This window comes from Mustela putorius, unplaced genomic scaffold (assembly GCF_011764305.1).
Source record: "Mustela putorius furo isolate JIRA1106 unplaced genomic scaffold, ASM1176430v1.1 tig00000242_pilon_pilon_pilon, whole genome shotgun sequence".
In the NCBI taxonomy this organism is placed as follows: domain Eukaryota; kingdom Metazoa; phylum Chordata; class Mammalia; order Carnivora; family Mustelidae; genus Mustela; species Mustela putorius.
The window spans coordinates 2206822-3360254 of NW_025421325.1; the positions used below are offsets into that span (position 1 = coordinate 2206822).

Sequence of the window (1153433 nt, forward strand, 5' to 3'; positions counted from 1 at the left end):
AGCTATCATTTTTCTGTGCAATTTTTAACAGTACATACTTTGGAAAATGTTAAAAATACTAAATAATTTCATGTTGAGATATTTGCTAGTAAAGTCTATCTGTAGGATGTGTGTATAAGTGTGTGTTTGTATGTGTGTGTGTGTTTGTGTGATATAGCTACACCGATCCTTATTCCTATATCTGTATATCTATATCTATCTATCTATCTATCTTTCTTCTATTTATATATCTATCTACACATTTATCTATCTACATATCTTCCTTGACCTACAACAGGGTTACTTCTCAATAAACCTACTGTAACTTGAAAATACTATAAGTTGAAAAGTATCTAATACACATAACCTACTGAACATCATAGCTTTTAGCCAAGCCTGCCTTAAACATGCTCAGAACAGTTACAGTAGCCTACAATCAGGAAAAATCATTTAATACAAAGCTTATTTTATAATAAAATGTTAAATTTCTTAAGCAATTTATTGAATACTATATACTGAGTGTGAAAAACAGAAAGACTGTATGGGTACAGAATGGTTGTAAATGTGTCAGTTGTTCACCCTCAGGATCCCATGCCTGACTGGGAGCTGCAGCTCTCTGCCACAGCTCAGCATCATGAGGGAGAATTCTACTGTCCAGCACTAGCCCCAGAAAAGAACAAAAGTCAAAATTTGAAATATATTTTCTACTGAACCCATATCCCTTTAACACCATATAAATTTGAACAATTGTGATTCAAACCATTGTAAATTGGGGGCTATCTGTATGGATGTTGGTTGTTACATTACCAACAGAGAGATAACACTGTTTTTTTTTTTTTATTTTATTTATTTGACAGAGAGAAATCACAAGTAGGCAGAGAGGCAGGCAGAGAGAGAGAAAGGGGAGGAAGCAGGCTCCCTGTGGAGCAGAGAGCCCAACGTGGGGCTCAATCCCAGGACCCTGAGATCATGACCTGAGCTGAAGGCAGAGGCTTTAACCCACGGAGCCACCCAGGCGCCCCGAGAAATAACACTATTAAAGCCTGATTTGAAGATCAGCAGAAAATTAACCACTTATAGAACTAAGTAGCCACTTACAGAATTTTAGTTTTAATCAAGGAGAAAGAAAAGAAATAAAGCAAAGCACTAGAACAGGAACATTTCCTTTACTTCAGATTCTGAAACACTTCAGCTGAAATGAAAGCAACTTTCCTGCTGGTACTATTACTTATGATAGCAAATTCTTTTCTCCCCACAATGAGGGTTTAAGAAGGTCAATCTGTCTCACAGGTAGCAGAGGCAATAAAAAGTGGGAAGGTGAAGAATTTCAGCATAAGAACAAGAAAAACCATAGATGGACTAGACAATTACAGTCAACAAAAGGACTAAAGGAATGAAATTTGTTTGTTTTTGTTCCAATTTTGCCAATTCTTTCTCTAATTTCTTAGAGTTCCCATAGAGATGAGACATTCACATAAAATGATCTTCTTCTAAGCTACACAAAAATAAAACAGATATTTTAAAAAAGGAAAAAAGGAGAGACTCTAATTTATAGTTGTGATGATGTGAAACCAAAGAAAATTCCTTTTCTTTGGCTTGTATGATTACTTGGAATGGCAGTAATTTTGCTAAACATACTTCTCTTCTGATAGCTCTTAAGAAATGGCCTGGTACTTAATGTTCTATTCCAAGCTTTGGAATAATGAAATTTTGTAGAATTAAAAAAAAAAAAAAAAAAGAACAAAATACCTGGGGACAGCTATCTAAGTACTTTTTTACAGTCACACATTGAATTATTTTTTTCCTGAGTGGTATCTTTTTTAGTTATAAAAGTTATATAAGCAAAAAAAAATTTTATAACTTACTGCAAGGCACAAAGAAAATTTTTAACATTTCCCGTGATTCCACTATCCAGAAAAAAAGCCACTTTTATTATTTCTGATCACATTGTGTGTGTGTGTGTGTGTAGATATAGACATAGATACTGTTTTTCTATAATATTTGATACCAAATTCCTACTTATAGGCATTTATATTGCCATATTTAAAAAAATATTGTAAATTATTATGCAAGCATAACTTTAAATATAAATCTGAAATTATATGTTCATTTTCTTCTAAAAAATACCAATAATTGAAATTGTTTGACTGTATAGATATAAATAAGCTTATGACTTTGGAAGGGACAAAAAGTCTTTTATGGGGGCGACAAAAGTCAAAAGACTTTTGAAGGACACAATTTTCCAATTTATTTTACATTGTAGGAAAGGAAATAATAAGTGGGATTATGAAGCATAATAATGGTTATAGACATCTTGGATCTTGGATAATAGTCAAATAGTAAATCCTTTAATCTTTATATATAATTTTATTTATGAATTAAAATATTTTAAAATATGTGCTATAATTTGAGGTTCTAACATAATCTTTATGGATATTAAGAAAGAGAAACAAAGTAAATACTAACATATCCTTCTGTTTAGTTCACTTACCATAAAAGGAGGGAAAGCATGCATCCTCATAATACTTTAGACAGCTAAATTGAAGACCTTAACCTAAACTTCAAAATGGACTATGAATTACCTAGAATATTCATTAACATAATTGATCTCCTTCATCTTTTCCATGGAGAGCCATTGCTTTAAATACCTTCTTGTGGTTTCATAGGAATTCTAATTCTCAGAAGCTTTAAAAATCAACCTTTTGACCAGTCCTAATCGCTTTTCTAACTAAATCCTAAATTGGTACATGCATGAAGTTATCTGATTGCATATATCTACTTAGCAATACACACTAACACCAAGCATGCCCTTGAAAGGCCTAAATTCTGGAAACAATAGGTGCTTAATCACAGACAGAATGCATCCAAGCATGGAGACCCACAGAAGTATCCCTGTCACAAGTTTACTGTCATAGTTTACAAGCTGCAGTAGAAAATGCCCATCATCTTAAACAAGCATCGAACTCTTTATTTTGTAATCTTTAACCTATTAACTGTCACCAGTAAGTTCACATATAAAGAAAGGAAGATGATTTACTTCCTGTGTATATGACACACACTTCACATAGAAGTCATTCATTGAATAGTTTCCTCTGAATTCTTTTATGTATAAATTACTTTATTTGATTCTTTAAACAACCTTGTGGGATAGGTATGCCTACTCTTACTATAATTAAAATTGTATTGTATAGATGAGTAAATTGAGGCTCAGAAGTAAACTGACTTACCCAAGGAACCAAAGTATTGGACAGAAAGCCACCCTGGAAATTTAGCTATAAAATCTCAGGCTCTGTATGGTTTTTACCATAGCATACTATAGAAGATAACTTCAGGAAACATAATTAAATTTTGTATTTGTAATAAATAGATGACTATTACATCAAATTATTATTTTTAAAACATGCTGATAATGAAGTTTCCCCATGGTTAATCACAGATGCTATTCTGCCAGGCTGCAGGCTTGATGCATGGAGGGGTTCCTGGAACAGTGTTTCTTATAAAAACCATCTTGTGGAACCATTTTAGATTATTACATTTTTTCCGCTCCTGCTATCACATTTTCCAATTAATTTCAGTGGGTACGTACTCCTTTCCACTCTGGACAAATCTTTCTCCAGCCGTTGGGCCAGGAATAGATAGCACAAAAAGCTAATTTTATTTTAGCTATCAAATCCTTGTAAGTCCTTACTATCATTCAGTTTTGAGTTTGTGGGATTGGATAAATATAAGCCAAACAAATGTTCATGAATAATAATAAATGACTGTTGCATGTTACCAATGATAAATCTGATATTTTAAATGACCAGATGGTTAAAGAGAAACATGAGGTTAGCAAAGCAAGTTTAATTGGCACGAGATATTGATAATATGCTGAGTACAAGGCAAACAAGGTCACATTTTTAAAAGTCTGGTGCTTTTATTTTTTTAGCCATATTTAGAATAAGGTAAAAAGTTCACAGACATTTAGAATTAGGTGTAAAGACACTCATCTGAGAGATTGTCAAGTCAAGAGATGTCTGCTCAAAAGTAGGTGTTTACTAGAGCAGTGCCTGGATTTTCACTGGAAGTGAAAGTAGATCTTTTGAAAGTCAAATATTTTCAGAAGGCATTTTTCATTATTATTGCGGAGAAATTAACCTTGTGGAAAAACAGTACGTGTGGGTCAGAATTGTCTTCAGTTTTGTCCTTGACATGAGCTAGCTGCACAGACATCTCATCTAGAATTTCTGTTCCTTATTTTGTCATTTAAAAATAAAAACTATATAGGGGCACCTGGGTGGATCAGTGGATTAAGCCTCTGCCTTCGGCTCAGGTCATGATCTCAGGGTTGTGGAAACGAGCCCCGCATCAGCGGAGAGCCTGCTTCTCCTCCCCTACTCCCCGCCTACTTGTGATCTCTCTCTCTGTCGAATAAATAAAATCTTGAAAAAAATAAAAATCATATACACTCCCTCACATATAAATAATTATTTGTGAGCTTTGGACCCCACTGGTATGTATAAATTTGGACCCCACTAGTATGTATGTATGTATGTATGTATGTATGTATGTATAAATATGTTGATGTTAACATATTTTCACTCTAACCCCATAGTCTCACCATCCTATATAAACAATTGAATTCCAAAGCCCTCTCATACCCTGGAAACTATTTTGCTTCAGGTTCCCTATCTCTGTCTCATGCCAACCAAAGATGTGCTTACAATGTGTTCTTCTCTCAGCCTATGCCTACACCTATGCAATCAAATAAAATTGGAAAGAAGTATAGGAATATGCGATCTTACTTTAAATATAGGACCTCTAGCCTCGAATCAAACATTATCACTGTCCAGTAATTTATTGCATGCTTCTAGACCATGCACACACCACCCCTCTTTATGGATGGTGATTTCTCTCTTCTCAAACTTCTAGCTCCTCCAACACCATCCTCACCCTCAGGAACCTGGCATTTTATTCACTGGGAAAATACATATAATCAAAGAGATTCCCACAATCTTTTATCACCATATATACACAACCTACCAGCCTCTATGCCCCGACTGCCTTCTATTTCATGACTATCTATTAAAAGCTACATTCCTGTCCCTTTTCTCTCCCTTCCCTAAAAAGCTGTCATTTTTCACTGTCTTCAGTTATTTCCTTTCTTATTTACTCTTGAACCACTCCAGTCAGATCTTGCCATGGAAGTAACACTTGCAAAATCACCACTGAAAAATTAAATGACCCACCTTCAATTTACCTGAGTCTTCATTCACATTCATGTTTGATCTTTTCCTCCTTGAAATATTTTTCCATTTTGATTCCAGGAAATCTACTCTTCTAGAGTAGATTGTTCCTATTGTTCCTAGAGTAGGTTGTTCCTATTACAACATCCCCCCTTCTCTGTTTTTACTAGTTGTTCTTTCTTACTATCACCCTCCCCCCATCTGTTAAATACCAAAGTGTCCCAAATCTCAGTTCTTAGACTTCTATCCTTTTCTATTTGTTCTTCTAAAGATTTATTCATTTATTTGGGAGAGGTAGGGGGAAGGGGCAGAAGGAGAGAATCTTCAAACAGACTCCCCCTTGAGCGCAGCTCCTGAGGAGAGTTTGGATCTCACAATCCTGAGACCATGACCTGAGCCAACACTTAGAGTCCCACACTCAGCCAACTGAGCCGCCAGGCACTATTTGTTTTTCTGCAGTAAACTTATCCTACCCCAAAGCTTTGACTGCCATTTATATGCTAATGAATTGCCAAATTATATTTTCAACTTGATCATCTTGACAAAATTCCATGCAAGCATTTCTACTTTTTCTCGAAGTATCTGCTTATCTGTTTAATTGATATCTCAGCCTAAGACATTCAACAAATTTCTTATCTGCCTACCCAAAATCTGTACATCCTGCAGATTTCCTTTTTTCTGCTCTTGGCTAAACTTAATCTTCCAGTTGCTGTGGTCAAAGTTTGAGAATCATTCTTGGTTAATCTCTTTCACTCACACCCCTTCCAATCCAGCAGTCATTCATATTGGGTTTTCTTTAAAAAATATATATATCTCTACCTCCACTGATACCACTTGTGTCCAAGCCATTATCCTTTCTATCTTACATTATTACATAAACTTTTTTTATAAGATTTTATTTGTTTATTTGACAGAGATCATAAGTAGGTAGAGAGGGAGGCAGAGAGAGATGGGGAAGCCGGCTCCCCGCCAAACAGACAGCCTGATGTGGGGCTTGATCCCAGGACCCTGATATTATAGCCTGAGCCAAAGGCAGAGGGTTAACCCACTGAGCCACGCAGGCACCCCTATTACATAAACTTTTGACTCTATCTTCAGACTCACCTATAGTTTAAATCAGACCTCAACACTTAACTGCTCAAATTCTCCCCCAGCTTGCTATTCAGTCACAGAGCATGATACATTTTTTATAGTTGTCTACATTATTTGGCTCTGTTGAAGCCTTTACATAAACCTATAATTAAGGATCTATATGATTTCTTTCCAGTGGATCCAGGTTTCTGCCACCGCAGGTTATTTTAACTTGCTATTCCCACTGCCTGGAATGCAATTCAACCAGAATCTGATACTTCTCCTCCTTCAGTATCTTACTTATATATTGCAACCTCTTTGAGTCTTTACCTGATCACCATATTTACAATTACAACCATCCCTACACTCCTTATCTCCAACCCCTGCTTTATTTTTCTCTCCATTATACTTGTCAATATATGACATAAAATATATTTTTATACTGCTTCTCAGTTTCTTACCTCTTTAGAATGAAGCATATATCTCACAAGTGTAAATAAATTTTTCTGTTTGATTCATAAATAATTTTATCAGTGTCTGGAACAGGACCAGACACATAATAGTGTTCAAAATAATTACTAAAATAATGATAATACACATGAAAACACTTTGAAAATTAGAAAGTTATACAACTTTCAACTATACTGTCTACTTTCTACTATACTGTACTACTCTAACATCAGTTAGTTTAGTCAGACTTTCTTCCTTTTGAACCTGACATTGAAATCATAAATATCCATATTACCAGTAAATATACTTCCTATGTTTCAGGAAGTAAGCTAGAGATGACTTTATAACTCTAATGCAGGTAAAAGTGAAAATGGCTTAAATGGTCAAAACTATATGAAGAAATACAAAGTTTAGAGAAAGTTCAGAAAAGCATTTTCAAAATAAAAATGATGTACCTGTGGAAATTAAATAAATGCACTGATTTTAGCTAATGTGACTGTCATCTCCAATTTTAGTGGTTTTCTTTTAGAGAATATTTTAGTTTTTTTTTTTAAGATTTTATTTATTTACTTGACAGACAGAGATCACAAGTAGGCAGAGACGCAGGCAGAGAGAGAGGAAGGGAAGCAAGCTCCCCGCTGAGCCCCGATGTGGGGCTCGATCCCAGGACCCTGGGATCATGACCTGGGCCGAAGGCAGAGGCTTTAACCCACTGAGCCACACAGGTGCCCCATTTTAGTCTTTTGACTTAAAGTTTGCATACAGAGATTTTTTGTACTTACATATGGGAGCAGAGAACTTCCATTTATTTGGTCAATAGCACAATAAACAAAATTATTAATGGCCAATATTCCACCATCAGCCTTTAATTATAAAAAATACATGAGGAAGTGGTGATGCAACATGGGGGCTTAAGTGGGTAGGAGAAGAATAAATGAAACAAGATGGGATTGGGAGGGAGACAAACCATAAGTGACTCTTAATCTCACAAAACAAACTGAGGGTTGCTGGGGGGAGGGGGTTTGGGAGAAGGGGGTGGGATTATGGACATTGGGGAGGGTATGTGCTTTGGTGAGTGCTGTGAAGTGTGTAAACCTGGTGATTCACAGACCTGTACCCCTGGGGATAAAAATATATGTTTATAAAAAATAAAAAATTAATAAAAAATACATTTAATTATAAAAAATTATAACTTGAATTATAAGAAATTCTAATTACAGCCATATAATTTAATTTATAATATATTTTATATAACCAATTGACAATTTTTTCTGAATTTGTAGAGAACACTTAGTGAATTTATTTTGAGAATAAGCTAATCTAGAAATACCATGCATTTTGAATATAAAGGTAATAGCTCTAGAAATATTATGTGAGTTCAAAATCTAACAATTTAAGGTGCTACTTTATTTTTTCAGAGATTTATTTATTTATTTTATATATAGAGAGAGCAGGGGGATGTGGAAGGGGAGAGGGAGAAATAATCCTAAGCAGACTCCACAGTGAGGATGGAGCCTGCCATGGGCTCCAAGTAGGCTTGATCTCACAACCCCGAAATTATGACCTGAGCTGAAATCAAGAGTTGAACATTTAACTAACTGAGCCACCCAGGCACCCCAAATTAAGGTGCTACTTTAAAGTAATTCTTGTAATTTGGAAAAAATGTAAATTTTATATTTTATTTCAAATAAAGTGAGATAAAAGTACAATTCAACATTTAACAACTTTATTTTGATACAATTCATATAACTTAACATTTATCCATTTGAAGTGTACCATTCTAGAGTTTTTATTATATTCACAGAATCATGCATCCATTCTCACAAAGTATTTTAGAACATTTTCATCATCCTAAAAAGGAAATTCTGTATCCATTTGCCATCATCCTTGTTCTCTATCTTCCCTAGCCTCTGAAAACTACTAATTTACTTTCTTTCTTTGGAGACCTGCCTCTTCTGGACATTTCATATGAATGAAATCATACAATCTCTGGTCCTTTATGAATGGCTTGTTTTATTTTTTTCATAACCACTTCATTGAGGTATGAATGACTTCTAAAAAGATGTACATATTTAATGTATATAACACAGTGAGTTTGGAGAGAAGTATATATCCATGAATCCATCATTACTGGCAAAGCCTGAAACCATCATCAATATCAAGGCCATAAGCATATCCCTCATCTGACAAAGTTTCATTCCACTCCCTATATATAATATGATAATGATTATAATTATTATTTGGTGTAATAAGAACACACCATCTTATTAGCAAACTTTAAATATGTGATACACTATTGTTAAGTATAGGAACTATGAACTCCAGAACTTATTTTACTATCTGGAATAAATTAAATGTTGTACTCTTTGTCACCTTTCCATTTCTCCCTCCCCACAGCCTATGAGAATCATTCTACTCTTTGTTTCTAGCAGTTTGACTATTTTAAACTCCACATACGAGTGAGATCACAAAATCTTTCTGTGTCTGGCTTATTTCATTAGCATAACACTCTCCAGGTCTATCCATATTGTCACAAATGGCAGAATTTCCTTCTTTTCTTAGACTGAATAATATCCCATTGTGCATATATTTCTCTATCTATCAACTGTTGGTGGGCACTAGGTTGTTTTCATATCTTGGCTTGTGAGTGATGTTGCAAAGAACAAGGAAGCGCTGATATCCCTTCAATTACTTTAGATATATATCCAGAAGTGGAATTGATGGATCATATTATCATCCTATTTTTAAGTTTTTGTGGAATTTTCATACTGTTTTCCATAATAGCTGTGCCACTTGACATCCACACCAACAGTATACCAGGGTTCCCTTTCCCCCACACTTTCACCAACATCTGGTATCTTCCTTTTTCATTGTTTTTTTTTTTTTTTTTTTTAAGTAATAGTCCTCATAACAGAAGTGAGGTAATACATTATTGTGGTCTTATGCTGCATTTTATCTGATGATTAGTGATGGGGAATACCTTTTCATATACCTAATGACTACTTGTATGTTTCCTTTGAAGAAAAGTCTATTCAAGTCTATTGCACATTTTTTAATTGGGTTTTTTTTTGGGTTTTTGATATTGAGTTAAATTAGTTGCTTATGTATTTTAGATATTAACCACTTATCGGATACATTGTTTAAAAATATTTTCCCCAATTTCATAGATTTTCCATCTTGTTGTTTTCCTTGCCATGCAGAAATCTTCCACTTATTTATTTTTGCTTTTACTGCCTGTACTTGTGTCATATGCAGAAAATCAACACCAAGACCAATGTCAGAAGTTGTTTTTTTTTTTCATTTTATTCCTTCTATTCCTTTCTCTATTCTTTAAATGATATCCTTTCTGTAGAGCTTCACAAAAAAAAAAATAGTTACATTTTAAAATTCTAGACCAGAAAATTATAGTTACATTTTAAAAATTCTAGACCAGAAAGCAGACTTAGAGAATTTGAATTGAAACCTAGGTCTAGAGCCAAAATATCTCTATAACTGAAGATTTTCCTAGAGCCTCAGAGATACAGGCAAAAATTTGCCACATAATGTGCAATTCTCTTACTTACCCTGGCCTACAGTTCTTTACCAGTCTGTTCTATTTATTGTTTCTCCTTCATATGACAAACATTCTTAGAAGACAAATTTAAATGACATGTCCATATTAAATTTAAAAGTAATAGATTTGAGAGAGAATAATAAAAATAAAATAGACTACATAAGGTAATTTCAGAATTTTTTGAGTAGATTAAACAAAAATTCAAAGTTTTAACAAAAAAACTAAAAACTAGTCACTAAAACATTGAAACACTAAACATTTTGTTGGAGATTCTCTCTCTTCCTCTGTCCCTCCCTCAAGTGTGCTATCTTATGCGTGCTATCTTATGCTCTCTCTCTCAAATAAATAAATAAATCTCTAAAATAAACAAACTCTGCACACTGCATAAAAAGAGCAGTAAGATGAATTTATAGCAAGGGTTTTGACCTATAAAAGCGATGAGTTCTAAGTTGCTCATAGACAGAAGCATAAGGAGGTAAATTTTAAGTATTTTGACTTTTTCAGCTGATTGGTTGCCTAATGGTCATTTTTCTGATCTGGGTTAGAGTAGCTGAGTCAGGGCAACAAGGTGGTCCAGAAGTGATGTGAACGGACATAATGTTTAGGGATTGGCTGGCATTCTCTGCTGAATTCTGAGGAAATCTGAGAATTCCTGCACTTATTTTAGGTAAGGTTAAGTTTCATTTTCTTTAGTGTGCTTACTTTGGTCAACTCTGTTTGATCCCTAACATGGTGACTCCATTTTAATTTAAGTCTACACTATATACCTATATTATGCTAACTTGTTTAATTACCAAAAAATTAGCTATCATTCCAGAATCTTATGGTCAAAAGATGACAGATATAAGCGGATTGATTGAAATAGAAACAAAGGAGTTCAAATTATCAAAAAATTTTGGTACAAACATGAAGAGATTATCCACATACTAGGAGTGTTATCTCAGTAAATTAATACACATTTAATGAAACTATTTCTTACCCAGTAGCTAAAGTTTATCATCTTTAAATATAATGTTACTACATATAGTAAAATTTCATATTCTTAGCAGAAACTACTCAATATTGTTTTTACTAATTAACAGATTATTAATCATTGTTATTTTTACTTTCCATATTACTATATTCTGGTGCAATACTTTTTTTTCTCTAAATATTTTATTTCTTTATTCATGAGAGAGAGTGAGATAGAGAGAGAGGCAGAGCCAGAGGGAGAAGCAGACTCCCCATGGAGCAAGGAGCCTGATGCAGGACTAGGTCCCAGGACCCTGGGATCTTGACCTGAGCCAAAGGCAGATGCTTCACTGGCTGAGTCACCCAGGTGCCAACAATACTCTTAATAGAATAACTTTTTAACATCCATGAAGGGAAACAACATGATTATATATCTGTAATTAAAGAATTGTTCATAGTTAGAACAGAAATTTGGACATTTAAAAACCCAAATCTGACTTAATATTTTTGGTTTGGTGCCTTTTATAACAAACATATAAAGGGAAAATATCAGAGTTCACTCTAATAGTCTAGTCTCTACTGTAGAATCCGCTTTCTTACCAAAGGCTAAATGAACCGAACTATGACACTTTTTAAGGCATGCCAAATTGCCTGAAATAAAACACCAGTAACAGTTTTTATTTTAAAATAATTTACTTCTTTGAAATAATATAGAAACAAAGGAGCCTCAAACTCAACAGGTATCATTTAAAAATGAGCAAGTACCTGAACTACCTGATTTCTTTATGTCTTCTAAAATAAATCCTGTCAAAAAATTAGAATTCACAATAAGATACTAGAAGAACTATTTCCTTATACTGTAAATAGTATAGGTTTACTTTAGAAATATCATATAAGTATATAAAGATACTTTAGAAAATGCAAATTTTCATTGGAACCAAGAGTCTCCAACTAAAGTACATACAGAAGTTTTTCTTACCAATCAAAAACAAAATGAGTTGAAAATTTATGGAAATTTATAGATTACATATAGATATACAAAGGCTAGATGACCAAATTAAGAAACTTTGCCCAGAGAATAATTGAGTTTTAAGAACCAGGAGGATAAGATCTGGTAAAATCAGAATGGCCACTTTGTAGCATTAGATAAAACCTCAAACTGCCTCTTGCCAAAATTTGTGTACAAAACAATCTTCCTTTGGGAAAAATTAGTGTAGAGATCATCCCAATGGAGCAGAGCTTCAGGTAGTCATTATGGTCTATACACTTGGAGAGTGAGAGAAAACCTGAAGGAAGTATGCAGAGAAAGAGTAATACTTAATAGTAGCTGATAGTTTAGATGATTGTTCTGAGACCTTTAAAGGGTGAGATTTTAAAATTATTTGGAGCCTGGAGGTCTGGGAGAGAAGGCATCTGAATAAATCTATAGAATTGGGTACAAAGTGGAATGGTTTTTCATGAAAAGATATTTTATTCCCACCAGAGATTATTCATTCTAGAACACTAAACATCCATGTGGACAGGATGACTTAGTCAACAGATAGCAGCCAGTTTCTATCCTCCCCTCCACAGCATTTACGACGTAAGCTCATGAATGGAATAATCATGTGACAGAGATACTGTATATTCATGGGCCTGGCACCATGGATTTCTCTCATAAAATCTAATCTACTAGGGTGCCTGGGTGGCTCAGTGGGCTAAAGCTTCTGGCTTCAGCTCAGGTCATGATCCCAGGGTCCTGGGATCCAGCCCTGCATTGGGCTTTCTGCTCAGCGGGGAGCCTGCTTACCCCTCTCTCTCTGCCTACCTCTCTGCCTACTTGTGATCTCTGTCTGTCAAATAAATAAATAAAAATCTAAAAAAAAAATTAAAAACTAAACTAAAATAAAATCTAATCTATTCAGCACCCCTGCTGAATATTTATCTTATCATCATGAGACATTAAAGTGGAATCCCAGATACAGTTCTCTCAAAGAGAAATAGGTCCTTCTGATGGCAAGTTAATTACATGTAACCCTTCCCATTCAAGAAATATCAGTGATTCATCCCAATCAAGATTGGTATCTACTCTAGGGATGTATATGCATAGCTCACCGGGCGGTGCCTCTGCCAAAACTCCTTTCAAAGGCTTACCGAGTATCTTTACTACCAACACTGGAGCCCACATAGCATTATAACAGTGATGTGTGGTGGTGACAACAAAACTATGTGGTCCTATTATAAAATATACCACCAAGAAACAGCCTGGCTGGATTTGTAAAGTGGTGAACAGGATTGCTGACACAGCTGAATAACCAACTTGGAAATATTATCTTGGAGAACAGGATATCTTTCAGGATATGGAATATAAAGTAGGCCAATGACCATTGTATCATTCCAGTTTTCTTTCTTTTGTTTTTTTCTATGATCATATCATTATTTATTCCCTATTGGAAGAAGACATGACTCTGGCAACTGAGAGCTAGATGTAGAAGTGGCTCTAACTTCTCACACCTTGTGGAAATCTATACTTCTCATCCCACAAATTTAATTTAATGTATTGAAAGGGCCTGGTTTCCAGAGAAAGGGAAAATCCATCAAGGGATTTGGTAAGTTTCAATAATTTTAAATCAATAGCCAGTGATTAGGCAATTTAGACTCTTCATGTCAGTAGCCCAGAAAGCAAAAAAGGAGTTACAACACTTGCACGGTCAATGGAAACTGACTATTAAGAGGATGTAGGACTACTGGTGCTCCATAATGGGATCAGGAAGGAATGTTTGGCATTCATATGATCCACTGAGCATCTCTTAATACTCCTATAACCATTGTTAAATGTAAATTTGCAAATACAATGACCACAACCAGATAAAAGCAGAGAAATCAGGAGCTCAGACCTCTCTAGGATGTGGGTCTGGGTCAGACGACCAGGGAAGGCACATTGATGATAGAAGTGATAGCCAAGGGTGAGGGGAAGATCAAACGAGTAGTAGAGGAGGTGATAAATCTAAGCTACTAGTATTAAGACTAAATGTAGCATTTGTGCTATAGCTTATTCCACCAAGCCCAATATTCCCCCAAAGATATTTTGAACACTCAGAATCCTGCATAGATGGTGCCCAGATGTAGTGAATTTAACATGAATGCAAGAAGTGGAATTCCTGTAGATGCTGTTGTTGCTGTTTCCAGCTCCCATTTTCCAGTTGGTGCATCCATCCCTTAGTGACTGCCAATGCAATGGCTAATGGTTTCTATCTGTGACCTTAGAACAACTTGCCTTAGGCAAAGGGGATCAAACAGCACCAGAGATATCTGGGAGACTGTAACTTTCAACTACAGAGTAGTTCTTGGCTGACTGATAAAGGGATATAAACTCAAACTCCTTGACTAAATTTGGGACAAGTCTGTTGTAATTTGAGCTTTAGAAACCTATCCCTATTCTCAAGAGTTAGTCCAATGCTAGAATTGAGGCCACAATCTTATTTAGCTGGTTCCCTTTCCCTATCTTGCTTTGCTCACTCGCTTAACGGGTTTTTTTCTCTTCCTTCCTTCCTTTCTTTTTTTTCCCTGAAGAAATCATGAAAACTTAACCTCTACAATAAGTCATATGCTGTGCTTATAAAGCACCAATGATAATACAGTGACATTATGGATATAAATACTTATATATTACTTCTATCTCACTATGCTGCTGAGTCAAAAAAAAAAAAAAAAAGTGATATCAAAGGAACCTGACTTTGGCTGAATTAAATTACTTCATGACCAATGACTAATTCACAAGGATGATTAAAAACACTTTCGGTTCTGCCTACAGACAGAAAATGCTAGTCAATGATGATTAATGTTTAGAAGTCTAGTTTGTGTGATGCTGGTTTATAATATTGCTGAGAAAAACAGAATATTAAAACCAGAAAGCAATGAGGTCAAATGATTATGAGTTCTTGATAATTCTTAAAAACTAAAACTATGGGTTAGTATGTGTTTTTTTTCTAGTTTAGTAAAAATAAATGGCTGTCTCTCCTTTACCTATTATTTTTAAACTGTCTTGTAGCTGATCTTTTTGATCTTAAATAACACAAGACAGAAATCATTTATTGTTGGACCCTGTCTAAAGAATGAATTCACAAAATTAAACCTTGTTAGTATTGAGATTTTAATTATCACTTTTCCCCAAGTTCTTTCTCAGAAAAGATGATTTTAATATTTTTGTTAAAACCATTTAACAAAAGCAGCCTCAAGTTGACTCATGTGAAATTCCAACAGCTGGCCTCCATGGTAGGGATTTTAGTTAGATGTCTTGTCCTGCTGTTATTAGGGCTACTGGAGTAGCTCCAGTTGTGACTAATCTTGGCTCTCTGCTCCACATGTTAATTTCAAGATGTATTTGGTGTGTGTCCTAACCTACCTAAATTTGGAGCAAATCCATTTCTTCTCTACTTTAGGTATGAACTTCTCATTCTTTAAAGCATGTTTCCAATTATGTGACACTTTGGTGGTCATGGAAGTACTAGAATACTTTTCTTGAAAATTTTGAGAATAGCAGCAGCAAACAACTGGTGAAATAGTTTCAAATATTAATTCAGCACTATTTAGATATTAAGATTAAAGCCCAGTGCACTAACTCAAATTATTGTAGAAATAATTGCCCACCAAATAAAACTGCATACAGAAATTCAAACGTGTATTTTATATTGCAGGGCTTTAATCTAATTAAATGTTCTATTAATGGAGATAAAATATGGTAAATCCAATTAACCTACTTAAGCATATTTTGAAGTTAAGATTTAGTATAATATTTTTGCTTTATCCAGAACAGAACTCTTTGTTTAACTAAGCTTACCATTTTCTATGGTTATATTCATTCGTAGTACTGAGATATCCCTCTTTCTGTAGTGTATCACTCATTCATTCTATTACCCATTTGTAACTGAACCAAACTGAGTTCCCTCCTTGGTGAGTCAGAAACTGCACCTGGTGAGTTGTCTCACTCACAAAGAAACATTTATTTGTAGCAAATAAAGAGATTACCAGGAATGGCTTCCAAAGCTGGGACTCCCAAAAAGGGTGAATGGATTCCTTTTGTTTAGGGTTAGCATGAAAATTTAGATAGGGAAACCTTGTCAGGCTAGTTAGAAGCAGGCAGAAGGTCATGCATATGCTTAAAGGAAACATGCCTATACAAACAATGTATGTCATGTGAATGAGACTGAAGTTCTTCCTTGGGCAAAGATTTTAGTATTATAGTGGAGTAAAGGTAATGATAGGTCATTTCAGAAGTCACTCCAGAGTTCATCTGTACAGGTATGAGTCAGGCTTTTAGCTCAAAAGGTCTAGGGCAAATTGGAGGGGGAGATGAACCATGAGAGACTGTGGACTCCTAGAAACAAACTAAGGGTTTCAGAAGGGAGGGGCCTGGAAGGATGAGTGAGCCTCCAGTGGGTATTAAGGAGAGCACCTACAGCATGGAGCACTGGGTGTGGTGCATAAACAATGAATCTTGGAACACTGAAAAAATAAAATTCAGGAAAAAAACACAAACAAACAAACAAAATCTAGGGCATCTTGGCCAACAAGAGTTTCCCTCAGGATAGTCAACATCACCTGAGGTGTGGTTTCAGGTTTCATTTGCCTGAGTTAAGAATAAGCAGAAAATAGAGCTTAAGGAAAAATGTGAAACAGAGGTTAGTGAGTACAAGCAGGTGGGCAGTAAAGTTCTGTTCTTGGGGTCTACAGGGGGATGCATTCACTTAACCAGATAGTTCTTGAGTGTCATTAAATAATGCCAATAAATATGGTCAGGAACCGTTCTACAGTTTGCAAATACATCAAAAAATGACACAGAGAGAAATCTATCCTCATGGAGTTTATTATTTACCAAAGAGAAACAAAGAAGATTTATAATAAATATACTAATCTTGTTTAAGGGTTTGTGAGGGAAATACGGCATGAAAATCCATGGATGATGAAATGGAAAGGGGAGAGATGAAATTTTATACCATATGGCTGGAGAAATCCTCTCGTTGATTGACATTTGAGTAAAGTCATTAAATTAAAAAAAAAAAAAAAAGATAAGGACACTGACATTTGGAAGAAAGTATTCAAATGCAAAGGTCCTGAGGAAAAAGTTGCTTGATGGGTTCTAGGAAGTGCAAAGAGGTTAACAATACTGGAACAGAGTGAGTGAAGGGAATAGTATAAAATAAGGTCAGGGAGAAGATAAGGGTGTGTTGAGAACACAATCACATATTCTTTGTGGGCCATTTGAAGACTTGAACTTTTACTAATTTAAATAGACAGTTATTTGCATGACTAAGGAAGAACAACATTAATTTAGCTAAGATTAATCAAATCACTCTGGTGATTTATTGAAGATAGATGAAAAGGGACAATGACAGAAATAAGGAGGATAGATTGCTCCTGAAGCAATCTATGTGAGACAGAAGAAGAGATTAAACAAAAGCAGTGCAGTGGAAGTGGTGAAAAGTTGTTAGATTTTGGACAGATTTTGAAGGTAAAACCCATAGTATATGCTGAGAAAGAAAAGAGAGTAAAATACCGTAGCATGAGCTACTAGTTAAATATTGCCATTTATTGATTTTGGAAGACTGTAGCAGTAACAGGTTGGCAACCGACTATGAGAAGCTCACTTTAAAGTGTCTTAGATTTAGGTAATTCATGAGAAGATACCAAGTAGTTACTGAGGTACTGATCTGGGGTTCAGGGTTGAAAAGATGGCAAAAAGTATACATTGGGGAGTCTAGTCCATAGATAATATTTAATATTTTGAGTCTGGATGAAATCACCAAGGGGGAGGCTGTAGTTAAGAAAGAAATGAGGCCTAAGAATAGATCCTGGGGAATTCTAATATGTAGGGAATATAGTGAGAGATCTAACAAGTAAGACCGAGATAAAGCAGTTCTAGAAATAAAAATCAAACCAAACCAAACATCTAGGTAAGAGTGTTGTCCCAAACACAAAGTGAAGAAAGTATTTGGAGAGAAAAAAGATAGTCACTGTGTCTGTCATAAGCTGCTTCATTATAAATAGAAACAGATGTCCTCTGCCTAGCAAATTTTGATACAGAATTTTAATTACCTTTTTGTTATATGTATTACTGAATCTCATATTTTTCTTTGAATAATGAATTATTTAGAAAATGTTTGCAAGTCCCCAAAATACAAGTGTTTCTTTATTATTATTAATGTAATAACCTAATAGTCAAGGAACATGGCCTTATTAGGGTTGAAATTCAGTTTGTAGTAATGACAGCCTTCACGTATTTTTATTACCCAGGCATTCAATCTGAGTAGTCAAGGATCATTTTTTTTTTTTTTATTTTTAAGATTTTATTTATTTTTTTGACACAGAGAGAGAGAGAGAGCTAGAGAGTACCAGTTGGGGGAATCTCAGAGGGAAAGGGAGAAACAGACTCCCTGTTGAGCAGAGAACCTAATGTGGGGCTCTGTCCCAGCCAGGTCCCCTGAGATCATGACCTGAAGGCAGACGCTTAACCAATTGAGCCACCGAAGTGCCCCAAGGATCTTTTTAAATTGATCAGCCGAATGTTGTTAAATACGTTGAAAATCAACACTGTATGAAAACCGTTCCTTGAAATTTGTTGACATTTACTTAGTGATTCATAGTATTATTAACTTTTATAGATGTTCCAAATGTTCTTAAGAATATGAACTCTCTAATTATTTACATTAATACCTTATGAATGTTCATTAGATATAAGCTTGTGAGTTGTGTTTAAATCTTCTATAACTACTGATTGGTTTTGTCTCTTGACCTATCAATAATGAAAGGAGTTATAGTAAAGTAACCTACACAGAGGTACATTTAAAATTTATCTGTCTAGTTTAATCATTTTTATTCCGTATGCTATTAAGAATATACATGTTTTAAATTGCCAGATCTTCTGCTTCACTTGATGCTTCTAAAATTAGTTAGAAGGTATGTCTGTTAAGTGACTGCCCCTTGATTTCAGCTCAGGCCATGATCTCAGGGTCTTGGGATTGAGCCCTGGGTTGGGCTCCATGCTCAGCAAGGAGTCTACTTGAAGATTCTCTTTCTCTCCCTCTGCCCTTTCCCATGCTTGTGAGTGCACTATCTCTTTCTCTCTCTCTCTCTCACTCAAATAAATAAATAAATGTTTAAAAAATAAATAAAACAAAATTAGTAGAAATATTCTCTATCCCCAATAATGATTCATTTTTCTTATAGTCTAATGTTTGTCTTACATTTATATAATTATAGCAACTTTCTTTTTATATGTATATGTGTATGTATGTGTGTGTGCATGTATTTATTTGTATGAATGTGTAAATATATATACATATATATATATACTTTGCAGCTTTCCCTGTCATTAGTACTTTAGTGTATTACTTGCAAAAGGCATGCAATGATGTTTTTAAACAAATACTTGAATCCATTTGTTGCATGTAATCAATTAATTTCTGCTTAAATATATTTGGATTTGTTTCTATAATCTAATTTAATTATAACTCTCCCACATTTTCCTTATTTTCTTATTTAACTGATTTTTTTAATGTTAAGAGACCTTTACTTGTCCATGTTTTCCTTTTTTAAGATTTTATATGTGTATATATTTATTTATTTGAGAGAGTGAGAGAGAGAGAGAGGGCATAAGCCGGCAGAGACTCAGGCAGAAGGAGAGGGAGAAGCAGGCTCCTTGCTGAGCAGAAAGCCTGGTGTGGGGTTCCATCCTGAGTCCCTAGGATCATGGCCTGAGCTGAAGCCAACTTAGCCTCCCAGGTGCCCCAGTTTGTGTTTTTCTTATTCTGCCTTTTAATCTTACTCTTAAAATGCTTACTCCTGAAATTGCATATTTAAATAAAAACTTAAAGCCTGTCTTGATTTTTTTTCCTGAAAAGCAAAGGATTTTAAATATTTACCCCTAGTTTTCCAACTTCTAATTCTTATAATAATCCAGTAATTCAAAATGCTCATATCAAATTCAACAGTGATTCTCTGTTGCTAAATCTAATGGATACTTATCACCCTTTATCTCACTTGGTCTTTTAGCATATTCTAACTCCTACCCTTTGCAGGTATATCAGCCTTTTAGGCTTGACTTTTATAGTGCTCCATTAACTAGGAAATTAAACACAGTATTTTGGCCATTTTATTGCCTTTGTAAATCTGGCAGGACTGGTGAGAGGGAGGTAAATGAAATCCAGGGTCCTTTTTGGGCAGTAGTCCTGATATACCACTTATGCTTTGAATCATGCCCCTGAATAGTTGACTCACCAGGGCAAGTATGAAGCAGAAAGAAACAATCCTTTACATAATTGTATAGCAGGTTCATTTTATTTTCCTGTTGAAAATTAGATTGAGACAATACCTGATTGCTTGTGTCAGAATATATTTAATAGAAATCTTAGAATCATGTAAAAATCCTCTCAGGAAAAAGAAAGCATTTATCCTAACTCCCAAATTATTTGGGCAAATGTAATGTTAACTAGGGATAAGTGAAAATAGAGACAACATAAATAAGAACCATCAGAAAAATAAAGTCAGTTAAAATAGCCTAAGATGACTCTTGATATTAAAATTAGTAGACGTACTATAAAGTAACTATGTTCATGATATTCAGGGAAATAAGTTAAAACTGGACATTTTTGGTTAAAAACTATAAACTATTGAAAGTTAAATGACAGGTTTTTTTTTTGAAAGAACCAAATTGAAATTCTAGAATAAAAAAAATAAAAGTATCCAAAATTAGAAACTCAGTGGATGGGTGTTATGGGTTGAATTCTGTCCTCCAAAATAGATGTATTGAAGTCCAAATCTCTGTACTCAGTATGTGACTTGTTTGGGAAGAGATCTTTCCAGAGGAAACAGGTATATCTAATCAAGTTAAAATCTAGTCATTAAAGTGGTTCCTGATCCAATATGACTGGTGTTCTTAAAATGGGAAAATTCAGACACAGAGAGAAAAGTTGTATAGAATAAGAGATTTAGGGAAAAGAAAGTCATCTGTTTGCTAAGGAATGCCTCAGGTTATCAGATGCTAGAAGAAAAGCCTGGAACCCATCTCTTCCTAGCACCTTCAGAGGAAACATAACCCTGCCAGCATTTTGATTTTAAATTTTTGACATCCAGAACTGTGGCACAGTAAGTTTTTGCTTTCCCAAACCACGTAGTTGTGTTATGGCAGCTCTACAAAACTAATAAAATTGTTAAACTCTGAATTAGACAAAGCTAGGAGAAAACTAGTTTACGTGAAGGATAAAACATAGGAATTCAGGAGAGAGGTTCAGATGATTGAAAAATATAACTAAGCAAAGATAAAAGATATAGAAAGTAAAGTCAAAAATACTAAAAAAACTGTTAATTGTAGTCCCACTGGGATAAAATATAAAGAACAAGCAGAAGTAATATTTGAGGAAATAATGCCTGAGGTTTTAAAAAAAACGACGAGAGCCAATAATCCAAAGACTCAAGATGTTTAATGAAACTCATGCAACATGAACAAAAAGAAATTCATGCCTAAAAAATCATAGTAAAACAGAAAAAAAACCACAAACAAAAAACTTATCTGCCACAACAAAAGGATATGAGAAAAAAAATGTTAAATATTTATTCTCAGTATCTATAGTAAGAGACAAAAGAAAGGAGGATAAGAAAGATCTTCAATGTCCTGAATGTTTAGAAATCTACATTCCCCCCAAAAATGTTCCAAGAATTATAGTAAAGAAATATTATTTTTAGAAAAAAAAATAGAAAGGATATTCTAAAGATATCTCTAGGTAGAGGATGATGATCCTATGTCTAAAATTGGAGCTGCATAAAGGAATAAAACTGTTTAAAAATGGTGATAAAAATCAATACAGAAGTCTGTTGCATTTTTTATATCCTAAAAACAAAGTAGCAGAAAATGAAGTTAAGAAAACAATCTCATTTACGGTTGCACTAAAACCAAAAAATATCTAGAAATAAACTTAAGCAAGGAGATGAAAGACCTGTACCCTGAAAACTATAAAACATTGATGAAAGAAATTCATGATGTTGCCGAAAATGGAAAAACATTCCATGCTTATGGGTTAGAAGTACATATATTGTTAAAATATCTATACCACCCAAAGCAAGCTACAAATTTAATGCAATCCCTATCAAAATAGCCACAGTATTTTTTACAGAACTAGAACAAACAACCCTAAAATTTCTATGGAGCCATAAAAGACCTTGAAGAGACAAAGCCATTTTGAAAAAGAAAAGCAAGACTGGAAGTATCACAAACACAGACTTCAAGTTATATTACAAAGTGGTAGTAATTAAAACAGTATGGTACTGCCATAAAAATAAACATAGATCAATGGACAAGAATAGAAAGCCCAGAAATAAACCCATAATTATATGGTAAATTAATACTTGACAAAAGATGAATGAATATCTAATGGGAAAATAAAAGTGTCTTCAGCAAATGATGCTGGGAAAACTGGACAGCCCATGTAAAATAATGGCACTGAACCACTTCCTTTCACCATATGTAAAAATAAACTCAAAATGGATTAAAGACCAAAGTGTGAAATCTGAAACCATAAAAATCCTTAAACAAAGTACAGACAGTAATCTCTCTGACCATAGCAATTTTTTTTTCGATATGTCTCTTGATAAAACAAAAATAAACTATTAGAACAACATTTTAAAAAAAAGTTTCTGCACATCAGAGGAAACAATCAACAAAACTAAAAGATAGCTTACTGACTGGAAGAAGATATTTACAAATGATACATCCAAAAAAAAAAGGGTTAGCATCCAAAATATATAGAGAAATTATACAACTCAATACCTCAAAACCAAATAATCCAATTTAAAAATGGGCAGAAGACATGAACAGACATTTCTCCAAAGAAGACATCCAAATGGCCAACAGACACGTGAAAAGATGCTCAATATGGCTCATCATCTATAAATGCAAATCAGAATTACAATGAGATATCATCTCACATCTGTCAGAATGGCTAAAATAAAAAAGACAAGAAATAAATGTTGGCAAGGATGTGGAGAAAAAAGAGCTCTCTTGCACTGTTGGTGAAAATACAAACTGTTGCAGCCACTGTGGAAAACAGTGTAGAGTTTTCTCAAAAAGTTAAAAGTAGGACTAAACTGAAATCTAGTAATTGCACTACTGAGAATTATTACCAAAAAAACCCAAACCAAACAAAACAAAACAAAAAACCCAAAAACCAAAAAACAAAAAACAAAACCAAAACACTAATTTGAAGGCACGCATTTACCCTGATGTTTATTGCAACGTTATTTACAATAGCCACACTATGTAAGTAGCCCTGTGTCCATTGATAGATGAAAGGATGAAGAAGATATGGTACGTGTGTGTGTGTATGCAAAGGAATATATATAAATATTATATATATATATATATATATATATATGCAATGGAATTTTATTCAGCCATTAAAATAGTGAAATCTTAGACATTTGCAACAACCTGGATAGAGGTAGAACATATAATTTTAAGAGAAGTCAGTCAGTAAATGACAAATACCATATGATCTAACTCATATGTAAAAGTTAAGAAACAAATGAGTAAAGAAAAATCTCTCTCTCTCTCTGGCTCTCTCTGAATGGTTATTTTGGAGTCTTGAGTCACATGTTAGAATTATGTCTATCCAGAAGCTGCTTACATTAAGAAGCCACAAATAAATAAAGGGACTGGCTGAGAAGATTCTTTCTCTCTCTATGAGGCTTCCCACACATGCCAGACCGCTGTATGAGTTTTTAGATGGTTTAGTACTAGTCACAATCTGAAGTCACCATATAGGAGATGCTGAATGAGAAATGCTTGACTGAATCCAATCAACCCCCAGAATGATGAGATATAATAAAACAATAGTTACTGTTTTAAGTCATTGTGTTTTGAGGTAACTTGTTACATAGCAGTAAGTAATGATGATAGATTTTAGTTTGTTTAAAATACTTTATTGTTAAAAATAGTATGTGTATATTTGATGCTCTCTCTATTTCTTTAGGATAAATTCTTAGAAGTGAAATTTCTCTGATTAAAGTGTATACATATTTTAATATTTCTCAATTGTTCTCTGATAGTGTAATTGATTTATATTACCAATGCTTAAGAATGTCTATTTTCTACCATCATTGACAACTGTGAATTTTATGATTAATTTTGTCAATCTTACAGGTTAGTTTTTCAATGTTCTAATATGAATTTATTCACTTATCATTGAGACATAACTTTCCCCATGTTGTTATTGATACAGCGTAGACACTTTACATAACTGAAATAATTCACAAGAAATTTGATCAATAAATTATTTAAAATGGTAGTGATAACATATATTTCTTTTCCCCATTATCTTTATGGGAGGGAATATGAAAAATGAACAGTGGAAAATAGGAACTAATATAGGAGTAAAGACTGAGTTCTGATTAAGGCCAAATTGTTTTGAAATGTATTAACTACTAAGTTCTCAGTCTTACGTGATTTAAGCAAAGATTACATCTTTAAAATTGTCTATCTGAAATGCATTGGAACAGACTTCTCTTTCCCATCAGTATACGTTCTCTCTTAAAATGACAATTTTTACAAAAGCTTCTGTTTCTGCAAAGCAATCACCATTGCTTCCACACTTTTTCCCTATCAAAGGTTGATTGTTATTGCAGGAACATCCACTTCCATCCACAGTCATAATGGAAGTCTGAAAGGGAAAGTGCTATTCTGGTTTACTAGGAACTTAAAGAAAATCAGTTTCACTGTTATAGATTGTGAAAGAGACATGAATGGACTGCTAATACTTACACCCATCCTAGCCAGGAGGAGGAGGAGGACTTCATAAGCAAAACCAGAAACTCAGAAATTACAAAGAACAATAACAAAGAGCAGAGCAAACAGCATGAAAGTTCAACCTAAATCTCTAAAAATGGGACATAATATTTTCAAAATAAAAATGAAAAATTGAAGAAAATATTTACAACATGAAAAATTAACAAGTGTTAATATCTTTAATATACAAATGGCTCCTACACAATAATAAAAAAAGGATATATATCAATTATATAATTTTATATGTCAAGTGTTTATACCATGATAATATAAAAGCAAGAAAAAAAAGGATAAACAACACAATTAATAAATGCATATGAATATTATAAGATAACTTTCCTAGATTGGTCAAGGAAATGTAAAGTTTGAAATATCTTTGAATTAATCATTTTTTTCAGTACATTTTATGAGTCTAGAGAACAAAATATTTGGGGAGGGTATTTAGATTTAGGATATTGACCAAAAATATAGCTACTTACATACACCATCAGTGGTACATTAGGTGTTGCTACTTAAAGTCTACATAATATTTAACTTTGTGTAAAAAGTAAATATGCCTATCATATGATTTTCATTCCACTTACTATTTTTTTTATACCAAATTAAATACTCTGTATCTGTGACATCTATATTCAACATCTAGCATGGAGGTGATTTGAAATTTGGGCTTTCTTTTCTAAACTTTAAACTTTTCTTTTATAACTTTTCTTAACTTTACACAAAACTTAATCTACCTCATTTACAAAATATTTTCTTGTACAAGATTTGAATTCTCCAAAGACAGAAGAAAGTTGAGACATGTTGACATGAGCTTAGAAATCAGAGGATTACACACATTTTAGAGAAAAATAAATTGTAAAAGGTTTGGAATACAGATCCTAATGTAAAAACGTCAAGAACATCAAGTCTGATGCAAAGAAAAGAAAAGACAAATTTATATTTTAAATAAAATGATTTTATAAATGTACAAACAGGGGAGGAGTCAAGATGGCGGAGAAGTAGCAGGCTGAGACTACTTCAGCTAGCCGGAGATCAGCTAGATAGCTTATCTAAAGATTACAAACACCTGAAAATCCATTGGCAGATCGAAGAGAAGAAGAACAGCAATTCTGGAAACAGAAAAACAACCACTTTCTGAAAGGTAGGACTGGCGGAGAAGTGAATCCAAAGCGACGGGAAGATAGACCCCGGGGGGAGGGGCCGGCTCCCGGCAAGCAGCGGAGCAACCGCGCACAAAATCAGAACTTTTAAAAGTCTGTTCCGCTGAGGGACATAGCTCCAAGGCTACCCGGGGCAAAGCCCACACGGGGTCAGTGTGGCCTCAGGTCCCGCAGGGTCACAGAAGGATCGGGGGTGTCTGAGTGTTGCAGAGCTTGCGGGTATTGGAACGGGAAAGCTGGCTACAGAGACAGAGCCTACAGTAAGCTCGCAGCTCGGTGTTACCTTGAACAGGTCGCAGGCTCGGTGAGCTCGGAGTGCGGCCGGAGGTCAGGCAGACGGGAGTAACTGGGCGCTGTTCTCTGAGGGCCCACTGAGGAGTGGGGCCCTGGGCTCTCGGCTCCTCCAGGCCAGAGACAAGGAGGCCGCCATTTGTATTCCCTCCCTAAGGAACTCTACGGAAAGCGCTCAGGGAACAAAAGCTCCTGAAAGCAAACCCGAGCGGATTACTCACCCCGGCCCTGGGTAAGGGCGGTGTAATTCCACCTGGGGCAGACACTTGAGAATCACTACAACAGGCCCCTCCCCCAGAAGATCAACAAGAAATCCAGCCGAGACCAAGTTCACCTACCAAGGAGTGCGGTTTCAATACCAAGGAGAGCAGCAGAATTCCAGAGGAGGAGAAAGCCAAGCACGAAACTCATGGCTTTTTCCCTGTGATTTTTTTTAGTCTTGCAGTTAATTTAATTTTTTTATTTTTCATTTTTTGTTTTTTTTCTCACCTTCAGGTAAAATTTTTTTTTAACTGTTACCTTTTTCTTTTATAAGGATTTTTTACTAGTTTATCTAATATATATATTTTTTCTTTTTTATATTTTTCTTGGGTGTTTTCTTTTTTTTAAATTCTTTTCTTTTCTTTTTTCTTTCTTTTTTTTCTTTTTCTTTCTTTCTTCCTTTTTGAACCTCTTTTTATCCCCTTTCTCCCCCCTCACGATTTTGGATCTCTTCTAATTTGGTTAAAGCATATTTTCCTGGGGTTGTTGCCACCCTTTTAGTATTTTACTTGCCCCTTCATATACTCTTATCTGGACAAAATGACAAGACGGAAAAATTCAACACAAAAAAAAGAACAAGAGGCAGTACCGAAGGCTAGGGACCTAATCAATACAGACATTGGTAATATGTCAGATCTAGAGTTCAGAATGACAATTCTCAAGGTTCTAGCCGGGCTCGAAAAAGGCATGGAAGATATTAGAGAAACCCTCTTGAGAGATATAAATGCCCTTTCTGGAGAAATAAAAGAACTAATTTCTAACCAAGTTGAAATCAAAAAAGCTATTAATGAGGTGCAATCAAAAATGGAGGCTCTCACTGCTAGGATAAATGAGGCAGAAGAAAGAATTAGTGATATAGAAAACCGAATGACAGAGAATAAAGAAGTTGAGCAAAAGAGGGACAAAAAGCTACTGGACCACGAGGGGAGATTTCGAGAGATAAATGACACCATAAGACAAAACAACATTAGAATAATTGGGATTCCAGAAGAAGAAGAATGAGAGAGGGGAGCAGAAGGTATACTGGAGAGAATTATTGGGGAGAATTTCCCCAATATGGCAAAGGGAACGAGCATCAAAATTCAGGAGGTTCAGAGAATGCCCCTCAAAATCAATAAGAATGGGGCACACACCCCATCACCTAATAGTAAAATTTACAAGTCTCAGTGACAAAGAGAAAATCCTGAAAGCAGCCCGGGAAAAGAAGTCTGTAACATACAATGGTAAAAATATTAGATTGGCAGCTGACTTATCCACAGAGACCTGGCAGGCCAGAAAGAGCTGGCATGATATTTTCAGAGCACTAAACGAGAAAAACATGCAGCCAAGAATACTATATCCAGCTAGGCTATCATTGAAAATAGAAGGAGATATTAAAAGCTTCCAGGACAAACAACAACTGAAAGAATTTGCAAACACCAAACCAGCTCTACAGGAAATATTGAAAGGGGTCCTATAAGCAAAGAGAGAGCCTACAAGTGGTAGATCAGAAAGGAACAGAGACCATATACAGTAACAGTCACCTTACAGGCAATACAATGGCCCTAAATTCATATCTCGCAATAGTTACCATGAATGTTAATGGGCTAAATGCCCCTGTCAAAAGACACAGGGTATCAGAATGGATAAAAAAACAAAACCCATCTATATGTTGCCTCCAAGAAACTCATTTTAAGCCCGAAGACACCTCCAGATTTAAAGTGAGGGGGTGGAAAAGAATTTACCATGCTAATGGACATCAGAAGAAAGCAGGAGTGGCAATCCTTATATCAGATCAATTAGATTTTAAGCCAAAGACTATAATAAGAGATGAGGAAGGACACTATATCATACTCAAAGGGTCTGTCCAACAAGAAGATTTAACAATTTTAAATATCTATGCCCCCAACGTGGGAGCAGCCAACTATATAAACCAATTAATAACAAAATCAAAGAAACACATCAACAATAATACAATAATAGTAGGGGACTTTAACACTCCACTCACTGAAATGGACTGATCATCCAAGCAAAAGATCAGCAAGGAAATAAAGGCCTTAAAGGACACACTGGACCAGATGGACATCACAGATATATTCAGAACATTTCATCCCAAAGCAACAGAATACACATTCTTCTCTAGTGCACATGGAACATTCTCCAGAATAGATCACATCCTCGGTCCTAAATCAGGACTCAACCGGTATCAAAAGATTGGGATCATTCCCTGCATATTTTCAGACCACAATGCTTTAAAGCTAGAACTCAACCACAAAAGGAAGTTTGAAAAGAACCAAAATACATGGAGACTAAACAGTATCTTTCTAAAGAATGAATGGGTCAACCGGGAAATTAAAGAAGAATTGAAAAAAATCATGGAAACAAATGATAATGAAAATACAATGGTTCAAAATCTGTGGGACACAACAAATGCAGTCCTGAGAGGAAAATATATAGCGGTACAAGCCTTTCTCAAGAAACAAGAAAGGTCTCAGGTACACAACCTAACCCTACACCTAAAGGAGCTGGAGAAAGAACAAGAAAGAAACCCTAAGCCCAGCAGGAGAAGAGAAATCATAAAGATCAGAGCAGAAATCAATGAAATAGAAACCAAAAAAACAATAGAACAAATCAACGAAAGTAGGAGCTGGTTCTTTGAAAGAATTAATAAAATTGATAAACCCCTGGCCCGACTTATCAAAAAGAAAAGAGAAATGACCCAAATAAATAAAATCATGAATGAAAGAGGAGAGATCACAACTAACACCAAAGAAATACAAACTATTATAAGAACATACTATGAGCAACTCTACGCAATAAATTTGACAATCTGGAAGAAATGGATGCATTCCTAGAAACATATAAACTACCACAACTGAACCAGGAAGAAATAGAAAGCCTGAACAGACCCATAACCAGTAAGGAGATTGAAACAGTCATTAAAAATCTCCAAACAAACAAAAGCCCAGGGCCAGACGGCTTCCCGGGGGAATTCTACCAAACATTTAAAGAAGAACTAATTCTTATTCTCCTGAAACTGTTCCAAAAAATAGCAATTGAAGGAAAACTTCCAAACTCCTTGTATAAGGCCAGCATCACCTTGATCCCAAAACCAGACAAGGATCCCATCAAAAAAGAGAGCTATAGACCAATATCCTTGATGAACACAGATGCGAAAATACTCAACAAAATACTAGCCAATAGGTTTCAACAGTACATTAGAAAGATTATTCACCACGACCAAGTGGGATTTATTCCAGGGCTGCAAGGTTGGTTCAACATCCGCAAATCAGTCAATGTGATACAACACATCAATAAAAGAAAGAACAAGAACCTTATGATACTCTCAATAGATGCTGAAAAAGCATTTGACAAAGTACAACATCCCTTCCTGATCAAAACTCTTCAAAGTGTATTGATAGAGGGCACATACCTCAATATCCTCAAAGCCATCTATGAAAAAGCCACCGCAAATATCATTCTCAATGGAGAAAAACTGAAAGCTTTTCCGCTAAGGTCAGGAACACGGCAGGGATGTCCATTATCACCACTGCTATTCAACATAGTACTAGAGGTCCTAGCCTCAGCAATCAGACAACAAAAGGAAATTAAAGGCATCCAAATCGGCAAAGAAGAAGTCAAATTATCACTCTTCGCAGATGATATGATACTATATGTGGAAAACCCAAAAGACTCCACTCGAAAACTGCTAGAACTTATACAGGAATTCAGTAAAGTGTCAGGATATAAAATCAATGCACAGAAATCAGTTGCATTTCTCTACACCAACAGCAAGACAGAAGAAAGATTAATTAAGGAGTCAATCCCATTTACAATTGCAACCAAAACCATAAGATACCTAGGAATAAACCTAACCAAAGAGACACAGAATCTATACTCAGAAAACTATAAAGTACTCATGAAAGAAATTGAGGAAGACACAAAGAAATGGAAAAATGTTCCATGCTCCTGGATTGGAAGAATAAATATTGTGAAAATGTCTATGCTACCTAAAGCAATCTACACATTTAATGCAATTCCTATCAAAGTACCATCCATCTTTTTCAAAGAAATGGAACAAATAATTCTAAAATTTATATGGAACCAAAAAAGACCTCGAATAGCCAAAGGGATATTGAAAAAGAAAGCCAATGTTGGTGGCATCACAATTCCAGACTTCAAGCTCTATTACAAAGCCGTCATCATCAAGACAGCATGGTACTGGCACAAAAACAGACCCATAGATCAATGGAACAGAATAGAGAGCCCAGAAATAGACCCTTAACTCTATGGTCAACTAATTTTCGACAAAGCAGGAAAGAATGTCCAATGGAAAAAAGACAGCCTCTTCAATAAATGGTGCTGGGAAAATTGGACAGCCACTTGCAGAAAAATGAAATTGGACCATTTCCTTACACCACACACGAAAATAGACTCAAAATGGATCAAGGACCTCAATGTGCGAAAGGAATCCATCAAAATCCTTGAGGAGAACACAGGCAGCAACCTCTTCGACCTCAGCCGCAGCAACATCTTCCTAGGAACAACGCCAAAGGCAAGGGAAGCAAGGGCAAAAGTGAACTATTGGGATTTAATCAAGATCAAAAGCTTTTGCACAGCAAAGGAAACAGTTAACAAAATCAAAAGACAATTGACAGGATGGGAGAAGATATTTGCAAACGACATATCAGATAAAGGACTAGTGTCCAGAATCTATAAAGAACTTAGCAAACTCAACACCCAAAGAACAAATAATCCAATCAAGAAATGGGCAGAGGACATGAACAGACAGTTCTGCAAAGAAGACATCCAGATGGCCAACAGACACATGAAAAAGTGCTCCATATCACTCGGCATCAGGGAAATACAAATCAAAACCACAATGAGATATCACCTCACACCAGTCAGAATGGCTAAAATAAACAAGTCAGGAAATGACAGATGCTGGCGAGGATGCGGAGAAAGGGGAACCCTCCTACACTGTTGGTGGGAATGCAAGCTGGTGCAGCCACTCTGGAAAACAGCATGGAGGTTCCTCAAAATGTTGAAAATAGAACTGCCCTATGACCCAGCAATTGCACTATTGCACTTTACCCTAAAGATACAAACGTAGTGATCCAAAGGGGCACGTGCACCCGAATGTTTATAGCAGCAATGTCCACAATAGCCAAACTATGGAAAGAACCTAGATGTCCATCAACAGATCAATGGATCAAGAAGATGTGGTATATATACACAATGGAATACTATGCAGCCATCAAAAGAAATGAAATCTTGCCATTTGCGACAACATGGATGGAACTAGAGCGTATCATGCTTAGCGAAATAAGTCAAGCTGAGAACGACAACTATCATATGATCTCCCTGATATGAGGAAGTGGTGATGCAACATGGGGGCTTAAGTGGGTACGAGAAGAATAAATGAAACAAGATGGGATTGGGAGGGAGACAAACCATAAGTGACTCTTAATCTCACAAAACAAACTGAGGGTTGTTGGGGGGAGGGGGTTTGGGAGAAGGGGGTGGGATTATGGACATAGGGGAGGGTATGTGCTTTGGTGAGTGCTGTGAAGTGTGTAAACCTGGTGATTCACAGACCTGTACCCCTGGGGATAAAAATATATGTTTATAAAAAATAAAAAATTAAAAGTCAAAAAAATATATATAATAAATGTACAAACATCAGAAGAAAAAATGTGTGCTCTGAGATGGAAAAATAAGAATAGAATAACAAAGTATTTGTCTGAGATTGTTTAAATGTAGCCAGGACTATGCCAGTTGTCATAAAATCCTTACATGGGAAGGACACCAAGTTTATGGGTAGGAAACAAAGCTTATCAAACCTATTCTACCTACATTACAAATGAAAGTATCTTAAGCCAGATCAAATGACTTTTCATGATCATATGTTAAATTGTAGAACTAAAAGTAGAGTTTTGATTTCTTGGATTTTAGCTTGTCTTTTATTCATTATTCTATACTTTGTTTCTTCACATTTTTAATTGATAAATGCCATTTCCCTTAAAATTAATGAGAAAATACCTACACTCCATTCAGAGTTAATCCAGAAATAACCAAACAGAAAAATCAAGAGCTAAGGTTGTGAGTAAAGGTGCATAGTGATGTTATCAGGTTTTAACGGTATCCAGGATTTGGCATTAGGCTTTTAACAAGTTAAAAAATCTTTAGCTCTATCTTTGTGAAGAAAAAGAAAGATGAATTGAAAAAGTGTTCAGAAACAGATAATATGCCTCTCACATTATCTACAAAGCTATAAAAGATGAGTGACAAGATTTATTTTATTCTACTATAAAAATTGGCTGGCTTTGGCCAGGATAATAGACGATAAATGACACTCGTGTCTTAATGCTAAGTTGAAAGAACTTCCCTGTTATTTTAATTTTGTGATAATGAACTCTAAAGAATATTTTCTTCCTATATTATACAGATGGTAGATTGTATCTTTTTCAAAAGGTTTTTCTGTCTAAATATCCAAAATAAATACTAAATAATGTCATTATCGTTATGAAAAATCAGAGTGATACAAAAATTCTGGTACAGCAACCTAGTACCTTACATAAGCTTTTACTAAGCCAACTTTCATCCCTACAGCATGAAAACAAAATCAATTCTGCTTAAGATAACATAAGCAATGCTGTAATTGAGGCAATCTTTACACTATGGCTTGTGCAGTAACAGGAGGAACAGCAAACCATTTTTATTCTGTTAGAAAATGGCTCAAAGGCAAAGAGATTCTAGCCCTTGGATACATGCAGTAACCAATAACGAGGGCAACAGCCATCATTCAAGAAATATAACAGATGGCAGCATGGTTGCCTCACTCAGACACAGGTTACGAACAGATGACTAGAAGACTTTAGTATTTAGAATGTGTGGGGGAAGTGCTCTTAGACCAGGAGGTAAAACAATGAGTAATATGGCTGAGAAAATAACAGAATTACCAGAACTACTGGTAATATTTTCCTTGAATAAATTTTACTCTACCTGGGATTAAAGTTTATAGCAATATGGCTCAAAATCATCCCTAAAACTTAAAGTCTTTAGAGAAAGGAAATATATTTTGTTAATGCCATAAAAATGACAGCTATAAAATAAGTATTAAAAATATTTATCACTTGAATTGAATTAGAATGCATTAGAAAATATCAGCATAGATTAATCAATAGAAATCAATTTTCCATTATGTCAAACTGCAAATAAGCTTGAAGAGATTTCTATTTATAGCTCACCAAAATGTATAAAAATTGGATGAATCTTAAGAACAGCTTTTTGGTTACACTGTAGGGCAACTGAGGCAGCTAAGACCTGGCATGAATAGGGAAAAAGATTTAACAGATATTGTAAACTCATTTATATGAGATCCATTTTACTGCCACTTTTTCTTTCTCTCCAGTGCATTTGCCATTACTTGTTTAAGGCCCTAGATCCTTAACTGAAACTGACAATGAGTTTGTAGCAACTTTGCTAGGATGGAAGCAAAAATGGAAATTTAAAACAACCTAGAAGGCAGATTTTGGACACAACTGTAGACAAGACAGATCACTGGGAGAAGTGAACTGGATATTTTGATCAGATTTGTCCTTAAGGCATTTGGCAAATCTCAGATTGCTCTGGTCAAAAGAAACACAGTAGAAACAACCTGCTAAGAGATTAAACAAGATGTCTGAGTTTAAACCATCTCACAGACCCAAGAACATGCACAAGAAAATAGAGTTTAGGACATTTCAGAAGAGAAAGTATATTAGGCAATGTTCACCAAAGAACTGAGTTAATAGGAGTTCAAAGACAATGGAAGTCCAAAGATAATGGCATGACATCATTAAAGAGCTAGTGAATATAAAATTCTAAATTCAGCCAAACTAACCATCAGAAATGGAAATAAAATAATTTTTTTTCGGATGGTTTAAAAATTAACAAATTTTTGTGATGAGCAGATAGAGACTCATAATATACTATAAGGAGTTTCTTAGGCATGTTGAAAATGTTCCCAGGTGGAAGCATGTTATTATAAAATATGAAGAGTTTGGAAATTATAAATATGACAAAAAATCCAAAGTCACATTGGCTGCTTTTAAAGATAGGAAGAGTGTCTGTGGAGTCATACATATAAACAAGATAAAACAAGAAACATGACTCCAAGTTGTATAGGCATTTAAAATATAACAATAATGTATCATGAGTAATTTTATATTAGTAATTTTAATAAATATATGAAATGGTTACTTTTTTTTTTTTTTTTTTTTGCAAAATACTATTTGTCCAAATGGACTTAAGGAACTTCATAACTTTTGAAGTTTTGAAAGTTTTGAAGTTATGAACCAAGAAAACTCCATGCTCAGATGATTATATTTGCTGATTTATGTGAAACATTTACTTAAAAATAACATTGTTAAATGTTAACGTTAAATGTTAACTGTTAATGTTAAATAAAATAACATTAAAGGACACCGGAGTGGCTCAGTCAGTGAAGCATCTGCTTTTGGTTCAGGAAATAATTTCAGGGTCTTGGGATCAAACCCTACATCGGGCCCTTTCTCCCTCTTTCTCTGCCTGCTGCTCCCCCTGCTTGTACTCTTTCTCTCTCCGTCAAATAAATAAATCTTTAAAAAAAACATAGCATTAAATTTAAAGAATCTCTTAGGAAATGTTAAAATAGGTAACATTTTAAATTGTGATGTTACTGTTAGTTTTATATCAAAATCTCACAAGAACATTCTAAGGAAAGAAAAGTATGAGTTAAACTTACAAACTTAAACACAAAATTCTGCATGCAAATAATATTAAATCCAATAATATAAAAGAGTTAATATACAGAATAAAGTTGAGTTTTTTACAGAAAGATTTGGTCAGTTGAACATTTGGAAATCAATTAATATAACTCACATATTTAACATAATAAAGATATAGAACAAATGGCTAACACAATAGATGTAGAAAAAAACACTTGATATATAAAATAACACCTCTTAGGAAAACAGAAATTGATTGAAAATTTCTTAACCCAATATATAGTGTCCACAAAGATGCAGTTAACCTCATGATTAATAGTGAAGGTTTGAAAGTGGAATTTGGAAAGAAGCTAGGTTGTCTACTCTACTATTATTTTTGAACATTGTACTAGAGCATCTAACAAGGACATCAAAGTGTGTATGTGTGAACAATTTATGTTCGTGTGTGTGTCTATAAAAGGGCTACATAAAAATTACAGACAGCATCTTTGTTTATGCAGACTTTAAATATTTACAAATTAAGTGAATTTATCAAGACTACTAAATTCAATGTTAACATAAAAAATTAAGTGTGTAATAGTAACAAAAAGCTAGCCAATAAAATTTATAAACAGAATAATTACTCATGATTCAACTTAAGAAAGAGTTTAGTAAGAACTCTACTCAAAAATGCCAACATGGTAAAATCGAATAATTGGAAGACTAGTTTATTCATGATTGTTGGATTCAGTATTTTAAAAGTTCAATTGATCCCCAATTTCTATAGTTTCAATGAAATTTCAATAAAAACTGTGTGTGTCTTTGGTGGTTATTCACAAGTTTATCTTAAATTACATGGAAATGTTAAGGGCTCAGAAGAGCCAAGACAATCTTAAAGAAGTGGGACAACATGCAGGTCTCATGTTTCAGATATTATGGCTTACCATAAATCTATAGTATTGTAAATGGTATAATAATATTTCAAGGATAGACAGATAAATGAAAGATTCTTGAGAGTCTTAAACATATATTTTTATATTTTTTATCTGCTTTAGAACAACAGTACTGTAGCAACAGAGTTATGATGATATCGTATTATCAGCAAATGGTGTGCTGGATCAATTGATGTCCACATGCAAATGATAATCTTACTTTTAAATCTTATAGCATGCATAATGTCAATTTCAAATGGATTTGAAATCTAAATGTAAATGTTAAAGCAATAAAGTTTTGGGAATAATACATTGAAGACTACCTTCATGACATTGGTATTGGCCCTTATTTTCTAAATTAGATTTAAAGAGTACTAACCATAAAAGATTGATAAATTTTGCTTCATTAAAATTATGAGCTTCTCTTGATCAAAATAAACCACTAATAGAGTTAAGATAGAAAACAAAATGAAAGGAAAATTTCCAAAGCATTCAGTCAATAAAGAACTGTATTTATAATGTGAAAGAAACTATCAAATATCAACAAGAAAAAGAGAGAAAACTTAATAAATTAATGGGCTAACATCTTGAACAGTATCTCCACAAAGGAGATATATAATATTAATTGAATGAATAAAAATATAATAGAGACAATTAGACCAGAATATCCAAAACTATAAAAAGAAAACTGATAACATCAAATCCTGGCAAGTATATAGAGTGGGTTGAGTTTCACCAACTATTATTGGTTTTGTAGATTGATACAATTATTTTGAAAAATTAATACCTACTAAAACTGAGTAGAGCTTATTCTAAACCCCAATATTCTACTGCTAGTTGCATGCTTATTAAAATAATTTAAAAATGTACATTTTTGTACCAAAAGACATGATCCAGGGTGTATATAATACCATTATTTGTAATGGTCATAAATTGGACAAAAGAAAACCAAACAAAATAAATCTCTATCAATAGTAGAATAAAAATGGAACTATATTATGTCTACACAAAAGAATATTATAAAACAATGAAAAAATAAACTATTGCAATATGCATCATGTCTATGAATCTCAAAAGTGCAAAACTGAGAAAAATAAGATAAACAAAAACCATACTCAGTGTGTGCTTCTATTTATGCACACTTCAAATTGAACCAAACTATTCATAGGCAATCAAAACCAAAATAACAATTGCCAGTGCACTGTAATGACTAGAAGAAGGCCTGAGGAGGATTTCTAAAGAGCTGTAGGCCTATATCTGTATACTTTTTTATATACTACATTTCACTGTAAGTCTTCCTTTTAAAATAGGACTTAAAGCTGGGATGCTCTTATATTGCTGGTGTGATATAAAATGGCACAATCATTTTAGAAAGAGTTTGGCAGTTTCTTATAAAGTTAAACACATACTTCATATAGCATTCCCATTCCTAGAAATTTAACCCAATATTTCCACAAGAGTATTTATATATAAATATATTTCCACAAGCAGCTTTTTAACATAATAGGTAAAGAGTGGAAAAAACCTCAATGTCCTTTAACAAGATGGGGTACATAGTTATGTTGGAATACCACTCACCAAGAAAAAGAAATTTACTGACAATCAAGTGACAACATGGATGAAACTCAAAACTATTAAGATGAGAGACAGCTGCACCACACAGAGAATACATGTATTCCACATGAAACTATAGAAAAGATACAATAATCTTTAGTGAGAGAGGCCAGTAGTAGCTAGCTAGGTATGTGACTAGGAGACTAGGTGATTAGGAAGAGTCATGCAGGAAATTTGAGGGTAAGGCAAATATTCTGTGTATTGATTGCTCTTATGACTACACAGGTATACAGATTTTTCAAATCCCTTCAAATATACAATTAAGTGCGGCCCATTTTGTTAAATGTAAATTATACCTCAATAAAGGTGATTTTAAATGTGTATGAATACATGCATATGTAAATTATGCATATTGAGGCATACAAAAATTATACATGTGTATATATATGTGAATAAAGAAATGCCACAAATTAAAATAATTTAAAATATAAGGCTTATAGAGTAATAGGAAACAAAAAGCTTCAAATTCATCTTATTCAAAATCCTTCTGCATTGTTAGAAGGAGTGTCCTTACTACACTTAGTTTATATCTTTTAATCCCCAGTTGTTCTGCATGCAAAGAAAGGAGCAATGCTGAGATTTCTATCAGCTTAAGCCAATAATGGCAAAATATCAACTGACAGAAAGCATGTAGTTGTAATAAATATTACTACAGATAATAACCTGAAGGGAAGGAAAGATGTGTAGTTCAGATAGCAGCCATCTGGGTTGTATGTTTTTTGAGCCTTTTAACCACAAAGAAATATTCATCGCCCAAGGAGACCTACGAATCAAGATGGATTGACAGCTTTCTTTTTTAAAGTGGCAAATGTTCAAAGGTGCCCCCGTGAGAGCACAATAAACAAGCAACATATCAGACCACGATTCAATTCAACTTGGTCCTGCTGGGTAGAAGAAAGTGAGCAAAGCATACAAACTTCCCACTTGCTCACTAAAATCTCTTTTAATAGAATTCACCATCCTACTGAACAATTTGAAATCAACTTATCTAATATTATCTGCCTAATGTCAATTATCATAAGGACATTTAATAAAATATTTTCAAGAGCATCAAATATCAACTGCAAATAACACTTAATGCCAAACATTTTTTTTCTTTCAAATTTTTCATGTTAAACTAAACCCTTATCTCTACCTTCCAAAGAGAGACACAATCTTTCTGCAGCAAAGTCCACTTGATAAAGCAGATGGAAAATTCACGCAATATATAGTAATATGTCTCCTTGAATTTTATAGTGTGTGTATCCACTGGGTATAAAAATCTCAGAGGAAAGAAGAAAGAAGTTGAGGTCTGGAAAACAATGACGAGACAACTCCAACTATGTAAACCAGTGCATATAAGAAAGTTTTCTGCTCTGTACTACTTATTCCTTTACTTTTATTCTATTCAAATTCAAGTTATTTATGTCATTTCAAATATTGAAAAAAAGGAGAAATCTAAGTATATGACAACAAATAATTTTGATTGAAGCAGAAAAAAGAAGTGTATCTCAATCAGTTAGTAGATTTGGAAGGAAATATATCTCCTCTTATATTTTGAAAACATATCATTCCAGACCTTTCCTTATCAACCCAAAAGAATTTATTATTATTAGAGATATGGTAGAAGTAGAAATCTTATGCCTAAAAATGTAACAGTCCAACTTCTGGTGAGATGAAGGTCCAGAATATTATAACAATATGACATCACAGAGTAGGTCAGGTCAGTGTTCACAGTGAAAGGGAGCTGCTAGATCTTCACTGCAATTACTACAGAATCTGGTTCTAAGCTTGACAGCTGCATTGCATGGCATGCCTCTATTAGGAGTGGCCACACCCACCTTCATGGTTGGAAAAGGACAAAACCGTCCCCTAGCATGATCAGTGGGTAAATTCCACATCCTATGTTTGGCTATTATTGAATGCTTTAATCACTCCACCCCAGCTGGTTTATGGGAACATTTTAGGAAAAGAACTTCTTTTCTGGAAGACCGATCTTTAGGGGGTCAGTCTTGGACATGTTATGCCTTACCATTCAGTGTTACAGCTACTATGGCAATATCTCCTATTCTCTAAATACTTTAAATGGATTTTTAATGTCAAATCATATGTTAGTAACAGTACGATGCTAATTTTAAGCTATGTTTTGAACATATAATAAAAAATAAATATAAAATAAAGTTGAATTAACATCATATAATGAATCTAGTATTCATATATGATAGATATTAACTTTAACCCTGCAATCTCATTTACATAATACATTTAGCAGCAGTTTACATTTATTTTTTTCCCATTCAAGCAAGCAGAAAATTATTGGCAGTAGCAGTGGGAAGATGGTATTGCCCATGTCTGGATTTTCAGGATCTGATGCTGGGTGGGAGATCTCATATCTGAGTTCCAAAAAGGGAAGTTGAGAAAATTATAAGAAATCAGAAATTTAAGTTTATGGGTACATAGAAAGATTGAACCCTAAGTGAAGTTTTTGTAGCAGGCAACACCATAGGCCAAAAGATAAAAGGGAGTTGGTCAAATTAAGTCAGGAATGAATGCTAAAGGCTATATAATAAAAGGAATGCCAGTCTTGTATGAGATGTCTTTGGCAGAACCTAGAGACAGAGAAAGAATCATAAAGAACATTCATAGATATGGGCTGGGTCATCTAGAGCAGTGGGTTTAATATCTGACATTCACAAACTCTGTTCAATAATCCAAAGAAAACCATGGCCATCTCCCGCCACCCCCAACGCTCAACACTCAAGATGCACATGGAATTCTAACAGTATAAATTATTGCAAAATTGATTATTATCTTGTCTTTTTACTTCAGTTCATTATCAGAAAAGAAGTATGAATACTTTTTCTTTCAATTGAGAGGAATATTTTGGTTTTCTGAATTTGAGACTGCTAATAATTTCAGTCTTCAAAAGAAGATTAATTTAATTGTCTCAGAGTAGAAGGGAAAGAAGGGAGAGGAAGTGTTTATTTTTTAAAGATTTTATTTATTCATTTGATAGAGAGATCACAAGTAGGCAGAGAGGCAGGCAGAGACAGAGGGGAAGCAGGCTCCCTGTCGTGCCAAGAGACTGATGTGGGGCTTGATCCCAGGACCCTGAGATCATGACCTGGGCTGAAGGCAGAGGCTTAACTCACTGAGCTACCCAGGCACCCCAGAAGCTTTTATTTTTGTATCAAGAGTTGGATGAAAACACATGGAAAGAGGGTCACAGAACCTTGAAAGACAGTTGAGTAGTCCCTAAGTATTGGTGACCAAATGCTGGGATGACTGGTTTACTGATGAAGGCAATTGCACATGTACTTGGGACCTGAAAGTAAAGCCCACTGAAGTATGTGACTCTCTAAAACATGGCATAATGACACTGTCCATACAGACTTGGACATGAGTATTTCATCTGGGACTATACCAAACTGATCAGAGGGAGGTCTTTGACATTTTTTTTTAAAGATTTTATTTATTTATTTGACACAGAGAGAGAGAGCGAGAGCGCACAAGCAGGCAGAGAGGCAGGCAGAGAGAGGGGGGAAGCAGGCTCCCTGCGGAGCAGAGAGCCTGATGTGAGGCGCGATCCCAGGACCCCGAGATCATGACCTGAGTTGAAGGCAGAGGCTTAACCCATTGAGCCACCAGGCATTGAGCCACCCAGGCATAAATAAATAAAGATTTTATTTATTTATCAGAGAGAGGCGGGGGGGAGAGCGAGCACAGGCAGACAGAATGGCAGGCAGAGGCAGAGGGAGAAGCAGGCTCCCTGCTGAGCAAGGACCCTGACGTGGGACTCAATCCCAGGATGCTGGGATCATGACCTGAGCCAAAGGCAGCTGCTTAACCAACTGAGCCACTCAGGTGTCCCTCGACAATTGTTTTTATGATTGTCATCATCTGCAAGATTCTTGAACAGTAAGGAAGAGGAAGAAAATATGATGGATATGGTGGTTTGAAGTTCAGCATATATCCCTGTCTCCTCTGAGTGTACCTTCCTATATAGAATGCTGGGAATGCTAACAATTCCACTTGGAGTTCAGAATGAGGTTCCTATTCTTAGTCAATCAAATGTTGTCACATAAGATGTGGAGGTATAAACTGAGGCGGAAGCAGCGCTCCCAAGGCTTCTGCTACTCATCGCGCAAGCCCAACTCTATCTACAGGCATTATGGTTTTCCTATGTGGGGACCCCTCTTTTTTTTTTTTTTTTTTTTTTGGTGTGTAAGATAAGGGTTTTATAGCTGGAAACTGGCAGAAGCTTCCTGAATGTGGAGAATACCTGAGAGTCAGGAAGGTGTGGTTCTAAAACAAACAACTCGAGCGGCAGTTTCTCAGTTTGGAGCTAATAACTCTTGGTGGTCAACCCAGGGAGTCAAATTGAAATCCCATACCTGTTGCCCTCTCAAGCATTCTTTAAAATGTTGATATCCTGAAAGAAATCCCTTTCTTAGGATTGTTTCCTCTACAGTTTAATTTTTATATATGAAGAGAAACCACTAAATATATGAAACTAGGTGTTCAATCAGACAGTTAGAACCAAATTCATATTTAATTGGATTTAAAAAAATAGTTATGCCATTACTTGAAGCTAAGTGAACTAATTCATATCCATTATATAAACACCAAGTGAAATATTGTATATTATGTCAAGGAATTTATAGATCCCCTTCAAGTCTGTTTAGGGTAGGGTAAGAATTGCATGTTAAAAGAAGGAATTTGGTGTAACAAAGTACTAAGAAATCAAAATTTTAAAAAAATGCATACATAACCACATAATAAAGGGAACAAACCATGGAACCAAAGTGCCATTTACAACAACATGGATGAAGCTAGAGTGTATAACACTAAACAAAATAATTCAGAGAAAGATAGATCCATATGATTTCACTCATATATGGAATTGAAGAAATAAAACAAATGAACAAAGAAAAAAAGAGACAAATAAAAGAATCTTAATTCTAAAGAACAAACAAGTTACTGAGGGGTGGTTGGTAGGGGAATGGATGATATAGGTGATGGGATTAAGAGCACATTTATCTTGAGGAGCACTGAGTAATATATAGAATTGTTGAATCAGTATATTGTGTACCTGAAACTAATATAATGCTCCATATTAATTATACTGAAATTAAAATAAAAAGTAATTTTAAAAAGCCAACATAACCAAATTGAAAGCAAAACTTTTTTTTTTTTTTTTTTTTTGGTCTACAACTTCAGGACTAAAAAAGAAGAAAAAATAACCAAAACACATTAGGGTGGAGGCACCTGTGGGGTGCAGTCGATTAAATGTCCAGCTTTCAGTTTTCACCCAGGTGATCTCAAGGTGGTGAAATTAAGCCCCACAAGGAGCCCAACATGGGGCTCCATGCTCAGCTGGGAGTCTGCTTAAGTTCTTTCTCCCTCTCCCTCTGCCTCCCAAATAAGTAAATCAATCTTAAAAAAAAAAAAAAGAAAGAAAGAAAGAAAGAAACCTTATTAGAGTGAAGTGGAGTTATGTGTCTAGAAATTTGACCTAGAAAATTAAAAATAAATAAACCATTCCCATTGAACAGTTAAGTTTTCTGATTACATGGAAAAGAAGTTTGCCTTGCTCCAGTTTGCAGCTGGATATTGACATTTGAGAGCACCTTCACCTCTTCAAATTCAACAGTTGCAACCCAGCAAGATGCCCCAGTTATCACAAATCTTGGCTCAAAATATCTCTGAGATTGTACACAGATGTGGTGGGAGAAAGTAATGGAATAACACAAAATCATACTTCTCTGATTCTTCATGCCTGGAATATATAGTAGCTTGTAATTTCTCAGGTAATTCCTTAAATCTTAAAAAAAAAAAAAAAAAAGGAAGAAAATGAAGAGAAGAGAAAACCAGCAAAGGAAAAGTAGAGAATAGAAAAGAAAGAGGATATGGGCCACCTGGGTGGCTCAGTGGATTAAAGCCTCTGCGTTTGGCTCAAGTCATGATCCCAGGGTCCTGGGATCAAGCCCCACATCAGGCACTCTGCTCACCAGGGAGCCTGCTTCCTCCTCTCTCTCTCTCTCTCTGCCTGCCTCTCTGCCTACTTGTGATTTCTTCTGTCAAATAAATAAATAAAATCTTAAAAAAAAAAAAATGGAAGGGGGATAGAGAATAAACATGCAGTAGGATACTTTCTTCAATGCCAGGGACCTTAAACATTCATAGAATATGGTTAAAGATTTGCAGTTCTTACCCATTTTTGAATTGAAACAAAAGTATGTTCTTATCCACACTCTCATCCCTCCCCCCCAATACGGGAGTGGGGGTGGGGGGGGATGATTCCAAACTCCTTCACTTGTCTGAGGGCACTTCCCAGGAATCCCATTCACCCTCCCATCCCCTCTTACCTCCCTCCCAGTTACTTGTCCAATTGCAATACCACTTTCTCTGGGCTCAGCTGCAAAAGCAGATCTATAAAGATGACCTCAATCCGACCTCTGACTCTCTGGTCTTTGCAGACTTTTAAGTATTTCGACTATTTCAATGTGTGGTTGTTCTAGATTTATGCTGTCTGACTCATAAATGTTTTTTAGAATGATTCATAGACATAAAAATTTCCTTGTTTCTTCAGTTCCAGAGAACTTTACAAGTGTTAAACTAAATAGTTATGTCTTTTATGGACATAGTCTTCAAACCACTCAATGTATTTTTTATATGCTTCAAAGGCTTATTAGTTTGGAAAGTATGGGTCACTGTTGGGTTAGTATGCTTCTTCATTTTTTACAAAATACACTAGTGACTTTCAATGCCAATTTTCCTCATATCTCAGTGAATTCATGGCAAACTTGGCCATCTTTTTTGGTAGCAAGGGTTTAAGCACACAAACAAAATGGAAGGTCAATAACTAGCAAAGGACTTGGAAGAAAGATCACTCACATTGAATGCTTATAAAATAATGTCAATAAGAAATATAGCACCATTATTTTAAATTAAATTTGTAATATTCTTCAAAGTTATTGCCCTCAAGGCTATAGTCTTGTTTGCTTTTTATTACCCTAGACTGAATGATTACATTCTTGTACAAACAATAGAAATATGCTTTAAAATATTAAATGCACTCAACTGCTTTCACATTTATAAAAGAAACAAATATTTCAACATTTTAGTTCTGTTTAATAAAAAGAAGAAACTGTTAGAACTCTAAATTTAAGGACATCTTTTGTTCTTACCTCTCCTTGGGATTCTAGAAAAATATATTATTTTCCAAAATAAAAGTATACCCTTAATTTTTGCAAAGCAGATTAGTTATTATTTGCAAACCTAAAATATTCTTAAAAACATCTTAATCTTTACATTTCTCACTTGTATTCTGATTTTTTAGCAGAAACAAGCTATTTTTGTAATTGTATGAAATTCATTGTTTTATTAATGAAAAGCCATTTAAAAAAAGAGAGAGAGAGTTTTGTGGAACATAAGGAATAACACGGAGGGCTTTGGAAATTGGAGAGAAGTGAGTTGGGGGAAATCAGAGGAGGAGACAAACCATGAGAGACTGTGGACTCTTAGAAACAAGCTGAGGGTTTTGGAGGGGAGAGGGGTAGGAGGGTTGGGTAAGCCTGGCGGTGGGTATTATGGAGGGCAGCTATTGCATGGAGCACTGGGTGTGGTGCATAAACAATGAACTCTGGAACACTGAAAAGAAATAAAATTTTAAAAAATGGAAAAAGAGAGAGAGAGAGAAAATTCCTGGAATAACTGCTGACCCAAATAGCCTACAATAGCCTACACTTTTTCTCATGACAGTTTTATATTTTTTTTTCCTGAAGAACCTTGAAAAATATAGGCACACTGATTTTTTTTTCTTTTCTGTTCAGATTGATCTGAAATGAAATGTGTATTATTATCAACAAATAAGTTTTAGGATTTTGAGGTATCATTCCAAGATAATAAAATGTAGCTTGCCTCATTTCCTTAAAACTGGTAATATGATATACCATACATGTAATGGGTACAGAATCAGGCAGACAGGCAAATGTGGATTTAAATCCTACCTCAGTACTCATTCCATGGCCTAGAAAGATACTCTATGACCTTCAGCTTGCTCATAAATGTGTAAAATGTGGAATCAATCATAGGTTGTAGTAAAGTCAAGTAAGACAGCATATGTGGATGTAACCATTTTCACACATAGTAAAGGTACAATAATTGGTGATTTGTATTCTCTCTCCATTAGAGTTTCAGTGTGTTCATTTTTATTCTCTACTCATCGATGTTTACTCTCCTAATCTTTCTCTCTTTTCTCTGTCCTCACTCTTGAACTCACATATATGTATACACACACACACAAAGCACTTAAAAATAAATTTTAAAGACACAGAAGGCATGCACAGTGACTCTGTGAACTTAGTCCAATCTGCTTCTATTATTACTTAAGTACACAAATTATGTACATGTATAAATATACAGATAGCCAGAAAAATATAACTGATTATGGATACTGTATAAATAGAAAGAATTATAGGGGTGCCTGGGTGGCTCAGCGGATTAAGTCTCTGCCTTTGGCTCAGGTCATGGTTCAGGGTCCTGGGATCGAGCCCTGCATCAGGCTCTCTGCTCAGCAGGGAGCTTGCTTCCCCCCCTCTCTCTGTCTGCCTCTCTGCCTAGTTGTGATCTCTCTCTCTCCGTGTCAAATAAATCAATAAAAATCTTTTAAAAAAATAGAAAGAATTGGGCGCCTGGGTGGCTCAGTGGGTTAAGCCGCTGCCTTCGGCTCAGGTCATGATCTCAGGGTCCTGGGATCGAGTCCCGCATCAGGCTCTCTGCTCGGCAGGGAGCCTGCTTCCCTCTCTCTCTCTCTCTCTCTGCCTGCCTCTCCATCTACTTGTGATTTCTCTCTGTCAAATAAATAAATAAATAAATCTTAAAAAAAAAATAGAAAGAATTATAATTTAATGTAGTCATTGTTCTGTGTCTGGCCAAAATCACATTGAATATTTTCCCAAGGTAGTCAAATGCTTAAACCAGTCCTCATTTTGCCTGAAAAGATAACTGTGTTGTCCTATCAGATTACAGCCATAAAAAGCTATTATTTATTTAACCAAGGCTAATGAGAATGGAAATAAATTTTGTTAGACTATATATCAATTAATTTATAATCAAATATATATATATATATATATATATATATATATAAACTTAAAGTTTGAAAATAAATCTTAAGGTAAGATTAATCTTACCTTAAGGTAAGAAAATCTTACCTTAAGATTTATTTTCAAACTTTAAATAATCTACATTGTATCTCTTCAAGATAACCCAAACCAAAGCAGATCTCTCCAGCAATGAATGTCAAGTCATTCATTTGTCATTCACACTCCTCCCAGTCAGCCTTGATAAACAATATATGTAAATCTAAAGTTAACAAAAAATGAATCAAGTGGCTGGTAATAAAAATCTGCTACCAATTACATGCCTCATATATTCGAAGAAAGATGACATGTCTTATGTATAAACAGCAAATGCTTGGGAAAGCACATAGTTGATTCAGCAAGTGATAGTCCATTTTAATAAGAGTGTTCTCTTCCCTGGAGATTTTTGTAAGACTGAGAAGGTTGCAGCCATGGTGGACATGGCATAAGGGATGTGATATTGGGTAAATATTGGTAAATCATTGGTAAATGATACAGAAAGGGGCTTAAAAAAGAAAAAAATAATCCAAGTAGCCTCAGCCTTACGGTGAAAGCATCGATCCTATTTGTAACATAGTTATTTTGGTATCCTGTTAGTGGGGGAGCAGAGTAACGTGATGAGGAATAATTCGGGGGTATAAAACTCATGGGTATCTCTCCCTCTAAGCAGCTGTGCCACTTAGTAGCAAGCACACTCCTTGCTTACATCGTCATGGTTAAGTGCTAATGTACCTGTATGGAGTTCAAATTTTAGGTCAACTATATAAATCACTAAAAGGGCAGAATACTGTTAGGCAAAATAATTCCCTAGTTGAAGCACCAGGTGAAGATTGAAGGAGATCCCTGGGTAGAATTATTTGCAGTAGTAAGTAATGAAAGACACCCCCCCCTGTCGTTAACTAATTAACTGCTCTTTTGTTGTGTAAGAGTACCCCTCCTCCCCTTGCAATGAAAAGACCCTTCCCCCAGGGTTGAATTCAATGTAACTGCTCTTTTGCCTTTCTGTAACCGCTTGGCTTTTAGGGCATGACACTTGTCTCCTGTTTGAACAAGATACCTTCTCCTAATAGCCGAGGCAAGGTCACGCAGGCAAGAGGGCTGCATAGTCACGTAGACAGGATGTCTTTCTGCTGAGTAATAAGGTCAAACTTCCCCTCTTTGTTTCCCCTTCCCGCCTTTTTCTTCACACGCGGGGGTCTTCCAAAGCCAATCCACTAACACCAAGTATGCCTTTTTTCAAATGTTCAAATTGTCAGCCAATCGGCCCCGTCCCATCCGGGACTTGTTTGTACCTGTCTATAAAAATCCTGCACCACCCCAGCCTGGGGTGCTCAGCTAGCAGGAGCTGCTGACCACCCGCAGGCGCCTGCGCTACAATAAAGAACCTCTTGCTGTTTGCATCCTGTGGCAGTGTTGAATTCTTGGGTAAGGGGATCCCCGGGTCTTTCAGTGACAGCCACCTGGTCTGGCAAGGGACCAAGAGTACAGAAGTGGGAAAGGTACACCCACAGGACAATGTGAGTGTCAAGCATTGGGCTCCAACTTCAGAGGAGTTTCTGGTATCTTTCATATATTTTGGGTTGTCAAAACTTCTACGTCAGAAGTACAATCACTTACTTGGTTTAAAAAGTAATTTTAATGAAGCCCCATAGGTAAGTTTTGCCTCTGAATTCAAAAAGAATTGTACTTGCAGCATCCCCTGTTGTTGGGGCTGTTACTTTTTCTTTGTTAATCAATGACAGAAAGACGGAAGTACCAAACAATAGGTCTCACATTCTTCTTTCTTCTTTCTTTTTATTTCTCAATAATTTCTCAATATTTATTTCTCAATAATTTCTCTTATTTGTTAGATAAGGGGAAAAAGACCCCCAATTCTGCCTTTGTTCTAGGTCTTTCATGGTTACACTTGTGATAAACTTGTCTGGTGCATTAAAAAAATGAAAGGGAATTTTGGTTGCTGCACTTAAATTCTATGACTATGGCGTAATCTTGATACAAACATCTAATGCACTATTCTATGTAGTTTATTTTTCTCACTCTTAAATAAAAGCCTCCTATTTTAATAAAATTGTCTGTGGTCCATTCTGCATTGTTAAGATTAATGCAGAGGCTATCAATTCACAAATCAAATAAAGAGGCATAAACAGTCATTTATTTGCTTGACTTTCATCAAAGCCACATTACAGATGATACGTCAGAAAACACTCATATATATAAGCTTAAATAAGTATTTAAATACATCTTTATGATTATCTTTCTAGGTTGAATTTTTACTTGATTGTAGCAGACCAAAAACACATTTTTTATCAGGTAAAATAAAATACTTTTTTTTTTTTTAAATAGCAACCTTAAATATATTTTTGCTATCAATATTTGTCAACCTCTTCTCCACACATTTCCATTTTTTAAAAAAGATAATGGAATACTTTTCTTTTTTTCTTGTAATTTTAGGGATTCTAATGCTAAATCACCTAATATAATAATCTTGCCTTAACTTCTTCTATTAGATCTTTCTATAGCTTAGGGGAAAGATGCAATATTACTCTAAATAGATGATCACAACTTGATATCTTAGCTTCCATTTCCTATGCATATTTCTTATTGATTATATTTCTTAAATCCAATAGGTCAGTTTATTTCCACCTTCAAGATTTTATTTATTTTATTATTATCTATTTAACACAGATAGAGAGAGAGAGATCACAAATAGGCAGAGAGAGGGGGGAAGCAGGCTCCCTGCTGAGCAGAGAGCTGGACGTGGGGTTCTATCCCAGGACACTGAGATCAAGACTTGAGCTGAAGGCAGCGGCTTTAACCTGCTGAGCCACCCAGGCACCCCTTATTTCTATCTTTAACATTGCCATATAAATCCAAGCTGCGGTCATTTCTCCTGTAAGTGGTTACCAATAATTCCTTTTTGGTTTCTACACATGCACAATCTATCTCCAAACCACAGTGAGTGTGGTCTTTTTAAAAATGTAAATGTTTTCGGGGCACCTGGGTGGTTCAGTCAGTTAAGCAGCTGCCTTCGGCTCACATCATGATCCCCGGGTCCTGGGATTGAGCCCCACATTGGGCTCCCTGCTCAGTGGAGAGATTGCTTCTCCCTCTCCCTCTGCCTGCCACTCTGCCTACTTGTGGTCTCTCTATCTCTCTGTCTAATATGTAAATAAAATGTTAAAAAAAATAAGTAAATACTTTTTTGTAAAAATATTTTTTTGGAAAAATCTTAAATCTTTAATAACTTCCCATGTAATAAATAAAATATGCATATCTTCAATGTAGTCTGCAATTTTATATACACACATATGTAATATATATACATATTTACACATATATACAAATATATACATTATAAATATAGATTTACATATATATAAATATTATATAAAGTCACATACATATCTTACACAGTATATCAGAAATTAGAGAGTGAGTTAAGCCTTAACTTATACTGATGTGTCCTTCATTCTCTAAGCCAGTCTCAACTAAACTTTTCTCATGTCCTTGAACACATTATACTTTCTTGTACTTCATAATCTGCACATGCTGGGGATTTACCAAGAAGTTTTCTTTCCCAGGTTTTTTATTTAATTAGGTCTGACTTATCTTTTTAGTCTCAGATCAAATGATTGTGAGGGAAGACATTTTCTAGAATCTCTAGAGTGGAATAGTTTTCTGAGAGTTACATGATCAGTTTTTATAATATCTGTATCTCTCTTTTGTAATACCTATCTCAGTAACTGCCCCCCCATCCACAGAGATACATCCCAAGACCCCCAAAGGATGCCTAAAACTATAGATAATTTCAAACCCTATATAAACTGTTTTTCCTATGAATACATATGTATAATGCTCAATTTATAAAGTAGGCACAGTCCAAGATGAACAATAACTAGTTATAAGACATAACAATTAAAATAATATGCTATACTAATCATGTGTATGTGGTCCCCCTCTTTCTCTCAAAATATTTTATCATGTCATACTTGTTCTTTTTATGACGATGATGTTAGATGATAAAATGCCTGTGTGATGAGATTAGGTGAAGTGGATGTCATAGGCAATGCAACATACTGTTAAGCTACTACTGACCAGATGATAAATAGAAGGAGGATCATCTATTTCCAACAGCAACTGATTGACCGTGGGTAACTGACATCATGGAATGTGAAACTGTGGATAAGGAGGAAATACTATATGATTTATTTGAGGGATAATCTGCTTAATATCCATTTGAATCACAAGAGTCTAAGCTCTGTGATAGGAGGAATAAAACTGATTTGGATAACCTTTATGTTCTCATTACATAGTGAAAGACTTGGTCTTAATAGGTACTAAATAAATATTTTTAAAGGAAAAGCAAGGGGGCGCCTAGGTGCCTCAGTGGGTTAAGCCTCTGAGTCTAAGCCTCAGGACCCTGGGATGGAGCCCCACATTGGGCTCTCTGCTCCTCAGGGGACCTGCTTCTCTCTGCCTGCTTGTGATCTCTGTCTGTCAAATAAATAAATAAAATCTTTAAAAATAAATAAAGAAAAGGCAAGAAAACGTGAAGATAGGAAGAAGGAAGCACATTTGAAGACATTGAAATAAACACATGGGGAAGTGGATGTGGACAGAGAGCACTGATACTGAAGCCCAGGTCCTGTGGTTTGATGACAATGTATACGTGAACATCAGTCAGCTGTGCATAATCCCTGTACCTCTGTCAGAACACTTCATTTCAAAGTGCATCCTATATTTGGAAATCAGTGTGGACCTTGCAGTTTGCAGACAAATAGACAAGCTGTGGTGAATCTTTAATTAAAATTTGGGCCTCTTGATTCTTATCCCAATACTATATGTAATGTCCTATTCTAGACAACCTTTTTCCTCTTCTATCCTACATAAGCGTGAGTGTGTGCGCATGTGTACACACAAACACACACCCTTCCCCAAAGGCAAGTTTCTCAGAGCAAGTAAAGTCTGTTGCTTGTGGGCATACAGTCCTCCTTTCCTTATCTGTGTCATTTGGGAATTCTCTTCTACATTAGGGTAACACAAAGAAATTAAGTTGCCTACTGTATAGAGTGCTCAGTAGAAACATCTCATAAGAGAACCTTCATCAATTTGTCACTTCTCACAGCAAAGCAGATGAAAAGCCCTAGACATCAGCAGGATCTTTGTCTACAAGCTCTCACATAATTAAGAAATGACTTATCTTATGGGTGGAATAAATATTCATATATCCAATGAAATAGGATAATAAAATTTTAAAATACACCCATATGGAGTGGTAGAGCTGATCTCTCAAAAAACTAAAACTCTCCTCACTGAGACAAGTCTATATTAAGCCTGAAGGAAATATGCCTCTAATGGACAGACTCTGATTATTTTATACAATTAATTCTGAAATGACTAATCTTTAATGTTAATGATTGTACTATTGATTGAATTTTTATACCATTGCCAGAAAAATAAAATACACCAATATTGTAACTGACTGTATGTTTTTAGTTCTCATATGATGGTATTTAGAGTTATATTCTCCTTAAAAGGGAAAAGATCAGTCTTAAACTGTGTACCAAATTGCCAGCTGATGAGCTGAATATGTCACTTACGGCATTTTATCATTTATATGGATGAAAACTGGCTAAAAGAATTGCACTAAGATTACCTCCAGCAAAATCTGGAGAATGGAGGCAGTCATTATAATTTACACAGAGCCTGAAGATAATATGAAGAAGGGCTTGTTTTAAAAAACCATCCAAATCCAGAGATTTACTAGGTAGCTTACTACTCCAACAAACATTTATTAGTGCTCAGCTTGTGCCAGTCAGTCTACTGTTCCATGGGAATATGAAATTGGAAATGACATATTTTGGTTGTCTGGGTTTATACTGTCCTGTGGGGAAGGTATAAAAATAAACATCCTTGTTCTCTTTCATAGGATAAACATCCAATAAATGCCACAGTAGAGGTAAACTTGGGGTGCTATGGAAGCCAAGAGTGTTTTCAATTCAATCTGGATTCTTGAGCTGAATCAGGAAGCATGAAGATCTAGGAATTAACTAGAAATCAGGAGGGAGGAGTAACATTTCAGCTGGGGGAGTGAGCCTCAGCATAAGGATATGGAATAGATTTGCAGAGAATGTCCTAGTGCTCTGTCAATAGAGAATGCTATTTGTATCTGAGTAGCTCTTAAAAGATACATGAAGATTCTTTCAGTCCTTTAATTTCCATGGAGCACTGTAAAGAATAAAGAGACTAGTAGTGAGCCGTTCATTAGTCTTCTGGCTTGGCGCATGTTATTCTTCAAGTACTAAAGCCCTCTGAGCCTGTTTAATTTTCAAGATGAGAATTTATAGTCATTCTTAGAGTAGTACTCCAAAAGAGTTGGTACCTTCATTGGGCAGTGCTGATAAGTAATTTACAATAAACTGTCAGTGAAAAAAAAGAAAAAGATGATTTGTGGCTTCTGCCATTAATATGGCATGAATACTTCAATTATGACCAATTTCAAGTTTCCAACATGATATCACTAAATTTGGTGTGGGAGGAGATTTGAAGAATACATTAAAAAATGAATTTCCAGGGGCGCCTGGGTGGCTCGGTGGGTTAAAGCCTCTGCCTTCAGCTCAGGTCATGATCCCAGGGTCCTGGGATCAAGCCCCACATGGGGCTCTCCACTCGGCAGGGAGCCTGCTTCCTCCTCTCTCTCTCTCTGCCTCTCTGCCTACTTGTGATCTCTGTCTGTCAGATAAATAAATTAAAAAATTTTAAAAAAATGAATTTCCAAATACTTTTGAATTAATGAATGAACCCATAGGCTCACCAGGGGAAAAATGTAAAAAAAAAATAAAAATAAAAATAATTAATTCGATCTTTCTTTTGCTGAAATTCCAGTTTCTACATTAATGAAAGTATTAGAAGGCAAGTTATCATTTTGAAATAGTAAACATGAATCTTAGCAGACAAGCATAATTTGATGTTCTATGATGCAGGTATGGTTATCAATATGTTACTTAATTTCCTCCTGATGGCTTTATCAATACAACGTGTCAATTACTTTTTTTTTAAAGATTTTATTTCTTTGACAGAGAGAGAGATCACAAGTAGGCAGAGAGAGAGGGAAAAGCAGGCTCTTGGCTGAGCAGAGAGCCTAATACAGGGATTGATCCCAGGACCCTGAGATCATGACCTGAGCCAAAGGCAGAGGCTTCACCCACTGAGCCACCCAGGCACCCCCAACAGCTTTGATTTTTCAAATAAAATAAGTACATTTTTTAAGGAAACTTCATATTGTTTTCCACAGTGGCTGAACCAATTTATATTCCCACCAACAGTACACAGGGCTTACTATTTCTTTATATCCTCACTAACATTTGTTATTTCTTGTCTTTTTTTATTTTAGCCATTCTGAGAGGTGTAAGGGGATCTCTCATTCTTAAATTTTGATTTGCAATTCCCTGATGATGTGTGATGTTGAACATCTTCTCATGTGTCTGCTGGCCATTTTATGTCTTCTTTGGAAAAATATCTATTCTAGTCCTCTGCCCGTTTTTTCATCAGATTATTTTTTGGTGTCGACTTGTATATATTCTTTATGTATTTGGGATATTAACCCTTCAATAGGTATGTCATTTGCAAATATCTTCTGCCATTCAGTAAGTTGCCTTTTCTTTTGTTGATGGTTTCTATCACTATACAAAAGCTTTATATTTTGTTGTGCTCCTGGTAGCTTATTTTTGCTTTTGTTTCCCTTGCCTTAGAAGACATACCCACTACAGCCAATGTCAGAGAAATTATTGTTTTGTTAAAATTAATTTTAGACTAGTCTTGTTAATAGTTTTTTGAGTGTTGAGAGAAACATCCTTGTCAAATCCATTTTCCATTTGCTGAAAATATCTCAATATTGTCCCTTTTGTCTGTTTTAACATATTTGTTTTATACAACACCAGCTTTTCTATTCTTTTCTGCTATATTTGGATTATAATTGTCTTTAATCATGAAACATACAAAGCATATTCTCTCTGTTTCTCCTTCTCTGATAACAGTGCTAGTTTCTGTATCTCTACCTGATTTGTGAATTAGGATTATTTCTTTGTTTAAAATTTATATGTCTTCCTACACTTAATCATGCAAGCCAGAAATGATATATATGACCCGAATATGTACTACAATGCAACATACCTTGTTCAATGCACATTTAAGTGATATGTACTCTGTGAAAACATTAAAGTTGTGTTTAGCAGGAAAATGTTTCACACTGCTTTAGTATTAAAATTTAAAGTAATCAAAATTTAAAAATTCAGTTGTTCCTTGGGTGCACTAACCTTGGAAGCACTAACTGCTTCTCCCTTTCCCTCCACTAACCTCTTTTCAAGTTCTCACTAGCCACACTTGCTAGTGATGAATCTTGCCATTCACAACAACATAGATGGAGCTAGACAGTATGATGCTAAGTGAAATAAGTCAGTCAGAGAGACAAATACCATACAATTTCACTCATCTGCAGAATTTAAGAAACAAAACAAACAAGCAAAGGTGCGAGTGAAGAGAGAGGCAAACCAAGAAACAGACTCTTAGCTCTAGAGAACAAGCTAATGCTTACCATGTGGAGGGTGATGGGGATTGAGAAGTGCACTTGTGATGAGTAGTACCTGGTGATGTATGGAAGTTCTGAATCACTAAATTGTACACCTGTTAGTATGTTAACTAACTAGAACAAAGATAAAACCTTAAAAAAATGGACAATATAGATTCTAGAATAAACCACCATATTGTACAGCACAGATTCTAAATAAACAGACTTGGCATTCTAATTTTAAGGAAAGTTTGGATAATTCCTCTTCCTGGTTATTTGAACGCTATCCCACTGAAGGCAGAGAAAAACAACAGAGCTTGCAGTATCTGTATCAAAGCTTGAGAGAGAGAGATTATACCATCTCCATGAATGTATAGAGAATGCTTACAATCCTTATTCCCATTATAACTTTTGGTAATACACAGAGTGAAAGGTAGAGTGCATCCCCAAACTTGTAGAGAAAGTTAAAATTAACAGACAGTTAAGTGATTAAAAAGTAGATAGACATATCAGAAAAGACTGATGGGCTCCCAGCAAGATCAGCAAGATTTATTTGCAAACATATTAAAAGAATTGTTACTCTGTAGAGTTATTTCAATAAGATAAAGTCCATCAAATGAAATATTAGCAGTGTTCATTAAAGATATTCTTTAGGGGATGCCTAGGTTGACTCAATCAGTTGTCCATCTGACTCTTGATTTTGGCTCAGGTCATGATCTTCCAGTTGTGGAATTGAGCCCTGCCTGGATCTACCCCCAGGTCAGCTACCAGCTCAGCGGCAATCTACATGAGATTCTCTTCCTCTGCCCCTTCCCCCATTCATGTGTCTGCTCTTGTGTGCTCAAGCACGCGCACGCTCTCTCTCTCTCAAACTAACAAATCTTTTTTAAAAATACTCTTTAGGACAGTCTAACTGGTTCCACAAATATTACCAATTTGCTACTGGAATTTTATTATTGTTTGCATCAAGTTATAATGAAATGATCCATTAAAATAAATAAATTAATACAAATTAAAATATCCTATTTTTCATTTTTATGATTACCTAATATATATTAGATAATATGTTAATTAATATATGATCACATATTACTATAGAATATATTAATACACATATAATATGCAATGCAATATATTAATATATGTTATATATAATATGATATATTGTAATAATATAATATATTAATTACACATTGTATAAATTAGTATATGTAATATATTTTATATCTAAGTTCTCTTAAGAACATGTGAATAATCAATATTTGCTATACAGTTTCAATGTTTATATATATATTTTTAAAGATTTTATTTATTTATTTGTCAGAGAGAGCGAGCACAGGCAGACAGAGTGGCAGGCAGAGGCAGAGGGAGAAACAGGCTCCCTGCTGAGCAAGGAGCCCGATGTGGGACTCAATCCTAGGAGGCTGGGATCATGACCCGAGTTGAAGGCAGCCGCTTAATGACTGAGCCTCCAGGTGTCCCAATGTTTATATTTATATATGTGTTTAGAATTGTGCTGTTTGGATGTGTGCTTAGAAATGTGTGGCAAGGGACTCCTGAGTGGTTCAGTCAGTTAAAGTGTCTGCCTTTGGCTCAGGTCATGGTCCCAGGGTCCTGGGATCAAGCCCTGAGGTAGTCTCCCAGCTCAGCAAAGAGCCAGCTTCTCCCTCCCCATCCACAGCTCATGCTCTCTTTTTATCTTGTTCACTTGCTCTCTGTCAAATAAATAAATGAAATCTTTAAAAAAAAATACGTGACAAGTGACTCTTTGAAATAATAGGCAGTCACTTGAAATTTACTATCTTATAATCTAGGTCTGGCACATCCTGTCAAATATACTTGAAGAGATGGTAACCTCTTATTTCAGAGCTTTGCGTAGTTATTATAATACCCTTCCACTTAACTCTAAGCAATATTTCCATTTGTTTCAGTCATAACCACAGGAATTTCTGAAATATGAAAACAGGGCTATAGTTTTATTTAAAAAAAGAGAGAGAAATTAAAGATTAATGGTGAGATTCCTGTAGCCAAATGTGTGATGTTCTGATTTCTATTCTAGTGCTTAACCTTTGGACTACATTGTCCTTTGCGAGTAACAACCACTGTGACTGCCCAAAGACTGACCTAGATCATGAAGCTTTGCAGAAAAGATTTCCTCCTTTTATCCTTCATGCCTTCATCAGATCCTTCATCCCATGTTATCATAGTAAGTAATATATTATATATAATATATAATTTATAAATATATAATATATATTGTAAAATATTATATTATATTTATATAATATCATATACATATATTTCTAATGTACCACTGACTTGCAAGTACACTTCCCAGGTGACCTGAGCCTGCTCTGCTGCTATAGCTCACTGTGCCATGAATTGGATCATCACAATTTTACTGACATCAGATCCCAGTGGGAACAAAAACTGCAAGAAGATTGTCAAATATTTCAATTTGTCATCTGTCACCCAAGATCCCTTTTCCCCCAGGTGCAAAATAACTGTGTGCAATGGGATCTCAAATAAGATAAAATTTTGAACAGGAATCTTGATACACATCAAAACACTTTGCAACATGTAACAAAATGTTACTGCCCTGAAGCAGGTGAACTCATTAAAAGAGAAATATATAATACCAAGGAGTGAAAAATAGCCTTTTATATTAAAATAACATCTTTCATCTGAAAATATCCCAAGGTGCTCTTTACAAGCTGTGTAATTTGAGTTACTCCTCTATACAGAAATACAGGGACATATTGATTAATTTCCCAATCGCTGAAGTATATATTTGTTTCAGAACCTGTAACTTAAAAAAAAAAAAAATTGCCTGCTCCTTTAGATCATTTCACTGTCCCTGGTAAGATTTATACCCAAAGGCCATACCTTCTCCTGTAGGATTGCTTATATGAAGTTCATGTGAGCTATTATTGATAACATAAGGCTATCAATCTATTGCCTATTAAGATCTATTTATAAAGAGCAGAAACTCTCAAACACTCCAAAATGGATGAATAACTTTATGGGGAGCAATATAGAAGATGGACATGTTGCTTGAAGCCAAAAGAAAACCTACAGTAGAGGCAGAGCTCATGGGAGCCGAAGCTGGAGCTGAGGCAGATTTAGACACCTAAGCACCGAGTTTGCATATTTCCCTTCTAATGGTCCATGATTGACATGAATCAGTCATTGTCAGTTTCTCCCTACTCCAGCAGATATATATTTGTCTCTAATCATCAGTGAGACTGTCTGCTCATGAGTTTGGTAGCCATCACCACCTTTCATCACCAACTTGCACAGCAGTTGATAAATTCTTTTAATTTCCCAAATTCATTAGGAAGAAAACACACTTGCCTCAGCTCATCTTTTTTACACAAGGTGACCAGGTGACCAACCATTTAAAAATCTTTTGCCATGGGGCGCCTGGGTGGCTCAGTGGGTTAAGCCTCTGCCTTTGACTCAGATCATCATCTCAGGGTCCTGGGATTGAGCCCCGCATCGGGCTCTCTGCTCAGCAGGGAGCCTGCTTCCCCTCTTTCTCTGCCTGCCTCTCTGCCTACTTGTGATCTCTGTCTGTCAAATAAGTAAATAAAATATTTGAAAAAAGAAATTTTTGGCCATGTTTTTAGTTTTACCATCCTTGCCACCATGATGTATTCTCCACAAGCTTGGAGACTGCAACTTCTATATCATAAATTTGCCCTGGTCATTTCTTTAATAAAAATTTTTCAATGCATACCTGGAGGTTTTGTGATAAAGTTAAACTGGCTAATGTAGCATGTCAGTGCGTCATGACCTAGCCTTACTATTCCTCTAGTCCTGTTCTCATCACACATTGCCTGACATTCTATTCATTGACTATAATGTTCTCCATTCTCCATGTTTTCTCTTGATTCTAGATTCTACATTTATGCTGCTTCCTTCCTCTACCAAAAATGCCTGCACTGCTCTTTGTACCTAATTAAATCTTAGCTATTTTTTTAAAGGTTTTATTTATTTATTTGACAGAGAGAGATCACAAGTAGGCAGAGGCAGACAGAAAGAGGAGGAAGCAGGCTCCTCGCCAAATAGAGAGCTCGCTGTGGGACTCGATCCCAGAACCCTGAGATCATGACCTGAGCAGAAGACAGAGGCTTAACTCACTGAGCCACCCAGGCACCCAAATCTTAGCTATTTTTGAGTGCTTTGTTTATACATTGCAATATCTCATGTTTCTGTAGAATCCTCCACTGCTTGCCAGCAGGACTGTTTCACAGTACTGACATGCTTAGCATGTACCAAACACGTGTTAGGCATACAATAGGTCATTGTTGAAGAAATGGAAACAAACGTATGTGCTTATGTCTGTCTATGTCTACATAGATTCTGTCCAATCTAAATAAATTAGTTGCTGAGGATCAAAATGTTGATATATTGTCTGTGCTTTTATCTGCATCCTAGAGATAGTATGGGATAGTTGATTTATATTTTTACAACAAATCTTCATTCTCATTTCTTTTATCAACAGGCAATTATCTCCTTCATTTTATGTACAATGCATTTTATTATTTGTTAAGGGGAAAAAAAAGTTGAAAATTGCAGTGCCTTTCTTGTAAGACTTCAAAGGATAGTGAGAGAAACATAATAAAAAACAATAATAAGGCTAGCAATTACAATGTAGAAATAGATAATACATCAGTCATGAAGGTTAGTTTATGCTATGATAACAAAGGGCTATAAAATCTTAGGAACTTCAGCACTACCTGTTTAGCACAGGACAGTTGTAGGTCAGTTGTGTTCTGCATCGTCTTCATTCAGATATACAAGCTGACAGGCAGGCTTTATCTGCATTATTCTTGGTTTCATGGCATAGGAAAAGGAAAATGAAGTACACATGTTGACCATATGCTTCATGCCATTTCTGCATATATCCCAGTAGGCAAAGCAAGTCACCAAGTTTCATCTGAGTTAAGCAGGGTGGACATGCATAATCCTCCCATGGGAAAAGGCTATTCAAGAATGGACACTATCCTCGTGGACAGAATTCAACCCTGACTTGTATAGAGACTAAAAGGATGAGTTAGAATTATACAGTGGGGAGGGAAGAAGACTATTTCAGGTATTATGCAAAAGCACAGAGGCAAATAAAGTCATAGTAATTTATTCTGGCTAAACTGGAACATGGAGTCTCAGGACAGACATATGGCTGGGTTGATGGCTGGGTAGAGTGGAGGAACCATCCCCAGGGATTTGGAAGTGATTGGAAATCATTAAATGATTCCAAACTCAGAGGCCAAAGGTTGCCAAAAAATCTTAATTTTCCTTCCTTTGGATCTTGGATAGTAAGATTAGGGAAGTGTCATCACCATCATAGGTTTAAGAGTATTTTGATGTTGTTGTTGTTTTCAAAATAAGAGTTGTGACCCCAGGAAATTATTTGTAAATTAAAAAAAAAAAAGAGGCTGCATATTCTAAGTCTTCTTCCAGTTTTCTAAATCTCATACCTTCAGCACGTCTGGGTGCTTTGATTTTTCAAAGGAAATTAAAAAAATGAGAATTGCCATCAATGTCATCCACCGTTTGGAAATAAGGCAGCTTTAAACTCACAAATAGCTCCTCTAATTGTTACATTTTAATCCAGACATTGTGGAAAACTGTAATGTGGCCCTTGTATTAGAAATCTTTGTAAATTTTTGGTAAGGTAGGTAGTAAATATTCAATAATGTTCTCTTCTTTCCAATCTGATACACTACAAAATATTTGTGTATAATCTATTTTAAGAGCTTATTTGCATTCTCATATGTATCAATGTGCTCTATAAAATCTATATAAATAAAAATGCTAAAATTAGCATCAGAGACCACAGTTACAAAATAAACTGTATCAGAAGTCATAGAAATCATCTATTCAACGACATATACTATTTTAACCAATTTAAAGATTTTTTGATAAATACTTTTATAGCATAACTGAATCAACTGAATGAAAATAGGAATTAAAATATTTTTATTATTTTTGTTAGTTATTAAAGAGAGAGTTTAAAACATATTTTCAATATTTTAAGTGGTCTGGTTAGTCTGTCCGTGGCAAAACGTAGAGCTTTTCATCAAGATGGAAAAAGAGAGAATGGTAGAAAAGGAATAAGTGAAACTGAAAAGCAAAGGAAGCAGAAAACTATATCATATGTCAGCGTGGTCTAAAATGTCAAAATAGTCAAAATGGTAGTCTGAGGTATGGGACCAGAACCATATACATCAGCATGTTGAGAATTTAAGAGTCTGGGGGGCACAGGTATGAGGAATTACAAAGGAAAAGTTATTTTCCATATGACCTGCTGCCTTTCATGTGAGTGAACTGGTACATTAAAATGTTCAAAAGAGACTATGGTTAAAAACAAACAGAATGGTTATCTGCTGTTCTTCAGCAGACACACTCCACTTATAAAACAACTACAGAAAGAAACAACCAACTTCACTAAAGCAACAAATCTATAGCTCTGCATATGCAGTCTTTTACCCAATCTGAAATTAGAAAACAATATTTTCAGTAAAGTTAGAAATTAATAATAGAAATTAAGAAGACATTAACTAGTACAGAATAGTGCAAAAGGGAAAAGAGAAATAATTTAAAATTTCACCACTATACGTACACATGTAATTATTCTATATAGTAAGTCAAATTAAATAGTACTGCCTATAGATAGCTCTACAACATACAAATATATATGTATCTATGTGCATGTGTTTGTATATTGTATGTATAGAGAATACTATTTTTCATGATGTACACTCAGACATATATTTGTATACATATACTTGTATATGTGTACATATTCATGTATTATAATCTTATAAACATATGTGTATATATGTATTTGTTTATATATGGAATAATTTTTTATATGCTCTACATAGTGAAAAGTTAAATACTTTATATATAGATAGAAAAATATGTATTTGTTCTATATATACATAAAATATTTTATATATTATATAGAAAAAGAGTACTCTGTATCTATATATGTATATATATGTATTTAAACATAATATAAATACATATATATGTATTTATTTCACTTTTTTCTATGATGAACAATTATACATGTCATCAGGTATTTTTCTGAAGCCCCCTTTTATAATGGTTGTATATTTGTTTTTTGTCTGTTCCTACAGGACAGAACTGATTTAATGCTTTCTCTTTATTAGGACATTGAAATTGTTTTTTATTATCTGCATTATAAATTGCACCATGTTGATTATATTATAGATAATTTCTTCAGAAACATTTAAATAATTTTCATGATACATATTGGGTAGGTGAAAGTTGCCAAATTGTCCTTAATTATTTTTTATCCTATCTTTGTACTGGAGGATCATCACTTTACTGGAATCTTGTTGCTATTATAGGGGTGTGTGTTTGTGTGTGTGTGTGTATGTGTGTTTTGTTTTAAAAATAGAATCATTGAAAGGTGTCTATAATTTACATAATCAAATAATGTTTATTTAGTTAAGGTATTAGCCCTCTGTCCATTTTTTACAGCAAATATTTGTTAAAATTCGTTTGAGTTCAGTTTTAAAATTTTTTTAAAAGATTTTATTTATTTATTTAGGAGAGAGAGATGGAGGGAAGATGAGTGGTGGGGAGGTGCAGAGAGAGTGGGAGAATCAGACTTCTTGCTGAGCAGAGAACCCAATGTGGGACTCAATCCCAGGATCCTGAGATCATGACCAGAGCCAAAGGCAGACACTTAACCAACTGAGCCACCCAGGTGCCCCGTTGTTTGAGTTTAAAATAAGTTAACCATATTATATTTCATATGTTATATGTTCTTATATTTCATAACAGTAATGTATTTAATACAGTTATTATATTTTAATATAATGATATCTATCAATCTTTTCTTTAGGGTTTCTGATTTTGAAACATCAGAAAATATCAAGACCTTGGATGGTCTTCTGTGCAATGATCATATAAATATAGATTCTTCTTCTAGTACTTTTATGATTTCACTTTTTAAATGTTTTACATTTATTAACTTACCTAGCTATATGTCTGAGTTAAGGTATGGATCCTACATTTCCTCCCAGAAGGCTTACTAATTATTTGATTTATGGATTCTTGCCCTAATAATTTTATATGTCTTTTTAACATATTTAATTGTTCTATATTTTGGATCTGTTTATTTTTTCTAACCAATTTTCCTTCTCCTTGCAAAGATCATAGTATTTTCCTAAGAGTAGTTTCATGAGAACATTTAACATATGATAGAACATGTCCAGTTACTTCCAAGCAACAGAGACACATCTCTCACTAGCTTATGTTAAAGCAAAGAGATGTCTTTGTGTCATGGGTTGTATTGTGTCTTCCCCTCAAGACACCATTAACAAGACGTATTGTTGTTTTAACAGACAGTACTTCAGAATGTGAACTTACTGGAAATTGGATTGTTACAACTGGTTAGTTAAGATGCAGTCAACCTAAAGTAGGGTAGGGCCATAAGCCAGTAAAATTGATATTCTTATTTAAAAAAGGACATTTTTGGATGCTTGGGTGGCTCAGTCAGTTAAGCATCTATCTTTGGCTCAGGTTGTGATTCCAGGGGCCTGGGATCAAATCCAGCATCAGGCTCCCTGATCAGTGGAGAGCCTGCTTCTCCCTCTGCCTGCCACTCCCCCTGCTTGTGCTTTCTCTCTCTCTCTCATAAATAAATAAATAAATAAAATCTTTAAAAAAGGCAAGGGAGCATTTGAACACAGAAATGAATATGAGGATAATACTACATGAAGACTGGAGTTATGTTGTCACAAAAGAAGTACCAGAAGCTGGGAGACAGGCCAGGAAAAGACCTTTCTCTAACAGCCCTTAGAAGTAACAAATGCTACAGATAACCTTGATTGCTAACTTCTAGTGTCCAGAATTGTGGCAATTAACTTCAGAGTTTAAACCATTTGGTTGGTGATAATTAATTCTGGTTACCAGAGAAAACTAACACATTTTGTTATCTGGGTTGCTGAAGAAAGTCTGTGGCTCCAAGAGACTACGGTCAATTCTGAAATGTTCAGATCAGCTCTTACCTCTGAGTCTGTAGATTTTTTTTTTTTACTCTCTTTAAATTTTTATTTTGAAATGATTTTAAACTTATAGGAAAGTTACAGAAAAGTGAAGTGAGCTCCCTTATTGCCCTTCCTTCAACTTCTCAGTTTACTTAATCATAGTAAAAGGATCTAAACCAGGAAATGAACATCAATGTAATATTATTAACTAATCTATAATTATTCAAATTTTGCAATTTTTCCTACTAATAAACTTTCTCTGGTCCAGAATATAATTCACATCTCTTATTGGATTTAGTTGTTATGTTTTATTAGCTTCCTTCAAGCTCTTACAGTTTCACATCTTTCTTTGTCTTCTGTCTCCTTAAGGATCTTGACGCGTCCAGGCCGTTATTTTATGGAATACCCCTCATTCAAATTGTTTGATATTTCCTTGTGATTAAATTGTCATTATAAATTTTTGCAAAAAGATCACAGAAGTAATATGGTATCCTTCTCCATGGGGGGAGATCAGGAGATTTATAATATCCTATTTATAATATCCTATATTACAATATCAACTATGTCTTCATAGCTAAAATGGTGTCTGCCATATTTATCCTCTATAAAGTTATACCTTTTACCCTGTTTAATTAAAATAAGTACCTGTGTGAGATACTGAGCCCATAAATATTCTTTCTTTTTTTCCATTTAAAAACATATCCTGGAAATCACTGCACATAACTTCAAAGATATCTTCTTCATTCATTTTTTAAACCTGAAAAGTACTCCACTGTGTGTGTGTGTGTGTGTGTGTGTGTGTGTATACCATAGTTTATTTACCCATTCTTCCATGTATGAGCATTTAGATTGTTTCCAGCCCTCAGAAGTAACGAATGCTACAGATAACCTGGATTGCTAACTTCTAGTGTCCAGAATTGTGACAATTAATTTCAGTGTTTAAACCACTTGGTTGGTGATAATTAATTCTGGTTCAATGTTTGGCAATTATAAAGACTCTGGTATATATGTACTTTTGGATTTTTGGAAGTTGTCTTCAGGGTAGATTCTTAGAAGTAGAATTGCCGGTTAGATAGTAGGTGGATATGTATTTCATTAGGTATTGCAAAATTCCCACCAGAAAAGTTTTACCACTTTGTATTCCTACTAGTGACATGTCCAAGTGCCTATTTCCTACAGGCTCATGAGGAGAATATGTTGCATGTTATAGAATTTTACATTATGATAGGCAACTTGTCATAATGTTGATGATCCATAATGGCAAGAGTTGAGCAGAGGATTCGAGTCTAGGGCGCAGGAATGTGCTGCTACATGCAAAGGTTACAAATAGACAAGAAGAGAAAGCTGATAGGAATTGGCTATAATAATGTCTTATACATTTCCTTTGTACTCTAAAGTTTCATGGAAAGAGACAACTCAAAATTCTCTTTCTGTATCTTATTTCTTTTTTTTAGTATCTGTAATCTCCCCATTCCCCAGGCAAGCAAAACTTTATTATATCTTTTTTTGGAGAGTCTATTACTTTAGCCCATGTACACGGCCTAATCACACTCTGTGGTGCCACAGCTGAGCACATAATTGAGGCAGAATCAAAGAGAAAGCCACATTGCCCAGGTCTAAGTGATGGTTTCAAAAATCACATAACACACAAACGAGGCCAATCTGGGTTAATTCTTGTGTGTGTGTGTGTGTGTGTGTGTGTGTGTGCACGCGCGCGCGCACCTGTGTATTTGTTTGTTTAGAACCTTACTGGGGAAAAGCTTCTCTTACTGCTTGGTTATTAAACCAACCATTAACCGTTAGCTAGAACTGTTAATATTTGCAACAACCCAAGGCAAACTTACTTTATCACCGAGTAAATATAAAGGAAAGAGGAGTAAGTGAAGGAGGGAGAAACAGTACCCTAATAAATGATCCTAAATATGTAGATTAAGCTGTGCCTGTAGGCTGTCACACCATGGATCTCTCATAAGAGGATGCAATAATTGCCCATTTTGTTCTAGTACTTTGAGTTTGGTTGCTTTCACTTTCAATCTTAATAATCAAATTAACAGAATATTCTTTCAGAATTTATCTTACCTTAGGACTCTTTACTCATGAGAAAATAGTATAGGCAAAACTATAATATTTCCTTGAGAGAAATGGTTTGTTCTAGTTTAATTCCTGTTCATTAGGTTTCAGAGAACAAAGGAATAGTCCTGAAGCCAATGATCAGATTTTTATCCTTGAGTCCTATAATGAATAAGAAGTGTCATAGCTGTCATCAGGTGCAGAAGCATCCATGTGAAACTGACACTTGATTTTTCCAGTGAATTAGCATTAAGACATATTTGAGTTTATCAAAATATTTTGGAATAGACATTTTTAGGGTTTAGTGTGTTCTATGAAGAATATACTTAAAATCATATTTGCCAAAACTCTATAGAATGGCAATTAACACTCCTTATTTTACAAAGCACACTTACATTTTTAACAAATTCTGTTTCTCTTTAAAATTTTTCTAACTCCCAAAACTTGGACCATCTTTACAACAGCTCTCTGCAAAAGTACTTCCAAAGCCCAGCAATGATCAGACTTGCCTTTCTATAATTGATTCAATTGCCAGCCTCCTCCACCCATCCCACGCTCTAACTCAATCCCACCGTATCCTCTCTTCTGTTACCCTTTCTGTGGTTTGAGCTGTTTGCTTTCTGCCTAACGTTCTCACTCCCTCCTTAACAAGTTTTAAGCATCAACTATAGTTGTGTTTATTGCTGGCATCTAAAAAAGAGCAACCCACTATCATGTCTTAGCGGGCTTGAGAGATCGATGTGCCAATAATAGTTACATTCCAATATAGTAAGTTCTGTGAGAGAGATGTTATAAATCGCTATGGAAAAACAGATAGGGAACAGATTAACTCAGTCTGAAAGAGGTGGTAAATCTTGGGATAGACTTCATAGCTAAGGTGAGACTTCAGTTAATTTATTTTCTTTGCTTGAAAACTTTCTCTTTTGGGGAGACCTCGGTGGCTCAGTCAGTTAAGCACTTGCCTTCAGCTCAGGTCACGATCTCAAGGTCCTGGGATTGAGTCCTGCACTGGGGTCCCTGCTTTGCAGGGAGCCTGCTTCTCTCTCTGCCTGCCACTCTCTCTTCTTGTGATCTCTGTCTCTCTCTTTCTATCAAAGAACTAAATTAAATCTTAAAAAAAATAAAGAGAAAAAAAGAGAAATTCTCTTTTCCTGCCAAAATGGGGCTCTACCTTCCCTTAAAAAATGATAAAATATTATTATCCATACATTTGTCAAATATTCTTCTCCAAGATAGTAAACTTCAAGTTCACTATTACTTTAGGGTAAGTACACTAAGAGTTTCAGCTAAACATTTGTCCTTATAAAGTGAGTTATTTTGGAGTCAGACAATTCACATTATTATCACAGAATGTTACCTAGGCGCAGGTAACACTAATTTACCAATAGTTTACTTTACCTAGGCTTAGGTAACATTAATTTACCAATACTTTTACTTCATAGGCATTTATGTAGGAATATAAAATAATCATTCAGTACTTTACTTTAATACCCAATCACTTACCTACTCATTAATTTTATAAAGGAGTTAACTTAGAACTCAATTACATCATATCATATGCTTTTATGATTAAGCAGGTGGTAATGCTTGCACTGCAAGTTCCGCTCTGTCAAAAAAGAAGCTTCCTCCTACATCAGAAATTAATGTGCTTGTAAGGCAGCAGCAATTTTTTATGGTATGTTCATGCAAGGAAGACATCATTAAAGGCTCCATCAATACCAATACAATTTTGATAGAACCTATAGGATAATTAGTTTTTAACATGTTAAAATAGATAAACATCTTTCCAAGTCTAATTATATTCCTATATGTTGCTTATTATGCATACTGTGAAAAGAGAAATGAGAATGCAAAAATGTTTCAAAATAAGTTCCTGATTAAAAAAATAAATGTGGGGGAGCGTCTGGGTGGTTCAGTCAGTTAAGTGTCAGACTCTTAATTTCAACTCAGATCATGATCTCAGAGCCCTGAGATCAAGCCCTCATGGGGGCTAGAGCTCAGTTCAGTGCAGAGTCTACTTTGAAATTCTCTCCCTGTCCCTTGACCCCTCACCCTACTCACTTGTGCTCTCTCTCTCTCTCTAGTAAAATAAAATCTTTAAAAAAAAAGAAAGTGTATGAGTATTTTCTTTCTCTTTAGTGTATGTGAATGTGAGAAAAATTTTGTGTGTTTGTGTGTATAGGCACATGTATGCATGTGTATGCATATGTGTATGCACACACTTTGGAAATTGACACATGGGGGTACCTGGGTGACTCAGTGGGTTAAAGCCCCTGCCTTCGGCTCAGGTCATGATCCCAGATCCTGGGATGGAGCCCCACATCGGGCTCTCTGCTCAGCCAGGAGCCTTTCTCTGCCTGCCTCTCTGCTTACTTGTATTCTGTGTCTGTCAAATAAATAAATAAAATAAAAATTAAAAAAAAAAAAGAAATTGACACATGTTTTTTAATGCTTTGCCAAGAAAGAGGAGTAGAAAAGAGAGATAATAAAGGTAAATGAGAGGGAAGTATGTCAACCTTCAGCCATTTCTGAAGCACTGGAACTGGAGGGAAAGAACAAATCAGCATGGCTCACGATGTATGAGAGAGGATGAGGCAGAACAATCAATCATCTTACGGCCAGCTGCAAATATCCATATGGAAGGCTTCCCCATGTATACATACTACCATGAAACAAAATAATCGCAAGCCATTTTGCCTCTCTGCTGATGAAAAGAAAGGCTAAGGGATTGTTATTGCTGCTGAAGCTTCCAAAATTAAGGTTTCAGTCAGTCAGCTTGCCTGCACCAGCTGCCATGCCACTATGTGGTAATGGCAAGAAATGAGTGGGGAACGATTATTTTTTTAAAGATTTCCTTTAAGGAATTATTTGTTTTAAAGATTCTCTTTATTTATTTATTTATTTATTTATTTAAAGATTTTAAAGATTTATCTTACAGATTTTATTTTATTTTTAAAGATTTTAAAGATTAAAGATTTTATTTATTTATTTGTCATAGAGAGAGAACACAGGCAGGAGGAGCAGCAGGTAGAGGAGGAAGCATCTCCCCTTGAGCAGAGAACCCAATGTGGAGCTTGATCCCAGGACCCCGGGATCATGATCTGAACTGAAGGCAGATGCTCAACTGACAGCCACCCTGGCATCCCAGGGTGTTGATCAATTAAAAAACAAATTTTCATAATTTTATACCTCGAATTGTGTCTAGTATCACAGAATAGCCACCTGGCTAGAGATGTATGACAGACACAAAACGTGCTGTCAAAAAGTGAGTGTTTTGATGGCTAGGGCAATATTTTGGCTGAAGTTGAAAAAGAGAGTGGAAGGCTCCCTAACATGTTATATTAATCACATGACTTTGATTTTATTTATTTTAATAACAGTTGAGAACTTCCCTTTGTTGATCTTGTCTGGTCCCCAGGGACTCAGCTACTTTCTCTTTCTCTTAAAGGCATGTCCATATTCACCAAATCCCTCTCCAAGAAGACATGCTCTTTAAGGGCATGTATTCTGAACTTAGAGTTCCATTTATAGTGGCCATTCATTTGAAGATATATGCTATTGGGGCACAGATATTATAGTAAGCATGACAACCCAATAAAATTGTTCCAGATTTATTTTATCTATTAATATTAACCTTTTCCTGCCTGGGCACCAACCAATGTAAACTGGACTGGCTTGTGTTTATCTTTTTTAATGTATCATTTTCATTCCCAGAAGTGAGAAAGAGGAGTCAAAGAAATGAGAAATATGAAAGATTCACATTATAAATCTGGAAGTAGCCACATCAGTAATTATACAAGCATAAATAATGTTTTAGAAATGTCTTTTGAAAGTGATCAGTAGAGATACTATATTTTTAACTGGGTATTACTGTGATATAATACAACAGCTTAAACATTTAATTTTCACTTTGGACTTCATTTATTGTCTATTTTTTTCCCTTCAGCATGAGAATTAAAATAGAGACTGATATTTTTAAACATTGAGAGCTTTCCCTTACAGTATATCGTAGACCATGTTTTAAACAAACAGCTCTTTGAGTAGAGCCCCATCAAAGTCTAGACCTAAAAATAGCCTGCCTGAGACACTACATGGGCAGAGTAAGGTTGTTTTTGCTGATAAGACATGACAGTGTCTTTCCTGGCATTAAAGAGGCTCAGGTTCCAGCCACCTGGGGAAGAATACAACCGAGCTGCTTTATCAATTGTGTTTTTCTTTTGCAATATTCTAGATTAGATTCTGGCACAACTGCTCCATAATCAAACTAGAAAATAAGTTATTATCCAGCTAACATCAGTAGTGAATTCACTTCTTATTAGGGATAGTTATAAACACAGCTAGCAACCATTGGCAGGTGGTTGGTACCCACTCAACATTCTTTAGGGATATTTGCCAAAGTTCCCTTGACATACTACAGTTTTAATTTCTTTTGTTCGTAAAGTGGGATTAAAACATAAGCGAGAATTCCTCAAAATAGAAGAGATAGCTCTTGTGCAACTATTTTGAAATTGGATGGTGAGTGAGTGCGAGGCTTTGTTACTAGTCAAGAACTATGTATTCTCACCTGCTTAGTGGCATGAGGGATTCAAATTAAAAATGCCTGCATGTGGAATACTTTAAATGCTGAATGCTAAATCCATAAATTCCAATGGTATATAGTAATTAATGTAGGAAATGCTTAATCTTATTAATTCTCTTCTGTTCCTCCTCAATTTAAGTTTTCAGGACACAGTTTTATTTTATATAGTGGTCCTTCCAGGAAGACTCAGTCAAAATAAATAAATAAGACCGGATACACACATACACTGACATGAAAATATACATTTATTCAAATGATCACAAATTTTAGAAACTACCTGATTGATGTAGATACTCATTACTCCTGTAATTATGAGGCTGATACAAATATACAATTTAATTAATAAATCAGTATTTTTGATAGTTCACAATTCACATGACTGACTGGACCAACCCTGAAATAAAAATATGTGTTATTTTGGCAAGATATATGTACAACTTATTTTGCTGTCATTTTATTTCATAAGAAGAATGTGAGGTCCAGATTAGAATCTTCTGGGTTTTTGATGTCCTCACAAATATATCTTCTACTGAGGGGCATTCTCCCCCACCCCCATTTCTTATCTTTATTTTTTTCCAGTGGTCAAATTAGTTCAGAAAAAGTATCTGTTGTTTGCAGTGAAATGATGAGCATCTCAAACACATTATCCTAAAAGAGAAAAATGTTTAACTTTTATATGTTAAAATGTTAGATAGGAAAAACTATCTGGTTAAATTAAATTAAGAAATAGTTGACCAGTAATGTCTATATGCAGGGGAAAATGAGAACTTTCAAATTTGGGCCAAATATAAAATGATTCATGTCACAGATTCATACTCTTTTTGAAGCTATGTTAAATTGCCATATTCATACCTTCATTTTTCTATCTCTACTTTTTATTCCTCAAATGCTAGATTGTTTTTAAAGTATAAGTAATGCTGTTCACAAGTTTTGGTTTTTTAGTCTAATAAATTCAAAATCGCACATTGCTACAACCATTGCTAAGCCCTAAAACAGATGTATAGTATCTAATTGTTGCTTCTCTTTCAACTCTGAAACTTTTTTCTTTTTTTTTTTTTAAGATTTTCTTTATTTATTTGACAGACAGAGATCACTCGTAGGTAGAGAGAGAAGAGGGAGCAGGCTCCCTGCTGAGCAGAGAGCCTGATGCAGGGCTCCATCCCAGGACCCTGAGATCATGACCTGAGCTAAAGGCAGAGGCTGTAACCCACTGAGCCACCCAGGCGCTCCATCAACTCTGAAACTTCTAAATCTTACTCCAAAGGGACTAAAAGAAATAGTGAAATTTGGTTATATTCTTAGTTTCTCAACCAAATCTCAATTAAATAGACATATTTAGAGTGAAAGGTAAACTTATATTGAAAAATTTCTATAAATAACCACTCTGGGCTAGAACATCTTAAACTCTGCATAATGAATGTTTCAGAAAGATTCATCTTTAAATAGACTGTACATTTTAAGAAAGAGCATGGTGAAATAACAAAAGCAAGTTAATATTGGAATGCACTGAGGTAATGGTACCCAAATTTGTGATTTAGTTTCCATACTGATGTTCTTGGTCCTTTTCAGAGATCACCTAATTTTTCTGGACCAGAGGCTCCCAGAAGAGAAAACAAGAATAATAATCTCTGTATTCCCATCTTAAAACAAAATCTGATGGATCTAAAAACAGCAGCTAAGGTGATGGGTATTAAGGGGGATGGCACAGAGTGCACGGAGCACTGGATGTTATATGCAAACAATGAATCATGGAATACTACAGCAGAAACTAATGGTGTATTGTATGGTGACTAACATAACATAATTAAATAAATAAATAAATAAATAAAGCAGCTAATATGTTGATTTTGCTTTTCTTCTTTCTCCTCTTCTTAGTGGTGACCACTATTTAGTCCTTACTAAGTACCAAACACTGTTCTAAATGCTTCTAAAAGTGTTACATCAAGTAACCCTCCCACAAAACACTTTGAGGTGAGAATTAGTATCATAGCTATTTCACTGATGAGAAAACTGACCCACAGATGTCACATAACTTATCGAAGATCATCCAGCCAGTGAACAGTGGAACAGCAATCAAGACCTGGCAGTTAGGCTATGGTATCCATGCTTCTTACCATTCTACATACTCTTTTTTTTTTTTTTTTTTTTTTATGTAGCTAACTTTTTTGAGCTAGGTGTTTTATTAGGATTCTCACTGAAGCTCCATCAGAGTTTTATCAAGTAAATTCCAACAGTATTATTTTATAGATGAAGAAAGTGATGCAACAAAGTTAATAGCTTTTCCAGTGTCACAAAGCAACACCAGAATGAACTCAGGAATTCTGACTCTAGAAGCTGCATTTCTTATGGCGCTATATGCCATACAAATACATGTCGTTAATAAACTGCATTAATTTACCAATGTTCTGCTTTAGTTTAGAGGGATTTGAGATGTTTAAAAATATGTTATATGTTGCATAAGAATAATGCATTAATTTGTATAATTATTACAGATTGAAATGTGGAAAGTAGCATGACATGGAAAAACGACCAGTGAAAATGGGAAACATGGGCTGAAGTTAGAGCTCCATCACTGTGTAATCTCCACTGCCTGTAAAGTAGAGAACACCTGTCCTGTTAAGCACCACGCGTGACTGCAGCTCACTGACTATTGGCCAGAACTGGTCACCTGGCTCCAACTTGACTGTGAATGTACATTGGAAGAAGAGGAGAATTGCGTACAATGAGTACTAGTGATTTCTATAATACTTCACTTCTAATATAAATCTATAATACCCTTCTCCTAGCTTATTGCATGGATTTAATGTATTTAGCATTTAATGTATGGTACATGCAGTAAATGTACACAGATACTAATCAATATTACTTTTGTGGAAAATGGAAAAGTACTTAGGAAAACCAACCAGCTAAGATATTTGGGCTTGAGATTTATTTAAAAAAAAAAAAAAAAGGATGTTGTTATCCCATGAGCCTATAACAATGGCAATAATTGCATTTATTTGGTATTTACTGTGTTCCAGATACTAGGTGGTAATTGATTTTAATGTTCACAATTACCTTATAATGTAAGAACTATTTATTATCCCTATTTAGTTTATGGAGGTATTGTAAACTGAATTATTTACTTAAATGGATGTGGAAAAAGCTTTAAAAAGAGAAACTAATTTTGTCAGTATATTTTAAAAACTTCAGCACATCTATTGTTATCCAATTTTAAAGACTTAAAGAAAAAATAATATTTAATGGACAGCTACTATATGACAAACATGATGCTCCCGCTTTAAATGTGTTATTCATGTCATATTCATACCAATTTTCTTGGATTAACTATCATTAAGCCACATTTGACCTATAAGGAATGTGAGACAGATTTCAAACCCTAGTATGTGTGCGTGTGTGTGTGTGTGTGTGTGTGTGTGTGTGTGTTTATGTGCTTAAAGATTGAGAGGGTAATTCATCTTTTAAAAATATATAAAAATAAATTTCCCAAGGATATCTTTGAAAGAATTGAATATAGGTATGATGGGATATACAGGTTGATGAAAGGTTTTATTTTTTCTCACCTACAATTTTTCACTTTGTCATTTTAATTCATGTTTCATGATGTACTGATTTGTATTCATTATTCATTAAACTTTTATTGAGGCATACAGCAAATAAGGTAAAACAGGCATTAGGTAGTACAAACATGGCAAAAATTCAAATACAATTGAGGAGAGAAACTAGAGATTACTAAAAAAGACTATTCCAAATTGCTTTGCTCTAGAAGGGATGAGGTGTGTACTGTTTACAGCTAACACCCTGATGTTCTCTTTAAAGTGTTCATTGACTCAGTCATTAATAAAGGTTTCATGAAGTCAAGTTATAATTTTTGAAATATTTTTAAAACATAGAAGTTAAAAGCTGATATTATTCATATCAAAATGTGTACCAGTATGGAGAGCCTGGGTGGCTCAGTGGGTTAAGCCTCTGCCTTTGGCTCAGGTCATGATCCCAGGGTCCTAGGATCAAACCTTGCATCAGGCTTTCTGCTCAGCAGGGAGCCTGATTCCCTTCCTCTCTCTCTCTCTGCCTTCCTCTCTGTCTACTTGTGATCTCTGTCTGTCAAATAAATAAATAAAATCTTAAAAAAAAAATGTGTACCAGTATAAATGAAAATGCTTTTTCATTATATTAACCTATTAACCTCAATATGAGTTATGATGTTTTTTAAAAATACCAGTTATAATGTTAAAAAATAAACTACAGGTTGATATATAAATCATTTATTTATATATTTGTACAACTGTAGTTATTGTAGATTTTAGCATTTTCTTGTTTCATCTGAGAAATCTGGTATGATCTAATATATTTCATTCATCATGAACAAGCAAGAAAAGAAATGAATGTGAATTCATCTAGCCATTCTTTTTTAAATGAAAGAGAAAAATTTTATTGTGTGTGTGTATATCAGTGTATGCAAGTACCTTTATGTATCAGACAAAACAAGCACATTACTGAAGACAATTTGGTTTGGTTTGGTTTTCTTTCTCCATTTCTTCTTCAGTTTTTAGAGGTCTCACTAGTTGACTAAGCATAGAGCCATGAATGACCCATTACATAATAGCCACAACATCATTGTATACAAAATATATCATCAAAATATGTATTTCATCTCTTTGGTTAGGCTTATCCTAAGATATCTTAGGATGGTTTCTGGTGATATTATAAATGAAACTGATTTCCTAATTTCTCTTCCTACAGTTAAATTGTTAAGGATATATACTCCAGAAACTACAGAACACTTATGAAAGAAATTGAAGAAGACACAAAAAGATGGAAAAATATTCCATGCTCTTAGATCAGAAGAATAAATATTGTTAAAATGACTAGGCTGCCCATAGCAATTTATACTTTCAGTGCTATCCTGACCAAAATATCAAAGGCATTTTTCAAAGTGCTGGAACAAACAATCCTAAAATTCGTATGGGACTAGAAAGGACCCTGAATCACCAAGGAAGTGTTGAAAAAGCAAAGCAGAGCTGGGGACATCATGTTGCCTGATTTCAAGCTGTATTACAAAGCTGTGATCACCAAGACAGCATGGTATTGGCGCGTAAACAGACACATAGATCAATGGAACAGAATAGAGAGCCCAGATTTGGATCTTTAACTCTACGGTCAACTGAAATTTGACAAAGGAGGAAAAAATATTCAATGGGGGGGAAACAAACAAACAAACAACAACAACAACAACAACAACAAAAAATGGTCTCTTCAAAAATGGTGCTGGGAAAATTGGACAACTATATACAGAAGAATGAAACTCAACCATTCTCTTACAACATGCATAAGGATAACTCTAAGTGGATGAAAGACCTCAATGTGTGGCAGGAATTCATCAAAGTCCTAGAGGAGAACATATGCAGTAACTTCTTCAACATCAGCCACTGCAACTTCTTTTAAGACATGTCTCCAAATGCAAGGGAAACAAAAGTAGAAATGAACTTTTGGGATTTCATCAAAATAAAAAGCAAGGTGGGGGGTGAGGGGGAGAGGGAGAAGCAGGCTTCCCTCCAAGCTGGGAGCCCAATGTGGGGCTATGTTCCAGGATGATGGGATCATGACCTGAGCTAAAGGCAGATGCTTAACTGACTGAGCCACCCAGGATGCCCCACTGTTCTTGTCATTTTTAAACTGGATGTGTGCTGTCTCTAATACACAAAAGCACAAAATGTTAAGGTAATTTGATTATTTTTAGCCAAAAATCCTTCTTTAGACTTTTGATTTTATCAAAGATTTATCCTTTATCAAAGGATTTATCCTTTATCAAGGATTCTTTTGAAGATTTCAAAATATATTGTTTTTTGAACAATAGCCATAGGAAATAGCTTGTTTGATTTTTTCCAGGGCTGAATGAAATTATATTATGTTATAGGCTAGGGTTAAATGAATCACCTAACTTCCACATTAGAATATTAACTTCATAATGATTTTGTTCACCAATGAATATACAATGCATAGAATAGTGCCTAGGTTAAAGTCAGTGCTCAATATTGATATTTTTGGAATAAATAAATAATATAGTTGTATTGAATTAAAATATACAAAATGAATTAAGTGATGATCATGAGACCAATATACAACACAAATAGAATTTTATACACATATATACAAATATATATTGTACACAAACATGTACTTTATAAAAAAGTTTAATATGGTAAATATTTTCAATTTTATATTTATTGTTGAATTGGTTGCTTCTCTGGGGGCCTGAAAGATAATGTTGCTTTAAAAAATAGTTTAATTAAAAAAAAGTAAAAAGCTTAATTTTGAGGCCACTATGTTTGTTTCTTTAAATCCATTTACTAAACTTTTATTTAGAATTTGTAAGTTTTTTTTGTCCTCTTCCAACCATCCACAAGTTTCATTGTATAATTCTTATACATTTGTTAAGTACATATGGTTATTCTATCCCTCTTCAAAAATGCTGCTACTATAGAAGTCTAGCTCAATATTTTAAATATGATATCATAAAAACAGGCTTAAAAATAATAACCTCAACAACAAAAAATTATCTACTTTGCAATTCTATGACAAATGAAAAAATTAAATGAACATACAAAAATTATTTTTAACATATACAGAAAAACAATATCCAAGATGCCAAGAACTCTGATTTTGAAATTCAAAAATTCAAAAAATTTTCCTAGCTAGTTTTTGATGTATTCATTTAAAAAAATCAAAGAAAATATTAAAAACTCTTCATGTTTCTATCTATAGCCCAGAAAATCATTAAGAAACAGTTTAATTTGGTTACAAGATTCTTTATTTTGTAAACTATACATAAACGGTAAAAAAGAAAATGCATTGTACTTTAAATATTACATAAAGTCAACATTAAAATTTATTTTTTAGTGTGTATAAATCAAATGGAAATAATTCACCAATTTTACCTTCAATGGATTGTATATTGGGAGAAAAGTTGACCCACTGTTTAAATTATGATACCAATGTGTAACATTCAATAGGGTTTTCCATTTGTATTATGGGCACAAAACCATAGGTCTGATATACTTAAAAGTGATGGTTTGTCAAAATGTCTACACAATTAATTAACATGCTAACTTAAATACAGCAATTAACGTAATTTTTGTTACAGTTAAATCTTAATGCTACTCTACACAATAATCATAAACAAGTCCACATGGCAATTATGTAACAATAGAAAAAAAGAAAGAAACATATTCCATTTTCTTCATTCCAGCAGCAGTACCTTTACTGGTATTAATTTGTTAATTAGGTGTGCTTATATATTGCCTAATATCCTATATTGGTATGCATGCTAAAACCTTTCTATTTCTATTTTGCAAAGCACCATACAATACGGTCTCTAAGTTGCGACACTAGTAATAAAAATGGCATAATTCTAAGATTAAATGCAAATTTTTATCTAAAATAAGAAATAAAATAAGAATTGAGATTTTAAAATTTGACACTGAGGCAAATGACAAAACTTTTGTGAAAATGTGATTCAAATGAATCTTTCCTTTTGTCTTCCTCCTTTAAATTCTGCACCCTAAATTGCTGGTCAGAAAGATAAAGAAATCTAGAAAGGTAAAGAAACTATGCTGTTTAAGAGTATAAAAAAATCTACATGAGAATGCTATCCAAATTAAAATAAAAATTAGAAAGGATAACTAAGGTTTCAACTTTCAGAATCCATGGTTTTCTGTACTTGCCATTTTGTAAAATATCCTAGTATTTCCAGAATAATGTCATAATTGAAAGCATCACTATTAATGTAAACACGATGGAGGACTCTACACTTCTCACTGTTTTTCTTACCCTGTGGTATCCCCTCATTCACTGTAGATTTGGGAAGATGCTACTTTGGAATAGCAATTAGGGTCATGCTTATTTTTATAAAATCCTTGGGGCCTAGGCCACAAATAAGTTCCTGTAAATTCAACTTAGACTCTCAGAAAAATAATGTATACAACCTTGAGCACTGGTTGTTTTTTTATTTGTGGGAGATGTATATAGATTGTTTTTATGAAAACTTCTTGTTTTTATCAGTAGATCTTCCTCACTTTCTTTTGCCTGGCTAGACTTGATATATGTTTTCTTTTTCTCTAAGGCATATAAAAACTCAAAGTAAATGATTTTTATTTAAACATAAAGTTCTATGACATTAGCTCTAATATTTGAAATAATTATACAAAATATATGTGAGTTTTAGAATCATTTTATTTTGGGGCAAGAAGGTCATTCTCAATAGGTTATCACTTTGTAAATAATAGAAATGTAGATTTTATTGATCTCAGCTCTCATCAATCAGATGTATCCATCATGATCATCACCATCATCATCATCATCATCCCCTTCATCCTCATCATCATCTTCAATTTCATCTTCATCATTCATAATATCGTCTTCGTCATCTTCATCATCAGTCCATTCATGGAAATCTCCACTTGCAAAATCTCCAGAGATCTGAAAATCAATAGCTTTGGGGAAAAAGTAAGCATTATTATTATTATTGTTATTTGAGTAGTGGGATAATTTGTGGGGGATATGAAATTGTGATGAAAATTAAGCAAATTAGGGATGCCTGGGTGGCTGAGTCTGTTAAGCATCTTTCTTTGGCTCAGGTCATGATCCCAGAATTCTGGGATCATGTCCTGCATTGGGGGTCCTTGCTCAGTGGAGAGTCTACTTTTCCTTCTGCTTTTCCTTCTGCTTACCACTCCCCCTGCTTATGCTTGCCCTCTTTCTCCTTCTCTCTCTGACAAATACATAAAATCTTTAAAAAAAGGAAAATTAAGCAAATTAATAAAATTTTACTTTGCTTTTTAGCTTATTTAGCAAAGATAAGGAAAAATCCATTCTCTAGGGGTGCCTGGGTGGCTCAGTGGGTTAAAGCCTCTGCCTTCAGCTCAGGTCATGGTCCCAGGGTCCTGGGATCAAGCCCCACATTGGGTTCTCTGCCTGCAGGGAGCTTGCTTCCCTTCCTCTCTCTCTGCCTGCTTCTCTGCCTACCTGTGATCTCTGTCTATTAAATAAATAAATAAAATATTTTTAAAAAATCAACTCTCTATCATTTGTTGAAATTTGTGTGCTAAAAAGCAGAATAATGGTATCTGATGTGAAACATCTTCAGTTCAGTAATATTGATCTCAACTCAGTTTTTCTAGAGGTCCATGTGTAACACTGAAATTTATAAAAATAAATAAATAAATTTCTTCCACTAGTGTAGTAAGCAAAATAATTGTTCCCTAAAGATCATCATTTCCTAATTGCTGAAACTGTGAGTATAAACTTAAATGGTGTAAAGGGCTTTGTAGATGTGATTAAATTAAGGACCTTGAGATGAGGAGATTATTCTGGGTTATTCAGTGGGCTCAGGTGATCAAGTGCATCCTTAAAACCAAAGAACCTTTCCCAGATAGAGTCAGAGAGATGCAACGTTGCTAGTTTTGAAGTTGGAGGAAAGGGTCCAATGAGCCAAATGTGAACTGCCTATAGAAGGTGGAAAAGGCAAGGAAACAGATTCTCCTCTAGAGCCTCTAGAAAGTATGGAGATGATGTTTAGTTCAAGAAGACCCATGTTGGCCTTCTGACATATAAAACTGTACGGTAATACATCTGTGTGTTTTAAGTCAATAAATGTATGGAAATTTATTACAATAGCATTAGAAAACTAACATAGCTAATTCAGTACTTTAAAAAATATTTAGAACAAATCCTATTAATGTAATCCAGTGTTTATAAATTGATATCACAATATGACACTTTAAAATCCATATCTTATGTGAGGACAATGTTATTCTTATTCTTCTTCCTCATGCTTCTTCTTAATAATTTCAACATGCTAAGAAAACTCAGAAGTTATGTTCTCAAAACAGTTTCTCTGCTCACCCATTGAATTCATCTCCAATATAACTTATTACATCATAAAAACCTTTTTATGGGCATCAGTGATATTTGTTGTAATTAATAATGTGACCATCTTAAACTACATGTTATGAAGATACTTAAAAATTGCATAAAATATGGGCACCTGGGTGGCTCAGTCAGTTAAGTGTCTGCCTCTGGCTTAGTTCGCGATCCCAGGGTCCTTGGATCAAACCTGGCCTTGGGCTCTTTGCTCAGCAGGGAGTCTGCCTCTCCCTCTCCCTCTACTCTTCCACACCCTCCTTCTACTCTCTCTCTCATAAATAAAATATTTATTTTTTAATTGCATAAAGGAGACAACTAAACATTATCTAAAATACAAGACTAACCAAGTACTTTATTTTCATTTTTGGTTATGTATATTAATTAAGACACAACCCATTAATTCCTAGTACATACTTGTGTGCACGAGCATGTGAGTGTGCATGTTGTGTTTTTGTGTATGTACAACTAAATGACCTTTTAATGAAAACTACCATTGTACAAACAAAAATACTCATATGGAATTTGCATTTTGAAAAAAATATTTTGTGAAGCAAAAAAGATACTGCATTTAAGACTCTAAAATACATGTATGGGATGATCAATTTAACTCATATTATTTTTAGGTCTATATATAATATCATGTTCATAAAAAGAATTAGAATATTAATTATAATTTACCCTTCAAACATTTAAACTATATTTTTTCCATCCAAATATAAAGAAATATGCTCAGATAGCTTCAACTGATGGTCTTTTACTCTTAAAATGTTAGCTTTTCTTTTGCAAGTTTGCCTGCATACTCTCTAAGTCAATTTCTTCAGAGGTACACAGACAGAAGGGTGTCATAGGGGGACAAGGCACACACTAGGGTTAGCTGACCTGGAATAGAGTGGGACAAGAGTCCTCCTTACTTGAGAAGAAAACAGAAGGTATTTAATATCCTTTCTGTGTTTGAAGTAGTGAAAAGAAGCTTAAAATATCTGAGTTGTGCTATTCCATTTATTATTTATGCAAGTTTTTCCTATGCTAGAAGTGACTCTTTCTGTCATGCCTCCCCCCATATATTTGCTATTCTTTGCATAGCGTATGTCCTCATTAAGTGCTTGAACAAATGAACAAGAGTCTTAAGAACTTATCCAGTGCTTGAGAAATTACTAAATAACCCTTCTTCTTACCACAATCTGCAACACCATTTGTTCTGGATCCCATTACTTCATTTCCATATCTGTCAACACACCAGCACTGTCCGACACTGCCATGGCATTGTGTTGGCTTGTAGTAACCATCTTCATCACATAGGGGGATGTACTGTCCTGTGAAGCACACACACACACACATACACACACACACACAGAAATTATAAATAAATTGTGTTCCTTTTTTGATGGTCACCAATTATGCATTAATTCACTCAAGACATACACACACATGGAGTTTCCACTCCAGGTTATGAACTAATGATTCATGTTGAACAAAATAGGTAAGGTCACTGCTATCATGGAGCAGGCCATTGTTTCTTTTGTTAAGCACATTTACTATTCCTCTATCTCATTCTGCAAAGAATATTGTTCTCAGAGGCATAATACAGAATTAGAACCTAGTTAACACCATGTGTATTACATCATCCAGTCCACTCAGCATGGCATATCAAACGCTTTACCATCATCGCTGCTAAGATTTTACTTTCATTTTCCCAAATTTTCATTCATATATTCCAAGCTCTTTCCATCCACATCAGGCTGTTTTCCCCAAATTCAATACTGCTTGATCTTTGCATTTATCTTTTTCTCATCTGGAATCCATCCACCCTCCCTCCCCCTTACATTTTAAGATTTGACTTAAATATGACCAGTTATATGAAGCCTTCTTTTAAGCTAGAGGATTTCTGATATACTTCAACTGTGTGTGCATGTCTGTGTGTGTAGTTTATTATTGCTTGCTCCCACTGCTATACTGTGATATCCTCTATATTGGGAATTTTAGATTCTCTTGGTTTTGATTGTTGTATTAACAACTCTTAAAGTCAATCTAGTGGGAAAAACAGACATTTATTTTCACATCTATAATACTTAACATAGTATCTGGCACATTGCTAATGATAAACATTTAACTGATAATTTAGAAGTGAATTCACTTTCTTCAATGTTTACATCAATACAACAATGTAAGATTTAGGAGAGTAGAAAATTTTCTTGTCTTTCTTGACTTTTTTTTTTTCCTCAGTGACCAGACACACTAAAGTTATCTAGTGAAAGAAAAAAAAAAAAAAAAGGGCAGAATAAGTTGATAAAACATGAAATTCTTTCAATTCATTTAGTCTCATAAGCACATGGGATCATAATTTTTTTTTAAATTTTTTATTTTTTATAAACATATATTTTTATCCCCAGGGGTACAGGATGGGATCATAATTTTATCTCTTTAAAAAATGCCAAAATTCTGATATATAAGTAATTTAATTTTAAAATTGTAAATCTTTTGAAAGATTTGGTTTTTCAATGAAGTAGACATTAATGAGCACTAAATATGTTTTTATTTGTTAACTTCAAATAATTAAATCCTGAATTTTAATCCTTGATCAAATCTAAAATATTTTTCAACTGAATTTCAATGTCTTTTCCTATTGTACATGGATAAACTTTGCTTTGTGGAAACAAAGAAAGCTATGCATGAATGTATTATTTCACTTTTGAACTGTGGTATGATATGAATTTTGTAACATAGCTAAAAGAAACATGACACATTGTGATTTTATCACTGGTATTCCTCACATCTAAAAATGCTTTATAACAAAAAGAATTAGCCTTTTCATTTTGAACTATGGATTTTCAAGTAATATAAAAAAACTCATCTAAACACACAATATTGTAATTACAAAGATAGCATGTCATAATAATCAGACTCAAAAACATTATAAAATTATGTGCCATTAAATACTCAAGGGCATTAACATATATGGGGAAAAAAACAAAAACAAAAACATCGCATACGTGGCATTCTGCATTGGATCCTAAAATAGAAAAAGGACTTCAGTGGGAAGACTGGTGAAATACAAATAAAGTGTAAGTCTTAATAAATAGAATTATAACAATGTTTATTTCTTAGACTTAACAAATAGACAATGGCTGTTTGATATAGTAAGATGGTAACTTTGGGAGAGGCTGAATAAAGGATGTATGCAAACTATGCAGGCAAGCTAACTTTGTAAAATTTATTTAAAATTGCCTGAAAAAAGAGTTTATTTAAAAATTGTATGTCTAAAAGAATAAACAAAATAATCATAAATAATCACTTAATAATCTTGACTGTTCTAACATTTTAAGGCTCTGAGTGAAATTTGTTATCAACTATCTAGTACATATATATTTATTTGCTAAAAGTAAGTTAGTAAAAAGTCCTGAGGAAAAACAGAAAGTCTTTTGAATTTCCCTGCGGTACTCAGGGGATACTTTTATCCATCTTTCACCCATTTCTCTCTCTCTCTCTGTCTCTGTCTGTCTGTCTGTCTCTCTCTCTATATATATATATGCATGCCATTGTTCTTGAATTGTTAACAATAGAATTAGGATTAAAGTTTCTGCTGATGCTTTAACTTTAGCATTGTTTAAATCTCTTTTTCACTTAATAACTTTCAAAATGAACATTATATTAGGGTAATAAAACAGACATAATATCTTTCAATAGGTAAGATAATAAAAGTAAGTTTAATGGCTTTCAAAAACTTCATAAATTTTGTTACTGAAATTTAGTGTCGTCTATCTTTGTTGGATTAATATTGATTTTATGTTGCTGTTTCCCTGGGGTTATTTATGTAAGCAATAAAGGCTTCAGAAGAATGATCTATTACTCACCTAGGAGCTTCTTTACCCCTTGCCGCTTCTGAATATTGCTGAGCTCCGTCTGGCAAGGTGGGTCTGCAGTGACATTAAAAATGTTACTTCAAGGATTATAGCTAAACAAAGAAGTATAATTTCTATGTTATCAGACTTATGTTGGTCTTTACATGGCTTAAGAAGAAACATATTATATATCCATTTCTTTTATAGATTACATACATATAGATCGCAGATCGCAGATCTGTATCTATCTGTATACACTGAGAAAGAAAGTCAGAGACAGAGGGACAGAGGAGAGAGAGAGAGAGAGAATGGCTTTCCTAATTTCTGATACTAGAATACCTTGATTTCCTGTAGAGAGACCAAATTGGATGGAAAAAAAATGATATAAAATACTCATATGATGGACAATGGTTCTTATCATTTACTTTTAAAGGGTCAATCTACCCAGCAATGTAACTCCAACTGATGGACTAATGACCAAACAATTAACTGATTATGTTTCTCCCTCATTTAAAACAGTCTCTATGATACAGAGAAGTAGATTTACATTTAAAAAAGTAATCTAAAAAAAGTCAATACTCTTTCTAGTTATATCAGACATACTATTACAAATTTTGATCCTGAATAATGCTGACAGGCTTTAGTCTTTTTAGTTTCATCTAGATGCTTCAAGTATGCATGTAATGTGGAAATAAAACATAACATACCATAATTTCTGATATGCCATCTTTTAAAAAAACTTAAATTTAAAATTAAGCATGACTCTTTTTTCAAACTCAACCACTTAAAGGAGAATATTTTCAGAGAAATACAAAATTCTAAATAGAAAAAATGTAGCCTGGTATAAATATATAAATATAAATATATATATAATTATATATATTCTTATATAATAAATATATTTTCTAATTTATAATATTCAAGCAAGTCAATGTATTTTAGGTCATTTTCTAAAACTTGTTGTATGACAATGCATCATAAATTATTAAAAAAGCAAGCCAATAAACTAGTTCCTATTTTTCTATACTACAACTTTTTAGGGAAAAGTTAATGTATAGATAACTGAAATAATTTAAAAAGCATTACACTAATTTTATAATATCCAGTTATTAAATTTGCATGTAAGAGTGTAATGAGGAAATGAGACAAAGTGCTTAATATATATTTTATAATTAAAATTTATAAGACCAACAAGTTTTTTCCTTGGGAAATCTAAAATGTGAAGAAAAAGTAATTTTTTTGAGAGAGAGAGACAAAATAAGAAACAGATTTTAACTACAGAGAACAAACTGAGCATTACCAAAGGGAAGGTGGTTGGAAGGATGGGGAAGATAGGGGGTGGGGATTAAAAAGTGCACTTATAATGATGAGCCCTGAGTAATGTATAGATTTGATGACTCAGCATATTGTACACCTAAAACGAATATAATACTGTATGTTAACTATACTGGAATTAAAGTAGAAAAACTTAATTTAAAAAATGGGGACGCCTGGGTGGCTCAGTTCGTTAAGCAGCTGCATTCGGGTCAGGTCACCATCCAAGCATCCTGGGATGGAGTCCCACATTGGTCTCCTTGCTCGGCAGGGAGCCTGCTTCTCCCTCTGCCTCTGCTTGCCACTCTGTCTGCCACTCTGTCTGCCTGTGCTCCTCTCTCTGTCTCTGACAAATAAATTTAAAAAAAATTTTTTTAAGATTTTATTTATTTATTTGACAGACGGAGATCACAAGTAGATAGAGACAGGCAGAGAAAGAGGAGGAGGAGGAAGCAGGCTCCCTGTTGAGCAGAGAGCCCCATGTGGGGCTCCATACCAGGATTCTGAGATCATGACCGGAGCTGAAGGCAGAGGCTTTAACCCACTGAGCCACCCAGGTGCCCCAATAAATAAAATCTTTAAAAAAAATGTAGTGATATTTAGGAAGAGAAAAACAAGGTGCAAAATGGTACAAACAGTATGACACTATATGCATATTATATAATAAACACAATAGTGTGACTTCTTCATCAAAACATATGTGTTCATGTAAATGTACAAATAGTGGATTGGAAACTAGATTCAATTGTCTACCAGAGTGGAGTGAGAGGAGACTGGCTTGGGATGGAATGCAAAAGAGATCTCAACTTTATAATGCTTTTAAAATTTAATTTAAAAAAATCTTGATGTTAATATGATAAAATACTGACAATTCTTATTTTTGGGTGATGGGTACATGGATATTTGTTAAATTGTTCTTGTAGTATTTTGGGTTTTCTTAATTTCTAGAAATTAAAAAGAATCTAATCTTTCAAAAGAAAGAAAAATTATTTTTGAAAAATCTAAATAATTAGTTTATTGTTCTACTTTATTTTGAAATTGATCTAATCTCTTTGTTTTTCCTAATAATAACATGGGTCTCTTATACTAAATATTAAAATAATAGGAATCAAGTTACATAGTATGAGCTTCTAGACTAGACATTTAAAAATTTACGGCCCTCTAAATATACTATTTAGAACCCAGAGGAAAAATTTGAGCTCAAGTTTCAATATTATGTTGAAAGCATTTATTTCTAATTGCTATGGGTTAATTATTACAAAGTAAAATATTATTTCTATATATTTTCTATGATATTGCCTGAATTCTCTCCCTCCCCCTCAGTCTGTCCCTTCTTCTGCCAATCACCCTGCTCATGCTTTTTCTCTTTCAAAAAAAAAATAAAAAGATTTCAAGAAAAATCACGACAGATTCAGCTGTTCATCTACACATAGTATTTAATTTTAAAGTATTTCTCTTATTATTTATAAGACAGTTCTGTCTGGCCTTTAACTTAGGTATACTTGGAATGCTTAATTAAGATTTCAACTATCATTTAAAATAAGTTGCAAAGATATCTGTGTATATATTAACTATTACTTATATATTATATGTTTATATATCATATATATTACTCTAACATATAGTCAAATATTCTATATATCTCTCCAATTACAGCAAAGGAATTTGTTTTATTGAATAAATAATGAGGAAAAACACTCTCTAAGGTGAAACATTTGAAAAAATGTTTTTAAGTAAATTGTTATTATTTTTCATGAAATTAATTAATGAGCTAAATTGTTATTATTTTTCATGAAATTAATTAATGAGCTAACTCTTACTGTTATTCTTATTGACAGAGCTTTTGTAACATTTTCTAGCATATTAAAGTAGTAAGCATAATTAGCCAAATTCTCCAAACTTTGGGGAAGATGTATACATCCTTTCACTTGCTCAGATACATTTTTAAAATTATTTCTGCCATGTATTAAATGATTTCAGAGAAGATTTTCATGTGACTATAAAGATTTTAGCCCTTTGGGTGAATAAATGTAAAGTATATAAAGCAAAATTTTTCTTTGGGTACCTTTAATCAGTTCTACAAATACAGCTGCAAAATGCAGAAATGTTTCAAAATGAAAGTATTCATTTCTGTAGAAGAAACTTCCAGAATTTTTCATAATATTTTTAAAAGTTAATGAATAAACACTAAACATGGCCATCATAATACTAAAAAAATTGACTGAAATAACATCATGAAAAGACCACATATCTTTTATAGTATTTTACCAGTATTTGCTTTTCTATTCTTTAGATGATTTAAATGCACACTGCTCGTTAAAACTATCATGTAGGTTTTTTGAAGTGGCAATTGCCTAGTAAGCAAATATGCAATAATAAAATCAACAGTGTTTGTGTGTGTGTGTGATTTAAAGTATTTTAATAAAGAAAATCTAGTTTTAAACCTTATTTAAAATTATTTATAAGTAGTTAAACTACTCTACAGATACTGCTATTGATTCACTGCTAATCAATTTATGGATAATCCTTTCATCTCTAGTTACTAAACTATTACTAATATGTGGAGAGGTAATTAAGATAGTAAAAGTCCCTACATAAGGTGTTAGCTTTTCATATGAAAAGCTGAGAATAACTAAAACAGTTTTAAGTAACTTGTACATTCTTTTAGCCATCAAGAATTTTAAAAATGAGGTGACAATAATAGGTGTATCACGTTAGACTAATTCCCAGTTTGTTTTTTTTAAGTTAGCATCAAAATTACACGTACTATTTTTCCATAGTTTCTGTAAATTTTATCATAATGTGAGGGTTTTTTTGGTTCTTCTTCTCTTAGCTTAATTCTAATCACACTTAGATTGATTGTGTAAGCATGGTTTCAATGTTACATTGCATTTCCCTGTAAAGAAGGATGCCTAAAGAACTAGCATCACCCCAACTCCTTCAGTTACCTTGCCTCTTCCAGAGAATCAAGGTACTTTCCTTGCTAGTGAATTTTTACAAAGCTAAGTTATTTTTAAAAGTTTGAAGGCCAAGTCATTTTAAAATCAAATGAGTAAAAATAACTTTATGGTGAATGCAGTGGTTCATTCAGCTCATTTAATAAGATCACAAAATAGAACATTAAAACTCCACAGTATAGTGATAAAAAAACCATTTATTTTACACCATGGGGAAAGCAGATAGCAAATTAATTTTAATGATTACTTTTAATATCTATGTTCTCCTATCTCTATGTGCTTCTTGGTGGTTCATAATGGAAACTGTAATGAAGTGCATTAATATGAAATATTAATTACTATTTTTCATCTTGTTTAGCATGTTTTGTATCCCTAGCAGAGTTATTTTGTTTAATATGCTGCTTATTTGCTCCTTTATTAAACACTCTAATGAGAAAAATATCTACTAAAATGAATGGGGTAAAATGTACTTTTTTTTTTTTTAAATCATGAAGAAATAGATAAAATGTGACATGCAGGTCAACTATCTGTATCAGTAGGTGTCTCATCTTTTACCTTGCTGTCTCTGGAAGCAGTAGCACCATTCATTGTTAGATATCAAACTGTCCTTGTATGTGTCACAAGAGTTGAAGAATGCCTTGGTACACTGTTCATTCTTATCAAGGTAAATGCTTCCGAGCTCTGACTGGTCCAGTAGAAGGTCATAGTTTGTATCAAGTCTATTAAACATCCAGCCAAGTGAATCCTTGCAAATTGGCAAAATACTGGTATCAAATCCTAAAGGCAAAGATAGAAAATAATTAGCTAAATCCAGAAGTCACAATCAGCAGCAAGTAATATAAGGGAATGTAATAGTTAGTTTCTGTCAGAGCACCTACTTAACAGTCAGAAATAAGGCTTTAAACTCATCTTGGGTAATTCATTTCCAAGTAAAGTGGAGATGGTAATACCTACCTTTCAGGATAGTTATGAGGATTAATTAACCAGAATATAAAGTAGCTAGTAGTAATTAGTCATTCACTCAATGGCACTTATTCCTGTAATTTTATTAGATATATTTCCATTCTTTTGAGGGTTCAAACTTTTTCTTAATAAATAGGTTGTCATGATGAATGCCTTTTTAGATGTATATAGGTATTACTGAATAATAATGTCCTATTAATAAAGAAATATAATTCATCTTCATCCCAAGGAATTCTATGAAAAGTAAAATTTTAAGGAAAGTAAGGTGAATACATAATAAATAATAGCATCAAATGCTCTATATCTTTGTGGAACCATGGTGATTATGGTATTTCACAAATATAACATATCCTGACAAAAAATAACCATCATGTAATTTACACAGGTACTCACTCTGTCTTCTGTTTCACTCAAGGCAATTTTTACAATTACAAATATGCTACAATGGGAGACAGTAGAGAGCACTGGATAAGCACAGATACAGAGGGATGTCAGACTGGGTTGGCACCCAAGGTGCAAACTGCTGAAGTGTGGGTTTCTCTGGATAAGCCACAGGCCCCACCCAGTAAAGCTCCATGTCCTAAATAGCATTACAAGCAATGTCAATGTTTCAAAGCATAATTTAAAAATTTACTTTCAACTAGTCTTTGTCAGGTTTAAATCAGCTTTAACAGGTATTTTGGTAGACCACTTGCTGTTTTATTTGCTACTTTCCCTTCATTACAAGTGAAAGTTAAATAATAACCCTAACTGGTGTGAAAAAGAGAATGTGCTTGGAATTATGGAGACTTTTTGAAAACTGAATATTCAAAGAATTTAATCTTCAATAGCAGGGGTTGAAGAGTAGTTTAACCGTTTATGAATGAAGTTCTCACATGCAGTTAATTTTATATTCTAGTATATAACCTATTTTGATAAATACTTTTTATATTCCAAGGTGTATAAATAATTGAAACATACACATATGTTTAATAAATTTTAAACACAATAGAACTACGAGTTTACCTTTCAAAAAGAAATTAAATTCTTGCAGAGAGCATGTCTGGTGAATGATAAATTTGTTGAAGTGTAATAATGTTTTAGATCCAGAATATCAAGGTATCTGATTTACATTCAGGTCACTGGCCCAGGTCCTGGCACTACCTTGCATGGTTAAGTTATTATATCTAGATTTTAATGTTCATATCTAGATAATGTGAAGATTTTTCAAACATGATCTCTATGTTACCTTGAAGATCAAGAATACAGTGAGTTTATGCTATTTGAATAATATGTTTAGACACAAAACTGTGTTACAAGAGTCATCAGAATCATAAGTAACAAAAGGAATAGACATAAAATTATTTTAATATTTTAAATTATATACTTTCAATATGATCTAATCTAGTTGATTCTACAAGTATAAAATGAAATTAATTTGGAAAAGTTGTTTCCTGTCTTGAACTTTTAGAGCAGTACATACTAATTGATAAGTTTGAGAATTCTTGGATAACACTATCATAGTCTCTTTCTCTCTCTGTATACACACACACACACACACACACACACACACACATAGTCACTATATATATAACAAATATAATGCATGTATGCATGATTATTTATTGTATTTATTATATATATATAATTCTTGAATTTTCTGAAAGATCAATGTAAAATTAAAAAAAAAATTCTAGATCTAGGTAGAAGGCTCACTTCTGTCATCACAATAAAAACTTAGAGCTTTCACCCAATTTCTGAAGCCTATTTTGTCTTACATAAATACAGTTATTCTAACTTCTTTATAACTAGAATTCCTATTATTATACTTTCAAATAATTTTTTTATACTGAGAGTTTCTTTTTATAAATATTTATTTATTTATTTTAGAGAAAGAGAAAGCACGAGTGGGGAAGGCAAAGGGAGAAGAAGAGAGAATCTCAAGCAGACTCCATGCTTACATTAGAGCTCCACAGAATGCTCAATCTCAGGACCCTGAGATTAGGACCTGAGGTGAAACTAGTAGTCTGACACTCAACTGTCTTGTACCACCCAGGAAACCCTATATCAAGAGTTTATTACAAAGAGTACAGCATTGAGTACTGCATTTTTTTCCAAGTCTGAAAATCTCTGCCTTTTGATTAAAGTGTTTAGACTATAGGCATTAATATTATATCAATATGATTGTGTTTAAAACTTGATGCTGGTATTGAGGGGACTGGATGGCTTGCTCCATTAAGCAACCCACTCTTGGTTTCAGCTCTTATCTCAGGGTCTTGTGATTGAGCTCTGAATCAGGCTCTGCACTCATCAGGGAGTCTGTTTGTGGAGTCTCTCTCTGCCCCCTCCCCAACTTGTGCATGCTCTCTCTCTTTCTCTCTCTACAATGAATAAGTTAATAATTTTTTTTTTAGATTTTTAAAAATATTTTATTTATTTGAGAGAGAGAGTGAGTAAGAGAGAGCATGAGAGGGTAGAAGGTCAGAGGGAGAAGCAAACTCCCTGCAGAGCTGGGAGCCTGATGTGGGACTTGATCCCAGGAGTCCGGTATCATGACTTGAGCTGAAGGCAGTCGTTTAACCAACTGAGTCACCCAGTGCCCTAAATAAATAAACCTTAAGCAAAACAAAACAAAACAAAAAAACCCTTCATATTGATTTTATTTTATTTGTCCTCTTTTATTTGTCCTCTTATTATTTGTTGTTATTATTTCTCCTTTCCTGTTCTGTTTTGGATTAAATGTGTTGCTTTTCTATTTTTATTGTTCCCACTTAATTTCCACTATTAGTTTATGTGGTAGGCAAAATAATAGCCCCTCAAAGATGTCCACATTCTAATCCCTGGATCTTTGTGGTATTACATCACTAAAGGGACTTAAATTTGCAGATGGAATTAAGTGTATTAATCAGCTGATTTGGGAGATTATTGTGGATTATTTGGATAAACCCAATTTAATTAAATAAAACCTTAAGGATGAAAAAGTTCTCCCAGCTAATAGGCAGAAATGAGACAAAGAGAAAATTCTCCCAGATAATAGAAAGAAATGAGACAGAAAAAAAAAAAAAAAAAAGAAAGAAAAGAAAAAAAAAAAAGAAACAAAACAAAACAAAACACATGGCTTTGAAGCAGTCCCAGCTGCTTATAGAACTGATCCTCTTGGGGCACCTGGGTGGCTCAGTTGGTTAAGACTCTGCCTTCACTCAGAGTGGTCATGATGCCAGGGTCCTGGGATTGAGTTCCACATCAGGCTCCTTGCTCAGTAGAGTCTGTTTTCCCCTATATTTTTCCCCCTGTTCATGCAATCTCTCTGTCTCTCTCTCCCTCTCTGTCTCTCAAAAATAAATAAAATCTTAAAAAAAAAAAAGAAATAAAAAAAAGGATTCTCTCCTAGAGCTTCCAGCAAGGTATGTAGCCCCTCAAAAACTTTGATTTTAGTGTGGGGAGACCGTGTTGGACTTCTGACCTACAGAACTATGAAATAAAAATTTGTGTTGCCTAAGCTACTGAATTTTGTGCTAATCTGTTACATTCATAAGAGAAAACTCATGTAGTTTATGAACTATATTTTGTTTTTTGCTGGTTGCCCATGGATTATAGCATACATCATTAATTTACCACAATCTACCTTTAAATAATATTGTACCACTTCATTTATGTGATAAGAAATTTGTCAGAGTACACTGAACTTCTTTACCTTTTCACATCCTCAATGTGAAAACCACATCCAAGTGGGCATTTCCTACTAACCCAGTGTACCAACCTTCCTCCCATGTTCTCAATGATAAAGATCCATGAGAACTGCAATCAAGAATCAATCCAATAAATCCCAAGATTTTGTAGAAAATCATGCAACATTAGTATATTTATGAATTATTATAAATGATCCCATTTTATTTATACTCACATAAAACATATAGGTGAATATTTACAGCAATTTTACTTATAATTGCAAAACTGGTGACAACCCAAATGTCTTTCAGTTGGTGAATGGATAAACAAAGGATTGTATATCTATGTAGAGAATAGTATAAACATAGGTATTGAGGCTAAATTAATTCCAGAATAAACGTCTGTTCTGCACTTGCCGTACAAAGCTTAAAAGCTATTCTTAAAAGACTCAAGTTGATGCCAAGTTATTTAATTTCATGCCAGAACAAAACAGAACACTGTAGAGAAATATCACAAAATCCAGCAACCAATAATTTAAAATTCACAATGTTCGGATCCAATTAAAATTGACCAAGCATGCCAAGAAGTATAAAAATATGACCCATAATTTGGAGAAATCATAATCTTGAAAATATACTCAGAAATTGCAATGATGATGAGATTAGTATACATGGATTGTAAAAATAACTATATTTTTTTCTTCACTATTCTGAATGCGTTTATATTGTTGTGTCTGAAGTATAATGTGACCCCCTAAGTATGGCAAATAGGCCTCTGTGGGTGTGTATGAGTGTGTGTGTGTGTGTGTGTGTGTGTAGAGGATCTATATATGGAATGCTTTCTGATAGTCATCACATATGATCAAATCTGCTAGTTTTTCTATACAAGATGAGAGAGAAAAAAATAACTAAGGCACAATCTAAACTTATGAATTGAAATAAGATATTAGGAATTTGATACAACAGAATACTCAAAAACAACCTTGAGAGTCTGAATATTGCTTAAAATTACTTTATTACAAATTTGGAGATAATACACAGTTGTGTAAAAATTAAGAGTAGATGTCGTTTGTTGGTTATGATTCTACATGTGTTGAACTTAAGGACTTTGACATTCCTTGACTTTATTAAAGTTTCTTCTTAGATCATTGTTTTTAAAAAGTTCTCCTCTCTCGAATATTACTGTTTTCACAAAATGTTGTGATAGTTTTCTAAGTAGAGGTAACCCAGAGTTCAATCTGTAATTAATGTAATTTTTGGGATATACATATGTTCAGTGATGTTAAAAATAATAAATATGTGGGGCACCTGGGTGGCTTAATCCCAGGACCCCGAGCCAAAGGCAGAGGCTTAATCCACTGAGCCACCCAGGTACCTCACCTCACACATACATTGTATTTTAACTAAATATTTTAGTATTTTAACTAAAACATTGATTGAAGAATGCACCAGTTAGTTGGACAAGTTAGTGCTTAGAGGATATGATCTGAATCCACTTTTGTTTTGTTTCATTTTCTCCATGATGTATATTTGCTCATTGGTAGGTTTTGTCTGAAGAACTCCTCTGGAAAACATTTTTTCACCTCAGCTTCAGTTAACAAAAAAATGCATTCTCCCTTTAAGGTTACTATTTAATAACTACTATACTATTAACAGACTGCAACAAATATTGGTTAATTGGCATTTCAAAATTTCAAGATGTCTAATTTCATGTAATGGTCAGAACTCCAAAATGATTCTTCCTAGCTGGGGATTTTTTTTTAATATTTTATTTATTTATTTGACATAGAGAGAGATCACAAGTAGGCAGAGGCAGGCAGAGAGAGAGGGGGAAGCAGGCTCCCTGCTGAGCAGAGAACCTGATGTGGGGCTCGATCCCTGGCCCCTGAGATCATGACCTGAGCTGAAGGCAGAGGCTTACTTAACCCACTGAGCCACCCAGGTGCCTCCCCTATTGTTTTTCATTCATATGACTCAACTATTGTCCACAATAAATATCTTTGCACTTCCTGTCCAGAAATATTATTCCAAAACAACAGCAACTTTCCTTTGCTTTGACATCAAAAAAGTAACAGTTCATGGCTATCTGACTTGTAGGCTTTCCTGCTAAAATTCAAGCCATTACCCACTTGTCTGGAAGCACATATAGAATAGTAGCTCTGTTAAAATCTGTCTCTCATTTTGAAATAAAGGGAAGCACTCTCATCTTCTTAGAGAAGCAGTGAAATCATAGTATGGCTCTTTCCAATAAAACACTTTCATAAATGCTATTGCCACCTTTTTTAGTTATTCTTTTAGATCCTCATTTGGATCCATATTTTAGGGGCAACTGGCTTACATCTGCACAATGTAGATTAGTGTTTGTTTGAATAATAGGGAGGTGGATCTTAAAAGTGTTATCTTCAGAATTCTTCCTAGCACACTGCCTTTAAAAGCAGAATATTTTAACAGCAATATCAAGAAGTGTAGATATGAGTAATCTGGGATGTGGGGGTGAAAGACGTTCTAGGTAGAAAAAATAGCAAGCAAAACGGATCTAAGATCAGGCCATGCTTGATGCCACTGTACAAGAGAAAGAAGCAATGTGACTGGAATTGAATGAATGAGGAAAAAGTTGTAAGAAATGAGGTTAGAGAATTAATGGTCTACTCACTCACACAGGTCACAATAAAGATGTTGGCTTTTACTGGGAGGTTTTCCCATATGTCTCCATTTTTTTTTTTTTCCCCAAGGATGGCTCTCAGGTGACTTGGGCTACTGAAATAATGAACTTAACATTTACTGATTTGAGGAAGACACAAAAACAGATTTATATAGGGGAACATCTAAATTGGACTTTGGCCAGGTTAAGTGATGGCTTGTTAAAATTTCAGAGAAGATTTTAATGGGAAGTTTGAATATAGGATTCTCAATATCAGGGCTAGAAATATAATTTGGGTATCATCTGTGTGTATCTTATTTTTAAATAGGTTACTGAACAAAATCATAAAATTAATTATCACATTTAGAAGAAAAATATTGTCTTAGGAACTACTAATATTATTTATCAAATAGATGATAAATGATGAGAAAAGGAGATTCAGGAGTGGTTCATGAAGTAAGTGGGAACTTTTAATTCACTGATATATCCTAAATGCCTGAGACAATTTTTGGCAAAAGGTATGCATTCAAAAGTATTTCATAAATGCCAATTAAATGAATTAAGTAGTAAGTACATATCAGATAGTATAAAGGTGGGATGCACATATATATAAAGAAGAGGAGATATGGAACATACAAATATACACTCAAAAAATGATATAAAATATATAGAGCAGAGTTCTAGAGTAGGTATTATATATGAGCAGAGAAAATATGAGAGGTGTCAGCAAGGTAAAGTAGAAGGAGGTAACACCAGACGTGAGATTTGAAAATGAAAACAAACAAAACAATAACAATACTTTGTTTTGGAGAGATATTAGATGTAGGTGAAAAATGAAGGGTAAGGTAGATGAGGAAATTTCTGCTGGTTTCTTGATAAAACTTCAAGTGTTTGAATGACCCAGCAATTGCACTACTGAGCATTCATTCCAAAGATACAGATGTAGTAAAAAGAAGAGCCATATATACCCTAATGTTCATAGCAACAATGTCCACAATAGCCAAACTGTGGAAAGAGCTGAGATGTTCTTCAACAGACAAATGGATAAAGAGGATATGGTCCATATATACAATGGAATACCACTCATCCATCAGAAAGGATGAATACCCACCATTTGCATTGACATGAATGGAACTGGAAGGGATTATGCTAAGTGAAATAAGTCAAGCAGAGAAAGACAATTATCATATAGTTTCGCTTATATGTACCACATAAGGAATAGCATGGAGGACATTAGAAGAAGGAAGGAAAAAAAATGAAGGGGGCAATCAGAAAGGAAGATGAACCATGAGAGACCATGGACTCTGGGAAACAAACTGAGGGTTTCAGAAGGGAAGGGGGTACGGGGATGGGTTTGCCCAGTGATGGGTTAGGGTATTACATGGAGCACTGGGTGTTATATGCAAACAATGAATCATGGAACAATACATTAAAAATTAATGATATACTGTATGATAACTAACATAATAAAATTCAAAAATTAAATTAAATTAACAAAAACTTTGGACAAGAAAAAGTTAAGTTTGTTTCAAGGTGGTAAATGAATTTAGGAAAAGGTAACCCAAAACAATACAATGGTTCATTAGCTCAAGAAAGGGTCTAGGAAGGGAAACACTGAGACAACATTCACTCAAGAACTCACTCGAGTAAAAAGACCAATATCCCATGCATAATCATGAACAGAGCTAGAAAGACAATAGATTATCCCTCACTTGGGAAAATAAAAAAAAGTCACTATGTAGCACCACCTGAATTTTTCAACCACTTATATATCCCATAACTTATTGACTATTTAGCATAATGAAATCTTCAGTTAAAGAAATAGACAATATCATGGAAATAAATGGTTTATTTATGAAAAGCATCTACTCAAAATATCTTTATAGGAATATATCTTATTATGAAAAATGAGGGGCACTAAAATAAATATTTTTTAATTATGGAAAGTATAGATATTATAATATGGTTTTAAAAAATAAAATCTCAAGTTACTAAAACCTGGGTAAATTTTTGAAATTTTCAACATTTGGCACTAAGACTAATAAATATAAATACTTTGACATAGAAGGAATTCAATAAGCAAAAATCTTTCTCTGGAGAGTTGGTATAGTTTATCAATATAACTTAATTCAAGAAAGCCTTAAAAACATGTATTAATCCCACTCTATATGTTATTTATGTTTACAAGAAGGGAAACAAAAAATCATTTAAAATTATTATTATAAAGGCCCAAAACAGTAATTTTTCAAAACATTTCTAAAATCTTTATCCAAAATTAAATAGGAAAATATACTTTATTTTTTAAGATTTTATTTATTTATTTGACAGAGATCGCAAGTAGGCAGAGAGGCAGGCAGAGAGAGAGGGGGGAAGCAGGCTCCCCGCTAAGCAGAGAGCCTGATGCGGGGCTTGATCCCAGGATCCTGAGATCATGACCTGAGCCGAAGGCAGAGGCTTAAACCACTGAGCCACCTAGGTGCCCCGGAAAATATACTTTTTGTGCAAATGTGTTTGTGTGTACAGTGTATTGGAAGCAATTATCACAATCCAAATGTATTATATACTTGAACCGATTTAATATAACTTGAATTCTGAGAGATTCCTTTGAAAGATTATATGATGAGTCAAAGAACATAAGTTTATAAGTTCAGAGTCCATAAAATCTATATTCAAATCCCTTTATCACTTTAATTATGTGACTTTAGGTTTTATCTCTTATCCTTCTTCAGCTGTAGTGAGGGACAAAAAAATCCACTTTGCAAGGTAGTTGAAGGGACTATATAAAACAATATAAATGATTGCTTTTTATGATTTAGTCCCATGGGACTGAAATTAAATTACAATGGCCTATGTGCAAACCACCACATTGTACTCACTAATGGGTAGAACCTATTTGCTCATTCTACCCCTTTTTCCTCCCATACTCACCAATTCCTATTATCCTTTGGATAATAGAACACCATAATCCCCATGAAACATCTAAAATCATTTAAGAAATATCTAGTGATCTCTGTTCTCTTCAAAGATATGGCACAAATTTGTAAAAGGCAAAATCTATCAGACATAATCTTTATAACTGAAAAATATCTCTCAATATTCCTTGAATGTTTATGCCACTGTAGAAAATGAAGTTATCCACATCTAGAATGCAAGCACATAGGAGTTCACTTCCTAATCTTGTGAAATAACAAGGCTATATTAATAACTGCATTTGCTTAAATATATTAGCCTAATTGCAATTAACATGAAAACAATGTAAAATCATTCAAATGAAAGAAAAACTCAGGAACTGTAGATTTCAAAACACTCAAAATGACGAAAGGACTGTGCTCACTCATGAAGGTTTACAATGTCAAAAAGTACTATAACACCCAAAATAAATAAATTTAAAGACTGCTAGTTTTGGGAAAAGAGTGGGGGTACACATGAGTAAGTAATTAGAAGTAAAATAGCATTTTAGCACACACTGGATTCAATACATGCTAGGTCTTCTAGATTCAAAGAGAGATAAGGCAAAAATCTTCTGCCCAACTTGTCATTTAAAAAGTTATTTTAGGGGCGCCTGGGTGGCTCAGTGGTTTGGGCTGCTGCCTTCGGCTCGGGTCATGATCTCAGGGTCCTGGGATCGAGCCCCGCATCGGGCTCTCTGCTCCGTGGGAAGCCTGCTTCCCTCTTTCTCTCTCTCTCTCTCTGCCTGCCTCTCTGCCTACTTGTGATCTCTGTCTGTCAAATAAATAAATAAAATCTTTAAAAAAAAAAAAAGTTATTTTAGATTCTGTTCCCAGTAATGACTGAGTAACACTTTCTGGACTGATGCCCATACTCCTAAATAATTAAACTCTGCACATAATTAAAAAAAAAAAATAAGAAGGGACTGAAGAATGATTAAGAAACTGACAGATACTGGTGAAAAGGCCACATTTTGAAAGGGAGGTTATATGGAGTGAATTCTCAATTTTTGTGTTTGTTAGCCTGGGAACAAAGTGTTGATATGGGAGAAGGCAGGAGGGAGGTACACTTGTGTGGCTCAGTCAGTTAAGCATCTGCCTTCTGCTCAGGTCATGATCCTAGAACCTTGGGATCAAGCCCCATGTGGGGTTCCCTGCTCCATGGGGAGTCTGCTTCTCTCTCTCTCTCTCTCTCTCTCTCTCTCAGCCTATTGCTCCCCCTGCTTGTGAGCTCTCTGTCTCCCTCTCACTCCCTGTCAAACAAAAAAATTAAATTAAATTAAATTAAAAAAAAAAAGGCAGGAGGATCACTGGTAGAAAAATGATTCAGACATTCTAGCCTGAAAAATCAGAAAATTTGTGTACAACCATTGAAAATCAAGAGAGAAATCCAGGCAGGAAAAGAGCCAGAGAGCTAGGTACTTTTTGCCTTAGCTTATGATGACCCAGCAATCACACATGCACAGTGTGGACTCCAATCATCTACAGTAGAGACTACACATCTGAATTGAGAGTAGAGCTAGAACCCAAGAAATAGGACTTTTCATTTTGAGTCCAACAAAATTAATCATGTGCTAAAATAAAATATGCCCATTGGACTAAAGTAACATAATAAAGCATTCCACATTTGGTATCCATAACATCTGGAACACTATCCATAATTATGAGACATGCGAAGCACCAAGGAAAATGAACATGTTTTTAAAAGAAAAGACAATCAATTAAGAGAGCATCTGAAATGAGATTTAGTTGTCGGAATTAGCAGACGAGATTCCAAAGAAACTAAAATAACTATCTTCAAAGAAGAGAAGAAAATATGCTGGTAATAATTGAAATGATAGGAACTACTAGTAGAGGAATAGAAGTTTAAGAAAGAACTAAATGGAAATTCAAGAACAACATAACAAAGCAACCTACAAAACATAAAAAAATCACTAGATGGATTCAACAGCAGAAATGCGTTCACGGAAAAAAAAAAAAAAAACAACTTAACTTGAATATGGACCAATTGCAATGATATAATGTGAGGAAAAGTCAGGAAAGAAATGAAGAGTGTCTAAGGAAATGGCTGGATAGTACATGGACTAAAGCACATGTAACTGAAGCCCCAGAAAAGAAAAGAATGATAATGGTGCAAATAACAATAATAATAATTTTTATTATTATAATTATTATTATTTGAGGAAATAATGGTAGAAATTTTGTTTAAATATTTAAATTTACAGGTTAAATATTACAATAATTCTCAAGCAAAATAAACACAATAAAGGCATTTCTAACAAATTTTTAAAAGACCTAAACATAAACCCCCAACTTGAAATCAGCAAGAAGAAAATGACATATCATAATTAAACAGTGATTCGATTAAAGCTTGGCATCTCATCAGGCTTTAATTGTGAAGTCCAAGTGTTGAATAATAACTTTAAATGAGTAAAGAAAAAAAAATTAAGTACACTTTGAAAAATCTCCATCCAGTGAAAATAATCTGGAATGAAGGCTGAAACTCCCTGTTTTCACCTGGGGGAAGTTGAGAACAGTATTACTCTCACCCTAACAATAAGAGAAATATGAATAATCTACAAAACCATAATTATTTGGAACCCATTAGGGACTCTGTCTCTGGGCAATGCAATAACTCAGAATCTAAAACTAAGTATCTCTGTCCAAGAGATGTGGTATGAACAGCTCACCTGAGATAGCCATAAGCCAACAAGGAGAATTCAGCTAAAATATTCAATAAATTGCTAAAGCCTGAGTAGAAGTTAGCATGACACTAAACAACTCCTAGAAGCCACAAAAGGCAGAGGAATCCATAACCATTGACATATTTTATTCCAAAAACCTCAGCAAGTACTTGCTTTGGCAGCACATATACCAAAAACCTCAGCAAATGCTTTCAAGGAAGATTTAGGGTAGGTTTAAGAGAGCTAATAAAGCCACCTAAGAAACAGAAACTGCTATGAACAAAGTATGAGTGCTCAGCCATATCCTTTTTCCCTGTATCCCTTATAACAAAGCTTTAATTTACTAGGAAAAATAAGATTGATTACTCTATCACCCTGTGGATGTCAGTGAGGATACATTGTACCCAGAATACTAGAAAAGACAAACAAACAGCTGTCTCTGAATAAGAGGCAGGACAATGTCCTGAGTATAGATCATTATAGATCATCAGGGAATGGATGGGTCTGGGATGATATAGATCATCAGGGAATACCTGAACTGATGATGGGATAGCATCTATGGGAAATTCTACCTCTGAGACCCAGGTACACATCACCTACCTAAAGTTATCTCTTACCAAGAATACAAAGGAATGCTCCTATTATCTGGGTGCCAGGTGTTGAAAAACAAGTACCAAAAGTCTACCAATAGTGGAGGGGGAAGATTGTGGTGAAGGACCCTCTTTAAGACTTAGTTGCAAAGAAAAAATATGAAGAAGCAAGTGGAGAAAGAGTACAGCAACTCAGCCTCACCATATGCGCAAGGCAACACAAAGGCATTTGAAGCCTTTAGATGCACTGAGGGTAACAATAATAAACCAAAACCAAAACCTAGTTCTATATATGACTAGATTGACTTAATCATCACAATAAAGGCCAAGTTAAAAACACAAAAGAAAGACCTTTATTATTAGACATAAATACTACTTTTATCAGTCCTACTGTCATATAATATGTCCAATTTTATGCAAAAAATAGACACACAAATGAAAAAGGAAAAAGATTTCTAAAAAGTTCCAAGAGACAAAGCACTTAATAGAATCAAACTCAGATATGGCAGATGTAGTAACTATCTAAGAAATAACTCGAAATTAACATGTATAAAGGCAAAATTTGCATTAGAAATATAGATGGAAACAATAAGAAACAAACAGACATGCCAGGAGAAGGGGAAAGAGGAGGGTAAGAAGAAAGAGAAAACAAAGGAAGAGGAAGGGGAGGAGAAAAAGAGGACAAAAACAGAACATACAAGAGCCTCAGATCATTATTAAACAGTCTAACAGAAAAGTAACTGAAACTGTAGAAGAAGAGAGAGAAAATAGTGTAGAAGAAATATTTCAAGACTTAATGGAGAATTTTCCAAAATTATTTAAATACATTAAATCACAGAGATAAGAATCTTAACTCCAAACAAGGTAAGTACCAACCAAGCAAACAAAGGAAGGAACAAAACCTAAACACATCAGAGTCAAACAACTCAAGACCAATTAATAAGGAGTGAAATCCTTAAAGCAGCTAGAGGCAAATGGATTTGCCTATAGAGAAATGAAGAAAAGAGATTGATGGCAGACTACTAAACTGAAATCTTACAAGCCAGAATATGATGGAAAGACATCTGTAATGTGCTGAAAGAAAGAAACAGAGCTCTAGACCAAAATTTCTTTACCCAGAGAAAATATCTTTGAGAAAGGAAGGAGAAATACCTTTAAGCAAAAAAAAATGGGAGAAAATTTATTTAAAGCTCATGTGTGCTATAAGAAATGTTAAGAAATTCTGTAGGCAGAATACATTTGGTACTAGGCAGAAATTTGGATTGTTAGAAACAAACAAACCAAAAAACCCTGAAGAATTCTGGAAGTATTATAGATGAAGATGCATATGAAATTTGCAATTTTTAATTCAAAAGTTTTAAAAGATAATTAAATGTTTATGTTTACTTGTTTTGTTTTTTAGATTCCACATCTAAGTAAAATCATATGGTATTTGTCTTTCTCTGTCTGACTTGTATCACTTAGCATAATACCCTCTAGACCCATCCATGTTGTCACAAATGACAAGATCTCATTTCTTTTAAAATTTGAGTAATATTCTATCATATATATATACATATGTGTATATATATATATTATATATTATATATATTATATATATATAATCTCTTATATATATATATAATCTCTTATGTCTTCTTTATGCATTCATCTATCAGTGGACACTGGATTGTTTGCAGTTCTTAGCTGATGTAAATAATGCTGCAATAAACATATGGAATATGCATAGGGAATGCATATATCTTTTCAAATTAGTGTTTTCATTTTCTATATGTAAATAGCCAGCAGTGGAATTACTAGATCATATGGTGTTTCTGTTTTTAATTCTTCAAGGAATCTCCATAGATTTGTTTGTTGTGAAACAAACAAATTAAAAAAAAAATACAGACTCTTAAATTGCCGGAGGAGGTGCATAGGCAGATGGGTGAAATAGATAGAGGGGATTGAGAAATACAAATTCCACTTATAAAATAAATAAGTCACAGAAATGGAAAGTACAGCAGAGGGACTATAGTAAATAATATTGTAATGTTGTGTGTTGACAGATGGTGATGGCCCTTATCATGGTGAGAACTAAATAATGTATAGAATTGTTGAATCAATATGGTCTATGCTTGAAACTAATATAGCATGATACATTAATTATACTTCAATAAAAATAAATATGGAATGTCTAAAGTTATTAATGTTATATGTTTGTAGCATATATCAAAGCAAAACATATGTCAAAATAGCACAAAGATGGGATAAATTCAGAATTGTATATTTACAATTCTAATACATATATAAAATGGGAAAATATTATTTGAAGGTAGACTGTGATAAATTAAATTTGTAACTTGTAAATCCTAGCGTAGCCATTAAAAAACTTTCGTGAGGAGGTAAAAATAATAAACCAAGAGTTGAAATAAATTGAAACCAAAAAAATACTTACTTGGTCCAAAATAAAGCATCATAAGAAAAAAATGGGCAAAGAAGAGATGGAAAAGAGAAAACACATAGCAAGAAAATACATTACAATGAAACCATAGCATTAATTATGTTAAATGTTAGTAAGCATATCAACAAAAATATAAAAAATTTATCAAAATACAAAAATATCCTAGATTCTAACTATATATTGTTCTCAAGCAAGGCATTTTAAGTAAAATGGCATAGTAGGTTGAAATTAAGAGGCTGGAAAAATAAACCAGGAAAACATTAATAGAAAAAAAGCAAGACCGACAATATTAATATTATATTTGATTTAAGAATAAGAAATGCTACCAGAATAGAAAGAGACATTATATAATGATAAATATTTCAATAAGAAGACATAACAACCCTGAATTTACCTGTATCTAAAATGAAGTTTTAAGTTCATGAGAAAAAAAACTAACAACTGACTGGAAGAATAGACAAATTCCCAATTTTATCTGGAGACATCAACACTACTCTATAAATAATTAATAGAACAGGTAGATAGAAGAACAGTAAGGGTATTAGAAAGTCTGAGCAATGTTATCAACAAACTTGAAATAATTTATATTGATAAAACACACTAACAAATAACGTAGAACACTAGTTCCTTAATTCTCCATTAAGTCTTGAAACATGTTATGAAACATAAAACAGATCATAAAAAAATTGAAAGAACTGAAGTTATAAAAATTATATCAGAACATAACAAAATCATAACAGAAATAACTAACAAAAAATACACAGGGAACTTAAATAGAAAATAAATATGTAAGCATGGATTAAATAATTGCAAAGATATTATTTTAATTCAGTAAGGAAACATGATCTATTACCAGTATCTTGTCTCACATGACAGAATTGTGGATAGCTTTCAATAAATAGATTTAAATGCAAAAATATATATATTAGAAGATATCCAGGACAATTTTTTTTTTTTTATGAGAGCACTTTCTTAAGGAACACAAACTAAGAACTCTGAAATCAAAATAGAGAAGATGTAATGAGAAAATACTTGCAATACAATAAAGGATTAAAAAGTTAATAGTGGGTGCATAGTAATAAAATCATGTTGTTGTGTACTATATATTATATGATCTCATTTGTATCAAAAATTTACGATCTCATTTAGATAAAAAATATGTGAATATATGTTGTATGAGAATAAAGTAGGATTTAAAAAACAAATATATCAAGCTCTAACAATTTTTTACCTTGTAATGAGAGGAATGGATTGGGTTGACAAAAGGATATTAACTTTCTCAAACATACCTTCACAAATCATTTAAAAAATCATAATGTATTGTAAGTATAATTAAAATGTATAATATATAACAGGGAAAGAAATAGAAAACAACAACGTTGTATATACATTTCCTTCATATCTGTGATATGTTAAAATAATTTAACACTCAATGTCTCAAAGGAATCATCATAAAATTATTATTATTTTTATTGGCTAGCATATGGTCCAAGGACTGCTGTGGTGTATAGAACCATTTATTTCCACATTAAATAATCCCAGAGAGCTATGCTTTTGAACAATTTCATTTCCTTTTTATTTATACTTTCCCCCCCTTTTTTTTAGCTATCACATCCTGATGCTTCTAAGACACCTGTTATGCACACATTCCAGGTATTTGGGTGTTTCTCAACTGGCAGTGGAGTAAAATTCAGTAGAAGTAATGCTTATATTATAAAAAACTGAATGTATATGAACTATTTGTATTTATATTGAGTTCAATTTTTCTGTAAAGATTTTTTTTTTTTTTAGATCTCTTCGTTGTAGTCTTTTTGGGAAGAAGGTGTTTCATTTTTTACTTGGTTCTAATAGTTCAAATTACTTGTTAAATATGCTCTGAAATCCGACATAATTATATTCTGAAATGAAAGTATTCATTTTGTTGAAACGAAATGTAATACACTTGACAACATTTCACTTACCCTGTATGAAGCAACTGCCTGTTAATAATTCCAAAATTTCCAATGCTAATTGTAATGCCTTTGGGTACATAGTTTCTAAAGACTAGAGGCTCACTAAAAGTTTTGTGCTTAACAAATCCAACTGGAACATTTCCCAGGACACAATTGTAACAAAATGATTTCATTATAATATTCATTCACTCGGCATCTTTATTTTATAGTTATAGTTTTAATTTATATAGAATTACATTGATTTGGCTATATAGGAAATAAATTTCTATAAAATTATAATATCTAAATATTGAAATAATACCACAGTAATACCAAAGTATAAAATCAAATTCTATGTATTATTTCTAACAAATTAAAGAGCAAAATACCAGATGTCTCAATAATTAGAAAAAAAAAATAAGCCATGATCTGGATCTTTCATTATTACTTGAAATAGAAGAAAATTTCTCTACTAACTTTACAAATCTTTGTTTTCAAAAGATAAAGTTCCAGGCTATACCTAAAAATCTCCTAATTGCATTAATGTGTGCATTGTTTTTAAGTCATCTGATTTCAAATTCAATCTTACTCTCAATGTGAAGACAGCATGACACAAAGTGAGCAATGTCTCAGTAAGAAATTAAGATGTATTCATTGACTCTGGGGGTTTAAGTAATTTTGTCATTTTCTCTGACTGAGGAGAGCATTTGGTACCTAGGAAAGAAAAAAAAAAAGAGAGAGAGAGAGAGAGAGAGACATTATCTTACTCTCAGTTAAGCTGTTAATCTGAGGTTTTTGCGTATGATTCTGATGTCCTGATGCTTTCCAAATTGACAAAAATAAAATTAATACAATGTCTCTTTCAAAGAAGGATGCCCCCTCACACACATACACAACTGGCATCATTTAAAAAAAAACAAAAACCAAAAACAAACAAACAAACAAACCAAAATAAAAACAAAACTGTGTACAGTAATTCTGTTCTTAAATTTTTTGAAATTTAAATAATAAAATATAGCCAGTATACAGATTACATTGTGTATAACATATACTTATTGAAAAAGACTCAAACAAGTGTATTAATGGTATAAAAATAACAGAATCAGAGGCCAAATAGCTCGATTTTCTTAACCTTCTTATCATAAAATACATTTTAAGTTTTGACCATCTTAGTTGTTTTTCTATAATTGCTCATTGGATGATGATAGCTCTAAAACAGAGCCAAACAAAACATACTAAAGAAACTTTTTTTTTTTTTTTTTTTTTTTTTGGTCTCCATGTCCATCATGGAACCCAGTGTGGGGGTTGAACTCCCAACTATGAGATTGAGGCCTGAGGTGAGATCAAGAATCTGGGGCTTAACAAACTGAGTCACCCAGGTGCCCCAGGAAATTTGATTTTGTATGTAAAGACATAGGTTGTTAAAAAATAATGGCAAACTTTTTGAGCTTGCTTAATTTCCTAAAAAGCTATAACATCATTGATCTTCTTTGTCAACTGAAAACATTTCACTATGAAATATTTACACAAGATTCAGATAAACAATCAATTCTTCTTAGGGAAAGGTTATACTGTTTCATGTAATGGTAATGAAATTTGGTCAGTTAAAAACTCAAGTTAGTATCCTATCGTGTTAGAGAATTGAGAACAACTACTTAAATAACCCCTAGGAAAAAACTTACTATTTTTCACCACACCATAAAATATTTCTGACTGTGTAAAGATGCTTAACATAAAAAATAGACACTATTAATTTGATGGCTAGTGTATGAAGCTAGCAAGTTTCGCCCTTTTTATGAAGCCATAGTGCACATTCAAAGCTCATTGCCTTATAAAAAGAAGTAGAATATTTTCCCATTTAAGTTTCATCAAATCTTGACTTTTTAAGTTAAATCCTCCTACTATCAAAGATTTGTCCTTCTGGAACCTGTGTATCATTCAGCAATGAGAAAGCAGCTACAGTCTACTTTATTAGTCTTAGTAAATGAGTTAATATTATCTGCCAGGGCCATTTCCAGTAGCTGGAGTCTCCATAGTAGAAAATTCCTGGCCTCAATGAACTTACACTTTATTTGGAATAAATGTATTTGCTATAAAGAGAGGCAAAGAAGCATAACACTCAGGCAAATGCTCATTCTGGTGCTATGATTTCAAATGTGGTAGAAGGGAGAACCTCTGATGTGAAATATTCAAGCAAAAAGCAAAATGAAGTGAGAGAGTACAGATAACAGGTGAAGTATTCTTGAACTCCCCAAAAAACAGCAAGTATGAAGCAAGTATCTCTATTATGGGGAACTGCATTAATCAAAAATCCCGTAATACCTCCTAGAACACACAAAGAGGTCAGTAGGCAATTGTTAAGCTACAAGAGCAATTTGTACTAATTGTATTTAGCAATCTAGCTTTAGAATAGGAAAGAAAAATAAGCTAGAAAACATATTACATATTCTGCATTCAGCTTCAGGATCATTAGCAGTTCTGTAGTTCATATATAATGAGGCTGGGTTATGAGACTACGATAAAGGAAAACACAAGATATTGTGGCTTAATTTATATTTTTGCTCATTACAACACAGCAGAAAGATTAAGTAGATAAAAGTTTTGCACTGCTTGGGAAAAGAAAATAATTTAGACTATTAAAGTAGGCAGAGTAACCTACATATAAAAATAGATCATTAAATATGAGTAAAAATGGGTAAAGTAGTGAATTTTCAGATGATTTTTAATAAGTTGACCCTTTGAGAATATATATTTTTTAAATTCCCAAATTGGTAATTTTATTTGGTTCAACCTAACACATGCATTCATGTTCACTGATGTTTGATAAAGACTGGCTCTTCTTTTTTTTTTTTTTTCTTTTCTTTTTTTTTTTTCCCCCAAAGATTATATTTATTTATTTGACAGAGAGAGAAAAAGAGCACAAGTAGGAGGAGCATCAGAGGGAGAGGGAGAAGCAGGCTCCTGGTTGACCAAGGAGCCTAATGTGGGGCTGGATCCCAGGACTCTGGGATGATGAACTGAGCTGAAGGAAGATGCTTAACCAACCGAGCCACCCAAGTGCCCCAGCATTAGCTCTTCTTTTAGACAATATTAGAGACAGATTTTTCTGTATTGTTCCTATGAGCCTTTATTGCTCTATGTTTCTGGCTGGAAGTAGCACATATCTAAGGCTTTGTATGAAGTGAGTAGAATGTTGAATTTTTCAGATTATATAAAGATAGAAAATACTGGCAAAGAAGACATGCACTATGATCTCTTCTCCACTCTCTTCCTGCCTGCCAACTAGTTCTGTGCCAACTCAGACTTACCTCTTGAACTCATTTATTAAGTTTTTACTGTACATTGGTCTACAAGTCAAATCAAGCAGATACAATTTTTGAAAACTATTTTATAAGAAACTACATATTCTGGTCACAAATATTCTAATAACATAGAAAGTAAACTGATATTTAAAGATAGCAAAATACAAAGTGACTATTTCTCTAAAAATTACATCAATTTAAATGTCACTAAAGATACGGATACATTAAAAGACAAATCTCTATCTCAAAGGTAATACGTTAAACAAAAATATTGGTATTTAAGCATTCTTTCACAAACAGAAAAATATGCATTGTGGGTCTTTCTTATTTATTTCCCTTAGCATTCCTATTTTAATATTTAAATACAAACAATAATTTTTCTCTAAATTGTTCCTCACAATTGATACTCTTTTTACATTACATTTGAAGTTGGTTGATTAAGCATAAGAAAGGTGTTCTGACCACCCAAGTGCAGCAAGCTTTTTCTCCATGATTAACTCCAATCCATTAACACTCTCCACAGTCAAATGAGTGTTGGAGTCTAAAGACAAATGGGTACAAATTGTTATAGAGCTCTTTCTCCCATGGGCTAGGAGGGTGATAGAGAACAGAATGTGGATCAAGGGTGGAGAATAGGAAGTGAGAGACCCTAAAAAGAGCCTGACTCACAAAACCACAGACTCCTGGGGTGAAGACCAATCATCAATAAAGGGATGTCACCAAATGGACTGGGGCTCAGTGAATAAACAAAGGGAAAGCTAAAGGGATCAAGTAGCCAGAAAAAGAAAACTCAATTTCATGTTGAGTTGAATAAATAAGCGAAGAAATGGTCTACTTAAATTTAACAATATTGAGAGTAGGGCCATGATGGCAGAGAAGTAGGAGACCTTGTTTCAACCAGTCCCCTAAAGTGAGCTAATTATCTACCAGAACACCCATGAAATCAGCCTGAGATGTAGATTATATACTTCTGGATCTCTATGGGGGCAGAAGACTCCAGTGAAGAGGTAAAGCAGAGTGGGAATGATCAGACTGATATCAGAGGATAAACAGAATGGGGTGGGAGCCACCAGAAGGATCCATTGGAAAGAAATACCCCAATACAAGAGTGCCCTGTGATTGGGAACCAGCATTAACTCAGAGTCTGTTTAAAAACACTCAAAAAGAGCACAAGATCTTAAGGGGAAACTGGTGGAATCGGGAGGTCATGGGCACAGGCCTAAGCCCATGGACCCAGGACGGCCACTGCCAGCAACCAACTGTGCCAGAGAGAGTGGGGCTGAGCCCTGGGGTGTGCTGGCTTGCATCATGGCTCAGCTGGGCGTACTCCCGCCCCCATGAGGGAGTCTGGTGATGGCACCAACCTGTGCTTATCTAGAACTTTTGAGCACTGCATGGCTGGAGTCTGACCCACTTCTCGCCAACCCTGACAAAGCTCCATCCGGGAGCTATCTGGTGGTATCTAGGAAAAGGCTAAGGGTCTGGACTCTCCCAGCCTCAGTGCAATCACCCACAGAGCAACCTGAAATCTGCAGTCCCAGCAAAGGCAGCCACCAGAAGTGGGCTTCCTGGACCAATATCACTCATGGTTTTGGCTTGGGGGTGCAGAGAAAAGTGGGTGCTTCGGGTGACCTCTGAGACAGTGGCTAGGGACGTGCTCTGCCTGTGGGAGGTTGCACAGCTCAGTGGAGTTTGCAGAGGAGGATCTGTGTGCTCTGGACCACCCAGAGGGGAGCAGACTGAGGCTTCTCTCTGAGGCAGAGGTCTGGGTACAGTTTGCTTTCCTCTAAACTTCCAAAAAGCTGCAAAAAGTAACTAAAGAAAAACTAAACAAAACAAAACCTCCAGAGAACAAAAGCTTAAAAAACTGGTTTCCACAGAGCCCAGCCCCTTGATAGGGGGCAGGAGGACTCAACCCAAGCAAGACTGCCTGAAAAACAATGTGACAGGCCCCACCCCTAGAAAGCCAGCTAAAAGAATGAGAGGACAACCACCACAGTGTCCCCATAAAACTGTAAAACCCCAATGTCAGGGGAAAACATAGTAAGCTCCCAGTATTGCCCTAAAACCTGTATATTTCATAGATACAACTTCTATTTTTATTTTTTTTCTCAGGATTCTTGTTCTGTTTAATTTTTTAACCTACTTACCATTACAACTAGAGATTTAATATAACATATTCCATAATAACCTATTAACTTGAACTCTTTTCATACATATACCTGTGTTTTGTTTGCTTTTCTATTTTTTTAATATACTTATAGATATAAGCTTCAAGGTAATCATCTTTCTGTAATCAATATTACCCCTATATATAAACCAGTTTTAATTTCCTTTATCTCTGGAAAGTTGAGTCCTTTAACAAAGATATCAAGATACACCCAGGAAGTAAATGACGCTATGAAATGTCCCAGTGTCAGAATTATTGGGATCCCTGCGGCAGAGGAGAAAGAAAGATTAGAAGATATAGTTGAATGAATTCTCCATGAAAATTTTCCCAATCTGGGGAATGGAAGCAGTGTTCCTGTCCTAGGGGCAAAAAGATCACCCCCAAGATCAACAAATCTAGAAAGACTTCCAGACACTAAATTGTGAAACTGATGAATCATAATTTAATTTAATTTTTTATTTTTTTAAAGATTTTTATTTATTTATTTGACAGACAGAGATCGCAAGTAGGCAGAGAGGCAGGCAGAGACAGAGGAGGAAGCAGACTCCTTGCTGAGCAGAGAGCCCGACGCGGGGCTTGATCTCAGGACCCTAGGATCATGAGCTGAAAGCAGAGGCTTTAACCCCTGCGACACCCAGGTGCCCATGAATCATAATTTTAGACAAGAGCTCTTCAGAGCAGCTAGGGGGAGGAAATTCCTTACGTACAGAGGAAGGTTCATCAGAATAATGTCTGTCAAGCCAGAAAGGGCTGGCAAGACATATTCAGGGCATTAAATGAAAAGAACATACAACCAAGAATACTTTATCGAGCAAGGCTGACATTCAAAATGGATGGAGAGATAAAGAGCTTCCAAGACCACCAAAATTAAAAGAGTATGCCAACACTAAGCCAGCACTACAAGAAATATCAAGGGGGGTTCTATAAAAGGAGAAAGAACCCAAGAATATCATACAACAGATATTTGCAGAGACAATCTATAGAAACGAGGGCTTCACAGGCAACATAATGTCAATAAAAACGTATCTTTCAATAATCACTCTCAATGTGAATGGCCTAAACACTCCCATAAAACAGCACAAGGTTGCAGATGGGATAAAACTACAGGACCCATCCATAAGTTGTCTACAAGAGACCCATTTTCAACCTAAGGATACATCCAGACTGAAAGTGAAGGGATGGAGAAGCATCTTTCATGCCAATGGACCTCAAAGGAAAGCTGGGCTAACAATTCTCATAGCAGATAAATTAGATTTTAAACTAAAGACTGTAGTCAGAGATAAAGAAAAACACTACATCATTCCTAAAGGGCCTATCCACAAAGAAGATCTAACAATTGTAAATATTTATGCCCCTCAATATGGGAGCAGTTAACTACATAAGACAACTGTTAATCAAGATAAAGAGTCATATTGATATGAATACATTAATAATAGATTAATAGACCTTAACATGCCTCTCTCAGTAATAGACAGATCATCCAAGCAGAAAATCAATAAAGAAACAAGAGCATTGAATGACACATTGGGCCAGATGGACCTCATAGATATATACAGAACATTCCACCCTAAAACAAAATATTCATTCTTCTCAAGCATACATGGAATTTTCTCTAGAACAGACAACATACTGGGTCACAAATCAGGGCTCAACTGATACCAAAAGATTAATATTATTCCCTGCATATTCTCAGACCACAATGCTTTGAAACAGGAACTCAAGCACAAGAAAACGTTTAGAAGGAATTCAAACACTTGGAAGCTAAAGACCACCCCACTTAAGAATGTTTGGATCAACCAGGAAATCAAAGAAGAACTTAAACAATTCTTGGAAACCAATGAGAATGAAGACACTTCAGTCCAAAATCTATGGGATACAGCAAAGGCTGTCCTAATAGGGAATTACATAGCCATCTGAGCCTCCCTCAAAAAAAATTGAAAAAAAAATCCAGAATATACCAGCTCTCTTTACACTTTAAAGAACAGGAGAATCAACAATAAATTAAGCCAACCCCACACACAAGAAGGAAAATAATCAAGATTAGAGCAGAGATCAATGAGATAGAAACTAAAGATACAGTAGAACACATCAATGAAAATAGAAGCTGTTTTTTTGAAAGAATCAGTAAGATCAATAAACTATAGTCCAAACTAATCCAAAAGAAAAGAGAAAGAATTCAAATTAATAAAATTGTGAATAAAGGGGCACCTGTGTGGCTCAGTGGGTTAAAGCCTCTGCTTTCGGCTTGGGTCATAATCCCAGAGTCCTGGCATCGAGTCCCGTATTGGGCTCTCTGCTAGGCAGGGAGCCTGCTTCTCTTTCTCTCTCTCTGCCTGCCTCTCTGCCTTCCTGTGATCTCTGTCTGTCAAATAAATAAATAAAATATTTTTTAAAAATTATGAATGAAAAGGGAGAGATCATAACTAACACCAAAGTAATAGAAACAATCACCAGAAATTATTATCAACAGGTATATGCCAATAAGTTAAGCAACCTAGATGAAATGGATGCATTCCTAGAAACTTATAAACTTCCAAAACTGAATCAGGATAAATTGACAACTTGAATAGACCAATATCCAGTAATGAGATTGAAGCAGTGATCAAAAAACCTCCCCAAAAAACAAGAGCCCAGGACCTGGCAGATTCCCTGGAGAATTCTACCAAACATTCAAAGAAGAAATGATACCTACTCTCCTGAAGCAGTTTCAAAAAATTGAAACTAAAGGAAAACTTCCAGACTCACTTTATGAAGCCGGCATTACTCTGATCCCCAAACCAGGCAAAGACTCCACCAAAAAGGAGAATTTCAGAATAATATCCCTGATGAATATGGATGCCAAGATTCTCAACAAGATTCTAGCTAATAGGATCCAACAGTACATTAAAAAGGTTACCCACCATGACCAGGTGGGATTTATCCATTTAATGGCAGGGTGGTTCAACATTCACAAATCAATCAACATGACAGAATGAATCCATAAGAGAATAGAGAAAAACCACATGGTCCTCTAAATTGATGCAGTAAAAGCATTTGGCAAGATACAACATCCATTCCCGATTAAAACGTTTCAAAATATAGGGATAGAGGGAACATTCCTCCATTTCATAAAATCTATCTATGAAAAACCCACAGCAAATATCATTCCCAATGGGGAAAAGCTGACAGTCTTTCCTTTGAGATCAGGAACATGATAAGGATATCCACTCTCGCCACTCTTGTTCAACATAGTACTAGAAGTTCTAGCAAGAACAACCAGACAACAAAAGAAACAAAAGGTATTCAAATTGGCAATGAAGAAGTCAAACTCTCTCTATTCATAGATGACATGATAGTTTATATTGAAAACTCAAACGACTCCACCCCCAAACTACTAGAACTCATACAGCAATTCAGTAATGTGGCAGGATACAAAATCATTGCAGTTGCTTTCTTCTACATTAACAATGAAAATATAGAAAGGGAAATGAGAGAATTGATTCCATTCACTATAGCACTAAGAACCATAAGATATATGGGAATAAACCTAACCAACGAGGTAAAGGATCTATATTCAAGGAACTAAAGAATACTCATGAAAGAAATTGAAAAAGATACAAAAAGATAGAAGAGACTTCCATGCTTATGGATTGGAAGAATAAACATTGTTAAAATGTCTATAACTGCCTAGAACAATCTCTATGTTCACTGCCATCCCAATCAAAATTCCACTGGCATTTTTCAAAGAGCTGGAACAAACAATCCCAGAATTCGTATAGAACCAGAAGAGACCCTGAATTGCTAAGGAAATGTTGAAAAAGAAAAACAAAACTGGGGGCATCACGTTGCCTGATTTACTTTATTACTTTACTACAAAGCTGTGATCACCAAGACAGCATGGTAGTGGCACAAAAACAGACACATAGACCAGTGGAACAGAGTAGAGAGCCCAGATATGGACCCTCAACTCTATGGTCAATGATCTTCGACAAAGCAAGAAAAAAAATATATACAGCAGAAAAAAGACAGTCTCTTTAATAAATGTTGCTGGGCAAATTGGACAGCTATGTGTAGAAGAATGAAACTCAACCATTCTCTTACACCATACAAAAAGATAAACTCAAAATGGATAAAATACCTCAACATGAGGAAAGAATCTATCAAAATCCTAGAGGAGAACATAGGAAGTAACCTCTTTGACATTGGCTACAGCAACTTCTTTTAAGATATGTCTCCAGAGGCAAAGGAAACAAAAGTGAAAATAAACTTTTGGGACTTCATCAAGATCAAAAGCTTCTGTACAGCAAAGGAAAAGGTCAACAAAACAAAGAGGCAACCCACGGAATGGGAGAAGATATTTGCAAATGACAATACAAAGGGCTGATATCCAAGATCTATAAAGAACTCCTAAAACTCAACACACACAGAACAGATAATCATGTAAAAAAATGGGCAGAAGACAATTACAGACACTTCTCCAAAGAAGACATACAAATGGCTAACAGACACATGAAAAAATGTTCATCATCATTAGTCATCAGGGAGATTCAAAGCAAAACCACATTGAGATACCACCTTACACCAGTTAGAATGGCCAAAATTAACAAGACCATAAACAACTTGTGTTGGAGAGGATTTGGTGAAAGAGGAACCCTCTTACACTGTTGGTGAGGATGCAAGTTGGTGCAGCCACTTTAGAAAACAGTGTGGAGATTCCTCAAAAAATTAAAAATAGAGCTACTCTATGACCCTGAAATTGCACTACTGGGTATTTATCCCAAAGATACAGATGTAATGAAAGAAAGGGCCATTTGTAGTCCAATGTTAATAGCAGCAATGGCCACAGTGGCCAAACTGTGGAAAGAACCAACATGCCCTTCAACAGACTAATGGATAAAGAAGATATTATCCATGTATACAATGGATTATTATGCCTCCATCAGAAAGGATGAATACCCAACTTCTGTATCAACACGGATGGGACTGGAGAGATTATGCTGAGTGAAATAAGTCAGCTGAGAGGGTCAATTATCATAGGGTTTTACTTGCTTGTGGAGCATAGGAATAACACAGAAGACATTGGGAGGTGGATAGAAGTGAGTTGGGGGATATCAGAGTGGGAGACAAACCATGAAAGAATGTGGACTCTGAGAAACAAACTGAGGGTTTTGGACGGAGGGGGGTGAGGGGTTGGGTGAGCCTGGGGGTGGGTATTATGGAGGGTGCATATTGCATGGATCCCTATGTGTGGTGCATAAACAATGACTTTGGAACACAAAAGAAATTTTTAAAAAAGAATGAAAAAAAACTCCATAATATTTAAGAGTACACAGATAAAAAATGTAAAAAATACTTTCTAGACTTAAAAACATAATTTCCCAGACCAGTAATTCTATGGGTGAATTGTAGAGAATTGCCACTGTGAAGCATCAAATTAGTGGTCTAGACAATTAAGTGCAAGGAATGTATCAAAACACAGACCAAATATATAGAAGGTTGGAAATTATGAGGAAATAAGAGGCTTAATTGTCTCATATTCTTGCCTGGTAGACAAAAGAGTCATTTATACTTAGATATAAAATTTGACCAAGTGCTCCCAGTTGTCCATTACTTAGCCACTTAACTTTGACTTGACCAAACTTTAGCCATGCTTTTCTCCTCCTCTAGACTCCTAAACTTTGGCCTTTTCATATGTTTGAACAAGGACAAAAGCACTCAGATGCACAAAATCCGTTCTTAATTGATGTTCTGAGAATCTGCTGAGCATATAAATATTATTTCCTGTTAAAGTGCCCAAATTTGCTACCTGCTTACCCCACACATTTGGCCTCCTCATCCACAAAAGCATTGCTGGTCCTGCTTACTCTTTTCGGTTTACCGAAAGACTTCTGCCAAGAGAGATAGTTTGACTTCTTCCCTGCCAATTTGGATGTCTTTTATTTCATTTTGTTGTCTGATTGTTGAGGCTAGGATTTCTAGTACTATGTCAAACAACAGTGATGAAAGTGAACATCCCTGCCATTTCCTAATCTTAAGGGAAAAGCTTTCAGTTTTTCCCCAGTGAGCATGATATTATCTGTGGGTTTTTATATATGGACTTCATGATGTTGAGCTATGTTCTATCTATTCATACTTTCTTGATGTTTTTTATCAAGAAAGATGCTGTATTTTGTCAAATGTTTTTTCTGCATCTATTGAGAGGTTTGTATGGTTCTTATCCTTTCATTTTTAATGTGGTGTATCACATCAATTGGTCTGCAGATATTAAACCACCCTGCAGCCAAAAAATAAATCCCACTTGGTCATGGTGAATAAACCTTTTAATGTACTGTTGGATTTGATTAGATAGTATCTTGATGAGAATTTTTGTATCCATGTTCATCATGGGTACAAAAAATAGGAGGAGAGATATTGGTCTGTAATTCTTTTTAGTGGGGTCTTTGGTTTTGGAATCAAGGTAAAGCTAGCCTCATAAAATGAATTTGGAAGTGTTTCTTCCATTTCTTTTCTTTCTTTTTTTTTTTTTGGAACAGTTTCAGTAGAGTGATTATTTGTTCTTTTTTATTTTATTTTATTTTATTTTTATTTAAATTCAATTTAGTTAACATTTAGTGTATTTTTAGTTTCAGGGGTAGAATTTAGGGATCCATTAGTTACACATTAACACCCAGTGCTTATTACATCAAATGCTCTCTGTAATGCCCATCACCCAATTACCCCATCACCCTAATCACCTCCACTCTAACAACCCTCAATTTGTTTCCTATAGTTAAGAGTCTCTTATGTCTTGCCTCCTTCTCTGTTTTTACCTTATTTTATTTGTCCTTATCTTTCCTTATGGCCATGTGTATTGTTTCTTAAATTCCATGAATGAAATCATACAGTATTTACCTTTCTCTGACTGACTTATTTCACTTAGCATAGTATCCTCTAGTTCCATCCACCTTGTTACAAATGGTAATTTTTCATTTTTTGATGGCTGAATAATATTCCAGTGTGTGCATGTGTGTGTGTGTGTGTGTGTGTGTACATAGTTTGGCTGTTGTGGACATTGCTGTTATAAATATTAGGGTTCATGTGCCCCTTTGAATCACTATTTTTTTCCTTTGGATAAATATCTAATAGTGCAGTTGTTGGACCATAGGGTAGCTCTATTTTTATCTTTTTGAGGAACCTCCATATTGTTTTCCACAGTGACTCATATTAATCTTAAATGTTTGGTAGAATCCCACAAGAAAGCCATCCAGCCATGGACTCTTGTTGGGGGATTTTTGATTACTGATTCTATTTCTTTGTTTGTCATGGGTCTGTTCAGATTTTCTATTTCTTCCTGCTTCACTTTTGGCAGTTTATGTTTCTAGGAATTTTTCTGTTTCTTCCAGATTGCCTAATTTGCTGGCATATACCTGCTCACTATATTCTATTTTAATTATTTGTATTTTTGTGGTGCTGGTTGTGATCTCTCCTGTTTTATTCATGATTTTATTTATTTGGATCCCTTCTCTTTTCTTTTTGATAACTCTGGCCAGGGGGTTATCAATTTTGTTAATTCTTAAAAAAAAACAAAAAAAAAAAAAACAAAACAAAAAAAACACAGCTTCAAGTTACATTGATGTGTTCTAAAATTTGTTCTTTTTTCTGTATCATTTATTTCCACTCTAATCTTTATTATTTCCCTTCTCTTGCTGGATTTAGGATTTATTTGATGTTCTTTCCCCAGTCCCTTTAGTGTAAGATTAGGTTGTGTATTTGAGACTTTTCTTCTTCTTTAGGAAGACCTGTAAGACCTACCTTTATTGCATCCCAAAGGATTTATACTGCTGTGTTTTCATTTTCATTTGCTTCCATGTATTTTTTAACTCTTCCTTAATATCCTAGTTAGCCCACTCATTCTTAGTAGGAATTCCTGTAACCTCCATGTATTTGTGCACTTTCTAGTTTTTTTTTCTTGTGGTTGAATTCAAATTTCATAGCATTGTGTTCTGAAAATATACATGGTATGATCTCAATCTTTTTGTACCAGTAGAGGCCTGATTTATGACCCAGTATATAATCTATTCTGGATAATGTTCCATGTGCACTCAAAAAGAATGTGTATTCCGCTGTTTTAGGATGAAATGCTCTGAATATATCTGGTAAGTCCATCTGATTCAGTGTGTCATTCAAAGCTTTTATTGCCTTGTTAGTCTTCTGCTTAGATGATCCGTCCATTGCTGTGAGTGGGGTATTAAATTCCCCTATTATTATATTATTATCAATGAATTTCTTTGTTTCTTTGTTATTAATTGATTTATATTTGGCTGCTCACAAGTTAGCGGCATATTCATAATTGTTAGATCTTCTTGTTGGATAGACCCCTTTAGTATGATATAGTGTCTATAGTGTCCTTCTTCATCTCTTATTATAGTCTTTGGTTTAAAATCTAGTTTGTCTGGTATAAGTATGGGTACTCCAGCTTTCTTTTGATGACATGATACTCTATGTAGAAAACCTGAAAGACTCCAGCAAAAACTTGCTAGAACTGATATAAGAATTCAGCAAAGTCTCAGTATATAAAATTAATGCACAGAAGTTTGTTGCATTTCTGTGCACCAATAATGAAACAATAGAAAGAGAAACCAAGGAATCAATGCTGTTAACAATTGCACCAAAAATATAAGATACCTAAGAATAAACCTAACCAAACATGTATACTTGGAAAACTATAGAATCCTAATGAGACAAACAAAGAGACAAAGAAATGCAAAATGGAAAAAACGTTCCATGCTCATAGATTAGAAGAACAAATATTGTTAAATTATATATCCTACTGAAGGCAATCTACACATTCAGTGCAGTCCTTATCAAAATAACACCAGCATTTTTTACAGAGCTGGAATAAATAATTCTAACATTTGTATGGAACTCAAAAAGACCCTGAATAGTCACAATAATGTTGAAAAAGAAAACCAAAGCTGGGGGCATCACAGTTCCATTCTTCAAGCTGTAATCACCATGACAATATGGTACTGGCACAAAAACAGACACATAGATCAGTGAAACAGAATAGAGAACCCAGAAATAAACCCTCAACTATGTGGTCAACTAATCTTAATCTTAATTCTTAGGAAAGAATATCCAATGGAAAAAAGAAAGTCTCTTCAACAAATGGTGTTGGGAAAATTGGGTGAAATTGGCATTAAGGAGGGCACTTTCTTGTAATGATCACTGGGTGTTATATGTAAATAATGAATCATTAAATTCTACCCCTGAAACTAATAATACACTTTATGTTAACTAACTTGAATTTAAATAAAACCTTAAAAAAAAAGCTTTTCATTTTGATTTGACATGTTTACAGATCTTGAGGTTGAAGCATTTTCCATACTGCAATAGACTTTATTATTATTATTATTAACATATAATGTATTATTTGCCCCAGGGGTACAGGTCTGTGAATTATCAGGCTTACACATTTCACAGCACTCATCATAAAATATACCCTTTCCAATGTCCATAATCTAGCCACCCTAATACCATCCCCCACCTCCCAGCAAAACTCAGTTTGTTTCATGAAATTAAGAGTGAAAAACCTTTCTTTACTTAATCTGAACTTGCATTTATTTGACATTTTATGGTTCTGTGGCTTGAAGTGCTGAATACCCCTTGGATCCCACTGTCTTCAGGTACTCATGGAGGGTCCTCATATATTTTGTGTCCTTCCTGGCTAGGAAAACATGGTAAATCACAATTTCCAACCCAGAGCCATAAGATAATTGTTACGATACTGTAAGTTATATTGATTCTGTTAAGCAATGCTTTTCTCTGTTAGTTTCTGTTTGAGTGAGAATCTTCTTAAACTTAAGACTTCTTGGCTTTTCTTGAATGGGGATTTAAACCCTGACTCTTTCTGTTGAGTAGGACTCTTACTGCCATTCTTTCCTTCCAATATCTCTAAAAATGACAACATTTCTTTAAAGATAATTGGACACTACAATGAAGTTTTGCAAAACTTAGGATCTCCTTACAATGGTGCATTTAAGAACTCTGCCTTCCCATCAGTTCTTGTTCTTCCTCCACCTTGTGTTGTTTTCTTTTATCATTTTCAACCTTTTTTTCAGTGCCCTAAAATCTTTTCATCTGTCCTCACTCAACACTCTTACCCTTTTTTCCCCTTTCTTTTCCCTCATGCCAAAGTCTTTCTTCATTTAGTCCAGATTTGTATTTATGTGACTTTTTTTTTTAATAGTGCTGAGACTTGGAGTGCTAACATCCTTTGGATCCCATGGTCTTCACCCTAATATTCATGAAGGCTCTTCTCTTCTTAGTCGTACCCCTTAACCTCCTGCTACCACTCAAACTTTAGGACTCTGCCTCATCAGGGGCTTTCAAGGGATCCAGACTCCAAGAGCAACTCCAAGAGCAACCATCTGAAGCCAAAAGAATTAATTGGAACTGGCCTAGACATTATGTCTTCTGAGATGGGCTTTGGAAAAGCCCAAATGGACAACTGAACTCTCCAGTCCCTTAAGCAAAATTTCATCCATAGTTTCCATAAGAGTGCATATCAGAACGAAAACAATGTTAAAGGCCTCTTTAAATATCAGTAGAGCATCAATTCTCATATTTAACTACATAACCACAACTTATTTCGTCCTCCATAAACATAATCTTTATAAAAATGTAAATGTGAGGCAAGGATGAGAGATAGTTCTTTGATATAAACCAGAGAGTTTTACATTTCTATGCTTGTATATGACTGACGACTAAAATATAACAATTTTAAACTTGACTTGTGTGTGTATGTGCATGTGTATACATGAATGTGCAGGGGTGTGTGTGTGTGTGTGTGTGTGTGTGTATTTTCCCCTATCTTTAGAGGGTATTACTAAATTAGATTATAAAGTCTCTTAAGAAATTTCTATTGTGATTGGTTTAAGAATAATAAGTGTTTATATAAATTACTTATTACTAAAATTTTTAGAAATTAAAAAGATGACCTCCTAATAAACTTAATGTTTTAAAAAGACCATTTCTTCAATAAATGATGTTGGGAAAACTGTAAAACTACATGCAAAAGAATGAAACTGGACCACATTTAACATCATGTACAAAAAATAAACTCAAATGGGTTAAAGACCTGAAACAATGAAATCTGAAAATCCTAGAGGACAACATAAGGAGTAATTTCTGTGACATTAGCCATAACAACATTTTCTAGATATGTCTCCTAAGGCATGAAAAACAAAGGTGAGAAATAAACTATTGAGACTACATCAAAATATAAAGCTTTTGCAAAGCAAAGGAAACCATCAACAAAAAACGTAACCTCCTGTATTGGAGAAGATATTTGAAAATGACATATCTCATAGGGGGCTAATATCCAAAATATATAAAGAACTTATATACTCTACACCAAATAAAACAAGCACCTTGATTAACAAATGGGCAAAGGACATGAATAGACGTTTTTTCCTAAAAAAGACCTACAGATGGCCATAGAGACATGAAAGATGCTCAACATCCCTTATCATCAAGGAAATGCAAATCAAAACCACAATGAGGTATCACCTCACACCTGTAAGTATAGCTAAAACAAAAAAGACAAGAAACAACAAGTACTGGTGAGAATGTACAGAAAAAGAACACTTGTACACTGTTGGTAAGAATGTAAATTGCTACCATCATTGTGGAAAACAGTACAGACATTCCTCAAAAAATTATGAACAAAATACCACATGATCCAATAAGTTAACTATAAAGTATTTACCCCAAGTAAGCAAAATACCAGTTCAAAGAGATATATGCTTGCATATATATATATGCTTGTTTGTTGCAGCATTATTTACAATAGCCAAGATATGGGAGCAACCTGTGTTCATCAATAGATGAAAAGATAAGGAAAATGTGAGAGAGAGAGAGAGAGATATGTGTGTGTATATATTATATTATATTATATTATATTATATATTAGTGTATATAAAATACAAGCACACATTTTTATTATATTTGGACATGTTTGCCCTAAATTTATATAGGTATACTGATAGAATGAATTACTATTATATCTACTAGATGTTTAAGATTATAAAAAATATCTGTTTTAACATATTAAAATATTTTCTAACAAGTTAAGTCCTTACTATGATAATTTCTATGTCAATAGTAATTATGTTTATAAAAGCCCACTTGAAATTTAAAAATATTTTCAAGATCATTTCATAACTTAAAATCTTTGACTCATTCTAAATTAATATATATTCATTAAATATCCAGATCACTTCTAAAAAAGATAAAGCATGTTTTTAAATTTTTTTAATTTTTTCTTCTAGTGTTTACAATTCAAATGAATTTTATAGTTCAAGTTTTACAAATTTTTGCTTCTAGTGTTTACAATTCAAAATAAATTTTATAGTTCAAGTTTTACATATTCGGGTCTGTTAATAAACATGTTCATTTTTATTGTTTAAAAAGCTACATATAGGGGCACCTGGCTGGCCAGTGGGTTAAGCCTCTGCCTTTGGCTCAGGTCATGATCTCAGGGTCCTGGGATTGGGCCCCACATTGGGCTCTCTGCTCAGCTGGGAGCCTGCTTCCTCCTCTCTCTCTCTCTGCCTGCCTCTCTGCCTGCCTCTCTGCCTGCTTGTGATCTCTGTCAAATAAATAAATAAAATCTTAAAAAAAAATAGCTACATATAAAAAATGAGTATTGTTATAAAAAGTATAAAATACATATTTACAAATTCTGTTCATCTACAGCAAAATGCTAATGCATAAGAGTTTAAAATATCTAACTCATAGTTTTCTATATAAAATAAAAATTACTATAATTTAAAATTATAATATCTATATAAGTAATACTTTACTAGGAAAAATAATGATATAAGCAACTTGATATTAAAGATATGCAAGATATGACTTTGTTAAAAAGCATATTTTACCCTAAAATAAAATGACTCATTGTTCCAAAAACATATGACAAAATCTATATAATACAAAAAACTACAAAAGGATCCCTCAATTTTTTTGTCACGGTCAGTGCTCACTAATATTTGAAAGGTTTATTATATAAGATTTTTTAAATTAGTATCAAATATTATACAGATACAAAACTAAAATTTGTGTCTCTTTTAAAATGACAGCACTTTCTTAGATTATTGGTATGTTCTTCATAAGAAATTGTGAAAATAAGATTATCTTTGTCTTCGGTGTAATCTCCTAAATGGCAAACATTCTGTGTTTTATCAGAATATTTTTCTGTGCTTTATGTTGACTTTATTATTATACCTTGATTATAAAAAAAAAAATCACAAGTTTTCCCACTGTCATATTGAAAACTCAAAGTTCAAATACAGTTGGTTGCAAGAAAGACATTTAAACCTAAGTAATAAAGAAAAATTGGCAATGAAATGTTCACAAGTATATCAAGCAAGTGTAATAAAATTAAATGTAGAATTGATAATATTACTATGAGATTAGGTGAAATCTGTGCAAAAAAAAGCAGTAAGTAGAATATAATGTAATAAAATAATGTGATATGAAGTATAATTTATTAATGGTTAGAACAGAAATAAATCTATACATTCTAAAAAATAGAGTAGAAAAACATATCAACCCCCCCAAAATACTAGAAGGAATTATTAAATACAATTATAATGGAATCCATTAATATACATTTCTTAGAATTAAACATGTAAGTTGACGTAACTAGTGGTTTTACATGTGTTTCGTGTATGTGTGCTATTTTATTTTTACTATGTACTAAACTGTGTCCTCCCAAAATTCATATGATGAAGTCCTATCCCCCAATTTCATGGTATTTGGAAATGGAGCCTTTGAGCGGTAGTTAGGTCATGAAGGTACAGGCTACATGGGAGGATTGGTGCCCTAATAAGAAGAGACCCTAGAGAGATCGCTGAGTGCCATAGGAAAAGATGTCTGTCTACAAACAGGAAAATGGCCCTCATGAGGAATCCAACTAGCAGCACCATGACATAGGATTTCCCAGCCTCCAGAATTTGAGAAATGTCTATTGTTTAATCCATCTAGTCTATAGTATTTTAGTAGAGTAGCCTGAGCTGAAAGAGTTGTTTTATTTTGTTTTGCTGTATAAAAGTTTCCACCACTAATATTTTGTGTTCAAATTCACTGCTAATTAAGGGAATTAAAATCATATTAACAATGAATTATGATAGCATGCTCACTAGAATGGAAAAGTTAAAAGGAATGGTAATATTTTTGCTGCCATGGATTAAGACAAAAGTTAACTTTTATGTTTTGCTGTTAGAAACTAGAAATACCTTGAGATTTTTGCAAAACAGCCTGTAACATCTATCATAATTTATCATTTGAAATGCATGTACATTTTGACCCATCATTTCCACTTCTTAGAAATAAAAGCATAACAGTCAACTGCATAATTGGTTATCATGGAGAAAATAATGGAATTATAAACAAATTATAAACAAAAACAATCATTCTTAGGAAAAAACTGATTGATTAAATTGTGTTATATCCAGATAATGTAGTATTTTGATTGCTTCTTTGTTTCTTCCATTCATTAATATTGCTCATTTTTATTTAGGAGTATTATGTGTCAAACAATTCTGTATTTTGATAATATAGTGGTAAATAAAGATCTCTGACTTCACTAAGTTCATAATCATCCAGTATGTGTGGGGTGGGGGAAAGGAGGGGGGGAGGGAGGGAGAGAGAGAAAGAGAGAGTATAAACAAGTAGATTTTTACTCTAGTACGTAATGTAAAATGTTACAAAGGAAAAATGAAAATAGAAATGAAATAGGGAATATAATATTATGGGTTGGTTTACAAATTAAATATGATAGAGTCAGGAAAGAACTCACTCAGATGATGTGTAGATCTGAGGAACTGAGGGAATTAGCCATTTTTCTTCTAGTAATTTGTCTTGCTTGTTTTAAAGATTACTTCCTTTTGGGAATTTACTCCCAATTAGTCTCTAACCTTACAAGTAGTATAAATAATCCTTTACCCAGTTTTTCATTTACTTTCCAATGATATTCAACTACCTAAGAGTTTCTTGTAAATAACTCACTATATTGAGAATGCCTCATTTCTGGAAAAAAGAAGCTGGAAAGGGAAATGATATTTATGAATATATACAATTAACTAAGCAATATGGTGAATGTAGTACAAGCTCTCCTTTTATCCATCTCCAAATATGGGGGCAGTCACTAGTCTAAACTTAAGATCAAAGGAGAAATTTGAGATCAAGACATTTTTTTTTAAAAAGAGTAAAAAAAACTATTCAAGTATGGGATTTGGTAGGATAGGTGTAGACATGAATTTTAGAAGATCAATATGCTAGGATCTGGAACAAATTTTATCCTACCTCAGATATTGTTGCTTTATGAATACAAGGCCAAATATACTCTATTGTTTCTATTAAATGAGATTAGTCATTTTACTTACACTCACAGCATCCAAAAAATTAACATCTACCAAAAATGTAATCAATAATTCCAAAGACAAACCTAAGAAACACTCCTAAAGAGCAGGGACAGTGCAATTATTTTTGTTTGACATTCATAAGAAGAAACCTATATTCATAGTCATCACACATCCAAAGATAATTATTATGTCTGTCAGTGATAGCTGGATTAGTTTAATTGAAAAGAATTATTAAATTATTTAAGGACATATATAAGATTCATAAATATGAAAGTTTGGGATTGTAGAAAATTTCTTGATGAGAAGAAAAAAAGTGAGATATTTTGGGAAATACAGGTTATAGATAACCATGCCCATCTATGAAATGATTTTGTTAGAAATTGGTATTTGAGGACTGCAAGGTAGAGTGAATGGATCATGTCACAAATGAGCCAAGAAGGGAACACTTGGGGCTTTGTCAACTACAAGTGGCTGCTTCTAATTACTATCCTGCCACCACTTCTTGTATTTTAGAGAAAATACTTCAATCTTTGAAAGCTCCCCAAATTAAACTTATATTTCAATATCTTTGTTTTACATGTGTTAAATGTGTATTTTTGTTGTAAATGAAAAAACATAAAATGAAAAGTTCATAAAATTTTCATGACAAGTGTTTTACTTCAATTGCCATTTTCTACTTCTAAGGAATTAGAAAACACTCTGAGGAAATTATACAGATGATAAAAGAATAATATAATCTTCATAAGGCTCTTATTTTCTTTTTTTATTAATTTGATTTGCACTGTGCCCTTGAAAGCATCTTTTTTGTCTACTGGCTTTGCTAGATCAAAGTAGAAATATCTGCAAATCCATCATGAAAAGAGTAACCTGTGTAGTAATGGGGGCTAATTGTGTCTGTAAAATCTCAAGTACTCTATTAATCTTACCTTTATTTCCTGTATTGTTTTATTCTTTTCCACTGCTATCAAAACACTGAAAAATATTCTCATACTTTCACTTCAACTGCAACTTAATGTCTCTGAGGGACTATTTCTTTTTTTTAACCAATCAGAGCTGTCACAAGTGTTTTATTTTCTTGCAAAATACTATGAGTGTGTTTGGAAGTAGACACAATGTTCTGATTTTTGTTCAGCACCTAAACAAAGAATACACTTTGAAATATATGCTTCGATTTAAGTGATTCATTGAAAATAAAATCCCATATCAAAGACAAGGGCACACGAAATTTAGAAATCTTACTGCTTCTCTCGGGCCTCAGTAGTGCTTTTGTCTTCTTGTTTTGGCTTCCGCTTTCATGAAGGGCCTTGAACCAGTCCCGCAATCTATTTGCCACTTCCCTGAACTCCAGGTCACTGCATGCTGAAAACAAACAGAAATGACACAAATCTTGAATAATAATAGCATAATGCCAATGCTAATTCTCACATTATTCCAAGAACTGAAAAGTAATAATGATAAAAAATGTAATACAATTTTAAGTATGTTTCAGCTTTTTAAAAAGGAAAAATAAATATATGTTTTAAATATAACTAGATGAAAGATGATGATAACGTTTTGTTCAATAAAGGAAAATTACTAATGAAATTCTACTTCCACTCCTCATTGGAATATACCACTTGATTGAATATTCTTATTGTTAATATCACATACATTCAGTCATACTATTTGTGCACTGAACACTTTTGTTATGGTAAGAAGGTAGATGATCTGGGGGAAAAAAGGGTTGAAAACCCAAAATGAATATTTACATACTTATTATTATTTTTTTTAAGATTTTATTTATTTATTTGACAGACAGAGATCACAAGTAGGCAAAGAGGCAGGCAGAGAGAGGAGGAAGCAGGCTCCCCGCTGAGCAGAGAGCCTGAGGTAGGGCTCGATCCCAGGACCCTGAGATCATGACCTGAGCCGAAGGCAGAGGCTTTAACCCACTGAGCCACCCAGGTGCCCCTACATACTTACTATTGACCATAGCTATTGTATGCTATGATTTTGTAAATCTGCATTAGTATATTAAATCCACATAAGAATTATCAATTATAAATATATGCTGTCTTTATTTGCTTTAACCCTATATATATTTTTTTAAGCATAGAAAAGGAAAGCTCTCTTATTAAACATGAGGAATGATTGTAAAATATTTAAGAAAATAATGTAAATTTCTCTTTTAAGAAAGGTGTTAGTAACTTTGACATTTGGAACTTACATTAATTCCTCTTTTTAAAAACTATTGTTACTTACCAATAATTATATTCTCTAGAATAGTCTCTACCATAAAGAGTAGTAGGATATATTATATATATTTATGTGTTCACGTATGAGAGATCAATGTTAAAATGTGGTATGTCAAATTTAGTCATTTGTTGCCAAAATATTTTAAAAATATAAGGAATACTTGTTTCCATTGTTTGGAGGACATCATTACTGTAGGGCTAATTCTTCTGCGTGCAGCATATATGCAATTTCTTGAAGTGGTAAGTACTCTTTAATAGTACTCTTGTTCATTTTGTTAAAAAAATAACTTACATGCAGACTTATAAATGTTACATTACATTTAATATAAACTACATTTTATCACTATGTATTATATGTAACATATATAATAAATATAGTAAATATAATGCAATATAATTTAAGATCACTTCCTAATACTAAAGGGAATCAAATTTGATTAATAGGACCTTCCAAGTACTCAGTAGGGTGTCTGGTCCATACCAGCAAAGTGTTCTGATATTTTAGAACAGTAGAGGCAATAAAAGATCCCACAAGTTGTCACGGGGAAGAGTAACAAAAGTTGTCATGTGCAAAGAATAAGGAATCAGGATATTTTCATTTTTTTCATTAACAACACTGGCAATCAGAAAGACAGCTGAAAAATTGCTCTGTATTTTAAACTGAGAATTCTATGTCCAGAAAAATCATGTGAGTGAATAAGCTAAAGGGATGTTTTAATATACAGGATTAAAAAAAAAAAAACCTAACCACCCCACCCCCATAAGTCTCTTTAGGAAGCTCCTGGGAGTTGTGATACAGCACAAAGAGAACTGAGAAAGAGGATGGCTGAGGAAATAAAGGATTTAAGAGAGAAGTGAAAGTAATTTTTAGGATGAGGCTAAAGAGTAACCCAAGAATGCATGTTGTGAGCCAAATGTGGAGGCAGATGGCAGTAGATTTGAAAATCCTTGTTCGAGGACAGAGCAATGTACAGAATTCATCACTATTCATCCATCCAGGGAAAACAATGAGCTATAGTGAAAGTCCCAGAAAACATCATTTTTACTATAAGATCTACATGGCTGAGACTGAGGGATAAGGCAATACATAGTGTGCTCCTAGTATGAATATTTAGAGTGTAGCCCAGTATCTATGTTTATACAAACATCTAGGCAAGAGTCTTCTAATGCTATAAACTTTATGCTATAGAATACAAAAGTCCACTTGAAAAAAAGGAATTCTTCTACATACACATATATACATCACATGTCTCTGGAAGGATATAAATATAAAGTGAATAAGGTTAATTATCTCTAGTTTGAGGAACTGGATGAAATAAAAAAGTGATATGAGAGAGTCTTATTTTTACCATTCATTTTTTTCTTTTTGAGGTGTGCTATCCACCTGTATTAATATTCACAAATAAATTTAAAATTAAATTTTCTTTCAAAAAATTTACTGTGCATTTACCTCCAACCTAGTAATTACTTTTCTTGAAAATGATCATACAGTATACTACATATACACCAACTAATTTAAGTTGTACAAATATTATTTATTCAGCACTTTTATAACAGCAAGTATGTTCACAACAAAATTGTCCCTCAGCTGTGGCCTGGTGAGATTAGTCAGGTATATCCTTCCAATGAAGGCTGTGGAAGTCATTAATAAAGTTTAGAAGCTTATTATGTACTGATAATAGACTTCAACTCACAATATAGCTTTTGGTGAAAAAAAAGATAAGGAGGAAAGAGTGTGTTAAGTATGCTTTCATTCCATAAAAAGGAGGGGATGCATTTGATTACATATCCTTAAAATATCTCTGGAAATACACATAAGAGATTGAAACATTGTCACCTTTGCAATGAGAATTGGGTGGGAAGGGGATATAAATTGCCCCGAGATATCAATATATGTACATTTATACTCTTAAGAGTTAAAGCATTTTTTTTCTTTTAAGAGTTAAGGCATAGGAGCGCCTGGATGGCTCAGTGGATTGGGCCTCTGCTTTGGGCTCAGGTCATGGTCTCAGGGTCCTGAGATACAGCCCCACATCGGGCTCTCTGCTAAGCGGGGAGCCTGCTTCCCCTCTCTCTCTCCCTGCCTCTATGCCTACTTATGATCTCTCTCTGTGTCAAATAAATAAGTAAAATCTTTAAAAAAAAAAAAAAGAGTTAAGGTACGTTCATGCATTACTTATTTTAAATAAATGAACACTTAAAAATGAATTTTAGTTTTTTATTTCCTTGACCCATCTTATTTTTTTCCTCAAAACCACAACCAGCAAAAAGCAAAATTTTATCCAATAAAATATATGCTGAAGAATGATTAAGTCTGTTGAACAGATTGGCACATATTTTCTTTTCTTGTGTTAGTAAATACAGCATTTATTATATCATTAGTATAGTGTTAGTACATATTTTAAAAAATTTACCCAAATATGAATATTATATATATTTATTGTGTGTCACACACATCTTAGCTTAAGTTTCAATACAAGTCTGTGCATTTACTGTAATTAAATATTTCAGGAATTAAGAATCCTGTAGTAATAATTATAATAATAATGATGACAATAACAGTTAGTAATGCATACTAACTGTTACAATTATATACATTAACATGTTTAACCCTTATAGAAACTCTATGAAGATTAAACTAATATTATACCCATTTAAGTGTTAGGAAATTGAGGCATTGAGAGCTCTCAAATTAATTTGCCTAAAGTCAGACAGGTAAGTGGCAGAGCCAAGTTATGAATTCAAAAACATGGAATTCAGAGTCCAGTAGCAAATCCATAATAAAAACAGCAAAACAAGAAAGTAGTACACTCCAACCTAGGTCAAACAAATCAAGCATTCCTTCACTCAAAGCTTAGACATTTCCATTTCAGTAAGTTATGATGGCAGTGATGTGAGATGAACATCACTGCAAAGATACATGATATTAGCAGAACTCATTTTTAGAAGACAATAACACAAAACCTGTATAAATATGTCTCTCAACTTTAAAGGAACCATGTATCCTCAAGTCCAACTTTTAATGGCAAACAACATCACAGAGATCTTACTGAACAATAAGTTTATGCTACCACATATTCTGCTGTAGTTAACAAGAGCCCCCAACGGAGGTAATTCAATGATGCTTGCTTTTTCTTCTTCTCCTTCTCCTTCTCCTCCTTCTCCTTCTCCTTCTCCTTCTTCTTCTTTTAAGGAGGCTACAATGGTGTCATTATTTTTTTTTAATCATGAGTCAAACTGTCCTAGTCACACACACACAAAAGAAATGCCTAGCTTAAGCAGTATACAAATATGGCTTTATTTATGGGATGACCTTTCTACTTCACTGGCTACCAAATCGTTTTTGCAGACATGTTCCATTTGGAACACGACCAGTCAGAGCTCACCCTTGAAGGGTCTACAAGTCATCCGTAACTTTCTACTGCTTTTTTCCAGAAATTAATTAGTGTCTTTTCTTCATATTTTCCAACAGTTCTACTACATGAATTCTTTTTCTGGAGATAATATCTTGCATTTATATTGCATGAAATGCCTTTAATGAGGCTAACACTTGATTTTAATATCAAGCCTGGAAGATTAGGTTAAGGATTATTATCATTTTTTATAGCTATTGAAACTGGAATATAGAAGTTAAATGACTGCTCTAAATTTCATAGCCAATAGTGAACTAAAACAGTGCTTGAGTACCAAGTGCTCATTGTATTTGTAGTTAGAAGTAAGTAACAAAATAATAAATCATAATGTAATAAATATGGCTTTAAACTAAACTTGAATTTAAAAAATCTATTTCAATTAACGTTACTTTAGTTGTGTGAAATTATTATTAATAGTTAATGCCAAATTATTACTTAGAGCATGGTATTATATACAGTAAACAAGTGAAAAAGAAAGAGGTCTTGGAAAAGGTATACATGTATTTATACTTGTGTACACACACACATAGTCACATATTTGACAAGACAAAATATATAATAGAATGGGCAGAGATAAAACAAAAAAAATTCTAGGATGTAAAATTAAAACAATCGAGGGAAATGAGAGAAGAAGAACATAAAAGAAAGAAGAGGAGACATGAAGGATTTGCTCAACATTCAACTTACAGAAATTATTAAGAGAGAAAGGAGAATTTGAAATTGATAAAATTATCTTAAAATATAGAAAATAATTCCTATAACATAGATTTCAATGAAAGAAGGACCACTGAACTCTTAATTGAATGAATTATATATACACGTATACCCGCACTAAGATATCTTTTAAAATTTAAACTATGAAATAGAAAAAGATTATAAAAACTTTCAGGAAGAAAACAAAAATAAGCAATCAAACAAAAACTAAACAAAAGGTTATTTTCAAAGGCAAAAAATCAGTATTCAAAAAATCATTAGCAATAATGGATTATAGAAGAACTTGAAGCAAGCCTTCAAAATTCTAAGGACAATGAATTTTAATCTAGTATCTCATATACATTATTGTTAAGAAAATAGGACATAATAAAGGCATTTTCAGATACATAAGAACTCAAAGATTTTTGCATTCCATGCCACCATGAGAATGGGCTGCAACAAAATGAAAGGAAATTAAGAAAAAGACAGGAGATTCACAAAAGAGGCATTCCACTCAAGAAAAACTTTGAAGAACACTACTGAAACTATCTGTGTAGTGCATCTAAAGATGGAACAAAGCTGATGGACAGCAAGAGGGGAGAGTATGATTTGACCAAATAGACTCCATTTGACAACTTGTAAAAAGTTACCAGAGTCATGATAGAGGCAGCTGGGATGTGAAATGGTAGAGTACATTTAAAAGTGATGTTAGAGGGGCGCCTGGGTGGCTCAGTGGGTTAAGCCGCTGCCTTCGGCTCAGGTCATGATCTCAGGGTCCTGGGATCGAGTCCCGCATCGGGCTCTCTGCTCGGCAGGGAGCCTGCTTCCCTCTCTCTCTCTCTCTGCCTGCCTCTCTGCTTACTTGTGATCTCTCTCTGTCAAATAAATAAATAAAATCTTTAAAAAAAAAAAAAGTGATGTTAGTAATATTCTCTGTTGAGATAGAAAACATGTTTTTTTTTTAAAGATATAATTCTAGCATAAATTATCACTTTCAGCGAACAATACTTATATCAAGATACTATAAAAACTTTTGATATACAAATTGATTCAACTTATAAAGAATTTACAGAAAAACTAACAATGGGTATAGAATATAATTTAAGTTGTTATCAACTTATTATTTAATATTATTATTGTTATAATTTAAGTTGTTATCAACTTTGGCAGTGAATAGTTCCATGATAGCCACCAGAAATAAGGAGGTGGAAGTGAAGACACATACAGGGAAACATAGCAAAACTAATGTGCTCATTTTACAAAATAAGGAGGCAAAAGACACCTATGGAACGAGAAACAGATGGTTAAATGTTTTTATTTTTCTTTTATTTTTTTAACTGATGCTTTGCTTTTTAAATTGTAATCAGTGGAAAACTAAGAATAGCCATGTAATTATTTTGGAAAGTGGGAGGGAAGTGAAATATATTCTCATTTATCAAAGCAGGGGATCTAAAGGTAATGTTGATGAAGTTGATAAAGAACTATTTCACAAATGAGCTAATTATCAGATGGGGAAAACCAGCAAGGCTTAAAAATGATTAGCTCTGGGACCCAGGGATGGGATGAGAAAAAGGGGGCAGGAGGTTGCTTGTGGATTTTCATTATAATCCCTTCCATACCTTTTGCCTTTTTATTCCCATGCTTAAAGATCAGTAGTAGAGGATCCCTCCCCTCCCTGAATTGTCTTTCTCCTTCATGGAAACTGCTGGGAAATTCCAAATGTACACTGTAGGCATAAGAACTGACGGAGGACAGTTAACATTTATTGATCATAATCATTAAATCAGACATTGAGATATTAGTTTCCTTTATAACATCTATTGGCTTAGAGAATTTGTTACCTCATTTGAAATCATAGTATCTCGTGGCAAAACTGGTACTCTTAATCCAGAACAATTTCTATTATGTTCAACTAGCGTCTCTTCCTCACCAATAAACAATATAGGATATCTGTGACAGGTCTATACAAAGCTGCTCTGTATTCAACATTACTCAGAGAAAATCACATAGAGTGAGAACTGATGAAAAGATACTAGGAACATTCCAATGTCTTCCAGAAGTCCTAGGTAGTTTATTTTTAGAGGCCCTAGCCAGCTGCATACATTAAAAATAAAATTTTAAATATAAATTCTTTGAAATTTTTTTAAATAATTGCACAAATTAATTTTCTTTTGCCAACAATTAACTCATTTAAAATTGGCATTGATTTATCTGAAAGCATTGGGCAAAGGGAGAATTCTTGCCACATCAAAACCCACATACTTCCTGAAATTTAATTAATTAAATTTATTTATTTTAAATATTTTATCTGTTTATTTGAGAGAGAGAGAGAGAGAGAGCAAGCACAATTGGGGGAGAGGCAGAGGGAGGGAGAGGGAGAAGCAGACTCCCTGGCTGAGCAGGGAGCCCCATGTGATGGGGGGAATGGAAGAGGAGCTTAATCCTAGCACCCTGAGATCAAGATCTGAGCCAAAGATGCTTAACTGACTGAGCCACCCAGGTGCCCCTTAATTAATTTTATAAATATAAAATTTAAAAATTAATGAAGTTGACATGTTTATAACTATTAAACGTTTAATTTCAACTATTCATTTTTCTTTCCATTTTGTATTTTAGAGACAATAAATACTTCCTCAAATCTCACTTTCATATTTCATTTTAATAGGCACCATGCTCTTCCTTTTAACAAAAAAAATGCTAAATGCTCTTGATATGTTTACACTATAACATACATGTGTAATTAATAAGATCATCATTTATGGAAGAAAGAATACTGATGTCTGTCACTATGAGTTGTTTTTCAAAACAATGTTATGTAATAAGAAGTTCAGATCTAAATACTTGCAGGCAGAGAGGAGGCTCTGGAAGGTTCAGATTGGGGTCATGAGGTCCACACTGTAATTGTGTTCTAACTTAAGAGAATATTACCAGTTTTGTTTCAATAGTGTTCAATAGCTTTAGCAAACTGACTACTATCTGTCTCTACTAGGCTTGACACATAAGGTTTTAAACAATCTTTCTCAAATTATTCATTTTTGCTAAATGTTCAAAAAATAATTACAGAGAGTATTCAAACATATTTGGTGTCTCCCCACCACCATGTGCTTTTGGTTAAGAAGAGATTTTCCTAAGTCTCTGATTTGTTATGAAGTAAAGAAAAACATCACCACACCTCACTGATGGTAAAAATATATACTTGCCATTACCCCCTTCTAACCATTTTAAAGTGCAGAGATTCTCATCATATCCTCCATGGGACTAGATTGATAGGTAAATGTGCTATAGTGAAATCCTGTAGAAACAACCATTCTATAAGGAAAAGGGCTTAAGTTTTCCTTCCTGTGAATATTTCTTTACAAGACAGTCTATTACACAAAGAAAATTATAACCAACTTTCCTGACATCATCAATTCCTCCACTCCCATTCTATAGGTCATGATGTCCCAGAGACATGAAGAAGACAATGCTAAGAGAAAAGGCTCTGAAGAGCATAGTGTTTACTTCAGCTTAAAGAGGAGTAGGGAGAGCTTACTTCTTATTGAATTGCACTTTTAACTATTTGGGGACAGATAATCTATTCTTGAATTCTTCTTTTTTTTAAGATTTTTTAAAAAATTTATTTGTTTGACAGAGAGAGAGAATGAGAGCACAAGCAGAGGGAGGAGAAGAGGCAGAGTTAGAAGCAGACTCCCCACTGAGAAGTGGGAAAGCCCCTGCTCAGTGAGGAGTGCTCCATCCCAAGACTCTGAGATCATGACCTGAGCCAAAGGCAGACACTTAACTGACTGAACCACCTAGAGGCCCCAGAATTTTCCTTATATTTTATATCTAGTTGTGCCAGCACATAAAGACATGATTAATAAATATTTGATGAATAAATGGCACAACTTTCCACATTTCTGAATATCTTTACCACAAAACCTGGTGTATTTCCTTTATTTGATCTTTTCTTTTTCAATCCACATTCAGACCAAGATGCCCTCAAATATGTAAATAAAATGAAATTGCATAATCTTGAAAAAGTCTTTCATCTTTCTTGTGTGTAAAACCTTTACCTTATATCCTTTTAAGAATCTCCATCATCACTTTCTAGACTCCATCCACCCCTAATGACTGTTTAATGCTATCTTTGAAAACCCATTTATGAAGTATCGAGTAGTTAGAGAATTTAAACTCCAGTTCACTTTACATGATGATGATTTTTTTTATCTTTTTATTTTTTACTGTTTTTAAAAAAGTTATTTTTACAGTAGTATTAAAAATCCATTTTTTTCTGATTACCAGTGTAAGAGATGCCAACTTTGTAAATATATATATTTTATAATGTATATTAATAATAATAATAAAACCATATATTTAACACCCTCACTAATAGGCAATCAATGTTTAATACTTAGTTTGCTTATCTGCTATGTAAATTTTGCATAGTTTGGACTATGTCAGACAAATAATTTTTAATATTATTCCTCTGTTTTACATTATAAAATGATAGTTTTCTCAGGCTATTAAAACATCTGACAGCAAAATATATGGTAGCTGCGGGAGGTTCCTCAAAATGTTGAAAATAGAACTGCCCTATGACCCAGCAATTGCACTACTGGGTATTTACCCTAAAGATACAAACGTAGTGATCCAAAGGGGCACGTGCACCCGAATGTTTATAGCAGCAATGTCCACAATAGCCAAACTATGGAAAGAACCTAGATGTCCATCAACAGATGAATGGATCAAGAAGATGTGGTATATATACACAATGGAATACTATGCAGCCATCAAAAGAAATGAAATCTTGCCATTTGCAACAACATGGATGGAACTAGAGCGTATCATGCTTAGCGAAATAAGTCCAGCAGAGAAAGACAACTATCATATGATCTCCCTGATATGAGGAAGTGGTGATGCAACATGGGGGCTTAAGTGGGTAGGAGAAGAATCAATGAAACAAGATGGGATTGGGAGGGAGACAAACCATAAGCGACTCTTAATCTTACAAAACAAACTGAGGGTTGCTGGGGGGAGGGGGGTTGGGAGAAGGGGGTTGGGTTTATGGACATTGGGGAGGTTATGTGCTTTGGTGAGTGCTGATTCACAGACCTGTACCCCTGGGGATAAAAATACATGTTTATAAAAAATAAAAAATTAAAAAAATATATATATATATGGTAGCTGCAAAAAATCCAATATATGAATATACAACTTGTTAAAAATTCACACAAATAAATATTATATATAAGGAATACAATATTCCAATTTGTGTGTATATAAAAAGATCTAGGATAAAACTTTATTCAATAATTATTGCTGTCTCCAAAAAAATCTTAGAAATGGAGTTACTGGGTGTTAGCATATGAACATTTAAAGACTCTGGGAACATATAGAAGCTGATCTCTGTAAAATAGAAGTTTTAACCTCACAAACTATTTTAAACATATTTAAAAGGTATACTCTTTCGGTTTTTATTTATTTATATTCTAATTTTTGAGAAATTAAGTAGTATAGATAGGTAGTGATTTACACAAACTTAATGAATTTTGGAATAGTTCTCCAGCACAAAAAAATGGTTTGTGCTCTAGATTTGTCTAGGACAATCTAACTAAAAATGAATTATACCTTTGAAGGGGCGGGGGATGGGAGGTTGGGGGAACCAGGTGGTGGATATTAGAGAGGGCATGGAGCACTGGGTGCAGTGTAAAAACAATGAATACTGTTATGCTGAAAAGAAATAAAAAATTTAAAAATTAAAAAAATTAATTATACCACATATAGTCTACAGAAGAACTGACCTCACATAGTGAAAAAAGTGAGAGGCCTGAATACTCCCAAGGAATATGGTCTTTAAATTGCAAAGTAAATGGCAGTTTCTTCATCATGAATTATGTTTTCAACATGGAGTCTGATGAGAAAGTTATTCCCAAGGCAGAATGTTAAAATATATGCATCACTGCCTTGGGGGAGACAATATATACATGAAACACAAAGAAGATCTAAATTAGAGAAAATATAAATTGGAGGAAAAGAAAATTTTTCCTGATTAGTAAATAGATGATGCTAGAAATTTTGTGGGTGTTTCAGAATGTCTCCTTCAAGAATCAATAGTTCAAGACTATACAAGAAAATTCAAAAGCAGGGACTAAAGACATTAAGAAAGATAGGAAGGACAAGAATAGCATGCACATAGGAAAAGATCAGCAAGTCTCTGACATTTCGAGAAAAAAGGAGGATGCCTCATCAAAGAAAGTCTAGAAGCTTTGCCTGAAATAAAGAGGATCTGAAATTTAAAGCAGAACATATATGTAAATGGAAATGTACACATATACACACACATAATTACTTAATTATAGAATAAAATTCAGATGAGTCTCATTCCAAAGCAGGGTCCAATTTTATTTTTATTTTTTTTTTAAAGATTTTATTCATTTATTTGACAGACATGGAACACAAGTAGGCAGAGAGGCAGGCAGAGAGAGAGAGAGAGAGAAGCAGGCTCTGCACTGAGCAGAGAGCCTGATGCGGGGCTCGATCCCAGGACCCTGGGATCATGACCTGAGCCAAAGGCAGAGGCTTTGACCCACTGAGCCACCCAGGGGACCCCAGGGTCCAATTTTAAACCATGCCTTTCTTTAAAAGCTCCGTTAAGGGACACCTGGGTGACTCACTCAGTTAAGCGTCTGCCTCCAGCTCAGGTCATGATCCCAGGTTCCTGGGATCCAGTCTCACATCAGACTCCTTGTTCAGCGAGGGGCTTGCTTCTCCCTCTGCCTGCTGCTCTCCCTGCTTGTTCTCTCAATCTCCTTCTCTCTCTTTCTGACAAATAAATAAAGTCTTAAAAAAAAAAAAAAGAAAAGAAAAAGCTCATTTAAAAATTCCCCAGGCATTGTCACAGAGGGACAGAAGGATTTGAGGTCAATCCTATTATAATACAATACTCATGTCTCTGCCACACAGAAGTACAAAATCAGGTAAATCATATTCCAAATCCTCTCTGAAAAATACAAACACATAGAGAAGCACACACCCGTATACATTTTAAAGAATAATTCCTAACCGAGGATTATTTCAGTCTGTGTGTGTGGTGCATTAAAGTTGTACTAAAATTTGTAAGTGATAAATTATGGAAGTGAAACCACGAGTCCTCAGCATTGTTATAAATCACATAGTTTTATTAAAACATGAGCTACAATTTCTATAGCCATTAAAGAATATTGATGTTCACAAGTATATGAGAAACTTTCTGATTCATAAATAATTTTCTTTTTGAGAAGCAGCCTAAGGACTGAGGTGTTTTATTCTGAGAGGCATTCTGTTCAGACATTAGAGGGCACAGGTTGAATGAATGAGTCTCCAAGCAGGCATTTGGGCAGTAGTAATACATGATTCATTACCTGCTGACAGTCAGTGGCATTTAGGGTTTTAAAGAGGATCTCTGAATAGTAGGAGCAACAGGGACAGGATCAAGTGACACAGTAGCATTCTAGGCAAACATCTTAAAGATGACAAACTTTGTTGGATTATTTAATGTCTTACACAACAGAGATAAGTCCATTTCTGTGAGGAGCGGAGGAGAATAAATATCAAGTCGTGTCAACACTTTTTAAACTAAGGCCTTTGAATCGATGTATTTGAGACTTCAAATACCTGCAGATATTTCTGATAGTTTTTAGTGGATATTTTCTATTAATAGAATATTACACTAAAGCTTAAACTTATCTTTGACATTTAATAATCATATAACCAGAAAGGCTATTAGTATTCTATGCCCAGAGTTATTAACTTATATTTCTGGAAGGAACAATGAGATGTTTATCTAGCTCATCTAAATATACGAAGGATTATTTCTATTCTTTTATTAAATGCAGATTAACTGAAGAGTTCATCAGAGAAAAAGACTTCACTAATTTTGGTAACACCACCACACTAATTTGGAAACCACAGACCATGAAGTACTCTATGAAACCGAAAGGAAGATGGGTTTCACTAGCAGCTTCTATGGAAGAAGGGGCTTTAAATATTATTCTCATTGGTGAAGGGTGAGTGCAGCATCACATTGATAACATCTCTTGGGTTTGAGGACCCCATTGGACCATATGACCTAAAGAAAACATTTAGTAGGTATATTGGTTTTCCAGGGCTGTCATAATAAAATACTATAGACAAAGTGGCTTAAATCAAGGTGTTGACAGGTTTGATTCCTTTTAAGCATGTCTCCTTGGCTTGCATATGGTTGCCTTCCAACTCTGTCCTCTCAGATCATCACCCAGTCTGGGTCAGCTGTGTCCTCATCTTTTCTTTGTTTAAGAACATTGGTCACATAGGATCAGGGCCCACCATTATGACCAATTTTGCTTTAATCACCTCTTTAAAGATTCTCTTCCCAAATACAGTCCAATTCTGAGGTTCTGGGAATTAGGACTTCTACACTCATGAATTTTGAGAGATACAGTCAGTAACAGGAGACATGCATTGAGCTATTGTCACATTATCACAGTGTCACAGAATGTAATTCAAATCACCTAAAACCTACAAGGTAGAAGTTAAAAAGTTCTTCTCAAATGTATGTTTTCAGGTATATTTAATATCTCTCTATATCTCTGTATTTTAAACATTAAATATCATTAAGTATCACTCATAATTGTATATTGAAGAAAGTAATGAAAAAGAGAGCATGTGTTTCCCATTTGTTTCCAATTTGGTTTCTAATCACTGCCAGTGTGAGAAAAATACACTGATTAAACAGTCTATTCTGCCACAGCATTTTCCATATGCCACACAGATCACGTTTTCTGTTACATTTTGTTTCATGAAAAAGGATTCCACAGTGAAAAGAGCTCAATAGACACAGAGCTGTAAAAATTTTAAACATTATTTTCAGCAAGTTTATGAAGAGTTTTATTAAATGCTTTCAATAATATGCATCTCTAAGAGTGATAAAATACATAACATGATCAAAAATTATTTATTTACTTATTTTATGAACCATATTTTCTTCTGGGCAGTAATGATCTATGGAGATATATGTTGATACCTATACCTATATCTATCTCTATCTGCATATAAGTATATAGATATAGGTATCTATATTGATAGGAAGAGATATAGACATATATAGAGACAGAAAGATACTTGACAAAAGGTAAATAGAACTACACTTCTCTTTTTCATGAATGCCTAATCTTCTGCACAGCATAATTAATAAATAGAAAAACAAATTGGACTTCAGAAATTATTGGTTGGATGGATGGGTAAATGGATAAATCAAAGGAAACGAAGCTGCTATTTTTGTTGTTGTTGTTCTTAATTTTCTTTGAGAGTCTCCCTTTGGAGGTCTGAAAATTTTGGATATTCACAAAATATATTTGACAATCCATATATTTTGCAAACAGTATTATATTATACTAGGTTTTCTTTCCTAGTGGATGTCGATTTATGATGACAAATGTATCTATAAATACTAAAAAATAGTAGTCTTATCTGATTTAATAGATGAGGTGAAGTAATGCAGATCCACTTGGATTATTATTTTATCTGATAGACTGGTGGATTAATCTTTAATGGCAAAGATAGACATTAAAGGTTTTAGAAGGTTAGACTGTAATAAAAAATGCATATTTAAACAGATGAATTCCATTCAGGAACCTGCCAAGAACTGCTTTTATTCTTCCATAATATTAATAGAAGGCATGCCTACTATTGCAATCAATTCTAGTAGCCATTAACAGAATTACTGTAGGGTAAAAAGGAAGTCATAACTGCAAAGGTCAGTATACTCAGCAATCATCAGAAATAATAAAACCTGACTGGTTTTTCAAAAGCAACATATATAAATCTGAAACAATTGGGAGAATTTTTGAGTTTATGAAACACTGCACATTTCAGAAAATCTCCCACAATAAACACTATTTAAATGGTGTAACCAATTTTCTTTCATGTATACTAAAAGATATGAGCTAATACTGGATTAGAATATAATTACTGTTCATCAAAAAGCACAATAAAAGGTTAGTAAATTTTTACTGCTTATGCTGGATTCAAAGGTAATTAGGAATTATAGAAAGCAGTGTTATTTAAAAATAATGTTGATAAAAACAGTTAAATTATGCAATATTGCTAAGGTGTATGTCTATTTTTCTTAATTACTACTTTACTTCTACTTAAATATTATATAAATAAGTAATATAGAACAGTTAAATGCATGTTGCATTTTAATTTGAATACACAAATTAGAAAATGTCCTTATACTATGTCTTAAAGTATTTTATAAGTCTCTGGTCTTTGTTGTGACCTCAATAATAAATAAGTTAAGTCTTTTGATTATCAGCAGTATGTAATGTTACACATTTATAGCTTCTTTTTTGCAGTTCACCATAAGTGAATAATTTTGTTTTAACAAGGTCATCTCCTCGGAGATTGTTTATTTCTTAGGCAGTTTACCTATAATTAAGAGGAGTTTCCACCAGATGGAGGATGATGCTTCTATTTTGCATGCAAATGAGCTAAGTTATACAATGGTGAAATTGAAAAGCTATTTGCATGACTTTCATGAAAATATTTCCTATAAGAAAAAATATTATTCTAAAAACCTGAAACATCATTACTCCTATATGAATCAAATATGTGAATATATCAGGTATGAAAAAATTTCATTAAAATTTAAAAATGTTTATATTATTAGCATTTTTATTATGATTTATTTGTCTTAATCTGCACATTATTATGATCAAGTTTCAAATACTTGCAACACTAAGTCAAGGAAGTTTTGGTAGTACATCTATATCAATTTGAAAAAAATTAATAAGAATCCAGCCAAAGACTATGTGCCAGACCACGCATCTGCAGTTCATTGTTGAGCGTTTCAAGTAATAAGCAACTTATAGGGAGGTGACACCAATGGCTTGGAGAATGGAAAGGAGTCACAAAACTCTCAAGGGGCTTCATAACTAGCTATGAGGCTGTGTTTATGCATAAAAACTAAAAGGAAACCATTGCAGATGGATTCTTGATGTAAGATGATTCATGCTCGGTCATCTTCATCATTTGGTTTTCTCACATGTTCCAGGTAGAGTGAGTGTAGCAGAGGTCATGTCTGCAAACCTCCATCATGCTGTTGTGATGCATGTTGTGTTGTTGCCTGCCCTTTACCCTTTATTAAAGCAAAGTGAACACATAATAAGTAAAACCTATTGGTATCATTATTTTGACATCACTGTGAACACAGGACTACTGATGCTAATGAGCAAAGTGAACAGTGTACTTAATGATATATTTTCATTAAACTTGCACTTCTGTTAGTTTCTTTTCCTAATACTACAGTTTGAGTAGGATGCATTACATGAAAAAAAAAATTAAAAATTAAAGATAGTCTATTTCAACCCTTTTTTTTCATCCAATAAGAAAGGAAAAAAATCCTTCTTGTTATTTGCCTTCCTTCCCTTTCTAACCCTTGGTCCCAGATAGCATTTGAGTTTTACAACATTTCCTCTGCTCTAAAATTTTCTTTCCATGGAATTTGATAGAGTTTTTTTTTTTTAAGATTTTATTTATTTGTTTGAGAGAGAGAGAGAGGACATGAGAAAGGGGAAGGGAAGAGGGAGAAGCAGCTTTCCTGCTGAGCAGGGAGCCTGATGCAGGGCTCCATACCAGAACCCCAAGATCATGACCTGAGCTGAAGGCAGATGTTTAAACGATGAGCTACCTAGGCGCCCTCTGGAAGTTGAACAGAATTTTCTCTTATATCTTAGTCTTGAGAAAATCGCAATTCCATAGTAACTGCTGTCAACTCAGGGCCATCGTTCCCTGCTTCTGTGTTTTCTAGTGTGTTGCACAGTGTAAGACTTTGAACTCCATTTCCGGAATCCCTACCAGCATGTTTCCATAGTGGATTCCACTGAGCCAAGATACTACCCTGTATTTCAAAATCAGAACAGGAGCGGCATCAGTATTTTTATTTCTCTAGCAGGAGCAAGCCCACTTAAGAACATTGTTACATGTGGAATTTTACAGCTGCCTCTCCAGATTTTCATTTCCTAAAATTCACTCACCTCTAGTTTATTTCGGTATCTATCGTCTTACTCCCTGCTGCCTAGCAAAAACATGAAACCTAATATCTGCCTTATTTGACTTTTGCTTCTTCTATACTTTCAGTGATGACAATATATTAAAATTACCTTGAAATACCTAGAGTGGCTCATGCATTTCTAACTGAGCCCTGCCTATAAAGTCCTCATGTACAGGCAAAATGGGTTCCAATGGGACTAAAAGTATTTCTGCTTCACGACATGAAAATCTCATTATTTCTCAAATAGAACAAAGTCATTTTGTTCTCACTTTAACATAAGAATCAGTACAATAGACTATTGATTTCAATGACCTTTTAAACAAATATCTGTTGTTAGTAAATAGATATAAATTAGCTTTGATACAGTTTGCTAGTTTAAAAAACTAGAGTGACAAGAAAACATGAGAATTGAAATGCATTTAAATGAAGTATAAAAAGTTCAGCAAGGAATTTTGTTACACATCCTTCATTTAGGGTTGACCTTCAATAATGAAAGATAAATGGATGAATATTAGCAGACTGCTGGGCCTAGAAAGAATGTGCTTTTTTTTTTTTCTTTCTTCCATTCTGTGCCTGCCCACCTGTCTGACCTCCCCTCTCTCTCCACTTTCTTTCCATCTTTTGATCCTTTCATTACTCTTACTCCAGCTAATAATATAAGGTGTCATTATAGATGACTGATCAGAAAACATGAAAATCTTTTGTTAAATAGATTATATACTGTAGTGCTACTTCTTTTTACTGCTTAAGCAATATTGTAAGCAAATAGAGTTAGGAGTCCCCCTGTCCCCCTCAAAAGGGAAAGACAAGATTAACAGCTTTCATGACACTGAAGAAATCATTTTAGACCCCCAGCTATTTTCTGTGATCTCCGCCCTACTTGCTCCAGCACACCTCCTAGGAGGTGTCAGAACTACAAAGAAATGCAAAAACCCCAGTAGTTAAAATTTCTAAGGAAACAAAGGGAATGCAAAAACTCACAGTGTCTATAGGGCTTGGAAATAGCCTAACTATATCAGAGACAAGAAATGAATGGTAACTGGGTGTGGTGAAAAAATAATGAATACTGTTATGCTGAAAATAAATAAATTTAATTTTAAAAAACAAACAAACAAATAAATAAATAAATGGTAAAACTCTCCAGGGTTGTTTGAAAAGAAGCAAGACCCTGTATTCCTTACCTGAGGTAAGGAGCCCAAGGCCCTACCCAGTTTATACTAGCTCTGGAAGCAAGCCCACACAGCCCCTTCCCCTGTCTTTGGTTACCTCTGCTTCAAAGTAATGTCAAAATTTGGCGCATTTTCTAAGTACACCTGCCTGCTATAACCTTATGTCCCCAAAGAAACAAAACCCCTTTCTGAATATTCATCCTAACTCTAAAGTAAAAGGAAACCACTCACTCCTACTTAGGGAGTCATGGCTTTGGAAATCATTCCCATGACCTCCTTATTTGCAGTAAATAAAATTTCCTTTGAGTGACAACTGCACTTGGTGTAGTCTCTACCTGTAACTCGCCAAGGAGTTAACTCATATTAGTTCCGTCACAATAGTAATTAATTTAATCTTCTTTCTAGGTTGTTATTCCTAATCCTTAGTCCTCTCCTCTGTTCCATGCTCATTATACTCCGGCTAATATGAGAACAAAGATAATAAAGAATTTCACAGAGCATTTTAAGAGGTATTTATGTTTATTGCATTTACTATCAACCAATGTGGAGGGATTGAAAGAGAATATACTTTGAGTCAGAAAGTTAAGGTTCAAATCTTGCATTCACTTTAGGCAAATTGTTCTCTGAGGTATTATTTTTATTGATTTTTATTTGAGGGCCAGAGGGGCAGAGGAAGAGAATCTCAGACTCCCTGCTGAGCATGGAGCTCCACCCTGGGCTCGATCTCATGACTATGAGATCATGACCTAAGCCTACATCAAGAGTCTGAGGCTTAACCAACTAACCGCCCAGGCACTGGTCTCTGAAGGTTTACAGCTTAATCTTAAAATAGAGCTAATAACAGGAGTTCACCATGTTGATGCAGTGAACAGTTGATATAGTATGTGAAAAAGAAAAAAGCAGTCCCTGAGAGCCAGAGATGGCTGAGCTCTAATGCTTACATGATGGTGTTACTTGTGATGAAGTTCTAGAACCTAGGTGAGGTTTGGTGGGCTGAGGTCCGGAGCCGATGACCAAGAAAGAATTCTTGAGACATCTTTGGTGCAAAATGGTGGTTTATTAAAGCACGGGACAGGACCCGTGGGCAGGAAGAGCTGCTGCCCCGGGTTGTGAGGGATGGCAGGTTATGTACCCTGCTGTTGAGGGAAGGTGAGGGGAAGGGAGGTGTCAGTGGAGTTTTCATATGCTAAAGAGGGCCTACAAGGTGCCAGGATGTTCCAGGCCTGCCGGAGGCCTTGCCCTTGCTGCTGGATCAATGTTGTCTTTAGACCAGCCATTAACATTAAGATCTTTGGGAGACTTTTTGGTGGGGTGTCACAATCCTGCTATCAATCGTCTTTGTTAGTGAGATTTAGGACATTTGTAAGCCAAGGGAGACTCCTGTCTAGCAGGATTGTGAGCTCTGCAAGTTAACTATTTGCTTATTGTTCATGGCAGTCAGGGCTGCCTGAGGGATGCTACACTTATGGAGGGGAAAGGGTGAAGAGGGGGTGCAAGGCGCCAGCCTTTGCTCTGTCCTCAGCCAGCCTCCTGCTCCCTCATCACTTGGAGTCCCTCTAGCCTCATAGCTAAGCCGTGCTATTTCATAGAACAGAACACCCCAGACAAGGCCACTGTGTAACCATGATGGAACAAGATAAAAATTGAAACTACTCTTTAATTATATCTGAGCACAGACAAAACAAACATGTGTCCACACTACAAAATTAGCCAAATAACTTCCTGCCCTAGCCTTTTCCTAATATGGGTAACTACTGCAATTTTATCCATTATGATTTTAGTTCTACTTTATTCCTCTCATCCTATCAATAAAAATTCTTAAGCAAAACAAACATGGTATTATTTTCTCTTCTCACAATATTTAATCCAGAGCTAAATCCCAGCTTTCAGAATATTTTTTAAAGCCATTTAACACAAGTCCAAAAGCATGTTCTCCTATACTGCAATGAGCCAACAAACCTATTTTTTTGACTATAGGTGTGGCCTTGATAGTATTTTTCTAGAGGGAATTGACATTTGGATAAAACATATAAAATGTGATAATGTATCACTAATAATAGTTTCATTTAATTTCTCTTCACATATCAACTAAATCAACGAAATATATTTGTTGCATGATTTTTGTTGAGATACTTCTGCCAGCAATATTATGGAGATTTAATAGAATCTGTGAGTATTTGCATGCTTGTATACATCTTGTCATCGTGAAAGAGATTTAAAACATTTTAGAGATTTAAATGGCAAATTCGGATGCTCGTATTACAATCCAAACTATGAAAATAATATATTAAATTCCTAGTATATCACTAGCTTGCTCACCTGGCATGTGGGATGTATTGATAAAAACAAAACAGGGGCACCTGGGTGGCTCAGTTAGTTAAGCATCCAACTCTTGATTCCAGCTCAGGTCATGATCTCATGGGTGGTGGGATCGAGCCCCATGTGGGGATCATAATCAGTGAGAAGTCTGTTTGAATATTCTCTCCCTCTGCCCTCCCGTCTCCCTGACTTGTGCTATCTCTGTCTCTCCCTCGAATAAATAAATAAAATATTTTTAAAAATATATGACAAAATACACATATAATATATATACACAAAACATATATATATATATATATTTGAGAGGAGAGTATGGAGAAGTTTCTCCTCTTATTAACTTCTAATACCAAAAATTCTCATTGTCTATTTTTTTTTAAAGATTTTATTTATTTATTTGACAGAGAGAGACACAATGAGAGAGGAAACACAAGCAGGGGAAGCAGGAGAGGGAGAAGCAGGCTTCCTGCTGAGCAGGGAGCCCAACGTGGGGCTCGATCACACAACCCTGGGATCATGACCTGAGCAGAAGGCAGACGCTGAAAGACTGAGCCAACCAGGTGTTTTCATTGTCTCTTTAAACAAAATCTCTCATTTGATCAGAGTACCACTGAAATACCCTTCAATATACATTTTCCTAATTAAAAAACCCAATAGAATGGGGCACCTGGGTGGCTCAGTTGGATAAGCGTCTAACTCCAGCTCAGGTCATGATCTCAGGGTCCTGGGATTGGAGCCCTGTGTTGGGCTGGCAGCTCAGCGCAGAGCCTACTTCTCCCTCTCCCTCTGCCTGCCTCTCTGCATACTTGTGCTCTCTTTCTATATCTCTGTCAAATAAATAAAGTCTTAAAGAAAATCCAATAGAAAATTTATAATCAAATGCTTACCATTGCTTTTATAATTGCTTAAAGCTTCACAGTATCTAAATTTTTAGTATTCTCATATATGTGATTCTTGTTTGCTTCAGTTGCTTGGCTATTCTTGGTCTATTACAGTTCATATAAATTTTAAAAACAGATTGTCAATTTCCACAATAGCTCACCTAGGATTTGACTAGGATATCATTTATTTAAAAGATTAATTTTTAAAATTTTAATTCTAATATACTTAAGAAGTGTTATATTGGTTTTGGGTGTACAACATAGTAACTCAGCAGTTTTATACATTACTCAGTGCTCATAAGTGTACTCTTACTCCCTGTCACCTATTTCACCCATGCCCCCAACCTGCCTCCCCTCTGGTAACCATCAGGTTGTCTTCTATAATTGAGTCTGGTTTTTTTGTGTCTTTTTTTCCTTGTTTGCTTTGTTCTCAAAGATCAGTTTTGTTGCTCTTTATTCATAGACATAGAATGTACCCCTAGTTAGTTAAGTTTTTCTTGCTTTCCATATTTTGTTTGCTCTGTAGTGGTGGTGGTGGTGGTGGTGGGGTGTGTGTACATATGTATACACATTTTTTTAAGATTTATTTGTTTATTTTTAGAGATGTGTACCTCAAGCTAAAGATTTCTAGTGGTGGTGGTGGGGTGTGTGTGTGTGTGTGTATGTGTGTACATATATATACACATTTTTTTAAAGATTTATTTGTTTATTTGTTTATTTTTAGGGGTGAGGGACAGAGGGAGAGAATCTTAAGCAGACTCCCCATTGAGCATGGAGGGCAATGCAAGGCTGAATCTAATGACCCCAAGGTCATGATGTGAGCCAAAATCAAGAGTCAGAAGCCCAACAGAATGAGCAACCTAGAACCTCTGGTCTTGTGTATTTTTAATAAAATTAATTTCTAGGTATCTGATATTTCTTGATACCATTTAAGTGATAACACACAAATTTTTGTTCCTTTATTTCTTATAAATAAAAATAAAATTAGCTTTATGATTAAATTGCATAAGCAGTCTTTCTCATATTCATTTATTTATTCTAGAAGTTTACTTCCAGGTTCCTTTGGATTTTTAATATATATTCACATTGTCTGTGAATAAAAGTAATTTAATTTCTTCCACTTTATTAGTCCTTTTATTTAATTTTGTGGACTTACTGTATTTCTAGAACAGTTGGATAAAATATTGAATGTAAATCATTATAACAGGAATCCTTGTCATGTACCCATTTTCCAAAACAATGTGTTCAACATTTTACCATTAAGCATATTTGCTATACACATTTTTGTAGAGAAATTTTATCATATTAAGGAAGGTTTCTTACTTGATCACTAATTTCTAAAACTTTTTTTTCAGAAATGGACATTGAAATTGATTAAATAAATTTAAACATGTGATTTTTAATTTTTTAATGTAAACAAAACCAATATTTTAAATGTTAAATCTCCTTTTATTTCCTAGAATTCATTCAACTCTGTTCTGATATAGCATACTCTCTAAAACATATAATTTGACTAATTTTGTTATTTATTAGGCATTTTCCAATTGCTGTCATGAATGAGAAGAGCTCACTAATTTCCTTGTCTCATATATTATATATATATATATATATATATATATATATATATATATTTATCAGACTAATGCTGGACACATAAACTGGGGAGTGCTACTTTGTGTGTGTGTGTCTTACCCAAAAGTGTGTAAATAAAATTAGTATTATTTTTATTTTTTCTTAAATATCTGGGGCTAGATCTTCTTTTGATTGGATTGTTTAAATTTTTTTTTAAATTTTTTATTTCTTTTTTTATCAATTTAAGTAAGTTTGCTGTGGCTACAGTATTTGTCCACTTTAGCTTATTTAGTGATATTCAAATATATTAACCCAAAGATGGTCACTTGATTATATTTTTAATTTCTGTTGGCTATGTTATAATCCCTCTTCTTTTATTCATGATATTCTTTATTTATGCATTCACTCTCTTTCATTTTTAGGTTATCATTTGTTTTAATATTAGCAAATACCTGACACTAGTGATCTTCTCATTTTTTTTATTTTTTATTTTTTTAATATCTTTTCAGCGTAACAGAATTCATTGTTTTTACCCCACACCCAGTGCTCCATGCAATACGTTCCCTCCTTAATACCCACCACCTGGCTCCCCCAACCTCCCATCCCCCGCTCCTTCAAATCCCTCAGATTGTTTTTTAGAGTCCATAGTCTCTCATGGTTCACCTCCCCTTACAATTTCCCTCAACTCCCTTCTCCTCTCTATCTCCCTATGACCTCCATGTTATTTGTTATGCCCATTTTTAAAAAATTTTTCCTTGTATTAATTTGTGTTCATGTCTTTATTATTTCTTCCTTCTTCTTTGGCTTTACTGCGCTCTTTTCTTTTAACTTCTTGATAGATGGTTTGATCATTGATAATTTTCATTTTCTTCTTTTTTGGTAATGTGTACCTCAAGCTAAAGATTTCTAGGAATTGATTTCACTTCATCCCATAAACTATTATATTTACTATTTTCATTACCTTCTAGTTTCATAATGTTTGTACTTCCATTGTGATTTCTCCTCTGACCTGTACATTATATAGCAGTAAAAGCATTTTTTTTTTATGTTTAAACGTGTTGGAGATTATAATATAATCTTAGGTATTGATTTCTAATTTACTGGTACCAAGATTAGAGATCATGGGATGATTCGGGTAGGAGACTGGCGGAATTATTGTGTAAAAGGATACCAAGGGGTCATTAAGTTAAGAGACCAGAGATTATTAAATTTAGTAATATGGAGTGTGATGTTGAGCTTAACACAGCTATCTCAAGACAATGACTGGAAAGAATTGTTATTACTTGCAACATTCTAACCTTATTAAGAGTAATATAATTACTCATATTTTGGTCAAAATTCTATTTTATAATAGAGGATCCAGGCTCAGTGGGGAGCCTACTGGAGATCCTCTCTCCCTCTCTCAAATAAATAAATAAAGCTTTAAAAAAGTTAATCTATCATGATACTGAATGTAGCTTAGATACTGACTTTATTTTCATTACTAATAATGAAAAACTGTGCATTTGGAATGGCTGCAAAACTGAATTAATTAGATGTTCTTCCCTAAATACTAGTATGACCTAATAAAGAGATGTGCACATCTTTAAGTTTCTAACACATGCTGAACCTTGTAATAAGCCTTCAGTATAATTATCTCACCTAATCAACAGTGAGAGACATTATCCCCATTTTTTTTAAGATTTTATTTATTTATTTGACAGAGATCACAAGTAGGCAGAGAGGCAGGTAGAGAGAGAGAGAGAGGAGGAAGCGGGCTTCCTGCTGAGCAGAGAGCCTGATGTGGGACTCGATCCCAGGACCCTGAGATCATGACCTGAGCCAAAGGCAGCAGCTTAACCCATTGAGCCACCCAGGCGCCCCATTATCCCCATTTTAAGGATCAGGAAAATGAAGCCAGAATATTTACATAGTAAACCCAAATCCACACAGTTAGCTAAATTCCGTAACTATGCTTCATAACCAGTTATTTAAGCCTTTAAACTCATGGTCTTCTTAATAGTATGCTTCAGCATTCCTACAATAATAAAAGATTAAAAAATCTTTGCATAATCTGGCAGGAACTATTTAATAATTCTTCCATGAAGATAAAATAATTATCTAGAAAATAAACTTAAATAATTTCTGTTTTAATTGTAGCTCATATTCTCCTTTTCTTTCCGATTCAGAAATTAAAAAAAAAAACCTCATCTCCAATCATTTAAAGCCATTTTCACATAAATGCTTATATTTTTCTAAAAATTGTTATCCTTCAATCTCTTTTCTAGCTTTGAAATATATATTGTCTTTGTTTACAGATGTGATTTTAACTGTGTACACATATATGATTTTTAATATGTGTTTTTCCTCGAGGCTCTCTCAAATTTCTTTATATATTCTGTGTAATTGGTGCTATAAACTTCATTATTCATTCTGTTAATTCATGCCAAAATGATTCTTATGTGTGTGTACATCTTGGCCTTGCAAATTTTTAATTAATTTCATTGCCATCAAGTAACATTTTTATAAAGCATCCTGTATATGTTGTAAGCCTGCAATTTTCCAGTCTGCCAAATGTGGTTTTTTTTTTCCCCCCTCTCTTTCTCACTCTGAGAGGGCAGGCTTCCTCTGGAGCCACATAATATCACTGTGTTGATTGGAAAGGAAATTATATATAAATCAAACATGTTATGTTGAGATGAATACATAACTAATTTTAAATCATAGAAATTCTACATGGTCTGAAAAGATGTTGAAAAAGCACATAATCCATATTCCTTTCCCCAAAACAAACCTGGAGAAACTACAGAAGTCAGAAACACATATGGATGAAAACCATGAAGAAAAACACCATTCAAGATCTTCTAGAAGACAGAAGCCCTCTGTGTTTGGGGTAAGCAGAAACTTTAGCTCAAGGACTAGGCTCCAGGAGTCTAATGCTCCTGTATTTCAATATTTTATGGGCTGGATACTTTCCTATCCTTTCAATACTTTATGAGAGAAGAACAATGTCAAGTACTGAGAAGGGTCTTTACCCTACTTACCCAGTAGTTTCTCACAATTTTATGGATAGTGACAGAAGACCTATTCTCTGGGCCAGAAACAGAGGCTAGTTTATTACACAGCAATAGGAGTAGCTAGAGAATAATAATTTTCTTGCTATTTCCCCAAGCCCTGATTTATACAGGGCAACATGGCAAGGACTCAGTTATGTAACCAGAACAGGTGATACCTTCATGCACAGTGTGCTGCATTATGGGATAGGAGCCCTGAGCTGAGACTATCTGCATCATTTATAATGGACTATAAGTAAAGCTTCCTTTTCCCAGGGTGGGAATATTAACTCTTATCTTTCAAGACTATAAGCAAACCTGCTTTTGCTTTGAAGAGAGACACACTCTCTCCCCCTTCAAAGGCTGTTCACCATACTGATATCCTTAGAAAGACAGTCCTAACAAGGCCACTCAGTGTCTTTACTCATAAAATGTCATAAACATGAGTGACTCATGCAGAATCATGTAATAGCAGAAGTAATAGCAGAAGTCCAGTGTCATGAGGATGGAAACAGAGTTTAATATGGGTAAAAAGCAGATTGTAATTAATATAAACACATTATGCATTCCTGATTGGTCCCTTGTCAACACCTCCCTATCCATACTGAGGTTAGAGCCATTATACCTGGAGACAGAAGCTCTGAGAAAGATTAAGAAATAGAAAATTAGGGAATATAAAAAGAAAAACAGGCAATTCAAATCAAAAGTAAACCAGAGTAACAACACTAATGTCAAAGAAAATGGAATACAAGAAATAAAACAGCTTAGGGGCACCGGTGTCTCCATCCATTAAGCATCTGCATTCAGCTCAGGTCATGATCCCGAGGTCCTGGGATCAAGCCCCTCATCAGGATCCCTGCTTAGCAGGAAGCTTGCTTCTCCCTCTCTCTCTGCCACTCCTTTTTCTTGTATTTTCTCTCAAATAATAAATAAAATCTTTAAAAAATGAACTATTAAAAAAAAAAAAAGAAATGAAAGAGCTTAAAGGGCAGAGAGGGAATTTTAAGAGCAGTAGATTAAGAAAAGAACAGTAATTGACCTAGACAGTATTTTCTATAATATAGAAAATGAAACTATTTAGTACATGTAATAAATCTGGTCTTGTTATAAACTCTTTAAAATTGTAATAATTTCAGCAATCCCATGAAGTAGGTTACTAAAAAAAAAAAAAAAAAAAAAGACAAAGCACAAAGAGTCAAATAGTTTGTTCGAGATTACAGTTAATAAATATTATTTGCTAGATAATTGCTTTGAAAACTAGTCAAACCTTTTAAATCTCTCAGTAAAGTACTTATAATTAGAAAGGCACTCATTGAATGTTAGATCTAATTATGGGATTGTTTAGTGTAGTGTACTAATGCCTTAACATAACAAGACCTGTAGTGAAGATACTTTGATCAGAGTTATGAAATAATTAGCTGTATATTTAAAAAGAAATAATTTCATTTTTTTTCTCTTGGAAGTATTAGATTTAACTTACTTTTAAAAAAAATATATGTAGAGCTTTATCTGGGTCATAAGCTCTTGGTTGTACTGCTTTGTACATAATATAAATTTGAATCATCATATTCATTAAATTCCTCTATCCATCCCTTGTTACCAATTAAAATAGACACATATTTCACTTATCATACAGAATGCTAAAAGCTGCTATTAAAAATTCCACCTGAGACTTACACTTCTTTTAAAGATTTTGTGGTAAATATATAAACTTATATTCATACTAAAATTAACTTAAAAATGTGCCAGCTTATTTTAAAGCTTATTGTAACTGTAGATAGGATTCTTAAAGTAGTTTTCAATAACCAGGATTTAAAATAGAACCCTGTGAATTCCCTCTTTTTATAACTGAAAAAGACTTATAAAAGAAAATTATTTAACCAGGACATGAATTGCTTTTAAAAAGTTTCTAGACCTTATTATAATTTGAGATACAAAAGTTCCTTCTCAGTATTTAATACTTAATTGTGAAATACTCACTGACCTTTAGCATACCATAATGCTACCAGCATTTGCAAAAAAATAAAAGAATAAAAACCAAACCCTCATTTATCTTTGTCATTAGTTTAAAATTACATCCAGTAAGAAATAAAAAAAGACATGATGATTTCAATAAATACAAAATAATCATCTGAAAACATTAAAAATTCAATATACATTCATTCATGATAAAAACTCAACAATGAGTAAGAGAGAACTTCCATTTGATAAAGGGTATCTCCAAAAAACTTGCAACTAATACCAAAATTGAAGAAGAAAATCTGAATGCTTGCCTCCTATGATAAAGAACAATGTGAAGATGTCTACTTTTACCACGTAACACAACATTGTATAAGAAGCTTTTAGCTGGAAAAATGAGTCAAAAAAAGGAAATAAAGGTATCAGGATTGGAAAGGAACAAAGTAAAAGTCTTCATTTGCAGACAATGAGATCCTGTTTATAAAATGTCCTAAGGAACACACATACACACACATACACACAGCCAGACAACTACAAGGTCATAAGGACATAAAATCAATATACAAAAATCCATGATAATTCTGTACTATTAATGGTGGACAATCCAAAAATGTAATCAAGAAAAAGCTTCCATTCACAAGAGTATCAAAATAATGAAATATTTATGAATAAATTTAACAAAACAAGTACACACTGACACTACAGATTACTGGTTAGAAAAAAAAAAAAACAGAAGCTCTAGATAAATTGAGAGATATTCTATGTCACAGATTGGGACTCAACCCTATAAAGATGGCAGTCCTCCACAAATTTGTGTATAGATCCTATGAAATACCTATCAAAAAAAAAAAAAAAAACAGGCTCTTTTACAGAAACAGATTCTAAAATTTATATATAAATACAAAGGACCTAGAATAGCCAAAACAGTGTTTCAAGAAAACAAAGTTAAAAGGCTTACATTTCCTGAGTTCAAAATTCACTACAAAACTACAGCAATCAAAACACTATAGTGCTGATATAGACATTTTAGATCAAGAGAACAAAAGTGAGTGTCCAGATATAAGAATTTATATATGCTACTTATACTTAAAATCAATTGATTTTATTTTAAGTATAATTGATACACAATGTTAATTTGTTCCATATACACATGGTGATTCAACAACTCCATAGATGATAATGTGCTCACAAGTGTAGCTACCATCTGTCACCATACAATGATATTTCAATACCACTGAGTATACATATTCCTTATGCTTTGTCTTTTATTCCCATGACTTATTCATTCCTTAAATGGAAGCCTGTATCTCCTACTCCCCTTCACCCATTTTTGCCAATCCCCGACCCCTCTTCCCTCTGGCAAACACGAATTTGTTTTTATTTATAGGTCTGATTCCATTTTTTAAAAATTACTTTTATTTTATAGATTTCACATAAAAGTGAAGTAATATGGTATTTGCCTTTCTCTGTCTGACTTATTTCATTTAATATAATGCCATCTAGGTCTATCTATGTTGTCACAAAAAATAAGAACACATCCTCTCTTATGGTTGGCTAATATTCCATTCCATATACATTACATCTTCTTTATCCATTCATCTATCAGTGGACACTTAAGTTGCTTCCATATCTTGGCTATTATAAAAAATGCTGCAATGAACAAAGGAGTATATATGTCTTTTCAAATTAGGGTTTTTGTTTTCTTTGGGTAAATTCTCAGTAGTGAAATTATTGGGTCATGTGACATTTCTTTTTTTTTTTTAATTTTTGAGGAGCATCCATATTGCTTTTCACAGTGGATATACCAATTTACATGCTCCCCCAATAAAGTTCCTTTTTCTCCACATTCTGACCAACAGTTATTAGCTCTTATCTTCTCAATTCTAGCCATTTTGGTTAATGTAAGATGATATCTCATTGTGGTTTTGATTTGCATTTCTGTCGTCAATTGATTTTCAACAAAGATGCCATATCACACCAAACACATTTACTTAAAATAGACCATGCACCCAAATTTAAGAATTAAAATTACATGGGATGCCTGGTGCTCAGTTGGTTAAGCGGCTGCCTTCGGCTCAGGTCATGATCCCAGCGTCCTGGGATCGAGTCCCACATCGGGCTCCTTGCTCGGCAGGGAGCCTGCTTCTCCCTCTGTCTCTAACCTGCCACTCTGTCTGCCTGTGCTTACGCTCTGTATCTCTCTCTCTCTCTCTCTCTAACAAATAAATAAAATCTTAAAAAAAAAAAAAAGTCTTTAAAGAATTAAAATTACAAAGCACTTGGGGAAAAACAAAACAAAAACAAAAAGAAAAACCAGGCATAAATCTTTGTGACCTTAGGTTAGGTAATTACTTCTTAGTCATAAAAATAAAAAACATTAGCAACAAAAGAAACAATTGATAAATTAGATCTCACAAAAGTTAAAACATGTTAAACTTAAAAGACACCATAGAGAATATGAAAAGGTAAGTCACAGACTGAGAAAAAGTGGTTGCAAACCTTATCTATGACATAGATAACTAGAAAACATAAAGAAATCTTAAAAGAATGATAAGATGACAGATCATCCGATTAAAATTTGGCAAAGGGTTGGAATATGTATTTTCTTAAAGAAGCTATGTGAATGGCCAATAAACACATGTAAAGATGCACATTATTAAGCATAAATGCAAATTAAAAGTACAATGACATACTACTTCACAGACACTAAGATGTCTATAAAAAGCAAGTGTTGTTAAAACTGGAACCTCATACTTTGCTCATGGAAATGTAAAATGGTGAAGATGCTTTGGAAAAGAGTTTGGTAATTTCTTAAAAACCTATGTAAATTTATCATATGATCAAGCAATTCCACTTCTAGAGAAATGAAAACATATGTCAATCCAAGGACTTGTATAGAAATGCTCACAGCAGCATTATTGCTAATAGCCCCAAAGTGAAATGAATCCAAACATCCATTTTCTGGTAAATGGATAAAAAAATATTTTATATCCATACAATAGATTTTATTCAGCAATTACATCTGCTGTTGTTTATTTCTAATAAATTGATAGCACTGGATATTTGAAAAAATCCACAATAGTTGGTTAAGCAGCTGCCTTCGGCTCAGGTCATGATCCCAGCATCGAGTCCCACATCGGGCTCCTTGCTCGGCCGGGAGCCTGCTTCTCCCTCTGCGTCTGCTGCCACTCTGTCTGCCTGTGCTCACTTGCGTGCACTCTCTCTCTCCCTCTCTCTCTCTCTGGCAAATAAATAAATAAAATCTTTTTAAAAAAAATTAAATAAATAAATAAATAAATAAAAATGCACATTCTGAAAATATTTCTGCCCTTTTTTCATTTAATTTGATCCTGACAGTACACATAATATTGAAGTTTGATTTTGAATTAAGTGATCAAACTAATCAATCAATATTTATCTCATCATGAAGTTATTGCATTTCTTCATGAGAATCTACATGGTACAATCATGAATGGCATTTACTCTGAAGTTAGTCTAACTTCTTATTCTTGCTCTTCCACTAACCAATGGAATAAACTTGAACAAACTGCTTTCTTTCTGGCTCTAAATTTTCTTATGTGAAAGTGTGTGTCAGTAGTTATCAGATAGTCATTATGGGAATTAAAGGAATTATCACAAACAAAACACTTTGATCACTATTTGACCATCATAATACTCAGTATAGTTTAGCTATTATTAAGTATCTCTAATATTTTTAGGCCTTAAATTGTATAGATTCAGAAGCAATTTCCTAATTTTTTCAAGAGTTTTTATTTTTGTTATTTTTAGGCATTCATGAGACTCTGCTCTATTATGCTGAGAACTATCAGCTAGGTTGACTTTTTCTTGGATATCTTAATGATCCTCTTCAATAGCACTACCATACTTCAGTGTTTCTGTCAAACATGATTGGGTAGAAATCCTAATAACAATTGAAAACTTTTATTCTTGAAATCACCATCCTTTTTTTTTTTTTTCTTAAGTACAAATATGTCTTATTATAGTCCAACTAAAACAGTGAAATAGTTTGGGACTTTTTACCCCTGATGTAAAAGTAGATATACTTTTACTTTTAAGATTTGTTTTTCTATCTACTCGAGGGAGAGAGAGAAAGAGAGAGAGTGCGAGCAAGCATGTGCACAAGTGGGAGGGGTAAAGGGAGAAGGAGAGAGAATCTTAAGCAGACTCTGTGCCAAGCATGGAGCCCAACATGGGGATCAATCTCATGACCCTAAGTTCACAACCTGAGCCGAAACCAAGAGTCCTACACTTAACTCACTGCACCTTTCAGGCACCCCCAGATACATTAAAAAAAAAAAAAAATCTGATCTACTCTGGTACATCTTCCTTTGTTAATATATTTTTATAAAAGTGAGAGAGCTCACGTTTTTCTATTTTTATATTAGTGATAACAAAAACAATAAAAATAAACAAACAAAAAAGTTTATATTGGCAAATAACTAACTAAAAAGAATACTTATGAAGCCCCACACGAATGCTTCTGGAGTTGATATTCAGGGTTTGACTCATTGCTCCTTCAAAATTTTGCACTATGTCATCCTTTGTACTTTCTAGAGAAGGTGATTCTATTTCTAACATATTTAAGAACATTGCTGGGAAGATAATAGAAAAATTTGAAGTTTTGTTTCTTGTTTTCTGGGTTGGTTTGTTTGTTTTAAGTCTTCCATTTTCACCAATGGAACATAAATCGAGGTGATAACCAGTTCCAAGCTGACACAATTGAGAACAGTTCTATCTTTTCTATACCATCTTGCTCCTCTTCTGACCAAATCCGAAGAGTCTAATAGAGGACTCTGAAGCAGAGACACCAGATGAAAAAACAGTGGGTGCCTCAGTCACATGAAAGGTTGGAGTGATGTACATACATTTGACTAGGTTGTTCTGTTAGCAAGAAACGCACTTTGTGTGAAGTCACTGAGATTTAGGGTAGTCTTTTTGCAATGATTAGCATACTCTGACTGAGGCCTATCTTTTATTTTCAGCATGCCCTGACTGAGGAAAGTTGTCTGGCCCATTCTTTATGAATACTTGATTTAAGGGTCAGAAAACATTGGTACTAGTGATGTACAATGCAATGAGGAGACAGACTAACTTTTACCAATTTAAAAATGGAACACCCGATGTCTCAGGTCATGATCTTGGGTCCTTGGGATCCAGGCCCTACATTGGGCTCCCTGCTCAGTAGTGAGTCTGTTTGTCCCTCTCTCCCTCTGCTGCTCCCCACCCTCCACCCCAATTCATGGTCTCTCTCTCTCTCTCAAATTAATAAATAAAATCTTTTTTAAAAATGTGAATACCCATTGCATTTCACCCCAACACAATGATTTTATGAGATAAGTCTTAAATAAATAAGCCAAAGATTAATCCTGTGTATTGGCTCCTTGGGTCTTGATATCTCCACTGCAGCTGAAACCTGTTACCTCAAAAGTCTGCTGGCACCCATACTCAAATTTTTTTACATCTAGTTATTTTAAAAATAGCCCCAACAAGCCAATTTTGGTCACTTAGAATCTGCTGTCTTTGCATACTCCATTAAACCTCACACAATAGTTGTTACCTATTGATAAAATAGGGCCTTGCTGTATTTAGATCTTAATCTGCTGCTGTCCTTCCGAGTTCTATGATCTTGAGATTCCCCAGTATGCAGCTGAATGACATCGCCTAGACACAGAACCACTTCTCCAGCACTCCTCTCCTCTGAAGTTCCCTTGTCCATCTCCCCTTCTAGAAAGTGGCCCTTAGACCTTAAGTCTCTTGATAGTTGTGCTGTGAGGGACTTTTCTTCTCAGGCAACACTGTGCAAATGGTACTTGGTTTCTTGCCCAGTAAAGCTTGTCTGTTACTACTTCTCATTGTCATATCTCTTTCCTTGATGAACTCCAAATTCCTCAAAACCCTTACAATACATCCAAAAGTTTATCCCCATTTGAAACTGAAAAACAGAGCCCTGGAACAGTGAGTTGCTAAGATAAATTTTGATGTTTGCCCACCCAATAGCTACTTTTCCTTTCTTCCTCATTTGCAGCAACTCAATCTTATTCCAGAGTTTACCTTTTCTTTCTAATATGATCATATCAGACTTGTCTAAGGCAATTTTCTGGTGCCATGTTTTCTGATTGAGCATGTGATCCAGCTCTGACCAAGGACATGATAGTAAGTCTCCTAGGGTGTTTCTGTGACAAGTTTCTTTGCTGGGGGTGGGGGAGAAGACGTAAGGAAGAAACAGGTCTTCTGCTAGTTACTGCTATTTTTACTAGTGTTCCCTGGACCTGAGGGGGATTCATACTTTGTTGTACATCATCTTGAGAAGAATACTGAAGATACAAGGGGAGAAAGATGGAAAAAACCTGGGCTTGTAATGATAATATTTACAGAATTCATGAGTCCTGGAACATCCACCTCTATACACACTATAGGAGATCACAAATTCCATTAGTGATCTGGACTTCTATCCCTGCAGGAGAAGTTACCCTAATTGATACACTTTATTAAGGTGTTCTTACCAATGGGAAACAGAATAAATTAAACATGTTCTAGGAAAATACCAAATTAGAAGTATCAGTCTCCCTATAAGAGTGTAATCAAATTTAATTACATAGAACTATGGAATAATTTTCTGACCTTGAAATATTTCATTGATTCAGAGATTGTGCTGAGCATTACATTTTTATGCTCATGAGAAAGCTAAAGATTTCAAATATTTATGACCCATGGAAATAAAAATGGTCACTACTATATGACAAAAAAGAGACCTAAGCAAATCATCTACTTGATAAAAGTCTCAAGTAATATTATATTTGACTTTATCCCTTTTTAAAAATTTTTTCATTTTTATTTAATTATTTGACAGAGAGAGAGATCATAAGTAGACAGAGAGGCAGGCAGAGAGAAGGGAGAAGCAGGCCCCCCGCTGAGCAGAGAGCCCGATGTGGGGCTCGATCCCAGGACCCTGAGATCATGGCCCGAGCCAAAGGCAGAGGCTCAACTCACTGAGCCACCAAGGCACCCCTGACTTTATCCTTTTATCATGGCTTCTGGTGTCTTTCCACTGTGTTTTTTGAAATAAAAAGTAAAGGTATTAGGACTATTTTTGTTAAGCTGCTTCACTACAAAGTTTATCTCTACTTGTCTTTAAAAGATAGGCTTGTCAAATAAAAATCTTTCACAACTTGCAAAAAGTTATGTTTCCCTATAAGGATAGTCTATGAAACAGAAACTTATACTGAGTTATATTTTGTACTCTATTTGTGTTATTGTATGACCTCCATTATAAAATATAACTATTCTCTCATAAAAATAGTTTTCAAATGTTGGCTATTGAGGGTGTTTTAAAAGTAAAATGAGTAACATCTTAGTGTCATATAAAATAATGATGCATTAATTGTTCGTCTTTGATTCACTGAAATGTGATAATGTAATGGATTGCCAAGTTAAAAATAATCATTCATTCTTTAGCTGAAATATCAAGAAAGAGACATCATGTCAATAAAGAGAATGATCAAACTAGTTCTGTGCTATCACCATCTTGTCTCTGACTAAAATTTTTGTGGAGGCCTCTCTGAGTATACATTGAAGATAATTTTCAAGTAATAGAGCTAGTGGCTCAAAAGGTATATTCAATTTTAGATTCACTAAATAAATTATGTTTTTCAATTTATATCTAAACCTGGATTACATAAAAATGTCCTTGTCACTGGAAGCACCATACCTTAATGGAATATAATTTTTGTCTTTGTGACTTTCTTTTTTTTTTCTCTTTTCCTTTTCTGTAAGTCTTAAATTAACCTCCATTTCATAGCAATCTCTGTGTTTTAGGGAAAGTGAGTTCAGGAGGAGGGCATATGGCCTGTCCAGAAAATCGAAATGTCTAGTCTTGCTTGCCTACAGAGATTCAATAAGAATGAGGCTAAAATCAAAACTGAAATTTGCTGGGTTTATAAAAAAATAAAGTACCACATTATTTTGCTTTATTTGTTTATTTATCTATCTAGAGCTTAAAGGAAAATGTAGACCTGAATCTATATATTTAATCAAGCTTTACTTTTCTGATGGTGTTTTCTTTTCTTTTTTTTTTTTAAGATTTTTTGAATTTACTCATTTTGAGAAAGAAAGCAAAAGCACTAGCAGGGGGAGAGGGGCAGAGGGAGAGAAAAGGCAAGAAGCAGACTCCACACTGAGCAGGGACCCAGAGTCAGGCCCATCCCAGGACCCTAAGATCATGACCTGAGCTGAAGGCAGACCTTTTTTTTTTTTTTTTAAAGATTCTTATTTATTTATTTGACAAACAGAGATCACAAATAGGAAGAGAGGCAGGCAAATAGAGAGGGAGGGGGAAGCAGGATCCCTGCTGAGCAGAGAGCCCGATTAGGGGCTCTATCCCAGGACCCTGAGATCATGCCCTGAGCCAAAGGCAGAGACTTTAACCCACTGAGCCACCCAGGCACCCCTAAAGGCAGACTCTTAAGCAACTGACCCAGACACCCCTTGATGGTGTTTTCTATTTATTTTTATGATTTTTTTAAAAGATTTTATTTATTTATTTTACGGGCTGAGATCACAAGTAGGCAGAGAGAGAGAGGAGGAAGCAGGCTCCCCGCTAAGCAGAGAGCCTGATGCGGGGCTCAATCCCAGGATCCTGGGATCATGACCCGAGGTGAAGGCAGAGGCTTTAACCCACTGAGCTACCCAGGTGCCCCTCTATTTAGTTTTAATTTCACCAATATTGGAGTTTTTCTGGAGCATGTATTCTGAAAAGTAGGATTAATTTAGCTGTGGTTAAAGAAATAATACTATCAAATTAGACTAATTCTAAACTGAGATTTCCTTAAATGTTTAATCTTTGAAAGGTAATTTAATTATGATATAGCCACTCTCTGAGATCACCTCTGCTCTTTGAAAAGGAGATAATGAGACATAATTAAGAGACTTGTGTTTACATAACAGAAGGTATGCAAAGTGTTGGGGAACACTGCTGGCAGAAAATGAGCACTGAAATGATGACAAGCCATAAAAATTGTTCACTCAGTTAAATGAAATTTAACAGCATTTAATACGCACATTGTACCATGTGCTTGGATTCTCTGGTAGCAAGTTTTATTTTGTTTATGGTAAAAAGTTCTATATTCCAGTTACTTTTTGCAAAATAGAGCTACCTTCAGCTATCACTCAGCTTTACTCTAAAAAATATAGGGTTTCAGGTCAGTATTCAGTGAAAACAGCAGGAAAAACACGAGAAACATATCATTTCAAAATCATAAAAATGTGTACATGATGGCCAGCTTGTTTCCCAGCTACGTTACTTGCTCTGAATAGCAGTAAATCAGTAGAACTTGATGAAACCATTTCCTCATACACCATTTTGTGCCTGCCATGGACTTCAAATCTGAGCATAAGAATAATAGCCCTTATATACACTTCCCTTCTACTAGAAAAGAAATTCTATGACAAAATGTAAATAATAAATAATTCAAATGTACAGTGCTAAACACTTTTCATCTATCACAGGGTATCTCTCTTTTTGAAAAGAGAAAAATTTTAGTAGTCTATAGATGTAAGATTTACATTTCCCAATCGAATCTGAATTAATGTTATTTAAAATAAATGGGAGATATACATGAACAATACAATTCTCAATAGTCTAATTATTTTCCTTATTTTTAAAATAGTTATAAGCTAAATTAATTTTATCATACATTTTAGTATAATGTTTTCAGCTTTTTAAAGATTATTGGTTGATATGTCCTACAGTCTTTTCTTTACATATATTCTAAATCCTATAGAACTAAGGGGGTATTGCTTGGCTCTTCATAAATTACAAAGAACAGAGAGTGATTAGTCATATTTTATGGATTTTGTGCCAAAATTTATGATTTTAAGATACATTTATAATGCAAATGATTTTGATTTATATAATTTTTCAAAATTCCCTTTGTATTTGATTAGTAAGTTACATCTATTTTAAAATGTAGTTTAGCTACAATTTACACTTCTTGTTTGACTATTTCCAGAGAAGAAAAATATTTATTATCAGTAATATGTAAGAATTAGATAATATTGTATGATGTTTCATATTATGTGGGCAAGAATTTTTTGCAGTTACTGCTTTACACCAGGGATTCTGTAATAGTATGATATTATCTCTCAAGGCAAACAGATTATTCTTATCACCAGGTTTAATCAAATTTCTAGGGCAAAACCTTCTTCCTTGACATTGTGAGAGTGGGAAAGTGATTGTTTCACATCATGGCAGTGCAAAATAAACATTTATGTGGGCAAATTCTCTTTTAATTTTCATTTGTACACATTAAGAACAAAAATGCTTAAAGCCTATGGGATATCATATGTATAGTGGCTCTTACTGCTGAATTTACAAGTAACAGTTTTCAAAAAGCAAGTATTTCTTTTGACCATCGATCTTCACTTTACTCAAACTTTTCCTAAAAGGCTAGAATCTCTCAAGAGAAATGTACCTTACTTTAAATAATAGGGAGAAATGTTTAAAGATGTCAGACTTGCACTGAGAAGACTGACATAACTCGTATGTTTTCCTATTAAAGAATATTTTTCTCTGAAATATTGAAAATAGTGTAAAGGTGTTTACTTAAGAAAAAGTGAAATCTTGCCATTTGCGACAACATGGATGGAAGTAAAGTATATCATGCTTAGCGAAATAGGTCAAGCAGAGAAAGACAACTATCATATGATCTCCCTGATATGAGGAAGTGGTGATGCAACATGGGGGCTTAAGTGGGTAGGAGAAGAATCAATGACACAAGATGGGATTGGGAGGGAGACAAACCATAAGTGACTCTCAATCTCACAAAACAAACTGAGGGTTGCTCGGGGAAGGGGGGTTGGGAGAAGGGGGGTGGGGTTATGGACATTGGGGAGGGTATGTGCTTTGGTGAGTGCTGTGAAGTGTGTAAACCTGGTGATTCACAGACCTGTACCCCTGGGGATAAAAATATATGTTTATAAAAAATAAAAAATTTAAAAAAAAATCAAAAAAAAAAAAGAAAAAGTAAAGTGAATTATGAGATGATGTAAACAATTTACTTAAGTGATACTATCTGTTTTTTAAAGTAGCCAGTTTCCAAATCAAGAACTTGAAAGAAATGATATAGTCTCACCACATACACATAGGCAAATGTACACAAACCCCAAAACATGGATTATATTAGATCTTGTTGATAAAGATTGTGTAATTTACACCAGATTAATATGGCTCAGTATAAACAAGACTTATAAATTTAACTTGAGTTTAACTTATCTAGAGTTTAGCAGCAGACCACGTACTCATTAACATTTCACTTCTTTTTGTAAACAGGACTCAATGTGTTACATATTTAGGAAAAGGGACTATTTTAAACTCCCTTTATTTCCTCCTAACTTCAGAATTTCATTTTTTTTTAAAGATTTTATTTATTTATCAGAGAGAGAGAGAGGGAGACAGAGCGAGCACAGGCAGACAGAATGGCAGGCAGAGGCAGAGGGAGAAGCAGGCTCCCTGCCGAGCAAGGAGCCCGACGTGGGACTCGATCCCAGGATGCTGGGATCATGACTTGAGCCGAAGGCAGCTGCTTAACCAACTGAACTACCCAGGCATCCCCAGAATTTCATTTTTTAATTTATCATTTTTTTAGAATTTTAATTCCAATATAGTTCATAGAGTGTTATATTAGCTTCAGGTGGACAATATAGAGATTCAACAATTCTACACATTCCCAGCGCTCATCATGATAAGTGTACTGTTGACCCCCTTCACCTAGTCCACCCATCACCCCACCCATACACCTCCCAACTGGTAACTATCAGTTTGTTGCTAACCCTGAGATTAAAAGACTATTTTTTTCTTTTTTTGGTTTTTCTCTCCCCCACCACTTTATTTGCTTTTTTTGTTTGTTTGTTTCTTAAATTCCTCATACCAGTGAAATCATATGGTATTCGTCTTTGACTTATTTTGCTTAGCATTATAATTTCTAACTCTATCGATGCTATTTCAAATGGCAAGATTTCATTTATTTTTATGGATGAATATATATATACAGAATGGAATATTATTCAGTCATAGAAATACATGATGGGATATTATCAATTCATCTTCTTTATCCATTAATCTATCAATGGACACTTGGGATCCTTCCATAATTTGGCTACTGTAAATAATGCTACAATAAACATACAGGTGCATATATCCTTTCAAAGTAGCATTTTTGTATTTTTTTGACTTCTTTGGATTAATTCCCGGTGCAATTACTGGATCATGTGGTAGTTCTATTTTTAATTTTTTGAGGAATATCCATAATGTTTTTCACAGTGGTATTCAACAGTTTGCATTCCAACCAATAGTGCATGAGTGCTCCTTTCTTTTGATTTATTAATATTTAACATTGAGAAAAGAAAAAAAGTAAAAGTAAAAAACCGAACAAATTGAGTAAAGAGTATGATGCATTCAGTTATTTATTTAGTCACTTGGTAAGAAAAGGAAAAGCAATTTTCAAAGTACTGGCACTCTGGAATGGTCCCCTAACCTATTACTCTTCTCAGAACAGAAACATTTTTTGGCACAGAGGGCCAGAAAGTCTTCTGTAGAAGACCCCTGCTTGGTAGGACAGTCTGTTATTGCTGATAATTCAAATTCTCTAAACAAGTAGGAGCCGTGTTGTTGGTCATGTCATCTGTGTCTTTTGGAAATTTGTATTATGATAACTTTAATCTCAACTATCTTTCATGGAGTAACCCTACAAATTTTAAAATGCTCACCTCTCTGAACCAGAAATGTTTCACTTTCTTCAGATTAAATATCTTAATTCTTTAAATCATTCTTTTTTTTACATAAACTAATTATCAGCACCCTGTCTGTTCCAAGGTTTGCATCTCTTTTTCTGAATACAAGTTTGCATTAATACATTAATGATAATCCAGACAGGCGTCTCTTTCTAGCATGTTGGAAGCCACAATAAATTCACTTTTCACATGAATTGTTTCTAGTCAGGTCATTTTTGGCCTGTCATTTATGAATATTTTTATTTATTTATTTATTCATTTATTTTTTTAGGAATCTAAATACAAGTCTTTATAAATGTTTCTATTCATTTAAAACTTTTTCCTTCAAAGTTACTCCATGGCTTGGTTTAACAAGTCTGAATCTCAGTGTTCCATTATAGAAGGACCTGCTCTTCTCAGTCTTGTTTGATAGATTTGATACACGTATTTTCTAACTGTGATAAAGGGCAACTGTGATAAGTAGGCTAAGACCAGAGACATACTAATCTGTGAAAAAAGCTAGGGAATTTCCTCAAGAAAAAAATTCTTTTGTAATTTCTTCATCAGTTTGCACAGATATAATTAAAAGCTAGCTCAAATCTTAAAATCAGGTTGTGCGAGTCCTTCGCTTTTTTTTTTTTGTTTTTTTTTTTTTAAATTTTCAAAATTGGTTTGGCTGTTCTAGCTGCTTTGTTTTTTCACGTATTTTAGAATCAGTATGTAAACTTCTATGAAAACAAAACTGAAACAAAACAAAAAAAAATAGTCAAAAACTGTAGACATTTTGTTATTCTGTGGAATCTACTGAATAATTTAGTAGAGAAATAGTTTAGCAATATGAAAACTTTGAACCTACTAACATGGTACATATTTCTATTTAAATCTTTGAACTTTCACATGATATTTTTTCATCTCCATTTAATGCACTAAATTTTATCAAGATAATGTTAATCTCATAAATTGAGGTGGAATGTAAAATTGAGGTGGGGTAAAATTTCTTCCTTAAATGTTTGTTAAAATTTGCTGGTGAAGTCGTCTGTGCCTGGAGTTGTCTTTGAGGTTAGGCTTTAATTATTAATTAAATGTATAAGGGGGAAAAGATAGGAGGTTATTCAGGGTATACATTTCTTCCAGGTTAAGTTTTGGTAGTCTGTGTCTTTGAAATAATTATCAATTTCATTTAAGTCATCAAATTCATTGACATGAGTTCTTCACAACATGCTCATTATCCTAAATATTGTCTAAAGTAGTATATGTCTTCTCTTTCATTTTCTTTCTTTTTATTTTTTTTTTAAAGATTTTATTTATTTATTTGACACGCAGGGATCACAAATAGGCAGAGAAACAGGCAGAGAGATTGGAGGAAGCAGGCTTCCTGCTGAACAGAGAGCCCGATGTGGGGCTCAATCCCAGGACCGTGGGATCATGAACTGAGCTGAACTCAGAGGATTTAACCCACTGAATCACACAGGCGTCCCCTCTTTCATTTTCTTGATCAGTCTGGGTAGAGTTTTATCTATTATCTTGACTTTTTTAAGAAACCATCCTTTGATTTCTTTAATGTACTCTATTTTTTTGTTTTTAATTTATTTTAGCTTTTATCTTTAATATTCTCTCCTGTCTGCTTATTTTGTATTTAATTTGCTCTTTTTTTTTCTAGGTTCTTAAAATAGCGGCTTAGAATATACTTTTGACTCTTGTCTTTTTTTTTAGCATAAACCTTTCATTCTATAAATCTCCCTCTACCATGTTTTAGTGGTGTCCCAAAAGTCTTGACATATTATACTTCAATTTATGTTTAACTCAAAATATGTTTTAATTTCACTTGTGACTATCACTTTGACCCATGGCTTATTTAGACATGTGTTAATTTCCAAATATTTGTGAAAAGGCCCAATGTCATCCTGCTATTGATTTTTAGTTTAAATTATTTGCTGTTAGATAATATACATTACATGATTTCAGGTCTGTTCAAATTTGTTTAATGTTCCAGAATACAAGTTACCTGGGTGAATGTCCCATGTTCACTTGAGAAGAATGTACACTGTGCTCTTATTGGGTGGTATGTTCAAAAACTGTCAATTACTTCAAGTTGGTTAATAATGTTATTCAAGGGGCGCCTGCGTGACTCAGTGGTTTAAGCCTCTGCCTTTGGCCAGGTCATGATCTCAGAGTCCAGGGATCAAGCCCCACATCAGACTCTCTGCTCAGCAGGGAGCCTGCTTCCCCCTCTCCCTCTGCCTGCCTCTCTGCCTACTTTTGATCTCTCTCTGTCAAATAAAATTTATTTATATATATATAAATTTATATATATATTATATATATAAAATTATATATATATAATTTTTAAAAAATTATATTATCCAAGTCTTATATAACCTTACTGATTTCTGACTGCTTGTTCTGTTGATTATTGAAAGACAAATGTTGAATTCTTCAACCATAAAAGTAGATTTATTTTTTCTATCAGTGTTATCAGTTTTTGCTTCATGTGTATTAAAGTTTTCTTGTTAAATGTGTACACATTTTTCATGCCATTCACATTATTGTAAGTATTGATATGGTTGGATTTAAACCTAAGACATTGCTAGTTGAATTCTATTTGCCCCATCTATTTCCCATTGTTACTCTCCTTCTTTTGAATTGAATCTATCTCCACCAGAGGTTTATTAGTTATATCTCTTAGGCCTTTTGGGTGTGTCCTTTTGGGCACTCTCTTCTCAGTTATGGTCAAATTCTGTCTTCTCTCTGTGATTGTGCTTACTCGTGGGTATATGAGTATTACCCACTCTCTTAGAGGTAATCCAGTTCTACTTGTTCCTCTGCTTTGGAGGGGTCTTGCCTTTCACCCCTCCCCCCCCCCACATTTTATTTCTTCTTCAGCTATAGAAGGAAACTGGCTGGGGGCAAAATGGTTTGCAATCTGTGCTCTAGAGCAAAGGAGTTTTGCTTTTAGTCTTCTTTCTCCCCAAACCAAGGCATCTCATTAACGATGGGAGGGTTTGTTGCCCCTCTCCCAGAGGCTTAACACTTCTACACACCTGTACTACTCAGGGTCTCTCAGATCTTGACCCTGTCCCAAATCTATCTCCTGAGCACCAATGAAAGCCCACGGAAAGAACATAGCAACGAATGTAAACCCCTGTTATGTTGAGGGTCCCAAGTGCCTCACACTGGTCATATTCCCATACTTCAGCTCTAGTAACTTAGAAAATTTCCTGGATGTTTTATTGCTTGGAAGGTAGCTATCTTTTCCTCACATGTTCTCAAACAGTTCATGTGACCTGTCCTCAGTAGAGACATCTTGTCTTTCTTTGGAATTTAGTTTACAATCTTACTACTATAGCTCTCCGATGAGCTAAAGAAAAAATATTAATTTTTAGATTTTTTTTTTTTTTCTTTATGTTCACATGAGAATACTTAAGTGGGGATAACATTCTTTTGGGACTTTCTATATCCTAAGTAGCCCAAGTCTTATTTTCTCATGTAAGTCTAAGAGGCTCTCTTCTGCATCTTTTATCCAAGTGTATCTTGGATACATATCTGCTTTGCTAGAAGCTATTAGAAATTAGGCAAGAAAAACAAACAAACAAACACATAATCAAACAAAAAATGGTTTGGGTAATTAGTCACTTGTTTCCAAAAGATATATATGACTACAGTTTTGATTATGGATTTGAAGTATTCTCTCATTCTTTCTCTCCCTTCCCTCTTTATCATTCTGTTAATTAGGGAAATTTGACTGTGCTTCTAACAATCAATATCCCTGCTATGTTGAATAGTTCTATAAACACACCTTTATTTTGTTTAATATCCCAACCTTTTTCTGGGAGAATGCGAGAAGTTTCATTCTTTTTGATTTAGACCTAGGAAGATTTACCATTAATATGGCAAATCTGAATTTTCAAATGACAAACAGATTAACAATAAAAAAATTCTGTTAATTTGTTTTTATATTTATGTGAGTATGGTCAACAATAATGATGTCATACATTTATCTATAAGATTGTTTTTAGCCATAGAAGAGTAAAGGTTTCTGAACTAATTGACTATGCTAATTTACATCTTAGGGCATGAGGTACTAAAAATCTTTAATATTGAGATTCTCTCTCCCATAGTTTGAACTTCTGTTAACTATTATTTATAGTGTCCAAAAAAACCCTCTGTTCATTCCATTTCTAAATTCATCCAGCCTTCTAATGTCAATAATGGCATCAGAATTTTGTTGGAAAGATCAAGGATATTAATTAATTAGTTAATTAAGATTTTTATTTATTTAAGAGAGAGAGAACAGGAGAGAGAGAAAGAGAGAGAGAGCTCATGTGCAGGAGCAGGGGAAGGGGAGAGAGAGAAGCAGACTCCCCACTGAGGAGGAGAGCCCAATGTGGGACTTGATCCCAGGACTCCAGGATTGTGAGCTGAGCTGAAGGTAGATGTTTAATCAGCTTGAACCACCCAGGCCCCTCAGATCAAGGATATTTAAGGAAAAGTTATCTAAGGATTTAAAATTTAAGAAACAAAACAAAGGATTTTAAGAGGAAAAGAGCAAAACCAAGAAAAAGACTCTATAGACTGTAGAAAACAGAGGATTACCAGAGAGGAAGTGGATAAGGGAATGGGTGAAATCGGTGTTGGAGATCAAGGGGTTTACTTGTTAAATGTCCTATGTAAGTGTGGAATCACTACATTGTACACCTGAAACTAATATTATACCATATGTTAACTAATTGAAATTTGAATAAAAACTTTAAAAAAGTTATTGAAGAAAACAAAACAAATTCTTTATATATGTATATTTAAGCATGAGGTTATTTTTTGTTATGTCTTAAACTATTCAAAATGGGCCCAATAGAGAGTAGTCAATGTGAAACTAGGCCTTCATTTTCCATTTCTCTATATGGAAACTTTCATTGCTCCCTTCCTGTCAAATGATTTCTTAAATAATTTGTTTGTTATCTTGCATGGTGTTTTAGATTTCAGTTTTAGTGAGCTATGCTTTTGTGGATTTTAAACATTGTTTATCCTTTGTAGGCACTTTTTATTCATCACCAGAGGCATTTGTTGCTACATTATAGAGATTTCTGCAAAGAAAGCTCTGTTTCATTATTAAAACCTTTGAGATGACTTCAATAAAGTGTACCATTATGTTAAGTCTATCAACCAGAGCATGGTACCATTTTATTGTAAGTTGTATTCTTGGTTCTTCTGCTCTCAAGTTGTCTGTATCTAATAAAGAAAAGAAGCTGAATCAAGGACCCACTTTGCCCTAAGCCAGGTACTCCACGAATTCCGGTACTCCTCAATTTTTTGAGTTTTGCTTTTTCTTTTAAAGGTTTAAAGCACAAACTAGTGTAAGCAAAACTTAACCAGCATTCATATATTTGGATCCCAAGATCAACAGCATTTAGTCATTTTATTGAGGATTCTTTAAAAGATTAAAAAATAACATTATAAATACTTTGGTTGCCCATTTTTTTCATGATCTTTCTCTAACTTCACATAAGATGCAGTACAGTGGGGGCGCTGGGGTGGTTCAGTCAGTTAAGTGTCTAATTCTTGGTTTTTCGTCAGGTTGTTATCTCAGAGTTGTGAGGTCTGGCCCTGAGTCAGACTCCACGCTGAGTGTGGAATATCCTTAAGGTTGTCTCTCCTTCTCCCTCTGTCCTCCCCTCACACTGCTCCATGCACAGTCTCTCTAAAATAAATAAGTAAATCTTAAAAAAAAAAAGATGCAACTACAATGAACTTATATTAAAATCTCCATATGGTATTCTTTCTAGATCTTGGGAAGAAATTTAATATTTCAGTTGAATCTCTTAACATATCTTTTTCCTTAAGTGGTTTATTTTTTTTTTCTCTGTGAATCTATTTCAGTGAAGTTTGTTTCCCACTGTTTTGTTTTCCATGGTTTTGTTTTCTGTGTTTCTTGGGCGATGAAAGTATGCTTGGGGGGCTTCTGGGGGCTCATTCAGTTATGTGTCCCATCTTCAGCTTGGGTCATGATCCTAGGGTCCTGGGATCGAGTCCCTCATTGGGCTCTCTGATCAGTGGAGACCCTGCTTCTCCCTCTCCCCTTGTTCTCCCCTTCCCATTTATGCTCTCTCTGTCAAATAAATAAATAAAATCTTAAAAAAAATTAAAAATAAAAAGCATCCTTGGGTGTGATTGTTTTTATCTGCACTTCTTCTAGGGTCCTGTGGAATTCCCTAGTTCTCAGCTTCCATGCTATTTTGCTTGAATCCAGTACCTACCCTACAGGGTTAGAGAATATCTAGTATCTTTCAGATGACTGTTCATTTACTCAATACCCAATGAAGACTTTACTTTGTCCATTATTACTACTTCTCTAAGAGGCTGAGAATAGTTTTCCTTATTTCCCTTTAAAGACTCTGAGACCTTAGAGACCCAGTTCACTTAAAGTAGCTCAGTTTCAGCTCCCCTTTCTGAATCTTGCGAAGTCAGACCCAAAAGCCTTCATCATTATAACTTAACAGTGCCCGTGCCCTTTGTAAACAGCTCCCGATTGAGCTCACCAGTACATTTTGACTAAATAAATATAAATATAAATATAGTTATAAATACATTAAGTTATAATGCATTAATAATTATAAACTACATCAATAATATTCATATATAATAATTTATATTTATTACATACTATGTACTTCTTATATATTTATATAATTATAAATCATAATTAAGATTACATATTTAAAATATATATTTATATATTTCTTTATCTGTCAGATATTTTCAAAATACTGAATGAAAATTTTATCTCTGAGTATTTTCAACAATCCTCAGAGGGTATTCTTTTTTTTTTAATTTAATTTATTTATTTGACATAGAGAGAGAGATCACTAGCAGGCAGAGTGGCAGGTGGGGTGGGGGGAAGCAGGCTCCCTGCTAAGCAGAGAGCCCAATGTGTGGCTTTACCCCAGGATGCTGAGATCATGACCTGAGCCGAAGGCAGAGGCTTAACCCACACAGATGCTTCTCAGAGGGTGTTTTATTTATACATCTTCATTATTTTTTTTAACTCTTTGAGATAATTTTAGAGTCGTATGGAATTGTAAGAAATTATAAAGTTCTGTACACATTTTGCCCCATTTCCCAAAATGGTAACATCTTGCAGAACTATAATACAATATAATACAATATAATTTCCTGGTTGTATTATCAAGGTACAGAACACTGCCATGACCATAAGGATCCTTCATATTTTTTCTTATGGTCATGGCCACTTCCCTCTTAGGGCCACCCACTCCTTAACCACTGGCAATCACTAATCTCTTCTTCATTTGTATAATTTTGTCATTTTAAAAATGCCATATCAACAGAATCATATAGTACATAATCTTTTGATACTGGCTTTTTTCACTGGGCATAGTATTCTAGAGATTCATCCAGATTGTTACATGTTTCATTTATCCCTTTTTTATTACGAGTGTTAATTCATGGTACACATGAAATATAGTTTATTTAAACATTCATCCTAAGAAGTACAGTTGGTTTGTTTCTAGTTTTTGACTTATTAATAAAGCTGATATAAATATTCATGCACTAATTTTTGTATGAACATAAATTTTCATTTCTCTGTGTAATTAGCCAGGAATTTTTGACTGTTGGGTTATATAGCAGCTATGTGTTTAGCTTTTAAGAAATGGCCAAATTGGGGCACATGGGTGGCTCAGTGTGTTAAGCCTCTGCCTTCAGCTCAGGTCATGATCTCAGGGTCCTAGGATCGAGCCCTGCATTGGGCTCTCTGCTCAGCAGGAAGCCTGCTTCCCTCTCTGTCTCTGCCTGGGTGGATCAGTGGGTTAAGCCTCTGCCTTCGGCTCAGGTCATGATCCCAGAGTCCTGGGATCGAGTCCCAAATCAGGTTCTCTGCTCGGCAGGGAGCCTGCTTCCTCCTCTCTCTCTCTGACTGCTTGTGATCTCTCTCTGTGTCAAATAAATAAACAAAATCTTAAAAAAAAATAAAAGAAAGAAAGAAATGGCCAAATTGTTTTCCAGTGTGGCTGTATTATTTTCATTCCCCCCAGCAACACATGAGTGATCCAGTTTCTCTATATCCTCAATATACTTAACGTTGTCACTACTTTTTTATTTTAGCATAGAGATATGTGATGATATCTCATTGTGTTTTGATTTGTATTTCCCCATGGGTAGCGATAATAAATATGTTTCCATGTGCTTATTATCATCTGTATATTCTCTTTAGTAAAAATGTTCCTTCATGTGATCCGAAGGGGCATGTGAACCCGAATGTTTATAGCAGCAATATCCACAATAGCCAAACTATGGAAAGAACCTAGATGTCCATCAACAGATGAATGGATAAAGAAGATGTGGTATATATACACAATGGAATACTATGCAGCCATCAAAAGAAATGAAATCTTGCCATTTGTGATGGCGTGGATGGAATTAGAGGGTATTATGCTTAGCGAAATAAGTCAGTCATAGAAAGACAACTATCATATGATCTCCCTGATATGAGGAAGTGGAGATTCAATGTGGGGGTTTGGGGGGTAGGAAAAGAATAAATGAAACAAGATGGGATTGGGAAGGAAACAAACCATAAGTGACTCTTAATCTCAAAAACAAACTGAGGGTTGCTGGGGGGAGGAGTCCTGGGAGAGAGGAGTGGGGTTATGGACATTGGGGTCGATATATGCTATGGTGAGTGCTGTGAAGTGTGTAAACCTGGCGATTTACACACCTGTACCCGTGGGGATAAAAATACATTATATGTTTATAAAAAAATTTTAAAAATTAATAAAATAAAACAACAGCAAAAAGAATTATTAAAATGTTAAAACTGAAGCAGAAGGGAGTTGGGGGAAATTGGAAGGGGAGGTGAACCATGAGAGACTATGGATTCTGAAAAACAATCTAAGGGTTTTGAAGGGGTGGGGGGTGGGAGGTTGGGGTACCAGGTGGTGGGTATTATAGAGGGCACGGATTGCATGGAGCACAGGGTGCAGTGCAAAAATAATGAATACTCTTATGCTGAAAAAAAAAAAAAAAACTGAAGCAGAGTAATGCAGATAGAATTGGAGGCCCTGAAGGAGAGGAATGAACAGAGTAAAGACAGAAAAATATTTAAAGATTTAATAGCCAAAATCTTTCCACATATAATGGAAGTATAAACCCACAGATCTAAAAAGGTCAACACTACTTACTGAGGAAAACTACAGTAGGAGACATCCTAACTGAAGTCAATGGCAAAGAGAAAATCAGATGTGATCCATTTACACTATGGAGTATTATGCCTCCATAATACTGGACACATATGGATGGGACTGGAAGAGATTATGCTGAGTGAAATAAGTCAAGCAGAGAGAGTCAATTATCATATGGTTTCACTTATTTGTGGAGCATAACAAATAGCATGGAGGACATGGGGAGTTAGAGAGGAGAAGGGAGTTGGGGGAAATTGGAAGGGGAGGTGAACCATGATAGACTATGGACTCTGAAAAACAATCTGAGGGGTTTGAAGTGGCGGGGGGGGTGGGAGGTTGGGGGAACCAGGTGGTGGGTATTAGAGAGGGCACGGATTGCATGGAGCACTGGATGTGGTGCAAAAATAATGAATACTGTTATGCTGGAAAAAAAATCATCCAAAGGAGTGAGGGATGAAACACGCTTTAAGGTGCTAACAGGACAAATACTTGCCCACGTGGAATACTATAATAAGTAGAAATACCTTCCCTTCTTACCTTGTGTAAGAGAAACATTGAATTAGGGATAATATCAAAAACATGATCCATAAAAGGACAAAATTATAGACTGAAATTCATCAAAATTTAAAACTCCTGCTCTTTGAAAGGCAGTGTTAAGAGAATGAAAAGCCAAGCCACATACTGGAGACAATACTTGCAAATCATATGTCTGATAAAGTACTCATATCCAAAATATTTTTTTTAAACCACTCAAAACTCAATAATAATAAAAAAAGAAGATAGGGTCAAAGGATCTGAAGTAATACTTCTTCAAGAACTTACATGGATAACAAATAAGCACACAGAAAGATGTTTTATGTCATTAGTCACTAGGACAATGCATATTAAATGTATAATGACATACTGTAACCCACCTCACAGGATGGCTAAAATATAAAAAGACATGGGGCACCTGGGTGGCTCAGTGGTTTAAGCCTCTGCCTTGGGCTCAGGTCATGATCTCAGGGGCCTGGGATCGAGCCCCACATCGGGCTCTTTGCCCAGCGAGGAGCCTGCTTCCCTCTTTCTATGACTGCCTCTCTGCCTACTTGTGATTTCTTTCTCTGTCAAATAAAGAAATAAAATCTTTAAAAAATAAATAAATAAAATTTAAAAAGACAGACACTACCAAGTGTTGAGGATGTGAAGAAACTGTAACTCCAATACATTATTAGTAGAAATGAAGATGACACAATCACATTGGAAAACAATGTAGCAGTTCTTACAATATTAAACACATATCTGCCAACAGACTCAGTCATTTCACACCTAAGTATTTAACCAAGACAAATGAAAGGGTCTGTTCATACAAAGACTTGAATACAAATGTACACAGATTTATTTGTAATAACTGGGAACAAGCCAAATATCCATCAACAGGTGAATGATAAACGAATTATGGTATATCCATACAATGAAGTATTTCTTGGCAATAAAAGTGAATAAATTTTTGACTCATGAAAAAAAAATGTTCCTTCATGCCTTTTGGTCATTTTTTGACAGCATTCTTGAGTGTATCTCTGCATAGTTTCTTTTAAGTGGTCTCTCTAGATATTACATTATATACATGTAACATCACAATCTACTGGTGTTGTCATTTTGCTGGCTTGAGTGAACTCTAGAAAATATATCTCCTTTTCTGTCCCTTTACCCTACACCATCTACAATATAATTATCTGGAATATGTTTTCTATAAACATTTAGAATCACATTAGTTATAATATTTGCTCAAACCATCAAACTTAATTAAGAAAACTCAATAGAAAAAGGAAAGTTTTTTGTATTTACTCAAATTTTTCTTTACCCTGTACCATTTTTCTTTCTTTCTAAAGTTCTGAGGTTCCTTCTTTTATATATATATATATATATATATATATTTTTTTTTTGAGATCTCCTAATAGCCATTCTTTTTCAGAAGATCTGGTGGGTATAAATTCTCTGTTGTTTTTTGTTTTGTTTTATTTGAGAGTTTGATTACTCCTTTGTTGCCAAAGAGTATTTTCATTTGGCAAAAGACTCTGGGTTGACAGTTCTTTTAGCATAGGAAATACCTTATGTCACTTTTTTCTGGCCTGATTGTTTCTGATGAGAAATCCACTGTCTTTCAAATTGTTTTTCCCCTCTAGGTAAATATTGTTTTCCTCTTGTTGCTTTAAAGACTTTTATTTTGTCTAGTTTTCAGAAGTTTGACTATGATATATCTTGGTATGGATTTATTTAGGTTTATATTATTTGATATTTGCTCAGCTTCTTGAATCTACTGGTTGATGTCTTTTGCCAGATTTAAGAAATTTTCCATTGTTATTTGAATACTTTTTCAGCCCTCTACCTGATTCCTGTCTTCCCTCCAAGACTCAATGATACAATGTTAGATCTTGTGCTATAATCCTGAAGGTGCTTAGGGGATCTCTTCTCCTTTTATTTATTTTTTGTGTGTATATTTTCTGTTTATATTGAATATTTTTACTGTTATATTTTCAAGTTCACAGAGCCTTCTCTCTGTTTCCTACATTATGCATTGAATCAATTCAATGACATTCTTATTTTGGTTGTTGTCCTTTTCAACTAAAGAATTTCCATTTTTTTTTTAAATATCTTCTCTTTTGCTGAGACATTCCATTTCTTTGCTAAAACTTTATAATTATTTGTTTCAAGTATGTTTGTAATTGATCATTGAAGTATTTTTATCATGGCTAGATTAAAATATTTGTCATATAATTCTAACATATCTTTCTCTTAATGTTAACATCTATTGGTTCTTTTTCATTCAATTGGCTATCTTCTTGGTTGTTGGAATGATGAGCAGTTTTCTGTGAAAACCTAGACCCTTTGGTATTAGTTTTATAAAATAATAACATCAGCAGTGGGTATGATCTCAATTTTCTACTTTAACTAACTACTTCTGACACTGGTCTGGCAGGGGAACTAAGGGAGTCACTATCTCATACCAGATGGTATCAGAAGTTCAGTTTCATCACTCAAGCTGTTTGTCACTGAGGGTCTATGCTACCTGGTTACTGTTGAGTAGGTGTGGGCATTCCTATTTCCTAGTAGGCCATCACTGACGAGTGGTACAAGTGCCCACTACTGTTGTTCATGTGACTTCCATTGACAATAGTGTGAAGGGGTCTCATTACCATTGGGTGATCATGAAAGTTGACTTTATCTATGCTTCCTTTAATACAACTCCAGTGAGAAATAGGGAGGGTGCTTCACTATTTCTAGGTGGGAGTAGAAGTCTACACTCACTGCATAGTCTGCACTGATAACTCAGTTGAAGGCTGAGGGTGTGGGATCATTTCCACCCAGGGGGGATGAAAGTCACAACTCCTTGCTTTGCTTCTCTGCCAACCCCCTGGCAGATGGTAAGGGTGTTTAATTAAAGACTAGGCCCCTTCTGGTTTGAGTGATGGTTGACTATAACTTTTTTCTATCTTATTTAGGTGTCATAGAGCAATTATTGTTGAAAAGGTTTTAGTCTTCCTATTGATCCTTTCATTGTTTTTTGGCTAGAGAGAGAAAAGGCTTTTGTTAGGACTTTTTTTTTTTTTTTTTTCCCTCCTGTTCCCATTGGTGTACCCATGCTTTGGGTACATTAAGCTAAAAGAAAACCCAGGGAACTCACCCCTATATGTCATTCCTTTGTTCCAAGCTAGTCTACCTTCTCTCCAGGATTCAGAATCTTCCTATTTGTTTTATATATACTTTCCAGGTTTCCTGATGTACTTAACAGGAGGACTAGGGAAAAATATGTCTAATGTATCTTCCCAGAAGCAGAAATTTTCCATTAATTTTAAAATGATTCTTTGAGGGATGTCTGGGTGACTCAGTATGTTAAGTGCCTGACTCTTGATTTCAGCTCATGTCTTTCAATTTCAGGGTTGTGGGTACAAGCCCTGCATTGGATTCCCTACTGGACATGATGCCTACATAGAAATAAGTAAATGAAATTAAAAAAAAAAAAGATTCTTTAAGTCTTTAAAAAAAAATACCCAACTGAATAAAAAAAAAGACGGTAGATGCTAACATTGAGAAGATAAATATGTTAGAGACAAGCCTAAGTATAGTATGTAAAGTTCACCTTTTCAACTATTAAAGACCAATGTAAATATACCAGAAAACTGGATACAATGGATTTTTAAACATAGAGCTGTAGCTATTTAACTTAAGGTCAGTTATCAACTCCTATTTTCTCCAATCACTTCCCGATTAGTAGAGTGTGGTGTGTTAGCTATTAGCCATAGCAGTAGGAAGGCATAAAATAATGTAGATCCAATAAAAAGCAAAAGAATTCCACAGCTCCCAATGTACCACTCCTCTTCTAAACTTAAAACTACTGAGACTTCCTGTGCTTCCTAGCTTATAATTATATGTCTCCCATTTTTGAATAGGGTTGTAACATTCTCTTCCTTAATTTGTGTAATTTTTTTTTATTGTGGGAGATTTTAAAAATGTCAGCAAAAATTTCCTCTTTTTGCATATACATCACAATATGATATTGCACACCCTCCCATCTATGTTAGACAAAAGTCTAAGATAACCATCATCATTGGCAGTCTCTATTCTACATCACCTATAATATCTCCCATTGGGTATAGCCAGGAACAGGCATTATTATGGGATATGTCTTTCATGATTAGGTTGTATGATATGGCAAAGGCGAAGGGATCTTGGAGATAGATATATTTAAGGTCCCTAGTCCGTTGACTTTGACTTAAGTTGAAAGGAAGAACAATATAACTGGACCTAACATAAAATGGTGAGCCCTTTAAAATTATGTAGAGTTAAAGTAAAAGGTAAAGCAGGAAATGCATTCCTACTGCACAAACTCTAAAGAAACTACCGTGAGTTTTATATCTTCAAAGAAATGAGTTCTGCCAATAGTCAGGTGAGTGTGGAAAAGATCCCTAAGCCTCATATAAGACCCTATCCCTGACCCATACTTGATTAGTTTTATGAATACCGAACAAAAGATCTACCTGAGACTTGTCTGAGCTCCTAATTCATGGAAGCTGAGAAATAATAAATACATGTTGTTTAAAGCTAAATTTGTGATAATTTATTATTCAATAAATTCAATTATCAAATTTGTGATAATTTATTATTCAATGATAGAATCACTAATATGGTGTCCTTTTCTCCCCACCTTTTGATTGAGCTGGCAATGTGACTTGCTTTGGCCAATGGGATATTGCAAAATGTAACACCAACAAGGCTTAGACAACATTTCCAGGGTGGGACTTAAAACTCTGAGAGCACCACAAGGGCAAAGATGAGTTTATCAAACAGAAGAGGAAAGGCACATAGCCTGGTTACCCTCATCAACCCAGGAAGCATCAAGCCAATGACCAGTTATATGAATGTTGCCATCCTAGACCATTCAGCCTCAGCTGAGCAACCAGCTCAACAAAGACAAACAGAACGTGGCTGATCCAACCCAGATTGGAAATGGCCTTATGGAACTAAATTTGGGGAGCTTAATTTAATAGTAAAAGCTTATTGATATTCTGTTTCTGTGGATTAAAAAAAAAAAAAAAAAGGTGATAGAATAAGAACCAGAGTTCAAAATTCAAAATTCACCATTTTCATCTACTAGTTTTTTTACTTCTAGTAACCACTTTTTTCTCACATATAAATAGTGCATAATATGCCTATGCCTATCTTATAGTATTTTTGTAGTGACTTTAGAAAATAACACATAGTATATGTGATGGTTAAGTTTATATATCAATTTATCTAGTTCACCATCCCCAGAATCGTGGTCAAACATTATTCTAGACATTGATGTGAAGTGTTTTTTGTTGTTGTTGTTGTTTAATAGATTAGAGTAACATTTAAGTCAGTAGACTTTGGGGAACCTGGGTGGCTCAGTTGGGTAAGCATCTTACTCTTGGTTTAGGAGCAGGTTATGATCTAATGGGTTGTGAGATAGAGCCCTGCATTGAGCTCCACACTCAATAGGGAGTCTGTTTGGGATTCTCTCCTTCTGCCCCACCCTCCACTTGTGCATGTGCTCTTTCTCACTCTCTTTAAAAATAAATCTTTTATAAAAAATAAAGAGGTAAGTAGATTTTGAGTAGACCAGCGGGCCTTGTGGAATCTTTAATAAAAAAGATGTATTTTAATAAAAAATAAAAAATAATTTTTTAATAAAAAATAAAGAGGTAAGTATATTTTGAGTAGAGCAGTGGGCCTTGTGGAATCAGTTGAAGAGTTTAGTAGGAAAAAGCTGATCTCCCAAGAGAAAGAGAGAATTCTTCTAACAGACTACCTTTGAAATCAAGTTGCCATTCTTTCCCATGTCTCCAGCTTGCCACACTACCTTGCAGATTTGGGGCTTTCCAAGCCTCTTCTTCACAATGGTGTAAGCTGATTAATTAAAATCTCTTTCATTCTTTGTCTCAGTTCTGTTTTTCTGCAGTACCTTGACTTTTATAGTATATACAATTATTAATATTTTGGGGGCTATATGTTCTCAAAATACCACTGAAATTGCTATCCACTTAGTGGCATCTCTTTCTAGTCATATTTACCTTTGTTCTCTATTTTGATCCCTGTATTACTGGCGCAAAATATAATTCATCTGCTACTATCAGGAGTAAAAGCTGTAGCTTCATATGAAAAATTCATAGGCAATGTTATTGAATTTACTATAATGAAAAAAATGATGTTAAATATAAAATTTTATTTCTGAACCTACCTTATTCAGTAATATAATAGTATTATTAAGTAATTAATATTTCAAAAACCACAGATAAAAATAAATTAACTGGGGGTACCTGGGTGGCTTAGTGGGCTGAGCAACCAACTCTTTTTTTTTTTTTTAAAGATTTATTTATTTGACAGAGAGAGATCACAAGTAGGCAGAATGGCAGGCAGAGAGAGAGGAGGAAGCAGGCTCCCCGCAGAGCAGAGAGCCTGATGTGGGGCTGAATCCCAGGACCCTGGGACCATGACCTGAGCCAAAGGCAGAGGCTTTAATCCACTGAGCCACCCAGGCACCAGCAACCAACTCCTGATTTCAGTTCTGGTCATGATCTCAGGGTCCTAAGATCATGCTCCCCATCAGGCTCTCTGTTTCAGGATTCTTTCTCCTGCTCCTCCCCTTGCATGCTCTTTCGCTCTAAAATAAATCCTAAAAAACAAAGAATTAACTGTATGAAAATTTTAATTCTAATTCTAAATGTTGAAATTATTCACTAATTTATGTCTGAAATGTTTTAAAGAATATAGTGTCTTAAAATAATGTATAATTTAATAAGTGCTTATTAACATAAGAAATGGATAGTGCACATATGAAATTTCAGTAAGAAACCATATGTCCCTTGATAATTTCTGCTTTATAAAATATAATCTAATCTTGAATATAATTTGTATTTAATATTTTGCTTCATGCCAAAATCTATAGTCTCATGTGTTCTCATGTAAAAAAACAAAACAAAACTTCCTGAGTACTTTATATGGAATTGAAAGAATTTTTTAATAGTTTCTATTTTTTAAATAAGTTTTTAGGAGAACAATATAAATAAATTTACCAGAGGTTAGGAAGCAGGATTGTGAGCTTTATTTGCAAGTGGCCAGCCAACTGCTTTTACAGTTACCAAGTAATGGTTCAACAACCTCAGACTCAATCCAAAATGCCTCTGCTCTAAAATCTAGGTGATTTAAAAAAAAAAAACAAAACAATAGGATCAAAAACACAATTCTTCGATATAATAACTTTCATTATATAATAGTAGATTCTGACCTGGAATATTTGCCAGGGACTTCAGTTAGGAGAGAAAACAAGAATGTTATTGTATTAAATGTGTAGAGATACAACAAAAATGTCTAGTGTGTTTTGACTTCTCATCTTATGAATTACAGGTTCATGTTGGTTCATTCTATAAAAGATGCATGATATAGTTGCAAGTAATGTTATCATATGTATTGGGGATTATTATGGATTATTACCATAGTCATAATTTTAATTTTGAATATCCTCATCCAAACATCCTAAGAATGAACTGAAAAAAAAAAAAGGGTGGGAAAACATACATAATTCATCCAATTTGCATGAAAAAATATTGTGATTGGTATTTTAGGCCAGAAGAGAATATCATTAATATATTTTGTCAGATAATTGATAAAATAGTTTAAAGTCTTTTTTCCCCTTCATTAGCTCATTTTCCTTCACATACCTGAAATTTGTATACTGTAATGCTATAAGTCAGTCATAGTTGTTTAATGCTGTACAGTGCAACTTTTATTTTTTATTCATATTTTAATGACTTTGGAGTAATTTCTTATGTGTATGATAATTTGTAAGGCAATTTTTAAATTATCAATAATCTAACAATAATATTGACTTTATTTATTATGCATAATCTGTACATATTTATGAAACACAACAATGGATGATTTAAAGAGAAAATTTGTTCTAACCTGAATTTGACAATATATATGTTCTAAAAAATATCAACCCAAGTAGGTGTTCATAAAATTTAGTTAAATCACAAGATATATTAGATCAAATCAATCATTTAATTGTAGGTAAATAGTGCCTGATGAGTAAGCAATTTGAAAAATTTGATCTATACATAAAAAAGCTAATCTTGGTAGCCATGAATGATCACATAGGGAAAAAAAAAAAGAAGAAAAAATATCAAGTGGGGACGGAGACAAGATGGCGGAGAAGTAGCAGGCTGAGACTAATTCAGCTAGCCGGAGATCAGCTAGATAGCTTATCTAAAGATTGTAAACACCTGAAAATCCATCGGCAGATAGAAGAGAAGAAGAACAGCAATTCTGGAAACAGGAAAACCACTTTCTGAAAGGTAGGACCGGCGGAGAAGTGAATCCAAAGCGACAGGAAGATAGACCCTGGGGGGAGGGGCCGGCTCCCGGCAAGAGGCAGAGCAACAGAGCACAAAATCAGGATTTAAAAGTCTGTTCCGCTGAGGGACATCGCTCCAGAGGCTAAACCGGGACGAAGCCCACGCGGGGTCAGCGTGGCCTCAGGTCCCGCAGGGTCACAGACGATCGGGGGTGTCTGAGTGTGGCAGAGCTTGCGGGTATTGGAACGGAAAAGCCAGCTACAGAGACAGAGCCGACAGTAAGCTCACAGCTTGGTGTTACCTTGAACCGGTCGCAGGCTCGGTGAGCTCGGAGCGCAGCCGGAGGTCAGGCAGATGGGAGTAACTGGGCGCTGTTCTCTGAGGGCGCACTGAGGAGTGGGGCACCGGGCTCCCGGCTCCTCTGAGCCAGAGACCAGGAAGCCGCCATTTCTATTCCCGTCCTCTGGAACTCTACAGAAAGCACTCAGGGAACAAAAGCTCCTGAAAGCAAACCAGAGCGGATTACTCACCCCGGCCCCTGATAAGGGCAGTGCAATTCCGCCTGGGGCAAAGACACTTGAGAATCACTACAACAGGTCCCTCCCCCAAAGGTTAAAAAGAAATCCAGCCAAGACCAAGTTCACTTACCAAGGAGTGCGGTTTCAATACCAAGGAGAGCAGCAGAATTCCAGAGGAGGAGTAGGCAAAGCACGGAACTCATGGCTTTTTCCCTGTGATTTTTTTTAGTCTTGCAGTTAATTTAATTTTTTTCTTTTTCATTTTTTGCTTTTTTTTTTTTTTCTTGCCTTCTGGTTAAATTTTTTTTTAAATTACCTTTTTCTTTTTTAACGTTTTTTAACTAGTTTATCTAGTATATATATATTTTCTTTTTTATATTTTTCTTATTTGTTTTCTTTTTTTAAATTCTTTTCTTTTCTTTTTTTTTCTTTTTTCTTTTGTTTTTCTTTCTTCCTTTTTGAACCTCTTTATATCCCCTTTCTCCCCCCTCACGATTTGGGATCTCTTCTAATTTGGTTAAAGCATATTTTCCTGGGGTTGTTGCCACCCTTTTAGTATTTTACTTGCTCCTTCATATACACTTATCTGGACAAAATGACAAGACGGAAAAATTCAACACAAAAAAAAGAACAAGAGGCAGTACCGAAGGCTAGGGACCTAATCAATACAGACATTGGTAATATGTCAGATCTAGAGTTCAGAATGATAATTCTCAAGGTTCTAGCCGGGCTCGAAAAAGGCATGGAAGATATTAGAGAAACCCTCTTGAAAGATATAAAAGCCCTTTCTGGAGAAATAAAAGAATTAAAATCTAACCAAGTTGAAATCAAAAAAGCTATTAATGAGGTGCAATAAAAAATGGAGGCTCTCACTGCTAGGATAAATGAGGCAGAAGAAAGAATTAGTGATATAGAAGACCAAATGACAAAGAATAAAGAAGCTGAGCAAAAGAGGGAAAAACAGCTACTGGACCACGAGGGGAGAATTCGAGAGATAAGTGACACCATAAGACGAAACAACATTAGAATAATTGGGATTCCAGACGAAGAAGAAAGAGAGAGGGGAGCAGAAGGTATACTGGAGAGAATTATTGGGGAGAATTTCCCCAATATGGCAAAGGGAATGAGCATCAAAATTCAGGAGGTTCAGAGAATGCCCCTCAAAATCAATAAGAATAGGCCCACACCCCATTACCTCATAGTAAAATTTACAAGTCTCAGTGACAAAGAGAAAATCCTGAAAGCAGCCCAGGAAAAGAAGTCTGTAACATACAATGGTAAAAATATTAGATTGGCAGCTGACTTATCCACAGAGACCTGGAAGGCCAGAAAGAGCTGGCATGATATTTTCAGAGCACTAAACGAGATAAACATGCAGCCAAGAATACTATATCCAGCTAGGCTATCATTGAAAATAGAAGGAGAGATTAAAACTTCCAGGACAAACAAAAACTGAAACAATTTGCAAACACCAAACCATCTCTACAGGAAATATTGAAAGGGGTCCTCTAAGCAAAGAGAGAGCCTACAAGTGGTAGATCAGAAAGGAACAGAGACCATATACAGTAACAGTCACCTTACAGGCAATACATGGCACTAAATTCATATCTCTCAATAGTTACCCTGAATGTTAATGGGCTAAATGCCTCAATCAAAAGACACAGAGTATCAGAATGGATAAAAAAACAAAACCCATCTATATGTTGCCTCCAAGAAACTCATTTTAAGCCCGAAGACACCTCCAGATTTAAAATGAGGGGGTGGAAAAGAATTTACCATGCTAATGGACATCAGAAGAAAGCAGGAGTGGCAATCCTTATATCAGATCAATTAGATTTTAAGCCAAAGACTATCATAAGAGATGAGGAAGGACAGTATATCATACTCAAAGGGTCTGTCCAACAAGAAGATTTAACAATTTTAAATATCTATGCCCCCAACTTGGGAGCAGCCAACTATATAAACCAATTAATAACAAAATCAAAGAAACACATCAACAATAATACAATAATAGTAGAGGACTTTAACACTCCCCTCACTGAAATGGACAGATCATCCAAGCAAAAGAACAGCAAGGAAATAAAGGCCTTAAACGAAACACTGGAGCAGATGGACATCACCGATATATTCAGAACATTTCATCCCAAAGCAACAGAATACACATTCTTCTCTAGTGCACATGGAACATTCTCCAGAATAGATCACATCCTCGGTCCTAAATCAGGACTCAACCGGTATCAAAAGATTGGGATCATTCCCTGCATATTTTCAGACCACAATGCTCTAAAGCTGGAACTCAACCACAAAAGGAAGTTTGAAAAGAACCAAAATACATGGAGACTAAACAGCATCCTTCTAAAGAATGAATGGGTCAACCGGGAAATTAAAGAAGAATTGAAAAAAATCATGGAAACAAATGATAATGAAAATACAATGGTTCAAAATCTGTGGGACACAACAAAGACAGTCCTGAGAGGAAAATATATAGCGGTACAAGCCTTTCTCAAGAAACAAGAAAGGTCTCAGGTACACAACCTAACCCTACACCTAAAGGAGCTGGAGAAAGAACAAGAAAGAAACCCTAAGCCCAGTAGGAGAAGAGAAATCATAAAGATCCGAGCAGACATCAATGAAATAGAAACCAAAAAACAATAGAACAAATCAATGAAACTAGAAGCTGGTTCCTTTAAAGAATTAATAAAATTGATAAACCCCTGGCCAGACTTATCAAAAAGAAAAGAGAAAGGACCCAAATAAATAAAATCATGAATGAAAGAGGAGAGATCACAACTAACACCAAAGAAATACAAACTATTATAAGAACATACTATGAGCAACTCTACGCCAACAAATTTGACAATCTGGAAGAAATGGATGCATTCCTAGAAACATATAAACTACCACAACTGAACCAGGAAGAAATAGAAAGCCTGAACAGACCCATAACCAGTAAGGAGATTAAAACAGTCATTAAAAGTCTCCAAACAAACAAACCCCAGGGCCAGACGGCTTCCCGGGGGAATTCTACCAAACATTTAAAGAAGAACTAATTCCTATTCTCCTGAAACTGTTCCAAAAAATAGAAATGGAAGGAAAACTTCCAAACTCATTTTACGAGGCCAGCATCACCTTGATCCCATCCAGACAAGGATCCCATCAAAAAAGAGAGCTATAGACCAATATCCTTGATGAACACAGATGCGAAAATACTCAACAAAATACTAGCCAATAGGATTCAACAGTACATTAAAAGGATTATTCACCACGACCAAGTGAGATTTATTCCAGGGCTGCAAGGTTGGTTCAACATCCGCAAATCAGTCAATGTGATACAACACATCAATAAAAGAAAGAACAAGAACCATATGATACTCTCAATAGATGCTGAAAAAGCATTTGACAAAGTACAGCATCCCTTCCTGATCAAAACTCTTCAAAGTGTAGGGATAGAGGGCACATACCTCAATATCATCAAAGCCATCTATGAAAAACCCACCGCAAATATCATTCTCAATGGAGAAAAATTGAAAGCTTTTCCGCTAAGGTCAGGAACACGGCAGGGATGTCCAGTATCACCACTGCTATTCAACATAGTACTAGAGGTCCTAGCCTCAGCAATCAGACAACAAAAGGAAATTAAAGGCATCCAAATCGGCAAAGAAGAAGTCAAATTATCACTCTTCGCAGATGATATGATACTATATGTGGAAAACCCAAAAGACTCCACTCCAAAACTGCTAGAACTTGTACAGGAATTCAGTAAAGTGTCAGGATATAAAATCAATGCACAGAAATCAGTTGCATTTCTCTACACCAACAGCAAGACAGAAGAAAGAGAAATTAAGGAGTCAATTCCATATACAATTGCACCGAAAACCATAAGATACCTAGGAATAAACCTAACCAAAGAGACACAGAATCTATACTCAGAAACCTATAAAGTACTCATGAAAGAAATTGAGGAAGACACAAAGAAACGGAAAAATGTTCCATGCTCCTGGATTGGAAGAATAAATATTGTGAAAATGTCTATGCTACCTAAAGCAATCTATGCATTTAATGCAATTCCTATCAAAATACCATCCATCTTTTTCAAAGAAATGGAACAAATAATTCTAAAATTTATATGGAACCAGAAAAGACCTCGAATAGCCAAAGGGATATTGAAAATGAAAGCTAACATTGGTGGCATCAGAATTCCGGACTTCAAGCTCTATTACAAAGCTGTCATCATCAAAACAGCATGGTACTGGCACAAAAACAGACACATAGATCAATGGAACAGAATAGAGCGCCCAGAAATAGACCCTCAACTCTACAGTCAACTAATCTTCAACAAAGCAGGAAAGAATGTCCAATGGAAAAAAGACAGCCTCTTCAATAAATGGTGCTGGGAAAACTGGACAGCCACCTGCAGAAAAATGAAATTGGACCATTTCCTTACACCACACACAAAAATAGACTCAAAATGGATGAAGGACCTCAATGTGCTAAAGGAATCCATCAAAATCCTTGAGGAGAACACAAGCAGCAACCTCTTCTACCTCAGCCGCAGCAACATCTTCCTAGGAACAACGCCAAAGGCAAGGGAAGCAAGGGCAAAAATGAACTATTGGGATTTCATCAAGATCAAAAGCTTTTGCACAGCAAAGGAAACAGTTAACAAAATCAAAAGACAACTGACAGAATGGGAGAAGATATTTGCAAACGACATATAAGATAAAGGACTAGTGTCCAGAATCTATAAAGAACTTAGCAAACTCAACACCCAAAGAACAAATAATTCAATGAAGAAATGGGCAGAGGATATGAACAGACATTTCTGCAAAGAATACATCCAGATGGCCAACAGACACATGAAAAAGTGCTCCATATCACTCGGCATCAGGGAAATACAAATCAAAACCACAATGAGATATCACCTCACACCAGTCAGAATGGCTAAAATCAACAAGCCAGGAAATGACAGATGCTGGCGAGGATGCAGAGAAAGGGGAACCCTCCAACACTGTTGGTGGGAATGCAAGTTGGTGCAGCTACTCTGGTAAACAGCATGGAGGTTCCTCAAAATGTTGAAAATAGAACTGCCCTATGACCCAGCAATTGCACTATTGGGTATTTACCCTAAAGATACAAACGTACTGATCCAAAGGGGCATGTGCACCCGAATGTTTATAGCAGCAATGTCCACAATAGCCAAACTATGGAAAGAACCTAGATGTCCATCAACAGATGAATGGATCAAGAAGATGTGGTATATATACACAATGGAATACTATGCAGCCATCAAAAGAAATGAAATCTTGCCATTTGCGACAACATGGATGGAACTAGAGCGTATCATGCTTAGCGAAATAAGTCAAGTAGAGAAAGACAACTATCATATGATCTCCCTGATATGAGGAAGTGATGATGCAACATGGGGGCTTAAGTGGGTACGAGAAGAATAAATGAAAGAAGATGGGATTGGGAGGGAGACAAACCATAAGTGACTCTTAATCTCACAAAACAAACTGAGGGTTGCTGGGGGGAGGGGGTTTGGGAGAAGGGGGTGGGATTATGGACATTGGGGAGGGTATGTGCTTTGGTGAGTGCTGTGAAGTGTGTAAACCTGGTGATTCACAGACCTGTACCCCTGGGGATAAAAATATATGTTTATAAAAAATAAAAAATTAAAAAAATATATCAAGCATTCATTTACATCAAAATAGAAACTGATATGGCATCTGATACTTCAAAATTCATTGTGATATTATGGAGAAAGAAAGACATGTTTCTTTTTTGAGCTAGGCACTATTCATTTACCATTTCATAGACCATAGAAGAGTGGAGGCAAGAATAGATATTGTTTTTTTCTTCAGTCAGATATCTAGGATATGGAAGCTTGCTGAAAAATTATTCACTCAATTTCCTCCTTCAAATCAGTAACATACAGATTAAAGCTTTTGGAGGGTTTCAATATTTCAGGGTCTCTAGTAACTTGAGGAAATATGGTTTAAACAAAGTAAATTTGAAAGTCTGAGGGAAAATAGTGTTGCTGTTCTTGTCAAGAAAATGCAGATATTTATCCTTAAACAGGGTGCTTTGAAGAAACAAACAGCAACTTGAAATCATGCTCTTTAACCACTGATAAACTACTCTCACATTGTCTTAGACTTTGTTGAAAGCAGAGCATTGAAATTAAGCCACAGTATAAGATGGGAATACTAGGGGCACCTGGGTGGCTCAGTGGGTTAAAGCCTCTGCCCTTTGCTCAGGTCATCATCCCAGGACCCTTGGATTGACCTTGGGATGGAGCCTGGGATGGAGTCTGGCATCAGGCCTGGCATCGGGCTCTCTACTCAGCAGGGAGCCTGCTTCCCCCTGCCACTCTGTCTACTTGTGATCTCTGTCTGTCAAACAAATAAATTAAATCTTAAAAAAAAAACAAGATTTTTAAAATTATGATTTATGTTTATTTTTACTTTTTGAAATTATAGTTCTCAGGATTATTTAATAATTAAACACCAGCTATCACTGTATAGCTCAGCTTCAAAAAAGACTGATAAGCAGCAATTCCCCTACATGCAATAAAGCAAGCAAAAAACAAAAACAATATCAATAAAGCTTTGAGGATTCATATATCAGTCACATAAATGATTCAGTGATTTTGAGTTATGCAGCCCACCTTGGGAAATATTTGTATTATCTAAATTATTTTTTTTAAGATTTTATTTATTTGACAGAGAGAAAGAGATCCCAAGTAGGCAGAGAGGCAAACAGAGGGAGAGAGGGAAACAGGCTCTCTGTTGAACAGAGAACCCGATGTTGGGCTCGATTCCAAGACCCTGCAATCATGAACTGAGCCAAAGGCAGAGGCTTAACCACTGAGTCACCCAGGAACCCCAGTATCACCTAAATTCTGTGAACATTTTTGTGAAACTACTAAAATCAAAGCTGGGAGCCATCTGACTCATAACCTGAATGAAGTCATAATCTAATTTCCTATGACCTGCACACAATAGTTCTTATAGTTAATTCAGACTATTAGATGGTAGAGCTTTTATGGAGTTGCTCAAAAATATTGTGCATAGAAGGACCCTCGGGTAGCTCAGTCAGTTAAGCACCTAACTCTTGATTTCCACTTGGGTCGTGATCTCAAGGTCATGAGATTGAGCTTAAAATTGTCTTTCCCTCTCTTTCCCTTTGCCCCCGCCCCACTTGCATGTGCACATACTCTTTCTCTCCCAAGAAAAGAAAAAGGAAAAAAATATATTGTGCATAGAAATCTAAACTTCAATACTCTAACAGTAGATTATAACTGCCATACTAATTTCAGTAGCCATCTCTTTGGCATTTATTTTTTAATTTTTAAATTTCAAATTTCATTTTACTGAACTATAGTTGACATAAAATGTTACATTAATTTCAGGTGTACAACATAGTGATTGGAAAACTGTACATTATCCTATGCTCACCACAAGTGTAGTACCATCTGTCACCACACCAAGCTATTATAATTCCATTCACTACTCTCCCTATACTGTGCCTTTCATCCGTGTAACTTTTCATCCCATAACTGAAAGCCTGAGATCTCACCATTTGTGACAAAGTGCAAGGACCTACAGGGTACTATGCTAAATGAAATAACTCAGAGAAAGACATATACCATAATTTCATTTATATTTGGAGTCTAAAAAACCAAAAAAATGAACAAACAAAAAACAGAAATAGACCCATAAATACAGAAAGGAAATCAACATTTAGTTTTACACATACTTCAGTTATTTGTTTGGATTAAAGTTAAAAATTTCAAGTTACAAACTGCTGGAATAGAGAGTATGGTTTTGTTTGTTTGTTTGTTTGTTTGTTTTTTATCAATTAGCTCTTCAAATGACTACAGCACAAGTGTACTGGTATTGACTGGGGAAGGGAGCAAAAGAATGTGTTATTAACACTTGTGGAAAAGGGGAAGAAATGATAAAACACAGGCATGCCATTTGCTTTCTGTCAGTTTGCAGTATCCTGAATTAGTTGGCCCTAAGGCAGGCAGAATTCTTTTTGTTACAGACTGATGTTTAGAAATGCTCTGAGATGTAAAATACAACAGAGAAATGGTCAATAAAAATCCTTGGCTGGATGTACTAGGAAAGCACTGTGATTTGAACTGCTTGATGAGCTGCCCTGTGCTTTGAGTGCTCCAGGCTGACTTCCTGAAATAGGAACTTCAAAAACAGCCAGATGATCAAAAGTAACCTAATATTTGAACTCTGCCTATGTTCTAATTGAATGTGGCTACACTTGCTGCTCCTTGCTCGGTGCAGAGCTTGAAGTGGGAGATGCTTGTGCTAGTGAGCACTGATGGGATCCCAGGAGCCAGCCTGCTGGCGGTGTTTGAGGAGGACCTATGCACAGTGCATGGTACAATCCTTCCCGCAGGCTACTGCTTACCTCCTCTTTGTCCCTCCCTTGGTTCCCAGCCCAACTCTTATTCTTTCTGTACTATTATATGGATCATTTGATCCATAACATGACATGGATCATCACAAGCTTATCATTTTTTGTTTGTCTTTATCTTCTAGAAGGTAAAGCATGTCATTGTTTCATCTTCTGCATTTGCCTATAGCATGGGCATGATTAGATTTCATTTTTCTTGAGGACACAAGAAATGGTATAAGAGGCCAATGTATATTAACATCTTTTTAAAATTCATTAAAGAAAACGCAGTTAAAGAATTAGAAATATAGAAGTATCTAGAGGGCAGGCTTTGTCATTGAGGAGACTGTAATTTAACTGCGGAAGTATGACATGTACTTTCCAAAATAAACCAGAGACACAGTATGAACAATCAGTCTTAGAGGGCTGTGATTTACCCAGAATCCTCATCAGTAAAATTTCTGTATTCATTTTGCCTGTTTCTATGCATGTGTTTATAAGTTATGCGTACGTGCATGTACTTCTGTATATTACATATTAAAATATATTAATTGCTTCCTTTAGCAAAAACAAACTATGACATTTCAAATCTGTTTTTTATTTACTTTAGTGGATTGTTTTATGCACCCTGGGCTGTGTGCACTCCACTGGAGAGACCACTGATAATGTACACAATTAGAGGAAAATCATTCAATATTTGTTCTCTCAGGGAAAGCTTCATGAAAGAACAGGAAATTTAAAGCTGTCTTACTTTAGATATAAGAACAACATTAAAAATGTATCTATTCATTTGCTTTGTAAAAAATTGTGGCAAAATATACATAAGATAAAATTAACTATCTTAATGATTTTTAAGCATATGGTTAAGTGGTGTTGAGTACATTTACATTGTGACACAGAATTTCAAAATTTTTCACCTTGTGAAACTAAAACTCAATACCTATTAAACAACTCCCCCTCTCCACCTTCCTTAAGTTCCTGGCAGCAAATATTCTGCTTTCTGTCTCTATAAGTTTGACTACTCTAGGTATTCTCATGTAAGTGGAGTGATATAGTATTTGTCTTTTTGTGATAGACTATTTCACTTAGCATAATAACTTCAAGGTTCATCTGTGTTGGAGCATGTGTCATAAGTTCCTTTTTTGAGGATGAGTAGCATTTGATTATTTGTAAAAAAAAAAAAAAAACAACCACATTTTGTTTATTCATTCATCTGTGAATAGATGTGGGTTGTATAATGGTACAAAAGTTTCCACCTTTTGGCCATTGTAAATGATGCTATGAACAGAGGTATGCAAATATCTCCTTGAGATTCTGCTTTCAATTCTTTCGGATATATGTCCGGTAGTGAAATTGCTGGTTCATACAGTAATTCCATTTGTAATTTTTTGAGGAACTGCCATGCTGTTTTCCACAGCAGCTGTACTACTTTACATTCTCACTATTTCCAATTTCTGCACACCATCATCAACACTAGTTATTTTATATTTTACTGACAGTAGTCACTCTAATGGATGTGAGGTGGTAGCTCATTATGGTTTATTTGCCATTTTAATAACAATAAACAAATATGAATGGAATGAAAGTCCTATGTAATAATGTTGCAAGATAGGTGGGGTCTGGATATTGAAGGATCTTGAATATGAAGCTAAACAATTAGGAATTTATTTTAGGGAAAAGGAAGTTAGCAGAGATTATAAAGAAAAGAAATATGCAATGTATAGAAGCATTACATGAAATTGAATAGAGTAAACAAAGCATTCAAAATGTAGTTAAAATTGTCATCATCAAATTTTATGGTGAATTATAACATAGAAGTATAAAAAAGTACATGGCCTACCTCTAAAATCTGAATTAATGGAACTTTCTTTGAACTACATGTGAGGAGGTTTGAGTTCTTTTTTGTTTTTTTTTTAAAGATTTATTTATTTATTTGACAGACAGAGATCACAAGTAGGCAGAAAGGCAGGCAGAGAGAGAGGGGGAAGCAGGCTCCCTGCTGAGCAGAGAGCCCGATGTGGGGCTCGATCCCAGGACCCTGGGATCATGACCCGATCGGAAAGCAGAGTCTTTAACCTACTGAGCCACCAAGGTGCCCGGAGGAGGTTTGGGTTCTAAGCTCAGTCTCTGGGCTAGTTACTTTTTACTTAAAACTATTTTTTTTTCTTTTACAAAATAAAGAACTTAGTCACAAATTCTCAAAAACAAAAGTCTCAAATCCTATCATGCAGTGATGATTTTATCAAATTGAATATTAAAATAGGTTGCTAGTATTTATAAAAATTAAATTGCATATTTTAATTTATTTAATTCACAAAACAGTGATTAAAGAGGCACTAAAATAAAGCTGGCTATATGTGAAATTCAAATTCAAATGTAACAAATTCAATAATTATTCTACTGTAAAAATGACCATAAGATGATTTCCTAAATTGTTTACATCAATTTTACAACATAGGTAAAACTTAAATATTAAGCATATAAAATGTCTCCTATGTGCTGTACCCCTCTTATTTGATTAATTATTCTCTTAGAGGACTATATATTTTTGAAGCTTAAACAACTCTTCAAAGCCACCCATTACTATTAATTTGTCATGCAACAAGGCACTAAAAATCTTCCTCAAATGTTAACTCTTATGTTTTCAAAGTACATCACGGGGTGGGGAATGCAACTAAAGAGAAATTATGCAGACTTCTCAAAGTTATCCAGAGAGAGAATTCATAGCAACATTAGGCAAACATAAAGCACAGTATTTAAAAAATGTAAAGCAATCTTTTGAAACAATATTCTATTGAGCCATATTATATCACTAAGATTCTATGATTTTTGACCTTTTACAAAAGACAATTTCATATATCCCAAGTCAATATATTTAGCATGTACTGGCATGCCACTATTATGGACATTGAACTTATACATAAATAAACCCTCCTTCCCCAAAGAAAAATAGAACTGTCCTGGAGCAGTTGGCTACTTCAGCATGTAGAGCATGTGACTCTCCCTCGATCTTGGGGTCGTGAGTTCAAGCCACCCATGTCGGGTGTTAAATAAATAAACTTAATTGCTTAAATAAATACATGTTTAAAAAAATAGCACTGTCTTATATTATTCATAAAATCTTAGAATCCTCAATGTATTTGAGTTCATGTTTTCTGCCAATACTTGGGGTCAGAAGAGGTTTCTGATACTCATTATATTTCCTACCAGCACTTTAAAATTGTAATCTGTACACTGTATGTTCTGAATAAATATGTGATTTGATTTGGAATACAAATATAATCTATTTTCAATTGTATAAATCCTGATTTAACTAACAGATTATGTTTGGTACTATTTGCTCAGCTCTGTTCACTGAGCAGAATAATTAAGAAATACCTAATAGTTTCAACAAATTGGATTCTTGACTTTATTAGAAAAAGTTATAGAAGATGCATGGCTTTGTCATCAGCTAGGATTCATTTCAGAATTCCTACCAATAATATTTTTAGACTGTCCATTCTTTTTAGAATATTACATGCTACTTTGTTATAATTTAAGAATTAAGCTCCTAAAAAATAATGTTATCAAATTATGTTTTGATAACATTATTTAAATGGGAAGGGGAGGAGTGAAGGTCGAGAGTGTCAGATATAGAAGATTCATTTTCCAGTTGCAATTACAATCATAAAGAGGATAGCACAAGCTGAGTATAGTCAGTAAGTTCCTTGACAGATGGACAAAAATACATGGATGATTACTGAGCCACCGCTAAAGAGTGGGCAAGCTTCGTATTGATTATTAATCAGCAAGAGCTTGGACAATTTGTTCTTCAATCACCAGCAAGACCATCAGCTCAATGTTTCTCACACAAGTTTTATAAAGTTTGCCTTTGTTTAAGACATGATTTTTTTTTTAAGTTAAAAACACACATAGGCAAAAATCAAAATAAATTCTAGCTGACAACATCCACGCGTATATGAAAGAATGAAACACAAGCTAAATGGCCAACTACAGGTACAAAGCAATTACATTCTTGCCCTGAACAACAAAACTCCACTGATAACACAGGCTTAGAGGTAACTCCCAATTGCTCTGAAATTTTAACCAGCAATTTTCCATGTGTGCAAACTGTGTTTGTAATAAATCAGTCTAGTTATTCCTTATTTACCTTATAAAAATTCATGTTGTGAGAGAAATCCCTCTCGTCAATGTTTGGTGTATGTTTTTACAAAAGAGAAATGTTCACTCTTTCATGTCATTATTACTGCTTCACCCTTTAACACATCCTCTTATATGTCTACTATATGCCAGGAATATCTTGCACCAGAATCACCTGGAGGGCTTATTATAACACAAATTGTTGTATCCCTACTTCTAGAGTTTCTGATATAGTAGATAAGGGGAGGGGCATGAAAATATGCACTTCTGATCCTAACAAGTTTCTAACAATATCCAAGGTGATAGTGATGCTGCTGGTCTAGAGAAACAATCTTAGAGAGGTAAGAGTTATGGGGACAAGGAGGACATAGTGTCATTCCTCATCAAATTTACCTTCTGGGGGAAGACTTGAACAGATTAGTAGAAAGAGCAACTTGCCTATTATGGTGTCAATGAAAATTAACTGAATTGAATTCACATACACACTGTAACACCTTTTCTCTCGGGCAGCTTGATTTTCCAATTCTACATGTCCATGGCTAGATTCCTAAGACTGCTATACTAACCAAATAAAAATCACTAAATCATCTGGAAGCCACATCTGGGCAGGATTCAAGGGTAAAATAAATCAATCGGAGGCACTGGTTTCTTATTCTGATCCTACAATGGATAAATTATATCACACAGAAACCTGTCTTTTAAAGTTTCAAGAATTTAATTTCTCTCTTCTGGCTTCTCAGCTTACTCATGCAGAGGGCAGATCCTCTATTCAGAGGTCAGCAGGAACTGTATTGAGTTCCCTCAGAAGCACGACTCCATATCACTGTCCCCAGGCTCAGGCCCCACCTCTGCATGGAGTTCACACTGGTGGATACAAAAGTGTATACCATGTAGTTGGTACAGCTGGGGAGAAGAGGGAAGCTTTTGGGTACACAAGATTTTTGAGCATCTACAGGACCCAGTAGAAACTCCTGTTGCTCCAGTTTCAATATTTCCTGTGTCTAGAGTGAAACTAGGTTTTCTCTCCATTCATTTCTGAGGTCCAGAATGCCTCAGACCCAAACTTGTCCAACAAATAATCATAAACAGGGGTCTCAGAGTCATCCTCTTTTCTGCAGCTGAGATAAAACTTGGGAGAGAATTAAAAAGTTGAATTTGAATTTCCTGTCATAGGTAGTTTGATAGACTAAGAAAAAATTAATTTTCTGGAGAGGTGTCACAGCTAAAATTACTCTCTTTCCTTTTATGGTTAGTAGCTCTACACACGGAATCTTTCAAGTAATCTATTCATATGCAGAGGAAGAAGTGTACTTTGGGAGTGGTCTGCCAGATATGTCAACGGCAGTCCTTCAGGGACTTGTTTTATGGCTGGACTTTAGCTCGTTTACCAAGCAGAGTGGCCTGGATCATCCCATTTGGTTACAACTATATTCTCCTTTTATATATACCTTGGGAATGAAATTACAACGGAATACATCTCTTCAACTTACAGTCCATAAATAGAACTAACCGAGGAGGAACAACATTGCTAGCCAGCATATTTTGATGCTGGCATCAACAATACTGATTTCATAACATAACAATGGAGCATATGGAAATTAGATGCTTATGTGCATCCCTGTAGCACTTAACAAAACACCTATGTATGCAACATACCTTATAGATATCTTTTAATTGAATGCCATGTCTTCCATCACACTCACTGACCACTCAGATCCAATTGAATGCCAAACCTATAGTAGTTGACATCTGGAAGGCAAAGTCTAAAAGGGTCAAGGATGAACATCTTACTCAGAATTTGGGAGGCTCTCTGTTTTGCCAAACTCCTTGTGAAATCTTATTGCTATGAATTTGGTCAGATTCCTTGCTCTGTCTGCATTCTTCAAGCTTCTATCTCAATACATCATCTTCAGTCTATGTCAATGCTAATGGTTCTATTTATCCCACCCTAATTTCTTCAGAACTGCCACAGAACTTAATCTGCATCTTTTTCATGACACTTATTTGTCTCTACTTCTTAGAGTATTTATGTACTGATTGCATAGCCTGTGAATTCTTGGAGAAGAAAAAAATATCTACATCTTTCTCAAAACTCTTATCTGGCAACACTATGTAACATTCAATAGAAGATTTTTTTTACTGATTATAAAATAGAGGTAGACTTAAACTCCCTGCAAATATTTTATATTAATATGAAGTATAACATATGTGAAATGCAGTGGTCATCTACTTAAATGGAAGATAGAATAATTTAGTCATTTAATAAGAAGACAGGAAACAACCAACAGATATAGTACACAAGCAAAAAAAATAATAATTTATTTAAAATAAGATAAATATGAATATATAAGTATATTATCTCCTTTCTGCTCTCTGGTGCCCTTTTTAAAATTATGAACATTGATAAGTTTATATATATATATATATAGAGAGAGAGAGAGACACTATACATATATGATGTCACAAATGCTGAGTTGGTATTCAGATATGAAAAATAGCCACCAATATTATCTCTAACAGGGATTTATATCTTAACCACATCCACTCCATGGGAGCAATTAGTTTCTATTAAATCAACTTTAGTTTAAAATTGCATAAATCTATTCATTTTTTTTTAGTCAATAATTGCAAAGAAAATAGACTGGTCTGGGAAAGCCCATGTAATATTTGACAAGCAATAAAACAATATAGGAAAACAGTGAATACTTTTAGTTATGAACATTTTAATATCTTTAATCACACACATATGCTAGTAAGATGATCTTTTTTTGTTAAAAATTCACAGGTCTCAGAATGAACTGGAATATAATTGTTGCTATGAATTGGGTATTTTACCCCTTGTGCCTTGGGAATGCAATAAAACTATTATTTTCCCTTTGTGAGAAAGGTAAGAAGGGACTGCTTTAAGTATAATTAGTACTCAGGAACTTCTTGGTACCAACTAGGATAGACCTTCAGAAACAGGGCACCAAATTTGGAAATGCCACTCTCCAAAGACACTTAGTATAGTAAAAATACAGCCAACAATACCAGAAGCATCTATTTTTTTTATTTTAAAGTAAGTTACCAAGAAACAGCATTATACATGCATTAGTGTCAAGAACAAATTACCAGTACCTATCAATAAGGGCAAATGTGATCTATTTAAACTAAGCGAGAAGGTTAGAATTTACCTTATAAAAAATACCAATGAAATATATGAGATTCTAATAAAACTGCAATCTATTCAGTTAGGTATCAACGTGTGGCAGATTTTCTGTGTCCTCACAAATTCGGTATATAACCTCAAGAAGTGGTAGTTCAAATAGAGCAGCCTATTGGCTATGAATCTCTAGAACCCTCTAGGAAAGATTATGCTTGAGTGACATACTAGCATGGATGCACACATAGCTATGATGGTGGTGTTCACATTACGATATTTTCTTTGTTATCTACCCTAATGTCAATCACTTCTTCCCTATGGTGGAGGCATTTCCAAGTATAATCTGCCAGGCAAAATTTCTATGGCTGGAGAAATTTGGCAACAATAGTTTTCAGACTACCACTAGAGGAAAGCATGGAACACAGCTCACAGCTTTAAAAAAGAAAGGGGAGAAAAAGAGGGAAGGAAGGAGAGAGAGAGGGAAGAGGGGGTTACTTGGGGGGGGGCTGTTATTTAGGGAGCAACTGCATACACCACGTTATAGAAATCATTCCTGGGACAGAGGAAAGTAGACCTTAAATATTTAATAAGACTTCTACTGAAGTCTAAATACTGCAAACAGAAAAACTGTTAAGTCTCCCTAAATTGTGTAAAGCTTCTGGTAGAAGAGTACAAGCATCTATCAAATACCTGGCATATATAGAAGCTCACTCAATAACACAGAATCAGGAAGACCGAAGATAGGGAGCAACTCAGAAATGCTACTCTCTCCACATAAGACTAAGGTCTTCAATAAGAACAGGGTGCGGAGTAGCTGAGGCGGGGAGTAGCTGAGGATTTCCAAAACCTCTTACGTTCCTCATTCTTAATGCACACATGCGCAGTTCATATAAATATAGAAAATATACCACATCTTTAAATTAATTGCATTATAAATGGCAGAACTCTTCCATAATGTGAGTTTGGTGATTCTCAGTTATTTCTACAGTTAATATAAAGTCTGGAATAAAATGAGTATTTTGAATATAACTACATATAAGTATTTTAATGTTAAGGGTCTCAAAAAGCAATTATGGGTTTCTGTTCCCTGGGCAAGTAGCTGTAGTAATCAGTTCTCCTTATGCTGAGAATGAAATAACCATTGGGATTATCATCCAAAAGGCATGACTGGTTCAAAATACACCAGGAAACTGTTTACATACAGATTTTTTTGAGAAATGCATTAGGCAAAAAATTTGGTTGCTTTGACTTAGTCCCACAGAAATGATCATTGAAACATGAATAACAAAACTCAAAACCTGGATGAAACAATGTCCCATGGTATTCCATGAAGGAATTTCATGGAATTCATTTCATTTGTGGTATTCCATGAAGGAATAAGGGAGTAGTCTTTCCCTCAGGTAGTTCAGATTAAAGTTACAGCCAGCCTCTCCCTCTCTCAACTTTCTGTTCCCCACACCTTTCTCAACGTCCTCTACTAACAACAGGAAACACATTTTCTCCTCAATATACTTCAGGAAAAGCAAATCCTACTTTATTGAATTCCACTCTAAAATGCGAGGTCATCACTTTTAAAATGGCAAAATCCTCCTTCAATAGATGTTTGAAAATTATGCCAAGATTGCCTTAAGCAATAAGTTGGTTTAAGATTAAATAATGTTAAATAAATGTTCTTTATAGTGTGGGATCCCCACTGCCTTTTCTCTGCAATTTATGTTGTGTCTTTTCTCCAATGTAGTGCTCTAATATTTGTTTTTTTCCAGAAGCACTGACCTCTGAATCACACTTTTCATCTGCACTGGACTTCCTGAGAGGCTGTTGTAATTATCTTTCTGTGGGATAAAAATCCACTCTCCTTTGCACAGACTGGCCTGATTGAAAAATTTCCTTGCAATATGCATTACAAGAAACACTTCAGGAAAGTCTGCACAAAGATGAGTGTTTTGGCAGTGATCCCACACTCAACTGGTATGTGATTCCCTCTGATGCTCAGCCGTTTGTTTCCACAAATTGTAAGAAATTGTCTTATCTGTGGATTCATTAACTCGATGTCAAAAATTCCCTGATGAAATTCTGTCCCTCTCTATCCCCCTGAGACATTTACATTGCATGCCCTAACTAGCCTGAATGATGACATTTGTTCATCTTATTGTGTTTAATCAAAATAATTTTTCTCCTTCCTTCTGTAAGTCAGGAGTGTTAGCACAGAAACTTAAACTACACGTGTGTGTAATTTCAAGAGTTCATGCAGCAAAGAGGTTGGAATCGGATCAGGCTCCCTCAAAAGCCAGAAATAGAAGCTTAGAAAATGAGTACAATGATTAAGTTTAGAAAAAGCAGGTAGGAGGAAGATTTCCTACTCCAAGCATATGTCTTTTGTGGTGTGGAATATTTGAAGGTTGCATAGTTAAGAGTCCTAGAAAGGCAGAGAAGGAAAAGATAGTAAGACTATGAAAAAGACTTGAATGAAGACAATTATATGGAAAATAACATAAAGAAGATATACCTGTCAAGTTCATGGACAAACAATATGATATTTGGAGAAAAAAGAGAAGTAAGAATTAAGAGAAAATAGTCAATTTGGTTATAAATCAGTTGAGTCATTAACTCTACATCTTATGTAACAAAATGATACCAACTTGAAACATTGAAACTCAGTCGATTAGGCATCTGACTCTTGATTTTGGCTCAGGTCACAATCTCAGGGTCCTGAAATTTAGTTCTCCACGGGGCTCTCTGCTGGGTGTGATACCTACTTAAGGTTCTCTGTGTCCCTCTCCCTCTGCCCCTGCCCCCCCCCAAGAGCACACCCTTTCTCTTTCTCCATTAAAAATAATAATAATAATAATAATAATAATACCTAAATTAAAACTTTCCTTCCTGATTTTTGGTGATGCTGGTTTCCCCATATCTGGCAGGAAAAGAAAGTGAAATGAGTGTTGAACCAGATCTTTATATCATTTCTTTACTTTTCTTTTAAGAACTTTCAATAGCCCTTTCTCATCTACAGCAGGACTTATGCTCACCCAGTGATTCCATTTATTTTATCATTTGCAACTGGTGGCCACAAATAGTATAATTTTGCATGATTTGTACTGTTCCCTTTTAATGCATATTTCTTTGCCTAGGAATAGGACATGCAGCTAAATTTATTTTACAACTACTTAGTCAAATAGCATTAGTCAACTTACATACAATATTTGGGCTTTTGTTCATTTAATAAGAAAAAAAAAACTTTTGGTGTAATATTTTATCTCCTATAAGATTCGAAAATATCAAATTATAAAATGTCATAAAGCTTTATTTCTAGATAACTATAAAATATTTTTAATTATTAAAATCCTTATTATAGGGGTACCTGGGTGGCTTAGTGGGTTAAAGCCTCTGCCTTCGGCTCAGGTCATGATCCCAGGGTCCTGGGATCGAGCCCAGCATAAGGCTTTCTGCTCAGTAGGGAGGCTGCTTCCATTCCTCTCTCTGCCTGTCTCTCTGCCTACTTGTGATCTCTGCCTGTCAAATAAATAAGTAAATAATCTTTAAAATCCTTGTTATAATTTTTCTTTATTAACTAATCAGATGAATAATTGTAGCTTAGTTAGTAAGACAAGTGTAGAATATTCATAAATATAAACCCAATTCCTAGGAGAATGAGTGTATTAAGAAATCAACTTCAAAAATTATAGCTATATATATGGTGTTGTTTAAGAAGTGTGTGGAAATTTCCATAGTTTGATAAAAATATATGTTTATAAAAAAAAATTAAAAAAAAAAGAATAAAATACTTAGAAATAAAAAAAAGAAGTGTGTGGAAATTTAATGAAATATACCAGTCATACAGAATTATATCACTTATAGCGAAGTACATCTTATTTCAATTCTTTTACTTTAAAAAATCAGGATTATTTATAATAAATTCCTCTTCATTTGATCTGAAAATGCATGTCTACTCTTAAAGCACAGAACTAGGATCTCCTGTTGACTTTATTAAGTCATTAAAAATAATTTGACTCATTAGTTTGTATCTTTTTGCTAAATAAAGATATATGATAATTCAGAAAATTTGGATGAAGTATAAATGTATAAAGAAAAATACTCTGTTGTCTTAGAGAAGAAAATTTGATTAATATGTATAATATTCTAGGAATTACTTTTTTCTGGAAAGATAAATATTGATATGGATGCAGTAACATAATTGGAATTTTACATACTTTTTAGAACGCATTTAATATTCCTAAAGCTTAACTTAATGGCCTCATTAAAAACTATACATGCTTTATTTATCCATCCCCATGTTATTGGACATTTAGATTTTCTCCAATTTCCTATGTCATATTTTCTTTCATCAATGAACACTTGGGCTCAATAATAATTTTGTGATTTTACCATCATTTTAAATAAATGTTCAGAAGCACTTGTACTAAGTCAAAGGTTAAGAGTTTTTTAAGTCCTCTAATGTGACATGGTTTTCCAAAGTTTTATACTTTTATAGTACCCTCTGTCTGTCAGTTCTCATTCCCAACACCTTCCCAAGCTTGGGTATTATAATTTTATAATTATGGTTTCATTAATCTGAAAGTCCAAACACTAGAGCATATTCTTCCATGATATGTTGGATTAATGATGAAGTTGAACTGATTTCTGGGTGAAATTTCTGGAAAAAAATTTTTTTTAAAGATTTTATTTATTTATTTATTTAAAAGAAAGAGCGAGATCACAAGCAGGCAGAGAGGCAGGCAGAGAGTGGGGAAAGCAGACTCCCTGCTGAGCAGAGAGCCCAATCCCAGGGATCCTAGGACCAAGATCGTGACCTGAGCCAAAGGCAAGGCTTAACCCACTGAGCCACCCAGGCACCCTGGAAAAATTTCTGGATAAATCCTTTTGTTTATTTCTTTATTAGATTGGTTAGTTTTCTATTAGGGTGTGGTCCTTAATATACTGAAAGTATTAAGTCTTAGTCTACAATATTCGTTGTTGATATTCCTTACTGTTTATTTATTTGCCATTGAAATTGTTTAGGTAATTTGATCCAGAAAAATTATCTAGCAATGTAAACAATGTCTTCATTTCTTTAATTATTTTTACCTTTAAAAGTATCTATACAAAGCTATCAGCTTGAAATTTACCTGTATTTTCTTCTCATTTAAAATGTTTGCTTAGGGGCACCTGGGTGGCTCAGGGGGTTAAGCTTCTGCCTTCAGCTCAGGTCATGATCCCAGGGTCCTAGGATGGAGTCCCATGTCCGGTTCTCTGCTCGGCAGGGAGCCTACTTCCCTCCCTCTCTCTGCCTGCCACTCTGCCTACTTGTATCTCTCTCTGTCAAATAAATAAATAAAATTGCAAAAAATTTTTTTTTTAATTTAAAAAAGTTTGCTTATATGTTAATTTCATCCATCATTAATTTTGTTTAATAGTAGGAAATAAGAATTACTTTTTTTTCCCCAAAATATAATTGGTGATCCAGATATTGTCTGGTTTGGTGAGCTTTCTTTTTCCATTACTTGCGATGCTGCTTCATATATCAGAAACTAAATCCCAAAGCAAAAGTTCTTTTACTTATGAGAGTTTAGTTTCCAAAAGATGCTTCTAGGTTCATTTTTTAGAGTTACATGATTGAGTAAATGTAGGTCAGCAGTGTATCTTTATTCTACATGTAGTTCTGATTTTAGGTACAAAAATCTGGAAGGAGGCAGTACTTAATGAAGAGAGAGTCTCACAGAGCAACATTACCTCCCCCTCTTAAATGCCCATCTACAGAGATTTATTTCTATCTGTCAAGACTTGTAAGAATACCATACAGTGCTAGCTATTTAAACCACTTTCCAAAGGTAGGAATTACAGGTTACATAAAACTTCAGAGTCTTCTTAACTATGTTTCTGTCAGGAAGAGAAAAATGAATATATTAAATTTTTCTTGAATTCCTGGGATAAATTCTAAATACATTTGCTGCATTATATATGTTATTACCTCAAGCAGTTTGCTAATATTTGTTTGGAAATTGTGCATCGACATTTACAACTGATTTTATTTTTTTTTAATTCACACAATGCCTAGTTTTGAAACTAAGTCTAACATCACACAAAGAATTGAGGAGTGACTCCTCTTTCAAGGGGAATCTCTCTGGAATATTGTAGGTAGGACTGGAATTAAAAGTTTTTAACATTTTGAGTATATGATAAAACAGTTGTGAATGGTAATTTTCTTTCTGAGTGCTTTTACCACTGATTCAGTTTATTTAATATTATGGCTCTATCCCATTTTTTTAAATCCTTTTTGTAAGAAGTACTTAGAATTTATCCACTTCAGGTACATTTTCAAATGTAATATGATGAAGATAATAACACTTTATGTGATTAGTCTAAAAAACTAGTTTTCTGTTTTTCAATACTATTTTCTTTTCTCTAATTCATTAATTTTTGTTCTTGTTTCTGTTCCATTTATACTCACTGTCTTTACCATTAAAAAAAATAGTTAAAACTCTGCATTTAGCCCCTTTGCTTTTAGCTTTATTCTTTGTCTAAATAAGTATTTAAATTTATAAATATCCCTCTGATTTTTGCTATAAATTCATTCTGCAAATTAAATGATATATAATACTATTTTTCTTATTTTGGGTTTTAAGGATTTTCTAATACTATTTAAACCATGATTTACATATATTTTTATTTATGGTTTGATTAATAAGTCCATTATATTCAGACCACACATCTAAATTATAACAATATTTTTTATTAACAAACTCTGCATTTGCAAATTTGTTTACTTGCTAAATCAATACTCGTGGTTCTTTCAAGGTCACTCACGGATGTATGCAGAAAGAGAAAATTTGAGTCCCCTAGCACACAAATTTCTAATTGAGATCAACTACGGAGATGCTCTGGCTTCCCGTTTCAGTTTTCATACTGTTAAAAAATGTCTTTTTCATGGTCTATTTAGTTCCATGTTTTTGTATTTCTTTGCTTTTCTTTGGTAATTTCACTGTATAAAATGGCTTCCAAACATAATGCCAAGTTCTGTATAGTGGTCCTGAGCACAGGAATACTGTAATGTGCCTTCTGGAGAAAATAGGTATTAGATAAGTTTCAACCATGCATGAATTACAAGGCTGTTAGATTTGAGTTTAACATCAATAAATCAATAATATATGTTAAATAAGTTTTTCTTTTTAAAGAAACACACATAAAACAAGGTTATATGTTGATCAGTTGACAAAAATCTTGTAACCAGAGGTTGGCATGAACTCACCTCTGTTCCCCTTAGGAGCAATGGTTCAGTATTCACTAATTCAGTATTTGCAAATATTTATAGAAATGACTGCCATAAATAATAAGAATAGAGTATACTTTGAAATTTTTGAGATTTTTTTTGTGGATAAACAAGAGGTCACTTTTAATAAATGTTCCATGAATGCTAGAAAAGTACATATTTTATTGATATTGGCTTGTGGATATTTTTTTATATATATCATTGATATTAAAATTAAGTAATATGCAGTATATATTCTAATTTTTTGTTTCTCTGATTATTAGGAAATGTAAAATCACTTTATAGTCATTTTCATGATACTTGTCAATATTCTCTCATTTTGTATTTTTTCATACTATTTTGTTAAATGTACAGAAATTTACAAATTCCTCTTTATGGTTCTTTGAACTTTTGTAATTAGTATTTGAATTCTTTTCATTACAAGCAATTTTTTTTGTTTTCTTTAATTTTTTTTTTTCATGAGGCAATTGTGCGGACACACCAGATTTATTTTGGTTAGTAATTCCCTGTTATATCTTTTTCTATTCTTTAAACTTGATTTTTATGGAAAATAGGTAAATATATAAAATTCATCTCAATAAGCAGTTGTCTTAAATCATACTGGTAAGCTTTCTTTTTTAACTTTCTTTTTTAATATTTAGTTCACTGGTGTTAATTATAATTATTGACACATTTTCTGTTTAGTTTTAATGATGTATCCCACATTTTATATTTTTCTTTTTTATTCACCTTTCTATTTTGTCAGGATATTTTGTTCACCATATAACTTTTCATGTAAGCAAATAACCTTAAATTCACATAAAATTAATTCATCTGGTTTTGTTTCATTAGCCAGTGATGGATATTCAGTTCACTTTTCTGGTGCCTCCGGTTCAGAGAACAGAGTTAATTATATTCTTCAGTTCAAGGAACACTATCTCCTTCAGACCATGAAAACTATCTCTTTTTCTTTTCCTTTTTCTCATTATATTGTTCCCCTTCAGCAGAGATCACTATATCCTTTCCTTTTCTCCATAGGTATGCATTTTAAGATTTTATGTACTTATGAAATATAGATGATGGATTTTACTTATTTTAATTCATATAAAAGTTATTGTTTCAGAAATCAACCTGTTCTTATTTAATGAGAAATTTTGAGTGTACTCATTATCTCATATATGTATACATATACATACATACATATATAGATATATGTATGTATATGGCAATTGTCTAGCAGCTATGATTTTTTTTTCTTGTTGGTTTACAGGAATCCCACATAATTATTAATGTCCTGTTAAATATGGACATTTTAAATATCTTCTGCTTGTTGCACATATGTTAACTAAATGTCCTTTTTTTTTTTTTTTCCTTCAGCTAAGACAGCAGAAGAGATGATTTATTGTACACGTGTTACATTCAGCCACAAATGAAAACAGTCCCGAAAAGTCACAGGTCCAGGGCAAAGGGCCAAAAGAGTCGGTTTTGGTATGAACAAGGCGGGTCTCTCAAAGGTGGTAGCTGCGATCAGACGGCGATGGATGGTCTAGATCCATTGAATCAAGCTCGAGAGTAGGCATGCAGCCCAACAATTGGTAACAGCGTCCCTGGCCTCTGGCTTTCCATATTTCTGCTTCTGTGGCTCCACCGGTGCCCAAGCTAGCGGTTTACTTGGACCTCTGCCTCATCTTCTTTTACGCTTCAGCCTGCGCATTCGCTTCTTCCTCCACTTGGCTCTCATGGTGCAGAGGTTTCCAAGAAGATGGCGCTAAGGCTGAGAGCCTAAATGTCCTTTTTGAATGGAAATCCTTTTATATGATGTAATAAGATCCATCAATGTTTCACCTTCAGTTTGCATTTTTAAAGCTTTGTTTAAAAAAAATCCCTCCATATTTTATTTTATTTTATTTTATTTTTTTAAGACATTATTTATTTATTTTAGGGGCACCTGGGTGGCTAAGTGGGTTAAGCCTCTGCCTTCAGCTCAGGTCATGATCTCAGGGTCCTGGGATTGAGCCCCGCATCGGGCTCTCTGCTCAGCAGGGAGCCTGCATCCCCCCCCCCCTTTGCCTGCCTCTCTGTCTGCCTCTCTGCATACTTGTGATCTCTGTCTGTCAAATAAATAAATAAAATCTCTAAAGAAAAAAAGACTTTATTTATTTATTTGACAAAGTGAGGGAGATCACAAGCATGCAGAGAGGCAGGCAGAGAGAGAGGGGGAAGCAGGCTTCCTGCTGAGAGAGAGCCTAATGCGGGTCTCCATCCAAGGACCCTGAGATCATGACCTGAGCCAAAGGCAGAGGTCCAACCCACTGAGCCACCCAGGCGACTCTCCTTCCATATTTTAGAATCATAAAGATATTTTCTTATATTTGCTTCTATTAACTTTATAGTTTTTCTTTTTTTAATTTAGGTATTTATTTAATGCGACTGGAGATTGAGATACAAGCTATAAGCTAAATTCCCAACTTTGTATTTCTCTGTATATGTCAAGATTCCGTATTCACATTTGCTTGTTTCTGAATTATCATTATATTCTATTAATTAATTTATTAACTTGAGTTCTACTTATATGGCTACACTTTTTATTATGTATTAATAGCTGTTAAGTATCCTTCTGTGTTATTCTTTTTTCCCTATGTTATTCTTAATTAAAATTGACTTGAAGTACACATTTTAGAAAAATATTTTTAACTTCAAGAACACATTTTAATTTTGATCAGAATTGCATTTCATTTATAGATTAATTTGGCAAGAATAAATATCTTTACAATGTTAAATATTCTTATTAATATATGTGTCATATCTTTTCAAGTTTTTAGATTTTTTTCCTGTCCTCTAATATGTATTATTTTCTATTCAAAGTTCTTGTACATTTATTTCTATAAAGGTTTTCTTTCTATTAAAAAACTGAAACTTTATTTATATTATCAAGTTGATTGTTTCTGGTATAAAGGAAAACTATGCATTTCATAAGTTAATCTTCTATCCAGATATTCCTGAATTTTCATTTCTTTTCTCAAATTCTCAAATTTACAATTCTCTAATAGTACAACAGACACAATTGTATTATTTGCTAATAGCAATGAGTCTGTATCTTCCCCTCTGATCTTTGTTTATTGCCATTTCTTAAATAATTGTACAAAATTTCCAGTAGTACATTGAAGTAATAAAAGATATTCTTACAGTTTTCCTAAACTTAAAGAGAATGTACTCAAATTAAGCATGTTATTTGTTGTAAGATTTATTTATTATTATTATTATTTTGGTAAATTCAGGCAGTCAAAAACAACCCCAGTAATAAAATTTTCTAGGGAGTACTACATAAGGAGGTCATCATATAAAATAATTAATGTTGTCAATAAGTTCACATAAAAAGTTCTCCTCAGATCTATTAACCAGAACATCACATCAAAAACAATCCTTTAACTGTGATAACTTTGGAATGAAAAACAGATATAGATTGAACCCTTCTAACATAATCCAGGAAAAGATCTATAAAAATCCAATTAAACAACTTCAGAACAGTTATTTATTTTACCTTTTCTCCTATTATTATTACTGTTATTAATATTATTATTATCAGTATTTCATCTTTCAGTTGAGCTTTCTATTAAGTATTGATCATCAGTTAATTCAGATGTTATCCTTTGCCAATTTTCTGAACAAAGTAGTATTCTCCCTTCACCGGTAGGATGGGAAATTGTATTAGCTTATGGTCAAACAAGAAGTACTGTTGAAAATTATTATGAAAATCGATAAATTTTAGGATATATTTCTGAAAAGTATTTTCTATACAGTCAGCAATTAGCTAATTAAAATACAGGTATTAATATCTTTCTGAAAAACTATTATTTATTAATTATTAAATAAGCAGCTTCATATTGCATGTGCATATTATTTCCAGATTGATCATACTTCCAGATAAATATAAATAAAACATTAAAACAAGTGTATTTACCTCACACAATACTGAGTTTCTGAATAAATATGATGTACACCTCAATACTATATAGTGTGGACATGACTATGTAGCTATAAAGAGTGAACAAATTTAAACATCACTTGCTGCACTATTAACATCAGTTAAAAGATCCTTCTGAAAACTAAAAAGGAGACAGTTACTGAAGGTATTATTTTAATTCACAATTTGGAGAATGTGGAGTGGAACTGTTTAATGAGATTCTGTGAAATAATACAGTCTATCCTCTTGTTTCAAATCATCCTGCCCTCTGGTATTTTGAATGAAGATTATTTTAATAATAACTATAATGATAAAGGCAATAATTTCCCAGATTTTTATAAAGGATTTTCCTTTCTCCAATCCACATGTCTTTAAAATAGATGAGAGAGAGGTAGAGAAAAGAAGAACGTTTAATACTGGTGAGGAAAATAAAATATTTAAATTAATAGGATGTAATAGAAAGATGTATTTCAAAATAATACAAAAGGACATCTGAGTGGCAATATTTAAGCAACTATAATAATTTTTTAGAGGTTTATTTATTTGAGAGGGAGAGAGAATGAGCAAGTGTGAGCAGAGGGAACAGAGGGAGAAAGAGAGAGAGAATCTCAAGCAGTCTTGTTGCTGGGCATGGAGCCCAACACAATCTCACCACCCTGAAAGCATGACCTGAGCGAGAACTGACCCTCAACTGACTGAGCCACTGTAATTATTACAAGAAGGGTACTTTAATTATTTATTATACAGCTACATTTTAAGATAAATGGTGTATAGGAATGGTATATTGGAAATGAAATGTCATGATTTTCAAAAGGGCACTGGTTTATAGTTAAGTGATTACTGATCAATGAACTATGATACATAAGATGAAATCATTAATTAAAGGTGAAGAAAACTGCTTAATGGTTTTAAAGATTAAGAAAATGAACAGCATACACTGATAGTAAAGGTAAACAAAAGTAAAATAACTGTATTTAGACATTAATAATAATAATGTAATAAAAATATAAAGTATAAATGTATATAATGCTTTTAATATTTATATCAATAATCCTAAGTACTATAGACTAATTTATAAAAGAAAAAAAACTGAGAATAGCTTTATGTTAAGGCAAAAATATTCATAACTGCTAAGTGGATACATCAGTAAAAGAGAGACTGTGGACTCTGAGAAACACACTGAGGGTTTGGGAAGGGAGAGGGCTCAGGGTTGGGTGAACCTGGTGGTGGGTATTAAGGAGGGCACGTATTGCATGGAGCACTGTGTGTGGTGCATAATGAATTCTGGAACACTGAAAAAAATTAAAATCAAATAATTTTTAAAAAAAATAAGTGCTTTACATTATTACCCTTTTTAAAAAATTTTTTTATTTTTTATAAACATGCATTATTACCTTTTATATGCATATGATATATGCAAATGGCATAATTTCTTTGTTTAATTAGGAACACCTGATATTATTTAAAAAATGTATTATTTGAGGAATTGAATAGTTTTATTTGCATTTTACTTATAATTTTAAGAAAATTAATTACTACAAACTACTACATAATTGCTTTTTAATCCTGTGTTTAAACATTCTGGAAACAAAATTCTGGATTAAATTGTACATTGAATATCATCTGGAATAACCTGTGTTTATTAAGTTAAATTTTCTTAAAATGTATATCCAATAATGCAGAATTTAGGAAACTAAACAAATGAAAGTAAGGGTAATTTAAAAAGAGAGGCAAACTATATATTCAACTATAGAGAATAGACTAGAGATTCAACTATAGAGAATAAACTAGGTTGCTGGAGTGGTGTTGGGTGGGGAGATGGATTAAAAGGGTGATGGGGAATAAGGAGGGCACTAGTGATGAGCACAAGGTGTTGCATGTAAGTGATGAATCACTAAATTCTATATCTGAAACTAATATTACACTGGGATTTAAATAAAAACTTGGAAAATGGAAAAAAGTATATCCAGATATGTACAAGAGCATGATCATTTAATTCAAATATAGTAAATCTTAGAAAAAAATCTCCCTGTGAAATACTAATCTAGGTTATAGAGTTATTCATCCTTTTATCTATTTATAAATCAGGAAAAAAAGATATCCTTGCTCATAAAGTCAAACTCTATCAATACATTTTTATTCCTTTAATCCTACAAAGCAAAGCGAAACAATAACACTATTTGAAATGCAGATTGCTCATATAATCTGGCATCAAGACCTAGCTAAACCAAACAAATGGTCTATACAAAATGTCTCCATTCTTATGTTTCCTATGCTAAGATGTCTTGGTGTGATTTTATGTTTAGTCTTTACTGACTTTAGTAAAATTTATAGTTTTGATTATTGAGCCTAAGCGTTTTTTTTTTAAATAAAGTTTTTAAGAACTGAGTGCTAAGAAAATCAGTTAAAATTTTCAGTTAGAGGAGAGAACTGTGAGTTGGTGTTTCCATTAATTATTCAGAAAATTACAAAGCTGCTCCCACGCTAATGGAGCAGAGCTCTCACTTTGACTCAACCGAGCAACTGCTGACAAATGCCCGAGAGGCCTCACTGGTTCTTAATCTTGCAGGATCAGCAAGAATAGTTAAAAGGACAGTACTGTTCATTTTACAAAATGCATGGTCTTTTAAGCTAAAGCAATCAGAGTTAGACACATGCCAGATTATATAGTAAAAAATTAAATCTTATAGTAGTAAGTGTAAGGCCATCTAATAAACCAGCAAAATAAGGATCTTTTTGTCTCCTTTCCACTCTTGTGGAGCTACAAACCAAACCCTCATGTGCAGTTATATTTTTGCACACTTGTGATATTGGTTTCCAGAAAATCTAGGTCAGAAGATGAATACATTCAAACATATATAATATTTATAGGAAGGAAATATCACCGTATCTTCTTCTTCTTTTTTTTTTTTTTTACTATTGAGTCACAGTGTTATTATTTTATTCAAAAGACAATTGGGTATGAGCATCATACTCAAATTATATGGCAAAAACTCATTCTGTATTAACAATTGTGTGATTTATATTTTAAAAGTGTTTTTAGAGACTTCAGATTTCAGATCCAGTATGTAAAGGAGTTGGAAGTCGTTATTCCTATCTTTATACAAAAACCAACCAAACAAACAAACAAAAACCTGAAGAAACTGAACATCACTTACTTTTCTTGGGCTCTGTAGAGAAGTTACAGGGCAAACCACCACTCAAAGCTAGAAGTTGACAAAATCTAGAGGTACAACACATGTGACTGACTTACTTTACACATAAGCTGATGGATGTCACAAATAAATAAAAGTACTGAAATAGTAATTTTGTTTTACTGCTGAAGGCTGAATGTGGACTAGCTTAAGAGTGAGAAGTTACAGGAAGCTAAAGCCAAAGGAGGCAGAGCTCATGCTTTTGCACACTTTTCTTCCAAGAACTCCACAATGTTCTCATGAAGAGGATGTAAGAAAATAGTCCACATAGCCCTGATAGTAGGAAGGGAAAAGTAGCCATCATGAAATCTTCTTAGCCCTTTTTCCTGACAAAGTTTTAGTCTTCAGAGACCAGCAAAAGAGACCTCAGTAGAGGGTAAGGCTGATACTCTATCCCTGCTTAAGGAAGGGAACTCTGCTTTACTCCAGCTAGAGAGATACAACTGGAATATGCTTGCTTGGAGCAGAAGCTTCTGGAGGCATAAACTGACAAGGTCACATAAATGGTAAATTTTGACAAAATATTGAAGGCTGAGTGACTTCTAGCATGAAAATGAGAGAAACCCTTAGGGGCTGCAGTCATAAGAAGCACCCACACTTTCATGGGCTTTCCTTCTAGTAACCCAAAGGCATTTCATTTTGTGGCTCTGGTTTGAGAAGAAAAGAACAAGCATTTTGAATTAATCCCAGAGCCTTCTCCATAATATAAATCTACTTTCCAAGGGAAAATATTTTGTCAGAGCCTTCCTCCAGCAAGGGATAGGGAATTCCCTTAGCCCTGGCCTTCTCAAAACTTCCAATTTTATGTAAGAAAGCAAACCACCAGTCAGCAGATAAATAAATACTATAATTTTCAGGGGATAGAGTTTTAGAGAATGAGACTGGTAATCCTGTAGTTGGAGAAAGAGGGTCAGGGTGGAGGGACAGAATTACTTCAAAGATCACTTCCCCAAGAAACAGTTCACTAAAAGACAAAGACAATCCAAAACTTTGAAAATCCTCACTCGCCCACATCCCACTATTAATCTCCAATAGTAATAAATGTAAATAAAAGGTGAAAAGGATGACTGATGCTGACTTTCTCTGAGAGTAGTACAAAAAGAAGCTCTAAAGCCAAGAGGAAAGTACAAAACAATGGTACAAGAGTTAAAAACTCTTAAGCCTATAGCTACCATAAGCATGGAATGAAGTTCAAATCCCAGCCATATTAACATAATCTTCACACTAAAGACTTATTTACTTCAGAGCTTGCTACACTATATGTCCTTTCTAGCTTTCAACAAAAAATTACAACATGTGATAAAATTAAACAAAATAAGAAGCAATCTCAAAAGACAAAGCAACCCATCATTAGAGCAACTATCATTTGATTAGATATTGAAAGGATCAGATAGGGAATTTAGCATAACCATTATTAAGATGTTAACTGTTATTAATATATCATTAAATACATTAAAGGCTATAATAGAAAAGAGGAAATATGAAAAAGTAGATGGTTAATATAGGCATAGGGAAAAATATAAGAAAGAATTAGGAGGAAATAATAGAAATAAAAGTACATATATCACAGTAACAGGAATAAAGAGTGCCTTCACCAGTCTCCCCAGTAAATTTAAGACAGCCAAGTAAAAATTAAAAAAAAAAAATCAATGAGTTTGAAGATAGGTTAAAAGAAAATCCCCGAAGTAAAATGCCAACAGGAAAAAAATAAATTTAAAAATAAATAAATAAATAAATAAACAAATGCCAAAAACAAAAACAAAAACAAAAAACAAATAGAAACCAAAGCAATTTATTTCCAGAACCAGTGGTCTATTTGAAGTAATAAAAGTAACAATGTATTGTGTATTCATAACATATAGATAAATGAAATGAATAAATTTAATGTAACAAGAAACAGGAGGGAAGAATCAAGAACACTTTGCTATTAAGTACTTAACAATGCACATTAATTACCACAATATTATTTAAAAGTACACTTAAATTATTTAAACGTGTATTTAGGTCAATGTTTTAAATGGTCCATAAAAGAAGTAAAAGTGATAAGTCAAAAGAAGACATCAGTTTGAATCATAGTAATGCCAATTAAAACAAACAAACAAACAAACAAAACCAAAAAATACTTTTAAAAAGAAATGAAAATAAATGCAACCAAAAGAAAATATTTAAAGATGATAGATTTTAGTGTTTTAAAGATTTATTTATTTATTTGAGAGAGAGAGAGAGAAAGTGAGAGAGAGTAGTAGGGTGAGGGGCAGAGGGAGAGAAAGAATCCCCAGCAGACTCTGTGATGAGCAAGGAATTGGACTAGGTCCTGGATCCCATGACCCTGAGATCATGACCAGAGCCAAAATCAAGATTCAGCTGTTTAAGCAACTGAGCCACCTAGGCACCCCTATAGATGATAGATTTTAATCCAAGTAGATGATTAATCACTTTAAAAATAAATAGTAAAGGACACAAGGGTGCCTCAATCATATAAGTTGTTGACTCTTGATTTCAGCTCAGGTCATGATCTCAGGGTCATGGGAATGAGCCCCCAGTCAGACTCCAAGCTCAGCATGGAGTCTGCTTGAGATTTTCTCCCTCCCTCTGCCCCTTACCCCTGCTCACTCTCTCTCTCCCTAAAATAAGTAAGTAAGTAAGCAAATAAATAAATAGTTAAAACACAGACCTTAAGAAAAGGGAGTCCCATATTGGATAAAAAAGAAAACAGGACCAACTGATATGCTCTGTATAGGAAGCCCACTTCAAAAAATATGTCAAATTAAGACCATGATGATATTAATCAAAAACAACATAGAGCAAAATCTTAGTTTGAAGACATACCAGATTTCAGAACAACTAAAGTTATCAGAAACTAAAAAGTTAAGTGAAATCATGATAAAAGGATAAATTCTCAAAAAAGTCATATTATTCCTAATAATGAGACGCCTAACAAGAGGATATAAAGATATGTGAGGTAAAGTGATAGAACTGAAAAATGAAATGGACAAATCCACTATTATCCTAGAAGACTTTTCTCTTTTACAAATAATTGATAGATAGAGTGGAGGGAAAATCAGTAAGGATTTAGATAACATAAATACTAGTCTAATAATCCTCTCAAATATAATTGATATTTACAGAATACTCTATCCAGAATTCACATTCTTCTAAAGTATGCATGGGACATTGACCATAATAGACCATATTCTGGGCCATAAGACACAATTTAATGAATGTAATAGAACATACATCTTACAAAATACATTTTTCAGAACACAAAAGAAACTAGAAATCAGTAGCAGAAAGATAGCTAGACATTCCCAAATACTCAATAACTAAGTAAGTATACTTGTGAATAATCAATGAGTCAAAGTAGGCTCAAGAACAACTGAGTAATTTTGAGAAAAATGTAAATGAAAATGTAACATCAAATTTTGTGGAATGCTTCTAAAGATGTCCTTAGAGAAAAATTTATTAGAGTAAATGCATATATTAGGGAAGAAAATGACATAAGTTTCTACCTTAAAACAAAACAAAACAAAATTGGAGTAACAGGAGCAAATTAAACCATGATAAGCAAAACAACAAGAACAACAAAAGCAGAACTCATTGGAACTAAAAACAGTAAATAAGTACAGAAAATTAATAAAATTGATAAATATCTAGATGGCTAATCAAGAAAAAAAGACAAAAATTAGCAATATTAATAAAGAATGGTCTTTACTACCTTCATAGACATTAAAAAGTAACAAGAGAATGCTAATAAGAGAATGCTATCAACAGCTTTGTGCTCATAAATTTGTTTATTTTTGATAAAACAGACCAATTCCTTGAAAGAATCATGAAACTCATCCATAAAGAAAGCCATGACCTCAATCACTTTATTTCTGTCAAGGAAGTTGAATTATTAGTAAAGCATTGTAAAAAATAAAATATCAGGTCCAGATATTTTCACTGGTAAATTCTATCTTTTAAGAAAAAGAAAATTACTAATTTTACATAATCTTTTCCAGACATTTGAAGAGAAATAAGCGTTTTCCAATGAATTTCATAAGACAATCATTACCTTAATACCAAAACAAGATAAAAATATTAGAAGAAATTTACAAACTGAAACCTATCATGAAAACAGTTGTAAAATATCTTAATAAAAATCGATAAATTGAGAGAATTCAAATGCTTATTACTATTCTATTAAAAGTTCCACAAAATGAAAATGTTGGGTGCCTGGGTGGCTCAGTGGTTTGGAGCCTCTGCCTTTGGCTCAGGTCACGATCCCAGGGTCCTGGGATTAAGAACCACATCCGGCTCTCTGCTCGGCAGGGAGCCTGCTTCCTCCTCTCTCTCTCTCTCTGCCTGCCTCTCTGCCTACTTGTGATCTCTGTCAAAAAATAAATAAAATCTTTAAAAAAAAAAGAGAAAGAAAATGTTATTGACAAAAAAATTGATAAGTTGAATTCAACAATATGTAAAAATGAGACACTATATAACAAATAGGATTAATTCCCAGAAATAAGGCTAGTTAGATATTCATAAATCAATCAGGCTTATGGGGCGGGGGGGTGGGGAGTGATCATATCAATTGATGCCTAAACAAAATTGAGTGAAGTTAAAAATTTATTTTTCATAAAAACTAAAAATGAAGGGAAACTTTTTCATGCTGAAGAAAGTGTATATTCATTGTATTATATACTCTGTCTCTATATACATTCATTATATTGTAAATTATAGCTAATACATATAATGATGCCAGACTGAACAATTTCTGCCTAGGATTGGAAACAAGGAAGGACAGTTTCCCTTACCATTTGTATTCCAAAGCACAGTGGAAGTCCTAGCTAGTGCAGTAAGGAAAGAATAAGAAGTAAAAAGTATGTGTATGGTTAATAGAAATATAAAATTACCTTTATTCCCTTAATTTCTGAGGGAATATGATATTTTAGCTGGTATTTTTTTTTCTCAGTTATACTATTTACCAATCCTAAAATCAAAATAAAGATTTTTCTGATATTGAAGTTCTCAAAAAGTCTAACATCCACATATCCCTTTTAAGGAAATATTAAAGGAGGAGCACTTGGGTGTCTCAGTTGGAAGAGTGTGGGACTCCTGATCTTGGGTTGTGAGTTAAAGCTCCATGTGGGGTGTAGAGATTACTTAAACAAAACAAAAACCTTAAAAAAAATACATTAAATGATACAGTCAAGAAAACCGAAGGAGACAACAAAAGGAAGATATTTAATCCAACAATTGTGGATATGGAGTAGGAATATATGTTCTAAGAGTTACAGATGGGGTTCTACTGCAGGCTTAGACAACAGCAGGTCTAGATTGCAGCCAAATGACAGAAAGTTTCAGAATAGACAAGAGCCAAGTAGAAGGCAAGTAGTTGCAGGAAAATGGAATGATGCTTACCACGTTTCCATAAATTCAGTAAGTGATTGAAATAATTCTAAGAAAATTTAGATAGTTTATTACTCATGGAACAGTAGGACACAGGAGTTTCTTCTTCACCTGGTTCTCATTGACTCCCACCCTCACAAGTCCCATAGAGGCTCAGTGGAACACTGCCCACAGTGGATCTGTGAATATAAGTAAATATCCTCATAGAAATAGGAGGCTTTACAATCCTGTAATTAAATAAATTTGCCCACTAACCTGGAGAGACCCTATATCTAGGGTCCAAGGATATTACCTTGAAAAGATTGTTTAAGACTTGTGAAAACACCATGGAGAATTGCTTTCCAACACCACTGAAGCCTGAATGGCGGTTTCTTAAAATTTTGTTCTTGTATCGGGGTGAAAAAGAAAGTTATTCAGAAGCTTCATGAAAGGGAGTTGTGTTAAAGTTAACCAAAACATTATAAAATTGACTACAACTTGGGATTATTTTAAGCAACAGTTTGTGTTGAAAAAATAATACATTTGATCTTGACATTCTCATTTTAGTGGCACGAGGATCATATAGTTAGGTAGGGATGGTGGGAATGTTATCTATAACATAAGAGATCACACTTGAGAAAATTATTTACAGACATAATAATGGAACAGTTTTTGTTGATTTTCAATATTTAGAATCAAGCTGTAGACAAATCAGAGAAGACATTCTTAAAAACAGTATTTAAATGTAATAAAAAAAGTATATAAAGATGAAAGAAACTGAGGTGAATGAGTAGAAGGTGTGGAATTAAGGGAGTCTAATGACACTTTTCTTAAGTTGATGGAACAAGAAAACAAGTTTACATGTATTAGCTAAAGTTACAAAACTACCAATAGAATAACTGTGATAATATTTTAGTCTCATCATTGGGATGTGGAAATTGAAGTAGTGAAATAAACTAAAACTTTATCTTTTGTAATAGACAGTAGATTTTGTCTGGAAGTGGTATAGCATCAGTGAAGGATACATATATCAGAATAACAACAGGACCAACTAAAAGAACTAAATGCCAAAGCAGTTCTAATCAGTAGAACGGGATTTTTAAGGGCCAGGGCAGGGAACGGTTGTTCTCATTATAGCTTGATTTGTGCTCATTAGTATTTTATGATGTGCATGAATCATTCTGAAATGTCAAAACTATCATCTATAGAAATAGAAATTCTGAGTCTTCTATAAATATTTTAAGCTTATTTGTTGTGATTCAAAAAATAGCTTTCTTTGTAGCTATTTTCTTTGGTATTATTAAATATTCTTTGCTAACTTATTTCTGTCTAGAATGAGTTCTACTATTAGACTTAAAATATGTTCTTTTATGGTGATACAACTGTCATATTCTCAGTAAAGATTCTCATGAAAAAAATCAGAGCTCTTTCAGAAAATCTAAGTTAAGGACGAGTAAATATAAATACATTTTAAGGAAAATTTAATATAAGTTTAAACCAAATAAATGCTATCTCTTATCAGCTTTTTCATGAAGATAAACAAAGGAAAAAATAATGAAAAACTGGAAAAGACGGTGAATATCAAATAAAGTGTTGCCACACTCCATTTAATAGCACATTATAATGTAAAAGTTCTCATCCAGTCATTTTTGTTCAGAGATAAAGCATACTTTCATTATTAAAAATGATTTGGAGAAAGTCATACATTAAAATTCTTGAGCACATTTTATTCCTGGTAATATCTTTATGATCAGTGATTTTATATTTACCTGATATCAGTAATTCTGTAAAAATAATAGAAACAGTAATCATTTTGCCAATAAGTAGAAAACTGGCATGAATATACTTTAGAATAGAATGCACAGAGACTTATTAGTAATACATTCAGTAAATTATGTATTGCTAAAATGTCTACCTTTCCACCTAACCCTGGAAACATTAAAATGTTTCTAAAGAAAGTATAAACAAAACATCTAGGAAAAAAAACAAAAACAAAAACTAAATGATGTATACTTCCTGGTTGACCTCTAAGAATGTTTATTATGCAATATTTTGTGAAAACTTGGCTTCAGAAAATATATTCTATCAGTAGATGGCTATGATTGTAGGCATAGTTAGGCAATAAAATTTTAAACTTCTAACAAGCAACCTAAAATGATTTAAACATTGCTTCTCTTAAATGTATACAGAAACATTTGCTTGTACTCAATTCATTATGAAAATCTAAGGTCATTCTTTATCTCTTCTTGGTAATTATAACATAATACAAACACTATGTTATTTTTACATATACTCCAAAATATATATTGTTATTAATAAAGCATATGATATATGACCTTAATAGATGAGACATCTTAATAGCTTCCACTAATGATGGTGTAGTTAAGGGGCAGCCAGCACAGCTTCAATTCTTCACTCTGACGCTTAGTAGCTATGTGATTTTAGACTGGTTACTTCTCTGTGATTCAAATTAATCATCTTTGAAGTGAGGATTCAAATATAATCCACTTCATAGGATTTTGTGAAGATTAAATGAAATAATGTTTGAAATGTCAAGCCTGTCTTAATGAGGGCTAAATGATATTGGCCCTTTCCTTCTCTTCTAAATTGACAAAAGTTAAGCTCAACAAATTTAGGGGATTTATTCAAAGTTTGCAAAGGTGGCAATCCTGGGTTGAAATTATTATATTTATTCCTAGAAAGAAATATGCAGAGTGTGGGTTTAGGAGACAGAAAAAAACACCTGGTAACTACAGGTACCTCGGAGATATTTCAGGTTTGATTCCTAACCACTGCAATAAAGCAAATATAGTCATAAAGTGAGTCAAATGAATTTTTTGGTTTCCTACTGTATATGTAAGGTATGTGTATGTTATACTGTTGTCTATTAAGTGTGTAATAGGATGTCTAAATAACAATGTATTTCATTGTTAAAAATTGTTAACAATCATCTGAACTTTCAGTGAATCATAATCTTTCTGTTGGTGGAGGGTCTTGCCTCAATATTGATGGCTGCTGATTGACCTAGGTGATGATAGCCAAAGGTTGGGGGCGGCTGTGGCAATTCCTTAAGACAACTCTGAAGTTTACCACATCAATCGACTCTATCATTCACAAACAATCTCTCTGTAGGATACAACACTTATTGATAGCATTTTACCAGCAGTAGAACTCCTTTCAATCTTGAAATGAATCTCTAAAATCCTACTGCTGCTTTACCAATTAAATTTATGTAATATTCTAGACTGTCTGTTGTCATTTTGACAATGTTCACAGCATATTCACCAGGAGTAGTTTCCATCTCAAGAAATATCTTTCTTTGCTCACCCATAAGAAGCAACTCCTCATCCATTCAAGTATGGATCATGAGATTGTAGTAATTCACTGCCATCTTCAGGCTCCACTTATAGTTCTAGTTCTCTTGCTCTTTCTCTGCACACACTTCCCCCATTGAGGTCTTGAACCTCTCCAAGTAATCTATGAGGACTGGAAACAACTTCTTTCAAATTTCTGTTCATGTTTATATTTTGATCTCTTCTCATGCATTATAAGAGTTCTTAATGGCATCTAGAAAGATGAATCCTCTCTAGAAGGTTTTCAATTTACTTTGCCCAGAGCTGTGGCTTTATGAAATGCATTTCTTAAAAAAATAAGACTTGAAAGTCAAAATTACTCCTTGATCCTTGGGCTTCAGAATTAGTGTTAGCAAGCATGAGACATTAATCTCGTTGTCTCCATTAGAGCTCTTGGTGATCAGGTACGTTATCAATGAGTGGTCATATTTGGAAGTAATATTTCCTTCTGAGCAGTACATTTCAACAATAGGCTTAAAATATTCAGTAAACATGTTGCAAATAGATATGTCATCATCCAGGCTTTCCGATTCCATATATGGAGCATAGTCAGAGTAGATTAGCATAATTGTTAAGGGCCCTGGGGTTTTTGGAATGGTCAATGAGCATAGGCTTCAACTTAAAGTCACCAGATGCAGTAATCCCTAACAAGAGAATCAGCCTGTCTTTTGAAGCTTTGAATCCAGGTATTGACTTCTCCTCCCCAGACATGAAAGTCCTAGATGGCAAAGTCTTATAGAAGACTGTTTCATCTATACTGAAAATCTGTTGCTTAGTGCAGCCACCTTCATCTGTTATCTGAGCTAGCTCTTCTGGATAACTTGCCTCAACTTCTACATCAGCAAGCTCTTTACCTTGCACTTTCCTGTTACAGAGACGGCTTCTCTCCTTAAACCTCATGAACTAACACTTACTAAGGTCCAACATTTATTCCAGAACTTCCTCACCTCTTTCAGCCTTCATAGAATTGAAGAGAGTTAGGGACTTGCTCTGGATTAGGTTTTGGTTTAAGGGAATGTTGTAACTAGTCTGACCTATCCAGACCACTCAAACTTTCTTCCTACAAGCAATATAGTTGTTTTACTTTTTTATCATTCAAGTATTCACTGGAATAGAATCTTTAATTTCCTTCAAGGACTTTTCCTTTGCATTCACAACTTGGCTAATTGATACAAAATGTCTAGCTTTTGGCCTGTCTTTGCTTTCAACATGCCTTCTTTAGGATTCTTACTCATTTCTAGCTTTTGATTTAAAGTAAGAGACATGTGATCCCTACTTTCACTTGGACACTTACAGGCCATCATAGAGCTATTAATTAGCCTAATTTCAGCATTGCTGTGTCTAGGGAAAGAGAGGGAAGCTCAAGGAATGAGAGATAGGAGGCAGTCAGTGGATAAGTCAGAATACACACATTTGTCAATTAAGTTCATCATTGTATATGGATGCAATTTGTGGTACCCCAAAATAATTACAGTGGTAATATCAAAGACTACCGAACATAAATCATCATAACAAATATAATAATAATGAAAAGCTTTGAAATATTATAAGAATGACCAAAATGTGACATAGACACTTGATATAAACAAAGGATTTCAGAAAAATAGCACCAATAGGTTTGGCCAATGCAGGGTTGACACAAACCTTTAATCTAAAAACCATAATATCTGCAAAACACAATAAAGCAAACTGCAATAAAATGAGGTATGGTGTATTTTAAGTTGTATATATCCATTAAATTTATAATGTTCAGGTTCCTCTTGTGTCTAACTTGTATACCAATAACACCTACTTATTGTGAGGAGTAAATGAAATGACAGAGGCAAATTATCTGGCACATAAGCGATATCAGATATATATTATTTTTACCATTTTCCTTCACAGTCTACGTATTTATTGTGTTCTCTCAATCTCACCAGATTGGCTGGGATGGATTATATGTTGGGAATGGCAAATGAGTAGTAGTAGAAGGAAAAACATTTATTGAATACCAATTACATACACCAAGTCATTTGCATTTCTTCATTTAACTGGTGTATGCTGAAGTACAACCACTACTGATATTCTAATTGCCAAAGTCTGTGATCATTTCTTAAGCTTCATATGACAGAACATTCATCCTAAATTTGGGAGTCAAGTTTATTTTCTCTTCTAAGACAGAATCCTTCAGTTTCTGGTACACAATTCTTTCTGGATTCTCATTTCCATCATGGGCTTGTGCTTATCAGTCTTTTCCAGACCTTTCACATTTTGCACCTCAAGAGGATTTCAGTGTTTCTTCCAACCAGATCTCTTCCCTCAGATGTATAAACACAAATGTGTCTGCATTTGGATAGACCCTAGACTCTTTAAACCACTAATATTGGACCTACTGATTTTCCCTTTTAAACTAGATATTTTTATAAATTTCCATCTTGGTTTTATGATCATAATCTTCTCAGAAGTTGTCATTGACTGCTGGTCACATCACCTTCCCTAAATTCAAACAATCAACAAGTTCCTGACCATTTTGCTTATTAAATATTTCTTGAATACATCACCTGCTTCTTATCCCTAATACTTTAATCACTATCCTCTCAAGCCTCAGTTATTGTAAACCTCCCAACTGCTCTTGCTTTTTCATTCTTGAACTCTCATATTTAACCTGCACACATCCTTATTTGTGTTTAAAAATCCAAATATAACCCTTCTCTACATATTGAATTCACTGAAAATCTTTGTAGACTGGTTTGTCCAAACATTTATGCAAAATATTATTTCTTTGTTATTCATCATTCATTTTATTTTATTTTTATTATTTTTATTTTTTTTTATTATTTTTTTAATATAATTTTTTATTTTTTATAAACATGTATTTTTATCCCCAGTGGTACAGGTCTGTGAATCACCAGGTTTACACACTTCACAGCACTCACCAAAGCACATACCCTCCCCAATGTCCATAATACCACCCCCTTCTCCCAAACCCCCTCCCCCCAGCAACCCTCAGTTTGTTTTGTGAGATTAAGAGTCACTTATGGTTTTTAAAGATTTTATTTATTTATTTGACAGAGAGAGATCACAAGTAGGCAGAGAGAGAGAGGAGGAGGAAGTAGGCTTCCTGCTGAGCAGAGAGCCCGATGCGGGACTTGATCCCAGGACGCTGAGATCATGACCTGAGCCGAAGGCAGCGGCTTAACCCACTGAGCCACCCAGGCGCCCCTCATTTTCTTTTAAACTATGATTTCCAAATAAACTAAACAAATGAATAGTGAAAAGATACATTGTTTAAAAAAAAAACACAAAAATCATGAAGAACTTCAAAATATACTTCTAAAATTAGTTGTGGAGGCATATAGAATACAATGAAATACAGTTTTAGTTTTGTAAACATTTTGAAATAGGACATATTTTACATTCTTTAATTTGTGAATAGAAAATCAATCACAGGGGCACCTGGGTGGCTCAGTGGGTTAAAGCCTCTGCCTTCGGCTCAGGTCATGATCCCAGGGTTCAGGGATTGAGCCCCGCATCGGGCTCTCTGCTCAGCAGGGAGCCTGCTTCCCTTCCTCTCTCTGCCTGCCTCTCTGCCTGCCTCTCTGCCTACTTGTGCTCTCTCTCTCTCTGTCAAATAAATAAATTTAAAAAAAGAAAAAGAAAAAGAAAATCAATCACACAATTGCACTATTTTTTTCTCTTCTCATTTTAGACATTTGTAAAGTAACAGGTAATTTGATACAGAATCTATTCTATTTCTAAGATTAAGTAATTTATTTAGTAAATTCACTAATAGTAACTCATCAAAACTATTAAAAGTAGTATCAGCAAATAAAGAAATATAAAGTAATACATACAGTGTCTTTAGTTCAACTAAATTACTTGTTCTAAATATATTCTACAGAAAAAGAATCTATTTTCATTTTTTTTAATCTTTGTATTCAATCTGGCTTCATGGTTTCTTCTATAAAATATATATATCTAAAGTTGATGGTCTATTTTTTCCTATCTTCCAAAATAACACATCAATTTTTTATGGAACTATATAAATACTTCATTGACTTTGCTTTTCTTTCTTATTTTGAGACTTAAAATTATCATCAGGATCCTGGGAACTCATTGAAAGTTTTGGAAAACGCTAGTAAGCTACATAAAGAAACTATAATTTAAACTCCGAAATGTTATTCCAAAGGACTATTTAGAATATATGATGCTAACTTTAAATGTATTTTATGGTTCCTTTACTTACAAAAAAATTTCTTAGGAGATCTAAATACAAAACAATTGACCTTACTTCCACATTTTGAAAAATTATAATTCTATATTAGAAGTGGAATAGCAAACATCTCATAATCTTACATTATCTTCAATATTGGTGGAGAACAACACTGTTTAACATGGGGGAGATTATACTTTTTTAGATATGTATTGTATGGATGGGAGACAGAGGGTGTATGTATTACTGGAAATAGTATTATTTTATATTTTTATTTGTGATTATGCAATTATTATTTCTTTTCTTCCTTGCACTATGCTTAAATATAAAGTGGCTTCTGTATTAGGATTTAAGTCTCTAAAGTAAAAAGAAGATGAGACTAGTATAATAAAGGTACAAGTGCAGAACAGTTTGGATGACAGTATCCCTCTATTTGGTTCATTTTTATTTGTTCTTTCAAGAAATGTTCTTTCAAAGCAATGTACAAAGTTTACCATGCAAATATCAGGAAAAGGGTTGGCTGATATCAAACTCTTAATGATCTCAACATATCCATTTTGAATTCAGAAATGTTCAGTGTCTGACTTCATCTCTTGTTTGTCTCTAATTTAACTACAAGTGATGACAGACCATATCACAGTGGAAACTGATTCTGATTGGACTTGTGTCAATTCTGATTTGTTGGGGCCTATTCCATACTTGCTGTTAAATATTGTGACTATCACTCCTGCTTTTAAAAAGAGTTCTTACACGTTGTAAACAATTATTTTCAAACAATGAATTAGATATACCCTTGAAAGGAGTTAACAAAGACAATGTATAAATTGTCCTTTGGTAGTGTAAGAACTAATTTAGGACTATATCCCCCTTTTATACCTGATAACATACAACTGCATAAACTTAAGATATAGAACTTTTAACTAGATAAAGATTAATCCTACAATAATTTTATGCAGAAAATAAAATATTTATGTAAAATTTGAAATCAATCACCTAAACAGCAACACACAAAAAAATACTTTTTCAAGGAAGAGCTACAGCTATCTCCACATTTAAAACCATCCCTTTCCAAAAATAGTCAATGATATGGTATTACATAATGACAGAAGGTAGATACTTTTTTTGTTGAGAAGTATAACTTATAGAGATGTTGAAGCACTATGTTGTGCACCTGAAACTAATGTTGCATTGTCAAGTATACTACAAAAAATAAATGGTGTATGTGTGTGTACATAAAGTAAAATTATGGACGAACTTATAATTTATTAATATTATTTTTCATGGAGAAATATTCATGTTCTAAGAGCATATTAGTACACTAATGTTAAACTGTTTCCTATTGAAAATTTATTCCATCATAAAGGAATTTTTTAAAGTCCATATGAGAAATAAATGTTAAAAGTATTTTTCTTTTTGCCAATTGGAAGAAGGCATAATTAAGTTCTTACTCAATGTTCTTTCTTTAACTAAATTCATTTATTATCATAGTACAATAATTAAGTAAATTATGTTTCTTAATAGGGCTCTGTAGGATCCAGAGCAATGAAGTGAACAGAGAGAAAAATGGCTGTTGGAACACAGAACTCATCCCCATAAAACTTCTGTGGATAAAACCCATCAGGCTTTCTAGTTTAGCACGTCAAGAGACAAACCTATATGTTTTAACATGGTTAAATACATACTTCCCACATGTATTTAAAAAAATTTTAATCAGTCTTGGATGAAGTAACTTTCATTACAAGAAGAGCTCTTTTTTTTTCCTGTTGTTGAATGATCTGTGACTCCACACATGACTTTGGTGAGCACTATGATCTCTGATAGAAGACGGACTCAGAACAATGTCTTCTTTGTGCCTGATGTGAGTCCCAAGCAAGAACAAAAGCAAGCACAATGTCCTCGTGCTTCATGGTTAAACCCATTGTGCTTGAAAATGTGTGGCTGATATCAAGGCTCAATGTTTGAAAAATAGGTTTTTACGTTGCCCTCGGCAGCAACATATGAATCAAAACTGCTTTCTTCTAACTTTCTAGTCCTATAGTGCCAACTTAACACTAATACACACAAATTCTGATACAAACTAAATAGCAAAAACAAGTACTGAAGAATTCAAGAATTTTTAAATAAACTCCACAAAATTATAATCGCAAAAACAATGAAGGAATTAAGGTATAGGTGTTAACAAATGTGTTTAGAGTTGTAGTTAAAAATATAACTTTCCTGAAGATCTTAAATGACTAGAGAGAGTGTTTTTAGTTAACAAAAACAATATCCTGGAAAACATGCATTAATATATTTAAAATCTAAATAAGCAGACATTTATTTGAGAAAGCATAAATTAGCACAATTGTATGAAAAAGATGTAGCTGCACACAATAAACACACACATAAACTCTGCAAAGACCAGTAGTTATGAAAATAATGTGAAAGATTTATCAAAGAAAATAACCCATAATAGCTCCTTCACCACAGAATTCAAATGCTGTTATGTCAAACGTTCAATGCACAGTTAATTTCCTGTGTATAAATATTACAGATTAAAGAAATGAAATCTCTCAAATCTGATAAAAAAGCATAAGAATAAAATTTAAAATAACTTTTAAGGGGTTCCTGGATGCTTCAGTGGGTTGAAGCCTCTGCCTTTGGCTCAGGTCATGATCCCAGGGGTCCTGGTATAGAGCCCCACATCGGGCTCTCTGCTCAGCTGGGAGCCTGCTTCTCTTCCTCTCTCTCTCTGTGCCTGCCTTTCTGCCTACTTATGATCTCTGTCTGTCAAATAAATAAATAAAATCTCTAAAAAAATAAAATGACTTTTAACGTATGAGAAATTATATATTTTATTAGACTTCAGCAGCATTTAACAAGCGTCATTAATTATAAAATAAAATAGAAATTCAAAGATGGTTTAATTTGAGGGAATGCATCCATAAGTTTTTACAATTTATATGTGTGTGTGTGTGTGTGTGTATACATATATATATACTGTTTTGCAGATGAAAAAATTGGGAGTCATAAATTTAAATATAATGCCAAAGGTTACACACCCAGTGTAAAGCTATTCTAGAATCTATACTTTCATCCAATAAATTATGCTACCCCACATAAAACGGAAGTTCTGTAAAGGAGTTACACACAAACATACCACACAATCAAAATTAGAAGCAAGCAAGTCTAGTATGCAGGCTAATAGTTATATTGATTGAGCATCAAATAATTTGATGCTCTTAGAGAAAGAAGCAAAACGAGAAAAAGATTGAGTTATAAGAGTCCCAATTTCTGAAAAAAGGAAACTTGAGTTGTACAAAAAAAATTCAGATGAGGATGTAATGGAAACTGTGAACCACAGGACCAAAAAAACCAACCTGATATTTTTTATTAGCATTCTATAAATCACCCAGTCAGGCTAATTTACATGTCATGTCCTCACATAGTTACCATTTTGTGAGCATGTTGTGTATGGTGAGAACATCTGGCTTCTATTCTCTTAGCAAGTCTCTAATATTCAAAATGGTGTTATTAACCACAGTTGGCATGCGGTACCCTCGGTCTCTAGACTTACTCAACCTTTGTAACTGTGATTTTACACCCTTTGACCAACCTCTCCCTGACTTCCCTGATCTCCTCACCTTTGGTAATCACTTTTCTATTCTCTGGTTCTATGTAGTCAACCTTTTAAAGATTCTCAACATAAGAGAGACCATGCAGTTTTTTTCTTTCTTCTTCTGGCTTATGTCAGTTAGCATAGTGTTGTCTGGGTTCATCCATGCTGCTGCATTTGACAGAATCTTCTGCTTTAGCATAGCTTGGAATGAAATGTTACATATCACAATTTCTCTATTCACCCAACACTGAATACTTAGGTTGTTTTCATACCTTGTAAATAATGCTGCAGTGAGCATGGAAATACAGATATCTCTTTGAGATACTGAATTCATTTACTTGGTTATATACCCAGAAGTGGTATTGCTGATCATATGGTAGTTTTTTTAGTGTTTGGAGGAAGCTCCATACTATTTTCCACAATGGCTATTCCAATTTACAGTGTACAAGTATTGCCTTTCCTCCACATCCTCATCAACACTTGTTTTCTTTTATATTTTTGATAATGTTGAAATATTTTATGGGTTCTCTTCATTTTTCTTGCTGTCTCCACTCCAAATCAATATTTCAAACTATGAAGGTGTGTGAATGTGTTTAAATGCATGTTGAGGTAAGGGTAAAAAGCATTAGAATGATACTTAAAATTAATAAAATTTTTAAGAGATTAGATACACAAAATCTTAATAACCATATAGAATACATAATTGTTTTTTTTAAAGTATTTGGGGGATTAGAATACTCCAATTTGAAACTAAAAGGAAATGTCATTTAAAGGGTCTTCTGAATCTAGCCAGACAAGTGAATGACCTAATGGAACACTTATGGCATATCATAGGTCTACAGTTTACTGTGCTTATAGACCACTCCTGTGTAGATCATCTAAAATATGTCAGGGTATATTTCTTTGAAACTAGATTTAATAGCTACAAAATAAACACTTTCTAAGGTCCTTTCCATTGCTCTTAATCTTTGGTCCTGCAAGTCCCTCCTAAAATGTAGGATTGCATTGTATAATATATGCAAGTTCTATGGAAAATGTTCTTTTCATAGACCATGGTTACAACTTGAATCTCTTATTAACCTGAGTATATAAAATATATTAGCTTAAAAAATCATCTGAAATGTCAATAGTCTTTGAATGAAATTGATTAACCTTCTAAATAATCATTCTCTGTGTGTACTAAATGATAAACTTCAAAAAATGGTGACTGAGGGGCAGAAAGTAATACACTATAGGAACATAGAAGCATGTGGCCTTTTTAATCTTGATTTTATGGGTTTGAAAAATAGAAAAGTGTATCATTAAGTTACCAATTGAAGAAGGGGTGTGCTTATTTACCTAAGTAAGTTCAGAATCTGGAATTCTAAAAATATAGGCTATTTTAAAAATTTTTGTTAGTTGACTGTATATACTTGGACCAATTTGTGCATATTCATTATTGAATACATTAGGAAAATTTTTTTCTACTTTATAAAGGAAATGTATTTTTATTAGTTTTTATAGATTACAGGTAGTTTTGAAGAATTTATTCTGCTTTAATATAGTGAAAACATAATATGGTGTCAATTTGATCTCAAATGCAGGAAACCAGAAAGATTTTAAAACTATTTCATTATTGGTAGTTTCTTCCTCACTTTCTTAAAACAGAGATGTTATTAAACAGAATTTCCTGCACTGCCAAAGTCAGTCTACTGAAGGCATGCTTCTAATGTAAATGGCAGTTGAAAGATTAGAAATGATACTGAACTAAGTTTTACATTTCCCATGTCTCTTGGCCTTTGACACTGTGTAGAAATGGAATTCACAATTTTCTGTATTGCTCTTCCACAGCAGCTAGCAAAATCCTGTCCTCGCTTTGCCCTGACAATCCATCAGAACAGGATTATTTTAAATTCTTCTTTTGCCTCTCTTTCCACACACAATTGAACACAAGTGATCTTTATCCCCTGACAATATGACTTTAAGAAAAGTTTCCTTCTGGACATATTAATATAAACATCGCCCAGAGAATCTGAACAACATGAAACAATCATTGTTTACTCACAAGAATCCTCTTCTCAAATATGTTACTTTTCATATTTGAAGCATATGAAGTTCCTTTGGCAGTTTGTGGGAGGACAGGATATATTGATCGATATCAAACATATATTCTCATTCAAACATAAGTTCAAAAGTAGGAGCCTTCTTTTATTTATTTATTTATTTATTTATTTATTTATTAGGCAGAGAGGTAGACAGAGAGAGGGGGAAAGCAGGCTCCCTGCTGAGCAGAGAGACCCACACAGGGCTCAATCCCAGGACCCTGAGATCATGACCTGAGCTGAAGGCAGAGGTTTAACCCACTGAGCCACTCAGGTGCCCCAAAAGTAGGAGTCTTCTTTTAGGGAAACCTTGTTGAAGAGAGTGATGTATCAGAGAAATATGCTAATTATGATACTCCTTTTCAAATGTTCTTAATAGTCTCCAGTGAAAAGAATGAGACATGGATATTGAATACCAAGGTAAGATTTACTTTGTACCTGAAGTGATTTTCAGAGGAAAATGTATTCAATTATATAAAAAAGGGAGTGGATATAAGGAAGACAGAGATGTTAAAGTAGTTCAGTTGAAGGAAAACTATAATTAGCTCTTAATTCTATGGGGGCTGATTAATATATCCAAGGTCATGCTGAATATCCTAATTTGGACTATGCTAGAAAGAGTGGATAGGGGATATGGAGGGTGGGGAATCCAGTAGGATGCAAGCTCTGAAGCTGGACATAAGGTGGTATAGGGAACAAAGGTAAGGCTTAAAAAACAGGGTTCTTGGAAGGCAACTTAGACCTTTTCTTTCACCACATGCTGCTTTTGTGCACATTGCCTAAAGTTTAAGCACTAGCTCACCATGAATTTCCAAGTCAATCTGCTTTTCAGTATTAAAGTTGACTTAGTTGCCTTATTAAAGGCGATATGATAACATCGGTTTCCATTTTTTAAATCTTAAATATTACCTAATAAGTAAAGGCCAATATAAATGGTATGATTAAAGTTCAAGGGTTTTATAATCATTATATTGTACACTTAAAACTAATATTACATTGTACATTAACTAACTGGAATTTAAACAAAAACTTTAAAAAATACCCTTTATCTGTAATAAAATATTTGTCGTGGTACTGTAACATGGAATATCAAGTATACCGTGCTTGCTTAACAAAATATGTAGTTTATATCAAATGAACTTCATATTAACTAAGATTTTTCCTATCTGCTAATCAATTATTTGTATTTTCCATAAAAAGGGCAACAAAAAATTCACTTCTCTGCATTAAGGACCCACAGTAATAACTACTAAATTACAAGATTCATATGATTGCAAAATATATGATAGATGATGATGATGCTCTATAAAATAGTCTTTGACTTAAAGGAACTTCTATTCCATGTATTTCCTTCCTTATCTATAGCTATGAAGAAGTGAAACTGCTATGGAGATATTTTTAAAGGCATAAACAGTATTCAAACATGTAAATAATACTGTATAAGTTACAATAAATGATCTATGAAAGACAAATTGTATACAATGACACATAGGGAGTTAAATGTATTTTATTATTTTATTATTAGACATCAAACCAATAAAAAAAATCTAAAGACTCCAGGCCTAGTCAAAAGAAAGTTTAATTTATGAAATCATTTCAGTATGAATTTCAACACACACACAATATATGAGGTAGACATTTTTATTTTAAAAGGATTGTACTAACTGACTAGTTTCACATCTGATCCAACTACTTTATCACTTACTACTTTACCACTGACTTGCTCCAAAATTTTAAAAAAAAGGAATATCAAACACATTTTAGAAACAATAATTTATAGAAGGTATAGCTTTAGATTTCCTATATATGATGAACATGTAGGAAAGAAACATCCAACTGTTACTATCAAGATAAACAGAAATTAAAAATATATTACTTGCTATAATACTTGTGACTAAAAAGAAAGTTCATTTACAACGTACTTACTATTTGGTATTACTGTTAAGTAGTAAACTTTATTTTGTATTTAATGACAACATTTATTGCAAAACATCTTAATAGGGAAAACAAATGCAAAACTATAAATAAATTTTCATCACTTACCTCTCTTAACATTTCTGCTTGTACTTGTGGACTTAAATGAAGGACATGGGCAACGTCCTTCACATTTGACTGAGATCTGTTTTCCTAAGACACATGCCTGATGCTCTAGTTTGCACTGTATATAAAGAGAAAAAAAACCATTTAGATACATTTAGTTATATCAATACAAAGTCAAGAAAGGGGCAATAGCACACTGGTAATTCTATTACACATGCTATGATAGACAAATGGAAAAATAGTATGGAAGGAAGAACATTACATCTGATTTTAATTCTATGAGTACTAATTCCTAAATGCAACATTTAGAGTTGGTTTCTTAAATGCTCTCAGGCTTGATTTTCTCATATAGATCATTGGAATAATAACACTGAATCTACAGAGCTTTACGAATTAAACAGGTGGTCTTCCTAGAGTGGTAGGTACCATGAACTGGGCTCTCAGATGTTAACAAAATCTGAATTAAATTCATCAAAATTATTATGGCACATGAAGTTTTGTTTTGTTTTCTTTAGTTTAGCTAAATTTTGTTTTGGTTTTGTTTGTAAACATGACTCTTTGTAGCATTTTAAACCTGAGTATCCTTAACTCGTTAATATTTCAGAACTGTTCAATTTAACATGATTTAAAAAATTGTAAACCTACTCCATCTTTTAAGAGGCAATAATTGCCTTCCTACTCTAAAAGAAATAGATCTTGCTAATTCTGAAGTAATGTGATTTCTTTAATGGCTACGTCCATAAATTTACTCAGTGCAAATTATTTTCAAATTAAATAGGGCAGACTTTCTGGCTCCAATCGACAAATGCACCAGTGACTAATTTAATTCAGCTTCAGCTGATACCAAAAAACAGTGAGTACACCCCTTTACTAATCACATTACTCCTATCTGTAAAACATTTTTTCTTTGTCAAATAACTCTCTAATGGACAGGCAAAATTCATAACTAGCCTTTCAACAAATGAGTTAAAATTATTATATTTGGATTATATATGTAATGGCTTGATGGCCTTTTTGGAGGAATAAACCCTTTCAAAAAATAATTTTTTTATTATTATTCAATGTTTCAGTAAGGAAACATTAAGGAAATGATTTTGACATGTAAAATCACAGTGAATTTTGAATGTAATTAAAATGCCCAATGGCTAAATCAAAAATAAAAATAGAAAAGAAATTAAAAGCACTTTAATGAAAGCCAGATAAGTTATATAAAACTTTGAGAACTTAAATGTAATATTTTTTACTCTAATTTCTTTTAACTTACTATTTTAGAACCCTGTATCTGGTTATATGAAATTCTGACTCATGACATAATTTAAGAAAAGTTCAAGAGCAATTGTAAATGGTATGTGAACAAAGTCAAAAGTCAATATTAATTATAGCTAATATTAAAATTTAAAATTTGAAAATATGTTAGCTGTCTTCAAAAATGTGTTGTGGCATACTCATTTATGTTCTAAATGTGGTTTATTTTAAAAGTGATTTTTTTTAATTCAAAGAAAATGAAAGCCTGAAAGTAACTGAGCGAACAACAAAAATACATGAGCTGTGAGTTTAAAAAGTTTCAACTCTTAGATAACTTTCTTTGACATAAAAAACAAAAATTTCTAAGCTGTCTAAAATTAGCATGTGATGACATTACAGCTTTGAAAAAGAATTACTTTATAGATAAAACAATTTCTTTTTCAGAATGGTTCTATCAAACACTTTTTTTCCTGTATACATTTCTATCAAGACCAACAGAATCAGAAGGAAAGCAAATCTACCCCATTGTTGATAGTTTTAAGAATCTATTTCCTGTAATCAGAAAACCAGTTAGTTTTTTTTTTTTTTTTTTTACTTATGGATTGATTTTCAAAAAACAGCATCATGAAGAATTTTATCCAAAGAATATTAGAACACTAAGAGTACTATTTTAAAATATTTTTTTAGCTACACCCAATGATTGGATTTCTAATTAATGACATTCAATTTACTTAATTATCACAAAGCTGAAATATTTATAAAGGTATAAGTGAACTAAAATATCACATAAAGGGCATGCTCATTAGTTTATAATTACCAAAAAATGGAAATTCTGTAGAGAAAGACATGATTAATGCATTCCTGATTATCTAAGACCCTGAGTATTGAGAATATTTAAGGTAGGAGTTACTGTGAAAAGCAAGCCTGCAAAATGATTTTTTAATGGTCAAAGTTGACACTTGTCAGGGAAAGCAAGTTAAAGTCATTTGTTTAATCACAGGATCAAAGAAGAAAATATGATCTTACTATAGGAGAGATCTGGTCTGCCCATACCAAAGACCCCAACCATCAGGGTAATAGACACTGGGACAGGCTATTATTGTAGATTTTTAAGATAATGCAATCACCATGGCCTTGTTGAATGGCTTTGATCAGAGGTTCTCCGATGAAGTCATTTTGCCCCTCGGGGACAGTTGGAAACCTTTTTGGTTGTTAGAGTGGTGAAGGAGGGATTGTAGCTAGCACTTACTGGAGGCCAGAAATGATGCTAAACATACTTCAAGACACAAGTAAGGCCCCCAAAATAAAGCATTATCTGACTTCAAATATCAGTATTGTCCTGATTTAGCTCTGGACAATGAATAATTAACTAAACTCTCAGAATCCCTTCCATATTTCCTTAGGAATTTTTTCTTGGTCATTGGTTAAAGTAACCCGCAGTAAGATTTAAAAAACAAAAACAAAAACAAACAAACAAAAAAAAAAACAAGGGAAAAAAGAAAAAAACAATGCATAAACTACCAGTTACAAGTTCTGAAATTATCCAGAAAAAAAAAAGAAAAGAAAACAGAAACAGACAAAGACAAATCAGCTAAAACAAAATACACAACATGTAAATGATGACTTTTACTGATGTATCCCTCTGTGTCAAACACTGTGTTACGCAGTTTGATGCATTATATTTTGATCACTGAGGTAAGACAGATGCATACATATATATATATATATATATATATATATAATTTATTTATTTTTTTAATAAGTCTTTCAGGGGTTCCTGGGTAGCTCAGATGGTTAAGCATCTGCCTTCGGCTCAGGTCATGATCTCAGGGTCCTGGTATTGAGCCCCGCATTGGTCTCCCTGCTCAGAGGAGAATCTGCTTCTTCCTCTCCTTCTACCTCTCCCCCTGCTTGTGCTCTCTTTTTCTCTCTCAAATGAATAAATAAAATCTTAAATAAAGAAACAAATAAATAAGTAAAGTCTTTCAAATAAAGCTAAAAAAATTTTATGCAACTGATCAAAAATATATGGCTAACATGGAATTTGAGCACTATTTTATAGTGCTTCTCATGAAGAACAAGTATATAATTAGCAGTAGCTAAAAATTGCAACAATGTTCTGCTTCTTTTTGTAATGATAAAAATTTTGATTCAAATGAAAAAAATAAATTGAAAATTTAGAATATCATGAATCACTTTTTTAGTGTTTGTTTTAATCTCCTTAGACTAAAATATTACATTATATATCTTTGTCAATATCTGAGACATGATCTGAGCTCTCATGAATAGAATTCCTCATAGTCTGCTCTAACTAACTCCTTTGAAAGTATATGTCTTCTCTTGAGTTTTTCTGGTCCCCACTTTGGTGTTTCCCATGCAAAGACAACCAAAGGAGGAAAAAAAGACTTGATTTAGACTTTAATCCATTCATTCATTGGGATTTACCAATTACATGCACATGTTATTATTGTAGCATAAATAACAAGCAGGGAGTTAAGCACAGCAAAAACTTTTGGCAACCCTATGCCCTAAAGTGGACACTACCCCATTGTTTTCTCTGTCACTCTGATTTTCATTAAGAAATAAACCCCATTTATTTTGGACAAATGTCTCCTTTTCTTACCAGAAATTTTATTTTGGGAAACTAAATTTTACATACCAATGTTATAGCATACCTCTTAACACAGGGTCAACCTGTGACATGAGGCAGGTAAACTCATCTTCCTAATTTTTTTAAATTTATTTTTAAAATTTCTTTTCAGTGTTCCAGAATTCATTTTTTATGCAGCACACCCAGTGCTCCATGCAATATGTGCCCTCCACAATACCCACCACCAGGCTCACCCAACCTTCCACCCCCTCCCCCACAAAACCCTCAGTTAGTTCCTCAGAGTCCAGTCTCTCTGAGGAGAGAGAGGCAAATCCTTTACAGAGACAACAGTAGAGATGTGAGCATAGATGCTATTAAGCAAAATCAAAATGAGAAAAGAACCAAAAAAGTCCTGAGAATGTTAAAGTCTTTAATTCAAGCAACATTTATGGCTAGATGATATGCAAGTCGAATTCCTCTTACACCTTAAAATGTTTCTATCAGACATCTAGAAATTGGGTATTAAAAGGATTAGTTGAATTTAAGCTGGGATGAGAAGACATAAGGACAGTAAGGACCCTTTAACCCAGGTTAATACATTTATAATCCCTGTCATGTAGTCATGAACCAGTTAGAATTTTGTATCAGTTGGCAACTAGACTATCTGACTAAGAACAGCCAGGAAAAAATGAAACAACAAATGTACATTATTTTTGAATCAATATATCTGATTTTCCAAACAGGAGTTATTATTACATATATTTTATTTTTCTTTCCAAATTGAATGCATCTCAATATATCAAAAAGAAATTTCTCATTTGGCACAGACCTTACAATATCTTACAGTGCAACATGAGAACATACCAAGGAGAAAGCAACCTGACCCTGACACATGGATTATGGACTCAGAGCTAATGCACTACTGTTTCAAATGGTTTCTCTTTGAAGAGTATCTGAGTATGCACATGGGATGGCTGTATTACATTCTGCCCTAAATACAGTTTAATTCAATGTAGTCCTAGGATGTCAGGATTGTATATTCCCTCACCTAAACTGAGATTGTGAATATATGCATATAAAGAAACCTTGCTGTTGTTTATATAACTAACTGATTTACTTGAGTTATAAGGTCACGTGCTATCAAGCGTCTCGATTTTGTGATCTCTGTTCACAATGCAGTGTTCATATATGCATTTTCCTCCTTGTCAGGATGTTGTAAACAGGTATCTTAGACTACAAAAGCTGGTAATAGATTTAGAAATTTTAAGAATCAAAAATATAGGGTGTCTATTTTATAATTATCCTCCTTCTCGTAAGTTGATGACAAATTTTGTCATCAAACCAAAATTCTTGTTTAAATTATTCCAGACAAAACATGCTTTCAATTATAAGTAATAGTTTCAATTAAAATAAAACCTACAAAACACAGTTGGATGACGTATATAATATATACATAACGTCAATGAAATCATTTTAACTTACTTTGATTTTTATTTTCATTGTTTATGTTAGTATAAAATATGGGCATTGACAGATAACCACTCAAACTTTCCAAGAAGGGTGCAGAGTGGTTAAAAGTAACTAAGAAATGGGTGAAAATAGAAGGTCATGATACCAAGTACTCCAAAAAATTAGGTTTATATATGAGAAGAAATTATTTTTACAGATATAAATGGGAGTAATTTTTATTTTTTATTTTTTTTTAAAGAATGGCCATAAGGGGCACCCAGGTGGCTTAGTCATTTGAGCTTCTTCTGACTCTTGGTTTCAGCTCAGGTCATGATCTCATGGGTCATGGAATTGAACCCAGTGTGGGGCTCTGTGCTCAGCAGGGAGTCTGCTAGAAAATTCTCTCCCTTCGTCCCTCCCACTGGAGCATGCTCTTTCTCTCTAAAATTTTAAAAAATTAAATAAATAAAAAATAAAAGAATGGTAACAAGTAACAAGGGATTTATTTCAAAAGATCACACAAGGGCATGAAAGATTCAGAATAGAAAGTTAAATTTAGCTAACAAGAGAAAAGGCTCTGAAGATCTCAAAGTTTTCAATGACTTTAACAATCATATAAACATAAAAATATTAAGGTGATGTAGCTTGGGCATACATTTAAATATCTATGGGGTTTACACACTTAAATTTTCATATTAACTATTTCAATGAACATAAGTTTGAGGAAATTTCTTGTTTATTATGCTTAAGAAATACTGAGAACCTATTTAAAATTATGTACTATTCTTATAGCTAAGATACACACTTAATGGTCTATCCTTCCTGAACAACTTTATGCACTAATATCAGTGATAAACTTTGAAATATATTGGAATCGAAAGATAGGGAAACAGCGGTGCACGTAGTTTTAACAAAAAGGTATAATCACATAAGACTTCGTTTTTCCACTATGTAAACTTTTCCTCTTGAGCAAACCTGAGGGAGTAAACTTGGGAAGACAGTACCTCTGGAGCGCCCTCTATTGACCCACTACAGGAATACGTGTGCATCTAAGACCACAGCTCATCTGCACCTTTGAAAAGGAAGAATCCTGGCAATGTTGACTATGGAAAAGAGGAAGGACCGGCTAACTGGAGTGATCAAAACATTATGAGGGATGAGTTTCATTATGAGGGGTGAGTTTATATAGGAAAGGTGAAGATAAAAAGGAAAAACAACAAGAGTAAGGTGAGACAAAGATAGTGGAAAAAACCTAGTTAACCTTTCAGAAGTTAATAATTTCTTAAATATTCTAAATAAACAAGTATCCTTCTAAGATACACATGAATACAAATATATCTATAACTAATCCAAAGTCTGTGTCTCTCTCTATATATTTTAATACATATTAAAATATATAAAATATATACATTTTTAAAACTAAAAAACAAACCAAAATAAAACAAACATAACTCAATATGAGTTCATACTGATACCACCAATTCCAATCCAACATCTCAGAATTCTTTCCAGCCTCCCATTTTCTGTATTTGTAAGTACTTTCTCCAATAATGAGAAACATGGATTTACTTATATGATCATTTTATTTTCTTAATTATCTAAGAGAACAATCCCATAGCTTGCTGGCAATCTCTTAAGCATAGAAATTCCAGGAACATTCCCCACTAAATATCCCACATGTCCATGCTATATTACAAAGTTCAACCCTTCTCTATTCACCACTCTGCAGTGAATCCACTAAATTTGGGCCAGGAAGAGGAAGAAAGGAACCCAACTTTTTTTTTTTTTTCCCCTCCATTAATAACTAAGAGAAGAGTGTTGGAATCTTACGATGTGTGGCTGAGATTCGATAATGTCTCCCTATAGAAATTACTTTACAGATCTTGAAATTATTTTATTATATACGTATAAGATGAGATTTATTCTATTAGATTTTCTAGGTGAATTAACATGATAACTGTTCTGTAGTAATCCTCTTCATCTTTTATGGCTTTCATTGGGAAATCTAGGGGTTTTTTTTGGACACTGTAGAGCTACCCTACTATTTTGTAGTATTGGAAGACAAGACAAGTCCCTGTAGATCTCCTTTGTTTCTGTATATCTCAGGAGCAGAGGCATTTGATAGCCTTTTGTTTGGTATTGTATCTTTGATTTTGTTTATATGGTAATATCTTTGCAAGGTAGAGATAATTCTGCCTCCTATTGGGAAGAAAGGGTAGGTCTGTTTGCTTCCCAGTAAAATAAAAATGATGTCTCCCAATAGGGCAAAGTTTGAGCAGGCTTGTTTGCAGCCCATTATGAAATATCCAGATTTCCTTAGCTGTGATACAAACCCAATGTGTGTAGAACATCCAACTAGGCTACTCTGCATAGTCCTTTGAGACTTGTAGGGAAAGGAGAATTGTTGCAAATATAAACATAAGTAATATGTAAGTATAAGTAATAAGTAATATAAGTAATAAGTTGCTTTGTCTCTGACCCGGGAGTCTTAGGTCTTCTGCCAGTATTCATAAACTGTAGCATGTATTTGTAAGTAGGGTAAAAATCTTAGACTTTTCACAGTTCTTTTGTCAATGAGGATAGGATGCTTCTGGAGATATGGCTTTCTAGAAGTAAAAGGATAAAAAGCACCGTGGACCTGATCAGAAGATATGAGAAGACTGTCCTTGATCCAGGAGTGAATATTCAGAATACCCTCACGTGAGTCATGAGCCAAAAGTGGAAAAAGGGTCACCCTACTATTCTATCTGCTACTGAAAATTCTGAGCCTGAGCTGCAATAAGTAGGATTGGCTGAAACTGTTCAAATAATGCTTTGGTTATTGTTTACCAGCCTCCAGCAGGTGGAAAAATCTAGTGTTATATTGATATTAAAGTCAAGATTTATCTATTTCCAAATGAGACAGAAGCCATATACACTCATCCAAATTGTACTGAAGAACTTTGGGGTAGGTTAAAAAATCTGTGACTATGTTGGATGCAAGCACCATCCATCATGCCTGGTTCTGTTGGGGAAGGTGACCCTGGGTTCAACTGATGGGGCTTGGGCACAATTGCAATATTGAAGGTAAGCCAACATGACATTTCTTGTGGGGATTTTTTAACCAACTCAGTGCATATTGCTGTTGCTTCTACAGCTGAATGTGTAATAGGTATTGATGTACTATAGTAAACTCTAACATTCTCTACACAGATGATGTCCCGTTGTTGGAAAGTCAGAAACTTCAGTCTCAATGAATCAGACTGCAATATTGTTATACTTCCTTTAGCAAGGATGGCTAAATGAACTCCTGAAAAAGTTCAGAAGCCCATTTGCTAAGTAAACTTTTTTTTTTAATGACCATTTGGGTGGATTTGCAACACTCAGTCTCACCAATAGTGAAGGAAAACTGTTATCTCTTGAGTCATCACCACCAAAAAGCAGTCCAAGCACCTAACTAGGCTCTTCTAGTACCAACAGACTTATTTAGAAGCTATCCAACAAGCTATGTTATACTCCTGACCTTCAGGGCCCCACTATCTTAAAGGACCCTTTCAGCTACAAGTCTCTGTTGATACTTTTTTCAGATCGTGCTCTTCCTATTCCAGTTCTATCTGTTGATTCTGGTGATGACATTTTTGTCCTGTGAAACCAACATGCGTCATATGTTTGACTTTTTGGACAATCTGTAGCCTGACAACAGTGCAGGTTTTATCATAAAGTTACTAAGCAGGCTGGCAAGTGAGGCATCTAACACACCTTCCATGCCCCTCTATTGTCCACAGGCACCTGATATTGTGAGCATTTGTATGGTCTCTTAAAAAAAAAAAAATCTCAAAAATTTTTCTGACTCTGCATCCCTCATTTTAGCAAAGCAGTTTTGTCCCCGAATTTTGCTGTCTCCAGAAAAGGAACTTATCCTCTCAGCTGTTTCCTAGTAATGAATAGGATGAAAAAAGGTTATACTTACCTATCTTAAATACTCAGGCTTTGGGGTACAAGGATGGCTCAGTGGGTTAAAGCCTCTGCCTTCAGCTCAGGTCATGATTCTTGAGTCCTCGGATCAAGCCTCGCATCAGGCTCTCTGCTAGGCAGGGAGACTGCTTCCTTTCCTCTCCCTGCCTCTCCCTGCCTCTCTCTGCCTACTTGTGATTTCTCTGTCAAATAAATAAATAAAATCTTAAAAAAAAAAAAAAACAATACTCAAGCTTTTTCATTCCTTCTTCTAATAGCTACCTCACGCTGGCCTGGTTGCTGTACCCTGAAGGTGACAGCCTGTCTAAAGGGGACCTTGGGAATTTAAGCTTACTTCTGACTCAGCCATCTGGGTTGTCTTGTTGGATTAACAGGGTCCTGGATCACATTGCTCACCACGTCTCCTTAGTTCATGCAGCTCAAAGTTGGGAGTCTCTCTAACTTTTACTTCCCTTGTCCCTGCTGGACTGGACTCCTATAGGTATAATATTTATGTAGAGAGTTTAGACATTGAGAGGAACAAACGGGGAATTTTACCTTTTGTAATGGTAATTTTGTAATGTAATTTTGTGTTTATGGAGGGAAAGCAACAACCTCAAAGGGAGGGAACACTTTAAACTCTGAGAGAAATGGCCAAAGGAGAGACATTAATTCATGATCTTTTGTCTTTCAGAGCCATCCATATTTCTTTCCTCCTCAAGGAATGTACCCTTGCATGGTGTTCCCAAAGTGTTACAAGTGCGTTAAGTAGAACTACTGGATTTTCCTTTCCCTAGACATTTCTTTCTCTATTCTGTTTAACCTAACTGAGAAGTCTATCAGAAAGAGAAAGGGGTGGCACCAGCTCCTGAACGTTCCACACAAAGCAACCTGCCAGTACCTCCCAAAGTCTTTTCCACTTTCATTTTCAGTCATTCAATGAGATAGCTCAATCCCACCAGTTGGTAGCTTCGATAAATAGGACAGGTTGAACAGACTGCTTTCAAGCATCACTCCAAAAAAAAGGGAGTAGAATTGGTTATGCTAATTCAGTTGGAAAATCAAGCATCTTCCGGTAGGCTGGAAGGTCACATTTGATGTACTGTCAATCTATGTCCCTTGAAAAATGTAATTCTTACTTGCAGGTCACAGCACTTTTAATAATATTTTGTTTCCTGGACACCATGTACACTGCTGAAACTGTTCTTTTGAATGGAATCCAGACATGAATAGCCCTCCATACAGTAAACATGGTGATTTGCAACTCAGCAGTGGTTTAAGAGAACTTCACCTGTGTAGGAAGCACCACCAGTAAATCAGGTAGCTCAGAAAACCGAGATCGCTCCTCAATGAATCTACACTTACTCAGTTTCAAGTGGCATAATGGACTCAATTTTTAGGAACACCTTGCAAGAATTTCTCTCTGTAACACAAGATACCTGATTAGAAAAGTTGATATAGGGGCGCCTGGGTGGCTCACATGGTTAAGCCTCTGCTTTCAGCTCAGGGATTGAGTCCCGCATCGGCTCCTTGCTCAGCGGGTAACCTGCTTCTCCCTCTCCCTCTGCTGCTCCCCCTGCTTGTGCTCTCTCTGTGTCAAATAAATAAATAAAAAATCTTAAAAAAAAAAGTTGATATAAATTTGTCACTGATCTTAAGTGAAGTATCAATGATACCACATTGTTCCTAGAAGGCATTCAGACCACCCTCAACTCACTGACCAGAAGTTTTTGGGTAGTTGTCCCTCCTTGCAGGCCAAGTGGGAGTCTGTGCCATCACTAAAGCTGTCTGCTCTACATGGATTAAATCCTCAAGCCAAGGACAAAGACTGAGAATGAAAATTTAGGCAAAAGCCACCCAGATTTCTAAGGTAAACCTTGATGGTTTGTGGGATTTGGTCAGGTAATTGGTCCAATTCTTCTGCTTGGAGCTACCTGGCTGTTAGCCTTAATTAAAGGCTGCATGACACAAACTGAATGGATTTGGTCCCAGCATCTGTTGATCATTTTAGTTGGAATGGTTGATGGCGTGGTATACTTATTGGTAAATTCTCTGGAAGCCAAAAATAAGTGCAGATGAGAAATGGGATATTATTTGGAGGTAAGTCTCCATGGGTCACTCATATTTCTGCATATCTTACGATCAGAAGCCTTGGCTGTTTTGTTTTGCACAATCTTCTCAAGGATTTTTGTGTAGGAAATTTAGACAATACTTTCTCTTGAAGTACTTGTTTTGAATTTTTAAAAATTTTATTTCAATATTTCAAGTTTATCTTCCCACTATTTTTAAAATCCCATTAATCCATTGAGATAATTTTTGCTGGTGTAATTATACAATATTTTAAAGTCTTTTTGTCCGGTTTGATTTTATGTTGATAATCTGTCATTTTACTAGTGTGTCTAGATTTGAATTTCTTCTTATTTATCATACTTAGTACACATGGTACTTCCTGTATTATGGATTCATGCCTTTCAACATTTCTGAAAAATGTTCAATTTTTCTTTTGTTATTTTTCTCCATCTTATTATTTCTGGCTTGTCCTTTTGTATTTCAGAATAATTTTTTATATATTATAATTCTACTTTCTGTCCTTTAATTCCCTTTTTGGATAATTTTTTCTGAAGTATTTTCTGAAATATGTGAGCTAATTTTCTGCAATACACATAAACATAATTATATATATAGCAGCTTATTTTTATTAAATATATTTTCTGTTTTATACATATATATCTATATTCACATACACATATATTGTAGGTCTCTTCAACTAATCTGATATTTAATCTATCCATTTTATTTTAATTAAAAAGTTTTATTTTAATTGAATAAATTGTAGTTCTTTTACAAATTTAATATTTTTTGAAATTATACTGGTCTTGTTGTGTATTTCAATACCACTTTAAGTCTTTAAACATTTCACACATTAAAAATATTTTATATAGTATTTGTATATTTTAATATATCTAATTATTTATCTAATGATTTTAGTATTTTAGATATCTGAAACTTAAATATGTTTGCTGTTATTGTTGTTGGCATTGTTCATTCTTGCTCTTGTTGTCTTTTCTCATTTTGTTTATTGGTTTATTTGTGTTATAGTAGCATGTCACTTCCATTTATAATAGTTATTTACTTATGTGTCAGTGAAGAGTTGGCAGAATAAAATCTGGGCAATCCTTAGGCCCTTGGATTACCAATACTTTTCTATAGAAAGAATTTATTTTGGGCTTCCAAGTATCAAGAATACTGCCTACATGAAATCCCTTAACTTTTACTTCTTATACCAGAGCTGTCTTGACCTCTGCTTAGAGACAGTGTAATCCAAAAACCCAGATGCATAAAGAGCAGTTTCAGAGGTATAAATATTATACCATAACAATAGCCTTATTACCCAAAGCTACTTCAGAGAGAAATGGGCTACTTTTCACATTCTTCGTTCTCAATGACAGATACTTCCAACTTTATTTTTACTGGAAGTATAGCTGTCTAGAAGATCTTCCAATTCATCTATGTCACACTATTTTCATATAAAGCCTACTCTTACATTCTTTTGCAAGCTGTTCATCTTCAAATTTCTTGATTCTAGCTATTGATAGTCTTTTTTTCCCTCCCAGTTTGTATATTATAATTCTTTGCTTCCCAGTTTCAGTTTGCTTCTGTTTAATTGGCTTGCTTCAGATGCAATAGCATATTTAATCCATCGCCAATTCACATAACAAGACTAATTTCCTCGGTAAAGAGCATTTATGGTGGAGGGAAATTAAAGGACATTACAACAATCAGCGATCATAGAGTGTATCTATAGAGATTGTGGGAAAATACATAATTTGCCCATGTAATGGCTGAAAAGGGTATGGCAGCCACCGACCATTCGACCAAAATCTTTTAGATTTAGATTATTGATTATAAATATTTTAAAGACAAATATATGAAACAGACATAGATTCGCCAAATTTTCATCTTCCTAAGGAGTTAAAAATAATTAATTAGTACAATTACCAAAAAAAAAAACCCTATAAATATCACTTGAGTTTTGTGAAAGTCACAGTCACTAACACAAAAATAAAAAGGTTGTAATCGCAAAAATACATCAAAATATAAATTTACAAGTTAGTTAAAACTTTATTCTACACTCATCGTATGGCAGTTACCAACATATGTAACTCAAGAGTCTTAAACAAGCCAAGAAAGTATGCCTACATCTATATTAAGATTAAAGAAAGAGAGTTATAATATAATCCTTAAAGCAATCTCCTGGAGAAAAAGGGGCAGATATTTAGAGTATAGAGAGAGATTACAGCACTAACACTCAAAAATACAGCGTGCTCACTTAACTTCAGCAAGTCACCTTCCAAAGTTAATTATGGTATTAAAGTGTATTATATTAGAAGAAAAAAAAAGTTAAATTTCTTCAATATAATACTGGTTGCAGAAAAGTGATTTAGTGAGTGAAACAGTTTAGAAGCAAGGCAAAATTGCCCACTGTCACAGCAATAACACATTGCATTATTTATAACTGAGAGGGTGGAAGAATTGTTTGAATATTTAACAATAGAAGCAGTTAGCTTGTTCTAACAATGTTTTATAGACATGGCACATGGTTTCCATGTTTAAACTTAGTTTTCTTAATTTTCCTTTTTTTTTTTTTGGAAAACAAAAGTCATTGATCACTATAAATTATTTCCCTTACCTTTCTGTATACATTTAAATATACTAATAATATGAATTAGTATATATAAAACATTAAATGCTCAGCACTTTATATTCCATACATGTAGAAAATACTGAGAAGAAAATAAATCTAGGATTGAAGAACAAAATAATGAATATTTATTTTTTTTATTAATTTCCTTTCATCGTAACAGAATTCATTGTTTATGTACCACACCCAGTGCTCCATGCTATATGTGCCTTCCATAATACCCACCACCTGGCTCCCACAATCTCCCAACCCCTGCCCCTTCAAAACCCTCAGACTGTTTTTCAGAGTCTGTAGTCTCTCATGGTTCATCTCTCCTTCCAATTTCCCTCAACTCCCTTCTCCTCTCCATCTCCCTATGTCCTCCATGTTATTTGTTATGCTCCACAAATAAGTGAAACCATATGATAATTGACTCTCTCTACTTGACTTATTTCACTCAGCATAATCTCTTCCATTCCCGTCCATATTGATAAAAAAGTTGGGTATTCATCCTTTCTGATGGAGGCATAATACTCCATAATGTATATGGACCACATCTTCCTTATCCATTCGTCCATTGAAGGGCATCTCGGTTCTTTCCACAGTATGGTGACCGTGGTCATTGTTGCTATATAAACATTGGGGTAAAGATGGCCCTTCTTTTCACTACATCTATATCTTCGGGGTATATACCCTGTAGCACAATTGCAGGGTCATAGGGAAGCTCTATTTTTAATTTCTTAAGGAGTCTCCACACTGTTCTCCAAAGAGGCTGCACCAACTTGCATTCCCACCAACAGTGGAAGAGGGTTCCTCTTTCTCCACATCCTCTCCAACACATGTTGTTTCCTGTCTTGTTAATTTTGGCCATTCTAACTGGTGTAAGGTGGTATCTTGGTGTGGTTTTAATTTGAATCTCCCTGATGGCTAGTGATGATGAACATTTTTTCATGTGTCTGATAGCCATTTGTATGTCTTCATTGGAAAAGTGTCTGTTATGTCTTCTGCCCATTTTTTGACATGATTATCTGTTTTGTGTGTGTTGAGTTTGAGGAGTTCTTTATAGATCCTGGATATTAACCCTGTGTCTGTACTGTCATTTGCAAATATCTTTTCCCATTCTGTGGGTTGCCTCTTTGTTTTGTTGACTATTTCCTTGGCTGTGCAGAAGCTTTTGATCGTGATGAAGTCCCAAAAGTTCATTTTCGCTTTTGTTTCCTTTGCCTTTGGAGACATATCTTGAAAGAAGTTGCTGTGGCTGATATCGAAAAGGTTACTGCTTATGTTCTCCTCTACGATTCTGAGGGATGCCTGTCTCACGTTGAGGTCTTTTATCCATTTTGAGTTTATCTTTGTGTATGATGTAAGAGAATGGTCAAGTTTCATTCTTCTATATATAGCTGTCCAATTTTCCCAGCACCATTTATTGAAGAGACTGTCTTTTTACCACTGTATATTTTTCCTGCTTTGTTGAAGATTAATTGACCATAGAGTTGAGGGTCCATATCTGGTCTCTCTACTCTGTTCCACTGGTCTATGTGTCTGTTTTTATGCCAGTACCATGCTGTCTTGGTGATCACAGCTTTGTAGTAAAGCTTGAAATCAGGTAGCGTGATGCCCCCAGTTTTATTTTTCTTTTTCAACATTTCCTTAGCAATTCAGGGTCTCTTCTGATTCCATACAAATTTTAGGATTATTTGCTCCAGCTCTTTGAAAAATGCTGTTGGAAATTTGATTGGAATGTCATTAAAAGTATAGATTACTCTAGGCAGTATAAACATTTTAACAATGTTTATTCTACCGATCCAAGAGCATGGAATGGTCTTCCATCTTTTTGTGTCTTCTTCAATTTCATTCATGAGTGTTCTGTAGTTTCTCGAGTACAGATCCTTTACCTCTTTGGTTAGGTTTATTCCCAGGTATCTTATGGTTCTTGGTGCTATAGTAAATGGAATCGATTCTCTAATTTCCCTTTCTGTATTTTCATTGTTAATGTATAAGAAAGCAACTGATTTCTGTGCAATGATTTTGTATCCTGCCACATTACTGAATTGCTGTGTGAGTTCTAGTAGTTTGGGGGTGGAGTCTTTTGGGTTTTCCATATAAGGTATCATGTCATCTGCGAAGAGAGAGAGTTTGACTTCTTCATTGCCAATTTGGATACCTTTTGTTTCTCTTTGTTGTCTGCTGTTGCTAGGACTTCTAATACTATGTTGAACAAGAGTGGTGAGAGTGGACATCTTTGTCGTGTGCCTGATCTCAATGGGAAAGCTGTGAGCTTTTTCCCATTGAGGATGATATTTGCTGTGGGTTTGTCAAAGATAGATCTTATGAAATTAGGAATGTTCCCTCTATCCGTATACTTTGAAGCTTTTTAATCAGGAACAGCTGCTGGATTTTGTCCAATGCTTTTTCTGCATCAACTGAGAGGACCATGTGGTTCTTCTATCTTCTCTTATTGATTTGTTCTATCACATTGATTGATTTGCGAACGTTGAACCATCTTTTTAACCCAGGGATGAATCCCACCTGGTCATGGCAGACAATCTTTTTAATGTGCTGTTGGATCCTGTTTGCTAGGATCTTGTTGAGAATCTTAGCATCCATATTCATCAGTGATATTGGTCTGACATTCTCCTTTTTGGTGTGGTCTTTGCCTTGTTTGGGATCAGTGTAATGCTGGCTTCATAAAAAGAGTCTGGAACTTTTCCTTCTGCTTCAGTTTTTTGAAACAGCTTCAGGAGAATAGGTGATATTTCTTCTTTGAAAGTTTGGTAGAATTCCCCAGGGAATCCATAAGGTCCTGGGCTCTTGTTTTTTGGGAGATTCTTCATCACTGCTTCAATCTCATTACTAGATTCAGTCTATTCAGGTTGTCAATGTCTTCCTGGTTCAATTTTGAGAGTTTATAGTTTTCCAGGAATGCATCCATTTCATCTAGGTTGCTTAACTTATTGGCATATAACTCTTGATAATAATTTCTGATGATTGTTTCTATTTCCTTGGTGTTAGTTGTGATCTTGCCCTTTTCATTCATAATTTTATTAATTTGAGCTTTCTCTCTTTTCTTTTGGATTAGTGTGGTCAATGGTTTATTGATTTTATTGATTCTTTCAAAAGACAAAGAAACAGTTTCTATTTTCATTGATGTGTTCTACTGTATCTCTAGTTTCTATCTCATTGATCTCTGCTCTAATCTTGATTATTTCCCGTCTTGTGTGTAGAGTTGGCTTAATTTGTTGTTGATTCTCCAGTTCTTTAAGGTGTAGAGACATCTGGTGTATTCTGGATTATTCAATTTTTTGAGGGAGGCTTGGATGGCTATGTATTTCCTCCTTAGGACTACCTGTGCTGTATCCCATAGGTTTTGGGCTGAAGTGTCTTCATTCTCATTGGTTTCCATGAATTGTTTAAGCTATTTTTTGATCTCCTGGTTGATCCAAGAATTCTTAAGCGGGGTGGTCTTTAGCTTCCAGGTGTTTGAGTTACTTCCAAACTTTCCCTTGTGATTGAGCTCCAGTTTCAAAGCATTGTGATCTGAGAATATGCAGGGAATAATCTCAGTCTTTTGGTATCAGTTGAACCCTGATTTATGACACAGTATGTGGTCTATTCTGGAGAAGGTTCCATGTGCACTAGAGAAGAATGATTATTCTGTTGTTTTAGGGTGGAATGTTCTGTATATATCTATGAGGTCCATCTGGTCCAATGTGTCATTCAATGCTTTTGTTTCTTTCTTGATTTTCTACTTGGATGATCTGTCTATTACTGAGAGAGGTGTGTTAAGATCTCTTACTATTAATGTATTCATATCAAAATGACTCTTTATCTTGATTAACAGTTTTCTTATGGAAATGTCTGTTCCCATATTGGAGGCATAGATATTTACAATTGTTAGATAATCTTGGTGGATAGTCCCTTTAAGAATGATGTACTGTCCTTCTGTATCTCTGACTACAGTCTTTAGTTTAAAATCTAATTTATTTGATATGAGAATCGCTACCCTGGCCTTCTTTTGAGGCCCATTGGCATGAAAGATGCTTCTCCATCCCTTCACTTTCAGTCTAGATGTATCCTTAGGTTCGAAATTGGTCTCTTTTAGACAGCATATGGATGAGTTCTGTCGTTTTATCCAATCTGCACCCTGTGTTGTTTTATGGGAGCATTTAGGCCATTCACATTGAGAGTGATTATTGAGAGATATGTTTTTATTGACATTGTGTTACCTTTGAAGTCTGTCTTTCTGAATATTGTCTCCATAAATTTCAGTTCAATGATATTCTTAGGATTTTTCCTCTTTTATATAACCCCCCTTAATATTTCCTGCAGTGTTGCCTGGGTGGTCTCATACTCTTTTAAGCCTCAACAGTCTTGGAAACTCTTTATCTCTCCATCCATTTTGAATAACAGTCTTGCTGTATAAAGTATTCTTGGCTGCATGTTCTTCTCATTTAGTGCCCTGAATATGTCTTGCCAGCCCTTTCTGGCTTGCCAGGTTTCTGTGGACAGGTCTGATGTAATTCTGATGGGCTTTCCTATGTACGTAAGGAACTTATTTGTCCTAGCGGCTTTCAAGAGATTGTGTCTACAATTATGATTTCTCAATTTTACTATCAGGTACCTGGATTTTTTTTTAGATTCTAATCTTGGAGGGGGGAAGACCATTCTGCCTCTAGTACATGAACACTGGTTCCATTCGTGAGATTGGGAAAATTTTCATGGAGAATTTGTTCCACTATATGTTCTAGACTTCTTTCTTTCTCCTCCACCTCAGGGATTCCAATAATTCTAACGTTGGAACATTTCATGGCATCATTTATTTCCCTAATTCTGTTTTCATAGCTTTTAAGCTGTTTGTTCCAGGCTTCCTCCTGATCCTTTCTCTCTATCTGTTTGTCCTCCAGATCACTAATTCTATCTTCTGTCTCTGTTGCCCTAGCTTTTAGAGAATTTAGATTAGATTGGAACTCATTTAGAACATTGTGAACATCATCCCTGGTGGCTTTTAGTTCTGCCCTAATCAATTCCATTTTGTCATCCATGGCTTTCTCCAGCCTAGCTATTGCCTGGATAATTGTTAGCCTGAATTCCCCTTCCGACGTGTCATCTATGTTGATAGCCATTAGCTCTGCTGTAGAAGGCCCAGCCTCTGAATGTTTCTTCTCTTGGGCATTCCTCCTCCTAGTCATTTTGGTGAGAGATGGCTGAACGGAAGTAGCTGAATGTGTCAACCGTGGTGCAGGCAAGGTGCACCCTGGAATGCTTCTGAGCAATCAAGAGTCCCCACCCAAATGAAAGAAAAAAGAAAGAGAGAAAAAAGAAAAAAAAAGAGAGAGAGAGAGAGAGACAGAAAAAAAAAAAAAAGAAACATAAAATAAAAGAGAAGGTCCAGCCCAAATGGACCCCAAGGTAAGATTTGTGAAGTATACAAATAAAAACAAACAAAAAGACTGATAAAAGTAGATGACAAGAGAGAAAAAAATATACACACACACACACACACACACACATATATATATATATATATAGACAAAACAACAACAACAAAAAAGAACCTCATCAAAAAGAACCCCAAGTATAAGGTTTATATACTACCAGGACAAACACAAATACACAGAAACACTAAGATAGAGGGGGATTAAAAATTGGTTTACCTATAGGGGTATCATGGATTGGGGAAAGGGGATTATCTTGAAATTGAACTGTATATGAATATTAAAAAATAAAAATAAAATAAAATAAAATTTAAAAAATAGAAAAGCAAAAGAAAAACACACTTACATGTATCAAAAAGTTCAGGTTAAAAGGTTATTATGGAATTTGATGTACTGGATATCTCACTGTGATGGTAAATAGGTTAAAAAAAAATCTATAAAAAAAAAATGAGCCAGAATAGTGGGAACGAATTAAAAATAAAGGTTGTATCTATGAAGTAGTGGTGGTTGTTTCTCTTGTTTTTTTTTTTTTTTTTCTTTTTGGTTAGCTTTCTAGGGTGGGGGCCTGCTGTGTGGGTTTTCAGTTAATGATGTTTCCTGAGTTAAGTCCTCCCACCCCCATCAATGGGATGGGCTCTGAGGAAACTGGTTTTTCAGGCTTTTGTTTTCTGGAGGTCTTTTTGTTTTGTTTTGTTTTGTTTTGTTCCTTTGTTTTCTCTCGCCTTGTCGGCTTTGGATGGTTTTTGGAAGTTTAGAAGAAAGCAAACTGCACCCAGACCTCCCTCTCAGAGAGAAGCCTCAGTCTGTTCCCTTCTGGGTGCTCCAGAGCACATATATTCCCCCTTGGCCACTGGTAGAGCACATTCCCAGTCACAGTTCCTGGGGACGCAGGAACTCCTGCTTGCCCAAAACCACAACAGTGGCGGCGATCTGGGCAGCTTTAATATTTATTTTTATGCAATATTTTACTTATGAAATTTCCATATGAAAATTCAGTGATTATTTCTGCTTGTACATATTCAGCTGATTTAGAAATTATATTTCACCTTTATTTGGTAATGATGTTTAACCCAAGCATGTAATACTTACAGAAGAAGAACATATTAGTTGGTTTCATCCAAATGAGGTTTTTTTGTTTTTTGTTTTTTGTTTTTGGTTAACAAGAAAATTACATTGAAAGATTACCCTCAGTTGACCTCCAGGGAAATAAATGATTTCCAAAGTCTGCTAAATAAACACTGAACACTTATAAATGACTCCAAAATTCCTCATTTCTGTCAGCCAAGTTTCATGCTTACTACCATTTCATTCTTTTTGTTCCTTATGTCTATTCAATAAGTTAATAACATAATTATATAATTAACTAAATATGACTTAATATGCTTTAATATCAGTGCATAATACATTGTTGGGTTTCCTTGAAAACAATGTTAGATATCTCAAATCCAATGAAGGTGGATATTCTTTACAAAGTATGTATCTAAATAAATAGGTACAAAAAAATTCTAAAAGGCTGGGAATTGAGTTTTGTAAAAATTAAATAATATTCTACCTATGAGGCTGTCTTTTAGATTCTTGTTCCATTTTAAGTGAAAATTTAGGAATTCACTTATTCCCAACAACTAAAGACAAGAGAGGTTGCCTTTTGTGCTTCAATATATGATAAGGGGGTACAAATGGGGAGTGTTGGAAGCCAAATCAATATAAGGACAGGAAAGCATTTCTGATAATTAGAATTCCCCACAAATTATAGATATTTATCTCACAGAACATAATATCTTATCAGGCACCTGCCTATTGTGTAGAATTTTGTACTAAATGTCCTATTGAGTTCCTTTCAAATCTGAGATTTTATGATGAAGTTCAGTCATATTTCCTCTGATATTCAGAGGTTTAATGAGAGCTTCTCCCAATCAATGATTCTGTTAACATGCTGTAGTTATAATCTTGATCAAGTTGGCATATCTAAGTCAAAAGCACAACCTAGCCTACACTGAAAAGCAATTCATAGAAACAGTACACATCTATTTCTGAAGGCTGATCTTCCAACATAAAACTATCTCAGCTTAGACAAATATTCAGAAGAAGGTACATAAGACAATTAAATACTAAATATTAATAGATACAACACAATCAAAATAGTGAAATGTCAAGAAACTTTTTATCTTCTAAAATGTACATAAGGCTGCTTGAGTCAACAACCATTATTAAAAGAAAGTAATAGAATGCCTCAAATATGGGAAAAATAAGACAACAATAGTATGTTGAAACAAAATGGGATTTTCTCAAGGTGTGACAAAAAGTAAGTGGTTCCCCCAATAATGTTTTATTGTTCTAGTTTATTAAAAAAAAAAAAATCAGAAGTAATGTGTAGGGATGCAGTAATCTGAAGGGATGCAACAGTGGTTCCCTGTCTACACAAAAAAAATCACCCAAGGAGTTTTAAAATTCAGATTCACAGGATCTCATCCCAAACCAATTCAAGTATCATGTCTGTAGCCAGAGTTGGGAGCTCTAGTATAAAATGGTTAAGCTTTGTACTCGCCCTCCCTCAAAACACACACACGCACACACACACACACACACACACACACATAATTTCTTAGAAATAGTGTTAATTCCTAAGGAATTATTAAATTCAATTGCCAAGCAGTGCATGACTACATAAAGGGAAAAAAAAAAGTTCAAAATCATCCAGTGTGTTGTCCCCAGGGCGTTTATATTACCTATGCCATGCTGAGTTATAAAATATTAATATCATTTATTGACTTCTGCCCAGTAAATGTAGTATCCATTTTATGCAAGTCAGTGATAAAATATATCCATGGTCTAATATGGATGCTATACTGGAGAACAATTCTGAGTTCTTACTGAAGCAATACAATCAAGATAGACTTTGCCTAAAGTAAAGAAACAAAGACTTTTATCTTTTATGTCATTTTCAGGAACAATTACCTCTCAGATAAACTTGAACAGACCTATATTTTGATTTTTCTGGCATTATTGAATTTAAAAGAATTCAGAAAGCATTTGTTCTCTTAAAAAGAAGATGAACTAGGCTTCTATAAAACGTGTCAATCGTTTTTCTTTATAGGAAGAAAAAAATCAGATGTCACAAAAATCACAAAAGTCCCAGTATTTTTTTAAAGTAAATCACTTTTTTTTCTTAATTTTCCATCCATACCTTTGTCTTTTTACTTATTTTTTAAAATACTCTTCTGAGTATTTCTAGACAAGCTGACAAGTCCAGAGCTTGAACTCCAATAAAATAATGATTCTAAGTCAGTCACACTGTGTAATGAGATGAACTTTCCAAAATTGTATCTTAAGGCATTTGACTAAAGTCTTCCTTTGTGATAACCTCTTTCTCACCCCATCCCTCAGCTCCTGAACCTGTTATACTTGGTAATGACCTCATCTCCAATTATGTTATACAGTGAAAACATGATTTCTAACTTCCTTTCCATAAGTTGAACTGAAGGTAATAAGGAAACATCATGGGTCTAAAAAAGAACCCGAAGGAAGATTATTTGTAGTATAGACATTCAAACAATTGTATATGCAAGGGAGCCAAAATACAGAAAAATGATTGGAAGACCAGGACAGCAGGACTGGGCTTCCATCCTGGATGGAAGATCCCACAGTCTGGGCTGATAGTACCTGACTTCTGGCCGGTATTTAACATATTTGGAATACTTAGCTGAGGGATTGGAAACCTTAGGTAAGAAGCTTCATGGACCTTACTAAACCTAGAATTTGGAGTTCACATTACTGTGAATTCAAATGCCCATGAGTCCCCAAAGCTGTTTAAATCTTCCCCTGTCAAAATTTGCTAAACTTATTGACAAAGTTGTGTGTGCCAAGTACCAAAATAAAAATCTGCAATAAAATTACCACTTCAAGAAGGCATATACCTCTGTGGTCTCTCTTCTTGATCCAGTACCTAAATAGCCTAGGGCAATATTTTGTCTTACAGAAAAGAAAAAGAAAAAAAAAAAAGATAAGAGTTTTATTTTGAATCAAATCCTATAAACTTCTGAAAAGTATTATTAAGGATTGTTTAATATTAGTTTTTATTGGGCTAAGGTCTCCAATTAGTTTGCATTGTTTTATACAGCTCAACCTCTCTGCTCTAAGATTAGTATCAGTGGTCCAAAGTTGAAAAATTACCAAGTTAAATTTAAATCAACAGAAATAATGATGGTAATTTGGGATTTACTGCAAGTTCATATTCATTTGAACCATGTTCTTTTCACATCATTTTTGTCAAACAAGGCATCTGTTGAAAGTGATATATATGCAAATAAATATTAAATTAATAATGCAATGGTTTATTATTCAATAGATTACTTAAAATGGTTACAATTCAGTGGGTTACTTAGACTGGCTTTATTAACAATATTCATAAAACCATATGATTTGTAAGGTGGGGGGTACAAGGGTGCTTAGTACAAAGAAGAAGAATGGGGAAACCCCACAGAATTGGAAATATATGTGAATTAATCTACTTATGATACGTATATTTAATCTTGGGTAGAATATGATTGTATTTCTCTAAAATCATCAAGTAAGTCCTCCTATATGGCTCCAAAAGGAAGAAATCACTCATGAAGATAACTTTGTGTTCTGTGACACTAAATTTTAACAGAACTGACCATCTACGAGTAGCATCCTTAAGATAGACCCAAACAAACGGGTGGTAGACTAATGTTAGCATGCTCCAGGGACACTCTGGACATAAACATATTACCACTTCAGCACATATACTTCTAGGGTTGAGAAAGACATGTTTATCCTAGCTAGATGCCAGTAAAAATTACAGTTTCCCCCTTCATTCACCCTGTCCAGCCATCAGTGTTCATCAAGTACAATTAAGATTAAAATTTGTTTAAAAAAAAAATTGTTTGCCATGTACCTCTACCCACCAATTTGAATATTGCAATCTGCAACCTTCATTGTCACTGAATAAATCAGTATAATAATTTACACATTATCATGTAGGATTTGATAATATGAGATAAAGTCATTGTCCCTTGTGCCAGAAGTATGAATTTTCTTAACTTGCAAAGCTGAGATTCTGGACCATGGTAAATTCACCAAGATCAAGGTTATATTGAAATGACCAGTAACATTTTCCATCCTCTCCCAGAAATGCACTCCTTTAAAATCTCAGCAAATTAGCACAGGGCAGCTTCACCAAAATAACACAGTACTTAGCACCAAATAAGCACAATGCATATATTTATTGACTGAATGAATCTATCTTATCATTGCAATGCTACTGTTTAGATTAGTTATTATAAATTCAAGTGGAACTTGTGAGGACATATTTACTAGGAGAAGGGAGAATTCATAAAGAGGCTATCCACAAAACAAACTATTCAGACAGTTAAAATTTTTTTGGAACTCCCCTTGCAGTAAGAAAACTCAGATATGAACTGAAGTAAAGTTATTTTATAGTTTTCATGCAATCTATTTAATGTAAATATTCATCTAGTTCCTTAATAAGATATTAATATGGTTAATAAAAGGGCAAGGTCCCACAGGGGACACAATACAATGTGCTACCTTGTCTTTTTTAAAAAAGATATTTTTAAAAAAAATCAAATTTCATAAATTTATCTGACCCCAAAGTTTCATGTAAGATCTTGTGAGCCCACATTCTTTCCTGTCACATAATCAAAGAAAACTTATCAATGTCTTATGACATAAAGTTCTTAAAAGCTCATATATCTGAGTTAATATGGGACACCAAATAAAGAGGCAGAATAATGTCAAGGAGAGAAGAGACACACAAAAATCAGAGATGGCAACACATTTTGGTTTCAATGTCAGTAAATATGTGAAAATTTTTATCTTTCTGATCTTTAGTTTTCTCATTTGTTAAAAGGAATTTTTGGAGGCTTTTTAGTAATACTATAGGAAATAACATATGAGATAAAAGGAGTAATGATAATGACAGATGGTAGATGCTACTGCTGTTATAATAATAATAACTGTTAACATTATGGAATGACATATTTGCATTTCTTAACTCTTTCATAGTAGCAACAAAGGAAATGTTGCTTTTAATATTTGAGAGTTCAGAGTGTTCACAACTTCAGTATTTCAAATTTTAAAAATTCTGATATAGGAGCAACAAATACACATTAAATCAAATTCCAAACCAGTGGGATTACTTGTATTGTTTTAAAAGTTAAATAAATTATTCAGATGACTACATGGGAGAAGTAATAATTTTATCCATTTAATAGTAAATACACATTATGTGTTTGTGTTTCATATGAAATAACTATAATTGTCTTTACCTGAGAAGAGTAGGTGTGCCCATCTGAACCACACACAGGGTTGGTGTAGACTACTGGGCACTGCTTGCAGGTGGATGATACGGGACCCCTCCATTGCTTATGGCCTACTCCTGCATCTTTCATGCTGTTAAAACAACAACAATAACCATACTTAGTGCATTTTTAAAAATATATACATTTATGTTAATGTCATGCCTTTTCTGCATGCCATTCCAACTCTTGATGGTAAATTATATAATCAGTAAACTCCATGTGTATTTTCAAAGTAATACTCAATATGGTATTCTTCATTATAATATTTTATTTTACATATCAAGATTTTCCCATTGTAAAATAATATATTCCTTTAAATTGGTCTACTGGTCACATACCTATGTTTCGTGATACAGATTTTTTGTTTTAATTTGTAGCTATGATGTGTTTTTGATAATCCCAGAAAAAGAAGCAACAATTGCTTGGCAATAAAGAACTATTCCATTAAGAACAGTATTTGAAAAGAACACTTAATTCCCCAGGTGTACCCAATGTCCCTGAAAATAAGAGAAGCTTATTTTGAGAGAAAACAGCAATAAAGAACTTTTCCAGCAATGGCGAAAATTTAGAAAGCCAAATTAGTAGGTTTAGTGATAGTCAATACTTTTTTATTGTGTAGAAATACCTTAAAATAGATCCATTTTGAGGCTTTGACCTAGAATAACTTGGGAAAACCCATTCTTTTCTCTTACCTAGAATTATTTGTTTTTCCACTTTGATTAAACTACTTATTGCTCTGCCTATTTGTGCAAACAATTTATATACAGAGGGTAAAGTGCTAAAAACAAAGCAACAGGGAATCTATTAAAATATTTAATATTTAGATATTCTTTAGTAAACCAGCGCTCATTTTTATTCATTAAAATTGTTTATAAGGAGAGTAATTTGATGTGTCTATTGTGATGAGAAAAGATGTTTTGCTAGAAACATTTGCTTCTATTTCCTTTTCATTTTTTTCATGAATAAGTCAAATCTACAATAAAGTAATCCTAAAATACTCTTATGAAATACAGTATTAATTTTCATTATAGGGAAAGAAGTTCAAACTATGTATTTCAAATATTGAAAAAATTTGAATGCACACTGAAAAAAAAAAAAGTTTTTTATCTTTTCTTCCCCTCCAACCCCCAACTCTGCTTCTCTCAAAAAATTTTCATGAAACTATCATAGCTCTAAACACTTCTTTTTATTTTAATTTTTTAAATTTTGCCAAACCTTACCTTAAGATTTTTGTCTGGCCACAGAGTTCATGTCATAAGAATAAAATGCGAAAAGCAACCATGCTGCTATTACTGAGTAAATAATGGGCACAATATCCTAATGGGAATTAAAGCAATAACTGGAAAACATAGAACATTACTCTGTACCACTTCAGACTTATAAATGATGAATGGAGCAGAGGGAAATAAAAAAATATATATATATATTCTGTTTGCATTGTTTTTTTTTATGTTGTATAAACAAAATAAGGCATAAAATTATCCAATCAGACACCTTAGGAGAAATTATTGCCAAGTTCCAGTTCCTCATCAACAGAAAGTATTTTATTAGAAGAATCTGTATGCTTTGGGATACATATGTATATGTACATATACATAGATATATGGTATCACATATATAAAGCATAGGTATCACAAATACATATGTATTTACATATGTATTTATATATACACACACACAAAACAACCACTTTAGCTATCCTTATTCCCTTCAAAGCCAGAACTGCTTTCCAATTTCTAAAGTGCATCAGTAAAAATGGTGTATTTTTTTATTTAGACTTCATCCTGGTTAGATTTTGCTGAAGTACCATCAACATTTTAAACAGAATAACATGTATGTATTTGTACCTACGTTTTGAATAAGAGTTGATGCCAAACTATAGCATTCAGAAACCAGTATTTACTTATGTTTATTTCAAAATAAATGCATTAGATGAGGTTAACCTAACCAATAATTGTAATTTAATATATACTATTCATACCATAACACCTGGAGAATGAACAACTGATGTAATTCACACATAAAGAAAATTATTTCATTTTCTGTAGAAAGACAAATTACATTTAAGCACATAAAAGGAAACATAGAATATAGTTTTTCCAGCCATGTATTCATGTTAGAATTAGGTATAAATACAAATGAACTTTTAGGAATCTTATTTGACTAAAAAAATACTACTACAAATTCATAAAATTAACAAAGTACTGACTGGAGGACAAATAAACTATTATTAACAAGGACTTGAGGATTCTGAGTAATGCTGATCATTTCTAAAGGCAGGAATTGGGCAAGGCTTTGCAAACATCTTGCTGCCCCTTCACACTTTGTAGACTTCCACTGTCAGCTAGCTATATGCGGTGTCTCTACTCAATGCATTCATCATGGAAGACATTTTTGTAACCCAAAGTCTATTTTATCAATGTTATCATGTGATTCAGAATTTGTTTGATTTGGTATCAGGAATGTTCATCGGAATTAACATTACTCACAATCTTGTCTAATAAATTATTTATCTTGCTCTTAGGAAAATAGTGAAGTAGATGAGGTCACAACTAAAAATTTCTAATGTTTAATATCTATGTATTTTATGTAATACATAAACATATATAATTGCATATAGTTGGAGATTATCTTTTTTATTTGATTTTTAATTACATTTTGAAGGTCCTAGTTAAGAGAGAACAATTGTGCTTCTAAGTGAGAGACAGTCAAGGCAGCCCAAGATGGGCAAAGTGAAGGGCTTAGGAAAAGGCAGAACTGGCTCAGGCTATCGAAATGAGTATCTGGCATCCATGACAGGAGGAATGACAGGTAAGAAATTAACATAAGCAAAAACATCACTAGGCATATTATTCTGAGTATTCTAAATGTAAAAGATTGTTAACCTTTAAAAGTATGTGTAATTTTTTGATATATCAAAAGCCATTATCAGTTAATTATTTTGAGTTATTATCAAACAGGTAATAAAATTTCCCCCTTAAGGAAGTACAAAATTCAAGTTGGCTGAAAAAATGCTGAAATTATTTAGAAACTGTGCTTCCAAAGGCAACTCTTCTCAAATAAACCTTTTAAAGGTCTACATATTTCAAAAATACATACTTCAATTTTGAAGACTTGAGTTAAAAATTTATTTACTGACTTTACAGTGTCCTCCTATATATGGTGATAATCCTTTCCCTTAGGAGTAAATCATCGTATTTTTGAACCCAAATAATTGAAGCAATTAAATGATAATCTATGACAAATTAATCAAGTATTTTTCTCAAAATCTTCTTATTTAAATATTCCACTTTTCAGACACTAAGTTAGCTTCATACCAGTGTATCTGTTATTATGATTCTAGTAGGTGGAAAATTAAACTACTCAGAAGAATTGGTACTACTGCTAGTGCTCCATTACGTGACTTACTTTGAGGCAGTTGAGTTGTATTATCAACTTATTACCTGAGTTGTCTCCTGTGCTCCTGATTTACCTCTCGCTCTGGTCTTCAGTATTAAGACTTAAAACAGCAGTCACACATGAAAGCTCAACAGTCTCTTATTTTTCTAATAACTACAATGTTAATTACTGCTACATCTGTTTATTCAATTATGGTCTATTTGGTTTTCTGTTTAGTTAATCATGTTGTGCATTTTAACAATATAATTTGAACACAATGTCCATGTTTTAGGATTTACATTGATTTTGGAAAGAACCCAAATGATGTTACCAAAATTATTAGCAGGAAAAAAAAAACTCATTCCAGTTTGATTTAATTTTTATACATGACCATGTCATTAATCAGTCTTGACAAGTCAGTAACCTCCCTGGGTCTTAATTTCTTCCCTTACATAATGCTAAGGTTCATCAGTATGGATCATTTGATCTTGAGCAATCCATGAGTCTATAAATCTTTAATAAAATTACTTACAAAAGACACTAAAAAATTAGAAGCATAGACAGTGCATACGTGCCATATGTTATGATTTTAGAACTTGACAGTGTTACCAAGTGAAACAAATATATAATTATGGTGTGAAGGATGATGCTGAGTGGGGGCAAGAGACGGGTTGGAATACTAAAGGTGCAAACTTCACCTATCTCAAGGTACCAAAGGAAAGGAGGAAGCCCAGTCTTATGATAACTAATGGAAGAGGGAAGATAAACATGGCTGTGTTTAAAGAGGCATACACCTAAGAATTAAATAATAACTATATTATAATGTCAAAAAGCATCATCAATAAATCATAAAAATAAAGAATACCATATTTATACTATAAATAATTAGATATTTTTCTAAAATTCTTTAGTTCCTAAATCTGACATCACACATAATAAATTCTCATCTCTTTAGGTCATAAATATGCAAACAGAAAAGGATACCAATTTATTCATTATATATTTACCTTAGAAGGAGAATCATCAGTATTTAAGTCTTAATTCCTTAAGTGTATTTGCTTTTTTCTATACGCACTTATATTAACTTTGCTTCAACAAAATAATTTTATTTTAATCTGATAAAACAATATTCAAGTGAATACAGATATTCTGTGAATATCTCAGCTGAGAACAGCCTGATGTAATATATTTCTTGTTTTTTAATACCCCTAAATTTCAGGTCCTTTAGGGAGCCAGTATTTCAAGTTCTGCCAGACTTGTAGAAGAATTCTTTCTTAAGACACAACTAACAACTTCTGATTTCTATTGGCCATGTCTCTTTAAGAAACAAGGCAAGGCTGCCCTTATCACTTTTTTTTTTTTTTTTTTTCCCACCATGGGTCTTGGAGAAGGACAGATGATATTAGCAAAGTGCAGGAAATGATCTTTTAGGGCAACACAGTTACATGAAATTTCAAAACCCCTATCCAGAACTTATTAAAACTGTAATGGCCACTATTTGCTTCTTGTGATTATTGTACCATGTACGATAATAATTTAAGCAATGAATCAAGGCGTAAGCAATCAATTTTAATTTTAAATAAGAAGACATTCTGCAAATACAAAACAAACATTTATTTATATTAGAAAACATTATTAATTATGGCTACTAAACTATAAATGTTAAAAATAAATTGGCTTAGTTTATTCTGCAATATGAGCAAAAACTCTACTTATTCCTTATGGAGTACAAGAACTAAGATTCGTAGAAAAAGCTCACTTATAAATGTATTTCAAAAGTCACTGCAAGGTTGGTTCAACATCCGCAAATCAGTCAATGTGATACAACACATAAATAAAAGAAAGAACAAGAACCATATGATACTCTCAATAGATGCTGAAAAAGCATTTGACAAAGTACAACATCCCTTCCTGATCAAAACTCTTCAAAGTGTAGGGATAGAGGGCACATACCTCAATATCATCAAAGCCATCTATGAAAAACCCACCGCAAATATCATTCTCAATGGAGAAAAACTGAAAGCTTTTCCGCTAAGGTCAGGAACACGGCAGGGATGTCCATTATCACCACTGCTATTCAACATAGTACTAGAGGTCCTAGCCTCAGCAATCAGACAACAAAAGGAAATTAAAGGCATCCAAATCGGCAAAGAAGAAGTCAAATTATCACTCTTCGCAGATGATATGATACTATATGTGGAAAACCCAAAAGACTCCACTCGAAAACTGCTAGAACTTATACAGGAATTCAGTAAAGTGTCAGGATATAAAATCAATGCACAGAAATCAGTTGCATTTCTCAACACCAACAGCAAGACAGAAGAGATATTAAGGAGTCAATCCCATTTACAATTGCATCCAAAACCATAAGATACCTAGGAATAAACCTAACCAAAGAGACACAGAATCTATACTCAGAAAACTATAAAGTACTCATGAAAGAAATTGAGGAAGACACAAAGAAATGGAAAAATGTTCCATGCTCCTGGATTGGAAGAATAAATATTGTGAAAATGTCTATGCTACCTAAAGCAATCTACACATTTAATGCAATTCCTATCAAAGTACCATCCATCTTTTTCAAAGAAATGGAACAAATAATTCTAAAATTTATATGGAACCAGAAAAGAACTCGAATAGCTAAAGGGATATTGAAAAAGAAAGCCAACGTTGGTGGCATCACAATTCCGGACTTCAAGCTCTATTACAAAGCTGTCATCATCAAGACAGCATGGTACTGGCACAAAAACAGACACATAGATCAATGGAACAGAATAGAGAGCCCAGAAATAGACCCTCAAATCTATGGTCAACTAATCTTCGACAAAGCAGGAAAGAATGTCCAATGGAAAAAAGACAGCCTTTTCAATAAATGGTGCTGGGAAAATTGGACAGCCACATGCAGAAAAATGAAATTGGACCATTTCCTTACACCACACACAAAAATAGACTCAAAATGGATGAAGGACCTCAATGTACGAAAGGAATCCATCAAAATCCTTGAGGAGAACACGGGCAGCAACCTCTTTGACCTCTGCCGCAGCAACATCTTCCTAGGAACAACGCAAAAGGCAAGGGAAGCAAGGGAAAAAATGAACTACTGGGATTTCATCAAGATCAAAAGCTTTTGAGCAGCAAAAGAAACAGTTAACAAAATCAAAAGACAACTGACAGAATGGGAGAAGATATTTGCAAACAACATATCAGATAAAGGACTAGTGTCCAGAATCTATAAAGAACTTAGCAAACTCAACACCCAAAGACCAAATAATCCAATCAAGAAATGGGCAGAAGACATGAACAGACATTTCTGCAAAGAAGACATCCAGATGGCGAACAGACACATGAAAAAGTGCTCCATATCACTCGGCATCAGGGAAATACAGATCAAAACCACAATGAGATATCACCTCACACCAGTCAGAATGGCTAAAATCAACAAGTCAGGAAATGACAGATGCTGGCGAGGATGCGGAGAAAGGGGAACCCTCCTACACTGTTGGTGGGAATGCAAGCTGGTGCAGCCACTCTGGAAAACAGCATGGAGGTTCCTCAAAATGTTGAAAATAGAACTGCCCTATGACCCAGCAATTGCACTATTGGGTATTTACCCTAAAGATACAAATGTAGTGATCCAAAGGGACACATGCACCCGAATGTTTATAGCAGCAATGTCCACAATAGCCAAACTATGGAAAGAACCTAGATGTCCATCAACAGATGAATGGATCAAGAAGATGTGGTATATATACACAATGGAATACTATGCAGCCATCAAAAGAAATGAAATCTTGCCATTTGCAACAACATGGATGGAACTAGAGCGTATCATGCTTAGCGAAATAAGTCAAGCAGAGAAAGACAACTATCATATGATCTCCCTGATATGAGGAAGTGGTGATGCAACATCGAGGCTTAAGTGGGTAGAAGAAGAATAAATGAAACAAGATGGGATTGGGAGGGAGACAAACCATAAGTGACTCTTAATCTCACAAAACAAACTGAGGGTTGCCGGGGGGAGGGGGTTTGAGAGAAGGGGGTGGGATTATGGACATTGGGGAGGGTATGTGATTTGGTGAGTGCTGTGAAGTGTGTAAACCTGGTGATTCACAGACCTGTACCCCTGGGGATAAAAATATATGTTTATAAAAAATAAAAAATTAAAAAAAAAAGTCAATAATATGAGTAATTAATAAAATGTATCTTTAAAAACTATTCATAGCATAGATTGAATGCATTCTAAAAATCAATTATAATAATAAATTCTTATTCCAACTGTATTTACTAAGATAACTCATATCATACAGAAGTGTTGCCAAGAAATCAAAGTAATCAGTAATTTAGAGAGCATATTTTTTATAGAGTAATAAAATTAAACATCAGAATTTAGACTTTAAAGAGATGTGGATAATTAATAATGTTTCACACTTTCTTTGAACACATTTTAAAATAATATTGTAGAGTTATATTGCCACTTAAGTAGAATACAATTTAAGTGAGGTTTATTTCAACAGCCAATATTTGAACATAGATCTTGCTAACACAATAAACCAATTAGTGAGGCTAATTTTCTGTCAAAGAATGCTTCCCTGGCTTTATTTTATTTTTTATTTAAAGATTTTTTTTTTAAAGATTTTATTTATTTGACAGAGATCACAAGTAGGCAGAGAGGCAGGCAGAGAGAGAGGAGGATGTGGGGCTTGATCCCAGGACTCTGGGATCATGACCTGAGCTGAAGGCAGAGGCTTTAACCCACTGAGCCACCCAGGTACCCCTACTGACTATTTTAAAGCTATGCTATCTTTATGAGATTTGAATCATGGATCAGTTATGATATTTAAATGATATAGTCCATTAAATAAATAATTTTTTATTAAACACTGAGCATATTCACAATTACTAAAGACATTAATGAATAACTTCAAACTTCAAAATAGACATTACTATAAATGACACTTATAATCTCTTTCTCAATCTGATCCTCAATAGAGTAAATGAATAATAAAGGTTTAAGATGTATAAAATGTAGATGATGTCAAATTCAGATTGTAGTTCTTATTGTTTCCACATAATTAATTTCAAACATCACTTTAATTACTAAAACCCTCTTTATTTAGCTATGGAAAAAGTATATTTAACTGCAAAGGATCTTGATTATGTAAGATTAAGTCATTGGTGGAGTTATTATGGATTAGAAATGTCCCTAAATCTACTTCCAGCAAAATACAGAATGACAGATTGGGAATTCATGATCATACAGATGATAAATGAATTATTTAATTAACAAGTATATATAAATGTATTCATTGGAAAAAAAGCTGGAAAGGTACTTTTTGTTTTCAAGCCAATAAAATTTCTTCAAATAATATTTTAGGAACTGAGTCAAGTATTTACACAAATTAAAGCTTAAGTTCTCATGTGTGTTGATAGTCTATTATGTGTTAGACTCATATATTGCAATATTATTTATTATTTTGGCAGTCATACAATATGTGTTATTCTTTACATTCTGAAGCTAGAAACAGAGAGGTGGAGGGAGCTTAATTATCTTGCTCAAGTATCTAGTGTTTATGATTACAGATTACAGATATGGACTTCAGGGCTCAATTTGTTCCTTTGTCACTAATGGTTTCCTTGCCATAATGTGCATAGAAAGTTTTAAATGTCATGAAAACCACATTCCATATTACCTAAATTTCTATATCTGTTTTACTTAACAGGTGAAAAATTACAATTACTTTAAATTTTACTTAAAAAAAATCTACACCAGTAAGTGTTGTCTAGAGAACATATCTAGCTGATTAAAACTGAAATTACATACAGTATAATAAATAATATATCACCATATATGTGACTCTGATTTAGGGAAACAATATAAATATTAATTTACTAATACATGAATTGGTTCAATTTAATTTGTATTGACAGGTGTAATTTCATTCTAGACATGAGGATGTTTATGAATTCTAGCTTCTTATATTTAAAATAATAATTGAGAAATTCAGAAATTTTTTTTCAATTATTAATGTTCAGAAAGGAAGATTTGTTTATTTATTTTTTTAATATTTTATTCATTTATTTGACAGATAGAGAGACTGTGACAGAGGGAGCAAGCAGGGGAAGTGAGAGAGGGAGAAGGAGGTTTGCTGCTGAGCAGGGGGTCCCATGCTGGACTTCATCCCCGGGCCCTGGGATCATGACCTGAGCTGAAGGCAGATGCTTAGTGACTAAGCCACCCAGGTGCCCCAATAAGGCAAGTTTTACATATTAACTACATTATTACTTTAACATGAAGTTGTTCTAGAGTGCCAACACTGAGCAAAGTCTGACCTAAAATTTGAGTTCACAAGAATGGGTGGCTCTTAATGATCAAGGAGATCCTGTATTTGGAAAAAACAGAGTCACATTTTTAAAATAATAATGACACTCTGTCTTGTTTATCAAAGAAGAAGGAAGGGAAAAATGAAACAGGATGAAACCAGAGAGGGAGACGAACCATTAGAGACTCTTATAGTCAGTAAACAATTGAGGGTTGCTGGAGGGGAGATAGATGGGAGGCATGGGGCGGCCGGGTGATGGACATGGGGGAGGGTATGTGCTATGGTGAGTGCTGTGAATTGTGTATGACTGATGAATCACAGACCTGTACCCCTGAAACAAATAATACAGTATATGTTAATTAAAAAAAGAAATGTTTAAAAAAATAAAAATGACAGATATGTAACTTAAGAAGAGAAAAAAGTCTACAATCTGAGGGGTTTGAAGTGGTGGGGGGGTGGGAGGTTGGGGTACCAGGTAGTGGGTATTATAGAGGGCACGGATTGCATGGAGCACTGGGTGTGGTGCAAAAATAATGATTACTGTTATGCTGAAAATAAATAAATAGAAAAAAATTTTAAAAGTCTACTAAAATAAAATAACTAATATTTATCAAAAAACATAAGAAAATATTCTGTGTGATCAAATACATATTTTTTGTTCTTTTTAATTTTTTTAAGTATAGTTTAAACACAGTGTTGCATTAGTTTCAGTTGTACAACATAGTGATTCAGTGTGTTTATACATAATGCTATGCTCTCTACAAGTATAACTACCATGTATCCACATACAACACTACAACAGTTTCATTGACCAAATTTCTTATGCTGTGCCTTTATTCTTGCCACCTATTCATTCTAAAAGGGAAAGGTTGTGTATTCCACTTCTTGTTACCTATGTCTGCACTGGTGGTATTGTGGTGAACATAGCTACCTTCCACTTCTCTTCACCTATTCTGCCCATCTCCCCACCTTCCTTCCTTCTGGCAACCCTCAGTTTGTTCTCCATATTTATAGGTTAGACTCTGTTTTTTCTCTGTTTGCATATCCAATTGTTTTGGTTTTTAGATTCTATGTATGAGTGAAATCATATAGTATTTGTCTTTCTCAGTCTACCTTAATTCACTTAGTATAATACCCTCTAGATCCATCCATGTTGTTGCAAAAAGGCAAGATTTCATCCTTTTTATAGCTGTGTAATATTCCACTACATCTAACAAGATTTCATTCTTTTTTGTGGCTGACCAGTATTCCTATACATATATGCCATATTTTCCTTATCCATTTTTCTATGGATACATTGCTTGCATATCTAGGCTATTGTAAATAATAAATAAATAGGGATGCAAATAAATAGGGGTGCAAACATCTTTTTAAATTAGTGTTTTTGTTTTCTTTGGATAAATAATCCACAGAGGAATTACTGGATCACATGGTGTTTCTATTTAATTTTTTGAGGAAACTCCATACTGTTTCCCACAATAGCTGTACCAATTTATATTTCTACCAACTATGCATAGGGGTTCCTTTTTCTCCACATTTCTCACCAACACTTGTTATTTCTTCTCTACCTCCTCACCAAGACTTGTTATGTCTTTTTGATTCCAAACCCATGAAATGGAAAAATTAGTATCGTTAAAATGCCCTTACCACCCAAAGCATCTATAGATTCAATGCAATCCCTATCAAAATACCGACAGCATTTTTCAAAGAACTAGAACAAATAAACTAAAATTTGGATGGAACCACTCAAGACCTGAAATAGCCAAAGCAATCTTGAAAAAGAATAACAATGCTGGAGGTATCATAATTCCATATTTAAAGAAATACTACAAGCCTGTAGTAATCAAAAAGTATGGTACTAGCACAAAAATAGATATGTAGGTCAACAGAACAGAATAGAGGGTCCAGACATAAACCCACATTTATATGGTCAATTAATCTCTGTCAAAGGAAACTAGAATATATGATAAAGAAAAGACAAATTTTTCAGTAAAAAGTGATGGGAAAATGGGGCATCTACCTGCAAAAGAATGAAACTGGACCACTTTCTGACACCATACACAAAAATAAACTTAAAATGGACAAGAGACATAAATATGAGATTTGAAACCATAAAAATCCTAGAAGAGAAAAGAGGCAGTAATTTCTCAGACATGGGTTTTAACCACATTTTTCTAGATGTATCTTCTGAGGCAAGGGAAACAAAAGCAAAAATAAACTATTGAAGACTACATCAAAACAGAAAACTTCTTCACAGCAAAGGAAACCATCAGCAAAACAAAAAGACAGCTTGCTAAATGGAAGAAGATATTTGCAAATGACATATCCACTAAAGGGTTAATATCAAAACTACAGAAAAAAACTTTTGTATCTCAACACCAAAAATGTGTCTTGATTATGAAAAATTATTTTGATTTTTTTTCTAAACAGAAGGAAATATTTTTAGCTACTCTTCAACAAATAGACCTGACAGCTCTTGCAGAAGCTTTCAACAATTAAATACCACATTTTATTTAAGAAAACAGTCACTAAATTTCATTTAAAGTTCAGGGAAGGAAAACAGTTTTTCTTCATGTCTCGTCTTCATGAACATTATTGTTACTTACCTCTGCTTTGCTCACTGCTTCATTGGAAAAGGAAAGTTATAGAAATCAGAAAGGAGAAAGAAGCGACCATGTAGTGCTTGAGTCTGAATTGTAGCCTGACAGACGGGTTAAGAGGACAAACCTTCACTCTGCATTAGCTCTTTCATTAGCCCTCATTTTTCAGGTAAACTAATAATATTATAAAGAAAGTTGGGAATTTTTGACTCCAGAGTATTTTTCTCTCCAGCAGGTTTTATTCAATTCCTGTTCTGAAAGCATATACTTCTTTTTATCTATTTATTTTTTTGGAAAGCATATACTTCTAAGCAAGCGTTGACTCCTTCTGATGCAATAAGGAATAGAATCAGATAGGGAATAGATGTAATAAGGAATAGAATCAGAATCAGCCAGACAAGGATGTTTTCTTCAAGAAACATCTCAATAATGTGTACAATATCTAAAAGGTTATCAGAAAGTCCTTTTAAATAGTTGATTTTTATTTATAATATGTTATTACTTATAGTTACAGCTACTGACCATGTCCTAGGAACTGAATTAGGCATTATTACAATCCTATCACTAGCTCACCTGGTAACCTGTCATCTTCTAACCTATAAATAGTAGCTATTCACCCTTCTAAATATTGTTTATTAATTTTCTCATGAATATACTGATAATGTGTCCAGAAAGTATTTTGCAGTCTGAAGGTACCAGGTGGGTAGAGGCATTGAATGCATAGAGCTCATAATTTGGAGACAAAAAGATGAACATAGTTTGCAGTGAGGTTTTCCTATGGTCCAACAAGTAATAAGGACAATTTAGAGCTTATATGGCCAACTTTCTACACATGTTTGAGGTCACAAAATATTTTACAACTCTCTAAGTACACTTTTACCACCTGTTTGGTATTCCACAGACTCCCTTTGTAACTTATACATTTTATTGACTTATTAATTATGTTCTAACAGCCATCCATATGCTTATTTTTCTTATTTAATCCAGACTTACTCATGCACCCCCACGCTCCCAGTTCTGAGTTTCTATTGCCCCCATAATATCTACTAAACCATCAGGAGACATACTTGTGCCTGATACCTACTCCTAGCCTCCTTCTGCTATTTCTTCTAGCTTTGACTTTGGGAGACAAGGAGCCACTTTTAGCAAAGTCCTACCTTTTGTAGCCTAAAAATACTTTTAACTTCACAAGCAAGCAGCTGAGCAGCAACAGAGGTCATCTTAGTCACAGCATGGGATTGTATATAAATTGAATTTAAGCACAGCGTTCTCTGGAGTCACCATATCAAGTATTTCAGCCTATGTGCCATTTGCTTACTCACATTCCTGATTTTCTTTTGGTTAGATCATGCTTCCAGAAATAGACTTTCCAAAATTTTAGAATAAATCTGCTTCCTATGTTTACTGAACCCATTACTGAAAACTTTCTGGTTTAAAACAGAAGTTTAATCTCTCATAGTTATGGAGGTCAAAAGTTCAAAATCAGTTTCCCTGGAGTAAAATCAATGCATTGGCAGAACTACATACACTTGGGAATCTATAGGTGATGGCTGTCATTCCTTGGCTTGTGACCCATCTCTCTTTGCTCCATTTTCACACAGTCTTGCCCTCCAACCTGTTTGTGTCTGTATCAAAACTCCCTCTGTCTCTCTCTCTCTTAAAAGAAGACATTGTGATTGCATTTAAGGTCCACTCCAACAACCTGGGATGACCTCCTCTTCCCAAGATCTTTAACTTAATTACAGTTTTTGCCATATAAATAGTAGTCACTCATTTGACATATAAGATAGTATTCACAGATTCTTGAAATTAAGTTATGGACATATCTTTGGGACAACCACTCAGCCTATTACTGGGAGGATACTTGGAAGAAGAGAGATCTTATCTTTTTCACAAGAAGGAAACTATAGTAATGAAGTCTCTGGTTTGGAGAGATATCTTACACAGTCCTATGTAGAAATTCATGGTAAGAGTGTATTTTGTCCTACAATTACTCTAATGACCCTCTTTATCTCTAAAAGAGGAATGTATGGCCAATGGCAATATCTTGGGACTTATGTATTGTCCTTCAACCATCACAAGACTGTACTACTCTGCAAATATATGCTTAGTATCAACCACAGAAACATAGCCAGATCTCCCTTATTCTTCCAGTAGGAAGAATGTACTTTAAACTCACCTTATGTCTCAGTGCATTATGCCACCATTTTTACTTCTCACTTGACTACCTTTAGGGAAACTGAGTGCTAGAGTCTTGAAGAGTGGAAATATCTAAAATTGCCATTTTTATGGAAGAACAATAAAAACAAGTCTTATCAATGTGCCTCATCTGATTCCCAATTTGATTGGTAGACCAATTGATAAAGGCAATGGGGACTTCCTTTAGTTCTTTGACAAGTTGAAAGGTAATAGTAGGTAAATGACTAAGTGTCATGTGATGGGGAAAAATACAGTCTCCATGGAATCCAGGGTTTACAGGAGAGAAGCCATTGCATTATATCAGGAATTTATTTAAGAAAGTGTGATTCATAGACTTTGTTCTATGTTCAGGGGTGATTTTCTGTTTTTGTGCTCTGCTACTCTTTTCTAAAACTTTATACGAGCTCTCTTCCTTCTCCATTAATCTGTTCACCTTTTAAACACAACTCCTCATTCTTCCTCCAGTATGCTTCCCTGAGACTGGCACAAGGTATGTACTCAGTAAGTATCATTGCATGGGTAAGTAAAGGAAAGCAAACAAAAAGAAAGCAAGAAAGAAAGCAGGAGGAGGGAGGCAGAAGAGGAGGAGGGAGGATCGGGCTCCCTGGTTGACCACAAAGGATGATTCCTATTCTCCTGTCTACTTAAGAAGCAGAAATTCTACAGTTTTACTTTCTTCCTAGATAAAGTTGTTATATGTAATTTGTAAAGTAAGTCCTTGTTAAAAGTCATTATGGCTTGCCATATTAAAAGCCCATGAATTTGAATAGAATAAAATAATAGAACTGTCTCTGAATTCAAACAAGAGTCTTATTTTTCCTAACAATCATTTTATGATATAGCATTAAAAAAATATGTGAGGGGCATTTTACATTATTTCCCTCAGCAACTTCAGTCTATCAAGGGCTCTTTTTTTTTCTTTTCTTTTCTTTCTTTTTTTTTTTTTTTTAACACGCTCTCTATTACTCATGTAGCAAGTAAACATCAGGAAATGAGCAACTCGGCTCTTCACAACTGTATGGAGAAGTGATTTATGCAGGCATCTTCTTTTCAACAATACTTTAACTCTTAAAAACTTTGTGAATTTACGGCATTTTTTTGCTTCTCACTTAACTTTTTAGAATAATAGGATCTATTTAATTTATAATCTCATGCTAATTTTCTTTGAAAAATAATTTGCCACAGTCTCTTTTGTCCTTCTGACAGCTTTTTTTCTTGTTTTTGACCATTTAAAGGCAATAAAACATAAAGTAGACAAAGGCACTCTACATTTCCCAAGTTCCCCATTAGCACTGACTGCAAGGAGTAGAATGCTGGCTAATGATTTATCATGTTTACTGTTATAATACTGACCCAAGGCTGGGAAGTGGAATTCCTGGGCTGAATAAAAGGTTGGTGAATCCTTAGGTGAGGGACCACAAGGCTAAGTTAAGAAACACACAATGGAGTATTATGCCTCCATCAGAAAGGATGAATACCCAACTTTTTGTAGCAACATGGACAGGACTGGAAGACATTATGCTGAGTGAAATAAGTCAAGCAGAGAGAGTCAATTATCATATGGTTTCACTTATTTGTGGAGCATAACAAATATCATGGAGGACAAGGGGAGTTAGAGAGGAGAAGGGAGTTGGGGTAAATTGGAAGGGAAGGTGAACCATGAGAGACTATGGACTCTGAAAAACAATCTGAGGGGTCTGAAGGGGCGGTGGGAGGTGGGAGGTTTGGGGGAACCAGGTGGTGGGTGTTAGGGAGGGCACGGATTGCATGGAGCACTGGGTGTGGTACAAAAACAATGAATATTGTTATGCTGAAAAGAAATAAAAAATTAAAAAATAATAAAAAAATAATAAAAACCTAAAAAAATTAGAAGCACACCTAAATGTTGGTCGGTGTCTTTCTATATTGAAGAGATGTTTAAAGGAGTAACATAATCTACTGCAAAAGAGCTGTAGACTTTTTTTTAAATTTGTTACAATTTTTCTATTTATTTGAGAGAGAGTAAAAGAGAGAGAGAGAGATAGCAAGGGAAGGGCAGAGGGTGAGGGAGGAGAATCCCATGCAGACCCCCTGCTGCCACTGGATGGAGCTAGATCCCAACACCCAGAGATTATGACCTGAGTCAAAACCAAGAGTCAGATGTTCAACCGTTGGAGTCACCAAAGTGCCTCATAGCTGTGGATCAAATAATATTTGTGTACTCTGTGCTTCTTGTTGGAAATATATTTTCTTGGGTGTGTGTTTGCTTATTTTGTTTATTTACATTGGTTTGACAAAAATTAAACTTGAATTACTTGGGATTTGGGTGCAAATATGCAAAATAGCCTTTGCTTTATTTTAATCCTACTGGTATATTATCCAGACATCCAAGCTTAGGTAAAGAAGTGCATCATAGGTGGTAGCATAGCAGACTGGCAAGCACTGGGGTTTTATGCTGAAGCTCCAGCATGGGATAAGTATTAATTATTTATATTTTGTTCTTTACCTATATGTCCTTTGGTGAGAATTTTCAGTATTCTTGAATTCCTTTAATCACTTCCTAATGACAGACCAAATATACCCTTATAGTAATACTGTCTCATAAACTTCAGTGGATATAAATATAGATCTATGTTTATGTACTACTATGGCTTTTGTAGAAAAAGGAACTCTATAGGGGCACCTGGGTGGCTCAGTGGGTTAAAGCCTCTGCCTTCGGCTCAGGTCATGATCCCAGGGTCCTGGGATAGAGCCCTGCATCGGGCTCTCTGCTCAGCAGGGAGCCTGCTTCCTCCTCTCTCTCTGCCTGCATCTGATCTCTGTCTGTCAAATCAATAAATAAAATCTTTAAAAAAAGAAAAAGAAAAAGGAACTCTATAAAAATGCTTACAGTTAAGAGTCTTGTCCCTACATCAACAGAAGGAAGACAGCCTCCCTTCACTGAGGAATATTCCTCTCGGTTTAATATGTGTATAATAAATTAATTTTTATTGTGTCATATCACTGAAATTGGAGGGTAAAGTGGCTAAACATAATGTAGCCATAAATAACAGATATTTAAAATATAGACATATTAATATCTAAAACACATCTTATTTTAACATAATAAAAGTGAAAAGGGTAGAAACTAATTCCTAGTCTTCTTGATTTCAAGTCAGACATCAAGCCCCCCCATTCTAAGTATAATTTATTTTTACTTATTATTTATTTGTTTATTTAATTAAATATTTCATTCATTTACTTTTCAGAGAAAGAGAAAGAGTACACAAGCAGGGGGATCAGCAGGCAGAGGGAGAAGCAGTCTCCTTACTGAGCAAGGAGCCCGACTTGGGACTCACACCCACGAAGCTGGGATCATGACATGAGCTGAAGGCAGACACTTAACCAATTGAGTCACTTAGACATCCCTGTAAGTGCAATTTATTTTAAAAAAATACTTATTAACTTCTCTAAGTACCCCAAGTATAGAACTGCAATCTTGGATTTAAAACTGTGAAGAAATAAAGAAAACAGAAATGCCATTCTCAGCAAAAGACATGTTAAACTCAATACAATGCTTGTGAATTTCCTAATATGCAAGATGAGAATTTGAAAATCCATTCTATTTTAGGATAATTAATATAAATCACATTAAAGCACTAAAGTTATTTTTTAACAATTCACTTTAAGCAAGTGTGCAAGTATGTCTCAATCCTACTGAGAAATCATCTAACATTTTTTTCAAACTTTCACACCACAATTTACACAACCACTTGAGTGAATGATTAGGAGACAGATTTCCTTTCAAAGTTAAGGCGTTTTTTTATGTGAAGATTATTGTTCAAATAGCATCTCTATCATTGTCATCAAGAGAAAATAAATTATGATATAATAATCCCTTTGGTGAAGCTAAATTTTACAAACCCTTAGATTGGAATGAAATGCAGATGTTGAGTAATTGGTGAAGCTTTACTAAATATAGAACATGAGAAGAAATTAAAATGTGGTTTATGAATTATTCATTGAGTTTTGTACTCAATAACCATGAGAACCCTGTGGGTTCTCAGGATCCTGTCGGCATACTTAGAGCCACACAGCATGCATGGTCACATCTGCGGAACCTCAGTTTTCTTGAGGATATGAGGAAAATTATACATCTTTTAACAGAAAATTGTCACCTTTGGCATTTGCTTAGGCTACATGCTGCAGATATCATTTGAAATAACTTTGTGGAAAGGTTTTTAGATCTGTTTTCTCTAATGAACTATTTGAACTTAGTTTTCAGACTTCTGTCCTTGACAGAATTTTAAAATGCTGCCTTCATTTCCATGCAGCCCAACTGCTGGCAAGAGAGATTTTAACTTCGCCATTTCCCTGTGACTTCTGACCTCTACCCCTATTTGGTAGCAGAAGAAACTAACAACAGGCATCTATGTCACAATTATTTTCAGACCAAAAAATAATCTCAACTTCTATTTTAATAATTTAATAGTTAGTAGAGACACTTGGGTGGCACGGTGGGTTAATATCGGACACTTGATTTCAGCTCAGGTTGTGATCTCAAGGTCATAAGGTCAAACCTCAAGTTGGGCCCTGTGCTCAGACTAGAGCATGCTTAAATTTCTCTCTCCCTCTCTCTCTGATGCCCCACAACCCGCCCTCTTGCTCTCTCTCAAAAAAAAAAAAATAATAATTTAAAAAAAAAATAATAATAATAATTTAGTAACTAATAAACTGTTCCCTCAAATTCTGTAAGAATACCCTCTCGGATTACATTTAGAGGGACAATAGCCCTATTGAAAATACATGTACAATTATTTTTTTCTAGATTTTATTTATTTATCAGAGAAAGAGAGGGAGAGAGTGAGCACAGGCAGACAGAATGGCAGGCAGAGGCAGAGGGAGAAGCAGGCTCCCTGCCGAGCAAGGAGCCAGATGTGGGACTCGATCCCAGGACCCTGGGATCATGACCTGAGCTGAAGGCAGCTGCTTTACCAACTGAGCCACCCAGGAGTCCCCATGTACAATTTTTTATCTGATTTTAAATGCTGTTCAATTAAGACATTACATTTTTCACATACAATACCTTGTTTATAAAGTGCAATGTTCTTTCCTTTCCCTGTTTATACCCATGTTCAAATACCAAGAATGAGCAGTTATTAGAAGAACAAATATTGTGAAAATGTCTATGCTACCTAAAGCAATCTACACATTTAATGCAATCCCTATTAAAATCTCATCCATTTTTTTCAAAGAAATGGAACAAATAATCCTAAGATTTATATGGAACAAGAAAAGACCTCAAATAGCCAGAGGAATATTGAAAAAGATAATCAAAGTTGGTGGCATCACAATTCCAGACTTCAAGCTCTTACAAAGCCGTCATCATCAAGAGAGTATGGTACTGGCACAAAAACAGACACATAGATCAATGGAAAAGAATAGAGAGCCCAGAAATAGACCCTTAACTCTATGGTCAAATAATCTTTGACAAACATGAAAAATAATGTCCAATGGAAAAAAGACAGTCTCTTCAACAAATGGTGTTGGGAAAATTGGATAGCCACATGCAGAAAAATGAAACTGGACCATTTCCTTACACCACACACAAAAATAGACTCAAAATGGATGAAGGACCTCAATGTGAGAAAGGAATCCATCAAAATCCTTGAGGAGAACACAGGCAGCAACCTCTTCGACCTCAGCCGCAGCAACATCTTCCTAGGAACAACGCCAAAGGCAAGGGAAGCAAGGGCAAAAATGAACTATTGGGATTTCATCAAGATAAAAGCTTTTGCACAGCAAAGGAAACAGTTAACAAAACCAAAAGACAACTGACAGAATGGGAAAAGATATTTGCAAATGACATATTGGATAAAGGGCTAGTATCCAAAATCTATAAAGAACTTAACAAGATCAACACCCAAAGAACAAATAATCCAATCAAGAAATGGGCAGAGGACATGAACAGACATTTCTGTGAAGAAAACATCCAGATGGCCAACAGACACATGAAAAAGTGCTCCACATCACTCAGCATCAGGGAAATAAAAATCAAAACCACAATGAGATGCCATCTCACACCAGTCAAAATCGCTAAAATTAACAAGTCAGGAAACAACAGATGCTGACAAGGATGTGGAGAAAGGGGAACCCTTCTACACTGTTGGTGGGAATGCAAGCTGGTGCAACCTCTCTGGAAAACAGCATGGAGGTTCCTCAAAAAGTTGAAAATAGAACTACCCTATGACCCAGCAATTGCACTACTGGTTATTTACCCTAAAGTTACAAATGTAGTGATCCGAAGGGGCAGGTGCACCCGAATGTTTATAGCAGCAATGTCCACAATAGCCAAACTAAGGAAAGAACCTAGATGTCCATCAACGGATGAATGGATAAAGAAAAAGTGGTATATATACACAATGGAATACTATGCAGCCATCAAAAGAAATGAAATCTTGTCATTTGCAATGATGTGGACGGAAATAGAGGGTATTATGCTTAGCAAAATAAGTCAAGCAGAGAAAGACAACTATCACATGATCTCCCTGATATGAGGAAGTGGAGATGCAACATGGAGGGTTTTGGGGGTAGGAAAAGAATAAATGAAACAAGATGGGATTGGGAGGGAGACAAACCATAAGAGACTCTTAATCTTACAAAAGAAACTGAGGGTTGCTGGGGGTAAAGAGGGTAGGGAGAAGGTGGTGGGGTTATGGACATTGGGGAAGGTGTGTGCTATGGTGAGTGCTGTGAAGTGTGTAAACCTGGTGATTTACAGACCTGCACCCCGGGACTAATAATACATTATATGTTAATAAACACACTAAAAATTTTTAAAAAGTCAACCTTCAAACATCACAAATAAGAATATTTAGGAAAGAGGAAGAGGCAAACAAACTTACAGTGCTGAAGTACACACCACATACACACACACACACATAGACAAGTTATTTAGTGCTTAATCACTATTTCAAGTGTGGGCTTTAAAACTTCAGTGACTGGGGTGCTCAGGTTTTGAGGACTAGCCTCTGAAATATCTGGTATACAGCAGCCAAACAGTAACTATTATAATAGACTGGTAACAGATAAACATGGATTTCACTGCTTCGTGAGGGAAAGCTGGCCCTCATTGGAGGACCATGAAACTGGCCCCTTAGAGGGTAGTGTGATTATTTGTTATCTATTGTGAGCCTCCAGGTCTTCCCCAGCATGCCCCCAACACTTCTTGGCCTTAGGAAATAAGCAGATACACACATTCACTGCAGCATTAGATAGCAAAACCCGGAGAAACCACTCTCCACCAACACTGGGGAAAAAAAAAAAAATAAAGAGTAAGCATTTACTTACTGTAACAACTCGTTAATAATGCCATGGGATTTGCTAAAAATATGGGTCCTTCAATGTTTTGTGTGGAACAATGTTAAATCTATGCTCAAGTTTAACTTAAAACAACCTCTTCAATAGTGAGTGCATAGGAGGCACCACCAGCTGGGGGAGCTGGTGCTCCAGAAGCCCCTGGCTATTCCATCTGGCATGAGTCCTGAGCTCTGCAACAGTCTGGTAATAACTGAGTTGAAGACTTCCTCCAGTTCTTTCTTCTGCCGTTCAAATTCTTCCTTCTCTACTCTCTGGTTGATGATTTCATTACGCTTGTCAAAAATCTTCTTGTCCTCATCATTCATATTGCTTTGAAGTTTCTAGCCTGTCTCTAGATTGAACATTTTGATCAGATGTGAAAGGAGAAAAATTTTGAATGATTTCTTTTAAAGCTTTATAGTACTTAAATTCCTTAAAATAGGTGTAAGGTGGCCTGCGGTAGTGGGTGGTAAATTTTCTAAAGAAAGATCCAACATGTATTTCATAGCCGCGAGTCATGAAAAAAGAATGCCTAATAAAAGGTTCAGATAGACACTGTGGGATTCATTATGAGCAGAAATAGTATAGGAAGATACCAAAAACATTATTTTATAAGAGTATTTTGCAACCTTGACGAGTAAAAATAGCCCATAAAGTTAAAACAAAAACAAACAACAAAAACCTCCTTGGACTACCATTTGACAGAGCTCTTACTTTGGTTCATTGAGAAATTATATAATGACATAAGGCATCTTTTTCTTTTGTTAATCATAGTGTTTTGAAAAACTGATGCAAATATTTTGTGTTGTATATGTAATATGTAAAAGCCTTGAAGTAACTCCATAGCCTCTAAGGCATTCATCGCCATCAAGTTAAAAAATTCTGAAAGAAGAGATTTTTATATTATGAAATAAATTAATGTTGGTGAGCTGAAATTCTTTGTGCAGACAGGGTCACATTTACATCCAATAAATATTTCATTACTACAAGTAAAGTTCCAATGAAAATTTTTGTCTTCATCATTTGAATGATAAATGACTTTATATAATTGGTTTAAAGATTCTCGATAAAAATGGTAGTGCATTGTTGTTATAAATTGCTGTGATGACCAATGAGAGTAAATATAATTTTCTTTATAATTTTGGTTTTATTTCCTTCTATTGTTAATTTTTTTTAGACTTTATTTACTTATTTGACAGACAGAGATCACAAGTAGGCAGAGAGGCAGGCAGAGAGAGAGGAGGAAGCAGGCTCCCTGCTGAGCAGAAAGCCCGACACAGGGCTAGATCCCACAACTCTGGGACCATGACCTGAGCCGATAGACACTCAGATAGTGACCCACTGAACCACCCAGGCACCCCCTTCTATTGTTAATTTCTCTTTTTCCCTTACCATTTTTCTATTTGTGTTGAATACAACTTTAAAAAAGTTTCCAGGAGCGCCTGCGTGGTTTAGTGGGTTGAGCCTCTGCCTTCAGCTCAGTCATGATCTCAGGGTCTTGGGACCTAGCCCTGCATTGGGCTCTCTGCTCAGCAGGGAGCTGCTTCCCTCACCCCTCCCACCGCCTCTCTGCCTATCTGGTATGTCTATCAAATAAATAAATAAAATATATATTTTTTTAATTTCCAAAATAAAAATTTGGAAAAGGATTAGCAAAGAATTAGATAAAAAGGAACAAATGCTAAGGAACAATTAAGTTACCTTCTATTTAAGATCTATATACTATGGAAGAGTAGAATTTACAAACTTTTGTTAAAGATTCACTTATCTCAATAATGTTTGATTTTTCTTTATCTGGACCAATCTGTTATTAAATTTTTAAAAATGTTAGTTTTATGTTTAAAATATTTCTGTGGCTATTTTGGCTTGAATGGATTGGATGGGGAGTCCTGAGAGCACTGGGTTAGAGGTGATTTTCTTATCTTTCCCAATGCAGGAAGGATAGATTTGATAGCAATTTTATAGATTTTTGTGCATTTTCTAAATCTTCACTTTATTCCAAGAAATATCAAAGTGTGGAGTTGAATCTTTCCTTTCCAAATTGTGTCCACAATGTAGATGCACAGTGATTGCCAACCAATGTAATTAAATCACTCTTAACTTGTTTTTGTTGTTGTTTTTGTCCTCTATCTTAGGGAAGATCTTCCCTAGAAGATTTTAATAAGATAAACAGAAAGAACAAAGATATTTCAATAGTTTGTAAATCCTTATGCTGAGGTTGTGAATCCTGGTCAATTTTTCCCTTAGAAATCTGCCATTTCTATGTAATTTCTTCATAAAGTCAAGAATTCTTTTTTTTTTTTCTTTTTTTTTTTTCCCAAATACCTGTTTGGGTCCAGAGAGCTCTTAGAATGTGTTGCTTCATTTTAATACAACAGCAAGATTTATACCAATTCCTTTGCTCAACTGGGAAAAAGGGACTCCGTAGGAATATGTTTTTTCTTTCAAGCTGATCCCCAAACTACAGCCAGCTTGAATTATTAGTCTAAGTCTATGTAAGAACATAACTCTCAAAAGATTTCAGTATAATATTTGAAATTCTTATTGTATAAGGTGTACATCAAGCAATAGAGTGAGAAAAATAATCTTTCCTAACTATGTCCACATTAGAGAGGTACAGGGATTGCTGACCAACATCAACAGTATGTTAAGAACTTCTCACTAAAAGGTTTCAGCCGGTAATATGGACCATGGTGCTCAGTTCTAATTACACTGTTTCAGGACATTTCCTAATAAATTTCTAGCTTTCTCTAATTCTACACACTTTCAAAAACCTTAATCTTTTTACTGATAAATAAATTTGAGTGACTGTCATTAGAAACTCTTTTTTTTTTTTTTTTTTGGCTAGAACATGACTGCCCTTTCAAAAGTAAAGCAGTTTGTGATATAATTATGGAGGCAATATGTGATTTCTTTTTTTCAAAACAGTTGGAGTAGAGGGGAGGGAGAAGGGCAGTAGAGACTGATCCATAAACACAAAGTAATAAATGCTTACATATTTAAAAACTGCCAGCATACCTCATTTACTATTTATGCTATATTCCTGTAGGTTTTTACATTTTTAAATTTTTATGTGTTTGGGTGGGAGGGGCAGAAGGAGGGGAAAGGGAATCTCAAGCAGGCTCCACACCCAACCCAGAGCTTGATGCTGGGGCTTATTCTCACAATCCTGAGATCAAGAGCTAAACCGAAATCAAGGGTCAGAAGCTTAACCAACTGAGTCATTCTGGAGCCCCTGAAGGTTTTTTTTTAAATCGACATGAGTTATTGTATTTATTATTAAAGGCAACAAGTGGATTTATTGTATGTAGAAAGGAGCTAGCTATTCTTTCAAAATTGACATGGTCCTATTTAACATTCTCTCCTTGTAAAAAAAAAAAGGGACCATGACAGCTATAGTTCGATTGACAGCTCTTTAATAATTCTGCTGGCAACATAAAAATGAAAAAAAAAAAAGAAAGAAAAAAGAAAAGCAGCCTTTTATGAGAGAAGATAAATCAAAGAGAAAAGACTCTAAAAAAATTACTGCATTATGAAAAGGTCAGACACTTAGATTAACATAGAAAGCACTTATGGAAAACATTTGCATTTCCTGTCAGTAATCATAAGATGAAGTAGAGACAAGAAAGTTAACATGCATTATCCTATAAGACATGCTTTCATGAGATTTATTTTTGCTCCCAAATATCATATATTTGATAAGATTTTGTTAAGGTCATTTTTTAAAATATCTAATCAGATTTGCATTAAAAAATGTAAATATGTCAACTTGTCACTTGCCAAATAGAGTAAATGAGCTGTTTTAGGAATTACATTAATGTCTTTTTCTACCTACCTCTCTTGTAGATATGATGCACACACAAACACAGGACTTTCTATAGTCATAGATATTGAGTACTTTTGTATTCCCTTCCCCTGTATTTGTAATATCATCTTAAAACAACCTATTGCTGTGCATAAAAAACAATTTATGTTGCATTAGCTTACCTGATATTTACTATCCATCCACAAATTTTAATTTTGTTTATCCTCAGTCTATCCCCACTAGGATATAAGCTCCCTCAGAGCAGAGATTTCTGCATATTTTATTCAGTTCTATATTCCCTGTGACTAGAATACTCCCTGATGTATAAGTACAAAAAATACTTATTAAAAAATGAATAAATGGCTGTAATTAGTATCTCTTCTCTATATACGGCTAGTTTCATTTAGAGCATTAAATTTATGCTTTGTGTTGTCACTGTAAAGTTTATTTCCTAATATTAACCACTTGTGGTATATTTTCTGATGTTGAATTTGCTACAGGTGATACAGTTAAATGTCCTAAATTCCTTAAATAAAATCCTTAACCCCAGTATTGGGTTCTCAATGGACCTTACTCAGAAAACTCGGGGAATTTGATCCAACTCCATTATTACTGGGTCTTTTGGATTTCTGTTGGTTCCTTAGGTATTTTATTCTCCTCCTTTTTTGGGACTTCTCATACATTAAAGTGTGTGGATACAGAGAAATAGAGCAGAATAATGATTTGTGATATTTCCTAAATAGTGACAGAAATTCACATTTCACATTCATTGCCATTACTGCTTTAGAAAATTGCATATGACATGCATTTCTTAGGGGTTCACACACATTCCTGAACCACAGAAATAAACTTGAAAATATATTAACTCATTGCATTGTTCAACTTATCAGTGCTTATTAATTCCACAATTTATGCAGGAAGGTACAATTAAAGATGTCCTATGAATTATTAATTAATAGTATACTATTTTGCTAATAATAAGACATCAGTTTTCTTTTTTCAGGAAAATTCCTAAAGTGAAAATTTTTTAATATTAATCTTTAGTCATATTCTGAAGAGTGTTTTTCTAACAAATGGTTCTGATATTCCTCACAATTTCAGTGAAGTTCAGGCTATTTTTGGTAACAGCAAAACTATAAGCAATAATATGATAAGCCAATATCTATTGACATATTTATTTTATCTCTTAAATGACTGTTGTTTTTAAATATAGTTTCTTTCAGAAAATCCACCCACAAATGATCTCTTCTGAAGTTGTTTTATAAGTAACAGGAAATGTTGGAAGCCTTTTGTAATTAAGATGTCAGTGTCGATGGACAGTAACCTGAAATAAGAAGTAGGTTAAATTTTTTAAATTATTTTAACTTTCTCATAGAAGAGTCTATTTGATCTGTAGAGGGATGGATGGTTGGATAGACGGATCAATGATGATAGATGATAGATATAGCTAGATAGATGACAGATAAATAACAGTACAGAGATGCTTTTTCCAATCATTTTGAATTTTTTCACTTTGCTTTTTTATCTGTATATATTAAAAAGTACAGGATTTTCTACACAATATATTAAGAACTGTCTCAATGACAACATCGGGAAGACTTTCTATGTGCCTAGTGCCCCCCACCCCTCACACAAGGGAGTTGGTATTGAGATCGTAATCAAGATAAGAAGCCATTTATACTTGTTAGAAAATGCATTGACAAGTACAAAAAGTACAAAAGCACTAACAACTCTATGGATCGAAAACTTGGCTAAAAAGTTATTCTCTGCAAAACCAAATGTAAATGTGACTGCCAAATTTTACTCAAGCTTCAGATATGAATAAAATCATTAATATAATGTTACAGTTATAATATCACAAACAACTTTGACAAGTTCCGCATCTCTTCTGGATCCTCTTTCTACATTGAAGTTAGAAGACATTTTCAAAATAAAATCCAACTGTGTCAATCTCTTGCTAAAAAATAGCAAAACAGGGGCACCTGGCTGGCTCAGTCAGTAGAGCATATACAACTCTTGATCTCAGGGTCATGACTTTAAACCCCACATTGGTTTTGGAGCCTGCTTAAAAAACAAACAAATAAAACAAACAAACAGACAAACCCCAGCAAAACCTAACTTCCAATGTTTTCCTTTTAAATAAGCAACAAAGGCCTTCACCCACCCTGGTAGATACAACATGTCTTCCGCTCCCATCTCTGCAGCCTCCCTTTGCTCTGCTCTCTCCTGGCCCTTGGTGCCCCAGCCAGGCCATTCTTCATTCAGTTCTGTCACGTGTTTTCTATATATGAATTTGCCCTCGTACTGGAATGTTTGTATAAATCTTTGGTTTTAATGAAGTATAGTTGACTTAACAATATTATATTAGTTTCAAGTGTACAACATAGTGATACAACAATTATATACATTATGAAACGCTCACTACAATAAGTGTAACTACCATCTGTCACCATACAAAGTTATTACAATATTATTTTTTTTTAAAGATTTTATTTATTTATTTGACAGAGAGAAATCACAAGTACACTGAGAGGCAGGCAGAGAGAGAGAGAAGGAAGCAGGCTCCCTGCTGAGCAGAGAGCCCGATGCGGGACTCGATCCCAGGACCCTGAGATCATGACCCGAGCCGAAGGCAGTGGCTTAACCCACTGAGCCACCCAGGCGCCCCTTATTACAATATTATTGACTATGTTTCCCATGCTGTGCTTTTTATCTCCATGACGTATTTATTTTATAAACGGAAGTTTGTGCCTCTTAATCCCTCTTAATCACCTGTCTCACCTATTTTCCCACACCTCTCCCCCCTGGCAACCACCAGTTTGTTTTTATGTTTGTTTGTTCATTTGTTTTGTTTTTTACATCCCATGTATAAGTGAAATTATATGGTATTTGTCTTTCTCTCTCTGACTTATAAACAATGTTATATATGTATGTGTATACACACACACACACACACACACACACAGAGAATATTCCATTACTTAGCCATAAAAAAGTATTAATTTATTTTTATAAGTTTCCTCCAAATCCTCCAGATCTCAGCTCTAGTGTAACTTCCACCGAGAATCACTCCCTGACTGAAGTTAGATTCCTTTCAGAAAATTGTTACTCTCTCCCTCTTTCCCTTCCTCTTTGTCTCAGCAAATCTCATTTGCTACTGTTTTTGCTGTGAGTAATAAAGTCTCGTGTCACCAGCCAATGAGTTCCTTGTCTTCTGCCAGCATCCACGACACAGTGGCTTGCTAACCATAGCATCCAAAGAGGGTGAAACCCCAGATTCTTCATAGCTCTCCACCAGGTCATACCAACCATGTGACTTGTATCCTGAGTGATAAGGAGTTTCATTAAAGATTTTGAACACAAGAATCAATGTGAGGAGTTAGAAAGGGTCACTCTTTCAGCTGTGCAAAGAATACACGGAAATAAGCCAAGGGTGAAACAGGAAGACTCATAGTTACAGAGCAATCCCACTAGGGCAGCCACACCATGATGGTGGCCTGGACACAAGTTCTAGCAGCAGAGATGGTGAGACTTCAATATGTTTTGAAGATAGAGCTATCAGGATTTACTGATAGGTTACATATAGTGTAGAATAAAAGAGATCATGATAACTTACTAAAAGGATCCAACAGGAATTAACTGAATTTATACAAGAAAATTAGGATTGGAAAGTTCAGGTTAAAGGAGTTTCCCTCCATTCTCATTTTGATTAGAGTTTTTAATCATGAATAAGTATTGATGGGTATTGAATTTCAACAAACGCTTTATCTAGAGAGAAGATCATGATTTTTTGTTTTTGTTGTTCTGGTAACAAAATTAATTATTGGATCTTGCTTGCTTTTCTAGAATAAACAACACTGATCTGTGATGTAGTACCTCTTTATATAGGATTGAAAATGCTAATATCGAGTTAAAAATTTTGCATATATGTACAGGAGCAATATTAGCCTTCAGGGTTAGTTTTTCAGGGTTAGTTTTTTTTTGTTGTTGTTTTAATTCTTTTCAGCTTCTGATATTGGGTAATCAATCACAATTTAGTTTGAGTAAATTCAAATTCTACTATCCAGAAGCATTTGTACAATCTTTGTGGTTTTCTTCTTTAAAAATCTGAAATAATTTGTGAAAAAAACCTCAGCCGGGACACCTGGGTGGCTCAGTGGGTTAAGCCTCTGCCTTCAGCTTAGGTCATGATCTCAGGGTCCTGGGATGGAGCCTCACATCGGGCTCTCTGCTCAGCGGGGAGCCTGCTTCCCACTCTCTCTCTGCCTCTCTGCCTACTTGTGATCTCTGTCTGTCAAGTAAATAAATAAAATCTTAAAAAAAAAAAAAACACTCCAGCCTAGGGATTTTTTTTAATGAGATCTTAACATATGGCTTTGATTTCTTTAAAAATGAAATACTTCACAATTTGTTCCGAATTGGTTTAGATAAGTTGTCTTTTTCAAAAAATTTGTATATTTGACCAAAAATGACATATTCATTAATATACAATAGTTACTAATATGCTATTATGGTCTTTATAATGTCTATGAGATCACTGGTGCTGTGTACTTTTTGTCCATGTTTGATAGATTGGAGATGTATCTTCTCTCCTTTTTCTTGATAATTCTTGCTAGGGGTAAATATCTTTTATTAAAAGATTTTTTAATAAAAACTAGCTTAGTTGAGTTGATTTTCTTTATTGAATGCTTGATTTATATTTCAACAATTACTTTCCTTATATTTATTTCCTTACTTCCTCTTTCTTGATTTTAATTTTCAACTCTTGCTCTAAATACTTGAGTTGAAAACAGACTTTGACTTTCAACATTTCTTATTTTCTAATAAATCCATTTTTATGGCCATATATTCCCCACTAACACAGATTAAGCTAGATCCCAGAAGTCTTTATATTTTGATGTTTGCTATTTTATTACAGTTTAAAATATTTTCTAACCTTAATTATGATGTTTTTCCTTGATAATAGATTATTTATAAGAATATTATTTGATATTTAAACATTTTAGACTTTTCTAATATTTTTTAATACTAATTACTTTTATCTGAATTTCACTCTTGTTAAAGAACAGCATGAATAACTAGCAGATACCTACTTTGACCTGCTCACTACAAAAGGTTAATTTTTTTTAGTATAAGCTATATAAGCTATAAGAACTTGATAAGCAAAAGTGCCAAATAAGTCAAAGCCACAGGGATTATCCCACAGCATATGTGAATGGAAAATAAGTGCAATAAGCATCAAGTTGTGAGTAGCAAATAAAAGTAAAATATAAGACATTTCTGGAAACTTAGAAACTGCTGAAGTCACTTCCCCCCAGGGTTACCATACAGAATCTTAGAAATTTCAACAGATTTGATCAAGGCTGTGAACAATGTATAAAGTTTTATATACATAGGAGACAGGAGAAAAATAAAAGGAATTGAAGAGAATAGAGAAGACATAATCAATAGATAGTCAACAAATACAACAGAACATTAGCCACACACTAGTTAAAGAGAGTAGTCATACAGTATAATACTACAATGTCAAGTTAGGACAGAATTCCAAGAAAGGATGTGTTAATGTATAATAACAAATATCTCTGATCAAAGGAAAAAGAACCAACATTTTGAGGGTCTACTATATGTCTTATTAGGTAAAGAAAGTCACACACACATAGATGCACACACATAGAACAAGAGATGGAAATTCTCATCAAATTCTAAGATGTGTATTGTAATCTGTATTGATAAAGTAGGGATAAAGGCTCTCTATAGTTAAATGGTGTGTCCTATCAAACCTTAGTAGAGTATAGAACCTGGATCTTCTGATTCCAAACCTTCTCTCACACAGGACAGATTTTAGATAATTGAAAATTATAATTTGCTACACTTAAGGAGAAATGAAAATAGATAATAAAAACATACTTGGAGAATGTGGAGAGTTGACAGCACACCCATAATATGGATTCTTTCTTTCCTTCATTTTTTTTTTTTAATATTGGGAAAAATAAACTATGCAAGATTTTGAGGAACAAAATGTCAACATAGGCACAATAGCAATAATGAAGAAATTAAAAAATCACGAGAACTTTCTCCTTAAGAAGATAACAGTAAAATGGGAAACAATTGTGAATTTTAAGAAAAGGCTAAATAAGGGTGACTGGGTGGCTCAGTCAGTTGAGCATCTGACTCTTGATTGCAGCTTAGGTCATGATCTCATGGTCATGAGATGAAGCCCCATGTCAGGCTCTGCATGGGGCATAAAGTCTGCTTAATATTCTCTCTCTCCCTCTCTCTTTGCCCTCCTCTCTTTCTCTCTCATAAGTAAACAGATAAATAAGGACAAATAAATGCAAAATTATGACTGTGGTAGTGCAAGAAGAAAACATGTATTTCTATGGAAGAAAATGGCATCTGACTTGGGATCTGAAGGAAGAGGCATTATTTACCAGACAAAACAGGCTTTTGTTTGTGACTGTGGGGAGGAGGGCTATAGTGCATTTATTAGGAGCTTAATAAATGACAATTTATTTCTAGATTGCTCTTATATAATTCCCTCAATTTTTAAAAAATATCCCCAAGCCTAATCTTGTTCACAATATTCTAAATAGTAAGCCATTTTATTTTGATTTTTAATAGGAAAAAGGGATGTTTCCAAAATATATTCCAAATAAAACTGGTAAATACAATTTATTTTCTCTTGTAAAAACCATTGCTGCTAGAAGGCTATCAATTATTGAAATTACAATGAACTAGAAACACATAAGGTAAAATCCCTTAGTTGATTTTGCTTTTTTCCAGATTTTACTTGGTGATATAAAAATAGTAAGTGATTTAATGATGCAAAAATTTTACATTTTCTATAGTTCTAAAGGAAAGAGATTTAAAACAAGATTAATAAAAAAATAGAAAAATGAGGAACAACACAATGGTCAATTGTATGTGTCATACATGGAGAATGATCAGAATGGTCAATAACATCTTTCCTACTATTGCTCAAACAACCTAGGAATGATTTTCAAGGAAACATAATTTTCCTTCTGGTGACTCAGTTATCCTTCTGACCATCATAATACAATAATCTATAGGAATGATCTTTAAAGTATGTGCCCAGATTACATTTATTTTTCTTTCCAAACAGATGATATGAGCTAGATTCAGCCATTATAGCCTCCCTTACCCACCCTCAAAACAGCCACCTGGAAGTCCTACACAAACAGTTGTGGGCCCTGCAATCCTGCTTTGTCACAGTTAAAATGGTTTCAGGATGGACAGCAGACAGAAGATAGACAACAAATTTATGCCTCCAGACAATGTAGAGAGATACCTGATCAATCGCCATGGGGAGAAAACAAAATCGTGATCTGTGAAAGAGAGAAACAGAAAAATCTCTTCTTTTTTGTTGTGGTTTTGTCCTGGAATTAGCAGAAGTGAGGTTAAGAGAAAAGTCATTTACTAAGTCCAGTGCAAAACACAGAAATATTTGTAGGGGGTCGATTCCATATATGTTGCAAGTTTTTCACTTTTTGCCTGTTGTAGCATTACTCTTTCCATAGGCTAAAGGTGAACCAAAACCAATACCCATTACCCTTTTAACATTTCACTATCTGTGGGTAGGCATCCTCTAGGATATTCCTCAGCGATTTCTGCCTCCTGGTTTCCTGGTTCATACCCTCCAGTAGTGCCTTCCTTTCAGAGTGGGCTAAACTCCTTGACTCGTGTCTAATACAGAGATCACAATAAAAGTGAAAAGATCAGGTTACAAGAAGAGCGTGGTTCCCCTTGGTCTTAGGTAATCCCTTTCTCTTGCTCTCTCTTGGATCACTTATGCTAGGGGAGCAAGCTGCCATGTTTTAAGTAGTCAGTCCTATGGCGAGGCTCACATGGCATCATAAGAACTGTGGGCTTTGGTCTAATAGCCAATGAGTTGCTGAAACCTGCCAAGAAACACATGGGTGAACTTGAAACTAGATCTTTCAGCCCCAGGCAAGTCTTGAAATGATTCCAACTTAGGGCAACAAACTGAGAGCAACCTAAAGAGATCTTAAATCAAAGAGTATTTGTGGTTTTCTGCCACTCAATTTTCAAGTAACTTGCTGTACAGAAACAGATAACTAATATGACATGTTTAAGATATTTTATAAAATATTTAAATATTATCTTCTTCAGTCTTTCTAACAAAATCACCACACATTAAATTGTAGCTAACAAATCCATAGTTAGAATTTAGATTCATTTTATTTCTTGAAATAAATTTTTTATTAATGAATTGTCCTGCTAAGGTAAAGGGGATAATGATCTCTGAAATATTGAGAAATATTTTCCCTTAAAACAACCCCCCAATATTCATAGAAGACTATGTAATTTTTATGCAATAAATGAATGCTATTCTATTGAGACAAAATGTAAAAAAAAAAAAGAATGTAAATAAGCAAAAACTCAAAAGCTATGATGCAGAAAAGATTAGACTAAGAATACCCTATGGAATCTGACTTAATACTTTGAAGGTTTCACAGGTGTTGATATTTGCATGATACATTCAAGCAGAATTTATAGCAACTTAGCAGCTGTACTGTAAATAGTGTCTTATAAAAAGCCTATTAAGCAATAATTGCTATTCAATATTCATGGCTTAATGAAAGTGACTCGTTGCAATTTTAAGCCATTTTAGAATCATCATTATGTAAAACTTTGACATGTGGAAGCTGTTTATATCAGTTAGTTTGGGAGAAAAATATGTGCACATTTTCCTATTTTTCATATAGAGGAAGAAAACATTGATTGCATTCCATTTAAATAGTTTATGAGTGTGTGTGTGTGTGTGTATGGGTGTGATTTTTTTTTAAACAATTTTATTTATTTGAGAAAGAGAAAGAGAGAGCACGCGCACAATGGTGGGAAAGGGCAGGGGGAGAAGCAGACCACCCCTACTCATCAGAGAGCCTGACCTGGGGCCCATCCTAGGGCTTTGGGGATCATGATCTGAGGAAGACAGATACCACTCAGGAACCCCGTATGAGTGTGATTTTAACAAAACTTAAAAAAAAAAAAAAAATGAAGGCCCACATTGGGTGTAGAGATTACTTTAAAAAAAAAAAAAAAAGAAAACAAACCAAAAAAATACTTGATTTTCTTTCATGTTTGCCATTCGAGGCATGACATTAACACCAGAAATGAAGAATTAAGTGCTAGCCAGTCACACCTACTAGTAAAAGAGAACTTTTTTTTTTTTTTTTTGACCGGTGGGGGCTGATCTCCGAGCATAGAACCACTTAGAAAGAGAATTATAATAATTAAAGTCAGAATGTACTGAATCTCAGCAATATTATTTAGTGAAAAACTACATTAAAATTTTACAAAAGAAGACACATCATTAAATCACAGAAACATTAGGCTAAAATCAAGTACAATCTCATTTTTGACAATTAGTTGAAAAGAGATAAAATTGTGGGAAAAGTACTTATCAAAGTTAATTTGAAATGTATAACAGGAGTTTCTTTTTTGCTTATGTTAGATAATTTGAACTATTTCAGTGTTAATCAAGGATACATTTTATATCCTGTGACTTGCTTTGACAATTACTAAATGTGGTGATATATTGTATATATAAATTGCACTTTCTTATTTTTAAATTATCAACTAAAGCAAGGTTAAGTCATTAATTTTCAGATTAAAAAGGAAGAGTAGTCTTAGCACTAAATAATGGTAGTGCACTTCTCCTTATACTTCATAAGTATTTTACCACTTTAATCTAATTTATGCGTAGTTAAAAATAGTATAAAATAAAAGGCATAGAAGTTATTTTTTTATCTGATTTGAATTATTGTATATTGGTATAAATGACTATGATATTAGAATTGTCACAAAGACAATTCAATTCGCTATTCTTTTCTAGAAAGCATTCCACAGTTGAAGAAACATGTATCAAATAGGGGAGATTGTATAAAGGCGTAAGTAACAGTTGCTGACATGATAACCCACAATTCCTACAACACTTTTGTATTTTCTACAAAGACATATCTTCTACCTAACAACAATGCAACCATCTGAATAAGAAAATTAATATTGGCACATTACTTCCATCTACTACCAAAACCCATTCAAGATTCAATACTTGTCTGATAATATCCTTTTCAGCAAATGAATGCAATCCAGAATTATATTTTCTTGCCTTTAGTAGACATTAAAAAAAAAATGCCTCCTTCAATCTGGAACAGTTCTTCAATCTTTTCTGGGCTTTCATAACTTTTACGCCTTTGAACATTATAGGTCAAGTATGTTACAGAATGTTTTCAATTTGGGTTTACCTAATGTTTCCTCATGATTAGATTTAACTTGTGCAACTTTGGCAGGAGTATCGCAAAATCACATTATACAGCCCATGATTTCAATTTGTTCCATTAATACTGATTTTAACTTGCTCACTTGAACTTTTCTATGTAAGTATTAGTGGTGGAAATGCTTTGGGATTTCGTAAATAGCCAATTTCTCATCAAAACTACATTTTATTCAATTCATTTACGTTATCGTGTTCTCATGATTTCTGATTTTATTCTGCAGTTTATAATTTAGTACTATGAGCACGCTCAAATTATTGAAGACTGGTCATGTCACAGCCCCTTCAAACTGGCTTCTGTCTCCTTTTGACACACCCCACCACTCTTTGATCCCTTCCTTGCTTCCTGGCACAATAAAATGTTTCAGTCTCATCTTGTTCTTTGTTCCTGCTTGGAATCAAACGTAACTGAAAGGATGCTTGATATTTAGCTGAGGATGGCATTCAGAAAACAATACCTAGGTGTAAGATTTGCTTGTTACAATTAAGGTGGTACTGTTCCCAGGCCCTCTCAGTGAACAGAGCTGAAAATTACATATATCTGACATGGTATAACATCTATATCTCTACCTATATCTATCTATCTCCACATTTAAATCCATATTTATTTTTATTACCATCTACAGGAGTTTAAAACTATGAATTACAATGATACTCGAATCTAATTGATTTTTCCCTTTCCATATTTATAACTCTCTAACAGAGTATAACTTTCTAACAGAAAAAAACCTCACTCCATATTATCCATAAGATAAATGCCCCTGAATGTAATCATTTTTTTTTTCATCACTGACTTTGCCTCCAACCTCACACAGATACACTCCTTGCTCCAGCTCTCCCTAAATGCATGACTATCCACACTTTTCAACCATGCTCTAACCACTGTGTGTCCCTTGTGGATCCCCTTCTTACTCCAGCTTACCACTAATATGTTTTAATGCCATCTTCACATCTTCACCCTGGTTGGGCTTTGATACCCTGTAGGTCATCACTCCATAGGAATAGCTGACACCTGTAGGGCATGTCCCTCGGTAACTAAACCCTCTTCCTCCTGCTCAGACTTCAGAACCTCCCACAAAGTCATGATCCCATGTGAATACCCTCTTCACCCTGCATGGAACTGATACTTTTTCTGGGCCTTCACAGCTTGCCTACCTGATGTGAACACCTACCATGTACTGAGTTTCCCAAAGCCTTTAGGGTTGAATTGTTCTGAAGTATTCCAGAAGGAAGAGCAGCCTATTTGCTCTGAAATGCATTTCTAAAGGGCTTCCGCCCTTACCTCTCCACCAAAACTTCTTATATTTTGGTGGTCAGGCCCACCAGTAACCATTATAACCATATGCCCTACTTATCCAGGACATGCCTGCTTGATTTGGTTTCACTTGTAAATGTGTTCCAGTTTGGGCAGTAAATTGTAGGTACCTTACCAATACTTTTCGTGAGATAGCTAAATCCAGCAGTCAATTCTCACTCATCTTAAGCTGATTTTTCAGCAGTGTTAACAAAGTTGATCCAGGCCTCTCCCTGGTGCAACTACTTCTCTTGGCTTCCAGAAAGCTAGACTCCCTTGTTTCTGCATTCAACTTGCTGGTTCTCCAATCCTGCCTCATTTAATTGTTTCTCCTCTTCTCCCTCACATATTCAAAGGCTGTGTTTGCCCCCAGGGCCCTCTCCTCAGAACTCTTTTCTACTCTATTTCGCCTCACTCCTAGGTGATCTCTTTCAGGTCAGTGGCCTTGAAGAGCCATTTATCTGCTTACATCTGTCCAATGTATATCTTTTAGCCTAGATTTCTACCCTGAACTTCAGATACATATATCTAAATGCCTAGCAGACCATTTCACCTAGGTAACAAATGAGAATCTTAAACTCAGCATGTTAAAAACTGAATTCTGTCCTTTCTTCTGGTCTTGTTCCTCTTTCAGCTTTCTCCTCCCAGGTGAGGACCACTAAAGACGCTTATTAAGCAAAAACCTCAGTACCACCTTCTCACAGCATGCATTCCACCAATCTCTAAATTCTCTTGCATGTGTTGAAACCAGTTCTTCCCATTTCCATGGCATCACCTTCACCTGAGTCATGTTAGGATTACTGCAGACTTTCCTTACAGGACCCTACTCCACTTCCACTATTCCTCCCTTTCCCAAACCTGTCCATATATTCTTGACACAACTGCCAGAATAATCTCAAAACTAGCCCAGGCTGTGTACTCTGCTCGGAATCCCTCAATGCTTCCTCATTTCATTCAGAGTGAAAGACAACGTTCTTACAGAACGTAGGTGGTCTTACATAATCAGACCTCCCTTACTTCTCTGAGCTGATTCAATGTGATGCTCCAGGCTCACACTGTTCCAGTTACACTAGCTTCATTGATGTTCCAGAGCAAGCCGGCATGTTCTTGTCAACATGTGTGCCATAAGTCCTTTGCTCTAGCTTTTTTCTCTCAGCCTGAAATACTCTTCAACACATAGGCAACTGATAGCTTCTCACTACTTCCAATCTTTGCTCAATTACCTCCTTCACAATGAAGCTCCTATGGACATTTCTTTTACTGCTGCAATCTGGTCCTTCCCCTTTTCCTTACCATGTCAGATCCCTCTTACCTTACTCCTCACTTTTCATAGTACTTAGCCCTTTAAAAAATATTCTATTTATGATCTTAAATGATTAGTTTTGCCCTCTACATGGCAATGTAAGTGCCATGTGGGCAGGAATCTGTGTTTGTTGTGCTCACAGGCATCTCCTAAGCACCTGCAACAGTATTTGGCACATAGTAGATGGTCAATAAAGAGCTGTTGAAGAAACAAGTTAAATTTTAATACAAACCAGTCAATATCACCTTTAAAATATCCCCAAATATTTTGCTTTAAAGGGTGCAATAATTTTCTTAATCTGTGGTCAATAAGGTTATATAAATATACCAAGTGTACTTAAAATTTATTTTAAAATATCATTGAATATTGTACCTGATAGTCTACCACAAAGAACAAATTTTTAAAGAAATCAGAAGTACTCCCTTTTTTACCTCCTAATATTAACTTACTTGTACTTTTGAAATCAGCTATTATTTATATAACACAAATATTTTCATCTCCTATTATTTTGCACCATTTTAAACAGAAATTATGATATTCCAATTATATAAATGAATCAACCAATAGCCCTCCAATTCCCCAATAATTTTCCAAGCTTTTCTTTAAAAGATCTTAGTTTTTCATTTGAGAGAGACAGAGCAGAAGCAGTGGGAGAGGCAGAAAGAGAAGGGGAACAGACTCCCCGCTGAGCTGGGGACCCCCCCCCAACATGGGGCTGCACACAAGGACCTGGCGGTCATGACCTGAGCTGAAAGCAGAAACTTAACCACCTGAGCCACCCAGTTTGAGTTGTTATGCATATGAACATATTTTCACAGTTAAACATACTGGGCATGCCACATTTTCCACTACCATATATACGTTTTCTAAATTCCTAGTGTGATCATGTTACAAACATTCCACACTACAAATGCTGCATAATCTAGTGAATGTTCATCCATTATGATACTGTGCTTCTATCCTTATCCATTTCTAATACTACCGTTAAGGAGAAAATAGTTTTGCAAGTGAAGTTGTGCACATAGCTTTCCCTCTTTTGAATTATTTTCTTAGAAAATAGTCTATGAAATGAGATTATTGAATCAAAGGATATAATGTATTACTATTTTAATTACAAAACCACTGACAAAGAGAAAATAACCATAGTAAATTTTCCTACTAAAACTCACCAGCACTGTATTTATTATTTTAGTCTGGTTTTGTTATATGTTATTTTACAATATTCTCTCTATGGCTTCCTTTAAGAAAAAGTTTTACTGAGGTATTTCATACTTACTTAAAAATTCACTAATTTAACTCACAATTTTTATTTTATTATTTTTAAAGACTTTATTTATTTGACAGAGAGAGACAGCAAGAGGGTAAACGCAAGCAGGGGGAGTGGGAAAGGGAGAAGAAAACTCCCCACTGAGCAGGGCCCCATGTGGGGCTTGATCCAAGGACCCTGCGTCATGACCTGAGACAAAAGTAGATACTTAACCGACTGAGCCACCCAGGTGCTCCTAACTGCACAATTTTTAAAATGATTTTATTTAATTGAGAGAGAGAGAGGGCACACCTAAGTGGGGAGTGGGGGCGCAGAGGTCAGAGGGAGAAACAGGCTCCCCTCTGTGCAGGGAGCCAGAGGCAGGGCTTGATCTCAGGACCCAGGATCACAACCTGAGCCTAAGGCATGATGCTTAACCAAATGAGCCATCCAGGGGCCTCTTAATTGCACAGTTCACTGATTTTTAGTAATTAGGCAACTATCACTCTAGTCCAATTTGTCCAATTTCAGAACATTTTTATCATTCCAAATAATTCCTAGTGGCCATTTGCAGTCACTCTCTATCCCACCTCCAGGCAACCAATCATATATTTCTCATCTCTGTAGATTTTCCTTTTCTAGAAATTTGACATAAATTGAATTGTTCAATATGTGATCTTTGGAATCTGGCTTCTCTCACTTAGCATAATTTTTAAGGATCAACCTCGTCTTTACTATTTTTTGATAGTTAAAATTTACATTTACCAAGTGTATGTTCACAGTATTTTGGTCTCAACCAGGATTTTGGTCTGGGCAACTACAAAGTAAAATCAATCATTTAAAAAAAAAAAAAATAGTAGGGTGCCTGGGTGGCTCAGTGGGTTAAGCCACTGCCTTCAGTTCAGGTCATGATCTCAGGGTCCTGGGATTGAGTCCCACAGTGGGATCTCTGCTCAGCAGGGAGCCTACTTTCTCCTCCTCTCTCTCTCTCTCTCTGCCTGCCTCTCTGCCTACTTGTGATCTCTCTCTGTCAAAAAAATAAATAAAATCTTTAAAAAAATAGTAAAATCACTCATATGAATTCATGATTCCCATAATTTATTATAAAAATATTTTTAAATATTGACATGCAAAAGCCTTTGTTAATATTTGTGACCTTTTTAAAAAATGTTTTATTCATTTATTTGACACAGAGAAAGAGAGAGCAAAATCAGGGGGAGGGGCAGGCATAGGAAGAGGGAGAAGCAGGCTCCCTGTTGAGCAGAAAGCCGGATGTGCTGCTTGATCCCAAACCCTAGGCTCAAAACTGAACTGAAGACAGATGCTTCACCGACTAAGCCTTAACCTACTGAGCCACCCAGGTGTCCCAATATTTGCGATTTTGAGCAGAAAAAAATATATATGATCTTCCCTGCCTGGAAAAGAATGTGAATTTTTAAAAGAATATTGGACTGTCATAATTCTTATATTTCCTCTATTCAAGTATTCCCATTCACTTGCTTGGCCTGCCTGCTATGCCACTGATATGCCATTTCATCACAGGACTCAAAAGTCTTCACTGCCGCATCATAGATGGGCCTCTATGCTTTTCAGTACATTTGAGTGGCTCATAAGCATAGTTCCCAATACCTCTGAAAACATGCAGATATAAATTAGTAATGAATAGGGATTTTTAAAAAATATGTAACAGTTTATTCATTTCCTTCACATTCTTGCCCTAACCAACTTTCATGTCCCCTAAAGACACTGCTTATTCAGCCCTTTTAAACTTTTGTATTCTCTTATGTGACTCCTACCATAAGCCATATTGATGTCTTCCTTGCTTCTCATTCTTTGTCACTTCCCCCTAAAAACTCCAAGTTCTGAATCTTACATTATCAAAATTACCATCCTTGCTTTTTAACAGTTATCTGTAGATCTTGTACCCTAATTATTTCTCAATGGCCTTTGCTCCTGGTACATTGCCGCTCAAGCCAAAAGCATTCTTGGTGATTTTAACATCCATATAGATGGCACATTCAATACCCTTGATGATGATGATGTCTTCCTCCATCCATTCACTTCTTTAGTAATACAAGAGTTTGTGTTATTACAACTGTTACTACCCATTACCAATCAGTTCAAATCCAAGCTCCTTCTCTTTTAGCCCCTCTCTAGCAATTTTGACCCCACCATGATCTTCTCCGTCTTCCTCAGCCTGCTTATGTCTTCCCTTCTCTACTGACCCAGCTTAGAGTACAATTACTACAATCACTCTCTACTCTTTCACTTCATTATATGTAGTTCCCAAAACTCCAGTTCTTCCTCTGTACCCAACAGATGTATATGTTTGAAAGAAAACACAGTCTGAATATTTAATCTTAATTTAAAGAGACTACTAAATGTAAGAGTGGGGGCACCTGGGTGCTGCAGTAGATTAAGTGGCTGATTTGGTTTTGGTTCAGGTCATGATCTCAAGGTCCTGAGATGGAGCCCCATGTTGGGCTCAATACTCAGCATGGAGTCTGCTTATATTTCTCTCTCCCTCTCTCTGCCCCTCAACATTGTGGGCTTTCTCTCTTTCTCAAATAAATAAATCTTTTTAAATAAATAAATAAATGTAAGTGGGTCCTGAAATCATACAATATTTTCGTAGAACATTGCCCTTTGTTCTCCCTTAAAGGACAGAATCGTACAGAAATACATGGCCTAACCTGAACTCCTGATTTTTCACCCCTAAATGTGTTTCTCATTCAGTCTTCCCACCCCAGTGAATTACAATTTTATCATTCTCATCTTTTAAGCAAAAATTCTGGAGTCATCATTGACTTCTTTGTACTTCTCACCATCTGATGCAAACATACTTTCTTCAAAATATCTTCCAAACTTATACTTGTCATAACCTCCCCTGCCACTGAACTGAACCAAGCTATCAACATTTTTCATCTGAATTATTGCCGTAGCTTTCCTAACAAGAGTCTCTGCCTCAATTCTTGTCCCTGACTCCATGATGCTTTTCCAAACAATCAACTGCTGTCATTATTTTCCTCTATTACCTTAATTATATAATGCAATATAGAAAAGGTATAGAGTCCTACAGAGAATAATCAGGCATGGGGAGAACAGGTACAGTGGGCATAGAGAAAGATTGCAATTGAAACAAAGTTAATATGGAAGTCCAAATTGAGAAGGTAATATTTACGTGAAGATTTATTTGTTTTGCTTGTTTTCTTTCTCCTGCTAGAAGATAAAGTCCACGAAGACTGGGACACATCACTATCTTGCTTACTACTCTATCCCTAGAATTGAGAAATTCATTCCTTCAAAATATGTTTATGATGGACACTCACATAGGCACAAGAAAGGAATGATCAGGAAAAAGAAAAGTCTTTTCTTCAGTCTTGAACTTAAAGTCATTAAATAAGTTGGGGAAAGGGGGGGAGAATGACAAGCTTAAGTAATGTTACTTGAATCTTTGATAATATCTTATATTCAATCATAACTAGTTACAAAGAGATTAATTTTCATTTAGAAAATTTGACAAGCAACTAATGATTTAAGCACAGCATTAATTGCTTTTTAATGATTTTAGTAGTGTGAAATGTTCTCATTGCAAATATAGTTTGCTCACTTGATACTGTTTACCTGGTTCTTGTTAAATGAATGAAGCAAAAAATAGAAAAGGAAATAAGCAGTGATCAAGGAAGATATGAGTAAGTTAGAAAATAAAGCCTATGACTTTGACAACTAAGTAATGCTTATGAGAGAAATGAAAAAAATAGGTTAACTGGGAAAGTAAGCAGACTGAATTACCAGAGAATGAGGAAAAACAGGAGAGAAACATAATTAGAAAAAATATGAAACACCATCTTTATTTAATAATAAAATATAGTTTTTAGACTTTATAGAGATAGGTCTAGATATATTATTTATTATTAGTAGTGCTATCACAATTACATTAAATCTATTTTATAAGTATGCCATATATAATGTATGATAAAATGGAAGAAATGGTTATGATAAGAAGTAAACATAGACTTTAATTAAGTGAGCAAACACAAAAAGACTAAAAATTCTATTTCCCCTTCATGGTTGTCTTCAAAATGAAGCACAGCAAAAATATACTAGTATAATAATTGAAACATTTCAGTCTAATTAGATTTATTGATTTTGGAACAGTCTCATAAAGCTACTTCTAGGGTACAAATCTAAAAATACACATGAAAATCATTTATTGTTCTGATTATGGAAGTAGTATATACTCATTGTAAAATCATCAAGCAACATAAAATGTTTTATTTGAAAAGGGAAATCTCTTGATAACTCGAGGATTACTCTTTTAACAGTTTATACTAATTCTATTTTTTTTCTTTTACATGTTAACACCAAAGCAAGGCTTTGTGTAAGTTGGATATGAAGAATGCAAAAATTAAAAAAAAAAAAGAAAAAGAGTTGCAGACCCTGACAGATGGCAGGTACAACTCATATAATAGTGAAAAGCCACAACGAGGCATATAAATTTCTATGAGATATAGTATAGGGAGAAATAACGAGGTAGGAAACATCATAAAAAATTCACTGAATATAAAGCACTTGGAATTTACTCAGAAGGATAGATATATGAATCTGTTATCTCAGAATATTCATTATCCCAGGGTATAAAATAATCAATCTTAAGAGCTTTGGCAGAGAATTTGATAGGGGAGGACAGCTACTCAAACAATGCCATAGAAATAAAAGAACTCTGTCAGGTCAACTTCTTCACTGAGTATGACAATTGCATTTGTAATTGTAAAGAAAAAAGAGGTCATATCCAGTTAGCTAGGTCAGCTAAATCAATGCTTGGATCAGGGGTGACAAATTGTGCTTGCAACGAGAATAGAATAAACACTGGTAACTGGAGAGGCGTGTGTGAATATTTATGTTCAAGTAACAGCAGGAGGAAAACAATAGCAATGGGCAGGCACAGAATAATCAGGTTTTAAGAAATCTAATCTGGTCAGTTTTGTAGGATCTAAGGGCAGATTAGCTAGAATGAGGATGGAGTCCATATCGTAGAGAGACTGATGGGCTGAGAGATAAATTCTTTGCATATAAGTAAATTGTATTCAACATAGGTTCTAAAATTGGGACAGAGATGTCCAATCTTGTTCCAAAGAGTTATTAATCTAGCAGTCGTAGATTTAGAATTTTGCATGTATTGAAATAATGGATTTTATTTATAATATTATATTATATTATAATAATATGATCTAGGATACATTTTAAAAATTAACAAAAATACAAAGATAGGCAAATGATACACTCAAGCAATAAAGGAAAAATAGTAATAGCAAAAAAACAAAGGATAAAAGAAAATGAATTCAACCACATAATGAAGTACAAATTAAACTGATAACATTTGAACCTGTGAAATTCACATATTAAGCATAAATTTTTAAAATTAAAAAATTAAATATATGAATCGTAACTATGAAATAAAAATAAACAAACATAAAATATTTAAACATAGATGCATAAATATTTCACCCACAGAAATGTATACACATTTTAAATGTAAACATCCAATCTAAATAAAGATGTACAGGGGCGTCTAGCTGACTCAGTCTGTTAAGCATCTGGCTCTTAATTTTGGCTCAGGTCATGATCTCAGGGTTGTAAGATCCAGATCACATTGTGCTCCACACTGGGCATGAAGCCTGATTAAGATATCCTCTTTCCCTTTACCCTTCCCCTCCTCCCCATTCTCTCATAAAACAAATAAGCAAACAAACATACAAAAAAAAAAACCAAACAAAATAAACAAAACAACAGCAACAAAAACCTAAATAATAAAATTAAAAAATAAATGAAGATGTACAGAGTTGGGTCTTCTCACAATATTATTGCTGAAGATTAACTTAAGAAAACTTTTGGAGAATAACTTAACAAGAGTCATTGAAAATAAAATACAAATACATGAAACTTTTCTGACACTGCTATTCCAGAACGAAGAGCACTGTCTAGTCATGGTCAACCGTATGCTCTTGGATATTGTATGGAGGAAGAGAGTTTGGGTTATGTCTCCTTCATGCTATTTGCAGACAAAGTTTCAAAGACAGCAGAGTTTCACACACTGAGCAGTGGGAAGAAATAATTTGGTTATCAAGTTTCTAGCTTTACATGATTATTCTGAGATTTATGTGCCAGAATGGTGATTTCACACTCTAAGTCAACTTATGGGGAGAAATTTGGTGATGAGAATTTCATCCTGAAGAAATTTGGTGATGAGAATTTCATCCTGAAGCACAAAGGTCCTGGCGAATGCTGGACCCAACAAAAATGTTTCCCACCTTGCTGTCTACACTGTCAAGACTGAGTGGTTGGATGGCAAGCATGAGGTCTTTGGCAAGGTGAAAGAAGGCATGAATACTGTGGAAGCCATAGAATTATTTGGATCCAGGGATGGCAAGACCAGTGGGAAGATCACCATTGCTGACAAATCTAATAAATTTGACTTATCTTAACCACTAGACCATTCCTTCTGTAGCTCAGGAGAGCACACCTTCACTCTCACCTTGAAATATCAAGTAATGTTTGTGCTCTTCCTGCAGTTCTGTGAGTTCTATATTTTCCTTACACCTTTCAATTCTAACTGGATTGTGAAGTTAAGTTTATCATTATGAAATAAAAACTGAACAATAAACAGATAAACAAACAAATTAATAAACTACATGTACTCCAATTGATCCATTCAGCTGGTCTCCTGACATCTTATGTAAACCTTGTAGTCACAGGAGGAGAAAGAGCAATGTCATTCTCTTTTGAGAAAGTAAATTGAAACAGATGTGCAAAAACAATGGCAGTTCTGATGCCATTCAAATACTTGGCTTGTTTATCCTTGAAGCCTGAATCAATTTTGGAGTTTCAGGTGTTATTCCTTAGCCCTTATAAAAGATAATTTCCCCCCAAACTTTCAAAAGACAGTTTCAGAGATTTCCTATATTTCAATTAACAAAAACAGTGAAAAAAATCAAAGGAGAAAAAAAATCACACCCATCATTTCAACAAGTATAAAATAATCGTTAAGAAAATAAACCCTTGGGTAAGAGTGATGGCATTCAGAATCATCTTCCTCCCTTGCCAGCTCCTCTGACCCTGAATATCTTCACCAAGAAAATGGAAGTTGTGGTGGGTCCTATCTTATATAGTTTCTTTGTGGATGAAGGAAGTTCATCCATATAACATAGCATGTTGTGGTTATTCTCATTATTACAAAACAATTGCCAGTAAACAATATATCTTTCATTATAAAATGTCTCACTTACAGTTTTTATCTCAACTGTATGATTGCTCTTGAGTATTACATTACTATTTTTTTTTAATTTTTTATTTTTTATAAACATATATTTTTATCCCCAGGGGTACAGGTCTGTGAATCACCAGGTTTACACACTTCACAGCACTCACCAAATCACATACCCTCCCCAATGTCCATAATCCCACCCCCTTCTCCCAAACCCCCTCCCCCCGGCAACCCTCAGTTTGTTTTGTGAGATTAAGAGTCACTTATGGTTTGTCTCCCTCCCAATCCCATCTTGTTTCATTTATTCTTCTTCTACCCACTTAAGCCTCCATGTTGCATCACCACTTCCTCATATCAGGGAGATCATATGATAGTTGTCTTTCTCTGCTTGACTTATTTCGCTAAGCATGATACGCTCTAGTTCCATCCATGTTGTTGCAAATGGCAAGATTTCATTTCTTTTGATGGCTGCATAGTATTCCATTGTGTATATATACCACATCTTCTTGATCCATTCATCTGTTGATGGACATCTAGGTTCTTTCCATAGTTTGGCTATTGTGGACATTGCTGCTATAAACATTCGGGTGCATGTGTCCCTTTGGATCACTACATTTGTATCTTTAGGGTAAATACCCAATAATGCAATTGCTGGGTCATAGGGCAGTTCTATTTTCAACATTTTGAGGAACCTCCATGCTGTTTTCCAGAGTGGCTGCACCAGCTTGCATTCCCACCAACAGTGTAGGAGGGTTCCCCTTTCTCCGCATCCTCGCCAGCATCTGTCATTTCCTGACTTGTTGATTTTAGCCATTCTGACTGGTGTGAGGTGATATCTCATTGTGGTTTTGATTTGTATTTCCCTGATGCCGAGTGATATGGAGCACTTTTTCATGTGTCTGTTCGCCATCTGGATGTCTTCTTTGCAGAAATGTCTGTTCATGTCTTCTGCCCATTTCTTGATTGGATTATTTGGTCTTTGGGTGTTGAGTTTGCTAAGTTCTTTATAGATTCTGGACACTAGTCCTTTATGGGATATGTTGTTTGCAAATATCTTCTCCCATTCTGTCAGTTGTCTTTTGATTTTGTTAACTGTTTCCTTTGCTGTGCAAAAGCTTTTGATCTTGATGAAATCCCAGTAGTTCATTTTTTCCCTTGCTTCCCTTGCCTTTTGCGTTGTTCCTAGGAAGATGTTGCTGCGGCATAGGTCAAAGAGGTTGCTGCCCGTGTTCTCCTCAAGGATTTTGATGGATTCCTTTCGTACATTGAGGTCCTTCATCCATTTTGAGTCTATTTTCGTGTGTGGTGTAAGGAAATGGTCCAATTTCATTTTTCTGCATGTGGCTGTCCAATTTTCCCAGCACCATTTATTGAAAAGGCTGTCTTTTTTCCATTGGACATTCTTTCCTGCTTTGTCGAAGATTAGTTGACCATAGATTTGAGGGTCTATTTCTGGGCTCTCTATTCTGTTCCATTGATCTATGGGTCTGTTTTTGTGCCAGTACCATGCTGTCTTGATGATGACAGCTTTGTAATAGAGCTTGAAGTCCGGAATTGTGATGCCACCAACGTTGGCTTTCTTTTTCAATATCCCTTTGGCTATTCGAGGTCTTTTCTGGTTCCATATAAATTTTAGCATTATTTGTTCCATTTCTTTGAAAAAGATGGATGGTACTTTGATAGGAATTGCATTAAATGTGTAGATTGCTTTAGGTAGCATAGACATTTTCACAATATTTATTCTTCCAATCCAGGAGCATGGAACATTTTTCCATTTCTTTGTGTCTTCCTCAATTTCTTTCATGAGTACTTTATAGTTTTCTGAGTATAGATTCTGTGTCTCTTTGGTTAGGTTTATTCCTAGGTATCTTATGGTTTTGGATGCAATTGTAAATGGGATTGACTCCTTAATATCTCTTCTGTCTTGCTGTTGGTGTTGAGAAATGCAACTGATTTCTGTGCATTGATTTTATATCCTGACACTTTACTGAATTCCTGTATAAGTTCTAGCAGTTTTGGAGTGGAGTCTTTTGGGTTTTCCACATATAGTATCATATCATCTGCGAAGAGTGATAATTTGACTTCTTCTTTGCCGATTTGGATGCCTTTAATTTCCTTTGTTGTCTGATTGCTGAGGCTAGGACCTCTAGTACGATGTTGAATAGCAGTGGTGATAATGGACATCCCTGCCGTGTTCCTGACCTTAGCGGAAAAGCTTTCAGTTTTTCTCCATTGAGAATGATATTTGCGGTGGGTTTTTCATAGATGGCTTTGATGATATTGAGGTATGTGCCCTCTATCCCTACACTTTGAAGAGTTTTTGATCAGGAAGGGATGTTGTACTTTGTCAAATGCTTTTTCAGCATCTATTGAGAGTATCATATGGTTCTTGTTCTTTCTTTTATTGATGTGTTGTATCACATTGACTGATTTGCGGATGTTGAACCAACCTTGCAGCCCTGGAATAAATCCCACTTGGTCGTGGTGAATAATCTTTTTAATGTACTGTTGAATCCTATTGGCTAGTATTTTGTTGAGTATTTTCGCATCTGTGTTCATCAAGGATATCGGTCTATAGCTCTCTTTTTTGGGTGGGATCCTTGTCTGGTTTTGGGATCAAGGTGATGCTGGCCTCATAAAATGAGTTTTTGGAAGTTTTCCTTCCATTTCTATTTTTTTGGAACAGTTTCAGGAGAATAGGAATTAGTTCTTCTTTAAATGTTTGGTAGAATTCCCCCGGGAAGCCGTCTGGCCCTGGGCTTTTGTTTGTTTGGAGATTTTTAATGACTGTTTCAATCTCCTTACTGGTTATGGATCTGTTCAGGCTTTCTATTTCTTCCTGGTTCAGTTGTGGTAGTTTATATGTTTCTAGGAATGCATCCATTTCTTCCAGATTGTCAAATTTATTGCCGTAGAGTTGCTCATAGTATGTTCTTATAATAGTTTGTATTTCTTTGGTGTTAGTTGTGATCTCTCCTCTTTCATTCATGATTTTATTTATTTGGGTCCTTTCTCTTTTCTTTTTGATAAGTCGGGCCAGGGGTTTATCAATTTTATTAATTCTTTCAAAGAACCAGCTCCTAGTTACGTTGATTTGTTCTATTGTTTTTTTGGTTTCTATTTCATTGATTTCTGCTCTGATCTTTATGATTTCTCTTCTCCTGCTGGGCTTAGGGTTTCTTTCTTGTTCTTTCTCCAGCTCCTTTAGGTGTAGGGTTAGGTTGTGTACCTGAGACCTTTCTTGTTTCTTGAGAAAGGCTTGTACCGCTATATATTTTCCTCTCAGGACTGCCTTTGTTGTGTCCCACAGATTTTGAACCGTTGTATTTTCATTATCATTTGTTTCCATGATTTTTTTCAATTCTTCTTTAATTTCCCGGTTGACCCATTCATTCTTTAGAAGGATACTGTTTAGTCTCCATGTATTTGGGTTCTTTCCAAACTTCCTTTTGTGGTTGAGTTCTAGCTGATCCCAATCTTTTGATACCGGTTGAGTCCTGATTTAGGACCGAGGATGTGATCTATTCTGGAGAATGTTCCATGTGCACTAGAGAAGAATGTGTATTCTGTTGCTTTGGGATGAAATATTCTGAATATATCTGTGATGTCCATCTGGTCCAGTGTGTCATTTAAGGCCTTTATTTCCTTGCTGATCTTTTGCTTGGATGACCTGTCCATTTCAGTGAGGGGAGTGTTAAAGTCCCCTACTATTATTGTATTATTGTTGATGTGTTTCTTTGATTTTGTTATTAATTGGTTTATATAGTTGGCTGCTCCCACGTTGGGGGCATAGATATTTAAAATTGTTAAATCTTCTTGTTGGACAGACCCTTTGAGTATGATATAGTGTCCTTCCTCATCTCTTATTATAGTCTTTGGCTTAAAATCTAATTGATCTGATATAAGGATTGCCACTCCTGCTTTCTTCTGATGTCCATTAGCATGGTAAATTCTTTTCCACCCCCTCACTTTAAATCTGGAGGTGTCTTCGGGCTTAAAATGTGTTTTCTTGGAGGCAACATATAGATGGGTTTTGTTTTTTTATCCATTCTGATACCCTGTGTCTTTTGACAGGGGCATTTAGCCCATTCACATTCAGGGTAACTATTGAGAGATATGAATTTAGTGCCATTGTATTGCCTGTAAGGTGACTGTTACTGTATATGGTCTCTGTTCCTTTCTGATCTACCACTTGTAGGCTCTCTCTTTGCTTAGAGGACCCCTTTCAATATTTCCTGTAGAGCTGGTTTGGTATTTGCAAATTCTTTCAGTTGTTGTTTGTCCTGGAAGCTTTTAATCTCTCCTTATATTTTCAATGATAGCCTAGCTGGATATAGTATTCTTGGCTGCATGTTTTTCTCGTTTAGTGCTCTGAAAATATCATGCCAGCTCTTTCTGGCCTGCCAGGTCTCTGTGGATAAGTCAGCTGCCAATCTAATATTTTTACCATTGTATGTTACAGACTTCTTTTCCCGGGCTGCTTTCAGGATTTTCTCTTTGTCATTGAGACTTGTAAGTTTTACTATTAGGTGACGGGGTGTGGGCCTATTCTTATTGATTTTGAGGGGCGTTCTCTGAACCTCCTGAATTTTGATGCTCGTTCCCTTTGCCATATTGGGGAAATTCTCCCCAATAATTCTCTCCAGTATACCTTCTGCTCCCCTCTCACTTTCTTCTTCTTCTGGAATCCCAATTATTCTAATGTTGTTTCGTCTTATGGTGTCACTTATCTCTCGAATTCTCCCCTCGTGGTCCAGTAGCTGTTTTTTCCCTCTTTTGCTCAGCTTCTTTATTCTCTGTCATTTGGTCTTCTATATCACTAATTCTTTCTTCTGCCTCATTTATCCTAGCAGTTAGAGCCTCCATTTTTGATTGCACCTCATTAATAGCTTTTTTGATTTCACCTTGGTTAGATTTTAGTTCTTTTATTTTCTCCAGAAAGGGCTTTTATATCTCTCGAGAGGGTTTCTCTAATATCTTCCATGCCTTTTTCGAGCCCGGCTAGAACCTTGAGAATTGTCATTCTGAACTCTAGATCTCACATATTACCGATGTCTGTATTGATTAGGTCCCTAGCCTTCGGTACTGCCTCTTGTTCTTTTTTTTGTGTTGAATTTTTACGTCTTGTCATTTTGTCCAGATAAGAGTAAATGAAGGGGCAAGTAAAATACTAAAAGGGTGGCAACAACCCCAGGAAAATATGCTTTAACCAAATTAGAAGAGATCCAAAATCGTGAGTGGGGAGAAAGGGGATAAAAAGAGGTTCAAAAAGGAAGAAAGAAAAAAAAACAAAAAGAAAAGAAAAAGAAAAAAAAAAAAAAGAAAAGAAAAGAAAAGAAAAAAAAAAAGAAAACACCTAAGAAAAATGTAAAAAAAATATATATATATTAGATAAACTAGTAAAAAATCGTTAAAAAAAGAAAAAGGTAACTGTTAAAAAAAAAATTTTACCCGAAGGTGAGAAAAAAAAAAAAATGAAAAAGAAAAAATTAAATTAACTGCAAGACTAAAAAAAAATCACAGGAAAAAAGCCATGAGTTCCGTGCTTGGCTTTCTCCTCCTCTGGATATCTGCTGCTCTCCTTGGTATTGAAACCGCACTCCTTGGTAGGTGAACTTGGTCTCGGCTGGATTTCTTGTTGATCTTCTGGGGGAGGGGCCTGTTGTAGTGATTCTCAAGTGTCTTTGCCCCAGGCGGAATTACACCGCCCTTACCCGGGGCGGCGGTGAGTAATCCGCTCGGGTTTGCTTTCAGGAGCTTTTGTTCCCTGAGCGCTTTCCGTAGAGTTCCAGAGGACGGGAATACAAATGGCGGCCTCCTGTTCTCCGGCCCGGAGGAGCCAAGAGCCCAGGGCCCCACTCCTCAGTGCGCCCTCAGAGAACCGCGCCCAGTTACTCCCGTCTGCCTGACCTCCGGCCGCGCTCCGAGCTCACCGAGCCTGCGACCGGTTCAAGGTAACACGGAGCTGCGAGCTTACTGTCGGCTCTGTCTCTGTAGCCGGATTTCCCGTTCCAATACCCGCAAGCTCTGCGACACTCAGACACCCCTGATCCTTCTGTGACCCTGCGGGACCTGAGGCCACGCTGACCCCGCGTGGGCTTCGCCCCGGTTTAGCCTCTGGAGCGATGTCCCTCAGCGGAACAGACTTTTAAAAGTCCTGATTTTGTGCGCGGTTGCTCCGCCGCTTGCCGGGAGCCGGCCCCTCCCCCCGGGGTCTATCTTCCCGTCGCTTTGGATTCACTTCTCCGCCAGTCCTACCTTTCAGAAAGTGGTTGTTTTTCTGTTTCCAGAATTGCTGTTCTTCTTCTCTTCGATCTGCCGATGGATTTTCAGGTGTTTGCAATCTTTAGATAAGCTATCTAGCTGATCTCCGGCTAGCTGAAGCAGTCTCAGCTTGCTACTTCTCCGCCATCTTGACTCCTCCCCGAGTATTACATTACTATTTGAGAACTGTTTGCTTCCCCATGTTCAGATATACTCATGAGTTAATGTCATTACCTGTTTTGATGAACATGAGATCACTCTTGGTTGGACTTAGAGCCTTCTATGTGATGAACCACACAAACTACAATGAAACTTACATTGTATTGCACTCTATCGACATACAATCTAGTAGATACTTTCAAAACATCTCTTAAGCCAGCAGCATATATTTGAATATGTTAAGGTATACCAGTATTCCTCAGCACATAATGGTGATAAGTAGCAGGTTATTTTGAGCTTTTTAGTTTGTTTAGGAATATCATTCTTTCTTCAGACATTTGACATTTTCTTGTAGTTTTATGTAGATCTCTATTCTGTAATAAAATACTTTCAATAAACTGCTATGCAGATTTTCTGTTCTGTAGAAAGAATTGTATGGGTGTCTTGCTAATATTACTAATAGGGACTCTTCCAACAATTTGACTACCAAATTAAATATTATCTATTTATTTTGTTTATTATTGGGCTCCAAGGTCAGAACTACCACCAATCTAGGCAAAATTAACTGGTTCCTAACACAATTATGTGTCCCTAATTGCATGTGCTCCAGAACATATTAACAGAATGGGATCCCTATATGGACTTATCTGGGATGCTAAGAAAATAAGGCATTCCAAGAAGAGAATAAAAGGGAACTTGAAAGGTATAAAGAAATTAAACACTTCCTAAAGTTCTTTCACTCTGGGGAAAATGTGCAGATTTCATAACAGTCTTCACATACTAGTTTTCTGTTAGTCCTATAACAAATTACCAGAAAGGAAGAGTAAATAAGAAGAAAAATGTTATGATGGAAACCTGTTTTGTTTGAAATGTATATAAATGAAAAGATATTATCTTGGACTACATTAAAGTGCTCCAAGTTCAGGTAATTATGAAGGAAAATATTTTTTTGGACTTTCACAGATCCTTGAATCTCACAGAAACAGAGGGACAGACCTAGGTACCTATTGAAAATGACATACTCTATTTCCAATAAAAAAAAAAAAATCGTTGTCAAAGTCTAACTGTGGGAAATGTCATGTTGAATCACCAGATGAAACTCCACAGGACTCTGATGACTATAGTCTCATTTTAGAATAGAAAACACTAGTTCCTTATGGCATGAGAATACCAACATGTAAGCATCTCAATATGGCTAGCTTCAAAATTTGCTGTATGTTATTTTGTATAGTCTATTTAGGGCCATAATTGAATAGATACCATTCCTTTGGTCATTCAGTCATTTATGCCTACTTCATGAAAGGTACAATTTGTCTCCACTTTGCTGAAGGTTAAATCTCTCCAACATATGTCTTGCCTCTTGTCCCAGCAATGTGCATTATCAAATTTTAATTACTGACTCTTCCAAATCTTAGCTCTACTACTTCTTTGCCCCTGTGAAATAAGATCTCCCAGCTGTCTCCTTGATTATAGGTATTTGTCCTGTACCTTACTATCATTATTAAAAAGAGGCAGGACCATCTTACTGATATTTTTGAAAGATGGCTGAAAATACAGAGGATTTGGAGAAATAAATAGAAATGTGAGTAAGCAAGGATATTTGTTTTGCCTTCTTATCATGTGGAAATCGAGATGTCGACATCACCAGGATGACACAAATGTGTCTTTTGTACTCATTATAAAAAGTTAACATTATATCTTATCAGAATTTTATACACAAATCATCACTGTTGGTAATAAGATATATTAAACAAATTTAGTGTTAGCACCATAGCACTAAGATTCTTAAACAGCCAAAAAATTCTGGTATTCAAATTCATTAACTTAAACACTAAGAGTTAATACTGAATAGTTACAATTCATGTAAAACTGACAGGTTTTAAATTCAGTTTAAAAAAAACAAATTAAAATGTGCTATTAAATATTCTGGACACAAAACGTTGATTTCCTTTTCATACAAAGCCCTTGGCAAACATCCTCCATTTTTCTATGGAAGGACAAGAATTTAGATACAATGGCAGCACACTTTGAAACGCTTTTTATCCCAATATCAGATTGTTTCTTCTTTCAAAACATGAATGAGATATATATCATTATTATATTAAATATTAGATACCATGAGTCTCTGGATAAAACATCTTGATTAATAATATGATTTATGGGATTGACTCCTTAATTTCCCTTTCTTCTGTCTTGCTGTTGGTGTAGAGAAATGCAACTGATTTCTGTGCATTGATTTTATATCCTGACACTTTACTGAATTCCTGTATAAGTTCTAGGAATAAACCTAACCAAAGAGACACAGAATCTATACTCAGAAAACTATAAAGTACTCATGAAAGAAATTGAGGAAGACACAAAGAAATGGAAAAATGTTCCATGCTCCTGGATTGGAAGAATAAATATTGTGAAAATGTCTATGCTACCTAAAGCAATCTACACATTTAATGCAATTCCTATCAAAGTACCATCCATCTTTTTCAAAGAAATGGAACAAATAATTCTAAAATTTATATGGGACCAGAAAAGACCTCGAATAGCTAAAGGGATATTGAAAAAGAAAGCCAACGTTGGTGGCATCACAATTCCGGACTTCAAGCTCTATTACAAAGCTGTCATCATCAAGACAGCATGGTACTGGCACAAAAACAGACCCATAGATCAATGGAACAGAATAGAGAGCCCAGAAATAGACCCTCAACTCTATGGTCAACTAATCTTCGACAAAGCAGGAAAGAATGTCCAATGGAAAAAAGACAGCCTCTTCAATAAATGGTGCTGGGAAAATTGGACAGCCACATGCAGAAAAATGAAATTGGACCATTTCCTTACACCACACACGAAAATAGACTCAAAATGGATCAAGGACCTCAATGTGCGAAAGGAATCCATCAAAATCCTTGAGGAGAACACAGGCAGCAACCTCTTCGACCTCAGCCGCAGCAACATCTTCTTGGGAACAACGCCAAAGGCAAGGGAAGCAAGGGCAAAAATGAACTATTGGGATTTCATCAAGATCAAAAGCTTTTGCACAGCAAAGGAAACAGTTAACAAAATCAAAAGACAACTGACAGAATGGGAGAAGATATTTGCAAACGACATATCAGATAAAGGACTAGTGTCCAGAATCTATAAAGAACTTAGCAAACTCAACACCCAAAGAACAAATAATCCAATCAAGAAATGGGCAGAGGACATGAACAGACATTTCTGCAAAGAAGACATCCAGATGGCCAACAGACACATGAAAAAATGCTCCATATCACTCGGCATCAGGGAAATACAAATCAAAACCACATTGCGATATCACCTCACACCAGTCAGAATGGCTAAAATCAACAAGTCAGGAAATGACAGATGCTGGCGAGGATGCGGAGAAAGGGGAACCCTCCTACACTGTTGGTGGGAATGCAAGCTGGTGCAGCCACTCTGGAAAACAGCATGGAGATTCCTCAAAATGTTGAAAATAGAACTGCCCTATGACCCAGCAAATGCACTATTGGGTATTTACCCTAAAGATACAAACGTAGTGATCCAAAGGGGCACGTGTACTCGAATGTTTATAGCAGCAATGTCCACAATAGCCAAACTATGGAAAGAACCTAGATGTCCATCAACAGATGAATGGATCAAGAAGATGTGGTATATATACACAATGGAATACAGCCATCAAAAGAAATGAAATCTTGCCATTTGCGACAACATGGATGGAACTAGAGCGTATCATGCTTAGCGAAATAAGTCAAGCGGAGAAAGACAACTATCATATGATCTCCCTGGTATGAGGAAGTGGTGATGCAACATGGGGGCTTAAGTGGGTACGAGAAGAATGAATGAAACAAGATGGGATTGGGAGGGAGACAAACCATAAGTGACTCTTAATCTCACAAAACAAACTGAGGGTTGCTGGGGGGAGGGGGTTTGGGAGAAAGGGGTGGTATTATGGACATTGGGGAGGGTATGTGTTTTGGTGAGTGCTGTGAAGTGTGTAAACCTGGTGATTCACAGACCTGTACCCCTGGGGATAAAAATATATGTTTATAAAAAATAAAAAATTATATTTAAAAAAATGCAAATGGGGCAAATACCAAATGAAAAAAAAATAATAATATGATTTAAATTATGAATGAGTGCTCTTGTCATCAGACTCTCAGGATGGAAAATTATATCCATGTGTTATATTCCTCTGTTTCCACAACATCTGCACTCACCTTTACATAATAATGAACCCACTATATCCTTATTTTCTATGCCTTAATTAGATTGTATAGTCTTTGAAAGCAAAGCACTATGTTGTATTATAGTTAATATGTACTAGGTTGTAAATAAATTTTGAATGAATAAATGAAATAAAAATAAACATAAGCTTGCCTTCTTAAACATATTATTTCCTAAACAATTTAAATTTATCTTAAGAACTTGCCTATGCATAAACATTTCCTTTCTTTCTATCAGTATTCATTATTCAATATTTTCAGAGGGGGAAAAAAAGCTGACTAAAAATAGGAATGCAAGTTAAAGCACAACAGATCAACCTATAATAATACTATGGCATTTAAAAGTATTTAGACATCAGCTCTCTGAAGTCTCAATTGTATAGTTGCTTTTATAAATCAGGTCTTTGATGAACTCTTAGAAAAATGGCAACTCTGAATGAACACAAGATCAAAATAATTTAAAATAATTCAGGCACACACAATTTCAGCTAATGTCCTCGTGAGGTATTTCTATTCTGTGCCATCACATAATATTCAATAGGCAGACTTTAAATCCCAAAATACATTTAACTGAAAAATATACATGTAAGTAAGTATAATAAGTATGTACAGCAAAATTTTACATACATACACAAATGTGCATAAACCCCATAATGAACATTGTAATTTGTATTTTAAATGTGCATGTTTTTATTTTTTATTTATTTATTTTTAAATATTTTATTCATTTATTTGGCAGAGAGAGGGATCACAAGCAAGGAGAGAGGCAGGCAGAGAGAGAGGTGGAAGTGGGCTCCCTGCTGAGCAGAGACCCTGACGTGGGGCTCGATCCCAGGACCTTGAAATCTTGACCTGAGCCAAAGGCAGAGGGTTAACCTACTAAACCACCCAGGTGCCCCAAGTTTTTTTTTTATTTTTATTTTTTAGATTTTATTTATTTATTTGACAGAGATCACAAATAGGCAAAGAAACAGGCAGAGAGAGGGAAGCAGGCTCCCCGCTGAGCAGAGAGCCTGACTTGGGCCTCGATCCCAGGACTCTGGGATCATGACCTGAAACGAAGGCAGAGGCTTAACCCACTGAGCCACCCAGGTGCCCCAAGGTTTTTTTTTTTTTTTCATGATTTTACTTATTTATTTAAAAGACAGCACAATCAGAGGAGGCACACTGGGAGAGGGAGAAGTAGACTTCCCACTGAGCAGGGAGCCCCACATGGGGTTCAAGGTGAGGTTTCATCCCAGCACCCTAGGATCATGACCTGAGCCTAACACAGATGCTTAACTCATTGAGCCATCCAAGTGTCCCAATTCATATGTCTTTTTAAACACATTAAGAAAATGTACACATTTACATATGGATCTACCTGTGTAGGTAATATACAAGTGTGTTCCATTCCTTCCTGCAAATCTGATTAATGTAGTTGAATTCCTTTCTACTTAAAGAAGGTCCTTTAGGGATTTTTTTTTAATAGGGAAAGTTCTGCTGGCAAGTAATTTTCTGTTCTTGTTTCTCTGAAAATGTCTGTATTTCATCTTTAATTTTGAAAGAAAATCTTGTAGGATATTTCTGGTTTAACATTTTTTTTATCCTTTGAGTACTTGAAATATGTCATTCCATTATCTTCATGCCTCCATTGTTTCTGATGAAAAGTTATCCATTTTTTATATCATTGTTCCCCTTTATGGTTTATATAATGCTCTTGCTAGGAATTTTCTGGACTTTTTGAATCCCTAAGTTTTGTATTTCACCAATTTTGGAAAATGTTTGCCACTATTAATTCAAATATCTTTTTTTTTTTCTGTCAGCTCTTTGTGTCAGATGCCCCCTTTAAAGTAACAAATACATTTCATTCATTATTAAGAATACATCTTTCAAATACCTAAGTCAGAATAACCACAGTTTTCTCTTAGTTATTATTTCATATAAAATTGTTATTCTGTGAAAAAAAAGTAGTTAGTTCTTTTTGCCACTCATCACTTAAGTGCTTTCCTTGGAGACAGTCATTTTGCAGCAGAAAGTTTTTATGCATACTTCCAATTTCATCATACAGATTATTTAAAAAAGAAATAAAAACCTAGTATGAGGCTAATAAAAATAACATATTTTACTACTACATCAAGGATACTCCTAAGTGAAACTGTCATCTTATTTTGCAATTTCAAGGCCGTAAAGAATAAAATTACTACCACGGTTTGTCACTGTTGTCTTTATTCATGACAAAATAACTAATGTTTTACTCACAATGCTTTGACAATATATCTGCAGATATTATAAAGTAGGAAAAAAAGGCAGGGATCAAATAACTTATTGACATCAGCAGCAGCATTATTATTATTTTTGAATAGTTTGAGCTCACTGAACCCTAGAAGGATCTAAGAGATCCCCAGAAGCTCATGAATAATACTTAGAGAGTACACCAGAAGTTAAATTACCCCTAATTCCAAAGCCCAACTCACCTAGAGTGTCAACTGAACTACTACAGATTCCATAGAAAGATTTTTGTATTCTAACTTATGGATACCTACCAGCATGGTACAACCTCCAGAATTTCCACTTAGATCACAGCTGACTATGAGCCACATCTTGCTCTAAACTTGTTAATCTTGTGTATTTGGCCAAAGATGAAAAGATGCTCTTATGTAGATTTATGAAGCTCCTCCTCTATGCAGTTCTCTTCTCTCTCCTCCCCCAGTCTTCAAATGTTAGCCACCCCATCAGCCCCTATCTCTGAGGTCCGTTATCCACCTTGGCCAGACCAATCTTCCCTGGGTTCTATCTACACAGTTGTCTGATGTCCAGCAAATGTGATCCCACTTCTCGCAGGGACTAGAGTCCCATACAACCTTGGTCCAATCCATGAAAACCATTGTCTAGTGTATCTTCATCAACTTGCTAGATTCTGGTTTGAGTTCATTGACTTTTTTCATGTATCTACAGGAATTTTCCTTTTCTGGTCAATTCTCAGTTACACAGACCTTCAGCCTGACATTCATTAGGCCCTAACTTTAACATTTAAAGTTTGGACTTATAGACTGTCTGCACTTCTATTTCGAATCCCTGTGAGATTGCAATATCAATGTACTATCACAGTCTCTTCAATTCTTGCCATGCTCACAAAAGTCTACAGATAACTATAGTTTCCAGAGTTAAGATATCAGAAAATAGAGTAATATAGAACTTTAGAATTTATAGTATGTCATAAAAATTACATAATCATAATCCTATAAAATACATCAAGTAATTAGCTACAGTTCCAGTTTCTGTCATATGACTTCTTAAGCTAAGAAATGAAGTTGGAATAGATCATGAGTATAGAGATTTTCTAGCACTGGATTTCAGTGTGCAAGTCACACATTTCAGAAGAAAGAGCTAAAGATTCTATAAGACATGACAGAGAAGGTTAAAGATCCAAAGGTTTTTTTGATACAAAAATATTTCTACAGATAGTTTCCCTGGAGTTTTCATAAATGGATCAAGAATTTCACTAATGGGGCATCTGAATGGCTTGGTTGTTGAGTGGTTGCCTTTGGTTCAGGTCATGATCCCAGGGTCCTGAAATCGAGGCCGACATCAGGCTCCCTGCTTGCTGGGAAGTCTGCTTCTCCCTCTCCCTCTCCCCCTGCTTCTGTTCCCTTTCTTTCTGTGTTTCTCTCTGTCAAATGAATAAATAAAATCTTAAAAAAAATAATTAGGATACATGGATTTTTATTTTGTCTTCTGTGCCCTGCTTTAGTAAGATTTTGGTAGTGTTTAGCAGATTAATTTAAAAGATCTTGTGTTTTTAAAGAACTTGATAATTGTGGGAGGCAGATGTGAGGAAAGAGAAAAAAAAATGTCTTTAGCAGGTATTTGGAGATTACCTGATATTTTCTATTTTCATTTGTGTGTTTAATGTGTCCTTATTTCAACCAATTAGCAACAAAAAAGGATGTACAGTTAGAATGGCCAAAATTTACAAGATAGTAAACAACATGTGTTGGAGAGGATGTGGAGAAAGGGGAAGCCCCTTACACTGTTGGTGGGAATGCAAGTTGATGCAGCCACTTTGGAAAAGAATGTGGAGATTCCTTAATTAATTCCTTAAGAAATTAAATATAGAGCTACCCTGAGACCTTGCGGTTGCACTACTGGGTATTTACCCCAAAGATACAGATGTAGTGAAAAAAGGGCCATCTGTACTCCAATGTTCATAGCAGCAATGGCCACAGTTGCCAAACTGTGGAAAGAACCAAGATGCCCTTCAATGGATGAATGGATAAGGAAGATATGGTCCATATATACTATGGAGTATTATGCCTCCATCAGAAAGGTTGAATATCCAACTTTTGTATCAACATAGATGGGACTGGAAGAGATTATGCTGAGTGAAATAAGTCAAGCAGAGAGAGTCAAGTATCATATGGCTTCGCTTATTTGTGGAACATGAGGAATAACACAGAAGGCAGGGGAAAGACACGGAAGACATTGGGAGATGGAGAGGAGAAGTGAGTTGAGAGAAATCAGAGGGGGAGATGAACCATGAGGACTGTGGACTCTGAGAAACAAACTGAGGGTTTAGGAGGGGAGCATGGTTGGGGTTTGGGTGAGCCTGGTGGTGGGTACTATGGAGGGGACGTATTGCATGGAACACTGGGTGTGGTGCATAAACAATGAATTCTAGGACACTGAAAAGAAATTTAAAAAAAAAAAATAAGAATTTTAGGGCACCTTGGTAGCTCAGTGGGTTAAGCCTCTGCCTTCAGCTCAGGTCATGATCAGGTCTGAGATTAAATCCCGCATCAGGCTCTCTGCTCAGTAGGGAGCCTGCTTCCTCCTCTCTCTCTCTGCCTGCCTCTCTGCCTACTTGTGATCTCTCTCTGTGTGTCAAATAAATAAATAAAATCTTTAAAAAATTTTTTTAAAAAGGATGTAGTCATATGTTTTCTCTTTTCACAAGAATGTTTTCTCTTAACTAATAACAAAAGATTTTTTTTAAAGATTTATTTATTTACTTGAGAGAGAAAGAGAGAGCAGAGGAGGGGGCAGGACCACATGGCCCTGAGAGCATAACCCAAGCTGAGACCAAGAGTCAGACATTCAACTGATGGAGTCACCCCTGTGCCCCATAATGAAAGATATTTTAAGGCAATTAATCCTTTTTTTTTTTCATTCTTGATTTTCTGTGAGTCCCTTTCATTTGTCCAAAACTTCTAGAAAGGAATCTGAAAAAAGATATAACCCAGAACATGAAATTGTTGAAAATATGACCCTTTATAGTTAGTCTAACACTTCATAAATACAATAAAATAAATATATTTACATGTATTTTCCTGAAACATACTAAACATTGGTAGCTTCAGCTTACAACTGAACACAATGTTAAAGCAATTTTGAATATAGAAAAGCAGAATTAATCTATGTGATTACTAATTACTGATGGTAAATTATTACCTTTAAAGAAACATACCAAATTATGAATGTTCAATATCTTTAGAATATAAAGGAACACAATATAAAGGAACACAATTTTGCAAGAAAACAAGTGGTTCCCTGTTGGATCTTGAGCTGGTGTGAGAGAATTATGCCTGGATAGGTACACAATAATTTTGTTAATCTAAGTTATATACTAATATCATCACAAAGTACGCAGTACTGCTCATTAGTCCATTGCAAACCATTACTATAAATTCAGCCTCTGCGGTACATCACTTCCTGTGCAAACAAACATTGATAATACAAGTTGGAAACTCTTCCAAACTAGCAGATTGATAGCACACATTACTCAGCTAAAGAGAAAGCCTTCAGCAGCTTCAGAAGTGCTTGCTACATAAGAATGATTAAGTGTTTCTGTACAAAACCACAAATCACAATAACGAATCAGATGAAATTTTCCAATACGCAACTTAAATGCACCAGCTGGCCTTCATCACACAGCAACATTACAATGTAAAATGATGATATTCTAAATAGCTGTGTTGGCAGCTTCAGATTACTCTGTCTCAAGTTAGCTCCCTGTTTTGACAAGCACATCATAAAGAAAAACGGACAAATCAAAAGAACATCAACCATTTTTTAACACTTTGAGAGAGAAAAACAAAGGCATAAATGATAATTTTTCCATATTGATAGCTCTTAAAATTCCAAATAGTATGAAAATAAAAAGGATTAAGAGTTACAAACTTCCAGCTATAATATAAATAAGTCATAGGGAATATGGCATAAAGAACACAGTCGATAACTGTAATAATTTTGTATGGTGACAGATAGTAACTAGACTTATCATGGGGATAATTTCATAATGTATACAAATATTACATTACTATGGTATACACCTGAAATTAATAGGATATTGTATATCAATTATACCTAATCAAAAATCTCTTTAATCTTATATCAAAAAATATTATAACTTATTTTATATATACTAAATTTTGCCCAGTTAAGCCTCAACATTGTTTTAAAGCTATTTATTTTGAAGTAAGCACATGCTTTTATTATTTTTTAAATTGTTGAATAGTGGAACCAATTACACTAAAGTCTTAGAAATATATTAAACTATATGAAATAGTTCAAAATATATAAAATATGTAGAATTGTTTTAATAATATATAAAACAGCTAAATGTTAAGTGTGTGATATATTCATAAATGAATCATATTACAATGGATTTCAATCACACCAAAAATAATTTATTTGTTTAAGGAATCCCTGCTTGCAAAGAGTATGTTTTTCCTATTTTAGTTTTTTTAAGTTTTGATTTATTCATTCATTTAGGTAATCTCTGCACCCAACGTGGGACTCAAACTCATGACCCTGAGACCAAGAGTCACATGCTCTTCTGACTGAGAGAGTCAGGTGCCCCTATTTTCCCTATTTTAAACAAACAATAGCGTAGGCATCTCCAGACATACATGTTATTATTTCCATGACATAATATCTGTGATTTTAAAAGTGTCTCCAAAATACACTCAACTTGTACTGGTAGTGGTGAAGGGGTACCTCTTTGCTATATAGAAAGTAGCAATTTACTTCATTACAGGTTGTTGTTACTGGAAGAAGTTGAGTTATCTAAATTAAATTCTTAAACATTATCAAATAACTTACTAAAAATATGACTAATATGCAATGTAAGGGAAAATACTTGTTCATTATTTCTGGATTAAATTTCACGCACTATATATATTTGTCTTAATTATATCATCATAGGACAATTAGATAGAATAAAAGTTGTTTGATCGCCAGTTTATTTAATTATCCTTTAAGAAGCGGTATTTAATTACCACATAAAAGGATGGATTTAAGGGGACCTTAAATCCACTCAATCCACTCAGTGGGTTAAGCCTCTGCCTTCAGCTCAGGTCATGATCTCAGGGTTCTGGGATTGAGCCCTGCATCCAGCTTTCTGCTTAGCAGGGAGCCTGATTCTGCCTCTCTGCCTACTTATGATCTCTCTCTCCCTGTCAAATAAATAAATAAATTTTTTAAAAAAATGAATTTAAGAGTGAAAAGTGATAACTTCAATGAAAATGAGAGCTATTTTCAAATTTTGAGAGTAAACAAAACAACTTTAACCAAGGAAAATTATGTGTCCTTAGAATATATAAAATATATAAATATATTTTCAAATACTCTAATTATAAAAAGACTTTAGCTATAGCTGAGAAATATACCTGATCTACAAATATTGCTTATTTATATATATATACACATACAACAGTTCTTTAAAATATGAAGCTAAGGGCACCTGGGTGGCTCAGTGGTTTAGGCTGCTGCCTTTGGCTCGGGTCATGATCTCAGGGTCCTGGGATCAAGCCTTCTTCCCTCTCTCTCTCTCTCTCTCTGCCTGCCTCTCTGCCTGCTGGTGATCTCTGTCTGTCAAATAAATAAATAAAATCTTTAAAAAAAAAAATAAAATATGAAGCCAAAGAAGTATTCATGGGGTAAATAGCAAACTGAAAAATATTATCAAAGTCAGAACCTATCAGCTTGTTTCCCTCAGGAGACAGATTTGAAAAGTCATTTTCAAGATATCCAACAAAACCTTAGCAATTCTTTTATTTATTTATTTTTTAAAGATTTCATTTATTTATTTATTTGTCAGAGAGAGAGAGAGCACACACAAGCAGGCAGAGGAAGAGAGAGAAGCAGGCTCCCTGCCGAGAAAGGAGCCCTATGCGGGACTCAATCCCAGGACCCCGGGATCATGACCTGAGCTGAGGGCAGTGGCTTAACTGACTGAACCTCCAAGGCATCCCACAATTCTTTAATATAATTTTTAAATTGGTAATATTATTGTGAATAAACATTAATTTTTACATGGGTCATGAGAACCCCACTAAAAACAATAATCAAATATCAACCAATGTCTACTTTTTAGTTATGAAATGCTTTCAAGCATACTAAGATTATGGAATTTGGAGTTCGGTACAGGTGTTGGGGTTGTGATTCTAGCTTTTAAATTATTAATGTTAAAACAACATCAAAATACTTCAGATAATTTGCAAAAACATGCAAAATTCATTTACAATCAAATCATCTGTTATCTACTTGAATATTATTTACTCAGATTAATTAAAACATATTTACAAACTATTCTTTATAACTAAAAAGAATAACTAATGTTTTAAAAGGTAATAGTAAATCATAATATGTGTACCATTTTTCTTTTTCTTTACAGCAAAATTCCTCAAACTAGTCACAATCTTATCTTTTTCACCAAGCTAACTTGAACCTTCACGTCAAAACTACTCTTACCAAGTTTGCAAATGATTTTCACATTACTAAAACCCAAATGCTAATTTCTCAGTCCTTCATCTGACTGTTCAGTAACATTTGATACAATCCAGGAAACTGCTCACTTGAAACATTTACTTAGATTCTATTACACTATGCTCCTTGGTTTTCATGCGACATTAATGGCTACTCCTTTCCAGTATCCACTATCTTCAACTTTGTTCCCACCTATCAGTACTGGGCCTCCTCATTGCCCTAAACTTGGAACTTTTATCTATATACCCTATGTTGTTGTTGCTATTATTCAATTACATGCTCCTATACATAATTTGCCTATAAACCTCTACCCTAAATGCCAGATGTATGTGTCCAGTTGCTTAGAAATCTTGGTCTCAATAGGTCCTAAAGTGAGCTATTCATCCCCCATATAAAACACCCTGCTCTCTTATGAAAAACAAAAACAAAAACAAAAAACTAATGAATAAACAAACAAAAAAAAACTGTTCATACAATTCTCTTCATCACTCTCTCACGTAACAGCAATTTCATTCTTCCAGTATTCAAGCCAAATTTTTGTAAGCATCACTGCCTCCTCTCATACCCTACATTCAACCTTTCTCTCATATCACATGTAAACCCTATTAGCTTTATAATAGAAATATTTCCAGAGCTTCATCCATTTTTACACCCTGCACGGCTATAATCTCAGCCTAATCTGTCATCATCTGCCCCTGAATCACTGCAGTTGGTCTCTATGCTCCTGCCCTTGCCATTTCATTCTGGTCTCAGCATAGTTAAAAAGCTTAAACAAAGTTTAATCTAATTATGACCATGAATTTTGTGGGTGCTGGAATTCTCACTCCTACCTTTAAATTTCATATTCAGATTAGGATTTATCTATACAACATGACTCAAACTCTCATTGCCTTTAGGATATTATCTTCTTAATGCAGCCATTCCTAGAGACCTTATTTAAATCTGACAGCCTCTCTACACCTCACAAACACTTTCTGTCCTTTTTCTTTTACTTTCTTTTTATCCATAAAACTCATTTGTATACCTGTACTGTCTCATAAGGAACAAAAAATCAAAGAATTGCTTAATATATATTTACTGAAGGAACAGACTGGTACTATTATTTCTAGTTTTGAGAACTCACTCTAGCCATTAAACACTAAATGTTCTAACCATGTTCTAACCACTTGTTTCACCATCTCTAAACTTGCCATTTTTAGAAAGCTAATATTCACTGAAGATAGATATATTATCTAATTCTCTTGTTACATCATTTGTCTTTTAAAGTTAATTTTAAACTATTATTAAAAATAAGCCAGTTTTTCTATGTCAGGAAACTGAGATTTAGAAAGATTGAGCAGTATGCCCAAGTTCAGAGAAGTTAATAAGAAGTAAAGCAGAAATTCAGGCCAAAGTCTTCTTAATGAGTTGTTTTGACAACTTAATTTATTTTCACAATAATGCAAGGCATCTGATGATGTTTCTCTATTTTTTAAATGCACTCAAATATGGATTGTTGCTGTTGTTATTTTCAGACATTTTATTCAGAACATACCTTCTATTAAATCTGAGGATTTTTTTACATGACAGGTTTTTAACCTCTTTATGATCACGTATTTAGTAGAAGTACACAAGTTAGGGGTTGATTCATTTGTTTTAAAAAGTTTTATTTTTGTAGAGTCAGTTAAACTAACTCACAGTTATTCATATGTAATCTCAGTTATGAAAATTTAGATAGAATGATAAAGACCAAAAATGTATGAAGGCTTGTAAATCTCATGAATACTTTAAAACATTCACTGTGTTGTTATATGAGGAAGCAAGGATGACTCGTCAAAGTTTTGAAGCATATCATTCCCCAAAAATATTATAATTTTTCTTTGCCAAGCTTTAAAAAAAACTACCATTTTAAGTTACAGATATTCCAGTGTTGTGGGTTTTTCTTTCCCCTATTACTTTCATAGTGATGTGCATTGGATTGATTCTGAATGCTCCTGCTTTCAATTTCATAATACATACTTTCAAGGATATTTGGAGGGTTTTGGTATCAGATAAGTCTGAATGAAAATTCTGGAGTAAGTCATTTAAACTTAATGCTTCTTAAGTGATTGTTCCATTGATAGTGAAGCCAGAACCTGATAGTTACTAACTTTTGCTCTGGAAATCTTCCATTAGTTGGGAAGGCTGCCAAGTTCTTCTCTTTTAAGAAGAAAGATATGAAATAGATTTGAATCAGTACAGCATTACATCAATTTTCTCTCTTGGCAAAACTGCAAATGTATATACTCAAAGATTTTAGATTCCTATTAGTAACACAAGCTTTTGACTCACGTCTAGCCATGATTCAAATTATTGCTACAAATCTGCTTAAAAGTCTCCATTGACTCTTTTGAAAAAAAGGACAAGTCTTCCATTATAGAGGAAGCAGATATTGATCCAGGGTTTCTGATTTAGTCTATCATCAAGTATATCATAAGAATGTTTTCACTAATGCTGGACCTAGACCACATTATAATATTAAGAGTGGCAGTTTCTCAAGTTAAGACAGTTGAGCTTTATTCTCCAAAACTCTTACTTCTTTTTTTTATATTACTTAAAAAAATAAATATATATGTAATTAATAATATATATTATTAATAGATCTCTCCCAGTTTACCAAACTTCCCATTGATACCAGTCTTCTGACAGTAAGCTCCTATCTTAAATGAACCAAAACAAAATGTACAAAAACCCCTTAGTCTTTAATGAGATTTTCCAATTATTTTCTCCCCAGAACATATTTTCAATTTCCTTATTTTCCTGCATTCTCATATCTATTTTGTTATTAATTCCAAACCCAAATTGTCAAATTCAATAGTTACATTCCTATAAATATCTCATTCATCCTCTCTGCAGAAGGGATATGGTCAGTGGTTTCCTCCCTCTAAAAATGTCTCTCTTAGCTTCTGTTTAACCATGGATTCCTGCTTTTCTTCCTACTACATTAGTTGCTCCTTCTCAGTTCTCCTTGGTAGGCTCTTCCTCAATGCCTGCCTCTAAAGACTGGAATTTCCCAGGGATCTATTCTCTTTTCTTCTTTGTCTTCAGGCTCTGTCTTATCCATTTCTGTGAGTGATAGTATCATTCATATGTTGAAGTCTAACTCTACACCAAACTTCCTGACTTCATAAACTCAATGTTTATTGCACATCTCTACTGGCTATCTCATTGCCTTTTAAATTTAACATGTTTAAAACGAAGCTCCAGATTATTGTTCTTTCTTCCTTTCTAGGCTTATCTGATGCTTACAATGATGTCACAATCTATCAGATAATTAACACAATAAATTGGAAATCATTGTTGATTATTACATTGACTTCACTCTTCATGTGCAATTAATCAGTGAGCCCTATTGTTTCTGTCTTCAAAATGTATCACTGATGTATTTCTCTCCAGCTATGCCTGGTTACTGTACTAGTCCATGAGAGTTCCATTGCATTCCCTTTAATTTTTCAAACATGTCACATTATGTCCTTCCTCGGAGCCTGTGCATATACTGTTTCCTCTCCCTCACTCTTTTTCTTGTACTTTGCCTGGTGGCCTCCATTTAGTCCTCCATGTCCATGCCTTGAGTTCATATCTTCAAGAACACTGACATCTCTGTCAATTAGGGTAACATACCAATTCCATCTTTATCACAGCAGTGATCTCATACTATCCCATACATTGATTTCATACATTTACATGCCCATTCTTTATTCTAAAAATATCATATTGAATTTTAGCTTTCACAAGGGCAAAATATATACTGCTTTAAGTGTGTATGTCATGTTAAGAAGTACGGGCATATTTCAGATAATAACTAATGGCTGGATGAATAGATGAACAAATGAGAGAATGAATAAACAAACAATCAAACAAACAAATGCAGTAATATCTTATTTAGACTTTGTCCATTATCATCATCAAGAATTTGTTTCATCAGGTCAGCTGAGACCTCATTACAGTGGATGATGTTCCATGCCTTTAATACACATTTTACTGATAATATAAAGCTATCTTTCTATGATTTGATATTTATGTTTCTTCTCTCACTTATGTGGAAAAACCAAAACATTTTTTTAATCCCACATAGTAGTAAACACATTAAATAATCACCCTTAAAGCTGAAAATATCAACTTTTAGGTTCATCCAAATAAATGACTTTATATCAACTCTTAATTATACTAATTGGAGAAAATGGATTTTGGAATAATTATGATTACATTTCCATTCACAACCTAGAAACTATAAATTTGAGTCACTAAAATTACAAAGTTAAAACAAGTAGAGATGTAAGATATAAAACTTAAGCCATATTTACTTTAAGACATTTTATTAAGAATGTGGTATCCCTATATTTAGGGATTCCATGTTGGCAGTTACATAACGCATTCCTAGGAATCAGGGTAGTAGTCAATTGCTGATAAAAATAACTGACAATATTGATGATTTATTTATCCCTTTTTCCCAAGTCCTTTCCTGGAGTAATTGTTCAGTAAATGTAAATAATAAGGTAGAGATGTATAAATACATAAAATAAATTGCCATTTTAATAATACAATCATTAACTGTCAGGATTTTTTTTCATATGGAATGGGTCTATATTCAATGAAGTAAAATATAACAATGACATAGTAGAGGAGAGATTATTTTAATGACCACTAATTCCATCTCTGCCAGTTTCTGCCTTTCTCATTATCATTATTTGGTTCTACATACATAGCATAGCACAGGATTGTATGAAACTAAATATATTAAATTATGCTTTCACAAAAGCTTTACATTTATATTTAAACATATATTGTCTCTTTGTGGAATTATGCAGTTATAGCTCCATTAAATTAATGCTATTTGAAGCCATGATTGTAGTATATTTTATTGTTAATTTGGATTTCCAACAGTGGCTAACAACATGCCTTACACATTTATAGGTGCTTAATAAATACACACTGAGTTGGAAATATATTTCCCCATTTACTTGGATATAATAAAGCAACAGGAAGAAAAGTCCATGCATCACAGAGATACTTGTAATTCAGTGATGATTCCTCTTAGGAAAATTGCAGAAAACCTAAGAAATAGTATCTCTTTTCAGCAATGTTAATCAGTCTTCAGACAATTATGTTTAAAAAGAATAATTCAAGCTAACTGAACCAGCTGTACTTCTACCTAGAAAATGATACTTCTTATAAATCTAATACTATGAATACATTTAAATTCATTTTAAATTATTATGCTCATATTTTCCCAATCATTTATTCGTCTTTCTTTTGATAATTTACTAAATTGAACAATAAGGTTTAATGACTTTTCAGAATTCATTAAGATCTGAGAATTGGTCACTGGGATCTGAAACACTGAAAGCAAAACAAAGAAGACAGAACTTTTCAGTAGATGTGAATAAAGATTTCCATAAAGCAGCATTTCCACTCTGTGCTATATAATGCACACTATAGAACTGGGCTGCTAAATTACTTTTTTAAAAAATTAACTGCTTTCACCATCTTCTGACAAACTGTTCTTCAAGTTATAGCAATAATCCTAAGAGAGAAAAAGTCATGTATATAATTTGATAAACTATATAATTCAATTCCAACATAAGTAGCCCTCTGGCCCTCCTGGAGCTGTGCATTATAATCAACTCCTAAATTGGTCCAATGTCACTATTGAATTTATATGTGCAAAACACTTTGTATTAAATTCATTATAAAATACTGAGAAGTTTTTTTTTATTTTGTTGATATCCTCTTCTTTACTTTTTATTTTTTTAATGTTTTTATCTGACTATAGTTGAGACACGATGTTACATTAGTTTCAGGTGTACAACATAGTGATTCAACAAGTTCATTATGTTATGCTCACTACAAGTGTAGCTATGTCCCCTTTTAAAAAAGTCTTGGTATAAGAATTAACAGGATAGATTTTAAAGCTAGACATATCTCAATATGAGGGAGAGATTTCTGATCATCAAAATAGCATAAACTTGATGAAAAGGCACAAGGTAAAATAGTTCATCTCCAAAGTGCAAAGATGGAGTAGACATGCAAGATCCTTTTCTAGTCTAAGACCATAAACAATTTATAGTTTCTTTCTTTTTGTTTCTTGGTAAACATGCTTTTTAAAATTTAATTATTTATTTGAGAGAGAGAGAGAGACAGACAGAATGATGGGGAGGGGCTGAAGGAGATAGATAGAGAGACTCTCAAGCAAACTCCCCACTGACAGCAGAGCTCAATGTGGGACTTGATTTCACAACCCTGAGATCATGACCTCAGCTGAAATTAAGAGTCAGATGCTTAAGGGATGAAGTTCTCAGGCTCCCCCATTTTACCCTTTCTATATGATTAACCATAGATTATGAAATACCTATCGTGATATCTTGGTTACAGCTTCATTAAAAATTAATGTTTGTCATTTCTAATAACTTTATTTTATAGTAAGAATTTTTCAATCTTTGTCTCTATGATCAAGCTTTTAGTTCATTGCATGGATACAGCTACTTGTTTTTACAAATGAAGCAGTATAGAAACATTAGGTTTGAAAAAAAATAGGTAACTGTTATCCAGGAAACTTTCAGAATACAAACTGAAGATTGTCTACATTAAAGAAAAATAGATACTTTAACTTCAAGAACAGAAGCCTCAGCCATAATATTCTTTATAATTGACAATTTCATTATTATTTATATTTATTAGTTTTTTGAATCACTACTGAGACTGGAAAGAAATAGACATGTTCCAGCCTATTTTCTCATAGGGTAGCTCTGGATTGTTTGAAACTAAAGACCTAATAAATCCTTCACAATGAAAATTCAACATTGAAACCACCATCAAGAAAGATACATTCACCCCTATGTTTACTGCAGGATTCTTTTCTTTCCTTTTTTTTTTTTTTTTTTTTTAAGTAGTGTTCAATGATTCTTTAGTTGCATATAACATCCAGTTCTCATCACCACACATGTCTTTGAAGCATTATATTCAATAGCCAAGGTATGGAACCAACTCAAGTGTTATTGATAGATGAATATATAAGGAAGATATGGTACACACACACACACACACACACACACATACACACACACACACACACGATATTAGTCATAAAAAAGGATGAGATTTTGCCATTTCTGAAAACAGAGTGAGACCTACAGAGTATTATGCTAAGTGATATAAGACAGACTGAAAAAGACAAATACTATATGATTTCACTAAGATGTGGAATCTAAAAAGAAAGAAAGAAAAATCAGAATCAGACCTATAAATACAGAGAACAAACTGATGGTTGCCCATGGGAAGATGAGTAGAGGGATGGGCAACTGAATGAAGGGGAGAAAGATGTAGGCTTCCAGTTACAGAATGAATAAATTATGGGAATAAAGGACACAGTATAAAAATGGAGTCAGTGATACTACAGTGACATTGCATGGTGACACTTAGTAGCTGAACTTGCTGTGAGCATAGCATAATGTATAAAATTGTGGAATCACTATGTTTTGTACCTGAAACTAATGTAACATTGTGTGTCAACTATAATAAAATTTAAAAAAAAAATGCTTACAAAGATCATTAGCTTGATATAGTTTAGACTTGTCTGGCCAGGCCAAATGGCAACAAGTTATATCTTGCTCAAGACTCATTAGTTTGAACACATGGAGGTTCCAGAAGAAAGTTTTATTTGCATCAAACCATTTTATTAAAGTGGGATGGCACTTTGTGTTGTATTGCACTACCCCCTTTAATGAAAAGTGCTCACAGAGTGCATGTCAACTTGTACTCATTTTTCTGTTTTTAGAAAGCATTCAAGACTTAATGTTGTGCTCAATATTATAATTTTATAAATGAAAAAACACCTACAATAGCCATAACCCTTGGAAAGCATTCTATAAGCTCTGAAGTTTCAATATGGTGTGTGAGCATAAAAATTTGATTTTTATTTTTATAAATTTAATTTTGAAGTAAAATTATTTCATTTGTAGATTCTCTCTGTGATTCAAAATCCCATATACATTTTGATGCACTCTATAGAATAAAGAAGAAACGCATGTTAAACTTTTAGAGCCTAGGGAAAGAAAATAGATCAGCTTAACCTTTATCCATTTTTTTGAATAAATGTACAAAACCAGTACAAAAATCTTGTTATTCTGATGTTTGGGAGATTAAGATTTTTATAATTTTTATTTTTATTTTTATTAACACTTAGGATCTAATTTTTTAGCAACTTTGAAGTACATAATACAGTATTGTTGGCTATAATCACTTTGCTATACATTAAGTCTTCAAAATGTATTCATCTTCTAATTACAAGTTTATGCCCTTTAACAACATCTTTCCAGTTCCCCATCCTCCAGCTCCTGATAACCACTGTTCTACTATCTGTTTCTACAACTTTGGCTGTTTTAGATTCCACATGAAATACATTTTATTATTAGAAATAATGATGAATACATTTTTTAAAATTTTTTCAATTTATTTCTTTTCAGAAAAAACAGTATTCATTATTTTTTCACCACACCCAGTACTCCATGCAATCCGTGCCCTCTCTAATACCCACCACCTGGTACCCCAACCTCCCACCCCCCCCCCCCCGCCACTTCAAACCCCTCAGATTGTTTTTCAGAGTCCATAGTCTCTTGTAATTCACCTCCCCTGGCAATTTACCCCAACTCCCTTCTCCTCTCTAACACCCCTTGTCCTCCATGATATTTGTTATGCTCCACAAATAAGTGAAACCATATGATAATTGACTCTCTCTGCTTGACTTATTTCACTCAGCATAATCTCTTCCAGTCCCATCCATGTTGCTACAAAAGTTGGGTATTCATCCTTTCTGATGGAGGCATAATACTCCATAGTGTATATGGACCACATCTTCTTTATCCATTTGTCCGTTGAAGGGCATCATGGTTCTTTCCATAGTTTGGCGACCGTGGCCATTGCTGCTATAAACATTGGGGTACAGATGGCCCTTCTTTTCACGACATCTGTATCCTTGGGGTAAATACCCAGGAGTGCAATTGCAGGGTCATAGGGAAGCTCTATTTTTAATTTCTTGAGGAATCTCCACACTGTTCTCCAAAGAGACTGCACCAACTTGCATTCCCACCAACAGTGTAAGAGGGTTCCTCTTTCTCCACATCCTCTCCAACACATTTGTTTCCTGTTTTGTTAATTTTGGCCATTCTGACTGGTGTAAGGTGATATCTCAATGTGGTTTTAATTTGAATCTCCCTGAGGGCTAGTGATGATGAACATTTTTTCATGTGTCTGATAGCCATTTGTATGTCTTCATTGGAGAAGTGTCTGTTCATTTTGAAGACTTAATGTATAGCAAAGTGATTATAGCCAACAATACTGTATTATGTACTTCAAAGTTGCTAAGAAATTAGATTCTAAGTGTTAATAAAAATAAAAATAAAAATATAAAAATCTTAATCTCACAAACATCAGAATAACAAGATTTTTGTACTGGTTTTGTACAAAACCTAAATCTGTCCCTTTAATCTAGCTAGCTAACTACTTCCCATCTTACTGTATAACTAGTCTCATGAATACCCAGAATTTTTGAGCTTCACTTTTTGTTTCTGTAAATTGGGCATAATAGTCTTTAGTCTAAAAATTTTGGAAAGTTGTAAAAATATATAAATTTAATACACCACGTTTTCTGGCACTCAGATTAAAATGAGAATAACATAGTCAGGTGAGAAATAGACAATTTTATTTTCACATTAAAATATATAAAGACTTCCAGTGAGAGTTATTTATTCAATGAAGTTAAATGAGAAAAGGAGATACCTCTTATCTCTCAATAGAAAATCTTAATCTCACAAACATCAGAATAACAAGATTTTTGTACTGGTTTTCTACATTTATTCAAAAAAAATGGATAGAAGGTTAAGCTGGTATATTTTCTTTCCCTAGGCTCTAAACGTTTAACATGCGGTTCTTCTTTATTCTATAGAGTGCATCAAAATGTATATGGGATTTTGAATCACAGAGAGAATCTACAAATGAAATAATTTTACTTCAAAATTAATTTTTTCAGGGCACCTGGGTGGCTCAGTGGGTGAAAGCCTCTGCCTTCAACTCAGGTCATAATCTCAGGGTCCTAGGATCGAGTCCTGTATTGGGCTCTCTGCTCAGCAGGGAGCCTGTTCCCTCCTCTTTCTCTGCCTGTCTCTCTGCCTACTTGTGATCTCTGTCTGTCAAATAAATAAATAAATAAAATCTTTTAAAAATTAATTTTTTCAAATTCCTAAACTTTTAAACCCATCATTCTTATAAATCCTCTCAGGTTCAGAGCCAAAGTAAAATTCTGGGAAACAATTTAAAATTCTGGGGAGAAAATGCTTCTTAAATTTTTCGCAATGATTTTTGTTCACAAAGAATATGCTTCTATTCTGCCTACACACCAAGACATGCACACATACACACATACACACACATACACACATACTTCTTGCAATTGTCCTCCCCAGGTTCCGTGTGATTCCAGTGGAGCTCCCAATTATAATACCAGGCATCTTGGTCACTAAGAAGCAAATAGGGCACAGATTACCTAGTCACAACCTCCCACCAGCCTGGCCATGGTAAATGGCATAGAAATCTGTGTCTTACCAACATTAGGTTCTAATGCTTTCATTTAAAATTTTACAGCACATGAATCTTGTGCTGTGTATCCTTACAAAAGCAGGCTCACAATTTGTGACCACTGCTAGCAACTGAGCTAGGGAAACTAGAGCAATGAAAGGGAATCCAATCTCCAAGAAGAGAAATAATAGAATATACCCAGGGTGATGTAAAAGCTATATGACTCTGTTCTGTGTACTATTTTACATAGTAATGGCAACAAGTCTAGGGCTGTTTGTAATTATGTACCACAAATTCACAATTATTTCACAATACACAACACCCCCAAAGTCCCCCCCAACACACACACTACAAAACAAGATATCCCATCCAACCACAAGTTCATTTAGTTTTACTTTCCAAATACGCTCTGTAAACTTCCACCTCCCACTTCCCCACATTACTAGCACCTATCTCCAAGAGTTACTGGACTCACTTTCTAATCAGCTGACCTAGACTTACACTCTTGCTTCTCAGGACATCTGCAGTAATCCTTTTGAAAGAAAGATAATTCCTTTTATTATTATTATTTTATGTTTTCCTATTTATCATTATTGTTTATTATGTTAGTCATCATACAGTACATCATTAGTTTTTGATGTAGTGTTGCATGATTCATTGTTTACATATAACACCCAGTGCTCCATGTAATACATGTCCTCCTTAATATAATTTCTTATCACTCTCAACTAAAGTCCTCCCATGGTTCACCAATCTTCCTTAGGATAAAATCCAAAACCTCTACATGGCTTACAAATCCCTATGAGATCTGAGAGCGCTCTACTCTTCAAAACAAGCCACAGTGGCCTTTTCATTGTTCTGCAGGCACATGCGAAATTTATTCCCTATGCCTGGATTATTCTCCCCTTAAATCTGAAAATGACAGATTTCACTTGGATAAGTTTTCTGAGAAGCCTTCCTTCCACCAACTCCATCTCTCCCCCTTGTCAGCTCTATTTTTATCTTCTCATTAATCACCGTCTTACAGTATACTGAGTATTGTTTTATTTCTTTGTTTTCTGTCTTTCACTCCAAAATGTGAAATTGATGAAACTAGGGGTTTTCTCTGTCCTTTTAACACTGAAATCCAAGTGCCTATATAAATGATGGCTCACTATACATGCTTAATATGTGTGTTCAATGATGAATGAATTATGAATAAATGAGTATAATAGAAAGCTCTAATAAGAACAAAATGAATTCGGCAACATACAAATTCCCAATGCTTTATGAAAAAGTAGTTTCATTGCTTTAGCTGCATAAAAATTGTAAGTTAAGTAAGGGAAATAATTGCAAGTAAGAAAAAGTCTCTATAGAAAAATTAAATAACTTCAGGAATTTTTATAATCATGGGCAATAGAGGTACCATTGAAATAGAGACAGAAATATAGATACAGAAAAATAGAGAAAAATAGAGACAGAAAAAGAGACAATGAAATAAAAATGAAAAAATTTAAGAGATTTGCCTGCATGTGGCAGTAAAAATCCACAGTATGGATTAGAAGGGGACTGAAGGTAAAGATTGGATATGGAGTTTTGTAAGCTTATTGTTTTTTAGATCGCAAGAATTTGAATCTGTTTATATGTTCAAATAACTAAGTTAGGTATAGAAATATTTAAGATATTATATGGAAGGATAATTACTAGAACGAGGACTACAGAGACAGGAAATAATAAGCCTAAAGTCTAGAACACAAAGTGAGGGATTTGGGTCTTACGGGAAAGACTAATGAAGGCAGCCAATAATAGTAGTAATAAAAGTAATAAAAATAAAAGTAATAAAAGTAATAAAAATAATGATAAACAACACTTTTCTGAGTGTGTTTTACAACTATTAATTGAACTAATAACTCTATAAGTTAATAAACTGAATGTCAGAGAGGGCCCCAGGGGGCTTAATCTGATGGCTGCTTTTATCTCTGTGAACAAGACAGTGAGTTCACCCAATGAGAACATTAAAAAAATATATAGTAAAATAGAAAGCTTAACAAGAGTAGAACCTTTTACAGCATGAGTTTATAAAAATACAGATGAAATATGACTCAGGACACACAGAATGATTATCAGAAAGTGAGAGTGGTCTAACTAGGAGGAGACACCATCTACAGGGACATCACTTCTTACAGCCACACAAGTCTCAATAGTAATATCTATATATGGAAGACTTAGATTTTTGTCTTAAATATATTAATGAAAAGAGAGCTGTATGACTCCAGGCAAGTCAGTTAATAAGCAATAAACTATAGCAACGAACAATGGAGGGTTTTGGGGAGCCTGGGGAAATTAGTCGGTAGGCGTCTGTCTTCGGATCAGGTCATGATTCCAGGGTTCTGGATCATAGGCTCCCTGCTCAGCGGGAAGCCTGCTTCTCCCTCTCTCTCTGCAGCTTCCCCTGCTTGTGTTCCCTTTCTCATTGTGTCTCTCTCTGTCAAACAAATAAATAAAATCTTAAAAAAAAAAAAATGGAGGGTTTGACATCCAACAGGCCTAAATTCAATTCTTGACTCTATCACTGAGTATTTGTGTAGCCTTTTGCAATTCTTAGAAACAATCTGAGTTTTAATGCTTTAATCTATCAAATGAGGATAACAATAGTACCTAACAAATTAGAAATAACATGTGAAGTGCCTACAAATTCCCGAGTAACCTTGTTAGCGATAAGTATTTAGATGTTGTTTCTGTGACTCTCAACTTCATTCCCATCATCATCGTCTTAATCATAACAACCATTGCCTTACACTTAAGACGCAACATGGAATTAAGTTATTTCTAAAGAGCTTTCTATGCAAAATTATTTCATTCTAGTTACAAATCATATAGATATCAGTGGATCTCAAGGCTAAAACAAAAAGAGGATCTAGGAAAGTGATCAGCAATGCCCAGCACCAACAGGTGTTGTCATTAAATTATAGCTATTTTAATAATTATATTTTGAACCTACAATTGGGATTGAAGGCTCAAGTTAATACAACTTATATACTATTTGAATATAAAAGAGACAAAACCTTCTTTGTAATGTAGTTAACATGCCCCTAACTTTACTGAGCCCCCATAGTCTGGAATAATTATTTATAATCATCAGAAAGCTCCTATCAGTGGTTCTCATGTTTTTTATGCTACAATTTTATCAATAGGAGTAAACAAAGTACCTACATTTGGGGATAAATTATAGGCAATTATTAAGGTATATCATTTTTGGGATGTCAATGGTACCTATATGGCAAAAACGTTAGATCATGTCCAGATGAAGTCCACAGTAGACAAGTTCTTTAAAGCACACTCATTTCTTAATAATCTGGACTCTAAAGTGACAAACATTATAACCACTCTGGTTCAGCAAGCAAGGACTAGTCACATAACATTCCATGTAAAGCCTAGTGGAAAGAGCTGCTAAGGACTGCAGTACCTGGCCTGGAAGCCATTTTAGAGCTATGTACCTACCATATACAAGGGGAGCATGATCCTTTGTTGTAGGCTAGCTGGCCCTGCCAACAGGTGGCTGTCAATGAATATAGATGACATATGCAAAATCACAAAATGAATAGAGATAAAATAGTAAGTATTGAGTTCCATATTTTGACACTGGGATAAGCCCAGCATTAAAAATGCTTTTAACATATTTTAAAGAAATATACAGGAAATAAAGCAGGAATCTAGAAAAAGACAAACAATTCACTGAAATATAGTAGCACATGACTCTAAATTATGTAATTATTTATCTATATTAGTCAGCTGTATGAAAAAAGGCTTCTTACTAACTAAAAAATTTACATGCTCTGGCCTTCTTCATTACCCAGAAGTAATACTGTCTCTCTGCCAACATTTTGCTAGCAGGAAGTTCAGCTGTAATGTATCCAAAATGTTGGATTCTTTAGCAAAAACTTGGCAATAGAAAGTTTGGGTTTAATATTTTAAATGTCAGATTAAAGTTAAATGAATTCATAGCAGAATTGATCATTAGAAATCAGTTTAAGAATAATAATATTATGTTTTCTAACATGCTAAGAAATAAAATTGATTACCTAGAGAGGGAAGTATTTAGAACAAGAAAAATGCATTTGATGAGATTACCAAAAACAAAACATGTAAAACAGTAATTAGGTTCATCACAGCACCTGTCCATCAAGCATCAACTGCTTTAAAAATAATGAGTCTAAATAATAATGAGAATAAGTAAATTAGGCACATTTTGTTACAGTTTAAATATCTAGCACATCTTTCTCAGTGTGAGGACTCTAATTTTAAACTTCCTTATCTTGTAATAAAATTATTCTATTGTCTGAAAAAAAAAAGCTGCAGCTCCAAAAATGTTCTTAGTACAAATTTCTTTAATTTGTCAGCATTTTTAAATCATGCTTCACCATACAACAACTTAGAAAGAATTACTGGTATTAAACCACCACCACTATCTTCACAACCCATCCATGATTAAAGACACAAACACATACATTTGTTCTTAAAACTGAGAAGAGGTAAGACTTTATACTAATTTTTTTTAATTAATCTTTATTTCCTTAGAGCAGTTTAAGGTCCACAGAAAAGCTGGGGAGAAGGTAAAGAGATTTCCTATATACCCCCTGTCTCTACACACACATATCTTCCCCCATTATTAACATCCCTCTACAGAGTGGTTCATTTGTTACAGTTGATGAACTTACATTGATCCATCAGAACTTCTCAATCTCCATAGTTCACATTATGGTTCACTTTTGGTGCTGTGCATTCACTGGGTTTAAACAAATGTATAATGACATGTAACCATCATTAGGTCAACATACAATGTTGTTTCACTGCCCCAAAAATCCTCTGTGTCCCATCTATTTATCTGACCTTGTGCCTTCATCCCAATCCTTGATAGTAACTGATCTTTGGTCTCCATAGTTTTGTCTTTTTCAGAATGTAATATAGTTGGAATCACACAGTATGTGGGCTTTTTTGATGGGATTTTTTGCTCAATAATATGCATTTGATATTCCTCCATGTCCCTTCATGGCTCATGAAGCTCATGAACCATAGCTCATGGTGTTTTGGTGCTGCATACAATTGCATTGTCTGGATATACCACAGTTTATCTTACCATTCAGCTACTGGAGGACATCCTGGTTGTTCCCAACTTTTAGCACTTATGAATAAAGCTTCTATGAACATCTGTGTAGGTTGTTTTGTGAATATATGATTTCCGCTCAGTTGGCTAAATACCAAGGAGTATGATTGCTGAAACACGGTTAGATTGTGTTTATTTATGTAAGAAATCACCAAACTGTTTTAAATCCCCACTAGCAATGAACAAGTGTTCCTGTTGTTTCACACCCTCTCCTGTACTTGATGTTTTTTCAGTGTTCTGAGTTTTGGCCATTCTGAGATATGTAGTGGTATCATGTCATTTTAATTTTTACTCTATTGAGGATAAAATATGAAGCATCTTTTCATATGCTTTCTTGCCACTTATGTATCTTCTTTTGATGTTCTCTGGTACATTTTTAAATCATATTGTTTGAGTTGCTATTGAGTTTTAAGAGTTACTTGTTTATTTTGGATAACATTCTTTTATCAGATGTATCTTCTGCAAATATTTTCTCCTGGTCTGTGGCTTGCCTGACTTCTCTTCATATTATCTTTCACAGACCAGAACTTTTTAATTTTAATAAAGTTCAGCTTATTATTTATTTCATGGATTGTGCTTTTTGTGTTACATATAAAAAGTCAACAATGCCCGAGGTCATCTAAGTTTTTTCCTATGTTGTCTTGTAGAAATGTTATTGTTTCGTGTTTTACATTTAGGTCTGGGATCCATTTTGAGTTAATTATTGTGACAGATGCAAGGTCTGTGTTTTTTTGTTGTTGTTTTATTTTTTTGCATTCAGATGTCCAGTTGTTTCAGCACCATCTGTTGAAAAGACGACTTTTTCTTCATTGTCTCTGCTACTTTGTCAAAGATTAATTGACTACATTTATCTGAGTCTCTTTCTGAGCAATCTATTCTGCTTCTTATACCTATTTGATATTCTTTTGCCAGTACCAGGTTATATTAACTACTGTTATTTTATTCTGAATCTTGATATCAAGTAGCATCAGTTCTCCAACTTTGTTCTTCTTCAAAACTGTGTTTGTTATTCTGGGTTTTTTTGCTTTTTCATATAAACTTTAGATTTAGTTTTTCAATGTCCACTGAGTAACTCTCTGGGATTTTGATTTGGATTGCATAAAACAACTTGATAAGAAATGACATCTTGACACAATTGGACTTTTCATCCATGAACAGGAATGTTTATTTAGTTATTCTTTGATTTTTTTCATCAGTTTTGTAGTAATCCTTACATAAATGTGATACATATTTTGTTAGGTTTATCCCTAGTATTTCATTTGTGGGGTGCTAATGTTAATGGCAGTGTGTTTTGCTTTGTTTGTTTTGTTTTGTTGACTTATAATTTACATATAATATTGTGTAAGTTTAAAGTGTACCATAGGTTGATTTAATATATTTACATATTATGATATGATTATAATCTTAGATTAACTAACACCTCTATCAACTCATGTAATTATTAACCTTTTTTTGTGGTGAGAACACTTAGGATTTCTTAGCAACTTTGAAGTATATAATACAGTATTGTTGGCTATAATCATTTTGCTATACATTAAGTCTTCAAAATGTATTCATCTTCTAATTACAAGTTTATGCCCTTTCACAACATCTTTCCAGTTCCCCATCCTCCAGCTCCTGATAACCACTGTTCTACTATCTGTTTCTACAAGTTTGGCTGTTTTAGATTCCACATGTCAGTGATATCATGAATAATTTGTCTTCCATTGCCTGGTTTATCTCAAAAAGCATGATGTCTTCAAGGTCCATCCATGTTGTCAGGAATGGCAGGATTTCCTTCTTTTCACTGGCTGAAAAATATTTTGTGTATATATACATTGCATCTTCTTTAACATTTCCTTCAACAGCGCATAAGGGTTCCCTTTCTCCAGACCCTCAATTAAGCTTGCTACCTCTTACCTTCTTGATGATAGCCATTCTTACAGGTGTGAGGCAATATCTCATTGTGGTTTTAATTTGCACCTCCTGAATGATTTAAACGATGTGGAACCCAGTTTTCTGTACACAGTGGCCATTTGGATGTCTTCTTTGAAGAAAAAAAAAGGCCTTTTCTGTTCTTCTGACCATTTTTAAATCAGATTTTTGTTATCGCTGTTATTGAGTTGTCTGGATTATTTATATATTTGGATATTAACCCCTTTCTGATATATGGCTTGTAAATATTTTCACCCATTTCTGAGGTTCCCTCTTCATTTTGTTCATTGTTTCAATTGCTATGCAGAGGATTTAGTTTTAGGTAGTCACTCTTGTCGATTTCTGCTTTAGTTCTTTGTGCTTTTAGTGTCATATCCAAAAAAAAATCATCACCAAGACCATTTTCAAAGAATTTTTCCCTATGTTTTCTTCTAGGACTTTTTTTTTTTTTTTTTTTTTTTTTAATTTTTTATTTTTTATAAACATATATTTTTATCCCCAGGGGTACAGGTCTGTGAATCACCAGGTTTACACACTTCACAGCACTCACCAAATCACATACCCTCCCCAATGTCCATAATCCCACCCCCTTCTCCCAAACCCCCTCCCCCCGGCAACCCTCAGTTTGTTGTGAGATTAAGAGTCACTTATGGTTTGTCTCCCTCCCAATCCCATCTTGTTTCATTTATTCTTCTACCCACTTAAGCCTCCATGTTGCATCACCACTTCCTCATATCAGGGAGATCTTTTATAATATCAAATTTTATATTTAAGTTTTGATTCCATTTTGAGTTTATTTATGTGAGTGGTGGAGGATAGTGGTCCAAGTTCATTTTTCTGCATATGGTTGTCCAGTTTTCCTAGAAATTCTTTGAAGAGACTATTCTTTCTCCACTAAGTGTTTTTGGTTCCTTTGTCAAATATTAGTTGACCATATATGCAGAGTTTTATTTCTGGGTATTCTGTTCTATTTCACTGGCTTATGTGTCTATTTTTATGTCATTATTACACTGCTTAATTAATGCAGATTTGTAGTATATTTCAAAATCAGGAAGTGTAGTGACTCTGACTTTGATTTTCTTTCTCAGGATTGCTTTGCCTAACTGTGGTATTCTGTGTCTCCGTACAAATTTTAGAAATATTTTTCTATTTCTGTAAAAGATGCCATTGGAATTTTGATAGGGATTGCATTGAATTTCTAGATGACTTTGGATAATGGGGTCATTTTAACAATATTAATTTTTCCTATCCATGGATTGGAAGAATTAATATTGTTAAAAAGATATTGTCGTTTTGAATTTCAAATTCCACTTATTCATCACTGGTATTTTGGGACTAAATTGACCACTGTACATTATCTTTTTAGCTTGAAACCTTGCTGTAATTGCTCATTAATTCCAGGAGGTGGTTTATCCATTCTTACAGATTTTCTTCGTAGATGATTATATCACTTGTGCACAAAGACAGTTTTCTTTTTACCTGATCTGTGGACTTTTATTCGTTTTTCTTGTTTTCTTGCATTAGCTAGAACTTACAATATGATGTTGAAAAAGATTGCTAAGAGAGGATATCTTTGTCTGGTACTTGATGTTAGAGAGCAAGATTGAGTTTCTCACCAATAAGTACGATATTAGCTGTTGGATTTTGTAGATGCTCTTATCAAGCAGAGGAAGTCCCTTCCATTCTCAATTTACTGAGAATTTCTGTCAAGAATATGTGTTGGATTTACCAAATGCTTTTTCTGCATCTATTGATAGATCTCATTATTTTACATATACCAATTTTAAGTCAAGAACAAGCTGTAACACTTGATAGTTCAGAATTACTAATATCTAAACAGTATTTTTTTTAAGGCAAAAGTATTTTTTTAAAAGCAATGTTTGAAGCAGACATTGCTTGAAGCAGAGAAATTGGTGCACTCTACTTATAAGGCATTTGACAATATCTATCAAAATTTAAATATATTTTCTGTTTTACTAGAAATTCATGGCAAAAATATGCACACAAACATGCAAAGATGCATCCTTAAGACTGTTGTAAGTAGCATATAAGACAAAAAACTAGAAATAACATTAATGCCCATTAATGAAACATTGTTTAAATAAATTATGGTACATATATGTAATGGGTATCTTTATGGCCATTTAGAGGAGTATGATAAAAGTCCGTATTCTGAATTGAAAATGTGAAGAAAAATAAAATTAATAAAACGAAGTACAACAACATACATAAAATACTCCCATTAAGCAATAATTATGTTTGTATGAATGTGTGCATGTAGAAAATTTGTGCAAGAGTGGGAGTGAAACTGAGAGGCTAGTGAAGGAAGGAATACAATATGCACTCCCTTTTCTATCATATGAAGTTCTTTTCTTATCAATATTATTTTCATAAACTTTTAAAATTTAAAAATAAAGAAAATATTAAAAATTGATATCATTTATAGCATCTTTATATAATATTTTCCTACCTTTTCACATTTAGCTAATAAATGATCATGGTTTTTCTCAGCTCCTTCAAAACAGTAAATTATAACTATAGAAACAGATTTATATTTAGAAAAGCAAGAATAATCATTACTCTTAATAGGCAATTAGTTTTAACCTCTTTAGAGACAAAGGATGGGATATTCTTTTAAAATAAAAAGAATCTATTTGACCTATGTAATTATCTCTCTTTCTATAAATCAGAAATCTAAGTAACGTAATTGGACTTTGAACCTGAGTATTTTAGTCTTCATCATTTAAAGACGTTGGCCTAGGAGACACTAAGTTCCATCTAAACTACTTCTTTGAAAGTTACCTTCTTCATAAATTATCCAGGTTTTCCTTCCTTCCAGGGTCACTATCTTGTTTATTTTGGACATCATGTTTCATTAAGCAATATTTGAATCCTCTTAATTGCATTTTTTTTCTCTTACTGTCTTCTCTGCATAACAGACATTCATGAAGCAAGAACGGGACTGCAGAGAAAATAGCTTACACGTTGAATGAGTGTCTTATGATCATTGTTCATAGTATGCAATCAACTGAGTTTTATCTATCCCCTGTGACATTACAGTTTAGATTCTTGAGGTTTGCTGCTATGATTGCCCTTCTCTATCAACCAGCATAATTCAAACTCTGCCCTCACAGCTGAAGTCTAATACATTAATTAAAATCTTTACAAACTTCAAAGCCAGTGTGTATGGGAAGAAGAGCCAGAAAAAATCTCCACTCAGATTCAGCATTTCCTTCCTCCAAACACAAGAGGAACTAAGCTAAGCAGAAGTGTCAAGTGCTTGGGCCCACTATGGACATAAGAACTATCTGAAAATATAGGAAAGCACTTATCTATAGCCAGTTATAAATGACAGTATTAGAGATGGTATTTAGTACACATGAATACTTTTCATATATTCTGAGCTATTTGATCTGAAGACCTTTTATCTAGGCATAAGGATATGGATAGTGGTAAATGTTATTAAGTAGAAAATCATGAAATGAAGGGAATTTATTCAAAATATAGCACCTTAATAACCTCCAGGAGAGCAAAGTTATGGCTCCTTCCTTGCTATTTCACTGAAGTATCTGTCACTCACATTTTTCTCCCAGCACAAATATAACACATTGTGCCCATTTTCTCCATTCTCAACTGGAAAAATCATATAACTCCTTTTACCTGCAAAACAAAGTAACCTGAAATTTCACCACTAATAGTCATGTCTTATGCCATCCTTTTTTTTTTTTTTTTCAAAAACTGTGTCAACTGCAGCTCAACCTTAAGCTATTAAGTATACAAACAAATTACTATAATACAGGTAGATAAGAAGTGTTTTTCATGTGCTGTGGACACAATGATAAAGGAGAATTTAATTCTACCTTGTGCTAGGAGATGTGTGGGAGAAAGCCAGACAGAAATTTCTCAATAATTAATGTTTATTGAGTGCTTACATTGTGCAAAGGGTTTTATACAAATTTTGTCTTTAATTTTCACAAAAACAAAGAGAGATAAATAGTACAACTATCATCTCTACTGTATAAACAAGAAAACTGAGTCTTGGGGAGTTTAATATGCTCAAAATCATTTTGTAACCAAGAGCTGGAGGCAAACTTCAAAGCCAGACAATCATTTCAAATTACATACTAGTAACCATCATGCTAAAAGGCTCTTCAGAAATGGAGTATTTGCCAGAACAAGGGAAAAATGAACAGAACATTTCCCTAGTAAAAGATCTCAGACATAGTAAAAGTCTATGATGATAAAATATCTAACACATTTAGGAAAAAGTTGTAGTAACTAACCCAACACAATATTTACAGTGGATCAGTTACTGTTAAAATGGCTTTTGTGTATCAACTCATTAATCATTACATCAACATCATCAGAAAGTGCATTTTTTCTCATCCCTAGTTTACAGAGAACTGAAGCACAGAGAATTTAATTAACCTGCTAAGATCACACAGGTAGTAGAGTGAGGTTAGACCGTGAAGACAGGCAGTCCAGTTCTGGCCTCTGTGTTCTGTTAACATCACTCCACACCCTGAATTTCCTACTATGATAAGACTGCAATGTGCCAACAGGAGAAAGCTGCACATATTGTTGTAAAGCTACCCAGCTCTGGGTATAAGGGACTATGCCAGGGATTTGGGACTTTAATCAACAAGCCCCTGATTTTCAACAAGATTAGAGATAATGTGATAGTAATGACAAGATGTGCTGTGTATTAAAAATACAGTCAGTGTTGTCTTATTTTTATACTTGAGAAACATGCTTTTTGTTTTTGCAATGCACCACACCGGAAGTAAAAGTTGACCACATTATAATGATTGATCTAAATGTTCAGTCTAATGAATTAAAATTTTCTTCTTGTGACCAGTTCTCAAGTGTCTAGGGATTATGCCCTGTTGCAGGTGATATAAGAATAGAGAATCTAAGAATTATATGTTCAGCAAAAAAGAATGTGGATTAAAATATGCTGAGAAATTGTACATTAGGTAAGAGTTACTCAGTGATTTTCTTAGAGGTATAAGGGGTTGTTGTAAGACAAAATGATTTGACATCTATAAAATATACCAAAGAGTGTTTCAATTATATGACATTTTTAAAGTACTAAATACTATGTATCAAAAGATATAGTATAGTAATTAATATAATATAATAATTAAAAGAACAAATTCTGGAATCTCAATTGCCAGGATAAATGTCCAAGTCTTCCACTTGAGCAAGTTATGTAAATTCTGTGCCTCAGCTTTTATCATTGGTAAAATGGCAGTAATAATTTTAACTCACTTCACCTCACGTTGTTGTGAGATTAAATTAGTTATGCATACATATGAAAGCATGTGTGTGTGTACATATAATCTGTGTCTGTGCCTGCGTGTGTGTGTATACACTTTAGAAAAGTTCAAGAAATAAATGAAACATGATTAACTTTAGATATTGTCTGCATTTTAAAGAGTTAAACTAATTCACTATCCAAAATACTATGGTCTGTATTTAAATGCAATTAATATTTAAAAAAAGTAATGTAAACTGTGGACTTTGGATGATAGTGATGTGGCAATGCAGGTTTTAAAATATAACAAGTGTACCATCCTGGTGGGAGCTGTTGATAATGGAGGAGGTTATGCATATGGAAATTTTCTATAACTTTTGCTCTGTTTTGCTGCAAACCCAAAAATTCTCTAAAAAAATGAAATCTGTTTTTAAAAAAGTGTTTCAAAACCTCTCTATACTCTGTACTAACTGGAAGATCTATGGACAGTTAGGTCATAAAAAGGTTATATAAACATCAGTTCATAAACATATAACCAATTATCTTTTCATAAAATTATAATTAATTTGTAAGTATAAAAAGGAAGGTATATATATAAAACGTAAACTTTATTCCAAACCCTAAATCTGTCCCTTTAATCTAACTAGCTAACTAGTTCCCATCTTTCTGTATAACTAGTCTCTTGAATACCCAGAATTTTTGTGCTTCAATTTTTGTTTCTGTAAATTGGGCATAATGGTCTTTAGTCTAAAAATTTTGGAGTGTTGTAAAAATATATAAATTTAAGGCATTAAAAAAAACTTTGCATGTATTAAGTATGCAGTAAATGCTGGATTTCATTCTCCCTGAGGACAGTACTAGTGTGTTCATATACCATACAGGCTAAATCTTACACAAGTATAAGGAACATCATTTTAAAGTAGTTATGAGTTCAATTTCACTCAACAAATACTTTAGAGACTCTACTATAAATTAAGCTATGTGATTGAATCTTTCCATCATAAATATTTCAACATTATAGGAATGGAAATATAAATACTATAAAAATACATTTAATCATTATATAAAGAAATTCAGATCTTTCAAAAATGGCCATTGAATTTATGAATTCTAAAAGTGCATAATTTAAATAGAGGAGTTTTAGGACTCACATTCCCTTGGTATATCTTTTTAATAAATAACACTTTAAATTAGTTTCATCATTCTTTTATACAATGCATTATTACAAGGCCCAAAGCATTTCCTTATTGATTCTTTTCAACCTTTGGTGTAAATGAAGCAGAAATTAACATAGCTGATTTTGTCCTACAATAATTTCTTCAACCTTACTCTGTTGTGCTATGCCAGTTTTTTTTTTTTTTTTTTTTTAATATCAGCAGCATCCATTGATTGGTGCCTGAAACATGGATCTAGAAATAGTGTTAATTATCTGCAGCTGCACAGGCAGCAAAGGGAGCATAAAACACTAGGCTTCTTGCTCACAATGTACAAAAACAATGAAACAAACCCTCAGCTGTAAGCATCTCCAGAACTCTTCCCCATGATAACAATATGAAGTGGGTCATTTTCAAAGCCTGGCAAGTCCATCATACATTTTATACCAAACATCTAAATTTTAGAAAACATGATGAAGTTTAAGTTTTTCTTATCATTCATAAAACTATTTTGTCTTAATTGGTGAGGATAATTCTACAGAAAATCAGCACAAGCACGCAGGTATCAGGCTTGTTTGAGGCCAGTCTCACAAAAAAGTCTTTAGGAGACAAATAGCCAAACATGTGAATTTTTGAACACGACTTATTTGGAGAGTTTACGCCCTTCTCCACTTGGGCAGTAATGTTCAAAGCTGTTGGAAGATATCTCATGAGCCTCCCGATCAGTCTACTTCTCTGATTTCAAAGACAGGTATTGTTAACTAAAGCATTATCAATTGTTTCAGTTATTTACAAATCTAAGGCAAGGGTCTATGTCTGCTAGTTTCCTAAAACCAATTGTTAGGGACTCATCTCTCCCTCATATCTTTATATACTCCTCTTACTTTTTTGTTGGCAATTATTTATTCATGGAATCAATACATTTATTTTTATTGAGGTAAAATTGGTATATAACATTATATAATTTTCAGGTATACAAAATTATACTTTGATATCCGTCTACACTATAAAGTGAACACCCCCAAAAGTCTAGTTACCACCCATCACCACAAAATGTAGCCCCTTCACCCATTAGGTAATCATCAGTCTGTTCTCTACATCTATGAGTTCATTCTTGTGTTATTTTATTTATTCATTTGTTTGGTTTTCTTTATATTCTGCATATGAGAGGGTCATATAGTCTTTGTCTTTCACCATCTGATTCATTTCAGTTAGGATAATACCCTTATGTTCCATGCATGCTATCACAAAACGCAAGATTTCATTTATCTTTAGGGCTGAATAGTATTTTCCCGTGTGTGTGTGTGTGTGTGTGTGTGTGTGTGTGTGTGTGTGTGTGTATACCATATCCTTTTCATCCATTTACCCATCAGTGGATAATTGTTGTTTATTTTTTTTTCCATATCTTGGTTATTGTAAATAATGCTACAGTGAACAAGGACATCATTCATCTTTTCAAATCAATGTTTTCATTTAGATAAATACTCAGAACTCGAACAGATGGATCATATAGTAGATCTATTCTTAATTACTTGAAGAATTTCCATATATTCTCAAATATTTAAAAAATTCCAATACTGTTCTCCATAGGACCTAAAACAATTTACATTCCCATTAACAATGTATAAATGTTCCCTTTTCTCCACATTCACTCCAGCACCTGTTGTTTCTTTTTTTGTTTGTTTGTTTGTTTTGTTTTCTTAAAGATTTTGTTTATTAATTTGACAGACAGAGATCACAAGTCGGTAGAGAGGCAGGTAGAGAGAGAGAGAGGAGGAGGCAGGCTCGAACCCAGGAAACTAGGATTATGACTGGAGCCAAAGGCAGAGGCTTTAACCCGCTGAGCTACCCAGGCGCCCCTCTTGTGTTTTTGATAATAGCCCTTCTAACAGGTGTGAGGTGATATCTCACTGTGATTTTAATTTGCATTATGTAATTAATAGTTAGTGATTATGAAAATTTTGTCTGTTGGCCATCTTTATGTCTTCTTTCAAAAAATGTCTATTCAGGTCCTTGGCCCATTTTTAAGGTTTATTTTTTTTTATTGTTTAGTTAGATGAGTTTTTAAAATATATTTTGGACATTAATCCCTTATAAGATAAATGACTTGGAAATGTCTTTTTCCATCCAGTAGACTGTCTTTTAATTTTGATGATTATTTCCTTTGCTGTGCAGAGGTTTTCAGTTTGATGCAGTCCCATTTCTTTATTTTTACTTTTGATTCCCCTGCCTGTGGACCCATAGCCATAAACTGCTAAGTTCAATGTCAAGGAGTTTCTCACCATGTTTTCTTCTGGGAATTTTATGATTTCAGATCTTAAATTCAAGTTGTTAATCTACTTTGAGTTAATTTTTGTGTGTGGTATAGGAGAGTTGTCTAGCTTCATTCTTTTGCATATGGTTTTCCGGTTTTCTCCGCACCATTTATCAGACACTATCCATTCTCTGTTTTATGTTCTTGACTCATTCATCTTAAATTAATTGTCATACATGTGTGGGTTTATTTCTAGGCTCCCAATTCTGTTCCATTGTCTGCGAATCCACACCACACTGTTTTAAGTACTATAGCTTAGCAGTATATCTGAAATCAGGGAGCATAATACCTCCAGTTTTGTTCTTTCTCAAGATTGTTTTGGTGGTGCCATATAAGTTTTAGAATTATTTGTTATATTTCTATGAAATTTTCATAAGGATTTCATTGAATCTGTAGATTGCTTTAGGTCATATAAGCTATTTAACAATATAATTCTTCCAGTCTATGAATACAGGATATCTTTCCATTTTTTTTGCATCTTTGTCACTTTTTTTCATCAATGTCTTATAGTTTTTAGAGTATAGGTCTTTCACCTCCTTGATTTAATTCATATCTAGGTATTTTATTCTTTTCAATGTAATTTTAAATGGAATTGTTTTCTTTCTTTTTTTTTTTTTAAAGATTTTATTTATTTATTTGACAGAGATCATAAGCAGGCAGAGAGGCAGGCAGAGAGAGAGGAGGAAGCAGGCCCCCTGCCGACCAGAGAGCCTGATGTGGGGCTCAATCCCAGGACCCTGAGATTATGACCTGAACCGAAGGCAGAGGATTAACCCACTGAGCCATCCAGGCAGCCCCTGGAATTGTTTTCTTAATACCACTTTCTGATAGTTTGTTATAATGTATAGAAGTGCAACAGATTTCTGTATGTAGATTTTTGTATCCTTAAGCTTTACTGAATTTATTTATTATCTATGTATGTTTTAAAACTTCAGAATTTTATGCATATAGTATCATTTATATCACATGCAAATAGTGACAGTTTTACTTATTTCCTTCTAATTTTGATGGCTTTTACTTCTTTTTCTTACCTTATTACTATGGCTAGGACTTCCAATATTATGTTTAATGAAAGTAATTGAATGAATGAGAATCCTTGTCTTATTACTGATCTTATGGAAAGACATCTAGTTTTTCTCCATTGAGAATGATGTAAGTTGTGGGTTTCTTTGTATATAACCTTTACTAAGTTCAGGTATGTTTCCTCTGTGTAACCATTTTATTGAGAGTTTCTGAATGCTGGTTGTTGCCATTTTTTTTCCCCTGCACCTACTGAGATGGTCATATGATTTTTCTTCTTCTTCTTCTTCTTCTTTTTAATGTAGGGTATTATGTTGATAGATTTGTGGATATTGAACCATCCCTGCAACCCAAGAATAAATCCCACTTGATTGTGGGGAATAATCCTTTTAATGTATTGTTGAATTTGGTTTGCTAATATTTTGTTGAGGATTTTGGGATCTATATCATGAAGGATACTGCTCTTCGTGTGTGTGTGTGTGTGTGTGTGTGTGTGTGTACTGTCCTTCTCTGATTTTGGAATTAGGTTAAGGCTAGCATCATAAAATGAGTTTGAAAGTATTCTTCATCTTCAACTGTTTGGAAGAGTTTGAGAAGAAAAGGTGTTAAATTTTTGAATGTTTGGCAGAATTCACTAGTGAAACCATTGGTCCTGGACTTTCATTTCTTGGGATATTTTTTATTACCCATTCGGTATCACTAGAAATTAGTTTATTTAGATTTTCTATTTCTTCATAATTCAGTCTTACAGGATCATGTGTTTCTAGAAATTTATCTATTTCATCTAGGTTGTTCAATTTGTTGATAGAGATGTGTAATTTTTTAAATAATCTTTTGTATTTCTATGGTATCAGCTATAACTTACTCTTTTATTTCTGATTTGATTTATTTGAACCCTCTTTTTTATAATTGGTTAGTCTAATTCTTTGTCAATTTTGCTTATGTTTTCAAAGAACCAATTCTCAGTTTACTGATCTTTACTACTGTGTTTTTACTTCCTATATTACTTATTTCTACTTTGATCCTTATTATTTCTTTCCTTCTATTAACTTTGGGCTTCATTTGTTCTTCTTTGTCTAATTGTCTTAGGTATAAATTTAGATTTTTTTTTTACTTAAGTTTTTTTCCCTTTTTTTCACTCCTTGAAGTAAGCTTTTATTGATATGAACTTCCCTTTTAGAACTGTATTTGCTGCATCCTATAGATTTTAGTATATCCTATTTTTGTTTTCATTTGTCTCTAAGTACTCTTTTTTTAAATTTATTCTTCAATTTATTCAATGATCTTATTGTTGTTCAATAGCACATTATTCAATCTCCCCATTTTTATGTTTTTTTTTTCCTGTTTTCAATTTGTAATTGTTTTCAGGTTTCACACCACTGTAGTTGCAGGAAAAGATAATTGATATCATTTCAACCTTCTTTAATTTATTGAGAATTATTTTGTGTTTCAACGTGTGATCTACCCAGGAGAATATTTCATGTGCACTTGAAAATAATCCATATTGTGCTGCTTTTGGATGGAATGTTCTATATATATTAAGTCCATTTGGTCTGATGTTATCATTTAGATCTGATGGTTCCTTATTGAGTTCTTGTCTGAATAATATATGAAATTATATAATTTTGATGTTAACATCTCTTACTATTATTGTATTGTTGTCAATTTTCCCCTTTAGGTACTTAATATTTACTTTATTTAGGTGTTCTATGTTAAGTATATAGATATTTAAAATTGTTATATCCTCTTGTTGGATTGTCCCTTTATCATCATGTAATGCCCCTCTTTGTCTGTTATACAGTCTTTATTTTGGTCTATTTTCTCTGATATGAGTATAGCTAAAAGAGCTTTCAGTTTCATTTTTCATGGAAATCATTTTCCATTCCTCCTCTTTCAGTCTGTGTATGACCCTACTTCTAAAGTCAGTCTCAGGGCACCTCGCCAGCTCAGTTCGAAGATCATGTGACTCTTGATCTTGAGGTCATGAGTTTGAGCCCCACATTGGCTCTTGAGATTACATAACTAATAACTAGATAACTAACTAACTAAATAAACTTAAAAAAATAATGTTGGTTTCTTTTAGATAGCATATTAGATGGGTTATGTTCCTTATCCATTCAGCCACCATGTCTTTGATTGAAGAGTTTAGCCCATTTACATTGATAACAATTATTGATCGGTATGCACTTATTGCCATTTTGTTAATTGTTTTCTAGCTGTCTTTTTCTTTTTTCCCTGTCTCTTTGTGGTTTGGTGATTTTCTTTAGTGTTATATTTAGATTCTTTTATTTATTTACCTCTTTAATTTTAGTGTAAGTTCTTGCTTTATGGTTACTATGAGTTTCACATATAACATCCTGTGTATGTAACAGGTGGTTAAGTTGATCTTTTTTTAATAGAATTTATTTATTTATTTATTTGAGCAAGAGTGAGAGCAAGACAGAATAAGAAGGAGAAACAGAGTCCCTGCTGAGGAGAGAGCCCAATGTGGGGCTTGATCCCAGGACTCCAAGATCATGTCCTGAGCCAAAGTGAGCAAACTGAGCCACCCAGATGCCCCTAAGTTGATCATTTTATATTATACATCCCTTAACTAATTAATGTAGTTTTAGTTAATTTTATTACTTTTGACTTTAACTTTCATGCTTGTCTTATAATTGATGGATTCACTATCTATGTTATATATTTACCTTTTCCAGTGAACTATTTTACTTTCTTGTGATTAATTAGGGCCAATTTTTTTTTTTTCTATTCACAGAAGTCCCTTTATCATTTCTTGTAAGGCTGGTTTAGTGGTGATGAGCCTCTTCATTTTTAGCTTGTCTGGAAAACTCAATCTCCACTTCAATTCTGAAGGATAACCTTACAGGGTAAAGAATTCTTGGCTGAAAGTTTTTTTGGTTTTTTTTTTTTTCTTTCAATAGTTTGAATATATGATGCCACTCCCTCTGGCAGCCAAAGTTCGTGTCAAAAATCTTCTGGTAAAGTTATGTGTTTCCCTTTTTTGTAACAAGTTGTTTTTCTCTTGCTGCTTTTAAGTTTGTTTGTTTGTTTGTTTGTTTGTTTTTTCTGTTTAACTTCTACATTTGAACTATAATATGTCTTACTGTGGATCTCTTGGTATTCATCTTGTCTAGAATTCTCTGGGCTTCTTGGACCTGTATGTCTGTTTTCTTTCCTGGATTAGTAAAGTTTTCTGCCATTGTTTCTTCAAAAAAGTTTTCTGGCCTTTTCTCTCTCTTCTCTTTTTTACACCTCTATAATGCAAATGTTATTCTGCTTAATTCTTTCTCAAAGGTCCTTTAAAATATCTTCACTTTTTATAATTCTTTTTTCTTTTTGTTGCTCTGTTTGGGTGAATGCTGTTGAGTTGTTTTCCAACTCACTGATCCATTCTTCTGCTTCATTCAGTCTTCTTTTGAGCTACTCAATGGTTATTTTTTAGTTTAGTTATTGTATTCTTCAGCTTTATAATTTTTTTTAATTTGGCACTTTCTTATATTTTCTATCTCTTTATTTAAAGTTCTCACTGTGTTCATCCATCTTACTCCCAAGTTCAGGGGGCATCTTTATGACCATTACTTTAAAATTATATCAGGCAAATTGCTTATTTCTGTTTTGTTACAGTTTTCCGCTGCGGCTTTTTCTTGTCTGTTTGGAAAAGTCTTCTCTTTACTCATTTTGCCTGACTTTCTGTGTTTGCTTCTATGTATTAGGCAGATCAGCTACCACTTCCCATCTTAAAGGAGTGGTCTCATGTAGGATATATCCTAATGTAAGAGATAGTGTAGGGTTCAGAAGTGCTATCTTCCCTGGCAACCACAGGTATCTTTTACGTGAGCTGTGTGCATCCACCTGCTGTTGTGAGGCTGCAGCTACAAGATGGGAATGAGCAAGGATTTCCTCTGGCCCAGTTGTAGCATATGGCTATGTGGCACAGAGGTGTGTATGTCTCTCACTCGAGGCCACATGTGATGTGTGGCTGCAGCATAAGAGTTGGTGGGGCCCTCAGTAGGGAATACCTTCTGGTGCTAACAGGTTAGAGGGAGAGTTCTAAGTAGTATCCACCAGCACCTGCATTTGAAATTAGTTTGTAAAAATTGCACCTAAGAATGCCTTTGTCCTCAGAGAGAGCCCCAAATTATTGTCTTTCCAGCAGATGCTTTAAGATCAGTAATTACATCTATTTCACATGTGTTCTGGGTACTCTTCAAACACTTGATTTTGGGCTGGATCCCAAGGCAAGTGAGCCTGTGCACAAGCCCCTTAAGAGCATGTTCTCTGTTCCTTACAGTTCTATGGTTTTTCTGGATGTAATTCCCATTGGAAGACATTTGGGGCACTCACCTGTCCTGTGAAGGACCTAGGGGTTGGGGTCCTGACACAGAGAATAGACCCTTCAATTCTTAAGGAAAAGTTCTATATTTTGAGATCCATCCTGATTATGGATTACCATTCCTGGTGTGTATGTGTGTGTGTGTGTGTGTGTTTCAAAGTGTACCCCTTTTTACTTTGTTGGAGAGGCTCTGTTCATTGTTTTTAGGTCTTTTTCAGAGGAAATTATTCCACATGTAGTTATAAATTTATTGTGTCCATGAAAGGAGGTAAGTTCATGATTTTTCTACACTGCCATCTTGAACCCTTCTTTCTCAACAAATTTATTAAAGATATTTGTTGATGACTTCTATATCCTTTCCAGACTATGTTCAACAAATAAGCACAAAGCACACAGAAAATAACTTCCACTTAGATTATCTATGTTGACCAGTTCAAATGATCAAACTACTCAATTTTCTTCTCTAAGCATTCAAAAATAAAAGCTATTTTAATATATTCTTCAAAGAAAATATATACTAGCCAGCATGTCAAGCTGATTATAAAGTAGTAAGACATAGACACTGACTTCATGAAACTTCCTGTCAGTTGATGGAGATTAATGTTAGATAATATATTACATATACATTATGTTAGACAATATATTATATATATATTATATATATATACATATATTACAAATGCATATGAATATTTCAAAATGAGTTCAGCATTCTAAGGTAATGGAAAAATGGATATGTCATCTAGTTTGAGAGGGATAGAGAAATTAGGAAAACATCTTTGAAAAATAGGATTCTTCCTACAGATGCAAACAAAAAATTCCATTTTCTCTTTTATGGGGAAAAAATGATAAGTGGTTTCATTAAATAAAAACAGTAATAATCTCTAATCTAAACTATGTAAGTGACCAGAATTGATTAATTAAACTGTTTTCCTTGTTTTCTGTACCTCATCCCCATATCATACACACAACACCCAGATTTAAGAACTGCTATATTTATATTAGCCAACTTTTACTGATCAAACTGCTTGGTAAAACTCTCCTTCCCTAAGTGTTGTATAAACATTCATTATGTACTGACATCCTCAAAGCAAATAAAGCATATCAAATATTAATCTTAAAATCAATTCTTTGGAAACTAGTTATTTATTTCTTGAATACAGTGTGTATTGAGTGCAAATTTTATAGTAGCGTCTATCAGAGTAGAACAGGGCTAAATACTATTTACATAAAACACTTAGAATTCCACCTACTTAAGACATAGTAGTCTCCCCAACTTCCCCAGCCTCCTACTATACCAAAGGCAGAGATAGCAATGGTGCTCTCTTCAGGACAGTTCACCTGTTTATATTAAGAAATATTCTAGCTATTGGTTCTGAGCCTTTATCATGTTTTGTTTTGTTTTTTTTTTTTAAGATTTTATGTATTTATTTGACAGACAGAGATCACAAGTAGACAGAGAGGCAGGCAGCCAGAGAGGAGGAAGCAGGCTCCCTGGTGAGCAGAGAGCCTGATGCGGGATTTGATCTAAGATCCTGGGATCATGACCCAAGCCAAAGGCAGAGGCTTTAACCCACTGAGCCACCCTGGCGCCCCTGAGCCTTTATCATGTTAAGAAAGGTTTTTTTTTTTTTTTTTTTTTGTCTGTAGTAACATGTTTTTGTTTTGTTTTGTTTTTAATAATTTAGAGAAGCAGTGAGACAGCACAGTTGTAAAAAGCATGGACTTTGGTGTCAGTATGTATTTATTGGATCAATGCTCTGAAAATTCTCAGTCAGTTACTTTAACTTCTCCTGGCTTCAGCATTCAGCAATTGTGGAGTCTCTGCCCCCAGGCATGAGATTAGCTGTGAGGTCTTCAGTTGCTCTTTGACTTGGTTCAGAGGACCAGAGGTGAAATGGCCAATGAAGTGTTAAATGTGTATAGATGAAAATCTTTCTCAGGGTCTCTGAAACTTGTGATGAAACCGTTTTGGCATTTTTATGAAATGAATTGACTACATCTCTGCAATTTAGGTGAGGGATTATACAGGAAATCTTTCCAATACCACCCTCTTACTGATTCCTGAAGTAAAAATTAACTCTTCCTCATCCCCTCCATACATATGTTTGCACATTAATATTTAAAATTTTGATGATTAATTAATATTAGTCCAAGAAATTCAGTAGCTTTTTGAAATCCTATGGAAATAAATAGAATAATAAAATTCTGGCCCAAAGTTTCTGAGGCCCTTGGTAAAATTAACAGAGGACATGATTGAGTGGGGAATATTTTGTTGATAGTTCTGCTTTCCCATTTTGTGTCCTCCCACAATGCATTAACTTTATAACAACACTGTTTCCTAGAAATCTTTTACATTTTGAATTCCAAAACTCTTGCCCGCTTTCTCCCTCTCTCTCTCTTACTTCTGCAAATACACTACTGATATGCCATGAATCTTTCATCCCAAGTGAACTCATTCCTAAATTCTTTTCTTGGTTGCATTAGTCTGCCTTGACACTTGAAACCTGACACTGTAGACGTGGCATTATGGAATAAGCTCTTCCTTGACTCCATTCAGCATACAATAAGGCGTTTTATGCATATGTACTTTTATATCAATAAGAAAAGCCAACAAAATTTAAATTTTTCCATTTTCTAGAAATGTTACATTCTTATTCGTTAATGTTTTTAATCTCTGTTGGTGTGTTTGAATAATAGACTTTAAAGTAAGTACACTGAAATCAAAATGCAATTAATCCCCGAACATACCCAAATAGTGAAATTCCCTTGCTCATTTGATGTGAGAGTAATATAGATCCAATATCAAAAAAAAAAAAAAAAAGTGTTCTCATAAAGAGAATTCTTTTTAAAGTAATAAAGGGAATGAATATGCCTGCTTGCTTCAGTCAGTTACCCAGTGATTTTACTTTTGGTTGTGGCATGCTTCAATCCTTAGGACGCAGCATGAAACTTTACAGGATATTTCTAAACTACCAATCCTCCTCGAAATAGAGCCTATCTGACAAAAGCAGTGATATCATTATAAAAAAAAATATTTAAAACCCTTTCTTCTTTTAAATTTTGAATAAACTTCCAGACTACAAGGACTCCACCAGTATGAGTGCTTCCTTAGAGTAAAGTGTCCTCAAGGGTTCTAGGTTCATGTTTCTATATTGTGACTTTTCATCTTTTTTTATGAACATCTCTCATTTTTTCCCCTTTGGCTTGGTTTCCAATTATCCCTTCAGGAAAATATGACATTTGACAAGGCATAAGCATAAATATTTAGAGGGTAACAAAATTGTACTTATTCCTTAAAACAGAAAAAATGTAAGTATGCAGATATAAGACTTTAATCCAATCTTCACAAAATCCTCTTTTTTAATAATATATGCCTAAATTCTGTAATCCATAGTAATTCTGATTGATTACAATGTTTAATACAAGTGAATTATAATTGAATTAACCAAGCCTCTAAAATTGTTTCAATAAAACTCTGGATAAAAGCTTAGCAGATATTGCCAAATATTTACACTCAGCAGTTATACATGGTAAGGAACACTATTCAATCAGTGGAATTTAATTTAATAATGTTTACCTGTGTGTAAGCCTCCGGTGACTAATGCAGACTGCAGTCTGAGAATCTTGAGCAATGCATACTTTATGGCGACTACATTTCATCTTTAGGCATGGATCTTTAGCTGGATCTAAAGCTAAAAAAAAATTGTTCAGAAAATATTAAGATATGTTTCTGAGAAATGGAGGTATCTAATCTCATCAAACAATTTGATCAAGGACTTTACATAGAAGTTCAGCTCTAAATTTTCTTCACATTCTTCCTCTTTTGAGATGCTTCTATTTCTACCTTCCTAACTCAGAGTTCATAAATGGCTGCAGTTTTGTCTTATTTATTCCATTCAGAAGATAAAATACCTGCCTATGATCAAACAATGTGTAAACAAAACGGAAACTTCAACACAAAATTTTTCTATAGTTGTTGTTTTCTAAGCAGTAAAGATGTAGAGATAAAGTTGGGGTGTGTTACTGTAATACTTCTGTCAGTAGACAATAATAATTTCTACTTTTGTTTTCCCTAGAGAGATGTAGGTGGGAGGAGATAAAGGATTAAACCCAAAAGATGTTAGTGGGCATTAATAAATCTTTGGATATATAAGAAAAGTCTACAGCTACACTAGGAACCGGCTGAGTGCATCAGGGTAATAATTGAGATATTGCATTGTCATTTTTAAATCTTGCTTGAAATTTGAACCACTATTTTTCTAAACAAAATGTCTCTCTTGGTGGATGCCAACACAAAGATTGTGTGATTTGTTGGTGATATTTTAAATAACAGTTTTAATAAGAAATAACTTGCATACAATTCATTCTTTTCATCTTGAAATTCTGTCATTTTCAGTATATTCACAGCTATGAAATTATTATCATAATAAATTTTAGAAAATTTTTATTACCTCAAAGAAATGATGCCCTTTAATTATCACCTTCCAATTACCACGCCAACTACCCTAACTCCTTCACAATCCCTAATAAGAGTACCCACTAATATAATTTCTGTCTCTACAGATTTGCCCATTCTGAATATTTTATGTACATGATATTATACATTATGTGGTCTTCTCTGACTGGTTTCCCTTGTTTGGGGCAATGTTTTCAAGGTCCAACCATGTTCTAGAATGCAACACTACTTCATTCCTTTAAATTGCTAAATATCATTATATAGATATACTATATTTTATTTATCCATTCACTAGTTGAGGGAAATTTTGTTGTTTCTACATTCTGTTTATTATGAATAATACTGTTATTGGTAATCACTATTTGTGATGTTTGGTGATATTTTTTGTGATTTTGTGTGTGGAAAGCCAAGGAGGGAATTGGCACAAATAAGAAACAGGCACTGAATGTCCACTTTGGGTACATGTCACAACTGAGAGGAAAAGAACTCATGCAAGATGGAAACTGAAAACAAAATTCTAATGCATGTAGAAAAATGGAGCACAGGTGACCTGAAAGATGTGTATTTAGAATATGAAGAAGTATTTGGGAGAGCCCTGAGCTTTTCACTGACCATGAAAGAGCTGGTCTCTTCAAATTTTAAACTTAGAGGAAACTAGAGTTAGCATTTGGTGTACAAATCAAATTTAGTTTTATGAATGTGTTAAATCAATAACCTAACTAAAGTTAATACATTTTATTTTATTTTTTTTAAGATTTTATTTATTTATTTGACAGAGAGAAATCACAAGTAGATGGAGAGGCAGGCAGAGAGAGAGAGAGAGAGGGAAGCAGGCTCCCTGCTGAGCAGAGAGCCCGATGCAGGACTTGATCCCAGGACCCTGAGATCATGACCTGAGCCGAAGGCAGCGGCTTAACCCACTGAGCCACCCAGGCGCCCAAGTTAATACATTTTAATAAACAATAAATGAACCCAATTTCAATCAAATACAGATACAAACTACATATATAGGTGCTCATATATAAAAACACATTTTGGGGTGCTGGTTGACTCAGTCTTTGAGCACACAACTCTTGATTTTGGTTCAGGCTGCACATCAGTGGGAAGTCTGCTTGAGATTCTCTCTCCTTTCGCCAATCCCCGTTCATGCTCTCTCTCTTTCTAAAACCAATCGATCAATCTTATAAAAACTTACACATTTTCTTTCTCCAAAAAGTATATTTCTACAAAACTCTTTTTTGAGATTTCAAACTCATGAGATTTAAAATTAAAAATACTAACATATAGAGTTGATCATATGTTCACTAGTAGACATCTTACATCATAATAATATGTTCAAGTGCATCTGTTAAGTTTCTTCTGAGAAAAAAATTAATAGTCAATGATTAGATCAATTATAGTTTTTCTTAATTTCAGAGAAATTTTAAAACATAAGATAAACAAAAGTAGTTATTTTATTCTCTAAGAAATGTTGAATATACTTTGTTCACCATGCAAATGCAAGTTGCTAGAACATTCTCATACTATCACAGTTTAAACTATCACTAATTAGAAAATTGTCTCATTGAACTCTTGCACTTTAGACCTGTATGAATTCTTGTCAGACAACATAAAAGAAAGTACATACAATAACTTAGAAAGCATTAAAATGTTTTGTGATATTTCTAATCTTTAGTCTATTTTGATTTTTTAAAATATTTTATTTATTTATTTGAAAGCAAGAAAGAGAGGCACATGAGCGGGAAGGGCAGAGGAAGAGGGAGAGAGAGAATCTCAAGCTGGCTCCATGCTCCATGATGTAGGGCTTGATCCCAGGACCCCAAGATCATGACCTGAGCTGAAACCAAGAGTTGTATGCTTAACCAACAGGTGCCCCCTATTTTGACTTTTAATTGCGAATACCACTTTCAAATATTGATTGAAATCAAACAATTCTGGCTAAAAAAAATGTCATTATACATACAATTTTATCTATATTCATATGTCCTACACTCATTGTGAATATATTTAACCTAACATACATTATTCTGAAAAAGGAGTGTATTTGTTTTGAAATAAAATAATAAAAATAATTTCACATGTATTTGTACATGTGAAACTATCAGGATTAATCTAATCTAGTTATACACCAAATTCAGACCATTAATAATTATCTTTACTTATTTATTTTAGTTTTATTTATCTTATACAGCTTACATTAGATAATTTTCTAAAGTTCCATGACACCTCTTACATTATACCTACTTAATAAAAGTACAAAAAAGTACAAATAAAAGAACCCCAAAATTGACATAGAATGAGAAAGAAATTATCAGAACAAATACAGCACATGAAAATTAATTTAATAAAATTTTACATACAATTCTATAGAAATGATCAAATGAAAGAGTAGTAGTATTTGTCAGGAGATTGAAAATACAATAGAAAGTGAACATGAAGAACCAGATACATAGGATCTACAGTAAGGAAAAGATCACTTTCTGTGCATGTGATTTTAACCATCTGTATTTTTGAATAGAACTTACATTGTTGGCAGCTTAAAAATTATAAAACATCACACACTGTAAATACAGATGCTTGAGATTTTATTCTTGAAATCACAACAATAACACAACCATCTTCCCCTTGGCTGAAGCCCATGGATTAGACTCAATCCTGTATTTTAAAAAAGCCTGGCATAAATTCATCACCTCCTTCTGTTGCTATCCTTTTCTTTCCATCTTTTTCAAATTAACATCTCCTATTCTATTCTGTATTATTGTGTTAGTGTATTTTTTCTCAAGCATCCAGTACCATGATCCCTAGGAAGATTTCAGCTAGCACACTCAAATTCATCTGGCTATGTTCTTTCTGTCTTAATCTTTCGTAATCTTTCTGACTGATGTGAACTAACCTGGGGACATAACTAATACTTCTTTTTAGTTTTGTTATAAAAAAAAAAAAAGGCAGTCTGAATGCTTTATATTTGCACTCGTGGTGTGGTTGCATTTCACTTGTGATATAGAATTTCCCTCACTCTTTCACCAGAATATTTGTTTTTTAGTCCAGAATCCCCCACTCATTGCTAGACCAGAGAAAGCTAGGACATATCCAGCCTGACCCAGCTGCTAATGGTGGAAGTACCTGAGAGAGCAAGGGTAGGTGAGAACAGGAAACAAACATGACTGTAGACAGGTATGTCAGTTTGAAAAGATCTAATTCTTGAGAAGAGGTCCTTACATCAAGGCAACCAATAAGTAAGGACATACAATACAGATGTTGGGTCAAGAAAACAAACAGAGAAAATGACTGAAAGGTGCTGAATTCCCATCGCAGCAGAAGAATCATTAGTTTTCATGTTTCATGCAGGTGGTCTTCAAAGAGAGAAAGGCAAAAAGTAAGTCATTAAGGTGCAAAGATAGGTATTATTGTTTGTATCAAGAACTGAAATAAACTTCAAGATCAGAACTCTTTTTGTTTTTTGTTAGCATTTGGTTTATTAACATCAAGTCTGTTTTCTCCAGAGAAACAGAACCAACAGATGCATCTATCTATCTATCTATCTATCTATCTATCTTTACTATAAGGCATTGACTCATGTGATTATGGAGGCTGAGAATTCCAAAATCTGCTGCCAGTAAGCTGGAGACCCCATGGTAAAGTTCTCATATGAGTCCAAAGGCCTGAGAATCAGGAGAGCTGATGGTGTAAGTTACTGTCTGAGTTTGAGTCCAAAGATAGGAGGAGATGGATGTTTTGACTCAAAGACAAGCAGAAAGAAACCTTTCTTTTTTTTTTTTTTAATATAGTTTGGTGTTTTGGTTTTTTTTTTTAATTTTTTATTTTTTATAAACATATATTTTTATCCCCAGGGGTACAGGTCTGTGAATCACCAGGTTTACACACTTCACAGCACTCACCAAAGCACATACCCTCCCCAATGTCCATAATCCCACCCCCTTCTGAAATAAACTTCAAGATCAGAACTCTTAATCTGTAAAAACTCACTTCTGGAATTTAACAGTGTTTATCCACAAAAAAATGTGTAGCTTTTTAGAAGATTAAATCCCAATGACTTTAGGCTAAAGCACTTTTAAATAATTCTGCATTTTACTTTTAGTGGGGCTAATGTTGAACCAGTTACCTTAGTTAAACCAACACCAGAGAAAAGATTTCTTAAAATCTTGACAAATATAATAAAAACTTAATATTCCCAATATTGATTCAGATTTTTCAAAGACAAATATTACTAGTTTTTGTAGTAAAAACTAGTAATATTTATGTAGCTTGATGGGTTCATCTATAAAAGTCAAGCTTTTGGACTGAATGCCAAATTAACATTCTTCTTTCAAAACATGTTATTAGATTTCAGCATACATTTTGGCACCAGATATCCTACATGGAATGGATCCTGTCCTCAACAGACTCAATATTTTCATTGGAAAAGATATATATATATCTTTTATATATATATATGACAATTAGAATACATTGTTAAGTGGAAATTATACGCATACATATTTACTGTGTATATACATTTAGCTATGTGAAAACACATATACACACACAGTTTAAGGAGACATATAGTGGTGAATGAGGGATAATTAGGATGAATGCAAACTTAGGTAGGTTTTGAAATATGCACAATAAGCAAAATGAAAGAAAACTCCATATAAGAAGATAGTATGAATTGCATAAGATATAAAAAGTATGCTCTATCCTTGGAATGACAGATGGTTCATGATCAATGAAATATAAAATGTGCATGCTGCCTGAAAGTACTAGGAAAAAACACTGGGGAGGCAGATGAAAGCTTATTACCTTTTGGAACTCTCCTTTTTAGAAATGCCATGTCACTCAATGATTTTAATTTGGAGAGTGACATAATTATGTTTTATGGTAAAGAGATCACTCATAAAATTTGGTTATGCTTTGAATAATATTTGATCAAGACAAGGAAACTAAGAATGTCCAGCGGAGAAAGAATAAGAATCCACTCTAGGGGAACTGAGTGTAAAGATGGGCATGGGAACAAGGCTACCTTTGGAGCAGAAAAAAAAGAGGATTTTGAGAGTGTCAAGCACTGGTCTGTTGGAATAGGTATTCTGAGACAACTAAATCTGAATCTTCCACCATTTGTGGACTTTTTCTGTTATTAAAATTGCTATAACTGGGGAGCCTGTGTGGCTCCGTGGATTAAGTCTTTGCCTTCGGCTCAGGTCATGATCTCAGGGTCCTGGGATTGAGCCCTGCATTGGGCTCCCTGCTCAGCAGGAGCCTGCTTCCGCTTCTCTCTCTCTGACTACTTGTGATCTCTGTCTGTCAAATAAATAAATAAAATCTTCAAAAACAAACAAATAAATAAATAGATAAATAAATAAATCTTTAAAAATATATTGTTATAACTAATTTTCTTTTTATTAGTATTTGCCCAGTTAACTTTTGTCTGAATTCCTTTATTTTTAATTCTTAATTTTTATAGTTTAAGACTGTTCTCAGGAATTCTTAGATGGATTTACAAGCCCAGTCTAAGATGACCTATCTCCTCTTCTGTTTCAAATGTGATTTTTTTTTTATTTAATTGTACTCTTTCTTCTCACTTTGCTTTGTGCTTTCTAAAAAGATTTTATTTATTTATTTGACAGAGAGAGAGCAAGAGATAAAAGCAGGGGGAACAATAGAGGTTGAGCCCAATGCAGGGCTTGATCCCAGGACTCCAGGATCCCAACCAAAGCCCAAGGCTGATACTCGACTGACTAAGGCATCCAGGTGCCCTATTTTGTGCTTTCTATTTTGCAGGGGTTTTTTTCTTTTTTTTACTTCTTCTTTCCTGCCTCATAGTGTGTTAATTATATTTTTTAACCTTTCTTTCTTTTTATTTATTTATTTATTTGTTTGTTTGAGAGAGAGCAGGAGCCGGGGGGGGGGGGCAGGCAGAGGGAGAAGGAGAAACTGACTCCCCACTGAGCAGGAAGCTTGATCCCAGGACCCTGAGATCATGACCTGAGCTGAAGGCAGATGCTTAAAAGACTGAGCCACCCAGCCACCCAATTATATCTTATTTAGTACCTTTTTTCTTCTGCTAGTTTGGAAGTCAAAACTCTCTTTCACTGATTTCCTTGAAGTGTTTACACACACAAATAATAATAATAAATGTTATTATTTTTACTGTTATAGCTTATTTAAAATCATAAAATCTGCCATTTACCCATCACTGCTTCTTGGAATTTACATTTCCTTTTGGGTTCTCTTTTTTTGTTGTTGTTTGATTGTTTTTGTTTTTGTTTTTGTTTTCTTTAAAGATTTTATTTATTTATTTGACAGAAAGAGATCACAAGTAGGCAAAGAGGCAGGCAGAGACAGAGGAGAAAGCAGGCTCCCTGCCAAGCAGAGAGCCTGATGTGGGACTCGATCCCAGGACCCTGAGATCATGACCTGAGCTGAAGGCAGAGGCTCACCCCACTCAGCCACCCAGGAGCCCTTGGGTTCTCTTGTATAATTTTATGTGTGGAAGCATATTGTTTTATCGTTCTTTTGGCGTGTGCAATTGGTACTATACCTTTTATATATTTTTCTGAATGTATCTTTATTTTCCAATCATTTTCATTTTTTTAAAGACATTTCAGAAAGTGAGAAAGAGAGAGCATAGGTTGGGGGACAGGCCTAGGGAAAAGGAGAAGCAGACCCCCTGTTGAGTATGGAGCCAGACACTGGGGTGGATTCCAGGACTCTGGGATCCTGACCTAGCCAAAGGTCAGGACGCTTAACCAACTGAGCCACCAGGTACCCCTCTAATCATTTTTAAAGGATAATTTAGCTGTGTCTGGAACTCTTATGTGATAATTACTTTTTTCTGGCCACAGTAAAAAAATATTATTTCATGTTATTTTGCCCTCTGTTGCCACTAATTAATAAGTCTATTTTCAGTCTGTAGTACTGTGTAAACTATTAGCCTTTACTCCCTGGATATTATAATATTTTCTTATCATCAAAACTTTGTGTTGTGAGATGCTTATCTCCAACTAGTACACCAAAGACATAAGCAAATATGTCCTTCTGTTTGAATTTCAACTAGTAACATAAGTATACTTAAGTAATGAAAGAATTCTTTAGCCATTTGAAAAAAAAAAAAATGAAGAAAACAAAAACTAAGTTAAACATTCATCGCGTGCCATTGAAGGCCGGGTTTCAACTTTGGAAAAATGTTGGAAAATTTATATCACTAAATAGCGAAATCAAAGTACGCATCAGCATTCACTTGGTGAAATGTCTCTCTAAACTTAATTGTGTGTTTTCACATAAAATGAAGTGACCGGTAACTCAAACATATTTTTAAAACCTTCACGGTTCAGCAATGACGCACTGAATATGCTTCCGTTGATGTTTTAACAACAGTTCATTTCACTAAAACTCTATGCTGTAAAACTATAGGAAGAAATAGTTTTCTAGGGAATTTTTTTTTTTTTTTTTTTTATTGGATTTTTTTTTTTTTTAATTTTTTATTTTTTATAAACATATATTTTTATCCCCAGCCAGATGTTACAATGAAAGGCTATGCAAGTGAGCAGCATGGAAAATAGAGCTAATGCCTGATAGTTAATTAGACTTTTGACAGCCAATTTTGTGGCGCTAAATGTGATTAAATGTGGCTGCAAGTCTTTGGAGTGACTTTTCTTAGTTTTAAACCTTAACATTACTTTAGTTATAGAAAATTCTTCCACTCTAACTGTGGTCTCACCATTACAGACATTAAATGTGGAGGTCTATACCACTGCCAGATTTTGATGCAATTGTTGAATTAATTTATTTTTTCATAAATATATATCAAAATATCACAATGTTTATTTCAATAATAGCATATCTTATACAATTGTATGAAATGCAAATGACTACTACATTGATAACTCAAAGTTAATAAGATCTCTAGCTACTATTACGAGACAGAATTTCATCCGACAGTCATTACACTCTGGTATTAAAATATTGTTGACAATTTAAAAATATCATTCTTCTGTTTATCATTATTTTGTCCACATATTATATTATCCATAATACTTCTTAAAGTGATAAATGTTAACAGTGTTTCTTTTACAGAAGAGATGTATCAGAATCTTGATTATATGTAAAAAACTATTATTTTTACTAGTTTCCAATTTCAAAATTGTATTTGATAGACAAAAGTGAGAATCCCCATCATAAAGATTTAAATTTAGGATTTTCTTTCTAATATTTGATAAAAAGATATCTATGATTCAGTTAACACTTACTAAGAGGGTGCCTAAAATAGAATCATAAAGAAGAGTCCCTACTAATGTGTCAATAATGTCTTGGCTTATTGAAATAATATTTACCTGTAGTTTTTGATGATGTCCCCCAATGATTCTATACCTTAATGTTTTCATATAGGAATTAAGGAAATCGAGCTAATTCTAAAATACCAAATAACATATTCTATAATTGTGTACTTTAACTCATTTAGGAGCTGTTATATGAAAAGGAGGAAATATTTTTAAAAATTAACACTGAGTTGAAAAAATGTCCATGTGACTCAGCATGACTGTATGTAAAGTGCCTTAAATATTTCCAGACATAGAGAAAGCACCATATTTGGCAATATCATTTGTATTTTTATTGATAGCTATGAAGGTCCTACAAAATCTTCTATAATTTGCTATACAGCTCTACTAACTATCCGATGGGAGGATATGTGGCTGACTTTGAGTGACATTTTGCTTTTTCTCAGCTCTCTATTAGGACACCTCTGTCCGATAAAAGCCACTGACTCTAAAGTCACCGTTTTCCTAAATAAAGTTTACTCTTCTATTTTTACCGACTTAAAGGTAAAAATAATAATTTCTACATGAACTCTTTTAAAGAACAATGAAGCTAATCCTTAAAAAAAAAAAAAAAGAAAGAAAGAAATTTCCAAACACAGATTTGTTTCCTCTGAAAGCTGTGTCAAACACTACTACCATTAGATAGCTTACACACTTGTATACACACACAGAGACATATATGCATAACAAGGAATTGTATCAATGACCATTTAATCTTGGGTGTGAATCAGGAGATAATGCCCTGAAATCGTCTACTCAATGTGATATAAAATTAAAAGTATAGTAAGTTGCCACTTCACCACTAGAAGGAATGTTAAAAAACAAAACAAAACAAACAAACAAAACAACTGAACAGAGAAGTGTTTGCAAGAATGTAGATCAACTAACCAAACATGTGGCTGGTGGGAGTATAGAATGCTATAATTACTGTTAATAGTCCAGGTCTAATTAGGAGACAAAAGACATAGTAACTCAAATAGGGAAAGTTTAAAATAAGGAATTTCTAATTACGGTAGAAGAATAACTCTAAAGGAGTAAAGAAAGCTCTAAGGGATACTCTAATAATGAAACAGAGTATCAACAGAAGAGCCAAACTAGAAAGATGCACTTTCTCCCCAGATGTGGAATTCAGTTCTCATTGGAGAAGGTTGCAATGCACTGGATGGCCCAGAAGCCTATTTGGTGGATAGGGTGAAAGCCAGTTGGTCCATAGTCACTGGCAAAGTAGGCGACACCACACCCATTCCCCCCTCCTCTCTGGGAGAGGTGCACTGAGACTGGAGGGAAGGGAACCACAGCTGGGACTGGCAAGTAGGCAACACTCATTCAGTATGCGATGGGCTGAAGCTAGCAGACATGTGCATGGGCAGAGTTGGGGCACCCTCCCCATGGAGTGGGGAGAGTGGGGTGTGTACCTGGGATAGACAGTGCCCACCAAGATCAGGTATGCAAGCTTGCCATGGGATTGTACATACTAGTCATCCATCTGTGGCGGAGCACCCCTTGCACGTCTCTCCTTCAAGCATCACTGGAGTAGAAGGAGACCCAGAGGTACTCCAGAAGCAGAAGGAGAAATCCTTCACTCCACAGACCCTTGCAGTACCCTGTATTGATGAAGCTTAACATTTGGTTTATTACAGGCCATGCTTAGGAGATCTAGTTCCATTACTGTAGAACAGGCAATGAAAAGTGAATGGGGAGATAAGAGGCAGTAAATCAATACCTTGCACAATAGCTCTGAAAAATATTTTGGCAGTTTGTTGTGTAATTAAACAATGCTACATCTTTGAATTTATCCAAGAGAATATTTTGAATGTTCACAAAGAGACTATTATAAAAATATTCATGGCATATTTAGTTATAAGAACTAACCCAAATATCCATCAATGGGTGATTGTTGTTATACAAAGAGAATTCTTCTCAGCAATCAAACAAAACAAACCCCTGAAACATGCAATAATGTTAGATAAATCTCAAAAACATTATATCAAACAAAAATGGCATAAATGAAAATATACAAAGAACATAGTTCCATCTGTATCAAGTTATAGGATGAGCTAAACTAAATTAAAGTGAAAGAAATCAGAACAGCTCAGAATAGTGCTTGCCTGGATGGGGGGTAGGAAACTGGGAGGAGCAGGGTAGAGTAAGTAGTCTGAAGAATGTCTGGAGTGATGGATATGACCTCTCTCTTAATTGAGCTACTGTTAATTCAATTATCTGCATTCACCAAAATGCATCAAACTGTGTATTTTAAACTATTGCTTTTTATTGTATGTAAATTAAACATTTATAAAGAAAAAATTTCCTTTTGTTTTCTTCTAAGGCATTTTTAAAAAATCTCCATTCTCCATAAGAATATTTAAGGTCTTCTTAATCCACAATCTCAGGGCAACAAAGCATACAGTCAAAATCAAAGGTGACAAATTTCACCATTGAAATTTGGATACTAAAAATCAATTATCCATCAATGGAGCATGTTCTTTTGTAATGAATACTGCACAATGCAGATAGGTTACATTAATGAAAAACAAGTCATAATTGGAAAAAGAATGTAGAACAGGGTCTCAGTTTCTCAAATCTGCATTCAGATACTATAGTGTCTATAAAAAACTTTAGATAAAACTGCCAGAATTTAACTACCATAAAAAGAAAAAGAGCTTTTACATATGTCCCCAAATCTTAAAAAACTATTTTATAGAACCAGTGGTAATACTGACCGACAAAACAAGTTGATAGAATTTATAACTAAGAACACTTTTCACTTTTTAAAGATTTGTTTGTTTGTTTGTTTGTTTATTTAGAGAGCATTCATGAGTGAGTGAGAGAGGGGGAGGCGGAGGGAAAGAATCCCAAGCAGACTCCATGCCAGGTGAGGAGCCTGAGCTGGGCCTGGATCTCAGCACCCATGAGATCATGAACTGAGCTGAAACCAAGAGATAGGTTGGACGCTCAACTGACTGAGCCACCCAGGTGCCCCAAACTAAGGAAATTTTTAAATAAACATTGCAATACTCAGAACATATTTTATGAATTACATTTTTTAAAAAAAATATTTTATTCATTGGAGTGAGACAGCACAAGCAGCAGAGAGGGTTGGAGGGAGAGGGAGAAGCAGACTCCCAGCAGAACAGGGAGCCCAACTCCGTGCTCAATCCCAGGACCCTGAGATTGTGATCCGAACCAAAGGCAAATGCTTAACAGACTGAGCAACCAAGGCACTCCTATGAATTAAAGTTCTTAAAATCTTTTTCCAAATATTTCTAATTTCAGCAAGTTGATGCTGCTTAAACAGAAATGCAGCTTCAACAATAGCAGACTTCCTTAGTAAAGCAATGGTGATAATTACCCTGGCAGGTAAGTCAGTAAACCTATGGGTCTTTCATAGCCTTCAGTTTGTCATTTCTAATTAATATCATCGCTCACACAAACACAAAAATCCTTTGCAAGTACTGATCTGACTGTTGTTAAATAAGCTTTCACTGACTGCCACCTACTTAGGTGCTCTTAGATTAAAACCTCTAGGTTGCTCAGATGACTAAATCAAATGAGGGCGCATTTTCTGATACAGACCTTTCAGCTTATTTTGTTACACAGTTTAATCTGTACTTCAGTCTGGTGCAAGTGAAAATTTCTAATTGCTATTTACTAAAGGACTTCTTCATTAGCACTGATCTATCCAATTAATGGTTTGCCATATCTGGTAATTTAATATTACAAAATGTCTAATTTTTAAATCTAAAAACACTGGAAATTTTTGTTGCCTATTATTGTATTTGTCCAAATACTAAAAATATTCAAAAAGTCTTTTTAGTCATATTCTTGGGGCTGTAAATTGATAATGCTATAGGTTCCAATAGGGCCTGACTCAAATCTTTTGAGCAGAATCCTATTTAGTGAGTGACATAAATGACTACAGAATTACAAAATGTGGCTCAATATCAAACACGATGGAACCAGTGGATACAAATGGCTTTGATGTTAACTCTGTAAGTACTTTTTGATATTAAATATTAGAAATATATTTTTCTTGCTAAGCTATTTTAAGAAGTGATTAGAGTAACACCATATGCAACAGTGACAATGAAACTGAAACGCGGTAAATTCTAAGGGACTCCATGATTGATCACTGGGGAAACAAGGTCAAAGAGAAAAGGAAACAATGTTGCTATATAGTATTTTTCAACTTTGAAACTTACATGATGGTTAAAATATTTTGAAAATGTTAATATCGCTTTCTTGGATATAAAAATCTCCATTCTATTGTTATAGCAGTATTCCCATGAAGAAACTGCAATATGTCATTGTGAGATGCAAGAGGAAGAATCTAGAAAATACGCAATTTAAACTTGCAGATTTAATTAATTTGTAAGAAAATGGTTTGGGAAAAGTATTTTCCAGATTCTAATTACACCATTGCCTTCCCTACTTAAGCATATTAACAATGAGTCTGGGAGCACCCGGGTGGCTCAGTGGGTTAAGCCTCTACCTTCAGCTCACGTCATGATTCCCAGGGTCCTGAGATAGAGCCCCTCATCAGGCTCTCTGCTCGGCAGGGAGCCTGCCTCCCCCTCTCTCTGTGCCTGCCTCTCTGCCCCTACTTGTGATTTCTGTCTGTCAAATAAATAAATAAAATCTTTAAAAAAAAAAAAAAAGAAACAAAAACAGTTAGTCTGAAAGACTATGATCATAGGCCTGTTCTGTGGTATGGAATGGGTCTCTTTTAGGCTAACCATATGGTAGAGAAAAGTTCTAAAACAAGGGAAGAATGAAAGAAGAACTTTCTTATTTGTCGTGGACTAAATGTTTGTGTCCCCCTAAAATTCATCTGTTGAAATCCTCACCTGCAATGTGATGGTGAAGTCGTCCCCTCTTAGCCATGGTTTCACTTTCTATAGTTTTTAGTTAACTAGTCACAGTCAGCTGCAGTTTGGAAACAATGCTTTTCCTTCATGTATCAGAAGGCCAATAGTAGCCTAATAACTACATTGCAATGTCATATCATTCATTCATCTCAGTTCATCTTATCATTGCATCATCTCATATCATCACAAGGAGGTAAGCATGGTAGAATAAGATATTTTGAAAAAGGAAGGGAAAGAAAAGACCATATCCACATAATTTTAATTACAACATATTATTGTAATGTTCTACTTTATTAGTAATTATTGTTGTCAATTTAGTCCTGTGCCCAATATATAAGTTAAGCTTTATCATAAATAGGTAGGTACATAGAGAAAAAAAAAAAACATAGTATATAAAGGGTTTGGTACAATCCATGGTTTCAGGCATTCACTAGGGGCCTTGGAACATATCTTCCCGTATTAAGTGGCAAGGGCTTTGCAGATAATTAGATCATGATGGTGGAGCACTCATAAGTGGGATTAGTGCCTCTTCAAAGAGGCCCCAGGGAGTTCTGTCTGTTTCTTACATGAGAATGCAATGAAGATACAATGAGAAGACAACAGTCTACAAACTGGGAGAAGATCTCCCTAGAACTCCACCATGCTCGCACCTTACCTTACACGTGTGGCCTCCAGAACTGTCAGAATGTCTGTTGTATGTAAGCTTCCCAGCCTGTGGTTTGTTATAGTGTCCCACCACACTGATTAAGAGACTATTTTTCTTTCTCTGTCTTGGTGTGAATGAGGGGGAGCAGGGGAAGGGAAAAGGAAGAATGCCAGATAACTAAACAAAACAAAACAAAAAACAAATACCCAAAAAATAAAAAACAAAACGGAGTCTCTGTTTCCTATTTCGCTTTTCTTAGGTTTCCTTCAAGCCAGCTAAGCCTTGGGCAATGCTCAGATGAATGAGAGTAAAACAGAAGGCAGATGGGATCATTTGATAATCTCTACCCCACCTTTTGAACATTAACACACCTCAACTTATGAGTTAAAGATAAAAAAAGAAAAAAAAACTGTTTTCATTTGTTTTTTATATAATGAAAAGTTTAACACTTTCATTACCATACAATTTAGAATGTCTTCATGTCACATTCATTCTCCAACGGGGGTCCTACTTCAGTGTTGGAATTTTGGAGTGGAATAAGTAAAGTTCTTGTTACCCTTGCCCTACCTGCAGACTCACTAATAAGTGTTTCTGACAACTATAGTCCTTGGTCTAAAATAAAACAACAGTGGAAAAGGACACAGTCCTCCTGACATGTGTGAGAAATGTTCAGTTGCTGACTCTTCTTCTCATGGGCATTGTTGTGGTTTCCATGGAGATTCTCCTGCAGGGCACTCTGGTTAAAGATGGTCTAGATGGGCATTTCTGACTCTCCCATGGGAATCCAGAAACACTATCATCTGTCTCCCAGTTTCAAACCCACTGCTCTTTAGGTGGTCAGCTAGGATGGTGGTCTATAAATATACTTTGAAATATCTTTATGATGAACCCTGTCAGCAGAGTGCCCCACAAATACAAGCATTAGCCCTAACTTTGGTGGAAAAGCTTCTCTTTCTCAGCAGAACCACCTCAATATGACCCTCTGATGAACAGGAGCAGCAACTTCCAGTGATTTTCACCATTAAAATATTCAGGTTAGAGTTAATACTGGTCCTTAGGTCCCTCAGGATAAACTATAGACATAAGGCTCTCCATTTTGTTCCCCAGAAGCCCCTTCAGCTTATAGAATCAGCTCTCTTTCCCACCGTCAGGGGGCAGTGGAAGGGGATGAACCACAGGGCACTAACAGCTCTATAGAGGAGAATGCAACTCCAATTGCGATCACCTTCCATTTCTGTTTAAAACTTCAGACTACAGGGGTGCCTGGGTGGCTCAGTCATTAAGCATCTGCCTTCAGATCAGGTCATGATCCTGGGGTCCTGGAATAGAGCCCTTCCTGATGCAGGAAGCCTGCTTCTCCCTCTCCCACGCCCCCTACTTGTGTTTCCTCTCTTGCTGTGTCTCTTGCTGTGTCTCTACACGTCAAAAAAATAAATAAAATCTTTATTTAAAAAAAAAAAAAACAAACTTCAAACTGCGGTTGACAAAAGCTGTTTCATGATCTCTTTGCACCTCCCAAATAAGTAGTCTTACACTTGGATTAGACTTAAAATTTCTGAGTCTTTATTACCCATTCTATTGTGAATGACCTCAGAGGCCTCCAGCAAAACCCCTAAGCAACAAAAAGAGACAAAAATAACTCCTGTTTATACTGAGGAATAAAAAGCTTAAGTGTTCAGAAAAGTCTCAGGGTTATGGTAAAATGATACAAATGTATGGTTTCTATGATTTTTCTACTTATTGTACATATATATTTAATATGTATAAATCATATGTCAACATTTATTATCATGTATTATTTATATAGTGTTAAATGTATGCAATTACATAATGTATAAATATATATTGCATATAATTTTATTGCATGTTTTATGTATATTCCGATGGGTACAGTTTTCTATTTTATTTTTTTAAGATTTTTAAAATTTACTTATTTGACAGAAAAGACATAGCAAGAGAGGGAAAACAAGGTGGGGAAGGCAGGGGAATAGGAGAAGGAGAGACAGGCTTCCCATGGAGCAGAGAGCCTGATGTGGGGCTTGATCCCAGGACCCTGGGATCATGACCTGAGCCAAAGACAGACGCTTAATGACTGAGCCATGGAGGTGCCCCCACAGTTTCCTATTTTAAATAATTTTCCTTTAATTTTTTACCTTAATGTTGTTGCTTTTGTTGTTTTTTTAAGATTTTATTTATTTATTTGATAGAGATCACAAGTCGGCAGAGGCAGGAAGAGAGAGAAGGGGGAAAGCAGGCTCCCTACTGAGCAGAGATCCCTATGCTGGGCTTGATCCGAGGACCCTGAGATCATGACCTGAGCTCATGACCTGAGCTGAAGACAGAGGCTTAACCCACTGAGCTGGCCAGGTGCCCCTATCCTAATGTTTTAAATAGAAAAGCATTAAACCAAAACACATATATTCTTTAATTCTTTGTATTTATAGACAGAAAAGTTATTTTTTAACACAATATTAAAATACACATATTGGGGAATACTAGCCATTCTTTAAATTCCATTTCTTCCTCTCCCAAACGCATCGTTCAACCACATTCTTTTATTTTCTCTACTCAGTAATTATAACCATGTGACTGAATTTAATCAATAAAATATAAAGAAAGGAACTGTATACCCATTTCAGGCTTCTTCCATAAAAATGTAAAGGAAAAAATGGGCACCAATTTCAGACTTTGCACGTAAATATCTCTCATTCACAATCCTCCATGGTATATTTCCATTTCAGCTGAGATGGTTATCTCTCAAGGTTTTAGAAAATCAGATACTGAAGAGGGCAAAGCTGCATTAAATGTGTAAGTCCCACATCATTGATTGGAGCACAAGCCCCTACAATCTGGAAACGCTTTTGGATGTTACAAGAGTCGAACTTTAATTGAACTGAGATATTAATTTATTGACCCTTTGCTACTACAGCCTAGAATAACCTCCCTGACATGGATCTTGATATATCGAAATGGGGTGCCAACGTAATAAAAAGTGTGTGACATCATCTTACTGGTCAGGTAGCAGGTAGTCTGGAAATACAGCCATTTTGAAAAATGGAGACCCATGTCATGCAGTAAGGAAATATTTTCTAAAATTCACATGTTATGACTTTTAAGGCAAATAAAATGTCTACTTAGGCTCTAAGGAAGTTTTTGGAATAGTACTTGCAGGTTTCCAAAAAGGTTTTCCAAAAATACTTTCCAAAAAGTTTCTCAACCATATCCCAGTCTCTAGGTTTGCAATGATACGAAAAGTAACTTTATGTCACATTGTTTTCAATGACATTGTTTAACTTTTTTTTCCATAAAAATAATCACCTCCCTACTTGCATTAGAAAAAAAACAATCTCACCTCTAATAACCACTAAATATAAGCAAAACAATAATCAAATCAAAATTGGTTCTGGTAGTGTGGGGGAAAAGGTGTGGACTAAGTTAGGGTGCATCAGTTTGTTGAGCCAAAATAAAAAGAGAGAAAAATTCAGTTCCAAATCCTAATTGAAAGTATCTCACAATTTGTTAGATTCATTAAACTAGATGACTACTCTTGAACATGTAATTGAAGAAATATTTGTCAAATTGGCTTACACAGAAACCAGATTAGTACAATATTGTAACTCTATGCAATTCATGAAGTATAAATGGTAAGAATGTTGGAGCTTGAAAAAAAAATCATCTTGAAACAAATAGTGAAAAAATGAGTTCTTGAAATAATAAAAATGTTGTTTCTTGTCTTTTAGGGCAAATATTATTCCAAAAACATTAAAAATGACATATACCTATTCATTGAATTTTTAGTTATCTTAAATGATTTACTTTTAAAGAAAGTAACCCAAATTTAATTGCCACCATTTCTCGTCAGTTAGTCCTAATGGGAGAAAAATTCTAGGAAAAACAAAATATTAAAATCTCTGTTAGCCTACCTATTCATCTTTTGAATGTAGATATAAACAGTGACAGGCAATATACTCTTACTTTTCCTCCCCAGTCAAGTTTTCAGAAGTGGGTGCCTAAAGTCCTTACCTAGGGAAGGTAACTTAGTCAAGAAAGATAGAGCTGGGAAATACCAGGAAGCAGTGAGCTCTCACATCCCCACTACTCTCCAGCTCGATTTCCCCAGATTAGGATGACAAAATTAGCAACAACTAACTGGGAGATTCCTAGAATTATAGCCACTGTACAGTACTATCAGCAAGTCACATGCTCTATTAACTCTGTGGGGACAGGTCCAACAGTCACCACCAGGTGGCACAAACAGTTACCCCATTCAAGAAAATTTGGGAGGGCACCACTGAACCCATGGAGCTGCAGGACAACCAGAACACTCAGAAATGCCTGAATAGTTCCTAAATCCCATAATAATACAAAAAGAACATTTTAACTGCCTACGTTTTGGGGACCCCACTTATAACATGGAGGCACTTTACCATATAAAATCAGAAATAACACCTGCACTACTCTCACGCTACCTTTAAATCTGTTATTCATTTAGTTGCAAGAGAACAGGAAGTAAGTGCTGCAGAAGTTCTGGGACTTGTCATATAGGTAACGTTTATAGTTCTGTTAGTTTGGAGCACCGTATGATATCCCCACATCATTTGAAATGTGCTGCCCCTCTCTAAGTACTGAATAACCCATAAAGCTGCTTGTCTAGCTAGGTAGGATCTGGAACAAAGAAAGGATCTGTATCAGATCCAGCATAAGATGCAAGCAGTAGTTCTACCTGAGCCTTAAAATATGAAAATAGGAGAATCATACTACAAAACCCTAGGATTTTCACAGGAGACAAATCTTTTGTGGTTAACTATTCTCCACTTGAAAAATATTCTATAGCTTATCTCCAAGTCCTGACAAAAAGAAACCAAACAACTAGGTAGCCTAATTGGCCCATGATAAAATGGATCATCTCTAATGTGTAACCACATTTTATTATTAAATAAAAATTGTATATATATATAAGAGCAGATCTGAGTAGGATAACAAAATAAGCTAAGTGAATGAATGACTCAAATACCCGTGGTACTTGGTCTTATCGCTGTACCAAATTTCTTTCAATCCATAACCAGAGCCTCATGTGGTGATAAAAATATCAAAAGTATGGCTCAGGTTTATGGATAGATCAGAAGTGAATTCCAGTGCATTATGTCCCTATTCAGGGATAATCTTGAAATACAGGAATAAAGGTAAATTCCATTAGGCAGTATAGAGCAGTACATCACACATCAGGTGGGAGGAGGGATAATTTGAGTTACAATTAGATACTGAATCATAGGCTGTGGCTAATACGCTGGCTGTCCAGGTATGGATATGGAAAGAGCAAGACTGAATGAATGGGGATAAGAGGTCAGTGGAGAAGACATATCTGTAGTCTTGGGAATAGACACAGGATAATAGATATTTACATTCCATGTAAATGTCAACCTGAAAAAGCTCTCAATCCTATGATGTCAGTTAGCCATTTCTCCAATCCCTCAATATTTTTCATTCATCCTTCCCACTTTTCATTCAAGAATCCCATGTACACAGAATGGCCAGGGCAACATGCATAGAGACTATGCACAGGAAGTTTTGTTGATTAAATGGGTTTCTGTTTAGCCATGTTGACTAACAGTCTTCCTCCCACAAGGCTTACTTTGGTACTATTACTGGCATTTGCAGAAACTGGCTGAAACAGATGCCACTGTTGAGGTCTCAATATGGCACCATTCTTCACAGGGACCATTTGGCCCCTTGGAATCCAAAATGCTTCTGGCTTGACTATGTTTCATAAACTTAGAAAAAGGACCTTATTAATGGCCAGGGGACGGTGTCTGAAAACCAGAAAATCCACTCAGATGCCTTTGAGTTCTGCTATGTCTAATAGTACTGGTCAGTTGTATATTGCAAGTACCAAAATAAAGGATGGTGTAAGGAATTAGAACCTGTGGGAATTAAGATTTGGGTCACTCCACCATGGAAAAAGAAGAAGAAGGAGGAGGAGGAGAGGAGCAGGGGGAGTTGGAGGGGGAGGGGGAAGAGGAGAATGAGAAGAAGAAGTAGAAGTGATGTGGGAAATAGAAGCAGAAAAAAAAAATTATTAAATTTCCTTACCTACTGACAAGCCCTTAAAACAGGCAGAGTGACTCTCCTCTAGGGACTCAACTACCCTGACCTTAAGGCTTTGCTAAGGGCAAAGGACAATCCTAACCTGACCGACTCTCTACCCCCGACCAGGATCCTGTAAGTCTACTTTAACAATTCCTTTAGGAAACTTTATCTCTAAACCACCAAGATAGTGTCGACAATCATTCCCAAGCATATGACCCACTGATATCCATCTAAAGGGTCTCCGGAGAATACTGGTAATCAATAACCTTTTCCCCAGACAATAGCTAGCCCCTCAAGGTCCTAGAAACCTTGCTTCCAAAATTCCTTAGAGACTTACATCATCCCTAATCTCCTCCCCAATTCACAAGTATATAATAGACCACTCCTCACATCCCCAGGGCAGCAGCTCGTCCTGCCAATGGGTCCTGTCCCTGTGCTTTAATAAACCACCATTTTGCACCAAAGATGTCTCAAGAATTCTTTCTTGGTCATCGGCTCTGGACCTCACCCCACTGAACCTCTATGTTCTAGAACTTCATCAGAAGGAGGAGGAGGATGAGAAGGAGGAGGAAGTAGAGGAGGAGGATGGGGAGGGGACGGGGGAGAGAGAGGTGGAGAAGAAAGGGAAGATGAAGAAGAAAGGGGGCAGGAGAGGGGGAGGGGGATGAGAGGGAGGAAAACGAAGTAGAGGAAGAAGAGAAAGAAGAAGGAAACAGAGGAGGGGAGGAGAAAGGGGAAGGAGAAAGAGGGAAGGAGGAAGGGGAAGTAAAGGAGAGGGGAGGGGGAGGGGAAAAGAAGGGGAGGGGAGGGGAGAAGGAGGAAGGAGAAGAGGAATACCCAACCAGCTGAAAGTTGTTAGCAAAGAGTAAGGGGGTGAGAAGTTTAGGAGGATGAAGTAGGAAGCTATGATTAATTATTAATCTAGACTTCATGATAGAAGTGGTGACTTAACTAGCTACATTTCTTTAATAATTTCTTCTCTTTCATTCTCTGCTACGTTCTATAAAGAGCAGTAGTAGTGGTTAATGTTTTTTTTTTTTTTATTTTTTTTTTGTTGTTGTTTATTTGACAGAGAGAAATCACAAGTAGACAGAGAGGCAGGCAGAGAAAGAGAGGAAAGCAGGCTCCCCACTGAGCAGAGAGACCGATGTGGGACTCGATCCCAGGACCCTGGGATCATGACCTGAGCTGAAGGCAGCGGCTTAACCCTCTGAGCCACTCAGGTGCCCAGTGGCTAATGTTTCGATTATGGCTCTGTAAGGAGTGAAAAAAAAATGAACATTCCCCTCAGTGGTACGGCAGGAGGCAGGATACCAGGACTATGTATTTTTCCCATTTGGGGAAAAGGGCAAGATAAAGGCGAGACTATATACCATGAGAAAGGAGAGTGGATTGTGCTTGAATATTCTGTGATTGCAAATCCAGATCCTTTTCCATCCTATTTAATGCTGTAAACCTGACCTCTTTGAAATGTACCATTTTAGCTTCCTTCTCCTCTGCAGAGATTAATGAATCAAGGAGAGAGAAATCAAAATATGGGATTTTTTGTTTCCCCTTCTCCCTTCATCACTTTATCTGTAAATCTCTACCTGTGACAACATTGTTGTTGGACAGTATCTTTCCAGGAGCAACAAGTCAGACTAGATGCCCTTTGTCCCTTAGGATTTACTTTGAGTGCTTCACCATCCCTGTGAGATCCTTAACCTTGCTCACACCTTTCAGCATAATCTCTATTGTTTAATTGCCTCTTTCTTTAATAGCCTCTTTGCAGAACCCATTTCCTGACATTTCCTGGCTAAAAATAAAAGGTTCCTTTAGAGAAAGAAAATTGAGAATTAAGAGTTCAGAAATATCATATAAATACTGATTTTAATTATTGAAATTATTTTCAAATATATTTTCTTTTTCAATTGAGAACAAGAGCTTAAACTGTATAAAAGTATCAACATTAAATAATTTATAAATTTCTTTTGATAAGGTCTATTAAATTTTATATGAAATGACTAAAAATTCCTTTTAACCCAGAAATTACATTTCTAGAAATAAATCCTGAAATAATAATTGGATAATATATGAACAAAACATATGAAGAAAAATATTCTTTAGTAGGAATTTAATGAAATACATCAAGGCATATCCAAATAATATCAAGTAAATACTAGGTCGTCCTTTACAAAAAATCCTGAGTTTATGAATGTCCTATTTAATTATTTTGCCTCTTAAATGTTTGGAACTTTGCTTATATTTAAGTGGTAGAATTGTACATTATTATTGTCCTAGACTGCTGCCCAGTGTTGTAAAAAGCTCTCTGGCTGGCTGGTTAGGAACTTGGATTGAATGCCAAGCTGTGTGGAGAAGGCTGTGGGAGAAATATATGGGTAGTCCTCTAAGGATAGATACAGTGTGGATAGGTATGGTAGAAATGAGATACTCTTTTATCCCAGTAAAATCAGCCCTCTTTTTTCTACCCTTGCTCCATGGCCACCCTCTGATCTTTGGCCAGTATGAACAATTCTTTGACCACTGAGTGATCCTTCCTTAGATAGCTCTCCTTAGTCCCCGAAGGTTTCACTCTGGCATGAAGCCCCAAACTCCCATAATTATCAGCAGGCCAAGCCCACCAAAACTATAAATCAGTGAAAAAAGACATCATGAAACTAAACTATTTGACATGAAACTGACAGCCTTAAACAAGTAGAATGGATAAAAATGCATTACACCCGTGGCCTTAAATATGTAGACAATGTCTTTTTGAAATTAATGACATTTAGAAATTGTCAAATATCATTTATAAATGACAAATTTAGGGGCACCTGGGTGGCTCAGTGGGTTAAGCCTGTGCCTTTGGCTCAGGTGATGATCCCAGGGTCCTGGGATCAAGCCCTGCATCAGGCTCTCCTGCTGAGCAGGGAGCCTGCTTTCCCTCTCTCTCTCTCTGCCTGCCTCTCTGCCTACTTGTGATCTCTCTCTCTCTCTGTCAAATAAATTTAGAAAAAAATTTAATGAGAAATTTAGAAATAAATGACAGATTTAGAAATAATATATATATATATAATATATAGGCTCTGAGATATATATATATATATATATATATTTTTTTTTTTTTTTTTTTTTTTTAACAAAACTATTCGGTGCGGCCCATTTGATCATCCAGAGCCTTCTCTTTGTGGCCAGGTACTTAGATCTGTGGGAACTAAAGGCAGGAGGTAGCCACGGAGATTGACCTATCACAGAACTTCACACCAAGTCTACATGACCCCAAACCGTTACAAACAAAATCTATCAAATAGCTTCCCCAAGCAAATACTTGGAATTAAAATGATCTCTTTAAACATTTTTTTATATTTTTTAATAAAATTGACTATAATTAATTACTGTGGAATATATGTAAAGCCCTGTGCTGATTAACGGCTACATGTTACGGAGAAGGGGAGACTGGTCAGGTGATCCAGCCACTTGAATGTAGGTGAATCAATGAAACTTTCTGCTGGAATTTCTTAGTTGTCATATGTTAGATAACTATTTCATAAGAAATTCTTCATATTAGAGGATCCTGGGTCTTTACTAAGAAGCATATATAATATCTAAAAGAAATTCTTTTTTTTTTTTTTTTTTTTTTTTTTTTTATTTGACAGAGTTCACAAGTAGGCAGAGAGGCAGGCAGAGACAGAGAGAGGGGGAAGCAGGCTCCCCGCTGAGCAGAGAGCCCGATGAGGGGCTCGATCCCAGGACCCTGGGATCATGACCCAAGCGGAAGGCAGAGGTTTTAACACACTGAGCCACCCAGGTGCCCCTCTAAAAGAAATTCTTAAAGATAGTAACACAATGCAGCACTTGGGTGATTCAGTTGGTTAAGTGTTTGACTCTTGATTTGGCCTCAGGTTATGATTTCAGGGTTGTGAGATAGAGCCCTGAGTTAGGCTCTGTCCTGGGTGTGGAGCTTGCTTAAGATTCTACCTCTCTCCTTCCCTCTGCTCCTCCACACTTGTATGTGCTCTATCTCCTCCACACTTGTATGTGCTCTATCTCTCTCCTAAAAAAACAAAAACAATAACAAAAACAAAAAACAAACAAACAAAAAACACAAAGAAGGAAAAAGATCTGCAATTTTTTTCTGATGACTAGAGATTCTGTCTGAGACAGAGAAGGATGATCATTGGAGTGCTGCCTTTTGCCAAGCAGAAACATTTAGAGTAGACCTCTGAATAGTTCCAATAATAGCTCTAAACACATTGCAAATATCAATATATAGTAGCAAATGAACCATTAAGTTCTGAAATCAGCTGTTTGCCACCACTGAAGATAACATAAAAACAAACTAAATTGTAAGATTTTCTATAAATGGTGAAGGTGAAAATACCTCAGGACAACACATTAATTTTACATATAGATGTATGCATTATGAATATGATTCATACTGCTTACTAAATTTAAATTCATTATTTTTATTTTAAATGCACAGAACTAATTGAAAATAAATTCCTGCATTAGAGGTTTTTTTTTTTTTTACCTTCTTCTTCAAATTTCCTGGCCTTTATTTTTAAACTAAAAGATATCTTCCTTTTCACAGTATGACATTATGAGGTGATCTGGAGAGAAGCAGAGAAGACCTTGTATAATACAGTTTGTGCAGAATTTTCCATCCCCTATTACATCATTTTCTTTCTCAGTCTCTAATTGAATTGTGAAGTCACCACATATTTTCTTTCATGTTTCCTTTGCCTGAAATTTGGCCATCCTCACACCTTGATTAATTCTTAATTATTCTTGACATATTTTCAAAATGTCATTTTTCAGAGAAGTCTCCGACAACTCTGTCAGATAGAATAGATCAGATTTCCTTCTTATATGACCCCTTCACACCCTGGAAAATTTCTTTATAATACTTTTAACAGTTTGGCACATTACCCACTTGCTCTATGATATTTCTCATAGAAATGTGTTAAGTTTCTCTTCCAAACTTGTAGCTGTCTTCCATTTTCCCATTAATCCTGGCAATGTGCACATGTTAAAGTAATGACTACATGATGTGGTGCATGCAGTACCCTGATGCTTGATGCTTCTTAGAGCAAAATTCCTTTTATCATTAGGTGATGTCCTTTCTTTTTGCCTTTTTGGGGGGGGGGGCCAGGATGTATACTTCATCCCCCTCTTATTAAAAAAAAGTACTGTGTTGCTTTAAAATGTAGCATCACTTTTGTTTTTGCCATTCAGATTTAGTTTTCTGTTTTCTTCAGTGTGTCAATGAAGTTATATACATTTACATTTATTGTGATCCCAGACATATTTGAACTCTTTATCTTCTTATTCTACATTGATTTACCATGACTCTATTTTTCTTTTTCTTTCCTTTTTTTTTTTTTAAGATTTTTATTTATTTGACAGACATTTCACAAGTAGGCAGAGAGGCAGGCAGAGAGAGAGAGGAGGAGGAGGCAGGCTCCCTGCTGAGCAGGAAACCCGATGCTGCGATGCGATGCAATGCGAGGCTCAATCCCAGGACCCTGGGATCATGACCTAAGCTGAAGGCAGAGACTTTAACCACTGAGCCACCCAGGCACCCCTCTTTTTATTTTCTATGAGACTGTGAGACTGGTTATGTTCTCTTTGCTCCTCCCCCTCTTTTAATTTTTCTGACTAGTAATTTATATCAGTTAACAAGAAAGTCTGCCTCTGCATGGTTGAAATAAGAAAATAATAGTGGGTTAAACACATCAAGAGAAATGAAATCTTGCCCTTTGCAATGACATGGATGGAACTAGAGAGTATTCTGCTAAGTGAAACACATCAATCAAAGAAAGAGCATTATCATATGATCTCTCTGATATGAAGAATTTGAAAGTCAGGGTGGGGGATCAAAGGGGGGAAATGAAACAAGATGGGATCCAGAGGGAGACAAACCATAAGAGACTCTTTTTTTTTTTTTTTTTTAAGATTTTATTTATTTATTTGACAGAGAGAGATCACAATCAAGGCAGAGAGGCAGGCAGAGAGAGAGAGAGAGGAGGAAGCAGGCTCTCCGCTGAGCAGAGAGCCCGATGCGGGACTCAATCCCAGGACCCTGAGATCATGGACTGAGCCGAAGGCAGAGGTTTAACCCACTGAGCCACCCAGGCGCCCCAAGAGACTCTTAATGTCACAAAACAAACTGAGGGTTTCCGGGGGTAGGGTGATAGGATTAGGGTGGAGATTGGGGAGGTTATGGATATTGGGGAGGGTATGTGCTATGGTAAGTGCTGTGAAATGTGTAAGCCTGATGATTGAGACCTGTATCCCTGGGACAAATAATACATTATATGTTAATTTAAAAAGAGAGAGAGAAAATAAAGTTTTCCTCAAATTTAAAAAAAAAAGTGGCTTAAATAGATAAGCTTACTCTTTACTCACATAAAATTAAATTAAAAAAAAAAAAAAAAAACAAAAAACAAAACAAAACAAAAAAATACAAGCAGTCTGAGCCAATTACAATGCTACATGGTGAAATAGACTTGAGCAAGTCTTATCTTGTCGTTCTGCCATCCCTGGTGCCTGGCTTTCTGTTCTTAGTCCATGATGACCTTCTGAATTCTGCTGACATGTAATTGCCAAATGTCACATATGACATTTTTAATAGTTCTCCATTCGGCCAGAGCTTAGTCATATGGCCATATTTAACTTCCAAGGAGATTCAGAAATGTAATCTTCAGTTTGAGTTGCAATGTGCCCACCAGACACTTGACATTCTATTATTATTAACAGATGATAGAAACAAATGGGGGCATATAGTATCCCTGCCATGGAAGCTTGAGTCATAGGTAGAGTCTTTAAGGGACAATACTTCCACTTAAAAAACTGAATTAACTCTACGTTTTCATTAACGAAAACCTAAGCTTTCATTAACTATTCTTCCAAACAACACTAGGATCTTAACAATCTTTAGTTGCTTACCAACCACTACCTACATTTAAACTAATTACTGTTTTCTAACATTTTGTATGTGCTTTGGTGAGTGCTGTGAAGTGTGTAAACCTGGTGATTCACAGACCTGTACCCCTGGGGATAAAAATATATGTTTATAAAAAATATAAAATAATAATAAAAAAAATTTGAGCAATATAAAATTCGTCCCTGACCTTTTCTTTTTAGAGTCAAATTTACCAATACAGCTTATCAATTTCCGGTAATCCCTCCAAGTTTACATATATATATATATATATATATATATATATATATATATATATTTTGCATTCTATTCTAGTCCCAGATTTTATTTTATTGTTCTTTTGAAGCATATATTTCAGTACATAATTTTCTTAATTATTCTAATTTTGTTGTTTTTCTGCCATATTTTTTTCCACATGTCTTTTAGAACTTTGAGGTTTGTCTTGGTCAGCAAACAATCTCTTTCTCTGTCCATCTCCTTCTCTGTTTTCCTTTATTCTTTGAGCAATTGCTTCCATTTGGACTTTCAAGGCTCCCATACCAGAGCTAGAGTTAAAATTGGTGGTCCAACTTCCATCCAATGATACTACTAGAGATATGATCAATTTAGTCACTGAGCTTAAAGCCCCTGAAAGATTTGTTCCCATCCTGGACACAAGACTCTATCTCGGTTAAATATGCAGCTTCATGTCATTCTGAACTTTAACCAAGAGATGACTGCAAATATATGCCGAATTCCTCCATCTATCACCTGACTTATAGGAGGGAACCCTCTTCTTAGCCCTGTTTTCAAATAGTAATTCTAATTAACTGAAGTTCTGTGCAAGGGCACCTTTAATCCATTAACCTAATAAGTTCAACTGCTGACCTCCTCTGCGTAATGTCAGACCTCAAGCCAAGGAACCTACAGCTTCAACCAAGCTCATAACTCCATTTTTATCCATGACATGTCTGTCTTGTGTTCAATAAGACCATGTGTTTTTTTTTGCATATTTTATTTATAATATTTTTTGAAGCATGACTAACAAAATAAATTTTAAAAGTAAACATCATAAGAAGTTAATTTGAATTTAATTTTCACCTTTATCTGTTTATCCTTATGGATTTATATATTTATACCTCTATGAATTTATCTATTTAATGTTTTAATATTCATATTGACAAAATCCCATTTGATAAAAATCTGGTCTAATAAAATTTTCATATTTATTGAGTCCTACTCTGTCAAAAGATATTGCCTCTATTAGAAGTTGAAAAAAAAGACAAAGGTAAGTAGAATAAACACATATATTGTATTCTAAATATTTTTAATTATTTTATTCTAAGACAATCTATTTTAGTAAAAGGATATTAACATTTGCTGAGAATGAAGGGAATACATCTGTTTTATTACCTTCAGCAAATATAAATATACCTTCCTTTACTAAAGTGTTTTTTTCTCTAACAACAATATGATGTCATGAAAATCACAGTTACTGTGATCAAAGTATTTAAGAACACTTTATGATATTAATATAAGTGATAAGTGACAACAGAAAATTACATATAGTTAAAGTGTGGCAGAGAAGAATAAGAGGCAGTTGGTTCACAGAACTGTAATTTTACTCTAAGGATTTTTTTTTTTTTTTAAGATTTGATTTATTTATTTGACAGATAGAGATCACAAGCAGGCAGAGAGACAGACAGAGAGAGGGGGGGAAGCAGGATCCCCGCTGAGCAGAGAGCCCAATCTGAGGCTTGATTCCAGGACCCTGAGATCATGACCCGAGCCAAAGGCAGAGGCCTTAACCACTGAGCAACCCAGTCGAGGATGTGTGCTCACCTCCTGTGGATTATAGATTTGAGGGGAAAAAAAAAAAAAAAGCTAGACACAAAGATGATTAGACCTGAAGTTCAGTATTATTACCTAGGAATGGAGACAGAAAGGGGGGGAAATAAAAAAAAAGAAAGACATTGATCTTTTATTCATCTGCCAGCAATCATTCCCACTCCTTTTTGCACACCATTTTTTACCTTGCAGAATCTGCCCCTCCATAGTGCGGCTTCTATTCCAATAGGCAAACTGAAACTGAAACTACCTGAGTCATAAAGTGGATATATCACCTATCTTCTGTCAATGAGATCTGCTTTCTCAGGATTTTGAATCTAGACCAAGCCAAGTGTTAGTGATCTTACTTCTTAAACTTTGATTATTCAGAGTTCTTTTATCCATTACCTTTTTGCTTAACTTAACCAGGGCTGGTTTCTCTTACTTGACACTAAAAGATCAAAATTGGGGCAACTGGGTGGCTTAGTCAGTTAAGCATGGGACTCTCGATTTTGGCTTAGGTCTTCAGGTTGTGAGACTGAACCCCACTTTGGGGGCCCCTCTGCATGGAAACTGTTTAAGGTTTTCTCTCCCTCTGCCCCTCCTCCCCTGCTTTCTCACTCTCCCTCTCTAAAAAAAATCAAAATTAAAAAAAATCAAAATTTAATACATATTTACTATAGAAGAAAAAACTGCTAAATTACTTCAACAAATTAACAGTTATGATTGAAGTGGAAAGGGCTGAAAACAGTCCAAACTTACAAATCTGAGAAATCAAGAACATAAATACCATTCATTAATCAAGAATTTAGGGCATTTTGGGGGGGATATGAGAGAAAAATGTAAATCTAATTTTTATTTTTATATATGATTTAATTATTTAATATAAATAAATATTGGTTGGAGTTTCATAGACAAAAGTGGAGATGGCAATACTTCCAGGCATAGTAAACAGGCTAGCAATGGGAAGAAAAATAAGAAACTGAAGAATGAAGGTTAGAGGCTGCCCAACCATCAGAAAAGATGGTACACAGTGCTGAAGGTTAACCAGCTCACATATAATACCAGTGAATTTTGGCTTCTTCATCAATGAAGCCATATAACTGATTTGTGCAATTCGTAAGATCATACAAAGTATTTTATATTATCCTTAGCAAATACTACATGCTAAGTTAATACTTGCTGATTGTTGAGACCTTACTATATACAAACATACTTGTGTGTTTACAGCTGAAACATCCCAGCTTTATAAAGAGGAAAACAGTGTGAGAAATATGAGTTTATTTCATCTGAATTTTATTATTATCATAGACAAAAAACAAAAAAGCTTAGAAGAAAAAAGCTCAAATTAAATGGTATTTTGACAAATACTTGTTCCATATTCAATTCTAAAAATTATAAATTGCATTTTTAATTAGGTTCCAGAATACACACTAAAGGGCTCAATTGTCATTATCTCTTAAGATGCTAATGAGGCAATGAGGATTGATTATTGCATTATTTTGGGCTTATTTGGATTCATCTTCTTTAGTTTCCTGTGAAAAACTCCTACACACAAACATGAATTCTTCAATTACAACTAATGATTTTCTTTCTTAATTGTCCGTGCTTAGCAGAGATACTCAGCAGGATTGCCCATTATTACCACTGTGATTTAATTTAGTTCAGAGTCATTGGCAGGATACATTAGTCATAATATCATGGTATCATGACATCATCATCATAATAAACATTACTACTAATTTAGCAGTAGGAAATTTGGAGTGCTAAGCATTAATACATGACTTTTTAAAACTAAAAAAAATCCATGCCTAGTGCTAAAGTAATTTACCTTTGGGCATTTTTAAGGGTTTGTATTTTTAAATAAATAGCTCAAGATAACATAGCATCATTTAAAAAAAAAAAGAGAGCTCAAGATAACATAGCATCATTTAAAAAAAAAAAAGAGATATAGCTGTACGTTGAAATATAAGTCAAGACCTATAATTACCTACTAATATGTTATTAGCCATTATAATTATATAATTACCCATCATATTATAATTATATTATTAGTATTATTATCAATAATAAAGTATTTATATGGGCCAAGTACAGCCCTCAAACCTTCATACATATGGTTTAATTTTCACGCAAGACTTATGAGATAAGAATTATCACTCATTTTCAGAGAGGAAAGTAAAAAGTGAAATTAAGTGAGAAGAAACAAACCCTTAATAACTGAAAAAATTATGCTGAGTTAGTACACATATGGCATGCATGTCCTCGGCCCATCCGTGGGGAGTCTCAGAGTAATTCTCAACACAATGGCACAATATTACCAAGGATGCTAACGGAATACTCCTGCCTGCCTCTGTCCGGGCTACCAAAAAATTTTATATGAATTTAAGGTGAATTTAAGGTCTCTACTATTAGTAAACTATTTTACTCTCCATTCAAATTTACTTAACTGAAGTCTGTCCTCCATAAAATTATAATCGTCTACGTTTTCTTCCAATGACTGCATTTCAAATTCATCAGCTGTTTTAGCCCAGTAAAAGTGTCATATATATATATATATATATATTCTTAATTATTAATTTTATTATATGCTACTGAACTAAATACTACTGGACTTCAGGATTCCCTTCCATCCACCAGAATTTACATGTAATTTAAGAAAATAAACAGTAATAAAAGTAGCCAGTATCTTCTTTCTGAAATGTCTTATTATAAGAGTAACTTCAAAAAAGAATCTGAATACGGGAACTAATGACTTCCAGATTCTCAAAAGCTTCTGAGTTCTCTTGAATTCTAGAAAGCTATTTAAGGGTAGTCAACTAAGGATTAGGAGGCAAAATGATCCTTATATAAAATAATGTTTATTAATTTTTCACGGCCCAAAGTCATTTTTGAAAAAAGTAATAAACTGAGAAATTAGGGGTGGAACTTGAATCCAAATACTCAAGCTCCAAAAAATACAAAAACAGAAACAAATCCACGAAAAAAGGGTACTGCTGAAAACTAAAGAAAATAGGTATGGAAAAGGAATAACTGCCTTAAAAAATAAAAAATCATTCCTGTATTTCTCAGTATGAGATACTGAATGTTTTTTGTTTAATGGAAAGATGAAGATAAGGTTTGAAAGCACTGTCTGACAGCAATTTAACTATCTAATTAAAAACAGGGCTGCAATATGGAACCTAACTTGGCAGCATAGTGATTCAGTTTTTATCAGCTCAGCAAGACTTAAGTCATGTTCTGTGATTAAAACTATAGCTCTCACATGTGCACTGTCAATATGAAACTTTTTAATAAAGATAAAATATGGCCTGTGAGATTTAAATATGGTGACAATTTCAATTTAACTTAAACTAATAATGTCCTAGCTAGAAAAAATATTGGCATTAAATAGACTGCATATAAAGCAGTGCTAAATTTATTTGAAAAGGCATAGATATTTTAGACTAATCAAAAGTTTTCAGGGTGAAAAAAATGTCAGGGTATTTGAATAAAAAAGTAATTTATCTCTATATAGAATTTTTAAATCTTGAAACTTCATATATTCAACAATTATTTTATCAACAAATACATTTATACTTATGCATACTTTGAATAATGTATTAATTTCCAAATTAATATCTACTCACTGATAAAATATATTATTTACATAAACCAGTTTAAAACTCTGTAGGAACCCATTCAGTATAGGTTAAAAAATGAACAAACTAGTGATTAGTGAGAGAGTGTTGAGTGTCAACTTCAGCATAAGTCATCTCCAAAAAGAAAAGAATATATATATAAATATGAGTAAAGTCTTTTGGGTTAAGGTCAAAAAAACAAAAAAAATGCCATTTTTTTCTATAATTATAATCCTTCATAGACCTGATATAGCAGTACATTTTTGTTTATCTGGAGGTTTGATTTTTTTTTTTTTTTTTTTTCTTTTCTTTTTTTTTTTTTTTTTTTTTTGCCTTATGCCTTTCATTATTTCTATATGGCTATCATGACACCTAAGTATAACTCCATATATGGACTGAAGCTGGGCTGTTTTAAGTGTCGTGATTAACAGTCGAAATTATGTAGGAGATGATGAAACTATATCCTAGGTATGAAAAGGAAACGTTCCCCGCCATCCAGCTCAACAGAAGCCCCTACAGGACCTGCTTCCCTAGAGGTCCAGTTTAACATTCTCAGAAGGGTAACCAAATACAACTACTTCCGCAAACCCACCTCTGATCATGTGTCTCTCATGTGATCTCATCCTGCTCTCTGATCCTGAGACCTAGTCTGTAATTTCCTGTGTCCTGGTAATCAGTTCTCCATCTTTTTTCCCTGCCAGAATCCTTATTATGAGACTCTTCCTAGTTTCCTGGCTCTAGAACTTAACCTCTTCCAGTTTAGCCAAATCTTCATTCTCTTCTCCATGGGTTAAATATTCTCTCTTTAAACCTGTGCATAATATTAGGAGTTCTGCAACTTTTTTTTTTTTTTTTTCCAGATTTCTGCAAACCCACATCATTCTGTATAGGTCATTCTTTTGAAGGCATCTACGTTAATAACCTCTCCTTTCCCTATCTCTTCCAGGTTGGAACTGAATTAAATTCCTTACCACAGTTTAAATAAAGTCATTAAAGATAGGATTACATTTGACCTTGTGTTGAGTGAAACTCCCAACAAAATAATCCTGTTTTTTCCTTCATATTTTAAATATTTATGAAAAAACATTTACCATACCTTGTCAAAAAAATTTCAGTCAGAATCACCCTCCTGATACCCACTGATAGAAGATGACATTCCTAGTAAGACAGACAATTACTTCACCTATTTGAGTTCTGTTTAGTACATCTTATGATGGGCCAAAATAACAAATTTCCCTGGATAGTTAAGACTGACTGTCCAGCTTCACAGCTGACTTTATCTGCTTTTCTTCTGTGTTCTAAATTAAGTGGAAAGCACCCAAAGTTTGAGAGTTTCTTCTTCAAGCATGCCACTCGTCTTCCTTGACCTCATTTCTTTATTTTTATCTCTATCACAGTCTTGTGCCGAGTCCCAGCTCCACCCAGAAATAATTTTCAGTCCTACTGTAAGCCAGGTGCAGAAGAAAATACAAAAATATGACTTTAAAATATTTTTGCTGATACAGTTATTTGGGATGGTTTCAGATGGTTATTCAGTAGGCTCTCAAATAAGACTTGTGGTAATGCCTTCCAAACAAGTCCTTTGAAAAAACTTCTTAAGTAGAAGGATCTACTCTTAAATTGCATTTTCTTTTTTACCCTTTTCTACCAAGCATAACCCATTACAATGAAAATATACAACCAGTAGCTAAGCACAGTTAGAGTCATAACGTTGTTTATATCATTCTAGAGCCTAATAAAAATCAATATGGCTTTCCAGATGCCCAGTTACCCTGTTATGCCAACAACTAGATGATTTTAAGAGGTCCATATTGCCTCTGTATTTTGTGATTTCAGTCTCATACCTTAAATGTTTGTTTCTCCCTGGGTGAGATTTTGGATCTAGTTCCTTATTCTGTTCTCACTGCCTGAAACAGCTTGACTTGTCAAGTGGTAATACAGGCTGATGACTTAGGTTTATAAATTAGGCATTTCTCAGAGAAAAGATCTTTGGGTTGGGGATTAGAGACTGTTGCTGCTTAGCTCTCTCTCCACTGAGGCAAATCATTGTCATTCTCAAAATAGGGAGAAAGCAAGGATATTTCCCTGTGTTTCATTCACATTATCCAGATCAGAGATTTTACAGTAATACTGTCCAAACTTCTTCAAGGACTTTTTGAAACATCCCAAGGCATTTTCAGATGAGTTCACTACTTTCAGAAGTCAGGCTCCATATGCACACTGCTATAGCATAAGCTCCCAGGAGGCCCTCAAACTCTCCATCACAAGGGCTCAAGAAGAGAAACCAGGAAGCTGTTATGGATTAATGTGTCACCTAGAACAACTAATGAGAGGAAGTGGCTCTGACCTTTCAAGAAAATCTCGTTCACACCAACTACTTAATCTGACAGAAAAATTAAATATTTTCCTGAACCTCTGTCCAAATATAATTTCATAAACTGAACTTCATGGTTTTAAAAAGGTCAAAAGCTTTTCATGTTCTTTCTTTTAACTTGTGTGTGTGTGTGTGTGTGTGTGTGTGTGTGTGTGTTTAAGGTGCTGAGGCAATGACAAGAGCAGCCACAGAAATGAAGTAAAGCTTGCAGAAATATGCAATCATATGTGTAATCAACACAAAAATTCCAGGAAAAAGCACAACTAACTCACAGTCCAGAAAAGATCCAGTTTCAATAGGTACATGTCATGAGACTCCAGATTCAACAGACCATAGAATAGTTATGGTATTCCTATAATAAATGATGGCATGACTACTTCTTATATAGGTTTGGGTAACCTCTCTGCCCTGGTCCCTTTCTCACCTCAGCCAACTACAAACAAACACTTAGGATTTCTTTCAGTTGAGTTCCAGGATTAGTTTCTACGTAGTGTGGATACTTTAGTTGGACATGAGAGAAATTGATTAAAATTCACTTAGCCAAAGAAAGAAAAGTTAAAGGAACCTATGGTGACAGCCCATTTCAGACATGCCCAAACCATATTCAGGATGAGGTTCTACTTGCTTCATTTCATAACACTGAACTTCTGTGCTTGGGCTCTTGTCAAGGTCACTCTGGATATTTCCAGGTTTGTGTCATATTATATAGCTATGCCTACAAAAAGAGATTCTTTTTCCTATAACTCGCCTGCACATCTCCCAAAGTCATGTTCTCATCCCTAAACTATTTGCTGAAAACAGGGACCAGGGAGGTGCTATTTGGTCAGATGTACGTTCCATAAGCACTTCCAGGTTTTGGGTGACATTGATTTATAAAAACCCATGGAGTGAGGTATGTTTTTCCAAAAGAAAACCAAAAAAACAGATTCTGCTTAAGCAAGAACATTCATCCAATACACACACACACACACATGCACACTTTATATAAAATGTTATATACTCTAAAATTCATGAGTTAGAAGTTATAATTAATATATACTATTTTAATATTTAGATCAAAGGAAGACATTGGTCTCTATTTGTACATCAGCTCTTAACGTTTATGAAATGAAATCAATTTAGTAATTATAGGATTTATTTTTTTAAGATTTTATTATTTATTTGAGAGAGTGAGAAAGAGAGCACGAGCAAGGGAAATAGCAGAGGGAGAAGGAGAAGAAGATTCCGTGCTGAGAGGGGAGCCAGATGTGGGGATAGATCCCAGGACCCTGGGATTATGACCTGAGCTAAAGGCAGGTGCTTAACCGACTGAGCCACCCAGGTGCCCTATAGGAATTATTTAAACATCATTTTGATAACACTAACTGTATTGGTTTCCTAAAGATGCGATAACAAACTATTGCAAACTGGGTGGCTTAAGAGGAGATGAATATATCTTCTCACATTTCTGAAAGCTTGAAGTCTTCAATCAAAGTGTCAGAAGTATTGGCCCCTTCTTGTGTACTAAGAAAGAGAATCTATTCCATGACTCTTCCTAGCTTCTGATAACTATTGGCAAACCTTGGTGTTCCTTTGTTTGTAGCAGCATAATTCTAATCTCTGGCTCCATGGTCACATGGCCTTCTCCTCTGTGTCCATCTGTTACTATGCTCTTCTTTCTATAAAGACATCAGCCATATTGGATTGCAGCTTATCTTAAATTAGTATGATCCCATCTCAATTTGATTATATGTACAAAGACTTTCTTTTCTTTTTTAAAATTTTATTTATTATTATTTGGGCGCCTGGGTGGCTCAGTGGGTTAAGCCTCTGCCTTCGGCTCAGGTAAGGATCTCAGGGTCCAGGGATCGAGCCCCAAATCAAGCTGTCTGCTCAGCAGGGAGCCAGCTTCTCTCTCCCCCTCTGCATGCCTCTCTACCTACTTGTGATTTCTCTTTCTCTCTGTCAAATAAATAAATAAAAACTTAAAAAATATATTTTATTTATTTATTTGCCAGAGAGAGAGAGCGAGCAAGTGAAAGACCACAGGTAGGGGGAGCAGCAAAGGGAGAGGGAGAAACAGGCTTCCCTCCAAGGAGGGAGTCTGATGTGGGACTGGATCCCAGGACCCTGGCATCATGACCTGCCCAACCATCTGAGCCACTCAGGTGCCTGACTCTATTTTCAAATAAGGTCACAAATATATGTGTGAGGGGCAAAGATGCCAACATATATCTTTTGGGGAGAATTACCCATAATACTGACTCTTATAAGAGACAGTAGTGATTAAAATCTAATAATTAGAGCCTAACTAATAGAAACAGTTTAATTCCAGGACTAACACTTAGCAGACTGCACACACACACACACACACACACACACACACACATACACACACATATGTGTGTACAAATTAGATATATATAAATATAATTAATCTCTATTTTATTCGTAATGTTTGCAATTTAAAATGGGTAGGGAATAGAAACTTGTGCATAGGTACAGTTCCTACCTCCATTTAATAAAAAATAGTGCTCTAAATTTACAGTATAGACTATCAAATCTAAGTGGAAATCTTTATTTCCACTTTTTGACAGGAATACCTTTTTAAAAAATGCTGGTATAGTTAACTAAGTGTTATATTAGCTTCAAGTATATAATATAGTGATTCAACAATTCTATACATAACTCAGGGCTCATCATGATAAGTACTCTGAATCCCCTTCATCTATTTCACACGTTCAGAGTACTTATCATGATGAGCCCCACCCGTATACCACCCCTCTGGTAACCCTCTATTTGTTCTCTATAGTTATGAGTCTGGTTTTTGGTTTGTATCTTTTATGAGAGGAATTCTTAACATTTAAGGTTAAAAGCTTTTGTGCATAAATTTAAGTGTTCTTGAGAAAATATTTTTAAAATGGGTGAAAAAAATACATATGACACTGTTGCGTAAATAATTAAGATGCTTTCACACTGAATGATAGCCTGTGAGTTGTCCTACATCTCCTCTTCCCCTGCCTCTTTATTAATTAACTCTCGAAAGCCTTCAAGGCTTAAGTTAATGTTAATCTGCAAATATTACCTTTGGCCTTGGGTTAATTAAATTTTCCAAGTTTGAAAGACTTATAAATAGTAGAGTCCAGACTCAAACCTAGTACTACCTGATTTCCAAGTCCACACAATTTTCCTAAAATAATGTTACCTTTTGTCTTGCCTTAAAGTTTGGAGTTTTAAACACATTGTTGCCGATCTTACTCTAAAATTTATTTTAAGTTTTAGGTGTTCTGTTCTTAACTGGATATACAACCAACTGCACTGCAATACAGTCATAATTAACTTGTCTTCATGATGATACTTAAAGGTAATAGGTAATAATTGTGGAGTCTATAGTATAGGGAGATGGCACAGGAGTAGGTGATAAATGACATAAAGTCTAGTTCTAGATTGCCACTTAATATAAATAGTTAGCATTATAGTTCTCTAATGTAACTTTGGGAAGTCCATTAACTGATTGAGTAATTGCAAATTTAGCAATAGCAAGCCCCATTCTTCCAATCTTTTGAAAGTGATTCATATGAAACATATAAGAACATTGTAAAATATTATAAACCTAATACATACTCACTGATAATTAGCCGCTACATGTATGATGATAAACTATTTTAAAATCAATTTGATAAATTAAGTTGCTAACAAATTTTTCTCCAAATATTATTTTAAAATGTTACTTCCACAAAGTTCCCTAAAAATTAAAACCATCTTTCAAATGACAAACTACTGATCTTTTTAAAATAATATGAATAAAAATATTGACAGAATTAAGTGTTACAACATGTCAACATTTATATTCAAAGATGTCGTCATTTGCATGCCATTCACAGGGTTTACAGAACACTAGAAAAATAAAAGCTAGGGGATAAAAGGAAGCTTAGAAATCATTCCTTGCAACTTTCTCATTTTAAAGATCAGAAATTAGAAACCAAATGTTCTTAATTAAATTTTACACAAAGTTTCAGTAAGTAAAAAAGAATCCCATACTTTCTCTAGTAGCAGTAGCAATTTCCTTAAAAATTCTAACTTGAAGTTGCAATGAACAATCAAGGAAATAACCCAGTCACCAGCAATAATGATGATCCAGGTCTGGGTCTTCTCCAGATCTGGAGAAGCCTCAGAAATTGAAATCAAATGAGATAGATATGAATTCTGGTTCTTATTCCAAAAAGTTAAATGATCATTGAACATCAGTTGTTCTTCACATTGTAATGGGAGCAATGAAAGGAATAAAAATGGGAGCAAAATAAAAGCAACAAAAATGAAAATTAGTATTGAGAACTGAGTGAAATAAAAGCTAAATGGTTATGGTATGCAGTAAGTATTCAACAAATCATAGCAGGTTTTTTTGTTTTGTTTTGTTTTGTTTTGTTGGACTCTTGAAAATGATGCTTTAACAAAATGAACTAAATTAGTTGTTTTGCAATTAAGCCATTAATAAATTAACAGAAACTTATGGTATCTTGAAAAACAACAAGTATAGTATCTGGGAGATCTGAATACTAATTACAATTGCATTTATCAATATTTGTGGAACCTGAGCAAGTCAAAACCCAAATTATTCCCAGTTTCTCCATGTTGCATTTAGCAACAATCTTACTCCCCTTGCAAACTTCGAAAGATTTTTTGTGTGTAAAGCTCAAATGAAACAATGTATGAGAAAATGCTAGGAAAATGTTCCTACAAAAAGAAGTCAAATTACTGTCAATAAACAAGAGTAAATGTAAGTTATAACTTAAATAAAATCAAGCATTGCTTCCTCAAAAATAAGCAAATATCAAATAAATCTGTCTGCTTGTATTTGAATGAAATAAAATCATACTCAAAATTCTATTCTTCCATTCTAGACTTTTATTCAGTCATTTAAATAGATATATCAAATGTATTAGTAAATATGTCAAAATAACAGATGTATTTGCTGCTTGTAGAGCATTGATTTAAAAGAACAAAAACAGGAAAAAATGAAATGAAATGAAATGAAATGAAATGAAATAAAATAAAATAATAGCAATAATAAAATAAAAATTAAAAAATAGAATAAGGATAAGGAGTTATGTAACTTTTTTTTTTTTAACCTGAAGCTCAAAACAGTCTAGGACAAATGCATTCGTTGGAGAGTTTGAAAAGTAGAAAGTACAGGGATCCATGCCCTCAGTTAATGATGCTGTGTGTAGGGTATGGGGCTAGTTATACAAAATGTCCCCACCTGATTTTGATATGTCTTGATTGTACTATCCCTAATCTACCAACATATCTGAAATTAACATGTAGGAAGAAAAATTATCCATATTTAAGAGCTTTTCATACTTAAAACCCCCTCCAAAAAATAAAATAATAAATTCCTAAGATCAAAAAGACTTAGCTATTCAAGACTTAGCTATAATCAAAAATAATAAACTGATTCTGAACATGCATGCAGATTTTCTAGATAAAATAGAAAAATAATTGGTCATTTATTTCCAGAAGCTTTGAAAGTGTTACAGACTGAAATACCTAAGGGGCAAATAAACTATGCAAATAAATGGTGTATGGATGTGGATCAACAGGGCTTCGCATTTACTGCTAGAGAGAATGCAAAATGGTACAGCTACTTTGGAAGACACTTTGGCAGTTTCTTACATAAATAAACATACTCTTACCATATGTTTCAGCAATCACACTTCTTGGTATTTATCCAATTGAGTTGAAACTTATGTCCACCAAAAACAAAAAACAAAAAAACAGAAAACAAAAACAAACAAACAGACAAAAACCCTGTGCACAGTTGTTTATAGCAGCTTTATTCATTATTGCCAAAACAAGAAAAACCAAGAAGTCTTTCAGTAGGTCCATGAATAAATAAATTGTGGTACATCCAGATAATGGAATATTATTCAATGCTCAAACGAAATGAGTTATTGATCCATGGAAATACATGGAAGAAATTTAAATGAATACTGGAAGTGAATGAAGTCAGTCTGAAAAGGCTACACATTGCATGATTCCAACTCTGTAACATTCTGGATCAGGCAAAGCTATAGAAACAGTAAAAATATTAGTGATTACCTAGGGTTAGGAAAGGGAAGGATGAATTGGCAAGGCAGTAATGTACTCTGTATGATCCCATAATGATAGACTCATGTCTCTATACATTTGTGAACCTATAGAATGTATATTAACATCAAGAATGAACCATGATGCAAACGAGGGACACTGGGTGATAAAGATGTGTCTGTGTAGGTTCATCATTCTGGTGGGAGGTGTTAATAATGGGGGAGATCATGCAAGAGTGTGGGAATCTCTGTACTTTCTGTTCAATTTTTTTATTAGTTAAGTGGCTCTGAAAAAAAAAAAAAGTCTGTTAAAAAGAGCCTTTGCTGAGGTGCTTGGGTGGCTCAGTTGGTTGGGCAGCTGCCTTTGGCTCAGGTCATGATCTCAAGGTCCAGCACTACAGCCCGGTGTTCAGGCTCCCTGCTCAGCAGGGAACCTGCTTCTCCCTCTCTGTCTGCCTGCCACTCTGTCTACCTGTGCTGATTATCTCTTGGTCAAATGAATAAATCTTTAAGAAAAGGAGACTCAATAATATTTTTATTGTGCAAAGTTAAAAAATGAGAAGTAATAAATCAAGGGAGACTTTCTGATATTACTCTTGTAAAAAGTCCTTTTTTAAAATTGTATAAAATTGAGGGTTTTTTTGTTTTTTTTATTTTTATTAAATTTTATTTTTTATAAACATATATTTTTATCCCCAGGGGTACAGGTCTGTGAATCACCAGGTTTACACACTTCATAGCACTCACCAAAGCACATATCCTCCCCAATGTCCATAACCCCACCCCTTCTCCCAAATAGAAGGAGAGATTAAAAGCTTCCAGGACAAACAAAAACTGAAAGAATTTGCAAACACCTAACCAGCGCTACAGGAAATATTGAAAGGGGTCCTCTAAGCAAAGAGAGAGCCTACAAGTGGTAGATCAGAAAAAAACAGAGACCATATACAGTAACAGTCACCTTACAGGCAATACAATGGCACTAAAATTGAGTTTTATGCTAACAACTGGAAAAGCTGGAAAAACAAAACCTGACTTATTGATTCCAACACTGGTATTCTTTTTTACCATGCCGTATGTATTACTTATAAACCCAAGACATTTGATTGCATTAGTTATAAAATTGTAATGTATGTTATTTAATATAATAAAGTAACAGTTTGTTTAACCCAAAGTCTTGAAAATTACAAATTCCTTCAAATGTGCCAAGGAAGATAATTTTTCATGAAAACTCTCAAAATAAATATTAACAGTATGAAGCCCAACAATTTACATGACCACTCAGATTATTGAAATATTGTATAGAAGGAAAAAACTATTATAGCAGGACAAAAACATTGTTTTCAAATGCGCTACATTTAAGTAGTGAAAGTTTACTAATTGTCTTCAGAAAAAATATTAGAGAAAAGGAAAAATACTGAACATTTCAAGTATTATTATATGCATAGATTTTACATACTTTTTTATCTAGTTTCACAGCTTTGTAAATAAGAATCTACTCATTTTGTTGAAAAGAAAACAACTCTAGAATGATTAGATGACTTGCATAAAATAATACAGCTTTTATTACCATAATTGTGATTTAAACTCGTCTAGATGATCCAATCAAATGCCCACTCAACTATCCTGCCTATCAACCATTTATTTTAGTTATCTCAGTGCAATATTAGAGCACAGAAGAGGAGAACCCAGTAGAATTATCAAGAAATATGCTAAGAGGAGAGAAAAAAAATATCTAGAGCTAAGTAGTAAATTTACTAATCTATTTCAAAATTCTAATCAAAATCTTTCATTAACTCTAAAAATCAATCAATTGAAAGTCTTCCAGAAAGAGTACCATACTAGCTACTTTCACATAAGTTCACATAATCTCACATAAATTCACATAATTTTCATGTAGAAGGATGAATTTACTCACTCTTGATCAAGGATACAGGAGTAAGAATTGGACAAAAGAAAACATTTAATTTGTCCAAATTAAGACAAAACACGAGAAACTGTGGACTGAGAAACAAACTGAGGGCTTTGGTGGGAAGGGCGTTTGGGTGAGCCTGGTGGTGCGTATTAAGGAGGGCACGTATTGCAAGGAGCACTGGGTGTGGTGCACAAACAAAGAATCTTGGAACACTAAAAAAATAAAATAAAAAAAGATAAATTTAAAAAATCTTAAAAAAAAAAAAAGTAACTTCCAAGAAGGTAAACTTTAGAAGCTTTTGTACATCTTTGAAATACATTCTTATCTCACAGATATGCTTGTTATTCCCAAGTGATGAAAATGCACCCCAAAATGTACTTATTAGATAACAATTCTATAACTGAATTTGTGTTCCGGGGCACCTGGGTGGCTCAGTGGGTTAAGCCACTGCCTTCGGCTCAGGTCATGATCTCAGGGTCCTGGGATCTAGGCCCAAGTCAGGCTCTCTGCTCAGTGGGAAGCCTGCTTCCCTTCCTCTCTCTCTGCCTGCCTCTCTGCCTACTTGTGATCGCTCTCTGTCAAATAAATAAATACAATATTAAAAAAAAAATCTATATTCCAGACGCCTGGGTGGCTCAGTGGGTTAAGCCTCTGCCTTCAGCTCAGGTCATGATCTCAGGATCCTGGGATTGAGTCCCGCATCGTGCTCTCTGCTTTGCAGGGAGCCTGCTTCTTCCTCTCTCTCTTTCTCTCTCTGCCTCCCTCTCTGCCTATTTGTGATCTCTCTCTGTCAAATAAATAAATAAAATCTTTAAAAAAAAATTAAAAAATTAAAATAAAAATCTATATTCCTCCATTCTGAAAATTAGAATACAAGTTATAAACCCCTCCTTTCCACTGTAGTGGAACAATTCTAAATGTGATCCAATGTGTACCTGATGGTTGACATTTTAGCTACCATGTTCCCCTGTGTCATTCCTACCATTTTTTTTTTTTTTATGGAAAAGATGTATCTCTGAGTGGAGAAACAGACCAAATATGTACATACAGATGAGCTAAATCTAAAGCCATGTTGCATAATGAAAGAGCAAATGAGCTTCTAACCCACTGATAGCAAGGTTTCAAACCCAACTACAACACTTTTGTCACTTTTATTAACACCTCTCAATTTCAGTTACCTCTGAAAATTAAGAAACATATTTACTTTTTAAGATTAGTACAGTGATTGTCTTATTTATAATACCTGACACAGATGAAGTACTTGTTCAATGGAAAAAATGATTTTGTTTCTGGGGATTTCCTTGATACCCACAATTCATTCTCAAACCTTTTTAGCACTTGCTTCTGGCATCAGATCTGAAAAGGTGACTAGGTTATTTAAAATTCCCTGACATTTGTGATTGCCTTCAAAAACAGGCATCTCAACAAAAAATCTATTTGTACTACAAAACAGAATCACTGAAGAGAATTATTGTGATAAGGTGTTACTTATACTCTGTGATTTTCAACTGTATCTGCATAAAATAATGAACTGTAGAGTTTAAAAGACAAACACATTTATACTCATTAGGATGAATATTATTAAAACAGACACACACACATACACACACACACCCCAAAACAAGTGTTGTGAGGATGTGGAGAAATTGGAACTCTTCTGTATTTCTGGTGGGCATGTAAAATGGTACAGCCACTATGGAGAATGATATGGTGGTTCCTCAAATAATTAAACATAGAATTACTATGTGATCCAACAATTCCACTTATAAGTATATATTTAAAAGAATTGAAAGCAGAGATTCAAATAGACATCTGTATACCAATATTCATAGTTACATCTTTACAATAACCAAAATGTGGAAGCAACCGAAGTCACCATCAATGTATGAATGGAAAAAAAAATGTAGTGTATACTTACAATAGAATATGACTTAGCTTTTAAAAAGAAGGGAATTCTGACATTCTACAACATAGATGAGCCCTGTGGTCATAATGCTAAGTAAAATAAGTCAGTCACAAAAGGACACATTCTCTATGATTTCACTTCTAGGACATACTTAGAATAGTCAAATTTATAGAGTTGGGAGGTAGAATGTTGTGTACCAAGAACTGGGAAGAGAGGAAAATGGATTTAATGGGTATAGTGTTTTAGTTTGGGAAGATCCAAGTGCTCTGGAGAGAAAAAGTGGTGGTAATTTTGCAAAAATGTGAATTAATACCACTGACCTATACACATAAGAATGGTCAAAATAGTAAAGTTTATGCTATATATATTTTATTATAACTCTTAAAAATTAACACACAGACGCACACATACAAAGACATACACGAAGTGCCCAGAATCTACCCCAGATTAGTAACTGTGCTTTTTATAAAAATGCTTAGTAAATTTCATGTGTTGGCAGGAATGAACATCAACTTTTTAACCAGTGGAAGTTTCCTATTAAAAATATGACTTCCTGCCGGGGGGAGGGGGTTTGGGAGAAGGGGGTGGGATTATGGACATTGGGGAGGGTATGTGATTTGGTGAGTGCTGTGAAGTGTGTAAACCTGGTGATTCACAGACCTGTACCCCTGGGGATAAAAATATATGTTTATAAAAAATAAAAAATTTTAAAAAAAAAAAAAAAAAAAAATATGACTTCCTGGAGCACATGGGTGGCTCAATGGGTTAAGCCTCTGCCTTCAGTTTGGGTCATGATCCCAGAGTCCTGGGATCGAGCCCCATGTCGGGCTCTCTGCTTGGTGGGGAGCCTGTTCCCCCCACCACCCCACCTGCCTCTCTGCCTACTTGTGATCTCTGTCTGTCAAATAAATAAATAAAATCTTTAAAAAAAAATATGACTTCCTATATAGCTGCTTTTTTTTTTCAATCTTCACAATACGTATCACTATGTTAACAAAGTTTGAGATAAAAATCTTATTTCTTAAAATCTGAGCACCTTTAAGGTATATGTTATCAATTTCTTGCTCTATAAATTTGATTCACAATTTAGTAACATAAGGTCATTGAAAAGAAATAAATATAATTTGCCTTCTTACATATGTATGTAAGCTACTGTGATATGAACCAAATGAAGCATTATTGATCTTGATTTTTATCTTGTAAATTAAAAATGCAAACCTTTATGCAATATTTATTATTCAGTGGAGAAAATAGCACTGACAGAATAGAGCAATGTAAGATTCCTGATTCCTACATTTTATGGAATACTCCTATATTTGTTTTCCTAGACTGTGGGGGTAAGACAAGTTAAATACCATTCTCAAAAAAATCAAAATTGAGTAAGAAGAGAAAATACATTTCTCGGTTATATGCTTTATGTAGTTGTTACATTCTAAACCTGACAGAACAAATGAAGTGGCGCTGTTCATTTCTAGGTTGAATATTACTTTTTTGTGGTGATTTTCTAGAAGGCTTCTATGAGTCAAGGCTGCCACCATGAATGATATAACTAATGTAGGATGCAAATTGACACAGCTATTAGCACTTGAATACCTCACAAGTAATTTGTCCAAAATGATACAAAAATACTAAATCAATTCTTGTGAGTTGATCAAATAATGATTCAGATCAAATCACAGTTCATAATTTACATTTTAAATGATTGAAAGCATTTTTAGAAAATATTGTGATCATATAATTATCTTTGCATATTGTCCCCACTGAATTGCAATTCTGAGAACATCAATTTTTCCACTAGAAAAATGCCCAAAGGCCCCAAGTACTGACACAAAGCAGCATTATGATACTACGATGCCCCTATTGTGAAGCATGGATCAGATCTATCTATTGTTTCAGACTACTATCAATAAATACCATCCAAGAACATTTTTAAAAAAACAAACAAACAAAAAAAGACCCTCATGTAGACAAGTGAAAATTAAAGTCATCTGGGAGAGAGCTACCTACCTCCATTTTGCAATACACATGTACTATGTCTTATAAAGTATGGTAGCATAGTTTACCAAGGGAAAGATAATTCGGGGGTGTGTTTTCTCAAACACTAGTCTTACTCAGATTCAAAAATAATCAGCCATAATACAATGAACAGCTCTGTTCATTGAGGGGAGTAAAAGCTCCAGAGGAAATCTCAATAGCTTTTCCTTTGTAGCCAGAGACTGATTGCAAAGGGACATGTCAGGATCTGACTGTTGGTATATGTGAGATGTTTTGCAAAGGGTGATAAAATTTATGGGAATCAAATGAAGCTCTACGAACTGATCGTGAAAAAAGAGGAAACAATGTGTAAGTATAACGCTTAGCATCCCACTGTCTTTTCAAAGAGCTCAGTCTTTATTCTCACTTCCCACCTACCCTTGCAAGAATGGAGAGAGAGTGCGTCGGTAATATAAAATATTACTGATAGATCGATATTATCGATAAAAGGTGCACATGTGCGCATGTCTCTCTCCTGCCTAGACTCAGCAGTTTGAGTTTAGCAATGGCCTCCTAGCACACCACTTCCCGAGGAACTTTTGTTGAATTAGATGCCACCATTGAGCCAGAAGAATTCAGGCTGCTCTTCACACAGCGGTCCAGATTTAAGAAGAGAGCCCCTGACTGGTTTGCTGTGAAACGGCTGAAGGATCCTGATCTAAGCCACAGGCACAATCCTCTCCCTTCTTTCTGTATCTCAGAAATCCACCTCAGCAGGAGAAACACATCAATAAAGTGAAATTGATTTGTCTTGAAATCTCTCCATCTATTTAAATTTAGCTTCTTTACTATTAGTCTATTGATTATAATATACTGCCATGGGGAATACCAAGTGGAACCACTCCAAGCTGGATTGGATAATAAAATTAGGAAAATATATACAAAATATATTTTGCTTCTAACTATTTCATCTCAGGGTACTTGAATATCCTATCATGGAGAAAAAGAATTTTTGAATAAAAGGTATTCCTTGTACAGATAGCACTTTAGTACCTCTAGATTCTCTAAACAACTGACAGGAATTCCTGTTAAAAAATTTCCATAACTTATCTATTACAAATCAAATTAATCCATAACCAAAAACAAGGCAAAAGGTTAATGAAATGAAAAGAAAAAAAAAGTGTTTTTTTTTTTTGTTTTAGTTTTTTAAAGCTACAGCCTATCTATTTAAAGTCTTTATTAAATTGTTTAAAATATTTATCATGCTACCACTCCAGGTTCATCCATGCATTTCCCCTTTAACTTGATCATAGTAAACATTAAATTTTCATGTCATATTCAAGAAGATGCATCTCCTCATTAATATTCTTTGTCAATTCCTGTGTGTCAACTCATGATTAGCCACACTAATGAACACACGTAATGGCACAGAAAATTCTACGTGGAGAAATAAAAAGAAATTTATTTTTAGCATCAGTATGCTTTTCTTTATTATAAAGCAGATTTTACCATCACTAAAATCATTTTACTGAAATTTACTTGAAACTACTATATTTTCCCAAAACTCTTACTATTGTCCAGGTAAACCAAAAAAAACAAAAACAATGTAGAAACATTTTGATTTATGGAAAGAAACTCACAAGATGAAAAATTTGTCATACACAAGTTATAAAACCTTTATCTCAACAATCAGTGAGTTTTAACTAGAAGAAAGCTTATACATGCAAATATGTGTGTCTATGCATGTGCAAATTATGTATATGCTTATATATGTATGCATGTGCACATTTATTCATACATGTAGAAAGGGTTTGGCAATGAGAAACTGCACCCTTTCTGTCATGAAACATTAATTTTTTCATTAGTAGTCCTTTAATTTCTCCATATTTTGAGGACCATTGTGTAGAAAAGAAAGTAAGATATAATTTAAAATGTATGTGGTAAAAATGGTATAAGTATCAGCATAAAAAACACAATGCTAAAAAAATGTAAAACTAAGGCAACTTTTTCTTTATTCTTTTCAAGAAATATGCAAACATTATCCAAAAGGAAACTGCAGAAAATCAATGTATACTAATATGTGATATGGATGTCCATATAGCATGAAAATATATTAAAAATTATAAATACTTCTAGAAAATTATAGATTACTATAATCAGATTTTGAAAACGGTACTTAACAGAATATTCTTTCATCATAAAAAACCAAGAAGCATTAGAAATCAGCTTATCTCAAGTCTCTTCTATCCAAGTGATGCACACTGTCTATGTTATTCAAAGCTATATGAAAACAGGATAATTTTTCTCACTCCTCAGTATGGTCTACCAATAGGTTAGATAATACAACTCAAAGCCAAGACAAATACAAAGCAAATACATGCATCTCAATCTATTTTTTTCCATTTTCCTTTTTATTCTTTTGATACTAAACTTTCCCATACATGTTTATCAACTCCATACGTTCAATCAACTAAAACCTTGGGTCTAATAATCTACAAAATATTATTTAAAATATAGAAGCACAGCTACTAGCTCTAACGTTCACTCAAACAAACATTTATTTTTAAAACAGAAACCTCAAAATACCACTAATACATCATTTTGTTTTAATGCTACTATATGAGCAAGAGTGTCACATAGTATTTAGGAAATGGCGCTCAGGGGTCAGATTGCCTGGATCCAAATTCTGACTGCCACTTTACAGTAACATGACCTTGAGTAGGAGTTTAAGCTTAAGTGCTTCACCTTCCTCGTCTACTTGACAGGGTTATTTCAAAGATTAAATGAACTCCTATGTTGAATACTTAGAATAGTGAGGGAATATAGGGCATTCTAACTATTAGCTATTATTATGTCATGAGCTTCTCTTTGATAAATATGATATTTTTGACAAATTAGTAGGTTAAAAAGCTCTTTGAAAATTAAACTAAGTCAATCTTACCAGGGTTTGGAAACCTCCTTATAGCAATCTTTTTTTTTTTTTTCATTTTTTTGAACAGGAGATAAATTGTAGTTCAACAAATTATCACACACAGACACACACACACAAAACCCAAGCCATCTTCATTGCAATTGGATGTACTAAGAATTGCAAATTTAAGTGTTAACATCCATTTCACAGATAATTTTGGTTTTTTCAAGGTTTATGATTCCATCATAAAAATTCATTTCCCAAGGGAGTTTGCAAATATATCTCGGTCTGTATGTCATTGTTTTTTTATTGCCTGTTTTTTAGTACATTTGGTTTGACTTATATTATTAGTGAAATAAAAAATACTTTTTTAGAATTGTAAAATGCAGATTCCACAAATAAACACTCTGGGTAATCACAGTGAAATCACATGATGTATAGCAGAAAAAATTAATAGTAAAAGAAGGATTGGCTGTGAATGACTGTTCCAGACTGAAGGCAAATATCAATGTTAATGACAGTCCCCAGGTAGGTCCATCCAGGCTGGTAATCAGAGAGAAGTCAAAAATTGGGGGACATACCAAAATTCCCTAAGATTCTCTTAATAACATATTACAACTAATTCTTAAAAATGATTTCTGTTTTTAAATGGTCCTACTTCAGGAAGTAATATTTGTTGTAAGGTTATTATAGTTAATGTAAAGTAGAAATTTCTTTTGTACCAGACTTAAAAAAGATGAGTCTCTGATTCTAATAATGTAGAATTTAGCAAACAAATCTGTTTAATTACTTATATTATGATTGCATTGCACTTGAAGTTTCCGTTTCACATCTTCCTTTCCCATGCATCTTTCCTGCTTCTCCTTCTCAAGTACATAACCAGAAGTACAAACTGGGTATGGAGGTGAAACCTTCATATTATATAGGACTTACCCTTTTGTGTCTTACTAAGACCTGAGCTGAGTAGAATTATCAGTCTATGCTATTTTAAATGAAAGCTTCTATTAACTGAAACACAGACTGCAAAGTCATTTGTTTTGAAATTTTGCACAAATGAATCTATGTCCTACTGAATGCACTTGAGTGTATTACAAAACGGGATGAAGAGATTTGGATCAGCTAACAAAAATGAACAGGATAAAGTTCAGAAGCCCAAATCAGTAATCTAAGCTACATATCTAAAAATAAAAGACCTTCTGACATAATCATGATATCTAATTCACTTATTACTGACTACACTATTCTGTAAAGAAATTAATTACTGTACAATCTTTTCCATTACCTAAAGATGCTCTTCTACTTAGTATTTTAAGAATCTAACCAACAATAAATATCATGTTGAACATATAGTGATTATAAATATGTAAAGTTTTTTATTTTAAAACAATTAGATCCTTACCCTGGTCGAAGGCTTTTCCTGGACTCCAAGTGTGGAAATAATCATCCTGAGGAGGAAAAGAATGTGAAATGAGTGTATATGAGTAATTAAATTGTAAAGACTCTTATAAAATCTAGAATAAAATATGAAATACAGAAGCTGAATACAAACCTCTACTTCCTGTAATGGCAAGCAGCAAATTATAAAATAAATAAATAAATAAATAAAATAAAAATAAAAAAGAAACAAGAGAAAAACAATAGTTATCAAGAGGGAATACATTGTTTACATTTTATAGACATGTTTTTCAGTAAGTGTGTTCATTTTCATTGCAAGTCAATGTTTAATAATTTAATTATATTTGGTTGTCACTTCACCTAAATATTATAAAACAATACTTTCAAATGCAATTAATATGTAATAGGATATGCAGTTCATTACCCTAAGCTAATAAGCTACAAAAGTATCTTACCAATTTCTAGTTATGCAACTTCATTTTCCACCAGTACATTTCAATAGTAAATCGATACAGCAGCAAAAATACCAAGTGAATCTACTTTAGCCCACATAGTATAAATAGACTTTATGCAAATTTGCCAGATGATAATTGAATATCTAAGGAGTTCATCAAAATGCAATTGGAAGCTTGAAAAAAAATGCACACCTAATTAAATCTTGCCTAAAATTTAAATATTTAATATGAAAAAGTCATTACAATATACTTCCTATATGTACATTTAATAAACATGACTATACAACAATAAGGTGGGGCAATGTGTACATAAAAGGTTTTTTAAAAAGCCACACACATTGACCAACTCAATTGTGTCTACTGTTTTACCACCTTTAAAGTCTTGTAGATGAACTACACACATATATTTTATGGTAGGTAAAACAGATTTAACTGTTCAAATTAATAAGCTATATCATATTTTATGGTCAATAAAACACATTTAACGGTTGAAATTAATAAGCTATTTTCACTGTAGTAAGAAAGAGTGGTACAGCATGGTGAGGCTCCTTGACTAAACATTTCTAAACTCCACACTCTTAAACCCACTAAAGTCAATGTATTGGAAATCTAAGAACCTAGGAATCTAAAAAGGTTAGGTAGAGATTCTTTTCACCTTCTTTCTAACCTCTTTGCTAAAACCCCCATTTGACAAAAAGGAAAATGTAGCACCTTTTAATTATGGAAATAAATACACTTCCTAACTAACTTATTCAAAAATTTTAAATTGTTGCAAAAGCTCTTCTTTATTGTGACTAATCACTCATCACCACCTTCTGTATTCCCACCTTACCAATTTCAGATGAAAGAAAAAGAAGAAAAAACAAAAGAAAAACTTCAGAAATCATCTCTGTCCATCTTGCATTTAGGTTGGGATCGGGTTATGTTAAGACAGTGGCATTTATGGCAGTCTACACTGACAAGTTATGCAAAAAATTATCTAGGATCAGATGAAGGGACGATAACACCACCGGATCATTAAATAAATACTGATTGCTTAGGCTCATTTAAAAATATCTTTGTAAAAAATTATAGAATGAGGGGCGCCTGGGTGGCTCAGATGGTTGGGCATCTGCCTTCAGCTCAGGTCGTGATCCCAGGTTCCTGGAATCGAGTCCCGCATCAGGCTCCTGCTCAGCAGAGAGTCTGCTTTCTCTTCTGCCTCTCTGCCCTTCTTGTGCCCTCTCTCTCTCTCAAACGAATAAATAAAAATCTTAAAAAAATCATAGAATGATAGAATTCTTGGAAAATTAATCTTTCAAATTAAATTCCTCCACTCAAGTCTCAAAACTTTGGCTGAACATCAGAATATGCTCATTTAATAACTTTTTTTTTTTTTAAGGTACATTTCAACTGTGTGGGGATGATGACTTGTACTCATTCAAAGCGTGGAGAGGAGTTTGAAGTTCTCCTTGAAGCATAATGAAACAAGACAAAACACAAAACTAAACTAAACTAAATTAAACTAGACAATGAGAATGAGTGGTGTATTGAGAAACGAGACTTAAATTTAAATCTGACTTTACCACTTATTAGCTGTATTACTTTAGAAAATGATATAAACAGGGGCTTCTGGGTGGCTGAGTCAGTTAGCCATCTGCCTTCAGCTCAGATCATGATCTCAGGGTCCTGGGATGAGTTCCACATCAGGCTTCCTGCTCTGTGGGGAGTCTGCTTCTCCCTCTCTCTGACCCTCTCTGCTGCCCATGTTTGCTCACTCACTCACTCTCTCTCTCAAATAAATAAAATCTAAGAAAGAAAGAAGAGGAAAATGATGTAAACCTCAGATCCTGTGACTAAAGTTGGGGGAAAAAATGCCTGCCTCACTGACAAAGGTGCTGTGGGGATTAGTTACAAAAAATGTAAATATCCACACAATATTTGACATAAAGGAGCAGCTGAAACACACTTGCTAATTGGAAACACCAGGTTTATCTCTGTTAGTATCTCTGAGCAACATCACCGTGGGACAATATTTTATTACTGCTAACAAAGTTCTTTAGTTTTTCTGGTTGCTTAGAAAAGAACCATGAACTCCTCATAACATTTTTGAAAGGAATGCCTTCCAAAATATCAAACATTAGCTATAGTGAACCTAAAAAAAAACAAACAAACAAAAAAACCTACCATTTATGATTGAGTTAATGCAAGAAGGCAAGTTTTCTGCTACCACCGTAGACCCTTCTGAAGTAGCAGAGCTATCAGTAACATCCCCCAAGAAGACACCGTAAGTTTTCTGTGCCACAGTGCCTACATCCATATAAATATCAAACTGAAGTAAAGGAAGGAATAGATCTGAAACTCACATCATTAGCACTGAAGCTCAATGAAGCTCAAAATTTCACAATGTGAAAACAACATGTGTGATGCAACACACAGTGTTTGAAATACCCAGCATCTGTACAGATGAGCAGGAATTAAGTGGAGATAGATAGATAAATGATACATAGGTAGACAGAGGTAAAATATAGTTTTAACCATATTTAAATAACTTCTTTCAGGATAACACAATCATCATACCTGTCAGAATGACTAAAGTCAAAAACATAAAAAAACAACTGTTGGCAAAGATGTGAAGAAAAGGGCACCCTCATGCACTGTTGGTGGGAATGCAAACTGGTGCAGCCACTGGAGAAAGATTTAAAAATAGAACTACCCTACAATCCAGTAATTGCACTACTGCATATTCACCCAAATAATATAAAACCACAAATTTGAAAAGATATATGTACCTCTATTTTATTGTAGTATTACCTACAATAGCCTAATAATGGAAGCAACCCAAGTGTCCATTGATAGATGAATGGATAAAGATGTGGTATATATACACAATGGAATACTAGTCAGTCATAAAAAAAAAAAAAAGAATGAAATCTTGCCATTTGCAACAACATGGATGGAGCTAGAGAGTATAATGTGAAGCTAAATAAGTCAATAAGACAAATATACAATTTCACTTCTATGTAGAATTTAAACAAATGAACTAAGAAACAATAAAACAAATGAACAATGGGGAAAAAAAAGGGAGAGGGAGAAAGACAAACGGAGAAACAGATTCTGAACCACAGAGAACAAACTGATGGTCACCAGAGGGGAGGTGGATGGGGGAAATAGGTGACAGGGATTTAGAGTGTATATCATGATGAGTACTGAGAAATGTATAGACTGGAATCACTATATTGTACACTATATTGACACTATTATAGCATTGTATGTTAAGCATACTAGAATTAAAATTAAAAACTTAATTTAAAAAGTAACCATTTTGATCTTATTTGAAGTACACCATATTCTAAGATTGCTTTACAAATAAGAAATATAAATCTTGGGGGAAAATAGAGTAACACACTTATGTTGGGTTACTTTGGGGCCATAGTAATCTAAAAAATTATAATGTAAACCATGAACCTAATTCTTTTGGATAAGAGCAATGTGAATGTCTGGTCATTGTGGGGATCTGACATAGTTTAGAAAAGCAAAGTAGTTAGCCTATTAACTATTTTTAGATATTTTTCTTTTTGTTCTCACATCACTAGATTTTTTTTTTCTGAAAATTGTTTCACCTCATTAAACCTTAGGAATTTTGCCAGAGTAAGAGATAAAAGTATTTTCACGTAAGTGTTCATTCAGGCACAATTTCTTTTGTCTCAAAAGCTTTGTGTGAATATTGGTTGTTCTCAAGCTTCAATTTAGATCAAAAATAAGCCAACTTGGGATTTAGAAAACTGCAAGAAATGCCTGCAGTTGGAGAAATTCAGGCTCAGAGGACACAAACACATCAGAATTAGGGAGAGTGTATCTGGCCCCTAGTCCTCTTCATGGGAGGAGAGCCTGAAGGATTCCATTTATTCCCAAGGAGCAAGTAGATCAACAAAAGGCTGATAATTAGGGGAAATACAAAAGACAAGAAGATCCCTAACTTTTAACCTTTGACAACAATTTTGTTTTTTGATTCCAATCTCTAGAATCAAAGCGAGGGGCGTATAATAAGCGATCACTCAGCTTATTGACAAAAACTTTGTCAGCCTTTTAATATGTCCACAGAAGTAAAGACACTATGATGTCAATCATCTGAATCTGTGCCAAGGTGGAGAAAGATAAATTGCCTAGGATTTCTGTATTTTGTGATTATGTTGCCCAAACCCTCTTGGACAAAAGTGCAGAATTTCCCTAGCAGGAACTCTTATTGCTTACTGTGTTTCAATAGCTAAGCCAAATCATGATGCAGTTCTATAAGCTAAAAAATAGCAATGGAAATCTGCTTTTTTTTTTTTTTGGAAATATGCTATTTATTATGACAAACTCATCTACACATTTCACCATATGATAGGAAGAATGCCTTGTCTAATAGTTAAGCCAGTGTATTTCACAAAAGGGGAAACCTCCCTGTACAGAAACACTTAACACATGATTAGATCATAAGATAGAGTAAGTAAGCTTTGTCTAGATATAAAGGAATTATCTACTGAGACAAACCATCTGCTTCAGGCCCCAAATGTCTCATTTATTACCCCAGTACCACTCATTTTTCTAAGTGATGTCATAGGACCCTGAAAGAATATATTTATAACACTTTGGTGAGTCCTTTATTTTTTTAGAAAACACTTTATGTTCCCTGAATCACCACAGATTAAACATATAAATAAAATGAATTATGTGAAAGGGCAGTGCCATTCAGCAAATTCCTCAACTGTCTATGAAAATCTCTGCAAATTGAAGTCAAACTCCCTCCTTGATACACAAAACTCATAATTCATTAGTATCAGGGAAAATCTAAAAAAAAAAAAAAATACTTTGTCCTAATAAGTAAAAAATAAGGGCTTTTAAATACTGGGAATTTTCATTATAAGTATAAGGACACTAACTAACACACGTAAAGAAATTGAATAAAACAGTGGCTTAAAGTCACTGCTCTCTTACCCTGTACTGGGAGCTGTTCAAAGCACTTTATTCTGAGCATCTGTAAGGGGTACGTGTTTCTAACATCACTCCTATTTTACAAATGAGGAAAATGAAGCAGAGAGACTTAGTAATCTACTCAAGCTTACACAGCAGGTTAGAAATAGAGGTGGGATTTGAACCCCGGAAGTAGGGCTCAGAGTTTGTATGCTTAAACATTTCCCTATACCACAGATCAACAACTCAGGCCCATGGGCCAGGCTCCACCTCTGTTTTATAACTGAAGTGTTAGTGGAACACAGCCAAAACCATCTTTTGACACATTGCCTACACCTCCTCAGGTGCTTCCTACAGCAGAGCGGAGTAGTTACGACTGAGACCAGGGGCCAAGAAGTGGTAAGTACTGACAAGCTGGTCTTCTGCTGAGAAAGACCCCTGTACTACTTACTATTCTATACTGTGCTGCCGCCCATAAAAGAACATTTATTTATAAATGAGAAAACAGGGTTGCCTGGGTGGCTCAGTGAGTTAAGCCTCTGCCTTTGGCTCAGGTCATGATCTCAGGGTCCTGGGATCGAGCCCCAAATCAGGCTCTCTGCTGAGCAGCAAGCCTGTTTCTCCCTCTCACTCTGCCTGCTGTTCTGCCAACCTGTGATCTCTGTCTCTGTCAGATAAAAAATTAAAAAAAAAAAATCTTTAAAAATAAATAAAAACAGATACAAATAAAAATGAGAAAACAATATTTAATAGGATACCTATTTCTGCAAGGGAAACAACATTTTTTGAAGGAAGAAAAAGTGTTTATGGTGTTTAATGTTCTGGATCTGTGTGATTCATTCCTCAAATCTCAAAGCTTATAAATTTTCCAAGTATTTCATTTCCTTCTTGTGATCATAAATATATCATCTAGCTTTGGATAGAATCTAAAGGTGAGTGGTCCATATTTTCAGCACAAGAAATCAAGATCTATAATTCGAAGCAAGTAAGAATATGATTCTCAAAATCTTTAGATATGTTATATTAAAAAAGTGTTTTAGGAACAAGTTGCAAATGTGTTTTCTATATGACATCATGATTCTCGATTAAAGTGGAAACCAAGGGGCACCTGGGGGGCTCAGTGGGTTGAGCCTCTGCCTTTGGCTCAGATCATGGTCTCAGGGTTCTGGAATTGAGTCCCATGTCAGGGCTTTCTGCTCAGTAGGGAGCCTGCTTCCTCCTTTCCCTCTGCCTGCCTCTCTGCTTACTGTGATTCTTTCTCTGTCAAATAAATAAAATCTTAAAAAAATAAAGAAAAATCAAGCAAGTTTAAAAAAAAATAAAGTGGATACCAAGGAATAAATTAAAGTAAAAAATGCCTGTAGGTATTATAAAAGTGCTTCTAATTCTAGAACACTTCTCAGATTAGTAAACTGAAACTACAGTTATTGTACTTACTGGAGCAAAATAGTAAAATATTAATAGTAAAATAGAATAGTAGCCAATAATATATGTAATAAAATATTAACATTCCTTATTTACTTCATATTCTTTTGGTATCTATAACAGTACTTTCTGAGTATTCATAATTTGTGATTAAAAAAACTACTTACCTAATATTGAATATAGTACAAATATGAGAATTGTTCACCATACCAAATGTAAATAAAAATAAATTTATATAATGTAAAAATGTTAAACATGTATTATCAGTCTGATATAAATCCTTAGCACATATAGTCAGTGACAATGTAGTACTATTCAAAATATAAGCTAAATATTTTGCAAAATGAAGTTAATCATAAATGAAAGCAAACTATTATTTTTAGAATGTGTTATCTTAAGAAACAAAATGTGTTAGTTATACTTCATTATTTGAATCGAGTATACTTCTGTGCTTTTTCTTCCTCTTTCACAGAAAAAAATAAGCTCTTCAGAATAAGTAGAAGGCACAATACCTATAAATTAACTCCAGTTACTTCATCTGGGTCCTTTATCATGGATAAAGGATACCTTTTTGAAAATATCTGTGAATACCTTTTTGAAAATATCTATTTTTTTTAAATATCTATTTTTAAACACAAACTGGAAGCTGTTTTGCTCACTTTGAATTTTCATTTTTGTTTTGAAGGCATTTTTTAACTTTGTTTTTAGATATTGTTATCATTTATTTCATCATATATACATGGAGAGTCTAATGCATAGTTGCTATTATCTATAGTAAGAATGTTTACATTCATAGCTCACTGGTTTGCAAAATCTTGGACCTAAAGTACGATTTATTCTGGCTCTACCAGCTTTGCTTTGTGAGCATTATCTTCTCTTTCCTTTTCAGGATTACAGAGACAGAAAACTTAAAAAAGAAAAACATGGCTTTGTTCAATTTAAAAATTTAGTGTAATGTATATGTCTTGGGGTTTGTCCCGATATTTAAGTTTTAGATTTCAGATGTCTTAAAACACTGACGTAACAATACCACCAAAAAGTCAACCCAGTAGTTTTTGGGGGTTTTTTTGTTTTGTTTTAAATAGCCCAATATACCAGAGAGTTAGAGTCAGTAGTAAAAAATTATATGGAAAATGGTGACTAAAAAACAGTCCCCAGGAATCCACCTGACTCACTGCCCACTGGTGATAAAGGAGATTACCTCCTCCCTTCTTTTCAAAGAGGGGCATATTAATGGTCTATGGGTACTAAAGTATGCCACAATTAGTGTCCTGTTTTTTGCAACAGTTTCCAAAGGTCACGAATCTCTCATAAGGCTGCCTTCAGGATGCCAGCCAGGGCTGCTTCTCTTCCGAAGGTCTGACCAAGGGAGAATCATCTGATCTTTCACATAGTTCTTTGCCAAGTTTTCTTTCTTTCCTAACTTTCGGACCAAGAGCTTCAGCGAGAGAAGATGTCTACTAGAGAAGGTGGCAATTTTAAAGCTAACTTTGGAATGGCAGCCCATCGCTGTTTTACCATTTTATTTCTTGAAAGTGAGTCCCTAAACCCAGCCCAAATATCAAGTATGGGGATCCCTGGGGCCCCTCTGAGAGGTGTTAAACCACAGTGGGGTCTGCAAACTCTTCTCCTCATTTGACACTTCCTTATTCTAGTGTCAACATTTTCAAGAAAAGGAATTTCAAATCTCATTTGTTCCTTAATTTCAGGATCTGGTAAACCTCACTCTGTATGATGTACTACATAGCAATGCTTCAAAAACGATCTGTGGTAAAGAATGTTTTATTTTTCCAAATCTGCTATAGAACAAACCTTTCAAGTAATTCCTCTTACTGTCTTTTACAAAAGACAGTAAGAGGAATTACTTGAAAGATGAAATAAAAACAGACACATAAAATACAAGCCCAAATTCATTACTATTGAAGTTAGTATAATTTCTTTTTTTTTCCTCTCAGATTGCTAGGACATTTGTTTCAATCCTTACTCCCTCTTTCAGTATTTCCTGTACTCAGTTTGAGGACCAGCATCCATCCTTGGGCCATACACCTTGCACAACATTGATTGCTGTAATATGGGAGATGCAGTTAGACACGTTTCTTAAACTTCATGCATCTGTTTGCAGGTTTTTCTGATAAAATGGTGTGAATCCAACGAAAGATAAAATCCCACAATGCTAAATGTCTGAAAATTTTTAGCTAATTTGGTAGTTGTAAAAAATTACATTATGATAATATTTTTCCTTATGACAGAGATAAAATCAGTAACAATATTTTGCTCCTTTTTTAATTTTATTTTTTCAATGTTCCGAGATTTATTGTTTATGGACCACACCCAGTGCTCCATGCAATACGTGCCCTCCTTAATACCCACCACCAGGCTCACCCAACCCTCCAACCCCCTCCCCTCCAAAACCCTCAGTTTGTTTCTCAGAGTCCACAGTCTCTCATGCTTTGTCTCCCCCTCTTATTTCCCCTAATTCACTTTTCCTTTCTTTCTCCTAATATCTTCAGTGTTATTCCTTATGTTCCACAAATAACTGAAACCATATGATAACTGACTCTCTCTCTGCTTTTTTTCTAATGTGCTTGTGATTTAGGACACACATCAGTTCATTCTCTCTTCCCTTAGACTATAGGTGTCAAAAAGTAAGAACTATCAACAAATGTAACCATGGGAAAATGGGTTTGCACCTTAAAACTTACATTAAAATAAATCACAATAAAATTTTATGACACAGGTAATCTTAAAAAGACTTGTGCATTTTATAGCTTTAATTATAATAAACTATGCACAATAGAAAACTTTAAATCACTCTTAAATTACACGATAGGAACCAATACAAAAATTATAATCTACATGACTGCTAATAGACTCTTCCACAATAAGAAATCTACAGAATAAACAATTTTTTAAAACAGCTCAAGCTGCTAATTAATTAAGCTCATGTCTCACTGTGAGACTTTTTTCCCATTAGCACTCTAATAGATAAAGTATATAATTAGGAAGTCAGAAAAGGGTGACTTCAGATACCAGCAGCCAAAAATTAAAAACTTTAAATTTATAATTTTTAATAACATAGATTACTATTTTACACCTTTTTAGCACCCTCCCAACAAAGACCAAATGACCATAGTTATATCAAGTCCACACAAAAGAGACTAAAATAAAATCTGACACTTAACATGTAAGGGTATGCACTGAATTGAGTTGATATTCAGGAAATTACATTAAAATATATCCATTGAAATCAAAAGATAAAACAAAAAGTATGGTTAAAATTTACCTCCTTCATTATATAATAACAAGTCACTAAATGATATATGCATTTAACTAATATAATATGATAATCCTCGGTATTTAATTTTTTATTTGTTTTTGTTTTTTATTTCTTTTCATTATTCCAGAATTCATTTTTTATGTACCACACCCAATGTTCCGTGCAATACGTGCCCTCCTTAATACCCACCACCAAGCTCACCCGACCTCCCACCCTCCTCCCCTCCAAACCCTCCATTTGTTTCTCAGAGTCCACAGTCTCTCATGGTTTGTCCCCCCCTCCAATTTCCCCCAACTCACTTCTCTCATTTTCTCAATGTCCTCTGTGTTATTCCCTATGCTCCACAAGTAAGTGAAACCATATGATAACTGACTCTCTCTGCTTGACTTATGTCTCCAAAGGCAAAGGAAACAAAAGTGGAAATAAACTTTTGGGACTTCATCAAGATCAAAACCTTCTGCACAGCAAAGGAAACAGTTGACAAAACGAAGAGGCAACCCATGGAATGGGAGAAGATATTCACAAATGACACTACAGACAAAGGGCTGATAGCCAAGATCTATAAAGAACTCCTCAAACTCAATACACACAAAACAGATAAATCACATTAAAAAATGGGCAGAAGACATGAACAGAAACTTCTCCAAAGAAGACACACAAATGGCTAACAGGCACATGAAAAAATGTTCATCATCATTAGCCATCAGGGAGATTCAAATCAAAACCACATTGAGATATCATCTTACACAGTTAGAATGGAAAAAATCAACAAGACAGTAAACAATAAGTGTTGGAGAGGATGTGGAGAAAGGGGAACCCTCTTACACTGTTGGTAGGAATGCAAGTTGGTGCAGACACTTTGGAAAACAGTGTGGAGATTCCTTAAGAAACTAAAAATAGAGCTACCCTCTGACCCTGAAATTGCACTACTGGGTATTTTACCCCAAAGATACTGATGTAGCGAAAGAAGGGCCATCTCTACCCCAATGTTCATAGCAGCAATGGCCACAGTCGCCAAACTGTGGAAAGAACCAAGATGACTTTCAATGGACGAATGTATTTAATTTATTTTATGATTTGACAAATATTAACTTGAAAGAAGAATATTTCTCAAGAAGTATGCATGCATGTCTGTATAAACACATACACTTTTCACAATTCTTCAGATTTGCAAATAATCCTACATTGCCTACTATTTTGCACTACAGCTATCTCATCCTTAAATAAAACACAGAAAGTTATCGCTCAAGTAAGGAGTACAGAAATGAAACTCATAATGAAATGCACAAGATGTTCTCACCTAATTGTACCTTGTAGCTCATATCACCAGAACATTTTAAGTGAACAAGATTCCACTTAGAATAATCTGATGGAAAGCAAGAAATACTGCTTACAGGTGTTTTAAGTTCCAAGAGAAAGTTTCACACATCTGAGATACAGAATGTACAATTCTGCTTCCTTTTTCCTCCTTCTGAATGTACACAAAAACAAACACATTTTAATATGGCTCAATGGTAATGCTTAACATGTAGTATCTACTTTTTGGGGGGCTCTGGGACCCTCATTTGTCCTTTAATAAGGCCCAGGTTTAAGTAGGTTTTAAATATTATAGAAGAAAAGATTGATGTTAGTAACCACTGTAATATATTTCATATATTTGGGTTCATTTTTTTTATTGCACTTAGTTGTTGTATTGAGTCCATTTATAAGAGGAAGAGAGGAAAAAAAATGGAAGGAACTAAGGAAGTAAGGAGATAAGGGAGGGAGAGAGAGAGGGGAGAAGGTGTTTTTAGGCAGATGTTCATGTAACACTTTTTACATGCCAGTACTATGGTAGACAGGCTGCTAGAAGATGAAAATACAGAGACATAGTCTCTTTTCTCATGTAATTTACAGCCTATAAAAACAAAGTCATGGTTGAAACATAATGTAGCTACATACAAAGTGTTAAATCTGCGTCATCCTGATATAATCAGGGTCAGAGTATGTAGCCTGAGATCTGCAACATGAAAACCAGCAAATGGTGATGCATCATGAAGAAGGTCCAGCAAATTGAAGACATGTAGGTAGAGACAAGAAAGCTCAGAGGAATCTGAAAACAGCAAGTAGTTCAGGATATGGGATCATAATATAAGTGTGTATCTATGAGTGCCAGGATCACTTAGTCATAATTGTGTGTGTGTGTGTGTGTATTAGGTATATTAGAAAGGAATTGTGATGGGGTGGGTGGTATAGTGATCAATAAGGTGGCTCGGGATATAGGCAAACTCATAACTAGATATACTATTGCAAGATATATATATATTTTTTCTTCCTTTATTTGTAAATTTAAAACCAGTCTAAATGTGATATGGTTGTCACGTGGCTTCTAGAAACATTCTGACATCAGTATATTGACATGAGTCATTTATACTTAAAGAGTCCAGAATCATATGCTAATGACAATAATATTCACCACATCTCTAACAAAGTAATTACTCTATATTGGTGACTTTTCAAACATTGTAATCACTCTGTAATTATATAATTGCAAAGATATAATTTTTTATACCTTTGTAAAGGTATAAAAAAGTATACAAAGGTATAATTCTTTTCCTCAATTTACAGATGAAGAAAGGCTATGAGACTAGTCACCTAGCCAGGGACTCTCAGACATAAGACTCAAACCCAAACAACCTGCTTTTGGAGTCCATTCTCTTAATCATCTTTATTATTCTTCCTTTTCCTAAGTTTTAATTTTGTTAGTCGACTTCCAAATGCAAGTAGCAAACTGCTATGCAAAATGATTTAGGAATTTCAACCTAATAAATACATAAATCAGGGAGCAACTTAATTCAAGTTGGAATTCCTAAATTATTTTTGTTCCCTAATTTATTTATTATTCTCCAGTTCTAAGGAAGAAGGTAAAATCAGTGAGTAAAATGAAGTGTCATTGTCTTCCTGGAGTTTAGAGTCTGATTCTGGTGCTGTTAACACAGTACAGTTCTATATAATATTTATGAGTAAAAAAGAGGTTCTATAGTCATTGGAAAGATAATTTTTGTTTTTCTAAACTAATTTTGTTTTGATACTTACACTGTTTTCTTTGTTTCTCCAAATGATATTTGGGCAAATGTGAGGGGGAAAAAAAGAAATATCTACTCTAGATTTCATAAGACTATCTGTGCAGAAATCTTAGATGCAAGCCCCAAAATACAGTCAAATATAAAGATGAAACATTCATGAATGTCTGAAGGACATTTTAAAAACACAAAACTAAGCCTTGTTGCTTTCTTCTACAAAATGTGCTAGTTTCCAAAAGTTTCAAAACTATTAATGACTTTTCAAAGCTTCCCATAAAATTGTTTTGTCAGTACCCATTCATGAGGAACGACCTACATCCCTTGATGGGACCTAATTTATGCTCCTTGCTGTGTTTTCTTTGAACATTCTTGGATTTAATTATCTGGAATAAACTGTTCCTCTTGACAAGAAATACTGTTTCTTGGTTTTATTCCATGTCTATAGAAATTTAGAAGCAAGATCCAACATGATGGGAAGGTGGGGATCTTTATAGACCAAACAAACCAAGAAAATAAATGTCCATGGAGCATGGTGAAAAGAGCCATTTCCTTAGTTTTAATCAGTGATTAGATGCCAAGAACACATAAGGGAAAAAATCAAATACAATAGCCAGTTTCTCTGTGTTGTGTGATTAATATTGCCAGTCAATTGAATCTTGTAAGCAGTTGAGAATGTTGTTAATTACAGTCCAGGGGAAAACAAATTCAATATCAAACACTTTTAAGCAAAAGTAAATACGATTTTATGGTGTTGGCAACAGCAATGTGTTTCGAGCAGTGCTGAGTTACCTCATACATTAGCATAGCTGTTCATGGACTTGGTGATATGCTATCTAAAACGTACTCTAACGTAGGTATTAAATTAGATCAGGACTGTGTTTGTCAGCTTCAGGATGGGAGGACATATGCTCTATAAAGATAAAAGGATTCAGACAGTTGAAAAAGCGCGAATAGTTAAAAATCACTGTTATGAAGGAAGTAGGTAAATATATCCGGGGTGGGAGGGAGCAGGTACTCCCTCACTTAGGTCTCTTGCAAATGCACTGATGGCAAATTCTCCTTTTACAAATGTTCTCCAGTCCTGCAATTTCCTCAGCCTGACTATTATTCATGTTTTCACCCCTAGATATAACCATATTTGTCACTAATAGTCTCTTATGGTAAGATGTTCCACACTCTTATGTGGGAAAGGGCAGTTTCCCACCAGTGTAGTCCCAATCCAGTGACCTCTGTTTTGTACTAGGAGCTCAGGGAGTGAAATGGTTGAGGGAGGTCAAGTGACCCTGGGAATGCCACCTGCAAACAAGTTTCTAACACTCCCAGTAATTTGCTATTTGGATTGATAAACTCTCCTTTTATATTGCAAATGTCCCCTGAGTGCATGTAATCAGTCATTCCTAAAAAGCAATTACAGTAATGTTAGTAGGACTAGATTCTCAGTAATGGGAATGACCTTTCCTCCCATGCTTGCACCAAAGGGAAATATAAAAGGCAAGGGAATTTCATAAGTCATTGGAGGAGAGCAGAGCCCTGGAGAGAAGTCTAAGCAGAGTGCTTGGAAATCCAGAGGGCAGCTTGAGGGGATTGGGCTTAGTGTGAGATACGAAGCATAAGTGAAATGGCAAAAATCTATCAACTGCCATACGATTGTCTCTGGTTTGGGGAATAAAACCATAGGATTTACCTCTACCCACTTGACACTGAAAAACGAGTTGTGATTACTTCCTGTCAGTAAGGATAGGCAGAGGCACCAACATGGAAAACTGAAAGGAGTCAGTTTGATCAGAGATACATTCTGATTGCTCTGCCACTTCTTGATTTCTCTTGATGTTTGCCCTCGTAATTGCCCTCTCTCAAGGGCAATTCATGGAAGCTCACCCCGTAAATCCCTGTTCCTGCCACCGTTCTGGCTTTTGGGGCGACACGGTACAACAGAAGTTTAGGAACAATATAGCCTTGGAGAGACTCTCCAGTCCCACAATTAACTAGTGAAGTATACTAAAAAACTACACACTTTTAGCTTCAATTTCCTCAAGTGAAAAACTCGAGATAGTATCGCCCTTACAGGGCTTTGTGGATATTCAGTAAGGGAACATGAAAATATACCAAGCTCTGTTTCTGGCATTTAATGAGGTCTCAAATGAATAAAGCTTTGCTGCTTTTCTTTTGGACTCCCAAATAATTTTAAATTAAAAATTGTCAGCACTCCCGTGACAATGAAAGTTAATACTGTCACAGCTTCAACTTTTAGTTCATTCATTCACTCACTCGCTCAATCTCTCACTCATCCATGGAATTGTAATTTGGTATATTAATATGTAAGTTGTTAATGTCTAGTTAATATGGGGAAAAAGACAACATTATACTATATAGAGCCTCCACTCCCAAAAAAACTTTTGTTTAAAAAACAAACAAGAGGGCGCCTCGGTGGCTCAGTTGGTTAAGCCACTGCCTTGGGCTCAGGTCATGATCCCGGAGTCCCAGGATCCAGTCCCACATCAGGCTCCATAGCGAATCTGCTTCTCCCTTAGACCTTCTCCCCCTCTCATGCTCTCTCTCACTCTCTCTCTCTCTCTAAATAAACAAAATCTTAAACAAACAGACACGAGCAGAAAAGTTTTTTCACCACAATTTCATGTTTTGTCAATTAACTCTCCCTCTGGAGAATGTGAGCGGGAACTGTACAGAGAATTAAATATTTAGAAGCGGAACACGCTTGGAAATACCTGAAAGGGAGAAGCAATGACAGAGCCAAAGTTAGGAGAAAGCCAAAAGGATGCATAAGAAAAACCCATGACTGATATAAAATTTTGAAGGCAAAAGGATAGGCACTGAATAGATAAAGCAGTGGATCAGAGAAAGAGCAGAATTGAGTCATGTTAAAAGAGAGGGAGAAGTGCCTGGGTGGCTCAGTGGGTTAAGACTCTGCCTTTGGCTCAGGTCATGATCTCAGAATCCTGGGATCTAGCCCTATGTCAGGTTCTCTGCTCGGTGGGGAGCCTGCTTCCCCCCCTCTCTCTGTCGGCCTCTTGCCTACTTGTGATCTCCCTCTGTCAAATAAATAAACAAACTCTTTAAAAAAGACAAAAAAGGATAGGGAAAACAAAACAGAAGTTGAGCACTTCCTGTCTTGTCATCCTGCATGACATTCCTTTCCAAACAACCTTCCTAAAGACGGATGGAATGTAGGATTGTAGTATGGTTCTTGGTCCTCCCATGAATTCCCTGTGTGTCTTTCTTATCAATACATGTATCTCCACATTCAATATCTAATACTTAAAGTATCAGAGTAAATTTCTATCCTAAAAAAGAAAAGCCTAATAGACAAATCATCTGAATGTAATTTAAAGTACTTTAGTAAAAATAGTCTGAATCACAGATAAGTTAACTTTTGTATAAACACTGGGGGTGATTAGTTAGAATTTGAATTACCTTAAACAAGAATCAACATTGTAGGGACAGCTGTGGACTCACTGCAGATTTGGGGATAAAAATCTACACAAGATACTTCATTAATTACCATAAGATATTCATATGCAGGTAGAAATCACATGAGCCCTGGGGCACCTGGGTGATACTGGTCAGGTTGACTGCAGGTCCCACTGCTGGTTTCAGCTCAGGTCCTGGTCTGGAGTTGTGCGATCCACCCCCACATCAGGCTCCTGTGCTCAGTGCAGAATCTGCTTGACATTCTCTCTCCCTCTGCCCCTCCCCCTGCTCTCTCTCTGGTATGCTTTCTCTAAAATAAATAAACAAACCTTTAAAAAAAAAAAAAAAAAAAGAGGAAAGCCTGGGGGCTCAGGCGATTAAGATCTGACTCTAGGTTTTGGCCTACGTCATGGTCTGAGGGTCCTGTGATGGAGCCCCTTGTTCAGCTCTGTGCTTTGCACAATCTGCTTGTGGATTCTCTTTCCCTCTCCCTTGTCCCTACCCCCACTCTCTCTCTCTTAAATAAATAAGTAAATCTTTAAAAAGATCTAAAAATAAAAAGGAAAGAGAGAAAGTCCATGAGCCCCAAAGCCCTTGTGAGATCTGTTTGGTTCTGTATCATTTCTTTTCATGGAAGAAGTTGCCCCATATGTCCAGAAGATGGGCTCATCTGGCCTCCTTGTCAGGGTTCTGAAAACTACAGTCCACAGACCAGAAAAAGGACCCCTGACTGTTTTATAAATTAAGCTATATTGGAACACAGCTCATCTTCTGGCTTCATTGGGGACTTCAGCAGCAGAGTTCAGTTGTTGTGAGAGAGACCACATAGTCCAGAAAACCTTATATATCTATCATCAGGCCTTCACAGAAAAGGTTTTCTGAGCTGTGCTTTACCTAACCATGTTCTTCTCAGTAAGAACCTCTCCTGTAAGGAGCTTGGTGAGTCTGAGGACTAAGGATGCAAGGGTTTCCTAAGCATACAGGAGCAGGTTGTATGACAGTTTTTGTGCCTGCTGCCTAAAATGAATTTGGTAAATATGGCACGATACATCTTCAGACTTTTTTGTTCTCACATCTTGGTGAGGTTGACAGAGCAAGGCCTCTATTGCCCTATACTGAGTTCTTAAGAGTTTTTAAGAGCATAATGAGTTCTATTGCCTTATAATGAGTTCTTAACACCAATCCCAAGAGTGCCAAGCTAGCAGGGCTTTTTTGTTGTTGTTGTTGTTTTTCCATTAAGAGAGGAGAGAAAGAGAGAGAAAGAAAGAGAGAGGGAGGGGGGGGAGAGAGGGAAGGAAGGAAGAAAAGACAAGATAGTCCTAACATCCAAAACTTCCCTGACTTGATCTTGGTCTCAATATTATTACCTACTTACTACCTACTATTAACTACTGACATAGTTAAGGCATTCTGTTCTGTTGGATATTAACAATCTCATAAAACATGTGCTTTCAAGTCACTGTATAAACTACAAAATAAAAAATATCCTCCTCTCTTGCTAAATGAGTGACTATTACTTCCTTACTAATTATAGCTTTATCCTCTCTCTAGACTATTCTCCCTGTAAGTAAGATCTGTTGAGATAGATAACTCTGGAGTTGCCCACACTTCCCGACAACACCCAATCCAAAGTGAATCTCTACTTCCTTTGACCCTTTCTAAGGTTACCCAATCAAAGCCAAATCCTCAGCAGTATCTTTAGGACACCTTCCTACTGAAATACACAACAGTTTCCCATGGTGTGTGTCCTCCCTTGCTATAATGATTAATAAACCCATCCTGCTCAACTCTGTGTGTTCCTGATGGTGCTTGGATAAAGCACACTGGCATTTCTTTTCCAGTAACCCCATCTGCAAAATAGCTAAGTATGCAACCTGTTAAATTTCGGGAAGTACTCGATCATCATCTTGTTTATACAAGACAAGCCCTTCCTTTCAGATTCATTGCGTACTTGTATTCAGGGCAGGCCTAGCTTAGGACTTTTGCTAAGAAAATTGTCTACTTGAAACCCTCTAGTCAAACTAGGTTATGTAATTCAGCAGAGTATTAATGAGTGACATGAAAAGCCACTAACAAAATGTATATTAAGATTAATTTCAGAAAGATAGTGATAATCAAAGAGTAAAAGAAATTCATGCAGATTCTTGGTTTTCTTTATTCATATTTTTCTGAAATATCAGTTGTAATACGGAGTCCCAGAAGTTAATTTCTTTCACCATAGGGCATTTAAATTTGCTACATTTAAACTTGCTATAAAACTGCTACATTATTTCTTTCAGCTAAAATCATTAAATATTAAATAATGATACATCACATGAGTTAGGCTGAGTTTTCTATTGCTATGAAATGTCTGTAACTTGGGTGACTGTTTAACAAGGGAGTCATGTTTTCCAAGATCACTTCAAGTATAGAGAACAAATCTTCTGTTTGTTATAACTCATAAAGATTAACTCATAAAGATTATCTCTCTCATTTATATTTCTTCCATCTCTGTGAATAAGACCACTATTGGTACTCTGTGTCCCTGCATAGCCCTGAGGTCAGTACACTGATGTCAACTAAAATCTGCATAGAACTTGCATAGTCCAGAAGGATTATCTTGACAGCTGCTTTTACAATCATCCTTACCTATGTGACTGTGTGACCAAAAATTTCATAATAATTATTAGTATGGCCTTTGGTCTTGAACTTGTCCTATATTCCCTTTTCTAAGAAGCAGGAAGTCTTACGGTGACCCATATTAAAGGAACATAGGCAGTGCCTTAAAGTGCTTACCCTCCTGATAATGCTTTGTACACCTTGGTATCTTTGGGGAAAGTTAGAATAAAAACAAATATAAATTACACATTTATTAGTGATAATTGGCAAGAAATTATGTTTTTTTAAAGTCTTATACTAAAATGTTAAAATGTGACTGACAGTGGGGGCGCCTGGGTGGCTCAGTGGATTAAGGCCTCAGTCTTCGGCTCGGGTCATGATCACAAGGTCCTGGGATCAAGCCCCGCGTCAGGCTCTCTGTTCAGCGGGGAGCCTGCTTCCCCCTCTCTCTCTCTGCCTGCCTTTCTGCCTACTTGTGATCTCTGTCAAATAAATAAATAAAATCTTTAAAAAAAACATGTGACTGACAGTAGAATTATAAATATCAACGATGAGGATAATCATAAATAGGAGCTTATCATATGACAAATATCTTGTAGGTGCAAATAGCCTTGGGAGTTTGGTTTGGCAGGTGAGGGCCTTATAAATTAAAGAATCTTTTTTTTTTTTTTTTTTTTTTTTACTCTCTCCCACTTCTTTTGTCCAGGTGGTTCCAGGGAGATTAGTTTACTTGACTGAAAGTTTATATGTCAACCATGTGACATGGTTAACAATGACCTCAATAAAAACTCTAATGTCATCCAGGTAAGGAAGCAAAATGTCAGGATTAAAAGAAGTAATAGCCGCAGTTCCTTCTTCCCTGGTCTCATTGAAAAATCAGGAAATCTGTCCTATAAAGAATGACTATATGAATTTGGATGCTTATCTTGGGGGGTGGGCAGAATTCAAAAGAGAAGGAGGGGTACCTGGGTGGCACAGTCCACTATAGCGACTGACTCTTGGTTTTGGCTCAGGTCTGATCTCAGGGTTCTGAGATCTAGGCCCATGGTGGGCTCAGCGTGGAGTCTGTTTGAGTTTCTTTCTCCTTCTCCTTCTGCCCCTCCCCCTCTCTTTTTCTCAAATAAACAAATCTTAGAAATAGAGAGAGAGAGAGAAGGAAAAAAAAATGAGAGAGAGAGAGAGAAAGACAGTTTCAATCACTATTAAATTGCCACAACAGAACTGTGGCAAGTACCCAGTTGAAAGGCAAAAGTTAAATTTGACCAAGACTTCTACAGAAGTTCAGTTTCAGTGTTCTTTCCACAGCCACTTCCAAGATGTATAATGGTTTTAAAATCTAACAATCCTAAATTGAAATACATACGTCCTAACCTAATAGTGATTTGACTCAAGACAACTATGTAAACACTGAGTGTTGAGTTCCTTATTAGCCCAAAGTGTGATAGCAAACCTAGAAGACTGAGGAAAAGATTAAATGGGATAATTTATGTAAAATTCCAGTTACAACGCCTGGCAGAGAGTAGAGTTCTTTAATTAGTAGTAGTTGATGATGATGATGATGACGATGACGATGATGATGATGATATAACTATCACCACATCAATATACAGACCAGACCTAGGACATCTCAGAAGTTACAACAAGTCAGCTCTTTAATACAAGGAAGAATTTTCTAAACTTTCAGAACTAATATTTTCTTGGTTGCAATTCTAAAACTGTGGATTTCATTATTTGTTTAACTGGAAGTTATTTTTCTCTTAATGGAAAAAAAGAAATATGGTGAAATGTATGCTTTATAAAGATAAATCGGTTGACACGGTTGAAGATGTGTCATAGTCAAAAAAGAAGGAATCCGGGGCGCCTGGGTGGCTCAGTGGGTTAAACCTCTGCCTTCGGCTCAGGTCATGATCCCAGTGTCCTGGGATAGAGCCCCGCATAGGGGTCTCTGCTCAGCAGGGAGCCTGCTTCCTCCTCTCTGCCTGCCTCTCTGCCTACTTGTAATCTCTGTCTGTCAAATAAATAAATAAAATCTTAAAAATAAAAAAAAAAAGAAGGAATCCATTGGGTATACACTCGGGAATGGAATTCCAGAGCACAGCATGGACTTTCATTTTGTGTCATATTGGGTCCCAAAAATGCCTTCTCTTACCATCTTTACTTGGGGAGACACTCCATTTTTTTGTTTTGTTTTGTTTTTTAAGATTTTTTTTTTTTTAATTCATTTCACAGAGAGAGAGCACAAGCAGGGGGAGTGGCAGGCAAAGGGAGAGGGAAAAGCAGGCTCCCACTGAACAGGGAGCCTGATGCTCAATCCCAAGGGCTCTGAGATCATGACCTGAGCTGAAGGCAAGTGTTCAACTGACTAAGCACTTCAGGTGCCCCAAGATACTCTATTTCTTAAAGTCCCCATACAAATGTCAACTCCTTTGATATTATGCTAAGTCCTTAGTACCTTAAAGTAGAGCTGATATATGTTTCTGCTACATTCCCAGAACACAAGCTACATCTCATTATGATGTAGATATTTATGTCTAACAAATCATGACATGCAATGTATTACAGATGCTTCATAAAAAAAAATCTATTGTTGGGATAAATAAACTGTTCATATTACAAGATAATGCAGAAAGGAAGGACAGACTCGAGAATTTGGTCAATCTGGATATTTAGAAATTATTTAAATTCTCTTTGGAAACTTTATTTTTACATTTCTTCACCAACATATTTAAGTGATTATTTAATTTTATCTATTCTTTAACAAACATAATAAAATGGTAAAGTTAATACGAGCTCATTGGTTTTAATATTTTCTCAAGGACTCTAGCAAATAAGATACTCTACCATAATAGTACACCAGAAGAATTTAATTTCAGTTCTTGTTTTGTAATTGCACAATGAGCAACATTAATTACATCATGGTTTCATATAACATATTCATTTACTGAAGTGAGACCTAAGTAGTCAGTACTCGCCAACCACTAAAGATCAACCAATAAGACATAATAGAGGTTAAGACAAAAAGGATGCTATAATAGAAGTTGAAATTGATTTTATTTGTCATTCTTTTATATATGAAGTAGACAAAAAAGGATTTTCTTTGGAACCAAATCAGTCTCAATACTGTTCTGAGTTTTGTCAACTGTGACAGGCTATGTAATTTGAAAAGTTACCTTACAACTTCTGATTTGTCCTTCCCACAACTATTAAATGGGGATAACAATCATATTTTTATTTCACAGGATTTTTGTAAGATTGAATTGTCTTTTATCCTCCCAAGCACTGAGGAAATGTCATTAAAATTGTCACTCTTTTTCCTGTTTAAGCTGGAAGGATTCACCTTCCACATGTGTTAGTCATCTGCTGTATTGCATCTATATCTAATTTACTGAACTGAAAAGTTCCTCAAGACCAACACGTTTTCATTATTTTCATATCGTCTACATTCCCTAGCACAATGTCATACACAAACAGTTGATTAAGAAATATTTGATCAATGGGTTAGGGAATGATACAACAAATAGAAACTATTTCAGATATGACTTTTACAAGTCATACATACAAGTATGTATCAGAAATTGATACATACTGTGGGTGCTTACAATAAACATTCATGGTTGAACTGAAGCACCTAGATTAAATTAATGCTGCAAAAAGGACAGAATATATTTGGCCTATCTACATATATAGGTATATAGTTAAGAGACATTTTCTTAAACAAATTTTTCTAGGTAACTTATTTGCACATCATTTTGTTTATTACTTACGTAATACATATTCTGATCCAAAGGTATTAAAGTAACTTAATATTTTAATTCATTTAATAATCATAACAAACCTAGAAGTTATGGTGCTATAGATGAGAAATGTTCTATAGATGAGAAAATTGCAACACCAGAATCTGAATTTAGGCAGAGGATCTTCAGTTTCTGCTTTCCTAACCATTATATTATGATGTGATATTTAAGAAAAAAAAAAAAAAAAGCAGCATCACTGCCTTCTCAAAATACAGAGTGTAATTCTTCTGACTTTTGCAATAAATATATTAAGGTTACTGCAAGAACCACTGATAGGAAATTTACTTTTTCTACTATTAGTGGTAACAGAACATACTTCATCCACAAATCTTATGCCAAGAACAGCTCTGTTCCTTTTCCCTTAGGTGCTTAAACAAATTTTACAACATTGCTCACAAAATAAATGTTGGGAACAGTTCAGTCTCATTTAGAACTGCTCAATGGTGAATACATGCCATCTGAGACTGTTCCTCCCGTAAATTGCCCCAAGTTATTGACTTTATTTCAAGTTATCATGTATAAAGTAAACACCATTATTGACATGGAAGATAGTTCATTTTCTCATGTTTCATTTACTTTCCACATACTAGGGAGCTAAAATGGTGTTTCATGATAGAATCCTGGAACACCCTGCTTCAGAACATTGCTTATTTATAATCCAAATAAAAGCTTTATGTTTTTAGCTATCACAACTGCACTTAATAAAATCAGTGATGTAAATATAGATTGTTTGTTTCTTTTTCTTTTCTCTCCTTTTTTTTCTTTTTCTGTTAGATTTAATGGAATCGAAAGCTAATAGTATATGCTACCAACACAGAGACACTAAGGGAATTTTTGAATGATGTCATTCAAGAGGAAGACAAATTATTCAAGAAAAAATATTTCAGGGGCGCCTGGGTGGCTCAATGGGTTAAGCCTGCCTTCCGCTCAGGTCATGATCTCAGGGTCCTGGAATTGAGCCCTGCATCAGGCTCTCTCTTCAGTGGGGAGCCTGCTTCTGCCTGTCTCTCTGCCTACTTGTGATCTCTGTCTGTCAAATAAATAATAAAATCTTCAAAAAAAAAATATCAGAAGCAAAAGGAAAAATGACTATTTTCTCAATTTCCCCTAAGGATAACATATATATAGTACCATTCAAAATGTGTTACAGAAAAATTAACACATAATGGATCCCTTAAGACATTCACAAACTTCAATTCAAATGAAATCACCTGGAGGACTTTTATAATAAATTTCTGGAATCAACCCTCAGTGGTTCAGATTAAACTGGTCTTGGTGGGTCCCTAGGGGGTTTAGTTGGTTAAGTGTCTGCCTTCAGCTCAGGTCATGATCCCGGGCTCCTGGGATCAAGCCCCATATCAGGCTTCCTGCTGGAGTCTGCTTCTCCCTCTCCTTCTGCCCCTTCCCCACTCGTGCTCTCTCTCTCTCACTCACTCTCTCTCAAAATAAAATAAAATAAAATAAAATAAACTGGTCTTGGGTGGGGCTTGAGAATTTACACTTCGTATAAGTTTCTAGGTGATCCTGATTCTCCTGTGACCTCACTTTGAGAGTCACTGCTTTAAAATTTTAGAGCTTCATCTTGTCTTGGAACTCTGCTGAGGAAAGGCCAGGAAACTTTAAAACATTTTTCTAATCATGAAGGAAACCATGTAGGCTGTCTTGCAAATAAGACCTTTGCAATATTTATATTATCTGAATAAATCATTTGCATTTTTAAGGTCAATTCAGGCATTATAACTCTTCACATATTTTAAAAAGTTCATTTTAAAAAATTGTAGCTGTTAACTACATTTGATAATGATTCATACCTTCACAGCTCTTGCAGTTGTATTAAACAGGTTGTAAATATATGGTTTAGTTTAGGTCATTTAAATATGCGGCTACACACTAAAAAATGAATTGTTTCTTTTTGTAGTTATTGTTTGTATGTCAAAAACCAAGCTTATTGTGTTCAATAATTTGCTAATTCATTCAAATAAATACATATTAAACTTGTACTTAGTTATTGGTGCTGGTATTATATAAGTAAAAGAATAATAAGTAAGACATTCACATGTGTAATTTACAATTAAGATTAAAAATAATTTTAAAATATAATATTTGAAGGGCGCCTAGGTGGCTCAGTTAAGCATCTGCCTTCAGCTCAGGTCATGATCTTGGAGTCTGGGGATAGAGCTTGGAGCTGCTGAGGAGCTTCTCCCTCTGCCTGGCCCTCTGTTCCTGCTCCTTCGTGTGCAAGCTTTCTCTCTCTCATAAATTAATAAGATTTTTTAAAAAATAAAATAAAGTATAATATAATATTTGAGGTAGCATATTTGGTAAAGCAGACAAAAAAGCCAGAAAGGAAATAAAAAATAACTGGGATGTTGCAATTTCAGATAGGATGTCTATGGAAGGCTTTCCACAGAAAGTGATGAGTTAAGCCTCAAGAGTTTCATCTCACTTTTCAAATTTTAGTTCGACAATGTTTATTTTTTTCTGATTTTTAAAAACATCAATTTAGAAATACCATACGATGCACCAATTACACTTCTATATATCTATCCAAAGAAAACAAGCATCAATTCAAAAAGATATGAGAATCCCTATGTTCATCACAGTTTCATTTACAATAGCCAAGATACAGAACCAGCCTCCGTGTCCACTGATAAATGAATGGACACACATACACTACGTAGGCATAAAAAAATAAACAAAATCTTGCCACTTGTTACAACGTGGATGGACCTTTCAAAATATGTCAGATAGGGACAAATATCATGTGATTTCACTTATACACATATCAAAAAACAGCAACAACAAACAGAAGAAAAATCAAGACTCATAGATACAGGAGAAGAGTGGTGATGGTCAGAGTGGAGGAGAGTTGGGCCGGGTGAAGCAGATTGAGAGGTACAAACTTCCAGTTATAAAATAAATAAGTCATGGGGATAGAAAGCACGGCATGGAACACGGTTGATATTATTGCATTAATTTCATATGGTGACAGACGGTAACTAAGCTGTGATAACCATCTTTCAGTGTATGCAAATGTCTAATTAGTGTGCTGTATACATGAAACTAATATACTACTGTGTGTCAATTATGCTTCAGTAAAAATGAAACAGTATGCATCAGTGAACCGGTAATTGTTATTCTCTCCATTTTACAGGCAAGGGAACTGAGGCTTAGAGTGATGAATAACTGGCCTAAATATATAATATTAAACAAGTGATAGAGCTGAGATTTGGACTCAGATGTATTTGAATAAGAGTTCTTTAAAATCATACAGTAAGTCTTCCATTTCCAAGACTGAAGTAAATCATTCACTCCCCTCTGGTGAATGGTTTTAATCACATTGTATTTTAACTGTTTATTTAGTTGTGCTTCCAACTAAATAATGAATTCCTTGCAGGCAGTCAGTGTGCCTTTTGTCGGTATCCACAGTGCCTAGAGCAGTATCTGGCACATTGTAAATCCTCAATAAATGTTTACTGAATGAAAAAAAAAAATCAAATTTGTTTTGTTTTGTGTATTTGTTTTCTAATTCCTTTAAACCTTACATGATACAGAAGTCATTATTTGAGAGGTTACTTTTGAAAATTTTCATGCCTTTTTTAAAAAAAAGGATTTACTTATTTATTTGAAAGAGAGAAGGAAAGAGCATGCGCAGAGACCTACACATGTAGGGGAGGGACAAGCCGGAGAGAATCCTCAAGCAGATTCCCCACCAGGTCTACTCAGGGATGAGGCTGGATCTCAGGATCCTGGGATCATGACCTGAGATGAAACAAAGAGTCTGATATTTAACCAAGTGAACCATCCAGGCATTCCCCTCCCCCTTGGAAAATTTACATGACTTTTATATATTACTATTATTATTATTATTATTATTATTATCATATCTTTTAAACAAATTCTAAAATCAAGGTCTTGGCAGCTTCAACCCATAATACTTAATTCTACTCTTTCAGTATATTTGGTAATTTTTAAATCCACACATAAGACTTCTGAAAAAATAAAATCATGAATGTTTTATTTTGTGAGGTTTATCAGAGCAAAATTTACATGCATAATGTTCACTCTTTTAAGTTTTTAAGTTTCTAGATCAATGAGTTTTATAAAGTGTATACTATGTATACTATGTAACTATACCACAATCAAGATACAAAGCAGTTTGTCACCTGAAAGTGTTTTCTCATAGCCCTTTGAAGTCGATCGCCTTTCCCCAGGTCTTAGTGACCCTTGACCTGTGTTCTGCCCCTATAGTTTTGTCTTTTCCAAAGTGTTATTTAAATGGAATCATAGAGTATATAAACTTTCAATTTTGGCATCTTTCTCTTAGCATAACACTTTTATGATTCTTCCATATTATTGTATATGTCAGTAGTCATTCTTTTATTTTCTTTTTATTGATAAGACTGAAATTCAATTGTATGTGTGTACCACAACTTACAAATCCATTCATTAGCGGAGGGACATTTGGGTAGTTTTCAATTTGTGATAATTATGAAGAAATCTGCTATGCATATTTTTGACAGGTTTTCATATAGACAGTTGTCTTCATTTCTGTAGGATAAATATTTAAGAGTAAGATTGCTGAGTCATGTAAGTGTAGGTTTAACTTCATTAGAAACTGAAAAATTGTTTAACATATTGGTTGAACCATTTTATAGTCCCACTATCAATGTATGAGTTACAATTGTTTTGCATTTTCATCAGCACTTGGGATTATTACTTTTTTTCTTAGCTGCTCTAATAATAATATTTAATGGTATTTAATGGTATTCAATGGTATATAATGGTATTTCATTTTAGTTTTAATTTACATTTTCATAATGACTAATAAACCCAGTCAACTCTTCATGTCCTTATTTGCTATCCATATCTCTTCTTTGATGAAGTCTCTATAAACAGATTTTGTCACGTAATATTTTTAATTTCTGAGGAATTATAAGGGGATATGAATATTTTTAGAAGAATTTTACTACCCAAGTGTAAGTAAACTCAAGTGCTTTAAAATCCAAAAATAATAACCTCACAATTAACATTACATTGTTATAATAAATAGTTCAGATCTGGCTAATAAAAAAGTGTTAAAGTAAAAATGGGGATATATCTCAGAGATCAATAATCACTACCTTTAAAACTTCAATAATTAATAAAAATCAGCCAGTTTTCAGCCACATAAAAGTGCCTCTGATTCCTATTACTTCATACTTGGCCAAACACTTACAAGAATTAAATATGACAGTTAAAACCATCATGTGTTTCAAGCATTTCACACTAAACTGCTACAACTGTCCCCTAAGGGACTGACCTGGAAAGCCTCTCTCACTTTCTTTTGCCTCAAACAACAAATAAAGAAAATGTATTCCACTCATATTAAATTACTGAAATGTTTAAGTACCTATGCAATATCACAAATAGTGTATTATTGACAATGAACTCATTATAAGCACTAATCAGACACTAAGCTATTAATTGATAATCAAGTGTTAAATATCTGCAGAATCAGAGATATTGAAAGTAACCATGAAATTATGCCCTTGTAAATTATTAATTATGTGATAAGCTTATATTGACTATCAGGGCTTGATTTCTTCATTTTTCTAATATTGATATCAATATCTATCTCACAGGGTTATTTAAAATGTAAAATCGTGTTCTAGACTAAATACTGATACTTAAATATTAATATTATCTCTATTTATATATTATTAAAATTATGAAATTCACATCCCTCAATAAGATGTAGTTTTGTTTAATGGTATAGTGGACACAAAATTTGGTGGGTTATACACAATGCTTCCATCAGAAACACATGCACAGTCTTGTGAATCATAGAGAATAACATAAAAGACATAAAATACTATAAAATTATTGTGATACTATGGGCAAATGATAAAATCCTAAAGAATATAGATATAGTGAAAATCTTCCACCTATCCATTTCTCTCTACCCATTTCCTAATTACTTATGTTATAGGAGAAACAATTTTTGACCTATATTTTGATGAATAATAACAAAATGAAATTATAGGAATTTTTCCCTCTAATGAAACAGTAAGAGGAAAGATGAGTAAGAATAAAATAATAGAACAATAGAGAAAAGAAGGAATTAAATTTTTTTCTACAAAAAGTTAGTAAAAATGTTTAAAAATTTTAATTTAGCACATTACAGTAAACATTCATCAAATACCAAATATGACCCATCAACTTCATAGGTAGCCAGAATTAACATCATTAAACCTACATATATCTATGAGAAGACTAGATGGTCTGAGAGATCTTGCTTCCATAAAATACCTGGTTGGTCGAGAAATCGTAAGACACATATTGTTCAATGTATTACTGAGCTTGCAAGAAAATCTCAAAAGGCAAATACACACACACACACACTCACACACACACGATGTTAAATCAATACACTAAAAGAAACACAAAGTTTAGGCTACTTTGGAAGAATTGACAAGTATTAGAAACCTAGATTCTTAATGTTTTTAGTTATGTAAGGAGAATAGTAGTCTAAAACCTGTTTGCATTATTGAGAGCAGTTGAGTTAGAGGCTCTTAAAAAAGTCAAGATACTTAAAATGAGTAATTACATATTATAGGAGGTCGAGCTGTAGAAACCACATTTACAGGCAAGAAAGAACCAATAAGAAATCCACATTGTGAAAAAAATTTAAAACAGCAATAATAATACTCTCTGCTATAATTTGCAACCATAGACTTTCTCTTACAAGGGTCCAATGCATGCCATACATTAATATACACTATTAACACTTTGTAGGAGTGTTAGGAGGATAGCCAATTAAAGTAGACTTAGATAGTGAATCTGCAGCAAATATTCTTTAAGATAAAAGCATGACCAAGGCAAGTTCCTCAGTTTCCTGAGACTAAGTTTAAGAAATTCATAATTATGTACCCAAACATGAAGGAACAAGCCAAAACTAGCCAAACAAGCCTAAGACAAAGAGATGACAATTAATAACTAACGAAAGAATTTAATTCTTCATGACCCAAAGTTTCATACATTAGCTTATGAGATTAATAATACATAATGTTTATGTATTAAAGGCATCAAGATAAATATATTATTCAAAAAAGCAAGCAACAAAGGACTATGTTACAAAGATTTGAAAAAGAGCCAATAGAATTTCTTGAAATAAGTTAAATAATTGCAAACATTAAAGTCTAACAGAGTATGTTATTTTTTTTTTAAGATTTTTATTTATTTATTGGACAGAGAGATCACCAGTAGGCAGAGAGGCAGACAGAGAGAGAGGAGGAAGCAGGTTCCCCACTGAGCAGAGAGCCCGATGCGGGGCTCGATCCCAGTACCCTGGGATCATGACCCGAGCCGAAGGCAGAGGCCCAACCCACTGAGCCACCCAGGCGCCACCAGAGTATGTTATTTTTTAAAAAAGATTTTATTTATCTGACAGAGAGAGAAAGAAAGAGCACACTCAGGGGGAGCAGCAGGCAGGGGGAGAAGGGGAAGTAGGCTCCCCACTGAGCAGAGCACCTAACCTGGGGCTGTGATCCCAGGACCCTGAGGTTACAATCTGAGAAGATGGCAGACACTTAACAGACTGAGCCACCCAGGCCCCGTAGAATATGTTAAGTAATTGATTAGAACACATAAAGAGATAATTAGTAAATTAGAAGCCATTCATAAAACCTTGATAGATGGATAACTACATTATATTTATAGAAAAGATGAAATTAAACGAAGTAATATACCATTTCTTTTTAAATTGATAGTTCATTCTAAAGCCCCAACATGATCTATTGATGAAATTTAAGTTTGATACCAAAAATCTTTCAGAAGTCAAAAAATCAAGAATATCTAGGAACAAAGTGGGAATGATTTGTCTTTACAGACACCAAGTTATGTTAAAAAGACATAAACACACAGTAATTAAGTAGTTTGATGTTAGTGTGAATAGATAATTCAAAGAGATTAGAAAGCTCAGAAACAGATGTATAAGACATCTTATATAAACTATATAAGACAGGTTGTTCACTGAAGATTGCTTTTCAAGACATTATTATGAAAATGGTCTGACAGACCAGGTTACCTGTAAAGAAGTAAATCAAATTGGATCATGATCTCATCCTTTATATACATAAAAATACTTCCTAAACTTTAAAATTAAAAGCAGAATATTGAAGATGTTTGTACTGCATTTAGAAGACTATCACTGTGACCACAAAATTAGTGAGATTTCTTTAAATTAGAAAGAAAAAAAACAAAAAACCGGAAAGAGGATATATTTACTAATTTAAACACATTAAAAATTCAAAGTTATGTCATCAAAGTTACTCATTAATAAAAGTATAAAAAGCAGCTACCAAGCAAGAGAAATTACTTGCCACATATAAAATCAAGAGCAACAACAAAAATGTGCAGATTTTTTTTTAAGTGGCAACTGAACAAAACCAGAAAATAAGTAAAAGTCATAAAAATAGACATTTCAGAGAACAGAAAGCACCAGTGGCCATAAAACAATTTTTTAAAAGTGTCAAAGTTATTAAGTCAGAAAAATATAAACCACATGCTATACTATTGTAAACCCAGTATACTGGCTTTTATTTATTTTATTGTTCTATTGATAATGCCAAGTGTTATTAGAGATGTAGACTTCTCATTATTCAGAGCTATGCACACTGTCACATTGCTAAATATGATGATATGCACATTCCATGATATACAATTGCTATTTCTTACTTTTCTTATCATTGATGTATAGTGTTTTAGTGAATGAATACTTCACCATACTATAATATAGAATATAAAATGTTATAGATTCTATTAATATATTTATTTACTGGAATTATACCTACAGAATATACAAAGGTCTTCTATCTTCACTTTTATTTGAAAACTCAAGGAATAATTTTATGTATATGTTCACTTTTTTATTCAAATGTCTATTAACTACTGAATGCCTTTTTTTTTTTTTTTGAAAGAGTGTACATCATAGGATGATATAGACAAAACTTCCTACCTTTGTGGAGCTTATAATATGATGGGAGTGAGAAAGACCACAATTTTTTCCCCAATAGATTATTTGCAGTATTACATTAGGTGTATGTTAGGATCTAATGAGAAGTATAAAAAATAAGAACAGGGCAAGGAGATTGGGAATGCTGGGCAGACTTCTGTTTGTAAAATGGCAATAGCCTCCCATGCGCACTCATAAAATATGGGATTGCTGACTTAGAATATATCTTCAATATTCAGTCAAATATTTTGTGTTCTTGAACTGCATTGTCATAGGTTAAGACAAAGTCCTCAGACATCAAAAATATAAAACAGTGTAAGTATCTACATTTCAAGCTTCTTATTCTATTATAACCACATGAACCTCCACAAAAAATATGTTTAAAATGAATAATCAATATTCAGTGCCTCAAGTCCTGGACAGGAGAAAAACCTGAAGATATGTGTATTACATTAGAAAAGCAATATACTTGAAAATAAAAATTATTCAGTGAAAGATTTGATTATCTGAGGGGTTTTGAAGTGTTGAGTGGAATCATATGAGGTTTAGATCCTAAGAAGAATTTTCCAACTATAAATTTCCATTTAAGTTTGTAGTTGTAAATTGGAAAGTGCACTGAATTTAGGGACCTATGACTAAGTGAAAATAACCTCAAGAGCTTTCATCTCCTTACTTAAAGAAGAAAAAGGAGGGGGAGGAGAGAAAGGGGCAGCAACAGCAGGAAGGGAAGGGGGTGTGCTTGAGATTATTCTCAAGGATTTCTCACCCTCTTATTTATTGTTATAAATACAATGAATTTAAGTTCTAAACATTTCATTTATAAATTACTCCTGTTCACCAGAAACTGTCCTTGATGTTACTTGAGAACTGGGATCTGGGCCCAAAGAGTTTTCATTTCCATTTTATTATTCAGTGGTTTCTATGAATGGTCCACATCTGTTGTACAAGGTCCTAAACAGTCTGCGCCTTACCTTCCTTTGGAGTTTTTCTCTATTCATTCTCTTCAGATCTCACTAAAATGTCATCTCAGAATCTCTCTCACCCTTCCTGAAGTTGTCCCATCACTCTCTATCCATTTAGACTGATTTCATTTTCCAGATAGCATTTTACCTGAAATTATATTACATATTTATTTATTTGGGTTTTAGGATCTAATAAAATAAAACAGATATAAAAATGAGGAATATATTATTTTAATTGCTTATAGTATTTATTGATTATTCACAATACAAATTGGACTCAATCACCAAAACAAACAAAAACTATCCCATCTAAGATTTTTTAAATTATGATAATACAGTATGGCAGGTATAATAAAATGAAGTAAATAATACATTTTTCTATTGTGATAGGCAACATTTAAAATTTTAGGATTTAGTAACTTAAGATGATGATGTTGATAGGAGGAAAATTCTAAAATAATTGAGCAGAATCAAAACCACCTAATCATTTTTTAAATATTTCTATCATTTATATGTAAAATTTTATAAAATTTACAAATGACTTGGCAAAGTAAAAAATGGAATGCACAGACCAAAAAAATAAATAAATAAATAAATAAAAAGGTCCTATTGTTTACCTGACGCTGTGAGGACTATGAAAATTGAAAAAGAGACCTCATTGTGGTCTTCAGGTTTGGTAAAGGTAATAATTTTAGGAGTTGGCTGTTCAATTAATGGATTACTCAATTTTGAATGAAAAATTCTCTCCATTATTCTTTACTGTTGGACATTTTACTGCTTATCAGTATCTCCCTCAGTGTATAGAGAAATGAAGTAAAAATAAGATGCAGAACTTTACCAATAGCACAGAACAGAACAGGATGTTTTTAAAAATAGTGACAAAGACATTGAAAGATCTGGCTAAAGTTAGTCTTTAGAATATTCTGGTAATTTATTCTCCAAGCTATCACTGTTCCCAATTTCCATAAAGAATTAAGAGCTACCTAAATTAAAAAGAAGATCAAAACCAAATCACTGCAAGTTTCAAATGCATTTTATCAAATCAGATCAATGCAATAATTTTGAGGACAGACAATTCATTGGAAGGCCATTAAAATAAAAAGAGAATGCTTACCAGGAGTATGTGGGGATCAGGGGGGAGGCTGGGACTATTACATAGGGAAATTAGAAGGAAATGATCCAGAAGGCACATCAAAGAGAATCTGCTTTTAATACTAAGGGGAAACCCCTTAAGATTCCCCTTCCATAAAAGGGGAACTCTTTACTTCTACTTTTCTCATTGTAAATGATAATTAAAATTGATTATTTACACAAGGAAAATGACATGCATTTATTTACCATAGCTTTAAAACAAGTAAGAGTTTGATCTACGGCTTCTGTGAAAAAGAACAGTTGTGATAAATTTCTTAAGCTATAAAGTATATGTAAATTTAATTATAAACAGACTAACCAAGATGTTACCACTTTTTCAATATCTCCTCAACTCTTTTCCATGAAAAGCTATTTGGAAAAATCAGTAAAGGACATAACACCCCATGCTGAAGAAGAAGTTTAACCCTGAAGCTTCTAGTAACAAAATAGTTTATAAATACATATTTCCTTCAGATATTGTTAATATAAATGCAAAATCTGGGTTTGGAATATAATGCTCATAGAATAAATTTTAAAACTCAGAAAAAAAATGTAATCAATAGTCACAATGAAATTGTCAGCTCTTGGATTCTGCTTAATGACAGCTATAAGGTTAGTGTAATAAATTAAAAAAAAAATCTAACAAAATTCTGTAAAATTCCATAGCAATAAAAGCACTTCTTTTTAAGAATCCATAAAAAATTTAAATATTGATGTCACAATCAATTTAAATGATTGACTCACAAGATATTATGCCATCATTTGTTTTAAAAATCACATATAAACTAGATCAAGTAAACTATTGTATTTGACAGAATGCAAACAATACAGAGTAAAAGCAAAAATCAGGAATTTTTATTGCCCTGAAATATGAATCAAGGCTATCGTCATTCTAAATCATTGTCACATATGATTACAGGAATTCAAAGAATAAACTCTATCTATTTAACTACTAGATTACTATATTGTACATAATGAAGACATAAGAGGTACTTATTTAACTTGTTTCTGTGTAATATTAATATATGTATAATTAATTACCAGGTAATTCAATTTACCATATTTGAAACCAGGGAATTTTTGTTGATCTTACCAAATATGAAAAAAATATTTAACCTCTCAATAGTTAAGATAGTTCTGCTTCTGAGAATTCTACTTGGAAGGATAAGCTATCATGACACCATGAAAAGCTGACAATTTTGAAAACCTTAGACTCTAATAACTACATGAGTTTTCTCTACTTGATTCACCAGATGAGCCTGGGGAAACATGGGGATTTCAATAACATCATGATTCTAAGAATCTGGATATAATTTTCTGTTTTTACTTTCTTCTTTTAATTTTAAAAGAAACAGAGAACAATACATCATGAAATTTCTACGGTTAGCCGTAACTCATGATTCTGAAATATATTAAGATAGCCTCTAATATGTTTGACTTTTCAAATGAAATTTCTATTATAAAACAGTATTAGATTTATAGAAAACTGAAAATATTGTACAGATTGTTCCTGAGTACCCCACATCCAGTTTCCTCTATTAATAACATCTCACAGCCTTAGCACTCTGCATTTCAAATCACCTATGTCTTCCCTGGGTTTGATCATACATTTCCTTTCATTGCTGAATAATACTCCACTATATATGTGTACAATATTTATATATTCATCTGTTGAAGGACATCTTGGTTACTTCTGGCTTTTGGTGATTATGTATAAAGCTGCTATAAACAGTCATGTACAATGTTTTTGTTGATATAAATTGATGGAGCCTACGATAAAATTCACTTAGTAAGAAACACCCAACTATTTTTCAAAGTGGCTGTAACACTTTGCATTCCCAGCAGCAAATGAATGAGAATTACTATTGCTCTGCACACTTACCAACAACTGAAGTCATTTTTTTTTTCAAATTTTAACCATTCTAACAGGCATATAGACGGTATTTAATTGTTCATTTAATTTTAAATTACCTACTGACAAATGATTTTGAACTTCCTTTCATATGATTAATTGGCATCTCTTCATCATTTTTGGTGGTGTTTGTTCATATTTTTGTCCATTTTTAAATGGATCTGTTCTCTTATTGTTGCATTTTAATAGTCCTTTGTTAATTATGGATACAAGTCCTTTAGTAGACATATATTTTGCAAATGTTTTCTATTAATTTGTGGCTTATCTTTCTTTCTCTTAGTAGTGAGTTTGACAGGGCAAAGGCTTTTTAGCTTTAATAAAGTCCACTTTATCATTCTCTTCTTTCATAGATTATGTTTTCAGTGTTTTATCTAAAACCTGATCATTAAGCCTAAGGTAATGTATTTTTTCCTATGCTTCCTTTAAAAAGCTTTATAGTTGTGCTTTTGCATTTAGGTCTATGATCCATTTCAAGTAAATTTTGTGAAAAGTCTATATTTAAATCTTTTTGTCTCTTTGTTCGTTTGTTTTGCATTTAGACCTCCAATTGTTCCAGCATTATTTGTTGAAAATACTATTCCTTTCTCCATTATATTGACTCTGCTCCTTTTTCATAGATAAGTTGATATATTTGTGTTGGTCTATTTCTGGATTCTTCTGTTTCCTTGACATAATAGTCTGAATGTTTGTTACCCCCAAAATTCATATGTTGAAATCCTAACCCCCAAAATTATGGTGTTAGAAGGTAAAACATTGGGAGTTACTTGGGTTATAAAAGTGGAGCCCTCATGAATAGGACTAGTACCTCATAAAAGAGGCTCCAGAAAGATCCCTTGCCCTCTTGCATTATTGGAGGACATGGTGAGAAGGCCCCAGTTATGAACCTGGGAAAGGGTGCTCACCAGAATGGTACCTTGATCTTGGACTTCCAGACTCCAGAACTGTCAAAGTAAATTTCTTTCTACCTAATCTGTAGTATTTTGTAATAGCAGCTTAAGCAGATGAAGGCAACTATATATGTATTGTTTTTGTCAATGTCATACTGTCTTCATTTTAGTAGTTCTGTAATAATACCTCTAATATGGTACTGTAAGTCTTCAAGCTTGTTTTCCTTCTTCAGCATTGTGTTAATTCTTCGTATATTAAGCTTAGAAGTTTAGAATCAGTTTTTCTATATAGTAAAAAATAGTTTTCTTAGGAAAATGAGAAAGCAAGCCAAAGCCTAGGAGAAAATATTTGCAAAATACATATCTGACAAAGGACTATATCCAAAACAGGAAGAAAAGAAAGAAAGAAAGAAAGAAAGAAAGAAAGAAAGAAAGAAAGGAAGGAAGGAAAGGAAGGAAGAAAGAGAGGCAAACCTCTTGATAATCAATAAGAAACAACGTGATTTAAAAATGGGCAAAAGCTCTGAATAGACACATCACTGAAGAATGTATATAGTTGGAAATAATCATATGAAAAACTGCTCCACATCATGTGTAGTCAGAGAATTGCAAATTAAAACAAGATATCATTATCCACATTAAAGTGTTCAAAATCCAATATACTGACAACATCAACTGCTGGCAAGAATGTGAAGCAGCAGGAACTCTAATTCCTTGCTGATAGAAATGCAAAATGGCATAGACACTTTCCAAGACAACTGGAAGTTTTATACAAAACTAAATACATTCTTACTTATAGTCCAGCAACCACTCTCCTTGGTATTTACCCAAATGAGTTGAAAATTTATATCCACCCAAAAAACTATGCCATAAATACTAACCATAAATACCATGAGTATTTATGGGAAATTTATTCATAATTGCCACAACTTAGCACCAAACAGGATGTCCTTCAGTAAGTGTATAGATAAACTGTGATAGATCCTGATAACTGAGTATTATATAGCACTAAAAAGAAATGAGTTATCAAGTTATAAAAATACATGGAAGAATCTTAAATGCATGTTACTAAGTGAAAGAAGCCAATCTGAAGAGGACATATACTGTATGATTCTAATTATAGGACATTTTAGAAAAAGAAAAACAATAGAATTAGTAAAGAATGTCAGTGGGTTACCAGCGTTAGTGAAAAAGGAGGATGAATAGGCAGAGCACACAGAATTTTTAGGTCATCAAAATTATTCTGTATGTTACCATAATGGTAGACACAGGTTAATTATACATTTGTTCACACCTGCAGAATGTACAACATCAGGAGTGTAAACTATGGATTTTAGGTAATTAAGATGAGTTAATGTAGGTTCATTGATTATAACAAATGTGCCTAGTCCAAATTTTAATAACGGGAGAGGCTCTGCATGTGTGAGGGTCAAGGATATATGGGAAGTCTCAGTATCTTCTGCTAAATTTTTCTGGGAGCCTTAAACTTCTCCAAATAATGAAGTCTATTTTAAAAAGTAGCTTTCCCTGATTTTGTTTGGGTTTAAACTGAACATGTAGATAAAACTGGGAAGAATGACATATAAATAATATTGAGTCTTCCTACCTATGTACTTGGCATATTTCTCCATTTACTTAGGTCACTTTATTTATTTCATTTAAGTTGTATTCCTTTCACTTATATATTCTGTAAATATTTTGTTAGATTTATACCTAAGTGTTTCATTTGGTTGGTGATAGTGTGACTTTGTTTCTTTAAAGTCAAATTCTAATTATTCCTTAAGATATATGGGAAAATAATTAGCTTTTGTATATTTGTTTTAAAATATTTTATTTATTTATTTGATAGACAGAGATTACAAGTAGGCAGAGAGGCAGGCAGAGAAAGAGAGAGAGGAGGAAGCAGGCTCCCTGCTGAGCAGAGAGCCTGATGCAGGGCTCCATTCCAGGACCCTGAGATCATGACCTGAGCCAAAGGCAGAGGCTTTAACCCACTGAGCCACCCAGGAGCCCCTAGTGTTGTGTATTATTCTTGTAAGCTATATTGTCTTGTACCTTTGCTCATAGTGCTGGAAATTTTCTTGTCAATATATTGCGATTTTCTACTTATAAAATATTCTCATCTATGAATAAACACAGTGTATTAGTCATGGTTCTTCAAAGAAAAAGAATTACCAGGAAATAAATAAATATATATATATAGATATATATCTATGACATATAAATAATATTGAGTCTTCCTATTTATGTACTTGGCATATTTCTCCATTTACTTAGGTCACTTTATTTATTTCATTTAAGTTGTATTCCTTTCACTTATATATTCTGTAAATATTTTGTTAGATTATAGAATATTTATAACATAAATATTATGTTAGATCTATATATAGAGAGAGAGATCTATATATATATATATATATATATATATATATATCAACTCAAAGTTATAAATTCACTTCTAATAAAGAAAGATGAAATATTCTCAAAACAGTTTTAATCTTTCTATTTTATTTATGCTAATTATTTCTATTTACTGCAGTTTTTCAAAGATTTTATTTATTTGACAGAAAGAGACAGCACAAGAGAGGGAACACAAGCAGGGGGAGTGGGAGTGGGAAAGAGAGGAGCGGGCTTCCTGCCAGGCAAGGAGCCCGATGCAGGGCTCAATCTCAGGACCCTGGGATCATGACCCAAGACAAAGGCAGACACCTAACCAACTGAGCCACCCAGGCACCCCTGCATTTGCTCTTTAACACCTCTTTTACTGCACTCTAGTTTTATGTGGACATGTAAATAATTACTTTTTTTTTCCTTCCTTGCATATTAATAGTATTTCTCCTCTAGTGTCCTTCCTATTCTCTCTCCTCTTGACTATGGTTTTCCCTCAATACTACACCTCAGAGTCTATGTCTTGCATCTCTTTCTATTATAATGAGTTACTATTGCATCAACCTCACTGGTGTGTTGGTAAGATGTCAGTGAGGGAAAGTATTCTATTACCTTATGATGAAATCTCAGTCTTTTATTGTGCCTATATCTCTTGTTTGTGACTTTCATAAATGTTTCTCCAGTGGTAGAGTTTTTCTTCTCCTTTCAGGAGTAATAGGAAAGCTCGAGTATCCATTAGTAAGAGATATGTCCTTATCCTACAGCCCTAGAAATGGGCTTTTGTAAACACTATTCCCCTGAAGACTAGTCTTTGTTACGAAGAATGCTCTGGGTATATAAGTAAAACACACCATGGAGTTGGTTCCCACTAAGACAGCCTACACACAGGAGTGTCTGCATTCTTAAGTGTCTGCATTCTTCACTCTGTCTCCAAGAATTTCTCTCAATGACTGTTTAAGTGTTCCTACCAGTTAATGGTTCACAGGTTCTGTTCCAGGTAAGAAGATCAAATTGTAATTTATTTAAAGAAATTTTTACTTGTAATTTTTTGGATAATAATTCCCCACTTAATAAAACATTCTACAGTTACAAGATTAATCCTGATGTACCTCTCTCTCTTTTTTTTTCTTTAAATATTTTATCTATTTGTTTGACAGAGAGTGAGGCAGGCAGAAGGTAAAGCAGGTTCCCCCCTGAGCAGAGAGCAATGTGGGGCTCAATCCCAGAACTCTGGAATCATGACCTGACCCAAAGGCAGACGCTTAACAAACTGAGCCACCCAGGCACCCCTTGATTCACTACTCTTATCATCTCATCGCCTTGTCTAAATCTTTAAATCTCCTCACTGTCTACAGAAGGAAATAACCAAGTTTAAGCAACTTCCCACATCATTTTTTGCTCAGTTTTACATCTCTGGTCCTCTGACTCAGCTGAGCCTCCTGTTCTAGAATTTTAATTTATACCTGTTCCCGTCTCCTTCTTGATAGTCCATTCTTACCCTTGAGACTGTCACCAACTCCATATTTTAGCTATACTTTGATGGCCAACCTCATTCCAATTTTCCATAGAGGCTTTTCAAATCCCTCAGAAAAAAACAAAGAAACAAACAAACAAAAACCTTCATTCTTTTTTTTTCCCTAAATACCCAGGTTATTTTGCCCATAACTTTGTGATGCATGGAGCTTCTTCTATCAAAGATCTTATGGTTCTTTATCTCATGAGTTATTTTTTTTTTACTAAGTTCTATGCCCCTAGAAGTCAGGGATCACTGTCTAATCCATCTTTATAATCTCCAAATCACCAAGTAAAGTTCTTCACCTAGAATATCTATAATAATTATGTTCTTAAAGAGTAAAAATAGAGTAATTGGTTTTGATTCTTTTTAGAGAATTTTTCCCATTTATTTTCATTCTGCATGCCATAGTTAATATACAATTATAAATGTGAATCTTGGTTCATGTAGTGAAACCAAGACAAATTGCAACATTTCAATATTTCCTTCATTTGTCAGTAATAGGTTTATGTTTTTAATTTATTTTTACTTATGTATTTAAAAAGTACTTGGAGTTAAATATTGCAAACTTAAAATAGCATAAATTTTCTGATTTCTTACTGAAGTGATTGTAAATGTCTAAAAATGTAAGCATACAAAGGACACATATAATGCAGATCAGAGCAAAAAAGACATATCAACAGAACTTCTGTTGCTGAAAATTAGATGCATATGTGATGTGACTTAGCAAATCAGAGGTATATGGAACCTGAATCCTGCAGAGTTGGAGTGAATGTAAAGCAAGCATATTTGACTGGCAGGACACTGTAAAGGCTCAGGAATTGGTAGCACACACAAAAAATTACTTTCTATTTTATCCTATGCATTTACACAATGAGTTTAAAGCTTCTCGTGGTCAGGGTTTGTCCTTTTCCTTGCCCCCTGAAACCAACAAAGAGTGTTGCAAAAAGGACGGGTCATTAAAAATTGTTACATCTTTCTACTTTTTTCCTTTAATGTAGAAAAATCTTGAATGGCATTTAATGGACTTCGATTCAAATCACATCTGCTAGTACCCACAATTTTTTCTCTACTTGGTTTGATTTTTTTTCTCCTTTTTCAATAATTCACATATTACTTCATAGAGAAAATGATATTAGTATATTCAAAATCACTTCAGAAAATAGTTGAAGATCTTATCAAAGTTGAAGAACAATTTGACATATTAATTTCTTTCTACATGGCATTCAATTATGTAGTTTGGTCTGTTCTCTCAAAATTAGAATAAACTAGTATCACCCAATCCTTATTTTTTGTCTTATAATATGCTCAGAAGTTCATTTATTCTCACATTTTGTATCAATTTATGCTTGTGCTACTGAAACATAAGCCTGTCCTCTTCAAAGTGATGAATCTCAAATTCCCACTATCAACTTACTTCTTATGAAATATTTTATTTCCATCAATAAATAATGTGATCCAAGGTGTACTTTTACCAAGGTCTCTTATCTCGGTAATTTCAAATGCCATTTAACCTATTGTTAGATGTTCTCTCTCTCTTTCTTTCTCTGACTACTGATCCCTTCTAACCAGCTTCTTCTATTCAGTAGCTGCCAACCTTCTCCTTTCTACAGCTAAAAGTGATTTTCTCCCTGCTTGCTTAGCTCAGTGATGAAAAAAATATCATGAAAGATATCTGTCCATATCTCCCTCCACTTCTCTCCCTTTCTACTTCTTTCTGTCTCTGCCTCTGTCTCTCTTTCTCTCTCTCTCACACACACAAATACTACTTCATTCTATCTCAGAAAATTATTTCTTAGATTTAATAAAGAGTTAATGTCAATTCAACTTTATCTATCCATCCCAATCCTCTGCATCAAGAGACTGCAGCAATAATTAGAATATATAAAAAGGGTAAAAATAACAATTCAAAAGCATTAAATGTACTCTAATAAAAAAAGATGAAAATATTTTCAGTTTTAATGTGTCTATTTTATTTATACTAATTATTGAAATGTTTGTTAGTTTATGAAGAGATGATATGTTAAGCAAAATACTCATCAATCAGATCATTTTATTCCCAAACCAAATTATTTCCAAACAAGTAACCGATGAAATCTATTTCCAAAATTTATACCTGAGAAACAAAGCACGTTGCAACATTAAGCAAATCTTCATAGTTTCTTAACATTTACATAATGACTTTCTGGGATTTAACCCCTAAATATGTTGACATCAGTCTCAAATTCCCATTCTATTCTGTAAGGCCCCTGCATATATCTCCTGAAACTGCTGTATAGTGACATTCAAAATCCATTATCAGGCTTTGGTAAAACTGCCTATATTAACCTCTAGCTCAACATTCTTATCAATATTTTTCCTATTTGAAACTGTCTCTCCACTGAGGATATCACTTCTCCTAAAGTCTTCTCAAGTGGTGGTTCTTGCCTCCATTGCACTCTTTCCACAAAAGCCTGGGTGGCAAGAAAAAAGGTTGGGGGAGGTGAATGGGGAGAGTAGCTGTTCCTCTAGATTCTCAGAAATTGTCACAAGACCTGTAAATCATTGCTAAAACCATGCTCTCTCCCCTTCTCCTTCCTAAAATGTCATGGTTTTGATAATAATCTTCAGAAATTACTTATCCTTGTTATACTCATTATCTTCCTCCATAATTATAATATTTTTCTTACTCTTTTGTGTGTCCTCTTATTTCTTGAAAACTTATAACCCCGACAACTCTTATCAAAATCCTTGATAATTTTATTATCTACACTGATGACTGTTGATCTTGGTATTTCACTCAGCTCCTCGATGGCCATTTCTTCAACAGGTTTGCCCTCCACATACTTCAGCTACTCACATAATCATGCCTATGTTTTTTTTTTTTTTTAAGATTTTATTTATTTATTTGACAGAGAGAGAGATCACAAGTCGGTGGAGAGTCAGGCAGAGAGAGAGAGAGAGAGAGAGAGAAGCAGGCTCCCGCTGAGCAAAGAGCCCGATGCGGGGCTCGATCCCAGGACACTGAGATCATGACCTGAGCCGAAGGCAGCGGCTTAATCCACTGAGCCACCCAGGTGCCCCATGCCTATGTTTTTAATTACCAATAATTGTCACTGCTTTAAAAGAACTCAGCCGAAATATCCTACTGACCAACCACTATTTCCCTTTTTTCCAGCTTTCTTCCAAAAATCCCTCTGACCCACTTGTACTTTCAATCTATCATTAGAAAATTAAAATTAATGTTATAATAAATTCTATTATCAACCTCTTTTGGTGTATTTGTGTGTGTGTGTGTGTGTGTGTGTGCGTGCATATAAAGATAGACCTTGGGCATATCTTTAGGAATGGACTTCTGAATCATAGACTATAGGTAAGTCATACATTTTAATTCCACATACATTTTATACTCCATGATATTGTTTTTGTGCTTGAAGTTATGATTTACTTATATTTTCCCACATAATTTTTTCTTTCCATTACTCTATTCTTCAATGATTTTAGGGTTTTTCTCTGTTTTCATCTTTTTGCACCAAAAGAACTACTTTCAGTAATACTTTCAAATGAGAGTCTACAGCTGATGAATTCACTGTTTTACTCTGGTTCCAGATACTTACTTTATTCTTCAGTCCAAAAGATATGGGTATAGAACTCTTTTTGGCAGTAAAGGTTAGTCCATTATCTTCTGGCTTTCATCATTTCAGTTGATAATAGTTAATTGTCAATTTTATTGTTGCTCCATGAAGGCTAAACCTCTCCTAATGCCACCCCCCAGCTGCTTTTCAGTTTTTAATTTCTTTTTACCTTATGTTTTAATATGCTCAGGTAGCTTATGCTTGTTTGGTTGCCTGTGTTTCCCTGCTTGGCATCTATAATAATTCTTGAATCTATAGATGATGCATTTTATCACTTTTAGAAAGTCTCAATAATTTCTTCAAGTATTATATTAATATCACCTTCTCTCTTCTGTTTTTCTTCAGTTACAATTACACAAATTAGACCTTATTCTCTATTAGAAAAAATAGGCCATTTTATCTTTTTCTTCCTCCATTTTTTTACTTAAAAAATTCTTCTGGTGCTTTATTCTAGATATTTTCTCCTGAACTTTATTCTAATCATCTATTCTTCTTTACCTAATCCATGGATCATTGATCTTCTTTTGTAAAAGTCTAGATAGTAAATATCTTATGCTTTGTAGGATATACAGGTTAGAAAACTCTGCATGTAATACACAAAGAGTCATAGACATTATGTAACCAGGTGGAAATAACCATGTGCCAATAAAATATTAGCTATTAAATATGCCATATTTGGACCATAGTCTGTAATTTGACAATCCCAGGTCTAATATAACCTGTAGAGTTCATACTTTCTATTACTATATTTTTTTATATCTAGACTTTATATTTGACCATTTTTATAGTCTCTAGTTCTCTGGTGAAGTATAACATGATACTGAATATTTTCTGAGCACATTAATTGTTATTTTAACATTTGTGTATGATAATTTCAACATCTGAATCAATTCTAATTCTATTGGTTTTTTGTTTTTTGTTTTTTTCCCTATTAGCCATATCTCTTGCTGTATCTGTTAACTTTTCAAGAAGCTGAAGCCTTAGTATGAAAACCAGTAAAGGCTCTAGATAAAACATTATCTTGAGCACGTAGTTACCACAGAGACACAGCACTTAATACAAACCAGGTTAAACTAGATCAAGGATGAGTTTTAGTGCTTTTAAGACCTGGTGTATTTCTGTTTCTCCCTTATTCCCATGGTTATTTATTTCTAGGAGTCCCAAGTGAAAGTCTTGGGGATTTATTAGGGTCCCTATTCAGGGGCAAGCCCTGAATGCTGCATTTTTCTCTTCTGTATTATGTGACTGCTGATAACTGCATTTAAGTCTTCACTTCTTTACTATGGGATTCTGTATGGCTTACCTGTACCTTCCCAGCTTATGAATTGGTAAGTGTCTAGAGAAGATATGCAGTGCTTGCTTACTTGGTCTTTCTTTCCCAAAGAGATCTCATTACTCTATCTTGGCTGTCTTGGAAGTCCTGGACTTCTGGATTTCACCTACCAGTCTTAAGAAATGGGGAGAAACTCTATTTAGGTTTTCAGTCTCTTAGCAGCCATTCTGCTCAGCTTCTTAGCTTCTCTCTCATCTTAGAATTGGATATATATGCCTTGTAGTGAAGAGTGGCATAGGGTATCATGTTATCTTCTCTTGGGATTATGACCTTTCAAGTACTTACTTGCTACTCTTTGAATGCCTTTAAATAGATGTTTGATTTTGCTGTTTGTTTGCTTCTTTGATTAACTTCTAGCTCCCTGGTTTTTGTTTTGGTTTGAGAGGACTGTTATAAGCTAGTCCGACATTTCAGAGGAATGAAAATTTACGTATTACTTTTAAATCTTTTGAAAATAATTCAACATGATCTTTCCCCCTCTTTTTATCACTCTTGCAATTTATTTTCAGTTTGCTATAGCAAAATCATGCTCTGCATTTTTCTTCTCTGCTCCATATCTGAGCAGGTCCTTCAAGTTGTATTACCCACATTTCCTTGCTGTCTGGCTTCCTGTTGGCTTTGGAGAGGGGGAAGCATCAACAGGGAATTAAAGCATGGCAGCTGAAAGGCTGAAGCATTCCTTCCTTTCTTCATGTAAAGCATTTTTCAACCTTTGCCCACAGGTTCTCTGGGGAGGCTGCTTTTACCTAGGTCTAGCTTCCATTTGGTTAGTGTCCTCTTGTTCTGCCCCTTTGATGTACTTTAGGCCTAAGGGTAGGTGATTGGGTTTCTTGCTATTGCTTAAAACTTGATGTTTAGCTTGACCTTGGTTATCCCTTAATCCAACAAGTTACCCTTTTAATAGCCCCTTAGTTAATGTTTCATCAGTTAATCTTTTGAATAAGCCATCTGCTCAGACCCTGACGGATACACTTTCATATTCCTCATTGGGGTAATTAGAGGGATTTTTGAGGATATATAGCTAGGATGGTTAAGTTCTTGCCCCAAACTATGGACCTTTTAACTAATGCACACCTGTATTTGACAGAGTAAAGCCTGAAAGATAATAAATAGTAATAATTTTATGAGAAGAACTCCTGAAATGCAAGTGTACGTTAATGGGAATTGTACAGATACAGACACAGGATTAAAAAACAAAACATTAGTTATAAAGCAGAACAAGAAACATAGAGTTGTTAAGTAAGATTCCAAGTGGCAATGTACTACAAAGATAAGTCAGTAATTAAAATGCATTGGCCTGGACTAAAATGGGATGGAAAAAGCTCATCTGGCTTTAGTTTGTCAGTGTCATTGACTCTGAGTATTTTTCATTACTACAACAATTAGTCCAAGATTTGCAGCTCTTCCCTTGCCATGCTGACCTTTTTACATTGATTCTTTTTACCTGCTGCTAAGATACAAAATCAATATAATCAAGCAGGCAAATCACTTGATACTGAAATTGTGTGATAATAAAGGAGAAAATCTAGTTGCCCAGTGTCCTTGGATGTGCTTTTTCATGTATAAAGACAGGCACATACGCCTACTTTAAAGTAGGCCGGATTTACACTCCCATATCTAATATAGGACCTTTATTTTTAAAGGAGTGCTACTGGACAGAAGCCAATGAGCAGACATGTCAGGTTCACTTTTGATACCATCGGTCTTTGATGACATCATATGGTATTTCTTTTTTCTTTTACTTGTATGATAGTTTTGTTAGATTTCCTCCATTCCTCACTTTTCTCCTATTTCTGCATTTCATCTGATATAGAGCTAGTTGAAACCAGATCTATAATGGAACATTTTTAAAGGGATGATGCAAAGGGATGGTGTACCCTGGTCATTTTTCTTACTTTTCCATCTTCCATGCTTGTGGGAGACATGCTGGTTATTTGAAGTATTAATAGCAGCCCCCTCAAGCCCTGTGTTTTTCCTGCCACAGTCCTGGATCTTGTTCACAAAAATCCAAAGCAAATTGCTTCCTTGGTAGGAGTGTTCTGACAATTCCTTAAGTTATAGTATGTTAGCCATCATACACATCTATGTATCAGTCAGCTTTAATATACTACTAAACAATCTGTATTTTAAAAAAGGTTGGAGTACTTGTAAAATTTGTGAAAAATCATATTTATTTATTTATTTATTTTCAGTTAACCAGCATGTAACACATCATTAGTTTTTGACATAATGTTCAACAATTCAGTTTCATATAACACCTAGTGCTTATCACAACACATGCTCTCTTTAATACCCATCACCTGGTTCCCCCTTCTTCCCACCCCAATATGTTCTGTAACCCTTAGTTTGTTTCCTGGAGTCCAGAAACCATGAAAGCATAGTTTGTCTCCCTGTCTGATTATTTCCCATTCAGTTTTCACACCCTTCCTCTATGGTCCTCCACTCTATTCCTTATGTTCCACATAAAAATCATTTTTAGAACCCTGAGATCTATTTGGAAATCTTCACTATTACCATTTTACCTTCTGAGAAAGAATATATATCCTATAGGGATTCCTATGATTTAGGTATTTGCTGGAAATTATATTTTATTTAGGTATGTTATGTGTTAATCAATTTTAAGAGTGATAAAACATATATACTGATTTAAGATTGTAGTACATTTCCTTTTGAATATTTCATCAAAATTAAGTTTTCTAAAGTTACTTTTTAAAATAGTGGTGATATATTTTAAAATCATTATTATGAATCCAGGAATCAACCCAGTAACAGGAAAATTTTAAAAATTTACAACACATCTTTTCCCTTTGGAAGCAATCTTCACATAACTCATCTATGATAATGATATTACATATTCTCAAAATGTAATGCATTAGCGTTAACTGGTGATAAGTTGAGATATTCATTCTTAATGTCTAGTTGGAAACTAGTCCCAAATTTTTAAAATTGCTGTTTAACAAATTATACAAGTCTTATATAGAATAATATATTTTTATAGCTTATTTGTAATTCATTCCATGAATAGGGCAGATGGGGCTAGTTGGAATTGTCATCTCAACTAGTGCCTTATATTTGCTGAGATTGGGTCTCATGACTGTAATATAAAAATGCATTCTGACTAAAGACCGGTTGTTTATCTCAACTTTTAGTGGAAAAGAGTGATCAGTGTTGGTGTTTAAATTATGAAAATATTTCAGAATTGAACTGCAGTTGAAAAGTATATTCCTTTTTTTAACTTTATTTTTTAAGAGTAGTTGAAGCTTCACAGCAGAAATGGGAGGAAGATAGAGATTCCCCTTGCATGGCCTCTTGCATTATAAGCATCACTGCATTTGTTACCAAGGATGAGCCTACATCGACCTTTAAATCATCCACAGCCCAGAATTAACCTTAAGATTCAACTTGCTGTTGTACATTCTGTGGGCGTAGACAATCTTATAATGACACATATCCATCTTTCTAATCTCATATATAGTAGTTTCACTGCCCTAAATATTCTTTGTGCTCTGTGTATTTATCCCTCCTTCTACCTCCAAACCCACGACAACCACTGGTATTTTTACAGTCTCCATATTATTTTTCTTTTTCCAGAAACATATAGTTGTAATCAGACTGGCTTATTTCACTTAATAATATGTACTAAAGTTTCCTCCATATCTTTTCATGGCTTGATAACTGATTTATTCTTAGCACTGAGTAAAATTCCCTTCTCTGGTTGTACCATAGTTATCTTTCCATTTACCTACCAAAAATAAGTAAATAAAAAACTGAAGGATATCGTTGGTTGTTACCAAGTTTGGGCAATTATGAATAAAACTGCCTTAAAGATCTATGTGTATATTTTTGTGTGTCCATGTTTTACAACTTTTTTGAGTAAATGCCAGGAAGAGTGATTGCTGGATCAAACGGTATGTTTAGTTTTGTCAGAACCTGTCAAATTATCTTCCCACATGGCTGGACCATTTTGCTTTCTCATCAGCACTACCTGATAATTCCTATTTCTTCACATCCTCGCTGGCAATTTGTGATATCAGTGTTTCAGATTTTCGCAATTCTATAAGGTGTGTTGTGTGGTATCTTACGGATTTTCCTGGTGGCATATGATGTGGAGTATTTTTCATATGCTTATTTGATATCTGTATGTATTTTTATATTTGGCCCATTATTTAATTGGGTTGTTTTCTTAATTTTATAATTTTATGAGTTCTTGTGTATTTTGGATAGCTGTCTTTTTCAGATGTATTTTTTGCAAATAGTTTCTCCTGGTCTGTGGCTTGTCTTCTAATTCTCTTGACATTGTCCTTCACTAAACAGAAGCTTTTAATTTTAATGAAGTTCAGGTCATCAATTATTTCTTTTATGGGTTGTGTCTCATGTTATATCAAAAAAGTATCACCATATCCAAGATTTTCTAGGCATTCTCCTATGTTGTCTTCTAGGAGTTATTTTTTTTAATATTTTATTTATTTATTTGACACAGAGAGAGAGCATGAGCAGGGTGGGAGGGAGAAGCAGGCTCCCCACTGAACAGGGAGCCTGATGTGGTGCTTGATCCCAGGACTCTGGGATCATGACCTGAGGTGAAGGCAAATGTTTAACCAACTGATCCACCCAGGTACCCCTTTTCTAGCAGTTCTATAATCCATTTTTTCTTTGTTTAAGAATTATTGTAATTTTTTATTTTTTATAAATATATATTTTTATCCCCAGGGGTACAGGTCTGTGACTCGCCAGGTTTACACACTTCATAGCACTCACCAAAGCACACACCCTCCCCAATGTCCATAATCCCACCCCCTTCTCCCAAACCCCCTCCCCCCAGCAACCCTCAGTTTGTTTTGTGAGATTAAGAGTCACTTATGGTTTGTCTCCCTCCCAATCCCATCTTGTTTCATTGATTCTTCTCCTACCCACTTAAGCCCCCATGTTGCATCACCACTTCCTCATATCAGGGAGATCATATGATAGTTGTCTTTCTCTGCTTGACTTATTCTAAGTACAAGTTCTATATAAGCACTTTTAAAAATATATCATATTAGAGAAAAATAAATGACACATTGTTTTTATGTTGGATTATATTTAGATTTTTTGACTATAAAAGTAGCCAGTGTCTTATGAAATAAAATATACTTGCATGACATCTGAAACATGGTTATTATAAGTATTTAGCATAGATACTATTGCTAATTAAAAAATTTTAAATGAAAAAATTACCTTACGTAATATAGTAAGTTATATAGTACCATCGAGGGTACTGATGGAGTCACCTTCACTTGTGGGGATAATTATTAATAATCCATAATCTTAAATTAAAGGATTATTTAGCTATTTTGTTAAAAACTTCCTGGATTTTGGGCTATATTTTAGAAGTTCCTCCTCCTACCTACTGATATATTCATTCATTTAACCAGAAAATATTTATTAACTACTTTTGTAGACACAAGAATGGTTCAATAGATATTTGTATTATGGATAAATGATTAAGTAGTATGAAAATGAGAGTGATATGCATTCTTTCTTTAATGAATACTTATCTATCATCTTTTATGTTTTGGCTCACTGATCCTCCATTTATGAAGAGTCTTTCATATATTAACCCTTACTCTGGAACCTTTACCTGTAAGTCATATAAATAAAAGATAAGTATTTTTTCCAGACATGTGTTTTTTAAACGAAATAAGATTTTTAAAAGACATTTTAGTGCTCAGATCCCTTTCTATCCTAAAAGGGAGAACAAATATGGTGGCAGGAGTTGGTGGAACATCTTTTACTTCTTTCTGTTTGTTAGTTTGTTTGTTTTCTCTGAGAAATAGGGAAAATAAGAATTCATAAACTCAATAAAGATAGGAGACGATGTATTGTTAATTTGAGGAGAAGAGCTCTGGCCTAGTCTTCTAGAAATGTAGAAGAGTAAATGGAATAGGAAAAAGATACGGGGTACCACAGGTACCACAAAGGTAAGATGGTAAGACTCAAATTGTGACACAACTCACATGGTAATATGTTTTTCTCTAGCTGCATGAAGCTTTGTGAGTTCAGACCCCAAGGAGGAGGAAATTTGGCTTAAGCTAGGATTGTGACTTATCCAGGCAAATGGTTTGAAGGGAGCATAACATAATGGAGTTATGGTTACATACCTGAAAGAAATTAAAACTTACCATGGAATTTAAACTAGTAATACTAGAATGAAAGCATAAGGATGGAATGATAAAGAATACAGCAGATACACTAGAAATAATTGGAAACAATGTAAATGTGTCTTCACAGAACTACTTACAATTATAGTTAACGAGAACAAGTCAGATAACCTATAAAAACATATGTGTCTTAGGGGCCCCTGGGCGGCTCAGTTGTTGAGCATCTGCCTTTGGCTCAGGTCATGATCCTAGGGTCCTGGGATTGAGTCCTGTATCAGGCTCCCTGCTCAGAGGGGAGCCTGTTTCTTACTCTCCCATTCCCCCTGCTTGTGCTCCCTCGCTGTGTCTCTCTCTGTCAAATAAATAAATGAAATCTTAAAAAATATATATGTATTTCAAAACCCATTCATGGAGTTAAGGATTTAAAGAAAGCTCAAGGTAGTAATAAGTTCTACATGGAGATAAATGTTTCCTAGGGCAGAAGTGACCCATGGCTACTGACCTCTAGGGCCATGTGAATGCAAGAGCAAAACCTGCCGTAAAAAAAGACAGACAGCAGAACCTGTAACAATTTAAACTGCCACTTGTGGGGCTAAGATTAGGAAGTAGGATTCTGAAAAGCCCCAGTCACCTTGTGTGATCTCATCAGACTGCCAACTCTTTCCCACAGGCTGTTTATTGAATACACAGGGTCGTCATGGAGAAGGCTGAGAGCAGGGCCACAGTGCTCAAAGGTCTGCCTCAAGTGTGCAAAGCAGAGAAGGCTGCAAAAGCCTGTACCAGACAGAGCACCAAGCTGAGAGAAATACCCCTGAGGCACACAGGACCCCCACAGAGTGTTAGGAGTCTACAGCTGTCCAAAAGGTTAGGTCACAACAGGAAAGTGGGCAAAATCCCACCAGAGGTGTTCCAGGCTTCCAGCAAGAGCAAAGCAGCGACTAACTAAAGTCTGGGTACAGAGCCCACGCTGGGAGGGCTCTCTAAGAAAGTGGGAATCCCAGGGACATGCTGGAGCTCAAAGTAAAATCCTATCACCCAAAGAACTGGGTTGTAAAGCATAGAGAGATTTCTGGAACCGCCAATATGGAAAGTTCAGAGAAATTCCTGGTCTCACTCATTTGAAACAGTGGAGAATCAAGTCTTATTAAAATGTGCTGTCTCCTATTTTACAGCCTTTCTGAATTTTGCTGAGCAATAATGTACCTGGATATAATGTATCTTTTTTGCATGTATATGATTATAATTAATCCAAAATACAACCTACTAGATCCAGCTGCTAAAAGAGATTTAAAGCTTATATGATATAATGAGAATCACATATCTTGTTTAAAAGCATTCTTATCTGAAGATCTCCATAATCACCTATAAATCCAACATAATTATTTCCTTGCTTTCTTTTCGTTACTGCGCTATTAGATTTCAAAGAGTGCTTATCACTAAGACTTGTTCTTAATTAAATAAATTCACTCTAATGAAACCTAGAAATACCCATATTACTCACTTTTAAAGGCTGCATAGTTTTAGGGTTGAAATGTTCCTGTGAATAGTTTATACCTTAAGAGTCCGTCTCATTTATTTTGTCTATATTTTATGATGGCTTATGTAGCATTTTCAACTTTAAAATTCATGTCAATGAATCCTTCTGAACACCAGGTGCCATCCTAGTTAAATCTTAAATAGACAAATTGCTCATGTTTCATGTACTAGTTATTCTTGAAAAAGCTTCATCAAAGTGGCATTATATCCTGTTTTACAAGTACGTTAAGCTCTTTTTCCCCCGGGGGTGGGGGGAAAGGATAACTTGGCACTCATTGCTCAGGAAACAGAAATACTGGAAACAGAAATATTGGTTTCTTTGGGCTGTTTTCTTCCTTCCTTCCTAAATACTCAAATGTCAACAGCAAATCTATGAGAAGGGATTTAAAATAATCCATACCAACTTTCCAATTTTTATCACTCCTTTTCTATTATCTCTTCAGTTCCAGTTCTTCTTACCTGTACTTACATTATTACAAACTCTAACTGTTCTCTCTGACATCAATCTCAGTCTTATGGATTAATCCACATACCAGCGGTCAGGACTGAATAGAGAAGTTCACCACAACGCCAGAGCAAACAAGCAGTGCACAAATAACTATAGTACACAACAGCTAGTTCACTGCAACTTTATGTTCTGAACTAGAAGAAGCAGAAAAAAGCCCCATTTCATTTTTGCTATGGAGGGTCACAAGAATTATTTGTAATGGCAATCGTGAAGTTAAATAGAAGTAACGTTTCTATTGGTTTTGTGGGAATGTAGGCTCCAAGACAGGTGGAAAACAGCGTTTTAACCAACACTCACACATAAAAGACATAATCTAAGAATGAGTGTATAAACAGAAGAGGACTTTTGTGAAAAGACTGAATGAGCTTATGAAATAATTCCTAATAAATGCATGTTAGAGCAGATGTTTTAGGGTGGAATATTCCTGGGCTTTAGAAAGAAGAGTCTTTGGAAAGGTTTTCCTTCTAATACTCCTTAAATAATTACTTTTACCATCTGAAAATAAAAGGCTACTAAAATTTGTCAGAAAGAATAACAAAAAAAATGCCTGCTGATATTATGCCTTGAGATCTGACCAAATAGTAATTTCTAAAATAATTTCTATCGAAGTCATTTAAACCATCAAGAGGAATACTTGGAACACTTAACAGAATTCTAAAGCAGAAATATGCAGCAAAATTGAAGGCTCGAGGCTGACATCAGTCATAGCTTGTTGTTTGGTGCTTACCATAAAAGCAGTGAATCTGAAGTATGTAGAAAGAGACTGCTATGTTTTTAATTTACCAGTGGTTCCATTATTCCCTATTGTCATATATTTAATCATTTTCATTACCTGCCTGAGCCCTGAAGTCATGTGGATTGTAATCTTGTGTGATCACCACTACTGTCAATAACCTTGCTCTTTTTACCAGTGCCCCAAAGGTGTTGTTTAAAAAAAAGAGAGAGGGAGGGAGAGAGAGAGAAGAAAAGATAAGAAAACTAAAGAAAAATTACTTGCTGATGAAAATACCTACATAAAAATAAAAAGTTTAATGATTTCTGCTGAAATAGCTTATATTTAAGAATACACACTTCTATTTTTTACGTGGTAGTCTTTGTGTTTCTATAAATGAGGGTCATGAATCTAGATGCATAGATTTCTGTGCACATTAAAATGTATGTTTCAAAATTGCACTAAATTTTAAAAGGCACAATAGCATAGTGATTAACAAGAATGACTCTGGAGCCAGGCAACCTTGGGTTTGATTCTTGTCTTATCAGTTTCTAGCTGTGAGTGACTTTGGATAAGTAATCTGTGCTTCAATTTTCTTAAGTATAAAATGGTGATAATATTTTTTTTCTTGGAATTTGGTTGTGGGGGATCAAATTAGTTAATATTTGGAAGGAGTATATCACAGTATCTGATACATATATAGTTATGCAAATTTTAGATATTATAGTTATTTTAATACCAAATGTTTCAAAAAACATTTGTAAAAATGAGGAGAACTACATTGATGTTTCAATCATATTAAAGTGATGAATTGACAATCAGACACTGTTAAAATGATTTCTGAAAACAAGTAATGTAATCACTCTCAAGGATTATACTCCGCATTGTATGTAGTAATGTCTGTTAGCACACCTAGTCAAGAAGTAATGCAGATTTGGGGGAGGAGGGGTGCCTAAGTAGCTCAGTGGGTTAAGCATCAGACTCTTGATTTTGGCTCAGGACATGGTCTCAGGGTCCTGGGATGGAGCCCTGTGTTGGGTCCCCTGCTCTGTGGGGAGCCTGCTTCTCTCCCTCTGCTCTTCCCCCTACTCTCTCCCTCTCTCTGTCTCTCTCTCAAGTTAAATAAATCTTTATTATTTTTTTTAAAGATTTTATTTATTTATTTGACAGAGAAGAGATCACAAATAGGCAGAGAGACAGACAGAGAGAGATGAGGAGAAGCAGGCTCCCTGCTGAGCAGAGAGCCCTATGCGGGACTCGATCCCAGGCCCCTGGGATCATGACCTGAGCCGAAGGTAGAGGCTTAACCCACTGAGCCACCCAGGCGCCCCTAAATAAATCTTTAAAAAAAGATTTTTTTTTTTTGCCCTGTTCTTTAGAATTTGTGACTAAATTTAGTATTAGCTATACATTTTAATGGATATTATCCTATGATGTAATAGAGAACATTGTTTGAAATGGTCATAATTACATTCAATTTAAGGTCAATGCGTTTTTTAAAAAAAATTAATGTCAAAAATTGTTATCCTTACATGAATGAAAGTGTTCATTTAAGTTATTTTATGTCATGCCCTATAGAATGTAGAATTATTTTCTTAATGTTATCATTTGAATTAATATCAGCATTGCATAACATCTTAGTTTATATGAGGATTATTTCTATAACAAATATGTAATTCTGTAACAAATCTCTCTTTTAAAAAAAAACTATTAAACTCCTCTCCTCAGGATTAATGGTACTCTTCATGCAGGTCCAAAATCCATATTATTATATTGTATATATTATATTATATTTAAATAAATTTGATAATGAATCAAGGGCCCTCATATCTAAATCTAAGAATATATTTAAATAATATACAATTTGTATAAATATATGAATACCTAAAGTGGTTTTTGAAATACTGATATTTAGTGCACAAGACCTTTCTAGGTTAAAGAAGCTTATTCTTTTTTTTTTTTTTAAGATTTTATTTATTTATTTGACAGCGAGGAGCACACACAAGTGGGGGTGGAGGAGTAGAGTGAGAGGGAGAAGCAGACTCCCTGCTGAGCAGGAAGCCCCATGTGAGGCTCTGTCCCAGGGTTCTGGGATCATGACCTGAGCTGAAGGGAGACCCTTAACTGACTCAGCCATCCAGGCACCCCAAAGAAGCTCATTCTTTTCATGTAAATAGCTTATATTTCTCCCATCATATCACAAGATGGGTAATAAGAATTACTTCCTCACATAAATTTATAATTTAGAATTTAGCCAATTCTAATTCTGCTTTCTGTTAGCACTCCAGTGACTTTTCCCTTGAGTTTTACGTTACAGTGCTGGGTTAGAGATGCCAGAATCTGTTAGTGCCATATAAGATTTCTTTTCAGGTTTAAATTTTAAAAAAGAAAAAAGAAAAAAAAGAATCTGGGTGAGATTACTTCTTGTATATTAGAGCTAAATCAAATGATAGGAGGCATCCATAAGAATGATTTGAAACAACAATCCTCTTTCAGTTATTTTGAAATTTTTCACAAATTGAGGGAACAAAGAAGTCATACCCTCTGAAATATTAATATGTGCAATTTTAGCATATTAATTCCTGTATCCTTAACAAAAATATGTTATGAATACATAGCATGAATAAAATGTAAAATTGCTCACATAAGCACAAATAAAAGCAAAATAATACAAAAGGAAACGTCTGGACTTAATAATGGAAAAGTGTTTTTCCAGGTTCCCCATTAATAGTTTTCAAGAGTATATTTGTTTAGCTAGTACATTGCCTAAGCAAATGAATTTAAAGGGCTGTTCATTAACTTTTCCTCCCTATACACTGGTGGGGCATCACTATTGCTTCCTTTAGAAATTGAGTATCTAATGAACATTACAAAACTACAGTGTAGGATGAAAACACTGTCATATTGTATTGGTGAGATTATCACTTATTCAGACAAATGAAATGCACCACTGACATAATATTCATACATATCAAACATTCTTTTATCTGGCATTGGAAAGATGAAGTAAATACAGTGATGAGATATTTGGATGAGACTCATAATTATTACAAAACTCATTTAGAATTCCTGGAGAACATTAAAAAAAGAATACATGATGAATATCTTCACACCAGCAGTGTTAAAGAATGATAATCAACTCATTAAAACTTACCCACTATTGCAGTGTTTTTTTAAAAAATATCTTTATCTTGTGTTCAAAATAATAGCAGTACAAGCCTTAGAATAATGGTAAAGAGAACTAGAGACTATGTTACCAAATAATTAAGAGAAATATGTTTACGGTTTTAAGAAGTAAAGGGATGATAAAAACAACAACAATAACAACAAAGTTTTTAGAAAATGTTCTCGTGAAGACTAGTGTTGTGAAAGCAAACAGAAGGAGAAGGAATGAAGAGGGCAATATAAAAAGTTTAAAAACATTATTCCAGTCTGTAAGACACGTAGTCTCAAATGAGGGAGGCAAGGCACAGTAATATAGAAAAAGCAAATAGCATTTAAAGTGGTAAATTAGGGGCGCCTGGGTGGCTCAGTGGATTAAAGCCTCTGCCTTCGGCTCAGGTCATGATTCCCAGGGTCCTGGGATCTAGCCCCGCATCGGGTTCTCTGCTCCGCAAGGAGCCTGCTTCCTCCTCTCTCTCTGCCTGCCTCTCTGCCTACTTGTGATCTCTGTCTGTCAAATAAATAAATAAAATCTTTAAAAAAAAATAAAAATAAAGTGGTAAATTATACTATAATGCAAAGGTAGGAAAATTGCTTATTCTGAATTTTACACATGAATGGCATGGGAATTCACAGGCTAAGGACCATCATCAGTACCTGTGTATTGTTACAGGCTCAACATCACTTTGTAAGGGAGGTATCATGGCTTAAATTTACTCTCACAACTAATCTCTTGAAGATGGTGGGGCAAGCTGTCCAGGTTAGCTTCTTCACATTTCTAAGCAGGGCGTCAAAAGTACTGGTAATTGAATTAAAGGTTACAACATACAGATCTGCAGGAATTTTCATATTCTACACTCTAGGCTGGTTGTAGTCATGCTTCCAAATTGTCAACTCTCTGCTAAATCAAGTTGTTTTATTTATTTATATTTATTTATTTATTTATTTAAAGATTTTACTTATTTACTTGACAGACAGAGATTACAAGTAGGCAGAGAGGCAGGTTGGTGGGGGGGCAGGCTCCCCTCTGAGCAGAGAGCCTGAGGCGGGTCTCGACCCCAGGACCCTGAGATCATGACCTGAGCCGAAGGCAGAGGCTCAACTCACTTAGCCACCCAGGCACCCTATCAAGTTGTTTAATGTTTCTAGGCTTTGTTATATAGCGTTTCCTCCACCGCTAAACTGGGTTGATGGTCCCGTTAACTTGTGGCATGTCTGATAGAACATACTATCCATGTTAATTGTGCCTTTTGCTATAACCAGAGCCTGGAAAGAAGAGCTCCAGGAAGAGATATCTTACATTACATTTTCTTCTCAGAGAATCCTGGATACCACCGTCATTTGGTTTTCATCTTGCCTTTCTAGTAGCCACTTTCTTCATTCTCTTTTGTTGCTCCTACTCCTCTCCCTGACCTTTGAATCTTAGAAAAGCCCACAGCTCATGATTAGTCCTTGAATGCCTTTTCCTTTCTATCTTCCACTCTCCAGGAATTTCTTTCAGACTTATGACTAAAATGTAGGCTATACACTGAAGACTTCTTAAAATATTTCTCCATCTCAGAGTCCCCCTACACTCCAGACACGTATACCATTCTTTACTCAGACTCTCTGTTCAGATATCTTAACAGGCATCTGAAACTCAATATGTCCAGAACTTGGCTATTGCCTTGTTCCCAGCCTCAGGATCAGATTTTTGGGGCACCACTTTTTTTTTTTAATAAAAAAACAATTAGTTAATAACAAATCTATTGTTCTAGTCAGTCATAACACAGCCTTTGAAAAGATCTTCATGAATCATTTCTCTCGTGTCCCCCATTCGGCTGGCTGTAACTTTAAAATACATCCTGTACATTTAGCATCACCTCCCAACTGTGGTATTAGAAGGATTCCTAAATGATTTGCCTGCTTTCTTTCCCTGAAACTTTCAGTCTATTTTCTGCAAATCTGTCAGAATAATCATTTTAAAATATAAATTGAATTATGTCATCCGATAGGAGTCCTCCATTGTTTTCACATTTGACCCATAGTCCCTAACATGACTTACTATACCTGGCCCCTTATCACACTACCCCATGCCTCATGACTCTCTCTCCTTCACTCATCCTCTACTATACCAGGCGCAATAGGGTCTCATGGTCTTCCTACTCATCCAGCCTCTGCCTAGAGTGTTCCCTCCTTATCCCATGTCTGCATGGCTGCTTTCTTACCTACTTCAGATTTAACTCTAAAATCACTTTTTTTTTTTTTTTAGTGAGGTCTTTTCTGTCGATGTTATCTTAAAGGTCAGTCCCCATTTAGCATTTACCCCTCCCCTTTTCCTACCATATTTTTTGTTTCTATGTTTGGGGTTTTTAATTAATTAATTAATTAATTAATTAATTAATTTGGTTTGCTTTGCTCTTTAAAGTTTTTACTTTAATCCCAATTAGTTAAACAGAGCATTATTTTAGTTTCAGGTGTACAGTATACATCCCCCATGCTCATCATGGCAACTGCACTCACTCCTTAATCCTCATCACCTATTCAGCCCAACCCCCACTGTTCCTTATAATTAACAGTCTGTTTCTGGATTTGCATCTTTTTTTTCCCTTTGCTTTTTTTGTTTCTTAAATTCTACATATGAGTAAAGTCATATGGTATTTGTCTTTCTCTGACTTATTTTGCTTAGCACTCTGCTCTCTAGCTCCATCCATGTCATTGCAAATGGCAAGATTTCATTCTTTTTATGACTAATATTACTGTGTGTGTGACTAATGTTCCCATATTACTATTTTTGGTGCAGTTATAAATGGTACCATTTTCTTAATTTCTCTTTCTACTCCTTTATTATTGGTATATAGAAATGCAACAGATGTCTGTACATTTATTTTGTTTCCGGTGACTTACTGAATTCATTTTATCAATTCTAGCCATTTTTTTTTTTTTGGTGGCATCTTTTAGGTTTTCTATATATAGTATCTGGTCAGCTAAAAATAGTGAAAACCTATTTCTTCCATACTGATTGGGGATGCCTTTTACTTCTTTCTGTTGTCTGATTGTTATGGATAGAACTTCTAGTACTATTTTGAATAAAAGTGGTGGAAGTGGACATCCTAGTCTTTTTTCCTGACCTTGGGAGAAAAATATTTTTCTCCATTGAGGATGATGTTAGCTATTGGTTTTTCATATGTGGCCTTTTTTATAATGAGGTATAGTCCCTCTGAACCTACTTTGTCGAGAGTTTTTGTCATCAGTGGATGTTTTATTTCATCAAATGTTTTCTCTGCATTGACTGAGCAAACTGGAAATAAATCCCACTTGATCAAGGTGAAATTTTTTTTTTTTTTTTAATTTGTTGTTGAATTCAGTTTGCTAGTATGTAATTGAGGATTTTTGCATCACTATTCATCAGGAATATTGGCCCATAGTTCTCTTTTTTACTGGTGTCTTTATCTGGGTGGTATCAAGATAATGCTGGCTTCATAGAATGAATCTGATGTTTTCTTCCTTTTCTTTCTTTTTTTTTTTTTAAGATTTAATTATTCATTTGACAGAGAAAGAAAGATCAAGAAAGCAGTGGGGAGGGGCAGCAGGAGAAGGAGAAGCAGGCTCCTGCTGATCAAGTAGCCCACTGGGCCTTGATCCTAGGACCTGAGATCATGACCTGAGCCAAGGCAGGTGCGTAATTGACTGAGCCACCCAGGCATCTCTTTTCCTTCCTTTTCTATATTTTGAAATAGTTTGAAAAGAATAGCCAATAAGTCTTCTTTAAATGTTTGGTGGAAATTACCTGTAAAGCCATCTGGTCCTGGACTTTTGTTTGTTGAGTTTTTTGATTACTGATTCAATTTTAATTCTGGTAACTGGTCTGCTCAAATTTTCTATTTCTTCCTGTTTCAGGTTTAGTAATTTATGTTTCTGGGAATTTATGCATTTCTTCTCCATTTTCCAATTTGCTAGCATATAGTTTTTCATAATATTCTCTTACTCCTACTATATTTTATCCATAGTGCTAAATTTTAAAAAATTATATATTTCCCTAAATTTATCCTTTTACTGGATAGTTTCTTTATTCACTAGAATATATCCTCTTTTTTTTTTTTAATTTTTATTTATTTGACAGAGAGAGATCACAAGTAGGCAGAGAGGCAGGCAGAGAGAGAGAGAGAGAGGGAAGCAGGCTCCCCGCTGAGCAGAGAGCCCGATGCGGGACTCGATCCCAGGACCCTGAGATCATGACCTGAGCCGAAGGCAGCAGCTTAACCCACTGAGCCACCCAGGCGCCCGAATATATCCTCTTTGAAGGCATGGATTTCTGTGTTTCTATTTACTGTTACTAGAAAAGGGCCAGGCAGGTAGCACAGAATAAATACTTGTTGAATAAATTGATGACAGATCTTGAGACAGGTACTGATCAGGCTATACACAGCTGTAACTGAAAGACAAAAGTTAGTACTTCAAAATAAAAACAAACAAACAAAACCACCTTATCTCTTTCACCTTATCTCATGACTGAGCAGGCAATAGAGAACTGGTAGGTCAGTGGGGCAGCACTGATGATTTATGCAGCTTCTAACATATTGCCCTGTCATCTTCCCTGTATTGGCTTCATTTTACAGTCTAAGATGCCCTCACTTCTGATTTTCAGTTAGAGGGAGGAAAGGAAAAGAGAAGTGGAGGGCACGATCTTCTTTCCCTTCCAGAGCCCAACCCGAAAGTTGTATACCTTATTTCTATTTATGTATCATTGACAGTAACCTACTCAAAATAAATCTAACCTTAGCAGAAGATTAGAAATGCAGATTTACACTTAGTTACTAAATACTTAGCTAAAAAAAAAACCGGCAAACAAACAAAAAAGGTGAAAATTTTAGTAGATAACACAGGCAAAATTTTTTGCCCAATCTTCTAACACCCAACCCTGTTTACGTACAATGACTGGCACCTAAGGCAAAGCCCGTCAATCCAGTCTGATGGAAATCCTGCAAAGAAACCTGATTGCTGACACATTGACAAGCTTGATGCCTCCATGAGTTTGCAACTCTTGAAATACTCAAAAACAGTCTTCAAAGGGCTAGCAATCTCCTTCCCACGTCCTCTCTACCTCAGCTAGTCTAAGCTTGCCTATCACTCATCCTTCCGACCAAGTACTAATTAGCATATGACTTATTAAAAAAAAAAAAAAAAAGACACAAATGCAATAAAATCAGCAAAACCTATTGGCTTTTATTTGTTCCAAGCATTGGAGTCTTACAACTTCCATTTTCAGCCCCTGACTTCTCTTTCTCCCCTGACTTTTCTCTCCTTACAGAGTCTCACACAGTTTTGGGTGGGAAAAACAAGCAAAACAAAATAAAACAAAAACTTGCCCTGTGTTTGGACCCAAATATCTCCCTCTCTCTTTTTCTGGCAACTCCACCTTTATCCTGCAAGGACACCCCAGACATGTCCAGCTGAAAGATGGTTCAGATTTCTGAGAACCACTTACAGAAAGGTCAAGTGGTTGAAGAGAATTTATTTATTTATTATTTATGTTCTAGGGGGAAAAAAATCAGTAAAAGGAGATATGATATAATGGTTTCCAAGAAAGTGTTCCTGAAGGGTAGAACTAAGGTTTGATCTACAATCAAGTATTATCACTTTCTTTTACATGAAATGTGTAAGCAGATATTATTTTTTTTAAAAGTTTGGTATTCTAACTTAATAGAGAATAGCAAAACAAAAGACCAAAGCAAAAACAAACATACAAGCAAAGCATACACACTTATCTTTATACTTTGAGGTACTTCCAAGACTACTTTTTATATCATAGGAAAAAATAAATCAAGTACACCACCTAAAAGGCAGTAAGAACAAAAGCAAAACAACCAAAAAAGTCTGTGTTGGGAAATTTCTTAGTTGGTAACCAATTATTCACCTAATGGAAATATACAAGAAGAGAGTGATGATAAATAACAATACCTTGGGTAAGTTGAGGAAAAAAAATTAAAAATTGGCCTAAGCTCCTCCAAACTGTAACTTCCCTTTATAGCAGAGACAAAAGGAAAATATTAAAATAAATTATCACATACCTATAACAATAATCCCAAGAAAGACCTTGGAAACAGCATGTGACATTTAATAGCTCCTTGATGCTCTAAACACGGAAACCCTCTGACTTCCTAAAGAAACTTACAAAATCAATTACCCCTTCCTCTTCTGGAATTAATTACACCTTTCCTCCTGTATCTTCAGACTCTCACCTTACCAGATCTTTACTCTCAGCAGATAAAAATGTTGAAGCTTTTTTCCACCCATAAATTGCAAAAAGTATTCAGATCTTCTAGTTTGTCCCCTGCATACTCAAGCATTTAAAAAGCTCTCTACTTCTCCTTCCATTACCTCATAAGCCCAAAGCCATCTTACTACTATCAGGACGACAGGATCACTTTACCAAAACTCTTTTAACTTTAGTTCCCTTATTGCCAAAACTAGACTTTTTATCCCTTATCTTACTGAAACTGTCACATCTCACTTTGTAAATCTCATTTCCCTTTTGATTCTTCTCCACATGAATTCTTGGGACACCACCATTCACCACACTGTGCAACAAAGCAGTGGCCTTCATCTTCTCAAAATCCATCCCTCTGGCTCCTATGTTCTGTGCCAGTAGTGCATTTCTATATGACACTTGCTCTACTCCCAACTGCCATGTCCATGAGAGAGTCTGAAGCCCACTCCATATGTGTCATTAATCTCTTCTGCCATATCTAACAGGAACATCTACTCTATCCTAGCAGCCATCCCTCAGACCCATCCTGGATGGAGGGCTCAAGTGTGATGTCTTGGCTTTCCTGGATTCCTGTGGGCATCAAGGCACTGGACTGAGGTGTTAAATGAATTTTTGAGCAATGACCCTTATGGCCCATTGCATCCCTGACCCGTACTCATTATTTGGTGGCTGTCTTCCGCTGTCATCAAACCCCTAAACATTGAAAGAACAGGAGGGCCATGAGAGTATGAATGGTACATAATGGTGATTTTCGAAGGATTGATTCTGATCAGTATGTTCAGCATTACCCAGGAAAATGCTAGAAATACAAATTCTCAAATCTCACCCCAGACCTACTCACTTAGAAACTCTAGAGGCAGGCCCTAGCAAACTGTATTTTAACTAACCCACCATCTGATTCTAATATAGGTCCGAGTTTAAAAAAACAAAACAAAACAAAACAAAACAAAACAAAACAAAAACAACTGTTTCCTACCAGGATTAAGTGCTAGCATGCTGGCTCCAGACACTAGAATCAGCCCTCAGTAACACCTGTTTGTTTCCCTTCTCCACAGTCATCTGCTCACCCTCATGGATGGAGGTGGCACAGCTCTCCCTAGTTCCTGTCGCTGTTCCTTGCCAGAGTCCCGCCTCATCTTTTTCATCCTGTTCCATTTAATGCTTGGGCAGTCCCTCTTCTACATCTCTGATCTATTCCATTTGTAATGCCAAGCATTCTTTTTTTCTCTCTTCTCTCTACCTTTCCCTTCTCCTTCCTTTTTCAGGCAATACCTTCTTCTTTCTTTGTTATTCCAATTATAATGATATTTTAAAAGTACAATAGTTACAGAACAGACTGTTACATAGCATCATAAAACACACAGTCAATAAACACACTTAAAATATGGACTTGAGAATTTGCAAATTTACAAGTCTGTATTTCAACTGCTGAAGAATCTAAATAAAAAAAATAAAATATAAATTTGCCATAATGAAAAGAGGGAAACTATTGATTTTTAAGTTGCATAGATATTTAGAATAGAAATTATTTAAAATCCGTGCTGAGATTTCTTGACCTCAAATTGTGAGGTGTTGGTTTCATTATCATTTGGGCTTCCATACTGAAAATCTGGAAGTCATCTAGTTATGATGGGTTGTTTCAGTGGTGTCTGGAGTGAATCTAAGGATAAAACATATTTCCAAATATGATTTCCAAAAATAAAGTTAATAATAGAGTTTTTAACTAGCAAAGATACATTATTTTAATTAGACATCAAAATTTGGGACCTTATTTTTTTACTAGGGAAACACATCTAAAATACTACTACTAAACAACATCAGAATATGAGAAATACAATGCAAAGTCTGTATAGAGAAAAAAAGATGTGAAACCATTCACTATAATACCACAAATTTCTGATAGTTGGCACTCATTACCAATATTTTAACCTAAGGTGAATTTCATGAACTTCAAATAAAAGGGGTGTGCATTGGGGAGGGTATGTGCTTGGGTGAGTGCTGTGAAGTGTGTAAACCTGGTGATTCACAGACCTGTACCCCTGGGGATAAAAATATATATTTATAAAAAATAAAAAATTAAAAAAAAAAAGGTGTGTGCAATTTAGATGTGCTTGTACTTTAAATATCTTTCCACCAGAAATTTGTAATTAAATGTCACATTAGTCTGTGTAAAATCACTATTAAAATACATATATATATACACACACATATATATATGCTACTTTAAATCAGTGTGTCTTGCAGTCAGTAAAAATACGTTTTATAAGGAAATGATTGAATTATAGAATACTATATTATAAAAATGTCATTAGGAAATTTTAGATCCCAATATAGTTTAAAATAATAAAATTGAATATTTGAAAGATGTTTTAACTGCAGATAGAAATATTACTAATAAGCAGTTATAGGGGTCATTTGTAACTATGTTCATCAAAGCAAATATACTAAATCCATGCACAGTTTTGAGACTCTGGAACTAATGATGGACAAAAATCAACAAACCCCAAATGGAACATATACCTGAAATTTTTATGATTTGAATGATCCTAAGACCCAGATATTTGCAAATTCTATAAATCAATTACATGCACACACACACACACACACACACAGAAACATGCACAAGATCTCATGGTGGGTGAAAGAACCATTTATCTTCGTTATTTGGGGCTAAAATTTTGTTTTTTCCCCAGCACATTGAAAATTAAATTATTAAAACAATAAACAAAAGCAAATGAACCAAGCTAAATACAAAAATATTCTAAGCCATGACATAAAAACCAGAACTGGTTCAGATAACAGTTCTATGACATTAACTCTTATGATAACTTCAGGCCACTCTGCTTCAAGCATTTCATGTATGGTTCTTGCACTCCTTTATGCCATGGGACTATTCTGGGTTGGAAACAATTTAGACGTTATTCAGACATGGGTAAAAAATAAGATACACATTCAAAAGAAATAATGAAAAAATAACAAAAAAGAGCCCACAAGGTTTAAGTACTATTAATTTCAAAAACTAAGAAAAATCATCTGCAATTTGTATTCCTATAATATGTAGTACATCTGTAAGCATAAGATTTCTCATTAGAAAATTTTAATGAAGCCCAGGTGTTTAACATTTGAAATTTAATTTTCCACCCAGCATCTTTCCAAAAATATTTGTAGAAAATGAGAAACATAAACAATGGCACCAATAAAAAATGACTCATTCTATCAACTATCCTCTTAAAGACTCATCATATTGTGAATTGTTTTAAAAGTTTATATTTGGTACCCAGAGTAACAATGTCATATAGAATTTATTCCTTTTCTTACAAATTATTTTTAGTCAACTAGTATGAAAGAAAGAGATTTATACGTTAGTTTTATTTAATCCACAACAACAAACTATGGTAAAGCTTCTTCTTTTTTTTTTTTTTTTCAAACCTGTAAAATTTTACTCAACTCCTGAAACATTTCATAACAGAGATAAGTATTTATCTTTCAATGTTCAAAAATGAGAAATGGTATTTGGGTATATCTCTAGGTGTGCTATTTCCATACAGTCTTTATTTTTTTCTAAATGTTTTTTATATTAGAGAGAGAGAGAGTGAATGAATGAGCGGGAGAGGGAGAGAAAATCTCAAGCAGACCCTGCACTGAGCAGAGAGCCCAACAGAAGGCTTGATCTTAGGAATCTGAGATCATAACCTGAGCTGAAATTCAGAGTTGGACACTTAACTGACTGAGCTACCTAGGCACCATTTCTATACAGTCTGTTAAAGGTGTGTCTTAACATGTGAAAATCTTTAAGATAATAAATGTATACTATATGAATTTTGTAACTATTAAAGTTGTTTTTGGGACGCCTGGGTGGCTCAGTGGGTTAAGCCACTGCCTTCGGCTCAGGTCATGATCTCACGGTCCTGGGATCGAGTCCCACATCAGGCTCTCTGCTCAGCAGGGAGCCTGCTTCCCTCTCTCTCTCTCTGCCTGCCTCTCTGACTACTTGTGATTTCTCTCTGTCAAATAAATAAATAAATAAATAAAATAAAAAAAGAAAACCTTAAAGTTGTTTTTAATCTTCTTTTGAAAAATTCCTAGAATTCAAGTATGTCTTTCAAAAACTTTAATATTTAAAGACTATGTTAATTTCCTATGACTGCTATAATGCTGGTTTGCAACCCTGGAGGTTCCCTTAGTGAAATCTGAAACTGGCCCCCACATACAGAGGACTGCGACCAACCAAAGACAGAAGTAGATGATTCCGGATTGGTAGGTAGCAGTTTTAATAAACAAGGGAACTTACATATGAGGCTGTCCTGGGTAGCCCCAAGACAAGAAGATTTCCACACATGTCCACTAGGATCTTAAAAGTTTAGGGGTGCCTGGGTGGCTCAGTCAGTTAAGCATAAGACTCTTAATTTCCCCTCAGTTCATGATCTCAACGTTGTGAGAGGGAGCCCTGCATCAGACTGCACATATTAAAAAAAAAAAAAAAGTTTATATAGAAGATTTAACTGTATTTAGTTATCTATTCTCAACAAAATCTTGCTCTCTCTCTCTTTCTCTCTCTCTTTTAATAATATTTTATATACTTATTTGAGAGAGAGTATGATAAAGCATTGAGGAGGGGCATAAGGGGAGAGAGAGAGAGAAAGAGAGAGAGAAGCAGACGGCCCACTGAGCAGCAAACCCAATGCAGGGCTGGATCTCAGGACCCAGAGATCATGGCTTGAGCCAAAGGCAGACACTTAACTCCCAGAGCCACCCAGGTGCCCCCAAATCTTGCTCTGAACACTTTACTCAATAGGTTCAAAAACACCTTATTTATACAAGACTGCATCCTTGAAAGGGCTGTTAACATGGGAATAGTAGTTCAAAGGTACATTTCAAAGACAAGGGAGTGTGTAAGATTTTCCTAAGATTTTTGACTTAAAATCTGCAAAGATCCTTTATTCCAAATAAAGTGACAACCCCAATTTCCAGAGATTTGACATGGGTATACCTTTTGGGGGAACACCATTTGACTTACAACAGAAACTAAGCATTATTATTGTTACATAAAAATTTTGTTCTGATTTGTGGTAAGAAAAATCTTGGCCCCTGAAAGATGTTCACATTCTAATCCTCGGAGTATGTTACATTATAATGCAAATGGGCTTTTGCAGACACAATTAAGTTAAGGATTTTGAGATGGGAAGATTGTCCTGGATTACCCAGATAAACCCAATATAATCAAAAGAATTAGAGGGAAGCAGGAAGGTCAGAGCAAAAGATGTGGTTGTGCAGGCAGAGGTCAGGGTGATAGGTCCATAAACCAAAGCATGAAGGCAGCCCCTAGCAGGTAGAAAAAGCAAGGAATGGATTCTCCCCTACAGCATCCAGATAAACATAGCCCTTGATTTTAACCTTATAAAACCATTTCAGACTTCTACTTGCAGAAATGTCATATAATAAATTTGTGTTGCCTTATACCACTAAGTTTGAGGCAATTTGTTACAGGGCATTGGCAATTTTTTTTTTTAAGGTATAATAAAGTTGTGTATATTACTTTAAGAACAGAGCCTGAGTTACCATGGTTTTAATTTACTGCTAGGGCTATGTGATTTGAGAAAAGTGAAGTAAAGCCTATTCTATTTTTACTTACAGGAATTATTTTACATTAGTTAAGTTCAATGTTAACATAATCAAGAATTTGAATTTTGTTTTGGTTTGTTTTTCCTTGGCTTCTAGATAATAACTGTGTTTAATCCTACAAAAAGATACATAACAGATGGACACAGAATTTTGTAGGGTCACTCTTGTGAGTCCATGCCCTCTCAGTAAGGCAGTGTTTTAAAATTCTCCTGTCTTTTGAAACTATGAAATAAATAGGTATACTTACTCAAAAATCATTTGACAGCATGAATAGTTAAATTTTTTAAAAACCTATTTTTCTACTTCAAAATAAGATCAATTAACATTAAAAATCAAGATTCCAGCGTGCTACCTTTGTTATATCTTGCCTTATACTTTTGATGACTTCTAGACTTTGTATTTAAATTTTCCTAGAGAAAGAAAGTAGCATATTTGGTGGAGAGAAGAGGTGGTAAGAAGTACAGATATTAATGACCTGGTCTCTCCATATAATTTTTGTTTGTTGTAATTTTTCCATACCTATATTATTTTAATAGCATGAAAATTAAATATGAATGGTTATTCATATTATAGCTTGTATAAATATATGTCACATTAAATTTTTTTTTATTTCACACACTTTAATTTCCACCTTATAGCACTTTAATTTACATTTTAAATTTTAGTTTCTGAGTATCACAAACGTTAATTTCCATTTTAAAGTTAAAATTCTATCTCGGAGGTTATCGAAGTATTCAAAGGTACTAAAAAATTATATTTACCATTAATTAGAACAGTCTCTGTTTTGCATATATTCTTTCAGTTGTTGTTATATTGTCCACTTGGCCTCATTATATTAGGCGTCCTTAAAAGTAATATGGAAGAGGGGTGTCTGGGTGGCTCAGTGTGTTAATGCCTCTGTTTCAGCTCAGGTCATGCATGATCTCAGGAATCGAGCCCTGGATTGGGCTCTTTGCTCAGCAGGGAGCCTGCATCTCTCTCTACCTGCCTTTCTGCCTACTTGTGATCTCTCTCTCTGTGTCAAATAAATAAATAGTAAAATATTTTTAAAAATGTAATATGAAAAAAATACTTATGGAACAATTCTACTTTAGTAACTTGGATTATTTCTCCATTTCATTTTATTGACTTTTCCCTAGTGCTTTGGTCAGCATTATTTAATACCTTATGCCTAGTTCTATTTAGAGTTTACAGATCCATAAAGTGAAAAAGACCAACCCCAACACTATTTTGACTTGTGAGTAGAACATAAGGGACTATTTTTAAGGGCATTTGTTGCCTCGAATTTCCTTCCATATATATATATAATGTTTAATTCTTAGATTTGAATACTTTCTCAATATAATATAATAAAGTCTAAAAGAAAAGTGAAAAAGCCATTCATTCTATCACTTAATCTATAAGGGCTAACAATGCATATATTGAAGACATCTTGTTTCAAGGCTTAATATCCATTAATATTCAAAATATACTAAAGATATAGAAATTTTACAATTGCAACTTCAAAATTTGGTGCACACTAAAGGAAAAAGAAATAATTCCTGTTCTCTCCATTTTTCCCAAAGAAAGTGCTTAGATCAAAAAGAATAGCCTGGGATTTGCCTCAGTGGAAGATAATAATTTTCAATCAGTTTCAATCACAAGTCGTTGTAATCTTCCTCATCTTTCAGCAGGCTCGCTGGAGAGAGGTCGCTTGTCTTAGCCACTTAATAACATTCTACCAAGATACTATGTGAGTCATGTCATTGAGAATTGACCAGAAATTCGCAGCAATTCAAAAGCCAGGCACACAGGCAATATTTCACAATTTTTTTTCCAACCTAGACACATCAATATATTTCTTTCCCTATATAAAATATGTGTGTTTGTATGCAAGTGTGTGAAATTAAGTTAGGTTGTCTTAATCTAACAGAGACTCCAACACCAGTTTTAATGATTTACTGATGAATAAATATTTGTCAAGGGAATGACTGTATGAAAAAAAAAAAAATCATGTTCCAGTGTGTATAATGCTGCTCTAGGTGTCATTCTACCTCTGATTTGATCTATCAATGAGCAAAAAGAACAACCATATTTTTTCAGTGTACTATAGGAATAAACAATCCTCCTAAAACAACATAAAAGTAACAAAAGGACTATGGCACCCTCCAGCTACTCTCCAAATGTGCTTATGCCCAATACTTTTCCCTCTAAAGCACTGGTTCTCAAAACATGGACTACAGGGGTGCCTGAGTGGCTCAATTGGTTAAGCAGTTGCCTTCGGCTTCAGGTCATGATCTCAGGGTCCTGAAATGAAGTCCCACACCGGGCTCCCTGCTCAGTGGAGAGCCTGCTTCTCCCTCTCCATCTCCTGGCTTATGCCCTCATCGTCTCTCTGTCAAATTAATAAATAAAATAAAATCTTAAAAAAAAACAAACTACAAAACTAACAGCATCAGCATCACCTGGGATATTGTTAGATAAACAAATTTTAACCACATCCCAAACCAGTAAGTTGAGAAACTGCTGTAGTAGAGCCCAGGGATTTTCAAAGTCTGCATGAGACTCTAATGTAAGCTAAAGTTTCAGAACCACTATTCTATGACCATGTATGAACAGAAGATACCCGAATGTGTGTGTGTGTGTGTGTGTGTGTGTGCTTGTTTTCTCACACTCAGAATTGCATTCTTGTAAATAGTACACACTCATTTGCTGCCTGGTTTCCAAACTACCATTTAATAATGGAAATACTACTCTAAAATCAGCAATGAAAAAATATCAAGTAAACAAGGAACTATGTGCTATGAAAGTGTTTGTAGTGGTTGAGCAACCACACCTCCACATTTGGCAGAATTCGGCTGGGAAGTTGTCACGGAGGGAGGCATCCCTCAATGTCATGTCTTCATAGAAGTAACCATTTTATTTTATTTTTTTAAGATTTATTTATTTATTTTAGAGAGAGCATGAGCATGAGTGGGAGGGGCAAATGGAGAGGGAGATAGAATTTCAAGCACACTCCACCCTGAGCTCAGAGCCTGCCAGAGGCTGGATCTCATGACCATGGGATCACAACCTGAGCCAAAACCAAGAGTTGAATTCTCAACTGACACCACCACCCAGGCTCACTAAAAGTAAACACTTTAAACAATAGTGAATTGTCAATAGAATATAAATCATATTTTATGTATTTTTTTCACATTTTACAGGATACCCATTTTTCACTTAGAAAGTTTGCATGATGCTGTATAACAGGCCTCTACACTTTCCTGAGGTGCCTATATTTGGGGATATTTATATGGATGCACTGACAATACTAATTCCTTTCATACCTGAGTAATTTAGAGCCATCTAATTTCATATTCTCTCCTTATTCTGCAGTCACATTTCCATGTGAGTAGGTGTTGAGTGATGAGAATATTCAACTTTTATAGATTTTTTTACTCTTGTTAACTTTTGAGAACAAAAGCATAAAACTTTAATATTTTCTTGATGTTATCCAATGATATATTTGCCAAAATATCAGTAAAGGCTACACGTGAAACTAAGTTAATATGGATTAAACTTTGCTTTTCTAATATACTTGCTCATTGGAAACTTTAACTAGACAACAATGCCAATAAATGGAAATTTTACTATATTAAAATTATAAAGTATGTATTTTATAAGTTTTTTATTATAAATTTCTATTTCTATATACAAACCTTATGGTTATATTTTAATTGTGCAAATATGGGGCTATGTTCAATTGATCAGTCGATGTTAATCTTAGTTAATTTAGTTAATTTTAAAGCTAAAACAAACATAATATGTAAATCATTATAATGTTTGTTGTATAATTAATAAGAAAATCAAACTGTGTGTCATCATCTAAAAATACTCAATATACAGAGAACATGATGAATAGGCCATAAAAATATCCTACAAAAATGAAGATATGACACAAAGAATATTTTCCCCCTTCCTTCCTAGTTCTGAGAGTACAAGTGCTTTTAAATTTCTTCTTAGGGCTTTTCTGTGGACCTTTATGACAATAACATATATATCTATAAAATTATAAAATAAATGTGACAATAAAAACATTCAAGTAAGGTGTGTAGTTAAAAGAGAAAGTGACATTTATTATAATATTAAAGATTTTATATATTTCAATCATATTTCCCAACATTGATTTTAATCACCAGTGTTGACTGCAATGGCAAATATCTATCAATCAAAACATTTTCAAATTTATTTACAATTAGTATTGTAGAGTTATTTTTGCTGACTCTCTGGTACTTCTTGCATATTTAGAGTTGCTGGAGATGATCTGTACAGCAAAAAAGTTGAGAAATATTTCACTTATGATTTTTTTAAAATTCCAAACATGAGTGCTCACTCATATTAATAAATTTTTCAGTTGCTAAGGGAGTGCTGCACAATAGTATATTAGGGAAATAATATTTAGGAAAATTGGGCCATTTCCATTAGACTGTGAGTTCCAGGAGAGTAGAAAGTTTTATGCTATATTAATGGTGGGTTTCCTGTTTGAGGAAGGTGGCTGGCTCAGGGTATATGCTCAGTAATTGTTTGCTGAATAAATAGCTTTGATCAAGACATTTAACCACTTGGCATCTCAATTCTTTCATCCATAAAATTAACATTTTTGATTACATAGCAGACCAGCATTATTATTCTGGACTCACAGGGAAGCTATTTTGCCAAATACTTACTATAAGTAATTTTATGTATAATACAGAACTGTCCAAAAATGAGCCCCTCATTCTTCTTCCTCTTTGTTAGGCATGTGCTTCTCTGAAGCTCACCTACAGAGGGCAGGGAGGAACTTGTACTCCCTCTTAAAACATCTTGAGGCAAGTACATACATACATACAAATGTAAATAGATACATACATAAGTAAAGTTAATAAAATTAAGAATCATAAGTCCTTACAGTGATTTTTTTTCTGAGTATTTCTCATCCATGGCATCAAGTGAAGAAAAGGACATGAATTAATAGAGTATGATAGATTTGATAATGTTACTGTTAGCTTTGCATCTTTTTAAGATTTTATTATGTAGGAGGATAAAATAGGTTTTAAAACCCATTACTTTCACTTAAAAATTGAAAATTAATATTACTTTGTATTGATTCAATTTTTAGATTGATTTTAATTGTTGTGTATATGCTATTTAAAATCTGAAATGAAATTTTAATTTGGCTATCTTAGCTATCTTATTACTGTAGCCTGACCTCATTCTTAACTATCATCAACAATTTCAAAAAGTACTCATTTTTTTTTGTTGTTTATTTTTGTATTATACAGCTAAATCATGGCCAAAGTAGTTAATATGTAAAATACAGAAAAGGATATGGATACAATTTTAAATATATATATATCAACAATAAAAAAATCTACTAAAATATTTTGATTTAAGTATGTTCTGTTTTTTACACTAGTGTATATTAAAATATTCATATTTTGATACAAAATAGTTTCAATACATATTTATGTATTCAAATTTATCCATCTGCTCTGATGTGAATCTTCTAGTAGTTTTAAGCTAAGGTAGTTCTTCTTTATTATGCAATCAAATTCAAATATCCATTTTTTCTAAGATATTTATGATATCTTTAACCTTTATATATTTAACATTTTTTTAAATCTCAAATAAAAAATCTCAAATTTATTTTAATATTAGTTTTGACATTAAACATATTCTAAATTTATCTTTCAATAAGTGACCAATTATCCCAGGACCCTTTCATTGAGAAATTACCATTCTCAAATTATTTTTTGGACAATTAGAATGCAAGGGCCTTGAAGGCCATTCCTGTTTTCCCCTGACATAATCAGGAACAACAAAGAGGGAGGTGAGGGGCTGGGTGAAGAAGAGAAGTGAGGAAACAATAAAAACTTACAAGTGTTAATCTGAGATTCTCTTATATCTAAATGTTTCCTTTAATGTGTAGCCTTATTTACAAAATTCCTGGATATGAATGAGATTCTTCAACATTTTAATTATTTTAGTAGTTGTTTCTACATAGAGCAAAATTTTATTGAAGATTGATTTTGTCTTTGAAGAGACACAGACAGAGCCTTTGGGAGATAATTGAAAAGCAGTACTTAGATTCAAGATTTCATTCATCTCTTCTTCCAGACTTGATATTTAATAACATTATTTCAGTAGAAGGAAAGACTGCTTACATTGCCATAATCCAGGATTACTCTGTAAGGGTCCTATGAGAAAAATACCATTGTGCACACAGTAAAAAAAAAAATTATAAATAGGATCATATCACAAGAGCATAATGTTGGAAGATATAAATACTTGTTTTTTGCAGCTTACCCACCCATAATAAAGAGTGACCTTAAGGGGACTCTAGCTGGTTTAGCAATTAAGCTTCTGACTCTTGATTTTCAGCTCAGGTCATTAAGCACCCCAGGTGGGACTCAGCACTCAGCAGGGAGTTTGCATGGGGATTTTTTTTTTCTCTTTCTTTCTCCTTCTTCCCTCCCTTGCTTGCATTCTCTCTCTTTCAAATAAATAAGTTAATTTAAAAAAAAAAGTTACCTTAGGAAAAAGCATATTTGCATGGGTAAGACACTCCTGAAAATATTATTGCTTTTTCAAAAAGGAAAAGAACAAATAAAAAAATGAAGAAGAGATATACTGGAAGGACGTTTTTATCCCAGATATTTTCTCTTCCAAATACTTAACAGTAGTCAGTCATGCAAAGAGAAACAAGTAAAAACAAAATCACAAGAGTGAAGTAAATTAATATAGATCTATGATATTCAATTAATATAACTTACATTTTAATTACTTCATTATGTTTTCAACAACAAAAATGGTCAACACTACAGCATTGAAAGTTCTGTTAGAAGGTTAGAATGATGGAAAATTTCACTTAATAGAATCACTTTTAAAAAAGACCTTACTTCTAAGTTGCTTTTCTATAATATGAGTGATTCTGGCAGAAGTCTTTAAATTCTAAACCCATGCTTCATTTATTAAACCCATATAATAGATACATTCATCTAATGATCCATTTAAAACCACATAAGAAATCAGATTAAAAAGCTGAGTGTGTAAATCTAAAGACATTATTATATTAACCAATTTTTCAGAAAGTGATTACAAAATAATTTATTTGTTCATCATTGAATGTTATTCACTCAACTGATACACAAGCATGACTGAGCTACAGAAAGAAGAAAGAAATGAAAAAGGATACACGTATAAATTTGTTTCTAAACATGGCTTAAATTTCTGTAAGACACTAAATAATTCTAATGGAAAGAACAGAAAGTAACTCCAGAAAAACTATGAATTTAAAATTATTGTCACTCTGCACGTTACATTTGTCTAGAATGGAGACATTTGAGCCAAGAAAGAAGACATGTTAAATAATATCATCAATTTCTTGATATACTTCTAATGTATAAAATAACTTTTATTTCTCTTTAAATGTAAAAATCACTATGACCATAAGGATTTTCAAAATAATACGATCAAAATAAAAGTTTTCTTAATACAATCAGCAATTACATATTGTACAGGCATTTTTTTTTAAGATTTTATTTATTTATTTGACAGACGGAGATCACAAGCAAGCAGAGGAGCAGGCCCAGAGAGAGGAGGAAGCAGGCTCCCTGCTGAGCAGAAAACCCAATATGGGGCTAGATCCCAGGACCCTGGAGATCATGACCTGAGTCGAAGGCAGAGGCTTTAACCCCCTGAGCCACCAAGGCGCCCCTTGTACAGGCATTTTTGTGAGACTTTAAGTAATTCTAAAAAATTTCATTGAACAAATTTATTTCAGTTAAATGTTTAAAAGGCAATTCACCAGCAGACCCCTGAAAAGGTACTCTACATCACTAACCAACAAGGAAACACAAATCAAAATCCCAGTAAGTTATCACCTTCCACCTATCAGGAAGGCCAGAATCAAAAAGACAAGAAATGACAAATGTTGGTGAAAATGTGAAGAAAAAGGAACCTTCATACATTGTTGGTGGGAACGTAAATTGGTGTACCCACGGTGAAAAACAATATGAAGTCCCTTCAAAAATTTAAAAATAGAAGTACTGTCTATCCCACAATCCCATTTCTAGGTGTTTACCCCCAAAAAACAAAACACTAATATGAAAATAATATACATAGACTTCTCTGTCTATTGCACTATTTATAATAGCCAAAAATATGGAAGCAACCCGAGTACACTGACAGATGAATGACTAATAACTAATAACTAATAAAATCTTTTTCAACCATAAAAAGGATGAGATTTTGCTATTTGCAACAACATGGATGGACCTCAAAGGTATGATGTTAAGTGAACTAAGTCAAAAAAGGATAAAGATCATACGATTTCACTTATATGTGGATTCTGAAAAGCAAGACAAATGAACAAATAAAGAAGCAAAGAGAGAAAGAAAAAAAAACAGACTCTTAAATACAAAGAACTAACTGTGGTGGTTGCTAGCAGGGAGGTGGGTGGGAGATAAGTGAAATAGATAAAGAAGCGTAAGAGGTAAAAACTTTGTGTTATAAATAAATAAGTTACAAAGATGAAAAGTACAGTATAGGAAATATAGTCAATAATATTGTAATAACATTGTAGAGGACAGACAGTGACTATACATACTGTAGTGAGCCCTAAGTAATAGAATTGTTGAATCAATATGCTGTATTCTTGAAACCAATATAACACTGTACATTAATTATACTTCAATTTAAAGAAAGATAATGGATGTAACATATCCATTATTCTTTCTATCCATTATATTTCAGATAGTTATTCCAACTTAGTCATGGTAACTTACATTACCTTAACTAATTATTATGTTAGGAAAAGGTCATGGGCCCCAGTTGTGGCCATGTGAACAAATTTTGTGCTAGGGTTTCCTGGAAAAATTTCCTCATTCTCACCAAGAGATACAGAAATAGCTCTTCACACTCCCCTAGTCATCTTCTTATATTGGTATGGTACCTGGACATGTCTGGAATCATGATACATACAATCTGCAAAGTTGCCACAGAGAATAGCAGAATATATTAGATAGAATCTAGGTTCTCAGACATACACTGAGCTGAATGAACCAGACAGAGCTATTTTTTCTTTGATTTCTTTATGTGAGCTGATGAATCAATTTACTATGAATTTGAGTTTGCTCTTGAGTGCTTGTAACACAAAGCACTCCTGGATAATACTGGATGAGTGTATATGCCCCCAAAAATGTATTAAAGACAATAAAGCTTCCAGAACATTGTTGGTGACAAGTGTAAATATTCTGGAAGATTAACTTTAATTTAAAAAGTTATATACATTTATCTTAATAAATGCAGTTTATATCTAACTAGTCCTATGATGCATATAACTTGGCTGCACTTAAAATAATGCATAGCAAATCATTAATTCTTCTTCTTCAAATAGATCCTTTTTTCAACCTAATAATGTATACCTATGACAGGGAACTGACAGACAACTGATATTTCAATTTACTGACAATACATAGGTACTGTTTTCTACACTAAATTATAATGTAATATTAAGAAACATTAAGGAACCACATTCACTATATAAGCTAATTTTACTAATATGCACCCTCTGTTCCTCTTCTATATCAGTTAGTAATAAATTATACTGACTCAGTTGTTAATTAGAATCAAAATCACTTCTTCTTTGATCCCTTCTTTGATCCAAATCAAAATCACAGTTTCTTCTATTATGACAACTACAGAATCCAAGTGTTTAGGGTTTATAATGTGCCAAGTGAGTCAAATCTATGGTGAGGACATATGACAAAGGGGTAAATAGCTGTAAGTCTGGAACCAGACTTCTGAGTTTGAATTTGAGCTCTGCCTTATACTAGATCTGGGAAGTAGAGCAAATTAGCTGAACACTGTGTTTCAGCTTCCTCTCTTGCAAATGGGCTATTAATAGCCTTTATCTCTAATAGATATTCTGAGGTTGAAATGAGATAAAGCATGTAAAGTGCATTTGTTCTGTGACACGTCTTCTTAAGCGTTAGCTGCTTTTGCTTTCATTAGTATTATTATATGAGTCAATTCGTGCTTTTATTTTTATGTTTTTAAACCTTAAGACTCAACTTCTTATGAGCCTAAGTTTTTAAGATAGAAAATCATTTTTTAGTTCTGGGGTGTATGTAACTTTACTCTGCAAACCCCACAAACAATATAGTAGGTAGAATTTTTCAAATTATAAGCCCAAAGCTGGGAAAGCCAGAGGAGGAGACATAATGACAAAGTCTTGTGAGGGGGTTCCTGGGTGGCTCAGTCATTAAGTATCTGCCTTAGGCTCAGGTCATGATCCCAGGGTCCTGGGACCAAGCTCCACATCGGCCTTACTGCTGGGTGGGAAGCCTGCTTCTTCCTCTCCCACTCCCACTGCTTGTGTTCCCTCTCTTGCTATGTCTCTGTCAAATAAATAAATAAAATCTTTAAAAAACAAAACAAAACAAAAAAACCCTTGTGAGCTAGGAAGAAGATGGATGGAGGGCATACTGAAATTCATGGCAGGAAACCTAAGACCTAAGACCAAACTGACATAGATTACAGAATCTACAAAAGCTTAGTAATCAGCAGCGCTAGGCATATTTGGAACTTGGGATAAATGGGGTTGTTAAAATAAAGATGATTGAGTTAAACGTGTTTAATAACATTTCAATCTCTAGATTATTGTTACTCTCCCAACTCTGGAAAAGGTATGAAGTTTTCGTCACTGAAGAGGGTTAAACAGAGGATATATGGGGAGTGAGAAGAGGTATCAGGCACAGTTGAGAGAGTTTGCATCATAAAAAAACTAAACCAAATTAGTGATCTTATATGAATACAGATCTTCTTCGACTTATGATGGGATTAGATCCCAACACACTCATCATAGTTTGAAAATATTGTAAGTCAAAAATGCTATATGGATAACCTACCAAACATCACAGCTTAGCCTAGACTGCTCTAAACATGCTCAGAAGACAACGTAGCCAACAGTTGGGCAGTCATCTAAAACAAAACCCATTTTATAATAAAGTGTTGAATAGCTCTTGTAATTTATTGAATACAGAACTGAAAGTGAAAACAGAACTGTTGTATGGGTACGGAATGGTTGTAAGTATACTAGAAAATATCTAACAATCTTAGAGAGAAAAAAATGTATTATCTTATTTGCAAAGAATGACTTGAAATAACTTCAGCTTCTCAAACAGCAACACTGGAAGGAAGATGTCAGTGAAACAATACCTCTGATTTTCTGAATGGAAATTATTCCCAATCTAGAATTTTTTACCCAGCCAAACTATCAACCAAGAAAGAACCCAGGATGCCAACTATTTATCAGGCATAATAAGTTAATCCATTAAGACTTAATCAATGTGCATGGCGTCACCATGCTTTTGACGTAATGAAACTACTGGAAGCTATTCTTTCCCATAACAAGTGAGTAAATTAGGAAAGATCAAGACATGAGGGAAAAAAGAAATCAGCAACAGAAAGAAGGAAAAGAATAATAATATGCTAATAAAAAAATGTCCCAGAATGCCATTCATGCAGCAGGACTCAGAAAGAAAGAAAAAATCATTACTTTTAGGAGAGATGTTTTGAAGAAAAGAATGGAATCAACAGATTATTTTATATGGTTGGCCTTGATGAAAAGTGTACAAAGGCTTATTGGAAGGTGTGGGGGACATTAGCAATAGATGCAAAGAAAACCAAGCAAATGAAAATGAATTGCCTAATTATTAATTTTAGGGGAAAAAGTAAGAATGAAAAGTGATCACAGCATACAATAGAACTCATATATAAAGAGTAGGAGCACAGGAATAATAATAATATAAACCTATTTTAATAAAAAAATTGACTGAATATATTGGAGGATGGAGCATGACAGCAAATGTGTAGACTATGCAAAACAATCAACTCCTCATTTATGAAAACAGGGTGTCAATACATAATATCACAAACTGGTGAATCAAGAGTTACCTGCTTTCACATTTATTGAGAAATACATATATGTGTAAACACCAGAATAATGGTTCAGAAAGTAGATCATGGTTGCATCAGGGAGAAGCAAGAGGAGCAGAAACGAATATTTTGTTATGTACTTGGAGCATATTTGAGTCATTAAAACTCTGTGCTTGTGTTACTTTGATCAGTTAACAAATAATGCATACAAACAAAACACTAAATTCGTTGTGTCCAATAGACCAAGCATGTCTCCCAGTTTTTTGCAAACTGAGCAAGGTGCCAAATATACTTTTATCCTTCAGACATCTCCATGTAATTTGTAAAGTAGAAAGATTATAGATTGTGAATTCAGAGAGACAAGGATTTGGATCTCACTTTCTGAATTTCTGGTATTTCATCTGTCTCCTAGTGTGATCATATTACTTGTTAGGAATCAAGGGATTAGAAAAGGTAAGCCCTCAACACATATCTGGCACATGGTAATGGTCATCATTTTGGGTTCCCTCCCATCCTCAACAACACAATGCAGGCAGTAGATAAGAAGCCACTACTATCTTTTATTGTTTGATATATAGCTTTAGCTTTACCAAGTTGAAGATATATGAAATAATTGCCTCTTGCAGCATGCATCACTTCACAACCAGGCCAGTGTGGCTGAGCAGATGGCTACGTCCTAGAGGGCAAGGAGCTAGAGTTCTATCTGAGGAAAATCAAAGCCCAAAAACGCAAATAAATCTTCCTCCTACTTTCAGTCATGTAATAAAGGTGTTTATTGTTTTATTGTCCTGTCCAGAAAAAAAATAATAATAATTTTGAGCATGTGTCATACTCCAGGTACTGTGGGAGGCACTGATATGCAACTGAGTCAGAGTATTTGCCCCTCAGAACGTTACTTGCTACTCACTTGCTTCACAGTTTTGTTTTGAGTCTTCCCTTCCTCCTGTTTTTATCTCTTCCTCTTCTCTCAGTGATATCTACAATAGCCTCAGTTCAGACAACTGTGGAACTGCTGTGAATAGTCTCTACGTTTCCCTATTAATAAGTTGCCAAAGAGCACCCTTACAATTACCTTTGTGCTTTAAGAGAAATATCCACTCAACTAGACTAAAAATGCACTTTATATTATAATACACAGTCAATTACCCAAACATAGGAAACATGTGCTTTGAAATTATGCACTAACATCTTCAAATAACTCCAAATGCTTGATGTCTACTGAAAATATATATGTAACTGCTCAATAGTGCTTATATTTCATACATGCATGTACTCACTCTACAAATATTTAAAAGTCTACAACTGGTCTGACAAATGCTCTAGGTCTTGGGTATAACAAGGGAGCATAAGATATAAAAGTAGGGGAAAGAGACTATTAGTGCATAGTGTCAGAGATGATAGGTGATAAAACTACACACACACAAAGAAAAAAGGAACAGAGATGAGGAAAAAGTGAGAGGTTATAAACATGCTGGTCAGGGAAAGTCTTCTTGAAAGAAATATGAGGAAGCTAGCCATGCAGATATCTTGGGAAAAAGAATCTTGGAGAGGGCCATCTCTAGACAGCTCAGTCGGTTAAATGTCTGCTTCAGCTCAGATCATGATCTCAGGGTCCTGGGATGGAAACAGTTGGTGGAGTCTCTCATGAGCCTCTCGTGGATCCCAGGCTGTAGTCCCCAGATCCCAGGTCGAACCCCTCAGGAAGCCCTCCTCCAGTGCCCAGTCGTGAGCCATGCTCATCAAAGAGTCTGTTTCTCCCTCTCTATCTGCTCCTCCCCCACCACTCATGTGCTCTCTCTCTCTCTCTCAAATAAATAAATAAAATCTTAAAAAAAAAAAAAATCTTAGGGAAAGGGAAAAACAGGTACAAATGATAGGAAGTGCAAGGTGAACCTGAAGAGACAAGAGGTCAGAGTTAACCAGGAGCCACAGAGGGCACAGTTACCAAGCATACAAAAGACCCTCAGTGAAAGAGGGAATCATTACAGGGTTTTGAACAAAACATTGATATAAGATCTTTAAATTAAAAAAAAAAATCAAATTGCTGTTGAGAAAAAAATTGCAGGACAACAAATTGTGAGATACTGAATTAATCCACGGGATAGCTGATGACACAGCCAGGGGGTAAGTGGTAGAGCTATAGCGAAACCAATGAATTCTGCTTTTACTTGGAGGTACAGGTTTTCCTGAGAGATGGAAAGCACAATAATGAAGAAAGAAAGAAGAAGTCAAAGATGAGTCCAGCCTTCTTTGTTTGTTTTATCAGAGTGAATCAAAAAACAGGTTTGTCATTTACTGACATAGGGAAGCCTGGAAGAAGTAGATTGGTAGGGTGAGAAGACCAGGATTCCCGCTTTGGACATAGTAATTTTGAGATGCCTGCTATGTAATCAGGTGGAGGAATCGTTAAGCTCTTAGATATATGAGTTAGTAGTAAGATCTGAAGACATAAATGCAGGAAGCATATGAATGCTCTTGAAAAGTCATGGCACTCAATAAGATCACCAAGGAAATGTGTGAAAAGAGAATAGTTAGGAGGAGGGGGTCTGTGCATTACTCTGATGTTTAAAAGCCAAGGAAAAGAAGAGATCTGAGTGGAGATGCCAGTGACGGATGAGGACAATCAAGAACGTGGCTTCCTGGAAGTCAAGGGAACAAAGGCATTTTTAAGCAGGAAGCAAGATAACTGGTAAATGCAGCAGATAGATCAGTATACTGAGGTCCAACAATGACCCCTGCAACCTGAAGGTCATGGCGATCTTGAAAAGAGAAACTGCCATGCAGTTCTCGGTGTAAACGCCTCGTTTCCCTATTTCCTCACTCTCAGCAGTGGTCTGATGGTTCCCAAACAGTTATTTTGACCTTAAGAGGACATATGGAAATATCTGGCGACAGCTGTGATTGTCCCAACTTGGGCAGGAGCGTTGCTGCTAACATCGAGTTGCTATGGGCCAGAGGCACTGCTCAATGTCCTAAAATGCACTGAAGGAGCTCTTTACAACAAGGAAAACAGTTGACCAGAAATGTCAACAGTGATGAGATTGAAAAATCCTCTTCTAGGAATCTGGTCCTTCTGAGACAGAATAACGCTCAGGGTTTACAAATGAGGATTCCTAAATTTAAGTATTATGAAGCAATAAATCTAATTGACTTTATCCAGTCCCTTTCAGGTATTACTTTACTACCTCCCACCTGTTGTATCATTAAAATGATGACTCTAGACTAGATTCTCTTCTCCGTATGATTAGTAAATGATTCCCAGGGCGCCTGGGTGGCTCAGTGGGTTAAAACTTTTGCTTTCTGCTCAAGGTTGTGATCCCAGCGTCCTGGGATCGAGCCCCGCATCGGGCTTTCTGCTCAGCAGGGAGCCTCCTTCCTCCTCTCTCTTTGCCTGCTTCTCCGCCTACTTGTGATCTCCGTCTGTCAAATAAATAAATAAATAATATTTTTAAAAAAGAAGAAGTAACTGATTCTCTGACAGGAGTCTTGTTACCCTGATGTCTCTCTAAGCCTCCTTGTCCTTGTAAATACAGCACTGGAGCACAGTCTCATACAAACACCTGTATGTGTAGACACAAAGCAAGAACCTTTAGGGATATGTGTATTTTTTTCATTTCAGATTTTGAAATCACTTAGTAAATTGTATTTTCCTTTGAATATTGTGTCTTCTTCAAAAACAGACTGAATAAATAAATTTCATAAGATTGTGCATATTAAAAATAATTTGCAAGACAAAGAGAATAAGGCAAATATATTTGTTCTGGAAAGTTAAAAAAATGTAGAAGAGCATTTAAGAAACAAAAGACACCTAAAAATAATTAAAATAAGCTATGTAACAGTTCCAAATAAACATTTTGTTTCACTTTGAAGACAGGATTAACTTAAATTGAAAACTTCTTTTGAATATGTATTTTATAAAAAGGAATATCTGAATGTGTCTTTCTCAATTAACTAAGCATTAAAAATGCATACTGAAAATTAAATCAAAAAGAACTCTAGACCATATGACTGTGAGGGCAGTGACTGCTTTTGGTCTAGGAGATAATGGAAAAGAATTACAATTGTATACTGTCCAGTTCTTGCATTAATTCTCTAGTCATTCTTCTCTACAGCAAATATTTATCATCTAAGATCAAAATTTTTCCTGAGTACTGAGAACACAACAGAAAATAAGCTAAGCATAATCTTTGCCCTCATGCTGAATATACTTACACACTTTTTAAATTCTTTTGTCTCAGTAATCCCTATTTGCTATAGAGAACCATCCTTCTTGTTAAAAACTCTTCAGTTGCACACAATTAAGATTCCTGTGACATCTTCACAAGGGGGCTATCTGTCAAAGGAAGCATGTTAATGGACTATGATTAATTATTATGTTTTGAAGAAAAAATATAGATTCTTCTACTCAGTGGCATTGCTCATTAAAGCAGAATTTTCAATAGCTAATTTATACACTAACATTTTCAAGTCAAGTGGAAATGTTAAATGTTTATTAGGTCGATTAGTGTTTATTCATGAACACATGGCTGCTACTATTATGGGACACATAGTGGTTTTTTTGAGTGGGGAAGTAAAAAAAAGAAAAAGAAACTACAGTATAAAGATAGCATTATTGTAAAACGCTAGCCAAACACTAAATATTATTACTATTGTTAAAGTATGGGCTCCTTAATTGTAGGGAACATTCCACATTTAGCTATAGGTACAGGTATAGACATAGATATGTCAAAAGCTTGAGTTCTGCCATTAGAAAGATCTGGATTTGAATTTGAGCTTGGCCACTTGTTTTGTGACTTTGGGCAGGTTCCTTACCTTTTTTAAGTTTCAGGAGTTTCATTTAAACGGCTGTAATGAGGATTAAATGGGATGATCTGGGCAAAGTGTCTCATAGACAATAACAGCTCAATAAACATTAGCTCAATTGTTCTCTTAATGATTACAGATTTTCTCTCTCAGGAGGCATCTATGAAGTAGATATTCTATAACTGTTCAGAGTAATGCACAAATGAAATAAAGGCTTTTGTTTTGTTTTCCCAGACCATTTAAGCCCTGAAATCACGTCCTTGAATTTAGGAATAAGGAATTTATTAAAAGTTTTTAGAGAGAAGGGTTATAACAGTGATTAGTTTGAAAGCCAGTTTTTAGGCTATAATAATCCTATTGACAAATGATTTTTTAAATATACAAATGAGCACAATTCAAATTTTAGAAGAGCTTGGCAGAAAAATTATTGAGGGAATAGGTGGTAATTGGTGACAAAGAAGTAGATACAAATTAAAAAAAAAAAAATTATGCCCCACCAGGAATGATGGATAGAGGAGAAGGTGGAATTAAAAGTGACTGGAGTTGGGGAGCCTGCTTCCTCCTCTCTCTCTCTGCCTGCCTCTCTGCCTACTTGTGATCTGTCTGTCAAATAAATAAATAAATAAAATCTTAAAGAAAAAAAAGTGACTAGAGTAAGAGCTACTCTGAACAGGGTGGAATGGGTGGGACACAGAGCGAAAGGCTGCTCTGTCTGATTGGAGCAATCTGGCTTTCATGCTACTGAAAAAGATAAACGGAGATAGTAGGAAAAGATAAGAACACAAATGCTTGGGTGACGACTTGCATGTATAGCCTTGCATGTGTAACAAGAAACAAATATTTCATATTGCTGATGATGTAAAGATTTTTATGTTTGGAGCACAAAGTGAGAAAGTAAGACAGTCCCGGGGCCCATCTGGTTTTGCCAGATACAAATATGTACTTAGTGCTCCCAGAAGTGGGATTTCCCAAGTGTGGTTTTCATGATGGGTAGTTAGTACTGTGGCCAATGTTGATGCATTCATTATGTCAAGAAAAGAAAAAAAAAAAAAAGAGAAACAATGAATCCAAGGAATCTGAAGTCATCAACATGGATGTCCAAATTACTAACTAAGGGTGATAAGTATGCCATTTATTTTAAGAGTACCATGCTGAGAGTAAAAAATTCAAAGGAACTGAATGCCTTGTGTTATCTGTTCATCTGAAGCAGCTGAGGGTTAACACTGAGCCCATCACCTGGTAAAGCACAATCTATCAGACGAAGATGCTTACTGTCGTTCTCAAATCATCCTGCATATTAGAATTATCTGGAGACATTAAAGAAAAAAAGGAAAGAAAGAAAAGAAAAGAAAAAGGATTCTCAATGCCCAGGCCACACCCACAGTGAGTTAAATCACGATCTCTGCCATAGGTTCCAGGCAGTAATTTTTGGAAGTGCACTCCAGTTGATTACAATACATTGCCAAGTTTGAGACTCAGTGCTTTCTGCCACACTGAAAAAGTCAGAGGCCGAGTTTTTGCACAGTCTTCCAACTTGAGATAGGACTACACAGGCTAGAGTGAGCCTCCAGCTCTCAGGCAATAGTGAGTAAGCCTGTCATGTCTCAGGTTGCCTGGGCTAGCTTTTTGTTTATAGAGCAATCTCTCTTCCATATTCTTAGTTTTTACATCATAGAGGAATAAAGAGGAAAATATAGGGAGGAATTAAAGAGAGTGAAACCAGTCCTTAAATATCATTCCTCTGAAGCTAAAAATATTGTCATATTCAATAGTAGTATAGATCCAGGGCTATGCTGTTCTAGTAAACCACCCACAAATAATAACTCCAATTAAAATTAGTAGCAGGGTGGTTTTCAACTTTGGTAGCTGAGAGGGGCCCTATTAATAATTTTTTTTTATAGAAAACACAATAATTGGTTTCTCTAATTCTTATTTAGGACTTAAAATATAATACATAATGGAGTCCCAAGTACATATTAATAAAGAGGAGCAATACAATTTTAAGGAATGTGAGCTTAGGTATTTTGAGATGATACAAATATTTTACATCATTGTTAAATATGGAGCTATATATCCTAAAGTATCCATTAGTTGTGGGACAACCATTACACAACTTGAGGAATCAAGCTAAAGAATGCTATTAATATAAATGTTCCTGAAAACTGCCTGTGGTACATTTGCTAGATAAATAAAAATTTTAGTGTATATAGGTCATATTAACCATAAATAGAGACTACCAAAATGATAAAGGTTAGTAACATTAATGCTAATATTATATTAGCATTGGCTATATTTTATTATATATAATAAACATATTATATATAAAATATATATTTATACATTATATTATGTTTTATTGGTTTCATTTTATATTTTATGTTTATATTTTGTTACATTCTATATTATATAAAACAATGAACCATGGAGTAACTTCTCAAGTTATTGGATATGGAGAGTATAATAATCAGGACTATTGAATGGAATCATTCAAGGCTCATTTCTCTGATGGATTAGTAACAGATATCGGACATATCTATGTGATAAAAGAATCACTTGAACACTTTAAAATCATCTACACTTGGACTAAACTGAAATTCAAACTTCTTTAATAATCACTGTACAATTTTATTCAAACAGAATATAATTATGAGCAGTTGTTGAAAGCTGAGAAGAGAATTTCCATGTTGAGAGAATAAATTCTGTTTTCAAAATTTAGAAACATTCCAACATAACAGTTAAATGAAGCATCACATACTTCCAAAATACTACAGTGACCAGAGTTTCAGGGTATCTTATACCTTATTATATTGACCACAGTATCCTTTTCAAAATATATTCTAAGTATATTGAGATAAAAATTTGATTTTCTGGTAAAGGCAGGTTTTATTGTTTTATCATTTATTGTTTATCATTTATCATTTCTCTTGCATAAACTAAAGTAAGCTCATCTACCTGGACATTATAATTATCTGAAGGAAAAAAAATAATATCAAACACCGATTAACAACAGTGGTAGGCACTGTGCTAAACTCCTTCTCAAACTACATTCTCAATATATTTAATTTTATTCTCACATCACACCATGAGAGTGATATTATAATCCCCATTATACATATGATAAAACTGATGTTCAGTTAGGTCTGATAATTTCTTTAAGGTTACTAACTCACACACAGTATGTGACTAGGCTTAGACTGACTCAATTAATCTGACTTCTAAACCAAGGGTCTGTCCATTACATGAGCCTATCTTCCTACAATTCGCTTAGCAACCCTCTAACAAAATCAAAATAAATGGGACAGTAACTGGAAGAACTTTTGGCAACAATTTGAGATGTTTCTGCTTAGGAAACTGTTATTACATAATTTAAGAGGATTGCTTTGTAGACTTTGCTTTCCCATATATAACTATCTGAGGTCAAATTCAAATTAATTAAAATAAAATAAAAAATGTAAAAATTAAGCTCTTCAGCCACACTAGTGGCATTCCCGTGCTCAATAACCACACATTGCTAGCTGTTATGGTATTGGAGAGTGCAGATATAAAATATTCTCATCGTTGCAGAAGGTTCTGGTGGACGGTGTTATATAACATTATCTTAAAAATCTTAGCTTCAGGAAGTATGATGTGATCTTTGACTTTGTGACTCTAAATTTTAGCAACAATTTTCCTAATATGTTTCATGTCTATAACACAGGTACCATAACATTAGCATTCAAATGACACAGTATCAAAGCACAGAGAAGCTTTTTTCTCTTTTTTTTTTCAAAGTCATCAACTAACAAATAGAATTTACATGTTGGGGTGTTAGAAAACAACAGCAATGTATCTGGGTTTCAAGGATAATCTAGAACCAGTGTTTTCATTGCTGTCAGAACTCTGTCTCTATATTTTCATCTTTCTTTCACTCTTGTTTTCTACCCTAACCCCCCCGACAATGCCAATGTTATTTTCTCTGGTAATAACCACATATAATACTATTTCAAATTGGGGTTTTCTTTTATGTTTTGAAAAATATTATTTCAATACAATTTGTTTTCTTTATAATCCCAAGTACTTTACTATGTGCATTTCATCAAAGTGATCATTGTGTCAAAAAAAATCATAATTTTTTTGCATCTAGGAAGAGATTAAAATTGTATTCTCTCTCTGGAGTCAACTCCATAATTCCCTCACCCAAAAAATTTGAGCAACCCTAACAAGTCAGGTGCTATGAACACACAAACGCTCCACTAGAAATCATATATGTGAAGTGAATCTGGTGTAGCAACAAGAGAAGTAGGTTTTTTGCTCCAACCTGAGTTAGAGGAAAGAAAAAATAATAGCTATCTACCATGCTAAAAGAGTATTTGAGTTCTCAGTTTATACGTAGCTCTTATAGAATTAAGCAATTGAGCAAAAGAAACAAATTATCTCAATAAAGGAGGGTATAATAAAAGTCAGTTCAACGCTCATTTTTAACACTACAATCCTGCCATGACCTCTTCAAAAATCCTCCCTGCCTATGATTATGAGGGATTCAACAAAATTTGAAATTTTCTGTGGTTCCTGTGTCTTTTCAATAAATCAATCTTCATCATGTTCTAAAACTGCTGCAGATTTTGAGGACACCTCTATACGATACCATTTTTATTGGAGTCAATGACAGAAATAGGCTCTGCAGAATAGCAGCTCCAAAATCTGATCGCATGAACTTTAGGTGAAGTTACTAACATTAGCAAACCAGAGACAATAGTATGCTGTCTGATCTCTCCTGTTTTCTTTGTGCTTGGTAGTTGTGTTGATGGGAGGATGCGCAACACCCAATTATTTTAATGTTTGCCTTGAAATTATTTAAACGTACTACCTGTGCTAAATTGCCATCCAAGTAAATGACTAATTTACAACAGTAAATTATATGGTGTGTCTCGTAATATTTTATAATTTATTCCAGGATCTCATCATGTGTCTAGTCCCTTAAAATGCAGAAAATAAAACAAAGCAATATTCCCAAGTCGTTTTAGCTAAAGTTGTAAGAAAAGCTTGGAAGAAAACATAATGCATGAGATGCAATAAAGACTACTGTACAAAGCAATTCAAAACTATCCCTTTTCAATTCATAAAAGTCTAAAGATCCTAGAACACACTGTTAATTCACTTGAGTTTTACCACTTTTACAGAATAAATTTTAAATCACAGGGCAGGAGGTATTAAATAGGGAATTGTTAACAAGCAAATACAAAAGACTTGAAAAAGTCAAAAAAATTTAACTAAAATGGCAGAGAAAATATGACTGCAGTATTTTGAGGATACAGAGCATCCCTAATAGAAATGTCACGTGAACCACATACACAACTTTAAATTTTCTAGTAGCCACATATAAAAAGTAAAATAAACAAACAAAAAGAAAGAAACAAAAAAACCTAGGTGAAATTAATTTTAATAATATATTCTAGTGAATCCATTACATTCAAAATATGTAATACCATTCAAGGTAAGAATTGATGTATTTTACATTAATTTTAACACTAAATCTTTAAATTTATTTTTCTATGGCATATTTACAGCATATTCCCAAACTTACACTACCACATTGCTGGTTTTCAATACACCATGTGGTACAGTGCAAATAGTGAAAGTTAATGAGAAATTAGAGTGCAATCATAACGACTCTGTTCCTTCACTCTTCCAACTTCGATTTATAAAAACACACAACATTAGTAACTTTTTTCTTCTACATCACTTTCCCATTTATACTATAACTTAAATATCTGCACTTGTAAATACACATGTGCAATGTTATTTCCTCTGCCCCACGAACAGTTGCTTGCTGGGTGGGTGTTCATCATACAGGACATCAGCCCCCTTTTTGTAGTTCAGGCACGTGAGAAGACATGCAACAGCAACATCATAGAGAAAAATTGTGAGATACAAAAGAGGTTTTTTTTTTTATTATAAAAAATGTAAAATATAGGAGTTAGTTTAAAGTAAAAAACACATTAAGATAAAATCATGTAACTCACTAATGTCTGTATAATTTCTCTAGTCCTTTTAAGGGAATGTCTTAGAAATATGTCCTGGGGCGCCTGGGTGGCTCAGTGGGTTAAAGCGTCTGCCTTGGGCTCAGGTCATGATCCCAGAGTCCTTGGATCGAGCCCCACATCGGGCTCTCTGCTCGGCAGAGAGCCTGCTTCCTCCTCTCTCTCTGCCTGCCTCTCTGCCTACTTGTGATCTCTGTCTGTCAAATAAATAAATAAACAAAAATCTTAAAAAAAAAAAAAAAAAAGAAGAAGAAGAAATATGTCCTAAAGCTTGACCAACTAAACTGGTATCATTTTAAGCATTGATAGTACCAGAGCTTCCCATCCAAAATATCTAAAGAGCTTAAAACTGAAGAACAGACTTAAATGATCCCAATTGTTAAGACTCTTTCACAATTCAAGAATGAAAATTATAGGGTAAGATTTAGGGAAGGAGAATATAATTACTTGAACTGGAATTTGGCCAAACACTGGTTTTCTATTCAAAGCACTCACTGAAAATGTTTTGTAGTTTTTTAACAAACATCAAGGGGCTGTATGTTAATCTGAGATTCTGAGAGTAAAATGCTGGCTCTCCAGCACAGAAATTATTCACAAACATTTGTCACTGCATTATTCTGGGAGAGTAGTGGTGGTGCAGAGAATGTAATTTCCAGAACCATGCCTTCAAAATCTGTTTGTACCTTTTTTTTTAAATGTAAAGTCTTTTTTTTTTTTTAAGATTTTATTTATTTATTTGTCAGAGAGAGAGAGAGAGAGAGAACACAAGCAGGGGGAGCAGCAGGCAGAGGAAGAAGCAGGCTCCCTGCTGAGCAAGAAGCCTTCCTGATGTGGTACTCAGTCCCAGGACCCTGGGATCATGACCTAAGCTGAACCAACGGAAACACCCAGGAACCCTTGTTTGTCCTCCCCGCACCCCAAGTTCTGCTTTAAAACTTATGAAATAAGATATGGACCAAAGAAAGAGATAAAAAGAGCACAAAATACAAAACTGCAAAGTTTAGTTAGCTGTTATATCTCTGAGAACAACCCAACTTTACAAAGACTGGCAGGTTAGATTTTCCAAGTTCAATAAACATTAATATAATGAAATATCATGACTCGGGGAGATGTGGAGTTAAAAATATGAAGCAAATAAAGATCTAAAGCAATTTCAGACTTTACTGTTTAAATTGCACCCATGCAAAGGAATAAAATAAAACTTGCAAATAGTGTTTAGAAATGTCCCTGAACAATAATACACTCATAAAATTCTAAACTTTTAATAATTCATTTGATTGATCAACAGAGGAAAAAGGGGGGCGAGATGCTGTTTCTGGTGTTAATGTTTGGGAAATGTCACATTTTATATCCTATTTCCTGGTCATTTTGCCAAGCACTTTCACACAGTGACGGTTTTTGGGATCCTATAATAAATAATTAGTAGGTTGAGTTTTTTTTAACCATCTTTTTGGTGCTACATCAGTAAAAATACTACTAATCTAGAGTTCTGAAAAGAAAAATTCTAGAAATGTTTCCCTAAACTAACTATCTTGATTATATACATACAAAAGTTTTGTTTTGTTTTTTTTTGTTGTTGTTCTTTCACAAAATCTTGAACTTCTACAATTCATTCTGACTATATTTTTCTGTGTCCCACAATTCTAAGCACTGAGAAATTTTCATGGTAATAACAGAATTTTTAATAAGCCACATATATAAGTCATATATAAGTCCTCCTTTCAATCTTTTACAATATTCACTTAAAAATAGCAAATACTTTGGGGTCCTATATAATTAAGAATAAAATCACTATATCCTAACAGCATTTTACATTCCTAATCCTAGTGTAGCTATTTGAGGCTAACATGATTGGTTATAGATAGAGGAGAATATAGAACAGAAGGACTATAGGAACACAGAAGATAATTCTAAGATTATTGAGTTGTAGCTTATCATATTTTTTAACACTGCCATATTATGGGGGTTTTGGTTTTGCTTTTATAAGTGTAGAAATAGAGAACATATTGTTGTCATAGTCATTGGTATCAGATCACAGAGATAGAGAGGCCTCATCACGTCAATACCTCCAAGAATGCTCTTTGTTGTGCTTTTAAACACAATCATTTAAAAATATTTTCCAATACTAAAAATACATTAAAACAAAAGGCCAAGCATAGTCAACAAATGGGATTGCACATACACATTTGTAAGAAATACAGTGGATGTAATCACTGACTTGTCAGCAACAATCCATCACCCTTCTTATTTTCATTCTGATGAATAGTGGAGATTTGTCAGGATGTGTTACTACACACAGGAGATCACTCTCCTTACCAGGCTACTATTCTATTTGAACAAAGTAAATAACCTCTGAGAGCTTCTAGGATATGAACCAACTCCCAGATGATTTTCTTTAGGAATATGATGTGTCATAGTTATTAACAATAGCCAAAGAATATTCTACTTGTCACAGTTCAATTCAAATAAACTCTTCCCTTGAAAAAGTATAGGAGAAACAAAAAGGATAGTAAAATTATATCTATAAATATTATCAACTTTTTATGCCTGAATTCATTTTCCAAATGTCTGATAAAGGTAGGTATCACCTAAGATGTTTTAAAAAATATAACTGAAGTAAAGGTCATCAAAATATTTTTGTTTATTGTATGTTTATTTTTTCCTCAGAAGGATCTCAGTAAGGATAAAATATCCATTCATGCATATTGGAAGGAAGAACTAGTCAACTAGAAAAAATGTTAATGTAGACATGGTTAAAGACAGAATTTTAAAAACTGTACATGTTAGTTAAGCTTGACTATTAAGCATACATTAAGATGCTATTTGATAGAAAAAACTTGGGAACTAGCATGATTAGAGGTTACGTCAGCCTTTAATTCTTGGTTTGAACCTTAAATCCTTTATAACTTGAGGAAAATTACTTAATCCAAAGAAACTGGGCTTCTCATCTTTAAAGTAATGGGTATCTCACATAATTGTGAATATTGTCTGCTAAACACGTTTAACCATCTGTGAGTCATGATAATTAGTATGATAATAACATATGCTGGGCAGCATTTTAAGCACTACTCATGTATTATCTCATTTAACAACTAAACAACAACTCCCCAAGTTTGTACTTTCCAATAAAATAGCCACTAGCCCATGTAGTTATTTAATCTTAAATTATTAAAATTAAAAATTAATTTAGTGATCACATTGGTCATATTTCAAGTGCCCAAGAGCCACATGCCTCTAGTGGCTCCCATGTTAAAAAGCACAAAATAATGAACATCTCCATTAACACAGAAAGGTCTATTGGACAGCACTGCTCTTAAGTATATGTTTATATATTATTACATATCTCCATTTAATAATAGAGAAAAAAAAGTTAGAGAAAGATCAAGGAATTTACCCCAAACCACATGCTAGTAGGCAGGGCTAGAGCTAGGATGATACCATGGCATGCTGATTCCATGACCATGGCAAATGGTCAATAAATGACAGCTATATTTACTCTCAAATATTTTTGTAAGGCTATATGAAATGGCTTTTGCTTCATGATTACTAAATAAAATATAAATACTTGATTTATATTTTCCATAGTTTGTTATATTTCATAGTAAATGTTGAAATCTCTTTAAATTGTGTTAAATAATTATGTAAATATTTCTTTTTTATTTATCATACTTTTCACTTTTTTTTAATTTTATTTTTTAGAAAGAGAGAGAACACACTGGTGGGAGGGGCAGATAGAATCTTAAGCAGGTTCCACACTCAGCATAGAGCCCCATGTAGGACTTGATCTCAAGACCCTGAGGTCATGACCTGAGCTGAAATCAAGAGTCAGGTGCTTACTGACTGAGCCACCCATGCACCCAAATTATATTTTTCATTAAAATACAGTTTTTGTACTAGTTAACCTAAATCTTGCAATTAAAAAATAGGGACTTTTTATAGATCTTAATTTTAGGTAATCCTTATCATATTAAATATGAGAAAATGTAATAACATGAACACATATTAAGCACAGCAAAATATAGATCCAAAAATACTGCACATTTGACTGCAAAAATACTGCATGCATACAAGTGGGAATTATCAGAGATCAAGAAAAATCCAAATGTTGATGGATAGAAATATAATTGAGAAGATGCATGTGCATTCCTTTAGAAAAGGATCTATTTGAGAATAAGAAAATCACCATTCATAAAGTTTCAAGATTGAGGGCCCTGGAGGAGGGCTAAATTTTCTGTAGTTATTTTTATCCAATAATTGGCATCATTAACAAAACCAATGAAAGAGAAGAGTAAAACCAATGAATTCTGGTAACTGATTTATGAAAACTCATATGCTTTACATAACATCTTACTGAGAATGCAACACATTCTAAGAGAAAAGGCAGATTATTATTCAACACAGACAACCAAAGAAAACCAAGTAACTCATAACTCACATGGTCATTCTGCGGGAAAAAAAAAAAAAAAGATGAGGGGAACAATGTTACTGTTATCAAACTTTTTAACAGAACCCAAAATGGCTATTTTCTTTAATCTTGTAGAGAACTGAAAATATTTGCACTATTTCAATATTCTCCAGACAAAAATAAAACATCTCAAAATAAATGTCTTTTAAATTGAGAAATCAATGTCTGCTAAATTCTAAGAAATTAAAACATAACTGAGTGTTCCACAGAATCCAACAGGCACAATTCTTTTCAACCTTACCACAAGGCTCTACCATTTTTCTTGCTTGCTGAAATGTTTGACAGCCTACAACCATCTCTCTTTGTACTGCACTAAAAGGTAAACTGATCTGTCAATGACACTGGTACTATGATTCATCTCTCAGGAGCAGGAAAATGTTGATTTTTCTTGCAAAGCTCTCAAGAGTTCATGTGTTCTTACTGTCAGAATTTCTGCATTTTTATAGCTCTAGTTTTAAAAATCACCTGTAAGCCTTTTCAGCAATTAGTTTCCTGGGGACTAGTTAATAGTGTCTTGTCAGATAGCTAATATTTATGACAATGGAAGGTAAATGGTCTGTTGAAATGCAGCCCACCAATCATTAATTTCATTCCTCAGTAGGAGAATAGCAGTTTACATATTTCTTTTGAAAACTGTTAAAAATACATGCATGGGATTTTGAAAGTGGCAGTGGTTTGAAAATACTCCAGTCTTTTTGTACCATGGTTCCATAGTGGAATAAAGTATAATGCAGGTCTATTCTGAGTATTTCCCAAAGATTTTAATCATAAAAACAGCTTTTTTCATAATGAATTATACTTAAAATGGAGTTCTGTGTCCTATATATGTTCAAAGAAGAAAGACAAAAAAATCAAATTCCTGTATATTTTCATAAGTTTACAGAATACTCCCAAAGCAAATTGCCCTCACATGACATCTCATTTTATTTAATTCTTGCTGGGCCAGCCTAAACTCCTAAATTACATTTTGTATATTTTTTTCCCTCCAAATTCCATTTTAGTATTTAGTACCTTATTTCTATATCCTTCTTGATTAAAAATGATACAGTTAGATTATGAAGAAATAAAATGGATCATCAAAAATTTGATAAATAGGTATACAAAAAGCACATTCACAGTATTGAACTTGAATTTGTAATAAATGATTTTGAATTGAGTGGGGATCCAGGGAGTTGTCCCTTTGTCATTATGAAAGCTGAGTTTTATAGTGAGAATAGGAAGTGATTTTTAGCAATATTCCTCCTTTACCAGCTGCCATGGGCAATTCCTAATTATTACATATGATTTGAAAGCAGGGACTTATTTCTGTGAGTGCATTGCAATTCAATATAATTACCTTCAGTCAAACTTCATCTACCTGTTAAAATAGTTTTGGAAAATTACAATAAATCTTCAACTTAGAGGATAAGGTATTTCCCACTATTATGAGGAGGAGAGTAAAAAATAATAGCATATTTTTTGTGTAAGAGTCCAGGCTAAGAAATATGAAACCCCGTTTTCTATGACAGAGGATCTGTATATTGAGAAGGTACAATAGGACTAAATTGAGTCTAATGAAAAACAAGATCTTTTTATTTAATTTGAATAATTCAGTGAAGGAAAGGATGTAGACAGGGAACATTTATTCCAGTAACAAGTGATTGAGAATAATAGATTTATTTAATCAATAAATAGTTTTAGTTTTGTGTATATATCCATAAATATATTATCAGGAGCACTGGGAGTTCAGAGTACTGGCCATATTGCACCTTTAACACACATGTAAATAAAGTTAAATAGTAGTATATATAACAGTAAAATAGTGGTAAAATTGCCGAAATTCAATTCAAAAGACTAGTCATTTTTCATGTTTATGCCCAGGGTCATCATTTGTGAAAGCTACTGTTTCACCATTTTAAATATAAAGGATATTGTCTAATTGATTTGACCTACATAAAACGCATGCCAGAATAAATCAACCCGAATTTTACAAACTCTAAGATAGTTTTTATACATCTAATATCTTTAAGTACGTCAAAGAGAACACTAAAAATGCACAAGTGTTTATGGGACCACTGAGTTGAAACACCATTCATTCATTCATTCATTCATTTGCTATATATGCCCATGTTATTACACACTTTTTCAAGCTGAGATCATGATGACAGCAAACATGTACTGATTAATTTCAATAGAAAGACATTGATCTAAGCACCTTACTTCTATTAACTCATTAAATCCTCATTATGAGTCCCTAGTTATCCTAGGCTTACTGTTGAGAAAACTGAGCCACACACAGCTAATAATATTTTGCTAACGTCACACAACCAAGAAGTGATACGGCTTATCTTTGAATTCTGACAACAGAGCTACCAACCTAGATTTAAGCTACTGTTCTGTGTCAATTTTCTGTTTATTATTTTATAAGAAAACTTGATAAACAAAATAATCAATCATCTGAAACCTGAAAATACCCCAGGAGGAACATTACATTTCAGAATGTGGAGTTAATGAGAGCCCCCAAAGTGAAGACGAGTCAAATTTCAGCCACGGAAGCTGTGCCGAGTTCAAGCTTTGGATTATGCTATCTCCTGTTTTAAAAAAAATCACAAGACAGCACAGGAGGTCTGACTGATAGCTGAAGGAAATCAAGTCAGCTCTCTAAATTCATGATTTCCAAAGAAAGGCAAATGGGATGAGAGGAAGAAGACAAAAAAGAGAAACTCGCCAACAGTAAGAGACAAAGAAACAGAGATTATACACTGAAGATTAACTCCAAGCATTTTTTTAAAACTATATTGAGAACAGATGATTTGACAGACCAAGTCATCCAACTCCCTATGTTTCTCTATTATAATACTTTTCTATAAATTAAAATCTGACTTATTAAGTAGATAAATTGGGAAGGGAGAGTTCATCTGTTTGACAAATGATTTATATTGATTCTTCTTAATGCCCAGTTATAAATTTAAAAAATATGTACAATATGAATAGGTTGATAAAAAGTGAAATTATAAAATTTTAAAAACTACATCCATTAAACAGCATGAAGTACCCTATTCATCAATAACAGCTTAAGATAATACAGAAGTTGGGCACTTGGGTGGTTCAGTTGGTTAAGCAGTTGCCTTGGGCTCAGGTCATGATCCCAGGGTCTTGGGATGGAGCCCCACATCAGGCTCCCTGCTCAAGGGGGAAACTGCTTTTCCCTCTCCCTCTGCCTGCCTCTCTGCCTACTTGAGCTCTCTCTCTGTCAAATAAATAAATAAAATCTTAAAAAAAAAAAAAAAGAAGATAATACAGAAGTCTCCAAATAAGAAAGATGTTGGCTTCCAAAAGACTTTTTTGAAGTTCTGTCTGAAGATTTTCCAATGGAAAAAAAAAAAATGTATAAAATGTGTTTAGGTCCATCATCAATGGTTTAATCAGATCTTTATTTGAGCTTATCATCAACAGCTTAATCGGGTCTTTAATTTAGCTGAAATATTAATACTTATAATACAACAGATAATAGTATAATGTGGTCATTATCCAAATAACAAAAGTTCATATTTTCTAGGAAATGTTTGAGTGCTTGAGAAAAAAATATAGGTATAATCAGAGGAAAATGAAGAGGCAGAGTAGACCATCCAAAAGCAGACCCTAAGAATTTACAAATGTTTTGAAAATTCATTACACTAGTTTTAGACATTCTATCTATGGCATTATTTCTCCTTAATATGAAAGTATTTCTGTGTTATTAGGTATCGTTCCATGAGCTCACTCACTTCTTTTTTTCTTTTTAAGATTTTTAAATTTATCTGATAGAGAGAGAGAACACAAGTAGTGGGGAGGGGCAGAGGGAGAGGAAGAAACAGTCTCCCTACTGAGATGGGAGCCCAGATACAGGGCTCCCTCCATCCCAGGACCCAGGGATCATGACAAGAGTGTAAGGCAGACGCTTAACCACCTGAGCCACCCAGGCGCCCTGAGCTCATTTATTTCTATTCTCACAAATATGGAATGAGAAAGGGATAAATAGATCCAAAAGAAAAATTTTAAAGTTAATTTAAAAATTAATAACTTAAGGGGCGCCTGGGTGGCTCAGTGGGTTAAAGCCTCTGCCTTCAGCTCGGGTCATGATCCTAGGGTCCTGGGATCAAGCCCGACATCGGGCTCTCTGCTCAGCAGGGAGCTTGCTTCCCCCCCCCTCTCTGCCTGCCTCTCTGCCTACTTGTAATCTCTGCCTGTCAAATAAATAAATAAAAATCTTTTTTTAAAAAATTAACAACTTAAAAAGCAACAGAAGAAAACTGAGGGGACAGGATGGGCACTACAGAGATCTTGGATAGACCTAAGAATGTATGGAGCAGTGTGAACTTAAATGGACTTAGGGAAGAAAGAAGAAAAGGTAACAGGGAGTACAGCAAGTCCGCTGTCTGTGGCAAACTTCCAGGTAGGGCTCTTTGTGAAGGCCAGTCTGGAATCCCTAAAATAGTGGTCAGTGGGAAAGACACTCGGAGATTGACAGTGAGAGCAAGACAGGTGTACAACACGCATTGTGTTTACAAAGGCAATGCTCCTTATCCTTAGTTGTAACCAAAGTGTATAATCAGAATTTTCTCCCTGAGCAATTGTTACCAACTTCATTGATTTAATATCTGTCCTTATTCAGACAGAGACTTTATTGAATTTTAGTTTCTCAATTTGCAAGTGATTAGCAAGTATCATTTTTCAGGGTAATATTAACCCAATTAAGAGACATCCACTTCCCAAAATCATGCATCTTCAGTAACAGCAGAAGCTGCTCAAGCTGATGTTTACGTAAACTGACAACTAACCATTCATATCTTTTGAAAGAGGACCCCTGATAATTATATGTTCCTTTCTTATAGCTCAAATCACCATAGACAGCTATAAATAAAGTGTATTTCCTAAACGCACAAGGTAATTTCAAACTAATTTCTCCCAGTGTGTTTGAATTGGTTAAATCAGTTAATACATAATTTACCCAAATTAGAGGCAGGTACATAATTTTTTAATAAATTGGTTATAGTATAATAAAAGCTTTAAAATAATATATATGGATGTATATGGATATATCTAGATATACACACATATCTCTGTATGCACATATGTGTGTGTGTATGTGTGTGTGTGTGTGTGTATCCGTGCAAGCATTTCATTTGGGAAAGAAGTATGGTTGACATTTCATCAAAGGTTTCAGGAAATGTGGTAAGATTTCAGAGCTCATACTTTCTCAGGAGTAAGTTGTTTTAAATAATTTTTCATATAGTAAATATGAAAAATCTGGCAAAATTGATCACAAGGATGAATCCTTGTCTCTTACTTTGTTTTCTTATTCTTTACATTAATTAGGCTGCAAATTTACAGAATCATATGTAAATCCCATGTTTTTTTTTTCCATCTCTATCATTCATTTGCACCAGGCATCTGCAAACCAGGGCTGTAATCCATGTTATGTTTCATTTGCCTTAGTTATATTTTTGTGGCTTCCTGCTTTCGTTCATGAGGATGAAAGACGGTGAATGGATGCCCATAAGCACTTTGTTTATCTATGAATAAGTGGCACTCCATTTGATGATTTGAAACGGCAGTACAAAAACTGAAATATCTCTGTATTTTTATTTTTCATTATTTTCTGCTCTATTATAGTGCATACAATCACTGTTATTACAGCTTCTCAATATATATGTAAATAGCTTGCACAATATTGCCTTACATATTTTTAAGTTCCTTTGCATTTTGTAACTTCTTTCTAGTACTTTAAGCCTGTATTTCCAACTACCTTGTAAATCTCCTGAAAAAAAGTGTTTGTAGCCAACACTAGGAATCTAAAGGATATTCATTAGCTACTGTTACTGAATTTCTACATACGACCTTCAAAACGCTTCTATAGTGACAATGACAAAAAGAAACATCTGTCATAATATGAAGAGTGCACTATCCCCTGCTCCAATATTTCTCTACTGACAAGTTTCCTTTTGTTAACTCAACAGGCCTGCTAAGTAAAGGGCACTGTGCTTCATGCTGGGGTAACAAATATTAACCATCTTCAAATATCTGAGTACAGTGAGAGAGGCTGATAAAAAAGAAAGAAAAAAAACCTAAAGATTAAAATGTACTGAGATAATTGCAGAAACAGAAATACTAAGATTCAGAGAACTGTATTGCTTTGAGTGATTCAGGAAATACTTCATGGACGGAGCCTCATCTCAGAGGAAAAGGAGATAAACCAGACAGTCCAGGCAGAAGGAAGAGCTGGAGCAAAGATAGTATTGCATATTTTGCAATTCTTGACACTTAAGTACATAGATGCACTTCTGATAGCTTTGGAAATAATACAACAGGATTTTACTTGTCAGTTCTTTAGGAAAGAATATAATGAAACAGCAAATCCAAATAAAACAATTATTTGATACTGCTTTTCAAAGTAGTCATAAGATGCAATATATGCATATGATGTATTTTTACATGATTTGTCCATTATGGTATTCCCATTATAGCAGAATTGTAATTCTATGTGTTTTTCAAAGGTTAATAAAAAGTGTGGGACTTAACACTATATATGTGAGATAACTTGAATTTAAATAAAGTCTTGGAAAAAAAAAGAAAAAAGTGTAGGACTTAAAATAGTGACACATGTGATCCTACATAGGAGAAAAAAAATGCATTTTAAAAACACAGTCTATTTTTCAGGGAACCAAATTTGAACAAACATAATTATTAAAAATGCACTACAGGGCACCTGGGTGGCTCAGTGGGTTAAGCCGCTGCCTTCGGCTCAGGTCATGATCTCAGGGTCCTGGGATCGAGTCCCGCATCAGGCTCTCTGCTCAGCGGGGAGCCTGCTTCCCTTCCTCTCTCTGTGATCTCTTCCCTTCCTCTCTCCTACTGTGATCTCTCTCTGTCAAATAAATAAATAAAATCTAAAAAAAAAAAATGCACTACAAATTGTACTCTAAAATTTTGAAAAAATCAAGTAAGTTCCCTAAAGAAAATAGATAATTTAGACAATAGTTTGCCAAAATGTGCAGGGATTTACCATGACTTATTTCTCATATTCCACAATAAAATAATGAGGAGGCAGCTTATGAAGTGTGGCACTCAGAGACGTTTCCAAGGACCAGTGAGGTCAGATATGTGGTAGTGAGTGCTGACACAGAACCAAGACGAAGGAGATGAGCCTAGAGCCCGTAGGTTTGAACTGAGGATCTAGAAAGCAATAAAGAGGCCAAATTTGGAGATGAGGCTAAAGCAAACAGGAGAACTTCAACAGAAACTACCTCACAAGAAAAAAGAAAGAAAGGGAGGGAGGGAGTCTTAGAGTAGAGCCCAGGGTGGGGGTAGGGGGGTCCTAAATAAGCTTTGAAGCAGCTTCACCTGGTTTGACATTTTTGTAAAATTTGTGTTTACACCCATACACACACACACAGCATTTTCCTGGTGAGAAAGCAATCTTTTTTGTAACATATATTCTCAAAGGACTCCTTGAAGTTTTAAGCCCCATTGATCCAGGACAAATCTAATGAAAGCCAGATTCCAGGGGTAAATATGATATGGTTTGCTTGTTCTATAGCAGCATGCAGCTGCCACTTGCTATGTGTATTACACATGATTTTTGCCTACCACCTGCAGAATTCCTGGGGATGCTCAAAATAATACAGTAACCACATACTTAAGCAGACCTCATGAGAAAACATGAATGACTTAAAGAACTTCCAAAACCACTAAGGAAATTCTCTATAATTATAAAAGCGAGTAGTTTTCAGAACTATTAAATTGTCATTTCCCATAATTGAGACTCTATCCCAGTTGTAGTATAAATGGTCCCAATTCTTATTAAACCAATAAGTCACGTACTTACCCTTACAACATGGCAAACTCCCAGTCAGGCTGCCCTTTAAAAGCACTACCTTAGTCAAATGAATGTTATGGTTAAAATAGTTCTTAATTTTTTTCCTGTTTCTGAGAATATAGTCATAGATTTTACATTCTAGGAATTTTTTTTTCTAGTGCACATAATAAAGAGTGACTGGCTGACTCAGTCAGAAGAGTATGTGATTCTTGATCTCAGAGTCATGAGTTCAAGCCCCACAATGAGTGTAGGGATTACTAAAAAAATAAAATTAAAATAAATGCACCTAATAATTGTTATGAATTATTTGTGTCCCCCAATTCCTATGTTGAAATCCTAACCCCCAGTACCACACAGTGTGACTTTATTTGAAGTTGAGATTTTTACAGAAGTGATCAGGTTAAACTGAGGTCATGAATGTGGACCTCACACCAAGCTCACTGGTATCCTCATAAAAAGGGGAAATTTGGGCAAAGAAACACACACAGAGGGAAGACCATGTGAAGACCAGATGAGGAGACAGACATCTACAAGCCAAGGGAAAAAACTAAAACAGGTCCTTCCCTCACAGCCCTCAGATGGAACCAACACTTATTCTCTTGTCAAAGACTATAAGGGGGAACACCTGTAGTTATACAAGTTGGGTTCACACCACAACATTCACATTGACCATTCTGACATTTATACAATAATAGTCTTCTATTTAAACAACAATCTTCATTTATCTAGAGTCTTCATATGGATTGAACATTGCCTCAAGATAGAGAAAACTGAAGGGGAAGTCAAAAGGAAAATTCAAAATATTGTTGTCAATGAAATTACTCTTTTTAAAAGATTTATTTATTTATTTTTAGAGAGAGAGAAAGAAAGCGAGAACAAGTGGGGAGTGGAGCAGAGGGAGAGGGAGAGAAAGAATCCCCAGCAGACTCCCCACTGAGCAGAGACCCCCCCCTCACTCCTTACTGAGTACGGACCCCCCCCCAGACTCTGAGATCATGACCTGACTGAAATCAGAGTCAGAGGCTCAACTGACTGAGCCACCCAGGTGCCCCTGAAATTTTTAAATCAAGGCACCAAACATTCCCATCTATCTCATTGACAGTCTCAGTTTCAAATCCTTTCTTACATTAAATATTAATAGCTATTGGAACAAATTAATAATATATGTCCCTCTTTGAATCAACAAAGAATGGTTCATATGGTTGTTATTTTACTAGTTGTTACATTCCTCAGTCCAATAGAAAATTCTCCAAAAGTTAAAATTTTCTATAAAGTTGATTTTTGTTTTTTTGTTTTTTTAAAGATTTTATTTATTTATCAGTGAGAGAGATGGGGAGAGAGAGAGAGCACAGGCAGACAGAATGGCAGGTAGAGGCAGAGGGAGAAGCAAGCTCCCTGCTGAGCAAGGAGCTCGATGTGGGACTCGATCCCAGGACGCTGGGATCCTCACCTGAGCCGAAGGCAGCTGCTTAACCAACTGAGCCACCCAGGCGTCCCTTGATTTTTGTTTTTAAGTATTAATCTTTATAATATGTTTTAAATTATGTCTTATTTAACGATACTTGATTTTAAAAATTAAAATACAATTTAAAATTTTTAAGACTAGTTACTTATTGTTCAGTTACTTCTTTTGGGGTTACATGAGTGAGATGTTTTTAAATGACTGATTTATTCTGCTGCTGTTTGTAAAATACAGCTTATTAAACTCCCTTGGGTTCTGGAAAAAGGAATACAAGGACCCTAGGGTCCCAGCACTTACGCTGATGATAGACCCTGATTAGATATTACGAGTCCATTCATTGTTACTGAAATTCCTTTTCCTTATTTTCACCCCTACGGGCCAAAGTGGAAAATGCATAGGATGGAGCCTCCAGTCTCCCATGTTCATGCTAACCACAGCCAATGCGCCTCAGCTCTGCTGCAGAGCCTGTACCCAGTTTGCAATGCTCAAAATAACATCAGAGGCAGGCTCTAAAAATTTATCAGAGCAGGCACACAAATATAAATCTACTTTCCATTCTGTCCCTGAGCAATTTTGGTCCCAGAAACCTCTTTGAGTTGCTAAAATGATTTCCCAGAGGAAATATTTTTTATAATCAAATAACTTTTTTTTCATTCATGACTGTTCTATTTTATCTAATTTATTATGCATGGATTTCTTATAATCTTAATATAAAAAATTAATGAACAGCCATGATAATCTATATTGATTTCACTTAATGTACTTTTAACTTTAGAAAGAAATGGACATTGCATACTTTGTTCTGTGCATATCAGAATGATAGTACACTGTAGTTGCCGAGATCTTTTCATTCACAATATGCAAGGGGGGGGGTGTCCTCGCTATGCTAGATCCGAATTTTCATTATGTCTGTGAGGAGAATTTAGGAGACATATTTTACCTTCTCTTAAAATTTATTTGCATCTACTGATTTACATGGAATCTGGTAAGATTTCTTGGAAAGACGCTCGGAATATCACAGAAAGAATTCAGTAACTCACCCAATGGCTAATAAAATTGGCATGGGGTGTAGAGAGGGGAGAGGACTTAATGCTCCAAAGGAAGGCATACTACAGGAAGGGAAGACGGGTTTCCTGGGAGTGACTCCACCCCACACAGAGCGAGGTAATTAACCAGTCGGACCCAGTTACAATCGAATGGGGCCTTTGAGCAAAATTGCAACATGGTTGTTTCATGTCAATATACCCTTCCTTAGAGGTATCTTAGAGAGACAAGAGCCAAGAAAAGATAGAAAACAAACAAACAAACAGTAACCACTCAGGGTCTAAAACACTGAGCTAGGATGCTTCTGAGTGGAAATTATTCAGAGAAGAAAGGAATATCCTTCAACCATCGGTGCGAAGTAAACTAAGCATCTGCGATGAAGACCTAGGAGAGGAACTGAGGTTGCTCCAGGTCCTGGTTGTATCTGCAGATGGCAGGAGTGGCTGAACATGGAGGAAAGCCCACGAGAGCAAAAGCCGTCGTGGCCACACAGGACCGTGGGATATGTGTATGAGCAGCAGCCTAGAGTTAGTATCAAAGCACAATCAGGGGCTCAAGGATTATTTTCCATGAAGAGAAAGCATAAAATACAGAGAACCTTGAGACTCTGTTACTATAATATGTAAGTAGGTTTTATTAAGAAAGAAATATTGCTGTTTACATATCAAGGTCTCATTTTCATGCACAGAATAATGGGGCATCCTGACATTTCAGCATTTATATTTTAAAGATCAATAACCTGGTTAGTGATTTTTTTTTTAATATTCAATAGTTACAGGAAAAAATAGTTAGGAATATAAATATGAGCCCAACAATCCAGGTATTTGATACATGTCAAATTGAATTCAGTTAAGACATAGCTTAACATTTTGAGCACATCCATATAAGAGATGATATTTTGGTTTTAAAAGCATGTGCTTCAGATAAATTTTCAACCATCTGTACAAATTGTCTAACTTAAAATTATTCTGCTGTCATTTAAATTTTTACTATAATTTGGATCACGTTGAAGAGGACCAATCCATCACGCTCTGATGCATAATATTTTCATCTACTAAAAGTGGCCTCAAATGGGTGTATTTCTTTAAATATGAACTATGAACTATATAAATTTATATATTTGTCCCATTTACTCTAGATGAGTACTTATATCTAAATATCTGCTGACATTTTTGGATGTCTACAAGAAAACTTAGACTTAACAAGCATAATAGAAAACTTGGCCTTCCCTGGATGCCTGCTCCTGCAGCAATTTCTTCATCTTTTCTAAAAGGCAACCTCCATTTTTTAAAATGCACAGGACAAAAAAAAAAAAAAAAGTCATTCTGGCTCCTTTCTTCCCAAGCTTACATCAAATCTGTCAGCAAATCCTGTGACTCCTCCGCCAAAATATATTCCAAGTCTGATCATTTCTCATGATCTCTGTTACTACAAAGACACCATCTATAAGACCATTGGTAGAATTGATTTTCTAGCTTGACTCCAAGTTTCTACTCTTTAGTCTGTTCTACAAACAATACAAATGATTGCTCTGTTTAAAATCTTCCAAAAGCCTCCCATCTCTCAAAAAAAAAAAAAAATGTGATCCAAAATGCTTGCCTTGACTATAAGGTTAATTATTATCTTAATATCCTTAATATCTCTTACTTTTTCTCTTGCAATTCCTTCTTCTGATTCCTTCATTCCAGCCACAAGAACTCCTTGGAATAACTCAAATTCCCATACTCTCAAAGTGAGTATTTTTCACTTGCTTTTGCCTTCTAACTAAAAAGCTATTCAATGAAATATACAGATGGCTCTTTTGCTCCCTTTTTTCTAAGCTATACTCAGAAGCTACAATACAGTACAACATGTCTTCTTCCTCTAGTTAACATCACCTTTTATTTTTCTTCACTGCAGTCATCAGCCAAGTTAAATTCATTTTTGCCTGATATGTCTTCCCCCACTAGAATGCAAGTACCATGAGGTCTTGATACTGTTTATTATATCCACCATGGTATCCCCAGAACATTATGTCAGATGCTCATTAAAGATCTATTAGAAACATTTCTAAATGGCAAAAAATTAGACCTTCATAATTTTTTAATCTATTTAATTTATTCTATCCTTTCATGACTTCCTGAATAACTTACTGTGCAGAGTTACAATCCATAAAGTTTTAGAAAATTTTATGTTTTTAACAAATTATTAGAGACTATTCTGCGCATAGTCTTCCTTAGCTTTTTTCCCTTAGTTATCAAGTTTGAATCCATGCTTAGTTTCCTAATCCTCAAAATACAACCACAGATATATATATATAATATCTGCCACTTTTCCAGCAGAATAGGAATTATGCATATTTAAGCATAATAATGTGAAGCCAGAATTAACACTATCCCCACCTAGCCCCACCCAATCTTCTCACATTTATGTATGAGCAAAAGAATGTCAGGAGGAGTTCTCTGCAGAGAAAATAAAGGGAAAAAAAAGTTCTACTCTTCACGCTCATGTTCAAGGATATTTGAAGTGTCAGAGTGATTGGTGAAAAGTCAGAAGTGATTTGTGAAAAGCTACAAATATGAAAAAACACCTGACACCTGACAAGTGCTCAAAAAACAAAGTTCTTGTTTCCTTTCTTACTAATTTTTTTGGTAGATTGTCATTGATCTCAATTGTCCACATGTTCTTGTATCCACATCCTTTCTGTGGTTTTGTTATTGATAAGAGGAGATGCCCATCCCTTAACTTCAGGCTCTGTCATGTGACTTGATTTGACAAATAGCATAAAGTGTAAGTGATAGTTTGCCTGTTCTGGGCATAGAATCGATGAGGCTGTGCAGGTCTCTGGTTGTCCTTTTGTTCCTTGGCCATCCCAATGATTAAAGCTGGCCTTGGTTACTCTGGATGTCCAAGATAAAAGAAAGTATATGGAACTCCAAGCAGCCCACAGAATTACAGTGACAAACAGAGTCTCCCAGCCACAACAGCCTAAAGAAAGTGCTCAGCAGAGCTCAGCCCAGCCCAGCTAAGCCACAGACATTTGAAGAATAAATGATCATTGTTTGAAGCCACTGAGTTTTGAGGTAGTTTTTTATGCATCAAGAGCAAGTCAGTATAATCTTCTTTCCAAAATATTCCTTTAAACTTCTTAAAAGAGATTTCTTTATGATAAATCAGAAAAAAGTTCAATCAAGTAAGAAAATATGAAATGACTTCTGGGCAAAATTTAGGTCAAAAACACTCAGCATGAAAAAAATGATATTTAAAAAAAACCATAATGCTTAGCAATAATTCCTAATGAATTATCTTCTTATAAAAATATGAATAAATGTGATACTGAGGTACTATCATGATAAAGGAGTCTGAACAAAACAAAATAGAAGGAAAGAAAATAGAAGACTTGTAATATTTGTCAATGTTAGAGTTTTTTTATCATTCCACAAAGAATTTTAGCATATAATAGCCATAGAAAACTACAATTAGCCCAAAAAAATGAATTCTCAGAATAATAAAAGTTATCCTTTAAAAAATGTAATGAGAAGCATGCAATTTACCAGACTGTAAATAAGAGATTATCTAAAAAACTATGAGAATAGTGCCAGCAAATAGTCTTCAGCCAAAAGAGCTAACCAGAATCACCCTAACATTACCCTCAGGGCCAATTAAAAAAAAAAAAGATATAGAAGAAAAATCTATACATAAAAAGTTTTATTAGAGTTTTTCATAAAACACTGATTGAAAAACTTTGAGTATCATACCAGGATCATTTATTTGCAGCCCAAATGGTTCATGAGTTACCAAGATGGTTGATATAAATCAAAAGGGTTATGAAAGTAATTTGCCTAAATTCCCATTTGTTCTTGTTAAATATATATACACCGAAAGAAATTAGCCTTTTTATGGGCACAGTGAACATATCTCTTAAAGAGAGACTTCAATTTGGAGGGGCTTAGAAATTAATCCCTTTTCACTCATATGCCTATTTTCTTGAAAGAAAATATATCTAGACATTAGCTATTCCTTTAGTCTGACATGAGAATATATCACTAAACTTTATCTGGAAATAGCCAATTCAGTTTTAGGTGGCATATTTCAACTCAGGGCAGCCAGAATGCCAACAGCCTGAACATCAGTTATCCGTGTTTCGATTATCCCTAACTCACTCTGTATCATTTCCTCCTATCATAACTGACATTCCTCTGTATCCAGAAAAAATTATATTCATGCAGGATTTAGGAACAGATCATTTTTACTGAGCAGTCACACTGAACCACATACCACTATAGGTAATTTACCAGAATTAACTCATGTAAGACTCATAACCACCCTATAAAACAGATTTTACTATCATCTCCATTTTACAGATTTGACAAAAGAGTATTAGCCTTGTTAAACGGAGACCAGAATAATACACCAGGCTGACTGACTCTCTTAACCATTATAACACAGTTCACAATTCTAAAAAAAAAAAAAAAAAAAAAAAAAAGGAAAATAAAACAGATGTCACCAGATTTCATCTTAGGAAGAGAACAGTCTGATTTGAAAAAAATATCCTGAAAATTTTCTTCATTTGGAGGCTGAGAGAATTAGTTATTTTAGTTTTTCTAGGGAAAAAAATAAAATCTACCGTTAACATCCTTTATATATGGAATACATGGCAATCTGGTGTTGAAGGGACAGAGTTGAGTCTGGACACTTGTTTGGCAGAAAAGGAAATAGAAATTATTTTTAAAAACGGGGTTGTCTGACACTCAATTTTAAGTTGTTTGAACTTGTGTTATACAAACCCTCCATGTTTTCAACAAGTTAGCTATGTTCACCAACCTTGTGTGAGGATATTTGTTTACTTTATGCATTGTGGTGCCTTAGAAATCAAAGGTCTGGGTTCTACCTCTGGGTAAATACGTTAAATGAATTCAGCAGAAAGCAGAGACCAAAATGCAGCAGGGATCATGGCAATGTTAAGTTTTTGGAAATGCACAGCAATCTTAAGAACTTTCTCAAGGCATTGGACTTTCATCAGGACATGAAATGCTGGAGGAGGAGTGGAAAACACTTTTAATTAAATATTAATACACTGGCTATACTCAGCTGACAAGTATATCACACTTTCATTTTTTACTGTAACACCCTTGACACTTGATAAATGAATTAGCCTTCTTATCCCACCTTCCAAGAGCACTCATAGCTCTGGAAGCAAGCGCCTCACCTAGACCCAGACATTTGACAACAGCAGCTTTCTCTCCAGCTCTCTCCCTTAATTCATGTTCCCTTTCTCTGCCCTTCCTCCCTCCCCCATCTCTTTCTCCACCACTGAACCAACTCTAAATTATCCAGAACTCTGCTGTGGCCATGAGTCAAGATTCCCTGTGTAAATGCCATCTGTTGTGTGCCTTCTGCTCCTACAAATAATTGGGTTGATTAGAAAAATACAGTATTTGGTGAAGTTGCATCTATAACAGAAAACATGAAAAACCAGGATAAATTGAAGCTCTCCATATTTCAGTTTAAATAGTAGTATGGAAGGGGCAGTCCTCCCTAGTACAGCGCTCTTTACACAGATTGGAATTTAGATTCTGACAACACTTAGTGCAGGAAAAAAAATTAAGTGCTGATTGAGGGTAAATCTAAATACATTTAACTAATACTGAGTTCGATGTTTGGTAAATCAATCATTTTATTTTTTTTCAAAGTTTTATTTAGTTATCTATCACAGTGAGAGAGATCACAAGCAGACAGAGAGGCAGACAGAGAGAAAGGGGGAAGCAGGCTCCTTGCTGAGCAGAGAGACCGATGTGGTGCTCCATCCCAGGACCTTGAGATCATGACCTGAGTGGAAGGCAGAGGCTTAACCTACTAAGTCACCCAGGTGCCCCTATAAATCAATTATTTTAAAATAGTGTTTTTATCCATTAACTTTTTTAAAAACTTTTGAAAATGTCTTTTCAAATAAAAATGAAAATGCTGGGGTGCCTGGGTAACTCAGTGGGTTAATCATCTGCCTTCAGCTCAAGTCATGATCCCAGAGTCTGGGGATCTAGCCCCACATCCTTCCATCCATCCATCCATCCATTCATCCATCCATCCATCCATCCATCCATCCATCCATCCGGGTCTCTGTTCAGCGAGGAATCTGTTTCTCCCTCTGCCTCACCCTCCTCTCCTGCTCTCTCCATCACTCACTCTCTTTCTCCCAAATAAATACATTTTTAAAAATCTTAAAAAAGTTTTTAAAAAATGAAGATGTTATATCTTTCCTTTCCTTCACCTTTCTCCCAGATTTAGATACCCATACTCTGACGAACCCTACTATATTAGAGTAAAAGGACAGCTAAATGCTTTTTTCCTATTTCCAAATTACATATGTACATTCTCAAAAGTAACATACACCCCACACTCTCCCCATGTGCTAAGATTTATTTTACAATAGTGCTTTAAAAAATATATGATATTGATATTAGAAAAAAGGAAAAATATGCAAGAATAATTTAGAACATTCCCATAAGATGTAAAACTTCTCTTTAAGGTAAGCATCATTCAGTAAAATAAAAACCACATGAAACCATTAATTGTAAATTTTAGACCTGGATATTACAACTCATGTGCATATGAAAACATAAATGCGAAAGAAAAATAAGATATAAATACAAAAATTAAAATGGTGTTTTAGGTATAAAAATACATATTCTAGCTTTACATTTTTCATGTTTCATTAATAGTTGTCTATACTTAAAACAAATCTCCATTCAAGGTAGTACTCTAGTTGTAGGATATAAAATATACAATTATAAAATAGGTTACAAAATTATAACTCCATAGCTTTATATGGATTTTTAAAAAATGCAGTTCTTAGAGATGTAGAGACTCTCATTCTCCTAAAACACCCATGAAATGCCACCTCAGTTATGATGGTGACCCTACCAGGACACCATGCTCCAACTTCTATTTCACCTTCTACACCCAATGGCACAAAGCTTTGCCATCTCTTTCTAGAAAGAAACTTTTATGTTCCAGGATTTTTTCTACCCAACAACAATTTGCCAGATGGCCTCCCTCATTTTATTATTGCTCCTTTTTTATCAGCAAATCTTGATTTTCAGACTGCTCTTTCTTAAATGCTTTCCTCAGGATACTCTCCTAATCATAAAACTAATGTGTTGTACACTTTTTCCATAAACTAACACCTTAAATATTCCATTTTTTCACTCTCACTTGTCCATCATCTACTTTCCATTCCAGCCTAAACTTAGTCTCTGTGACCCAAATATTTAAATACATATATGTGTAATAAATACACATATATGCATATATGCATGTATATATGTATATGAATTTGTATACATATGAATATATATATATTCCTTGAAATTATTTTTATATTAGTGTTTCAAGTGTATTAGGTTTTATTTACAAATTGTATTAAAACCTGGAACCCAGCACAGAGTTAAGCAAGATATGTATAGACAAGACATCTGTGCTTATTTGCTGATGTAATTCCAAGGTTTTCTAGGATTTCTATATATTCTATTCACATTTTAGAACAATAAAAATGAATATTCATCATGCAAATAAACAGTTCAGTAAAGTTTCTATATAGTCGCTTGCTTCTCCACTCCGCTGTTATAACATTTGAGTTGGTTGGTATTTGACCAAGTGGGTATCCCCTAAGTGTTCAGCATGTGTTCTTGGTATCCATGATGCTGGGGTTTTGTCAATATGTTTTTAAAAGTTTCCAAGGAAGGGACACCTGTATGGCTCAGTCATTTAAGCATCAGACTCTTGATTTAGGTTGAGGTCATGATGTCAGGATCTTGAGATTGAACTTCAAATCAGACTCTGCACTCAGTGGGGAGTCCCCTTGAGATTCTCTCCTCCCTCTGTCCCCTCCCCCATTGCATGCACTTGCTCTCTCTCTCTTTCTCAAATAAATAAGTAAATCTTGGAAAAAAAAAAAAGTTTCCAAGGAAGGAATGTTTTCTCAGTTCTTCCCACAGGGATGAAAATATTTATCCATGTAGGATTTTCAGAATCTTCGATAATTCTCCAAGAATTAAAGATAACTTCATTTTTACTTAAGACAAACAGGATTCTTGGTAAAAAAGAAATTGTGTTTGGAAAAGGTAAGGAAACAGTACTAGACTGGTAGCTGAATATCCCTAAATTCTAATAAAAGGCTCTGTCTGTGTCTCCTGGTGATGCTAGGTAGGAAATTTAGCTGATATGAAAATAAATCAAGAACTTGTTGGGATGCCTGGGTCTCTCAGTCAGTTAAGCGTCAGCTTTCTGCTCAGGTCCTGATCTCTGGGATGGAGCCCTGCATTGAGCTCCTCGCTCAGTGGGAAGCCTACTTCTCTTTCTCTCTCTGCCCCTCCCCCTTACTTTTGTTTTCTCATGCTCTCTCTCTTTCTCAAATAAATAAATAAAATCTTAAAAAAAATAATTTTCACTAAAGAAAAAAGGAGTGACTTCTGTTTTATAAAATAATCATTTACTTATATTTGTGATTTTCCCTCAAGCAATCCTCTATAAAACTACTCAGAAATATATAATGGAATTAAATGTAATGTTCTGAATACAGTATTGTGATATTCATGTAATTAATATATCAGAGTGACTCAGGTAATGTTCACAAAGCAGCATTATATAAAACTCATGACCATTTAATTTGATTTATCATTTGATAAAAGGGGATGCGTTCTTCTGAAATTATTGATCAGAATAATATATAAAAATATGGAAGCTCAAAATCAAGAGGTTTTTAAATGAAAAATTAATACAATAGTACATAGTAGATTACCATTAAATAAAAGTATTAGAAAAATGCATGAAACAATTAATCACAGCATTGTTTATAACAAAAAAGAAAAATCTGAAAAACACCTATAACATCTAGTACCATTTCACTGATTACAGAACTGATGGTATTAAAAAAAAAAAAAAAAAGACGAAGAACTGATGGTATATCCAAATGATGCAGTACTCTGCAGCCATAATAAAAGAGGCAAATCCATTATTCCTTATATCAAACAATCTTCAACAAATGAAATAAATTTCCACTAATGCTTAGGATATAGAAATCCACAAGGGAACACTGTCACTATCATAATAATGAGACATATAATCTGTAAAATCAAACATTTTAATCCATCAGAGAGTTCTGAGATTGTAAGGCAATAAGGAGCACCGCATTCCATAATAACAAGCCTCTTCAAGGAAAGACAAGATACCCTATCAATTCTACCTCTGATTGTTTTGAACCAATAAGAGTCCCAGAAACAAGATGATTCCATATCCACTCACCAACTCTTTCCCCAGGACCCCACTGGCTGCACACAAAAGAGACTGAGGGAACAGAGGGAGTGCCGAGAGAGCCCTCGCCTGATGCCTCATGAAAGGCCTGACAAAATTTGATGACGAAGGGAGAACACCCGGGGAAGCACAGGTGAGCTCCAGGTTCTGCAAGAGTGCAAGCTGTTGACTGACTACCACTAGGGGACTGCCATAATGATTGGCCCATGCTCCATATTCTATGCTTGTACTAGGGAAAAGCTTTCTGCTGCTGGAAGGGACTGTAAAACACGGTTCTGTGCTTTCTGAACAAAGGCATGAGATGCCCCTGCCTGAAGGAAAGGCTGGGAATTCCACTCCCTCCAACCAGTCCCTGACCTGACGCCAGATTGAGAACTGATGTCTTAGGAAGGGGAGAAAGAAACCAGCCTACCTATCTTAAACTGACAGTAGAAAAAACTCATTTGCCATTGATATAGGGGCAAGAAATCTATTTGCACCTTGATTCCTGCATGGAGATGATGCGGATGACTCTTACCAGACAAGGCCACGTAAGACACTTTATTTTTACCTTAGATACTGTACAAATAAAAGGTAGATGTGGGTTGCCATGCAAGGGTGAGACACAGATAAAAAGACTGTTCTGGGCTGAAACATTACCAGTCACTTTAACATTTTATTAGAAAATTCTACCCCAAAATAGCAAGATACATTTAGTGTTCTGGTGCAAAGAGATTTACCAAGATATATCATACCCTAGACCATAAAATGTTTCAATAACTTTAAGAGAAATGAAATAATACAAAATATTTTCTCTGAACATAAAGAAATTAAATTAGAAATCAGTAACAGAAAGACATATAGAAATATCCCCAAATATTCAAAGATGAATAATATCTGTCTAATTGTGCATGTTCGATTTACACATGATTCAGAAAGAAAATCATAAGAGAAATTAAAAAAAAATATCTTGAACTAGGTGAAAATTAAAACACAACTTATCAAAGCTGCTCTGGAAATGGTTAGCCAGTTTCTTGCATAGTTAATAATATACTTACCATATGATCCAGTAAACCCATTCCCAAGTACTTACCCAAATGGCAATCTTATTATTATATAAATGTTTAAAATATTTATAAGCTAGAGACGCCTGGATGGTTCAGTCCGTTAAGCTTCTGTCTTCCATCAGGTCATGATCCCAGGGTCCTGGGATCAAGCCCCACATCGCACTGGGCTCCCGAGTGGAGAGCCTGCTTCTCCCTCTATCTCTGCCTGCCACTCCCTCTGCTTGTGCTCTCTTTCTCTCTGTATTAAATAAATAAGTAAAATATTAAAATATATATATATATATATATATATATATATATATAGGCTAAAAGGAATTTTAAATGACCAAAAACCTATTCTCCAAGTTAGTGTATATTCTATCATTATAACACCCTAATCATTTTTTTTTAAAGATTTTATTTATTTATTTGACAGAGAGATAGAGAGCACAAGTAAGCAGAGCAGCAGGCAGAGGGAGAGAGAGAAGTAGGCTCTCTGCTGAGGAGGAAGCCCGATGTGGGGCTCGATCCCAGGACCCTGGAACCATGGCCTGAGCCGAAGGCAGCTGCTTAACCAACTGAGCCATGCAGGTGCCCCACACCCTAATCATTTTTAAGCTCTACTATCCTTTCCTAAGAAAAAAATTATGTCATACTATTTGCAGTCTCTTTTTAATCACTTAAAAACATACTATAATATACATCTGCTATAATCAACATTCTGGTATACTAGTTATCTATTGTTGCATAATACATTACCCTCAAACTTAGCAGGTTAAAATAACAAGCCCTTGATAATCCTACAGTATCCACATGTTAGAAATCTGAGCACAGCTTAGTTGGATCCTCATGTCAGGTTTTCGAAAGGCTCTGATCATAATGTCAGCCAGCTGCATCCTTTCTGGAGTTCAGAGTTCTCTTCCAGTCTCTTACATGGTGGCTGGCAGAATTCCGTTCCTTGCTCTTGTAGGACTGAAGTCTTTGCTTCTTCACTGGCTGTCAGCATGATCTGTAGTGTTGCTCAGAGTCCCTCTCACAACCTGGTGGCTTAATTCCTTAAGGCTGGTAAAATTCCCCCACAGTCATCCAAGATGGAGTCCCATATGATGTAAAGTAATCACAGGAGTGACTTATCACTGTTGCCACAAAATGTACCCTACTCACAGGAGTGACATTCTACCACTTTTCCAAATATCATTAGCTGGAGCACATCAGTGTCCACCTGTACTCAAGGGGAGGGGATTACACAAGCGTGGGACTCCTCAGAAGCCACCTTAAGGTATGGTTGCTACATTTGGGTAAGCTCAATGTACAACCATGATAATTTATCCAGTCTAGAACCTTGAACCTTAGGATGGAACATGAGACACATTTTTTAAAGACTTTCATACATACTGCTAATTTACCATTAAGAAGGGTAGAATTAAGTCATAAATCTATCTGAAGGGCAGGATTGTGTCCAACTTTATAAATTCATTTATTTCAATGCTACAGTTCTGGGAATATACTCAGGACTGTTAAAAATGATACTGAAGGCAAAACAGACATAACAGTTATAAAATTTAGAATGTAATTTAAATTTATATACTTTACTTTATGATGTGCAAAATCTTCCATTACTACTTATAAGGTAAGTGAACTTAACAAAGAAAGTGAAAATAAACTATTGGGAATTAAAGTGTGAGACAACTATAGTTCATTAATTTTATATTTCTACATAAACACTTGAAAGTTAAATCTCCTTAAAATTATTTGAAGGTTGCACTCTAATGTCTTAATTGCTTGTAATCAGAAAAAAGAAGCATCAAACCAAAGTGGCAATAAATTTTTATAAGTCACTTGTATAGAGGTAAAATAATTAAGAAAGAGGATGAACATAAGTTTTCATTCATAAATTCACTATTTCCATTCTGAAGTTCACCTAATTACATGTTATGCTTCAAGGATATGCTTGAAATATAAGCGTGCTAAATGAGGTGAGCCCCATTTAGGGCCTTTGCAAAGAAGCATCCTGATCCTTAAAACAAACATTGCTCTCTCATTACCACCCACAAGGGGCTGAAGCAAACTGCCGAAGTCTGGAGTCTAATGCTAACCCCTGGTTTTCTCAGCCTCTGAAAGATCTGTGAGTAGCTTTGCAGGTTCCTGGAAACTCTTGGCAACTAAGTTGCTGATACAGCTTCTCTCAATAAAGTATATGTCTTAGAGTCATTTGTGTTTGGCTTATTTTATTTTACATTATATATTTTTGAAAATCTATGCTGATGGCTTTTCATAATTGCCTCTGATATAACTGGAATCAGATCATGAATGTTTACAGCCAAACTATAGAGATATGGGTCTAGAAAAATATATTTTGTACTTGTAGATAAGAATAGCAAAATGGGGTTAAGATGAGATCCATATTTTATTAAGTAATTTGAACTCCTTGTTACTTAGCCTTAAAAAACAGTAAAAAAAAAAAAAAAAAAAAAACATATTTCTGTGCCAATCCCTGTCAAAATTCCCAAAACCAAACTAGAATCCTTGAAGTAGACTGTGACCCTGCAAAGTGACAGTCCTGTCTAGTAATTTGGTTATAGATGTCCCAAAAGTTCCTGAAGAAAACAATGAACTCACACCTTGTTGAATCTTACAGCTTCTTTAAAAAATGAGAATTCATGGATGTTTCTAAGAAGATCAGTTCACACCATTCCTAAGGTAACCAAGTTTCCAAATAGATGCAGAAGTACCAAAATTTGCATGTATTGATACAATGACAGACTGTATCTACTATTAGAACCTTGCATATAATATTTACACAATAAAGCCAAAAACTAAGGAAGATGGTATTTTTTGTGATTGTTTTTCTTTGTATATTTCTCTGCTCTTATATGATTCGGCCCTCATTTAGATCTTATAGGTCCACACCCTGCATCTCATTGACTGACCCTACCTTTGCCCAGCTCAAGCTCCAAGAACCATATTTTAAATCTCACGGCCAAGATTGAAGCCCATTCAAGTACAGACTTTGGACAGTCACATATTTAGGTTACAAAATGAACTCAATCAGTTAATGACTATAATGTAATAAATTGGATCAAAAATAATGGATTTCAATCCTATTTAATCAGGACTATAAAATAGAGCCCTAAAACTTGTGTCTTAATTTGAGAAGGCCCAAAAGACATATTAGGTAGTAGCTAAAAACATCCTTCACGTTTTATAGAAAAGATCTCATAATTTATATTGGGTTGCCCATTAGATTTTTGAATACATGAAATAATCATTACTTGTACAGAATCTTCAGAAAAACAGATCATAAAAGCTCAAAATGCATTCAAGTTACACAAGGACAACAGGAGGATCTATTGTGGCCTGAAATTTTAAATACATAAGATCACAGAAATCATTTTTAGATTTACAGACTTTCGAAGAAGAGTATGAATTATGATCTTCAAAATGCTCAATATTTTTGTGGGCATGTGTAGTTGGTGAGGCTGCTAGCTCCTCTTTAGGACACAGGCACCTACCCATCTGTGAGGCGTTAGGTAAAGATGGCCACAGGTCAGTCGCTCTGCAAATGCTGCTTTCCCTGAAAGGCACCTGCCTAAGTGGCAGTTACATCCCATTCCTAGAGCAAGTCCATATTCAAAACCCAATCAACGCACCAGAGCAAAGTCTTGGCCCCCTTGTCTCACTGGGCTGAATCCTTGTGAGCCATTTAAGCTCCACAGTTCCTCAAAATATTACTGAGGCTTCTGTTGCAAGTTCATTCCAGGTCAGCTTCCCTCTCTGCCCAGCCTTGCTTCCTTCACCTCCGACGGGTGATGTTACTATGAACACTCCGCAATAAACTTCCCACTCTCAAATCTCTGACTCTGCTTCCTGGGAACCCAACAACTATGGTTGTGTATGAATATTTTTTTTTTAAGATTTTATTTATTTATTTGACAGAGAGAGAGCACAAGCAGGAGGAGTTGCACAGGGAAGGGCAGAAGCAGGCTGGCCACTGAGCAGTAAAGCCAATGGTTGGGGCTCGATCCCAGGACCCTGGGATCATGACCAGATCCAAAGGCAGGTGCTTAACTGACTGAACCACCCAAGCACCCCTGTATGAAATTTTTAAAAGTGGAAACTTTAGGTGTCAATACAAATAATTATGGTTATCACAGGATGATGAAATCATAGGTAATTTTTTTTCTTCTCTGCGCTTTTCTATACTTACTATATATTTGTGCAGCTTTGCTTTAAAGAGAAATATTCTCTCTACAAAGAAATTTTACAAAGGATAACAATGACTGCATAATTACTAAAAATGCTCCCCAAAAGCCCATGTAATAATATAATGTATGGAAGGTGTATGCTTTCTTTTTTTCTTTTTTTTTTTTAAGATTTTATTTATTTATTTGACAGGCAGAGATTACAAGTAGGCAGAGAGGCAGGCAGAGAGAGAGAGGAGGAAGCAGGCTCCCCCCTAAGCAGAGAGCCTGACATGGGACTCGATCCCAGGACCCTGGGATCATGACCTGAGCCTAAGGCAGAGGCTTTAACCCACTGAGCCACCCAGGCGCCCCATGGAAGGTGTATGTTTAAGAGTAAATGTTGGTCTTGGAAAACAGAAGATATAATAAATGCCTTCATATATTTGTATGATTATTAGACAGCCAAGGAAGTATATTTCTATAATTTTTCAGAAGGCAAAACCAGTACCAACACATGAAATTCATTCATTTGTACATTAGTTAAATACAGTGACGCTTTTCCAATAATCACTGCCTGTCTGAAAATTCAAGATGCAAAGGCAAAAGTATAAAGGGGATTCATCTACTTGATGGATTGAAATCCTGCTTAAAATGGATGATCAGCTTAGAAATTTCTATGTATTCAAAGAAATACAATGTTATCTCTTCTTTGCCTAAGCACATAGGAATAGTACAAAGAATGAGTCTAGTCAATTTCACTGAAACAGGTACAATGCAACTATGAAATATGCTTTTTATGCTGTTTAAGGATGCCATATTCAATCTCATTAACAACTAAACCCACAGGCTGAAATTACAAATTGCAAAATACAGCAGGGGATGCCAAACTGAAAAGGCAATGGAGTCCATCAGTCACGAGATACACGACAGAATATTCTCAACAAATTTTTCATAGATTTTATACATCAGTCACCAGATACACTACACAATATTCTCAACAAATTTTTCATAGATTTTATACTTAAGCATTTTTACTTAAAAACACATATAATATTACAACCGATAACAGCTAGGAATGGTAAAGTCATCAGATAATGAGCAGATACCACAGAGCAAAGAAGGTCAAATGATGCAAGCTGCCTTCCAGAATTGCTTTCACCACCACCCAGGATCCCCCAACAGTGACTTTGAATTTCTAACCTTGAATGCAGAGAAAACAATTTGGACATTCTGTTGAGTTACAAGTCACTTGGTAGGAAACATAACAGATAAAAAAAAAATACTGATTTTTATGAGCAAAAATACCTGGAACTTTTAAAAATTGACAAGAAATCGAATGCATCCTATTTCCAGAGTACCCTGTATACTACTTCATCCATAACACAGTGCGTCAAAAGCTACTCTACTGCAGCTCTGCACAGACACACCAGCTATAATTAAACAACTTAATTTTAACTTTGCTGCACAGTTTATTAAAGCTTCTTATCAAACTTTGAGACAACTGAGCCGAATAAAACTTCCTCCTTGGGATACTGGCAATTTCTCCTTGGTGGCACTATGGTGAAAAAAAACAAGGAGAGAGAGGACCAGAAGAGAGAATGCAAGTTCTTGGAAAAGAAAGGTATAAAAAGAAGCCCAAGAGAGGAAAAATAAAAATGCATTTTAAGAATTAAGTAAAAACATAAAAGATTTGAAAAAAATCAAAACTCTTTTCTAATAGTACAATGAATATAATGACTCTACTGTGTTACAGCATTTTAATGGGTTAAAAGTTATTTTGTACAGAGATGATCATATCTTTTTTAGTCATTTAAAAGAGCAATGTATAGTAAATAATCTGTATCCAAAAAGTCTACAAAATAAATGAGAGTTGAGGAAAAAATAAATATGAAAACTGATCATAAAATCTCTCATATTTTCCTTAATATATCTGATGTACTTCTCAAATTGAAATCCAAAAATTTACTGGAAATAAACAGCCCAAACAAATGCCTGTCTGGTTTTGCAAGATTAATACTAATCTGTAGGCATATTTGTATAAATGTTTGTAATTAATGGAATATGGAAATACATTCTTGCATAATATTCATTTTAAAAACATATTTTCTTTATTATAATAGAAGAATTCAGTTATTTTTTTTTCTCTGACAATGACAACCAATGCAGGGTTATTTTGCCCATTTTGGAAATTAAAACCAAATATTTCACTGGGTAGTTAATGTGACATACTCAAAATTAATAATGTGGTAAAATGACATTTAACCTAGAATATCTTTTGATAACCCCAATTTAAAAAGTTTAGAGTTGTACCTGCAGACATTTCCATATTAAAGTCAATTAATTATATGATTTAAGTATGATTTTTCTGGCACAATTTCTCAGTTTGCTATATCGTTATCATAGACTCATGAAGGAATAATTGCTGTTCTTCACTTTTGTTCAACTTTGTGAACTTTACTTAATGTATAGGCCAAAATTTATTGATCTTTTGGTCAATTCAATATATATTGCATTCAAAAAATAAATACAAATTATTAAATCACAGGGGAATAAATGTTGTTTTATAATTTTTTAACCATTATTAGTACTCAATTGTTGCCCTCATCCAAAACCTCAATGTATTATTGCATTAAGTCTTAAGTAATTTTCATCAAATTATGTTCCAATTGCAGTTATAGAATAAGAACTGCAATCCATTACTTATTCTAGTTAAACAGCATTCTAACTAAAGCAATATGAATAGAATCATGTTATCATTTTGGCATACTTTTAACTAGTAGATATAGATATGGATGTAGATGGATATAAGATATGTATATGTAAATAAATATGAGAAAGGAAAAAATATTGTATACGTGATCCTTTATCCAAAACACACAAAATACAGTCAGATTTGTGAAAGTGACCATTTTAATTAGTTAGCGGATAACATAAAAGCACACTTGATATCTCACTGTGGTTTTGAATTGCATTTCCCTGGTGATTAGTGATGTTGAGCATCTTTTCATGTGCAATAAAATATCACCTTACATTAGTTAGAATGGCTAAAATCAAAATGACCAGAAATACCAAATGTTGGTGAGGATATGGAAAAAAAAGGAATCCTTGTGCCCTATCAGTGGGAATGTAACTTGACAGAGCCACTGTGGAAAACAGCATGTAGGTTCATCTAAAAGTTAAAAATAGATACATCAGGGCGCCTGAGTGGCTCAGTGGTTAAGCCTCTGTCTTCGCCAGCTCAGGTCATGATCTCAGGGTTCTGGGATGGAGCCCTGCATCAAATTCTCTGCTCCACAGGGAGCCTGCTTCCCCCTCTCTCTCTGCCTGCCTCTCTGCCTACTTGTGATCTCTCTCCCCGTCTCTCACAAATAAATAAATAAAATTTAAAAAAAATATATATATACCATATGATCCAATAATTCTACTATTGTGTATTTACCCACAGAAACAAAAACACCAATTTGAAAAGATATAGGTACCCTTATGTTTACTACAGTATTATTTACAATAGCCAAGATATGAAAACAACCTAAATGTCTATCAATAGATGAATGGATAAGGATAAGGAAGTATTATGCAACCATAAGAAAGGATGAGATTGGGCCACTTGAGACAATACGTTGAACCGAGAGGTATTATGTTAAGTGAAATTAAGTCAGTCAGAGAAAGACAAATACCACATGATTTCACTCATAAGGCAAATCTAAACAAACTAACAAATAACCAAAGGAAAATACAATCAGACAGTACAACACAATGCAATAAATGCAGAGAACAAACTGATGTTCACCAGAGAGAAGGAGGGCGAAGGCTTGGGCCAAATGAGTGAAGGGGAGAAGGAGATGCAGGCCTCCAGTTAAGGGATGAGTCAGTCACAGGGATGAAAAGCATCGAGGAAGGAATTCAGTCAATGATACTGTAATAGTGATGTGACGGGCAGAGGTAGCTACAGATGGTAGCTACACTTGTGGTGAATGTAGGTTAATGCACAAAACTGTCAAATCACTAAGTTGGACACCGGACGCTGATGTAACATTGTGTGTTGACTATACTGAAAAATAAAATAAAGTAAATAAAATAAATCTTCCCAGTGAGCTCTTTGAAACACGTAGTGGTAAGACTGAATCCCTGGTGGATGGGTCCATGTTTTGTGGGCAGTTAGAAATGTTATTTGATGTGAGTGAAGTGCCATCATGGTATTCACTAAAAACAGATTTTTAAGAATCAAATGCAATTTGGAAAGGTTCTTTTTTGTTTTTTTTTTTTTTGACTTTTTTTAAAAGATTTTATTTATTTATGTGACAGAGATCACAAGTAGGCAGAGAGTCAGGCAGAGATGGGGGGAAGCAGGTTCCCTGCTTAGCAGAGAGCCCAATGCGGGGCTCGATCCCAGGACCCCGGGATCATGACCTGAGCCGAAGGCAGAGGCTTTAACCCACTGAGCCACCCAGGTGCCCCCAATTTGGGAAAGTTCTTGGTTCACTTTTTTAACAAAGAATTTTTGTTATTGATGTTGGTGATCGTAGTTATGCAAAATATTCTAAATAAACATGACATTTTCTATTACCAAAAAAAGAAGGTACACTTTATATACCTGAGGTTTTTTCCCACCAATGCTTTTGGGCATTTGGAGATACCGCATGAATCCTAGCATTTATGCCACAAACCAGTTCAAATAGTCTCATGTCATGATTTGCAATGAGATTCATTTTTGTAACACTTTCTTCTATTTTTTTATATTTGTCTTAAAAAGTATGCGGTCTATCATCTCTCTCTGCCTGCTTCTCTGCCTACTTGTGATCTCTGTCTGTCAAATAAATAAATAAAATCTTAAAAAAAAAAAAAAAAAAAAAGTATGCGGTCTAAAAACAGGTTTTGTAACAGTAATTCTCAGTGTTGGCTTCATATTATTCTAATATGAAGTTTCTAAATGTTTCTTCATATTCTAATATGAAGTTTCTAAAGTTTTTAATATGAAGTTTCTAATATGAGTTTCTAAAAATTGTAACTTCTAGGTCATTTACTAGAATAATTAATTGGAATCTCTGGGGATGTGACACAGACTACAGTGTTTTGTAAGCTCTCTAGGTGATTTCGTTATGGAGCGAAGGTTCAAAAGCACTGCACACGAAAAGATTAATAGTTGAAATTAATAGAACTTGGGTAAAACTTGGTGAAACATTATTGCTACTCTTCTAAAATTTTAGAGTGTGGGATTCTAAGAAATGAAAAATTATTTTACGTATACGACTTTTTTTCCTTAAAAAAGAAAACCTCAAGCCTCCATGGTGGGAATGGGGAGCATATTGTCAGTATCAACTGTGAATCGCAGGGATATGCATGTTTCCCTCCTGCCTATGAAATAATGTCTTTTTATAGTTTTGATGAAAGAACTATTCCTGAAATGGTGTTAAAGTATTTAATGACTAAAAGTAGGAAGACTGCCTTTTTTGGTTTGGTTTTGTTTTCCATTCAAACATTTTTAGTTCAAAATCAGGGGTCAGCAATATTAAGGTTTGCAGAAGAGAAAAATCAAACTACTTGGCCTATATTTCAAGTTTTTTTAATATTATGATTTTTTTCTTTCCCTTAAACATTCCATTTGAGATTTTAAAGTTCCTTATATTTGCTGTTTTTCTCTATAAAACTTGAAAAATATTGGGGAGGGTATGTGCTTTGGTGAGTGCTGTGAAGTGTGTAAACCTGGTGATTCACAGACCTGTACCCCTGGGGATAAAAATATATGTTTATAAAAAATAAAAAATTTAAAAATAATTTTGTTATATCGAAATTACTATCAATGCCTGTATAATTGAACAAAAAAATCTGGATGAGAAGTTTTCTCTTATGGCTTCTTTTAAAAGTTTTCTAGTTCTGTGTTTATGTTCAGTTTATGATCCATTTTGAGCTAATTTTTTTTTTAAGATTTTATTTATTTGACACAGAGAGAGTAGGCAGAGAGGCAGGGAGAGAGAGAGGAAGAAGCAGGCTCCCTGCTGAGCAGAGAGCCTGATGCTGCGGGGCACGATTCCAGGACACTGGAATCATGACCTGAGCTGAAGGCAGAGGCTTTAACCCACTGAGTCACCCAGGTGCCCCTTGACTAATTTTTGTATAAAGTATGATGAGAAGACTGAGATCATATTTTCATACATGGATGTCTAATTGTTCCAGCACCATTTTAAATTGATTTAGATTATTTGAAAAATTAAGTGCAATTTAGTTTTAATAAAAATAATTTTTAAAATTAGAAAAATTGAAAAAGCCAGAATAAAAAAAAATTACTCATAATCTCATCACCCAAAGAATAACCACTAATTATATTGTTATATTTTCCTACCTGTTTTTAAATACTTTTATAAGTTAATTAATATGTATTTTTATACAAAATACAAATTATATGTATTTAAAGATAGTGTATTTTACAATATTTAGAAATTATAGAAAAAAGCACAAAGAGGAAAATTAAAATTACATCCTTGAAATTAAAAAGGAAAAGTATTATTATGCTAATGTGAATAGGTTATAGAATATTTGATCAAATTAAATAGCGATTTCATAGGAGAGACATTTTCTCAGGTATTACAGATTATTCACATTTTGTTTTTATTATTATATGTGGAAACTATATACTGTTATTTATTAAGATTTAGGAAAAGCACTACTACAGTAATATAAAGCCACAAAGAATTTGTGTTTATTAGAAACCCAGCATCAAAAAAGTAAGACACTTCCATTTTTTAATTAACTGCTAGATGAGCTTTCTAGAGAAATGTTTTCAAGATAAGTATACATCTTATCTATATTTATTTTTTCTTTAATTGTGTAACCTAATTATGATAAACACTCTTGGATGTCATCCAAGCTGACTTTCTCAAATATCTTCTTTTCTGGTAGAGCACATTTCACAATAAGGGTGAAATACTAATTAAACATTAGTTAGAAAAGTGACAAAACTAATAGACTCTGTAACCAAGACAAAAATTTGTGACTCAGTATTGATCATTGAAACCTACAGGAAATCTGCTTGGGAAATTATAGAATGGTTTTTCTGTCTGAGAAAAGAAGGAAGAAGGAAAGCAGAGTTTGGTGTTCATTATGAGGGCACCATGATTGTCCTTGGTTGACTGTGTGAGAGAAATAATCCTCTAACTGCTTAAAACCACTGTTCTTTTGGATGTCTTTTTTCAGATATATTTATTTTGAGAGAGAAGAGAGAGACAACGGGCATGCAGGGGGAGGGAAGAAGGGAAAGGGAGAGAGAGAATCTCAAACTGAGTCTGCACAAGGAACCCTACACAGGTCTAGATGCCATGATCCAAGTCAATAAGAGTTTTCATCTTAACTGACTGTGCCACCCAGGGGCACCTAAGTGTCTTTTTTTTTTTTCTTATTTTCTTATTAGTCTTGATTTTAATGAAAACAGTTCCTAAGCAGAAAAAAAAAAAAAAAAGGAAAAGAAAAAAAAAGCGCACTTTTAATTTTTAGCTTTAGTTAGGTGAATATTTTAGAAAAAGTTTCTTTTTTTCAACTTACTTAAGCTTCCTACCTGTCGGAAGTTTACATTATAAAATATTACATTATCTATAATTCTAGAAAGTATTTTAAAATAAGTATGTTTATATGTGTTCCACATACAAGTTGAGTACTTTAAATCACTCAGAAAAAAAGCATTTGTTACTGCAAACAAAATTTAATAAATTATTCCTACGAGGTAACAGTTGTTTTTAAATATATAAACTTAACACAAAAAGATAAAATGGTTGTGTTTAAAAAGTTCATCCAGGGGAATGAAACATGTCACTTTCCTCAACAAAAGTAGATGTCTGCTTTGGTACCTAATAAGACTTGAGGAAAAATAAATATTTCAAGGAAGGGGCGCCTGGGTGGATAGTTGATTAAGCATCCAACTCTTGATTTCTGCTCAGCTCATGATCTCAGGGTCATTGGGCTCTGCACTGGGTGTGGAGCCTTTTCTTAAGACTCTGTTCCTCCCTCTTCCTCTGCCCTTCCCCCCATCATGCTTTTTTTGTTTTTTTCTCTCCATCCCTCTCCCTGGGCCCCTCTCCCCATCATGCATTTCTCTCTCTCTCTTTCTTTAAAAAAAAAAAAAAAGTGAATAAATATATTTCAAGGGGAATGTGAGATTTGATTAAAAAGGAATAGTGCATAGGGCGCCTGGGTGGCTCAGTGGTTTGGGCTGCTGCCTTCGGCTCGGGTCATGATCTCAGGGTCCTGGGATCGAGCCCCGCATCGGGCTCCCTGCTCAGTGGGGAGCCTGCCTCCCTTCTTCTCTCTCTCTGCCTGTCTCTCTGCCTACTTGTGATCTCTGTCTGTCAAATAAATAAATAAAATCTTAAAAAAAAAAAAAAGGAATAGTGCATCGATTCAACATAAACTCAATTCAAAAACTCTAACATTTCTATTTACAATTTTCTTTTCATTTTTAAGTTACAATATATTTTGTTAGATTCTTATGATTTACTTGGCAGGTTTTTAGTCTTATAATTAAGTTGTATGGCTGAAAATTATCAAAATGAAATAACCAAGGGGTCAGCTGTCAATTCAAAAATACTCCATGGATTTTGACTTTCAAGTGGTTTTTATTTTCTGAAATAAAGTTATGTGAAAATATATAGCCCATAATCTTGATCAATTTGATTTACTATTTAGATATACACTATTTGTTTATGATTTCTGACAGTAAGCCGGTACTTTTACTTTGACAAAAGAAATCAAGACCTGATCATAGAAGTAAATGAATTTTTTACATACTAACACATTTGGAGTGATAGTGTTATGAATGTATTATAGAAGGATATTAATGCAATAAAGTATATCTGAATACACTATCAGCTTGCTTTCTAATAAAGCTATAAGCTAATATAAGAAAATAACAGAATATTAATCTTTCAATTATTACACTATGTGGCAGGTATTTGGTTACATGTAATTTTTTATATGAACCTTTAAATACTTTAATCAGTGTTGAGCATAATATAAGGTCAAGGATGAGAAAAATTATTCAGTTGTCACCCACAAATCCACTATAGCTCCATTAAAAATATTCATTTTAGTATGTCATTTTAAATATAGTGAAGCATTTTAGACATTTTTGAACAATGACTAATATGAATGTAAATCTATTTCAGCAAGTTAATATACATTTATCAGTTTGGAATCACTCATATTTTGAACTTCATAATAAAAATTAAGTTCCAGATTGCCTCTCCTAACCAGTAAAATTTTAGCCATGCTGCTTTCATTTAATTTATGATGAGGGAATGCAAACACATCTTAACATGAAGCCTAAGAGGCCTGATTTGTAAATGACCTTCTGAACTTTCCTGGAGTTTTATGTTCTTACTCACTGCTCCAACTTAAATGCTACCCAACACTTCAGTCTCTAAGCGCCAGATAAACACATTCTCATTTCCTAACACACCACAGGAACCTACACAAAGAGATATTTGTAGACCAAAAAGAAGAAGGAAGGCAGAGCCCTTAAATACTTTGTCTTTGAATCACCACTGCCTAACACAGTAGGGGAAAAAAATGGTGAGGGGCAATTTTGTAGAGATTTATTGAACGATAAGTGAAATTAAAATGTTACAGCAACAGAGGTAACAATTTTTTTCAACTGTTTGTAGTTTGCTGTTATATTTAGAGTTATTCCTTTCTATGAGCAGGCATAATGGGAAATGTAGGTGTTTTATTTTAGAGCTACTATTTCATTCTAAATGGTTAGAGACTATAGTCATTTACTTTTCGTGAAATTCAACCTATTTTGAGAAGTCAGTAGAGAACAGTGACTAAGATTTGGGGCCTGAGAGTCAGGCAGGTTACCTCTGAGTCTTACCAGGTAAGTTACTTTGGGCAAATATCTCAAATTCTGAACTTTATTTTCCAAATGTTCTGGAATTTATGTATTCTTTTCTTTTTTCTTCTTACACCTTTTAGAACTAATCACATTTTTGGAAATGGAAAAATATATTTGTTACTTCATGCTTGTAAGTCAAATGACAATTTAGATCTTTTTGAAAATATGATAAAATAGTTCTGTAAGTTTAGCATAACTTTACCTATTAAAATGAATAGTGATTATGTTATTGACATTTTGCCAGGAAACTTTGTTTTCCTATAGCAGTTCTAAGAAATAAGAATCTAAAACAGTATCTTAACAAGGAAGATGTATTAAAAGCTTGAAACATTAAATACAACAGCCTATACATTACAATTTTCTAAAATTATATACACTAGTTAATATTCACTTGTAGTCGGCATATGAGTCACTAGCAGCTGAATTTCTCCTTTGACATTTTAACATACCAATAACACTGGAAGGACAAAAGTGTTAGATTCAGATTATTCTCTCTCATTTGCTGTAAAAAGACTATTACAGCCACAACTGAAACCAGAAGTTCATCAGCAATTTCGTTTCAACAAAGAGAAAGTCAAATTAGCTTTGGTTAACTCTTTGCTCACCATGCGGAAGTCCATGTATTGGGTGACCCGCTGTAGGCTGTTCATTGTCACTGGAGAAGTAGCGGTTTCTTTCTAAACACATTCTTTTTCCAAGCAGTAGGTATTTGAAAATATTATTTTTAAATTGGAGCAGTAATTGATTTATGATACTTAATCTGGGTTTTGATGGATGAGCAGTCTGTCATTTGTACCAGAACGGAACTCAAGATGCATAAGAAATTTAAAGAAAAAAATGTTATTTCCAAGAAACTTAATGCTAACATTTATAAGTTTGCAATCTGATTATAGTGTGGCAATTAAATTGTGTTTTCTGTGCTTGGAGGCTAGAAGGAAAACTTTCACATCTATGTAAGTCCTTATGATCAAAATATTCCTTTTTTTCCACCCTCTTTTTTAGGGATTTCTTATTCCCCAGTTTGGAATACAAAATCATACCAGTCTTGATTCTCACTATGTAGGCAGGCTATAAGATGTGAATGCATCCACAAGCCATTACATGAAAGACTAATAATTTATTACCTGAGATAAAGCATGCACTTTACAACCTAGGAAACTAGAGGTATCAACACAATAAAAATTATAAAATAAAAAAGTTAAAAATTTTTGCATTTTTAATTTTTCAGAAAGAAAGCAAAGCAGGTATCATGGGGGGGAAGCAGAACTTCACTGAAATTCTTTATACTAATTCCACACTCTCATTTTTACTGTTAATTGCATACGGGGAAATAATGGAGGCCATTCAGGGATTAAGATCTGCAAAGGTTTTACTCTGACCCTGTGGACACCCATCAAAATCAGCCAAACAGCCACAGCTAAGTGGTAACTATAGGAAGCCTCCACTGTCTATAAAGGACAATCTGTTTAGCAGGTTTTAGAAATACCTTTCAGTCTAGTCCCATCTTCCATGATTCCCTCATTCCATCATTCACTCTTCATTTATGCCATGCTTAATTTCTTATAGTTATGACACCTGCTGTGCCCTTTCATACCTCCATAGCTTTGTGCATACAGATCCCTATTGCATATGCTTTCTTCCACTTGTCCAAATGGCAAATTCTATTAATCCATCAAAAACCAGATTAAGTGTCATGAACTCTCTGAGGGCTTTATTGAATCACCTACGTCTGCAGATGTAATTTGCATGTGCTTATCTTACTTTCCTTGTCACAATACCTTCTAATCATTCTTCAACATGTCAATCTCTTCAACTAGTCCAAAGATTCTTTAGGGAGGCGATGACATGACTTGGGTGGAAGGCTAAAAATGGCACACAGAATCATTTAAAAACAAAGCAGTCTTTTCCTCATTGTTTTGATTTATTTTTAGTCTTAATGATCATTATAAATTTTACAAATATTAAAAAGTAAATGCGCATATTTAGGAAACAAAGACAAATTTATAAATGGAAGAAGAGTGTTTGTCTTTGAAATGATACCATGGTTTAGCAATTTATTATTTTCCAAAGGGTTTGCCTGTGTATTTGATCATTTGATATTTATAATAATCCTCATTTTCTGAAAGAGAAAATATCCTTCTCATCTTCTAGCTAGCTGAGTCTTACAAATGTTAGTGATTATCTCTGGGGCATATAGTAAGTGCAAAGTGCTTTTAATTTATACATATTTTTGCTCTTAATATCTGATAAAATTTGTGTAAGTGAATAGAAGCCTGTGATTTGTTGGAAAATTCCAAATCTTACACATTTTAGACAAAGTGCTTAATCAAAATGTAGGTTCAGTTGTTGAACATTGAATAATTTTTCTTAAGGGTTCAACTTAAATTTTAAACCAAAATAACAAGGCATTGTTGACAACAGAAATAATTATAATTAATATGTATCATGTACTTAACATATGCCAGTGTGAACTAAGAACTTCTACATATCAATATATAACCTTCCAATACAACAGCATGCAGGAGGTTAATACCATCTCCCTTTTACAGAGCCAGAAAATGTGGACAGAAGATAATTTGTCCAGGGTCACTTAGCAGTAAGTAGCAGATTCAGAGGTCAAACTAATCTAGCAGCAAATGTTAAGTCAGGGTTCAATCTCAGGGAATCTGGCTGCAAAATGACAGTAATTCTATAATACATGCATTACGGCAGCTAGACTTAACTTCACAATATTCAACAGCAAGATTATGTTGTATTGAACTAAATAAGTGACATCTCCACTATGTTTATAGACTATAATAAGGTCCTTGCTGTTATGGTGTATTGAAGCGTTTTCTAACTTAATTTTGGTTGAATGTATTCAGAGCAGCAATCAATCAGATCAATAACATCAGGGTTTGATTGTCCTAAGATGTTAACACAGAACTTCAGAAGAACTTTCAGAAACAGGTGCCCATATCCATAGGAAGCTCTGAATAATAGAATCTAGGAATCTCTAAATAGGCTCATTCATGTTTCATCAGTATTTCAGAAAATACCACAAAATAAACTCTACTTTTTCTTATAGATTAGTTCTCATTTTTATAAACTCAGCTACACACACACACACACACACACATACACACACACTCACACACACAAAGTATTTCTGTAGTCCAAGAAGTGCCCAAGAATCATGCCAGCTTTCATGCATAACCCTGTAGTAAGAGAGACACTCTACTTTCTAATGTTGATTATCTCCTCACTTAAAATAGATAATGATCTGAGGAAATGATAACAACTGTGTTTTCCCTAGATGAGATAGCTAATTTCAAATAGTCTTTCTTCAAATAAATTGCAAATATTTGTCCTTGTAATCTAATGAGCCAATTGCTAATATTGTCTTAGAGTATGTCAAAGACCAAGTATATAGACTGCATTTTTTTTTTTTACTTATTTGAATGGTCTCTTAATGGACAATTAATGAATAGAGGTTTAACTATAAATCTTAACAGGAATTTAGTACAGTTAATCAAACCAGCTTTGTACACAGTTAAGATAGATTGAACATTGTCTCTTGGTTTAAGTCATATTAGGATTGTTCCTACCTTTCTATTTATCTATTTATCTATTTATCTGAAAAAAGTTTTTTGAAACAAAAAACCATTGCTATATTAAACCTACACACCTATTTATAATCAGGCAGATTATAGTACAGAACAGAAACCTTATTCAATTCAAAATCCAGGTACAATCATTTCAATTGATACAACACAATTGTTTCAATGTTTCCATAATGCCACTAGAAATTTTATAATCTAAGGTCCGAGAAATGTTGTCACAAGCTCGAGGTATTTTTAAAAAATTGAGGTAACTTTTTTTTCAAGATGTATGACAAAATGCAAAACAAATCCAAGTACTAAGAATTTACAAACTATCTTAGAATGAATTTAAGAAATAACCTTAAAATGTCTGGTTTGGCCACTACCACTGCCTGTGAATGACAATGCCGAAGTATGACCTACACATAACCTCCAGGCATTCACTTACAGGAATCCTAGCGCTCTCGGCAGCCTGTGCTGGAATCATTTGGGTTTTGCATAGACGGCATGGTTATCAGTCTGTGCTCAGTGATGATGTAGTAAATGGCAATGTTGCTCCTGTGGCTCTTAGTTCCATGCTAGGGAAATAGCTCTGCCCTTCATCTGTAGCTTTTTGAAATAAATTCAACCACTAATAGAAGAGAATTTTTATGTTTACTTTTTTCCTCTTGGGATAAAATGAGCTTTTTATATGTGTAATTTCATCCTATGTTTGTGCAAAGACGGATGTCATTCAATGTGACATTGAGTCATAGCGAGGTGCAGAAAAGGGAAAGCAGGGCCACCTGTAAAATTCCAAAATAACTCAAATTAAAAATAAACAGCCAGGGCACCTGGGTTGCTCAGTGGGTTAAGCCTTGGTGTGGGTCATGGTCTCAGGGTCCTGGGATCAAGGCCCTGAGCAGAAAGCCTGCTTCTCCCTCTTTTTCTGCCTGCCTCTCTGCCTACCTGTGATCTCTCTCTGTCTGTCCAACAAATAAATAAAATCTTTTAAAAAATAAAATAAAATAAAAAATAAATAGCCAGGGGCATCTGAGTGGCTCAGTCGTGAAGCTTCTGCCTTCTGCTCAGGTCATGGTCCCAGGGTCCTGGGATAAAGCCCCAAGTCAGAATCCCTGCTCAGCAGGAAGCCTGCTTTTCCCTCTCCCACTCCCCCTGCTTGTGTTCCATCTCTCACTGTCTCTTTCTCTGTCAAATAAATAAATAAAATCTTTAAAAAAATTTAAAAAATAAGCAGCCAATTACTTTATAACTGTTGTAACCAATTATTTGGTTGCATCTATTAACAATATAACAATAGTAATAAACAACTACTTTTAACCTTACATATCCTGGCTTTATTTAATCAAGATTAAGGGCATATGGGAAAAGGAGAAGTTGTTCAGTATTTTCATATAGGAAAAAAATGATACCTAACTAAAATGTTCACTTTTCTATTATTTTGCCATCATGTCTGATACCTTTAAAATGGTATGAAATCTATCTTATTTCTTTTTTCCTGAGCAGTAGTTAGATTCCAAACTTTTTAATTTGCTTCTTTTCTGATTATAATTTGATTATTTTTATGTAACAAAATTTTGTTAGATGGCATTTGAAATTACTATGAAATTGCCATATTATAGATGTACAATATTCAAAGATGTTTCAAACATTGGAATCATTCTTAAGTCTTTTATCCTGTCTATTTGAAGACACTTTTAAGTATTTACTCCATTTTCTGCATGTCATTTATCTGCATTCATGATAACCTTAAAACATATGTCCTAAACACATGTTCTAAGTGATGTCGTAAAAGTAACTTTAAAAAATGGAGAAAACTTAAATATTTGGCAAGATTTTTTTTTTTTTTTTTAATTCTATGTCCTGGTTGCTCCCCCCTCCCCCACTATCAGCTGCTGTTTAACACTAAATAAGAAATTAGATCTCTGGCCTGAAACATAAATACTGTAGTCAGAACTACTCATTTAAACACAATGAAGAAAATAGAAATCTCCTTTCCCCAAAGATCAATTTCAGTGTGAATTTGCTGGAGGAGGTCATTGAAAAGACATGAAAACCAGTTGAACCAAGAGCTGGACCAGGACATCAAATGTTCTTTACCTTCTCCCCTGTTTTTAGAATGTACATTGTATCAACTATTCCCACACTAAGAGCCAATTCAAGGATGCAGCCTGGAGAGAATAATGTGTTGTTGAGAACCTTTAAACCATGCACATCACTGAACCCAGTTAAGGCATAAACGTTTTCCCCTCCCTTTTCTTTTAAACCTTATCAAAGAGTAATTGGAGAAAATTGACAAATATAATGTATGTACTTAAAGTGCACAACACTATGATTTGATACACATATACATTGTGGAATGATTACCAAGTTCAGGATAATTAATTTATATCAATCTACATAGTTAACGTTTTTCTGCTGTTGTTCTGAGAATGCTTAAGATCTAGTCTTAGCCACTATTAAGTAAACAATATCCTATTATTAACTACAGGCATCATGCTGTACCTTACATCTTCAGAACTCATTCTTACAATGGTTTGTACGTTTTGACCTACACCAGCCCATTTCCCGGTCCCCAGCCGCTGGTCACCACCATTCGACTTTCTGTTTCTGTGAAATCGGCTTTTCAGATTCTGGCAGACAGATACAGAAATCTACTTGTCTTGGGGTCCAGCAACAAGCCTCATAAGTAAGTCCCTCTCCTCTTAAACTTGCCACATACCAATTTGGAGTGGGCTGCCTTTTCCTTAAGAATCTCCTTGTCCTGCCAGTGCAGGGCCAGTTTTGAATATCAGCAGGAAGAACTCTCAAAGCTGTGAACCAACACAATGATACATCAAAACATTATGGTTTCAATGCAACTAAATTCAACTACCTTCAATTATAAGCCTCAGATCCTGAAATCTAAGAAGTAAAGTACTTAGTCCTTAACTCTTCAAAAATTTTAACAAAGAGCATTACATATAAACTATCATAATGTTATTAAAAATAGTCATGATAAAAATTATAAACTTCAAGATGACATTCCATCATGTGCATTAGTTCGTCAAAGACTGCATGACTCAAATACTTCGAATTTTTATTACAATAATAATAAAACACTGTAATCCTATACCACTACACTATAACATGCAACGCAATATTCCAGCAATTACAGCATGACTTGATTTCAGATCACGTCCAAAGGCCTCATTTCTGTTTTCAATTTTAAGGGTATACACGCTGCCTCCCTGATAGTTGGTTCAGAGTATCTTCCAAGATGTAAATTAAGAGACTATTTTAAGAAAATAGCAAGCGTAACAGTAAAACCACTCAATACATAGTGATTATAATTCTTGGTATTTGCTTTGCATTTGTTGTCATTACTATTTTTACATAGTTTAAATATAAAATATCCACAAACCATAGATATTATCTTTATCTTTGTTAAGTAACTTTAATCTATGTTACAGGTTGTAAGACTTTCATTGGTATTTTAGATTCTTCCAAATTGAATGCATATTGCTAGCATTGTAAGATTTCAAGTAAAAAAGAAGAAAAATTTAGGTTAGAAATTGTAATTTAAATTTCATTTGAGGTACTAACATTGTTCTTAATTCACAAAATAGGTTACATAGTCTATCCCAGAGCATTTGTATCTTCTCAATAGGTGTTTTTTAAATGGCTGTTCTTAACATTGCATTTTTACTATAAAATCAGGTTAGGAAGTTTCCTTTCAACAGATGCTCTTCCAGAGAAAATATATCTCTCTATATTTCCCTCTTATATAATATTACCTACAGCAAGTGAATCCATCATTTGAGTCTTAAGGGCAGTTTACCAGTGTTTCTTTAGGATTCTCATTTTTAGAAAGTTTGAGTTTAGACAAAACAGACAGGGAAACTCCTTTTCCTACTCTGAAAGCTTACTGTGAGGTGGCTAATTTCTGTGACAACTTATGGCAAAAATCCAGCAGCCTACTGTTGACATTTTCATAGTAATTATAGATCAGGAGTTGGTTGCTTGGCAGAGCAAAAATATGTCATATATGACAGGGCAAACCCTTGTTAATATTCTTTCTCTTCTTTTTTTTTTAAACTATAGTTCAAAATTCATGGTAAAAATCAACACTGTTCTTATAAAATAAATGAGAGCTTAAATATAGAAATCAGATATTTAAGAAAGACTGTCTAGAAACTGGGAATGAGCACAGGACCCATAAGTGACATACTCAAAAAAACTGTAGGAAAAAAGATAAAATGTGATGATATCAACTAATAGTACTAACCTGGGTTTTGATATCTATATTAACTCCTATAGTTGATCTCAAGAGAATCAATGACATCCTCATTCACTCAGCCACATAGTAACTTGTTTTATGAATATCCCTTCTATACTCCTGGAGTGCAAGACACAGACCTCTTGGGATGCATGACTCTCCCTCCACGGCCAACTCTGTCTCTCTAAGTGTCCCAGGAGTTAAGGAAAGAGAAAGATTACATTTGATTGTGGAAATCACAGAAGAGATTAGGAGAAAAGAGAATATAAACTGGACCATGAAAAATGAGAAATATTAGGAAAGAGATAAATAACCAGGCAAGGGACTTCCATTCCAGATGCACAGCTCATGAGAAATCCGCACAGAAAGGGAAGAGGCAGCAGGAGAACGGGTCATGACTCAACTCAACTTGACTAGTGTGAGAAGTACATAAAAGAGAAAATAAAGAGGAGAAAGTAAAATATGGTTCATAGGAAGGACATGAAGGGCTTTTGGATTTGAGAATAGGAATTTTTTTTTTGTGGGGGGAGATTTTATTTGGTTCTGACATTTAAATAGAAAGCTCCTGGCAAGACCTGTCTGTCACCAGGAAGATTCAGGCTACCTCCCAAAGACCTCACACTGTGATATTACCTGACGAATTTAACACCATCCAGGATCTGGCCTTCAGCCCTGACACCTCAGAAACCTGGTTCTGTCAGCAGAAAACACGTGTCAGCATGACTGGTACATTCTCTCCCTGAGGCTGAGCTACATTAAAATCAGAAGTTTGCTAGGTGAGCATGGAATCAAAGACAGGATTTTTTTTTTTTTTTTTTTTTTTTTTGGTCATCCAAATGTTACAGAACATTAGATCAACCTTTAAAGTAACTGTTGTCTCTCTCCTGAGCATGGCCAAAGCTTGCCTATGTGAATTACTTTTTTCGATCTGATTTTAGACTCCTAATGGACAAGCTTCGTCCAAGTGTGTTTTATGATATTCAAACGGCTTACAATAACTCTAACAGACTTAGGACTCACATCCTCTCGCTCTAAGATGACTATACTAATGCATGAAGTGATCCCTTATGTAGAAATTCCAGAGTTTATCTCACAGAGGGTAATTCTATTCACAAATTTTTGAAGAGTAATTTATAGTTGCAGTTATACACGGTCCTACTCTGTAATAAATGAAAGGATGAATGAAAGTTTTTGAACATAGAAGCAAAAAAATCAGAGCTATAATGTGGGGGAAATCAATGAGGCTTTAAATGCTACAGGCAAGGAAAAACCTGAAAACATGAAAGTCCTATACAAGACTAGCCTAAGTGAGAGAATGATTTGAGCCAAGGAAGAGTGAATTTGAGTAAATCAGTGGATTTGAAAAGTACTGCAGAGAAGACCTTGATAGGACTTAAATGTGATTTGTTAGGGAACAGTTGGGAGGGAAACACCAAGATACCTTCAATAAAACATTTCCTGTAACCACAAGAGCATTAAAAAAAAAATCTTTGCACAGATTTAAGATTGTCATAAGTTCTGTAGAAATGACTCTATTACACAACTCACCCTTATCTATGTCATAAATAATCACATCATGAATGACTTGAATCATGAATGACTTGAATGTTGTATGTAAATTTGCACATATCTGAACATTTTCTGGGAAAATGGTCATGGCTGGCCTTTTTGGTCCAGAGAACTAGCTTCAGAAAAATGGCTTAATAACTGTAGAAACACTTTATTAATTATGTTGCAGAAGTAAACCCTAATATCAAACAATAATATTACAAGTAGTTTTAAAATAAATATAACAAACATCACAGCATAGAGGTAAATATCTATCCCAAACTAATATACATATACAAACTGCTTTATTCTAATTATTGCCTTATTCCAAATATCCCATTATTCCAAAGTTTTTGTTTAAAAAAAAAATCTATTTGTAAAACAATGTGAAATGGAATTTATTTGCTATTTTAATTACCTTTTATTAATACATTTGAATTCAAAAAAGTTCATTAAAAAAATCTGAATCTCCTTATCTAGTTGGTCAATTTTATATACAAAATTATTTCAGTCAAAATTATAATATTTTGGGGCAATGGGTGGTTCTATTGGTTAAGCATCTGCCTTCAGCTCAGGTCATGATCCCAGCCAGGGTCCTGGGATGAAGCCCTGCATTGAGCTCCCTGTTCAGTGAGAGCCTGCTTCTCCCTCTCCTCCCCACTTGTGCTCTCTCTCACTTTCTCTGTCTCTTAATAAATAAATATATTAAATAAATAAAATCTTTTAAAAATTATAATAAAACAAAATACAAAAACTTGGAAAATATGCTACTTCAAATTTGTTTAACATACATAATTCTATCATCATATGTTCTTTATAACAGCTTATTTTGGTTTCTATGTAATTTAGCTAATATCTATTTAAGAAAGAGAATTAGTAATGAACATACAATTTATGTCCATTTCAAAAATCAGTCTTAGATATTTTCACATACTGGCTAGTTTCACGTGATACCAATATTGCTATGTCACTGTAAAAATTAAACTGTGGAATTCTTATCATGCTATCTAGGAGACAGTTATTTAAATTTATTGTTTCATTCAAGTTAAAATAAAAAGTTAAACTCACAAAATACAATAAAGAAGGGTTTTTGTTCAACCACAAATACAAATCAGAAACATCACAATCTAGTTCAACAACAAAAAAGTAAACATTAAATTACTTATTCAAGTAGAATTAAAAACAAACATGATTTAATTATACCTAAGATTATCCAATCCTAAAACTACCAACTACTTACAAGGACTATTCACAAAGAGCTTATTTTTGGAGTCCAAGATGACAGGCTACAGAGTAAAAACACTTGAAAGACATTCAAGGACATACAGGCAGACCAATTAGAAGTCAGCAAATTGCTTTTAACTCAAAAAATAAAGTGTGTGAACAGCAAAATAACTGGCCCAGGCCCCCAGGGACATTAATTCTGCCTTAGATGATGTTTAATGTTTTACATTAATTCTCATCTTGGTACCAAGAGTAGCATCAGAGATACTTTTGTCACCTTTGACACTGATGGTAAGCTTCTTTTCATGGTCTACCAAATCCACACCTCAGAGCAAAGAGCACATGTAAGTAAAAGAAAGCTCACTCTAAGAATAAACACAAGACTCTGGGCAGCAAAAGCCAGGTGGCTATCTGCTATTCAGAGCAAACAAAGCAGTTCTGAAATTAGATTTCCAGATCTCATTCACTGACCTACAAACTGCTGTGGTTTTCAATGATATTCAAAACTTGATACATGGCAGACACTGAAAATTAAATTCTTTTTCAAATACGTCTTATTCCCCCAAAATGAGGTAAGGTATTTTCCCCTATCTTTACTACTAATTTGCTACTTGAATTAAACATGTTATTTTCCATTGGCAATTTTCCCACATTTAAAAAACAAAAAAATTTCCTTGAGAAAATGTGTGAAATAAACAAAACAAAACAAAAACAAACACCTATAAATTCTGAAACAAATAACTTTAAATGACAATAACATTAGTCAGCAAAATTGGCAAGTTTAATCAACAAGGAAGTCAGGGAATAATATACTAAAATGTGTTGATCTATGTAAAAACACTTCTTTGCCTAAGGTTACATCCAAATTTCAGAGCTTCCAATCAAGTACTTCCTCAGTTAGCAGTGTGAAGTATGCCTTAATTCACAGTTTCATTAAGTACAACAGTTCTTTAAAACCATAAAGTATATAACAACTCAACTCCAAGAAACTGTATTTCATGTCAAAGAAAATTTTCTTAGGTAATACTAGCCTAATGTTTGCCGATAACAGTGTTCTAGAAAAGTTTTGCCTCAAGGAATGTTCGTTTAGATGAATCTGACTGCCTCAGGGACATTTGTGGAGAATATCAGATGTTGCCAAGGGCACCTTAAACAGTCTTACTGGAAGACTAGGAGGTTGCCTATAATTTCATACTATACTGTATGCCATGAAAGGCCTATAAATATTCTCCTGATATTCTAAAACTGGTTCTTCAGCAGATGCTAATACCATGTGCCAACGCAATTAGCAAGCTCATATTTCAAAGTATCCTGCCTAGAGTACCCTACGTAAATATTTTGAAAGTCACAAAGTAGCCTGATGATAGAAAAGTAAAAGAGCGCTGTGATGAAGGGACTATCAAATTACTATATTTAGGAGCTCTAGCTAGTAAGCATTCTAGCGTATTCAGGAAGATAATGCCCTGTAATGTTTTATATATTTGGAGACACAATTAGATTAAGTTGTTGCATTTTTAGTGTCTCTCCTTCTTTTAATCCTACTAAACAGTGGGCCTTTCCTTATGTTAAGAACAAAAAATGTACAGAATTATCTGGAACATTCAACACATTCCAAAATTGATCATATAAATTTATTTTCATTTTTATCAGAGAATATGTCATAGAGAAACTTATTTCATATAAATATTTAGTATAAAATCTAGCATCAAATAAGCTCATTATTACTTGACTTCAATCAGTACAAAACACAGATATCTTTGAATTTTATTCACTTCATATTTTCTTCAGTCTAGCAGCTAATTAATCTTGCTACAAAACTCTAAAAACAGAGAATCTGCTTTCAGTGAAATGGTTCGTACTTAATAACTTTAATGAAGTTCTAGATGGAAAAGTCTCCTGAATATATGTGAACAACAAAATTATTTTAAAAGCTAGAAACACGATAACGTATTTTATGTTCCAATTCAATTTCATTTCCTTTTAAATCAATAGAATTACAACAGTCTTTGAAATTCAACATAAAACACATAGAAAAATGAGGGATCAGGACACCTGGGTGGCTCAGTCGGTTAAGTGTCTGCCTTAGGCTCAGGTCAGGATCCCAGAGTCCTAGAATGGAGCTCCACATGGGGCTCCCTGATCAGCGGGGAGCCTGCTTATATCTCTCTCTCCCTCTGCCTGCCCCCCCCCATGCTTGTGTTATTTTGCCCACTCTCTATCTCTCTCTAATAAATAAATAAAATCTTCGGGAAAAAAAAAAAAGAAAGAAAGAAAAATGAGTGATCTACTGTGGACAGAAATTGGTAGGCTGCCTCAGCACCGATTCAACACTGATTACACTTGTTTATATATGATAATAATGTGTGAATTCCTGGTATTTAATTGTAAGAAAAAACCTTTTCCTTTTCCGCTTTTATCCACATTGAAAATAAATCCACAACTGTAGGGGGGTTGAAGTTAAACACAATGACACCTCACAGTTTCCAAAGATGCTATAGTTGTATTTCTAAGCCAAATAACACCTATTGTAAAAACAATTAGTAGTCCCTTTAACAGCCACTCCTGCCTACCTGAGATATTCAGAATTTCATTGTGATATCAAAAGAATCACTACTAAAACTGCCAACTGTGTGCAACTGTCATATATAGTACGCCTCTAGGGATAAAAACTATTCTTTGAATGATATAAGGTACAATGCAAATACTGGACTTCCATTCACTAATAATGATTTACTTTAAAATCTAATGAAAAGGCAGGCTATGAGAAGTTTTCTATTGCAGTTTCAAGATACAATTATCAAATTATAGTGAAATCATTGTCATCTCGTGTAAGTGATGCTCCTTCAATAACTGTAATAAAAATTCCAAATCATTATCAATGTATTGGTCCAGCAGAAATTAACATACAGTTATTGTGATCATTTAAAAGAACCAAATATAACATTTCAAGAGGGAGAAAAACAGTTTGAGCTGTTCATGATGACTCATTCAAAGCACCCAGCTGTTAAAAATAAGAATAAACATATAAACATGATCTTCAGAGCTAGAGAAAGTGGGTCCAACTCTCACTAATCTTGGTCAGATTAATTAAGTTTATTGAAGCTAGCCTATCCCATTTACAAGAGGAGATTAATAATCTCTACCTTTATGTTATTAAAATATTATACTAAAAAAACTCAATTGAAAAATGGGCAGCTCTTAAAAAATTTAAGGATAGAATTACCATATGATCCTGCAATCCCAATTCTAAGTGTATTTCAAAAAAATTGAAAGCAGGATCTTGAAGAGATATTTACACACTCACGCTCATAGCAGCCTTTTTCATGATACCGAAGATGTGGGAACAGAACAATCCAAGTGCCCATCAATAGATGAAAGCATATAGTACAGTATGTAAGGGCAAGAGAGTGGAGCCAGAATGCCAGTACTAGAGATAATCCTGCTGATAACACCTGTCGGACCCTGGGCCTCAGTTTCCTTGCCTACATACTGAGATAATAATTGGGCCCTCCTACAGGTTTGTCACTAATTAATATGTAAAAACTTTTAATACTACTGACATTAGATATGAAAGTGCTTGTTATTACACTATTATTAATATCTATACAAGGAATAATCTGTCACTACTTAATATTATATATTTTTTTATTTTATTTTATTTAAAATATTTGCCTCTTTTGATATTTTGAATGAGTACATTTTTACCATTTCACCCCCTCTATTTATGAGTAGAACTTTTAAAATAGCTTATTCATATGAAGTATAAAAAAATGTATTCATTTAAACTATTTTAAAAGCCATTTGATTAGAGTAATAGCTATTCATTAAATAAAATATTCTAATTATTTCCAATAAAAGTGTATAATAAATTTGCATTTATTTTTATAAATATGAGCCTTTAATTTCCCTGGCATCTTTTCTTCCCATCTACATTATTTTGACATTTTAGTTGACACACACACACACACAGAGGTATAGATATCGTACATATTTAATTATTACATAATTAAAGATTTTTCATATTAACATAATTAGCACAGATGATTAGTTTTCAAAAATAAAACAAGACAAATAGAGGATATCCATTATAAAAAATAACCCAGCCAAGTATAAATGTAGTTTATTTTACCTTGTATGTTCAGAAAACATAGATAAAGATATGGTATTATGTTATTGACAAAATCCCAAAACAATCATCTGAAAATACACACATTAGCATATAGTTAAGCCTTAAATTAATATAAAGAACTTAAAAGAAAGTTATGGGGGAAAAAATCATTACATATTTATTACTTGCTATTTGATTATGTGTAGAAAATACACATTTATACTAAATTTAAGTTCCTTTTTTAATTTATATCATTAGTAAACCAAACTATTAAATAACAGAACCTAACAAAATTACAGATTGCTATAATGGTAAAGTACTTCATATTTTCTTTTGTATATTTAAAAAGTATAGCTTTAAAATCAATGACGTTTCTAGTGAAGCAGTCATGAAAACATATGGAATTGTATTGAATTATCTCTATTTTACAATAAGAATGATAATACTGATTAGAAGTATCCAAAGTACATAGACTATACATAAAAAAAGAAGTCTACCTTACTTAAATTCTAAAGATTTTATTAGTGATTGCCTTTAAACCTATTAAATGGACCAATGAAATATCACAGTGTTATTTACAAAGGAGGAAATAAAAGTGTGTATTAGGCCTGAATTCTGAATAGACAAATCAGCTATAAATGTTCAGAAGTAGGAGACACTATTTCTGACAAAGGTCATTATTTCCTTGATAAAGTAAGAAGCTTGTGATTGGGATATCAAGACCAGGTGATTTCCAATAGAAGAATGTTGAGGAAAATATCATCCTTTGAAAAAAATTACATGACTGCAGAGACAAAATGGTTTTATAAAGACTTTACCTTTCTACCATGTATATTTGTATGCTATATTGTTATTATTAATTTAATTATAAGATATTCTAAGTGTGAGCAAGTATTAAGCAAAAATTTTGTGATCACTTTGAAATAATTGGGCCATGACTATATATATACATGAAAGAAAAATGAATACTAAAGTTTTCATTTTGCAAGTATGAGCAAGCATTCAAAGATCTCTTAAAAAAATAACAAAATGGTGCAATTCACCATCTCTTCTTATGATCCAGGCAAGGAATTCAGCCATCTCTGATGTCAAGAGTCAAACTCAAAAGCATAAAGCTTCTATGGCATTTCTGGCAAATCTTACTTTGTATACCATCTTGTAACTCTCCCAGAGATACTAATGCTAAAGAGATTATCTTCCTTGTTTCCAGAACTAATTGCTGTGTGAATTCAGCAATGGCATCATTTCTAGTACTATTCAGGGAAAGGTACTTTGCATTTAATGATACTTGCCTTTCCCCACGCTACCGCATTAGAGGAAATAAAAACCTTGTATAGAGAGTGTTCTTTCCCAACTAAGTGAACAACAAGTAATTTCTTTTTCTTTTTTTTTAAGATTTTATTTATTTTGGATTTAATTATTTGACAGAGAGACAGAGAAAGAAAGAGCAGGGTGGGGGGAGGGGAAGAGGGAAAGGGAGAAGCATACTACCTGCTGAGCAAAGAGCTGCATGTGGGGCTCTATCCCAGAAAGACACTTAACCCACTGAGCTACCCAAGTGTCCCAACAATAAATAAATTCTAATTTCTTCCCACCAATCACACTACCTATCTGGACCTGTGGCCAAATATCCATAACTTAAACAACAAAAAAAATTTTTTTCACAGAAGATAATACTAAATGATTTCACTAGAAAAAGGACTTGTCATTCGATGAGGCTCTCCTTAAAAATGTATGTGGGTGTTCTTCTTTGATCTGACCTCCAACATTTTCTCTTAGATATTAGCAAACTACTACTCCCTCGAGCTTCTACATCCAGAACCTTAGATACTAGATGTTCCAGCTCTACTCTGAACAGAGGACAGAGGGATAATCTTAATTTAGGGAGGGAATAAGATAGAAGGAAGGCTAATAAGTAATGGGAATTGACAAAAATTCCCATCCATGGGCACAAGGAATAATTTCAAGAGACACTTAGATGAATGAAACAGACATAGTTGTTACAAATATTTTCCTCCTCGTGTCTGGCTTTCCCTTCTTCCTTTTACTGTTATTTTTTTCCCTTTAGAGATGACATTCCATAGCCCCCCATTCAGCAAGGTATAGCCATGTCACTGAGTTGAGGTCCTTGAGATACACACAATGACAATGTCCTGGTAAGTTCTAGGGTAAGGTGCATTGACCTTCTCTTCAATCTTTCCTGCTGGATAGGAAATGACAATTGATGATAGAAAATACTGAGAGAGTGATCCTGGAAGTTCAGACCTGGACTGCTCATTTTGTCAAGCTCACTTTAACCATCACCTGGTTGGGAAATAAAATTCTATCTTAATTCAGGCAAGTTGATTCAGAGCCCCCATTTTGCAAGAACTTAACCTATCTCTGACTAACACACTGGCATTATAGGTGAGGTAGAAGTCAAAGACATAAATCTGGACTATCTGTAAAATATCTGGATTCAGCCATACAACCATTAAATGAAGTGCAGCGGTTGAAAAAGGGGGAAGATACTGGTTTTTAACATTACGTAGTAGGCAGCAAAAAATATTTAAAAACCTTAGAGCAAAAAATTATGTGGTCAAAGAGAAACTATAGGAAAAGAATCGGATGAACTGGCAGAGGGAGTGCCAAGATGCATATAATTCCCATCTACTGTTATCACTCTGAAATTGAACATGACAGTTTTGGCACAGTGTTTCCATTTTAGTGCATTTTGAAACTTATGGACTAAACCAGTTTTGTACTTGAAACCTTATATTTTATATAAAATTAAATTTTCATTTATATTACGGAACTGGGCTGGCAGTGGTGAGAAATGGAAATGGTCAATAAAAAGCAATACAGTTCTAAAAGCCTTTACTTAATGACTGCAGATGGCAATGCACATTAAATATAATGTTCCTGTATTTATTAAATATGTTTCCAATGTTAACTCTAAGCCTTCACTGTGCTAATGCTAGGTGAACTGTAGGATTTTTTTTTTTTAAGATTTATTTATTTACTTACTTACTTGAGAAAGCATGAGCGGGAGGGGTGGAGGGAAAGGGAGACCATCTCAAGCAGACCCCACACTGAGCACTAAGCGTGACACGGGGCTTTAACTCACAACTCTGAGATCACATCCTGAGCAGAAAACAAGGGTTGGATGCTTAACCAACTGCATCCTAGCACCCCTGAACTGTAGGTTTTTTGAGAGGGAAGAGACTACCATCTGTAACTGTAGAGAGTTCAGCATCTAATAAGGAGAAGAATCTGTAAACTAGGGGAGGTAGAATGAGTAGAAAAAAAAAATGAAAGAGTTTTCATAAATGGGGAAAATGTAAGTGAATACTCCAAGAACTTATAGCATAGAAGAGTCAAATTTCAGATGTATATATGGATATAGATATAAATAATATAATATAATAAAATAATTCTAGCCCAGATCATGAAAAGTAAAGTTGCATAGGAATATAAAATGTTACTCTGAGTCAGAATCATGAGATCTGAAAGCAGTCTTACCGTAGTCTTATTGTAAAAGTAGGAAAAAAGATGTTTTATAGCAATATATGATGTTCTTTTGGTATACTAGGTAAAAAGCTGAAGTGTGTAATCACAAGCAAGCTGACTTCTCTTAAGAGCCAGAAAGGCACGTGGTAACCACACATATAATAGCAAAGGCGATTATGCTTGCATTTGCAAGATGCAGAAAGCTAAACTAGGGAGAAAAAAAAAATGTCTTAACAACATTTTAGAGGGAGTGCCTATTTTCTTTTTTTTTAGATTTTTTAAGATTTTTTGTTTATTTATTTGACAGAGAGAGAAAGAGATCACAAGTAGGCAGAGAGGCAGGCAGAGAGGGAGGGGGAAGCAGGCTCCCTGCCAAGCAGAGAGCCCAATGTGGGGCTCAATCCCAGGACATTGAGATCATGACCTGAGTCAAAGGCAGAGGCTTAACCCACTAAGCCACCCAGGCGCCCCCGAGGGAGTGCCTATTTTCTAATTAGCATGTAAAAAATATTTATAATACGAGATATAATCACTTTGGTTTCCTGATGATTTAATGTTACTTATTTGAAGACAAACACATACAAAATATATTATAATACATACATATTTATGCATAAACCTATATATACATGCATATAAATGTATTTTACATATATATATTTAAATCACAAAGTAATTTACTTCTTATTCTACTTGGTTACACCTTCTTAATAATTCACTAGAAGTAATGAGAACTGGAGAGTTAAAAATACTTCCCTATAATTTCTATGTGTTAGAAGAACCCAAGCAAATTGACTAAATTTTGTACTCAATTCAAATGGGGTCTTAAAATGTGATGGCAGTTCTACCTGACAGTCCCTTCCCAGAAATGAGTGGCATTCTCTGACCTGCTCTTCTCATGTGACATCTGACTTGACAAAATCAATCTTAACTGGTGAGTTTGGTAGTGGTGGTCATGTTGGTGGGTGGGTGGGTTAAGAAATAGGTAGTGGAGGTTGTACCACACCTTTCTTTAACTAGGACTCAGATGTCACAGATTGGGGTTAGACTACTTTATGGGGTTAGCCCTTTGCTGCTGTAGTAACTCACTCACTCCAGAATCTTCAAAGACTACTTATTGCTTCTCTATAGTCAATTGCCTCTTTCTTGATTGAGTCCTCTAGTGATTTAAACAATATGAATACTAGTCAAATATTAAAAAAATCACCTGCTACAATCTTTACTGGGTCTGATTTGCAAGTACGTATACTATATACACTATATACACTTTCATGCATTTGTAAACACAGTGTGGACCATAGTCATCAATAGATCAAAGGAGAAAAAAAGATAAAAGTAAGAGAGGAAAAACACTTGTGGGAATGCAACAGACTGACTGTGAAGAATTACCAAAGACAGCCTATGTGCTCAAGTATGATAAAATATAGGTAACGGTTACCACAGTTCAAGATATTGTTTCATGGTAAGAAACACTAAAAACGTACTTTTTAAAATCAGAATTAGATATTCATTATTGAGAAAGTGTTCCTGAACAGAGAGAATAGTGGTTTGATTTGTTCAGTTTCTCTAATTATTAATAATTATTTTTTACATATTGTTTAAAAATAAAGTAGTAAAATTTCCCTTCCTCCTCTTAGCACATCCCAAAGGTAACCATTTCATAATATATATGAATATGAAATCATCACACTGTACAACTTAAATATCTACAATTTTGTCAATTATATCTCAAGTAAGAAAATTATTTTTAATGTACTACAAAGGAGAAGCCCTCATGCTAAAGGTATGCTGACTGTTTAGGTAATACAACCAGGGTGCATCATAAATCTAAGGAAAGTACTGAGAAAGTATTCTTTAAAGATTATGTCTAAATCTCTATGCCTTTTAAAGTAATGAAATACTTTACTTGCAGTAGGCATAGAAACCAATTGTTCGTTTACTAACTAATAGCAGTAAAAGTTGATAGACTCTCAGGGGGCTTTACTCCTCTGTAGCCTCTAAGTGGCAGGAAATATCCCACCCCCCCATCAGCCATTACCTCTCAAATAATCTGTATACTCTACTAAGATGAAACCTCAACTCAAATGAGAAAAGGCAATAAAAAAAAAAGGTTAAGAAAGGCTATTGTACTATCCAATATATCCAAATCAGGCATTTTAAAATTCAACTTCTAATTTGAGGGTTGCTGAGACGCGTAAGTCTGTATTTTACATTTTCACAACACTTAACATGTCCTTTAAGGTTGAATTTTTTAAAGTCAAATTGTAAGACTTTTTTATTGTTTTCAGTATATCTAAAGGGTATTAAAAATTAGTTAAGGAATCAGTGCAAACTGAAGTTGATTATGGGTTTTGCAAGAAGAATGGCAAGCATCTCTTGAAACAATGTTCAAAATGATCCCCAGGTTGTCATTCGTCTGTTTTGTAAGATGACGAGGTTGTGGTTATGATTTTCTCCAATAGTCTTTTTTTTTTTTTTTAAGATTTTTATTTATTTATTTGACAGAGATCACAAGTAGGCAGAGAGACCAACAGAGATTGGAGGAAGCAGGCTCCCCGCAGAGCAGAGAGCCTGACGTGGGGCTTGATCCCAGCACCCTGAGATCCTGACTTGAGTGAAGGCAGAGGCTTTAACCCACTGAGACACCCAGGCACCCCTCCAATAGTCTTTTCTTAGAGGAGTTTAGGTTCACAGAGAAATGAGAGGACGGTACATGCTACCATAAAAGCATAACCTCCCCATTAGGAATGCTCTCTACCAGAGTGCTCCATTTGTTACAGTAGATGAATCTACACTGAAACCTCATAATTACTTAAAGTCTATAGTTTACCTTAGAGTTCATTCTTGGGGGTGTATTTTCTATGGGTTTGAGCAAAGGTATAATGATATATATCAACCATTATACAAACACAAGGAGTATTTTCACTGCCCCCAAAATTTTCTGTGCTGTACCTGTTCATCCCTCCTCTCACCCTCTACCTCCACTCCCAGGTATTTTTATTGAACAATAAATTTAATCAGAAGCATTTGAATGTCAGCAGATGGGTACAGTTCTGATTTTATTACATGAGTTATTTGAAATTAGCATGGCCACATTGCCATGTACACTTTTATTACACTGCTTCCAATATACAGTATCTTTTTTTTTTGTCATTTTTAATTACAATATGTACTTCGGAGAAGTCATAGTAGTTTAGATTGATAAAGGCGTTATATCATTTATTATCAATTACTTCATTGGTTTCCAAATTCCATATTCATTTATTACATGATTACGGCAAGCATGAATTGCCTTAATTGACTTATAAAACACAAATATTTGAAATATGCAATATATGGACCACTTGATTCAGAAGCTAATGACTTTGTTTTCTTTTAATGATCTAGATTTTCAATTCTCCTCATAAGCATGCATACATTTATACATGTAAGAATGGAGTGAAGGAATTCCTTACACCTGCTCTTGGTAAAGGTAGTATCCCACAATTGTTCCACTGGGAAATCTGGAGTTCTTGATTTTATCACTACTCAACAGAACTTTAAAGGTAGTAAATGTGATGTAACCAGTGTATCTGTTAAATATATCTTGTTGAAAGTTTTTTGTTTGTTCGCTTTATTTTAAAAATCATAAAATTATACTCTGAACATAGTCATTCTGGATCTATCTACTATACTTACTTTTAAGTGAGTTGACTTCTCTGTATCTTCAAGTAAAATTTTTATTTTTCCTAAGATGTAGTAGTTAGAATGTCCACAGGACTTTTTATACTAATTTGCAAAAGGACAGGTTTTCTGTGTATATACTGACATTCTGTACACTTTAAAGGGCAACAAAACTTTGTTCAAAGAGCATTGTTAGTATAAACTGGTCAAAATTATTTGAAGTTTCTTCTGTGTTAAGTTTGGCTTTGGTTTAATTATTTCTCTGTGATTTATATTGAGGAAATTGAGAAAATGAGTCATCAATGGCAGTGTTTCCTATGTTCATCTACTCTTACATAATACTTCCTTTCCATGTTCCTGATTCCTAAAGCTTTATTATACATAGTATATAGTTATATATTTGAATTGCATATAATATATAAAAAATACATCTATCTTAAAAACCATTCAGTTAAAATATAATGATGGATTGCATTTTCAAATATTATTCAAAGTAGTTTTCAAATATAATTGAAAAGAAGATATAGTTCAAACTTTCATTAAGGAATTACTTGTAAAATAATATTGCTTGGGTAAAATAGTCACACACAAAAAAGTAAAGACTAATTCTAGTCTTGGTTATGCTTAGGTATTTCTAACCTTTTTTGTAAATAAAATTAACTACTTCTTTAGGAGAGAAAACTAGACATAAGTACTTCAGTTAAATTATTTCTAAAAGAAGAGATTGATATCTTTGTTTCCTTGTCTTTGTATAAACTAAGTATGCAAATCCATTACTTAAGATATCAATGCTGATGCAGAACATTTAAAGGTAGATTCATGCAGCACAAACACTTCAAGCAATGCCTCATCACCTTGGGCTTCCAGATGAAAATGAAAAAAAAAAATAAAGCCATAATCTTAAAAAATACAGAATAAAAAAAAAAGTTAATGATTCCCAAGAAGGGAAAAATAATCTGTACATTAGCAGTGAGGTGAATGGTCTAAATACAGATTCTGCATTCTGAGTTGAGATGTTACACTATCACCATACATTTTATCATGTTAAGAATAAGCAACAGGTGGCTAAAAGGGTGGAAAAAAGATAACACTTATCTTCTCCATGCCCTCCAAAAGCTATCTTTACAAAAACATAATTATCTTAATAAGTAGTAATGCTAAAACCTGATATAATTTTTAAATAGATAATTTATTATATTTTATTATATTTATTACATGTCCTTCAAAACAAGTATTTGCTAAAAATATTTCAGTAAATCCTTTATTTAAATTTAACATATACTTTTAATGGTCCCCCCCACCCCCGCCCTGCACCAGAGATCAACTAAGGATAACTGAAAGTACTATAACAATAAAATGATCTATTCTGTGTCTGTATAAGTTGGATGAATGATTCCTAGAATATTTAATTATTTCAGGCAACACAACTTGCCTCCATAGTTTTAATCAAACACACTTACAAACTGTTCAAGCATAACTGCTTGCCTTTAAAAATGCAATAAAGGAATTTGAATAAAGTCAGAGTACAGGAAGATCGAAGGTTTAAAATATATTTTGGGGAAGAAAGCCTAACATTTATTTTAAAAGATTTTCAAGCAGTCATCAATAAATAAAATGTCATTATGTGAAGCATTGTTCACATAATGACAAAATCTTCATTTTTTTTTCCAAATGAGGATATGATAAGCAGGAATCCTTCTCCAGGTTTAGAAATATCTCATTTGCTTGCTTGCTTTTTTGATTGTATTCAATATTAGCATAAACTTAAAAAAATGTGTAAAGGATTTTGGTTAACACTCAAATGATTTGAAGCTTTGTTCGTAAAACGTGTAAGACAGAGTCCTCCATTAAGTATTATCATTATCATTACCATTTTTCACCCCTGTACCCATGCCTAGTATCTATGAGTTACATCTAATTTTGAAGTGAAAATCAGCGTCTCTTCAGGAATCCCTCTGCCAGAAACAGCTACGTGTTTTGCCTCTTCAGTTGACTCATGTGAGGGGTGTTGGGAGCAGGGGATAGAGGAGCCAAGATGAAAACTAATCTAAGCTTCCATTTATTTTCCCAAATCGTGACAGAGTGTGAGCTGATGAAAGAAGTTAACTCATGTCTACGTAGGGCAGTGCAGATGGACTCCAGGAGAAATTCTCTCAAATGTCACCATAAAGGTTGGCAGGGTGTCTGTGAATCACTCTCGCTTCCTTTCGGGCCTCCCGGGTTTTAAAAGGTGGGCTGGGGGTGGGGGCGGTAATCCGGGGCCCGGGCCGCCACCTCGCTGGGACAGCCAAGTTGAAAGCTGGGAGGTGAACCGCGCTTCTCCCGCCCGCAGCTCTTCCCCGGCTCCATTCAGATCAGGTGGGAAAAATGACTGGAAGTCACCCCCAGCGACTCCAAGGCAAACAAACGTCTCAACACCTGCCTCGTTCTTAATAACCCTTGAGGACACACCCCGGGGGAGTCTACAGTTTAACCCTTTCAGAGCCACCCCCTACGGAAGTCCCCCCGCCACGACCCCCCTCACCGGGCGGATTTTCCGGCAGGGATGCATTTCGGAATAAAACCGTATCGAATGCGCTACAAACATGCTCTGTGTTAAAGTTAATGCTGGAGCACAAATCTGATCAGCAATTTGATGGGATCAAGCGCAGTTCAACTTCTGCCCGCTGGTGCGCCCAAACCACCTCCCACCCCTGGGAGAGCCGGCATTTAGAAATCTTACATCTTCCTCCCTCCTCCCTCAAATTCCTTAATGGACCATTAGTAACGGGATCGATCCTAGTTGCTTGAGTGGCAATCCATCGCCAAGGCGCATCTATCTGCCGTGTTTACTACTGCCAGAAACACCATTCAAAAGTTGAGAAGGTAGAGCCAAGCACTTTGGAAACCTTTGGGGGCCGAGAGAGGTGGGGAGGAACGCGGGAGACGAGGATGCAGGAGGCAGGAGGGCACCTGGTGAGATCTGAACTCCGGGGCAGCCAGCAAGCAGCTTCTCCGGAGCACTAGCCGGGAGGGGTCATCGCCACCGCTAACTTCCCCCACCCCGAGCGCCGCCCGGCTCCCCGCGCCCCTGTCCTCGGAAAATCGAGTCCGCCGCCCACCCACCCGCAGCCGCCTCGGCCCCCGCCTGGGAGCAGCGCGCTCTTGCGTCCGGGGATGGGGGTGCGCAGCACTTACGTCTCGGAATTTGTTCCACTGTCCGACTTCCTTGTCATACTGAGAGATCGTGGTGAGCCATTGTTTATCGTCCAGAAAATTACCACCGTCCGACCGCCCCCCGGCCGCAGCCACCGCCGCCGCAGCGGCGAGAGCCTGACTGCACCAAGCGGCTGCACACACACACAATACGGCTGACACCTTGAGCATCTGGGAAAGGAGACACAACCGGGGGGCGGGGAGGGGGGCAGTGTCAAACAAGGGGTAAGAAGACCGGGAAACCCGGGAATACATGCATCAGCGACGACAGGGGTAGAGGGAGGAGGAGACAAGCAGGGACGGGGTGCCCCCTCCCCGGAGGTTTTACCCCCAAACCCGGGCGCTCACACACGCGCAGACCCGCAGACCCGGGGGAGGAGAGGGGGTATAAGGGAGGAAGCCCCAGCTGCGGCACCCCGCGCGGGCAAAAGAATGCTTCCAGGCACATCACCTTGTTGTGAGCTTGCACTGAGCTCGCAGCTCCTGCTGGAAACGCAGCCCGGCTCTGCTAACTCGCCGCTTTCAGGAGCTGCTGCACGCGCCGCTGTCTGGAGCGGTCCACTCAGCTCTCTGCGCCAGGCGCGCTCCCCGCATCTCCACCTCCCCCCGCGCGCTCTTCTCTCGTTTACTCCCCTGGCTTCACCCCTCCCTCCCCCAGCTCCTTTTTTTATTTTTTTCCTCTCCCTTTCCCACCTCCTCCTATCCCACCTTCCTCTCTCTGGATCTGAGCTGCAGTCGAGTCCGGATGCGACGCTCGGCTGAAGGCAGAGGATGCGGTAGCTGCTCGCCTAGGAATCCTTATCTGCTTTATAACCTCTCCCCTCCAGAAGAGGTTCTCATCTTCGCGAGACTGCCTGAACATTCTCTCTGCTCCAGGACTGATTTAACACAAAATAGCTGTAGCTCCCTTAGTTGTCTCTGGTCTGCGATTTCAAAGCTGGTCACTCAGACGTGGGAAATGAGATCTGAAGAAAACTTTATGCATCGCCAAGTCACGAATCCCTTGGAGTTTAAGTCCTGTAAACCTCTTGGACTGAGCTCCACCCTAAGAGCCATATCTGTAGGGTCTTGGGAGATGCTTAATGCCGAAAATTAAAGAATGTTTGAGTGAATTCTGGATTATAACAGTGCAGACTTTCACGTTAAGGAGTGGAAGTTCTTTTCTTTTCGACAGAGATCATTACTAGGTAGGAAGTTTGAGTACACCTAAATTTTCCGCAGCCGTAGATAATTTCCCCTTAAAAACTCCTTGACAACTGTATTTTATGCTCTAAGACCATAATCAAAAACTTTAAAACCTTAATCTATGTCTCCCTACTGAAAAAAGGGGAGAAGAACATTTTCGAGACAGAACACTAATTTTGCTCTCCATACCTCCATTTATGACAAAATACTTGGCTTTTCATTGTTTCTCCACCTATTCAGAATAAGGTGGAAGGAAATCAATAATTACCCCCGGTAAACAGAGTCTGATGAAGAGAATCTCTCCCAAAGACTGGAAGGATTTAGGTGAAGTGAATATTATATGTAAATCAGGAGATCTATGGAGGCTAAAAGACCACAATAAGACTATGCATCTCTGAATTTATTAGAGGTTATTTCAGCTAAAACTGTATCTCCCAAAGCTATGACCTTTGAAAATTTTATGTAGTTTTCCAAAACTTGAGGAGATAGTTAAATAGGAGCAGTACCTTCCGCTTCTATTTTCTATTTCGATCTCTTATAACATTTGTGTAACACTTTTCAAACTGTATTAAAATAGGAATCAAAAAGCATGATTAATATTGATTTCTATCTTTTGTAAATATAGGACTTAAAATGAATATATAATACATAAATGAAAGGGAAAAAAGATATTTTCCTCAAATGCCACTCTTTCCACTCTGATGATGGGGGAGAAAACGAGAATCTACAAGTGCAATCCATAGACACCCTGATTGATGTAAACTCACATTAGATAACTTTAGAAACACTGATGTGTACTAATTCTCCAATTATGTTTATTTCAGTTTTGTCACAGCTGGCTATGTCATATATTTCAGGATATTCTGAAGCACTCTCTTGCTTAGGACATCCTTTAGACAACCATTGGTAGGTCCACCCTCCACTAAACCCTCTTTCTGTCCCCATCCATCAACCCCCTATATCCCTATATTCACTTCTCTACCATAAAAGTTAAAGTATTTTACTCTCAATTCAATGAGAATCTTTTAACATGTTTAAAAACTTTATTCCTTTTTAAATTTAAATCTAATGGAAAAAGCACAAAAATTATCCCTTAGAGGAAACTATGATGCGCAGAAGTTACAATTGTTAAATTGAAAATTACCTTCTAGTCTTTGTAAATTAATTTTTAAAAATTTTTAAAAAATGTTTTAAAATGATATATTTTATTTGCTATAAAATATTTGATGGGGGGGCGGTGCCTGGGTGGCTCAGTTGGTTAAGCCTCTGCCTTCTGCACAGGTCATGATCCCAGAGTCCTGGGATTGAGCCCACATAGGGCTCACTGCTCAGCAAGGAGCCTGCTTCCACCCTCTATCTCTGCCTGCTGCTCTGCCTGCTTGTGATCTCTGTCTGTCAAATAAATAAATAAAAACCTTTAAATAAAAAAAAAAATTTATGAGGGATGAGGCTCTAATACTCCTCCACCCCCCAATATTATCATCTGCTATAGATTTTAACGTAAATACATATTTACCCCCCAAATGCATCTATTTCACTGCTGACACTAACATGTTCATAGAATCTCTTCGCATCTAGCTTTCACTGCTTGTTCTTATTTTGGGAGAAAAGCCTCTAATAGTGTATCAAACTCCACATCTGAGGGTAGAGCAGGATTTACCAACAAACTGCAAGTTTGAAATGCTATAAATCAAAAGAAATAGAATGAGTGCATTTGTGCTGGTCAGGTATGGTTCAGTTCATCTACTATTACTGGCAGAGCTCCTTAAACCTCTACCATGCTTCTAAAGCCATGCCGTTGTTTCTGGGCAAGTTAGTAGTGGGAATAAAAGTCTACTAAGTGTGAGGGTTTGAGGTATTAATCACAGGGAAGTCTCCTTTCAGTTTCTCCATATTACTGAATGTTTGGGTCTTCAAAGAGCCTGCTTTCAAAATTTAAATAATCCTGAGAGAATTCACACTTCAGTTAACACCTTGGTTATCAGTTAACACCTCAATGGAGATTAATTGAAAACTTGTGGAGAGCAAAACACAGCAGGGAGTGGGAGGTAATATATGGAAGGGGTAGTTAGGAACTTTACAAGTCAAAGTAGGTTGGCACAGAGGGGAGTAATTCACTGACTGCTACCCGGTTTTTTTGAGAATTTTCATGGGAAATGGAAAAGCTAAAAAAAAAAAAAAAATGGAGTGGGGTGTCTATGGTGGGCAGAATAAGACAAACTCTATCTACTTACCAGAAGTAAGTAGATAGAGTTTGCTTTTGTGTTTCTGATCATGCTTTACAAAATTAAAACTCACAGCAAGACACAGATATTCAGATTCCCAGTCCCTTTTCTGTCACTTCTGTCACTTCATGTCAAATAATTTTTCATATACATTATAAAAAGCCAATATTATGCCCAGTCCAAGCTTGAACCTTACCTCTATATTTGTTTCCTTCACCTTTTAACTCTTCTGCTAAACATTAAGTTAATCAATTAACTAACATCTATTATCAAATATGTGCAAAATGTTATACTAGAAATAATTTTTATATTAAATCTGTTTCTTCTCTAGGTTTACTTACCCTCATTTTTAGATCTGCTATAGTCTAGAACAATAAATACTAGGTGTATGGTGACCAGGGATCCATTTATAACCATCTTTGAGATTGGGATCTATGAAGACCTTAATGGAACTCCATATCTTTAAATTCACACACACATACACACACAAACACACACTCTCCCTTTAGTTGCCTTTAGTAAGTTATCTTTCTTTCATAGCTGCTATAAAAGTATTACTTCTAACTATCCTGAGGCTGTACAGAATAGTTCAAATCATTGCATCTTCCATGTGCTAGGTACTTTACATCTGTGCTACCCTTTATTCCTCACAGTTTGCTCAGGATACCATAGTTAGTAAACACAAAGGAAGGATTTTTTGAGGGCCTATGAAGTCATCCAGAAAGATGATGCTTTTAAGTTTTCTCTCTATATATAGAAACTTCTCCGTTTGGATCTTTTGCTTATGTTCTTCCATTCCACTGCCCCCATATCCTTCCTCTTCCACTTGTTGTGCATTCATTTAACTTTATTTCAGTAAGAGTGAGGACTCATGTCTTGGTAGTCAGAGAATGAAGGGATGGTTAAATCAGAGAGCTTGCTAAGCTAAGACAGAAGTCACTCTACTTTAATGCTGAGTCGCTTAGTCCCTGACTCGAATGATCTTGTCCACTCAGACCTCCAGTCTCAACAAAAGCAAGCCTGGAACCCAGCAGGCAATCTACCTGGTTGGCTGAGAAGAAAATAAACCAGGCTGCCTCCTTCTTCTTTTGTCAGTGAAACAAAACTTTGCCTTTCCTTTATAGCCAGCTGGTGAAGATAAGGAGAGATGGGCAGTAAGGGGCTGTGTAGAGTTTACATAGTCACCAGAAGTTTGGGTTAAATGATAAATGAGTTATCCTAAAAGCACAATTTGGCTATGTCAAAATATTTCATTATAAGATAAGAGAAACAATACTTGATCTATAAAAGTCAGCCATCTAAGAGTGGTGCCTTGTGTCAAATCCAAGAACTTGAGCTCATGAGCTATGAGCCTGAATACAGCATATGAAAGAAAAAAAAAAAACAAAAAAAAAAAGAAGCAAAACTCTGGGTATTAAAATTTCAGAAGGAAATTAAAGGCCTGCCAAAATCATCATAAAAACATATCAGGAAAGAGCATTCTGTGTCCTCATTTTGGAATTTCATTTAACGAAACCTTAGATATCTTATACATCATCTGTGCCTGATACCCCTGGGGATAAAAATATATGTTTATAAAAAATAAAAAAAAATTAAAGAAAACAGAAAAAAAAAGAAAAAGAAAATAGCAGTAATTACTAAGATTTGCATTAGGGGCATCAAAAGTAAACAATTTTTTTAAAACTAGAATGGAATTGTTAGAATACTATATAGTCTTTGTTTTTTGTTTGTTTTCAGAGACCAACCTCACTTAAGCTAACAGAAGATACCAGATATCTGATTTGATAAACAGGCCCACTTATGATTTATCTTAATCTAAAACATTTGGTAGATAAACAGACTTAAAAGCTGTAATGAATATGGGAAGCACATCAATCAGTTCAATTACTGTAATTCTTAAGAAGGCATTTTTCAACATTTAAATCAGAGGTTGAATCTGATTAAATTAATTGATTACTAAGTTGATGGTACTGGAAAGTGTCCAATAAGGCAATTAAAATTTGTTTTTACTTTATATTGAAAGATATTTCTTGACTATTTTAAGGAAAAATATAAATGATTATATTATAAATTATATTAATTATATATACAAGATACTGACACAAAATGGTTAAAATAAAATGTACAAGAATATTTAAACAGTAAACTCTACATACATGTTCAGAAATACACATATTCTTATAGTTATGAAATTTTAAAATCTTTAAGTTAAAAAGACTTTTAATAATACCTCTGCTCTTGAGACAAATACATGCATGTTTTTTACAAATTGGTTTGACCTGCAGATTTATTAATATAGCAGCCTTTATATAAGAATGTATGTTGAATCAGAATGTTTTTTAGCCTGGTAGAGTATCAGCTATAGTTACAGTTTCTAAATCATGATATACAAAGAATCTTTTATGCTTATCTTTGTGAATTTTTGTTTGTTTAGTTATTTTTAGCTGACTAGTGCAAAACAGGCTTTACATATCATTCTTTATTATATTAGTATTGGTTACCTATTTTCAGAGGATAAAAAGTATCCCAAGTGATATTGCAAATCCTTTGTACTTAGTTCTGTCCTCTTGGATAAATGGGAATTTCACACTATGAGAAGCAGCTGTATTAAAAAAGAGAATGTTATGATTACTGTTCCTATGTATGTGTCAAGCATCCCATACTCTACAGGATTGCTGAAACTAAAGAACATATTTAGTGAAAATTTATTTTATTTTTATTAATATTTTATTTATTTGACAGAGATCACAAGTAGATAGAGAGACAGGCAGAGAGAGAGAGAGAGGAGGAAGCAGGAGGAGGCTCTCTCTCATAAGCAGAGAGCCTGATGCGGGACTCGATCCCAGGACCCTGGGATTATGATGTGAGCTGAAGGCAGAGGCCTTAACCCACTGAGCCACCCAGACTCACTATTTAGTGAAAATTTAAACAACAACATGAAACAATTTATAAGTAATACAAGTTCTTCCTCTCTTAAAGTTAAAAAGTTATTCTCTAGCTATTTACCTTAAAAATATTTATTGATTGCTCTCTAAATGTTAAGCGATACACTTGGAGGTGGATGCTAATGACATTTCCAATGACAGTTAGTATCCAAACATATAAGGCGCTTATAAACATCAATACTCCCAAAATTAATAATCCGATTAACAAAATGGGCAGAACACATGAACAGCCATTTCTCCACAGAAGACATTCAGATAGCCGATGAAAACATGAAAAGATGCTCGTCAGTTATCACCAGAAAAATGCAAATTGAAACTACAATGAGGTATCACCTCACACCCATCAGAATGGCTAAAATCAAGAACACAAAAAACAACAGGTGTGGCAAGGTTGTGGAGAAAAAGGAACACTCATGCGTGTACTATAGGTGGGAATGCAAATTGGTGCACCCAGTGTGGAAAACAGCATAGAGTTTCATCAAAATATTAAAAATGGAACTACTTTATGATCCAGCAATCACAGTACTGGGTACTTAAGCCAAAGAATTTAAGAACACTAATTCAAGGGATACATGCACCCCTATGTTTAAAGCAGGATTATTTACAATAGCCAAGATATGGAAGCAGCCTAACTGTCCATTGGCTGATGAGCAGATGAAGATGTGTGTGGGTGTGTGTGGGTGTGTGTGGGTGTGTATAGATAGATAGACATAAATATATAGATATAGATACTATTCAGCCATAAAAAAGAATGTAATCTTGTCATTTGTAATGATACAGATGGAGTTAGAGAGCATAATGTTTAGTAAAATAAGTCAGTCAGAGGAGGAAAAATACAATATGATTTCACATATACATGGAATTTAAGAAACAAACCAAATAAGCAAAAGAGAAACAGACTCTTAATTATAGAGAACAAACTGATGGGCATCAGAGGGAAGGTGGGCAGTGGGATGGTTTCAATAGATGATGATCACAGAGTGATGTATGGAAGTGAAAGTCGAATGGAAGTTGAATTACTCTACAATACACCTGAACCTAATATAATATGAATGGTAACTAATTGGAATTAAAATTTTAAAAAATTAAATATATATATATATTTTTAAATAAATTATAAATAAATTTTAAATAAATTATAAAAATGTTAGTTGAGAGCTGCTTTAAAAAAAAAAAAAAAGCCACATCTTCCTGCCAAGAATGGCAAGGAAAGCAATGAAAGACCATGGTTATTTATCTTGGAATATCATTTATTAAATTGATAATAATTCCTTTCTTTTTTTCTTTGAAAGAGCTCAGATTCTGAATCTGTGCTTGATATATCTTTGGTCTTATTACATGGGTGATGAGAATAAAATATGTGAAAAATAAAACTTCTCTAATGACAAAAAAAAAAAAATATATATATATATATATATATATATATGCTGCATGAACCCATTTCACAAGAACTCAGATTGTTCCTGGAGAGAAAACACAAAAATTAATAATTTAACTAGATTGTTAGGATAGGGATTATGTCAGCAGTCGGGTCCTTTCCTAAACCCAAACCAGGACACTAAAATTTGAACTGTGATATATAAACAAAAAGTTTAGAGATAGGCTTGATCTCAGACAAATAGTTCAAACAAAACTATTGAAGACCACATTTCTCCATCATGAGCCAGCTTAATAACATGAAACTCCACCTCATCAAATTCATGTTTCTTCATGGTGTTAAAGAATGCTCAGGCATTTAGAAACTTCACATACTAGGGGTGCCTAGGTAGCACAGTTGGTTAGGCATCAGACTCCTGCTTTTGGCTCAGGTCATGATCTCAGGGTCATAATCTCAGGGTTGTGATCTCAGGATAGTGATCTCAGGGTAGTGAGATTGAGCTCCCTGTGTGGCTCTGTGCTGAGCATAGAGTCCGCTAAAATTTCTCCCTCCTTCTTCCTCTGTCACTCCCCTCCTCACTACACTCTCTCCCAAATAAGTAAATAAATCTTAAAAAAATAATAAGTAAATCTCACATTCTTATACTAGAGATCTAGGGAAAGGGAAAAATTCTCTTCCTATAGCTCCTACACAAGCAAAGGGGAGTTCCCCCCACCCCCTTAGAAGCTTCAACATTTGCTTCTTTGAATCACATTAATTTTGACTTGGTTGCATACTCAATCCTGAAAAAATGCCCATGCCAAGAAGGATCTAAGGTCCCAAGAATAATAGGAGTAGTGATACACAGCAGTCCCTATCAAATCTTTGATTTGTGAGGTGGGGAGTGACTAGTTCCCTGAAGGAAGGAAGGTCAGAGCATTATTTTATAAATGGGCAGCAAATGTAACATATTGACATCAAAGATTTGCAGGGTATACTGTGGGAGCAAAGAAATAGGCAATTTAAGGGATAAGACTTATTAATCTTGAGGAATGACTTATTAGTCAGGAGAAGTGTGATATGAATATCATGCATTTTAGAGAAAAGAACACAGGTAAAATTAGAGAACTGTGAAAGTGCTGATCATGTTATTAGATATTTTATTCCACATCAAAGAATCACTAGTATTAGACACAAATAGAGTAGACAATGATATCTAGAAAAATATCAAAGCAAAATATATTCTTTAAAAATACATGTTGAAAGTGTATTTCAAGATAATTTTAATAATATAAAATTCTTCCCTTAGCTGCATACAGTACTTTCCAGTGCTCACGGATACACAGATATTTCTCCTGTGAATCAAGAAAACACCTTTCTTATTTTTTAGTACATGAAGAAATAAAACATAACACATCAGTAATGCACCTCTCCTTTTTTTCTTTTGTAAGAAATTTTTTTCTCTCTCTTTTTTTTTTTGAAATAAGCAACATTAATTAAAAAGATTTGCTGTACTAATAATGAAGCTCTGGATTGCAGTCAACAATACAGCTCAATTTGATTCAGGTTGTACTTTGAATTAAGAGTTGAGATATTTTTATTAACAAATTTTTTTCCTTTGGGAGCTTTTTAAATTACAAATTTAATTTCTTTAATAGCATAGGACTAACTATTCAGTTTGTATATTTCATTATGGTTGTTTTGGTAGTTGGTGGTTTTTAAGGAATTGATAAATATCTTTTAAATTGTCAAATATATGAGTATAAAGTATTTTTTTGTTGTTCTCCTATTACCCTTTTATTGGATGCAGGACATGTAGTTAGAGCCCTGATACTATGATTTGTTTCCTCTTCCAATTTTGTCAATCTTGTTAGAGATTTATAATTTTTAATGATTTTTGAAGAAATTACTTTTTGTTTCATTTATTTTCTCTATTTTTGTTTTCAATTTTATTGATTTCTCTTCTTCACTATTTCCTTCCTTCTACTTATTTGAGTTTATTTTGCTAATTTCTTTTTCTAATATCTTAAGAAAAGAGATTTGATTATTAATTTAAGATCATTCTTCCTTCCTAAGTATTTAATGCTATTAATTTTCCTCTCTGCACTACTTTAGCTGCATCTCACATATTTTAATATGGTGTGATCATTTCCATTCAGTTCTATGCATAGTTTATTTCCTTTTAAACTTCCTCTTTGACTCAGCTATTGTTTACAAGTATATTGCTCAATTTCCAAACATTTGGAGATCTTCCTATTCTTTTTCTGCTAATAATTTCTGGTTTTATTCCATATTATCAGAGAAGATACTGTCTATGATTTTAGGTCTTTTAAACTTGTTGAGGCTTATTTTATGACCAAAGGTTTAGTCTATCTTGGTTTCTCTAAATATTACAACATACATATTTAACTTATGATAGTCTACTAATATGGAAGTCTTATCTCTTATCTATTTTATCTCAACAATGTATAGAAACCTTATTTCCATTTAGGTCCAAATATGCTCTCTACTTTTCAAATATAATTGTCTTAAGGATTTCATCCACATACATAGGAAACAACTTAGGTGATATTACAATTTTGCTACAACCATCAAATATGATTTAGGAAATGTGTGAGGAAAAAATAAATCTCTTGAGTTTACTACTTTTAGCCCAATTTCCAATGTTCTTATTTCTTTCTGAAGTCACAAAACTTATTATCATTTTATTTCTCTTTAGAAAACTTTCTTTAGCCATAATTCAAAGATGCTAGTGAAATTTCCTTTTAGTTTTCTTTCATCTGGGAATGTCTTTATTTCATATTCATTCCTGAAGTATTATTTCACCAGCTGTAGAATTCACAATTGACAGTTCTCTTCCTTCAGCACTTAAAAATTGTCATTATCCTCTGTCCTCCATGGTTCAGAAGTCCACTGTCATGTGAATTGTGCTGTATAAGTAGTATTGTCTCTCAAGCCAGTTTTAAACTTTCCTTCTTTCTTTCTTTCTTTCTTTCTTTCTTTCTTTTTCTTTCTTTCTTTTTTTTCTTTCTTTCTTTCTTTTTCTTTCTTTCTTTCTTTCTTTCTTGTGTTCATGGATTTAATTTCTTTAGATATATTATATTTAATGGTAACTCAGTCTCTTAAATCTGTAGGCATGTGTCTTTCACCATATTTGGGGAATATTCATCCATTATTTCTTCAAGTACCTATGTTGTCAGTGTCTCCTTCTCTGTCTTTTTCTTTAATGCAAATAAATGAAAGTTAGTTCTTCTGTTATTGTTTCGCAGGTCACTGAGAGTCTAATTTTTTTGTCAATTTCTGATATTCAGATTAAGTAAATTCAAATTATGTTTTCACCAATTCTCAAGTTCATTGATTCTATTTTCTGTCATCTTCACTCTACTATTGAGCCCATCTAGTGAGTTTTTAATTTCAGTTATTATAGTTTTCAGTTATATAATTCTCATATTTCCATGTAGTTCTTCTTATAATTTCTATTTCCTTGATCTTCTATTTTCTCATTTGTTTCAAAAGGATTTGTAACTGTTTGTCAAAGCACTTTTAGGCTGTCATAATCCTTGTCAGATATTTCACGCAACTGATTTATCTTGTGATTGGTATCTGTTAAATGTCTTTCTCATTTTGGATATTATATTATGATGGATTACAATTTAAATTTTAAGTAAACTATTCTCTGTTAAGTGATAGCCACAGTGTTAGGTAGGTGTGTACATTCAACTTCTCATTTGGACACTGCCAAAATAACTACTTGAAAAATGGGGCACTAACTCATACTCACACTGTCTCTACAGGTGGTTGGGTTGGAAACAGCTTCTGCTAATATCTTCCAAGCAAAAGTGAAATTTCTCACTGCCTCTGAGTTTGGGATGTTGGGGATGGAAATAAGAGAAGTAGCTGAGTTCCATGCTGGACCCTTATGACATCTGTATAGAAATGAGTAGAAGGCTAATTGATATTTCTCTGTTCCTGTTAAGATGGAAGTTCAGCTACCCTGGAACCGACTGACACCAAGGAGGTGCTGATTAGCTCAGACTCACACTTCCTTGCCCAACCTCTTAATGTCTGTGGTGGTTAAAGCCCAGCACCACAGTGAAACTGAAGGGCTGCCATTTATATATTGAAACATGTTTGGCTGGAATAGAGCAGTTATTGCCAACAATACATTAAATTATTAGGCCATCCTTTTCAAGTCCTTTGGCTTGAGAAAATAAGATATTTGGGTGAGTTTTTGTCTGTTCCTAGTTAAAGCCTTCTATAGTGCCTTGACTGGGATATATGAGCAGCAATAAGGAAGGAACCCAGAGGACTCGTCTTTATGTTCGTTTCCGAGTCTTGTGTCCATAGGCAATCCACCTTCTAATTTCCACCTCTCAGAGTCTTCTTAAGCTTATTTTTGGAGATATGTTCATGGTTTTTTCAGTTGTAAGAAAGAGGCATTGGGAGGAATGGAACTTCCCCCTCTTCAGAACTAGAAGTCTCTCTCTCTCTCTCTTTTTTTTTTTAGATTTTATTTATTTATTTATTTGACAGAGAGATCACAAGTAGGCAGAGAGGCAGGCAGAGAGGGGCGGGGAAGCAGTCTCCCTGCTGAGCAGAGAGTCTGATGGGGGGTTCGATCCCAGGACCCTGGGATCGTAACCTGAGCTGAAGGCAGAGGCTTTAACCCACTGAGCCACCCAGGCACCCCTCTTAATTGTTTTTTAATAATTAATTTATTGGCTCTCTGCATAGAGAATATTGGTTGCCTACACTAACATTCATTTTCATTGCCCCTCTTTGTAACAAAACCTTAAAGGTTAGCAAGGCATATTGTCACAATTAATAAAAGATTGTGTTTTTCAGCCTCCTTTGCAGCTGAGGGAGCAACAGAGTTCTAGCCATCAAAGCCTAAATAGAAGCATTTCCTGAGACTTCCTTGAAATTTCCTTAAAAGGTAAAATTCTGCCAAGTATTCTTTTTCCTGCTGTTAAAATAAAGGCCTGGATGACTAGAGATCTATGAGCCATCTTGATCTTCAAAATGCAAGTCAGTTGTGGAAGATAGCAGAACAAAAAGATGAGAATGGTGGTTTTAAAATATGTCTGCAAATGTTTTGGTCTTAGTGACTCACGTCTTACAAATAGACCATGGAGGGATTGGTACTATGTGACTTTTGAGGCTAGATAATGAAAAGAATAATTTCCTTCTGGCTCCCTGGCTCACTCTGCCTGTCTCTTTCTGTCTTATTATCTACTTTATGAGAAGCTAGCCACCAAGTGGTAAGAATACTGAAGAGGTTTTCATAGAGAAGAACTGAGGCTCCTTGCAATTAGCTATGACTAATTTGCCAGGCATAGGAGTGAGCCATCTTGAAAGCAGATGCTCTAGCCCCAGTTAAGCTTTGGAATGATTGTAGTTCTGTCCAAGATTTTGACTGCAACTTCGTAAGGTTCTCTGAGCCCGAACTGGCTAGTCAGCCGCTCTTGAGTTCTTGATTTACAAAAAGTGTGAGAAGTAATAAATATTTAGTGTTTGACTGGAAGAACCAAGATTCAAGGAGGCTATACAAGCAAGTTTCCAGCTTCTGTCATAGATAGGAAAGACTCCTAGAAAAGCTCCTCAAACAGAAAGTTGTTAAAAAACTATCATAAAATACGACAAATATCCTCCACATTTAGCATGAGGATCCAAGATACTACCTTAGAGATTATAATTAAAGTGACGATTTGACAGTTTTTTAGTTATTGCATGAGGCCAGGGCATAGCTAGAAAAATATTTGGTATAAAAGATATTTGTAGGGAAAACCTGTGAAGTGGTAAGTCATACCTTTGACATAGTGTGTTTTCTGAAAAATGGAAAGAATTCCTCATGAAATTGTGAGAGATTAATTATGAATTGTATAAATTATAAGACATTGACGCTAAAAATGTAAAACTTGGGGTTGAAGAGGGATGTGTTATAAAATATAGGAAATACTTAACACTTTTGAAATGTGGATTCTTGAAAAAGAAAGATACAAGTCCAGTCTCATTGTTTAATGTATGAGAAGTTGAAGTTCAGAGAATAACTATTATCTCAAACGGTAAAATTGATTAGGAACAGACTCCCTCAGGTGGTATATCCTTTCTGATAATAACATAACAGAAAAAGCTTAGACAGAATTCTGTTTAATCATGATAGATTAAGTTTATGCACTTATCTCTGGCTCCTTAGGAAGTCTCAAAGATAATAATAAAGGAATAAACATGTTATAAGTGATTTGCACAAAAAAGAATAGAAAAGAGATGAGAGAAAACTGTACAGGTCAACAATTTTGTAAATCAGTGAAATGGTAAGCCTGAAATATTAATTTAGGGTCTTTGAATTTTATAGTCTATGGACACTCCATTACATTAAAAAGAAGTCATATAGTAAATAACCTTCTTTTAAGAGGAGTTCTGTTTTCAGGTGTGTCTTCTATTGTGTGTGAAAGTCAACAATTTCTTGGGTCCTTCCTTTTTTATAACTAGAGAATTAGATTAAGCAATGTATTTTCAAATAATAACTAAGAAATGTGCTTTATATTATGACACAGTATGCACACAATATACATACTTATATATACATACCTACTCACGTTTCACAAAACAACACACTTTACTGCATTGATAACACAATTCATATTACCTTGGTATTTTTTATATTATTCCTTCCATTGTATTTCATTTTGTTAAAGCAGAGATGACTATATAAATTTCATTACTCACTAATGGGTTTGACATGCAATTTTAAAAACACTAAGCTGGCTTTTTTTTTTTTAAACCTTAATCAAAGTGATGCATGCTCTAGTTTAAAAAGATAAATCATTTTACATGGCTTTTTATGAAAACCAGGCCCTTTTCTTCCTTGTCCTCATCTATTTTTCATTTTTATCCCTTTTAGCTTTTTAATTTTGCTTTTACTTCCACATCTCTACATTATATTTGTTACTACTGTTTATTTCTCCACTGTTAGGTATTACTTATTGGTTTTCCTTGCTTCTTGCTCTTCTCTACCACATCCTCAACACACATAGACATACACACATACACACACACACACATTTTTTAAATCATCTTTCCCATTATTCCAGTATAGGTGTATTGTAATTTTTGTTATATAAATACACAGGGGTGCCTAGGTGGCTCAGCTGGTTGACTATCCTATTCTTGATTTCAGCTCAGATCATGATCACAGGGCCTTGTGATTGATCCTCACATTGGGCTGCACACTCTGTGGGGAGTCTTGAGATTCTCTCCCCAACCCTGCCTGTCCCTCTCTAATTGTGCTTTCTCTAAAATAAGTAAATAAACCTTACAAAAAACATACAACTTTTCCCATCATCTGATGAAGTGGATTATTTTTACTGTTGAGCAGTTGAACCATGTAATAAATTGTAATTTCTTTTTTCTCCTTCTCTTTCTTTCTTTCCTTTTTTCTTCTTTTTTACATTGTTTTCTTGGAGTTAATAATTTTCTTATTTAACTTTTTTTTTCAAATTTAACACTTTAAAATTTTTCACCAATTGTTTAAATCTTCTCTCAAGATGTCCAGAGAAAAGAGTTTCACCAGTTTTATCTTTCTGAAGAAATCTAATTTGAAGTTATATGACTACTTCTGTCTGGATTGTTGGCCTTCTCTATAGGTACACAGATGTCATCCTGAGGTCAACTTTCATTACCATTCTGCAGAGCCCTAATGCCTCTCTCCCGTAATTAATCTTCCCTTTCCTACACCCCATGTCTTCCTCTTTCTTGGTGTTTGCTCATGTTTGGTGGAACACACTGTCTAATAGATTCCCTAATGAATGTACAAGGGAAATAAACAATCTGAGACTTCAAATGTTGAGTCTACCGTCAACTGTGATCAATGGATTCTCTTGATATAGATTTAAAGTTTTAGATATTTATGATTCAGAATTTTTAAAGTATTTCCCCATTGGCTTTTATTGTATAGTGCTATTGTCTAAGTATGCATTCAAGATGATTCCTGATTACTTTGCATGTGATTTTATTTTTCTTCAGAAATATATCTTTGTAGTCTAAAATCTCATGGGGAAATTCTTTGAGGTAGATCTATTTGATCCATTACACTGGGCCCTCCTTCATTCTTTCCTGTTTTATAAAGTTTTCTTGGCTTGTTTCATTAGTGATTTTTCTTTCTGTTTTTCTTGCTTCCTTTTCTGTAAAACTCCTTCAATTGGTATTTTTAACTTCCTAGACTTTTTTTTTTTTTAAGTCTTCAAGTCTTTGGTTAATTTTTATTGATCTTTTGTATTTTTCTCTACTCTCAGAGAAAATAATATCCTTCATGAGAAGGTAATTTTCAAGTATTATATCAACATTCTTCTCTCTTCTTTCTTATTTCTGGTACTTTCCCCTATTGCTTTTTTAGATTCTTATGGGGAACCTCTTTTAGCATGCATGAAAGGTAAAAGCCTCACTTACAGGAAACAAAGTAATGTGAAATGGACCAGGGTGGAGTAAAGGACCTTAGTTCAGTATCCTTATGTTTGCTTAATCTCTCTGTTTTCTTTCTTTTTTTTTTTTTTTTTAAGATTTTATTTATTTATTTGACAGACAGAGATCACAAGTAGGCAGAGAGGTGGGGAGAGGTGGAGCAGGCTCCCTGCTGAGCAGAGAGCCCCATGTGGGGCTCGATCCCAGGACCCTGGGATCATGACCCGAGCCGAAGGTAGAGGCTTTAACCCATGAGCCACCCAGGTGCCCCTGTGTTTTACCATTTCTAAAAAATAAACCACCCTTTCTTTCAAGGATGAGAGAAGGGAAATTTGAGTAGGGAAAGGAACAACATGTCTGAATACTTCCTAAATGAAATTTCATCAGTCCTCTTTTAACTTCTATTTTTTTTACCTCTATGTGAAGAGGTAGCTAGGTATCACTAATTTTGGAGTTTCCTGGGAAATATGCAGTATTATTATACTTTATGTTTTGCTTTCTTATATATCTTCAAAGGATTCTGTGTTCTTGGGTCTTATCACTTTCCCTTGACCTTCTAACTTTCATCATTGTTTTGTGGCTGATGTTATCTCTTTGTTTTTCCCTTGTTGGTTTATGCATCTTTAAAAATTCCTTCATTTTTATGGTGGTTTCAAGAAAAGGTGAAAGTTATACTGGGTATTTACCCCAAAGATACAGATGTAGTGGAATGAAGGGCCACTGTACCCCAGTGTTCATAACAACAATTGTCACAGTTGCCAAACTGTGAAAGGAAACAAGATGCCCTTCAACAGACAAATAATAAAGAAGATATGATCCATATATACAATGGAATATTATGCCTCCATCAGAAAGGATGAATACCCAACTTTTGTATCAATATGGATGGAACTGGAAGAGAATTTGCTGAGTGATATAAATCTAGCAGAGAGTGTCAATTATCATATGGTTTCACTTACTTGTAGAGCATAAGGAATAACATGGAGGACATTGGTATATGGAGAAGAGAAGTGAGTTGGGGGAAATCAGAGTGGGAGAAAAACCATGAGAGACTGTGGACTCTGAGAAACAAACAGAGGGTTTTGGAGGGGAGAGGGATGGACTGTTGGGTGAGCCTGGTGGTGGGTATTATGAAGGGCAAGTATTTCATGGAGCACTGGGTGTGGTGCATAAACAATGAATTCTGGAACACTGAAAAGAAAGAAAAGAGAAAAGAAAAGAAAAGGTGAAAGTTAACATTTGTATTTATTTTGCCATGTTTCTGGAAGTCTTCAATCAATCTAAAATTATTTTTAATAAAGTGAAAGATTTTGAGAACTTTGAGTTTGAATCTTGTTTCCATTTTTTAAATTACTTCAAAACTTATTTATTAGTTTATGAAGAGAAAATTCTTTTTTATTCGCCAGAAATAATTATAAAACTATTCGATGTTTCACATTGTCAACATTAAAACTGAGATCTCAGTTTAGATTTAAAAATAAGGACAAACTCACATGGAACACAGTGTGGAAAGTTTAGAAGGTTGTCTGTTAGAGCCAAGTGTTTAGTATATAATATCAACCCTGAATTAAGCCTGGCTTTCTCACCTTACAATAGGAAAGTGTATTTTTATTAGATATTTAGTAGTAAAATGATACTTTCTGATACATTTAATGAAAAATCCTTTACTATGAGAGAGGATTCTTGCCTTCAAAATAGATTTTAAAAATCTCTCTAACTTAAACTTAATGCAGAACAAAAGGAAACCACATTGAGAATTTTAATATTAAGAATTTATTAAGGGATGCCTGGGTGGCTCAGTCAGTTGAGCATCTGATTTTGGCTCAGGTCATAATCTCACGGTCCTGGGATTGAGCCCCAATGTTGGACTCCTTGTTCAGTGGAGAGACTGCTTCTCCTTGTCCCTCTGCCTTGCACTCCCCCTGCTTGTGCTCTCTCTCTCTGTCAAATAAATAAATAAAATCCTTAAAAAGAAAAAAGAAAAAATTAAGAGAACCAGTTAAAATTACATAACATCACAAGTGTACGATAAGAAAGTAGATAACTTCTGCTGTGAGATTTCAGGTAGGTATGATTCACTGCTACTGCTGCTAGTGAGCTTTTTGATATTTGTATCATTATCACAAATAACTCACTTTTTATGATACTAGCATCATCAGACTTTTATATCTTGGCTTAGATGGAAATTAACTCAAAACAGTTCTTTGAATTCATGAATTATAATGAAGAAAAATAGTTCATTAAATTTAAACAAAACAAAGGAAGAATGTATTTGCTTCAAGGGGCTAAAGGGATATAAGAGCAATAGACAGTGAATTTAGAATTCTAAACACATAGTTATTTCCAAAGCCAGACCAGTGCATATAAAAAATCATAATGAGTAAATAAAAGTATGGAGTATTTAACATCTTTCTATGTGGAAGTTGAGTATGACTTAAATAATTGGTAGATTCACATTGGAAGGGTTTGGATATGGTAGGAATTTAGTTTTGTGCTTTTGATGGAGGGAGAGAATTTGTCTTTCATAGCCACAATATTACAGACTACAGTTTTAACAAGCGTATATACTTAAGTCAATATTTATGGATGAATGACATTTTAAAATATATTTAATGTTACTCTAATTGTTTAATGATAATTATATTCCCTATATTCCTAAAGCTCCATGTGGTAACTTTTTAAACATAGTCCTGTCCGTAGTATTTGTGCAGTCTAGGGGAAAGAGTACAAATGGTGGCCCACATATTATATGTCTAAACATTTAAAAGTTAGTAAGTTATGCCCATCCCACTCCATATCCTCATCCAAGATCCCACCCAAATCTGGTTCCTGGAGATTGTCCCTATGGGATCTAGGCTAGAAGAGCCACATTCTGTTAGCTGAACCTTCCTGGTCACCTGAGTAATAGCACTGGTTAGAGCAGAGTACAGCTCAGCCCAGATCTAGTCCTTCTGGGAAGTGACTGCCCTACCTGGACTCAGATGGCAACTGAACCCATTCACTGCAAATTAAAAAAATTAAGGCTTATCTATAATATTCACTGTTAAAGTAGAAATAAGAGAACTTAAAAAAAAAGTCACTCTTCACAAAGTATGAAGTAGAGGAAAAAACAAAGATTCTCTAATTTAAAAGAAAAACAAAATGAAAAAGTCAATGAAGTTTTGAAAATAAAAAAAAAAGTTAAAATTAAATAAAAGGATTGAGGTCAACTATTGGTTAATTGGGATATGCTCAACTTTTTTTTTTTTTTTTTTTTTTTTTTTTTTTAAGATGATCATAGTTGATCAAGAAATAAAACCAGGGAGCCTGGGTGGCTCAGTCATTAAGCATCTGCCTTTGGCTCAGGTCATGATCCCAGGGTCCTGGGATCAAGGCCCCCTGCATCAGGCTTCCTGCTCAGCAGGGAGTCTGCTTCTCCCTCTCCCACTCCCCCTGCTTGTGTTTCCTCTCTCACTGTCTGTCTCTCTGTCAAATAAATAAATAAAATATTTTTTAAAAATAAATAAAACCAAGCTATCAACAACATACAGGAGATTATCAAACAGAAAGTAGTTTAAAATGGTTGACATTAAAATGTGAAGATCCGGTAGATATAAGGGAAAGAAAGCAGAGGTTGGTATAGTAATATCAAATAAAGTCAAAGTCAGTGGAGTATGTTTTAAAAAGTATGTAAAGCTAAGAAGATTGAGAATGATGATGGGAATATCTGATGCTATCAGAATTACTGTAACAAATATGCATATAATTATATCAAATAATATCATATCGAATTTGTAAACAATAAAGACTATATATATGAGGTTAATATAAATTTAATAATGCTGAAATATTAACTCATATTTCTTAACCCAAAGAGGCAAACACAAGGATATGAAAAAGCTGAATCATACAATTTTAAGCAGGTGAAAAAAATTATACATCAGTTAGAACGAAGCTTGACTAAATGTATGTTAGAACCCTGAACTAACAGTGTCTTTATCTGACTAGTATAGTAGTACATCATAAAATCCCAAACATAGGCATGTCTTTCCAAACAACTCCATATTAATTAGATATTTGAACATCCTCAAGCTCTCTGAAAAATTTGAGGAGAGTGACTCTCATGTTAAGATGACTATTAAAGTTCCAGACATCATATTCAAAGTAGAATTAAGGAAGGAAAAAAGAAGAGTCTATTCTCTCTCTCTAAAACAACTTCCTAAATTTTTCTGGGCAATAAGCCATTTTCTCCATCAAGCTCATATACAGCTACTCATAACCTAGCAATTAGCTAATAGACATGCTATCTGCGCTCAATACTTCCAATGTACAATGGTGGATGAGCAACAGAATAATTAAATAAAAAGTCCCATTTGTAAAAAGGAAACAAACACAACAGTTATTGATCAAAAGACTTAGTGCATCAGGAATTGCTAACACTAGAATTCTTCCCTTAAGGAGGAACTGATTTGATTAGTCAATATGACTATACTCGTCTCTTATGTGGGGAAAAATCTTGTTTGTTTTCCCCCAAGGTTCTTCCCTCTGCCAGGTTATTTCTTGTCTCTTACCTTCCACAGCCACCAGTAAGGCAATAATTTAAACTGAAAATGTTTGGAGCCCAGTAGAATGTTTAAGGGAATGACCATCATAGGCTACTTGCTAGAGAAGGAGCTTTCTTAAAGTAGTATATTTCTTAGCTATTTCTTTTCCTTAGATGCACATACAAGTAAATAAAGCCCAAAGATCTTATATATCTATCATCTATCATCTATCTATCTCTTTAAGGATTTATTTATTTTATTTTATTTGAGAGAGAGAGTCCACACAAGTAAGGGGAGGGGAAAGGGAAGAGAATCCTTAAGTGAACTCCCCACTCAGCATGAAGCCCAACATGGGGCTCCATCCTAGAAGCCCAAGATCATGACCTGAGCCAAAACCAAGAGTCAGGCATTCAACTGATTGAGCCACCCAGGCACTCCTTGATATATATTTTAAATATAAACTTTATTATCATTATTTGTTCTTCTTATTTGTCTTTGTCTTTTAGATATTGGTCATCACTTTAAGACCACTTGTCATAACAACTTTCAAGGAGAGCTTGATTTTATTGTTGTCAGAGAAATGTCTTCAGAAAGAATCTGAAAAAGACATGAAGTTATAGTCTTCATTTCTGCTAAGACAGCTGTTGCATTGCAATTTGTAATTAGTTCCTTTTGTGGACTGGAAGTATCTAGGCTTTTCAAATCTGTGAGGCTCCACATCATCAGAATCTCAGTCAAACTGATTTCTGACTGCAGTCAGAAAGCTGGAAAATTACCTGTAAAATGGTTAGATTAGAAAAAAAAAAGAAAAGTTTGTCAAAAGAAGATACCCATAAACTTTAGTGTATGCCTTTGAAAAATAGACTTATAACAAAGTAAGCAGGAAAATTTATGAACAAACAAAATAGAACAAAAGGTCCATGGAAACCTATTGAAAAATCAAGAAAAAAAAACCTTTAAAAATACTAACTTATTAAATGAGGAAATTGATAAATAGCTTTGATAAATGGTTGGGTAAAGTGAAAAACTACTGAGTCACTAATAAAAAAAAAATGATCTCCCAAATTTGGCTCCTGATTGGAGAAATAACTACATATTCTGAAGGAAACATGTTAATAATAAAAACATGTCTTACACGATTGTGGGTAAATCAATTTAAAATTTTGGAAGAACCTGAGGATTTTCAATAAAAATATAATTCATCCTTGTTGACCATAGAAAAGATAAAACAAACTACACTAAAAGTGCTGACAATCATAAATGCAATTGAGAAAAATTACTAGGCTCAGCTCCTTACATAGATGAAATTTTACTAAGGTTTTTTTCTAGAAACAGATGATTTTGAAGCTATTTAAATTGTCTGAGAGTTAGAGAAAGAAATCTTGTGAAAACCAAAAGAACTCTGGTTTTAAGATCGAAAACCTCCCTCATCAAATCAGAAAGTATTTTAGATGTGTTAAACATTTTAAATCATGGAAAGAGAATCTTTATTTAAAAAAGTATCAACTTCATAATCTTTGAATGGGGGAATATGTTATTAAGCTAACCAAAAGCCCTAAAATCAAAAACTAAGGGGTGCCTGGGTGGCTCAGTCATTTAAGTGTCTGCCTTCAGTTCCAGATCAAAATCCTGGGATCCTAAGATCAAGCACTGGCAGGGGGCTAGCTTCCTGCTCCCCAGGCAGTCTGTTTGTCCCTCTCACTTTGCCTCTCCTCCCCTCCCTTGCTCATGCTTTCACTTATTCACAGGCTCTCTCTTTCTCTCAAATAAATGAATAAAATCTTAAAAAAAGCAAAAACCCCCAAAATGATAAATCTGATTACATAAAAATGGAAATAATTGTTATGCAAAACAGGCAAAATAAAATAGCAAACTGACAGAAAATAAAATTGACATATACCACATAGTGCTAATTCAATTTATTATACAAAAAATTACAAATCAGAAAAAATTATGAATAAAATGCTTTACAATCCAAAAAAAAAAAATGCTTTACAATCTAATAGAAAAGCATACATTAAATTAAGAGGTGTAAAACAGAATTCAAGACATAGTATAATTAAAAATTTATCATAGGTCTTAAATACCAAAAACAAACAAACACCGATAGAACTTGAACTTCAAGTTCATGGTATTTAAAAGCTATGACAATTTTTGAATTACTCTTATGCCTTGAATTCTAGCCCCAAATGTGCCATCAATGGTGCAGCTTAGGATAAGTCACTGATCCATCCTTTGGTGTCCTTAATCAATAAAATAACCAAAAAAAAAACCTAGGTATTTTCTTTTTTTTTTTTTTTAAATATTTTATTATTCATTTGACAGAGAGAGAGATCACAAGTAGGCAGAGAGGCAGGCAGAAAGAGGGAGAGGGAAACAGGCTCCCTGCTGAGCAGAGAACCCTATGCGGGGCTCAATTCCAGAACCCTGGGATCACGAACTGAGCTGAAGGCTGAGGCCTTAACCCATCGAGCCACTCAGGTGCCCCAAAACCTGGGTATTTTCTAAGGCTTTTTCCAAATCTAACATTCTATGATTTTAATTTAAAAAAATATATATATCTTACTTATTGTATATATATTTTTATATTATATATATTTTATATAAAATTATAAATTTAATTTATAATATAAATTATAAAATAAATTTATATATAAATATCTATATTTTATATATATTATATATATATATATAAAATCTCGCTTTTGAGGACATATTTCTCACAATTCTTTGCTCCTCTATAATTGTACAAATTGAAGGAGGTATATGAAACAGACAGAATGCTAATCCTAGTGGTGGAAATCCTCTTCTTCATGTGAATTGATCTTAAATCTAAGCGCAGACAGAAATGTTGTAGAATTGGCTTCTTCTCATTGTGAGCCTTCAATCAGTTCTCATGAAGTTACATGGGGGACATCACTTGTTATTGGAACAGGAATTAGTCTTTCTCCCGAAAAAGAACTGAAATTGAATTTTCCTCCTTACCTAAGTATTATTAACCTCTTTTATATTATTAGATAGTCTTTCACATATAATTTTGAATGACTAGATAGTATTACATTGTATGGTTATAGTATAGTTAACTAATTACCCTTTATTATATATTTACATTCTTGCCAATCTTTTCTATATTAACATAATTTAGTTCATTTTATCTCATGGCCATTTATTCTAGATAAAATTGAAAAACTTTGGAATTTTCTGCAATTATTAGTAATTATCTTGTGGCAATCTGACTATTCTTATGCCAACTAAGGTTCTTAATTTAATTGTATTGACCATAACCTGATAAGCACTTCATTGATAGAGATCTTTTTATTATAGAATTCTTGGTGATTTCTTAAGCTGTCTTACAGGATTGATTGAATTGTTCCAAATAGAAAATGTAAACAATGCCATGACCTTGTTGAGAGTTTATTTGCTGAAGATATGATGGAATTTAATCTTTATGCTCAAAAGAGCAATACAAATGGACTGCTTTTTGGGGAGGGGCAATATTTCTGACATATTGCACCATTTATGTATAGTCACAACAGAAGAGTATGAATGTTTGAGAACTTGATTTGTTTTAATACCTTACACAATGTGTTTCAACATTTGAAAATTTTAAGTAAAAAAAAAGTGAATAAAATGCCCACTTAGTTTAGAAGAAATTATTGCTTAAAAAAAAAAATGAAGTTGTTTGGGAATATAGACCCAATTCTAAAAACTACGTTATTACAACCCAAATCACTTCAGAAAATAAATAACCTAAAATTTCACTTGCTTTAAGTGTTTCTAAAAAAATAATCGTTATTCATCAAATCACCTCCGTAATAATATAATTATTCCTATTACTTTGATAAATATGTTTTTTAAAGATTTTATTTATATATTTGACAGACAGAGATCACAAGCAAGCAGACAGAGAGGAGGAAGTAGGCTTCCTGCTGAGCATAAAGCCCGATGTAGGTCTCGATCCCAGGACCCTGGGATCATGACCTGAGCAGAAGGCAGAGACTTTAACCCACTGAGCCACCCAGGCACCTCTTTGATAAATATTTTTTAAAGTTAACAGATATGCTAAGCAAAAGCAAAGTGTGATAGACCATTCAAATTATCTAAATGTTGATCATAATTGTTGTGGTCTACCTGGTCATTGATTATTTTAGGAAATCAACTTTTATTTATTTATTTTTTAAAGATTTTATTTATTTGTCAGAGAGAGAGGGAGAGAGAGCAAGCACAGGCAGACAGAATGGCAGGCAGAGGCAGAGGGAGAAGCAAGCTCCCTGCCAAGCAAGGAGCCCAATGTGGGACTCAATCCCAGGACGCTGGGATCATGACCGAGCCAAAGGCAGCTGCTTAACCAACTGAGCCACCAAGGCATCCCAGGAAATCAACTTTTAATAAAAGAAATGCCTTGGGATGTCTGGGTGGCTCACTTGTTAAGCTTCTGCCTTTGGCTCAATTCACAATCCCAGGGCCCTGGGATTGAGCCTTGCATCCAGCTCCCTGCTCCCTGGGAAGCCTGCTTCTTTCTGTCAAATAAATAAATATATATATATATTTTTTAATAAATGCCTTTGTGACAGCTCATACATTGTTTTAAAATACCAGCTATAGGTTTCAGAATGACATTTTATCTTAAATTTTAAAAAGTAAGGCATAGGTAAGAAGTCAAATAAGAAATTTTGTAAAACTATGGTTAATTTTCCAGAGGATTCTGTTTAAATATCCCAAGTAGAAAATATAATATCATTTAAAATATTAAATCAATTGTTGCTGAATGCACGATGGAGGAGTCACCTTTTTACACTGAATATTACGTAAGTTTTTCACATGTTATATACATATTTCAAAAACTCACTGGAATACTATTAACTAGCTTTATGCTATGCCAACAACAGCAACAAGAACACTTCATCAAAGACATGAATCCCTCCCTTTAAGAACTATACAGTAAAGAAAGCTGCCTTGAAATGTTCTTAATGAGTTATGACAGTGATGGCTGGACTTCCCTCTTCCTCCTCATCAGACTTGTCAGTTATTGCTCTGAACTTTTAACTTTATTTCTCAAATCCTTTTCTTTATTCAACTCATTGCAAACCTGCCTAGATCCTACCACTTCACTAAAATTAGTAACCTAGATTTCCCATTATTTCCTCATATTCATAAACTACTGTATCTTTCTGCAGCATTTGACACAACAGAACATACTCAACCTTGACTCTTATAAAACCAATCTGTTCTGTTTCTTCTCTCTCTAAATGACTCCTTCACCCTCTTTTTTTTCTGGCTTCTTTACCTGATGCTTCTTAGATTTCTGACATAGGCTCTATTCTTTTTATTCCTCTACACATATGAATAGCCATTGTTTATTGAATCTTAGACATAGCCATTGTTTTCTCAACCTGAATATTAAATATGTACCACATATATAAATATACAATCCATATAAAATTGGAATCATTAGTTTTCATATATCCCCTGACCAACACTTCCCAGTTTCCTTCATTTTCAAGAACGGTGTTTTGTTATTGTGTCTGTCATTGTAAAATCCAAGAATATGTATGTTTTCTCCTATGATATCATCTAGAAATTTTGTAGTTTTGGATTTTACATGTAGCCCTTATAATTCATTTTGACTGACTTTTGTGAAAGTTCTGACATCTGTGTATGATTTTTTTTTCACATAGTTTTCTTCGTTGTTCCAGCATCATTAGTTGAGAAAAACAACAACAACAGCAACAACTATCCTTTCTGCATTCAATTGTCTTTGGTCTTTTGTCAAAGACCACTTGGCCACCGCTTGGGTTTTCTACTCTATTCCATTTATCTATTTGTTTTTTATTCTTTTCCACCAATATCTAAATTACTGAAGCTTTACTGTAACAAGGAAGTCTTGAAATCTAGACTGACTTTATCCTTCAATACTGTGTTAGGTATACTAGATCTTTTGTCCTTCAATATGTACATTTTTAACCATGACATCAACATATATCCATTCTTTATTTTCTTCTCTTTCTCTACCCACCACTGTCACCATCATCATATTGTGAATATAGTCATCTCTTCTGCTGAATTTCCTCTTCCTCATGAAATCTGCTCTCTTATGTGTCATCACTGGCACTGTTTTCATTAAATCCTTACCTTTACCTGTAATAAGACATCATTCTCCTCAGAGGTGTTTTTGCTATCAACCTCTTTCCTTAGTAGTTCACCTTTAAGTTGCTGTCAAAGCTGTCCTTTTTGGAAATTGAGTAATATTTACTCAATTAACAATATTTAAGGATATTCATATAGTGTCAAATATTCAATGAGTTTTTAAAAGTACATATTCTGGGGTTCCTGGGTGACTCAGTTGGTTAAAGGTCTGATTTCAGCTCAGGTCATGATATCAGGTCTTAAGATGGAGCCCTACATAGGGCTGTCTACTTGGTGGGGAGTCTGCTTCTCTCTCTCACTCTACCTCTGTGCTCCCTCTCAAATAAATAAATAAAATCTTAAAAAATACATATTCTGTGTAATCGTGATATTAATCAAGATTTGGAAAATTTTAATCTCTCTAGAAAATTTCCTCAAGCCCAAGTCTAGTCAATCCTATCCCTTCTAGAAATCACTATTGTGGTTTATATAATAATAGACTAGTTTGAATTTTTTCTTAACTTCATATAAATAGATTTAGACCAGCAGATATTCTTCTGTGGTTTTTTGCTCAGCGTAATATTTTTGAGATTCATTCATATTATTATATTTAAAAGTAGGTTATTACCTTTTATTGATGAGTCGTATTCCATTTTATCAATACATCACAATTTGTTTATCTGCTTTGCTCTTGATAGACATTTGGATTAATTCTGTTTTTTAGCTATTATGAAGGAAGTTACTGTGAAAATTCTTGGGTGAATTTTTTTTTTTCAAACATACATTGACATTTCTCTTGGGGTAAATTCCTGGGTCATGTTATATATTTTTAACACTATCAAAAGCTGCTAAACTCTTTTCCAAAGTGACTGTACGTTTTATACTTTCACCAGAATTGTTTGAATCCATCAGTTGCTCCATATCCTTGACACCTTTTCATGTCATTAGTCCTTTTAGTTTTTGACATCTGGTGGGTGTTTAATGGTATCTCATTGTGGATGTCAGGAGGAGAACTTAGAAATTAAATTAGTTCATATCATCCCTCTTTCAACACTTCTGGTGACTTTGCAGCTTTCCCCTGGCTTACAAAATAAACTGCACTACTCAGTAGCACAGCAGTCTTCTCACATGCTCCCAGGATATACTGTCATGTGTCTGCACTGCTAGTCTTATCTCTATCTGCCTCCTCATTGGCAATCTTATACTCAGTTTAAAGTACTTCTGAACAGGCAGTTTCTTCTGTACTTTATTGAAGACCATCCCATTTATACCGTCTAGGAAAACAATTTTCATTGATCAGCTTAGATGGCCTTTTTCTCTGGAAACTTCCTCTATTCCTCTATGCAAATCTAAATACTCCTCCTCTGTGCTTCCAGAATATATTGTGTCTTGTGTTTATGTTTCTATTTGAGCTCTTATTGTTTACTTTAATTATTTTTTATGCCAATATATTTCTCAGAAGATTGTAATGCCTGACCCAGAATACATGAATAACTTAACATTGCACCCTAAGCTTCAGAATAGTATCTGTTAGTCAAAATTGTTTATTAAATGAAAGAAAGAGTAACATGCTTACTATCTTCTTTAGTCTTTATTATAGGAAGTATGTCCCTGTGATTCACAAAGAATGGAGAACAAAACATTTATGTTTACATGAATGACTTGAGATTTTGCTCTATAGTCAGTACAAGAAAAGCCCATTCCTCAAAAATTTCTAATTTTCTTAAAGGACTCTAAATGTTTGCCTTAGATTTAGATCAAGATAGACGTTGGGTCACTTAAAGTGAACTATTATTAGAACTTATACAACTCAACACACACACACAAAAACAAATAATCAACTTAAAAATGGGCAGAAGACATAAACAGACATTTCTCCAAGGAGACATACAGATGGTCAACAAATGTATCACAAGGTTCTCAACATTACTCATTATCTGGGAAATGCAAATCAAAACCATGATGAGATATCACCTCACACCCCTCAGAATGGATTAAATAAAAAACACAAAAAAAAAACAAAAAATGTTGTTGAAGATGTGGAGTAAAAGAAAGTTGGTTCACTCTTGGTCGGAATGGAAACTGGTGCAACCACTCTGGAAAACTATATGGAGCTTCCTCAAAACGTTAAAACCAGGACACCCAATGATCTAGCAATTGCACTACTAGGTATTTACCCAAAGAAAACAAAAAATACTGATTCAAAGGGATACATGCACCCTGATGTTTATAGCAGCAGTATCAACAATAACCAAGTTATGAAAAGAGCTCAAATTGTCCATCAACTGATGACTGGATAAAGAAATCATGATACATACACACACACACACACAGAGGACTATTATTCAGCAACCAAAAAGAATGATATCTTGCCATTTGCAAAGAAGTGGATGGAGCTAGAATATATTATACTAAGTGAAATAAGTCAGACAAATGACAAATACCATATGATTTCACTCATACACAGTATTAAGAAACAAAATAAATGAACATGGGGGAAAAAAAAGAAAGAAGCAAACCATAAAACAGACTCTTAACTACAGAAAACAAATTGAGGGTTGCTTAAGGGGAAGTAGGTGGAGGGATGGGCTAAGTGGGTGATGGGTATTAAGGAAGTCATTTGTGATATAAACACTGGGTGTTATATGCAACAGATGAGTCACTAAATTCTACTCCTGAAACTAATATTACACTCTATGTCAACTAACTGGAATTTAAATAAATGCTTGAAAAAAACCCACAAAAGAATATATGGTTTTATATATGTTTATTTCAGTATTAATTACAATAGTCAAATTCTGGAAACAGTCCATGTGTCCATTGATATCTGAATGGTTTTAAAAAAGATGTGAGGTTACATATATTAGAATATTACTAAGCCATAAAAAATAATAAAATCTTGCCTATTTCTAAGAACAAAATAAGTCAGAGAAAGACAAATCCCACATGATCTCACTCGTATGTGGAATTTAAGACACAAAACATTTAATAAGCAAAGGGGTCAAGAGAGAAATTAAAAACAACCACCACCACCCAGACTCTTAACTAGAGAAAACAAACTGATGGTTGCCAAAGGGGAAGTGTATGAGATGAAGAGGATTAAGAGTACACTAATTTTGATGAGCATGGAGTAATGTATAGAATTGTTGAATCACTATATTGTATACCTGAAACTAATAAACTATTGACTATATTGAAATTAAAATTAAAAAAAAGTTATATTGATGTACACATTAATTTAGATATTTCAATTGAGTCACTCATTAAAATAGTTGGAAATCATTTATTAAATTATGAATTTGAGATCTTGGGCTTTTCATATATTACATATGTTCAGTGAGATATATATTTTTTTCAGGGTATTTGCGATATTTAAGCAGCAAACTTCCTGATGTTTCTTGGAAATTTTAACTAATCCAGTTTTCCTTATAAAATATCATAAATTAGAGGGTATCATGCTTAGTGAAATAAGTCAATCAGAGAAAGACAATTATCATATGATCTCCCTGATTTGAGGAAGTTGAAAGGCAATATGAGGGGTTTGGGTGGTAGGAAAAGAATAAATGAAACAAGATAGGATAAGAGACTCTTAATCTCACAAAACACAAGAGACTCTTAATCTCACAAAACAAACTGAGGGATGCCGGGAGTGAGGGTGGGGTGGGTTGGAGGGGGTAGGGAGAGGGAGATGGGGTTATGGACATTGCTGAAGGCATGTGCTATGGTAATTGCTGTGAAGTGTGTAAACCTGATGATTGACAGATCTGTATCCCTGGGGCTAATAATATATGTTAATAAAAAAATAAAAAATTAAAAAAAAATGTCATAGAAATCCCACTTCTTTTTGACCCTTATAAGGGTTAATGAGTAAAAATATATATATATATATATATATATATATAAAAATATTAGTAAAGTATCAAAATACCTGATAATATGAGACTAATTGATATCATGGGCTGCCTAAATCTTCTGTCATTTTTTCCTTATCGGTGATGGCTTGTCCCCCAAATAAATGCATCAAAATGCCAGATACTAACTTTTCAAACCCAGTGACCTAGTCCTGACTGTTGAGTGTTGAGAAATCTGAAGAAGACATTCATTCCTGAAAGAGAGAAATGTGTGAATATAATTAATCCTATCAAACTGGCCAACTTGCCTCTAACTTGTAATACTGAGTGAATTCTCTGAGAATGTGGTCCCTGGAAGCCATTTCATGATTATGAACTAGGGGATAAATAGGCAATGTATTTTATGTGTCTAGGCCACATCCCTCTTCTATAAGAACTTCTCCATCACAAGGATGAAACTCTAACCGTAGATTTATAGGACAGATTTTGGCTCTGGTCCATAGTTGACTGGAACCCTGACTCAAGTTGCAGCAGTCAGATTCTCCCCCACAGGAATTAGGAAATGGAATTGAGAAATTCCTGCCAGTCTGGGCTGAATACCAAAATGGAACTGTAAATGCAGGGTTTGATGTTGAGGCTGCAAATTCAGTAAAAGTGGATTAGAAGAGAAAAAAAGATGATTGAAATAGATGTACAAATTCTTACCCTGTTCTACTTTTGCTGTAGTATTTATTTTTCTTCTAACATAATATACAGTTTATTCAACATTACATTTATTGTTTATTGTTTGTCTCCTACAACTAGAAACTTAGTTCTAAGTCTGTCAGGACTCGCCCCTTCCCACTGAGATGTATTCTTGGCATATAGATAGGATCCAACTTTTAAATAAATTGCAAACTTGATTCATTCCAAAACAACAGATTCATTCCATGTAGTATGTAATCTTATAGATTTGTTGACCATTTGTTGCACAGTCTCAAAAATTCAAAACTATTTGAGTCTAAGAAGTTTTCAATAAAGAAAAATTGTTGGGACGCCTGGGTGGCTCAGTTGGTTGGACGACTGCCTTCGGCTCAGGTCATGATCCCAGAATCCCGGGATCGAGTCCCGCATTAGGCTCCCAGCTCCATGGGGAGTCTGCTTCTCCCTTTGACCTTCTCCTCGCTTATGCTCTCTCTCTCAAATAAATAAATAAATAAAATCTTTAAAAAAAATAAAGAAAAATTGTGACCATAAATGTAGTGGAGCAATATGATAAATTTAGAGTTGATTAGAAACTTACAAGTCAAGAAGTCAGCTGAATTCCAAAATGCGACATTCAGATTTACACATAATGGGCAAAACTAATGGAAAATATCAGGTTAAAATAATTGCAGTATCTTTTTTATGTTAAATTATGCTTTAGAACATATCAGAAGTCAAACATATCATTAGTGATTTTGTGGCTTTGAATATTATTTAATTTGAAAGTGAAATTTGTTCAAATAGCCATAGAGACAGTAATGGTGAGAACATCAAAAACTTTTAAAATTTGCCATAATAATAAATCTGTACCTTTGATTTAACCATTCTGGGTCCTTTTGGAGCTAATCAGAATGGTAAGATAGATGATCTATCTCCTAGACAGATGATTGATTGATAGCTAAGCAAATATCTTGCTGTATTTCTTGACTTGATTATGTTAAATATGCTCCATAACCTCTTATTATTAAACTCTATGTTGATACTTGAGCTCTGTATATTGAAGGAAAGAGTATACATTTGAACATGGTAAATTACCTAGTGGCAGGTTCACTACCAAATAGCTGTGGGAATTTGGATAAGTCACTAAAAATCAAAAACAGTACCAGGAAGTAATATTTTGCAGAAAAATATGTGCTTTTGGTGGGTTTCACAAAGCAGACTGTTGTATGCTATATTTCTTTTTAGTCTTTTCAATGTCAGAATCAATTCTGAGGAAGCAGATGTTCTTGATAAATGACAATTTAACAGAACAGACGATAAACACACTAGACAAATGCTTTATAGCTTATTCAGGGCTTTCCCATAGACGTCCCTATTTAATCCAAACAACAAACCAGTGAGAAGAAGGAACATTACTTCTATTAGCCCATTACCAAGTTAAGGAAATGGAGGCTAATAAGCTTATAAAGCTCAAGTAGTCTGCACAAATTTACAGCAGGTGATATACTCAAAAAATATTGCAACTGTCAAAAGACTGCAACTCTCTCCCAATGCAGCAGCTTCAATTAGCAGCAGACTTAACTCCCGTTGGTTCCACTCACTGTCATGCTCTTCTCTCGCCTCTCTGAAAGTCAACGGAGCAGGCAGAGCAATTTTCCTAGAGTATGTATTATGTCACTTCCTAACTTAAGACTCTAATCGGTTGCTACTGAAACCAGAATACTAATTGACACAACCAGCTCCCCTCCTTATGTCCTTCTGGTACATGGCTTCTAATCCACCTTTTTTTCTCTGTTCTCTTCTCTCTTCCCATCATTCACTGTACTTTGTCTTAATCTCTGCCCCTCCAACATGTGATGCTCACAACAGTTCCAGGCGCTTACACTTATTTGTGTCTCTCAGAATCCTCTTCCACCAAATCTTTTCATGGCTGCCTCCAAACATTTAATTCTCAATAAAAATATCACTTCTATGACTCCTGTACCCAAACAGCTATTCCCAGTGACAATCATATTACCTTGTTTTGTTTCCGTATTGAATCTATCTGTACCTGAGACATCTTATTTTGTAAATGTTAATATTGTACCCCAAACCCTTCAATGGGAAGTTAGTAACTTGATGACAAATATTCTTTCCTGTTTTCTAATTTATTTTTACTATTTAAGATTCATAATAAGTGACCAATAAATGTGAGTTAGTAATGAAAATAAAGACAAAACCAACCTCTCTTAATCTTGTTTACCATCTGTGTGTTAATCTGTGTTTTTCATGTTATTTCATTCTCTCTGGTTTCTACACACCATTCACTGCTCTACTCAACCCAATCTGGCTTCTGCCCATATCACACTGCCGTCTCTCCCTAGGGTCACAAACAACGTTAAATCTTCATCTCTGACACCTCTGTGGCAGTTTACAGTTTGCTACGTCTTCTTTTACACATCTCTCCCCTTTGGATTTTCACAGTGCATGTGTAAAATTTCCCTTACGTGAACATATGCCATTTCCTTTTTCTTGACAGTTCCCTTCAAAACCTCCAATCATCTTTCAAATGCCTCCGAAATCTCCCAAGTTCCTTTTGATGACTATGCTTGTTTCTTCTCTTGTATTCCAAGTGATCATTATACATGAAGCCATGATTTTTCTTATTAATTATTTGTCTGTGTCATCCTCCCCTGGAATCTAAACTGCATAAGGGCTGGGAGATCCTTTGCTAATTGTGTATCCTTGGTGTCCAGTGTTTGACTCCAAATTGCAGAACTAAATATGTATTTCTTAGGTAAGTAAAAATATGATGATGTTACTATATGAAAGGGTGGAAATCCTCAAATCATTTTTGGATAGCATTTTACACAAATTCAGTTTATGATATAGGTCATCTTAGAACTTCAGTTAACATGGGTCAGCCCACAGTGGACAGTAGGAAAGAGCAAAGTACCCATAGAAGGAATAGAGCAAAATCAAAGTCCTTTACTACAGACAGTTCACCATGCTATCCTTAGGTAGTGCTCTTTCTAGTTTGTATCAATAGATGTAGTAGCACTGAGAAAAATATTCTTGATGACATTATAAATGCGATATATTAACGGAGTGAAAAAAAATTCCTCAAATGGGCATCTAAGCAATAAGGATTGTCAGAACATAGCTGTAAAAATAGGGGTAGGATTTCCTTACTCTTTTGTTAATAGCAGTAACTTCTTAATGAATTGGAACAGAGATCTCTTTAACAGTCAACTTGGATTTAAAAAAGGATGCTTCTTTTTGTGCTAGTTGGCTTTCTATGGAAAATACCATCAAATAGAACATTGGGGCAAGTTCTGGAATTCATCTTCCTTATAGTGGATTAACACAGCATTGGAAATTATTGACAACCTGAAAGAAGATGCTGTCAAATGGACTGTTTCATATGTAAGTGATAGGAAAATAAAGTGTTACAATCTTTAGAAAAGTATTGGCGCTTATTATCAAAAATCTTAAAATTTTTACTATCTTTGTGACAATGATTTCATTTGTGGGAGTGTATCCAAAAGAAGTAAAACAGCAACAGTGACAAAATATTATGCTTGAAAGTATTTATTATCACTTGTTATTATTTTATATATTATTATTATTATATCATTTATTATTGTTATTATGTAGTATCAACTATAGCTACAACTGGGTGGAAAAACCTAGTGAATAGCATAAGCAATACTTGTGCTTCAGATAAAATGTAGACTTGTCATTATACAATGATAATATCTAATTGAAAATTAGTATAATAGAACCAAATAATAACCAATGGGGTATTATGTAACGATTGAAAGCATTTCCAAAGATTATAAAAGAATGTGAGATTATATTTGCAAAAAAATTTTAAATCATACAAAAACAGTAGCAGTGACAAGGAAACTAGATAAACTGTGTGATTCCAAGTTTGTCAAAATTAATATGAAGAAAAAGCTAATAACACAACAAAGATAGTACCAAGTAAAATGATAATAGGAATGTGACCATTTTTTTTTCTTTCTGATTTTCTGTTTTAGGATTTCTTCTAATGAGTATTGTTGTTTACTAAAAGGAAACAAAAAAACATGCTTTAAAGAAATATGGTAGGTCATCCACCTCCACAGAAGTTGTATTGGAAGAGAAAGAACTCAGCCAGTTGTTTCATTCATCAAAATCTAGTTTAATTTAACCCATCACTAATTTCTCAATGAATTTTTAGGTGGGGAAGGAAACATAGGAAACAGAAATACATGCATTTTCCCATTAGCATGTCTAAAAAAATACTTTCCTAAGTATTGCAGATGTGTGACAATGTGAAAAAGTTTATTAGACAATTGTATTCTTTAAAAAATACTTTTTTTGTGGGGGGCACCTGGATGGCTCAGTGGGTTAAGTCTCCGCCTTCAGCTCAGGTCGTGATCTCAGAGTCCCCACATCAGGCTCTCTGCTCAGCAGGGAGCCTGCTTCCCCCCTCTTTCTACCTGCCTCTCTGCCTACTTGTGACCTCTCTCTCTCTCTGTCAAATATATAAAATAAAATCTTTAAAAAAATACTTTTTTTTTTTTTAAGAAAATGGACTGGGAAGGATGATAAGAAGGATGGCTTGTAAGAGAAGATAGATAAAGGAGTAGCTGAAGAAAGGCAGAAGGAAGAAGAAAAAGAGAAGGAAAGAAAAAGGAAAGGAAGAAGATGATTCAGGCTTAAATCTTAATAAAATATACAGAGACTGTACAGTTACATAAATCACATTTTCTTAATGTAGTTTATCATTCCTGGGATATGTGCATTGTTCAGAATTTCAGATATGAATCAATAGATTGTATCATGAAGAACAATGGTTTATTGCTTCCTAAAGCCTTGAGCTTGTAAACACTTCTCCAATCATCTCAATTTTGATTTTACCTTCCATTTGTAAGTGTTATTATCATCTTTCTACAAAACAGAGAATCGTTTTGAATATGATATAGATATATTCTATAGAATATTAGTAAAATGTGTTGACAGGGAACTTGGATTTTCTCTTCAGAGGGTGAAGTTTTCTCAAAGAAATCCATTCAATTAAAGTGAAATTTATTTTATTAGAAGCAAATCAGGATAAGCATAACTATCTCAAGTATCAACTGTCTTAAAATTTAAGATTTAAAATTTAGTGTCTTTCTAAAGCCTGAGACTTGGGATCACCTGCACAGAAACATACATTTGATAGCTATGACATTTTGTTAAAAAATCGCTGGGGTTTGAGAAAACCTGAGTTCCAATTCCAAGTCTGTCCCTAAAATGAGTGGTGGGCCTTTGACAAATGACTTCGCCTCTGGTAAAGGAAATTCATCAAATATTGTTAAAATTTGATGATTAAATCCATTGTCAAATTGAGTACTTGGTGTAAGAGGTAATGTAATATTTTAAAAAATCTATATAATACAAATTCACATCTATAACTGCAACCAAGGTATGAAGATATCTGGCATAAATTCTAAAAGACAAATCTCCATATAATGGGAAGAAACCATAAAAGATCTTCATAATGGCTGGTTATGATAAGAACTGTCATATCCCTAAGGTTGGTTTAATAGTTACTTTTGAAATTCTTGTAACTTTGTTGGGTTAAGCTAGTCTAGATCCTGCCAATCTCTTGAATACACTGTAATATAAACTACTATAATAATTTGTATTTATATTTTGACATAGTCATTGAAATCTTAGAATATGTGTCACCATGTAACCTGATATTTGAGAACTCAATGACTAAGTACTTTGCTACATTTATCAATTGTTTTGATCCTTAATTACCTGAACAAAATGCAACTGAATGCTTATTATATTAGATAAAAATATGATCAAAGGTAGTTACTAAAATCATAGATATTTGAGATAGAAGGAGCTTACAAATTAATCTAATTTTTGAATTTTGCAATAGAATAATGGAGAATCCCAGAGGTTAACTGATCCACCCACAGCTGCACAACTAATAAGATAACAGAGCCAAAAATATAGCTAACTTTTCCAATTGTTAGGTTCCTTTTGTTAAGCCTGACAAATTTTAACTACTCTAGGCTCTTCTCTATGTTTTATTGGTATTTTCTTTGAAAAAAATGTAATTATACTTATGATCCATAATATTTTTCATTTATTAGCTTAACTTAAATCAGAATCTTTTATTTGAAACATTTAAAGTCTAAGTAAATTATCTTAAATTGCAATATAATACTATATCAATGGATATTACATTTATTGTTCATCTTGGACGGCCCTTATCCTCTTCACATGGAAAGTAATAAAATTATAATTGTTAGAGTTATTTTGAAGTTTTTTTTTCTATTTTTACTTCTATTGGTCAAAGTAATAGATTACATTACTACTTAGTGTAATGCTGCTTTTTGTATTTAATGTGGCCCACTTAGTTTATTTCCATTTCTACCATCTAATATTCCCAGGTGCAATTTTGATCATAATGATAAATAATCCACCTGTATTCATTTTCAAATATTATCATCCCCAAATCACTCAAAATAGAATTATCCTCATATAGGGAGATTAATATAATTTCATTTTAATGCAGGATGTATTATGGATTTCTCCTAACCCACCTCAAATATAAAATTCAGAGAAAGATAAAATGTTTATTAGTCAGTAAAAGGAACTTTTACAAATGGCAGCCTCATCAATATTCTTCATAGTATAATCAGGAGAAAAATGTTATTTCAAAAAAAATCATTCCTAAAAAAAAAAAGGAAAGAAAATTTCTAAAACTTATGTTTTAGTCAAAATACTTACCCATTTTCAAGAGTTTCTTTGTTGTATTACAATTTAAAAAATTTAATTTGCTAACATTTTGATGCAAAAAAGTACTTTTTTACATTTTAATTCCAATATAGTTAATTTACAATTATATTAAGTTCTGGTGTACTAGATAGTGATTCAATGTGTACATTAGATAGTGATTTACTATCTAGATACACTAGATAGTGATTCAATTCTGTACATTACTCAGTGCTCATCAAGATAAGTACATTAATATCCTTCACAAAAAAAGTACTTCTAGTGGATAGGGTCACATTTTTATAATACTCTAAATTTATTATTAAAAAAATAGTATTTGATGTGTATGGGTAGAATTCCTATATCATTAAAAACTACCTTTTTAAAAAAGTCAAACTCTTAAATCATTGCCCTTTCTCTTGATGTATTTAGTAAAAGAGTGCCCTCTTGTGATTTCTGAAACCTTATACAAAGCAGCAAAAGCTACAAATACTGGATACATTTTTTAATTGAAAACAAAAAACAAAACCCCAAAAAACTATCATTCTTAAGATACAAGCAAAATGCTATTTTTCTTGGACATAAAACTACTTTAATTTCAAATTCAAATTTATTTTACTGGAAATAGAATAAAGCGCTAATGTGGATTGATTAGAAATTGGTTTTAAGAAAACCACTAAACAGTCTGGGACTCCAGCTAATAGAATGCATATACTGCTGCCGTTTCCCATTTTTATGCCCATGTAGGAGGCTCTCTACAGACAGAACACTGTTTCTAGAGAATAAAGCTGCTGAGCTTACACTGATTAGACTTTTCCTGACAGCATGGCATAATTTTGATGTGTTCCAGACTTGTTTTTCATTATGACCCTAAAGACACAATAGAAAGGCCATATGTTCCTCACAGTCCTCAGTGTGATTTCCAGTGATGTCAATGGGGAGCTGTTTGGGTAGATCACAAGAACAGCAAAGCTTACATTGGGACTGAGAATGGCATGACCTTGGGAACCTTTGATCATGCAGACCGGAGACATTGGAGAACATCCCAATGTGGCATTTAACTGAGTACTATACCAATGAGAAATTAAGAAATTAAGTTAATGGAAGACTAGTGGATTTTTATGCAAAATTACTAGACTATGATTACCAGTGTTTATAGTCAGTCAATAATTTATGAGCACTGTAGCTAATGAAAGTTACACAGTATCATGCTTTTTTTTTAAAGAAAGCCAAAGAGCATTCATATTTAATAAAAATATCTTGCTCTGAAGTAACTTTTGACTCTCAGTGCACTGACATCCACTTCCACCCATGAAAAAATGTTATCTCTCAATTTACTGTTAAAAAATGATACTGAAGGACAGGCATATGGCTTGAGTAAATTAAAAGGATGATCAATAAAATGGAAGCAGCAAAGAATGAGTCTTTTTTGTAAAAGACGATTCATCAGAAGTTGACCAACTTTTGTAGGCTAATTGTAATAAAGACTGGAAATATAAACTATATCAATGGTAAATATTCTTCAAACTATCCAGATTTCACTGCCATCAAAATATAAAATGCTTGCAAGTGGGGCACTTGGGTGGCTCAGTTGATCAAGCATCTGCCTTTGACTCAGGTCATGATCTCCGAGTCCTGGGATGGAGCTCCACTTTGGGCTCCCTGCTCAGTAGGAAGCCTGCTTCTCCTTCTCCCTTTGCTGCTCCCCCTACTTGTGCTCTCTCTCTCTCTCTCTCTCTCTTTCTCTCTCCCTTTCTTGCTCTGGCAAATAAGTAAATAAAATCTTCAAAAAAATAAAGTACTTGTAAGTGAATACACAACAAGCAATCTGTTTCCCATATACATTTCCCTGGACTAGTTCCTCAACTGGAGTGGGGCAATTTTACAGATAGGGGACATTTAGCAGTGTCTGAAGACATTTTGGTTACAACAAATGGGGTGGAAGGGTTCCTGGCATCTAATGGGTAGAGACCAGAGATGCTGTTAAAACTAGAATACCTAGACCAGCCCCCAGTAACAAAGAATTATACAGCAGAAATAGTGCCGGGGTTGGGAGCTTTCTCTAGACCTAGAATTCTAGATTTAACTGACCCATAAAGGTTTTCTTAGCTAGCTTTTGTATGATATTTCTCATAATTTTTCATTTGAAAACACATTGAGGTTGGATGTAGTAGGAAAAACCTTGCTTTACAGATAATACCATTCCTCTTTTACTTAAAAAGCAAACAAACAAACAAAAAAAACCTACCCATTTGTCAAAACTTCTAGAGCAGTGATTTTTAAAAAGTTATGTGTGAAGAAAAATTACAAATTAATATATGGACTCCTAGGCTTTACCACTCTTTTCCTATACCATCTGGATTTGTCAATCTCAGGTTCACATATCTATGGTGGGGTTCAGAAATTTATATTTAAGTAAGATACCCAGGGATCACCACACGGAGGTTACAGACTACATTTTGAAAAATCTAGGGGCACCTGGGTGGCTCAGTGGGTTAAAGCCTCTGCCTTTGGCTCAGGTTATGATCCCAGAGTCCCGGGGCTCTGTGGGGAGTCTGCATCCTCCTCTCTCTCTCTGCCTGCCTCTCTGCCTACTTGTGATCTCTGTCATATAAACAAATAAAAAAAAATGTTTTTTAAAAAATTTTAAAAAATGAAAAATACTTCTCTAGATTTCTGTAAAGATGTCTATCAGTCAGGAATGTATTACTTCTTTGTCTTTATGCAATTTTATTTTACTAATTCAAATGCTGAATAGGAGTCTCATTTGTTTAACTTGATTTATAAATCATTTTAACTTATTTTCTACTTTCTGTCCCTGGCCGAGCTGAGACTATGAACCATTTGTACCTTGAGTAAAGTAAAATGTAGAAAAGAGCAAGGAGATGAAAAAAAGAATAGGTATCTCCTTACATACGAACAAATAGAATAATTTTCTTCTATGGTATATTTTTGGTGGTCGAAGTGTATAAGGGTTTGGAGAAGAGTACAAAAGAAGCTTGAACATCATAGAATAGGAGGTCACTGTGAGTGCTTTCTAACAGGTAGAGAGAATTTTACGATGTGTGTTAATTGGTCATTAATTGTTCATGTTCTTAGTTTTCCAATAGAAAATAAAATAAATCCACTTGATTTGTGGAAAAAAAAGAAATTATAAAAAGTACCTGCAAATCTCTAAGGAATAAGTCATAGCTTGGTATTTATTTTATTTTATTTCATTTATTTTATTTTAATATTTTATTATATTCTATATTTTATTTTTTCAGTGTTCCAAGATTCATTGTTTATGCACCACACCCAATGCTCCATGCAATATGTGCCCTCCTCAATACCCACCACCAGGCTCTCCTAACCCCACAACCCTCCCCTCCAAAACTCTCAGTTTGTTTCTCAGAGTCCACAGTCTCTCATGGTTCATCTCCCCCTTTGATTAACACTAATATACTCCCAACTGTGATACATCAATTTCATTAATTCAGACTCAAAGCATACAATTCAAATTCAAAATATGTCAAAGATACAACGATACTAAAAATAAACACTAGCACAGACAAGTTCCAATTTTGGGAGAAAGTCACTACCTAACTGATGAGAACAACTGACCCACAGTTCTCTCAATTGAATCAAGCTTTACAGATAAACAATTAAGGAGCCATTTAGAGATCTGTATTAATCAGCAAATAAATCTTGAAACAATGCCATTACAAAGGGATAGCCTTCACAGCTTACTATATAATTTAAGGCTCCATCTGACAGATGTATTAAACTAAACCAAAAGGTAAATCCTTAGAATTCTAATTAACGTACAGAAGAACTATTAAGTCTACACATTTTGCTAACAGAATTTTTAAAAGAACCCTTTTATATTACGCTTAGACATCACTGCTAAATAAACACAAAACTCTTTGCAGGCAGGAATTTGGATTACATAATTTAGCATTCTAAGATATAGAGACATCCAACCATTACACATACTACATTGGACTGAACAAGTTTTCCTGGCTATAAATGAAAATTTCTCTTATTCAACATCAAAACCGGTGGCATGGCTTTTAAGTGTACTTCCCCAGGTTACACTCCACTTAACTCAACTGCTCTCTGTTAGCATTGCCTAAATACCACTGGTCTCCATAAATCCTGTGCAAGGAATAGGAAAGAAAGAGTTAGGGGACAAAGGACTGAGGTTTAAAGAATGAAAGCAATAGCTTTCAGCCCTTTGCATTTCACTTTCCAATTTGCATATGGTAAAACTTTTACATAGGTGAAGAATTGCATTTCTTTAATAATTGAAGAATTTTACATGAATATGCTTCAGAAAAGGAGTGTGATGATTAGTTTTATATGTCAATCTGGCTGGGCTATAGAGTCAGATAATGTGGCCAAACTTTATTATGGTTGTTTCTGTGAGGATGTTTTCGGGAGGTTAACATTTAGATCTGTGGATTTTGAGTGAATCCGATTGTTTTCCATAGGCAGGTGGCCTCGTCTAATTACCTGAAGGTCTGAATAAAGCAAATAACTGATCTCTCTGAACAGGACAGAATTCTGCCCGCAGACAGCCTGCAGGCTTGAACCACAGCATCAGCTCTTGCGTGGGTCTCAGCCTGTCTCCAGCCTGCCAGTCTACCCTGCAGATTTTGGACTTGCCAGCCTCCAAAATTGCATGAACTGATTCCATAAAACAATTCTTTCTCTATACATACACATCTTGTTGGCTCTGTTCCTCTGGAGAACCCTAATAGAAAGGAGATTTAAAATTTAAAAAACATATATTGGGGCACCTGAGTGGCTCAGTGGGTTAAAGCCTCTGCCTTCGACTCAGGTCATGATCTCAGGGTCCTGGGACATCAGGCTGTCTGCTCTAGAAGGGACCCTGCTTCGCCATCTCTCTCTGCCTGGCTCTCTGCCTACTTGTGATCTCTGTCTGTCAAATAAATAAATAAAAAGCTTTTAAAAATAATAAAAAAATAAAAAACCATAGTATCTAAAAAAGTATAGATTGTGCCTATTTTTGTGTCTTTTCTGGTTTTAAAAAATACTGAAATAATACACATATAGGAAAAAAAATGTAGGCAAATGTGAATACATAGCACAATGAATGATTTCAAAGAGAATGTCCATGTAATCACTAACTAGGTCAAGAACATAAACATTTCTAGTATACAAGAAGACTCCTTCCTGCCCTCCTCACCCAACCACTACTGTCTATCTCTTCATTAAATTAATTTTTTAAAAGAATTTATTTATTTATTTATTTATTTTATAAATTTAAAAATTTTTAACACTATAGTTCAGTTTTGCCTTTTTTGAAAATCCTATATAAATGCAAGGATATATGTTTATATATATTTATATATATTGTATGTTCAGGTCTGGCTTTACATATGTTTGTGAGAGTTGGTGGCTTTAAGGTAAGATTATCCATTTTCATTGCTTGGGCATTCTGTTATGTAAATAAGCCATAATTTATTTTTCTACTCTCACGTTGATAGACATATAGTTTTTTTCTCAGGTTTTGGCTGCTCCAAATTACACATATGTAATATTTATATATACATATATATGCATTTCTGTTAAATACATAGCTATGGGTAGGATTTCTGCACCATTATATTCAGCACTATTGGGTAATTCCAGTATTTTTTCCAATGAGGGTGTAGCGGTTTAAACTATTCAGCAGCTCTATTTAAGAGACCCATTTTCCATATCTACAGCAATACTTGTTATTGTCATTCTTTTAAATTTAATCAGTTTGATGAATGTATAAGTCCGATCTCATTGACCTTCCTTTTAATTTGCATGTACTTTTAATCTACATTTTGTTGATGTTAAATCAAAGAGAATTATCTTTTCACATTTGTATTGACGATTTGCATGTTACCTTTTACAATATGACTGTTGCAGTTTTGAGCATTTATTTATTTATTTATTTACTTCATTTTCTATTTCTTTTTTCTAGTAGGAGTTCTTTTCCAATGCTTAAACTTTTGTTTCTTTTTTTAATTATTTTTAAAGATTTTATTTACTTATTTGACAGACAGAGATCACAAGTTGGCAGAGAAGCAGGCAGAGAGAAAGGAGGAAGCAGGCTCCCTGCTGAACAGAAAGCCCGATGTGGGGCTCAGTGCGGGGCTCGATCCCAGGACCATGAGATCATGACCTGAGCCAAAGGCAGAGGCTTTAACCCACTGAATCACCCAGGCACCCCCTTTTATTTCATTTTATTACCCAATTCATCGGCATCTTTGCTGTTTTCTAACCTCAGATAATACCTTTTTTGGTAGTATAATAGTTTATTCCAGAAAAGTAACAATGATTCAAAGTTAACAAATACATAAATTTTGGTCATTATATATAAGTCATGAAATTAAATATAACTTCCTAATTTTTAAAAATATGTATTAAGTAGCACAGGAGGATAGTTCCTTTGCATGACAAAGCTACATACATGACACAAAAAAATTATACTTTGTCTTAATATGAGGAATAAGACAGTTAGTTTCATCTCTGTTAGTTTTTTTTCAAGTTTTTATTTAAACTCCAGTTAACATATAGTGTAATATGAGTTTTAGGTGTAGAATTTAGTGATTCAATACTTGTATACAATTCCATTGTGTTCATCACATTGCGCTGCTTAGTCTCATCACCCATTTAACCCTCTGGCAAACATCAGTTTGTTCTACACAGTTGAGTCTGTTTCTTGGTTTTTCTCTCTTTTTTGCACCTACGTTTATCTGTTTTATTTCCTAAATTTCATATATGAGTGAAATCATATGGTATGCGTCTCTTTGAATCAGTATTTTTTATCCTTTGGGTAATTACCCAATAGTGCAATCATAGAGTGTTTCTATTTTTCACTTTTTAAGGAACCCCCAATCTGTTTCCCAGAGTGGCTGCACCAGCTTTCATTCCTACCAACAGGGTAAGAGCTTTCCTCTTTCTCCATGTCCTCACCAACACCTGCTGTTTTCTGTGTTGTTAATTTTACCCATTCTGACTAGTGTGAAGTGATAGCTCATTGTAGTTTTGATTTTTATTTCTCTGGTGATGAGTGATGTTGAACATCTTTTCATGTGTCTGTTAGCCATCTTTATGTCTTCTTTGGAAAAAAATGTCTATTCATGTTTTCTGCCTATTTTTAAATTGAATTATTTGTTTTTTGGGTGTTGATTTTGATAAGTTCTTTATGTATTGTGGCTATTAATCCTCTATCAGATAAGTCATTTGCATATATCTTCTTCTAATCATGAGGCTGCTTTTCAGTTTTGTTAACTATTTCCTTCACTGTGCATAAGCTCTTTATTTTGATGAAGAACTGCTAGTTTATGTTTGCTTCTATTTCTCTTGCCTCAAGATACATATCTAGCAAGGAGTTGCTATGGTCAGTGTAAAAGAAGTTATTGTCTGTGTTCTTTTCTAGGATTTTGATGGTTTCCTGTCTCACATTTAGGTCTTTTATCCCTTCAAATACTATGTTTGAAACTTCCCTATTCATTATGATTTGCTGCAAATATTTTGCCAGTATTATTTACAGATTAAGAGAATTTGCTTCATGTGCCAGGAACTGGAGGGTATATATATTATACTTATAATATTATATATTATAAATGAAGTAAATCAGTCAGAAACACATTTATCATATGGTTTCACTCATATGTGGAACATAAGGAATAGAGCAGAGGACAATAGGGGTGGAGGTGGGGGTAACTTAATGGAAAGAAATCAGAAAAGGAGACAAACCATATGAGGTTCTTGACTCCGGGAAACAAACTGATGGTTGTGAAAGGGAAGTGGGTGGGGTAATGGGATACTGGATGATGGGCATTAAGGAGGGCATGTGATATGATGAGCCCTGGGTGTTATACTGAACTGATGAATCATTGAACATTATATCAAAAACCAATGATGTAGTATACCTTGGCTAATTGAATTTAAATAAAAAAAATAAAATAAATTTTCAAAAGTTTTCTTTACTTACATGAATTTTTATCCATTTATTTTGAGACTCGATGCATCGATAATGATGATTATGTGGGTATTTTGTTGTTTGTTTTAGTCAGCTGAATATAGTAACTGATTTTTTAAATTTAAAGTCGACTTTGCATTTCTGGATTAAATCTAATTTAATTGTAAACTGTTAGCCATTTTTTTACTTCATTATATTTGGTTTGTTAATATTTTAATTTGAAAATTTTTGTTTCTATGTTTATGACAAAAACTATGTTTTTCTAATCTGGTCTGTTAATGTCCTTCTCAGGTTTTGATCTCAAGTTTATGATTTAAAAGAAAAAAAAGGTGAGTTAATCTTCCCTTTTTTGTTAGTTCCTGGAAGAGTTTATACAAAATGTGCATTATTTCTTCCTTAACTCTTAGCTAGAATTCATGACTTAAGACAACAGGTCATGGAATTTATTTTTAAGATAGGTTTGTATTTTTAAATTACAGATACATTTCCTTTAATAAGTATAAGCTATTCACATTTTCTATTTCCTCTTAATTTAAAAGAGTTTTATTTTTCTAAGATTTTGATTATTTTATCCGAATCATGAAATTTATTGGCATAAAGCTGTTTATAAGATTCATAGTTAGTCTACTTTTTTGCTAATTACATCATTATTATTTGTGCTTTCTCTTATCTGTTCTTTCCTCTGTCAATCTCACATTGGTCAGTCTTTTCAAAGAACTAACATTTACTTTTTTATATATGTGTGTAAGTGTGTGTATTTATATATACATATATATCACTTTTAATATTTTCATTTTTTCTTCTTTGACTTCTCCCTTCTTGACTTCCACTTTTTTTTTTTAATATGTATTTATTTATTTTAGAGCAATAGAGAGTGCAAATGCATGAAAGCAGGGGAGGGGCAGAAGGAGAGGGAGAGGGAGAGAGAGAATATAGAGTAGGCTCCCTGCTGAGCCTGAAGCTTGACATGGGCCTTGATCCCACAATACTAAGATCATGGCCTGAGCCAAAATTAAGAGTTGGATGTTTGCCAGCCACCCGGTGCCCCAACTTCCACATAATTTTTAAAATAACTTCTTGTGGGGCGCCTGAGTGGCTCAGTGGGTTAAGCCACTGCCTTTGGCTCAGGTCATGATCTCAGGGTCCTGGGATCAAGCCCCGCGTGGGGCTCTTTGCTCAACGCGTGGGGCTCTCTGCTCAACGGGGAGCCTGCTTCCTGCTCTCTCTGCCTGCCTCTCTGCCTGCTTGTCATCTCTCTCTGTCAAATAAATAAAATCTTTTAAAATAAAATAAAATAAAATAAAATAAAATAACTTCTTGTGAAAAGTGTTTTGAAAAGTTTGCTGTCTTATTCTTTCAAATATGTACAATGGATTTAAAAAAGCAAACTTCTTTCTAGTTATGATTAAACTACATTCTAAACTTAATATATATTGTATATTTATATTATATTTAATATTATATTTAATATTATATTTAACAATATTATATTTAATATTCAGCACTATCTGCTCAAATGTGTGCATAATCATTTACCTTGTGATATTTTTGAACTTTTGATTATTAGGAATTAATTTCCAAGGGTTTCTGGGTGGCTCAGTTGGTTAAGCATCTGCACTGGGCTCAGGTCATGATCCTAGGGTCCTGGAATCAAATTCCGCATTGGGCTCCCTGCTTAGCAGAAGCCTGCTTCTCCTTCTCCCTGCTGCTGTCCCTGTTTATACTCTCTCTCTCCGTCAAATAAATAAAGACAATCTTTTTTTTTTTTTTTAAGATTTTGGTTATATATTTCTGGGAGACACGGAGAGAGAGAGGTAGAGGCAAAGGGAGAATCAGGCTCCCCACTGAGCAGGAACCCAATACAGGACTCGATCCCCGGATTCTGGGATCATGACTTGAGCTAAACAATCTTAACCACCTGAGCCGCCCAGGCACTCCATAAACAAAATCTTAAAAAAAAAAAGTAAAAAACAAACAAACATTTCCATATTTCTAAACCTCAGAATTACTATATTTTTTAAAATTTCTAACATAAAACCATTGCTGTAAGATAACATATATAACTTAAAACCTTTGGTTTTTGTTTCATTTGCTTAACATACAAACAAATGGTAATAAAAATGTATATTGGAAAAGTATGGTTTTTTGTAGTTCTTTTGTACAGACTTATGCATATGTTATTTAGGGAAAGTTTATGTTATTCATTTTTTATATTCTTATTAGTTTACTTGTATTATCTGTTATTAAGAGATGTTTGTTAAAATCTTGGACTAAGGGCGCCTGGGTGGCTCAGTGGGTTAAAGCCTCTGCCTTCGGCTCAGGTCATGATCCCAGGGACCTGGGATCGAGGCCCGCATCGGGCTCTCTGCTCAGCTGGGAGCCTGCTTCCTCCTCTCTCTCTGCCTGCTTCTCTGCCTACTTGTGATCTCTGTCTGTTAAATTAAAAAAAAAAAATCTTAAAAAAAAAATCTTAGACTAAGATTGTCAAATTTTACATTTATTTTAGTTTTGTCAATTTTTATTTTTTCATATTTTAGGGTTTATGAAAATAAAATTGTTAAATTGTCTTGGTAGATTGAAACCCTTAACACTGTAAAGGTTCTCTTTATCTGTAGTAATAGTTCTTACATTAATATTTACTTTTTCTAATTGTATAATCCAATCAACTTTGTTTAGGTTGGTGTTTCCAGAATAGCTTGTCATATATCTCATATTTTCTTCAAGTTCATTTTAATTATTCCATTTCCTTATATTTTATTTGTGTGACCTATTTTTATTTTTTAAATATATTTTATTTATTTATTTTAGAGAGAGAACACAGGGGGATGGGCAGAGGGAGATGGAAAAAGAGACTCTCAAAAAAGACTCCCCACTGAGCATGGAAACTGACATGAGCTCAATTTTATGACCCTGAGATCACAACCTGAGCTAAAATCAAGAGTCAGACACTTAACTGACTGAGCCACACAGCCACTCCTGTGTCACCCATTTTTCTAATCTCATCAGATAACTTTTGTCACATAATTGTAACATTTACTTCATATATTCAATGTGATTTCTGATATATTAGTCCTTAAGTATTTGATTTCTATTACTTTTCCTTTGCCTTAATTATTTCCTTTAGACTGAGTATTCTTATTATTCTATCTTTATACCTACTAAGCTTAACAATTAAATGTGTTTCTTTCTTTTAATGCCTTATATAGTGATTATAGTATTCATCCTTGAGTTATCTAAGACTAATATAAATTAAGACTTTTACCTCTTTCTAGACCTACTCTGTCTAATATGGTAGACACTGGCCCCATGTTGTTATGTAAATTTTAAGTTGAACTTACTAAAATTAAAGAAAACAAAAGAAAGATATGATGCCATCAAGGCCTAAAATGTTTACTATTTTGTCCTTTACAAAAATAGTTTGCTGACTCTTGGTATAAGCTAAAGCATAGATAGGTAGATCAATGAAACTAAATAGAAAATCTGGAAATAGAACCACATATGTTTGCCAGCAAAGGTGCAAAGGCAATTCAATGCTTAAAGGGAAATTTTTTTCAGCAGATAGTGCTGTACCAACTGGATATCCATATGTAAAAAATAAACTTCAATATGAGCCATACCATGTACAAACTTTAAATCAAATTGCACCATAGACCTAAATGTTAAACCAAAAGTTATAAAACTTCTGGAATAGAATGTAGGTATGAACCTTTGTGACTTTGGCTTAGGCAAGTACTGCTGATATAAAATATCAAAAACATAATCCATAATAGAAAAAGTGACAATCTGGACTTCAAAAGATATTGTTAAGAGAAGGAGGAGGCATAACACTGGCTGCAAGAAAAAATTTGCATATCACATATATAATAAAGGACATTTCTCAAATCCATAAAAAAATCAATACTGAATAATAGCAATAATAAACAACTAAAAATAGACAAAAGATTTGGAAAAAATGCGTTGACAAAGATGTGCACATAACAAATGAGCACATGTAAAGAGATTCAACAGAATTATTCATCAGGGAAATACAAATTGAAACCCAATAAAGTTTTCATACACTATATAAAATGTCAACAAAAATTTTTTTATCTGGCCATAATAAATGCTGGTGAGAAGACAATATAACTAAACTCACATATTATGCTGGTAGGAGTGAAAAGTTGAAGAGTGCTTTGGAGAACACTTTAGCTACAGTCACTTAGCAATCACTGATGCAAAGTGATCAGCAAATCAATAATTGCAAGATTAATTCTTCTATATTGCTGTTATTGCTTGGGTAAGCAAGCACAGCATTATGATTTTAAAATGTGAGATGTTTAACTACTCAAGAAAATGTCTATATAGGTTGTTAGCAATTCATTTTCATGTGTCTTAATACTATACTTAAATTGAATATTTGTTGGATTTAAATGAGTGCTTCTACCTGGCTGTGAGAATCAAAGAACATAGAACATTTCAAAATATAAATTGTTATGCGAAGTATTTTTTTCAGAAGTGGGTCAGCATACTTATCATCTGGGTTTTAAAAAAATCAGGCAATCAATTAGGGCCAAAATAGATTTAATAGTTTTTTATGTGGACAAACCTGGATTCTCTAGGACATCTGATATCAACATCTTACAAAAATCATAAAACCTCTTGTGTGGTCTCCTCAGAGCTACAAATAATATTGAGAAGGTACCTCTGGGTTACAAAAGGAATCGTGTGGTTGGCCTTGTACCACTATAACTTCGCATTTCAGATTTTCTGCTGTTTAACTTCTAGAAAAAAAGATTTGTGTTTCTTTTTATATTTAGACCTAGCCTCCTTCTGTGGCCCATGAAACATTTTATTTCTGAACTCAATTTTGAGTAAAAGACACATACCAGCATGTTGGATTTCATGTTTTCAAGGACATGACATTTTATAAGTCTTGTTTATAGCACACTCCAGGAGTTTTGTGAAATGTAGTGTTTCATTTCTGGGTCACTGGTTGAAATTGGGATCATTAGTGAGGTAACTGTTAAGGCCTACCTGAGAAAAATCCTTCAATCAAACATGTTTTTATTGAATGGAAGAAAGGGGAGCACTGACACAGGTCACTGCCACCCAGTGAATGCTCATTGCTGAGATTGTCAGTGTCCCATTTGTCGCACCACAGGCAGCAAAACTTTTGCTGTCTCACTATGTCACCTGCATCATCTATCCAACTTCTTTATATGATGTAAATATTTTGTTTAAAATGCACAGGGTGGGGGTGCCTGTGTGGCTCAGTGGGTTAAAGCCTCTGCCTTCGGCTCAGGTCATGATCCTAGGGTCCTGGGGTCGAGCCCTGCATGGGACTCTCTGCTCAAGAAGGGACCCTGCTTCCCCATCTCTCTCTGCCTGGCCCTCTGCCTACTTGTGATCTCAGTCTGTCAAATAAATAAATAAAATCTTTAAAAATAATAAAATAAATAAAATGCACAGGGTGTTTAATTTTCTTATGAAATTTATTTCTAAATGATTCCCTACCCATGATGAAAGTTTGAACTTAATAGAAATAACTATAAATTTGGGAGAAATGGTAGACACAACAGGTAAGGAAAATAGCAGAACATGGAAAACATTTATAATGTCAAGGTACATTATTTGTTGAGGTCTTTTTGTGGGCAGCATTCATATATTACAAACCTGCACAGAGAAAAATGAAAGACTCATCATTGAAGAGTATATTGGAGAGTAATACTGACATGAAAAGACATATTATATGATTTTATTCGTAAATATTTGGATATTGAGGATGATTTATGTCAGTCTTAGAGTACTGGTGGCTCAGAGGTTAATGTTACATCAAGGACTGAAACACATGCTTAGAATTAATTCTCTATTTTACCCATCTTATCCAAAGGAAAATTGCATTTTCTGTTACATGTACCTTATGTTTTTATAAAAGATATGAGACAGAGACTTAGAACTCCTGCTTAATATTACTCTATTTCTCTAATAACCTGGTTATGGAAAAGTTTATATGGAGAGAAAAAAAAGCAATAGTTAAAAATTAGTAGAGCATTAACAAATTTATTCTAATCTATTTGAGCCATTAGAAATAGTACACTATCTACAGAGAAATAGGAAAGCAATAGTTCTATGAGAATAGATTCCTCCTGTCATTGTATGACAACAAATACATGAGTAGATGCCCTACCTGTTTTACTGTGTTAAATAAGCAACAAAATTCTCGAGAATATCCTGGACTGTACACTGACATAAATTATTACAGTATTAATACTCAACTAAAGAAAATGTTAAAATAAACTTCTATTGAGACACTTTAAATATTTTTAAAACAGAAAAAAATAATAGTCTCAAAGACAGTTTTAAAGCATTTATGAGAATCTCTGACTGCATACTTAGGTTGATTTTTTTTTTTTTTCCAAAAGCAAGCTCATTTATGTCAACACTTGAGAACCATAGCTTAACAAAGTACTTTACATATTAATTTAAGAAAAGGTAAGGCAATCAGTGTGGTAATTTTCCTTATCAGGTATCTCACAATTAGCAGCTAGAATTTATTTACTAGATCATAAAATTTAAAAAAAAATTAAAAGCAAGTAGATTGATGCCAATCCCCAAATTAGAAATCATTTTACTTTAGGTTGCCTAGGGCACTGAACATTTTATTATAGGCTTAAATTCATTTTCAATTTTTCAGTGTTCTTGCTGGTAAAAATAAATATTTATCAAGCAGAATACTACAAAGTTAAGGGTAAATTCTTGATTTATCTTTTTCTTTTTTTAAGCTCTTTCAGAAGCTGTCTTTAGCTCTGTAGTGAAAATTCACTATCTAGAGCCTCCTGCTGGTTCCTACTTTATTCTCTTTGAATTCCTGTTCTCTTTTCATACACACACACACACACACACACACACACAAACACTTACATAACTCAAATGATGTTTTTCTTAAAAATAAAAATTAGGAAATTAAAAAAAAAAAACTCTTCCCTGTGGTTATAAAGAATTAATCAATGGAAAAGAATTTTAGAACCATTACTTAGCAAGTCTTGAATTTTGCTTTCTGAAACTGTGATTGAAATAACATTTCCTCTTAAATTCAATTAAGATATGAAAATCATTCAGATGTTGAATTTTACCAGTATTATTCTGAAATAGTTAGAAAATGAAGTCACCCAAATAAAGTAGACAGAGATTTCAATGAAGTGTCATAAAACAATTTCACAAGTTAAATTTATAAAATAAATTTATAAGCATTGATATGTAGGGCAGAACAAGAGGAAACAAACAAACAAACAAACTAATGGAACCTTAACTGTCCTTTATTGCTTCATTTCAAAGAAGAAATATAACTTAGAAAAAAGTCTTTAAAATTCAAAATACTGAATGTTTTTTGTTTACATAGTGTTCTAGAATATCATGTTTGCTTGTTTGTTTGTTTAGTAGGCTCTATGCCCAACATGGAGCTTGAACTCACAGCCCTGAGATCAAGTATACTAGCGTGCTCTGCTGTCTGAGCCAGCCAGATGTCCCAGAATTTTACCATGTCTTTAAAAACAAATCTATATTATCTTCCAAAACCTAGCTTTACAATTACACTAACAAGAAATATGGCAAAGATAGATTATCGTGAATGGAATTCTTGATGACCCTGAACATTCAGGAAACTATGGAGGTAGGAACGTAATTGCTTTATGCACCTCTGGATCATCTGCAACTTAACAGTTGTGCAAAAGAGGAGCATGCCTCAGATAACTCCTCACTGTCTGTGTGTTTTGTAAGATTACCAAAAACTTTACAAAGTCAATATTCAAAACCTTGGCTCCAGAGTATCAGAAATGAATCCTCAATGACATAGAAAAGATCCCTGACTTCTCTTATGCCAATTAACTGGAGCCTTTCACCTCTTGCCTCTGAAATTTGCATATCAGACCCCCCATTATATACTCACTGTTATAAACCAATAACCTATTTTAGAATGATAATATTCAATTTGTTTTCAGTATCACCTTACGATTTATAAATCAAAATTTTAGATGTCCACTTCATGAGACCTCATAGAGAAGAAGAAACTTATGTTCTCTTCTTTTCCTTTCCTTTTTTTCCTTTCTCTTTCTTCCCCTTCTTTCCTCCACCCTTTTTTCTCACACAGAATATGTACTTCATAAAAAATAAAACCAGCTTTTCATCTTATCTAAACCCAAACGGTCATAATCATTCCCAGTTTAAACCAATCCTTATTACAGAAGTGAGATTCATACCCTTCCAGCTATACTTTATCGCTGTTCTTCTTCACGTGCTTTTTGAGAGATATTTATGAACCAGTTATCTCGTAAACAGTTGTTTTCTTTACGATGGACCCTCAATATTTAAAACAAAGACAAAAACAAAAGCCCTGTTCTCCTGACTGCCTGACTGAAAAAATTAAATGTGCTTGCCTTATCACCACAGTGTTCTATTAAGACTTGTGTCCAAAGTGGATGGCAGGGAGAGGTTATGTTTTAGAGTCTTAAATTGATTTTCCTACTTCTACTCTCCTACATTATCTTACTTTATATTTATACCTTTGTTATTATGATGGATGACTCAAGGAGAAATATGTACTACATATATAACATTCATATCAATGAAACTCTTTGCTTTTCTCAAAGCATTCATCATTATTTATTTATATATTATTATAGGATGTTTACTTCCTGGCATTAATGTTTGAAAAGAAATCTGCTAGTATATATTCTTATTATTAGTCATTGTTACCTAAGTAAATAGCTGCTATAGCTGGGAGTAGAAAACACAAAGGTTATTGTGACCTTGCCACAATGTATATAGGTGGTTTACTTTATCATTGTCATTCCTGCAGGTGACAACTGTGACAGAAACTGCTGACCTAAGGAATTGTTGAACAGCAGGGGGTTTAGAGAACTCTGCAACCTAACTGTATAATGAGAATAGTAGAGTTCATAACCTTTTGTCATCCTAAAAAATATTTCAAGGAACGAAAGACATCCACAAAAGAAGACCTTATAGAAATAACACATGGGAACTAAAGACAAACCAACACTAACAGTTCACAGAACACCTCTTACAGTAAACACAATATATCAAATATCTAAAACTATAAAATAATTGGACTATGATATATTTTTTTCAATTACTAAAAAGTTCTTTTTAACAAAGCATCAGAGAAATGTTTACAAATACATCTAACAAAACATATGTAGGACATTTACAAAGATAAAATTTTATACTTTATTTGAAAAAATTAAAGAATATCTTTAAAAGTGTAATTATATGTTTATGGATAATAAGACTCAGTATTGTAAAAACAATAATTCTCTCCAATTTATCCATGGATTCAATGTAATCACAATCAAAATCCTAGTCTGTGTGCATGTGTGTGTGAACTGTAAGCTAAGGTTACTTCAGCAAGATGCATGATGGAAGGCTAGAAGGAACCAATGATAATCTCCCACATAAAAACAATAACAAATGAATAATAATAAACCAGTAAAAATAGTTCAATGGAAGGCCCTGAGCTATAATGAAGCAGCAGCAGAAATCCTGAGGATCTAAAAAACTGATGATGGTAATGTAAAAAAGCAAAACAACAACAACAAACAATCAAACAAACAAAAACCCCATAAGAAGCATTTTACCTGTGTCACGCTATATCCCAGGCCAGAGGAGCATGGTGCCAAGAAATACAATTTGGAGGGATTTCACCTTACTCAGAAATGGAGAGCAGGAATATCCCAGCAAGCTTCACTCCATGGATATTTTAGCTTTTTTTTTTTAAAGATTTTATTTATTTATTTGACAGAGAAAGAGATCACAAGTAGGCAGAGAGGCAGGCAGAGAGGCAGGCAGATAGAGGCGAGGAAGCAGGCTCCCAGCTCAGCAGAGAGTCCCATGCGGGCCTGGATCCCAAGACCCTGAGACCATGACCTGAGCTGAAGGTGGAGGCTTAACCCACTGAGCTACCCAGGCGCCCAATATCTTAGCTTTAGCCTGAGGACCTCCACGTCTTCGCTGATGATGAATACAGCTGACAGAGCTGTCTTGAGTCTCTGCTACTGGGTTTCCTCCCTGGGGCTGGAGATGTCACTACTGTGAGACCTGGGCCCTGGTTCTCTAGTTGCTGTTGTGCCCCGCTTGCTGGGATTGGCTTACCAATAGCCACAACACCTTGTCATCCGAGATACCAAAGCTAATGCTGCTCTGCACTCCACCCTTAGGTCCCAAGCCTTCATTGTGAACTTTCATTACCAGCACTGAGGTGCCACTGTTCAGCACTCTATTTCAGAGTCCCAAGTTGGGGTTTTGACCCACCATAACCACAATGATGTTGCTGCTGCTGCTGCTGTTAGACATCCCAATCCCAGGTCCAAGTCCTGGCTTTGATCCATCATCCCTGGGACTTTGTTACTGTCTGTGATTTACTCCAGGATTCTTAGTGGAGGCTGCAAATTGCCATTACTGGGTAAGCTGCTGCTGGTCTGTTAGTACTCCATAAGAACAGAGCTGGAACTTTAAGCCACTACCCAGAGTGTGCTGCTGTCCCATCCTCTCTTAGGCTCAAGCCACTGTTCCAGGCTGTCATCCTAAGGCCTGTGCCATTGTTGCCTTCTTGTCCTGCACCCAGGGCATGAATCATTTCTGTGAGCACCAGAGAACAAGATCCTAGTTCCACGGGAAAGCTACACATGCTCACACCATGCGTTCTGGTGTCGTACCACAGTAAATGCCCCATGACCTGGAACCCAAAAGCTGTGGTAGTTCTGTGTGTCTCTAATCCTAGAAACCAATCTCCACTACCACTGAGTCCCAGCATGCTGGGGCCAGTGACAAGAAAGATCCACTTGGCTAGAACATCCTCCCAGAGATGGGGTTGGGGAGGAAAACAAGAGGATTGCAGCAGTCTTCATGTCCAAGGGCCCCAAGAGAACTAGCCATCACTAACACATACAGGATCTCCATAATCTTATCTATAGAAGATCCTTCTCCCACCCAGCAGTCTTACCCATTACTTACCTCAGATGACAGAGATACACAAAGATTATGCCAACGTGTTATTCCAGGAGCCAGAGACATTGCCCCCAAACAAGCCAATGCCCTTACAGTCATATCTTGGTGAAAGTTTTTCTGCACCAAAGTCAGTCAGATAAGCCTAGAAGACGTAACTTCTCCCTCGAAAACACAAGCAGTGCAAAGTCACTTGAAACACGAGAAAGCAAAGGAACTTGACACCATCAAAGGAATGCAGTAACTTTCCATTATCTGACCCCAGAGAAATGAAGATCTGAAAATGACCAGGAAAAAAAAAATTCATTTAATTATTATTATTATTTTTAATGTTTAAGTAGTGTATCATTTTTTATCCTTTTACTTTCAATCTACCTTTTTTTTTAATTAACATGTAATGTATTATTTGCTTCAAGGGTACAGGTCTGTGAATCATCAGTCTTACACAATTTACAGCACTCAATATATATAGCACATACCCTCTCCAATGTCTATAACCCAGCCACCCTATCCCTTTCCCTGCCCCCACAAACAACCCTCCTTTTGTTTCCTGAGATTGAGAGTCTTTTATTGTTTGTCTCCTTCCCCAGTCCCATCTTGTTTCATTTCCCCCTCCTTTCCCCCCACAACCCCCTAAGAAAGGTCAGTAAGATTCAAGAGAACACAGAGAGATACCAGTGAAATCAAGAAAACAACGTATGAAAAAAATGAGAAGTTCAACAAAGAAACAAATCTTAAAAAAAACAAACACATATACTTTTTATTTTACTATTTTATTATTATTTATTTTATTTCTTTTCAGTGTTCCAAAATTCATTGCTTATGCACCACAACCAGTGCTCCATGCAATATGTGCCCTCCATAATACTCGCCACCAGCCTCACCCAAACACATATTCTTGAACTGAAGAACAGATGAATAAAATAAAAACTGCAATAGAGAGCTTCAAAAATCAAATGGAAGACAGAATCTGTGAGCTTGACAGATTTTATAATCCCATCCTAACAGAGAAAAGAAAACAAATAAGAATGAAAAGAATGCATGAGACAAAAGCTTATGAGAATTATGGAATATCATGAGATGAATCAATATTCATATTATGAGAGTGCCAGAAGGAGAAGAGAGAGGGAAAGGAACAGAGAACTCATTTAAATAAATAATTACTTAAAACATACCAAATTTGGGGAAAGATTTGGTTATCTGGATATGGTCATAAAGATATGGAATGAAAATGCTCAGTTCAAACCAAAGAGGTCTTCACAAAGACAAAATATGATCAAATTCTCAAACACAAAAAGAGAACATCTGATAAGGGTTAAATCCAAAATATGTAAAGTACTCATATAAGTCAAGAGCAAAAATCAGATAATCCATTTAAAATGAGCAAAAGGCGTAATCAACATTTTTCAAAAGAAGACATGTAAATGGCCAATAAGTATACCAAAGCTTCTCAACAGCACTAATTATCAGGGAAATGCAAATCAAAATCACAGCAAGGTATTACCTCATACCTATCAGAAAGGTTATACTCAAGACAAGAGGTAACAAATGTTGGTGAGGACATGGGAAAAAGAGAACACTTGTGCACTGCTTTTAGGGAAGTAAATAGGTATATCCATTAAGAAAATAGTATGGAAGTTTCTCAAAACTTAAAAAAATAGAACTATCATATAATTTAGCAATCCCACTTCTGAGTACATATCCATAAATAAAAAACAAAAACATAAAGACAGAATATCAAAGAGATGTTTACATTTCCATGTTCATTGCAGCATTATTCACAATAGCCAAGATATACATACAACCTAAATGTCCTTAATGGATGAATGGATTAAAAAACTATATGTATATACATATGCATATGTACATATACATATATGTGTATATATAGTGTATATATATGAAATTATATATATAGCCACACACACAACTTCATTGAAACAGAGAATAGAATGGTGGTTATCAGGAGCTGGGGTGAAAGGGAAATGAGTAAATCTAGATTAAAGAATGCAAACTTTCAGTTATAAGAAATGCTAAGTTCTGAGAATCTAATAAACAACAATGGTGACTAGAGTTAATAATATAGTATTGTACACTTGAAAATTGCTGAGAATAGATCTTAATCATTCTAACAACAAATTAAACAAAAAGATTTAACAAAATGAACTTATGTTTCTATCAGTTATCTTGATCTTGGTAATCATTCCATAATGTACATGGATATCAAATCATCGCAATGCACACTTTGAATAGATACAATTTATAATTATATTGGTCCTCAATAAAGATAGAAAAGAATAAACTGACAAGCTGATTCTGACATTTATATTAAGAAATAAATGTCTAAGAAACATCAAGGCAGCCTAAAGAACAAAATTTGAGATCTTATAGTGGCATTTCAAAACCTATATAAAGGAATACTAATTAAAACAGCACATTCTTGTTACACAGATGAAAAATAGATCAATGGTACAGAATGAGTTTGAAACAGAATCCTACACATATGAAGACACTAAATGGTTGACAAGAGTGACACTGTAGAATAGTGAGAAAAGACAGTCTTACTTTTTTTTTTTTACACAGTCTTTCTATAAATGACTTTGTCTCTTAGAAATTCATATTTTAAAACCAGTATTGACTGCATTCTCCCAACATTCAGAAAATAAATTGCCAGTACATTCCTGGTCTAAATGTAAAAGGTACACAATAAAGTTCGTAGAAGATGATATGGGATAACAACTTGATGACCTGGAATATGTCAAGACTTTTAAAATATAATTTAAAAATGCAAATTTTAAAGGAAGAAAAATGTTATAACAATCGTGTTATTGTTAATGATTTCTGTCAATGGTGGGCTCCCGGTAGCTCAGTCCATTAAGCATTTGCCTTTGGCTCAGGTCATGATCCCACGTCCTAGGATCAAGCCCCACACGGAGCTCCCTGCTCAGCAGAAACAGATTCTCCCTCTCCCTGCCACTGCCCATGTTCATGCTCTCTCTTTCAAAGAAATAAATAAAATCTTTAAAAAAAAGGAATTTCTCTCAAAGGTCATAAAGAAAAGGTGAAATGAAAAAAACAGAATAGGGGAAGATATTTGCTATACATATATCAGATAAAAGACTCACATTCAGAATATATAGAGAACAACTACTACTCATAGAGAAGGAAAATCTGTGGAAAAATAAATTATTTAAGCAGACACTTTATCAAAGAGAATATGTATCTGACCAAAAAACATGTAAAAGATGTTTAAATTCATTTGTCTTTAGAGATACATAAAAAAGCTACCACACACATTGGAAAAATTGAAATGAGAACCTATAGCTATTTCAAGTATTGGTGAGAATGTCAAACAACTAGAGGTCTTCAATAGCACTTGCGGAAATGCATGTGGTACAGATACTTTGGAAATCTAGCACTATTTACTAAAACTGAACATATACATAACTTTAACCCAGTGATTCCTGTTGTAGTTATAAGGCATAATCCCAAATGTAATTCAAAATATATTTATCAGGCATCACATATAAGAACATTTACAGCACCATAATTACTAATATACAAAATCTTGAAATTTACCAATACTCATCAGATGTCATCAAGTGTAGATTGGATAAATACATTATGATATATTCACACATATTTAACAATAAGAATGAAAGCTCTCCAACTGTGTACAGTAATATGACTGCCTTATAAATATATTTCTGAGCAAAACGAAAAAGACATAAAAGAGGAAATCTTGTATTGGTTCATTTACATAAAATATAAAGCAGATTTAGAAATTCAAGTAGTGGCTACACTTGAAGGAGAGCTGTATATTTAAAAGGGGTTCAGTGGAGGCCTCTATGGTAATAAAAATGTTTCCTACCTGGATTTAGGTTCTGTCTACACAGATAAGTTCATTTATTATCAATTCATTAAGTTGTATATGGATGAGTTTATGCCTTTTTCATGCATGCATGTATGTTTTACACTATTTTTTAAAAGATCAGAAGAATTTCTCTGAAGTGTATTTAGAGTGTAAGTCAACATGCAATTTAAAAAATGTGCACATATGGCTTTAAGATAATTTATATTGTGTAATGTGAACTATAGCTACCCAAAATAAAGTAAATGGATAACAAGGCAGTCCAAATTGAAATGTTCCTCAAAGCAGATAGAAATACCTTATGTATGAGAAGTGCCCCAAATTTGAGATGTGCAAAATTGTCTTCTTTCCTCTTGCACCTGCTCCGTGTTCCCTGGACCTTATTTCTGTTATGACAAAATTCTTCCAGTCAGCATCACTGAACTTTCCCCCACCCTTTTGAAATATGACTGAATATTATTGGGTTCTCTTCCTTTGACAGTGAGTTAATTGTAAAGTTCTGTCAACTCTGTGCTACAATATCTTTGGCTCATCTTTTCTACTCTCACCTCTTTCCTTGCTTCAAATCTCATTATAATGATCTTTTATCTTGCCTCAATTATCACTGCCAGATTATGTTTTCTGAAGTGTAGATTTAATTACATCACCCTCCCATAAAACAAAACAATTTTTGTGATTATTACCCTTTATGGGAAAGCCCTAATCAATTTGAATGTTCATTATGTCAAAGTGAGCTCTAACTTTCCCATGACTGCCTTCTCTATGCTTATTCTTCCATCTGGGAAATTCTTCTACCCAATGCCCACGACCATATGACTAAATTTCCATTATTTCATAATTTGTATATCATCCAGCAACACTCTCACAAATCCATGTTCTTTACACTAGTCTTTTGCCAATTTTCTTCTCTTTTGACACATACCTCATTCTGCCTTTTTCTGTTACTTATTTACACATATGAACTTCTAGATTGGCATATATTAAGAGATAAGGAAAGATTCCTGATTTTAAAAATCTTAGTCTAGAATACCCCTATTTTGGCCTCAAACTGCATCATATGTCCTGATTTTGTATAACCTCCATTTCTTCTTCTCTGGACTAGATATTTTAAGTTGTTTTATATTTATTTTTCTTTTTAATCATTGCATTGATTACTTGCCTTTATTTTCTTAGTCATTACCTTTGGATCTTCTATAATTTGCCAGTTACCCTCACAGTATATGCTTTCAACTAAATGCATATAATTTAATATTGTGATATGCCTGCATCTTATATTTTTATCTAAGCAATTAATTGAAATATAGAATAAGACAGGGCCAGAGACAGACCTCTTACCTTCTATCAAGTTTTATTCCTCATTGTTAGAAAATGTCCTTTGGATAAATCTATAATTAACTACAACAACTTCCAACAGGAACAATAGCTACACATTCATGCAAAAAATGCAATAAATGTAGCAGAGTATGTTTATATCAATTCTCTATTTTTACATCAAAAGTATGGAAAAGAGAAAAGTGATTTTTATTGTAGTCTTAATGAATGGTATTTAGAATCTAGTTATACTTTGCTAAGTAACCCCACAAATTATCTAAATAATATTATAGTAGAATATGAATATATAGACTGATATAAATCTTAGCAATTATGTCTGGATTTTATAAATTTTTCCTTTGGAAGTTCATAATATTTGGCTTTATTGAATCTTCTGTCAACTCTGTCATGTCATACAAGTGCTCAAATACATTGTCATGTCTTGATCCAAGATCATTTTTGCAAACTTTTGTTCTTGTGATTTAACTCACCTTAACCAGGAAACCTAAATTACGTTAAAGGGATGTGGTGAACTCTAATCAGATCCTCCTCACCCATAGATTTTAATTCCAAACCTGTTTGTATATATTGTTTTGTTTTTTCAGATTGAAGATTAACTTCTTCTTCAGAAAGTATAGAAGTTTATAAGAAATGTAAAATTTTTTTATTTTCTTTATTTGTTAACATATTGGCTGTCTAGTGTACTAGAGTTATGCATTTCTTTCATGTATCAAGCAGAACTGAAAAAAAGATGTTGTGTTTAGTTTTTCATAATTCATACTTTATGCTTAATAATTCTGACAAGATTAATATGGGTTTATTTTAATTTTTTATTTTTATGCATTTATTTACTTTAGGCAATGGGGGTGAAAGATGCAGGGACAGTGAATGGAAGAACATAGAGATAAAACTAGGGAGGTGGCATGAAGCTATTTTGGGTTTATTTTAGTATTTTATATTTACTTTTGTTTCTAGCTACCTCATCACCCTCTGTTTTTTCAAAGTCTATAATTTCATAAAGCAACCTGGCTACTCTATTGATTTATTTAAATACCTTTACATTTTATTTCAGATTTTATCTATTTATTTGAGAGAGAGGGAGAAAGCATGAGCAGAGGGAGAGGAAGAGAATCAAGCTAATTCCATGCTGAGAATGGAATGTGATGCAGGGCTTGATCCCACAAGGCTGAGATCATGACTTGAGCTAAAATTAAGAGTCAGATACTTAACCCCAGGTGTCCCACCTTCATATTTTTTTAATCAAGATTTTGGGTTATTTAAAATTCAGACATACTACTCTACAACTTTTCATTAGCCACATTCCTTTTAAAGGTTTGTGTAAACATATACTTTTTATGTTTTGAAATTTTGTTTTTTAAAAATTTTGTTTCTTAAAATATTTTGTAGTTCAATGATCAGTTATTGGCATGGAGTAAAGAAATATGGTCAGAACTCAGGTCATGACCTTATGTGAAATCCCAGTATTGGGAAAGAGATAGCCTGCCACTAATGCCTCTCTGTGAAAATTTCATTTAATTCTTCTGGGCACTCCTCTTAGTGATTAGAATATATCAAAGAACAAAATAGACAAGTTTCTGCTTTCATGAAACTTAAATTTTGGTGTCCTGAAGAGAAAAACGTGAAAACAATTTTTAGAAATGGGAGTGTGTTTTTGTGTTAACTCCTCTCTTTAAAATTCAACAAAGAAGCATACTTTAAAACCAATTTAGTAATAAATATTGATTGATTATAATTTATAGGGTATGTACTGAGCTGTTAATCAAATACTAAGTATGCATTTTGGTCAAATATAAAGTTTGATTTGATGTTCAGTTATTATTATCATCCAATGATTGAGGTTTTTTTAGTTCAATTAGGTCTAGATTAATAAATCACAATATCTTTTAAATATCACATCAGAAAAAATTATATATATTATATACACAAATATTATATGTATTGATTATATGTATTATCTATCATGTATAAATTAAAAAAGGATACAAAGGTAAAAACTTACAATAAAGAGAGAAAATTTTCACTTTAGATAATTTTTGATCAACTGTGAAAACATTGTTTATGATAGAACATGAATAAATATTTGTATAACTGTATGCATTGAAGCATTAAATTATTTATAATCCTGTTGATTTATTTGAAATAAATGATACATATTGACGTATTAGTCATTAATACTTTAATCTATTTGCTTTTCTTTGGAAATTGGGAATTTTGGAACCTGAGATATAGCAATTAAAAAATGAACAGGCTAAATAAAATATTCTCAAATGGTTGAGTGTAGGCTTTTATATTTCAGACATTTTTGCAATACATAAAGCTTTCCAGATGTTAAAATTATGCAAGCATGCATTTGCCATGCATCCTTTGACATAATCAGAGTGATTTGATTTTTATTTAAATGTTATTAAATTTGATTAAAATTATCTAAGGCAATTTATTGCTCTGATAGTTCTAAGATCCTATTTGTTAAAATATACTTCTACTGAGAAAGTAATTTAATTTTCAACTTGGTAGTTCAGTTCATTAATTATTGCATCTTTAAAACTGAAGGGTTTTTTTTTTTTGTGAACATGTGATATGATCATGTTCAGAAGCTAAGACTGAATGGGTTGTGGACAATGATTCTCATAGTTTCCAGACTTACTTATTACCACACTTCTATTTAAAATATCAAAACCCAATACTTTGCTTCTAATTTCCATAGAACAGAATGAAACTAGTTTATATTGGTGCTATGTTGAATGTTTTTTTCTTTCTATTGTTTGTATTTGTTAATTCCTTATAAAATAATTCAAGCATAGTTCAACTTTTTTTTTTTTTAAATCACAGATCTTTAATATCCTTTGGATCAGCCTTTACAGACTCTTATGCACCCCACCTAAAGAAATACTCGTATTAACAAGTTATTCAGTTTTAAACTTATGTTGTTTAGTCATTTTCTGTTGAAGGCCAAAAGGATGTAGTTTGCTGAAATGTGGGCATTACATTTTTTAAGAGAAGCATAATTCAATATTTTCAGGAATCTGGAAGTTTCAGTCTAGAAACAATTTGGAAAAGATGTTACTAGTATTTTTTTAAATTTATAATGATTGCATTTAATTTTTATTTCAGTTCATTGGATATATCAGAAAAATGATGATCTGTAGTACATTTTGTAATTCTCAGCTAGATTATTTTGACTGAAATTGAAGAAGTGTGATTTTATATACTTTTAAATTACATATTAACCAATTATAAGAATGGTAAAATCACATTTGCTATCATATTCAAAATTTTGTGTTTTTTCTTATTGTTTTATTTATTAATTTAGTGATTATCAATTGTTTTTTCAATATGATTATAATAGTACTATTTGAAAAAAGTATAAATTAAAAATGCAAATTAGAATAGCCAATATTTGAAGACAAAAATTGTCATAGTGGATGCAAAATATCACATTTATTAGAAAGTGAGGTTGATTAAATAATGAGCTTTTTGTTCTAATTTAAATGCTTTGCTTTTATCTGACATTAAAATTATATGTTTAATAATTAGGTCTTGAAAAATATAGTTAACATAAAATTATTTGATTGACACTTTATAAAGTAGACTGCTTTCAGGTTTGGTCAATTATATAATATCTCTCATATATTTGCATATAATCATGAACACTCAAGTGCACAGGGTATTTTGAACTTCTACTTCATTTATGACAAACTCTCTTATGGTTTGTATAAACAAAAGATTAATTATTTTATTTATTAATTTATTTCATTCTCCGAAAGCATCGTGTGTATGTTTGTGTGTGTGTATGTGTGTATTTCATAGAGATCAGAGCTTTATGACTAATAATTGCATGGTAAAGCTTTTCTCAATTTTCAGTATTTCATCTAACTCCATTGCTACTTATTCTACAACACACTTTCTATACTTGCAATTAAAAAAAAAAGATTGGTAAGTACGTCAATAAACATGTAATAAATTAGAGGAAGGTATAGAAAAACTAAATAAAAATTTGTTACTGTACTTGAATACCAAATTCAGCTCTGAATGCTTGGAATATATCAATGCAGTATAAAGGATTACACAAAATACCAATGCAGTATAATGGATTACAATGGATTTCTGAACATCAGGAACTATTCCTGATATTAAACAACAAAAATAATTTTTCATTCGAAAAGGCATTTTATATTAATATAATTAATATCAATGTTTTCATAACAACTTTATTAAAAAATGTAAAAATGTATGCCACAAGCTAGATTTTCAGAATATCTACATCTCAGTACTTGCATTTTGACCCATGAATAGAGTCAAGTGATGGAAGATGGGCTTCAACAGTGTTTCTTTCTCACCAAGATTGATAAGGTTTCTCATGCTGCTGTTCATCCAATCTGTCAAGAACAGAGACCAGAGATGAGACCTTGATATGGTACAATTCCTTAAGAAAACCTGTTGGCCACTTAGTATTAAGATGATTACATCAGAACTTTCCACTCTGAAGGCATCTGTAATTAGCCTTTACTAGATTGATAACTCAAATTGGATGTGGATTTGCCCTTTCTGCCTCTAATCTTACTGCCTCATTGCTCTCAGAGTAATCTTACAGAATGGCTGACTTATCAATTGGTTTCACAAAGGATTTGTTCAAGACAATTTTATGAAATCCACCAAGTTTTCTACATCACTTTGATGCAGCCAAATAGATCATTAGAATACATTATTAAAAACTCAGTTAAAAAGTTAGCACTGGAATCATGCCATATTGGAGTGCACTGTCTTCAAGGATGTAACATTTGCATTCATCCAATGGCAAATATTCTGAATCCACACCAATAGTTAGAGTATAGTGGGATGTGTAAACTAAGGCCCTAATAGATTGGGAATCCAGCCCAGAAACTGGTATGGTTCCACAAGGGGGAGAGTCACATTCCTCAGTCTTTCTTTGTCTTGAAACTTGAATAGTACTGGTCATTTGTTTCGACAGTGATCTTTCAGTTGAATTTGTCCTATTTGTTCCAAGATTTTTTTTTTTAAGATTTTATTTATTTATTTGACAGAGAGAGATCACAAGTAAGCAGAGAGGCAGGCAGAGAGAGGAAGAAGCAGGCTCCCCGCGGAGCAGAGAGCCTGATGTGGGGCTCGATCCCAGGACCCTGGGATCATGACCTGAGCCGAAGGCAGAGGCTTTAACCCACTGAGCCACCCAGGCGCCCCTGTTTCAAGATTTGGTTAAGGTTACTTTTTTTTTTTTTAAGATTTTGTTTATTTGACAGAGAGAAATCACAAGTACACTGAGAGGCAGGCAGAGAGAGAGAGAGAAGGAAGCAGTCTCCCTGCTGAGCAGAGAGCCCGATGCGGGACTCGATCCCAGGACCCTGAGATCATGACCTGAGCCGAAGGCAGCAGCTTAACCCACTGAGCCACTCAGGCGCCCTGGTTAAGGTTACTTTTGACAAAAATACCACAGAAGTGAAAATTCTATAAATTCATCATGTCTGAGAGTAAGTAAGGTTGATATATCTTATTAATGATGATATTAACCTTAGTCCCTTGTAGAAGGTGTTGTCTGCTAGGTTTCCCCTCTGTAAAGTGACCATTTTCCTTTGGCAATCAATAAATATCTTACGGAGATACTAATACATTCTGCAAATATCCTATTTCTTCTCAAACTTTTGCTCACTAATTGTAGCATGCATTACTGGATCTTGACAATGAACAGAGACAGTGAACAATTATTCAGTGTTGTTTTAATGAAAATTTTCTATTTCCTTTATTCATTCTACTTTTGTGAATTTGAATTCTTCTGTATGGGAGAGCTATATCTTCTCATGTATTTCTTATTCAGTTATTCATTCATATTAGTATACATACGGATTTTTTGAATGTTTGAGATATTTTCTATCTCCTTGCACAAATTTTTCCAGTCTGAACATTGGGAAATCCCTCAGTTTGGTTCCTCTACCCTTTCAACATTCCTCATTCTTTTTTTCATGGAATTTTAATTTTAGTATGGTTTTAAATTAGCTAAAAGATTGTTATAGTTATCCTATTATTAAATCTTACTTTAGAACCAAAATTGATACATTAATTAGTATTAACACTATATTTTGTTGACATTTTCTTTATTTTTACCTAATGATCTTTTACTTTTCCAGGATCCCACTCAGAACATTCCATTACATTTAGTGCTAATGTCTTCTTAGATTCCTTGTGACCCTGGCCATGATTGTTTTGAGGAATCTTGATCAGGTTTTTTTTTTTTTTAAGTGTCCCCCTGTTAGGATTTGCCTGTTATTTCCCCTCATCATTGGATTGTATTTATGTGTTTTTTAGAAGAAGAGCACATGAAATGCCATTTTCATTTTATCATATCAAGGTTGTAGACTATCAACGTGACTTTCATGGTTGATGTTAACCTTACTTACCCAGCTAATTTTTTGGATCAGTTTCTTCCCCTGAGAAGTTACTCTTTTCCCCCTTTTCCACAGGTACTTTTGGAGATAAATTCCCAATACACAAACCACACTGAAGGGGTTAAGAATTATACTCTATATCTTTGAGGGAGGAGTATCTACATAACTTATTTGGAATTCTGCAAATATTTATTACTTCTATCCCATTTTTTATTCACTCATTTGCTTTTAGTAGTTGGGAGTCAGGGAGGCATGGAAATTTATTTTATACTTTGGGTTATAATGTAATACTGTTTTATTTTGTTTCTCGTAATGCTCCAGCTTTGACTAGTGGGAGCTCAATTGGTTTATGTGTGCCATGGGCATTGTAGAGGATGTGTGTGTGTGTGTGTGTGTGTGTGTGTGTGGTGGCTGGGGGGTGTATTTTTTCTTTTTCTTTTCTTTTTTCTTCCTTTCCTTTCCTTTTTTTTTTTTTTTTAAATTTTAATAGCACTTCTTTACTTTCTGTCACTATAAGATGTTTCAGGCACATCTTTACATTTCCTTCCCAGGCCTAGAATGATCTGTTTCTCCAAAAAGTCCACTGAAAACATTCTCTGCCCTCTATTTCACAAATACTTTTTTTCCAGCCTCATAACTTCTCCATTCCCCTTATATAAGATTGGAATTCTATAGGGCCTTAACAATAGAGAAATGTTCTTACCTTAGGATAGTTTCTGGGATAAGCAGTGTGTCTTCACCTTCATTTCCTTTTGTGTTTGCTACTTGTTTAAAAATGACACAAGGTATGAATTTTTGCACTCTTCCTAAAACACTGTTCACAACTTGTGGTGTGGAAGAGTTGCTGGTTTTCATGGTAAGCTGTGCCTTGGTAACACTTTTCCCTGAGCTGGATTTGGAGAAATGGTAGCAGCTGTAGGCGATAAAGCTGGCAGTCTTCTACTCTTCTCACCCAAAATTCTAGCATTTTTTTCATAAGTAAACATTTATCAGTTGATTTGGGCAATTTGTAGAGAAAGCCTTTGTGAATGGTGGTGTTTCTTTGGCTGTTTTCTTCACCTTTATACTCAAGTTTTGGAAAGTGGATTCCTAACATTTCACATCTTCCTACAGGCTGCCAAAGCTCAAAGCTACCACCTTGTTATTTGTTCTTGGAGACTAAATCTGGTTGGAAATTCTGAACATAAGGAAAATAATGATAAACTGCTAATTTCACTACTGGGTATTCTAAATGGGCGTTAAAATGAGGAGCTCCACTTCATTATTAGTAGGCTTTCCTTCTAGGATTAGTAAAACTCCTCAACAAGATATATCTAACTTCTTGCCTAGAGGATGAAATAAAAGATAATTTTGACAATTCAGAATCTAGAATATAATATTTAGTCATCCTTCCTCTCTTCATCTTGGTATTCTTTCTCTTAAATGAAATCAGTGCCTTCTAGTCTACAGACTTCAATTGGAAAAATTTCTAGCAAAAATCAGAATAACTGATTTATATAGGTGTTGAAATCATTAAAAGAGACTATATTCTGAAAATCAGTCTGGGTGACAGCATGCCATCATGAAGCACTAAATTCAAGAAAGCAGTAGTTTCAGAGTTTTGAGGAAAAATCTGTTGTTATATGGTTAATTTTTTGTTCATACATGAGCTAAAAGCCATTATATATAATGGTTCAGAACATATACCACTCACATAGTTACACTAAAAAAAAAAATTACTAAAGGTACTCTCAAGCCAGCTTAACTTTGACTAGAAAGTAAGAGTTTTAAAATGGGGGAAGTTGTAGAATAAAAAGTCTTGTGGACCTTCTTTTTACTCAAATTTAGGAAACTAATTATATGATTTATTGTCTAATATCTTGCCCTAAGCTCTTCTGTAATCCTACTATTCACTTCATCTTAGTATAACATGTGTTATAACGTTCCCTTCACGTTTCATAGGAAATCTTTTGCTAGATTTAATGGTCATAAAATAGTTATATTTTATGTTTCACTAACTTGCAAAAATTGCTAAAATATTTGTACATTTAGGACATTACAAATTGTCTCTTTATAAATTCACAATACTGGAAAGCAGAAACATGGTAGCATTGAGTAATTGTAAGTGCCTGTGCTCTGGAGTCCTACTGGTTTCAAATCCTGGCCTGTCATTAATGTCAGAGGATTGTGTGGTACTTCTCACTGTTCCATTCTCTGAAACTAATGCAAGGCCTGGCATAATTGGCACTCAAATGATAATTAATTTTAAAAAGAATATTATGTAATCTCTTCCTGCCTCACTATCTTTATCTGTAAAAAGAGGATAAAGTATTATAGATTTATATTGTTGAATTAACACACACACACACACACACACACACACACACACACAGTAGTTGCAATGGCAGGACCACAATATGTTTCATAAAATTTTAGCTGCTATCCTTAGTTTAAATGTTTGCAATTCTTATAAAAGATAAAATTAAGAAATTATTTTCTCTTTCATTAAAATTCTATGTTAATATGTATTTTAAGCTAAAGAACACTAATGAAACACTCTCCTAGAGCCACTTCTAGTAATTCTCTTTAATCATGTTTTATCCATACCTTTGGATGAACTTTTTAAATAAATTATGCTTTAAAAAAAAGATATGGAATATATCAACAATATAAATATATGTATGGAAACCCTATAGGGACATTTAGGAAAATATTAAACAGTAGTTGTGTTAAGGGGATTTTGGGTGTTTCACTAAAAATTAATGTATTGAAATTTTCCAAAATGTTTACGATGATCAATTGTTAACATTATAACCAGTAAAACTATTTTAAAAATAGTAACACAGATTTGTATATGCAATATAAATGCAGAAGAATGTAAAGATAAAACACCAGAATAGGAACTATTTAAATGCAAATTAAAAGTTGACATAATTTTGCTTCTAATGTTCTGTAATTTATATTATGACTTGATATTTGTGATAGAAAAATAACTTATTTTTGAAGGAATATGTAGAAATTGTATATAAAATGATTGGGTGAGAGATTACAGATGGAAAAATATGTCTGGTGGGAAGGGCAAGATGGTGGTGGAGTAGGAGACCCTACTTCAGCCGGTCCCCTGAATTGAGCCTGATATCCGCCAGAACACTCTGGACACATATGAAATCAGCCTAAGAGGTAAGATTATACACTTCTGTCTCTCTATGGGGGCAGAGAAGCATCAGTGGAGTGGTACAGAGGTCTTGGGAGTGCGTGGACAGGTATCACAGGATAAAGAGAAGGAGGAGGGAACCACCAGAAGTGAACCACTGAAATGTAGTACCTCAGTGTAAAAGTGTTCTGTGTTTGGGGACCAGCAATAGCTTAGAGACCAGTGTCTGGGAGGCAAGAAGGGACTGATAACAGCACTCAAACAGAACAAAGGGAATTAAGGGACACTTACTGGGACTGCGTAGCCTCAGGAGCAGACCTAAGCCCATGGTGCTGGGACTGGCTATAGCTGCCACTCACCCATACCTGAGGGGGCCTAGTATGGGCTCAAGTGAGCAGTCTCTGGGGCTGGCAGCTGCCATGACCACCACAGCCACCTCCGCTTACTCCATAGTCCCTGGGCTAAGAATACCCTGTGGAGGCTCAAGTTGGTGGTCCCTGGGGCTAGCGGCTGCCACTGTTATCAAAGCCACTGGCACTGCTGCTGCTACCACTGCCTTTGATGTGGCTGAGAAAACCCAACATGGACTTGAATCAGTGGTCCCAGGAATGGCAGCAGCCAGGATCAGGTTTACCTGGACTGGTGTCACTAGCAGTTTTGGTGGCATGGGGATACAGAGACCAAGCAGAGGCTAGGGCAATCACTAAGTTGGTGGCCGGGAATGCTCACAGCTTGTGGAAAGATGTGATATTCATAGGAGTTTGCAGAGGGGGAGTCTGTGTTCTGGACCATTCAGACAGGAGCAGTCTGTGGCTTTTCTCTGAGACAGAGTTCAGGGTGCAGACAATTTACTTTTCTCTGACCTTCTGAAAAGGCATGAAAAGCCACCAAAGAACAAAAACCTCCAGAGAACAAAAGCCAAAAATACTGGTTTCCACAGAGCCCAGCTGCTTGATAGGGAATAGGGCAACTCTGCCCAAGAAAGATTGAGTGAAAAACAATGCAACAGGCCTTTCCCAGAAGACAAGCTGAAAGAACAAGAGAACAACCACAGGTTCCTCATAATACCATAAAACCCAACACCAGGGTAAAACAATATATTAAGGTCCTGGTGTTGCTGAATCAATCTTTCTTTCTTTCTTTCTTTCTTTCTTTCTTTCTTTCTTTCTTTCTTTCTTTTTTAAAGATTTTATTTATTTATTTGACAGACTGAGATCACAAGTAGGCAGATAGGCGGACAGAGAGAGATGGAGAAGCAGGCTTCCTGTTGAGCAGAGAGCCCAATGCCGGACTCAATCTCAGGAACCTGGGATCATGACCTGAGCTGAAGGCAGAGGCTTTAACCCACTGAGCCACCCAGGCACCTTACAGACTGCATATTTCTTAGAAACAACTTACGTCTTTTTAAAAATTCTTTCTCATGATTCTTGTTCTTTTATTTATTTATTTTTTTACCTACTTACCATTTCAACTAGAAGTTTAATACAACATATTCCATAGTAATTTTTTAACTTGAACTTTTCGCATACATATATTTTTTTTCTTTTTCTTTATATCTATCTATCATCTATTTATATATAGATGTAAGTTTCAATGTAGTTATTTTTATCCCTATTCAATACTACCTCTATAGATATGCCAGTTTTAATTTCCCTGTATCTATGGAAAGTTGAGTCCTCTAACAAAGCTAACAAGATAACACCCAGAAAGAACTGAAATACCCTTCCTTGTCCACATTGAGGGATTATAATCACCTTACCTTCATGCCCTCCTTTTTAGTTTGTGTTTAATTTTTATTTTTCTCTTGTTAGTCTTTTTATTTGTTTGTTTTTGTCTTTGTTTATAAATTTTATTCATGGGGTTCATTTTGGCTGTTTTTTTTTCTTTTTTCTTTCTTTTTGGCAGTGACTTCCGATTGCCCCAAAACTTTCCAGGGTGCACCTTGCTTGGATAGATAGTTGATATTTTTAGCTATACTTCCACTCAACCACATCCCACCAGTATGACTAGGAAGAGAAATACCCAAAAGAGGAAAAATTCAGAGACTGTGACCTCAGCCATAGAACTAATGGATATGGCCATATGCAAGATGTTGGAAATAGAATTCAGGATAACAGTTATGTAGACAATGGCTAGGTTGGAGAAAACCATTAATAACAACATAGATTCTCTAAAGGCAAAAGTGAGAGCTGATCTGGCAAAACTTAAAAATGCTAACAATGAGATCCAATCTAATCTAGATAATCTAATAGCTAGGGTAAGTGATGCAGAAGAACAAATTAGTGATTTAGAAGAAAAAATGATAGAAAAGAAGGATCAGGAAGAGGCCTGGAGCAAATAGCTTAGAATCCATGAAAGCAGAATGAGAATAATAAAAGATATCATGAAACATCCCAGTGTCAGAATTGTTGGGATCCCTGAGGGGATGGAGAGAGAGAACTGGAAGATATAGCTGAGCAAAATCTAGCTGAGAATTCCCCTAATCTGGGGACTGGAACAAGCATTCATGTTTTAGAGGTGGAGATGACACCCCCACAAGATCAATGAAGGCAAAGAGACCTACCAGCATGTGATTCTGAAACTCGCAAATCATAAAACTAGAGAAATACCTTCAGGGCAGCTAGGGGGAAGAGATTCCATACATACAGAGGGAGGATACTCAGAATAATATCAGTACTGTCCATGGAAACTTGGCAAGCCAGAAAGGTCTGGCAAGACTAATCGGGCACTAAATGAGAAGAACATGCAGCCAAGAATACTTTATCTGGCAAGGCTATCTTTTAGAATGGATATAGAGATAAAGAGCTTCCAAGACCAGCAAAGATAATGACCACCAAGCTGTCCCTACAAGAAATATTAAGAAGGGGGGTTATAAAAGAAGAAAGACCCCAAGAGTGGTATAAAATAGAAATATACAGAGACAATATATAGAAACAAGGACCTCACAGGCAACATGATAACAATAAAAACATATCTTTCAATAATCACTCTCAACATGAACAGCCTAAACACTCCCATAAAATGACATAGGGTTGCAGATTGGATGAAAAGACAGGACCCATCCATATGTTGTCTATAAGAGACTCATTTTGAACCTAAAGATACATCTAGACTGAAAGTTAAGGGGTGGAGAACCATCTTTCATGCCAATGGGCATCAGAAGAAAATTGGGGATTTTCATATCGGACAAATTAGATTTTAAGCTAAAGACTGTAGTCATAGATACTGAAGGACATTGCATCATTCTTAAAGGGTCTCTCCAACCAGAAGATCTAACAATTGTAAGTATTTGTACCCCCAATGTGGCAGCCAACTACATAAGCCAACTGTTAATAAAAATTAAGAGTCATATTGATATGAATATATTAATTGTAAGGGATCCTAACACACTGCTCTCAGTAATAGATCATCTAAGCAGAAAATCAATAAAGAAACAAGAGCATTGAATGACACATTGGGACCAGACGGACCTCATAGATATATACCAAGCATTCCACCCCAAACCAACAGAACACTCATTCTTCTCAAGCACACATGGAACTTTCTCCAGAATAGACCACATACTGGACCACAAATCAGGTCTCAACTAATATCAAAAGATTGAGATTATTCCCTGCATATTCTCAGACCACAGTGCTTTGAAACTGGAACTCAACCACAAGAAAAAGTTTGGAAGGAATTCAAACATCTGCTAGCTAAAGATCATCCTGCTCAAGACTGTTTAGATCAACAAGGAAACCAAAGAACTTAATTCTTAGAAACTGATGAGAATGAAGACACATTGGTCCAAAACCTATGAGATACGGAAAAGGTGGTCCTAAGGGGGAAATACATAGCCATCCAAGCCTTAAACCCCCCAAAATATACATATATTAAATACATATATTTATATAAATATATTTTATAAATATAAATATATATATTAAATATATATTTATATAAATATATTATATATAAATATATATAATGTATATTTTATATATACACACACACACACACATATATTTAGGATTATATATAATCCCAAATATACAAACTCTCTTTATACCTTAAAGAACTGGAGAATCAACAACAAGTTAAGGCTACTCCATTAATTAGAATGGAAATAATTAAGATTAGAGCAGAAATCAATGCGTTAGAAACCAGAGATACAGTAGAACACTGAATGAATGAATCAATGAAACTAGAAGCTGGTTCTTTGAAAGAATTAATAAGATCGATAAGCCACTGACCAGACTAATCCAAAAGAAAAGAGTAAGGACCCAAATTAATAAAATTATGAATGAAAGTGGAGAGATCACGAGTAACACCAAGAAAATAGAAACAATAATCAGAAATTTTTATCAATGGCTATATGCCAATAATTTAAGTAACCTAGAAGAAATGGATGCATTCCTTGAATCTTACAAACTTCCAAGACAGAAACAGGAAGAAATTTACAACTTGAATAGACCAATATCTAGTAATGAGATTGAAGCAGTGATCAAAAACCTCCCCACAAAAAAGAGTCCAGACCTGATGGATTCCCTGAGGAATTCTACCAAACATTTAAAGAGAAATAATACCTATTCTTCTGAATATGCTTGAAAAAATAGAAACAGAAGGAAAACTTCCAGTCTCTTTCTATGAAGCCAGCATTACCTTGATCTCCAAACCAGGCAAAGACCCCATCAAAAAGGAGAATTTCAGACCAATATCCTTGATAAAGATGAATGCCAAATTTCTCAACAAGATCCTAGCTAATAGGATCCAGCTGTACATTAAATAGGTCGAGTTTTGATCTTTTTTGAAAGATGACCATGACCATGACCAGGTGGGGTTTATTCATAGGATGCAAGAGTGGTTCAACATTCGCAAATCAATGTGACAGAACAAACTTAGAAGAGAGAAGAACCACATGGTCCTCTTAATTGATACAGAAAAAGCATTTGACAAAATATAGCATCCTTTCCTGATTAAAATTCTTCAGAGCATAAGGATAGAGGGAACATTCCCCAGCTTCATAAAATCCAACTATTAAAACACCACAGGATATATCATTCTCTATGTAGGAAAGCTGAGAGCCTTCCCATTTTGATCAGAAACATGACAAGGATGCCCACTTTCGCCACTGTTGTTCAACATAGTACTAGAAGTCATAGCAGCAGCAATCAGACAACAGCAACAACAAAAATAAAATGTATTCAAATCAGCAATGAATAAGTCATACTCTCCTTGCAGATGACATGATATTTTATGTGGAAAATCCAAAAGACTCCACCTCAAAATTATTAGAACTCATACAGTAACTCAGTAATGTGACAGTATACATCAATTCACAGAAATCAGTTGTTTTCTTGTACATTAACAATGAAACTGTAGAAAAGGAAATTGGAGAACTGACTCCATTTACTATAGGAACAAAAACCACAAGATGCCTTGGAATAAACCTAACCTAATAGGTAAAGGGTCTATACTGGAAAAACTACAGAACATTCATGAAAGAAATTGAAGAAGACACAAAAAGATGGAAAAACATTTCATGCTCTTGGATTGAAAGAATAGGCATTGTTAAAATATCTATTCTATCCTGAGCAATCTATGCTTTCAACACCATCCAGATTCAAATAATATCAGCATTTTTCAAAGTGCTAAAACAAACAATCATAAAATTGTATGGAACCAGAAAAGACTCTGAATTGCCAAGGAAATGTTGAAAAAGAAAAACAAAGCTGGGGACATCATGTTGCCTGATTTCAAGCTTTATTACTAAGCTTTGATCACCACGACAGCATGGTACTGGCACAAAAAACAGGCACATAGACCAGTGGAATAGAGTAGAGATCCCTGATATGGACTCTCAACTCTATGCTCAAATAATCTTCAACAAAGCAGGAAAAAATATGCAGTGGAAAAAAGACAGTCTCTTTAATAAATGGTGCTGGGAAAATTGGACAGCTATATATAGAAGAATGAAACTCGACCATTCTCTCATACCATACACAAAGATAAACTCAAAATGGATGAAAGACCTCAATGTGAGACAGGAAGCCTTCAAAATCCTAGAGGAGAACATAAGCAGTAATCTACTCAACATTGTCCACAAAAACTTCTTTCAAGACACATCTCCAAAGGCAAGGGAAACAAAAGTGAAAATAAAATTTTGGGATTCATCAAGATCAAAAGCTTCTGCACAGCAAAGGAAACAGTTAGCAAAACAAAAGGGCAACCCATGGAATGGGAGAAGGTATTTGCAAATAACACTACAGACAAAGGGCTGATATCCAAGATCTATAAAGAACTTCTCAAACTCAACACACACAAAAGAGATAATCATATCAAAAGATGGGCAGAAGATATGAACAGACACTTCTCCAATGAAGACATACAAATGGCTAACAAACACATGAAAAAAATGTTCATCATCATTAGCCATCAGGGAAATTTCCAGTCAAAACCACATTGAGATACTACCTTATACCAGTTACAATGACCAAAATTAACAAGACGAGAAACAACAAGTGTTGGAGATGAGATGATGTGGGGAAGGGGGAACCCTCTTAACTGCTCGTGGGAATGCAAGTTGGTGCAGCCACTTTGAAAAACAGTGTGGAGATTCCTCAAATAATTAGAAATGGAGCTACCCTCTGACCCTGCAATTGCATTACTTATTATTTACCCCATAGATACAGACGTAGTGAAAAGAAGGGCCATCTGTACCCCAATGTTCATAGCAGCAATGTCTACAATAGCCAAACTGTGGAAAGAACCAAGATGCCCTTCAACAGACGAATGGTTAAAGAAGATATGGTCCATATATACAATGGAATATTACTCAGCCATCAGAAAGGATGAATACTCTCAACACGAATGGAACTGGAGGAGATTATGCTGAGTGAAATAAGTCAAGCAGAGAAAGTCAATTATCATATGGTTTCACTTACTTGTAGAACATAAGGAATAACATGGACGACATTAGAGGAAGGAAAGGAAAAATGAATGGGAGGAAATGGGAGGAAATCAGAGTGGGAGATGAACCAGGAGGCTATGGACTCTGGAAAACAAACTGAGGGTTTTAGAGGGAAGGGGATTGGGGGGATGGGTGTGCCTGGCAGTGGGTATTAAGGAGGACACGTATTACATGGAGCACTGGGTGTTACATGTAAACAATAAACCTTGGAAAACTACATCAAAAACTGATGATGCATGGTGACTAACATAAATAATAAAAAAAGAAAAATATAAAATGGTTGTTATACATAAAAAAGGGACTTGGAGCTATGAAAAAATAAAGAATGTAAGTTTAAGGGGCACCTGGGTGGCTGAGTGGGTTAAAGCCTCTGCCTTGGCTCAGGTCATGATTCCAGGGTCCTGGGATCCAGCCCTGCATCGGGCTTTCTGCTCAGCAGGGAGCCTGCTTCCTTCTCTCTCTCTCTCTGCCTGCTTCTCTGCCTGTCAAATAAATAAATAAAATATTTAAAAAAAATAGAATGTAAGTTTAAGAGAAAAGCAGGAATGCATAATTTTGCAAAGTAACTTTGAGAAAGCTCAGGGTAGCTGAGGAAAAGCATTCAGAACCTTGTTCTATTCATATTGGAAAGTGTGAATGAAATGAGAGTTAATGGGCCAAGTTGGGTCATGTGTCATGTATTCTGCTCTTGTTTACAGCTATTGCAGACAAGTCTATTGTAACCTGTTATCAATGCTGGACCTGGGGTGGGCATTTTACTCATTTTTTTTTTCAGTTATTTATTTATTTATTTATTTATTTATTTATTTATTTATTGCAAACATATATTTTTATCCCCGGGGGTACAGGTCTGTGAATCACCAGGTTTACACACTTCACAGCACTCACCAAAGCACACACCCTCCCCAATGTCCATAATCCCACCCCCTTCTCCCAAACCCCCTCCCCCCAGCAACCCTCAGTTTGTTTTGTGAGATTAAGAGTCACTTATGGTTTGTCTCCCTCCCAATCCCATCTTCTTTCATTTATTCTTCTCGTACCCACTTAAGCCCCCATGTTGCATCACCACTTCCTCATATCAGGGAGATCATAGGATAGTTGTCTTTCTCTGCTTGATTTATTTCGCTAAGCATGATACGCTCTAGTTCCATCCATGTTGTCGCAAATTGCAGGATTTCATTTCTTTTGATGGCTGCATAGTATTTCATTGTGTATATATACCACATCTTCTTGATCCATTCATCTGTTGATGGACATCTAGGTTCTTTCCATAGTTTGGCTATTGTGGACATTGCCGCTATAAACATTCGGGTGCACGTGCCCCTTTGGATCACCACGTTTGTATCTTTAGGGTAAATACCCAGTAGTGCAATTGCTGGGTCATAGGGCAGTTCTATTTTCAACATTTTGAGGAACCTCCATGCTGTTTTCCAGAGTGGCTGCACCAGCTTGCATTCCCACCAACAGTGTAGGAGGGTTCCCCTTTCTCCGCATCCTCGCCAGCATCTGTCATTTCCTGACCTGTGATTTTAGCCATTCTGACTGGTGTGAGGTGATATCTCATTGTGGTTTTGATTTGTATTTCTCTGATGCCAAGTGATGTGGAGCACATTTTCATGTGTCTATTGGCCATCTGGATGTCTTCTTTGCAGAAATGTTGGTTCATGTCTTCTGTCCATTTCTTGATTGGATTATTTGTTCTTTGGGTGTTGAGTTTGTTAAGTTCTTTATAGATTTTGGACACTAACCCTTTATCTGATATGTCATTTGCAAATATCTTCTCCCATTCTGTCAGTTGTCTTTTGGTTTTGTTAACTGTTTCCTTTGCTGTGCAAAAGCTTTTGATCTTGATGAAATCCCAATAGTTCATTTTTGCCCTTGCTTCCCTTGCCTTTGGCGTTGTTCCTAGGAAGACATTGCTGCAGCTGAGGTCGAAGAGATTGCTGCCCGTGTTCTCCTCAAGGATTTTGATGGATTCCTTTCACCATTGAGGTCCTTCATCCATTTTGAGTCTATTTTTGTGTGTGGTGTAAGGAAATGGTCCAATTTCATTTTTCTGCATGTGGCTGTCCAATTTTGCCAGCACCATTTATTGAAGAGGCTGTCTTTTTTCCATTGGACATTCTTTCCTGCTTTGTTGAAGATTTGTTGACTAGAGAGTTGAGGGTCTATTTCTGGGCTCTCTATTCTGTTCCATTGATCTCTGTGTCTGTTTTTGTGCCAGTACCATGCTGTCTTGATGATGACAGATTTGTAATAGAGTTTGAAGTCCGGAATTGTGATGCCACTAACATTGGCTTTCTTTTTCAATATTCCTTTGGCTCTTCGAGGCCTTTTCTGGTTGGGTATAAATTTTAGGATTATTTGTTCCATTTCTTTGAAAAAAAAAAAGGATGGTATTTTGATAGGAATTGCATTAAATGTTTAGATTGCTTTAGGTGGTATAGACATTTTCACAATATTTATTCTTCCAATCCAGGAGCATGGAACATTTTTCCATTTCTTTGTGTCTTCCTCAATTTCTTTCATGAGTACTTTATAGTTTTCTGACTATAGATTCTTAACCTCTTTGGTTAGATCTATTCCTAGGTATCTTATACTTTTGGGTGCAATTGAAAATGGGATTGATTCCCTAATTTCTCTTTCTTCTGTCTTGTTGTTGGTGTAGAGAAATGCAACTGGTTTCTGTGCATTGATTTTATATCCTGACACTTTACTGAATTCCTGTACAAGTTCTAGCAATATTGGAGTGGAGTCTTTTGGGTTTTCCACATATAGTATCATATCATCTGGGAAGAGTGATAGTTTGACTTCTTCTTCTTTGCCGATTTGGGTACCTTTAATTTCCTTTTGTTGTCTGATTGCTGAGGCTAGGACTTCTAGTACTATTTTGAATAGCAGTGATGATAATGGACATCCCTGCTGTGTTCGTGATCTTAGCAGAAGAGCTTTCAGTTTTTCTCCATTGAGAATGATATTTGCAGTAGGTTTTTCATAGATGGTTTTGATAATATTGAGGTATGTGCCCTTCCTGTATCCCTACACTTTGAAGAGTTTTGATCAGGAAGGGATGCTGTACTTTGTCAAATGCTTTTTCAGCATCTACTGAGAGTATCATATGGTTCTTGTTCTTTCTTTTATTGATGTGTTGTATCACATTGACTGATTTGCGCATGTTGAACCAACCTTGCAGCCCTGGAATAAATCTCATTTGGTTGTGGTGAATAATCCTTTTAACGTACTGTTGAATCCTATTGGCTAGTATTTTGGTGAGAATTTTCGCATCTGTATTCATCAAGGATATTGGTCTGTAGTTCTCTTTTTTGATGGAATCCTTGTCTGGTTTTGGGATCAAGGTGATGCTGGCCTCATAAAATCAGTTTGGAAGTTTTCCTTCCATTTCTATTTTTTGGAACAGTTTCAGGAGAATAGGAATTAGTTATTCTTTAAATGTTTGATAGAATTCCCCCGGAAAGCCATCTGGCCCTGGGCTTTTGTTTGTTTGGAGATTTTTGATTTCTATTTCAATCTCCTTACTGGTTATGGGTGTGTTCAGGTTTTCTATTTCTTCCTGGTTCAGTCGTGGTAGTTTATATGTTTCTAGGGATGCATCCATTTCTTCCAGATTGTTAAATTTGTTGGTGTAGAGTTGTTTGTAGTATGTTCTTATAATCGTCTGTATTTCTTTGGTGTTAGTTGTGATCTATCCTCTTTTTTTTTTCTTTTTATTTATTTGGGTCTGTTCTCTTTTCTTTTTGATAATTTTGGCCAGGTGTTTATCTATCTTATTAATTCTTTCACAGAACCAGCTTCTAGTTTCATTGATTTGCTCTATTGTTTTTTTGGTTTCTATTTCATGATTTCTGCTCTGATCTTTATGATTTCTCTTCTGCTGGGTTTAGGGCTTCTTTCTTGTTCTTTCTCCAGCTCCTTTAGGTTTAGGGTTAGGTTGTGTACTTGAGACCTTTCTTGTTTCTTGAGAAAGGTTGGTACAGCTATATATTTTCCTCTCAGAACTGCCTTTGTTGTGTCCCACAGATTTTGAACTGTTATGTTTTCATTATCATATTTTTCCATGAATTTTTTCAATTCTTCTTTAATTTCATGATTGACCCATTCATTCTTTAGAAGGATGCTGTTTAGTCTCCATGTATTTGGATTCTTTTCAAATTTCCTCTTGTGATTGAGTTATAGCTTCAGAGCATTGTGGTCTGAAAATATGCAGGCAATGATACCAATCTTTTGATACCAGTTGAGACCTGATTTAGGACTGAGGATGCGATCTATTCTGGAGAATGTTCCATGTGCACTAGAGAAGAATGTGTATTTTGTTGCTTTGGAATGAAATGTTCTGAATATATCTATGATGTCCATCTGGTCCAGTGTGTCATTTAAGGCCTTTATTTCCTTGTTGATCTTTTACTTGGATGATCTGTCCATTTCAGTGAGGAGAGTGTTAAAGTTCCCTACTACTATTGTATTGTTTTTGATGTGATTCTTTGATTTTGTTATTAATTGGTTTATATAGTTGGCTGCTCCCACGTTAGAGGCATAGATATTTAAAATTGTTAGATCTTCTTGTTTGACTGATCCTTTGAGTATGATATCGTTTCCTTCCTCATCTCTTTGTATAGTCTTTGGCTTAAAATCTAATTGATCTGATATAAGGATTGCAACCCCTGTTTTCTTCTGATGTCCATTAGCATGGTAAATTGTTTTCCATCCCCTCACTTTAAATCTGGAGGTGTCTTTGGGTCTAAAATGAGTTTCTTGTAGGCAACATATAGATGGGTTTTGGTTTTTTATCCATTCTGATACCCTGTGTCTTTTGATTGGGGCATTTAGCCCACTAACATTCAGGGTAACTATTGAGAGATATGAATTTAGTGTCATTGTGTTGCCTGTATGTTGACTGTTACTGTATATTGTCTCTGTTTCTTTCTGATCTACTACTTTTAAGCTCTCTCTTTGCTTAGAGGACCCCTCTCAATATTTCCTGTAGGGCTGGTTTGGTGTTTGCAATTCTTTCAGTTTTTGTTTTTCCTGGAAGCTTTTTATCTCTCCTTCTATTTTCAATGATAGCCTAGCTGGATATAGTATTCTTGGCTGCATATTTTTCTCATTTAGTGTTCTGAATATATCATGCCAGCTCTTTCTGGCCTGCCAGGTTTCTGTGGAGAAGTCTGCTGCCAATCTAATATATTTTTTTACCATTGTATGTTACAGACCTCTTTTCCTGGGCTGGTTTCAGGATTTTCTCTTTGTCACTAAGACTTGTCAATTTTACTATTAGGTGACAGGGTGTGGGCCTATTCTTGTTGATTTTGAGGGGGGTTCTCTGCACCTCTTGGATTTTTGATGCTTGTTCCCTTTGTCATATTAGGGAAATTCTCTCCAATAATTCTGTCCAATATACCTTCTGCTCCCCTCCCTCTTTCTTCTTCTTCTGGAATCCCAGTTATTCTAATGTTGTTTCATCTTTTTGTGTTACTTATCTCTCGAATTCTGCCCTCGTGGTCCTGTAGTTGTTTGTCCCTCTTTTGCTCAGCTTCTTTACTCTCTGTCATTTGGTCTTCTATATCACTAATTCTTTTTTCTGCCTCATTTATCCTACCAGTGAGAGCCTCCATTTTGGTTTGTACCTCATTAATAACTTTTTTGATTTCAACTTGGTTATATTTTAGTTCTTTTATTTTTCTAGAAAGGGCTTTTATATCTCCTGAGAGGGTTTCTCTCATATCTGCCATGCCTTTTTTGAGCCTGGCTAGAACCTTGAGAATAATCATTCTGAATTCTAGATCTGACATATTACCAATGTCTGTATTGATTAGGTCCCTAGCCTTCAGAACTGACTTGTTCTTTTTTTGGTGGTGAATTTTTCCTCCTTGTCATTTTGTCCAGATAAGAATATATGAAAGAGAAAGTCAAATACTAAAAGGGTGGCAAAGACCGCAGGAAAATACACTTTAACCAAATCAGAAGAGATCCTAAATCATAGGGGGGAGAAAGGGGATAAAAAGAGGTTCAGGAAAAAACAGAAACAATTAAAGAAAGAAAATGAATAAAGAAAAAATATAAAAAAGAAATATATATATATATTAAACTAGTTACAAACATTAAAAAAGAAAAGGGTAAAAGTTAAAAAAAATTAGCAGCAGAAGAAAAAAAATTGAAAAAGAAAAAAGAAAAAAAATTAAATTAACAGCAAGACTAAAGAATCATGGGGAGAAAGCCATGAGTTCCATGCTTTGCTTTCTCCTCCTCTGGAATTCCGCTACTCTCCATGGTATTGAACCTGTACTCCTGGATAGGTGTACTTGGTCCTGGCTGGATTTCTTGTTGATCTTCTGGGGGAGGGGCCTGTTGTAGTGATTCTCAAGTGTCATTGCCCCAGGCAGAATTGCACTGCCCTTACCAGGGGCCGGGCTGAGTAATCCACTGGGGTTTGCTTTTGGGGAGCTTTTGTCCCTTGAGCACTTTCTGTAGAGTTCAGGAGTGGCCTCCCAGTCTCCCACCCAGAAGAGGCAAGGGCTTAAGGCCTCACTCCTCAGTGCGCCCTCAGAGAATAGCGCTCAATAACTCCCGTCTCCCTGGCCTCTGGCCACGCTCTGAGCTCACCCAGCCTGTGAAGGGTTCATGGTAAACCCAAGCTGAGAGCTCACTCCTCAGCTCTGTCTCTGTAGCCAGGTTCCCCATTCTAATACCTGCAAGCTCTATGAAACTCAGACACCCCTGATCCTTCTGTGACCCTGTGATACCTGAAGTCATGTTGTCCCCATCTGGGCTTCATCCCAGTTTAGCCTCTGGAGTGATGTCCCTCAGTGGAACAGGTTTTGAAAAGTCCTGATTTGGGGCTCTGTTGCTCCACCGCTTGCTGGGAGCCAGCCCCCCCGCCCCCCGCCCTCGCAGTCTATCTTCCCGTTGTTTTGGATTCACTTCTCCGCCAATCCTACCTTTCAGAACATGGTTGATTTTCTGTTTCTAGAATTGCTATTCTTCCTCTCTTCGATCTCCCATTGGATTTGTGGGTGTTTGCAATGTTTAGATAAGCTATCTAGCTGATCTCCTGCTACCTGAAGTAGTCTCAGCCGCTACTTCTCCACCATCTTGACTCCTCCCCTGACTACAAACTTTTTTTTTTTTTTAAGATTCTATTTATTTATTTGTCAGAGAGAGAGAGCGAGTGAGAGCGAGCACAGGCAGACAGAGTGGAAGGCAGAGTCAGAGGGAGAAGCAGGCTCCCTGCGGAGCAAGGAGCCCGATGGGGGACTCGATCCCACGATGCTGGGATCATGACCTGAGCCAAAGGCAGCTGCTTAACTTTTTAAAACAGTCCTTCATGATGTCCAGTGAACATTTTCTGGTAACAAGCATCAGAGTAACCAGAAATCAACACAAACTGACAACAAGCACAGGAGAGAGATGCAATAGCTGGGCTTGAACGCAGCAGCATCCAGACCCACCCACCCTCTAATTGAGGCCTTCCACAAGTATTAATTATTTTGTCTGGGGAAAACGGAGCCCTTAGGTATGAGATTCAGAGAAGGTCCATATTTCCCCACTTCCCGGATAAGTGAAAATGTTGTTCTACATAGTTTGGAGGATCTTGGGGAAATAGATGGAGTTCAATTATGAAACAAGTTTAGTCAATATATTATGAATGTGGGTCTTGCTGATAAGAGGAAGAAATTTGGGGTATTAAAGTGTAAATATTAGTCTTTTAGAGACTGGTGGATTAGCAAAAGAGATTGACTCTTCATCACTTCGCAAGTTTCATGAACATACCGAAATTAAATGAGCTAGAGATCAGATTTTGCCATACTAGGAAGTGAACTGAAAATAGAGTATTTAAAATAGCTGAATAATAAAATTGTGTGTCTATAAATATGTAAGTATGCATTTATAGGGCATATTGAATGAAGAAATAGCATCAGGATTTAATTCATGTGATTACACTGAAGCCTATTAATGAATGACAAGGCTATAATATCATATAAGCAAAGATCAACACCTTATTTTACTTCTTGTAATGAGTACTTTTTACCATTAACTTGTGCTATCAAAAATTGTTATTATTCTTGCTATTTCTATTTCTCTGGATAGCTATATATATATATATATATATATATATAAATATATATATATATGGTGTATGAACAATGGCACTCTTCTGATTGCTAATGTATACAAGTTATGACCTAATTTATCTTTTAATGACCTTGGAACTTGTGACACATTCTAATTCCACATGGCTTTATTACAGTCATTTTTTTTCTGGTAGGGATTCCAACAGGACATTTTGCAGGTACATGAGAAGCCATACTCCAACTGCTATTTTGTCTTGCACATCCATGATTACACTCTGTCTGCCCTTTATTTCAGTGTTTTCCATGATTGGTTATTCTACTAGACTCCAACTCTCAAGCCTTTGAATTTCTTAATTTTAAACATTGTAATTTATATCAAGATGACAAAGCCCTAGATATAGAAAACTAGAAAGAAGGAATTCAGCATAATAACTTGCAAGAGGAACATTTTTTTAAAAGATTTTATTTATTCATTAGACACACACACACACACACACAGAGAGCACAAGCAGGGAGAGTGGTAGGCAGAGGGAGAAGCAGGCTTCCTGCTCAGCAAGGAGCCTGATGTAGGGCTCAATGCCAGGACCCTGGGATCATGACCTGAGCTGAAGGCAGACACTTAACTGACTGAGCCACCCAGGTGTCCCAGAAAGTGTCAATCTTTTAGAAAGCTACTTAGTTGTAGTCATCTGTCTCTTGAAATTGATTAGAAATAGAGAACTCAGAATGGAAAAGAAAAAAAAATCTGATTCTCAAATCTTTTTGATTTGTTTTTAATTTTTTGGTTTATTTGTTTTATTATTTTTTTCTCTCTTATCCTAATTCAGCTTGACATGTTGCATCTAAATTTGTTCCTTAATAATAAAATAGAAGTGTTCATTTTGAATGAGACATACAAGTACCAAGTATGTACACATGAATGTGAATGCATATTGTCACTGGATACACAAATATATCCAATGATTTCATGTTCTTTGAATTCTGATTCCTGGGCTTAAAATGATCCCGTCCTGCATTATTTAGTCAATACCCTCTCATTCTTGGGTGAATGGTTTTTCTATCAACTCTCATCTTTGTATGTAGGCCCCTCTTCATAATAACGTCTCCATTTTCTGTTATCTCCAGTTGTCACAGTTAAGAATTTCAAGACTTTTAGTTTTTTTTAATACAATTCTAATGTGAATTTTAATCAATGCATAATTCTACTTTGATTCACAAGATGACTAAAGTATCTTGTATTTAAAGTGTTTTACTTTGTGGAGAGGTAGTAATGGTTATGTTTTGTAGTAGCTTTCAACTTTTCTATATCTTTCATTTTTTATAATAGAATGTTGGAGAAAATAATACAATGTTCAACGTTTTGAAAAGATTGGTACTTTGATCATGACTGATATTTAAAGATATCACCAGCATAAATCTCAGACTCTAATATCCGGAAATGATTTAACTATTCAAATTTTTATCAAAATTCTTTTAGATAATATTGTTGAACAAAGAAAATCCACCTTTTCTTGCCTTTTTATATGTACCAGGTACTATTTGGGGCACTTTAAATGTATTATCTTTGGGGTGCCTGGGTGGCTTAGTCAGTTAAGAGTCTGGCTCTTGGATTAGGCTCAGGTTTAAATCTTGGTTTAATCTCAGGGTCCCCATGCTCAGTGGAGAGTCTGCTTAGGGATTCTCTCTTGCTCCCACTCCATCTGCCCCTCTCACGTGCTTTCTATCACATGTGCTCTCAAATAAATAAATCTTTAAAGAAAAGTATTATGTTTACATTTCCATAGCCCAGAAAGATAACCATTATTATTCTCCCCCCCATTTTTTTTGAGGCTCAGAGATGGTTTATACTGACTTTAGTAAAATTAGTATAGTTGCTGGCTTTAGTAAACTAACCTTTATTATTATTATTTTATTTTATCTTACTTTTTTCAGTGTTCCAAGATTCAAGTATATGGGCTATAATATTTGTTTTAGTATTGCTAGTAAGTAGAAGCAGCAGAAATCAACTCCAGTTGTTTGGCCCCCATATTATAATCTACTGCTCTTTTTTTGCTGCCTCTTTAACTATTCTCATTTAAACTAATATGTACCAACACAAAAGTAGAACATTTGGAAGATTATCTTTAATGCTGTTTTTGAGTTTTATAACAATACCTTTTAATAAAAATATCAACTTAGAGTTTATATGAATATGTAATTTATTATAGCCTTAAAATATTTTATTTGGTTCTAAGCTGTCTATGTTAGTATCCTCCATTCTTAATGTGTAATTTGGAACAGTGAAATTGGAAAAATGATTTAATCATTTTTCATATTTCACTATATTTGCTGTCCAGTGATAAATGTGAATGTAGAATTTGTGATGAAAATGTGGTGTCAGACATCTAATTATATTTTCTCACAAAATTTTTGGCAGAAAAATTGAGCATACCTTCTGAAGGCTTCACATTACTAAGATGTTTATATGGCAGTCAAAGATAAATTTTATATCAGTCTTTAATATACTGTTTATTTATTTGTTTTCAAGTCTGGAAGTAGGTAGCATTTAGCTAGAGACAGCTTTTCACAAAACTGTCATCCTTTATGGTGTTCATACATTTTCTAAAGAGTACAATATTTTTTAGAATTATTTTAAACTACAGAAAATGAAGCAAATTTTAAAAGAGTATTTCCCAAATGAGTTATTACATTCTCTATGACTAATTTGTTATGACAATTTCTGTAACAACAACACAGTTTTCTTCTGACAAGTACAGTTAGGTTTGGTAAAGAGCACTTATTTTATGTTTCTGAGAAAGGAACTTGAATGGAGAAATATATGTGATGGAATGGACATTGCAGAAGACAGATACAGTAAATTTAAGTAAATGTTCTACTATGGTTCATAAAACAAATCCATCCACCACTGTTGTAAGTTTAAGCAAGAACCGATTTAAAATAGAATAGATGCATAAATGGTACATTGTTTTCTAGAGTCAGAGTTGAGAAAGAATAATATGTAAAAGCAAAGAGAAAGAGATTCTTGTTAAACTCCTAGAGATTTTAATGTCTTGAAATTATATTAAAAAAAATTGCAAGGCTCGCTCAAATTCCCCTCTTAGAAGCATTAATAGCATAGAAATCTTCTCAATGCATTTATCACCTTTGGATTTTCATATATAGCTACTGAACACTTGATCAATATCTGCCTACTTTTCAAGATTGTATGCTCCATAGTGGCCGAGATCATAGCTGGGTTTGTTCGACATTTTCTTTTTTATTTTAATTTATTTGACAGACAGAGATCTTAAGTAGACAGAGAGGCAGGCAGAGAGAGGAGGAAGCGGGCTTCCTGCTGAGCAGAGAGCCCGATGCGGGGCTCGATCCAGGACCCTGGGATCATGACCTGAGCTGAAAGCAGAGGCTTTAACCCACTGAGCCACCCAGGCACCCCTTGTTCGACATTTTCTCCAGTTCTTAGCACTCATGCTAAACCAAAAGGAGGGATCTAAAATATTGATAGAATCAATGAGCTAATGGTTTTACTTTCTGAAATTACTCATAAATTCTAACACCTAAATCCTTGCTCTAAAAACTCTATAAACTATAGCTTTTATAAAGTACAGTTTTTATAAACATCCATACATTCTTTTAATTTTAAAAGCACTTCTCTGAAGAAATATTCTTTTGTATTTCTTGATTATATAACATGTAAGTTATAATGCCATAGAGTGTTTGTAGATAGAGATACTAGAAGTGATTGAATATCATTTGGAATAAATGGATTTTTGAAACTTCTAGAATTCCAACTGGAGAAAAATATTTGTTATTAAAATAATAAAATTCCTAGTGAGTAGTTGGTCCTTTGAAGAATACATTTCAACAGCATACTAAGTTGCAACTCCTTTTCTATGTCCTATGGTCCAGTCTCACATTTCCTGTCTGTCATATAAACTAATTTGAAAAAGAAAAAGTTCCTTATGCAATGGGATAGTAACCAGTTATTAACTGTTCCTTTTGAGAAACAACTGCACTTTTGGAGTAGGAATGAAATTGATCATTTTTAAGGTGGTCTGAGTTAGACTTAATCGTATTTTCTCTTCATCATAAATAATTTTAATAACTCAAACCTATGATCAATTATAGGACAATTATAAAGTTCTCTTCAAATTAAGATATTTTTAATAATGAATTCACATATATTTCTAGAGGAATGTCTAAGTATTAATTAAGATATCTAGATAGTTATAAACATATAACTTATTTCCTCAATAGAATGTGAGTCTTTCTAAAGCACTAGGGAGTGAGTAATACCATTGGAAATTACTTAAATTCTAGAGATATTATAGATTGACTTATTGGACATCGATTATAAGATATTGGAAAAGTTCATTGGCAACATAGTCATAAGTTGGTTATTTTTTTTTTACTTTCACCATATCCTGAAATCCTATGGCCATCTGAGTTTACCTTGCTTTTGGACGTGCCATTGCCTCATCGATGATGGAATAAGTTACTGCTAATTTATGATATAAAACTCAGTTTCTACCAAACTATTCCTGAAGATTTTCTAAGTATAGATTGTTTATAATCTGTGTGGCACATTTGTTCTTATTTTAACTACTAGGAGCAGCTGCACTGCAATCATCTGAAAGCTCGCTAAGCCCCTTCTTAAAGGATGTTCTAAGCTCTCTCTCACTGACCCACTCTGTCCCAAACACTGACAGATCTCTTTCATTATTCTCTAGTTACAGTTAATACAAAACCAATGGTGAGTTTTGTTATATACTGAAGTTTTCCTGGAGGGAATTACAGCACAGAATAAGAAAAAAAAAAATCAAAACTGAAAACCAGAAATCCTCTCTATCACCTTCTAGCATGTTTTCTGTTCTCAGAATGTAGCCTCCAGGTCCATGACTTTGTAATTGCGCTTTCCCTAGCTCAGAGCACCTTCTCCTAAATGGTCTTCCATTGGAAGGCTCTGGTCAGAGGAAACTGTAATGTACTTAACATAAAATAGTGTCCGGTCCAAAAGAAGATAACCTCTCTCAGGATCACATAATTTTATTTCCTAATTGATCTGAATCTCACCATGCTGTATATTGCATTAACTTTGCATAACCAGAAGACATTTTAAATGAGAAAATAGGAAAAAAAAAAAAAAAGAAAAGATAACCCCAAAGACAAATTCAATTCATGCTTGACAACAAATAAGAGATTTTTTTTTTTTTTTTTTTTTTTTTGGTTTTGTCTTAAGCAGGATTCTTATGAAGGACTGGTGACTTTGGTGAAGAAACCACTGCTTCCCTTTTTACCTAGCAGCACTAATAAGCTACAACAGGAAGTGGGAGAGGAAAAAGCAATTATATGCTTTTTTCCAAATGAATCCAAGAGTCTAAATTTCTATCATTCCTACTTTACATCTATTATCCTTATCTTTAGTTTGCAACCTCCTTAGTGGTTATTTCCAAGACTGAACCCCTTGATTACTTCTTGCTCCTTGTAGTTCTTGTAGTTCTTGGTAAATAAGTTAGTCTATCAATTCAACACGAAAATAAAAATTTGTTATATAAATTTTCTCATTTTTCTTCTCCTCCTTTATGATTATATCTCCAATTATACATTTTCTAAGAAAATGAGTCATCCATACTTTATTTAAAGGTGAATTGTTTGTTTTCTAGGTCCCATCCTCTCACCTTGTGAATTATTGCCTCCCATTTATCAATTTTTAACCTTGCTGTGTACTTCTCTGCTGATTTATTTCCCTCTCTTTCAAATAATTAGAAACATTATTCATATTTCTTTTCCAAATCCTGTCCTCTTCCTGTGCACAGGAACTCAAAATTAGAAAAAAAAAAAAAAGTACTTTCAGGAAATAATTTAGTGATTCAAAACAAAACAAAACAAAACAAAAAACCCTGACGCTTTCCTCAGCAGATAAATATACTTTTAAAAAAAATATTGAAGTGGGACACCTGGGTGGCTAAGTGGGTTAAGCCTCTGCCTTCGGCTCAGGTCATGATCTCAGGGTCCTGGGATCGAGTCTCGCATCGGGCTCTCTGCTCAGCAGGGAGCCTGCTTCCCTTCCTCTCTCTCTGCTTGCAGTTCTGCCTACTTGGGATCTCTCTCTGTCAAATAAATAAATAAAATCTCTAAAAAAAAAAAATTGAAGTATATTTAACACACAGTTATACTAGTTTCTGCTGTGCAGTATGATTTAACAAATCTATGCATTACTAGTGCACATCAAGATAAGTGTACTCATGATCACCTTTATTCTACCCCTCACCCTACCTACCTGCCATTTGGCATCCACTGGTCTGTTCTGTGTATTTAAGTCCATTTTGTTGTTGTTGTTTGACTCTTTATTCTCCATTGTTTCTGAAATCTCACACATGAATGAAATCATATGGTATTGGACTTCCTCTGACTGACCTATTTCACTTAGCATTATAACCTCCAGGTCCATACATGTTGCTGCAGATGTCTAGATCTCATTCTTTTTTTTGTGTGGCTAATATTTGTGTGTGTGTGTGTCTGTCTGTCTGTCTGTTTTAATATCTGTTGTACCCATTCATTCTTTTATAGATAGACACTTGGGTTCCTTCCAGATCTTGTCTGCTGTAAATCATACCGAAATAAATATAGGGGGACATATATCTTTTTGAATTAATGTTTTCATTTTCTTTGTCTAAACACCCTGTAGGGGAATTACTGGATCATATGGTAACTCCATTTTCATAGAGATTGCATTAAATATGTAGGTATAATAGACATTTAACCATATGGACACTTTAATAATATTCTTCCCTCCAATCCATGAGCAAGAAATGTCTTTCCATTTCTTTATGTTTTCTTTAATTTCTTTCACCAGTTTTTTATAGTTTTCAGAGTACAGATCTTTAATCTTCTAAATTTATTCCTAGGCATTTTATTATTTTTGTGCAATTTTAAATATGATTGTTTTCTTAGTTTTTATTTCTGCCATTTCTTTATTAATATATACAAATGCAACAGATTTCTGTACATTGATTTTGTATTCTGAGATTTTACTGAATTTATTGGTTCTATTAGTTTTTTGATGGACTTTCTTGGATTTTCTACATATAATAACATGTTATCTGCAAAAAGTGAAAGTTTTACTTCTTCCTTAACAATTTACATGCTTTTTATTGTCTGAATACTGTGGCTAGGATTTCTAGTACTATGTTGAATAAAAGTGTTGAAAGTGGACATCCTTGTCTTGTTCTGACCTTATGGGAAAAGCTCTCTATTCTTTCCCATTGAGTATGCTGTTACCTGTGGGTTTTTCATAGAGTCTTTATTATATATTGAGGTATTTCCCTCTGAATCTACTTTGTTGAGGGTTTTTTAAAATAAATGATATTGTACTTTGTCAAATATTTTTCCTGCATCTATTACACTGATCCTATTGTTTTATCCTTATTGATGTAATGTGTCACACTGACTTGTAAATACTGGATCACTCTTGCAACCAGGAATAAATCCCATTAGATAATGGTGAATTATTTTTTTTTTTAACGTATTGCTGGATTTGGTTCGCTAGCATTTTATTGAGGATTTTTGCATCTATGCTTAGAGCTATTGGCCTGTAGTTCTCTCTTTTGATGAAGTGTTTATATGGTTTTGGTATTAGGGTAAGGCTGGCCTCAGAGAACTCATTTGGAAGTTTTCCTTCCTTTTATATTTTTTGGAATAGCTTGAGAAAAATAGTATTCATATTTTCTTTAAATGTTTGGTGAAGCTGTCTGGTCCTGGACTTCTGTTTATTGGGAGTTTTTGGATTACTGCTTGAATTTTGTTGTTGGTAATCTGTTCAAATTTTCTATTTCTTTTTGTTTCAGTTTTGGGAGGTTATGTTTTTAGGAATTTATCCATTTCTTTTAGGTTGTCAATTTCTTAGCATATAGATTTTCCTAATATTCTGTAACAGTTGTTTGTATTTCTGTGGTGTTGGTTGTTGTTTCTCCTCTAATTTGTGATCTTGAGTCTTTTTTCCCCTTCAGTCTAGCTACAGATTTATCAATTTTACTGATTTTTTCCCCATAAAAACAGTGCTTGGTTTCATTAATCTGTTATGTTTTTAGTTTCTATATCATTTATTTCTTCTCTAATTTTTATTACTTCTTTCTTTCTGCTGATTTTAGGTTTTTGTTTTTGTTGTTTGTTTGTTTTCCCTCAAGTTCTTGTAGGTGTAATGTTAGGTGGAGATTTTCTTGTTTTTTGAGTTATGCCTGTATTACTATAAACTTCCCACTTAAGATCTGCTTGTCTTTTTATTAGTTCTCTCCATTTATTCAGACTTTTTAGCTTGCTTAGTATTGTATGGTTTTTAGCATTCAAATTTTGTACATGTGATTATTAAATTCATACTTAAGACTCATTTGTCTGAGCAATTGTAAATGGTTTTGTATTTGTAATTTTGGCATCCACATGTTCAGATAGTAGAGATACATTCAATTGATCTTTGAATATTTATCTTGTATTCTGTGATCTTGCCAAACTCACTTATTCTAATGATTTCTTTTTTTTTTTTTTGAGGGTCTTTCTTGGGATTTTCTATGTAGACAATCATAACACCTGAAAATTTGAACAGTTTAACTTCCAATCTATATGCCATTTTTTCCCTTCTCTCATTAAACAAGGCTAGAATGTCCAGCACTATTCTGAATAAGAGTGATGAGACTGGATGTACCTGATAGTAGGGGAGAATCACTTACTATTTCATAAGTACAATGGTACCTGTAGGATATTTATAGTTATTCTTTATAATTTCAAGTAAGTCTGCCTTTATTCCGGTCATGTTTAGATTTTTTTTTTTTTATCATGAATAGGTATTGGTTTTGTCAAATACTTTGACTGCATCAAAAGATATGATCATATGATTCCTTCAACAGCCTGTTAATATGGAGGATTACATTGATTTTTATCAACCAACCCCTTCCTTCACTGTAATAAAGTCAACTTGTTCATGGTGTGTGTGTGTGTGTGTGTGCATGTGTGTGTGTGAGATATATGTATATCTATATCATCTATATCTATATCTATATCATCTATATCTATGTCTATATATATGTATATACTTGTTAATACTTCATAATTTCTAAATAATTTCTAATTCTAATTCTAATTTTTAATACTTCATAAGCATAGCCTGTGGGATGTGTGTGTTTACTAGTTTTGTCTGATTTTGATGTCAGAGTCCTATCATCTCCATAACATGAATTGTTAAATGTTTACTCCTTACATGTTTTCTCGATGATATTCTATAGAATTAGTGGTAGTTCTTTAAAAATTTGGTAAATTTCTACAGTAGAGCCACTTATGCCTACTGATTCTTTTCTGGGAGTTTTTGCAATAACTTGTCAAATTTGTGGGTGTAGTATCATTCCTAGTATTCCCTTATTATCCTTTTGATGTTTTCAGAGTTGGTAGTAGTCTGTGTGTGTGTGTTTTTTTTTAATTACAAGTGTTAATAATTTGTCTCTTTCTCTGTTATTTATGCTAGATGTTTGACAACTGATTTTTAAGGGTTACCTGGATGGCTCAGTTGATTAAGCATCTGTCTTTGGCTCAGGTCATGATCCCAGGGTCCTTGGATTGAGCCCCACATTGGCCTCTGTGCCCAACTTGGAGCCTATTTTCTCCCTGTCCTTCTGCCTGCTGCTCCCCCTGCTTGTAGTCTCTCTCTCTGTCAAATAAATAAATAAAATCTTTAAAAAATTGATTTAAAACATAACTTTGATTCACTAATATATCTATTTTTTCTTAATTTTATTGATTAATTAATATATGTCTGCAAATATCTATTTTCTTTTATTTATTTTTTGTTATTTTTCCTTTTGTTCTTGAGGTGGAAGCATAAATTATTCATTAGAGGCATGTTTTCTGATGTATGTATATAGTTCTATAAATTTTTTTCTCAACATTGTTTTAACTGTGCTCCACAAATTTGATATTTTCATTTTCATTCAGTTCAATGTCTTTTTTTTTTTTATTTCACTTGCAATTCCTTCTTTGACACAAGAATTTTTTTAGAAGTAATATTTAGTTGCCAAATGTTTGGGGACTTTTCTGTTGCCTCTTACATTGGTTTCCAGTTTGATTTCATTTTGTCCAAAGAATACTCTGTATAATTTCAATTCCTGTTAATTTAGTGAGATTTGTTTTATAATTCAGTATTTGCTCTGTTTTCATGCATGTGAGAACTTAAAGTAAATGTTTATTCTGCTTTTTGTGTGGAGAGTATTTTGTATCAATTACCATCTGTTGGCTGATGCTGCTGAGCTATATGTCAGTGTACAGTTGTTCTATTGTTGAAAAAGGAGTATTGAAGTGTCCAGATCTTGTTTTTCTTTCTAGATCTAGCAGTTTTTGCTTTACATACTTTGCAACTCTGTTTTATATATACACACAATAAGGGCGGGTGTATTTTTTTGGTAGATTGGCATGGCACTTTTTTTTTTAAATTTTTTATTTTTTATAAACATATATTTTTATCCCCAGGGGTACAGGTCTGTGAATCACCAGGTTTACACACTTCACAGCACTCACCAAAGCACATACCCTCCCCAATGTCCATAATCCCACCCCCTTCTCTCAAACCCCCTTCCCCCAGCAACCCTCAGTTTGTTTTGTGAGATTAAGATGCTGGCGAGGATGCTGAGAAAGGGGAACCCTCCTACACTGTTGGTGGGAATGCAAGCTGGTGCAGCCACTCTGGAAAACAGCATGGAGGTTCCTCAAAATGTTGAAAATAGAACTGTCCTATGACCCAGCAATTGCACTATTGGGTATTTGCACTTTTATCTCTATATAATCTCACCCTTTGTTTCTGGAAAATTACATATGATAAAGGACCAATTAAGAACACATAACCATTTTAATGTGTGTTCACATACCATGAGAACTTCAAAATACAAAGGAGAAATAGACAAATCCAGAATTATTGCTGGGGAGTTTAATAAGCCTGTATCTAATCAATTAAAGGAGTAGACAGGGGTAAAAAAGTAAGCATATCGGGACCTAAGAAACACAAACATTATGCTTGAAATCATGGGCGTTTTGAGAATGCTACATGCTATAACAGCAGAATATGTATTAAAACTCAACATCTACTCCAAAAATCTGAGTCTTTTGTGTAGGCAACATACTCCCTCAACTATTTGATCCCCTTGACAAATACATAGACAACTTTTGGTTTTCCTTGAAAGTACTAAGCAGTTTGCAAGCAACTGAACAAATGTATAGAGACAACCTTCAAAATGATTAAGAAAACAAGGGATGCAGAATACATAAGGAATAACCAAAGAAGAGAAGAAGGGGTGTAGGAAAAACCAAAGAATACTTTCCATGTCTCCTGTCCACCTAAATAGTGTACTAGTAGTTTTAATGAATATGACTTGTACAGTTGACCCTTGAACACAGGCTTGAATTGCACAGGCCTACCTAAACACAGATTTTTGTTTGATAAATACAGTACAGTACTGTAAACATATTTTCCCTATAATTCTACAATATTTTCTTTAGCTTTATATATGTTGTATGCTACATTCTTACAATAAATACAAAATATATGTTACTTGACTATTTGTTATTAGTGAGTCTTTTGGTCAACATTAAGTTCTTGGGGAGTCAAAAGTTATAAGTGGACTTTTAACTGTGGCATAGCTAGTACCCCTAGCTCCCATGTTGTTTGAGTCAACTATATTTCTATTTACCATTCCATCTTGTCCAAAGCTAATATATTCAAGTTGTAGCTGAAATTTTTCTTTTTTGAAAAAGATATCCTTAAACAAAAATATAGAATAAACTTCAATCTCTGAAATGTTACAGTTTCTCTTGCCAATATTATTTACTAGTACTTTTTGCTTACTAATCTATCAGTTATAACCACAACATCAATATTAAGTGAAAATAACCTTATGTTAGGGAATGAGAATAGTTTGGGATTTTATATGGGCATTTAGAAAACTGTGTTACTATTGTTATCCTTCTATGCTGTTTTTAGTTTTTATAATAATTTGCATTTTAATTTGTAGATTTGTTCTGTAGTTATTACAGAATTTTTTTAGAACAACAATGCAAAGAATTTGTAGAGAAAACAATTATTAACAATTAGTAGTCTGTCAAAATTACAGATAGAAAATAGGATTTGGAAACTTTGCTAATACTGGCTATAATACTATTATTTCCTTTTAAAATTAACATATGTTATGCATTGTTATATAACTTTCTCATGCATTTGAGCTTAATGAAACCTCTTTAATAAAGTGAAGTAAAATAGATTTTTTTCCCTCTTCTCTCTAACCTATTATTTTAGTTATATCTCAAAGGTTTAAGAATACAATAAAAATAATCTCTTATATATCCCCATGATTTGTGATTTTTATTACAGTTTCATGTTTAGTTATCTTCATTTCCAATTAAATATTATCAGGAAAATCCATTCTAGGTAAATTAAACCTGGAAAAAACTGAAAACAATTTTTTATAATAATTGATTTTATTATATACTTGAGATAACTTAAGGGGTAAATATGAAATACATTATTAATGGAATTATTTGCAAGATTTTATGCTCAGTTGAAAGTAAATAGAAGCTAAGAAATATCAACAAGCTTAATAGAAAATTCAGAATTTTATGGTAAAAAAAACTAATATTTAAGTGGAAAACTAATATAAGAAGTTCAACACACAGCTATCTTTTAAATTTTCTTATAAGCACAGAAAATAGGAAGGTGGGCTTCTTTTAGGCTATGCATTTTAAGAATTCTTACAAGAGAAGGCAGACAACATCTGACTCAGAAACAGATAATAAAAATAAGTCATAAATATGTACAATAAAAGGATGAAAAGATAAACAGCAATTTTCAAATATATACATGAAAATATTGTTAAAGTACCTAATTACTAGAAAACAGCATCATGAATGAGAGGTAACAAAATATAATAAACTGAGGATGGAATATTGAAAAAAAACAAGATTTATGAAAATAATTAAAAGCTCTTAAAATAAATAATATTTATTTCCTGGACATTATGGCATTCATAAACATAGCTTGATATGAAGAAGACTATTCTAGTAAATTAAGCTTATTTCAAACCTTCTTAAATGGGTATATAGTAGAGGTAAACAGGAGGTATATGGAAGAGGTAAAATGTGCATCTGATTTGAAGATTGAAAGGCTAAAGAAAAACATGATGGAAGATAGTAGTAAGAAAGAAAAATTACATGAAAGAATATAAATGTTTAGAGCACAAAACTAAAGTTTAATAATACTAATAAATTTTTGCTTAGATTTGAAGAAAGACAAAATATTGAAAAGAACCAAATAATTAAGAAAGACTAATAATTTTCCTATATACTAACAAAGAATAAGTGGAATCAAATTTATAACACAATACTATTTACATTAGCACTCCAAATTCTGGTATATAGATCTTGTATATAGCTCATTAGATCTAAGTCTAGGAAAAACTACAAACTGGACAAAAGTAAGGAACTGAACAAATGGAGAGATACTCCATGTTCATGGAGAAAACCATACATTGTCAGGATGTCAGTCCTTCTCAACTTGATCTATAGACTCAGTGCTGTATCAGTTAAAATCCCAGCAAGTTATTTTGTGTTTGTCAACAAACTAATTCAAAAGTTTATATAGAAAAGCAAAAGACCCCAAATAAACAACACAACATTGAAGAATAAAATTGGGGAACCAATATTACCTTAGTTTGAGACTTATATAGCTACAGTGATCAAGACAATGTGGTATTTGTAAAAGAATCTATAGATCACTGGAACAAAAGAGAGCTTAGAAACAGAGCTCCATAAATACGGTCAGTGTATTTTTAAACAAAGGAGCAAAGTGAAGCAAAATGAGTCCTTTTCCAATGGTGCTAAAAATTAAAAAAAAAAAAAAAAAGTCTAGACCCAGATTTTATACTCTTCACAAAAGTTAATTCAAATTGGATCCTGGACCCAAATATAAAATGAAAGACCCTAGATAACCTATAATGACATTGGGTATGACAATGACTTTTTAGATATATCACCACCAAAGTCACCATCTGTGAAAAAAAAGGCATGTTAGACTGCATTAAAATTACAAGCTTCTGTACAAAAGACAGTGTCAAGAGAAAGATGACAAGCCACAGACTGGAAGACATTATTTGCAAAAGGTACATGTGATAAATGACTGTGATCCAGAATATACATAGAGTTATTTTGATTGAGTTTGAGTATTTTATTAGGAATGGGCCAAATAACTCAACAGAAATATCTCCAAAGATGATTTATAATGGTAAATTAACATATTAAAATGCACCCCACCGCACACATAATCAGGGAAATGCAAATTAAAACAAAATACCATGATATACTATTAGAGTAGCCAAAATCTGGACTAATGACAATACCAAATCCTGGTGGGGATGCAGAGTAACAGGAACTGTATTCATTGCTGGTGGAATGGTAGGAAATGTGATGTTTTCTTATAAAAGTTAATATATAATTCAGCAATTGCACTTTTTGTTAGTTACCCAAAGAAGTTGAAAATTTATATTGATACAAAGACCTGGATCTGAATGTTTATAGTAGCTTTATGATTGTCAAAACTTGGAAATAACAAAGATATCCTTTTCTTAGTGAATGGACAAACAATGGTATTTGCAGACAATGGAATATTATTCAGCACTAAAAAGAAATGAGCTATCAAATCATGAAAAGACCTGGAGGAAACTTAAATCCATGTTACTAAGTGAAAGAAGTCAATCTGAAAAGAATACATATCCAACCGTATGATATTCTGGAATAGCAAAACTATGGAGACAGCAAGAAAATTAGTGATTTTAGGGGCTGGTGGTCAGAGGAGGGATGAATAGGAAGAGAACAGAGGATTTTTTTGAGTGGTGGAGAAATAAATTTTTTGGAGATACATCGCATTTTTCCAAACCTTGAGAAGGTGCAACACTGAGTAAACCATAATGTAAACTATGGGTTGGATGATTAGGACTTGTCAGTGTAGGTTCATTAATAGTAACAAAGGTACTCCTGTGGTGGAAGGTGTTGATAATGAGGGAGACTATGCATGTGTGGGAAGAGGAGTATATTGGAAATCTCTGTGACTTCCCTCTCAATATTGTTGTGAACCTAAAACCACTCTAAAAAGTCTTAATAAAAATAAGGAAAGAAAATGTAGGGAGTTTAAATAAGAAATGAGAACTTGCATTTTCTCTTTCTGAACTTGTTCTCTGTATCATTTTGGCTTTTCTAAATCTAATATACTGTTCAAGATGTTATAGGGGAACTTAAAAACATACAAAATCAAAATTTGGAGTCTGTTTCCTTTGTTGTATAGAAGTTTTTAGTTTAATGTAGTATTACTTGATTTTTTTTTTGTATCTGCTCTTGCTGTTATATGCAAAAACTTGTTGCTAAGACCAATGTCAAGGAGTTTTCTCTCTTATTCTACGCGTTTTAGTGTTTCAGGTCTTATTTTTAGTTTTTAATCCATTTTGAGTTGACTTATGTATATGTTGTGAGATAAGGGTTCAATTTTATTCTTTGGATTATGGATGTCAGTTTTCCCACTATCATTTATTGAGGAGACCATGCTTTCCCAGTGGTATATTTTTGGTAACCTTGTCAAGGGATAATTAATCGTATATGTGTGAATTGTTTCTTGGCTCTCTAATCTAATCCTTGGGTATGTGTATCTACTTTTATGCTATTTCCATACTGTTTTTTTTTTTAAAGATTTTATTTATTTATTTGAAAGACAGAGGTCACAAGTAGGCAGAGAGGCAGGCAGAGAGAGAGAGAGAGAGAGAGAGGGAAGCAGGCTTCCTGCGGAGCAGGGAGCCCGATGCGGGGCTCGATCCCAGGACCCTGAGATCATGACCCGAGCCGAAGGCAGCAGCCCAAACCACTGAGCCACCCAGGCACCCCCTATTTCCGTACTGTTTTAATGATAGCTAATGAGGTGATCATATGACTTTTTCCATTCATTCTGATAAATAGTCTTTTATATTTACAGGTTGTTTATACTGAATTACTTTGGCATCTCAGAATGAATTTCACTTGATCATAGTCTATGAAACATTTCCTGTGCTGTTGAATTTGGTTTGTTAATATTTTTTGAGAATGTCCACATATTTGTTTATCAGGAAAATGCAATCTGTGTATATTTAAAGTAATTATTCATAGGTAAGGGGTTACTGTTGCTATTGCAGATCTCTATTTTAGTGGGGTTAGTAGAGATTTTTAGAGTTATTCAGATTTTTTTCTATCGATGTTCCTTACCTGCTCCTCTTGTTTCCTTTTAATAGATAAGTTTTAGGATTGTGCCTTCTCTCAATCCTGCAGAGTCAGTCTAGGTGCTGAGATCCTCTCATTCTCCCTCCAGGTAGTGTCCTGTAGAGTTCAATGTTGTGTGCTTCTCCCAAACCTGCAGTCGAGTTGATGCTATTTGTAGGGTCTTGCAAAAATCCCTTTAAAGGCTCATACATACAATCTGCAGAGGCTTGCATGCACTTTTCTGGGAGTATGCACTATCTGCTGTAGTTGGATGTTCCATCTCCTGAGAACCTTTTGGCCAGTTTTGTAAGGACTGCAAGTCAGACATCTCATTGACTTCATGGGCAGGACACTTACTAGAATCTGAGGGTTCCATGGGTGGATTTTGAGCTTCATGCTCATTTGCTGTGAGCTCCCACCCTACTTCCCTACTCCTAGTTCCTACAAGACTGTTTAGCTGTGCCAGTTTCCTCAGTGATCTGGGTGGGACCAGGTAGAAGTGAGCCCCGTGAGCATTATTCCACAATGAGGCACTTACTCCTTCCTTACCCTCTGCTCTGTGAGAGAAATCATAGGCTGAGGGGTCTCTCTTGGCACTGAGCTGTGCTGCTATAGGGGAGAGGAATGCTGAGAAAGTGAAACTGTTCTTCTTACCCTTCCAGTGCATGTATTCTTGATTTTTGCTATAATGGGATATAGGAATCTTTTTACTGTACTTCTCAGTTCCCACATGCATAGTTATAATGGATGTTTCTGTGTGGGTGTAAGAGCTGGAATCCCCTATTCCCCCATCTGACATCTCTAAGGAGGAAACTTTTATGTTGAATGTTGGCTTTGTGCATGTTAACAGTGGTGTGCCTACCAGGTTTTCCCAGCAGAGGCAAGCCATGCTTCAGATGGTGGATGAGGGTTTGCTCTTTTACCTCTTTAAGAATAATACTTTTTCTGTTATTCTATAAATGTCAATAAACTGATTTGTTTTTATTAGTAGACATAAACGTGATTATGGGGGAACAAAATTATAATCTGTTAAAGAAAAATTACTATTCAAAAAGTGATCTGAGGGAAAGAGATAAGAGTCAATAAGTAGACCTGGTGGCAGTCTTACAGATATACCTGGAGTTTTAACAAAAAAGTAGTAACTTTTAATGATATCAATATAAAACATATATACCTAACACACACACTGTTCAACCACTTTGATGACTAAAAGGACAGTTTTAAAAGGATGATAAATTTTTTAAATAGATAAATGAAATATGAGACTAATCATTGCTTATCTGAGTTTTTAATCAGTAAAATCAAGTGAAAATATTTCACAACTCAGAATAAACACAAAGAACAGAAATCAAAACACATATACACACAACACAAAACAAAACTTCTCTACCTCTAACTCACCCTTTAAAAAATAGACAAAAATGAAAATCTATAAGGGAAAAGATGAAAGATTAGAAAGAGGAGCCAGGACACCTAAAAAGGACCCAATAGGATTTCCAGAGAAGTTAAAAGCTGGAGCCGGAGAAGTAAATATTATACATAACAAGGAAAATGTATCTAAACTTAATAATATATTCAACCTACAGATTAAATGGGGTCAGTGAGCCCAGGCTGTTTAACAAATGCATCTATCACCCTAGACTTATCCTAATGAACTTACTAATTGCCAAGGATAATGCAAAAAAAATACAGGTTTCCAGATAAAAAGCACAGGTTACTCATTGCTGACAAGTGTTAGACTTAACATTAACATTATATCAACAATTAAAGTGAAACAAATTATATGTTATATCAAAAAAAATGCCAGAGAGCCATTTAATTAAATTTAGCAATGATTTATGTAAAATTCTCCCAAGAACATAATAAAAATAATAGAAATAAGAGTCCTCATAACCAATGATGAAATACTGAAATCATTACAAATAAATGGCTACTATCACCATTTAATAGGAAGTATTGATCAAAGGGAGGAGTGGCATCAATATCAGAGAAAGAGTTATTAGTAAATTCAGTATAATTCTTAGAGATGTGACTTGATGTTCTGGGTAGGAACTCAGATCAGTGTAGGTTGTTGCTGCTTGAATTGATTTCTGCACACCTCTTACTTGGAGGTATGAATACAGAATCAGTGTAGTTAGTGACAGTGAGAAAGTGAACATAGGTAGTCAAGATTGCCACCATTGATCAGTGTTATTTGGAAATTCTAGTTAATGACCTAGAAGGACATGGCTATGGATAAAACTTGAAAAGAAAACAATCTATGTAATTGAAAATGTTTTTTACATACTTAAAATTATCATAATTTAAAAATCAATATTTTTAAATAATATGCAAAAATGACTGGGTAACAGAAATTCAAGATAACTAATTTTTTTTCCCTGTATACCAGTTATGGGAATTAAATGAAACATTTGTTAAAAATCATTCCACAAGTGGTGCCTGGGCGGCTCGGTCAGTTAAGCTTCTGCCTTTGGCTCTGGTCATGATCCCAGTGTCCTGGGATGGAGCCCTGCATTGGGCTCCTTGCTCTATGGGAAGCCTGCTTCTCCCTTTCCCATTCCACCTGCTTGTATTCCCTATATCTGTGTCTCTCTCTGTCAAATAAAAAAATTGAATACTTAAAAAAATATTCCACAATAGTAAGAGTCATTTTTGGATGGTAAACTATAATGTAAAAAGAAAAAAAAAAGTGTCAGTATGATTTCTATTTGACTTCACTTTTATTTCCATTCTATATCATACTTGATCTCTACAGACACAGTCTTCACTTCTCTCATTGTCAGACTCTTTTCATTCTAATCAAAGAATCACTTAAAGGACCTTCCAGAGCCTTAACACATGTTTTTAAGGATATTTCAATATCATTCTGAGATCTAAGGATATGTAACTTCTCTTTCATTCTTATCTTGGCATAAATGTCACATTTTGTCAGATCCTCGGTCTTTCATAGTTTGGATTTGTTGCCATGCAATTGCTTCCAATTTAAGGTTTTTTTTTCTTCTTTTTCTCAAATATTAGAAAGCATAGTCCTTTTTCTTTTATTTTGAAGTTAAATTTCAGCTCAGATATATTAAAGAGTTAGAGAAAGGAAACCTATAATTTTTTTATTACATTTGCAGAATTCTGAATCAATTGTTTTCTTGATTAATCAAAATTTTATTTTTAATGGTCGGTTTCCCCAAATATCTTAAATCTTGTCTCACATATTTTTACAAAATATTTACATATGGTTAAAAGCCTCATGTGATAATTTTAGAATCTTAATACTTTAGGATTTATTTTGGTTGTCTTATATTTTCTTATTCTGTTACATATAGTCTAGTTTTCTTATTTGCCACTTTATCTGTGGTTGTGGGATGATTATTTTTTAATTATGAATTTACTTTTTTAGAGAAGTTTTTGGTTTCTAGCAAAATTGAGGGGAAGGTACTTAGATTTCCAATATACCCTTCCTCCACATATGCATAGCCTCCCATTACCCATGTCCCCTACCAGAGTAATACATTGATGACCATTGTGGTGAACCTACATTGATACACCATAATCACCCAAAGTTCTGATGAATGACAAGAAAAAAATAGATACTTAGTTCATGTTCATTGATGTAAAAATTTAATATTGGTATGATGTCAGTGCCCAACTGATCTATAGATTTAACTCAATCCTAATCAAAATTCCAGCAAGGTATATTGTAGATATTGCTTTATAGTTTTTTCATAAAGCTCTTGTACATATTTGTAAAAATTTATACTTAAGTATTTCACTTTTGGGAGATGCTGTGGTATAAATGGTATTGTTTTAAGTTTCAGATTCTACTTGTTTGATGTTATATAGAAAAGCGAATGACTTTTGCATATTAACCTTGTATAATGCAATCTTGTTATTGTTTCATATTAGTTTCAGGAGTTTTTAGTCCACTTTTTCAGATATTCTACAACTATATCCTCTGTGAATAAAAATAGCTTTGTTTCTTCCTTCCCAACCCATGTGCCTTTTGTTTCCTTTCCTTGTCTTACTCCATTAGCTAGATCTTGCAATACAGTATTGAAATGGAGTGGTGAGAAGAAATATTCTTGCCTTGTACTTGATCTCAGTGGAGAAGCTTTGATTTTCTCACAGATAAGTATGATGTTAGGCTTTGGGATTTTTTTTTTTTTTTTAGGGTTAATTTGAGAGAATGTGAGCAAAAGCACATGAATGGGGGTTGGGAAGAAGAGACTCTTCAAGCAGACTCCCTGCTGAGCATGCAGACTTACCCAGGGGATGATCTCAAGACCAGTGCAAGCATGACCTGAGCAGAAACGAAGAGTTGGATGCCGAATGGACTAAGCTAACCCAGGCGCCCGACGTGTTGGTTTTTTTAAAAGATCTTTTGAGAAGATCAAGTTGAGAAAGTTCACATTTATTCATAGTTTATGGACTCTTTTTTACCCCCAATGAATAGTGTTGGCTTTTGTCAAATGTTTTTTCTGCAGCTATTGATATGACCATGAGACATTTTAGCCTGATAATGTGACAGATTAATTTAACTTATTTTTAATTATTTTTGAAAACTGAATCTGTCTTGCATACCTGCAATAATGCTCCCTCAGTCATGGTGTATCATTCTTATTATACATTGTTGGATCAGATTTTCTATTTTGTTGAAGATTTTTGCATTATTGGTTTATAGTATTTTTGTACTGTCTTTGATTTAGGTATTAAGATAATTCTAGGCTTATAGAACAAGTTAAAAAAATATTTCTTCTTTCTTTTTTTTTTATATAATTTTTTATTTTTATAAACAATATTTTTATCCCCAGGGGTACAGGTCTGTGAATCACCAGGTTTACACACTACACAGCATTCACCAAAGCACATACCTTCCCCAATGTCCATAATCCCACCCCCTTCTCCCAAACCCCCTCCCCCCAGCAACCCTCAGTTTGTTTTGTGAGATTAAGAGTCACTTATGGTTTGTCTCCCTCCCAATTCCATCTTGTTTCATTGATTCTTCTTCTACCCACTTAAGCCCCCATGTTGCATCACCACTTCCTCATATCAGGGAGATCATAGGATAGTTGTCTTTCTCTGCTTGACTTATTTTGCTAAGCATGATACGCTCTAGTTCCATCCATGTTGTCGCAAATGGCAAGATTTCATTTCTTTTGATGGCTGCATAGTATTCCATTGTGTATATATACCACATCTTCTTGATCCATTCATCTGTTGATGGACATCTAGGTTCTTTCCATAGTTTGGCTATTGTGGACATTGCTGCTATAAACATTCGGGTACACGTGCCCCTTTGGATCACTACGTTTGTATCTTTAGGGTAAATACCCAATAGTGCAATTGCTGGGTCATAGGGCAGTTCTATTTTCAACATTTTGAGGAACCTCCATGCTGTTTTCCAGAGAGGTTGCACCAGCTTGCATTCCCACCAACAGTGTAGGAGGGTTCCCCTTTCTCCGCATCCTCGCCAGCATCTGTCATTTCCTGACTTGTTGATTTTAGCCATTCTGACTGGTGTGAGGTGATATCGCATTGTGGTTTTGATTTGTATTTCCCTGATGCCGAGTGATATGGAGCACTTTTTCATGTGTCTGTTGGCCATCTGGATGTCTTCTTTGCAGAAATGTCTGTTCATGTCCTCTGCCCATTTCTTGATTGGATTATTTGTTCTTTGGGTGTTGAGTTTGCTAAGATTTTGGACACTAACCCTTTATCTGATATGTCATTTGCAAATATCTTCTCCCATTCTGTCAGTTGTCTTTTGATTTTGTTAACTGTTTCCTTTGCTGTGCAAAAGCTTTTGATCTTGATGAAATCCCAATAGTTCATTTTTGCCCTTGCTTCCCTTGCCTTTGGCGTTGTTCCTAGGAAGATGTTGCTGCGGCTGAGGTCAAAGAGGTTGCTGCCCATGTTCTCCTCAAGGATTTTGATGGATTCCTTTCACACATTGAGGTCCTTGATCCATTTTGAGTCTATTTTTGTGTGTGGTGTAAGGAAATGGTCCAAACTGGACCACGAGGGGAGAATTCGAGAGATAAGTGACACCATAAGATGAAACAACATTAGAATAATTGGGATTCCAGAAGAAGAAGAAAGAGGGAGGGGAGCAGAAGGTATACTGGAGAGAATTATTGGGGAGAATTTCCCCAATATGGCAAAGGGAACGAGCATCAAAATTCAGGAGGTTCAGAGAACGCCCCTCAAAATTAATAAGAATAGGCCCACACCCCGTCACCTAATAGTAAAATTTACAAGTCTCAGTGACAAAGAGAAAATCCTGAAAGCAGCCCGGGAAAAGAAGTCTGTAACATACAATGGTAAAAATATTAGATTGGCAGCTGACTTATCCACAGAGACCTGGCAGGCCAGAAAGAGCTGGCATGATATTTTCAGAGCACTAAATGAGAAAAACATACAGCCCAGAATACTATATCCAGCTAGGCTATCATTGAAAATAGAAGGAGAGATTAAAAGCTTCCAGGACAAACAACAACTGAAAGAATTTGCAAACACCAAACCAGCTCTACAGGAAATCTTGAAAGGGGTCCTCTAAGCAAAGAGAGAGCCTACAAGTGGTAGATCAGAAAGGAACAGAGACCATATACAGTAACAGTCACCTTACAGGCAATACAATGGCCCTAAATTCATATCTCTCAATAGTTACCCTGAATGTTAATGGGCTAAATGCACCTGTCAAAAGACACAGGGTATCAAAATGGATAAAAAAACAAAACCCATTTATATGTTGCCTCCAAGAAATTCATTTTAAGCCCGAAGACACCTGCAGATTTAAAGTGAGGGGGTGGAAAAGAATTTAGCATGCTAATGGACATCAGAAGAAAGCAGGAGTGGCAATCCTTATATCAGATCAATTAGATTTTAAGCCAAAGACTATAATAAGAGATGAGACAGGACACTATATCATACTCAAAGGGTGTGTCCAACAAGAAGATTTAACAATTTTAAATATCTATGCCCCCAACTTGGGAGCAGCCAACTATATAAACCAATTAATAACAAAATCAACGAAACACATCAACAATAATACAATAATAGTAGGGGACTTTAACACTCCCCTCACTGAAATGGACAGATCATCCAAGCAAAAGATCAGCAAGGAGTTAAAGGCCTTAAACGACACACTGGACTAGATGGACATCACAGATATATTCAGAACATTTCATCCCAAAGCAGCAGAATACACGTTCTTCTCTAGTGCACATGGAACATTCTCCAGAATAGATCACATCCTCGGTCCTAAATCAGGACTCAACCGGTATCAAAAGATTGGGATCATTCCCTGCATATTTTCAGACCACAATGCTCTAAAGCTAGAACTCAACCACAAAAGGAAGTTTGAAAAGAACCAAAATACATGGAGACTAAACAGCATCCTTCTAAAGAATGAATGGGTCAACCGGGAAATTAAAGAAGAATTGAAAAAAATCATGGAAACAAATGATAATGAAAATACAACGGTTCAAAATCTGTGGGACACAACAAAGGCAGTCCTGAGAGGAAAATATATAGCGGTACAAGCCTTTCTCAAGAAACAAGAAAGGTCTCAGGTACACAACCTAACCCTACACCTAAAGGAGCTGGAGAAAGAACAAGAAAGAAACCCTAAGCCCAGCAGGAGAAGAGAAATCATAAAGATCAGAGCAGAAATCAATGAAATAGAAACCAAAAAAACAATAGAACAAATCAACGAAAGTAGGAGCTGGTTCTTTGAAAGAATAAATAAAATTGATAAACCCCTGGCCCGACTTATCAAAAAGAAAAGAGAAAGGACCCAAATAATAAAAATCATGAATGAAAGAGGAGAGATCACAACTAACACCAAAGAAATACAAACTATTATAAGAACATACTATGAGCAACTCTACGCCAATAAATTTGACAATCTGGAAGAAATGGATGCATTCCTAGAAACATATAAACTACCACAACTAAACCAGGAAGAAATAGAAAGCCTGAATAGACCCATAACCAGAAAGGAGATTGAAACAGTCATTAAAAATCTCCAAACAAACAAAAGCCCAGGGCCAGACGGCTTCCCGGGGGAATTCTACCAAACATTTAAAGAAGAACTAATTCCTATTCTCCTGAAACTGTTCCAAAAAATAGAAATGGAAGGAAAACTTCCAAACACATTTTATGAGGCCAGCATCACCTTGATCCCAAAACCAGACAAGGATCCCACCAAAAAAGAGAGCTATAGACCAATATCCTTGATGAACACAGATGCGAAAATACTCAACAAAATACTAGCCAATAGGATTCAACAGTACATTAAAAAGATTATTCACCACGACCAAGTGGGATTTATTCCAGGGCTGCAAGGTTGGTTCAACATCCGCAAATCAGTCAATGTGATACAACACATCAATAAAAGAAAGAACAAGAACCATATGATACTCTCAATAGATGCTGAAAAAGCATTTGACAAAGTACAGCATCCCTTCCTGATCAAAACTCTTCAAAGTGTAGGGATAGAGGGCACATACCTCAATATCATCAAAGCCATCTATGAAAAACCCACCGCAAATATTATTTTTAATCTAGAAAAACTGAAAGCTTTTCCGCTAAGATCAGGAACACGGCAGGGATGTCCATTATCACCACTGCTATTCAACATCGTACTAGAGGTCCTAGCCTCAGCAATCAGACAACAAAAGGAAATTAAAGGCATCCAAATCGGCAAAGACGAAGTCAAAACGAAGTCAAATTATCACTCTTCGCAGATGATATGATACTATATGTGGAACACCCAAAAGACTCCACTCCAAAACTTCTAGAACTTATACAGGAATTCAGTAAAGTGTCAGGATATAAAATCAATGCACAGAAATCAGTTGCATTTCTCTACACCAACAGCAAGACAGAAGAAAGAGAAATTAAGGAGTCAATCCCATTTACAATTGCACCCAAAACCATAAGATACCTAGGAATAAACCTAACCAAAGAGACACAGAATCTATACTCAGAAAACTATAAAGTACTCATGAAAGAAATTGAGGAAGACACAAAGAAATGGAAAAATGTTCCATGCTCCTGGATTGGAAGAATAAATATTGTGAAAATGTCTATGCTACCTAAAGCAATCTACACATTTAATGCAATTCCTATCAAAGTACCATCCATCTTTTTCAAAGAAATGGAACAAATAATTCTAAAATTTATATGGAACTAGAAAAGACCTCGAATAGCCAAAGGGATATTGAAAAAGAAAGCCAACGTTGGTGGCATCACAATTCCGGACTTCAAGCTCTATTACAAAGCTGTCATCATCAAGACAGCATGGTACTGGCACAAAAACAGACACATAGATCAATGGAACAGAATAGAGAGCCCAGAAATAGACCCTCAACTCTATGGTCAACTAATCTTCGACAAAGCAGGAAAGAATGTCCAATGGAAAAAAGACAGCCTCTTCAATAAATGGTGCTGGGAAAATTGGACAGCCACATGCAGAAAATATTTCTTCTTTCTATTCTCTAAAAAGGAATGTAAAGAATTGGTATACTTCCTTCCTTAAATGTTTGGTGAAATCACCACTGAACCCATCAGTGCCCACTGGTTTCTGTTATAGAAGATTTTGAATTATTGTTACAATTTCATTAATATAGGCCTATCCAGCGGTATCCAGCTGACTAGGCCATTAAGCATCTGACATTTGATTTCAGCTCAGGTCATGATCATCGGGTTGCAAGACTGGGATCCCGCTGGGTGTAGAGACTGCTTAAGATTCTCTCTCTCTTTCACGCTCTCTCTCTGTCTCTCTCCCTCCCTCTGACTCTTCCTCCCCCCTCATGCACACATGTGCACACACTATTAAAAAATAATTTTATTCAGATTATATATTTCTTCTTGTTTGAGTTTTGGCACTTGTGTCTTCCAAGGAATGCTGCATGTCATCTAGGTATTTAAATTTGTGAGCATGAAGTTGTTAATAGTATTTATTTATTAGCCATTGAATGTCCATAAGATCTGTAGTGATACCCCTATTTAGTTTATAATATTAGTAATTTATGTCCTCTTTTTTTTTTTTTTTCTTAGCCTGGCAAGAAGCCTATAGATTTTGTTGATCTCTTCAAAGACCTGTTTTTGTTTTCATTGATTTTTCTCTATTATTTTCATGTATTAAATTTCATTGGTTTGGCTCTAATTCTTATTTCTTCTGCTTTCTTTGATTTAATATGTCCTCCTGTTCTAGTTTCCTAAAGTAGGAACTTAGATTATTGGTTTTAGATTTTTCTTCTTCTCAAATATATGAATTCCATACTAGAAATTTCTCTCTACAAACTGCTTTTTTCTGTATCCCACAAATTTTAGAAAGTTGTGTTCTCCTTTAAATTTAGTTCAATATTTTAAAATTTCTTATGATTTTTCTTTGACCCTTGTGATATAAGAAAAGTTAATATCCATGAATTAATATTTTTCAGTTATCTTTACATTATTGATTTCTAGTTTAATTTTATTGTGGTCTAAAAGGGACATGTGTAATTTCTAGTTTTCTTAATTTTGTTAAAACAGGTTTTATGACCCATAATGTGGTCTATGGTGGGGAATGTTCTATGTGAGTTTAAGAAGAATGTATATTCTGCTACTGTCCGATGAAGCAGTCTATAGATGTCAATTATATCCATTTTCATTGATTATGATATTTCCTTACTGATTCTCTGCTAGACCTGTCAATTTCTGATAGAGGGGTTTTGAAGTCTCCAGTGATAATAGTGGCTTCATCTTATTTCATTTGCAATCCCAGTACTTTTTGCTTCACATAGTGATGGTCTGTTGATAGTGTTACATCTTAGAGAATTAACCCCTTTATCATTACATAGTGCTTTTCTTTTCCTAGTAACTTTACTTGCTTTTGAAGTCTGCTTTGTCTGGAACTAATAAAGTTACTCCTGCTTTATTTTGTTTGTTTGTATATTTTCCCCCATCGACTTATTCTTAAGCTATATGTATATTAATATTTACAATGGGTTTCTTATAGACAACATATTTTTCAGGCTTTTTTATGCACTCTGATAATTTCTGTTTTTTTTTTTTAATTGGAGCATTTAGACCATCAATGTTCAAAGTGATTACTGATAAAGTTGATTTATATCTACCATATTTGTTATTTTTTTTCTATTTGTTTTCCTTGTTCTTGGATTTAATATTGCCTCCCAATCTTGTTCAGCCTTGTGTGGTTTAACTGAGCACTTTATATGTTCTAATTATTTTTGGAATTATTTGCAATCCCAAAGGTAATGGTAAGAAATCATTTCTACAAAGGGTCTTACCATTTACTTATTCCAGGTACCTGATAAATCTCAGGCAATGTTTAATCAATATTAAAGGTGGATAGTAAAGTTTCTCTGCATGCCCCAAATTTTAAAATGATTAACTGTGAGGGGAAAGTTTTATTCTGCATTAGGGTAGTATATTTCTGTATATATGCTTCAAAATGGACCTTTAGGGATCAAGCTTATTATGAGATGTCTCCTGTTAAATTTTCCACTTTCAAAAACCCTGTACTTTGATTACCATTTCTCTTACTTCACTATGTTAATGGAATTTAAACCCCCAATCACCAAATGCTTTAAAAAAGAAAATGGGTTTGTGATGTTTTCATTATGAGTTCCATATTTTCTTAAGTATTATCATTAACCACTGTTGTAACTACTAATGAAAATTAAGGTATATACAATTAATCAAGTCAGGATAAAGAACAAACTACAAATATACAGAGTAAGAAAAATAAAAGGAAATGGAAATACACTGCTAAAAATGTTTTATAATATATGTGAAATAACATAATGTTATTTAAGGGCAGAATAAAATTAGTTAAAATAAGTTACTTTAAAGCACTAGAGAAAATACCTAAAAGGCAAAAGAAAGAGATATAGCTAAGAAGCCAATGTTGGAGATAATACATTGTACTTAAACAAACTGTATTCAATTTTAAAAGGGCAAAAAAAAAAAAAAAAAAAAAAAAAAACCAGGTGGGACAAATTAAAAATAAATACCAAGATGGATGAATAAACCCAGCTGAATCAACTAGGAGAGGGAAGATGGTGGAAGAATAGGGGAGCTGTGTTTCATCTTGTTCCTTGAATTCAGCTACTTATCTATTAAATTATTCTGAACACCTGTGAATTCAACCTGAGATGTAAGAATATAATTGTTGCAATTCTACAAATAGAAAAGTGACCACATTTTGCAAGTTTCTTATTTTATCAACTCTTTGTTTTTAAATCTTTTTAAAATTTTCATTCTTACATTTGCATTTTATAGATATATTCTTCATTTTTGGATTCCTTTCACTATATTCAATTTTATTTTTGTGTACATATATAAGTTTTTTTCTCTTTACAATTTTGGGAATTAGTGTCTTCTAATAGACAAAAATACACCCAGGATGAAATGAATCACCCTGTTTTGTCCACCTGTGATTATAGTTTCTTCCCCTGCCCTTTTTTCCTTTTTTTTGATTTCTGAGCTCTTCAGATTTGTCTAGTGTGTATTTTGCTGAGGTTGTGATATGAATATATATATAATATATATATACATATACACACACATGCATATACCATACATATACACATACACATACCATATTGTGGTATGAATATATATGATGAATATATATATACACATATATATGTGTGTGTACACACACACACACACACACACACACACATATATATATATATATAGAGAGAGAGAGAGAGAGAGAGAGAGAGAGAGATCTTTTGTTCATCTTGCTCATGGCTTAGAACTTCCCTAATCTGGTGAAGGAAACAGGCATTCGTCCAGGAGGCAGAGAGAACCCCCTTTCAAAATCAATAAAAATAGATTAGCACCCTGATATATAATAGTAATGCTTGTAAATTTCAGAGATAAAGAGAAAATCCTGTAATCAGCTTGAGACAAGAGGTCCTTAAAGTATAAGGGTAGAAACATTAAACTTCCACCACCTATCCATAGAGTTCTGGTAGCTCAGAAAGGGCTAGCATGATATATTCAGTGTACTCAATGAGAAAAACATTCAACCAAGAATGCCTTATCCAGCAAGGCTGCCATTCAGAAAGGAAGGAGAGATAAAAATATTCCAGGACAAACAGAAACTAAAAGAATTTGTGGTCACTAAACCAGCCTTGCCAGAAATAGTAAAGGGGATCCTGTAAGTGAAGAGAGAGCCAAAAAGTAACATAGAGCAGAAAGAAAGACATAAGGACTTTACAGGAAATACAATGGCACTAAAGTCATATCTTTCAATAGTTACTCTGAATGTAAATGGTCTAAATGCTCCAATCAAAAGACACAGGGTATCAGATTAGATAAAAAAGCAAGACCCATCCATATGTTATCTACCAGAAACTCATTTTAGATCCAAAGACATGCATAAATTGTAAGTGAGGGCATGGAGAACAATTTATCACATGAATGGGCATCAAAAGAAAGGTGGGATAGCAATCCTTCTATCAGACAAATCAGATTTTATTTATTTTTTATTTTTTTTAAGATTTTATTTACTTATTTGACAGAGAGAGATCACAAGTAGATGGAGAGGCAGGCAGAGAGAGAGATGGAGGGAAGCAGGCTCCCTGCTGAGCAGAGAGCCCGATGCGGGACTCGATCCTAGGACCCTGAGATCATGACCTGAGCCACCCAGGCGCCCAGACAAATCAGATTTTAAACCAAAGACTGTAGTAAGGGATGATGAAGGATATTATATCATACTTAGATCTTCTTGTTGGATAGACCCTTTAACAATTATTAATATTTATGCTCCTAAATTGGGAGCAGCCAATTTATAAACCAATTAATAACAAAATTTAAAAAAAAACCACATTGATGATAATAAAATAATAGTAGGGGACTTTAACACCCCACTCACAGCAATAGACAGATCATCTAAGCAGAAGATCAACAAGAAAACAAGGGCTTTGAATGACATACTGGACCAGATGAACTTCAGAGATATATACAGAGCATTCCATCCTAAGGCAACAGAATACATATTCTTCTTGGGTGTACAAGAACATTTTCCAGAATAGGGGTGCCTGGGTGACTCAGTGGGTTAAGCCTCTCCCTTTGGCTCAGGTCATGATCTCAGGGTCCTGTGATTGAGCCCCATGTTGGGCTCTCTGTTCGGTGGGGAGCCTGCTTCTCCCTACTCTGCCTGCCTCTCTGTCTACTGTGATCCCTCTCTATCTGTATGTCAAATAAATAAATAAGATCTGAAAAGAAAAGGAGAGAGAGAGAGAGAGAGAACATTTTCCAGAATAAATCACATACTGGGTCACAAATCAGGCCTCAGCTGGTACCAAAGATGGAGATTATTCCCTGCATATTTTCAGACCACAGTGTTTTGAAACTTAAACTCAATCACAAGAGGAAATTTCAGAGGAACTCAAATACTTGGAGGCTAAAGAGCATCCCAATAAAGAAAGAATGGACCAATCATGAAATTACAGAAGAAAAAAATTCATGGAAACAAATGAAAATGAAAACACAGCTGTTTGAAACCTTTGGGATGTAGCAAAGACAGTCCCAAGAGGGAAGTACATAGCAACACAAGCCTTTCTCAAATAATTAGAAAATGTCTTCAACAAATGGTGTTGGGGAAAATTGGACAGCCATATGTAGAAGAATGAAACTGGACCATTTTCTTATACCCTATACAAAGAAAAGTTCAAAATGGATGAAAGACATAATTTGTGATACAGGAATCCATCAAAATCCTAGAGGAGAGCACAGGGAGCAACCTCTTCCACCTCAGCCACAGCAACTTCTTGTTAGACACATCTCCAGAGGCAAGGGAAACAAAAGCAAAAATGAATTATTGGGACTTCATCGAGGTTAAAAGCTTCTGAATATCAAAGAAAACAGTCAACAGAATTAAAAGACAACCTACAGAATAGGAGAAAATATTTGCAAATGACATATCATAAAAAGGGCGAGTATCCAAGATCTACAAAGATCTTATCAAACTCAAAAGCCAAAAACCAAATAATCCAGTCAAGAAATGGACAGAAGGCTTGAACAGATATTTCTCCAAACAAGATGTACAAATAGCCAACAGACACATGAAAAAATGTACCACATCACTTGATGTCAGGGAAAAACAAATCAAAACCACAATAAGATATTACCTTACACCAGTTAGAATGGCTAATATTAACAAGCAAAAAACAAGTGTCTGTGAGGATGTGAAGAAAGGGAAACCCTCCTACACCGTTGGTGGGAATGCAAGCTGGTACAGCCACTCTAGAAAACAGTGTGGAGGTTTTTCAAAAAGTTGAAAATAGAGCTACCCTATGACCCAGCACTACTAGGTATTTACCCCAAATATATAAATGTAATGATCCAAAAAGGCACCTGTACCTTAATGTTTATGGAAGCTATGTTCACAATAGCCAAACTGGAAAGAGCTGAAATGTCCATCAACAGATGAATGGATAAAGAAGTGGTATATATATACCACTTCTTTATATATCTATATATATATATCTATATATATTTTATCTATATATCTACAGATATATAGATATATATATATAGCAATATTAGCCATCAGAAAGGATGAATACTTACCATTTTCAGTGATGTGGATGGAACTGGAGGGTATTATGTTGAGCAAAATAAGTCAATAAGAGAAAGACAATTACATGGTTTCATTCATATGTGGAATATAAGAAACAGCACAGAGGATCATATGAGAAGGGAGGGAAAGCTGAATGAGAAGTCATCAGAGAGGGATAAAAAACCTTGAGAGACTCTTAATTACAGAAACAAACTGAGGGTTGCTGGAAGGGAGGTGTTTGGGGGGATAGGGTGTTTGAGTGATGGGCACTATGAGCATTGGGTATTATATGCATCTCATGAACTACTGAACTCTACATCTGAAACTAATGATTTACTATGTGTTGGCTAATTGAAGTTAGATTTTAAAAATCCAGCTATATCAAAAATTACATTAAATTTTTTTCTGCCTTCTAATTAAAAGCAGAGATTGTTATACAATTAGAAATTATGACTTATCTATTTATATGACATCTGTAAAAATATACTTGTATATAAAGACACTAAAAACAACAACAACAAAAAGACAAGAAAATATGTATTAATATCCAGCAAAATAGAATACAGCATAAAGAATTTCACCAGGGATAAAGGAGGACTTTTCATAATAATCAATACATCAATTAGTTAAGAAGACATAGCAACCTTAAAAACAAGAAAACAAAATCAAAAACAAAAACAAGGCTCTGTAAGTTTTTTATTATTTCCTGTTCAGTACAAATGCCTTACACTTTTTTAAAAAAGATTTTATTTATTTATTTGACACAGAGAGAGAGAGAGATCACAAGTAGGCAGAGCAGCAGGCAGAGAGAAAGGAGGAAGCAGACTCCCTGCTGATGAGAGAGCCCAATGCAGTGCTCACCCCCAAGACCCTGAGATCATGAGCTGAGCCAAAGGCATAGGTTTAACCCACTGAGCCACCCAGCTACCCCTCAAACTTTTATTAGGATGTTATATATAACATTTTGCTCTGTTCCAAATTATTATGCCTTCTGGGCATATTGTTTTATCTCTTTATATCTTAACCTCCTATCCTGGATCATATACTTACATATACTTCCATACTCTAAAAGGCTCAAAAATCCTAAACCCAAAATTAGCTAATGCGAAAAATAAATAGCAAATTCTAATTGTAGTTGGTATTTTAATTCTTCTCTATCATTAACAGGTATAACATGTTGGTTGGGAATTAAGAATACAAAAATACTTTTTTAAAAGATTTTATTTATTTATTTGACACAGAGAGAGAGATCACAAGTAGGCAGAGAGGAAGGCAGAGAGAGAGTGGGGGAAGCAGGCTCCCTGCCAAGCAGAGAGCCCTGATGTGGGGCTTGATCCCAGGACCCTAAGATCATGACCTGAGCTGCAGGCAGAGGCTTTAACCCACTGAGCCACCCAGGTGTCCCTACAAAAATACTTTTTTTTTTTAAAGATTTTTTCTTTATTTATCTGACAGAGATCACAAGTAGGCAGAGAGGCAGGCAGAGAGAGAAGAGGAAGCAGGCTCCCTGCAGAGCAGAGAGCCCAATACAGGGCTTGGTCCCAGGACCCTGGGATCATGACCTGAGCCGAAGGCAGAGGCTTAACCCACTGAGCCACCCAGGTGCCCCCTTACAAAAATACTTTTAAATATTGACTGATTTGGTCTAACTTTAGAGATGGTAGATGAGGAAAGAAACTCACTGCCCATTTCTGTACTTCTATTTCAGGCTCCTGAAGTTTCCTGGGCAGTATTGTAATCTCTAGCATATACATTTGGAATTTATATTACCTTATCTTGGCTGGTAATTCATTGCTATTCAACAATCTGTGTGTTCAGCTTTTATTCTATAATCCATTCCTCAGAGTAAGAGTCCTTAAACCTCTATACTGTTTGAGGATGGGTTTTCAATTTATCATTTCTTACTTGCTAGCTGAAAATACTGAGTTACACAAAATATATTTTATCAAATTCATTGAAACCCTACCTTTGTGGCCCGTTTTTATGATAGGAAGAAATATTTTCCCAACTATTTAGGGTTTCCATATTTGGACATATCAAGTATTTTTTTTTAACACATTCTACCCCTTGTATTTTGGCTCCTTTTATCAGGGTTTCAAATTTAATATGCTCTAGTAAGTCTGAGGCATATGTATTGAAATAGAAAATAGTCTAACCAGTGACGATCTTTATTTTGCTAGTACCATATGGGATGTACAAGGTCCTTTAATATTTTTGCTACACTCCAAGTCAGTATGCCTGAAAGCATTACCCTCTGTGTCTTGATCTACTGTTACAGCCCATACTTTTGCTTCTCTCTAGATAAATATTTTTATTATTTTAAACTTGTTAAAATTCCACTCATTTCTTAGAGCCCTAGGTGGCTCAGCTGGTTAAGCCTCTGCCTGCAGCTCAGGTCACTATCCCAGTGTCCTGGGATCAAGCTTGTTTCTCCTTTTCTCTCTGCCATTCCCTATGCTTGTGCTCTCTGGCTCTCTCTCTCTCTCTATCAAATAGATAAATAAAGTCTTTACAAAAAAATTCTACTAATTTCTTGAAGTTGGCATTAGAAAATACCTTCTGCTGAGAGTGTTTTCTGAATCTTTCCCCTGAATTTGGTATTTTCCTCATTTTAGTTATGATTATGTTTATATACCTTAATGGCACTCATCAGAATCATTATCTGTATCATTATTTATCAACCACTATATTGTCAACTCCTTGAATACAGATTAATTGTAGATATATATTATACAATAGTCATGTCTTAAACATAATAGATAAGCAAAATATCTCAATTTGAATTTATTTGCATTTAACCTCATTCTCTCCTTCTATATAGCTTTGACTGGGCCTCTGCAACCTCTATAATTTGGCCTTTTATCTACATATTCTTAAAATCAACAATTACATTATGCCAATATGGGAAAATTATATTTATGACCACAAAATAAAAACCTCATGTATGGAATTTACAGAAAAAAATAATATTTTCATTTACTGAATAATACACCACTTATATTTTCTAAAAAAGAAATTATAATGACTGAAAACAATTAAAATATGCTTGTCATATTATTGTATCCATCATTTAAGTTAGGAGAAATAAGGAGTAAACTTAGTAAAATGTGTTAAGAATCTAATCTTGGGAACTTTACTACCTGGGCTCAAACCACAGGTCTATTATCCACTGTGTATTACCTTGGATACATTATTTAATCTATCTGCACTTAAGTTTATTTCTCTGTTAAAGTTATATCAATAGTAAATACTCAGGCTCATGGAATTGTGAGAATTAAATAAAGTGACATTTGTAATATTGGCAAAGAGATTAAACTTTTTAAAAAATAGCAAAATAAGTAAGATTACTTTTATTTTCCATGTACACATCCTTAAGTAATTTTCTAATGCCTGTCCAAAAATCGGAGATTTACAAAATAGTATTTCGTTTATACTGTTTTGTATTTGCTATGATCATAAGATGGAAGTGATACAATTGCTTTTTGAAGTTTCCAAGGTAATTATCCAACCTAAAAATAAAAACACTCTAGTCAATTGAATATTAATATTTTCCATTTATTTTTATGACACTACAGATCTTGAGATTCTTAGAAAATGTTTCCAAACTTCTGTCATATTTTACTTTATTGTTGCCATAATTAATAGATCTCTTCACCTTTATTTTCTATTCAATTACTTCTGCTAATTAGCATTAATCTTCTTAAACTTATGTTTTTATAATTTCATTTCTTTGGCCATTGATTGTTCTTAATAATGCCTAAGCCAAGTTCAACCATTATAGCTTTATCTTCCATTTATCTTTTCTATTCTTCTAGCCTTTTCCTTCCAAACCAACCATATGATCCAGTCAGATTACTTTGGACAAACACTGAATGCTTTAATACTGTTTATCTCATCCCTTCCTCCAATTTTGCTACTCTCACATGCCTATCTCTAGATGTGTTTCCCAATACTGAATGATGGAAAGCATATTGATTTGAGGGTCAATATCTGAGTCTCGATAAAGACTTTACAAACAGGTAGCTGTGTGAAAGGTGCCTGTTTACCTAAACTGTCTGGGCCTCAGTTAATGGGCTTGTGGTAGGATTAAATTACATAAAGTGTGTAAGGTATCAGGCACATAATACAGGTCAGTTAGTGATGTACTCTTCTTTCTCAGCCTATCCAAATCTCCAGATTCTAGCTCAAATTTCATCTCAGTCAAAGAAATTTCTTTAACTCATGGGAACACATTTTCTTTTTCTCCTAAACTTATTTATTGCACTCATTTCATACTAACAGACTTTTTTTTTTCTCTTTAGCTTTGGGAGGTCTTTCTTTATGTATATATTTTATTTTATTGATTCCATTAGGTTGCAAACTGTTCAACGGCTCTTATCACCACAGTTATCTGAAAGAAGACTTTCAAGTATATATTATTTTAATTTATTATTTATTTTAGCATTACTTTATGTAAGCTATTTTATATTTGTTGCCTTTACCTACAAGTTGTAAAAAAAAAAATTGAAACATATTTTGGTAGCAATGCAAGTTGGTGCAGCCACTTTGGAAAACAGTGTGGAGATTCCACAAAAATTAAAAATAGAGCTACCCTATGACCCTGCAATTGCACTAATGAGTATTTATCCCAAAGATACAGATGTAGTGAAAAGAAAAGCCACATGTAGCCCAGTGCTCATATCAGCAATGTCCACAATAGCCAAACTGTGGGAAGAGCCAAGATTTCATTCAAGAGATAAATGGATAAAGAAGATATGTCCATATATACAATGGAATATTATGCCTGCATCAGAAAGGATGAATACTCAACCTTTGTATCAACATGGATAGGACTGGAAGAGATTATGCTAAGTGAAATAAGTCTAGCAGAGAGAGTCAATTATCATATGGTTTCACTTACTTGTGGAGCTTAAGGAATAACACAGAGGACATTAGGAGAAGGAAAGGAAAAGTGAATTGGGGGAAATTGGAGGGAGAGATGAACTGTAACAGACCGTGGACTCTGAGAAACAAACTAAGGGTTCTGAGCCTGGTAGTGGATATTAAGGAGGGCATGTATTGCATGGAGCACTGGGTGTGGTATATAAATAATGAATCTTGGAACATTGAAAAAAAATAAAAAATAAAATGAAATGAGTTAACATATACTGTAGTATTGGTTTTATAAGTAGAATTTAGTTATTCATCACTCACATATAACACTGCTTCTCCCAACAAGTGCCTTTCTAATGCTCATCATCCACTTAGCCCATCCTCCCACATACCTCCTCTCCAGCAATGCTGTTTGTTCTCTATAGTTAAGACTCAACTATGGTTTGCTTTCCTCTCTGTTCTTATCTTATTTTATGTTTCCTCCCCTCCCCCTATGTTCACCTGTTTTGCTTCTTAAATTCCACATATGATTGAAATAATAATTTTCTTTCCCTGAATTATTTTGTTTAGCATTATACACTCTAGTTTCATCCATGTTGACATGGATGAAATGTCAACATCATTCTTGATGACATCATTCTTTTTTATTGCTAAGTAATATTCCATTATATATATATTCCATTATATATATACACATATACATGTATATATATATATATATATATATACACACACACATATATATTCATACATATCTTTTTTATTCTTTCATCAATGACATTTGGGATCTTTCCATAGATTGACTATTGTTGATAAGGCTGCTATAAACATTAGGGTGCTTTTGTCCCTTTGAATCAGCATTTTTATATCCTTTGGATAAATACATAGTACCACACTTGCTGGGTCATAGGATAGTTTTATTTTTAAATTTTGAGCAGCCTCCATATTGTTATCTAGAGTGACTGCACCAATTTGAATTCCAACCAGCAATAAAATAGCATTCCCCTTCTCCACATTTTGGCCAATATCTGTTGTCTTCTGAGCTGTTAATTTTAGCCATTCTGTCAGGTATGAGGTAGTATCTCATTGTGGTTTTGATTTGTATTTCCCTGATGATAAGTTATATTCAGGATTTTTTCGTGCAGCTGTTAACAAGCTCAACATCTTCTTTGCAAAAGTGACTATTCATGTCTTCTGTCCATTTTCTAACTAGATTATTTTTCTCAGAGTGTGTTTGAGAAATTCCTTATAGATGTTGGATATTAATCCTTTATCCAATATGCCATTTTAAAATATCTTCTCCCTTTGCATTAGTTGCCTTTTACTTTTGTTCATTGTTACTTTCACCAAGCAGAAGCTTTTTATCTTGACGAGATCACAATAGTTCATTTTTGGTTTTGATTTGCTTACCTCCAGAGAGGAGTCTAGTAAAGAGTGGCTGCAGGTGAGATCAAGGGAGTTACTGCCTATGTTCTACTCTAGTGTTTTGATGTTTCATGTCTCACATTTAGGTTTTCTATCCATTTTGAATTTATTTTTATATATGGAGTAAGAAATTGGTCTGACTTCATTATTTTTCATGTTGCTGTCCAGTTTTCCCAAGACCATTTGTTGAAGAGTTTGTCTTTTATTCAATTGGATATTCCTTCCTGCTTTGTTGAAGATTAGTTGACCATATAGTCCCGGGTCCATTTCTGGGTTCTCTATTCTGTTTCATTGATTTATGTCTCTGTTTTTGTGTCAGTACCATTGTTTTGATGATTATACCTTTGCAATACAGCTTGAAATCTGGAATTGTGATGCCTCCCACTTTGGTTTTCTTTTTCAACACTATTTTAGGTATTCAGAATCTTTTCTCATTCCATACAAATTTTAGAATTGTTTGTTCTAGCTCTGTGAAAAATACAAGTTTTATTTTGATAGGGATGTCATTGCATGTGTAGATGCTTTGGGTAGCATACATATTTTTAAAATGTTCTTCCCATCCATGAGCATAGAATGTTTTCTCACTTTATGTCTTTTTCAATTTCTTTCATAAGTGTCCTACAGTTTTAGAGTATAGATCTTTTAACTCTTTAGTTGGATTTATTCCTAGGTATCTTTTTTCTTTCTTTTAACATATTTTATTCATTTATTTCACAGAGAGATACACAGCAAGAGAGAAAACACAGCAGGGGGAGTGGCAGAGGGAGAAGCAAGCTTCCTGCTGAGCAGAGAGCCCAATGTTGGCCTCAATTCCAGGGCCCTGGGATCATGACCTGAGCTGAAGGCAGCCTCATAAGGACTAAGCCAAACAGGCACCAAATCCTTAGGTATCTTATGATTTCTGATGTTAAATGGGAATGATTCCTTGATTTCTCTTTCTGTTGCTTCATTATTAGTGTACAGAAATATAGCAGATTTCTGTACGTTGCTTTTGTATCCCACAACTTTATTGAATCCATGTAGCAATTATATACATGTGTGTGTGTGTGTGTGTGTGTGTGTATATATATATATATATATATATATATATATATATATGGAGACTTTCAAGTTTTTCAGGTTTTCTACATACAGTATCATGTATTCTGTGAAGAGTGAAAGTTTGATTTCTTCCTTGCCAATTTAGATGTCTTTGTTTATTTGTTTGTTTGTTTTGACTGCTGAGGCTAGGACTTCTAATACTATGTTGAACAGCAGTGGTGAGAGTGTACATCCCTGTTGTATCCTTGAACTTAAGGAAAAAGCTCTCAGTGTTTCCTTATTGAAGATAATATTCGCTGTGGGTCTTTTGTATATGGACTTTATGATGGTGAAGTATGTTCCTTCTATCCCTACTTTCTTGAAGGTTTTTATTATGAAAGGATGTTGTATTGTGTACAATGTTTTTTCTGCATCTATTGAGAGGATATTATGGTTCTTATCCTTTCTTTTATTAATGTGGTGTATCGTGTTGATTAATTTGTAGATACTGAACCACCCCTGGAGCCCAGGAATAAATCACACTTGGTCATGGTGAATAATCTTTTTAATGTACTGTTGAATTCCATTAGCTAATATCTTATTGAGAATTTATGCATGTTTTTTCATGTTCATCAGGGATAATGATCTGTTATTCTCCTTTTAAATGGGGTCTTTATTTGGTTCTAGCATCAAAGTGACACTGACCTCATAGAAAGAGTTTAGGTTTTCCTTCCATTTCTATTTTTTTAAACAGCTTCAAAAGAATAGTATTAATTCTTCTTGAAATGTTTGGTAGAATTCCCCTGGGGACCCATTTAACTCAAGACTCTTGTTTGTTGGGACATTTTTGATTACTGATTCAATTTCTTTGCTGGTTATGGATCTGTTCAGATTTCTATTTCTTCCTGTTTCAGTTTTGGCAGTTTGAATGTTTTTAGGAATGCATCCATTTCTTCCAGATTGTCTAATTTGTTGGCATATATTGCTCATAATATGTTCTTATAATTGTATTTCTTTTTAAAAAAAATTATATCGATGATTTTATTTATTTTATTTTTCTTTTATTATGATAGTTGCCACACAGCACATCATTAATTTTTGGTGTAGTGTTCCATGATTCATTGTTTATGTATAACTCAGTGCTCCAGGCTAACCCATCCCCCTACCATCTTCCCTTCTAAAACCCCCAGTTTGTTTCCTGAAGTCCATAATATCTCATGGTTTTTCTCCCCCTCTAACTTCCCCCACTTGATTTTTCCCTACCTTCTCCTATTGTATTTCTTCAGTGTTGGTTGTGATCTCTCTTCTTTCATCTGTGATTTTATTTAGGTCCTTTCTCTTTTCTTTTTGATAAATCTGGCCAAGGGTTTATCATTTTGTTAATTCTTTCAAAGAACCAGTTCCTAGTTTTGTTGATTTGTTCTATTTTTAAATTTTATATATTTTATTTCTAATTTAATGTTAATTAGTTCTCTTTTCCTGTTGATTTTAGGCTTCATTTTCTATTCTTTTTCAAGCTCCTTTAGGTTGTGTATTTGAGACTTTTTTTTTTTACTTCTTGAAGAAGTCATGTATTGTTATATACTTCCCTCTTAGGACCGTCTTTGCTACATCCCAAAGGTTTGGAACTGTTGTGGTTTCACTGTTATTTGCTTCCAGTTTTTTGTTTTGTTTTGTTTTATTTATTTTTAAATTTCCTCTCTAATTTCCATTCATTCTTTAGTAGAATGTTCTTTAACCTTCATATACTTGTGGCCCTTCCAAATATTTTCTTATGGTTGACTTCAAGTTTCATAGCATTGTGGTCTGAAAACATGCATGGTGTGATCTTTTTATTCTGATCGAGGCCTGATTTGTAACCCAATATGTGATCTATTCTGTAGAATATTCTATGGACACTCAAGAAAGAAGATGTGTCCTGCTGTTTTAGTATGAAAAACCCTGAATATGTCTACTAAGTCCCTCTGGTCTAGTGTGTCATTCAAACCTCTCGTTTCTTTGTTGATCTGCTTAGATGATCTGTTCATTTTAGTGAGTGAGATACTAAATTCTCCTCCTATCATTGTATTATTATCAGTGAGTTTCTTTAAGTTTGTTATTAATTGATTTATATATTTGGTTGCTTCTAAGTTGGGGGCATAAATATATATAATTTTTATATCTTACCTTGGTGGATAGACCCATTCATTGTAATATATTGCCCTTCTTCTTCTCTTATTACAGTCTTTGGTTTAAGATCCAGTTTGTTTGATATAAGTATGGCTACTCCAGCTTTCTTTTGGTGTTCATTAACACGATAGATGGTTCTTCACCTTCTTACTTTCAATCTAGAGGTATCTCTGGGTTTAAAATGAGTCTCTTCTAAAACAGGATGTCAATGGGTCTTTTTAAAAATACACTCTGATACCCTATGTCTTTTGATTGGAGCATTCACATTCAGAGTAATTATTGATAGACATAAATTTACTTTCATTGTTTGCCCATAAAGTCACTGTTCCTGTAGATTGTGTCTGTTTCATTCAGTCTTTGTTATGGTTTTTGTTCTCTATTTCCCACTGAATTAGTCCTTTTTAATATTTCTTGCCAAGCTGGTTCAGTGTTCACAAGCTTCTTTTGTTTTTGCTTATTTTAGAAACTATTTCTTCTATTTTGAATGGCAGCCTTGTTGGACATAGTATTCTGGGCTGCATATTTTTCCCATTTAGCAGATTGAACATCTCATGACACTCTTTTCTGGCCTACCTAGTTTCTGTGTGCAGATCTGCTGCTAACCTTAAGTGTCTACCATTTTAGGATAAGGGCATTTTTGTTATTGTTGTTGTTATCTTCCTTGATATTTTCTTTATCAGATTTTGCAAGTTGCATTATGATATATCTGGGTGTTGACATGTTTTTGTTGATTTGAGGGGTGTTCTCTATGCCTCTTGGACTTGAATGTCTGTTTTCTTCCCCAGATTAGGGATGTTCTCAGCTATAATTTTTCAGATACAACTTTTGTCCCCTTTTCCCCACTCTTCTTCTGGGACTCCTATGATACAGATATTATTTCATTTTGTAGAATCACCAAGTTTGCTAAATCTATATTTGTGACTTATAGTTTTCTTTTCCTCTTTTCAGCTTTTATATTTTATCTTTTATATCTTATTTTTTCCTCTTCATCTTCCATCCTTGTTGTGATTACATCTAGTCAGTTTTGCATCTCAGTTACAGCATTTTATTTTGGACTGATTAGTTTTTAGGTCTTTTATCTCTACAGCCAGGGCTTTTCTGGTATCCTCCTATCCTTCTTTCAAATGCAGATAGTCTTATGACTGTTTTAAATTATTTTTCAGATATATTGCTTATATATGTTTTGAGCAAATCCTTGGCTGTGATTTTTAACTGATCTTTCTTTTGGGGAGAATTCCTCTCTTGTCATTATGTCTAGGTTTCTCTTTTTTGTGTGTTATGAAAGCTTATTATGTTTCCTGTTCCTGAAATAATACTATAGTAAGAGACAGTAATATGTTATCTAGGGCCTGCACTTAAGGAAGTGTTTATGGAGCACTCTGCTGTTTTATTTTGTCTGCTTTTTCTCACAGGTCAGTTCTCTGCAAAGTTTCTCCTTTTTTGCAATGGGGAGTGTTTGGACTTTTAACTATGTGCCTTGATTTGTTTAAGAGACCTAAGTTTAAAAAAAAAAAAAAGCTGATCAAAGAAAAGGAAAAGGAACAAAAAAGCAAACAGATGAACAACAACAATAACTGTAAGTCTCATTCCAAAGGAAAAGAAAGAAAGAAAAAAAAATGAAAGAAAGAAAGGAGGAAAAAAAGAAAAAGAAGGCTGATAGAAAAAAAAAAAAACCCAAAAAGTAAACAAACCAATAAATGAACAAAAACCTATAAGCCTGATTCCAAAGGAAAAAAAAATAAAAGTAAACAATGAATCTTGGAACATTGAAGAAATAAAATTAAATCTAAAAAAATTAAATAAATGAATAAATAAAAATTAAAATAAAATAAATAATACAGATAAATACAAAATACAAAATAAAGAAAGGAAGGAAAAGAAAGAAAATTCCGTCCTATTTCCGCCAGAACTGATCCTGACACTTCAATGTATTGAATAGTCAGTAGACTTGGTAAATACTGGGGACCTGTTTTGGTCTTCTGAGAGAGACACCTGCTGCACTGGCTTACAGTCAGACTTGCCTAAGTAAAGATGGCCCTTCAGGGGTGGTGCAGGGGAGTGGGTTTGGCATAAGTGACTCCAGCCTCCACTGGAGGCACTGTGTTTCTCTCTGAAACACAGAGAGAAACAACCCTGCTGGTGGGCTTGGGAAGGGGGGATGTGGAAGATGGCGTCATTCCGCCCTCTCGTCTCCAGAGAGAGGAACTTATGGCTGTTGCTGTTCAAAAGGCCCTCAAAGAAAAGTGAACAATATCCCCTACTGTGTCCCTTGCTCTCAACCAGTCTGTGCCTGGGCTGTTGGCATATCTAAAGGTATGTTTTAATCTCTGGCCAATGGCTGGGATTCAAATTTCCAACTCTTAAAAGGCTGGTAAAACATGGACCCACTTCTCTCCCAGAGGAGAGCCCCACAGTACCATTTCAGATGGTATTCTGTCCCTAAAAAGCAGTCACATAGTCACCCAGGTGCCTGGAGTACATGGTGAATCACAGGAAAAAAAGTGTGTCCATGTTATCTGCCCTCTGAACACTCCCCTGTCCCCTAATGTTGAACGGTCATTCAGTGGCATCTGGTGGACCTTTTTTCCTTGAAAAGGCTATATACACTTGTCCACATCTACTCCAGGAAGGAATACATTCTCTCCCAGTATGATCCAGTGAATGCCCACACCTCGGTGTCTTGCACAAACTGTATAGGCTCCTCTCCCTCTCACTCTCTCCCTCTCTTCTGGACTTTTTTCCATGAAGCACCATGACTTTTCTCTCCCTTAATTCACATTTTTGAAACTTGCATCTACCTCATTCTCTCTTTCCAATTGTGCATATTTATTTCTTAATCCTTGGATTGATTTCCTAGTTGTTCAAAGTGATTTGGTGTTGATCTAACTGTGTTTGAGGGATGAGGCAAGCCTAGGGTCCCCTACTATTCCACTATCTTCCTTCCTCAATAGGGTTACAAGAATTGACCCATTTCTTCTATGTAGTTCAATTTGTTGATATAATTTTTCATAATATTCTCTTATAATCCTTTGTATTTCTATGGTGGTTATATTTCTCTTCTTTTTGATTTTGAGATCTCTCTCTTTCTCTCTTCTGATTTTTGGATGAATCTGACTAACGGCTTATCATTTTTGTTGACCTTTTCAAAGAACCAGCTAATAATTTCATTGATCTGTTCTACTGGGGTTTTTTTAGTCTTGGTTTCATTTTTTTTTTCTTTAATCTTTATTGTTTCCTTTCTTTTGCTGGTTTTAGGTTTTACTTTCTCTTTTTGTAAGCCCTTTTAAGTGTAATGTTGTGTTATTAGAGACTTTTTTTTTCCCTTCCTCACCTAAGCCTATATTGCTATAATCTTTTGGCTTAGAGCAGTTTTTGTTGCATCTCAAAGATTTTGAGTCATTGGGTTTTTATTTTCATTTGTCTCCGCATATTTTTTTATTTCTTCTTTGACCCATTTATTGTTTAGTAGCCTGTTACTTAAGCTCCATATATTGGAGTTCTTTCCATATTTTTTTCTTGTGATTGATTTCTTGTTGCATTGTGTTTTGAATACATGCATGATATAATTTCTGTCTTTTGATTTTGTTGATGGTTTTATGTTGGAATTATTTTGGAATTTGTTGACTGGTTTTATGGCATAACATATCATCTATTCTGGAGAATGCTTCATGTGCACCTGAGAAGTGTGTGTATTCTACCTTTTTATGATGGGATATTCTGAATATATCTGTTAAGTCCATGTGGGCCAATGTGTCATTTAAAGTCACTCTTTCCTTGTTGATTTTCTGTCCGGATGATATTGATGTAAGTGGAGTGTTAAAGTCCCCTATGATTATTACATTACTGCTTATTACTAGCTCTATGTTTATTAATATTTACTTTATGTTTTTGGGTTCTCCCATGTTGGGTGCATAAATATTTATTATTGTTATATGTTCTTGTGGGATTGTTCCTTTTATGATTATATAGTGTCCTTCTTTGTGTCTTATTATAGTCATTGTTTTAAAGTCTATTTTTTCAATAAAATTATTGCTGCCACAGCTTTTTTTTTCATTTTCATTTGCATGATAAAGGTTTTTCTAATCCTTTGCGTTAAATCTCCATGTGTTTTTAGGTATGCAATGAGTTTGTCAGCAGCACATAAATGGATTTTGCTTCTTTAATCCATTTAGTCTCCCTATGTCTTTTGATAGGGGGATTTAGTTCACTTATATCCAAAGTAATTATTGATACTTTCACACTTATTGTCATTTTGTTACTTGTTATGGTTATTTTTGTAGGTATCCTCTTTTACTTTTGTCTGTTACTTCTTGCCTTGTGAGTTGATGGCCTTCTTTAGTGATATGCTTCAATTCCTTTATTTTTTCATATCTATGAAACATTTTTGATTTTTAGTTATCACTAGGTTTGCATTCAATATTCTATGCATGTAGTAGTCTGTATCAGATTGACAGTTGTTTAAGTTAGAACCCATCCTAAAAGCACTAAAATTTTAGCTCATCCTTCCCTCATGTTTTATATACATGATGTCATACTTTACATCCTTTTATTTTATGAATCTCTTGACTGATTTTATATATACTATTGATGTCACTGCTTTTGTGCTGTAGCCTGCATACTAATTTTATAAGTGATTAATCAATTACTTTTTTTATATTTGTATGTACCTGTGAATTTTGTTTTCCTTTTCTTAATTCTCAATTATGGCCTTTCCTTTCTACTCAAAGAATTCCCTTTAACATTTCTTGCAAGTCTGGTTTAGTGGCGATGATTTCTTTTAACTTTTGTTTGTGTAGGAAAACCTTTATCCCTCCTATTCTGAATGATCATCTTATTGGTTAGAATACTCCTGGGTGCAGATTTTTCCCATTCAGCACTTTGAATATATCATGCCATTTTATTCTGGCTTGGAAAGTTTCTGCTGAACAATCCCCTGGTAGCCTTATGGGGTTTCCCTTTTATGTTACTTCTTCCTTTGCCTTTGCTTTTTTTTTTGTTTTTGTTTTTCCCCTTTATCACTATACTTTGCATATTTCAATACAATATGTCTTGGTGTGGATCTCCTTTTGTTAGCTTTTTTAGGGATTCTCTGTTCTCCTGGATCTGGGTATCTGTTTCCTCCCTCAGATCTGGGAAATTCAGGTATTATTTCCTCAAATAAATTTTCTGCCCCTTTTTTTCTCTCTTCTTTTTCTATAATATGAATGTTATTACATTTAATGGTGTCACTAAGTTCCCTGAGTCTATTCTAATTTTAAATAACTCTTTTTTTCTCTTGTGCAGCTTGATCACTTTCTGTTACTCTGTCTTCTAGTTTGCTCTCTCATACATCTTTGCATTTGCAAGTGTTCCCTTGGACAATCTCTGTAACCATATCTGTAAAAATAATCTGAATATATTTATTTCTATTTCTCTCTTTATAATATAACTTATTCAAAAACAAGAATCGTCTTAATACTTCTCTTAATTGTCTAAGTATCTGGAATACTGATGCTCAATAAAATCTGATAAACCCAAATAACCAATTCCATTAAGGAAAGAGTCATGTCAGCTGTTATGACTGAAACAGTGAATGCATGACTTGGATAAACAGTTCCCTGAATCATTTCCAGAAATGAGAAATTCTATAATTGCTTATTGAAGTTCCAATTCTTCTCTTTTATTCCTCTGCTTCTTCCATTCTACTACGTATTCTATCAAGCATGTTGTTCATTTTGTTTATTGAGCCCTTTATCTCTGCCATGTTATTCCTTATCTCTCTGTTGCAAGTATCACTCACATCTTCCACTCTTTTCTCGAGTCCAGTGAGTATCCTTATGATCATTACTTTAAGATCTCTATCAGTCATGTTACCTATATCTGTTTCACTTAGATCTTTGGCTGTGGCCTTGTCCCTTTCTTTCATTTGGGATAGATTTCTGTCTTTTCAATTTTGTCTATTTGTCTATTTCTCTGTATTAGAAAAGTTAGTACATCTTATTCTTGAGGGCAATGTCCTTATGAAGAAGAGGTCCTATAGTGCCCTGCTGCATAGGGTCCCTTATTCTGTAGGGCTTGGCACTTCTGGAAGCTTCTCCAATGTATGTTATGTGCACTTTACTGCTTTGTCCTGCCTGCTTTATACTTCAGGCCTTTTGTCTGTGGAGGCTCTCCTTGCCTATTGGGGGCAATATTTGGTCTCTAGCCTAAATATGGCACATTTTAACAAGATGTGCACTGGCCTGTTTGTGAAATGAGACCTGTTGCCACTGCCACCTCCAGAATCAAGACTCTGCAAAATTTCTGTATTGCCAAACATGGTTTGAGCAGGGATTTGGGCCAGTCATCTGTTGGAGGTGACCTGCCTTGCTGGGACTGAGACAAATGTGACTACGAAGGGGAAGTGCAGAGGAGTAGGACTTGATGTAATCACATTAGGTAGCAAATATTGGCTGTGCTTGTTCCAACAGGTGTTCCTATGCTTTTGCTGAGGGATGCTGGGAGGAAATGATTGGTGCCAGGAGGAGTCTCTCTGTGGATGCAGATGCTCTCTCTCTAGGTCATCCTTGAAAGTGAGCAAATTAACTGCTCACCCTGTTAAGCTGCTCTTAAGATAGCTGTTTCCACGTTGTATGTCTGTGGGTTGTTTGCCTTCTTTCTTACCAAGAACAGAGTAATTCCTCTTGACTCTATCGCAGTCAAACCTGCTTACCTTTTGAAAACTTCAAACTATAAGCCCTATTAGTAGTAATAACTCATCAAATTCAGCCCCTCTCACACCATGGTTATTTATTTTTCCTTGTGTTCTAATGTGTTTCATCCTTCTCCATGACCATGGCTCCCTCCCCACCACAGTGACCATGATCTCTTTTCATCTAAACCCTGTGTTCATAACTCCTACATGCTTCAATGTGGTCTCCTCTCTACTTCTAGTTGCAGAGTTTGTGCTGCCAGTTTTCAGTCAACTTCCTGGGTGTTTAGGGTGATTTAACAGTTACTAGTTGTATTCATGAGATGAGGAAATCTTAGAGCTTTCTTATTTTGCACACATCTTACAACAGTCTATTATTTATTGGCTTTTTTTGTAATAACAATTCTAACAGATGAGAGGTGGTATTTCATTGTATTTTTGGTTTGTAATTCTCCAATGATTACTGAATGTGTGCACCTTTTCATATTCTTATAACAATTTGAATATCATCTTCGGGGAAAAAATGTGTCCAGTTCTCTACCTACCTATAAAAGGATTATTTGTTATTTTCCTATTGGGCTGTGTCAGTTCTTTTTCTATTACAGATATTAACCCTTTATTAGATATATGGTTTGCAGTATTTTTACCATCTCATAAATTGTTCTTGTAATTCATTAATTGTTTAATTCATTAATACAGAATCTCTTTAGTTTGATGTCCTATTTTTCTATTTTAGCTTTTGTTGCCTGTGTTTTTTGTGTCTTATCTAGGAAATCATTGTTGAGATCAAAGTTAAAAAAAAAGATCTTATTACTATGTTTTCTTTGAGTTTTATGATTTCAGTTCTTACATTTAAGTCTTTGGTCCATTTCAAGTTAATTTTGGGTGAGTGGTATAAGATAGAATTATAATTTTATTCTTTTGCTTATGTCCTCTACTTTACCCAACACCATTAGTTAAAAAGCCTATACTTTTTGCATTGTGTTTTCCTCTCACTTTTGTCAAAAATTAGTTGAACTTACACACATGGGTTCATATCTTGGGTCTCTATTTGAATGCACTATTCTACGTGACTTTTTTTTTTTCTTTATGGCAATAACATACTGTTTTGATTGCTATAGCTTGCAATATAGCTTGAAATTAGGAATTATGATACTTCTAGCTTTTTGTTCTTAAGATTTCTTTGGGTATTTGGGTCATTTGTGGTTCCATGCCAGTTTTAGAATACCTTTTTCTCTTTCTCTGAAAAATGCCATTGGAATTTTGATAGGAATTTCATTAAACATGTAGATCACTTTGAATGGGATGATGACATTTTCACATGATTAATTCTTCTAAGCCAAGAAAACAGGATATCATTACATTTATTTTTGTCACTTATTATGTTTTAAATCGATCTCATAGTTTTAAGCCTGAGAATACAGGTCTTCACCGACCTGAATATACAGATTTTGTACCAACTTAGTTAAGTTTATTTATAATATTTTATTGTTTTTATGCTTTTGTAATAAGGATGGCTTTCTTAATTTATGTTTTAGATCACTGTTAGTATTTAGATATGAAAATAATTTTGTGTATTGATTTCGCATCTTACAACTTTATTGAATCATTTATTCTTAAAGATTTTTAGTAGTATCTTTATGGTTTTCTACATTTTCTATGTATAGATCATGTCCCCTACAAACAGATATAATTGTACTTCTTCCCTCTTTCTCAGATATCTTTTAATTTCTTTTTATTGCCTAATTGCTTTGGCTAGGACTTCCAATACCATATTAAATAGAAATGGCAAGACTGGGAATCCTTGCCTTACCACTTATCTTTGAGAAAAGACTTTTAACTTTTACTGTTGAGTATGAGGTTATATGTTGACTTGTCATATACAGTCTTTACTAAGTTGAAATCTTCTTTTTCTACACTTAATTTGTTGAGAGTTTTTCATCAAAAGGAATGTGGAGTTTTGTCAAATGTTTTTATGCATGTATTCAGATGATCACAGTATTTGCATCCTTTATTCTGTTAGTGTGGTATATGATATTCGTTTACTTGCATATTGTTGAATCATCTCTGAATCCTGAGTAGAAATTCCACTTGTTCATGGTGTATGAACCTTTTATGTGCCCTTGAATTTTGTTTGTTAGGTCTTCTCCACCCACCTCCTTTAGGATCTTTCAATCAGTTTTCATTAAGAATATTGGACAGTAATTTTATTTTTTTTGTAATGACCTTATCAGCTTCAGTATTAAGATAATGTTGACCTTATAAAATGAATTTGGAAGTGTTCTTAAAAATTTTGGAGGGTTTGAGGAGGATTAATATTAATTCTTCAAATGTCTGGTATAATTTATCTATAATGTCATCTGATTCTGACCTTTTGTTAGGAGATTTTTGATTGCTATTTTTAATTCCTTGCTTATTATTATTCTGTTCAGATTTTCTATAACCTTGATTTAATCTTTGTAAGCTGTATGTTTCTAGGAATTTATCTTTTTTTAAGTTATCAAACTTGTTGACATATAGCTGTTCAGTCTTTCATGATCCTTTATATTTCTGTGGTAACAGTATAATGTCTCCTCTTTCATTTATAATTTTACTAATTTTGGTCACCTTTTTTTCTTAGTCTGATTATAGATTTGCCAATTCTGTTTTTCTTTTCAAACAACCAATCTTACATTGATCATTTCTATTACTCTTTATTTATTCTATTACTCTATTTCATTAATTTCTGTTCTTAACTTTATTGCTTCCTTTTGCTAAATTTCTTCTTTGTATTTTCTTTTCTGGTTCCTTGAGGTATAAGTCTAGATAATTTATTTGAAATATTTATTTTCTTTCTGAATGTGGATGTTTATCCCTATAAAATTCCCTCTTAAAACTGCTTTTGGGTAAGCCTGGTGGTGGGTATTAAGGAAGGCAAACATTGTATGGAGGACTCTGTATGGTGCATAAACAATGAATCTTGGAACACTGAAAAAATAAAATAAAATAAAATAAAAACTGCTTTTGCTGCATGCGATGTTTTGTTATGTTGTGATTCCATTTTCATAGGTGTTAAGATTTTCTTTTTAATTTATCCTTTGATTTCTGCAGAAATACTTTGATTTCTGCTTTCAGATGTTTGTTGTTTAATTTCCATGTAATTTATGAATTTTTCAATATTCCTCTTGTTAGTGATTTCTATTATGCTGTTGTGGTCAAAGAAGATACTTAATGTGATTAAAATCTCCTTTTTAATAAAGATTTTATTTATTTATTTGACAGACAGAGATCACAAGCAGGCAGAGAGGCAGGCAAAGAGAGAGGAGGAAGCAGGCTCCCCATGGAGCAGAGAGCCTGATCTGGGGCTCGATCCCAGGATCCTGGGATCATGACTTGAGCCAAAGGCAGAGGCTTTAACCCACTGAGCCACCCAGGTGCCCTATGATTACAATATTTTTAAAATTGTTAGGACTTATTTTATGACGTAATTTATAATCTATATGGAGAATATTCTGCCTATGCTTGAGAGCAATGCATATTCTTCTGTTCTTGGGTGAGATGTTATGATATGTCTGGTAGGTCTATTTGGTCTTAATTATAAATGAAGTCTATTTCCTTACTGACTTTTCTGTCTGGATGATCTGTCCTTTGTTGAAAGTGGGATATTGAAGTAATTTACTTTTAATTTAATATCTATTTCTCCCTTCATTTCTGTTAGCATTTGACTAATATATTGGGTACTCTGATGTTGGCTGCATGTATAATTGTTACAACTTCTTCATTAATTCACCTCTTTTATCATTATATCATTGTCTTCCTTGTCTCTGGTTACAACATTTAATTCAAAGTTTGTTTTGTCTATTAGAAGTATAGCTATACCTGTTCTATTTTATTTTCACTTGCATGGAATTTATTTTTCCATTCTTTCACGTTCAACCTATGACTGTCCTTAAAACCTAAGTGAGTCTCTTGCAGGCACCATGTAGTTATAGTTGTAGTTATTGCAGTTGTTGCTGTTCTTGTTCTTGTTTTTATTTAATCTGCTCAACCGCTCTTTGTGTTTAAGTGGAGAATTTAAGCATTTACATTTAGAATAATTGTTTATAGGTAAAAACTTACTATTGTCATTTTGTTAGCTGCCTTTTTGTTGTTTTGTAATTCCTTTGTTGATTTTTTCCTCTCTTGCTTTGTGAATTAGTAATTTTTTTGTAGAGATAGTCTTTGATTCTTTTAATGTTATCATTTGTGTATCTATTACAAACTTGTGTATCTCTTCTTTCTGATTATCATGAAGTTTTCATAATATTCATTATAATAACATATTTTAATCTAATAACAACTTAACTTCATTTGAATAAATTTTTTTCTACACATATACTTGCCCCTTCTACATTTTATGTTAGCACAATTTGCATTTTCTATATGATGTTCATTTTAAAAATATAGCTATAACTATTAACACTGCTGCTTTTTAATCTAAGTGTTAGATTTCAAAATGATTTACACACACAATTAAAACATTAGAGTATTTTTAATTTGAGTAAAAAAAGACCTTTTTTTTGAGATTTTGATTGCAATGTTTCAGTAAAGATTTCTTTGGATCAAATCTCTTTGTGGCATTTTGAGTTTGATGTACCTTGGAAGTTCACAACTCTCCTTAGATTTAGGAAGTTCTCATCCACAATGTCTTTAAGTTCTCTGTCCTTTTCTCTCTCTCCTCTCCTTCTCAATTCCCATAGTGTGAATATTCATTTCATGATATCTCATCATTCATGTAAGCTTTATTCATGTTTAATTTTTTCTTCTTTTTTTCACCACTGATTGTAAAATACCTAGAGATTTGTCTTAATGTTCACAGATTATTTGATTGATTGAATTTGTCATAGCAGCTCTTTATTGCATTTTCCATTTTATTTGTTGTATTCTTCAGCTCCAGAACTTTTGAATTGTTTTTACAATTTCTGTAACTTTAACTTCTTATTTTGTTCATGCATTGTTTTCATGAGTTTGCTGAGTTGTTTATTTGCATTCTCTTGAGTACTACTGTGCTTTCTTAAAATAATTATTTTGAATTCTTTTTCAGTAAATTCCCAGATCGTCTTTTCTTTGCAGTCAGTTACTCGAAAATTACTGTTTCTTTGGTGGGGTCATGTTTCTTTGCTTTTTTGTGCATATGTTTGTGATGGTTTTGAGTTGATATCTATGCATTTGAGAGATCAGCCCTATTTTCCAGTCTTAAAGATGGACTTTGTTGGGGAAAAGATGTATGTGAGGGAATTAGCTGGATGAGGTGTAACATCTTTAATTTCTGTTTTACCACGGCATCATATGTCTATGCATCTCCACCAACTAACATCAATGTTGGCAGAGACTATAGTGCTTTTCTGTGACCAAGAATGGTGAAGTCCTGAGTGTGGCAGTGCTGGCCAGGTCTATTCAGTTCCCCAAAGGCAAGGAGTGTTGGGCTCCTTTTGTTCTTATTTACACTTTGGAGGAACTTCTAGCCTCTTGATTCTAGATCTAGTACACTGACACCTACAGTGGCTGTAGTGGCAAGGTCCTGGAATCAGACACATGTGGAACTAACACAGTACCTTGGCCCTTCATCATGGGTGCACTTGCTGCAGCAGTGGTTCTTACATCAGGAGTATAAGCATGTGTGAATCTCCCAAGGAACCAAGGCATGGATCTCTGGGGTTCTATCAGGGACTCAGGGGAGAGATGGAATAACTGTACAAGCTCTGATATGATGGAATATGGTGGTGGTTGGTACTAGTGGTCCAGGTGCAGTACCAACATATTTAGAGGATGATGAGTCAATGTCCCAACTCTAGCCCTAAGGGCAGTAGCAGAACAGGAACAGTCATTGCCCATTTAATATATATGTTAGGAACTAGAGGGTGAATGCAGAGCTTTGGTTCCATGGCCCCAATAATGATAAGCCAAAACCCTGACCAGCAATGTAGGGAAAGTGAACAAAGCAGTAGTAGTGTGGCCTTGGCAATATTGGATCCAAAGGTGAGACTTGAGATTCAGAATAGTAATAGCTCTGGTCCTATAGATAGTGAGTAACTGGGGCTTCCTGATTCCAAAGACTGGGAACAGTGACTCCAGTGACTGGAGCCTGCAGAGGTAGGTCTCACTGCAGTGATAGCTCCATATCTGCAGAGAAGATTCAGTGGCAGTGACTCTTGCCAGCTCTCTGCTGCTGTGATTAGCACTGGTAAAGACTGTGGGAGTCCTCTGTAACAAAGGCACCACACATCAACTGATGTGATTCTTTCTGGAATTCTTCTGTTCTCCTTGTCACCATAGGGTAAAATCCTCTGAGGGGATCCCAACTGATGCTGAGCTGCTTAGGACTGGGGGATGAGGTGAGACAGATAAAATTCTTCCTACACTTTTCTAAGGAGCTGTCCTAGTTTTTGAGCTTCACAGGGTTTCTGTTATTCCTTTATTGTACTCCACAGTAATCTTCATCAGTTTGTAGTTTTTCAGGGGGAGATGTGTGTTGGGACCCCGTAGCTCTCTATCTTACTGACCAATCAAGTTTCACTTAGCCCCTTATTATCATTTCTTGTATTATTTCATATTGTTAATATACTCCTTGACATTTTGTGTACATTTTGGCTTTTTAATTTTTTTTCTTTCAGTAACTCTGCTTCAGCTGGTATATGTGGTGAAGTGTGTTGTTTTTATTTTGAGAAGTTTAGTTATTTTGACCTGTGTGTTCATGTTACCTTGAGGTTTCCAGCTATTTTGTCTGGTATTTTGTGTCAAAGAGGAGTTAAAAAGCCAGACTCAGTAATAATCCTATAGAATTAAGGAGAAAATAGGGTATAAATCCAGCGGAGATGAGCCCAAAACATTATAGTACCACTAGTGATCATTTTCATTGTTTGATCATTTTCTATCAGGAAAATTTTCTAGTGAAGATATCCCTTTTAGATACTTAGGGTATCACCTATTTTTGTAGGAGCTAAACCTCATCATCTCAACTGATTTAAAAAGAAAGGATATTTGTAAAAATGCTTGAGGCCAGTGGGTCAATCCAAATCTGTTTAGTCAACCCCTTACCTCACAGTTACCCCATGGATACAGGACCCTTGTTATCTTTCATTATTTATCTACTTTACTCCTGATTACCTCTGATCTAGCCATATTTGCCTGTTCTTATTCATTCAACACACCATTCTAATCCTCATATCAGTTTGTTTGTCCTTATTCTTTTCTGCCTAAAATGTATTTTCTCGAATCATTGCATGATTGTGTCTTTCTCAATTCAAGTGTCATCTTCTCAAAAGGACCTTCAATATTAGACTAACTAGAGGAACACTTCAGTTTCCATCCCACTCCCCACTATCCCCCAGCAAAATTCTATCACACATCCTATGTTACCTTTTTGTTAGTAACAAAAATGGTTTTATTTACTACTTTGTATAAATTTATGCCCAAGTCTTCTAAATTAGAAAGAAAGAAGATCATTACTTAAAGTGAGATACTCAGTGTGTCTTATACATTATATTCTTTGTATCTACAACCCATGGTTTGGCATATAGCACACTTCAATAAACATATTTAAATTGTTTATTAACCACTTTAAAGATTGTAGTTTGGACCACTGAAGAAATGTTGGTGCTATCTTCTGTCCTATGTTTTATAGGATAAGGTTGTGTCAAACAGAAAAATAGATGTTTTTATATAGACCAATAAAGTAGCACTGATTTAACATATAGATGTAGAACAAGCATTCATTATTACAAAGAATATTTAAAAATGCAATTTCCATGTAGTTATAGTGATAATGAAGGTAAGTAATAGCATGGTTTGAATTAATATCATGCAGAGTTTCTACAATGAATAGAGTTCAGATGAATCTGCTCATGTTTTAAGTTCCAGAATAGATTAATTAGCCTAAAGGCTTCATACCAAATTGTGACGCAGAACTGTTTTTGTGCAATCACAAGCTAGCTTCCTTGAGAGAGTCAAAGACCTGGTAATTCCAGGTCTGAGGTATGCTCTGGGGTGGATGTAAAAGAGGTCTCAAGAGAAATCAAAGAGCGTTGAGTAGTATAACTGAGCACTTTCTTTATTTATTTTTTTAAATTTTTATTTATATATATTTTTTTACTTATTTATTTTCAGCATAACAGTATTCATTTTGCACCACACCCAGTGCTCTATGCAATACGTGCCCTCTCTAGTACCCACCACCTGGTACCCCAGCCTCCACCTCCCTTCACTTCAAACCCCTCAGATTGTTTTTCAGAGTCCATAGTCTCTCATGGTTCACCTCCCCTTCCAATTTCCCTTAACTCCCTTCTCCTCTCTAATTCCCCATGTCCTCCATGCTATTTGTTATGCTCCAAAAATAAGTGAAACCATATGATAATTGATTCTCTCTGCTTGACTTATTTCACTAAGCATCATCTCTTCTAGTTCTATCCATGTTGCTACAAAAGTTGGGTATTCATCCTTTCTGATGGAGGCATAATACTGCAACGTATATATGGAACACATCTTCCTTACCCATTCGTCCGTTGAAGGGCATCTTGGTTCTTTCCACAGTTTGGCAACCGTGGCCATTGCTGCTATAAACATTGGGGTATAGATGGCCCTTCTTTTCACAACATCTGTATCTTTGGGGTAAATACCCAGGAGTGCAATTGCAGGGTCATAGGGGAGTTCTATTTTTAATTTATTGAGGAATCTCCACACTGTTCTGCAAAGAGGCTGCACCAACTTGCATTCCCACATACAGTGTAAGAGGGTTCCCCTTTCTCCACATCCCCTCCAACCCATGTTGTTTCCTGTCTTGCTAATTTTGGCCATTCTAACTGGTGTTAAGGTGATAGCTCAATGTGGTTTTAATTTGAATCTCCCTGATGGCTAGTGATGATGAATATTTTTTTCATGTGTCTCATAGCCATTTGTATGTCTTCATTGGAGAAGTGTCTGTTCATATATTCTGCCCATTTTTTGATATGATTGTCTGTTTTTTGTGTGTTGAGTTTGAGGAGTTCTTTATAGATCCTGAATATCAACCCCGTGTCTGTACTGTCATTTGCAAATATCTTCTCCCATTCTGTGGGTTGGCTCTTTGTTTTCTTGACTGTTTCCTTTGCTGTACAGAAGCTTTTGATATTGATGAAGTCCCAAAAGTTCACTTTCACTTTTGTTTCCTTTGCCTTTGGAGACATATCTTGAAAGAAGTTGCTGTGGCTGGTATCGAAGAGATTACTGCCTATGTTCTCCTTTAGGATTCTGATGGATTCGTGTCTCACGTTGAGGTCTTTTATCCATTTTGAGTTTATCTTTGTGTACAGTGTAAGAGAATGGTCGAGTTTCATTCTTCAACATATAGCTGTCCAGTTTTCCCAGCACCATTTATTGAAGAGACTGTCTTTATTCCACTGTATATTTTTTCCTGTTTTGTCGAAGATTATTTGCCCATAGAGTTGAGGGTTCATATCTGGGCTCTCTACTCTGTTCCACTGGTCTATGTCTCTGTTTTTAGGCCAGTATCATGCTGTCTTGGTGATCATAGCTTTGTAGTAAAGCTTGAAATCAGGTAGCGTGATGCCCCCAGTTTTATTTTTGTTTTTCAACATTTCCTTAGCGATTTGGGGTCTCTTCTGATTCCATATAAATTTTTGGATTATTTGCTCCAGCTCTTTGAAGAATACTGGTGGAATTTTGATCAGAATGGCATTAAAAGTGTAGATTGCTCTAGGCAGTATAGACATTTTAACAATGTTTATTCTTTCGATCCAAGAGCATGGAATGATCTTCCATCTTTTTGTGCCTTCTTCAATTTCTTTCACGAGTGTTCTGTAGTTCCTCGAGTACAGATCCTTTACCTCTTTGGTTAGGTTTATTCCCAGGTATCTAATGTTTCTTGGTTCTGTAGTAAATTAAATTAATCCTCTAATTTCCCTTTCTGTATTTTCATTGTTAGTGTATAAGAAAGTCACTGATTTCTGTACATTGACTTTGTATCCTGCCACGTTGCTGAATTGCTCTATGAGTTCTAGTAGTTTGAGGGTGGAGTCTTGTGGGTTTTCCATATAAAGAATCATGTCATCTGCGAAGAGAGAGAGTTTGACTTCTTCATTGCCAATTTGGATACCTTTTATTTCTCTTTGTTGTCTGATTGCTGTTGCTAGGATTTCTAATACTATGTTGAACAAGAGTGGTGAGAGTGGGCATCCTTGTGTTCCTGAGCTCAACGGAAAGGCTGCAAGCTTTTTCCCATTGAGGATGATATTTGCTGTGGGTCTTTCATAGATTTGATGAAGTTCAGGAATGTTTCCTCTATCCCTATACTTTGAAGTGTTTTAATCAGGAACGGATGCTGGATTTTGTTGAATGCCTTTTCTGCATCAATTGAGAGGACCACGTGGTTCTTCTCTCTTCTCTTATTATTTTGTTCTATCACATTGATTGATTTGCGAATGTTGAACCATCCTTGTAACCCGGCGATGAATCCCACCTGGTCATGGTGGATGATTATTTTTAATGTGCTTTTGGATCCTGTTTGCTAGGATCTTGTTGAGAATCTTAGCATCCATATTCATCAGTGATATTGGTCTGAAATTCTTTTTGGTAGGGTCTTTGCCTGGTTTGGGGATCAGGGTAATGCTGGCTTCATAGAAAGAATCTGGAAGTTTTCCTTCTGCTTCAATTTTTTGAAACAGCTTCAGGAGTATGGGTGTTATTTCTTCTTTGAAACTTTGGTAGAATTCCCCCAGGGAATCTGTCAGTTCCTGGGCTCTTGTTTTTTGGGAGGTTTTTGATCACTGCTTTAATTTCCTTACTAGATATCAGTCTATTCAGGTTGTCAATTTCTTCCTGGTTCAGTTTTAGGAGCTTATAGTTTTCCAGGAATGCATCCATTTCATCTAGGTTGCTTAGCTTATTGGCATATAACTGTTGATAATAACTTCTGATGATTGTTTCTACTTCCTTGGTGTTCGTTGTGATCTCTCCCTTTTCATTTATAATTTTATGAATTTGAGCTTTCTCTCTTTTCTTTTGGATTAGTGTGGTCAATGGTTTATCGATCTTATTGATTCTTTAAAAAAACCAGCTTCTAGTTTCATTGATACGTTCTACTGTATCTCTGGTTTCTATCTCATTGATCTCAGCTCTAATCTTGATGATTTCCCTTCTTATGTGTGGAGTTGGTTTGATTTGTTGTTGATTCTCCAGTTCCTTAAGGTGTAGAGACAGCTGCTGTGTTCTGTATTTTTCAATTTTTTTGAGAGAGACTTGGATGGCTATGTATTTCCCTCTTAGGGCTGCCTTTGCTGTACCCCATAGGTTTTGGACTGAAGTGTCTTCATTCTCGTTGGTTTCCATGAATTGTTTCAGTTCTTCTTGGATCTCCTGGTTGATCCAAGTATTCTTAAGCAAGGTGGTCTTTAGCTTCCAGGTGTTTGAGTACCTTCGGAACTTTTCCTTGTGATTGAGCTCCAGTTTCAAAGCATTGTGATCTGAGAATATGCAGGGGTAATCTCAGTCTTTTGGTATTGATTGAGTCCTGATTTGTGACCCAGTATGTGGTCTATTCTTGAGAAAGTTCTATGTGCACTTGCGAAGAATGAGTATTCTCATGCACTTGCGAACAATGAGTTGTTTTAGGGTGGAATGTTCTATATATATCTATGAGGTCCATCTGGTTCAGTGTGTCATTCAATGCTCTTGTTTCTTTATTGATTTTCTGCTTTGATGATCTATCTATTTATGAGAGAGGTGTGTTAAGATCTCCTACTATTAATGTATTCATATCAATATGACTCTTTATCTTGATTAACAGTTTTCTTATGTAATTGGCTGCTCCCATATTAGAGGCATAGATATTTACAATTGTTAGATCATCTTGGTGGATAGTCCCTTAAAGAATGATGTAGTGTCCTTCTGTATCTCTGACTACAGTCTTTAGTTTAAAATCTAATTTATCTAATATGAGAATTGCTACCCCAGCCTTCTTTTGAGGCCCATTGGCATGAAAGATGCTTCTCCATCCCTTTACTTTCAGTCTGGGTGTATCTTGATGTTCAAAATGGGTATCTTGTAGACAACATATGGATGGGTCCTGTCATTTTATCCAATCTGCAACCCTTTGCTGTTTTATGGGTGCATTTAGGCCATTCACATTGAGAGTGATTATTCATAGATATGGTTTTATTGACATCGTGTTACCTTTGAAGTCTTTCTTTCTGTAGATTGTCTCTATATTTCTGTTCAATGCTATTCTTAGGATTTTTCCTCTTTTATAGAAACAACCTCCCTTAATATTTCCTGCAGTGTCGGCTTGGTGGTTGCATAGTTTTTTAAGCCTTGCTAGTCTTGGAAACTCTTTATCTCCCCATCCATTTTGAATGTCAGTCTTGCTGGACAAAGTATTCTTGGATGCGTGTTATTCTCATTTAATGCCCTGAATATGTCTTGCCAGCCTTTTCTGGCTTGCCAGGTCTCTGTGGACATGTCTGACGTTATTCTGACAGGCTTTCCTCTGTAAGTAAGGAGCCTCTTTGTCCTAGCAGCTTTCAAAAGATTATACCTAAAATTATAATTCCTCAATTTGACTATCAGGTGCCCTGATGTTTTTTTGGAATCTATAATCTTGGGTAGAGACCTTTCGGCCTCTAGTACATGAATGCTGGTTCCATTCGCGAGATTGGGAAAATTTTCATGAAGAACTTGTTCCACGATATCTTCTAGACTTCTTTCTTTCTCCTCCCTTTCAGGGATTCCAATAATTCTGACGTTGGAACGTTTCATGACATCATTTATTTCCCTGATTCTGTTTTCGTGGCTTCTAAGCTGTTTGTTCCAGGTTTCCTCCTGATCCTTTCTCTCTATGTGTTTGTCGTCCAGATAACTAATTCTATCTTCTGTCTCAGTTACCCTAGCTTTGAGAGAATTTAGATTAGATTGGAACTCATTGAGAGCATTGTGAATGTCATCCCTGCTAGCTTTAAGCTCTGCCCTAACATTGTGAACATCATCTCTGGTTGCTTTCAGCTTGGCCCCAATCAATTGTTTGGTCATTCATGGCCTTCTCCAACTTAGATATTGCCTGGATAATTGTTAGCCTGAATTATCTTTCCGACATATTGTCTATGTTGATAGCTGATAGCTCTGTTGCAGAAGGTCCATCCTCTGTTTTTTCCTTCTGTTGGGCATTCCTCCTCCTAGTCATTTTGGTGAGAGATGACTGAACAGATGTAGCTGGATGTATCGACCTTGGTGCAGTCAAGGTGCACCCTGGAACACTCTGAGCAATCAGGATTCCCCACCCAAATGAGAGACAAAAGAAAAGAAAAAGAAAAGAGAGAGAGAGAGAAAAGAAAGGGAAGATGAAAGAAAAGGTTCAGCCCAAATGGGCCCCAAGGTATGATTTATGAAGTATACAAACAAAAACAGACAAACAAAAAGATGGATAAAAGTTTATGACAAGAGAAAAAAAAATATCTATATATATGTAAATAAAGGAAGAACCTCGTCAAAAAGAACCCCAAGTGTAAGATTTATATACTATTAGGACAAACACAAAAACACAGAAACAGTGGTAGAAGAAAAAGATGGGAGAGTGGTTATAAATTCTCAGTGTTGGCGAGGAAGCTTCTTTTTTTTAATGTTTTTTATTTTATTTATTAATTTATTAATTTTTTATTTTTTTATAAACATATATTTTTATCCCCAGGGGTACAGATCTGTGAATCAACAGGTTTACACACTTCACAACGCTCACCAAAGCACATACCCTCCCCAATGTCCATAATCCCACCCCCTTCGCCCACCCCCCTCCCCCCAGCAACCCTCAGTAAAGTGTCAGGATATAAAATCAATGCACAGAAATCAGTTGCATTTCTCTACACCAACAACAAGACAGAAGAAAGAGAAATTAAGGAATCAATCCCATTTACAATTGCACCCAAAACCATAAGATACCTAGGAATAAACCTAACCAAAGAGGCACAGAATCTATACTCAGAAAACTATAAAGTACTCATGAAAGAAATTGAGGAAGACACAAAGAAATGGAAAAATGTTCCATGCTCCTGGATTGGAAGAACAAATATTGTGAAAATGTCTATGCTACCTAAAGCAATCTACACATTTAATGCAATTCCTATCAAAGTACAATCCATCTTTTTCAAAGAAATGGAACAAATAATTCTAAAATTTATATGGAACCAGAAAAGACCTCAAATAGCCAAAGGGATATTGAAAAAGAAAGCCAACTTTGGTGGCATCACAATTCCGGACTTCAAGCTCTATTACAAAGCTGTCATCATCAAGACAGCATGGTACTGGCACAAAAACAGACCCATAGATCAATGGAACAGAATAGAGAGCCCAGAAATAGACCCTCAACTCTATGGTCAACTAATCTTCAACAAAGCAGGAAAGAATATCCAATGGAAAAAAGACAGCCTCTTCAATAAATGGTGCTGGGAAAATTGGACAGCCACATGCAGAAAAATGAAATTGGACCATTTCCTTACACCACACACAAAAATAGACTCAAAATGGATGAAGGACCTCAATGTGCGAAAGGAATCCATCAAAATCCTTGAGGAGAACACAGGCAGCAACCTCTTTGACCTCAGCCGCAGCAACATCTTCCTAGGAACAACGCCAAAGGCAAGGGAAGCAAGGGAAAAAATGAACTATTGGGATTTCATCAAGATCAAAAGCTTTTGCACAGCAAAGGAAACAGTTAACAAAACCAATAGACAACTGACAGAATGGGAGAAGATATTCGCAAACGACATATCAGATAAAGGACTAGTGTCCAGATTCTATAAAGAACTTAGCAAACTCAACACCCAAAGAACAAATAATCCAATCAAGAAATGGGCAGAGGACATGAACAGACATTTCTGCAAAGAAGACATCCAGATGGCCAACAGACACATGAAAAAGTGCTCCATATCACTCGGCATCAGGGAAATGCAAATCAAAACCACAATGCGATACCACCTCACACTAGTCAGAATGGCTAAAATTAACAAGTCAGGAAATGACAGATGCTGGCGAGGATGCGGAGAAAGGGGAACCCTCCTACACTGTTGGTGGGAATGCAAGCTGGTGCAGCCACTCTGGAAAACAGCATGGAGGTTCCTCAAAATGTTGAAAATAGAACTGCCCTATGACCCAGCAATTGCACTATTGGGTATTTACCCTAAAGATACAAATGTAGTGATCCAAAGGGGCACGTGCACCCAAATATTTATAGCAGCAATGTCCACAATAGCCAAACTATGGAAAGAACCTAGATGTCCATCAACAGATGAATGGATCAAGAAGATGTGGTATATATACACAATGGAATACTATGCAGCCATCAAAAGAAATGAAATCTTGCCATTTGCGACAACATGGATGGAACTAGAGCGTATCATGCTTAGCAAAATAAGTCAAGCAGAGAAAGACAACTATCCTATGATCTCCCTGATATGAGGAAGTGGTGATGCAACATGGGGGCTTAAGTGGGTAGAAGAAGAATCAATGAAACAAGATGGAATTGGGAGGGAGACAAACCATAAGTGACTCTTAATCTCACAAAACAAACTGAGCAAGGTTTTTTTGATTCTTCCTGATGTATCTTGATATCTTTGTTAAAGGACTCAACTTTCCTAAGATAAAGTGGGATTAAAAATTGGTTTACCTATAGGGGTCATATTGATTGGGGAAAGGATATTACTTTGACTTTTAACTCTATATGAATATTAGAAAATAAAAATAAAAAGGAATAAACTAAACTAAAATAAAAGAAAAGAAATTCATAAAATAGAAATGCAAAAGAAAAACACAGGTGTATGTATCAAAAAGTTCAGGTTAGAAAGTTTTATGGAATTTGATGTACTGGAAAGCTCACTGTGAAGGTAAATAGGTTAAAAAATTATTTATATAAAAAAAAAATGTACCAGAATAGTGCGAACGAGTTAAAAATAAAAGCTGTCCTATGAAGTAGTGGTGGTTGTTCTCTTGCAGTATTTTTTTTTTTCTTTCTTGGTTTATTTTCTGGGGGAGGGGCCTGCCACGTGGGTTTTCAGTCAATGATGTTCCCTGAGTTAAGTCCTCCCACCCCCCTCAAGGGGTTGGGCTCTGAAGAAACTGGTTTTTTTCAGGCTTGTGTTCTCTGGTTGTCTTTATGTTTGTTCACTTTTTTTTTTCTCTCACCTTGACGGCTTTTGATGGTTTTTGTAGTTTTAGAGGAAAACAAACTACACACTGACCTCCCTTCAGGGGCACAGGTCCAAAAGCACCAGGCTGGGCCTTCGCTCACCTCTGTCAGGGGAGAGTTTGGGGTGCGCATCTTAGACTCTGAAACAATAGCGCGGGTCAAAGAGTGCCAGCTGGGCCTTTGTACCTCTCTCAGGGTAGGATGAGGGGCGCGTATCTCAGGCTCTGTAGCAGGGCTCGCATGTTCTGCCATCCAGCGTGGCTCCCATCCACTCACAGGAGCCAGAACCCATGCATTCTCAGGTGTGCTGGCGGCTTAGGGACCAAGACCTGGTTTCTCTGCCACACTCTATCTGGCTCAGCACCAGGGGAGGCTGTCCTGGAACCGAGGACTTAAGTCCCTGTCCCTAGCTGCCCCGATTCCCACAATCTCCCCCCCCACACACACACAATCCTTTGCTCTTTTTGGGTGCTTTCAACCAGACTCCAAGTTAATGCTGGTCCCCAGATGCAGGGCACTCTCGGATTGGGTATTATTTTCCAACCGGTCGCCTCTGGTGGCTCCCTCCCCCTTTTGTTTATCTTCAGATATCAGTCCACCATTCCCACTTGCTTTACCTGCCCACTGGTGTCTTCTGCCCCTGTAGAGATCCAGACATATCTCAGGCTGATTTCATGGGTGATCGGAGTCCTTTGGTAAGTAATCAGCTCACTTTAGGGTACAGGTTGAAAAGGTGCCTCCTCCTACTTTTCCGCCATCTTGTCCCCCCTAACTGAGTACTTTCTGAAAAGAAAAATAACATACAACTGTAGTTACAGAGCTCATATTCACAGCTTTCAATTTTATAAAGCACTTACCATTAATCCATTAAAAATAATTGCAATTTTCCCACTTGATGTTTTACCTTGAGTTAGTTTTTTGCTCACCATTTGTATTCATGATTTGTATGTATCTTTTGTTATTACCAGGATCAACTTTGGCTGCCTTAAATTTCAAACTTTATAGGGCAAAAGTAATTTCTATGTAATACTCTCCTACAGGTACACGTAGTCTCTCAAGCTATTAGGGATATAATTAGTATGAGTCAATAAAACTTCCTTATTATACAATTCTTATTGTTCTGACAGCCCAGTACCTGGGAACTATAGATAGAAAGCAAATGCAATTTTCATCATTATATGGATGGTCAAAAGCAAATACATAATACAGAGATATTTTCTCTGTATACTTCTTGGTTTTTGTTTCATCACATTCTAAAACCCACAGGACCTCAAAAAACATGGAATCACTTGGCTGAAAATTAGAAACAATTCTATTGCCAGTAGAAAATGAAGAAACTGCTGGAGAGCTATTTGTGAGAAATCCTGGAACTTCATTTTTGATATTCAATTAGGCAAGGTATAAGAGCAGCTGACATGCTTTTTCTTCCCAAATTAAATGAGTTTCTTAATAGAGGATGTTTGAAGCCAAAATCACTTCACTGGTAGGGATACTAGATTTTTGGAAAAAGTGAATTGTTTTGCAAAATTAAGTACATTAAGAAATTTTATAACAAAATGAACCTTGTTTATTAGAGTTACTGTAAGACTATTAAATCCCTATAGACTATATTATTCTCTTCTTGAAAAGTCCTAAATGTAATCCGAGTAACAACAATGCTTGAAATCCTGATAGTATTGCTACTTTACAAATTAGGGATAATAACCAAAAATAAAGAATCCTACCCATAATACATATTATTATTTTTAGGTACTTAACATTTATTTAAGAGTGAATTACTTAAGGTATTTTTAAAGTAGAATATTTTCAATTATAACTATCAGTAATAAAGAATAATGAAAGATATAAACCTGGTTATGGAGTAGTAACTGTTTCTGAAAATAATTTTCCTCTGCCTGTGCATGATTAGAAGTGATGTGATTTTTGCTAACTTGGGAACATGTTAAAGTTGAATCTCCCCAAATTAACAGATTACTATTACTCTTCCAAAGCAATATTTGAAAGAAAAACAGTAGCTCCATACATACCCTATTGATAACAGTAACCTGTTGAATATTATCCCTAAGACCTAGATTGAGTATCTTCTGTTTAGGAATGAAATATAACAAATCTCATTTTTTTTTTTTTTTAAAGTCCTAAACTAAGCTCTTTCATGACACATTAAGTATGAAAAGCAGAAGAGGCAGGGTGCTAATTACTATAGTGATGTGATCCATTTGCTAAATGATGAGAACATCAATAATTCATAAGAATTAGCTGCTAAAACATTTAATGTCAAACAATCCAAGCTTAGCAACTCAGATAGCAATCTTTTGTGTGTACTAGTTGACATTCAGATACTTCCTTTTCATTATGAAATAGAAATGCATTTTCTTTCTTGCAGCAGTTTAGATTATAAAGGATGGCAGATGTAGAATATGTCTACTCTGATTGTTTGCAGTACCAAAAGTCTCAGCAGAGAGTCTGCAGATGTCTCATACTTAGTGAAAATTAGTCTTAAAATTTTTAAATGCAAATTGAGTGTCATCTTCTAATAAGCAGTGATATGGAAGAAATGACAATAGCATAAATAACCAAATATGGAATACTTATTTATTTTACATGGAAATAGAGGAAAATTCAGTCCTTGTATTAAATCATGTTATGAGCCTAAATCTGGCACATAGATAATTGGTGTTTCAAAGTTTTACATGCCACCAAACCATTAAGGCTACCATTGAAATTTTATCCTGTTTAATTTACTTCCTTAGTATCTAATGTACATTTATGTACTCATAAAATATAATAACTTAAACCATTTTCTCTAAAAAAATCTCATTTTTCAAAATAAAATATTTAATTTTCTAAATAATCAAGAGCAAATAATAAGGTTGTAAAGTGCTTATCATTTTTTTATATTTTTAATCAGAATACTAATAAATGTCCACAATGTTATTAATATAAGTAAATGACAGGTAAGTATATATGAACCGAATGTTGGAATCGTGAAAAATAAAACTGTGTCTTAAAAATTAAGGTAATCTTAATGGATAAATGGATAAAGAAGATATGGTTCATATATACAATGGAGTATTATGCTTCCATCAGAAAGGATGAATACCCGACTTTTATAGCAACATGGACAGGACTAGAAGAGATTATGTTGAGTGAAACAAGTCAAGCAGAGAGAGTCAATTATCATATGGTTTCACTTACTTGTGGAGCATAAGGAACAACATGGAGGACACGGGGAGATGGAGAGAAGAAGTGAGTTGGGGGAAACTGGAGGGGGAAACAAACCATGAGTGACTCTGGACTCTGAGTAAAAAACTGAGGGTTTGGGGGAGGGTAGGGGGGTTAGGTGAGCTTGGTGGTGGGTATTATGGGGGGCAGGTATTGTATGGAGCATGGGGTGTGGTGTATAAACAATGAATGCTAGAACACTGAAAATAAATTTAAAAAATGAAAAAAAATTAAGGTAATAATTTCTTTTGTAGCTTTAGCATTAAAAAAGTGATGTGAACTGGAAGAAAAATACTTTAAGTTATAAAAAAAAAAAGGAAAGAGAGAAAGGGAAAATCACTACATATCTAGACAATACTAAAAAATCATTTTGACAAATGATTCCTTAATGGCTCAGACAAAATTTAATAAGGGTCTTACAAAATAATCTTAATACAGACAAAAAAGTGAATAGCTTAAATCCTAAAATCCTTAAATCATCAGTGTTCCAGTCTAAAATGGTTTTTCTCAGGCTAAATCCACATAGAGTGCTTTATTTTATTTTATTTTTTTGTAAGTCCCAGTTGTAATCCTTCATTAAATTTTTGAATAAGTCCTGAAGATATAAATCCCCTTTTGACAAACCTTTCTACTGACACATTTTGCTTTGAGTACAATTAATTTCTAAATCTTTTTTGTACTTTGGCAGTACAACTAAAGGGAACATCTTTAAACTGGTTTTAATATGTAATTATGACATTTTTCCTGACTTTCTAATGAGGAAAATGTTATTAATAATATCACCTTCCAGCACAATTTTGCCTTTTATCCCACTTAAAATTTCCTCCAACTAAATTTTAATGATATCAAGGAGAATTTTAGACTGCAACAATTTAATTTTTGTATCTATTAAGCACTGCTTCTACTAATGAAAGCTGTCATATGTCACTAAAGTACAGCTCCAAGAAATTCAGAGTAACTATATTATCTCTCAATGAGGAAATTTTACCTTTGCCCTCTAGTAACCTGCTGAAGGAAAACTGAATTACACAACCATATAAAGTAAGATGTAAGCATTAGGTTCAATTTATTTTATTGGAAGGCACTAGATGATTATTTAATCATATTAAAAAATATGTCAAGAGAACTAATATGACTAATTCTTATGGTTTCCCAACTTGGCTCTGAGTTATCATGGGAAAGAAATGACTTAAATTGGTGATAAAAAAGGCAGAGGTGGCAGTTCCTGTAGTAACCATAGTTTTAGTCAATGTTATAAATAGCACTTTTTTTTTTTTCCTTGTGTTTGGTTCTGTTCTTAAAAAACTTAACTGAAATTTCTTTTCAGAATCATGAATAGGCAGTTTTTACTATTTTTTCTCAGGAAAAGTACCATTTTTCTCAGTTTCCCTTTAGGGTCTGCTTTAAATTGAATACTTGTTCGTCCCTCTCCACCCTCCCCCTGCCATAAAATTCATAGGTTGAATTTTTTCCCTCAGCTGAATGGTATTGTAACCAAACTGTGTTCTCATCTTGGTGAAGCACAGGATAGAAACACACCAGGTAGTGTTGTTGTACAAAGATTTATTTATGGCAAATAGGGAGATCATAGGGAATAACTTCCAAAGTTGTGACTCCCTGAACAAAGGTGAATGGATTCCTTTTATTCAGGGTTAGAATAAATTTAAAAAAAAAAATTTAAAATTTATTTATTTGACAGAGACCACAAGTAGGGAAAGAGGCAGGCAGAGAGAGAGAGGAAGGGAAGCAGTCTCCCTGCTGAGCAGAGAGCCCAATTTGGGGCTTGACCCCAGGACCCTGGGACCACAACCTGAGTCAAAGGCAGAGGCTTTAACCCACTGAGCCACCCAGGCACCCCTAGAATAAATATTTAGAAAGGGGAGCCTTATCATCATATGTAGAGGTGGGCATAAGGTTGCACATGTACCTTAAGGAAACATCGCCATGTGCATATGAGGCTTGTGCTCTTCCTTGGGTGGAGATGATAAACATAATTCTCCATCACTCCACCAGTCACTCCATGGTATATTTTCACAGGCATGAGTTGTGGGATAAATTCAACCTGGTCTGGGTGGTCTGGCCAGGCAATCATTACTGCTGGATGGGAAGTTTCAGTTTTCATCATGGGTTGCTATACTTGTCAGGTCTTGTGCTTGAGTTAAGAGATAAGCTGGAAACTAAAGCTTAAGGAAAAATGTAGGACTAAATTTGGTGAATACAAGCAGATATGCAGTAAAGGTCAGGTCCTGGAGACTAGCTGGTGAAAGTATTCGGAGTTAAGGAATTTGGGAGGTGATCATAATGGTCATAGAATTAAAAGCTGTCATAAATGGAATTAGTATAATTCCCCAGAGAGTGCCCTTCCCCTTCCTACCATATGAAAACTCAGGGAGAAGATGGCCAGTCTCTATACCAAGAAGTTGGGATCTTACCAGACACCGAATCTGTCAGCATCTTGATGTTGGACTTCCAAGCCTCCAGAATTGTGAGAAATAAGTTTCTGTTGTTTATAAGATTCCCAGTCTGATATTTTTGTTGTAGCAACCAGAACAGACTGAAATAGAAGCTGGTACCAAAAATGGGGCACTGCAGTAATAAAAACCTGAAACATGTAGAAGTGGCTGTGAAATTGGGTAGTGTGTATAGAGATTGGAAGACTTTGGTTGTGCATGTTAAAAAATGAACAAACAAAAACAAACAAACAAAACCCTACACTGTTGTGAATGGACCATAAGAGGTGATTCTGGTGAGAGTTCAGAAGAAAAAAGAACTGGAGAGAAAGCCTCTCTCTCTCTGGTTAGAGAGTAAGTAATCTTGGATAGAATGTTGACAGAAGCATGAAAAGTAAAGGCTATTCAGATGAGGTCTCATACAGAAATGAGGAATGTTATTGGAAACTAGAAGAAAGATGATCCTTTGTATAACGTGGAAAAGAACTTACCTGAGTTATGTTCATGTCTTGTATTTTGTGGAAGGTAGGACTTGCAAGATATAAAGTTGGATATTTGGCTAAGGAAACGTCTAAGCAAATTATTGAAGAGAAGTTTCACGCCTTCTGATTGCTTACAATAAAATGCAAGAAGAGAAAACTGATGTAAAGATGGAACTATTACTCAGATAGGAAGCAGAATTTAAAGATTTGGAAAATTCACAGGCTAGACATACTGAAAAAAATAAGAAAACTTGTTCAGAGGGAACACTTGATAGATTAGTGTGAATCCACTATCTCAACAGAAGCTAGGAGCTATTCTCCAAGACAATGGAAGAATGACCTTGAAGGCCATCAGGGGTTTCAGGCCCATCACAGGCCCACAGTGTGTGTGTTGCAAGGTGGGGTGTATGTGAGAAGGGGAAGAGGAGTAGGCAAATGGAAGTTATGGAGACAGGGGCAAAAAAATAAAAAGCCTTTTCTACCATTTCATTTTTAAATTTCAAAAAAGATTTTGTTTATTTATTTGACAGAGAGAGAGAGCACAAACAAGTGGAGTAGCAGGCAGAGCTGCTGAGCAGAAAGGCCAATGTGGGGCTCAATCCCAGGACCCTGGGGTCATGACCTGAGCAAAAGGCTGGTCACGATTAACTGACCGAGCCTCCCAGGTGCCCCTCTACCAGGCACACAATTTATTTGGTTTTACAGGTAAAGAGGAATTCTACCTCAGGATGAGAAACACCTTGACTCTCACCATATGTGATTTAGATGATATTTATTTATTTATTTATTTTTAAAGATTTTATTTACTTATTTATTTGAGAGAGAGAGAGAGAGAGAGAGAGAGAAAGCACAGGGAGGGGCAAAGGGAGTGAAGGAAATTGAATATCAAGCAAACTCAGTACTGAGCACAGAGCCCATGTGATGCTTAATCCCAGAACCCTGAAATCATAACCTGAGCCAGAACCAAGAGAAGGATACTCACCCAACTGAGACACCCAGGTGCCCCTGATTTAGATGAGATTTGGGTTTTGAATTTGCATTGATGCTGAAATAAGTCAAGAATTTGGGGGCTACTGGAATGGAATGAGTGTATTTTATATGTAAGAAGGACATTAATTTTTATATCCAGGGGGAAAATTCTGTAGCTTAAATATTTGTGTCATCCCCTGCCTCCCCCAAATTACTATGTTGAAACCGTAAGAGATGCAACCTTTAAGAAGTGAATGAGATTAGTGTCTTAATAAAAGAGACACCAGAGTGCTCCTTCTCCCCTTCTATTGTGTTAGGATACACCAGGAAGATGGTTCTCTGTGAACTAGAAAGCAGGTCCTTAAAGACACTGAATCTTCCAGCAATTTTATCTTGGAATTTCCAGCTCCAGAGCAGTGAGAAATAAATTTCTGATGTTTATAAGCCATTCAGTCTATGCTATTTTTGATGTAGTGGTCAGAATAAACAGGAACATAGTTCTTGGGGTGGGGGTTGCAGTCTATTAAACTCTGTCATTAAGAAAGCTGGCTGGAGCACATATTGCATGGAGCGCAGGGTGTGGTGCATAAACCATGAATCCTGGAACACTCAAAAAAAGTCTCACCTTAAAAAAAAACCAAAAAAACAAAAAACAGGCTAGAGGGAAATTGGAATATAGGAAGAATAAAGTTATGATTTTCTTCCTGTTTCCTAGTTTCCATCAACATTGTGGCAGCAGCAGTAGGATCCACAATTCTATTGCCACTCTGCACCAGCTGCATGAAGCTTCCTCAGAAATCTGATCAAGATCCCAATAGTACCCCTCCTCCTAGTCCTTAAATTCTTATAATACTTTCCCCCTTTGTTTCCTTAATGCTGGATATGGTAACTTTTTCCTGTGTTTAAACTCTTGATCATCTCAATTTTTTATCTTTTAGCGTTCAACCATGGCAATAAACGATTTCTTGAATTAATCATCTGTTTGAAATATCTATTCCCTTTTGAATGAAGCTTGGTGAGAAGCCACTGAAATAAGTTAAGCAAGGTACTAGCTTTATTAGCCCTGATTTCAGGAATAATTTTGTTGCATTGTAGAGAAGAGCTTCAAGGAAGGAACAGTGCAATCATGGTTGCTAATAGTTTGGAGTCTGTTTTGATAAATCAGGAAAGAGACTAGCTATGATGATTGTGAATGGAATGGGACCAAGTAAAAATATTCCAGAGGTATGATATAATATTGGCAATATTCATGGATACATGAAATACAGGGAGTTAGAGGAGAAAAAGAATGATGAATCACAGGATTGAGTGTTACGCAATCTAGTAAGATGAGTATCACTGGAAATTGATAAGACTTGAAAGTAAGATCATAAAGTCATTTTTGAAATAAAAAGAATTTATATTGCCTATGAAAAGCTGTAATATGAGTTCGGGGCTAATAGAAAATTTCTGGATTAGAGATATACATTTAGGTATAGTGTATTTATAGGTATATTCTGATATCATGTTTCTTGAAAATGATAAAAGAATGAAGTTCTAGGACCCAAACTTGAGGAATGTCAGCATTTAATGACTCAGTAAACAGAGGCATGACTTCAAAAGAGGAAGAAGAGTACCTACACCTTTAAGAGAAAAATCAGTATGGTGTTAGAAAACCCAATGAAAGGAAATGCTTAAGAAGGATTAAGTCATCAACATTGTCACTGGCTGTTAAAATAGTATTTAAAACAAAAAACTTGGTTTGAGTTTACATATAGTAGTTAAGCCAGTGCGAGGGAGTGGGGAGAGGGAGAATTAATAATTGGTAAAGAAAAACTGTTTCTGCAGAAATCATGAGTAACTGACTTAATTTTTGAACCTATTCACTATTTCCATATATCTAATATTTTTCAAAGCAAGGAAAATAATTATAATTACTTAAGATATCTCTTCAACCTCAGCTGACATTCTTTCAACCTTTGGTTTACCTGTGCCATTCTTCTGGAGATAATTTCTTTCTTTCTTTTTTTTTTTTTTTTAAGATTTTTATTTATTTATTTGACAGACAAAGATCACAAGTAGACAGAGAGGCAGGCAGAGAGAGAGAGAGGAGGAAGCAGGCTCCCTGCCAAGCAGAGAGCCCGATGTGGGACTTGAAGCCAGGACCCTGAGATTATGACCTGAGCTGAAGGCAGAAGCTTAACCCACTGAGCCATCCAGGCACCGTAGAGGTAATTTCAATCTACAAACTATACATGTGTCCCGGTGTCTGATAATATGTACATATTGTAGAATTTCTGATGATGGTATTGATAACTGCTTTGCACAATTTTCACATTTCATAATGAGAATCAGAAATAAACACTTCCTTACTCAATTCATAAGATGCCAAAATGATTATCAGTTTCTCTTGGCCAATAGTATTTTGAATATAAGAAACACCTGTTCTATAAATAGAAGCAAGGCTGATTATCATAATAAAATCTTAACAATTAACTCTAATCCATAATCTCCTATTTCTCGAAGGGGGAGGGAAGAGACTGTAAGAATTCTCAGTGAGCACAGGTATTATGAAAATACATCACGGTGGAGTAAATTGCCATTGCAGTTTTGTCCACAATTACCACCTTACTGAAAATCTATGATGTAGTTGTATGAGGTCTACAGCCTGATGTTTACGCAGGAGCAATATTCATTGATTTTTAAAGGCTTTCAATACTTGGAACACTCGTTATTATAGCAAAATATAACATTCAGCCAAGTGAACCAGTAATTTGGCAATGGTTTTGCTAATTTCTATATAAAATACATTACTTAGAAGATTTAAAGACCTTCAGTTAGTTCCTAATTAGCTAATATGCATAACTTTTTGATCTGGCATTAAGTGTGTCAGGGTTTCAAGTGTGCTTTATAATATTTTTGGCTTTGTACCTGAAAATGGTGCTATTGAGCCATCAGGGAAGGATGTGATCTTTGAGTAGCTCTTCTATATGTAGGGTGGAATTGTGGCATATGGTTGATGTGTGTATCTCTTTGGCTTTATAATGAGATAAAATTGGGTACAAAGTATTAACCTGACTCTTTCAATCACTAACTGGGTAAGTTATTCAATCTCTTTAAGCTGCATTTTCTTATTAGCAAAGTGGAAATCTAAATGTTACCTGCTTCATTGAGGCACTGTGAAGAAATATAATACATGTGCAGTTTATAACACAAAATCTGTCCTATATTGTATAGTAAACTTTAGTGATACTCAGTTGTAAATACACCTATATGATGTATACATTAGTCAGACACTTGCCTTAAGAGGAATTATTGCCTTTGACTAATATAGTTCTTTCAAACAGTATACATTAATCCACTCACTCAAACAGTTATGTACATACCTTGTGAAGATGCTTTTCTCTTTATTGGATATTGAACAGTAAAGATACAGTAAGACATTGAATGATAAGAAAACAGTCACTCTGTTAAGGGTCATCTATTAGTGGGAAGAAAAAAAAACCAAGATAGACAGGTGATAGATGGCCTTAACTAATGGCTAAGTAGTTATAACTAATAGGAGAGAAGAAAAATAAATCAAGATAAGGAGAAAGAAAGTTGTAGCAGTAGATGAGATTACCCAAGAAGGTGTTTTTGAGAAGGTGAATTTTAACAGAGGCCATAATAAAGAAAGAAAGCACACCATAAGAATATATAGTGAAAAATCTTTCCAGGCAGACTGAACAACATGTACCAAGGCTCCCTTTTCCCATTCATAGTAATTTTCCAAATACCATTTATTATTTTTGTTTACTCATCCTCATTACCTCTTTCGTTTTTTATTCATCCAGAAAAGAGTTGAAGCCCTCTACTCTTATGTGTCTCCAAAGATGTAGGCACAAGCCTTGAATTCCACTCTTTGTCTCTTGGTGTATGGGACAGAGATCATCCAATATGTAGGTAAAAATCAGAATAGATAAGAACAGGCAATTTCTTATCTCACTACTTTGTCAGGCTTTGACTTAGACACTTACATGCATCATTTCATTTGAAGCTTAACCACATGAAAGGACTTCTAAAGTTATTCTAATTTTATAGGAGATAAAACACAGGAAACAGCAATTAAGAAACTGAAGAGTAGTCTCACAATTGTGGAGGCTGAATTTGAATTTAAGCAATATGCAGATATAATTTTAAATTTTTCTCAAAACAAACACACATGATATATATGTGTGTGTATTTTTTCTAACATCATAGTAATTGTGGGGAATATGCAATACAAAATCAAGGGCAATCCTAATTATTTTCCTGTAGAAAAATTTCCCTGAAGAGTGTAGAAGATGTTTCTGTACTTATCAGAACAGAGTCAACTCTTGATTGTTCATATCAGAACATTTGAACAGATAATCTAAAGTAGCAGAAAATTTGTCACTGTATTGATTTTATGTTTAATGTAACTATTTTAATGTGTTATCATTATTTGATTTCAGTAATAAAAATTAGATTTGTAAAAGTTTTAGAAAACACATTTGTTGACTCTATTTAAGACTACACTAATACAAAAAGACAGCATAAGACTCATGTTCTCCTATTTTGATATATTTTAAAATGTTGAGAAAGTATAAATGCTACAAGCTTATAATTGTGAAGTAGGAAAACTGTGTTGATGATGTATGTGATCCTGTTCTGTATATTCTGTGGCACTTATAGATGCTTCAGGACTTTCTTTGTGTGCCTTCTTATAAATTTTAGATTGTACTTTTAGATCTTTCCAGTTGTGGCAATTTCTTCCATTTAAGAATAATAAATAACATTTATTAGAGAGAAGTCATTTGAGTAATCAACATGCTTTGTACATTTAACATAAGAAATTATTGAGGTAATTCATAAATAATTACATTGGCTTTTTAGAATAATAAACTGATTTAAGAAGGTGATTTATGATTAAAGTTTCAAATATACTATTTTTACTCTGGTCTTGTAGTTTTCATAGTTATTGTCAGTATACATTTGTGATTGCTTTTCTCTTAAAGCATTGATATTCTGTAAAGAAACAATGAATTCTTTTGCAACTATGTCAGAATAAATTAAGATGCCAGATTATAGAAATTCCCTTTGTAGGAACAAGTCATTATTTTTTAATTGAGATATAATTTGTATACAACATCATGTGTAAGTTTAAGATTGTAAAATATATTTATTTATTGATTTGACAGAGAGAGATCACAAGTCGGCTGAGAGGCAGGTAGAGAGAGAGGAAGGGAAGCAGGTTCCCTGCTGAGCAGGGAGCAGAATGCGGGGCTCGATCCCAGGACCCCAGGATCATGACCTGAGCTGAAGGCAGAGGCTTAACCCACTGAGCCACCCAGGCACCCCAAGGTTGTAAAATGTATTGATTGTTTGCAGTATGATTGGCATTGCAGCATTAGCTAATACTGCTGTTACGTTGCATAATTATCATTTCTTCTATTTTGGGGAACAATTCCAATCTACCTACTTAGCAAGTTTCCTGCTTATAATACAGTTTTATTGTGTATAATTACTGTACTCTGTATTAAGTCCAGGACTTTATGTACCAGTTGCAAGGGTGTAACCTTAAACAACATCTGTCTTGTTCTTCTAACCTCGAAACTCTGGAAACCACCATTTCACTAGGCATCACATGTAAGAGAGATGATACAGTCTTTGTCTTTTTCTGTGTTACTTTCTTACCTAGCATACCATCCTCAAGGCTCTTCCATGTTGTTGAAAATAGCAGGATTTTTTTTTCTTCTGGCTGATTAATATCCTATTGTATATCTATATACCACACTATCTTTATCCATTCATCTATTCACCAACTCTTACAAAGCAAATTACGTCTTCCATGTCTTAGCTATTGTGAGTGATGTTGCAATGAACATGGAAGTGCATATGTCTCTTGGTAACATGTTTTCATTTCCTTTGCATATATACTCACATGTGGCAATGCTGGATTGAATGGTGGTTCTATTTTTAATTTTTAAAAACCATCCGTGCTATTCTCCATAGTGGCTAAACAAGTTTACATTCCCAGCAACAATGTACAAGGTTTCCCTATTCTCCATATTCTCACAAACACTTGTTATTTCTTGTCTTCCTTTAAAAAAAAAAAAAAAAAACTTATTTATGTATTTATGTATGTATTTATTTATTTATATTTGTCAGAGAGAGAGAGAGAGCATAAGTAGAGGGAGCAGCAGACAGAGGGAGAAGCAGGGTCCCCGCTGACCAAGGAGACCGATGTGAGACTCGATCCCAGGATCCTGGGATCGTGACCCTTAATGGACTGAGCCACCCAGCCATCCCTATCTCTCTTGTCTTCTTGATGATAGCTATTCTTACAGGGATGAGGCGATATCTCAGCATGGTTTTGGTTTGCATTTCTCTGATGATGAGTGATGCTCAGCACTTTTTCATGTGCCCATTGGCCATTTGGATGTCTTCTTTCGAAAAATGCTTTTTAGTTCCTCTGACCATTATTAATTAGATTTCATTGTTACTGATTTGTAGGAGTTTTTTATTTTTTTAAGATTTTATTTATTTATTTGACAGAGATCACAAGTAGGCAGAATGACAGGCAGAGAGAGAGAGGGGGAAGCAGGCTCCCTGCTGAGCAGAGAGCCCGATGTGGGGCTTGATCCCAGTACCCCAAGATCTTGACCTGAGCCGAAGGCAGAGGCTTTAACCCATTGAGCCACCCAGGCACCCCAGTTGTAGGAGTTTTTTTTTTTTACAGATTTTGGGTATTAATCTCTGATCATATACATGGTTTGCAAATATTCTCTCATCTTGTAAGTTGTCTTTACATTTTGTTGAGGATTTCCTTTGATATGCAGAAGCTTTGATGTTTGGTATAGTGCCATTTGTTGAGTTTGTTGTTGTCATTTATTCTTTAGTGTCTCATAAAAAAAAAATCATTACTAAGACCACTGTCAAGAAGCTTCTTCCCTATGTTTTCTTCTAGGAGTTTTATGTTTTCAGGTTTTATGTTTAAGTTTTTGATCATTTGGAGTTAATTTTTGTGAGTGATGTTTAAAAAAAAATGAGTCCAATTTCATTTGTTTTTTAAAATGTGGTTATCCATCTTTCTCAGCAAAATTTGTTAAAGAGACTATTCTTTCTCACTAGATATCCCTGGCTTCCCTATTAAATGTTAGTTGACTGCATGTGAGGGAGTTTACATCTATAAAATCTACGTCCCTGAGAGTTGTAGTCACCATACTCTATTTATATCATTGCACCATTTACATCAGTAAACTTTTTTTGAATTTTAGTAACTATATTAAGTTCATAAACTTCCAAATGAATCAGTACAATTTTATTTTTTACTTTATAATCTATTTATGAGAACTTTTTTTTTTTTTCTTTCCAGATGGACCAAACTATGTCATAAGTCATTTGTCCTTATGTTGTAAAGATGGCACCATACTCTTGTTCAAGGAGTTTTGGAATAAAGGAAGTTATAAGTAATTAAATAGTGAAGATTTTTTCCCCTCGGTAAAATTTTGAGGTTTCCATTTATCCTGCTTTGTCCCAGACAAATTTCACCTGGAAAATTTCAATGATGTAGTATGTGCTCCTTCTCAATCTTTTAAATAATTGTCTCTCTGAGATCTTGTAAATATCCAGCCTAATTGTTCAAATACAAGTTGTCTTTCATTTGGTTGGTATTTTAAAAGTGTTACTGGATAAATAATGACGAGAATTTTACATGTGTGGCTTAAAGATCTAGAAAATACAAATAGACAGATGTTATTGCTAATTATTAATTAGGAAAAAACCTTTCAATTCCACTGTCTCACATATTTTCAGAAGCCATATGTTTATGTTTTCATATTTCCATATGTATTTTCACAGGATAGCAGTTTGACTTTGTAAATGATTGTAAGCATGTAAGATATAATTAATACATAACCTTAATCTGTCTTATTTGCTTAACTTTTGAAGTATTTATTGAAATATTTATTGATGTTTTATTAGTTCAGACTAACTAAAACCTAAAGATCTGTTACATACAGTGTTATTCATTTTGCTGGGTTTTTAAATTTAGGTTATATTTTCTATGTCATAAAAAATATATGAAAAAACCAGACTATTACAACAGGTTTATTAATCATAGAAACTTTAGAAAAAATTTTAAGCTGCAGTTCTTTTAGGATCAATAACATTTTAAAACTTTTTAGTCTAGGTATATAACTTGAAAAATATTTGACCTACAACAACTACTTACTTACTCCTGGGAGTGAGAGTGAGAAGGAGTATGGTCAGGAATGAGTGACCATTGTCACTACCATTGTTGGTCACCCTATTAAGTTGATATTGGGAAATATTTTAATACCTGGAGCTTTCATGAGTGAAACTTAATCTACTGTTATCACCTCCCACTGGGTGCGACAAAGCAAAAACCAAACAAACCAAAAAACAAGCTCTTCTATTTACCAAACAGTATGGTGCATTTTGAAATATTATAGGAAATTATACCAAGAAAAAAAAAAAGAACCATATGCATGAAGTATAAGAATAACTTAAAAAAATCTATGATATGCAGTAAAAAAAAAATCTAGGAATGAATTACAAATAATAAAGGAGATTTTTAAAATTTTAATTTAAGACGTTTTAAAATAAAATATATTTATTTAAATTTCACCACATGATAAGGTCTTGCATTGCTTGTTGATAAAATATACTAGTTCATTCAATAGAGTTAAAAGAGCTATATATATTAAGGCAGGATCTTGAATGTTAAAATATAAGGTACTCAAAGAAAAGAGATATAAAATGAAACAAATTTAAGCAAAAAAAGGTTGATTCTGATACATTATTTGTCTCAGCACAAATATTTCTAAGACTTATTTCTAGCTCTTGAAACTGGATTTTAGAAATTTGGCTTGACATTTATACTTTTTTTTTTTTTGGTCTTAAAAAGTGTTAGATATTGCTTGTATCTCAGCAGGGCTCTAATGGATGAGTTGGATCTCTCAACGCTAAGTAATAAGGGGACGCTCATTAGAAATGTTTCATGCAGAAGCAGAGTGTAAGTTGTCATAATTGAGTAGCATCAAGCCTCATTGCATCAGCAGATTATGTAAGATGTACAATTGTTCTCCTTCAACAGGGGAATATCAACGCATTGATTTTGCTTCCATTTTCTTTTTATAGAATGAATTTCTGACCAAAAAACGTTTGAATGAACACTGGGGAAATAAATTTGAACCTCAGATGGGTGAGGAGTTTATAAGAAACACCCCTAGCAACTTTAAATTAGTTCCACTCTCCAGGATCAGGCAAGGACTGTTCAGAGCACTGAAACATTTTACCTGGAGATTACTGGCAGGGGCTCTGCATGAGTGTTGGCAAACAGGAGAGGGTCTGGAAGTTGGCTGCTCTGATCCTCTGAAGGGGAAAGCAGGTATATTATGTAAACTGTATGTATGTGACCTTGACATCAACTCCCCAAATGCCTCCAAATTCAATTATTAAGCTGATGATTTGTGAGCACCTAGGAGAAGAAGGCCTGATCATTAAGACCTAGTACAGGCAACCTAAGTGCAATTCATGTCAACTAACCTCATTTCTTTTTTGGGCAGGGTTACTAGAACAGTAGATCAGAGAAAACAGGTAGAGCATAGCAAATAAAATGTAAATACATAAGGGCAAATGGTATGACAGATCTGATAGCCTGGGGGGCTCGCAGTTCCCCTGCTCTTTTGAGAGTTTAGCAGGGATTTGGCTCAGGAGTTTAGAGTTAACTCCTGTATAGAATTGTCTGATGACAGCCCTGAGCTCCAGAGGCTCCCCTTGCTAATAAAGCCACCTCCCTGGGCTGCTAGAGTGCTGTCATTATTACACTGAAGCATAAGTAGTCTTCCAACTTCCCTATAAATATGAGGGTAATGTGAATTTGCTACTGGAATATTGCTAACAGTGTAAACTCTCCAGCAAGTCTTAGTCTCATCTGTAGGATAATGAGTGCTCTGGAACTCTGTACACACTAGGACTAGACTACTTGTCAGCTCTCTTCCAAAAAAAATCTCAATATATACTCACCCCAAGGCCAGGTCAATGTGACCACAACCCCTTTGTAGACACCAGCATCCTAGATAAAATCCATTTGTTAAGTGTCTATTGTATGTGTGACTAATCTTAACTATTTTATGTTTTAATTTCTTCTAGTAACTGTTCCTTTCTCCGACTGGATGCCTGGATCTTTCACAACACTTTGTTCTTCAGGTTCTGTAATTACCTTTTCACTTTGGTTTATTGGGAGAATATAATTTCGTTATTTAATTCTTAGACTTGTTATTTCAAAATCGAGTCTTACTTTCAGTTAAAAACGAATCCTCCCTCTTTCCAAGAGAGAGTTACTGAAGTGTCAGTGGCTATTGGGGTAGAGGAAAGAGGGTGTGGTCAGACTTCAAAGTCCTGTCTTCTCATCTGTTTTCTAGGCATAATTATCTTTGAGTTTGAGAGTAAAGATACCAGATAAGAGAGGCCTCTTTATGTGGAATTGAAAACCCAAGGTAAAAAGAAGTCTAGGGTCTTCCTCTGGCTCACTCAGTATCTGTGTAATGTAGGTGGCTCTGATTATACTGTAGTGTCTGAGTTGGTGTGCTAATGTTCCTCTTCCTAAAGAGTCATCTCATGTGGCCCTTTGTTCTTCCCTGCTATGTATATATCTCATCCCTTCTTCAAGGTGGGCATAACAATCACTTGGATTTGTAGTTGCCTGTGTAGACACATTGCTTCTGTTCATCACCATTCACTGGGCTAGGAGAAAGACACAAAGATGTCAAGACCTCTTTGCATATTACCTGAGGCAAGGGAAAACAGAAATGAAATAGTTGCATTTTATTTTTTGTTTGTTTGTTTGTTTGTTTGTGTAAGAGGATTAGTATGATGAGCACTGGGTGTTATATTCAATTAATGAATCGATAAACATTATATCAAAAACTAATAATGTACTATACCTTGGCTAATTAAATTTAACTTAAAAAGTAAAACCAAAAGAAAAATAAAAAGGATTGGTATGTATCACTGAAGAATACCACCAGCCTTCAGAGATCTCTAGAAGGCTGTTTCAGACTGTTTGTGTCCCCAAATTCAGAGATCTTTCGTTAAGCATGCCACCACTCCTCTTTATTAACACAAACCACCACTTTCTGAGGCTCTCAAGATTTTCTCTTGTGAATTCACTATGTATCATTCTTATGGTGGCATTAGGGTAGATTTATAGGTTCTGCATATCAGTAACATCCATCAGGAGAATGAGATACCACTTTATCCCTCTAAAGGAAGGACTTTCTTGGAATCCCTCACTCAGTTGACTTGAAGGGGAAAGTACCTTTATTGCCTCCCCCTGAAGAAGGGAGAGAATTCTCACAATGTCGCACATTTTACCCACCAGGCTGACAACCGTCCCATTTCTCAATCCTCTTTCTTTCCTTGAAAAGGGCGGCATATTGGCAGATTGATGAGTTCTGGCATCCACAGAACATTGACTAGCTCCAAATAGTAGCAGTGAATCTCTCTGAAGTTCAAGTACCCAATTCTAGACACAATTCACAAAAAAATAAATACAGTTCTTATCAATGTCCTATTATATAAAAAGATAAATATTATTGTCTGGATGAAAAATTGTGGGTAAGGGAGCAAGACTAGATTCTACCTTTCAATAGTGTTTTTACTAATTGCTTGAGTGAAGACATAGATAACATTAAAACTAATAGATTTTAGAAGTAATATACCAAATGAACAGATAACTTTCTGCCAGCGCGGATAGATAAATGGATTAAACTCAACCATAGGCAAAATTATTAACTCGAATTATAGGTGGTGCTTGTGTTTGTTTTTTTCTTAAAGTGATGAATAAACTAATTTGGTGAGATGATGTCTTAATAATATTCATGAAAAAGATGGGATTTTAGACTTCTAGTGATTTCCTCAGCAGAATTTCTAGGTAGCTCATTTACAAAACTGGGTTTTCCAAGAAGAACATTGACTTCCAATCCTACTTCTTGGCATATTGTCCATCACAAATTTAGTTGTTGAAAAGTTGTCAAAGTAACAGCTTATTGAATAGGAAATGGAATCAATGGTGTGTTATAGCTTCCAAAAGTCTAATTTATCTTAAGCTGCACAAATAAAAAAAAAGAAACAGTATTCAGAACACTGAACTTAGTAGTTAGTTATTTGATATTTCATAGTGAAGCATTTTTGTTTTGCTTTAGGCACACATCCTAATGGGGTGCTCACAGGTAGACTAAGGTCAAGAAAGAGGGGCTGGGATAATGACTCTCAGAAGTATATGAGAAATGAATAGAACAAATGGTAGAGGCAGAGATTAAATGATTGCTTGGCAGGAATTATTGTGGGAAAAGATTCAGTCTTGGCTAAGTAGTTATGATAGGTGACCTTACAGATCCTTTTCTGACTTGGACATTTTATAGGTGGTAAGCCAACAGGACTTTTCACACAAAAAATAATAATCCCTAACATTTATTGTGCATTATGTGTCAGACACTATCCTAAGTGGTTATAGCATTAACTTATTTAATTATTAGAACAACCCTGTGAAGTCAGTGTTACTAATTCCATCTCCATTTCATAGATGTTTAGCTGAGCCCAATACGAGATCATTATTGTTATTTATTTAGAAGTAAGCCATAATGTAGAAACCTCTCTCTGCATTTCTTTCTTTGTCTCTCAACTCTTTGTGCTTTTCCTCAACTCTTACCAATACAAATAGCATGCAGAGATTTTCCCAAAAAGCTCAAGGCACATTTGATTAACTCTTACTTCCTATTGTCTGTCCCTTTGTCACCCAGCATTACAGATTAAATTTACCAAGTTACTGAGAACTTGTGCTGTTCAGTAAAACATCAGTATTTTATAAACGATTTGGAGAATACCAATTCTGTATCTAAAGTGAAACTGGGGAGAAGAGACAGAGGGGAGAAAATGAATGCAACATCAGAAGAAAAGAATGAAAGTTCTTAGCGGTCAGAACCATTCTATTAAGATAACATAATAATAAAGAACTATTTTACAAAAATCTATTTCCTTTCTAAAACACTTGGGGTGGGTGTTAACACTAGGAATTCTTTAAAATTAATGTGATCCAAAGGAAAGATATTGTTATTTGAAGCCAATTGCTGAACATTGTTTTTGTTAGGGCTTGAAGCAGAAGGTTGTGATTTTTAAAATATCATACAATCTATTAGTATCAATACAGATATTCTGGAGATTCTGTGGATATTATTATGTAACTTCTTAGATGAATGATAGGCCACTGAAATCAGGAAAGGAAGGTTGTTGTGTAAGATGTAATTGTGATTGGTCTTATGTTGAAAATCTTTTAATGAAGTTTATAAATAAATTTCCTGAAATACCTTTACTAAGATAAATAACACAATGAATCAAGTTAGCTTGGGTTTGTTTTCTAAGGTTTCTGATTGGTATTTATGAATTAAAAAACTATCTGAAGAATCACTTATATATGTATTTCTGAGAGTAATTCTATACGAGAGAGTCAAAACTAATTAAAATCATGATATAAAATTATGGTTCACACAGCAGCAAGTAGAGGGTGGAGAAGTGCTTACACTAAGCACAGCCTGTTGGGCACATTGGAAGTTGACAAACACCATTTTTCAGTTTGGATGTGACCTGAACCTTTCCTCCAACATCAGAGGTTGGCAGTCATGGTTGAAACTATTTGGTCAAATGATGTATGAAAAACAACACTGTATAAATGGGAAAGTTTTAGACATCAAAATTTAATATATGAAAGTACAGGTTATATGAAAGTCAAGTGTTTGAAAGTCAGTAACATTTCCCTTAAGGTATCAATTGTAATTTTAAATACAATAAGATATTTTGCTTTCAAGACAACTATCATATGATCTCCCTGATATGAGGAAGTGGTGATGCAACATGGAGGCTTAAGTGGGTAGAAGAAGAATAAATGAAACAAGATGGGATTGGGAGGGAGACAAACCATAAGTGACTCTTGATCTCACAAAACAAACTGAGGTTGCCGGGGGGAGGGGGTTTGGGAGAAGGGGGTGGGATTATGGACATTGGGGAGGGTATGTGATTTGGTGAGTGCTGTGAAGTGTGTAAGCCTGGTGATTCACAGACCTGTACCCCAGGGGGATAAAAATATATGTTTATAAAAATTAAAAATTAAAAAAAAAAAAAAAAAAGATATTTTGCTTTCAAAATGTATTTCTTTTGGATTTAATGTGTTAAAATGTCTTCTAGTCATATTTATTCCTAAATGGTACCATTCAAACACTTTATTTAAACACATCTTTCCAGCTTTCCAGTATTCCTTGAATTTATCATTTTAAGTCTTTTCTATAAGTCTTTGGTTCTTTTTTTTTTTTTAAGATTTTATTTATTTATTTGACAGAGAGAAATCACAAGTAGATGGAGAGGCAGGCAGAGAGAGAGAGGGAAGCAGGCTCTCTGCTGAGCAGAGAGCCCGATGTGGGACTCGATCCCAGGACTCTGAGATCATGACCTGAGCCGAAGGCAGCGGCTTAACCCACTGAGCCACCCAGGCGCCCAAGTCTTTGGTTCTTAATTATCCCTTGTTTTACTTTCTCCATGGTTAATCATTCTCCAGACAGAGCCATGCAATAAATGGATTTAAGAATACGTTGAGATGGTTAAAGGTAATCCTTATTCTTAATTTTGTGTAACCAATCATGGTAACCCTAGACTTCCCCACTTTTTCCTACTTACATGAATAGAAACACTTGCAATGTAAACACTACTATTTCTCAGCATATAGCTAAAGATCTACTTTTGTAGACATTTTAAAGGTCATATCCTTCATAGTATTAAAGAAAAACTTCTTTCACAGCTGTTTTGTCTCCACATTTGACTAGAGACCCTCCAGCATGTTACTGTGTGTTTGCTATCTTTGGGAACTTTTATTAGTTAGCTGTCATCGTTAAAAATTCAAAGCACTAGGACAGAGATGTGGGTGTGGGGTTTTTGTTTGTTTGTTTGTCTGTTTGTTTGTTTTTTTTTTTTGGTCCATTTATGGTTGGAAAGTGGGATTCTTTGCTCTAAGGAGTAATCAACTTCAGTTTTTCAACAGCTGTACATTTGGATCAAAGGTTTTATTTTTTTCTATAGCTTTTATTTGAGGAAATGAGGTTAGTAATAAAAATAAAAGGAAGCAACTTTGCAAGACATAAAGAGAAACACAGGAACTAATGGATGGACTTTACACCTTGATTAATGTCGTACTACAAATTTATTGTGGGCATAGAATGAACAAAGTTGAACAGGTATTGCTTGGTTAGTTAATATACTTAGGGGTTCTGATATATTTAAAGTTGCCCTATCCTTAGTGACAAAAGATTTCCATTATGGAAATCTTACAGACTGGGTGTAATATGAGAGAGCAAACTGCTTTTGAGGCTGATCATTGACCTGGACTCATGCCTCATGACCTACACAGTTGACCCTTGAGCAGCTTAGGTATGAACTGCATAGGTTACACACACATATATATATATATATATATATATATATATATATTTTACAGTACTATAGAGGTATTTTTTCTCCTTTACGATTTTCTTAAAAACATTTTCTTTTCTCTAGCTTATTTTATTGTAAGAATAAAGTGTAAAATGTGTGTTAATTGACAGTTTATGTTATCAGTAAGGCTTTGGTCGACATTAAGTTGTTAGTAAAGTTTTTGGGGAATCGAAAGCTATACACGGGGATGGGGGTGGAGCCCCTAATGCTCATATTGTTCAAGGGTCAACTATAATCAGTTCAGAAGGTACAATGTTTCAGAAAGAATAAGAAGAGGTCAAAGACAGATGCTAAATATCATTCTTTCACTAAAATTGATTACTAGCTCTCTGCCTTAACTTGTAAGAACTGAACCTGCATAGAAACATTAAATACACACCCAATTCAATAAAAATATGTCCATTTATGTATTCTTCCCATTGTTTTCCAAATTAGGAAAAAAAATGTCATGGATCATGGTTTCCTGAAAGCCCTGAATCTTGAATGAACAAGCAAAGTTGCTTTAGTTTCTCATGAAACATTAATGTTATTCTTTTTTTTTTTAATTTTAAAAGATTTTCTTTATTTATTTGACAGAGAGAGATCACAAGTAGGCAGAGAGGCAGGCAGAGAGAGAGAGGAGGAAGCAGGCTCCCTGCTGAGCAGAGAGCCTGATGCGGGACACGATCCCAGCACCCTGAGATCATGACCTGAGCCGAAGGCAGCAGCTTAACCCACTGAGCCACCCAGGCGCCCCGACATTAATGTTATTCTTGTATGGTGTTTCTAGACGCACTGAATGGTGAGGGCTTCATGAAAACAATAAACTTTTGTCTTTTTATAGCTGGCATTTCAAATCATAGGCTAAAGGAAAATACCCCAAAAGATTTCTTTTACTACAGATAAAGAGATCAGCAATAATAGTATTTGGTTTAAAAAAAAAAAAAAAAAGAAAAGCTCAGAAAGTTGTAATCAATTCTTAACTGTTCAAATTGCTGCAGGAGACCTATGACATAAATTATTATAAACCTGAGATAATTCTTCCTGCATATCAATCAATAGTTCATTGAATTCCATAACATTTCCATTTCAATGCTAGATAATATAGAAATCAACCTATGAATAATGTACTGCTATACTAAATACTGCATAAAATACTACAAGTGCCATATTAACTATAGCGCTACATGTCATAATGTAAAAAATGCATAATTTACACTCAGTATAATTAATACCAAGTTATACAATTAAAAATAAAGTGTTATTTATAGCAAAAGATACATGTTTTCATGTGAGGAAATATTTTTATCAATATACTTAACAAAGAATCATAAAAAATCTTTAGCCTTCATTTATTGTCTTTAAACTTTGAATATTCTAATATAAGTTCTTCCTACATATTTAATTTGTAACTAGAAGCCTCCCACTGAACTTGGGGCAGAGAAAATTAAAATATGATTTGTTTACTTATGTTAATATTTGTCTAGAGAAATTGGTATAATTGGTTCATAATTGTTACACTCTAGCAAACACTTGCTGGTCCTACAATTTTTCTTGAAATATCTCCCCATTTCCCTGCTGTACGTACTCCTTATCCTGTGAGCTTCGGTGAGCCTTCGTTATCATTCCTTTACACTTACCCTTGACTCACTTGCCTGTTTGTCTTTTATTCCTTCTATCCTAGCAAAATTTTAACCTTGGTAAAACTATAATGCCTTTCCTAAAACCTTGTCTGAGCCACTGGTCTCACTTTAGCACTCTGATCCTCAATCTCAAATGAGCATTGAAAAATACTTTTAATCTTATTACTGTTCAGAGTGAGACTGTTTTCCTACTTTCCTAGGGAATGATTTTATAACTCTTCCTTCCCACTTTATCTTTTGGTCCACTATGGAAGTGAGGTGTAGGGTGTGATATAACCCCATATCATCGCCTTCAGGACTGAGAAAATTGTTCCCCCCTTCACTGCTGGGACTATTCATTGCTTGCTGATCACTTACAGCTAAATCTCTCCCCAGGCATTTCCTTCAGTGGAAGGAAACTTACCCAAGGAATGTTATGTCTTTTCCTAGAGACAATCCAATTTCAATGACTGTCAATGTGAAGATGCAAAGACTCAGCCTTTAACCTCAATTTGGGACAACTCTGAATGGTCACCTTAGCTCCAGGGCGCCACATAGAATCAGATGAACCCCTGTTGCAACTGAATCTCTCCCTTTTGTAATCCATTTTACATTCCCTCACAGGTGCTGCTCCTACCCATACTCCCCAGCATGCTTCTGGAAAACAAATGTCTGTCTCAGAATCTGTTTCCCAGGGAAGCCAAACTGACAGGGTTGATCCCAGCAAGAAATGGTCTATAGGAGCTGACTCTATAATACAATTTTGGAATTGGTGACTAGGGCCATCTGGTAGTGAGGACCCCATCATTAACAGTAGGTAGAAATTTGGGTAGCTGCCATAATCTTTAAAATTTTTGTTATCAGTAAAATAGGAATATTGGTGGGAGGAAATACACTGCTACATGCCATATCTCAAGTACTTAAAAAGTTATTGAGAAGTAGGAATTATAAAGACATGTAATTTGACAGCTTTTGCTGAGAATCACTAGATGTATTTGAGAAATAAAATACAATAAGAGACTAGAGAAATGTATCAAATCAACATTTGATACATTTAAAGCAGATATGAAAGAGGTGAACTTTTTGCCAATATTTACAAAGACTTGTATCTTACAAAACTGGAGGGTAGAAAATCCAGGAATGAAGTCTCAAGACTTGATTGTAAGAGTAGGAAAGCTCCGGAAATGATTTTTAAACCTTCAGTGTCTTGGATCAAGGAAATACTAGATCATAGGAGCAAGACACAACTTGGATAAGTAAATTTTTCCAGGTTTTAAAAATTTTCTTTGCATATTAAAAAATGTGCATTCCAATTACTAAAATCATTTGAATGAAAAGCTGACATTCCGATTTAAACTGCATTTTACAGCCTGCAGGGCACCTTGACCACCTTGGTTTTAACTCTAGATTTCACCCAGCTTCTTCCCACACCAACAAGCAAGTTATTTTCCTTCCCTACCAGCCAAGTGGGCATGCGGGAGAGGGAAGCATGGTCTTCATGGTCAGTTCTTCTTTATTCTTTGATGTAAAAAGGGACATCACAGTCATGTAAACCATATCCAACCTCTTTGCATCTTATAAACAGCTAAAAGAAGTAAAATAAGAAGGGAATGCTTGTGGAATGTACAATGCAGATGGGCGGTGCACACCTCATAACAATTTGCCAGATTGCTTCTCCTTTTCATCGTTTCTTTTGGAGGTGGTGGATTTTTCTCTTGTATTTCTCTCTTTGATTTCAACTTACCAAATTTTCTCCATCTCAGCCATATTGGATTTAGACCTGGCAGAGAGAGGGGAGCAAGGCACACATCCAAGATACTGAAGTCTGGTCCAGGCAGTGGTTGCTAGGAGGCAAATCTTTCTCTTTTCTTCCCTCTCCTCCTTCCCCTCCCCCTCCTCCTCCCTCTTCCCCCCCTCCTCTCTCTTTCTCCCCTTCCCCCTTTCCCCTTCTCCTCCTCCCCCCACTCCCCTTCTTCCCCCCCTTCCTGTTCCTCCTCATCATCACTGTCATCTTCTTCATCATCGTCATCGTCCTCCTCCTCTTTCTTTCCTCCTCTTCTTCTTGAGATGTAATTGATATAAAACATTGTGGAAGTTTGATGTACAAAATGTGTTGATTTGATACATTTATATATTGCAATAGGATTAGCACCATAGTATTAGCTAACCTTTATCATATCCATTATTATAATTTACTTTTTGAGGTGAGCACCATTAAAATCTGTCTCAGCAGCGTTGAAGTTTCTAATATGGTTTGTTGATTATAATAGCTATCTCTGTTTTAGATCTTCAGGACTTATTTATTAGTTACATGTTTATACCCTTAAAAATCATTTCCCAGTACCTCTATCCCCAGTGCCTAGTAACCACCATTTTACTTCCTACAGTTTGCATTTTCAGATTCCATGTATAAGTGATAAAATATAGTATTTGTTTTTCTTTGTCTGAAATAGTTCACTTAACATATACCTTTGGTATCCATCCATATTGCTCCAAATGGCAGGATTTCTTCCTTTCTCATGGCTAACTAATCTAATATTTTATATATTAGATTAGATATATATATTATATAAATTATATTAGATATATATTATATATTAGATTAGATATATATATCTAATTTTATCTAATATATCTAATATATCTAATATATATCTATTTTTCTTTGGGAAAAAAAATATATATATTTGGTTTCTTTGTCCATTTTTGAACCAGAATTTTTGTTGTTGTTGAGTTGTATAAGTTCTTTATACATTTTGGCTATTAACCTCCTATTTGATATATCGTTTGCAAATGTTTTCTCCCATTCTGAAGGTTGCCTTTTTTTTTTTTAAGGTCTTATTTATTTATTTGACAGACAGAGATCACAAGTAGGCAGAGAAGCAGGCAGAGAGAGGGGGTAGCAGGTTCCCTGCTTGAGCAGAGAGCCTGATGTTGGCTCGATCCCAGGACCCTGGGATCATGACCTGAGCCTAGGGCAGAGACTTTAGCCCACTGAACCACCCAGGTGCCCCTGAAGATTGCCTTTTCATTTTGTTGATTGTTCCTTTCCTGTGTGGAAGCTTTTTAATTTAATTTGGCCCTACTTACTGATTTTTGCTTTGTTACTTGTCCTCTTAGTGTCCTATCCAAAAAAATTATTGTCAAGACCAATGTCAAGGAGATTCTCCCCTAGGTTTTCTTTTAGGAGTTTTATGTTTCCAGGTCTTATGCTTATCTTTAATCTATTTTGAGTTAACTTTAATGAATGATGTATGATAGAGGTCCAATTTTATTTTTCCTTAGCTACCAAGGATAGTCAACAGCATTTGTTAAAGAAACTATCTTTTCCAGATTGTGTGTTCTTGGCTACCTTGTTAAATATTAGTTGATATGCAGAGGATTATACCTGACTATATATTATTTTTAAGTTATATGCCTATTTTTTGCCAGTACTGTACTGTTTTAATTATTATAGCTTTATAATAAAGTTTAAAATCAGGAAGTTTGATGCTTGCCGGTTTGTTCGTTCTGAGGATTACTTTGGGTATTTGGGTCTTTATGTCTTACACAATTTTTTCTATTGTCCTCTTTATTTCTGTAAAAAATAACATTGGGATTTTGATGGGCATTATCTTGAATCTATAGATGGTTTTGGGTAATGTGGACATTTTAGCAATTTTAATTTTTTCATTTTATTTTTTCCAGTCCATGAACACAGGAAATTTTTCCATCTGTTTGTCCTCTTTGATTTATTCAATCAAAATCTACTAGTTTCAATTGTATAAATCTTTTGCCTCCTGGATTAAATTCATTCTTAAGTATTTTGTTTGTTCTGATTATATTGTGAATGGGAAGTTTTCTTCTTATTCATCTATTTTGTTGTTAGTGTATAAAAATGCCACTAATTTCTGTATGTTGATTTTTTTTCCTGATACTTTACTAAACTAATGACAATTTTTATACATTCCAATTTGAATGCCTCTTACTTCTATTGCACTAGGTAGGACATCTAGCATTATATTGAATAAGACTAGAGAAAGTGAGCATCCTAGCATTCTTCCTTATCCTAGAGGAAAAGTTTTCAATCATTTACTGTAGGGAATTATGTTAGCTGTGTGTTTTCATATACAGCTTTTAATAAGTTGAGGTATATTTTAATATGTTGAGGTGTATCCACTTTCTTGAGGGTTTTTATTATGGAACTATGCTGTATTTTTTTTTTATAAATATATAATATATTTTATCCCCAGGGATACAAGTCTATGAATTGCCAGGTTTACACACTTCACAGCACTCACCATAGAACATATTCTCTCCAATGTCCATAACCCCACACCCCTTCTCCCAACGCTCCTCCCCTCAGCAACCCTCAGATCAAGAGTCACTTATGGTTTCTCTCCCTCCCAATCTCATCTTGTTTCATTGATTCTTCTCCTAGCCCCCCCCAACCCCCCCGTATCTCCACTTCCTCATAACAGGGAGATCATATGATAGTTGTTTTCTCTGACTGACTTATTTCACTAAGCATGATACCCTCTAGTTCCATCCATGTCGTCACAAGTGGCAAGATTTCATTTCTTTTGATGGCTGCATAGTATTCCATTCTGTATATATACCAACTCTTCTTGATCCATTCATCTGCTGATGGATATCTAGGCTCTTTCCATAGTTTCATTATTGCAGACATTACAGCTATAAACACTCGGGTGCACATGTACCCTTAGATCACTACGTTTGTATCTTTAGGTACTCAGTAGTGCAATTGCTGGCTCATAGGGTAGTTCTATTTTCAATATTTTGAGGAACCTCCCTGCTGTTTTCCAGAGTGGTTGCACCAGCTTGCATTCCCACCAACAGTGTAGGAGAGTTCCCCTTTCTCCACATCCTTGCCAGCATCTGTCCTTTCCTGACTTGTTAATCTTAGCCATTCTGACTGGTGTGAGGTGATAGCTCATTGTGGTTTTGATTGGTATTTCCCTGATGCCGAGTGATGTGGAGCACTTTTTCATGTGCCTGTTGGCCATCTGGATGTCTTCTTGGCAGAAATGTCTGTTCATATCTTCTGCCCATTTCTTGATTGGATTATTTGTTCTTTGGGTGTTGAGTTTGCTAAGTTCTTTATAGATTTTGGACACTAGCCCTTTATCTGATATCTCATTTGCAATTATCTTCTCCCATTCTGTCAGTTGTCTTTTGGTTTTGTTAACTGTTTCCTTTGCTGTGCAAAAGCTTTTGATCTTGATAAAATCCCAATAGTTCATTTTTCCCTTGCTTCCCTGGCCTTTGGCAATGTTCCTAGGAAGACATTGCTGCGGCTGAGGTAGAAGAGGTTGCTGCCGGTGTTCTCTTCAAGGATTTGGATGGATTCCTTTCTCACATTGAGGTCCTTCATCCATTTTAAGTCTATTTTTGTGTGTGGTGTACGGAAATGGTCCAATTTCATTTTTCTGCATGTGGCTATCCAATTTTCCCAACTCTATTTATTGAAGAGGCTGTCTTTTTTTCCATTGGACATTCTTTCCTGCTTTGTTGAAGATTAGTTGACCATAGAGTTGAGGGTCCATTTCTGGGCTCTCTATTCTGTTTCATTGATCTATATGTCTGTTTTTGTGCCAGTACCATGCTGTATTGATTATGACAGCATTGGAATAGAGCTTGAAGTCTGGAATTGTGATGCCACCAACTTTGGCTTTCTTTTTCAATATTCCTTTAGCTATTCGAGGTTTTTTCTGGTTCCATATAAATTTTAGGATTTGTTCCATTTCTTTGAAAAAAATGGGTGGTATTTTGATAAGAATGGCATAAATGTATAGATTGCTTTAGGTAGCATAGACATTTTCACAATATTTATTCTTCCAATCCAGGAGCATGGAACATTTTTCCATTTCTTTGTGTCTTCCTCAATTTCTTTCATGAGTACTTTATAGTTTTTTGAGTATAGATTCTTAGCCTCTTTGGTTATATTTATTCCTAGGTATCTTATAGTTTTGGGTGCAATTGTAAATGGGATTGACTCCTTAATTTCTCTTTCTTCTGTCTTGTTGTTGGTGTAGAGAAATGCAACTGATTTCTGTGCATTGATTTTATATCCTGACACTTTACTGAATTTCTGTACAAGTTCTAGCAGTTTTGGAGTGGAGTCTTTTGGGTTTTCCACATATAGTATCATATCATCTGCGAAGAGTGATAGTTTGACTTCTTTGCTGATTTGGATGCCTTTAATTTCCTTTTGTAGTCTGATTGCTGAGGCTAGGACTTCTAGTACTATGTTGAATATCAGTGGTGATAATGAACATCCCTGCCATGTTCCTGACCTTAGCGGAAAAGCTTTCAGTTTTTCTCCACTGAGAATGATATTTGCTGTAGGTTTTTCACAGATGGCTTTGATGATATTGAGGTATGTGTCCTCTATCCCTACACTTGGAAGAGTTTTGATCAGGAAGGGATGCTGTACTTTGTCAAATGCTTTTTCAGCATCTATTGAGAGTATCATGTGGTTCTTGTTCTTTCTTTTATTGATGTGTTGTATCACATTGACTGATTTGCGGATGTTGAACCAACCTTGCAGCCCTGGAATAAATCCCACTTGGTCGTGGTGAATAATCCTTTTAATGTACTGTTGAATCCTATTGGCTAGTATTTTGGTGAGAATTTTTGCATCTGTGTTCATCAAGTATATTGGCCTGTAGTTCTCTTTTTTGATGGGATCCTTGTCTGGTTTTGGTATCAAGGTGATGCTGGCCTCATAAAATGAGTTTGGAAATTTTCCTTCCATTTCTATGTTTTGGAACAGTTTCAGAAAAATAGGAATTACTTCCTCTTTAAATGTTTGGTAGAATTCCCCTGGGAAGCTGTCTGGCCCTGGGCTTTGTTTGTTTGGAGATTTTTGATGACTATTTCAATCTTCTTACTGGTTATGGTTCTATTCAGGCTTTCTATTTCTTCCTGGTTCAGTTGTGGTATTTTATATGTCTATAGGAATGCATCCATTTCTTCCATATTGTCTTTTTGGTTTCTATTTCATTGATCTCTGCTCTGATCTTTATGATTTCTCTTCTCCAGCTGGGTTTAGGGTTTCTTTCCTGTTCCTTTTCCAGCTCTTTTAGGTGTAGGGTTAGGTTGTGTACCTGAGACTTTTTTTGTTTCCTTTTTTTTTTTTTTAAAGATTTATTTATTTATTTGACAGACAGATCACAAGTAGGCAGAGAGGCAGGCAGAGAGAGAGAAGAGGAAACAGGGTCTCTGCTAAGCAGAGAGCCTGACATGGGGCTCAGTCCCAGGATCCCGGGATCACGACCCAAGCTGAAGGCAGAGGCCTCAACCCTCTGAGCCACCCAGGCACCCCGACCTTTCTTGTTTCTTAAGAACGGCTTGTACCACTATATATTTTCCTCTCAGGACTGCCTATGCTGTGTCCCACAGATTTTGAACTGTTGTGATTTCATTATCATTTGTTTCCATGAATTTTTTCAATTCTTCTTTAATTCCCTGGTTGACCCATTCATTCTTTAAAAGGATGCTGTTTAGTCTCCATGTATTTGGGTTCTTTCCAAATTTCCTCTTATGATTGAGTTCTAGCTTCAGAGCATTGTGGTCTGAAAATATGCTGGGAATGATGCCAATCTTTTGATAATGGTTGAAGCCTGATTTAGAACCAAGGATGTGATCTATTCTGGAGAATGTTCCATGTGCACTAGAGAAGAATGTGTATTCTGTTGCTTTGGGATGAAATGTTATGAATATACCTGTGTTGTCCATCTGGTCCAGTGTGTCATTCAAGGTCTTTATTTCCTTGTTGATCTTTTGCTTGGATGATCTGTCCATTTCAGTGAGGGGAGTGTTAAAGTACCCTACTATTATTGAATTATTGTTGATGTGTTTTTTTGATGTTGTTATTAATTGGTTTACATAGTTGGCTGCCCCATGTTAGGGACATAGATATTTAAAATTGTTAGATCTTCTTGTTGGACAGACCCTTTGAGTATGATATAGTGTACTTCCTCATCTCTTATTATAGTCTTTGGCTTAAAATCTAATTGATCTGATATAAGGATTGACACTCCTGCTTTCTTCTGATGTCCATTATCATGGTAAATTGTTTTCCACACCCTCATTTTATTTTATTTTATTTTATTTTAAAGATTTTATTTATTTATTTGACAGAGATCTCAAGTAGGCAGAGAGGCAGGCAGAGAGAGAGAGGGAAGCAGGCTCCCCGCTGAGCAGAGAGCCTGATGTGGGACTCGATCCCAGGACCCTGAGATCCTGACCTGAGCTGAAGGCAGCAGCTTAACCCACTGAGCCACCCAGGCACCCCTCCACACCCTCAATTTAAATCTGGAGGTGTCTTCAGGTTTAAAATGAGTTTCTTGTGGGCAAAATATAGATGGGTTTTGTTTTTTTTCCATTCTGATACCCTGTGTCTTTTGATTGGGGCATTTAGCCCATTAACATTTAGAGTAACTATTGAGAGGTATGAATTTAGTGCCATTGTATTGCCTGGAAGGTAACTGTTACTGTATATGGTCTCTGTTCCTTTCTGATCTACTACTTTTAGGCTCTCTCTTTGCTTAGAGGACCCCTTTCAATATTTCTTGTAGAGCTGGTTTGGTGTTTGCAAATTCTTTCAGTTTTTGTTTGTCCTGGAAGGTTTTTATCTTTCCTTCTATTTTCAATGATAGCCTAGCTGGATATAGTATTCTTAGCTGCATGTTTTTCTTGTTTAGTGCTCTGAATGTATCATGCCAGTTCTTTCTGGTCTTCCAGGTCTTTGTGGATAATTCTGCTGCCAATCTAATATTTTTACCATTGTATGTTACAGACTTCTTTTCCCGGGCTGCTTTCAGGATTTTCTCTTTGTCACTAAGACTTGTAAATTTTACTATTAGGTGATGGGGTGTGGACCTATTCTTGTTGATTTTGAGGGGGGTTCTCTGCACCTCCTGGATTTTGATGCTTGTTCCCTTTGCCATACTGGGGAAATTCTCTACAATAATTCTCTCCAGTATACCTTCTGCTCCCCTCTCACTTTCTTCTTCTTCTGGAATCCCAATTATTCTAATGTTGTTTCATCTTTTGGTGTCACTTATCTCTCGAATTCTGCCCTTGTGGTCCAGTAGATGTTTGTCCCACTTTTGCTCAGCTTCTTTATTCTCTGTCATTTGGTCTTCTATATCACTAATTCTTTCTTCTGCCTCATTTATCCTTGCAGTGAGAGCCTCCATTTTTTATTGCACCTCATTAATACCTTTTTTGATTTCAACTCAGTAAGATTTTAGTTCTTTTATTTTTCCAGAAAGGGCTTTTACAGCTCCTGAGAGGGTTTCCCTAATATCTTCCATGCCTTTTTTGAGCCCATCTAGAACCTTGAGAATCATCATTCTGAACTCTAGATCTGACGTATTACCAATGTCTGTATTGGTTAGGTTCTTAGCCTTTGGTACTGCCTCTTGTTCTTTTTTTGTGTTGAATTTTTTTGCCTTGTCATTTTGTCCTGATAAGAGCATATGAGGGAGCAAGTACAATACTAAAAGGGTGGCAAAGACCGCAGGAAAATACACTTTCACCAAATCAGAAGAGATCCCAAATTGTGAGGGGGGAGGGGATAAAAGGAGATTCAGAATGAAAAAAAAAGGAAACAATTAAAAAAAGAAAATGAATAAAGAAAAAATATAAAAAAGAAAAGAATATATATATTAGATAAATGAGTTAAAAATGTTAAAAAGGGTAAAAATTAAAAAAAATTAGCAGGAAAAGAGAGACAAAAAATGAAAAAGAAAAAAAATTAAATTAACTGCAAGACTAAAGAATCATGGAGAGAATGCCATGAGTTCCGTGCTTTGCTTTCTCCTCCTCTGGAGTTCCACCGCTCTCTTTGGTATTGAAACTGCACTCCTTGGTAGGTCAACTTGTTCCTGGCTGGATTTCTTGTTGATCTTCTGGGGGAGGGGCCTGTTGTAGTGATTCTCAAGAGTCTTTGCCCCAGGTGGAATTGCACCGCCCTTACTAGGGGTCAGTCTGAGTAATCCGCTCAGGTTTGTTTTCTGAGCTTTTGTTCCCTGAGCACTTTCTGTAGAGTTCTGGAGGACAGGAATGAAAATGGTGGTCTCCAGATCTCTGGCCCAGAGGAGCCAAGGGCTCGGGGCCCCACTCCTCAGTGCGCCCTCAGAGAACACCACCCATTTACTCCCATCTCCCTGGCCTCTGGCCACACTCCAAGCTCAGCAAGCCTGTGACCGGTTCAAGGTAATCCCGAGATGAGAGCTCACTCCTCATCTCTGTCTCTGTAGCTAGCTTCCCCATTCTAATACCTGCAAGTTCTGTGACTCTCAGACACCCCCAATCCTTCTGTGACCCTGCGGGACCTGAGGCCATGCTGACCCCACATGGGCTTCACCCCGGTTTAGCCTCTGGAACAATGTCCCTCAGCGGAACAGACTTTTAAAAGTCCTTATTTTGTGCTCTGTTGCTCCACTGCTTGCTGGGACCCGGCCCCTGCCCCCCGCAGTCTATCTTCCCATCGCTTTGGATTCACTTCTCTGCCAGTCCTACCTTTCAGAAAGTGTTTGATTTTCTGATTCTAGAATTGCTGTTCTTCTCTTTGATCTCCTGTTGGATTTGTAGGTGTTTGCAATCTTTAGATAAGCTATCTAGCTGATCTCCTGTTATGTGAAGTAGTCTCAGCCTGCTACTTCTCCGCCATCTTGACTTCTCCCAGAACTATGCTGTATTTTGTCAAATGCTTTTTCTGCACTTATTAAGATGATCATACATATAAGGAATCTTTTCCACTAAAACACTTTCCTATGACAAAGTGTTTAGCATCATGGCCCAGACTCTGGAAGACATTGTTTCTTAAAGGTTTGTAGAATATGATCATTTTCACTAAGTGAAGTAGACATATAAAACTGCTATAGCAAGATAGTAGATTGAGCCCAAGCATATCACTAATACTTTAAATATTTTTGATTATTTGAAAAGATTATCAGCCAGGATATCAAAGGATGACCCAACTATATGCTATAAAGAAGAAACACATTTAAATATTAATAAACTTGTAGGTTGAAAATAAAAAGCAAAAAAGTCAAACCATGTATATACCAAGTCTAAGAAAGCTAGAAAGGTTATATTAATGCCAGTCAAATAGCCTTAAAATTATCAAAGATTAACAAAATAAATTGAGGCATTTTATAGTGATAAAGAAGTCAGTCTGCAAAAAGGCATAAAAATTATGATAAACACACAATTGCAAAGCTTCAAAACAAATGAAACAAAAATTGATAAAACTAAAACAAGAAGTTGATGAATCCACTATTATTTTTGAAGATTTTAACAATCTTTTTTCATTTGTTGATTGAATCAGTAAATAGAAAACCAGTAAAGGAATGGAAACATGAATATTACTATGAAACAATTTGATGTAATTAATTTTATAAAAGAGAAAACCAAACAACAGAATACACATATTTTCAAAGTACACATAAACAACCACAAAATAGTCTCTAAGAAGTCTTAATATTTGGGTGAATGTTATGACACATATCATTGCTATGTCTATCTTACTATTTTGATGTAAGATATCTCATTAATATTCTATTACCTGCCTGGCTCCCACTCTTCTTGAATAGAGCTTAAAGCTTAACAGAAGTAGCAACCCAGCAAAAATACTTTGGCAAAAAATAAATTACTGGGTGATCCCTATTCACTGGTATTGAGTTTAGTATAATCTAAAACAAATCAACCTCTCCAAAACAAAGAAAACAAACGGAAAAACAAAACAGTATCACCCCAATAGCAATATTTGAAAATAGGGCAAAATAAGTAGAATACTTGCACATAGAAAACTATAAAATGTTGTTGAAAGAAATAAAATAAAGCTAAATAATGGAGACTAATACTGTGTTCATGGATTGGGGGACTCAATATTGTCAATATACAAAGTATTGCCTACTAACTAGGCTGAATATAATCTAATCAATATACAAGGAATTTTTTTTTTTTTTTTTTTAGAAGTTGATGGTCACCATTTGACTTGGGTATCTATTACAAAGCTATAGTAATCAGTACATTGTAGTACTGGTGTAAAGCTACACAAAAAGTTCAATAGAACAGAATGGAGAGTTCAGAAATAGCCACACACATAGTTAATGAATTGATTTTTTCATAAATAATTGTTTACAAAATTATGAATTGTTTCAAAAACAATTATGTAGAAAAGAATAAGCATTTCAAAAAAGTTGCTAGAAAAATTGAGTACAGATATTAAAAAAAAATACTTTACCTATTCTTTACACTATATCCAAAAAGTAATTTAAAATGTGTATTGGGCCTAAATACATAAAACACGAAATTAAAAAAAAAAAAAACCTTCTACAAAAAAATATGGAAGATAATCTTTGTGACATTGGGTTAGGCAAATAAATTTTAGACATAATACCAAAGCACAATCCATAAAAGAAATTTGATAAACTAGGATACATAAAAAAAAAAAATATATATATATATATATATTGTCTGTTGGTTAGGATGACATGTACTGCCCTCACTCAAGGGTACAGTCATGTGAATACCAAGAGGAAAAAATTATTGGTGGTTACCTTAACGTTGGTCCACCTTGACAACCCTAATGTGGCTGTTAAAAAACAAAACAAAACCCTGCTGGGTCCTGCCTGAAACATGGAGAAAAATTTGTTATTTCAGACTTTATTTTGGCTGACCAAAAAAATTTAACTTTTCTTTCGTGGAAAAATTAAATATTTTTTTTTTCAAAAGAATAAAAACTAGACCTTGACTTAAGGTCTGAAAAATTACTACCCAAGGGAAATTATGGTCTGCTGTCCTCTATCTTCATGCCACTCCATTTCACATTTTTTAAGACTCCAAAAGTCATGAAATTCCTGTAGCCTCTGGTTCAGCAATTACCAGGTATGCCAATAATATCATAAAGGCCATAGAATTATTCATGTAACAGTTTCATGTGATTCATGAATGTTAATGGTTCAAAGACGAGTTGCTAAAGATAAGTGATATGTACTATTTGGAGTAAAAAACAAATGTACTTACAACAATACAGTACATTCTTGAGACTTTCATATATACCAAAATAGTTCAGGGAACAAATGTAAAAGTGAGGAAATTTCAGGTGATTTTGCTAACGTGCCCATTATCTGGTTCTATAGATTCTTTGGATTAGAGATCGTATCTGGACTCTTGGTTTAGTTTGGGAATTCTGGGTTCCTGCTTATAAATGAACAAGAAACTCATAATTTTTACTTCATAATCTATGTTGTAGTATTTAAATATGTGATCTCCATAGTTCAAATGTGCTTATGCAGATGCTAGTCTCATTAAATGATCCAAAACTAATCATTAGACTAAGAGGATAAACATAAGAGGTTGACTCAACTGACCAACAACTTAGTATATGACAACATCACAAATATTGATATGCATCTGGGCTGATTAGGTCTCCAGAGGGGAATGATCTAAGGTCCCCCTTGGGATGGAAAAGGACTTCAAGTTGACTGAAAGCTAAGACCATTCTTGTCAAAAGTACTTTGCTGTTTAGGTAATTCTCAGCTAGGAAAATAAAGATATTAAAACAATTTAGGAAATTTCTTAAACCAATTTATTTGAAATAATGCCACTTATCTGACAACATCCTCTTATGAGGTGAAACAACTTGTTAACTCATCAATTTTCATTTGAAGAGCTTTCACCAGTCTTAGATTTTTACTTTGAGTAATAGAAGGTTTTGAATGGCAGAATAACATGAACTGATTTTTAAAAGATAACACTGGCTGGAGTGCCTGGGTGGCTCAGTTGGTTAAACATCTGACTCTTGATTACAGCTCAGGTCATGATCTCAGGGCTATGGGATCGAACATGTGCCATACTCTGTGCTGGTTAAGATTCTCTCTTCCTGCCAGAGACCTTTCCCCCATCCCAATCACCACCTCCACCTACCCACCCCCACCAAAAAAAAAAAAAAAAAAAAAAGAGAGAGAGAGAGAGAGAAAGATCCCTGGTCCCTTATGCCATATGTGGACACAGGAAAAAATTCCATATATGAACCAGGAAGAAAGTTCTCATCTGACCCTGATTGTGGGTATCTAAACTCCAGAATTGTGAAAAATTAACAATTACCTAATCTCCCAGCAATATCTTCAGTTGATTGAATTTAGCTAGAATCAGTTAGAATAAAGCCATAAGAATCTTTCATGGTGAGAGATGTCCTATCTCTCTGATATAGAATAGAGCGAATGAAAGGCTATTAAATGAAAACTGACTATTGTTCCTGTACACCTGCTCTAAGCCCTAATTCCCTGCATCATTTGGCCTAAGCTGTACAACACAAAGAACTACACTCTTCTTGCTTTCAAATGGAAATAAATTTGGCTAAACTAAGATGAGGCTTTTTGCATTGTAGAAAGGAGTTATGAAAATATTACCTTAGCACAGAAGGCTTTAAAAGAGGCTTACAGGTGTGTTTAATGCATGCACTGATTTTGAAAACTGTCTGTGGCTCATCCACCTGTCCCCTGGTTAATACAATGAAATGAGCAAAATTAATCTTATAAGGCCCTTTCAGGTCTGTGCTCCTGTGTTCACCCTCCAGCCTCATGTTTTCTAGAGGAAAGGGAAGAAAAGTACTCTTTTCCCTTTATAGACATATCATAAACCCACAGGCAGGAGTAAGAAGATACAAAATGGTGGGAAAGTCTCCCTGTGAGTATGAATGAATATCCTCCTTCTTTCACACAAAACGGAGAAATGCCTCAGTATCATCTCTTTCTCACTGAATAAAGCTTTCTCACTGAATAAAGCTTTCTCACTGAATAGAAGCAGCCAGTATTATTCTATGACTTTCATCCCTGAGGAATGTGCCCCAGTAACCCCCAGAGAGGCACATAAAGAATAAACACAACCTTGAGTCAAGGGCATTCTGACAGTACCACTTTTAAGAGCTTGGGGCCTGAAATCAAGCTATGTGAGTTTGAATTTATGTTCTAGCACTTTTCTGCAAGTTACTTAAAGTACCCAAGCTTCAAGTTTCTTATTCTTTTCCCCATCTCTTTAGGTTTATTTCTAATTGAGAATTTTCAAAAAGCCATTCTGCTTTAACAGGAAATCTGCTCTAACAGGAAATCCTCTGAATGCTTTTCTCCAAACAATACTCACTCATTAGGGTAGGATGACTATTGAGTACAATGGCTGCATTTAATTCAGCATTTAATTTCTGACATGAAAGAATAGTAAAAGCAAACAAGCTTGCTGTGTTTGAGATCATCTCCACTAACTTGCTGCTTCCCTCTCACTTCCAGTCCAGCAGCCACCAACTTGGCCACTATCATCACCACCATCATTTTATTCTTACTGCACTCTCCTTCCTAGCAGCCTGTAGCAGCAGAAGCCCCGGAGCCATCAACTGGTGAGAACCCTAGGAGCATCTTGCTGTCTCAGTTGGTAGAGCATGTGACTCCTGATCTTAGAGAAAGCCCCGCCTTAGCATAAAGCTTACAGATCAATCACAGTAGTTGATTATAAAAGGATATAACTGAGGGACAGTTAAGTGAAAGAGTTACAGAATGTGAGAAAAGACATGCAGCTTCCTTGCTCTCTCTAGGCCACTGTTCTCTCCGCATCTCTACCTGTGTACCAACCTGGCAACTCTGGTTCCTTATCTTAAAATTGGAATAATGACAGGGAAGGGAGTATAGGGTTGATTTGAGGATCAATCAGATTACTAAACAAGATAATTAACATACCACATTCTCCTGCTCTTACTGTTATCACTATCACTTTTATGCCAGTATGTGAGAGAGAGAGAGAGAGAGTGTATATGCTGACCAAGATGCCCTTAACATTGTCCTTGACTAGACTTTATACAAGATCCTTCCTTACTTTAGGCCCTTATCCCCTTTTTCTTAGAGCAGTTAACTTAGAAGCCTTCTAAGTTCCTTCTTTGTCCCTTTGAGATGTAAATTTTCTGAAGTCTCTAGCCAGTTTTACAATCCAGTATTGTCTTTTTCAATGACCTAAGAGCCATCCCTTTGAAATGAAACCATCAAGGCAGATAGTGCTCCCAGTATCTGTGGTAGGCAAGAGCCCAGCTTTTGTGGGCTCCTTGTTTCAAGCTGGAAAACTGCCTCCTGTCATGAAGATAAGATTCAATTTATTTTTTTCTTTGGAAAGGCCATCTAGAGAACACAAAGGACTTAAGATTCCCCCTACGCCCTTTTAAAAACTCTCCTGTCTTTTGTTTTGGCAAAGTTAAGCTCAGAGAGCTGTTTGTGCTTATTGCGATTGCCTTGAGAGAAGACTCCCTTGGCTGTTTAACTTTGTCTGATCACTGGTTTGACAATGCTATGAGTTGAACAAGAATTTTTATACATGTACTTTTCTAAATCTTATAATCTATAGGCTTAGCACCTCAGATAACAAAACTCTATTTGCATATATAGACAATTTTGCACTAATGCATAGCTACAGATATTGAAGAGTAATACAGTCAGCTTTTATCCTATTTCACATCAGATCATAGTCTGAAACTTGCACCTTGTGTATTTTTCACGCTCTAAATACTTTAGTAATTTTTATCCGAGCAAATGAGCCAACTTGGGAAACACTGATTTAAAAGTAAATGTTTTTCAAGTTTCTTTTCCCTCAATGAATCCATACACCTTTATTGCCACTCTCACATGTGTTCAAATTTCATTCTTTATACTCTGCTCAGAGGATTTCATTATAAAATTTTGTACCTACTTGAAGAACTATACTTTTTTTTTTATATATTTAGCTTTCATATGATTTCTTTGTTTTCAAAAGTAATTGTTTTGATTTAAAAGGTTATCTACCAAACTGCTGCATACCTCTAATTTGCCAGCTATGGAGAATAAGTATGTATGAGAGTTTTTTTGTTTGTTTGTTTTTTAAGATTTATAAAATAATAAATTAATTAATTAATTATTTGACAGACAAAAATCACAAGGAGGCAGAGAGGAAGGCAGAGAGAGAGGAGAAAGCAGGCTCCCCGCTGAGCAGAGAGCCCAATGAGGGGCTCAATCCCAGGACCCTGGGATCATGACCCTAGCTGAAGGCAGAGGCTTTAACCCACTGAGCCACCAAGGTACCCCGAGAGTTATTTTTTTTAATAGATACATTTATAATCATAAATCAGCTTAAATATGATTCAAAGTTGAAAGCAAACTTTCATCATATATCATGAATATAAGTAATTTCCTTAAAGAATACTACCCTACTAAACAGTTATAATTCAATTTAATAACTAAAGTATAGAAGAATATTTTGTTTTATAGAGAAATTTGGTAGGAAAAAAAAGGCTTAACCTATAACCTTAACTGTTTTATCTTCACTTTTAAAACTAGATAGACGGGGGCACCTGGGTAGCTCAGTGGGTTGAACCGGATCAAGTCCCACATCGGGCTCTCTGCTCAGCAGGGAGCATGCTTCCTCCTCTCTCTCTGCCTGCCTCTCTGCCTACTTGTGATCTGTCTGTCAAATAAATAAATAAAAGCTTAAAACAAACAAACAAACAAACAAACAAACAAAAACCTAGATAGACCTCTAAAGCCAATTTTCCGAAATATTGGGGAGAATATTTTACAGCCCTTCTAGATAAAACCTGTGTCTGTATTTTGTTTTAACTTTAATTTTTCAAGAGTCTATCTTAAACGCTACCAGGATCCCTGTATTACTTCCCCATGTCTTCATATCACCTAAACCAGGGAGGATCAGATGGCATTGTTTATAACACTTAACAAAATTGCTTCTGAGCCCTCTCTTCTCTTTCCTATTACAGTCTATTTCCTATCACAGTCTATTTTAACAAAGAAAAAGAAAATACAGGAAATGGGAGGGTAACTATTGTCTCATTATAAGATTAATGTTAATATACACAGAAATACTCTTTTCATGATAAGGATCAAAATTGCTTCATCATATTCAAAACAACATGATAATAAACACCATTTAATTTTTTCTTGAATATATTGTAATTTCAGAGCACATGTAATTTCAAAGATTCTATGGAGTATAATAGTAATGGCATTATCTTAGTTCAGAAGCATTTCAAAAATGGGTTATCATTTTTTCTCCATCTTTCTGTTAGTATAAGAAACATTCCAATGATATCTAGAGAATTTTTGGAGTATGTTTTTGAAACTATGCTTTTCCTTTCCTTTCCCATAAACTATATTTCACAGTTTTTTTTTTTTTAATATTAAGAGTATCTAGCATTTTCTCCAAGAACATTTTTGCTTTGCATTGTGAAAAGCTTATGGATGTTTACCTAAAAATGTATTTAATAAGAATTAAAAATTACCTATATAATTAACATTATCATTTACAAAACAATAAAAATGATAAAAGAAAAAAGAAAATTTATACTATATTTAAATAAAGTTAACCATTGAGTACTTTCTAGCACCCATAAAGTTATATGATATCACTGGAAGAAAATGGGTTCTGTATTTTATATAGAACTATGGGCGGGGCGCCTGGGTGGCTCAGTGGGTTAAAGCCTCTGGCTTCAGCTCAGGTCATGATCCCAGGGTTCTGGGATCGAGCCCCGCATCGGGCTCTCTACTCAGCAGGGAACCTGCTTCCTCCTCTCTCTCTGCCTGCCTCTCTGTCTACTTGTGATCTCTGTCTGTCAAATAAATAAATAAAATCTTTAAAAAAAAAAAAAGAACTATGGGCAAATTACTATTCAGTGACTATTCTAGAAATTAACCTAGCTAATACTAGGTTTGCTGGTTCAGAAATACTCCTTGGAAATACAATATTTTAAATAGCAAGTGCCTGTTATTTGAGAACTTTATAGCTACAAATTGATAGTTATCATTTAGCAAAAACAAAACAGAAAGCACACAACAAATGAAAAATAGCTGTATTTTTGTGAAAAGTCCTTGCTATTGAAGATTAGTCAGAAAAACCAGGAAATGTAAAGCCTCAGAAGGAATTCCAACTCTGTCATACAAGTTTTAAAATCTTTTTATTACTAAGCTTGCAGTGCTTATATATTTCCATAAAATGCCTTAATCCTTAATGACCAAATGAGAAGTCTGGAGACAAAACAGGACAGAATTCATATAGAAGGTTGGTTGTTGGTTATAAACAAGAATATGTAAGAGATGGAGAAATAAACAGAGCAGGAGAAAGCTGACACAGAAGCAGAGATAGGATAAATGCTAGTGAGGGACTGTGGTCTACAGGAAGAAATTATGCATGTGAACTCTTGAGATGCTTTTATTCTGAAAATATTTTTAGACATGATCTGCATAGTTCTGAAAGTAATTGAACAATTCATTAAATGCCAATTTTGGAAGTGTTTAGTATTTTACCCTAATCCATTGTCCTAAAATAAAGGAATTATGCATATTTTATTAAAAATAAGGAATTCACTGGGGTATTATAAATTATTATTCGACATAGGTTTCAATTTCAAAATTAATACAAAATTCATTTGAAAAAAGAACTAAATTTAAGTGGACTAATAATTTTAATTTTTTTTTAAAGGTTTATTTTAGAGACAGAGAGAGAGAGCACCAGTGGGACAGGTAGAGGGAGAAGGAGCGAGAATCTCGGCAGATTCCCACTGAGTGTGGAGCTTGATGTGGGGTCAATCTCATGACCCTGTGATCATAACCTGAGCCAAAACCAAAAGTCAGACCCTTAGCTGACTGCATTACCTAAGAACTCTATTTAATTTTTTTTAATATAATAGTATGTAACATTTCTCTTTTCATATTAAAATATATTTTCCAAGACTCTAAATAACCTTTATCATTGAATTTTAGAGCCAGATGTAACTGCCATTATCACCTAGTTTAGTAACTGATTTTGTATAAACATGATGTTAGAAATATCACTCAAGTTAATACAATGTAGTAATAGCAGATGCAAAACTAAAATCAAGATCTCTCTTTAGCCTTTAAAGGTTGGTGGTTCTTTAATGTACCATAACATCTGGAAGTCCTGGAGATATTTTTCATCCCTGCAGGCAAATTAGGGTCAAGAATCTAAAAGAGCATTTTAATTTCACTATATAGCACATCCCAGTCTCTTTTTGTTTGAGATTAGTTACATAGTTTGCTAACTGGTTCCTTAGTTTCTACTCATGCTCCCATACCCCACTCTACTAGAAAAGGCGATTTTTTTCAAAACTATAAATCAGTTCACATCTGTTACTTGCTTGAAATTCTTTAGTGTTCCCATTACATTTGGAATAAAACTCAAACTTTTCATATGGCCTACAAGGTGAGGTGTAATCTTGTCCTACCTGACTCTTTGACCTCATCTACCACAAGTGCAGCAGAGGAAGACCTTCCTACAACTCCTAGTGTCTTCTGAGGATCTTTGGTATATTAGTCACTCAATATTTACAGTGATTCTAGGAGACAGGTATACTATTAGTCCACTCTGATAGGTTAAATAACTGTTTACAGGGACTAAATAAATTGCTTAGTGTTATGAAATAATGGAGCAAGATTTAGTTGAGATCTTCTGACTGTGGGTTTTGTACTCAACATCATGCTTGGTTTAGCATGGTTCTTGGTTCTTTCCTTCTACTTCTGAAGCCAAGACTTGCTGTTCTTTGGTTTCTTCAGTATTCAAGATTACTCTCTTTTCTGAGCATTTTGAATGCCTTTCCTTCTGTCTAGAATGCTTTGTCTGGGTCGTTGCATGGCTTGGTTTCATATACTTTTCAAGTGTAAGTTCAAATATTATTAATTATTGTTATTATTATTACTACTACTATAATGGGCTTTATTTTCCATCTAAATAGTCTATTTCTTTCCCCACCCCATGTAGAATTGCCAACCTAGCTCTTGATCATTCATTAATTTTTAACGTATTTTTTTCTTAGCACTTAACTGTTCCTGAAATTATATTATTTGTTTCCCATTTACACATATAATGTCTATAGCTTTTACTATAATGTATTCTAAGGATGGTAACTTTTTTTTTTCTATTCAATGTTCAAATTCCTCTGTCTAAACTGTTAGAATAGATATCAAATAAATATTTCTTAAAGTAAATATCTTATATTCAGAAATCTTCCAGAAAAATATTTTATATGCTTTAAAAACTGAAAAAATAATGTTAGATTATTATTTTTGGATCCTATACATGTTTTATTATAATTATATCTTCCCCTACATTCAGATTCAGCTAATTATTGAATTACCATAAAATTTAATTTATTATCTTGATTTTAATAATTAGTTCTATGTTCCTTCAGAGTATGTTTTATTCCTGTTTTATTCATAGATGCTCTACAAAAATAACAGCGTGGAGATAAAAGTTGCCCCTGTTACTAATAAAAGAATTTTGCCTAAGTTTGATACTTTTTAAAAAGGAATTGTATATATATTCATAAAGAATTTGCACAGATATAAAAACTGTTAAAATGTTATAATTACATTTGACTACAGGTAGGATGATGACTATGTAAAGAAAGAAAAACATAAAACCAATTAGTAGTGTTTTTGTTTTGTTACTCTGTCTTAAATCTAGAAACCCAATAAATCTAATGAAACTTTCCCTCAACCTCATAACACATTATTCTAGAGCCATGGGACTACAGAAGAAAAATTGTAGAAGGAGGTATCTCTTTTGGAAAATATCATCTGTGAGTTGAAATTGTATTTCAGAACCATGGCTTAAAGATGTTATTGTTTCAGTATATTTATGGATTCAGTATCTGTAATACAACACAGTAAGGATGAGTAACAAGTAGGCTTAAATTGAGACTCTAAAACAGAAGAGTAAATACAATTTTATTGTTATCCCTGTAAGTTTGTGAAATGGAAATCAAGATTGGAAAATGGCAATGCACTATGGGTATTCCATTTTCAAAAGAAATGAACTTAAGAAGGGAGGCAGAAGAAAGAAATACATATATCTTCATGGAAATATATAAATGTGAAGGTAGAAACTTGCTGATAACCAAAGGAGAATAAGACTGAAATTATATGAATAAGGGAATGTGATGTGAGCTTTTATAGAGATGGAAAAAAATAGTTTTTGAGAGAAGACAAAATTTTCATGGAATTTCTTCAAATAGCCAGCTCTACTGAGAATGTTTTTATTTAAAATATAGTGTCTGAGAATGTCTTGAATTATTTTGCCCATAAATTATTCTCTCAGAAATCAGAATAACAAAGTATGGCAGCTTGTCAATTTTAATTCCAACTTAGCAAAATAAATAAATAAATAAATAAATAACTATATCTATATCTATATCTCTCTGTCTATAGGTATATATATATATATATATATATATATATATATATTCTGTACAATGGTAGTTATGGTTCCATAGGAGAGTTTAATATTTTTGTCTTTTAGTTCTCAACAATTACAAAAGAAAAACCAGACATATTAGATAAATATCCTGAATAGCACTATGCAAAAGTTCAAATTAAAAAAAGTGTTGAATTAAAAAATTTCTGAGAAAAATATAGACAGATGCTAAACATTGCCCAAAGTGGGCACACTATTCAAATGCAATGCTTATAGAAAAAGATCTGAGAAAATAATTTCAGAAGTCAGTGTATAGTTTATTCCTCCCATGAAGTTCATTGTATCATTGGCTAATGGAAGGAAATTCTAGTATTTATTGCTGAAAAAACACTCTAAAAGTTAATGTTTAAATCTATGATCAATTAATTTTGTTTGCGACTTAAGAAAAGGACAGCTCGGGGCGCCTGGGTGGCTCAGTGGGTTAAAGCCTCTGCCTTCGGCTCAGGTCATGATCCCAGGGTCCTGAGATAGAGCATCGGACTCTCTGCTCGGCGGGGAGCCTGCTTCTTCCTCTCTCTCTGCCTGCCTCTCTGCCTACCTGTGATCTCTGTCTGTCAAATAAATAAATAAAATCTTAAAAAAAAAAAAAAACTTAAAAAAAAAAAAGAAAAGGACAGCTCAATGGGCATCAGCTGGATCTGGGCACAGGCTGGGAACTAGAACAACCTTTACTTTTACTAGATGGTATCTCTCATAGTTCATGTGTTTGTCAGCTGGTTGCTCAGTTGCAGCTATTGCTGGGACACCAACATATGGATTTCCCGTATGATTGTTTGGTTTTTGAATAGTATGGTGGCCATAATTCAAAGATGGCCACGCAAAAAGTAAAGAGAGTATCAGTGAAATCTACATGACCTAGCAGCTTTTATGACCTAGCAGACATAATGTATCATCATTTCCACCTCATACTACTGGTTTAATTTGAGTTGTGTAGGCCAGCTCATATTTAAAGGAGGATGGTTAGATTCCTTCTTTCCATGAAATCTGATCAAAGAATATGCAGATGTGTTTTAAATCTAACATAGATGTTTTGAATTTTTTAAGACCATGAAATCTGTTTAATCTACATTGTCTGATTTTCTTGCTCATAGTTTTCTGAGATGACACTAATTAACATCTTGAAGATACTATTCTAAAAAAAAAAATCCTCTTGAGGGAGCTCTTCCTTCAAGTACATAGTATGACTGAGTTTATTTGAGCAGCAGGAGCTTAATGAATGGGATTAGAGTGAATTGCAATGCATTTAAGAAAAATTTAGTCATACAAAAGTCTAAAACTATGCTCACATTTTGCCCGTCTGTAAGGAAATAAAAAATGTTACCTTTATTTTCTAATCTTCTTCTTCAATTTAGTGCTCATGCATCTTTTTGCTATTAGTAAATCTTTAATAGATTTGAGCAAAATAGACAGATACACACACCACTAGCAATGCGATCTTTAAATAGAGAATAAGATCTATTGAGTAAAACTTACAGCAGAGAAACTTAAAACATTCACAGGTCTTCCAATTTCTCATTATTTTATAAATAGGTATGTTTAGACCAGATACACTGGCTTGGATACACTAACACAGAGAACAGCAGAAGAGAGACCCCACCCTGGTAATATTTTATACCTTTATATGGAAAGGGAGAAAAGGCATCTAGAACCTAGACTTGACTATATCATGAGTTACTACTTTAAAATATGATAGGTAGCCTAGAATAAAATTAACAAGTGAAAATACATACATTTCTGTAGCAATAGCTGGTAGCAATATGTGTTATGAAAAAAAAATAAAATAAAGCAGGGGTGAGGTCCTCTTCAAGGACCTGACACTTGACCATAGATCTAAATGAACTGAAAGTCCTTAGTCACTAAATGTTCATTTTGTAGATTCACCTTAAGGAATTATTTGCCTACTGAGGGAATCTCCTCTCTAACCTAAGACTGGCTCTTCACAGAAGGAATACAAAGTAAAATGCTAAATATTTTGGAAAGTATTAAGTTTTATATAGTAAGTGCAGAGGGTTTGAAACAGAGGGTTTGCTAATTATCTTTAATTGCTAACACGAGTTAAGTGGTAAGCATTGAGGAGGCAGCCATCATGCACCTAAACCAACATACTTAATTTTAACTTGTTTGGGTGTTGAACCTAAAGTATAAACTCCATTAAGACTGAGAATGGTTCTATTATTCACTCACTATATAGTAAGTCCCTAAAACATATTTACTGTGGCTAGAATCACTGGCTACTTAGAGGTGCTCTAAATAAACACCACTTTCCTGTTCATTTAACCAATCTAAATAATGTTGCTTATCATCAGTTTTGTGTTCTGATTTCTTGTGCAAATATAGAGTTTTTTAAAGATTTTATCCTTATTTACTTTAGACAGAATGTGGGAATGGGGGGAGGAGCAGAGGGAGAGGAAAGGCAGAGAATCCCAACCAGACTCCCTGCTAAGTGTAAAGCCCCACATGGGGCTTGATCTCACAACCCATGAAATTATGACCTGAGCCAAAATCAAGTCAGTCACTGAACTGAATGAGCTACCCAGACACCCCTGCATCTTTTTTATATATGTGTATGTCTTCTTTCTCTCTCCCTCTACTGTCCTTCTATATAAATACACATATACACATAATGTTATACAATTACTATACACACACACATATATATGTGTATATATATATATACACACACACACATATATCTCTGTTCTATAATGTACATTGATATATGTCATATATATGCACATATATATTAAGTTCCACCTATTAGAATAAACACAAACTATGATTTAATACCTGTGTTGTAGAATCATTAATACTGACATCTGTCTTATCACCCAAAGAATCTTCTTTGAATTTGCCCATTTCAATCTTGGATTTTTTTTTTTTTTTCCTGCAGACACTGAACATTTGTTACCGGTATGATAGGAGTTCCATTGAAGCTAAAAATTGACTCTAATAACCTAGATATATAAGTGAATGTAAGTAGATTAAGCAGGATCTTTAACTTCTCTCTTTACTGACAATCAAAGACAAGTCCTTACTAGAAAAATGTCCTTGAAAATGCTTGGTCTCTGGACTCTGATAGACTTGAATTTGAAATGTGACCCACCATTTTCTTGCTATGGAACTTTAACAAATCTTGGATCCTTAGTTTCCTCATCCTATAAATGGAGATATTTATTGGACCACATTTCAAGGATAGTGTAGGGTCAGATAGAACAAATTACATGGTGTATAGTAGGCACACTACATTTAGGTATTTATACAAGAGATATAGAACCATCAAAATATTTATATGACATTTATTTTGGAATTTAATTTTTTTACCTTTTCCCTTTGTGAAATCCTAGGTCATTCTCTTCTCTTGACTTGACTTTTCCTCTTCTGCAGAAGAACAATATAAGGATTATGGTGAATTGCCAGAGCTGGGAAAAGATAGTCTGTATACGCAAATATGTTAAGTGAGAATTTTTCTGTTGTTAAAAGCTTGGTCAGAGATCCCAGTGGATTCCTGTGGAAAGGTAAGATGAGTGCTCCACCCCCTTGATAAAATATTTTGAAACTGGTTTATGACCTTTAGTTTCTTATCCAACTCAGAACATAAGTATTTTCGAAATTTGTGGAGATTATAGAGCATGGATTTATTTCAGAGGAATTACCTGCCTACTGTGCTTTGGGAGATAAATCTATATCACTTTAAGCTACATGAAGGAAAGTTCAAGATAACTATTTGTGGACTTTGGCATGAATGCATTGGAGATGGAATAGTTCAGGGAACAATATCTGACTCACTTTTGAAATCTCTAGCTTGACATCTGTTTTGGGACAGAAGATCAAGAAAGAATGCTTAAGGATCCAGGGGTCAGACAGACCATGTGAATTAAGATCAGCCATGGGCTATTTTGAAAAGAACTCCACACAAGAGATCCTTGTTCTTAGAGGCAGGCTGATAACAGCAGAACAATGTTGGCATGTATATTTAGATAAGAAGCCAAGGTATAGGTTGTAAGCATCAAAGTGGCATTTTCTACAAGAAATGGCAGTTCAGCAGTCCCAGATTACCACAGGTGATATATAGAAAAAGGGATCATGTGCCTTGATACCTACAGGCTTCCCAAGGGAAAGGAAGACCTTGTTAGGGAAGAAGGATATTTGAAACTGAGAGTGTAGGTTTTTTGTTTTTTGTTTTGTTTTTGTTATTGTTTTTCTTTTGTTTGTTTGTTTCATTTTATATTTTACTTATGGCTGGGTGTTTTAATGCCTAAAAATCATGTATTTCCTGAGAGTAAATGAAAATGTAAAAATTGATGAGGATGTGGTTGATGGATATGGGTAAAGATATTTCTTTTTTGCACTGTAATATATACAATTCTTTTAACAAGTGCAATTATTTAAACAAATATTTCCATGAACTTAACATGGATCTTAACTCCTTTTAACATTGGAATTGAGCAAATGGATTCAGTTAAGCTTGGTGGATTTTTATTTTTTTTATTTTTTTATTTTTTTGAGGAGGGGATTGATTTGAGAACTCATCAGATGAGCTAGGAAGCCATGAGGATGATGTTGGGAAAGTATCATAGAGCAGAAATTATCATTTTTGGTAGACACCGAGATGTACCACTCAGATTTCTCTTTAAGGAAGGACTTGTTGCCCAGTGGTATGAGGTATATTCAGTGGACACCTCCTTTGGAGATTGCCTCAACTAAAGAACCATTTTGTCTAATGTTACATCCTTCCCAGAAAAGTCCATGACTTGTGTCTGAGCTAGGCACAGCCACTTCTACCTACTATAAAACGGTCTGCTTGGCAATAATTGTTCTAGAGTGTTCTGCTAGGTTGACCACAGTTTTTTCAATTTTTAAATGTAAAAAAAAAAAAAAAAGGATACACAAAATAACATAGACATAATGCTGATCAAAAAACGTCAGACAAAATAGTACTCTTTCTAAGTTCACATTTATAAAATATTCCAAAAGAGGCAACACTAACCAAATGAGTGATAAAAGTCAAAATTATTGTCACTTTAGAGTAAGGAAAAGTTGAGGGTTCAAGAGATGAAGGGGAATGAAGAATCCTCCTGGAAAGAGTATACATCTTGATCTTGATGATAAATACATGGGTGTATTCACATGTAAGATTGGTATATTTTATTTATGTCTCAAAAGTATTAAAAACAAAAAGGTACAAACAACAACAACCACCTTAGAAAGAAACCAGTGGATGGCAGACACAATGAAATATTGAAAGATACTGGGAATTTGTACTTTATTAGGTTATACTTAAAACTGATTCTGCATTCTAGTCTCAGACCTAATTCTTAATGTCTTCCCATTCCCGGGCAAGCCATTTATAAGGTTTTTTGAGTTTTTTTTTTTTTTTAAGCTAGTGTTATACTTATGATAAAACCATCATTCTGGCCCCAAAGCTATCATTTATAAACACTTTTAAGTATAAATATTTTTAATATTTCTCCTAATGATTACATCTAGCTATATAAATCAGTTACAATTTTGTATTTTAGAAAACACTGTATTTTCCCTTATAAAAATACTTATTTATCTGCTTAATGATTGACTATTAATTATAAGTATTAGATTTTCATGTAAAAATTGTAATTTTATGCTAAAAGCAGGGATCTTTCTCACATAATGACTTTTGTTATGTAAAGATTAAGATTTAGGATGTTCATGTGCATAGCTAAATTATAACTGGGAATGAAGTCACTGATAAAATTTCTGGCACACATGATTAGAAACAGAAACAAATTCAGTAGTTATATAACAATATGTCACTCACATATTGATTATTTTTTTAGCTATGTAATATAATTTTATGACTCTCTTAAAACTCCAAACTAAGGTTTAAACCAATGTGGAAATAAATTGGGGAGTCTTAATTCTGAAATTTAAAAAAAATACTAATATAATCACCTGAATTAGAGGCAAGGAATGGAAAAGTGAGTAATTTTAAATAATAGGAAATGTTAATTGTGAAATTTTGCTCTTTTGTTTTTGGTACATTTACAATTTGAGAATGAGTGTCTAATCATTCCATTTTTCAAATACATTGACTATCAAAGAAAATTAATGCAATTTTGAGTTTTATTGGGTTTAAAGGAATTTAACTAGGTAAGGTACCACTTTGGCTCTACCAAAGACAGCCATTAGGTATTTAAATCTTATTAAAATGTGAGTTGTTGTATGGGTATCTGTCAATAATTGAGCAACTCTTTATCTATTGTGGAATACTAAGAAACTTTTTTAATCACCTTGCTATTTTAGTACCTATGTAACAATGTTATTCTAACTGCTTTTTTAATTTTCATTTTCTTGAATTGCATCTACTAAACTTTCTGATTAAAATTCATAGTTTTTCATTAAAAAGGTTTAAGCAATGATGCAGGAAAGGTACATGGGGAATTTTTTACCCAATTTTTGTCACCTAAGAATTTTGTCCCCTACTGAGTCTTGAGTAGTTCTTTCTTAGCAATATATTTCTATAAGTGCAAAATGCATTCAATGTAAAAAGAACATCAGATTTTTTAAAATTTATTACTCTCCTAAATTGGTACTGTGATCACTTTAAGAATAACACTAGAAATTACATACATAAATATTGTGAAGAGGGGTCAGTTGTAGGCTTAAAGACAATTTTTTTTTTGGTATAGATCCTACATCTGCATTGAACACCAAAAATTGTATGCATTTCACATCCACTGATTTTTCATCTATGTTTTATCTGTACACTATTTTGAGCTACATATTTTTATTTCATACATATATTCCCACATGCTGATTTTTTTAAACACACACATATATATATATACATTTGTATGTGTGTGTGTCTGTATACATACATATATACACACACACACACTTTTAAAAAAATTAACAGTGTGATATTATTTTCAGGTTTACAACATAGCAATTCAACACTTACATACATGCTGACTTGATACAGTTATCCACAAATATACATAGATTTTTAATAGATATATGGAAGTTTATTTCTAATTTATATGTTAGTAAAGATAATGACAATGACCTTGAAAATGAGATAATAAAAGTAAAGTCAGAATTTTAAAAATTCTAATATTTATTACATATCTAAATTTAGAGTACTAAATTTACTATTGAGGGAGCGCCTTCTATATGCAAATTGTTGTGCTTATGTCTTGGTATGTTTAAAAAAATAGCAGCTTTGTCTACAAAGAAGTAAAAATCACAAGGAACATATACAGCTGAAGAAAAGATTTGTAATTTCCCTTTTGTGTACATTTTGAACTCATTTTAACCCACTGCTCCGCTTTTGTAGCTTCAAATTTGGAATGCTAGTAATAGTTTTTATACTATGTAGTCCAGTCCTCTAGCAGGATTTGATGAAAACTGAATCTAGGTGTTCTAACAAGATTCTCTAGTGATAATTTGAAATTGGAGTTATGAGGTTTTATATTTGTTTTTCCCAGTAACTTAACAGAACAAATATAAATTTAGGACCCATGATATAGCCATACTGTTGATATAGTAAATATTAAGAAGCAGAGAAATATGATCTGAGAAATCAGAGAAATCTTCAATGAACTTTCACACTAGAAGGAAAGAAGTTTTATCATATAATCACAAAATTATTCATTATTAACCTTGAGAGTTCTTATTAAAAAGAGAGAAGTATGTTGGACATGCTAATGTGCAAGTTGGAGTATACTATGGACTCTCAATTTGTTCATCTGTGAAATGGATGGGTTGGATCACATGACTTCTACATAGCTCCTGCTTAAATATTCTTCAGAGCATTTTGTAACCCAATACTTAGGTTGTGTGATAAAATGCAGTTTTATTACATATGCACAAAAAATAATTTGGATAGTATTATACTTTTTGGCCTGCTTTTATTTCAATAAAAACTGATCTATTTTGACTTAAGTAACACGTACTATTTGAAAATCTAGGTATAGTAGAGGATAAGAAGCTGATAAAGATCATGATTTACTGAAGTGAAGGTAAGTTTTCTGGAGGTTTTGTGAAATAAAAAATAGTTCCTCAGCAATATTTGGAATATCTAATAAACAAGAAAAGGAAAACACTTTAAAAACTTCAACCCATTCTTTCCTTATTTACTGAATTAGAATCCTACACTGGACCTAAATTGAAGTGCACTCCGAAACCTGAAATCAGGTTTTGCTCCTGCTTTCTCAATAGAATCACAGTCCCTTGGGAACATTTTCCTCTCACTGAGCTACATCTCAATCAGCAGACAATTCGCCATGGAGACTCAGTTTGAATTCTTGCTTCATCGAGTCACACTCAATTGAACATAGAGGCCTGTGATCATTAAACGCTGCAGCTTTCTCCTGACAGCTTCATGGAAGCGATCCAGAGCTACTCAGTATCCGAATTTCATATTCCCTTGAAATTGGAGCTGCACACAGTGCCGTGCGGTGACCTTTTCCTTTAGGTTCTTCTTTTTTTCCCCCCTCTGCAGTTTGAAAGGTATAGGCACATCAAAAAAATTTCACTAAGGACAATCTCATAATAAAAAGTGATAGGAAAGGTCATAGCATACAGTAGAGATTAATTTAGTCAAGGTAGGCAGCTACTCTATATACGATAAAATGTTTGGGATTAAGTGATTGTGGGTACTGTTTTTATTTGTAGTTATTTAAGTGGAAACATTTGGATTTTAGGACTGTTTTTATTCAGGAAAATGCAAGATCCAGTTTTCAGCTGTTTTTTGTTTTTGTTTTGTTTTGTTTTGTTTAAGATTTTATTTATTTATTTGACAGGCTGAGATTACCGTAGGCAGAAAGGCAGGGAAAGAGAGGAGGGGAAGCAGGCTCCCTTCCGAGCAGAGAGCCTGATGTGGGGCTCCATCCCAGGTCCCTGAGATCATGACCCAAGCCGAAGGCAGAGGCTTTAACCCACTGAGCCACCCAGGCGCCCCAATTGTTTTTTTAATTGACAGTCCAGAGAATCAATGCAATCTATAAGTATTTAACTCTCTTTTTTTTTTAAAGATCTTATTTATTTATTTGACAGACAGAGATCATAAGTAGGCAGAGAGGCAGGCAGAGAGAGAGAGAGGAGGAAGCAGGCTCCCTGCAAAGCAGAGAGCCCAATGTGGGGCTCGATCCCAGGACCCTGAGATCATGACCTGAGCCGAAGGCAGAGACTTTAACCCACTAAGCCACCCAGGCGCACCTTTAACTCTTCTTAATTGATTTCAAGCTGTATTCAACCTACTTCAAATTACATTACTTCCTATCCATTCTTTTATGGATAATATCTTGACTATATTTTAAATTAAGTTAGATATTTTTCTATTTTTAAGTTATGACCTAGTGACCCAATTAGCTATTAGTGGTACATCTTTAATTAAGTCTTGTGTAAGCAAAGGCAACAACTTACTAAAAAATTTACTAAAAAACTAAAACTTACACAGAAGTTTCTTCTTATACAGATTTGTGCCCTAAACACTGCACAGCATATGTGTTTGTAGTAGTCCTTTTGGGTACCGCTCAGGAATAAAGCTGTAGAAAAGATGGAGATGATATGTGTGTCCCGGGAAGGATATTTAAGAAAAATTAGAATTGTGAAGACCTAATCTTCCCTAACTCAGTTAAGAATATCCCATTTATATTATCATTTCCTTTTCTGGATGGAAGAATGTGGGGACATGTATTTGCAAATGAGTTTCCTGGGCTCATGGAAAAGGAAAGCAAAGAAAGGAAGGAAAGAGGCTGTTAGCCCCAAACACCTGCATCCCCAAACAGGGATACTCACTGTGGGCAAAATCAATAAAAGAAGTGGTGGGTTAGGATTTGGTTTGAGCTTTTCCAGAGAATCACTTTTGAGGCAGGTTTCTCTATTGTAAAATGAGATTGGCAATAATAACTGCCTCTCAGAAGATCTAATATTGGAAACGCTCTGTAAATTACAACAGACTTCTTCCTCCCCAAGTCAGTGTGATGTAAAACTCATAGGTTCTGTGCAAAAAACTAAAGGATTAGATTAAAGATATATTCCTTGCTCTTTTCACCCAAATCGTTAATGAGGTCATTCGTATGTATCTCCTAACACTGCATGAAAGCCAATTCCAAATGGACACTACAGGATATGGTAAATACTAAGCACATTGTCCACAGGGTAGTTGAGGAAACTAGCAAAACATGAACTATGTGTTGAAAAGACAATTATTTCTTGAAAATACATTCTCAAAATTCAACTTTCACTTACTATAACACAAAGGAAACATTTAATAAATAAGAATTTTGGGCATGATGGGTCTAATTCAGATAACAAGGATTTTTGAAGAGATAAAATTTGGGGTGGAGGAAGCAGTTGTAATGATGCTATTTGAGTCAGGTCCCTTAGAGAAACAAAGTACTTCAGCAAATTTTATAGACTAGTATAGGAATTGTGCAAAAATAAGTAGGTCTCATAACTGACCTAAATCCATAAATTGAGTCGTAAATAAAATTTAGGTCTATTTTTATGATTTTACTAAGACCAGACTCTAAGGTAACTATAATAGGACTCTGTTTCCTAGTTCATCTACTGGCTGCATTGGAGTCATCTGGGGCAGATTAGTGATATAGATTTCTGGTCTCTACCCTGAATCCACTCCACCAGAATCTCTGGAAGGGGAATGCAGCAATCTGTATATTTAACAATTTCAACAGATTTCTCAGGATAAAACCAGTATAAGGACATTGTGAGAGGACATGACAAACAGAACAGAATGTAAACAAATTTAATGATATGCATAAATTGCTTCTACCCTGCAGGCAAAAAGCTGACCTTGAATATCTGATAAACCATTGCTTTCTGATGCCCTTCAAAATGTTTTTCTCAACATGGATAAATTCAGTTCTTGAGCCACACTCTTTTTCCTGTGTGACTTAATCCTTTTTCTGGTGTTTTAGAAACATACACTAACAGCATCCCTGAAAGTGTTCTTTATACTGAGAGATAAAGGTGGTACTTTATTGACTTATATGAAAAATAGCTGCATTGGAAGAAATGCAAAGAACAGGGGAATAGAAATAGTATCCGGTCCTTCCTTGTGTAACATTTTTTCACCTTATAAACCAGTTTTTCCAATATAATGTGCAATCATGCTGACAACAACCTTAAGAGCTTGAAGAACCACCTTATAGTTCACTCCATGGGTTATTGAACTGGGACTTAAATTCTGTGGCTTGTTATTGCAGAAATATGATTGGTGTCCCTAAGCCATCTGTCATAAACAAAGAAAATTATTTTGAATTAATAGAAACAAATGAATAAAGGAGTCTCTTAAAAAAGAAAAAAAATATGTTTCTGAATGTTTTCTCAGTAAATTAACTTTAAAAAAATATGGTATTACTGAATTGCAGCTTCAGCAAATACTTTAGTCCTTTAGGAATAAGTACAGGTTAAAGTGAAAAGATATATCCAGCTCTAAGCACTGAGGCACTTAGGTATAACCCAAATGGAAAATAAAATTATGTATTTATGTTGTTAAAGACTGAAAATAAATAAGTCCATGGGGGAAGAAATAAATAAAATGATAAAGGAGTTAGCATGGGTTAAAGGTGGACAGTGGTTATAGGTGATTAGTTTTAATTTGGGTACTGCAGAAAAAAACAAAACGCAACCAAATAAATATGAAGATCTAATTGGTTTTATTAAATGATTCATGAACTGGAACAGAATCCTATCAAGAAAACTCCAAGGAGTTTCACAAAATGGAAGGTTTTTATGGAGGGGAGGGGAGGACAAGATATTATTAGCCAATGGAAAGACAGAATTGTTTCAGGAAGGTCAGATTCCCTGAGGGGCAAGGGCAGGAAGTTTTATTCAGAGAACTTTATCTTGCTTAAGACTGTGGAAGGGCCCATGTGACAGATTACCTCATTAGTGCTTATCAGAAAATACCTGACCGACCAGTTAAGACTACATTTCTGGAGAAGGTATAAAGTGCAATTAAGGTTAGGTATTAAGTCCCAAATCAATTACTTGGCTTAAGTGACCCCAATTTAGGCCTGTGGTTTGCTTTTTAGCTGCACCATCATTGTGAACATCCTTTTCATGGCAGTCTCTCAGCATGATACAACTAGCATAAAACAGGCTTGAGTCTAAATGATTTCTTTTTTATTTTTTTAGGTTAAAAATAAATAAATAAACAATTGAAGTATATTTGACATATAACATTGTTATAAATTTAACGTTTACAACATTGTGATTTGATGCATTTATATATTGTAAAATTGCCCTTGCGGTGATCATTAGCACCTCTAATGGTGCCTCATAATTGTCCTCTCTCTTTAGTGATTAAAATAATTAAGATGTACTCTCTAAGCACGTTTGTTAGCAGATAGTTCTGTTCCCTGGCCTCAGGTTCTTGAGTTCCACCAAGAAAGAATTCAGAGCCAAACTCTTAAGCAAGCAAGAATTTAACAGTGGTCAACGAGAAAGTTCACTCTCAGAGAAGGAGAGTGGGTGGAGGTGGCAACAGTTCTTTTTTTTCTTTTTTCTTTTTTTAATAACTGCAAGGATTATGGGTCGATGACTGAGATTGCCTCCAATCTTCTAAGGGACTCCTCCCGTTGGTTGGGTGGGGAGAGATTTTAGCCTTATGTAGTCCTTGTTGGAACTCTCATGGCAGTCATCCTCCGAAAGGGGGTCAAAACCACGATGTAAATGTATTATAATGAAGTTAGAGGTTACTTTAGGGCAGCGCTTATAGGGAAGAGTACAGCATATTCTTGGAGGTTTTTCCCAGCTGCTTGCATTCTGGAGGTGGTTGGCTGTTTCTGTCTTTTTCAACAATGGAACAATCCCATTCTCTGATCACATCTAGCTAACTACCTACTCTATCATGTTTGAGGATGCTATTACAATATTGTAATCTATACTAATGATATTGTGCCTCCGGAGCTTATTTACTATTCATTTTAAGTTTGTATCTTGAAAAAAAAATATATGTCCTATTACTAGCTTGTTTTTTTTTTTTTAGGATTGCACCTATAATATCATTATAGTATTTGATATAGTATTTGATATCATACAGCATTTGATATATAGTAGTTGATATCATTGTAGTATTTGTGTCTCTCTGTTGGACTTGTCTCACTTAGCATAATATCTTCAAGGTCTATCCATGTTATAACAAATGGCAGGATGTCCTTTTTTGTGGGTGAATACTATTCCATGCATATGTGTATGCATATGTGTAGGTATGAGGTATGAGATAGTATCTCATTTTGGCTTTGATTTACATTTCTCTGATGATTAGTGATGTTAAGGTTTTGTGTGTGTGTGTGTGTGTTCCTATTGGTCATTTATATGTCTTCTTTGGAGAAATATTTATTTAGTTCTTTACCTATTTTAAAAATTTGATTATTTTTGTTGCTGATTTTGAGTTGTATGAATTATATATTTTGGATGTTAATTCCTCATCCAGTATGATTTGCAAAAATGCCCTCTCATTCTGTAAGTTTTTTTTTTTATCTTATTATTTCTTTTGTTATGCAGAAGCTTTTAAATATGATCTATGATCTAGTCTCACTTACTGATTTTTGCTTTTGTTGTTTGAGCTTTTGGTCTCATATCCAACACCAAAATCAATGACAAGGACTTTCTTCTCTGTGTTTTCTTCTAGGAGTTTTATGTTTTTAGGTCTTACATTAAGTTAATGATCCACTTCTAATTAATTTTTTGTGAGTGATGTAAAACAAATGCCCAATTGCATTTTGCTATATGTTTAACCAGTTTTTCCAACACAATTTATCAAAGAAAATGTCTTTTTCCCATTTGGTGTTTTGGTTCTCTTGTTGAATATTAGTTGATTGTAAACAAAGTTATTTGATTCTGAGCTCTCTGTTTTGTTCTGTTTGTCTATGTGTCTATTTTAATGCCAGTACCATACAGTTTTAGTTACTATAGCTTTGTAGTATAGTTTAAAATCAGGAAGTGTGATGTCTCCAGCTTTGTTTTTCTCTCTCAGGATTGTTTTGGCCATTTGGGATCTTTTGTGGTTCCATACAACTTTATAATTGCTTTTAATTCTGTTTCTGTGGAGAGTGCCATTGGGAATTTGAATAGGGATTGCATTAAATCTGTAAATGGCTTTTAGGAAGTATAAATGTCTTAAAAATATTAATTCTTTTGATTCATGAAGAAAGGATGTCTTTCCACTTGTTCATAGCTTCCATTTCTTTCATGAAAGTCTTACACATTTTATTATACAGATCTTTTATTTCCTTAATTAAAATATATTCCTATTTATTTTATTATTTTGATGCTATTATGAATAGGATAGGTTTTTTTTCTTTTTGAGATGTTTTGTTATTTGAGTATAGAAACCTGACTTTTTCTATATGTTGATTTTATATCCTTCAACTTTACTGAATTCATTAGTTCCAACAGCATTTTGGGGACTCTTGGGGATTTTCTGTATAAGATCATATCATCTACAAATAAAGAAATTTTATTGCTTCCTTTCAGATTTGGATGCCTTTTTATTTCTTTGTCTCACTTAAATGCTCTGGCTAGTACTTTGAGTGCTATTTTGAATAAGAGTGGTGAGAATGGGCATCTTAGAGGAATAATCTTTTCAGTTTTTACTGTTGAATAGAACACTAGCTGTGAGTGTGTCACATGTGGCTTTTATTATGTTTAGGTATCTTCCTTTTATACAAAATCAGTTGACGATTTTTATCATGAAAATATGTATTTTATCAAGTCATTTTCTTTCTTTCTTTTTTTTGTTGTAATTGGATGGAGCAATTTAATTTAATTTATTTTTTTATTAATTTCTTTTCAGCGTAACAGAATTCATTGTTTATGCACCACACCCAGTGCTCCATGTTATACGTGTCCTCCATAATACCCACCACCAGGCTCACCCAACCTTCCACCCCCCACCCCTTCAAAACCCTCAGATTGTTTTACAGAGTCCATAGTCTCCCATGGTTTATCTCCCCTTCCAATTTCCCTCAACTCCCTTCTCCTCTCCATTTCCCCATGTCCTCCGTGTTATTTGTTATGCTCCACAAATAAGTAAAACCATATTATAATTGACTCTCTCTGCTTGACTTATTTCACTCAGCATTATCTCTTCCAGTCCCATCCATGTTGCTACAAAAGTTGGGTATTCATCCTTTCTGATGGAGGCATAATACTCCATAGTGTCTATGGACCACATCTTCCTTATCCATTCATCCATTGAAGGGCATCTTGGTTCTTTCCACAGTTTGGCAACCGTGGCCATTGCTGCTATAAACATTGGGGTACAGATGGCCCTTCTTTTCACGCATCTGTATCTTTGGGGTAAATACCCAGGAGTGCAATGGCAGGGTCATAGGGAAGCTCTATTTTTAATTTCTTGAGGAATCTCCACACTGTTCTCCAAAGTGGCTGCACCAACTTGCATTCCCACCAACAGTGTAAGAGGGTTCCCCTTTCTCCACATCCTCTCCAACACACGTTGTTTCCTGTCTTGCTAATTTTGGCCATTCTAACTGGTGTAAGGTGGTATCTCAATGTGGTTTTAGTTTGAATCTCCCTGATGGCTAGTGATGATGAATATTTTTTCATGTGTCTGATAGCCATTTGTATGTCTTTGTTGGAGAAGTGTCTGTTCATGTCTTCTGCCCACTTTTTGACATGATCATCTGTTTTGTGTGTGTTGAGTTTGAGAACTTCTTTATAGATCCTGGATATCAGTGGAGCAACTTTATTTTAAAAAGATATGAAACCTGGAAGAATTTAAGAAAAAAAATTCCAAAGACTCTATTAGTATTTTAAAAATATATGACATAAAAGACTTCATATTCTCCAAATTTTATATAATTTTATATAACTTTACATAACTCCAAAGTTTGGAGTTAAACCGTACATTGGGAGAACATCTAGAGAACATACATAAAAATAGAATAACTAATTTCCCAAATATACCAAAAATATATAGAGTAAGTATGTAATACAATAAGCCACTCAATTTTATATAATGAGCTTTCACAATTAAAAATTCATAAAAAATTAAACAAATTATAATATTGTCATACTAAGAATAAAAGATACATTGTATTGAGATACATTGGTTTTTTTTTTGAGATACATTGTTTTATATATATCTTTAATGCAGGCAATAAAAAATGCAAATTATAACTCTACTATTTAAAAATTCACATACTTTCATGATACATGTCATGGTAGCAGTGGCTATGTCTGGGAAGTAGGAATATAAATGATTTTATTTTTTATTTTCTTTTGATAATTTCTTTCTGAATTTTCAACAACAAACATATCAACTGCCACCAAAAATAAAAGCTTTGTGAATGTACTATGGATGTTATTTTTTTCTTCTTCCAACTTTTACCTGTTTTCCAAATTTACTTTATGAATGTATTTATTTCTCAGGATAAGCTAGGTTATCCCACAATAATCAAGTGACTTTCTATATCTATTATAAAAATATCATGCAATTTTTATCTTTCATCCTTTTAATGTGATGTATTGCATTTATTATTGTACATATGTTGAACCATCCTTATATTGCAAAGATATATCCCATTTAGTCATGGTGTATAATTCTTTAAATGAGTTCTTGAAATTCAGTTTGCTAATATTTTGTTGAGAATTTTTGCACCCATGTTCATCAAGGATGTTGGCTCAAATATCCTTTTCTGATAATATCCTTATCTGACTTGGATGGCAGGGCAATGCTATTCTCATAGAATAAGTTTGGAAGTATTCCCTCTTCATTTCTTTTTAGAAGAGTTTCAGAAGGATTGGTGCTAATTCTTTACACATTTGGTAGAATTCACCAGTAAAGCTATCCAGTTATAGGGTTTCTCTATGAGGTGGTTTCTGATTACTTATTTAATTTCTTTACTCATTATTGGTCTGCTTAGATTTTTTATTTCATCCTGATTCACTCTTTCTGAATGCTTTTTCACTGCTTTTCTTGGAACTCAGAGTCACTAAGACTATATGACTTTCTGCTAACTTGCAGGGCAAGTGGTATAATTAAATAAACACTAGACTAGGAGCAAGACAGATCAGGTTCTAGTTATGCTTTATCCACTCTTGTCTAGAATATATTATGTAATCTCATGAAAACTTAGCTTTATGAAGTTATAACTTATAAAATGATTGACTTGAGAAAAATTATCTTGACATGCTCTTATGAATATTAATACATCTTGAAGAGCACCTGGGTGACTAAGTTAGTTAAGCATCTGCCTTTGGCTCAGGTCATGATCCCAGGATCCTGGGATTGAGCACCAAGTCAGCGTCCCTGGCTCAGTGGGGAGTCTCCTTCTCATTCTCGCTCTGCCCCTCCCCCTGCTCATACATTTGTACTCTCTCTCTTTTTGTCTCTCAAATAAATGTCTTAAAAATCAATATTAATACATTTTGACACTATAGATCCTCATAGACTGAGGTGACCAACTGACAAATATTCATATATGTCTGTTGCTAAATGATAGTTGTTCATCAATAGTTCTATTTTTCAGTTTTAAAGGGTACATTATCAGCCTCAGTGGATTTAATTACCAATAGCCAAATATTATGACTTCTGAATCAGTAGCTCAAGCTTCTATTTTTTGCTTCAGCCTTTTTTATCTCACAGGCTTCACCTCAAAATAAACCTGTTAAAAAATTTAACTCTACTCATTTTCATCCCTTTTGCAGAGACTCTACTCCATTCCATATTTTTGTTAAGGGTACGTTTACTCAACCAATTGCTAAAACATGAAGTTTGAGCATCATCTCAAGTCCTTTCTCTTTCCTAACAAATCAGCCACTAATCCAAACTATTCTTCATGTTGAAAATTCTCAATCGAATCTCATTTCCTCTATTATTATTGCTATGGCCTTTACCATAGACCTTAATATATCCTACTCAAACTAAATGACTTCCTAAATATTTTGTTTCTCCTCTTTCAAGTTCTGTCACTGTAATTATTTTTCTAATTTATCAACATTATTGCTTTCTGATATTCCCTTTATTGATTTGAATCACCTACTGCTAATAAATATGTATCATTCTGGAACTCTGCTTTGACCTAATTTAGTTTTTGGCTCAAAATTTACCTCCTTTTGTGAGATGCAAAGAAAGAAATGGCTACACAGCTGGTATCTGTCCTGAAGAATAAGTTGTTCCTCAACTCACTGATGTGCCCCAGTAATATTGTGTGCTTGAGATATCTGTGGTCATCTGGGATGCTGAACAATAATGATGGCAGCCTGCATTAGACAGAAATGACACTAGATTTTGAAGCACAGCTATTCCATCTTTAGAGAGTAATGTCTTTGGGGTGGTTGGATGGCTCAGTTAGTTAAGCATAGGACTCTTGGTTTTGGCTCAGGTCATGATCTCAGGGTGGTGAGATTGAGCCCCACATTGGGCCCTGTGCTGGATATGAAACCTGCTTGAGATTCTCTCTCTTCCTCTCCCTCTGCCTCTCCCTCACTCATGCTTGCTCCCTTTCTATCACTCCTAAATTAAATTAAATTAAATTAAAACATAAAAAAAGAAAAGACAAAAAACAAAACAAACAAAAAAAAAATAAGAGAAAAGAAAAAGAAAGTAACATCTTTGACAAATCAGCTCTTTGGATTTCTACCAGGATCCAATAGACGGTGAATTATGACTCTTCAGTGACATGTGATCATGTGACCAGAAATGCCCAAAATGAAATAGGTGGCTTTAGATACATCTAGCCACAGAGTCCTAAATAACAGAGACCACTTCCTTAAGTATAATTGACATGTATGATGTTTAGCTTGAGCAGTTGCTTTAGACACAAGTAAATTTCAGGATATCAATTTCTTTATAGGCCCTGTGGTTCAACTATTGACCAGTGCAGTACCTATCTCTATATGTACATATATGTCTATAAAAAGTTTAGGCCATCAGTTAAATGAGTAAGGAAAAGAAGAGCCCCTTTTACAGAAAGTTCTGGATGATAAGCTAGCATATATTGAAAATGATCTATTACCATAGTACAATTCCATTTGGAATGATTAAATTTAGGGACATTAGAAAAAGTAAATCTTCCACATAAGATGATATTGGAGCATCTGATTTTCCACTTTTCATGGAAATAGAGATGGTTAGATGCAAGAAGCCAACACTTATTCTGATAATCAAGGACTTGGAAGGACAGATAAGAAAATTGATTATGAAAATATAGAAAAACACAGTGAATTGACTTTCAGAATAGGACTAGTTAATATGTGTGTCCATAGGAGGGCTTACCAAAGGGGCCTTACTACCCAGCAGGCTGTTTATTATCCATCACTTTTATGTATATTTCAGTAAACCTACTTTTCCTTGGCTCCTCATTGCATGGTCATTTTGTTTCTCAAACTAAGTGACTACAGATAAGAATGAAAAACATACATCATTTGATAAAAAGGTCTTCACTTCACCAAGGCCGACTTCATCACTGCCAAATACCGAGTTTGTCTCAGCTTCCAGTATGGCCATACTTTACTGGGACTAGCCAGGAACCTAATGTTAAGTAAAGTATACTATATTTCTGTCAGAAAGCAAAAGGTAGTAAATTGTCCTCAATTAAGTTAACACATTCTGGACTTAAGTTTTATTCCTATGCCAGTCAGGTTTCTTCCAGACTTATGTTTGATTTACTGTAAATTATTATAGTATTATACATAGTGATGCTTCTGAATGAGGAAATCACATCACAGTGAGAAATGTTAGGCAATGGAATAAGTATGATATTTTCCAACCTTAATATGAACCTTAACATACAGAAACATGTGACCTTTAGAATAAAGTAATGGCCTATTAAAATAGAGATTGGCGTCATCTAGGAGACAGTACTTTTTGAATTCAGGATATTGTCCTAGCATATTTTCTGGAAATCTAGACCCCACAGATCTAGAATTAAAGAGTTAGGCCAATGGGATGTTAACCTTTAAATTTATCTTAATAAGAAGAAAACAGAGTACAAAATTCCATTTCATTTAATCAGAATTTGAATGTCATTATGTAAAACTTCTTAGATGACATGTAGTCTCTACATCTTCTACTTATGTCTTTTTTAAACTTTAAATCTGTATTCCAGCATTGTTTCTTGAAATTCACTATTTTTTGTTTGTTTGGGTTTGGATTTTGGGATTTTTAAAAGATTTTATTAATTTATTTGAGAAAAAGAGAGAACACAAGCAGCAGGGAGAACCAGAGAGAGGGAGAAGGAAGCCCCAGGCTGAGCAGGGAGCCCAATGTGGGGCTTGATCCAAGGACCCTGAGATCAGGACCTAAGCTGAAGGCAGATACCTAACCAACTGAGTCATCCAGGTGCCCCTGTTTTTGACTTTCTATGGAGGATATATAAGGATGCCAAGAGAATCAAGCATGTACTCTTGGATAGCATTCATTGCTACTAACTACCAAATTCACTCTTCTAAGTTATCCCTTGTATTTCAAGGAAGTGAAATTGAGAAACTATAATATCAAGACCTCCTTGGTATGGAGTTACATTCTATTTGTGGAGGCAACTGGTCAAAATTTGGGGAACATAAAAGAAAAGCAGTGCCACTATGCTTTTGTTAGAAGGTCTGTAGGCTTTGAGAGATAGCAAATATCTATGGCTTGAAGAATTCTCCTGAGGATTGCTTACCTCAGAGCTGAAAGTGGCTAATATTATTAGTGATGGTTACCTTGTCATCACTATAATTTGGAATTTCCTGAAAACTGTCTTAAACTTTGTTCTCCCACACTACCAGTGGTTTGAAAACCGATATAATTTCCAGTATTGAATATCTCCACACTCAGAATAACTAGAGTGGCTTCTATTTCCATTGTTAAATCCTAGTAATAAAATGTTAGATAAAGTCAGTTAACTTAAAGGATACATAATTGAGTGAATAGACATTTATCTACCTAAGAATTTCCTAACAGAATTACTTCATAATAATCTTTAAAAGATATCATCAGGATTCTGCTAGACAATAGCAATTGTTTTTTTCCAAGCTCACTTTTCCTTGCCATAAAGTCACTAACTCCATGACTAAATACACAGATGTTTATTGTTTGGGTGCATAGAATACTGCAGTGACTTTCAGGCTGTGGTTCAGGATAGACAGGTGCTCCTCAGTTTAGCCTGAGGTGTTTTGCAAATAACTAAACTAAATCCTGCAAACCACCAAGTGAATGAGATTGGAAACACTTGTTCCCTCAGTAAAGTCATCTGATGAGACCACAGCCCTAATTGATATTTTCATTGCACACTTCAAGATACAGTAGTCTCTCTTTATCTGCAGGAGATATATCCCAAGACCCTCAGTGGATGCCTGAAACTGCAGATGATACCAAACCCTGTATATACTATATTCTTACTATGATACATGCATACCTATGATAAAGTTTAAATTATAAATTAGGTACAGTAAGGGTTTAACAATAGTAACCAATAGTAAAATAGAGCAATTACAACAATATACTATAATGAAAGTTATATGAATGTGAGGTCTCTCTCAAAATGTCTTCTACAGTACTCATCTTTCTTATGATGGTGTGAAATGATATAATGCCTATGTAATGAAATGAAATGAGGTAAATAATGTAGGCATTGGGGTGTAGTGCTAGGCTACTGCTGACTGTCTGACAATAGTCAGAAGGAGGATCATCTACTTCTAGACCCAGGGTAACTGAAACCTTGGAAAGTAAAACTACAGTTAAGGGAAGACTACACTACCTTGACACAGAATTGCCAACTAAGTCATATCTGGGTTCCCAGCCCATAAGAACAATGAGAAAATAATCATTTTGCTTTTGTTTTTGTTGTTCGCTTATTTTAATTGGCTAGCGTGTGGGGGATTTTTGTTTGTTTTATTTTTTTATAAAGCAATAAGTAACTAATATCAAGTAGTGGCAGGTTGAGTGGTGTCATAATAAATATCTAAAATGTGGTACTGGTTTTGGAATTGAGCATGGAAGGAGTTTGGAATAATTTTGAGGAGTATGCTGGAAGAATTCTAAATTGCCTTCAGTAGGCTGTTCATAGAATTCTAGTCATTGAGGATAGTGCCCTTGAGGCAACAAAAAATAGTAAGGAATAGGTTACTGGAAACTGTAGGAAGAGAAATATATCTTATATAATAAAAAAGATTAGCAACACTACTGTGTACACTAAAATATGAAGGACAAATGTGCCCAATTACTTGGGTAATCTAGCAAAGGTAATTTCTAAGGAAAGTGTTAAATATGACACTTGATTTCTTTGTGCTATTTATAGTAAAATATGAAAATAGGAAACTTTTCAAATGAAAAATGATACCAAAATTAAGAATTGGTTTCTGAGCAAATGTTGAATACATAACATTTCCAGGAAAACATGGTCTAGAGATTAAGCTTATGATGTGATTATAAAGGCTTTTGTTAAAATGTCAGAAAGGCCAAAGGTGGTATCAAACCAAATGTTCTTTCAGGAGATCAAGGGTGTCTATAACATATCCTTTGAAATTAAAAAACAAAACAAAACAAGAAAACATCTAAGAAACAATGTTATACCACAGCAGCCTCAACAGGAGCCCAAGGTAGAGAAAAGCCTATCACAAAGAGACTTGTGGTTCTGTCTTTTGACATCTAAATGAATAATCTTCAAAAAGCTATAGAAGAGCCACAAGGATATTAAGAGAACTATATTCACAATATAACAATAATGTCTTTTATATTATCTTTAAGCAACAATGTCTTTAATGGAAATAGTAAAAAATAAAAAATGGTCTTCAGACCCATAAAATTCTACTAAAAGGATAGGCTTATAAAACTAATCATTTGTAAACCAATGCTAGTTTTCATTGAGGGGTGGGTAGCAAAGGGATGACTCAGCTAAAACCAGAATCCGGTAGCATAGCCTGAGGCCATGGAGAACTATTTCCATTCTTGAAACCTATTCAATCAATTTCCAGCATGTGCCCACCCAGCCAGATTTCAGAATTAGTATGAAGTGACCTTTTTTTTTTTTCTTTGAGAGAGGGAGAGAAGGAGGACACAGAGGGAGAAGAAGAGAGAGAACCCCAAGCAGGCTCCACTTCCAGTGTGGAGCCCAACATGGGGCTCAACCTCATGACCCTCAAATCATCACCTGAGCTGAAATGAAGTCAGACCCTTAACCAAATGAGCCACCAGGTGTCCCATGAAGTGACTTTTTTTTTGCCTCCCATCTCCCTTCTCTTGAACTGGACTGTCTACAAGTATCCTGTACCTGTCCCATTATTTTGGTGTGTGGGAGGCAAATAATGTCTATTTAGTTTACCATATTTAAAGAGTGAGAACTACATTCTAGAAACTGTGCATAAGGATCTAAACCCCAGATACCTCATACCACCAAGGCCTGAGATAGATAGAGATTATGAACCTTGAACTAATACTATAAAGGGATGAGATTTGGGGGAATCTTGAGAGAAGGTAAGGATATTTGCCTGTGGGAGGGATACAAATGATTGGAATCAGAAGACAAAGTACTCAGAAATAAATAACTAATAGAGGCCTATAACATCTACATTAAAGTTTAGGTTTGGCATTTACTGTAACACTTTAAAAGAAATATTTAGCCTATGTAAGAGTAACATCTATTATATGTGGTGCTAAATCTCAGTTTAATTTGGAGGTAAATTTTAATTTTTTTTAATTTAAAATTTTTAATTTTTTATAAACATATATTTTTATCCCCAGGGGTACAGGTCTGTGAATTGCCAGGTTTACACACTTCACAGCACTCTCCAAAGCACATACCCTCCCCAATGTCCATAATCCCACCCCCTTCTCCCAAACCCCCTCCCCCCAGCAACCCTCAGTTTGTTTTGTGAGATTAAGAGTCACTTATGGTTTGTCTCCCTCCCAATCCCATCTTGTTTCATTGATTCTTCTCGTACCCACTTAAGCCCCCATGTTGCATCACCACTTCCTCATATCAGGGAGATCATATGATAGTTGTCTTTCTCTGCTTGACTTATTTCGCTAAGCATGATACGCTCTAGTTCCATCCATGTTGTCGCAAATGGCAAGATTTCATTTCTTTTGATGGCTGCATAGTATTCCATTGTGTATATATACCACATCTTCTTGATCCATTCATCTGTTGATGGACATCTAGGTTCTTTCCATAGTTTGGCTATTGTGGACATCGCTGCTATAAACATTCGGGTGCACGTGCCCCTTTGGATCACTACGTTTGTATCTTTAGGGTAAATACCCAATAGTGCAATTGCTGGGTCATAGGGCAGTTCTATTTTCAACATTTTGAGGAATCTCCATGCTGTTTTCCAGAGAGGTTGCACCAGCTTACATTCCCACCAACAGTGTAGGAGGGTTCCCCTTTCTCCGCATCCTCGCCAGCATCTGTCATTTCCTGACTTGTTGATTTTAGCCATTCTGACTGGTGTGAGGTGATATCGCATTGTGGTTTTGATTTGTATTTCCCTGATGCCGAGTGATATGGAGCACTTTTTCATGTGTCTGTTGGCCATCTGGATGTCTTCTTTGCAGAAATGTCTGTTCATGTCCTCTGCCCATTTTTTGATTGGATTATTTGTTTTTTGGGTGTTGAGTTTGCTAAGTTCTTTATAGATTCTGGACACTAGTCCTTTATCTGATATGTCGTTTGCAAATATCTTCTCCCATTCTGTCAGTTGTCTTTTGATTTTGTTAACTGTTTCCTTTGCTGTGCAAAAGCTTTTGATCTTGATGAAATCCCAATAGTTCATTTTTGCCCTTGCTTCCCTTGCCTTTGGCGTTGTTCCTAGGAAGATGTTGCTGCGGCTGAGGTCGAAGAGGTTGCTGCCTGTGTTCTCCTCAAGGATTTTGATGGATTCCTTTCGCACATTGAGGTCCTTCATCCATTTTGAGTCTATTTTCGTGTGGGGTGTAAGGAAATGGTCCAATTTCATTTTTCTGCATGTGGCTGTCCAATTTTCCCAGCACCATTTATTGAAGAGGCTGTCTTTTTTCCATTGGACATTCTTTCCTGCTTTGTTGAAGATTAGTTGACCATAGAGTTGAGGGTCTATTTCTGGGCTCTCTATTCTGTTCCATTGATCTATGGGTCTGTTTTTGTGCCAGTACCATGCTGTCTTGATGATGACAGCTTTGTAATAGAGCTTGAAGTCCGGAATTGTGATGCCACCAATGTTGGCTTTCTTTTTCAATATCCCTTTGGCTATTCGAGGTCTTTTCTGGTTCCATATAAATTTTAGAATTATTTGTTCCATTTCTTTGAAAAAGATGGATGGTACTTTGATACGAATTGCATTAAATGTGTAGATTGCTTTAGGTAGCATAGACATTTTCACAATATTTATTCTTCCAATCCAGGAGCATGGAACATTTTTCCATTTCTTTGTGTCTTCCTCAATTTCTTTCATGAGTACTTTATAGTTTTCTGAGTATAGATTCTGTGTCTCTTTGGTTAGGTTTATTCCTAGGTATCTTATGGTTTTGGGTGCAATTGTAAATGGGATTGACTCCTTAATTTCTCTTTCTTTTGTCTTGCCGTTGGTGTAGAGAAATGCAACTGATTTCTGTGCATTGATTTTATATCCTGACACTTTACTGAATTCCTGTATAAGTTCTAGCAGTTTTGGAGTGGAGTCTTTTGGGTTTTCCACATATAGCATCATATCATCTGCGAAGAGTGATAATTTGACTTCGTCTTTGCCGATTTGGATGCCTTTAATTTCCTTTTGTTGTCTGATTGCTGAGGCTAGGACCTCTAGTACTATGTTGAATAGCAGTGGTGATAATGGACATCCCTGACGTGTTCCTGACCTTAGCGGAAAAGCTTTCAGTTTTTCTCCATTGAGAATGATATTTGCGGTGGGTTTTTCATAGATGGCTTTGATGATATTGAGGTATGTGCTCTCTATCCCTACACTTTGAAGAGTTTTGATCAGGAAGGGATGCTGTACTTTGTCAAATGCTTTTTCAGCATCTATTGAGAGTATCATATGGTTCTTGTTCTTTCTTTTATTGAGGTGTTCTATCACATTGACTGATTTGCGGATGTTAAACCAACCTTGCAGCCCTGGAATAAATCCCACTTGGTCATGGTGAATAATCTTTTTAATGTGCTGTTGAATCCTATTGGCTAGTATTTTGTTGAGTATTTTCGCATCTGTGTTCATCAAGGATATTGGTCTATAGCTCTCTTTTTTGGTGGGATCCTTGTCTGGTTTTGGGATCAAGGTGATGCTGGCCTCATAAGATGAGTTTGGAAGTTTTCCTTCCATTTCTATTTTTTGGAACAGTTTCAGGAGAATAGGAATTAGTTCTTCTTTAAATGTTTGGTAGAATTCCCCCGGGAAGCCGTCTGGCCCTGGGCTTTTGTTTGTTTGGAGATTTTTAATGACTGTTTCAGTCTCCTTACTGGTTATGGGTCTGTTCAGGCTTTCTATTTCTTCCTGGTTCAGTTGTGGTAGTTTATATGTTTCTAGGAATGCATCCATTTCTTCCAGATTGTCAAATTTATTGCTGTAGAGTTGCTCATAGTATGTTCTTATAATAGTTTGTATTTCTTTGGTGTTAGTTGTGATCTCTCACATTTCTCCTTTTGCTTCATCATTATTTCTTGTTTTGTTTTGTTTTGTTTTTTCTTTGATAGACCCTGGATCACATCCAACAAACCTCATCAGTAACTGATATACTCTTTTTTTTTTTTCCTTTCTTTAGTACTATCAGGAGGTCTACTGAGTTCTCAGTGGACAAATATTAGAGCACTTCGTACTCTTCTGGGAAAAACATATCCACAAATAGTTCAGTAACATATTTTATCTTTAAGAAAATCTTCACATTGTTATGCTATAATAAACATTATAAGAAAACTGATTTTAAAAGATAAAAATACCTTGCTTTTAAATTTTAATCAAAGTTAAACTTTTTATTCAAAGTTTCAAATACAAATAGTAGTATCTGATTACCAAATAGATTTTTTAAACTATGTATGGACTTATTAAATATAACTTTATTTTGTTATATAATTAGCATGTTGTGTCATTCAGTGAGTATATGTTTCTGAGTGAAAGATCAAGTCTGAATCAGAGATGAATCCAAGGATTCTATATGAACCATTCTTTCAACATTTTTTTTAATTTTTATTAACACATAATGAATTATTTGCTTCAAGGGTACAGGCCTATTAATTATCAGTCTTACACAATTCATAGCACTCACCATAGCACATAACCTCCCCAATGTCCATAACCCAGCCACCCTATGCCAACCCTCCCGAACCCCCCAGCAACCCTCAGTTTGTTTCCTGAGATTAAGAGTCTCATGGTTTGTCTCCCTCCCCATTCCCATCTTGTTTCATTTTTTCCCTCCCTTGCCCCAGGAACCCCTACCCTTGCCTCTTAAATTACTCATATCAGAGAGATCATATGATGATTGTTTTTCTCTGATTGACTTATTTCACTTAGAATAATACCCTCTAGTTCCATCCATGTCATTACAAGTGGCAAGATTTTGGTTTTTTGATGGCTGCATAGTATTCCATTGTGTGTGTGTGTGTGTGTGTGTGTGTGTGTGTATCACATCTTCTTTATCTATTCATCTGTTGATGGACTTCTGCCTAGAAACATTGCCAAAGGCAAGGGAAGCAAGGGAAAAATGAACTATTGGGACTTCATCAGGATAAAAAGCTTTTGCACAGCAAAGTAAACTTTCAACAAAAACATTCAATGTTTTTTAAACAAAGCTATTTGCTTGCTGAGTTCTCAACCATTTGATTCCTTATTTTATAAAACTTAATAAGGAGATTATTTATATATTCAATATATAAATAACACAGTAATAAATATAACATACATATATTTGACCAAAGCTAAAACTTCATTTCTATGACAAATTCCTTTATATTACATACTCTGTCCTAATACCACCAATCATCCTCATCCAAATACATGTTTTCTCTCTTGTTTTGACGTAATATGGCCCACAGATCTATACTTAAAAGAACTTCTTTGGGGAATTTTATTTCTCTTTTCCATTGTAAACTAATTTCTGAAAATATAATTCAGAAGAAAGAAATAGAAAAAAGGAAAATATGTTAAACATTAGTGAAAGGTAAACATTTTATGTGTTTGCAAGAGTGCTTACAAATCAGCAGAAATTGATCATCTTCTGAAAAATACCACTCTGCCACCTTTGTCCCATATACTGATTTATACATTTTTATTATATGCCTCTTTATTTCTCTTTTATTTTTTCCTTCTTGCTGGGATCATAGATTGGTCAGAATATGTGAGTGTATAGTTAGGAATAAAGCTTGAAATTTTGACTTGTTGGATAAAACCTTATAATTTATTCAGATAGACATTGGACATTTTAGAAAACAGATCCTGAGAAATGTCCTATGAACTGCTATGACAGTTATCTATTTCTTTCACTGCTTCTTGAGAAATCTCATTTCAACATTATTTAATATAATTTCAGTTAATAAAATTTGTCAGTTTGGCAATTCTTTATTGATACCTGCATCATCAGGAATAATTTTTGGTTGTGAAGGTTAGAGCAATGAACAAAAAAGAAAAAGTGTATGGGGAGAATTATTAAATTTCACTGAAAAATTAAAAAAAATAAATTGTAATAAATGAGGATTATAGTTGAGCATAGGCATGTAAAACACATACATATAGACATGCACAGACACATACATACATACATACATTACAATGTTTGTTCAAATTTTAGTTTATGGAAGGGATATAAAACTTTAATGATGTCCAATCATCTCAAGGCTCAACATAAATGCTATGGTTGTAGCATTTCCTTTTTTCCTAATTACTGACTGAGCACTTGAGAGTACTCTTTGTTTGGCATTTTAACCTTTTCTGTGTGTAAGTGATGGAGAATTTTATCTTGACATTTTTATGATTATTTCACATTAATACACTTTTTACAAAAGCTCATTCATTGTTGATTATGATGAATATTCACCCCAGAAGATGCCAAGGATTTTGTTAAATCTAACCACTGGCTAGAAGAAGTATGCAAAGTTCATTATTATTTGTAGCAATTTCTGTACATTTATGGAAAAACCATTTGCTTCTCCTTATCAACATCTGTCTCTTCTCTCCATTGTGAAAGGCACAATGCTTTATCTCTGTCCTCTAGTTTCTGAGCCCACCCTGCAATGTGTATTTAATAAATGTTTTAGAGATAACTTCATTAAATTAAGATAAGGGTTGTCTAAAATATTGCCTTAGTTCAGAACACATTGGTTAAAAGTGAATAGAATGTGAAATCAAACCAGCTTAAGCAAAAAGTGGAATTCATTTCTTCAGGGAATCTAAGCAACTGTGGAACAGACCATAGAAATGTAGGAACTGGAACCAGAGACATGAACCCCACCTGGGCTTCTCTTTTCTCTGCTTGTGTTTCATTCTCTTTCTGAGGTAGACTAGCTTTTATTCTTTCTTTTTTTTTTTTTTTAACAAAAATTTTTTTTAATGTAGAACTTTGCAGATCTTTTCCCCTACATTTTATTATGAGTATTTTTTTTTTAAGATTTTTTCTTTATTTATCTGACAGAGATCACAAGTAGGCAGAGAGGCAGGCAGAGACAGAGGAGGAAGCAGGCTCCCTGCAGCGCAGAGAGCCCGATGTGGGGCTTGATCCCAGGACCCTAAGATCATGACCTGAGCCGAAGGCAGAGGCTTAACCCACTGAGCCACCCAGGTGTCCCTATTATGAGTATTTTTAATCATAGAGAAAAGTTGAAAGAATTACAGAGTGAACATGCACGTATCTACCACCTAGAGTCTATAATTTGCAATTGCTGAATTTGATTCTCACATCTGTCCATCATTTTATTCATCAAATATTCCATTTTAAATATTTACACATTTCAAAATGTTATGAACATCAGTAAGTTGGAAGGTAAGACATTCTTAGCTTGTTCACTATCATAGAGGGAAAACATTCATTTTTTATCATTAAATATGTCATATATGACATTCATCAAGTTGAGAAATTTTAATTTGCTTAGTTTTTAAAATTTTAAAAACATTTTTGTATTATTTTCAGTTTTAATTGCAGTTAGTTAAGATACAGTGTTATATTAGTTTTAGTTTAATATTAGTATTTAATTTATATTAGTTTTACAATGTTATATTAGTTTTGTGCAATAGAGTGATTCAACAATTATGTAAATCACCCAGTGCTCATCAAGACTGATGCCCTCCATCATCCTCATCACCTGTTTCATCCATTTGGTCACCAACCTCCCCTCTCCAGTTTGTTCTGTATAATTTTCTGCTTATTGATTTTTCTTCTTCTTTGTTCCCTTTGTTTATTTGTTTCTTAAATTTCACATATTAGTGAAATCATATGGTATTTGTCTTTATCTGACTTATTTCACTTAGCTTTATACTCTCTAACTCCATCTGTGTCATAGGGAATGGCAAAATTTCATTCTTTTATATGGCTGCATTGCATTCCATTGCATTTATATACCACCTCTTCTTTATTTATCTGTTGATGGACACTCTCTTCCATAAGTTGGCCATTGTAGGTATTCCTGCTATAAATATAAGGTTGCATGTAACATTTTAAATTAGTGTTCCTATATTATTTGGGTAAATACCCAGTAGTTCAATTGCTGGATCATCAGGTACTTCTATTTTTAACTTTTTGAGGAACCTCTCTACTATTTTCCACAGTGGATGTACAAGTTTGCAATCCTACCAGCAGTGTATACGTTCATTATTTATAACATGCTCTCCAATACCTGTTGTTTCTTGTGTTGTTGACTTTAGACATTCTGACTCTGTAGTTTTGATTTGCATTTCCCTGATTATAAGTGATGATGGACATCTTTTCATATGTCTGTTGGCCATGTGGTGTCTTCTTTGGAGAAATATCTGCTCATGTTTTCTACCCATTTTTCAACAAGATTTTTTTGGGGGAGGGGTGTTGATTTTTGTAATTTCTTTATATATTTGAAAATTAACCTTTTGTCAGATATGTCATTCATAAATATCTTCTTCCATTCCATAGGTTGCCTTTTAGTGTTGTTGGTCATTTCCTTCACTGTGCGAAAGCTTTTTATTTTGATGAAGTCTCAGTAGTTCATTTTTGCTTTGGTTTCCCTCACCTTGGGAGACATATGTAGAAAAATGCTATGGCTGGGTCAAAGAAGTTACTGCCTGTGTTATCTTGCAGGATTTCCATAATTTTAGGTTTCATATTTAGGTTTTTAATCCATTTTGAGTTTATTTTTGTGTAGTTGTATAAGAAAATAGTCTAGTTTCATTTTTTTTTGCACACTGCTGTCCAGTTGTCCCAATAACATTTGTTGAAGATACACTTTTTCCCATTGTATATTCTTCATTGCTTTGCCAAAGATTAATTGGCTATGTAATTGTGTTTTATTTCTGGATTTTCTATTCTGCTGTATTTATTCAAGTGTCTGTTTTTGTGCCTGTACCATATTGTTTTGATTACTAAGGGTTTATAATATAATTAAATCTAGAATTGTGATGATCCCAGTTTTGGTTTTCTTTTTCGGGATTGCTTTGGCTATCTGGGCTCTTTAGTGGCTCCATAAAAATTTTAGGACTGGTTGTTCTAGTTGGTATTTTGATAGGGATTGCATTAAATGTGAAAATCTTTTTTAGTAATATAGATATTTTAACAATACTTGTTTTTCCAACCTATGAGCCTAGGGTGTCTTTCCATTTCTTTGTGTTGTCTCAGTGTTTTATAGTTTTTAGAGTACAGGTCTTTCACCTTCTTTTATTTTTTTTTTAAAGATTTTTATTTATTTATTTGACAGAGATCACAAGTAGGCAGAGAGGCAGGCAGAGAGAGAGAGGAGGAAGCAGGCTCCCCACCGAGAAGAGAGCCCGATGTGGGGCTCGATCCCAGGACCCTGAGATCATGACCTGAGCCGAAGGCAGAGGCCTAAACCACTGAGCCACCCAGGCGCCCCAGTCTTTCACCTTCTTAAGTTTATTCTTAGGTATTTTATTATTTTTGGTGTGAAACAACTGGGATTATTTTATTAATTTCGCTCTCCTTTCATTATTAATATGTAGAAATGCAACAGATTTATGTACATTGATTTTGTATCCTGAGACCTTATTGAATTCATTTATCAGTTCTAGCAGTTTTTTCGTGGAATCTTTAGGGTTTTCTATATATAATATCTTGTCATCTGTAGATAGGGAAGATTTTACTTCTTCCTTACTGATTTGGATGCCTTTTCTTTCTTTTTCTTATCTGGTTGCTGAAGCTGAGACTTCTAGTATTATGTTAAATAACAGGTGAGAGTGGACATACTTGTCTTTTTACAGACCATAGAAGAAAATTTCTCAGTTTTTCTCCATAGAGGATGGTATAAGGTATTTTTATTTCATAGGCAGCCTTTATTATGTTGAGGTATGTTCCCTCTAACCTACTTTGCTGAGGGTTTTTATCTTGAATAGATGTTGTACTTTGTCAAATACTTTTATTGGATCTATTGAAATATCCATATTTCTTATCCTTCCTTTTATTGATGTGATGTATTACTTTGATTGTGAATATTGAACCACCCTTGCAAACTGGAATAAATCCCTCTTAATGATGGAGAAAGATTTTTTAATGTGTTGTTGATTGTGGTTTGCTATTATTGTATTGAAAATTTTTGCATCCATGTTTATCAAGGATGTTGGCCTGTGGTTTTGCTATTTAGTGGTCTCTTTATCTGGTTTTAGTATCAACATGATGCTGGCCTCATAGAATGAATTTGGAAGTTTTCCATCCTTTTGTCTTCTTTGGAATAGTTTGAGAAGACTTCTTTAAATATTAGATAGAATTTGCCTGTAAAGCCAGTCTGGACTTTTGTTTGTTGGAAGTCTATTGATTATTGACTCAATTTCTTTGCTGGTTATGGGTCAGCTCAAGTTTTCTATTTCCTCCTGTTTCAGTTTTGATGGTTTGTAAATTTCTAGGAATTTATCTATTTCTTTTATGTTGTCCAATTTGTTGGCATATAGTTTTTAATAATATTCTCTCATAATTGTATTTTTGTGGTATTGGTTTTCTCCTCTCTCATATGTAATTTTAATTGAGTTCCTTCTCTATTTTTTAAAATAAGTCTGGCTAAAGGTTTATTAATTTTATTGATTTTTTTTTTTTTTTCCCAAAGAATCAGCTCCTGGTTTCATTGATCTGTTCCCTTGTTTTTATTTTTTGGGTGAGGGTTAGTTTGTTTTTAAATTTCTATTATTTGTTTATGTTCTAATCTTTAGTATTCTCCTCCTTCTGCTAGTTTGAGATTTTGTTTGTTTTTCTTTTTCTATCTGCTTTAGATGCCAGATTAAACTGACAGTTTTCTTTTTGAGGTGGGCTTGTATTTCTATAAACTTCCCTCTTAGAACTGCTTTTGTTGAATCTCAGAGGTTTTAAAACATTGTGTTTTCATTTTCATTTTACTTCATGTACCTTTTTATTTTTCTAACTCCTTGTTGACCATTCATTGCTTGGCAGCTTATTATTTAACCTTTATGTATTTGTGATATTTACAGATTTTTTTCTTGTGTTTGACTTTTAGTTCATAGCATTATGTTCAGAAAAGATGCAGGGCATGGTTTTGATCTTTTAAATTTGTTAGACTTACTTCGTGGACCAATAGGTGATGTATTCTGGTGAATGCTCTAGTTGTGCTTGAAAGGGATGTGTATGCTACTGTTTTAGGGTGGAATATTCTGTATTTACCTGTTAAATCCATCTGGTCTAGTGTGTCATTTGAAGTCATTCTTTCCTTACTGATTTTCTGTTTAGATGAACTGTCCATTGATGCAGTGGTGTGTTACACTTCCCTACTTTTATTGTACTATTATCAATTAATTCCCCTTTATTTGTTATTAGCTGTTATATGTATTTGGGTTCTCCTATATGGGGTGCATAAATATTTATAATTGTTATATCTTGTTGTTGGAGTCCCCTTTATTATTATGTAGTATCCTTCTTTGTTTCTTCTTACAGTCTCTGTTTTTAAGTCTATTTTGTCTGATATATCTATCTAATGCTACTTTGGTTTTCTTTTGACATCCATTGGCATGAGATATTTTTCCAACCCCTCACTTTCAATTTGGAGGTGTCTTTAGGTCTAAAATTAGTGTCTTGTAGGAAGCATATAGATGGGTCTTGTTTGTCTGTAGTATTTGTGGCTTTTCATTTCTTTCTTTCTTTCATCTATTTTGTCACACTGTCTTTTGATTGGAGTACTTAGTCAATTTATACCCAAAGTAATTATTGTTAATTGTATATTATTGCCATTTTATTACTTGTTTTGTGTTTGTTTCTGAAGATTTTCTTTAATCCTTTCTTGTCCTCTTTTTCATGTTTTGCTGATTTTCCTAATGATATATTTGCATTGCTTTCTCTTTATTATTTGTATATTTATTAGTGGTTTTTTAATACATATGGTTACCATTAGGTATGTATATAACCTCTTCTGCATATACTGTATATTATGTTATTATCTCTATATTAAGTTGATATTTGTTTAAGTTTGAACCCAGTGTTTTCTCCTCTCCACCTTTAGGTATATGTTATTATATTTCATATCCTTTTTTGTGAGTTCCTTGACTATTTATTTACAGAAATATTCATTTTTACTCTTTTACTGTTTCCTATCTCTATGCTCTCACTTTTGGTCTCTTCTTTATACTTGAGTCCCTTTTGGTGTTTCTCGTAGAGCTGGTTTAGTGGTCATGAACTCCTTAATTTTTGTCAGGGAAACTCTTTTTCTTTCCTTCTATTCTGAGTGATAGCCTTGCTGGTTAGAGTATTCTTGGCTGCAGATTTTTCCCATTCAGTACTTTGAATGTATCATGCCATTCACTCTGGCTTGCATAATTCTGTTGAAAAATCTCTTGCTAGCCTTATAGGATATCCCTTGTAAGTTAATGACTTCTTTTGTCTTGTTGCTATTAATTTTTTTTTCCTTATCACTGTATTTTGACAATTTATCTTGGTGTGGGTCTGTTTTTGTTGTGGGATTTTCTGTGTCTTCTGGATCTGGATATTTATTTTCTTCCCCCGCTTTGGGAAGTTTTCAGCTATAATTACTTCAGATAAATTTTCTGCCTCCTTTTCTTTAGCTTCCTCTTCTGGGACACCTATAATACAAATGTTAGTACATTTGATGGAGTCACTTAGTTCCCTAGGTCTATTCTAGTTTTGCATGATTCTTTTCTCTCTCTTTTGTTCCACTTGATTATTTTCCAGTACTGTCTTTTGTCATTAATTCATTTTCTCTTCCTCCATCCTGCTGTTCATTCTTATCAGGTATGTTTCTCATTTCACTTAGTGTGCTCTTTATCTCTGCTGTTATTCCTTACCTCTCTATTAATGGACTCACTGATGTCCTCTCCTATCTTCTCAAGTCCAGAAAGTAACCTTATGATCATTGCTTTTAGTTCTCCATCAAGCATGTTACATCATTTCACTTAGTTCTTTGGCTGTGGCTTTGTTCTCTTTTCATTTGGGATAAATTTCTCTGTCTGCTCATTTTTGTCTGCCTCTCCATCTGTTTCTCTGTGTTAAGAAAGTCAGCTTTGTCTTTTTTTGAAAGTAGTGATTTTATTAAAAAAAAAAAAAAAGAAGGAAAAAAAAGAGGTCCTAGAGTGCCTTGCAGTGCAGTGTTCCCTATTCACCAGAATCTGACACTTCTGGAAAGTATCTTATATATGCTGGTTATATCCTTATGATGTGTCTGAGTTATGTTTCCTTTCAGAGTAGTTTTCTGCACTGCCTTTCTGCTTGTTGTGGGCTGTGCTTGCTCTCTTTGGTAATAGTGGGATCCAGGCAGGATAACTCTGAGGGGGCATGCTGACAAGGGAACTTGGGAGCAGAACAATAGTGATAGTAAAATTTGCATTGGACCACTAGTCCTAAGCCAGATCCCCTGAATGGGGTGGTTGCTGTGTGCCAGGATGGTCAGGGGCACAAGACTGGGCACCATGTGGTAGTTGAGCCCAGCTTCATAACTAGGCATGATGCATGGTAGCAGCTGAACACTTGGAAGCTGGGCAGGGCACATGCTTAGCTTTCAAAAAATTTGTCCTGAGCCCAGGGCAGAGGTTAGCAGTCTTGGAATTGGTGAGTCCTTAGGAGGACTCATGGGTGTGGTACATCATTAGCAGGTTAGTTAATAGCCCCCAGCATAATCCAAAATCATCATGAACAGATCTGTCTCCAGTTAGCCCCTTGTGTTGTGTAAACTGCCCTTTTTATGTTGTCTATCTGCATAGGCTGATGTCTCTTATTTTTATTATTATGTATGCTAATGAGACATCCTTAATTTGATTTTTTTTTAAGATTTTATTTATTTATTTGACAGAGATCACAAGCAGGCAGAGAGGCAGGCAGAGAAAGAGGAGGAAGCAGGCTCCCTGCTGAGCAGAGAGCCCGATGCGGGGCTCAATCCCAGGACCCTGAGATCATGACCTGAGCTGAAGGCAGAGGCTTTAACCCACTGAGCCACCCAGGCACCCAGGCTGCTGTCTCTTTAAAGGAAGTGACCCAGCTATCACTCACCCCTCAGCTCATTGAATGCTGAGTCAGTTGACTTTAAAAACTCCAAGTTCCACTAGTTTTACAAACTAATGGAATTCAGGTCCTCTGGTTTTAAAGCCAGAAGTTACAGGGGTTATTCTTCCTCCTTTTAGCTTCCTTGTGCAAGGGCCCATTTCTCTATCTTCTCCATGCAAGAAGCTCCCTCCTTCCTGGGCAGCCTCCCTCTGCATTCATGACCTTTCTAACCTTTCCATGCAGCCTCTTCTCTAAATTTTGTTGTGGAGATTTTTTTTTTTTAATTCTTCCAGTCTTTGGATTACTATCCAACTTTATTGACTTGGATATGGATGATAACTTGTTGAAAACATAGGACTGCATGCTCATGGTTCTCTTACTCTGTCATTTTCCCAAGCCCTTATTTGTTTTTTTATTTGTTTTTTCCTTAACTGAGTCTTTCATTGACAGACGTATGGCACCAATACTCCCTAAGTTTTCCAAATTATAACTTTAGTTCTAAAGTAAGATTGAGTAACTTTCTCAGGTCTAGAAATCTAAGAGCTGTACTGTGTTGTGGCATAGGCCTCACATATATCCTGAAGCTAACAATTATATACAGCAAGGAGGCAGAGTAATATTATAATAGCATAGAGATGTTTGGTAACCACTCAATTATGGGAAAATAATTGACCATGAGATAAAGGTGTGTATGTGCATACACAGGTGCACATTTACAAGCAAACATGGAGGGGAGGGGCAAATGTCAGTTGAAATTATTCTCTAAGCAATTCTATAGATTTTACCACAATAACTAACTCCAGCTTGTCTTTGTGCTTTAGTATTCAAATAATGGATCTTCAGCTTATGCTGAGATAAATTCTCTATCAATTATAATTTTGCATTTGGTACTTTTCTTTTGATATGTAGTATTTAGAATCCGCAAATTGCAAATTATAATATTTTCATGGTTAAATGCCTACATAGTTCCCATAGAAGCTGAATATTTGTGTAGTGAACAAATAGCCTTAGGTTTGATGCTAGCTTCCCATTTTATTGTGTGAACTTGGGAAAATTACTTATGCTCAATTTTAAAATGGGGAAAATAAAAATAGAAACTACTTTTGGTTATTATGAAGATTAAATGAAGCATAGCAAGTAAAGTGAGGGTAGTGTCAGGTTTAAACAAGATTAGTTTCTATGCTTTATGCATTTCAACTTTTTAAAAATAGGCAAAAAAGAAATAATTTAATTGTTCTTCAAGAAGCTGCATTCTGTTTTCTGATATTGAGCCAGTCATTCACATTATTTAGAAATAGTTAAACAGATTCTCCAAATAACTTTGGTCAGATACTTGGCTATTGGATTTATAGAAGAACAATCTATAATCCCCAAAGACAAGTTCAAATTTTTCAGCTCTAAATTACATATTATTCTAACATAATTTTGAGCAAAAATGTTGCTTCATTTCTTCAATAATGTTAGCAGTAAGCTGTTGCCATTTTTCAGCCTAAATCTAGAAGTTGTTTTAGAAATAATTTTGAAATAATTTTTTTCTATTACAACTACTAGTTTGTTGATTTAAATGTATGTCTCCAAGGATCTTATTTTCTTCTCAACCATAGTTTTGCACTGTGTTGAGAATGACAGTGTTCATTTCCATGGTCACTGTTTTTCTGGCTTCCATTGATTTTCTGCTTTCAATATAATTTCTAGAGAGAGCTGACTGTTTATCTACACTTATACATTTCTGAAATAAACTTTATTTTCCCCTAACAACATTCTTTTACTCCCCTTTGTTTATATTTCAAATGATTAATTACCAAATTCTTTCAAGTTCACTCTGGGAAACACCTAAGCCTTGTCTTTAACTCCAAAATGCAGTGATTTAATAATAAGTTATTTTAGCTTATAGATCTATGAGTTGGCTATGACTGCTGGACTCTTGTTGTCCTTCTCCCATGTGTTTTCCTTTCCAGTATCCAGGCTAAAGAAATAACTATCCCTGGGGACATGCTGTTTTCATTTCAGAAGACAAAACAAAACAAAACAAAAACTCAAAACAATAGGACAAGGCAAAACACACAATTACATTTAAATCTTCTGCTTGAACATGACATAATTCAAGTCTAATTATGTTTCATTGGTCAAGGTATGTCACATGACCAAACATAAAGATGGATATAGAAATATTATTGATCTAGAAAGAGATACTTTTCTTTTTATGGCAAAGTGTATAGATGTATAATTATTTTACAGGGGAGAGAGTAAATTTTAGGGAACAATATTAAACCTCCCCCTGTTTTTTGTTTGTTTGTTTGCTTTGGCTCCAGGAGGTTTACAGATAAATTAAGCTTCTTCTTTTTTTTTTTTAAAGATTTTATTTACTTATTTGACAGAGACAGAGAACACCAGCAGAGGGAGTGGGAGAGGGAGAAGCAGACTTCCTGCCAAGCAGGGAGCCTGATGCAGGACTCGATCCCAGGACCCTGGAATCATGACCTAGCTGAAAACAGACACTTAACAACTGAGCCACCCAGGCGCCCAAATTCAAGCTTCTTAACACAAAATGTAAGAGCTTTAAAAAATCTGTTCCCTAACATTCTCATGCTCTCATAATTGGCACTGCATTCTTTGTTTTTCAAAAAGCATAGTATCCTTGAAGTCAAGTGAAAAAACAGTATTAAAGGACAGATAAATTGAGCCAAATGCTGCTAATAAGTAAAGTGTGATGAGATCGGTTAAGTTGTCTTTGATTTAGGGATATACATATGACTGGAACTCTGAAGAAAACCATTTCATTAGAATAACAAAGGAAAAATCTTGAATGGAATTTAGATATTTTAGAAATGAATGAAGATTTATACTGGAGACAGGGCTAAGAAGGAGTAAGAGGACGGTGTGGTTATTTGAAGCATATGTGGGGTCCAGAGAGGTTTTTTCACTTATTCATTTTTTAAAATTCATTTACTCATTTTTAAAATTTTTAAGCCATGACTATATGCTGATTTGAACAATTCAGTGTAGGGGAACACATTAATGATGCATAACATAGGCAAGAGTCTTGATGCAATGTTCCTGAGTAAGCAAGAGGAGTGAAAATCTAGGCACAATAGACATTTTGGCCTTAGCTAGTAACTGATACAGATTGCTTTAGGCAGACATAAAACAATAGGACAAAGGGCATAATATATGGACTCAGAGGCAAGCTGCTAAGTATATGTGATTGTAGGAAGTTATGAAAGATTTCTCCAGTTTTAATTTTGTTAATGAATAAACAAAGAAGTTAATCATTTGAGTGTAAGTATCAGGAAGAAGCATTTTAAGTTTGAGAACAGAGGACAACATATGAAATGGCTCTACAGTAGAGACAGTAGAGATATATGACAAAGCCTATAGTTCATCGTAGGGACATTCTGCTTGCTCACAGGGACATCCTTATATTGATCTGTTTATAAATATGTAGTTAATGTATCACATCAGAACTGTAATTATTATAAACAAAGAGAGAAACACACTAGCAAGTGGCTTTCCAGCTTTGGTGAGTCATGTAAAGTTTAGAAATAAGCTTGCTATAAGCACAGATGATGTGTTTTTTGTTTTTGTTTCTTTAAATTGGATGCTCTTGTGTAGCATCAATCTTTCCCATCAGCCATGAAATCTGCCATCTTACTATAATCCACTTACAGACTTTTTAAAGATTTTGGGGGGATTGAGGGGGGAGAATGGAGTTTGGCCTGGTGGTCACACCTTCTATCAACCAGACCCTCCCTGCAGTGTGGTCCATCCATTCAGAGGAGAATAGAAGAGATGTCAGTAGATAATCTGTATAAATTGGAGTAGCTGGCATCCCACCTTAGGGAAAATTTGATTGCAACTATTAAGCTTCTAAAATAAAGCCATGCTACATGTTGCTGATGGGGAATAGATTTTTAGGAGAAAAAAATCATTGGCTGAGGTTACATATCTGGCCATTAAACAGTTTTCAATCACCGTGTCCCTGATGGAAGATGTATTATCTCACAACGTGGAAAGTCTGTCATTAAATAAAAAGTGGTGTCAGTCTGAAGAGCTGCCCATCTGATAGACACTTGGAGTAAATGATCCCAAGAGAAGTATTAGAAGGAAAGAATGGGACAGGCGATGAAATGTGACAGAAAAATCCATGCTTACTCTTTGACTGCTTCCTTTACAACACAGAGCATACATGGACTGCACTGAATATCTGATGATACCAATTCCATGATTTGCTTTCTGTTTTCAATTAGTGCACATTAGATGGATCTGGATGCTAATTTAAATACACAAAAGTTTGCTTTTATAGCTTACACTCATTCTGTATGTTTCAAAATGTAGATAGGTATAATCCAATCCTATAAAATTGTTACTATTGTTTTTCTGTACATACCATATATGGAAAATGTTATTAGTAAATAGAAATAAAGTGAAATAGGACTACTCAAAGTAAATTCAGGACCTTAAACAAGGAGTGCCCACTCCCCAACACACAGCTCTCCACCCTTACCCCCAAAGGGATGATAATAGTTTGGGATTTGACTATGTGTGATATGAATGTAGAATGTTGGGTAATATTATAAGTCAATCCATTATTAAACATGATGTAGGTAAACTGGCTGAAGGATGTTCTAGAGTAACATGAGAAAAGCTGATAGTAGTTGATATTAAAAATTTTAAACTTTTATTAAGTCACTGCTTCTCTGATGTCACCTCTCTGTCCCATCAGGTAAGATTCACATCTACATTTCCCATGCCCAGACTATTTTCTCATTACATTGTAGTTTACTACAGGAATCAGTTTCCTTGACAGCAGAAATAGACCTACTTGGAAAAACAAGGAAATCCTGGGGCATTTCATGGCTAATGGGAAGTGACGCTACTCTCAAAAATTTCTATTATATTAAAATGGACAGTGCGGGGCACCTGGGTGGCTCAGTGGGTTAAAGTCTCTGCGTTCATCTCAGGTCATGATCCCAGGGTCCTGGGATCAAGCCACATCGGGGTTTCTGCTCGGCTGGGAGCCTGCTTCCCTTCCTCTCTCTCTGCCTGCCTCTCTGCCTACTTGTGATCTCTGTCTGTCAAATAAATAAATAAAATCTTAAAAAAATAAATTAATTAAATAAAATAAAATGGACAGTGCCCAGTTTATAAAAGGGGACTTTTTATTCTTATGAGTGGCAAAGTAGAAACACATTAAGAATGAAAAGCAAAGATTTTATCCACCTGACACAAGATAAATCTAAGTAACCTTAAGACCAAAATGATACTGAAAAGAAGTCAACATGATGTATAGCTGACATACTTAGAATGTGTAAGTTTTCAATATCTTTTATTGTATCACTGCACATTAGTGAAACAAGTGTATAAAAGTCCTATACCATAAGTTTGGTCAATGCACAAAGGATTAATGCAACTTTTTATTGCCCCAACAGATTTCAAACTATTTTGGAAGGTTTAGAAGCTATACAGTATTTTTTTTTCTATACTTTTTTAATCTATATATTAGTGTAAAGTAACCTGTGAGAAGTAAGGAGTAGTATTTAAAACATGTCTGCATTTTATGCTTAGCCTTATATTCAATCAAATAGCACAAATCACATAATCTTAACACTATAAATGCTGATGAAGGCAAATTCACTTTACCCTGGGAATAGAAACCCATTGATTACCCTTGATGATCCATCCAAAAAGATAATGGGAAAATATGTCAACATATAACAAGGATTAATGGCACATTTTCTAAATCATTCAATTTTTTTTTTATCAAACTAACTTCTTGCTAATTTTTAAAATTCATTTCACAAATAGAAGCAATCCATTCCAGACATATTCTGTTGCATGAAATCTAATTGGTAGCTGATAAAGTAATAGCTACTTGCTTACTAGTAAGCATATGTGTTGTAAGTTTGGACTACCCCATGGCTAGTAATCATTTTAAATGACAGTCTTTCATTTTGAGAAAAACTATTAATCTGACTCAAGTTAAGAAACTGTTTAGTAATTAGCCTCAAGATCAATGGATCTGTTTGTTATTTATCTGTTTACCAACTTCTAAACACTTTAGCTTTCTTGGCAACATTCAGGGATGACTGGGACTCACTAAAATCAACATAGCATATAGTTACCACAGGTCACTGATCCTATCCTAAAGCAACTAGCTGCTAAGTCTTATTCTGACCAAAAAAAAAAAAAATATATATATATATATATATATATATATATATATATATATATATATATATATATATATATATATATTTATTTATTTATTTTACTTTTTATTTAACTTATTTTTTTGTTATTATTGTTCTGTTCTTCCTTTACTTTTTAATTGAGTATTAATTACAGATTTTTCTAAGCTTCAATTTTAATATATGTATTGGATTCTCAGGTATAAATCTTATCATTAATTTTTAGTGTATCTTGTATGGTTTAAATGATACGGCCTTAATTTTAAGATTTGGTATCCCAAATCATACAAAGTATGAAATCCTTGTCATAACATAGTTTTTTGTTTGTTTGTTTGTTTGTTTTTTGTCAGTAGTAATATGTCAGAACTTGTTTAAAAGAGAAATGTTGGTAGAGGTGCCTGGATGGCTCAGTCGATTGAAAGTCTTACTCTTGGCTTCTGCTCAGGTCATGATTTCATGGGTGGTGGGGCTGAGTCCTAGCTCATGTTCTGCATTCCACAGAGAGTCCACTTGCAGAGTCTCTCCCTCTGCCCCTCCTCCAACTTGTGCATGTGTATGCATGCTCTCTCTAAAATAAATAAATCACTTTGAAAAGAGGAGGAAGAGAAGCGTTGGGACCAAATTTCTTTTCTTCCTTTTTTTTTTTTTTTTTAAGATTTATTTATTTATTTGAGAAAGAGAGAGAAAGAGGATGAATGGAATGAGGGGCAGAGGGAAAAGCAGACTACCTGCTGAGCAGGTAGCCCCATGTGGGCTCAATGTAGGGCTTGATCCCAGGACCTCAGGATCATGACCTAAACTGAGGGCAGATGCTTAACCAACCAACTGAGCAACCCAGGCACCTCCAGATTGTGTTTATTTTCATCAACCCATGAGAATAATTTCAAAGATTCAGGAGTTTATCCCATATTTCAGGAGCTAAGCAATGAGAAACGTCTAATTGAATTGTGGAATGTTTTAAAATTAATATACAGTGTTGTATTAGTTTCAGGCATACAATATAATGACTCAACATTCTACACATTATTCAGTATTTATGTGCACTCTTTAATCCCCTTCACCTGTTTCATCCATCCCCCTACCCACCTCCCCTGTGGTAACTATCAGTTGGTTCTCTATAGTTAAGAGTCTTTATCTTGGTTTCTCCTCTCTTTCTCTTTTCCCCTTTGCTCATTTGTTTTGATTCTTAAATTCCACATATGATTGAAATCATATGATATTTGCTTTCTCTGACTGACTTATTTCACTTATTTCACTTACCTCTAACTGACTGCTGTAGAATTTAACTAGATTTAATGTTAACATTTAATAATCACCTTTCTCCTTAACATTTTCTCATATGTGAAAAGGGGTTAGTAGATCTAGATTCTAATCACATACTGTTTTCTTTGTTTGAACCACAGTGCCACTTACTAAGCAATCTTTAGATACATTAGTTTTTATTTCTAATTGCTCATCTCATATAACAATAGCTTATAGCATTAAGTCTAATTTCCATACCAAAGAACACACACACACACACACACACACATATATATATATGCACATGTATTTACTTTAGTATGAGCACTTCATATAGGTTGAAGCTTTGGGCTGTTATCAGAGGTACTTATGAGTTCATTTTCAAGTGCAATTGGAAAATTTAGGGAAGAATCCCCACATTTCTCTCTCATTATATACAATGCATACTTGCCTTCAGATTATTTGTATATACTAGTATACAGGCAAAGTGGGAAGTGATTGACGATGCTGCCAAATTCTCTCTGAGCCTCCAGGATATAGATGATACCTTTAAAATTGACAAAACCTAGTTAATCTTGCATGAGATGTAAACCTTTTGTCCTTAACCCGATAACAGTATGCAACCATAGGAAACCCACAATTTTCATGATAAGGGAGCCCAAGCATGAAGGATGTGTATAAAAATATTCAAACAACAATAAAATTACTTTTTTCTCTGCCATAAAAAAGAACAGAAATCATACCCTGTCATTCTCTAAGGTATTTTCAGTGTACTACACAGCAGGCTTTTTAAATACCGTAGTTGATCATAAAAATCACAGATCAAGTTAGGAAGCATTGTATGCGTTTGTCTTTTTAAGTTGTTTCCTTTATCAACTTGACACATAAAGCCTACGGTGCTTAAATTGATGTTTACTTGAACTGCTGCTGAGCAATCCTTCTTCCACCCTCTAGGGAATCAGCAATATCTTTTAAGGCTTCTTAAGAAACCAATGTGACTTCTTCAGTTTAAATCACGACCCTTCGCTGTAGGCACTGTATAAGTAAAGAAAAAAAAATGGTGAAATCATCACTCTCATACAAATGGGAAATATACACAAGTTAAGATTTTTGTTTATTCAATAATTAATGAGGAAAACATCAAAATGTTATAGTTGATTTCAAGCAGAATTCAAATAATCACACCTGTATAAGTAACTCAGTAATTCTGAGATGAATTTATAAATAGAACCAAAACTGGTCAATACCCACAGGGAATAATCAATTGCTTTCCCCTGGACAGAGTTTATTTTCATATCTGTGGGCAAAATTTTTACAATATTATCAGGTTTTTTACAATTTACAGATGTGCAAAATGTCTCAGAGAAAATAAACAAAAATAGCTATCCAGTGATCTTTTTTGCTCATTATAAAGTTGTTCAGAAATTTCCCTGACTCTATGAAATTACAGAGGAAATACTTGGGAGGGAAAACACCACAAAACAAAAACAGAAACAACAAAACAAAACAAAATAAAACAAAACTTGTGATGCTATGCCTAACAAAAGAGATGATTAGGTAAAACTTGTGTTTCTAAGCAAATGACTTTAATTGTTAAATGTATTTTCATGGAATAAATATATGAATTAAAGTGTCAATTTTAGAAATTGCTGATATAATTTGTAGTTGCTGCAAACTCTGTAGATAATTTTGGACGAAAGCTATTCCCCAAAATTTGATGTCATTGTTTGAATTTGGTCACAGTTTTTACTGAAAATGTTTCCATTAAAGAGTTTATAGATAGAGAATTGAAAAAAACATACTGAGGGATTAATATCTCTGATGTTTTCTGAAAGTATTCTGTAAACTTCTAAATCAACTAGAGAACCTAGATAAAAAATCATGTTAGGAATTGCGTATTTAGGGGGAATAGCGAAATTACTTTTTTTTTTTTTAAAGATATTATTTATTTATTTGTCAGAGAGAGAGAGCGTGCACAAGCAGGCAGAGGCAGAGAGAGAAGCAGGCTCCCTGTTGAGCAAGGACCCCGATATGGGACTCGATCCCACGACTCTGGGATCCTGACTGGAGCCGATGGCAGCAGCCCAACCCACTGAGCCACCCAGGCGCCCCAGCTTAATTGCTTTTTAATTATTTCCCTTTATACAGGTATGTATAAGCCTATGTACTTATAACAGACATTGGAGCAAATGCAGCCATTCTTGCTTCTTATCTTGTTCTTCACACACACACACACACACACACACACACACAGTGCTAGTCATATTAAAGGCCACTGATTGGTATATTTTTATTAATACCTGGTCAGGTGTTCCAACCTATTTGGAAAACTCACTCATATTATTCTAACCATATTTTCTATTTTCTCATTTCTTCTCCTTGATCTGCTTTTCACCCTTGTTCATTTGGCCCTGTGCCCTAAGACACTGACCTGGTTTACAGCTGACGACCTGGTTTCTGTGCCCTCTGGCTGCCATTTCAATCCCCAGTGGGGTATCACAGTAAGAGATTCAAGGAAGGGAGACAGTGAGGTCAGGGTGTTACCCCTCTGGTTCTTTCCCTGAGAAGTACCTCAGGACTACTGAGTTCTGGGACCAAAGGATACTGCTCCTCTAAAGGCAATCTTCTCGAAAAGTCTCTTTCTTTTGTATTCTGGTAACTGCTTCTTCCCTTCATTACTTCTGGGTCTTGGGGTAGTCCTCTCCTATTACTAGACCAAGGTTACTATATATTCTTTGTAGTTCCTTTATATCCATTCACACTCTTGCAAATACATGTTTTATTGCTAAAGTCTCTTGAAGTAATTTTAAGTGACCTATGTTTTCTGTTGTGATCTTGACTGCAATACTGTCTATATGTACTTTTATCTTCTGAATCATGTAGCTAACCAGAAGGGTAGAAATTCCCAAGATTTTAATCTAGGCTCATGAGAAAGCAGAGGCTCTCATAAACCTTTAGTCTTGACTCATGGTCAGCAAACAGTCAATCAGTATCTGCTAAGGACTAAAGAATAAATATTTTAGGCTTTGTGGATCATACTAATTTTGGTCATGGAAAAATAAGGAAACATAGGCATGACCCAGTGGTTAGGCCCTTAAAATCCAAGTTAAGTTTATAAAAGTGCAACATTTGTGGGTATCTTATGAGTTCCATTACTGGCAAAGCAACATTTGGTTTTAGTTTATGCTTTTTTATTTTTCTGTTTTAGAATGTATTTTGTTTTAGCTGTTGGACTTTAGAAACTGAATTTTATATTAGCTACAGCTTTTTAACATTTTGTTTCTTTTTTCAGTTTTGTCCCTCATAATGCAGTTTAAGGCAAAGTCATTGCTGAGAATAATAATATAAAAAGAAAATTTCTATATAAAAAGTAAAATTTGTCAGAAACCAGATTTTGTACTGAGGATTGCATTAAGCTGGTGTTCCACTAATGCAGCATCCTATTCTGCAATGTAATATTCACATTCACAACCAGTTATACAAGAACCCATGATACTAGCAAAAAAGTTCACTGCCTACTGAGATTCATTATTTATTTTCCAATTTCTGAAGCATCAGTGTTTTTTTGTTTTCTTTTTTGGTACAATTTCATTTATATGTAATGTCTAAAATAGTAAACTGCAATTCAGATTCTTTCTCTTTTTAATTCTTTTTCCTCAGCTTTCACAAGTGCTATTTGTTTCTGTATGCAAAGAGTCTCAGAGTCTATTTCCCAGGTTACCTGAATGTCTCCTTAATTTACTTTTTCAAGATAAGTAAATATAATCAATATTCATAATTTATAAAGTAGAATAGTTTATTATATTTGTCTGTTATTTCCAGAGGTAAGATAATTAGATGAAGGACAAGCACTTCATGCTGCATGGTAGCAAGGCTATCATGAGATAACAAATATTGTCAGTGCATAAAAAATTGGTAGGACTCAATCGCTTGGTCAAAAATAGGTAAAGTTAGGAGAAAATAAAGGAAAAGAGCAGGAAAGAAGGACGTACTTAATGGAAAGGAAGATGAGAGAGGGAATAAGGGGAAAAGGAAAGAAGGATGGTGAGGAGAAGGAAGGTGAGAGAACTTAAAGAGAAGGTAGGAGACAAGATGGGAAAATGAAAAATATTCAAAGGTTTGTTTTGTTCAGTGCTTTTTCTTGTTTGTTTCAGTTTTTCTCAGATCAAAACTTTTCTCTATTTACTAATTATGAACCAGCAGAAAGATTGTAGGTCACATTTATAGGTATCTAAATAACTCGTTAAAGAAAGAAGGCAAAAGTTAAGAATGAGTTTTTAACTCAAAGATTAGTTAACTTTAGATTAGATTCAATCAGATTAGCTACCTTTAGGTTATATTAGAAAGTTGGTTAATTTTCTACAGAGTAACAAAACCAGAAGCTACAGGATTATCATTTTTATAGGCCATAATTTATAGCTTCTCATTTTTCAGTATTTTATTTCTAACTTTGTGGGGTTGGAAAACAACAAACAAATATTTTATCCCTTGAGAGAATTAAATGACTATGAGATGAGTTTATTAAAAAATATTCATTAAAAAATGAATTTCAAAATGTGAAGGAAACTTGTCGCCTTGTATATTTTCTGGTTTGGATAAATTAATCTTTGCAAATAAGAAAGTAAATGAAATTAAAGAAAGCATAAAAAAAATGAGTCTGCACATTTTGATAGGAAGCTTGTTAGGGGCACAAAAGCCTTCTGAATAGTACTGAACACTTTTTAGTATTCTATGAAATAAACCTCACTGTGCCCTGACTCACTTTAAAAATACTTGTTACAAAAGAAATTTTGCATCCCTCCGTCATAGCCCCTTACATGAGCTTTAGATTTTTTCTTATTATTTCTTTGATTTCTACTATTATTTATGATTGCTTATGATTATTTTGACCTATACATGTAGTAAATGTTTTACATTTATTATAAAGCTGAAGACCAAGCATTGTCATGGGAAAAGTATTTCTATCTTACTATATGTATATGAAACCTGAGGCTCTGGAAACTAAAACTTGGTTCAGTTCATCTTTTTACTTGGTAGGCTGGAATGATGACTTCTAATTTCCTTATATGCCAGGGACACTGGAAGTCTCATTTGTCTGTTTTTTGTTTTTTTTTTATCATTACTGTACTTTCCATATAAATTGTTTGATATTATCACAAAGAAGGGAGAATACAGGAACCAACAGCTCTATTTTAATGTTTATGCCTTTATATTAAAAAGAATTAATTTCTCAGATTTCTTTTATATCATATTGCCTGTTTGTTATATATTAAAAACTAGTAAAGATTTGTTAACCTTAGGCTTTAGGCATATAACCTCAAAGAAATGCTGAATTGTAGAAACCACAGGACAAATAATACTCAGGACAAATCTAAGGACAAATAATACTTTTCACTCAATAATCCCACTCATTTATAGAGGCCATACTTTCCTCGTGTGTTATTGACCTCTGCAAATTCCCCCTGCTCTCTTGGATTTAGAGCTACAAGTCTATATTCAATTCTTTTATAATAGCACATATTTTTCAACTAAACATGCTCAGACTTTGTATCACGTATTTCTTCCTCAAGAACTTAAAAGAGTTCTAGCTCTTCATCTTATGCTTAGTTACACATATTACTCTTGTTTATGTAGGAAACCACCATGTAGGCACACCCACATACCCTCATAAATTATATATATATATAGAGAGAGAGAGAGAGAATGAGAATGGAAGTGCTATTGCCACAACAAAGCCATTAAGTTCCAGAAGGATTTACTCCAATCATCTGCCAGGAAATCAGATCTCCTATTGGGTTCTCTACCTTAGATAATGATATCATTATCTGCTCAGTCACCCAGGCTCAAGGTCTTTGATACAAACATTCATTTCTTCAAACCATTTCTTTCTTTCTTTTTTTTTTTTTTAAGTGTACAATGTATCAGGTTCTGGAAAGAGACTGATGAACAGATTGAAATTGCAACTTTCTCATTAAATTTATGGTCTATTGGAGAAGGTAGAACCTTGGTTAATATTGAGTGGTATTTTTGAGTTCTTTAAGGAACAGTAAGAGGGAACACTTAGGAACAGTTTATTTTATTTTATTTTATTTTTTCCTGAGGATGAGTTATATCCATCCAGGTCAAATGGTGGACCGTTGCTAGGAAAAGCAAAAGTATGGTCTGTTAGAAAGTGAATGAAGCTCCTGTAGTGGAAACAGAATGTATAAAAAGCAAGAATGATGAAGTTGGAGAGTCCAGATGGCAAATGACCATGGAAAAAAGAGAAGTTTTCCTAAATTAAATCAGAAACTGTTGAAAATTTTTAAGTAAAGTAATATGTGAAGATTTTCAGTTTGGAATGGTTATTCTGATTTGAGAATAGGGAATAGACTGAAGACAGAAAAATATTAAAGGTAGAGAACATCCATGAAAATTTTTCAGTTATCAGTACAAAAAAGTAATTAACAACGGACAGTACTTAAACTTGGTCAATGGCATTGGTGATGAAAAAATCACAACTTCTAGAGAACTGTAGGACCTGGTCTCAAACTCAGTTCCTGGCTTGGTCAACCTAATGAATGATATTGGTATTCTCTGGTTTCTTTGGAAGACAAAGAGAGCAGATGAGATTTCTACTTCTGGACAAGATGGAACAAGCATTGTCCATCCATTTTTTTCCCCACTAAACACAACTAAAAACCCCAGAAAATATAAAACATTCATGAGAAGCCTCTGAAAAGAGAAGAAAAAGACTTGGAAAAAGAAGCATAGCCTTACATGACAAAGCCTTTTTGACTACATCTACTTCATTTCAGAATAATGTTATGCAAAAAGCTTTGTCCCTCTGTTTCCCCACTGAGTGCTGTAACCATGGAGACTATAAGTACAGCCTTGCTAACCTTCCCCGTACAACATTAATGGTTGGTTTTCCTTCTCATATCTAACATTCACTGCAGAGACTGTGAGATGGAGCCCTATTGGCTTTCCTAAATGAAAGGCAACAAAGATACACCTCTTCACTGTTCCTAGCTAGAGAATTAAGGGAGGAATACAGAGAGGAAGGAGCTAGAAAAAAGGATTCTTTAACTCTGTATATGGAAGCCTGGTAGGAATTTGTGTGGCTTATCTGTAAAACCATTCAGACATAGCAGAACAAATGTTTGCAGACTGAAGTACTTTATGAAATAACACCCAGGTTTCAGATTGGCCTCTAGGTAACACACAACTGGGTCAGAGTAGGATAGCATGCAAAGACTCTGAAAACTAAATCGACCTTTAAACCACAACCAGCACAACTGAACTGAGATGTATGTCCTGACCTTAACAGATTGACTACCTCCTAAAGTATAGGATTTAAATAGGAACTAGAATCTCATAACATAATAGCCAAAATGTTCAGGATATAATCCAAAGTTATTTACCTATACATGAATAAGGAAAGTCTCAAGTGAGAAAGGAAAATCAGTAAATACTAACACTGAGATAACACAAATGTTGGGACTATCTGATAAGTATTTAAAAGAGCTATCATAAAAGTTTTCCAACAATTATGAACACTCTTAAAACAAATGGAAGTTCTAAGAAAAAAATAAATGGAAGTTCTAAGAATAAAGGACCAAATTAAAATATATATATATAACTTAGTCAAACAATAATTGAAAAAGAAAAAAAATAGATGAACTCATTAGTGGAATAAATAGGGCAGAGAAAAATAACAGTGAACTTGAAGATAAAGGAATAGAAATTATTCAGTCTTAGCAAAAAAGCATAGATTGAACAATGTGCATTGAGATCAGATACCATATGCATGTGGGACCATATGCATAATCTAGTATTCTTGTCACTAGTGTCTCAGAAAGAAAAGACAGTGTGGTGCTAAAAAATTTGTTTTGAAGAAATGAAATAATGGTATAACCCCTCACCCCTACCCCCAAATCTGGCAAAATATCCAAATCTAAAAATTCAAGGAGGTGAGCAAAATCCAAAAAGAACAATTATGGAGAGATCTAGGTTAATACATAACATAATCACATTTCTGAAAACTAAAGACAATGAAAGTTTTGAAAGGAACGGAGGATAACAAACACCTCACCTATAGAAAGATAATGAAGTGACAATAGATCCCTCATCAAAGGAGGCCAAAAGAAAGGAGGGAGGATTGGAAAAACAAAACAAAACAAAAACAAAAACAAAAACAAAACAGAAACCTTCAATCAAGAATTTATCCTTTAGGAGTGAATTTGAAATAAACCTTCTCTGTTAAAAGAGATCTATGATAATGCATCATCTGTAAACTTCCTCTACAAAACTGATTAAGGGAATTTGTTAAAGTATGAAGGAAATAATGAGTAGGAAACTGGGAACATCAAGAATAAAGAGCAAAAGAAAGAAAAAATAGACTCTTCTGAGTTTTTAAAATTATAATTGAATAGTACAAGGCAAAAATTACAGCATTGTCTGATATTTCAGTGTATACATGGGTCATACTTAAGGTAATGTCATGAATAAGAAAAGCCAAGGGATCTGTTGGTAAGTTTTCTAGATTTCATTTGAAGAGAAAAAATGTTGGCACTAATAAACCATGATGTGTTACTTATGTGCATTGTAATTGCTAAAGAAACCATTAAATATACAGAGATATACTCAAAATACTACAGATGAATCAAAATAGAAAAAAAAAAAGTTAAGTAACCCAAAGAAAAGCAGGAAAGAAGAAACAAGAGTTAAAAATCAAAGGAAACAAATCATGGCAGATCAAATCATATGATATCAGTTTTTGCATTAAATATGAGTGGTATAAACACACTAATTAAAGTAAGAACTTTGGAAAAATATTAAAAAACATGACCCAATTATATTCAGTCCACAAGAAGCATATTTAAAATATAATGATAGGTAGACTATAAATAAAAAGAGAAAATTATACACCATGTGAATATTCAACAAAAGAAAGCTGAAATAACTATATCAATATCAGACAAAATAGACTTAAAAGCAAATATATTGCCAATGACAAAGTGGAACATTATATGTTAATAAAATGGTCAATTTGCCAAGACATGAGATAGAAATAAGTATGCATAAAACAATAACACTTCAAAATACATGAAGCAAAAATTGAAAGAACTGAAAGAGACAGAACAAATCTACAGTTGTACTTTGTGTCTTTAACACTCTTTTTTAAAACTTAATTCCAATATAGTTGACATGCAGTGTTCGAGTTTCAAGTGTAGAATATAGTGATTCAACAGTTCTGCATATTAACCAGTCCTCATCATGATAAGTGCACACTTAATCCCCTCACCTACATCACTTATTCTTTACCCATTTCTCTATAATTCATAGTTTTTGGCTTTGTTTTGGTTTGGTTTTGGGGTTTTTTTGTCTGTTTGTTTGTTTTGGTTTGGTTTTGGCTTTGGTTTGTCTCTTATTTTTCTTGGTTTGTTTTGTTTCTTCAATTCCACATGTGATTGAACTCATGGTATTTGTCTTTCTCTGACTTATTTGGCTAAGCATTATGCTTTCTAGATCCATTCATGTTGTTGCAAATGGCTAGATGTCATTCTTTTTATGGCTTAATAATATTCCATAACTTCTTTATCCATTTATCTATCAATGGACACTTGGGTTACTTTCATAATTTGCCTACTGTAAATAATGCTGCAGTAAACATAGGGGCACATATATCTTTTTGATTTGGTGTTTTTGTTTTGAGGGGGTAAATACCCAGTAGGTCAATTGCTGGATCATAAGACAGTTCTATTTTTAACATCTTGAGGAACTTCCTTCTACTATTTTCTATAGTAGCTACACCAATATGCATTCCCATTAACAGTGCACAAGGGTTCCTTTTTCTCCACATTCTCACCAACACTAGCTGTTTCTTACATTTTTTTTATTTTATCCATTCTGACAGGTGTGAGGTAACATGTCGTTGTGGTTTTGATTTGCATTTTCCTGGTAAGTGATGTTGAGCATCTTTTTATGTGTCTGTTGGTCATCTGAATATGTTCTTTGGAGAAATGTCTGTTTATGCTTCTGCCAAGTTTTAATTGGATTATATGCGTGTGTGTGCATGTGTGTGTGGAGTTGTGTAAGTTCTTTATATGTGTTGAATACTAACACTTTATGAGATTTATCATTGGCAATTATCTTCTACCATCTCATAGATTGCCTTTTAGTTTTGTTGTTTTCTTCACTGTGCAGCTTTTAATTTTTATGTAGCCCCAAGAACTTATTTTTGCTTTTGTTTCCCTTGCCTCAGGGGATCTATCTAGAAAAATGTTGCTATTGGTAATGTCAGACAAATTACTGCCTATGCCCTCTTCTAGGATATTTATGATTTCACATCTCACATTTAGGTCTTTAACTCATTTTGAGATTTTCTTTTTTTTTTTTGGTATGATGGAAAAAAGTGGTCCAATTTCATTTTTTTGTAGGAAGCTGGTCAGTTTTCCCAATGCCATTGGCTGAAGAGACTTTTTCCAGTTGCATTTTCTTGCCTCCTTTGTTGAAGGTTAATTGGCCATATAATTATGGGTTTATTTTTGGGCTTTCTAATCTGTTTCATTGACCTGTTTTTGTGACAGTACTGTACTGTTTTGATTAGTACAGCTTTGTAGTTTATCTTGAAATTTGGGATTGTGATACCTCCAGTTCTGTTGTTCTTTTCCGAGATTGCTTTGGCTACTTGGGGTCTTTTGTAATTCCATACAAATTTTAGGATTGTTTTTTCTAGTTCTCTGAAAAATGCTGTTGGTATCTTGATAAAGATTGTATTAAATATGTAGATTGTTTTGGGTAGCATAGACATTTTAATAATATTTTTCATTTCATAAACATGGAATATGTTTCCCTTTGTGTCATATTAAATTTCTTTCATCAACATTTTCTAGCTTGCAGACTACAGTTCTATTACCTCCTTAGTTAAGTTTATTCCTAGTTATTTTATAATTTTTGGTGCAAGTGCAAATTATTTTCTTAATTTCTTTCTGCTGCTTCATTATTAGTGTATAGAAATGCAACGGATTTCTGCACATTGATTTAGTATCCTTCAATCTTACTGAATTCACTTATCAGTTCTAGCAGTTCTTTTGGTGGAGCCTTTAGGGTTTTCTCTGTTTAGTACCATGTCGTCCATAAATAGTGGAAGTTTTACTTCTTTACCAATAGATATACCCCTTACTTCTTTTTCTTTTCTGATTGCTATAGCTAGGACTTTCAAGACTGTATTGAATAAAAGTGGGGAGAGAGGACATCCTTGTCTTGTTCCTGATTTTGTGGAGAAAGCTCTCAGGTTTTTTTGTTTTTTGTTTTTATCATTAAGTATAATCTTAGCTGTGGGTTTTTCATATGTGACATTTATTATCAACAACCTCTTTGAGTAATTGATGGAACAGGCAGTAAATCATAATGATTATAGAAGAGCTGGTCAAGCACCATCAGTCAATGAGATCTAATTTACATTTGAAGAATGCTTTACCCAACAACAAAAGAATGCACATTTTTTTCAAGAATATATGAGAGTGTGGAGAGGAAGAGATTTATATAGTGACAAGTAGATAATTAGTTCTATTTGAGACATTCACTGCGGAAATATCCAGGCTTCCAGGACGCAGTTAGATAAACCGATATATATCCTATTCAAATGGTTCAGGGAGACAGAATGGATAGACAGATGATAAACTGGTAGATAGGTAGATAGATACAAAGATAAAAATTTGAGTGTTACCTACTGAGAGTCATCATTGATTCTTTTATTGTAGTTCACCCTTGTCTATGGGGGCTATGTTCCAAGACCCCCCTGAAACCATGGATAGTACCAAGCCCTATTTATATTATGTTTTTTCCTATGTATTTCCTACCCATGATAAAGTAACTAATAATATAATAGAATAATAATAGCAATATACTGTAATATAGGTTGTATGAATGTGGTCTCCCTCTCCCTTCTCTTTGTGAGATGATAAAATGCCTTCATGATGAGATGAAGTGAGATGAATGACATAGGCATTGTGACATAGCATTAGGCTACTATTGCCTTTCGCATGAAATGTCAGGAGGCTCATCTGCTTCGGGACGATAACTGACCACTGGTAACTGAAACCACAGAAAATGAAACTGCAGATAAAGAGGAACGAACTACTGTTTCATGCATCCACTCCCCATTTTATAGACATTTTATCTCAATAATTTCCCCCACCCCTGCACCCAGTTTCATTGTTTTTTGTTTGTTTGTTTGTTTGTTTGTTTTTTAATCTTTGCTATCAGTGTTTCACTAGGAAACCACTATTATTTTTAGCTGAGACTATTTTTTTTACAATTGTCTATTGTATTAATCACCTAAATGGATCCCAACTGCCTCTGGTTTCTCCCTTATTCCATCCCATTTATTATATTGCAAGCAGAGTTATCTTTTTCCTACTCAATTCCAACAGGGCCACTCCCTAAAGTGAAAACCCTTGTTTACAGAAATTTTAAGATTTAGCAAGATATTTAAAGTATTCCATGTTTTGTACCAAGTGTTCATTCTATATCTTCTGGTGAAGTTTACACCTCTCTTATATAATCTATGCCAAAGTGCATTATATATTTTTGCCTGAAAATATTCTTAAGAATTATTTAAATAATAATATAATATCCCTTGTACATTTTAAGATAACAGTTAAGTCCTTTTTATCACAAAAGTAACTAGTTACAAATAATATAATTTCTAGTATATTTTAGTTACCAATATGTTAAACTCAAGTTGTCATATGAAACTTATTTTTGGCATGGTTTGGCATTTTAATTATTTTTCTATTTAAATATAGGTGACATATAATGTTACATTAGTTTCAAGTAAGTCAACAACTATATTTTGCTATGCTCACCAAAAGTATAGCTAACATTTGTCACCATGAACCATTAAAATACCATCTACTATATTATCTATGCTATTCTTTTTGTTCCTGTGAGTTATTTATTCCATCACTGGAAGCCTATGTCTCCCACTCCCCTTTGCCCATTTTGCTCACCCCTCACCCTCTCCCCTCTGACAACCACCAGTTTAGTCTCCGTAATTTTATTTGTCAGTTTGGGGATTTTTGTTTGTTTGTTTGTATGTTACATTTCACATATTAGTAAAGCTGCATGGTATTCATCTTTCTCTGTATGACTAATTTGACTTAACATAATACCATAGGTTGGTTCATATTGTCACAAATGACAAGAGCTCATTCATGCTGTGTGTGTGTGTGTGCGCGTATGTGTACATATCTCAAATCTAAACATATTACATAAATTGGTACATTAGTGTTACTGATAAAAATAAATTTTTAAATACATCTAAATACATCTATTTTTTAAATACATCTAATAATAAAATTGATGAATTTTTTTTCTTTCTATACTGTTTCATGTTTTCATGGGTAAATGTTGTTTCTTGTCCCAACTTAGACCAGTGTGTCTGAAACTCTGAGCATAGAGCCCTGCTACATGTATGTTAGTGAGCCCTCCACTGACTTAAAACCCTCTAGGCCCTGCTACCTTTGAAAAGTCTTTAGGGGTTTGCATTCTCCAAGGTGAAGAATGCTGTTTCCTTGATACCTTGAAATATTTTGTTTTTCCTGAACATGTTGTATATTTGTATGTCTTTATACTTTTTTTTAGGATTTTATTTATTTATTAGAGATATAGAGAGAGACCACAAGTAGGCAGAGCAGCAGGCACAGGGAGAGGGAGAAGCAGGCTCCCCCGCAAAGCAGGGAGACGGATGTGGGGCTCAATCCCAGGACCCTGCGATCATTACCTGAGCTGAAGGCAGCTGCTTAACCAACTGAGCCACCCAGGTGCCCCCGTATGTCTTTGTTCTTTGTTTAACAAATTCTTCAATTTCAAAATAATTTCATATGTAGAACGTTTTATGTTTATTTATAAATAATTATAATTTATTTACATATATTTGTTTAATACTTATTCACATTACATGTATATGTTGTTGTGGCTTTTTTCTAAGGTTAGACACTGTACCATGCCCAATATATGCTTACAGAATTAACAAACTTAAAAGAGGAGATAGGAACCTGACTCAATGAGTATATTTCTGTGGGAGAGAGTGAATGCTAAAAGTAAAGTATTTGGAGATATACCTATGTGAATTTGATCTCCAACTTCACATGCTAAGTATACTACACATTCTTCCTTAGGACTCAGTGTCCAGGTAAAATTGGATAATACCACTTATATTCAAGATTATAATAAGGATTAAATAAAATAATGCAAAGCTCATTAAATCTGGAGCTCATTAAATCTTTTAAAAATATCAACTTCTTATTATCTTATTATCATCATTGTTATCAAAATTTATGCTCTATGACATACTTTATGTAACTATTAGAATATATGAATACTTCCTATGGTCTAGATACATGAAATAGTCTAAAGCTTTGTTGAAGGCTCTCTAATAGTGAGATCATTGATATGGCACTAATAAGCTATTTCATTGTGTTGAAAGAGAATAAAGATAATAAAGAGAAGGTGAAGAAGAAAAGTAATATAGGTAGGAGATAGGAGGAAAGTTTAAATAAAAACTAAATATGTAAGAGAATGGAAAGTAAAAGTAGTGGAGAAAAATAAGAAGATAATGACACTCATATTTATAGATCCATTTATAATTTTTAAAATACTTTCTCAGCCATTATCCCATTGATTTTCTAAACAATTCTATTCATAGAAAACCAAACGAAGTTAAATGACTAGATCATAAAAGCAGAGGTACGGCTTGAACATAGACATTTTGAATTTTTTAAAATGGCAATTACGTATCAAAAAAAGAATGTTTGCCTATTTTCTCCCTTCAGTAGGGATAAATCCTGGACAAATTCAGAACTGTCCCAAAGTGAATAGTTGTTAAACTGACATAGGCAACTCTCATCCTCTTATTCTGGATATGCAGTCATCATGTCTTGGTGTGTGTTCTTCCATGTTCCTTCTTCTTCATCCATTTCATCACTACTTTAATTGTTTCTAACTGGAGTACTACACACAGTTCCTATGTGGGTTTTGTGCCCTGTTCTTGCCTCCTACAGTACGTCTTCCTCATTCCCACTAGATTAATCTTCCTAAATGGCAGAGTAATGGAACTATTCCTTCAGTCAATTCTTATCATATTTGGTGTGAAATACAAACTACTTAGCATGACAGAGAAGACTCTTATCACAAACCATTTTTTCATAGATATTCTTTACTCTAGTAACAGGCAATGAATGAAATGTCCTCTCAACCATATGCCTTTCTAAAAACTGTTCTGTCTCTTTAAAATGCTTCCCCTCACTTCTCAGTAACTCTTCCAGGTGCCTAAAAATTTCACTCTGCCATAATCTTGTCTGGGATCCCTTTTCAAAGAACTCTCCTGCACCATTTTCCTGGCCCAAAGTGTGTTCCATTTCTTTTTATCACACATTGTGATTGTTGATTTTTGTGTGTGTGCGTATGTGTGATTGTTGATTTTATTGGCTTTATTAGTTTGTTTATTCCTGCAATAAGTAATTATTGAAAGCAGACTGTATTTGAAACTCTGTTCGAGGCAAGGATACAACAATAAATAAACCAGACAAAATTTTTGCTTTTAAAGCTTGCAATAAAAAAGGGAAGTGGTGAGGAGGAGTCAAGATGGTGGAAAGTAGCAGACTGAGACTACATCAGGTAGCAGGAGATCAGCTCAATAGCTTAACTAAAGATTGCAAAAACCTACAAATCCAACGGGAGATCAAAGAGAAGAAGAACAGCAATTTTAGAAACAGAAAATCAACCACTTTCTGAAAGGTAGGACTGGCAGAGAAGTGAATCCAAAGTGAAGGGAAGATAGACCGTGGGGGAAGGGGCCAGCTCCCGGCAAGTGGCAGAGCAACAGAGCACTAAATCAGGACTGTTAAAAGTCTGTTCCGCTGAGAGACATTGTTCCAGAGGCTAAACCGGGGTGAAGCCCACATGGGGTCAGCGTGGCCCCAGGTCCCGCAGGGTCACAGAAGGAGTGGGGATGTCTTAGTGTGGCAGAGCTTACAGGTATTAGAATGGGGAAGCCAGCTACAGAGACAGAGCCAAGGAGTGAGCTCTCAGCTCTGAGCTACCTTGAACCAGTCAGAGGTTTAGTGATCTCAGAGCACGGCCGGAGGCCAAGGAGACGGGAGTTATTGGGCAATATTCTCTGAGGGCGCACTGAGGAGTGGGGCCCTGAGCTCTCGGCTCCTCCAGGCCAGAGGCTGGGAGGCCGCCATTTTCATTCCCATCCTCCTGAACTCTACGGAAAGCATTCAGGGAACAAAAGCTCCTGAAAGCAAACCTGAACTGATTACTCAGCCCGGCCCTTGGTAAGGGTGGTACAAATAGGCCTGGGGCAAGAGCACTTGAGAATTACTACAACAGGCCCCTCCCCCAGATCAACAAGAAATCCAGCCAGGACCAAGTTCACCTACCAAGGAGTACAGGTTCAATATCAAGGAGAGCAACAGAATTCCAGAGGAGGAGAAAGCAAAGCACAGAACTCATGGCTTTCTCCCTATGATTCTTTAGTCTTGCAGTTAATTTAATTTTTTTTCCTATTTTTTTTCTTCTTCTGCTAATTTTTTTAACTTTTACCCTTTTATTTTTTAACGTTTTTTAACTAGTTTTATCTAATATATATATATTTTTTCTTTTTTATATTTTTTTATTCATTTTCTTTTTTTTATTGTTTCTTTTTTTTTTTCTTTCTGAACCTCTTTTTATCCCTTTATCCCCCCATGATTTGGGATCTCTTATGATTTGGTGAAATTGTAAAGGGTCTTTTCCACCCTTTTAGTATTTTACTTGCTCCTTCATATACTCTTATCTGGACAAAATGACAAGGCAGAAAAATTCACCACAAAAAAAAAAGAACAAGAGGCAGTACTGAAGGCTAGGGACTTAATCAATACAGACATTGGTAATATGTCAGATCTAGAAATCATAATGATGATTCTCAAGGTTCTAGCTGGACTCAAAAAAGACATGGAAGATATTAGAGAAACCCTTTCAGGAGATATAAAAGCCCATTCTGGAAAAATAAAAGAACTAAAATCTAACCAAGTTTAAATTAAAAAAGCTATTAATGAGGTGCAATAAAAAAATGGAGGCTCTCACTGCTAGAATGAATGAGGCAGAGGAAAGAATTAGCAATATAGAAGACCAAATGACAGAGAATAAAGAAGCTGAGCAAAAGAGAGACAAACAGATACTGGACCATGAAGGAGAATTTGAGAGATATGTGACACCATAAGAGGAAACAAAATTAGAACATTAGAATAATTGGGATTCCAGAAGAAGAAGAAGGAGAGAGGGGAGCAGAAGGTATATTGGAGAGAATTGTTGGAGAGAATTTCTCTAATATGGCAAAGGGAGCAAACAAAAAAATCCAGGAGGTACAGAGAACCCCACTCAAAATCAACAAGAATAGGTCCACACCCCGTCTCCTAATAGCAAAATTTACAAGTCTTAGTGACAAAGAGAAAATCCTGAAAGCAGCCCGGGAAAAGTCTGTAACATACAATGGTAAAAATATTAGACTGGCAGCAGACCTGGCAGGCCAGAAAGAGCTGGCATGATATATACAGAGCATTAAACAAGAAAAACATGCAGCCAAGAATACTATATCCAGCTAGGCTATCATTGAAAATAGAAGGAGAGATAAAAAGCTTCCAGGACAAACAAAAACTGAAAGAATTTGAAAATACCAAACCAGCTTTACAGGAAATTTTGAAAGGGGTCCTCTAAGCAAAGAGAGAGCCTAAAAGTGGTAGATCAGAAGGAAGAGAGACAATATACAATAACAGTCACCTTCCAGGCAATACAATGGCACTAAATTCATATATTCATATCTCAATAGTTACCCTGAATGTTAATGGGCTAAATGCCCCCATCAAAAGACACAGGATATCAGAATGGATAAAAAACCAAAACCCATCAATATGCTGCCTACAAGAAACTCATCTTAGACCCGAAGACATCTCCAGATTTAAAGTGAGGGGGTGGAAAACAATTTTCCATGCTAATTGACCTCAGAAGAAAGCAGGGCTGACAATCCTTAAATCAGATCAATTAGAATTTAAGCCAAAGACTATAATTAGAGATAAGGAAAGACACTATATCATACTCAAAGGGTCTGTCCAACAAGAAGATCTAACAATTTAAAATATCTATGCCTCTAACGTGGGAGCAGCCAACTATATAAACCAATTATAACAAAATCAAAAAAACACATCGACAGTACAAAAATAGGAGGGGACTTTAACCCTCCCCTCACTGAAATGAACAGAGCAAAAGATCAACAAGGAAATAAAGGCCTTAAATGGACCAGATGGACATCACAGATATATTCAGAACATTTCATGCCAAAGCAACAGAATACACATTCTTCTCTAGTGCACATGGAACATTCTCCAGAATAGATCACATCCTGGGTCCTAAATCAGGTCTCAACTGGTATCAAAAGATTGGGATCATTCCCAGCGTCTTTTCAGACCCCAATGATCTGAAGCTAGAACTCAATCACAAGAGGAAATTTGGAAAGAACCCAAATACATAGAGACTAAACAGCACCCTTTAAAAGAATGAATGGGTCAACCAGGAAATTAAACTCAACCAGAAAATTGGCTGAATTGAAAAAATTCATGGAAACAAATGATAATAAAAACATAATGGTTCAAAATCTGTGGAACACAGCAGCGGCAGTCCTGAGAGGAAAATATATAGCGGTACAAGCCTTTCTCAAGAAACAAGAAAGGGCTCAGGTACACAACCTAACCCTACACCTAAAGGAGCTGGAGAAAGAACAAGAAAGAAACCCTAAACACAGCAGGAGAAGAGAAATCATAAAGATCAGAGCAGAAATCAATGAAATAGAAACAAACAAAAAAAAAATAGAGCAAATCAACAAAACTAGGAGCTGGTTCTTTGAAAGAATTAACAAGATTGATAAACCCCTGGCCAGACTTATCAAAAAGAAAAGATAAAGGACCCAAATAAATAAAATCATGAATGAAAGAGGAGAGATCACAACTAACCCCAAAGAAATACAGACAATTACAAGAACATACTATGAGCAACTCTACGCCAACAAATTTGAAAATCTGGAAGAAATGGATGCATTCCTAGAGACATATAAACTACCACAACTGAACCAGGGGAAATAGAAAACCTGAATAGACCCATAACCAGTATGGAGATTGAAACAGTCATAAAAATCTCTAAACAAACAAAAGCCCAGGGCCAGATGGCTCCCAAGGGGAGTTCTACCAAACTTTTAAAGAAGAATTACTTTTTTTCTCCTGAAACTGTTCCAGAAAATAGAAATGGAAGGAAAATTTCCAAACTCATTCTTTGAGGTCATCATCACCTTGATCCAAAAACCAGACAATGGATGATCCCATCAAAAAAGAGAACTACAGACCAATATCCTTGATGAACACAGATGCAAAAATTCTCACCAAAATACTAGCCAATAGGATTCAACAGTACATTAAAAAGATTATTCACCATGACCAAGTGGGATTTATTCCAGGGCTGCAAGGTTGGTTCAACATCCGCAAATCAGTCAATGTGATACAACACATCAATAAAAGAAAGAACAAGAACCATATGATACTCTCAATAGATGCTGAAAAAGCATTTGACAAAGTACAGCATCTCTTCCTGATCAAAACTCTTCAAATTGTAGGGATAGAGGGCACATACCTCAATATCATCAAAGCCATCTATGAAAAACCCACCACAAATATCATTCTCAATGGAGAAAAACTGAAAGCTTTTCTGCTAAGGTCAGGAACACGTCAGGGATGTCCATTATCACCACTGCTATTCAACATAGTACTAGAAGTCCTAAGCTCAGCAATCAGACAACAAAAGGAAATTAAAGGCATCCAAATCGGCAAAGAAGAAGTCAAATTATCACTCTTCACAGATGATATGATACTATATGTGGAAAACCCAAAAGACTCCACTCCAAAACTACTATCACTCTTCGCAGATGATATGATATGATATGACTCCACTCCAAAATTGCTAGAACTTGTACAGGAATTCAGTGAAGTGTCAGGATATAAAATCAATGCACAGAAATCAATGCACAGAAAGAGAAATTAAGGAGTCAATCCCATTTACAATTGCACCCAATACTATAAGATACCTAGGAATAAACCTAACCAAAGAGGCTAAGAATCTATATTCAGAAAACTATAAAGTACTCATGTAAGAAATTGAGGAAGACACAAAGAAATGGAAAAATGTTCCATGCTCCTGGATTGGAAGAATAAATATTGTGAAAATGTCTATGCTACCTAAAGCAATCTACACATTTAATGCAATTCCTATCAAAATACCATCCATTTTCTTCAAAGAAATGGAACAAATAATCCTAAAATTTATATGGAAACAAAAAAGACGTCAAATAGCCAAAGGAATATTGAAAAAGAAAGCCAAAATTGGTGGCATCACAATTCCGGACATCAAGCTCTATTACAAAGCTGTCATCATCAAAACAGCATGGTACTGGCACAAAAACAGAAACATGGATCAATTGAACATAATAGAGAGCTCAGAAATAGACCCTCAACTCTATGGTCAACTACTCTTCAACAAAGAAGGAAAGAATGTCCAATGGAAAAAGACCACCTCTTCAATAAATGGTGTTGGGAAAATTGGACAGCCACATGCAGAAAAATGAAATTGGAACATTTCCTTACACCACACATGAAAATAGACTCAAAATGGATGAAGGACCTCTATGTAAGAAAGGAATCCATCAAAATCCTTAAGGAGAACACAGGCAGCAACCTCTTCGACCTCAGCTGCAGCAGCATCTTCCTAGGAACAATGTCAAAGGCAAGGGAAGTAAGGGCAAAAATGAACTATTGGGATTTCATCAAGATCAAAAGCTTTTGCACATCAAAGGAAACAGTTAACAAAACCAAAAGACAACTGACAGAATTGGAGAAGATATTTGCAAATGAGATATCAGATAAAGGGCTAGTGTCCAAAATCTATAAAGAACTTAGCAAACTCAACACCCAAAGAACAAATAATCCAATCAAGAAATGGGCAGAGGACATGAACAGACATTTCTGCCAAGAAGACATCCAGATGGCCAACAGACACATGAAAAAGTGCTCCATATCACTCGGCATCAGGGAAATACAAATCAAAACCACAATGCGATATCACCTCACACCAGTCAGAATGGCTAAAATTAACAAGTCAGGAAAGGACAGATGCTGGCGAGGATGGGGAGAAAGGGGAACTCTCCTGCACTGTTGGTGGGAATGCAAGCTGGTGCAACCACTCTGGGAAATAGCAGGGAGATTCCTCAAAATGTTGAAAATAGAACTACCCTATGACCCAGCAATTTCACTACTGGGTATTTACCCTAAAGATACAAACATAGTGATCCGAAGGGGCACGTGCACCTGAAAGTTTATAGCAGCAATGTCCACAATAGCCAAACTATGGACAGAACCTAGATGTCCATCAACAGATGAATGGATCCAGAAGATGTGGTATATATACACAATGGAATACTATGCAGCCATCTAAAGAAATGAAATCTTGCCATTTGCGATGACGTGGATGGAACTAGAGGGTATTATGCTTTGCCAAATAAGTCAACTGGAGAAAGACAACTATCATATGATCTCCTTGATATGAGGAAATGGAGATGCAACATGGGGGAGGGGTTAAGGGGGTAGGAGAATATTAAATGAAACAAGATGGGATTGGGAGGGAGACAAACCTTAAGTGACTCTTAATCTCACAAAACAAACTGAGGGTTGCTGGGGGGAAGAGGGAAGGGAGAGGGTGGTGGGGTTAAGGACATTGGGGAGGGTATGTGCTATGGTGAGTGCTGTGAAGTGTGTAAACCTGGAGATTCACAGACTTGTACCCCTGGGGTTAAAAATATATTATATGTTTATAAAAATAATGAAAAAAGGGAAGTGGTTAGAAATAACTAAACAATATCAATCCAATATTATACTCATGTGAAGGGAAAATACAGGGATCATCTGGTTTTATTTTAATATCTTGTGTTTATCCAGCAAAGCTTTTAGTGTAATTAATTTAAAAGCAGAAACCATGCCTCTATCTATATTTTCAGTGTCAATATTAGTATATTCATATTCCAGAAGCCTGATAATATTTATTGAATGAATAAATATTATTTATGAATATTATATGTTGAAAAGATTATAAAGCTGTTGCCAGTAACCACTTCTTGTGATTATTAATACTTGTTACTAAAATATTATTTAATATTATGTTCAAATTTTAGATTTTAATTTGAAAGAATGTTCTTGTGTTTTTAAAGAAGAATGAAAAATCACTTTATTTGAAGGCTATTCTGGGATTGTAAGGTTGTTACTGACTTGAATTTAAGATTTTGATCCAGTAGGATCTGAACTATCCCATTGCCACCACTCTCTTCTTTTCTGTTCTGTTTCTACCACATTAGTCTGGTTCTCACCTCAGGCCTCTGGTATTTGCTGATGCATTTACTGGAGAATATTTTCTCTAGATAGTAAAGTGAACTAGGTATCCCTGCCTCTTAACAAGACTTCCTTTTTTTAAATTTTATTATTTTTTTATTAAATTGAATTTATTTATTTTCAGAAAAACATTATTCATTATTTTTTCACCACACCCAGTGCTCCATGCAATCCATGCCCTCTATAATACCCACCACCGGGTACCCCAACCTCCCACCACCCCCCGCCACTTCAAATCCCTCAGATTGTTTTTAAGAGTCCATAGTCTCTCATAATCCACCTCCCCTTCCAATTTACCCCCACTCCCTTCTCCTCTCTAACACCCCTTGTCCTCCATGATATTTGTTATGCTCCACAAATAAGTGAAACCATATGATAATTGACTCTCTCTGCCTGACTTATTTCACTCAGCATTAACAAGACTTCCTTAAAAAGAGTGCTCCAGTGCCTTTGCCATTCTATTCAATTCCTATATCCTGCCACCTTTTCTCCATAGTACATATCAACACCCAAAATTATAAGTTTACTTGTTCATTTTTTTTTCAACTTTGCCACTTCAATGTAAGCTCCAGAAGTGCAGGGACATTTTCTTGCTCAGTGTTACATTGCCACTGACCAGGAAGTATGGTAGGTGCTCAATTAGTATTTGCTAAATGTATGAAAATATAGCTAGTCCATAGGGGAGACTGGAGAGGAGGGTTTGGGCAGATATTATGAGCCAGAGAAACTTAAGGAAAAATATCAAGGAAGGTAGGATATAGTAAGCATTTTCTTTTCTTTAGACAAAAAGAAAGCATTCAGAAACATTGCTGTCTAATGATCTTTGATGCATATAGTGTCCATAAATGTTCAAAGATGAATTAATACATGATCTTATGTGACAAGGTTGCCTTCACTCTTTTTACTAGGTTTGTGGCATCTAGCTTACAGAAGTTGGCTAAATTCAGGTTCATAAATTCTCTGGACTAAATTATCTCTATTCCATCATTTTTCATCATTACCCATATTTTTTACTTTTTTCAAATTCTAATTATTCTTTTTAAAAAGTTCAAATCTGCCATAGTGATTTTAAGGCATTGACTATAGGATCTTCCACAATTCTTTGTTCACAATTTGAAAAAAATAATTACACAGTGTGAATGAATACATATCATGTATAAAGGATTCCAGGAGTTTCCATGACCTTGACTTTTTTAGCCCTTATGAAATTAGGCTGGGTACTTTATGTTGCTAGGTCTAAGGAATCACACTGGATCATTAAGCGTAATGTTTTAGATATAGTAAAACAGTGATGAAGGAGCAAACTATGTAATCTATTTGTTCTGATAAGCTTGAGTTTTTTCATTATGTGAGAAGGCCATTTAGTGGCATGTTCTGCATTATTTAATGTTTGCATTTAAAAATAACCTAGTTCTTGAGATGAAAGGCTTGTAATAAATTAAACTGTAGCAGAGTTTCTAGACTAATATATAATATTTTAATTTTTACAAGTCTGAGAACATGAAAAGGAATATTTGAATTCAGCAAACTCAAGAGGATTTTCCAGCTTTACTTGTGTTTTAAGGTTAATTTCAATTTTCTGCAGTCTGATAGATTTGATTGTGTAGATCACTTGTCACATTCCCTGTGTGTTTATCAGTTTGCTAAAACCAATATAGGAAATGTTATCCCTCTTCTTATCTTCCTGCCAACTATCCATGAAGAGCATCAGTCAAGCAATTCCTGTATGAAGGATTTATCACTGCTGCAGTGACTTGTAATTGAAGACATGTGGTCTCTGTGAATTCATATATTTTAAGTTATGCTTGCTAAAAATTTCAGAATATGAGGTTAGCATATTAGACAATTTACCTAGTAATCTAAATAATCATTTTCCAAATGAAGTATATAATATTAAGAAAGGGATTTTCTTGCATCTTCCATTTCTCAGGAGCAATAAAAAACATAACTTTATCATCACACAGGGTCAGTTCTTTTCTTTGTCTTCTGTAATCTTTGCAAATAAAGAGTAACTTACGTAAAAACAGCAGTTATAGATTCTGATGAAATGTAGACACATTAAAGGGGAGAGTTGGCATCTAGTAATCAATAGAAAGGCTTAATTTTATTAAGAACCCTCAAATACTATGTTTCAGAATCTTCACATTATGATGAGATGAAAGTAAAGGAAGAAATGAGTATTGCATAAAACACTGTTTGCTTTGATCCTAGATATAGCATCCCAGATTTATGAATTTAAATGTTTTCACAGTAGAGGGTTGGATGGGTGTCTCAGTCAGTTAAGTATCAGGCTCTTGATTTTGGCTAAGGTCATGATCTTAGGGTTCTGAGATCAAGACCCGAGTCAGGCTCTGCACGCAGTGGGCAACCTGCTTGAGATTCTCTCTCTCTCTTTCCCCCTCTGCTTCTCTCCCCTCTCTCTCTCTCTCTCTCTCAAATAAATTAATAAATAAATCTTTAAACATGTTTTCACAGTGGAAAGATGTGAGTTCCTTACTACGTTCATCTCCATGATATACTTGATGAGTTAGCCCATTTTTATTTCTTGTTCCCCACTCCAATAGCCCTGAATTAGTTTCCACTTCAGGTGTAAGAAAACACAATGGATGATAATGTAATGGATTCCCTACTTAATTCTTTAACCAAAAGATATTTTTAGTTGCTTAAATTAAACTCTTTATGTAGTTTGTACTCTGTAGATATTGACAGAGTCAATATCTAGTTTCCCCTTATTTCCTTTACCTATCATCTAACAAATCTATCTTAGAGAGGTTTTCGAAGCACGAGGAGTTGAGACTGTCAGGAAGCCTTAGAAATAGAGTTCTCCATACTGAAATAATGAAATTCAATTAGTATCTTGGACACTTCAGCATTTCACATAGTTTTCAACTATAAGGAAACTGGGATTTTTATATTCACACTGGAGCTTTGCTAGGTACTTGCTTTTTTAACTGCACCAGCAATGCCTGAATTTCATGTAGTCTTATATTAAGAAAGAAAATGTTTATATACAAAGCCACAATGCATCTCCTAGTCTATCAGAATTAATTAAATGTGGTCAATGAATACCAATACATTAGAACCATTGTACATGTTCCAGTGGATAATGAAATTATTTTTGAAACTTCAATATCACTTGACATGAAATCTGTGTAAATGAAAACATAACAAATACAGAATGATGGAAGAAATATGTTGTTTTTCTTGATTAAGAACATCTACAGTCTTTCATAGAATACTCAGAGGAAGCTCAGAAACATAATGGGAAAAGTGCAAGATCTATCAAATGCATTATGGGCTCAGTTATTCTTTGAATAGCAGTAGATATAAATACTCTCCTTGGCCTTAGGGCTGCCTTCAAAAATGCTTGTCCATACCAACTTAGATTGCAGGGGGAAAAAAAAAAGTGTCAGTGACTGTGTTAAGCTACTGCAGGCAGAGATTGAAAGATGGTGCAATAATATTCTAAGTAGTTCACCAAGTTCAGAGCTGTTAAGAGAGAATGACAGGTGGTGGTGTAAGCATCCCCGGGCCCTGACTTACTAAATTCTAAATGGCATTTTCCCTACCTAAGCTAATCATCATAGCAGTCACGTTGTGCCAAACTCTTCCTGTATTTCTGATCTATAGTTTCTGTTAAGGATAAATCACTTTAAGAACCTTATAAAATAATAAAATGATTAATTTGTACTTTGTCATGGATTTTAAGTGGCATGTTAAAATGTAAAGCTATAGAATTATCACATTTCCCCCCATACACTTGAGCTTACAAACATTAAGATCTCAGCACACAGTGGTGTAATTCTGTGTGTGTCTGTGTTTGTGTCTGTGACTTTAGTAAACTTTCAGGTGTTTGAGGGCAGGAGGGCATATATTTCCTTTCTATTTTCTTAGCATTTAGTACATGATATAGTTTTTGATAAATGAGTAAGAATGAATGGACAGATGAACAATGTTAATGATAAAAATAAACATCTTTTCTGAAATTTCAGAGGGGAAAATATCCTATAGCCCTGTCCTTGCCAAAGGATATTTTAGAGCTCAGAGAGGTTTCAAATTTAATTTTTGAAAACATAACCCTGTTTTGACATGCTCACCAAGCCATAAGCTGCTAGGACTGCAGTTTTAAAGTGGATGAAATGAGGGAGGTTGACAGTCAGCCAGGGGTGGGGATGAATATAATCTAATAGAAAAACGGACATAGAAGATTTCTTTTAACTGTTTTAAGATCTAGAAAAAACTTCTGTGGGATTTAAAAGAGAAGCGTAGATATTTGATTTGGAGACTTGTAGCATAACTAGTAAGTCATAGGAAATGGGTTTAGTGGACTTTGCATAGGCTTGAATTATCACTCCAGATTCCAGTGAATCAAACTACTGTGAATTTGCATAGAAGGAAGGTATCCCTCTCTAGGAAAATACTGCCAGTTTTTTAGAGGTCCATAGTCTATGAACAAGTACTCATAGATTCTTTGCCCTCTCCAACCATCCAGTGAATGAGATTCACTCCGCAGAGTTTGTGTAATTCCCAAAGTAAATATGTCAGTCCTCAGTCCTAGGACTGAGGGGGCAGGGAGAGCTTTTAATCATGTTCCTCCTCCACATCATTTACCACACTCTGTCTCTATGGGAAGGCTTTTATGTTTATGTAGCTGATTTTCTTTCTTGTTATTGCTAGCATACACTGTAGGTTGTATAATTGGTAGATAAGTAGCAAAGATTCTTCTGAGACATTTTGCCAACAACTCTGCCCATCAATGGATTATCTTACTTTTCAGTTGTCTGTTTCCGCCTCCTCCATTCCCAACTGATAATGCTGAATTTCACCTGAATCCTGTGTTCCTGGAAAAGAGTGACAATTTAGAATACCTCTTTCCTCACCTCCTTACACACGCAACCCTTTTGAGTTCATGGAAACAGCTTAACTATAAAATATCTCTCTTTCTATCTATCTTTCCAAAGATAGGACTTAGATAAGACTGGAAGATATCTCCATTTTTACTTAGGATAAAGGCAGATGCAGACACTCCAAAGCCCTATTTGTTGCCTCATAAATGATTAACTGCACTGTTTGTACCACTGATTGACCAATCAAGTCACCTGTTCATCATCTCACTCCCCTCTGTCTTGTTCTCTCTAGCCTTGTTTATTTCTTCCTATAAAAGATAATTTGTCAGGGCACCTGGGTAGCTCAGTCAGTTAAGCATGTGTATTCTGCTCAGGTCCTGATCCCCAGACCTGGGATAGAGCCCTGCATGGAGTCCCATATGGAGCCCAACATTGGGCTCCTTGCTTAGCAGGGAGCCTGCTTATCCTTCTTCTTCTGCTTCTCCCCTCTACCTCTGGTCGTGTTCACTCTCTTTCCCTCTCAAGTAAGTAAATAAAAGAAAGAAAAAATAGAATTTTTCTCTGATTCCTGAGATGCCTTCAGATCTCATGTGGGATCATTCTTCCTATTGCAATAATCTTCCTTCCCTGATTGCAACACTCCTTCTTTCCTTATTGCAATCATTCTTCTGAATAAAATCTCTCCTCTCTATGCTCATTTTTCTTTATTTGACAGCATAGAAATATTTTATGTAGAAAATCAGCTGTGAGAAGAAAGCAAATGCACTAAATGTGAGAACTATGCTTTTAGTGTCAGCTTTCTGAAAAGCAGGAAAAAATTAGCTGGCAGAGCATCATATTTACTGAAACAGTCTTGTTCCATGGATACTGTGGTTCATGTATGGACAGAAGAATTGAGAAAGTATTGAAGCACTAGACTTATCTAGAGGAAATTTTCCAGCTGTATACTTCACTTCTCCCCTCCACCACTCTAGACTTTCATGATCTCCCCCAAGGCCAAGGCCAGAAGATTTGTTTGTATCACTTTATTTTGTTTGTTTGTTTGTTTGTATTACCTTAAATCCCCTCTGAAGATCTTAATATGCCCTTCCTTTCTATAACTCCTGCCTTGGGTTGGGAGCTGGCAGAAGGATCCCAGGAACAGACCACTGCTCGTGGTGGTTGAGCCTGAGCTGCTAGTTCTGTCCTTGATAAAAGGCTTGATGAGAAAAATGAACTAGTTAAAAGGGGAGTGGAACAGTGGCTAAAGGAAATGTTATCTCTAGAACTTACTTATAAACAAATCTGGTAAAACGTCCATTGTCAAAAATCATTTGTGAAAAACAGACCTATAAATCTCTTTGAAAGATCTGAGTATATTCTTAAAGAGTAATCATTCACATTTTTCACCCCCCCCCAAACTCAGCAACTATTATTTTTTTCCAAATAAATATATATTTTTGTCATTAAAATACTTCTATTTTTTAAAATATTCTATGCCTTTATTTGTCAGAGAGTGGGAGCACACACAAGCAGGGGGAGTGGCAGGCAGAGAGAGAAGCAGGCTCTCCACAGAACAAGGAGCCCAATCAGGACTCCATCCCAGGACCCAGGGATCACAACCTGAGCTGAAGGCAGATGCTTAACTGACTGAGCCACCCAGGCACATTTCTATTGTTTAAATGAGTTTAACATCATTTTCTTACTGACAATATAACAAATTCTTGACTATAATACCTTGTGTCAGTGTCACCTGTTAATGTTAAAATTTAATTCCAAAAGTAGAAAATGGTCTGTAGGGGACAATTTTCATATTTCACTATTTCTTGCATTCAAATGTGAAATCATTTATAATTTTTTGGATAAAATAATTATTTTCACACTTTCTAACAGATTTTAAGGATTTGTGAATTGTTTATAATGAAACAATGGATTATTTTGTCAACTACACATATTGAACATACCATTTAACATACCATATTGAGCATACAATTAATTGCAGGCAGTGAAAATAACAACAGATAAGAAATGATTTGAAGGAATATTTTGCAACAAGGCCGATTTTACAATAAAACATGGGAATATTTGCAGAGGTGCCCACAAAATTGTGGATTCAGTTGAGGTCACTTGCTAGTATTTTCTCTGATAAGCATATCATCATAACTATTCTGGGATTTATTCATGATGTCTAGCATGAATTTTGCCTTGTTCATACTCACTTCTACTTAGCATATTACAACACTACACTCCATGTTGTTTCTGAAAGAAAGAAAAATCCGTGAGCAGGAAAATAGTTATATTAGCAGACTTCTACTGTCCAAACTTCCAATTAATTGACTGGATAAATGGAAAGAAAATATTAATTTTTTCAATATATCAACATAAGGGAGGAAATATTCCTTGACCATTTTAGTGTTCTTGACTAGGTCTGAAAATTAAGCTGACATAGTCATATTAATAGGAGAAAAGCATGCTACTTTATCTGGTATAAGTTTTTCATGACACCAAAGACTTTATAAGGAAATGAAGACATAAAGACACTTAAACCCAAGTATTTTTATGCTAGGTTTGATGAAAAGTTGACAGTTGTGGAGAAAAATAAGAAGTCAAGGAAAAACGAGGAGAAACCTATTAAAGCCTCCTTATTTGGATTATTCTCAGGGCTTTTTTGGATTTGAAGATAAGAGTGGTCCTTTTCTTCAGGTACAGGACACACACCTATCACACGCTGGTTTTATGATCTGTTCCAGGAGATAGGAAGGGGAGAAGGTCAAAGTAGAAACTTCTCTTCTGCTGCTAAACTCCTTCACTTTAAAATATACTAAAATATAAAATAAACTAAAATATGCCATATTTTGGGGTACTATATCCTGAACTCTTATCAAAAACTACTTAAAGCTTTTATTTCTTTTATTATCATTAACTCAACCTGCTTCTAAGTTTTTTTTCTCCAAATATGCCCAATGTTAAGTTTCAATTTCCTTCCAAATAACACATTGTAATACTGTTCTTTAAGTCTGTCTCTGATACCATCTTCAATCTTTAGTTTAAGTTATTAGCTAATTTCAGAGGCTATAGCCAGATTCTGCAGAATAAGATTTTCATGCATTGTTAAAGATCCCCATTAGCTTAATCATGGAAAAAATATACACAACTCTTAAGACTAAAGTCTTCACAGGTAGTTCTTCAAGCAAGGCTTGAGCTAGGAACACAATAATAGGTCTTCTGTTTCCTAGAATGTCACTAATGTGCTTGAAACTTCATGCTGGATCTTCATGGTAGTGCCATCCAGTTTCTTCAAGTAATCTTACACATAGCATACAGGTCAGGGAAATACATCTTCTTCTTTTTTTTTTTTAATTTTTTAATTTCTTTTTAGCATAACAGTATTCACTGTTTTTGCATAACACCCAGTGCTCCATGCAAACCGTGCCTTCCCTAATACCCACCACCTGGTTCCCCAACCCCCCCCCCACCCCTTCAAACCCCTCAGATTGTTTTTCAGAGTCCATAGTCTCTCATGGTTCATCTCCCCTTCCAATTTCCCTCAACTCCCTAATCCTCTCCATCTCCCCATGTCCTCCATGTTATTTGTTATGCTCCAAAAATAAGTGAAACCATATGATAATTGACTCTCTCTGCTTGACTTATTTCACTCAGCATCATCTCTTCCAGTCCCATCCATGTTGCTACAAAAGTTGGGTATTCATCCTTTCTGATGGAGGCATAATACTCCATAGTGTCTATGGACCACATCTTCCTTATCCATTCGTCCATTGAAGGGCATCTTGGTTCTTTCCACAGTTTGGCGACCGTGGCCATTGCTGCTATAAACATTGGGGTATAGATGGCCCTTCTTTTCACTACATATGTATCTTTGGGGTAAATACCCAGGAGTGCAATGGCAGGGTCATAGGGAAGCTCTATTTTTAATTTCTTGAGGAATCTCCACACTGTTCTCCAAAGTGGCTGCACCAACTTGCATTCCCACCAACAGTTTAAGAGGGTTCCCCTTTCTCCACATCCTCTCCAACACACGTTGTTTCTTGTCTTGCTAATTTTGGCCATTCTAACTGGTGTTAAGGTGATATCTCAATGAATTTTAATCTCCCTGATGGCTAGTGATGAACATTTTTTCATGTGTCTGATAGCCATTTGTATGTCTTCATTGGAGACGTGTCTGTTCATATCTTCTGCCCATTTTTTTATACGATTGTCTGTTTTGTGTGTGTTGAGTTTGAGGAGTTCTTTATAGATCCTGGATATCAACCTTTTGTCTGTACTGTCATTTGCAAATATCTTCTCCCATTCTGTGGGTTGCCTCTTTGTTTTGTTGACTGTTTCCTTTGCTGTGTAGAAGCTTTTGATCTTGATGGAGTCCCAAAAGTTCATTTTCACTTTTGTTTCCTTTGCCTTTGGAGACATATCTTTTTATTTTTTTTAAAGATTTTATTTATTTGACAGAGATAGATCACAAGTAGGCAGAGAGGGAGAGAGAGAGAGAGAGGGAGAAGGAAGGGGGCTCCCTGCCTAGCAGAGAGCCCGATTTGGGACTCAGTCCCAGGACCCTGAGATCATGACCTGAGCTGAAGACAGAGGCTTAACCGACTGAGCCACACAGGAAGCCCCTGGAGACATATCTTGACGGAGGACCATTCCATGCTCTTGAATTGGAAGAATAAACATTGTTAAAATGTCTCTACTGCCTAGAGCAATCTATACTTTTAATGCCATTCCGATCAAAATTCCACCAGTATTTTTCAAAGAGCTGGAGTAAATAATGCTAAAATTTGTATGGAATCAGAAGAGACCCCAAATTGCTAAGGAAATGTTGAAAAACAAAAACAAAACTGGGGGCATCACGTTACCTGATTTCAAGCTTTACTACAAAGTTGTGATCACCAAGACAGCATGGTACTGTCATAAAAACAGACACATAGTTTTCTGAGTATAGATTCTGTGTCTCTTTGGTTAGGTTTATTCCTAGGTATCTTATGGTTTTGGATGCAATTGTAAATGGGATTGACTCCTTAATATCTCTTTCTTCTGTCTTGCTGTTGGTGTAGAGAAATGCAACTGATTTCTGTGCATTGATTTTATATCCTGACACTTTACTGAATTCCTGTACAAGTTCTAGAAGTTTTGGAGTGGAGTCTTTTGGGTTTTCCACATATAGTATCATATCATCTGCGAAGAGTGATAATTTGACTTCTTCTTTGCCGATTTGGATGCCTTTAATTTCCTTTTGTTGTCTGATTGCTGAGGCTAGGACCTCTAGTACGATGTTGAATAGCAGTGGTGATAATGGACATCCCTGCCGTGTTCCTGACCTTAGCGGAAAAGCTTTCAGTTTTTCTCCATTGAGAATGATATTTGCGGTGGGTTTTTCATAGATGGCTTTGATGATATTGAGGTATGTGCCCTCTATCCCTACAATTTGAAGAGTTTTGATCAGAAAGGGATGCTGTACTTTGTCAAATGCTTTTTCAGCATCTATTGAGAATATCATATGGTTCTTGTTCTTTCTTTTATTGATGTGTTGTATCACATTGACTGATTTGCGGATGTTGAACCAACCTTGCAGCCCTGGAATAAATCCCACTTGGTCGTGGTGAATAATCTTTTTAATGTACTGTTGAATCCTATTGGCTAGTATTTTGTTGAGTATTTTCGCATCTGTGTTCATCAAGGATATCGGTCTATAGCTCTCTTTTTTGGTGGGATCCTTGTCTGGTTTTGGGATCAAGGTGATGCTGGCCTCATAAAATGAGTTTGGAAGTTTTCCTTCCATTTCTATTTTTTGGAACAGTTTCAGGAGAATAGGAATTAGTTCTTCTTTAAATGTTTGGTAGAATTCCCCCAGGAAGCCGTCTGGCCCTGGGCTTTTGTTTGTTTGGAGATTTTTAATGACTGTTTCAATCTCCTTACTGGTTATGGGTCTGTTCAGGCTTTCTATTTCTTCCTGGTTCAGTTGTGGTAGTTTATATGTTTCTAGGAATGCATCCATTTCTTCCAGATTGTCAAATTTATTGCCGTAGAGTTGCTCATAGTATGTTCTTATAATAGTTTGTATTTCTTTGGTGTTAGTTGTGATCTCTCCTCTTTCATTCATGATTTTATTTATTTGGGTCCTTTCTCTTTTCTTTTTGATAAGTCTGGCCAGGGGTTTATCAATTTTATTAATTCTTTCAAAGAACCAGCTCCTAGTTTCGTTGATTTGTTCTATTGTTTTTTTGGTTTCTATTTCATTGATTTCTGCTCTGATCTTTATGATTTCTCTTCTCCTGCTGGGCTTAGGGTTTCTTTCTTGTTCTTTCTCCAGCTCCTTTAGGTGTAGGGTTAGGTTGTGTACCTGAGACCTTTCTTGTTTCTTGAGAAAGGCTTGTACCGCTATATATTTTCCTCTCAGGACTGCCTTTGTTGTGTCCCACAGATTTTGAACTGTTTTATTTTCATTATCATTTGTTTCCATGATTTTTTTCAATTCTTCTTTAATTTCCCGGTTGACCCATTCATTCTTTAGAAAGATACTGTTTAGTCTCCATGTATTAGGGTATGTGATTTGGTGAGTGCTGTGAAGTGTGTAAACCTGGTGATTCACAGACCTGTACCCCTGGGGATAAAAATATATGTTTATAAAAAATAAAAAATTAAAAAAAAAAAAAAATTAAAAAAAAAAACAGACACATAGACCTGTATAACTGAGTAGAGAGGCCAGATATAGACCCTCAATTCTATGATCAAATAATCTCTGACAAAACAGGAAAAAATATACAGTGTAAAAAAGACAGTCTCTTCAATAAATGATGCTGGGAAAACTGGACAGCTGTATGTAGAAGAATGAAACTCGACCATTCTCTTACACCATACACAAAGATAAACTCAAAATGGATAAAAGACCTCAACATGAGACAGGAATCCATCAGAATCCTAGAGGAGAACATAGGTAGTAACCTCTTTGATATCAGCCACAGCAACTTCTTTCAAGATATGTCTCCAAAGGAAATACATCTTCTAATAGTTATTGTGGAAAAGGATGAAGCTTCTCTTTGTCCCCACAATATAAATGTGAAATATTTATTTTCATTACATTATTTCTTATTAGGGATGAAAACACTAGCCTTAAGAATGATCATAATCAGGGACCATCCCTATATGTGTGAAAGAAGTCAATTCCACATGATTTTCGTGTCTAATGATGAGGTAGCCATGTTTTTTCTTAAAGGAAAATAATGTACTATTAAACATGAAAGGTAGTCAAGGCCCACCAACAGCCTAGGCCATTCTCCTCTAATGATCTTGCCTTTCATCCTACCTGAACTCTTCACATAGCTATACTTTACAACCTATGATCTCAATTATTATAGTCAGAAAGATCTTTCCCCAGTTGCCTCTATGGCTCATTTCCTCGTGGTATTCATTTAAATGTCACCTCAGAACTGCTAGAACTTATACAGGAATTCAGTAAAGTGTCAGGATATGAAATCAATGCACAGAAATCAGTTGCATTTCTCTATACCAACAGCAAGACAGAAGAAAGAGATATTAAGGAGTCAATCCCATTTACAATTGCACCCAAAACCATAAGATACCTAGGAATAAACCTAACCAAAGAGACACAGAATCTATACTCAGAAAACTATAAAGTACTCATGAAAGAAATTGAGGAAGACACAAAGAAATGGAAAAATGTTCCATGCCCCTGGATTGGAAGAATAAATATTGTGAAAATGTCTATGCTACCTAAAGCAATCTACACATTTAATGCAATTCCTATCAAAGTACCATCCATCTTTTTCAAAGAAATGGAACAAATAATTCTAAAATTTATATGGAACCAGAAAAGACCTCGAATAGCCAAAGGGATATTGAAAAAGAAAGCCAACGTTGTTGGCATCACAATTCCGGACTTCAAGCTCTATTACAAAGCTGTCATCATCAAGACAGCATGGTACTGGCACAAAAACAGACACATAGATCAATGGAACAGAATAGAGAGCCCAGAAATGGACCCTCAAATCTATGGTCAACTAATCTTCGACAAAGCAGGAAAGAATGTCCAATGGAAAATAGACAGCCTTTTCAATAAATGGTGCTGGGAAAATTGGACAGCCACATGCAGAAAAATGAAATTGGACCATTTCCTTACACCACACACAAAAATAGACTCAAAATGGATGAAGGACCTCAATGTACGAAAGGAATCCATCAAAATCCTTGAGGAGAACACGGGCAGCAACCTCTTCGACCTCTGCCGCAGCAACATCTTCCTAGGAACAACGCAAAAGGCAAGGGAAGCAAGGGAAAAAATGAACTACTGGGATTTCATCAAGATCAAAAGCTTTTGCACAGCAAAGGAAACAGTTAACAAAATCAAAAGACAACTGACAGAATGGGAGAAGATATTTGCAAACGACATATCAGATAAAGGACTAGTGTCCAGAATCTATAAAGAACTTAGCAAACTCAACACCCAAAGAACAAATAATCCAATCAAGAAATGGGCAGAAGACATGAACAGACATTTCTGCAAAGAAGACATCCAGATGGCGAACAGACACATGAAAAAGTGCTCCATATCACTCGGCCTCAGGGAAATACAAATCAAAACCACAATGAGATATCACCTCACACCAGTCAGAATGGCTAAAATCAACAAGTCAGGAAATGACAGATGCTGGCGAGGATGCGGAGAAAGGGGAACCCTCCTACACTGTTGGTGGGAATGCAAGCTGGTGCAGCCACTCTGGAAAACAGCATGGAGGTTCCTCAAAATGTTGAAAATAAAACTGCCCTATGACCCAGCAATTGCACTATTGGGTATTTACCCTAAAGATACAAATGTAGTGATCCAAAGGGACACATGCACCCGAATGTTTATAGCAGCAATGTCCACAATAGCCAAACTATGGAAAGAACCTAGATGTCCATCAACAGATGAATGGATCCAGAAGAGGTGGTATATATACACAATGGAATACTATGCAGCCATCAAAAGAAATGAAATCTTGCCATTTGCAACAACATGGATGGAACTAGAGCGTATCATGCTTAGCGAAATAAGTCAAGCAGAGAAAGACAACTATCATATGATCTCCCTGATATGAGGAAGTGGAGATGCAACATGGAGGCTTAAGTGGGTAGAAGAAGAATCAATGAAACAAGATGGGATTGGGAGGGAGACAAACCATAAGTGACTCTTAATCTCACAAAACAAACTGAGGGTTGCCGGGGGGAGTGGGTTTGGGAGAAGGGGGTGGGATTATGGACATTGGGGAGGGTATGTGATTTGGTGAGTGCTGTGAAGTGTGTAAACCTGGTGATTCACAGACCTGTACCCCTGGGGATAAAAATATATGTTTATCAAAAATAAAAAATTAAAAAAAAAAATAAATGTCACCTCAGTGAAATCTACATAAAGATCTATTTTAAAACTGCTTCCTCCCCAAACCTTTTCCTTTCCATAATTTCTAGGTCTTTGCTTGATTTTTTTTAATAGCGCTTACCTCAATATAATATACACATATGGGTATACATATGCACATATTTGTGTGTGTGTTTATCTCATTTAGTGTCTGTCTCTCTCCCCAAGTCCCATCCCTTTCACAAGACACATATGCATACATATACAAATACACACCCTGGAAAATAAGCACTACAAGGATAGAGATTTTAGACTATTCTTTTGATTTCAGAGTCTCCAGTGTTTAGTACAGTACTGGATAATAGCCTACACTGAATAAATATTTGTTGAAAAATTAATTCTAATTTGCTTTTCCCTGTGTAAATAGAGATAACGTTTGACTCATCAATAAGGTTATAACTAGAACATATCAAACATTCTACTGAAGTCCCTTTGGGTAAGTTGGCTAACAAAACTGGTTGTCTTTTCATAAATATGTTGGTATAAAAATAATCATGCTGAATTGTGGCTATGTTGGCATTCAACTTTTTTACTTCTTACAAAGCCTCTCATTTAAAATAAGGGTTGGTTTAAGGTCTTGAACTGGGATACTACTGGAGATTAATGTCATATATTCATTCTTTACTTCTTTCTGTTCTTACTTCTATAAGTAAGTGGAAATAATGAAATCACAAGAGAGGAAAATATTACTAGGGTAGAGCTTGTGATGTAAGTCATAACAGGTGGGCACATTTAGGGGTTAAGATTTACTAATAGTGAGACACCTAGTAGAGGAACTAGATTGTCAGCATCAATAAATTAAGATTGGAGAGATGAGACACTATTGTCACTGTTCTGCTATGTGTCAATGCCATCTCTTAATATGCACTCTCTCTACAGTTTATATGGAAATGATACAGAATCGATTCAGAGGAACCTCATTATGAGCTAAACACTATTGTCCTATGTGTCTCTGGAGCATTTTTCTTGGCAGCATCTGATGTTTTTGAAAACGTAATGGATTTAACATGACCTCCTCTCCTCCCATCTATTAGCATCATTCATATTTTGATCAATTAAGTTTCTTGTGAGGCTTCTCTCTTCGGTGATGTTGAGTTATGCAGGGATCAGTTCAAAGACAGTGGTTGAGGAGAAGCAAGTGGTTTGAGAATAAAGATTTATCTCCAGAAACACATCTTACCTAATGTTTCCTATCATTTTCATCTGTAGAATTATAAGTTTTCATAGCAAAACAAACAGTGAATAAATTATGACACATAAGAATAATACAAACATAGCTTTATTATAATGTGATGGTCATTTTTAAAATTTTGTTTTTATAAAATAATAATATCGGAGAAAACCCAGTCTAAAGAAAATAGAAATTGCAGAATAAATTCATAGACTTGGTTATCTTAAAAGAATACAATAATGTTTTATTAGAGAACAGTCATAAGAATAATGTCCAGAAATTTATGAGGCAAAGAGAATATGCCATAAGATTAATCTTAATGGTATAATTTTATCTAGTTTTATTGCATGGTAGTGGGTGGAATGGTGCTTTATAAGGTAAAAGAAAGTGATTTTGCAGTTAGGTAATAATTCATATGCTTAACATCAACACACAAAATCTGGCCTATTATGCTTAATTAATATCTGACAAACATGTTTGAAACTCACTTATAAGAAAATTAAATTTAGGTAAATATGTGAAAATTTAAATAATAATTATATTATATATTATGTAGCCTGTGAAAAAAAAATACCACCATCCCTAATTTATATTGTATTGTAGCCATGCTTCTTTGCGCAGGAGGAAGTGATAATTTAGGGAAGTTCCATTTATATCTAAGAATCTCATATTTATGCATCATGGGTATATTACAGTTACAAAGAAAGGAGGCAGAACTAGAGGGACAGTGAAGTTTATTTAGAAAGTCTCAAGAGAAAACACTAATTTAAGCCAGGCTTCTTCGATTTTTTTAAGTAGTCAGAAGTACATTAGCCATGGAGAAAATTTTGAAACTAGAGAAAATGGATAAAAGGAAATTCTACAAGAAGAAGAAAAAAAAAAAAAGGCAGAGGAGAGGGCAGATGAAGACATACCTCAAATACAGAGGAAAGCACATTATCAGATTCAAGCTTTGGTGTCTATTAGCAAACTGATTGTTGTAAAAGAGTGACTTAAACCCAACACTCACATCAATGAACAGTAGGATCTATAGTGCAACCCATGGAGAGTTGCCCTTAGCCAGTGCTTGATGGCCTCAGAGTTCCAGTGGTCTTTCCCATTAATGCCTTCAGTAACTTTCCTCCTGACTCATGAAGCAGCCCATTCCAAGGGACGTGTAAAGGGGTATAGTTATTTAAAAATAGAAAATCAGCTTAGAAAACAAAAAGTGGAATTGATCTTTGGTAACATTTCTTTTTACTACTTTAGTTTCAATAAGTAGAGATAATGCTGTAAAATTTACAAAATATGACCAAATAAATAAAAAGATTGGCAGATTCTCTCTTTGACCAAACTACTCAGGTTTATCCGAGCTCTTTTTCAACTAGACTCTATTCTTGAGCAAGTCCTTAAGAGAAAAACTGTACCAAAAATCTTACTGGATCAGTTTATCCAGAATCTCCCACCCTTAATATTCTAATAACCTTTAATATGACCAAATTTCTCATCCCCTCTATCCCCCAGGTGAGTGAGACCTGATGACACCCACCTGCCTTCAGCAGGAATTCCATTTAGTCAGGCACCTAGGTGGCTCAGTTGGTAAAGCATCTGCCTTTGGCTCAGGTCAGGATCCCAGGGTACCCTGGGCTCCCTGCTCAGCAGGGAGTCTGCTTCTCCGTTTCCTCTGCCCCTCACCTTGACTCATGCTCTCCCTGTCTCCCTCTCAAATAAATAAAATCTTTTTTTTAATTTTTAATGTTTTAAATTATTTTTTAAAGATTGTATTTATTCATCAGAGAGAGAGAGAGAACATAAGCAGGGGGAGAGGCAGAGAGGGAAGGGGAGAAATAGATTCCTCGCTGACCTGGAACCCTGACATGGGGCTCCATCCAAGGGCCTGGAGATCACAACCTGAGCCAAAGGCAGAAACTTAACCATCAGAGCCACCCAGGTGCTCCAATAAAATATATATAAAAAGTTCTATTTAATCAGAATCCACTTCATACCTTCATGTTTCCTTTTAGAAAATAATTTTCCATCCACCAATCTCTCCCCATTCTTCTCCTTGGTTACAAATTCCCACTTTTCCATGTTGTATTTGAGTTGAGCCTGATTTCTCTTTCCTACTGTAAAACCCCACTGCAGTAGTCTTGAATAAAACTATTCCCAAGAAAGGGAATGGAATTAAAGAGGTGGATTATAGATAATTTGAGTGATTTTCATATTTATTGATTAACGTGTTCTTTTTGAAATTGAAAATAATAATTTAAAAAAAACAACAGAAAAAAAAGCCAAGGGGTCTTTGATTTGATTATTCTTTTCTGTAATTTTCCATGGTTTATACTCTCTAAACATCATATAAATAGCTATGATTTTGTAATGTGAGTTAGAGTAACAATAACAGAAGTGAATTAAGATGCTCTGCCATATAAGTACCATAATTAAAATCAAGAGAGGGATAAATTTAATTCTGTTCCCTTTCACTTAGATAACCCAGCAGAGAATGGAATGATGCTTAGAAAGTTTTGCTGCTAGATTAAAGGGGAATCTTACTTTCAAATATTTTTACCAGAGCTTTGTGTTGCTAAAGTTGGAGTTATACAGTAAATTAATCTCTGCTTAATGGAACCTTTAATGAGTTTTGCCTATATGAAAGTAACCCTCCAATCTGAGTCCTTGGAAGGAAAATTGTTCTACATAGGAAAGTGTGAGAAATTTTGCACTTCAGAAAAATGGGGCAGAGGTCAGAGGACTCTGGAGATGAAAGGGTGAGCCCTCTACAAGGAAAATCTATTATTATTAATTTGCATGCTTCCTCTGTGTTGTCCTTACCTTATCAGAAATTGTCTGTAGTACACAACTATCTTTTGTAAGGATTTATTACAGAAAATCAGAGTGAAAGGATCTGTATTTCTTATTTTAGTCCTTACAGAGGGAAAAGGTAAGCCAGTCTCTGTGAATGAGCCTAGTGTTTTTTCCAAGTGAACTGAAGAGACCCAAGGCTCTGAGGTATCTACCCAGCCCACCCCAGGACATCACCAGAGGTTCTTAGCCTCATCAGAAGAAAGAATTCAAGGATGGACCAGGCAGTAGTTGAGTGGTGCAAGGGAAGAGTTTATAAAAGAGAGAGTTCACTCTCAGGATGTGACGGTGGGCAAGCTCCAGGGACAGCTGGCCCCAGGGTTTGGGTCTCTATCCTTTATTGACAGTTGTTAACTAGGGGATGGAATATTTATTACTTAGGGCACAAATTTTTTTTGGAATCAGAGTTTTATGCCTTTCCTTCTTACTTGATCAGGGTTTCTGGCCTTCTTTGTCCTGGGTCTGTATGGTTTGTTCTGGCTTCTTGTGGCTTTGTTTCTGGAATGCTGCCAAGACAGGTCTCTAACTTGCTGCCTAGTGTGTGATGACTCTTCATTTCCTGGTCTCCTGGCATCATGTTAAGGACAACCTAGATGCTTACTCTGAGAGTGTGGTATTATATATCCAGCAGAAGCAGATCACAGGAATACAATAGAATACAACAGAAAACCTCAGAGTAATAGCAGTGATATTGTAGTGGAAGGGAATATCGCAGTTTCCTTTTTCTGAAATTCAAATATTGAAAGTAAAGGTGACAATTGTTTTGGTTATTTATAAAACAGTTAATCCTTGAGTTGGTAAAGGAAAATTTCACAGTTAATGTTCAGTTATGATTCATAAACCCAGAAATATATAATCTAGAAATCAGAAAGAAACTCACAACAAGAGCTTTGCAAAGTGAGGGGGTTTTCTAGACCAAAGGGAACAGGAACAAGAAGTTATACTGGGAATTCCCTGATTGGTTAAAGTAGGGTTGCTTTCCATACATGGAACAAATGGAAGTCTTAGAGCTAGGTCAGGTCATTTGTGCTGAGTAGGCAAGCATTTATTGGTAATCCTAAGACTTCCTTTCCTGGAAAGCAGAGCATCAAAATGTATTTAAATTTTGGTTTATGAATATTGAGTTTAGCATAAGTGACTCCACCTTGGAGGGTGGATCGTGATGTAGGCTTAATCTCAGAACCCTGTCTGTGATCATAACCTGAGCCAAGATCAGAAGTCAGACATTCAACCAATGGAGCCACCCAGGCACCTCTTTAGGTTTTGATTTCTTAATTTTCAGGCATTTATAGGCTTAAGGTTGGTTTGCTAACACAGGCTGCTAGGGCATTAGAACCAGTCTTAGAGACTCCTTGTTTAACTAATTTAACAATACCATTGCTAAGTCAAGTTAAATTTCATCTAGTGATTATCATAGACCAGTCACTGCATTGAGGACATACATTAAATGTATCATCTAAATTAATTCTCAGAACTACATTATCAATAATTTATTATGAACATGTCCATTTTACAGAAAGGAAAGTAGAAATAAAGAGAGCTTAAAAAAGTCTTTCAAGGTCAAAGTAGAGTCAAATGGCAGATTGATTTCTTATTGTTAAAGTATTTCTCTGTCCTCTGACAAACTATTTCAGACATCACATTGAGCTCTTAGTTTTCTTGATCAAGTTTAAGGTACAGGATTTACATGCCTAAAGGCTAAAGAGTTAAGTACAGAGAATTGTGACTCTGAGTCAATCTGATATTCTGGGAGCAGAAAACATTTTTAACTTAATTTTAATTTTTAAATGAGTATAAAAGCAATTTGAACTAAATTATTTTTTTAATAGATGTGGCCAATTGTAAAGACACATCATTACTTGCTAAGCATGACTTTTTCTAGTCCCTTAAAAAAATGTCCTTATAATTGATCCTTCTTATTGCTTAGATAAATTTAAAAGACCATATGATGCCAAATCATGTTTGAATTATGAATTTCAGTTATGGTATCAACAGCTTAACATATACAGCCTATTTATCTTCACATATTTCTAATAGGTAACCCATAATGAAAAAAAAAGTATTACTATACATGAGTAATTCAAAGGTGAAGAAGAAAATTTATATAAAGCAGCTGATAAAATAACTGATATAATTAAAATTTTTCTGCTAGAAATTTGGATTATATTTGTCCTCAACCCTGACTTATAAAACCATGTATGAAAGCAGCAAATAGCCACTAATTCTTTCTGGTTAATATGTTGTTTGAAGGTGCTAATACCTTATTCATGAGGGATAATTACAGAGAGATTTCATATTCAGAAAGTTATTTGGGGGTTTTATTTCCTCTTCCTTAAAATAGTCTATTGTTATTAAATTGAACATTTCATCCCTTGTATATAAAATAGATAAAAAGAAAATGAGGTCATTTTGCTGGAATAAAATAAAACATGTAATCAGGGAAAAGATTAGAAAACATTTTAGAATAAAATGGTTGGTTACCTTGGAATATTAAAAAATCATCACACTTTCAACATCTGTTAATAAAATCTTAGAAATTATAAAAATATCTTAGTATAATTTTATGTATAAATATCTGTGTCTGTGTGCTGTATTTTGTAAAGTGAATTAGCAAATTGCCAAGTAAAATTTAGATATGGGCAGAAGCCATGCTAATTTGCATATCAAATTAAGGTATGATGAGAAAGGAACAGATGATGACTGTTTTTCTGTTTTGATTTTAAATGTTTGCAAATGTGCAATTCTATATTGCTCCTAATTTGTGCGTATTTTCAATGGATTTAAACTTAGGAATAAATCAGCTAATGAAGACATCCAATGAAGGGGAAAAAAGTCTAATTTCTAAAAATGGCAACATGTTTATGCTGTATAAATATTCAATATGGATTATTTTGGCTAAAACACTTATATCTGAAAAAGTATGGGTTTGGAATCCCTTTCACCCTGATCTTAGAATTTATTTCATTTTATTCAGTTTTGTGGCTCTAGCTCAGGACATTCATTCACCCATTTAAGAAGCAAATATTTATGGAGCTTCTATCATATATCAAGCAGTATACTGTATACTAGGAAACAACAAAAAACACAGATGTAGAGCAAAGTCTTACTGTTTCTTGGAGATTCAAAACATTATTATCAATGGATGGAGAAATGCAAGAGCTGAGGGTCTGAAGCAATCACTTTTTCATGTGACTTCCAATATGCAACATTACACTTGGCTTTTTTTTTTCCATTTTATTTTATTTTATTTATTTTCAGTGTTCCAGCATTCATTGTTTATACACCATACCCACTTGGTTTTTGCCTGTAATGACAGTGACATCTACCGTTGACTGCAGCCCTACATGTTCCCTTTTTAGGTCTCACTCTTGTCACAGAGCACTTGAAAATCTTACAAATTTTATTCTTTCAGTAATACATTTTATTTGGATTTATTCCTATCTTCATTTACTTATTCTCTAAATTTTTATCAACCACCTAGTCTGGTCTGGAAATTTGTTGGACCTTGGAATCCATGTCATTATCAATTACAGTGACATAAGCAGTCTGGATCTGAGGACTCAGTAGGGATTCCACAAGACCAGCCAAGAGAGTTCTTGGCTTCCCACATGATAGAAATCAAACACAAGCCATGAGGAAGTTTACAATATGCAACCTATTTATCTTCACATATTTATAATAGGTAGCTCATTGGATGAAAAAAAAAGTATTACTATACATGAGTAATTCAAAGGTGAAGAAGATTTATGTAAAGCAGCTATTTAAATTCAATAAACTCTATATAAAGAGTTTATTGAATAGCATAAGTGATAGAGCATAATAGTTGGAGTGTCTTGGAGACTCAGGAAAGGAAACGTGACTCTCATCATCATTTGGGATTAAGAGTTTATATTGGAAAGGACTCTAGGATAAATGTTCCTCCAGGAATCCAGGGGAGGGTCCAATCAAAAGTTAGTGTCAGTTGAACAATAGGTGTCACTCTGTAAATCACTAATGGTAAAAAGGTACTGATGCCAGCATCCACTAAGGTTTGTTTAAAGTTAATATTTTTGGAACGTGTTTGGGATACAGTTCTTGTCAGGTGTTTGGGGGCCTAGGACAAAACACAGAATAACTAACTTTCTTGCTTCCCTTTTGGAGTGGGAACATAGCTTCTTTGGTTTACTCAGATGTAAGATGAAATATAGAACGTGAGTAAATGGGGTCTAACAGAGAAACAGCAGAAATAGAGTCTTTCTAGAATGGAGTCCCTTCAGTTTCTCTATCTTAACAGAAGTGAGTAAAAGCACAGATCTGAGGTAACTAATTTGTGAAACATTGAACATTAAAGAAAAAAAATTGGGGAATTACAAAAGCTCAAGTTATCTTGAGTTAAAAACAAAATGGGCCCTGAAAAAAAGTTAGGAATTATCTAGAAGAGAACTGGTAGGTGCTGGCTGATGAGGAGTATACAGAAGAATTTTCCAAAGAATACCAAATATAAAATATTGGAAGGCAGGATAAAGAAGATAAGGATCTAAAAGAAAGTTTATGTGTAGAATTGACAAAAAAGGGAAATTATGCAAGAGAAGGTCAGAAAGGCAGGCTAATATTCTGTCACATGAAGCCCCTACTTTGCCCCCTTTGGATTTGAGAGTTCCGTGAAGAAAACATAATGCCTTTTCCTTTGATACTCTATTCCTATCACCTAGCATAATCCCTGGAAGATGGCCAGAGCCCCATAAGTATCTGTCAAGTGAGAAATAAAGAAATGCTCAGTGTTTTCTGAACTAAGCAACAAAGCAACAATTTTTAGATTGACTATTAATATAGGTGTATTCGTAGGCATAAGCATATCCACCTACAAAGAGTGGTGTCAATATCTTGTTTCTGCTTTGGTTTAGTAATCTACATCTTTCATTTGTGAATTTGCTTTTTATGTTCCTGTAATAATTCTTTACATGGAATTAAGAGACTTGTCTATTTTTGTTATATAAATATATTAAAAATATGATCTACATATGTTTCTAGACATTATTTAAAATTCCCTAGGTATATTTTCTTGATTATATTGCTAAATTAGTAAACCCTTTGCTCTCAATCACATACATTTTAAGATGAAAAAAATATTTAAGGTGAAAACAACTTTCCTCCACATTTTAAAGCTGTTAGCTGCCATAATGTTTCCCATCACAAAACCAATATATGTCCTCTTAAGTGCTAAATTTATTCTGTGAGTAAGTGTTTCATGCAAATTTTTAAGACAATATGCAGCATTGTGCTCATTTTCACAATTGTTCTTATTGTAGAAACACTTACACCTTATATAATTGTTAACAATTGCCAGTGTTTAAATGATTAGGAAATAAAAAGTTCTAAACTCATGATTCCTTGTTGGACCTCAGAGAGTGAATGACCTCCACCATGTTTGTAAAATATGAAAGGTCAGTATGTGCACACATTTTCTGGTCAGCAAAGAAAGTTAATGTATTTTTTATTACATTTCCTAATGGGTCTGTCACCTTTCTCATACACACACACACACACACACCACACGCGCGTGCCCTCGCAAATTAAGGACCATTGCGGTAAAAAAGGAGGTGTTTTTTTTTTTTCCAGGTTTTATAAATAGACAAAGCTTTGCTTTAGAAAATGCATCACCCCTCACATCCTTATGTATTCTTGAAGCTACTTTCTCATTAAAACCAAGCAATGGAAGATGGAGGTTGAACCAATGAAGTAAATTCTGCCATCTATTGCATTACTTTGATAATGTAAAGAAGCATTCATCCCTTTGGTTTTAATTAATACTAGCTTCTAATTTAGGCAGAGAACAATAGTCTTTAACCAGATGTTTTTAGACAAATGACTTGCCTCAGCTTATCCATATTCCCGATGGGGCCGTAACCACAAGAATGTCATTAATAATTACCTGTCAGGACCACTTAGGGCAGTCTTAAATAATTAACACATTATCACTTCTGCAGAGTCATCTTTTAGTGTCTGGATAACCACATTTTTGTACTCTTAGTCTGTTGTTTTTCTTTCTCTTGATTCTCTAGACTCCTTGTACTTTTTCTTTATTCTTTATTTTTCTTTGAGGTTTTGTTTTGTTTTGTTTTTTTCTGTAATGCTAGGCACCCTGCTACTACTACCCTTTTTAGAAAAGGCTTTCAGGAACTTTTAGAAAACGACAAGCTTGTCTATTATCCATGGAGCTGTTCTCTGCTGTCCTCATGTACAAAGTGAGTTTGAGCATTGAGTATAGGAAGAGAACAAAGAGCACTTTTGCTTTTTCCACACTCTGCAGGCTTGAACCCTGTAGAGACAAAGTGGAGGAAATTAGGCAGGTTATCTATAATATAGCATAAATACATGCTAATAGTATTTCCAAATCATCATAGAGTAGTAGGCTTTCAGCTGTTTGAAGTATTTTTATAAGTAAAAATTACCTGTTAGCACTTGGGATCTGAAAACCTGCAGTCTCTGTTGCCTGGTTTCAGGGCCTTTATTATAAACTAAAGTGTTTACTTGTAAAAGATTCTGCAAAGCAATCAGGGTTGCAGCAGGTCTCCATTTGTCAAGGTATTACAACTGTTACTTATAAAACAAAATAATCAATAGAATTCTTTAACTTCCTTACTTCAATTAAAATCCATAGATGTGGAAGGAGGGAAAAATGCATCCTATACTGTCAAGTCAGCAGTTTTGTGATAGTTCATTAAGTGATTATACAATCTGATCTAATCAAAGAATATTTGGCAGAGTTCCTTTTTTTAAAATGTGAACCTAAAACACGTCAAAAATAATATTTTGTAAGAATTTGCAGTGTGATGTTACATATAATAACATATCCCCAGATTTAATGAGCTTTAAAATTTTATCTTTCATCTTTTTGAAAAATGGAATCATCCTAAACAAGTAGCTATACTTTTTTTCTAAAAATAAACTACCTTTATACTACCATATACCTTATGCTATCATATACCCCACACCAAGTTTCCCCTATTTATATTAGTATGGTACACTTATTACAAATAATAAACTAATATTGATACATTATTATTAAGTAAAGTCTATATTTTTATTTAGGTTTCTTTAATTTGTACTTAATGTCCTTTCTTTTTTTTTTTTCATGATTTGGTCTGCGGCACCACATACATTTAGTAGTCATCTGTCCTTAGGCTCCTGTAGGCCATGACAGTTCCTTAGACTTTCCTTGATTCTGATGACCTTGATCAGGTATTTTGTAAAATGTCCTTCTAATGACATTTGTCTGATTATTTTTTTCATGATTAGAATGGGATGATGGGTTTTGGGAAGAAAGATCATAAAATACCTTTCTTGTCACATGATATCAAGGGTACCAACTATCTAATAGATAAGTCCAATAGACTTACTACTAATGATATTTGGTCTTGACCATGTGGTAAAGGGTATTTATCAGACTTCTCCACTGTCAAGTTACTCCCCACCCTTTGTTCATACTGTACTCTTTAGAGTACATAGCATGTAGTTTACATTGGGAGTTACGCTCTTCCTCCATGAGAACAGAATCTATGAATTATTTTAAAATCTTCTGCAAATGAGATTTGTCTCTTCTTTTCCATTTTTATTTTTAGTTATTCAAACATTTTTATGTCAGTATGCATTCATGGATACTTATTTTATATTTTGGGTTATAATCCAAAACAACTTTATGTATTTGGTTGCTCACATTATTCAAGCTTTGGCTCTTCAATGGGAGCTATTCAGCTCCCAGTGAAGTTCCCAAGGCTCTTATCTTCCTTTGATATGACCTCATTATTATGTTTTTGTTGTTGTTGTTGTTGTTTTCCTAGCACCTCCTTACTTCTGACATTGCAAGATATCCCATGATGATTTTATATTTATCTGTGCCAGTCCTAAAATCAGCCATTTCTCCAAGTAGTCCTAATTCTGCTTTTCCATTCCTGAATTTATTTTTAAGACCAAGTCCATATTGAATCATGGAGATTCAATTTATTTTATTGTGCTATATTCCATTTTATACATATATAATATTCTGTGTGTTCCTTTGTTTTATAATATATGGGTTATTGAGAAAAAATAGTGCAATCACTTTTCTTAGAAATAAGATTTTGGGGGGTGTCTGCGTGGCTCAGTCAGTTAAGCATCTGCCTTTAGCTTAGGTCATGATAACAGGGTCCTGGGATTGAGTCTCCATCCCCAGCTCCCTGCTCAGAGCTCTTCTTCTCCCCTTCCTTTCCCCCATGCCCCTCTTGTGCTTTCTCTCTCTCTCTTTCTCTCTCTCTCTCTCTTAAATAAGTAAAATCTTTTAAAAAAATAAGATTTTGAGTATTTGTGAATGTTTCTTCAAATTTTAAATTTAGGAAAGAAATTACTGGGTTAGGAGGCCTAGCCATTTTTTTTAAATTTTTAATTAATTTTTTATTTTTTATAAACATATATTTTTATCCCCAGGGGTACAGGTCTGTGAATCACCAGGTTTACACACTTCACAGCACTCACCAAAGCACATACCCTCCCCAATGTCCATAATCCCACCCCCTTCTCCCAAACCCCCTCCCCCCAGCAACCCTCAGTTTGTTTTGTGAGATTAAGAGTCACTTATGGTTTAGCCATTTTTAATTTTACTAGAATATATGTCAATGCATCACAGAAATGTTATGTCAGTGTTTCCTGTTTTAGCAGAGCCCTAAGACTTCATCTTATGGCATTTGCAGACTTTTTCTGTAATCTGATGTGTGAAAAGTCATCTGTTATTTTCTTTTTTTTGGAAAGATTTATTTATTTATTTATTTGACAGACAGAGATCACAAGTAGGCAGAGAGGCAGGCAGAGAGAGAGGAGGAAGCAGGCTCCCTGGTGAGCAGAGAGCCGGATATGGGGCTCCATCCCAGGACCCTGGGATCATGATCTGAGCCAAAGTCAGAGGCTTTAACCCACTGAGCCACCCAGGCGCCCCTGTTATTTCCTTTTCTATTTCTCTAATTGCTGGTTGTTAAATATCTATGCATACAAATTTTAAAAATTCCTGCTGAAGTCCTAATGAAGGTCAAAGTTTATCTAAATTTTTACTGACAGTTACAAAATTTTACTTCTAAAACACAAATATTTAAAATACCTAGAAATTCTTATTGTGCATGGTATAAGCTTGGAATCAAATTTTATTCCTTTCAATTTGGAAATCCAGTTGTCTTAATACTATTTATTTTATAATTGATGATATTCCCACTTACTTTTATGCTGATCCTGCATGTACCAAGTTTTCATATACATGTTTGTTTCTTTGGAGGCTCTTTGTCATACCACATCAATATATTTGTCTATTATTCCAATAGAATAATGTTAATATGTTTTCACAATAAATCTCAATAACTGGAAGATTTTTTCCATCCAATTATCTCATCTGTTCCTAGATTTTGTTTTCTCCATTTTTTTAAGAATTAATTTTGTCAAGTACTATTAAATTATACACCTGCATTCTTTTTGGAACTGCAACCTAATTGTGAAATTTGAATGGGAATATTGTTTTTACAATATCACATTAGTTATTTTTGCTATTTAATAAATTACCACTGACTTAGTAGCTTAAAATGACATTTATTTGCTCAGAGTTCTGTACGTCAGAAATCAGCATGGCATATCTGGGTTCACTGCTCAGGAGATTTCAAGACAAAAATCAAGATGTCCAGTATGATTTTTTGTCTAGAGACTTGGAAGAAATTTTCTTCCTAGTTCATTCTTGTTTATGGAAGAAGTAAATTCCTTGAGGTTGTAACATGGAGGCCCCATTTTCTTGCTGACTGTGAGCTGGGGCCATTCTTGGACCTTAGAACCTACCTCTGTTCCTTGCCACATAGCACCCACTAACTTCAAGATCACAATAGCATATCAAATACTTCTCACACTTCAGGTTTCAGACTTCTTAGTTTTGATCCCTAAACCCACATTTAAAGGGGACATGTGATTAGCTCATTTGGAAAATATCCATAACTTAACATCACCTGATTTGGGACCTTAACTGCATCTGAAAAAATCACTTCACATCCCTAAATTGTATCTAGTCTAAATGAGCTTAGCTTAGTTCAAATATATATGTCCTTCTTATAGTCCCCAAGATAATTCAAGTCAATTACGCCAAGAGTCCAGAAGTCCAGAGTCATCTGATAACTTATGTTGAGATGAAGACTCAACTGTGGAAGCAAGTGTATGTGTGCATATACTTGTGTGTGCACGTGCGTGCACACACACACACACACACAATTGAAGCCTTAGAGAGATAACTCTGCTTACTCTTGAGATATGTAGATATCACCCAAACAGACAAGGTCAGATGACTAGTCTGTTCCCATCACTTACAAAGCAGAAGGACAGTAGAACTAGGGAGTAATTACCTCAAGAAGCATTTGTGCTTTGCAAATGCAATTTTGCTTTCCATTGGCGACTGGTTCCTCCACTGGGCTAATAATATACATACTCTGCATAAAGTCATTCTTTGCATGTAATCTTGTGCTTTCTCCCATATTTGGGGGAGTCAAGAGTAGAAAATTAGGGAGATAGTAAAAGTCTGGAGTGATAGAAATACATGAAGGTTTCCACCTTTCCTTTTTTATCTTCGATATGATCTCTCAGACATTTGGGGATATTGGATTTTATCATGTGTTAAGGAGTAGATAATATCAACTTGAAGGTATTGCTTTCTCCTGACTATCTATCATGGCTTCAACCTGAGCCTACACTTATTACTTTACATTTTCTCTTGCGATACTCATTTCCAAATTCAAACATTTGAGTGGGTGACTCAGAGTGACTCATAAGCACTATGCTGGTTGTTATTGCTCCAGTGTGGTACAAAATAAATGAAATCTTACTACCAAAAATCATATGAGTGAAGAATGTACCTCCAATTTCTGGAAACTTGCCAGGGTGATCACCTAAGGAGTGAGTCAGTAGCTATGATACTTCAAGAAATAGATGTTTGCTAAAAACCATAAAAGCCAGGGAAAGACCGTTGTACATATTTTAACGGCCGTACATTTGGATTTTCCCAAGAAGATTGTCACACAGGTTACCCTGATTTTGTTGGTCTATCCTCATAGAGCCTGGCCTTTTCTACTATTTTATGATGACGTATTTTCCTTAGATACTAAATGAGGCAGGGGGAGAGCAGTAGCCATTCCAGTATCTTTTTTTTTTCTTAATTTTTAATTTTTTATAAACATATATTTTTATCCCCAGGGGTACAGGTCTGTGAATCACCAGGTTTACACACTTCACAGCACTCACCAAAGCACATACCCTCCCCAATGTCCATAATCCCACCCTCTTCTCCCAAACCCCCTCCCCCCAGCAACCCTCAGTTTGTTTTGTGAGATTAAGAGTCACATTCCAGTATCTTTTAAAGACTCAACTCTGCTTATAGATCTTACCAGCTTTCTAGTGTACTTCATTAGGCAGTATCACTCTTTCCTTTGAAAAAAACCCATGCCAAAAATAGTCTTAGATTTCTAAACTAACCACAGTGTCATGTTGGACAGATCCCCCACTATATGGGATGACAGCAATTTCCTAGATTTTGAAGTTTAGGAGAATTTTGAAATCCTGATCACTCAGTCATTCCAAGTTATTTAGGGGCCCCTTGCAACCTCTCATAACTACCTTCTGGCCCTCATGTGAAAAAATAAACTTCTTGTAAAATGTGATTATAGTACAGTATAATCTTATTTCATATTGTTGGGAAAGCTTCGGGTATTCATCATAATATTCCCTTTCCTGTGTGCCAATCATTGCATTCTCCCATGTTTTCTGCAGGGTACCATAGGGGATGACAGAGTGAGCTATGATGCAGAGTCCACCAGTTCGAAGAAGGGTCATAGACTGACAGGTAGGGGTTAATCTAAAAAGAATCACTTGCAAACTGGCATCTGTGAAAGGAGTTTGGCTCTTATAGAGGACAGTAATTTGGAAATACAAACTTTCTTTAACAGAAATCAGGAAAAGCCAAGTGCTGAAGTCAATCAATCCTGGTAGAATGTTTATGTGGCAGATAAGGACTGGAAGCTATTTGTCTATGCACCTGCAATTGCAGGATTTAGGCTGTAGATCCCAAACACCCAAAGAAAGGGGTTGGTACCATCCCAACCATGACTGCTGAAATGGGGGAACAAGGATAGAAGCCAAGCTTCCTCCATATCCTACAGCTGTGAATTTAAAGCTTCTAGCTAGTACAAAGCTCTTTCAGGCCAAAGAATAGGCTTGTTATCCCAAATCACACAGTTTATAAAACCCACAGCTCAAGGGCTAATGTCTCTCACCTAAATTCTGAAATCCAGACATGACAGATCCTGATAGATTCTAAATGCATTACATTGCTATCATAGAGCAGGGTCTTATACCCTATTTCCTTAAGAGTCTTTTAAAGCAAAGTGCAGTGGGGAAAAACACACACGAAGAACCCTTCTGTTCTAAAGAATTCTTTACGCTGTTAGGCCATTCATTCATATCACTTTAGTGATGTGCTGATACTTCATTTAGGGTTTTTCATCTATTTTGACACAACAGTGTTACTTTCTGATTTTCTTTTAATGTTTTTATCATTTGTGATTTTTAATATTCTAAAAAGTTATTAAAATGATTTGGGTAGCTATCCCAATTTTCTCAACATATGGAAATCTTTACAAGAACTAGTGGTCTTGATATTTTTGCTCAGTCTCTGAAAATGCCCTCTAGGACTCATGATATTATTTTAAATTACTATTATAAATTATATATGTTCATTATTAATATTTTAACACCTTGGTAATTTATTTCTAATATGCCATCTATCCTACTATTTTTAAAAATTATTAACATATATTGCATGAAAATGTGCCATCAAAAGAAATGAAATCTTGCCATTTGCGACAACTTGGATGGAACTAGAGGGTATCATGCTTAGCGAAATAAGTCAAGCAGAAAATGTTATGATCTTTTATTTGAGCATAATTGTCACATGTTAAATTAATTTCAGGCATATAATATAGTGATTCAACACCTTTATTCATTATATTATCCTCACCACAAGTGTAGCTAACATGTAGCTACCATGCTATTATAATAGCATTGATTATATTCTCTGTGTTATACCTTTTATTCCCATGACTCATTCATTCTATAACTGGATCCCTATATTTCCTTTTACTCATTTTGCCCATTCCCTCACAAATAGAACAGTTTGATAGGGATCTACACTGTAGATTGCTTTGGGTATTATGGACATTGTAAATATATGAATTCTTCTAACGCATGAGCATGGAATATCTTTTAATTTGTTTATATCATTAATTTTTCTATCAATATTTTATAGTTTTCAGAATACAGGTCTTTCTCCTTCTTAAGTTTACTCCTATGTATTTTATTCTTTTCTAGTGCAATTGTAAATGAAATTCTTTTCTTTCTTTTTTTTGGAATTATTTTCTTAATTTCACTTTCTGCTATTCCATTCTTAGCATATAGAAACACAATTGATTCTGGATATTATTTCTTTAAATTTTTAATAAGATTTATTTATTAATTTGAGATACAGAGAGTGAACTAGAAGCAGGAACAGGAAAGGAGAGGGAGAAGGAGAAGCAGACTCCCTGCTGAGCAGGGAGTTGGATGTGGGGCTCAATCCCAGGACCCTGAGATCATGACCTGAGCTGAAGGCAGATGTTCAACCTGCTGAGCCACCCAGGCACCCCTGGATATTAAATTTTGTATCCTTTAACCACATAAAACTGATGCATTAGTTCTACTGAGTTTTTGGTGGAGTCTTTTGGGTTTTCTATATATAGTATTATGTTGTATGCATACAGTGAAAGTTTTACTTCTTCCTCTCCAATTTGGATGCCTTTTATTTCTTTTTCTTATCTAATTGCTGTGGCTAGAAGTTCCAGTACTATGTCATATAAAAGTGGCAAGAGTATATATACTTGTCTTACTCCTGATATTAGAGGAACAACTTTCAGTTTTTTATCATTGAGTATGTTGCTAACTTGGTTTTTCATTTACGGTCTTTATTATGTTGGGTTACCTTCCCTCTAAACCCTTTTTTTTTTTTTTTTGAGAAACTTTATCATGAATGGATGTTGAATTTTGTCCAAATGCTTTTTCTGAGTCTATTGAGATGATCATATGATTTTTATCCTTTGTTCTCTTAATGTGGTCACAAATATTGAACTATCTTTGCATCCCTGGAATAATTCCCACTTGATCTTGGTGAATGATCCTTTTAATGAATTGTTAAATGTAGTTTGCTATGCTATTTTGTTGATGATTTGTTTCATCTATGTTCATCAGGGTTATTGGCCCATTTTACTTTTGTGATGTCTTTTTTTTTTTTTTTTTTTTTTTTTTTTTTTTTTTTTTAATTTTTTATTTTTGATAAACATATATTTTTATCCCCAGGGGTACAGGTCTGTGAATCAACAGGTTTACACACTTCACAGCACTCACCAAATCACATACCCTCCCCAATGTCCATAATCCCACCCCCTTCTCCCAAACCCCCTGCCCCCGGCAACCCTCAGTTTGTTTTGTGAGATTAAGAGTCACTTATGGTTTGTCTCCCTCCCAATCCCATCTTGTTTCATTTATTCTTCTTCTACCCACTTAAGCCTCCATGTTGTATCACCACTTCCTCATATCAGGGAGATCATATGATAGTTGTCTTTCTCTGCTTGACTTATTTCGCTAAGCATGATACGCTCTAGTTCCATCCATGTTGTCGCAAATGGCAAGATTTCATTTCTTTTGATGGCTGCATAGTATTCCATTGTGTATATATATACCACATCTTCTTGATCCATTCATCTGTTGATGGACATCTAGGTTCTTTCCATAGTTTGGCTATTGTGGACATTGCTGCTATAAACATTCGGGTGCATGTGCCCCTTTGGATCACTACATTTGTATCTTTAGGGTAAATACCCAATAGTGCAATTGCTGGGTCATAGGGCAGTTCTATTTTCAACATTTTGAGGAACCGCCATGCTGTTTTCCAGAGTGGCTGCACCAGCTTGCATTCCCACCAACAGTGTAGGAGGGTTCCCCTTTCTCCGCATCCTCGCCAGCATCTGTCATTTCCTGACTTGTTGATTTTAGCCATTCTGACTGGTGTGAGGTGATATCGCATTGTGGTTTTGATTTGTATTTCCCTGATGCCGAGTGATATGGAGCACTTTTTCATGTGTCTGTTCGCCATCTGGATGTCTTCTTTGCAGAAATGTCTGTTCATGTCCTCTGCCCATTTCTTGATTGGATTATTTGTTCTTTGGGTGTTGAGTTTGCTAAGTTCTTTATAGATTCTGGACACTAGTCCTTTATCTGATATGTCGTTTGCAAATATCTTCTCCCATTCTGTCAGTTGTCTTTTGATTTTGTTAACTGTTTCCTTTGCTGTGCAAAAGCTTTTGATCTTGATGAAATCCCAGTAGTTCATTTTTTCCCTTGTTCCCTTGCCTTTGGCGTTGTTCCTAGGAAGATGTTGCTGCGGCAGAGGTCGAAGAGGTTGCTGCCCGTGTTCTCAAGGATTTTGATGGATTCCTTTCGTACATTGAGGTCCTTCATCCATTTTGAGTCTATTTTTGTGTGTGGTGTAAGGAAATGGTCCAATTTCATTTTTCTGCATGTGGCTGTCCAATTTTCCCAGCACCATTTATTGAAAAGGCTGTCTTTTTTCCATTGGACATTCTTTCCTGCTTTGTCGAAGATTAGTTGACCATAGATTTGAGGGTCTATTTCTGGGCTCTCTATTCAGTTCCATTGATCTATGTGTACTTTTGTGATGTCTTATCTGGTTTTAAGAGTAGGGTAATGGTGGCCTCACAGAATCTATTTGGAAGTTTTCCACTCTCTTCTATATTTTGGAATGGTTTCAGGAGAATAGTTTTTAGTTCTTCTTTAAATGTTTGGTAGAATTCACCTATGAATCCATCTGGTTCTGTACATTTGTTTTTTGATAGTTTTGATTACTGATTTAATATTATTATTATTATTTATATTTTTAATTTTTTATTTATTGTTTTAGATTGTTTAGTTCTTATTCAGTTTTAGAAGGTTGTAAGTTTCTAGGCGTTTACTCGTTTCTCCTAGGTTGTCCAATTTATTGCTATATCATTTTCTGTAGTATTATATTATAATCTTTTGTTTTTCTGTTATGATCCTTAAAAATCTCTATTAAATGTAAATCTTGTCACTTTTCAAATTTGAAAAATTGCTTACTTGGGACATTTTTTAAACAAGTCTATCTAGATCTGCATTTGTATTTTAAAAGAGCTAACTTTTAATTTTATTCATCAGTCTTTTTCCATTGTTTATTTTCTATTTTATTAATGTTTACTTGGACTTCAAATTTTCCTTTCCTCTACTTTCTTTGAAATTACTAGTTCTTTTTTTTTTTTAATTTCCTATCTTCCTGTTTTAAGTGTTTGTTTTCAGTATGATTGCATATCTCTGATATTTCCAAGGTTATGAATTTTCCTATAAATAGTGATTGGAATTTTATCTTATAATTTTTAGTAGATATTTTTGATTTTCACTCTTAAGTATTTCATCATTTCTATTGTATTTGCTTCTTTAATGCAAGAGTTAATTAGATGTGATTAACTTAAATTTTAATACCTTTGGATTTGCTTTTTAAATTTTATTACACTGTAGTCATAGAAAAGATTCTTATGATATTTACTATTTATAACTTGAGTATTGGTGGTTTTATTTTTGATTCAATTCAAAAATAATATTCCGTAGCACAAGAAAACAATTGTTTATTCTACTTGGGAGAGTTCAGATTTTATATACATACATACTAAAAGTTTGTTAATTATCTCATGTATTTGTTTGAAATACTGGCTAATTTTTATCTTTTTTTATTTATCGGTTTGAGAGTGAGAAGTATTAAAGGTCTCAGTTATGGAGAATTGGCTAAATTCTTTTTACAATATTAGAATTTTTGTTACATATTTCAGATCATTTTTTAAAGTATGGGGATTTTAAAAAAATTGTTTTCTTGGTCCACAAAACCTTGACTGAAGATTGTCAATGGATTGAAGTTAGGTCTCTATATTTTTATAGGTTCCTAAATTGAAGGAACATATGATCTATCTATTAAAGATTGGGCTTTTTGTTTCTTTAGATTGTCTTATCCATATATGTGATATTAAATATAAATCCACAGATACTTCCAACTCATTGTTTTTTGCATTATAGATACCCTAGTGTCTTTACATTTATTTCTTTTTAGATGTTTCATAAACTTCTCAGACTTAATATGTCCAAAATTGAACTATTCATATTTACTCTTTCATCCAAATCTTCTATATTTCAGTAAAGCACATTCACTGATAGTCAGTTGCTCAAGAGAAAACTATGAGGTTCCTCCTTGATGTACCAATCTCCTTTAGCCATCTTCACTGTTTAAGAGCAAGTATCAGGGGCGCCTGGGTGGCTCAGTGGGCTAAAGCCTCTGAGCTTTAGCTCAGGGCATGATCCCAGGGTCCTGAGATTGAGCCCCACATCGGGCTCTCTGTTCAGCAGGGAGCCTGCTTACCCCCCACCTCTCTCTCTGCCTGCCTCTCTGCCTACTTGTGATCCCTGTCAAACAAATAAATAAATTCTTTATACAAAAAAAAGAGCAGGTATCATTTTTTTTACTAGAATATGGTTTATATCTTTCCACATCTCTTCATTCATATTTCCCTCACACTAGCAAAAACAAAAATAATTTTCCCCTTGGACTATTGTGATACCTTTCATATTGGTCTCTTAAATTCTGGAAAAAATATTTTATAATAAAATTTTTTATATATTTAAGCTTTTATGTATAATCCTCCAGTGAATTTCATTACAAATTCCTTATTATGACCCAGGTCTTACATTCTCCTCCTTTGTAATATTCAATATATCAGTCTCCTTTTATTTCTCTTTATGTATACTTCTGAAACCAAGGGTTTGTTCTTCTGCCTAGAATTTCCTTTTTCTCATAATACCCTTCTTCCTTTGAAAGTTTTAGCTCCCTAGCCTCCACTATTCACATATCATTAATTCTATTTTATCCCTCAACACTACATCAGTTATGCTTATTTAATGATACTGTAGCACTCTGAACTTCTCCTTCATTGAAGTCCTTGAGCTTATAATTATTTATTCAATAACAATATTCCACAATGAACTGTGTGATCCAGGAGGGCAAGAATTCTGTTTACCTAATTTAATACTCTATTGCCAAAATCCAGCAGAGTGGCTGGCATGCAATATGTGATTAAAAAAATATATGAGATGAATAAGCAATAGACAGTATTAAAATGTCGGATGCACTATCTGATGCTGATAAAGGAAATACAGAATTTTGAGGATGATGGAAAGATCCTTTAACAAAGTAGTAAAAACTGTTAGGCTTCTTGTTTTAAGTAACATAAAACACATTTATCTACTTTATGGGTATGTGTATATATTATATATTTCAAATAGATAAAAATGTTAATTTGGTGTATTATATACAAATATTCATATATACAGCTAATTTTATGTATATCTGGGCACAAAGGCAGAGACAGAAATAGAGAAACAGAAATAGAGGAAGAAAGAGAGAGAAACTGAGAATAGACACAGAGAGATGTCTCTCTGTAGAGATTTTTAAAAACTATCAGGAGATACAATTACTGTATGTATCTTTGATTTTTTTTTTCTGTGAAATGAAATTTAACAAGTATAATTGTTAGACCAAAAGATTCTGAGACTTACTGATAAATTACTTTTCTAAAAATTTTAACATTATGGACATTCCATTAATAGTATGTAATTGGACCCCAAATGAACACTGCATATTTTAATTTAGACCTTTAAAGATTGTTGGTACTTTAAAATTTATTTCTTTGGGCGCCTGGGTGGCTCAGTGGGTTAAACTGCTGCCTTCGGCTCAGGTCATGATCTCAGAGTCCTGGGATCGAGTCCCGCATCGGGCTCTCTGCTCAGCAGGGAGCCTGCTTCCTCCTCTCTCTCTCTCTGCCTGCCTCTCTGCCTACTTGTGATCTCTCTCTGTCAAATAAATAAATAAAATCTTAAAAATAAATAAATAGATAAATAAAATAAAATGAAATTTATTTCTTTGATGAATTGAAGGTTGAACATATTTTGATATTAAGTAGAGATTCCTACTTTTTTTAATGCTTTTTAAAAATTTTTTTTAACTTCTAGATGTTCATTATTTAATAGTATTTAAAAATTGTGTATGTTGGTTATATATTTTGGTTATCATACCTGTTTTAAGTTCCTTTCTAGTTTTCTGTTGAACTTTGTTTTTATTATGTAGGTTTTTTACATTATGCATACAATTCATTATTTCTTCATGATATTATACTCTTTTTAAGGACAGATTGTGCATCCCTAGTTCAGGATTAAATTTTCATCTTTATTTCTTGTAATTCTTTTAATGTTTCTGTTTATGCATTTATTCAAATTTTATATCTTAACAACACTGAAAAGCAATGACAGTTCTATTAAAACTAAAAATTCAAATGTTGGTATAGGTCAGCCAGCAAGAAGACACTGATTTCATTCAAAATATAGTAAGACAATGATAGTGTGAGATAAATCTGAGGCCTTGAAATATATCAAGGAAAGGCAATGCAGTATATATATTACATTTAGCAATTCAACTTAAAGCTGATCATTTTAAGCAGAGGAACTCTATAGATGTGGATTTGTTACACCTATATCTTTGAACAACTGGCTACATTATTTTTTAGCTTATCTCTTTCATTACTAAAATACACTTCTCAGCTTATCATTCACTGTTATATGGTAGTCAGGTGAACAAGAAATAGAGAAACATATTTAATTATTTGTTGGTAAGTGTAGAGAGAAGATGCACGTTATTTTGAAGTATGATAAAAGTCAACTTAAAATTCAAGGACTAAAATAGATAGTTCAGAAATCCTTCAAATGCCTTTGTACTGAGCTTTATTTTAACTTTTTTCCCCCCTAGAGAACATAGAGCTTAAGTATACAATTGATAATTTCTATAAATTTATATTAAAAAGACAAATGTCATTTTATATATTGATTGTAATTTCTAACAAAATTTCATACTCACCATTCCTCTTTCTTATGATCCCTTTATTTGCCAAGTCTTTGCAATGCTATGAATTATTGTGACTGCCTTATTCAAAATAATAAATTCAGTTTATCTGGTAAAAGCAGATGCTAAACTAGATTCAGTAATTATCACATAAAATGGGACTATACATATGTATGACCTTATCAGGTAATACCAGGTACTGAATATTTATCCCTCAAGCCACAATGGCTTCATATTATAAATTTATGACTTTTTGATATCCACTACACAGGATGCTTCTAGCATTCTCAAATGGGCACATCCTATGCCTCTCTTTCTTTGGGGGTTATGATGGATATATAAATATATGTGTGTATGTACATATATATTATGTACACATTTATGTTACTTTCAGAATGTACTTTACAATTAATCAGAAGATTGTGATAATGCATGGGAAAAAAATGGCTCTCTAAAACTGCATGAAATTGAAGATATTTCTGCCAGAGAATCATTTGTGTCAGGAGGTTAACAAACATGCAAATTAAAAATGCTGTATAGAAGCACATAGCACCTCTACATAATACAAAAATGCTTGGTGGTGACCTTGAGGCATTGCATTTTAAATATTTTATGCATTTTTTTTTCGTGGAGATCAATTTATATTAAACTTGCAGAATATTATATAAAATCTTCTAGGGTCTTTTTATATTTACAAGTGGCAAAGTAGTTTTGCTTTTTTAAAAATAAGTTTTTAAAAAATATAAATGCAGGCACTTCTGCCTTACAATATCTACATTTGGGATATTCCATAGTCCATAAAGAACGACTATTCTTATGGTATACAGAGTAATTTAGAAACATTTGGGACAAGACATTTTCATAGTGCCAAACCATTCTTTGTGTTGGCTGGGTGAATTCCAATGTAGCTGTAGCTCAGGGGGAGATGACTATTGCTCATTTTTTTTCCTTCTGTCCTCAAAATTCTGAGTCCTATCCTCATTCCCTGGATTCAGATGATGTCATTTCTTATGCCACTGAGAAAACTGAAGCAAGCAGACAGGTCTCCGCAGGCTGTCATTGACTAATCTAAATATCTCCCTGCTGTAAGGAAACACTCTGCTTTCTATCCAGTTGCCATAGAACTTAGATGACATCCCCTTTTGTCCATACAAGAAGTTCTGTCTCCTATCTTTTATATTTAGTTTCTCTTCCTAACAATTCCGATCAATATCTGTTACTTCTTCCATCTTGACCCACTTTCAAGTACCAGCATCACTCCCGTTTATCCTTCCATTCTCAGAAAATTTGAGTTCTCCAACTATTTCCTAGTTCTCTCCTTGCCTTCTCTCCTGAAGCCACTCTGGTCAGATTTTTTTTTTTTTTTTAAGATTTTGCTTATTTATTTGACACAGAGAGAGATCACAAGTAGGCAGAGAGACAGGCAGAGAGAGAGAGGAAGGGAAGCAGGCTCCCTGCTGAGCAGAGAGCCCGATGTGGGGCTTGATCACAGGACTTTGGGCAGAGGCTTTAACCCAATGAGCCACCCAGGCGCCCCACACTCTGGTCAGATTTTTGCCCCCAGTCTGTCATGGAGTTTGACTCCATATTTTCATATTGATGACAGCTTTTAAGTCTCACTTCTTTCCCCCCATAACTAGGCAAGTTGTTAAGAAATCTCACCTTCTCCCTCCTTTGGTGCCCCTGAGTGTTTCAAACATGGCCCTACCTCACCTTGTAGCCATAATAAAACAAACAAACAAACACCTACCCCGTCTGCTTTCTCTAATCTTACAGACTGTTTCATATCAGTGTACGAGACCTGCCCTGCTCTCCCAAGAGCCTCATTTTTCATACTCTGCTGGTATGTGTAGAGTATCAACAGGACACCACAAACCCTTTTATTCCTCTGTGTCCTCCACTACTTTTTATAGTCTTTGTGTGGGTTTCCCCTCCTTGCCTCCACCTTTACATGGTGGATGGCTCGGGGCTCAGTCCTTGGACTATTTATGTTTTCTATCACATTCACTTCTTTGTAATCTCATTCACATTTAACAAGAAGCATCTTTGCTGACGACTTTCAAATTTTTAACTCTGTTCCATATCTCTTCCCTAAAATTCAGACTCATAGATCCAACTATCTGTTCCACATCTGTTATGGATCTTATCAAATCTCATGAATTCAAATGTCATCTATTAGTTGATGTTTCTTAAATTTATGTGTTCAACCTGGACCCTAAACTGCATATGTGACATTCCCACAACAAATAACACTTTTAAATATAACATGTCCAAAACTTAACTCTTGGTTACTTCCTTACACATGCTCCTCTTACAGTCTTTTCCATATCTATAGATTATAATTCCAACTTTCTAGTTATTCAGACCAAAAAATTTGAGAGGGCTCTTAATTCCTTTCTTTTTCTCATGCACCCAACAGTAAATTGTGGAGGCCAAGAAATATTAAGCCCATCCCACCTCAGGTTTAGCCTTAGCCTAAGTACAGCCATCTTAGCTCCAGCGGCCATCTCAGACCCCTATGCACAAGGGCTGAACTTTCTCCCACCCTGCTTTAGTAAACCCCACCCTGCTTTAGTAACAGGAACCCATAAATACCCCTGCCTTATCTAAGCTCAGGGTCCAAGTCCCTACTCCGCTGTGTCAGGTATACATGGGCCCAAGCTTAAGCTTGTTAAATAAACCCTTGTGTGATTGCATTGGTGTTGGCTCCTTGGTGTTCTCTTGAATGTGAAAACATAAATGTTATCAGTTCTGCATGCAAATGACTGGTGAAGATCCAGGTTTTGTAGAACCTGAAGTGTTTTTAACTTAGAAGGGCATTTTAATATCAAAATGTAAATTTTAGAAAATAAAATTAAATATAAATGGAAGTATTTGGTTTCATTAGAAAAGAAACTACAATATTTTATAAAATTTGGATAACAAACATCATCAAATAAAATAATGTGTTTAAGTTATAGCCTGAGCTATCTTTATAGTATTTTCTCCTTACATATTTGGCTATGTGCTAATTGATAATCTTCTTATGTGGTGACTTTAGTATCTTTTAAAAAGAAGACAAAGACAATTTACTCTTTCACATAACAATTGATTGAAAGTTTAAAATCATTTTCAGTTTGGAAATAAAATTTGTGAAATTTCACTTCACAATCTAGTTTTAACCATGCTATATAAATATTAGGTTTATTAGATCAATTTTGGAATAATCTTTGAATTTTTAATACACTTAATAAATATTCCTTTACATGTAGACACAAGATTTCAGGGCATTTCAAGTTCAAATGTATTAATAATTTTAAGTACTTTTTCTTTTAAAGATTTTATTTATTTATTTGACAGAGAGAGAGATCACAAGTAGGTAGAAAAGCAGGCAGGGGTGGAGGAGAAGCAGGCTTTCTGCTGAGCAGAGAGCCCAATGCAGGGCTCAATCCCAGGACCCTGAGATCATGACCTGAGCCAAAGGCAAAGGCTTAACCCACTGAGCACCTAATTTTAAGTACCTTTTAAATGGATGGCATTCAGTATCCAGTTTTTCAATGAAGTCCTTACTTCAGTATTGCACTATGAATTTTGTTACTATTATAATGTATTTCATGAGAAAGCATAAACATGACTTTAAACACAGTTGTACTTGTTAATTTGCTTACCTACAAACACAGAAATCATGGCAAATTCTAATTTGTGTTCTTCCCCCAAAAGACATTCATAACAATGAAAAAGTTGTGGGTTTTTGTTTGTTTGTTTGTTTTATGGCTGTGCTTATAATTGCATATACAGCTTTAACAAATGCTTCTCTGGTAGGAAGCAACTTCTGTTTTGTTTTGTTTTTATTATTTTCTTTTGTGAGAGAGAAGGGTGGGAGAGGGTTAGAGGAAGAAGGAGAAATCTCAAGAAGTCTCCATGCCTACTGCAGAGCCTAATATGGGGTTCAGTCTCACAACCCTAAGGTCATGACTTGCACTGAGATCAAGAGCCACTCCAAGAACCCATGCAACTTCTGTTTTGACTAGCATCAATGAGAACAAAATTCTATGCTTAAACATTTGCATATCTCATGCTGAAAGATTTTTTCATTGGTTAACATCAGGCTCAAACCATATTTCTCCCATTTTTCCTTCTGCCTCCACTCCTCATCCTCTGCCCACTGGCCCACCATTTCCCCTGCCCCCATATACACACTGTGTCTTCTGGATAGGAGCCAGAAACATATACATTTCATGATACAAATCTTCTTTGGAAGAAGTCTTTATAGAACAGTGTCCCTAAAGCTTTATTAACTTCATATTGAATTTGCATCTGTGTATCATATAAAGACAGACTTTCATTTTGTCACCCCACTGCTGCCAGCCTAGTAAAAGCTATTATCATCTTTCTAAAGCTTATTCTCTGGTCTTTACGTTTCCACCTCTGTCACTCTACATTATATCCCAGTGCAGCAAAGAAAATGATCCCACTGGAACTAAAGTTGGAAACCACTTTCGAAGACAGTTTGGTGATATCTTACAAAACAAAATTGACTTTTACCATATGATTCAGCAATCACACCCCTTGATATTTACCTAAAGGAACCGAAAACAGGTCCACAAAAAAACCTGCACGTAAATGTTTAGATCAGCTTGATTCATAATTGCCCAAACTTGGAAACATCTAAGATGTTCTTTGCAGTCAGTGGAAGGTATCAACCAGATACCTTCTGGTAAGCACTAGAAAGAAATGTGCCATCAAAAAACATGAAGAAAATTTAAGCATGTATTACTAAGTGAAATAAGCCAGTTTGAAAAGCTTACATATTGTATGATCTGAAGTATATGACATTCTGGAAAAGACAAGATTATGGAAACAATAAAAAAAGGTGAGTAGTTGTCAGGGGTTAGGAGGTAGAAGGGAAAGGGAGGGATGAATCAGTGAAGCACAGAGAATTTATACAGGAATGAAATGCTCTGTATGATACCGTAATGATATATGCATGTCATTATACATTTGCCCAAACCCATAGGATATACAACTCTAAGAGTGAGTCATACTGTATGCATTTTGGGTGATTATGATTTTAGGCCATTCTATACCATTCTAGTTAGGAATGTTGATAATGCGAGAAGTTATCTTTGTACCTTTTGTTCAATTGTTCCATGAATGTAAACTACTCTTAAAAAACAAATTAAAAAAAAACTGAAAACAAAAAGTCTTAATAAAAAGAAAAAAATGAAGAAAGGAAAACTAAAGTTAGATCATGTTGCACCTATGCTCAGTATTTTATTATAGCTTACCATCTTACTCAGTGTAACAGTCAATGTCTGGAATGCTAACTGCCAGTTCCTCTATGTCCTTATCACCTAATGCTATCACACATCATTTGCTCAGTTCTGATTACCTAATCCTCCTTTGTATTCTTTATACATGGCCAGGCATACTTTTGCCTCTGTACCTCAACACTTGATACTCTGCTTGGTATCTCCTTCACTTTGTTTATTTCTTTAATGTGACCGTCTCATGGAGGAATTCCTATCTGCTTTTGCAAACTAATCACTCTTATTTATTCTTCCCTTTTCCCTTTTTATCTTTCTCCATAATGCCTATCACTGTTCAACATGCATATATTTCATTTAGTTTATTGTTTTGTATAGTTAATTTACAAATTAACTTATTAACTTTTTCTTTTTTTAAAGATTTTTTCTTTTTTTATTTGATAGACAGAGATCACAAGTAGGCAGAGAGGCAGGCAGAGAGAGAGGGGGAGAGAGAGGGGGAAGCAGGCTCCCTGTGGAGCAGAGAGCCCAATGCGGGGCTCGATCCCAGAACCCTGAGAATCATGACCTGAGCCGAAGGCAGAGGCTTTAACCCACTGAGCCACCCAGGTGCCCCTAACTTATTGTTAACTTAATCACTTATTATTTTTCTGTTTTCTTTATAAGAATTCAAGTTCCATGAAGACTATGATTTTTGGTTTATTTTGTTTTGTTTACTATGCTGTTCCAGTGCCTACCACACTATACATATTTGTCAAATGAATGAAATAACTTCAATTAACTAAAGTTTAAGAAGTGATAGAAGGTGAACTGAGCAGAGTATTGAAAGGTTTAAAAATTCTATGGAACTATATTGATCTGAACATATTTTTCACTTGTGAAATTTAATTTGCGATTTGAGTAATCTTTAATTCTAGGTTTCTTTACTTTCTTTATAAGTCAGTAATTAATTTTTGAAAAATATTAAAGATAGTTCTAGGAGTTTTATAAATTAAGCAACAGTCTGACCTATCTTTATAGCATTTTCTCATGTAAAAAAAAAAGACTATATCTATGAATTCTCTATATCTCAATTAAAAAAGCAAAATTGCATATGACCTTCATTCAGCACAATTCATTTTTCACTTATCAATATCTAAACCCATAAGAAATTTTTTTCTCAATCCAAAATGGTATATTCTAGAGAGATTCTTCACTTGAAGGTGTTAACAATTTCAAATTCATTAGTAATAAATACAATTTCAAGAAAAATAGTTAACTTAATAAGTAAATTATTCAGGATAAATACCAGAATTTTAGAAATAGTTACATCTATGGAAATGGTTCAAATACATGAATCTGTAGCACGAAAATGTAGTTTAGCATATACTATTTTTAATTAGCAGAGAATCAACATATTTTTAGTTATAAAATGACTGTAATGTAGGTTGTTTACGTAGTAAAGCTTATTTATTAATAAATACATATTATATAATTAGATAATTTTGATTATTTTTAGTGTTCTTTTCATTTTAAAGTTATCTTGGTCTGGAAGATAACTTGTATTCTCTCAGCAGTGACAGACATTGAAAAACTGATCAGTTCAAAAGATTAGAGACCTTAATAAGATGAAATAGAATTATTAGAATAAGAGATATAGGAGGAACTCAATGAGGCTCTTTCTTTCACTTGGAAATTTTGAGGTCATCATAAGGTTATCAATTGCCCTAGTATCAATATTGTTATGTCTCAGGGAATAGATAGGTCAGCATAACAAATATAACAATAGCAATAATAATAATAATAATATTTTGAAATATTTTGGGAACTATCAAAATATAACACAGAGACATGAAGTGAATAAATGTTGTTGGAAAAATTGTGCTGATAGACCTGGTTGATTCAGTGTTGCTACAAACCTTCAATTTGTAAAAAATGCAATATCTGAAAAATGCAATACCTGTGAAGCACGATAAAGCAAACATCAGTAAAAGAAGTTATACCTGTACGACAACTGTATGTTATACTTTGAAGTCATGTAATTCATTGGCGGTTATTTATCCTTTCAAAATAAATACTTTATGAAACTAAGCTATATAAATTTCTCATTTCAACTATATTGAACTATATGTTATTTGTAGGCTAAAGTCAGAGAAAGCACAAGAGAATGATGATGCAACAAGATACACCCAAACTTATATACAAAATGAAACAGGAAAATTTCTAATGATGGTGATAAAGTGTTAAAAAAGATCAAACTAAATTTAGAAAACTTTCTCCCTTAAGTTGGGTATCTAATAGAGGTCCTCCAGTTGTATTTAGGTACTCAGTGGTTAACACTCCTTTCTAAAGAGTAGTGCTATATTTGTAATTAATAAAGATATTAAGCTTTCATTAAGCATATTTAGCACATAATCATGTATCAAACTATCCATATATTATTTAATTAACTCTTAAAATAACTCAGTGGAATAATTTGATTATCACTTTGTAAGTGAACTGATGTTGAGAGTGGTTGAGAAATTTTTCCAATATCATGTAATTAATAGAAGTTAAAACTCTGGATTAAAATATAAAAGTGAACACAGTCACTATATTCATTTATATATTTAAGGTGGACTGAATTCTTTTCATGTAACTTTTTAAAAAATGTAATCTTTTCTAAGTGTCCCTTACACACTACCTTCCAATGTCTCTCGTTGATATATAATGGCTAGCAAACTGAACTCAGCATATTAAAATATTAATAATATCATCAGAAGTAACCCTTTCTTTAGTATTTCCAAATAGTGAGTTATTCATTAAAGCATCATAAGAAAATAATATTTTAATCACAAAATTAAATGATACTTAACAAATACACATGTTCAAGAAAATATACTAGGTATCATGTGGATAATGTAGAATTTCAAAATTCAAAAAGCCAAAATATTATAAGCTAGATCGTGGAGACAAGAAATATATAAATTTTATATAAATATAAATATACACTAGAGTGTCACTCTAATAATTTATATAGGTACAAATATGTATAATACCAAAATGCAAATAAAATATAGGTACATATATCTAGATTCAATAAAGTCATCTATGTTAACCTTGTATGTGAAAGAGAAAAGTGTATATTGAATGATGATGCATGCAAATAGATTCATAATAAAGCAACTCTTTATTCCAAAGAAGTATGATTAATTGAAAAGTGCACTAGATACAACTCAAAAAAATTGGAGTGGCATGTCTTTGGTTAGTTACCCATCACTGAAAGTAGAGGGTTATTTAATAAACAGTCACATTTAAAGTAAAGTGTACACATTTCACTCTATAAATATGATTTTTGTACTTTCAATTCTATTCTTTCAAGTAAGTTATATTGATATTATGAATATTTCTTATCATCTCCTCCATCTGAATACTAATGCCGCAAGTAATATCCATTGCAAAATGCACTTATAAATACCAACTTGTAAGATAAGACTTGACTCAAAGTTTTGCACAAATATGGGACTAAGAAGTGGCAGATGAGAAGAAATTCCTGAACTTGGTAGGGAGACTCACAGGGCTAGCAGCTGATTAGAAGCACCGAGAAATGGATTGAATAAAAGATAGAGAGAAAATGGGAAGTGGATTACCTTAAAACCCAGTGAATTTTTTCACAAGTTTCCCTGAAGTTCTCCTGAGATGGGATAGGTGGGCAGCTTACTACAGTTGAAGAAAGTACACCTTTAATTACGTCATTCTTAATGTAGCTCAAGATTTAAAAATATCAGGTCCCTATTCTTATTTTGTTGACTGTTTTCATTATGAAAAGGTATTGGAATTGTTAAATTTTTCTGCATTTATTGATATAATTAGATGGGATTCCTCCCTTTAATTAATATGCTATATTGTATTAATTGACTTTCATATGCTAAGCAAACCTTCCATTCATAGGATAAATCTTTCTTGAACATGGTGTGACACCTCCTGACGTTGCACGGGAGAAGAATGAGGCACAAACAAGTCAGCTTCAAGAGAATGGGAGCAGGGGGCAACAATAGAAAAGACTGTCACCCTGAACAACTCCTCACTCTCATATTTATTAGAAAGTGAGTAACAACCAACAAAGAAGCTGGAGTAGATTACACATTGACCATGAATCTTGTAGGTATGTAAGAAGAAAGGCAAAATATGTCTGGTCACGTAGTACATGACCTATAGTGAGCAAGCCCAAATTAAAGGATTGTCTGACTAACTGCTCATGTTCTCTGGGCAAGGGAAGATAATGGAAAAATGAAGCAGGTGGCTGTTGTGCCCTAGGCAAGAGAGGCATCCCCAGCTGCTTGGCTTCAAGGACGTTTATCGTCCTCTCCCCCAGAGGCCTGTTGCCAGTACAGTACATGTTTTTCTTAGGGCTATATCTAAGCATGCTTGGTAACTAGTATAATTTTTCATAAGTTATATTTTAAGCAGTATGTTGTTCTGAGGGATGGTTACAATGGTGCATCATTATTTTTATATGCTGTTAAATTCACTGGTATTTTTTTAGAATTTGCACATGCATATTTATAAGGGTACTGGTCTTGTTTCTTTTTGATGATATTTACCTCTCACTTTGGTATTAGAATAATACAAAGAGTATTATTTATAGAATGGTTTAGGAAGTGTGCCTGTCCTCTTTTTTTTTCTTCTTCTTCTTTTTTTAAGAGCTTGAAAAAGAAGAGCAGGCAAAGCATTTACCGGTGAAGGCATCTTGTTCTGGACTTGAATTTATTGGGAGGGTTTTTGTATTTTTTTGTTTGTTTGTTTGTTTTGTTGGTTGGTTTTTATTCCATCATTTTGCTTGTTATAGATCAGTTCAGATTTTCTATTTCTTCTTCAGTCACTTTCTGTAACTTACATTTCTAGAAATCAATCTACTTATCAAATTTGTTGGCATATGATTATAATGTTCTCTTGTAATCCTTTTTATTTCTTTAATTTCAGCAGTCCTTTCATTCGTGTTTTAATAATTTGAGTCCTCTCTAATTTTCTTAATGTGAATTCTAGCTAAATGTGAATTCTAAAGACTAAGTTTGATTTGTTGATTTTCTTGATATCTCTATTTTTCAAGTATTTATCTTCTTCATTATTTTCTTGCTGTTTAGCTTTAGTTTGTTCTTCTTTTTCTATTTTCAAGTAAAAGATTAGGGTTTTGATTTTTTTTTAATGTAGTCATTTAAGTTATTATTTCCTACTGAACACTGCTTTTAATGAATCCCATACTTTTTTTATATTTTGGTTTTGATTTTTGTTCATTTTTAAGTATTTTCTAATTTGCCTTATGATTGCTGTTTTGACCCACGATTATTTAAAAGTGTGCTAATTTCCACAGACTTGTGAATTTTCCACATTTTTATTAATTTCTAATTTTCATTGTGGCAAAGGAGAAATTGTATAAATTCAGACTTTTTAAATGTATTGAGACTTTTTTATGGCCTAACATATGGTCTATCCTGTGAATGATCCACATCCAATTGAGAAGAATGTATATTCTGTGTTTGGGTGAATTGCTCTTTATATGTCTGTTAACTCTAGATGGTATTTAGTTTTTCCACATCTTCTATTTTCTTGCTGTTTTTCATTCTAGTTTTTCTTTTATTTATTTATTTATTCCTTATTGAATAAATAATATTAATAATTCAAACTATTATTATTGAATTATCTATTTTCTCTTAATTTCTGTCAGCTTCTACGTATAGTTCAGAATTCTGTTGCACATATGGTTATAGTTATATTTTCTTAATGAATTGATCCTTGTGTTATACAATCCCTAATAATATTTCTTATATTAAAGTTTATTTTGTGTGATATCAATATAGGTGCTCCAGATCTTTTCTGTTACTGATATAGAATATATATTTTTTATACTATTTGTGTCTTTGAATCTAAAGTAAGTCCCTTAAAAAATAAATTAACTCTCTTGCAAACAACATATACTCAATTGTTTTTATCCATTTTATTAATCTCTGAATTCTAGAGTTTAATCTATTTATACTTAGTGCCATGATTAATAAGAAAGGACATATTTTGGCTCTTAGTTTTCTGTATGTCTCTCTTCTTTCTATCTCTCATTCCTCCTTTACTACTTTATTTTGTGTTAAATAGATATTTTCTAGTGTACCATTTTAATTTATCATGGCTATTAAGAAACTTTTGAATTTTCTGTGTTTTCCTTTAGGATTACAAATGGCATCTTAATTTATAACAATGTAGACTGATGTTGATTTAATTTTAGTAGTATAAGATCATTTTAGATTTTATATAGGTTGGATTTTTCTTGGTGTAGTTATTACCCCAGATTCATTTTTATACATTGTGTAGTCACCAACATAGATGTATAGTTATTGCTCCTTACAACTATCTTTTAATTCAGATAAAATAATAAAATAAATTATGAACAAAAATGCATTATGCTGCCTTTTATATTTACTGTACACTTACCTTTACATTTGGTCTTCATTTCTTCATCTAGATTTGAGTATGTTCCTTTCACTTCAGCCTTAAGTTCCTTTAGGGATAACCTGAGTGGCTCAGTCAGTTGAATGTCCAACTCTTGGTTTCAGCTCAGGTCATGGCCTCATGGGTTGTGGGATTGAGCCCCATGTCCGGCTCCTCACTCAGTGAAAAGATTGAAGATTCTCTCCCTCTGCTCCTCCTTGCTGTGTGCTCTCTCTAAGATAGATAAATAAATCTTTTTTAAAAAGATTTTATTTATTCACTTGAGACAGAGAAATGGATAGAGATCATGAGCAGGAAAAGAGGCATAGAGGGAGAAGGAGAAGCAGACTCCCCACTGGGCTTGGAGCCCAATGTGGGGCTCCGTCCCAGGAATCTGAGATCATGACCTGAGCTAAAGGTCATGCTTGACAACCTGAGCTCCCAGGCACCCAAAAAAACACATCTTTAAAAATATATATATATTTTAGAATTTATCAGGCATGTCTTCTAGTGACAAACTCTAGATGTTTTAGTTTCTTCATTTTTGAAGGATAGTTTTGCACTTATACAATTCTTGTCTATATTAATATTATTATTGTTATTATTGCCAACACTTTGAATATGTCAATACCCTGCCTCCTGACTTCCTTGTTTTCTGAAGATAAATCAGTTGTTAATCTTTTTGAGTATCCCTTGTATATGATGATTCAGTTCTTTTTTTTTTTTTTTAAGATATTATTTATTTATTTATTTGACAGACAGATCACAAGTAGGTAGAGAGGCAGGCAGAGAGAGACAGGAGGAGGAAGCGGGCTCCCTGCTGAGCAGAGAGCCCGATGCGGGACTCCATCCCAGGACTCTGAGATCATGACCCGAGCCAAAAGCAGCTGCTTAACCCACTGAGCCACCCAGGTGCCCCGATGATTATGCTGCTTTTAAGTTTTTGTCTTTGTCTTTTTAAGTTGATAATAGTATACTTAGTTACCAATACCTTGAATTTATTTTACTCAGAGTACCCTGAGCTTCTTTATATGCAAATTAAATATTTTCATCAAGTGTGGGATTTTTTTGAACAGTATTTCTTAAAACATTATTTCTGCTCCTTTCTCTCTTCTTCTGGAACTCCTATTATGCATAATTTGGTATGCAGGTCTCTTTGTGTTCATTTTCCTTCATCATTTTGATTTTTGTTCTTTAGACTAGATGATCTCAGTTAATGTATTTTCAAGTTTGCTAGTTCTTTGTTTTGTCTTCTTGAATCTGCTGATAAAGTGAGCCCCTTTATTGAATTTTTCATATCAGTTATCATACTTCTTAGTGCCAGAATTCTTATATGAATCTTTTATATCTCTTTAATATTCTCTACCTGCTGAAATAGTACTAATACTTTCATCTAGTTCTTTAGACATCATTTTCTTAGCTCATTTAAGATATTTTTTTAAATGTCTGAGTTAATGCTTTATCTATAATGCCTACTGAACTTCCTCAAGTATAGTTCTTTGTTTAATAAGATTTTTATTTATTTCTTTGAGAGAGAAAAACAGAGAGCATGAGTGGGGAGAGGGGCAGAGGGACCTAGCAGACTCCCCACTGAGTGGGGATCCAATCTGGGGCTCAATCCCAGGACCTTAAGATCATGCCCTGACCCAAAGTCAGATGCTTAACTGACTAAGCCACACAGGCACCCCAAGGATAGTTCTATTGAATACTCTTCTCTCTTGGGTATGAGCCACATTTTATTTCTTTGCATGCCTCATACTTTTTTTTTTTTTTTTTAGTTGAAGACTGGACATTTTGAATAGTTTAATTTGGTAAATTTGGAAATCAGATTCTCTTTTAAAGAGTTTTTTTGAAGTATATACAAACCTCTTATTTTCCAGACTGGCCTCCAAGATTTCAGTTATTGTTTGCCTCAATTACTGTTTATAACTTCAGGCAGCAGCAAGGGAAACATTTATCTGTAAATATTTTTAATATATGCAAATTTCCCTTTCCATTTTGATATCAGCTATAGCACTGGGCAAGTTCTGAGTCAGGTAAAATAAAGAGAAGCCTTTTGAATCAGTCTTATAAGGAGCCACCATACAATTCAAAACAAATAACTGCACTTATTTGTGAATAAGCTTTGTTCTGTTCCTTATGGTACCACTGGGAATGTAAAATGTTATCTTCAAAGCTACTAAGTTGCGAACAGGGTGGGAATGAGCTAAGTTAAAATGCTACAAATATCAGTGTTCTTACCAAGATTCCATTTTTCTTAAATAAGCCCCATCCAGATTCCAGAAGCCTTTGGTTAGTTTTCAGCATTTCCAAATATGATTTTAACAGTTTTTCCAGTTTTTTCATTTTATTATATATATATGTATATATATATATATATATATATATATATATATGTATTTTTTTTGTGACAAGCACAATGCCAAAGTTTCTTACTCCACCATTTTGCTGATGACTACATTGGTTTTTAATTCCTAATTTGTAAATCATAATTTAAATCTGCATATAAAGGATGCTATTTCTAATGGTTTATCTGAAAGGCTTATAGGCTTTTAAAAAATATAATAAATATTAACAGTATATTTAAGTTGATATAACATCTTCTCTTTTGAGATTTTTAAAAGATGCTTAATTATCATTTTTCTGAAATATGTATGTGCAGCACCTTTCAAAACATTGATATATCCTATGAGGGAACATCCCTCTTTTTTTTTTTTTTTTTAAGATTTTATTTACTTATCTCACAGAGAGAGAGATCACAAGCAGGCAGGGAGGCAGGTAGAGAGAGGGAAAAGCGGACTCTTTGCTGATCAGAGAATCCAACGTGGGCCTCAATTCCAGGACCCTGGGATCATGACCTGAGCGAAAGGCAGAGGCTTAACCCACTGAGCCACCCAGGCACCCCCAACTTTTGAATTTACACCCAAAAATATTCTTTAAAAAAATTGCAGGATCCTTCCTAGCTTCTAGATCTTTTCTGTTTGTTATAATAACGGAAGAAGGGAAAAAAGTATCAGCATATTTAAAAATGACTATTAAACAGGATGAGTTTTGTCTTCTGGCACTCTGAAATATAATATACATAGTCACCCTATGGATATGGATAAGTGAAAGAAAAAGCAGACGGGAGCTTGGCATGAAAAATAAAGAGTAATTGGATTTTCATATATTGAAATTTTAAGAGAGAGGAAACATTTAGTTGGCAGAGACTGTAAGATGGACAATTTCCAATTTGATACTGAAATGAACAAATAGATTATTTTTTAAGGGTAGCTGATGTAAGCATGGTTTCTTATGAGAATGAGGCAGAAACATTTTTCTCATAATAAAGTCTTCATGGAATTTTAATACTTGTAAGCATCTAGTGAATAGCATTTTAAACATAAAAAAATAACAAATCCATTACATTAAAAACCATTCTAAAAAGCTAATATTTTATTCCCACTGTCAGAGCAAAATGAATGTTTGAAAAGGTACTATTGAGTAACCTGTTTCAATGAATGTAGCAAAAAATTTAAATGATCCATGACTTTCTTTTTATTATTAAAAAGCCATTTAGGGGGTGCCTGGGTGGCTCAGTGGGTTAAGCCCTTGCCTTCGGCTCGGGTCATGATCTCAGGGTCCTGGGGTCCAGTCCCGCATCAGGATCTCTGCTCAGCAGGGAGCCTGCTTCCAACTCTCTCTCTCTCTGCCTGCCTCTCTGCCTACTTGTGATCTCTCTCTGTCAAATAAATAAATAAAATCTTAAAAAAAAAAGTCATTTAGGTACATAGGCAATTTAATTAAATAAACTCAAACAGTGTGCATTTTTATATCTTAAAAAGAAAAGAATAAGGTGATTTTTACAAAATCACCTTTTTATTGTTTGGAAAAACAACATGTCAATGTGATGTTATACTATTCTAAGTATAGTATACTCTAACCTTATCAAATGGGCAAATATTGCCTACGTGATTAAGAGAAAACCTTGGGCATTATCTATATTAATCAACACATATCAGAAAATAAAGGGACTATATAATTATTTATGATATCATAATGGCATAATATTGAAAACACACACCAATCATTAATATCCCAATGGAAGCAGAATTGAAGTAGAGAAAATTTAATAGGAACATATTACTTTACCAAAATGTGTTTTTTATATTTCCTTAAATAAGTGTCCTCTGAGAAGAATATTAAATAAGTACTTGTACTTAACCAATGTTTGTATGTAAGATAGTGGGAGAAAAAATTTATGTTAAGTTGAAAAATTACATGCTCCATATCCCATATAACATTAAATGTCATTATAGAGAATACCATGGAACAAAATTGAAAAGAAGCTTTGTTTCAGTGTATCTTTTTTCCATATGTTAAATTTGGGCCAATCAAAAACCTTGTTGCTGTTGTGCAGTGCTGGGCAGCCAGCCTGGAGTTCACCTGTATACCACAATGCTTTCCATGCTTGACTCCATGTTCTGGATTACCTGTAAAGAGGAATAACCAAATTAAAATATGTTAATATTTCTTGTTATGTTAAAATATTGAAAAATATTTTAAACAACTAACTGGTTTGTTCTTTATGATGGATTTACAACTTATATCATCTTAGTAATTTAGAAGTAAACATATACCATTTATGTATGATCCATAAGCAAGATCATAGGGTATCCAATTTATCTTTTTATATTACTCATGTGACATATTATTGGTTTTCAATAATTGTGTTGTATTGTTAGACCTGAAAACTTATAATGGTGTCTCTTAAGAATGAAAATGTTTTCTTTGGTTTTAAAATATGAGAGTTAAATTTTCAGTGAAACAAATATGTGGAGAAAACCATCAAGTGAATTCATTAGAGGATGGTAAAACAAAAATTACAGAAAGAAGAGAACATATGAAATGCTCAAAAGAAATTTATCAATAGAAAATTTAATCTGAATTTCATATGTGAATTTATTAATGATATTCACATGCTATTACTTTTATCCTTATATTATATCCTAGTCATATGTCTAGGATAACTCTTGCCTTATACTTTAAAATATCTGTGTTCAAACTTTTTTATTAGTGGCAGACTCCATAAATTTTTATTTTTTAGTTAGCTTATATAAATATAAATCAATAAATAATCTAAAATATAAGCCAAATTTTATTACCTATTTAATGCCATGTTAATCTTCATTCTATTTTCTTATTCAAGTGTGATTTCTTTCAATTTTTTTTAATTTAGTAAATACATAGAAATACTTAATATTAGAAATGATTGTCTCCTCAATAATTTTCAGTAGCAAAAGTTCATATTATAAGTAATATTTTTTTAATGTGTAAATGTACCTATAAAATGTGAACAACGTGGACTCAAAATCTACTCTTGAATATTAAAAAGTTGAAAACCACTCTCTTGTATACATATTTGATCAAAAACTTAGAATAAAAGTTTATTCTTCTAAGTTTTTATTGAAATTCCAGTTAGTTAACATATAATATAATATTATTTTTGGAGATACAACATAATGATCCAACACTTCCATACAATGCCCAATGCTCATCACAGCAAGCACACTCCTTAATCCTCATCACCCCCACCTCCCTTTTGGTAACCATCTTTATAGTTAAGAGTTTATTTTTTGGTTTACCTCCCTCTTTATTTTTTCTCTTTGTTCATTTTTTAAAAATTCCACATAATGAGTGAAATCATATAGTCTTTGTTTTTCTGATTTATTTCAATTAGTGTAGTATTCTCTAGCTCCATCCATGTTGTTGCAGATGGCAAGATATCGTTCTTTGTATGACTGAGTAATATTCCACTGTGTGTGTGTATGTGTGTGTGTGTGTGTGTTATTTCTTCTTTATCCATTTATCAAAGGACACTCACACTTTTTCCATAGTCTGGCTATTGTAGATAATGTCACTATAAAGAAATGAGTGCATGTATCCCCTCAAATTGGACTGCTTCTCAGAGTTCCTGTACCACTTGGCATTCCCACCAACAGTGAAAGAAGGTTCCCCTTTCTCCATATCCTTGCCAACACCTGTTGTATTTTGAATTGTTGATTTTAGCCATTTTGACAAATGAGAGGTGATATCTCACTGTACTTTTGAGTTGTAGTATTCCCCTGATGATGAGTGATGTTGAGAATCTTTTTATGCATCTGTTGATATCTATATGTCTTCTTTGGAAAAATGCCTGTTCACGCCTTCTGTCCATTTTTAATTGGATAATTTGTATCTTGGGTGTTGAGTTTAATAAATTCTTTTAGAATTTGGGTACTAAATCTTTTGCAAATATTTCTCCCATTCCAGAGGTTGTCTTTTAGTTTTGTTGATTGTGTCCTTTGCTGTGAAGAAGCTTTTTATTTTGATGAAGCCCTAAGAATTTTCTTTGCTTTGTTTCTCTTGCCTCAGGACACATATCCAGAAAGAAGTTGTTATGGCTGATGTCAAATAGGTTACTTCCTGTATTCTCCTCTAGAATTTTAGTGGTTTCCTGTTTCACATTAAAGTCTTTCATCAGGAGCACCTGGGTCGCTCAGTGGGTTAAAGCCTCTGCCTTCAGCTCAGGTCATGATCCCAGGGTTCTGGGATCGAGCCCCGTATTGGGCTCTCTGCTCAGCAGGGAGTCTGCTCCCCACTCTCTTTCTGCCTACCTGTGATCTCTGTCTGTCAAATAAATAAATAAGATCTTAAAAAAAAAAAAAAAAAACAAAGTCTTCCATCAATTTTGAATTTTTTGGTCAATGCTATAAAAAGTGTTCCAGTTTCATTCCTCTGCATGTTGCTGTTCAGTTTTCCCAACAAGTGGTGAAAGGACTGTCTTTTTTCCATTTTATATTCTTTCTTGATTAATTGAAGATGAATTGACCAAATTTTCATGGGTTCCATTTCTGGATTTTTTTTAATTTAAAGATTTTTGTTTATTTATTTGACAGAGATCACAAGTAGGCAGAGAGGCAGGCAGAGAATGAGGAGGAAGCAGGCCCCCCAGCGAGCAGAGAGCCTGATATGGGGCTTGATCCCAGGACCTTGGGATCATGACCTGAGCTGAAGGCAGAGGCTTTAACCCACTGAGCCACCCAGGTGCCCTCGTTTCTGGATTTTTAAATTTTGTTCTATTGATCTGTGTGTCTATTTTGTACTTTTTTGATCACTACAGCTTTTCAATATAATCTGAAATCTGGAATCATTATGCCTCCTGCTTTGCTTTTCTTCTTCAAGATTGTTTTGGCTATTTGGGGTCTTTTAAGTTTGTATACAAAGTTTAGGATTGTTTGCTCTAGCTCTGTGAAAAATACTTGTGCTATTTAGGGACTGCATTAAATGTGTAGATTGCTTTCGGCAGCATAGACATTTTAACAATATTTGTTCTTCCAATCCATGAGCATGGAATGTTGTTTTTGGTGGTGGTGTTTTTTGTTTGTTTGTTTGTTTTGTTTTGTTTTGTTTTTCCATTTCTTTGTGTCATTTTCAATTTTGTTTGCCAGCATTTTCTGGCTTTCAAGTACAGGTCTTTCACCTCTTTGGTCAGTTTTATTCATAGGTTTCGTACTGGTTTTGGTGTAAATGTAAATGCAGTTGATTCTTTAATTTCTCTTTCTGCTGCTTCATTATTTATGTATAGAAATGCAACAGATTTCTGTACTCTGATTTTGTATCCTGCAACTTTACTGAATTCATTTATCAGTTCTAGCAGTATTTTGGTGGAGTCTTTCAGCTTTTCTGTATAGAATATAATGTCGCGGGGAGCCTGGGTGGCTCAGTGGGTTAAAGCCTCTGCCTTCAGCTCAGGTCATAATCCCAGGGTCCTGGGATCGAGCCCCAGCATCAGGCTCTCTGCTCAGCAGGGAGCCTGCTTTCCCTTCCTCTCTCTTTGCCTGCCTCTGCCTGCTTGTGATCTCTGTCTGTCAAATAAAATAAATAAAACCTTTAAAAAAAAAAAAGAATATAATGTCACCTGTGAATAGTGAAATTTTTACTTCTTTGCTGATTTGGATGTCTTTTATTTCTCTTTGTTGTCTGATTGCTGAAGCTAAGACTTCCACTACTAAGTTAGATAACAGAAGTGAGAGTGGACATCCTTGTCTTGTTACAGATCAGAAAAGTTCTGTTTTTCTCCATTGAAAATGATATTAGCTGTGTTTTTTACATAGGTGGCCTTTATTATTTGAGGTATGTTCCTTCTAAACCTCCTTTATTGAGGGTTTTTATCATTAATGGATGTTATACTTTGTCAAATGCTTTTTTTGCATCTCTTGAGATGATCTTATCCTTTCTTTTATTAATGTGGTGTATCACATTGACTGATTTGTGAATACTAAATCACACCTGAAACCCAGTAATAGATCCTACTTGATCATGGTGAATGATTTTTTTTTTTTTTTTTTTTTTAGTATATTGCTGGATTTGTCTTGTTAGTATTTTACTGAGAATTTTTGCATTCAAGATCATCATGGATATTGACCTATAGTTCTCCTTTGTGGTGGAGTCTTTATCTAGTTTGGTATGAAAGCCATTCTAGCCTCTTAGAATGAGTTTGAAAGTTTTCTTTTCTTTTCAGTTTTTGAAATATTTTGAGAAGAGTAGGTATTAATTATTCTTTGTTTGGGAGAATTTGACTATGAAACCATCTGGGCCCTGGACTTTTTTTGTAGTTTTTTAATTATTAATCATCATCATTATTATTATTAAAATAATAATTTAAATAAATTTAGTAATTTAAATAAATTTAATTATTTTATTATTATTATTAATATTATTATTGTTATTTCTTTCCTAGTTATTGGTCTTTTCAAGTTTTCTTTCAGTTTTGGTAGTTTATATGTGTCTAAGAATGTATCCATCTCTTTCAGGTTGCCCCATGTGTTGGCATATAGCTTTTCACAATATTCTCTTATAATTTTATTTCCATGGTGGTGGTGGTTATTCCTCTTTTCTCATTTTTATTTTTTAATTTATTTGGGTTCTTTCTCTTTTCGTTTTTATAAGTCTGGGCAGAGTATTAACAGTTTTATTATTTTTTTCAACAAATCGGCTCCATATTTAATTGATCTGTTCTCTTTTTTTCTATATGATTTATTTCTTTTCTAATCTTTATTATCCCCTTCCTTCTGCTACCTTTCTGCTTCATTTGTTCTTCTTTTTTGCTCCTTTAGGTGTAAGTTTAGGGTTTTGTTGTTGTTGTTCTTCTTCTTGCTTTTTAGAGTAGGCCTGTATTGCTATAAAATTCTCTTTAAGACTACTTCTGCTGCACTCCAAAGCTTTTGGGTGGTTTGTTTTCATTTTCACTTGTTTCCATGTATTTTTATTTTAAATTTATTCTTTGCTTTCATGGTTAACTTATTGATTGTTCAATATCAAATTTTTTAGACTCTATGTATTTGTGCTCTTTCCAAATCTTTTCTTGTGATTGAATTCTAGTTTCACCTAGCATTGTAATCAGAAAAAAAAAATGCATGTTGTACAATGCGTCCTGCATATTATACACAACTGATAAATTACTGAATACTATATCTGAAACTAATGATGTGCTGCAAGTTGGTTAATTGAATTTAAATAAAATTCATAGTATGATTTCAATATTTTTGTACTTGTTGAGGTCTGTTTTGTGACCTAATATGTGATCTATTCTGGAGAATGTTCCATGTGCATTTCAAAAGAATTTGCATTCTGCTTTTTTAGGATGGAATGTTCTGAATATATCTGTTAAGTCCATCTTGACCAGTGTGTCCTTCAAAGCCATTCCTTCCTTGTTAGTCTTCTGATTAGATGATCTGTCCATTGATGTAGATGGAATGTTGGAGTGTTAAAGTCCCCTGTATTATCCTATTATGATTAATGAGTTCCTTTATGTTTATTAATTGTTTTATATATTTGGGTGCTCCCATGTTGGATTTGTAAGTATCTATAATTGTTATATCTTCTTGTATGCTTCCTTTTATGGTAATATTGTGTCCTTCTTTGTTCCTTCTTACAGTCTATGTTTAAGTTTACTTTCTCTGATATAAGAATTACTAGTCTGATTTTATTCTGACATTGATTGGTGTGATAAATATTTCTCTACCACCTCATTTTTAAATTGCAGGTGATTTTAAGTCTAAAATGAATCTCTTTTAGGCAGTGTATAATTTGTTTTTTTTTAATCCATTCTGACACCCTTTGTCTTTTCATTGAGGCATTTAGTCCATTTGCTTTCAAAGAAATTATCGATAGATAAATATTTGTTGCCATTATATTACTTGTTTTGTCATTCTTTTTGGAGATTTTCTCTGACCCTTTCTTGTCTTTGTCATTTGTGGTCTCTCCTTTTCACTCAAAAGTCCCCTTTAATATCTCCTGCAGAGATTGTTTAGTATTCAGGAACTCCTTTAGTTTCTGTTTGTTTGGAAAAGACTTTATCTCTCCTATTATGAATGATATAACCTTGCTGGAATACTCTATCAAGAGTATTCTTGACTGCAGATTTTCCCATTCAGCACTTTGAATATACCATGCCACTCTCCTCTGGCTTGCAAAATTTCTGTTGAAAAGTCACCAGCTAAACTTATGGGTTTTCCCTTGTAAGGTAAGAAATTTTTTGTCATGCTTAATTTTTTTTTTTCTTTATCACTATATTTTGTCAGTTTAATTACAATGTGTCTTGGTGTTGGACTGCTTTTGTTGATTCTGATAGGAGTTCTCTGTGCCTCCTCTTCTGGATGTCTGTTTCCTTCCCCAGATTAGGGAAATTTTCTTCAATTATTTCTTGAAATAAATTTTCTACCCCCCTTTCTCTCTTTTTTCTTCTGGGATTTCTATGATATGAATGTTATTATGTTTGATGGAGTCACTGAGCTCGCTAACTCTATTTTTGTGTTGCATTATTCTTCCTTTTCTCTTTTTTCTTTGGCTTCATTATTTTCATTATTTTGACTTCTAGTTCACTAATTCATTTTTCTGCTTCTTCCAGTCTTCCATTCATTGCATCAAGCCTGTTTCCAATCTCATTCTTCATTTCTTTTTTTTTTTTTTTTAAAGATTTTATTTATTTGTTTGAGAGAGAGGCAGTGAGAGAGAGCATGAGCAAGGAGAAGGTCAGAGGGAGAAGCAGACTCCCCGTGGAGGTGGGAGCCCGATGCCGGACTCCATCCTGGGACTCCGGGATCATGACCTGAGCTGAAAGCAGTCGTCCAACCAACTGAGCCACCCAGGCGTCCCCATTCTTCATTTCTGATATATTCTTTTTTAACTCTTATCTGTGTGGTAAAGGTCTCATCGATGTTCTCTATTATTTTCTCAAGCCCGCTAAGTATCGTTATGATTGTTTCTTTAAATTCTCCATCAGGCATATTATTTATATCTGTTTTACCTCTCTAGCTTTGGCCTTATTTTATTCTTTTACTTGGGATGAATTCCCCAATCTTGCCATTTTTGCTAAGTCTCTGCTTTCCTCTATATGTTGGAAGAGCTTACGTCTCATTCTCCTGAAAGTTATGACTTTATGAAAAAGAGGTCATTTAGTGCCCAGGCCCTGGTACTTTAGGATGTGCCTCCAGTGTGTTCTGTGTGTACTCTGCTGTTGTGTTATAACTGCTCCATCCTTTAAGCCAGTCATCTACAGAGGATTTCAGTATCTGCTGTGGGGAGTATTTGATCCCTGGCCTGAATGTGGCAAGTTTTAAGTAGGTCTGCTCTAATCTGCTTCTGAAATGGGAACTAACACCAACTCCATTATAACTGAGGCCCTACAGAAGACTCTAGTTGGAAGATGTGATGTGGGTAGGAGTTGTGCTGGTTTTCTAGGGGAGGGGTCTGTCATGCTGGGACTGAGGCAAGTGTGACTGAGAAGGGCAGTCTCACCAGAGTACCAGGTTGGGGCTTAGTGTAAACAAATTAGGCAGCCAATGTCAGTGCTGTGCTGCTTCCCTTCAGTGGCTCTGTGTTTAAGCTGAAGGGCAGGGGAGGGAAATGGCATCAGCCAACTCCTTGTTCTTAGGGAGTCATCTCTGTGGTTGCTGCCTCTCAAGGAAGCACTCCTAAAATAGTGAGTAATCTCCAAACGGTATGCCCAAAGGAAGTTCCTCAATTCAGTTTCCATACCATTTGCCCCTAAGTTGTTTGCCTGCCTTCTCTTTGGGATCAGCACAGTGCCCTCTGGGCTCTTCCTGGACAAACTCACTGACTTTTAAAACTAGACTTTAAGCACTCCTGGTTGCAAGAACTCTTAAAATTTAGACTTCCTTTTCCAAGCCAGTAGCTTTGGGGAAACATTTTCCTTGTGTTTTCCCCTGGTTTCTCCTCTCTCTTGTCCTTCTCTGCAACCACATTTTCTCTCTTCCACAGCACCTGATCCTCTTTTCTAAACCATATCTCTGTACTTTCTACATTCTTCAGTGTGGCTGCTTCTCTCCTTTTAGTTGTAGAGTTTGTTCTGTCAATCCTTAGGTTAATTTCTGGTATAATTAGGATGGTTTGATAGTTACCTAGTTGTGTTTGTAGCACAAAATGATCCTAGGAACTCTGCCCAGCTTCCTTTCAGAATAAAAGCTTTTAAAACTTAGATTCTTATGCAAAATTGGACTCCACGAATATTAAAAAATGGAATGCAAAAATAAAGATATTTATCATTACTTACACATTTATTTAGACATGACATTATTTTAGATACTTTTGATAAAATAAAAATAATGTATTTACACATACCCATAGAACTTACCCTCTGAGAAAATTGGAAATACAAAGGAAACAGGCATGTTTCCTTCTTTTTTTTTTTTTTTTTTTTAAAGATTTTATTTATTTATTTGACAGAGAGAGATCACAAGTAGGCAGAGAGGCAGGCAGAGAGAGAGAGAGGAGGAAGCAGGCTCCCTGCTGAGCAGAGAGCCCGATGCGGGACTCGATCCCAGGACCCTGAGATCATGACCTGAGCCGAAGGCAGCGGCTTAACCCACTGAGCCACCCAGGCACCCAGGCATGTTTCCTTCTCAAAAATAATTCAAATAGGGGCACCTGTGTGGTGGCTTAGTTGTTAAGTGCGTGCCTTTGGCTTGGGTCATGATCCCAGGGTTTGGGATTGAGCTCTGCATTGGGTTCCCTGCTCAGTGGGAGGCCTGCTTCTCCCTCTCTTACTCCCCTTGCTTGTGTTCCCTCTCTCACTGTGTCTCTGTCAAATAAATAAATAAAATCTGTGGGCACCTGGGTGGCTCAGTGGGTTAAGCCTCTGCCTTCACTCAGATCATGATCTCAGGGTCCTGGGATTGAGTCCCACATTGGGCTCTCTGCTCTGCAGGGGGCATGCTTCCCCCTCTTTCTTTACCTACTTGTGGTCTCTCTCTGTGTGTCAAATAAATAAATAAAATCTTTTAAAAACTGAAATCTTTAGAAATAATAATAATAATTCAAATATATGAGAAGCATAGCTTCTCATATATTTATTTAGACATGACATTATTTATTTATTTATTTAGACATGACATTTTTTTTTCTTGATTGAAGATATAAGTAGCTTTTATCTGTGCAATAAACCATCCCTCTTTTTTTATATAATTTGGAAAATTTGTTAATGTTGAAGATCTACAGAACAAATAGCTAATACTTTTTTTTTGGTCATCCTTAGTTCAGAACCATTGAGAAATATGGCACAGAAAAATGTGGAGACCCAAATGCTAATACGTGGTTATTAGTAATAAAGCAGATTAAGAATATGCTTTCCTATCTATAGACAGATTTGATAATAACCACCCCTGAACTAAATGGCCATTCTCTAATCTTATAGGCCTAGCCCAGGGGGTAGACACTACTTTACAGCAAATTTGAAATGGAGAAGCAGAGAATACTTTAAAAGTACATCTGCATCTAAAATGCAAACCAAAAAAGACTAAGCATGATGTTCAATTTCTTCTCCAAACATACCAGGCAGATATATCACTGCTCCTGGGCACATGGGGAGGGAATAAAATAGCAGAGAAGCCAGAGTCTTTCTTATTTATTTTTTTTCTCCTGGCTGGGAATGAAAAAGAGGTTTCTTTTCTTATGTGACCACAGTAGGAGTCAAAGCTAAAACCTTTACACTTGTACAGTTACTCCTTCAGCGTAGTGAAATACTATTAGAGCCTTCTCCCCTCTCCTTTGCAGGTACAATTGTTATAGTCTCACCTACATTTAAATAGACACATTATGTATATATACACATATACACATTTTATGTCCAGATATTAAAAAATGTTATGGTGGTTTGCAGCATACATGGGGTAAAAAGCATTTAATAGATGATGGGATGTCAAATTTGGACAAAGTTGTTTTACTATTTATATTTGAGGTAGGACAGTTTAAACTTTTCATTCCCATTATGAGAGTTGACATCAAAGAGTATAAACATCAATGTTATCTGCTTTTAAATATTCCTGATTATTGTTTCTTTTGTGAATAGTGAAAAATATTTTCTTATCACAACATTGTATAAACTGTCTTCCAGTCTAAAGATAATATATTATTAACTAGCCTCTTACTTTAGTCAAAGAATTATTGAAACTTGGAGTTGGAAGTGATATTATGATTACCTGGCTCAAATTCTTTCTTTTCTTAATTACTTTTTACCATTGAGGTCCAAAAGTCCAGGTCAATCCATTGGTTTTTACAAAGTCAGTCCTAAGTTTGATAGGTTAGGACTAGAACTCCATTTTTCTCACTCCAAGTCTAGTAGTCGTTCTCATTTACTGACATAGGCTGTGTAACTTTAAATGAACTACTTTATTGAAGTATAAAAATATTGAAGTAAAAAAATAATTTTAAGAGGTCAGCGGATTTTTTCACATTAAACATATCCATGTAATCTACACCAAATTAATATATTTTAAGCTCTCTCATGCAACTTCCAGTTAAAACCAACTGTTCATCATTAAGATAAAACCTATCCTGATGACTATCACCAAAAAGAGGTTCCCATCTCCTGTATTTTATCTGAGTAGAATCTGAGAATGTAATCTGTTTCTGGACAGAATCCTTTCTTGTGTGACTCTTAAAATTTTTACATGTAATATTTGTTTATTGTCATAACTATATAGTTCAGATTATTCTGTCTTGCATGGTTCTGATATGCACAAGTTTGTTACCACAGTTTGGTTAAATAGCAACAGTCCCCAACAATATAATTCAAATTCAGTTTCCATGGTGTATTAAATGTGAGTAGTTGCATAAAATAGAAACTTCACTGTTGGCTTTTCAATATGCAGGTTGATTTGTAAATAGCAGTTGTACATCATGGTCCCTGACCATTAATGTCTTTCTTTCAAAGTTTGTCAGTGATTGGTCACTGGGCATCTGTTATTTGGTTCATGCACAAATAGCAAAGTGCACAGTGTGCTGTCTTATTGACTCAAAATGATAAGCACATGTGACATATTAGAAAAAGTATAAAACTGAGAAGAAATTGTCCAATAAAGAAAAAAGAGTAGCAAAGGCAAGATATGTCAGAATTCTGGAAGAAAAACTGGTCATTGGAAGATCTGAAAATGACAACAGCAAACCAGTAACAGGAAGAAAACTAGACTTTCCTGAAGTTATAACACAGACCATACTCAAAAGTATGGTGAATGTATTTCATTTTATTTATTTATTTTTAAAGATTTTATTTATTCACTTGAGACAGAAAGATTCAGAGAGAGAGCATGAGCAGGGAGAGAGGCAGACGGAGAAGAAGAAGCAGACTCCCTGCTGAGCCAGGTGCCCTACATGGGGCTTCATCCCAGGACCTGGAGATCATGATCCAAGCTGAAGGCAGACACTTAACCATCTGAGCTACCCAGGCAACCCTGATGAATATATCTTAAAAGGGTAGTCTCTTTAATGTTTTTTAATTGCCATAGGAATGGAAATTTTGCTTATAATTGAAATGGAGCACTTATTTCTTGAGGTAGACAGAATTAATGGCCCCCAAAGAGGTCAATGTCTCAATCGCTGCAACTAATGAAAATGTACCTTAACTGGCAAAGGGATTTTGCAGAGATCATTAAATTAAGGACCTTGAGATGGAGGGCATATCCTGGATTATCTAGCTGGACCTAATGTAATCATAGGGTCTTCCTGAGAGGAAAGTAGAAGGGTTAAAAACAAATTATCCAAACGGGCCCAATCTCATCATATGAGCCTTAAAACTGGATCATCATTCCTGGCTATAGTCAGGAAGTATAGGAGAATGGTCAGAATGATGCAGTGTTTCTAGCTTTGAAGACAGAGAAATGAGATTTGAGCCAAGGAATATTAGCAGTTTCTAGAAGCTGGGGAAAAAAAAAAAAAAAAAAAAAAGCAAAGAGACAGATACTCTCCCAGAGGTTCCAGAAAGGAACACAACACTGCAGTCATCTGGAGTTTAACCCAATCAGATCTGTGTCAGCCTCCTAATCTGCAATGCTGTAAGTCTGTGCTATTTCAAGTCAATAATCATGTGATACTTTGTTAGTGTAACAACATAAAACTAACACATTTGTACTTTGAATTGCATGTAGTATGGCAGAAATCTTCACTGTGTGGGGAAGATAACTTTGCAGAATTCAAATAGAATGTTAATAGAACGGTAGCATGAATATCTGCCTTGAAAAATGACACTGCTGCTGTTACAGCCACAGGAACTTAATAAAGGTGTACTTGTTGACATAAATGAGGAAAATGGTTGTGAAATGATTGAAGATGTCCCAGAGGAAATGACAAAGCAGAATCTCCACATTAAAGGAACTCTCAGATGAATATCATGACACTGAAAACTCAAAGGATAAAAGATTTGAAAGTTTCACCTATTGATAGAAAGAAGTATGACAATGTACATTCTATTGTTTAAGTTACAGGATAAGAAGAAAGAAGCATTATTCAAAGGACTTGTGATAAGCTTTTTAGAACACATAAAATACTTTAATTCTCAATATCTAATATTTTAATTTATAGTGGACCCATAAATATTACTATTGTTTCATGTGCTTATGCATATGTAACCAACAGTAAGATTTTTTTTTTTTGAGTGGGTATTTTTTTAAATTATTTATTTCTTTTCAGTGTGACAGAATCCATCGTTTATGCACCAGACCCAGTGCTCCACTCAATGTGCCCTCCGTAATACCCACCACCTGGCTCCCTCAACCTCCCACCTCCCACCCCTTCAAAACCCTCAGATTGTTTTTCAGAGTCCATACTTTCTCGTGGTTCATCTCCCCATCCTATTTCCCTCAACTCTCTTCTCCTCTCCATCTCCCCATGTCCTCCATGTTATTTGTTATGCTCCACAAATAAGTGAAACCATATGATAATTGATTCTCTCTGCTTGGCTTATTTCACTGAGCATCATCTCTTCCAGTCCCATCCATGTTGCTACAAAAGTTGGGTATTCATCCTTTCTGATGGAGGCATAATACTCCATAGTGTATATGGACCACATCTTCCTTATACATTTGTCCGTTGAAGGGCATCGTGGTTCTTTCCACAGTTTGGTGACCGTGGTCATTGCTGCTATAAACATTGGGGTACAGATGACCCTTCTCTTCACCACATCTGTATCTTTGGGGTAAATACCCAGGAGTGCAATTGCACTCTATTTTTAATTTCTTGAGGAATCTCCACACTGTTTTCTAAAATGGCTGCACCAACTTGCATTCCCACCAACAGTGTAAGAGGGTTCCTCTTTCTCCACATCCTCTCCAACACATGTTGTGTCCTGTCTTGCTAATTTTGGCCATTCTAAGTGATGTAAGGTGGTATCTCAATGTGGTTTTAATTTGAATCTCCCTGATGGCTAGTGATGATGAACATTTTTTCATGTGTCTGATAGCCATTTGTATGTCTTCATTGGAGAAGTGTCTGTTCATGTCTTCTGCCCATTTTTGACATGATTATCTGTTTCAACAGTAAGATTTGAAAAGGTTGACACAAGTTTGTAAAGGTCATGAAAAAATTCTAATGTTATGTTTCTTATTGATAATTATGACCATGTTGCATAGCACAGTTTTCATGATCCTTTTATGATCTTTCATTACCATGCAAAGCAAAGGCTGTTGATTTTAGATTGCATGAATACAACAAAATTTAGTTTCCTATTTAATTCTGGATAGGTATTTGGTTTGTTTTAATGAATAGTGCTATTGTGTACTTTCTTCTACATGTCCTTTGGTGAACAAACATACAGGCTGCGTATGAGTTAGGAGTTGATATCGCCAGGATAGAGGACATATGAGTGTTCCTATTTAGTATGAACTGTCCAAGGTAACTTCTCAAAGTGGTTGTACTAATTTACACAAATTCATGAGAGCTGACATTGTTTCATGATTATTCCAAAATTTTGTATTGTTTGTTTTTTTTTAACCCATTTTGTTAACTATGTAGCAGTATCTTATTGAGGTTTACATTTGCATTTCTCTGAAGTCTCAATATAATTTTATTTCTTTAAATTTTTTTTTTACTTAGTTATCTTTATACTGATTAATGAGAATTTGTATGCAGGCTAGCTATGAGTTAGTAATCATATTAACTCCCACCGCCTTTGTCTTGCTTTCTTAGTTGTGTCTTTTGATAAACAAAAGTTCTAAATTTTTATATAGTCAAAATTTTCATCCTTTCATTTTCTGTTTAAGTGCTTTTGTGAACCAGTTTAATAAGCTTTTTTCCATGCAAAAGTAATGATGAAACTCTTGGTTTTTGATAGATCTGTTATTGTGTGATTTTTTTACATTTAGTTCTACAAATCACATGGAAATGATTTTGTATACATTGAGATATAAGGGTAAAGTTTATCTTGTTTTGATTTTATACAGACATCAAATTGACCAACAACACTTATACAAAAGACCATTTTTTCCTAATTGATGTGCCAATTTTCTCTTATGTTATCCCATCATTTGGTCCTATTTTCATCCCTATACCATGATTACCTTCATACTTTTTCTATAAATATCTTTGACAGTGAACTGTAAGTTTTCTGGCTTGTTATTTTACTTGCTCTGAAAGAAAAGTCTGATGCTTAAACAAAATAGAATCACCAAATATGCATTACTGAATAAATGTCTCATGTTAGCTTACAACAGTAAGTTGAGTAAGCTCAACCCTCCATAAGAGGTCTCACACTTATGGAAATGTGCGGAAGGAGATCCTTATTTTTACATGGAGATTTAGAAAACATTTTTAGAAAAGGTAGGGCATGAGGTAGGGCTGGAAAATTAGGAAAGATGTTACTAAGTAGATATTTAGGAAGAGGAAACAATCAGGCAAATGAGTTAATGAGGCTATTTAAGAGAGTGGATGTGTCTTAAATGTGCATTTAAAGTTATGTATATTTGGGCTTGAATGAAAGAGAAATTGTGTATCACTGTGTATGTGTGCAAGAGAATAAATTGAAAAGGGAAAAATGTATGTAATATGTGTGTATTTAGAGATACAAAGGAGTTAAAGTTAAAGTTAAATATCAAAGGAGTTAAAGTTAAATTGGATAAACATGCTTTGGAGAGCAGGCAAAGAAAACATACTAAAGTATAGAAGAAAATATTAGATCATCAATATGGATATAGATATAGATTTTTTAAGATTTTATTTATTTATTGAGAGTGAGAGCAAGAGAGAGAGGAGGAGCAAAAGGAGAGAGAGAATCTCAAGCAGACCCAGCACTGAATATGAAACCTGACATGGGGCTCAATCTCATGTTCCTGAGATCATGACCTGAGCCAAAATTGGGAGTCAGATGCTTAACTGACTGAGCCTCCTAGGTACCCCTCATTGGTTTATATTTTTATCTAAATAGAAATAAGACATTGAATGCTACTGAAGTTTACATTCATTTTAACCAGAGGCATCATTCCTCTTATATATGTCAGAAAATCCCATGTCAGTAAGAGAACTCAAGGTGTTCTGAGGGAAGAGTAAATCCTATAATGAAAAAAGGTTGTCAGTAACTCCTGGATTCAAGATTTTAATTCCAGTGATTGTATCACAATTTAATAAATATGTGCTTGATTTAAATAAATTTGACTTTTATTTATCCAGTTTTGACTCAATCAGTGTTTGCAAAAAGGGCACATGACATATGATAATTACTGTACAAAAATGAAGAAATGAAAGTGCTAGTGATCATGAAAAGTAAGGTAGACAAAAAAAAAAAAAGAAAAGAAGAGAAAAAATGGCAGAGCTGCATTTCTACACCCAGGAGGGACTGTTCTCAGACACCTATGAAATATGTTAATTATGATAAATTCACATGAGAAAATACATAGGTAAAATATATAGATATGTCACCTAGATTATTGGAAATGCATTATTTTCTTTATCTCTCACAGTTAACAGAAATCAGTTAAGACTATTATGAACTCATCATGGCTCCCACATGTAAAATTAAGGACCTAAAATCTAAAGACAAACATCTATGATGATTTTCAGTTACATTTAAATTTCTGTGTAATATACTTAACCCAGCACTTTTTAAAGTTTAAAGTGAACAATGTTTACAAACCTTATTAGTGCCTTAAAAAAACCAAACATAACATTGAAAAAAATACCAAAGTGGCTGAAATGATAAGCAGCAAACAATATCAGAACAAATTAAATGCATTAATTGCCAGATTTTTCTATAAGAAAATATGAGATTTGATTTGAAAATAGAAAGATCAGAAAATATGAGATTTGATTTGAAAATAGAAAGATCATAAAATTAATATCAATTATGAAGAATTTAGATAAATTAGAAGTGTGTGTGTACATCTGTCTATGCGTATACACAATGCACACACTGAATGAAAGTGTATATCCAGAAATCACAAAGTCTCAGATTTAGATAATTATATAGAACCATAACATATAAAACAAAATGCAGTTATAAAATAATAATTGCTAATGACATGAGGAGTGACAATGGTGTATTTTTATCACATAGATGTTTGTTGGTGATTTGCAGATAAAATAGTTTTAGTAATTGTAAAACTTAAAGATTAGTCAGGCAGTTTTCTTTGATAGAAAAGTTTTCCAAATTTGCTGACCTTTCTGTGAAAACAAAAAGTTGTTGTTTGTATTTCATGTAGGAGAATATTTTTTAAAAACGCTAATTTTATAGACATTGATAAATTAATTCTTTTTAAAAAAATTTATGTGACAGAGAGAGAGAGCACAAGTAGGCAGAGTGGCAGGCAGAGGTAGAGGGAGAAGCAGGGTGCTGATGAGCAGAGAACGTGATGTGGGGCTCCATCCCAGGACCCTGGTATCATGATCTGAGCCAAAGGCCAACATTCAACTGCCAGAGCCACCCTGGCACCCTTTAACAAACTCCTTCTAAAGTTTACATAAAGAAGCAAAAACTCTGTAATATTACACCAAAAAATATTGAAGGAGAAAAATGAGTTTGCAGCATTAATACCACACTCAACTTCAAAATTTACCATAAAGCTGCAGTGATTAAGAAATTATGATATTGGTGAAAGAACAGACAAAGAGATCAATGAAACAGAATGGAGAGCGCAGCAATAGACCTACATAAATAAAGTCATCTGATCTTCGACAAAAGAGCAAAGATAATAAAGTGGAGCAAAGATAGTCTCTTTAACAAATGGTGCTAGAAAAACTGAACATCTGTATAGAGAAAAAAAAAATCAAGAGACTTTACATCCTTCACAGAAATTAAAATGCATTATAGACCTAAAATGAAATGTGAAATTATAAAACTCTTAGAAGATAACACAGGAGAAATCTAGATGACGTTGGATATGATAATGTGTTTTTAGGTATAATACCAAAGATACAATCCATGAGAAAAATAATTAATAATCCAGACTTTATTAAAATTAAAACTTCTGCTATGTGAAAGACCATATTGACAGAAGATAAACCACAGACTAGTAGAAAATATTTGCAAAAGCCACATCTCATAAAGGATGGTTGTCCAAAATACATAAAGAACCTTATAATTCAAAAATAAGAGAGCAACCCAACTAAAATATAGATGAAAAGACCTTCACAGATAGGATAGCAAAGAAGACATACAAATGGTAACTAAGTGTATGAAAAGGTGTTCCATATTATGTCATCAGGAATGTATGGTGTTTTTTTCATAGATGAATGAATGGTTCTTTCTTCTAGAAAAGATAGTGATGTTTCTGTCACCTAAGTCTTAGTAAATCTAAATCATTTGAGGGATTAGCAAACAGGTATACAGCATTAGTGAGTGGGCTGATGTGGTGGCCTGGTTTATGTTCGACACCATAGCGCAATTTGTCCTGGTATTGCAGCTGAGCAGAGATATTAAAAGGATGCTATAAGAGAGGTTTTTAGGGGCGCCTGGGTGGCTCAGTGGGTTAAGCCGCTGCCTTCGGCTCAGGTCATGATCTCAGAGTCCTGGGATCGAGTCCCGCATCAGGCTCTCTGCTCAGCGGAGAGCCTGCTTCCCTCTCTCTCTCTCTCTGGCTGCCTCTCCATCTACTTGTGATTTCTCTCTGTCAAATTAATAAATAAAATCTTTAAAAAAAAAAAAGAGGTTTCTAAATCAATTAAGCATCTCAAAAAAGCAGCAAAATTCTAGCAATACCCTTCTTTTTTTTTTTTTAAGATTTTATTTATTTGACAGACAGAGATCACAATAGGCAGAGAGGCAGGCAGAGAGAGAGGAGGAAGCAGGCTCCCCACTGAGCAGAGAGCCCGATGCGGGGCTCGATCCCAGGACCCGAGATCGTGACCTGAGCCGAAGGCAGAGGCTTAACCCACTGAGCCACCCAGGCGCCTCACTAGCAATACCTTTTAAAACTACATTACTTGTTTTTCAGCAAGGTCTGCAAAATAACTAATTTCCATGTGGGTTAAAGTGAGTCAGAAGATGAAATTGTTGCCTTGAATTATGAGTCCTACACCTAGGAAGGCTGTATGGCAAAATGACTGCCTAAATTCTTAAATGTTAAATGCTCTCAGATGCAAAAGAGGTAACTAAAGGGTCTCCTATTTTAGGTTTTCATGTGGTTTTCAACATCTGCATTTTTTTTCCTGCCATTATTATAATTTGTTTATTTTTGTGACTGTTACTGAAATGATTTTCCAATATTGAGGTGAAATTACGTTACAAATGATCAAATAAGGGTGCCTGAGTGATTCAGTCAGTTGGGCTCTTGATTTTGACTCAGGTCATGATTTGGGGGTCATGGAATGGAGGTCTTTGTCAGCCTCTGGGCTCAGGGGAGAGTCGGCTTGAGGTTCTCTCTCTCCCTCTCCCTCTGCTCCTCCCCCTGCTTCCATGCATTCTCTCTCTCTTCTTCAAATAAATAGATATATCTTTAAAAAAAACAAAACAAAAACCCTAAATGATCAAATACTCTAAGCTCAAACTGATATGTATATAGTTATGCATACACATACTGCAAATATTTAACCAATCTTTATAGTAACCTTTATACACTAACCTATTCCTATTTGTAATGTCATGAAATTTTAACAAATCTGCTGCTTAACTCTTGGATGATTGGCAGACAACTCCTTGGTTGACTACTTGATGGTTCTGAGATAAATTTTAAAACGTGAATACAGTCAGTGGTAATTTTATTTGATAGTACCATCTGGGGTTTTGCAATTGACATTGTTCAGTGCCCATTTTCTCTATGAAATAATATAATTGAATTGACTCTTATAGAGCTTATCTGGAGAACTCTAAGGGCCTTTCCTTCCACTGTAGGATTGAAATATGCATTTGTTATGGACAACCAGTTTCTTAGGGCAGAACTTAGTTAATATTCTTAATCACTGTTCATATGCAGTACATATCTTGATATTACATCATAACAGGAAAAAAAAAACTTTCCTACATTTTAGCACTTTGTAATTATTAGTAAAAAGTATTTTAGCATACAGTCCCTTCAACTGGCTGAAGACTTCTAATATTTTATAATATTTTGCTGCCAAAATTAAGACACTGGACAGAATTTTGTTTGGATTTACTGAAATTCCTTTGAGAAACATGGAAATAATTTAAACTAACTAGATTCAATCACAAGATGGATGCAAATGCATCCTCAGATAGAACAACTTCTTTCCACTCTCAGGACTTTCATCTTCCTCTTTGTCCTGCCAAGTGGAGTTTAATGAAGAAGAGGATAGAAACCCACAGACCTCAGGAAGATTTATTTTTATTTTTTTACTTAAAAGATCATTAATCAGAAAAAGGGAATAACTTTATACATAAAATTAAGGAAAATCATTAGTCATAGCTGCCTGTATATTTTTCAAAAATTCAGTGACAATAATACATAAATTTTATTTATATGGCATAACACTTTTTCCCATACTACCACCTTAATTTTGGAAAGTCATATGCATATTGCATTGCATTAGCTTACTTATATTTTAAGATTGTATTTATTTATTTGAGAGAGAGAGAGAGAACAAGCAGTCAGGAGGGTAAGAGGAAGAAGCTGACCCCTTGCTGAGCAGGGAGCCCGATGCAGAGCTCGATCCAGGACCTTGGGATCATGGCCTCAGCTGAAGACAGACATTTAACCAACTGATCCATCCAGATACTCCTGCACTAGCTTGCTAATTAAAATCTTGGTCTTTTGAGGCCACTGTTACTGTTTCAAATTGATATGGACATTATTCTCTATAGCCAAACTTGGCCCAGGTGACAAAGCAAATTTCTACATATACCAATGCATATTTAAAATGCAGTTTTTAAACTTGTATAGAGTATATTTATCATGGTTTGTAATTTGTTTCTTATGTAGCATTATATTTTCAGACACCAAGAGAGAACCCTGCATGTAATATATTATAGATAATATATTTTTTTTAGATTTTATTTATTTATTTGACAGAGAGAGATCACAAGTAGGCAGAGAGGCAGGCAGAGAGAGAGGAGGCAGGACTTGATCCCAGGACCCTGAGATCATGACCTGAGCCGAAGACAGCGGCTTAACCCACTGAGCCACCCAGGCACCCTGATAATAAATGTTTTTTAAAGAAACTTTTTATTAAGGTAAAATTTGTATCAGCATTATGTTAGTTTCAGATATACAACATAAAAAATGTTTTTTGTAGACGTTACAAAATGATCACCAAAATAAGTCTAGTTACCAGGGTTTTTTTTTTTTTTTTTTGGTTTTTTTAATTTTATTTTTTCAGTGTTCCAAGAGTCATTGTTTATGTACCACACCCAGTGATCCATGCAATGCGTGCCCTCCTTAACACCCACCACCAGCTTCTCCCAACCCCCACCCACTCCCCTCCAAAACCCTCAGTTTGTTTCTCAGAGTTCACAGTCTCTCATGGTTCATCTCCCCCTCCAATTTCCCCTAACTCACTTCTCCCCTTCACCCAGTGTCCTCTGTGTTATTCTTTATGTTCAAGAAGTAAGTGAAACCTATGATAATTGACTCTCTCTGCTTGATTTATTTCACCTTATACCAGTTAGAATGGCCAAAATTTACAAGACAGTAAACAACAAGTGTTGGAGAGGATGTAGAGAAAGGAGAACCCTTTACTTTGTTGGTGGGAATGCAAGTTGGTGCATCCACTTTGTCAAACAGTGTGGAGATTCCTTAAGAAATTAACATAGAGCTACCTTATGACCCTGCAATTGCATTCAAAGATATTTACCTCAAAGATACAGACATAGTGAAAAGAAGGGCCATCTATACCCCAATGTTCATAGTTACCAGTTTTTAGCATACAATTGAACTTCTTCATCCATTTTACCTGCCCCAATCTTCTCCCTTATGATAACCATCAATCTGTTCTCTCTATCTATGAGCTTTGTTTTGACTTTTAGATTCATTAAGTGAAATCATATGGTATTGTCTTTCTCTGTTTTACTTATTTTACTTAACTTTACTTAAAGTTTACCCATGCTGTCATAAGTGGGAAGATTTTATTCTTTTTCTATGGCTGAATAATATTTCAGTATGTATATATACCTCCTCTCCTTGGTTCATTCATCCAAAAATATGCACTTAGGTTGTTTTTTATATCTTGGCTATTGTAAATAATGCTGCAGTGAGCATATGGGAGTATGTATCCTTTTGAATTCGTGTTTTGTTTTTGTTTTTGCTTTTGTTTTCTTTTTTTAATTGGAGTATAGCTGACACAGTGTTACATTAGTTTTGAGTGTACGACACAGTGATTCAACATCTCTATATGCTATACCACTCTCACCACAAGTGCAGCTACCATATGTCACTATACAATACTATTACTATATCATTGACTATATTGCCTATGCTGTGCCATTTATCCTACTTATAACTGGAAGTCTCTATTTCCTACCCCCTTTTACCCATTTTGCCTATTTCCTTAACCCTCTTGTCTCTGGCAAATATCAGTTTATTCACTTTGTTTAAGGTCTGACTTATTTTTATTTATTCACTTGTTTTTTTAGATTCCACATATTAATGAAATCATATGCTATTTGTCTTTCTCAACCTGACTTATTTCACTTAGCATAATACCCCTTAGGTCCATCCATGTTGTCACAAATGACAAAATTTCATCTTTTTTAAATGGCTGTACAATATTCCATTGTGGACATATAGCTTATTCATTTCTACCAGTGGACACTTGGGCTGTTTCCATACCTTAGTTAGTAGAAATAATGCTGTGATAGACATAAGGGTGCACATATCTTATACAATTACTATTTTGTTTTCTTTGGGTAAATACCCAGTAGTGGAAATACTAAATTGTATGGTTTTGTTTGTTTGTTTGTTTAGTTTCTTGAGGCACTTCCATAATGTTTTCCACATTGGCTTTACCTATTACATTTCCACCAACAGGACATAAAGGTTGCTTTTTCTCCACATTCTTATCAACACTTATCATTTGCTCTAAATTGAAAGACTGTTGTTAAAATGTCCATATTGCCTACAGTAATCTATAGATTCAATGCAATCCCAATAAAAATTCCAACATAATTTTTCACAGATTTAGAGCAAATGATATCAAAATTTATATGGAGTCACAAAAGATGCCAAGGAGTCAATGCAATCTTGGGAAAGAAGAACAAAACTGAAGGTATCATGATTCCAGATTTGAAGATATACTACAAAGCTTTCATAATCAAAACAGTATGGTACTGACACAAAAACAGACACATAGATCTGCATGGCTCGCTGAGGTAGCAGACTTGTTAGAACCTTTGAACCCTGCACTGATTTGGGCCTTTAAGGGGGAGGGGTAGTGTTGACCATGTTTACTCGACCTTCCATTTTGAGAGAGTCCCACCAGCAACCTTGACATTGGAAGAGTTCTAGGGCTGATTTTTAATCTTCTAGTTGGTCTTTTAAACCATGACCTATTTTCTGTGCTTCAGAGTGCTCAGTGCTGGTGTGGGCTAAAGACACGGGCAAATAAGCAATGATGTCTGGACCCTGCTCCAGTCTTCACTTTTAAGGAAGAGAAGGAGTATAAACCATGTCATTTGTTGGTCTCTCTGACCCAGAGAGAGTTCCAGCAGCTCCTCCAACAATTTGTAGAGTTCTAGGGCTGAATATTTTACAAATCTTGTATAAATGTTTAAACATGGCTTCTTTTCTGTGCCCAAAGAAAAATCCTTTCCATATCACTTGCTACTGTTCTTCTACACCATAGCTTGCAGCATTGGTGCTAGGGATTCATTACTGTGTCTTTGTCTTTCTTGCTGTTTTCTTTTGCTATCCTATCTTTTGTCATCCAGAAGATGTTCAGTCACCCCTCCATTATTCTTCAGGAGAATTGCTCTATAAATAGGTACAATTTAGGGACACCTGGGTGACTCAGTGGGTTAGGCCTCTGCCTTCAGCTCAGACCATGATCTCAGGGTACTGGGATTGAGGCCCACATCAGACTCTCTACTCAGCAGGGAACCTGCTTCCCCCTCTCTCTCTACCTGCCTCTCTTCCTACTTGTGATCTCTCTCTCTCTGCCAAATAAATAAATAAAATCTTTAAAAAAAATAGGTACAATTTGGTGCATTTCATGGAGAAGGTGAATTTGGGGTCTTCTTAAGTCACCATCTTCATAGAGAATCTTAGTGTTTTTGTTTTATTTGGATAAATATCCCAATGAAGAGCTAGATTACTTGGTAGCTCTATTTTTAATTTTTTGAGGACCCCCATACTGTCTTCCACAGTGGCTGCACCAATTTACATTCTCATCAACAGTGTGTGAGGTTTCCTTTTTCCACACATCCCCACCAACTCTTGTAGTTTTCTACAGTTTTGATAATAGCCATTCTAACAGGTGTGAGGTGGTATCTCTTTGTAGTTTTAATTTGCACTTTTCAAATTAGTCATGTTAAACATCTTTGTATGCCTCTTGGCCATATGTATGTCTTCTTTGCAGAAGTTTATCTATCCAGATGCTCTGCCCATTTATTAATCAGATTTTTCCCCCCATTGACTTGTAGGAGTTCTTTTTAGAGTTTGGATATTAAACCCTTCTGATATTTGTGATTTACACATATTTTCTCCCATTCATTAGGTTGAGTTTCATTTTGTTGATGGTTTCCATTGCTCTGCAGAAGCTTTTTAGTTTGATGTTGTCCAACTTGTTTATTTTAGCTTTTGTTGCCTTTGCTTTAGAGTCAGATAAAAAAATTAAGTGCCAAGACTGATGTCAACATTATTGCCTATATTTTTAATCTAGGAGTTTTACAGTTTCAAGTCTTACATCCAAATCTCTCATCCGTTTTGAGTAATATTTCATGTATGGATGTAAGATAGTGTCTAATTTCATTTTCTTACATGTGGCTTTCCCAGCATCACTTATTGAAGCAACTATACTTTCCCTACTGTATATTCTTTTTCCTTCATTAGAATTGGTTGGAATTTATACATTTCTTTAAAAGATTTATTTATCTTTTCAAAGAACCAGACTTTGTTTCATCAACTTTTTCTTCTTTTTTTGAATCTATATTTCATTTATTTCTGCTCTGATTTTTATTATTTTCTTCCTTCTAGTGACTTTTGGCTTTGTTTTTCTTCTTCTAGATCTTTTAGGTATAAAGTTAGATTTTTGAGATGTTTTATTTCTTGAGGTAGTCCTGTTCTGCTACAAACTTCCCTCTTAGCACTGCTTTTGTTGCATCCCATAGAATTTGGAATTTTATATTTTCATTTCAAAAATACTCAAGGTTTTTTAAAAATTAATTTTCCCTTTGATGTCTTTGCTGACCCATTGGTTGTTCTGTAGTATGTTGTTCAATTTGCATGTATTTGTTAATTTTCCAATTGTCTTCTTGCAATTGATTTCTTGTTTTATATCACTGTAGCTGGAAAAAATATGTTTTATTATTTAAATCTTCTTACATTTATTGAGACTTGTTTTGTGACCTAATGTGGCCTATCTACCCTGGCAAATATTCCATGTGTACTTTAGAATGTATATTTTGCTTCTTTTGAATGGAATAAACATATGTTCTATATCTATTTATTAAGTCCATCTGATCAAATGTGTCATGTAAGGCCACTGTTTCTTCATTGATTTTCTATCTAATATGATCTATCCATTGATGTAAATGGGGTATGAAAATTCCCTACTGTTACTGTATTGCTATCAGTTTTTTCCCTTTAGTTTTGTTAATATTTGCTTTAAATATTTAAGTGCTTTTATGTTGAGTTTGCAAATACTTACAAATGTCATATCCTCATATTGGATTGACCTTTTTAGCATTATAGAATGCCCTTTTTTTTTTATTAAAGTCTTCATGTTAAAGACTTTAACTTTTATCAGACTATTTTATCAGACAAAATAGTCTGATAAAAGTATTGCCACCTCAGCTCTCCTCTTGTTTTTATTGTATAATATACCTTTTCCCATCTTTTCACTTTCAGTGAAATCACTTTCAGTGAGTCTCCTTGAGAATGCACAGTTAAAATTTAGGTTTTATACAAATTAAGACACCAAGAAGTTAGATAATTTTCTCAAGCTTACAGATAACAAATTGCAAAACCATTATGTTAAGACTACATTAATTTAAGACTTTCTACTCAAATATAATCTCCAAACCTTATAAATTATGATCATTCAAAATTATGGTGTCAGTTATTAGTCATGGCAATGCAATGACATTTATAGATAATGGTACTATATATTTTAGTTAGACTATCTTTTAAAAGGTAAAGGGAACATGGAGAAATTAGGAAGTAATGAGGGAAGATCCAGAAATTCCCTAAACTTTTTTGCAGATTTGTTCCCATTGGCTGTTTTATATAATGACTTTGAGAAGTCTAAGACTTTATTGGTCCTGGTGATTAACTCAGTTTTAGTGATGGAATAATCTGATGGAAAAGGGAAACAAATATTCAACAATCTAGATTAATTATTGTCAAAATGAAGATCATTTAAGGAAAAGATATGATCTTTATAAATTAATCAGATCAATTAATCAGAACCACTCACAAAGGTGATTTTATATATAGAACAATTTATGCATACAAAGGAAACAATTTATAAAATTGTTTTATATTTTATATAAATATAAATGTCAGCAACCATTTCATACAGAAAATGTCAGCAACTATTTTATCTTATTTATTAATGTCAGTCCTGTTTTCAATATTAAACTACTTATCACTGTACTTTAGCATAATTTTTTACTGGAAAATCCATTTATTCCTCTCATCTCACAAAAAATTATTTCTTACGAATATGTATAAAAGAAATTAGTCAGAGTTTCACCAGAGAAACAGGACCAGTATGATATACAATCAAACCTCATGATTTTTTTAACATATTCCACATATGTGAATTTGCCTTCTCATTAAAGTGTATTTGTAACCCTAATATCAACATCTACATTGCTTTTCTGGACATTCATGAACATGCCAAGTTGATACATAAAAATAAACAGCAAAGAATTTTACAACATTTCAACTTGGTCTAATATTATGATTTTAAATTAACTGGTTTAGGAAAGTGGTTTTATCCAGGGGTAATTTTCCCACTCTAGGACACATTTAACCATGTTTAGAGACATTTTTGATTGGCGTTCAAGTGACAACTTTGATTAGAGTTATAGTGATGACTATAAAGGATGGCATTTGAAATGGCAAATTGCTCATCATAAAAACAAAAATAGTGAGCCTCAGCATTTGTCACATATGTTGGAAAGATATGTATATTATGAAGTGACCTTATAGGTAAATAGCAGCAAGATAACTATTTAGTACATATCACAAAAAGGCATGTGGTTACCCTTTACAAAATAGTAAAATTTGGAATTTGGCTCTCATCATGTACCAAAAATTTCTATATATATAAAATGACTAAATATGAAAAACAAAATAATGAAATGTTGCACGAAAATACAAGGAAATATTTTTAAATAACAATGAGATAAAGCTTCTTAAGTTATTTGAAAAGAAGGAAGATAATTAATTCTACAAAATAAAACATTTAAAAATGGCTTTATGCCAAATGACAACATGAAAAAAAATGGAAAGAAAAGCAATAAATAGGGGAATTACTTAATTGAAAGAAAAAAAACATTACTGACGTTTAAGAATCCATGAGAAAAAGATAATCCAATAGAAAAACAGTCATAGGTCTTGGAAGGTACACACAAAGCTGATTAACAAACTAAAAGAGGATTAAATATGATTAGAGAAATACAACCTAAAATACTGAAATACCATTTCACACACTTAAATTTGATAAAAAAAAAAAATCTAGCACCAATTTTTATTTATTTATTTTTTTTACAAATTAAGAAGCATAATGGTCTCTTAATGTGGTTGCTTAGTTTATTAATTTAATTTTTCCCACTGTTTTTCTAATATAAGTTTTAAACATTGCCAGTGTGTTATAAACAAGAGAAATGTCAATACTGACACTTGGATTGAATCCTTGATATTTGGAACACTGGTGTTAAGCTAAGTTTTCCCTCCCAAATACTACCTCAGTTGATATCTCAACTTTTGATATTTTTTCAAGTTATAGCTTGTCTCTAATTAAAAAAAAAAATCTGCTTGAGATTTTATCATAGTGTTGTTATAAATGCATTTTGATATTCCAAGATGTAAAAGGTTTTTTGTTGTTGTTGTTGTTATTTGTGTTATTTGATTTTTCTCTTAAATACTTATTGTCAGAATAGACAGTGCATGAATTATTTAAAACATCTTGAGGACTGCTAGTACCTTTTCTAAACCTCTTGGCTATATCACTGTTTATGTTTATTTTTTATCATAAGAACACTGTATACAGGCATACCTCATTTTATGATAAAGCTTTCCTTTATTGCACTTTGCTGTTACTACACTGAGGAAGCCTACCAGTGCTATTTTTCCAACAACATTTGCTAATTTTGTGTCTCTGTGTCACATTTTGGTATTTCTCATAAAATTTCAAAAATTTTCATTAATATTATACTCAATCTGTAATCAGAGATCTTTACTATTATTTTCATAATTTTGGGGGAGCACCACAAACTGAGACATTATAAAATGGTAAACTTAATCAATAAATATTATATATTTTGACTACTTTATTGACTCTTTCCCCATCTCTCTGTTACCTTGAGCCACCCTAATCCCTGAGATGTAACAATATTGAAACTATGCCAAATAAAAACTCTGCAATGGCTTCTAAGCGTTTAACTGAAAGGAAGAGTCACACATCTCTCATTTTATTTTTTTTTTCATGGTTGTGGAAACAATTTTTTTAAATTATTATTATGTCCAGATAGCCAACATGTAGCACATCATTAATATTTTATGTAGTGTTCAACAATTCATTAGTTGTGTATAACAGTGTTCATTTTAAATCAAAAGATAGAAATGACTAAGTTTAGTGAGAAGGTATGTCAAAAGCTGATATAGGACAAAAGCTAGGTCACTTGCACCAATGTGGTGATGCCAAGCAAAAATTCTTGAAGAAAATTTAAAAAGGTACTCCAGGGAGCACAGAAATGATAAGAAAGTCAAAGTCTTATTGCTGATATGGAGAAATTTTCCGTGGTCTGGTTAGAAGATCAAGCAGCCACAATATTCCCATAAGACAAAGCAAGGCCTGACTCTCTTTAATCCCAGGAAGGCTGAAAGGTGAGGAAGCTGCAGAAGAAAAGCTGGAAGCTAGCAGAGGTTGTGGGATCATGAGGTTTAAGGAAAGAAGCTGTCTCCATAACAAGAAAATGTTAGGTTAAAGAAGCAAGCACTGATGGAGAAGTTACATTAAATTCTATAGAAGATCTAGCTTAGATAAGTGGCTACAATGAACAGCAGATTTTTCAATGTGATAAAAGAACTGTATATTGCCTGGCATCAAAGGATGGGCTACTTCTCTTATTAGGGGCTAATGCAAATAATGGCTGTAAGTTAAGACCAGTGTTAATTGACCATCCTGAAAACCTAGGTCTCCTAAGAATTATGCTAAATCTACTCTGCCGTGCTTTGTAAATGAAACAGCAAAGCCTGAATAACAGCACATTGGTTGTCAGCATGGTTTACTGAATATTTTAAGCCTGCTGTTGAGATCTACTGCTTCAAATAAAAGACATCTTTAAAAATAGGATTGCTCATTGACAATGCACCTGGTCACCCAAGAGCTCTGATGGAGGTGGACAATGAGATTAATGTTGTTTACATGGCTGCTTATATAACATCCATTCTGCAGCCCATGGATCAGGGAGTAACTTCAACTTTCAAGTTTTATTATTTAGGAAATACATTTTGTAGGGCCACAGCTGCTTTAGATAGTAATCCCTTTGATGGATATTGACAAAGCAAATTAAAAACCCCTGGAAAGGATTCACCATTCTAGAAGCCATGAAGGAAATTAGTGATTCCTGAGAAGAGCTCAAAATATCAACATTAACAAGTATTTGAAAGAAGTTGATTCCAACCAATTGGATGATTTTGTAGGGTTCAATACTGGAAGTAACTGCACATGTGGTGGAAATAGTAAGATAACTAGAAGTGGAGCCTGAAGATGTGACTGAATTGCTGCAAGATCACGATAAAACTTGAATGGATAAAGAGTTGTTTTTTATGGATGAGCAAAGAAGATGTTTTCTTGAGGTGGAATCTACTCCTGGTGATGATACTATGAAGATTGTTGAAGTAACAACAAGGATTTAGAATATTGCATAAACTTAGTCAATAAGAGCAGTTGTGGATAAAATGCTATCAAACAGCATTGCAGAAGTCAAAGCAAGAATCAGTCACTGAAGCAAATTTCATTGTTTTCTTCTTTTAAGAAATTGTCACAGCAATTCCAAACTTAGCAACTACCACCCTTCAGCCATCAAAATTGAGGCAAGTCCCTCCACCAGCAAAAAGATTATGACTTGCTGAAAGCTCTGGTGATGGTTAGTAATTTTTAGCAAAAAGTATTTTTTTTTATCAAAACATGCACATTCCTTTTTTTTAAAGACATAGTGTTGTACTCTTAATAGACTACAATATGGTTAAATGTAACTTTTATATATACAAGGAAAGAAAAATATTCATTTGACTTGGTTTATTGTGATATTCACTTTATTAAAATAGCCCAGAATTAAACCCACAATATAAATGATGAATTTCTCCATCTCAAACCTGTTCCTGTTCCAGGGTCCCTCATTGTCCTCAAAGGTATTACTGTTTACCCAAATAAAAAGCCCTTAAATTTGAGTGTAGTTATTGACTCTCCCCCTTTTTTTCATATTCAACTTTGACAAAATCTGTTGAAGCATTTAAAATAAATCCAATTTCAGATATTTCTCATTGCCTCCACTGCTGTCCTTATAGTCCTCACAATTATTGTCTCTTTTTTAAATCAATGAAAGGATACTTCCATTCTTCCCTTACTCTTTAAAAGATATTTCTTTTAGGTTACTTCTTGAAAAATCTCTTAAATTTAGAAAGTTAGTCCTGTTTTCCATCAATATCACTTTCTAATCTCTTAGATATCTTGCTGCATCATATTGTCCTTGTCATTCCTTGAACAAATCAAGGTCATTTCACAACAGAACTTGCTGCCCAGGTGTATTCTCCCTTTTCATATTTGCATGACTCTGCTCTCACTTTCTTAGGTCTCTAAACAAATGTCACTTCCTCAGTGAGTCATTCTCTACTCATGTCACTTTTAACAATTACTCTGTTTTGTCTTCATACACTTTTTTTCCAACTAAAATTGTATCTTTTAAAAAATTATCTTTTGGGGGGAATTAGATCTTTTTTAAATTAATAATCTGTATAGTGTTTATTTCCCCCATAAGATATAAGTCTCTCAAGGGGCAAGACTTGGTCCTCGTTAACAGTGAGCACAAAATTGCCTGATAAGCATCTGTTATATTTTTTGAAATAACAAATAAATATTGCTCAATTTATATGCCAATAGGGGAGAGACAAATTTTTACTTTTATGGTATTTAGTAAAACATTAAAAACATTTAAACTATATTTTAAAGATTTACCAGGAAAAAAATTCTTAAAATTATCCCATTCTCAAAAGCAGTCTTTTAACTTCAGTTTGCAAATTTCAAGCTGAGTTAAACTTGTATTGGTATTGCTGCTGTATTTGATGGGACTTTGGAGCAATTTTGAGCACCACTGATTCAGAGTATAGTTTAACTAAATCTGAGGAAGCAAAATACAGTTGCTTTGTGCATGACCAATGTATTCCTTGGCAATAATTCATCTACACTAGGCAAAGCCACCTACTGCTTCAAGAGCACAACCAATTCGTTCTATTACCGCAATCACATTATTCCAGAGCTTGGCAGTGATGGATAAGTATATCAAAAGATTGAGAATTTTGTGCAGTGGTGATATTGTAGACCAGTCTGTCAAATAGCCGCCTATCTTTTTCTGATAGGAACTTGTAATTTTGGTACTGGTTAAAGAACAAATAAAGAATAATGAGGTCCATTTTTTGTTTAAACTGATGTGTTATTTTTAATAAGAGTACTAGGTAATCCATTTATTACAGATTTACTAAATTACTTTATAGGTTGAATAAGACTGAAACTCAGAATTGTACTTTCTAATTACTTTCCAATCATAACGTTAATAGTGAATTTTATTTTATTTTGTATTCTCTTCCTTTACAAATCTTGTGCATGGTAGCCACAGATCTAAAATAGCATATGAAATGGGCTCACACAGGTGAGTAATGGAGCAAAAGAATAGGATCATTAATTGACTCCATGGACTGACCATCTTCAAAGAAGTGAGATACAGAACCAGTCCTAATCCCTGGCCATACTACTCTGTGCCCCTTTCAGGCCTAACCTAAACTGTACATTTTTAAACAGATGAAATCAGGCAAAAATGAAACAGCATTAATAATCTTGAAAAAGAAAACATAAGAAAATCCATTATATCATTTAAATGGTTTATACAGCAGATAATTCCATTTATTTGGCTTGGTGTGGGAGAGAGACATAATAAGGATTGCCATCCCAGCTTTCTTTTGATGTTCATTAGCATGGTAAACTGTTTTCTGCCCCTTTACTTTAAATCTGGAGGTGTTTTTGGGTCAAAAATGAGTTTCTTAACAACAGCATATGGATGAGTCTTGGGGGTTTTTTGTTTGTTTTGTTTTGTTTTTATACATTCTGATACCTTATGTCTTTGACTGGGACATTTAGCCCATTTACATTCAAGGTAACTATTGAAAGATATGAATTTAGTGCCACTGCATTGCCTGTAAGATGACTGTTACTGTATATTGTCTCTATTTCTATCTGGTCTGTTACTTTTAGGCTCTCACTTTGCTTAGGGGACCCCTTTCAGTATTTCCTGTAGGATCAGTTTGGTGTTTGCAAATTCTTTCAGTTTTTGTTTGTCCTGGAGCCTTTTTATCCTTCTATTTTCAATGACAGCCCAGCTGGATATAGTATTCGTGGATGCATATTTTCTTGTATAGTGCTCTGAATATATCATGCCTGTCCTTTCTGGCCAGCCAGGTCTCTGTGGATAGGTCTGCTGCCAATCTAATATTTCTACCATTGTATGTTACAGACCTCTTGTCCCAAGCTGCTTTCAGGATTTTCTCTTTGTCAGTGAGACTTTTGTAGGGTTTTACTATTGGATGACAGGGTGTTGACCTATTGATTTTGGGAGGGGGGGGGTTCTCTGTGAATCCTGGATTTTGATGCTTATTCCCTTCCCCAAATTAGGGGAATTCTCTGCTATTATTTGTTCCAATATACCTTCTGCCTCTTTCTTTTCTGCTTCTTCTAGGATCCCAATTATTCTAATATTGTTTCATCTTATGGTATCACTTCTCTCTCAAATTCTCCCCTTGTGATTCAGTAGTTATCTCTCTTATTCTCAGCTTCTTTATTCTCTTATCATTTGGTCTTCTATATCACTAATTCTCTCTTCTGTCTCATTTATCCTAGCAGTAAGAGCCTCCATTTTTTATTGCATTAATAGCTTTTTTTATTTCAACTTGGTTAGATTTTAGTTCTTTTATTTCTCCAGAAAGGGATTTTATTTCTCCAGGAAGGGATCTCTAGTATCTTCCATGCTTTTTTTGAGCCCAGCTAGCAGCTTGATAATCATCATTCTGAACTCTAGTTCTGACATCTTACTAATATTCATATTGATTAGGTCCCTAGCCATTGGTACTGCTTCTTGCTCCTTTTTAAAAAAAAAAATATATATATATATATAAAATATATTATATATAAATAAATATATTTTATATATTTATAAATTATATTATATATTATACTTATATAACATATAATATAGTTTTATAATATAGTTATATTATATATTATATAAATATAAATATAGTATATATATATATATATATATATATATATATATACAGACACACACACACACAAACACATTAAATAGAAGAGAGCGCCACACTTGATTTGGGATGCATTTTGTTCTGTTAGAAGAAACTGCCTCCCAAAATTTTAAGAAAGAAAAACATATATATATATATACAAAAATAAGGGTAAACAAGATGGAGGGATGGAATATGACTATAAAGATGAAAATTAAAAGATTCTAAAAAAAGAATTGGTAAGATAAAAAGTTAGTTTAAAAAAGAAAAGAAAAAAAAAGAGGAAAGAATGTGATCAGACTGGAGACTATGACAAAGCCATGCACTAGATTTAGGGTGTATTTTGATCTGTTGGAAGAAACTGTATCCCAAAGCTTTAAAGAAAGAAAAACCTAAATGTGTACAAAAAATAAGGTTAAATACAATGAAGGGATAGAATATAACTATAACAATGAAAATTTTAAAAAGCTTTTTAAAATGATAACATAAAACAGTTAAAAAACGTAAAAATAGGAAAGGGGAAAATTTTTAAAAATAGAATAAGAAAAAATAATACTTCAAAAAATTAACTTTGAAAGACTGAAGAATCATGGGAAAAAGCCATGAATTCTATGGGTTGTATTCCCGTTGCTCTGAAGTTTTGTAGTTTTCATTGACCAGTGAACTTGGTCTTGGCAGGATGTTCTTGTTGATCTTCTGGGGGAGGGGCCTGTTGCAGTGAATCTCAAATGTCTTTGCCCAAGGGGAAATTGTACCACCCTTGCTAGGGGCCAGGATAAGCAATCTGCTCAGTTTTGCTCTTAGGAGCTTTTGTTCCTTGAATGCTTTCATACAGCTTTGGAGGCTGAGAATAAAGATGATGGCTTCCCAATATCCAGCTGCTGTATAGAAGCTGAGGGCTCAGGGCTGCACTCCTCCGTGCATCCTCAGAAAAGAGCATTCAATCCCTCCATTCTCCCTGGTCTCTGACTCTGCTCCATGCTCACCAGCCTGTTACCAGCATTTCTATCTCTGGCACATGGCCCTGTTTGGAGTCTCCAAACCTAGCCAATTCCTGTAACATGCTCCCCTGCCACTCCACCCAGAGGTGGAAGGTGAGTCTCCCTAGATCTGCCACTTGTGGGTTCCCTGCTGGAAAAGCAGTGGCCTGACTGTGCCTGAGGTCATGGCTTACGCTAACTATGAGCTGAGAAACTATCTCCTCAGCTGGCTTCTCCACTCTGATACCTGGCAGCTCTGCCACACTCAGACACCCCTGGTCTTTTCGTGACCCTGTTGGTACTGTGACCACACTGTCCCAGCAAGTGATTCGTCCCATAGGAACTGACAGCTCAGGGCCACATTCCTCAGTGCACCTTCAGAGAAAAGCAGTGAATCCCTCCCATCTCCCTGTCCTCCAGCCATGCTCCATGTTCACCCATCCTGTGACTGAGCATTTCTATCTCTGGCGCATGGTCCTGTTTGGAGTCTCCAAACCCAGCCAATTCCTGCAGCATGCTCTCATGCTGTTCCTCCCAGAGGAGGAAGGTGAGTCTCCCCAGATCTGCCAATTATGGAATTACTGCTGGAAGAGCAGTGGCCCTGCTGTACCTCAGATCATGGCTTAAGGTAACCCCAAGCTGAGAGCCCACTTCTCAGTTCTATCTCTGCAGCCTGCTTCCCTGCTCTGATACCAGAGAGCCTTTGGCAAACTCAGATACCCTTGGTCTTTTTGTCTCCCCACAGGTCCTGAGACCACACTGTCCCCACGAGGGCTCCAGCTCCCACTTAGCCTCTGGAATGACAACCCTCAATGTAACAGACTTCTAAAAGTTCTGATTTTGTGCTCTGTTGCTCTACCACTTACCAGGAGCCAACCCCTCCTTCTGTGGTCTATCTTCCCCTATATTACCTCAGATTCACTTCTCTGCATGTCCTACCTTCCACAAAGTGGTCGCTTTCCTGTTCCCAGAATGCTCTTCTTCTCTTCCATCTCCTGTTGAGTTTGTAGGTGTTCAGAATGGTTTGATAACTATCTAGCTGAGCTCCTGGGACCCAGTGATATTTATCTCTCCTACTTCTCTGCCATTTTGCTCTCCCCCCAAAATAACATTTATTATAGAACATGAATCCTAGGGGCACCTGGGTGGCTCAGTCTGTTAAGCATCTGTCTTGATTCTGATTCAGGTCATGATTTCATGGTCCTAGGATCAATCCCCACATCAAACTCCATGCTCAGCATGGAGTCTGCTTGTCCCTCTTCCTCTGATCCTCTCCTTCTGCTCTCTTTTTCTCTATCAAATAAATAATAAAATCTTTAAAAAGAACATGAATCTCTATTAGAATAGTTTAAACACTGGGTGCCTGAGTAGCTCAGTGGGTTGAGCCTCTTCCTTTAGCTCAGGCTGTGGTCTCAAGGTCCTGGGATTGAGTCCCACATAGGGCTCTCTGCTCAGCGGGGAGCCTGCTCCCCCCAGCTTTTACCTGCTGCTCTGCCTGTTTGTGATCTTTCTCTCTCTGTCAAATAAAATCTTAAAAAGAAGAATAATTTAAATACTCATTTGTGATTTTAACCTTATAAATTCTGTTGAATGTGGAACACTTAAATTTAAGCATACTTTTGTACTGTGTTTATTTTAATTCATTGTTAAATACAAAGTCCTTAAAATCACTAGCACTTGAAACAACCAAACATTTAGCCTTAAGTAATTGCAATACAAGCAAAATTATATGACCAACTCTACCTCTTCTTTGAAATAAAGGTAGCATTTATACATTCTTATTCTTCCTTTAGTTCTCACATTACTCCACACCTTGCTTTCCTGTTCCAACCTGCTAAGTACTTATGGATTATTACTTTTCAAATACTGTTTACTGTCAGCACCTCTGACCTATTTAATCTACTATATTTAAAAGATTTCCAGAAATAGACTACCATCTCTCACCTTGGAAATCATTTGACATGTGATAATATCTGGATGTTCTCACATCCCAATGGCATCTACACTGCACGTGCTTCTGTGAGCCTCCTAATCATAAACAAACGAACAAAACACCTCAGTGAATTCTTGGTAGAAAACATGATCAATAGTAGTACTTCTAGCAAACTTGACTTGTTTTGGAATCCTTGAAAGCTTTTCTTAGATTTAATAGCTTCAGATTATTTGAAATAAAAATCTTTACTCAGGATATAAAAGGATGAAAATGCCACAAGAGATAAGAAAGCCAAGAAGAAAGAAGCATGCCATCAAAAATACTGGGGTGTGGGGTGCCTGGGTGGCTCAGTGGGTTAAAGCCTCTGCCTTAGGCTCAGGTCATGATCTCAGGGTCTTGAGATCAAGCCCCACATTGAGTTCTCTGCTCAGTGGGGAGCCTGCTTCCCCTTCTTTTTCTGCCTGCCTCTCTGCCTACTTGTGATCTCTGTCAAATAAATAAAATCTTAAAAAAAAAAAAAAAAAAGAAATATGCCTCTATATCAGTATCAGTTCTGGGTGCATGTCATGCTCTATCTTATGGTTAGATTCTGTGCTGAACAAATTTTGTTCTGCTTTCATAATTTGTCCTTTTTTGTGTGTTCATCATAGTGTCAATAGCTATTGTGATGGCATATTAAATATTGTTAGAAGTTTTCTTCCTTAGCCAGTGTAATGGGCAAAATAATGACTTCCAAAAAGGTTATGCCCTAATCCTAGCAACCTGTAGCTGTTACTTAGATAGGAGTTATCTATAGAAAAGGAAGTTATCCTGGATTATCTGAGCAGGCCTAATCTAATCATGTGAACCCTAAGAGAGCGGTATCTTTCCCAGATCAGGTAAGATAGACGAGACTAAAGAAGAAGCAGGATAAAGATTCTCACTGCCTCTCCCTCTGTCCCTCCTCTGACCCTCCACTAAAATAAATAAATAAGTCTTTTATAAAAGTGAAGATGCAGGATAGATTCAAAACATGAGAGGAATAGTTTTGCTAACAGTAAAGACAGTGTAGGAGGCCACAGATAAGAACTGCAACAGCCTCCAGAAGCTGAAAATGGCTTTATATTTATTGTCAGCAAATAAATGATAGCTTGATCCTACAAGAAACTGAATTCTATCAACAATCTGAATAAAAAAGAAACAATTTCTCTCCTGAAGCATACAGAAAGGAACATAGCCATGCTAACACCTTGAATTTATTTCATTGAGATACGTATTGGACTTTAGTTCTATAAAACTGTAATAAATTTTTGTTGTTTTAAGCCACTGAGTCTATGGTAATGTGTCATAGCAACAACAGAAAAAACTAATATAGGAAGCAACTGTCTTTTTGCTGACCACTCTATCCATACTACTGATGAAAGAATGGTGTAAGAGGTGTGAGAGTCTGGAGGCATGAATCAACTTGAGATAAGTTTAGAAAATATGACAAAACTGCCATCTTTAGAAATTGTGTTTAGTGGCAAATTACTAGCTGTATTAGGTAGAGGTTTTTTTCACAAAGTTTAGAGGCATACATGTTTGGAGAAGTAATTAGAGGTCAGATTGCAATACATATTTTCTTTCTGCTTTCAGAGATTTGCTGTTTGCTTCACCAACAGTATTTCAGAAAATTTAGAAAAGAATATCTGCAATTTAGTATGGATTCAATAAAAGTTTTTTTACTTCCTAAAAGTCATAAAAGATTTCTCAAGTGAAGATTCAAAAGAAATGCATGTATTTCCTTAGAAATGAAGTTTCATTTCCAACGTGTTTTTAAGTAGGTAATTGAATATTTAGAATAAATACAGGACACCTGATTGACACAGTCTGTTATACAGTCAGGTCTTGGTTTTGGCCCAGATCATGATCTCAGGGTCCTTCAATCAAGCCTGCAGCAGACTCCATGCTTAGCAGTGAGTGGTCTTGTGGATTCTTTCTCATCCTCTGACTACTCCTCACTCCCTGACTAGCTTCTCCACCCCCCCCCATCATGTGACTGGTTCTCTCTCTCTCTCTCAAATAAATACATAGTTTAAAAAAGGATAAATATTGGTGAGAGTCTATATCCAACAACCTCCCTATGTGGCATATCTTTGTAAAATTTAGTCATTTGTTTCTCTGATTCCTGCTTGCGTCAATTTATTTAATTTTATTAGTTTATGTGATTTTTTTTTTACCCCTCTACAACACAGTTGGACAATTGTTTTTAATTCTTGAGCATTCATCTAGGTACAGAATTTGTCCTCCAAACCTCTTAGGACTTTAATGCAAGGGTGAAGTCCTACCTCTCTATCTCTTGTCCATCACCTGACACCATCATTTGCAATTTTTTAACCCTAATTATTTAGAAGCTATTAATAAGCCACTGGCTAGGCAGGTATACAGATGGAAATAGAAATGCAGTTATCTCTTACAATAGAATATTAATATATTATTCTCTTGGAAGATAAAAGGTTTTTTGCTTCTTACACCAGGGAGATGTGAAGGAAGAAAATATATATAATTCACCTACACTGAAATACTTCAGAAGGTCACCTACTGTCTTATCAGACTTAAACTTAAATTGACTGTTGTAAGGATTTGAGGTAGACTAGTTCTACAAACCTATGTTTTTCAAATAAATTTTAGAGGACAAATGTTATGTATAGGGAAATCTTTGCTCATGATGGCAGATTATTTAATAGCTTTTGTTCTTAATTGTGAGAATTAAATCATTTCTAGGATAATAGTAAAATTTTGTTTGTCTCTGATTTCTGCTTCCCATAACTCCAAAGCAAGCATACTGTGAGAATGTAAATCTGGCAGAGATCTTAAAACGTTTATTGGAAAATTATAGGACTTATAAGGCTTTAAAGACAGGTGCAGGTGTACCTGTATCATATACATTTGAGGAGACCAGTTCTTCTTAGAGAAATATGGAGAAATTCAGAAAGCTTTCTCTATCTCTCTCTAATCCATTTTAATATTATTTATTATTTCAACATTATTTACTGTTCCCAGAATGTAAGCTCAATGAAAATAGGGATTTTATTTTTATTTTTATTATTATTTTTAAAGATTTTATTTATTTATTTGATAGACAGAGATCACAAGTAGTCAAAGAGGCAGGCAGGGAGAGAGGAGGAAGCAGACTCCCCACTGAGCAGAGAGCCCCACGACTCGGGGTTTGATCCCAGGACTCTTGAGACCATGACCTGAGCCGAAGGCACAGGCTTTAACCCACTGAGCCACGCAGGCACCCCTTTTTATTATTTTTAAATAGAGTGAAGTTTTAAATGCGTTCTTTAAACTCTAATGTTTCTTTTTAATTGATTACTTTGCATATTTTATAGATCAGAATAGTCAAATATTGGCAATTTCATATAGTTCGACATAGTATTTGATGGCAAAAATGTGGTTTAAATCTTCCACTCCAATTTTGTACCTGTCAGTTTTCCTTATATTTCTGTTTTTCTGGTAAAACAATTGAGAATTATGAGATAAGATACAGTAATGACTATTCATTTTTAAAAATGGATTAAACTTTAGTCAATGTAAAATGTACTTATGAATGTTTTTCTACTATGAAATTTGTATACCTGAGATTATTGGGGTCTAGAGTTTTTTTCTCTTGTGGATTTAATTTTTAATTTAATTGATCCATATTCTTTTGGAAATAAATCGTTTCCTTAAGCTTTTTGACATGTATTAATCTACCCTGTAGATCTTAATAAAAATTTTCTCTTTATCCTTAGAGCCTTGAATTTCCACCAAGCTATATCAATTATTATAGTTTTAACATTAATTAAATATTAATAAGTATTTAATGTTAATATATTAAAATTTATAGTGTTAATACCATCATTTTATAAACATATAAATTAATATTCAGCATTAATACTAATGTAATATATTAATATATTATTAAGATAACATCATTACTATGACTTTCATTTGGGGAAAAATCTGTATTTTCTCTTTTGATTGATCATATTTACCTCCATTTATTTGATTCACATCATTAGGATTGTAACACTTGAACAGATGCTCTGCATAAAAACCACTTCTCTGTGGTTTAGGATTCTACATCCAACTAATTAAGTGACCTCTCCATTTTACTGTCACAAATACTTCTGAAATTATGACTAGAATTGAACTCTTTCCTTTTCTGAAACTATTGCAGAGTCCACTTGTCTCAATAAATGGTACCAATTTCTCATGCCAAATGAGAGAAGCCTATCATCTTTTATTCCTCCTTTTCCTTAGCTCCCCTTCATCCAATTGTGTCAGTAAATCTGCTTTTTTTACCTCAAGACCACATCTCAGATTCATCCCTTCTTTCCATATAATTTGTATCAGTCTCATGAAGGTCAGTATCACCACTCACTTGGAATTCTATGTCAAACTTCTCCCTGTTGGCACTTTTGCCTAGAGAGAGGTAGAGTATAGGAAAAACTTTCTTTTTTTCCCAAGTAGTGTTTTGGGATCTACTTAGTTATTCTTAGTTCAGTTCCATACAACCATTTTTGTTGTGCAATTTAGGCATTGTCAAGGTAAAAGAGAATAATTAATTGTACTAACAGAAATAAACAACTTGAAGAATAAAATTTACTGATAAGCCATGAACCATGATAAACCACAACAAGTGTCAGGTTTTCTATTTGTGAAATAAAGATGTTGGAGTAGGCTGCTCAAATATGTGCATCATTTAAAAAATCTTATGTTTTAACCTTTAACCTTTCAAACATCATCTTGACTTTTTTTCTATTCATCACTGTAAAATTAATGTTGCTATCATTATGATGATGTCATTGTGAATTGGATTTTCATAACTCTGTACCTGATTTTTCTCAGATGTGGAAGACTTTCCAAACTCAGTGTCATTTCTTGAAACAAAGATATAAAATAGGTACTATATACACAACACAAAGTAAGAACAGAAAAATATATAACCTCTAAAGAATCCTTTTCTTCTAAAAAAATGTAAATCAAATAATCTTGCAAAACTGAATAAAAACATTTTAACTTTTATTTAAGTAATTTAACTATGGTATTTTAAACAAATTAGTACATGTCAAAATGCATTTTTGTATTGCTGATATAATAGGTTGATGCTGTTACGATGTAAGTTACTTAAATCACAAAATGTTATAGTGTTCACATTATGCAAGAACAGATCATCAACAAGTAATACGCCAAAATTATGAGAAATACAACAAACTAATATAATAAATGACTGATAGCTTTTCTGGTAACAATTTTTCTGATACATTGTCAACTTAATTATTTTACCATTGCCTTGGTTAATGAGTTATTCAACTGTAATAAATCTACTTTTACATGAGTGAAAATTTTAAAAAGCCCTCAAAAAGATTGCTGTGTAGATTTTAAGATTTCATTGCCAATTGGTGAAAAAAGAAATTTGACGTATATTTAAATTCTAAATATAAAAAATTGCATATATATAAAGTGTATATATTTGTAATGAAACACAATAGTAACCATTGTAGTTACTCTAGGTTTGCAAGTTAGAATTAAATAAGAGAACACTACTTTTTTGAGGTTTGTTTTGAAATAATATATATGTAATTTGTATTATATATATATATATATATAATTCTCGTTATCCCTTTCAAATAAAACAAAATTATTATAAATAATTTTAAAAAATAATATTAATTTTGTTGTAGCATTTTTTAAAGGAGATAGCCAGAATATATATATATAATATATATTTGAACACACATATATAAATATAAATTATATACTTGTTTGTATACATAAACACAGAAAAATAAGAAATGACATGTTCTTCTTATTTTTAAAGATTTTATTTATTCATTTATTTGAGAGAGAGAGAGAAAGAGAGAATGAGCAGGGAGAGTGGCAGAGGGAGAAGGAGAAATCAGATGTTGTGCTTAGAGAGCCCAATGTAGGGTTAGATCACAGGACCTTGGTACTATGACTTGAGCTGAAGGCAGATACTTAACCAAGTGAGCCACTCAGGTACTCCTGAAATTACTTGTTTTCTTAAAACGCAGAGTCTAATTTGAAAATTTTAATAATTATATTTTTATTATTTAATGAGAATGTTTTTCAAATTTTGACATTTCCTATATTTTTGTTTCATTGATGGATTAAATATATGTAATAATTTTCATTTGTGTTGATTTCTCATCATTTGCATTTACTCCAATGTGAATAATTATATAGTATGATAAAATAATAAAACATAATTTTTCCTGATTTATAATTTTAAAGGATTTAAGATTGTATTAGAATTCAATACAAAACTGAGTGCCTGGGTGGCTAGGTTGGTTATGTGTCTGCTTCCAGTTTAGGTTATGGTCTCAGGATCCCGGGATAGAATCCTACATGGGGCTCTCTGCTTAGTGGGGAGCCTGCTTCTCCCTCTCCCTCTGCCACCCCCGTTTGTGCTCTCTTGCTCTCTCTCTTGCTTTATCTCTTAAACAAACAAACAAATAAATAAATAAAATCTTTTCAAAAATTACATACAAAACAATTTATTGTGATGCTCAAAAATATGGCAAACTAATTCTACTTCATAATAGTTATGTGACACTTTTTTTTTTTTTAAGATTTTATTTATTTGACAGAGAGTGAGAGCGGGAATGCAAGCAAGGGGAGTAGGAGAGGGAGATGCAGGCATCCCACCAATCAAGAAGCCTTATGTGGGGCTTGATCCCAGGACCCTAGGATAATGACCTAAGATGAAGGCAGAGGATTAATGACTGAGCCACCCAGGCGCCCCTAGTTATGTGACTTTTGTCATTACTTCTTTATGCCTCAGTTGCCTATTCTACACAATGGAAATAATAGTACCACAAAAAGCACTTAGAAGAAACTGTGACTTTTAATAAGCATCCAATAGTGTAACCATTTTACTGGAAAGTGAGAAAATTATTAAAGCAACTCACTTACATTTATATTCTATTCTTTGATCTAGGTTGCATTATAAAGAAAGCAAAAACGCCCAAAAAACAAATAAAGTTTCAAAAATATGTTCTCTCTGATGATGTCTTTATTTGACAAGGGGATAATTTTGAATATTTAAATAAAACTATTTATTCAAGGTAGGTTATATGAAAACAAACTGGCTCACATTTAAGTGTAGTAATAATAACAATAATAATTTTTATTAATAGCTGATCTTTGTTGAGTGTTTTCTATGTGCCAGTGTCTTGCCTAAGGAACTTTTATATATAGAGAGAGAATTATATATATATAAGAGTTCCATATATATATATATATAATCTTATTGAAATATAATTATAATCCTTTAAGGATATTTTTATCTTAATTCTTCAGATAAGGCAACTATATGATGGAAAGTTTAAGTAACTTGCTCAAGGTCATTCTGATAGGAAAGAAATGTCAGAACAAATGCTTAGTCAGTTTGATTCAAGAGCTAACTACTTTAATTCCTCTACTCTGGTCTCACCTAGTAACTAGCGGCTAATATAGTTGTGAGGATATCATTCTCTGTTGTATTATAAAATTTTAAGAGTAAGTGTTCCCATAGCAAAAGAATCATAACTAGAGGCCATATAGATATTGAGAAGGCCTTCACAAAATTATGAATTCATAAGTACAACACTCTAAAATGAGATTGTTCAGAGATTTTAAAGCAGTGAATTAGTGATATTTTAAAATACACAATCTAAACACCTAAACGAGTGTTGTTATTCTTAAACTTAATTAGCAAATAATGCATTTTTCAAGTAGTACTGTCATACCTCAAACCATTTTGAAAATTCCTTATTTGGTATTGCATCATAGACATTTTCCTACTTTGTTCTCTGTGTCAGTACATCAGTATTACATCTGAATACATTTTCACAAACACACACACACGCATGCATGCACACACGTGCACACACACATGCCTGAAAATTACCTGGATTTAGCAATATCTTGGGTATTAAAAGTGAGACAAAATTGTTTCTAGACAACATGTGCTAAATACACTTTTCCTGTTTCTTTAGTTAGTAGATCTAAAAATTCTAGGGATTTGATATACAGAATAAATATAGGAAGATTCTGAAATGTGGAGAGAAGGAAGCAGGCTATTAGAGAGTGTGGTAACCAAGAAATGACATAGCAGTGACTTTCCCAAGTTTCCTTTTTTGTTTTATTTATCCCAGACTCAGCAATGAAGTCAGTAACTTAGAAATGCCAATGGCCATAAGCCAAAAAATCCATGTAAAGCCTACACTCTCCAGCTCAATGACCAGAAAAGTGACAACCAAGCAAGACATAAAGCTTTCAGACAATGAGAATCCTACTCCAGGAAAATACCACACACACAAAAAAAATACTATAGTACTACTCCCTCTGCCCCGCTTCCCCCCATCAGCAAAGACTAAGTGGAGATTAGACCTCCATCCTCACCAGGCTGTTATAAGAAATTCCTAACAGTCTACTGTCTGGCAGAGTGGTATAAGAGAAGGTTAAATGGGATGGGAATTCAGGATATTTTTCCCTGCTGGGAATTAATATGTTCCTCCTTTTCTGGTGTCAGTGGAGAGTATGTGGAGAACCTGGACTTTACCTCAATCAAACAACAAGAGAGCATCCCTTCTTCTCCCCCTTGTGAGAGGAGGATCAGAGGGGATTTAGGATTTTACTACCACCTAGTGTAATGAACCTGTTCCTTATCAAGTCAGTGGAGACCACACTGGGAACAGCAATGACACACTCCTCATCTTCTCAGTTGAGATGGTATCAGTGGACATCTAGTGCAGAGCCTGTCGTTCTCTGTGGTGTCAAAGGAGGATGGATGAGAAAGTTGGACTCTCATCCTCACCTGTCAGTAAAAAACAGTGTTCCTGGGACGCCTGGGTGGCTCAGTTGGTTAAGCGGCTGCCTTCGGCTCAGGTCATGATCCCAGCGTCCTGGGATCGAGTCCCACATCAGGCTCCTTGCTCAGCAGGGAGCCTGCTTCTCCCTCTGCCTCTGCCTGCCACTCTGTCTGCCTGTGCTCGCTCTCTCTCCCTCTCTCTCTCTGATGATGATGAATAAAAAAAAAAAAAAAAAAAAAAAAAAAAAAAAAAAAAAAAAAAAAAAAACAGTGTTCCTTTTTCCCTCCCTGGCACAATATCCTAGGAAAATTGCTGAAATATATTTTGATGAGACCCAGTTTTTTTTTTTAAGGTTTTATTTATTCATTTGACAGACAGAGATCACAAGTAGGCAGAGAGGCAGGCAGAGAGAGAGGAGGAAACAGGCTCCCTGCTGAGCAGAGAGCCCAATGTGGGGGTGTATCCCAGGACCCTGGGATCATGACCTGAGCCAAAGGCAGAGGCTTTAACCCACTGAGCCACCCAGGCACCCCTTAATGAGACCGAGTTTTTCAACCATAACACCCCAAATATCCAGAACATGAGGGAATCATTCATCAACTATAAACCAAAGAAGTCTCTGTTTAAAAGAGAAAGTGCAATCAACAGATGCCAACATTGAGATAACAGATGTCAGAATTACCTGAAAAGGATTTTAAACCACCTATCATATAAAATGCTTTAATGTGCAATTGTAAACATGTTTGAGGTAAGTAAAGAATGGAAAGTCTCAGAAAATAAATAGGAGATAGAAGCAATTTTAGAAGAGAAAAATATAGGGCACCTGGGTGGCTCAGTCAGTTAAGCATCTGATGCTTGATTTTGGTTCAGTCATGATCTCATGGCTGTGAGTTGAGCCCTCTGTTGGGCTCTGTGCTTAGGTGAAATCTGCAGAAAACTTCTCTCTCTTGCCTTTCCCTTTGCCCCTCCCTCCTGCTTGCATGCGCTCATGCTCTCTCTCTCTCTCTCTCTCTAAAAAAAAAAAAAAAAAAAAAAAAAAAAACCTGAAAAATACTCTAATCAAATAAAAATCTTAGTGGATAAGTTCAATAGCAGAAAGTAAAGGAAAAAGAATCTGTGAATTTGAACATAGAACAATAGAAATTAACCAACCTGAATAACAGGGAGAAAATAGACTTTAAAGAAGAGTAAACAGGACTCGGTGGCCTATACTTTCTCAAAAGATCTAATATTTGTATCAATTTGTATCACTGATGCCACAGAGGGGGAAGAAGAAAAGATTAAGGTTGAAAATTTCCTAAGTTTGCCAACAAACATAAACCTACAGATTTGAGATCTTATCAAGCTCAAAGAGGATAAGTCCAATGAAATCCACATCAATGTTTATCACAAACTGAAAACAAGTGACACACACAAAATTCTTGAAAGCTGTGAGAAAGAAAGAGTACCTTGCCGAGTGGAATAAAGAATTCAAATGGCAGCAGATCTTTCATTAGAAACCATATCAATCAGAAGAAAGTAACATGACATTTTCAAGTATTAAAATAAAACAATTGTCATTCCAGAATTCTTGCTCTAGTAAAGATATCCTTTAAGAATGAAGAAGAAACCCAAGACATTTTCAGACAAATGGAAAGTAAAGGAATCTGTCACTAGTATATATATCCTGAATAAATGGCTTGACACAGAATAGAAATGGTTTTAAAAAAATGTTACAATAGACCAAACTAAAAAGAAACAAGTGAGTTGACCCAGTGGTATGCTATGGTGGTGACTGTTTAACAGTGAGATCTGCATAGGTTGGAGAACCTTAATTCACAGCATTTGACAATTTCTGAAGTATGTATACTCCTACAAATGCCAATTTTAAGCTACCAATGGGGAGTATTAGCAAGCACAGAGTTGGAATGCAATATGCACAAATGATTCGAGCTACTGTCAGCCAGTTCCCATATACCACTGGGTAAACACTAAAGGCAATACTAGAAATAATGCTGTAACAATGGTAGTATAAGTGGAATTGCAACATAATTGTTTTATAATGTAAATATTTATTTTTGATGAGTTCTTTTGTTAAAATAATCTGTGCTATTGCATAGTCACTTCAAACAAAAGTCCATGTGACAAATCATAGGTCCCTTTGTTTAAACAAATACATTATACATGTAAACTATGTTTGGTATTATGGGTCCTTGATATACCACATAGAAGGAGCATAACATTGGCAAACAAGCAACAAGCATATCTCAAGTTAGACTTTAGGTTTTGCTTTTTCGATGAGATAATAAATTTGACCAAAGACCCCTGGTCTTTTAGAAAAATGAGTCACAGTTTGAGAACTACATATTCTCTCAAAATTAGTTACAATTTTAATCACTGTGAATAATCAAAATAAACCTTGGTACTAGTATCTCTCTCAATATGGAAGAGAAAAATTAAATTGATTGAAGTATTTCCCATTAACACCAAGATTATCATATAAACTGAAAGTTAATGGCTGTATGGATCATAAGGTATAATAATCATAGTACTAAGTGTTATTACTGACTACAGAATTTAACTAGGCCAATTCTCAGCTTGTGAGAGCAGCTGGACATCATTTCCAGTTGAGAAAATAAAGGCACCATTATAGGAACTTACAGAACAACTACTAGATTTAGAATGACAGTGAAAAAAATTTCAGTTTATCAAAGAGAAATATATAACCCCTCTTTCTCTCTCACCATTTTTCTCCACACACCACAACACATAAACATAAACAGACACTATCACTAGAGAATAGATATAAGCAGGAATCCTGATATAGAAATTGTTTATAATTTTTAAAGACAGTTTCTGAATGCATTATTTGCATTCAGAAATAACTAGCTATGCTTTTACAATACAAATAAAGATTTTAGAATACTGTCTTCTATGCTCTCTTCTAAGATAATTTTTAGAAAAATTTCCTCTATGAAAGTTAATAACTTGGAATTATGTCCTATCCAAGTGATTTATAATATAGCTCTTCCCCCCGCAATATTATCATTAATTTTCAGAAACTGTGCTAGAAATGTGACTTTCCTAATTCACATTTATGTAAGAATTATAAAATTATCCATCCTAATATAATAACATAATTCTCACTTCTTAAATATTTTATCAAATTTTAAGTTTAAATTTATTTATAATTACTTCAAAAATAACACATGGCACCTTTTGCCTTTCATTGTTAGTTGTATATCTTTGGTGCATCTTTGTTTTATGGAAAAATGTTTTAAACATTAGATTCATAATAATCATTTCAATTTCAATAAGTCCAATTAAAATCAATAAACCTATACTATTCAGGCTCAGTGATAAAAATGTTTTCCTTTATTTTCCTAATATATTTACTACTTAATATAAATTTATCTGAAGTGAAGAGTATCAATTTACAATCTTAAAAATCTTATAATTTTGTTATTCTACTTTTTGTGTAGAATAACAGTAGTGTTATTTTACTTTTTCCTTATTTAGAGAGGGACCCATATTTTATCCCTGGATGGAACTTTGCAGTTAATCGTCTTCTGTGTTTTCAAGGATGAGTTTAAGTCATTGTACCATTCTACTCTTTGAGCAAGAGTCTCTGTTTCTTTGTCCCTCCATTTAAGAAGCAAATAACTGTAAAAAGTGTGTGCATAATGCCAAATCCCCTATGTATAAAACCAAGGTATTGGAAGAGAACAGCAGTCAGAGCTAGGCATTCAAAACAGGCACCAAATAGCTTACAAAGCTCTAAATACTTATGCTCTGGCTGCTAACAGGAAGAAAAAAAAAATTACCAACCCATGTTAAACCACTCAATGTCGGGTGCTTTGTTACATAGCAAAAACTATGTAATACCAAAAACAAGAAGAAAATATGAGTAGGTTCCTTTACCGAAAGTTGGGGAAATTTATCTATTATTAAATATCAAGAGAATGTAAGGAAAGTGAATGGTAATTTTGGTAACATAAAAATAAAAATATTTCTCGTGGGGGTGCCTGCGTGGCTCAGTGGGTTAAGTCTCTGCCTTCAGCTCAGGTCATGATCTCAGGGTCCTAGTGATGAAGTTCTAGAACCTAGGTGAGGTTCAGTGGGCTGAGGTCCAGAGCCAATGACCAAGAAAGAATTCTTGAGACATCTTTGATGCAAATGGTGGTTTATTAAAGCAGGGGAATAGGACCCATGGGCAGGAAGAGCTGCAGCCCCTGGTTGTGAGGGATGGCAGGTTATGTACCCTGCAGTTGGGGAAAGGTGAGGGAAAGGAAGGTTTCAACAGAGTTTTCATATGCTAAAGAGGGCCTATAAGGTGCTGGAAGACCAATGTTGTCTTTTAGCAAGCCATTAACATCAAGATAGTTGAGAGATTCCTGTCTTGCAGGATTGTCATCTCTGCAAGTTAACTATTTGCTTATTGTTCATGGCAGTCAGGGCTGCCTGAGGAATGCTACACATATGACTGAGGGGGAGCGGATGGAAAGGGGGTGCAAGGTGCCAGCTTTTGCTTTGTCTTCAGCCAGCCTCATGCTCCCTCATCATTACCCCCTGAACAATTTTGACCCTTAAATCTTTAAGGTGGTTGAAGGTGGAAGGTCTCATCTTCTGTAACTTCTTCCTGCTAAATAGGGATGTACAGCTGTCCCTACCTACTTGGGTCAACATTGGTCAGTGGAGGAACATATAAGGGAGTTACGAAAGGTGGAGGCAGCTGAATTCAGCGCTGACAGAGAACTGTCTTTGCGCGTGGTAAGGATCATCTGTCGTTGTGAAGTCATTGCAGCAATGGAGTCTCGGCACAAAGTAGAGAAACACTGAACAAAGCAACATATTAAGATTAATAAGGCTATATAAGAATGAGAAGCCCAAGAAAGAGATTTTTAATTGTTGGCCATAGTCCTCCTCCAAACCAGGAAGCTAACCAATCACTGAGAGAGAAAGAGAAGGATCTTGTAGAGGCTTAATCTGGGCATTCATATATTTTATTAGTCCTGTGACATATTTGTGATAGTCTGGGATGTACATGCAACATTCTGCTTTGATAATTGCACATGTGCCACCCTGTGCTGCTGTCAGGACATCTAAGGCCATCCTATTTTCTGGACTGCCTTGGTATCTGTGAGACTTTGTTGTTAAGTAGGGAGATGTTATTTAGTGAATCACTGAGTGCCTTTGTAGTATATTTACTAAGGGCTTCTACATGCCATATGACATCCTCTAGTCCCCCAGATGGAACAAAAATGGAAGCTAAGTGATCATACCATTTAAAAACAGAACGTGTCCATCTTTGCTTTAAATTGGGGAGATTAGATGGAGTGTGATGGTTTTAGTAATGCGCCCATGAATCAAGGCAAATCCTAAAGTACAGCGACCTATCCACCCTAGAGGAAGCCAGGGCCACAGGTTAGTCCACATATCCAGTGGGTTCCATTTGGAGCTGACCATCTAATGCCAGGTCACCTTACCCAATCAGTAGCAAACCAGTCAGTCGTCTGAAGTTCTATGATTTAGGAACACATTTCTAATGATAGCCAACCTAGATGTCACATGTTATTTGCCCAAGTATCATATGTTTGATTTCTTTGTTCCCAGCATAAAAAAAAACTGCCTTTTGACTGAGCTGTCCAATATTAGGTGTGAACCACAAATATGTATCCCAAATTTGATATATGCCATCCTCAGTATGGCAATAAGGAGGGTTTTGTAACTTAGGCCCATATTTGATTGGGGAGTTATGGCTTGACAGCAATTCCCTTTCCTTCCAAATAGCTCCATGGGCATGTAGTACCAGGAAGGCATATTTGGAGTCAGTGTTAATGTTTATTTTTAGGCTTTGGCAGTTACAAAGTACTAGTGAGCACTATGGCATACCTAGTTTTTCTTATTTATTTATTTATTTTTATGAAAACTACTGTCATCAGTAAACCAACTGTCATTTGTATTTTTAACAGAGGCATCTTAAATCTGGCCAAATAGAGTAAGCAAGATCAATAAACTCTGAACATTTTTGCTCTACAGAAAAAGAAGTCCAGTGATCAGGTTAAGGCATATGGGTAATTAGGTTTAAAGTTTGACAAGTTTTAAGTATTATTTCTGGCATATCTGTAAGTATAGCCCAGTATTTAATAAGGCAGCCTCCATTATCCACCGGTGGCCTTTGGCTTCCAAGACAAATCTGGACCTGATGTGAAGTCATTACAGTCAGGGACTGTCCCATGTGAGCTTTGAGGCTTTTTTTTTATGAGGACTTTACCTCAACAGAGATGGTTTCTAGGATAAGTATGGCTAAGGGATGAAACCATTAAGAAGCCCTTTGAGTGGCCCAGCCTTAACAATACCCTGATTACAGAGGATCACTGGCAAGTGGGAGAAAACTTGTCAAGAGGTAAGGGGAGTCCCCCATGCATCATCTGATCCAATCATAAAGTGGGGTCATTCATTATCTCCGCAAGTCCATAGTTAATCCTATGGAGTGTGGTATGCTGGCTTTTAGGCAGTTTCATTATCCCAGCCACACACAAGGTGATAGCTAAGTTATACAATTGTTGGAGAATTAATCCCATTTTTCCAGTTGTTTAATAATGTGCCATGGGGTTCTGCTAATATAATATCCCCACAAAATAATAAGATTGACTAAAGAAGCTATTGTGCAACTTTTCTGAAGTTTACCTCAAATTGTTTAGCTTAGGTAAACAAACATTTAAAGACAATCAAATCTAGATTTTAACATCCATAAAGGTGTTGTTTATTAAAACATAATTTTTCTCTCTAAAACAACCTTCATTTCCAGAGATAGCCAAATCAGAACTAATTCATTTGAGAAACAGGTCCAGTTTTGAAAAACTTGGCCTATTTACATAAGCTCAGCAAGAACAGTGAATGTGATCATATAGATCTTTTAGAATCTGCTTTACTGGAGCTTTTTATAAGGAATCTCTAGGTTGAACTTTTTAGTAGCCTCTCTGGGCCAGAATCCAAGCCACGTACTTGCCATCAGGCATGCCTGCAATACCTGTCGATTTGGCAAATGTCTTTTCCTGAGGTTCCCAAAGTATCCATTCTTTACTCACCTAGTGAAGTTGCTGGAAACTCTGTAAGCAAGGTATCAGGCCAACAGTTCCAAGTCAACCTTAATTCCTTAAAGCTGTCTGATCATATATCTGAGTCTATGCATGTCTATGCATGTCTTTCTCAAACATGACATTCCAGTCAAAGCCTTGGTAAAATAACCAGTTTCCAATGCTGTCCTGTTACAAGGAGAACAGATTCTTATTGAATTTATGCAAATGACTGATTGCCATGGAAGAAAGAATACTTACTGAGACCTTTTGGTTTCAGAGGATTCAGATAGAGAGAAAAGTTGAAGGCCTTGATTCATTTACAAATCAATACTTTTACATCTCTGTAAGTTACAGATAACTTAAGAAAAAGTATCCCTAGTCTGGAAGAGCAAACATTAGAGAGAACCAGCAATGTTTAAAGTAAGACAAAACATTAAGAGACACAACACTATAATCTTTTAGTTCATTTAGTCCCATGTTACCTTTAGTTAGTTTTGGAAATTCTTATCCATTTCAGTTTTAGGATTTTCAAGTATATCAAATATCTGTATTTGTCCTGAAAGTCCTTTATATGAATCTCCTTGAAGATAAAATTTATTTTACAAGAGAATTAAAACAATTATAAATGACAAAAACTTGGAATGGATGTGGTTAGAGTTTACAATTTAGCAGGCAAGGAAATCAGGTTTTTTCTGTGACACATAACATTTCCATAATTACAATAACAAGTGATGATTCTCAAACCATTAAAACTTTAGGAAGTGCATAGAATCTCTAGAATAGTTATAGAATTTTCCCAAATGTAACCCAAGGTTTATCATTGGTTCCGTAGTACTTCATGAGCAACTTCGCATACCAAGGAAAAGCCCGAGTTAGATTTACAACTTAAATCTTGTCAACATTTGCTAAAATCTTATAAAGTTTTAAAGCACATGCCTAAATATAATTAGGGATGATAAACATGTGATAAAACAAAACATAGAAACTGGGTTTTCTGGGCAGGCAAAGAGAAAACCATTTACATTTTCTTAACAACAGATCAATTAATGTAAGAAAACTTGATCCTTTTTGAACAGAGACAATTTCAGTCTTACACTAATGTACCTTTAAAACCCATTCATTTCAATCTTAGTCTGTCTTGACCATAGCTAAAATTCCTTTTCTGAAGACTTCCCTTCACAAACCTTCTACAAATTTCCTTTGCATTCAGGTTTTGTCCCATTTCCTTCCAAACAACCATCTCATTTAGGACAAAATTACCTTCTCTTACCCTCAACAAAATGTACTCCCATTCCTTAAATCTTTCTTACGTATCATCTACTTTCCTACATACAGAATTGTTTCCCTTACTTCCATCAGCCTTACAGTTAGCAGAATTTTGTACTCTCAGAAACACCTTTAGTTATTAACCAATTGTGAACTCTTACAACAGAATTCTTTAGACGGCAAATTTATGAATCAGTTAAATGCAAAACATGTTTACCGACAGATTTAAATACTCTTAGTTTCTTTGCAATGATAAGTCAAAAGCACAAACCTACATCCAGTAATTAATGACTTAGCATTTTATCCTGTTTGGTTAAGACCTGGATGTCCATAATTTAATTTCATTTGTCATCTACAAAACTTTAAACTTTCAGGTTACCAAAGACTTTGAAAGCTATCTCAGCAATTACCCATTAAAACTTTGAGACAGACTATTAACCATTAGTTTAGTTATTTCTTTGCTAACAAATTTTAATAACACGAGCTTATTTGACTTTCAGTAAACTTCCAAGTTCCACATTTACTGCTGATAACTTAAAAGACACATCTTATCTTAATTAAACCAACAAACTTAACTTAGTTCCAATACTGATTTGTGTTCCACCTGGACCCACTCCACTTTGAATGTTTACCTAAGACATGCATGGAAAGATCTGGAGTTGGGGGTATTAGGTCCAGGGGCTGCTCTTCTTGCTCCTTGACAGTGAAGAGAGAAGGAGCCGTGGTGCATGATCTAGAGGCTAGTCATGCAGGCTGCACGCACGTTGGTGCAGAAACAGAAGAAGGGGGAAACAGAGGAAACAAAGTGCTGCCAGTAGGCAGAGAAAGGATTTCTGGTTTTAGAGCTCATAAGCCCCCAACAGAGGAGCAGATGCCATGCTTTCCCACAGGCAAGAAGGGGAGGGGTTAAGCAGTCCAAGTCGGGCCAGAGAAGACCGGGAAACTTCCCCAAAACAAAGAGAGTTTTGGCAGCTGTTGGGAATATTCCTTACAGTCTCTGTCTCGAGTTAGACTAACCCCAGTTGGCTCCAGTTATAGCCATTAACACAGAAAGTGAGGGAGGTAGAAGTCCCCACATCTATGAGGAGAAACAGAGAGAAATAAGGTCAGAATCCCTTTTGCTAGGGATGGCCCAGCAACCTGGGTTTACTAGAAGTCCGACAAACATAATTATCATCCAGTATGTCAAGATTAAGTTTACTAGCTGACTCATTTGGGCAAACACATTCTGCAAAAGCCCCTTAGTTTGGGGTCCTGGTGCAGAGCAATGAAAGCCTAGATATGAGCAATGAAGGCATCGTAGGTCCATTTGCGCTGTTTCCTGCAGAGGAGATCTAACTGATAGATCCCACTGAGGCCATCCAGTGTTATAGGAGCTCAGTTCTTTCCTAACTTTTGCAACCCAAATTATTTCCAGCGGGTTAAAGGCACCCTAAGGTAGAGTCCTTGGGAACTGAAGAAGCCTACTGAGGCCATGCTCCCAGAAACAGAAAGAAGGTCCATCACCAAATCCTCCCCGACTCCTGGGTGGCGTCCCATGCAGGTTATGTCAGAGGTTCCCATGTGTCAAAAGCGACCGGAGGCGTTCCTCAACAAAAATCACTATTGATCACCATCCTGCCTTCCTGGGGAAGGCATTTCTGCCATAAAAAGTCCTGGAGGGGTGCCAGAGTCCCTCATCTTCCCCATTGCATCCTAGACTGCTGATGGGTGCCTGGTGAATAAACCAAAAGGCTGTGCCATGCCATGCCATTGTCTGTCCTGAAGACTGCATACTGTTTTGTCATTTTAACCCACGGAAATACTAGAAAGGTTTTTCAAGGGGAAATTACCCAATTTCGTAGCTATAAGTAGTCTGTAGAATACACTGATAAGAAACAGTAAAGACTGAAATCCATCATGGTCTATGCGACATTCCAACACATGTGGCCCTTACAGCCAACTTCCCTAGGAAAGGGTCCTCAGTTGTGTTTTAATTCAATTGGGTACTGGTTTTGGCTGGCTCCCAGTGGAGGTCTCTCAGCCAGAAGTGGCTAGACCAGGGATGTGGAGGGGATCACATTAGATCAATCAGGAGGAAACCTCACATGGGAGTCTTAAGATTGGCAGCCATCCTGGTGACTTAGGTGGCTGTCCCGTGCCCAAGAGAGACAACTTTATATAAGAACAGGAATAAAGAGAGGCCATCAAGTTTCTGGATCTTATTGTCATTCTGGCCAGGGTTCTAATTTACAGCCAAAAGGCAGAAGCTCTCCTCCCCAAAGAGTAGCCATGGGCTAGAGGATTACAGCCTGAGCAATTGACATGCAAGTGTTCCAATAAGACCATACTCCTTGAAAAGCCCTGGAATGAGAGTAAAGGAAAAGGAGAGAAAGTACTCACTAATTTTGAAGCTCAGAGTCCAAATATAAAGACTCACAGCCCCACGTTTGGGCGCCATATGATGAAGTTCTAGAACCTAGGTGAGGTTTGGTGGGCTGAGGTCCGGAGCCAATGACCAAGAAAGAATTCTTGAGACATCTTTGGTGCAAAATGGTGGTTTATTAAAGCACAGGGACTGGACCCGTGGGCAGGAAGAGCTGCTGCCCTGAGTTGTGAGGGATGGCAGGTTATGTACCCTGTAGTTGGGGGAAGGTGAGGGAAAGGGAGGTTTCAGCAGAGTTTTCATATGCTAAAGAGGGCCTACAAGGTGCTGGAAGACCAATGTTGTCTTTTAGCAAGCCATTAACATCAAGATAGTTGGGAGATTCCTGTCTTGCAGGATTGTCATCTCTGCAAGTTAACTATTTGCTTATTGTTCATGGCAGTCAGGGCTGCCTGAGAAATGCTACACTTTTGACTGAGGGGGAGCAGATGGAGAGGGGGTGCAAGGTGCCAGCTTTTGCTTTGTCTTCAGCCAGCCTTGTGCTCCCTCATCACTAGGATCTAGCCCAGTATCAGGCTCTCTGCTCAGCAGGGAGCCTGCTTCCCCCTCTCTCTCTCTGCCCTGCCTCTCTGCCTACTTGTGATCTCTATCTGTCAAATAAATAAATAAAATCTTAAAAAAAATTCTCATGGAAAAACAGATGGAAAATAAGAAAACATTTGCAAATGATGTCATTAATAAAGAATTAATGTTACCAATATATAAAGAGATTCTAAAAGAGAAGGAAAATATTAATAAGTTCTAAAATTTAAAAACTGATATAAATAATAAATAAAAATTATCCTTAAACATAAAAATAATTATCAACTGATGAGGGAAGAGAAGGCTGGCTGAGGACAAAGCAAAAGCTGACACCCAGCAACCTTCTCTCACCGAACTCCTGGGTGGGATGTACTATGACATTCTTTAGGAATCTCCCAACTAGCTTAATGTTAATACCTTGCTTAAGGGAAAAATGACCTTGACAATGGCAAGGCCTCAAGGCCTCCAGTTTCTTGTAGGTCCTCTTTAGCATATGAAAGTTCTATTGAAACCTTCTTTTCCTTCCCTCACCAGGATGGTATATAACCTGCCTCCCCTCACAACCCAGGGAGGCAGCTCTTTCTACCCGCCCAGGGATCCTGTCCCTGTGCTTTAGTAAACCATCATTTTGCATCAAATATGTCTCAAGAATTCTTTCTTGGTCATCAGCTCCAGACCTCACCCCACTGAACCTCACTTATATTCTAAAACTTCATCATCAACCTTAAAATAAAAGAAATATAGATTAAAACTTCACTGAGATACCATTTCTCACCTCGTAGTTTCTCTTTATAGTCCTCTGATTTTCTCACCAATAGACATAAATAAGTTTTCAGCCAACAGCTACTGTCAATCACCAGCTTTATGGTGATTACAATCCTTAAAGTCTTGCTTTATACCGTAGACCTCATACTGTGAAAAGAAACAAGTCATTTCAACTGTTCTTTGTCAAAATTTCTGGCCCATAGAATCCAAGAGCATAGTAATGATTGTTTCATATAGTTAAAATTTGAATAAATTGTCAAGAAGTAGTTGAATATTATATTTCAGAAATTATATTGAAAATAATATCTTCAGGTAAATAAGACCTTTTAAAAATAGATTACCATAAGAATCTATAAGTATTCTGAATTAGCCTAAAAATAGCATTTTCATAATTAACTATTTTCTACTGGAGCATAAATTATGCAACACTGTAAGTCATACAACCCTAGAATCTAACACTATAAAGTTAATATCATAAAACATTGGAAAATAAAGTTTGAAGATGTTTAAGGAGAAGTTTAAGGATTATTATGTTTTGAGGTTCATTATTTGGAGAACAACTAAATATGGAATTAAGGAACATGAAAACCTTTTTCATTTCTAAAGAAAATATCCTAATTCTCTCATTGAAGTCATTTTTAAATGAAAGCAATAGTATTCCCCATATTTGATATTAAGATTTCTTATGGGAATAGTCACCTCGGTAACAAGACATCATAAAAAAATAAATATAAACAATATGGGATATTATTTTTTTACCTTTCTTTTTAAGGATAAGCCAAAGCAAATACTTTAGAATTTCAAGATACTAAGGAGGTAGTTGGAACTTTCTAATTTTGAGAATATTAACAAAAGGTATCTAGTATAAATAAGCTTTGGATGAATTAAAAATGAAATTAAATGGGCCACATGGTCCTCATCATCAGAAGGTTAGGCTGGGTTTTTTCATAAGATGTAGTCAAAAACTTTCTTTTTTTTTTTTTTTTTTTTTTAAAGATTTTTATTTATTTATTTGACAGAGAGAAATCACAAGTAGATGGAGAAGCAGGCAGAGAGAGAGAGGAAACAGGCTCCCTGCTGAGCAGAGAGCCCGATGCGGGACTCGATCCCAGGACCCTGAGATCATGACCTGAGCCGAACGAAGGCAGTAGCTTAACCCACTGAGCCACCCAGGCGCCCTAGTCAAAAACTTTCTAACACATCAAGTTGACAAGTCCCAATATGCATGTGAAGAAGTCTAAATAACTATACAGAGCAGACACTAGATGGAGCAGACACATGTGTAGGAGCACCAAAGTACCAGATACTTCATTAAAGCTTTCTTGGACCTTGCAGAGCAGTGGAAGTATAAGCTGAATATAGTCAAGTGAATTATCTCACTCAACGTAATAGGAAAGAAAAGAAGCACCCAGATAAATTCTGTCCTAATTCTTGACTAGCAAAACCAGGATCATGTGTTTGAATAACTTATTACATTAAAATAGTTCACCAAAACAAAAGCTGAACAGCATTCTCCACCTATATCCTGACAACAGAAATTTGTAGGCCCAAAACATTTTTTTCTTCTTAAAGAATTTCTAGAGGCACCTAGGTGGCTCAGTGGGTTAAGCCTCTGCCTTCGGCTCAGGTCATAATACCAGGGTCCTGGGATCAAGCCCCACATCTGGCTCTCTGCTCAGCAGGGAGCCTGCTTTCTCCTCTCTCTCTGCCACCTACTTATGATCTCTGTCAAATAAATAAATAAAATCTTAAAAAAAGATTTCTGTATCTTGTAGACCAAGCATGTGGTATAATCATCAGTATAATTCCTTTAAAAAACTATCAGCTTTCTATGAATCTGATTCAGGTGTACTTTTTGTGCTCAAAGATACCTCTGTACTCTTATGAAGATAAAACTTTGTCTGCAAAGATATATCAATCTTCAGTGGAAAAACACTGAAAGTTCTAAGTCATTTTGTAAAGCTCAAAGGGCTGGTAGGCACTAACTCAAATTTAGTAAAGGTCTTAAAAAAGTCTTACAGCCTTATCCATGGATTTGATCTTTGTCCTTAGACTTTTTTTTAACTTTTTATTGGCAAGATTTTTACTGATGAGGGTCTGGAAATAAGAAAAAAATTCACTTACTGTATTTGGTGTTGCTCTAGTATATCTAAATTCTGCTTGCAAACTGAATATATCATTTAGTTCATCTTTCTTTCTGTATCTTATCATAGACAGTTAAAACAAATAAATTGACACTTTTATATATTCTGCCTATAAATCATCTTTCCAACATGACAGAGTTTATTAGATAATTTGTCTTCCCAGTTACTGCAGATGAGTTTTTTCTAATTGTTCTCCAACTACAGATACAAGTCACTATTCTTCTAACCTAGTTCAATGATTCGTTGCCTTTTCAGTCTCGATGAATGGTTAGCTTACCCCTTTTTTTCTTTTTTCTTCATTAACAGTTTCTCAGCTACTTTCTCTGCCTCACTCAACTTTCTCATGACAAAATCAATGCCACCTCTTTTATGTTAAAGTGACTATTGAGTCCACTTGAAACACTGCATAGGTGGATGAGTCAGTTTGTAAGCTAAAAATGTAATAAGTTAATCATGTTTATTCACAAAAGTGAGACCACTTATCTTTCTGGATATTGCCATAGTTTTTTTCCTGGTCAACTCTAACCATTTTATGGTGGGGATGTTTTGAAAAACAAAACAAAAGCAAAAACAAAAAAACAGTCAAAACACTAACAAAGTGAACCCACTACTTAACACATATTTGAATGTCTCCATTTTTAATGTTTAGATTTATTATCCATTTAAAATATATTCTTAGATATGGTGTAAGGAATTGGATAAATTTTCTATTTTTCAATGTAATTATCTAATTGAAAATATTTTCTGCTAGATATCATCTACATTTTGTAGTGTATTTTCATCATTTGGGTATTTTTAATTTTTTTTCAATTGATCTACCACTTTATAAGTCAATACCACATTGTTTTTAGTTATAGAGTGTTATACTATGTTTTAATATTTGATTGGGCTAGCTCTCACTTCCACACACAGGTGCTCTTTGAATCCAGATTTTGAATCCGGGTTACTTGTCTTTTTTATTGATGATCTAGCTTTCTTGTGTCAGAGCTCTTAACCACCAGATACACTACCTCAGTCTAACTGTGAAAATTTAACCTTGAGATAAAGTGATTAAAGAAAATTTGGTCTCTCTGTCTCAAGCCATAAGAGGGTATTCACAAGCAAGATGAAGGAAAGAGAAATAGAAACAAGATTTAGAGTAGGATTTAGCTAAATGAGCTCCTGTCAGTCTTATAGGAAGCAGCAATCATATGTAAAGGACCTTTATGACTTTGACATTCCCCAATTAAATATTATTAACTTAGTCTAAATCTTGAATAGCCATTTAATTCCATTGAGGATAGAAGATAACTTTGAGAAAGAAATACTAGCATGTAATTAAAAGATACTTTTTGTGCTATATCATTTAGCAAATCTAAATTGAACTACTTCAATTTGTTGGTGGTTTTGAGAGCATATTAATACAGTAAATAAAAATCATACTATACTGAATTATATATAGTTCATATATTAGGTACATCATCTATATACTATATACTAGATGATATACTAGGTATATAAAATACACCTAAAATATACCTAATATATTGCCAACAAGTAAACGTATTTTACTGGACTTTAAGCATTTCTTCTTTCTGAGACCACTGAATCAATGCCTTAGTATAGGAATACTCCATTATGTCTCTTCAGAGATGTCTCTATTAGAATTTCAATTCTGCTAAAGATGTGGATATCTGATGTTGGGAATTAAAAAAAAAAAGTAAGGAAGAATATGGAAAACAAATCCTTTAAAACAAAGGCAAATTCCAAAGTCCTCCTAAATCTTCATAGTTTCTATTCTTGCTTCATTTTCCAGTACCCATGGACCTTATAATATATAAATAATTAAAATTATATAATCTAAGTATTAAATTAATATATGAATACTATATTAGCTTCTTTTGTTCTTGTATTACTTCCTACTGCTGTAGAATTTTCCTAGGATTAATTTGCACCATTTTAATTTCAGAATTGTTTTTAGAGCTTTCCCTATCATAGCATGACTGCATGTAATAAGGTTTTGTGGAACCATTATGAGCCTTATAGTTAAACCAAATATTAGCAACACAGCTTTTTTTTTTAATCTAAGTGTTGAAAGCATGTTCTATGCCCATATTATTAAAACTACTTAAAGTACCTGAAATATCCCTGAATTCCTTTCATAATACTTGTATTTTTCCCATTTCAAAATAACTAATTTACAGGTTTTTATAAGATTGCCCCATTTCTTATTTACCTTCTCCTTCACTTTTATTCGACCCATTGTTTTGAATTTTTGTTTAGATCAATAAAATCCAAGGCTAAGTGGAAGATGGCCATATATTTATTTTCCAACTAATATTTTTAGTGTTTCTCTAGGATATTTATATTCTAGAAAGGATTAAAGCCATTTTCTAAATGTTTAATTTTACTAATCATGAGTAATTTGAGGACCCTGCAAAACAATTAGAAACCAGTTGTTTTAATTTCTTCTACTGCTTCTTCCTCTTCTTTTATTTTCTTTCAATTTTTCATGTAATCCTAGTTGTTTTTCATAGAACTGTGAAAAACATGTTATGAAAATGATTTCCTAAAATGTTAACCTTCTCAAGAATCTACATTTGGTCAAATGTATGGGAAGAGTGTTTAGGTATGAGTTCAACAATATCCTCCAAAATAAGAGAATATCACACTGACTGCTTATTTCATATTATGGAGATCTCTCCATTAGGAGTATGCTGATTTAGTCTGATTGAATCCAATGATGCTGCTTGTGTAAAAAGCATGTGTAAAAACATACTGGAAACTCAGAGCCACTGCATAAGTGGGCTTATTTTTTTTAAGCTAATTATATTCAGTGACAGTCTTAACAGGACATAGAGCTCTGCCAGATGAAAAATAATTTGGGCTTCACTTATGAAGGCCATCCTCAGGAGATGGGTTTTGGTATTTTGAGTTTAATTTTGATCTCATGGAGCTTGACTGTTACTTATGATTTGGGCCATTTTTGGAATACTTGATTAAGGTTTCCCTACAAATTAATTAGCAACAATTACATTAACATTTAATAGTTTTGAATATAACAAATTGTAGAGAACTACAATATTCTCAAGAACATTTATAGAAACATTCCTACATGTGATTCAGAGTTCAATTGTGTGTGTGTATGTGTGTGTGTATACATACTTAACAAGTTAAATCCTCAAATAGGGACAATTATTTATTAGAATTCTAAAGCATGGGCCAAAGATGCTAAATATTCCTGCATTTGGCTGATAGTCATGCTAGAAAAAAAAATAGCTTGGAGGAATAGGCTGAAAAAATTGATTCAAATTTTAAGGTAAATGAAGGTTAAGTCTAAACTAAACACATTACACACATGGACAATCAGGTTTCTGACAAGATGAAGGTCAAAATCATTAGAATAGTTAAAATGTGCATGTCTTTTCTTTTCTTTCTTTCTTTTTTTTTTGGCTGATGATGCTTAGTTCTAAGTATATATCAAAGAAACTGATATAATTTTCTATTAAACAACACATTTTTATTAATGTAACAGCTATTTCATTAGATTAGGTGAATAGCTATTGCAAAGTTGCCACACTTTTAAATAAGAATTTAAGCCTTAGACTGAATCTATGATGCTTTTAAAAAGGTTCATTTCACAATGCCATTAAAATTTGCACATCTAGATTTTGAGCTTATTGTATTTTTAGAAAGAAATGGTCATGTAAATTCTCAAGGCTTAAAAGAGAATTACAAATCTAAAGATTTTAATTGCAATTGCAAATCTGGAATTACTCTTAACATGTCTCCTACCTCACTATTTTGCCCTCAGCAAGTATGAATTAACCATAACCAAAGAATATTAGAGAAAATTAATATATGGCCTTCTCAAACAATTATCAGTGCATTTGGCCTTTTATTTTATATTTAAACTACCCTAGGGACATCTGCTGCTTATCTTACCCTATTTGGTACCCATGATACTGTTTTTACCTAATAGTTGTCAGATTAATAGCATAATAATGTGAAATAACATCATAATTAGGCCATGAATTGAGAGCAGTTAGAGGCAATGGGCAGTGAAATAGTTTCTCAGGTTGAAGACTTTGTCTTTGGACACATTAAGTTTGTGATGTTTAGTTGAATGTGGCCAACCAATTTCCTAAAAAAATTGATGAGGTAATCTGGGCTTCTCATCACTCATGTCTTTGCTTAAACAACTCCTCTCAGTGAGTTGTTCTGTTACTCTTCATATGTTTACTTTTGTCTAATTCCATCATAGAAATTAGCACTATTTGAAATTATATCATTTATTTACTTCTCAGAAACTAGAACAATATTTGGAACAAAACAATCATGCAATAAATATTTGTTAAATAGATGAATGAATAAATTTAAGTATTATTTCAAATAACATTATCTATTTGCTTGCAAGATGACTTTTTCCTCAAATCTAGAGTTTGTCCAAAGGTCACAGTCAACTCTTTAGGCAAGAATATGGCTATTGCCCTCTAAAGTGAACTGTTGGTTTGAGATGTGTGTTTGTGTGTGTGTTTGTGTGTGTGTGTGTGTGCATGCGCACATGTGCGTGTGTGTGTATGTTTCAGAGCAGAGAATATGTGCCATTTTAATTAAAGTTAATTAATTTTAATAAAAAAATTATAACACTTCTAATTATGTTACCACTTTTTGACAGGTTTAATCAAGTTTCTACATTCTAATAGCAAGATTACATGGTAAATAAGCACACTTAATGGAAATATATTTTTCATAGTAAATTACTAAGCATCACACATTCTATTTCTGAAATAAATTGTCTTACCAAAGAGATGTTTGCAAATTTTAGTTTTGCTTTCTTAAAAAAGAGATAATCATTAAAATGTGCTAATCCTATGTACTTCTTAATTAGAAAGAACAAATCATTAATGGCATGGAGAGTTACAGGAAAGTTTTGGAAAATTTCAGGTTTATCAATGAAAATTTAACTCATATGGTCATATCTTTATAATCATATCTACTTGTAAACAAAACTTTACCTTTTGTTTTTTGAATTATTGTCCATCTCAGAAGTTATAAAATAGTCTAACCCACACAAGAAAATAAACCTTGTGTGTCCAGCTCAGAAGTTATAAAATAGTCTAACCCACACAAGAAAATAAACCTATCATTGTTTCTTTAAGAACATGGATTGTTAATATTAACACAAAATATAGTTAAAATTGAAAAAAATAGAATTTCTTCAAAACTAAGCATTTCTTCAGAGATTAGATATTCACTTACAAAATTTTGAGTAGATGTGAATTTTTATTTCTTCTGAGTAAAAACACACAAGAAAGATTGTTAGGTAATATCATAAGTATATGGTTAACTGTAGTAGATATTATAAGACTGTTTTCTAAAGTAATAATAACTTTTGCATTTTTCAAAATGCTATACTTGCTCTGGATCTTTGTGAGTATGTAATGGTATATTGCAGTTTTAATTATATTTTTCTGAATGACTAATGATGTTGAGGGCCATTTTATTTACATCCTTATTTGCTATCTCTATATGTTTTTTTAATAAAATATCAATTATTTTACTCATTTGTATTGCATTTTTTGTCCTTATATCATTGAGGTATGTTAGTTCTTTGTATATTCTGGATATACTGTAAGTCTGTTTTTGGAGATGTATTTTATTTTCATTTTATTAACAGTGTCTTTCAAAGAGAAGGCAAGATTAATCTGATTATGTCTAATATATAATTTTAAATTTTATTTAATGTTTTTCTGTCCTACCTAAGAAGGCTTTGGTTTTCCCAAAGTCTCAGCATATTCTCAAATGTTTTCTTCTTGAAGTTTTCTGGCTTTAATTTAGTTCTAGTTTTAAGCTGATCATATATGATTTTAAACATGTTATAAATGTTATAAATGTTGGGGAGGAAGGGCAAGATGGCAGAGAAGTAGGAAACCCTTTTTCAACTAGTTCCCTAAAGTGAGCTAATTATCTACTAGAACACTCTGAACATCCATGAAATCAGTCTGGGATATAGGATTATACACTTCTGGATCTCTATGGGGAAAGAAGACAGCAGTGGAGACTAAAGTGGAGTGGGAATAATTCTACTGATATCAGGATAAAGCAGAAGGGGGAGGGAGTAACCAGAAGAGACCAATTGGAAACTAATACCCCAATATGAATGTACCCTGTCATTGGGATTAACTTGGAGTCTGGGTAAAAGCACTCAAAAAGAGCAAATGATCTTAAGGGACAACTGGTGGAATCAGGCAGTCATGGGCTCCGGTCTAAACCCACAGTCCCAGGACGGCCACCACCTGTGACCACCCATGCCAGAGAGAGGGCAGCGGAACCTCTGGGGTTGTGCAGCTTGCATCACGGCTTAGCTGGGCACACTCCTGCTCCCACATTAGGGAGTCTGGTAATGGCACCAGCCTGTGCTCCCTAGAACTTTGGTGCACTGTGTAACCGGGGTGTGACCCACTCTCCCTTGCTCTGAGAAAGTTCCATCCTGGAGCTAGCTCATACTGTCTAAGACCAGCCAAGGGTCTGGACTCTCCCAGTCAGGTCCAAAAGGAACTCAGTGCAATATCCCACAGTGGCAAACTCAGTTCTGGACCACAGACAGCAGTCCTGGCAAAGGTAGCCGCAGGGAGCAGGCTCCCTGGACCAGTATCACTCATGGTTTTAGTGGCACATGAGTGCAGAGACAAGCGGACAACTTAAGACAACCCTTAAGACAGTGGCAGGGGACATGCTCTGCCTATGGGAGGTTGCACAGCTCAGTGGAGTTTGTAGAGGGGGTGTCTGTGTGTTCTGGTCCACCCAGAGGGATGCAGACTGAGGCTTCTCTCTGAGGCAGAGGTCTGGGTACAGTTTGCTTTCCACTAAACCTCCAAAAGGCCACAAAAATCCAGCAAAGGGAAAAAACCTCCAGAGAAAACAAAAGCCCAAAAAACAGGTTTCCACAAAGCCTAGCCCCTTGATAGGTGGCAGGAGGACTCAACCCAAGCAAAACTGCCTGAAAAAGAACATGGCAGGCCCCTCCCCAGAAATCCAGCCAAAACAATGAGAAAACAACTACCACAGTGTCCCCATAAAATTATAAAACCCCAATATCAGAGGAAAACAATATATTAAGCTCCCGGTATTGCTCTAAAACTTGTATATTTCATACATACAACTTTTATTTTTAACTCATTCTCACTATTCTTGTCCTGATTAATGTTTTTAACCTACTTGCCACAACATCTAGTTCAATGCAACATCTTCTGTACCCTTTTTTAAAAAGATTTTATTTGTTTATTTGACAGACAGAGATCACAAGTAGGCAGAGAAGCAGGCAGAGAGGGAGGGAAGCAGGATCCCCACTGAGCAGAAAGCCTGATGTGAAGCTTGATCCCAGGACTCTGAGATCATGACCTGAGTGGAAGGCAGACACTTTAACCAACTGAGCCACCCAGGCAACCCTTGTAATAACCTTTTAAATTGAATTATTTCCATACATATATCTGTGTTTTTATTTTCTTTTTTTTAATATGCAGATAGATATAAGATTCAAGGCAATCCTCTATCCCTAATCAATACTACCCCCATATATAAAATAGGTTTAATCTCCCTTTACCTCTGGAAAGCTGAGTCCTTTAACAAATATATCAAGATACACCCAGAAAGAATCAAAATACCTTCCTCACCCACATTGAGGATTTATGACCACCCTCCCATCTTTTTCTTCTATCATTGTTTCTGTACATTTGTTTTTGTTCTGGTACTATATAAATCTTTTATTGGGGTACGTTTTTGCTGGGTTCTTTTTTTTTTTCTCTTGTCATTTACTTTTGTCAGTCTTTTGTTTGTCCGTTTTTGTTTATATACCTTATGAATCTTACCATTGCAGCTCATTCTGGGTGGTCTTCTCTCTATCTCTCTCTCTCTCTTTTTTTCCCTACATATCTCTTTTTCTCTCTCATTTTTTTTTTCCTTTCTTTTTGGTGGTGACTTCTGATTGCTCAGAAGGGTTGCAGGGTGTACCTTTCCTGGATCGCTGTTGATACATTCAACTACACATTCCCTCAACCACCTCTCACCAAAATGACTAGGAGGAGGAACACCCAGCAGAGGAAAAATTCAGTGACTGTGCCCTCTCCTTCAGAACTATTGGATATGGATGTAAATAGTATGTCAGAGAATGAATTCAGGATAGCAATTATCCAGACAATGGCTAGGTTGAAGGAAACCATTAGAGACAACATGGAGTCAATTAGGGCAGAAGTGAAAGCTGCTTGGGAAGAAGTTAAAAATGTTATCAATGAGATCCAATCTAATCTAAATAGACTAACAGTGGGGGTAACTAAGGCAGAAGATAGAATTAGTGATCTAGAGGACAAACTGAGAGATAAAAAAGGATCAGGAAGAGGCTTGGAAAAAACAACTTAGAAGCCATGAAAACAGAATTGGGGAAATAAATGATGCCATGAAATATTCCAACATCAGAATTATTGAGATCCATGAGGGGGAAGAAAAAGAAGGAATACTAGAGTATATAGTTGAAAAAATTCTCCATGAAATTTTTTCCAAACTGGGGAATGGAACCAGTGTTCATGTCCTAGAGGCATAAAAAATATCCACCAAGATCAATGAATGTAGAAAGACCTCAAGGTATTTAATTGTGAGACTCACAAATCATAATTTTAGACAAGACCTCCAAGGGCAATTAGGGGGAAGAGATTCCTTACATCCAGAGGAAGGTCCATCAGAGTAATGTCAGACCTGTCCACAGAAACCTGGCAAACCAGGAAGGGCTGGAAGGACATATTTAGGGCACTAAATGAGAAAAACATGCAGCCAAGAATACTTTATCCAGCAAGGCTGACATTCCAAATGGATGGAGAAATAAAGAGCTCCCAAAACCAACAAGGTTTAAAAGACTATGTGACCACCAAGCTGGCACTACAATAAATATTAAGAGGAGTTCAAAAAAAAGTTATATTAATATGAATACATTAATAGTAGGGAATCTTAACATACCACTCAACAGTAGACAGATTATCCAAGCAGAAAATCAATAAAGAAACAAGAGCAGTAAATGACACATTGGACCAGATGGACCTCATAGATATATACAGAACATTCTACCCTAAAACAAAAAAGTACTCATTTTTCTCAAGCGCACATGGAATTTTCTCCAGAATAGACCACATACTGGGTCACAAATCAGGGCTCAACCGATACCAAAAGATTAAGTTTATTCCCTGCATATTCTCAGACCACAATGATTTTTCTGAAACTGGAACTCAACCACAAGAAAAAATTTGGAAGGAACTCAAACACTTGGAAGCTAAAGACCACCCTAATTAAGAATGTTTGGATCAAACAGGAAATCAAAGAAGAACCTAAACAATTCATGGAAACCAATAAGAATGAAGACACTTCGGTCCAAAACCTGTGGGATATGGGAAAGGCAGTCTTTTTTTTTTTTAAGATTTTATTTATTTATTTGACAGACAGAGATCATAAGTAGGCAGAGAGGCAGCAGAGAGAGAGAGGAGAAAACAGGCTCCCTGCTGAGCAGAGAGCCTGATGCGGGGCTTGATCCCAGGACTCTGAGATCATGACCTGAGCCGAAGGCAGCGGCTTAACTCACTGAGCCACCCAGGTGCCCCGGGAAAGGCAGTCTTAAGGGCGAAATACATAACCATCCAAGCCTCTCTCAAAAAATGGAAAAATCTGGAATATACCAACTCTCCTTGCACATTAAAGAACTAGAAGACTAACAATAAATTAGAACCACACAAGAAGAGAAATAATCAAGATTAGAGCAGAGATCAATGAGATAGAAACGAGATATACAGTAGAAAACATCAAAAAACCTAGAAGCTGTTTTTTTGAAAGCATAAATATGATCAATAAACCAATAAAACATTGGCCAAAGTAATCCAAAAGAAAATAGAAAGGACACAAATTAATAAAATTATGAATGAAAAGAGAGAGATCATGACTAACAACAAGGAAATAGAAACAATCATCAGAAATTATTATCAACAGTTATATGCAAATAAGTTAAGCAACTTAGAAGAAATGGATGCATATCTGGAAACCTATAAACTTCCAAGACTGAATCAGGAAGAAATTGACAACTTGAATAGACTAATATCTAGTAACGAAATTGAAGCAGTGATCAAAAACCTCCCCAAAAACAAGAGCCCAGGACCTGACAGATTCCCTAGAGAATTCTACCAACAATCAAAGAAGAAATAATATCTATTGTCCTGAAGCTATTTCAAAAAATAGAAAGAGAAGGAAAACTTCCAGACTCTTTTTATGAAGCCAGCATTTCCCTGATCCCCAAACCAGGCAATGACCCCACCAAAGAGGAAAATTTCAGACCAGTATCGCTGATGAATATGGATGCCAAGATTCTCAAAAAGATTCTAGCTAATAGGATCCAACAGTACATTTAAAAGATTATCCACCTTGACTTGTCGGGATTTATATGCTTGGGATGTGAGAGTGGTTCAACATTTGCAAATCAACCAGTATGATAGAAGAAATCAATAAGAGAAGAGAGAAGAACCACATGGTCCTCTCAGTTGATGCAGAAAAAGCATCCATTCTTGATTAAAATGATATAGCATCCATTCTTGATTAAAATGCTTCAAAGTACAGGGATAGATAGAACATTCCTCAACTTCATAAAATATATCTATGTAAAACCCACAGCAAATATCATCTTCAATGGGGTAAAGCTGACAGCCTTCCCTTTAAGATCAGGAACACAACAAGGATGCCCACTCTCAGCACTGTTGTTCAACATAGTACTAGAACTCCTAGCAACAGCAATCACACAACAAAAAGAAATAAAAGATATTCAAACTGGCAAAGAAGAAGTCAAACTCTCTCTCTTCACAGATGACATGATTCTTTATATGGAAAACCCAAAACACTCTACCCCCAAACTACTAGAACTCATATAACAATTCAGTAACGTGGCAGGATACAAAGTCAATGTACAGAAATCAGTGGCTTTCTTATACACTAACAATGAAAATGCAAAAAGGGAAATTAGAGAATTGATTCCATTTACTACAGCACCAAGAACCATAAGATACCTGGGAATAAACCTAACCAAAGAGGTAAAGGATCTGTACTTGAGGAAATACAGAACACTCATGAAAGAAATTGAAGAAGACACAACAAGATGGAAGACCATTCCATGCTCATGGACTGGAAGAATAAACATTGTTAAAATGTCTATATTGTCTATAGCAATCTATACTTTCAATGCCATCCTGATAAAAATTCACTGACATTTTTCAAAGAGCTGGAACAAACAATCTGAAAATTTGTATGGAACCAGAAAGGATCCTGAATTGCTAAGGAAATGTTGAAAAACAAAACTGGGGGCATCATGTTGCCTGATTTCAAACTTTACTACAAAGCTTTGATCATCACCAAGACAGCAAGGTACTGGCACAAAAACAGACACATAGACCAGTGGAACAGAGTAGAGAGTCCAGGTATGGACCCACAACCCTATGGTCAACTAATCTTCGACAAATCAGGAAAAAATATACAGAGGAAAAAAGACAGTCTCTTCAGTACATGGTGTTGGGGAAATTGGACAGCTGTGTATGGAAGAATGAAACTTGACAATTCTGTTACAGCATACACAAAGATAAACTTGAAATTGATAAAAGACCTCAAGGTGAGGCAAGAATCTATCAAAATTCTAGAGGAGAACATAGGCAGTAACCTCGTCAACATTGGCCACAGAAACTTCTTCCAAGATATGTCTCCAAAGGCAAAGAAAACAAAAGCAAAAATGAACTTTTGGGACTTCATCAAGATCAAAAGCTTTTGCCCAGCAAAGGAAATAGTCAACAAAACAAAGAGGTAACCCATGGAATGGAAGAAGATATTCACAAATGACACTATAGACAAAGGACTGATATCCAAAATCTATAATGAACTCCTCAAACTCAATGCCAAAAAAACAGATAATCGCATCAAAAAATGGTCAGAAGATATGAACAAACACTTGTGCAAAGAAGAAATATAAATGGCTAACAGACACATGAAAAAATGTTCATCATCATTAGCCATCAGGGAAATTCACACATTTAGATACCACCTAACACCAATTAGAATGGCCAAAATTAACAAGACCATAAATCACAAGTGTTGAAAGAGGATGTGGAGAAAGGAGAACCCTCTCACACTGTTGGTGGGAATGCAAGTTGGTGTAGCCACTTAGGAAAACAGTGTGTAGATTTCTTAAAAATTTAAAAATAGAGCTACCTTATGACCCTGCAATTGCACTACTGAGTATTTACCCCAAAAATACAGATGTAGTGAGAAGAAATGCCATCTGTATCCCAATGTTCATAGCGGCAATGGCTACAGTCACCAAACTGTGGAAAGAGCCAAGATGTCCTTCAACAGATGAATGGATAGATAAGATATGGTCCTTATCTACAATGGAGTATTAGTTCATCTGGTCCAATGCATCATTCAAAGTTCGTGTTTCTTTACTGATTTTCTGCTTGGATGATCTGTCTATTACTGAGAGTGACATGTTAAGATCCCCTACTAATAATGTATTCATATTGATAGGACTCTTTATTTTGATTAACAGTTGGCTTATGTAGTTGGCTGCTCCCATATTGGGGGCATAAGTATTTACAACTGTTAGGTCTTCTTGGTGGATAGAGTCTTTAAGAATGATTTAGTATCCTTCTTTATCTCTGACTACAGTCAGAGATAATCTGATATGAGAATCCCTACCCCAGCTTTCTTCTGAGGCCCGTTGGCATGAAAGATGCTTCTCCATCCCTTTACTTTCAGTGTAGATGTATCTTAGGTTTCAAATGGATCTCTTGTAGACAGCATATGAACAGGTCCTGTCATTTTATCCAGTCTGCAACCCTGTGCCATTTTATGGGAGCATTTAGACCATTCATATTGAGTGATTCTTGAAAGATATGTTTTTTATTGACATTAAGTTGCCTGTGAATTCCTTGTTTATATAGATTGACTCTGTAAATTTATGTTCTATGTCACTCTTGGTTTTTTTCTTCTTTTATAAAACCTCCCCTTAATATTTCTTGTAGTGCCGGCTTAGTGGTCACATAGTCTTTTAGACCTTGTTGGTCTTGGGAGCTCTTTATTTCTCCATCCATTTGGAATGTCAGCCTTGCTGGATAAATTATTCTTGGCTGCATGTTTTTCTCATTTAGTGCCCTAAATATGTCCTGCCAGCCCTTCCTGGTTTTCCAGGTTTCTGTGGACAGGTCTGACATTATTCTGATGGACCTTCTTCTGTATGTAAGGAATCTCTTTCCCCTAACTGCCCTTAGAAGGTCATGTCTAAAATTATGATTTGTGAGTCTCACAATTAAATACCTTGAGGTCTTTCTACATTTGTTGATCGTGGTGGATATTCTTTCTGCCACTAGGACATGAACACTGGTTTCATTCCCCGAACTGGAATACTTTTCATCCAAAATTTGTTCAACTGTATCTTCGATTATTCTCTCTTTTTCCACGCCCTGAGGGATCTCAGTAATTCTGCATTGAAACATTTCATGGCATCATTTATTTCCCTAATTCTGTTTTCATGGATTCTAAGCTGTTTGTTTCATACCTTCTCCTTTTTTTCTATCATTCTGTCCTCTAGATCACTAATTTTTTTAAGTTATTTTTTATTTTTTAATAAACATAGAATGTGGGACGCCTGGGTGGCTCAGTTGGTTAAGCAGCTGCCTTCGGCTCAGGTCATGATCCCAGTGTCCTGGGATCGAGTCCCACATCGGGCTCCTTGCTAGGCAGAGAGCCTGCTTCTCCCTCTGCCTCTGCCTGCCATTCTGTCTGCCTGTGCTCGCTCTCTCCCCCTCTCTCTCTCTGATAAATAAATAAAATATTTAAAAAAAAAATTAAACATATAATGTATTTTTAACTCCAGGGGTACAGGTCTGTGAATTGCCAGGTTTACACACTTCACAGCACTCACCATAGCACATACCCTCCCCAATGTCCATAACCCCACCCCACTCTCCAAAACCCCCTCCCCCCGGCAACCCTCAGTTTGTTTTGTGAGATTAAGAGTCACTTAAGGTTTGTCTCCCTCTCAATCCCATCTTGTTTCATTCATTCTTCTCCTACACCCTTAACCCCCCATGTTGCATCTCCACTTCCTCATATCAGGGAGATCATATAATAGTTGTCTTTCTCCAATTGACTTATTTTGCTAAGCATGACACGCTCTAGTTCCATCCATGTTGTCGCAAATGGCAAGATTCCAATTCTTTTGATGGCTGCATAGTATTTCACTTTGTATATAGACCTCTTCTACTTTACCCAATCATCTGTGGATGGACATATAGGTTATTTCCTTAGTTTGGCTATTGTGGACATTGCTGCTATAAACATTCAGGTGCACATGCCCCTTCAGATCACTACGTTTGTATCTTTAGGGTAAATACCCAGTAGTGCAATTGCTGGGTCATAGGGTAGTTCTATTTTCAACATTTTGGGGAACCTCCTAGCTGTTTTCCAGAGTGGTTGCACCAGCTTGCATTCCCACCAGCAGTGTAGGAGAGATCCCCTTTCTCCCCATCCTCGCCAACATCTGTCATTTCCTGACTTGTTAATTTTAGCCATTCTGATTGGTGTGAGGTGATACCCCATTGTAATTTTGATTTGTATTTTCCTGATGCTGAGTGATGTGGAGCACTTTTTCATGTGTCTGTTGGCCATCTGGATGTCTTCTTGGCAGAAATGTCTGTTCATGTCTTCTGCCCATTTTTTGATTGGATTATTTGTTCTTTGGGTGTTGAGTTTGCTAAGTTCTTTATAGATTTTGGACACTAGCCCTTTATCTAATATGTTGTTTGCAAATATCTTCTCCCATTCTGTCAGTTGTCTTTTCATTTTGTTAACTGTTTCCTTTGCTGTGCAAAAGCTTTTGATCTTGACGAAATCCAAATAGTTCTTTTTTGCCCCTGCTTCCCTTATCTTTGGCAATGTTCTTAGGAAGATGTTACTGCGGCTGAGGTCGAAGAGGTTGCTGCCTGTGTTCTCCTCAAGGATTTTGATGGATTCCTTTCTCACATTGAGGCCCTTCATCCATTTTGAGTCTATTTTCATGTGTGGTATAAGGAAATGGTTCAATTTCATTTTTCTGCATGTGGCTGTCCAATTTTCCCAACACCATTTATTGAAGAGGCTGTCTTTTTTCCATCGGACATTCTTTTCTGCTTTGCCGAAGATTAGTTGATGATATTGTTGAGGGCCTATTTCTGGGCTCTCTATTCTGTTACATTGATCTATGTGTCTGTTTTTGTGCCAGTACCATGCTGTCTTGATGATGACAGCTTTGGAATAGAGCTTGAAGTCCGGAATTGTGATGCCACCAATTTTGGATATCTTTTTCAATATTCTTTTGGCTATTCGAGGTCTCATCTGGTTCCATATAAATTTTAGGGTTATTTGTCCCATTTCTTTGAAAAAATGGATGGTATTTTGATAGGAATTGCATTAAACATGTAGATTGCTTTAGGTAGCATAGACATTTTCACAATATTTTTCTTCCAATCCAGGAGCATGGAACATTTTTCTATTTCTTTGTGCCTTCCTCAATTTCTTTCATGAGTACTTTATAGTTTTCTGAGTATAGATTCTGTCTCTCTTTGGTTATGTTTATTCCTAGGTATCTTATAGTATTGGCTGCAATTGTAAATGGGATTGATTCCTTAATTTCTCTCTTCTGCCTTGTTGTAGGTGTAGAGAAATGCAACTGATTTCTGTGCATTGATTTTATATCCTGACACTTTACTGAATTCCTGTACAAGTTCTAGCAGTTTTGGAGTGGAGTCTTTTGGGTTTTCCATATATAGTATCCTATCATCTGTGAAGAGTGATAGTAGGACTTCTTCTTTGCTGATTTGGATGCCTTTAATTTCCATTTGTTGTCTGATTGCTGAGGCTAGGACTTCTAGTACTATGTTGAATAACAGTGGTGATAAGGGACATCCCTGCCATGTTCCTGACCTTAGCAGAAAAGCTTTCAGTTATTCTCCATTGAGAATGATATTTGTGGTGGGTTTTTCATAGATGGCTTTGAGAAGATTGAGGTATGTGTCCTCTATCCCTACACTTTGAAGAGTTTTGATCAGGAAGGGATGCTGTACTTTGTCAAATGCTTTTTCAGCATCTATTGAGAGTATCATATGGTTCTTGTTCTTTCTTTTATTAATGTGTTGTAACATATTGATTGATTTGTGGCTGTGGAACCAACCTTGCAGCCCTGGAATAAATCCCACTTGCTCATGGTGAATAATCCTTTTAACGTATTGTTGAATCCTATTGGCTAGTATTTTGGTGAGAATTTTCACATCTGTGTTCATCAAGGATATTGTTCTGTAGTTCTCTTTTTTGATGGGATCCTTGTCTGGTTTTGGGATCAAGGTGATGCTGGCCTCATAAAATGAGTTTGGAAGTTTTCCTTCCATTTCTATTTTTTGGAACAGTTTTAGGAGAATAGGAATCAATTCCTCTTTAAATGATTGGTAGAATTCTCCTGGGAAGCCGTCTGGCTCTGGGCTTTCATTTATTTGGAGATTTTTGATGACTTTTTCAATCTCCTTCCTGGTTATGGGTCTGTTCAGGTTTTCTATTTCTTCCTGGTTCAGTTGTGGTAGTTTTTATGTATGTAGAAATGCATCCATTTCCTCCAGATTGTCAAATTTGTTCATGTACTGTTGCTCATAGTATGTTCTTATAATTGTTTATATTTCTTTGGTGTTGGTTGTGATCTCTCCTCTTTCATTCATGATTATATTTATTTAGGTCCTTTTTCTTTTCTTTTTGATAAGTCTGGCCAGGGGTTTATCAATCTTATTAATACTTTCAATGAATGAACTCCTAGTTTCATTGATTTGTTCTATTGTTTTTTTAGTTTCTATTTCATTGATTTCTGTTCTGACCTTTATGATTTATCTTCTCCTGCTGGGTTTAGGGTTTCTTTCTTGTTCTTTCTCCAGCTGCTTTAGGTGTAGGGTTAGGTTGTGTACTTGAGACCTTTCTTGTTTCTTAAGAAAGGCTTGTACCGCTATATATTTTCCTCTCAGGACTGCCTTTGCTGTGTTCCACAGATTTTGAACCGTTGTTTTCATTATCATTTGTTTCCATGAATTTTTTTCAATTCTTCTTTAATTTCCTGGTTGACCCATTCATTCTTTAGAAGGATGCTGTTTAGTCTCCATGTATTTGGGGTCTTTACAAACTTCCTATTGTGATTGAGTTCTAGCTTCAGAGCATTGTGGTCTGAAAATATGCAGGGAATGATCCCAATCTTTTGATACCGGTTGAGTCCTGATTTAGGACCGAGAATGTGATCTATTCTGGAGAATGTTCCATGTGCACTAGAGAAGAATGTGTATTCTGTTGCTTTGGCATGAAATGTTCTGACTATATCTGTGATGTCCATCTGGTCCAGTGTGTCATTTAAGGCCTTTATTTCCTTGTTGATCTTTTGCTTGGATGATCTGTCCATTTCAGTGAGGGGAGTGTCAAAGTCCCCTACTATGATTGTATTATTGTTGATGTATTTCTTTCATTTTGTTATTAGTTGGTTTATATAGTTGGCTGCTCCCACGTGGGGGGCATAGACGTTTAAAATGGTTAGATCTTCTTGTTGGACAGACCCTTAGAGTATGATATAGTGTCCTTCCTCATCTCTTATTATAGTCTTTGTCTTAAAATTAATTGATCTGATATAAGGATTGCCACCTCTGCTTACTTCTGCCGTCCATTATCATGGTAAATTTTTTCCAACCCCTCACTTTAAATCTGGAAGTGTCTTCGGGTCTAAAATGAGTTTCTTGTAGACAACATATAGATTGGTTTTTTTTTTTTTTTTTATCCATTCTTATACCCTATGTTTTTTGATTTTGGCATTTAGCCCATTAACATTCAGGTTAACTATTGAGAGATATGAATTTAGTGCCATTGTATTGCCTGGTAGGTGACTATTACTGTATATTGTCTCTGTTCCTTTCTGATCTACTACTTTTAGGCTCTCTGTTTGCTTACAGGACTCCTCTCAATATTTCCTGTAGAGCTGGTTTGGTGTTTGCAAATTCTTTCAGTTTTTGTTTGTCCTGGAAGCTTTTAATCTCTCCTATTTTCAATGATAGCCTAGCTGGATATAGTATTCTTGGCTGCATGTTTTTCTCATTCAGTGCTCTGAATATATCATGCCAGCTCTTTCTGGTCTGCCTGGTCTCTGTGGATAAGTCTGCTGCCAATCTAATATTTTTACAATTGTATGTTACAGACTTCCTTTCCCCGGCTGCTTTCAGGATTTTCTCTTTGTCACTAAGACTTGTAAATTTTACTATCAGGTGATGGTGTGTAGACCTATTCTTGTTGATTTTGAGGGGGGTTCTCTGCACCTCTTGGATTTTGATGCTTGTTCCCTTAGGCATATTAAGGAAATTCTCTCCAATAATTCTTTCTAATATACCTTCTGCTCCCCTCTCTCTTTCTTCTTCTTCTGGAATCCCAATTATTCTAATGTTGTTTCATCTCATGGTGTCACTTATCTCTTGAATTCTGCCCTCGTGGTCCAGTAGCTGTTTGTCCCTCTTTTGCTCACCTTCTTTATTATCTGTTATTTGGTCTTCTATATCGCTAATTTTTTCTTCTGCCTCATTTATCCTAGCAGTGAGAGCCTCCATTTTTGATTGCACCTCATTAATAGCTTTTTTTATTTCAAATTTGTTAGATTTTTGTTCTTTTATTTCTCAAGAAAGGGCTTTTACATCTCCTGAGAGTGTTTCTCTAATATCTTCCATGCCTTTTTCAAGCCCAGCAAGAACCTTGAGATTCGTCATTCTGAACCCAAATCTGACATATTACCAATGTCTGTATTGATTAGGTCCTAGCCTTTGGTACTACCTCTTGTTCTTTTTGTTGTGGTGAATTTTTCTATCTTGTCCAGATAAGAGTATATGAAGGAGCAAGTAAAATACTAAAAGGGTGGAAAGACCCCATGAAAATATGCTTTAACCAAATCAGAAGTGATCCTAATTTGTGGGGGGGAGAAAAGGGATAAAAAGAGGTTCAGAAAGAAAAAAGAAAATGAATAAAGAAAAAAAAAATATATATATATATATATATATTAGATAAACTAGTTTAAAAAGTCAAAAAATAAAAGAGTAAAAGTTTAAAAAAATTTAGCAGAAGAAGGGAAAAAAATGAAAACAAACAAACAAGTTAAATTAACTGCAAGATTAATGAATCATGGGGAGAAAGCCATGAGTTCAGAGCTTTGCTTTCTCCTCCTCTGGAATTCTGCTGCCATCCTTGGTATTGTACCTGCACTCCTTGGTAGGTGAACTTGGTTCTGGCTGGATTTCTTGTTGATCTTCTGGGGGATGGACCTGTTGTAGTGATTTTCAAGTGTCTTTGCCCCAGGTGGATTTGCACAACCCTTATCAGGGGCCAGGCTGAGTAATCCACTAAGGTTTGCTTTCAGGAGCTTTTGTTCCCTGAATGCTTTCCATAGAGTTCCAGAGGACGGGAATGAAAATGGCGGCCTCCCAGTCTTTGGCCTGGAGGTGCCAAGAGCTCGGGGCCCTACTCCTCAGTGCACCCTCAGAGAATAGCACCCAATTACTCCCGTCTCCTTGGCCTCTGGCCGTGCTCTGAGCTCAGCGAGCCTGGGACCGGTTCAAGGTAACCCCGAGCTGAAAGCTCACTCCTCAGCTCTGTCTCTGTAGCCAGCTTCCCCATTTTAATACCTGTAAGCTCTGTGACACTCAGACACCTCTGGTCCTTCTGTGACCCTGCAGGACCCGGGGCCACGCTGACCCTGCATGGGCTTCACCCTGGTTTAGCCTCTGGAGCGATGTCCCTCAGCAGAACAGACTTTTAACAGTCCTTAGTGCTTCATTGCTACGCCACTTGCTGGGAGCAGTCCCTCCCTCTGTGGTCTATCTTCCCTTCACTTTGGATTCACTTCTCCGCCAGTCCTATCTTTCAGAAAGTCGTTGATTTTCTGTTTCTAGAATTGTTGTTCTTCTTCTCTTTGATCTCCCTTGTATTTGTAGGTGTTTGCAATGTTTAGATAAGCTATCTAGCTGATCTGCCACCTGATGTTGCCTCAGCTTACTACTTCTCCACCATCTTGACTCCTCCCCCTAGCTCACTAATTTTATCTTTTACCTTGGTTACCCTAGCTGTTACTTTATTTAGTTTAGATTAGATCTCATTGATAGCATTTTTAACTTCTGTTGGCTAGGCTCTCACTTCTGCCCTTAGAGATTCTATGTTGTCATTAATGGTTTTCTCCAACATAGCCATTGCTTAGATAATTACCCTGAATTCACTTTCCGACATACTGTTTATTTCCATACTCAATAGGTTTGATGGAGAGGGCACAGTCTCTGAATTTTTCCTCTGTTGGATTTTCCTCCTCCTAGTCATTTTGATGAGAGGTGGTTGAGGGAATGTGTAGCTGAATATATCAGCCATCCATCCAGGCAAGATGAACCCTGGAGCATTTTGGAGCAATCTGAAGTCACCACCAAAAAGAGAGAAAAAAGAAAAAGAGAGAGAAAGAAAGAGAAAACCTAGCCAGAATGAGCCCCAAAGTAAGATTTATAAGGCATACAAACAAAACCGGACAAACAAAAAGACTGACAAAATTAAATGACAAGAAAAATAAAACAGAACCCAACCAAAATCAACCCCAAAGATAAGATTTATATAATACCAGAACAAAAACAAATACTCAGAAACACTAACAGAAGAAGATGCTGGGAGGGTGGTTATAAATCCTCGATATGGGCAAAGAAGGTTATTTTGGTTCTCCCTGGAGTATCTTGAATATCTTTGTTAAAGGACTCAACTTTCCAGAGATAAAGGGAGATTAAGCCTGGTTTTTATATGGAGTAGTATTGATTAGGGAAAGAGGATTACCTTCAATCGCTTATCTGTGTGTATATTTTTAAAATTAGAAAAGAATGTTCAAAAACACACATTAAAAAAAGGTTATTATGAAATATGTTGTATAAACCTCTAGTTGTAGTGGTAAGTAGGTCAAAAAAATTAACAAGAACAAAAACCATGAGAATGAATTAAAAATAAAAAGTTTTATCTATGAAATATACAGGCTTTAGGACAATACCATGAGTGTAATATACTGTTTTTCCCTGATGTTGGGGTTTTTCAGTTTTATGGGGATCCTGTGGCAGTTGCCTTCTCATTCTTTTGGCTTGCCTTCTGGGGGAGGGGCCCGCTGCATTCAGTCAGTCTTGTTTGGGTTGATTTGTCCTGCCCCCTATAAAGGGGCTGGGTTCTGTGGAAACTGGTTTTTCAGTCTTTTGTTCTCTAGAGGTTTTTGTTCTTTGCAGCTTTTTGAGGCTTTTCTGAGGTTTAGTGGAAAGCAAACTGCACATGAACCTCTGTTTCAGTGAGAAGCCTCAGTCCAGTCCCCTCTGGGTGGTCCAGAACACACAGACTCCCCATTTGCAAACTCTGCTGAACAGTGCAGCCTCCCACATGTGGTATGTGTCCCCAGCCACCCGCTCAGTGGTTGCCTGACTTGCCCGCTTGTCTCTGTACCCCCGTGCCACTAAGACCATTAGCAATATTGGTCCAGTGAGCCTACTTTCAGTGGCTGCCTTTGGCGGGACTGCTATCTGGGGTCCAGGCCCACGAGGTTATGCTCAGTTCCCATGGTTGTACAGGTTGCAGAAGGCTGCCACTAAGGGATCCTGATCAGAGGTTGTGCAGTGTTCTCCCAGGTGTTGGCAGGGAGCCTCCAGACCCTCCGACTGTGGCAGGAGGCCGGGGTCCTAAAGAGCGCCAGCTGGCACCCACACCAAGCTCTCTTATGCACAAATGGGAGTATGCTCACAGCCTGTGGTCATTCAGGGTGTGCAAAGTGCATTTGGCTGTAGACTTAGAGAGCACCAGCTAACACCCACACCAGAAGCTCTCCCACATGGGTGGGTGTGTGCCCAGCTAAGCAGTGGTGCCAACAGTGGCTGGGGGCTCAGGGATCACGGAGGATCTGCCACACTCTGGCATGGGTGGTTGCTGGCTGTGGCTGTCTTGGGTCTGTGGGCTTATACCCATGCCCATGACCACCCAATTCCACCAGTTACCCCTTAAGCTTTTTTGCTCTTTCTGAGTGCCTTCAACCAGACTCAAAGCTAATGGTGGTCCCCAACCACAGGGCATTTTGTTATTGAGGTATTACTATCCAATGGGTCACTTCTGATGGCTCCCTCCCCCTTCTATTTATCCTCTGATATCCATTCTAGCATTCCCCCTCTGCTTCACCTTTCCACTGATGTTTTCTGGACCCATAGAGATCCAGGAGTGTATAATATTACATTTAAGTCTAATTTTATTGGTGTTCAGAGTGTTCTGGTAGATATTTAACAATAGGGTCTCCCACTTCTCCACCATCTTGTCCCTCTATGCTCCAGTTATAAATTTTAATTCAGTTTTTTTTTTTTTTGGCACCTTGTACTACCCAATATTATCTTTGACATGGTCTGTTGAGAGAGAAGAAGTGAGTCAATCTGGCTTCTTTTAGTGGTTATATTTTTAAAAGATGAGGAAGTGTTTAGAATAAGAAATTAACATAGAAATAAAATTTGTAGACTGGTTCTGCATTTTATTTTACTTTTTTTAGAGATTTTATTTATTTATTTGACACAGAGAGAGACAGCAAGAGAGGGAGCCCAGCAGGGGGAATGGGAGAGGGAGAAGCAGATTTTCCACTGAGCAGGGAGCCCCATAGGGGGCTCATTCCAGGGCCCTGGGATCATGACCTGAGCTGAAGGCAGATGTTTAATGACTGAGCCACCTAGGGACCCCTGGTTCTGAATTTTAAAGTATTTCTTCATTTCTATGAATATAATATAGGAATTATATTAATATTTATAATGTAGTTTCAGTTGATGTCATCCAGTAATACTTCCCAAATTGGATTTGAATTTTTACTTAGAGGAAGTTATTCAGAGTATGTAGATGTGCTCTGAACATAGCTGAAATACAGTCTTTTTAAAGTCAATGTGTCAAGGTGGTACCAACATGTTTTTTAGAAAGCAGGTAAAAATTGATTAGCTTTCCCTTTTTAATGGATTTTTCATGTAACCAAACTATTGGTTTGAGCTTATATGTGGCAGTTACCTTCCTATCAGTGTAAGAATAATATGCCAATATTTGAATTTAATTACTGTTTTTCCCCCTGATTTCCTATCCAATACTAAAGTACAGAGAAATAAAGATATGTTTTCTGATTTTTTATCCAATACTCCAATACTTGATTTCCTATCCAATACTTTTTTTCTGACTTCCTTTTTTTAAAAAAATCTGATTTCCTGTCCAATGCTAAAGCCCAGAGAAATAAAAATACATAAGTAAATGTTTTTCTTTAGTTTCTTTAGTTTAAAATTTAAGTTAAAATTTGGTCAAGTATACACAAAACATGCTATATTATATGTAGTGGGAGAAAAGAAAAATAGTTAACCTATCAAAAGGAAAACAGCCTCCAAGCTAAGGTATGTTTGGATTCTTTTTCCATATTATGTCAAGGACTCATCAGAAAAATGATAACATGTCTGATATTTGGTGAATTTGACATTTAGAAAGGGAAAAAAAATAGAGGTCTTAGGGTCTTGCTCTGGTTTCTAGGATTGAAGTAACATGCACAAACATATCCATCCCCTGACTAACCATAGCTTGTCATTAACTAGAGAGTGTATAGATAAAACATTGGTTACATTGTGAGGATCCAGATGAAATGTATGATAGATAAGCCAAGAACAATAATCTATGTTAATATATATCTCTTTTCAATCTTCATCTCATGTTTCAACATTACAAGAGAAAAGAACATTGTTTTCTAAAGTAAACTTAATCATTAGTGATATGGCCCATGTAAAAGATTAATCTACATATATATAAGATTATGTATATAATCTTGTCATAACATCCCAATATGTTAATGTGAGTCTCTCATCCTACTGCAGGTAATAAAAAATTCACCCTCCATCTTACCATTTTACAAGAGGAACTAAAATTAAAAAAATATATATCTACCTAGAAGTCAGATAGAGAAATGTGTGGTCTATTGAGAGAGCTAGGATAAGTGATGAGCTTTAAAATAATTAGGAAGAGTAACCCAAACTCAGAGGGTAGGCCTGGGGAGTAAGGGACAATTAGGAGCCAAAATGAAGGTGAAGATGCTGAGCCAGAACCTAGAAAGCCATGTCTGCAAAACCAAGCTGGACTTACTAAGAGTTCCAGGAAACTATAATCCAAACTTACATCTTTTTGAGGTCCCACAAGAATACTTAAGAGGTTTAAATACCATCAAACTGGAATGGATATTTGCAAAATCATTCCTTGCTTCTCTGGATGGTCACCAAGATTGAGTCAATTGCTTGGCAAAGAATCCAAAGATTCTGGCTACTGTCCTTTCTGGGACATGTGATGGGGAGGTTAGAATTTGGAACTTGACTAAATGAAAATATAGCTGTACAATACAAGTACATGGAGGTTTTGTGTGAGGAATATGTACTTGCTTTTGTGGGACTTCTTTTTTCTACTATTGGTGATGATAAAATTGTAAAGAAGTGGAAAATGGATGGACCAGGCTACATAGAAAAGAAGGAGCCATTGGATACAACATTGAGAAAGACAGTGTATATGGGAATTGATCATCACTGGAAAGAAGCTGTTTTTGCCACATGTGGAATGCAAGTAGCCATTTGGGATGAACAAAGAATAAGTCCTATATATTCAATGGCCTGGATATTTGATAGTATATAAGTAGTGTCAAATTTAACATGATTGAGACGTTTCTCTTGGGAAGTTGTGCTTCTAACAGGAACATAGTACTATATGATATAAGGCAAGCTACTACCTTGAAAAAGGTCATCTTAGATATGAGAACAAATGCAATTTGTTGGAACCCTATGGAAGCTTTCGTTTTTACTGCAGCAAATGAAGATTACAACTTGTATACTTCTGATATGCATTCACTGGACACTCTGTATTGGTACATATCATCATATATCTATAGTGCTTAATGTGGATTACTCTCCCATTGGGAAAAAGTTTGTGTCTGCTAGTTTTGATAAATCTATTTGTATCTTTCCTGTGGACAAAAGTCGAAGCAGGGAAGTCTATCACACAAAGTGAATGCAACATGTATCTGGGTAAATTGGACTTCTGACAGCAAATATATTATGTGTGGATCTGAAGAAATGAACATTCATCTATTAAAAGCTAATGCTTTTGAAAAATTGGGTGTGCTTATACCATGAGAAAAAGCAGCTAAAGATTATATCCAGAAGTTGAAGGGAGAAATTTCAACATTAAACTCATACAAAATGCATTGCTTATCACTGGCATCTACCAAAATCCATATACAGCCAGATCTAGGAAGAGCATGTGATGAAAGAAGCTTTTCAACTGAAGGAGGTGAAATGTCTCAAACATAGGAAGTCTGGATCTGTGCCAATTGCATCAGAGAAGAAGAAACACATAGTGACAGTTGTGAAATAATACTTGGTATTCCTACCAATCCTGATGCATAATTATTTGCCACATTTTAAAAATTTTTGAATTTTTATTAACATACAATGCATTATTTGTTTCAGGGATACAGGTCTGTGAATCATCAGTCTTATACAATTCACAGGACTCACCATAGCACATACCCTTCTCAATGTCCATAATTGAGCCACCCTATCCTTCATTGCCCAAACCCCAATAACCCTGTTTGTTTCCTGAGAATAAGAGTCTCTAATGGTTTGTCTCCCTCCATGGTCCCATCATATTTCATTTTTTTCCCTCCCTACCAACCATAAGTTCCCACCCTGCCTCTCAAATTCCTCATATCAGATAGAGCATATGATAATTGTCTTTCTCTGACTGACTCATTTCACTTAGCATAATACCCTCTACTTCCAATTGCATCATTGCAAATGGTAAGATTTCAGGGCTTTTTGATGACTACACGTATTCCATTGTATATATACACGTCTTCTTTATCCATTCATCTGTTGAGGGACATCTAGGTTCTTTCCATAGTTTGGCTATTGTGGACATTGCTGCTATATACATTTGGGTCCACATGCTCCTTCAGATCACTACATTTGTATCTTTAGGATAAATACCCAATAGTGCAATTGCTGGATCATAGGGTAGCTCTATTTTCAACTCTTTGAGGATCCTCCATACTGTTTTCCAGAGTGTCGGCACCAGCTTGCATTCCCACCAACAGTGTAGGAGGGTTCCCCTTTGCATCCTCACTAACATCTGTTGTTCGCTGACTTGTTAATTTTAGCCATTCTGAATGGTGTGAGATGGTATCCCACTGGGGTTTTGATTGGTATTTTCCTGATGTTGAGTGATCTGGAGCACTTTTTCATGTGTCTGTTGGCCATCTGGATGTCTTCTTAGCAGAAATGTCTGTTCATGGAATTCTTTACTGAATTCCTGTATGAGTTCTAGAAATGTGATACAACACATTAATAAAAGAAAGAACCATATGATACTCTCAATCGATGCTAAATAAGCACTAGAGAAAAAATATGTATCTGTTGCCTTAGGATGGAATGCTCTGTGAAGTTCATCTGGTCTATACTGTCATCCAAAGCCCTTGTTTTCTTGTTGATCTTCTGCTTAGATGATCTGTCCATTGCTGTGAGTGGGATGTTAAAGTCCCCTACTATTATTGTTGATATGTTTCTTTGATTTTGTTATTAATTGGTTTATATAATTGGTTGCTCCTATGTTAGGGGCATAGATATTTAAAATTGTTAGATCTTCTTGTTGACAGACTGTTTAAGTATGATATATTATCCTTCCTCATCTCTTGTTATAGACTGTGGCTTAAAATCTAATTTATCTGGGGCTCCTGGGTGGCTTAGTGGGTTAAATCTTCTGCCTTCGGCTCAAGTCATGATCCCAGGGTCCTGGGATTGAGCCCCGGATGAGGCTCCTTGCTCAGCAGGGAGCCTGCTTCCCCCACTCTCTCTGTCTGCCTCTCTGCCTACCTGTGATCTCTGTCTGTCAAATAAATGAATAAAATCTTTTTAAAAATCTAATTTATCTGGTATAAGGATTGCCACCCCAGGTTTCATTTGATGTCCATTCACATGGTATATTGTTTTCCACCCCCTCACTTTAAATCTGGAGGTGTCTTTGGGTCTAAAATGAATGTCTTGCAGATAGCATATTGATAGGTCCTTTTTTTTTTTTTTTTCTTTCTCTTTAATAATTTGAATAACCTGTGTCTTTCATTTGGGGCATTTAGCTCATTTCCACTCAGGATGACTATTGGAAGATATGAATTTAGTGCTATTGTATTGCCTGTAAAGTGACTGTTACTGTATATTGTCTCTGTTCATTTCTGGTCTGTTATGTTTAGGCTCTCTCTTTACTTAGAGGACTGCTGGTTTGGTGTTTGCAAATTCTTTTAGATTTTATTTGTCCTGGAGCCTTTTTATCTCCCCTATTTTCAATGACAGCCCAGCTGGATGTAGTATTCTTGGATGCATATTTTTCTTGTTTAGTGCTCTGTACATATCATGACAGTCCTTTCTGACCTGCCAGATCTCTGTGGATATGTCTGCTGCCAATCTACTATTTCTACCATAGTATGTTACAGACCTCTTGTCCCAAGCTGCTTTCAGGATTTTTTCTTTGTCACTCAGACTTGTAAGTTTTACTATTGATGGGGAGTTGACCTATTTTTATTAGTTTTGAGGAGGTTCTCTGTGCATCCTGGATTTTGATGCTTGTTTCTTCCACAAATTAGGGGAATTCTCTCCTATTATTTGCTCCAATATATATTCTGCCCCTTTCTCCCTTTCTTCTTCTTCTGGGATCCCAATTATTCTAATACTGTTTCATCTTATGGTATCACTTGTCTCTCAAATTCTCCCTTCGTGGCCAAGTAGTTGCTTATCTCTCTTTTTCTCAGCTTCTTTAATCTCCAGCCTTTGGTCTTCTAAATTGCTAATTCTCTCTTCTTCTTTATTTATCCTAACAGTAAGCACCTCTATTTTTTTTTTATTGCACCTCATTAATAGCTTTTTTTAAAATTTCAACTTGGTTAGATATTAGTTCTTTTATTTCTCCAGAAAGGGATTTTATTTCTTCAGAAAGAGATTCTCTAGTATCTTCCATGCCTTTTTTGATCCCCACTAGCACCTTGATAATCATCATTCTGAACTCTAGTTCTGACATGTAACTAATGTCCATATTGATTAGGTCCCTAACCAATGGTACTGTGCCACTTGTTCTTTTTTTGAGGTGAGTTTTTCTGCCTTGTCATTTTATCCAGATAAGGATAGATGAATGAGAGAGCAAAATAACTAAAAAGGTAGAAATGACCTCATAAAAATACACACTAACCAAATCAAAAGAGACCCGAAACCAGGGGGAGAAGAAAAGAGGGGGAAAAAAAAAGAAAGAAAAAAATATATGTATAATAAAAAGAGCCACATGCTTGATTTGGGGTATATTTTGTTCTGTCAGAAGACACTGTCTTCAAAAATTTTAAAGAAAGAAAAAGTTACATATATACAAAAATAAGGATAAACTCAGTGAAGTGATGAAATATGACTGTAAAGATGAAATTTAAAAAAGATTCTAAAAAGGAATTTATAAAAGTTGTTGAAAAAATGGAAAAAAGAAGAAATAATGTGATCAGGCTGGAGGATAGAACAAAGAAAGCCATGTGCTAGATTTAGGGTATATTTTGATCTATTAGAAGAAACTGTATCCCAAATCTTTAAAGAAATAAAAACCTATATGTATACAAAAATAAGGTTAAATAAAATGAAGGGATAGAATATCACTATAATATCATATCATAACATATCATAAGAATGAAAATTTTAAAAGATTTTTTAAAAATGTATAAGATAAAACAGTTAAAAACATTAAAATAGGAAAGAGGAACATTTTAGAAAATAGAATAAAAAAAGATTTAAAAAGATTTAACTTTGAAAGACTGAAGAATCATGGGGATTCTATATGTGGTATTCCCATAGCTCTGAAGTTTTACAGTTCTTATTGATCGGTGAACTTGGTCTTGGCAGGATGTTCTTGCTGATCTTCTAGGGGAAGGGCCTGCTGCAGTGAATCAAATGTCTTTGCCTGAGGGGGAATTGCACCACCCTTGCTAGGGGACAGGCTAAGTAATCTGCTCAGTTTCACTCTTAGGAGCTTTTGTTCCATGAATGCTTTCATACAGCTTTGGAGGTGGAGAATAAAGATGGTGGCATCCCAATATCCAGCTGCTGTGTAGAAGCTGAGGGCTCAGGGCTGCACTCCTCAGTGCATCCTCAGAGAAAAGAAGTCAATCCCTCCAGGCTCCCTAGTCTCTGGCTGTGATCCATGCACAACAGCCTGTTACCAGCTTTTCTATCTCTGATGCATGGCCCTGTTCGGAGTCTCCAAACCCAGCCAATTCCTGTAACATGCTCCCCTGCCACTCCTCCCAGAGAAGGAAGGTGGTCTCCCTAGATCTGCCACTTGTGTGTTCCCTGCTAGAAGAACAGTGGCCTGGCTGTGCCTTGGATCATGGCTTAAGGTAACTATGAGATGGGAACCTACCTCTTCAGCTGGCTTCCCTGCTCAGCTATGCCATACTCAGATACCCCTGGTCTTTTCGTGACCCCATGGGTCCTGTGACCACACTGTCCCAAAAAGTGTTCCATCCCCAGAAAGTGTTCCATTCCCGGACTTCTAAAAGTCCCTCTGCTCTACCTCTTGCCAGGAGTTGGCCCCTCCCCCCATTGTTCTATCCTCCTCTGTATCACCTTGGATTCACTTCTCTGCACTTCCTACTTTCCAAAAAGTGGTCAGTTTCCTGTTCCTAGAATTGCTCCTCTTATTCTCTTCAATCTCCTGTTGAGTTTGTAGGTGTTCAGAATCCTTTGATAACTATTCAACTGAACTCCATGTACCCTATGATATTTACGCCTCCTATTCCTCTGCAACCTTTCTAATCCCCTATTTGTTGTATTTTGATATGTGGACTTCGCAAATAAAGTACTGGCTCTAGAATAGTAGAAACAAACAAACAAACAAATAAGAAATCAACAAAATAGAAAAATAATACAATTTACCTTTAGGTAATATGTAGTAAATGGCATTTAGGTAGTAAATGGCATTCAAGGTCAGTGTTTGCAACATCAATTATTATTAAATAGGAAATATTTGAAATTACTGCTTAATGATTTCTGATCAGGACAATATCTGATAATAGTACATATATCCATTTTTATTGACTAGTATATGTGTAAAATCAGTAATACAGGGAACAAAAAGGAAATATATAATTTTCATAAAAGTGGCAGTTATATTTAATTTATTAAGATATAAAATGGAAATGAAGTAACTAGAGATAGATTTGCAGTAACAAAGAACTGAAGAGGATCACTTCAGAAATTGTCAGCTAGTGAACCATGTTTTGTGTCTAGCATTAAACAAATACTCTGTACAAGAAACAGTTCTGGGTAATGGGGAAACTGAACAATACAGATAGATTTCTTGAATTTCATATTCTTAAGGAGGGATGACAGATAATAAGCAGGAAAACAAGAAAATACCATATAATCAGGACAGAGAAGTGTTTTACTAATCCAGTAGATGAGCAATGTAATATTGATACTGGACTGGATATCAGAAATACTTCTGAAATAAAAGTGATAGGATTTTGTACATAGATATATGCAAATTCAAATAAATAGGGTCACAGAATGTGGTATGTTTATGTATATTTTATAGACATAAGTAAAGAGACATAATTGAGTGCTTAAATTGCTATTTATATCCTCCTCCAAGCATTATAGACAGAGAAAACATGTGATACAGCTTGTGGAGTGGTTCTTTGTATTTACCTAAGGATTTAGATGCTGCCATACCTCATTGTCCAAACAACTTTTTTCCGTATTCCAATAGAAAAGCATATTCTTTGTGATCATAATAAAAAGGGGTGGCGAATTCTCTTTAGTACATGAAGTAAAAAAGAAAATACAAGGTAGAGAATGCTTAAGAGTCACTTCATGATTAAATTCAGGAAATTAGCAATAACTAAGAGGACTTATGATCACCTGAACAGTCAGTGGTTAGTATAGCAACTTAACTTTTCTCTTTTTCTTTTTCACCATAATATCTACCTCTGCTTCTTTCCTGTCTCTTTCACTCTTCCTCAATATATGTTTTCTTCCTCTTTGTGTGTATTTGAAGATATGCATATCTCTCCCTTTATATCTCCTCTCTCCATTTTTATCTTTCTGTTCTTTATCATCTCTTCTCTGTATTCCTTAACATCATTAACTTCATTATTTTGGTCATTCTATAGTCATTTATTTCTTCACTTTCCATCCTGCTTCCTCCCAACTTCCATCTCTCATATACCTCTGTCTATGTCATCCTTGTATGTGTGGGTATAAATGCCCTTAGCTTTATTAATAAAGAAATGACATCTGACTCAATCATTGTGCAATAACTAAATAACCCAATGGATATAGTTCCTAACGTTTATACATGCAAACGTACAAACAGAAAATGTGCATGTATACATTTACTTAGCCATAGATGTTCTGCTTGATACTAACTTTTGTGTGAATGTTTATTTTTCACAGCGGTTTTTACAGTACCATTTGCTAATGTATAATAATGGGAAAGTGATCTACATATATGAAGTCGTCACCTTGTCATTCTTAGAATGTAAAGTCTCATTCTATTTTCATTCCCACAATCCACTCATTTGCTTATATGAAACAATTATGTGATTTTTCTTTTGTCTGAGTGTGCTATACCTGTCTTCATGACCCATTCTGATGTGTTGTGCCCTTTTTTTCCCATGAAGAATTATGTTTTATATTTGTTGAACCCGAGTTTGCCTGAGGAATTTCATCAAGGATGGTTATATAGGGAGAAAATTGCTTTAATTTCATCCCTAGGAACAAGCAAGGAATCAAAGGTCCTGATCTGGAAGAGGTCACTGAGAGGTTCTGGACAGGGAACAATTCCAAGCCACCCTCTTGGGGGTAGACATGGAGCTAAGGAAAGGGGTTTTCAGGAAACAAAGATAAATTTCAGAAACAAATAAAATGTAAATTACCATCACTTCAGTAGGCATAAGAGAAAATACAGGAGTTTTTCCTGTTACCATAGTGAACCTGGCCTATCTATCTAGTAAAGCAAAGACTCTGGGAAGCAAGTCTAGAGAGGTGCTGGAAGTAGAATGTAAAATCTGAATGCTCAATATCTGGTGTTCGGGATCCTTTGATCCCCTTATTCATTCATAAGTGGGAAGGGATTGGAAAGGACAATGAGCTTGTTTAGACGGAAGTGACATTTGCAAGGCAGTAGACATATAATAAAAGTTTGCTTTATGACCCCAACAGTGATGACAAAGAATGTCTCACATCACACCACTGTGAGTTGCAGAGGGGTCAAAAACAATCCTACTAACAAAACATGAAAGGAAACAAACAGAGTTCAAGTGAAAATTTACTTCAGCTGAAATAGAACATATAAATAAAAGTCATCACCAGTCATCAGCTCAAATTCCAAGCAATTTCAACAAATATCTAGCATCAGTGAAGGTAATGAAAACACTTTTACTCACATAGCACAGACATGTAGTATTTGAAATCTGTATTTGAATTTTTTGAAATTTTTTATTTTTTTGAAATATTTGAAATCTTTATTTTGAAATTAGGAGAAAAATAAATTCCATATGAGTGTACTTTTTAGCAATTACTACCAATAAAATTTTGTATTCTTACCTAAACTTTTAGACTTTAGGAAATAGTAGATAATTTGTTTAGAACTGACTGCTAACTGAAATACAAAGTTTATGTAAAAATGTAATTAAAAAAATCATTTCCTTGATACACACATAAATGTTAATGAAAAATCTGGCTTGGTTTAACTGTTATTTAGGTTTTGTCAGAAATTCCTATGGTTAGCTGTTAATCATAGAATTTTACCTAATTTTCTTTTAAAAACACACAGTATTTTTCATGGTGTATTCTTTGTCATTCATGCTAAAGAAAAAAAGAACAATTATGAACAGCTTTAGGGACTGATTATAGTTTGTCCAACCACTACACGACTTGGATATCTGCCAGTAACACGAAGTACTTTTATACCTATGGTTTTTACCATAGGATTCCCAGTGTACTTTATGACCCAAAGAAATAGTGTTATACTCCATCCAGTTATTCACCCCTGAGCCCTACTGGTGTACACATTTATGAGGGTGCAAATTGCACATTGGCAGACAATGCCTGGAAAACACATTAGGACCAGTAGGCATTTAGACACCTGAGTCCTGAAAGCAAAAATTACCTAGTAAATGCTGTTGGGAAAGCTACTGCCTACATTTTAAGTAGAATTGATTCACATAAATACAAAACAATCTCATTTCAAGTTATTGATGTACAATTTAAGAAGTTTAAGTCCTAAATGGTTTAGGACAAAAATCCTCATTTTCGATTTTAGCAGCTTTAAGTGCATGGACCATGTCTTTTGCTGACTATAATTCTCTGTGGTGTGGAGATTGGCAACCAGGGTATAAATTGATGAAACTAGGTCTTCCTGTAGCTAAGACCTGATAAAAGTTTCAGGCTTTTGATTTTTGGATTTAACAGGAGAGGTTTCCTAATAAAGAATTTTAGCTCTGGTTAACTGTGAAAGTCTAAGATTGATGGTCATGAGGAAACAGTGTAAACTTTGTTGACATTCGGTTAATTTGATTTGAAGTTAGTGAATCAGCATTATTTGCGTATCAGCAAATGTTCTCAATAGGCCAAATTATAGAATAAGAAATAGCTGTTATAGTGTTGTTTTCCCCCTAATTTATTTCTCACCTATAAATGAAATATTATAGCTAAAATATGTATTAATGCAAAAGAATAATCTATAGTCAGTTTTATTTTAGTAAGAATACAAATATGAGAAAATTAATGGAAGAATCCTTACCTCTCTTTCTCAGACCTCAGATCCTTACACTTACTGTCTTCAGTCATAAGAGATGATTATTTTTTAATTCACAGAGGTGGTAGAATCCACAGCACTAGAACTTTAACAACTTGCTGCTGCCCACAGACCCAATAATCTTTTTAAAACCTTTCCAAATTGTGGCAAAATACATGCAACATAAAATTTATCATCTTAGCCATTTTAAAGTGTGTAGTTCAATAATATTGGTACATTTGCACTATTGTGCAATTATCACCACCATCCATCTCCAAATTTCTTCTCATCTTAAAAAAATAAAACTCTACCCTTTAAACAGTAATGCCCCACTACCACCTTCCCCAGTCTCTAGCAACTGCAATTCTATTTTCTGACTCTGAATTTGCATACTACAGGCAGGCATCTTACATAAGTGGAATCATAGAATATGGACTTATTTCATTTAGCACAAGATGGTCAAGGTTAATCCAGGGTGTATGTAGCATGTGTCAGATTTTTCTTCCTTTCTAAGGCTGAATTGTATTTATAGACTCCCTTTTTTAAATCCATCATCCACTGTAGAACTTGGGTTGCTTCCACCTTTTTGACTTTTGTGATCAATGTTTCTATAAACATGGGTGTACAAAATATCAGTTCAAAACTCTGTTTTCAATTCTTTGGAGTATATGCCCAGAAGTGAAATTGCAAGGTCATAAGGTAATTCTGTTTTTAATATTTTTGAGAGAACTGCCATACTATTTTCCATTGCAGCCACATAATTTTATATACCCACCAACAGTGTATAAGGATTCCAATTTCTATACATCCTCCCGTACCCTTTTGATTTTCCATTTACTAATAACCATTATAATAGGTGTGAGGTGGTATCTCATTGTGGCTTTGACCTTTGACATTAGGGACAACATCCCTAATGATGTTGAACATCTTATTTCAAATACTTATTGGTTTGTATACCTTTACAATCCTAAATATATACCCAACTATCCATTCAGTTGTTGATAGTGTTGTTTTATTTCAGTTGTTAAAATTGTAATAACAATAATAATAAAAATACTTTGGAAGTTTACTATGTAATAGACATGGTTTGAGTGTATTACAAGTATTGGCCCACTTGATCTTTCCAAAAACCCTTTGAAGTAAATAACATTTTCCTCATTTTTTCAAATGAAGAAACTGGAACACAGACAGATTAAATTATTTAAACCAGGTCACACAGCTCATAAATCTTGTAAATCTGGGTTCCAGATTGTAAGCCATTGAGGTGTCCCTCCCACTGCCTTTAGTTAATTCCTTTACTTGAGTTTAATCCCATCTTTTCACACAGATGTAGGCTATTAATTCATAAATTACTTCCTTCCTCCTTTTATTTAATATTTTATTGGTACTTATATCACCTACTACTGGTACATTTAAGTAGAGGCAATTTTATCTCATTTTACCTTACGTTAACTTAGCTCACGTTACCTCACTTCATCTTACCAAAACTAAAAAACCTCTCTGACCCTGTATTTAACTGCAACCCATTCAAGCTTCTCTTCATAATCAAATTCCTTTGATTACTGTTATTTTCTTTGCCTCCCGATTTCCCATCAACTCACTGCATTCTGGTTTCTACATATACTAATTCTCTGATACTGAATTCAATGAAATCTCTTTGCTCAATAAGTGGGCATTTTTCATCTTCCTTGAACTTTTCACAGCATCTGACCCTCTAACTGCTCCTTCCTGAAATTCTTTGGTTTCCTCCACTTCTCTGACAGACTTTCCAATCGCCATTTCATCTTTTTTTTTCCCCCTTATCCCTTAAGTCTAGTAGTTTTTTCTTTTTTTTTTCATTATGTTCAGTTAGCCACTGTATAATACATTGTTAATTTTTGATGTAGTGTTCAGTGACATTACTTGGTATAACACCCAGTGCTCATTACAAGTGCTTTCCTCAATACCCATCACCCTGTTACCGCAAACCCCACTTCCCTCCCCACCGAAACCCTCAGTTTGTTTCCTGCTGTCCATAGTCTCTCATGGTTCATCTCCCTCTCTGATTTCTCCCCCTTTAGAAAATGCTGAAGTTCTTCAGGGTTTGCCCTTTCTAGTCAGTCTTGTGTCTTCTTATACCATTAATTATAATATATGTGCTGTGATTCCCAAATTTGAAGCCCTATACCTAGTTTCTCTGTGACTCATATGAACCTCAGGTCCTGTATCTTATTCGTCACTGGTCTTCCTTTTGCTTGTTCTTAAATATTTATAATATTTTCTCCAAAAATCATTAATCTCCTGTTTCCTATCTAATTAATGTGTTAAAACTGCTTACACTGTTGCTCAAGCTTGAACTCAATCCTTTTTTTTTCTCAACACCTAATTTTAATCAGTCATCAGTTTCCGCTAATTTTTTTTTAAGATTTTATTTATTTATTTGACAGAGAGAGAGATCACAAGTAGGAAGAGAGTCAGACAGAGAGAGAGTGGGAAGCAGGCTCTCTGCTCAGCAGGGAAGCTGAGGCAGATGAGGGACTTGATCCCAAGACCCTGAGATAGTGACCTGAGCCGAAGGCAGCGGCTTAATCCACTGAGCCACCCAGGCGCCCCAGTTTCCGCTAATTTTGGGGTAATTCTCCTATCTGTTCATCTTCTGCAGAAAGAAGAAACATTGTGTAATGCTTTTGTTCTGTTCACATTGGCCCATTTACTGGATCCTGAATATTCCAAATTAGGTTCATTCCTTAGGTTTTAGCAGCAACAGTTTCTATTCAAAATAGATTTCTCTCCTATCTCATAGAAGAACCTCTTTCTAAAATTTCCTTTTAAAGATACCAGATTTTTATCTTTTATTTTTATTTTAAATACAACTTATAAAAATATATAAAATATTTATATAGTCATATTTAATTTGTCATTCTTTAACTGAAATACAATCTACTGAACAATAAAAATCTTTTATTCTAAAAGTGGTCTCAATAGAAAACTAGTGTATTAGATAATAAGAATTTATTACACTATCTTTTTTATTATCAGATAAAAAAAAAAAACTTACCATACCTTTGAGATTTATCTTCATATAGCACTGCTGCAACAGGCTTCTCTGCCACAAAGTTACACATTTCCTCCAAAAAGCAAATTTTTGTTTAGGATTGTTTAAATAAGCAAGATCTCCTTTTAATTTTTATGAGTTTTACTTGCTAGGTATTCATTTCCTCTTAATGTTCTGTCACAAAAGTTATAAAACATATAATTTAACTTAGTGGAATTTTTTTTTCCTTTAGGGAAACAGAAAACTTTTTATTAGCTATTTTTCTTCCCTTAATGCCTAAACACAAAATCTAAAGTCCTACCCAAAATGGTTTCACTCTTACAGTTTGCTTTTAATGCAATAAAAAGACAATATTAAGAAGTAATATATTTTAACAATTATAGACTAATTTAGCTATAAAATAAGTGGAAGAGGGAAGAAAATATATTAACATCTAAAGCCACACATAAGTACCATTGAAAATATAACTGCAATTTGGAAAATGGTTTTTAGAGATAGTAAGGACTTTAAATTTTACTTAATTTGGAAAATTAACATAAATTTTACACATTTTGAGTGTATTTATTTTTTTTCTGTTTTTTTTATTCTTTATGTAAATTCAATTAACATACACTGTATTTTTTATGTCAGGGATAGAATCTGTTGATTCATCAATTGCATATAAGGACCCTCCTTAATGCCCTTCACCTAATTATCCTTTCCACCAACCCACACTGCCTTCAGCAACCCTCAATTTGTTTCCTGTAGTTAAGACTCTTTTATGGTTTGCCTCCCTATTTTCATCTTATCTTATTTTGTTCCTTCCATTCCTCTATATTCAACTCTTTTGTTTCTTAAATTCTACATATGAGTGAAATCATATGGTATTTGTCTTTCTTATTTCTCTTAGGATAACACCCTCTAGTTCTAACCAGGTCATTGCAAATGGCAAGACTTTATTCTTTCTGATGACTGAGCAATAGTCCATTATATATGGGATATGTATACCTCTTCTTTATCCATTCATCTGTTAATGCACATCTGGGGTTCTTTGATAGTTTGGCCATTGTGGACATTGCTGCCATAAACATTAGGGTACATGTGTCTCTTTGAATTACTGTTTGCATCCTTTAGATAAATACCTAGTCCTGCAGTTGCTGGGTCCTAGTGTAGTTCTATTTTTAACTTTTTGCGGAACCTCGATACTGTTTTCCAGAATGGCTGCACCAGTTTGCACTCTCACAGTAGAAGGGTTCCCCTTTCTCCACATCCTCTTCAATATCTTTTGTTTCCTGAGTTGTTAATTTCAGCCATTCTACTGCTGTTTTGATTTGTATTTCCCTGATGCTGAGTAATATTGAGCATTTTTTTCTGTTAGCCATTTGTATGTCTTCTTTGGAGAAATGTATGTTCATGTCTTCTGCCCATTTCTTGACTGTTTGTTTGTTTGTTTGTTTGGATGTTGAGTTTGATAAGTTGTTTATAGATTTTGGATGCTCGCCCTTTATCTATTAAGACATTTGCCAGATATCTTCTTCCATTCCATAAGTCACCTTTAGTTTTGTTGTCTGTTTTCTTTACTGTGCAAAAGTTTTTTATCTTGATGAAATCCCAATGGTTCATTTTAAACTTTTGTTTCTCTTGCTTTTGGAGACATATCCAGTAAGAAGTTGCTGTGATTGAAGTCAGACAGGTTGCTGCCTGTGTTCTTTAGGACTTTGATGGTTTCCTGTCTCACGCTGATGTCTTCCATTCATTTTGAATTTATCTTTGTGTATGGTGTAAGAAACTGTTCTAGTTTCATTCTTCTGCATGTAGCTGTCCAATTTTCCCCAAGCCATTTGTTGAAGAAGCTTTTTTCCATTGGATATTCTTTCCTGCTTTGTCAAAGATTAGTTGAGGGTCCACTTGTGGTTCTCTATTCTGTTCCATTGATCTATGCATCTGTCTTTGTGCCAGTACCATACACTCTTGATGATCACACCTTTGAAATACAGCTTGAAGTCTGGCATTGTGTGTCACCAGCTTTGGTTTTCTTTTCCAACAGTCCTTTAACTGTTTGGGGTCTTTTCTTGTTCCATACAAATTTTAGGATTGTTCCAGTTATGTGAAAGTGTTGATGGTATTTTGATAGAGATTGAATTAAATGTGTGAAATTGCTTTGGATAGCATACACTTATTAATAATACTTTTTCTTCCAATCCATGTTTTCCCATTTCCTTTTTTTTCTCAATTTCTTTCACAAAGTTTTCAGAGTATAGATTCTTTACCTCTTTGGTTGTCTTTATGCCTAGGTATTTCATGGGATTGGAGTGACTGTAAATGAGATCAATTCCTTAACTGCTCTTTTTTCTGCTTCATTGTTAATGTATAGAAATGCAACTGACTTCTGTGCATTGATTTTATATCCTGAGACTGCTGAAGTCCTGTATCAGTTATAGCAATTTTGGAATGAGGTCTTTGGAGTTTTGTACATAATGCTTCATGCTATCTGCAGAGAGTGAAAGTTTGACTCCTTATTTGCTGATTTAGATGCCTTTTATTTCTTTGTGTTGTCTGCTGAGGCTAGGACTTCCAATACTTTGTTGAATAATAGTGAGAGCAGTGGACATACCTGTCATATTCCTGACCTTAGGGGAAAAGTTCTCAGTTTTTCCTCATTGAGGATGATATTCAATGGGTTTCATAAATGGCTTTTATGGTATTGAGGTATGTTCCCTCAATCCCTAAACAGCAGAGATTTTTTTTTTTTTTAATCAAGAAAGGAAGTTGTATTTTGTCAAATTCTTTTTCTGCATCTATTCAGAGGATCATATAGTTCTTGTCCTTTCTTTTATTAATGCAGTGTATCACTGGATTGATTTATGGATGTTGAACTACCCTTGCACCCCAGAAATAAATCCCACTTGCTCATCCTGAATAATCCTTTTAATGCACTTTTGGATCCTATTAGCTAGTATCTTGTTGAGCACTTTTACATAATGTTCATCAGGGATATGGTCTGTAATTCTCCTTTCAGTGGGGTCATTGTCTGGTTTTATGATCAAGGTAATGCTGATCTCATAGAAAGAGCTTAGAAGATTTTTCCAAATCCTCTTTTTTTGAAATGATTTCAGAAGAATTGGTATTAATTCTTTAAATCTTTGATAGGATTCCCCTGGGAAGACATCTAGCCCTGGACTCTTGTTTGTTGTGAGATTTTTGATTACTGCTTCAATTTGCTTGGTGGTTATGGATCTGTGCAAATTTTTCTGTTTTTTGCTGTTTCAGATTTGGCAGTTTATATGTTTCTAGGAATGCATCCATTTTTTCCAATTTGTTGACATATAATTGCTCATAATTCATTTATAATTTTATTATTTGACTCCTTTCTTTTCTCTTTTTGATAAGTCTGGCTGGGGTATATCAATTTTTTAGTTCTTTTAAAGAAGGAGCTCCTAGTTTTGTTGATCCATTCTACTAGTTTTTTTGTTTGTTTATTTTGATTTGTTTTGTTTTGTTTTTTGTATATCATTGATTTCTGCTCTCATCTTTATTATTTCTTCTCTCCTGCAGATTTAGGCTTAATTTGCTGTTCTTTTTCCAGTTCCTTTAGGTGCAAGGTTAGGTTGTGTATTTGAGATTGTTTCTTGAGGAAATCCTGTATTTGTATATACTTCCCTCTTAGGACTGTCTTCGCTACATTCCAAAGATTCTGAACTGTTGTATCTTTACTTGCTTGCATGCATTTTTTTGAATTCTTTAATCTCATGGTTGGCCCATTAATTCTTTAGTAGGTTGCACTTTAACTACTATGTATTTGTGGTCCTTCCAATTTTTTTTTTTTTTTTTTTTTTTTTTTTTTTTTGTGCTTGACTTTGAGCTTTAAGTATTGTGGTTTGAAAATATAGATGGTATAATATCAGTATTTTTGACCTGGCTGAGACCTGATTTGCGACCCAGTATGTGATCAGTTCTGGAGAATGTTCCATGTATGCTTGAGAAGAATTTGTATTTTGTTTCTCTAGGATGAAATGCTCGAATATACCTGTTAAGTCCATCTGGTCCAGTGTGTCATTAAAAGCCCTTGTTTTTGAGGAAGACCTTTGTTGATCTTCTGCTTAGATGATCTGTCTATTGCTATGAGTGGGGTATTAGAATCCCCTTCCATTATTATTATTCATGAGTTTCTTTAATTTTGTTTTTAATTGTTTATATATTTGGCCACACCCAAGTTAGGGGTATATTTACAAATGTTAGATCTTCTTATTGGAGAAACCCTTTTAATATGATGTAGTGTTCTTCATCTCTTATTACAGTCTTTAGTTTAAAAATGTACTTTGTTTGATATAACAAAGTAGCTGGATGGCTAATCCAGCTTTCGATATCCTTTAGCATGATCAATGAATCTCTATTTTATCCTCAGTTTCAATCTAGAGGTGAGTTTGGGTCTAAAATGACACTCTTGTAAACTGTTTATCAATGGGTCTCATTTTTTTTATACATTCTGATACCCTTGTGTTTTGTTTGGCACATTTAGTCCATTTACATTCAGAGTAATTAGTGAAAGATATGAATTTAGTACCATTGTATTACCTGTACTGTTCCTGTAGATTTATTTATTTATTTATTATTTTATGCACAGTATTTGGATTCCAGTAGAATGGGATGGAAACTACAGAGATTTCTTGAATACTGTCCACTCTGCATAAATTTTTCATTATAAATATCCTCTATCAAAATTACAAATTTGTTACAATTGATGACCTTACACTGACTATTATCACCCAAATTCCATATTTTACATTAGAATTCACTCTTGGTATAATATGGTATAATCTATTCTTTCATTTGAATAAATGAATAATGACATATAGCCATCGTTGTTGTATCATGCAGAACGTGTATACTGCACACTTTGAATGTGTATCATGCACACTTTGCCTATTCATTCCTCTTTCCCCTTTAACTCCTGGAAGCCACTGTTCTTTTCATTGTATTTATGGTTTTACCTTCTCCAGAAAGTCATATATTTGCCATCATACAGTATGTAGCTTTTTCAGACTGGCCTCTTCTACTTTGTAATATGTATTTAAGTTACCTTCATGTCTTTTCATGACTTGGTTGGTCATTTTATTTTAGTGCCAAATAATATTCCATTGTCTGGATGTACCATAGTTTATTTATCCATTCACCTACTGAAGGGCATCTAGGTTGCTTCCAAGTTTTAGCAATTATTTTAAAAATAACAAACAAACAAATTAAAAAATCAAACTTCTATAAACATCCATGTGAAGATTTTTGTGAGGACACTTTTCAACTCCTTTCGGTAAATACCAAGAAGAATGGTTGCTGGGTTGTAAGGTAAGAGTAAGTTTAGTTTTTTTAAGAAACTACTGAACTATCTTCCAAACTAGTTGTATCATTTTGCATTCCTATGACCAAGGAATAAAAATCCTTTTGTTCCACATCCTCACCAGCAATTGCCTTTGTCAGTGTTCCAGATTTTGTCCATTCTAATAGGTGTCTAGTGGTATTTCATTGTTGTTTTCTTTGCACTCTTCTATTGATATATGATATAGAGCATCTTTTCATATACTTATTTGCCATTTTAATATTTCCTTTGGTAAGGTTTATGTTAAAGTCTTTGAGCCATTTTTAAATCAGACTATTAGCTATTTTTGAGTTTTAAGAGTTCTTTGTATATTTGGGATAAAAGTCCTTTATCAGTTATGACAGTTATTTCTTCAAATACTATTAGCTCAGGAGAATGCAAATGAACTGCAAAGAAAAAAAAATACTAACTACTCAGTGATTTATTTTCAGGGGTGTTATAAGGAATGCTGTCCTTAAAAATATTGAGAAATTGAATTAAGTTGCATTTTAATGGGGATAGACTCTTTATACATTAAGTATGTCTAATCAGTTGACACTTTGGTTGGATTTAATGTTTATATTAATTCCAGAAAAATATTTTTCATATTTATTCACAGGGAAAAAAATGTGTTACTTCTGTTTACTATTTGAGAAAAAGTTAGGAAGTACTATATAGCAGTATAAGCCTGAATTTAACATTTCTTTGTGGTGGTTAGTAGCACGCAGAACTTCTCTGTGTGTAGCTGCTACAGTTTGCTTCTCTGAATTTCTGAGATAATTTACGGCTCTTATAAATCAGTTCTTTTTGATTTCTGTGTGATCTTTTGAGTGATATTCTCATTAATTTGGGCATAACCTTACTGAGTTGAGAATCAATGAAAACCAAGTAGGAGGATTTGATTCTCTGTTGCTCCAAACAAAATCCTGTGGAGTTCAGATAAAGCACAGAAGGAATGATCCAACAGGACACACTTGGAATCGCAAATTCAGTTCCTCAGCACTGGGGAAAATTTTTTTCTACCTAACAATAGGGTATTTTCTGTAATTGACCAATAGGGAAAGAGATACATTAACTTATGCATTTTGCATAAGGCAGACACTAAATTCATGGGGACATCAACTTGCCAGGCACTTACTTTTGTAAATTAGGTGATACTTTTATTATTGAGAGCCTTAAAAGACAACTGAATTTTTATATGCTGCAAACCTAAGTGTAATCTGTTTGAATGGATGAAAAATTTTCCCCTAAAATAATGCTATGAATTATTTGTTCAAAATATCTATTCTCATGGCTTTATTGATCTTCGAAATGGTTTCAATTGATAGAATATGAACAAATCAGTTCACTGGATTTTCTGAGTAAAGTTTGCCTTTTACAGAAAGGAATTACCTTTTCCTCAATGATGATGAAATTTATTTAAGCAAAAAATAAACAATGAAGATTTCTGATGAGGTGGTTCCTGCTCATTGAGGTGTCATGATGGTTGATGTTTTAGATCCTGAGTAATTCATTCTGAACTTAAACCAGGCATGTGTGTCCACATAATTGGCTTAGAAAATTAATTTGATGAATTAACCACTACAGAATGAAATATTTCCAAACTGCTTAGATGCTGTGTGTGTACGTTTAACATGAGGAAAATCAGAGTATGTCCAACTACAGAGAATTGAGAGGAAGGATTCTTAGCCTTCTAATCACAAAATAAAATTCAATCATCAGTATCACTGGGTCCTGCCATTCATACATAGCTATGACTCCTGTATGAGTATATTTTCTCAGACTTTTATATTTATTTGCTTGCTGTGATTGTTTTGATATTCAGCTGACAAACTATACCAAATGATTGACATGAGCAAATGCCAGGGAATGTCAAGAGTGAAATAAGATGACAATCGAGTTTATTACCATTTTGAATGGACTGTCTTAGTCTTACTCTGTTGAATTTTTTTTTCCTTTGCTTTTCCTACTTGTCATTCTTGATTAGCTGAATCCTGACTTAGATGTAGAGTGTTTCAAGTTATACTCAATCAAGTTATTTAGGAAAATGCAGCTTCTGTGATTATGAAAACATTAAGATTCACTTCCCCTTTATTCTCTGGCTCCATAAGTAAAGAAGGCCAGTGGTATATGGGAAATTAGCTCTGACCAAATTTGGGGAAAATCCTTTTTTTGGGAAATTTTGGGAAAACATCTTTTTTGGTAAAATGCTTATGAATTTGGAAAATAGTAAGCACATATAAGACTGCCAATACTGTGGATTTTTTTAAAATGGTATACAGACAAATAATTGTTGTCATCAGAATCGAATTAAGATATATTAGAATAAAATGTTTAGATACAGTAGGTATAATTATGATCTATTATTATTAAAATAATTTTAATAATAATTGATCCAAATATGCCTATCTATCATTAACAAAATGGAAAACTAAAATTAATTTTAAGAAAATTCTTGAAAGCTTAAAATTTCTATATCCTTTTACTTTGAATTGTTAACTTTCATTTCCTTCATTTTGCTTTTGTTCATACCCATAACTAAGCCCAAGTTTTTATAGTTGGTTTCCCTAAACTTTTATAAAATTTCTAGAAGATACAAAAGAGAAAAATGGATTTGATTGAATTAGGGATTTAGGCCTTAAAGTAAACCATGTAGAGGTGGGACGCCTGGGTGGCTCAGTTGGTTAAGCAGCTGCCTTCGGCTCAGGTCATGATCCCAGCGTTCTGGGATCGAGTCCCACATTGGGCTCCTTGCTCAGCAGGGAGCCTGCTTCTCCCTCTGCCTGCCATTCTGTCTGCCTGTGCTCACTCTCTTTCCCTCTCTCTCTCTCTGATACATAAATTAAAAAAAAAAAAATCTTAAAAAAAAAAACATGCAGAGGTGTGTATGCATATGTGCGTGCATGTACAGGGGGAACTTAGGACTGCTATTCTGTTTTATGAGATCCCACTGTTGTATATTTTGGCTTTTGGGCTGTGTTCTAAGCTTCAGAGTTTGCCTGGGGAAAAGAGCTTCCAATAACTGAGGTATTATGAAAAGGTTTGCTTTTTATTCCTTAAATAATTTTCTAGAATAAGAGATAAGCCACAATAAAGATACACAACAGTTTTCATCAGGATTTATATATCAGGCTTGCAAATCAAAATACTGCCTAGAGCAAAAGCAAAGACATTTTTTACTTTGGATTTAAAATTCATGAAATGACAGAGAAATTAAATAGCACCATAAATCAAATAATATATAAACATAGTTTAAGCTCACATTCTACCTGACTTTTTAAGTCTTTTAAAATTTAAGTGATTTTATAACAGCCAATCTTTTATAGTTATTCCAAAGTGGCATTTTTATGTAAAACTTGAAAGAAAATAGGAATGGGGGATGGGGTAATGGAGTGATGTGTATTAAGGAGGGCATGTGTTGGAATGAGCACTGGGTCTTATGCACAACTAATGAGTTGTTGAATGCTACAACAAAAACTTATGATGTACTATATGCTGGCTAACTGAACATAATTAAAAAATAATAATTTTTTATTTAAAAAATAAAGAAAATTCAATCCAAAAAGAAAAGGCTTTATAGATCTGTGCAGAGTCAAGTTATTTAGGCATGTGCTAGTTCTCAAGTATTGTTATAAATACTTCGATACTTATTTAAAAGACAGATTCTTTTATTTAAAGTTTTTAAACACTTTATTTATTTATTTGATAGAGAGAAGGAGGACAAGCAGGGCGAAGAAGCAGGCAGAGGGAGAAGCTGGCTCCCCACTGAGCAGGGAGCTTGATGTGGGACTCAATTCCAGGACTCTGGGATCATGACCTGAGTCAAAGGCAGATGCTTAACTGACTGAGCGACCCAGGTGTTCCAAAAGGCAGATTCTGATATAACTCAGTAGGTCTTATGCCCTAGAATCCATATTTTCATGACCACCACAGACAATGCTAGTGTAGCTTATTCTTAGACTGTACTTTGAAAAATTTTGTCAAAAGCGTTATAGAGGTATTGTCCTCCTATTGGCAGCACTAGCCACTCCTGGGAGGTCATTAGAAATTTAGAAATCTCAGACTCCACTTAAGAATTTGTATTTTAACAAGATTCTCAACTCATTCACAGATGTGTTATAGCACTGGATTAGAGCCTATTTATTGTGAAATGAATTAACTTTGTGAATTTTAAAGTAAATTTAAGGGTTTAATGGATGAAGGGTAGCAAGAGGACTTACAGTTATGGAATGTATAAGTCATGAGGATGAAAGTTATAACATAAGGAATATAGTTAATGATGTTGTAATATTGTTGCATGGTGACGGATTGGGTGAGGATACCGTAAGATATAGCCTAGTTGAATCACAATGTTATAAATATAAAACTAATGTAACATTGTGTTTCAACTACAATTTTTTTTTAATTAACTTGGAAGTTTATATTAAGAGCAAAAATATGTATTTAGATCTAACTAGTTCCCTCAGGAAGTAGAAAACTATGCATCAGTCACAAAGAAGATGCTAGATGCTGTGAGTTCAGGTGTTTATGTCAGTACTACTGCTGGAATTTTTTCCAATGTGCATTGTGCAAGTCCTCCTATTTACAGGTCTATTGAAACATTTGCTCATGGACTGCCAAGGGAAAGAATTAGAGATGTGTATTCTGGCAAGAGAAATATTCTCTCCTTGTTAGAAATATTTGTTAGCCCCAACAGTGTTTGTAACTTATGAATTCTCTTTGAAGGAATGGATCGAGGTTTTCATGGCTCTCATATATAGAAAAAGACATTGTATAATGCAGGAAATTCTGTTTTTGTTTTTGTTTTTGTTTTTCTTTTGTTTTGTATATAGAAGTTCCGATTCACTTCCTTTAGTTAAAAAACTTTATTTTTTCTAACCAGTTTTAGGTTCACAGAAAAATTGATTGAAAAGTACCTGAAGTTGCCATATAACACCTGCATCCCATACCACTTTCCTGGGTACCATACAACCTCTTCCACTATCAACATCCTGCAACATTTGTACATTTGTGACAATTGATAAAACTGTACTAACACATTATTATCACCCAAAGTCCATAGTTTACATTAGGGTTCACTCTTGATGTTGCACATTCAATGGGTTTTAAAAAAGTATGATATGTATCAACCACATTAAAGTATAATATAGAATAGGTGTCCCCTGTTCTCTGACTATTTATGCCTACATCCACCTTCCCCCTGGAAACCAACTGATCTTTTTTACTGTCTCCATAGTTTTACCTTTTCTAGAATGTCATATATTTGGAATTACATAGTAGGTAGCATTTTTAGACTGGCTTTTTCACTTAGAAATAGGATTTCTATTTAAGATTTCTCCATGTTTTTGCATGGCTTGATAGATTATTTTCTTTTAGCACTAATAATCCATTGATGGGATATATCAATTTATACATTCACCTGTGAAAAGACATCCTTGTTTTTCCCTAGTTTGGCAATTATGAATAAAACTGCTGAAAATACCCGTATGTAGGTTTCTGTATTGACATGTTTCCAGTTCCTTTGGGTAAATACCAAGGGATGTGACTGCTTGGTCATATGCTAAGAGTACATTTAGTTTTATAATAAACTGTCAAACTGTATTCCAATGTAGCTCTACCCTATTGCATTCTGACAGCTAATTAATGAGAATTCCTGTTGTTCTACTTCCTCCCCAATTTTGTTGCCAGTGTTTTGGATTTTAACCATTTTGACCATTTGGATTTTGACCATTTGGATTTTGAACATTGAATTTTGACCATTGTAGCATACTCCTCATTGTTGCTTTAATTTGTGAATTCATAATGATTGTTATACATTTTTAAATTTAATTTGTTAATATTTTGATTTTTTTAAATCTGTGTTCACAAGGGATATATTTTTAAAAGATTTCATTTATTTATTTGACAGACAGAGATCGCAAGAAGGTGGAGAGGCAGGCAGAGAGAGAGAGAGAGAGAAAGAGAGAATGAAGCAGGCTCCCCACGGAGCAGAGAGCCCAATGCGGAGCTCAATCCCAGGACCCTGGGATCATGAACTGAGCCGAAGGCAGAGGCTTTAACCTGCTGAGCCACCCAGGCACCCCCTTATAAAGGATATTGATCTGCTTTTCCTCTTGTAATATCTTTGTCTGATTTTGGAATCATGGTAATATTGGCCTTAAACAATGAATTGGGAAATATTTCTTCGCTCTTTTGGATGAGATTATAGATATTCAGCATACATTATTCCTTAAATATTTTTTTAGAATTCCTCAGTAAACCTGTTTGGGCCTCATACTCTCTTCTGGAAGATATTATTGATTATTGATTTAATTCCATTAATAGATACAGGCCTGTTCATTTGATTTATTTTGTCTTGTTTGAATTGGGAAAGATTGTGTCTTTTATCCAATTGGTCCCTTTCATCTAAATTATCAAATTTGTGGGCATAAATTTTATAATATCCCTTTGTTATTCTTTCAGTGTCCATGGGATCTTTAGTGATGGCACCTCTTTTATTTCTAATATTATTGGTGTCTTTCTCTATTTTTCTCAGATAGCATTTCTATAGGCTTACTGCTTTCATTGCTCTTTTATTTATTTATCTTATGATATAAGTTTTTATTTTGGAGCTTCAACCCTGTGAGAAATACGTGTCTTTTTTAAAAATTTAATTTTAGGGGTGCCTGGGTGGCTCAGCGGGTTAAAGCCTCTGCCTTCAGCTCTGGTCATGATCCCAGGGTTCTGGGATAGAGCCCCGCATTGGGCTCTCTGCTCCGTGGGGAGCCTGCTTCATTCTCTCTCTCTGCCTGCCTCTCTGCTTACTTGTGATCTCTGTCTGTCAAATAAATAAATAAAATCTTTAAAATTTTTTTTTATTTTTTTCAATATTCCAAGAATCATTGTTTATGCACCACAGAAGTGCTACATGTAATATGTGCCCTCCTTAATACTTACCACCAGCTCACCCAACCACCCACCTTACTGCCCTCCAAAACCCTCAGTTTGTTTCTCAGAGTCTACAGTCTCTCATGGTTCATCTGTGCCTCTGATTTTCCCAAACTCACTTCTCTCCAACTCCCAATGTCCTCCGTGTCATTCCTTATGCTCTACAAGTAAGTGAACCCATATGATAATTGACTCTCTCTGCTTGATTTATTTCACTCAGCATAATCTCCTCCAGTCCTGTCCATGTTGATACAAAAGTTGGGTATTCATCCTTTCTGATGGAGGCATAATACTCCATTGTATGAATGAACCATATCTTCTTTATCCATTCTTCTGTTGAATGGGACCTTGGCTCTTTCCACAGTTTGGCAAATATGGCCATTGCTGCTATGAACATTGGGGTACAGATGGCCCTTCTTTTCACTACATCTGTATCTTTGTGGTAAATACCCAGTAGGGCAATTGCAGGGTCAGAGGGTAACTCTATTTTTAATTTCTTAAGGAATCTCCACACTGTTTTCCAAAGTGTCTGCACCAACCTGCATTCCCACCAACAGTGTAAGAGGGTTCCCCTTTCTCCACATCCTCTCTAACACTTGTCTACTGTCTTGTTAGTTTGGGCCATTCTAACTGGTGTAAGGTGATATCTCAATGTAGTTTTGATTCGAATTTCCCTGATGGCTAATGATGATGAACATTTTTTTATGTGTCTGTTAGCCATTTGTATGTCTTCTCTGGAGAAATGTCCATGTCTTCTGCCCATTTTTTGATGTGATTATCTGTTTTGTGTGTGTTGAGTTTAAGGAGTTCTTTATAGATCTTGGATATCAGCCCTTTGTTTATACTGTCATTTGCAAATATGTTCTCCCATTCCATGTGTTGCCTCTTTGTTTTGTTAACTGTTTCCTTTGCTGTGCAGAAGCTTTTGATCTTGATGAAATACCAAAAGTTCATTTTTGCTTTTGTTCCCTTTGCCTTTGGAGACATGTCTTGAAAGAAGTAGCTGTGGCTGATGTTGAAGATGTTATTGCTTATGTTCTCCTCTAGAATTTTGATGGATTCTTGCCTCATGCTGAGGTCTTTTATCCATTTCAAGTTTATCTTTGTGTATGGTGTAAGAGAATGTTCAATTTTCATTCTTCTACACATAGCTGTCCAATTTTCCCAGCACCATTTATTGAAGAGACTGTCTTTTTCCACCGCATATTTTTTCCTGCTTTGTCAAAGATTAGTTGATCATAGAGTTGAGGGTCCATATCTGGACTCTTTACTCTGTTCCACAGGTCTATGTGTCTGTTTTTGTGCCAGTACCATGCTGTCTTGCTAATCACAGCTTTGTAGTAAAGCTTGAAATCAGACAACATGATATTCCCAGTATTTTTCTTTTTCAATATTTTCTTGGCAATTTGGGGTTTTTCTGGTTCCATACAAATTTTAGGACTGTTGTTCCAGCTCTTTGAAAAATGCCAATGGAATTTTTATCAGGATGGCACTGAAAGTATAGATTGCTCTAGCAGTATAGACATTTTAACAATGTTTATTCTTCTGATCCATGAGCATGGAATGGTCTTCCATCTTTTTGTGTTTTCTTTAATTTCTTTCATAAGTGTTCTGTAGTTCCTTGAGTATAGATCCTTTACCTTTTTGGTTAGGTTTATTCCCAGGTATCTTATGGGTCTTGGTGCTATAGTAAATGGAATTGATTCTCTCATTTCCCTTTCTATATTTTCATTGTTAGTGTATAAGAAAGCAACTGATTTCTGTACATTGATTTTGTATCCTACCACATTACTGAGTTCTAGTAGTTTGAGAGTGGAGTCTTTTGGATTTTCCATATAAAGTATCATGTCATCTGTGAAGAAAGAGAGTTTGACTTCTTTGTCAGTTTGAATACTTTTTATTTCTTTTAGTTGTCTGATTGCTGTTGTTAGGACTTTTAGTACTATGTTGAACAACAGTGGTGAGGGTGGACATCCTTGTGTTCTTGATCACAAAGAGAAAGCTGTCAGCTTTTCCCCATTAAGAATGATATTCGCTGTGGGTTTTTCACAGATTCTATGAAGTTGAGGATTGTTCCTTCTAACCCTATCCTTTGAAGTGTTTTAATCAGAAACAGATGCTGTATTTTGTCAAATGCTTTTTCTGCATCAATTGAGAGGACTATGTGGTTCTTCTCTTTTCGCTTATTGATTGTTCTATCACTCTGGTTGATTTGCAAATGTTTAATCATCCTTGCATCCCATGAATATATCTCAACTAGTCATGATGGATAATCTTTTTAATGTACTGTTGGATCCTATTATGTAGGATCTTGTTGAGAATCTTGACATCCATATTCATCAGGGATATTGGTCTGAAATTCTCCTTTTTGATGGGATCTTTGCTTGCTTTGGGGATCAGGGTAATTGATCTTTTAAATCAACATTTGCTTTGGTTGACTTTTTTTTAGTTTTTGGTTGAGATCATTTTTTCAACTTTATTGATTTCTGCTCCAGTTTAGAGTACTTCTTTTCTTCTGTTTACTTTGGACTAAATTTGCTTTCCTTTATCATGTTTCCTAAAGTGCAAACTCTGATTAGTGATTTTAGATTTAATTTTCTAATATTTTCATTCAATGCAATAAATTTCCTCTAAGCTTGCTTTTGTTACACCCCACATATTTTGATTAGCTCTTGTTTATTTTAATTCCAAAAATCATTTTAAACAAGATATATATTTTTAATATTTTTTAATTTTTTAATTTTCTCTTGAGATTTCTTCTTTGACCTATTTGTTATTTAGAAATGTGTTTTTATTCTCCAACTATTTTGGAATTTTCCAGCTCTTTCTGTTATTAATTCCTCATTTAAATTTTATTGTGATCTCAGAGAATATTCTGTGTAATTTATATTATTTTAAATTTGTTAAGATGTGTTTCATGGCTCAGAATGTTGTCTATCTTGATGAATGTTCTATGTGAACTTGTAATTCTTTCATTAAGAATTGGTAATTTGGTGTTTTGGATGTAGCAGTCTATAGATGTCAGTTATATATATTTGATTTATGGTGCTTTTGAATTAAGGTATATTCTTACTGGTTTTCTACCTGCTGAATCTGTACATTTCTGACAGAGGTGTATAAACTCTCCAACTATGAGTAGATATATCAATTTCTCCTTGCATTTCTAACAGTTTTTGCCTCGCATATTTTGATGCTATGTTGTTAGGCACAAAACAGTAAGGATTTCTATGCTTCTTGAGGTACTGACCCCTTTATCATTATGTAATACCCCTTTTATCTCTGATAATTTTTCTTGCTCTGAAATCGTCTGTTTAAAATTAATGTAGCTAGTCTTATTTTTTAAAAATTATGTTATGTTAGTCACTATACAGTACAACATTACTTTTCGATGCAGTGTTCCAAGACCCATTGCTTACATATAGCACTCAGTGCTCCATGAAATAACTGCCCTCCTTAATAGCATCACTGGTCCAATTCAACTCCTCACTCCCATCCCCTCTAAAGCCCTCAGTTTGTTTTCTGGTGTTCATAGTCTCCCATGGTTCTTCTCCCCATATCATTCCCCCCTTTATTTTCCCTTCCTTCCTATTCTCCACGCTATTCCTTTTGATTGATTAGTGTTAGAATACAATGTCTTTCTTTTTTTTTCTTCTTTCTCAATCTGTATATATATATATATATTTCTTAACTTTTTATTTTTTATATAAACATATATTTTTATCCACAGGGGTACAGGTCTGTGAATCGCCAGGTTTACACACTTCACAGCACTCACCAAAGCAAATACCCTCCCCAATGTCCATAATCCCACCCCCTTCTCCCAACCCCCTCCCCCCAGCAACCCTCAGTTTGTTTTGTGAGATTAAGAGTCACTTAGGGTTTGTCTCCCTCCCAATCCCATCTTGTTTCATTGATTCTTCTCGTACATACTTAAGCCCCCATGTTGCATCACCACTTCCTCATATCAGGGAGATCACATGATAGTTGTCATTCTCTGCTTGACTTATTTCACTAAGCATGATACGCTCTAGTTCCATCCACATTGGCAAGATTTCATTTCTTTTGATGGCTGCATAGTATTCCATACCACATCTTCTTTATCCATTCATCTGTGGATGGACATCTAGGTTCTTTCCATAGTTTGGCTATTGTGGACATTGCTGCTATAAACATTTGGGTGCATGTGCCCCTTTGGATCACTACGTTTGTATCTTTAGGGTAAATACCCAATAGTGCAATTGCTGGGTCATAGGGTAGTTCTATTTTCAACATTTTGAGGAACCTCCATACTGTTTTCCAGAGTGGCTGCAGCAGCTTGCATTTCCACCAACAGTGTAGGAGGATTCCCCTTTCTCCGCATCCTCGCCAGCATCTGTCATTTCCTGACTTGTTGATTTTAGCCATTCCGACTAGTGTGAGGTGATATCTCATTGTGGTTTTGATTGGTATTTCCCTGATGCCGAGTGATATGGAGCACTTTTTCATGTGTCTGTGGGCCATCTGGATGTCTTCTTTGCAGAAATGTCTGTTCATGTCCTCTGTGCATTTCTTGATTGAATTATTTGTTCTTTGGGTGTTGAGTTTGCTAAGTTCTTTATAGATTTTGGACATTAGTCCTTTATCTGATATGTCGTTTGCAAATATCTTCTCCCATTCTGTCAATTGTCTTTTGAATTTGTTAACTATTTCCTTTGCTCTGCAAAAGATTTAGATCTTGATGAAATCCCAATAGTTCATTTTTGCCCTTGTTTCCCTTGCCTTTGGCGTTGTTCCTAGGAAGATGTTGCTGCGGCTGAGGTCGAAGAGGTTGCTGCCTGTGTTCTCCTCAAGGATTTTGATGGATTCCTTTCTCACATTGAGGTCCTTCATCCATTTTGAGGCTATTTTTGTGTGTGGTGTAAGGAAATGGTCCAATTTCATTTTTCTGCATGTGGCTGTCCAATTTTCCCAACACCATTTATTAAAGAGGCTGTCTTTTTTCCATTGGACATTCTTTCTGCTTTGTCGAAGATTAGTTGACTGTAGAGTTGAGGGTCTATTTCTGGGCTCTCTATTCTGTTCCACTGATCTATGTGTCTGTTTTTGTGCCAGTACCATGCTGTCCTGATGATGACAGCTTTGTAATAGAGCTTGAAGTCCGGAATTGTGATGCCACCAACGTTGGCTTTCTTTTTCAATATTCCGTTGGCTATTTGAGGTCTTTTCTGGTTCCATATAAATTTTAGAATTATTTGTTCCATTTCTTTGAAAAAGATGGATGGTACTTTGATAGGAATTGCATTAAATGTGTAGATTGCTTTAGGTAGCATAGACATTTTCACAATATTTATTCTTCCAATCCAGGAACATGGAACTTTTTTCCATTTCTCTGTGTCTTCCTCAATTTCTTTAATGAGTACTTTATAGTTTTCTGAGTATACATTCTGTGCCTCTTTAGTTAGGTTTATTCCTAGATATCTTATAGTTTTGGGTGCAATTGTAAATGGGATTGACTCCTTAATTACTCTCTCTTCTGTCTTGTTGTTGGTGTAGAGAAATGCAACTGATTTCTGTGCATTGATTTTATATCCCGACACTTTACTGAATTCCTGTACAAGTTCTAGAAGTTTTGGAATGGAGTCTTTTGGGTTTTCCACATATAGTATCATATCATCTGCGAAGAGTGATAATTTGACTTCTTCTTTGCTGATTTGGATGCCTTTAATTTCCTTTTGTTTTCTGATTGCTGAAGCTAGGACTTCTAGTACTATGTTGAATAGCAGTGGTGATAATGGACATCCCTGCCGGTTCCTGACCTTAGTGGAAAAGCTTTCAGTTTTTCTCCATTGAGAATGATATTTGCGGTGGGTTTTTCATAGATGGCTTTGATGATATTGAGGTATGTGCCCTCTATCCCTACAATTTGAAGAGTTTTGATCAGGAAGGGATGCTGTACGTTGTCAAATGCTTTTTCAGCATCTATTGAGAGTATCATATGGTTCTTGTTCTTTCTTTTATTGATGTGTTGTATCACATTGACTGATTTGCGGATGTTGAACCAACCCTGCAGCCCTAGAATAAATCCCACTTGGTCGTGGTGAATAATCCTTTAAATGTACTGTTGAATCCTATTGGCTAGTATTTTGTTGAGTATTTTCGCATCTGTGTTCATCAAGGATATTGGTCTATAGCTCTCTTTTTGATGGGATCCTTGTCTGGTTTTAGGATCAAGGTGATGCTGGCCTCATAAAATGAGTTTGGAAGTTTTCCTTCCATTTCTATTTTTTGGAACAGTTTCAGAAGAATAGGAATTAGTTCTTCTTTAAACGTTTGGTAGAATTCCCCTGGGAAGCCGTCTGGCCCTGGGCTTTTGTTTGTTTGGAGATTTTTGATGACTGTTTCAATCTCCTTACTGGTTATGGGTCTGTTCAGGCTTTCTATTTCTACCTGGTTCATTTGTGGTCTTTTATATGTTTCTAGGAATGCATCCATTTCTTCCAGATTGTCAAATTTGTTGGCGTAGAGTTGCTCATAGTATGTTCTTATAATAGTTTGTATTTCTTTGGTGTTAGTTGTGATCTCTCCTCTTTCATTCATGATTTTATTTATTTGGGTCCTTCCTCTTTTCTCTTTGATATGTCTGGCCAGGGGTTTATCAATTTTATTAATTCTTTCAAAGAACCAGCTCCTAGTTTCGTTGATTTGTTCTATTGATTTTTTGGTTTCTATTTCATTGATTTCTGCTATGATCTTTATGATTTCTCTTCTCCTGTTGGGCTTAGGGTTTCTTTTGTTCTTTCTCCAGCTCCTTTAGGTGTAGGGTTAGGTTGTGTACCTGAGACCTTTCTTGTTTCTTGAGAAAGGCTTGTACCTCTATATATTTTCTTCTCAGGACTGCCTTTGTGGTGTCCCACAGATTTTGAACCGTTGTATTTTCATTATCATTTGTTTCCATGATTCTTTAATTTCCCGGTTGACCCATTCATTCTTTCGAAGGATGCTGTTTAGTCTCCATTTATTTGGGTTCTTTCCAACCTTCCTATTGTGGTTGAGTTCTAGCTTCAGAGCATTGTGGTCTGAAAATATGCAGGGAATCATCCCAATCTTTTGATACCAGTTGATTCCTGATTTAGGACCGAGAATGTAATCTATTCTGGAGAATGTTCCATGTGCACTAGAGAAGAATGTGTATTCTGTTGCTTTGGCATGAAATGTTCTGACTATATCTGTGATGTCCATCTGGTCCAGTGTGTCATTTAAGGCCTTTATTTCCTTGTTGATCTTTTGCTTTGATGATCTGTCCATTTCAGTACGGGGATTGTTAAAGTCCCCTACTATTATTGTATTATTGTTGATGTGTTTCTTTGATTTTATTATTAATTGGTTTATATAGTTGACTGCTCCCATGTTGGGGGCATAGATATTTAAAATTGTTAGATCTTCTTTTTGGACAGACCCTTTGAGTATGATATAGTGTCCTTCCTCATCTCTTATTATAGTCTTTGGCTTAAAATCTAATTGATCTGATATAAGGATTGCCACTCCTGCTTTCTTCTGATGTCCATTAGCATGGTAAATTCTTTTCCACCCCCTCACTTTAAATCTGGAGGTGTCTTTGGGCTTAAAATGATTTTCTTGGAGGCAACATATAGATGGGTTTTGTTTTTTTTTATCCATGCTGATACCCTGTGTCTTTTGATTGGGACTTTTATCCCTTTAACATTCAAGGTTACTATTGAGAGATATGAATTTAGTGCCATTGTATTGCCTATAAGGTGACTGTTACTGTATATTGTCTCTTTTCCTTTATGATCTACCACTTGTAGGCTCTTTCTTTGCTTAGAGGACCCCTTTCAATATTTCCTGTAGAGCTGGTTTGGTGTTTGCAAATAGAATACAATGTCTTTCTATCTTTACTTTTAACCTATATGTGTCTTAAAGTGAGTTACTTTTAAACAGTGTATAGCTGGATTTTTTCTTAATCTGCATGATCTCTGATCTATTTAGATCTTTGCCATGATCTTTGGTGTATTTAGACCATGAAGTTTACAGTAATTATTGATGTACTTGGATTGATATCTACCATATATTTTACTCTTTTCTATTTGTTCCCCTACTCTTTACTCCTATTTTCTTCCAATTTTTTTCTGTCTTTTGTGGTTTTAATTGAGCATTTTAGAGAATTTCTTATTCTTTCACAGTATATCAATTATATTTCTTATTTTCTCTCTCTCTGTGTGTGTATGGTGGTTGCCTATAGTTTGCAATAGGCATTTGCAACTGGCCAAACTGCATTTTCAAATAATATTACACCATTTCACAAGTAGTAGAAATACTTTGTAATAACAAAATACTTCTACTTCTTATCTCCTAATTTTTATATCATTGCTATTATTCATTTATACCTAAGCAGATCTTATATAACCATATATAAATACATAAGCTTATATGTAATTGTTGCTATTGTTGCTATTACTGTTTTGAACAATTAAATATTTTTTGTTCTAGCATTATGGTTTTTCCATTTTATTTTTATCATGTTAAGTGTATTCTTTAACTTCCATATCTTATTTCCCCCCATCCTCCCGTTGACCTCTCCTCTGGTAACTATTAGTTTGTTTTCTACAATAGAGTCTCTTTCTCGGTTTGTCTCTTTCTCTGTCTCTCTCTGTCTCTCTCCCCCCCCTTTTTTCTGTCCTTTATTTTATTTCTTAAAGTTCACATATGGGTGCGATCATATGGTATTTGTCTTTCTCTGATGGACTTGCTTTGCCTAAAATTATACTCTCCAGGTTTATCCAAATTGCTACAAATATAAAGATTTCATTCTTACTTATGGCTAATTAATATTTCATTATATATATACTATCTCTTTATCCATTCATCTATTGATTAACTTGGACCACTTCCATAGTTTGGCTCTGCTGCAATAAACAAAGGGGTGTGGGTATCCCTTTGAATTAGTGGTTTTGTATTTTTGGATAAATACCCAGTAATGCAATTTCTTGATCATAGGGTAGTTCTATTTTTAAGAGGTTTTGAGGGATCTCAGTATAGTTTTCCAATGCAGCTGCACCAGTTTACATTCCAACCAATAGTGCTAAAATGCTCCTTTTGCCTCACATTCTCATCAACACATGTTGTTTCTTATGTTTTTGATTTTAGCTATCCTGACAGGTGTGAGGTGATATCTCATTGTAGTTTTGATATGCATTTCCGTGGTGATCAGTGATGTTGAGAATCTTTTCACATTATTGCTAGCCATCTGAATGTCTTCTTTGGAAAAAATATCTATTCATGTCTTCTGCCCATTTTTAATTGGATTATTTGGGGTTTGGGGGAGTATTCATTTGTAATCGATCATGACCTAAAACAAAGTGTCCAACACTTAATCCACTGAGCCACCCTGGCACCCCCAGGTCTTTCATCTCTTTGGTTAAGTTTATTCCTAGATATTTTATTGTTTCTGGTGCAGTTGTAAATGGGGTCAATACCTTGATTTCTTTCTGCTTTTTTATTATTAGTATATAGAAATGCAGCATATTTTTGTACACTGATTTTGTATTCTGCAACATTATGCAATTCATTTATCAGTTCTAGTAGTGTTTTGGTGGAGTCTTTAGGGTTTTGAATATATAGTATCATGTCATCTGCATATAGTGAGAGTTTTACTTCTTCCTTACCAATTTATGTCTTTTATTTCTTTTTATTGTCTGTTTGCTGTGACTAGGACTTCCAGTATTATGTTGAATAAAAGGGTGACAGTGGGCATCCTTGTGTTGTTCCTGACCTTAGAGGAAAAACTGAGTAGAATGTTGGCTATGGTTTTTTGATATTAGGTCTTTATTTTGTTGAGATATTCTTCTCTAGACCTAGTTTGCCAAGGGTTTTTGTTATGAATGGATGTTTTACTTTGTCAAATACTTTTTCCACATCAATTGAAGTGCTAATATTTTTCCTCCTCTCCCTATTAATGTGATGTATCATGTTTTGCAAACGTTGAATGACCCTTGCATCCCAGGAATAAATCCCACTTGATCATGGTGCATGATTTTTAAAATATATTTTTGGACTTAGTTTGCTAATATTTTGTTGAGGATTTTTGCCTCTATGTTTGAGAGATATTGACCTGTACTTCTCTCTCTCTCTTTCTCTCTCTTTTCCTCTCTCTCTGTCTCTTGGTGGTATATTTATCTGGTTTTGGTGTCAGGGTGATACTGGCCTCATAGAATGAATTTGGAAGTTTTCCTTCCTTTGTATTTTTTTTATCTTTTTAAGGTTTTATTTATTTATTTGAGAGAGAATGAGCGAGAGGGAGAGAGAGAAAGAGAGAGAGAGAGAATGGCAGTGAGAGGAGCAGAGGGAGAGGGAAAAGCAGGCTTCCCACTGAGCAGGGAGCCTAATGCAGGACTCAATCCCAGGACTCTAGGATCATGACCTGAGCCAAAGCCAGGTGCTTAACAGACTGAGCCATCCAGACACTCCTCTCTTGTATTTTTTAGAATAGTTTGAAAACTATGGGTATTAAGTCTTCTTTAAATGTTTGGTAGAATTCACCTGTGAAGTCATTTGGTCTTGGACTTTTTGTTGTTGTTGTTGGGAGTTATTTTATTTATTTATTTATTTATTTATTTTAAGATTTTATCTATTTGACAGAGATCACAAGTAGGCAGAGAGATGGTGGAGGGGGAGCAGGCTCCCTGCTGAGCAGAGAGACCGACGCGGGGCTCGATCCCAGGATCCTGAGACCATGACCTGAGCCATTGGCAGAGGCTTAACCCACTGAGCCACCCAGGCACCCCTTTTCTTTTTTTTTTTAATGTTTAATTTCATTGCTGGTAATTGGGCTATTCAGACTTTCTATTTCTCCCTGCCTTAGCTTTGGTAGGTTATGCTTTTCTAGGAATTTACCATTTCTTTTAAGTTGCTCAAGTTTATGGCATATACATTTTTATAATATTCTCTTACAGTGTCAGTATTTCTGGGATATTGGTTATTTATTCTCTCTCAGTATTTTGAGTCCTCCCTCTTTTCTCTTTAGTGAGTCTTGCCGGAGATTTATCGGTTTTGTTGATCTTTTCAAAGAAATAGATCCTATCTTCATTAATTTGTTCTACCAGTTTTCTGTTTGCTTTTGTTTCTGTGTTTTAGTTTCTATATAATTTATCTCTGCTCTAATATTTGTTATTTATATCCTTTTGCTGGGTTTGGTTTTGTTCTTCTTTTTTCTGGCTCCTTTATGTGTAATGTTGAGTTGTTTATTTGAAAATTTTCTTGCTTTTGGAGGTGGGCATGTTTTGCCATAATCTTCCTACTTAGAACCACATTTGCGGAACTCCAAATGTTTTGGACTGTTGTGTTTTCATTTTCATTTGTCTTCATATATTTTTAAATTTCTTCTTGGATTTTGTGGTTGACCCATTCAATGTTTAATAGCATTTTATTAATCTTCATGTATTTGTGATCTTATATTTTTTTCTTGTGGTTGGTTTCTATAGCATTGTGGTAAGAAAATGTTCATGGCATGTCTTCAGTTTTGTTTGTTTGTTGATACTTGTTTTGTGGTCTAATACATGATCTGTTCTGGAGAATGACCCATGTGTATTTGAAAAGAATATGTAATCTGCTGTTTTAGGATAGAATGTTCTGAATATGTCTGTTAAATCTATATAGTCCTTGTTGATTTATTGTTCATATGATGTGTCCATTGATGTAAATGGTGAATAATTTGTTTTTAGAGTGGTTAAAAATAAAATAAATGCTTTATATTATCTATACTTCTTTTCTTCTTTAATGTTATTTTTATGTAAATATGAGTTTCTGACTTTATATTATTTCTCTTTATTCTAAAGAATTTCTTTCAACATTTCTTGCAAGACAATACTTCCTTTGATATTTGTATATAAGAATGTTTATTTCTTCTTCAATTTTCAAAACTAATTTCACAGGGTACAGAATTCTAGACTGGTGGGGTTTTTCTTTTAACACAAACTTTCACATCATTCTCTTCTAGTTTTCATGGTTTCGAAGAAGAACATAGATTTAATTTTTATCTTTGCTCCTATATAGATAGTTTTTCCTCCTTCTCTGGACAACTTTCAATATTTTTTTTCTTTATCTTTGATTATCTGAGGTTGAATATGGTACTCCTAGGGGTAGAATTTTTGACATTCATTCTAGTTTGTGTTTTCAGATGTTCCTGATCTGTAATTTGGTGTCTGATATTAATTTGGTGAAATTCTGTCTTCAATGTTTCAAATGTTGCTTGTTTTCTTCCTTATCTTTTTGGTATCCCCATCATACACAGGATACATCTTTTGTAGTTGCCCCACATTCTTGGATATTCTGGTTTTTTTTTTTCCCCTTCAGTCTCTTCTGCCTTTTTTTTTTTTTTACTTTTACTTGTCATAAGCTCAAGTTCCATCCATATCCACTTTTCAAATGAGCCCATCAAAGGCATTCTTAATTTCTTTTATAATCTTTTGATGTCTACCATTTTAGAAAATTATTTCTTTAAATTTTTCTCTCTGCTTATGTCATCCATCTGTTCTTACTTGACATTTGCTTTTTCCATTAAAGTTTTAGCATATTAATCATTTTTTTAAACTTCTGGTCTGATATAGTCATGTTGCCTTCCTATCAGACTTCTGTTCTGATGTTTGTTCTATCCCTTCAAATTGTGCTTTTTGCATTTTAATATACACTGTAATTTTTGTTCAAAGGTGTACATAATGCATTGGGTTAACAAGCCTTAAAAATGTTGTGAGGTATGGGGTAGTGGAAGTGTCTATAAACCTAATTTTTCCTATATTAAATCTCAGTCTTTTGGTTAACCCTGTGCTCCTAGACTGTGAACTTTACCAGTGCTTCTCATTTTTCCCCTCCTCGGGTGTGAGACAATACCTACAGCCAACTGGAGATGAGTATTTCCCTTCCCCAAGCTAGCTTTGGCTCTGAATAAACCATAGCAGTTTACACTCTGGTTAAATAGTTTCTCCTGTCAGCAGGCCTTGTTAAGAATAATAGAATGCTTTGGCATATTTCAAGATTGTTCATTTTCCTTTCCCTTGTCAAAAGTGCAAGGACATTATTCCTAGGTGTTTATTTAAGGACTAAGTAGAGCTCCTGGAAATAAAAGTCACAAAATTGTTGGGCCACCTTATGACTGGGTGCTTTTGCACTTTTTAACTCTTGGACTTGTCTGTTTGGAGTCTTCAGCAATTTATCAATTGCAGTTTAGGATTTCCTACTCTGGAACTGCTTACCAATAATGTTTCTACTGATGAGTCTCTTATATCTCTTTACTGTTTCCTGTTATATCCTGATGTCTCCCACATTCCAGTGCCTTACAGTAAGGGCTTTCTAAGAGACATTTTGCTTTCCTACTTTGGAAAGGCCCCATTCTGGGCAAAATTCTCATAGAGGGAGTAAAGGAGGATAAGGTCAACCAAAAAGTCAGTGCCAAATGGAAAGTTTTGGAAAATAATGAAGTCATATTTTCCTCTTTTTCACAAATACACCCAAGATTAATTTGAGTTCTTTTGTGCTTTTTGAAAATATTACCACAAACATTTTTAATTAGTTACTCAAGTGTTATTTTTACCTGAATATTTAGAAAAGGAAATCTAATTATAAGGTTAAAAGCATTTATTTAAAATAAAATAAAAATTAGTATAAATCTGTATATTGGGATTCAGATTATTGGGATTTTCAATTTTCTTTTGGGGGGAAATTCTCCTTACTTTTATTTCTTAGCTAATGGATTATACACAATTCTGATTTTTTAATTTACTTTGTTAAAAAATAAATTACTATTCAGTGGATCTTCATTCTGGCTGCACTTTGAGAAGCTTAAAAATTACTGTTGACTGGATTCAAATGGGAAACTGAGCATTACTATTAGTTAAAGTTTCCTAGAGAATTTTTTTTTAAAGATTTTATTTATTCATTTGACAGACAGATCACAAGTAGGCAGAGAGAGGAAGGGAAGCAGGCTCCCTGCTGAGCAGGAACCTGGGATCATGACCTGAGTGAAAACAGAGGCTTAACCACTGAGCCACCTAGGCACCCCCTTTCCTAAAGAATTTTAATGTAAAGTTAGAGTCAATAACTTCAGAGATAGATGAACTTTTTGCTTCATAGCAACTGCAATTTCATATTGTTAAATTTTGGGCCTCTCAGAAACATTAAAATAGAATGTATTTATAATCAACTATATAAGCAATATATGAGACATATTTTGGTAATATGGGTGTAAATTTAATTTTGAACCCTCTTAGATACCCTCAACATTAAAACTCTTGTTTCCTCAAAACATCTATTTCTACTTCAGCTAATAACTCACTTAATACTTTTTAATCCTTGAAGCTAAAAAAGAAAAAAAAATGAAATAAGAAGCTATAGTAATTATGAAAAATTTTCCAAAATATATGTTTTCCTAGTAAAATCAAGGAATAGAGAAAGCAGAATCATATTTCCTTAGTTACTTTTAGGAACAAACACCTTGATTCCTTCCAGACCCTGAACAAGTAATTAATTTTATGGTTGAGGTTTTTTTAAATTTTTAAATTTTTTTTAATAAACATATATTGTATTATTACTTCCAGGGATACAGGTCTGTGATCGCCAGGTTTGCACACTTCACAGCATTCACCATAACACATACCCTCCCCAATGTCTATAACCCCACCACCCACTACCTACACTCCTCCCCTCAGCCACCCTCAGTTTGTTTTGTGACATTAAGAGTCTCTTTTGGTTTGTCTCCCTCCCAATTCCATCTTGTTTCATTTATTATTTTCCTACCCCCCTAACCCACCCTACCCATTGCATCTCCACTTCCTCATATCAGGGAGATCATATGATAGTTGTCTTTCTCCTTGACTTATTTCTCTAAGCATAATACCCTCTAGTTCCATCCACGTCATCATAAATGGCAAGATTTCATTTCTTTTGATGGCTGCATAATATTCCATTGTATATATATACCACTTCTTCTTTATCCATTCATCTGTTGATGGACATCTAGGTTCTTTTCATAGTTTGGCTATTGCGGACATTGCTGCTATAAACATTCGGGTGCATGTGACCCTTCAGATCACTACGTTTGTATCTTTAGGGTAAATACACTATAGTGCAATTGCTGGGTCATAGGGTAGTTCTATTTTCAACTTTTTGAGGAACCTCCATGCTTTTTTCCAGAGTGGTTGCACCAACTTGCATTCCCACCAACAGTGTAGGAGGGTTCCCCTTTCTCCACATCCTCACCAGCATCTGTCATTTCCTGACTTGTTAATTTTAGCCATTCTGATTGGTGTGAGATGGTGTCTCATTGTGGTTTTGATTTTGTATTTCCCTGATTCCAAGTGATGTGGAGCACTTTTTCATGTGTCTGTTGGCCATCTGGATGTCTTCTTTGCAGAAATGTCTGTTCATTTCCTCTGTATGGTTGAGTTTTTGATATTCATTTTATATTGCTGAGATGAGTATTTCCTTTGTATGTCCTCCTGCCAAACTAAAAAATATCCTGAAAATATTAAGATATGTTGTGTGGATCATGAAGATAAAAAAAAAAAAAAAAGAGCAAATATCCCATAAAATTGAAGGCTTATACAGTTGTATTCAACACAGAGTAAAAGACATACTACATCAATTTTCCTACATTTTAACCACTTTTGGTAAAAATAAAACCTAACAAATCTACTCTTTTACTAACAATTAAGATTTAAAGTGAGCAAAAATCATATTTTATAAAACAATATTTTCTCTACTTATAAAAACAATGAGCATTTATTACACACATTTGGAAAATTTTCAATACATAAAGAAGCAAATAAAAGCCACATATATTAGTGATTCTGCTGTAACAAATGAGGAGTTTTATCCTCTTGGACAACTGGGATTTCTTTCTGTTAATGAGAGTGGAATGGTGTTAGGTGTGTGCTTATGATTCATTGTATTTTCCCAAGCAGAATAGGAAGCATGGCATGGGAAGGTCATGTAAGAAACAATTCAGGAAAAGGAAAATTCACAGAAAAGAAAAATACATATTTTTAGGGTACTATTTTACCATTAGGCAGAAATCATGGCTACAATTACTTATATGGAGTCTTAATAAAATGACAAATGTTGGACAATGTGCTTTCTGTATATTATCATATTTAATTCCCACATGTTCACTTGTTCAGGGTGAAGATAGTTTTGAGAGCTTAGTAATGTGTCTGATATCATAAATTTCTAAATTACATATACAGGGTACAAACAAATATTGCTATAATTCCAAAATATGTGATTTAAAAATGACATTAATTCCTTTCTGCGTCAGGACAACAATTAAAAAATCATTCTACATTTATAACCTTCCCTTCTTTCTCACTCTGTACTGTCACAAAATAATAATAAACTGAAAACAGAACTCTTTTTAGGAAAAAAAATTCAGTTATCTTGATAATATCATTAGGATGAACAATATGACTTATATGAATGAATGAAGGATCCTAAAAGGAAATTTTGTTGTGTATTTACAAATAAATGGAGAAGGGACTAAACAGTTAAGGACATGCAACATGTTTTTCTTTTTTAATTTGCTTTTGTCTTTGTTTCTCTATGCCTCTTGACCTCCTTCACCTATTTCTCCCACCCCACTCTGGCTCCCCAACACTGGCAATGACCAATCTGTTCTTATATCTATGGGCTTGTTTTGTTTGTTCTTTTTATAGGTGACACATATGAGAGAGATCATATGGTATTGTCTTTCTCAGTCTGATTAATATCACTTAGTATAATGACCTTAAGATTTATTCAAGTTATTGCAAATAGTCAGATTTCATTCTTTTATAAGGATGTAATAATATTCCATTCAACATACAGGAGATCTTGAAAAACAGGGAGGATAGAGGCACCAACTGTGTAGAGTTGAAAATCCATTTATAACTTTTAAATTACAAAAAGTTAACTATTAATATCCTACTATAGAATAGAAGTTTTATTGATAACATAAACAGCATATTACCAAATATTTTGTATGCATATGTATTATATACTGTATTCTTAGAACAAAGTGAGCTAGGAAAAGAAAATGTTATTAAGAAAATCATAAGGAATAAAATATACATTTATAATACTCTACTTTATTTATCAAAAAACTTCATGCATAATTAGGCCTGCTCATTTCATACACTTGGCTGTTCCAGATCCACTGTATATACCACATTTGTTTTATGCACTCATTGTCAGTTGACACTTAATATTGTTTCTACATCTTGGCTACCATAAAAAAAGGCTGCAATGAACATAGGGGTGCAGATTTCTTTTTGAGTTAGGTTTTAGTTTTATTCTGAATAAATACACAAAAGTAGAATTGCTGGATTATATAGTTCTATTTTTTTTATTTTTTGAAAAATATCCATATTGTTTTCCATAGTGATTGCTTCAATTTATATTTCCACTTACAATGGAAAAGGGTTCTTTTTCCTCCACCTTATCACAACACTTGTTATTTCTTATGTTATTGATAATAGCTGGGTATTTTTTAGCAGGGACAGAGGAGAGAGGGGTTGGGGGGGAATCCACAAGCAGACTCGCTACCGAATATGGAGCCTTAGCAGGGCTTGATCCTACAACCCTGAGATCATGACCAGAGATGGACTCAATTGACTGAGCCACCAGGCATCCCAATAATAGCCATTTTTTTTTCCCACAACTGAATGTTTTATTGGCTTACATTTTCCAGCTGGAATTAGATATCACAGGACTGGGTATTTTTTTTTATAATTTTTTTATTTTTTCATAAATATATATTTTAATCCCCAGGGGTACAGGTCTGTGAATCGCCAGGTTTACACACTTCACAGCGCTCACCAAAGCACATACCGTCCCCAATGTCCATAACCCCACCCCCCTTCTCCCAACCCCCCTCTCCCCAGCAACCCTCAGTTTGTTTTGTGAGATTAAGAGTCACTTATGGTTTGTCTCCCTCCCAATCCCATCGTGTTTCATTGATTCTTCTCCTACCCACTTAAGCCCCCATGTTGCATCACCACTTCCTCATATCAGGGAGATCATATGATAGTTGTCTTTCTCTGCTTGACTTATTTCGCTAAGCATAATATGCTTTAGTTCCATCCATGTTGTCGCAAATGGCAAGATTTCATTTCTTTTGATGGCTGCATAGTATTCCATTGTGTATATATACCACCTCTTCTTGATCCATTCATCTGTTGATGGACATCTAGGTTCTTTCCATAGTTTGGCTATTGTGGACATTGCTGCTATAAACATTCGGGTGCACTTGCCCCTTTGGATCACTACGTTTATATCTTTAGCATAAATACCCAGTAGTGCAATTGCTGGGTCATAGGGCAGTTTTATTTTCAACATTTTGAGGAATCTCCATGCTGTTTTCCAGAGTGGTTGCACCAGCTTGCATTCCCACCAACAGTGTAGGAGGGTTCCCCTTTCTCCGCATCCTTGCCAGCATCTGTCATTTCCTGACTTGTTGATTTTAGCCATTCCGACTGGTGTAAGGTGATATCTCATTGTGGTTTTGATTGGTATTTCCCTGATGCCGAGTGATATGGAGCACTTTTTCATGTGTCTGTTGGCCATCTGGATGTCTTCTTTGCAGAAATGTCTGTTCATGTCCTCTTCCCATTTCTTGATTGGATTATTTGTTCTTTGGGTGTTGAGTTTGTTAAGTTCTTTATAGATTCTGGACACTAGTCCTTTATCTGATATGTCGTTTGCAAATATCTTCTCCCATTCTGTCAGTTGTCTTTTGAATTTGTTAACTATTTCCTTTGCTCTGCAAAAGATTTAGATCTTGATGAAATCCCAATAGTTCATTTTTGCCCTTGTTTCCCTTGCCTTTGGCGTTGTTCCTAGGAAGATGTTGCTGCGGCTGAGGTCGAAGAGGTTGCTGCCTGTGTTCTCCTCAAGGATTTTGATGGATTCCTTTCTCACATTGAGGTCCTTCATCCATTTTGAGGCTATTTTTGTGTGTGGTGTAAGGAAATGGTCCAATTTCATTTTTCTGCATGTGGCTGTCCAATTTTCCCAACACCATTTATTAAAGAGGCTGTCTTTTTTCCATTGGACATTCTTTCTGCTTTGTCGAAGATTAGTTGACTGTAGAGTTGAGGGTCTATTTCTGGGCTCTCTATTCTGTTCCACTGATCTATGTGTCTGTTTTTGTGCCAGTACCATGCTGTCCTGATGATGACAGCTTTGTAATAGAGCTTGAAGTCCGGAATTGTGATGCCACCAACGTTGGCTTTCTTTTTCAATATTCCGTTGGCTATTTGAGGTCTTTTCTGGTTCCATATAAATTTTAGAATTATTTGTTCCATTTCTTTGAAAAAGATGGATGGTACTTTGATAGGAATTGCATTAAATGTGTAGATTGCTTTAGGTAGCATAGACATTTTCACAATATTTATTCTTCCAATCCAGGAACATGGAACATTTTTCCATTTCTTTGTGTCTTCCTCAATTTCTTTCATGAGTACTTTATAGTTCTCTGAGTATAGATTCTGTGCCTCTTTGGTTAGGTTTATTCCTAGGTATCTTATGGTTTTGGGTGCAATTGTAAATGGGATTGACTCCTTAATTTCTCTTTCTTCTGTCTTGCTGTTGGTGTAGAGAAATGCAACTGATTTCTGTGCATTGATTTTATATCCTGACACTTTACTGAATTCCTGTACAAGTTCTAGCAGTTTTGGAGTGGAGTCTTTTGGGTTTTCCACATATAGTATCATATCATCTGCGAAGAGTGATAATTTGACTTCTTCTTTGCCGATTTGGATGCCTTTAATTTCCTTTTGTTGTCTGATTGCTGAGGCTAGGACCTCTAGTACTATGTTGAATAGCAGTGGTGATAATGGTCAACCCTGCCGTGTTCCTGACCTTAGCGGAAAAGCTTTCAGTTTTTCTCCATTGAGAATGATATTTGCGGTGGGTTTTTCATAGATGGCTTTGATGATATTGAGGTATGTGCCCTCTATCCCTACACTATGAAGAGTTTTGATCAGGAAGGGATGCTGTACGTTGTCAAATGCTTTTTCAGCATCTATTGAGAGTATCATATGGTTCTTGTTCTTTCTTTTATTGATGTGTTGTATCACATTGACTGATTTGCGGATGTTGAACCAACCCTGCAGCCCTGGAATAAATCCCACTTGGTCGTGGTGAATAATCCTTTAAATGTACTGTTGAATCCTATTGGCTAATATTTTGTTGAGTATTTTCGCATCTGTGATCATCAAGGTTATTGGTCTATAGCTCTCTTTTTTGGTGGGATCCTTGTCTGGTTTTGGGATCAAGGTGATGCTGGCCTCATAAAATGAGTTTGGAAGTTTTCCTTCCATTTCTATTTTTTGGAACAGTTTCAGGAGAATAGGAATTAGTTCTTCTTTAAACATTTGGTAGAATTCCCCTGGGAAGCCGTCTGTCCCTGGGCTTTTGTTTGTTTGGAGATTTTTAATGATTATTTCAATCTCCTTACTGGTTATGGGTCTGTTCAGGCTTTCTATTTCTTCCTGGTTCAGTTGTGGTGGTTTATATGTTTCTAGGAAAGCATCCATTTCTTCCAGATTGTCAAATTTATTGGTGTAGAGTTGCTCATAGTATGTTCTTATAATAGTTTGTATTTCTTTGGTGTTAGTTGTGATCTCTCCTCTTTCATTCATGATTTTATTTATTTGGGTCCTTTCTCTTTTCTTTTTGATAAGTTGGGCCAGGGGATTATCAATTTTATTAATTCTTTCAAAGAACCAGCTCCTAGTTTCGTTGATTTGTTCTGTTGTTTTTTTGGTTTCTATTTCATTGATTTCTGCTCTGATCTTTATGATTTCTCTTCTCCTGCTGGGCTTAGGGTTTCTTTCTTGTTCTTTCTCCAGCTCCTTTAGTTGTAGGGTTAGGTTGTGTACCTGAGATCTTTCTTGTTTCTTGAGAAAGGCTTGTACCGCTATATATTTTCCTCTCAGGACTGCCTTTGTTGTGTCCCACAGGTTTTGAACCGTTGTATTTTCATTATCATTTGTTTCCATGATTTTTTTCAATTCTTCTTTAATTTCCCGGTTGACCCATTCATTCTTTCGAAGGATGCTGTTTAGTCTCCATGTATTTGGGTTCTTTCCAAACTTCCTTTTGTGGTTGAGTTCTAGCTTCAGAGCATTGTGGTCTGAAAATATGCAGGGAATGATCCCAATCTTTTGATACAGGTTGAGTCCTGATATAGGACCAAGGATGTGATCTATTCTGGAGAATGTTCCATGTGCACTAGAGAAGAATGTGTATTCTGTTGCTTTGTGATGAAATGTTCTGAATATATCTGTGATGTCCAATTGGTCCAGTGTGTTGTTTAAGGCTTTTATTTCCTTGCTGATCTTTTGCTTGGATGATCTGTCCATTTCAGTGAGGGGAGTGTTAAAGTCCCCTACTATTATTGTATTATTGTTGATGTGTTTCTTTGATTTTGTTATTAAGTGGTTTATATAGTTGGCTGCTCCCACGTTGGGGGCATAGATATTTAAAATTGTTAAATCTTCTTGCTGGACAGACCCTTTGAGTATGTTATAGTGTCCTTCCTCATCTCTTATTATAGTCTTTGGCTTAAAATCTAATTGATCTGATATAAGGTTTGCCACTCCTGCTTTCTTCTGATGTCCGTTAGCATGGTAAATTCTTTTCCACCCCCTCACTTTAAATCTGGAGGTGTCTTTGGGCTTAAAATGAGTTTCTTGGAGGCAACATATAGATGGGTTTTGCTTTTTTTATCCATTCTGATACCCTGTGTTTTTTGACAGGGGTATTTAGCCCATTAACATTCAGGGTAACTATTGAGAGATATGAATTTAGTGCCATTGTATTGCCTGTAAGGTGACTGTTACTGTATATGGTCTCTGTTCCTTTCTGATCTACCACTTGTAGGCTCTCTCTTTGCTTAGAGGAACCCTTTCAATATTTCCTGTAGAGCTGGTTTGGTGTTTGCAAATTCTTTCAGTTGTTGTTTGTCCTGGAAGCTTTTAATCTCTCCTTCTATTTTCAATGATAGCCTAGCTGGATATCGTATTCTTGGCCGCATGTTTTTCTCATTTAGTGCTCTGAAAATATCATGCCAGCTCTTTCTGGCCTGCCAGGTCTCTGTGGATAAGTCAGCTGCCAATCTAATATTTTTACCATTGTATGCTACAAACTTCTTTTCCCGGGCTGCTTTCAGGATTTTCTCTTTGTCACTGAGACTTGTAAATTTTACTATTAGGTGACGGGGTGTGGGCCTATTCTTATTGATTTTGAGGGGCGTTCTCTGAACCTCCTGAATTTTGATGCTCATTCCCTTTGCCATATTGGGGAAATTCTCCCCAATAATTCTCTCCAGTATACCTTCTGCTCCCCTCTCTCTCTCTTCCTCTTCTGGAATCCCAATTATTCTAATGTTGTTTCGTCTTATGGTGTCACTTATCTCTCAAATTCTCCCTTCGTGGTCCAGTAGCTGTTTGTCCCTTTTTTGCTCAGCTTCTTTATTCTCTGTCATTTGGTCTTCTATATCACTAATTCTTTCTTCTGCCTCATTTATCCTAGCAGTGAGAGCCTCCATTTTTGATTGCACCTCATTAATAGCTTTTTTTATTTCAACTTGGTTAGATTTTAGTTCTTTTATTTTTTCATAAAGGGCTTTTATATCTCTCGAGAGGGTTTCTTTATTACCTTCCATGCCTTTTTCGAGCCCGGCTAGAACCTTGAGAATTGTCATTCTGAACTCTAGATCTGACATATTACCAATGTCTGTATTGATTAGGTCCCTAGCCTTCCGTACTGCCTCTTGTTCTTTTTTTTGTGTTGAATTTTTCCGTCTTGTCATTTTGTCCAGATAAGAGTATATGAAGGGGCAAGTAAAATACTAAAAGGGTGGCAACAACCCCAGGAAAATATGCTTTAACCAAATTAGAAGAGATCCAAAATCGTGAGGGGGGAGAAAGGGGATAAAAAGAGGTTCAAAAAGGAAGAAAGGAAAAAAAAAAAAAGAAAAAGAAAAAAAAAAGAAAAGAATTTAAAAAAAAGAAAACACCTAAGAATAATATAAAAAAGAAAATATATATATATTAGATAAAGTCTTAAAAATCGTTAAAAAAGAAAAAGGTAACAGTTAAAAAAAAATTTTACCGGAAGGCGAGAAAAAAAAAATACAAAAAATGAAAAAGAAATAAATTAAATTAACTGCAAGACTAAAAAAAAATTACAGGGAAAAAACCATGAGTTCCGTGCTTGGCTTTCTCCTCCTCTGGAATTCTGCTGCTCTCCTTGGTATTGAAACCGCACTCCTTGGTATTTGAACTTGGTCTTGGCTGGATTTCTTGTTGATCTTCTGGGGGAGGGGCCTGTTGTAGTGATTCTCAAGTGTCTTTGCCCCAGGCGGAATTAACCCGCCCTTACCCGGGGCCAGGGTGAGTAATCCGCTCAGGTTTGCTTTCAGGAGCTTTTGTTCCCTGAGCGCTTTCCGTAGAGTTCCAGAGGACGGGAATACAAATGGCGGCCTCCTGGTCTCCGGCCAGGAGGAGCCGAGAGCCCAGGGCCCCACTCCTCAGTGCGCCCTCTGAGAACAGTGCCCAGTTACTCCCATCTGCCTGACCTACGGCTACGCTCCGAGCTCACTGAGCCTGCGACCGGTTTAAGGTCACCCCGAGCTGCGAGCTTACTGTCGTCTCTGTAGCCGGCTTTCCTGTTCCAATACCCGCAAGCTCTGCGATACTCAGACACCCCTGATCCTTCTGTGACCCTGCGGGACCTGAGGCCACGCTGACCCCGTGTGGGCTTTGCCCCAGGTAGCCTCTGGAGTGATGTCCCTCAGCGGAACAGATTTTTAAAAGTCCTGATTTTGTGCACCGTTTCTCCGCCGCTTGCTGGGAGCCGGCCCCTCCCCCTGGGGTCTATCTTCCCTTCGCTTTGGATTCACTTCTCCGCCGGTCCTACCTTTCAGAAAGTGGTTGTTTTTCTGTTTCCAGAATTGCTGTTCTTCTTGTCTTCGATCTGCCGATGGATTTTCAGGTGTTTGCAATCTTTAGATAAGCTATCTAGCTGATCTCCGGCTAGCTGAAGTAGTCTCAGCTTGCTACTTCTCCGCCATCTTGACTCCTCCCCCCCATCCTTCATTTTTTAACCCATTGATTGATTACAGGGTGTTGACCCACATGCTTGCATCTCTGAAATTAATCCCACCAGATCATTGTATATGACCTTCTTAATGTATTGTTGAATTAGGTTTCCTAATATTTTATTGACTTATGTTTATATTTAGTTTATAATTTTGAGATACTGGTTTATAATTTCCCTAGTATCTTTGTCTGATTTTGGGTGTCAGGGTACTGCTGGCCTTGTAAAATTAGTTTGGAAGTACTCTCCCCTTTCATAAATTTTTCACCTTTTTAATGTAATTAATTTCTAGTTTTATAACATTGTAGTCAGGCAATTTGCTTGATATTATTTCAAACGTCTTTATTTTTTCTTCTCCTTTTTTAAAATTTAACTTTATTTTTTCAGTGTTCCAAGGTTCATTGCTTATGCACCACACCCAGTGCTCCTTGTAATATGTACCCTCCTTAATACTCACCACAAGCTCACCCAACCCCCCACCCTTCTCCCCTCCAAAACCCTCAGTTTTTTTCTCAGAGTCCACAGTCTCTCATGGTTCATCTCCCCAAACTCACTTTTCCTCTCCATTTCCCAATGTCCTCTATGTTATTCTTTATGCTCCACAAGTAAGTGAACCCATATGATAATTGACTCTCTCTGCTTGATTTATTTCACTCAGTGTAATCTCCTTTAGTCCCATCCTATTGATACAAAAATTGGGTATTCATCCTTTCTGATGGAGGCATAATACTCCATTGTATATGAACCATATCTTCTTTATCCATTCTTCTGTTGAATGGAACCTTGGCTCTTTCCACAGTTTGGCAACTATGGCCATTGCTGCTATGAACATTGGGGTACAGATGGCCCTTCCTTTCACTACATCTATATCTTTGTGGTAAATACCCAGTAGTGCAATTGCAGGGTCGAGGGTAGCTCTATTTTTAATTTTTTAAGGAATCTTAAGATTCTGTTTTCCAAAGTGTCTTCACCAACCTGCATTCCCACCAATGGTGTAATAGGGTTCCGTTTTCTCCACATCCTCTCCACACTTGTTGTTTACTGTCTTGTTAGTTTTGGCCATTCTGACTGGTGTAAGAAGGTATCTCAATGTGGTTTTGATTTGAATTTCCCTGATGGCTAATGATGATGAACTTTTTTTATGTGTCTGTTAGCCATTTATATGTCTTCTTTGCAGAAGTGTCTGTTCACATCTTCTATTTTTTTTTTGATGTGATTATCCATTTTGGGGGTGTTAGTTTGAGAAGTTCTTTATATATCTGGGATATCAGCCCTTTGTAGTGTCATTTGTGAACATCTTCTCCCATTCCCTGAGTAGCCTCTTTGTTTTGTTGACTGTTTCCTTTGCTGTGCAGAAGCTTTTGATCTTGATGAAGTCCTGAAAGTTTATTTTTACTTTTGTTTCCTTTGCCTTTGGAGACATATCTTGAAAGAAGTTGCTGTGGCCAATGTTGAAGAGGTTACTGCTTATGTTCTTCTCTAAGATTTTGATAGATTCCTGCCTCACATTGAGGTCTTTTATCCATTTTGAGTCAAACTTCTTTAATTTATTAAGACTGGTTTTTTTGCCTACTATATAACCTATTCTGAAGAATGTTTTATGTACACTTGAAAAAAATGAGTATTCTCTTGCTTTTAAATGGAATGTTCTGCATATTTCTCTTGATTCCAGATGGTCTAATGTGTCATTTAAGGCCAATGTTGCCTTATTGATTTTTCTGTCTAAAAGTCTATCCATAATGTAAGAGGGGTATTAAAGTCCCCCACTATTATTGTATCACTATGTCTCCTTTTAGATATGTTAATATGTGTGCTCAGTATATTTATGTACTCCTCTGTTGAGTGAATAAAGATTTGCAAATTTTATATCTTCTTGTTGGCTTGACCCCTCTATCATTATGTAATACCTTTTTACAGTATTTGTTTTAAAGTCCATTTTTTTCTTCTCTGATGTAAGTATAACTCCCCCAGCTTTCTAGTATATTTCCATATTTTTAACTCCCATGTGACAGTAAGAGACCTGGCTTTCATTTTCCTGAATATATTTAACTATTTGATTAATTACCTTGTATGTAACTGCATAAGTAGCTCTTGTTGTGTAACAGTATTACTACAAATTTAACATCTTTAAACATTACATATTTATTGTGTTCCATTTTCTGTAGATCAGAAGTCCAGACACAGGTTAGCTGGGTCTTCTGTGAGGCTGCAGTCAAGGTGCAATCTAGTTAAACATTGGAATGGTGGTCTCATCTAAATTCTTAAGTGAGGAAGGATCTACTTCCAAGCTCATTCATGTTGTTGGAGAAATTATTTTTCTTATACTTGTCAGACTGAAAACCTCGTTTTCTTGCTGGATGTTGCCTACAAGCCATCCTTAATTTCTACCCTGAAGTTCCTTATTATATGGGTTTTGCTTTCTTCCTCAAAGTTAGAAAGCAAGATAGAAATATCAGCAAGATGAGTACCACACTCTTATGATAAATAATATATAATCATACACATCTTGCACCTTTTCTGTATTATACTTGTTAGAAGCAAGTCACAGTTTCCAGTGACATTTTAGGTAAAGGAATCACACAATAGCATAAACAGGAGTCAGGGATCATATTGTTGTGCCAAAGTAACTGTTTCCTGTTTCTACCATCAGCTCTGTCTTGAGAATATGTCCTCCTACTCCAATTAGAATCTAACACCTTGAACCAGTGTTAGTTCAAATCATGTAACTCTTTTCTCAACCTGCCCATGCTTCGTCAACCCACCCCATATTGCCACTACCCCTCCACCACATATACCCTGTGTGTGGATTGGGACATCTCATTTAATTCTACCTGCTGTGTAGATGCCTTTTTCATTCTGCTTTGGTTCTCATACTTCATGCAAGGGAAATCATGCCTGAGGATACCCTTCTTAATCCATTCAGATTCTGACACCCTTTGCTGGGTTGTACTTCTGATAAGACATCCTCCTCACTCTACTTAGGTCCTAACAAACTTACCTGGAGCACTAAATCTTCCCTTCATCTGGTTAAAAACAGATATTTGAACAACTAATGTATGTATAACTGATTTTTCTGGAAGGAGAAGGGTAGAGTAGGAATCTGAATTTCTGAATGACCTTTCTTACTCCCTATCACCAAGCTAAGTTGGAGTATTACATAAACAAGAAATAAATGCTGTTAGTTGGCTTAAGCCATGGATATTTTAGAATTATGTATTAATGTAATTAGATTACCTAATACGGCTCTTTAGTATTCATCTGAAACATAATATGTTGTAAGCAAAATTGTTCATTTCTGTATGCCAAACTTACTTTCTCCAAATATTCTTCATTTTATTGTAGGGTACATCAGTCACCTAGCTTTACAAGTCTTAAATCTGAAATACTTTTTGAGCCTTTTCTATTAATCACATGCCACATGGAATCTGTGAACAATTCCTTTCCAAAAATATTTTAATTCTGATCATTTCTCGTTACTTCTATGGGTAGTGTATCCTGCCACTACCTCTTGCCTGATTTACCATAATACTACCTATTTCTTCTCCCAGTTTCTCTTCTTATATAACCACAGTGTGTTCTGTACAAGTCAGAAGAATGATTTCTAAATATATCTGTGATTATATCACTTCTTCACTCTAACGGTTTCCTAACACTTCAGAATTAAATCCTAAATAATAGAAGCACCTGCATTATCTGACTCTTTGCTAACTGCCTTTTTTTTTTTAAAGATTTTATTTATTTGACAGAGAGAGATCACAAGTAGAGAGAGAGAGAGAGAGAGAGAGAGGAGGAAGAAGCAGGCTCCCTGCCTAGCAGAGAGCCTGATGCAGGACTTGATCCCAGGACCCTGAGATCATGACCTGAGCTGAAGGCAGAGGCTTAACCCACTGAGCCACCCAGGCAGCCCCTGCCTGACTTTTTTCTTTATCATGTTTCTTCTTGCTCATAAATACTCAAACTACAGAGGCTTCCTTTCTTTCCTGGAACATGGTCAGCATTACTCAATCTGTCTGAAACAATCTCACAGTTATCCATATAGGTTCTTTTCTCACAGAATTTAGATCTCTGCTCAAATAGTACCTCATTAAAATAGAAATTATTTTTCTTTTTACCTTTTCTCCCTCTTACCCTGCCTTATTTATTCTTCACAGATCATAATAGTGTCTATTATTATATTGTGTTTTTATTTATTGGCAGTAATAGTTGACAGTTTTCTACTTAATAATCCAAAGGCCCACAAAAGCACTTTTTACTCAAATGCCAATTAAATAAGTATTTGTTGAGTGAGAGAATGGGGTGGAAAATTAAGTTGATTGCTCTCCTTAAGTCAAAAGTCCTTACTCTTAAATTAATTCCCCAACCTTTTTTCTGGGCATCTGTACACGCAACACAAAGTTGTGAATGATTAGAGAAACCCTATATTTATTAGAGAGATTTTCTAACCACAAGGAATTTAAAATCTAATTGGATAATACAATAAATATTTAAAATTCAATACAAATTTAAAATGTATATAGGTCATAAAGGAAAAGAAGTTATATCATGAGACAGTAGGTGATTAATAGTTTTAATTGTTTCATTATGCAGAACATAATTGCTATAATATTTTAGAAAGGGAACTAAGTATTTTAATTTGAAAGGGAGATTTAATAGAGAAATTACAATTGAAAGAAAACCTAAGAAATATCTACACAAAACAAACCTCGGGCATTTTTCCCCAATTACTTTACTGAAGAAGCTATATGAAAATTAACAAAATTCCAACTTGGTCACAATCCCAAAGCAAAATCAAATTAATGTTACTTTCTACTTTTTGCTTTCTGGTATTTTCATGTTATTTAATCTTTCTTATTGTGTTTTCATACAAAGAAACATATTTTCTGTTTTATATACTGTACAATTTTATTTCTATTTTATGAAGTATTTTTCTTTTTTTCTCTTCATGGCAACTCTTACTCATAAAATAGGATAAAATTTGGCATGTATCTTTCCACCCTATTTTCTATGATTATACAATTATATATGAATATAAAGGTGACTTTCTTTGCTTGTTTTCTGAAAAGTGGGATCACCCTCCAATAACTCTCTACATCTTTCTTTTATTTCAAATGCAGTGTAAAAATTCCTTCAGACTCATAGATCTTGATCTACATTAAGAGTAGCATAAATATTTAATTGTGCCAATTCAACCATTTAGTCAATTATCCTCCAGTTTAGTAAATTCAGGTAATTTCCAGTTTATGTTGTTTCGTTTTTGCCATACCCTTGCATATCAGACACTATAAACTGTGTTTTTATTTTATGCAATTATTACATCAAGATAAATGTGCATGTGACTAGATGTTGAATTTTTCCTTTTGATTTTTTCTAATAAAGTTGAAAATCACTATTTATGTTAGTTTCAGTTGTACAACACACTGATTCAACATTTATATACATATTAAATAATCACCACAGTAAGTCTCATTACTGTCACCATATGTTTATTACAATAGCATTGACTACTTCACAGCTCTGTAACTTTATTTCATAACTAGAAGTTTATGCTTCTTCACCCCTTTACCTATTTTGCCCATCCTCTCACCTCCCTTTTGTCTGGCAGCTACCACCTATCTGTCTGTTTATGTATTTACAGGTCTGTTTCTGCTTTTTGTTTGTTTTGTTTTGTTTTAGATTCCACATATGTGTGAAATGATAAGGTATTTGTCTTTCTCTAATTTCATTTAGCATAATATCTTCTAGGTCCATCCATGTTGTCACAAATGGCAAGCTTTAAGTCTTTTTTATGGCTGAGTAATATTCTATTTTAAGTGTGTGTGTGTGTGTGTGTGTGTGTGTGTGTGTTCACATTTTCTTTTAAATTCATCTACTTATGGAAAGTTAGGTTGCTTTAATATCTTGTCTATTACAAATAATGTTACAAAGAACATAGTAAGTCATATTTTTTTTTTCAGATTAGTGTTTTTGGATTTCTTTGGATATATAACCAGAATTGAAATTGCTGGATCATGTGGTACTTCTGTTTTTAATTTTCTGAGGAAACCCCATACTGCTTCTATAGTGACTTCAATAATTTACATACCTACAAACAATACCCAAGCATTCCTTTTTCTTCACATTTTTACCACTTGTTATTTTTTGTCTTTTTGATACTAACCATTATGACAGATATGAGGTGATATCCCATTCAGGTTCTGATTTGCATTTGCCTGATGATTAATGATTTTGAGCATCTTTTCATGTGTCTGATGGCAATCTGTATGTTTTTAAAACTATATATTCAAGTATTCTCCCCAGTTTTCAATTAGACTTTTTGTGTGTGTGTTTTTGCTTATCAGAGAGATTTGACAATCTCTGTCCCATTCAATACATTACCTTTTCATTTTGTTGATCTTTTCCCTCATTGGGCAAAAGCTTTTTAGTTTAATGTAGTCTCAATTCTATATATATATATATATATATATATATATATATATATATTTGCTGCCCTTGTTTGAGGAGACAGATCCCTAAAACTATGACTAAGGCTAATGTCTAAGAGTTTACTGCCAATGTTTATTTCTAGGGGTTTTATGATTCCAGGTCTTATATTTAGGTTTCTAACCCATTTGGGTTTACATTTGCGTATGGTGTAAGAAACTGGTCCAGTTTAATTATTTTTGCATGTAGCTGTCCAGTTTTACAAGCACCATTTATTGAAGAGATTCTCCTTTTTTTATTCCATATTCTTGCCTGTTTGTGGTTAGTTGATAACATAATGACATAATAAACTATGTAATGATTAACCAATATGTGTGGGTTTATTTCTGGCCTATTTTGTTTCAGTGGGCCATGTGTCTTTTTTTGTGCCAATAAAAAACTGTTTGATAACATAACTTTGTAGTATAGTTTAATATATTGGAGTGTTATATTTCCAGCTTTGTTCTTCTTTTTCAAGATTGCTTCAGCTATGGAGTCTTATATGTAGATCCATACAGATTTTAGGTTACTTGTTCTAGTTCTTTGAAAAATGCCATTGTTATTTTGGTAAGGATTGCACTGAATTTATATGAATTATTCTGGGTAGTATGTACATTATAACAACATTAATTCTTCTAGTCCATGTGCAAGGTATATCTTTCCATTTATTGGTGTCATCTTCCATTTTTTCATCAATGTTTTATAGTTTTTTATAGTATAGGTCTTTCATCTCCTTAGCTAAATTTATGCTTATGTATTTTATTGTTTTTGATGCAATTGTAACTGGGATTTTTTTCTTAATTTCTGTCTCTGATACTACACTGAAACACAACAGCACAGCAAAGTTAAGTATATTAATTTTAATATCCTGCAACTTTACTGAATTCATTATTGTTAATAGTATTTTGGTGGAGTCTTTAGGATTTTCTGTATATATTATGTCATCTCAAAATAGTGACACTTTTACTTCTTTCTTACCAATTTGGATGACTTTTACTTTTTCTCATTTGATTGGTGTGACTAGGAATTCCAATACTGTGCTGAGTAAGTGGTAGAATTGAACATTCTTGTCTTATTCCTTTTCTTAGAGGAAAAGCTTTCAGCTTTTCACCATTGAGGATGACGTTAGCTGTGGGTTTGTCAGATGGCCTTTATTATATTATATTATATTATATTATAAATTATATTGAGGTTCATTACCTCTCTACCCACTTTTCTGGGAGTTTTATTATGAGTGGGTGTTGGGTAGTTTTTCAAGTGCTTTTGCTGCATTTATTGTGATAATTGTAAAATTTTTATCCTTAAATCTGTTAATATGATGTATGACACTGATTAATTTGTGGATATTGAAATATCCTTGAATTCCTTTAATAGACCCTACCTGATTGTGCTAAATGATCCTTTCAACATATTTTTTAATTCAATTTGCTGATATTTTGATGATAATTTTCTGTATCTCTGTTCATCAGAGATACTAGATTTTAATTTTTTTGTTCCTTTGGTATCTTTTTCTGATTTTGGTATCAGGGTAATTCATGCTTCTTAGAATGAACTTGGAAGCATTCTTTTTCATCATTATTTTAAGAGTAATTTGAGAAGGATGAGTGTTAATTCTTATTTAAATATTCAAAACAATTCACCTGTAAAGCCCTCTGGTCCTTGGCTTTTTTTGCTCAGAAGTTTTTGATTACTGATTGAATTTTATTACTAGTAATTGGCCTGTTCAGAATTTAATTTTATTCTTTTTTCAGTCTTGGAAGATTGTATGTTTCTAGTAATTTATATGTTTTATTTTAGGTTGTCCAATTTGTTGAAATGAATTTTTCATAGTTGTCTCTTGAATCATCTGTATTTCTGTGATGTCAGTTGTAACTTCTCTTTCATTAATGATTTTATTTTAAATCCCCCCATATTTTGCTTGATGAATCTAAGGGTATATCAATTTTATTTATCTTTTCAAAGAATTATCTCTTAGATTCATTTATATTTTGTATTTTTTTATTCTCTTCTATTAATTTCTACTCTGAACTTTATTATTTCCTTTCTTCCAGTAAACTTTGGAATTCTTTTGCATTTCTTTTTCTACCTTATTTTCTACTTTCTTAGGCTAGATTGAGAATCTTGTTTCTTGAGCTGGATCACTTTGAATGTCCCTCTTAGAAATGCTTTTGCTGCATCCCACAGATTATGGAATAGTGTGTTTTCATTGTAATTTATCTCAAGAGTTCTTGTTTTTCATTTCCTCTTTTGTTTGGCAACCCAATTATTATTTGGTACTATGTTGTTTTGCTCCATGTATTTGTGGGATTTTCCACCTTGTTTTTTTTTTTTTTTTTTAAATTGGTTTCTATTTTCATACCATTATGGCTGGAAAAAAAATGCCTAACAGGATTTCAATTTTCTTAAATTTAATGGGGCTTATCATATGATTTATTCTGAAGGATGTGCACTTAAAATATTTGGTATTGATTTTTTACTTTCGTCCAAAACCTAAAAAAATTATAGTTGTTAAGTATACTCCCATGTTTCAGAAAGCATGCAGAAAATTCCAGATACTCCCTCCAGGGATTTTCAGAATATAACTTTCCAGTGCTGTGATGATTAGCCACCACTCTAAAATAGTCAATATAAAGAGAAAGCTGAAAATGTGAGAGTTTTAAGGAGTCCTGGCAGAGGTTGGGAGTAGTATTATAACTTTTCCCTTCTCTCATTCATGGAGTTGTTCTTTCACTGAGCCAAATAAGAGAGCTCCTTAAGTTTAGTGGTGACCACCAGATTGAGACTTGAATCACCTTCTTGGCAACTGGATATTTTAAAGTAGGCTGAAGTATAGGCGCCCAATAAATGTGGCTTATGAAGTGAAATGTAATGATTCTGAGAGAACTTGAAAAAAAATTCTGGGAGTTTGGGAGGATATGCAGATATAGAGAATGATCCCTATTCCTCACCTTGAGAATCTAGAAAGTAGGAGTCTAGGTGGAACAATCTGGATGGAGACTGATAAGTATAATAATGTTGCAGCCACCCCCATTACTTTCTCATATTTTAAGATGTGTTAGATTGTCAAAAGAGAAGAAGGCAAATCACAAGAGACTCTTAACTATTAGGAAAAAACTGAGGCTTGATGGAGGGGAGGTGGGAAATGGGCTAAATGGGTGATGGGTATTAAGGAGAGTACTTGTTGTGATGAGCTCTGGGAGCTATGTGTAAGTGATAAATCAGTAAATTCTGTTCTGAAACCAGTATTGCACTCTATGTTACCTAACTAGAATTTAAATAAAAACTTGAAAGAAAAAAAAATTTCCATGGAACACATAAGTTCTCAAGGGACAAATTAGTCTGAGCCATTTCAAAAGTTGCCTTCTGGGAACAGGGATCTTCATAGTAATAAACAGAGTGTAAATGTAGGGACAAATCTTAGGTCATTTGAAGCTATCATTCAAAATTTGTTGGGTACAAATGCTGCAAGTCTTAGATATATTTCCTGCAAGGTCAGAAAAAAGTTCAACTTGCTGAAATTACAGGTCATGTTTAGAATTTTTAGCAATAAAGTATTTTTAAGTTATGTATGTTGTTTTTTAGATATAATGTTACTGTATACTTAATCGAATAGCACAGTATAAAGATAACTTCCAAATGCACTTGGAAACCAAAAACTCTGTTTGTATATACATCGTGACTATTGTATTAATTTATTTTTTATTGTTCATTGTTGATGTAGAGAAAGTGTCTTGTACCTTGGAACTTTGCTGACTTTATTAGATTTAGTATTTTTCTTGTGGATTTGGGAAAATTTTCTATGTACAGGATCTTGTAGTCTGCAAATAGATATGGTTTAACTTATTCTTTACAATGTGGATATATTTTATTTCTATTCTAATAACTGTGGCTAGAATTTTGTGGACACCTAGGTGGCTCAGTCACTTAAGCAACTGATTCTTGATTTCAGCTCAGGTCATGATCCCAGGGTTGTGAGATGGAACCCCACAGCTGGCTTTGAGCTCAGTGGGGGAGTCTGCTTTATATTTTTTCTCTTCTTCCTTTGCCCCTCTCCCATTCCCACTCTCTCTCTCTCTAAAATAAACAAATGAATAAAATGTATTTTTTTAAAGTGTTTTCCCTTCTTCGGTTTGTTGTCATTGCTGTTGTTGTTTTGTTTGTTTGTTTTTTAAGTGTTTGAGAAGGGCTGATGTTAATTCTTTAAAAAAAAAATCTTTAACTGTTTGGTATAGCTCACAAATAAAACTACCTGTTCCAGGACATTTCCATTTTGGAAAGTTTTTATTACTGATTCATTCTTTTTATTTGTTGTGGGTCTGTTGAGATTTTCTATTTCATTTGAGTCACTTTAGGTAATTTGTTTCAAGGAATTTTTCCACTTCTGGGTTATCTAACTTGGTGTACAATAGTTCATATTATTATAATACTTTCTATATCTATAAAGTTGGTGGTTATGTCTCTATTTTCATTTCTGATTTCAGTTATTTGCATCTTCTGTATTTTATCATTACTTAATCTAGCTGGTTAATTTTGTTGATCTTTCAATTAACCAAATTTTGGGTTCATCGATAGTCTCTATTGTCTCTATTTTTCTATTGTCTATTTTGTTTATCTCTATTACATCTATTGTTTTCTTCCTTCCACTAGCTTTGATTTTAGTATGATGTTAGTTACTTCAAGTATAAAATTAGGTTATTAAATTTTTAAAATGTAATCATTTATAGTTTTAAGTTTTGCTCTAAACCCTACTTTCACTGCACCCCTAAGTTTGAAGATGTGTTTTTATTTATTTATATTTTATTTTTTAAAAGATTTATTTATTTGAGGAGGGAGAGAGGAGGGGGAGAAGCAGAGGGAAAAAGAAAGAAATCCTGAAGCAGACTCCCCACAGAGCCCCTTTCCTGGGGCTCAATCCCAGGACCCTGAGATCGTGACCTGAGTTGAAACCAAGAGTTGGAGGCTTAACTGACTGCGTGCTCCAAGAGGTGTTTTTATTTTAATTCATCTGTAATCAGTCTAATTTTCCTCTTGATTTTTTCTTTGACCCATTGATTTAGGAGACTGTGTGTGTGTGAATTCCAAGTTTCATTCTGTTACTTTTTCTAACTTCATCCCTTTGTGCTCTGAGATAATAGTTTGTATATAATATATGTAATATATGTATATATGTATATAATATATGTAATAATATATGTATTGAGAGTTCTTTATGGTCTAATATATGTTCTAATGTGGAGAATGTCCCATGTGAACTTAAAAGCGACCTGTATTCTTTTTCAGTTGGGTAGAGTGTTCTGTATGTGTCTGTTAAGCCTTCGTATGTTATTCAAGTCCTCTATTTCTTTATCTATCTTCTGTTTGGTCTGGTTGATCTCTCTCTCTCTCTCTCTCTTTTTAATTAAGAGTTTATTTATTTGACAGAGTAAGAAAGAGTGCATACGCTGGTGGGGGAGGGTGGTGGTGGTGGAGCAGGCTGAGCAGGCTGAGGCTTACCACTGAGCAAGGAGCCCAACATGGGGCTCAATCTTAGGACACTGGGATCATGACCTGAGCTGAAAGCAGGTGCTTAAATGACTGAACCACCCAGGTTCTTCAGGTTGATCTATCAATTGTTGCTAGGGAATTGAAGACTTGAATTCCATTTTTATTTCACATATTTTGAAGAGTGTTTTTTGATTTGTCATGTTTATAACTAATATTATCTTGTTAAATTAATATTAAGTAGTATCTCTCTTCTACTTTGGATTTTAACCTTATTTTGTCTAATGTTAGGATAGCCACTCCAATTCTCTTTTGGTTGCTCTTTGCTTGGAATATCTCTTCTGTACTTTCTCTTTTAATTTTCTTTGTATCTTTGGGTGTAAAGTGAATCCCTCGTAGGCAGAATATAGTTGGATCTTTTCCTTTTATTATAACTCATTTTTCCAATCTGTCTCTTAGTTGGAGAGTGTAGTCCGTTTATATTTAAAGAAACTACTGACAAAGAGGAACTTTTTTTTTTCATTATGCCTTATAGCTTTCTTGTTCCTCATTTACCCCACTACTGCTTACTTTTGTTTTTAGGTTTTTGTTTGTTTGTGTGTTTTATGGTGAAACATTTTAATTGCCATCTATTTCCTATTGGGTATAATGTCAGATTTAGTCAGCAAATCCTGAGATGGAAAATTAACCCTGAGGTGTCAAAACAACAACCACAACAACAAAGCTAGACACCTAAGTAGAAGAAAGGAGAGGGCCTGAGGACCAGGTACTCTAGTGGGGAAAGACCTCAAACTAAGCTCTGCCTCTACTTTTATTGTGAATGTTATCAAAACAACAAGGGAATAAGAAAAACAAAAAGGAGCAATAAGCCTTAATAATCAAGACAGTGACATAGTGAGTATGGTGTGATTAGAGCAAACTCTGCTTGTGAGGTGGGTACAGAGAGGGAGTACATGGGATGCATGTCTGTAATGCACAGGTAGGCAGGGTGTACATGGAGTGTGTGACCACCAAAGATAAATGCTTTTCCTAATGCTCCCTGGATGACTGGATTAGTCACAATAAGGATCTAGCTGATTTCAGTCCAGAAAATATAAAGGAGGCTCAGTTTTTTGTACACTCCTTCTTTGCTTTTCAGCTAGTCTCATCCAGGGAGGTGTTTATTGAATATTATCTTGTCAGACATTATGAATCCCTACAGTATAAACTACAGATATTTTCTTAGTGGTTAACATGAGGATTACAATTACATCTTTATGTTAAAACAAACTAAATTGAATTTATATCAACTTAATTTAAATAGTACCTTTCTGTAACTGATGTCACAGATTATAGCTAGACATTGGATTCATAATAACAGGTTTATATATATGTTTTTAATTTCCATAGATGATGTAGAAAATAAAAAGTGGAGTTATATATTCAAAACTACAATAAAATTAATTTTAACTATCCATGTACTTACCTTTAATGTACATTTTAAATTCTTTCTATGACTTAAATTCACTGTTTTTAGTTTTCTTTCATTTTAACCTGAAAGACTCCTCTTAGCATTTCTTTCAAGATAGATAAAATTGCAGTGAACTCTTTTAGCTTTTATCTCCAACTGTCTTAATATATTCCACATTTTTGAAAGATAATTTTGATGGATATGGAATCCTCATTGGATAGTTTTTGTTTTTGTTTTGTCTGGGAAGAATTGTTAATATATCAAACCTTTTGGCTTACAGGGTTTCTAATGATAAACTGATAAATTTAATGATGACCCTTTGTATATAATTTTTCTTCATTTTTATTCTATTTTCTGACTCAATAATTAAAGATTTCCTACCTTTAAGTTTGCTGACTCCTTCTCCTGCTTGTTAAATCTGTTTTTTAATCCATCTAGTGCATTTTTAATTTTAATTATTGTGCTTTTAAGATACAGAATTTCTTTCTGGTGACTTTTATAACTTTTATTTATTTTTTCTCATTTTCTTCATATATCTTTTCCTTTGATGTCTTCCTTTATCTCTCTGAGCAATTTAAAGACAGTTGTTTGAAATTTTGTCCATTAAGTCTGATGTCTTCTTCAGGTATGTTCTCTGTCAACTTATTTTGTTCTTTTGACTAAGCCACGCTTTCCTGTTTCCTTGTATGTCTTGTGGTGTTGTTTAAAAAAAAAAAATTGTATTTCAGTCTTATAATGTGGTAACTCAAACCCGTATTATTTTCCTCCCAGTGGGTTTTCTGTTTATTTCAGTGTTGGGAAGCTTGTGGGTTTTTTTTTTTAAAGATTTTACTTATTTATTTGAGAGAGAGTGAGAGCATAAGCAGGGGGTGTAGCAGAGGGAGGAGGAGAAATAGGCTTCCTGCCAAGTAGGGAGCCCTATGCAGGGCTCAATCCCAGGACCCTGGGATCATGACCTGGGCCAAAAGCAGGCACTTAATGACTGAGCCACCCAGGTGCCCCTGAAAAGTTTTTTATTTGTTTGTTTGTTTTGTTTCCAGCTAGTAACCAGACTGAGGTGAAAGCTTACAGTCTTCTCAGATATTTTCTAAGACTGACCCTCTCTTTGGGAATGTACAATGGCTTTCAAAATATCCCTACATACCTTGTTGTTTTTGAATGTCTAAACAAAACAAAAAGCAAAACAAACAAACAAAAATGTGGCTCCTTCAGATCTCCGGGTGACTGCTTCAGCTGGTAGGGTGACACAATGATCAGACTCTGTACCTGCATCTTGGTAATAAGAAGCAGCTATCAGCAATCAGAACTCATAAGCCCAATATTTGGAAGACAAAACCCTTATTGCTCCAAAAAGCCATTCGAGAAAGACAAGTTGTCCTCACCACAACTGCCTGTTACAGGGATGAGGAATGTTGGATGGATATCCACTACCATATTGAAGAGTTAAATCCACCAATAGTCACTATAACTTTCCCTGGTAACTATAAGTCATCCAGAGCCCTGTGTTTCAGAATAGTCACTTCAGCCAATTTGTAACATGTAATTATTTTCTAGGTGGAGAAGCAGATTCCTGGTACTTCCTTCCCCACCATATTTTTTTTATTTTTTATTTTATTTTATCTTATTTTTAGTAAACTCTATGTTCAACATGGGGCTCAAATTCACCACTTCAAGGTCAAGAGTCATATGCTCTACTAATAAGCCAGCCAGGTGTCCCTCCACCATATTTTTTTCATGTCACTCTGCTGATCTGATATTTTTGTCATGATTATACAATAATATTTTAATCAGTAAGTGATCAACATAGGGTTGCGTCTTGGTCTATGTAATGTTAAAAATAATGTTACTTTTCCACTTATTGTCCATTTTTAAAACTTTCTATTACTATAACCTCAATATTTTCTATATAATGAGAAATGCTGCAATATGTGTTTGTGTTTAGAGCTGCTACATAGCAACTGAATAACATAGTCGACAAATTATAAGGAGGAAAAAAACAAACTGTGACTGCAAAAAAATATTTTCAGCACATGATAGACACAGTCATTTGTTTCTTTGGGTTCATATATTTAATAACTTTTTTTTTTACTTTATTTAGGATTTTATAAAGATAAAGTGTTATTGGTCATTTGAGTATAAAAATTGTTCTTAACAACTAAATTTATAAAGTTTACTAGAATGCTTGCCTCACTGTCCCTTCATTTTACATGCAATGTAACCAACTTGAGAATTTAATGATTTGTGTAGATTGCCTGAACAAGTGAGTACCAAAATATATTAAAGATACATTGCTAGTGGGGCGCCTGGGTGGCTCAGTGGGTTAAGCCGCTGCCTTTGGCTCAGGTCATGATCTCAGGGTCCAGGGATCAAGTCCCATATCCGGCTCTCTGCTCAGCGGGGAGCCTGCTTCCTCCTCTCTCTCTCTCTGCCTGCTTCTCTGCCTACTTGTGATCTCTCTCTCAGCAGGGAGCCTGCTTCCTCCTCTCTCTCTCTCTGCCTGCCTCTCTGCCTACTTGTGATCTCTCTCTGTCAAATAAATAAATAAAATCTTTAAAAAAAAAAAAGATACATTGCTAGAATATTCTGAATTTCATAGATAAGATAAACTGAGACCCAAAAAGGACATTGATTAGCATTGATACAGGTGTTGTTTCTACCAGTGCTTCCTGGGAAAATATAGTTATATTTATTTACTTATTATAGTTGCATGATTTGTCATTTTTTATATAGTTTAGTGTCATGAAATATGCTAAGATAAAAAGAAGCTGCCAAATATACATGTTTGTATATTTTTTCCTAAAGAAACTTTATTTTTAATACATAGTAAATATTTATAAACATTAAACTAAATGTAATTTTAAACTATGATAGTTTGCTGTAATATATTTTTGTCTCCTGGGATTTTACAACATTAAGAGTTTGCATTTTTCTACAAGGATATTTTTGAAATCTCTAAAGGACCATATGTATTATGATCCAGAGGTTGCCATGGAAATATCTTGTTATTGTTTTTGTTATTTTGAATACCTTATCTATAATGTATTCACGAGATTTGCATAATTACAAAAACATTTTATTTCCACATTTTCAGTAATTTGGCCATCATCTCATCCTAAAATTTCTTCAAATTTTTATTGTAGGCTATTTTTTTATTAACTTACTAAAAGAGGGGCTTTGGCTAACTGCTCTTTCTGATAATGTATATATTTTTTCCCTTCAGTTACTTTTATATAAGAAAAAAGTTATGTTCAGGTGTTGGAGGAGGAAGGACAATAAAATCTATGGAATCTGAATGTAAACAAAGAGTAAAAGAAAGTGTTATTTGTAGTTAAATTTTGCTAATAATTTTTTACAATTATATTATTCCTATACATGAACTGAAACACCCTTAAAATTCTTCTCTAAAATCAGAATCTCCCAGGTAAGAAATTGCTTCAGAAAACATTGCTTTGGTAGAGCAACAGATTCTCATTTCTAAGTAAGGGCATTAACACAATAATAACATGCCTGTTTTTTGTTGGTTTTTTTTTTTTTTTTTGATTCTTAAGGGCTCTTAATCCAACTTCATAACATGCTTTGTATTATCTGAAAATAGCTACTATTCACAGGCACATTGGTATTTTATATACATTAATATTCATATATATGCAAATTACATAAAATTTATACTACAAATGAGTAGCAGGAAAAGTGGTAATAGGAATGATTTAAAGAAATCAGTGATTAATTGATCATTATAATGAAATTCATCAGCCAAGTAGTAAAATCTTACTCAGTTTACACAACTAAATACTTTAGTTAGATGACTTGAATTCTGTCAAGAGTCACCAAAATGGAGATTAAAGAGCTCTCACTCATTTTTCAGATCATAGTCCCTTCAGAGATCAGAGTTGATTTCAGGGTTCCCTTAATTCAAGGTTAAGCCATGTCCCTCAGAAGAAGAATCATACATCACTTACAAATATATACGTGGGGATAAACTCCTTTCTCCAGTGCAGCTGTAGAAATATTCTAGGGTGACAATCTTTTTGGGGAAAATACCCCAAAATAGAAAGGAATAATAGACACTAATATAGATTTGAATTTACAGCCTGAATTTGACAGACTACAGATTACAACACTAATTTTTGAACATCTTTAGATTCAAATTAACAGGCTTTTTTAAAGATTTTATTTATTTACTTGTGTGTGTAAGAGAGAGAAAGAGGGAGGAGTGAGAGAGCACACAAACAAGGGGAACAGGTGACAGAAGCAGGCTCCTTACTGAGCAAGGAGCCCAGTGTGGGACTGAATCCCAGGACCCTAGGATCATGACCTGAGCCAAAGGCAGACATTTAACCAACTGAGCCACCTAGACATCCCAGTATGCTTAGATTAAAATTTAATTATCACCTAATATTCTTTCTTTCTTTCTTTCTTTCTTTCTTTCTTTCTTTCCTTTTTTTTCCTTTCCTTTCCCTTCCTTCCTTCCTTCCTTCCTTCCTTTTCTCCTTTCCTTTCCCTTCTATTCTTTTTTTCCTTCTTTCTTTGAGAAAGCAAGTGAACAAGCCCAGAGGGAGAGGGAAAAGCAGACTCTCCATTGAGCAGGGAATCAGACATCCCAGGACCCTGAGATTATGACCTGAGCTGAAGGCAGATGCATAACTGACTGAGCCACCCAGGCATCCCATCACCTAATATTCTAAGTATTCACATAATGTGTCAATCATGCCATCCATTTTTATTTTTTTAAATGAACACATATACACCAGTATGGTCTGCAAGTTCAATCAGAAAGTTGTATTTTACTAATGGGAATTCATTTTATTAGTTCTGTCAAAATATAATTTTCAAAAAAACTAGAAAATGAATTTCTGGATTCTGCCTAGAGAAAGCTAGAGAGGTCATGTTGCCTGCTTTAGCAACAAGAAAAAGAAATTTTAAGATTTATCTATTTATTTGTCAGAGAGAGAGAGAGAGAGCACATAAACAGGGGGATTGGCAGGCAGAGACAAGCAGGCATCCCACTAAGCAAGGAGGCTGATGTGGGACTCAATTCCAGAAACTTGGGACCTGAATCAAAGACAGATGCTTAACTGACTGAGTCATCCAGGTGTCCCAAGTAATTCTGAAAATTATAATTTTTTGAACCCATCAGAGAACAGATATTTCAGTACAACCAAGTAATCTGAAATCTAGGGAATGACAGAAATTTTCAAGGTGAGACAGAATGTGAACTCTGGCTCCTGCATGGTAAGGGGAGGAAGACTTGGCCACCACATACACTGAAAGAAAAAATAAGAAACAAAAATGTAATAAATTGCTAATAGCTGAATGGTGGCTATTTTGAAAGCTGGGAACACCTACGACCTCAAACACAATGAGAGTATGAGCTCACTAGTTCTTCTGCTTGGACTTCACTATGTGCTCATGAGAAAGATTAAAAACAGGGCAATGGCTTATTAATTTTGAGTAAAAATGATTTTCAAGATAGAATTCCATATTAAGGCAAACATTAATTAAATATAATCAGGTAGTAAAAATGTTGGAATATGACAAAAGGTTTTTTGATATATTTTTAAGAAGAAACTGAAAACACTGTTTCATTGAAATGGAAAAATAGTCCAAGAATGTAGACAGCAAGTAACAGAAGATCTGATAAAGAGATCAAAGGAAATTCCTATGCCAGACCAAGGACCAATAAGTATAGCTATGACCAGGGAAATGTACATTTTTAAGACACTTGGCACCAAGACCAAAATAAAGCTGACTTTCCTATTTTGAGATTTATGATCTAATAGTTTGACAACAAATTACCAATAAATACATACAAACTAAGCAAATAATTTTTTAAAGACAATTCTAACTGAAGTTAGAAAAACAAGTTGTAGAAAGCAAATTTAATTATGAAACACATTGTGGCTCAAATGAAAATGACATTTACATAGATACGAGTGTGCAAAAACTGAATATTGAGTCAAACTAATATTATATCAGTTCTATATTTTTTTTAATATTGGGGACATACAAAATTGGAGTCATGGTACAAGATGGCTACACTTCCATCCTTTCCATGAAAAAGTCAATAGATAATATCTAAAACTTATAAGTGTCAGCAGGCATTTGGAGAATGGAAGTAAACACTATGATAAACAGGTAATAGAACTGATAATGCAATTCTCTAGAGCATCTGTGTGGCTTTGTTGGTGAAGTCTCCAACTCTTAGGGTTTGGCTCAGGTCATGATCTCATCTGTAGTGAGATGGAGCCCTGTGGGGAATCTGCTTGAAGATTCTCTCCTTCTGCCCATCCCCAATTGGCTCACTCTCTCTCTCTCATAAATAAATCTTAAAAAAAAAAAAAAAAAAAGGAGAGAAAATTATATTTTCTGAAGATTTTTTTATTAAAAGAGGTAAGGAAGTAGATGATGTTTTGGTTTTATTAGCACTTTAACTTATGACTATAAATAAATTATTTAAGTAAAAATCACATTTTAAAAAATGAGTAAAAAAGTGAAGCTTCTTTGATACACTCAAAAGTTGGAAATTATGGTCATTTGTTTGGGTGAAGAGAGTAGTAGTTCTGTCCAAATTTCTTTCTTTTCTTTTTTTTTTTTTTTTTTAAAGTCCATCTTCCAGTCCATCTTCCATTCTCACTAGCTCAAGTTGAGGAGGAAAAGTTACAAACCTAATTGACAAGAATCTGAAGTATTGGTTGGGTCCTGTTAGACTAGTGGGTGAGACACAGATCATAGAAATAAGAGTTTGTCCTGCCAATTCTACTTCCCATTCCAATGCCATAAACACACTTGGTCAAGACAAAATGGAGCTTGTTCCTCAAGTGTGTGAGATCAGCTCTCCATCCCTTTCCATGTTAAAAGTTTAATTTACAGCCTGCCCCAAAGTTTCTAGATTACAGGAAAGAGAACACTGTTAAGTGCTTCAGCTTATAATTTCATTTAATTTAGTTTTTCTCTCAAAAATTTCTAAAGTTAGTTAATATTACATGTTTTTCCAGGTTTTTAAATCCTATTCAGCAAATATTACTTGCATACATAACTCTCTTAAACAAAAATTCCACAGATTAAGAGAGGTGAAGATATTTTTTAGTCAGCAATACTCCAAATTGAAACATAATGTATGGCTACAATTTGTAGTGTGATGCCAGCCTCAACAACTGACTTTTGAATTTTCTTTAGCTGCATTGTGCAGAAAAAGTCCTTATTAATATAAAGAGTTGCAAATACAAATAGTTTCTCTCCCTTTCATGTTTTACCCCTTTATCCATTGCTTTATCTCCCCATCCTTTTATATCTGTTTTTGTCCTTACAAATTCTCTATGAAATTTCAAAAATGCATTTCAGTTCAATTGATTTGGAAGTTTGGTAAAAAATACAGTAAGCTTGCTTTTCTTTTTTGAAAATTATACTCCACTTTATTTTTTAAAATCTTGACTCTTTTCTGGACATAATATGGCCATACCTACTTCTCTCCTCCTTCCAAATTTTATTATTATTAAAGTATATTTGACATGTAAAATTTTATTAGTTTCAGGTATATAACATAGTGATTTGGCAATTCTATACATGATTTATGCTCATAAAGATAAATGTAGTAACTGTCACCATAAAATATTATAATATTATTGACTATATTTCTTATGCTATACTTTTCATCTCCATGATTTATTGTGTAACTGGAAGCTTGTACCTCTTAATCCCTCTCAGTTATTTCAACCATGCCTCACTCCCTATGCTCTGGCAACCACCAGTTTGTTCTCTGCAGTTAGGTGTCTGTATCTGTTCTGTTGTTGTTGTTGTTTTTCAATTCCCTATTTAAATGAAATCATATGGTATATGTCTTTCTCTGTGTTATCTGTTTCATTTAGCATAATACCCTGTAGATCCATTCATGTTGTTGAAAATGGAATGATCTCATTCATATAAATGGCTAGGTAATAGTCCACTGCATATATATACCACAACTTTATCTATTCATCTATAAATGGATATCTAGGTTGCTTCCAATACTTGGCTATTGTAAATAATACTCCAATAAACATGGGGGTGGATATTTCCCTCCAAATTGGCATTTTCGTTTTCTTTGGGTATATACCCAGTAGTGGAATGACAGCATTATAGTATATTTGTATTTTCACTTTTTTAGAAACTTCCATACTGCTTTCCAGAGTTGCTACACCAATTTACATCCTCACCAACAGTGATTAAGAGTTTCCTTTTCTCCACATCCCAGCTGACATTTGTTATATTTGCCCTTTTGATACTAGCCATTCTGATAGGTGATATCCCATTGTAATTTTGATTTGCCTTTCTTTGATGATTAGTGATATTGAGCATCTTTTCATGTGTCTGTTGGACATCTGTATGTCTTATTTGGACAAATGTCTATTCAGGTCCTCTGCCCATTTTTAAGTCAAGTTCTTTGTATTTTGTTGTTGTGTAAGTTCTTTATAAATTTTGGATACTAACTCTTTATCAGATATATCATTTGCAAAAATCTTCTCCCATTCAGTAGATTACCTTTCCATATTGTTGATGGTTTCCTTTGCTGTGCCAAGTATTTTTATTTTGGTATAGTTCCATGAGTTTAATTTTCCTTTGTTTTTCTTGCCTAAAAAGACATATCCATAAGTATGTTGCTAAGGTTAATGATAGCCAAGAGATTACTGCCTATGTTTTCCTTCAGGAGTTTAATAATTTCAGGTTTTATGATTGGGTCTTGAATCCATTTTGAGTTTATTTTGGTGTGTGGTGTAAGAAAGTTGTATTCTTATGCATGTAGCTATCAGGTTTTCCAAATATCATTTATTGAATAGGCAGTATTTTCCCCATTGTATTTTTTTTTTTTTGTCACAGATTAATTGACTATATAAACATAGGTTTATTTTGGGTCCCACTATTCTGATCCATTGATCTTATGTCTCTTTTTGTGTTAGTATTGTACTATTTTGATTACCATATTTTTGTAGTATATCCAGAAATCTGGGATTGTGATATCTCCCAATTTTATTCTTCTTTTTCAAGATTGTTTTGGCAATTCAGGGTCTTTTGTGGTTCTATACAATTTTTTTTAAGTTATTTTCTTTAGTTCTGTGAAAAATACTATTGATAGTTTGATAGGGATTGCATTGAATCTGTGGATTGCTTTGGGTGCTCTGAACATTTTAATATTTTTTCTGCCCACTCCTCTGAGAACTGCTTTTGCTTGTTGCAATGATTTTTGACCGATGTGCATTTTCATTTGCCTCCATGTATATTTTTTAAATTTCTTTGTTGACACAACAGTTTTTTAAAGTTTTAAAGTAGCAAGTTTTAACCTCCATGTGTTTATGTTCTTTACATTTTTTTCCTTGTAATTGATTTGTAATTTCAGGTCTCTATGTTAAAAAAAGACACCTAATATCATTTTAGTTTTCTTAAATTTCCTGAGACTTTTTAATACGGCCTAACGTGTGATCACTCCTGAAGAACATTCCACATGCACTTGAAAAGAGTGTTTATTTTACTATTATTAGATAGACTTAACAGATATATAGAAAACATCTACTTCATCTCTCATTCAAAGCTACTGTTTTCTTATTGATTTTCTGTCTAACAATCTATTGATACAAATTCAGTGTTAAAGTTCCCTACTAGTATTGCATTACTGTAAATATCTCCCTTCATGTTTGTTAATATTTGCTTTATGTATTTGAATGCTTCTTTGTTGAGTCCACAGAGATTTACAATTATTATATCATCTTATTGGATTGATCCCTTTCATCATAAGGTAATGCCCTTCTTTTTGTTCTTGCTATCTTGTTTAAAAGTCTACTTTGTCTGTAGGAATTGCAACTCTGGCTTGTTTTTGCTTTAATTTGCATATAATATATTTTCCCACCATTTCATTTTCATCTGTATATTTAGCCTTCTCTCCATGACTAGCTGTGGAAAATCTGTTCTGCTAGTTTTCAAGTCATTTTCAGAGTTAGGTGCAATGCATATAGTTGTGCTTCAGTGAGTCCCTGGGACAAGGTGTGCTTAGGATTCACCTACTTTGCCTTTTCCCCTGCTTTCCTCTGTCTTTTTAATAGCAGAATCCCTAGGTATCAAATGGCTGATATTTATTTTTTTACCAGTTGAAAGTTAGATAAAAAAAATGTTTCAATTTTAACATTACAACTACTATTGTGTACATCATCTGATTATATACTGTTTGCAACTGTATATTTTGGTTTGATAAAAGCAAAAATATAGTTTATGCACTTTCCTAGAAGTCACACAAGTGTATCGCATGTGTGTTTACAACACTGCACTGGCTTGTACAATTTGCACTAAGCAAATTTGCAGGTTTGGCTTTTAAAAAGAAAACAAATTCCAAACCCCTACCTCTAAAATCAAGGACACCTTTATAAGATTTTCAATATGTACACTAGGGTGTTTTATTTTGAAGTCTAACCAGGAGGTTAATATGAACATGTGTAGTTAGTCTCCCACTGGTCTAGTAACTTATTAAAGTGTTAATTGAAGTAGTTTAATTTCATTTGAAATGCAAATAAGGTGTTGTTGAAACATTAAATTTCTTTTGAATTTTGTGGTTTGGGGGAACCCAGTTTTAAATCACTAGTATAATCCTTCTGCTTTTTTCAAATGAGGAGCAAAGCGTGGCCTAGATAAATGAAATGAACTATCTAAAGTACTTAAAGGTTGGTCAACATGGATTTGATCAAGAGCTAATCAACAGGGAAATTAAAAATTATTTGGTTATCAAGTTAAACTTTAAAATACAACTACAAAAAGAGGGAATTTTTTTTTAAAGTTATAATCTATATTTCAGTGAACTCTTTATTTAATAAACATATTTATTCTTAACAGTTATTTTAAGCTTCTTTAAAAATGTTACCTTTATTTCAAAATATCAAAGACATCTAAATTTTATAATTATATGACACCTACTCTCAGGAAAATTAATAGTTCAAAATGAACATGATACTTTTCAATGGCTCATATTAAAATTAAAGCTGTAGAGAGGAGTGACATCACTGAGATGGTAATATAGGTCATTCCCAACTTCAGTCCTCCTCACAAAGACAAGAAGTATTCATGGACAAGACATCACTGTTAAAATCCTAAAACACTGGTGAAGCTGAAGGATCCTCCCTCCAACCCAGAGACCAAGATGGACAGCATTAAGAAATAAGAACAAAACTGTTGCAAACTGACTGCACCTCTTCCAGACCAAGACATCACCATATGGAGAGATCTCAGTGGCAAAAAAGAGCCCAATGTGGACATCCAGCTTCCCCAGTATTTTAAGCCCCTTCTCAGTAGATCCAATGTGTTGTCACCTCATAGATCATAGGGGAATCTATAGGGCTTGAGCACTAGGAATTGGATTATGACAAAGATGGGGCAGAGATTTATAGCATCTGAAAGACCCTTCCCCCCCAGTTGTTAACTAATTAACTGCTCTTTTGCCTTTCTGTAACCTAACCCTTGGCTTTTAGGGTGTGACACTTGTCTCCTGTTTGAACAAGATACCTTCTGCCAATAGCCGAGGCATAGTCACGTAGGCAGGGGGCTGCATAGTCAGTAGGCAGGATGCTTCTCTGCTGAGTAATAAGGTCCAACTCCCCCACCTCACTCCCCCTTCCCGCCTTTTTCTTCCCGCGCGCAGGTCCTCCAAAAGCCAATCCGCTAACACCAAGTATGCCTTTTTCAAACGTTCAAATTGTCAGCCAATCAGCTCCGCCTCAGGTACAGGTACAAAACTTGTTTGTACCTGTCTATAAAAATCCTGCACCACCCCAACCTGGTGTGCTCAGCTAGCAGGAGCTGCTGACCACCCGCAGGCGCCTGCGATACAATAAAGAACCTCTTCTTGTTTGCATCCTGTGGCAGAGTTGAATTCTTGGGTAAGGGGATCCACGGGTCTTTCACATCTAGCTCTCAGATCTTGGTAGACCAAGATCCTATCTGTGGTATTCAAAAAAGGCCAACCAAAAGTTTCCTCAATTGCAGAGCCAAAACAAGTTTGACCAAGGAATTCAGCATGATGTAGGTCTAATTTCAGAAATCAAAGATCCAGGGCGCCTGGGTGGCTCAGTGGGTTAAAGCCTCTGCCTTCAGCTCAGGTCATGATTCCAGGGTCCTGGGATGGAGTCCCACATCAGGTTCTCTGCTCGGCAGGGAGCCTGCTTCCTCCTCTCTCTCTCTTTCTGCCTGCCTCTCCGCCTACTTGTGATCTCTGTCAAATAAATAAATAAAATTAAAAAAAATAAAAAAATCCAAGATCCTGACTGAACCTGAAACCTAGGCTGCCCCTCTGCTAAGAAAGATAACTAGGTCATGACCTCCACCATTGCTGAATGTGGATCATAGCCCCAACTAACCAGAAAGCTGAGCCTGGAAAGCTTCTTAACACCACTTGAGCAGAGAGACTGGCAGGCAGTGTTGTCTGCAGAGCAAACCCAGTGACTCTGTTTGTCCAGGGAATATAGGGCATGATTCCACTCGAGTAAACACCCCAAAAAAGAGCCTTCCTGGCCTGGAAGCTAGTTCTGCGAATTAACCTAGGCAGCTTTGCTAATGCACAGCCACAAACTGCTGAGAGTAACTCACAGGCTCTTTCAAACAGAAAGCCGACCCTGAGAACGAGCAGCATAAAGCCAAATGAGCAACTCCAATTGGCCAGAGAGTAATGCACAATTCTGCCTGATTAATTTTCCAAAAGTCTTGCCAGCCCTGAGGCCTATTCTGTGTGCCTGTCCCCAACTTCCTGGAAGGGGCACAAATATGTGCCCCTTCCTGCTGCTGAATACAATGTCCTACTCTGCCTCCAAGGAATCATAACCAGAGATCCCAGGAATCTCGGTAGCTTGCCCTGCTGCTCTGATTATATGGCACTTGAGCAATGATACTGATGAGAATCATTGCATCCACAGAGCCAGGAAAATGCCTATTTTCCAGGGAGGTTAGCATTTGATTCTGTCTGATTTTATCCTCTAAATAACAGCCTAGTTTGCTCTCCCCAGAACCAGTTCTGAAGCCCTGCCAAAAGCTGAACACAGACTCCAGCCCAGTCTGACAAGGAAGCCTAATGAGAGTTCCCAACACATGGCCCTACACATCTGCAAAGCTAAGATATTGACCCATCAGACTAGGAAAATTGGTGCACAGTTCTGCCTAATTTGATCTCCAAACAAGATTTAGTGGCCTTGGAGCCCATAGAGGAACCCCGGTAGAACTGGGAAACCAATTTGTAGCCCTGCCACTGCTGAGTTAGCCTTCAGCTGGTCCAACTAGACAACATAACCAGAGAGCATGGGAAACTGTGTAGCCCATCCTATACTCTGTTTACAGTGGCACCTGAAAGAAGATATTAGCTTGTGATCTTCCCTGTTTGCAGAATGAAACTGGTGAGCCTGTCCAGCCAGGTAGTCAGAGCTTCTGCAAGGGAGGAAGAGGGGGCCTCTCTCTCTCACACATTTTTTGCACCCTGTTAAGTTTTCCAAAGAGGGGAAGACAAGATGAAGTTACAGAAGATCCTAAGGGATGTGCATGAACCCACAGCATGTGGGTGTGGGTTCATGTGCATGAACCCACAGCATGAACTAATCTCCCTCAGCATGTGGTGAGCTCTTAAGAGCTGTGTGGTTCACCCTGCCCCACCTCAGCAGGTACCTCTTGGCAGGTTCCAGTGGAGTGGAGGTGATGAGGGTGCTCCGTCCTTTCTGTCACTATTACCCCTACAGGTATCGAGGTCCCAACCCCTTTCCCCCACCTTTATTCTATACATGTCCTAAAGAAAAAGAAAAAATAAGCTTTATTTATTTATTTTTTTTTCATAGGCTTCTGGGTCCATTCTGCTGTCCCATCATTGCAGAGAAACTAATTCATAGCCCTCTCTACTACTGGACATAGTGCCCAGTACCAACTATCTAAAAAGCTTGACCAGAAAACCTAGATAACTATGGAGCCCATGCTACAGCCATGCTTGAAAAGAGAACCAAAGTATTAGTTCTATCCAACTGTACTCATCCCATGGCACTCTTCCACTAACCTCACTGTTTGGGCAGTGCCCTCACCCAAAAACAGACCCACCTGTCCAAGGGCAATACCAGCTGATGTGTCAAGAGCTCCAAGATGAGCAGACTGGTGAAAAACTGTCTCTGCCAAAGCAAATTTGTAAAGCTTGGAAGAGAAGACCATTTAATCAAATACACTGATACCAATGTAAGAAATCAGGAATCATGAAAAATCAGTTAAACAAAACACCATCTAACAAAACTAATCTCCAATAATTGACTCTAAATAGAGATCTATGAACTGTCAAATAATTTAGAATCTTCTTAAATAAGTTTAGCCAATATAAGACCATACAGATAGACAAATGAATTAATAATACATGAATAAAATGAGAAGTCCAATAAGAAATAAGAACCATAAAAAAAAAACAGAAATCTAAGAGCTCTAAAATACAATGATTGAAATAAAGAATTTAATAGAGAGCTTCAATACCATAATAATCATACAGAAGAATCAGAGCCTAGAGGGAAAGACATTTAAAATTATTCAGAAGTTCAAAAACATTATGATGAAGAATTCAAAGAATATGGATGGAAAGTCATTGAATCACAAAATATGTCAGTAGGATAAGAAGCAAGGAACAATGGTTCTACTAAGTTTGTTAAAAGATAATACATAAAATGGCATTAGTAAGTCTTTACCTATTAATAACTACTTAATTTAAATAGATTTAATTATCCAAACAAAAGACAGAATATCTGACCAGACTTTTTTTTTTTTTTTAAATCCGATGGGGGTACAGACATAGTAAACTCACTTTAGCTTTAAGGACACACAGACTGAGAGTGAAGGGATGGACGTCTTTCAAACAAAGGGTAACCAAACAAAAGAGGGATAGCTGTACTTAAATGAGTCAAAATAAACATCAAAGTAAAAATGGTAAAGAGGGACAAAACAAAGGTCATTATATAATATAAATTGGCCAACCCGTCAAGATTTAACAATTGTCAATATTCATATACCTAACATTGAAGCACACAAATATAACATACAAAGCAAACACAGAAATAAAAGGAGAAATAAGCACAATACAATAATAGTTGGGGACTGTAATATCCCAACTTAATAATGATAGATCATCCAGAGAAAAAAATCAATAATGATACAGGAAATCTAAACAACACTATGCAGAACATTTTATCCAACAAAAGCAAAATACCCAGGCTCCCAAAGTTTGCATAGAACATATTTCAGAACAGACCATATATCCGATCACAAGATCCAACTAATTCAACAAGATTAAGATCATGACAGTATCTTCTTTGACCCCAAGGATATTAAATTATAAGTCAATAATGGGAGAAAAACTAAAAAACTCAACAATACTTAGAAATTATCCAACACTCTCTTGAACAACCAATGTATGAAAAGGGAAATAAAAATGTTTGAGGAGCACCTGGGTGGCTCAGTCAGTTAAGCACCTGCCTTTGGCTCAGGCCATGACCTCAGGCTAATTGAGAGAAAATATATGCAAAATCTGTGTCAGTGTTTAACAAGATAACCAGAATCAGTATTTTATAGTTTTAGAAGAGATTATGTATTATTTTATTACAAAGAATTGACTTACACAATTGTTGAGACTGATAAAGCTAGTCCCAAATCCAAAGAGTTTTCAGAAAAAATCACATTCAGGATTCAATTCCACAAACACAAGCCAGAGATAATACACCCAAAAGGAATTTAATTTTTGTACCTCAGGGAGGTAGAGTTAAACAAAGCAGGGTGTCACTGAACTATGAAATATAGACAAAATTTATGTAAGCTATTTTCAAGTTTGGCACACAAAACTTCTTTTACTATGGCATTGGGAAGTAAGTTAAAATCTTAAAAACTGGAAAAGAAGAAGTAACAATTTATGAACAGATAGCATGATTGCTTAGATAGAAAAATCACAAAGAATCTAGAAATACCTCTTTGAATAAATATGTAATATTAGCAAGGCTGTAAAATATAAAAGCAATATGAAAAAATAATTTGTAGTTCTATCTTTTGTCAACAAAAATTATAAAATGAAGTTAAAGCCACTCATTATAGCACAAATAACAAAATAGTTAATGATACATTAATAAAAATATGCAAATATCTATATGAAAAATTGTTCATTTTGAGAGAAAGCAAAGAAACTGAAATAAATGGCAAAATATGTAGTAGTTATAGACTAGACTATTGGCTAGAAGACCCAATACTGTTAAGTTGTCCATTTCCTTATATTGATATATAAACTTATTAAAATTATCATCAAAATTCCAGTAGATTTTTTTGGTAGAAAATGAGATATTAACTGTAAAATTGATATGGAAATGCAAGGAAGTTAAAATAGTCAAACAAAAGAATGATGTTGGAGAACCTTTACTACGTGACTGCAGGATTTACTATTAATACACAGCAATTAAGACAGTGTACTATTAACGAAAGGATAGACAAATCAATACAACAGAATAAGGACTTCAGAAATGTTCAACTAATATTTCTTCAACAACTGAAAGCACACATAAAAAAACAACAAAAATACAAACTATTTCACCAAATACATGAAAATTTGTTTGAGATAGTTGATAGGCCTCGATGTAGAAGCTAAAATTATAATATTTTTGAACAAAAAAGCTTGAGATTATATTTAATGTGCTAGATAGACAAAGATCTCTTATCATAAAAGGTAAAATGTTGATAAACCGGGAGATTGGGAGATGCAGAGGAAAAGTGAGTTGGGGGAAATCAGAGGGGGAGACAAACCATGAGAGACTATGGACTATGAGAAACAAACTTGAGGGTTTTGGAGGGGAGAGGGACAGGGGGTTGGGTGAGCCTGGTGGTGGGTATTATGGAGGGCATGTATTGCATGGAGCACACAGAGTGGTGCATAAACAATGAATCTTGGAACCCTGAAAAGAAATGAAATAAAATAAAATGGAAGAAAATATTGATAAATTGTACCTCAGTAAGAATATAAACTTTGATTCATGAAATATATATCATTGAAACAAGTGAAAAGCCCAGCTACAGAATGGAAGATTTGTACTTCCTTGGTACTACTTTAACCAGAATACATAAAGAACTAGTACAAGTAAGTAACAAAAGAACTCAGCCAATTAAAATGAACACTTTGACCTTTTCAAAAGTATATATACAAATGGCCAATAAACACACACATAAAAACTGTTCAACATTATAAGTTATCAGGACAAAGAATATTAAAGCAATAATGACTATTTCCAAATGACTGAAATGATAACATCAAATGTTTCTGAGAGGGGTGACTGGGTGGCTCAGTGGGTTAAGCCTCTGCCTTCAGCTCAAGTCATGATTTCAGGGTTCTTGGATCAATCCCTACATCAGACTCTCTTTTCAGCAGGGAACTTGCTTCCCCCTTTCTCTCTGCCTACTTGTGATCTCTCTGTCAAATAAATAAGTAAAATCTTAAAAAAAAAAAAATGTTGCTGAGAGGGGTGCCTGGGCGGCTCAGTTGGTTTAAGCCTCTGCCTTCACCTCAGGTCATGGTCCCAGGGTCCTGGGACCGAGCTCCACATTGGGCTCTGCTCAGCAGGGAGCCTGCTTCCCCTCCTCTCTCTCTGCCTGCCTCTCTGCCTACTTGTGATCTCTGTTTGCCAAATAAATAAATACAATCTTTTAAAACAATGACTTAAAAAAAAGTTGCTGAGAATATAATGCATTTTTGTTACTCAAACATTACTACAGGGTATGTAAAACTGTACAACTTTTTCTGGAAACTAGCATTTTCTTTTCAAGATAAATATATATCAAACCTATGACCCAGAGTATTTCCTCTCAATTTTTAACTAATAGAAATGAGAACATATTTGCACAGAAAGGTTTCCAAAATAGTTCCCAGCAGCTTTACTCATAATAGTCCAAAACTGGACAAAAGATGCATATAAAACCAACAAAAAATGGATTTTAAAAATTATTATAAGGGTTATGTCAGCAAAAGGGCTAAGAGGTTTCACCACTTTTTCTTCCCATTTTGCCATCCGCCCCCCCACTCCACCGCCAACACACATACAAATAGTAAACAAATACGACCTGAAGAAAAGAACTTAAGAAAAGTTCAGGATTACAAATGAGTGGCAGTAAAAATGATGCAGAGTTCAAAAATCAAGCATGGCTATACAGAACAGCACAGAAAGCATTTTGCTTGTGTCACTCCATCCCTAGTCAGGACTAGCTCTGCACTGGGAGGACTCTCTTGGGAGGTAGTTCATTACAAAAGGAGAAGAAGAACAGGTGAACACCAGCAAACTTCATCATTGTGAATGTTTTTATGCATGACAATGGAGGTCCCCCACAGTCTTCACTGACACTGATCTCAACTGAAAGAGCAGCTCAGAACAAACCCCCTTCTTGCTTCTACACCTAGAGGCTGGAGCTGTCTCTATGGTGACACTTGGCTTCTGGGGCCAGAGGGGCATCTGATCTCAGGGATCAGGTACCACAGTACCTTATTATACCTGAGACTGGAGCTGGTTGCTCTTTTCCCGTTCCTTGCCCTATGTCACATCTTTGTATCATCATCAGGGCAACCTCCACTGCCCAAAGCCCTATCCCCGTGGTCCCACATCATTCTTTGGCTGCCATTATGAGGCTGTTATTCCTCTGTATTTTAGGTCATAGCCCTGAGTTGTTATTGTCAGGGGCACTGCCACTACTCTGAATCCTATACACCTGTTTCTAAATCACAACTCTGAATAGCCAGTATTAGGGTTTCTTCCACTACCTCAAGCCCCACCCATTCTGATAGGTAAGGTTTTAAATCATTCTTACTGGGACTGGACTGCTAGTGCCCTGATGTATACCTTCATTCACATCAATGCTTTGAACCACCATTGCCAGGGCTGCTACCACTGCCCTGAGCCCTGGCCCAAGAGTTTCTGTTTGTGGCTCTCTCCCATCATTCCTGGAAACTGGCTACTGTTGCTGTGAGACTATCCCTGCATCCCAGACCACATTTCTGCCTCCTTCTTGCAAGATTTGGCTGTAACTGCCTTGAACCCACTTTCTGGGTCCTAAGTTGAGGCTTTTATGATTCATTTCTGGAGTTGCCCCTCAGTTCCAAAGATATGGCTCTGACCCATCATTCACAGGGTCATACTGCCACTGCTCTAATCTAGCCTTCCCAGGTCCCAACATATGGCTTTAATAGAATACTACTAGAATTATACTGCTGCTGTCTTGTGATGGCTCCTTGGGGCCAAATTGAAACCTTGACCCACCATTCACAGGCTATGCAACCTCTGTCTCCTGATCCAGGCCAGTGCTGCACCTCATTATCCTCAGCCCAATGCCACTGTTGGTTGACCCAACCCTAGCTAGCTGGAGTCTCAGTAAGCCCTGGTCTCCCAGGGTACTGGTTCCTTAGAGATCTGCATACCTACACACTTGGCCAGTGAAGAACCTTGAAGTCTGGCCAGTGTTAAACTTAGTTGAAAGAGCAGCTTGGAATGCACCATCATACCTTCCTTGGAACTGAAGATATTGCATCTTGCCCAGCCAGCATACTTACAACCACCTCCAAGTAAAAGTCTTTTCTCGCTGCTAAAGCCAGTTCTCACTGACAGAGGTGTCTTTGTCCTCAAATGTGTAGGCATCAAGGCAAAATAACTTGGAAGATACTCTAAAAGGAAGTATCACACATTCAAAGGCACACAATATTCCAGTAATTGACCCAAAGAAATGGAGATCTTCAAGTTATCCAATAAAGAATTCAAAAGAATTATATTCATGAAGCTTTGCAAAATTAAAGAGAATACAGATAGACCACATAAATAAAACAATAAAAGAACCTCACAGAGATTCTGGAGATGAGGAATACAATGGATGAATTTTTTAAAAATGCAACAGATAGCTTCAACATCACATTTAACCTGGCATAAGAATAGTGAGCTTGAAGACAGTTCTCTTGATATTATCTAGTCAGAGGAGAATTTTAAAAAATAAAATAAAAAACATGTGAATTATAGGACATGATCAAAAGAAACAATGTATCTATTATAAGTATTCTAGAAGGGAAAAGAGAGAGGAAAAGGGGCAGAAACCTCATTTACAGAAATAATGCCTGAAAACTTCCCAAATCTAGGGAGAGAGATGTCTACCCACACATGGGAAACTTAAAGATCCAGGTTCATTTAAAGAGATCTTGACTGAGAAATTATAATCTCAAAGTTAAAAAACAAGAAAAATCTGAAAGTACCAAAAGAAAAAAGAACTGTCACATACAAGGGAATTCTCATAAGTCTACCAGCATTTCTGAGCAGAAACATTAGACCAGAAGAAAGTGGGAGGGTATATTCAAAGTACCTAAAGGAAAAGCAAAAACAAAAAACTGTTAGTCAAGAATACTTGACCCAGGAATGTTGTCATTAAGAAGTGAAGAAGAAGGGGCGCCTGGGTGGCTCAGTGGTTTAAGCCTCTGCCTTCAGCTCAAGTCATGATCTCAGGGTCCTGGGATCGAGCCCCACATCGGGCTTTCTGCTCAGCGGGGAGCCTGCTTCCCCCTCTCTCTCTCTGCCTGCCTCTCTGCCTACTTGTGATCTCTCTCTCCGTCTAACAAATAAATAAATAAAAATCTTTAAAAAAAAAAAAAAGAAGTGAAGAAGAAATAAAAAGATTCCCAAACTAACAAAACCTAAGAAAATTACCACGAGATCTGCTTTACAGGAAATGCTAAAGTGAGTTCTTCAAGCTGAAAAAAAGAATGTTAATTAGCAACATATAAACATGACAGTATAAAATTCACTGGTAAAGGTAACTATATAGTCAAATTTAAAATATCTTAATAATTCAATAATGTGAAAATCACTATGAAATCTAGCATTTAGGTCATGAGACAAAAGTGTTAAAAATAACTCAAGAGAGATATAGTTTGGGACATCAACAAAAATTGGGGTGTAAGTAAATGGATAGAACTTTCTAATGCAATTGTAGTTGTCAGCTTAAATAGATAGGAATAACTATAAGATGCATTAGAAATCCTCATGGTAACCATAGAGCAAAAATGTATAATATAAATACAATAATAAAGAGACAAGAATCAAGGCAAACCACACAAAAATCAACAAAGCAAGAGAAGAAGAAAGTAACTAAAGAAACACAAAACAATTATAAAGCTGTCAGGAAAATGATCCTGGTAAGTCCTTACATATTAGTAATTACTTTAAATACAAATGGTTTAAGTTCTCCAATTTAAAGACAAGAGTGGCTAAATGAATTTAGGGAAAAGAAGCCAACTACATTCTGACTACAGTAGACTTACTTAAGCTTTAAGGACATTCACAGGCTGAAAGTGAAGAAATGTAAAAATGTTATTTCAAACATATGGAAACAAAAAGAGATCAGGGGTACCTATACTTATATAAGACAAAATAGACTAAGTCAAAAATTCACCAATATCGGAGCACCTAAGTGTATTTAATAATTATTAACATCATATTTGCTTTATATATAAAGGCTCCGATATTATGTGTATTTACAATTATTATATTCTTTTGATGAATTGACCCTTTTATCATTATTAATACCCTCCTTTTTGGTTACAGTTTTTATAAAAAATAAAAAAAAATATGTGGAGGTGAAACAAGATGATCCTGAATAGCCAACAGGTCAAAAAAGAACTCAAAAGGGAAATCAAGAAATAACTTCAATCAAAAGACAATTGAAAGACAACATTTCAAAACCTATGAGATGCTACAAAAGCAGTTCTAAGAGGGAAGTTTATACTTACAAATGTGTACATTAGATAAGAAAGATCTCAGACAATCTGGCCTGACAGCTAAAGGAAGCAGAAAAAGGGCAAATTAAGCTCAAAATTAGCAGCAGGGAAGGAAATAACAAAAATTACAGCAGAAATAAGTAAAATATAGACCAGAAAATCAAGCAAAAAGATCAATGAAAGTAAGACCTAGTTATTTCTAAAGATGAACAAAATTGACAAAACTTTAGCTATATTAACTATGAAAAAAATGGTTCAAATAAATTAGACATAAGAGACATTACAACTGATACCACAGAAATAGAAAGTATTAGATTGTAGAAATGCAAAGGAGATACTACTATTAATAATTATATTCCAAACTAGATAACATAAAAAAAAGGAATAATTTCATAGAAATGTATGCCCTACAAAGACTGAATCATGAAAAACTAGAAAACCTAGGGGACCCTCTGTGTTTCAGTCAGTTAAATGTCTGTCCTCTGGTCAAGTCATGATTTTGGCATCCTGGGATCAAGCCCTGTGTCTGACTCCCTGCTCAGTAAGGATTCTGCTTCTCCCTCTCCCTCTGCCCCTCCTCCCTCTGTGCTGCTCTCTCTCTCTCTCTCTCTCAAGTAAGTAAATAGAATCTTAGTAAAAAAGAAGAACTAGAAAAATCTAAAAAAACTGGTATTGAATAAAGAAACTAATCATTAATCCAAATTTGGCTACACAGAAAAGCCCAGGATCAGATGGTTTCACTGGAGAATTCTACCAACATTTAAAGAAGAATTAAGGCCAATCCTTTCCAAGGTCATTCAAAAAAATGAAGAGGAGGGTAAACTCCAAACTCACTTCACATGACCAGCATTCCTGATACAAAAGCCAGATTAAAATAAATGTATATAGAACTATATCCGTGATGAATATAGATTAAAAAATTATCAAAATATAAGCAAACAAAATTGAACACATATTAAAAGAATCATTCACCACAATTCAGTAGAACTTATCTCTGGGCTGCAATCATTGTTCAACAAATAAATTGAAAAATATGATACACCATATCAGTAGAATGACAGATAAAAATCATATGCTTACCTCAAAAGATGCCTAAAAAGCATTTGACAAAATATATCTTTTTATGATAAAAATGCACAGCAAATTGGGTACGGAAGGAATGTCCTTAGCATAAGAAAGGGTGTATATGACAAACCCAGAGCTATCATCATACTCAATGGTGTAAAGTTAAAATCCTTAACTCCAAGATCAGGAAAAGGTCAGGGATGGCCCCTCTCACCATTTTTATTCAACATAGCACTGGAAGTCCTAGCCATAGCAATTAGGCAAAAAAAAAAAAAAAAAAAAAAAAAAAAAAGCATCCATATCAGAAAGGAAAACATAAAATTGCCTCTGTTTGCTGATGACATGATCTTTTATATATAAACTCTAAAGATTCCATTTAAAAACTGTTAACAAAGTTATATGATTCACAATAAACATACAGAAATCAGTCATATTTCTAGACACTTAACAGTGAACTATCTGAAAAACAAATTAAGAAGGCAATCCCATTATGATCGCACCAAAAGCAATATAACATTTAGGAATAAATTTAACCAAGTAGGTGAAAGACCTGTACACTGAAAACTGTAAGATATTGATGAAAAAAAGTAAAGAATATGTAAGTAAATGAAAAGATATTCCTGTATTCCTAGATTGGAAGAATTAATATCATGAAAATGTCCATAGTACTGAAAAGGATGTACAAATTCAATGCAATTCTGAGCAAAATTCCAAAGGCATTTTTTCAAAGAGATTGTAAAATCTACCCTAAAATTTGTTTGGAACTACAAAAGACCCTGAATAACAAAAGTCTTCCCGAAAAAAAAAAAAAAAAAAGCTAAAGGCATTATAACACCTGATTTCAAACTACATTACAAAGCTGTAGTAGTTAAACAAAAGTGCATTATCATAAATACAGGCACATGTATTAGTGAAACAGAACAGCAGTCCCAGACATAAAGCCTTATATATATCATCAACTAATTTTTAACAAGAGTTTCAAGAACACACAATGGGGAAAAGGATGGTCTCTTTGATAAATGATGTTGGGAAAACTGGATATCCTCATGCAAGAGAAGGAAAATAGACTCCTATATTATATCATTTACAAAAACTAATTTGAAATAGATCAAAGATGTAAAAGTAAGACATAAAACCGTAAAATTCCTTGAAGAGAACATAAGGAAAAAAGATCTTGACACTGGTCTAGGCATTGATTTTTTTGGATAATTACCAAAAGCACAGAAAACAAAAACTAAAATTAGTGGGACTGCATAAAACTGAAGAGTTTCTTCACAGTAAATGAAGTAATAAATTGAAAAGACAATATACAGAATGGAAGAAAATATTTACAAGGCATATATATGTTAAGGGACTAATATATTCAATATATACAAATACTTCATACAACTCAATATCAAAAAAGAAAATCACCTAACTAAAAAATGATCAGAGAAACTAAATATTTTTCCAAAGAAGACATATAAATGGCCAACATGCATATGAAAAGATTCTCATCACTAATCATCAGGGAAATGCAAATCAAAACCACCAATGAGATATTCCTTCATAGTGTTGGAATGGCTTTTATCAAAAAGAAAAGAGATAACAAATGTTGGCAAAGATGTGAAAAGAAGGGAACACTTATACACTGTTGTTAGGAATATAAATCGGTACAGCCATTATAGAAAATAGGACAGATATTCCTCAAAAAATTAAATAGAATTTTGTAATCTAGCAATCTCACTCCTTAGTATATATCTGAAGAAACTGAAATCAGCATCTTGATATCTTCATACCTATGTTCACCACAGCATTATTCACAGCAGTCAAAATATGGAAACAACCTGTGTTTATCAATGGATGAATGGATAATGATGTGGTATATATAAATGCAATAGAATATCATTCTACCTTGAGTAGGGAGGAAATATGCCATTTGCAACAATATGGATGGCCCTAAGGGCATTATGTGAAGTAAGATAAGTCAGAGAAAGACAAATACTATAAAATATTACCTATATGTGGAATCTAATAATTTGAATTTGTAAAAACAAATGGTAGTATGGTGGTTATCAGGAGTCAGGAACTGAGATGCTGTGAAGAATACTTACTTGCAAACAGTAGATAAATAAGTTCTGGAGATCTAACACACAACGTAGTGATTATAGTTGGTATTACTGTGTTATAAATTTTAAACTAAGGGACTAGATCATTTAATTGCTAACAAAAATAGAAATAATTTTGTGACATGATAAAGGTATTAACTAATGCTAGTGTATTAATCACATTGTGATATATAAATCTATCAAACCAACACATTGTACACCTCAAGCTTACGAATGTTATATGTCAATTTAGGTCAATAAAAATATACAAATGAAAACTGTGTTATATCTATGTAATAAAATAATTCTCATCAGTATACAATATAAGTGCTGATGCATAGGACATGATGAATATTTAAAAAAATGTCAAGGAGAAATAAAGTGACACAAAAGGGTATAAACTGCATAATTCTATCAACATGAAGTCTAAGAACAGTTAGAATTTATCTATGGTCATGGAAATCAGGTTGCTGGTTGTCAGTGGAGGATGGGTATTGTCTGAAAATGGGCTTGAAATTTTCTGGAGTAATATTTTGCAGTGTGATCATACAAGGTTATACATTTCCTAAATCTTACCCAATTTTATACTTATAATTTTGCATTTTACTCAATAACTTTTTAAACTCAAACAAGTAAACAAATAACTTAAGCCTGTAATTTTAAGTTCTTTTATAATGGAGAGAGAGGAGGAGCTTCTGATATAGTATATTTTGGGGGCAGGTAAACTGTGGTGGGAGACTGAGTCTATTCTCAGGTCAGTTTGGCAAAACTGTTCATTTTGCTTCTTTGGTTATAGCTATTTGAGTCTAAGATATAAGGCTAATTTCAACCATTCTGAGAGAGAACAACCAAACTATCCAAGTATTCTACTTTGAACTAAATGAGAAATTTGGGGAAATGATTATTGTCCAAGTATTCGTAAGGTTCACTGGATCCTTCGCTTTAATATCTCTCTACCCATATTACCTGCTTAAAGTCTCTTCCTATCCATACTACTGAAATTATTCACCAACCAAGGTATAAGAAAGCAGGATTTGCTGCTGTTTATGATGCTTCTCCTGTGTTGATAACAATACCTGACACATACTAGATGCTCAACAAATATTTGTTGAATTGATATGTAAATGATAATAATTCAAATTTCTACTTTCCATCTCACCCATGATGAATAATTTCCTATTTAAAGACTTAGATTTTAGAAATATTTATTTTTTTAAAGAGTAGGTAGTAACTGATATATTGCGAAGGCTGAAGAAGATGTTTTCATGAATTTAATACTACATCTAGTACATAAACTATTAAACACCCACACACACTAAACAACAGAGGTCAGGCTTACCACCATGATGTTATTGTTAATATTAAATTTTGTAAAGTCTGCTAAGATCAACAATTAGCAAACTTTTCCTGTAGAGGGCCTGAAAGAAAATTCTTTAGGCTTAGTGTGCCATGATGTCTCAGTTACAATTAAACAACTCTGAATGAAGCAGCAGTAGACATACATATGTAAAGAAATATTCAACATGGTTGGGAAGTAGAGAGAGGAACTAAAATATTTCCAGTGCAGAATAGACTTTTACATGACCAAAGACTTCTTTGTGTCTCATGTAGATTTTGCAGTCTTTCAGAAAATAGAATATGCTTCAGGACTTTGAGTTACTGATACTGTTCCATTCAGAAACACTACTCTCATTCCTACACCCTACTTGTAACCATCTGCGATATGATGATATGAGAGAGCTCAGATATGAGATACACACTGTAACTGCTCCTGAACCATGTTTTTTCATCTGTACTTTCTCTGTCCTGTCTATTTAGTCCTCTACTGGTACAGACACCTAACATTTATGTTTTCAAGGTTAGTATAGTACATGCAATCAATCACACAACTAAAATATTTCTTTGAACTCAATTCCCCCATTAGATATACAGTTTTTATTTCCCTTTTCACAGTTCATCTTTTAGAAATTTAACTCATATTCAATATCATTCATTTCTTGCCTAAGTTTATCCCTCAAATTGCTGGAGGCTAGTTTTGGCCCCCACAACTCTATCAAACTGTTCTGGAGCAATTAGTAGACTTCACTACCTGAGTCCATGGATATTTAGGGCTCTCATTCTTGACTCTCTACAAAATCTGCCACTATCAACTACCACTTTCTTCTTAACACATTATCTTCCTTAGTGATGTGCCCACCTTCTCAGTTGGCCCTACTAAGGTCAGATGACTTTTTCAGTCTTATTTCCAGATGCTTCCTCTGTTTACCCCTTAATAATTATTTCCTGTGATTTCATATTTAATATTCTTTTCATCTTATTCTATATACTCTACTTATTCAATTACTTCCACAACTATGACTTTGAAAACTTTTCTGCATTAATAATCTCCAAATCTCTTTTCATCCCAGGCCTTGCTCGTAAACTCAAAGCTTTTAGCGTGCTTTTACCTGGCAATCTGACAAAAAGCTGGTATTTCACAAGTGTATGTCTCTATAACCATATGTATGAGACATCTTCATCAAGTTTGATTTCCTACATGCCTGATACATACTTGGTATCTAGTAGAAATTTCTAAAAGTTTAGCAATACATAGAAAATAATAAGGCAATGTAGAACTGAAATAAATGGTTAAAAACACCTGGTAATAATTAAATCATCCCAAACTTATCTTCAAATGGGAGATAAGTGTTCTAAATTTGTGAATATGTCTTATACTCCCCTTGGGACCTATGATCCTAGCTCACTGTTTTTGTCACTTTTACACTTCACAGGAGTTCTTTCTAAGATTATCTTGCAAATTGTGTAACTTACATGCTTTTGAATGTAGATCCACTTTTTAAAATATTTTTATTTATTTATTTGAGAGAGAGAGAAAGAGAATAAACAGTAGATAGGGGTCATAAAGAGATAGGGGGAGAAAGAGAGAGTGAGAGAAGCCGACTCCCTGCTGAGTAGGAAGCCTGATGTGGGGCTCCATCCCAGGACCTGGAGATCATGACCTGAGCTGAAGGCAGCTGCTTAACCAACTGAGCCACCCAGGCATCCCATGCAGATCTACTTCTAAATCTAATTATACATAAGATTAATAATTCCCAAATGTAACTCTGAAAAACAATTCAGTTTATAAACCTATTAAAAGACAATATTCACATACACAATATTATTTTAGGAGAATCCATGGTCAATGATAAGGTGAAACACATTTCTGGTCCTAAATCAATTACTTATTATTTCTTTTTTAGAAAATACTCATTTGAAGATTAAGGGTTTCAAGAGACATTTTATAATAAAAATGTTATAAAAGACATTGTAAAAGTTCTTTTAACTTGCAATTAAGAAATTATTCTGCTGGTTCTGGTTCAAGATGATGATATAGGAGGATCCTGAACTCACCCCCTCGCATAAGTACATACACACTGAATTCATAGTTATGTTTGAAATATTTTGAAATATTTTCTCTGAAAGAAACCTAAAACTAGCTGATTATCTCTGACACATGGACCAAATAAGAAAAACCCATATCAAAATGGACAGGAAAGGCTGAGATACAATCTCATCACAAACCTCACTGTATAGTGACTACTCTGTCACCCTCCACATAGTGACCCACAATCAGGAAGAAATTCACAATTTCAAGATTCTCCCTGAGGAGTGAAGGGTTTGAACCCCACATTAGCATCCCAACTTTTAACTCCTACCTCTGAGAGATGAGCCCGTAAAACCTCTAGCTTTGAATGCTAGCTTTGTATCACCAAGATCCATAAAGCTATAGAAACAGAAAGTTCTTAAAGGGCCCATGCAAACTCACCTGGCTATACCCCAGAGCCCAGCCCAAAGGAAGCCATTGAAAAGTGCAGAGTCTTTCTGTGACAGAGGTCTTTTTGTTCATTTTAAGTCTTCAGCCTGATGGGCATGCTGAGGGGCAATCCTAATTTAACACAAATCTAGCCTTCTGAAATATTCCCAAAGATAGAATCTGGAAGGTGTATTCTTCATGCTCTCCCTGTCATGCTTCAGGTTGCTGGTATCTCCTGGAAAGGAGCTTCTGCACTCAACTGACAACCACAGTTTTAAAGCTGCCACCCAGGGCACAACACTTGATCACCAGACTCTGGTGGCAAGGCTTATGTTCCAAGGTCCCATAGGACTATAACAAATGAAGAAAGAATTCTTAACCAGCTATATTTCAGAGGAAAGACAGCAAACTAAAATTCCCAGTTTGTTTTTTTGTTTTTTGTTTTTTGTTTTTCTGTGAAAGAGGCTTATTAGCTTATTTCATAGCTATGGCCTGAGGGGCAGGCTTCTAATTAAACACACATCTAAGGGTCAAATATAATCCTGCCAAGAAATATTCATGTTCTCCCCTGACTCTTCCTAAGTTGTTGGTTTCTCCTGGAAAGCAGCTTGCACACATGTTTCATGAACTGATTTTTGTGAATACCCCCAGGGAACACTCCAGATTGCATGGCTCTTGAGGCCAGGGGAATTATGATCACAGATCCCATATGACTGTTACAAATGAAGAAATAGTTTCTAACTGGTTACACCCCAGGGCACAGCAGGGAGGCAGGCATACTGAAACAGTTTATAAAAGAAGCCTATCAGCTTATTTTTAAAGCTTCAGACTATAGGGCAGTCTTCTAATTAAACACACATGTAGGGGCTAACTACAATTTTATCCAGAGATCAGAGAAGTCAGCTGGCACCACCTTGGTGATTTCCCTCTGCCCAAACTTAGGTTGTCATCATCTCTGAGAAATAAGCTCATGTATAAGTCTGACACTCTGACTTATGTAGCAGCCACCCAGAGGACACAATCCTTGATAGCCTAACTCTGGTAGCCAGCAGATCTTCTGTTCAAGGTTTGATAGGATGGGAATAAACAGTCCTTTACTGCTTATCACCCCAGGGTTCAAGGCAGAAGGAGCAGATAGAAGTGTCCATCTCTACTCTTCTCCTGAAAGGTTTTTATCAGCATACCTTAAAATCTTCTGTCTGAGGTTCTGGTTCCAAACAAGTCTAATCTAGCTGCTGACTGAAATCCTACCCTATGGGACACTGACAGATCTTGACAAACCCTCCACTATTGGGAATCACTAAGAATAACTGGTTGAGAAATTGCAGATACTTGAACCAAGAGCTAGGGCATGGTTGAGCAATAAGATTTATCTTCCTGTGAGGCCACTCCTTCAAGACTGGGAAAGGGGGCTCTTTAATGCATAGAAACCAGCTCAGAGATTCAAGGAAAAATAGAGAAATAAAAGAATTATGGCAAATGAAGGTAGAAGATAAAACCTCAGAAAAGGACCTTAATAAAATGAAGATCAGTGATTTTCCTGATAAAGTGTCAAAATAATGGTCATAAATATGCTTACCAAACTTGAGAAAAGAATCAATGAATATAGTGATAATTTCAAGAAAGTAAAACTATAAGAAAGTACCAAAGGAAAATCACAAACCTGAAAAATACAATAACAGAAAGATACAATGGAAAAGTTCAAGAGTAGACAAGATAAAACCCAATTAAAGGATGAGTTAACTCAAAAGACAAGGAAGTGTAACTCACCCAAAAGTAACAAAAGGAAGAAAAAAGGAAAAAGAGTAAGGGTGACTTAAAAGACGAAATGGATATAAAACCAAAAAAAAAAAAAATAGTCTATATGCTACTTACTGAACTCACTTCAGATGTAAGGACACTAACAGACTGAAAGTAAAAGGATGAAAAATACATTCCATGCAAATAGAGACTAAAAGAAAGCTGGGATAGTTATAAAGACATCAGTCCAAATAGATTTTAAGACAAAGACTATAATAAGAGACAAAAAAAAAAAAAAGAGGTTATTACCAAAAAAATCATTACAAATGATAAAAATGTTAGTCGAACAAGAAGATATAACATTTGTAAGTATTTAAAAACAAACATAGAAGAATCAAAATATATAAAGCAAACTTAAAGGAGCAAATGCACATGATGAAGTAATAGTAGATTTTAATGTCCCACTTTCATCAGTGAATAGATCATCCAGTCAGGAAATCAATGAGAAAACACTGGCTTTTAAACATTTGAGATGGACTTAAAAGACATGCAAAACATATCATTCAAAAGCAATGGAACACACACTCTTCTCAAGTGCACTTAGAACATTCTCCAGGAAAGATTATTTGGCAGGCCATAAAACAAATCTTAATAAATTTAAGAAAATTGAAATCATATCAAACATCTTTCCAAACATAGTGGTATGAACTAGAAATCAATTATATGGAAAAAACTGCAAAATTCAAATATATGTGGAGATTAAACAATATGCTATGATTAACCAATGGGTCAATGAAAAAATTAAAAGATGAATAAAAAGTTGAAGCAAATGAAAATAAAAATACAACATACCAAAATGTATGGGATATAGATAAAGCAGTTCTAAGAGGAAAGTTCATAGTGATTAATTCCTATCTCAAAAAACAACAAAATCTCAAACAAGATAACTTTGCACCTTAAGGAACTAGGGATAGGAAACAAAGTCAGCAAAAAAGAAAGAAATAGCAGCTTAGAATGTGAATAATACAATGGAGACTAAAAAAAAACTAGAGACTAAAGGAAACAACAGAAAATATCAATGACACTAAGAGCTATTTCTTTGGGAAAAAAAATTTAAAAAACCTTACAAACCTTTAGCTAGAGTCACCAAGAAAAAAAGAGAACTCAAATCAAATGAAAAATTAAAGAGTAGATGTTACAGCTGATACCACAGAAACATAAAGATCACTAGGGACTATTGTAAACAATTTTATGTCAACAAATTAAACAACTTAGAAAAGACAAATTCCTTCTTTGCAGAAATGTCTGTTCATGTCGTCTGCCCATTTCTTGATTGGATTATTTGTTCTTTGGGTGTTGAGTTTGCTAAGTTCTTTATAGATTCTGGACACTAGTCCTTTATCTGATATGTCGTTTGCAAATATCTTCTCTCATTCTGTCAGTTGTCTTTTGATTTTGTTCACTGTTTCCTTTGCTGTGCAAAAGCTTTTGATCTTGATGAAATCCCAATAGTTCATTTTTGCCCTTGCTTCCCTTGCCTTTGGCGTTGTTCCTAGGAAGATGTTGCTGCGGCTGAGGTCAAAGAGGTTGCTGCCTGTGTTCTCCTCAAGGATTTTGATGGATTCCTTTCACACATTGAGGTCCGTCATCCATTTTGAGTCTATTTTCGTGTGTGGTGTAAGGAAATGGTCCAATTTCATTTTTCTGGATGTGGCTGCCCAATTTTCCCAGCACCATTTATTGAAGAGGCTGTCTTTTTTCCATTGGACATTCTTTCCTGCTTTGTCGAAGATTAGCTGATCATAGAGTTGAGAGTCTATTTCTGGGCTCTCTATTCTGTTCCATTGATCTATGTGTCTGTTTTTGTGCCAGTACCATGCTGTCTTGATGATGACAGCTTTGTAATAGAGCTTGAAGTCCGGGATTGTGATGCCACCAACGTTGGCTTTTTCAATATCCCTTTAGCTATTCGAGGTCTTTTCTGGTTCCATATAAATTTTAGAATTATTTGTTCCATTTCTTTGAAAAAGATGGATTGTACTTTGATAGGAATTGCATTAAATGTGTAGATTGCTTTAGGTAGCCTAGACATTTTCACAATATTTATTCTTCCAATCCAGGAACATGGAACATTTTTCCATTTCTTTGTGTCTTCCTCAATTTCTTTCATGAGTACTTTATAGTTTTCTGAGTATAGATTCTGTGAACAGACATTTCTGCAAAGAAGACATCCAGATGGCCAACAGACACATGAAAAAGTGCTCCATATCACTCGGCATCAGGGAAATACAAATCAAAACCACAATGCGATATCACCTCACACTAGTCAGAATGGCTAAAATCAACAAGTCAGGAAATGACAGATGCTGGCGAGGATGCGGAGAAAGGGGAACCCTCCTACACTGTTGGTGGGAATGCAAGCTGGTGCAACCTCTCTGGAAAACAGCATGGAGGTTCCTCAAAATGTTGAAAATAGAACTGCCCTATGACCCAGCAATTGCACTATTGGGTATTTACCCTAAAGATACAAACGTAGTGATCCAAAGGGGCACGTGTACTCGAATGTTTATAGCAGCAATGTCCACAATAGCCAAACTATGGAAAGAACCTAGATGTCCATCAACAGATGAATGGATCAAGAAGAGGTGGTATATATACACAATGGAATACTATGCAGCCATCAAAAGAAATGAAATCTTGCCATTTGCGACAACATGGGTGGAACTAGAGCGTATCATGCTTAGCGAAATAAGTCAAGCGGAAAAAGACAACTATCATATGATCTCCCTGATATGAGGAAGTGGTGTTGCAACATGGGGGCTTATGTGGGTACGAGAAGAATAAATGAAAGAAGATGGGATTGGGAGGGAGACAAACCATAAGTGACTCTTAATCTCACAAAACAAACTGAGGGTTGCTGGGGGGAGGGGGTTTGGGAGAAGGGGGTGGTATTATGGACATTGGGGAGGGTATGTGCTTTGGTGAGTGCTGTGAAGTGTGTAAACCTGGTGATTCACAGACCTGTACCCCTGGGGATAAAAATATATGTTTATAAAAAATAAAAAATTATATTAAAAAAAAATTGGGGCCTAGGGGCATGTCAAGCCCAAAAAAAAGAAAAGAAAAGACAAATTCCTAGAAACATATAATTTATCAAGACTGAATCATGAAGAAAAAACAAAAGAATCTGACAGAGGGATTATTAATAAGGATATTTAAAAAGTAATCAAAAGCATTCTCAACAAATAGAAGTTCAGGCCCAGATAGTTTCACTGGTAAATTCTACCAAGCATATAAAAAAGAAAATAATACCAATCCTTCCCAAACTCTTCAGAAATAGAAAAGGATGGAACACTTCAAAACTCATTTTATGTGTCCAGCATTATCCTGATACCAAAGCTAGACAAGGACAGTATTAAAAAAGAGAAAATTACAGAATTCTTGGTGAACATAGATGCAGAAATTCTGAACAAAGCATTAGCAAACCAAATTCAAGAATATATTAAAAAGAGCATACACCATGATTAAGTAGGATTTATTCTAGTGGTGTACAAATAATTCAACATCCACAAATAAATGTGATATACCACATTAACAAAATGAAGGTAAAAAAATTGTATGATCATGTCAATAGAGTAACGAAAGCATTTAACAAAATTCAGCATCCATTTATAATAAAATCTCTCAACCAACTGTTGAGAAAGGGAACATATATAATAAAGGCCATACATGACAAACCCACCACTAACATCATACTTAATGACGATAAGTTGAAGAATTTTCCTCTAATATCATCAAGACAACAATGATCAAGACAAGACAACTTCTACCACTTTTATTTAACATAGTATCGAAAGGGCTAGCCAGAGTAATTAGGAATAAAATTTGAGCAATCAAGCCTATGTCAATACAATTTAGTTGTCCAATCAGCCTTAAAAGTGGTAGCATCTTGGGGTGCCTGGCTGTTTCAGTTGACAGAGCATCTGACTCTTCATCTTGGGGTTGTGATTTTCAAGCCCCACATTGGATGCAGAGATCACTTAAATAAGTAAACAAACAAACAACCCCCCCAAATTAAAACCCCAAAAACCAAAACCAAAAAAAAAAAAAAAAAGTTAGAAAAAGGGTTAGTATATTGGTCTTGATGGGGATCACGTGTTAGAATGTTGGAGACTACCAGGTATTTGAGGTCCATACTTTGACAAACATTGTCATGGACAGCTATAACGAGAAAGGTAGAGAAAGGAAATGCCAGGGGTGTAAGCTTCAAAATTTTAGAAGGACTTGTAAGGGAAGGAAGAGTAATGGCTTAGAACTAATGATGGATAACCAGAAGAAGGCAGTATCAAGCCTCTTGAATTACAAGGTGTGGAGAAGAAACATTTCCTTTGGAGTTACCTATAACAGAAGCAGTATTGGGAGCTAAGTTTCAATTACATCTTATAGATGAAGAATTCTGTGAAAAATGTTAGACTAAAGACAATTTATGGCACAAATGAAAGCATGAAGGGCCTAGTGATAACATGGGTGAACTGGAAAAAAAAAGAAAACAAGAATGATTGAATAAGAAAGAAAGGTAAAAAACTTATAATTTTAGATGCAATATTTTTTTTTTTTTAACCAAGTTTAGGTTGGAATTGCTTTCTTCCTGTCTCTTCTGCCACAATCATCATGCAGCCCTTGCCTTGAATCATTACAACTACTATCTACCTGGCCTCTTTACCTCCAGGATTATCTTCTTCAATCTCCTTCTCCAAAGAATAAGCAAATTATCTACACTAATCGTAAACATGATTGTCTTCTTTTTTATCCCCCCTTTTAATGTGTTTTTTTTTAATCATTTTCTTCAGGATAAAGTATAAGACATTTACCAAAGTATAAGACTTCTACAATCATTCCTTCTTTCTTGTTCACAATTATTACTCCTGAAATTTATGAGCCATAATGTCTAATCCTTGATGTTTCATACCTCTACACATTGCTTATGCTGTTTCCTCAGTCACTGGGGAGCTGTTATTTGTTGACAACTAATGTGTAGGAGAGAATACAGAATTATTTAATAGTATAGTAGACAGCACCAACTTATTTTTTAAAAGTCGTCATTTTTTTTTAAAAGATTTTATTTATTTCATACAGAGAGTGAGAAAGAGAGAGCATGAGTGTTTTGTGAGGGAAGGAAGGAGGGAGAAGCAGACTCCACACTGAGCAGGGATCCTGATGTGGGGCCCCATGTCAGGACGCTGTTCATCATGACCTGGGCTGAAGGCAGACACTTAATCAACTGAGCCACCCAGATACCCCAAAATTTTTCATATTTTTAAAGAAATGGTTTAAAATACATTGATTAAATCCAAATTGTGCAGGTGGATGGATCCTGTAATTTCTCTTTAGCAAACCTTGAGTCTACTGCACTTTGTTCTTATTATCATTTGTCTGACTTAAATTGGTCACTTGACCTTTTCTTAAAACCAGCTTCCTCAAATATAAGTTGCAAATAATATTTTAATGCATATTTCTTAGAGTAACTAAGATAGCTGAATAAAGTAAAACACATTAAGAAGTTTAAAAGAAGTTACCCAGTTAAGGAAAAGTAACATTGTTACAAGGTCCTATGCAAATAATAATTTTTATTTCTTTGTCTGCCATAGTTTTATTTTGTACTCACATATTATTCTGAAATGCAATATTCCTAAAATAGTTGTATAAAAGAAGTGAAACGTATCTTCATATTCTGTTTAGGACTTTCTCAAAATCAGGATTTATAATCCTGCTGCTATATTTAGGGTTTTCTTAACAGGTCAGGAAATGAGTCTTATATAACTATAGGTTTTTTCCAGTGTCAATCTCACTGCTCTTCAGAGTAGTAGAAGCCTGACATTTATCAATGAGGACAACCGAAACAAAGATTTCCTCAGACTCACACTGTGCACATAGGTAAGAATGCCAAAGGGGACAGCTATAAGGATGGTGACCACTTCTGAGGCAGCATAATTCCAGAAAATTAGCATTCTTAAGGACATGGGAATTCACACACAGACTTATGCAGTACAGAGTTTGAAAGCAAGTATTCTTGGATATGCTACAGGAAACCAAGACTGAAAAGAAAGAAATGTCCAGAGTTTTCTTTAGGAGGGGTGACTCTGATTATATGGCAATAATACACCAGAAAATTTCCACCCATATGATTCCTAAAATGCAACTTGTATATTTTTAAGAGACAAAATAATGTTAATGCTTATGGTTGAAGAATGCAGGGTTTGTTTACATAAAATGGATTTAAGAAATCATCTGAAGAGGTAGAATGAGATAGTGCTGCTTTTACTGTTCAGATCATTTTGCATCAAAGTCTCTTAAAACTGTGTATTTGTAAGTCATACGATAATTTAGTAATCTTGAATCAACTATATAGCTCCATTTTCTCTGAGTATAAATAACTGCTGTCTTCTCAATGTTCTAATGGTCTTAGAAACCCAAAATAGCTTATCATGCATTTGAATCCTAGAACAGTTGATGGTGGTTACCTAAACTAATCATAGAAAATAAATATTTATGGTTTTCCATTTGTTTTCATCAAAACCATTTCTGGGTAGACATCATTTAGCAAGATAATAATCTACCACTTTCTTTTCATTCAATTTTGCCAGAATGCTGATATCCTCCCCTACACATGCACAAACTATTACTAATTATCTTTTATTTATTAGAATTTAATCATAGAAATGAATTATATTGGTACTGAATTAATTATTTAAGAGGAGAAACATATCTATGTTAACTATGTAAATCTTAAAGTCTATCCTCCCATTTCCACATGGGTAAATCACGTAAATTCAGAAATTTTGTTTTGATATCTTATAATTTCTAATGTTAAAAAAAAAAGCATTATTTACTTCACTGACATTATGGGCCTTTGATATCACAAGGTAAAAATTAAATGTTGGCCGTAGGGTGCAAATTATGCATAGTTAGAATACAAAAGGCAAAAAGTTTAACTATTGAAAAGCTAAAAGAGAAGGAGAACAATTTTGGTTCTAATGGGTTTTTGATTGCCAGTCACAATATTTTGCTTTCCATTTTCCTTCTGAAGTTAATACTACTTTCTCATTGGGACACATGCATAGCTATGAGCAATAACAGTAATGTTATATCCAATAATTACTTGACACAAGTTCCCTTACTAGTAGAATTTAATTTTGGTTTTTAATATGAATAACATATGCTAATATGACTTAAATTGCACAGAACTGAAAAATCGTTGCTTTTATGCTTTTAGAAAAAACTATTGGTCTTAATTTCATAGAAGGAATTACTTCCATGTTCAAAAAACTCTGCATCAAAGGTGTTTACATGCTAAAAAATTTTTGTTTAAAAGGTAGCAATTTAAATATCAGATTTTAAGCTGATATTTTAAGTCACAATTGCTGGAATCTCTAAAATATAATCACTCCTATTTTGCTGAATTAGTATATCAAATGAGGACTTGGAGGTTTAATTCTATTTGGAAAAGGATTTGTCTTGTTGTTTACTCCTAACTAATGTTTTTCTGCTTAAAATACCAATCTTAAAAACAAATGTTTATTAAATATTTATTAGAAAGTTGTCCAGTTTATCTTTTAAGGATGATTTCTTTGAATCATATTAATAAGAAAAAATTTATTTCATAGAGACTTCCAGAGTAAATTCCAGAACATTCCTTGATAAATATTCTTTGATAACATCCTAGGATTTAATAACTTCACCTACAGGAAAGTCTAACTTATATTACCTACAAATCATTTGTGCTCCAACCTAAACACATGTACCATGGTTGCATCCTCTGCATAAATTGAGAATTGCTGGCCCCTAGCCCTTTGAAGAATAATTTTTCATGTACTTGAATTTCTTTGCTAAATTTATTGTAAGTCAATGAAAAAAATCTATTTGTAAAAATTCCATGTTGGACCCTTCTAGGCTACCCAATGTTATTACAATAACAATTTTTCCTATATATACAATGGAAATATACTTAACTTCAAAATATGCATGAAAGCCTATATTTTTGCCATTGTTCAGAATTCTTGTTACCTATTTCCATGAATTTTACCTTAAAAATAATGACTTCCGATTTATTTGTGTAGTTTTGTTGTGGACATTTGTTCTCTCTGCATTAGCCATTGTCATCTTCTTATTATTCCATGTTTCTTTTTCTCTCTTTTTTTTTTTAAGATTTTTTAAATTTATTTGACAGACAGAGATCACAAGTAGGCAGAGACGCAGGCAGGGGTGGAAGGGGGGAGCAGGCTCCCTGCTGAGCAGAGAGCCCCATGAGGGGCTCAATCCTAGGAACCTGGGGTCATGACCTGAGCTGAATGCAGGGGCTTTAATCCACTCAGCCACCCAGGTGCCCCATTCCATGTTTCTTTGAGAATGCTCTACTCTCTCATGCTTAGCCTTATGTTTCCAGTGGAACGAACTCTAGGATTAGCTCAAGAGTGGCTCAAATTAATCTTTCACTCCTTCACACCCCATCATAACATTAACATATTAATTAATTGGTGAAAATAAGGCTACATGGCTCAACTTGGGCCTGTGACACATGAGGATATATTTGCTGGGGTTTTGTAAAAAAGCATTTTCTTTGTCTCCATAATAGGACCAGAACAGATGCTCTCTTTTCTAAATGGTATGGGGTGAGCAGATAAAATAGGGCCCAACACTATTGCTTCTAAGAGTTTAACTACCCTGGGAATAAAATGATAAAAGGGAGGACATGATCTAGAGAAGAATATCACAAATCTCTTGATAGAGATTTAAGTCCTTAAGTGTATTTAAGTCCTGCCCTCCCCTGGGATATTCTGTTAAATTAAAACATGGATTTGGATTTGTTTATATATATTATGCATACACATATTTTTGTTTGTTTAGGTCAATATCAGTTGATGTTTCTATCACTTGATTAAAAGACTATTAATTTATAAATATTCTGGTTAAACTTTTCTGGTTTTTCAAATTGTTTGATTGGCAAACCAGAGCCACCTAAGAAATGTTTGGGAAAATAAATATTAAGAAATACATGTGTTCTCAAGATTAACTTCTCTAAATGCTAATAGTATTCATTATCTCTGGGAACATTGTTTTTCTCTTCTAACTACAAATTTCTGAAAATAGCAGATGACTATGATAGAGTTCTTCAAAAGTACAAACTTTCATCCTCCAAACATGCCAACCTCAAACGGTTTGATATACTGAAGACCTTTATATGATTAGATGCAAATAAGAAAGCAATTAAGTCATTATTCATTAGTACTAATGAGCATGTTATTTGGGCTTATTTTTTAAGTAAAAGAAAATAAGTGACTAGGAGAAAAAGGTGACGACAGGATTAGAATCGTAAAGACCAGTCATACTGCAGTGCATGATGGGTGTGGTAGGATATACAAAAAAAAGCTATCTGGGGCCCTGAGGCTCCTGGGGAAGGTAACTAAGCAGCCAAGGAATGGGGTGTGTAGAAGACAATGTTTCACTCTATATTTTCATATACCTTCTAAATTTGAACAGGTGAACTTACTACCTATGCAAAAGTAAATACTTTAAAACCATAAAAAATAATAGTTATATGTTGATTGTATTTCAATAAAGCTGTGGGAAGAATCACCTGCCACTTGCCATCATTTTGGGGTTATAAATTATTGAGAGAGAGATTTGTATTTTCTAAGTTAATGCATTCTTCATACCATTTTCTCTCTTACAAATATTTTAAATCTTCTCTTCCTTCATTCTCTCAAAGATGTTCTATTATCCGTAAAAGTATTTTTTCCTATTTTTTTCTAATTATGTTATTTCTGCAACAATTCTTTATTCCAGTCATAATCTTCTGCTTTAAGCACTGTCTACCCAAACCTCAGCTTCCTTTTTCTTTATAAGACCTAGAGATAATTCCATGCTTTAAACATACACACATGAATATTTTTGTGCATTCATTAAAATACTTTTCCATAAATCTGGGACTATTCAATCTACTGATACATTTGATGGCCTACATTCATGCAATTGACTTTGACCAGTTTATTTCAAATATCACAAATATGTTTTGTCATTTATTTATCTAGTAAACATATATTATCTCTTTTGTTACTGGCGTTGTCTTTGACATTGCAGACACAATTAACAGTGAGAAACTGAATAATTTGTTCTCGTTAACATTTAATTAATTTACATATTACATGGAAACATTCTTAAAAGCTTTTGACATGAAACCAGGGTGTATCAATTTCAAACCAGTGATAATACCCTTTATTTCATTCACGTCCTTGTAGCAAATATCTAGAAGACAGGTTTGAAAAAAATATTTTAGAATATTTAGAATTGCTTGAAAAAATGTTGCATCCTGATGTTGTATAATTGGAGGTATACTTTTTTGCTTGAACTTTAAGTAGTAAATTATTAAAGGACAATTATTCCCATGGGAAAGTATTCCATCCCATTGTTTCATCTTTTATGAAAGATTGGTTTTGTATTAAAAATGTTGTCACCAAAGAAATGGGTTCTCAGGTTTAAAAAGACATTTAAGTAGGGTGTTCAATTTACTTGATCATTATTTGTATATGGTATGGTTTATGGAAAATAGAGATATACCAAGCACCCTACATGATTCTTATGGTCAGACAGTTTGGGAAGTAAGCTGGAGAAGTGTATAAGAGGGACTAGACCAGGATGTCTGGGTGGCTCAGTGTTTAACTATCTACCTTTAGCTCAGGTCATGATCCCAGGGTACTTGGATAAAGTCCCACATCAGGCTCCTTGCACAGCAGGAAGCCTGTTTCTCCCTCTGCCTGCCACCCCCCTGCTAGTGCTCTCTCTGACAAAAAATACACAAAATCTTTAAAAAAAATAAAAAGACTGACTAGTCTAACTACCTCCAGTGTCTTATTAAACATATCAACTTGAGATCTACTTATTTTAAAAAATAGAAATGATAATTTTCAAGACTCCCCTATCATTTACATTTCTTCAGCTCCATTTCAAAAAAGAAAATAAAATTATATCTTAATTATATCTTAAATTATAAACTCAATTTATAACTGTGCAACTTAAATTATAAACAACTGTCATGTATGAGAAAATCCAGGATACTAAATACTACTTTATAGATAATACTTTTCTTTATAATTGCAGTATCTCAGATATCATTAAATTTAGGCCTTATATCAATGCATTTGACAAATTCATCCATTATTATGCTTTCTGGTTTCACTGATCTTTTATAATTATGTTCCTTAAGAGTACTTTTCACATATCATATCAACCTTACACAAGCATCAATATTCCCAATTTCCATATAGTATGTTGCCCTAAATACCTTATATTAAAATTAACCTTGTCTCACTGCACTCTCTTTTTTACTCCGATATATGTTATCTGGCATATTTCTACTTCTGAATTTAATAAAGTGCAAATATCTTTTTTTTTTAATTGAAGGCTATTTCAAACTTTTTCAATAGTCTCCTATTTTTCTATATCAAAGACTCTGCTTTTCTTTCTATGTAAAGCTTTATACCCTAGATTAAAGGCCACCTCTGAAATTCTTGGGAAAATTCTGGCAGACTCTCAAATTTGGTAAATAAAATTATGAATATTATAACATTTCACCATTCCTTTTTTTTTTAAGATTTTATTTATTTATTTGACAGAGAGAGATCACAAGTAGGCAAAGAGGCAGGCAGAGAGAGAAGGGAAAGCAGGCTCCCTGCTGAGCAGAGAGCCAGGACCCTGAGATCATGACCTTAGCCGAAGGCAGAGCTTAACCCACTGAGTCACCCAGGCATCCCATATTTCACCATTCTTATAGTCAAATAAATCTTTCAGATTCTTTGCATATACTAGACCCTCAATATGCTTTTGCAGAATGAATAAAATATAGGTCTATATAAATTCCAGTATCTTTTTATTTTTTTCTCCTATGGTTAATCTTTATCAATAAATTATACCTGAGCTTTATCTTTTATTTTCTTTTTTTAAGATTTACTTATTTGAAAGAGAAAGTGAGATAGAGAGACCACGAGCATATAGGAGGAGCAGAGGGAGAGCAAGAAGGAGAGAAGTAGAATCCCCACTGAACAGAAAGCCTGATGATGGGCTTGTTGCCAGGACCCTGAGATCATGACTTGAGCTGAAACCAAGTGCTGACTGCTTAACTGACTGAGCCATCCAGGAAACCCAAGGTCTATCTTTTCTTTTCTTTTATATATAAAAGAAAAGAAAATATATATATATATATATATATATATATATATATATATATATATTACTTATTTGTCAGAGAGAGACAGAGCACAAACAGGGGGAGCAGCAGGCAGAGAAAGAAGCAGGGTCCCCAATGAGCAAGGAGCCATATGAGGGACTGGATCCCAGGACCCTAGGATCATGACCAGACCTGAAGGCAAACAACTGACTGAGCTACCCAGGCATCCCTCTAGACTTTCTTAATTTCTTATTTGCTTAAGTGTTTTTCCAGATACCCTATTTCTTTCCTTTTTTTTTCTTTTCTTTCTCTTGTTCGTTTTCTTTCTTTTCTTTTCTTTTCATTTCTTTCTTTCTCTTAGATGGAGTAGGGACATAGGGAGAGGGAGAGGGACTCTGAGGCAAACTCCATGCTCAGTGCAGAGCCAGACATGGGGCTCAGTCACACAACCCTGATATTATGACCTGAGCTTAAATACAAATCAGACACCTAACTGAGCCATCGAAGTGCTACCCAAATACCCTGACTTTTAGTTTATTTGACTTCCATAATTTCAGAAAAACTTATTTATCATAAAAAAATGCAATGATTTTGAAAATGTCAATTGGATATGATTATGTTAAATAATAAAAACCAGCAATAAAGAATTTAAATGCTCTTAATATCCTTATATAAATGGAGCTAATACACTTTCAGGATATATATAAATATAGATAGATAGATTGATCTAGATCGATCTATCTATCTATATATATATATAAAATCTTTAAATGCTTTCAGAGTGAAGAAACTCAAAACTTGGTAGTTGCACTCATTAAATGGGTTGGTCTTTGGTGTATTGAAAAAAATTAGCAAACATTTTATTTGAGAAAATAATTTTTGAATATGTAATGAAGGAAAGAAATTGTTAAGAAATTCACTAAATCATTGGGTTTTGTAATATAACCCACATAAAAGACAGTAAATGCTTCAAGTTTGCAGTGATCTGAATGTTTATGCTATCCTCCCCCAAATTTATGCACTGAGATCTTCACCCCCCAAAATCATGGTACATATAGTTGGAGCTTTGGGGAGGTGTTTATGCAATGAGAGTGGAATCCTTATGAAAGTGATTAGTGCTCTCGCAAAAGAGAATCCACAGAACCCCTGGCCCTTGCTACCATGTGAGAACATAGCAAAAAGATGTGACCTGTGACCAGGAAACAGGCCCTCACCTGACCACACCGGTACACTTCCTTTCAGACTTTAAAGCTCCAAAACTGTGAGAAACAGTTTCTATTTTCTATACACTGCCTAGTCTGTGATATTTTCTTATAGCAACCCAGTGGATTAAGAAAAAGTAAGCACTATATTTGCTTCATATTTAATGTCTCAGTAGACCTTAATTATGCTATTTAAGTATGGTGGTGGTTGTTTCTCATCAAGTATGCTAAAAAAATTTAGACTTGTGATATATTCTTTTCTATATAGATACCAAGACCTAAAGCCTGAACAAGACCTAAAGCCTGAACCAAAATCTACTACCAGTTCATGCCTACTATGTATTCCAGATCTTAAAATCTTTGCAATAACTTTCTGATAGTTTTGTAGTAAATTGTGATTCCCAGACAAGAGAAAAAAAAAAGACTAAGTTGCTTTTAATGATGATGACTTCCTCCTATGGCAGTTGTGACTCTCCATTTGAGGGCTCTCTGGTGATCCACATGAGGGGTAATGAGGGCTAGAGATTCAACGTGCCCATAGGCAGCCATCAGCTAACTTTAAGTGGAAGAAGATACATACATCGTAGATTTCTCACATCTTATTCAGAACAATTCTGAGGCAAGACTGAATCCCAGATTTCCAGGAAGATCAAGTTCTAGTTGCTTACAGTAGTACAACTTTATAGTAGCATGAGTTTCTGGACAAAAGTTAAAGACTTTCCTTTTTAGACTTCATGTTAACAGTTAAAGTTATATATCTTTGTGTCCAAGTTTTCCTTATATGATTTTCAAGCCTTTTACATTTTGGGTGATTTCCACTCACAACTTATTTTATTAAATGAAATTCTTTGTGTGAAAGGTTATTAATAATTTTCAATGATCGAAATCGATATCTAAAGCATTATTTTACTGTTATTTTATCATGATAGGCTGTTATTTCCTTTTTATGCTAACTTATAAAATGTATATACTTGTGTAGAAAGTACAAACGCTACAGATTTAAAAACATTTTTTGTGTTGTTTTAACATGAATTGCTATTGAAATCTGCTTTTAAATATTATACTCTGTTTATTATGTGAATGTAAATTTATTTTTCCTTTTAGAAATTTAGCTATGGATTTTGTCCAAATAAGAAATAAGCCACATATCACTTTTTTTTTGACATTGGAAAATATATACATTGTGCTAAATTGAAATGCTGTAGAAATGTACATATTCTTCAATGACACTTAGAAAAACAAGCATGGAATCTGCTTCTCCGAATTAAACTTGAAATAAGTTTTTAAAAAATTTTATCAGTTTTTCAGTCTTATAACTAAAATTAACCTGAATAAGGCTCATTATGGCACTGTCTATATTAACTTTAATTACAGAATACATTAGTTTTACCAAAAGACAGTTTCAAGATAAAATAAGATCTTATTAATAGTATATACTGAATCAAAATTTTAGGTCTTAAATCTAAGTGTTGAATATTGTCTAAGTTTTGAGGGTTAGTGTATTGAATCTAGAAGTATTAGATGCCATGGTGAGGTTCAGCAAATCTGGTGAATCATTGTAATTTGCCACAAAATTGCTTTTCACATAAAGGTGCTTATTCCAAAATGTCTAGTTTTACTTTAGTCATTTGTTATTTCCCACATCCCATCCATTAGCAGATATCACTGACTCCATATCCCAAGTTTATCCCAAATATTTCCTTTTCTGTTCATTTCCAGTCCTATCACCCTAAGAAGAGTTACAATCTTCTTCTACTGAAACAATAGCTTCACAGCTGCTGTCCTTGCCTTTATCACTTATTCTCTATTCATCTATTTACTATAGAAAAGATTTAAAGTTACTTTTTCCAAGTCTCCAGTGATTTTCTATCACACTTAAACACAACTGCCTCACTTTCCATCCCAACTTTGGCATTCTCATTTTGTATCTCTCTCCTGACCACCAATTACATGTCAGGTACCTCGGTTTTCTGGCTATTCTTTCAATGCACCTTGTTTGCGCCTGCCTTAAAGCCTTTGCTCCAGGTGTTTCTTCTTTCTAGAATGTTTTGTCTCCTTGACACATATAATCCTTCTGACCATTCAGATCTCACTCATATGCTATCACCTGAAACAAGAAGACAAATGTTCCCTAACCTCTGAATCTAAAATAGTCACTAAGTCACTTTATAAAGCATCACTGAATTTTACTGCTTTGCATATAATGTATTAATACCTGATAATTTTCTTATTACATATTTAATATGTTTATTTACCTCTGTAAAAGAACATTTTCTCCCTGAAGGCAAATTGCTAGTCTGTATACAGGGCATTGTATTCTCAACATCTAAGACCATGAATTAATTAATGAAGAAAATCAGTAAATATATGAAAGTAAAATGAAAACAATTTAAAACTGTTACATGGTGCATCAATATTACTATCTTTCAGTGTATTTTATGTAATGAAGATTAATAAAATGTGAAAACTGAAATACTAAAACTCCTCAGTGGAAATAATTAAAGAAAAATATCTCATGTTTAAATAGCATATAGTATGATAAAGACCCTTTCTGGAAGAATAAAATGGCAGAGGAGTATGAGACCTAAATAACACCAGGTTCTAGGAGTTCAGTTAGTTAGCAAACAATTCTGAACACCTACAAACTCAACAGGAGATCAGAGAAGAGCAGCAATTGTAGGAACAGAACAGCAACCACTTTCTGGATGGTGGCACATGTAGAGAAGTGAATCCCAGGCAATGCAAGGGAAGAGAGGCCACAGCGGGGAGGGGCCGCTGCTGGCAAGTGAGCACACAATCTGAACTTTTAGAAGTCTGCTCCACTGAGGTACATTGCTCCAAAGGCTAAGCAGGGGGTGGAGGCTTCACAGGCACAGTTGAGTCACAGGACCCATGGGGTCACAGAAAGACCAGGGGTGCCTGAGTGTGGCAGAGCTCCCAGGTATTGGTGCAGGGACACTGGATGCAGAGCCAGACTGTGGAGTCAGCGCTCAGCTTGGGGTTAGCTTAAACTATGATCCAAGGCACAGTTGGGCCACTACTTTTGGAGCAGGGACCCAACGAGACTCACCTTCCTCCTCTAGGAGGAGTGGTGTGAGAGTGCACTGAGGAATTGGCTGGGTTTGAAGCTCCAAATGGAACTGTTCACCAGATATAGAAATGCTTAGTCACAGGTCAGGTGAGCACAGAGCACAGCCAGAAACCAGGGAGATGGGAAGGATTCATTGCTTTTTTCACAGGGTGCGGTGAAGAGTGAGGCCCCAAGCTCTCAGCTCCTATGGGGCCAGAAATAAGAAGGCCACCATTTTAATTCTCCTCCTCCAAAGCTGTATGGAAAGTGTTCAGGGAACAAAAGCTACTGAGAGCAAAATCAAGCAGATTACTTAGCCTGGGCCCTGGCAAGAGTGATACAATTCCACCTTGGGCAAAGACTTTGAAAATCACTGCAACAGGCCCCTCCCCCAGAAGACCAACAAGAACATCCAGCCAAGACCAAGTTCACCAATCAAAGAGAACTGCAAAATTCAGAGCTATGGGAATATAACACATAGAATTCATGGCTTCTTTTCCCATGATTCTTCAGATTTTCAAAGTTAATATTTTTTTAATTTATTTTTTCTAATTCTATATTTTAAAATATTTTCCTCTTTCCTATTTTAATCTTTTAAACTATTTTATCAATACCTTTAAAAATTTTTTTTAAATTTTTTATTGCTATAGTCATATTCTATCTTTTCATTGTATTTAACCTTATTTTTTGTATACATATAGGTTTTTCTTTCTTTAAAATTTTGGGATACAGTTTCTTCTAACAGATGAAAATATACTCTATATCTATTGCATGGTTTTGTTCTAGACTCCAGCCTGATCACATTCTTTCCTCTTTTTTTTTTAACCAATTAACAATTCCTTTTTTAGAATCTTTTGAAATTTTTATCTTTATTTATTTATTTTTTCCTACTTTATAATGCGATATCACCTCACACCAGTCAGAATGGCTAAAATAAACAAGTCAGGAAATGAAATTTTTATCTTTAAATTATATTCCATCCCTTCATTTTTATGCTTATATTTGTGTGTGTGTGTATATGTGTGTGTGTGTGTGTGTATATATATATATATATATATATATATATATATATATATAACTTCTTCTTTCTTTAAAATTTTGACAGGCAATTTCTTCCAACAGACCAAAATACATCCAAATTTCAAGTGTGTGGCCCTTTTCTATTCTCTCTCTCTCTCTCTCTCTATATATATATATATATATTATGTATATTCTATATATATTCTATATTGTATGTCCTCATATGTATATTCTCTATGTATATATTCTATATGTATATATATTCTATATGCATATTCTATATATATTCTATATATGTACATATGTATTTATATATATATTTTATATATATCTAGATATATATATATAAATATATACTATATATATATATAGTTTGTTTTTTCCTCCTTTCTTCCCCCCTGGTTTTGGGTCTCTTCCAATTTGGTTAGTGTACTTTTTCTTGGGGTCATTGCTACCCTTTTAGTATTTTGTTCTCTCATTCATCTATTATTATCTGAATAAAATGACAAGATAGAAAAACTCACCTTAAAAAAGGAAAAAAAAAAACAGAAAAGAAAAGAAAAAGAGGCAATATGAATGGCTAGGGACCTAATCAAAATGGGCATTGGTAAAAAGTCAGAACTAGAGTTAAGAATGAAGATTATCAAGGTGCTAGCTGGGCTCAAAAAAAAGCATGGGAGATGATAGAGAATCCCTTTCTGGAGAAATAAACCCCTTTCTGGAGAAATAAAAAAAAAAAACCTAAAATCTAATGAAGTTGAAATTTTAAAAAAGCTATTAACGAGGTGTAATAAAAAATGGAGGTACTTACTGTTAGGATAAATGAGGCCAAAAAGAGAATTAGTGATATAGAAGACTAAATGATGGAGAATAAAGAAGTTGAGAAAAAGATAAACAACTACTGGACCATGAGGGGAGAATGTGAGAGATAAGTGATACCATGAGATGAAACAGTATTAGAGTAAATGGAAACCCAGAAGAAGAAGAAAGAGAGAGGGGGGCAGAAGGTATATTGGAGCAAAATACAGCAGAGAATTTCCTTAATTTAGCAAAGTCAGGAGGCACAGAGAACCCCATCAAAATCGATAAAAATAGGTCAACACACTGTTATCTAATAGTAAAAGTTACAAGTCTCAGCGACAAAGAAAAAGTCCTGAAAGCAGCTCAGGACAAAAGGTCTGTAACATTCAAGAATGGAAATATTAGATTGGCAGCAGACCTATTCACAGAGACCTGGAAGGCCAGAAAGTACTGGCATGATATATTCAGAGCACTAAATGAGAAAAATATGTAGCTAAGAATACTATATCCAGCTAGGCTCTCATTGAAAATAGAAGGAGAGATAAAAAGCTTCCCAAACAAATAAAATCTAAAATAATTTGCAAATACCAAACCAGCCCTAGAGGAACTCTAAGCAAAGAGAGAACCTAAAAGTAACAGATGAGAAAGGAACAGAGACAATGTATGGCAATGCAGTGGCACTAAAATCATATATTTCAATAATTACCCTAAATGTAAATTGGCTAAATTCCCTAATCAAAAGATACAGGGTATCAGAATGGAAAAAACAAACAAAAAAAAAAAAAAACAAACAAGACCCATCAATATGCTGTCTGCAAGAACCTCATTTTAGACCCAAAGACACCTCCAGTATTAAAGTGAGGGGGTGGAAAACAATTTACCATGCTAATGGACATCAAAAGAAAGCTAGAGGGCGCCTGGGTGGCTCAGTGGGTTAAAGCCTCTACCTTCGGCTCAGGTCATGATCCCAGTGTCCTGGGATCGAGCCCCACATCGGGCTCTCTGCTCGGTGGGGAGTCTGCTTCCTCCTCTCTCTCTCTCTCTTTCTCTCTCTCTGCCTGCCTCTCTGTCTACTTGTGATCTGTCAAATAAATAAATAAAATCTTAAAAAAAAGAAAGCTAGAGTATTAATCTTTATATCAGATGAATATAAGCCAAAGTCTATAATAAGAGATGAGGAAAGGTACTATATTATACTTAAATGGTCTGTCCAACAAGAAGATCTAACAATTTTAAATATCTATGTCCCTAACATGGGAGCAGCCAATTATACAAACCAATCAATAACAAAAATCAAAGAAACACATTGACAGTAATGAAATAATAATAGGGGACTTTAACATTCCCTTCACTGAAATAGACATATCATCTAAGCAAAAGATCAACAAGGAAATAATGGCTTTAAATGACACACTGGACAGATTGACATCACAGATGTATTCAGAACATTCCATCCCAGAGCAACAGAGTATGCATTCTTCTCTAGTGCACATGAAACATTCTCTGGAATAGATTACATCCTAGGTCACAAATATGTCAACCTGTATCAAAAGACTGGGATCATTCCTGGCATAATACTTTGTATAATGCTTTGAAATTAGAACTCAGTCACAAGAGGAAAGTTGGAAAGAGCTCAAATACATGGAGGCTAAAGAGCATCCTACTAAAGAATGAATGGGTCAACTAGGACATTAAAGAAGAATTTAAAAATCATGGAAACAAATGAAAATGAAAATACAACTGTTCAAAAATTTTGGGACACAACAAAAGTGAACCCGAGACAAAAGTATATAGCAATATAAGACTTTCTCAAGAAACAAGAAAGGTCTCAAGTACACAACCTAACCCTATACCTAAAGGAGCTGAAGAAAGAACAGCAAAGAAAACCTAAATCCCACAAGAGAAGAGAAATAAAAAAGATCAGAGCAGAAATCAATGAAATAGAAATCAAACATTAGAACAAATAAACAAAACTAGGAACTGGTTCTTTGAAAGAATTAATGATTGATAAATCACTGGTCAGACTTCTCAAAAAGAAAAGAGAAAGGACCCAAATAAATAAAATCATGAATGAAAGAGGAGAGATCACAACCAAAACCAAAGAAATACAATCCAAGAACATATTGCAAGCAATTATATAACAGCAAATTTGACAATCTGGAAGAAATGGATGCATTCCTAGAGATGAATAAACTACCAAAACTGAACTGGAAGAAATAGAAAACCTGAACAGACCCATAACCAGTGAGAAGATTGAAGCAGTCATCAAAAATCTCCCAAAAAATAAGAACCCCAGTGCCAGATGACTTCTCAGGGAATTCTACCAACATTTAAAGAAAGAATAATACCTATTCTCCTAAACTATTACAAAAAATAGAAATGGAAGGAAAACTTCTAAACTCATTTTATGAGGCCAGCATTACTTTGATCCCAAAACCAGACAAAGACCCCATCAAAAAGGAGACTTACAGATTAATATCTGTGATGAACACAGATGCAAAAATTCTCACCAAAATACTAGCTAATAGGATCCAACAATACATTAAAAGGATTATTCACCATGACCAAGTGAGATTCAAAACTGGGCTGCAAGGTATGTTCAACATCCACAAATCAATGTGTACAAGACACTAATAAAAAAAAAAAGAACAAGAACCATAGAATACTCTCAATAGATGCTGAAAAAAACATTTGACAAATTAGAGCATCCTTTCTTGATCAAAATTCTTCACAGTGTAGGAATAGAGTTCATACCTCAATATCATAAAATCTGTCTATAAAAAACCCACAGCAAATATCATTCTCTATGGGGAAAAACTGAGAGCTTCTCCCTAATGTTAAGAACATGGTGGGGCAATCTACTATCACCACTGCTATTCAACATAGCACTAGAAGTCCTAGCCTCAGCAATCAGACAACAAAGAGAAATTAAAGGCATTTAAATCAGCAAAAAAGTCAAACTCTCACTCTTTGCAGATGATATGACACCTTATGTGGAAAACCCAAAAGATTCCACTCCAAAACTGCTAGAACTCATACAGGAATTCAGTAAAGTATCAGGATAAAAAATCAATGCACAGAAATCAGTTGTATTTGAATACATCAACAGCAAGACAGAAGAAAAAGAAATTAAGGACTCTATTCTATTTACAATTGCACCCAAAACCATAAGATACATTGAAAAAAAAAAGCCTAACCAAAGAGGCAAAGAATTTGTACTCAGAAAACTATAAAGTACTCATGAATAAAATTGAGGAAGACACAAAGAAATGGAAAACATCCCATGAATTTCTCATGGATTGGAAGGTCAAATATTGTGAAAAAGTCTATGCTACCTAGAGTAATCTACACATGTAATGTAATCCCTAGCAAAATAACATCATTTTTTTCCCCAAAGAAATGGAACAAATAATCTTAAAATATAAATGGCACCAGAAAAGACCATGAATAGCCAGAGGAATGTTGACAAAGAAAACCAAAGTTGGCAGCATCACTATTCCTGACTTCAAGCTCTATTACAAAGCTGTCATCATCAAGATAGTATGGTAATGGCATAAAAACAGACACATAGATCAATGGAACAGAATAGAGAGCCCAGAAATAGACCCTCAACTTTATGGTCAACCAATCTTTGACAAAGCAAGAAAGAATGTCCAATAGAAAAATAAGAGCCTCTTCAACAAATGGTGTTGGGAACATTGGACAGGCACATGCAGAAGAATGAAACTGGACCATTTTCTTACACCACACACAAAAAGAGACTAATAATAGATGAAAGACCTCAATGTGAGAAAGGAATCCATCAAAATCCTTGAGAAGAGCACAGGCAGCAATCTCTTTGACCTCAACTGCAGAAACTTCGTCCTAGAAACATGGCCAAAAGCAAAGAAAGCAAGGGCAAAAATGAACTATCAGGGCTTCATCAAGATCAAAACTTTTTGCACAACAAAGGAAATAATCATCAAAACCAAAAGACAACCAAAAAAATAGGAAAAGATATTTGCAAATGACACAACAGATAAAGGGCTAATATCCAAAATCTATAAAGAACTTATCAAACTCAACACCTAAAGAACAAATAATCCAATCAAGAAGTGAGCAGAAGACATGAACAGACATTTTTGCAAAGAAGACATGCAGATGGCCAACAGACACATGAAAGAGTGCTCATATCACTGGGCATCAGGAAAATACAAATCAAAACCACAGTGGGATACCACTTCACACCAGTCAGGAATGGCTAAATTTAACAAGTCAGGGAACAACAGATGTTGGCGAGGATGCAGAGAAAGGGGACCCCTCCTACATTATTGGTGGGAATGCAAGCTGGTGCAGACACTCTGGAAAACAGTATGGAGGATCCTCAAAAAGTTGAAAATAGATCTACCCAGGGCACCTGGGTGGCTCAGTGGGTTAAGTCTCTGCCTTCAGCTCAGGTCATGATCTCAGGGTCCTGGGATTGAGCCCCACATCAGGCTCTCTGCTCGGCAGGGAGACTGTTTCTCCCTCTCTCTGCTTGCCTTTTTGCCTACTTGTGATCTCTGTCAAATGAATAAATGTAATCTTTAAAAAAAAAAAAAGAAAGAAAGAAAATAGACATACCCTATGATTCAGCAATCGCACTACTAGGTATTTACCCTAAAGATACAAATGTATCTTTACATGCACCCGAATATTTATAGCAGCAATGTCCACAATAGCCAAACTATGGAAAGAACCTAGATGTCCATCAACAGATGAATGGATAAAGAAGATGTGGTGTATAAATACAATGGAATATCTTGCAGCCATCAAAAATAAACCAAAATCTGGCCATTTGCAATGACATGGATGGAACTAAAGGGTAGTATGCTAAGTGAAATAAGTCAGTTAGAGAAAGACAATTATCATATGATCTCTCTGATATGGGGAATTTGAGGCAGGCAGGAATTTGAGATGGGGGTATGGGGAAAGGGAGGGAAAAATGAAACAAGTTGGGACTGGGGAGGAAGACAACCCATAAGAGACTCTTAATGTCAGGAAACAAACTGAGGGTATCTAGGGTGTGTATGTAGGGGGAAAGGGTGGCTGGGTTATGGACATTGGGGAGGGTATGTGCTATGGTGACTGCTGTGAATTGTATAAGATGAATGACCCACAGACCTGTACCCTTGAAGCAAATAATACATTATATGTTAATTTAAAAAAAAAAAAAAAACACCTTCCTGTTACTGTGTTTTTCAAAGTCTTAATTCAATCTCAGATTTGGATGAATATGTTAGAGTCTCCAGCTCATTTCTGAAGGAAATAATTTTCAGAAGTACAGAATATATAAAACAATTAGAAACAATTGCTATTATGCATGTCTTTAAATATTAAAGATTCTTTGAATTTGTCCCTTAGGAAAAAAGTTTCTATCTTCAAACATAAAAAGATATTTCAAAGCCTCATCTTTTCTGTCTACAATAACATCAAGGTAATTCTTATTTGATTTGAAGAGTTGTAGTCACATTCCCCTGATTCATAATATTTATGTTACAAAGATATATGCTCAAACAGCAAAATTATCAGAATATTCACTAGAAGCCCCTTGTCCATTAGCATTTTATGGAGGACATGAACAGCTTCAATAGCTGATGTGTAGAATTATTATTCCATCAGACAGTAGATATACTGACAGTGTTGTTATTAGGGCTCAGAAACAGGGCATTGTCTAAACAAGTGCTCCATTTAAAGCATGTCCCTTGTCTGTAAGGAAACACTAGAATCAACTCAAATATGTAGGTATGAAAAATAAAAATTTCTGCAAATCATAGGTGAGAAGTATAGTACCTAATGTAAGATGAAACATACCCAGACATTTCTCTTTAAGAATAGCATTTGTTCAGAACAGGAAATAGAAAAATAAAAATTATGTGAGTGAAAATATTTGAAAATATGTAGATAAGTATCTAATGACAGAAAAGAACAACAATGTTTCCTTTCTACTAATTTAATTAAATTATATTTTGTGAAGTTCAATAAACAATTAGCTAGTTTAGCTAACGTTATTCCTACTATCTTAATTACACATGTTTTGTAATGATCCCACTACTGTAAGAGCAAGAGAAGTATAAGATTCAAGAAGGAATTGTCCCTCATAATTGGTGTTTAAAAATGGTCATTCAAAATTATAAACCTTTGTCAATTTCACCAATTCAGAATACTTAGAACCGTTTTTCTTTTCTTTTTTTACTTCTATAACACAGCTTTAAGCTACATGTTTCCTATTAGTTGTTGCTCTTCAGGCTTCCTTTTTGTTCTTTTACCCCAACTTTATCCATGAATAGAGGAAAGGAGACATGCTGTATGATTTTCCTAAAAGGCAATTTTCTTCTTCCTTCATGAGAATCCTTTTATACACACACACACACACGCGTATGCACACACACATAGATAGATGATCATAGATGATAAATAGATGATAGCAAAGCCAGAATTTTTTCTAGCTCTTTTATTTCACATCAGAAGAAACTCACTGCCCACTGATCACATGGTAAAAACTTGATAAAGTTTTCTCAGTTTACATGAAGATAAAGGCATCAGTATGGCTTCATCCACTGTTCATTCTTAAATAATATTTCCATGCATGTATAACTTTTTTCCCCAAGGAAATCACAATGAGTTTGGTAAATATTATGTTAATTCCTAATGGTCAAGAGGTGATATACATTAATATACGCCCCTGTAAATGGGTAATCTCAAAAAGGTTGCTCAAGAATAATTGCCTCTTTTAGGCAAGCTGTGGAGACTGATTTTTACTGCCATTGTCTAAGTCAGGTCTTTTCTAGGCTTCTTTCAGCTCTATTTTATGTACTGTAGTTCTATAGCCTGATTTTCCATTTACTAGGTTCATATAAAATCAATATTTATTTTATATAGCACCTTGCACTTCAAAAGATTCAAAGTAAATCAATATGTAGGAGTCATTCCACAAGAAGAGTAATTAGGCAGTCCCCCAAACATTGCAGTTACTGCAAATTTGAAAACTATAAATTGTCCAAATCAAAGGAAAAGTCAACAAGGTTATGCTAGTACCTTTCTAAAATACAACTAAAGGTGATTTTATTTTTTGCTAAACTCTTACAATAAGAAAAAATAATTGCTAAAAAGACCTCAGTTTTCATTTTTGTTTTTAAGTGTGTCTTTAGGTGAACAGAAAATTTAAAGAAAAGAATGTCTAAAACATCCACTCAAAATTATTTTAATTAACACATGTAATACCAAAAGGCTGTCTGTAGTAGAGACATGAAATAGAATGTTAATTTTTATTTAGTTCTTTGAGTGTAAAATTATCACAATATAATTTCTTAAACCTAACATTTAGCCTGTCAAATAACCAAGAGATAATTACTGTATTTTGTAAGGACTATTTCTGAGAACAGAGTAAAACATTATAAGAGCTGACTCAAGTTGAGAGAATATTAAAGAAATCACAGCTTCAAAACAGAGAAGATGTACTAAAAATATTACTGTTCTATACTCTAATACAAACATATTACCATCTATATCTGGAGGAATACAGTTCATCCGTCAGCTTTTCTTTTTTAACAAACTACTATTGGATTATTGACATTGGATCAAGTCTTTTCAAGACAAATCCAAGTCAAATTCAATAATCTCTCATTTTTTAATATCTGCTCCACTGGATTTCCAGAAGTTAAATTGTTCCTACCCTATCTTTTACTTCAAAATCCTTGTTTTTCTGATTTCCTATATATATGCTCATGAGGTCCTTATCATTCAGTCATATAGCATACATTTTATCTTCATTGTGCTCACTATAGTGGGATGAAAGTATTATGAGCACATGGGTTCCAGGATGTGTATATTGAAATGTTCAGTAACAGTTTTTGGTAAATCCACGAGTACAACCCCTTACCTAAAATTTATGTAGTCAAATTTTTTGGAATTAAATTTTTTTCAGATTTTAGAAAGGTGATCTGATGCATAGGCTTTCAATTACGTTGTGCCCCTTACAAGAGTAGTTGTAATCAAATATATCATCAGTATAAAGAAAAGTAAGGTTATGAATAGTCAATAAAGAATAAGTGGTGTTGGGCGCCTGGGTGGCTCAGTGGGTTAAAGTCTCTGCCTTCGGCTCAGGTCATGATCTCAGGGTCCTGGGATGGAGCCCCCCATCGGGCTCTCTGCTCAGCAGGGAGCCTGCTTCCTCCTCTCTCTCTGCCTGCCTCTCTGCCTACTTGTGATCTCTCTCTGTCAAATAAATAAATAAAATCTTAAAAAAAGAAAAAAAAAGAATAAGTGGTGTTAAGTCAATTCAGGTCAAGCTTTGTCACAAAATTAACTCAAATAAGGATGTTTTCAAAGCTTTTTGAATTATGAAGTGGAAATTAGGGATTGTTTATCTCTGAGCAAATCACTCTATATTAGCTGTCACTGTAGATCATTCTTACCCAATACTATTTCATCCACAAGTGTTTTGCTCCGGCCTCAGTAATCCATCTACTCTTCATGAATTTAGGACTGAATATTAGTAATTCTCCAAAAGTTCTGTATAGCAGGAGAAGAGGAATGGAATTGCATTTATTTGTGTGTTAGAAAATGTAATGGTGTTTATAGTTGTGCAATTTAACTTTTGTTCTAAGTCATTAAAAATTTGATATTCTCTAGATGACAATAACTTAGGCTCAGTTAAATAAGATAGCTAGAAAAGGAAAAACAAATCTATCTTGGTATTAAAAATTAAATGTAAATAAAACAAAAGACAAAATAAATATCATCTTTCTCTTAAGAACATGAAAACCTGTATTACCCATTATTTCTCAAACTGACAAATGTGAAAATGCTTGGGATTTGAATGAAAAAGCTAAACCAAAACTAAGATAAATATACTGAAGGTAAAAAATCAGCCTAAATCCCAGTATTATCAGCTTATTAACAGAACATAGAATAATCACTATCGTAGTAATTACAACAACAACAACAACAAATCCAGGAATTTTAGTTTCTGAATTTTCTTTTAAGGGACATAGATCAAAAGTTATGAGAATAAATAGTGGTGTATTGGGGAATTTAGAGACAAATTGTTATTCAGAATTTAGGAAAATTTTATGCAGCACAATATAAACTTTTGGAAACTCTTTCCTCTGTGAATTTCTTTCTATAAATCAAGGATCTGAAATCACCTTCAAAAATCTAAATAACTAAATATGGAAAAAGGCTTTTTTATGCTATCTGGAGTACAACAAAAATATTTTTGTATAAAACAAACATTTTGGGGTGCCTGGGTGGCTCAGTGGATTAAGCCTCTGCCTTCGGTTTGGGTCACGGTCTCAGGGTCCTGGAATCAAGCCCCACATCAGGCTCTCTGCTCAGCAGGAAGCCTGCTTCCCCCTCTCTCTCTGCCTGCCTCTCTACTTGTGATTTCTGTCAAATAAATAAATATTTTCTATAAAATAAAATAAAACAAACATTTTGTCAAAAACATTTGAGCTAGTTATAGCTCATTATGAGTAATTGGCCATAATGGAAAAGAGAACAGAATTCTTGTTTCTTTCTAACCAATATATGACTAATACAATTTTCCATATTATAAAATATTTAGCTGATTTTAACAAAATGTTAAGAAAAATTACAATGAGAAATTAGGAGGACAACTCAGCCTGTAATCTCCTCTAATAATGGTTAGGTCTTAGTGCCAAATTACTCATAATGCCCATGGTACAGGGAGAACAGTCTGGAAATACTTAAGCAAGTGTTACTCCTTTATTTTATTTAAAGTTTAATTCTTACTGGATTCATTAGATTTTGCCTGAAGGATACATTTATCAATTCACACAAAATAAGTTTCTTGGGTGTCTTTTGTACAAAAAATAAAAAAAAAAAATTTTAAGTGTCTCTTACTGGGGAATATAATAAGAAACTTAAATGCTAATACTATAATGCAGAATTGCATCAAATAAATGGTATAAACTATTTTAATAGTTGTAAGTTGACAAAGTTCCCTAATTTGAGAAATATGGGAAAGGTCTAACATAGAAAGATAGACATTTAAGACATAACTTGTTTGAATTTGAGAAGAAAAATGTTTATAAGAAATTTAGTTATAACTTACATGAAGGCAAAGCAATGCTTTAATAAAAATCTATAGCTTCCATTAAGAGTAGATCAACTATAAATTTATATATACACACACATATACATATATACACATTTTAATATATACATATGCATGTGTATGTACTTGTATGCATATATATTTGTATGTATATATATATTTTTTTCAGATTAAAAATAATTGCTAGGGTCTTTAGGTCAGGGAACAACATAGATAAACTGCCTGATACCTGATGCCAGTTTATAGCTACCTTAAATTATTGTATAAAAGTATAATGATTACATTAATTATTTAAAAATTTATAACAACAATAGCAAATTTGTTCAGACTCACAGAGTGATTACATTTAGAATAGAAATATGTTTGTTCCATTTTTAATATTACTGGAAAAAAAATTCTTTGGCTCAATCTTGTCTCTAAAAACATGATAAAAAATTTGTTTAAAGACACTGAATCGTTGGGGCGCCTGGTGGTTTAGTGGGTTAAGCCTCCGCCTTCCCCTCAGGTCATGATCCCAGGGTCCGTGGATCAAGCCCCGCATCGGGCTCTCTTCTCAGCGGGGAGCCTGCTCCCTCTTCTCTCTCTCTCTGCCTGTCTCTCTGCCTACTTGTGATCTCTGTCAAGTAAATAAATAAAATCTTAAAAAAAAAAAAAAAGACACTGAATTGTTACTAATGAAAAGAGGGTTTGTAGCATAAGAGTATTGTAAAGAAGAGAAGCTTAGATACTTCAGCCAAGAACTTCAAACGACTTTTTGCTTTTTCTGGGAGATAATCTGTAAACTGTATCTGAAGAATTGGGAAGCTGAGCAGAACTTTCAGTAGACTAAGAGCATTGTACCATGGATTTCAGAGATTGCCAAAGAACAAGAATCCTGTTATATATCTTAAGTTTTATCTGGCATTCCAAAATGTATTCCTTAAAATAAACTGTAGACTAGCCATCAAAAACCCAAGTGTAGCACTCAACATAAATTAGATTAAGTCGACCATAACCCCTAGTCTAGTTGCCTAGCAGAGAGAATTGTAGTCTTTCTAAAGAAGATGATGTTATCATTGCATTTAAAAAAAATTAAGGTGCCTGAAATTCCATCAAAAATAACCAGGTGGGGCACCTGGATGGCTGAGTGGGTTAAAGCCTCTGCCTTCTGCTCAGGTCATGATCTCAGGGTCCTGGGATGGAGCCCTGGATCAAGCCCCACTCAGCAGGGAGCTTGCTTCCTCCTCTCTTTCTGTCTGCCTCTCTGCCTGCTTGTGATCTCTGTCTTTTTCAAATAAATAAATAAAATCCTTAAGAAAAATAAATAATGAGATATATAAGATTTCAAATTTTGACAGAAAACAAAAAAAAGAAAAAAATTATAAAAGAGTGATTCAAATAATAAAATTATTAGCCATGGGCTTTAGTATAACTTTATATTTAAGAAATTAAAAACAAGATGGAAATTTCATGTATCATAACAAAGTAAGAATTCAACAGATAGTTATTGCGGCACATCAGACACAACTGGAAAAAGAATTTATGAATTCAATAATAAGTTAAAATACCCAGAATGAAGTATGAAAAAGCCAAAGATAGAAAATACAGCAGGAAATTTGCACATTGCATATGATGAAAAAGTGTTAAGTAAGACTGGTTTAATTCTCAAAAGAAAAGGTGAAGGAATGGGGTGCCTGGGTGGTGCGGTAAGATAAGAATCCAACTCTTGATCTCAGGTCTGATTGTGACCTCAGGGTTTTGGGATTGGCCCTGCGTCAGGTTCAGTGCTCAGCATGGAGTCAGCCTGAGATTCTCTTTCCCTCCCGCCTCCTACTCCTGCTCTCTCTCCAGGATGAATAAATAAATCTTTTTAAAAAAAATAGAAAAGAAAAGGCAAACAAATGAAATATTATCATTATCTAAAAGAAAGAATGACATGGGACACTTGGGTGACTCAGTCAGTGAAATGTCTGCCTTTGGCTCAAGTTATGACCCTGGAGTCCTGGGACTGAGTCACACATTTGGCTCCTTGCTCAGTGGGGATAGTTCTTATTCCCCTGCCTTCCTCTCTTCTGCTTATGCATTCTCTCTCTCTCAAATAAATAAATAAAATCTTAAAAAAAAATAATGACATAGAACTTTCTAAAATTGCTTAAAGATATGAAAACAGATATTAATAGTGACACAAAGCCCAAGAAAAATGAAAACTACTAAAGTATAACCTAGGCAAAATATAATATTGCTTCTTACAATTAAAATCTTTAAAAATTCCAAGATGGACCAAAGACTCTTTTCACAGAAGCAGCAAAAAGACTGATATTTAACTTCTAAGTGGAAACAATGAAAGCCTAGAGCAATTGAATTATATCTTTGAATTGAAAAAACAAAATAAAAATATGTAGCAAATGGAACTATCCTTCAATATTGATGATGAAATAAACTTACTTCAGAAGAATATTAAAATATTTCATAATAAACAGACCTGCACTGAATAAATATGAAATAGGTTTAACAATTGAAAATTATACCAGATTGAAACACAGACTTATATGAAAAATTAAGACCAGTGGGAAAGTCAAATAAGTTAATTTGATAGTATAGACCAATAAGAAATGCAATATATGTCAGTAAACTTAAATTTAAACATCATAACTAAACCAATTAAATGACTGACCCTGTCAAAATAGATTTTTTTTTAAAAAAAGTATACTTTTATAAGTATACTACTTATAAAAGATACACCTTTAATATAAGGATATAAAATAGGAATAAATAATAGAAAATATTTTCTATAAAATAAAAGAAAATATACTATTTAGAAATAGAAGCCAAGGAAAAACAGATATGGCGATACTGCCAGATAAAACTTTCATGGAAGCATTATTAGAGTTGAAGATGGATAGTCTATGCTCTCCACTATCCTCATCATAAAGAAGTTCAGAAATATGAAGCAGAATTTCTTATCTTGACTTCTCCCCAGAAAGTAGAACTTGACCCAAGGACTTGAGTACCAATGGTCTGTTTTCCTCTCTGAGGAGTCAGGTGTCTCAGAAAGACAGGGAAATAGGAAAGCCAAAATGATAATGGATTATTAGGCTAGTTATCACTGTAGGCAGATGGAGCTAAATGGACAGGCATCCTCTGAGAAGCTACATAGACTCAATTCAGCATTATTTGCTCAAGATACCAAAGAAGGAAATATGCATTCACAGGTGACCATCCTCCACCACCAAGGATAACCACAAGTGCTGTAAACTTCCTTGCACCTTTGACTGTCCTGTGAGGGACAGGCCAGGATGTTCAGGAAGTAGTGTGATGAATGGTGCAACAAGAATCAAATGAGGTCAGGTTATACTTGCAGGAAACAGTTGCTTCAGTAACATCTTGAGCATGCGTAGGCCAGAGGATAAGACATGGTATAAGGGGTATTTAAAACATGGGGTACCAGGATTTGAAATTTTTGAAGGTGGTTAGAAAAAGAAATGGTGGAAATATTTTACAGAAATTTAAAGAACTGATCTTGAAAGACTTGAAAGACTTCTGAAAATTTTGATTTCTCAGGTCTTTGGTGACTCACATGATTTTACCATATTATTATTTGAACATTCTGAACATAAGACTGTTCGAAAGACTATTGAAAAGTTTTCAAAGCAAGCACAAATACTACACTCAAATTGAGCATGTAGATTAAATATACAGGATCTGAATTTTATCTATTATTCCCATACCAATTTCAGAAATGTCTTTAGTTCAATAAAATAACAGAATTGGGAAAAAAAATCAGCATTTTTTGGTGGACATAGGAATGTGATTTCAAAGGACTCTCATAGATTGTAAATAGCATCAGCTATTATTTAAAGTTGTCAGTCTGAGCTTTAATAGCAAATCTCATTTATTGTATGAATCATAAATAATTTTATCTGTCACTGAGGGTTATATCAAAAGGAAATTTTTGAGCTGAAAGTGAAGTATGACTATAAGAAAACACAATATCCTAAACATATAACTCTCACACATACTCACAGTACTTCTTTGTGGCTAAACCTTGAAAAGGTTTGGATTTAACTAGACCTATTGGGATGTACTCTTTTAAGCAATTCTGTACTTGAAGTTGTAATTAAGATCAGAATTAAATATGCTTCTCAGTGAAAATATTCAATGGTTCTATAAGAAAGTCCCATTGGCCCAATATCGCTACTCTCATTTACTTGACAAAAAATCAAGTTCTGATAATGATATACCCATATGTGTGCATGTAAACTAGACTGCTAGGTAGAATACAAACTGTTTATTAACAATCTAGATTAAAATACTTTAACTGGCTTTAGTTAATAATTGTTAACAAGCTAACCACTATTATCTATTAAAGAAAAATCTTGTATTCTCCATGTGTACATTTTTGACAAGTATTCCATGGATTTTTTACTCTAAATAAACTGATGGCTGAATCAATATACTTTTTGTTGAACATTTTAATGACAAGAGACTAAGCAATGAAATAGCAAAGTTTAAAGCAACAATATATTGTTCCAGTTAATGAAATACCAAGCTGATAAGGATAAATTATTATCCATTTTTTTGCTTAGCTAAGTTAAAATTATTTGTGTAAAGATGGATTTATTCACTGAAATAAACAAAACATATGACAAGAGAAAAACTTTTTAGAAACATGGGATTAGTTTCATATCACAAACTTCAAAAAACTCTTTCTTAAAAACACAATATTTTGTATCATAATTAAACAAAAAATTACATTAGAAGTTAAAATGAAACTACCCTTCTGAGAAGTGTGGTAAATGATTTTAAATTATTAGTAAAGGACTTTATGAAAAACTGAAAAGTAGCACTAAGTTCCTGGGTAAAGTGCTACAAGGAAGAGCAGGCAATGGAATGGCATAGATGGTGCCATATTTCCTCAATGATAAGAAAATAAACATAAAATTAAGGGAATAAAGAGATGATATAGTTTTTTTCAATTTTATTATTTTTTTTGAGATGATAGTTTTTAGTTGTTATTATCTTTGGAGATTATATAGTTTATTTATTATTATTTTTTTAAGTTCTTGAACTCAGGAACCTGAGATTCTGAGATGGAGACCTGAGCTGAAATCAAGAGCTGGAAATTCAACTGACTGAGCCAACTAGGCAATCCTGAGATGATAGAGTTTTTAAAAAGATATACCTTAGAAAAACTCGGCCAAAAAGCTCATAACTTAAAAAAATAAAAATGTGTTATGAAATGATGTAATAAGATAAGGAAGCAATATAAAAGATTTATTGTAACTAAAGGTGGCAGAACTAAGGAAAGAATTAAATGAGGCAAATAATGTTATTATATATTATTAAAATGACACTAGAAAGAGCAAAGATCAGAATTGAAACATTAAAATTCTGTATCTGTGATATGGAATACAGGCTTGAGAAAATTCCCTAAAATGTAGTGAAAGGGAATGAAAAGAGGAAAGCAGTTGTAGGGAAAATGGTAGGTATAGAATTCCAAATCATGGTGAGGAAACATGATAATAACTGATCTTCCTAAGTAAATTAAAGTTAAAAAAAAATAAAAATGGAGCAAAGATCTTATTCAAAGATAAAATGGAAATTAAGTGTCTGAATCTATGGAATAAAAATACTTACTATATACATGGCACTACTTTTAAAAATTAATTTTGATAAGTAAATTGGTAAAGTGATCAAACCCCAAAGTTAAGGAAAAAATTATCCATATGCTCAGATATCAGACATAACTTACCCACATACACAAAAAATCAACTCAGTTTCAGACTTTTTTCTTAACTTTAAACATAACAGAAAATATGGGAGTAATGTTTACAAAGGTTTGGTAGGAAAAAGTACACAGCTCGAATCACTATACAAAACCAAGCTGAAATTCATGTGCAAAAGAGAACCAAGAGTTTCATGTGCATGATGATGTCAACCAATAGATAAATTAGAAAAAATAAGATAGAAATGGTCCCATAGACAAGCCCTTGGTAATATTCAAATTTCTTTCTTTTGAAGGTCACAATCCCACCCCTCTTCAACTACTAAATTGGCAGTGAAGACAACCAATTAAAGTGGAAGAATGTTGGTTTTATGGTTTTATGGTTTTATGGGGTTGCTTAACATTTATTTCTTCCCTTTCCTTCATAAGGATTGAAATGAAGGCAACTTATCCTGAAAGAACACTCTGTTGCTCAAATTTGAGCATGTTGAATTGTTCATGTTTACTAGGAACATACTTGCTAAAATGTTTACATTACATATGAGAATAACCTTTCCCCTTTCACCCTTTTTTAGACCCACTAAAAGGGGAGAAAGGCATGGCTTGATCGCTTGGGATTTCCTTTATCTTAATTTCAATTTTCTTTTTCTTTGTCTTTTTTCCCCTTTCTTTTAATGTTCTATTTTCTTCCTCTTTTATCCATGAGGTCTTCTCATGACTGAGAGACTTCTGAATAAAAAAGCCTTAAATTAACGAATATAATGTAAAACAACTTTCATGTCTAACTTTCAATATTAGTTATCATTTAAAAAAAATTTGAACCCATCTATTATACCTTAATATTTAAAACAAGAGAAAAGATTGAAATTTAGTAGGATGATTACATTCACATAAAAGAAGTTTAAGCACCAAAAAATTATTAAAGTAATACTATAATAAAATTAATAGTTTTCTAGGTAATAAAATACTAAATGAGCTTTCCATACAGGCAATTCTTGCTTTGCACAATTCCAATGTGCATAAGTTTCAGTCACCATGGTTTAATTAAATAGAATGAATCTCTTTAAAGTACAGCTTTTGTTGATGTTCTTCAAAAACTGCTATGTAAATAATAGATATACAACCTGATCAATGATCAATTATATTATTTCTTTCAAAGTATGTTGATCACTGGTCACTGTACATTCATTACTCAGTTCATGCCCAGACAGTAAAGCATATAGTTGTCTACCTGAATAAACCTATGTGATAATTTTCAAAACTGGATAATTGAAAAAGGGAATTAGCCAACAAAAATGAAACTGCAACAACAACAACAACAAAAAAAAACCCCAAAAAGTTATAATGTAAGAAGCAAAATTTACATTAGAAGTAAATAGAATCGAAGAAAAAAAGAGTAGACTCTGGGAATGTTAATACTGCCTTCATTTGTGTTACTTTAGATATATAGCCAGAGGAATTTAGTGAAGATGAATGAAGAAACTCATTGTAACCAAAAACAAACAAACAAAAAACAGAGCAATATGTGCTAGAGAAAGTAAGGACTGCAAACCATCAACCCTCAAGGAATCCTTGCAGATATTTCATAACATTGGAAGCACAAGGTACAAAATATTGGAAACTGATCTACTATTAGAAAAAATTATTATGATTTACCAAAGCCTAGAAAAGATGTCTGTGCCATATTATATGTTGCATGGAAAGAGACTAATGTTCAAACTACATATAGAGAGAGAGAGCATGCACATGTGAGAGAGAGATTTTAGTTATGTGGCAGAGAGATAAAGAGACCACAAGTAGGCAGAGTGGAAGGCAATGGAAGAGGAAGAAACAGAACCTCTCTTGAGATAGCCTGAACACTCCCTAAAGAAAGCTAGGCTACTTCCCCACCTCAAACCAGGTGGGAAGAATGGTCCAAAACAAGAGTTGAGCTGAACCAAATTTCCACCTGTGTTACAGCTTCCCTAAAACATTTTTTGCCACTAATAGAAACAAACTAATTCTTCATGTGCATAATAAAGGTTTGTCAATGAGCCAAGAGAAAAAAATCAATTACCACTCTGTGTCATGAAGGGGACAAGTATAGTGTCTAAATGCAAGTGCCTCATGAACAAGTCACATCTTAAAAGGATGAAGATCCAACTCTATGTTGAGAACACAAACAAGGACATTTTCTGCCATCTGTGAATGAGCAGACATTTTAGTTTACAAATAATTCCAAAATAGTCAGAGTCAGGGACCTTATTTGACTTTGGGGTAATTTTCTTTTACAAAATTAATGTAAGATTTTATTATAGAAATTCCCCTGTAGCCTAGCATTAATTACATTCTTTTCCCCCCATATCCAAGTATGAGTAAGATTTCTAAACAGAGGAGGAAGTGTAATTAGATTTTGTGTCTCTTTCATTATCTAGGACTAGAACCTCACAACAGAATAATTACCAGTACCAGAAAACAGCATTCAACCTATTTTAAAAAATCATATTAATGATGATTTTTTCCTAGAGGTTTCAAATCTTCTGTCTAGTAAGCACCACAAAGAGTTAGATTCAAAAGAAAATTAAAAAAAAAAAAAAAAAGACCTGGAACTTTCTCTTGCCTTCTTTAATAATAAAATATAGCATGGTTAAACTCATAAAATTTATTTAAATATGTATAATCATCCTGTTAGATAATAGCAGGTCATGTTAAAAGAATTTTTTTTTTAATTTATTTCTAAAGACCAACATCATGCTGGAAGTTACATCAGCATCATGGCAGCATAAGATTTCCCTCCAGTTTAGAAAGCAACTAAATTTTAGTTGTTTTCCCCTCTAACAACTAAACTTTAGTATTCATCCATGAATAAAAGTGCCTCTGTGCAAGTTGTGGTATCTAGAAACATAAGCTAAGGGGTTGGACAGGATCCTTGCAAACCTGTACATCTGTAATAAGCAGATACATCTCAGCATGGCTATACAACTAGGAGAAGTCAGTGAACCCACCCTAGCCCCTCTTTTGGCCAAGGTTAAGAAGTTCTGACTTAGGCAGACACCCAAAGATGACAGAGCCTTTGTAGAAGTCCAGAATTCCTGAGGAGGGATTCTAGTACTACACTGGAACAAAAGGAAATACGAGTTTGGATGCACTGAGAAAGTTAGAGAAACTCTGCCAGTGCTAAGTCTACCCCAAGGTGGCAGAAAACAGGGATGAATTAGCCTGGACAACTCCCATGAGGGAAAGGAAAAGGGAAAGTGGTGAGTGAGTGCCCAGCTTCCCCAGGTGTGAAGGATGCTGTTGGAGAAACTTGTTTCTCTTCCTCAACATCCAGAGTATTGAGGCAGGAATTCTATGACTGGGGAAGGAAAGGGATTGAAAAAGAGCTGACGAGAATATCAAAGGACATTAAAGTGAATTGATTCCTGCTGACTATACTCAGGTCTCCAAGAGGAAGCCCACCCACAAGCCACTGCAAAAACTTCATCCAAGTATCTACCTGACCCAATGTGTGGGCACCCCAATGCCATAAATATTAAATCTATACCTCCAACCACTTTATGCCTCCTTAGTGTAATGGTAGGAGTGATCTCCAGAGACAAGAATTTCATGCAGTTTACAGGTCAGGGTCTGCAGGCAAAGGAAAAACCATAAACCGGAGCTGTAGTTCCACCTCATAAAAACCAAAACATGGGTCCCCAGAAGTCAGCTTGGTGAGTTGTAAGATCTAGAGAATTCTGACATATAAACTTAAGAATTCTCAAAAGACTGAGGAAGTGGTGTGGAGCAGTTGTGTTCATACAAGGCTGAAGAAAGCCCCTAAGATAAAAACAGTGCCAACTAAAAGTAACCCTGGTCTGAAGGCAATTAGTAAATACTGGAAGAGGTGACTGCTACCTCAAATATGGTACAACAACACAAAACCCCAACAAATATGAAGAATCAAGAACACATGATATCGAAACTAGAAAATATTATGCTAACCAAAATAAGTCAGTCAGAGCAAGACAAGCACATGATTTCATTCAAATGTGGAAATTAAGAAACAAAATAGATTAACATAGGGGAAGGGAAGAAAAAAATAAAATAAAACAGAGAGAAAGGAAAACCATAAGATACCCTTAACTATAGAGAACAAACAGGGTTGCTAGAGGGAAGGTGCAGGGGTTTGAGCTAAATGGGTGATGGGCATTAAGGAGAGCACTTGTTGGGATGAGCAATGGGTGCTATATGTAAGAAATCAATCACTAAATTTTACTCCTGAAACCAATATTATCCTATATGTTAACTAATTGGAATTAAAAATAAATAAATAAATAAGTTAAAAAAAAAACAATACTACACTATATGTTAACTAACTTGAATTTAAAAAAAAATTAAAAATTAAAAAACCCTACATGACATCACCAAAGAAATATCAGTGGTACTTAAGTAATCAAACTCAAATACATAAAATCCTGTCATTTACTTGACAAAGAATTTAAACAGCTATTTTGCGGAAACTCAACAAGCTATAGTGAAACACAGAAAGAAAATTCATGAAATCAGGAAAACAATATATTAATAAAATGAGATATTTAACAAGAGGTAGTCAATCATAAAATAGATGAACAGAAATTCTGGAGTTGAGGAACTCAATAACTGCAATGACAAATAGACTAGAGAGCTTCAATGACAAATAGACTAGAGAGCTTCAGCAAAACAGAACAAACAGAAAATGGAATTAGTGAGCTAGAAGAGAGAAACTTGAAATAACCCTGTCTGCAGGAAAAAAAAAAAAGATAATAGATACTTAAGAAATAAATAAAAATTAAGACATAGTGAAGAAAGACCATAATCTATGGGACAGAGTCAAGTGACCAACTATTAGAATCATTAGAGTTCCAGAGTAAAAGAAGAAAAGAGGAGAGAGTTTATTTAAAGAAATAATTGTTGAGGGGCGCCTGGGTGGCTCAGTGGTTAAGCCGCTGCCTTCGGCTCAGGTCATGATCTCAGGGTCCTGGGATCGAGTCCCGCATCGGGCTCTCTGCTCAGCAGGGAGCCTGCTTCCTCCTCTCTCTCTCTCTGCCTGCCTCTCTGCCTACTTGTGATTTCTCTCTGTCAAATAAATAAATAAAATCTTTAAAAAAAAAAGAAATAATTGTTGAGAAGTTCTTAAAGCTTGGAGAGACTTGGACATCCAAGTTCATAAAGGTATTGGATCACTCCATTATCTAAATTCAAAATGAACTCCAAGATACATTATAATGAAACTGTTAAAAATCAAAGATGAAGAAAGAATACTAAAAGCAGAAAGAATACTAAAAGTAAAAAATGTGTGTAACCTACAAAGGAAACTCCTTTAAACTAACTGTGGATTTATCAAGAGAAAGCTTAACTGTTGAAAGAAAGAAAAATGCAACTCAGAATACTCTAGTAGTTATCCTTCAAAAATAAAGGAGAAATAACGATCTTCACAGATAAAAAAAAAAGTGGAGGAATTTCATTATCACCAGACCTTCCTTGAGAAAGACTGACAGGAGTTGCTCAAACTGAAATGAAAAGATTTTAATTATTAACATGAAAACATATGACAACATACAACACAATGATAAAAGTAATTCTAGTCAGTAAATTCTGTTTCTGTAATACGATGGTGTTTTAGCCATTTAATTTAGTATAAAAAAGAGTGTTGAAAATATTTACTATAATTTCTTATCAAATATATAATATAAGAGGTAAATTATGATATCAAAATATAATTGGGGGGAGGTAAAAGGGTAGAAATAAAGACTTAAAAAACAGAAAAGATCAATGAAACCAGACTGGTTTTATGGAAAGATAAAATTGATAAACTTTAAGCCAGACTCATCAAGAAAAAGAGAAGACTCAAAAATCAACAATGAAGGAGGAGAGATAGCAATTTGTACCATAGAAACACAGAGGATTATAAGAGAATATTATGAAAAATTGCATGCCAGTAAACTGGACAACCTTGAAGAAACGGACAAATTCCTAAAAACATACAACCTCCCAAAACTAAATCAGGAAGAGAAAATCTGAATAGACTAATTATTAGGAATAAAATTGAATCAAAAAAACAAATTCAAAAAACCCTTCCAGCAAACAAAAGTTTAGGACTAGATGGCTTCACAGGTGAATTCTACCTAACATTAAAAAAAAAAAAAAAATAGTACCAATTCCTCTCAAACTATTTCATAAAATAGAAAAGGAAGGAAAGTTTCTACATTTATTCTCCAAAGCTTTGAACAAAACCAGACAAAAACATTACAGGAAAAAAAGATGTTATAGGCCAGAATTTCTGATGAACACAGATGCAAAATTCCTCAACATAATATTAGCAAACTGAATTCAACAATACATTAAAAAAAATCATTCACCACAATCACATGGGATTTATTATAGGGATGCAAAGAATGTTCAGTAATCATAAATCAATCAAAGTAATACATCATATTAACAAGAGAAAGAATAAAAATATGACCATCTCAATAGATGCAGAAAAATCACCTCATAAAATATAACATTTATTTGTGATAAAAACTCTCAAAAAAGTTGTTTTAAAGGAACATACTTCAATACTTCAACACAATGAAGGCCATATATGCAAACCCACAGATAGCATCAGACTGATGGTGAAAAACTGAAAGCTTTTTCTCTAAGATCAGGAATAAGATAAGGATGTCCATTCTCAACACTTTTATTCAACAGGCACTGGAAGTCCTAGCCACAGCAATTAACCAAGAAAAAGAAATAAAAGGCACCCAAACTGGTACAGAAGTAAAACTTTAATTATTTGCAGAGGATATGATATCATATATTGAAAACCCTAAAGTTTCCACCTAAAATATCATATATTGAAAACCCTAAAGTTTCCACCTAAAATATCATATATTGAAAACCCTAAAGTTTCCACAAAAATACTACTAGAACTGATAAATAAATTCAGTAAAGTCACAAGATGCAAAATTAATATACAGGAATCTGTTGCATTTCTATAGACTAATAATGAAATAGCAGAAAGAGATATTAATAAATAATCCCATTTTATAATTACACAAAAAAAAAAGTAAATAAAATACTTAGGAATAAACTTAACCACTGAGGTGAAAGACCTGTACTCTGAAAACTATAAAACATCAATCAAAGTAATTAAAGACAACACAAACAGATGGATAACTATTCCATGCCAATGGGTTGGAAAAACCAATATTGTTAAAATATCCATACTACCCAAGTCAATCCACAGATTTAAAACAATCCCTAGCAATACATCACAGCATTTTTCACAGAACTAGAACAAATAATACTAAATTTAATGGAACCACAAAAGACCCCAAATAGCCAAAGCAATCTTGAGAAAGAACAAAGGTAGAGGTATCACAAACCCAGATTTCTAGATATATTACTAAACTGTATAATCAATACAGTATGGTACTGGCACAAAAACAGACACATAGCTCAACAGAACAAAATAAAGAGCCCCAAATAAACCCACAGTTATATGGTCAGTTAATTTATGACAATGGAGATGAGAATTTGTGATGGGAAGAGTCTCTTCAACAAAAGGTGCTGAGAAAACTGGATAGTTCTCCACAAAAGAATGAAACTGGACCACTTTTTAACACCATACACAAAAACAAACTCAAAATGGATTTAAGTCCTAAATGTGAGACCTGAAACCATACAATTCCTGGAAGAAAACAGGCAGTAATCTCTTAAACATGAAGGATACTCACATTTTTCTAGATATGCCTCCTGAGTCAAGAGAAACAAAAGCAAAGAATGTATGATTAGGACTACACCAAAATAAAAGGTTTTGCATAGCAAAAGAAGCCATCAACAAATAAAAAGTAACCTACTGAATTGGAAAAAAATTTGTAAATTATATATCTGATAAGGGGTTAATATCTAAAATATATAAAGAATTTAACACCAAAAAAAAAAAAAAACCCACCACAAATAAGCCAATTAAAATATAGGCAGAGAACCTGAAAACATTTTTCCAAAGAAAACATGCAGAGGGCCTATAGGCACATGAAAAGATGCTCAACATCACTAATCCAGGAAAATGCAAATCGAAACAGAGAATCAAAAAGACAAAGAATAACAATGATTGGCAAGGATATAGAGAAAAAAGAACCCCAGTGAACTATTGGAGGGAAAGCAAATTGGTGTAGCCAATGTGGACAACAGTATGGAGGTGCCTCAAAAAGTTAAAAATAGAAATACCATATTGTCCAATAACTCCACTACTGGGTACCTCAGGAAAACAAAACAAAACACTAATTTGAAAAGACGTGCACCCCTACATTTATGGAAACATTATTTATAATAGCAAAGATATGGTAGCAATTCACATGTACATCAACAAATGAATAAAGAAGATAAGATGTGGGGTGTGTGTGTGTGTGTGTGAGAAATGTATGTGTATATATAAAAGATAATGCCAACTGCAATAATGTGGGTGGGCCTAGAGGTATTCGGTTGAGCACAGTAAGTCAGAGAAAAGCAAATAGAGCATGATTTCACCCATATATAGATTTAAGAAACAACACAATGAATAAAGAAAAAAAGAAACAAAAGCGGACTCTTAAATACAGAGAACAGGTTGATGGTTTCCAGAGAAGTAAGTGGGGAGAGAGGTGAAATCAATAAAGGTGATTAAGAGATAGAAATTTCCATTTACAAAATAAAGAAATCACAGAGGTGAAAAGTATAGCACAGGGAATAAAGTCAATAAAATTATAATAATGTTTGGTGACAGATGGTAACTACACTTAACATGATGAGCACTGAGTAATATATAGAATTGTTGAATCATTAGGTTGTATACCTGAAACTAATATAACACTGCATGCTAATTATACATCAATAAAATATCCATCATCTCATATAGTTACAAAAATTAAAAGATGTTTTTTCCCTTGTGATGAGAATTGGAATCTGGTCTTAACAGCTCTCAAATATAGCATAGTTAATATAGTTGGGTAGAAAATTTTTAACTGTAGTAAATTTTGTAGTCTATGCTATGACATAGATTGATGATGATGACAGATGTTAGAAAGATGATAGATAGATAGATAATAGATGAAAGAGAGATAATAGATGATGACAGATTAGATAGATGACAGATAGATGATATATTCTTTATACCACCCTAATGAGGAAGCATTGTCTCTATTTTGTGTAATGAAATAAAAAGGATCAGATGTGCTAAATAAAGTATCCCCATTTTTTTCTCTGGAAAAGCATTTTTGCTATCTGATGCCACAGCCTATAAATAATACAGTCTTGTTCACTGACTGACCCAGCCTAAAATGAGCTGGCTTCATACAAGTGGGTCAGGAAGCACTTTCTATGAAGTCATTTCTCTCCTAGAGTAATCCATATTCATTATAATAGTACACAAAGTAAAAAGTCTTTATTGAGACACGTTATAAAACTATTTTTTTCTACTAAAAGAAAAATTGTTCTACAACTTGTATTGTTTCACGGCTGAGATAAAAACTAGAGAAATTGGATAGACTTAAATATGTAGAAAGCTATTAGGGAAACCAATGCTTTTCTGATTTCAGAGTTTCTTTAAACCAGAAGGGCTTACATCTAGTTTTCCTTCCAAAATATCCCAGAAGAACTTTCACAAGCATGGCTCCTGTGACACCAAAGGAATGTAGTGGACATGAATAAACTGTCCAGAGAATAAGCAATTTAAATAAAATTTGAAATAAAATGTATAGTGAAGCAGTTAAGGAGAATTAAAACTTCTTCTTTTTAATATTTCAGATTCTTTGTGAAACCTATCCTTGAGTCCTTGATTGCTCCACTAATGAATGTTTCTATCTCCCCAGTTTGGAAAGTGTATAAAACTCTCTAGTAGTATCTCTCATTAAAATATCTATAAAACATACTGTAGATGCCCCTGAAATGGGGCTCATTTAACTGACCCCTTTATGGGATTTATGACATCAGAGTCACATCCAATTCCAGCTGATTAAAGAAGTTTTATAGAAGCAGAACCAGGAGAAAATGGGACTATCTAAGCTGTACCTATAAATATAGTGTGCAGTGACAAGCCTTTCAGAAGTGTTTATTAAATGAAAAACGGTTTTTTCACCCTGACTGCTGTATTTCATCAGAGGCCCAGAGCTCTCTGTCAATATCCTTTCACACATTTAATTGTCACAGGGTAGGCACTCAAACTAGCAAAGGCACCTTAGCCTCAATCATTTTTTATCCTTAAAAACTTTGTGGGAAACTATGAATCAATAATATATTTGTAGTAGGAGAGTGGGTTTTACTAGTGATAATCACCTTGATCTTTAACTGCTTAAAGTAGAAAAGAAAAAGAACAGAAGGTTTACAAGGTTCATGACCCATTCAGTGGTAAGCCCAACATGGATGGATGACTTATTATGACCCAATTATTTCTTCTCCACCAAAGCCAGTCACAACAAAGAGCATTTATTTTAAAACTACCCTGTTTATGGTGTTCTTTTAGTTTTCTTTTCAGAGGTAGCTTAAAGAGAAGTGCAATGGGTTTTATACCTTGAAAATTCTAAGCTCAGATTTTCAATTAATAAAAAAATCTGAATATATTTTTAACTCTTTAAAGAGCTAAGAGAAATATATTAAATACAAATTGGATTTTCAGAGTTTCTTAACACTTTCTGCAATATTTGTCGTACACCTTTGCACAATGCCAGTTTTATGATTTCAATATTTTTATGCAACATTTAAGTTTCCTGCAAATATTTGCAATTAGAAACTAAATACCATTTAAAAGTCAAAATGAATACAGTAAAGAACATAGTGGATATTTTGTTCATGTTTCTGTACCCAAGTCAAAACTGATATTTGACATTTGAATTTTCGCTTCCTTGTTCTTTTTATTTTCTGAGTATCACACAACTGTCTCTGGCACATTTTTCTCAATATATAAAGCCATGACTTATAAGATTATTTTGTTGATATACAATTGTACTTCTGTAATGTAAATAATAGCAATATTAAGTTAATCAAGAAAATAGGGTATACCTATTTTGTGATTGCATAGTTCTGTAATACAAAAAATAACAGCAACAAGTGATTGTTTTTAAAGACTTGCAGGATTTTAAAGACTTACAGGATTCAAACTTATTTGAATTAGAAGTTCTTGGTAGTTCTATTTGTTTCCTATGGTTGCTGTAACAAAGTATGACAACCTGCACAACTTAGAAACAACAGGAATGAAACAAAAATCCAGAAGTGTATTGTTTCACAGTTGTAGAGGTGAAAAGTTAGAAATCAATGTGTGGGTAAGACCATAGTCCCTCTAAAACCTTCAAGGGACAATCCTCCTATGCTTCTTTCTATTTTCTGATGACTGTGGATAATTCTCAATACTCTTTGGCTTGCAACTGCAACACTTCAGTTTCTACCTTGGTATTTATATGGCCTTCTCACTTGTGTTTGTATCTGTGTTTTCTTATAAGGATACCAGCCACATTGAATTAAGTGTGACCTCATCTACTTCAGTATGAATTTATTTTAACTAATTACATCTACAGTGACCCTATTTCCAAATAAGTTCGCATACTGAAGTCTGTATTCAATGTAGAATTCTCTACAGAATTCTGAAATTTAGGACTTCAATATCTTTTTGAGGGACACAATTTGACCTTTAACATGAATCATCTATCAAACAACTTTCTTCAAGGACAAAAAAAATTAATTCATGTCAGAGACACAGTTTTATATACTAAGATTTGTTTAATTTATTCTTTCTTAATAAGGCAAAATTTGAACTAAAAAGTAATGAAGAACATATATTTTCATTAATCTCTTGATATACAATTTTCAATGTTTATTAATATAGCAGATTCATGTGACGAGTTTCTAGGATCCCTTCTTTTTATTTCCAACAGACAGACTGCATAGAAGTGATTCTCTTTCAGTCTCAATGCCTTCATTAATAATTTAGGTTTTGAGGAGTTCTATATTGTGTCTTTTAGGACATCAGGAAAACCTTTAATGGCAAAGGGGAATTTTCAGGTGTCTGTCCTCTTGGATGCTCAAAGCTTATAGCATCAAAGGTGTTATTACTTTATACTGAAGATATAGCTTCCATATTGTAGCACAAGATTGCAAAGCAAATTAGGAAATAAGCTATTTCTAAGGATTATTACTGAAATTATGTTAAATCATTGGTACCATCATCTCTGGTCTAATGTTTTCAAATAAAATTTTGATGCTTAGAAAGAAATAAAAGAAGCTGGGCACTTTATATCAATATCTTACTCCACATAGGTAGAAGAATGATATGCAGGTAGAAGACAGATTCCTCCACAGTGGCCTTGTTAACCAAACCAGGCAATGACCTTCTGTTACAGGCTGCTTATCTGCAGTGGAAGAGTTGGTATCTGAATTTAAACACCTTGAAGGTTCTATCTGATTTTGAAATAACTGTTTAATTCCTCAGAATAGTATTACTAATTCAGGGGATCATGGGCCACTTGGGGAATCTGATGAAAACCAAGAACACTCTTGGTTAAAAATTATGCATGTCATAATCATATAAAAGTTTGTCAAAATTTTCATAGAGTTAAAGGGATGCCTGTTTTATACCCCTTCTTCTATGGGATGTTCCAGGAAGGATCATTATTAGAATATATATGATGAGATGGTAGTACCATTTTTGGAATCACTGGACATTGAACATAACTGCTTCCACTGGAAACTATGTTGAGAGATTTGGACTCCTTTCAAAATTAAATTCTTTCACAATGACCCTGTTATACTTTAAGAATTTCCTTTTTGGAAATTATGCAATGTAATATTTAGTGATTTAGAATGAATACCTTATTTATTGAAGTCTATGAAATCAAGTACTGAGTTTTTAACAAGTCTGAAATTATCTACAAAATAATATAGTGAACAATCATTTTTAATATATATATTTTTTTCCCACATTTCACACATATATAAATATACATACTATATATATTGCTTACCAGATGGAATAAAAGTAGAAGCTTTAAAGTATGAGGAAGCAAGGTTATTGGTTAGATGTAAAAGGTCTAGATTAGGGGAAAAAAAGGCCTAGATTAGTACAATAGTACAGTCACTCATATTCTATCACACATTTAGAAATGAAACATCAGGTCACTTAAAGCAGACTTTGAACTATGGTCTTTTATAGAACCAGCTAAATAGTTTTAATACTTCTGGGAGCTCTGATAACAAAATCTAATTTGATTCATCATTACTGGTCTCTCCTACCCAGGTGTAGATTGTCATATTAGCCTTTGTCTTATTGTACTGAGCTCAGTTTATGACCTTTTTGCCATATGCTTTAGAGAAAGATTAGATTATTTGGTATATGTATGATAAGATTCAAGGTGTGAAATTTAGGTTTAAGTATAAATACATATCTATTTATATGTCATGCAAACCATATGGCATTCTACTCAATCTTCATTACTTAAAAGGTGAGAAAACTCAGATACTGTTTGAGAAAGAAAAGAAAGACAAAAAGACAAAGAAAGGAAAAGAAAAAAAAAAAGAAGAAAACCAAACTTTACTGAAAGTTGGAGAAATTGAGTATGCAGTTTTATATTCACAAATTTCTGAAAAAAAAAAACTGTTATTTTTCCTACATAAGTATTTATTGTCTATGCAAAAGAACATGTAAACACCCTTTAATTCTTTGCAAATGCATGGCATCTTTTGCTTCTGGTTCTTAGCATAATTTAACTTTTTCTCTTGTTCTCTTTGCATGGGACACACTCTCATGATCATCACACTCAAAATTTGATGCTCCTCTATTGGGTTTTCACTGTAGCCATCCTAGCCTAAGCTCTAAGACAGGGTCTCTCTTGATTCTCATTGTTCCCATGTCCAGAACAAATACTGAATGCTTGACATTATGCTTCCTGAATGAATGGATGGATCAATGACTAAATATATCAATATTCATTTACCTTTTAACTACAATCATGGTATACCATGATGAAGTCATAGTTTCATCCGATCTTAATTTTTTTTAATTTCTTTTTTTTTTTTAAGATTTTATTTATTTATTTGACAGACAGAGATCACAAGTCGGCAGAGAGGCAGATGGGAATGGGTGGGGGCGGGGGAGCAGGCTCCCTGCTGAACAGAGAGCCTGATCAGGACTCGGTCCCCAAACCCTGAGATCATGACCTGAGCCGAAGGTAGAGGCTTAACCCACTGAGCCACGCAGGCACCCCAATTTTTTTTCAATTTCTATTTCCTCTAGATTTTCTTCCTCATTTCTGATTTTCCTTCATATCACTTTCAAATTTGGAACCTTAAATTTTTGCATTATCTATAATATTACAAATATTGTTTAGAAATCACAAACTAATCAAATAATTGATAGCTCTAAAACTTTATGGAGCCCACCTTAGACATTTACTTATAATTCCTAAGAGTAATGACTTCTGAGACTCTACACAATATTGAAAATCAACCTAAATCCAAAGTATGCATGTTTTTAATCAATAATTACTTATGCAGTGTAAAGTGTGTGACAATAACTATGCCAGGTGCTGAAAAAATAGATAAATGAAACATAGTTCTTACAATCTTGTGAGAATACACTATAAATAAATGAACAATATTCTTTATAAATGTGCTCCTTCATTTGTTAATATTCTATGTGTTCTGTTTACAAAGAACTAAAGTGGTGACTATAACAATGTGATAAATGATGTCTAAACGATAACAACAATAACACCCAGAGCACTGTGTGGGAGCAGAGAGAAAATACAGACCACTGCTTAAGCTTATGTGGAGACTAACATCCCCCAAATCCAGGCTTTCAGGTCAATATTTTATTCCTATTAGTTTACAAAACAACGCAACTAAAACAATGAATTTTAAATGCTTCATTCTTTTTTTTTATTTTTTATTTTTTTATAAACATATAATGTATTTTTATCCCCAGGGGTACAGGTCTGTGAATCGCCAGGTTTACACACTTTACAGCACTCACCATAGCACATACCCTCCCCAATGTCCATAACCCCAACCCCCTCTCCCAAACCCCTTCCCTTCAGCAACTCTCAGTTTGTTTTGTCAGATTAAGAGTCACCTATGGTTTGTCTCCCTCCCAATCCCATCTTGTTTCATTTATTCTTCTCCTATCCTCTTAACCCCCATGTTGCATCTCCCCTTCCTCATATCAGGGAGATCATATGATAGTTGTCTTTCTCCAATTGACTTATTTCACTAACCTCTTCACTAACTTACCCTCTAGTTTCATCCACATTGTTGCAGATGGCAAGATTTCATTTTTTTTGATGGATGCATAGTATTCCATTGTGTATATACCACATCTTCTTTTTCCATTCATCTGTTGGTTCTTTCCATAGTTTGGAAAGAACCATCTAGGTTTTTCCCATAGTTTGGCTATTGTGGACATTGCTACTATAAACATTCGGGTGCACGTGCCCCTTTGGATCACTACATTTGTATCTTTAGGGTAAATACCCAATAGTGCAATTGCTGGGTCATAGGGCAGTTCTATTTTCAACACTTTGAGGAACATCCATGCTTTTTTCCAGAGTGGTTGCACCAGCTTGCATTCCCACCAACAGTGTTGGAGGGTTCCCCTCTCTCCACATCCTCTCCAGCATCTGTCACTTCCTGACTTGTTAATTTTAGCCATTCTGACTGGGGTGAGGTGATATCTCATTGTGGTTTTGATTTGTATTTCCCTGATGCCGAGTGATGTGGAGCACTTTTTCATGTGCCTGTTGGCCATCTGGATGTCTTCTTTGCAGAAATGTCACATCATGTCTTCTGCCTATTTCTTGATTGGATTATTTGTTCTGTGGGTGTTGAGTTGGCTAGGTTCTTTATAGATTTTGGACACTAGTCCTTTATCTGATATGTCGTTTGCAAATATCTTCTCCCATTCTGTCAGTTGTCTTTTCGTTTTGTTAACTGTTTCCTTTGCTGTGCAAAAGCTTTTGATCTTGATGAAATCCCAATAGTTCATTTTTGCCCTTGCTTCCCTTGCCTTTGGCGATGTTCTTAGGAAGATGTTGCTGCGGCTGAGGTCGAAGAGGTTGCTGCCTGTGTTCTCCTCAAGGATTTTGATGGATTCCTTTCTCAAATTGAGGTCCTTCATCCATTTTGAGTCTATTTTCATGTGTGGTGTAAGGAAATGGTCCAATTTCATTTTTCTGCATGTGGCTGTCCAATTTTCCCAACACCATTTATTGAAGAGGCTGTCTTTTTCCCATTGGACATTCCTTTCTGCTTTGTTGAAAATTAGTTGACCATAGAGTTGAGGGTCTATTTCTGAGCTCTCTATTCTGTTCCATTGATCTATGTGTCTGTTTTTGTGCCAGTACCATACTGTCTTGATGATGACAGCTTTGTAATAGAGTTTGAAGTCCAACTTTGGCTTTCTTTTTCAATATTCCTTTGGCTATTTGAGGGCTTTTCTGGTTCCATATAAATTTTAGGATTATTTGTTTAATTTCTTTGAAAAAAATGGGTGAGATTTTGAAAGGGATTGCATTAAAAGTGTAGATTGCTTTAGGTAACATAGACATTTTCACAATATTTGTTCTTCCAATCCAGGAGCATGGAACATTTTTCCATTTCTTTGTGTCTTCCTCAATTTCTTTCATGAGTATTTTATAGTTTTCTGAGTATAGATTCTTAGCCTCTTTGGTTAGGTTTATTCCTAGGTATCTTATGGTTTTGGGTGCAATTGTAAATGGGGTTGACTCCTTAATTTCTCTTTCTTCTGTCTTGTTGTTAGTGTAGAGAAAAGCAACTGGTTTCTGTGCATTGATTTTATATCCTGACACTTTCCTAAATTCCTGTACAAGTTCTAGCAGTTTTGGAGTGGAGTCTTTTGGGTTTTCCACATAGAGTATCCTATCATCTGGGAAGAGTGATAGTTTGACTTCTTCTTTGCCAATTTGGATGCCTTTAATATCTTTTTGTTGTCTGATTGCTGAGGCTAGGACTTCTAGTACTATGTTGAATAGCAGTGGTGATAACAGACATCCCTGCTGTGTTCCTGACCGTAGCAGAAAATATCATTGAGAATGATATTTGCAGTGGGTTTTTCATAGATGGTTTTGATAATATTGAGATACATGCCCTCTATCCCTACACTTTAAAGAGTTTTGATCAGGAAGGGATGCTGTACTTTGTCAAATGCTTTTTCAGCATCTATTGAGAGTATCATATGGTTCTTGTTCTTTCTTTTATTAATGTGTTGTATCACATTGATTGATTTGTGGATGTGGAACCAACCTTGCAGCCCTGGAATAAATACCACTTGGTCTTGGTGAATAATCCTCCTCATGTACTGTTGAATCCTGTTGGCTAGTACTTTGGTGAGAATTTTCTCATCATGTTCATCAAGGGTATTGGTCTGTAGTTCTCTTTTTTGATGGGATCCTTGTCTGGTTCTGGGATCAAGGTGACGCTGGCCTCATAAAATGAGTTTGGAAGTTTTTCTTCCATTTCTATTTTTTTGGAACAGTTTCAGGAGAATAGGAATTAATTCCTCTTTAAATATTTGGTAGAATACCCCTGGGAAGCCGTCTGGCCCTGGGCTTTTGTTTGTTTGGAGATTTTTGATGACTGTTTCAATCTCCTTACCTGTTATGGGTCTGTTCAGATTTTCTATTTCTTCCTGGCTCAGTTGTGGTAGTTTATATGTCTCTAGGCATGCATCCATTTCCTCCAGATTGTCAAATTTTTTGGTATTCTGTTGCTCATAGTATGTTCTTATAATTGTTTGTATTTCTTTGGTGTTGGTTGTGATCTCTCCTCTTTCATTCATGATTTTATTTATTTGGGTCCTTTTTCTTTTCTTTTTGTAAGTCTGGCCAGGGGTTTATCAATCTTATTAATTCTTTCAAAGAACCAGCTCCTAGTTTCGTTGATCTGTTCTATTGTTTTTTTGGTTTCTATTTCATTGATTTCTGCTCTGATCTTTATTATTTCTCTTCTCCTGCTAGGTTTTGGCTTCCTTTGTTGTTATTTCTCCAGCTCCTGTAGGCATAGGGTTAGGTTGTGTACTTGAGACCTTTCTTGTTTCTTGAGAAAGGATTGTACCACTATATATTTTCCTCTCAGTACTGCCATTGCTGTGTCCCACAGATTTTGAACCATTGTGTTTTCATTATCATTTGTTTCCATGAATTTTTTCAATTCTTCTTTAATTTCCTGGTTGACCCATTCATTCTTTAGAAGGATGTTGTGTAGTCTCCATGTATTTGGGTTCTTTCTAAATTTCCTCTTGTGATTGAGTTCTAGGTTCAGAGCATTGTGGTCTGAAAATATGCAGGAAATGATCCCAATCTTTTGATACCATTTGAGACCTGATTTAGGACCGAAAATGTGATCTATTCTGGAGAATGTCCCATGTGTACTAGAGAAGAATGTGTATTCTGTTGCTTTGGGATAAAATGTTCTGAATATATCTGTGATGTCCATCTGGTCCAGTGCATCATTTTAGGCCTTTATTTCCTTGTTGATCTTTTGCTTGGATGATCTGTCCATTTCAGTGAGGGGAGTGTGAAAGTCCCTTGCTATTATTGTATTATTGTTGATGTGTTTTTTTGATTTTGTTATTAATTTGTTTATACAGTTGGCTGCTCCCATGTTAGGGGCATAGATATTTAAAATTGTTAGATCTTCTTGTTTGACAAACCCTTTGAGTATGATATAGTGGCCTTCCTCATCTCTTATTATAATCTTTGGCTTAAAATCTAATTGATATGATATAAGGATTGCCACTCCTGCTTTCTTCTAATGTCCATTAGCATGGTAAATTATTTTTCACCCCCTCACTTTAAATCTGGAGGTGTCTTTGTGTCTAAAATGAGTTTCTTGTGGAAAACATACTGATGGGTTTTGTTTTTTTATCCATTCTGATACCCTTTGTCTTTTGATTGGGACATTTAGCCCATTAACATTCAGGGTAACTATTGAGAGATATGAATTTAGTGCCATTGTATTGCCTGGAAGGTGACTGTTACTGTATATTGTCTCTGTTCCTTTCTGATCTACCACTTGTAGGCTCTCTCTTTGCTTAGAGGACCCCTTTCAATATTTCCTGTAGAACTGGTTTGGTGTTTGTAAATTCTTTCAGTTTTTGTTTGTCCTGGAAGCTTTTAATCTCTCCTTCTATTTTCAATGATAGCCTAGCTGGATATACTACTCTTGGCTGCATGTTTTTCTCATTTAGTGCTCTTAATATATCATGCCAGTTCTTTCTGGCCTGCCTGGTGTCTGTGGATAAGTCTGCTGCCAATCTAATATTTTTACAATTGTATGTTACAGACTTCTTTTCCTGGGCTGCTTTCAGGATTTCTCTTTGTCACTAAGACTTATAATTAGGAGACGGGGTATTGATTTTGAGTGGGGTTCTCTGCACCTCCTGGATTTTGATGCTTGTACCCTTTGCCATATTAGGGAAATTTTCTCCAATAATTCCCTCCAATATACCCTTCTGCTCCCCTCTCTCTTTCTTCTTCTTATGGAATCCCAATTATTCTAATGTTGTTTCATCTTATGGTGTCAATTATCTCTCGAATTCTCCCCTCATGGTCCAGTAGCTGTTTGTCCCTCTTTTGCTCAGCTTCTTTATTCTCTGTCATTTGGTCTTCTATATATCACTAATTCTTTCTTCTGCCTCATTTATCCTAGCAGTGAGAGCCTCCATTTTTTTATTGCACCTCATTAATAGCTTTTTTTTTATTTCAACTTGGTTAGATTTTAGTTCTTTTATTTCTCTAGAAAGGACTTTTATATCTCTAGAGAGGGTTTCTCTAATATCTTCCATGCCTTTTTTGAGCCTGGTTAGAACCTTGAGAATCATCATTCTGAACTCTAGATCTGATATATTACCAATGTCTGTATTAATTAAGTCCCTAGCTTTTGGTACTGCCTCTTTTTCTTTTTTTTTGTTTTTCCGCTTTGTCATTTTTTCTGGATAAGAGTATATGAAGGAGAAAATAAAATACTAAAAGGATGGCAAAGACCCCAGGAAAATGCACATTAACCAAATCAGAAGAGACCCCAAATTGTGGGGGTGGGAGAAAGGGGATAAAAAGAAGTTCAGAAAAAAAAAATTAAAAAAGAAAACAAAGAAAAAATATAAAAAAGAAAAAAATTATATATATTAGACTGGTGCCTAGAACAGGGTCACCCACTTAATTTGGGGAGCATTTTGGTCTCTTAGAAGAAAATACCTACCAAAATTTTAAAGAATGAAAAATGTATATAAGGTAAACCCAATGAAGGAATGGAATATGTCTATAAATATGAAAAAAAATTAATTTCTATAAAAGGAGTTGATAAAGTAAGTTGGTTGGGAGAATAAAGAAAAAGAAAGTGGAGAGAATTTGCTCGGGCTAGAGACTAGAACAAGCCCAGAGCTAGATTTAGGGTATATTTTGATCTATTAGAAGAAGTTGCACCCCAAATTTTTTAGAAGAAAAAACCCTATGTGTATACAAAAAATAAAATTAAGTACAATGAAGGATAAGACATGACTATAACAGTGAAGGTTCAAAAAAAGATTATTATTATTTTTTATGAAAGGTATAGTTAAGATAAACTAGTTAAAAAACGTTAAAAAAGAAAAGGGTAAAAGTTAAAAAAAATTTAACAGAAGAAAAAAAGAATAAAATTTTAAAAAAAATTTAAACTAACTGTAAGACTAAAGATTCATGGGAGAAAGCCATAAGTTCTGTGCTTTGCTTTTTTCTCCTCTGGAGTTCGACTGCTCTCCTTGATAAGTGAACTTGGTCTTAGCTGGATTTCTTGTTTATTTCCTGGGGGAGGGGCCTGTTGTAGTGATTCTCAAGTGTCTTTGCAGAATTGAGGCAGAATTGCCCCACCCTTACCAGGGTCCAGGCTAAGTAATCCACTCGGGTTTGCTTTCAGGAGCTTTTGTTCCCTGAACGCTTTGCGTAGTTACAAAGGACGGGAATGAAAATGGAGGCCTCCCAATTTCTGGCCCGGAGTTGCCGAGAGCTCGAGGCCCCACTCCTCAGTGCTCCCTCAGAGAAAAGTGCTCAATCACTCCCATCTATCCTAGTCTCTGGCTGTGCTCTGAGCTCACCCAGCCTGTGACTGGTTCAAGGTAACTCCAAGCTGAGAGCTCACTCCTCAACTCTGTCTCTATAGCCAGCTTTCCTGCTCTAATACTTGCGAGCTCTGTGACACTCAGACACCCCTGATCCCTCTGTGACCCTGCAGGATTGGAGCCACACTGACCTCATGTGGGCTTCACCCCGGTTAAGCCTCTAGAGTGATGTCCCTCAGTGGAGCAGACTTTTAAAAGTCCTGACTTTGTGCTCTGTTGCTCCACTGTTTGTCGGGAAGCCCCCCCCCCCCCCACCACAGTCTATCTTCCTGTCGCTTTGGATTCATTTCTCTGCCGGTCCTACCTTTCAGAAAGTGGTCAATTTTCTGTTTCTAGAATTGCTTTCCTTCTTCTCTTCAATATCCCATTGGATTTGTAGATGTTTGCAATGGTTTGATAAGCTATCTAGCTGACTTCCTGCTACCTGATGTAGTCTCAGCCTGCTACTTCTCTGCCATCTTGACTCCTCCTCCTATGTGCTTCAATCTTGACTATATCCTTGTACATTAAGTTTTCAGAGGGTAGCAGTGCCTTCCTTAAGAAACCAGATTAGCCACTTCATTCAAAATATACAGGGTGTCAGGTGGATAAAAAATAAAACCCATCTATGTGCTGCCTACAAGAGACCCATTTTAGGTCTAAAGACACCCGCAGATATAAAGTGAGAGGCTAGATTGCATGGAGCACTGGGTGTGGTGCATAAACAATGCAAAAAATAAAATTTAAAAATAAAATTTAAAAAATTTAATTAAATAAATAAATAAATAAATAAAAAGTTTCCCTAAGCCAGAGTAACAATACTTATATCAGACAAACTAGATTTTAAATGAAAAACTACCAAAAGATGAAGAAAGGCACTATGTCATAGTAAAGGTGACTATTCAATGAGAAGGTTAAACAATCATAAATACTCATGCCCTCAACTTGAAAGCACTCAAATATATAAAACAATTAATAATAAACATAAAGAAACTAATCAATAATAATACAAAATGGTAGAAGACTCTAACACCCCTCTCATATCAGTGGGTAGATCATCTACATAAAAAGTCAACAAGGAAACAATGGCTTTGAGTGACAAATGGATCAGATGGATTTAACAAATAAATTTGGAACATTTCATCCTAGAGCAGCAGAATATAAATTCTTTTCAAGTGCACATAAGGCATTCTCCAAAATAGATTACACACTGGATCACAAATCTGGCCTCAATAAGTACAAAAAGATTGATATCATACTATACATAGTTTCTGAACACAACACCATGATACTTGAAGTTAACCACAAGAAAAAAACTGGAAAGACCACAAATACATAGAGATTAAAGAGCATCTCACTAAACAATGAATAGGTCAACCAGGAAATCAAAGAAGTTTTTCTAAAAAAATACATGAAAACACAATGGTCTAAAACCTTTGGGATGCAGCAAAAACAGTTCTATGAGGGAAGTACATAGCAATATAGGCTTACCTTAAGAAACAAGAATAATCTCAAATAAACCTACAGAAGCTAGAAAAAGAACAAATGAACACTAAGGTTATCAGAAAAAGGGAAATAATAAATATTAGAACAGAAACAAATGATATAAGAATTAAAAAGTCAATGGAATCGATCAATGAAACCAAGAGTTGGTTCTTTGAAAAAAAAAAAAATCAATAAAATTGAAAAACCCCTAGGCAGATATCAAAAAGAAAAGAGAAAGGGCACAAATAAATAAAACCTAAATAAGAGAAGAGAGGTTACAACCAACATCACAGAAATACAAACAATTATAAGAGAACATTATGAAAACTATATGCCAATGAATTGGACAACCTGAAAGAAATGGATAACCTCCTAGAAACATATAACTTAAAAACTGAAAGAGAAAAAATTTAAAAAAAAAAAAAAAGAAACTTGGACAGACTGAAAACCAGCAAAGAAATTGAATCAGAAGTCAAAAATCTTCCAAAAAACAAAATTCCAAGGCCAGATGGCCTCACAGGTGAATTCTACCACACATTGAAAGAAGTGTTAATACCCAATTCTTCTGGAAATATTCCAAAAAAACAGAAAAGGAAGGAAAATGTATAAATTCATTCTATGAGACCAGCATTACCCTGATAACCAAAACCAGAAAAAGACTCCACTAAGAAAGAGAACGACAGGCCAATATAAATATATAAAGAATCATCATTCACCATGATCAAGTGCGATTTATTCCTGGGCTGCAAGGATGATTAAACATTCACAAATCAATGTGATATACCATAGTAATAAAAGAAAGCATAAGAGCCATATGGTCTTCTCAATATATGCAGAAAAAGCACTTGATAAAGTAGAAAATTCACTCATGATAAAAACCCTCAATGTAGGGTTAGAGGGAAACATACCTCAATAAAGGCCATATATAAAAAATCCATAGCTAGTACCATCCTCAATATGGAAAAATCAAGATATTTTCTTGTGCATCCAGGAATAAAACAGGGAAGTTTACTCTCACTGCTGTTATTTAACATAGTACTAGAAGTCCTGGCTTCAGCAATCACGCAACAAAAAGAAGAAAAGGCATCAAATCAGCAAGGAAGAAGTAAAACTTTCACTATTTGCAGATGACATGATACTCTGCACAGAAATCCCAGAAGACTCCACCAAAAAATTGCTAGAACTGATACACAAATTCAATAAAGTTGTAGGATACAACAGAAATCAGTTGCAATTCCATACATCAATAATGAAACTGCAGAAAGAGAAATCAAGGAATCAGTCCCATTTGCAATTGCATCAAAACCCTAAAGATAACTAAGAATAAGCCTAACCAAAGAGGTGAATGATCTGTACTTTGAAAACAAGAAAACACCAATGAAAGAAATTGAAGGTGATGCAAAGAAATGGAAAGACATTCCATACTCATGGATTGGAAGAACAAATATTATTACAATGTCTATACTACCCAAAACAATCTACACATTTAATGCAATCCTTATCAAAATGCCAACAGCATTTTTTCACAGAGCTAGAACAAACAATTGTAAAATTTGTATGGAACCACAAAGGACCCTGAATAGCCAAAGCAACCTTGAAAAAGAAAAACAAAGTTGGAGGCATCACAATTCCAGACTTCAAGTTATATTACAAACCTGAGGTGATCAAAACAATATGGGACAGGCATAAAAATAGACCACTTTCTTACATCATACCCAAAAATAAATTCAAAATTGATGAAAGAGCTAAATGTGAGAAGGGAAACCATTAAAATCCTAGGGAAAAACACAGGCAGTAATCTCTTTGACCTTGGCCATAGCAATGTCTTAGTAGGTAAGTCTCCTGAGTCAATGGAAACCAAAGCAAAGATGAACTGTTGGAACTTCATCAAGATAAAACCTACTGTAGAGTGAAGGAAACAATAAACAAAACTAAAAGGCAACCTACAGAATGGGAGGTGATATTGCAAAAGACATATCTGATAAAGGGTTAGTATCCATAATCTATAAAGAAGTTATTAATCTCAACATCCAAAAACCAAATATTTCAGTTAAAAAAATGGGCAGGAGACATGGATAGATATTTTTCCAAAGAAGACATCCAGATGGCTCACAGATACATGAAAAGATGCTCAATATTATTCATCATCAGGGAAGTACAAATCAAAACTACAATGAGATGTCACCTCACACTTGACAGAATGGCTAAAATAAGAACACGAGAAACAGTGGGTATTGGTGAGAATGTGGAGAAAAGGAACCTTCTTGCCCTGTTGGGAATACAAACTGGTGCAACCACTCGGGAAAACAACATGGACGTTCCTCAAAATGTTGCAAATAGAACTACCCTATGACCCAGTAATAGCACTACTGGGTATTTACCCTAAAGATACAAACATAGTGATCCGAAGGGGCACGTGCACCTGAATGTTTATAGCAGCAATGTCCACAATAGCCAAACTATGGAAAGAACCTATATGTCCATCAACAGATGAATGGATAAAGAAGATGTGGTATATATACACAATGGAATACTATGCAGCCATCAAAAGAAATGAAATCTTGTCATTTGCGACGACGTGGATGGAACTAGAGTGTATCAAGCTTAGCAAAATAAGTCAAGCGGAGAAAGACAACTATCATATGATCTCCCTGATATGGGGAAGAGGTGATGCAACATGGGGGCTTAAGTGGGTAAAAGAAGAATAATGAAACAAGATGGGATTGGGAGGGAGACAAACCTTAAGTGACTCTTAATCTCACAAAACAAACTGAGGGTTGCTGGGAGGAGGGGCATTGGGGGAAGATGGGTGGGGTTATGGACATTGGGGAGGGTATGTGCTATGGTGAGTGCTGTGAAGTGTGTAAACCTGGTGATTCACAGACCTGTACCCCTGGGGATAAAAATATATGTTTATAAAAAATAAAAATTAAAAAAAAAAGTTAAAAATAGAACTACCCTATGATACAGCAATTGCCCTACTTGGTATTTTTTCAAGGAATACAAAAATAATTTGAAGGGATGCATGCATTTCCATGTTTATAGCAGCATTTCGAACAATAACCAAATTATAGAAAGAGCTCAATTGTCCATCAACTATGGACACAATAGTTGAAAAGATAATGTAGTGTGTATCTATCTATATATATACACACAATGGAATGTTACTTGGCCATAGAGAAGAATGAAATCTTGCCATCATTTGCAACTATGTGGATAGAGCTACACTATTACACTAAGTGAAATAAGTTAGAGAAAGGCAAATACCCTATGATTTCACTCATATGTGGAATTTAAGAAACAAAACAGATGAACATGGGAGGAAAATGGAAAAAAATGAAACAAACTATTAAGGGTAGAAAACAAACTGAGGTTACGGGAGGAGGGTTGGGCAGAGCGGGGTATGTGTTAAATGGGTGATGGGTATTCAGAGGGCACTCATTGTGATGAGCACTGGGTTTTGTCCATAAGTGTTGAATCACTAAATTCTACAACTGAATATAATATTACTAATATTATTAAGTAAATGTAATTTAAATAAAAATTTGGGGGAAAAGACAAAAGGGTAGTAATTTTAGGGTCTTGCTTCAGTGGGACCTCAACTTAAAACCGTGCATGAAAATGGCTGCTGTCCAGGTATATTTAAAGCATCATGCCAAGAGTGTGACAACATGTCCAGGAGAGACTGATTTTTGAGGACAGTGGTTTCACAGTCCAGGAAATATTTCTTCTTTAATTAGGAAATCTAAATGTATTGTTTGTAATCTCTAAATCACTTTTAGGTTATTTTCCACCTCTAAAATATGCAGTGTCAACCTGTTCCCAACTTTTCTCTTTACTGTTTATTTCAACTTTATCATTTTATATTACTCATGAATGATACATTTCTACTATCATTACAAATTTTTGTTGTTTTGACTACTTTATTCCTGTTCTTATCTCATTTACCAGATGATCTCCAGAGAAGCAATGGCATTCTTTTGGCTTATTAATATTGGGATTTTTCTAAAAGATTTTATTTTTTCCCTTTTATTTTCCTATGTTTCAACAGCTTTTATAACAACAGAAATTCTTTTCTCACTTAAATTGGCTATTATAAGGTACAAGGTGCTATGGAAGTGAGTGAACATTTCTCTTGTGCAAATTAGAGAGTGTTCACAGTCACCTTGTGCCCCATCATTAAATTAAAGGAGAGAACAGTCTCTGAAATGAGCACTGGCTGTGCACTGTCAGTCCTATGATTCCCTTAACCTGTCAGCTTTCATTACTTTACAGAAGATGAGAAATTACTTTGAATGACAAGATGAGTGTGATGATACTGTGTTTGGGGATGCACACATTCCAGAAATTGAAAATGACATTTTCCTCTGCACAGAGCTGAACAGAGAACATCATTGCTTACCTCTAGTCCACCCAAAGTTCAAATGAACCATGACTTATGAGCTATTTTATTTCCAGAACACTGCCACATAAATATATAAGACACACTATATTGATAAAGCCACAGTCTATCTTATGCAGTGTGCCATTTCATATGGTGGCACAAAAGGATTTTATGGGAGCAGGCTGGGTGAATCTCTCTTCCTAAAAAGTTAAAAATGTATCATTAAATAAATGTGCCTTCATTTAACAGTTACACAGTCTTAGTGAACAGGTTTTTTTTTTTTTTTTTGGTTTGTTTATTTTTTATTTACTTGACAGAGAGACAGCACAAGCAAGGGGAACAGCAGAGGCAAAGGGAGAAGCAGACTCCCTGTGGAGCAGGGAGCCCAATGTAGGACTCCATCCCAGGATGCTGGGACCATGACCTGAGCCGAAGGCAAATGCTTAACTGATTCACTGAGTAGTGAACAGTTTTAAAACATCTTAAAACTACTTTCTTGTTCATCTTAACTTCATTTGGATTTTTACTGGACTCATGAGTTTTTCTTATTCTAATTTGTAAACCTTTTTAATTTATATTAAAAACCACCTCTTTCAAGCTTTCAGGTATTTACAAGTATCCCATTTTTTTAAAGATTTTATTTATTTATTTGAAAGAGATCACAAATAGGCAGAGAGGCAGGCAGAAAGAGAGGAGGAAGCAGCCCTCCTCAAGCCCGATGCGGGGCTTGATCCCAGGACACTGGGATCATGACCTGAGCTGAAGGCAGAGGCTTTAACCCACTGAGCCACCCAGGCGCCCCAAGTATCCCATTTTTTAATAAAAAAATGGAATGTTCTATCCACTTCCTTCATAATGTTACATAATTTGATCATATCAATTCCAGCCATTATTCCCAATAATTTATACTTTTAATTATCAAAAATTATGAGAGTTTATATTAGGTATTCATCTCTGGTTTGCTCAAGCTCCATTCGGCCTTGCATGTGTTATTGCAATGAGATTTATAATTAATGGTCCAAATGCTGTACCATGAAATTGTGAGAAAGTAAGACAAGAGTTTGTTTGTTTTGATCTTTGGTTTATAACAGTTATTATCCTTAGGAAACTATTCCTAGTTATCTCTTATGAACCATGATTCCTACACTATAGTTCACAATTTATTCAATATAGTTAATGAAATAGCTTTCATTTTGCTTAATACTTAATTGCCCAGAAGACTTTAACATTGTAACTTAAAGCTCAGACATTCTGATAATTGCATTTTGTCATTCAAGGAATTATTCTTCAGATTATTTATTTCCTAATAATCTACTGCCCAAGGAGTTTTGAAAGTATGGATACATTCTATCCATATGATTATTCAGCAAATACTTATTTTTCTATGGGAAAGTCCCAGGGCCAAGGGTCGTGAACGGAGAGAGTCACTATTGGTGTTCCCATTTGAAAGTTCACAGTGTGTGAGAAGAAACAGAACAAGTAAAATATAGTTACAGTAAAACCAGGTAACCAATATGTTCAAGCTTTGTGCCAGGCTCTCCAATCCCATATGATAATGATTTTGCTGGGGAGTGTTTAGGAATGTTTCACATCAAAAGGCCATCAACACAGGACATTTGATTAAACCATAAAAACGACAGGAGAGCAACAAAATGTACTCATTTCCATAACTGGGTGGTGCTTATAACAAAACACATCAAATCTTTATGTTCATCTAATGAAAATACACCAAGTATTATTAGACCACCTATTTTTACAGACAACCTTCTGATGTTAATGAAGAAAATAACAAAAAGAACATTGATCATTCTAAGATTCATCAGTCTGTGAATGCTTATGAATTTGCCACCATAATCAATATTTGCCAGAGTTTTAGTCTGCTGATGTTGTTGAATTTTATAGTGAAGTCAGTGAGCAAAATCATTACAAGTAATTTTTATTGTATGAAGTTTTGATCCAGAAGCCACAATATAATTTTAGAAGAGTATATAAGCAAGTTCAAGTTCTGATTCTTGATACGGAGAGAAAGTAAGCATCTCTGAAATCTCTATGGTAAACCCTTTACACTTTTTTAAAAAAATATTATTCAAATCAGGTAACTGCATTTATAAATATATACATATTTATATAAAATATATTTCTATGTAATCATATGCATTATATAATGCTTATATAAATAATTAATATAGATTGAGTAATGTAATAAAAACATGAAATATTCTTTTTTCCATGTTCTTTCACAATGGGAATTGAAACTCCTAGCAACTAGGAATACCCTGAGTGGTGTCGTGGCAGACTGAAGCTTGGGAGAGAATTCATCTCTTTAAAAAGAAACTAATTACAAAATTTCTGGTGTCAGGTTGAACAAAATTTGAATGATTTGCTAAATTTTAATGTGTTATATTACTGTTGTTTTGTTATTTGATTAAAGTATTTTAATAAAACCTTAATTAGTAGAAATTATTTCTCAAATACCAGGTTGTACATAAAGGGCTTGCCATGGCATTATGTCCTTGTTAGTCAGAACCTAAGAACAAAACAAAAACTGTAAGATTATTTCTTAAATATTGTGCCATTCTTCCATCTATATGACTTTCTTGCTTAGACTCACTTTCTAAATCTCCTTTGTGTGTTTATTTCTGCCTCCCACTCAATTCTTTCTTCACCTTGTGGTCAAAGTGATCTTCCTGGGGTGCAAATCATATCATGCCATTACCCATTCTTGAAATCCTCAGTGGTTGTTGTTTATGTAAATGGTAATTCTAAGCTCCCTTTGGCATGTCAGTGTCCTGGATTTCTTTTCCAATTTGCTTCCCACCTGCACCCCTTACTGAGGCAATCTGAGCTGCAATAATTTCGTTTCCTAATTCTGCATAGTCTTTTCCCTCTTCTAGAGAAGTTGAGTTGGTAATTTCTTCATCCATGTTATACTGGGAACTTCATCAGTACTGAAATTAACATCCGTTTCTTCTCCTCTAGGAAGTCTTTTCTCTCTTCTCCCAGAAAATGTTAGCATCTTCTTTTCTGTCTTCATAATGTAATGCATTTTATCTCTAATTTGGAATTTATAGCATTGTTGTAGTTACTTTGCTTACATAATTTATTTCTTATAGGAATGTGGACACCTCAAAGGTCCTGCTGAGTACTATTCCTATTTTCATTTTTAATTATTAGCATAATGACTGGCACAGAGAAGATATTTGAGGTTATATTTGTGGAATGAACAAATGAACTAATAAATTTATAATATTGGACTGTAACATTATCATTTATTTTGACTGTATGCTTCCCTTTTTTTTCAGTCATTGGCAATCCTCATGTGGACACATAGAACTCCTTTCCCTCCACCCCTGCTGACAATTCCTTTAGTGTTCACGGTTTGGGAAGAAAACTCAACATCTTTCACTGAATTTTAGAATGTAATTACATAAAAAGTTATGCCGTTTAATCAAATCATTACACAGTTTGTCAGGAAAAACTTAACATTAAATTGTGGCACATTTTTCTGAGTTTTATTTATGCTCTAGAAAATGGTTTCCCCCTGTCCTAACCATGACTGAAAAAGAAACATTTTTACTTAAAATGTCACCAATAAATTTAACAGAGTGATATTAAGTATTTTATGGGAGAAACCCAAACCAATACAAGAAAAAATCCATGTAGCATTAGCTAGCATTTTCCTGAACTTCATTCTTGCTAAAAAATGTAAAGACTAATTACTTTAAAGCAGCTAATATGTTTGATCGGTAAAGAATCTTCAAACGGAGTTATGCAATGCCCATTAAGACTTGAGGAAATAGGAGGAAAGATAGGTCTTATCCCTAAAACCCTTTTACTGAGATTATTTTTACAAGGTTTAATTCAAAATTGTTTTCTACCTAGATTCAAGATGGATTTTGTTTTGGAATATTACTATCCTATGGATTGTCTCACTTGTTGGCATCATTACAAGCTATCTTTAGATCACAATTCAGTTAATTTATCTTCTAAGCATCCTGTGGCAGGGCCATTATTAAGTGGATGCAGGGATGTGATACAGTTCAGTTCAAGTTAACCTTGCTTCACAATTGTGACACGAGTTAATTTAATTCCTGTCACCAGACTTCACACAGGGTTATTGCACATTACCTCTCATTATTGCAGCCACAAGTCATTATCCCTTGTAAAATCTATGTGCGACCCTCCTTACATAGACTCCATACAGATAAACAGACACAACATAATCAAATGCCCATAAAGAAACATACTACAAAAAATGAATCTCATAGGAAATTTAGGACAAATGTACAAAGTTTAGACACTCTGTTCCAGTCAATCCCTTCCTTCCATCTTTCCTCCTTATTTCCTTTTTGCCACAATTGTTTATTTAGCACTTACTATGTGCTAAGCACTGTTTCAGGTATTAGGGGTATACCAGTGTAAAAACTGACAAAGTCCATGATCTATAAATTTTTTCTCATTGTATATTATCTCTAGTTAAAAAACCATTTATTGAATGCCTGCTATATGCATAATATTCAAGAGTGAATCTCACCTAACACCTTAATGATAAAATCTCTCTCTGAAAGGGATATAAAAACTTCACAATGAGTACAGATTATAAACATAGATTTGTTTAGAAAACTGATGTTGAGTTATAAACTTCAATACAAATTCAAACAGTGCAGGGGATAAGTACTTCAAGAAAATTGAAGTAACTCATCTTTATGAGCTTTAATTGTCCTAATTTCAAAGTAGTGACTCAGAGAACCTGTGGAAGATCTAGTTTTAATGCTATCCCCTTTTCAAGTCCTGGCACAAGAGCAAGGAGACACGTGAAGGAAATTATAATCTCTAATCACCAAACACATCCTGAAAATGTTATTTTCTTCATGTTTGAGAGAAAAAGGTAACAGCTAAGCCTGCCATAGCCATCTAAGGGACTGAGTTTTTTAGGAACATAATTTCATCAGTCTGTCTCTCTATTCTAAGCAGGAAAATCAACTGTGAAAAAGAAAACCTGTCCAATAATAATTGACATTGAAACAATCACTATATATCTGTGACCGGTTCATTCCTTTCTCCTTGGAAAAGAAGATCTTTGCTCTCTATGCAATCTATAAGGTCAAGCACAGAAAATAAGTATAATATAAACTAGACTTAGACTCACTAAAAATGCCTCTATACCTAAAATCTATTTCTATATTGCTTTTATATTTTTCTACAATGGTATCTTTGTATTTATTCATGTCTATTAATGTACAACTATACTAATAAGTAAATAAAATGGTACCACAAATCCTCTGAAATGCAGTAAATACCTACAGAAACACTAAAGGTAATCACAACAGCAGTGAGGACAGTACAATGACTTTAAGAATGAATTAAGATTCTTACTGTACACAAATAATCAGAATAGACTGAATAATTTTGGTTTCCTAGAACTGGATAGGAAAGTTTCTTTCCCTATATTAGGTTAGACATGCAAAATCTCTACCACAAGGAAAATGATGTAGTCTTACCTCTATTATGTTAATATTCGCATTTTTTTAGAACCGTGTATCCATGTGTGTAATTTCCTTAAAATTACTATAGCCCATGTAAGGCAAAAGCAAATAGGCATGTGCTTGGGCAATGTTGTACTGTTTTAGATCAGGGTTCTGCTGGTTTTTGTTGTTGTTGTTGTTGTTGTTTTTGCTGTTCTTATTCCTCAATCTGTATATCTTATCCAAGAGGTTATTAACATGTCAGCATTGCCATTAATCCTCATCCTAAAATATTCATATCTTATCCTTCCTACTTTTTTTTCCTTAAAACCATTTTCAAAGTGCTCAAGTTTGTGATTCTTTTCTTCTTTGACATATTTTTTCCTGAATAGGAAACGTCATCTTAATTTTTTTAATAAATTATTGAAATAATTTATAATAATAATCCATGTGATCCACTTCCACTGAGATTCCTCAGCTCCACGTTCTTTACTTCAGCTTTCTCTTTTCATTAACTAAACACAAAGTCGACTTCAACCTTACAGAAGTTTTTCTTCTCCCTTTCTCCCCTCGGTGGGGTTGGGAGGGGGTCGTTTCTTCTGAAAGTAAATGCTTGTTGGACATTTGTGAGACCTGCCACTGAAAGTTTTCTTTCTCCTCCTAGTATTTTCCTGTAACGTTATTGTGATTTTATATTCAGGCTTTCTGCTCATATCTACCCTTGGCAGCATTTATATATAATTCGAACTCTGGATTTTCTCAGAGTTTCCTAATAATTTAACCTGTGGAGTTGTTAATGTCTTAAATTATCATCAATTCTTCACATGCACTGACAGTAAACATATTTCTTTTTTTTTTTAAGATTTTATGTATTTATTTGACAGAGAGAAATCACAAGTAGATGGAGAGGCAGGCAGAGAGAGAGAGGGAAGCAGGCTCCCTGCTGAGCAAAGAGCCCGATGCGGGACTTGATCCCAGGACCCTGAGATCATGACCTGAGCCAAAGGCAGTGGCTTAACCCACTGAGCCACCCAGGCACCCCAGTAAACATATTTCTAAGTTCCTCTTCTATGCTCATAATTCTAAATAATCAGGATTAATTCAAATTTTCTACAAACATTTAATCGAATTTGTTATGTAGAGAGGGAATACACAAAAATATTTGTCAGAGGACCCCACACCTTAAAGATGGCCTTGAAGAGGAATGCTATCTTTTATTCTTATTCCCATTGGCTGCCATACCTCTTTCTTCATATTAGTTAGACTCCTAGAAAATAAGACCCTAGCCCACAGATGTTCCACCACTGATTTATGAACTTAAGCTGCATATGTGTTCCAACCATACTGCCACCTCTGGGCTTTAGGACCCAAGAAGGTGGAGGTGATGGAAGATTTTCTCTATGTCTTTCCCATTCTATCACTCAGGGTCATTCTCCCCATCTATAGACTCCAAGGTCAGGCAGGCCTCAGGGGTGTCCCTACATATTTTGGCTTGAATAACCAGCAAACAAATATTGGAGGCAAATACTGTTAAGTAAATCACAGAATTCAGTTAGAATTAAGAATAATTTTCATTATACTTTATGTTTAAAAATAACCTGTAATAGCTAACTTTTATTAAGTTATCTCCATGCTTCATACTCAGTTCTAGACTCTTTTTATATTCATTACATTTAACCTTCAAAAATGTGTATGTTGTAATCCCCATTTTATGGATAAGGAAAACAAAGTTCAACATGATGACAAAAATTGCACATATCCATAGACAACAAATGTCAGACCTGGGAGTTTTTCTAGTTCTCAAGTATATCATTTTAGCCATTACTATAACTATTATAACTGGTGAAACCAACAAACACTAGAGAAAGCAGTATTATATCTCAGAACACCCATATATGATTTCTTATTACAGGGAAGATTTATAAAATAGAAAATATGACAAAAATCCTTTTCAGGAATAAAGCATTTTGTTTTACATGAGTGAATGGAAATAAAGTGAATTTAAAAATCAAGGAGAAGATGGGATACCACCATACTTTATAGAGGTATGGAGAAGATACCACACATAAATTTGCTAGATTCAAATATTTGGGGTTAGAGTGGCTATTCCAGCTTGCGTTCCCACCAACACTGTAAGAGGGTTACCCTTTCTTTCTTTTTTTTTTTTTAAGTTTCTATTTATTTATTTGACAGAGAAAAAGAGATCACAAGTAGGCAGAGAGGCAGGCAGAGAAAGAGGGGGAAGCAGGGTCCCTGCTGAGCATAGAGTCTGATACAGGCTCAATCCCAGGACCCTGAGATCATGACCTGAGCCCAAGGCAGAGGCTTAACCCACTGAGCCACTCAGGCACCCCAAAGTTTCCCCTTTCTCTGAATCCTCACCAATGTTTGTCATTTCCTGACTTATTTTAGCCATTCTGACTGGTGTGAGGTGGTATCTCGTTGTGGTTTCGATTTGTATTTCCTCAATGCCAAGTGATGTTGAACATTTTTCATGTGTCTGTTGGCCATTTGTCTGTCTCCTTTGGAGAAATGTCTGTTTATGTCTTCTTCCCATTTCTTAGATTATTTGTTCTTGCAGTGTTGAGTTTGATAAGTTCGTTGTAGAATTTGGATACTGGCCCTTTATCTCTTAAGACTTTTGCAAATATCTTCTCCCATTCTGTTGGTTGTCTTTTGGTTTTGTTGATTGTTCCCTTTTTTGTGCAAAAGCTATTTATCTTGATGAAGTCCCAATAATTTGTTTTGGTTTTGTTTCTCTTACCTTTGGAGATGTGTCTAGCAAGCAGTTATTGTGGCTAACATCAAAGAGGTTGCTGCCTGTGCTCACCTCTATGATTTTGATGGATTCCTATCTCACATTTCAGTCTTTCATCAATTTTGAGTCTATTTTTCTGTGTGGTGTAAGGAAATGTCCAGTTTCATTCTTCTGCATGCGACTGTCCAATTTTATCAACACCATTTGTTGAATAGACTGTCATTTTTCCATTGGATAGTCTTTCCTGCTTTGTTAAAGATTAGTTGACCATAATTGGTCAACTAATTGGTTGAAGGTCCATTTCTGGGTTCTCTATTCTGTTCCATTCATCTGTGTGCCTGCTTTTGTCCCAGTACCATACTATCTTGATGATTATAGCTTTGTAATAGAGCTTGAAGTCCAGAATTGTGATGCCACCAGTTTTGTTTTCTTTGTTTTGTTTTGTTTTGTTTTTTTCCAAAATCCCTTTGGGTATTCAGGGTCTTTTCTGTTTCCATACAAATTTTAGGATTATTTGTTCCAGTTCTGTGAAAAAAAAGTTGATGGTTTTTTGATAGGGATTGCTTTGAATGTGTATATTGTTCTAGTAGTATAGGTATTTTCACAACATTTGTTCTTACAATCCATGAGCATGGAATGTTTTTCCATTTCTTTGTGTCTTCCTCAATTTCTTTCATGAGTTTCTACAGTTATCTGAGTACAGATCCTTTGTTCTTTGTTTACATTTACTCCTAGATATCTTACAGTTTTTAAGGAAATTGTAAGTGGGATCCACTCCTTAATTTCTCTCTATCTCTCTTTTTTTTCCTGTCTTATTAGTGTATGGAAATGCAACTGATTTGTGTGTCCTGATTTTATATCCTGCCACACTGATGAATTGCTAGATGAGTTTTAACAATTTTAGGGTGGAGTCTTTTGGGTTTTCCACATACAGTATCATTTCATCATGCAAATAGTAAGATTTTGACTTCTTTGCCAGTTCAGATGTCTTTTATTTATTTTAATTATCTGATTGTGAGGTTAGGACTTCTTGTACTATGTTTAACATCAGTGGTGATAGATCACATAATCTGTAACAAATCAGGTCTCAACTGGTACCAAAAGATTGGATTCATCCCCTGCATACTTTGGACCACAGTGCTTTGAAACTGGAACTCAGTCACAAGACAAAATTTGGAAAGAACTCAAATACATGGAAGCTAAAGTGTAACCTACTAAAGAATAAATGGGTCAACCAGAAAATTAAAGAATTTTAAAAAATTGATGGAAATAAATGAAAATGAAAACACAACTTTTCAAAACCTTGAGATACAGCAAAGGTGGTCTTAAGAGGGAAGTATATAGCAATACAAGCTCAAGAAACAGAAAAAGTTCTCAAATATACAATATAACTTTATTCCTCAGTGAGCAGAAGAAAGAACAGAAAATAAAGAGTAAACCCAGCAGGAGTAAGGAAATAATAAAGATTAGAGCAGAAATCAATGGAATAGAAACCAAAAGAACAGCAGAACAGATCAACAAAATTAAGAGCTCGTTCTTTGAAAGAATTGGTAACAGTGGTAAACCTCTGTCCAGACTTAATAAAAAGTAAAGAGAACAAATCCAAATAAATGAAATCATGAAGGAAAGAGGAGAAATCACAACCAACATCAAATGCAATTATAAGAACATATTATAAGCAACTATATGCCAACAAATTGGGCAATCTGGAGAAATTGATGCATTCCTACAGACGTGTAAACCACCAAAACTGAAACAGGAAGAAATAAAAAACCTGAACAGGCCCATAATCAGCAAGGAAACTGAAGCAGTAATCAAAAATATCCCAACAAATAAGAGCCCAGAGCCTGATGGCTTCCCAGGAGAATTCTTCCAAACATTTAAGGAAGAATTAATATCTATTTTCTGAAGCTGTTTCAAAAAATTGAAATGGGGGACGCCTGGGTGGCTCAGTGGGTTGAGCCACTGCCTTCGGCTCGGGTCGTGATCTCAGGGTCCTGGGATCGAGTCCCGCATCGGGCTCTCTGCTCAGCAGGGAGCCTGCTTCCCTCTCTCTCTCTCTGCCTGCCTCTCCATCTACTTGTGATTTCTCTCTGTCAAATAAATAAATAAAAATCTTTAAAAAAAAAAAAAATTGAAATGGAAGGAAAACTACCAAACTCCTTCTATGAGGCCAATTACCTTGATCCTAAAGAGCCCACCAAAAAGGAGAATTCCAGGCCAATATCCTTGAAGAACATGGATGCAAAGATTCTCACCAAACTACTAGCCAATAGGATATTAGTACAATAGTACATTAAAAAGATTATTCACCATGACCAATTAGGATTTATTCCTGGCCTCAGGGGTGGTTCAACATCCACAAATCAATCGATGTGAAATGCTACATAAATAAAAGAAAGGACAAAAACCATATGATTCACATTATCCTCTCAAAAGATACAAAAACCATTGACAAAGTACAGCACCCTTTCTTGATTAAATCTCTTCATAGTGTAGGAAAGGGAACATACCTCAATATCCTAAAAGCCCATACAAAAGAAGCCCACCATGAATATCATTCTAAATGGGGAAAAATTGAGAGCATTTCCCTTAAGGTTAGGAACATGGCAGGGATGTCCACTATCACCACTGTTTTGTTTTTTAAAAGAAAGGGGAGGGGTGCATGGGCGGCTCAATTGGTTTAAACCTCTGCCGTCAGCTCAGGTCATGATCTCAGGGCCCTGGGATGGAGCCCCACATTGGGCTCTCTGCTCAGCAGAGAGCCTGTTCCCTCCCAGCCGCCTGCTTCTCTTCCTACTTGTGATCTCTCTCTCTCTGTCAAATAAATAAATAAAATCTTAAAAAAAAAAGAAAAAAGAAAAGAAAGAAAGGGGAGATGAAGCAGAGGGAAAAGGAAAGAGAGAGAATTTCATCAGGCATAAAGCTTGATGCAGGGTTAGTCACACAACATACATCATAACATGAGCTGAAAATAAGAGTTGGACACTTTAATTGACTGAGTCACCAATGTAACCCTTGACTCTCATTTCTTTTAGAAGTCAATTCTCTGACAGTGGCACTTCCTATTGTGAAAAAATTGTTCTTTGTCCTTTTCACTCACTGTATAAATATTTACATTTACTTTTTGGAAGGGATAAAATGAAACTGCCATCATGAACTTTGTGCTTATGGAGATTAAATTCTTTTTTTTTTAAGATTTTATTTATTTATTTGACAGACAGAGATCACAAGCAGGCAGAGAGGCAGGCAGAGAGAGGAGGAAGCAGGCTCCCTGCTAAGCAGAGAGCCCGATGTGGGGCTCGATCCCAGGACCCTGAGATCATGACCTAAGCCGAAAGCAGAGGCTTTAACCCACTGAGCCACCCAGGTGCCCCTGGAGATTAAATTCTAATGGAGAAGAAAAACAAAATGAAGTCAATATGTGTCAGTAAAATATTGAGAACTTCTGTGAATGATTCCCAAGGTGTGATCTCTGAATTAGTGACTTCTGAGTCACCTGGAAACTTGCTAGAGATGTAGTTTGGGGGCTTTACCCTATACCTACTGAATAGAAACTCAGGGGTTTACTGAACAAACAGATATTTGAATATTTTTGTGTGGTCTTCCCTCCACAAACAGGAACACACAAGACATACTAACCTTCTTTTCCTTAAGTTTACTGACAGGAGTTAAAAATGCAGGCAAATTTAAATGACAACATACAAGGGCAGAAGCAGTAAAAGGCAAGAAATACTCAAGAGAATTGAAAATAAAGTATCTAAAGTCAAGTTTGACTTCCAAATTCATAGTAGCTTCCAAGAACATGTCTCAGAGAGTAGAAATTTTATATTTACTATGAAAAGTGTTTGCAGTTATTGTTTTTTGTTGTTGTTTTTAGAGGGGGGGTGGGGCAGAGGGAGAGGAAGAAAGACAATCTCAAGCAGGCTCCATGCCCAAGACCAAGCCCACTATTGGGCTCCATCTCACAATGCTGAGATGATGACCAAAGCCAAAATCAAGAGTCAGAAAATTAACCAACTGAGCCAGACAGGTCCCCTATAGTTACTGTTTTACATCTAGTAAGAAGACATAGTACCACATGAGTCAATAACCAAGCCTGAAATTCACTGTCATGCACAAATATTAATGCAACACACACACAACTCTGAAGACAATTCAGCCAATAAATTATAGAAACCTAATATAAGAAGGGAAAAAGTTACCTATATTACTCTGAATGGGTTGTCCCACAAGTTTAATTCATAAAAACTGTGACCTACACTACTTCAAATTATCTAGAAACTTTATCACTCTAGAAGGGACTGGTGTTAGTTTAGAGATCTCCTTTTCCCACTAGTGAAAATTAAGAAATGGGAGAAGGGGGTGGGATTATGGACATTGGGGAGGGTATGTGCTTTGATGAGTGCTGTGAAGTGTGTAAGCCTGGTGATTCACAGACCTGTACCCCTGGGGATAAAAATATATGTTTATAAAAAATAAAAAACTAATAAAAAAAAAAGAAATGGGAAGTACATTTTGTCCCTTTAATACTATCATTTCTTATGGGTTCGGGGGTCAAATAGTAAACATTTACTTTGTAGCTACAATCTGAAAGGTTTTATATCAATCATTAAGGAGTATATATGGAATCCTACAAAATAAGGTTATGGCCTCAGGAAGAGGGAATTCTACACTCACATCCTGTTAGCAACAATTTAAGTGTTTTAAGATTTTATTTATTTGTTTGATAGAGAACATGAGCAATGGAGGAAGGGACAGAGGGAGGGAGCCTTACTCGGGGCTCAATTCTAGGACCCTGGGATCATGATCTAAGTGAAAGGCAGACGCTTAACCAACTGAGCCACACAAGTGCCCTAGTTAAATGTTTTAAAGGACAAATGTATATATGAAAATATGAGAATTTTGAAGAAGCCAAAAGCATTTTGTGACAGCAATTTCTACCCTCAACCTGTGTATGTATTTGTTAATCTATTCTATCCCATGTACAGAGTTACACAGATTACTAAAACAAAATTCCTATTTTTTTTTAGGTGTATAATCCCATTTGGGGAGAGAACAACTAACTGCATGAAGCCTATAAAATATAGCACAACATATAATATTTGGAGTATTGAGAGGTAGGAAAGAAAATGACAGTCAAGTCTATATGAAGATGAAGTACAGAATGGTCAGCAAATATTTCATATAGGATGAAATATTTTAGTATATAGAAATAATAGGAAAAGAAAATTATCTATGCATCCAAAAGATAAACAAAGATAGTCAAATGTGGTGTGTGTTTCTTTCTCTAAGTTTGATACCTAAACAGAAAGATCAACATACAAACTAGTGCCTACATCTAGGCCTCTTGGAAATGAAGCAGTCTAGATTGGGGTAACCGGCATGATGCAAGATGTAAACCTTCAGCCTTGACATAGTCAGATTGATCCAAATAACTGGATTGTTAGATATTCACTTGCAGATCTCTACCCTGCAGATCTAATTTGCTACCACTTTTTCATTTCCAGATCTATACACAGATATAAACAACCTTCTCTTATTACTACTGCAATCACTGTACTCTGATTATTCTGTCTTTATCTGGAGAGAGTAAGCTTTGCCTCTTTCTACACAGACACACACACACACGCACACCACACACACAGACACACACATTCTACTTCAGTACTCTGAAAATAGGAAAGACATTTGGACATTTCTTATGAAAGATCTGGAAATATATTTTATCCCAAGCTTCCACGATAACCAAATACACCATAAGTATGCTTAAGTCCTACAGTGGACTCAGAAATGTACTTGGCAGTCTTTCTGGACCATGGGAATTCTGACTTAAAAGCTTCTTTGAGTGATATTGTTTAAAAATGTTATTTATTTATTTATTTTAGAGAGAGAGCAAAAGAGAGAGAGAGAGAGAGAGAGAAAGAGTATATAAGTGGGGGAAACAGCAGGGAGAGAGAGGAGCATTCTCCCTGCTGAGTAAGGAGCCTGATGCTGGACCATGACCTGAGCTGAAGGGCAGACACTTCACTGACTGAGCAACCCAGGTGCTCCTGAATGTTATTATTTAATCAACAGTGTATTGAACTCAGTATTTGGAGGCTGAATCAGAAAACACATCCATTTTATGTTGAAAGTGAGAAATATCATTTATGAAATATTTAGTCATTGTACACACTCATCCTAATTACCCACAACAGTGCACTTTAAAAAAGTCAGCATCAGTTTCTTACTTACGATAAATTAAACAGATCATTACCTTTGTCACAGAAAGTTTCATGCTCAAAATCCTTTTCCAATTTCAGGTATGTTAACCTAAAATAAAAGAAAGACAATCTCTATTCTAATACATAGGCCAGCTGGATTTCAGGCAATATAAACACTATTTCATCTGGAACCTCAGAGTTAGTGGTGAGATTTAGTCCAATTGCTCATTGTTACCCAAAAGCTTATTCTAGGGTCTGAGACATGTAAAGTCACCAATAAATATTCACTGATGTTTACTATAAATCACAAGTTAACTAAAAATTAAAATATTACTGAGTTTATAATTGATAAATACAGAGTTGGGTGTATGTGTGGGAATTAACTTCAAACATGTAAAACTACTTTAACAATAGACATTAAAGTACATTAATAAAATCCAAACTTTAAAAAGACAATATCTATCATATTTTAGGAACTAAATAATTTTTATACATACACATATAAATATTCATGTGCACTTAAAAATGGGCCTAATATTTACTTTTATATGAATTTTTAAATGTGGTAGCTGTTTATTTTCATGTAACTAGTGTCTACTGATTTTAAAATTGCTTACTTTTTCCATCTCACATCCCATTTTCTCATTCTTAACTATTTATCATTCTCTTAGCATGATGCCCAAAGTTCCACATGACTTTATATAACTTTTTAAAATATTTGTGCCTCCTACATTAATTTCCATTTCCATGTATCCAAATCTACCCATCTTTTTTTTTTTTAATTTTTTATTTTTGATAAACATATATTTTTATCCCCAGGGGTACAGGTCTGTGAATCACCAGGTTTACACACTTCACAGCACTCACCAAATCACATACCCTCCCCAATATCCATAATCCCACCCCCTTCTCCCAAACCCCCTGCCCCCGGCAACCCTACCCATCTTTAAGACACATCAAAAATTCCTCTCTCATAAGTCTTTTCTGATCTCTTCATTTATCTTTGTTGTCTCACTTCACTAAATTCCTATCAAACTTTATACTTTTTATCATTGTCTACTTCTTTGTAGTCATGTAAAGTGCTGTGAGCATGGGTTTCATTCCTTTCCAAGCTTACTTAAAGGTCTTGACAGCAGTAACTGTATTAGTAACCTTTGTTTTCTTTGCATCACCAGCACAGTGACTTGTACTGAGTAGGCAGTTGACACTATGTATATTTATTTATTCCCAGCTTTGTTGCAAACTGTATTTAGAAAATATTTCACCAAATTATTTAGCTTAATAGAACTGAATTGAGAGTAAAATTGCCAGACATTATAATCTGTTTTATGAGGATAACTGCAACTGCATTTACAAATACCCTGAAAATTGAAAATGTTTGTAAGTTATATTTTAATAGGCTACTTCAGATTCAAAATTTGATCACTATTGCTAATTTTAAATATTCAGAAATGTATACCGTTTTGCTTACATTGAATAGTTTACATTTGTTTACTTTGAATAGTTCATTTGTTTATCATAGATACAAATGCACATGGACTGAAAAGTTTTGTGTGTTGTTTTTTTTTTTGTTTTTTTTTTTTTTTTTAATAAAACCCAGGGGGCACCTGACTAGCTCAGTGGGTTAAAGCCTCTGCCTTCGGCTCAGGTCATGATTCCAGGGTCCTGGGATCAAGCCCTGCATCGGGCTCTCTGCTTGGTGGGAGCTTGCTTCCCCTTCTCTCTCTGCCTGCCTCTCTGCATACTTGTGATCTCTGTCACATAAATAAAAAATCTTAAAAAATAAATAAATAAAAATAAAACCCAGCTCTAAAGCCCATGCCAGTGAAATACTATAACTAAAATTCCAAAGAGAACCAATAGGAGTGAAATAGTTAATTCCATTTTAATATTATAGAAGAATATAGTTACTAGAAATAAAGCACCCAAACTAATCATTGAACAGACTGACCTTCAGAGTCCTATACCACATTTAATCCTCAAATTTGGTAAATTCTAATCATTAGCACATATATTTTGTACCATGATAGGATTTTAATGCCAACAGATAAATCAGTTTCTCACAGAAATGTGTGGATTGTATTGTCAGCCACTTTGGAAGACAATGTGAAGATTCCTTAAGAAATTAAAAATAGAGCTACCCTATGACCCTGCAATTGTACTACTGGGAATTTACCCCAAAGATACAGATGTAATGAAAAGAAGGACCATCTGGGGCATCTGGGTGGCTCAGTGGGTTAAAGCCTTTGCCTTTGGCTCAGGTCATGATCCCAGAGTCCTGGGATTGAGCCCCTCATCGGGCTCTCTGCTCAGCAGGGAGCCTGCTTTCTCCTCTCTCTCTGCCTGCCTCTCTGCCTACTTGTGATCTCTGTCTGTCAAATAAATAAAATATTAAAAAGAAAAAGAAGGGCCAACTGTACCCCAATGTTCATAGCAATGGCCATAGTCACCAAACTGGGGAAGAAGCCAAGATGCCCTTCAAGTGATGAATGGATAAAGAAGATGTGGTCTGTATATACAATGGAGTATTATGCCTCCATCAGAAAGGATGAATACCCAACTTTTCTATCAATATGGTCAGGACTGGAGGAGATTATGCTGAGTGAAATAAGTCAAGCAGAGAGAGTCAATTATCATATGGTTTCACTTACTTTTGGAACATAAGGAATAATATGGAGAACACTGGGAGGAGAGAAGTGAGTTGGGGGAAATAAAAGGGGGAAATACAAACCATGAGAGACTGTGTACACTGACTTACAAAATGAGGGTTTTGGAGGGAAGAGGAGTGGCGGGTTGGGTGAGTCTGGTGGTGGGTATTAAGGAGGACAGGTATTGAATAGAGTACTGGGTGTGGTGCATAAACAATGAATCTTGGAACACTGAAAACAATTTAAAAAGATATGTATTTGAAAAGACATTTACTTTTCCATAGTCTTATTTTTCCAGCAGCTAACTGCAGGAGGCATTCTGGGGTGCACTGAATCACATGAAGTTCTCCACACATTACATCTTGTGCCAAAATTAAAAATATTTAATGTGTTACCTAGTTCTATGATAGTTGTCTGGTTCTGGACATGATAATATGGTAAACTAAGACATAATTTATGTACATCTATTATAAGTCGGTGAACATGAAAAACCAGGATGAGGCTATGTTTCAAAAAATGTTATCCAAACAGTTGGACTATGAGAAGACATACTATCCATACATGACCATAATAGATCACACAGTGGCCCTTTCCATGGATTCTCTTGCAATCCAAGGCTCTTATATGATTAAGTACATTGACTGTATCTTTGGAAAGAGAGAAGCCACTATATTGTCATAGGAGAAGATAATCAAATAGATCTATGAAATGCTTCCAAACACTATCATTTACATAGCTTCATAGACATTTATCATGAAAGTCATATAGTTGATTATTTTTCATCTTTTGTAATTTTTGAAATGTTGTAATCCTTTCTAGAAAAGGTACCTCTACTCCCACAAGTCATAGTCTACAATGAATAATAGTGTCTGCCTATACCTTTATCCATGGAAAGACAATATGTGCCTGGCAATTTTCCACCAATTTCAGAGTTCCACAAGATCATTACACTGACCATGGACATCTTCACATAAAGTAATAGGACAATAGGACATCAAATCTTTTTTTGTGAGTCTTAAAATTTCCTTTTTTTGTGGGTTTTTTTTTTTAGCATATAGTTCAACTTGATTTCCATTAAACTAGTCTTAACTAAAATCAGCTCTTCAAACAATTCATCCTGAACCTTCATGCCTAACAACTATACTATCAACTGTACAACTTGAATTTCCTGCTAGTATCTTCCATCCATTTAGCACATCAATCCCATCCAGTACAGACCCTTATTTCCAGATACCACTACCCCTGACCTTCAGGTGAAAGAACTCTCCAGTCTTTTGAAATAGGTTCTATATTACTCAATTATGGGAATATAAAGAATTGTCATACAGAATTATTTTAAATTAGTCTTTCATTTGGAAAATAAGTTTATATAAATAAGAATTTTGTAATATCATTCAAGAGAAGCACTGCTAAAATTATCTGGATTTTTAGATTTCAGAAATTAGAAAGTATCTAAGAGACTTTGACACAATCAAATGTTATTCCCTGTATTTAACCCATTTAAATTAACTAATATCAAAATATTCTAGTTTGCAGTCTCTATACTGTCAAAGTTAAACACCTAAAGAAAATATGTGTAATCCAAAATCTTTTAAAAAAGAAAACAAATCAAATTATGTCAATTTTTTATGTAGGTAAACACAGAACATAGTAATGATTTATTTAACCAATCAAGACCACTCTGCAATGAGAAGAATCCCACTATTTCCAAATCAATATGGCTGTTAGCCATTAGGATTGGTACTCTGGTTCAAATTAGAACTCAGACTGCACATTTGCATTATCTGTGAAGGGAGAAAGCTGGAAAGACAATTTACACATTATGTGTACCTACCAATGTCCTTATCCCCAGTTGAGCTCATTTTTATTGGAATAGGTTTAATACTGAATGCAGAGAATTTTATACTTTTTTCCTGTTTCTGTTTTGTGTCAATCTCTTTCCTTCCACTTCACATTCACTTTTCCATGCTTATATTTGTCTGATTTTATGATATTCTTTTAATCTATTTTTCCCCTTAAAAACACAATTCAAAAACAGGAAGAAATATCTTTATCCTAGACAAATGCCTGTAAAATTGTTCAATTAGTCTCTTAAAACTTTAGATACTAATGAATATTGAGTTAAAATATGTGTGCTAAACCTACATAAATTCCCTTTCTTTCTTGGACACTTTTTAATTAACATTTTTCCTTGTTTCAGCTAATGCAAATCACTGATATTTCATCCATCTGTCAGTACACTTTTATAGCAACTATTTCCTATGACTTAGTGTTTTGGAGAAAGTGTTAGATTAGTAAAAAGAAGCAGGTTGTTCTTTTTTTCTGTACTTTTGCTTTATGTGCAGGTTTTCAAGTCAAATAGGAGCACTGTTGAATCTTTTATAGTCTTATTTTGTCTTCACTTACTGGGGACTGAGGAAAAATATGGAGGTTAGCCTTCCACAGATTTGTGACTGTGTGCTATTGACGGAGCCCTTAGGGGATCCACACTTTTGTTTTTCTGAAACTGAATTGCATCATCATCAACAAAGTAAAAAGAACCTTGTATATTGCCATCATCAGAGTTACTAGTCACTGACAACTGTGCTAATAGGTATTAATGGAGGCAGAACTAACTAAGCACATTTACAAGCCAAGCCACAAAATTAGAATAAAAAATTGTGTGAAAAGAAAACCACAGACCCAAAATAGAGTCATTTATGCTAGATGGAGTCACTGATGCTGCGCCAAGTCACCAAACAGTATTTAATACCTCATCTAATTATAGTTTCAACCTGCCATCAGAGATGTAATCTTAACTAATCAGGAATTTCCTAGTCAGAACCAAATAAAATAATCTCTCACATTGGCCCTTCTATTCCCCAAAAGAAAGATGGGGTAATGTACCTAAGAGAAACCCCTGATAATTCCCCTAAAAGGAAGTGACTTTGCCTGAAACAATCTGTTCTTTTCTTTTGCAAATTGTCCCACCCCATTTCTGTCTATAAAATCCACCCATTTTGTACAGCTCTTTAGCTTCCCTCTGCTTACAAGTTGGGATGCCACACAATTTATGAATCAATTAGATCTTTAAAATTTACTTGGTTTTTTTTTTTTTTTTTTTTTAACAGATTTAGTGGTAATGTCAGGATCTGAAGGAAACTTTTAATGGCATTCAGGGATAATGAGAAACACAGGCATGGCACCCATGAACCCTTTGAGTTCTCTGCATTTCTTGTCATTCCAAAGGGCCTTTGGTAAGTTCCTCTCAGTTCTGAGCTCTACTTTCTGACTATGGAAGTCCACTTGCTGTGTGTGGCTTTCACAGTTTCCCATTCTGAATGGAAAATCCCAATTCTTTCCCTGGTTCCCAGATACTATATCACACACTGTTGGCAGTTACCAGCCAGAGTTGAACTGGGTCCAACTTAAAAACCGGACTGGGATAGAACTGGGTTGAAGAACTAGTTTGTGTTTAGGATCCGACTGAGTCTGATTCAAGCTGGGCTGATTCTAATGTGAAGCCTTGGGTGAATAAAATTTTGTTTTAAATAAAGGCAAGTTGCTAATGGAAATCTCATAAGTTGGGAAAAAATGTCATAAATATTGGTGAGCATGGGTCAAGCATTTAAAGACTGAACATTTAAAATCACTTGCTACCTCAAGAGTACTCTCATGATAAATTGGTCAAAGAATGGGTTAGAGTGACACTTTGTCACCAGCTTCAAGAAAATTTTCATACAGTCAGTATACTGTAAAACTCTCCACAATTGTCAACCCCATAGCACATCTCTCTTAGGTACTAGTTTGGCTCTGACAATACAGAAGTCTAGTCAAAATGGGGGTGCTGGTGAGAGGGCAGATTCAGATCTTTTATATTCATGCCACCTTTCAGAACACTGCTTATTTTATGTTTAAGAACTATAGCCCTAAAAGTTGAATATATCTAGCAATATGGCAAAATATTACTAAAAGCAACTTAGAATTGCAATGGCCATTGTGGGGAACATCGCAGTTAGGTAAGATCGTTTAAGAAGTACACTTGAAAAGCAAGTTTCCAAATTAACCAAAAAGAATGGAATACCTGTGTAAATTGTCATGCGAAAACCTCTAAAAGTTTTCAAAATTCCAAAATAGCTTCATTTAAAGATTAATCACAAAAAGCTAATAAAAAAGTGATAAAATGTATCTGAATACAAAGACTATAAAACTGACAAAACTTACACTGCTCCCCTCTATCTTCTCTTATTTGGGTACTCATTCTAATCACTCTTTGACTGAAGTGACTTTCCATTCTGAAAAGACTATTAAACAGTCACCTTTTAAAATAATACCATCCAAAACTATAGGCAAACCTCTTCAAGGCACCAGTCACTCCTTAGTGAAAGGCGAAACTAAGGGCCACAGTTAAAGAATTTCTTAAACTCCAGGAAGATCCTCAAGTTTTTTTGGTAAATAGATTACCTCCTGAGCTCAATCAAGAGAGAGAGACAAAATTCCATGTTTTCCCTTCCATTCCAAATCCAGATCAATTGCTTAATGATCCCTTGTCTCCCATAGACTGCTATTGACTTCTTGCTTTTCTCTTTTTATGGCCCAAGAACTTGACTTGGCCTTCTGCCTATCATCTTTTTTCTATTTTTGAAAGTAACTCTAGATCTTGTGAAGGTAGTATTTCTTAAATCCTCTTTTGAGGACACTTCTTGCATCCACAAGGTTAATACGGCCAGAAATACTGTTTGACCCTGTTGAAACCTGACATGATATTTGAAAGGATTTAATACCTTTATGATCAGAAACTTGGCCAAAGTGGAAGCTGATATTTGAAGCCTGATGGGATTTTTTTTAATAAGGATTTTGTTTATTTGTTTGACAGAGAGAGAGATCACCAGTAGGCAGAGAGGCAGACAAAGAGAGAGGGGGAAGCAGGCTCCCTGCTGAGCAGAGAGCCCAATGTGGGGCTCGAACCCAGGACCCTGAGACCATGACCTGAGCTGAGGGCAGAGGCTTAACCCACTGAGCCACCCAGGCACCCCTGATGGGATATTTTTAAGCTTTCTCCCTTAAGCTGAAAGTACCCAGAGGGAAAGA

At 34.7% G+C, this 1153433-nt stretch overlaps 1 protein-coding gene and 1 pseudogene across 3 annotated transcripts; one reads left to right on the top strand and one right to left on the bottom strand.

Moving 5' to 3' along the window:
• Positions 1 to 78173: 78173 nt before the first annotated feature.
• SPOCK3 (SPARC (osteonectin), cwcv and kazal like domains proteoglycan 3) lies at positions 78174 to 576095 on the bottom strand. Of its 3 annotated transcripts, none has more exons than XM_045078290.1 (12): positions 575961 to 576095; positions 575235 to 575423; positions 418756 to 418764; positions 418606 to 418651; positions 366925 to 367039; positions 265155 to 265278; positions 239517 to 239631; positions 129356 to 129475; positions 89970 to 90191; positions 85156 to 85218; positions 82480 to 82617; positions 78174 to 79872 (listed from the first exon to the last, which is right to left on the bottom strand). In XM_045078290.1, the coding sequence occupies exons 2-12, from the start codon at positions 575421 to 575423 to the stop codon at positions 79700 to 79702; spliced, it is 1314 nt and encodes a 437-aa protein (XP_044934225.1). In that variant the 5' UTR covers positions 575961 to 576095; the 3' UTR covers positions 78174 to 79699. The 3 variants fall into 3 exon arrangements, with proteins under 3 accessions (XP_044934225.1, XP_044934223.1, XP_044934226.1); XM_045078288.1 differs by lacking the exon at positions 575961 to 576095 and adding an exon at positions 575704 to 575898; XM_045078291.1 differs by lacking the exons at positions 418756 to 418764; positions 575961 to 576095 and adding an exon at positions 575704 to 575898.
• A 401050-nt stretch (positions 576096 to 977145) lies between these two features.
• LOC101685610 lies at positions 977146 to 978484 on the top strand (annotated as a pseudogene).
• The last annotated feature ends 174949 nt before the right edge of the window (positions 978485 to 1153433 follow it).

What these genes read in the sequence shown, in the direction of transcription:
- SPOCK3 (XM_045078290.1), bottom strand. Translation starts at nt 575,423, where the DNA reads ATGCTCAAGGTGTCAGCCGTATTGTGTGTGTGTGCAGCCGCTTGGTGC. An exon ending in AGGAAAAGCCTTCGACCAGG is followed by an intron (nt 367,040 to 418,605) that starts GTAAGGATCTAA and finishes ATTTTTTTTTAG; the next exon opens with CTTTAGATCCAGCTAAAGAT. An exon ending in AGGGGTAAAGAAGCTCCTAG is followed by an intron (nt 82,618 to 85,155) that starts GTGAGTAATAGA and finishes TGTGCTTCACAG; the next exon opens with GACAGTACATCCCCCTATGT.